Source organism: Podarcis liolepis (genome assembly GCF_965112155.1).
Source record: "Podarcis liolepis genome assembly, chromosome: 1".
NCBI classification, from domain to species: domain Eukaryota; kingdom Metazoa; phylum Chordata; class Lepidosauria; order Squamata; family Lacertidae; genus Podarcis; species Podarcis liolepis.
In genome coordinates this window covers 56065034-57080356 of record NC_139554.1, presented here as the reverse complement: position 1 = coordinate 57080356, position 1015323 = coordinate 56065034, and the positions used below count along the sequence as shown (strand labels likewise).

The window sequence follows — 1015323 nt, the reverse complement described above, 5'->3', positions numbered from 1 at the left end:
ATGTTGCTCAGTAACAGAACACTTGATTTGTCTCCAGAAGGTTAGAAAATTAGGTTTGCAGAGATTACCATAGAAATTAGGGTGGGAGATTTATCTGTCAATGTATGGACATCTAGGGTGATTAAAAGCAATACGTACCTTGAATAGTGCCTAGTTTCTCTTCTGGTTTCTTCCAGACTCTGTGTTTGTTTCTTCCAGCTTTTGTTTTTGTTTTTGCCCCCTGACTAGACCTTGATCCCATGAGACGTCTTGACCCTGAATTACAGCTCTTGGCCTTACATTAGGTTTGATTTATTCTCATAGGTGCCTGTTCTGTTTCGGAACACCTGGTGCTGCCGCTGACTCAGCTGACCTTTAACCAACCTTGTCTACACCATTCATCTTGACATTATACATACACACAGAGCTAAGGTGCAGACTCTGTACATAAATAGCAGAATTCTTTCCATGTAAATTTGCTGTTGCGAAATCAATGACAATTCATAACGTATCTGTGGTATTGCTGGGTATCAATGAACATTTCGGACAATTCATTATCTCTCTAAATTTTGGCTTACAGGTTTCAATAAAACAATATAAAGTAGCAGTCACGAAAGCACATATTAGAATAGTAACAAAGAAACAGTACATAAAAAACAACTTGTCAAGAGAAGCATCAAAATGAATCATATTCAGCACAGCAGCAAAATGCTGAACTGAAATAAACATGTCTTAACTGCCCTGTGAAAGGAGCAGTGATTGAACCAGTAAATCTCCCCTATGGAAAGCAGTTTATTGTCTAAACACCACTACCCAAAATTGTATACAAGGATTTAGGATTTAGAAGCCGATGCTAGCGATTCAGTCCCAGTTCATAAGCTCCTTTGCATGGTTCACCTCCTTGTATACTACTAAAAAGGTAAAGGTAAAGGGCCCCTGGATGGTTAAGTTCAGCCAAAGGTGACTGGGGTTGTGGCGCTCATCTCGCTTTCAGGCTGAGGGATCCAGCATTTGTCCACAGACAGCTTTCTGGGTCATGTGGCCAGTATGAATAAACTGCTTCTGGCGCAACAGAACACTGTGACAGAAGCCAGAGAGCATGGAAATGCCTTTTACCTTTCCGCCACAGTGGTACCGATTTATCTACTTGCACTGGTGTGCTTTCAAACTGCTAGGTTGGCAGGAGCTGGGACAGAGCAACGGGAGCTCACTCAGTCACGAGGATTTGAACCACCAACCTCCCGATCAGCAAGCCCAAGAGGCTCAGTGGTTTAGACCACAGCATCTGCTTCCCTTGTATACTACTATGCTAGTGATGTCACATGCTTTATGTGAAGGTCCAATTGCACACAAGCCCTGTTTTGTCTTATATCTTTCAAATAGAGGGAACGGAAGAACAATGGTGTCAACAGGTCTTTGCATGATCAGGTGTGTGGAAGCTTCAGCTCATATATTAGGTCATCTATATGGTGGACAAAAGGTAAACACATTCCTTCCATTACCTGAAAGATCAGGTAATGTACAGTAACCTGAGATTCTGTGTTTCTGTCACCAGTTATAACATTTATTTTCTAGCCAGGGATTCAAAAGTTTGGTGTTGGCTTTGTTTTCACTATCTTGAAATGTTAGTGCTGGCCGAGTACTTGACTGTTTTTCAGAACAAAGAATGTAATAATAATTTTTCTGGGTTATGAGGTTTTGTATTTGTAGGGTGTTTATGTGTGTGCATATATGTGCATTAACAGTTTGCTTTGAATTCATCATGGGAAAGGGATATAAGTGAAAGGGCCTTTTCAGTTGTGGCTCCTTGTTACGGAACACCCTCCCTAGTGAGGTCTACCTGGCATCTTTGTTGACATCTTTTCAGCCAGGTAGAAACTTACCCTTTTCCCAGGCTTTTGGTGGACTATAATGCTGTTATCTGCTCTTAGTGGGCTGTTGAAGTTTTCTTCTTCTTCTGCTGCTGCTGCTATGAAAAATTGCCTTGTGTATTTTTTATGACCTGTGTGTATTTTTGTGTCAATGTGTTTCTATTATAATGTGTTTTTATTTCTGCTTATGTTCAAAATCTCTTGGAGATGCATTTTGTAACAAGTAACCGAAAACACTTATTATTAATAATAATGATTCCAATTCATGTTATATTTCCTTCTCAGTGCATAACTTAAAATTTAGGAGATTTGCCTGTATAGAAAAGGCAGACTGTTGATTTTTATTCTGGAAAAGAATGGTTATTTATTTTCTTTTTTAAAAATATTGTATTGGTTTTTCAAAATAACATGGCATAGTGATCTCCCCCCGCAATCCCTTCCCACATGCTCTAAACAAAGGATGATGGTGCATTTCTGAAATCTTTTGCAGATTTCAGAAACTCAGATCAATAGATAGATGATAGATAGATGATAGACACACACAAGCATGAACAAAAAAGGGCTAGTTGTTTTCCTTGTACCAACATTCTTAGTAAAAAAAAAATTACATATTCAAATTCTTTTTTAAAATCTTATTCTGTCCATCACATGAGTCACTTGTGTTTTATTTAACTCAACGCTGGATGTAACCAGTTATTACCTGAGTCAGTGGAAACAAGTGGATGTCTATTATTTTCTCTAAACATACAATGTTATTCGTTTGCTTCCCTCCTACACTGGGGTCACATGCTGAAGATCTGATACAGTGCCTGTTTCTACACAACCTGTGTATAGTCTAGCGAAGTGTTATAACGAAAACAAGGGGGCTGAATGATCATTCTTGCATTCTTTGGCACGTGGCATAAACAAAGCTGTATTGGTTAATGGAGTTGCACCCAGTCATACTGTATAATCAGTAAAAGACACACATGGATCTAGGAAGAATTTACTTCCTCTGGCTTTGTTTTTTGTACGAATATACTTCAGCTTCAGGTTGCTTTGGATTTCAGCAGGTAACCAAAAGTCTTTTCTTTGTCTCCAGCATCCAACACCCCCCCCCCCAAGCATTAAAGTCCATTTCTCCTGTGGAGCTTTTTTTGGTTTTAACCCCTTTTTTCTACTTACCAACTGAAACAAAGCTTAACGTTGCAGTCCTTTGCACACTTCCTTGAGAGTAAGGCTGTTTAAAAGGCCCTGTTTAATCTGCACGTGTGTGCTTCATCCACTGGTTTGAAAAGTGGTGTTTACATGAAGTTAGCCACAATCCTTATCTCACTGGTTCTTGACCCACTCTCAGTGGTTATGTGGTCCCCAAGAGATGACAAATGTGTTCCTTGAGGAAGGGGGAGGGGGAACTTGCCCACTGCTGTTAGAGTTTCATTTTAGATTTTTGTGTGACAGGTTCAAAGCAATTGCTGGGGGAAAGAGGGGTAAGTCAGGGGTTTCTCTGAGGACCTACAGCAGAAAACACATTTTATTTCTGCACTATATAGTAATCTAGTCAGTTTCTCCATAATAGATTTTGGATTGCTTCATGTATTACCATTTTGTTCTTTGGCTGGGAGCCAATGCTTGTGTACAAAATAAAAGTACACAGTGCCATTCATGAATGATGTTTACAAGAGGAAATAATGACTTTGTTTCCAAAATGCATATAACGTCCAACCATCCAACAATGAGTCCAACTATTGGTTCTTTTAACCCAGTTCCGTGTCTGTGACTGGCAGTTTCTCAGAAGGTTCTCCAGCAGTTTCTTTGCCATTCTGCTATTGATTGATTGATTGATATTTCTATACTGCTTTTCATTCAAATGAATCCCAAAGTGGCTTACAAAAAATAATTAACATTAGTGTAACAGAACATCACAAATACAGCATAAATCATATAGAATAATTAGCAAATTGTCTGTAAAGCAGTTACAAACCATGAATAAAGCAATTACCATCTATGAAACACTAATACCGGTAATAAAAAACCTAAAAATAAGCTAAACATTAGAATTACACCAAAAATCATATTATAGGATTCACAAAGTACTATATCATTCATGATCTTGAAAATAATATTAACAACATTAAGAAAATAGCAACCCGGAAACTAAGCCCTGTTGAATTTGTACACATACTCTCCCTGCTGTCATGACTCACGGTTGTTTCACGGGAGCAGTTACTCTACATGTAAAGCACAAACTCTGCTTGGCAAGTAGAAGGTACTAAATGATGGCTTCAGCAAATAACATGAAAGCAGCATGTGGAAAAGGATGTCGTTGACAGGCAACGATAATAAGTTACAGTTACAATGCAATCCTCTGTGCGTTTGGAGGTAAGTACCATTGTGTTGAACAGACTTACATTCCAGGGAAATGTGTCCAGGATTATCGTATTGCTGTGAAAGCCTATATGTGTTTTCAGGAATTTAATGGGATTTACTCCCTGGTAACAATTGCAGCCTGATACACGGGTGTCATTTATCAGTTCTGCTGTGCATGCATGCTTATTAATTTCTTGAGAACACCATTTACAAACATAAAGTAGTCCATCGTAAGGGATGCGACAGTAGGCAATTGAGGCAGTGGCAAAATGCCTTTGCATATGTGCTGAGTTTGTAAGCTGCGTGAGATGGCCAGAGAACCATCCTTTGGCCCACACTTCATTACACTGAAAGGAAATTTAAAGGGGTGGTATAAGAACAGCTCTTGAAATGGTTTCCTCCAGTATTAATTGCAAACTCAGTAAGCTCGGTAAGAAAGGAAACTGGAAGATGTGGAGGTTGTGCAGGATTATTGCTTGTTTCCCTTTTTGAACATAAACTACTGGAGGCCATTGTTCACCTCCTTGCTGCTCTGCAGGACACAGGCCATAAATTACACGTGGGAACAAAGTGGTTGGCAGGAGTAGAAATGGATGCCTGGCTTTCCAATAGACTTCTCTGCCTTCAAGCAAACAAAACGGACTGTCTGGCTCAAACCAGCTCAGAGCACACATTCTGTTATGGAAGGCTTTTGGCGCCACAAAGAAAGGGCATTTTTGCTGTGGCATGCAAACCGTTAGGGGAGAAAATAAAATCTAGGCACAGAGAAAAACAACAAAAGAAGCACCAATCTGGGTTCATTTGCAGATGTGAACAAACCTAATATAGGAAGCAGGCCAGACGCTCATGAAATTGGCAAGCAGTGCCATGGCAGAGTAATCTAGCGAGAGTTGCTTGCACAAAACTACCCTCTTCCCATATGCTAAGCCTGTATTTTAGGACAGCCACATTTGCCAAAAAGGAAGAACAGCACCACCAAAAAAAGAGGGTGAAAGAGAACACAGATTTACATAGAATTTGCATATTATATGTATAGATGCTGATTTAGAAGAAATGCTGTCATTTAGATGGAACTACAATACATCTTCTCACCATATTGAGGAAGATTTTTGACTAGTTGACTGTGTACCTCCTGTCAAGGTGCTAACTCTTGTTGAGTAACATCAATCTTCTTACTGGCCTTTATTTTTAAACTGAACTTGGACCAAGCAACCCTTCAAATGAAGGCAGATGTCCATCCTAGTATACCTACACTGCATATTTCAGACGCTTCTTTGTGTTCGTGTTTTATTATTTTCACCAACATGTATGAAGTTTTACATAGATATAAATCTAAACAAATTTGAAATAAAAAACATTCAAAATCTCAGGAATCAATAAAAATGGATGCCAGCTAGAAGCTACTGGACAAAATTTATTATCAAAACCATTGCATTCTTTATTTTCTAGGGAGTTATAAACATTTATATGTTCTGGGCCTTGGTGGGGAGGGGGGAATGAAGTCATATCTGGTACGATCATTATTAATGCATCCTTTTTAGTCACAGTAAAATTCTTAGGTACACTTAGGTCCTGAAAGGTGATCTTTGGAAACAAAAACAAAATCCCACCTTGTATTCCCCCCCTTTTTGTAATTGTTATGTATTGGAAATCAATAAAACTGTATATATGTATTTACATTTACATTTTACATTTATTGAATTTACATACCACTCTATACCTGGAGATCTCAGGGCGGTTCACAGAACAAAACTATATGTAAAAAAAACTACATGTAGTTTTTTAAAAAGTGATATTTGGGTACCTTTTACACCTGCTTGCATATAGGCAGTCCAATTGTCAACAACCTGATGAATGCTGGGTCAGTTCCCTCTCAAGTTTGACATGTTCCGTGCAAGAGAGTCAAGCTATGTGCAGACAGGACTTTGAGTTTCTAATAACTAGAGTGCATTTCTTCTTTCAGTTATTATTTGCCTGGAACAGAATTTATACCAGGACTGGATTTTTACACCATAACTTACAAATTCCAGATTTATCAAGATCATTGTGCTGAGGAAGCTGTCCATGCATGGCACTTGCATGCTTCCCCTGTAAAGAGACCCCCGACTGATAGGTCCAGTCATGGATGACTCTGGAGTTGCGGTGCTCATCTCACTTTATTGGCCGACGTACAGCTTCCGGGTCATGTGGCCAGCATGACTAAGCCATTCCTGGCGAACCAGAGCAGCACACGGAAACGCTGTTTATCTTCCTGCCAGAGTGGTACCTATTTATCTACTTGCACTTGATGTGCTTTTGAACTGCTAGGTGGTCAGGAGCAGGGACCGAACAACGGGAGTTCACCCCGTCGTGGTGAATCGAACTGCCAACCTTCTGATTGGCAAGCCCTAGGCTCTGTGGTTTAACCCACAGTGCCACCCACGTATGTAGTGCATATATAGTGAGAGGTAAATTTTAGGTTTGGGGGCAATTATTATTATTATTATTATTATTATTATTATTATTATTATTTATTCAACTTTTCAACTTATACACCGCCCTATACCTGGAGGTCTTAATTTTGATTGAGAAAACGGCACAAATGAGCTTTATATGCATCAGGTTCTTCTGCAGCTTTATTTTTAAAAATTTAAAGACCCCCAAACATGGGCTATGTGATCACAGATCTTTCACATCATGTTTACTTTTACCTTGATAGGAACTCACATCTGAACTCGCTTTGAACCTTCAAATGATTTCAAGGATAATACAGCCCCAACGCCTGTCCTTAGCCTACGTCAATAGTAATGGAAGAAGTACAGAAATTCTGATTTATGCTGTCTGGATCAATTGTTCTCAGCTCGAGGGTAACTTCAGATATGATGCAAAAATTAGGCTAGAGGATACATGAGTAACTAACGTTTCCTCTTTTGGGAGGGCTCTTTTAGGTGTAACATCTGTAGTGGATTATGGCACATATCTACCTAAAGAAATATATGTGGCTGTGTACACACTAGCCAGGTTTGTAACACCATTTATTTCATTTCATTTTTATTTTTGCTGAGTCTGGAATTGCTTATGCTTGTCCTCAACATGTTGCATTCAATCTAGATTGATGTTAGATTGTACTATCTACAAGGGTAGCTGTGGTTACCTGGTGTGCATTTGAAAGCTGCCCCTTGATTGGATGATCCATGCCTTTTCGTCTCTGCACATGCCCTGAGTGAATGAAGGCAGCAATCTTGGTATCTGCCCACCCACAACATTGTTGCAGTCTGAACCCACATACATGTTCAAGCACTCATATACACACTGCTGAGGGGTTTAGGATCTTTGGCTGGAGTTGTGAAGTGTGCCTGTTATGAATATGCGGTAACCCTAAACCTTATGCCAAAAGAACTTTTCACACCAAAGGAATAAAAAAAGCTTGGCTTATTATATGAAATACAAGAGACAGAATATATAAATGTTTCTTCGGACTGCACAGTTACAGTTTAAGGAGGCAGCAACTCCTACAACACACACACACACACACCCTTGATCTGAAGGGTGAAAGATTCCCTATGCTGAAGAGCCTACAGAAATGTGGGTGTGGCAATTTTGCCAGCAGGGCCCCTGCTAAGAGCAAGACATGAGAAGGAAGAATATATCTGTCCTTAAAGTGAAGCAGGTGTGTGTGCTGTTACCTTGGAGCTAGGATTGTTAGCTAACTACTGGGAATGTTGGGGTTCTTAGCTCATGCCTCCAAGGGGGGCAGGTACGGGCTTTGAGACGAGCAATTGCTGCCTCCCCCCCCATTTCCTGCCTGTTTCTCACCTTGCTCATCCTAGTGAGAAATGGCTAAAAACTGTCTGCCATCCTGTTTGCTTCTCACTCTCTGTGTTTTGCTTAACAAAAGGGCAGAAGAAGTGTGATAGCGAGCAGTTAACTGAACCTGGCCATCTCTTTGTCTGCCTCCTGTACCACCATTAGCTTGAAGGTCTTGTCAGGAGTTTGAACTGCTAGCAACTGGATTTGCATGTATTGACCTTCTCAAGGTGTGAAGTGTTTTCCAGAGAGGAGTCCAGTACCAGGTTTGTACCAAGTTAGGATGGAGAACTGCATGTCATGATTAAATTATGTCAATCTTATTCTCATGCCATGATCTACAGAGATAAACCATGTCGTAAGTTCAGATTCACTTACAGTGGTACCTCGAGTTAAGTACTTAATTCGTTCCGGAGCTCCGTTCTTAACCTGAAACTGTTCTTAACCTGAAGCACCACTTTAGCTAATGGGGCCTCCTGCTGCCACCATGCTGCCGGAGCACGATTTCTGTTCTTATCCTAAAGCAAAGTTCTTAACCTGAAGCACTATTTCTGGGTTAGTGGAGTCTGTAACCTGAAGCATATGTAACCTGAAGCGTATGTAACCCGAGGTACCACTGTACTTCAGTTCACAATGTCATTGGGCAGGTGTGGATACCCTTCCAGCACCTCCAATGCAATGTTTTCAAATGGACACACTGTAGGGTAATGCGAACTCAATGCAATGGAATCAGTTTTTAGTTTCAGAATGAAGCTAGTTGCTCAAGAAGCCTTTTCAGAGAGTCTAGATCAGGCATTCCCAAACTCGGCCCTCCAGCTGTTTTGGGACTACAACTCCCATCATCCCTAGCTAACAGGACCAATGGTCAGGGATGATGGGAACTGTAGTCTCAAAACAGCTGGGAGGCCAAGTTTGGGGATGCCTGGTCTAGATTGTGTGTGAACCACATGGGGGAGGGTACTCAGTATCCATCGATTCTAGAACAACATGTGTGAGAGGTACCCACTTCTGGAGCATGCACATTTCACCATGGGTTTGATGTGCTGATGTTCACTTTGGATTTTAGCCTCCACAGAGCCCAAAAGTAGAAATGATGGAAAAGTGGCCTCCCTCTCCCCTTGCTCACTTCTGTGAAATGTGCAAGCAGCTCTTAGCAGAACATTAAAAATAAAATTATATGCTCTTATGTCTTATGCGGAAGTGAATGGATCGGGATTACTGGCAAACCTACAGAGAAATGTCGTTCTTTGTTTTAACTCTCTACCTTGTGCTGTCAATTCACAAGGAAAAATATATATATTAAAACGGACGGACGTACTTCTAAAGCCTCAGTTATTCCGGATCTTTTGTATAGACTTTAGGTCTTTGAGGGCAGCGTCTCTCCTCCTTGCTAAGCATGAAGAATTGCAGACAATTCCCAGCACAGCTGCTCCAGTAAGGCTTCCCTGTGATGAGTAAAAGACATTTGGAGCCTCCACTAATTGCTGCTGGTAACTGCTTACTCATAAGTAGTAGCCTTCTCCCCTCCCCTTTTTTGCCTAGTCACTTTTGTTTCAAGATGGGTGTGACTTTTGATTCCGCTCCCCTCCCTGTTGTGTCACTCCTTCAGTTACTTTGAATTGGAATAAAAACTGCAGCAAACTTCCGACGCTGCCTCTCCGTGCAGACTTTACAAGACCTGGGACCTTTTTTCTCCTTCCTTTTGCTTCCCGCCCCTCCTTTGTGCAGGCAGGGAGAGAGGAGCTCCTTGACTTTTACACATTAACTCGAAGAGAGGAAACAATGGCCAAGGTCTGGTTGGGTGCAGCTGTTGGATTTTACTTGTTGCAGCTTTCTTTAGCCCGGATAGGTAAGTGGCTTATGAATGAAATCCCTTATACTAGCCGATGAGCGTATGAGATACTTCGGAGAGCAAAAACTTGCTCCGGCTTGCCAGATGGACTGTTCAACTTCATTGACATTTTACTGTGCGTTTCCCGCGTGACAAAGACACTGAAAGGGAACCTGTGGAATTTTTATTGCAAAAGGGATGCATGGATGTGTTTTGTGTGGAGGCAGGATAGAGAAGTATAGAAGGTTCTTTAAGCTTGAAACACTGAGGTTTAAAGCTAACAATGTTTGCTGGACAGAGAAATGAGCTTCTGCACATCTGGTCCATATTCAGGCTTGCAAACCACAGTTATGTATTTATTTTTGCTCCGTTCCTTCTGTGAAGTAGACATCGGACGGAGGGAGGGGAAGGAACCCTTACAATAGCTGTATTCTTGAGCTTGCAGGAGAATCAAGCGCTTGCATGCTTGCAAGATGCAGAAGCCATAACGACTTCTCTTCTCCATGCTGGGAATGAAATTTGGAGAGTTTTCAGGGCAGAAAGCGAAAAGTGCTCGTTGGCTTTCAGAACTTTAATTTGAGCATGACTAGTGAGGAGGTTTAGAAGCAAACTTTAAGCCAGTCTGGCAGGAATGGGCAGCTCATTTCCCTCCTTGCCCCCCAGCTAGCTTTCCGAAGTCTGCCTGTGAATAATAAAGCGAAATGCTTGTTTGGCAATGAAAGTGCTCATGCATTTAAGAAAATCACATGCCCCGAATGACAAAATAAGTCTTTAAAAGTTTGATGTGATACAGAACCACAAGTATTTGCGAAGAAATAACTGTGCCTTCAACAGAGACCCATTGTAATAGAAATTGCCTTGAGCTGTTTTGAAGGGAATCTATTATCCTTATCCACCCCATCCACCAGATCATTGGAAGCTTACAAAATACTTTTTAAAAAAGAGGCATTGGCGCCTTAGTGTTTTTAATACTTATTTGAGCATAAAGAAGTAAATTGGATAATAGGTTGCTCTACCGATTCTTAAATGGGTGTGTCAGAGTGCACGGTTCTAACCACGTTTTCGGAATTTCCAGAATTTTTTAATTTTTTTGCAGCACTGCTTTCAGAAATACTTCTTCGGTGATCAAGGTTTTACTTTAAAACACACACACACACACACACACACTACCAAGTACCCAAGTATGCACTTTTCAAACATAAGGAGGTGTTCTTGGTTTGTGATATATGAGGTGTGACTAACATTTTGGATTAGATATAACGTATGTATGTACATATGTATACTTTAGAATGGCTATGTTTCTTATTTAGTTATTCCTTGCTCAGCTAATATTCCCTTTTATGAACTGCCAAACCTTCTATAAATAAGAGCAGCCTGCAATTACTCTGGGTTGTGTTGCATTTTAGCTGTAGAAAAGAGAGAAGGATCTCCCCTTCCCATCTAATCCTTGGTGTGGTTAGGAAAAAACATGTCAAGCCGCATGTATGTCTTGCAGGAGAGTTTCTTTAAGGGTTTAGCAAGGTATTAGATTATAGCTACATTATATTTTGGTTGGTATGTGGTACATTCCAGGCAAGCTTTATAGTGACAAATGGCTTTGCAACTGCACTTGGTTCCCTCCACCAGCACCACCCTGAGATGGAGACAGGCAATACAGTAGTTTTTTTTTTCTCCAGTGGGAAGATTTTATAGGAGTAGAAGCAATGAAAACAGTTGGGGAGGCAGACAATGCATGGCATGTAACGTCTCAAACTTTTTTCAGCTCTCTTCAAAAAAGAAAGAACTGTATCTTCCTATCTCGGTATATCTGAATACAGACAATTCTACAGGACTAGATGGAATTCTCTTTAGCGTTTCTGTCGCTTTTCTGACAGGTCCTGTAGTGGGATATCTGATTCTAGTCCACAGCCGGAGACATGCTCAGCTATAAAGCCTTGTGGATGTCCTGGGGCCCACTACTGTCTCTTACTTTAACCTGTAGCTTGCCAGATTCTTCTTGGATAATACTGTATATGCTGCCATGAGATTTGTGAAACAGAAGCAGGATTAGGATGTGACAAATGAGTTACAAAGTACTTTATAGTCCTCGTTACCTTGTACTGATTCAGACCATTTGTCCAGCTAGGTCAGTATTGTCTAGAATGAGTGACAATGACTCTTGCATTTTCCAGCTCCGACTGAAGACATCAAAGCTTGGAAAGCTTTGACTTTCCCCCTTAAAATAGCTATGCAATTATTTCCATTTTGCTGAGGCCAAGTGGAGACTTGGTCACTGAGCAGCCATCCTGATTTGTTTGCAAGGAGATTAGATGACACTTGCTTTGTAATGAGCATTCCTTCCGATTTGTTTGCAGAGAAGTTAGATGATGGCTGCATCAAAACAAATGTTATCCCACCTTTTCCAGGGCATTTCCCCATCACTTTCCTTATTGCATAAGGTCCAGTCTTTTGGGAGAACAGGTTTGTTGCGCAAGGGGCTATCCTTTTAACAACCTGAGTTTGTGTGTATGTGACTGAAATAATGGCGGTCTGTAAGTACCCTAAGAAACAGCAGATTGCACAAAGCCACCCATTCAAGTAATTTAAACCCAGATCTCCCAGTTCCCAGCTGCCAAAGGCTACAGATCCAAATTGCCTCTCATTCCTATGCCTGGGGCAATTGACTCTTCAATAGTGCAATCTATTTAATCTAGAACCTTTCTGATACTCAGTTTATATGCTCCTGGAAGTTGCTGCAGCATGGCTCCTCAACCACTACTCCTGGAAACATTTGATGGAACCAAATCTGGGTCGGCAGAGCTAGTGACACATCATTGCTTCCCATATCAATGTTTCTGTACCATGAGGCATGGACAGGAAGCATGTGCTGGCCTTGGCTTCTTGAATTCCTTCCTTCAAATGTTAGGCGCAGCATGGGAGTGGTTGTGCCTCTATCGGTAGTGTATAGGTTGGGCCTTGCAATGAAAGTGAAAAGCAGCCTCATTTATTTGGGTGTATCCAGATATCTCCAGGGTTTGGTAATAGAAGACTTGGGAGTGCCAAGAAATAGCAAGGGACACACAGGAAGGCGAAGTCTTTGTGCTGAAGAGGCAGTCTAAGTAAGGTGAGATGATGAAACCAGAAACGTTACCTATAGAAGAGAATGGGATTCTGTCTACTGTTCTTAAAGAGGGTTCTGTTTTTCTGCCTTCTGAACAGGATGACTGTCAAACTGTATTTTATACGGTATGCCCTTTATTCACACTTGTAGCGAATCTAATATCCTTTCTTTATGCTGGTTTTCATGTGCTGTTATTTTGGCCATTTCACGAACAGACTAAGGTAATTAGGTGTATTAAGTGATATGCCTGAGCTGGAACTTCGCAAAACCACACTGTCAGGTCTGTGTTTCCCTTTGGATTCTCATGTGTCCATTTCTGGGCCCAGTTCAGAATTCTGGTTTTGATCTTTAAAGTCTTTATTGGTGTGGGACCAAAGTTCCTGGAAGATTGCCTTTGTCCACATGTACGTACTCTCACCTTAAGAGCTTCTTCCCAGTTCCTTCCTTTGGTGCACCCACCAGGTGAGGTCCTACTGAGACAAGGGGCATCTCAGTGGTGGTAGCCAGGATACGGAATCCCTTTGTCACAGAGAAAGCCCGGTGCCTACCTTATACTGCTTTTATATGCTTTATTGTTGGCCTGCCTTCCTGTGCATTTGAATTTTTTTCTTGTCGTAAGCTGCCCAGAAGAACTTGTTGACACATACCCAGCTAAAAGAAATAGTACATGAATGTTGTTGGAAAACAGTTATAGATTTCCCCCTCCCTTACAGGCATTGTTGTATTTTGGGGAGGCCAGGGTTGAGAGACTTGAGAGTATTTAAGGTACCTTTGGGAATTTCCTCCCATTAATTATTAGGCTCCTTCTCTGCTGTCTCTTTTTGTGCCTACTGAAAGCCTGCCTCTTCCAACAAGTGTTTTTTTATGTAGAGATCTCTTATAGTCTGCATCTGTATTGGGATTTTTCAGATGATTTATTGTTTGTGGGTTTGCCATCCTGGGCTTTTTTGTGAGGAAGGGCAGGGTATAAAATAAATAAATGTCTATGAAAAGCTTCACGCATGCTGGGGATGCCCCAGATATGATAATAACATGACCTGCTACCACAAAATGTCAAAGTTGTATTCTGGTTTTCGCAACTGGCCGAGGGAATAATCCTAGGAGCATGAATGAGAGTGCAGCAAAAATGCAATCCAAGCAAGAAGTGTGAGGTCATTACAGCTGCAGTTGTGGATTCCTGGATCTGCTTGAGAGAGGGACTGGAAGATGATACTTTCTAGAAGCAAGAGGGGTAGAGGGGGGGGGGGAGGAGCAGCAAAGGAAGAATTGAAGATGGTTACAACACAGTCCCAAGCAATGCTGGAGTGGGTTTAGTCATGCTGGCCACATGACCTGGAAAGTTGTCTGTGGACAAATGCAGGCTCTTTTGGTGTGAAGTGAGATGAGCATCACAATCCCATAGTCGCCTTTGACTGGATCCAGGGGTCCCTTACCTTTTACACCAAAGTTATGGTTAAATAAATTTTAAATTGCAAACCAACTAATAAAAAACCCTTATGCCTCATTTGAAAATTAAAGGGTCCCTTCTGGCTGTATCATGAGAGTGATCATAATAACACAAAAGTTAAAAACACTGGAACTAAAAACTTTATCGAAAATTAAAGCCTGAAATATTTCAAAGCCTTTCTTTGTTTATGTTACCCCGCCTTTTTGTTGTAATGACAAAATGGTTGCAGTTCAGCAAATAAATCTGCTTTTGTTAGGAAACAATACCTTTCGGGTTGAACCTGCTGTCTGTGAGCTATTAAATAACAAGCATCAGCAAAATTGGCAAAACTGGAGGGAAGGATGGGAAGGACAGATGGATCTTGATGAGAAAAAGTTTATGAAACGTTTGATAATTTTACTTCTATTAAGACTTTTCCAGTGTGTTCAGCTTTTTTCCTTAGACATTTTGAATGTCCACAGGATACATCCAGTGAGCAGAAATCTAGGTGCAGAATGCTACAAAAAGTTAATGTGAATTGGTTTATGCATTGTTATAACTGAATTCAAATACTTCTCTGAGGTATAATTTCATAAGGAGGGCAATTATCAAATCATGTGGCTTGTTCCCTGTTCCACCCCTTTTCTCTCTTAAACTGGGTACAAGGTTTTCAGCAGGAAAATATGGCTCATGGCTCTCTCTTCTCTGTTTTATATTTTCTTAATATAACCTCGCAGATACAAGTGATGCAGCCTTGAAATTTAAGAGAGTCTTTTAACATCTAACCTGCAAATGCAAAAGCCACCCAGTCTTCTGAACATTCAACTACTCAAGAGCAACACACAAATGTGTGGCATAAACAGTTTAAACTTAACAACACTTGCTCTGAATAGATGTTGTGGTTTGAATGTTTCCTGCAGAGGATGGCCAAAACAATGATATTTTTTTTCCTTCAAAAGCCATGGAAACAGTTACCTTACATTGTACACAATCGCAACTCCCCCCCCCCCCCCATTCAGCAGTTACAATTAGAATGCCTACAATTCAAAATAGAATGGTGTTTCAGTTTATTCTAGTTCCAACCTGGTCCACATTGTTTGCATGAGTCCAGCAAGGGCAGAACACAAAGTGTGGGGCTGGATTCACAGATTAGTGTAGTATTTTATTAGTATTTTCCTGAGAAGCTTTATATTTATTGAGTTATTTTAAATATTTATGCTCCACTTTTTAGGGCAATGTTCTAACAAGGTGGCTTTTCACCAATAAATAAAGAATAATTACAGTAAAAATAGACAATGTAAATTAATGGAAACTAGACACCAACCAAAAACAACACAAATCCAGAATGACAGAGTTCCAGTCATGGAGTCTTAAGCATAAGGATCCAGAGAGACCTCATTATTAAAAGTAGTAAAAATTAATCAGAGAAGTCTTAAGTAAAACAAATGAGTCATTAGAGCTGAATAAAAAGCAACTAAAAGGGGTCTGTCGATGGGGGGAGGCAGTTCGAAAGATTCAAAGCCAACTAAAGCTCTGTCTTAGTTGTTGTCAGCCTGTTTTTTCCTGGCAGACCAAGAAACTCTGAGGTGAATGATCCTAAGGTTCAAGCAGGTTAACATGGGCATAGGCAGGGTACAGGAATGTGTGGTAGCATCTCAGCTCCAGGGGTTTCTGGATGAGTCAGATTATCTAGATCCATTCCAGTTTGGTTTCAGGCCTGATTATGGGATAGAGACGGTTTTGATCACCTCGGTAGATGACATCTGCCAGCAGTTGGATAGGAAGAGTTGCCCCAGTTGGTTCTGTGGGACCTTTCAGCAGCTTTTTATACTCTTGACCATGGTATCCTTCTGGGCTCCCTTGCTTCTGTTCTGGCCTTCGAGCTCTTTAACATTTACGTGAAACAGCTGGAGTTTGGGAGTTTGATGTCACCAGCATGCTGATGGCACCTAACTATTACAGCAAATAGCACCAGGTCCAGAAGGCCACCCAAGATGTGTACCTGATTCATCAAGGGCAGTGCAACTCTATCCAGAACGGGTTGCAAACCTCCATCCAGATGGGAACTTTCTACGCAAAACAGTACTCTCCGCCCCCTTGTATTTCAGCTTATTTGCCTACATCCAACCACAGTCAGAGTTTAGTGCTGTAGCTGGAGCCATGATACATCTTTGGGGTCCACACGACAATGCACAGAGTGGATTTCGACACAGTCTCCCCCCCCCCACTTTTCATCCTTTTTCTTCTGGGTGCCATCACTAGCATAATGGTGGACACCTGCATTGCACCTTGGATTCCTAGGTTATCTGGGGAGTTCAGGGTGGAACACATTGCACAGCCACTAGCTCTTAGCAAGCTACCTGATTACAGCTTGTCCAAAACATGGAATTTCAACGGCAGCCGTAAGTTGCCTTAAGTAGAACGCATTTGATGCTAGGAAGTCACTTACACGTGGAGAAAAGTACAAGATCTGAAAAGTACCTCACTGAAGACTCCTGAATAAGCTTAGCAGTCATGGAGTAAGAGGAAATGTCCTCTTGAGGATCAGGAACTACCGTATTTTTTGCACCATAACACTCACTTTTTTCCTCCTAGAAAGTAAGGGGAAATGTCTGTGCGTGTTATGGAGGAAATGCCTACGGGTGGCATGCCTACGGATTTTCCTCCTTTAAAAACTACGTGCGTGTTATGGTCGGGTGCGTGTTATAGAGCGAAAAATACGGTAGTTAAGTATCAGTATTACTAGTTAAGTAAGCAGAGAGGAATAAATGGACAGATGGAGGAATGTAGAAAGTGGACTTCACCAAGGATTTCTATTGGGAATATACTTTTAAACTTGTTTATGAATGACCCAGACTTAAGGGTGAGCAGTGAAGTTGCCAAGTTTTTTATGATATTAAGTTGTTCTGGGTTGTTAAAACAAAAAAAGGCTGTGAAGAGCTCTGAAAGGGCACCTCCAAACTTAGTGAATATGGGGCAAAATGGCAGGTGCAAGTCTGTGTAAACAAATGTAAGGTGGTGCATGTTTTGGGGGGCCTCGTAATTTCACATACAAGCTCATGCGGTCTGAACTGTCAGTGACTGACTGGGAACAAGACCTTGGGATAGGATTGGACAAATTACTTGAATATAAAAGCTATCATAGGCTGCTAGGGTTGCCATACATCTGGAATTTCCCAGACATATCCAGAATACTGCATTCGGAAGCAGTGTCCGGGCGGAAATCAGCAAAACGTCCGGGAAAATTCCATGTGTATGGCAACCCATGTTGGTAGTGTCATTTTTGCCAATTTCCCTTAAAAATAGCTCAAAAGTGTCAATTTTTGTTGCGATTTTCACTTTTTGAAATATGGCGACCCTATTGGCTACTATCCATGATAGCTATGTTCTGCCCTCATGGTCTGATGCAGTACGCTTCTGAGTATTAGTTGCTGAAAACTGCAGGAGGGGAGAGTTCTTGTGCATGTGTCCTGTTTGTGGGTTTTCCACAAGTATTTGGTTGGCCACTGGGAGAACCAGATGCTGGGCTAGGTGGCCCATTGGTCTGTTTTTATCCATTACAGTTTATAATACACCATAAAGCTTATGAATTTGTTGCATTTTATCTTGGACCAGATGACCCTCATGGTCCCTTCCAACTCTACAATTCTATGATGCTATGAGCAGTGGAATAGTGCAGTCAAGGACACATAGTGGTGCATGCATGTACTAGCCTTCTTTTAGACAAAGCGAAATGTTTTCAGTTTATGAATTTCATATATCAAGCACTCTTGACATTCCCTTAACCAACATCCTGCCCTTCAGAGTTATAAGATAACTTTTCTAATTTCAGTCACCCATTGTGGGATTTCAGTTGAAACCACCCAACTTTTTTTAGTGCGGTTGCACGATAAATTTCAAGTAAACTTTCACAGGGCTATAAAAACATGTTGAATAATATATATTTGACAGTTGATGCTGCAGATAGAATCCCGGCTGGAAAGAGGAGAATGCCAAATCTGACAGCTTGTCAGTTCCCTGATCTTCAAACCACAAGCAGTCTCTCTGGTAGTGCTGCATCTACTGTATCAGCAGCAGCTGCTGGCTGCGATTTCCCTGCTCCTGGCTTTTGCTGACCCCACCCACAGCATGAAGGGGATATTTGGATGTGAATTAAATAATGCAGAAGAAAAAGACTGAGAAGATCAGAAAAGAAATAAGAAAGCGGGTGCCTTAAATGGCTTTCTTTATCAAACTGGCACTCCAGCACATTTTAATTCCATTTAATGAATGTGCAGTTTTACACAACTCTCTCTCTTTTGCTTCTTAAGCCTTTACAGTGGTACCTTGGGTTAAGTACTTAATTTGTTCTGGAGGTCTGTTCTTAACCTGAAACTGTTCTTAACCTGAAGCACCACTTTAGCTAATGGGGCCTCCTGCTGCTGCCGTGCCGCCGGAGCATGATTTCTGTTCTCATCCTGAAGCACTATTTCTGGGTTAGCGGAGTATGTAACCTGAAGCGTATCTAACCTGAAGCGCATGTAACCCGAGGTACCACTGTATTGGTATACACAATGTGAACGAATACCCACGTGCACATTTCCCTCGAAGTAAACTGAGAGAATTTTTTTGTTTAAATATGTGTTTTAAGTTCAAAGCACTTTGCAAACATCCTCTTAACTAACTTGCCAAGTTGTGGAACGCTTCTGAGGAATTCTGCTCTAATCCTGAGCTCAGCTGCTGCATGCTTATTTTGTGTATAATTTTTCTTTGATTTTTTTTTAAAAAAACTATTAATTGCACAGGTAATTATGCTGCCAAAGATAACTCTTTGGGGTGACCTTGATTTGGGGGGAAGGTTAAGCTCGTGATTCAGTTTTCCTCACGGAAATATGTTGGGCTTAAAAGTGCTGAACAATGGCTGGCTCATGTCATGCTCATTCTTAGGGAACTTCAATAATTACCAGTATATACAAGCTTGAAACAAAAAAACACAAGTGGTGATACGCAAGACCTAACAAGACATGAACGATCTAGTTGAGATTCCTGCATTGCAGGGCGTGGACTAGATGACCCTTGGGATCCCTTCCAACTCAACAGTTGTATGATTCTATGATTCTGTATTTGTCTACTCAGAAGTAAGGCTCATTGTGTTTAATGGGTTTTATTCCCAGTTAAGTGTCTAAGACTGTAGGCTAAAGGGATAGCACTGTCCAAATAGATAGACTTCGTAGTATACTAATCTATAGTATCCATAAATAAGTAACTATGTCAAAACTCAATAAGGATTTAAACTCACACAAAAGATGAACCAACACTCTTTTGAGCTTGCAGAAAATAACGATCAAACATGCTGTGCTAAAAAGGCTGCCTTGTTTGCTAGGAATGGTGCCATTCTCAAGTGATTCCTGCACTGGCACTTAATTTGGAGAAGGGTATGGAAAGGAAGGGATGCGGGTGGCGCTGTGGGTTAAACCACGGAGCCTAGGACTTGCCGATCAGAAGGTCGGCGGTTCAAATCCCTGCAACGGGGTGAGCTCCCGTTGCTCGGTCCCTGCTGCTGCCAACCTAGCAGTTTGAACGCACATCAAAGTGCAAGTAGATAAATAGGTACTGCTCTGGCGGGAAGGTAAACGGCGTTTCTGTGCACTGCTCTGGTTCACCAGAAGCGGCTTAGTCATGCTGGCCACATGACCCGGAAGCTGTTCGCTGGCCTATCATTAAGCCTAAGTGACGCGGGTGGCGCTGTGGGTTAAACCACAGAGCCTAGGACTTGCCGATCAGAAGGTTGGTGGTTCGAATCCCTGCAACGGGGTGAGCTCCCCTTGCTTGGTCCCTGCTCCTGCCCACCTAGCAGTTCGAAAGCACGTCAAAGTGCAAGTAGATAAATAGGTACCGCTCCAGCGGGAAGGTAAACGGCATTTCTGTGCTTCTGTTCTTCGCCAGAAGTGGCTTAGTCATGCTGGCCACATGTCCAGGAAGCTGTACGCTTTCTCCTTCGATCAATAATGCGAAATGAGCGCCGCAACCCCAGAGTTGTCTGCGACTGGACCTTTACCTTTACCTATGGAAAGGAAATGGTTGATTCTGGCATTAACAAACTCCCCAAAAAGGAAAAGGGTCTGCAGTATACTTACTGCAAGTCATGACATGATGCTTTGATTTTGGAGAACTGCTGTGCAAGGCATTGCCAAAGGGAGGTGAGTACGTGATGCCGATTTTCACTTTGTGGGGGTTTTTTTGTTTGCTTGCTTCTGGGTGTGGACCTAAGCAATCGGATGTAGCATGCATGGGCAAATATCCTAAGCATTACAACTTCGTTTTTCATGCCTCAACTTCCCATACTGAAATGTGTGTGACTTCCAGGTGCCTGGAAAACTTTTCTGTATTATTTAGAAAATGCCAACATGACTGGGCAGGGCTTTTTTTTTTAATTTTAAGGATGGCTAAACCCAGAGCTGTCAATCAGGCTTAGTCTCTAACTTCTGCATCTGTAGGCACAGATGTGCTGGTGCTAGGAGGACCTTCGGCCGTACCATGGGCTGCAGAATGGACAGAATCTTTGACACTGAATGAATAATTGTGAAAGTACTTAACAGTGAGCTAGTAGCATTATCTCAAAAAAAATAATAATCCATAAAAACTTTTTCATAATACAATTAAAACACTTATCTAAATAAAAACAAAAACAGAAAGAGGAAAAGAAAATGCAGATAGCTGTCAAGATAGCTCTTAACCCTTGTCTCACACAAAAAGAGGTGGACGCTCTCAGATTTCACGTGGGAGCTTTTCAATAAATATATATTTTCAGTAGGGGCACCTTCTAGCCTACCAGAACCTAGGGGTGTTCATCAGAAGTCCTTGTCTGGGCCACACTACAGTTTGGGGTTAGGTGGCTAGTGACTGGAAGGCTAGTGACCTTCTCACTCATGCATTTGGAATATCCTCACCAGAGAAGCTCACCTTCCCCCTAGTTTAATGAATTTCTGGTACCTGGTGATAACTTTAATTTTCAGGCATTTTAGTAATTTGGATTGGTTGACCTATGGCAACCTGACAGATTAGGTGGTCGAGTTTCCCATATTTGGGGAAACTGCAGGGGTCCCCACACCTGGAATGCAGTGGATGAGCCTACCCTAGAAAAACCTTCATGATCAAGGTATCTCCCCTGGCAGATAACCCAACTACTACTTAAAGGCTGTTGCCCTAAAATACAAGAATTTTGCACCAGCAGCAAAAAGCCTGCTCCACTGCGTTTAAATGTTCTGCTAACAGAATCTGTGATGCTGTATGGGAATTATCAAGAACCAGAAGTTCTCAAAAGAAGATAACCAGAAGTTATCAAAAGTTAAGAAGAAAATTCAAACCATCAATTTCAGGTATCTGGAGTCCTCAATGCTCAGCAACAGATAAATCATGTGAGACGTCCACTTTTCTGTTTCAGCTCTAAATGAAGAGTTTGCTCAGATCAATGGCAAACCCCTAAATCATATCACCACGACAATAATCAAATGTCACCCATGTGTGTGGACTGTCTCACCAAGAGATTTGTCTGTAACAACAGTAGAGCATGTATTGTCACCTTGAAAAAGTCATTCTCCTAAATCTGAGGGAAGTCAGGAAGCATCTTGAAACTTAGATCTGATTTTTGCCGACAGCAAGTTCCAGCCCTGACGTAACGATAGCTGCTGCCAAACAGCTTTTAACTTGCACAATCTTTTAGGATCCTTAGAGGACCCTTTACTAGTTAAATAGCTATAACAGAAGAATTGCAGGTCTGACTCCTTGTATATCCAGTCTTAAACACATTCTTTCATTCTTTCAAACATCTGTCTGAGAATATTGAAGTTATAATACAGCTTATTTGGAAAGCAGTGTTAACATGTTTCATACCCCATCCTTTGGTAGGGAATATGGAATGGGGTAAAAGCAGTGTTATCAGCATTAAATACTTGATCAGAAGAGAGAACTGGTTGGAGTGTGATTAAGAAGGCAAAGCAGGTTGTCCTTCATGGAGAGCACGTGTTGCGGTGGGAGCAACCATGACATTCCCTGTTGCTGGGTGGATTAGTTTGGTCACAAATTTGATTGGACACCTTCAATTGTTGCTGGGGAGAATTTATTATTGCAATTTTATTTGATTGATGGGGGTGCTATATATGTTCCCTGTGTAGAGCGTTGAGCTTCCTCTTTTTGCTGCACACATCGGATCACCCGCCCACCCTCCCTTTATTTAGGGTTTGTTTGCACTGACCTTGCTATGCCTGTCATGGGGTTGTCTGCTTTGGAGCAGGGGCCTGGTAGGAATTTTACCATTTGGCTGATTGGCTGAGGCCATTTGGTTTTTGACTACTGCGTAGCAAATCTTCACAACTTGTAAGGTTGCGGTTAGGCGTTGGTTAATTTTTTGGTTGGTGGAGGGGATGTGGTTGGCTGTGCCTGCCTCTACAATGCTGCTGCTGCAAGGGTATTCCGTTTCCAGGGGCTCGCCATTCTTTTGTCTGTATCCCTGACAAAGGGCTAGGGCCATGCAAGAGCCCCAGGGAACATTTGGGGAGAGGTGTGAGTCTGGCACCCGGCTTTATTCTCTCCCCAAAATTGTTTACCCTTACTGACTTCCGCAGGGGTGCGATTGTCAGTTCTGTTCCTACCTCCTCCAAATTGGGAACAGATAGTCGCTAACCAGTGCCTAAGCAACCATTCACATACTGTAATTCAATAAAGTTGTGGCCAAAATTATGCCAAAAACCAAAACAAAAATGTCTGTTGTTATTCGGGGGTGTCTTGGGGGTCCTCAAGACGCAACAAAGACGCAACAATCCTTGGAGTCAACTTCTGTGGTGCTTTGATCTCCCCCCCCCCAGGCCGTTGCAGATTTGTCTGGTGGTTTTTAAGGTGGTTTATGTTGTAAATCGCCCTGAGATCTGCGGATGAAGGGCGGTATACAAATTCAGTAAATGAAATAAAAATAAAATAAGAATCTAACTAAACATTATGTAAACTTGTGTATTGAACCCCCTTCCCCCAAAATTTCAGTGTAGTTTTTAATAAACCCACTTTTTTGGGTCAGGAGGGTTCTTAGTGACAGGTTGAGTCAGGGTATGTACACATCATACTATTCCAATCATATTCTTTCTCTCATTAATTCTGGGCACTGTCTTTTATCCTGTACAGAGTTATAACCTTTACAAACTACAGTGCCCAGAATTCTTTAAGTGAAAAGATATGCTTTGAATGTGCATTAAAGGTATAGTGCATGCCCAGCCTCAGAGTGGAGAACTGACAGGCAGAGGTATGCTACATCCCTTCCCTGTCCCTTATTTTCTTCCTCAAACTGCTCTTCCTAGGAGTCAATGAATCTGTCAGTTTTGGCGCCTTGCAGTTTCTCATGTTTCCAATTTTAAGTTCAGTTCACCCCACATTCAAATACGTTCATATATAAAGAAAATCAAAAGGCTTGTATGAAAATTTGTATATTTGCATATGCATTTCTTCCCATATATGCATTTTTTTTGCATGCAATTTTGCCAAGTCTGTGCAACTTTGCAAGCAATTCCCCCCTAACGCAATGCGACTTCACCCCCTGCAACAGCCCAGTAGGCAAGCTGAATCACAAGTAAGATAGCTTTCATTCAGGAAAGTGCTAATGCAAATTAGGGTCTACATGCTCTAACTAAATAAAGAGCACTAGGGTCACATCAGCAGCCAAACCTTTATTTCACTGACATGTAAAGGAGTTGAAAGATATAATGCTTTATGCTGAATCATATTACAGGGTCTCTTGCATCTCTGGCATGCAATGCACACTCCTCTGCCAAGATTCATCTGTAGAGATAGGGGCACACATAAACAAACAATGCAAATCAGAATTGTGGGTGTTTCTTTTTTCTGGCACCTCCAGCACAATACAGAAGCCTATGAAACTCAAAGAAACACCTCTATGCCTGCAGCATAATCTGTGACAGTGGGTAGACTGTTGTTCTGTTTACATTAACAGTGTATTCCATCTGACTCAATATATAGTGAAAAGTTGCCTATAGTTTGAAATGCCAAAGCATTGATTTTGAGCTTTCCAAGTGAATATCTAGGAGATATACTGTGTATTTCCTTTGTTGGGACATTTTCTAAACATGCATAAGATGAAATCGGGAGGAAAGATAAAAGGAAAAACTAGGATGAAGGTGTTACTGGACTGAGGAGATTTCTGAAGTAAGGATATTAAATGAGAACATAGAAATTAAGGAGGGAAACACCATGGAAAAGTCAATAAATGTCTGCTTGATTGTAAAAAGGTGACAAAATCAATGGCGGAATTTGAAATGGGAAAGAGGATAACTTGAGTGATGTTTTGAAGTCAGTGCAAAGTTCTTTAAAGATTGGAAACATCCCTTAGCAACCACAGAGATTTATTTCAAATTGGAATAACCCCCTCCTGAAATATCTGAGACAATTCACCAACTAAGGAGAACACATCACTGCCAGGGATTGGCAGAAAGATGTGTTTATGTCTGCCAGATGATAATAACGTTATCTAGTAAATTCTCAGACACATGTCTAGTCCACTCCCAGGGTATGGGATATAGATGATTTCACCCATGCAAGGTTTTCACAGCATCCACCTGATGTTGTTGGTATCAAAATGCCAGCCTGTGTTTGTTCCCTGTTTACTCCCTTTTTGCTGTTCTGCAAGGTGTTCTGCTGAACTGGGCAGGTGAACAGATAGTCATGTGGAATCTATGAAACTATTGCGTGTCGAGGTACCCAAGCCACCCCAATAAAACACAATTCACACAGAATTTTGGTTTAAGGTTTTTGGCATAATTTTGGCCACAGCTTTATTAGAATACAAAAAAGTGAGTGGTTTGCTTAGGCATTGGTTGCGACTATCTGTCCCCACCCGGGGACAGACTGACATTCGCACACCCGCGAAAGTCAGAAAGGGAAAACATTTTGGGGAGAAAGATGGAGCTGGGAACCATGCCCTCACCTCTCCCGAAATGCTCCCAGGGGCTCTTGTGTGGCCCTAGCCCCTTGACAGGGGCTTCGGACAAAAGCATGGTGAGCCCCTGGATTCCTTTAATGGAATACCCTTGCAGCAGCAGCATTGGAGGGGCAGGCACAGTCAATCCATACCCCTCCACCAACCAATTCATAAAACCAATGCCTAACCTAACCGCAACCTTACAAGCTGTGGCGATTTGCTACGCAGTAGTCAAAAACCAAATGGCCCCAGCCAATCAGCCAAATGGACAAAATTCCTACCAGGCCCCTGCCCCAAAAGCAGACAACCCCATGACAGGCATAGCAAGGTTAAGCGAACAACCCTAAATATAGGGAGGGTAGGCGGGTGATCCAATGCATTCAGCGAAAAGAGGAAGCTCAACGCTGTGCGCCGGGAATATAAAACTTCTTGGCTGTCAATCAAAAAATGGCAACAACAAATTCTCCCCAACGACATGAGGAGCCCAATCGCAATGGTGGCCAACTACCTTTACCCGCCCAGCAACAGTGGGATGTCTTGTAAGGCCCCACCGCAACACGTGCACTCCATGAAGGAGAACACGCTCTAACAAACAGTGTACAGTGGTGCCTCGCAAGACGAAAAGAATCCGTTCTGTGATTCTCTTCGTCTAGCGGTTTTTTCGTCTTGCGAAGCAAGCCCATTGACGGATTAGCGGATTAGCGCTATTAGCGGCTTATCTGCTGATCGGATCAGCTGATAAGCGGTTTAGCGGCTTAGAAAAGGGGGGGGGAGGGACAAAACCCAGCAGGAACTCGCAAGACATTGTCGTCTTGCGAAGCAAGCCCATAGGAAATTCGTTTTGCGAAGCACCTCCAAAACGGAAAACTCTTTCGTCTAGCGAGTTTTCCGTCTTGCGAGGCATTCGTCTTGCGGGGCACCACTGTATGTAGCTTATAACTGATCTCCCTAGCATTGCTAAGAAGCCAGCTGGGTGGTGCCTGTGAAACCTTAGGCACTATGTAGGTAAAAAAATAAGCCTGTCTTGTACTAGTCGTCCTTGCATTACTTCACTATACTAACAGTGTTATGCTACTCCTTCTTCCGCTAGGTTATGATATACTGATACTGATTCACACAATAAAGAATGAGCAAAGCCCTTACACTGGCAATGCATGATCTCTGACATAAGAAAACAGCTGCATCATCAGTTATTACTACCTAATGTGTAATACATGAATCATAACAGAGCTCCTTCACCAGATTTGTTAAGGCAGGTTTGAAATACCATCCTTCAGACAAGGTTCAAATGTGCTGTTGAAAGTCTAAAATGGCAATAAGATGTTACCCTCTTGCTTAACCCCTTCTATATATAAATAGATAAAAGTTTTTATTTGTTGAAATAGGACCTTGTTTCAGCTATCTTTGTCAGACAACTGCCTTTTTAGTTACTATACTCCCTCCTTAATGGGTTGCGTAACAATACACCCACACTTGGAAAATGATGAAACTTGAAGCTCCCAGATGTCTGCATGCTGGAAATATATACCTACAAGATGTCTCCAAAATTTCTGTTGCTTCACAGTTTCCCTTCCAGCAAAGATTAAAGGACAGCTGCCACAGACCAAACAAGCAAGCATCCACAATAAATGGAAACACTCCATAGCTGACTGTATGTTAGGCTATGTTACAAAACCGTGTTGCCACCCTCTTCTGACATATGTAAAAGTGAATGTTAATGCTGAACATCTATTTCAGTTTGTAAGCTGCAGCTGGTCTGGAACATTGATGCTTGTTTGAATTAAGGTGTATTTCTATATAACTGTTTTCTCTAGAACCGGCATTCATTTGTTCACCTAATTATTATGGATCATCCAGATGACATCATTGCCATCCTGCTGCGTTTGCAGTATTTATTGTGGTACTCTTGTTTTTAGTCAGACCTGGTTCCTGGTTATTGCAGTTCCAGGAAAGGCTGGCAAAGTGTTATTAAGGTGCCTGGCAAAGGAACAAGCACAGGAGAAGATGATGTTCCTGGTGATGCCCCACCTTTTCCTGGTTGTATGGGCTATGTGGAGAAATACATTTACTGGGACAGGGTTTGTTTTATATACAACATAGAAGAGCTGCTGTGTATGTGGAGTTATACGAAGGGTTAAGCTTGTAATATTAAGTAGGTGGTTGGCAGCTGGCAGTTAGTTGTGTAAGACCAGGCTGCGAAGAGATGGGTTCTTCTTATACAGAAGTAGTGGGCTGTAAAAAAATTCTTCTGATTGGCTTGCTAGGCGAAATTTTTGGGAACTTACTGGATTGGAAAAGTGGTCTGATGAGAGGGAGAATGCTATGCCATTCAAATTTGATTGTTAGAAGGGCAGGTTGGCAAATAAAAAGGCCAGTTCTACCACTGTTCAGGGAAAATGAGACTAGGAAATGCAGTGGAATAGAAGAAGGAGCTGGGTGAAAAGGCTAAATATGAAGAAGACAGGAGAAAAGGCAGAATATGATGGAAGGCAGGAGGCTACTGAAGTTCGGAAATACCTGGCAGTATAGTCTGAGAGAGCTGAATTTCTGGCTTAAGCTGAAGATTGTCAGAGAGGTCATCAAAGGACTGTGAGCACTGAGGAAGAGTTCAGCCAGGAGCTTCTGGAGCTGACCAGAGAGAGAAAAGTCTAGTCTGCAGATTCTTCTGTACCTGGTGGTGTTGAGATTGACTGACTGGAGAGAAGAGAATAAAGGTACAGTGGTACCTCGGGTTAAGTACTTAATTCGTTCTGGAGGTCCGTACTTAACCTGAAACTGTTCTTAACCTGAAGCACCACCTTAGCTAATGGGGCCTCCTGCTGCCGCCGCACTGCCGGAGCACGATTTCTGTTCTCATCCTGAAGCAAAGTTCTTAACCTGAAGCACTATTTCTGGGTTAGTGGAGTCTGTAACCTGAAGCGTATGTAACCTGAAGCGTATGTAACCCAAGGTACCACTGTATATGGCATATACATATAGGAGAAGGAAGTAAGATTTTGCCATCCGTTTTATATAAGCGTCTCCATTTCCAGACAACTATAGGTCTCTAAATGAAGGTAAACAGCATAGTACAGGTATATGGTGGCAGTGGTTAAAAAGTGTGAAAAGTAAGTGCCATGGTAGGAGTAAAGTAGAAACTCTTGAACACACTTGGTGAATCCGCAGTGTTAAATAGAAGCTGGTTCTCTAATATGAAGTGGAGACTTCCCATGTTTTTTTAACAACACTTAATTGTTGTTCCAGAATGAGTGAGGTATACACTACTGGGAATAAGCAGAGTATGACTTTTTAAAAACGTATTTTCCATTCCTGTGGGTTTGCAACAACACAACTGCAGTTTACCCTGCAGGTCTGGGTTTGGTGCAGCCACTCCTTGACTTTGTCTTGACAAGGGGAAAGACTTGACAAATGGGTGGTAGTGGATTGGTCAGGTATAGGCAAGTGCAGCTAAAACGATGCTTGGCTAGTTCAGGGGTGAAGGTGCAAATTTGAAGGTTCTGTGACAATCCTAGATCTAACAAGAAAGAGAATGAGGAGAGACCTAACTGTAAAACTAACCAAGTCAGGGAAGCAGAGTAACTGAAGCAGTCTGAGTAACCAAAAGACTAAACTGAGAAGGAAACAAAATTAACAGGAAACAAACCTAACCACAAACTTTGCTGTGGATGTTATTTGGAATGAATCATTTGTTCTCATCATCTTCAAAGTAACATTTTCCCTTCGATTCTTCCAGTTAACTGTGTTCTATCAAAAGCTCATAAACAATGCCATATAAAAATTCTGTTGAGTCCCAAGAAATATGGTTTGAGTCTTTCCAAGCATAGGGTACCTTTACAATTAATGTGAAAGGGGCTGAATGGGAGTGTGCTTGAAGTCCATTACGGCTGTGCCATAGTTTGATCTTTTTGACTGAACCAAGCTTTCACATACACCTAACTGTTCTCTCACTAATTTCAGATTCTCCACAGCTCTCTTTTCTCTTTACATGCCCTTCAGGGAGGTTTGATGGTCCTATGCAAGCATTGCTATGAAAGTGAGCAGCTTATCAGGACACGTGGAGGCACCATGAATTCTTCCACGAATTTGTTTAATCCAGTTTTATTTTTAAACCACATTCTCCTCCCATCAGTAGTTTCTGGGCTTGACTTCTTTCCTTTTTCAGGCATAGTCTAGTCTGTTTCATCCTTTTTGTCAAGGTTGCTAGTGGACGTCATGTGCGCTTGTATTAACTGGCTGTTATTCAGGATGTTTAAAAGTCATCTAAAGCTAAAACCTCCCCTTTGCTGCCATTTCTGATACAAAAGCTTTTAGTGAAGTCAACAGATGGTTTAGCGTTCAGTGAGTGCTTTTTCCTCCTTGTACTTGGCTACTGTCTGTTTTTTCTTCTCTAATGAACTTTCCGTTTAAGACTGTTTAGAAACAAAACAGTCAGTATTGGATAGCTCTGTGGAACTCTGATGGAAGCATTTAACAAAGCATTTTACTTCTGAATATGAATGAGTGTTGCCTCTTATTTCAGTTAAAAGTTATTTATAGTTTTTCACGGTGCTTTTTAAATTGATTGTGCAAAGATGCTTGGCCAATAGCATGAACAGTAATTGCATCATGGACATTTTGAATGCAAAAAAGGCTGCTCACTTCACATTGTCTGCTTTTGGCAGAAGACTGTGCTATGGCTTAATATGATTATTCATGGACTTCCTTCTGGCTACATAGCCCAAATGAGTATGCTTTGTTTTCCTTTTGTTTTGTTTTAATCAAAAACAATTGTTCACATATAAATTTCAGTATTCCCCCAGCTTGCATTTCCCTTAAGTGGCTTCAGCTGAATTCTTAGAAGAGTGCCAGAAGAGGTTAAAATCTGTTACCCCCCCTTGCGTAGTAACTGGGATTACACCAAAGGTTCTCTGTGCTGTGAGCTGCTTTCCAGTAAGGTCATTGGTGCCTGGCTATGCTTTTAATGATCTCTACTTCTCCAGAGGCCATGCCTGATCATTGTCTAAATTGACAAACGGTGACTTCACTGCCTGAGCTCTTCAGTTTTCCTTTGCAACATCTGCCGCAACTGCACAGCTGTGCCATATTCTGATGCGGCCCAAAGACTCTTGTTCTATTTTGAGGTGAAGCTATTGTAAATCGCATAATGTTTAGCATAGCAAGGAAGGGAGTTTGGCCAGCGTTTTGACACCGTGTGGAGGATGGCGGTGTGTTTACCCCAACAACGGTTGTCATACAGATTAAGCATATTTGAAACTCCTGTTAGCAGCGTTAAAAAAAAAGAGAAGGGGAAAAAAAGAGAAAGCGGTTGTGGCTGAGGAAATGAAAGCAATGTCTTGTTCCTACTTGTACCTACACAATGTGCCTCCATTTGCTTGGCTCAGTGTTCCTTACTTCATCTCCATAAAGCTGATTTAATGTAGTTATTTAATGTGCCAGATTAGATTCTGTGGCAGTCTAATCCAGGGGCAGCCAGCATGGTTTTGAACCACAACGCCCTTCGCCCCAGGCTATTGGCCATGCTGGCTGAGTTGTTGTGTACAACTGGAGAGAACCACTTTGCCTGTTCTCTGCTCAACTCATTATGAAAGCACATACATATACAAGGTAAGCCATTGTGGTTTGGTGGTCAGAGTATTGAATTAGGAATGGGGAGATCTGGGTTCAAATCCTTACTCAGCCTTGAAGCTCAGTGGGTGAATTTGAGCTCATCACTGTCTCCTAACTTCTGAAAATAAAATGGGGCGTGGTGGAGGGAGAAGAACATTGTATGCCACTCTAAACTTAGAGGAAATATAGGATGACAGAGTAGAAAGGATAAAATCTAAGGCCTTCATAGGATGGCTGATCTTACTTTCAGAATTAAATATGACTCACTTTTTCTGCACTACAAAGTGCTAACCATGATATAAATAACTTGCTTGGAAACTGCTTGGGAGACTCTGGATTTCATCAGAAACTTACCTGGTTCCTCATTGAAAAGGTCAGTCAGGGTTCACAAGTTGCACTGGAATAGATTGCTGGCCCATTTCTGCTGAGCATAGCTGCTAGGAGGTATGGTGCTCACCCTCCTAGAATATTGACCCTAGCATTCCGGAATGCACATGGGGTTCCATTGCCGACAAACTGATATCAAAAGGGTTCCCTAAAAAAAAGTAAGAACAAAAACAACAAAACTTTAGAATGGTGTTGGAGACATGTCCAAAAATCCACAAATGTTTTTTATTGGTGACACCTCAGTGGCAAGTAATGGCAGGCAGACAAGTTTTTCTGAAAGGCAAGTTGGCCATCTTATTGTTATCCAGTGTACAACTGCTGGGAATTTGGTACATTCTCAGGCACAGGCTCAAGCCTCACCAGCAACCAGAAAACAAATTAAACATGCCCCAGAATACTTTGCAGTGCACAGAATGTTCTGTGGTAGATACAGCTAAGTAGCACTTTTTAGAAGTATGAAGCTTTGAGGAACCAACATAGCATGATCAGCAGTTTTGATGCCATTTTTGTAAGGTTTTTTCCATTGCTCATTCCATGTTCCCAGTGCTCAGCAACTATGTCTCCATATGTTGTGGCAAGAGCTTCCTTTCCCAAGAAAATGGATTGGGTTGTTGACACGATCGCCCCTGAGCACCCTCTCCTGCTTTGTGGAGCCTGCTTGGCTCCCTGGTATTCTCCAGAGCTTTGGGCGAGGACACAAGCTCTCTGCGACGTGTTTGCAAAGCATTTTGAGGATAAAATCACTTGTATCAATCCCCTCACCTGCCTCTGAGCCGTGACCTCCCTCAAACCACTGTTGTGAATCTATACTGTCTTCCTCTTCCCTGGAAGGGTTAGGTTGGGGAGGCTGTCTCCACCATTCCTGCTGCCCAGTCCCTGACAGTGGGTGGCATCACTTTGCGGTGGTTCTGGTCCTACTTGGATGGTCATTTCCAGAGGGTGATGTTTGGGGAGTGCTCTTTGGCCCTGTGGACTCTTCAGTGTGGGGTTCATCAGTGTTTGATTTTTATGGAAATAATGCTGATTTTCTATGACCTTTTAGATACTTTTTGTGGGAGAGGAGTTATTAGTTCATTTTTGTTTTGTGTATTTTGAATTCTCATTTTGTATTTTTCTGTTGTGACCTGCCCTGTGATCTTTGGATGAAGGGCAGTGTACAAATTTAATAAATTGTCATTGCCATCAAGGTGGCATACATCAGCTTTTGCTAACTTGGTGCCCTATAGATGTTTTAGAGTACAACTCCATAAACCCCAGTCTGCAAGGGTTACTGGATGTTACTGGTGAGAGTTGGTACCACGTTGGTCAAGGCTAGCACATGTAGTTTCTCCATTCTTTAGGTTAGCCTGAGTCACAAGTGTGTGACCCAGTGTCATACAGTGAGTTTCATGGCCTAGTGGTGATTTGTCTTTGAGCATACAGTGGTGCCCCGCAAGACGAACGCCTCGCGAGACGAAAAACTCGCAAGACAAAAGGTTTTTTTGTTTTCGAGTTGCTTCGCAAGACGAATTTCCCTATGGGCTTGCTTCGCAAAACGAAGCTTGCCCCCGCACCCCGGACCTCTTTTGAAGCAAGGGGCGGCGGGGAGAAGATCGCTTCTCCCCGTTGCCAGCCCCGCAATCTCCGGGGACAGAGGGGAAGGCGCGCGCGCGCCTTCCCCTCTGTCCCCGGACCCCTTTTGAACCAAGGGGTGGCAACGGAGAGAAGCGATCTTCTCCCCTCCGCCCCTTGCTTCAAAAGAGGGGACAGAGGGGAAGGCGCGCGCGCGCTCCCCTCTCTCCCCGGACCCCTTTTGAACCAAGGGGCGGCAACGGGGAGAAGCGATTCTCCCCGCTGCCCCTGCCCTCGCTTTAAAACAGGTCCGGGGACAGAGGGGAAGGCGCGCAGCGCTTCCCTTCTGTCCCCGGATGGTCTCCATAGGAACACATTGATTGATTTTCAATGCATTCCTATGGGAAACCGTGCTTCGCAAGATGAAAAACTCGCAAGAAGAAAAAACTTGCGGAACGAATTAATTTCGTCTTGCGAGGCACCACTGTATATTGCCACTCTAACCGCTACACTGTGCTGGCACATACATCACTGGCACATACATGCTGGCACATACATCACTGGTTTGATTCATGGCGCCATTCTCTTTGAAATTGCTAGTGGACAAAGAATTGGACGTTGCTTACAGGAAGTAGAGCTTATTGGTGCCCTTCAGCAAATCAGTCTCTCTTAGCCTAAGTCTGCTGTTGAAGTCTTCGCTGATATCTTCTTCTTTGGCGATCACTCATACCAAAGTAAGATTGTCTTCCATAAACTTGGTCTTAACAGTGACTCCATAAATGACTGTGGAGGCCAATTCTGGATCCACACGTCCTTCCACAGTGGGGACATAGGTTTCTGGGTGGGAGTTGATCACAGTGAGGGTTTGCCAAATGTGCCTTCCTCTTAGCATGTTTCTCCCTTTCATCCTGAGTTTGCGCGTCTTCAAAGCCCATGACACCTTTGGTAAAGGCTGTTCTCCAATTGGAGCGCTCGCAGGCCCTGTGTTTCCTAGTTACCAGTGTTTATACTTCATTATTAAAGATTTGCTTTGAGAAATACTTTAAACCTCTTTTGTTGACCACCAGCATTATGCTTTCCATTTTTAAGTTCGGAATAGAGTAGTTGCTTTGGAAGACGATAATCAGGCATCTGAACAACATGACCAGTCCAACGAAGTTGATGTTGAAGAATCATTGCTTCAACACTGGTGATCTTTGCTTCTTCCAGTACACTGGCATTACTTCGTCTGTCTTCCCAAGCGATGTGTAAATTTTTTTGGAGACACTTCAGCATATACTTCAGCATTGGTCTAGGCATGGGGCAAAATGTGGATATTAATGCTTTAATATTTAAATGCCATGGTTTATACCACTCGTGCTTATTGTCCACGGATAATAAATCATCCCCCATGTAGATGGAATAATGATGCTCAACTTAAACAAACCACAATGGGTGACAAACAAAGCAGATATACTCAAGAAATCCAAGTCGCTTGAGGTGACTTTCTCAACAAGCTAAGAAGCTAAATGGGAAGACTGCACCCCACGCAACACCCTGTGGAATTTTACTCAGATGTATCTCCATGTCTCCAATCATCCTGTCTGTGGTACTACTTTATTACTCATAGTTGTCTGTAGCCATTATCCAGTGGAACATCTAATCCTAAATACGCTTGCCAATTCATATGTCTGTGACATTTGCGGAATCTCTCTACGGTATCTTATTATCTTAAGTTTTAAATACCACACTTGTTGCTAGCCAACCTTTTTTTTTGATAAAGAGATTCTGTCACCCTCTTGAAACAAACAATACGTTTGAAAACAAAATATATCTTCCAAAAGTAAAATATAAAGTAATACAATGGTCTCAAGCTGGTTCATGGATGATGTCTTTGGGGACAGGCTCACCTTTAGGAACCCGATTCTCTGTTCAGCTTCAATAGAGCAACTGAAATATTGGGAAATAGTTATTCTTTAGTCACCATGGGACGTTTGTTTTAATTGCTAAGCATTGCCAGAAGTAGTTGTGAAGCTCAGCTTGCATTGTAAAGAGCAATCCTGCTTTGTGTTTAGAGTGTTTTATTGAGAACTGGGGGAAAAGTAAAAGACCTGGAATGGTATTGCTCAGTGTTGTGTATAATGCTGAATTTCTATTTTGATGTCTTTCAACAGTGGGGTGTAAATAAATTAAAAAGATGTGACCTTCCTTTTGCCAATGCATTGTAAAAAAAAAAAAAAAAGCGCTGGGGGGCGGGGGGCGGGATGGTTCCGGTTGTTCATATATTAAGAATGCCAGAAAGAATTTTTTACTAGGTTGTGTAGGTCTGGCTACTGTAGTCACTAGAACTAAAGCATGCAGTTTCACCCACTTTAAAGCACAATAATTTTATTTCAATGAAATTTGGGATTGGTAAACTTCCTTTGTGTTGCACCCAATGACTTTTCTCCTGATAGTGATTATATTAAACCATCTGGCATATTTGAGTCAGGAAACGGAAACCAGATTAGAGGAAAATGTAAACATTAATCAGAGTTGGATCTGAGATGAATTTCATACTACTCAATGCATATTTTCCTTGTATTTATGTGCTGTGAAATCAGACATAATTCATCAAAAAGCCATTGGGTTTTTCAAAGCTTCACACTGCAGCTTGGTTTTATCTGTAGCCCAAATAAATGGTAATGATGAAGACATAATTATTGTAATAAATCTGATTTAACACATACATACATACTGCACATACAAATATGAGCGACCAAACTAAGGTTCATGAACAAGGTGTGTTTGAAAAGAAGTTGTGTGGGTGTGATAAATACTTTCAAGGAGCCTGAACTTTGGGACAGGAAGGTTAATGAGAGGCCAGAATGACTATAAATGTTCCGAGTTGCCAGGCACATCTATTGTTAAAGACGTTACTGGTAAATGGCCTAAAATGGCTAGGAAATAGATACCTCTCTGAAATGTGAGAGCCAGTTTTAGCAGAAAGCCAGTCTTTCTCCCCCACTCTCCCTGAAACAGAAACACAAATTGCAGTTTTGAGTGGGGCAGAGAGAGAGGACCAGCCTTGAACTCTGGAAAGCACCTTTTGGGGACTGCCTCATTCTGCAGAACCGACAAAGGACAATAGATTTTGCTGTTTGTGGTAGATAAGCTGCGCCTCCACCAAAGCTCAACCTCTGAAAGGAAAGAAAAACCAGCCAAACTTAGTACAATTCAGAGAGGCGAAGCACATGTATCAATACAATTAGACAGTTTGTGGGAGATGCGTCTAGTGGGCATGCTGTAATTTGACATAGGAACTGCAATGGGAACTTAGCCATGCTGTCTCATAAGGAAACAACCTGTGGAACTCCATTTTAACCTGGTTCCGTTTCCAGATACAGTGGCACCTTGGGTTAAGTACTTAATTAGTTCCAGAGGTTCATTCTTAACCTGAAACTGTTGTTAACCTGAAGCTCCACTTTAGCTAATGGGGCCTCTTGCTGTCGCCGCGCTGCCGGAGCACGATTTCTGTTCTCATCCTGAAGCAAAGTTCTTAACCCGAGGTACTATTTCTGGGTTAGCAGAGTCTGTAACCTGAAGCGTATGTAACCCGAGGTACACTATATATAAAGATTTGGAAAGCAGCATAACAAAATGCAAATGGTTTAGAACAGAGGTGGATGTTATTGGTCTCCAACCATATCTTCTTTGATTATTTGCCATACTGGCTGAGGTTCATGGGAGTCTCAACAGCACCTGGAAGGGCCACATGTTTCCCACCTCAGAATTCAACAGACTGAAAAGATAATTTAGCTCATGCTTGGCTATACAGAAGCTTTACGAGATACTAATCCATAAAATGCCTATTGGTGCTCATATTCAGGGACAAATAACACAGCACCACAGCTTAAATCTGAATTCATGGCAAACATATAGAAGAATGATGCTTTGCGCCATCAAGACCCTAATATTATTGGAGCTTACAGGCTCCACTTCTCACATCCTGCCCATGTCTCAAACATTCTGCTCTGAACCGCAGAAACCAGAAACGAAAAATCCCAAAGTTAGATGAGCACTTCCTGGTCCCCATGGCAACCATCTGCAGTTTTGCATGCTTAAATACTAGTTCTCTTTGCCTTTTTTTCCGTGAAGCAAAGCAATATTTCTGCAAATACTTTGCTGCTGCAGTCACTTTGATGTGCCTACACATCTCTTAATTACATGGTGCACTAAGTTTTAAAATATAAAATGGTAGCCTGTCTGAGTGTGAAACCTGCTGGTTCTGTACTTAAAAAGAAAAGAAAACACAGAGGGAAAAATAACCCTCATTATTATTAACATTCAACATTCGTCATAGAGAAGCAATGTTTGCATATACTTATTTCAAGTAACGGATGCAAAGCCAGGCTGTTGTGAATGATTAGCTCTGTGTGGTTATGTTAGCAGGGATGAAAAAGACTCTTTGGCTCTTACATTTGAGCCCTTGGTTTCTGAAAGCCACATGGCAATTTCCTAAACAAATATCACTTCTTTGTGGGAAAGTTGGGTGTACTGTATCTGTTCCCCCACGTCTGCATGCACTGAATAGTGTGGCTTCAGGCCATTGTCCCTTACCCATGATGAAAAGGAGGCCTTAAACATGTTACTTTATGCAAACTAGATGCCATTTTCCCACATGGAAGGTGATATCCATTTAGAGTATCATCATATGGGAAGTGTCTTTAAAACAAGGCACAGAAATCTCTCTGAAAGAGAGATAGTCGCTTGGAAAGGATTCAAATGTGTATACTTCAGCCTAAACTGCAGCTTTTCCTGAAGAAAAATAGTGGCCAAGTGACAAAGAATGGAAAATCATCAGAGGTGTTGACAGAAGTCTAAAATATTGTATAAGATGAGAAGATATGTTGTATGACTGTTGGAACTGATATGTTAAAAAAAATCAATAAAAATGTATATAAAAAAAGAAAAATAGAAAAATAGTGGCCCTTGGGAAGCTTATTGTAGTAGCATTTATTGGGTTGCTTAACAATCCCCCCAGCAGCCATTTTTCCTATTCAGCTTGCAATTTCAAGCCATTGGAGATGTGGCTGGAAGCGGGTCAAGTGGAAACAAAGACCCAATTGTTTCCTGGTTCTGCCAGGAGTGGAGCTTTTCAAATCTGTGTAGGGAAGGAACTAATGGAAGGCAGGTTCCTTCTCTAGGTGAGGGCAGAATCACTGATAATTCTCCATCTTGCTTCTGTCATATCCTGCCACAGTAGTTGCCAGCAGGCATCAGAAACACGGAGGGAGAAGAACAAGGAATGTGGCTCATGGAGGACAGAGGGATAATTGTTTCTCAGAAAAACTAGAGTTGTGGCTTGACTTCAACCATCTGGTGGACGTAGAGTTTTGTTGCTACTGTCCTCAGAGCTAAAAGCTTTTGCTCTGTGTTAGGAATGAAATGTCGATCTGTTGCAAATTTCACTTCCAGTTCAGATAGACCTTCAGTAGGAAGTGCAGAAAAATCCCTGCTTCATTCTTTGTAAGGGATTGTTACCACCACTTTGCCCAGTTCCCCTTCTTTATCAGCCGTGGGGGCCTATAGCTGACTAGCAATGATCTTACAGGGCGTTCTTCTGCAGAGGTTACAGGATACAAGGCAGATAGAAGAAAAAGAAGACAGGCAAAGGCTTGGCTACGAAGGCTTGTGCTTGTGGGTTAACGATCTCCATGCTCTTTAAAATCTGAAACATGCTCAGGGGCATTTCATGGTTTCATGTTGAATCACCAAAGTCTTATGGGCTGGCCGAGATTAATGATTAGGACAATTACAGCTTGTTGTGCGAGTTTTGCCTCTCTTAAGAGCCATTATTAAACAATATTGGCTTCCAGCTATGGAACATCACATGGTGTCAGGAAAACAACATTGCCATGCCAGTGCCTGCCAGCTATGAAGGACAAAGGAAGAAGAAAATAGCTGAGGCCCAATTTCTGATTGCATTGCAAATGGGATGGAACACTTAGGAAACATGAGTCCATCATGCTTAATGGATCAGCAACGGACACCATTTAAGGGCACTTCTCTCAGATCACAATTGAGAGGACTTCCTTTAGGATTGCCACTGGCCCCTCCTCTTATCTCCTTAAAAGCAGCTTGCTCTGCAGACATTAGCAGGTGATATTTCCATGCTGTGAGAAGCATTGCCCGCTCACTACCTCTGCTATACAGTGGTACCTCAGGTTACATACGCTTCAGGTTACATATGTTTCAGGTTACAGACTCCGCTAACCCAGAAATAGTGCTTCAGGTTAAGAACTTTGCTTTAGGATGAGAACAGAAATTGTGCTCTGGCAGCGCGGCGGCAGCAGGAGGCCCCATTAGCTAAAGTGGTGCTTCAGGTATAGAACAGTTTCAGGTTAAGTACGGATCTCCAGAACGAATTAAGTACTTAACCTGAGGTACCACTGTAGTCTGTCTTTCTTATTAGGGAAAGAGAATATTTAGGGTGGTGCTAAGGGCCTTAGAAGGACACCATTTACCTCCTGTATTGCAATATATTTTCTGACACAATGGTTTATTTGATATAAAGCCAAATTATTGGAGAAGGGCTGTAGTATTAATACTGAGAATGTAGTAAGGAATTAAGCCACAATTTTAAAAAACCTTCCAAAGAGAGGGAGTGGGAAAGTGTGTGTGTGTGTGTGAATCTGAGTTCCTCTCCCTCATACTATGACTGGTTTATGCCACTTGCAACCTGTGCAGTAACACTTTGCAGAATTCCAGCTAAAGGAATGCTTGACAAAAGTTGTGGACAACTGCAAATTTGGCACATGGACTAGTCTTTACTAATTGTGGCTTTCCTAATTGGTGAAGCACAAGTAGAGATTTATGCATTTATTTATTCCTTGGTACACTTGACAAGGCCAGTGTTGCCTTGGAAAGGGGAAAAAATAAACTTAAAGAATGTTGGGTAAGAATGCCCCACTTGCTACCATGTTGGAATCCAAGCACAGTTGCCATTCTGCTTGTGGAAGATGTATCCTTTGCACTTGCAAGTGCTAGTTCTCCTCATTAAATAGTGAGCATTCCATGCTTACAAAATCCGCATAACCCACCTTTGCATTTCAAACTAATACTTATTTCAAACTTGAATGTAGATACGAACCTTGAACATTTCCTCTCCTCTTGACATGTTCTGTTCAGCTAATTTTTCTAAGGCAAAGTCCTTAGAGAAGGTTTATGCTAATGTAAATAGATATGTTTCAGATTATATAGACGGTATTATCAAAAGGAAACTAACTCCAACATGCTCCTGTCATGGGAAATGTCATTTGTAACATGAAAGAACTACTTATCATTTCCAAGGCCCTTTTGTGCAGTGCTGCCCACCAAATTCTGAGATACGTCTTGAGTGTAAGGTCAAAAACGTAAAATCTCCTCTGCTCCTTCCAGAATTGTATGGTTTGCTTAAAATGCTTTTGGTTAAATAAATGGTTCGATAATGCCAATAAAATTTTTACTAAGATTTTGAAATAGCCAAACATCTGATATGGTATTTAAAATGTAATGGCCAGTGTCATTGTGTAATCAGTTCTTTGTTTTTCTCTAATTCACAGATTTGAATATAAGTTGCAGATATGCAGGTGTTTTCCACGTTGAGAAAAACCGCCGTTATAGCCTTTCAAGAGAAGAGGCCATTGAGCTTTGTAAAGCTCTCAACAGCACCCTTCCAACATGGGACCAGATGCAGAAAGCTTATGACCAAGGATTTGAAACCTGCAGGTAGGAAATCTACAGGTGTACTTTCAAAAAGTTTTGGATAGTTTGTTTTTAGGAATTGAAGTCCAGTAACATCTGAAGCGACACCGGTTCCCCACCCCCTGCCTTAGAACAAGCCTGTAAAATAGAACAGCATAGTAATCCCACACCTTTCATTCAGCCCCAAGGGTTACATGTACCGGCATATGCGAAAATTGTGTGTAGTCAAATGCTTGGAGCTGCCCCATGGAAAGCAGGAGAGGGGGAGAGAATATCCCCAGCACTCTCAGAGCTGGTGTGCTGAGGGGGCCTTGCCCAGCAAGCCAGGTGGAACACTTAAAAGTTCCCTTTGCAACAGGTCCGCTTGGCTTACCCAGCATGAAAAGAGATTTTAAGCACTCGGCTGTGCTTGTGGGACAATACCTGGTCAGTGCAATGGTTCTAGAAGGCTAGGGATGCTCCTGCGAGATCTCACTGAGCATCCCATAGCGTGCCGAGCAGGTGTGGCCCAGCAAGCAAGGTGGAGAGCCTAAGAGCTCTTTTTGCACTCCGTAACTCCAAGCAGACTCAGCATGAAAATAGCTTTTAAGCTCTCTTCCGCCTTGCTTGGGGACTTGTGCAATTTCAATCAGCCTGCCTTCAACTGCATATGGCTGAAATTGCACAGGTCAGATGCATGTAAGATGTGGGATTAATGTAGCATTACCCCATGTCAGATGGAGAGACTGAGAGAATAATGTTTTGTTTGCCTTAAGGCCACCTAGGCAGTACCCAGCCAAGGCAAGATTTGAGCGAGACTTCCCATCTCCTGCTGCTAATTACCCTGTTAGTCACTTTGCTGTGCCAGATATCATCATCAGCATTGCGTATAAGTACAATAAATATTTACCAACATTCCTGCCCACCTGCAGAGATGTACGTGCCACAGGGCAGCTTCCACATTGATCTGGTAGTTGGGTTGTCTGGAAGGAATTGTTACTTACCTTGGGCAACTACATGGAAGCAGAACCGCAGCCTAAGGGCAACATATGCCTCATTAACTTAACATATTAAATTAGCTTAGGCCGTGTGTGTGGCACCATTACTAATAATTAAATTTTATGAACATGCAACCAAGGGAAAGCAAATTGATAAAGCACCACCTTCTTGTCTATAACACAACCACCTAAGTACTCCTAAGTCCATTCTGTCAAAAGGTTGAACTGCGTTGCTTTTGCATCTTTATGATGTGAATTTTATTGCTGGTTTGTGAGCTACACAGTGCTTGGACTTGTGTAAGAGTTCAAAATACGTGGAGTAAAGGCAAATTCATTGGTATGGAAAGTAATCAGCCTAATTAGCATGGTAAGTAATTAGATTAGTTGGTTTCTGATGGTGCAATTGTTCAAAAATATTTAACTGTGTATGGAATAAATGTCAAGCAGAGTTATTAATAGTTGCATAGTCTCCAGGAAGCATTAGCAGAAGGTCTTCATAGTCTTGTTTTCCCTAAGGGCCTGAGTTGCATTATTATTCCTTTTTGCAGGGTATGGGATATAAATTAATGGGATAAACAGAATTATAGTAGAAAAATATGAAGGAACCATCTTATCCAAAATAATGGTCAATGAAGTTATAGAAAAGTCTCTTCAGGCACAATTGGCAAAATTCTTCTTTTTTTAAAATGCTGCGTTCTGGCTTTTTCCCACCCACCACCCCAAGCTGAGAGGTGTGGGGGAAAGCCCTGTTGTGTAAGTCCTCGTGCAGACTTCCGCTAGCAGGACTCATTAGTTGAATCCTGCCCAAGGAGCAAAAATGATTTAACTAATTCCTTTTTATTTATAGCCCATCCTTCCCAAGGGGCTCTGGAAAGGTTATTGCAATTCTAGATAGGGCCGGGATTGTGTGCCTTCTTGCAGTAATGGCAGTGGTGAGACTATCTATCCAGTAGATATTTTTTCCTATCTTTAAAGTATTCAGACAGAACGCATGTTCTCTTAGATCACAGCCACACATAGTTAGGATGAGACGGAACCTTAAAGATCCTTCTAAATTTCAAAACTTGGGAGACGGAGAGATTTTTTCCATAATGGACAGCTGAATATCCCATATTATGATGTATTTTCTTATGCAAGGGGTTTAAAAGATTAGTATGGTGCCTAGGCTTGTTACAGAGGATGAGACGGTTCAGGGTTGCTTTGTACATACCATGCTAACAACCCTGGCAACTCTGTCACATCAGACATGCATTGGCTCTGAAGAAACAGGTTCTGGTTTGGTAGATAGTGTTGTTGGACTCACATTGGCAACAACATGTTTTGCCAATGTTTTGCAATGCAGTGACCTTAATAGTACAGTGGAAATAGTTATGATCAAGAATTACTCATGTTTCTAAGGCCCGGACCGTGGCTCAGTGAGGAAACTGGGACCTAACTGTTGTGTTCAAGTTGCACAACTGGAAGGGAAAAGGTAATATCATGTTGCATGGTATTACCTTAAGCCTTGCTAGTTTATGGGAGATGATTTCTGAATATTTAACGCAATGAGTGCCTAAGGAAGGTCCTAATTCAGGTCATAATGAAAGGGTGTAGGGTGAAACAAGAAGAGTCTGGTCGGGGGGTGGGGTGGAGAAATCAGAGCTTCTGCACCTTTTGTGGAACAGGGAATTTCCACAGGTTTTAAGGCAACCCATTAGAGAAGCCCTGTCATATTTTGCAGGAAACTAGTGCCACAATGCCAGTGTCCCTGTGCATTCATCTGAAAAGGGCTTCACTTTCTCCTTGAGTTGATCTGTTACTAAAAAGCCATTGCTATAGTACAGTGGCTTTACTGTACACCTCGGAACAAAAGAAGTAACACTTTAACAGCCTGATTCTACACACATTTACTTGGAAATCAGTCCCAGGTTGACAGGGATCACATTGATGGAGTATAATTTTCTGCACCTCAATCCTGAACCAGAGGGTTGTATCCAGCACTGCATGAATAGCATTCCATTCATGAAATAACACGTTTTATTCTTCTCCTGTCTCTGCACAAAATCAGTGCTAGCTGCTACACAACCTCTCTTTGAGGTTGTGCAGTGGACTGCAGAGGAGGGTGGGGAAGTCTGTTGTACTAGTGGGTGATAGTTGCACAAATGGAAGAGCAGCATTCTATACAAGCCAGAGTTTCAGCAGTGGCTACCTTAGGGCCTGTCCAAATTTCTGCTTGTGCCTCTGCTTCCCCCCAAGGAAAACCCACTCTTTACCACTGAACTGGATCAAACGCTGATTGGGTTTTACGCAGATTAATGCTTGCCTACAATTCAGCAGGTTTCAAATGGAAAACCTTTAGGACCTGTGCTTTCTATACAGAGAGTAAGCGGAAGTGTAGATGAGTCCTTAGCTGTCTCTCCCCAATCAAAAACCAATTTTAAAAGGAGGGGGGGTGCAGAGATGTTGATTAACTTTTAATAAACATTTTTGGCAAAGAAGATTTAAAGGAAATTGGTACTAAATGTACTAGAAACTCAGGATAGTACTGCAAAATAACCTTCAATTATTACATACTTTTATTAACCACATGTTCCACTGAAACATTCATTGAATCAGTTTATGGAGTTCCATATATGCTGGAAAGCCCTATGCTCAGTACAGAAGAGCAAGGGGGACGTTACTTATTTTAGCCAGCATTCCATGTGTAGATTATTGCTACATTTCAACATTTTATTGAAGCTTTGCAAAGTTTAGAGCGTGGTATGTTTTTCATCATCATTGCTTGTCCTTCATTGTTGTGCTCTGCCCTTTTTTGCAATAACTCCGTCAGTTTCTTCTGCTGGTAAGTTAGGAAAATATAGAGACTGGGTTAATGGAACACAGACCGGAAAGAGATTGCTTATAGCTCCCTAGTATAACCCTTTGTGTAAATATGGGGCCATTCACCCTTTAATATTTTATTCCCACCCACCACAGTGACGTCTGGAATTCAGAACACAGCAGCTTGCACAGCAAAAGCTTTAGATGCCCCAAGACAGTGGGCCTGCCAATTGTGCTGCAGGAAAATTCCTTCCCTTTCCAAATCCAGTGTCCTAATGTCATTCCTAATGACCAGTACATACCTGACAAATCATTTATATTGTTACATCCAATTAATCAGTGACGCCACCTAATAATGAATCAAGCCTTTAGTCTATCTAGCTCAGTACTTTCAGTAGCACCTTAGAGACCAACTAAGTTTGTTATGGGTATGGAGCTTTCGTGTTCAGATACAGTGTGCATGCACACGAAAGCTCACACCCATAACAAACTTAGTTAGTCTCTAAGGTGCTATTGGCGCTGTGGGTTAAACAACAGAGCCTAGGACTTGCTGATCAGAAGGTTGGCGGTTCGAATCCCCGCGACAGGGTGAGCTCCCGTTGCTCGGTCCCTGCTCCTGCCAACCTAGCAGTTCGAAAGCACATCAAAGTGCAATTAGATAAATAGGTACCGCTCTGGCGGGAAGGTAAACAGCATTTCTGTGCGCTTCTCTGGTTCGCCAGAAGCAGCTTCGTCATGCTGGCCACATGACCTGGAAGCTGTACGCTGGCTCCCTCGGTCAATAAAGCGAGATGAGCGCCGCAACCCCAGAGTCGGTCACGACTGGACGTAATGGTTAGGGGTCCCTTTACCTTTAAGGTGCTATTGGAAGGATTTTTTTTATTTTGTTTCAGCTACAGCAGACCAACACGGCTACCTACCTATGACTAGCTCAGTACTGTCTAAGCTGTGTGCAGTTGCTTTCTAGAATTTCAGATAGCACTGTTTCTCAACCCTGCTACCTGGGATTTTTATTTTAAACAAGAGATATCAGAAGTACATGGAGTCAGATGCCTGCATGTTCTTTCTTACTCAAATATTGTCCCTTCCATTTCTTATTCCATTTCCTACAATGAGCATTTCTATTTAAAAAATAAAACAAAAGCAAAACATCTGGAACCCATTGTAGTGTACATATATTCAATACAGAAATATTAAGAATAACAATATGTCCCATCTGCTGCTACACCTGCTGTCTCTAGAAGAGCAGAGTTTCTGGGACTCTTAACTTGGACCTTCCAAAGCATTTCCCCAAATGGTTGAATCCACTGCAGTACTATAGTGCCATAATTGTTCTATAATTCGTTTAAAAGATCTAGTAGAGTGCAGGATGGATCATGGCTTGAAAGATACACACACACACATACACACACACATCAATTATGTGGACAGAATCGGGCAGTCTACAGTAGTAGTAGTAGTAGTAGTAGTATTTATATGCCGCCCATCTACTCTGAGCGCCTTCCAACAAATTATAAAACCACAGTAAAGCATCAAGCTTTAAAAACTTCCCTAAACAGGGCTGCCTTCAGATGTCTTCTAAACATCAGGTAGTTGTTTATTTCCTTGACATCTGACAGGAGGTCATTCCACAGGGTGGGCCCGAGAAGGCCCTCTTTCTGGCTCTGTGTAGTTTCACTTCTCGCAGTGAGAGAACTGTCAGAATGTCCTCAGAGCTAGATCTCAGTGTCTGGGCTGAGTGATGGGGGAAAAGATGCTCCTTCAGTTTGGTTGATGTGGTTCCTTCACAGATGCTTTGTGGTAGTATACAATTCTGTGTACATTGGTTATTTACCTAGATGCATCAATATGTTTATGCCTCTTTTTCCTAGATATGGTTATATAGAAGAAAAAATTGTAGTTCCTCGACACACCCCTTATGCGCTCTGCGCAGCAAACCACACTGGGATATACGTACTTTCGTCAAATATATCCGACAAATATGATACATATTGCTTCAATTCATCAGGTATGTTTGGGTTTGTTCACATGCTTCCTAACAGAGATATTTTGCTGCTGCACATGCTATGTCTCAGTTTGTTGAAATAAATGTTATATCTTACAAAGCGGAATATGCAGGAGACATATGCTAAAAACAGATTTTTTGGGGCATGCCTGCATAACTGCTGACACACCAAGTTGAACATATTCAACCAGTCATCATATATTGCGGCCCAACCCCTCCCCACTTTTTTTGCAATTTCCAGCAGGCAACAAAAAAACCAGTATGCAGATCAGAAATGTAGAGGCCTCCTCATGCATTTGGTGTACTTCTCCACAAAAATTGCTCTAAAAATTGGACTCTACCCACTGCAAACCTCAATAAATGGCTCAGGCCTCAGTGTACAGCTGTTGCCATCATATCCCATTTGGCTAATGAAGTCTGGTGGATTTAGGCAACTGGGGCAGGATCTCAGTGTCCTGAGAAATAAACATTTGCATTGCGGTCCAGATGGGGCTGATATGTCCTAAGAAGCTGACATGTGGCTGAACGGTGAGAGTCCTATCCCTTCATCCCTCCCCACAAAATTAAATTTTCAGATGATGCTGGCTTAAAAAGCAGGAAAGGTCTAACTACAACATTCTTGAGTGTGTGGGGCAGTTAGGAAGGAGATGATGCTTCTGATACACACAAACAGTTACAGGCCATACAAATTTTGAACTGCTGTCAAGTTTTTAAGGATTTATCTGCTTTACATTCAAATTATGCATCTCAGCTTCTATTTTTTAACAGAAACTCACACTTAGCATGATTACAATCTGCATTTGTATTGGCATTGTTTTAAATACGTTTTATTACTTGTTTGTCAGCTTCTGTGGTAGGAAAAGTGGGATATAAATTTAGGAAGTGAATGAATGAATGAATGAATGAATGTAGTATGTATGCCAATTCCAAATTCAAGACCCTAAACCTACAGGTGTGGAAGACTTACTTTTGTCCATGGGATGGTTGAGTTCTCAGCTGAAACCTGTTGCATAGCCACCGCTTTAGTGTCAGTTCTCATTTCCTTTGTTGCTTCTAACAAAAATTAACCAGATAATATTTTGCTCTCCCCTTTGTAGAATCAAGGGACATAGTTTGTGACCCCGTCATAAAGCTATACTCCATTTGGCCTGATGAAGATAGCAAAATAGGTAAGAGCTGAATTTCATACATTTTTGTGTTGAGCTATATTTTGCAGGCTCTGAAACAAACCTTTGCAAACATTTAATGTGCCATAAGAAAGCATATTCAGAAAATGTGTACAGAGTTTTGTATACATTTTAGAATAGAATAACCTCCTATAGGTATTTAGTATAATCTAGTACAACCTAATGGTATAATCATCTGCCTGATTTTTAAACTATTTATTTTCCATTTATCTGCTAGAATTAGGCCTTATAAGATCATTCGGAGGTGATAAAAATCAGCCATATTATTATCAAATTAAATAAGTGAGACCCTGCAGCAAAATTTTGTGTGTATAGGTGTTTCTGTCCTCTAACTTCTCTCCCACTGACTATTTCTTGGCTTAGAGCCTTTGAAACACATGCATTAATCTCCATGTTCTTTTTGGTACATTACAAGAAGCATTTGTGCATCTTCTTTCTTGATGGATGTTTATTTTAACACGCATTGCCTGCCTTGGTTGAATCCAGAACACATTGTCAGACTTGAATAAGTCACTGTATTGGATAGTTTATCAAACATACTGATTATCCTGTCAACAGTACAATGAAGTAGATTGTTACAGGCGGCAGACAGTTCTTGAATGTAATATTCACGAGACATAATAATTGTTTTAATATATCTAAATAACTTTCAAACTGTCTATCGAAAGCACTGAAGATTAGAAAGAAATAGTTTCAAGTTGTAGCAAAGCACATTTAGATTGGCCATTGTACAACGAGCAGAACAACTGGAAAATGAAGGAGCGTGTAACACCTCTTCCCCTGCAATCCTTTAAATGATAATCTGTCATGGATAGTTCAAGCCTAGCAAACTGTTCTCCAAAGGATTTTGCTACATGCTCCTTCTAACCTATTGGCTTTATGAGTCTCCTGCAAAAAGTAAGCACCATAGGGAAGTCTGCAGGTGCATGGCCTTCTGTATTGTACTTTGTTGGAAAACATTTTACTATCCTAGCAGCAAATGCCATTGCATAGACAGTGCATGACACAATTCAGAGTACAAAAAAGTTCCCACAGGGCAGAGTGCCTTAAGTGCACGATAAAGCCTTTCCTACTCCCAGGAGGGAAGGGGTTGTGAGCGGGAGACGATTCCTGCGTCATGCAGGGGGCGCTCCACCCCCTGCTTCAACTCCAGGGCTGGTGCCACGCCCCTCCCCGGTTGGGCACCCAATAGGGAAGCTCAACAGGGGTGTGGCTTGCTGCTCAAACGCAGCCACGCCAGCCATCCCCATCATTTTTTTTTTTATATATAAAATTTTTATTGATTTTACAACATTTTTAAGAAAAACAAACAAACACTAAAAATGACAAACATACATGTATAATTTCAAACATATTTTCATAAACCTCTTTTCTTGGACTTCCCCATACCCCCCCTCTCTGCATCCCAATGTCCATAATTCAACTAGCAACTCCCAATTGTTACTTTCCAATCTCTATCATCTTAGTCCTCTTTTATAGTCTAGCCTTGTATCCCTGTACCCTTTTGCTTCTGGAAACCACAACATTTTAGCATTCATTAAGTTTATAGTAGTCCTTAAGATAGCTTTTAAATTTTTTCCACTCTTCTTCCACCGTCTCTTTTCGTTGGTCACGGATTCTGCCTGTCATCTCGGCCAGTGTCATATAGTCCATCACTTTCATCTGCCATTCTTCCACAGTGGGTAAATCTTGTGTCTTCCAATACTTTGCGATGAGTATTCTTGCTGCTGTTGTGGCATACATAAAAAAATTTCTATCTTTCTTTGTCACCAATTGGCCGACAATGCCCAAGAGAAAGGCCTCTGGTTTTTTAGGAAAGGTACATTTAAGTACCTTTTTCATTTCATTGTAGATCATTTCCCAGAAGGCCTTAATCTTCGGGCATGTCCACCAAAGGTGATAAAAGGTACCTTCAGTCTCTTTACACTTCCAACATTTATTATCGGGCAAATGATAGATTTTTGCCAGCTTGACTGGGGTCATGTACCACCTGTATACCATTTTCATAATGTTTTCCTTTAAGGCATTACATGCCGTAAATTTAATACCGGTGTTCCATAACCATTCCCAGTCAGCTGACATAATGTTATGTCCAACATCCTGAGCCCACTTAATCATAGCCGATTTAACTGTTTCATCCTGTGTGTTCCATTTCAACAGCAAGTTGTACATTCTAGATAAATTCTTAGTATTGGGTTCTAACAGTTCGGTTTCTAATTTTGATTTTTCCACCTGGAAACCGATTTTCCTGTCCTGTTTAAAAAATTCCATTATTTGACGATATTGGAACCAATTTTCTACTTTATGCTTCAATTTCTCCTGACTTTGTAGTTTGAACTTATCTCCATCCTGTTCTAAAATTTCCCAATACTTCGGCCATCCGACCTCCATATTGAGCTTCTTCACTGCTTTAGCCTCCACTGGTGACACCCATCTAGGGGTTTTATTTTCCAATAGATCTTTATATCTTATCCAAACATTAAACAATGCTTTTCTAACAATATGATTTTTAAAGGCACTGTTAACTTTATCATACCAAAGATATGCATGCCAACCAAAAGCATTATTAAAGCCTTCCAGATCCAAGATGTCCGTGTTCTCGAGGAGCATCCATTCTTTCAGCCAGCAAAAAGCTGCTGCCTCATAATACAATTTTAGGTCCGGCAGGGCAAAACCCCCTCTTTCTTTAGCATCTGTCAATATCTTAAATTTAATTCGGGGCTTTTTGCCCTGCCAGACAAATTTCGAAATGTCTTTGTGCCACCTCTTAAAACATTCCATCTTGTCAAGAATCTGCAAGGTCTGAAACAAAAATAACATTCTAGGCAATACATTCATTTTAATTACTGCAATTCGGCCTAACATTGACAATTTCAAATTTGACCATATTTCTAGATCTTTTTTAATTTCTGACCAACATTTTTCATAGTTGTCCTTATACAAATTCACATTCTTAGATGTTAAGTAAACCCCTAGATATTTCACCTTCTTTACCACAGTCAAACCTGTTTCCTCTTGAAATTTCTCCTTTTCCATATCTGTTAAGTTTTTCCCTAAAACTTTAGTTTTTTGCTTGTTCAACTTAAATCCAGCTACCTGGCCAAACTGTTGTATTATTTCTAAAACCTTTTTCGTACTAGTGTTTGGCTCTTGCAAAGTCAATACTAGGTCATCTGCAAACGCTCTTAACTTATAATGTTTAGCTCCGACCTGCACACCTTTGACCTGCTGGTCATTTCTTATCATATTCAGCAACACCTCCAGAACTGAAATAAAAAGTAATGGGGAAATCGGGCACCCCTGTCGTGTTCCTTTTTCTATCTTAAGTTCCTCAGTCACAACATTGTTTACAATCAGTTTAGCTTTTTGTTCAGAATATATTGCAGCCATACCATTCTCAAAACCCTGGCCTACCCCCATCCCATGAAGATTCTTCCTCATAAAACTCCAAGAAATATTGTCAAAGGCTTTCTCCGCGTCCACAAAAATCAATACTGCTTTAGTGTTTATATTCACCTCTAGCTTTTCCAGAATGTCTATTACATTCCTTACATTGTCTGCCAGGTGTCTTTTAGGGAGAAAACCTGCTTGGTCCTTATGAATCTTCTCCATCAAGACTCTTTTAAATCTTTTTGCCAAAATGTCTGCAAAAATTTTGTAATCCACATTAAGGAGTGATATTGGGCGGTAGTTCTTGAGTTGGGTCTTTTCAGTCTCTGACTTTGGTATGAGTGAAATATATGCCTCTTTCCACGATTCAGGTGCCCTTTTTCCCTCAAGGATCTCATTACAAACTTCTCTTAGTGGTTGAGTCAGCCATTCCTTCAGCGATTTGTAGTATCTGGAAGTCAGTCCATCTGGTCCCGGAGATTTGCCCAGTTGCATATTCTGAATGGCAGCCTCTATCTCTTGTTCTGAGATTCTCTGGTTCAAGTCCATCTTACTTTGATGAGAGATGTTTTGTAATCCATATTTTCCAAGGAATTTGTCTATATCTTCTTCATTTTGCGGGCCTTGAGTGTAGAGTTTTTTGAAATAACTTAAAAAGCAATTTCTAATTTCATTAGGTTTAGATATATTCTTTCCATCCACCTCTAGGCTTGTAACTGTATTTAGTTTCTGCCTTTTCTTCAGTTGCCATGCCAAAAGTTTGCCACATTTATTTGCTGATTCAAAAGTCTTTTGCTTCATTTGCTTTATCTTCCATTCAATCTCTTGGTTCATCAATTCCATATATTGTGTTTGATATAACTTGATCTCTCTTAAAATATCCTGAGATTTTGGTTTTGTTCTTAATTTTCTCTCTCCTTCCTTTATCATTTCCAAAATCTTCTCTTTTTTCTCATTTTGTTTTTTCCTCTTTATTGAATTTTGTTGAATCAAAAATCCTCTCATAACCGCTTTACTTGCGTCCCAAATCACTCTTTTCTCCACGTCGGTCCTCAAATTTATTTCAAAATATTCTTTGCACACACATTTTCTCCGAGTCACCCACCCTCCACTCCCTTTAGCTGTTCCTGAGACTCTGCTATGGACCTCTGGTTGGTCGCCCTGTTTAACCAGGGGGCCTGGTAGGAGTTTTTTCCAATTGGCTAAATTGGCCCAGCCTCTTGGGTTTTTTTTCCGCCTACCTCGTAGCAACCGTCACAACTTTCGTGGTATTTGGCGGTTAGGCATTGGAATGTGTTGTTGGTGTTTCGGGGGGGGGGCAAGGTGTGGCCATCGCCTTCCCTGACAATTTTGGGTATTCCGCTAAAGGAATCCGGCGGTCGTGGATCCTGTCCGATGCCCGTGTGGCGGGGGGTCATGGCATGACCCTCGGTGACATCAGGAAGAGAGCCTATAGTTGGATTAGCATCAACAGGCTTCCCCTACTGGTGGTTAACCCCTCCTCAGACTCACCCCTATATGAGTGGGTGGAGTCTAATGTTCCGTGGTCCAATGCCTAAGCCAATACCTTCTCACATGCTGTAATCAATAAAGTTGTGGCCTTTACCTTACCCATTAACCTTACATTCTGTGTCCACGTGTCTTTATTCCCCAAGCGGGGATCGGGTCCTCGAATCACAACCACGGAATGGCTACGTTTTACGAAGAAGAGATGACTTGTACAATGTGCATCTAACTACTTTGTACATAAAAAATTCTAAAAGTGGTCAGGAGAATATAACCACTTGTCTTCTTATACGTATGCCTATGTGGAAAGGTTTTCCTCATCATTTGGCAGGATCTTGACATTAGCCCAGTTTGGGCACAATTTTAACTGCAGTTTAGGACTATGCAAACAATCCTTAGGCTTGTACACTCCAGCTTTCTCTCTCCTCCTGTACCATGTCCATGAGGAGATTGGAAACACCCATTGCTTCTTTTTAATTAACTGCAGTTTATCATTAAGCCTAAGAAGGATAAACTGTGGTTAGTCTAAACTTAAATTGTTTTTTTAAAAAACAAACCAGAATCAAATCATAGTTTATCATCCTGGCTTGTTTCAAAAACCATAGTTTAGTTTGAACTAATCAGAGTTCCTGATTCAGATGTAACAATAAACACTGGTTGCCTCTTTGTAGAACAGATGGGAGTATGTAAGTGTGACACTCACTGCTGCTTAAAACAAGGTTTGAACTTGGCTCTAAGTAGTTGAAGGCACAGGTTCCGTGGTAAGTTACCACATGGGAGATAGTACTGCAACAGGACAGCTATCTTGCTGGAAATGTTCCTCTGTTCAGCAATGTTTAATTCCTTACTTCCTCTTTCCGACAGAAATATACAATCCTGATGGATCACACTATATTGATGGAGAGAGATTCACAAAACGGCCACCCATTAATGAAGATGAAAATACTGGCGGCAGTGGTTCTGCAAATGACAGATCAACGACAGATCCCAATGTTATCAGTCCGGGTATCTCGTCACGTTTTCCCCATCATACAGGTATCACTGGGATTTACTACTTAAGTCATGATGTGAAAAAGTAGCAACTATCAATGAGGATAATTTCTTTCTGCCATAAACAAAAGAATATTGTAAATGATACATCTAACATAGTGTCGATAAATTCTAGAGTCTATTATAGCAGAAACTAGAGTACTGCTCCAGTAATATAATGAAAAAATGCACAAAGTTGTTCGAAGAATTCATAATGAAAACAGTATGGGTGGTAGGTCACTCATTTATCCATTATGCAACTCATTTATCTATTATTACACAGATGATGGTACTTTTACCTCAAAAGAGCCTTTTGCGGGGAAGGATGAAGATGCAACTGATGTTCCAAATACACATGATGGCCACCACGAAGGAGGACATTCTAAAGACCAGCAGCCCCAAAGTCCTAGTAAGTGTAACAATTGTATTAGGTACATTTTATGTAAACTTTCCTGTGCTTCTGGAAGAGACAAGAAGGGAAATCTGATGTGTGGTAGAAATAAGATTGAATAAGGATTAGTTTGCACAATCTTTATGTTGTGTAGTTGTGTACATTGTTGCAGTGGTGAGCTCACGATCAGTGTTGCTCTTTGTCCCTAGTGTGGCATGTCTGATTGGTCCAGAAGCATGATATGTCTCCCTCAAAAAAGGGAAGACTGATCTCATGGTTAGTGTATGTATGCTGATCACAAATAAATTCTACTTGTAGTGGTGGACTGTGCATGGGCCTGATACCCACTCCATGAAGCCGTGCTATGTAGAATGTACAAGTTTGCCAAATCTAGCCTCTACAAGTCTGTGTTTAAAGTTGTGATTAATTAAACTATTGCATTAATATCTCCAGTGTGTTATTGTGTCAGATGTCCACGAGTCTTCTGGAAATATGCAACTAGGCTCTTCAGAAAGCTGTCTTCCATTTGTGAAAGGCATTTTTCCTTTTGATACATACTGCATGAGTATGTGGTTTTCAGTTAATTGAGGCCATACTGACAGAATGGTGCTTGAGGATCCCTTTTTTCTCAGTTGGACAATATAGAAAAACTAAAAAATATTCATTGAAAATCTAAAGGGTAGTTCTATGGCTAGTTGTTTGAATTAGAAGTCTAGATTCATCTGGTCATCTCTCAGGGATGGAGAGAAGCCTCAGTCTGAGATTCTGTGATCCAGGTTTTCCTGATAGGAGTTAAAAATGTTGCTTTCATCTTGGAGTTCTTTGTATGCACTTAATTTTGTGTCTCATGAAATGTGTGTGTGTGTGTGTGTGTGTGTGTGTGTGTGTGTGTGTGTGAGAGAGAGAGAGAGAGAGAGAGAGAGAGAGAGAGAGAGAGAATTCTCTGACCAGAGCCCAGATGATTTTGATATCTCTCTGGATCACCACTTTTCACATGAACTATTATTAAGGCATCATTTATCCTTTATTTGTATAGTCATCTCAATACATGCAAGTTGGCCAGCACTGCCATTTAAATGGGCTTCTTTTGATCATTCACTGAAATGTACTTTTTAGTTGCTGAATGATGTGGTTGACATTGCAACTTTCTAGATAAACCCCTTTGGGACTTCTTGAAGAAATAATGAGCAAGAAGGAAATTAGCTGCATGCTAGCAATAAAAATGTATTTTAATGGTCTCACACAGTAGTGTCACTAGTTATTTCCTGCTTCTTAAAATAATGTTAATTCTCCCCCCCCCCTTCAGTGCAAGGTAACTCCTAATGTTGAGTAAAATGTACAATTTGCACTGGTGGTGGTGACTTCCCTTCATGTAGCAATGCATAACATGGAGAAAGGCTTCACTAACAGCTGGTGCTCCGGAAGCCAGGGCAGGGCGTAAAGGTTCTGGAAGGAAGATTGGTATTAGGGATGTGTGAAATATGTCCTGCATGCTGGGACAGCAAGAATTTGAGGCCAATACCTGCAAAAGCAGTGTGTTTGAATCACCGGCTTTACACTGCATGCGTATTGTCATTCATAACTGCACGATTTAAATGTTTGCATCAAAACGTAGACAGCAGTACAGATTTGAACCAGTTTTGCACATCACTTGTACAGTTGCCTTTACTGGAAAATCTTGTGCAATTCACACCACAGCTATTTCTTTTCACAGATAATAGTTGTGGGTCTGCTGCTTACATGTCATTCTAACTTGCAACAGTAGATTTGTGGAATTGGCAGCGGAGCAGAAACTTGTGAATACGTGTGCGTTTCTAATCTTGATCTCAGCTTTCTCGCTTCAAGGGTGGTCTAAGGAATTATAGCAATTGGAGATTCAAACCAGCTTTTTGAGAAATGATGGCAAGTTCATAAGCTAGATACTCCCAAACTATATAAGTTCATGAAAAGGGCAAGCTGATATAAGGAGTATTAAAGAGCCAGCCAATAAAACCACTTAGCACTAATCTAATTAGTCCACTAGCCTGGACCAAACCAACTTCTTGATTTTATAAATGTATAATTAATGGTACTTTAAAATTGCTGCAGCTGTTTGATCTAGAATTGGTTATTTATTTATTTATTTGGTCTCTTGTTACAGTTCTCCATGTTGCACATTATCACCAGGACATCATCTGCAAAATAAATACTTGTTTTAAGTTGTTCTGAATTTTGAGGCTGAATAAAACAGTGGTCTTTTCTCTGCAGTTCTGCTCTATAACTAGATCAAAGGTCATCCTGAGCCTGTTGATCTGTGCACTGGTGCAACCAGGGATTGGGGGTCTTCCTCTTAGCTGCTTCATCCTCTTGATGCACCCCTGTTGTTTCTGGGGGTCTTTGTGTTTGCGAAACAAATTCCCCTGCCTAAGATTTCTATTTTGTCAGCCGAATTGCATTCCAGCCAAGCACTGAATACATTCTGTTGTATGCTTAGTATGTATTTATTCCATACATTTCTGTACACTAAACTTTGGTTAGATGAAACCTTAAGTTTGGGAAGAGGCTTCAGTTGACTGCTAATCCTGCTATGCTTGTGTTGCTTCTTGGGGAACGAACCCATCTGAAGTCTAGTTCCATGCTTCATTTAAGAAGAGGCTGGATGGCCATCTCTCAGGGATGCCATGGTTGCAGCCTGCATTGAGCAGTGGGCTGGGCTATGTTGCCTGCAATACCCCTTCCATTTTGTCTGATTCTGAGAACCTAATAGATAATTACTGATTGTCAGATGATGTTGCTGTACTGGAAATCATCCAAGAAAATGGGCGATGTTATACTCTGAGTGAAGAATAAATGCCATTCCTTGCACATGTTTTGGGAACTCAAAGCTGAAAACTAAGAATTGCTGTTCTTAGAATAAACATGAAAGCAACAAGCTGTCATTTGGGGAAAAAATACATGAAATAATTTCCAGCATGAACATCTTTGCTATATTCACTCTCACATTTTCCATTGTGCTGAAATGGAAAGATACCGCTTGGTTTGTCTTCTCATCAGTGAGATTTTTCTTCTCATTGATCTCTTCCTCTCCACCAAGGCTTTCCCCCTTTGGATTGCTGCTGCTTTCCCTCTTATCATTGAGAATGCTCTCCATCAGGTTTACATCTCCTCATCTCACAGAGTGATGTAAATGAATGGATGAGGAAATGATAGCGCTCTTCTCTTTCTCTGCACGGCCACAAGGAAAAGACCAAGACTCAGCACTGGAACAGAAGTAAATAATGATGGAAAATGTTCAGCAAGTAACTCCTTAAACCATCCTCATAGCAGAAGAGGGAAGATCCCACGATGGGTCCATGTGTGCTCTAGCACAAGAGCACTAAATTCCAGTTTTGCTTTTCCAGTTATGGCTAAATATTCAAATGTGTTGTGGATAAAAATGAAAATCTTTACAACCCTTTAACTTCATCATGACAGATTTAGACTCACATGAGAAGCAAGAAGATCCAACAGAAGAATACAAAACACCCGGACTCGAAGGGGATAAGTATGGCAGAAAAACTCAGCTTTCTCCTAGTATCAGTAAGCACAATTCTTTTTACTGGGAAAATAGCCTTGTAGATATTTTCTGAAGCTTACTCATACTTGCTTATTCTCCCAACTCAGCCTTCACATCTTTAATTTGCACTCACATTATTCATACCATTTAGTGTGTTCTTCTGGCTTCTTTTCTCTCTGTTGGTGCCCCTTTATACATTTTCCTTATTTTGGATTATGGCCAAGCTGAGGACTATTTGCCTGTCCCCAAACAAACTAACAAACAAACTCAACATTAACGCCATTCAAGAACACAGGATGTGATCCTTCATTCTCCATTAAGAGGAAGTCCTGGTGATGGTGATGGAAGACAGATTAATGGAGTTAATCTGCCACAGCATATATCCAACCTGTTAGTTACTCTGCCATCATTACAGCTGGTGAAGTGTCAAACAATGAGAAGCGCCCTGAAAACTCTACTCTAGTTCGACAGGTTCCTGAAGAATTCCCTTTATGGTGGCAGTCGGAGGAACACAAAGAAGTGCACAACGCAACTTCCAGGAAGGGTAACGCCTTACAAATGTTCTAGTCAGTTTGACACCCCCCGCTCTTAAAAATGGCCGGGCAAGAAACTCGTCTTCTTGATGAGAAGTTACTGCTAGTCTTCTTTTGCCTGCTGTGACTGAAACCAGCATTGCAGCCGCCTCCAGCACAGTGACTGTTATGCTTGAGCACTGGCAATATGAGAGGATGCAGTCATGTGGTGGCCAGTGGCATGTAGAACAGTGCACAAGTTGACCGCAGGTCCTCTTTTCTCCAACCACTTATACCATCGTGCGGAAGCACAAATCAGCATACTGTACTGCATGTAGCCACAGGAGAACTGCCAGTGGAAGTGCACAGCAATTACTATGCTGAAAGTGGTCATGTGGATTGACCTAGCAGCTTCATTGTTGTTACCTGGTTGTAGCACAATGCAGCAATTCCCCCTGGCCAAGAAGGTATTAAATGCCACAGCTTCACATATGTGCCTGTGAAAAAGGTACGCCCATACTAAGCACACACATGCACCTTTCCTTGCAATGTGCAATATGGGAAGCCTTCTACAGCACTGTGCTCAATTCAAATATTTCTAAATAATATGGATCATTTTGAAATTGTTTTAGATATATGCAATAATGGATAAAAGTTAGTTGTGAAAATATGAATTAGGGTAAAATTTTTGCTGTGTAAATTAGCTTTATCAGGTATCTTCCCCATGTAACTGTAGAAGAGGAACTAGTTCCATAGTCTTGCATTGTACTCTCTTCCATTTGCTTTGTCATTATTTTCAATAATTATAATTTAGTCATGGCTTTCTCCTTTGCACTTCTCCTCTTTTAGGCACCAATTAAAACTTCATAGCTATATTTTTCTGAGAAGTGTCACAAAAGCCCGTTGACATGAAATCATTATCTTGTCAAAACATTCAACACTGTAATTGCCATTCATATTCTGAATCCAGAAAGGCATTGTTTTGGCTTTCTTCATTACTCTTAACAATTTTATTACACTGTGATACCTTAGCCTGGTATTATACTGTAGTCTGGTATAACCTAGATGATTTTCACATTCACTGCATTTGCACATAATGATAAGCCATGGTTTAGGCACACAAACCATGCACAAAGTGAAGGAAGCTTCCGTGAGTCTTGGGCATACTTGTTTTCTACTCTCCTTCCATGTGGCAGGGAGAAGGTTTCTGGAGCATTTAGTTCCAGTTTCAAAGAATCTTAACTGATAACATATGAACCAGAGATTGGTGTAAACCAAACTCTGATCAGTTTCTGAACAAGCCAACTTCAAACCTTGAGTTATGAACCAGGCTTGTTTAAATAACCACAGCTTCTCTTAAACCACTGTCCCTGGTTCCTACATAATGGCAAGCCAGGTTTCTCAGAAAATGAAAATAAATATTCTCTCTGTGATCAGAAAGGGGCAGAAGGGGCACAAGCCTCATAGCAGCTCTTTCTTGCTCATGAATGTAGCACTAAACCATAGTGCAGCGTTATTAGACAGTTCTGGCGTTACCATGGACCAGAAAACAGTTATTATAACTGATCTTTCTGTAGCCTATAACAAACACACAAAGCCTTGTATTTACTTCTCCCTATTTAAGGATTCTTGACCACATCAGCTTGACATTTCTCTTTAAACCAAATCAAAGTTGCAAACAAGAATAAAAAAAATAGCAGCTTACTGTGGCCAATTAGCAATGGGAAACAAGAGAGACAGAAAATGGGCAAATAACTTTATGGGATCCAGTTCTCTTAGTGATCTTTTGAGGACAGTTTTGTGAGCAGTGCTTCTTGGCCTGGCACTTTGTCCTATTTTTCTCTTATGCAAGGTTTAAACAGAGGAAACTCTAAAATCAGAAAAAATAATATAGTCAATAACGGGCAACCCTTTGCATACATACATACAGAAAGGTATCCTCATTCTTACCCTTCCCTGAGCTCATGGAAGGGCTTTTGATCCAGTGGTTGAGAGGAGGAAACATTTCTGCTCATCTCTCCCACAGTGCCCCTGAAAAACAGCTCCAGAAACTTGGGGTACCTCCCAAAACACAGTATAAGCTATAGTGGGGATGGATTGCAGGACGAAGAGTGAATTGGGAAAAATCTTTTGCCCTCCCCGTCCATTAGCAAATGGCACCTGCTGAATTAAAAGCCTTCTGTTATCGTAAGTGCCCTGATTGGATTCCACCCATTGTAAGCACAAAAATACATACGGTAAAACTTTGGTGGGTGGGTGTGAGTAAGGGCTTTGGGATTCACAATGGCTTGTAGATGCACCACAATTTAAATAAAGGGATTCAATACCCTCACTTAATTTTTCCTCAACTTTATTTTGCTTCCTTATTGGTTAATATTATATTTGGCTTTATTTTATCAATGTCCTGCTCTTCTTCTGTGCCCTAAGCTAACTTCTCTCTAGTGTATAAATAAACTCTTCTGATTTTGATAAATACTACAAGGTTTTCAATTCCTGTGAGAAGTCAATTCAAGAACTATAGGAACAGACCCCTCTTTCTTGAATTAAGCACCAAACGCCTAACTGTTAAGCCTCTTTCTCCCTTCCTCTTATTAATCTTATTGTTGGCAGGCAAGTTGTTTATTCAGGAAGGTGTTGATGGATAGTAGCTTAGCTGGGAAATGTTGGCTTAACAAATAAAAATATCATAACTCATTCCTCTGTTGTCTGAACAGCTGTCAGCCCTCATCACAACTCACATGAGAAAATGTCCACCAGTATTGATTTTAAGGAGGTGCATCATCCCATTGAAGGAACTTGGGGTAAAAAAATTAACTGCTAACAATAGTTTATAATTGTCTAGAATACAAACTTAATGGTAACATCAGAAGTAGTGTGTTGATTGTAGAAAACAGCCCCTAATTCTGTAAGGATTTTTCTATTCAATATAGCCCCACGTAGTCAGAAATCTTTGGATCTGAATATACAGTTCGGACTGAATATGCATGAATCTTCATTTGGACTGAATATGTATCCTCTATTGCTACATCTATGTATTGCTGAGATCCCCTGCTCTTTTAATAACTCCTCAAAGCATCCTAATATTGGGTTGCTTTGTCAATAACTTTATTTCTTCTTATCCGTTGGTTGTTCTTAATGCCAGCTCCATTATTTGTGGTGGCAGTGGGATGCATAAACTGAAAATTCTCTTGTGCTGTCTCTTAACTTCTGTGTAACTGTCTCTTTTCTTATGGTAGCAAATTATACAGTAAGAATATAGCATTTCCACTGAGATTCTTGTCAAATCACCCGTATTCAGAGCTCCAACTTTTCTCTAGTGGAATCCAAAGGATCTTGCAGTGCCTCCCAGGAGCATATCCTGGTGTATTGAGTGCCTTGTAAATGCTCTCTCTTCTCTTTATTATATCACTCACAATGCCTTGTGATACAGTGATACAAGGCAACTGTAACCAACTCAACCATCTTCTTGCCATGCACTGGATCACAGACACTCTTATTGATTTAATGCCCATTGTACATTGTTGCACCACCACCACTGTTTGGTTTATTTCCACCCAATAAATCTATTACACATTATTAATCTCTTACTCATTATTCATCTCTAATGAGGAGCTCTGAAAACACTACCACAAATAAGAAAGATACTTACTTTGGTGATTGGGAAATGGATAATGATATTAAAAGCTTATCGTAGGTTTACATAATCAAATCACTAGATAAGAGTTCTGAAGAACATCGTGATGTTTTTGATGATGATGATGGTGGCGATGATGATGATGGTGGCGATGATGATGATGATGATGATCATTATTATGGAGAAGGGTCTGGGCACTTAAATCCTGAAACCGTTCTTGAATGGAACAGCAGTGGTGATAACGAACCTCGGCCATCAAAAACCAGTAAGCATTAATTCCTGTAATGAATGCACTGCACTATAATGAAAGTCATTAGATGTGTCTCAGTAAACCATGGGATTTGGATGTAAGGAATAGTTTGCGCCATACATAATTCAGAAATACCACAACATCGAATCCAAAATTAATTTATAATGCAATTCTGGATATAATGCAAGATTACTGCTTAATAATAGACAACACAAAGCAAAGAAGGTTTAATTGAGTACCATGAATTATTTTACTCTGCCATTATTTCTATGCATATCCTAAACTGGGAGCAGGACTTCGTGTTTGCATATGATAATGGTACAATCCTATTGGCTTAGTCTGGAAATGGAAACTTGGGTGCATACTTATAAAATAAAAGTCTCATTTTGTGTTTTATGCTTGAGCTTCATTTAGCTCTGACTTGCCTTACCTCTTCGCACTGGTATCTGTTAGGCATTTGTCCTAGGAATGCATATTATGAAACAACGCTTTCCTTGGTAAACATCCTTAAACTAGTTTGGTTTCTTTTGCATTGGATTATCTCTATGATGGGGACATTGCAAAGTGTGCTGGTGCCTTCGGTTGTATTTGGGAAAGTACCATTCCTATCAGTGCACTTAATCTCTAGGCTCTGACTTTTATCATTCATGTTATTTGTGCACAGGTGGTCTATGAGGTCAAATTTATTTTGCTATGGTGAGATGGTGGTTGTATTGTGGTGGTGGTAAAAGCTATTCTTTGGGTTTAGCAACAAGCATCAAGTTATATGTTAAACTAACATATGTTGTGCATATCTTCCTGGATTATTCTTTCTCTAATTGTGGAAAATACAATTTAGTGAAATCAGTCAAGCGGCTTGTAGTCATTTGTTTCTATCAGAAGTGTAGTGGGTCTCATTGCATTGTCTGAATCATGCATTTTGCTCTAGTTCTTCCATAGTGAAGCAAAGTAAGTCAAAGAGTGCATTTCAAAGGAAAAAATTCTGTGGATCAAAACTTTATTTTACTGTTTTCCAACATAATTTCATACAGTAGTTGGAGACATGTATTTTTGTGCCTTTAGCAACAGCCTTACTTGCTTGCTTACTTACTATTTTTATTTAATAAAGCCATTGTTATCCCACACTTTACACACTTTCCATTGCATATAAGACTGATTTTTTGGAGATGCAGATTTGTTGCACAAGGGTGCCAAACCTGCTTTAATTGTATAACCTGAGTTTTCTGGTACATGACTGAGCAGCACCCAGGAGTAACAACAGTGTAGAAGTACCCTTACTTTTCTGTATCAAGTTGCTGTTCAAAGCACAGAACCAATCCCAGTTTTTGTTTTAATGACAACCTTTGGTTATAAGTGGAAAGGTTAGGATGCATAGCACTTGATGGTAACAGAAGGGTTGAGTTTGGATTTTTGTAATGATCTCTGAAACTCATCAGTGGTCATGATTGCAATTTTCTTCAGCAGTAGTACAAAACTAGTGGCACTATTGTGCGATTGCCCACCTGAACTTAAAATAAATGCACTCTGCCACTCTGATGAAAAGTAAAATGTTAAGTTTCCAAAATTCTATTTTTCCAAGACATTTGAGGGCTATGATCCTGACATTTGCCCATTGATGTGGGTTTTCCAGAAGTGCTTGCATCAGAAAATTTTCTGATGACCTACATGGTTAACTAACCTAGCATATTTCTTTTACTTGTGTTTAAGTAAATAGAACAAAACCTTTGAAACATCCAAACTTTTCCGATATTACATTAGCAATTGGCAGCCATTCATTGCCAGTTAGGAAACAGAAACTAGAAAAAGTTTCATTTGGGAAAATTTTCTGTCCTGTATCATGGGTTTTGCTTGCAGATCTACTACTTTTGCAGCAATTTTCAGCCAGAGTGAATATTTGCAATCTAAAGAGGACACACTCCTGATTCATGGTTGTTTATTTATTCAGTATTTGATGGCATTCAATGGACATGTGTGAACTGTCCACTGTAAAGTATTGCATTTGATTTCAAATTGTTGTGCCTGCGATGGTGAATTTCAGAGGGTTCTCTCACCCATGTAAGTTTCCACTTGATGCTAAAGACGAAACGACATGGATATGTGAGCTGTGCATTAAAAATACCTGAACAATATGGCTTATGTTATACCCATGTGTTATACCCAAGAAATAATACCAATGTTAATTGGTTGGTGGTAGTGTGGAATATAGTCAAATAAATATAAATTCAACTATTGTCACAACAGCTGTGGTCTCCACCAAAGATGTCAAGCATGATGACTCGGCCCATGATTCATTTCTGCATGGTGTACACTCTGAAAAAGACAGTGAAGTCAGATATTCAACAAATGGCACAAGGGAGGATGTGCTACCCCGAATTGTTCCTCTAGGTGATGATGAACATTATTCAACAGCTACTGGTATGACTACTAAAGCATGATCTTGACACTACCTCTTTCATGTCAGCATCAACTCTCACAGTATCAAAGTCTAGAAGTTAGTTAATAAATAGAATCATGGTGCAGTGCTACATCTGTAGTATATCTGCTACTACATCTGCAGATAATATGCTGTGATTACTTTAAAAAAAGAAAGCAGAGTCACACATTTGAAGGCATTTCCCCCCAGATGTGTTCTGTTAAATCTTAACAAAACCATGAAACCCAAGGCTCACGTGTTATTTGGCTTTGGCTAAGCAAGAGTGAGTCACAAATCCCAAATCTGAATTTATTTTAGACTCCAAAGTTCCCTGAAATTTGCAGAAGTTCCAAACCAACATGTCATCCCTGTCTAACCATATCTTAAAGCAGTATTTTTTAAAGTGCTGTCATATGTAACCACGTTGGCCTCAATTCAGTGCTACACAAAGGGAGCTTGGCAGTGCTAAAGTACACATAGATCAGACACGCAGCCAGTAAAAGTCAGCATAGAAACATGATGAGATTGGCCCATACCAAATCAAGTTGCCGCTGTGTTTTTCAAGTAGCCAGTGCTTGTAGACTTCACAAAATTGGCTCAAATCAGTTCCTTGTTTAGAAAGTTGGGAGCTAACATGAGCTCATTTTGTGATGCTTCACTTTGTTTTAAAGAAAGAACTATATAAACTGCTATTCAAACACATGAAAACAGAGATCTTTTGAACCCAAGGGCATAGATTTGCCAACATTAGAGGACGATTGCAATATTAGGGAATGAAAGATGAACAAATGGAATTTATACAAGCACATACACAACTTGCATTGCAATTTTGGTTTGGTTTATTATGGAAATGTATTAGCATTTTCTCTTGCAGATGGGGTCTACCTTGCTTTCCTATTCCAAAGGGCTTTCTGTGGGCTTGGTGTTATTTCTCAAAATCTAAAGCATGTTCTCTTGGGCTCATCTCAGGCAGTCATCATAATGTTCAACACATTATGCTTCCTGCTGAATGCTGGGAAAAGGTTTGACTCTGAAGGAAAAATCTGGTGGTGTGGTGGTGGTACCTCAAGATGCTTCTGACAGTTTCCTTGGATTTAAACAGCAGCACCTTTAGAACTGTATAAGGCTATGCTGAAATGGTTGAACTACATCTGGCTCAGAATGCCAGCCAAAATATTTTTTTCAAGTTGAATGTGTGAACCAACATTATCTATCTGCAGCATTTGGCCTTAGTGCCTGGAACAAATGTCTAAACATATTCCAAAAAGTACAATTTCAATGAAAAAGGAAGAAGAAAAAGAAGACAAGAAAGAGAAAGTTTATGGACTTAAGATGGTGCTGTGATTTCAGTTGTACAAAGCCTTGGCATCTATCAAAGACGTTTGATAGATCAGTTAAAGGTGCAAGCTGTTGTCATATCTTTTCTGCCTATAATACTGTTACACGCCTTTCCGCTATTCCTACTGGTCTCTGGGGCACTGTCTGGAAAATCAGCAACTTCTGATAATCGAGGTGATGACACTGGGTGGCTGTGAATTCAACAATACTTTCCAAAAAAATTATCTACTTTCCTCCTCCTCTTGCTTATGCACATAATTGAAAAAGCAAGCCATGTCTAGTTTAAGAAGATAAAGTGAACAATCTGGATGGTTGTTCAGCAAGCATAACACTGCAACTGATTCAAAACATCATCATAACAGCTGGGTCCTCCAGTGATGATTTCTTCAAGCAGGAAGACTCAACTCAGAATCCACTAGATGGTGCTCTCTCTGGATTAGAAACTGAAGACACATTACCTACAACCACAGCTTCAGACGTATTGCATCCTGTGCTTGTTCCGTCAAGTGAAAGAGAGAGAACTCTGGAGGAAGATTCTTCCCACCATACAGGTATCAGAACCAATAGTGAACTGTAGAATTAGATGTTCATTTGGATTGTTTGCTTTCATTTCCTGATCCAGGTTTCTGGAGAAATGGTGTTTAACCATACTTAAAATTAGAACTTTTAGTCAAGGGGTTGGTGGGCGTTGTGAATTTCCTTTAGTTATTCTTCCATATATTAGAGATGTGAGTTCCAAATTGTTGAGAGTTTTGCTCTTCGCAGTCATTTTTCTCCCATTATTTTTAGTTACATTTTAAATAGATAGGTACAATCTATTATCAGTGTCAAAAGTACCCCAGATATGTAATACCGATAAAATTTATGTTTATACCATTTGCTAGTCAACCTATATAAATATCTAAAAGTAGACTGTACTGGGCTTGATGGGCCAGTGGTTGGACCGAATATTAAGGATGTGCCGTGTGTGAGAACACAGAGGTATAAATCAAGACCACTTTGCTGTTTGGTTATTCTGAAGTTATCTGTGTTTTATCCCTGTTGTGGCAATGCAGCAGCTTGAGTTGTATTGGTTGCCAGACTTATTGCTACAGTATGCAAATTGAAGAATCTGGGTTTAAGCTGAACTCAGTGGAAGTAGCTGATTCTGTAAGAAGACTGAATTTTCATCCAAGCATTTTGGCCGAATTGGTTTGTGCATTAGTCATTCTATCCATTTCCACACAGAAAGAAAAATTATATAAAATGATAAAATTATACCTCTTCTTGCACTAACTAGTGATTAGCATGCCATCTCAAACACAGGAAGCTGCCTTATAGTGAGTCACGCCACTGGTCCATCTAGCTCAAGATGGACAGTCTACAATGATTAGCAGCAGCTGTGCCAGGTTTCGGGCAGAGTCTTTCCCAGTCCTATGTGGAGATGCTAGAGATGGAACCCTTCTGCATGCAAAGCAGATTCTCTGCCACTGAGTCAAGCTTCTTCCCCATGGAAGGTTTGAACTATACTGATTCAAATAACCACCTCAGTACAGTGACTCCTTGTTGAGGTGAGAATTCTGACAGGCAGAATGGGCTTACCTATTAACTTCTGTTGAGGTAGCTATTCTACATGCATAAATAAGGTTTCCATCCTATGGCGAAACAATTGGGGAAGCCTGTTTCCATTGGAGTTCACGCACAGAACTTTCTGAGTCTCTCACTATCTACTAAACACACGGAAATCCAAAATACTGAGTTACTGATTCCTGCATTATTTATCATTGCTACAATAGTTCTAGCCTTCAATGAAAGTGCTGAACGTGAAGAATCACATCAAGATCAGTTATCCACAGTGGGCAAAGCTGGGCGGAGAAGTGGTTCTGCCACAAACAGAACGATCCTTGGTGTCCTAGAAACACTTATTCCTCAAAGTGAGAAGCTTCATGACAATGAATCTTCTCAGACAGGTACTGCCTGCAGGATGTTAATGTAATCTTCCTATGTTCAGTTCTATTTCTCTTTTATGTCAGCGAATAGGAAGGCTTTTATGTGTCAGTGAGAAGTCCAGCCTTTATCCAGTCTGATGCTTCTCCATTTGGGGTGAAACATGGCTTCAAAAACGGAAGCAATTTTTATTGTGGTAATTGCACAGGAGGAAAGCAGCAGCCCCTCCTATGTCACGGTTCTGATCCAGTTCACCTGCCCCTTACACGGCAGCTACATTCACAGACCTGCATCTCACATATATTTAGGCCTTCTTACTACCCTTTAAAGTGAATTCCTAGTATTCCAGTATTAGGGCACTAAGATAATCATGGCAGTCTGACAAAACTTTCCATTAATAATGGATTGTTAGCATTCCCAATAATGGATGGCATTACCGCCAGTCCATGGAGGCCCAACCTCCAAATGGCGCCATCCCTTCTGCAGGATCCTACGCACATTTCTCTGTCCTGCTACCTCAGTCAGTGTTAAAGAATGGTGGACCCATGTTCTTTTGCATCAGAGGCACCTAAGTTTTAAAAAGAGGTAGCTTTAAGAAGAGCCACTATTCCATTCAAACAGATAAGTCACATTTCATCATCTGAGTAGGGCTTCATATCATATTAGTTTTATTTCATCTTGACACCACCACCCCAATATAATTCAATCTCTGACACCAAGAATATTAGTGTCAGAGTGCTTTGCACACAATTATTTTGCTTGGGCCTCTGTTGTGTAGATGCAGCCCATTACTGTTGTTTTAGCGTTTCTTCAAGTAGAAAATACTCCACATTTACTGTAGATAACCAAAATTATCTACAGTATTTACTAATTTGTATTTCTGTTGCCTGCTTTGCCGTCACAACATTGAAAGAACAAATTTGTTTTTACAAATACTTGGTGATTGTGCCATAAACAGCATGTGTCTATGAGGAAGTCAGAATACCTCCTTTGCAAGCTTATTTCTTTTCTTTTTTTAGAAACCTAGCTGTCTGCAAATAAGAAATGAACAAAATATGTTGTCTTCATACCATTTAACTAAAACCAAAATCATTTTATAGCTGTGGAATACAAAATGCTTGCTTCACATGTACATAATAATGGCTAGATAAGATATTGTTTCAAAGGATTTAACTAAAATGAATTAACTGAAATATGAACTGGTTATTTTTTTATTGAAAAGTGCTTATACTAAAAGTGTAATAGAGAATCTTGACTTAGTGACAGATAAACAGACCCCCTAAAAGGCACCCTTTTTTCTTGCGTGCCACCAGTGTAGTTGGATTCATATTGAACTGCAAGATGCATGTACAATAGACAGTGGTTCTGCATATATTAAATTAACAAATACTTCACCACAAAAGCAGATAATGGGCTGAAAGTTGAAGAATCCACTCAAGGCCCACCAACTCATGGCATATATCCTGAATGGTCCAATGAAGAAAGATACCCCACAAACTCATCCAGCAAAGAGACGCTACCTGAAATTATTCATCCAAGTGAAAATGAGCAAAAAAATGAATCCATTTATACAGGTATATCTCAGAAAAGTTCTATTCAGCCTCAATCATTATTATTTCCTACGAAGGGTGTAATCCCGACTCCTATGAAGTCAGCATGAATCAGGATTGCAGCCTTAACTACTGATACATCCTAAGAAAATTATTTAATCTACATAACATGGGCCTGATAGTGAAAATGTGGTATTGATTCAGTCATCATTGTAGCAGTTGTGGTCTCCACGGGTAAGATTAACCGTGAAGACTGATAATCATGGTATATAGATTAATGAGATCCATCTTGGTGCCTGGTCTCATTTCAAGTGTAAACAAGCATGAAGAGGATTTGGAAATATCTCATTCGGGTACTAGGAAGAAAAAGAAAATTCGGCATTGTTAAACTTTTCTACACTTTTTAAATTCATTTAATAAATGTATAGTCACTTTTCAAAACAACAATGACAAAACTTCCACAAGATGACTGACAAATATGTAAACTCAAGATCAAACAATAAATTTAAAAACAATTTAGAAAACCCCAAATCCACAAGAAAATAGTAGCAAGCTTGCACAGCACATCAGTAAATTTCTAAGCAAAACAGAAATGTTTTTGAAGTCTTCTTGGGTTGAGAAATGTGGCATGTTAGATTGGAGGTTATTGTTTCCCTAGATGGAATTTATTACTTTGACAATGCATATGGAGTTCAGTCTTAACCTAATAATTAATACTGCTTAAGCCTTAACCTAATATTTTAATTGACTTCAGCTAAAATTCTGATAGTGCCCGTAAAGCTAGATAAGATGGGCATCAAATAATTATGAGGAGGAAACTGCTAACATAGGGTATTGTCTAACTAAATCAAGAGCTGATCCACTGAAATGAATGGATTCATGTTATCCCATTCCACTGATTTTAATGGGTCTATTCTTTATCAGGCTACCATTCACTACCATTTGTTGTCTTTAAAACAGATTCAGACATTATTATAGCAGCTGTTGGAATGAACTACAAAGATTCCTCTCATGATTCACACATGTAGGCTAGTTTATATCCTCTTGGGCAGTGAAGGCAAATTTATTGCAGCTAGAGAAAAAAAACATGAAAATGTTTTTTTTAAAAACAAAACAAAAAAACAACCCACCTATTCTTGCCTTTTCTTTCTTTAGACTGGGTTACTTTAGTCTTCCATTGAGGTTGATGACCAAAGGCCCATGTTGACTTGATCTGGACAAGTATTTATAAATACTCCAGAGTCCGGCAAAATGAGTCCTATGGCAGAAAGATTTGCTTTCCCAGACAAGAGCCTTCAAAAGATTCATGAAGCAGAGATGGTTGTATATGATCTTGGCTGGGACAGTGACAATAAATACCTTGCAAATGCATCTAAATTTAATTAGCCACCTAGAATCATTCCTCAGAATAAAAAGCGAGTAAAAAGGAAATGCCACATACAGGTACAGGCAGTGATTCATTATCATTAAATCTTTTAGCTAAATTAGAAATAATAATAATAATAATAATAATAATAATAATAATAATAATAATAAAAACCCCATCTGGTTGTGTTTCCCCAGCCACTCTGGGCAGCTTCCAACAAAAGATTAAAAATACATTAAAACATCAGTCATTAAAAACGTCCCTAAACAGGGCTGCCTTCTGATGCCTTCTAAACGTCAGATAGTTGTTTATTCTTTGACATCTGGTGGGAGGGCATTCCACAGGGCGCGTGCCACTACTGAGAAGGCCCTCTGCCTGGTTCCCTGTAACTTTGCTTCTCACAGTGAGGGAACCGCCAGAAGGCCCTCGGCGCTGGACCTCAGTGTCCGGGCAGAACGATGGGGGTGGAGACGCTCATTCAGGTATACTGGCCTTGTTTTCTGTGTAGATTTTATAGCCATAGAATACGTTTTGGATAAAGCTATAGTTCTGTCTCATCTAAAACGGCTATTTTGGTTACTGATTTCCACTTTCCATGTTAGGGTTAAGTAGAATTGCACTTAGTGAAGCGCATGTGAAAGCAGAGAATTCAAAACTGACCCAGCCATCTTTGTAACAGCAGTAGACTCCAGTGATAGCACTGACTATGAAGATTCCGGTCGGGATACAATGTTGCACAGTGAGCATTCTGGACAGGATAATGAAGAAAAACATCTCACAAACACATCTGGAAATCATTTGCTGCCTGGAATTCTTCATGCAGCTGAAAGTGAGCATGAAAATGAACGTTCAGACACAGGTATTGACTGGAAAAATAGTAAAAACATTTTACTACTTTTTTCAGTAATCTCTCTAGATAAATTAGAAGCTATCTCAAACTATGTAAAGATGTAATCCTGACTCCATTTAAATAAATGGACCTTCACTAAACACAGGAAGCATGGTGTGATGAAAAAGTATGCAAAATTTGTTTGCTGCTTGAGATTATCTCCTGCCTGAAATAACGCTTCCAAGTTGAAGCAGTCTTGAAATGGAAACATCTCCTTGGGTGTCTTCCAAGTACAGGAATTCTAATGGCTTTTAATTCTTCTGGTGTTGGATGAAAGCTACTTGAACTGTAAATCATAGTAGGTAATGCCATCAGACTAAACGTAATTATACTTAAAAACCTGATACGATATTGATTCAATTCAACAAAACATAGCACTTAGTAAGAACTGATGAAAAGAACGATACCTATGTAACATTTGAAAAATATTCAAACCATCATTACAACAGCTGTTGCCTCCAGTGATAATGGCAAGCAGGAAGACATCACACAAAAACCACATGCAATGCATCCTGGGTGGGAAAGTGAAGATGAAGATACCACAAACACAACTATGGATAATATCCCACCTATAATTATTCTTTCAAGTGAAGGAAAGCATGAAAAGGAGACACATCATACAGGTACCTCCAAGGAAATAGAACATTAATAAATTTGCAGTTCTTTGTATTATTTTTCAAATGTACTGCATTGTCACTGTAGTCCATTTGAAGAGCTATCCCAACTACTCTCATTCTCTCTGCCAGTTGATAATAAAGTTCCATTCATTTGCAACAAAATAATGGTATTCATAACCCACTTAAAAGCAGAGTCAGTAATTACAGGAGACAACTCTCCATACTTAGCCTTCAAACCCATGTGTGTGTTTTTTATGAGTCACTGTTAGAAGGTGGGTGTATAAATGCAGAAAGTACAGAAATAAATTGCCATAACTGCGACTTTCAGGGATGACAGTGACCACTGACTTAGCATCAGTCAGATGAATGGAGTAATTTAGTGGTGGAGTAGTAAGGACAGGTAAAATACAAATAAATCTAGGGCTGAAGGGCTACTTGGCATTAGGCCTCCAAGTTACAAAAACAAAACTACATGAATAGTCTTGTAGAGATACAATTTTTGTTGTTGTTAAACCAATCTGTTTCATTGAAATCTTTTGAAGGAAATTCTGCCATCAACATGTCCTTTAGGGATGCTGATGTGCTAACATATGCATTATTTAGAAAGAGTCAGAAACCTCCCAATACATAACCATAGAATTATAGAGTTGGAGGGGACCCCCAAAGGCCAACTGGTCCAAGCCCCTGCAGTGCAGGAATCTCAACAAAAGTTTCCACAACAGTTGACCATCTAATCTCTGCTTAAAAACCTCCAGTGAAGGAGAGTCCCTCACCTACTAAGGGAGTCCGTTCCACTGTTAGGCTACTCCTATTGTCCGAAGGTTCTTCCTAATGTTTAGCTGGAATCTCCTTTCTTGTAACTTGAATCTATGTGCAGTAGAAGGCCAGGTAATGTGCCTCTCAGTAAACAATTTCGTAATAGATTACATAAGCATTGTAATAAATGAATGAATGAATGATCTAACTATATTGTGACAGCTGTGGTCTCTGATGGTGGTAGTGACCATGAAGATTCTACTCAAGAAGCACATCCTGGCCAGAACAATGAACACAGGCATCCTTCAAACACGTCAACAGGTTATTTTGTACCTGGAATTATTTCTTCAGTTGAATACGTGCATGGAAATGAAACTTCACATATAGGTACAAGCAAGAAGAAGAAAATTCAGATATTCTCTTTGTTACGTTCTAGATGAATTAGGCTGCTGTACTGAGCTAGATAAGAGGTTGGAATTTTAATCTTAAGGGAAATCAATTACAGTGGTACCTCGGGTTACGAACTTAATTCGTTCCGGAGGTCTGTTCTTAACCTGAAACCTTTCTTAACCTGAGGTACATGGAGCCTGCTGCACTGCTTGTGCACAATTTCTGTTCTCATCCTGGGGCAAAGTTCATAACCCGAGGTACTACTTCCGGGTTAGCCGTGTTTGTAACCCGAAGCACCACTGTATAGAAATTCATTGACATTAAACAAAACAAGGAAGATGCTCGTGTCATGATAGGGCACAATGGTCTGTAATTGATATGAGAACTGGCCATGCAATCATAATATTTAAACTTGATTCCAGCATCATTGGAATAGCAGTGGTCTATAGTTAAGGTGGGACGCGGGTGGCGCTGTGGGTTAAACCACAGAGCCTAGGGCTTGCCAATCAGAAGGTTGGTAGTTTGAATCTCCGCGATGGGGTGAGCTCCCGTTGCTTGGTCCCTGCTCCTGCCAACCTATCAGTTCGAAAGCACATCAAAGTGCAAGTAGATAAATTGGTACCGCTCTGGCGGGAAGGTAAATGGCGTTTCCGTGCGCTGCTCTGGTTCGCCAGAAGTGGCTTAGTCATGCTGGCCACATGACCTGGAAGCTGTACACCGGCTCCCTCGGCCGATAAAGCGAGATGAGCGCCGCAACCCCAGAGTCGGCCACAACTAGACCTAATGGTCAGGGGTCCCTTTACCTTTACCTATAGTTATGGTATAAGCCTTGAACATCCATTTTTCATTCATGCACACAGTAAAGCTTTTAAGTAACAATAAAATACACTGCAAATATCTAGAGATAACTTGCTACTTAGTAGTATTCCTCTATCAGAAAGTTAGAATAAAAAGAAAACATTTCATGTAACTATAAAGAGGAAGTGTGCATTTTTGTTTTGTTTTTTCATTCTGTTGATATATTCCAAATGAATTATATTCCTTTTGTGTCCTGGTTTGTTAGGAAACAAAATTTGCATTGAGATCCACTAAAATGTGGTAATGGATATCCATTAGCAATACTAATTTTAAAAAATTAAATGTGATGCTAAGCAAATCATGTGGGATGTAGTTCTGCAAATGTTACAGAACACTTAATATTAACCCAACCCAACCATCATTATCATAGCTGTGGGTTCCAGTGATGATATCAAACATGAAGTTGCTACTCGCGATCCAACGGTACATGATATACATCATGAATCGGGTACAGAAGATGATTATTCTACAAACAGCACGAAGGATGAAGTACCCATAGAAGTTATTCCTCCAGCTGGAAACAATAACATAGATAATTTTTATCATACAGGTAGTTGTGGCAGATCCATTCTTAATTATGTGGTGATTGGTGATGGTGTGGGGAATCACATTGCTCACAACTGGATTCTTATTTTCAGTCAGTAAATATAGTTGAACATGTAAGGTGCACAAGAAATGTAATTGCATGTAAATATGAGTAAAGCTGAGAACATTGCGCAGTGAGTTATTGGGAGGGGAGTGGCTTGCAAAAGCCATCATTTTGTATTTTAACACGTCCAAACCTAAGTTCATCATTGATTCGCCAAACAGCTGTCATACACAACGATCATGAAGACTCAACTCAACAACCATTACCTCCCATTCATCAGCCAGACTGGGATGCTGAAGAAATATATCCCACAAATACTTCTAGAGATGGTATACCGATGGGAGTTGATTCAGATAGTGAAAGCAAACAAACAGGTATTGTGCTGAATAATCTATTCATTTCATCACAATGTATGAAATGAAGCACTGTTTTTGAAACAAAGCATTTGTCGTTCTTTAAATCTGTACCCCGCCATTCCACCAAATGGAAATGTTGATTCATGTCTAGATTTTAAGGTTGGAATTCTAACCTAAGAATATTATTTGTTCCTTTTAACATAAGGTTGCTGTTTTCGGGCAATTTGAGAGGGACTGATTCTTTGGGATCGATGTCTCATGCTCAAGGAAATCCTCTGATTTTAACTTTTGAATGTTAGCTCTAGCCTCTGAGAGTTGAAAGTGCCCTATGGGGATATTTTTAGGCAATGATACATGACAAGGACAAGTGATTTGTTCAAAATAGGGATTAGGGCATAAATTGTACTGAGGCATAGCCTTCTGAAAATTAGAATTAAAAGTTCTCTCACTAGAGGCAAGCTTGCTATTCCTTAATATAATAAGGAACAACTCCTGTTCTAAGAGTTGATTTTATGCAAACCCCATTTAAAGGAGATGTTCCTCCCATCAAGTTTATATAGCTGGCTCCAGAAAAAAATAGGCCTGGCAATATAGACAATAGCATTCATTCCACGACACAATAACTTGATAGTACCTGACCAGATATTTCTATGCTTATGTTTTGTTTTGTTCTCAAGCTAGTTGTAGGGCATAATGTCCTTTGGTTTAAATTTCTTATCATGTGTAGAGCTTGTAGAACATAAACAAACAAGATATACAAATATGGTTCTGAAACTAAGTCTTACATTTTAATTCTTTATATCTCATTCATTATGATTATTATTTGCATATGCCAATCACCCAGAGTCAAATAATGATGTTTGCTGTGATGATCATTTAATTATGACATGATTTATAATAAAATTAGCCCAAGTTAAAACCTGTAGAAGAGTTGAAATGAGAAAGGGAGTGGTGAGTAGAGAGCCGAAAGTTGAAGAACGTGGGCTCTCATCCACAACTGACAAGTACTTGGCTGTAGCTCATTAATAGTTTTCTCTTGCATCAAAAGTATATAACACAAATGTCATTGTCAAGTTGATGAAATTTCTGCATGCCTAATCAACTGTCAGTGTCAGCTGGTGATGTCAGATGTTGGGTCAGAAAATAAAACCAAGGGGGAAGCCAGATCACTGTCAAAGTCTTTTGGAATTTCTGAATTGTAGCAAATCTGGCATCCCAGCATGTTGTTTGGATAGAAATATTCTGCTGGTAGAGTAAGAAGTCAGTGGATCAGAGTGAAAAGCAGCTAATAGTTTTGCTATTTTTATAATCTCAATTCATTTACCATTGCCATAGATGTGGCCAAAGAAGATTCAACCCCAGAACCAGTGAGGCAATGGGGTCATGAAGACAAATACACGACAAAATCAACAGCAGATGTCTTAGTTCCTGGGATTGTTCCTCGAAGAGGAATAAGTCAAAAAAATAATACTGATCATACAGGTATTCAGTAGAATGGTGGTGGGATTCTTTTAACCCTGTCTATCTTAGGTGAGATAATCTCATGTTGTTAATTTTCATGTCTATTTTAAAACAGACACCGAAAATTAAATTGCATGTAACCTGAACTTATATAACGTCGAGGAACAGAAACTAAATTGTTACCTTGGCCAGGACCTTATTGGTAAAACAAATGTGTTGAAGTTGCTACTTGGGGACTGTACCATGTGGAGATCACCTCATAAAATAATGTCATAAAATCATTTGTAAGCAGTTGCAGCCTAATGACATTTCCATATCTTTGAACTTCAGTTTTGAAATTTCCCTGTCAAAATTCCTTGCTTAATATTCTTTAATTGTGGCTAACGGAGCACATGTGATTGTCATAGCCATGGCCGTTTTGATAGCCACCAAGATTGTGAGAAGTACTTGTCTGTTTGCCAGGCACTGCAGGTTTACACAACGTAAATTTGTTGGAGTATTGCATTTTGAGTTGTGATCAAATTGACTGTTTCCCAAACATATGTGTGTGTGTGTTTTGCGGGGGCGGGGGTGGGAGAGTATGATATGTACAGGGGAATAATTTTCTAAAACAATTTAGGTCATGATTTCTCTATTCCGTTCTGCAAATATTTGCATTTATTGTTTCAATTATGTCATTTTGCTATCATGTGAAGCTAATGATCCTTCACAAAATGTATCTATTATGCTGTCTGCTGTTACATCTCCTACTTGAGAGCCTAGTGATGTCTTTAAATACTGTCTTTATGTCAGTATTAATGCCAAGATGTAAGGTTTTGCAGGATCCTTGCTTAAACATGGCAGTGTGTTGAAGTTTTTGGTGTACTTTAGAGACTCGTTTCCTTCCTAGTTTCAGTGGCTAGTGTTTCTTTTTAGGTAGACAATTAGAGCATCTCTTAATATCTGTAATAAGAACTGATATATTGATTATTCATTTCACTTTGTTGTTCCTGGCATATTCTTGGGCTTTCCAAACTGCTGGTGTGCTTTACATTTCTTGAATATTTATCTCTGTAGAGATAAAAATCGGACTGAATTTGAGTCAGTGGGTTTGTTTAAGTTTTGAAAAAGGGAAGGAAATGACAACACCTTACTTCCCAAGCGTGGTGTGGGTTAATAGGCTTGTTAGCAGGAGCCATGCATGAATTTTATTATTAGACAATATTTCCATGTGTATGCACACTCTAATGTGGCATCTTTTGCCAAGTGGTCCTTGGATCCAATGTTACTTTGATCTGAGCTGCTTCTGGCTGTTGTTCACTTGAGTCACTGTCCATTACTAATGGAAGGTTTCAAGAGCAGATCAGAAACATTGCAAACTTCCCTATTTTGTTCTTTTTAAACTTTCAGTATAGTAGGAATTTTGTAAAACAAAAAAACCACCGGTTTTAATTCTGCAAATTTCAAGGTTAATTGATAGTTAATAGTTAATTCAACCATCATTACAACAGCAGTAGTCTCAAAGGATGGAACCAAAACTGAAGAATCAACACAAGATCCACAGTTACATGAATTGCGTCCTGAATGGAGCACTGAAGATGAGCCTCTTGTAAATGGCACTCAAGATTATGTATTACCTGGAGTTTTTCCTGAAATTGACAGTGGTTCTGACAGACATCCATCATCGCCTTCTGCCAGTAAGAGTTATAAATTCCAGGAACTTCAGCTAACCTTTACTTTTCCATACATCAAAATCCTGGGGAAATATGGTGTGGAAACAAATAGCTTTTAGATGGAAATCTTACTGTGATTACATTCTGTTTATTTCATGGCTTCTTGCAAAGATGCATGATCAAACTCTGATTTTAATGAATGCGTTTGCACTAGTCGAAGGAAGGTGTGTGATCGTTTCTCAACAATCTTTCTGTCACTCCAGTTTTGGAGATTAGTTGATTTTTCTCCCTTTTCTCACTTACGGGAACTATTTTCAAATTAGTAACAGATTAATACATACTGTATTTCTATAAGTGTCACTACAAACAATTACACATACTGTAGCAATATTAGCTAATGTCTGCGGCATTTGCATGCATTTGATAAGTGTATGTGGTGTTATGGAAAGGCAGTTTCACCCTGATTGCTACAGGGATACACTTCACAGAAGAACTCAAAATACAGGGCTAAAGAATAAAATACAGTGGTGCCCCGCAAGACGAAATTAATTCGTTACGCAATTTTTGTCGTCTAGCGAATTTTTCGTCTTGCGAAGCACGAAATCCCATAGGAATGCATTGAAAATCAATTAATGTGTTCCTATGGTCAAAAAAAGTCCAAACAAAGCCAAATTTGGTACAACAACAGTTTATTAACTGCTCTTTAAAGTCACACATACTGTAAAGAGCAGTTCAAAAATTGAAGGGAAAATAAATTAACTTTATAAACAAAACATGTCTTTGTTTTTAGACAAAGAAAACAAAGTCGCGAGACGTTTTCGTCTTGCGAAGCAAGCCCATAGGGAAATTCGTCTTGCGAGGCAAATCGAAAACGGAAAAACCTTTCGTCTAGCGAGTTTTTTGTCTTGCGAGGCATTCGTCTTGCGAGGTACCACTGTAAATATACCACTACCTGGAAATTTAAAAGAAGAAAGCATTTTATCATGGTTTGGAAAACTGATTTTAATTTTCATAGAGAAATGGATCCCACTTTTCCCTTCCCTTAGCATAGCCTGCCAGTATTTTACAAAAGAAGGCTTTTTGAAATGGTTGGCAAACAAGGTGTGATGGGGAGAAACCCAAATGAAAGCTCTGAGGAAACTATGGTTTATATGGAGCTTAAGCACTGCTGTATCCTTGTACTTTACCATTCCCGTGTCAAGGAATAGGGCCTTGTTATGAAACTCAACGCACCTGTGTTTCCTTTGACAATATCATGTATTTTTTTTGTCTGTGAAAACTCAAGGGCTCCAGATTTATATAACACAGCTCTAATGTTTTGTGAGTAATGCATGTTTGTTTGTTTTTTATCTAGGTGATAACCCAAATGACCCGAAGGGGTCCGGAAGAGGGACACACATTGACCAGACAGGGGAATCGCCAAAAAGCGAGCCACGAATGGCTATCATACCAGGTTGGTGTCTTTACTTTTACCATTTATGTTTATTATAAAGTCCTATTGGTTTGTGATTGCTCCTCTCACTGCCACCACTGGAAGTGGTGAGCCTCTAGGTCAGTGGTTCCCAATCTTTTTATGGCCATGCCCCACCTCAGCATCTCCAAAATCCTGATTCCCCACCCCACCCCGGTGACATATAATTCTTATTATTTAAGAAGTGAACTCCTATTCACGTGGAGGAAGCTTAAAAGGCCATTCACTGTTAATAACTCGTTCTCAAATTGCCCCCGTGTGGGGCGTGTGCCCCACTTTGGGAACCACAGCTCTAGATGCTTTGCATGTAGAACTTCTTAGGTTAAATCACTGAGAAATGAAGTTAAAGGTTCAGTCTAGGCAAGACCGTCACCTTACATTTCAGGACCTTCTGCCAGGCAGACAAGGAAAACACTTGGTTACATAGGCCACCAGATTCATTATAAAGTGGCTTCATTTTTGTCATGTATTTGCAAGGTCAGTGTAGCAGGAAACAGGAGGGAAAGTCTCAGGAACTTAGTTATCAGTTCTTGGGGAGCCCGGGGGCAAGTCGCTCTCACTGGTCTTTCTTAGTGTCATTGTTGCTAGTTGCCACTGCCAGACAGAGCCTGTGAGGAAGCAGGAGGCAGCAGCTACTACTGTTTCTTTTCAGCACCATCGTTGTTTGCTAGCTCATCCTATCTGGGTCAGAGATGGGGAGTCCAGGGGCGGGGGCAGGCACCTGGCTGAACCCACCTTTAAAAATAATATTGCAGCACCATGCTAGTTCCTTGCAAGTATTTCCTTCATGCAGCCTTGTATGTGGATACACAGCCTTGTGGAGAAATCTTAGCATAACGAAGGAAGAACCTGGAAACAACCAGCAGCCATTTTCTTAGTCACAGCAGTGCTGTGTACCAGCTGTTATGATCAGGTTTCTGTATGCTTCCCACTTCTCACAAAAGAGTCTCCATACAGTTATTTTTGCCATTTATATGGGCATGCAGGGGAGGAAAGAATATTTGTGAGCCAGACCTGAGAGGAAACCTCACTCTGTTGCTTCATACATTGAAAGAAAACAATAAGCATGGGTCCTTTAAGGAAATAAAGTGGGGTTATTAATGATACTATGTCAACTACTGTGTCAACTCTCTATCCAGATGACCAGCCAGTAAAAGTTTCCATGTTTTTTCCCCTCGCTCGAACTTCCACCCACAGATTGGCTTATTGTAGTTGCTTCTCTCTTGGCACTGGCATTGATACTTGGTGTTTGCATTGCTGTGAACAGTCGAAGGAGGTAAGGAATGGCTTTTGTAAATTTCCACTGGTTAGTGCCAGAACTTTCTTTTAGTCTTGTTGCTGGGAAATTCCAAGATCCAAGATCTGACATCTTTAAATAATACAAAGGAGAAAGCAGCGCCTTCTTTCAAGAGATGTCCATTGAAAAGCACACGTCAAGGCACACAATAGTGCATTTATACAAAAGTGTGGCTGGTAAATATTTAAATAAGTAAGCAATGAAGGAACTGCTTTATGCTTCCGAATATCTTTTAACCTTGCAACTGTCATAGTTAGCTGGTAATCAGTAAGTTTATTTTTTTCTTGTTTTTATAGTGGGTGTGTGGATGGATAGATAGATGAGAGGGAGAGAGAGGTTGTCAACTATGTATTTTTAATGTGTTTTTTTTAATGTGTTTTTAATGTGCTCAGTCCTGCATGTGGGCATCCCATAGGCATCTAGGTGGCCACTGTGAGAGCAGGCAGGCACAGGAGGGATGGAGCTCTCCGTTCGTCCTATGCAACCAGCATAGAAACCAAGTAGGCTGCCAAAGCAAGGAAGCCCTGTCTTCTGGGCCCAGCATAGAAATGCAGTAGGTTAGAGGAGAGATGGAGCTCCTTGTCCTCCTCCTTCCAGCTCTCAGCACGATAGTAAAAATTGCAGACTTGTAACGTTTGTGGGCTTCTTTGCCACGCAGCAAAGCACCCACCTGCCTGTAACTGTAGATGATCCTATACTGTTAACCCATTTTGAGTCATGAGCGGACAGCTCTCCACTGACTGTGGACTGAGAATTACTACCTTGGCTGCAATCTGCATTCCAGTCCTATCAAAGTCACGTTACTTCATTGTTGTTGTTTTTATCTTATCTACCACACAGAAGGTACTTTTCAGAAGCATTTCCTGCTAGTTTGTAAGTTGATGCATGGATCTAAGTGTGGACATAAACGTTTACTAATTAATGATAGTCTCTGACCTTTCATAGCTGCTGTTTTCTTCCTTTGTCTTGAAAGAAGCAGACAAGCACAGACCAACCATGATCAAATGCAGATAACATTTCCTTTAAAATGGTTCAGTCTGGAAGCTATAAATCAAAATGGCATCCTAACTGAAAACATAGTTTTTCTTCAAATATCACGAGATTAAATACTACATGCATACTTGCAGGTTTCCCATAGGCATCTTGTTGGCCAAAGTGAGGGCAGGATGTTGGACTTTTCTTATGTTTTAAAGCTTTGATTAACCCAGATAGAATCGGTGAGTTTTACTTCACTTTTTAATGTGATTGTGTGCCTTGACATCCCATGTTTTTCCCTTTCCATTAGATGTGGGCAGAAGCAAAAACTTATTATCAACAATGGCAAAGGAGGCATAAATGAGAAAAACAAGGGTGGATTGAATGGAGAAGCCAGTAGATCTCGGGAAATGGTTCATTTGGTGCATGATGAGAAGCCAGAAAACCAAACAGATGAATTCCAGGCAATTGATGAAACGCAGAACCAACAAGAAGTGGCCTTGAAGAGTGGCGTGTAAGAGAGCTGCGCCAATCCAATTTCATCAGAGGTGAAGAAGCAAAAAAACAATGCACGGAACTGGGACTAGAACTCACAAATGCAATGAGCTACTGATGTCTTTGAAGCATAATTAAGCATACATTTTCTTCTTTCTCTATTTTTAATGGTCAGGTACAAGATAAAAATGTTGTGTTTCCTCTGCTCAAGATTGCTTAATTTTGCCCGGTTCAGATGGGCGACCACCAACATCACCCGTCTCCCAATTGTGGTCTACTGTTTGATAAGGCAGAATACCAACTTCAACTTATTTCCCCTAACTTGTGCAGCTTTCCCCTCATTATATTGTAATGGAGTCACCAGGATCTCTAGCCAGTGCCTTTAAGGCATTAAAGTACTGAGCATAACCTTGAGGCCTAGAATGTCAATATTAATTGCAATGGGAGACTTCAGAACAGAATTCTTATTTGTCACTTAGCCCTGAAGGATTTGTCATCTTTTTGAATCTCACTCCTTGATATTTGGAATTGTGTCCTGAATAATTGAATACAGAAAGACAACTTTATCCAAAAATTCCAGGAATGTCCAGTAACAATTTTTAATAGGGTGGAAAGGCGAGTAAGAATAAAATTGATTTTATAGCAAATAAATTTTTATTCTCTATAATCTAAATAATCTGTGATGTTGTTTTTGCATTTCAAAGTTGCATATCTATTGCATGGTTCATAGTTGGAATATTTGTTAAAAGTATTAATTCAGCTCCATTTGACTACACCACATTTAGATATAATGGATGTACAACAGTACATTTTCTATGGGATCCTTTGTATGTTTCCAATGAATTGGGGGTCTGAATCGAAACCCTATATGTCTGGGTGTTGTGTCTACTTCAAATAACTCTTTCCATTTTGGAGTTCCATGCATGGCTGCCAGCCTAATGTCAGAAACAGCACATGTAACTCCTAGTTAGATGGTTGGGTGGGGTGATGGCACTCATAAGTTGTATCACAGCTGCTTACTAGGAAGAAGGGGAGGCTGGTGCAGTGCAGACACACTAGCAGAGGCGCCAGATTGGCTCTGCTGGTACATTTGCACCACACTTAACTCTCCTTTCCTGAAAGCAGCAGCAATGTGGCTGATCAGAGGTCAGGTGAGTGCCATTGCTGCAACACAGTGTCTGCTACTGGTAGCTCCAAGAACCATTCAGAGGTCCAAGAACCACACATGTACAGCATTCCTTTGCATACACATTTCCCATCCTAGCAGGCCGTGTGTGGGCAATAAGTTGCTTTTGTGCATAGCAGCACTATGGTGGTGGTTGCACTCTGTTGAGAATATGTTCCTTCTTAGGAAACTAGCATGTACACAGTCCATTCGTCTCATATTACCTGAATCATATTTGCAACATGATGTTGGAGAGGGGTTTTAACCTTTCCTTCAGACACTTCATTTGATTGCACCGGGCACATAAAAATAACCACAGCAGTCTCCATATGCCACAGAGATGAATAGCAAATGATCGCTTCCTTTCCAGTAGAAAGCTATAAATGGCCTGTTGGTTACACATGACAAATGCTATGAGAAATACAACTCACCTGTAGGACTAAGAAGAAACTAACATAAAAATCTCTGAGAAAATCAAACACAAATACAGTGGTGCCTCGCAAGACGAAAAGAATCCGTTCTGTGATTCTCTTTGTCTAGCGGTTTTTTCGTCTTGCGAAGCAAGCCCATTGACGGATTAGCGGATTAGCGCTATTAGCGGCTTTTAGCGGCTTATCGGATCAGCTGATAAGCGGCTTAGCGGCTTAGAAAAAGGGGGGGAGGAAAAAAAAACCGCAGGAACTTGCAAGACATTTTCGTCCTGCGAAGCAAGCCCATAGGAGATTTGTTTTGCGAAGCACCTCCAAAACGGAAAACTCTTTCGTCTAGTGAGTTTTCCGTCTTGCGAGGCATTCGTCTTGCGGGGCACCACTGTATTATGAAGCTGAATAACAGTAAATAGTTGCAAATATATCACCACAGTTCCTTGTTCTTCTTATGTCCAATTTTCTTAAGAGACATATTTTTTAAAAAAACTAAAAACTCCTAATTACTTCCTAATTAACACCATGCACATTATCATACCAATGCAGAAATGTAGGCCTGTTTGTGGAAGGAGTGTTCCATGCATCAATGCTACAGCTCGGGGTAAGCATTGACATCTGTACCACATTGTTAATCTGGATCACACTACACTGTGTAGACGAACATCAGCCCTCCACCCTGCTCTGGCTGTTTAAACATGTTTGCACCTTGTCAGATAATAACACTACGAATTGTTTCTTATTTTATTCACCATTGCCACTGCAAAATCCTAGTTTTCTTTACAGTCAGAAATGCTATGGATTCCTAGCAGCATACCCTCTTTTTGAACCCACCTTTTAAAAGCCCCCAATCCTGTGGATTCTTTCCAAGTGGAGAGAACCATTTTTACTGTTTTAGTGTCATGTGGGAACAATTAGAATGTCATTCATTCACTCCCTTTCCAAGGCACAGTGGTGTCAGCAGACGTCTTTTAGATGTCCTTGAGTCACTGGCAGAGGATTTTCTTCTAGCCAGTATGTTCAAACAGCTGTGGCTTATTTATTTCATTGCTCTCCCCCCCCCCCCCCATTTGTATCAGGGACACTGGTGGTCTCCAAAAGTTATAAACACTTACTGATGCTTGGCAGTTTTCTTCTACAGAAACGATCTCCATTGTTTTCTAAGTTGAAGCCAGATGATATTTCCTTTAAACAAAAACACCCAATATCCCTGGTCCTGACATGAATAAAATAATAAAAGTAGTTTTCCAGCCCTTTATTGTTCACCAACTCCCTGACTGAAGCATCACTGCTTAGGAGTTTAAAAATTGGTTTTCTGTTTCTGTGTTGGACATAATTAGCTGCTTAAGAGACAAGTCTGCTACCCAAGTGCAATGTCCTTCAGCTGCCATTGGTTCACCTGCTTTGATGTAACAGTCTGCGGTGCATGGACAGCGTTGGCCTAGAAAGCACGTTGCACTGGGACAACTGGAAACCTTTGATTTTAGATTATTTATTCTCTGATCAACTTTGGTATATCGAAACCACAAAATTTAAGTAACAAGGCAAGCTTGGTTGTGTCAGACGTATGGTTTCAGACCTCTTTGCCAGAAAAGAACAGACTTCCTTAGCTGAGTCATACTCAAAAAAACTCCCCATGTATAAGTAATTTAAAATAGAGATTTACATATACTAAGTAGAAATAGTGTTGGGGAATAAAATACTTTGCACAAACACATAACATATTCTTTTCAGAGTTGATATGTAATAATTGACACTCGCTCTAACCGTTAAAATTATGAATCCACATTTATTGATGATATGTACATAAAAAGTACAACACTTAGTGAAATATTGTCTTCGCTGATTATTTCCAGTATATAAAGAATGTCCAGTTTTGTTTTATACATAAGTTACAGAAATCAGTTCACACAGTAAGAAAGTATTAAAAGCAAATAGTGTAGTTACTAAAGGAGGTATAGATAAAGATTAGGAGAATTAGAACTATAAACTACAAAAAAAAAAAAATACTCAGTAAATGAGGCATTCCCATTACAATATACAAGAAAGTAACCAGAGTTAATAGAAAGTTTTCGCATCTGCATTCATTAGTCTTTACACAAAATGTGGTACAGGAACTGTACAAGTACATCATTTCGATTCCCAGATGAACACTTCCAATCAATGTCAAAGACCAGGCTTATGGTTTCTTTTGGATGTATTCTAAATGGATCACATCACATTTCAAGGGAAGAACTGCAAATTGATGATATACACAATGGCCATGATCTCAAAGGCCCTGAGCGCAATAATTTCCCTAAACAGCACAGTCCTATACATATCTACTTAGAAGTAAGTTCCATTGAGTTTAATGTAACTTACCCCCACATGAATGTGTATAGGATTTCGCCCATAGTTGCATATGAAAAAGAACACATGCACAGATCTTGAGATTTTGTGGCTTTCCCCTTTTGTTGTCTCACACACTTGCGGTCATCAGGCTCAGAGTGATTTGCCACTTCAGCAATTGCTAAAGGCAATTCACAATAGGTAAGCCGGAATCGAAAAAAGGAATAGTTATAGAGTACTTTTAAGGCAGATGACAACTAGCTTCCGTATGGGATATTTTATCCCATGGAATATGCCACAGTAAAGGTGCTACATTTATTGAGTGAAAGCAACAGTGAATCCTGCCATCCTTTCCACTAGTAGCTCTTTTTCAGAGAGCTTCTTTATTATCAGAGACATTCAAATTCTTAATATATAAAAAGTATGATTACTGGTGCATGGAAATTCTGAGATACAACTGCACATAAACACAACAGGTAAAGCACACCTCAAAAACACAGTTGTTTGTCTGTTTCCAAAACTGACATGAATGGGATTTGTTACAATTTTTCATATGCTTACTTTTGAAAAATGGAAGCAGTATTGACTCTGTGCTTCTGGCTAGCTGGTGTAACACAAATCTTAAGAATGATAATGATAGGCTTGCATCCAGCATTAGATAAACCCAGAGTAGATCCATTGAAATTAATGGATTTGGCCAATTTGGGTCCATTAATTTCAGTGTGTCTATTCTGAGTAAACTTAGCTGGAAACGGTCCAGTGTCTATAGTTAACAGGCATGTCTGTGCCTTGATTTAAAGCAAAATGACAGGCTCAGGTTATGCAGATTCTTCAGTGGATACTGTTGTCAGTGAACAAGTGAAAGCAAATGAACATCAGAGGAATCTTGAAATGTTGTTGGATGACAGCAGGAGTCCATGTTGCAAAGCAGAAACAGACATTGCAATTGCAAACGATAAGCATGGCATCCAAAGTAAAGAGTACAGCAAGGTTTGTTTTTACTTCTGACCAATGAGCTAACTGATGCAGCGACTTACTAATAATCATGTCTCTACATTTCCAACATATCAGGTATACAGACAAAAATATATTATTATAAACTCAGAATAATATGCCTACATTAATTCTTTAATGTAGCAGTGATATTGCATTCACAGTGCAGCAAAATGAGACGGCCAGTCACATTCACTAAGTGCCAGGGATTTACAAACATACACACACACACTTGCATGCTGCTGGTTAGATATATAAAAACAAAGACTAACATATGTACAATGAGTCGGCTGCAATAAAAGGTTCCAACAATTATTCAGACTTTGACATGCACCAACATGTTCATATTATCAACATATAAAACCAGTTATCTGCCTATGGAGATTATTCTGATAAATACCTGGGGATGGAAATACTGACAAGCAGCCAACCCAACCCAAATTCTTTTCGGAACATATTATAAAGTTTCTATTCCAGCATAACTGATGTTAAATTAAAAACCAAATGGCAACTATTAATACTGTATACACAATTTCACTGAAATTACACGAAGATAAGCTACATTATCTACACAAAGTGCGGAGAGGCACTGTTCTTCATGCGGAAAACAACGCACCAAGACTGGTATTCATAAGAGTGTCATGCTTTGACAGCTATCATTAGTACTTTTATCTTACCACTAGAACACATTTGGCTCTAATTACGAGAGTATTTGAAAACTCTGCTTTTAAAATAGAAGAGGATTACAAAATAAGTTTACATTGACAACATTCTAGATCTACTGTACAGTTTGCTCACCCAAACGCAAGGCATGTACAACAGGTTTCTCTAGTTAAATATACCTGTTTCATGGATCATTGATGGTTTCAGTACATATCCTCTGCTCTGTGTGCTGTGCAGTTGGTGTGCCAAGAGACAACATCTACATTGTATTTAAGCTGTTCCTCAGGTTTTAATAACTCTTATTTGCTCATTCAATGTGCTTGGGTAATAGCAAGGCCATAGGACTAGAGATACTTTATAATTAACTGCTAAGGAAATAAAAGAAAAACAGATCTCATTCATCCTGGTGAAAAATATACCGCTTGCTTTCTTATAAATGTCTTAAAAATCAGGAGGTATTTCTATATGTGCAAGTCGATTGACATGGTCCCATAAGAATGTTGTTTGGTCCTTTTGTACAAAGGCAAAGACATGAAACACAGTTCTGCAGTTCCTTACGTTGTCTGAACTTGTATAAATATCATTTTACGTGACAGACCCTGCAACCCTATGATCACTGAGGTGTTCCATGGCCATAAAACCGATTCAATTTCACACTATAAGGGCAAAGCTCTGCCCTCCAGAGGAAGATCCAACTTCGTTGATACTCTCCCTATGGAAACCTTTGTGTCCTAGCCTAAAATAAATTCTTGGCCAGGAAGAAGACAAGGAAAAACAAAAGATCCATTCCAACCTCACTTCTGACTACACCAACAAGAGCTCAGCAGGCCATTGAATGTGGCCATTTGCCTGTCTTCTGTTCCCTTCCCCCTGCATAAAACCCACATACCCGGGAATAACCCCCCTTGAATTCAACAGGACTCACTTCTGAGTACACATGGCTAGGTTTGGGCTGTTATTCATTAAATAACTATGACCCCTTATCGGCTTTGCTGCCGCCTCCTTTCTTGTACAGTATTTGTCGAGCAGCAAAACTTGTGATCTGGCTTTGAAGTGAACTGGCAAAGCCAGTTACTTTAGCCAGTCTAGAAAAGACTGTGGAGGAACTGCAGGCCTGGTCTCTGAAGGCTTCTGGCCAATCCAGCAAATAACGTCTGTGCACATAAATAAATACAGATGCTCATCTCCTTCCACGTTATGATTCTCACCCAAGCCACTTTGAACTAGCTGGATGCATCACTTGATGCCAATTACGGGACACCAGTCCTTATGCCTGATGGCCCATGACTACAGCTGGATCAGGGCCTTCTTCAGAAGCTGCAATCCTAAAGTACACAGACTTTGTAATCGATTCCATTGGAAACTTTGGGGACTACAGGAAAATGCAGTAAGGAGAAGGGTTGGGGGACAAAATATACTGGTGAATAAATGATTCTGGATCAGACTCTTTGTATATTGCAGGGTGGAGACCCTTCCTAATTCTCCTGGTAAAGACACCAGGTTAAGGCTGTGATTCTAAACACACTTACTAGGGAGTAAGCACTGTTTAACACAGTGGGTCTTTTGTCCGAGTAAACATGCATAGGATTACACTGTAAGTATCAAAAATAACAGATCAATCATTTGTTCATCTGATCAATCTTAAGATTATTATAACAACATAGTGTTCCATAATGAACTGCAGCATTTAAAGACGCCTTTATTTCCTATTTGTGCTTTGCTTAGAGGTTATAAATAAAGTTTACAGGGTTACGTTAATTTAATATAACACAGATAATTTTTATGAATTTATATATGTTATAAGAAAATTTTCTATTTCCCCTTTAATATGGATTCCCTGTAAATATTGTAGCTTTCTCTCTCTGTCTTATAAGGTTGTATAACAAAATATTGGTATGTCTGTAAACAGTATAAGAAAATATCAGTATGTCTGCAAATTACAGATACTAAATTTGTTAATTCAGTCTACACTGTAGTTTGTGGCTGCTGGACAAAAGGTATGAATAAATGCCTACATTAGAATTGAAGATGTATTTAGAAGTAGAAATACATATTTTCCTCATGCATTCCATAAATTACAGTTCACACTAGGAAGGACAGGAAAGAAAGGGATTTTTGTTGTTGCAATATTCAAAAGGAAGCTTGAAGAAGAAGCTTGGAAGAAGTTAAAAAATGGAATGTTGGAATCTACAGCACTGACTGAAAAATATCAACTGGTAATCAAGATTTGCAAATAAGCTTCCAAAGCTGTAGAAAATCAATGAAAAAATCCCTGTGAAGCATTATGTGCTATGTACAAAATACTGTTAATGTGAAAGACTCACAGTATTAAATTGTGTCATTGTCTTGAATAAATGTGCACAAACCCTGGTTTTAAAGACAATAGTTGAGGGATGTGTGTGCCACTGATTGAAAAGGAACTTAATTTCAAATAATCTTCTTGTTCCAGCAATAGATCAGATTTGAAGGAATAAATCAGATCCCTCCATTTAATAGAATGGGGATCCCTGAATATGTAGAGGTCCTATGTGCACATATTTGCTTTCTGCCTTTTAAGAAATACCGTAATAAACCCAACAAAGACTGGGTTGGATAATGAATTCTCTTTATCCGCTGGTTAAGGCTGTTCCAAGACAACTGAGAGAGTGTTGGGTGGCTTAGAGGCTGCTTTCAGTCAGCTGAAATGTAGGTAGGTTGACTTGTGTTATAACCAAACATCTAAGCAAGTGTGTGATGCCATTCGGTGCATAGTAGGCAAACTTGCAGCAACACAAAGCTTGGTCTGCCTAAGAACTTGGCTTAGTCACATAATCAGAATGAATGTAATACTGGTGACTAGATAACTACACATGCATTATGCCGAACTCAAGCCATTTTAACCCAAATAGTGACATAAAATGCTACCCCACTGAAGTTGTGTGGACAATAAATGGAAAACAATTACACTTAATTGTGACAAATGTTGACCAGTAACACTGGAGGACTGTCATCATTCTGTTTCATTGCTTCATACCTCCATTACATATGGAGGACCAGCTCCCTCTTCTTCCTTACCTATCCCATGTATCTCAATGAACCTCTGCCCAGCCCACTGATGTTCAGGCATCATAAAGTTCTCTCTCCATGTAGAGAAAAGAAGAGCATTAGAGATGGAGTAACATGGCTAGAGTGGCTGCTTGAAAAAATGTTAGTAGCTATGAGATAACAGGTATCACAATGATGAGCAAGAGAAAGATAGAAGGAGCTCCAGGCCCAGGGTCATGTCTGGGCAGGAAGAGAGGGGCTCTTTTGTTTGTTTTTTCATTTTGAGAAACTCTAGAGAAGTACAGCTGAGACATTTGGTAGAAGAAAAGATTAGAGGAGATACAAATGAGAGGGGAGGAGAGCCAAGGAGCTATGAGAAGAAAAGGAGAAACTCCAGCTTCTTATGTAGAGGAGGGTTAAAGTAAACAGGAATAGGGCACAAGAGTTTGGATCCTTCCCCACACTCAAGAGATTTACTTATACAAGTATGAATTACTGATTATGTCCTATGGAAATCCACTGAAGGCAGAACATCAATGGAATTGCCACCAGCAAAGACCAAACCTCAGCCTGCTGTCCTTGAAATCTAAGGAAGATACCCACCCAGGGGTGTATCTAGGGGTTGGTCAGGTTAAGTAGGAGCCCACCTGCAGGTCCACACACTCCCCAGGCTGCTTCTTCCCTGCTCAGGGAGACCAGGCGACATGTGCAGGATCCTCTTGCAAGGGTGCAAGATAAGAGGGGGATGTGTCTCCTTGCCAAAGGTGCAAGGGAGCCTAAGTGTACCCACCCATTAGTTATAGTCCAAGCAGACCCATGCAACTCAATGTACTCAATTTCAACAGGTCTGCTCTGAGTATGATGCATGCTGGATGTCACCTTATGCCATTAATTATTTTCTGAAGTCCTTAAATGGTACTAGCCAAAGAACAAAGCCAAGCCACCCAAGAGCAATACAAAATTACAACCTGGTCACCTTTTTCAAGCGAATGGGATGCTAGAGAAGGTCTAATGCAAAGTGCTCACCATCCTTCATTTCCCTTGACAACAATGTGAGGCAGATTATCAACATTTTGAAATCTTAGATCCCTTTGATAAAGAATCTACAAAGAGGTAAAAGCAAGGCCCTCTTAATTATGCAGACTAGCAAGTGAGACCTGAGCAAAGAAATCATTTTATCCAAAGTGCTGGTGCAAAATTAGTCAAGAGAAGCAAATGAAGTGAAAATTGTTTCTCACCTGCTACTTACTTAAGCATTCACCTGCCCAGGAATGACTGAAACTAAAAGGGAAAGGTTTTGAGCCTAAGCAGGGAAAGCACTAAAACACACACGTGCTCTTACTACGCACACTCTTGCTGGAAAGAGCTTGAAGTGTTGGTGAAATGTCAGGGTCTTCCGTATAACATCCTACAAATAATACTTTTAATTGTTTCCTGTCACTGATTCTGTATAGATGACTATCACAAGTCTGGGCAGAAGGGACAGTTGGAGATGGGAGATTAGGTTGCAGAGATGATTACAGTTGATTTTACATGCCCCTTGGTAGAAGCCGCATCCTAATAAGAGAGGAATGGAACTTAGTATCGAAAGATGGCAGGCCTCAGGCTAGTAGGAAAAAGCATAGTGTGCAAATTCATGTTGAAAATATAGAACATTTGCAAGTTGAAAGAAGTGTCTATTAAAAAAAGGAATGTGCGTTAGTGTTGTGACCACTTACAGGGTTCATTTTTATTTTATTTTTTTACTGGTTTAGCAACCTAGATTCATATTGACTAAGCAAACTATGAAATGGCAGCTAAGGATATTTAATTATAATCATAATTAAATAGAAATACTTGTGGACAGTCAATTGACCAGTTAGCACAACAGAATTATGTAATAGCATTTATCTAGAAGATAAAATATGCAGGCCTCCAATATAATAGTTGCTTCCCTCTCCCTGTTTTATATTGTTGGGAAAGGAGTATTGTAAGATTGAAATTCCCTGAGTTATAAAACATACAAAAATCCCTTCCCCCCCCCTCCAGTTTTGTAAAAGGTGTTCTTTCTGTTGATATCCGTTCAAAAAATCTTAACTCTGCACACATGTGGAATTTATCCCCGTTTCAATTTGAGAACATCTTCCTAGTTTATAAAATAAAATAAAAGCAATGGGGTATTTTTGTATTAGTGTTGCTCAAACCATTACCCTAGACAGGGGTCTGGAAATCACATTGCTGGCTCAGCACCTTGTTTGCTCATTCTAATTGTGCACTGAGCAGCCGCCAAGTATAAAGTGATGTGGGGAAGAATAGAAAGACCTATGTAAGCAATCCCCATGGTACCTCATTGATGTTAACATGAGCATGTGCACAAAAGATGGGGTAGGGCCTTCAGTTATACAAAATGTATGTATTCCATGAAAAGTATAATATCAGAATATAAAAATCCACTGGTAGATTCCTCCCCTACAAGAGCACACTGCCTTTATGCCAAGGAATCAGCAGAGCTCTTTCTCCTCTCTCCCTTCAGTGCGTCAAATTAGTTGGGAAATGAAAGATATGAGCACAGCTCTCCCACACAGCCTACCCCACCCCATCTCTGGCCGCTTAGTTAAATTACATGACATCCAGAATTCAAGGTGATCAAGAAGAGTGGGTGCGCAGGCTGGTTTAATGGGAGACAAAGCCAGTCCTCCTATGACTCAGCCTGCGAAGTTACGTTCATGTATGCAGAGAGAGCAAAAGGGAGAAACAGGATTCTGTTGAAACCTATGGGAAATTCTTCATGCCTGTTTGGTAAAGGATAATACCCTGTATGTCTGCAGGAAGGCAAACATGTTCAGAGTGGCTCAGTTAGTAGAGAATGAGACACTTTATCTCAATATTTTTGGCTCCAGCACCATGTTGGGCAAAAGATTCCTGCATTGCAGATGGTTGGACTAAATGACCCTCACTCACCCTTCCAACTCTGCAATTCTATGATCTATCAACAAGAGATTATATCCTTCCTGCTCCAACTTGCAGATATTTGCTGTGGCAGCGTGTCCTTTTATGATGGGTTGTCAAGGAATTATTGCAGTTTGGGCATCACAACAATTACTAAATATAATTCTGTTACAATTCTGAATGGATATTCTTTACCCAAACCCATTTGTACAAACAAGATATAACTGACAAGATTATTACCATATCTTACGTTTCAGTTCTCTGTTCACAAGGACCAAGCATATAAAACATTTTCGCCAGTGTATAAATAGCTTCCAGCTGTTAAACAATATTAAACCTGCTAAGTTTCTTTTTAGCAAAATGAATGCAAAAGGTGTGATTTATTTGCAGACATTTTATCCCTAAAGAATAGCACCTTATTCCATCCCAGGTCTCAGCAAAAGGGTGACAAGATATTACTTGCTGCAGATTTTCCTGCTGAAATACCAGTGATATGCATCTATATGGTACTTTGACGTCGCTGGATTGAGACAGCCACATATTACAGTCTATGTTTCTCCTTGTATGGATAATCAGAATTGTGCTAGTTGCTAGTATGAATGGCATACAATCTGGGATGGTTTATTAGCTCTGAAAACTACATATTCCACACCTAAATTTATATACTGGCAATACAGTCCATTGAACTCAATTGGGGGGAAAAATCATGGTCAAGCCATGTATACATGCTGCCCAGGGGTTAATTCATTTTTGGGGACCGTGCACACAGGCATTCACACCCACCCACCACTATAAACTGCAAATCATTTTTCCTATACCTTCAAGTATTGGGTGACGGAAATGACGGAAATGATATCCCCTGGGTGACTACATAGATCTGGCATGCATGGGGCTCTGGATGGTTAAAAGAACTGGGATATGACCATCAATGTGAGGATGGCATGAATAATAGGGAACTGAGAATATCATATGCCACGTATTAATAAAGCACATATAAAACATTTACAGTGATCATATATTACAGTCCACAGTGCTAACTGTATTTGATATGCACCAAGGTGCTGGTTGACATCTACAGCAGGAGAAGAGGCATTGCAAAATACTGCACCCTTTACATTATACTTAATGCTTATTAGCCCGAGTCTCACCAGCCATTGGGCCTTTCTGATCTTTCCTCTTCTGCAGCATCTACATTCTCTACGTCTTGAGTTGAACAGAGGAAGCCCAGCAAAAATACATCTCTTGAACTGACAGAGTGTCCTTCAGCCACATCCATTCAAGTGGTGACACAATTGAGAGAGATGGTTATGAATTATTTGGCAAAGATGCTAAAGGAGCAATGACTTTATGAGACTGTTTCTAAGTTTCCGTTAAGAGCATTAAATAAGCAAATAGTTTTTATACTAAATGAAGACAGTGAAAAATCTTCTTGAATCTTGATACCAGCTTTTGCCACAAGACAACTTCTGGGGCTTATTAGAGGTGGACCTGGTTTGTTCCTTCCTTATTTCTCATGTTTCCAAGGTTCTTCTTCAACAGCATTGAAGTCTGCAGATTTGCCGTTTGTTGCCAGGGTGACCTGTAAATAATTGTCATCAACACCTAACTTAAAGATCAAGGCACTTTTGCGAGAAATGTCAAGAATTAAACAGCAAAACTGAATATTTACAAGATTTACATTAAATCCATGTGTGAAAATATACATACGTGTTTTTATTTTGTACTGAATCAGTTCTGCCCTTTCAATGTTTCTCAATCTGCAGGAAGAACTCAAAATTACAATAGTGCTCTGTCCGCAAAGCAGAATGTTGAGAAATCAGGTCTATAGGTCCGATGTGCACAGAGTTACACATACCGGTATATGTGAATCATACACACATACATATTCACGTATGTTACAAAAAGCTAAGTAGCAAACGGCAGAATTGATCCTCCGCAAGGACCTGCTGGGAAACATCATTGTTCACTACTGTGTCCGATCGTGTAATGTTGAAGGTGCACTTACAACTGAGTCAAACCATACTTAACAAGGCTGCATTTTACATACAAAACCACAAACAGCCATATCAGAGTCTCAGTTAAAAGTTCACACTTCAATGTTAACTTGATAACAATTGTGGAAGACCAAGAATGGTAAATCATTCCATGGGAAATACTGGCTTGTAAGCAACATCTCAGCAGTCAATATTTTTTCTAAAGGAAAAAAACAACAACCCCACAGCCAGCCATGCGCCACCTTTCCCCCCCAGTGGAGATGTGCTATGCATGGCTAGATAAGCCAAAATGGCCAATGTGCTTGTTTGACTGGGCAGAAATGAACTGGACCTTTACATAGTAAGGGAGTCTTTCATCTAATTCTAAACAGAACCCCATTATTTCCTAGCTTACCTTTCATGTTACTGTCCTCAGCTTCGCATGAAAACTTAAAGACAGGACTGATATTCCACATGATGGACAAACTGGACGCATGGGAGCATTGGGACATGAAAGCATGACAATGTACCCATGTTTGACACAAAGCCAGCCTCTTTCTTAGATAATTAAAAGGGAAACACATGCATTATAAAGAACAGAATACACCACATATTCGGAACTGAAATTATAGGTTAGTTTGCAAAGGAAGTAATGTGAATTCTGATTTAAAAAAATAATAATACAGAAAAACAGCCCATGCAACAACAATCGACATAGCTTGCTAATAAAGCATACATTAGCTGTGCAAAGCAATCAAACTAGGAAGCTGTTTAGAATATTAAGTAGAAATGACATGTCATTATATTAATACTTGAGACAAAGAAACAACAACAACAACCACTGACCAGAGTTGCAGCAAACTTCTCTCTTGCAGGACATTTTCTACAATTTCATTCACATACTTTTCTGCACTGCTTGTAATTTTTTAAACTTATCAGGAATAATCCAGACAAATTTAATAGGGTTGCCATGTGTCTGGAATTTCCTGTACATAGCTGGCAATCAGCAGTTGGAAACTGAGTCTGGGCAGGAATCGCTGAAATGTCTGGGGAAATCCGGACATATGGCAACCCCTGTTGGCATTGTCGTTTTCGGCGATGTTTATTGAGACTTTGCATGCAAAAAGACTCAAAAAGTTTGGTCAAAACTTAAAATAATAATTTTAAAAAGGCTCAACAACTTTTCTGTCCAGATTTTCAATATACAGTATTTAAATGAGCATGACTGAACTATGTGCTTAACTCAAAGGGGCTCAATTTTTTAACCATGGGATTCTTCTGCACTTTATTATTATACAAAACTATGTGATCTGAGAAATGTTTAAAACAGTAGATGCCTACTTCAGAGAAATAAACTCAGGTCCTAGGCATAATGTCAGAGCAATGGTGCCTTTCTTTAGAACTGGCATATTTATAAAGCCTTTCTGTCAAATTGTTTTTAGTTACAGGCAAAGCTTTGTTATTTTTAAATTACTTGTGTGATTTTAGAAACCTGATGTTGTACGCAGCCATCAATGGTTTCTCTCCTCTGTTCTCCCTACTGGGACTTAGAAATATCAGTATCAAGTAAGTGAGCTTGATGACTATCCAGCTGAAACATTAATCAAAATCTGAAATGGCTATGGCAATCCTTTAATGACAGCACATTAGGGAAAACTGTAGATCTGCCTAAAGAAATATGTTTGTTCAGTTCAATTCTCCAGCCAGGCCCAGTCTCGCCAATGGCTGCATTCAGACATCATGCTAAACAACAGTGATGCGTCCACAAGGATGAGTTTGGAAGCAAGATGCAAAGCATCCAAATTAGTTTCTCATTCAGCCATGGAGTTTCCTCAAGTTCATGTAACTCTTGGTCAGGTCAATTCTTGTTATAATCTCTTCTTGAACCAAGTAATTTACAAACAGCAATAGACAGAAATCACAAAAATGGCATTGGAATGGCCCACAATGAAAATGAAAATATTATAAATATTATGGCGAGCACAAGAGCTCTCAGTTGCTGAGGACGAGGTACAGTGCATGTGTCTCTACAGTGTGTCATGGAAAGCATCGATCCACAAAAGGACAGGCTTTGCATTTATTTGGGTGTCAGGGGAAGCATGAGAATGTGCTTCTTTCTTGTGCATATCTTTGCTCCCCCTAACTGTATATAAATAGAAACAGCTTCATGTTTTCTCCTCCAGTTTCCTTACAGCCTGATCTTAATTATGTTTACTTGGAAGTATCTGCCGTTGATTTCAAAAGAAGCAAGGAAGTGTGCTTCCAATTTCTGCCTTTTTCTACTCGGGAAAATGGCAGGCTTCTGGAACATAACCCACTGAAACAAATTACTTTTGTGTTGCTTCTGCTCCTCCCTGCGGGATGCACAAGAAAAATTTCTGGATTCGACTGAACTTCTGTTTCCAAACAGTTAACTATCTTGCGCTCTGAACTGTCACTTTTAAATATCATTTAAAAGGCCGAAATCACATTTGGTTGGCCGAGGGATGAGAAGAAGTGAAGGAAGCGCCATTCCACCAGTGGAAAGAGAAGCCCTCCAGCAGGATGACACTTATGATGCTGGAGATCCTCTGGTATGGCCTGTTAGTGGTGTTCCGCCGTTGGTGTGGTCTGAAACATGGAGTTCAGGAGGCATGTTGGGGGAGGTCATGGACCTACAGGATTCTAAGTCCCCTAGTTCCCCTGACACACTCCCCCAAAAGCTCCCAAACTATGTCACCCCTGGAATTTGTGTTGTTGACCCCTCTCCCCCAACTGCAGTCCATGAGAGGGGAGGGAAAGAAAAAGAAGATGCCAACAGAGAGGGAAAGCCTCCTGCTCAGGCTACAGCTACTCAGCAGGGCTTTAAATGTGGTAGCTGGTCCATCATGGATTCTCCAAACACACAAAGGCAACAGAATTGCTCTGATCTGGAGGAGAAAATGGTGGAGATTTTTTGGTTTGTTTGTTTTTAGGTAGTTTTAACCGTTCCAATTGCCACATCAATTCTCCTATTTATCTATAGGCCTTATTAACTGCATTTGCAACCTTTCTTGTAATGGGAAGCTATAAGAATGCTTAACTGGACAATATTCCCCCATTGCTTTGCAATGCCTTCCAAAACACCCTGTAGAACACAATGTTATTTGTAAACATGGCATGCATTAGCAATTTAAATACTCAAAGAAAGCAAACAATATATGTACCCATGTCTTTAAACTGATCAACATAGCATGCAGCATTGTCCCATTATTAGTGATACATTTTTTAAAAAAATACATACAGGTTAAAAAACAAAGGAAGATGAGGTATGATTGACTAGATGCAAGTCTCAATATCCATAAATGTGAAAGGTACCTTGCACTCATCTATTATGACAGAGTTGTGGGCTGTATAAACACACTGGTTTGAGTTGTTTTCCCGGTGGTTTTTCATGTCATCATAAATGGACTGTGTCTTGGTCATTTCAATATCTTCGTGCCCTTTGTGATGGGCATCAATGTTTTCCAACTCTGCCTTGGAGAGGTGATAGACAATGCCAGCTCCAAAGGAATCTCCCACAACATTGACAGAGGTTCTCATTCGATCTCTGCAATAGCAAAGCACCAGCAGGATGTTAAAGTAGACCTGAGTGTCATATCTTACACCTAAAGTGGTTACTTTAACCTTTACTAGCTTTATGTTCCTTTGAACATTTGAAAAAGAATTATAGTCAAGAGATCTCATAATTTGCATGACCCTGATGCTGCAAAGGAAAAAATGGGTAGTTCCCACAGTCTCTTGGGATTTCTGAGAAGCTGCACATGTTCATTTTGTACAGAGAAATCCCATCATGAAGTGAAAAAAAATGGGGCAACACTTTTTCTTTTGAAGGTTCATCTATGTAATCAAATAGTGACATGACTGTAGATTTTGTCCTACTGGAAAAAAAACAGGTTCATAGGTTTGTGCAGTCACATCCCCATTTCCATCAAACTTCTAACATTGCTGAGTGCATTTTAAGCACTTTATAAGTGTTCCACAAAAAAATATATCATCAGATCACAGTACAGATATGGTAGGGTTGCCCTACTTCAAAAAGTAAAATTCCTGACACCTGCAAAGTTCTTGGGCTTTTTTAGGAAGACCACAAAATTATTGAACTTTTTTTGGAGAACAAACCCAAATTGCCTTCCCCAAAATAGTGATTTTAAGCTTTTTGGAACTGTATCCACTGCTTTTTCCATCACGTTGCCATACATCCAGGTTTCCCCTGACATTTTGCCAATTCAGCAAAATTCTCCCCATACACCATTTTTACACCCGAAAACCAGGACATGTCAGGCATTTTCCTGACATATGGCAAGCCTAAGATATGGACAAAATACATTTTTTCAGAAACAGAAGCAGGGAATTGAATAGAAATGGTCATTGAATACACTGATTTGATGCTAAAATGCTAATCAGATTACCGTATTTTTCGCTCTATAACACACACCCGACCATAACACGCACGTAGTTTCTAGAGGAGGAAAATCCGTAGGCATGCCACCCGTAGGCATTCCCTCCATAACACGCACAGACATTTCCCCTTACTTTTTAGGAGGAAAAAAGTGAGTGTTATGGTGCAAAAAATACGGTACCATTTTTGTTTCATTCTCTTCTTCATATCATGGTTTCAAAAAAAAATCTGTTTAAGATTATTGATGGCATGCACCATTTAGAATGATATACATATAATTTAAAATGCCCTTCTCTTTTGTCTTCATCTGTTAAGCCACTGCCATAGGAGATGCCACTTAGAAATCTGTTTCCTTGTAGATGACCAATACCGCACCTTCTATAAACAGGTGCCAAAATAGCATTCAGCAGCAGGTCGGTTATAAATTTCAGTTAGATTGCATTAAACAATCCACTTGCAGCACCCAATCCTTATCATGATGTGTGGATATGAAGTATACATTGTGAAACACTTGCCCCAAACAAGCCTGGCATCTGTAGGTGTGGTGGTTCACTTACTACCAGCCCAGTTTTAATAGGGGTCAGAGAACCTTTAATTCAACTGTTTCCCATGATGACTGTATCTATGTATCATGGCAGCCAGTCATTGTGCCAATCAGGTGGTTTTCTTCAATCCACAACAATCATTTTGTAAGTTTGCAGTGAGATGGAGAAACATCCCCCTTCTGTGAGGTGCTGCACTGCATGCTGAAACCTTCCTATATGGAGAAAGGCTACCATAGAGAGTAATTTCAGACAACCTTCATGGTATGTCCATTTCATTTACATAGGCCCTCATTGTTCCTCAATTTATTATTTAGCACCAGGCCTAAGTACTAAAAATTAAAATGTGATTCCCCCAGGCGTTTTTCAGTCATAAATCATGGATTTTTTTGGCTTGGTTTCACAGAATGCCAAAGGGGAAGAAAAATCAGGTGTTCACGCTAAATTTGCAGTGGTAGCTCTACATTTCAGCAAGCATTTTAGAAGCTGAACATGAACCATTTACACAAGAAGGCCCTTTCTAATTCTCCATTTCTTTGGGCATAGCATCTCTGTGCTGGAGACCTTTCCGTGACATTTGCTAAGCTTGTCAATTTCCCCTTTGGAAACTTGCAGTTCTTGGCTACCACTAATGACTCTGGATTAATTCCAGCTGTGGACAAATAACACTGTTCTTTAAAATGCCATTTTTGTTCACTTTGGAGTGGAGGAACAGCAGGAGATCAGAACACTTAAAAAAAGATTTCATTGTGAAGTCTGTATATATCTTCCCTATGCTATACAGAGCAAAAGAAATAAAATAAAATCCAGCATATTTTATACAATTTTAAAGATGGAGTTTGCAACCCAGTATTACAGCAATTTTGAATCAAGATTGACACAGTATAATAAACTGGAAAAGGTTTACTCCTGATATATTTTAAGTGAATGACCTGGTTTCTTAATAAATGACCTGGTTTCTTAATATTTCAGTTTTCATAATGAAGAATGACTACCTTTGTATGCTTTTTTTCACGAAAAGCTATAATGCTCTTCCTTCTTCCCAGATTTCATTCATGTCAGTCTATTCAGCTCATACCAAAAGTACTTAAAAAACCCCAGACATATTTTATACCTCAGGACTTGTAAGAAGTTTGCTTGGGTGCTTCTCAACAATAAAATAAAATATGTTTCTGCTTTATTCAGTAACTGTAACAGACTGACAAGCTGCACTGATATAATTGCTAGATACAATAGTCCTTTGGGAAAGTATTTCAAGCTGCCCCATTAGCACCAATGGGAAGATCTCCTGGAATCCAGACTACCTGCAATCTAGACATAACATGCATAACAGCAATACTCTTACTGGGGACATGTTCTTACTATTTTCTCTCTCTTTTTTCTGTTTCGGCGGCCTAATCTGGCCTGCCAGTCGATTTAATCCAGCCCCCATGGCAGTAGATGCCCTGGGATAAAATCCAAAAAAAAGCTCAGCAACTTTGGGGTAAACTTCAATCCTAAAAAAGGCTTAAGAACTTTGGGGTAAAAATGTAAAAAAAAGCTCAACTTCGTTTCACAAAAAAGCTCAACAACTTTGGTTGGCCCTCACATCAAATCTAGTCCTCTTTGAAAAAAGTTTGGGCACCCCTGATCTAAGTAGACTAATTATGGGCCACTTCAGGTTTAAAACCGGTGCACAGAAGACCTGTCTCAGAAGAATTCTTTTTAGGGTGAAATAGCCCTTACAAGAAAAAGAAGAGAGGAAGGTCTGTATATTACATGACCATACTATAAAGCTGCAATTATTTCTAACAGTATTTTATTGAGTATTTTGTATAGTGCACTCTTAACACACACAAATGCACAGTAAAGTGAAACTAATTTGAAAAAAGGCCCAGGGAAGATTGTGTGAATCAGTGTGAAATCTCTCAATTATTTCTCAGAAGATGCCTAGGACTGTGCTGTGAAAAGCCCAGATACTCCCATCAATTCCTCTATGGCATTAATTCCACTATGGAAGGTTTGAGCTCCTTTTCCTTTGCGCTGCCATGATATTGTCTTGCTCAATCTGACCTTTTCTAAAGAAGCAAATGTCAGCAGCACAATTTGCCACAGGGCTTACTTCAGGGGACAGGGATTTTTTACCACATGAGAATGATCAGAAACACAATGGTAAGCCCTTAGCCCTACCCCCTCGCTAACACCTTGCCTCTGCAGCTGAATTATGGCTTTGTCCATTCAGGAGGCAGGACTTCTCTATCAATTGAAATGTTTTTACTTCAATGACATTTCCTTGAAACAGCAAACAACCACATGCTTTAAGTTAACATCCTCCTACTGTCTGCAAACAATGCTTGCCGATTTCTGCTCCGCTCCAATTTCGCTACAGTTGGGTATCAGAAACAATCTGTGTGCATTTCCTTTAAATGCTTTGTTGCATAAACATTGGTCAGCTGCTGCACATCCAGGAGTGCTTCTCGTAGCAAGCATTATTGATCATGAAGGAGTTGACACCTGAGTGGGTAGTTAAGCCACATCATCACCTTTTGGAGAAAAGTGACAAGTTTCTTTAATGTTACTTACAAAAGCCAATCTACAGCAACAAGTAAGCTGATGTCCTGTGTGGGAAGGCCCACTGCGGTGAGGATGAGAAGCATGGTCACCAATCCTGCACTGGGTATACTCGCAGCTCCAACACTCGCAAGCGTAGCTGTCAGACTGTGAAATTAAACACATCCACTTGTTTAGTTGGGCCTTCTCTTAGTTAGTGTTTCTCTTACAAATATGGGAACTGCTTGATCACTCCAACTTCTGTAGGAACACATTCCCTGTTATTTCAGTGCAGCCTCTAATATTGTAATTTAGAAGATTTTGACTGAGTTTAAAGTAGTTTTATTAACACACCAGTCTTTTGATTTTGCAAAAAAAAAATCATTTGTTTCCATAAGCAATCTTATTTAATGATTTTTGATTAAAGCAATATGTGATTCATTTAACTCATGCTAACTTGAGTATGGGACACGGGTGGCACTGTGGGTAAAACCTCAGTGCCTAGGACTTGCCGATCGCATGGTCGGCGGTTTGAATCCCCGTGGCGGGGTGAGCTCCTGTCTTTCGGTCCCAGCTCCTGCCCACCTGTTGGGTGTAGTGAAGGGTTAACCTTCTGTGTCTCGAGGCTGAGGGGAGGCGCTTACAAGGGAAATAAGCCAGGACGTGAGGAAAGCAGCTTGGAATGCTGTGAGCTGAGTGCAAAGTGAAAGCAGCTTTGTTCCGTAGCTGCAAACAGAGGGAGAAGATGCAGCTTGATTCTGATGGAAGTTATTGATTGTAAATATGCTACTTTTGAGCAAATAAAGTGATATTAGGACAGAAGAAACGTGTGGGACTTGTTTACTGCTCTTTCAAACACACAACCGCTGTGCAACTTTGCTATCTGCTAATTGCTTTACGACCGCTACAAAGCCACCCTCCGTAAACAGAAGCTACAGAGGCTCCCAGGGGAAGCATGGCTGGGCGCCGAACAATAAAGCAATAAATCTACCTAACACCACCTAGCAGTTCGAAAGCACCCCTAAGTGCAAGTAGATAAATAGGTACCGCTTATAGCGGGAAGGTAAACGGCGTTTCCGTGTGCTGCGCTGGTGCTGGCTCGCCAGAGCAGCTTCGTCATGCTGGCCACGTGACCCGGAAGTGTCTCCGGACAGCGCTGGCCCCCGGCCTCTTAAGTGAGATGGGCACACAACCCTAGAGTCAGACACGACTGGCCCGTACGGGCAGGGGTACCTTTACCTTTACCTTTTAACTTGAGTATATTTATTTTCCATTATTTATAATCAAGTACAATGAAAATCTCTACAAAACACATTAGCACTGCCTCTGAAACCAGGTTATAGACAGAAATCAAGGTCTGCTTTCATGTCTTACAAATCCCTACACAGAAATTACTTCATGTAGAAAACTGTGTAATTCCCATGTAGGCTGCAATACGTGATGCTCTACCTGGGAACTGGCAAAAGCAGCCAAGGCTTTTCACTGTTTATTACAATGGAGGCTCACAACTTTAAACTTCTTTGCAATAGGCAAGGTCTGTAATGTTCATGTTTTTACCATCTCCAGTGTAGGACAAGAAACCCACCTGACAGTGACTATCTGTCCACCATCCAGCGCAATTCCATTCATCTGTGCTATGAAGATAGCTGCCACAGCTTCATATAGGGCAGTCCCATCCATGTTAATAGTGGCCCCAACAGGCAAGACAAATCTTGTCACACGCTTATCAATGCCCAAGTTTTCTTCAAGGCAGCGAAAGGTAACAGGCAGTGTGCCAGCACTGAAGGAGAAAGCAAAATGAAAGGCTATAGGTAAAATTCAGACTTCCTGGGACAGATAGCTCTATTGACACTCTGGGGGAGCAACTAGGCATCTTACACACACATTCACCAGGTCTCTGTCTGTCCACAGTTCAACTTCTGCCTCATCCGTCCTGGAACTGATGGAAGCGTATAAATTCTATGATTGTAAAAATTGCCTATGCACAGTGTTTTGATCAAAGCTTGTGCATGCCCCTGTAGATGTATATATTTTGACAGTTGTTGAATGCAGGTAAAACCAGATGTGACAACATGTGCCATTAGAAACCAAGGCAGATAATTTGTTTAAACAACCCAAAATTGATAGCAGGCATGATGGAATATTTCATCTGAAGCACAGCAACCCTTACCTCCTTAATTACAGTTCCAACAAAAACCGTACCCCTCGCATATGGCAATGAGCCACAAAGCAAAATCTCACTTTGGCTCCAATAAGATCTTTAGTTTTTAAGGTTCATAGTTACAGGAATTTTTTTTGTTGGGAATGCAGCTGGGGAGGAAACAATTAAACCTCACACCCCCATGTTCAGAAGAACACCCCCATGCATGCTATTGTACAGTATTTTTAAAAACTCTGATATGATTTCTAATAACATAACTACTCCTAGTTGTCATAGGGACTAAAGAACTCAGAGAAGGAGAGGTCAGTTGGCAGAGGTGCCTTGGGAAGAGAGGGAGATGACAGCCTCCTGTTAACTGGGGTGGGGGCATATGTCTGAAACCTGAGAAGGTTCTGCTGGAAAAGCAGAGAAGATCATGACTAAAAGTGGAAAGCCTTGCCTGATTGGAAAGATATGTCAGACTTCTGAAGAGGAAAACTAGAAAAGACCCAGCAGTTATTGGTGCTAAAGACAAGTCTAGGACTGGATTTAGGGCAGGTGATCTAGGCCTGGGGTGCTGGGCTTATGGAAGGATTTCTGTCATGAATGATCTCCATTCACCTTTGTAATCTTATATGAGATGAATCCCTCATCATACGAATTGTCCATCCAAGTTGTGAATGGACAAACAAGGCATTTAGATGTCATATGGTAAAATGACCAGTGCTATTTTTCTAGAAAAAGAGGTGCCAGAACTCACCATGAACACCTCCCTCATTCTCTTAGAGTGGCAATGGCACCACCTGAGGGGGTTCCAGAACTCAGTTCAGGGCTGGGAAAAAAGCCCTGAAAATGATACTTCCAAAGCAGCCTTATATGGTCTAGGCCAGCCCTGGAGAAGACTTTCACCCAGCCCCCAATTCCTGCAGGCAATCCCTGAGGGAACAGGTGTCATCTGAACCAAGTAGCTGCAATCACAGCAGTTAATGCTATGAACCAGGTTTGAGTTTGTGGGCACGTGAAATCCAGTTTACACCTTTTCTTCATTTTTAGGTTAATTGATCAGCTCACAGGTATTGCTAATCCACACACATTCCGCTGAGTAAGTCTGGTTAGCAAAGTATTTATAATGGCCCTGAACGTGTTGCTAACTTTGCATTTCATATCAAATACCTTGAAGCAGTGCCTAGCGCAGTAATCCATGCCTGAAAGATGCCCACAAAGAATGTGAAGGGATTTTTCCTGGTCACCACGAAGTACAGCAAAGGCAAGAAGATCCCTCCATGGATGATAAGGCCTATGATCACAGTGACCATGTACATTCCAAGTTGCCTAGCAACTACTTCCAGGTCCTTGATTGCAATGATTTTTCCACAGATGAGGCAGGCAATGCCCAGTGGCGAGTACCTAGAAGAAAACGCGGCATTAAACAAGAATGCAGTTGCAGAAGTCTGTGTCTCAAAACAGAAACGGCATCATAAAGGCAGCTGATAAAGCTATACCATGTAGCTTTAAATTATCACCTTTTGATGGAAAACCTTTCAGCCCCAAACACCCCCACTATTGAATGATGGGACCAGGGGCTGCCTGGCCCTATGCTGCAGAAACTGACTGAAAGAGCACTATCCTGTTGGCTGGATTCAGTCCACAGTCTTGAGGACAGCTTTGAAAGTGGCTGGCTGATAGGGGACCAGATCCATTTTTACCTTTGAAGAAGCAGATGGGGGTGGCTCTCAGCCACCGGAGCATCTTCAAAGCTCTTCTGCCTGAGGATTGGCACGTTTGAAAACTGATCTGTGCCTTCAGAGGTGAAAGTGCAAATAGGCTGGCTTTCCGTCAGCACAAACTGCCAAATTTTAAAGCCCTTTTGAGACAGGACAGATGCATTTTCCCCTTTGTGTGCAGGGGGTGCTGGTAGCAGTACTTGATTTATTCTGTGTGTCAAGGGCTCTTGAAAGAAGGGGAAAAAATTCTCCACCCCTAATAGATAAGCACTGTGAGAGTGGCTACGACAGAAGCAGTACTGTATTATTAGAGTCCTGATAATTTCTTGGACCAGAGAAAGCCTTACAATTCCTGAAAGTCTAGTGGTGGCTTTTGCCAGGCAGTTAGGATGGTTAACTGACTCAGCTGAGCTTTTCATTGCTTGTGCCAGTACATTGCTTGTGCCCAGACAGTAATATGTTTTGCAGACCAGCCGAAACCTTGCTTGCTGACAAACCTAATACATGCTGATAATATCGTAGAAGCAAGCCTTTTGTTTGGTTGTTTTCTTTCCTATGATCCATCCCCTCCAGCAGTTCATAATGACACCACTTAGCGAATGGGTGGCTTGCCAGACCTCCCACAAAGAGACTCACTGGCCCTGCCCATACCCAGAACTCAAGCTACAGAGAAGCTTCCAGCTGGGATTCCATGCAGACAGGAATAGAGGTGAAGGTTTCAACAATGGCCTTGAAGCAGGAGTGGCTACCCCATGTCCTGTGGGCTATATCCAGGCTCCCAAGCAATTTCTGGTGCCTACCCACCAACAAGGGTTACTGTGTCAGAGAGAGCTTTATTTATCGTTGATGATGATTAATTTTGCTGAGCAGCAGGTGGCTTAAAGGAATCTCCACTCTTATGCTCTATATTAACTTTCTTTTTTTTGCAATCTGAAACTTAATTTTTTATAGAGAGATAGATTTAGGAAGCAAAACTGGAACTGGGCTTTTTTAAAAAAGGAATGTCTGCTCTCCATCTGACCTTCTCATGAACCATCCAAGCATTGCCCAGAAGCAGCAAATCAATCAGGAGCTTCTATGAGCTTCGCACAATCCCCATTTTGCACAGTTTTCTCAGGTGCCAGGCAGTCTGCTTCCTGAAATGGTCACTGAGGATAATCCTTAAATAAGGGTTACGAAACATCCTTAGCAGATGCCCAATTTTGTTTTATGTCATTATGGTGTTCACAAGAGTTTCATAAATCACCAAAGCTGCTGGAGGGGGTGGATCTTTTCCTAAGAGAGTAGCCATAAATAATAGGAAAGAATGTCCCTTTGGATATGAAATAAAGGAATGTGTCTCCATAGACTAAATGTTCTCTTCTATGCAAATGAACAAGAGTCATGGGTTGAAGGTAAGCCTTCTGTTGATGTATCGTATTAGGAATCGGTCCCAGCAGTGATGCAGGAACAGTGGCTGTGCAAAGATCAAGTTCTTCTGAGGCTAATCCAGTGTGTTCTGATAGAAGAAAGCCCCGAGCATCCACAGTAAATTAAATATGCAAAAACATATCAACAGCCTCATTTGATTCTCTGACCAAATGAGGTGTGGTGTGGCACATCTGAACTTGAACTGACAAGACCTCAACTCAAATCTCTCAGCATCCCATTAATTCCCCAGGTTGAGTTTGGTCCAACCTCACACATTCTGTTCCGGCTGCCTAGCGGTTGGGGGAAAAAAACTCCTGTTTATGCCATTCTGAGCTTTGTGGGCTAAGGGCAGGATACAACTGTGAAAAGCAAACAATCGAAATAAGTGCTGTAGCTTCAGACCAATATAGTGAGGTAGGTCATGCAGAAATTACAGAAAAGCTACAAAATGATGTCCAGAATACAACTGGATTTAGCGTGTCTTGGCAGATGATGACTTTGACTCACCACATAATCATGGTTACCAGCTTCATTACAATCTCGTTCAAGATATTGAAGAAATCCACCATCATCTTGGCTTGTTCTCCCATCTTGCCCATTGCAATACCAAAAGCAATGAAGAACCCAATGAGTCCTGTTGAAAGAATGCTAAAATATTAAACGCTACTGAGGCTCTGTCTTATTAATTAATTAAAATATAAATAAATAAACCTTACTAAATCAGGCTTCAAGTCAGTTCAGGCTATTTTTGTGTCATGAACATGTTGCAGAATACACCCCCAGTAAAACACCGGTCTGGAAGGGCCCTAAGTGTTATTCTACTCTCAGGAGAATTTTTTTGGGGGGTGCACAAGGAACAGAGTGGGGAAAAGATAATGGCAAATTTCCCTTGCACAAGTGATGCATGTGCTACAACTATTAATATCTTGCAGTAACCTGTTATATGATGACTTGGTGCTCTTCAGGTGTTTTGGCCTATAAGTCAGTCCTGCCCCATGCTAGGAAGAACAGTGTTCCTAGGAAAACTCAAGCATGTACTGTTATTATTTTATCTCCTAAAAAAGCTATCATAATATAAAAGATTGTTACGATGACCAAATGATATAAACATATGCCGCTTTTACAGTGGCGTAGCGTGGGTTGTCAGCACCCGGGGCAAGGCAAGTAATTTGCGCTCCCTAACCCGTGGATTTGCGCCCCCTAACCCATGGATTTGCGTCCCCTAACCCCCAGATGTTGCGCCCCCTAACCCCCAGATGTTGCGCCCCTAACCCCCAGATGTTGCGCCCGGTGCGGCCGCCCCCCCTGCACCCCCCACGCTACGCCACTGCACTTTTAGATGGATAAGCATTCATCTGTATATGTGTGTAAATGCTCAATGACTGAACAGATTTGGAATCACCTGCAACCATACAGATAAACAGAGGAGGATATGCAAAAATGAATATGTAAATGTGAGTATATGTAAAGGATATGTGATATGATTTATTGGACTTGAATATTGCTTTACATATATTTTAAATTAAAAAGTCTGAAGGCATTTTACAGCATATATAATATGAATGCAATAAAACATTTAATCATTTAGTTAGCGTTCTTACCTTAAGGTCCCAGGGTGGGTTACGACAAGATAACAATATATTCAAAACAATGCACAATATTGATACAATAATAACCGTGAAGAACACATACACTAAAAGTGTTTCCATACCTAAGACATTCATGCCATCCTTAAATTCGAGGCCTTTCTTAATGATTAGCTGAGGTTCTGGCGTCACTTCTGTTTCATTCAACATGTCAAAGATGGAGTCTGTTGCATTGGCTGGTTCATCGATCTCTTGAGGAACAAGCACTTTCTTGGTGACCGTTTGAATCTGAAAGAATCAAAATACAGGGCTGCAAATTCAGGTGTAAAGTTGCCTGCTACATAAGCAGTGCAAACTCTGAGCTTGAAATCCCCCTTCTAAATTTCTTCTGGCACCTGCCCTTGCAAATCACCAGTGCAACTAGGTAAATTTAGACCCTGGACTTTATTGTCTTCAGCAACCTTGCACAGACACATTTACATAGCTCTATGTTACTGCAGTACACAATTACACCATTTGCTTGTTCCCCCATCTCCATTCCATGCTTTACAAGAGCTTTTGTATCCTTGTTATGTTAGAGCAAAAATTAAACAAAAAGCAGTTTGCCAGCCCTAATAAAAAAAGAAGTACTTTGAACATGTGCCGTTTCCCATTTTAAAGAACTCATTTAATTAGCATCATCATGACTACAGAAAGAAAACGTACTGTGCTTCTGCTGCCCTGATGATAAACTCGAGATTCAGCACCATTTTGTTGTAGACAAAGAATAATATATATTTAAAGTAAAAATAACATGAGCATCTGTAACCATGGACATGCTTGGCTGCTGCCTAACTATAAAAGGATGTTAAATTAAAGAAGGAAAGGATGCTGTGGTGGTGGCGAGTGGCAGTCCCAGCATGCCCTTGTTGGCCGAGATGCTGATGCAGGGCCTGTCTGCTATGGCCTCCATCATCTGCTGCTCTCTGGGTGCTCAGTCAGGGCTCTTGTGGTTTGGGGAGCCCTGGACATTGCCAGTTTTGTGTATGCACCTTGCTGCTCTGTGCTAAGGTCTGTGGACTGAGACACAAATCCAACTCTGCCATTAGAAAGCACAACAATACAAGACATCTCTGATCTTTCCTAAAAACCACACGTGGGGAAACATCACCATAATAAAGCAATAACTCTACCCAAATCAGGAGGGAATTATATGGGAGCAAATCCAAATGCAGGTACAATGATTCCCACAATGTTTACTTTCATCTTTGGATGTACAGTGGTACCTCAGGTTAAGTACTTAAGTCGTTCCGGAGGTCCGTACTTAACCTGAAACTGTTCTTAACCTGAAGCACCACTTTAGCTAATGGGGCCTCCTGCTGCTGCCGTGCCGCCGGAGCACGATTTCTGTTCTCATCCCGAAGCAAAGTTCTTAACCTGAAGCACTATTTCTGGGTTAGCGGAGTCTGTAACCTGAAGCGTATGTAACCTGAAGTGTATGCAACCCGAGGTACCACTGTACTAATATTTTTATCTATCGTTTCTGTGAGAAGTAGATAAATAGTTTGGGTTGTATCAAAGAAAGTAATTCCATTCACACAAGGATACGCACATGTACGATGGTATCTCCCATGCCTGTCATCCCTATGAGCTCCCCAAAATCTGTTCTGAGTTTCCCCCCCAAGCTTCCAGAGCATATTTAGGGGGGCACATAGGGAGAGGAGAGGGAGGGAAAGTTTCATTGAGCAAGCAGGAGTCTTTGTGCAACCAGGACAACTTTGTTGTATACAAGCCATAATCTACGAACTCCATTCAAAGAATGACTTGAAAGGTCTAGCTGGCAATGGAACAGAGGCAGAATTTCTAAATCTAGTGGATATTCAAAAATAGGTTACCAGTCATTAAAAAATGCTGTGTGTCCTTTTTACTATGCAGTGGGAATGCAAGGCATTCAAGTCTGCAGGAGGTACTTCCTAAAGCATCTGTGCAAAGTTGATTTTGTCTTGCTGAAATCACACATGCAGTTTGCTCAATGAAAGGGAAAGAGCTAATTCACCAGACAATTTAGTCAGATAGCAAAGTTAGCAAAATCATCCAACAGTTATATTTGTTCTTTCTGCTAAGCTGCCAGTCATAGCGGCATCATGAATGATTAAGGGAACCATGCAGATTACGCTAACCATTTTACTACATTCACATCTTATTAATAATCTAAAAAAATGTGCTTGAGCACCCTGCGGAAATGTGTGGCTTTGAAATGCAGGAAGGAAAAGCAGAAGCTCTTAAGCAAGCCAAAATCCCTACATATTTTCATGGAGTTGATTATTATCTTGAGAATTCTGTCATCTTTAAAACATTACAAAGGCTCTGAGAACAGCAGAATTTCCTGCAACTGAAGGGTTATTGCTGAAGACCTTATTGGAAACAAAGCAAAATGATGGAGTTTTGGCAGCCTTGGTGAGACCAGGCCTGTCGTTATCAGGGACTGTCACATCAGGATTTATTCTCATCACTAAGGCGCTGTATGCAGCTGTGGGAAAAGCTTTGGTCACACTGACTTCCACCTGTTCTAGTACACACTGAGTCAGTCATGCATGCCCAATGCAGGCTTGATTTAATTCCTGGTATACCGACAGGAACCATAATAAAAAGTCAGTGGCTACAACTACATACCAATGTCCCAGAATGTGCAAAAATGTCTGGGAGTCAACACAAGTTAGGCTTTCCTCCCCTGTAACTACAATACAGGCCCTTGTCTTAAACGTGTCTTAACAACACTAAGGCTCTGATACGCAGCTTGAAATTCCATTAATTTGTATTAGATACAGGGCGCTCTAGTTCGTCTCCATGTCAACCAGTTCCTTCCATTTGATACTCTGGACAAAAGTAGACAAAATGTTAAATTACTTATTGGACTCCATAACATACGAAGAGCCCTGCTGGATCAAAACAAGATTCCTCGGTCCCATGTCCCATATCCTGTTCTCACATCAGCCAACCAGATGCCTACAGGAAGCCCACAAACAAGCAGGACATGGAGGTATTTTGATCTTGCCAGAATAAAAAAGCCCAGCCTCAAATTTCTCTTGCTGTATATTTGGGGGTGGGAATTGTATCTACTGAATTTCTAATTAACCTGCACCTGTTAAAGTCACAGGAAATGGAATAAAGTGCTAGTTCAAAGCAAATTATGGCAGTCTGAAAACTCTTGCAAGCTGTGCAGGTTTGTTTGTTTGTGGATGAAGATATTTCCTATACTGGAGCTGCTAAATAGTTCAGCTTCAAGGTCTTGTAGGAAGGTCTAGCAGGACTTTAATTTTAAGTAGTTAACTGCTAATTACTTAATTATTCCCTTTGCTTGCCAATTAAGCAGGAGACACATAGTTTAGAATTAAACACCATAGTAAGTTGACAGTCATTGCTCACCCTTCAAGTATCACAGTTTCTTACTATCTTGATTTTAGGGAGATGGCTTGAATAAAGGCAAAGATTACAAAACCATACCTGCTTGTCTTTTCTTCAATTATTCCGGGGCAAAGGGCCACAGACATCAAGTCTTAGGAATGAGTCAAACTCACCATGTTGAATTTTCAAAAGCTGATAGGCAGAAGCAGCTGATAAAGTGGCTTGCTAGGTAAAACTGCTAGCAGAAATCATGTGGGAACAGAGGAAAAGGTAAATTCCTGCCCTTGAACCTGGGACCCTCTTTAGGCAAAGCAGAAGTTCTACCACTCAGCTACAGCCCTTCCCCTAGAGGCGCATTGCCATTTAACTGTTTACCCAGTACCTATGCTAGGCAGGTGATGAAAATCATTGAGACAATGGCTTCTATTGAGTTCCCTGTAAGCCTATTTGGAAAACATTTATTCTTGAAACAGAAGGCTGTATATTATGATTATGATTATGATTATTATCACTACTACTACTACTACCACAATGTGTGGGATCCAACAGAAGGCGAGTGCAAATTTAACTCTTGCACAGTACAGTGGTACCTCGGGTTACAAACACCTCGGGTTACAGACTCCGCTATCCCGGAAGTAGTACCTCGGGTTAAGAACTTTACCTCAGGATGAGAACAGAAATCGTGCAGCGGTGGCGTGGTGGCAGCAGGAGGTCCTATTAGCTAAAATGGTACCTCAGGTTAAGAACAGACCTCCAGATCGAATTAAGTTCGTAACCAGAGGTACCACTGTATAATATTAAAAGTTGTGCTAGAGCTTTACCATTAGGCATCGGAGGAGGTGGGAAGTCCCACTGTCAGTCATATGCAAGTGCAGAGTTACAGAGTGGAGTTACCCCTGCTGACGTCAGCACCCTGCACTCAAATCTGAGGAATTATCCATTCAGCAATTGCACCATCTGGCCCTAACATTAGACAGAGTAAACACCGGTCCCTCATGAAATGGCAACAAGTGGTTAGCTATTTCATTTTTTTATTCTATTTCTGCAGTCAGAAAGGGAGAGATGCTTGTAGAATATTCAGTCTCACCTGTCAAAATATCTTAATAATGGATATTATGTAACCCAGTTTGCCGGGGCATTTCCAGTTCCCTCAGGCAACCAAATGTCTAGGGCCCAGACCAATCCCTACCTCCAGTTCCTGGTGCCAAAAGGTGAAAGTGGAAATTCCCTTTCTCCCTCTACTGCTTTGCAACCACCAGCAATAGTATTTCCCCTCCTAACAAACGACCTCACTGGCTGCCACTTTTGACAGGTATGTCTACCTGCAGGAGGCAAGTACTGTTATTCTTGGATTTTTCTAAAACCACAATTCTCAACTTTTTGAGCTTCAAGGAGGGTTTCATGTTGACAGGTAAGGATTGCACAGGATTCTTGGAAGAGTTAAAGGGTGATACTCAGTTCATACAGAATGCTGAGCCTGTTGTACATCACTGTCCCTGCAGGTGAACTGATAAGCCAAGGAAGTTGTTTTTCTTGTTGAGGGACCCTGGAAAGCACTCCAGGATTCTGCAGCCACCAGTATGAAAACTAATCTAAGAAACGAAAACTATTGTGTAGACTGGCAGTAAGAGTGCACATGATGTCTAAGGGCCTCTGTTGGCCACCAAGCCGAATCTAACGTCTTTGCTAGAAAGGATCCAAGAAGCCTTTTCCTTACATACAGGTAAAATTGTATATGTGATCAGATAAAACAGGACACATGGTTGTATAGATTGCCAGATTCATAGGCCCAGAAGAAAGAAGTTTAGCCATTTGGCCTAATGTCTCTTTTAAGAAGGTTCATAAGATGGTACGTACGGCAAGGGGTTCTTTTATTTTAATAAGTAAAATTCTGGAGATACAAAGGGGTCGAAATGCAAATTTTATTTGTTGGGCTGCCACTTGCTTAGGGCTCTAGACACGCTGACCTGTGAGTAAATGCCAATGAAAGCTAACGGCTCAACTCTAACCCTTACCACAGATGCAACCCAATAGAAGGGGTTGTGACAACCATCATATCCACAGCCCAGCCAAGCATGCAGGCTGGAGGTGGAGCTGGGGAAACAGGTAGTTGTGCCAGTCTACAGCTGCCGTCAGAGGCGGAGCAACCTGCTCTGGTACCCGGATTGGCGCTGGTCCCAGGAGGCATGGCGCGCCACCCATGGGGGGCATAGTGCGCGTCCCGGGGGTGTGGCATACACTTCGGGGTGTGTGGTGAGCGGTGCGTGCCCTGGGAGGTGCCGCCAATCAGAGGTCGGCATTTTGTCTCCCCCCCCCCTTTGGAATAACACCCAGGGCATCTCAGAACGCCCTGGCTGCCGCAGCAATCACAACCAATGCCGCCACATGAAAGAACCTGGGTCTGAGGCCAAGCCTGTCTTTCCCCACTTCTGTAGATCGTGGCTGACACACAGTGTGGGCAGGGAGTAGTATTCTGCTAGCTTTTACTCTGAGTAGACCCATTGAAATTAATAAACCTGTCTAAGTTAGGTCCATGACTGTGGTCTTTTGCCCAACGTGGGGCTCATGCCCACGACGTTGAGACTAAGAGTGTCATGCTTAACCAGCTGAGCTATCCATCTTAACCTTAACAAATACTTGACCGAAGTGACTGTCGACGAACAAAGAAAGCTCAAAAAAATAGTGAAGTAATTGAAAGGAGCTGCTTGCCAGAAGACATTAACATTACAATCGCCCAGAGATTTATAAAAGGAGTGAGAGTGCCAATATAAGAAGTTAGTAGCTTGCTTCCCAGTCAGCCCATTTAGCCAGTCTTTCAGCTTTCTACCAGTCAAGGGGGCGATTCCCACATCCTGTTAAGCACAATTAACTGGAAAGGGAGAGACCAAAGCAACAGAACACACATTGTTCTACTTTTTGGAACACACTGTCTACCCATGTGACTCTCCTTTTGATGATACCGTGAATAAACATGTCTTTCAATATTATAAGCACCGGGAGGGTGATAAAAGGACTGATGGGGCTAATGTAAGCTAGCTACTTGCTCCCCTTTCAGCCCACTATCCCATTCCTCAGCTTTCTACCCATCGAGGGGCCCACTTGTCACTTTCAGTAAAATACAATTAGCTGGAAAGGAAGAGTTCATTTCAGCGTTTAATGCATGCTGTTCTAATTTTGGGAACGTACTGCCTCTACATATTTGACTCTTCTTTTGATGGTATATCGAATAAACATGCCCTTTAAAGCCACTCAGATTTGATTACAATTCTAAGCACGTTTACATGGAAGGTAGCCCCGCTGTAATCTGTTAATCTTACTTCTTGGTAAATAGAGTTGAGGACTGGGCTTTTAGGTGCTCTTGGGTGCAAGGTAAGAGAGAGGGAAAATGCATCTAGCTTAGTTCTGCAGCAGTTTGCATCTGTCTCCCTATGTGGTCCTGTCCTTCCTCTGCTCCCCACCCACACGGTACAGCCTAGAGCTACGACCTCAGATAACATAGCACTTAAAATCCTTTAAATGGTGCCATTCAGGCATACTTAGCAAAGGTTTGGCAGTGGATCTTGCTTGGATCATTAAAAAAAAAAGTCTGTGTAACTGTCAAATAATTTAGCTTCAGGAAAAAGGCTGCTCATACATGTGTGTAGAGCAGAAAGCATAAACAACATGGCTAACATTCACACCACCCTTAAAAAAATCATCTTAATATACTTTTCTGATGAAATATGACTACAGCCTGAAATGTTTATCTACTTAGTAAGAGTAGAATAGGCAACTGCAGGAAAAACTTCCTTCCCTCCCCAGCAATCATCCAGCGACATGCCTCACCCCTAAGTAGGTGAATACACCCACCATAGGTTTGCTCAGTGCCAAGAACTTTTGACTGCTTGGGCACTTTTCTTCCAAACATCAAATTGTTTTCCCCCGTGCAAAAGTGGCCACGGTGGCATTGTATTCTCTAAGCAAAGTCCTGAAGAATAGAAACAGCCTTCCATGCATCAGATTTCACAGATATTTCTGTACAAATAATTATAATATATCCCCAGCCCTAAAGTACGGTAGTTATTTGCTGGAGATGAAGTAAGGATAATGCCTCTTTATGTCTTTACAGTGTTCTATACTTACTAAGTTCTGGGAGAAAGTGCTGGACTATATAAATATGATTGTAAAAGTTTAAAAAATTCAGAGAACATTCTTTTGAATTATATTCGTATTGCATGGAAGCAAAGAATGGGACAACAAAAATAGATTCCATGTGCCCTAATGCTGGCTAAGAGACTGATAGTGATGAACTGGAAGAATAAAGATATGATCCCCTTTAATCAATGGATTGAAAACCTGACAACACTCACAGCTTATGAATGGATTGCTTATAGACACAGGCTTTGTCTGGATGAACATACTGACATTTGTTATGAGTTTATACAGAAAGCAGTAGGCTATTAATAATCACATAGGTATTAAGATAATAATATTGTTTATATCTATATACCAATATGTGGAAATGTAATTGATTTTACTAATTGTATTACACTGTACTTTCTGCAGTTTTATTTTCCAAACCCTTCTTTTCTTTTTCTCTTATCACTTTATTTATTTATAAATGAATTGTTTTTAAAAAATTAATAAAAATAATAAGAATATACTGTACTCCCAGCCCTGTTAACTGAAATACATGAAAAATAAATGTCTATGTGGAGTAAGATATAAAGCATGCTCTGGTCAGATATGTATGGCCCAAGACATTTTGCTGCCCGGGAATCAACTGGGCCTGCCCTCCAAGTACCCCAGACCTGTGAAGTTATTTAGTTACCTATAGCAGAAAAAAAACACGTCACAAGCACTTCACCTCCAGTCTGGCAATACAAACACAATAATAATAAATTAGATCATTAGCAATATGCTGCCCTTCCACGATGCTCAGAATTGGCTGCCTCACTCTGCCTAGTGATAGGGCAGGTCTGGATCCAATCAAAGCTAATCATATTAAGCTTAACTGACTTTAATTAAAACCAGGCAAATTAGTTCAGAGTGTGTGTCCATTGACGGAAAATCTTTAATTGAAAAGCTCGGCAAATGGCATGGAAATCAAAAGTGTATATGTGCTTCTCCTCTCCTTCCATACAAAAGACAGACTTTTAAAGCTCCAGGGAAACAAAAATAAATTCTGAAGGTATATTTGTAGGAAAGAAAAAAAACTGAAGAATGTTTTTATCAAGAATGAAACACTAAAATAAACTACAATGCAAACTGAACAGTGCAAAGAATGAGGAACTCAGTAGAAGCACTGCTGTTTGTTATTTTGTACTGATAAGTATAAAACAGGCTAAATTTACAGCTGCAAATCTAGTTTTAGTTTCTTCAGTTTTTTTTTAGTGTCATGGTTTTTACACACAAGATATTAGTGGGAGGCAAAGGTTTGTCATTCACCTGCTGAAAGCATGCTTGTACGAGGTTTTCTGGGAACAAGTTTCGGATAAGATCCAAGAAAGCATCAAGGCTGGACACTTCGTCATTCTTCTTTCCTTCTCCCAGCTGTTTCTTGAGCTTTGGATTGCCTGGGTGAATGGCTAAGACCAGAATAACTCCCAATATAGCAGCAATGATCGTCGTGGACATATAGTAAACCATAGCTCTTGTACCTAACCGACCGCTAGCCTTAGCATCCAAGCCAGACAGACCTGTATAAAAATGCATTGTGGTCAGTTAAAGATGTTGTTCTGAAGTTTGGACACATATGAAAACATCAGGCAGGGAGTGATGGGAAGAGGAAAACAACAACAAAGTAGAACAATTACTCTGGCTATTAAAACCATGAGGTCAGCTTGCACACAGTTCTAAGATGGAGATCACAGGCTGAGCAAGTCCTGCACAGGTACTACATCCATAAGGTTACACACTGAGGATTATGGGATAAAGAATCAATGGCTGCTTTCACTCTTCTTGAGAAAATAAACCCCGACTTACAACCCTGATGTCTAGATGTAACATATTTGTGTAACAACTTGCCTGATGAAGTGTTCTGGGAAACTCAAAAGCTTGCCAAAATTTTGCAATCCTTCCAATTGCAATCCTTCCAATTGATCTTAATAAAGGTAGTACACAATTGCGGACTTTCTGGAGACAATTTTCAAGGATAATGCCGGTACATTAATATGAAGAACACACATACTGTTATGAGAGTGTATAAAGCTGTGAGTATTACTGTATAGGTCTTAATCTCTCACAAAAGATTAACCTTCTAATTGTTTAGAACAGATCTCACCTGTGATTAAGCTTGAGATAATTAAAGGAAGAATCAACATTTTTAGCATCCGCATCAGGATATCTCCTGGGAAGGCTATCAACATGATGACATCAGGATTAATAGGTGCCGCCATGCGAAGAAGTGCCCCACACAATGCGCCCATGATGACACCTGGATAAAAAAGGGAGGACACAGAAGAAAGGATTTGAGTAATTGAGTTTCAATTCACCACATAATAGAATAATCCTGTCAAAATACAGTTTTGAACCAGAGCTAGCTGTGCCAATAATGGCCGCTTACCGATCCTCCTCGGTGAGCGGCGGTTGCAGCCTTCCCTCCCTTGCTGCTTGGACGCAATGCTCCATTTTGTGTGCAGCACGTCCCCTTGCTGCTGCAGAGGCTCATGGGTCCCCGTCAAAACCACTGATTCAAATGCGCTAATCCGCAGTGGCCTCAAGAGAGCATGGCTTGGCGAGCGGACCTGAGGGAGGCAGGCTTCACTCAGGTCTGCTCGCCAACAATATATCCCAGCTGACCCTGAATGTTGTGGACTCTCACTATCCCTATCCAATGGCCACTTTGGCTGAGGCTGATGTTGTGTAGTCCAAAACATCTGGAGGGCACACAACTTTGGCTAACCCTGCTTCCTCCTCCAGAAATCAGCAGTGAGGAGGATGGGGATAAAATTACAATCAGTTGACTGCCTTTTATTGGCTCTGGCTCCACTTACTATTGGTCTCCCTGCCTTCCATCCTAACAGTCCCAAGGAGTGAAACTAGTCACTTCTGACCACCTCAGAAAAATCACCTCCAGGTACTTGAGGATAAAGCAATCCTATATACAGCTGGAAAACTGAACACAGTGGAGCTTATTTCTGGGTGGACATATAGGATTGCACTGCGCGATTGGGTAGGTGTTCAGCCTTCAGTGTCCTCCTAAAATTACCAATTCCATCTTCCTCCTAATAGCTATTTATATTATTCTGTCCAACCATAATGGCAAGCATTCCAATGTGGCTAAACCAGAAGGTTGTATAGCAACCAGCAGCGCCTATTTATATGAGCTGAGGGAAAAGGGAGCTATCTGAGATGAAAGGTCACACGAACAGCTTTTTCTTTTCCAGTCAGGGAGACCCACTTACTCCCCAGTCCCCAGGACATAAATGGGCTTCCTGCTTTCACTTACCTCTACAGGAAGCTCCCTCTTCCAAGTACTTCCCCTTGACCCAGGAACTAATTATATACACAGAGGACTTACAGAAAATGTACATTTTCTAGGGATTTTACACAGCAGTAGGGAAAATGGCGGTCATAAATAAAAGCAATACCCATTCCTAGGCCATGGTTCCAATGGGGGTGAATGAGAAAATACCAGATGGGAAGAGCCTTAGCTCAGTGGCAGGGTATCTTTGCATTCAAAAGGCCTCAGTTTAAGTCCCTGCTGTCTCCAGATAGGAACTGGGAGAGACTCCACCTGACATCTTGAAGAGCTGCTGCCCGTCAGTGTAAACAATATTGAGCTAGATGGACCAATGGTTTAGCTCATTCACAGCCTCATGTGTTATTGCTTAGAGGACATTGAAATGAAGAGGAGATGAATGGGGGTGCCATGGCCCCAGAGTCTAGCCGTGACCAGAACATTGAGTTGGAGAAAGAATTGTAGCTCAATGGAAGATCATTGTCCCAAGTTCAATCCCTACCATTTCCGGGTAGGGCTGGGAATGGTGGAGAGCCACTGTCAGCCAGAGTAGACAGTAAAAGGTAAAGGGACCCCTGACCGTTAGGTCCAGTTGTGGCCGACTTTGGGGTTGTGGTGCTCATCTCGCTTTAATGGCTGAGGGAGCCGGCGTACAGCTTCTGGGTCATTTGGCCAGCATGACTAAGCTGCTTCTGGCGAACCAGAGCAGCGCACGGAAACGCCGTTTACCTTCCTGCCTGAGCAGTACCTATTTATCTACTTGCACTTTGACATGCTTTCGAACTGCTAGGTTGGCAAGAGCAGGGACCGAGGAACGGGAGCTCACCCCGTCGCAGGGATTCCAACCGCTGACCTTCTGATTGGCAATTCCTAGGCTGTGGTTTAACCCGCAGCGCCACCCACGTCCCCAAGTAGACAGTACTGAGTTATATAGATCAATTGTCGGACTTGTTATGAGGCAAGCTCCCTCGAATATTATTGGATTTTGTATAGAGAAGACGGTTAAATCTGAATGAAATGAGGAAAAACGTGGGCTGTCATTGTGATATCAGATTCAGGTAGGTAGCCATGTTGGTCTGACGCAGTCGGAATTTTTTTTTGTCCAGTAGCACCTTAGAGACCAACTAAGTTTGTTCTGGGTATAAGCTTTCATGTGCATGCACACTTCATCAGAAGTGTATCTGAAGAAATGTGCACGCACAGAAAAGTTTACACCCAGAACAAACTTAGTTGGTCTCTAAGGTGCTACTGGACAATTTTTAATTTTTTTATTGTCATATCAGTAACTCATGCATGCATGAGGAGCACTGATCTCACATATACAGTCACAACTCCATCTGGCAGCACCCTTAGCTTCAATAAGGTAGCAAACGCATGCACTCTCAGACAATTTCTGAAAAACTGAATTTTGTGCCTGTGATTTCTATACCCCTCCTTCACAGGCTCAAAATGCAGCAGGCTCCGCAACAGGGGTATCCATCATTACAGTGGTGTGTAGATTTCCCAGGGTGCAGCTTTAATCTAACCAAAAATAATTGTTGTGGGATCCTGCTGGGAAAGGCTCACAGATATCTCACAACTATCAATCTGAGCCAAAAGCTGATGTCAAAATAAATACACCATTTCAAAATCTTTCAGGACAGGAATATATTTAGTTCAGGCTATCTACACAGCCTTCTCTTCTAACAGCACAGCTGTCCATTCAAGCTGAAGGGAATAAAGGCAGGCTCTGTGAAGGCCATGCGTTTGGCTGTTAGGCTCACTGTACTGTAACATTAAAAGAAAAAATGAAAAAACAATCTAGTAAGCCTGGGCATGAAGCCAGTGAACCACACTAAAATGTCAAACTGCTCCATATTTGGAAGCTGCGATACCCAGAAGGCAATTGAGAAAACTAGATCACTGTATCACTGGCCTAGTCCCTAGTGCACAGCAAAAGAGCGAGCTAAAAAGTATCAGCAGCCTGTAAGGGGAGGAAAGACCAGGGATAAATTTCTTTTCTTCCTCCTTTCTCCTGACAGGAGAGAGATCTCTCCCTCGCCTCCATCTTCAGCCCTGGTGAAATGAACTAAATTGAATTTCCTAGAGAACAGAAAAAATATTTGAATTTTGATGCCCAGCATGGCCTGTTCCACTATAGGATTCCTCTGAAACAAGGACAGGGATTTACATTTCTAATCAATGGGCCAAATTCAACTAAGTTGTTGGGCTAGCAAAAGCCAGCACCACGAGTTCCCCTGTGCCCACCCCAAATCTGCTTAGGAGGGTTAGGAGAACGCTGTGATCAACACACAGAGGGAGGAGAGGGCAGATCACTCCATTGGGCAAGTAAAAATGCTTGTGTTGATCTCTTTAGTGCAATGCTGAATTCCACCCAGTATTTCCAGGGCTGCTCATCTAGGATGTGATGTTAAGCTGGTGGCCTATGAGAGTGAGAAGGCAGCCAATCTCCAATCCTGTCATGGCCCTGGGACACTTAATCATCACCATCATTGGTCTTACTGTATGCCACTTTCCCACAAAATTGATCCCAATGAAACTCACAAGATATCAGATTAACAAATATAACAATTTTAAAACAGAAATAATTAGAAAACAATGATTCAGGGACTAATAATAAGTAATTGTAATAAATAAATAAATCAGTCTTTGCGTAAACAGTACAAATAAACTACCCTAGTTTAACAGCTTAAAACTGAACAGCAGGGAGAATAATACCTAACACAGCGATAAAATGGGGTGGGGGGAGATTGCCATTAAAAAAAAAAAAAGCATTCCACAGAGGTCCAACACAATTAACTTTGAATGCATTAGATGGTAACCAAACCTCTTGCTTGTGGCAGGCTACCCTCCTAGCAATCATCTGCATCTCCTCTCCATCTCTTACTAACAGAGGTAAAGATTGGCATCCTTCTTTCATAACCCATATGCACTCAGTTTCGATAGTGTTCATTCTCTCTCCACCAAACATCCATTCCAGCCCTGTCCACGAGGCACTTAGAAACCATGGTCTGGATTCAACTAAATTGTTGAGCTAGCAACTCAACAGGTCCTGCTACCACAACAGCACTTTCAGTGGGGATCCTTCTTCAGAGTCTGGCCTTCTGGGCAAAAGCCTGCTTAATGCCATCCTAGTCTGCTGCAGCAGGTAGCGTTGTAACCTCTGAATTTGTGTTTTTATATGTATATATATTAAGAAAATCTACCAAACTATGGTAGCAGTGCAAACATTATCCTAGCCATCTCACCCAGAATGCCTCAGTTCTGAAGAAGGTCCTATTCTCTGTCCTTTCGCAAAGTGATGTGAGGCAGGAAGGAGAATATGGTATTGACAGTGGTGGAGGAGAGCCTTGTCTTGTGTTGTGGGTAATAATGAGGGAAGCAAGCATTCCAGGGAAACCCACCACTGGAGAAAATTGTCTTATTCTGCCTTATGACTGGAATAGTCCTGATTTTCTACCACAAAATGATGTTTATCCCCAAATAAATGCATCAGAAGTACGGTATACCTCATTTTATTTCATTAGTCGCAATGGTGCTAAGATTTATGTGAATTAAAAAACTGAAACTGCACACACACAGAGTATCTCTTTCTTTCTTTTTTACCAGGCTTGCCAACTTTTTCTTTTTCCTTTTTCTTTTTTGCTCCCTCCCCCCAATTATTTTTGGCTCTAACGTAACTGCTTCTACATCTGTTACAAGCATGGACCAGAGGTGTGGGAGCAGAGAGGAAAAGAGAAATGCTAATGGTGTGCTTCACAACTGAAGTAATACACATAGCCATCTAAAGCTCCCACCCTGAAAGACCATAACATCCAGGGTCCAAAATTAACTAGCTGCGCCCAGGGGCAGAGGAAGGGGGTGCGGTGGAGGCGGTCTGCCCCAGGTGTCACCACTGAGGGGGGTGCAAAATGCCGGGTGGCACACACCGTGGGGCCTGCAGCGTGCCCGAGCCACGCATCTCCCCTGAGAGAGACATGGTGGCTTGGGCATGTGCAGGCTCCAATACTGCTCAAACGGTCCACCCACTGCCTCCCCCTCAGCTAGAGGGCGGCTGAGTGGGAGGAGGCAGGCAGACTCCAGAGGCCCCGCAGAGCATCCTGCCCTGGCTCGCCCTGCCCCACAGGTAGCTGGCCATGCCCCTGGGAGCAGGATACACATGCGGCCCCAGACGCTCGATTGCCTTGCTCCGCCGCTGGCTCCACTACTGTAATGATAACAGAAAGGGAGGTACAGTGGTGTGATGGGATGATGAGCTGCTTGTGCGTAAAATGCAAGTCCCTCAGAGTTTGATCAGGTTTTCAAACCTCTGCCTGTGACGGAGCCCCTCCGGCATGGCTGCGTCAATCGCTAGTAGAATCCGAAAGTGGTTGTTTTCGGAAACGTTTCCAACATAAGAGCTCTTTCACGGAAACACGTCTTCTGGACTCTCTGCGTGACAGTTTCCGGCGAGGAGTGGGTGTCCCTATAGGAGGTCCTGAAACCTCTCCACTGTTTTCGCTGGAAACGTCTCTGAGCCATCCCTCCGACTCACTTTCCCTGGAAGTTCCTGCTCGCCCCCTACTGGTTCCCTCTTCAGCTGCTACGTCTCTTTCAACCTCAGGGAGCCTTTGCACCTCCTGTCCTTCCGATGGCAGTTCCCTGACATCCACCTCCCCTCCAGGGCCCCCTTCACCCCCTCCCGTCTCCTCCCCTCCGGGCTGGGAGGAAGTAAAACCCCTGAAAGAACCTTCATCATAGTCCGAAGTTTCGAACACTTCCCTCCACCTGCTACTGTCCCTCGTCTCTCGATACTCCTCGTCATCGGAGTCTATTCCCTCTTCCAAATCCGACTCCGCGAATCCTTCCATTTCCTGTTCCTCGTCGGTGGTGCCAAAGTACTCCCTCCTAAACCTTTCTACCGGCTGTGGTTTCCTAGGGAATCTTCGGTGGAACGTTTCTGTTAAAACCTCGTCATTGACCTCCCCTGCAGTCACCCAGGTGTTTTCCGACTCCGGTTCCCCTTCCCACGCCACCAAATACTCTACCTGATTTCCCTTCCACCTGGAATCGAGAATTTCCGCTACATGGTTGCTGCGTTCCCTTTCTTCCAAGGCTGGTCCCCTGGCGTGCTCCCCTGCACGCCCCCCCCCCTGTATGGTGACAGTAACGACCTGTGGAACACTGGGTGCAATTTCATGTGGTTGGGTAACCGGAGTTTGAAAGCCACTGGGTTGACCTGCTGAATGACCTCGAAGGGTCCCAATCTTTTGGGCCTCAATTTCTTACAGCCCCCTTTGAACGGCAACCCTTGGGTTGACAGCCACACCTGATCGCCCACCCTTATGGTTTCACCTTCCCTCCTGTTCTTGTCTGCCTGCTTCTTATATTGTGCCTTGGCCCTTTCTAAGTTGAGCTGGAGCTGCTGATGGATCGCTTCCATCTCTTCTACAAAATGCTCGGCCGCTGGGACGCTCCATCTCTCCCCTCCCTCCCCTGGAAAAGCCCTGGGGTGACACCCGTAATTAGCCAAAAAGGGGCTCATCCCTGTGGACACATTCTCCGCATTATTGTAGGCAAATTCTGCCAGCGCCAACTTTTCGGCCCAATCGTTCTCTCTGTCATTGACATAACACCTCAGATATTGTTGGAGTATGCCATTTGCTCTTTCCGCCTGCCCGTTGGTTTCTGGGTGCCGGGCAGTCGAAAAATTGACTTCCACATGCAGCAAGCTCATGAGCTTCCTCCAGAACCTGGAAGTAAATTGTTTGCCGCGGTCTGAGATCACCCTCAAGGGGGCGCCGTGCAACCTAAAGATGTGTTCTACAAACAACTTCGCTGTTTCTTCCGCTGTGACTGCATGTGAGCATGCCACAAAGTGGCACATCTTAGTTAACAGGTCTACTACTACCATGATGGCTGTTTTCCCCTTGGATTTCGGCAGATCCGTCATAAAATCTATTGATACCGCTTCCCAAGGCCGTTCTGGTGTGGGTAATGGTTCTAATAACCCTGCCGGTGCCCTTCTTTCCCCTTTGGCTCGCTGACATTGGTCACACCCTCTTACATACTCCTTTACATCTTCCCTCACCTTGGGCCACCAAAATTCCCGGGTCACCAACCACATGGTCTTGTGTTGCCCAAAATGTCCCGCCGTGGGGCTATCGTGCAACTGCTTGAGTATTCTTCCCCTCAATTCACCTTCGGGTATATACAGTGCCCCTTTGTAATACAATGCCCCATTTCTTTCCTCAAAACCTCCGGGGCTCTCGCCCTCCCCCCTGAGACCTCTGAGCTTATCCTGGGCATATTCATCATTTTCCGTTTCCTGTACCAGTTCACGTTGCCCCACCATCACCGCCCCACACACCCAGCGGTCCTCAGGGATGACATGTCTCTCTTCGATTGCCCCCTCCCCCTCCAAATACTCTGGTTTGCGTGAGAGGGCATCCGCCCTGACGTTTTCTGGGCCTGGCACATAACAAATCTCAAAGTGGAATTTGGAAAATTCCTGGGCCCATCTGACTTGTCGTTGGTTGAGTACTCGAGCTGTTCTCCAATACTCTAAATTCTTGTGGTCGGTGCACACTTGCACCTTGTGTTGTGCCCCAATCAATAAATGTCTCCACCTCCGGAACGCTTCGTGGATGGCGAGTAGTTCCCTGTCATACACCGTGTAGTTCCTCTCGGATTTATTCAGCTTCCTCGAGAAGAAGGCACAAGGTCTCCACTCCAACGTACTCCTCCCGGGTTGAAGAAGTACTGCTCCGATGGCCCGGTCGGACGCATCGGTTTCCACTCTCATGGGTTTTCGTAAGTCCACATGCAGAAGTTGTTCTTCCGAGGCGAAAGCCCTTTTTAGTTCTTCAAATGCTCGCTCCGCCTCCGCCGTCCAAACAAACTTCTTCTTGCTACTGAGGCAGTCGGTGATGGGCGCCGTCAAATGTGCAAAGTTCTTGATGAACTTCCTATAAAAGTTCCCAAACCCCAGGAATCTTTGCACATCCTTCTTGGTCTTCGGTGTCTTCCATTCCAGTACCGCTTGGACCTTGCCTGGGTCCATGGCCAATCCCTTGTCTGACAAGCGGTACCCCAGGAATTCCACCTCCTTGGTATGAAACTGGCACTTCTCCAGTTTCACCCACAGCTGGTTGGCTTGCAGCTTGCCCAACACTTCTCGAACGTCCTTCACGTGCTGCTCCTCATCCTCCGAATACACCAACACGTCGTCTAAAAAGGCCACACAATTCTTGTAGAGCAAAGGTCCCAGGACGTGGTTCATAAAAGCTTGAAAGCACGCCGAGCCTGCTTGTAGACCGAAGGGCATAACGAGGTATTCAAAGGCCCCCAAAGGGGTGAACATGGTGGTCTTCCATTCATCCCCCTTCCTTATGCGTATCAGATTGTACGCCCCCCGCAGGTCCAGCTTTGTAAAAATTTTCCCCTTCCTCACCCGGGTCAAAAGGTCATCAATTCGGGGCATCGGAAAAGCCAGGGGTTCCGACACGGCATTGAGGGCCCTAAAGTCCACAACCAATCTCGGCTTATCGGTGTTTTTTTTGTCCACAAAAAACACTGGGCTGCCCCCCACCGCTCGTGACTCTCTGATGAAACCTCGCTTCAGGTTCTTGTCAATGAACTCCCTCAACTCCTGCATCTCCCTGTCAGACATGGCGTACAGCTTGCCCACTGGGAGTTGAGCCCCAGGGAGTAGGTTGATTTGACAGTCAAAGGGTCTATGCGGCGGCAGCTTGTCTGCTTCCCTTTCGCTGAATACGTTGCTCAGATCTGCGTATTGTGGGGGCACTTTCCCTTTATCCATTACTTCCATCCCGGCTAGGGTGACGCCAGCTCCTCCCGGAACCTTCCCCTGCTTGCAGTGTTCTAGGCAATACGCTGACCCAAATGAGACCACCCTCTGATGCCAGCCCACTAGCGGGTCATGTAGCGCCAGCCAGCTCATCCCCAAAATGATGGGCGCTCCTCCCAAGGTGGCCACATTAAATGCTATTGGTTCAGTGTGCCTTGCCACCCTCATTATCATTGGGACAGTCTGTTGGCTAACTTCTCCTCCCAACAGCTCTCTGCCGTCAATCGTGGTCACCTGCAAGGGGTTACTTAAAGGGATGGTCTGTATCTGGTGCTCAGCTGCAAACTCCTTACTCATAAAATTACAGGAGCTGCCTGAATCCAAAAGCGCCTTGACCTGTAGTGGGTGTCCATTTTGCAGCTCTAGTGACACTTCTATCACTAAAGCAGGTCTGGGTGGTTCTGGCGTGGGCACTTTCACTGCTCTTTGGCCTGGCTGCTGTGCCCCAACGGTGGCAGCCAGGCGTTGGCTTTTACTTGCTCCTTGCTTTCTTCCTCCCTCTCCCCAACAGCTCCTGCCATCCCTTGCCATTCCTTTCTTTGTGGGCAGACTCTGGCAAAGTGCCCTGGCTGTTGGCAGAGATAACATTTCTTGGCGCTCTTTCCCTCCTTCTTCCGCCCTTCACTGGGATTTGAAACTGCGCGCGCCCGCGCTGTTCCAACTTCCATCGGCTCTGCCGGCGGGAAAGGTGGCTCTGGAATGTCTGGAATGCGCAGTTCCCTCCAACGTTCTCCTTTCCCTTCCCGCCTTTCCAAAGCCCTCGCTTCCTGGCGCGCTCCTATGGCCAGCGCTGATTTGGTCAGCTGATCCATAGACTCGGCCCTTGGCCCCCGGGACAATTCATCTTTAACGGCCGAAGAAAGCCCCTCTTCGAAAAGCATCTGGATGGGTTCCGCCGATAGGTCCCACCCCAATTTGTGAATCAACATAGTAAACTCAGTCCAGTACTCACGGACAGATCGGCTCCCCTGTTTGCAAGCCATTAACTGCCTTCGCACCACTCCCTGCTCAATGTCGCTGGAAAACATCAGGTCCATGGCACGAAAAAACTTCCTCGTGTCCTTTAGGATCTCATTATTCACTGCCATCAGGGGTCGAACCCAATCCTTCGCCCCCCCTTCGAGATGGCCAATTACAAAAGCCACTCGCGATTCCTCGTCGGGGAAGTCATCATACTGCAGGTTGAGAGCGTATTGCATCTCAGTTCTAAAGGCATGATAGTTTCTGGGATCCCCCCCGAATTTCTGCACCAATCCTGGCACCTTTCTGGCGATCGAGGTGGTTTTCTCCTTTCCCTTTTCTGCATCCTGAGCCCTCCTCTCCTCAAGCCTCGCCGTTTGCATGGCAAGCTGGATCTCCAACGCCCTGTACCTTTCTTCCAGGCTTGGACCTCCTCCAGGTGCTCCTGCTCCTCTGGTTCCGGCTGGGTCGCTCATGATGCCGCTGCTTGCACAAGCTGGCTTTCAGGGACTTTCGGATTGCTGTGATGGGATGATGAGCTGCTTGTGCGTAAAATGCAAGTCCCTCAGAGTTTGATCAGGTTTTCAAACCTCTGCCTGTGACGGAGCCCCTCCGGCATGGCTGCGTCAATCGCTAGTAGAATCCGAAAGTGGTTGTTTTCGGAAACGTTTCCAACATAAGAGCTCTTTCACGGAAACACGTCTTCTGGACTCTCTGCGTGACAGTTTCCGGCGAGGAGTGGGTGTCCCTATAGGAGGTCCTGAAACCTCTCCACTGTTTTCGCTGGAAACGTCTCTGAGCCATCCCTCCGACTCACTTTCCCTGGAAGTTCCTGCTCGCCCCCTACTGGTTCCCTCTTCAGCTGCTACGTCTCTTTCAACCTCAGGGAGCCTTTGCACCTCCTGTCCTTCCGATGGCAGTTCCCTGACAAGTGGTACCTCTGGTTATGAACTTAATTCATTCCACAGGTCCGTTCTTAACCTGAGGTACCACTTTAGCTAATGGGGCCTCACGCTGCTGCCACGCAATTTTTGTTCTCATCCTGGGGCAAAGTTCTTAACCCGAGGTACTACTTCCGGGTTAGCGGAGTCTGTAACCTGAAGTGTTTGTAACCTGAAGCGTCTGTAACCCGAGGTACCACTGTATAGGATTATAAGAGGAAACAATCCAGCTGCAAAAAAGAATTACCTTCATGAACCAGAGAATTTTACTTACCAAATACAGTAAGTGAAAGGAGCAGATTTTTTCTGAGCGAAAGGCAGATACGCACACATATGTTCTTCTTCCGAACCTCCACTGGACTCAGGTGGCTTTCATGCATTCGCACTTCTACCTGCTTTGGCATGTTGTTGGCACTAAATAAAAGAAGCAGGGGAAATTAAGACACTGTAAGGTTGGAGTATGCAAGACTTTATGTTGTCACAAAGGAGAAATCAACCAGTTTACTATCATGTTGTTCACCATGACTTCTTAGTGTTACAAAATTATTTGTAGGTTTCCTTCCTTGGAAGCTAAAATAGTAAATACAGGAGCTAAAATATTCTTACTTATTATATGCCTAACACAACTATATTCTGCACAGAAATTTAAAACTAAGGTCTTCTCCATGTGTTTAAAATCTAAATAGGAGTGTTGAACCTCTGGCCCAGAAGATGTTCTTAGATTACAACTCTCATCATTGGCCATTCTGGCTGGAGGGACTTAGAGGACACTGATATGTAAGGACAGTCGCAGACACCACTTGCCACTGATCTAAAAAAATCAAATATAAGAAATCGGGGGAAATTTCTTAAAATGAGAGAAACTGGAGGGGGGAAATGAACATGCCTATATAAACACTGACAGAAATCAATTTGGAAAAGCAAATGGAAATGTTAGGAGGGACTGAACAAATCAGATCTCCACAGCAAAGCATTTGGGACATAGCAAACAACCAGAGAAAATGTTCTCTGAATTAAAGAAAAAGGAACTACTGTTCAGAAAGCCAGAAAGAATCAGAAGAATGCATAGATAGTAGGGCGAGAGCAGTACTTCTCTTCCGGAGTTCTCCCAATTCCTAAGTCTTTCAATTCAGCCACTGCATTGAAGCTAAAGACTTCCTGCTTGAGTGATGTGGAGCCAGCTTGGCGTGATTCAAAGTAGCTCTTTAACCACGTTCTTCAGAATCTGAGGTATAGCCTTCTCTTTTCTTTTTTCTTTTTATGGTGCCATCTGCCTCATCACAGCTGCCAGCCCTAAACGTTAACTTTTTAATGAGATTGAAATATGTACTTTAATGAGACCAAAAACTTTTAATGAGCCTCATAATCAAGCATAAGGCTTGCGCTCCCAACAATTCTACTTTATGTGATAACTGAAGTATTTCACGAGTTGTTTACAGCTCAGGCTCAACTTATTATAGATTGCATCTCTGTGTCTCTGTCGGCCAACACATCTGAACATTGCTGCGTCAGAGCTGCTTCACATTAACTGAGGTTCAGCAGAAAACGTGTTGCCTAAATACCAATTCCCAAGGATGAACATGGATGGGAAAGCGACTGCTTCATACTACCCACAAAGATGAGGATTGTGGTTCCTGACTTTTCCAGCATTCAGCTTCCAGATCTAGAACTATGAAAGAGAGAGAACAACTTTTCTCTAGCCACCTTCTCCACACCATACATAAGAAAACAAAACACCCTGAATACAAGAAACGTCTGCAGAAAAGGGGACACCAAAGACAAATAGGTTTTTGTTTGTATATTCATGTCAAGGTTGTTCTTTTCCATTGTGCAACTCATGAGATAAGAATCACCAGGATTTGAGCAGAAGAGAGCATGATGTTGACTGTCTGACCTCCATGAAATGGCTTGGACGAGAAGAAAAACATGTTTTCACAAAAAAAAGTTTGCATTTGGAAAGTGTGAAGACTATCTTGTGACTTTATTTCTATGATGTTCAACTCCCTAAAGCCAAGGAACACGACCCTTTCTGCAGAAGTTTACTGAGAATCAGAAAATCCATATTCAGATCTCTGTTTTAATTCAAGGGGCACTGAATCACTTCTCCATGAGTGTCCAGCAATGTGGCTTGGGAACTTTATCATCATGGAAATAAAGTCACACAATTTCCAAATACATATGTGACAACATTTAGCCTAAGCAAGCTGCCCCCCCCCGCCCACAATATGCCTTGTAAAATGTGGATTCATTTCTGTCAGCACCATCTTCATTTTGTATGTACTGTTGCACAATTCACACATCATTGTTTTCCTGGACATCTGTCTTGTTTTAATGAGCCTGCATTTTGAAAGAGGATTCTTTTATTTTAGAACCATGGTATCAAAATTCTTACGTTCAGAATTTTGTATTAGTTGCAACTGCATTGTGACCTTTTATTATTATTAGGGGTTCAATGTCCAACTCTCCAAAGAAACTGTATTAAGTCCATGGATTGCAGAAAAGATACAGAAACACTGTGGCTGCTTTTCTGGGCATTTCAGCTGGACTAATGTGCCCCACGGGGCTAAAAAAAACCCCTCTTTCAAGTAAGTATGCACAATATACGTGGGGGGGGACGACCCAGGGTAGAATAGCAGCCCTGAAGTGTTCATAATTAAAACAATATTTGGTTTAATAACTTTGTCAGGGGCAATAAATTCTGGCATCCTTTTCTTTCAATGAAGACTTTTTCTTAATAACCTTTCTAGATGGTTGCTTCTCAGGGACACCAATTGGTTGCTAAATGGTTGTCTAGAATCTGTTGCAGCATTGAGCTTTAGTTCAGCTGCAACAGGCACGTTTATGAACATTTTGGACATTTTTGTTACATGTGGTGGATTGCGGGTCAATGGCTGGTTGCTAAAAGGCAATTCTCACCACTGAGGCTACCTGGGCCTCCAGTGACAGAGAAGAATCCAAAATCACTACCAAACTGCATATCTGCTCCTTCAGGGCAATTGCAACCGTGTTCAGGGCACACAACTGTCCGATTTCTTGAACATGGGACCCCCTCACCCACCCATCTTACCAGGATTTAAGCCCTGCCAATTTCCCCTCATCCATCCCAACATTGCACCCTGCCTCTCCTGATCCAGAAGTTGTGATGAAATAGAGTGGAGTGTCATCAGCATACTGATGGTACCTTGCTCCAGACTCCTGACGACAATTCTCAGCACCTTCATGCAGATACTAAACAGAATTGAGGGTAGTAAAGGCCTGGGGCCCAAAAAGCACTCCCCTAGTGCTACTCTCTGGACTTGGTCCCTTAGATAGGAACAGAACTACTGTAACACAAGGGCCACAATTTCCATTCCATGGAGCCAGGAGGATATCATAGTCAATGGTAACAGAAGCCACAGAGATCAAGAAACAAAAGCCAGGTTGTGCTCCACTATATTGATTTTAATATAAATCAACATGGAAGGAAATAAAGATAAAAATCATAACTTCTATGAGTGTACTCATTGCTATTGCCAACGAAAAAGAAGAAATGGCCATTATCCCATCTTAATACTGATGGGGAAAACATACATTGGAGACGAGGGTTGCAATCTGCAAAGCAAATGAACTCTAAGCCTGTTCCTTCTTCATTTCACCACATCTCCTATGCCAGATATGTTTATATCGTAGTTAGAAAAAACTTGTCTGCTGTAAATTCTCTCCAGTGAAATGGTAAGGTTTCACAAGGAAACTGATACACTTGGGGTAAAATAGTGGACTTTGAGCATATGCCTTGGAAAAGATGAATAAACTAATGAGAGAAGGTTTTTCATCCCTAAGACTAACCATCATGGACAGATGAGTTAAAACTATTTGTGCGACGTGAAAAGCACAATTGTTTATCTATCCTTTTATCATCAGTATCAAAAACAATGCAGCTATTTTAAACAATTTTGGAAAGAGAATGTGCTCCAATGTGGAATATGTGATGAGATGTGAGAGCCAGTGTGGTGTAGTGGTTAAGAGCGGTAGTCTCGTAATCTGGGGAACCGGGTTCGCGTCTCCGCTCCTCCACATGCAGCTGCTGGGTGACCTTGGGCCAGTCACACTTCTGTGAAGTCTCTCAGCCCCACTCACCTCACAGAGTGTTTGTTGTGGGGGAGGAAGGGAAAGGAGAATGTTAGCCGCTTTGAGACTCCTTAAAGGGAGTGAAAGGCGGGATATCAAATCCAAACTCTTCTTCTTCTTCTTCTTAAAAATGCTGATCAAGTTCAAGTCTTGATTAGGTTCTTCCACAACCACCTCAAACAAAATCTATATTAAAACCCCACTGAAAAAATGCAGAACTTGGTGAGGTCCACTGTACACCGGTCATTGAGTATGTGAGCTGTAGCACCAGATGGCTCAAGTATTGAAGTTCTGCCTTCGCCTACCAAGAAAAAGACAAATACAGTACTGTATTTGCCCAAATGACCTTGACTTCTAGCACTCCAGCATTCTGGTGAATCTTAGATCCATGTGTGAACAGTTCAGATCCATTAATAAGGACAGCAAAACATAAGAGGAAGGCATCCTTTCCAGGGGTAGCCATTCCTAGCAGTGACTTGGAATAAATATGAACTATGAAGTAACAACTGCTCAAGATTCTTCTCATACATCTGCATTTTATTACATGGGATTTAAGCATGTTTCCACTGTTCTTTCCTTGGCTGCTGTTGTCTGTGCTTCTCATAGATGCTGCCAGGAGATTCTTAGCTGCAGAATAGAAACCTATCCAAATGCTCCCCCCTCTGCTAGCTCAACTAAAGCCAAGATAAATACTGAGATTATTTGTTTGGCCCATTCACTTACTCCGTGAGAGCTTCTGTGTTTCAAATGACATATATGAAACCTGCATAGGTTAAACTACTGGACTTTAGAGGGATCTGCACACAAGGTATATATTATTGACTTTCTTTCTAATGATTGACTGATTGATTGGATAGAGATCTTATAATACATGGATATATAGCAAGTGGGGAGTGGGGAGAGAGCCAGGACCTATGAATTCAAAGTGGGTATCAATACTTGCTGGGTACCCAGCACTGGGAAACTGCTAGGACCCCAGTGCTCCAGCAGGGCCTACTGCTGCCACTTACCCTGAGCCCCACATAATATATATATATATATATATATTACTTGACGCTCTTTGCATCATGGATGGTTGGATTTCACTGACATATTAATTTCCTACAATCTCCCTGATGCAGTATCACTCTGGAGCATTGTGGGAAGTTAAAATGCAGAAAGACTCAGGCACTTGATCCTGCTTCCAGTACTGACCAGAGTGCTGCAGCCACCAAGCAGGCCTGATAGGGCTGACCGACTGAGGAGAATCTAGATGCCACTTTGCCTACAGCCTTCTCATCCCTGGGGCTATCCCTGTATGAAATGCCAGGCTGTGTGGTCCTGACATGGCAGAGAAGATAAAATGATGGCCAGCCTACCAGCACGGTTGTTGTGGTGCTGAATTGCTAGTCGGGATGATTGTGAATCCAAGGAAATCTAGATTGCTTTTGCTGTGTCAGGCAGTTATTGAACATCATCCCTTTCATATACATTACTTCCAGTTGTGTATATTAGACTAACATTATAAGCCTGTGGCCTGATTTTGACTCCTAAGTCCCTCATAGCATCACTGGTTTGGGCTAGGCAATATTTGTTTACCAAGGTTAATTTGAATGGATTGCCGCTGATACAATTTCTAATCTGGGTTTCTCCAACTCACAATAGTCTACTAGTCTGATCCTTGATAGCAATCTTGAACATCTGTGCAATAGTTGCGCTTTTCACATGGAATACAATGTTGCATTTTTACACATTGGTGCCATTTCAGTGAAATCACTGCTTCAGGTTTCATAAGGACAAACACAGGCCCCCTTTGTGCATCATTTGCATGAAGAGGGGCAAAGCATGTTGTCAAGGACTTCCAGAAAACATCTCCACCCCCACCATGATGGCATCCATTTCTTCCCAGCCCCATCACTGTTGTCCCATGAGTTAGCATGCACATTTGAGGGTTCCTCGAGAAAACCTGTTTATTGAGCATTCATCCTGATTTGCTTGCACAAAGCTTATATGGTAGTTGGACTATGTCCAGTCTTTGTTGAGCATCTTCTGATTTACACAGCAGTTATACAATGACCATTCATCTTGATTTGCTTGTGGGGGGCTTATACACCTTACCATTAAACATTCATTCACCCCACACTTTTCAGTGCATCTCCTCATTATGGTCCTAGCTGCCATGTGTGCACCTTAAAAAAAGGAACTGTTGTGCTACGGTGACTGGTTGCTTTAATCCACTTTAACTGGACAAACCTAAATTTATGGTTTGTGCTTGAATTCCTCCTAACAATTCAGAAGCCCTCTAAGTCATATGTGTGTTGAACTTTCAGGCCCACCCACTCCCATGTTTCAAGTTTGTGCTGGGCCTAGAGAAACTGTGCAAAAGACCAAACAGGCCAACCAATCAGGCAGATTACAGTTTCAGGGAGGGACAAAGAGTAACAGAATATAACTTTGTCCTACCTGCCCTAGTAGACCAGTCTGTCAGCAGTATCTTCTTGCTTCCTTGTAAGGGTTCCTAACTAGGCTAGAAGCAGAGAACTCAGGACAGATCAATTGGCCACAGGTGAGGCTGCATTCCAAGGCAGCTGCGGATAAGGAAAATTGATTCCTAATGGAACTGACTGTGCGCTTATCTCAGTTCAGTATTATAATTAAGGCACAGAGGTGAGGTGAGCTCAAGAGGCAACTGCAGCAATCTCTAGGGAAGTGGTTGCTTGACCCACACAACCTAACTTGGGCTTTTCGTGAAGCATCTTAGCAGTGCAGTCCTCCACATGTTTACTCATAATTAAGTCCCACTAAGTTCAGTGGTGCTTTCTCCCAGGGAAGTGGGCATAGCAGCCTTCACCAAGCTGGTTACTTCCAAATGTTTTTGGACTACAGCTCCCATCAGCCCTAGCCAGGGGTTCTAGTCCAAAACATCTGAAAGGAACCAGGTTTGTGAAGGCTGGGGTCCAAGACTGCTGCCTTAGGGCCAGATTTAATGAAACTGTTGTACTAGCGCTAGTGAGAACTACTGCAATGAGCCTTGCTAGTGCAACAGTCCTTTTCTTCCTCTTTCCCCCCTGTGCACCTCCACCCCAAATTGGCTTGGGATGCGAGTGTGTCCAGGAGAACCCCAGAACAGTATACCAGAGGAGGTGAAAGGAGATTATCCTGTCTAGTAAGGAGAAATGCTTGCACTAATGGAATGATTGTAATAGTACAATACTGAGTTCCATGCTTAAGCACACTGATCTTGCCTGATCCTACAGTTCCATGTCATTAACGCTTCTTATTTCCTAAATTATTCTCTCTCTCTCTTTTTGGCCTGCCTTCATACTTAATACCTTCCCCTCAAAAAAACCCCCCAGCAACTCTAATTGGGGTTGTTATCATCACTGTGATTTTTTACCAGGCAGCATCTCCCTTACAGAGTCATTAGGCGTAGCCTGCTTTCATTAGTTAGAAGGAGCAATCCCATTAAGAGCCATTTGGATACTAGACGATGAAAGCAAAACAACCCCCACCCTAAATCCCTTCATTTTTGAGGATGTGCTACCTTTCTGTGAGATGTTAAAAGGATTACAGAAATCAAGTGTAGCATAATAGAATCTCTTGTGACAAATTATTTTAGGTCCTAAAGCTTAGTATGTACGGCTTTATCCTTTTTGACAGCTGTTTCTTGGAGCAAGTATATATGATCACAGTGCAGCCTGATTTGATGAGTGCATGCCATCTGGTGGAACCGAAAAGGCTTTTTGCAGAGGGAAGCTTTGAAAAACCGATCCAATTCTTCTCATCTAGAGTAAAGCATTTTTCCTGGTTCCTTCCGTAGTTTAACAGCAACCTTCTTTTTCAGGGTTTCTCTTTACCCCGCTTCCTTGCCCCCACTCTCAACCCAATAGAATCCTATCCTTCACGCACTGATAACTGAATGCACTGCTATAAAAAAGATTGAAAGGAAGCCTCAAGGCCCCCTGATGTGTATGTGAAATGAACCGAGCGGCAAACTAAATAGGTTACCCAGGTGTGCTATTTTTATACTCAGCCTTCCTCAGATGTGTCTGAAATCAGAAATATATATATACACACACACTGAACATCAACAACAAGTATATATTTCTCATGTTGTCACTTAGTGGCAATACAAAAGTGATAGTACCCACTCTCTGAAATGCCTTCCCTCAGGTAATTCATGAGCTGGAGACAGTAATGGTCTTTAAACACCTTTTGAAGACCAATGAGTGGGATTCAACTAATGAGTGCTTGTCAACAGAAGCCCTGGACAAGGAAGTCATACATTCCCATTCTCTGGCCCATTGGACATAGAAGGTAACAATCTGGGAGCTTCCAGCTGTTATTTCAACAATGGATGGCTGGGGATATGTTTTTGCCCAACTCTTACAGAATCTCGATCGGGACTGGAATATGGAGAGAGGTATTTCTGGGGACATTAATTGTCCCCTATCTCTAGTTGCTGCCAACACTTTTGTCCCAATGGGAGATTCTTTCAATATAACCAAAGAGAAATGAACACAGAAGAGTTCAAGGCCCTGTTCCAGTCAACATTCATTTGTTCTCCCTGATTCCCACGGCCAGTCAAGTATGTTTAAAAATTTAGAAGTCTTGTGTTTACACCAAACTGCGCTTAACAGTGTTGTTGTAGATTGAAGAGTAAATTCTTTGCCCCGATTTTTAGCTGGAATTATCCTCAGCCATCTCAAAAATGACAAATTGCATAATATTCTCAACTTCAGAAATGTTCTCTGTGACTGCGTGTTTTCTCTTGCAGATTCTAAAGTGCATTATATAAACATAATCTAGGATGAAATGGAGAGTCACAAGGCAGAACTTAAAGGCAAGGGCTAAAAGGCAGCATAGCGTGATTAAAGAACTCATGTGTTTACACAGTAGGCTTTAATTCCAATGCTGATTTTTCACAGGCACCTATCTACAATTATTATTATTATTATTATTATTATTATTATTATTATTATTATTATTAATTTGATTTATTACCCATCCTTCACCATAAGGCATTGCTCATGGACTTCTGCCTGACCTTGCCTTTGGATCATGAACAGGATATCTCCCCACCTCCCGGACTTGAGAACTTGGAACACATAACATCTCTCCTTTTTCAAGATTCCACCTCAGTTTATTGGCTCACATCTAGTCCATCACTGTCTCCAAGCACCTCAGCTGTAATGTATTTCAATTTATTTATTTCTCTTTCCTCTTAGTTTTAATGTATCTATGTGGAGTTTGTTATCTGTTTGGTTGATTGGTTGGTTGTAAGTCACTTTAGGTTGCCGTGGGCAAAATAAAACGAATAACAAATTTAATAATAAATAAATAAGTACTGCCTCTCCTGACTCAGATGGAGTAGAGCTGGGTGTCATCTGTGTATCGATGACAGCTCACTCCATATCTCCTAATGACAGCTCCCTTGGTGCTCAGCAGTGCACCCTCCCAATAACTACTCTCTGGAAACTATTATTGAGGTAGGTATGGAACAACTGAAGTACAATGCCCCTGACCCTCACCTCCCTGTCATATTCCACAAGTATTGAGTGGTATTGAAAGCCACTCAAGGAGAAAGTCAATGGTACTGGAAGCCATTCATTCAAGGAGAATGAGCAAGACTGCAGACCCCATATCTCTCACCTAAGAAATGATCTCTCCCCCAACAAATGTCATTTACCAAGGTGACCAAGGTGGTTTCAGCGCCAAACTGGCCCCAGAGCCAGACTGGAATGGATCAGTCAGTTTCTTTCAAGCATTCTTGAAGCTGAACCACCACCCCTTGAATGACTTGAAGTTTTATTCAATGCTCCCCTTCCATTCAGAAGTAATCATTTAATCCATCAGAACAGAGGATTTTATGAATAGAAAGGAGAGGGGAGCCCTTTTTGCTGATTCCCTGTCCCCCTTACAGTCTGCTCCCAAGGCTTGGAGTGTGAGAGATGACACGGAAGGCTGCCATTTTGGACCAGCTGTAAGGGAAGCCACACAAAGAGTATGGAGCAGTAATCTAGTCTTGAAGTTACCATTGTTAGGAAGATCACTCCTGGATGAGGCCAAAAGTCCATCTTGCTCTTGGAGCCAGGATGGAGTTTCTCATGTAAGGTAGACAAAAAGTGTGTCATCCCAGTTCTCCCTTTAAGAGTTAGGAGCCCACCCCTTTTGGGTTGAATTAAGGCTCCTGCAGAGATATTGATCTCATTGCAGATCACTTTAAATTGTGACCATTTGTTAGACCCATAACAGTCTTGCGTCTTCATCCCAGAGCGTGTGAGTAATGTGCTCTAAAACGTCTCATTATCATCATGATTTTGAAAGAGCATTTAGAAAGCCCTTTTGCTATCTATTTATTTTGTAACACTATTTTAAAATTGCAAGCAAAAGTCTGAAATCATCATTATGAGCTGCAATTTTAAAAAGTTTTATTAAAAGGTGGTTTGCACATGTTTTAAATAATAATTTGCTTATCATTAGTACTTAACAAAAGGTGAATTTTTTTCGAAGTCAGTCATGTGTTAGATGTAGTCTATCAAATTCAGAAGACCTTGCATTCATAGTGACTTCATGACAAAAGTTCAAGGAGCAAAATGTATCCTATTCAGAACTCTGATTCATGACTAAGACAGTGATAGACAGATTAAAAATGTGATAATTAGCTAACATCAATAATCATGCTGTGAGCAAAAAATATCCAGAAAATATTCAATTCCACGCTGGGAATTCTGCATTTATGCCATAGTGTTTGGGCATTGTCTCATTGAAGTTCTGTGCTTTGAAGTGCCAAATATTTCAGATGGGGTGATTTAAATCACATTCTTAACTCCCATTGGTATCAATGGCACTGCAAAGTGCTTAAGAACATTGTGTTATACTTGGGAATAAGTCCAATTGAACTAAATGGGACATACTTTTGAGCAAGCCTGTTTAGGGCTGTACAGTAACCCTGGGTGGATTGTGCCCTGCTTTTCCTGTTATGGTGACTTTCAGTACTAGAAGCTTTTGAATGGGCTAGTGCCCAGAATCTGGGGTTCTCAGAACCCTGCTTTTCTGCCATAAAAGTAGCTTTCTAGATGACTGATTAGGTCTTAATAAGAAAAATGCCCACGCTCTAAATATTTATTTTTAGAGAATGTCACTTTATGCACAATTTTAACACTTCTTGCCACAGCCACTTAACCTTTAAAAGGATCTAGGATGGAACACTTTGTTTCAATTTGCAATACAGAATTTTATAAGATGAAATCTGGTGTTGTTAATGCTTACTGCTCTCTGAATATTTTAAACACTCCAGCAATTGTGTTTTATGACTAAGGCCTTGACGTTGTTTAATCATGTCTTTCCCCTCTATAGTCATGGAAGAAACAGTGCTAGGTTTAACCACGTTTTCTCAATGTGATTGTGGGAGAGAGAGATTTCTGCCTCTCAGTTTTACAAAAGCTTCAGGTAGGGTTTAGGATTTTGTTTGGCATCACACAGGGATCAAAAAATCATGTAGATGTTTTGGGACTCTGAGACTGGAGCTTCCTTTTTTTTTTTTAACTACACCAAGGTTCCAGCCATCACAATTGTGTAAATATTCCTGAAATTTATGCCAGAAACCAGAAAATGCCCAGCGGGTCTTTCTGAAGCTTAAACTTCTGTCAGTGCTTGAATTATGTGTGCATCACCAAGAAGAGAACAAAAGAAGCAAAGATTTGCATTAAGTTTGTACATACGAATATGTACCTACAAATATATGTATTTATACGTAGTGGTGCAAGTTTATAAATTATCATTAAAATTTAAATAGACATTCAACATGCACCACCATGGTAGGGAAGACTATGACTTGGTAACCTGTGTGGCTATTCAGTGTGATGTCCAGATGTTTATGGGTAACTCCCTTTGTATGGTTCCTTATCATTAAACTAGACTTGAACCAGACAGAATTTTAAAAAGAGGACTCAATCAAATAGAGGACAGCCCTTTAACTAGAGGGTTGTCCTCTGTAGGATAGGATACACGGCCACTCTAAGCAGATGGAGATGTTATATGGATGCCTTATAGTGAGCTGTGGTCCACAACAGCTTATGACATAATAAATTTGTTTGTTTCTAAGACGCTACAAGACATTGCTATTTTTAGACTTACATTTTAGACTTACACATAAGTCAGGGGCTCTGCCCATTTGCAGCAACAGAGAACAGGGACAGCTTAAGGTATATCCAAATATTTTTAAAACTTGTCCTTCAAGAATCCAATTCCTTTTTAAAATAAATGCCGGATCTGTCACCCCAAGGCCTTTTTGTAAATTCATTATCCTTTCAATTAAAGTGGGGACAAGATTTACGTACTTCCTATGGAACAACTGGGTGGAATCCTACCTGCATTTCCCCTCTTTGGCTCCATAAGTTTATATTCCAGCAAAGCTTTTTCATTTCATTCACATAGGTTTGGCTAAGAAAGGAACCTGACAGCCAGACTAGCAACCGGAGGCTTTTGCAAGTCAAATTAATAGTGTGCCTGTTCCACTTTGCGATATCACACTACAGCTGTAGTTGTTGTGCTTAATTTAGGAGTCCGTAATTTCTTTCAGAAATAGGTGGTGTGAAAGGAGTTGATAACGGCCACCAAAAGTTTTCATCTGGAACAGCAGCTGCTTTTCCCTTGCTCTTATGGATTGCAACTGCACGTCCGAATAATAGCTACTCACTGGTGACAATAAAGCAAGGGTTTGCTCATGCATTACTTTCCCCTGAAGGCGCTGAATAAACCCATAATGTATGGAAATGATGGCAGTATTGCTTCCTTTGCACATGCACCCAAATACAACTGACCCGACTTCAAGTCAGGCATCTGTATACACTGCAGTACCACAAATGCACATTTCCCTTCATTTTTTATCCTCATGCATAAATAAAAGATTGGATTGTGAATCAAGCTAGACTCTACATGGCAGCCAATCTCTTCAGTTAACTCAGGATAAGCAGATTAATGGGGGTAATCCAGACTGTTTAAAACACCTGTTTCTTCATAAGATCATTTGCTACACCAATACCTCCTGTTTCTGATAAGCAGCACTAGAAAGGGAGCCCATCTCACTGGGTTGGACTTGTAACCGTACAACATACTTTTCTTCTTCTAAAGAAGCTTTCTGAAGTTAACCGAGGTCAATCTGTGTTCCTCTGTCTCTCACTCAATATGCCCCTTTAATCTCCTTATGTTTTTATTTCTCAGACATAAGACATACCATTTGTGTTAGTTGATTCAGAGATTTGGAGTATCACATAGCTCAGCTGCTGCCTTCTGTCATTTCCATAGGTGAGGGAAGTTACTTTCAGTTATACAGTCATTCTTCTTGGCCTCATGTCCCTAACGTTTAAAACTTCTAACAACATAGATAGACAGACAGACAGACAGACTTATAATGGCACAAAATAAATAGAAAAAAAATAGTTTAAAATAAAACTTCATAATGATATAAGCCATATTTGGGTTTCCTCCTCACAACAATCCCATGGAGTGAGAGAGCAGGACTGCTAGTTCCCCTCCCACAAGTCCTACTGGCCTCATCCTCCTCCATTCGCCTTTTGGAGAGAGGAGGAGTTCTCTAAATGAGAGCTTGTTCTTCTGTGATGTGAAATCTGGGCTGTGCAGGAGTCATGAAGGGAGCCAGAATATATACAGCAGGTTCCTCCAGGGTGGGGGTGGGGGTGGGGCACAGAGTGGCCCAAGCTCTTCTGCTTCCACATACCATCTCAGTAATCCTTACTCAGCCTTGTGGTCTTGCCACATTAGAGGTGGGAGTGGGAAAGGCTGAGGGAGAGTAAGATACCTAAACCTACTAGGGGAAACCATGATTGAGTCAAGGCCCAAGATTGGTACAGGACACTTTCCATGGCCGACCCATCCTCCTTTATTTCCTTTCCTGGTTTCTTAATTTATAATGAACAAGTTCCAAGTTGCCACAGCTATAACAAAATAAATACATTGCAAACATGAGTGCATGAAAAATTACTGGGGAAAGGTTTAAAAAAAAGGTAGGGCAGCCTATGAGCAAAGGTAATTTGGAGGAATCCAGAGCTCGTATGGCTATCCCTACAATCCAGTGCAGACTGTCCAAGCAGAAATCCTATTACCCTACCTTCTTGTTTTCTTTGAGTGGCCATCTGTGTTGCCCACTGCCTCAAGCAATATGGCAGAAGGAGGAATCCTTCATGGGACCAGGAGCCCTGCACTAGATTTTCTTATATGTGCCCTTTTAACTAAGAGAGAACCAGCTAGGTGTCTTCTTCACAATGCATAAAAAGTCCGCCCCTGTCAGCTTTGTGATATCACATACTATGGGGCATAGCCCATTTAATTATATTTAATTGTATTCATAGACTTCCTGCCTTTTATTTGAAGCATGCTTCACCTGTTTCTATTAGATCATTCAGCACACTGCTAAGGACCTCCAAAACGTCCCGCTGGTATCTTATTATCAGTCTACAGTTCTGTCCCATCAGTTTCCATTAGCTTAGAACACCAGTGTGAGACTGTGTGCAAATTAAAAGGCAGGATCAAATTAGCTAGTGTGTTAATTACAGTAAGTGTAAGGCAGAAGAGACTCCCTAGGGTCTCTCACCTCAGTATTCCTCTTAATCCTCCATTGTCCTTTAGAAGACCATATTGCGCCGATCCTTCCTTCTGGCATGAAGACTGAGTGTGATTAGATCTGGAATTTTCTCTTACATCAGTTGGTGTCTGATGCTAGACCTAAGTGATGAGGGTCATTCTCCCCTGGCTATTATGTAAGCCTATGAGATAAATAGGCTGTAAGAGGCCTCTCTACTTATTCAATACCTGGAGCTGAACTCCACTAAAACACACACACACACACACACACACACACACACACACACACTACAACACTCAGGATATAAATGATTATCAGACACTCGGAAAATGCTCTGTAGTGCTATTATTCCCCATAGTGTACACATTTATTTTTTGTACCAACAAGGGTTTTTTTAGGGGGCTTTTTTGGATGAAAAAAATTCTCTATTGAAATACCAACAAGTTTTGAGGTTCCTCAAGTCCTAGTTTAGAAAAGTTGAAAGAAACTCTATATGTCCTCTTTGCACGGCAATTAACTCAACTTCTCCTTTACATCTGCAGCTGTGGCAGTGGATGTGCTGGACTGTCATTTATGCTCTGGTAACCTCTAGGTTAGATTACTGCAATGTGGTATATGTGGGCCTGCATCTGATGGTGGTTCAGAAACTTCAGCAGGTGGGAAATCTGGGGGCCAGGTTGCTCACTGGGGCAAGGCAGATTAAGCATATAACACCTAGACCAACTACACTGGCTGCCAATTAGTTTCCAGCCCAATTCAAAGTGCCGGTTTGGACCAATAAAGCCTTAAACAGCTCAGGACCGCAATACCTCAAAGACTGCCTCTCCCCATATGAACCAACCTGGACCCTATGATTATCATCAGGGGTCCTTCTTTGTGTGCCCCCTACATGAGAGGCCTAGATGGTACTGGCACAAGAATGGGTTGTTTCAACAGGGGCTCTCCCCAGAGAAACTCGCTTGGTGCCTTTATCACATATCTTTAGGTGCCAGTCAAAAATATTCCTCTTCTCCCAGGCCTTTGGCTAATTAAACCACCTACGGGCTTTTAAAAAGAGCATTACTGCACCATGGGAGTAATTTGTACTGCCACAGAGAAGTCTCCCTATTATGTTTGTACACTTATCAAGCTGCTGATGCTATATCAAAGCCACGACCATTTAGTGTTAAAGTCAGACACCGTAATTCACACCCATTTCTAAAGGCAACCACAGTCATCTTCCAATGTTTTGTGATATGCACACAGGAATGAAACACTCTAGTAGACATTGTGACTACGATGGCTGCAAATGCATTTGCCTCAATGCAGTAAAGGATGTCAGCACACAGAAGCAATTTTCCAGATGTGTCACCCATTTAAATACAGATGTATCTCCTCATTAGCATCCTGATGCTTACCTGTGTCCCCTTTAAGTTGCCGGATCGAAGCTTTTAGGTGTGCTTCAAATAAAAGGCGGGAAATCCATGAACACAATTAGATATAATTAGAGGGGCAACACAGATTGTCTTTTTAAGGGATTACTTGGGAAAGGTTCTTTTTTTAAAAAAAAGGTACGGCAGCATTACACAGACTATGAACAAAGGTAGTCTGGAAGAAGCCAGAGCTCATATAGCTATCCCTACAATCCAGTCCAGACTGTCCAAGCAGTACCCTATCTCCTTATTTTCTTTGAGTGGCAAGCCTGCATCCCTGCCAAAGCTTCACTTGCTGGTTTCCAGGTTCCAGTGAGATCTCATGGGCCTCTCGCATGATCTCCCCAGAACTTGGAAGACACTGCCACAGCTGCTTATCCTCACTTCTCTGCCCCCCCCCCCCGGTCAGCAGAGAGGGATAGGGTGTGGAGGGTGAAGAGCAGCCTCTCCACTCGCCTGGCCCCTGCTGCCAGGCGAGCACTTGCGTGGCAGTCAGGGATGATTCGCAGAGGGTGCCCTTCACCCTCCACTCCCCAGCCCTTGTTGCCACCAGGTGGGCGCTTGCATGCCGGGCAGGGGCGGGATGCGGAGGGTGTGTGATGGGGATCTCTGTAGGGATGCCTGGTTCATCCATCCCTGTCCCCCCATGATTGTGTGCTTGGGGCAATGGCCCCACTGCCCCCCCATGCTACACCATTGGTTCCACAGATGTTTCGGTCAATAACTCTCCTTAACCATGGCCAATTGCTTGGGGATGGCGGGGGTTGTTGTCCCAAACATCTGGAGGACACCAGTTCAGGGAAGGCTGGCAAGCCTAATGCAAACAGCAGAAGCGATGACACAATGTAAAATAGGTACTGCACAACTTGTGATCTGCAGCAACGTTTTGTGGCCTTTAGGTTACATTTTTGTCAGTTCTAGGAAGCCAGCCCACAAGAGAACTTTCCTTCAGTGCCTTGTAGATTCCCTTAAACCATATGGGGGTCTGCTGTGTTCAGCTTGTAGGCCACAACCAGTTTTTCAGGTGTGAAGTACAACGTGAACTTCAAAGCAGTGCAGTTGTTCTTTGTGGTCTTGCTCTTTCCCCATTAGAAGTCCCTCTCACAAGAGCCTGAAAAAAGTGAAAACCACCACACTAAGTTGTATACGATTGCTCTAACCCTCCTTTGAAGAATTTGCATTAACCTATGATATCATAGATTAACAGAACATAAGCCATACATTTCACCTTATTTTTAAATAGGTGTGAAAAAATGGCCACATTGTTTTCAGCAGCAGGCACATTTTGCCCGGATTTGAGAACCACACAGTTTTAAGTGGTGGAAGGGAAACATTTAAAATGACCTATTAAAAAAATAAGTGTATGCACTGCCTGTTTTATGCGCCATCTGTGCTGGAAATAGAACAACTGTAATTCCATCTCAAAATTGAATTATGCAGGAAAGAAAAGCAGTCACAAGGAAAACTAACCATTTAATTTATATTATGCTCCTTTTGTTTCAATTGCAATAAAGTCACATATGAATTACTTATACAAATATGAAGCAGGTTTATGCAATTTATTTTTAAAATGCCTGTGTTTGAACCTCTTTTAAAATTTCCGGACACCCTCCATCTCACATTAAGCTTGATTGTCTTTTTAAGGGATGAGATTCAATACATATTATGGACTTCACTAAGCTCTTACTTAGCTTTATTTCATGGAACAGTTATGCCGTCCACATATAACATAGATTTTATATGCTCATTTCAGCAGCACAGATCATGTCAACATCATTCCTGACTGATCCCCTTTCCCTTTCTAGCCTTTTTCTTAGCAGAGAAGTATACAGTATTATGCAATCCACTTAAAGACCGTACATATGAGAAGCAAGATGAGTAAGAAATTATGAGTGCAAAAAGCAAGTTTTCACAGACCAGACAAGCAGCCATGGTTGCTTATGCATAGCCCTGCAAATGAAATAGGGCCAAACTTTTCAGATGTTTGAGAGTAGGGTTGGAACCCCTGCTCTCCACATCCCTAGCCGGTCGAACAGCCTGACGGCACCTTCGTTCACAGAGTTGTACATGTCCTCTATTGGATAAAACATTAGCTATCTTCACTTTGTTTTAGAACTGGCAGGCAGAACAATAAACTGGGTCTGAAAATTATGAAATAGATGGGATATTCAAGGAAACCCAGGTTCATTCTTCACCTGTTTTCTGAAACATCCTCAAATAGTGCCTGTTGATTCACAGGGTTTGAGTCTCATGAGGACTAGAAAACTGGGTTTCTTAAATTTACAGCTGACAGAATGTTTTCTTCTTTCTGAGCATTTTCTTTTGCTGCTGATTCCCACACCACTTCCTGTAACATCATCTTGTAAGAGCAGCACCAATTCACAGCCAAATTCTTCTTCAGAATGATCATTTGGTAATTCAAAGCAGCAGAACAAAGGAGGGCAGAAGGGCAAAAACCTGCAAGATTTTGTTGCTGCACAATCACAACAGAGCCCTTATAAATACATAGCCAGGAAATTTACTTAAAATTATCAGTAGAGACTTATGCTGCTGTAATGCCCAAGCCCCTGGAGAAAATTCACTGTAACTTCAGTCTGATTTCTGATGGATGTGATTCACACAAAGAGGAGAAGATGCCAAGCCTTAATAGGATGAATCTAGGTCTCTAAATAAGCACAGACCTACAGACCTTTATATAGTGAGACAGCTGAAACGTGAAGCGTGGATTTTTGTAAAGCACGCATACCAAAGCTAAATAAAGAGGAGCTTTGCTAGTTATGTAGAACATTTTTAGGTTTGAAAGTTGAAACACGTCCCATTACAGATTTAGCAGATACTCTGTCTGTGCCCAGAATAAAACCTGGCAGGCTGCAAATTAGCAATCGCTTATGTCGTTTCCTCTCATTTGTCTTCAACAAGAGGTTTTTTGGTTTTGTTTTGCTTTGTGTGATGGCCCGAAATGGCATCCTATGCAACAAAACCTGCAGCTGAGGATGGGGAGTGGCAGCCTCCTACTCTTTGGTTTCAGCGATGCTTCTTTAGAGGCCAGGTAAAAACGTTTCTCTATAACCAGGTCTCATTAAACAACCTACAGCCTTTTAAATGTATTTGTGGGAGTGGGGGGGGCGGGTATTGGTTTGGCTTTGGTGTTTTTCGTTATGTATTTTGTGTACTAATTTTGTAAATTTACTTTGTGAACAGCCCTGCGATCTTCATAGAATTTGCTGTGTTGGCTATATGAAACAGCTTCATCCCTTGGCTCTCTACGTTTCCCCTACTTTTAATTCCCTTTATTTAGGCCAGTCACTGACCCATTCATATTTTGGTTGCCACATCTGCGAAGCAGCCTAGTCTTTCATTAACAACATGTGCAGCTTCTATTTTTAATTCCAGAATATTCTGAAGGTCACCAAAGAAATATTATTTTATTAGATCTAAACATAGCGTTTTTTGTTTTTTTTTTAAAGGACTGGCATGGAAAGAAAATCAAGCACATTGTACTGTACTCAGGGGGACACCCATAAGCACAATTATCCAAGCTGTCTTACAAACTACATATGCACAAACAACGCATCTCTCACTGTACAGCCTACAGGCTCACTGTCATCTGCTATTCATAGAATGCCCCAAATGTAGGACTCTTTCAAGCAATAGTTGCATTACAGGAAGGGAATTGAGTTGTGGGGGGAGCCTTGGGATTCCTGTGACATCTTCTTTATTCATTTAACATGGTCTGGTATGCCATTTCTGCTCATCGCTGATTAGCCCTAGAGCTTTCTGTTCCTTTTTTCAACTACAGGCTAGTTAAGAGAAAATCTCACCCAACATGGCCTCAGTGGAACCCCGCTTGTCTATTCCTTGCCATCCTGATCGCTTGTTCAAGATGACAGAATTCATATGTTGTGTTGCTGAAAAATGCATGTTGATTCAAGGCAGTTTCAGTGCCTCCCTTAATGATGCACACGTTACTGTATTCTGTTGCATTTTCCCTCCCTTGTCTCCCAGAGGTCTCTAGGGAAGCAAAGACTCTGTATTTCATCTTCCTTAGTATAGGCATATAGCTGCAATTATAGGAAACAATAACAGTGTCAGCTAAGTTCATTTATCTTTTACTGTGACAGGGGAAGTAGGGAAGGAACAGTGTGGAAAAAAATCCACAACCCTATTCCTTTGGCATGCTGCAGAGAATCTCTCTCTCTCCCTCTTTGTTTGAGATCTCATTTCTCCATTACACTGGAGTGTTTATGTGAGCGTGTGGATCTAAGTGATGGTCTGTATGAATTCATTTTGCATCAGTAACATTTATCCAACATACAAAGACACATTTTCCCCCTGCCTACGTTCCAATGCAAAGTGGGAATTAATTTCACTCATTTGAAAGGCATGTAAAATGCCCCCTGCTTCTTCTCACTTTAGCCTTATTTCAGGATTCTCCCCCCCCCCCCGGTTTAATCCACAGGCAAAGCAGAGACAAGTGCACAACCTTTGCACCCCACTGCAGTCCCCATCACCATCATCCACACATTGGTAAATGGGTGCTTGCCTGTTCATGTAGGCTCCCTACACAATGCAGTGTCCTGACTTTCCAACCCTTGGGGGGTTACAGGGGAGCAAGGGGGTCGGATCGTGGAAGCATACTTGTCTTTGTTCTCTCCTCTCATGTGTTGATTCAATGCAAAAGATCTGGGTAAATGGGATCCTTGCTTAAAATATACATGATATACAGTTGCATGCATCCTTCCCTCCATGTTTTATGTTAAAAGCGTCAGAAAACTCATTCTCTTAACCAGAGGACCATTAGCAACTGGAGCAGGAGCTCTTTGACCTTTCTGCCCTGCCTGCTGTTGTTGTTTTGCTGAACATTCTTGTTCAGTAGCTTTCCCCCATGCAGGGAAAACCTGTTTCCCAGGGTGTGGTCTGAAGGTTCACTAGGCTACCACCTTGCATGTTTGGGTCTGATTAGTCCCCAGATTAGTGACCACCTGGGACCCAGGCACTGCCTTGGGTTCCATAATAGAAGAAAGGTGGAATATAAATGTAGCAAAAGAAATATATTCCCATGCTATTTTGGGTACCCAAACTATTTTTCTGCCATCGCTGGGGGGAGACTTGAGTGGGAAACTGCCCCAATCCCCAATATCTAGTACTTTGGTCATTAACCTATCTTCCTGAGGCTACCTTTGGTCTTAATAGGGAGGAGGAGACATGAGGTGAGATACATACAGCAGGTCCCATGTAGTCTTTTCTGGAAGCAGTGGAGATGCTTGACATGCTCAGAATACCATGATAACTTAGGAAGAGCTCTCGGAAGCTCTAGTATATTTGGGAAAGGGAAAGGAAGAAAACTGGAAGCAGGGATATGTGATAGCATCAGAGGAATTCTCCCTGTCCAGAGCCTTCTCAGCTTTGAAGAAGTCTTTGAGAAAGCCTGATCTTTTCCCTAGAGCTTTCCAAGAGGAGTGAAACCATCATGAATTGAGATGGGCCACTTTTACCTATCACATCCATCTTTGGTCTATAAAAGGCCTCTCCTGTTTTTCTTGATGGACTTGCGATCTCCACCCATTAGAATCCCTTGCTGGTGTTAACTTACACTGTCGTGGAAGAAGGTTAGCCAAGAACCAGTGGTGGTTTTCCCTTTACAACTAAGTTCAACTCTAGCTTGCCAAATTATTGCTTAAAAGAATGGCCACAGGTTGCCACAGAATTAGAGATCAGGTGAAACAGCCCAAAGTCAAGTAAGGTTTCCCAGACAGGAAACTACAGTGGTACCTCGGGTTAAGAACTGAGGTCTGTTCTTAACCTGAAACTCTTCTTAACCTGAGGTACCACATTAGCTAATGGGGGCCTCCTGCTGACACTGTGCCGCCACTGCACCGCCACTGCATGATTTCTTTTTCTCATCCTGAAGCAAAGTTCTTAACCTGAGGTACTATTTCTGGGTTATCGGAGTCTGTAACCTGAAGCGTCTGTAACCCGAGGTACCACTGCATACACATAGAATGTGCCATGTTCCACAAAATGTGGTACTTCCACTCTTCATGATAAAGAGGACATTCCCATAAATAGAAATATGACTACTGGACTCCTAGAAATGGGTTGGATCAAGAGGCATATATTCTGAACTATTAGGGATATTAAAACTGCAAGTTTTCAGGCAATTAAACTACAGCTAAGCCAAATAGTTCATCTGGACTACAGATTATTCTGCAGGGCACTGATGTAAACAAAGGCAGACACATCTTAATTCTATTTCTTGGCTGCTTCATTCAAATTTTTAAGCTAATTTACATTTTAGCTCTACTGACCTCACTGGACTATCACCAAACATCACTCAGGTCTTTGCCATCTACTCTGTTTATTTAGAAATCAGAGGTAATTTGACCATGATTCCTTTCCTGCGTTTAAGGCTCAATAACTGTTTACGCCATTACTGCCAGCCCTGTGACAAATTTGTTCCAAAATACTAAGGTGTTTGCATGCAGATGATATATGAAGCAATATTTTGCTGCACTAATGCTTCCCAAGTGAGCTCCTTAGAAAGAGAATGCCAACTGGAATCTAATATTTCCTAGCACGTTAATTACAATATCTTAAATGCTAATGTGGGATATTTGAAAAACGTTTCACTTAGTTTTCCAGAGATACTTGGCACAACTTAAAATTACTCTCATTGTGCTGAACTGATGCTTTTGAAACAAGATATAGCTGAACAAATAATTAAAAGCATCTGGGTCACAGAATCAGAGTTGGGGGTACCACAAAGATCATCTCGTCCCATGTCCTGCCAATGCAAGAAACCCATAATTGAGGGGGGGGGTTTATCAGCCTTGGATTAAAAATGTCTTCCAAAAGACAAGCAATGCTATCATTGCAGTATGCTACCTTGTGAAGCACAGAGTAGCTTATTTATGCTGAAGTCACAGTAACAATAAAAGTAACACTTGGATTCAAGTTACAAGAAAGAAGTTTCCAACTAAACATCAGGTAAAACTTTCTGACAGTAAGAACTGTTCAGCAGTGCAACGAACTCCTTCAGAGATTGTGGACTCTCCTTCTTTGGAATTTTTAAAGCAGAGGTTGGATGCCTATCTGTCATTGATGCTTTAGTTGAAATTCCTGCTTGCACGGGGTTGGACTAGATGACCCTCGGATGTCCCTTTCAACTCTATGATTCTGATTCTAGATTTATACCGTGCTTTGTAGAGAGTAAATCCTCTGCAATTTTTGCTGTGCTTGTTAGTCTCCAGAAAGGATTATTATCTACCGTATCTTTCAAGTTCAGCATTCTATATATGCCTCACACAGATATATATTTGTATGCTTCTGTGCATAAAATCAATAAGGAAGGAAGGGCCTAACAGCTTCCAAGTTCTTCCTAAAGTTCTGTTGAAATCCCCCCCTTTTTTTATTCAAACTCATTCATTTAGGTCCTGCCCACTAGCTAAGTCAGTACAGTGGTACCTCGGGTTAAGTTCTTAATTCATTCCGGAGGTCTGTTCTTAACCTGAAACTGTTTTTAACCTGAAGCACCACATCGGTATGCCGATGACACCCAACTCTATCTGTTGATGGATGGCCATCCTGACTCGGCCCCAGACACACTGACCAGATGTCTGGAAGCTGTGGCTGGATGGTTACGTGGGAGCTGGTTGAAGCTAAATCCTTCGAAGACAGAGGTCCTGTGGCTAGGGCGGGGCGATATGGGATTGGGGGGGCAACTCCCATCTCTTGCGGGGGCGCAATTAGTGCCAGCACCGTCTGTTAAGAGTTTGGGTGTAATCTTCGACGCCTCCCTTTCCATGGAGGCGCAGATTGCAGCTATAACAAAGGCGGCATTTTTCCATCTCCGCCAAGCTAAGCAGTTGGCTCCTTACCTCTCTCGCCCTGACCTAGCCACTGTGATCCACGCGACGGTCACCTCCAGATTGGATTATTGTAACTCGCTCTACGTGGGGCTGCCCTTGAGACTGACCCAGAAACTCCAGCGGGTGCAGAATGCCGCGGCGAGACTCCTTATGGGGTCTTCGCTGCGAGATCACATTCATCCGGTGCTACACCAGCTGCACTGGCTCCCGGTGGAGTACAGGATCAGATTTAAGGTGCTGGTTTTAACCTTTAAAGCCCTATACGGCCTAGGACCCTCGTACCTACGGGACCGCCTCTCCTGGTATGCCCCACAGAGAAACTTACGGTCTTCAAATAAAAACATCTTGAAGGTCCCAGGCCACAGAGAAGTTAGGCTGGCCTCAACTAGAGCCAGGGCTTTTTCGGCTGTGGCTCCGATCTGGTGGAACACTCTGTCACAAGAGACCAGGGCCCTGCGGGACTTGACATCTTTCCGCAGGGCCTGCAAGACAGAGTTGTTCCGCCAGGCCTTTGGCCAGGGCACAGCCTGACTCCCTCCCTCGGCAATCTTCGCGGAGCTCTGGCCCAATGGTTGCCAGTGGCCTGAATTAATTAATTTTACAATGAATGATTTTAGAGTGTTGTTTATGTTATACTTTTATACTGTTTTATTGTTGTTAGCCGCCCTGAGCCCGGCTTCGGCTGGGGAGGGCGGGATATAAATAAAATTTATTATTATTATTATTATTATTTAGCTAATGGGGCCTCCTGCTGCTGCCATGCTGCCGGAGCCCGATTTCTGTTCTCATCCTGAAGCAAAGTTCTTAACCTGAAGCACTATTTCTGGGTTAGCAGAGTGTGTAACCTGAAGCATATGTAACCCGAAGCATATGTAACCTGAGGTACCACTGTATAAACCTTACAGAACTAGAATGCCACATTGCTAAAATGAAACCACAGTAGCAGACAGAGGGGACAAATAATGCCTTCACTTGGTATTCATGAGCTTGCAAAGAGTGGACCAGCTGCAGCACAGAGCAGCTACAATATGATAAGGTATGTGTATTTGCAAAAACACCTTTGCTTACTCTTCAACCACTGTTAAGAATGCATACTATATATCAGGGGTGGGAACCTTTGGCCCATTGGCCAATCTTGGTCTGCCAGAGGGTACAATTTTGCCTGTGGGACCATTTTGCACCCCCCCCCATTATGCCCAGCTGTCAATCAGCTGGTATCATATGTGATGCCAGTTGATTGGCAGAAGGGTGGGGTCAATTCTGCCTTGGAACAGATGCCTACAGCCAATGAAGCAGGTTTTAACATGTTCAGGGAACGTGTAGCCCAAGGAAGCCTGTCGAAAGAACTTTGCCAGCCCTATGATTATGATGATTTATTGAAGGTCTCAGGGCAGTTCACAGGATAAAATCAGAATATAAAACCACAAAGTATATAATCAAAATAAAAACAACAACCCAATAACACCCCCCCCCCAAATAACCATTTTTAAAGGGCATAGGACGCCAATCAAATCAACCAAAGGCCTGGTTAAAGAGAAACATTTTTGCCTGGCACACTGGCAATCAAGGTGACCACCCTGGGGAGAGCATTCTACAGATGTGGAGCCACTGCAAAAAAAGGCCTGTCCTCGTGTTGCCACCCTCTGGACCTCTCATGAGCAGCATGGGGCAACGCCACTTGTGCCCAGCTGGCTGTTGGGCACTTGGGAGCCCCAAACAAGAGATTTTGACAGGTTGGAAGCCCCCAGCCACCTGCCAATTATACAATGCCATAATGATACAATGTGGTTTGCTGAGGTGGAGGGCTCAAATTCGGCCCACAAGGCCAATCCTGATGAGAATCTCACTCATGGAGGCAAAAAGGTTCCCCATTCCTGCTATACATGCCAAATATGTGAAACATGTTTAATCAAGTTATAAGACGAATGCAAGAGAAGATACTTTAGTCCTTCTCATGGATGGCAAAATAGTGCATGCAGGATAGAGAAGTTATTTCTACCTAGAAATAAAAAATTCAAATTCAAATGCCACCACAAAGCAGACCCAAAGCAGTTAACATTATCCATATGGCATGATCAAAGAGATGATTGGGCATCTAGGCATTGTGTAGGTTCTGCAAAACCAGTTTCAGGATTGGAAAATCTCCACTGTTAATGGTTGTGGGTTTTACCTTTGCTCCATTAATATTATCTATTCTAATACCATGTAAAGTCTATAATGAAGAGCAAAACAAACACCCATGAGCTTCGATTGCCTTTAATCTTGTTAATCACCCGCCTCCAAGGAAGATATGGCAACCTAATTTGAAGATACCAAAAGGTGTTGACACTGCTAAGTAAGTCAAATTTAAACCTTTGTAGTCTTCAGGCCTATCACTGCTGTCTCCTGCCACTATTCCATTTGTTAAGGAGCCCTCTAAGATTCCTAACAAACCACTTTAAATTAAGGAAAGAGGCTGTGTTTGCTTTGAGTTTTTGTGTTGTCATCTCATGTGCATTTGGGAAAGGCAAAACTGTGGCCACTGTGCAGCCTGAGGCAAAAAACAAAATGGCTTCCCCTATATACTATGTATAAAAGCTGACTGGACTGGCAATCAAATATCAATTGCAGCATTCTCCACAGCATTCTCTCTTTGAGGAGCTGCACAGGGTACACACAGCCTTATCGATCAACATCTCACCACCATTCCACGACCCACAGCACCTGCCACCTGGGGCCTCTTTGTGCCCACTGGTAGGGTCAGCCCTGTGCCCAATCTGCCACTGTTTTCAGGAAACCATTCCATTTTTTTACCCCTGCAAATGATGCCCACATAGCGTCTGAACACTTGTGCTCCACATTTGTGAATTCCCTGTGGCCAGGAAATGATGATTCTATTCTAGAACCTGAACAACCATGTAAGGATGAATTATTCCAACACCCAGACTGGTAGCTGGATAACAGAGTGAAACCCCCACCCCACAAATACAAAAGTTGGTTATTCCTGACTTCACATACAGCTTGGAAAACCTGACCTATATATTCTTTGGAAGCCTCATTCAGCAAGACTGCACATGCACACCGCTAAGGCAGTGTAACGTAAAGCAAAGAGCAGAGCCACAATCATGTTGAACTTTTGCTTTTATTCCCCCCCCCCAGTAGATCTGTGCTTTTTTCAACCACTGCATCACATAATCTATTCCGTAACCTCCCTGCGTACTCTCTGTGCCTCTCTGTGCGGATAAATGCGCAGTAGTTTATTTTTAGTGAACTTTTTCAAAGAGTTTTATTTTAAAGCCCAGCTAATCTTTGCTGGTCCATGGACAAGGCTGATCTCTTGATAAATCTTAGTGCAGATTTGTGGTGAGCTGCAAGAAGACACCGAATGCCTTTTCAATTAATCCTCCTTCATAGGCCCTCTTGCAAAACCAAAAGCATTACCCCCCCCCAAAAAAGGCCAGCTGAAAGACTGGAGTGGCACACCTACCATTTGTGATTTTTCAGAATCTCCCAGATAGCAGGCATGCTCAGACATGCACCTGCCTTTTATCTGATGGCTTTCATTTTCTTCACGAGATATTTTTAGCATCGTGGTGGAGAAACCAATTCACACTGCTGAAATTATTTAACTTGATGCTTTTTTTATTGATGCAAAATTCACATTCTTTCCTAATGTGGCTGAATAAAATAGAAAGGAGAAGATGGAAGAGCTGGGGATAGGGTCTTCCAATATTAGATCAAGAGTCTTCTTTCTTAGGTTGTGCATGGAGCAGGGAGTTTCTGTGCTCTTTTAATTACACTTCCAGACTGTTGCTATTTTCAGGTGGGATTCCATTACATACTGGCATGTTCGGGTTGCATAATTAAAGCTAATTTTGAGCTCTTGCACAACAAACTCGCTTGCCCCCTCCCCACTTTTCCCCCAATAAGGAAAATGCAGTGGAAAATATGGGGTAACACTTGCTGTGACACAAATCAGAGTGAATGCTCATTAAATAGCTGAGGCCGCCTAATCTGCCTGCAACATATCAAGGTGAATTTTCAACAAACAGTTCAGTTGAAAGTGCCCTGAGAGGCACTTTAATGAGAGGTACATTCAGTGCCATTTAAAATAATAATGTAACAGCACGTTTTGTTTTCCATTATATGGGAGATGTTAATACAGAACCCATCTTTACTTTTTCTTTTCCTGTTGCTAACTCCTTTATCATTCCAAATCAGATTCCGAACGAAGAAGATAACGCAAGACCAGAGCAACAATGAAAAATGCATTTGCTAACATTTCAGGCATGTGCTGCTAAGCACGCGATGGCCACTGAATTCCAGAGCAAGCACAGTGTCTCATAAACATTTGCAAAGACTCCATTACTATAAATGAGGTGGTGATCATGCTCTTTTCTCCTGTTATGGGCACACATTCCAGGCCTGTATCTCTCTCAGTTCCCTGGACTACCTCTGAAGGAGAAATGAGCGTCTTGAATGTATATGCTCTTTCCAACTTGTGTAAAAATCATAATGGACACTGGCTGAAGTTCTTAGCAGAAGGTAGGTAATTAGCAACAGTGATGAACGGGAAATGCTTTGGGATTGGTTTTTTTTTAAGAAACCACAGTATGCTTGCAGCCATACACTATTGATGTATGCTTGAAGCCATACAGTATTTTTAACCTCATTCATAAACCAGTCAATGTGTACAAAAAGAAGTATTAATCACATCAGCTAAGAGACCTGATTGTTTCCGATTCAGCAACTGGATATTGTTATATTAAAAGCATTCCTCTAGTCTTTGTGAGCCAGCCAACCTTCTCATTCCCTCTGGGTCTTGAATAGAATTGAGGCAGAAGAGCACAGAGAAAATGTACTCAAACCTCAACACAGCAGGCATGCAAGGCAGTATCAAATGTGTGTTACACATATCCGGGCTTTCTTGGATGAAACCCATTTCCTAGATCCACTTTGATTAGGGTTTAGGCCTGGTTTTGTTATGGGAACTGCCTGAGTTGCCCAGTTTACCTCAGTTGAGAGAAGGGCATGGGGAGTGTGTTCCTGTGAACTTTCCTCAATCTCTCAGAGGCTTTTGATACCACCATCCAAGGTATTCTGCAGGGGCGGCTGTGAGTTGTGGGTGGCGGCACCGTGTTGCTATGGTTCCAATCTTGATGGGATGGTTGTTTTCAGAGGGTGGTACTTGGGAAGTTTTGTTCAGTCCTGTGGAGACTTGAGGGTTCTTTCTTCAACATCTACATGAAACTAGTGAGTGGGATCATCAGGTGTTTTGGAATACATTGTAAGCAACATGCTAATGACACACAGCTATACTTCTCCTTCGCAGGTGCAGCAGTGCTGGTTTGATCTACTGCCTTGAGAATTGATTCAATGAGAGCCAAGAAAGTGAAGCTTAATCCAGACAGGACTGAGGCACTGCTGGTGGGTGGTTCCCCTTTGGATGGGGTTATACTCCCTTTGATGGAACACATAGGTAGCTTGTGGGTATTTCTGAATCCATTACTGTCACTTGAGGCCCTAGTGGCCTTGGTGGTGCAGAGTGCCTTCCTTCAGCTTTGACTTGTGGCCTAGCTGTGCTCCTATCTGTCCTCTATGCTTGACTATCGCAGTGCATTTTACATTGGGCTGCCTATGAATGTGGTTTGGAAACCGCAGGTGGTATGCAATTAGGCAGTGTCACGGCCGGGTTCATGGGAGATCAAAGTCCCAGTTGGGGACGTTGGGACCGGGGGCAAGTTGGCAGGGTGGGAGCAGGAACGGGAGTCCAGAAGCCAGGAGTCAGGAAGCCAAGAGTCCAAGGGTCAGAGAGCTGGGAGTCAAGAAGCCAAGGGTCCGAGGGTCAGGAAGCAAGGAAAAATGAAGCCAGGGATCCAAGGAGCAAGGAGTCAAGGAACCAAACACAGCAAGGCAGGGAACGTGTTGCTGTGGCAAAGAGCTGAAGGGAAATGCTGACCTTATATCCCTTCCCAGCTCTTGCCACCAGGTGCTATGAGTTACCAATCGGCCTCACCTGTGAAGCCACCCCTTGCCTCTTCAGAACAAACTTAGGAAGGCCCCAGTCCTGGTCACAGGGCCTGGCTCCTGCACGCACACCTGACAGGCAGGCAGATTGTTGACTGAGGCAGGATGGTCTGAACGTACAATACCAATTCTGGCTGAATGCATTGGCTCAGTTCAAAGTGCTGGCTTTGACCTATAATGCCTTATAGACCACAGAGCTGAAGGGTTAAAAGGGACCTTGAGGGTTATCTAATGCATCCCCCTGCAATGCAAGAATATCAACTAAAGCATCCATGACAGGTGGCCACCCAACCTCTTCTTTAAAACCACAAATGAAGGAGACTCCAGCACCTTTCAAGGGAGTCTGTTCCACTGTCAAACAACTCATACCATCAGAATGTTCAACCTGGTTATGCAGCTCAGGACCCCAGTACCTCAAAGACCACCTTGCTGCACATGAACCGACCCGGGTCCTGTGATAATCATCCGAGGCCATCTTTGTGTGCCCCAAGCATGGAAGGATCAGAGGGAGGCAACACACAATAGTTCAAAATGAAAATCAGCCCTCCTCCAACATTTGCCCTACTTCGCTGCATGCCTGGAAACTGAGTTGCATTCCACAGTGCAACAATCCACAAAGCTTTGTAAGAGTTTTGGTCTAAAACTCCCAGACAATTCTTACTGGGGGTGGGGGGAACTGGTCAACATAACATATGATTATGTATGAGGCCGACAGCCATCAGAATCCTAAGCAAAAAACCAGAAGGGGTTCTTCCCTCTCCTCCTTCCTCTACAGCATTTGAATGCCTCCATTGTGCCCAACTAGGAGGCTGGGGCAGGACCAAAAAACCTCACCCATTTCTGCCGCTGAGCAGCACTCAGTCTGGGTGTTGTTTCTGGCAGAAACACAATGCCACATTTTGGTGTTCTTTGGACATTGCCAGCCTTACATTATTTTGCATGCCTAAAGGACACTGGAAGGACAGAACCTGAAGCTGAGGCTCCAATACTTTGGCCACCTCATGAGAAGAGAAGACTCTCTGGAAAAGACCCTGACGTTGGGAAAGATGGAGGGCACAAGGAGAAGGGAACAACAGAGGACGAGATGGTTGGACAGTGTTCTCGAAGCTATTAACTTGAGTTTGACCAAGCTGCGGGAGGCAGGAGTGCCTGGCATGCTCTGGTCCATGGGGTCATGAAGAGTTGGACATGACTAAACAACAACAACAAAGCAAAAGGTGGACTGGAGCCCATTGGTGTGTGTTTTTTTAATTATAAAAAAATTAAGTGTGAGGGGGATTGGATGCACAAAAATGGCAACCCTATCTTTCTGAAGGCACTGCTATGAGTACATCATTGTAATGCTCGGCCTGGGAGTTAGAAGACTGAATGCTCCACAAATGGCACTCTGGTTAATAGCTCCAGGCCTAAACATTCTCCAACAAGTATTCACAGATACTGAGTTAAGAGCTGATTAGCAATCATATTGCATAAATTATTGGGGGTTGGTTGTCTTCTTGTTGTCAGGTTCATGGATTTCTTAATGTTAAAGCAGCAGTGATGACATGATCAGGTTTGGAGAGCTGGGACCAAGGGTGGCTGCCAAGCCATTGTACGTCATTGTTTTTTTCTTTGATGAGTGATATGTTGGCAGGAAAGCAATGCATGTTACTGTTCTTCTGCCAGTATGTTGCGCTCTCTCTCTCTCTCTCTCTCTCTCTCTCTCTCTCTCTCTCTGTGTGTGTGTGTGTGTGTGCATTTATTAGTAATTCATTATATGCAATTTGGATATATTGTAATTCTTGGGTGGGCAAGAGGGAAAACACCACTGCTAAAAGGAAAAGAATCCTACCACTGTCATTGATGGTGGTTATGACATCCTTGATAAAATTTCACTGCTCTACTAAAATGCAAAAATGCATTGCTCCTTAAATTCTACTTAAAAACACAGTCCAGTTTGCTTTCGGGCCAAGCAGTAAAAGTTTAACATTATATTAACTAAAATATGTAAGTCCATAAACCTTTGAAATCTGCTTGCTGTGGATTTTCAACAGAAAGCAATATGCAGATAATAAGAGATAAATTCCAAAAATAAATATTCAAGCAAGGCTTCCCCAAAAAGTCACAAAATAGTGTGCTAGATTTCTCTTCATCAACAACTCTTCATCAAGCTAGATGGCAAAAAACAAAAACAAAAACCAAGCCAGATGAGGCAGGAGAAGTGGGGAGGGCCTGTTGGTCAGAGGACAGGTGTCTGTGTTTTGTAAGAGTTTGAAGACAGAGTGTGAGAGAAACTAGGAGACATTCAAATGAGGCCTGTTCTGGTGCTTTACAGGTTTCAGGTTGCACCCAGGCCTCCTGGGGATGGGAAAACACATAATGGCTGATCCCCCATCTCTGCTGTTAACTCAGTTCTGCCTCCACCTTTGGCAAAATACACAGGTTCTTTTGGTAGGTAAAGAACAAAGAGAAGCGAGGCTGTCCTTATTAGTTTCATTACATATTATGGCTGGAACCCCAAAAGCTGAGGAGGATGTTTGTCATACAGCATAGGGGAAGATAGTTTGTGCAACGCAAGTTTAAAACTCCCTTGGGCACATTAACTAATTGTGTAGTTCTTTGGACCCAGGGCAAAACCATTAAAGTAGTGGGATGTCCACAGAAAAGAAGGTGGTTTTGGGTGAAGGTTCACATTTTGCACATTAAAAGACAAGTTTCAGTGTATATGTGCATGTGTGTTTTAAAGTGATGCTTGTACAAATGTGGAGGTCTGGACCATAATTTAGTTACACCACCTGCAAATATTTGCCTCCAAACAGTAACTTAAATATTTTTTATTGTGATTAAATTTTACATAACAAATTTCAATTTAAACAAATCAATCACCTATACATTTTAGGATTCTTCTCTGGTTTCCATTATCCATCCCTTTTTATTGAACTTATCCTCCCCCCCCCCCAATTTGTTGTATCTATTATTAACTTTCCCAGTATATTTTGTCTTTTACAAGTCTTACTCTAATCCTGCCAAACAGTGACTTAAATCTGGGTGCCGCACATGAGAAAGAACTAACAACCAGCAATAAACCTCTGTATGTGGGGCAGTCCCACAGGCATCCAGTTTCAGGGCTGCCTCGAGGCAGACAGATTTCTGAATGCATGTGTTTGATATACGGCATGCAATGTGAAATCTACTCATCTTACTGTATACAAATATATTTTGAGGTGAACTCTCTGCAAACGCTCTTCCGTTCACAATTTAAACTGTGACTATTACAAACTGTGCCTGTTGAGTATCTATGTAGTCTGCATTTCCCAGACGAGGTGTCCAAGAAGGTAGCTGCTGTGCTGGTGTGGCCGGTTGGTGTGTGCGTGTTCGTTGCATTTTGGAAACAGATATGTAATTTGCAAAATAACACCATGGCTCCTCACATATGCCCCAAGGGCAGGGCATGCATCCCATAAATGTGACCTTCACAAAAGCAAATCAAGCGAGGCTGGTTGTTGGGAAAACAAAAGCCTCTGACAGTGTGAAGGAGAACACCTTGCCTCATGAACAACGGACCCTCAAAACCACCCATAAACACCAATGCCACAACAAATTGGGTAGGAAAAAATATGGGGAAATGCAAATGTGGTGGTCTGGAGAATTTAACAATACACTGGTACCTCGGGTTACAAACACCTCGGGTTACAGACTCCACTAACCTGGAAGAAGTACCTAGGGTTAAGAACTTTACCTTAGGATGAGAACAGAAATCGTGTGCCAGTGGTGCGGTGGCAGTGGGAGGCCCCATTAGCTAAAGTGGTACCTCAGGTTAAGAACGGTTTCAGGTTAAGAACGGACCTCTGGAATGAATTAAGAGGTACTACTGTAATTGGATCATCACTGTGACCTTTGTTCACTTGCAGTGAATAGTTATAGTTTTCTTCTTGGAGCCAAACCTGGCCTGAGCTTCCCTGCCTCACAGTGTGTCATGGATGACACCGCCATCTTCTCCTCTGTGCAGCACTCCATGTTTGCAAATATGGAGTATGCATCGGCAACCAATTATGGCACAAGATATTATCATCCCTGTTGTAGATCAGCGAGTCCCATTTTGTTTTTAAGGCTTATGGACATGTTTGGTTTTTTTATTAACTGTCATGGGTACCACTCCCCTCTGGTCATCTTTCTCCCCACCCTTCCCCCATATCAGACTCCGGCCACAGATAGAAACGAAGGGCACACACAGGAAAAGTTCACTTTTCTATGGGATCTGGGGAGCAGTCAGATCCATTAGAATTAGTCTGAGTCATTAGAAGTGCATAGAGCTGAAAGAGGAAATGGGAAAGTGTCCCTCTTCCACCTTCCTCCTTCAGCTCTGTGTACTTTTCAAGTGAGAAAAAGGGTAACCACACTCACTACCTCATGACCAAGGGGACAGTAAGGCATTGGATACTTTGTGGCCATTGGGGGAAGCCCTCACGGGTGCCATTGCACATTGGCAGCCACTGACACAGATGGGAGGAAAGGCAACTTTGTCGAGTTAATGTACAAGCTGAGGGGAGTTTGGTCACTACTCTTTCTGAGTCATGTCATTTTCCTTGACCACTGGCAGGAAGTGCACCAAATAGGCACTTGGGGGGGGGGAATCTGTCTCGGTGTCCTTCCTACCTAACAGCATAACACAGAAATGGGGTGTCCATGGTTCTCCAAATGTTGCTGGACTCTAAGTCCCATAACCCCCCACCTTGCTGGCTGTGGTTGATGGGAGATGAATTCCATCAACATGTGAAGTGCCACAGGTTTCCCATTCCAGCCTTGTCTAGTAATCGCCATTGTTAAAGACTTAATGGAGAAGCCCATCATATCTCAGATCTGCTATACAGAAAGTGAACTTTCTGTGTCTTACTCATACAAAACGTCTAACTCATAAATCAAGATCTTCCATTTCCACATCTAGTTTTAACAAGATGAGATAAGCTACTTTCAATGTGATAGTTACATATATGGAAGGAGCCATTTACTCAGAAAAGGAAAGCGTCAAAGACGTTATCAACCAGGATGTTGTTGTTTTAAAGAGCAAGCAGTGATGTTTTAGATTTTTAAAAGATCCTGTACCATTAATCTAGGCTATTATTTGTGGGGTATGGGAAACCCAATAGTATTTATAAGCATTCCTAACTTATGTTGAAACGACCAGGTTCCTTTAGCTGAATATCATTATCTTAATTTTCAAATGAAATGTCTGCATGCCATCTGTGAGTGATCTCCTCGCAGCTTTTTTCAGCTAGCTAAGGCTTTTTGGCTGGGATCAGTTTCTCAGTTCCTCTTCTAAATGTCTTCCTTATCTCCACCACTTCCATATGTTGCAATTCTGCTGAGTTTATAAGGATATATGCATTTATTTTAATTTTTGCAGAGTGAAATATGATGTGAAACCCAGAAAATATGAGATAATTCTCTTCTCTTCAGGGCTGCCAATCTCTAACTTCTCACCTAGCTCCTTCCTGCTTCCCCACATTCCTGGGGTTATACCCTCAAATCATCACCAACTCTTCATACATTAATATTGATGGAACAAACAGTTATAGGACCAATAGTTATACCACTAATAGTTTCTAAAATTAGCCCTTACTATCCACTTCCAATGTGCTACCATTCCACTTTTTGCTGCTGCCCTCAGATATCCGCTTCCTGCCCCCCTTCCCCCAATCTCCTAACTTCCCATTTATTCCCTCTGCTTGCACTTCAAAATTCTCTTGCTTACTAAAAACAGCTTCCTTCTCATATCCTGCTAGCCTAAACATCCTTGCTGGGGATTTGGTCAAGGGTTCAAACTAAATAAGAGTAACATTTCTCATGCATTGTCTTTCTGGTAACTATATACAACTAAGAAAGCATGACGGAAGCTGAGCTGCAGAGTTAATTGCTATGCCCCAGCTCAGAAGGCTGACACATTTCTAGTTTTTTTAGGAAACCTTTCCTGAAAGTGCCTTTCCTGCCTCTCCAATTATAATGATCTAGTAAAGCTAATTACACAGAACACATCTCTGACAAACCAACACTGGAATTTGGAGGTTCGCTGTGCCTATATCTTACTCCTCATGACACATTTTTCTGTGCCAGTTTCTTCCTGCTCCTAAAGGCCTGTTCTCACAAGCAGCTCGGCCCACAGCAGGCTTAGAGGAAAAGACAACCTATGCTGACTCCTCCCATGTCAAACTGTAGCCAGGTAGCCATGTTGGTCTGACGCAGCCAATATATATATAAAAAATTGTCCAGTGGCACCTTAGAGACCATCTAAGTTTGTTCTTGGTATAAGCTTTCGTGTGCATGCACACAAAAGCTTACACCAAGAACAAACTTAGTTGGTGTCTAATGTGGTACTGGACAATTTTATTTATTTATTTTTATATATTTCGACTGTAGCCAGGCAGTTTCAAGAAACTAGTGTTGGCATGCACAAGATTCACCCTGGATTTGGCTTTTAGCATACCCTACTTTTGGGTTGCTCTGGTTCGCCAGAAGCGGCTTAGTCATGCTGGCCACATGACCCGGAAGCTGTACGCCGGCTCCCTCGGCCAGTAAAGTGAGATGAGCGCCGCAACCCCAGAGTCGGTCACGACTGGACCTAATGGTCAGGGGTCCCTTTACCTTTACCTTTTACTTTTGGGTTGAGGTATATGGTGGTGGTTGCAGCAGCAGCAGCAGCATGTCAAATCTAAATCCTGCAGATTGCACAGGCTGGTCACCATGAACTAATGCAACTAGAGGTCAGCATCAACTGCTTCTTCTCCATTACTGCCATGGAATCCATCGACCACACTGTACAAAGAATTATAATTTTCTTATAGTACTTGCTTGCACCATGACAATAACCAGTGTGGTTTCCAGAGGTCACTGGGCAAATCACTCTCTCAGTCCAACTTGCTCACAGGCTTCTTGTCCACACAAAAAATGAGAAAGCTATACTGTAACCAATGCCAAACCCTTAATCAGAGGAACTCGAATGAAAATGAAAATATCAATAAAAAGTGTGTGTGTGTGTGTGTGTGTGTGTGTGTGTGTGTGAAGCCGCATATAAATTTTGTGAAATATATAAAGAAATTATTTTTATTTATGTTTTTCAACATGACCTGGGCAGCTCCTAGTTCACGGATTGATGATTAAGTATGCCTCTTCAAGAAACGGCTTGAAGGACCTTTGTTTCCTGCCTTACTGCCCCGCTAGACAAGACATCATATTGTATTAGGAATTACTACAAGATAATATGCATGTTGAAACACAGATCACCACACCCATCCTCTTTCTTTCTTTCTTTCTTTCTTTCTTTCTTTCTTTCGGACAGGATGATTTATGTTCCCAGCATATTACTAGGTCATATCTTTAACATTATTGTGACTCGGAGTCAAATTAGCATTTTATTAGTTATTGTTCCCAATAAACCATTTGAGGAAAATGCCATTTTTTCTCAGAAGTCAGATTAATTTCAGTGGAAATTACTCCCATCGGCTTTTTGATTCTGGGAGTGGTTGGACAGATTTAGGGGTGGCGTGGGGTGGGGTGGGGTGGCGACAGAGTCCACTGGGTGCTATTTTGTGGTGAGAGTGAGTGAGGAGAATCTAATGGGACAGAGCTTGTATTACAGCTAAGACCCAATTTAAAACCAGCCATACTGTTTCTCTTTCTCCATACAGCACACAGGTGTGCACCTATGCCTCTCTCTCTACCTGCAAACCTTCTGTGTGTATAATCCTATATATTGCATGGTTTGTTTTTTAATAGCTCTGTTAGCTGCATGGGCTTTCCTAGTGACAGAATGGCAGACCTATAAATATTTCCTGTCTTCCTTGTTTTGGAGTTCTTGCAGCCCACTTTTCATCAGGCATGACCTCCAAGTGGTTTACATAAAACAAACATAAAAAACCGTCACCTATAAAGTTCAGTTGAAAAAGCCAACAGTAAAACCAATGATAATCAATATAAAACACACCAAAAGAAGACTGGAGACTGAAAAAACTTCATTTTGAATTAATAAATAAAATAGCCCTTCGTGATCTTTTATGATCAGTTGCGCCGTAACAGCCGTTTAGTAAAATTAAAGATTATGGATGTGAAGCCATCTTTTACAGTTATTTTGAAATACATAGCTACATTTTCATGTCATTCATTCTCTGGGGCTAACATGGGGTGAAAAGGAAAGGAGGGTGATCTTTCTGTGTTCCACTATCATTCAGGATCTTTAAAAAACTAATAAAAGAGAAATATCATTTCAGAAGATAGATATAGCTGCAGCTTGGCCACTTAGTATGGGGGAAGAAAACCCTTGACATGTACTGCCACCTGTTGGGAATCATATGAAATTTCTCCCAGTCCCAACAGAAATATTTATAACAGATTTTCTGTCATCTATATAACACCATCCCCTAAGTAATATTCTAAGGTAAGGAACAGACACATTGCATTTGCTGTGGGGTGGAGGGTGAGGAAATGGGTATAATTACCTCACTCAATTATAAGGGTGGGAGAGGGAACGTATTTATGAATAGATGAACAAGGAGAAACATGTTAGTTTTGTCCATTTAATTAATACATCAATATCAGATATTTAAAATCTCTCTAAAAAATATGCAAATTAGGCTTAGGCTCAGTGAAATTTTTACATTGCTTAAATTAAATATATAGTGTTGGATCCTAACTTCAAAGTTGGTTCAAAGGTAAGCCTGCAAGATCCCTAACTAAGATGGGATGGTATTATTATAGATTTTGAGAGGGCACCCTCCCAAATCCTGGATTTTGATTATTTTGAAGGGAAGATTGCAGGCCAGTGGAAAAATACAGGCTAAGCTTCCTTTCCAAGCCAGGGATACAGGCATTAACATGACAAAAGGTGTTGATGGCCCTTCTAAGTGGAATCATGGGCCTGGGCAGAAAGAAGGTTGCCAAGGTAACTGGGTGGGAAGTGACAAGGAAAGAGCATCTTAAGCAAGGTGTGCTGGGAAGAAGAAGGGAGAAGAAAAAGATTAAGATCCATCTTGGGCAGGCTGGCTGGAAAAGATGCTTTTGACTCCAGTGCTGGATGGAAATGAAATGACCGTGCTGTAAGATCTGGACTCCCTCCATGCAGACTGAAGGTGTAAATAGGTGGATAAATCATATTTCTTAAACCTACAACAGTCTCTACCACGTCACCAATTCTCCAAAAGAAGACAGACCCTGGGTGAGTGCCCAGAATCTTGCTACCACTTGGCAGAGATTGGGGGTAGCACCCAACTTTTGTGATAGTATGATCATATGATGCCAGTTCTTTGTTCACCTGAGCCTGTTTCTGTTCTGGTTCTAGACACAATTCAAAGTCTTAACTTAGCCCTCAACTTATTTGGACTTCAAGGTGTTGTTGGACTCCGACTCTCTTCAGCCCCAGCCACTGTGGCCAATGATTGGGAATGCTGGGGTTTTAAGTCCATCAACACCTAGAGGTGCAACAGTTCCCCAGGCCTGCTTGAAATCCCTAAAATGGCTTATTACCAAGTCATCTAAAGGATTGCCTTCTCACACAGAAACCTAGCCAAGCCCATACGATCTTTCTGAGATGCCCTCTCCAGGCCCACCCACCCACAAATTACATGCAGCAAGTGACCACCAGGGAAAGATGTGGCTTCTGTGATGCTTTTCCAAACTCGTTGGCCTTTTCAGTAGCAGATGAAGACCCATTTTCACTTTCCTTGGCATTTACATCTTATAATCTTCCAGTGATCAATAGAACTTCTGATAGTATTGGACTTTTAAGATCTATGAATTTTTCGTTCCTATTAGTGTTGTTGCCTTCATTTTTATCCCCTGGTACTGTTTCATGGTATATCTTTCTAGGTACTGTAGCTATTTTATGCATATGGTTAGCCATTATTCAGTGGCATATAAATGTAAATTAGCCAGTAAGCTGAATAGATAAGCAATATGTGCTGTTGTAGAAGGGGTTTTATCCATGTAGTACAAATGAGACACAAGACCTTGTTATGTACAAAGACTTCAGAATCAGGGCCCTAGGGAACAATTAAGAACAGTTCTGTATAATATTATCATTCCTCCAGAAAAGGTTTTCTTCCCCATCAAATATTGTCCTTTATTAGTCTGATGCATTGTCAACCCATATATATGAACAGCCTTCAATAGTCTCTCCTGCCTGTCCATGCATGGATAGATGAATCATATGTGAGTTGCTTTCCACGGTCTCTCTCTTTCACAAACCATGACACATTTTGGAGCTTCTGCAATCATGGAATTGTGGTGGGACTGAAAGTCTACAGTGCTAATTTATCTAATAAGAGGTGTTCCACTTTGTGAAAATTCAAGTTACCTGTGTGCATATTACACTAGTTGCAACTGTTAAGTTAGAAATCATTTAATGCTAGGGTAGCCATGGGCCCTGCGTTGCAGAGGACAGTCTTCTATTTGAAAGTGTTCTTCTTGAAGGCTATCTTGTCCAAGTCCAGATTAAAGATACAAAACCATAAGAAAGAAGAGCAGGAAGTTTTAAGTTCCACTTCTGAAAGTTAGCATTTGGATAGCAGCTACATATGCCACCTAGTCTTCCCCACTATGGAGAGAAATGTTGGATGCTACAGTAATTATTTCTAAATTTGCATCAATAGGCATGAATTAGCACCAAAAAGAATAATAATAATAATATTTTTTTAAAAAAATACCCCACCCTCCCTGGCCAGAGCCAGGCTCAGGGCGGCTAACACCAGTAAAATGACAATAAAAACATAATAGGGGGGAGGACCAATTTAAAATACAGCTTAAAATACAATTTAAAATGCAGCCTCATTTTAAAAGTAGCCCATAGATCAAAACCATAAGGGGAGGGAAACATAAGGGTCAGAACTGAGTCCAAACCAAAGGCCAGGTGGAACAGCTCTGTCTTGCAGGCCCTGCGGAAAGATGTCAAATCCTGCAGGGCCCTAGTCTCTTGTGACAGAGCATTCCACCAAGAAGAAGAAGACAACACAAGTCATCTTTTCCTTTCTCTTTTTGGTAGTTACTTGTGGTAGTGGGGAGAACTGGGAGGCCACACAAGTTACCCTCTCCTAAGGATATACCCACCAGCGTTACACTGAAAAACATTGCCTGAGCTTCCTTGTTGTTGCACCACCATAATGGCGGTGGAAGAGGGTGGGTACATTTTGTGAACACTCTCTCCGTTCTGCTTCACCCACACACCCTGTGTAATGATGCTTTTTAAAAGGCCAGCCCCAAAAGGTGGGGGAAGTGTGTGTGCAGCTGCAGCACCAGCATCAAGGCCTTCCATATCACCACTCCAGTATTTCCTATATAGGCAGGACTTCACCGAAACGGTTTGCTGAGTGTGCCGGCGCTACTACACTGGGTTGCTGTCGCTTACTGCATTTGCATCACCCTGGCTTCCCTGCTGCCCCATCCCCTTTCCTTCCCAGGGGAGCAATAGTGACCCATCTGCCTGGAAGCCAGCATAGCAGCTTCCACCCACCTAGCAAGCTGCTCCTGGTCTTCATAGACAAGACAGCCCTGATCAGCTGGAACTTCAGACCATGTTTTGTTGTTCTTGGTAATGTGGGGTGTCATTGTTACTACGATCACGGTCTCTTTACAACAAGAAGAAAAAATGGTATCAAAGCTGCAGCTTATGCACGCTACAAGCAGCAGCGGTTTTAAATCTCCACTGTTAGGGGTTTTTTTGTACTACTTGAAATCTTGAGGTCCCCCCCACCTAGCATGCAAATACTTCCCTACTGGGCATGGGTACGGCTGTTTAGGCTCTATATTTGGAGAATGAGAAGCTCCCAGCCCCTTTTTCACATCATACATTTGGCAAAGCCCTTGTAATGGCACATAATCTGGTTTAGTTGTTTTCTGACACAGCGTTACACACACACACCTGAGAATAACAAGATTTGTCAACATAGTTTGGTTTACAATGATGGTAATGAATTGCCGGTTCCTTGGGGGTGCTTTCTTTTTTCGTGAATCCCCTTAAAAACTTTGCACAAAACTACCCCAACCTCTGTTTTGCTTCTGCCATTTGTTCTTTTTCAGGGGGCAGGGGAACACCACCATTTCTTTTGAAGTGGCAAGAAGTTTTAAATTGACGCTGTATGAATATGCACCTGCTGGTAAAAATAGATGCACCCACATGCACGCTCTGAGTACAAATATATGTGGGAGGTGAGGAGATGAATGGTTATTTTTAAACCAGACTTGCAGCACGATAGGAATTATTTTCTCTAAATGAATGCCTCCTAATTGGAGGATAAGTTAACTGAGCTAATAACGGTGTACGCTACACCTAACATTTTAAAATCTTCATGTAAACCAGGGATTTTCAACTTCCATGTTTCCAGAAGCCACACACTTCTCCAGGCAACTCTTTTTTTGGGGGGGGGGGGAGGAGGAAGGAATTCAATGTCTAAACTAATAGTCACACAAGTTGTTATTCGGCAAGAAAGCTGGTACCATCTGGCAGTCAGAGGAGTGAGCCATTGCATAAGAATGTATACTACATATTACATACGATGCATTACATAAGAAAATATACAACATGCCAAATCTAAAAGAAATATAGAACATTAAGGAACTGAATATCTGTTTTTTAAAACGTGAAATTATTGTTCAAGAAAATGTAGATTGTTTTATTTTTCACTACTACACTATGAAAAATGTGATAGGGTACCTAGAAACAGATAAACTTTTGGAGGGCCCAGTCTGTCGACTTAACCTATACAGTGGTACCTCGGGTTAAGTACTTAATTCGTTCCGGAGGTCCGTTCTTAACCTGAAACTGCCGCGCCACTGGAGCCCGATTTCTGTTCTCATCCTGAAGCAAAGTTCTTAACCTGAAGCATTATTTCTGGGTTAGCGGAGTCTGCAACCTGAAGCGTATGTAACCTGAAGTGTATGTAACCTGAGGTACCACTGTACAAAGGATTGCCATATTGTTGCTAAATCAGAATAATTTCTGGATTCAGGTTAGATATCCTACTGCAAGACTGCAGGATTTAAAACTATGGCAGGGTTCAATGATATTACATCCTAGATCTCAAGATTCACCACGTGAACTTCAAAACTGTCATAGTATGAATATCTCCACCCCACCCTGCAGCCACGTAAAAACAGCAGCTGTTTGAAAGCTGCTCAGAGATTTGCAGCCTGAGGAGCAGTCCCTGCTGAAAGATTAGTGAGCAAAGTGGAGGTGAAGAGGTCAGGTGGGTAAAAAAGATGCAGCTAATTCTCCTGTTGTGTGGCTTATTTCATGACCAACGAAACAAAAACGTTCTTCTAGAGCATCCTAAAAAACCTAGGCAGGTGATTCCCCAGAGAACACCTTGAAACCCAGTAAATATGTGCATAATTTGCATAGTTCAATGATTAGCCTGCCTGTACCACTGCCACAAAGTTTAGAGACCAGCACCTCAAGGCATAGTTCCACAATCCAGATGCAGACTTCTGATGCACATACATGCAATGGCGCCCCCAGTTATTTCAGTAGAAGGTGCTGGTCTGGACACACACAGGAATGCATGGGTGGATCTGCTCCTCCATTGAAATGAACGAGAAAGCAGCTGTAGGAACAGACTTGCCATACTCATAGAATCATAGAATCATAGAGTTGGAATAGACCACAAGGGCCATTGAGTCCAACCCCCTGCCAAGCAGGAAACACCATCAGAGCACTATACTTGTATAAGAGTTCCCACACCTGGCAAGAATTGCTGGATTGGGTTGTATAGGGGCATGCAGTTAAGCAGGGCTTTTTGAGAGACGCTATTTGAGAGGAAGGCAGGGATGGGGAGTCAGGAAAGAGCCTCAGCTCAGTTGTAGAGCATTTGCCTTACATGCAGAAGGTCCCGAGATCAATCCCTCTGTATCTCCAGATGGGCTGCCCCAGACCCTGGACAGTTGCTACTGCTCAGTGTAAACAATACTAAGCTAGGTAGGCCTGACTCAGTCTGACTCAGTATAAGGCAGCTTCCTATGGTTATGTGTGCAAAGGTTGTGCACATAAAAGGTGCATAAGCATAGGGTATGTTCATATAGTGGCACCTGCCCCTTCCCTATGTATGCAGACCCCCATAGGCATTAGAAGAGCCCTGCTGGATCAGACCAAAGGCCTATCTCGTAGAAGCCTGTTTCTCACAGTGCCCAACCAGGTGCCTACAGGAAGCCCACTGGTAAGACACAAAGGCAACAGCCCGCCCTCACAGTTGTTCCCAGCAACTGCCTCTGATCCTGGATAGTTCACTCTCCCTGCATTCGTCCATGACTGAAATTGAACTGGGAATGTCTCTAGCTCGAACGAAACACAATTTGGAGTAACTGTTTATACAGTTCTGCTTTTGCCGCAATGTTTCGAGCCACGGTAGGCTAAAGCAGGTTCCAAACTCTAGCAACTGTAGCATTCCATAACTTTTTGTTCTGCTTTCCAAGGCTCATCCTTCAAGTCTTACTAGGTGATGAGCCTGTTGCTCTTCTTGCCCCAGATTATGGGGAACATGGGGGTGCAAGGGAGGAAAGAGGAAGACTCTGATGGGACTCCTTAGGTGATTCTTGCCCAAAGAATTTAGATTGCTTGCATTATGAACTAAACTTTTGTGGGGAGGGCGTGTTAAGGTTTGTAACCCAAATAAAATATGAGACAAGTTATAGTATCACTGTTATATACTGTTTCCAGAGGAGGTACTGTGCTAGCCTGATGTTGCAGAAAATATAACAAAGTTTTGTGGACTTTTAAATACCCTTAAATACAAATGTGTTTATGGACTAGAGCCCACTTCATCAGAATGAATTGCTATCCCCAGTTGGCATGTATTTCTAAAGGGGGAATCAGAAAAAGCCAAAAAAGAATATGGGCTAATATGACAGGTCCTATATACTATGTGTGTTTCACTTCAGCTGAATTCTTCTGGTGCCATATTTTATTTGTGTATGTTCTTGTTGCTTAGGAAATCTTTGGTTAGCCAAGGTATGGCCAATTAACTAAGCCCAGAAACATAATGAAAAGCAATTTGAGATACCAACTACAGTATCGCAAATCAGAAAAGTGATTTCGGAACTGTCACAAATAGAAGCTGGAATGATAATGCAGAAATGAATACATGAAAAATATGGATTAACACAGTGGTAGCTCATATAGTGGCTTTTTTGGGTGGGTCACTACCAGCTTTGTTTTGTCTGAAACCCTGGAGAACTGCTACTGGTTCCGTGTCAGTGCCATTAAGCCAGATAAACCAATGGTCTGGCTGAGTATAAGGACATGTTCCTATGGACCATTGGTATGAACTTACGGTGCTCTATGACAGAGGAGAACCCATCCTTAATGGAAGCCTAGCAGAGGCTCAGATGCTGCTACTTTGGCACTATGTAGGAGGCATTGAGCAAGCTCTGAGGTCACCAGCCAACATCAAGCACTATTATTCACCCAGTGACTATGGGCAGTATCTAACAAACTTCCCGCTTGCACAATGCAACTTTCCCCCAAAGGAGATTTAGGGGAATATGGGAGCGGGGAGGTTTTGCTGGGCAAGTGGAAATCCTTGCATTGATGGAACAAGTTAATTGGATACTGCCATATGTGTGGTGCTGAAGTAGTCACTCCTCTGCCTGCAACATTCTCCTGACAACATCCATCATTAAGGGCATTGGGTCCTGCTTTCTCTTGCAGGAATGCTGAGCAATGGAAGCTGGTGGGCCACCAGCAAACTGCCATGTGAACCATTACTGGTGTGGTATTCTAAGCATTACAAGGCAGGTTTTGCCGATAGCCAAACAGAGTGAGTTTATTGGTCCACTCTTTATTGATGACATGGGCTCCATTGCATTGACCAGCTCAAGTACAAAGATTAGAAGGGGGTGGGAAGAAAGAAATCACAGTGTAATCCTGAAACTTCCTTATCCCTATGGCAATTTTATAGTGTTTCAATGTAAATGACTAAGGAGTTACATACTGCTGTTCTTCCCTCTCCCTTTTGGCCCCTTTTATACTTTACAGATCCTGGACTTAAATCCTAAATTTAGTACAAGAGTTTGGCTGGTATAAAGAGCTTGTACACAGTATCCAGAGGGAATAAATCAATGAAACCGAGTAGCAAAGCAGTTTAGGTAGAGATGCTTAAGACTTTGAAGGCATTCATTGTGTAGTATAAGGATGTGGAACTTCTATCATCCCTGACTATTAGTCATGCTTGCTGGGGCTGATGAGACTTGGAATTCAACATCATCTGGAGAATCTCAAGTTCCCCAACAAAAGGCTGTATCCAACCAAGTCAGTGCATTTATTTGTTTATTTTTTTAAATACTGAAGTGAAATAAATAAAATAAGTCAGCATAGAGACATTGAAATCGATAAATCGATAGACTTGAGCTGGTCATGTTGATGGATTTCAATGGATCTGTTCCGAGTATGACTTAGACTCAATCCACATACGTAAGATGGCATTTGCAAAGATGCCCTGTTGTTGCCAAAGGTCAGTACCACCGCCCTGTGACAGCAACCTGCTACTTTCATGAACCCATGAGCTTTGATTCCTATAAACACAGTTCAGAGGCTTACTAAGAAGCTAGAAATGGGATACAGACATGACACTGCAATGGGTGTATAATGACACCTACTCAGTAGACAGTGCCCCTCTTCTTCAGACATTACCCCTTGCTTTCAGAGGATGTGTGGAGGGAGGTGCAGGGCTGTTTCACCCTAGATGTGAACATCTCAGAACTCCACTGCCAGACCTTCACATGTTGAGTGCAAAGTCTGAAGGGGGAACTTTGAAGCGTTGTGTGGTTGGAGGCCCCCATTGCTTGGAGGAACCTGTTCCATCGGGGTCCAAATCAAAGGGAAGCAGGGCTATTCTATCACCTCTGCAGATATACCAGCTGCCTTTGGATGTATCTGAAGAAGCCATTCCACCAGACAACCCATGACAGCTGTTATAAATACTGTTACATTAATAGCTGGTGCCTGAGCTTGCTTTTTTCCCTTTACCCTTTCCCCCTCTTTTTCTTTGTGTGTCATATTGCCTTACTTACATTCGCGCCTTACTAATGATTTTGTATCCCACTCCAGGATTCCTTTGCAGCAGAAGAGCAGGACAAAAATGCTTCAAATGAAAAACATCTGAAAGTGCTTCAGAGTGCTTTCTTATTATCACAGCTGCATTTGTACACAGCAGCTCACCTTCCTGCTTAGCATTTTCAAACATGATTAACATTTTAAGAGAGAGTGTGGATTTGACATTCCATTGAATATTTTATTGTTTACAGCTAGAAGCAACAGCGCAGGTAAGTCCAATGCCTCAAATGACCATCCAGAGTGCGGCAAATGATGAAGGCTGTGACAAAGAGGCCTCTATTGTACATAGTGGGATTTATGTCTTAAGTAAATATGCACTGGACTATGCTGCACACAGATAAGCAAAGCAATGTGTATACTTGAGGACATCAATCTCACTATATGGCATAGTCATTAAGCCCTGCATGCTCCCTGTTTTGCTTTTGTGCTCAAGGTCCCATTTCTAACTATCTGAACGTGCTTCTCCATGTATCACAACATTGCTCAAGATCTCCTGTGGATAATCTCACTCTTGTCTCTGTACTAATATCCAAAGCATTTGGATGTTGCCAATTTTAGAAGTCAGTTTATAGAGGTTCAGACTCCCACTTCCCAGATCAGGTTTGCTATCATGAGTTAAACTTTGGAATACAGAAAGCTACCTTTCACAGAGTCAGACTTTTGGCTAGGGATGCAGGTGGCGCTGTGGTCTAAACCACTGAGCCTGGGCTTGCTGATCAAAAGGTAGGTGGTTCAAATCCCTGTGACGGGGTGAGCTCCTGTTGCTCGGTCCCTGCTCCTGCCCACCTAGCAGTTCGAAAGCACATCAAAGTGCAAGTAGATAAATAGGTACCGCTCTGGCGGGAAGCATTTCCGTGTCCTGCTCTGGTTTCGCCAGAAGCGGCTTAGTCATGCTGGCCACATGACCCAGAAAAATTGTCGGCGGATAAACGTCGGCTCCCTTGGCCAGTAAAGCAAGATGAGTGCCGCAACCCCAGAGTTGTTCACGACTGGACTTAACTGTCAGGGGTCCTTTACCTTTACCTTTTTAGCTCAGTATTGTCTCCAGTGCTCCAGACCTTCAGTTTAGACCTTCTACATATAGAGCGTGTGCTCAGCCACTTTCCCTTGCTCATGCCAGAAGAACAAATCCAAAACAATGGCTTCCCAGTGCCAAGATGTTCTGTTTTCATCAACACTGCTTTGTGAAGAGGGTCACCAGAATTATTTTACATACTAAAAGCTTTAAAGTTAGCACTGTCAGTATTTCTTGCACTCTATTTCTTTCTCACTTCTCTTGCTAACATTCTCTCTCTTTCTCTTGGTAAAAAGGTAAAGGACCCCTGGACGGTTACGTCCAGTGAAAGGCAACTATGGGGTTGCGGCCCCCATTTCACTTTTCAGGCCAAGGGAGCTGGTGTTTTTCCACACACAGATGAGCTATCCGGCTCATCTGGCCAGCATGACTAAACCGCTTCTGGCACAATGGAACACCGTGACGGAAACCAGAGTGCACGGAAACACCATTTACCTTCCTGCCGCAGCAGTACCTGTTTATCTACTTGCACTGGTGTGCTTTCAAACTGCTAGACTGGCAGAAGCTGGGACAGAGCAACAGGAGCTCAGCCCATCATGCAGATTCGAACCACCGACCTTCCAATCGGCAAGCCCAAGAGGCTCAGTGGTTTAGACCACAGTGCCACCCACCCACCCACACCCACCCACCCACACACACACATACAACATCAGATATATCATTCCCTGCTTCTAATGAAGTCAACTCTAGCCCATCAACACGTTTGTCAAATCAATGTTACTTTTTGAGCTGCCACAAAACTCTTTGGCAGCCAACCTAAACATATGTTTTAGGCTGTACACCCCATTAGACACAATAATACTTACTGGTACTTCTGAGTAAGCATGCATAGGATGACAATGTGGTTTGGGTTTTTTTGCAGCAATAGACTAACATGGCTACCACTCTGGAAATTGCTCAAAAAGTATAGATTACAGCTTATGGCACAGAAATATTAATATTTCTTCATCAGTGACTTTAAAGTAATACTAATATTTCCAGAGCAGTACTTATGTTAGTCTGAATTCCAAAGTCACGGACTTTGAATACCCTTGAGTAAGTGAGCTGGTTTACACTTTTGAATCACACCATCTGATGACTGCAGCCTCAAATGATGACTTGAAGATGCGAAGAGCCATTACAGAGTGAAACACAACAGGTAGAAGTTGCATATCAGTCTCATACCACTACAAACAGAATGCTTTTCAGTTTACATGTTCAACCAAGTCATCAACTATTGAGAACTCCAGGAAGGTTCATTAATGTTTATGTATAAACTGGCCCAATGTCTACATTACTTTTACAGTACTATTAAAACAGAATGAACATATGCACTTCTCTGAAGAAACTGAGAAATATAGATTGGGGGGGAGACAGAAATGAGTACTACATACTATCTATATGCAAGTATGAGTTGATTTGCTGTTGTTTAGTCGTTTAGTTGTGTCCGACTCTTTGTGACCCCATGGACCAGAGCATGCCAGGCGCTCCTGTCTTCCACTGCCTCCCGCAGTTTGGTCAAACCCATGCTGGTAGCTTCGAGAACACTATCCAACCATCTCGTCCTCTGTCGTCCCCTTCTCCTTGTGCCCTCCATCTTTCCCAACATCAGGGTCTTTTCCAGGGAGTCTTCTCTTCTCATGAGGTGGCCAAAGGAAAACCCAATGGTTGTATTGTAAGGGGTCTCAGGCAAAAGACATGTTAATATATTGGTTTTTCCAGTTTAGGGTTTTAAAAACTGATGTATGTTTATGGTATGACCTGAGGAACGTCTAATCAGAACAGCCAATGGCCAGGGAGGATGGGAACTGTAGCTGACCCAACATCTGGAGAGTTATAGGTTCACCATCCCTGAATAGTGTTTATGAGCCAGGAGCTAGATCTCCTTACTTCAGATGTCAGGTGAGCAAAGAAGGCACTTATATTCATGTTCTCCATCCAGTATATACGTGGATGATGATATTGCTGTACCTTTACAGAACTGTTATAAGAACTACTGAGATACAGAGATGAAATGCTAGGCAAATTGTAGTAAAACAACAAGAACATGTAGCTATTATTATTAAACAATCCCTAGAGGAAATGCAAACCTTTGGAAAAGCATTTCACAATGGAAACAATCTAGCCAGCATTAGGGACTCTGAACTAGGATGTCACCCAGTTCAGGAAATGGAAGTTTAGTATATTCATTGGTTAATCAATTTGTTTAATCTGCATACAAAATCAATAGCGTTGAAGAAAATATACATTGTTGGGAGATGATGCACATATGCTTCACAGTGGACATAATCTTAGGAGAAGCATCACCCCTCACCTTCCTCCTCGCATGCATAGGTGGGCTTTGCTCTTTTAATATATGACACTTGCCACCTGCTGTTTGTATAATTAATCTCACGGGTTAAACGATACAGCCGTATGTTCAGGCTCCACTGACCTCAAAAGGAAAGAGTTCAGCAGAAGCTTAAATATCTAACTGAAGTCAATGGGGACTTTGTAGCATTTAGTGCTGTAACCATCCTAAAACAAGAAGTATCTATTCTGATAGGTTGCACAGAGCATACTAGCAAATGGGTAGTTCCTCTTCCAATGAGAACTAGGTCAATGTCCACTTGCATCCCCCAACCACTACCTTTCCTTTAATCCCTCTTCATTTACCTTTGAGCAGGACGGCTGCAAAGAGGAAAATGCCAGCAGTGCTAACACAGGGCTGTGCCAACATGAGATTCGCATTCGCTGGAGTTACAACACATCATTAAGTGTGCAATTCAGTGGGGCTTACTTTTGAGTAGACACGCATAGATAGGATGGCGCTAAAAGGGCTTCGCCTTATTAATACTGGGCGGATTTCTTGGTCTGCAGAGATTTCCTATGGACCAGGGTCCCTGCACCCAGGAAAGCAGAGAGCTTGCAGCTGCAGAGTGCTTGCAGTTTTTGAACAACCTCCTGCCGGGTAACCTGTCTTGGTCCAGGTACTGCGCATATATTTCCCTTCCCACCAGGAGTGAGAACAATTGGGTGAGCGCGCGCCTTCCAGCAATGTGCAGCTGAAGCGGCAGCAGGTTGATTTAAATCCCCTTTTCGCGTTGGAAGCGCGCGCACGCCCACACCTGCAACCGACATAAACAGAGCTGCTTCTTTTTTACACCCTGTCCTCACAAGGTCCCGTCCAGAGCAGATCACGCTGATCCAAGCTGACAAGCAGCCCCGCGCGGATCAAGAGGAGATCGCCCTCCCCAGACGCCGGAGAACGCGAGACAAACCCGCGGGAGCCCCAGACATTAACTTGCAAACAAACGCGAGCAAGGCGGCCAATCGCCAGCGCCGCCCGCCGCCTGACTTGGGCCCCGGGGAAACGTTTCGCAAGAGGCGCGCTTCCAACAAGATTCCCGCGCGGCAGGAATACTACCCAGAAACTTGTGTTTGCTTGCTTCCTCCACAATACATAACTCTTGAGTAACCCGCAAAACCCCCTCCAGCGTAATATTCCGGGTTGTTTTCCCTTGTGGGCATTGCAAACGGCATTTGACGCGAGCCTCTCTCTCTTGCAAAACCCCTTAAGAATTTGGAAGCAGCAGCGAGCTCTTGCTGCTGTTTTACAAATGTTTGGTCGGCAGGACGTCCCACTCGGTTCAGTGGGACTTGCATCTTGAATATGTTTAGGATTGCGGCCGGGTTCGTGTCTATTAGGAGTAAGTCTCAAGTGCACCTAGGAGAGCAGCCTTGCAGTGCAATGCCTGCTCAGGAGTAAGTCCCATTAAGTGCAATGGGGTTTACTCTCAGGCAAGCGGATATAGGATTGCAACCCGATCCTATGATACGCCCACTCTGAACTAAGCCCCGCTTATTTTTTAATGAGGCTTGTGATGCACAGAACTGCAGGCTTGAGTTTATTATTATTATTATTATTATTATTATTATTTAAGCGGTTTGCTAGCCCTCAGCCCTTGCAAGGGTTAAAGCCAGTAGGGAAGAGGAAAAGCTCTTTCCTTCTCCCAAGGGAGACTCATATTTGAAATGCCATTCTCCAGCCTTGAGCTGCAGCTGGATGCTTCTTTCATCCTGTAGGGTCGGCGGGAAGGACGCGGAGAATCCCGCCGCCTGATAAGCCCACACGCAACAACGGAACGGAACAGCCACGCGCGAGCAAAGCAACCCACACGAGACCCAGCCCGATCTTCTCAACCCCACCCCTGCCGGCAAACCAAGGAAGGGGGAAAAGGAACAGAAAAGCCGGTTTCCTCCTCACCCTTCTGTCGATGCCATGGTCCCGCGGAAGCCCCCCTGTCTTGCCTTCCCAAGAAATCCAAGGGGTTAAACCACGCGCGGCCGCTTTCCGGGTGGGGAAACTTCTTCTTCTCCTTTTATCTTTGGGTGTCGCAGAACCCCTTTAGTTCCTGCCCTGTATAATCCTCCCGGCTCCGAAAGGCGATCATCCAAGAAGCTTGGCTGGTCTCGAGATCTAAGCCCCGACGCCGACGCCTCCTCTTGCTCCTGCTACTCGGAGGGAGGTTTCTCAACGTCTCCTTCCAGAGGCTTGAATGTCTTCAGGGTAGTAGTGGAAAGAGAGAGAGAGAGAGAGAGAATATGAAATAGGGGAGGGAGGGAGGGGGGCGAAGAGAGAAGATGGTCAATGGCAAACGACAGGCAAGGGCTCCGAGGCTGTGTGCTGGTGGGCACCTGCGCTACGATCCTTGGCTTTCTGCGCTTATCCGGAGGGCTGCCTGGCGAGGGAGTGCGGTGTGTTTGTTTGTTTGTGTGTGTGTGTGTGTGAGGGAGGGAGGGAGGCGAAGGGGGTTGTGTGTATGTGGAAGAGGCGGTGGGTGACTTCACATTGCCATGGTGTTTGTTGGCTGAGGCTGGATTGGAAGGCTTTAACGGTGGATTTGCAGTCTATCCCTCTCTATTTTAGGCGAGAGCTGACATCACCCGGTGTGGTTGCAAATCCCCCTCCCCGAGTCTCTTTATAAAGGGAGGGGGCAGCCCTCCCGGGAGGGAAGACGCGTGGATCTATAGGAATGAAGGCGATCCCGGGCTGAGATCGGCAGCTGGGGAACTCCGAGGCCGAGCACAACTCTACGCCCCCTCCCTCGCTCCCTCCTCATGCTCGCTCGCTTGCATTGCTATTATTATTTCGACGCTTTTCCTCGATGGCTTGGATTAGCTGACGGGGAGGGAGGCGTCTCCACTGTCTCACCAGCCTGCACAGATGATCGATTCTTTTGTGCTCGTTGTCTGATCCCAGTGGCAACAGCAGCAGCAAGCGTCTATCGGTTCTCCCACCACCCTGCTAACGAGGGAATATATTGCCCCCTCGTCCCTATTAGCAGCTCCGCGCCGGGCTTGCAATGCGTGTGCGGCTCTCTCCGCTCCCTCCCACACCCTTTCCGCCGTTTACCGTGGAGGTGGGGGGGCCACATGGCGCGCGCACCCCTCCCCACCCGGCCACTCACTCGCTATCAGCTCCGGAGCCTCCCGGCGGCCTGGAAGAGCTAATTGGGAAGTCGGACTAATTAGTAGTGCAAGCGCTCGCATTGCTGGAATTCTGTCGGCAAGTGACGCTTGTGATCATATTTGTAGAACGAAGACATACACAGAGAGAGAGAGACAGAGAGAGAGCATCCTCTGGGCCGGCAGAGAAGGGGTTAACCGCCCCCCGCACTCCAATGCTGTCACATTTATTGTCCTTTAAAACCTGCCTGGATATCCGATTGGAACTCGGGCGGGAGGGGGCGGGGCTACTGTACACTAATGAATTAATACTCGCGACACGAGACAAAGGGCGGCTTTACTGAACGCTGCGCAGACAGAGGAGGACAGGAAGCCAAATAAGCTTCTCAGCCAGTCAGACCGCTCTCTTTCTCTAAGTTGCCTTATAGAATTAATAGGGCTCGATACGATTCCCTATCGTTGAGGGCTGCTCTTATCCGCTAGCGTTAGGGAGATTTCCAAAGAACCAGGGAGGTTTCTGGAAACTCCAAACGGAGAGAAACTATGGGACTCTGATGCAATCCTAACATTTCTTTTAAAAGAAATCCTTCTGGAGAGATGACGGTGACTTGTGTGGAATGGATGTTGGGTAATATAAGCTTGCCTGCTTTCTTTAGCGGCTGAGCCATTGTTTCTTCTTTCCACTACTACATATCTGTTGGAAAGTCCCAAGAGGCATCTTTGGCCTGCAGCTCAATACCTCCTTACCTGGGAGTAAGCCTAAATGGACTCAATGGAACTTACTTCTCAGTAGTTATGTGTGGGGTTGCGCATGTTCCTGCAGGCAGTTCTATGAAAGTGTTGGTGTAAGCAAGGAAGGAGAACAGATCAACTCTATTTCCCATCTCCCTGCAGTTTTTCCTAGAGAAAAGGAAAGGCAACAGTATAATTTTTCTGTATTTTGTATTTAAGCAATGCAATAGCAGCAAACTTGACACCTCTCATTGGGTCTAATGTCCGATTTATATGTATGCAATCTTTTGAGGAACAGAATAATGAAATGAACAAAAGAAGGCAGGCTCACGAGATAGGATGAGATCCAACCACCACCACCTCAACAAATCCCCCACCTGCACCCTTGGCAACTAAACTTCTGTAAATCTCATTTACTCCCAGAAACCAGCTATGAAGATACACCATGTGTTAGCATCGTTTTAGCCCATTAAGAAATATGAGCAGCTTCTCTGCATCTATAAACTTCAATGACTGATAAAGAGTCAGTCCTCCAAGGCTCTGCTGACCTCTGTTGGAGATGTGGTAAATCAGTGCTAGTTGAAACAGGCAGGGGAAAGAGCTGGGGAAGAGAGGGCTTTCCTGGGAAATTGGGAGCATTTTGTGAGCTTGCTTTTCTCTTCCTCAAAACAATTTCTTCTTAATTGGCATCCTTAGTAGTCAGTAGATTTTAACTTCCTTAGAAGACGGTAAAGGAGAATATAAACTGGTATTTTTCTGAAGTGGAACACTGGCTGCTGGAGTACTTGAAATCATTGTTCTAGGGCAGGGATATCCAACTCCCAATAGACTGCGATCTACTCACAGTATAAAAAAAACTGGCAGTGAATCTATCCATTGTTGTTGAGCTTCTTTTAGGAAGCCACTGCTGTTGTTTTCACCCTTTTGGGGGGGGGCAAGAGATCTACCAGAAGCACCCCACGATCTACCAGTAGATCACAATCTACCTGTTGGCCATGCCTTTTTCTAGAGGAATACTCAAGTTGGAGTTGTACATTAGCTTTTCTTGCAGGATGAAAAGAGACGGCTGTGCTGTAATTCAAGGAAGGAGCGAAGAAGCAGTTTGGCAATATTGACCTCCTCTGTTGCTTGCTAGTGAAATGCCTCCTTTATCTCTAGCAACTTCATCTTTGCAAACTGGGTTATTTGACAAATAGTACTTAGCCTAGGAATATGCAAACACCATGTGCTGTGTGGACCCAGGTCAACTCTTACCAACATTATAGCAGTGATCTCCTCCTCTTTACTTCCTGTTTTTCTGTCCTCTCCACATCACACATGTCTAAACAGAGGTGGGAATTTGGGGGGTCCTGCAGATGTTGCTGAACATACCATCATCTCTGACTCTTGGCTTTGCTGGTTGGTGCTGATGAGAGATGCCTCCAGCTAGCTCCCTCGCCCTTTATCATTCCTAAGCCACTTCCTGACTCTAAATATTTTTGCATGCTTCATCTGATTCCTTATCAAACAGAACCTTTCCCCTTAATCTTTTCCCTTAGTTCTAAGCTTCTAATCATGAGAGGACTCCTGCACCTTCTAGACAGGAAAATTCCACTAGCTGTGGTTTCTCAACGTTTTGTAATGAAAAAAGGCACACGGGCAAAAATATTTCTCCTTCTGATCGACTCTTAAAGGTACAGGATGTCAAGCAATTTTATTTCTGTCCAGCCTGTTACATATGTGTGTGCATGCAGTATTCAAAAACAGGAGCATCAAAGTAATGCTAACACAATCAAACAACAAAAAATACTTCACTTGAGCCAGTCCACGTGCTCAGTTCCCAGAATTTCAATCCAGGAATCAAATGATGAGAGATCAGGTAAAAGCATGGGTGGATCATGCACTCAGTGGAGTGCCCCTTCAGTATCTTCCAAGGATGCAATCATATGGAGAACATTTCACATCAGTTATCATGGGCAAGTTACTTTGGAAATGTATGCTATGGTTGTAGAAATTACTGCAGAGAAGTGATAGCTGTATCTCTAGACCTCCACATTTTTGAGATATTTTCTTCCTGGGAAGGGTAGCAATGATATAAGGGTGACCATATACTGTAAATGAGGCAGTATATGGAGGTATAACCTGACATTTAGGTTTTAAGCTCTCCCTTCTGCACAATGTTTAGGTCCCAAGATGCAATATAAATATGTTCTAGTACTAATGATCACCATAGTCCTAGGGTGTGGTCAGAATATATAAATTGTTGTTGGCAATACATAAAGTTGCTATTGCAGCTGGGTCAGATGAAGGCGTCTGGTTGTGCTTCTGCAGATGCACTAAGGCATTTCTTCTCTCTGAGCTCCTCCCAGCGGTCATCCCTCCTCTGGCCACTGCTATGGACTGTCTCCAGGCATTATGGTTGTCTGCAAGGAATGATCACATGGCAGGGCTAATGTTGCCAACCTTCATGTCATGTTTGCAGACAACTTTATAATGCAGAGTACCTGAAGCCAGCTCCCTGTTGAACATGTCCCTGGGGATCCTGCCATCTTCTATTCTGTGGACATGACCAACTCCGTGTAGACAGAAATGGTACTTCTTATTTTTTTTAAAAAAAAATGATTAGCCTTGGTCACAGTACTGGCCACAAAATTTAACCAGTCATCAGTGCACTTACACGAAAATATCGGTTTTATCTCTCACTTACATGTGCTATTCTATACATGTCCGCTCAACAGATATGGTGCTCACGTATACTAAGGTTAAGGAGGCATAAGGTTGCAGTCATGATATTTTCATTAGCTTATTGATCTCCAAAAAAGGAAGTGTGAAACAAGATCAAACAGAGAGACCCAAGAGTTAGTTTTAGATGTTTGGGAGCTGTGCATTCATTCAGCGATAAAGAAATGGCACTCTGCTCTTGCTCAGAAGCATCACTTTGTTATGACTTTTGCTGTCTCGGGGCGAGAATTACCAGTTCACAGATTCTATTCAGAGTTACTATAACTATAAACAATCGTGCCTGGGAACATTTGAAGCTGGCTTATTCTGAGTCAGACTGTTGGTCTATGTATCCCAATACTATTCCATTCAAAAGCAAGGTAAGGTAAAAGTAAAGGTACCCCTGCCCGTACGGGCCAGTCTTGACAGACTCTAGGGTTGTGCGCTCATCTCACTCTAGAGGCCGGGAGCCAGCGCTGTCCGCAGACACTTCCGGGTCACGTGGCCAGCGTGACGACGCTGCTCCGGCGAACCGGCACCAGGGCAGCACACGGAAACGCCGTTTACCTTCCCGCTATAAAGCGGTACCTATTTATCTACTTGCACTTAAGGGTGCTTTTGAACTGCTAGGTGGGCAGGAGGTAGGACCGAACGACGGGAGCTCACCCTGCCGCGGGGATTCGAACCGCCAACCATGCGATCGGCAAGTGGGTTTTACCCACAGCGCCACCCGCATCCCTTTTTCTTTTTCCCTTGTCAAAAGCAAATGTTCTTAAATTTTACAGGGTTCACCCTCCCCTTTTAGTTTAACCTTGAATATATGCAAGATGGGACCTTTCAGCTTTTCTCAGAACTGTGTTGTATAGCTTGTGTGGCAAGCTAAAATTCCATCTTCTACCCAACTATTAAAGATACAGGAGTCATGTTGTCTTTTCTACTGAGCCAGCCCTCCTCACCCTTCCTCTGGCAGAGGCTGTATAAAAGCAAAACAACTTAAGAAAACCCTGAAAACTTTTTTTAAAAAAAATGAGCAGGAACTCAGGGAGGGGACATGATTTGGAATGGACAATGGGGCTTTTGGAAATTTATTGATGGAAACACAGTTTGGGAAATAATTTAGAGTAGGACAGCTGTACATAGGGAAGAGATGAAGCGTCTCATTTCTCTACTCCAAGCCATGCTCCTCTTGAAACCCCCTAAATTTTTATAATGACAATTTAGATTCTGTTTCATGCATATTTGTATAACAGAGAATCATAGAATTGGAAGGGACCCCAAGGGTTATCTAGCAGTAAGACCCCAAGTCCTATCTTAAAAGGTACGGTTAAATATAAGACACACACACAAATGAATAGCGAGATGCTAGATTTGCAGCAGGAATAACCTTAGCATGCCTTTTAGACACTTCAAATGCACTCTCTGTAGAATACTAGGTTCTACATCAAAGCCTGCTTTCATTGAAAGATTTTGTTTTATGAGCCAGCAAAAGACTCTCAAGAATCAAATCAAATTGTGCAGATCAGCAAAGGGTATGAAGCAGCTCTCTCTACACTTTGTTCAAATGGCACAATTCTTTTTCCCTTGTCAAACGCCGTTATCAATCTCAGCACTTCTCTTAAGAGGATCTAGACTTCTATCAGGGTTTTTGTAATACAATCGGGCTTTTCCCTTGCTTTGGGTTTAACTTGAACCCTGTGTCGAAATACACCCTGACCCAGCACTAAGATAATCAGGTGCATTTGACACAGCCCCTGTACTTCTAACAGCTGCATGGCAGCTTACAATGCAATTACTGAAGATAATTAAATCCTATTCTCTTTTTTCAGGGTTGGGTAATCTGTGAGCCTCTAGTTATTGTTGCTGGACTCTGACTCCCATCAGCCCCCACCAGCATGGCCAATGGTCAAGCATGATGAGACTTGTAGCCCAACATCTAATTCATCTACAATAAACAGCAAATCATCTAATCCATTAGTCCATCTACGCAGGATAGCTGCCATAATTCAAGGACTCAGGGAGATAGCCTTCCTAGCTCTGCAACCCCATATACTGGGGATTGAATTTGGAAACTTATTGCCACAAGTGCATCCTCTAAGCCAGGCATAGGCAAACTCCGGCCCTCCAGATGTTTGGGACTACAATTCCCATCATCCCTGACCACTGGTCCTGTTAGCTAGGGATGATGGGAATTGTAGTCCCAAACATCTGGAGGGCTGGAGTTTGCCTATGCCTGCTCTAAGCAATATTATCTAGTCTTTACTTTCATGAGTTGGGTTATTATACTAGTACAGTAGAGTATTTGACATAGCCTTCAATAAGATTGTTCAACACTAAACTGTGTTAAGTAAGCGAGAGTTTCTTATCTGCTTGAAGACGTACATGCAAGTGATGCAATTTCCTTTGCAATATATATGCTTTTGGAATATATATACATATTTGCACATTATTTGTGATTGGGATAACACTCGTCTGTTTCTTATGCCCTCTGTATCAACCTGCCCACCTCCCAGCCCACTGATATGCCTTAAAATAAAAGTGATTCCTACAGAAAGCAGTCCATTTTTATTGCTTGATAATTGCTGTAATAATGACAAGTGACAGCAAAATAAAACAATAACTCACTAACACCCTTTTAAAGGGGAAACCAGAAAGAGGGCAAGGAAACATAGAGCCAGATTCTGTACAATTTTACTTGGCAGTAAGTCCCACAAGTTCAATAGGACTTTCTCCCAAGTAAGCGCACATGGGATTGCTGGCTAAAGTTTCAACACTGAACATGCTTATTTGGACACAATTCCTATTGAAACCAATGAGACTTGCTTTTGAGTAAACATAGAGCAAGTGAGGCCATCAAATTGCAGTGGACCATTTAGAATCACTTGAGAGGTAGATGTCTTGGCGTACTGGAAAGAACCTATTCTGTGCTGAAGCCTTGCCACATTATTATTATTATTTATTGAATTTATACAGCAAAGGTCATCTGTCTCTGTTTTTCCTCTTGGGGAGTCACTTGCTTGAAGGCAATACAATCACTATGGTGAAAAGTATGTGAAGGAGACAAAGACACATCCCCCCATTATTTTATAAATGGAGGAGACTCCTGGATAAGCAAAGGCATGCCATAGTAAACAATTAAATTCTTTTCTCAAGCTGCTCTTCACTTCTGTGCCACTAAGGACCCACAAACACATTCAGATGAATTTCAAACATCTAAAAAATAATGTAAATGTAATATCTAACTAGAAAAGAGAACTTCTGATGTTTACTAGCAGTTAATTCCTAGCATATATGTTCTTTGTCAATAAGAACATTTTTCAGGAGTAATTTTCTGTTTGAAGTGCAGTAAATTGAAATATGAGCAGCATGTAATTGATGAGGGGAAATTAAGTAATTAAAAGCTAAAAATGGTCGTGATTCTGAAAATGCTTCTGTGTATGGAAATTGAAGAGAATGCTATTTATTTATCTATCTATTTATGTGTTTAATTTATTTAAAAAGACTTATATGCTACCCTGAAACTAATGTCTTCAGATAATCCCACTACTAATTTCCTTTCACGAGTATAAGTTTCAGACCATGTTCAGATAAGAAACACTTTAAAAATAGGATATCCAAATATGTTTTTTGTTTTCTATCGACCAGGATTGCACAGTCTTATAGTATTGGGTAACCTGCTTGGGTCTCCTGAGAACCAGTGCAAAATGATGTTCATGAGCAGTTTCTATGACTGGAAGAGGAAATGTCAACCCAACAATGAAAATAAGATGCCAGAGTACAAGCACAGGTAAGGGTTAGTCTTCAGGAGCTAGTAAGGCACTAAATACCTGAAACAGAGTCTATTTTAGAAGCACAGAACAGTGAACCCTGGTGTTTGTTGGCATATATTATTATTTCGATGATATGGACCAATCTCTTAGAATGCTGAATATGGAGGACCATAATTCAGTGGATTAGATCAAAGGTTTTCAAAATGCATTCTTGCTTGGAGGTTCTCAGGGGTTCACTGTTGAGAACATTAGCATCAGCAGGGAAACTTGCCTGAAAGATACTTTGCCCACCCCTAGTGACCCCCCCCCCCCGCAATGTGCAACCTCGAAGTGTGTTCAAGGCATCAGTCTCAGTGTTTGTGGGACAATGGCCGATTCTCCTCATGAACTGACTAGGGGTCCTGGAACTTGTCCCAGAATCCTCTTCTATCTGTAGGTGTTCAACTGCAGACACATTCAGTCAATGAGGAAGGGGATCCATCAAGACAGAACATTTGAAAAATGATAGAATTCAGTGGTCTACATTTTTATGGTTCTACCTGTCCAAAGAGAGAAAAACTATTTTTGATCAATCAGACTCAGAGGAATAAATGGTAAAGTGTTGGTTTTCAGGTTTAAAAGAAACCTTTGTTTATTTGAATGTGTAATGTACTCAGGAGGGCAAATAATACAACATAAAATACGGCAATATAGATAGCTTCTAAGTGACCATAACAAATTCATCCAACCTCCTAATTATCTCTTTCCAGCCTCATCTCTATCTCAGACTCGGATGAAAATAATTCTAATTGTTTCATTCAGGTGATCGTTACATATAGATTGAAGACCGCTACTTCTGGTCGTTGTGTTTTTTGGTACAACAACCCACCATCCATGCACGCCCTACTCCCACCAGGAGAAAAGGGGGCAGCTGAGACATGCCAACCCATCTGCTGTGTGCAGAGCCTCTGGCACAGATGAAGTGGTCTGGCTTGATAGCTAAAGGTAAAGGTAAAGAGACGCCTGACCATTAGGTCCAGTCGTGACCGACTCTGGGGTTGCGGCGCTCATCTCGCTTTATTGGCCGAGGGAGCTGGCATACAGCTTCCAGGTCATGTGGCCAGCATGACTAAACCGCTTCTGGCGAACCAGAGCAGCACACAGAAACACCGTTTACCTTCCCGCCAGAGCGGTACCTATTTATCTACTTGCACTTTGACGTGATTTCGAACTGCTAGGTTGGCAGGAGCAGGGACCGAGCAACGGGAGCTCACCCCCGTCGTGGGGAATCGAACCGCCGACCTTCTGATCGGCAAGTCCTAGGCTCTGTGGTTTAACCCACAGCACCACCCGTGTCCCTCTTGATAGCTAAACTGTATCAAATTGCTGAGACCCCTGCTTCACCAGGTGTTCCATCAATGGGGTGACATTCTAAAGTATCAGAGACTGTGAGAGAAATGAATATATTTAACATTAAAAAAAAAATTGGAGGGGAGGGTGGGGGGAGTGTTTCATTTCATGTTCTTCTCAATCCAGTCTTTGAAAGGGATGGCTCGGGTGTAGCCGGCATAGAGTTCTAGGCTGCATGTTTTATCGTAGCCCCAGCTCACTAACCCCATGAGATGCCAAGTTAACTCCGGAGATGATTTTCCTGGCAAAGCTATAGCCGCAATCCCTCCAGTCTCAGCAGGGCAGATGTTGGAAAAGGCGGTGGGGTGCTGCTTGGCGCAAAACATGCTCTCGGTGACGCTGACCTGGATGCCGTTTTCCTCATACTGCTGCTCACACAGCAGGGAGTCTACCATCTGAACAGTCCCCATGCGGAGGGTGTCATTCTTGTAGCTCGGATCAGCAACATCTGTCAGGATCTTCCAGCCAGTGATCATTATCTGCAAGTCATCCGCGGGTGGATCGATATCGCGTATGGATGCCAGGCATATGGGTTGGACACGGCTGCTGATTTTCCCTTTGTCCAGGAGTTTAATGAGAGCAATGTCGGAGTCGAGCAAGATAGGGTCATAGTTAGGGTGAACTATGATGGCTGAAATCTAGGAAAGAGCCCAGAAATAGTCAACAAATTATAACGGCTTCATTTTCAGTTCACCATTTACTTGAAATTATTATTATTATTATTATTATTATTATTATTATTATTATTATTATTATTATTATTATTACTATTATACTTTCCCCCTGAAAGGGACTCAAGGAGGCTAAAATAGAAAGAGCTAAAAAAACAAACCAGGGGAAAAGCAATCATTAAAAAATATAAATATTAATAGAATACTACTATGTGCGATCTGTTAAAGCATACAATAAAAACATTGCAGCACCAAGCCAGTTAAAACAGTCAGTTCCCAAAAATGTGTTGGAACATAATATATACAACTGGGAAATTCTGAGGTGTCTCTAGTCATTGTAAGGTGGTCCCATTGCTGCTGGTGACTCATTGTCATTATTTAGAAAGATCTTTTGGTAGATTACACTATTGAATAGGAAATCAAATGGCTATTGTTCTAACAATACTTCATTCACCAATGGAAATTAATTTGGGGAAGGCCCACATGTTTTCATTTAAACTGTAATTTCTGTAGCAAGTATTTTGTGGCAGTATTTTGTAGCAAGGTCATTTACACTGGACAGATCTGCATACATTTCACAGCTGAATGGCAGAATCCTTTGCAAACATACTGTGGAATGCTTCTCAGAGACTGGCAGGGGATGGAGGTATCACAGTATTGGAAGTGCAAAAATTCTGCATCTGCAATGACCAGGGCCAGGAGAGGGGAAGGAGAGGGAATACTCTCTAGTGCAGAACTCCCAAGTGTCTGGTCTGGATAACTAGAAGAGAATGTGTAGAGCCTTCAGACTTTTAAAAAAAGTTCTTGATGCCAACTAGAAAATTTCTTTAAAACCTTGGCAAATGAAGGTGAAGATTTTGCAATACCAGGCAATCCTAACAAGTAGAGTGATCATAGCAATGTATAGGCCCTCTGCCTACAAATGGGTTTCATGGTAACAAATAGCTGGATAGGAAATTGCCTGAGATGTTATCTTATAATACTTCAAGCTGGTAAACCTACTTGATCCAAATGACAGCTGAATAAACCTTCCAGCAGAGCTGACCAGGGACAACAAATTTACAAGTTCAGCTTTAAGCTTTCAGATTTTCACTGTTTTTTCCTCCAAAATGCAGTCAGCAAATGAAATGATGCACACAGCCAAGGGTATATTGAATGCCTACCTTACTAAATATATTTTCTAATTAGCACTGGTATTAGCTGGCACTTTTTTTAAAAAAAGCAATCTCATCTAAGATGCCAAACATTTAATGAGGAAATTGAAATATAATCACATTGTGAGAGATTAAAGAGTAGAATAGAAATATATCCCATTATATTGTATTGTACTGTATTACTATAATATTATATTATATTATATTATATTATATTATATTATATTATATTATATTATATTATATTATATTATATTATATTATATTATATTATATTATATTATATTATATTATATTGCAAACACACACAATGGAACACAATCATACAGCTTTTGTTGGTAAATTTGATTTAGACATTATTATTTTAAAAATACAAGTGATGTGCTAATCATAGTCATGTACTTAAAACATTTTTTATTTTATTTCTTTGTGATTTTAGTGGGATCTACCACCATGTAAGTACAGTCGTACCTTGGTTCTCAAATGTAATCCATTCCGGAAGTCCGCTCAACTCCCAAAACTGTTCGAAAACCAAGGCGCAGCTTCCCATTGGCTGCAGGAGCTTCCTGTGCACAAGTGGAAGCCACGCTGGACATTTGGCTTCCAAAAAACATTCAGAAACCAGAACACTTCTGGGTTTTGAGTGTTCGGGAGCCAAAACACCAAGGCGTTCAAGAACCAAGGTACGACTGTACTTACATTTGCAGTCCCCAAATGGTCTCTCTGTTTCAACATAGAGTCCTGAATGTGTAGCAGTCCCTTTCTGTAGGCCTTTGCACCTGTTTGCACATGCACAGTGTCATGGAGCCTCAAAGCCTTACTCACCCGCAAGTTCTGTATGGTCTTTTCATCTCTATCATCATCTCTGTAGAACTTGCCGAGAACGACTTTAATGTCTGCTGCTTTGAGAACAGTGACCTTCCCCAGATTGGTGACGCAGTGGGCTGCCACCACGACTGTGCGCTCGTTTAGAAGGGCCCCGCTGCAAATCAATATCCAGGCCCCTTTTCTGTGACTGGGAACCTTCACCCCATTGGGCCTCCTATAGATGGCTGCTTGCCACGGCCATCTGGTTGAGGATGTTTTTGGAACAGTGGTGTTTTCTGCCTTTCCACAGACTATCATAAAAAAGAGATAAAATTATTATTGCTGCTGTTGTCTTGGTTTTTCTTGAAGGTATTATATGTTTCAGAGGCTTCTTACTTGGGATGCATGAAGGAGCTCTCCCGCTCCACTTCCCTGTTTTCAGACAGGTTCTCCGGCTGCTTCCCAAACGACGATAGAAAGGAGAAATGCAATCATACTGAAGCTGTGTGTGAAGATGCTGGAACCCTGGAGGTAGTTCTCCAAATGGTAGTAATGGTTTTTTGGTTGGGTATACGTCCAGCTTCTGCTTGTTAAACGTCGATGAATAGAGCCGATGCAAAGGGGTTTCTCTGTTTCGATGCATAAAGAACATAGGAATGTCACCCAAAACCTGTCACCACAGTGTTTTATGGCACATATAAGCAAATGTTTAATGCAGGCATAGCCAAACGTGGCCCTCCAGCTGTTTTGGGACTACAGTACCCATCATCCCTGACCACTGGTCCTGTTAGCTAGGGATGATGGGAGTTGTAGTCCCAAAGCAGCTGGAGGGCCAAGTCTGGCCGTGCCTGGTTTAATGGGTACAATTCAGATAAACTGTGCATGTGCTCAAACCCTACCAAAGTGATTTAATTGTGTCCTTGTAGCCAATAGATTTCATTGCTCAGAATCCAGCTCAGAGCTGGGTGTGCAGTGGGTTTAATCATGCCTAACTGGGCTAGATTGTGGCAAGTGGATCTAAAATTCTTTGGAATGTGTCCAGAAGGGATCACCAATTTTTTGGGGGGGTGAGTGGGCACATTTGGAATTTTGAGAAAGTGGCATGGACTCCAAAATGGCTGCTCAATCTAAAAGTGCAGAAAAAGAGACAGGACCATAAAATCTATGGCCATGCCCCCACTGGTGGAGTGGGGACAGACATTCAAGTGCTGGGAGTTGTGTGTGAGGATCCTTTATAAGCTTACAGCTATGAGGTGGTCCTGAGCAGGCTTCCTCAACCTCGGCCCTCCAGATGTTTTGAGGCTACAGTTCCCAGCATCCCTGACCACTGGTCCTACTAGCTGGGGATCATGGGAGTTGTAGGCCAAAAATATCTGGAGGGCCAAGGTTGAGGAAGCCTGGTCCAGAGCTTACCTTTAAAATAAATCAGTCAATTTATCATTAAAAGTAGGATCTTGGAAGAACCTTCCTTCCCACCATTTCATCTCTTGGGTTTCACTATCAAAGCTGAAACAGATCTATCAGCAATCCATAGGAAAGTCCTGGGATGACCATCTCTACCTATAGTATGTATTGTCTTGTGGGTAACTTCATAAGTTTGGATGTCTATACCCAGGGTACCCCCATCTAACTAGCAGCCATTATTTCTGGAACATCAGTGTTGTTCATGCAAAGCATTTGGTAGGATGCCCAAACAAGCTAGGACACATAGGAAAAAGGTATCAACATTGCTCGTTAACACTGTAGTTAAGACAATGCGATCTCACCTTGATTGAACCTGCATTGGGAGTACTTTCTGTCTCACCAGGTCAGAGATCTTTGGCTCTCTGCAAGCTAGGGGGAAAAAAATACAATGTTCCACAATGCTTTTCCATGCTCAGAACTCGAAAGTCATGTTTCATATACCTGTCCATCCTTTCCTTTTCCTAATAGCAATGTCTCAAGATGAGAGGCAATCAGTATACAAAATAGCGGCACCTGAATTTTCTTTTCAAAGCAGCTACCGTATTTTTCCGTCTTTAAGACCCCCCCCCCCCCGTGTATAAGACGAAATCTATTTTTTGAGCCCAAAATTAAGAAATAAATATTTTAAACACTCTGTGTATAAGACGACCCCCAATTTCAAACTTAAAAAAAAATGGGAAAAAGCATAGTCTTATACATGGAAAAATACGGTATTTTCAGAGAGAAGTTTAGTCGTGCATGTTAAATGTATGTACATGTTAAAATACTGTAAACTAGCTTGAGTTCTAGATCAGGGATGGAGAACTGGTGGCCTTCCAGATGTTATCCGACTACAACTTCCATCAGCCACAGTCAGCATGGCAAATTGTCAAGGATGATGGGAGCTGTAGTCCAATAGCAATTCGGCGGGCAGAGGTACCTACCTTTATTTGGATAACTATATGTTAGAAATGACACATTTGGTTTTAATTTATACATTTCAAGTTTATACATTTCATTAGTTTCACAGTCAATTTAACATTTCAAAGTCTGACTTCCTTCCCCCTCTTTCTGCGGTTCTTTAAATTTATTTTTTTATTATCTTCTGCATATCCAAATTCATTTAATTATCTACTTTAAATATATACTCTTATGAAACTGCAGGTTATTGCAATAATCCTACCAGTGTTCTTATCTGTAAATATTCAATCAACCATTTCCATTCTTTTATAAAAAGTTTGTTATCTTGATTTCTTATTCTTCTGGTAAGTTTTGCCATTTCTGCATATTCCAGAAGTTTTTGTATCCATTTTTCCTTTGCTTCTTTCCACTTTGGGGCGAGTAGCATTCCAAATGACACATTTGGATCCAGTCTAATTGTGAAATCCACTGAATGCTTACTGAGAAGTAAATCCCACTGAGCTCTATAGACCTTACTCCCTGGTAAGTGCGTATAGGATTGCAGCCTGGTTACATTCAGTTCCCCACTGAAATAAATGGGATTTAAATATGACTTCCTTCCAAGCACATATACTGAAGATCATACTGATGGCAGGGTGGAAAGCAAGAGGCATGAGGGAAGTCTGGAGGGGATGGAAGTCTGGCAGGCAAGTGAAACCTCAGCACAAGAGTCAATGCCAGAAGGCAGACAAATACAGTAAATGCCAACAGTTGCCTAGACAATGGTCAAGGTTGATCTGGAAGACACTACAATCCTTCCAGTCAGTGGAAACAAATATTGGGGGGGTCACCCGAGAATGAGAAAATAATTGAGCCATGGAATCTCCTTACCTGCAGCCCCCCATGGCTGACCACTAAAAGCCATCAAGTACAAACCAAAAGTGCCCTTTCTTTAGCTTCTGGTGCAAACATTTTGCAGAAAATGAGTTTTTGTCATTTCTTGTGCATATGTGCACTTTAAAAACCTAGAAATACACATCTGCTGGAGTAGATTCTAACTTCACTGAGAGCAATGGAGGATGATTGGCAAAAACTGTCTGCCTCTGCAATGGGGGCCAATCCATCCTTGTATTGATATTTGCCAGGAAGCAGCTTGTATCTCATATGTCTCAGCTATAAAACTAAGCCAATGTAAAAAACAACAACAAATGTTTAGTTGTCATAAAAGGGATTGTAGATTACCTTTAATGCAAATTGGCTGTTTTCCTGACCATTCTCCATTGTCTTGGCAAGTCCTTTGCTCATTGCCACTGAGAATATAGGAGTTATTGCAAAAGAATGTAATGACTGCTCCAATTTTTGCATACCGGCCGTTCATCAATGCAGTACCATCCATCATTTTCTTGTACCCATTGAGTGGAGCACCAGGATCAGAGCAGTTTCTATCTTCTGTGACTAGCAGCAAGGGGATACATTTTATTTTTCCATGCAGAAAGTATTAATCCTGACCATCAGATCATTCCACAGTTTATACACCTATTGTACACTGCCATGCATATTATTAACTTTCCTTTTATGAGCATTAAAGAAGTAGTAATTGCAACTGCAAAATAACACTACAGGTATAAACAGTTTGATCTGATAAAATCTAATTCCATTGAGAATTGCAGTGAAGTTACTTCAAGCTTTAGCCAAGCTAGGTGTGCTTTCCAGATGTTTCAGACTTCAACTCCCATTAGCCCCAGCCAGCACAGCTGTGTTGGGGCTGATGGGAGTTGTAGTTCAAACATTTCAAGGACACCAGGTTGGCAAAGGTTGTTCCATTGGACCACTGTATTCCATAGTTGCATCCAGCAAGCGGTGAACCAAAAGTCAAACTGCAAAAACTAAGGATAGAAGTTGTCTTTCCACAGTTCATCCACAAAACTGCACAGTTTGCAACAACACTGCCGTTTGATTTATTACTGCTTGACTGGCCATAATAATAGCAGATTAATGTGGAAACAGATCAGACTTGTGAATGAACTCATGCAAAATTGACACTGGGTAGTAATCCATCCATTTTTAGAGGAGTGCTCACCATGTGACCAAGAAACTTGTTTTTTATGCACATGAATATACTGGAGCTCTTTCTAGCCTTAGCATGTGGCGTGTTCATTATCACCTGTCTCTGCTCCCCAATTACTATCTCAGTGGGGCTCTCATTTCTTTGGGTTGGCACTCAAGCCCAGAGCCCCAGAGCTGCAGCGACTCATAAAACGTCAAAGGCAGTGCCGCATACACTAGCTGCAGCTTCTCATAAAGAGAGATTTGGAAAGGAAAGAATTAAGAAGTAAATTGCTCTTTATATTGCGCACAGGCAACTTGGGATGTGCCATATAACTGCTGGTGGCCTTGGAGGAATGTGCTTTAAAAGCAATGGGAGACTTACTAGAGTTTGAGGAAGGTGGTGGCTGATGGAGAGGAGGGAGGATAATGGCATATCCTGCTGAGCATGGAGAAACAGGGATTCACCTACACATAATATGGTCAGTGTATGCGTTTTCAATCATGAAACTTAAATGGAATATTGGAAGAATCTTGAAAATGGCCTGCCAGATGTGCGGCTCAGATTTGTATCCAACTATTCAAAATGGCACTTCAGCTGTTTTCCAGCCATTTCCAAGGAATGCATGCCAGTTCTGACTTCAAAGTTCCAAGTTAGCAAATAAGGGCTGTGCACCTGTACATTTGGACTGGTATATTTGTTAGGCTTTTAAAGAAGTGCCACAAGCACAAAAGTCTCTTTGGCATCCAGACTACAGCTGTCCATGGCGGCAGTGACCCAGTCCAGTTTAAGCCTTGTCCCAAGCTTGAAGAAGAGACCTCACAATACCCTTACCCAGAATCCCTTGCCAAAAAGAGCAAGGAAATAGTTGGATGGAATGTTTTCATTTTTCTTTCTGGCAAAGACCAATTTTGCCCTCAGCGGGGAAGGAGAAAAGCATCAGCCACAACATACAAAAAATTGAAAATGGTTTCCTTGTATCTCTACCAAGGGCAAGTCCTTCCTTTAAGGAAGAGCAGCTGATGCCAAGTGGAGCAAGACGTTTTAGGAGCACAGGCAAAAGCCTGCCAGGAGCAGGCACTCGTACTCGCTGCAATAATTGGAAGTCACTACAAGCACACTGAGGCTTCTGAACAGATGGCCTCTTATTAAATGGGACCATTTGAATGAATGTCATACTATTAATTCGTCAACCTCAAAATAGCGTGTTGGCTTTGCTGTTAATTAGTCTTAAAGGAAAATAATAATGGAATAATGGTTGAAACTTGATAAAAAATGTAAAGCATCCTTACCACATTCAGAATGATGTTTTGACCAGCTCCCATCCAGCTGACAGTCAGCAACACGGCTGCCTTTCAATGTGTAACCTGCGTTGCATTTGAAGTAAACCTGGGACCCGTATTTAAAGTCATCTCCTTCCACAAAACCATGAGCAGGAGCACCTGGAGTCCTACACATCACCACTGACAGTTCAGATATTTCAAAAAAATCCACTTTATTACAAAAACAGGGCTGTGTTAAGTTGATTCTTTACTTAGAATGTAATAAAAATATTAAGAAGGAAGAGATACAGAGACAAAAAATCAAAATATTGAGACTTCTATACATAATTCTTTTTTATATAAAAAAGCACACACTTCATTCCAATCTACCAAATTCCTGACGTATCTTTCATCTTAAATACTACCACCTAAGTAATCCGATTAGTTACTTGACTTAAAGCATGAGTATACAAGTACTTGAAGCAGTAGGCCCTTAGGTTTTCTGTACTCATCTGTGACCAGGTTCGCACGACACACTAAGCAAAACCATGGGTTAGCGTGATACCACTGGCTCCCAAGGAAATCACAGAAATTTTACTCCTTCCCAGGCTCTTTAAGTCACTGAGGTGTGGCAGCTAAGCCATGGTTTTGGCTTAGTGTGTTGTCCAAACCCAGAACCATGGTCAAGGACCCTCCTTAACCATGACTGCAACCATAGGACAAACCTTGGAAAAACTATGGCTTAGTTGCCATGTTATACTGATGTAAAAAGCCTACTTGTAACAATGCTACATAGGGCTGCCCCTCCAGTGAAGAGGAACAAGGTATCTGCCCCATTTGGTAGATCACTATCAAAGGGCAGCAAATGCCAGCCATTTCATAAGTTTATTAGCAGCAGCTGTAAAGGCCACCACATGCCAGAAGTTCCTGGACTAGCCCTGTATGCTTTATGACTTTGCTACCATCAGAGTTTTCAGGTTCATATTGGCTGCCTTGTCATTCTGCCTGATGAAAAAGCAAATGCATTCAGGACCTTTTCACCCAGTAAAATGGGGGCAACACATGCTGTCTTGTAACCTATTGTAAGCCCTTTCCTTCTCTAGAGCGTTTCCTGCAGTTTCTCTGCAGCTTGATCCTTTTTCGGTCTCATTCCTGCTTTGTGCAAGAAAAGCTCTGAAGCTGGTTTTGAAATGAGCGATGCTACCTTGTGTGTTTTATAGGAAAGTTTTCTTTCATTGTGTGAATGGTTGCCTGTCGGGTACATGAACCTGATTGATTTTCCCCCTCTTCAGATCCCTCTGTGCATTCAACAGAGTTTTAGCCAAGGACAGGATCCTTTATAAGATATATTTTTAAAATGCCTTTTAAGAGTGTCCCCCCACCTTCAAAGTCAATTTAACCTTTGCAGCTGCCTATGTGGCTCTAGCTGGAAAGAGGTTTCAGAGAGAGAATGGAATAGTGGAACATTCAGTACATATCTCCACTTGTAATGACCATATTCTGCTGGGGTCTGATCCAAATGGGAGAAGTCACACTCAAATCCCTTTAGAGGCACCACCAAACTCTAAGTGTTGGGTTCTCAACAATGAAAGAGTGACCTGGATGGCTGACATCTTATCCCATGCCACAAAAGAGTTACAACTGTATCATCATTTTTCAGAAAAGAGTGGAAATAATCCTGTCCAAAAGGATGGTCCTATCCAACCACTACCAAGCACATTTAGGTCCCATTAATTCCAAAGGGAAAATATTGAGGACATGCTTAACTGCCACATTAAAATAATGGGACTTATTTTAATGCTTTCTAGAAACCAATAAAAGTGATACTATGTCTGTGTCACTGGTGCAGTCAGTTAAATTTTGCAGAATGTTTAACTATACAAGACCTTCCTCACCAGAGTCCTTCATTATTTCTAAATATTCAGCACTGGTAAGAAGTTTCCTGTGTAATACAGATTAAAAGACAAGTTTTCAGTGCTGCAGGAGAATGAAAAGGCAACAAAAGTAAACCCAATTAGGTGAAGTTCAGGCAGCAGCTTCGTACAGAACCACCATTAAGTACAAATGAAGGTATTATTAATGTGAATGAAGAACATTCTGGCCAATGTCGATTTTTATATTTTCACTACATGGCATAGGAACATAAGGAAGGTGCCTTTTCCTAGGCTATTAGACCGTTTATCCATCTAGACCTCCATGGTCCTCTGTGATTGGCAGTGGATCCTACACAGGCCACATTCACGCCATACATTTAAAGTGCTATGATAACACTTTAAACAGTCATAATTTCTCCCAAAGAATTATGGGAGCTGTAGTTTGTTAAGGGTGCTGGGAGTTGTTAGGAGACCCCTATTGTCCTCAACAATTCCCAACCCTCTTCCCAGGGAACACGGTAAGACATGTGGAACCAAGCTGTATCTCTCAGGCCCCATGTCATGCACATTTTGTGCTCACAAGGGATAAGGGACTGGACCAAAAGAGTTGTTTGGGTCAGTCCATACAGCCCTCTTCCTGATTGATGGAGGAGTGCCAAGGCAGGAAAAGTGAGGGTCTCAAAACTATACAAGTCCACGAGTGTGTGATAGGATTTAATACCATCCTTGCCTTTTTTCTACAGATATTCATTGATTTCTTTTTCTTACAATGAACTATATTTAATGTTCTATGTTATATTTATGTTCTGTGGGTATTTCTAGAACTCAAAGACAGCCTAGAATAAATGAAGACAGAGTATCTGAATTTTTAAGTGAAGTATTCTGGGTTATTAATAACCAAGAGAATAATTTCATTCCTTTCTTCCTCAATTACTTATGGACAACATTCCTCAACTTTGAATTATTTGCCATTTAGAAATAGCTTCTATACTCAGTTTGCTACGGAAAAATTGGATTACCTATTTAAAACCACTTTCTTCTTCTGCTGAACATTCCCCTATTAATCCTTTCTAAATCCCGACTGTTCTTTACCCATGTTCCATTACTTCCCTGCATAAATAAAGCCTACTTTTCTTTTTCTGGTCTCTTTCCCCTCCATTATTCATTGCTAAATAATACATAGGTTAATCTCATCCACCCACATCTCATCCATAATATATCCCATAGCTAGATAATCATTCTTTGTCTTCAGTATGACCACACATATTGACATTTGCCACCTATACCTCTGAAATATGGCCCACAAGAGGCTATAAAGAATCTGATCTTGGTGAAATCCAGTGTGAATTGACCTGAACCAAGCCTATCAGATTGGAATGTGGATTAGAATGTAGCTACCTGTGGGATTTTACACTTCTCCAAATGTTGCAGCACTGCTCTTGGCTCAAAAATTTCATCATAAGACAATTTCAAATGTGTATTTTGAGAGAAAGTGTGTTTAAAACCATGCATTTGTATATGAATTCGAATGCAAGTTTTTTCTTATAAATATTCACAGAGAAATGCAGAAATGGTATAAAATGTACAGTACAGAATGGGTGAACGCATGGAAAAGTGACTTGGATTAAAAACAGAGAGTGATCTGTCTATCCCAAATAAAATTGCCTTCATGTTTTTAGGGGCAGACCTTGGTCTTTCAAATTTCAGTGGTGCGCTGTGCAAGGCCAAATTTGGCAACCCCGCCTCTTGCCTCCCATTCTACTCAATTCACTATGTCATAGTAGTGGCGCTCTGTGGTGCCCCATTGGTTCGGCACCCGGTCTGATGGAACCGGGCGCTCTGCTCTACATCCACCTGATATTTTCAAGGTATTAATATGATCTTTTAAAACATAGAATTGATTCTAGAGAAAGTTGATCTGATCACTCTGTGACTGCAGCAAAGGATAAATACTGTAGGAATTTCCAATCACAGAAAATTTCGGGATAGTCTGTCTCTCTAGAACAGGCATAGGCAAATTCGGCCCTCCAGATGTTTTGAGACTACAATTCCCATCATCCCTGAACACTGGTCTTGTTAGCTAGGGATCATGGGAGTTGTACTCCCAAAACATCTGGAGGGCCAAGTTTGCCTATTCCTGCTCTAGAACAAGCATAGGGCAAGGCTGCCTGGAAAACAAATGCTTCCACATGTGGCAAATTTGTGTTCGAGGCACTTCCACCACACTTTTGAATGTCTGTCTTCACGCACACTTGGACAGTATTCCTCGCTCGTGCCACGTACACAACATGGAAGGGAATCTTGTAGTGATCACCGAGCCTCACAGTATATTTTCATCCATGGATTTAGAGTTCTGGTTTGAGCAAAACATCCTTTTCTGCAGTTATCCCAACAGCCAGGAATCACCAGAATAAAGCAATGATGTAATCCCAGCAGCAATGAAAATCTTTTCATGCCCTTCCAGCCAAGTGGAACCCACCCCAGTGTCTTCCAGTTCCATGCGTCTGTGAATGAGACAGTAACCATGTGAAAGTATGCTTGGGTCAGCCACTGGGATGTATTCATCCGGAGGCAATTTGGAGGCTGTTGCTTACAACTAGCCACTTGATCTTTATCAGCATTGTTTGAATCCCTTAGAAATCTGTGTCTTTGGATACAACCTTTCCGGTTATTTGGTTAACCCATTTAATTATAGAACTGAAATGGTTTGCATATAAGACTGGGCTGAATGAAAACTATAAACGTCCCCACCAAACTTCACCTTCTCGCTCTATGCTTCTATCATTAATATTGTGAACAGGTTCCAGAAGGCAAGCACATAGGAAACACCACAATAAACAGCTGATTAAAAGGAAGATTGTGGGGCTGAATAAAGGATGGTATTTTCTTTAAATAATAATAAAATAACAATAAACCAAATCTGTATCCTGCTCTTTCCCCACTTACCTCAGGATAGCCTGGCTGAGACATTACTGGGCTGTTTTATTTTTGTTGGGGTGGGGGGTGCCTTCACTCCCCCCCCCAAATGTTTTGGTACATCTACAAATATCAGGCTTTCCCCAAGCCTGCCAATCACTCCCAATGACAGCTAATCAATATTTTGTTGTTATGGAGTAAGGTTGCATGTGATTAGGAAGTATCCTGCCAATGCTATTTGTTACTATGACTTTATTGAATTGTATTCATTGTTTTGATGAAGTTGTTGTTGTTTGCTTCAAATGCTATTGTGTTTGATATTATAAGTGACTGCAGTGTGTGTGTGTGTTTTAAAGCTCTCGTGGTTATTGTAAGCTGCTTTGAGCTCAACATCAGCTGTTGGGAAAGCGGAATACAAGTATAAAATCAAATCAACCCTCTGAGATGCACAGGTGGTGTCATTTTGGTTGTGCAACGATCCACGTTTGCAGAATGCATTTGTCATTAGCATAAAGGATTTAGGGTGGGAGGAGTGTTTAGGAGAGGGGAGCAACATCCCTAGCTGAAATAACCCTGAGGTGACATTATTGAAACACCCCATACTAGATAGACTGTAGTTTGGCTGCTTTGTTTGGAAGCAACAGACACTTCTGAAGGCATGAGCCCCTTACAACAATCCAAGCAGGACATAATCTGAATAACCACGGCCAGATCCAGTTCCTCGGTTGGGGCATCAACAGAATTGCTACAAGAATGCACCTTTTCCTACCAATAATATTTAAGCCAACAGTTGAAGTTCATTAATAATCACAGCAACACTAGAAGTAATGCAAATATGTGGAGGGAAGCCACCATATGCCTTAATTCAAGGTGACATAGTGAGTCAGTAGCAGAGCTGTGAAAGTTGAGTTTTTCCCTCTGCATTGTTCTGCAATTCCAAATACAGAATTGGAGCCTAACCTTCCTGACCGCCAACACACACACACACACACACACACACACACACACACACAGAGAGAGAGAGAGAGAGAGAGAGAGTTTGCCTAATGACATTACCATCAGCCTGCATGATTTGCCACAGTTTCAGTAATTCTGCCCTGCTTTCCTTTTCAACAAATTCATCTCCCAGATTGCAACGTGATATATTAAGCAATATACCTTATGCTGCATTTTGCAATGCCAAGAGGTCATCAAATTTTATTTCACTCTGAAGATTTCAGGAGCAACCTTAGCTGTCATTTTCAGAGTCCATGCATCCTTGTTCTCAGCTCATGTATGAGAAGCTCAAAAGGAAAGGGATTAAGTAGGACCTCCATTACACGTTGCTTGGTCTTTGAGGTACTGGTCTCAGGGCAGCAGTCACGACATAGGAAGTTGTCATATACTGTACTGAGTCAAGTCAGACCACTGGCCAATCTAACTCAGTATCAGGAGTGCCAGCTTGGCCCTGTGACTGTGGATGCATGGGGCCGTAGGTGCCATGTAGTGTGCATGGCCCTGGCACCAAAATTTGTGGATGCTCCACCCCTTCATGGGGAATTTTGTGGGTGCTTGGGCACCCAGGGCCCCAGGGAGCTGGCACCTATGCTCAGTATTGTCAGCAATGACTGACAATGGGTCTCCAGAGTTTCAGACAGGAGTCACTACAGAGGAGGGTTTAGGGCAGCAGTGGCGTAGCATGGGGGGTGCAGGGGGGCCCGGCCGCACCGGGCGCAACATCTGGGGGTTAGGGTTAGGGGGCGCAAATCCACGGGTTAGGGGGTGCAAATCCACAGGTTAGGGGGCGCAAATCCACAGGTTAGGGGGCGCAAATCCACAGGTTAGGGGGCGCAAATTACTTGCCTTGCCCCGGGTGCTGACAACCCACGCTACGCCACTGTAGGGCAGTGCAGCCAAAGAGGGCACTTTCTCAGACCCCGGTAGACTTGTCCTGCTTTGGGAAGGAGGTGTGAGGGCTCTGACAGGGTCCTAGAGTCCTCCTTCCTCCTTCCCAAAGCCGGGCAAGCACCCCTCAGCTACCACTTCATTGATGTCAGCAGGTAGGTGGTGTGTATTGAATTTGCACTTAATGCTCCCTACTTCTCAATCCTGTTTGTAGATAGCGCACCTCTATATGCATTGCTTGGGAATTCAGTCTGATAACTTCCCTAGTATATAATGAACGATTGCATTCTGAAAAGGTTGATATGGTGGGAATGAGATGCTGTATGAAATGTATGCAAAATATAGGGTGATATATTTTTGGAACATTTCAAAGTGCCTTTGGCAGGGCATGCCACTAGTCCTCACAGATTTGGCATGTGATCTATTCCCTACCACACACTGTGAATCCCTGACAGCGCAATCCTATACATTTCCGCTCAGACGAGTCCCTTTGAGGTTTACATTCAGGTAAGTCTTGCAGTCTAATCCTATATACATCTTTTCAGAAGTAAACCCCATTGCTTTCAATAGGGCTTGTTCCCAGGTGTGTATAGGATTTCAGCCTTATTCATTTTTTTAAACAAACAAACAAACAAAAAGATTTTCCTCTGTCCAATATTAGGAAGGCATGTTCAATTTTGGCACTCAGTAATTTCAGGTAATCACATGAACATCTCCCCTTTATCAGTGCAGCTACATCATAGCAGTAGTCTCACAATACTGACTCTGTAAAGATTAATTTCTCTCTTTAAAACAAACAAACCAAAAACAACAACCATGTTCAATACCCTACAGAGAGCAGCTGTTTCTACTTCTCCTGCTGCCAGAGGCTGGGAGGGTGTCCCTTTTAAACCCATGAGTCAGTCGGCAAAGACAAGGAAGCCCTGAAGAACTGTCTTTCTGAAAACCTTGTGTGTGTGGCTGAGCAATGGCAGTGGGCAGGAGTCAAGCACAGGGGAAGGACCAAGAGAGCACTTTCACAGGCCTATCCTGGAAAAAAAGGGGGTGATGCTGGAACGACCGAGGAGCTGCTAGTGATAGCACAGTACGCCACAGTTTAGCTCAATGGAGCACCCTTCATTAGGATGCGGGAGAAGTGTCAAACGGCTGGCAAGGGAGACTGGGAAGCCGTAAAGAAATGGAAGTTGGATCTAAGCAATGAATTCCCCATTCAATACAAGATCCCAGCATTTACTCAAGGACTTGAGCTTGCTGGGCTTTGTTTCAGACAAAGGTGACAGGAAGTCTCAGAGCAAAAAGGGGTCAGAGTCCCTCGCTTAGAAGGCCAGCAATTCCCTGGGAGGCCCACTGAGCCAGAATGCTCTGCACCCCCTGAGAGGAACACAGTACACAACTTGAAAGGGGGGAGGAGAGGAGAGGAGAGGAGAGGGGGAAGAACCATTTCGAGCCTGGTCAAAGAGAGGCTGAGCAAGGATAGGACTGTATTCCACATATACATAACAGGGGTTAATAAAGCACCGGGGTGGGGTGGGGTAAGGGAGCATTTATGCTAAAGTTTTCCAAAACTTTGGCTACTTACAGCCTAAGTGTCCAATCTGACTGTGGGTAGAGTTTGTTAAATTGCTACGAAAATACTTTGGGTTGGATTCAGACTTTGGCTGCATACGCACAGCTGCTTTTCCAATGTTAGAAAAAGGCACTTCCGGAAATATACCAGAATATTGTGGAAATGTAGCTCTCATTTCTGTGTTATTTGCTTCCAGAAAAAAAATATCCATTTGTAAATAACTTTAAAATGAAAGCTAAACCTGCACTATATTCCACTATATTTCCAGAAGTGGCTTTTATGTCAAGTGAAATCTAAAAGATAATTAAGAGTTAGGAAAACAGGAAAATGGAATAAACTACTGTGTGAATGCACGCCTTGTCATACTTAAACACACTGAAAGCAATGGGACTAACTTAGATCTGGAGTCAACTTTTGCTTGAGAGCCTGGCAGGTTGGGTTCGTGTTAATAGTCACAGGGCAGCTGATATATCTGTGGGTGGAGGGGTCCTACTGGTAAGTGGCAAACAGTCCTGTACTCTTCTCTTATCCTTCCTCAGGCTGTCCAGCAAGGGTTCAAGCAAAGAGCAGAACAACACAGGCCTTGTCCACACACACATTTAATGTGCATTTGCAGCTCCTTCCCCACTGCAAAGAATTTGGACCTCATCCACCTGATGCTCCCCTTCACCAGCCCCCTTACCACTTCTTCCAATTTATATTTAGAACTGTTTTGAATTTGCAGCTGCTCAGTCCACGTACGGTTGCACTAGCCAACTGTGCCAGCAACTTTCCATCTTGTTGCAGCCCTTTAAGCACCAGTTTAGTGCACTTTAGTTATAAATTACAAAGCCCATTGCCTGGCTATAATGATAATGGAGACAGACGAGATCTAGCTGCAGCTTCTAATAGTTTGCTTTTACATCTAGGGATTGAGGCTGGTGGGCTAATTAGGATGAAAATTAGCCCATCCAATTTGCTCTATTAATATAGGACTGTGCATCACTTGAATAAGGGGTTGGGGAGAATTCATTGAGATCCGTCCCTAATGCTAACTATTCATACTTTTAGAATACATCTGAAGGCAGCCCTGTTTATGGAAGCTTTTAATGTTTAATAGGTTATTGTATTTTAGTGTTTTATTGGAAGCCGCCCAGAGTGGCTGGGGAAACCCAGCCAGATGGGCGGGGTATAAATAATAAATTATTATTATTATTATTATTATTATTATTATTATTATTATTATTATTATTATTACAATTTAATTTGACAGTAAGCACAGAGAAGAATCAGGGGAACCCAGTGCTTTTTTTCGGGAGGGACGCAGGGGTACGCATACCCTTAAACATTTTGTGAATCGTAACAGGAGAAGAAACTATTTTAAAAAATATTTAGCTTCTTCTCTAGCACGGTGAATCACCAGTTCTGCTGCTACCCCTGTTGGCAGCCTCATTTCCTGCCATGGTGTTTCCTGAGTCTCAGACGGAAGCGAGTGTTTAATATGTGAAGCAGTGTGGAATGTGGATGTGTGGTGTTTTACTTATGAAAGTTTGGCCTCGTTGAGTATTTCAATATGAGTATTTCAATATGAGTAATGCATGTTCTTTGTACTTTTGTCCATTTACTGTATTTATTTTCCCCGATTTGAACTATAACATGGGGGGTTACTTGAGTCAAAATGAGAGTACCCCTAAATATTTTTAAGGGGAAAAAAAGCTCTGGGTGAACCAATATTGCATATGCATTACATGAGGATGGAGATAACACCTAAAAGTGGTGGGAAGACAGACAATTCCCTGATTCCTCAAATCCACAACCAGGATGATAGCACTGGAAAATTAACAGAGTTAAGCCATTTCAGTTGTATGATCTCTAGGAGAACTCTTCCATTTAGGGTGATATTGCAAAGGTGTCCTCCACCCTCTGAATCCCTGTCTACCGAGGTAATGCAAATACCTGTGAAGCAGGACCCAATCCACCTACTGCAACTCAACCACTTTGCTTGAAGGGGCAGCATCCCAGAAGGCTTCCCTTGCAGTCATTGTCCTACTGCCCTACACCCCAGCTGAAGTTTGTAGGTGGGGCAATTCCTGGGTCAGCTATGGGGCTGGTGTAATGTTGTGCCATCAATAGGGTGTGTAATACTTGACTGAAGGCATAGAATATCCAACATATGGATGACCTCCCCTGTGCTGCCTCTGTCCTCCTAATGTCCATGCCCTATTTCAGTCCTCTCACTGGCAGAGTATTCCGACAGCATATCCTGGGCCATTCTGTCAGGATGTCTGCCAGGACAGCAGTTCAGCTAGCACAGTGAGCTTCATGCAAACCCTATAGCCCCTCAGCCAATGGATTGTCAGTATATAAGATTCTGCCCTCAATTTTCTCATTTCAAAAGCACTTCTTTTTGTCTGTCAGGAAACAGTCTCTCATATCAGCAGGATCTGCCTAGAGAAAAGCTACAGTATATCCACTTCTTTCAAAGACATGGAATAAAAATGTTCCTGGCTTAGTTCTGAAAGCATTAAGGCAGACAGAAATAATTTTAGGGTCATGATTCTCCTCTATGTATCAAAATAAAGTTGGGACTGTTTACCCATGTACTACCCAGGAAAAAAATGTTCAGGTTTTGTTTAGAAATACCGAAGGAAATCTTAAAAATGTGTGTCAGGAGTGAATTTTAACAAAGACTGCCATAATTCTAAGACATGGGTAGGCAAACTAAAGCCCAGGGGCTGGATCCGGCCCAATCGCCTTCTAAATCTGGCTCGCGGACAGTCCGAGAATCAGTGTGTTTTTACATGAGTAGAATGTATGCTTTTATTTAAAATGCATCTCTGGGTTATTTGTGGGGCATAGGAATTTGTTCATTCCCACCCCCCCAAAAAAATATAGTCCGGCCCCCCACAAGGTCTGAGGGAAGGTGGACCAGCCCCCTGCTGAAAAAAGTTTGCTGACCCCTATTCTAAGATCTTTAGAATTTAGATAGCTGGGGGGCACACCTCAAGTCTTTTAGCATCTTATAGAACAGGATGATCAATATATTACCCTCCCCCCAATGTTCTTTTGTATACATCATGAGGTATTCATGTTCTTCATTAAAAATGCACTCCTTTATAGAGAATGGTGTTATTTAAAATAATACATAGCTATACCCTATTTCAAGGGTTTCAACCTTTTTGGCCTGTTGGCACAACTGGAATTTTGTGAAGGTGTCATAGGTGCCAGTCACAAAATGGCTGCTGTGGGGAACTGGCAATGACAGTCACATCTAAAAGCAGAAAAGCAGATGAGAGCACAAAATGATGGTTCCAGTCGCCTGACAAATTGGCCTGCAGGTGGTGGGGGCGGGGGGAACTGGCCTACCAGGCAGAAAAGCTTCCCCACCCCAACTTAGCATTATGTATGAACCCTGCCCAGCAGTTCACAAACTTTGGTTTGTTTTAATCAAGCACTCTTGCTTAAGCATGGTTTGTTGGGCAACCCCATCTCAGATGTTCACCACAGTGCAAAGGTACAAGGCAAGGGGCAGTTAGAAAACAAGGCAAACTTTGGAGAAGCAAGCCATCTGTGGGACAACTCATGCTTAAATTGAGATTTGTTAAGTAAACCATGGCTTAGTTTTATGTGTGGACCAGGTATTCTTTCTTCAGCACCTTCCAAAGCATTATTCTTGTTATTGTTATTATCATTATTAGCCAATGTGTGCCAGTTATCAGACTCCATCAGCCTGCTGGCCTGTGTTCCTTTGGGAAGAAGAGCAGGATATAAATTTTAAATAAACAAACAAACAAACAAACAAACAAACAAAATATTATGTATAGCAATGCTAAGCATTAACTGAAAACACAATAATTCAAATCAAGCTCATGTACATTCACATTCACTGGCATAGGGATGCATGTACTCACAGCTTTCACAGCGGTTCCCAGTATAGCCAGCAAGGCAAGCACATTTGTAGCCACCAATTTTATCTAGGATGCAGGTTCCGTCATTCAGGCATGGAGAGGAAGAACAAGCTGGAAAAAAGTATAAGGAGGATCATAAAACAGCTTCCTTCACCTCTTTCATCTCTTATATGCACAGCCATCCAGGTGTGAAAAACTTTTGTAAGAGAACGTATTTTCACCGAATGTTCCTGTTTTTAAGTGGTAATGTAGACTTATGCTGCGAAGAAAATCATTTTAAAAGTTCTTCCATTTACCAGAACATCTGACCTGACTAAGCCTTATTCTTCGTGGTGAACAATATTTTTCTCAAAGACAGGGCATAGGCAGAGTGGCCTTATCTTCGCAAATATCTAGACCTGGAACTAAAACAGCTCAATAGACACCCCTGTGATTTTCATATTGATCACCTGAACTTCTTTGCCACCTGGCCCCCAAGGAACTTAGGTCACAGCCAAGACTTGACCCCTTTTGATTTCAGAAGACTAGAAAAAAATGGGCAGGAAAGAAGCCATGGAGAAGGAAAACTGTACAACCCACAGAGTTGCAATTACAGCAGAAGACCCTGCAGAGACCAAAGGATTGTGAAATGTCAGTGAAGAGATCTACATGGGCAGCGAGAGATCTGAGCAGGGGCTTAATGAAGCTGATGTAAACAGACAGTTCCCAGCAACAGAAGTGCCAAAAGTTGAAAAACAAATCTCCCCAAATGAAACTATATAACAGCATATTTTATAGTTTCTACAATGATTAATAAAACCACCACTTTTTATTTTTCTTAGTTTTAAAGACCCTCAGGCAGCCTGATCCTAAACATGAACCCTCATATGCTAGCTCCATTCACTTCAATGGGACTCCTGGTAAGAATGCTTAGGATTGTGGTCCTAGCCAAGGATATCACCTGATCCCTTCTGGGCCACTGCACAGTCTTTAAGTGCTACAACCTGATCTTAGCAATAAACAGGAGGACAGCCAAGGAAACTCTGTTCGTCTTGTTACACCGATCTCAGCTACCCCTTGAGGTTTTTGTCCAGAGAAGGATTTCACACTGCTATATCTTGTTAAATTTGTGCTGCCAGAGGTCTCCATCCCACAGTCCCCCCCCCAAGCCTCTTCACTCCCCATGCAAATCACATTCTTTCCCATAAACAGTGTCAGCGGCCTTGCAAAAGAGAGCGTTTTAAAAGCTTTTCATTTCAGCTGCACATTAGGCCAGGACAGACTCACAATAAGGCACACAATAAAGCTTCCTTCTAAAAACTGTAAGCCCTCCATATCCCACTCTGCATAGATTACCACTGTAGCAACCACCCAATCTCTAAATAATTGCTGCTAAAAATGGGGCGGAAAGAAAAGTAGATGGCAGCAGTGGAATACTAAAAGGCTCCCGCTGAGCGGAGGAAACAAGATCCATTCATTCTGCCCCGTATGGAATACGTTAGTCCCATGAGTGTGGGAGGCCTTGCTGCAACATACCCCACACAAAGTTCAATTTCACAGAGCCGACTCTTGGTTTTCCTTTTTCCTTTTTTTATAGGCTGCTTAATTAACACAGTGCTACTTATAGCAACTCTTGTGAGGTACTCTTTGCCCTTCATGCAATAACGAAAAGAGAAATCATGATACAGAAGATCAACCAGTAAGTAAGGTGTACAATTTGAAGTGATAAGCCCCAGTGGACTAAGAGTTAGACTTGGGAAGGTGGAAGTCCATGGTGAAAGCCATATGCAACATTCCAACTTTAACATCCAACCTTCCAACTCTACAGTTCTATGATCCTTGCCAAGAACTTATTGTGGAGTCTCTGGGTTCTTCTAGATGACCTGTTTATTGAGCATTCATCCTGATTTGCTCACATAATGCTTATATGGAAGCTAGACTATGTCTGGTCTTTATTGAGCATCCTTTTTGATTGGTTTATGAGGTGGTTATCCTATTTGCTTGTGGGATATTTTGGTGTCTCCCCATTAATCATCCATTCATCCCACACCTTAAAGTGCATTTTCCCATCGCTTTCCTAACTGCAGAAAGTCTGTTATTTTTAAGTGGATTTGTTGTGCCAAGGCAACAGAGCACTTTGATCCACTGTAATGGTGCCAACCTAAATTTCCGGCACGTGCTTGAATCCCTTGCACAAAGTCTGGACACACCCTTTGACAAGTAGCTATTCCTCATGCTCAATTTCCCTCCAACCTACCCTTCCCCTCCATGAAATGAAATGGTCAGGCAAGGAGACCCACAAACTTTAGAGCTGGAAGGGGAAAAAAGAGGGCAGGGACTTGGAACAGCCTGGCATAGCTTTATGCACCATGTATAGAGGGGAGAAATCTCAGAGGCAATCAGAACCATCTAATCCCCCCTTTGTTAATTCACTGTTTTATGGCCCCATAGCAGTAAGGTTCTAACTCCTGGGATCAATTTTCAAAGGATTCTACAGCTACATACATATGGAGAGCTAAGGAGTCAGAAACGGCTTATCCACACTTACTTTTGCTCCACATTTCTAGACACAGGTCTGGGCTTTCCAGGTCCATGTCTGCATGCTTTTTCTTTTGCTCCAAATTACCATTTACTCCGATTCAACAGTAAATATTGGATTTTCCTAGGGAAAGCAGCAGGGCAAAATAAAAAGCACAGACCTGTGCCTAGAAAGCACAGGGCAAAAGGTAACCGTGGATGAGTTAGTCATATGAATAGCAAGAGGCAATCTTGCGAGTAGAATGAAACAGGACCATATTTCACACTCATTGGATTTTCCCCCCTTCCAAATCATGTGGCTAAACCACTGCAAGGGATATAGTCACACGATTACTTCAATAACTCAAGACTTTTCTTTTCACCCAGGTAGCTGTTGGGCATGCATTTTATACTTTTTCATCCTACTTACCTGTAATTTCTTCAAAGACAGCATGAAACCCATCAAAGTTCTTGGAACCATCTGAATGGAAGAGAACATGGAGAGAAGGCCCTGTGCTTCGGATTGGGGGAGGCCTGTCATTCCCACAGAAACGCTTAATTATCCTGCTATCAATGCTGTCCCCATCTCGGATCTCCACGTAATCATACTGGCACATGTAGTCAAACTCCAGACTCAGCATAGCAAACCTTGGACACAAAAGGGGTGGGTTTTTGGTTTTTTTACAAATTCAGATTTCTAACATATGTCTGTATTTCTCATAGAATCATAGAATCATAGAGTTGGAAGAGACCACAAGGGCCATCGAGTCCAACCCCCTGCCAAGCAGGAAACACCATCAGAGCACTCCTGACATATGGTTGTCAAGCCTCTGCTTAAAGACCTCCAAAGTAGGAGACTCCACCACACTCCTTGGCAGCAAATTCCACTGTCGAACAGCTCTTACTGTCAGGAAGTTCTTCCTAATGTTTAGGTGGAATCTTCTTTCTTGTAGTTTGGATCCATTGCTCTGTGTACGCTTGTCTGGAGCAGCAGAAAACAACCTTTCTCCCTCCTCTATGTGACATCCTTTTATATATTGAACATGGCTATCATATCACCCCTTAACCTCCTCTTCTCCAGGCTAAACATGCCCAGCTCCCTTAGCCGTTCCTCATAAATGACTTCTGTGCTCCTAAATGTCTTCTAAATGTCTTCTGTGCTCCTAAATGAGAGAAACAAGCCTCCCACCAAAGAACTTCCTTTACACCTTCAGTTTCACAAGATAGCCTTCAAATATAGCCTTTGCTACTGGCAAAGGCTTCCCACATGACTTAGGCAAGTAAGAAGACACACCTCTGGGTGGGCTGAGTTTATAACCAGTCCTGTGGCCCCAACACTATGCCACTGCCACTGCCCTGTCCTATCCCCATCCAAGCAATGCCAATGTTGGGAGGGTGGCTGCACCCTATCAACCACACCACTACAGTTGAAAACCCTTGCACTGCTGCAGTAAGCTTTCCCACTTACTCGGCCCCATGCCCCTGTGTGGGACCCTTTAAAGGCCGAGATAAATTGTGATGCTTTGAGCATTCAGTCAGGAATGCTCATAAACTCCACTGCTCCTGGTGGGAAGCATAACAGCAGGATCAAGGTGGACACAATCTTCCATGCAACCTGACCCTGATCTCATGCATCCCACACAAGTGATATAGCATCACTTTCCTGCTGGAGATGCGGAGACTTGAATCCCCAGTCTATTCCTCAGTGGGAAAAGGATTCTGAGAGTACAGTGGTACCTCGGGTTACAGACGCTTCAGGTTACAGACTCCGCTAACCCAGAAATAGTACCTCGGGTTAAGAACTTTGCTTCAGGATGAGAACAGAAATCACACGGCAGCGGTGCGGCAGCAGCAGGAGGCCCCATTATCTAAAGTGGTACCTCAGGTTAAGAACAGTTTCAGGTTAAGAACGGACGTCCAGAATGAATTAAGTTCTTAACCCAAGGTACCACTGTATGCACAATTGCTGCCTCCCTCTGCTTCTTCCCAGGTAAGTTTTCTTGGGGACAGACACAGGCAACCACTTATCTCCTTAAAGACAACCTAACACCATATGCAAACAGCATGCTCACTGCATCATTTCTGACACAGGAAAAGAAATACAGCCAGGGCTTTTTTTTTTACAGCCGGAACTAGCTGGAATTCAGTTCCGGCACCTCTCAGGTAGGCACCATTGCCATTCTGAAAGAACGAGGGAGGCATTCCAATACCTACTTTTCTAGAAAAATAGCATTGGATACAGCCATTTTTAGTCCATTAATTATGATTAATGTCAATGGTTGGGGGCGCAGAAAAACTCCACTGGAAATGCCTCTAGGTCCCAGGGTTGAAATACTAGCCTGATGGCTGAACAAGCCTTAAATATGTACATAAACTTGAAAAGAAGAATCTGTATGCTGAAATGCATCACCCACCTACCTTAACTCAACAACAAAACCAGGTTTAGCATGAATAGTCCACTCACAGCGGGCATTCAGTGGATAACTCTCCAACAAGATCTGACCCTTGGAAGCCTGCAGAACCTGACCACATCCTGAAGGGCAGGAAAAGAAGAAGAAGATTTATATTAGGCTCTGTGAGGGAACACAGACTCAGAAATAGCTCAGAGCTAAATGGACCAGTGGTGCGACTCCAGATAAGGCAGCTTCATATGCTCATATGTCCCAATCTGTGAGACTGAGGTGTGTTCAAACCAGGATCTGAAACTACAGCTTGTTGAGCTGACTGAGTTAAAAGCAGCTTCCTATGTTCACCTGGAGAGCCCAATATATAGATGGTGAGCCTTCTGCTCAATGTGATGGGTCAGAAGCAGTGTCTGCACCACCTCCTAAGTTATAGGAAACTACACTGGGAAATCAAAAACGATTGCCCAAGGTAGAATTTAAATCTATTATTTTAGCACTGGTTGGTAATAGAATACAGTCGTGCTCTTCCACAGCTCCTGGTTATTTCAGCTTCCTGGGCAGATTGTCACCATTGGTAAATATTGGGATTCATTGCCATTTTGACGTTATGTCTAGGTATCAGGTATCAAAGTCATATTACTAGCCTCTACAACATCTTCCATGTTGTTACTGGAGAAACATTTGGCATGCACCCAAGTATTAGGACTTCGATGTGTGGCAAGACAATCTCACAACTGTGCCCCCATAGGTTCAGACTCAGGTAAACTATCAATCCACATTAGATTTGTTCAGAACTTCTCATCTGTGTGTTCCCTGGATGAACAGAAGGAGAGGGTTTGCTCAGTGGCCCCACTTCCAAACCCTCTCTGTCAGCAAACCTTTTGAGCAAGGGGGCCAGTCCATTGTCCCTCAGACCTTGTGGGGGGGGGCGGACTACATTTTTTGGGGGGGGGGAATGAACGAATTCCTGTGCCCCACAAATAACCCAGAGATGCATTTTAAATAAAAGGACACATTCTACTCATGTAAAAACACTGATTCCCGGACCGTCCATGGGCCAGATTTAGAAGGCAATTGGGCCAGATCCGGCCCCTGGGCCTTAGTTTGCCTACCCATGCTCTACGTGTTCAGAGAAGATGTTGCAAGGGAGATCTGAACAAACCACAGTTTTTAGGGTTGTAGGCAGGCTCACTGTATTTCCCATGTGTGCGGGGGGATATACAGTGGCCTGAAAAAGCTCAGCCCATGAATGGTGCAGCTTTGTCACATCCAGCAACATGCCATGTGCCATAGCATGATATTTCCTCTTTCCTGCAAGACTCTACAGTGTTAAGACTTGTCCGTTCTAATAAAAGAAAAAAATCTCCTTTTGTCAGTTTACCCTCAATTACCCTCAATTAAGTGCACTCTGATGAAACGGAAAACAAGCTCGGAGGGGTTCATCATAAGTGTTTCGTTCCACACCAGGGCTTGTTGGTTCCTGATGTGAAAGGCTGGAGAATTAATTACTTTGCCCCCATGGCTGTCATTAAGATGCTATTGGGATATGCCAGGATCTGCCGCAACGTACATGATAATGCAGCTTCCCACAGTGGAGAGAGGAAACCTTGCCCTGTTGCTGGCTCCTACCTCAAAACAACCTGAGACAAAGCTGCAGGAAACCTTCTTCAGAAGGATTGACAAGGTCCTTGAATCACCTCAGAGAACATTCCCCTTTCGTTACAAGGGGGCTTTTGAGTTGCCTTTGTTGCTCTTGCCTTTTGACGAGAAAGAACTGGTGCAAAGAGATGTTGGCGTGCCGGGAATACTGAGTGCACCTTTCTCGGGAGAACATTACGGTCTGAACTTGCAGAAATTCCTGCCAAGGAAATAGGACTGGCCAACAAAGCAGGTGGTCCAGAGGCTAAAGAGAGAGCCATTCAAAGAGTGGCCCCAAGGAAACAGGCTCATATTTGCCACAAACTTTTGCATGAAGCATAGCTGTGGTGAGATGTGGATCTTCCATTTCCCTCCACCATCTCAAGCTCTCTCAGGAGAGGTTTATGTAACGCCCTGCCACCTCTCTCTCAACAAAGGATTGAGCAACCAGCTCCACCATTTCCACTCAAAGGGATCTTTTCTCTCTTGCCGAAGCCTGAAGAAGAAGAGAAAGACCTGGAAAGTTCTCAAGAATAATTTACACCCACAATGGCAAATCCTGGCAAATCCTTCCTTGCTTCTGAGGAGCGGAGAGGGAGGGAAGAGTGAGAAAAGAATCCATTTTGGAAGACTGTCAGCACCACTGTGCCATCTGAAAAGGAGGGAAAACTGTTTTCTGGGACACACAAAAATTCTTGCTTGAGGCAAAAGAGAGAGAGAGAGAGAGAGAGAGAGAGAGAGAGAGAGAGAGAGATCACTTAATCCTTTCAATAATTGTAATTTACATTCTATGTTTATTTAAGGTCACCTGAGAAAATTCATGGGCAGATAGATATCAATAGGGGTGATGGGTATTATTACTTCACACAATCCATAAATAATTTATGGGGTCCACTGCCTCAAAATGACTTAGGTGACTTAAAAACAACAACCCTATCAATGTGTATTATCCTCTACGGCTATATGGGAACTCTTGTTAAGAGGTAAATATGCCTTATTTTCCACTATGTCCACTAGGACTTTGCTCTTCCACCAGACCATATGCATCTGATTCATTTGTATAGTCTTACATAGAATATGTAAGCCAATCACACTGCCCATGGTTTTCTCCCACTTTTGATGGGTCCAGAGCCAAGTCTCACCCAGTCTATTGCCTGGAGTCATTCAGGGTGCCCCTATGCATACTTAAAGAATGGAATCAGAGTTGGAAGGGACACCACATATCATATAGTTTAACCCCCTGCAATGCATGAATCTCAACTAAAGCATACATGACAGATGGCCATCCAACCTCTGCTTAAAAACCACCAAGGAAGGAGAGCCCACAACCTCCTGAGGGAGTCTGTTCGAACAGCCCTTACCGTAAAAAAGTTCTTCTTGATGTTTAATTAGAATCTGACATGCTCTCTACACTGTTGTGAGGAACATAAAATGCTGCCTTACGCAGACTGCTGATCCAGCTGTAGACACTGTCTTGCCTACAATGACTAGCACTGGCTCTCTGGAGTTTCAGACAGAAAACCTTTCCCAGCCCTGCCTGCAGATGCTCGGGATTAAACTGCAAAGCAGATACTCTATCACTGAGCTACAGCCCTTCTAGATAGTGCTGAACTACAACTCCCATCTGTGACCATTGGCCCAGAGCTGAGGCCCAACCACCCATGCTCCCTAAATATCCCTAAATCTGTTCTGGGAGGTTGGAGGGAACCCACAGAAGAGATTTACCTGCCCTGAGGCCTGTGGGTATAGGGCGGCATATAAATTCAATGAAGTAATAATAATAATAATAATAATAATAATAATAATAATAATAGGTGCACAGAGGTAGGAGCAGGGAAAGTCCTGTTGCACAAGCAGACTTTGTTCCCCGTGCACATACCCCCATATATTGCTACACTGAATTTCACTCATATTTCTAAGAACTCTGTTTCTCTCTCGCCCTGTCCCCATTTCAGCCATAGCCACTACAGTGGTACCTTGGGTTACAGATGCTTCAGGTTACAGACTCTGCGGCAGCAGCGCGGCGGCAGCAGGAGGCCCCATTAGCTAAAGTGGAGCTTCAGGTTATGAACAGTTTCAGGTTAAGAACAGACCTCCAGAATGAATTAAGTTCTTAACCCGAGGTACCACTGTACTAACCAACACAGGCTGCTATGTACGCAAAAGCAGGATGTCCATTAATGTGGTGTGAACTACACTCAGGCTGTGAAACTCATAAAAAACTGCAGCAAGGCACACATCACAAACAAATGCTGGTGGAAGAAGGAGGAGGAGAAACACACACACACACACACACACACACACACACCTGGCTGGGTTTCCCCAGCCACTCTGGGCGGCTCCCAACAGAATATTAAAAACACAATAAAACACCAAACATTAAACACTTCCCTAAACAGGGCTGCCTTCAGATGTCTTCTAAAAGTCAGGTAGTTTATCTCCTTGACTTCTGATGGGAGGGCCTTCCACAGGGTGGGCGCCACTACCAAGAAGGCCCTCTGCCTGGTTCCCTGTAACCTCTCTTCTTGCAGGGAGGGAACCGCCAGAAAGCCCTTGGCGCTGGACCTCAGTGTCTGGGCTGAACGATGGGGGTGGAGACGCTCCTTCAGGTATACTGGGCCGAGGCTTGGCACATAGTTGATGGCCATCACCGCCTCTTGTGACAGCAAACCCCACATTTTAGCTATGCGCTGTGTAAAGAAGGGCTTTCTATTGCTTGTCCAGAGTTCCAATATTCAGCTTCATGAGAACTCCATGAGTTCTGGCATTATGAGAGGGAGAGAGAAAAACTTTTCTCCACTACATGCATACTATTATACTCTTCTATCATGTCACCTCTTACTCACCTTTTCTCTAAACTAAAAAAAACAAACAAACACTGTCATGTTTTGTTTCCTCATACGTTTAGCTTAATGATGAGTTTCCCCATTGATCCATAATAGTGAATATGCCTGGGTGGAAAGGCATCACTCTTTTTATATATTAATAATGCCTTTTTCATGGAAGAGCTTCTGAGCACCACCTTCTGGATAGATTGAGGTACTACTGTAATTTGTACACTGGAAATCTTTTTTTAAAAAGCAAGGTTACTTAGTCTCCCCTATAGCCTTGAAGATATTTAAAGAACTTGACCCCTCACAACCTCTATTCCACATTGTGTCATTTCCTGCAAATATGATACAAACAAGTAAAGTACTGCCAGGCAGTAACTACTGGTTTTTGACACATGGTTGCAATGGAATGTTTATTGCATTTGCCATTAACTGTTTTATATTGATGGCTTGCTTTGCTGTGACCTTAAATGTTGCAATATTCATATAACTAAACTGGATTATTTGTTGAACTGTTGCAGGTGGGATTCAACTAAATCGTTGCATCACCCACTCATGGCTCCCACCTTATCCAATATTCTGAACTGCGTCGGCCATGGCAAGGATCTGCATCCTATCCTGGATAAGTAGCTCTTTGGACCTAGCCATGCTTCTCCTTGATTTCCACTGTATTCAGTCTTCCCTCCGCCATATTTGAAGCAGTACCCTTTCTCCTATTGGGGAACATGTCTCTTAACAATACTCACTCATGCAATCTCCTCCATACCAGCCTGCTCTGCATTCTGCGCAGTAGATGCCCTTGATGTAGAAGTTGTCTAGCGTTCCTCCCCAGGATCCATTGCGACAGGACTTACAGTTTTCAAAAATCATACAGCCTAAAAAGAAGAGGAATGACATTTAGAAAACGTTTCTGGTCTGATTGAACAGACCTTGGTTTGGAAAGTGCTCTGAACCACATATATGTGATTTGTTTGTGTCCCCCTGAACCCTCCTAAACCGGTTCTGGTCTTATCCCCAAGCCTTCAGTGTGGATTATGGGACACAGCAGGATGCATGTGGGGAAAGGAGAGGGAAATCCCTTTATTCTAGCACAAGAAATAACTGAATACTGCCCAATATCTCTGAACATTTAGCACTGTGTTTGAACATTCATAATCTGTATCTCAGTCTCACAGAACAGTTGGAATCTCACAAACGCACCTGGCTTTTATGTCAAAAATACAGCACTGCACAAATTTAAAACACTTAAAAAAATTAGACCTAGTATGAATTGAAACTGCTGGGCATGCACATTGGGCTACAAAGGAGCAAATGAAAGTGGATGGCAGAGATAATACACTACAGCAGACAAGCTGTCACATACTGTGTTTGCTCTGGACAGCCAGAACAAGTGATAAAAGACTGGCAGCCTGGTTAGATTGTAGCTGGAAATGTATATCTAAATCTACTTATAGTTCCTTGGCTTCAAGATAGAGGAGCTGGAGGACTTGGGCAAAGCTGTTGGCCTATATGGTACTTCCTTTACTAAACACTATCTAGGGAATTTGACTATTTCCTTGGGATAATATCAAGTAGCAGGATCAGACTTTGGTTATATGGTCCTCTAAGCAAAGACAAAATTTGCCCTCCTCCAAATATTTCTTATTTTCACAATAATTTCTTTTGGTACAGTTGCTTTTTAATGGATCTTCTCAGTAGGTACCCATATAGACAGTGCTTTTTAAAAAATATATGTTTAGGGGTATTCTCATTTTCCTACTCATATTGAAATACTGCCACTCAAAGAGGCCAAACTCAGATTCACAAAATGTTTAGGGGTATGCGTACCCCCTGAAAAAAGCACTGCATATAAATATAGGTTTTATTATTGGTACTGTAGTATTAGTAATGGTGTTATTTTGTGCCCCCTCAGCTCAGCACCCTGTGTGAGGGAACCGCCCACACTGCCCTAAATCTGGCGTTGCAAGTAGACTAATGACCCAGGGTAAACAATTTGGATCAATTCCTAATAGAACTATTATCTTCTTGTTTCTACTGGCTGTTGCTTCCTTATCCCTTTGTCTTTATTGTTTTCTTATTCCTTTTGCGGAGTCTGAGCTCAGCAACTTTGTTCCTATCTTTTTAAGTAAGGCAATGTGCAAGCCAGGCCTGGGAGACTCAGGAATGAAAAATCTTCATCTGGTGCTGAAGCCAACAATGACTTTACTCTCTGGAGGGCTTCCAGGCATACACGGTGAAATCCTGGAAACTTTCGACTCTGAGCGTGAGTTTAAATTATTAGAAAAGGGGACGTACTAACGGCAATACGCTAAATGCATTAACTTTCATCAACTCAGTAAACCATTTGTATTGGCACCCATCCATCTCTGAAGAGAGAGAGAGAGAGAGAGAGAGAGAGAGAGAGAGAGAGAGAGAGAGAAAAAACCTATTCATCATCAATGTCTGGCAGACCAAACAGGCTGCACGCTCCACCTAGCTACAAACAGGGTCATTGAATAAAGATTTATGTCTGGTGAGAACACCCAAAAGGTGAGGGGGTTCAGAGAAGGGCAATAAATCAACATACCTGGGTGGATTAGACAGGAGTCACACTCGTTGTCCTCATTCCTGCAGCACGGAATAGTGTAACCTACCACTTCCTTTCGCCCGGGGCACACACACTTTATCTGATCGTACTCACAACACTCCCGACACATGATATTCCATTCGGCTCCTGGACAATTTTCATTGATCACCGTATACCCTGCAGAAAAGCAAAGGGAAGGGGTGTGTGGGAGGGAATAATTCATTATTGGAAGAATGTCATCCATTCCATTACAGCCAAACAACATGTCAGGCAGGAGACCTGTGGTTTGATGTCCTGACTCGAAGGACTGTCATTTGGCCACTGTTCCTTGTTGCAGGAGACTCAGCAAAATGTATCTTGACTATCACAGAATCCAGGGATGAAAATAGAGCACCTCAACCCCATTTCTGCACAATGCCATCAACAGGATCCTAGAGATATTAAGAGGCAAACCATAGGCTTGACCTGACTTCTGCTTTATTTAACATTGTTCACTCAGCTTGGAGTATCTAAGAAGAGGGATCTGGTTCACATTTCCTTCCAGCTTATGGTGTTTTCTGGAGAAAATAGCTACTGCGATGCATTTGTTTCATATGACATACATTATTGTTGTCAGATGACAGACTGGGAAATTGTATAAACACTGAATTATATTTTTGCTGTTGCATCCTTATCATCTTTTTAATGGTTTACCTGTTTAGCACTGTAGCTGAAATAGAATTGCTATTACTGTTGCTACTACCTATCTGAGCACTGCAGAATATTTGTATAACCGTTATTTTTAAAACAGTACCTAAGGTTTTCATCTTGGCAGACGCTGCCAACTCCTCTTTAAGAAACGCCAGACTGAAGCTGCAAAAATTGTGACTGTTGGCTAAGAAAGTAATTCTGCAGATTCCATCTTCCTTCCATTGGCATGCTGTCTGCATCCAGCAAATTGAAATTTAATGAGCTGACAATTCTATCAGGGTGTCCCTCAACCAAAAGACAGACCTGAGGGCTGTTACTGTGGAGCCTGGAGATAAGAGGAGGTTGCAGAGATGAATAGAGGAAGAAATGTAACAAGACCGTCCTTCATTTTTGTCAGCAGCAGGGCCTTAAATTTCCTGTTTTATGTTCATTGCAACAAAACTGCTTCAATCTGGATTACGCCTTCCACACACAAAGTGACTTAGAAAAAAATTACAAGTTTCTGGCAAAATTAGGCACACTGAAGTCACTATGAATAGAAACATAGGAAGCTGCTATATACTGAGTCGGACCATTGGTCCATCTAGGCCAGTATCATCTACACTGACTGGCAGCAGCTCTCCATAGTTTCAGACAAGGAATCTTACCTCAAAATGCTGAGGGTTGAATCTGGGACCTTCCCCATGCAAAACAGATGCTCTACCACTGAGCACTATTTCTCTAGAAAAAGAGGTGTCAGAGCTTACCATGAATTTCTCCCTTGTTCTATTAAAATGGCAATGGTGCCCATCTGAGAAGTGCTGGAGCTAAGCTCCTGCATCTGAATAAAGCCCTTGGTAGGGCTCTTCCCTAAATACAATCAGATACCTGTCTAATTAGAAGTAAACCCCACTGAGTTCAGTGGGACTTACCGTACTTCCAAGCAAATGTTCATTGTGCTTTTATGAGCTAACTAATTCCAATGGAATCTTCATACATTATTATTATTATTATTATTATTAGTAGTAGTAGTAGTAGTAGTAGTAGTAGCAGCAGCAGCAGCAGCAGTAGAATTTACCAGTCCTAAGGCATACCCTCCAAGTGTACCTATTCTCCAGGGACAGTCCTGGAATTACAAAAGCCATTCTACCTTCTGATTTGATCCCAGAATGTCTCCATTTCCCCCACCAGGGCCACCACTGAGCTCAGGGAAGGGGATGAGCCAGCATTTTGCAGCTGTTCCATAATCCTGTTTAATAAACTCTACACAAAGGATATGTTGGTATTCATGGAGACAGATAGTCAGAATGTATGGGCTGTTTATTACACCAATGGCTATTAAAAGTTAGATTGGAATTTTAGACCCATCCTGGTTTATAAGTCAGATGGGTCCATTTTTATTAACAACGGCTATAAAATCTGGGTGACAGGCTGAGCCCTGTGATGTGGCTTGCAACAACTAATTGGAGGGTTTATTCATAGTTTGGATCACAAATATGAGCCAGGTGAGGCTTTGCGACACAGAATCGGTTTGGATGCAGTCTTCCAATTATGAATGAACACTAGAGGGCTACTAAAGCAGAGCCTCTTTAAACAAAGCAAAGAAATAATGTCTTGGCCTCAGAATTCTATTGAGGAAAAATCCCATGGCAGCTTGAACTCTGATGAAAGTACAGAGGGGGGAAAACATACCACAAAGGGTTTCAGAACGTCATCAAGTACACAACTGACTTCAAGCTATAATGCTTCCTTTCTTCATTGGAAATTGTTTCATTTTATCTGAACACACAAGTTTCACATTCATTCCCAGAAATCTTTTTATTTGCAGCAAACAGCACTTTCGGAGGGAAATAGACACTCTGGAGGGCAGTATTTGGCCAGAAAACAAGACAAAGAGGGAAAATAACCCCTTCCCAGACTGCAATCCCAATTGGTATCGCAGGCCCCAGGCTTGTTCCCCTCTGTTCAAAAGAAAAAGCCATGGCCAGTTCTAAGCACAATAGCAAAAAACACCTCAGTGAAACATGGAACATTTAGTGCTATTAAGAATAACCATATTGGATAATGCCAAAGGTCCATCTGGTCCAGCTTCCTATTCTAACTCTGGTGGACCACATGCTTTAGGGAAGCCTGTAAGCAGGACCTGGACACAATAGCCCTCTGCCCTCACTTGTGATTCCAGGCAACTGCCACCCTGAGGGATCCTGCCTTCAACAGTCGAGGTAGAAGCTAGCCGTCATGAAGTACACATTTGTTGGAAGAGAAGAACAACCGAAATGACTCCCTGACAGATTTATTGTGTTTATGCTCAGCATAATTCTCTCAGCTACATGGAAAGGTATTTGCTGAGGGGAGGTGGGGAGGAATGCATGTTTTCTTCCGGCTCCATGGTTTAATTATCCTAAAAAATGATTAAAAGTCTAGATGAAGTGCCAGCTTCCTTAATATTAATCTCAATCTTATTACACCAGTAAGGTAAGAAGGAGCGACTGGCTAATTTATTGGGATGGAACAAAGGGAGAAATGTCATTAAGCGCTGACATAAACATTTGCAAATTCAGTGAGCCAGGAAATAGCCATGTCCTTAATATGTGTGAGAGAGAAGCGATTCGATTTCCCATTGCTAGGCTCAGGCATTCTAAAACAGATAGGCTCCCTTGTCTGCATATCACTGGCTTGAATCAGACTCAGCTATGATTTTTTCGTTGAGAGAGATGGAGAAAGAGAGAGATGACTTGAAGAGAGGGTAGAGGTTTGTAACATTATTCGTAGAATGGAGAAAGTGGATAGGAAGACATCTTTTCTCTTAACACTACAGCCACTCGGTGAAGTTTATGGGCAGTAGATTCAGCACCAGCAAGAGGAACCTTTTCACACAGTGGATAAACAACTTATGGGATTCACCAGCAAAAGATGTGGTGATGGTCACTATCTTAGATGGTTTTAAAGAAGGGCTTAAACAGATCTACAAAGTTGCTGGAAACAGCAGGGGAGCGGGCTTTTGTGCTCATGTCTTGTTTGTGGGTTTCCCACAGGCATCTGGCTGGTCATTGTGAGAACAGGATGAAGGATTAGACTGGCCCATGGCCTGATCTAGCAGGCTCTTCTTATGCTCCTAAGACCCATGTGATGTGAATTCCTGTTACATATTAACTGGTTTTATGCCTCTGAATATCAAGAGACCTTCCAGAAGCTCTCTCTTTTTTTATTGATCATGACTGAACCTCATGATGTTACCAGGGTGGTCACACGTGATCATGCTTTCAATAACATTTGCACCTGCAAATGTTTTTGGGTGGTCATACAGCTTCACTGGCAGTTGGTGCATCTCCTGTAGTTTCCTACTAAAATCCTGTAACATTTCATACCACAAATATTGCGTGTGCATGTCCCTCTTTCTTTGCACTATAGTATAAGAGTGCCCTCTCACGGCAATAACGTTTATAACACTAGGGAAGTATCACAGAACAACTAATAAAGTGGAAGGATGTGTGGACAGTTCGGTATAAATTTACCACTATTGTACAATTATTGCATCAATGGCATGTTGTAGAATGCACCCCCCCCCCCACACACAAAGGACTAGTTTGGAAGGGACCATAATTTCTGGAAACCCACAGCAGATCCTTCTCACTCTGTCTGTGGGATCCAGTCTAGCCACCGGCTAAAAGTCTAGCCATCCGTCTCCTCCTCTTGCACACCCTGATATCCATGCCACCTCCTCAATCTGCTCCAGGGGGCTGGGGGAAGCACCAGAGCAGATTTTTTGATGGGGCCAACAAACTTACACAATGACTTCATTGGATACAGTCTGAAACATGGGAGAACCTCTGCCGGCCAGTAGACAATGCTGGTTTGGACGTAACACTAAACCACAGTAACTGTGGTAAGATACAAATGTGCCATGTTTTTGTGAAATACTTCTTCCCTGGTTCTAGTATGTTTACCACAAACCCTCATATTTCCCTTTTAGCTATTTGAGGTGTTTGTTTCTTCTAATGGAGCAAAGCATTTAGGTTAGTGAATGTAGCATGTCATAAATGAACTGGAACCTTGGTAATGTTTCCATCAGTCTTATTTGACAGAAAAGTGTCTGTTTTTCTCATCATGGTCTGGGCACATGTAATGACTTCACCCACTGTTCCCTGTGCCAAACCACCAATGCAACTCTATCCCAAACTGCAGGCTCATGGAGCATGTGGTGATAGAATAGGCCCTCACAAAATGCTTTTTACAGCAATTTAAAGAAGTTAGGAACCAGTGGCTTTGAACAAACACTGTATCTCACAGCCATAGCTGTCAACTTTTCCCTTTTCTTGAGAGGAATCCTATTCAGAATAAGGGAATTTCCCTTTAAAAAGGGCAAACGTTGACAGCTATGCTCATAGCTCTGACAATGCAAGTGTTCCAGTGTCTAGATTTGCATCTCAGTGCTTTTCAGCTGCTGTGCTAGAAGGATTGTTGGAGCCCTCTGTTGTATATGTTCTTATAAGGACCAAACTAGTTGTGCAAATATGATTACTGTAATGTGAACAAGCTTTGTTCTGTAAACAGCACCACAGGGAAGCCTGGCACCTATGGGAATTTCCCTTGAAATGCAAAAAGCAGCTTTGGAGAGGCAGTTTTTGCTGGGACTGTGGCAGGGAGAAAAAGAGTTAATGACACAGCTTTCCAGTCCTGAGGTTGCTCAGGCTTCTCTGTGCCTGGTAATTACATACACACACACCAAGTCTTATGGTGCTTTCTGGTTAAGTAAGAGCAGTTGGAGTCTTCAAAAGCACAAATATTCTCATCACTATGCTCCCTCCTATGACTTCAATAAAAACATAGGAGGGTTTTTAATTATGGCCATATAGGGAACATGAAGGTTTTTCTTGGCAGATAGAAGATGTGACATAAACTGTTACAGAGTTTTGTGTTTTGCTTTTTTTTACACATGACACAGCTTTTTGACCTCTGAGCAAATCAGTTTGCAAGAGATTTTTTCATGAGTTTGGTGGGTGGCCAATGTGTGGAATGTGATCCCTTAATTGTCGGTGCATTATTTTTCTACCTGATATATATATATACATACATATATCACTGATTTTTGACCCCCCCCAACTCAGGTCCTTATGAAGAATTTATGTAATACATTTGCTGCATTGGAAGATCTGACCATTGTGTTCTGCTTTGTGAGTGTGACTCATTTTCAGGGGATGGGGGGGGATGGACAGGATTGGCAGGAATATTGCACATACACAGATAATGCTTGACCCCATGGTACAAAACTATTTGTTTGGAATGCATCCTGGTGAATCATCTTTCCAAACCTCCCAAGAATCCCCAAGCAAGCTGAGCACATAAGGGTGTGATCAACATGCAGAGAATTTGTTTACTTCTGATGGAACTTTCCTTATAGTAAATTGTCTGCAAGCTCATGGAAGACAAGGTAGCAAAGGCTGCTAACTACAATAGCTACGGTATGTTTCACCTCCACTGTTAGAGGTGTTGCACTTCTGAATACCAGTTGCAGGTGGGCAGAGTCCTGCATGTCCAGTTTGTAGGCTTCTCGGGGCATCTGGTTGGCCACTGTGAGAACAGCATGCTGGACTAGGTGGGCCATTGGCCTGATCCAGCAGGCTCATCTTATGTTGCATGCATGCAGACATGCTATTGAGACTGCATCTGCTTCTAAAAAGTGAACCTGTACTGCCTTCAGTGCTGTTAACTAGTTGTCACCATACCCAGGCAAGGCTCTCAACCTGCCATGTAGCATCACATACATTCCAAAGGGAACCTTGCCTTTTGGGAGGCTATATATACACGGGTAAAATAATAGCATAGAACAGAAATGAGGAGCTTGTGGCTTTCCATGTCTTAGAATCATAGAATTGTAGTGCTGGAAGAGACCACGAGGGTCATCTAATCCAAACCCCTGCAATGCGGGAGTCACTTTGCTTCATGTGGGGCTCGAACCCACAACCCTGAGATTAAGAGTCTTGTGCTCTACCAACTGAGCTATCCCTCCCATCATCCCTGAGCATAGGCTATGCTTGCTGGGGCTTATAGGAGTCTGGAGGGCCATGTCTTCACCATCCCTGGCACAGAAGGTGTCAACCCTATATCACTGAAAGGCAAGGTATCATGTTTTGAAGAAGGAAGATGAAGGAATCTTGGGCACGTCACTCACTGTGCTCCCTGCCCCTGCTGTTCTGCAGCGGCCCTTTTCAGACATTTTATCTAAGGTGATGCAGGCCAGCGGCACAGCCTGCAGCTGTGATCCTATCCCCACTCCACACACACACACCCCAATTCTACATAGATAGAATTTTTTAAATCTCCCTGGGTCAGAAAAGCATCAGTCACTCTCTTCAGAAGTGCCGCTTGCTTACATCATGTTTGCCTCAAACTCCCTTTGATGCCTTTGATTCGATCAAAGAATTCTGCTGCACCTGCCAATCTTCTCTCTCCTGGCTCTAGGGAGATAAAATGGGACTGCCTCTGTGTTTTTTGCTGTCTCCCTGCCACCCACTCTGCCTCAAGTAAGCCAAAGGCGTCCCATGTATTCTCATAAGTAAGTGTGGGATGGACGTCTCAGGGGTCTCCACACCTTTTTTTCTCCAGGATAAACTGGCTCTGGGACGCGGGTGGTGCTGTGGGTTAAACCACAGAGCCTAGGACTTGCCGATCAGAAGGTCGGCGGTTCGAATCCCCACAACGGGGTGAGCTCCTGTTGCTTGGTCCCAGCTCCTGCCAACCTAGCAGTTCAAAAGCACGTCAAAGTGCAAGTAGATAAATAGGTACCGCTCTGGCGGGAAGGTAAATGGTGTTTCCGTGCACTGCTCTGGTCTGCCAGAAGCGGCTTAGTCATGCTGGCCACATGACCTGGAAGCTGTACGCCGGCTCCCTTGGCCAATAAAGCGAGATGAACGCCGCAACCCAGAGTCGGTCACGACTGGACCTAATGGTCAGGGGTCCCTTTACCTTTACCTTTAAACTGGCTCTGCTTTGCATCCTTTGTAGTGTTTTTGCCTGGCTGAAATGCCATTGATCTCCGGTAATGGCTCTTGTTTGTCTGGATGGGGAACGGAATGTGTAGCCTATGGTGCAAAGGAAAAACTCACAGCTGTTGCTCTGCTCGCTTTTGCCTCTGGCCCCACCCACCACTGTGTGGCCCCCCAGAAGAGAATGAGGCCCCTGAGCTGAGAATGGTTCTTCAGTGGTGACGGGTGTGACCTAGAGAGAGGGTGTGGTGGGGGGAGAGTCACTAGGGCCAGATGTGGAAGCTTGGAGGGCCACATTTGGTCCCTGGCCCCGAGATTCTTCACTCCTGTCCTAAAGAATTCTGAGAATTATAGATTGGTGAGAGCAAGTGTGCTGGAATAGATTCTTCCCCATTCCTTACAAAACTATGGGGTCCAGGTGAGAAGGAATGACTGTTACATAGTTTGTGACAAAGATGGAGACAAAGACCAGCATCACAGCAGTCTCCTGCCCCTAGCCCATCCCTCAGCAGGGCTGAAACTGGACTTTATTTCACCTGGGTCAGGCTCAGTCTGGCACACACACCCATGCGCATTTGCGTACACACACACACATATAGACTGGGAACCTCAATGGCGCCCCTCTGGAGGCTTCACCTGGAGCAAAAAACCTGGCTAGCCCCCTGCCCCCGCCCCCTGTAGCTACAGCTCTGCCCTCAGACATACACATATAGAGGGGAGAGAAATGGAGACAGGAATGCCCTTACAGATTGAGGCCCTTTTTCTGTTTCTCCACACCTATCCATCACTACCCTGCAGTGTTTAATGTACAGCAATTAGGTAGAATGGAGGGTAAAGGCAAGGGAGCCACAGCTGAATATCAGAGAAAACATTGACTATCATGCATTATAAAGTGACTCAGCATGTAAAACTAATTGCTGACTCTGCTAGAGAGTCCTGTCACTGTTAGGCTGCAGGGCAGCTTTGGCAATAGGAAATTAACCCAACAGACGAAGCTTATCCTATGGAAGGAATGCGGATTACTATCTGAGGAAATTAAATGCAGGGGTATCCCACAAGAATGTTCTTATCCAGGGATCTTTGCTTTCATCGCTGAGGTGGAAAAAGTTAGGGCTTATCTATGTTCCATGTTCACAGTGCCAGAGTGCTGTTGATGTAGCCTGACCTGCAGCATCTACATTGAAAACATCTGGGAGCTGGTATTAAATACTCCCAGAAGCTGTGTTTTTAAACTGCTTTGAGGAGGGCAAATGTCCCTGCTAAAAGAATAGTTGACCTAATAGCAGAGCAGGAAGTTCCAAGAACAGACCTGTCCTAGTAAGGTATTGGTCTATTTCTCCCTTGCCCCCATTCCCCAGTCTCCATCATCATCACCTTTGTCTGCACAAAAAACTCACTGTGTATTCTCACAACCTTACTTTCTTTCTGGTTCATAGCACACAGCGCTGGGGAGGTGGGAGGGGAATACTTTATTGTTCCTTAAATCAACTGTGTAACCAGACAGCTACACTTGTGCTATTATTGGATTGCTTCAGCACTGAAGGCACAAGCTTGGGCAGTAATAAACTGCAGCGTAACTAAGCCCTTAAGAGGGAGCTGCTCAACTACTTTCCGGAGGCAAATGCAGAGACTACCTGAATTCTCTTGTATGCTCACCACAACCAGAGCTTCTAGACTTCTGAAAGGCCCCAAAGCAGAATCTGCTGGCCCGGGGGAATTGCCCAGGAAATCCATTTCGTTTGACTTTAAATGCATTCAAGTGGAGCACAAGACCTGATGCATAACTTTACATATGGAGTTATTTATACACACTATGAGCTTGGGTGTTTGGAATGCTGCAATGTTTACTTGGTACATGTGATTTTACCATCATTCTTTTCTTTAATGAGGCAGCAATAGGCAGGCTTCCTTACCCGGAGAATGGATGCTTATGTTCCTTATTTCAAAAGGCCACTGCTTACTCTAAAAGCCTAAGGGTCCCACAGAACGCCACAACGTGCCTTTTTATGTCCACATACTGTCCAAGGGACGTTGCGGATTTCCTCCTTTCAGTTTCCAGAGTTTCCAGTTGCCCATTAGTTATTAAAAAGTTGATCTGGCCTTCCCACCCATTGCTCAGAAGGGTAACCTGCGAGGGACTGCAAAGGACTCTGGGAGCAACAAAAGGAATGCGAGAGGTGCCCGGGCTTCCATGGCAAAACAAGGTGGCATGAAAGCAGCGCGCTTTGGAGACAGTTCCAGCAAACATATATTGAAAGAAGAACTATTTTGGCACTATGCATGCCAGCTTGGCAGGCCAACATCCAAACGACAACCATGCAATAAAATAAAATAGCCCCGTTTAACTTCCACACTATTTTCTCTTTGAAGTAAAAAAAAAAGTAGAACAGTATTGGCAAAAGTAAAGCACAGGTCGGAACTCAAATCTGGCTTTTGTTTTGCTTGTCTTCCCCTCCTTTCTTCGGAGTCAGACTGAAAAGGAAAATCTGCCTTTTGGCAAGCTAAACAAATTACACTTTGCTAAAAGAAAAAGGGGTGGTGTTTTTCTTTTCTACTGTTTCAGGGAAACTAAGCAAAAAGTAGATTTCCAGCAGTGTGGCTCAGTCAGATCCTATTGTTTTCCTCCAAATTCCCAGGAAACTCGTCCCAGAAGGTTACAGGATTAATCCCACCACACGGTGGGAGACCAAAAACGCACCGGTCTCTCTAGAAGGGGCGGGGGCCCCGGCAGAGACCCGTCCTGTTAAGCATGCCTAGAAAGCGAGTCGCCTACTTACAGTACCTCTTGGCAAGCAGGAAATGAACAGGAGCTGCAAGAGGACTGCGAGTCCCAGGTGGGTCCAGGGTGCTGTCTCCATGCTGCTCAGAGTCAGGCCGCCCAGGGCAAGCGGGTGGCTGCTGCTCAGGAAAAGGCAAGGGAGGCAGGCGAGCAGCTTTTGCTGGGACCTCTGCAAGTGGTGCTTCTGTGAAGGCTCTCAGATTTCAGACCTCGGCTCGGCTCCCCTCATCATCAGAAGGGGGAACTACCTTCAAGAGACTCCTCAGACGGCCAGAAGCAAGACGACGTCACCCCCCAAAAAACCTCTCAGCTGCTCCTTTTAACTCTTTCTGCGCGGGAGGGGAGCGAGAGGAAGGGACCCGTTGGACGCCCAGCAACACACGCGTCGCGCTTCTCGAGTGCAAGGGACACGAGGTCATCGCGGAGGGGCGGGGGAACGGGCGGACAATGTGCTTGGGGCAGCTCCTCGCGTATCTTGTGAAAGATACCTGGAGCAGGGCTGCATCAGAGCCAGCAGGGATCCCTCGAACCTCTTTTCTGTGCCGAGGTTTAACTCTTGGCATATGTGGGCTGCTTTGCATCTGAACATGTGCAGAGTTCCAGAGAGACACAGCAGTCAGGAACCTTACTGGGTGCTTTCGGGCTGCTGTTGGATTGAGGTGTGATTCAATCACATAGCGGCAAATTTAAGTTGGAAGTTGAAGCCGATTTGGCGCTTTTGTGCAACAAACTCATCTCCCTCAATCGCTATGAGAAAAGTGACCCGAAAGAGAGGGATGAGCTTTGCATGATGCACCTGGGTATAACAGCAAGCAATTCAGAATGATTGCTCAGCAAATGCCCAATGTCATCTAACTTCCCCACAAACTTTATGCACACAAATTGGGGTGAATAATCAATAAAGGCATGGCCTGGAAGCAGCCATTGTCTTTCTTATGCTGGAGCAGAACATCAACAGGAATCTCCTGACTCCACCCAGCTACAAGTCAGTTCAGCACCAACTAATAACTATACAATAGGAACATAAGAAGAGGCTGCTGGATCAGGCCACTTGCTCATCTAGTCCAGGATCCTGCTCTCACAATGGCCAATCAGGTGTCTGCCTATGGGAAACCCAAAAACAGGACTTTGGTACAACAGCACTTTTCCTTCATGAAGTTTCCAACAACTGGGATTCAGAAGCCTACTGCCCCCAAACGTGGAGGCAGAACATTGCCATCATAGCCCCACGGATAATGCATGGCAGTGATCTAGTGTACCAGCCCTCTGGAACCCCACTGCAACATTTGGCTTCTGGGTTTTCCCTGTATATATTTATCAGCCCCTTTGGGCCCTGCATTTTATGTGCAGCTTTTATGATTCCACTGCACTCCGTAGATGAGATGCAAGCTTTTTCTTTGAAGTGCTGAATGTAAACAAAGTGTTATGACAGATACCAAGATGAAAGAATTATGGGTTTGGGAGATTCTCAAAAGGTTATGTCATTCAGCTGACACTGAGGCAGGCTTTTCTAATACGTTAATTCTTCTAACAACCATCTCTAAAACAAAAAAGAAACTCCACAGCTCTTCTTTTAAAGCTGATCTGATGGGAAGCTAAGATGGCTAGGGATTGAAGGGCAGGATATAAATCTGCTTAAAGAAAGAAATGTGTGTGCTAAATATATGATGTGATAGTTTCCCCCGCATAGTAATTCCCCCCTCCCCTATCCAAACATTCACCACCCACCACTGCCATGTGCTATCCGAAGTGACATAGAACGGAGAGAATTTTGCTTAAATTAGAAAGTAGTTAAACATAGAACCACAGCTAGTCTCGTAAATTGCAACAATGGAAAACCTTCTGGATGATGCAATGCCATATTCTACTCGGATGTAATGAAGTCAATAAAGGGATGCAAAGTGATTTCAGAAGATTCTGAGTTTGGTTGATTCTGAAGCTTGCAGAACTCAGTTTTGGCTCCTCTCAGGTGGGCACCACTGCCATTTTAAGAGAGAAAGAAACAGTACTATTTTTCTTGGGGGGGGGGTGTGCAGGTACTCACCATGAACACCTCCCTCATTCTCTTAGAATGGCAATGGTGCCCACCTGAGAGGTGCCAGAACTGAGTTCTGGCAAGTTCTGGCTGAAAAAAAGCCCAGTTCCTGCCTTTGTTCATTACGCTGCTTCTCACTCCCTTTTAAATTCTCCTCTTCCTCAGGATCTTTCTCATCTTTTTTTAAAAAAACCCAAACCAAGCCATTCCAGAACCATCTTACTTGCTCCTTTCATGTAATAGGATATTCCCACAAGCTGTAGAAATGGCTAGCTACTCAAACATAAGAAGAGCCTGGTAGATCAGGCCAAAGGACCATGCAAGTCAGCATCCCATTGTCAATGGCCAACCAGATGCCTGTGAGAAACCCCCAGGCAGGACCTGAGGACAAGAGAACTCTCCTTTTGGATGGCTTTAAAAAAGAGCCTTAGAAAAATTCATGGTGGATAAGACTATCCATGGCTATTAGTGTGTTGGGAAATTCAAGCTGCCTGCATAACAAACCCAGTTCCTCCCACCCACCAAACCCAAATTTTGATTTTTTTTTTGCCATAAGGCAAGTGACAGGGAAGTGTTTGGATAACAAGCACTAGAACCTAGGACACCAGGATTCATCTATTCCACTTGAGTACTTAGACAGGACTAGTGAACAGGACAGCAAAACCAGGAGCATCAGAGAATGGCAATGGTATTCCCTGCAGGGTGTGGGCCTCATAGATGCCTCGCAATGCCTGTCCCTGATACCAGTCCTTGTCAGAAGCAACACAGCTATGCATACACACTACAGACCCTCCAAGTATCCCTATTTTCCAGGGACGTCCCTGATTTAGAGAAGCCGTCCTGGTTTCTGATTTGATCCCGGAATGTCCCAATTTTCCTTAGGATGTCCTTATTTTCATTAGAGAAATGTTGTGAGGGTATGGAGTTACCTGACCCCAAAGCTGTCTGAAGGCAATCATGTATAGGGAAGGGTTTTTAAAAAAATGTTTAATGCTATATTGTGTTTTTATATATATATGTTGGAAACTGCACAGAGTGGCTGGGACAACCCAGTAAGATGTGTGGGGTATAAATAGTAAAATTATCATTATGGAATGGGACGTCCCAATTTTCATCGGAGAAAAGTTGGAGGGTATGACACTATGCATTTAAATCACACACCCACACACCACACAAACACAGGATTCTAAGAACTGTAGTTTACCCTTCACAGAGCTAGAGTTCCCTGCACCCTTAACAAATTACACTTCCCAGGTCCTTTGGGGCAAGTAATATGCTTAAAATGCAGGCAGTCATAGTCCCACCTGATGAAACCATTTAGAGAGATGGAGGGTGGGAAATGTAAGCACACTGAGAGCCCGAAGCATATCTGTATCTCTGAACACAAATTAAATTCAAATGGAATGCAGCCCCGAGGCTTGAGCAGAAGCAGCAGTTTAATGAAAGATTATCACTAATTTTTATTTCCCCCTTCAGCACATAACTGCTGACTTCAGGCGCCCTTTCGGTAAAGAGGTAGCAAAACACATGTCTGTTAAAGGAAATGCCAGACTACATTGTAGCATCAGATGTGAACATTTTTATAACTTACTTGGAGGACGGAACAACAACTAGAAATGCACTCCCCTTCATGGAAAATCAGTGCAAATCAATGCAAATCTGAGGTTCTGCCCCCCCCCTTTAACAAAAATCCTGGTTATGCCCATGCTGCCTTTTGAACTGTAGGTTCAACCACATGGGCAGGCAGTGCAATATCTAGCCCTGTGTTCAAATTCCTCCAGGAGCACTTAAAAGCCAGAATAGTGTGCTGGGCTTCCTATGCACTCACCTCTGTGCAACTGATTTTTTTCTTTCCTTTAAAAGGTACACACAATGTGGTCATCATGCTGATACTGCTTTAAATTAATACCCCACAAATGCCTGTGCCTGAGTTTATGTGCAAATATTTGTAGCGTTAATTGTGGTTTCCAGCAAGATATTGTTATTGCTAATACAGTGATACCTCAGGTTAAGAACTTAATTCGTTCTGGAAGTCTGTTCTTAACCTGGAACTGTTCTTAACCTGAAGCACCACTTTAGCTAATGGGGCCTCCCGCTGCTGCCTCCGTGCTGCCGGAGCATGATTTCTGTTCTCATCCTGAAGCAAAGTTCTTAACCCGAGGTACTATTTCTGGGTTAGTGGAGTCTGTAACCTGAAGCATCTGTAACCTGAAGCGTCTGTAACCCGAGGTACCACTGTAATAATAATTGTAATGATGGTAAAGTTGGTGCTTTATTTGTATGTCTTTGGAAAATATGGGACAAGTCTTAGTTTATGATCAATTTTACATTTCTGGGCTTGGTAAAATGCAGCCAAATGGAATTGAGCAAACTATTTGTTTGATTTGATTTTATTCATTGGGAGTGTCTGTCTACCCTTTTTATACAGTCTATAGTGATCCACGCCATAAGAAGCTTATGGGGTGGGGGCAAAAATATGTTCTAAGTAGTTCCAAGGATAACTAAGGAAGTAGACATTTGGCCAAAGGGCTAGGTACTCCAATCTTTGTCTCACAGAAGAGGGCACCTATTTGCCAGTCTGATGCACATCAATAACTGGCAGTGTGCCATAAACAGATAGAAGGTGCACTGCAAGAGAGATATTATTATTTATTTGATTTCTATACCATCCTTTATCTAAAGATCTCAGGGCATTAAAAACATGTTTTGCTGAGCATAGTAATGAAAACATAAACTGAAACATAGGAATATACAGCATAACATTTTAATTTTTTTTTTAAAAAAAAACATAATATATGTACTGTGCAATAAAAAGAAGTTTCCAAGCAGTTTACATCATTTAAAAAATAAACTAAAATTAAAGGTAAAGGTAAAGGAACCCTCACAGTTAAGTCCAGTCGTGAACGACTCTGGAATTGCGGTGCTCATCTCGCTTTACTGGCTGAGGGAGCCGACATTTGTCCGCAGATAGTTTTTCCAGGTCATGCGGTGAAACCAGAGCAGCACATGGAAATGCCGTTTACCTTCCCGCCAGAATGGTACCTATTTATCTACTTGCACTTTGACGTGCTTTTGAACTGCTAGGTTGGTAGGAGCTGGGACCAAGCAACGGGAGCTCACCCTGTCACGGGGATTCGAACCGCCGACCTTCCGATCAGCAAGACCTAGGCTCAGTGGTTTAGACCACAGCGCCACCTGTGTCAAAATAAAATTAAGAATACACTTATTTAGGCAATTGATATACCATGCAATAAGTAAGTATCCAAGTCATTTTACAGAGTTACAGAAATAACTATGTAAATACAAATTGTTGTTCTTTCAATCCACATTTTAAAACAGCAGTGGTTTGTGCAGGCTTGTATTCCCAGATGCTGCTTGGCTGTCTAAGGGTTAAGTTACAGAGATGGCTTCCTAGAGAGGAGATAATTTTTGGTGGGGGTGGAGGGGCTTGGTCCTCCAGAACAGAGGCACCTCCCCATCTTGCCTTTGGTAAATGTGCTACTTGGATGCTTGGTGCCTGGAAGGAGTGAAGAGGCTCCACTCACTTGGAAGCCAAACCACTAGCCCAGATAATATTCTACCCATGAAGTCATCCCAAGGACACAACTGTAACATTATTTTTTAAAATGTGCATCTTGTTAAAATATAAAGATGTATAGCATCACATCTACTTTGGCCCTGAGGGATGCAGTCCATGCAGGTGCAAAATAGGCACTTAATATTCTCAGGTTCAATTACAAGCAGAAAACCATTTCTAAAGGTCAGGATGCTCTCCTCAAAATACATCTAGCTGCCCAGAGTGGCTGGGGATGGGCGGGGAATAAATAATAAATTACTACTACGACGACGACGACCAGCACTACTACTACTACTACTACTACTACAAGCTCAGTAATGTTGTATTGGCCTAACCATTGTTTAGCGCAAATGTGTGAGAGGGGAATGTGGCTGCTTTTCTCTTCAGCCATTTTGCTGCAGTACTGCAGTAGCCTAAGCCATGGATTGGCTTAGCTTGTCATCCAAACTCTGACTCATAATTGGCTCTCCCAGAGAAACCACAAGAAGCTGTACACCAAGAACAAACCTTGGTTACTGCTTGGGATAGCTTGGAGAGAGTTGAATCACAAGCCCAGGTTTGGAGAACAAACTGAGTCAAACCATGGTTTACCTCAGCAGAAAAACAACCAAGGAGTGAAGTGGCTTCAAGGTCCTCCCCAGAATTCACATTGCACCATGGCTTGGCTTAACATGATGTGCAAACCAGACCATTGTGAGCCCACTATTTTTGAACTCTAGTGAATTCACACATAACATAGTTCCAGTGTAAACTGGTAAATTATCAGTGGTGAAATAGTTCTGAACTATTGTGTTAAATTGCAAAGTACCTCTAACTCCTGACTAAATCGACAGAGGTTTTCCCCCTTCATTATTTCAGTGTAAAACAAACATTTGTCTGCTGAAGATTCTTTCAATAAGGTTACATAGTTCACCATGATTTAAAACATGAACATTGGCAGACAATAATCTCATAGCATGATCTAATCATGTTTGGTATTTCAAAGTCAGGGTGCAAGAGGGGAGAGAGCAAGAAAGCTGGCAGAAATATATTGATTTCAAATTTGGCAACCCTGTAGATGTTGTAACTATCTCTATGGAAATATTGTCAGAAAGTTGTTGCTTTTCTTCGAAAGCAGCTTTCCAGATTCCTCCCACCTCCCCAAAATATATTTTAGTAGATAACATTGTTTGACAAACTATGGTAGCTAGATCTAGACCAGCCTTTTCCCCAACCTGGTGTTATCCAGATGTTTTGGAAAACAGTTGCCATCGACAACAGCCAGCCAAGCCAATGGTACTTTTAATGTTCCAGTGTTGTGTGTTGATTCCAAAACAGCTTTAGGCTCCATCTGCACCATAAATTTTAAAACAATATCATACCACTTTAACCAGTCATGGCTTCCCCCAAAGAATTCTGGGAACTGTAGTTAGCTGGGAATTATTAGGATCACCCCCTATTCCGCACACAGAGCTATCATTCCCAGAGTTCCATGGGAAGAATGACTGATTGTTAAACCACTCCAGGAACTGTAGGCCTGCGAAGGAAATATGGGATGGGAGATGGGGGAAATCCTGTTTCACCTTGTTCGGTGCACTAAACAACTTAGATGAATCCTGCCCTTTGATCATTTTGGTCACTCCATTTTCTGTTCAATTTCTCTGTTAACTTCAGCCAAACACAGACTTCAAAAGCACTTGGAACTGAAAGAGGAAGTGGGGCATCCTTCCAGCTATATGTACTTTTGGTGAGGGGAGGGAACCACCATTGCCACCTCCTGATGGAGGGGGCAGTGGGGGAAAGACTCATTGCGGGTACCTTGGTACACGATTTTATAAGAATGAATGAATGCCACTGTATTACTGCTAAGCACTGTGTTATTAATAATAACCTTAGACATCAAGGCCGGAATTCAGATTCTTCCTTTCCATATACCCAAAACCTTGCATGAAGGCTAGTGTGAAAACATCCAAGTAACTACGCATAAATATTGTTACTGTAGAAACACATATTCTCCCCCTCTTCTTCCTTGCCTTCTCTTTCTTCCCCTGCTGCTGTTGTCTCCCTGTGTTGAATTATTGATCATAAGCCCTCTGATCAGAAACCTGTCCTCTTCAGTGGTATCAAATTGTATGGGAATCGGCCTTACTAGAAAAGCTAACCAATAAACTGAAACTGACATGGGGACAAATAGAAGAGGGCGCCTTCACCCCGGTATGGCTGCCCTTTATCACATACACAGCCCAACAAGACAACAACAAGAATCCACCGACAGCATAGGAATCAATCTGGCTTACCTGACCTAACAAGCCCTCCCTCCGCTCACAAATGCAAAGAAACCTCACTGCAGCCAACCACAGACAAGCAACCACACCCTGCCCCCCAATACCTCTCACTACCAAGGAAATGTAATAAATGAAAAGAAAGAGAACCTACACAGTTGACACTGACACAAAACCCCACATGTACACTATACGAAAGAATATAAGCCTCATCCCCCCTACTCTCCCCCTTCTTCTTCCCCAGCCTTAGACTGTACCCAACACTAATGTCTCACAACAAATGTAACTGATTTGTAAGAAAGACTGTACAACCTGAAAAAAGAGGCAAGGCGTGTACTTTTGTAAACCAAGAAAATCTTTAATAAAAATAAATTTAAAAAGAAACCAGTGCTATGCACACTGATGGCAGGTTGTTGGTGATGGCGATGCCCCTTTGAGTTGGTGGAGCATATTGTGAGGCCCTCTGGACAAAATATCAGCTTCTGCCCTATAATATGAATAGTCAAAAAGATCAAAAGCAGCTTCTTCACTTGAACAGAAGGCTGCAGGATGCCAGAGCAGACCCTGGAAAAGGAGTGTATCACTGTGAGAAAGCAGTCATCAAAGGCAGAACCACAGAGAGCATCCAACATTAAGAAGGACATGAATGACCAAAATCAGAAGGAAAAGAAGGGTCACAACTTTCTCATAAAATGAAGTTAGTACAGCTGGTCATTGCCATGACCTGGTTTTTCAGAAGAACTTGGTTCCCATAGATCTATGCAAGAAACTAATTGTGTGCTTTGGAATGGGGTGGGGGAGCAGAATCAGTTAATTTGTGGCAATGATTCATCTTGACCCTCAAACACTGAAATCTCAGTAAGAGCAAACATATGTAGCACATTTTCCATTAATGAAATTTTCACTCTGTAGAAGCCAATGGCTATTGTGTGGATTGAAGGGAAACTATTTTGGATTTTGCAGCTGCTTGGAGAGAAAAAAAGTGTGAAATTACCTGATATATCTCATCAGTGAATTCCAACACATGACACTTGTTTCTCTGTGACAAGTTGATCAAACGATTAGGGTTCAAAGCCTAATTGCAAATACTAAAACACTGAGTCTTTGGGTGGGACTCAGTGAATAAATGAGTCCCATTAGAGGAAGCCTATGCAGGGATTTCCACTAGCGCAATAGGGCTTTCCCCTCCCTGCAGCCCCCTTGTCCCCTGAAATTGGGTCTGGGAGGGTCAGGAGAATCCCCAAGAATACAGGGTGTGGGGAGAAGAAGACCCTTCCTTCTGACAAGCTGACAACTTTGCACTGATGAAACAATTTTTCATAGCACTACACTGAATTCCTCCCATAATCTCTTTATTGGCATGAATCTGTTCTTCCAGGTCTGTTTCAGCCTTATCTAAGTCTTCTCAGCCCTATTATGACATTATCATGCATACATAGTCATTCTGTTCTCCAGATGGATCCTTGCCAACTCCACCCCCTGCAGCCCATGTTTTGTGTGGTCGTGCCTGAAAAGGCTTTCTCCTTCAAAGCTATTTCTTTTCTAGAAGAAGAGGCAGCTTAGAAACTATTTGTTGTTTTCCATTATTTACAGATTTGGACAACTACAAATTGACGCTACCAGTCCTTGCTTAACTGATAGCCGTTGTTTATCTTCTCTTGTTACTGTAAGCCATTTTTGATATATTAAAAACCACAAGCATGTGAAAAATGGAGTCATGAAGAATCACAGCTGTGAAGTGAAGCTCCAAAACACAATGGTTCATGCTCAGTTTGAGGCTGGAGAAGTTCCACTGAAGTCTTAGGCCAATTTTCAAAATTTGGGGAAGAAAGGAGAGAATTAGCTTGCTTCCATCTACATTGGGGATTCTCATCACTGCATGCCTTCCTTACATACTTTGTCAAGCCCCTTCCTTTCCCCCTTGTTTGACGATTATGCATGTAACTCCCTCCCCACCTGCAAACTGGTGCTGCCACATCTTAATAAACAGGCAGCCTAAAAGCCAACAAGAATATACTACTGGAACTTGAAAGTCATGGCAATTCTAGACCTGCCCTTTATGACACATTTGGAGTTCCCCACACCCTCATTTTTAGGTGTACCTTCACATAATGTCAAACTGTATTTGAACATATCTCGGTTCCCCCCTGCCCTTGGATTATGTGGTTTTTTTTCCTAACTAGGAAAAAAAATCTAATAAGTATAGTAATAACTAGTATAGGTGTGAAAGGTAGCAGTTCCAAAAACCAGCTGAAAGTGAAATTATTCAGTCTCTGTAGATTGTGCCTTTCTGACATCTTTGATGATGCTTCCTTTTTCCCATTTTGGTACATCCCAGCACACCTGTGCTATTTGGTTTCTAGGAGCAGTCATAGCAAGTTTCTGCTTCCTTTCAAACGATAACAACATTTTTTTTTTTATTAGCCACTCTGAGCGGCTCCCAACAAATGTTAAAAACACAATAAAACCCCAAACTTAAAAAATTCCCTGCACAGGGCTGCCTTCAGATGTCTTCTAAAAGTCATATAGTTGTTTATCTGTTTGGCATCTGATGGGAGGACATTCCACAGGGTGGGTGCCACTACTGAGAAGGTCCTCTGCCTGATTTCCTGTAACTTCAGATCTTGCAATAAAGGAACCGCCAGAAGGCCCTCAGAACTGGACCTCAGTGTCTGGACTGAACAAGGGTGGAAATGTTCTTTCAGGTGAAGCCGTTTGCTGCCAAAAATAGCTTCATGGTGGCAGCAAGAGATACTCATTCTCCTTGCCCTGCACACTTGACCTTCATGCAGCAAATATGTATGAGTACCTTCAGGAAAATGCTACTGATACAGATGAACTGCATTTTGTTTCCTTTTATATATAACTTGTTGCAAGTCGTGTATTCCAGTGAGAAACCCAGTGTGCACATGGGACTGTTCTAATTGCTAGTACTAGAAGAGCTGATGGATAAGATTATAAAATTGATTTTTATTAGTTGTACTTATGGCCTGCTCTTCAGCAAATGATTCTAGGGTAGGTTACAGTAACATCACAATTCAACTAAGTACAACATACAATTAAAATCATAAAACAAAACCACAGTGTGTGAGTGCTAAATCTCTTTTAATCCCATTAAATGCCAAGATGCATTTATCATTGCATTGCTTTATGATGTAATTTGTTTCTTTGTGAAAGTTTGAAAGTGCCTTTTTGCATACGTGAAATGTCCTTTCAAGTTCGAATAAGAGCATAAGAGAAGCACCGCTGGATCTAGTCTATGACTCTGTTTTCACAAGAGCCAACCAGATGTCAGGTCCTATTGATTTGCTTCCAATGTGGTGTGCTTAGGAACACAGTTATGAGCTATCAGCTGAAAGACTTCAGCACTTCATAGAAAACACATCTTAACTCCACTTGCAGACAGGCAAGGAACCTGGAGGAGAGCTGAATTCTCTTCAGAAATGGAAAAAACATTGAGCAACAGCTAAATCTGGGTAAAATATTTCCAAGCAAAAGAGGAAATGAGTCAAAAAATACACCAAACAAATAATAGACACAAGTAAAGATTTAAGATGTTGGTTTTAACTTTCCAAACCTTACCTCAGGTATCACCTCTTGCCTCACAAACCTGCTTAGGTCCTAAGATCCTTATCAGAAGCTCTTTTGTGGTCCCTCCTGCCATCTGAGATGATGCAGCTGCTGATCCAGAACAGGACCTGTTCTGTTCTGGAATATACTATGAAGTGACAACCTGGTATTTTTTTTTTATATCTTGATCAATGTTTTCTCTGTTGCTTGTCTTTCCTCTTTTTACCAGAGGCATTGTAATGTTTACATTTTGATTTTAATATATTTTTTTACAAAAACTGCTTTGGAAAATAGGTGCACAGGGAACCTCCATGGATACAAGAGGCTTCCCTGTGCAGATGTTCACCCAAAACATGATAGGAGCCAGGATGGCTTTGCGGACACAGATAAATATGCAGCTTCAAAGTCCCTCAAACCCATCTTCTTCCTTTACCCAGTAACACCTACTAGGGCTTCTGAAACATAAAACAGTCTATTATTCAGTAGAATGAGGGAGGAATAAGGTGACAGAATGGACTGTACCATTTTAAATTACAGCTGAAATAACACAATTTTAAATGTGTCTCCATGTTGAAAAAAGAGACACACACAAAACCTCTCTGCAAACAGAAAAAGTTACATACCTGGAAGAAAAGCCCCAGCCCAGTTCTTTGCTGAGATGCTGGCTTTCTTCTTGCAACCAGTTTTTAACATAAGGAAGATGAGAAATGTGATTCTCCAATAGTGCTGAAATGGTCTCGTTCATTCTGCCACCACAAAACATGACACCACACTGTATATTTTAAGCAAATTCAACGCACATTTAAAGCTCATGGCTTTCCCCAACTGATCATGGTAACAAGGTGCTGAGAACTGTAGGTCTACAAGTGGGAAACTGCAGTTCCCAGAATCCTCTGTGGAGAGGAAGCATGCGCTTTAAAAGGCATTGAATGTGCTTCAAATATATGGTGTGAATGCCCTTCTCCCACTTGGACCTTTATGCTTCCTAAATAGACTCCCTGCGTAAACCTCAGCTGTTCAATAGGCTCACTTCTTTCTTTATTTTTAATCATTATATATTCAATTTATATGCCACCCTTCTTTCTGAAGGAGCCCCGCCCCACCCAATGAGGCCCAGTTTTGCCATGAGGCAACGTGAAAGAGACCGCCATTTCCTTTCCTGCTTCAGCCAACACTTTCAGGGAAATGGTCCCTTACCAACCCAGACTTTGTTACCCTTTTACACTCTACAAATTCCATAGGAGCAATCCAGCCAAATTTCAACCCTTGCCTAACTTTTCCATAAAAATCAATGAGGCTTAAAGGTGTTCACCTTTGGCCGGTTCATAACTGTGCTGTAGTTCATCACATTTTTATTGTTTCCAAGCTGCCCTGTCATTTGTTTGAACTTCTGCATCATGTGCACATGTTCCTTTTTAAAAACATAAAAGAAAAGAAAAATCTGTATAGAAGATTTACAGTGTGCGTGCTGAAACCTGAGGCGAAGTCTGTGTATTCCAGTAGCCCATTAAATCCCTGAGCAACGAACATTCCAGTGTACATAGCTCATATATGCTCCACTTTCTCATTCCTAGTAGTCTCAAGAAAAAATGAGGAAAATACCACAGTCAAAATATAACCTATTAAAACAGCTCCCAAACATGCACCTGTAAGTCCAAAGACATGGAAGTCAAAGGAGAGGCAAGGAGTACAAATTCACCACCGAGAAAAAGAAAGAAGGTCCATCAAAAGAACAACATTTCTTGCTGGGTTTTAAATAACAAAATGTTGAGGATAAACATCAAACCAAATGACACCCCTGCTTTAAAAGGTGCATTTGTGGGAAGACAAGTAATTATAACATACAGCATTGTGCATGTCCTTTCAGAGAAGGGCAAAACCAACTGATGATTAAATAGAGGATTGGATTTTTGGGCCAGCCACTTTCTTTCAGTCTATCCTACCTCTTGAGAAGATGACAATATACTCTGTCCTGAGTGCTTGCAAGAAATGAATGAACAAAGACATTCATTTGATCATCCACTTGACTATTGCACAGGAGATATATGGTCTGTAGCATATCATTCGTTTGGCCATCGTTTTTGATATGAGCTCCTTACAGATAATGTACTTAGTGTCTTGACTCAATGCTACAAACTGGAACCTTCGGGTCCTTACTAGTTCTTAGAGTTTGTGAAATCAAAGTCTGTCCGTACAAGCTTCAGCTGCTTTTATCTTGGTCAGAAGCCAGTTGATCATGCTACATTTTACATCTAAGCCATTCTCTTAGGTCTCTGAAGTAGAGATAGAGGACTTCATATAAGCTGATCTGAAGTTTCTGGAAGTAGAGTGAGATATCACCATAGTAAGGAAACATTGGTCCCATCAGGCCGCAAGAAAGTGAGAGAAGTAGGACTGCAAGGATCTCAAATGGTTCTGTTGAAAAACCAGCAACTTGTCACTTTTCTCTGATTATTTTCCCCTGCTCTTCACTACAAGGTCTCTGTAATTAAGAAGCAGTTCCTGAGTTTCATTTCTCTCTCTCTCCATACTCCCCTCTCCCCGGTCCATTTTCCTTTGTATCTTGTCTCTGAGTGCACTTCCAGAAAACCTATTTATTTTGCCTTCATCTTGATTTCTATGCAGGGAGGCTAGACAACACTGGCTATTTAATGAGCATTTGTTCTGATTTGTCCACAGGGAGATTAAACAATGTTGTGCCAAAGCAAGTCCCAGTGCATTTTCTCCATCATGTTCCTTATCACATGAAGTCTGCCTTTTGAGAGTTTGCTGTGCTAGACCTCCCAGTCAGATAGAATTGCGCAACTTGACTTTACTGCTATGTGATTGAATCCCACCCAAAATTAGAGACAGTCTTATATTTCAAGTCTGAGAACAGGCTCTATCTCCTTGCTGATATTTGTAGCCCACTCCGAGCATCTTCTTTGCCTGAAGAGAGGTGTGTGTGTTTATGTGCTGATGTTAATAATGATAGTTAATAATAATAATTCTGGACCAGTTGTGACACCATTAGGAATGGAACCCCTTTGAACTGATCACAAATACGAATCACTGTAAAGCTACGATTCAAATAGTACGATTCTGCTTTGGTCAGACCACACCTGGAGTACTGTGTCCAGTTCTGGGCACCACAATTTAAGAAGGATGTTGGCCAGTTGGCATGCATAGCTCACTCGGTAGAGCATGAGACTCTTAATTTGAGGGTCATGGGTTTGAGCCCCACATTGGCTGGAAGATTCCTGCATTGTAAGGGGTTGGACTAGATTACCCTCAAGTTCTCTTCCTACTCTATATTCTATTATTCCATGATTGATTCTAAATCTTCCCTGACTCTTCAGCCCATGCGAATAAAGCTTGTCTGGTCTCTCCCCCCTCCCTTTGTTCTACAATTTAAATGTGTGGGGTTTTTTAAACCCTCTCTCTTTAAGTTTTGTTTATTTTTTTTCTTGTCGTCATAGTAATTAGTATTTCCATCTTTCAGGCTTTTCTTCTGCCTCTCTCCCCCTTTACATTATTCCACCAACGCATGTTCCAGACTAGGGATTCCAGCTATTTTCTGCCAAGGGGAAACTTAGGTGAAAAGTATCAAATACTGTAAAACAAAGTTTGTGGCTGGGATTTAGGTCGTTGTGTCTAGCTGGGAACAATGGCATGAAATCAAGAGAAAGAAACATGGAACAAAGGGTAAGGGAAGCTTTGGAAGTTCCAGAAATGCCTTTGAGACTCTCATGTCATTGATCTGAACTGGATGCTCTTGTCAAGAAAAAGAATAAAAACAGGAACTGTCATGTCCCGGCCACAATGAGAAAAGCCAAAACATTTCCACATCCAGAGACTTTCCCATTTGGCTCGTGCCCCAGAAAATGCTCTATTATTCTTCAAAACATTAGTCCAGGCAGCAAAATATGAGTCCAGATGTCCTTACACTCCACTAGAAGCAAGGTCTTCTCGATCTGTTACCTAGGCTTTATGGAATCGCCACACAGACTTTAACGCGTTTTGAAAGAGAGTTTTATTAGTTTCATTGATTGAATCAGCAAAACACTCAATAGGTTTTTCTCCCTTTGGCTGCTTTGATAGAGATGGTATCTGGTGTCTTGGCTCCCACTCATAGATGCAGTACTCAGACTCTCAGCTTGATTATCACTGAAGGTTTTATTTGAAAAATCACTACATGGCTTAACATAGATCAGGTATACGTAGGTTAGACGATTAGTGGTGATTAGTGGTTCAAAGCAAAGCTCTAAGGTGCATGGGTAAGCACAAGCTAGGACATTTTGAGATGTTGTCTCAACGCTTGCCATACACCCTTTGCCCTCCATTTGAAGAGCAGGGTGGGCAAAGTCGTGTGCCAATTTCATCTCAGTTCCAATTGTTTACCAGCTGCTTTCCTCCCCTAACCACTACAGTTCATTTTGATTTTTGTAAGCCACCTGATTCTGGGGAAAATCTGGGGTGCAAATTAATGTGCATTTAACTCACACATTTTTTTAATGCAAACATCAGCTGCTGTGGAAGGGAGGACTGATAAATATTGGGATCACAGCAGGCTTTGGGATGAACTCCTTCACTGGCCCCAGTGAAATTAACATCTTCCATGGGGCAGTGTTCATCTTGTTGTAGCAGAAAGGGCTTACGGTAACTCCTCTGCTGCTTGCATTCACTATTTGCAGAAAATGTGTACGCAAAGACACATTCAATGTCATACCTAAGTTGTCCTTGATCAGCGCTAAACAAGTAGTGCAGACAAGCCCTTCGGGAAGAGCCAGCCATCTATATTTTCGTGCTCAGGCTGAAGTGGTTTGATATACTTGGGAGCATGGATGTAGCTGGGGGGGGGAGTGGGGCAGCTGCCCCCCATCAAGTAAAACAATAAAAATACTTAACTGACCAATCACATCGGTTCTCCCCCCCAAAAAAAGTCCTGCCCCTGTAACAAAAACCTTGGCTACACCCATGCGTGGGAGAAGAATGAAATTTATCCATTGGGTAGCTTGTCACTTTCCCCTATTGCATTGCCCACACACAAATGTGTGTGTGTTCAGGCTTTGATCCTACTGACCATAAAATGCTGTGACAAGACTTCAGAATCTGGCAGGTATTAGAAAGTCCAGGCTTCCAAGACCTGGTCTGATCATTATGAGCTGCAAAGTGATCCTAGAAACTGACGAGTGCCATCTTCCTATAAGGGGGAAAGACATCACCAACCTGCACATGACAGAATATAAAGGTGTAGCCTGAGTTATGGTGGCAGGCACAGTATTTCCAAAGGAAGTCTGACCTTTCTCTAAACTATCTGGGGATATGGCTAAAGTAGCTTTCAGGCTATCAGTTTTATGAAATACATTTTAGGGTTGTTGGGAAAATTGATTCTCTTTCTGGACTGTGTTTCAGAAATGTCACAGCCCTAATTATATCTCACTGCAGGCTCTGGAAATGTTTTTGTTTTCATTTAGTTTTCACCCCTGCGTTCTGTTTGCAAACCCTTCGTTATCATTAGCTGCTATTTGGTCATGTGCTGCTGCCGCTGCCAAACTAGATTGCTGGAATTCTCTTATAAAGGCAGAGAAACATCTAATATACTTATTTGGAAAAGCAGAACATCTACAGTAAAACCAATGAAAACAAGAAAGATAAGGCTGCGTCCAGTGAGATAAAGCACACGCAAAAGGAGGAAATCCCAAAACAGGTGTTTTGTTTCTCGGGCTTATATTCCACACACCCTAGCTCTGCTCTGACTGCCTCCATGGTTGGAGGCAGTAATGTTTCTAAATACCAGCTGCTAGAAATGGCAGGAGGAAAGAGGGCTCTTGCGCTTGGATTCTGCTTGCGTGTTTCCCACAGGCATCTAGTTGGCCACTGTGAGAACAAGATGCTGGACTAGGTGGCCCAGGGGCCTGATCCTTCAGGGGCTGTTCTTATGTTCTCATCATGTTCTCACAGTGGCCAAGCAGATGCCTGTGCGAAATACGCAAGCAGGCACTCTCCACTCCTGCCATTTCCAGCAACTGGTATTCAGAAGCAATACTGCCTCCAGCCATTGAGGCTGAGCATAGCCATCCTAGTTTGAAGCTAATAGTAGTAGTAGTAGTAGTAGTAGTAGTAGTAGTAGTAGTAATACCTTTATTGCCAATGTACAACCTGTGTACAATGAAATTAACCGAGCCTCCCCACCCCACCCCCCTGCCAAACACTCAATCTCATTGCACTCTGTGTGCTTGTCGCACAACACACAGTGGTACCTCGGGTTACAAATGCTTCAGGTTACAGACTCCGCTAAACCAGAAGTAGTACCTCAGGTTAAGAACTTTACCTCAGGATGAGAACAGAAATCGCACGGCAGCGGTGTGGTGGCAGCGGGACGCCCCATTAGCTAAAGTGGTACCTCAGGTTAAGAACAGTTTCAGGTTAAGAATGGACCTCTGGAATGAATTAAGTTCTTAACCAGAGGTACCACTGTATATTATTTTCTGTTCAGCAGCCTAACAGCCCATGGATAGAAACTGTTTTTTAGCCTGTCGGTACAACTGATTATACTTCTATATCTCCTGCCCGAGGGTAGAAGATTAAAGAGGTGCTGGCTGGGGTCTGAATCATCCCTGAGAATTTTTCTCACTCTCCTAAGGCAACGATCCCTTGCAATGTCATCTAGCAGGCTCAGGGGACAGCCCATGATATCATGTGCTGTGTTCACCACCCTCTGTAAAGACTTTCTGTCCGTGGCTGTCAAGTCAACGTATCACACTGTGATACAATATGAGAGGACACTTTCTATTGTGGACTGGTAGAAGGAGGTCTTCACTAAGGTAAACTCCCAGGAATTTAAAGGAAGAGACTCTCTCCACACCCCCGATATATAACGGGGCTAGTTCCCCTCTCTTCCTCCGAAAGTCCAACACCAACTCCTTTGTCTTGCTAATATTTAGGTGCAAGTTATTTTCTAAGCACCATGTAGATACTTTTTGAACCTCCCCCCTGTACTCTTGATAGCCTTAGCCTCCCTGAATTTGTCTAATCCTCATTTAAACCCATCAAAGTCAGTGACCATCACTGCTTCTTGTGGGGGTGAGTTTCATAGTTTAAATATACACTTCCTTTTTCTCGGTTCTGAATCTTCCAATAGTCAGTTTCATTGGATGTCAATGCCTTCCAGAGTTATGAGAGAGGGAGCAGAACTTTCCTCTGTACATTTGCTCCACAGCATGTGTCATTTTATAAACTTCCATCATGCCACCTCTTGCTTCCCTTTCCTGTAAACTAAACAAATCCCTTCACTACACTGAAAAGGAAAAAAACAAATGACTCCGTCAAGTAATGTTTAAATAAAATCCATCTAGATCTCCCAAGACATAAAGTCTCTAGCTACTAGAAAATATTTTCCACCATACCCAGGGGAAGTAATGGTGTGTGTTGTAGGCTAACAAGCAGCATGTCCAGGAGCTAAGGAAAACTGAATACTCAAGAAATATGCCATGTAGCCAACCATGGGATTACAGACTCATGAAGGACAGAAACCCATATATTTCTGGGAAAAACTGAATAATGGCCTGCAGTAAAAGCAGGAAAGGACTTCATTCAGGGATAGAAAATGTACTCTGGATCTCTGCTACATTTTACAGGTGCCACGAATAGTAAGAGAGGAAAGTGTTGAATAGAATAGAGGGAAATGGCGGTGACTTTCACTTTGCCACCATCTGCCAAAGAGTCAATCCAAAGCGCTTTGCCTCAGCAGCAGCACACATGTTGATAGGAAAATGAGAACCATGGTTGCATGCCCTCACTCTTCCCTATGGATGCATAGAACTCCACTGGATTGTGACCGCAAATGTCAAATGCAGTGGGTGAGTTTTAATTTGGAAAAATGCCACATACAGTGGTACCTTGGGTTAAGAACTTAATTCGTTCTGGAGGTCTGTTCTTAACCTGAAACTGTTCTTAACCTGAAGCACCACTTTAGCTAATGGGGCCTCCCGCTGCCGCTGCACGATTTCTGTTCTCATCCTGAAGCAAAGTTCTTAACCCGAGGTATTATTTCTAGGTTAGCGGAGTCTGTAACCTGAAGCATCTGTAACCTGAAGTGTATGTAACCTGAGGTACCACTGTAGTGGCTTTAGAATAAGAAGATAAGATGGTTCGCAAGGGAAGCATAGATAGTTGAGTTAATAAGGCTGTCTTAACTCGGGAGCAACCTGCATTGTAAACAGTGGGACTTGCTTTCATGTCAACATTTATAGGGTTGCACTTTTAATGTATGTGAAGCACCCTAAGCTTCCCAAAATTCTAACTAAATGCTAAGTATTGTGTTATCAGTTCCTGCGCTATCTTTCTCTAGTTTATTTCCAGGTCCTCCTGTTATTCCTGAAAACAGTCTCCATGCAAACATCTTTCTCATTTGCTCTTCTGAGGCGCTTCTAGGCACACATCTGAAAAAGTCTCACTGAACACAGTGGGACTTCTGAGTAAACATTCCTAGGTTTATATTGCTAGTTTTCATTAGGTTTATTATTATTATTTCTAGCATGGCTGGCTCCGAAAGCTGTTGAATTATGAATCTCCGACCCTTCTGTAAGGAACCAGCCTCCTAGAAGCATGAAGGCAATGCCATTTGCTAATAGTATTCCTTTTATTTTGAGTCGGCATGTTCAGAACCCAGCTGGTGACATATTATCCTCTTCTTGCAGCCTCACCAGAGAAGGAGGCGGGCATGTGGAAGCCCACATTCACAGGATTCATAAAACATTAACAAAAATAGCACAGAAAGCTTGACTTTGTGATGTCATGTGTGAAAATGTCCTTACAAGATTTCCAGCAATGAATGGCACATTCATATGATGGTGAAGCTTGGTGTCATAGTGGAGCTTTTCTAATCTCTTTTTGGCAGACTGTGGTCAGGGTGCTCAGCACCAAAGATGAATGAGGACTAATCCAGAAAAATGCTGTTCAAAAACTCATTAAACTGGCAAATCCTATACATTCTTACTTGGGAGCAAACCCCATTGAAAACAATGGGGATTTTTTTCTGAACTGACTGGTAGAGGATTGCAATGTAGATTTGATGGTTATCTTCAGTTGTGAAAAATCTTTAAAGGATAAAAATATTTAGCAGTGTTAAGGCATTCACAAAATTCATCTCAGATTGTGGTTGTCAAGATTCAGCAGATTTCTGACATTTTCTAGAACATACATATTTCATATTGTATTGTGGTTAATACATCATTTTTTACAGAGGCAAGTCAACCCCACATCTTGAAAATAGGCCCCTGAAAATCAAAACTGTTTCTATCACAAAATATTCATAGGAAATAGTGTTTCCAGGAAAATAATCTGTATAGGAAAATAATGGCTTCATTATGTTAGGAGATGAAGATGTGATAGTAGAACCCATACAAATATGCTTTCTTTCGCCTCATAATGGCATACTATTATGTTTCTTTTTATCACCATTATACAGAAAATGCAATTTTAGCAATGGAATAGCTAGCGTCAACCATGGCAATTTAATATAATAAAACAATTAAGGAGGTGTGGGAATCTGCATGTCAAGTATTATTTTGATTCCAGAAAGCACTACAGAATCCAGGCTAAGAGGATGGTACAAAAGAGGTCAGGATTCCTACACCTTTCAATAGCTGTACAGAAAAGGGAACTTCGGCAAGTATAGCTTGACAACTATAAAAGGGGCAGGAACCTTGTTCTCTTTTTCACCTGAATACTTCAGTGCGTAAGGGAAGGGGCAACTGCTGCCAACCAAAACTACCCCTGTTCTGGTCACGACTTTGCCCAGTGCAATGCTACTGCTCTGTCCCCTCACCCTCATATGATAGTTACAGCTCTCCCTACAAAACAGGATGGGGGAAATGGCCTAGACTCTGAATGGCTTCCCTCAACGTGTGTGTGTGTGTGTGTGTGTGTGTGTGTGTGTGTGTGTGTATGAGAGAGACAAGACACTGAGGTGATGCTGGACTCTAATTCTCATCATCCTTGATCATTGACCATTCTGATACTTGTTCAGACCTTGGGCTGGTTGTCCCCAGTCCATAATAATAAAAATTCCCATTTGGTAATAAAGCTAGCAGCATGTTTGTGTAGGAAAACAGAATTATTGCATCATTTCCCATCCTTTCTTTGTAAACAGTTTCTGTATCACAGAATTACAGGTGGCATACACACCACACATTTAAGGTCCATGATCCCCACCAAAATATGCTAGTCTCTTGAAGGTGCTGGAAATTGTGGCTCTGCGAGGGATAAACTAAAGTTCCCAGGATTCTTTGGGGGTGGGAGTCATGTTTCTTAAATGTATAGTGTGTATGCAGGTCTAGCCAAAGGGTCTCTGTGTATGTGTTAGATACTGTTATGGGACTGAGACTGGGCTACAGGGCCTCTCAGGATCCTTTCCAACTTTGTGATTCTGTGATTATAAAAACAGAACGGCAAGGAGGTTTTTTTTTGTTGTTGTTTTTAAACCCACAGTTGAACAGACACGGTCTATTGTTATGTAAACTAAGGTGATATGTTACCATAGAGGCTAATTGTTAGACCATCTTCCTTTGACAAGAAAATGGCCAGAGGCTGTTCTGGAAGTGGAGAGCCATCTTTGGAGAAGGGGGCCTGCTCTTCCCCACACCTTCCCCTGGAGGAAAACAGAACAAACAGCCCCAATGAACTTAACAGGTTTCAGGTGAAAACACCTGAACTTCAAGCTCAATGAATAAGGTGAAACACTTCATCAGAATGCACGTCTGAGTATTCCTGGCCTTTCATACCTCCGAGCAAATACAAGCCTCACAGTTTATAACCTGTGGATTTATATCCAATGTAGCACTAAATAATTCACTCCATTAGCACAGGGATTTACGCTTTTGCGATGGAACTCCTCGCCTCTTCCGTCTCCTCCTTCCACATGTCCACACAATCTGTTCTGGGGTTTCATCAACCCTCTGAAGCAGATCTGGGAAGGACATTGGACACGCACAGGGGGAGAGTCAGTAGTTCCATTATGCAAGCACAAATCCTTGTGCTAATGAAATGAATGCACTGGATACTGTCCATGGTCTTTCCTTAGCCATTGGATGACAACAACATTGTGGCCGTCACAGACTGTGATGCCCTTCAACTGAAGATGAGACCAGACCCGGAGGCAGAGATAGTCCTCAAATATTGACTAAACCGGCCTCCTCGGTAATGACATGGTGTGGTCTTAGTGTAACTCCTCCTCCTACCCGTGATCACGGAGATCGGCTATCCCAGTGCATCATCCCCCCCCGGTGGAACCTGCCCCAGTCATTTTGTTGGCTGGGACCCACTCCCAGGCAGCTTTGACCCCTCCCCTTAAGAACAAAATAAAACCTATATAAAAACAAAACAACACAATAAAGCAATAAAAACCAAAACCAGTAAAAATTACAAACATACCAAAATTAAACAAATTTCCAAACCCAACTAAACATCCATCCCACCCCCTACACCAAAAAGAATTTTAAAAGGTAAAAAAGAAATTTTAAAAACATTTTTAAAAGATGTTGCTGTTAAAAAGTCTGCGCTGTTCTGAGTTCTCCTGGGCAGGTCCTGCCCTGGGCCAGGGTGGTGAGAGGCAGGGACAGGACCTCCAGGAACCCAAGCAGGGGAGTCCTCCTGGGCAGCAACAGCAGCAGTAGCAACCGTCCTTATGAGGCCTGTCAGGCCTGTCCTGGCCAGGTGGTGACTGGCAGGAATGGGGCTCTCAGGCACTCAAGCAGGGGAGTCCTCCTGGGCAGCTCCTCTAAGGAGGAGCACATTCTATATTGAGACAATTGTTCACAAATCTCTAATATTGTTCCATTTCCCTCAAACCCACACACTTTCTGACAAGGTGACATGTGATATTTGTGCTGATGCCTTTTTAATTCCATGTCAACTGCTTCGAAAATAAACACCTTCATTTTTCTCAGGTACTGTAGGATGCCATGACTTCTCTTCTGCTGCTTTATTTCATCTCCACAGTTTGTCTTCTTTTATGACTCAGAGGATAGTCAGCTTTGGTTATCAAAAAGCCATTGCTATAACTCATATTTTTCATAACAGATTCTATGCTACTATATGGGTTCTCTCCCCCCCCTCCCCTTCTTGCTCTCGCCTCCTTCTGCAGAGATTTATTTTACAGATCTCACTAAAATGTTTACGGAAAGTTCAGAGGCTGAGCTCAAACCCATTTGCAAAAGAAAATGCACAAAATGAAAACAAAATGGTTGGTCAGCTTCCCAAAGAGGGTGTTATTTGTGTTGCCTGCTTATGGGCTTGACTCATTGCTGACAGACTGAGTAGATCAAACAAAATCCAGTCATTGGAAAAACATGTCTTCCCAGGCTATGTTGGAACTTGGAGGTTCTTGCAGCTCTCCTTGTAAACTGGGAAGGGCAAAGGAAAGGAGTCTAGACTTAGAAGCATAGGAAGAAATACCACGCATTCTCAAATTATTGTGTTTCATTTTAAAGGTTTCAAAACAATCATATTAACAACAGAGGCACTGTTGTTCTTAAAGGCTCTGGAATTAACGATGAGTACAATTCAATTACCACACAGCTTCCTCCAAGGATCTGGAAAGCATGTAAATAATGATTCCATGAAGGTCTGTCAAACTATCCCTCCTCCTTCCAGGAATTCTACATATGAATATAACAAGAGCCCTGCTAGATAAGACCAAAGGCCCAACTGGAAGTCCAGTGTCTTGTTCTCACCACGACCAGTTAGATGCCTATGGGAAGGAAGCCCACAAGCAGGACATGAGTGCAAGAGCCCTCTCGTTCTCTCTGTTTGTGGATCCCAGAAACTGGCACATAGGAAGTTGCCTTGTACACAATCACATCATCCATTCCATGTAGCTCAGTAGCTTCTACAGCAGTTCTCTATGGTTTCAGACTGGGGGACATTCCCAGCCATACCTGGGAGATGCTGGGAGATGAACCTAAGACCTGCTTGCAGAGCAGATGCTCTACCACCTCCAATACCGGAAGTAATAGACAGTGAAAATGACTACTAGCCACGAATTTGTCTGAACCCCTTTTCAAGCCACCCCCCTCCAATGTTTCACCAAACACTGAATGGGGTACATCTGCATGTGCGTCAGGCCAATGGCTTTTTACCCAAGACCAGTGGTGGAGCTTCATGCTCTGGCACCGGGGGCGGAGAGCAGGTGGGGGCATGGCTGGCACGAATCCTGGGGGTGTGACACGCCACCTGTGGGGGCATGGCACCCAACGGGGGGGGGAGCTGCAATGGCACCCCCCCCCCGGGATCATGCTGCAGGGGGGCAGTACGCTCCCCCACCCCCTCTTCCTCCACCAGTGCCCAAGACCACTTTACATGTCGAAAACGTCCCATACAGAAGTCAATTCCTTCCTGGAAATGATAATCAACACATACGAGTAGATTTTTTATTCCACCATGAAGCCAGTTAGTTGTGTGTATATCCCATTAGTTCAAATTTGGTTTACAAGCATTGGGTTTCACACCACCTTTCCAAAGAGGGAGCAGCAGCATGCAGCAAGGATAGCACTTCCCGATGGCTTCCTTTCTCGGGCTTCTACTGCTACAACGTTCGCTACTGCCTTTAGATGCTGCGTGTTTTGTTTTGTTTTTTTAAGTGTTTATCAGTCAGGCAGTATCTCTAGGGGGCCAAAAAAATTCCTCGCTGTTGCTGTGGGCCAGTTTCAGTTGTACAAGTCTTGAAAAGCTGTATGCTTTTCAGATAAAGTGACAAAGTTCCTTTTAAATTTAAAACAGTTTTGGATCCAAAAAGACAGCAATGGTATTTTGTATTCCGTGACAGCACAGAACTAACACTTGTGCGCTTTAATAAGATTCTTTGATCACACTGACTGGAGGCTGCTTCAAACCTTATGCACGGGGGGAAATGTGAAAACTGTGAGCATATCAGCCTAGCAATAATAACACTTCACATTTCTATGGTGCTTTTGAGTATACAATGTGCTCCACAATTTGGAGGTCCAAATTGGCCAAACCGCACAGGAAACCCAGGTGCATATAGGAAGTCCCTGACATTATTTTCTTTTAAAGATGAGCTGTAATCTCAAGCAGCACACTGGTATGGAGAAGGAGTTTCTTAACACTTTTCTCCCCACAGTTTTCTGCAAAAGTCTTGCTGCTTCAAGCTGTTTTTTGCTCTGCAAGGCTTCCACTGCAAAATAACTTTGAGGAGTGTCATTTCAGTGACTTGGGAAGAATGTATTGTGAATACACTTTATTTGCCATCACATTCACTATGTGATCCCTGGTGGCCTCTGGTAACCCATATGATCAGTGCACTAAACATTACCTTCTTTCTAAATCTGCATCATTTGCCCTCATTGATGTAGCACACAACCAAATTTGATGGGCCATGGAATGTTAAGAGACGTAACATTTGCTCCATGATTCCTGATTGGCTGAGGCCACTCTTCCTAGCCTTCGCTTGGATAAAAATGGTATAAAGCAGTAACAGATAATGGAAACAACGGCAGAAAGCAGCAGCTTCAAGAAAAGAGTGAGCACAAAGACCAAAGATGATTTTGGAACTGTATGGTACATGTTTATTCAATACCCTGGAAAGGATAATATTGTCTTCTCATCACCAGCTACCCACAACACACTCTAGTAGGAGAGTAAAAGTAAAGGGACCCCTGACCATTTAGGTCCAGTTGTGGCCGACTCTGGGGTTGCGGCGCTCATCTCGCTTTATTGGCCGAGGGAGCCGGCGTACAGCTTCCGGGTCATGTGGCCAGCATGGCTAAGCCACTTCTGGCGAACCAGAGCACCGCACGGAAACACCGTTTACCTTCCTTCCAGAGTGGTACCTATTTATCTACTTGCACTTTGACGGGCTTTTGAACTGCTAGGTTGGCAGGAGCAGGGATCGAGCAACGGGAGCTCACCCCATAGCGGGGATTCGAACCGCCAACCTTCTGATCGGCAAGTCCTTGGCTAGTGGTTTAACCCACAGCACCACCTGTGTCCCTCTAGTAGGAGAGTAGAAGGCACCTAACTGATATAATCAACTCGAAACTCCTGTATTAACCTACTTAATGTTTGACTATCATTTACACTGTATATGCATGGACAGCGACATAGCTAGCCACTGGGGTGCCTGCATGTGCACTGCACATGGGGGCAGGACAAGTCACCCACTGGGCGGGGTGAGCCGGGGCAGGGGCCAGCAGTCTCCCCTTCAGCTGGAGGGCAGCTGCAGCGCACTGCAGGCCACGTGCCACACGTGTCCCATGCCACGTCCCATTTTCAGGCAGCGCTGGGCCCATCCACTGGAGGAAGTCCTGCAGCCCCAGTGCCGCCCATGGCCCCCCACCCCCTCTCTCCGCTACTGTGCATGGAATGTTTCTCGGGGGCTAGAGGTATATGGGGATTGTTTGTCATAAGTCTTATCAGAGGATGGTTTTTAAAAAATATATATAGATAGATACAATAAGGGAAAAGAGTGAACATTCACCCATTTAAGAGGTTTCTCTGGAAATATTTCTCCCTCCAGAGACACACTGCTCTTGACCTGAATACCAAATGTATGAACATTCAGGTCAGCATTTTAAATCAGAAAGCTAAATCGCACATAATTGTATATTGGGCTGTGATCCTTACTGCAAAGGATAATTGGTGCCCAAGACCTCAGCACTAGCTTCCTTTGGGTGTAAAAGGTGCCAAATGACCAGGCTGAAATTAATCCTACAGCTGCCACCACTCCTGTTAGTCTATATCCAGCAGGAGCCAGAAAAACCACAAGCTGTATGCCAGACATTCAGGAGAGCAAGAGCTAAACATCCAGATTCTCTGCCTCTTGAGCCCCAAGCCCAGATTACTCTGTAGCAGTTTGACTGGTGCATGGGTAGGCAAACTAAGGCCTGGGGGCTTAATCTGGCCCACTTGCCTTCTAAATTTGGCCCACGGATAGTCCAGGAATCAGAATGTTTTTACATGAGTAGAATGTGTCCTTTTATTTAAAATGCATCTCTGGGTTATTTGTGGGGCCTGCCTGGTGTTTTTACATGAGTAGAATGTGTGCTTTTATTTAAAATGCATCTCTGGGTTGTTTGTTCATTTTTCTCTCTCCAAAATATAGTCTGCCCCTCCCCAAGGTCTGAGGGACAGTGGACCGGCCCTCTGCTGAAAAGGTTTGCTGGCCTCTGGACTAGTGGGTAGGTACTGGATTCAGAGCCAAGCCTAACCACAAGAAACTACACAGAAATATAAAAAGTAGATGTATTAATAATTATAAGATTAGATGATGCCTTCCTGGAACAGATGGCCAAGCATGCAAAAGGAAGGGAGATAGCAGTAATGGGGGACTTCAATTACCCGGATATTTGTTGGATGTCAAACTCAGCCAAGAGCATAAGGTCAAACAGATTCATCACTGGCCTTGCAGACAACTTCATTGTCCAGAAAGTGGGAGAAGCAACAAGAGGAACAGCCATTTTAGATCTGGTCCTAACCAATGTTGATGACCTGGTTAGTGGGGTAGAAGTGGAAGGATCATTAGGCGCAAGTGATCATGCTCTTCTGAAGTTTACTATACAGCGGAAAGGAGCAGCCAAGCATACTAGGACTCAATTTCTTGACTTTAAGAAAGCCGACTTCATAAAACTTAGGGAAGTGCTGGGTGAGATCCCATGGACAGTAACACTAAAAGAAAAGGGAGTTCATGATGGCTGGGAGTTTGTTAAGAGGGAGATAGTAAAAATACAACTTCAGGCAATACCAATGAGACGGAAACATGGAAGGTGCCTAAAGAAGCCAGGGTGGCTATCTAAAGAACTTTTAGAATCATAGAATCATAGAATCATAGAGTTGGAAGAGACCACAAGGGCCATCGAGTCCAACCCCCTGCCAAGCAGGAAACACCATCAGAGCACTCCTGACATATGATTGTCAAGCCTCTGCTTAAAGACCTCCAAAGAAGGAGACTCCACCACACTCCTTGGCAGCAAATTCCACTGTCGAACAGCTCTTACTATCAGGAAGTTCTTTCTAATGTTTAGGTGGAATCTTCTTTCTTGTAGTTTGGATCCATTGCTCCGTGTCCGCTTCTCTTTTAACTGAGTTAAGATTAAAAAAGGATGTGTACAAAAAATGGGAAAGGGGGGAAACCACCAAAGAGGAATTCAAACAAATAGCCAGCACATGTAGACACAAAGTCAGAAAAGCTAAAGCACAGAATGAACTCAGGCTTGCTAGAGAGGTTAAAAGCAACAAAAAAGGCTTTTATGGGTATGTCCGTAGCAAAAGGAAGAACAAAGAAACAGTGGGGTCACTCAGTGGAGAAGATGGTGAAATGCAAACAGGGGACACAGAAAGGGCTGAATTCCTCAATGCCTTCTTTGCCTCAGTCTTCTCTGATAAAGAAAACAATGCCTGACCTGAAGAATTTGGAGCAAATGATTCAGCAGAGGAAACACAGCCCAGAATAACTAAGGAGATAGTACAAGAATACTTGGCTAGTTTAGATGTATTCAAGTCTCCAGGGCCAGACGAACTGCATCCAAGAGTATTAAAAGAACTGGCAGATGTGATCTCAGAACCACTGGCAGTCATCTTTGAGAATTCCTGGAGAACAGGCGAAGTCCCGGCAGACTGGAGGAGGGCAAATGTTGTCCCTATTTTCAAAAAGGGGGAAAGAGAGGACCCAAATAATTATCGCCCAGTCAGTCTGACATCAATACCAGGGAAGATTCTGGAGCAGATCATTAAGCAAACAGTCTGTGAGCACCTAGAAAGGAATCCTGTGATCACCAATAGTCAGCATGGATTTCTGAAAAATAAGTCATGTCAGACTAACCTGATCTCGTTTTTTGACAGAATTACAAGCCTGGTAGATGAAGGGAACGCAATGGATGTAGCCTACCTTGATTTCAGCAAGGCATTCGACAAGGTGCCCTATGATATTCTTGTAAAGAAGCTGGTAAAATGTGGTCTTGACTATGCTACCACTCAGTGGATTTGTAACTGGCTGACTGACCAAACCCAAAGGGTGCTCATCAATGGTTCTTCTTCATCCTGGAGAAGAGTGACTAGTGGGGTGCCACAGGGTTCTGTCTTGGGCCCGGTCTTATTCAACATCTTTATCAACGATGGACTCAAGGGCATCCTGATCAAATTTGCAGATGACACCAAACTGGGGGGGGGGGGTGGCTAACACCCCAGAGGACAGGATCACACTTCAAAATGACCTTGACAGATTAGAGAACTGGGCCAAAACAAACAAGATGAACTTTAACGGGGAGAAATGTAAAGTATTGCACTTGGGCAAAAAAAATGAGAGGCACAAATACAAGATGGGTGACACCTGCCTTGAGAGCAGTACATGTGAAAAGGATCTAGGAGTCTTGGTTGACCACAAACTTGACATGAGCCAACAGTGTGACGCGGCAGCTAAAAAAGCCAATGCAATTCTGGGCTGCATCAATAGGAGTATAGCATCTAGATCAAGGGAAGTAATAGTGCCACTGTATTCTGCTCTGGTCAGACCTCACCTGGAGTACTGTGTCCAGTTCTGGGCACCACAGTTCAAGAAGGACACTGACAAACTGGAACATGTCCAGAGGAGGGCAACCAAAATGGTCAAAGGTTTGGAAACGATGCCTTATGAGGAACGGCTAAGGGAGCTGGGCATGTTTAGCCTGGAGAAGAGGAGGTTAAGGGGTGATATGATAGCCATGTTCAAATATATAAAAGGATGTCATATAGAGGAGGGAGAAAGGTTGTTTTCTGCTGCTCCAGAGAAGCGGACACGGAGCAATGGATCCAAACTACAAGAAAGAAGATTCCACCTAAACATTAGGAAGAACTTCCTGACAGTAAGAGCTGTTCGACAGTGGAATTTGCTGCCAAGGAGTGTGGTGGAGTCTCCTACTTTGGAGGTCTTTAAGCAGAGGCTTGACAACCATATGTCAGGAGTGCTCTGATGGTGTTTCCTGCTTGGCAGGGGGTTGGACTCGATGGCCCTTGTGGTCTATTCCAACTCTATGATTCTATGAGTAGCTTATAAACTTGCAGGAACCCATCACATTAAAAAAAATAAATAAATAAGAGAAATAGCCATAGTGCAAGAATACATTTGGGAATTTGACTACAGGACATAAAACTAGAAAAATAGCTTGCCTCTCTCTCATATACTAACCATTAGAGCTGCCCCCCACACTGAAAAACTGGCAAGCAGCACCCAGATGTGCATAGGTGTGGTGATCCAAAACTGAGGCACTAAACAAAGGGCAAAACCACTTTTATGGAAAGAAGCCTGGATACAGAGGACAACTATTCCTTAGCCTGGATCACCAAAACTTTCCAGCACTGAAGTGCGAGTGAACATGATACCTCACCAGGAAGGCATCTGACCTAATTAGCTAGACAGCCATAATGGCCTTGGACTTGCCTCTTATGAGCTAATGCAGTGGCAAGGGGGAATTCCTGTTTATGGGAATGAACTTTTTACCCAGCCACAGTGTGCCCAGAAGCCTGAGCCAAAGAGCCATTTTACAATGAACCAAAGAAATGTTCTTCTTTATGCTTCTCAAATCAGCCAATAGGATATAGATTCAAATCTGTAGATTGTAATAGTTTCAGCATAAGCAGTTGCCAGACATGCAACTTATTTTCTTTTGCGAAAATAATGTTCCCGGGGGGGGGGGGGTGGAATTGTGTGAAAGACCTGGTCTAAGGTATACGAGGCATGAACTAAAGAGAATGAACTAGGAGCGGAAAGCCCTTGGTTCAAATCTCAGCTTGAACTACCATCTCAAAATGATGTAATGAAAGCAGAACTTTAGGGAGAAAGTTGTCCTGGCACAGACAGGTGGTTGTTGAAAAGGAATGTTGAAAGGGCTACAAAGATGAAGGGTTACAAAGACAAACATTTTGTCTTTTTAGAAAAAGCTACTCTATAAACACAAAGCTATTATTAACAAGTTAAGAAGGATTTTTAAAAGAAAATGATATCAAACTTCTGTGGGTTCTTGTATACATTGTTTCATCTTCAGGGAAACAAAGGTCATTTTTTCTGTATTATTATTATTATTATTATTATTATTATTATTATTATTATTATATACCCTATACCTGGGCGTCTCAGGGCAGTTCACAGAATGAAACCAAGAGCATGAGGACCTCCCAGCCCAATAACCTCATGAGACAAGTAGGAAGAAACTTGCAGCAATATACTTTTGAATATTTTCTTCTTTTCTACATTTGAATGGCATGCCAACTAATTTCCTGAAATAAATAAAATGTTGCTTTTTTATCACTATAATCCTGTCTCTGGGGCTCCTTTTTAGTGGCCTTCCACACCCAGTTTCAGATGGTGGGGTGGGGGGACAAGCCCTGACCTCCAGTTGCCCCATCGTCACTGCATACTGGGATGGAGGGAAAGTGAGGGGAGGCAGCAGCAGGTTCTATGCGGTGCAAACACACCAGCAGGAATTGCAAAGATGAATTTCAGAGAAAGCGGTTTTTAGTAATAGAGGTACATGATGGCAGATTTAGAGGAACAATCCAGTAAATCAAACATGGGATGGAGGTGATGTGTCAGAAAAGAGACATCTCCGCTGTTTACTTTGGATTATCCTTTATACAAATATTAAAACCATCCATCTCTTTTCAAAAAGAGAAGAACTTAGCATGAGTAGTAAATGATGGTGTCTGCATGGTGCAACAGCCATCTTTTATTATTAAGCCTCATTTCTAAGACACTGGCATTACATTGTTAGAAAACTAATGTGTATCTCCTGGTGTCTTCTAATCCCAATGAAAATCTTCAGTTAAATGAAGCATCAGTTCTCTGAGACAAATCACACATGGCAGAACCTTTGGCTCTCCTTACTAGACTAAATATAAATATCCCTTTACCTTTGTGAATCATCTTTGAAAAGGAATGTGCATATCCCTCTCATATAACTGTGGATCATCAAACCAGCTGATGGATACAATAGCTTGCCAAGTATCAGGCATCAAAACTCTTGTGAACTGGTTTGATGTTAAAGACGGCTGCTGGCCATGGTTACCTATGAAGTGTTGTGTAACATGAAACTCTGCCGTACATAAATCACTGGCCTTTAGTATCCTGCATCTGGAGCTTAGATTTCTTGGTTAATGTCAAAAAAGACATTTGTTTCATATAGCATTCAAACATTCCACGAGACAGAAAGCATTCTGGGTTCCTGGCTCCGTCAAATTTGTAGGCTATTATTGGAAAAATCCTAGGAGGACCCCTAGAGGATCTCTAGATGACAGTCATGTCAGGAAGATAATAAAAACCCAATCATTAGAATCATGAACATCCTAACCAAATCAAGTCTTTCTTTACGATGGACAGCTCCATTAAAAGATACAGAGAAGCCAATGAAGGCACTTGTTGAAGAGAATGTACAGAAAACAAAGCAGCACAATGAAAAACTGGTCTCTGGAAGCGGTGTGATGTAAATTCCTTGCAGCAGAGGCCTATCTTCTTTTGCTGATGCTGCTCTGTACATTGACGTATTACCTAAATAACAATAAGCTCCCTTGGTGCAAGGCATATGGTGCAAGGCATACTTCTAATACGTGTTTAATTGTAACTGGAATTCTAGAAATTATGGAACTATTAGTGGAAGGTGCAGATATACAAGGCAAAGAAATCAATATTTCAGGCACCAGTATTACTCCATTGTGTTGGTTGTCTAGACGGCAATAACAAGATACAGGAGCTGTTATCCATTTCCTCCATTAACACAAGCATGTTGGTAATATCCCTTAAATGATCTGTTTTATTTGAGTTCTGTAAGAGCTGGATTATGAACCTTCTGGCCTAAATCCAGCATCTGTATTTCTGCTTCATTCGGGGTAAATTAGCGCCAATGGACTGAAAGAATATCTGCCACCAGGGTTTATTTGTAGCATGATCGGAATGTCAGTTGTTGCATTAGCTGAACAATGGATGCACCTGGAATACACAGGTACTGTAGATCAGCAGCTGTAAAACTCAGTCCTTTGTATTCTCTTCTTTTTCCATCTGGAAAACAGACATGGGTAGGCACAGGAGCTGGAAAAGGAAACCAGCATGCCCTTAAATACTTGGCATCTCCTCGTATTCCAGCCATGGCAAGGTCTGTGCTAACACACGCTGTTCTAAAACAGTAATTCCCAAGTGCTGAATCAGGGCCACCAATGAAGTTTGCCATGGTGATGTTCAGATATTCAAAGAAAAGAAACACACATGAAAAGAACCCAAAAATCAAACAAAAAAAAAGGCAGAAGCATGGTGTCAGGCTACACAGATAGCCAATGAGTCCCAGACAGAAAGTGAAATTTGAGTGTTAACTGGTTGCCTTTGGTCAGGTCTTTGTGCAGTTGTTTTGTGCAGGAGGTTTTGTATCAGAATCCAAATTTCAGGGCCAAATTTCATGTCATGTAGCTCTGATTTTAAGGGCAATGTTTTTGTTTATTTTTCTAAGTAGCCAGAATTTCTGTGGATTGGGATCCTAGCACAGGAACATAGGAAATTGACTTATACAGAATCTGACCATCGTTCCATTTTAGCTTAGTACTGTCTACACTGACTGACAGTGGTTCTTCAGGGTTTCAGACCAGGTGTCTCTTCCAGTCCTACCTGGAAATGCCAGGAATTGAACTTGGGACCCGCTGCATTCTGGTGCCTAAAAACATATAATGATGGTGCCAAGTGAGCCTCCCTGGAGAGAACATTCCACAAATGAGGAGCCACCACAAAAAAGGCCCGTTCTTGTGTTGCCACTCTCCAGATAAGTAAATAAATAAAATAAGGAAATAATATGTATTCCTGTTAATATTTTTTCAGCAGTACATTTTCCCATAACTCTCCTAAACACAAAAGGTATTTTAAAAGTGGATTTTCTGCACCAGGGTGAAAAAAACAGTTTAATCAACTTAAATTGCACAAACCTGCGTTTCTGGTATGTGTTTGAAACGCTCTGGCAAAATACTGATAATCTGGAGGTGACCTTAGACTTCAATCTTATGCTTGCTTTCCTAGAAATAAAGCCCACTGATCTCAGCCGAACCTCTGGATAGACATGCATACAACTGAGCTGTACAATATTTTGTAATCAAGTGACAACTCTATTAAGACCCACCTTTTGCATTCCAGTATTGATGCATTTCACTCTTAATTGCATTCCACTACCACCCCATCTATTTTGCTTTTGCTTAAGGGGATTCAATCAGTTTTGCATGCCACTGGCTTCTTTGCTTATGCTGTAAGCAATAGTGCATAAATCTTTATGTTTAGCTTTGTTGTTCGTATCTCAGTGGCCAGGGTTCTTCGCTGAGAGGATTTCCCTGCCTAAAGGTTTGCTCGTTTAGAAGCATAATTTAGCCTCAGAGAGAAATAGACTTCCTTTAAAATGTATTACTAGTAAAACCACGTTCTCTAAATTTAAATTCGTATCCTTGATTCCCTTTTCCGGCACATAATGATTTGCTCTCGGATGCTAGCCTGTGTCAGCTTTTGGGCTCCTTCCTGTTGAAACACCACCCTGGTTCCTACTGAATAAGAAGCAGCTATTCAGGATAATGGGGCTTTTCCTATCTGGAATTGCAGGTTTTTGACAATCAGCACCATCAATGGAATATCTGATTGTCCCTGTTAACACTGTGCAGTTTCAAAGGATAAAAAACCATCTTTTAGCATATCATTGCCCAGTAAAAAGAATCTGGAGAAGAAGAAGAAAAAGGACTATTGGCACCCAGCACACTGGTAGCATTGGATAAATATTAAATAGCTGTGCACCACCAAAGAAGGATCTGATGTGATAAGAACTGTGACAGTTGGCAATATAAGCAGGAGCAATGTTTTATCCAAGTGCCAGGAGTGTTTTCAATAGCAGGTCAGAGGAAGAAACAAGAGATGACAGCTGCAAATGGCCTTGACTCCTGGATCTGCATCTTTCTTGTCCAGCCAGCAGCATCTGTTGTGAGTTGGTAGAGTAACACAAGGCTTCTGTGAGATCATGATGTGGTTTAAAGATTTGCGGAGGTGGGGTGGGGTGAGTTTCAGGTGTGAGGAAGGGATGATCCACACCCCTTATTCCTATTGGTGGAACCACCTTGAAATTCCAGATGTTAAAGGGACAACATGTCTACCAACAGGGGTACAATCCTAAACCTTTACAATTAGCATCCACACATTTGGTGGATGTTGTGGGGGACACGGGTGGCGCTGCGGGTTAAACCACAGAGCCAAGGACTTGCCGATCAGAAGGTCGGCGGTTCGAATCCCCGCGACGGGGTGAGCTCCTGTTGCTCGGTCCCTTCTCCTGCCAACCTAGCAGTTCGAAAGCACATCAAAGTGCAAGTAGATCAATAGGTACCGCTCCGACGGAAAGGTAAACGGCGTTTCCATGCGCTGCTCTGGTTCACCAGAAGCGGCTTAGACATGCTGGCCACATGACCCGGAAGCTGTACGCCGGCTCCCTCGGCCAATAAAGCGAGATGAGCGCCGCAACCCCAGAGTCGGCCACAACTGGACCTAATGGTCAGGGGTCCCATTACCTTTACCTATTTGGTTGTGGGGAGTTAAAGCCCACTCTGTCAAATTGGTGGCAATTAGATGGTCACGTACATAGATCACATGGTATCCTAAAACAAACTTTTTTCAAAAGAAATAAAAAATTAAATAATAACATTTCTATCAAGCCATATAACATTTAAATGACAAAGTGGAACTTCTGGGATGTGGGCATTCAGTGTCTCAAAAGCTCTCTCTCAACCCTAGATTTGATAGAACCCTATTCTGGCATTTTCAACTCACAGAATTCACATGACCCAATTAGCACCAGTTCCACATAGCTCCATTGGGAGAGGCGGTCTAAAGATGGCAGCAGGGGGGAGAGGAGCTTCTGTACAGGCATAGGTTCCCCATGCAATTTATAATGTTCTTAAATCATGCAGGAAACTTATGCCTGTAGAGCAGACTCCAGATATTTAGACCAGAGTTATTTATTTTAGTTATATACCGCTCTATACTCACAGGTCTCAGGGCGGTTCACAGAATAAATTTATACTCCTAAGTTTTGGGGAGCCTGTTGGCTTCCAGATGTTGCTGGACTACAGCTGACTGGGGCTGGTGGGAGTTGGAGGCCAACAACATCTAGAGCAGCCTTTCTCAACCTGTGGGTCCCCAGATGTTGTTGAACTACAACTCCCATCACCCCTAGTTAGCAAGGCCAGAGCTCAGGGTTGATGGGAGTTGTAGTCCAACATCATCTGGGGACCCACAGGTTGAGAAAGTCTGATCTAGATGGTCACAAGTTTCTCATCCCCATTTTATACTCACCCACTCCAGGGCACTTAGGCTGAAATTGTATGTACACTGACTGGGGAGTAAGCACCATTGAATTCCATGGGATGTACTTCTAAGTCAATAAAGCAGAGGATCAGGCTGCATGTCTCCAATGTATCAATAGGACTAAAGTGAACTTGATTGACTGAAGGAATGCCGCACCCCCCTTGGCTGAATTTGTGAAACTAAATCACAAAGAATGAGGCAGGGACTAATGGACTCAAAGGCATATATATGGCAGATATAGTGTCCCCTTCTTCCTTTCCATCAGTGTCACTGGATCTTTCCTAGCAGAACTGCAACAGACGAAGGTCTGCCTCTGCACATGGATGGGGGAAGCATGTTGGGTTTTTGGCAAGAATGCCCAGCCAGAATAAAAAGATGGCAACTGTAAAGCAAGACATGAAGCATGAAGAAGGAATCTGGGCAGCAATCAATTTCAGGAACAGCCCCTCAGCCAAACAGGTGTGTCAGTAACTAACTAACTCAAGCTCTCCAGACTGATAAAGCAGAAGGTGGCTTCCTATATTCCTGTGACTTTGGCTTCCCAGTTTCTATCAGGAGGTTCAGAACTTCTCACCAGAGAGCCAGTGTAGTGGTTAAGAGCGGTAGACTCGTAATCTGGGGAACCGGGTTCGCATCTCTGCTCCTCCACATGCAACTGCTGGGTGACCTTGGGCTAGTCACACTTCTCTGAAGTCTCTTAGCCCCACTCACCTCACAGAGTGTTTGTTGTGGGGGAGGAAGGGAAAGGAGATTGTTAGCCACTTTGAGACTCCTTAGGGTAGTGAAAAAGCAGGATATCAAATCCAAACTCTTCTTCTTCACCAAGGTTTCAGACTTAGCAAGACACTTGTGGCCTTCCAGATGTTAGTTTCAGCCACAGGTCCCTCAGCCCAGATGTATGGCTTCAGTCTAAGTCTTCAGAGACTGGCAGGGCAACGGCTAAAGGCCTGCTAATTCTACAACCTAGAGGTTGAATGATGTGGTATCTGACATTATCTTATTTTTTAAAAAAACCCAAGGGAGAGGGAAAATATATTTCCCACTCTGTCACTGAAACATTCACAATACGAAGCAGCTCAAATGCATATTTCTTCCTTGAGGGCAGGCTTGCAGAAGTTGAGAACCATCAATCTGAACATGGTCCATCAAGCATGGCCTGCCAGGTGTTTGATGACCCTTCTGTCATTGCAGTCCCAGGGAGGCAGTGAAAACAGGTTCCTGATGGGTTGGCATGCAAAACTGTGGGCAGCGTTCTAGGAGGAGGGCTGCTCCTGCCTCAAGGGAAGACACCTGCATTTCCATAGGCCACCTTCAGAACATTGCATCTGCTGGTGGGAGGGAATGAGAACGGAACTCAGCAGAATTATTACTGGTCCTGGGGTCTTCTTCCTTTCATCTCAGTTTTCAGTCCATTTTTATTAATAACAAGGTGGGGAGCATTTCATTGTAACTTAATGCATTTAATGCCTGCATTTGTTTTCAAATATTGTTGCACAGGAGTGAACAGAAACAAATGGCAAAATTGCTTTTGGCCTGTAGGTGGAGTAAGAAGAACATTGTTGGGGAAACAAAAATTTGCCACAAAAGGTCAGTTTAAAATACCATATTCACAACCAGATGGGGAAGGAAGTACTCTTTAATAATATTTGAATATGCAAATGTGAAATCTATTATGAACCGTTCCACATGAAGACAGTTTTTGTCCAGTCCTACCTTAACATCAACATCAAATGTGGGAAGCTTGTCTTCTAGTTTCACAATAAAATTCAATATTTCTTCATCTGAAAAAAGGCATTATAATTTGATATACAGTTTAAAATAAACTTTGAAATTTGAACTGTATTTCCTTTTGATTTCAGTAATAAAGCTGGTAATGATTTCAGTAATGGAGCAAGTCCTGCGTCTGTCATAGATATGATGGCGTCACACAGTTTGGGCTATTAGTACTCCATCTGTAAAATGGGAATAACAATAACCTCACTTATTTAATTACATTATTTATTTCATAAAATTTAATTACCACTTGATTATTATTTTTTAAAAACAAAGTGATTTATAGCTTCAGAGACTCACTGTTAAAGTGAGAACAGCAATTATTTACAGTAAATAAAGGTTATATAAAAAGTACAATGCATGTTTTGCTAATGTGTTTGTTATAAATACTGCACCATAGACACATCATAAAGTGTCAGAAATTATTGTTTTTATACCTTGAAACCATATTAAAACAAGAATATCTGCCACCTTAAAAATATGTCTATCATAAAATAAAGATGAATTATTCATACACACACACTAATTTTCATAGTATGTAGATTACACATACCAATTCAGTATAGTGACAGGCAACAATATACTATGCACATTTTTTCTGGGAGTTGATACCTTGAATGCAATGGGTCTCTCTGCTGAGTACAGACACAAAGAAGTACCGTATTTTTCGCCCTATAGGACGCACCGTCCCATAAGGCGCACCTAGTTTTTTGGGGGGAGCAACGCGAAGTCTGGGCGTGCTGAGCTCAGCGCGCCCAGGCTTCAGCATGCAGGCAACTCTCCGCAAGCTGTGGAAGCCCAACGTGGGCTCCCACGGCTTGCGGAGATCTGCGCGAAGCCTGGAGAGCGAGAGGGGTCGGTGCGCACTGACCCCTCTCCCTCTCCAGGCTTCAGTGAAAGCCTGCATTCACCCCAAGGACGCACACACATTTCCCCTTCATTTTTGGAGGGGGGAAAGTGTGTCCTATGGGGCGAAAAATACGGTACATTGCCTAAGACAGAACCACATCCTTGGTTGAAATACCATCTCTGACAAGAACTTGCTTGAGGCAAACCACTGCTTTTTCAGCATCACTCCCTTATTCACTGTACTGTATGAGGATGATCAGCAGCCTAATGATTCTGCTGTAAGGATTTGTGAAATAATGTGTAACAGCACTCTGAACGATCTCCAGTGCTAAATGAATGAATTCCGTCCATTTCAGTTTTTTGCCACACGGTGGAGCCCTCAATCGTAGTAATGCTGTGCTATCCCAGGATGATAACAGTGTCTATAATTACTTGTAAAACTTGTCATTTTATATTAAAACACTGAACGCTTTTATTAGTTGTGTAAATAATGAATTGGGGCTAGTGGATTAATACATTATAATGCATGACGGGGAGAAGCAATTATGTAATTTTAACATCCGCCATGAAGAAAATGTAGGTGGTTTGTGCACTTATTGAATACTCATGAAGGCTGGTGGAAGTTTCAGCTAGAGCTTTGGAGGGCTTGTTCATTTTATTGGTGACTCAATCCCCTGTCTTTGGAGAATGGATTGTAGCATTGGATCAGGCTTGAGGTGGGCTGCATGCTCTGGCATCACCCAGGTTATTAGACAGGATAACCAAATAGTGCCTCCAGAGGCAAAGGCAGTATACCTCTGGATAGCAGATACCAGCAACAAATAGCAAGGAAGAGGGTGTTGCCTTAATAACCTTGTGAACTTCCCAGAAGAAAGTTGGGAGCAGAACTGCAAGCTAAATGGGGAAGGGCTGTGGCTCAGTGGCAAAAGATCTGTCAGGCATGGAGAAGGTCCCAAGTTAAATCTGTGGCAGCATCTCCAGTTAGGGACTAAAGAGGCTTGTCTGAAACCTTGCAGAGCCACTGCCAGTAGCCAATGTTGAGCTAAATGGACCAAGGGTCTGACTTGGAATGAGGCAACTTCCTAGTACGTTCCCATTTTCCTAAGTAAATTCTTGTATGCTTCTGGCCAACTGATATGTGATTGTGGTTGTCTTCATACACCCTTAATTTAGACCAGTGTTTCCCAACCTTGGGTCTCCAGTTGTTTTTGGACTACAAATCCCATCATCCCTGACCACTGGTCTTGCTAGCTAGGGTTGATGGGAGTTGTAGTCCAAAAACAGCTGGGGACCCACAGGTTGAGAACCACTTATTTAGACAGTGTGCATGCATCCTGGTCCAACAGAGGAATTATAAATACATAATACAAATAAAACCTCTTTAATGGACATGGAAGAGTACTTGGGTCATCACTCATGGGGCTCCCTGTGACACTCATTCCACCAGCCATACCCTAGACATCCTTCATGTTGCCATGGCTTGCCCCTTTGTTCCAATGGGGAATAACTGCATCCTCCCCTCCACCCAGCAAATATATATTGTTTGAGGATGGAAGGGGTGCAATATTCTCTAAACAAAAGTGCTTTTTAGACAGATAACACATACTGATCCTGCACAACACATGACATTTTTGCATGACCAGCTGATATTGGTGAAGGCCCCAAGATCTGAGAAAGGTACTGTTACATTTAGACTTTGAGAAATTTAATTTTGGGGTAATGTATTCAGCTGGAGTTGCCTCTGGTCAAGAAGGATATTGAAACAAGGATTAAGAAAGTTCAAGGAAGAGAGAAGGTCTAGAGGACAAGTCATTATGAAGAAAGACTGGGGCCAGCAGAAAATAATAAGCCCCTCTGTTCTAGAATGTACCTATAGTCTTTCTTGGAATAGTCAATAAAACGTTCCTTTAGAGATGCTTTGGGATGCTGTGGCCCATTTCTCTTCGTTCCATAGCAATTCTCTAAGTTGGTGATGGACCATTCTTCTTTGTTGTAAATACAAAATTTCCCAGATTATTCCCACAGGGGTGTGAAATAATAACACCAAGCTGGTGGTCCACATGTGTGACAGCTTGTTTGGGGGAGATGGGATGACTTCATAAGCCAAAAGAAAAGAGGGGGGAAAGCTTGCGTACATGGTGGAAGCAGAATCTACATCAAACTGTCTGGATCCCTTCTAATTACAGATTGTACTTTAATGTTGGAACCCAATGTACACTCATTTTTATTTTAAAAGAAGTTCCACTGAACAAAACAGAGCTCACATCTGAGGATCACAGTGTAACTGCCACTGAGCTGGCAAAGAAAGCTGGTTGTGACTGTCGTCTCTGATTACACGTCTCTCCCCCCCCCCCCAATTTCATTTTTTTTCTCTGTGGGAGGATGAGAGAAGGAATCACTGACGCCAGCAGATAGCAGCCTAGACTTCAAACCATCCTTTGTCGATTTCAAAGAGCTCCCGGTTAATAAATATTTACCCAATGTTACCTGTAATTTGTGCACCTTACTGATACATATATAGACAAAGGGACTGATGCCACAATAGTTCTATTCGATCATTCCGAAGAAGCCAAGTGGAGGGGGCCGAATTTACCTCTTGTCGGTTCAGCCGGTAGGAAACAGGACCGTTCCAGCGGGAAATGTGGATCCAATTGTGTTCCTCACCAATGCTGCCTTTCTTAGTGCATATCTTACAAGGCAGCTGCTCAGTTGGTAGCATCCGAACCCCACATAACCTGTGCACTGTTTACTCCGGAGCAAATGCCGCTGGGGGGGGGGTAGGGTTCCTGCGGACTAAACGTGTGACTACTACCCTCTTTCGAAGGGTAGCCTTTTATGTGCTTGCAAGGGTCAAACGCCCCTCCGTTTGTGTCGCTGTTGCCGGGAAGCAGCCCACCCCTCTCGCCAGCCTGGTTTTTCTGTTCCGTCCCACGCTCCTCTGCCCCTCCCACTCCAGCAGAAGGAAGGCTCTTTGAAACCAGCGCTCGGCTCCCATCTTTTCTTCTAAACGTGCCGAATCCTTTGTGCTTCCCAACCCGGGTGGGAGGAGGGAGGCGCGGGCGGAGGGGGCCTGTGGCCGGGGCCGCCCCGTCGGAGAAATGCCCCCGATCGCGGTTGAGAAGCTAACCAGGGGGGGAACAAAGCCCATTCCCGGGGTCAGAGTGGCTCGGGAGGCGCCCCCTCTCCTCGCAGGAGCCCCCCACGGGCAGCCACTCCCCGACGGCGGGCCCCGCTTTTCTGGGGCCATCGCCGCTTTAAGCGGAAAGCCACGCTGGGCGGTGGGCTGGGTCGGCGCGCTCCCCCCCACCTCGCTCTCCCACGTGGTCTGGGCGCTTGTGAATTGCCCTAGCTGGAGGGTCTCGCTGCAGACGCCGGTCCCGCCGCCCGGAGAAGAGCGCGCTCTCTCCCTCTCCGTGGCGGGCGGCTGCTTCCCTCCGGCGGACTTCTCGGAGCAGCGCCGCGCCATGAGCGGAGGAGGAGGCAGCAGCCGCGGGCGTCGGGAGAGCCGCGGGGCCGCCCGGCCGCCGGGTCCCAGCGCAGCAGACTGAGGCAGCGGCGGCGGAGGCGAGAGCGGGACAAGGCGGAGGAGGAGAATGCGACGCGCGGGTCTGGCCGGGCTGGGCTTCGTGGCCGGGCTGTGGCTGCTGGCCGTGGTGGCGCTAGCGGGGCTGTGGAGCGGGCGCGGCGCCCCCGAGCCCGGCGTCGAAGAAGCGGCGTCGAGCGGCCGCTTCCTCCGGCCGCCCAGCCAAGCGGCGCAGAAAACTTTCCGCGCGCTGCTTACGCTGCCGGGACAACCCTCGGAGGGGCCGGGCGAAAGTGGGCAGGAGCCGCCGCCGCCTGTTCCCGCGGATCCCCCTCGGGGCGTCGCGGAGCCGCCCGTGCGCGGCGGGATCTTTTGGAGCCGGGCGCTGGAGGCGCAAGTGCCGCCGGGCTTCTCGGCCGAGGAGGCGGCGTCGTGGCTGCGGGCGGCCCGCGAGGCGCGCGTCGTGTCCCTGGAGCGCGGCGGCTGCGGGCGCAGCTCCAACCGGCTGGCGCGCTTGTCGGACGGCAGCCGCGCGTGCGTGCGCTACGGCATCAACGCGGAGCAGATCCAGGGCGAGGCGCTCTCGTACCACCTGGCCGGGCTGCTGGGCATCCAGGAGCGGCTGCCCCCCTTGGCGCTGGCGCGGGTCGAAGCCCGCGGAGGGCAGTGGGCTCCCGTGCGCGACGAGCTGCGCGGCTCCCCCTGGGCCGACGGCGCCGTGGTGAGCCTGGCGCGCTGGGTGGACAACCTGACCGACGTGGTGGCTCCCGCCCCTTGGCGGGCCGAGGCGGGCGCGGCGGCGACGTCGGGCCCCCGTCGGCTGCAGCCCCTGTCGGCCGGGGAGCTGCGCGGCCTGAGCCAAGCGCAGCTGGTGGAGCTGGTGCAGTGGAGCGACCTGATCGTCTTCGACTACGTGACGGCCAACTTCGACCGGCTGGTCAGCAACCTGTTCAGCCTGCAGTGGGACCCTCGGGTGATGCAGCGCGCCACCAGCAACCTGCACCGGGCGCCCAACGGCGGGCTGGTCTTCCTCGACAACGAGGCCGGCCTGGTGCACGGCTACCGGCTGCTGGCCATGTGGGACAAGTACAACGAGCCGCTGCTGCGCTCCGTCTGCGTCTTCCGAGAGGCCACCGCCCAGCGGGTGCGGGAGCTGCACCGCGCGCGCAACGCCGCCGCCCAGCTGCTCCACCTTTACCGGACCCGGGAGCCCCTGGCCGGCGTCTTGGGCTTCCTCTCCGAGCAGCAAGCGCAGCTGCTGCAGGACCGTGTCGACTTTGTCCACAAGCACATTTTGCACTGCAAAGCCAAGGCCGCCTCGCTGTGACCCCTCTGGACCTGGGTGGATTTAACATTTTGATGGGCGTAGTGGAGGCACTGGAGGTGTGCCCGGTAGCGCAGTGTCCCTAAAGGAGGTGAACGCAGGGGCCGCGCTTGTAGGCGGCTGGAACGCAGCTTCTGGTCTAGAGCACTTTTGGAAACCTTGCCTTGAAATATCTGACCAGCCTGCCGAAAAATGAACTTAATAATTGAGAGCATTTTTTTTTTAAGGGGGGAGGGCGTAGAGACTAGTTAATGGTTCCCAGACATTTTCCTGCTGGGATCCATCAGCAGAATGTGGTCTTCCTTTGTTTGGTGCACACAGTTTAAATTCCAACCCCAAAAGTGAAATTTCTGACTAGGCAGCCTTATGCAGGCTGTACTCCCAGCTTCCCACCCCTTCCTCAAAAAGAGACCTAGGCTGGCTTAGATTTTTGTCAGAGGGATGCACTGAAAACAATGGCCTTTTTAGGTGTAAGGTATAATGCTGCCCTGATGCACCTGTCCTGCACTATTGTCTGCTATAAAACTAGGCCAGGTACTATCCTTCCATTGCACAGTGTGTTGTTTTTCTTTTCTTTGTGTCCGAAGTAATTAGGGTCCAAAATAACTTTGAGGGACTCAGTCTGTAGCCTGGGAGTATATGATGCTGGAACTAAATGGGTGTGGTCCTAACTAGTCCCTTGGATAAGAGGCCACTGGGAGCCTCCTGTAACATCATGGCATAATGATAATAAGTGTATATTTTAATTGCTATATATTTCCCTGTATTAATTTCATGCCAGGTTTCTCTTTCAAGTGTGCCCCCCCTTAATTGCTCTCATAAGAGCATCCCTTAAGAATTCACTCTGAAATACTCTGTGCAAAAGCTATTGCCATGGTTGGGTGGAACTAGCTATCTTTTCCTTCCAGTGGGGATTTGTATGTGCACAAGATTCCCTGTGACAATCCCCTTTATTTTAAATGAAAAAGTACTTGCTATCCAGTAACAATCTGCATCTATCCCACTTACGGACTTGCATTTTCCTGTGGCTCTTCCTAGCCAGGGCGGACATAGTTTTGACAAAAGTTAGTATTTTTAAAAAGAAGAAGTGATGAGAAAGTCACTATTCCAGTAGCTCTTGACTTTAACCAGTGAGAAGCATTTGGCAAATATCATTAGTTTCTCTGTGTGTCTGTTTTTATATGTAACCACTGCTGTACAGTAAATAATTGACTAATGGGGTGATGGAGGAGAAAATATTCCCAGGTTTATATAGTATTGTCAGTGTATTAAAATGTTTTGATGCATTAATCTGGAGGAGGAAAACATCAGTTTCATGCACTTTACTTTGACTTTTCTTATTTTTTTTATAAAAAGACTTTTTATTTTAAAAGAAGTCTGCATTTTAGGTACATGACGTATGTTCTTAAGCTCTTCTGTAACATACTAAAGAAATGGATATTTCAGTAAAAATGTGTTAAAAGTTTTGCCTTTTTTGTGTTCAAGGTTTCGGCTTTATGAAAAGCAATGTTTTTCTTCTGACACTTTCCCTTCTCTTTCTTTATTTTATTGGGTATAAAAGAGTTTTACTTGGTATAAAAGAGTTAAATTGTTCCATACAGAACTTGCTCTTTAGAGTTAATTTTTCAGCCTCTCTCCCTGTGCCTTAGCTTATCCAAAACCCTGTGCTCATCAAGAATGCGTAACATGCATGTCTAATGGTTGCTGCTGATTTGAGTAAGAATTCCTGCACAAATTTCCAGGAGAATTACTGTGTATTTTTAAAAACTGACATGATTCAGTCAGTTCAGGTTTCAGCACTGACTGCTCCTGCTGGTTGCTTCTCACACACTGGTGAAAAACCTGTTATAGTAGTACCAAGAGCTATAAAATCAGAGCATCTCTGAGAGCATGTGCCATATTCAGCAGCTGTTAATTCCTTTTACATTTTGGTTTCTGGGAAACCAATAACAAATGGAAAAGTCTATGACTTACTGTTCATGCCAGAATAATTCAGGGCTTCGTTTCAGCTTAGTTTCTATCCAGATCTAGGTGGGAGGAGGGGATAGAAGCTGAAATGAAATGTGTACATAATTGCCACTAAAGTTCAAAACCCCCATCTAGCAAGGGAGATCCATTATCTAACCAGCGCCAGTGCCCTTATCAGTGTGTATTGTAATGCTTGTTTGGGTTCCAGGGTACTGGCTGGCTATGTCTTTTGGTGCGCGTGAATACAGGCTGTCAATAGGTCGTACGTGGCCAGAACTGGTTTGGGTCTTTGAAGTCTTTTGGCAGCCTTGATTGAGCTTCTGATGAGCCACACCGTACAGTAAGGAGGGCAATGCTATAAACGCCTCTCTTTGTAAACACAGGCTGTAGAGGTATGGAATAAAGCGGCTGAATTCCCTCTGAACTGTATGTGCTTATCAGATAAGACTATAATCTCTGCCGCATCTGGGGAGATGTCTGCCTTCGTAGACTGGAGGTCAGAGGGCATTTTGCAGGCATCAGATAAAGTAAGTGCAGCTGACATCGTTTTGAGCATACAAATATCCTTTGTAAGCTAAGAGCTTCGTCATCAACAGATTGCACCCTTTCGGATAACAACGCTTCCCGCAAGTGATGGGGCTGGTTTGAATCATCTTGATCATAATTACTTCTGAGCCCAAGAGCACAATGATGTTTTTACAAAGGTTAGATGCTGGACCTTTAAAATACATAGGGCTTGTTAACTAAGTATTGTTCTCAGACCTCCTTAACTGCCCTAAGAAGGCTCTTTCACTCCACTGCCCAGACTGACAGGACTCTTTTCTTTAACTCTTATTTATAACTCTCCACTCTTTTATCACTGTGCACAATGCACAGAGTCCCATGTGCCGGTTCTTTTGCCATTTGCATGATAATATACAATTTAGCTGTGTGATTCTTCCTAGCACTGTTTGTCAGCATGGGTTTTGTTAAGTAGCCTGGCTGCAGGTTTTTTTCCTTCAGATGTGTTCACTTAATGAAAATGCATTTAAATAATATAGCAGTGGCATAAAGTCTCAACCACCCGCAAGAGCGAACGGTTGGTGCTACAGAGATCCTTAAGGTTTTCCTTTCGCTTGAAATGTCTCTGAAAGTATCAACACAATTGCAGTTTCAAACTGCTTTAATGGGTGATACGTCTCTGCAGCAGTGCCAGAGCCGAGCCTTAGATAATTACACCTTTCAGAAAGCAGCCGGGGCTTCCTCTCTGATGATTGGTGACTATTTCAAATTATATGTAGGCAGTGATGTTTGGAAATGGGAGAATGGTTTTAAGTGGATGATGCTGGAGGGGGGCAGGAAATCTGCAAATGGGGGAAATGGCTTCGTAGGGGAGATAGGCTGTTAGCTTGATTGTATTCCACCAGATTCAGAGCATGTGACTAGAATTCATTAGGGCCAGGAATCATAGAATTGTAGAGTTGGAAGGCACCATGAGGGTCATCTAGCCCAGCCCCCTGCAATGCAGGAATCTTTTGCTCAACGTGAGGATTGAACCCACAACCCTGAGATCATGCTCCCAGGACCACTGTTCTCCTGGTCGACTTGTACTTCCCATTTACCCCCTCCTTCTTCTTTCCCCTCCTTTGCTTCTCACCTCTGCTGGTCCCCCCACCTTAATCCCATTGGCTGATTTGATGCCATAGCTGCTCTTGTTTCTCTTTCAATGAGTTGGTGATTCTCTACTTGAGGTCCACCACAGAAACCTACAAGTACGGCCTCCTAGGACTAAGGATTCTTTCTCCACCCCTGCCCCACTCAAATATATATAGAGTCACATCCTGAGAATACATTTAAAGCATACGGCTCCCCCCCCCTCGTAAAAATATTGGAAATTGTAGTTTGTTCAGGGTGCTGGGAACTGTAGTTCAGTGAGGCGTAAAGTACAGTTCCCAGGATTCTGTGGGGGGAACTTTAATGTATGCCATGGATGTGACCTATATCTCTGCTTAGGAAACTAAATGTCAAGCTCCAACCTGACATTCTGCTTTTCTATGGGTTGGAAACTTTGTTCTGTGGAAGAGCATTTTGCCACGTGGTACAGCCCTGACTCTAGTATAGAACCTCAGTAAGAACTTGACCCAAGTTGGCTTTCTGCTATTTATCACCAGTAGCCATGTACCATAACCTATACGAGGGATGGGGGAACTCTCTCAGCCTGGGGGCCACAGTCTGTTGTGGACAGCCTTCCAGAAGCCACACCCCAGCGGTGGGTGGGGCCAAATGCAAAATTAAGTGGAGCAATAGCACTCAAGGGTAATGGAGGGAGTGTGGCTTGGGGAGACTCTCAAGGACCAAAGAGAGAGGTTTGGGGGGCACACTTGGCCCCTGGGCCTCATGTCCCCCCCCCTTTCTGGCCTATCCTATACAGTACATTGATAAAGGGAAGCCCATTTTATTCTGGATTTCAGAATCAAGCTGTGGATGCAAATCGGTTGAACTTTCTCAGCATCTTTCCCAGGGCCAGGCAGATGGTCAGCAACAGGATTAGCCACAGTTGTTGAACTGTTGGTGTCTATGCAGTTGCTCTAATAAAATGCGTCAGAGTATGTTGTGCACTAAGCTTTAAATCTGCTTCGGCCGCTGTATTTTGAAAAAGGAACATCCCTAGCTCTGGCGCAGCTGAGGCTATCCAGTTCTAAATAAGTGTTGAATTGCATTCCGATTAGTTCTGTAAGATCAGGTGCCGGTTCATTGTTGCCCCTCTGCCCTGCCTCTGGAATGATTCAGCTGCAGAAAGCCAATGCAGACAGGAGGGAAGAACCAATTAGTCCACTCAGCCGGGGCTGAAATCTATGAGTAAGACATCTTTTTGTCCTTCCTCGTCCTCCCCTCTTTAGGGGGGGTGTGGGACAGCTTGCCAATGGCTGCTTCAGAATAGGAGAGAAATCAAGGGGAACTCTGGCTTATCTATTGCCAATGGAAAACATAAAAAGAAATTTAAACAGAGATTAAACTCTATAGTTTTGGACTAGGTTCCATAGTAGTTAAGAAGCAAGAATCTGAGGGATCAAGGCTGCTTCCAGATGACCCATCTAGTCATTTGTTTGCAGGGAGATTAGGTGCTGCTGCATCCAAGTCATTGCTATTACACCTCTCAGGGCATTTCCCTAGCGCTTCCCTGATCACAAAAGCCAAATATAATTTTGCAACCTGAATTTGCTGGTATGTGACTGAATCCCATCCAAAAATAGTGACAGCCTGGAAGCACCCTAACCAATACCTAAACTGTGTAATGACATTTAACAATGTGCTTCAGAATTGCAGAGAAAATAGTGTGGGCTTCTCTGCAGATTAATCTGTTGGTGCCAGGGACCCTGGGTCTCCGAGAAATACATTCTTCAGTTCCTATCAAGTTAAGGAACCCTCCCTCATCCATTCCTTTAAAACAGAACACTCTCTTATGCTTTCTTGGTCTGCCACATTCCTTGGATCCCAGCTCCTGCTTAATACCCTGCCTGAGCTTCTGCTGCTTTTAACCCAAAGAATCAAAACTTTTTTCTAAACTTTTTACTGATTGTGCTCTCAGCATCGTTGCTAGTGTGGCTTCCTTTAAGTAACTTCAGCCATTTATCTGAGCACAAATGGCAAAGCAGATTGATTGGCAAAATGGAGGAAAAACGTAAACAGAAAAGTTATTCACAAATTTACCTAACTTGTATACAGATCATTCTGTAATTCTGGGTTTCCTTCCTCCGAATCTGGAGGTTTGGGGAGGGGAAAGGGACAGGTGACAGTAAGAATCCATTCAATTGCAGGAGGGTGACTTCATATGCAGCACACTCAGAAGTGTTGGGAAAGCGCAGAGGTCCTGCTGAAACCATCTCTGCATAATACCTATACATTTTCAATAGTTACACTATCTGCTTCTTCAGTTTAGTCATTCATGTAGGCTGCACGATATTGCTATTCAATTTGATACTGTTTCACTAATTAATTCAAGGGCATTATGAATCACTCGTGAATCATCTAGTCCTGTGGAACCAGATCCAATGAGTACACTATTCACCTTCACCCGTGTAGTATGCTGCCATGATTGAAGCGGAGATGTACTGCAAATCTGAATTTGATATATTTGATAACTAAGGGTCAGGTGAATGAGACACCAATCAAACACTTAGCAACTGCATTATTGGCTTTTTAATGGGGGTGGGGGAATCCAAATGGGGATTGTGGCATCTGGCATCATCCTAGTTTGGACTGGGTCCCATGCACCTTCAGTTTGTGTTGGGGGGGGGGAGTTCCCATTTGCTCCAATGGGAGTTTTCCCCCTTATGCAAATAACCAGCACAGAATGCATCTGGATCAGGACCACAGTAGAGTGGCAAAATGTGTGCAGACTCCTTTTGTAAGTTGATCTCTTGTTTATTTGTACTGACATGAAGAGAGAGGCCTTTTTCATTCTTGCGGAGGTGGAATCAATATGGAAGGTGAGTTTATAGACTTATATCTGGAGATGTCAGGGTCTCTAAAGCAGAGCTGTGATCTGCTTACAGCTCCAAGCCATTTCAGTACAGACAATAAATGCTGACCACATAACGAACTGGTAGAAGGAGAAGAACAATTTATTAAACACACACAAACCACACAAAGAACCTGTGCACATTTTCCTATGAATGAAGGACGGTTAGTGTCTCTGAACAAAGGAGAAGGGTAACTAACTTTAACTCTTAATCCCAGGGTGATGGGTTTGAGCCCCATGTTGGGCAAAAAGATTCCTGCATCTCAGGGGGTTAGACTAGATGCCCCTCAGGGTCCCTTCCAACTCTACAATTCTGTGATTATATGGGCGGCTGTTTTGCACAATGCAACTTCTGTTCCAAGCTTCCAAATTCAGCAGGATGCTTGTCAATGGAATCTTCACCTGCCTTTTCCTGCCCTCAGCTCATTCACTTACCATGTTTCAGCAAAAATCAGTTCTCTAGTTGCTTGCTTGTCAAACAGTTTAAGCTGCTATTAATTGTTGAATAGTGGCTTTCAAGTGCTTTAGCTATGGGATTCCTTCCGGATTCTGTCTTTGCTTGAAATCCTGGAACTGGAAGTGACCATACGCACCCTCCAGGCTCATCTGCTGCAATTTCATTGGCATCTGCTAAGAGCAACACATCCATCTAGTTTCTGTGATCCCCTGATAGGTTTTAAGCCACAGTTTGAACATCAGCGACTTGAGGATCTCATAAATACTTATCTTATTGTTTGAGTAAGCATATTCTTTAGCTACCTAATCAGTTCACATGTAATGGTCACATTCACAAAGTAGCTTCTAGTGTGTTTGACTATGTTGAATTTGCTGATGTGTACCTTGCAGGCGACAGCATTCTGAATTTTCAGAAGACCAGCTTATGCAGTGATGGTTGCAACTGCTAGATAACACGCTGCTGCAAATCTACCCCACATGTCCGCCATTAAAGTGGTTTGTGACTAGGCATATGCTTACTGCATGTATAGAGGCCGAGTCTTTTTTCAAAAATTGTTTGGGTGGGATTTTTAGCTTTGGGGAATGCATCACACCTCATTCTGAGCAACTTTTTCCAGTTGCCAAATTCCCCAAAGTACTGATAGTTTGTTTGTTTTTCAAGCAAGCTGCTGCTGCGCAGATGGGGCAGAATTCAGTATTTGCACAAATAACATTTCACCATTGCTTCATCAACAACAGAGAACTGTCTGATCACTTAACAGTTTGAAAATGTTGCCAGTGCCCGGCAACGAGGGATAAAGATAGCAGCTTCATTTGGATTCCTTGGGGTTGGCAGCAGATGCTACCTTTCGCTTGGCCAGGAAAAGAAAGGAATTTTTTTGTGATTCGTTTTCCTTGGGGACTTGTCTTCTCCACGGCGATCACATCCACAATGTTCCCACTCTCATGCTTGGCGAGTCCAGGCCTTGACTATGAGATCACATTAGGACCTAATTCCATTCGGTGTGTTACTCTGTCTTGTTCTGGATTCACACTGTGCAATTTTAACTGGGGCTTCAAAGCTGTACGAGGACATGCCAAATGTCTCTTAACAATAATAGGGCAGGCTGTGTAATCTAGCAGCTCCTGCTGAGGCCAAGAATGATGGCAGGGATCGGCCACGACCTATAAACCCTTTTACCTTGAGGTTGTTCCTTGGCCCAAGGCATTAGCGAGGAAGGACTTATCTGCATGGGGGACGCGACCTAGATTTACAGGCATGAGAGGCCACGCAGCGGGGTAGATTCACACAGGCAGCAGGCTACCATCCTAAACTGTAGGCAGGCAGTCAAAACTGCTGCAGGCAACATTCTGTACTACTTCTTTGTATTTGGTTTCCCATATCTTCCCAAACTGAACTTCCATTTAGTAACCCACCAGAACGATGAGCGCCACCAGTCCACAAGTGCTCAAAAGCATGTCGTGAGCTCCATGGAGAGTTCTTGGCAGGTCTGGTCTGGTCAGAGTGGGAGGAGAATTGGGATGAGAGTGTGGGTCTGATTCTGGGGAGAAGACCAGTGAGTTGTCTGCAGGGAGTTCTGCCTCAGTGTCTTCTGATGCCTGATGCAACTCGGGGTGGGAGAGGTCTCAGTAAAAATGACATTTTATCAATGGTAGAATCTCTTTGCTCACCATCATTACACAGGTAGACCCATAACTCACAGAACCACAGGAAATTATGCAAAATAAGCACCCTATGATAATTTGTGTGGTTTATGCAAGCAACAGAATACAACCCCTTTTTTTTGCAGGTGGTAGTGATGCAGTTGACTAAAATGTTTGAAAATCATGCAAAGACTAAAACATAGGTCACAGTCAAGCAGCATTTATTTGAAGGCTCAAACACCAAAGGCGTTCAGGCAACATTTTTACTGTCTGCAGTTCACAAGAGCAGAACTTCAGTCCGTTCTGGTCCCCAACATGGTTGACATGGGGTGTAAGCAGCCTCTTTTTGCCACACTCGGGAGATGCTTCCGGGGGTGCACAGGGACTGGGAGAATGAAAGAGAGGGGAATATGGAGTCTGAAGAAAACTGCAGTATCTGGGATTGGATAGGGCAGGAAAGGAAAGGAAAATTCTACTCATTGAGATCTAGCAACTTGGCATATCAACTTGGAATTGTCATCGACAGGTAGATCTAGATCTATACAGTCCATTTCATCATTATTTTAGGGGAGGGAATCTCTCCCAGAAGCTGGGCTCTCGTGCACATTTATGTAGTAATAAGCCCTATTGAACTTTTTGCTAAACATGCCTTTAAGATGAAACGGCTTCACACACATTTTAAGCAGGCAGACATGCTAAAACCATTAGGATCTCTGAGGGAGACAGAGCTATGCTTGGAAAGAAGCATATGTAGATGTTAAAGTCAGATAAATGCATCCAGGAGCCAGAGATTGGGCTCCATATGTGTACACTAAGGAACTCACAATGATATTGGATAAACCGATAGATTGGAAGAGACGGAGGCAAATGTGGGCTGCTGTTTCTTCCGTTTTCCAATCAAAAAGCTTTTTCACGCATCAGCAAAGCTTCTCCAAAATCCTAGGAAAGCAGCAGACACTTAGGCACTTACAGGAAGTGGGATTAGTGGGCTAATAGCACAGATGGTGCGTTTAGTGGAGGCGCTTTGAAGACATTCCTTGCACTGGCATCTCAACACAGCACAAAGGGAAGGTGGCTCCTTTCTGTGCCTGTACATTTCATTTGTCGGAGTCATAATTTTTTAATGCATCTGTCTTGCTATCTTCCTCTTTTGTGTCCTGCTGTGGGGAAGAAATGCATTAATAAACTATCTTTCAAAGCTGCTGGTGCAAATTTATTTCCTTTGGTGCATATGGCTTTTTGGAATTGAGCTGGGAACCTTTCAGTCGCGGTCTTTCAAATTGCTGAATATTGTTCGGCTGTTTTCATTTGTAGCTCTGTCACCTTTAGGCTTCTGAAAGTTTTCTCTTCTTGAAAGAACACTTTCCTTTGCATTGCTAATGTGGTATTTAAAAAGTTGCTAGCCTGGCAAATATTTTTGTGTTTATCCTTTTCCTTCTAACACAAAATCACGTGACTCATAAATCACAGATGGATTTGAAAGGGAGTATACTGATATAGGGTGTATACCGAGGTCGCTATTCCAGCGTCCTCCTGATCTGAGGCCTAGAACTGTCCTCATAAGAACATAAGAAGAGACTGCTGGATCAGGCCAATGGCCCCTTCTAGTCCAGCATCCTGTTCTCACAGTTGCCAACAAGACACCAGCAGGAAACTCACAAGCAGGGCCTGAACACAACGGCGCTCTCCCCTCCTGTGGTTTTTAGCAACTGACATTCAGAAACATGCTGCCTCCAACTGTGGACATTGATCATAGCCACCTTGTCTATTGATAGCCTCATCCATGAATTTTTCCAACCTCCTTTGAAAGCCATCCAAGTTGGTGGGTGATGCTGCCTCCTGCAGGAGTGAGTTCCATAGTTTTAACACTATGTTGCGTGAAGAAGTACTTTCTTTTTGTCTGCCCGGAATCTTCCCACGTTCAGCTTCATTGGTTGTCCATGGGAGTTTTTTTGGGGAGGGAGGGGAGATTGAGAGGTCAAGGCTGTGTGGGCACAGCAGCAAAATGAATGCCCAAGCAGCCCTACCACTGAGGTGATGCCATTTTTGGGAGAGCAGCTATGCAGCACCAGTCCACTGCACCCATTTCTACTGCTTTAAACTCGGGATCTTTCACATTTCACTATGCTAGGCAAGCCACAATGTCAGGTTTTACTTGTATTGGTGTTGGCAATGTTCAAAGCAGGCACACATGCCCGACCAATTGCACAAAGGGTGTCAAAGGATCTGTGGCTTGGGCTTGGGTGACATATTAAGCCAAAGCATGGCTTAGCTCACAGCAGTGCAGTAACAGTAGTATCAATGGAGGAGCATAGCAGCTACGATTTCTTCTCCAGGCAGAGCTGTCTTTCCCATTGGGCTTAGTGGCGTGTTGCGCCAGGGCACAGGCATCTCAGGGGCACCCCAGTGAGTGGGGGAGCTGCGTGGCTTTGCTGGCGGCCTCCCCTTTCCCTGCACATCCGCCAGCTGTGCCCTGTCAACCATATGGCTGGCGGGTGTGCAGCTTGTCTCCCAAGCCTCCGCGGGAGGAGAGCGATCCCCGCAGAGGCTTAGGATGGAAGCTGCACCCCGCCAACTATATGGCTGGTGAGCATGCAGCTTCCTTCCCAAGCCTCCGCAGGAGGACAGCAATCCCTGCAGGGGCTTGGGAAAGGTTGACAACTCTGGGAAATGGGGGGGGGGGAGGGCGCCGGAGGGATCTTTGCACCACGGCGCTGGATATGCTTAAGACGGCCCTGTCTCCAGGAACCCCTGTATCTGAGCTAAGCTATTGTTTGGCTTAGTGTGTCATCTGACCCATGTTTGGCAGCTCAAGCGACAAAAACACCAGGTATTTCCCAGGGTTCTAAAACACGTGAGGAGTTTCCACAAGAGCAGAAGGCTCCCTGATACAGTCACCCTCCAGCTTGCAGAGAACACTGAAAACAAGGATTGAGCATAGCTTTAGCATGCTCATCGCTACTGCACCTCCCCACTTTGTGTCTTTAGTTAATATTAGATATGAACACCTGAAGAGGGTGATACATACCCACATAAATCCAAAAAACAGTGGACACTCAGATGGTTCTATGGTAGAATCAGTGGCGTAGCGTGGGGGTGCATGGGGGGCCGGCCGCACCGGCCGCAACATCTGGGGGTTAGGGTTAGGGGGCGCAAATCCACGGGTTAGGGGGCGCAAATCCATGGGTTAGGGAGCGCAAATTACTTGCCTTGCCCCGGGTGCTGACAACCCACGCTACGCCACTGGGTAGAATTAACATAACTTGCATATGTGACTCACTGCAGCTGTTTCAGTTTTCAGTTACAGTCCTTCAAACTTCTACTGCAGGGGATGCCAACCTCTTTGGGCCTTTGGGCACATTTGCAAATTGAAGAAACTGTCATGGTGGCCACAGCACACTGCAACCAAGCACACACTGACTGTTAGCTACCATAGGACGCTTGTTTCAACTCCAGTATTAGTAGAGGCAAAGGATAGTCAAATTACTCTGACTGCCATCTTGCACAAGGTTCTGGTGAGGAATGGAAAACTGACCCCCAAATTTGTGACTAATAAAAAACAAAAACAAACTGAAATGCATTTCCTCTACTCAAGCCATGCTTAATAACTAAATGAGAGTTCATCAGTGGTTAGCATCTTATACACTGTATGATCTTATTCTGTTATTCTTTTACGACAACAGAAATGTAGCAAAAGAATGTCCACTAGCAGCTGCCAAGCATCTAGGAGAAAGACAAATGTGTCTGCAGAATTCAGAGGGCCAGGACACAAGGATGTGTGTGTGTGTGTGTGTGTGTGTGTGTTTATGAACTGCTTTATCATTGGCTTTTATTTGTGGAGCCTACAAAGAAGGTGTAGCAATCATCTGCAGACTCATAAAAAACAATTACTTTTTTCGAAATCAATCCAAACTACAAGCAAGGAAAAAGAAAGTTCAAAATGGGAAAGTCTAGCATATTACTTCCAGGTTTGTAAAACAGATTGCTGGGAGTTATGTGCCAGTCAATGTGCAGTAGGGAGGCAGAAAGTGCCCAGGACACTTGACCTGTACAAATCAATTTAGGGGATGTTGTCCCAAAATAGCACAAGCAGAGTCCTACTGGAACAGATCGGTGGCTATTCCAACATCCCGTTCTCACAGATGCCTGTGGGAAGCCCTCAAGAACAATGGCCCTTTCCAGCTCATGAACCCCGGCAAAAGATATCCAGCTGATTATGGGTCCCAAAAGAACAGTAATACTGAATCCAGGAATGACTGAAATCTCAAATAAAACAAGCATACTGCTCCACCTTGTTTCTATCACTATGCTTCCACTTTTGTTTTTTTGAAGTGATGAATCACTTTTCTTTTTCGTACTATTTGCCATTTCCTTTGGGGCACTGCTTTGAAAACCAATAAGTCATTTTAAAAGGGCTGTCAACCAATTAAGAGAACATTTACTTGATTAATCATGTGGGATTTTTCACACTGATTAATTAATCAAATATAAATAAATTTGGATGCTGCCAATGATTCAGAGAGGTGTCCTTAGTCAATCTCTCTTCCCAGGGAAAATGGGAATTATAGCTCTGTGAGGAGAATAGGGGTCTCCTAACAACTCTTGGTACCCAGTACAACAAACTACAGTTCCCAGGATTCTTTGGGGGAAGCCATGACTGTTTAAAGTGGTGTGATACTGTTTAAAATGTATAGTGCAGATGGGTACCTCAGGAAAGATGCCTGCTGTGTAATTAGTTTCTAAATAATGAAAAACCCTTCTGAAAGAATCATCCCTTTAAAATACCTTCTCTGTGGAGAACAGAAAGTTCTAAAACAGAAGTGAGATCCCATGTGACAGATGACATGCATATAGTCTATACGAAGCCTGAATCATACAGTTTTGTAATCAATACATAGTTGGTATTACTGCTGGCCTAATAATGTGCAAATGGAGACTCAAGGTCTCATTCCATGGTTGCTAACAGGTGTTAACAACTCAACACTTACTCAAAAGTAGCCTGGAAACATATGTTCACAGAAAAAAAGAAGACTATTCAATTCTTCTGTGAGGAATTAGGTACCTGACAGGCAAATATCCACAGCCCTGAAGTGAATGGAAAAACTGGAGGAACACAAACCAGACTAGTTTACCCAAGAGAGAGAGAGAGAGAGAGAGAGAGGAGGTTTTCTGCTTTTAACAAGATTTTGGGTGAAAACTATAGCTGAGGTATGTACTTTTTCAATTCCTGGAAATTATTCTAAAGCCAAACCAGCAGCACATTATACATTTTTATGCTTTCAGTAAATGGCACGGAAGGAGAGGTATAGACACCAGAAAGGTCAAGCCTACCAGAATCGTTAAACAATCTCACGATTTTTGCAAATTGCATTGCCGCATTAGAACTCTTAAATGGATTTTTCTGTCCTGAACTTTATTTTGCATGCTATATTCTTTCCTGAGGAAGAGCAAATCTGAGAAATCTGACAGTTGTGATTTGGGCGAGGGCTTTCCATTAAAGGCGTTAATGTGGCTTTTCAAGTGTCTGTCAGCAGGTGACAAAAGATGTTATCTAATGACTGACAGCTTTCACACTGGCTTGTGATGCACAGCTGATCTACACAATGTAAGGAAAGAAGGAAAAAAATTACTGACAGCCTGGAAGCATATGGAAGGGTGAAATTGAATGCTGTAGATTGTACCTCCGGAGAATTTAAGCACATATCTTTGTATTATTAACAGCACCTTTCATGATTGAAGACTGACATGTGTATTTTATTATTATTTTATACCACCGTGCTATGTAGTCCACTAGCTTTCTGTTTGCACTGCATCCATCATGGACAAGGAACATAACAAGGTACTTTGTGGCTTCCCATAGCAGTAAAATGTTATGAGGACAATGCTACAGGGTTTTGTTTCCTTTGGATGAGAACACTGGAGGCTGACGTTGGCTTTGTAATATCTGCTTCCTTGTTTTTTATGTACATTGAAGTGCAGGATAGTGGAGGCAAGCATACACCCCCCCCCAAAAAAAACAGATTGCACAAGACTAGTTTCTGCACCTGGAGCAGGAGCTGGCTCTAAAGGACTGTAGTTCAGCTACGCAACAACTTCATTGCATACTGAAGGCCAATCCCCAGCTTCACCAGCTAAGGGTGGGAGAGAACCCTGTCTGAAATCCCAGAGTTGCTACCATTCAGTGTAGACACCACTGAGCTAATGGTCTGACTTGGTACAATATAGATTCCTATACTATACTATACTATACTATACTATACTATACTATACTATACTATACTATACTATACTATGTTGTTGTTTAGTCGTGTCTGACTCTTCGTGACCCCATGGACCAGAGCACACCAGGCACTTCTATCTTCCACTGCCTCCCGCAGTTTGGTCAAACTCATGCTGGTAGCTTCGAGAACACTTTCCAACCATCTCATCCTCTGTTGTCCCCTTCTCCTTCTGCCCTCCATCTTTCCCAACATCAGGGTCTTTTCCAGGGAGTCTTCTCTTCTCATGAGGTGGCCAAAGTATTGGAGCCTCAGCTTCAGGATCTGTCCTTCCAGTGAGCACTCAGGGCTGATTTCCTTCAGAATGGAGAGGTTTGATCTTCTTGCCATCCATGGGACTCTCAAGAGTCTCCTCCAGCGCCATAATTCAAAAGCATCAATTCTTCAGCAACCAGCCTTATTTATGGTCCAGCTCTCACTTCCATGCATCACTACTGTGAAAACCATAGCTTTAACTATACAGACCTTTGTTGGCAAGGTGATGTCTCTGCTTTTTAAGATGCTGTCTAGGTTTGTCATTGCTTTTCTCCCAAGAAGCAGGAGTCTTTTAATTTCGTGACTGCTGTCACCATCTGCAGTGATCATGGAGCCCAAGAAAGTAAAATCTCTCACTGCCTCAATTTCTTCCCCTTCTCTTTGCCAGGAGGTGATGGGACCATGATCTTAGTTTTTTTGATGTTGAGCTTCAGACCATATTTTGCACTTTTCTTTTTCACCCTCATTAAAAGGTTCTTTAATTCCTCCTCACTTTTTGCCATCAAGGTTGTGTCATCTGCATATCTGAAGTTGTTGATATTTCTTCCGGCAATCTTAATTCCGGCTTGGGATTCATGTAGCCCAGCCTTTCACATTATTCTGCATATAAGTTAAATAAACAGGGAGACAATATACAGCCTTGTCATACACCTTTCCCAATTTTGAACCATATATATATCTAGTTCTAACTGTAGCTTCTTGTCCCACATAGAGATTTCTTAGGAGACAGATGAGGTGATCAGGCACTCCCATTTCTTTAAGAACTTGGCATAGTTTGCTGTGGTTGACATAGTCAAAGGCTTTTGCATAATCAATGAAGCAGAAGTAGATATTTTTTTTGGAACTCTCTAGCTTTCTCCTTAATCCAGCGCATGTTTGCAATTTGGTCTCTGGTTCCTCTGCCCCTACGAAATCCAGCTTGCACTTCTGGGAGTTCTCAGTCCACATACTGCTTAAGCCTGCCTTATAGAATTTTAAGCATAACCTTGCTAGCGTGTGAAATGAGTGCAATTGTGCAGTAGTTGAAGCATTCTTTGGCACTGCCCTTCTTTGGGATTGGGATGCAGACTGATCTTCTCCAATCCTCTGACCACTGCTGAGTTTTCCAAACTTGCTGGCATACTGAGTGTTGCACCTTAACAGCATCATCTTTTAAACTTTTAAATAGTTCAGCTGGAATATCATCACTTCCACTGGCCTTGTTATTAGCAGTGATTTCTAAGGCCCATTTGACTTCACTCTCCAGGATGTCTGGCTCAAGGTCAGCAGCCACACTACCTGGGGTGTACGAGACATCCATATCTTTCTGGTATAATTCCTCTGTGTATTCTTGCCACCTCTTCTTGATGTCTTCTGCTTCTGTTAGTTCCTTACCACATTTGTCCTTTATTATGGTAAACTTTGTACGAAATGATCCTTTCATATCTCCAATTTTCTTGAACAGATCTCTGGTTTTTCCCATTCTATTGTATTTCTTTGCATTGCTCGTTTAAGAAGGCCTTCTTGTCTCTCCTTGCTATTTTTCAGTAATCTGCATTCCATTTCCTGTATCTCTCACTATCTCCCTCACATTTTGCTTGCCTTCTCTCCCCTGCTATTTGTAAGGCCTTGTTGGACAGCCACTTTACTTTCTTGCATTTCCTTTTCATTGGGATGGTTTTCGTTGCAAGCCTCCATCCATAGTTCTTCAGGCACTCTGTACACCAAATCTAAATCCTTAAACCTGTTCCTCACTTCCACTGTGTATTCATAAGGGATTTGATTTCCTACTTTCTTCTGTAGCCTTATTGGAGTTCACCGATTGGGTCTGTGTTGCTCCCGAACGGGAGGAAGGAAGTCAAATGACACCGAGGTTGATTCCAAGAAAGAGTTTATTCTGCTCTCCGGATAGCAGAAGGCACTTGCATGGTGAGTCCACAGCAAGTCCAAAGAAATGAGAAGTTTCGTGCAGTATATATATCCTCCAGGCACCCTCTCCCTCCTTCCCTAGGAATCCAACCACGTCAGCCTATGTACGCAGGTTGACATCACATGTTCCTGCTCTGGTATTCTCAACCATAAAAGGATCTTCCTTCCTGTACTTCTGACCATAAAAGGATCTTCCTCTTCCTACTCTTATCTTGGAGGAAGAGGTCACCATCTCCGAGATCACACTCTGGCGTTGTTCCCAGACTTGGGTCTGTGCGTCAGAGTTGTGGTAAGAGAAGACTTAGAGTGTCATCCCTGTTCCACTTTGGAGTGGACAAGGCCATCCTTATCATCACAGACTGATAAAGGAGAGAGCCTTGTTTATGCAGTTGTGTTCTTGTTATGCATTTGCTCAACAGCTCAAGTTAAAGCATTTTAGAAATGCTAAGAAGAAAAGTTTTAAACTGACTGCACAGAAACCCATTCCTTCACTTCAGTTTAAGCTTGAGTTTTGCTATAAGAAGCTGATGATCTGAGCCACAGTCAGCTCCAGGTCTTGTTTTTGCTGACTTTATAGAGCTTCTCCATCTTTGGCTGCAGAGAATATAATCAATCTGATTTCGATACTGCCCATCTGGTGATGTCCATGTGTAGAGTCATCTCTTGTGTTGTTGGAAAAGAGTGTTTGTGATGGCCAGCTTGTTCTCTTGGCAGAACTCTATTAGCCTTTGCCCTGCTTCGTTTTGAACTCCAAGGCCAAACTTGCCAGCTGTTCCTTTTATCTCTTGACCCCCTACTTTAGCATTCCAATCCCTTATAATGAGAAGAACATCCTTCTTTGGTGTCATTTCTAGAAGGTGTTGTAAGTCTTCATAGAATTGGTCAATTTCAGTTTCTTAAGCACTGGTAGTTGGTGCATAAACTTGGATTACTGTGATGTTAAAAGGTCTGCTTTGGATTCGTATTGAGATCATTCTATCATTTTTGAGATTGCATCCCAGTACAGCTTTCGCCACTCTTTTGTTGACTATGAGGGCCACTCCATTTCTTTTACGGGATTCTTGCCCACAGTAGTAGCTATGATGGTCATCCGAACTGAATTCACCCATTCCCGTCCATTTTAGTTCACTGATACCCAGGATGTCAATATTTATTCTTGCCATCTCATTTTTGACCACATCCAACTTACCCAGGTTCATGGTTCTTACATTCCAGGTTCCTATGCAATATTTTTCTTTACAGCATTGGTCTTTCCTTTTGCTTCCAGGCATATCCGCAACTGAGCGTCCTTTCGGCTTTGGCCCAGCCACTTCATCAGCTCTGAATCTACTTGTACTTGTCCTCCGCTCTTCCTCAGTAGCATGTTGGACGCCTTCCAACCTGAGGGGCTCATCTTCCAGCGTCATAACTTTTATATGCTTGTTGTCTTTGTCCATGGAGTTTTCTTGTCAGGGATACTAGAGTGGCTTGCAAGTTCCTGCTCCAGGTGGATCACGTTTGGTCAAAACTCTCCACTATGACCTGTCCGTCTTGGGTGGCCCTGCATGGCATAGCTCATAGCTTCTCTGAGTTATTCAAGTCCCTTCACCATGAAGGAGATACTATACCATACTATGCTATGCTATGCTATGCTATGCTATGCTATACACTAAATTCACAGCTTATCCTCTCTCCTACTCCAGAACTGCTGTTTCTTCAGGGGCTGACTTTGGTATTTTAGATCTCAGCGGAACCCTGTGTGAAGCTGAAATTGGGCGCACCTGCCTCATGACTTCCATTCTGTGTGTGCACTAAATTATATTGAGGTGCCCTGTGGCATCCCTACCAATGCCCAGTGTGGGGGAACAAGCCACGCTGCCCTAAATCTGGCTCTGATTTCTTTCCCTGTAACACAGATCAGAACATCCAGTCCTATATGTGAATTACCTATTCCAGAGACCATCCACAGCTATTAAAGTTGTAGGGACCCTGTGATCTTCCAGCTGTTCTGGTATGACAATTGCAAATGCAATACAAATGTGACTTTTGTTACACATATTAGTGTGATGTTAAGTTGAGCCCCCAGTATGGAACTGCTTAATATGTCCAGTTCCACCATCAGCTCCTTCGTCTCCTTCACTACCACACCCAGTGCTTTCTCTGTGGCTAAAAGTACACTTCTAGAAGTATACCTGATGCTCCAGAAACCTTTCTGAAACACCATTTATGGTGATATATTGAGAAAGTGAGAGAAACCATTTTATGAGCCATGTGCACATAAGTGTTTGCTTCACTCTTATTTTCCAGAGTACTGGCATTTTAATAGCGATCATAAGTTTCTTTTCAGTTAATGGCAAGTATCAATATGTTCCTTATCATTTGCAGAATTTATTTTCAGTGCGGGAAGGAATTTGCTCACTGATCACAGCAGAAAGCAGATCAGAAAGTTCATCAACATTTAATTGTTTCCATTAGGACAATACGAGAACAAATACACATTTCCCAGTGGATCCCTCTATTCCTTTAGCTGTGACAATATGTACTAATCTTTTCACATTTTCTATGTTCACAAATTTTATTGGATTTATTCACATCATCCTGTAAAAGGATGGGGAAATAGACCATAGATAATAATGGTTATTAATGCTAACCCGTGCCTTGGATTTCAGGAGTGAATTAATAATAAAAAACTGATTTCCTCTTAGATAGTAGCACACCTTTTATCCACTGATCTCAAAGGACTTTGAAGAAACTGAACAAAAGTTTGACAGAAGTCCTTCGAAGAAGAAAATTAATGTGCTAATGAAAACAGGAGGCATAGATAATTTATCCCTGTATCAGCTCAAGGAAGCTGATGTTTTTCCTTTGCCCTCTGGAGTTTGTTCTGCACAGCTCAACCCGTGTTGCGGAGGGTTGTGGTGGAGTGCACAAATTACATGTTGTTCAAGCTAAGCTAATCAGGGGTGACATGCACAATAATTTCAGCCTGTGGTTTGCCACTGAAAAACCACTGCCTGTTCTGATTCTCAGCCATTCCAACCCATAATGTGATGAGTGTGTACATCCACTGCATGTGCAAGGCCAGGCCCAGTTGTGCTGGAAATACTCCAAAAGCAACCTTTGCTGTGATTTGGCAGGGGAGGCACACTTCCAGCTTTCCAAAGGCTGAAGTGGCCATGGAGATAGTTGCAAAAAGCAAGAAGCAGCTACTGGCAGAAGGAGGAGGAGGGGGGAAAGGACAATATTAAGAGGGGAAATGACAACCTGATTGCTACAAGGAGGGCAGTTCTGTGCTTTGCTGCTCAGTTAACGGAGATGAGAAACCAGCCTGGCCAGATTAGCGTTTGTCAACCCTGCATGGCTCAGGGCAACATATTGCTGGGATGGGGGAAGGGGTTTGTTCCACGGTTGTTGTTGTTGTTGCTACTGCTGCTAAGCAGATGGAATGGCTTTCGCTTCCCCAGCACTGCCATGGTGCATCATGCTTTTGTTACTAGCAGAAAACAACCTGAAAACAGAGAGCCTGGTGCTATCGGTAGATAAGCGGCAGGAGAGGAAACCCAGAAAATGTTAGGGTAGTCCAAGAAAAGTGTCTGGTGTAGGACTAAGGTTGGTGAACAGCAGCAGCAGAAATAGCAGCTCATCAGAACCCATAAATGACCTTCACTTTCCTTCCTGATATTAAAAGGGAAAGGAGTGATCTGAATCCATCCAAAGCTACCATCGGTTTCAATCCAACTACAGTAAAAGGAATATGATAGCACAATCCTAACTATGTCCACGCAGAAAGAACTGCACAATCCTATGAGCTTTTCTACTGTTTTTGAATTCAGCTGGGCTTGCTCTCAGGTAACAGGGATTGTAGCATAAAGCATCAAGACAGCACACTTACCTTGAATTAAATAATCCTGTTGACTTAAGTGTCACTTCTGAGTAAATGTGTATAAGACGGCTTGTGCCATTGAAACCGATTGCTTCCAGTGGAATTAGTCACAGTTAATTTAAGTTCCCTTGCTCTACTGTAACTGAGCCTGTAACTAAAAAATCACCTGTTTCTTCCCTGTTCCACCCGCCCCTCGCTCCATTGATCTCACCTTCCTTTCTTTCCCCTGCATCAAATATTAAATTGTAAGCTTTTCAGGACAGAGACCTGTCCCCTTGGACTCTGAAAGCACAGGCACACTGGTGGTGCTAAATGAAAAAATTCAGCTGCATCAAGCTGCCAGAGTTTTCTTTTTTTAAAAAAAAATATATATTATTTCAGCATCACATTTTATTTAAAAAAATCATCCTTAAATTCCCCCCTCTGTTTTCCCCCTCCCCCTCCCCAAAAACATAACCCCCCTCCCCTCCTCCCCAGACTTCCCTCAGCTCCTCTCTCTGGTTTATCAACCTATGTTATTTTCTGCATCTTACAAAACTGTACAGATCCTTAAATTATCTATCTGAGTATTATCAATAAAAAGTTTGTGAATGTTTATTCAAAGCCTGCCAAGGAGTCCAGTTCATTTTGTAAGCCCCCGGAGTTTTCTATGGGCAGATTTCCCCTTGTGTGGAGGGAATTCCTTTTATGGACAATAAAAGCACACACACATTTTACATGAAATTAGCATTTTGGAGATCAGAGGTTTTGCACGTATAGCCTTGCATTATATCTCATTATGTGAGAATGAAGAAAGATTGGGACTTTCAAAGTTACATGACTTCATATCTAGCATTGCAAACACTTTCCCACACAATGTATTTTCTTTTGGTTTGCTCTCCAACACAATGAGGTTATAGAATTTTCGCTAATCAGGATGCCTACCAGTTTGCAAAAGCGCAAATTGCTATTAAAAGGATATAGCAGTATGAAATTAGCCATGTTACTGTTCATATAACATGCATTTATGATATTCCCTTAATTTAACTGCAGTAATATGCAGAACTTTAAGATGGCAATTTTGAAAAGAAAATCTTTTATTGGGGCATAAATTTCCGGAAATTAAGAAATTACAAGACAGCAAGACTTTACTCTGGAAGCAGTAAGGCTTCTTGTTCGAAGCTAATCTGCCCCAGCTTTAGCACATAGACTCTATCTTTTCATTATCAGTAGCTTAGGAGGTAACTGAGCTCTCACCAAACTGTGGCTAAATTCACTGGGGCTTGTTTCCATGATAGTTGAATGATGGACAAGTATATGTAGGACCTGAATACACCTTTCAAGATGGCAGGGTAAGTGTCCTTAGAAGCGCACACAGATGTAACTGGACACCAGTCCTTTGGTACCGGGAAACTAGAAAACAGTTGGACCTGGTTCTTGCTCATGTGAAGAGACCAATACTGACGTAACAATGCTTGGTACTTACCTAACAGCTTTCCCAAAATATTTAAAGCACTTTGGATACATTATTTCAGTCATCTTATGGACCACCCCTATTATATACTTAGTCAGGGCCATGAGACGAGGTAAGACGGCACTTCAGTCAGCAGGATCCACCGGGCAGGCAGATGCCAATGTAGATCTTTCTAACCCCTTTGTTCCTGATGTAGATCTTCCATCACCCCTTTTTTCCTGGCAGGGAAGGAGGCGCCATTTTGGAATCCACCTCAGGTGCTAAAATATATTGGGCTGGCCCTGTACTTGTGGTCATTAAGGTCTTTGGTCAGTCACTGTCAGTTAGCCTACTTCCAGGGTTGTTGTGGCAATAAAGGTAATGATGAAAAATAAATAAATATGATGACCCATATATTGCAGGTGGGGTAAGGGAGTAAGACAACAAAAGTGACTTGCCTACAATGACAGGCTTTCATAGACAAATTCTTATTAGCATAACCCTACCAACTATACTATAGTGACTTTGTATCATTTGGTTAGACACCTAGTACAGCGTATTGCAGAAGGAGGACTCTCTAGATTTGGAAATGATTCTGACAGATTCATATTTATTTATTTTTATTGATTAAGTTTCTCTCCTGCCCTTCCTCCCAAAGGATCCCAGGGCAGAAAACACAACTATGGGGGGGGGGGGAAACCATATTTAAAGCATTCAAAAACGGTTATGAAATATATTTAAAATGTTTAAAAACTGTTAAAACACCTAAAAAACCCCATCTAAAACATACTCTATGATTGTAATTTACTCTTTTCCAAGCACTTTATGGAAAGAGATCCTACAGCTTCAAATGACATTTTGGGGGAAAAACAAAAACAAAAAAGGCAACTTTTATTACACTACAAAGCATACTTATTAGATAAGAAGTCTCACTGAAGTCAGAGGGACCAAATTCTCAAAAAAGATACTTAGGATGTAACTGTAGAGCCGCATCCTAGCCACCCTTCCCTTTGAGCATAGGAAACTGACCCATACAGAGTCAAACCATTGGTGCATCTAGCTCAGGATTTCCTGGCTGGCAGCAATCTCCCAGGGCTTCAGACAGAACTCTCCTAACCCTGCCTAGAGATGTTGGGCACGGAAGGTAGAACCTTTTGTCTATGAAAACACATTTCACTGAGCTGCGGTTCTTCCTGGGACACATGTTCTATAGAACTAAGTGGGATTCAGAGTGCATAGAACCAAACTACTCTCTCATTCCTGTCGTTTGTGACCTGGTGAACATCTGTTATGTACTGTATTTTAAGAATTATATGCTTCAGATGGTGGTGGTATCATGGGAAGTCTCCAGGCAATAACTTCAAATTCCTGAGTTCGATGATCTTCCTGCTAAGGTCATACCACCCCCACCCCCTTTGCTTTCTAAAAAAAAGCCTATTTACTTGTTTTTGTTTGTGGGTATAACACTATATCTGGAGTTAAGCTGCTCTTAATGAAAGCTTCAGTAGTCATCAGCATTCATATGCTTCTCACAGAGCAGCAAGTTTGTTCTATCAATACTCATTGGGTGACTGCTGTTAAAAATTCTGCATGACATCTCACCTCAAGGCAATCCATTCTCTCCCTCCTCCTTCCTCAGCTTCCCTCTCTCCAGCACTCCTGGAATCTGAAGTCGTTTCACATTCAGTATTTTGTTTTCCTTTGTTCTGAGTAAAATAGCATGCAAAATAGGTGGGACTATGGCAGCAGCAGCAGCAGCAGCAACCAACTGCCTGCTACAAGTCTGTCAATGCCCTTTGCACAGGTAACTTTCAGCCTTGAGCCCGCAAGCCACATTTGGCCTAGCAAGTTGGTTCAGGAGGCTGTTTTCCCTGGATCACACCTTCATACCCTTCAACATTTTCCCCATGAAAATTGAGATATCCCATTCCATAATGATAATTTTTACTATTTATATCCCATACATCTTACTGGGTTGCCCCAGCCACTCCGGGCGGCTTCCAGCATATATAAAAACATAATAAAATATCAAACATTAAAAAACTTCCCTATATAGGATTGCTTTTAGACAGCTCCGGGGTTGGATAACTCCAAACCCTCCAACATTTCTCCAATGAAAATTTTCCTAAGGAAAAGTGAGACATTCCAGGATCAAATCAGAAACCGGGATGGCTTCTCCAAATCAGGGATGTCCCTGGAAAATAGGGACACTTGGAGAGTCTGCAGGTACTTGCCCCACACCTGACATCTTATGTGACATCAGATATGAGGCAAGCAGAAATGTGGCTAGGTAACTTGGCCACACAGCTGTTCCTTACAGAAAGCAGTTTTGCCAGCCCTGTGCTCAGTGCTTTACCAAGCACAGGGTTGGCAAATCCCCTTGACCAGACAATCAGCTCATTGCCAAGCACTTGGGAAACGCTGCACAAAATATTTTGAGAAGTGAGCACCTGCCAATCATCTGACATTCCTCTAAAGCAGGGTTTCCCAAACTTGGGTCTCCAGCTGTTTTTGGACCACAGTTGTCATCATCCCTGACCACTGGTCCTGCTAGCCAGGGGTGATGGGAGTCATACTCAAAAAACAAAGTTGGGGAAATGTTGCTCCAAAGGCAAATACAGTGGTACCTTGGTTTTCAAATGTAATCCATTCTGGAAGACCATTCGACTTCTGAAATGTTCAAAAACTGAGGCGCAAAGGGTGGTCAGCAAATTCAAGAGAAAATTGGGGGAAAAACTCAGTGGAAGCCATTTGACTTCCAAGGCGTGTTCAAAAATGGAAGCATTTACTTCTGGGTTTTCAGCATTTGAAAACCAAAACATTCAACTTCTGAGACGCTTGAAAACCAAGCTACCACTGTAGCAGTAAAATCACTTCTAAGTCCAGTATTTTATTTTATTTTAGAAAATGCAGGATAAAAATGAGTAAATAAGTAAAACAAAACAGCAAAACAATAATCTCCGCTTCCCACAGACACATTTAAAAGGTTGTAGAATATTAATCAGCCCAAGGCCTGGTTGAAAATGAATGGTTTTGCATGGTGCCTAAAAATATAATGAAGGCACCAGGTGAACCTCCTTGGGCAGAGCATTCCACACATGGGTAACCACTACATAAAAATCCCATTCTTGTGTTGCCACCCTCCAGACTTACTTGGAAGAGGCACATGAAGAAGGACCTCAGATGATGAACGCAGAGTCGGGGATGGTTTATAAACTAAAGAGCATGGCATTTGATCCTTGATTAGGATCTCTTATGCTTTGATCTCCTTTGCCATTTAATCCTGCTAGGCAGTGTTTTTTTCTGGAGAGTGCAGGGGTACACATATCCCTAAACATTTTGTGAATCTTTGCACTTTTACTGTATTTATTTTTCCTGATTTGAACTATAAAATGGTGGTTTTCTTGAGTCAAAATGAAGAGTACCCCTAAACATTTTTTTAAAGAAAAAAAGCACTGCTGCTGGAGCTCCTCAAGTACACATGAGCAGCTTGAACACCCAACACTGCCCCTTTCATGATTCATGGTGACTTTACTGTGAGCCTTTCTGGTGATGAAAGCATTATGCCAACTAATTTATGGGCTGAGGGGGCCACTTAATGTACAGAAAGTTGGCAGAACAGTTGTGTGAAAGTCAAAAGCTGCGAGTGTCAGTTCTCCTTGCTTCTGTGTCAACAGCTTTGTTGTTGCGAGTCTCATTTCTCATAAAGAGCAGCCCCCCCCAAACCTGTTAGTTTTATCTCTTTCAGAGAACCCTCTGTAGACCATTTACTACATTATGCATGGTGTTCAGTCCCTGTGATAACATACTGCTGTCCATGTGAAGGATTGGTGTCACCTTCACAGACATTTGATCCTTGGCTGGGCCCTCTAAAGTTCACAGGCTGATTGAAAATTCTCCTCAGTTCTTTGAGTGTATCACACAAGCAAATGCTTTGAGGCTCTCAAGGCGGAGAGGGCAGCATTGATTATCTCAACAAAAAGGCTTTCCTGTCATTTGCAAATGGACAGTGATGGCCTCAGACATCTTGGTGCCTGAGGCAATAAAATAAAATAAAATCCAAACGGTGGCAAAACCACAATGTATTAAAACGATTCATGTATTGGTTTGACAAATGTTTGTCAAAAATTGTCGACAATTTGCTCACCTATGACACTATCCCAAAATCTGTCACCACCTCACACTATCCAATAGGTAAGAGTGGGCCTAAAAGCTGACAGAATTCAAGTTTACAAGAAGACATTATGGAGGCACATGTTTTTGATGCTCTGACAGAGAAGTATTACAGTACTAGGTTACATTTCACAAGGTCTGAATGACATTTTCCCATCAATGAAAAATGTGAAAAGGGGGTGTGGAATCATATTTTCCCTTTGTGAATCTTCTACTGATAGGTACTTATGCTTTGTTTCTGACATTTTAGTTTCCATTAAAACACTGTTAATGATCTTTAAGGGCTTTTTTCAGAGGATCACTTTGCAGAGGAACAAGTGCACAGGTGGTAGTCATTTGCTGCGTGAGATGCGTATGACTTTTCCCAAGAAAGTGCTTCAGCTTTGAGATTATTGCTTTCCTCCAGAGTTTAAAATCCACAATATATTCTGAGGGATAAAATGTATCTCTTCTACTAGCTAATGGGATATCTGATTTGGAGTGCTGCTGCGTATTGTGGAGTTGTGCGAATGTAATGTGCACCTGCTGAATATTATGTGGGGCTAGAGATGGGAAGCAGCTAGAACTGTGCACCATGTGGTCTACTCCATAGCACCTAAGCCAGCTTGCTTCCAGTCTAGTCACACACAAAACACGCAAACATCCATCCATGTGAAAAGAAATCTCCACAAGCAGAAGAACAGATAAAAATCATTAATGTTTTCCACCTGCATTCCCACATACACATCGCTACATGTGGTGGCAGTGGGATATATTATGGATGAATTGGCCCAGATTTATCATAAGACAAGAGTCCATATAGCATATAATGCAAAGTAGTCCCATTAAGAACCATGAGTAATGAAAAACGAGAAGTGTGTTTATGTGCACACGTAATTGATGTATCATAGTATTTTAATATTCTTTTGGAAGCTGCCCAGAGTGGCTGGGGAAACCCAGCCAGATGGGCGGGGTATAAATAATAATAATAATAATAATAATAATAATAATAATAATAATAATAATAATAATTTATCTAAGTGTCAGAGTGTACTGAATATTAACACACTTGCTGAATCAGCCTTGGACAAATTATACAATATGTCTGCTCCAGTTTCTCCATATGTAAACTGGGTTAATGATATTTATCTAAAGGGTATAACCAGAATTAACTAGGTGATTAAGATGCTGCAGAAAGTCTAAGCATAAGATTACACTGTGTCTTTATTGTCATAAATCTTGGCTATATTGTGTTACTTGCCAGTTCTCATATGTGGAATTTGCTCTTCTCTTTGCAGCTCATGATTATTGCATTACGAGATTAACACAGTGATTCCCAGATGCAAGGCAGATCCCTCTCTGAGGGAGGTACAAGACATCTGGAGGGGATTTTTATTTATTTATTTTTTTGGCAAGGGAAAGGATCCTGCAAAAGACAGAACCAGAGACACTTTCTTCCCTGGGATGGGAGTTTAACACTGCAGCAATGAAAGCTCCTCTGCTGCTCAGGAAGGCTGCAGAAAGGTTTCTATGGAAGTTTTTGGATGTGGCAGATCTTCTCCCTTCTGTCTGCTTCCCTGGCTGGCAACTTTTTTAGGAAGCAGGAGTGAACACACATGCAATCTTCCTGTGGCATGTGAAGATGCTATGTGTCAGCTTCCAAAGAGATGGATGCTGGGGGAAAACCCATATTTGTAAAACACATCTCAGAACATTCATGAGATTTAGCCAACTTGGGTTGCTGCTGCTTTATTAAAAGCAGCTATCTGAACAGTTCCTAGACCCTAAGCCCTCACAACTAGTACAATTGCTACAACAAGGCCAACAGTGGGCCTTGGCATGAACTCAAAATACCAGCACTGGTCAAAATACCAGGCTCAGAGAAGAAGAAAGTACCTTGGATCCCGAACGCCTTGTGACTCGAACGTTTTGGCTCCTGAACACTGCAAATCCAGAAGTGAGTGTTCCAGTTTGTGAACGTTCTTTGGAACACGAACATCTGACGCAGCTTCCAATTGACTGCAGCAGCTTCCTGCAGCCAATCAGAAGCCGTGTCTTGGTTTCCAAGCAGGTAAGAAGAGGAAGACAAGGGGCTCCTGTTCTCACATGCTCCACCCCTATACGCCAAGCCTGGGAATGGTATCATTGCTGAGATGCTCTAGCCCAGTGTTTCCCAACCGGTGTTCCGCGGCACACTAGTGTGCCGTGAGATGTTGCCTGGTGTGCCGCGAGATGTTGCCTGGAGGGAGGCGGGCGAGGGCGTTTGCTTCCCGGAGGACTTGTGGGAAGCCGCCCCTTCCCTGGGCGACGCGCCGCCTCGCGACTCCGGAGTCAGTCCCGAGGGCTCTCGGAGGGACTCGCGAGCGACGGCGCGGCGGCTCCGGGGCGCGCTCAGCCGGGCCGCCGCGCGCCCCCGCTGCAGCTGCCCGGCGTGGAGCGCGACGCGGAGCCGGCTGGGCTTGGAGGCGCCCAGGTAGGGCTGAGCCGGGCGGGGGCGGGGAGGTCTCGGTCTGCTGCGGGCGCAGGAGGGCGAGCGGGAGAGGGGGAGCCATCGGGTCTCCTGGAAGGAAGCGAGGCGGCGGCTGAGGGGGATGCAGCCCCGTCCCCAGCAACAGGCGCTCCTCGAAGTGAGGCCACAAGTCGGGGCTTGGACAGGGCCTGGAAGCAGCGGCTCCGGCTCTTGGGAGCGGAGAAGGGGACTTCGAAAGCGGCCTGGAGGAGAAAAGCCCCGATGCAGCGAGAGCGGGGAGCGTGCTGCCTTGTCCAGGCCTCCTCGCTTTGTGCCGTCCGCTGCCGGGAGCAGGACACGGGGGCTCCTCGTTCGCATGCTTTCCCGGGTGATCGGTGAGGGTTAGGGTTAGGGTCCCTCAGTCCCTCGCTTTGCTGCCTCCTCCCCCCCACCCCCAAAGCTTGGAGGTTCCCCGGCAAGGGGGAGGGGAAAAAATTGAAAACTTTCACTTTCGTGCGTCCCTCCCGGCGTGACGCTAAGCGCTGACGTCACGGGGCTGTAATGGTGGTGTGCCGCGAGATTTTTTTCATCAAACAAGTGTGCCTTTGCCCAAAAAAGGTTGGGAAACACTGCTCTAGCCCCCTAGCACCTGTCTGAGAGGGTCCAGCAGCCTAGATTTAAGAAGCTACCATGATCTGAAGCTACCTGGAGTGTCAACACAAGGGGGCTTGTGAAGAAGGTGCAGCAGAGACTGTACTTTTTGAGAATTCTAAGGAAAAACCATCTTCCGCAGAAACTGCTGCTTGCCTTCTATCACTGTGCCATTGAGAGCGTGCTCACTTATGGCTTATGTGTGTGGTACGGAAGCTGTACTACCCAGGACAGGTTGGGGTTGTGCAGAGTTGTTAAGGCAGCAGAGAGCATTGTTGCTGCCCACTCTCCACCTTAGAGCAGATTTATGCCACAAGGTGCCATAGGAAGGCACTGGACATAGTAAAAGATCCATCGCATCCTGGTCACTGTCTCTTCGAGCTCTTGCCGTCGGGACGGAGATACAGGACGATGAAGACAAGAACGAGTCGTCTTAAGGACAGCTTCTTCTCCAGAGCGATCTCGGCCCTGAATGGGAAGCCTGGACTTTGAAAGTCATGTAATCTTCCTTGCTGTATTATACTGTATTGTTTTAATTAGTGTTTTTATAGTTGTTTTGATTTTGTGTGGAGTGCCCTACCTGGGTGGATGGAGCAGCCAAGTAATTTCGTTGTCCCCGAGAGGGGGCAATGACAATAAAGATATTATTATTATTATTATTATTATTATTATTATTATTATTATTATTATTATAAAGCAGGAAGAGGTGGAAAGGGCAAATGGCTCATTTCAAGCTGCAGGGTGAGGCCTTCAGCCCCCATGACTCGAAACTATGTTAACCTCTAGAAGAGGGGTGGAGAACCTCAGGATCAGGGAGGCCTGTCACAGTCTGGTTCATGGGCAATCGAAGTCCCGGCTAGGGACGTCGGGACCTGGGGCAAGATGGCAGGGCGGGAGCAGGAACGGGAGTCCAGAAGAGTCAGAAAGCCAAGGGTCTGAGGGTCAGGAAGCAAGGAGTCACAAAGTCAGGGGTCCGAGGATCAAGAAGCAAGGAGTCAAACACAGCAAGGCAGGGAACGTGTTGCTGTGGCAAAGACCCGAAGGGAAAAATGCTGACCTTATATCCCTTCCCAGCTCTTGCCACCAGGTGCTGTGAGTTACCAATCGACCTCACCTGTGTGGCCACACCTTGCCTCTTCAGAACAAACTTAGGAAGGCCCCTTCCCTGCAGAGTCCTATTGGTCACAGGGCCTGGCTCCTGCACACACACCTGATAAGGCCTCTCTGCCTCTCTGTCTCTTGGGCCTCTCTCCAGGCTAGGCCACTCCCCAGCCTTGCTTCATAAACCCTCAAGTGTTTTTGCCTGGCTGGAATGAGCCCTTGAACTTTGATAACTCCTGCTTGCCTGGATGGAGGATAGAGAGCAGTGTAGGAGCATGTATTGAAACCAGCCTTATATTGCAAGCTAAAATTTATATACATGGCTCTGTCCACTTTTTTGTCTCTAGCCATGCCTACCACTGGTATGTGGCCCCCAGAAGGTTTCCCAGAAAGGAATGTAACCCTCAGGTTGAAAAAATTCCCCACCCCAGAAGTTCATTGAAAGGAACTACTAAACTATCTGTAACAAATGTACCATTGAAAAACCACATACCTGCATTTAAAACCAACAAACCATAGTTTTACCATTTTCTAGTGCCGTTTTCACATGGTTTCTTAGATGTGCTAGATGTGCTTTTGTAGCTGAAGCAAAAATACAATTTAACAGTATGAGTTTTCTCTCAAAATTATATTGGACTGAGGGTTTCTGAAGAGCAGCAAAAAAATCAAACCCACCTCAGCAGGCTTTCACTGAAATGGGTTCATTTCATTTCAGATTATCGTTTCCCACTGGTTGCATGATTATTGCTTGCTCCTGAATGCTACTGCTAGAAACGGTAGTTTCCCACTGAAGTTAAATGAATTATTAGGGAATGGATGAAAATCTCAGCTTGAGGGATCAAAGGAAGTCAATAATTTGCAGACTTGGGTGGATAGAATTCTTATATCAAAGGGACACTGAGCAAGACTGAACAAATTAACTTCTTACTGCAAAGAATAGCTTTTCCACACCTGAAGTAAAGGAAGTCTGAGAGTCACTGCTGAAGGGAGGTCTATAGCAGTGCATTAGCACTTGTTTGTTCATAATTCGCTTTTACCTTTAAAAGGAGATAGACAGATGAAATTGAGGTCAGGATGGCTGGATTTCATTTAACATCAAATGTTTGGCTTCACAAATGTTCTAAAAATTTCACTCATGAAACGGTCCTGTTGTAGATGTAAGCTGATGGATATGAAGTATAGAAAATTCAGGAATTTCAAATGTACCTGACAGATTAGAAAGTTTCACCTTAGTTGAATGTCACAATTTCCCAGCTTACATGTTAAGAGTCTTTAGGCAATGAATGCGACTGAAGAAATGACCTCAAAGTGTTCCAAATTAACATCGAAAGTAGACCTAAGGTTGTGACCTAATGCAATGAGTTGTTAAATAAGCAGTGGTATGGTTTGCGGCACAGAGGAGAGTGCACACTAATTTGGAATAAGTCCCACTGAGGTTGATGGGGCTTACTTCTGAGTAGACATCTTTGGTTCCACAATAGTACCGAGTAGTGTAGTCCCACAACACAAAACAGGAGGATGGGGAGAGCATTCTGCCTGTCAAGGTGCAGTGCATGTGCTGATGGAACAAACTCCTCTATGTTCAATTCATCCCTTAATGTGGAGATAACAGATCTCCACTGGGATATCAGGTGGGCATAGTTGATCCAAAATGGCCTCATGGGCCAAATTCAGAGGTCTGGTGGGCCTAATCAAGCACACATGGTCTGCTGTGACTGGGCAAACGGTAGATTTCTGTGTTGTTAGCCAGTTGCCCAATGTCCCACATTAACTGAGCAAGTGCTCAAGCAATTGCCCTAGACTCTTCTGCATTGTATCTTCCTGACCCCCACAAAGCCAATTCAGGGGGAGAATAGCGGTAGCAGAAGTCCTTGTGTGGGTTTCTGTTTGTGGGGCCTATTATGTACTGAAGTTCTCACCCTGGGCCAGCAGAGGGATACTGTAGATAGTTATGCAAATGAAGGATCGAAAGTGACGTTCAGTGATTGGATAGTTTGTATGTAAATGAAGGATCAAAAGTGACGTTCAGTGATTGGATAGTTTTAGAAAGTTGCTACAGTTACGTTGTTCTGGAGCTCTATATAAGCAGGCTGACTGAGCTCCTCAGTTCAGTTCTGTTCCAGCTTACAAATAAAGAGCTGCTTTGGAAGAATCGCTGTGTTGTCTGATATGTTCACCCACAACTTAACAGGGCCAAATGAACCTGCTTGGGGATTTCAGGGGTTCCTTCTTTGACAGGGGTTCTTCAGAAAATGCTCCATATCTTAAAGTTTGAACATCACTGGCCTAAATGGTAAACCCTGAAAAGGAACCTACCATGTCTTTGCTGAGCATCATCACATTTTTACCAATAATTCCTGGAAAGTATATTTTTATTCTCAGATGTTCACATAATGTGCGTTACAACAAGGGGCAGATGCATTAGAAGACATGTGACAACAATATATAAGAACAATGTTCCATTTACATGAAATCAACTTGGATAAATAGTAAGGATTTCTAAATATGGATAGATGTCATTGTGTTCTTGTTAGATGATACTGTTTACAATGAAGCAATGTGCAACAATAATTAGAGAAAATGATGATTAAGGAACAGTTTCATCCCAAATGACAACATAGCTTCGGGAGTTGATAAATGGCTCTGTCCTTATTCTTTTTTGTCTTTGTGATTGTGCATAAAAGGAGCAATACAGACATGTGAATAATTCAGCTTAGCCCACAAAATAACTTATTTAGAATATTCTTAGGTAGCAGGATGGAATATTTAGGAGTTAAATCAAACCCTTTCTCTGGCAACTCTGGCAGGTTATGTTCATCCACAGACATGGAACATTAGCGACAGCTGTGACTCTTTCATTCATAACATTTCAGAAATGGATTTATTCAACAAGAGGACATTACATTTTGCTGCCATGCACTCTAATAAGATAAGATATCAGTTAATATGGGAACAGCAGGAAATCAGATAAGGTGATCTTCGGGGACTGCCTGCTAAAATGAAACTGGCCATAAACTCTCACGGCTTGTATTGCATGAAAAAGTTATCTGCTTTACAGTCTCAATATTAAAAATATGATTCCCCACTCCCTTTCTGAAATTTACTCTTTTCATTACTGTGGCAAGGAATGCAAATAGCTTTGTGATTATTCCCACAAACTGGAAATTGTAGTCATTTTTGAATAAAAAGGATAGCTCATTTAACATACTAAAAGATTCTCTGCAGAAGAGAGTAAGTAAATCTATTTTGTGGAAGCAGGTAAATAGCTTAGTGATGCTATGAGTAAAATTAGCCTACCATTATTTTCAGGGAAAGCATTTAAGTCTATATGCAAAAGCCCAATGAAAATAGTTTCAAAAATAAAAAAAAAACCTGCCACTTCTTCTCCATAATATATCAGTTAAGGGAAATTTTCGGCATCAGAATATTGTCCTAGAACCTATAGCTTATTTCATAATTTCCCCAAAGACATTCAAGTATAGAAACTGCATGGCTGATTGCTTTTGGCGTGCCCAGATTTGGAGTAGGATCGTTCCACTGCAGAGAGTCAGGAGGTTGTGAACTCCCCACTCAGAGGTTCTTATGCAGATGTTGGACGGCCATCTGCCATGGATGCTTTAGCTGAGATTCCTGCATTGCAGGGGGTTGGACTAAATCATCCTTGGGGTCCCTTCCGACTCTACAATTCTATGATTCTGTGGTCATACATTTAGAGCACATTTAAAGCACACATGAATCCTGAAAACTGCAGTTTACCCCTCACAGAGCTACAATTCGCAGCACCCTTAGCAAGCTACAGTTCCCTGGATCCTTTGTCAGGCATGTGTGCTTAAAATGTATGGTGTGCAATGCATCCTTCTAGCATCACTATTTTATTCATGCATGCTGCTTTCTTACAGCACAGTCGTACCTTGGTTGACAAACGACTTGCAAGTCAAATGTTTTGGCTCCTGAACGCTGCAAACCTGGAAGTAAGTGTTCCGGTTTGCAAACGTTCTTTTGGAACCCAAACATCTGGCACGGCTTCCGATTGGCCGCAGGAGCTTCCTGCAGCCAATCGGAAGCCACGCCTTCATTTCCAAAGATTTTGGAAGTCGAATCGGTTCAGCTTCCAAGGTACCATTGTATACAAATCAGTGCTCCTGGCTCCCCACCTCCATACCCTGAGATTACAACTTTAGCCATTTGCACAGTACATGTAAGTGTAAGAGATTCCTGCTGCATTCCAGACCCCTATGTGCTCAGTACACAAAACAGGATTTGAACATCATGATAAAAGTGTTAAGCCAGGACATGGGAGACTCAAATTCGAAATCCCCACTCAGCCATGAAGCTCCCTGGGTGCCCTTGGACCACTCCCTGACTTTCAGTCTAACCTACATCACAGAATTGTGGTGAAGATAAAATGAGGACCACCTTGAGCTCCTAGAAGAAAAGGTGAGATGCAGGTAAAAAAAAAAACTAGTACCTGTACCCAGCTCTACTAATTTTTTTGTCTTACAATTATACATTACATTGTGTGTTTCTTATTTTGAAGCATTAAATCCTAACCAACTGCAGTATGGTCTACAGGAAGAATAAGTAAAAAATAGTAAAATGTATCATGTTCTCTTCCTATTTTCTGTCTTGTGTGATGTGTCTACAGTGTACACTATCATTTGTGTTTTGGCCAGTGGCAACAGCATGTGTGTTTGCATACTCCGGACTAGGTGTTTAAATGGATGGTGTCTGGGAAATGTCAAAATATGCCTACATGTACAGGCATGTATATTCAAAGGTAGTACAGAGAAAAGTTCAACTCCTACTCTTTGATGCATTATTGGGTTCTTCCCTCCCACTGCCTTCTGTCGCATGAATATATATTTTAAGAAATGTATATTTTTAAAAGTACAGTTAAAAAAACTTAAAATAGCTTATGCACCTCTAACAGTTTCACACAGCATTACAAACCACAGTAAAACCAAGTTTTGTTCTGAGCAGCTTGTAAAATCTAAATCTAAAATCTAGATCAAGGATTACTAAGGTAGCATCCATGTGCAAAATAGCACACTTGAGGTCTTTCCCCGGTGCTCACAAAGCAAACCATGAGCTGTAACCAAAGAACAAACCTTGGTTACAGCTCATGGTTTGCAGATTGACAGAAACCAGAGTCTGGGGTTGAAACCAAGGCTTGGCTCCCAGCATCCTCTACAGGAGGCTGCAAGCTCACACTAAGTCATGGTTTGGATTAGCATTATGTACAAACTAGGCCTGTGTGCAATGGTGAAAGGAACATTAAAAAGAAAGAGAGGTAAAGTTGCAAACCAATTAAAATGGCTCTCGGCTGTGCCATTAGGTTTTGAGGCAGAAATCTAAGTCTAAATGTAGATGGAGCTGCCATGCAAAAACCCTACACATTTCTCACAAGCAACTGCAAATGCACCACATTTGAAAAGACGCTTGTTATTTTAGAACATCATAGCCTTAGGAAAACACAATGGGCCTCCTGCATTTCAGAACACTGTAGCTCCATTGAGCAAATGCTGCAGCAGTTAGTGCCTGTTGCTTCTTCCTTTTTTAGTATTTTCATCTGGCAACCATACCCCGAGAAATCTGTTATCCTCTTTTGTTCACTTCAAAACATGTTATTTCCGGCAATACAGACAACACATTTTAAAACATTTAGGTACCACAAAAACATCTGTCAGCTTAAGAGTTCAAACAGAGGACTCCTCAGGAATGGCAGAGGCCTGCACTAACACCCAAGAGGGGAAGCATCTTGTAAACCTTTTATGAAGGCTCAGTCCCGCAGCGCCTGCAGCGCAGATACGGCTGGGAAGATGTTTCTGTGGAGTGCTAGATAATCATGGCAAGAGGGGAAAGGGTATGAAAATGGCCATATGGGGTTCTTTTAGGCTTTATTTTACTTGCAGACTGCTTGTCATGATGAACCGTGTTTTCCAAGCTTCCACAGTAGGCAAACAGGGATGAGAGCTGCTGGGCTACTGCAATTTAACATGCAGTCAAGTGGCAACTTAAGTCTGGAGATGAATAGTCCTTCCTTCCCCATCATTGGTCCATTGAGACCAAGTAGTAACCAGTTGTTAGGGTCTGTACCAGGAAGAAGCAGTATCTTTCTGTGTGCACTTCTAGATGCTTAACCTTACTAAAGGATGGAAGAAGAGAACGGGCTTATTCCACCATGTTTCTCCACGAGCTTTTATGATAGACCCGTCACAATTACAGCTTCCTGTCATCTGTCTCTGTGAAGGATGGGGAACCTGTGATTCTATAGATGCTGATGGACTCCAGTCTGCATTAGCCTCAGCTAGCACGGCCAATGGTGAGGGATGATGGGAAATGCAGACCAAGAACATCTGGAGAACTAGAGATTTCTCATCTTCTCATCCCTGTCTACAATCTGCCATCTACTCATATGGAGACTATAGCTTTAAAAAGGCCCAATTCATGTGTTCAACTGAGTTGGTAGATACAACTTACAGAAAAAGGCAGGCTTGTTGAAACAGGCTTGCCGGTCAAGCACAGAACTTGCATGTACCAAGAAAGTGGGATTCTCAAGGAGATTCAGGGCAGCAGCAACCAGGGTGCATAAAATGTAGATGGGATCAGAATAGAGGAACATAGATATGACACCAATGCAGATGGTTAACACACAGTAACCAATACACATGTATCCAAGAAGTACCTAAGGCAAAGAGCCAGAATATCTGGAAAACCAATGGAAAACAATGGCCAACATAAAGATATCGTACCAGGCAACTTTTGACAAGCTGGACACCAGGGTGCACGAAGAAGCAAGTCATATAAGAACATATAAGAAGGGTCAACTGGTAGACAAGTTAGCAGTAAACTAAAGACCACTGTGTGTATACAGTATTATCCAGGTGAGAGCTGGATACCTCAAACCAAAGGCCATCAAGACTAACATGTCTTAGTTAATGGAGATAGTATCAGACCTCCCCTTCAATAGGACCAATCCATTAGCTACCCCGAGAGAGTAAGACATAACAGGATGATAGAAGGGAGCTTGGTGACAATGCAGACAATTTTCGGGCTTCAAAGAGCCTTGGTTTATGACCTGCCATCCCTAATATATTCTGGGAGAATGTGTTCATATGATAAGGAAGCTGTCTGTAATAGCCAATGGGTAGAACTGCAAAAGCTATTTTTCACAAGCTATGATAGTAATTGTTGAACTGGCCCTTGAGCTATGGAAGATAAAAGGCAGCAATGTATAAAAGATCAAGATAAATACCCACAAAAAGCTTTTAATAGCCCAATTAAAATCACAATGTTCTTCTTCTAGACCAGATCACTAACTACTCCTTAACTCACACTCAAAAGGATTGGATGTTTACAGATGTTCCTTGGTCCTTAACCCCCCCCCCGTCCTCATCTCCAACCAAAATGAAGTCTAATAACATCCAAAAACAAAGTTAAATTTCGGTTTTTTTTCCATTTGCTCACATTCATCTTTTGTAACACATTGCTTCTTCTCTTCATTCTGTTTTCTCCCTCTCATCTAGTTATTAGTGCTTCACCTCTGATGTCTAAACTGTGAGCTCTCTTCCCACCATGCTATACTGTAACACAAGTGGTGGGCAACCTCAGGCCCAGGGACCAAATTCAGCCCTCCAAGCCTCTCTTATCTAGCTTTTGGGACTCTCCCCAGCCATATACTCCTCTCCAGGCCACATGTCTCCTTTGCACCCTCCTTGAATGTTTCTGCCTGGCTGGAACATGTCCTTGAGCTCCAGCAATGCCTCTCACTTGTATGGATGCAGGATAAAGAGGTGTCTCTCTGTGTGTGCAGAAACTAGCGTACTGTAGAAAGTTAAAATTTACAATTCTTGTTCCGCTCACTTTTGCCTCTCCCTCAGCCATCACTGGTGTGCAGATTCATGTAAGGCTAACCCGAAGTGAATGCAACCCATCAGCTGAGAAAGATTCCCCACTCCTGCTGTAAAGGGAATTGCAACAGTAACAATAACCCCAATCTTGACATTAAGCAGGCAATCAAAACACTTTGCGATGTGACTCCCATTCATTTTTATAACTTACATACTGCTTAATGTAACATTTACCCCTCATTTCCCTCTACAGCTCATGCAGAAACCGTTTTCTTGATCTTGGACCCACTCTTGGTCCCATCCTCTCAATCTGTTGGAGCCTCTCCTTGCATGCAGGGGACCACCTGATCTCACTGAGGGTTTGAGACTCATCAACTCCCTCACCTGGTTTAGCTGGCCAGTCAAAGCCTTTTCCCAGGGTGTGGCTGCTGTCACATGCTGACAGCTTCTATGAGCCACAGGTGAGAGCCGAGTGCAGGGTGGGGACCCAAGGTGGACAAACCACTCCAGAAGGAGCATGGGGTACTACCCTCCCCTAACAACCCCCTGTAAGGAGCATATCCCCCCAAATGCAATGGCTGAAGAGGCACAAACAAAGATTTCATAATAAGTGGCAAATTAAACAACTGCCCAAGTATCTTTGATATTTGTGCTTTTCCAGCAGGTGCAACTTTGGCACACCTCTGACTGGCAAATCTGCTTCATGACATGAGAGGCACTGTGAGATGCCAAGTTGTTTTTCCTGAGTTTTGTTTGATTTCCTGATGCTATTGGCTCCGCTGTAACATCAGGGCAAGTCACGCACCAGCAATCGCCATGGGATGTTTTCATGTTCAAGTAATCTGAAGCACAGCAGAGTTGCTGTGGCAATTTTGCAAACTGTTTGGGCATTTAATTATGAGCCAAACTAAATTCAGTCAGAGCTGAATCCATTCCTGGCTACCATAAACGGAAATGTTATGATCTCAGATCATATAATGTTGGGTTTGCCATTGAAATTAACTTTCTAGCTATAGAAGGGCTGAAAGGTTGACCAAAACATGAAGTCATGACAGCCATCTCAGATGTCAATGGACATACTATCTGCCCAATTGGCAACACAACTTTTCTGCTATAAACTACCTCTTTGAAACACACTTGCTGCTTGAGGCAACAAATCTCCAACAATGTAAACATTTAGAGCCCTTATTGATCAATATATATATATTTAGCCCATGCAAACATACAAAAGTTATCTATTGCAGCCTTTGCAAATCTGACCACCTCCAAATGTTTTGGACCATGACTCCCATCAGCCTCTGCAAGTGCAGCCGGTGATGGGTGTTGTAATCCAAAACATCTGGTTGGCAATGGCCGATCTACTGAGTTCAGTGGGTACAACTCTCTGGCAACTGGGCAATAGGACTTAACACACTAGCCCTTACTCTGCTACTTGGAAGTAACTCACTGAACTCAGTGATAGAAGGAGTTGTGGGAATGGCCAGTTAACCCTTTCCTCCACCTTTTCTGCCAAGGTTCATCTCCTTTGTCCTCTGGAACACAGGCTTGGAAACCGGGCTTTGGGGGCCAGGCGGACAGCCTGATTAGTACTTGCTGCAAACTGAGGCTTAAACAAATCTGCATTAAAAAGAAAAGAAAAAGAAAAACTTCCTTATTGGAATGTCAAATCCTAGTTTTCAAAGCACCCTGAAGCCAAGAAAGAGAACCAGCCAATTTGCTTCTTTCCTTTATCTCCTCTTAGTACAATAGTGGGAAAAGGAAAACATTCTCTCGACTTCAAAGAGCTTCTGCTGATTATTGCCAGACCGGTTATTAGGCTGCTTGAGGCTCCGCTCCCAATGAATACGCCTGGCTTTTCAACCGGGTACAGAAACGCGCGCGCATTTCCCTCCTCCTCACCACAAGAGGAAATCTCTTTTTTTTTTCTATATAAAAAAGAGGCCTTAATGAATCCCATATGAGGAAATCCCTTTTCAAACCACCATGGCTTGGCCGCGCTCGCGATGAGCGCCGCGCAGCCCCTCAAGAGCAGAGGAGCAAAAGCATCGCCGCTTTAAGTGACTCAGGAAGTTAAACACGCGCATGCACAAGCACACTCACACGGGCCCTGCGCTCCAGAAGCGAAATTAGCGCGCTTGTTACGGAATAAAGCGGGGGGTGGGGCGGAACCAAGGGGGTGCCCTTAAGATAAAAGAGTGCACTGAGAGGGATTTTGTTTTGGGTGTGTGTGTGTTAGATCTTGGCCCAAAGTTGCTAAGAAGCTGGCAGGAAACAAACAGGGACCCGAAAGAAAGGTGGCTTTTGCAAACGAAAGCAAAACAGCAGCGCAGAGCTCCAAGTCTCCAAGGCTGGACAGTTGTCGCGGGAGGTGAGTGAGTTCCGCTTTGCAGGCGACAAGGCGGCCCGGGCGTCCTGCTCTTCCCCGCCCACTTGCTCCCTGCCAGCGCCGGGCCTTTCCTGCCTTGGGCCAGCGATGGCTTCCGAGAGGAGAGCGAGCGGCGAGGAGTGCCTGCAAGATGGCACCTGCGACGTGTGCGAGCCCGACGAGGCGCAGAGGGCCGTGCAGGCCTGCGAGGACTGCGGCTTCTCCTTCTGCGGGCCTCACGCCCAGGAGCACAGCCGCAAGTACGGCGCCCACCGGACGGCTGGCGTGGCCGCTGCGGAGCCGGCGGGCAGGGAGGCCGCGGAGCCGGAGCGGGTCGTCGGAGAAGGGGAGCGCAAGGCGGAGCGCAGGAAGTGCGAGGAGCACGGCGAAGACCTCAGCTTGTACTGCAAGGAGCACGAGAAGATCATCTGCGTGCTGTGCGCCGTCTCGGGCTCCCACCAGCAGCACGAGATCATCACGCTCAACGACGCCTACGAAGCCGTCCGGGTAAGGATCCGGAGCAGGCGCTAGGTGGGCCAGGAGTGCGTGGTGCCCGAAAGCCAGCGGTGCTCCTTTGGTTTGGATGCAGGCAGCATGGCACCCCGGAAAGCGCAGTTGTTAAAGGGCTGTGGGCGGGGACCACTTCGGAAGGCGCGTTCATAAGCGCACTGGTTTATCGGGTGTTCGTTCTTTTGGGTAGCAGAATTCCCCAGTCCCACCCCTCTGACTGCGTGCCGTGGCTTGTGCACCCTTCCCCTGCCGCTTCGGAGAGTCACGGGAGCTTTGGTCCAGCTGCAGATGAAGGACGGGGGCCAGCGGAAAGGGATGTGGCAGAAGTGGAGGCGGGGCAAGGAAATCTCTGATGGCCCGTTTCTCCCTTTAATAGACTCTAAAAGTGCTTTCCCCAGCTGATCAAGCAGAAAGTGCTTTCAGACTCCTTGTTAGCGACTTTCTGTTTACCAGAAGGTTGTTGAATGCATATTTTCTGTGGCGCTATGGTCAGAAAGAACTACAGTTAATTGGTTAATTGCCTTTCGCTCCCTGCAGTAAGCAGACTTTATGACTGCAAAGGTTCTCCTCAACAAGACCATTGATGGCAAAGTGGGAGCCCTGAGGATCATGTCCTGCAGGGATTGCGTGATTATTTAATTTCTATACCACTTAATATATGGGGGGGAAATCTCCAAGTGGTGTACAAAAAACTGAAACAACAATACAGGCCTTGAGTTGAGCACCGTTGAGATTAATCCTCAGTTATTATAAAGTAGCTCTGAGGAGTTGACCAGAAGTATGTAGTGGAAGAAGTTTGAGGGAATCTCCATGAGTAAGGAATTTGGGTTAACTTTGTTGTAAAGAACTATGCCTATAGAGCCAGGTGGAAGCGGTATACTTCTGCTAAGGTTACCATCCTTCCTGAAAGAGCCTGTCTGCATTTCACATTGCTATGACAGGAAAAATTCAGTGGGAGCAGCTCATCCCATAACTGAATTCTATCTCAGGAGAGGTACACATCTTGATTTCCTGCCCATCAAGCAGCTGAGAAAGGCATGTCAATTTAAGGGGCGGGGAAGGTGGTTTTGGAATTGGCTTTATGCAGCTGTCACCACTGGAAATCTGGATTAAAATGTATCCCTTGCTGTTGCTTTCCCTATGTTTGGAACTTGTTTGCTGCCTGACAACCATGTATGTTGCTACTGCAATCCCTGCCTCTTGTTTTTGCCAAATAGATTTGGTATTTGGGAATAAGAACATAAGAGCCCTGAGGTACATTTCTCCTAGTGTCCCATTTCCTGCAGTGATTATCCTGTTGCCTTCAAACGGTGTGAAGGCAATAGTTCTCACTAGCTATTGTTATCTTGGCATCTGCTAAGTGTACACCACCATAGGAACCTTGTGCACATGTGCTAGGTGCTCATATGCAGCTCCCTCCTATGAGCAGGGAAGCTGGACTTAACCATCGCTTCCTTTTACATGCAAACTGGGAACTGTAGTCAATTTCTTCTAAGCAAGCCAGGATTTATAAGCCAATTTTAACACATCACTTCCTTATCCTGGCTTGTTGGCAACATCTGACCTATTGTTTACTGAATAGAAACAGATTGCTATTGACTGTGTAGTACATGGGTAGGCAAACTAAGGCCCGGGTGCCGGATCAGGCCCAATCGCCTTCTAAATCCAGCCTGCAGACAGTCTGGGAATCAGTGTGTTTTTGCATGAGAAGAATGTGTCCTTTTGTTTAAAATGCATCTCTGGGTTATTTATGGGGCATAGGAATTCGTTCATTCCCACCCCCCAAAAAATATAGTCCGGCCCCCCACAAGGTCTGATGGACAGTGGACTGGCCCCCTGCTGAAAGTTTGCTGACCCCTGGTGTAGTATGTAGCTTTCAGGGGCTACCCATTCTCTTGCTGAATGTTTATGTTTCCTCTTGTGCAGGCAGGAAACAGAGACTGAGAGGCCAACATTGCCATACTCTGCTGTTACAGAATATCCCATGCAAACCAAAGAACAGCTGATACGTCTAATTTTAGGCTTTCTCTCAAACATAAGCAGTTTGTTTTTGGGCGATCCCTAGAAAAAAGTAGCTGTTCACAGAACTGTAGGAGGTGTTTCAATGATGGTGTTAACTTTTCCAGCTGCCAAAATAGATTTGGGGGAGGCGGAGGTATTCTGCAGGCTTGCAACTTCCAGTGAGAAACAGACTCCTCTTGTTCTTTGTATGCTTTTAAAAGGACTCAGTGCATATAGATGGGGGTGGGGGATGCAGGGCTTATTTTAACTTCCAGCATCTTTACTGTGCGCCCACAGAATATTGTGCCTTACAGTTCTTTTTTAAAAACAACAACAACAACTTTTGTTAACTTCATTTCCCTCAATATATTCAGGAAGACTGTGGAAAAAGTGGGCATCTAGAGGATTGGTCGGACTGATACTTGTATAACACACAAAACTGATGAACAAGTTTTAAAAAGCATTGCCAGTTTGGTGTGTAAGGAAGGTCTCCTGCGATCATTTTTTCAAAGCTTTGCAGCTTTGGCCATTTCTTCTCCTTTTCTTTATGTGGAAACTAAAGGGGAAAGTAATATGCAAACCATTCCTCAGACCCTTTTTGGCTGATAAATAAGAGGAGGACTTTGTAGTTGACCAAGTGGGCAATTGCATTGCACTTCTCACTGTCATGCTGCAAGTAACAATTTATGTATTGGCAGTGGCCCTATTTGTACACATAAGAGTAAGCCACAGTTCCACTCAAACTATGGGTTACCGCAAACAAATTTTCTTATGTTTGCTTGAAGAGGAGCAAGCCATGAGTGCTGGCTTGCTTGTAATGCAAAGTTAGTTTGGCTGTTTGTTTTCCATCTCATTCATGGTCACACTAGTGATCTATGGCTTAGGCCACTGATACGTTGATGTTATATGAAAATAGGCTACTGTGTGTAGTAAATGGATTTAAATGTGACAAGGCATGCCTTGGAAATTTGCACAAGAAATGCCCTTTTATAAATTGTATAAATTTGTATAAATTGGCTCCTGGAGAGACACTTTGTGCGTAAATTGGAAAGAAGTGGTGGAATGAAATGTACTTATCATTGTATGTAGGGAGATTATGATGATGATGATTTTTAATTCGTCAGTGGTTGGTAAGACATATCCTTTTATGTAGTAAACTATCAAGAAGAATTTTTCTGTGTTTCAACTCAGTTCTCTGTGCTGTATTGATTTCTATTTGGGAGTTATTTTATACATAGGAACATTTTTTAAAAATTGTGATTCTCTACCTGCAGTCTGAAGTGGCACAGCTCATTCCACCATCTTATTTCTGTTCTGCTGCCTCTTAAGAGGTGCTTATCATGCAACATTTAGAAGACATGGGCTACCTTCCACAAGTATGCAAATCAGAGTATCATGTCTAAGTGCTGTATGCAACAAGTTGTGATGTTCAGACAATAATAAACTGGAAGTGGAACATTAGTTCCGCAAGGCTGGCTGGGGACAAGTTTTGCATGCTATTTAGACAAGAGATTCTCATATTTGCAGACACATGGAAAACCTACTGACATATAACTCTGCCTAATCTGGATATATATGTTGTATGCTCATATAGTCATGTGACATTGCCATAGTCCTCACTCTTGGTATAGCTCAGTCTTGAATTGCCCTCCTGATTATGCAAGCAGATGCAGTGTTAAGTGAATAAAGGGTTGGATAAGGTAGAAAAGAATCATAGAATTGGAAGGGACCACAATAGGCATCTAGTCTAACTCCCTGGAATGCAGTAATCTTTTCCCCAACAAAGGGATCAAACTCACAATTTTGAGATTAAGAGTCTAATGCTCTACTGACTGAGCTAATGAAGTTTCTCTGTGTAATATTAGGTCATCGCAATCAAGTTCCCTTGCAAGTTTGAACTTCTTACTTCATTACCTTTGTATCTCCTCCTCCTCCTCCCTTGCTGTGGAAGGGGGGGCAATGTTTGAAGTGTTTCACAGACATTATTTCAGTAACACTTATAACAACCCTGTAAGCCAAGTCAATATTGTTCTGGTATGGCAGATGAGGAGCCTATTAAGAAAATATTTATTAGCCTTAGGCTACCATGACTAAGGTAGGTTTTGAACCAAGAATGACTTGGCACATGCACCTAGACTATATCCTAGAGCAGCTCTCATTTAATCCTTACAGTTGGTTTTGGTTTGTACAACCTTTCTTTCCAAGGTGCTCTTTTGGGCCAGAAATGATGTAAGATTACTGAATTTAATTTTTCTAAAACACCTGAACATGTAAGCCTGCACAACCAAATGTTTAGACTTGGCTCTTTCCAAATGTTGGACATATGGAGCCGATTTCATTTTTACTGGCTACGATGCATGAGTTAGCCATACATAGGAGAATATTTAAGTATTGCCTCACAGTCACAGGCAGCTAGTTTTTCGAAGCCTTCAGGGGACATGGATGTGGGAGTGATTGCCTTTATTGTTGTTGGAAAATGCTGAGGAAGTGTATGCAAATTGTGTATAACTACAGAAAGTGTGTTTCGTTGGGAGCAGCCCAGTATAAATAGATCATTGTTTTGGTGACCGTTTGTCTTGGATGAAGTGCTTACCGTGATGTAGTCGAATTGGAAAGCTGCCAGAATTCAAAACTGGTGACTATCTAGGCACCAAAATAACAATTTGCAAAAGTGTCCTATTCTTACTGTGTTTGGACATCACAAACCATGGTTTCTCATGAATGGAACAAGCCTATCCTCTTTGAATGTCTGCATGCTCCCCTTTTTCTCTCTGGTGTAACTGATGAGGAGTTCAAAAGTGTTTGCTTCTGATTTTGGTTGACAGCTGCCTAATGCAGGTGCGGGGAACCTCAAGCCTACAAGTCTGAATGTGGTCCTCCAGGCCTCTCTACCCAGCCCTTGAGACTCTTTTGAAACCACAACCCCTCACCAGCACTGGTCCATACTCTTCGAGAGTGCCTTTGCCTGGCTGGAAGTGCCCTTGGACTGTGATAACACCTCTTTTTTCCCTGGATGGAAGATGGGGGGGGGGGGTGTTTGTGTGTGCAGAACTTCTGGCTTTTGTGTGGCTGGAGTCAGTGTTAGAAACTCAGATCTATTAGCTAGGTGCCGAATGGCTCCTTAAACCAGGGTTACACTCCCCAAATAGAATATCTAGTTGCCATTTCGGGGCCAGATAGCTCGAAAGTCATATTTTTCAATACAACCTTTTGGTTCCTATAATTCATTATGATTGGGCAGATAAAAGCTAACAGATAGAATTCTTCAGGATAGGATATATTAGTGTGTGAAAGATTAAATGCCCCCCCAGGAATGTACCTCCAGATGGTGGAGACGTCAGGCACCATCCTGGTGCCCTGGCAACTTCACTTGGTTTCAGGGGGCCAATAGGTGCAAAATGCACCTTGCGCCTGGCTAAATTCAAACGCTGGCTGGAGTGTAACCTTCTGCACAAAGTTAAGAGTCACATCCATTGCTCCAGTCTATTTTGCGTCAAGCCCTGCCCACTTTTGCCTCTCAGCTACTAGCACATGGTCTCCAGAACGTTGCATATGAGGGAAAGCGGCCCTTAGGCTTGAAGAGCTTCCTCAACCTTGGTTTACTGTTATGCCCAAACCCTAAACTCTGATTAATCTAACTGTGCTTAGTGGAAACAAGCCAGCTTTGTAAGTCGTGGTTTGAATCTGGCTTGTTTCAACAAACCAGCATTAAAACTAACCGCAGCTTGCCGGAGTCAGACAACACGGCAGGGTGTGACTAATTGAAAATGGAAGTGAAAACGTCTGAACAGCTCCTCAGCTGTATTGGAAGGGTGAAGAGGAAACGAGGGGAGGCAACCCTAATCTTGTTCCATCATGATAAAACATTGGTTTAGCATGACATCTGTATGTAGACACTGAAAAGTCCAAAATATCTTTCAGGAGCTAATGCCAGATCTTTTAAGTTTTGGTTGACAAATACTGAGGATAAAATTCAAAATCTCTTTTCAGGCAATCAGAAAAAGGCAATCTAAACCATAAGTCATGTTAGGAAGGACAGAAAAATACTAAATAGTCCAAGTGTGCCTCTCTGAATTGCTTGTTTCACCACTGGGGCCTCCCCCATCCCTTAGCTATGAGTTGCAATTTAGTTTTGGAGAGAGGATAGTTCAAGCAAAAGTAACAAATATTCCCGGGATTCTACATGTGCTTTGTGCTTTGTGCCTTTCTTGAAGTGTGAACTCTTGATTACTTCCTTAATTAGTTCTTTCCGTCTGCTCCATCTTACAATTGGAAGCACGGAAGTGCAGGATTAAATTATCGGGCGGCCAATACCAATTACAGAAAATAAATGAAACATGGAGCCAGGTCACCATTGCCTAGCATATTCTCAGCACGGCCTTTACGCTGAAGGGTACTGAGTCACCCCTTGCAGATGGCTGCCTTCTTGACTTCGGTGAGAGGTGAAAAATGCTGAGCATCTAACAGGATTTGAGCCTGCTTGAAGCTGAGCCATGTGACACAAGCAATGAATGATTTGGCCTGTGCAATTGCATTTAATTTTCATTCCAATAGTTTTCCCAGTGCTCTTGGCAGAGACATTTCTTCTTCGTGGAGACCTCTGCTTGCTTAACCTCGGTCCCAGAAGAACGAGTGAATGTATTCAGGGGCTCATAGCAACTTAGCTAATAGAAAGTGCTGAAAGATTGGTACTCCCCCTCCTTTCCCCCCTCCAAGCTGTCTTGTGGAAATCCTTGTTGGCGTTTGTAGAGTTGAAAAGAGTCTCATGACCCTTGCCCTCTTTGTCTTTCAGAACAGAGAACATGTGGACCTGAAGGTGGCCATGCTAGATATGGTGGAAAGGTTAAAGTTCAAGTGCGCAGACCCCAAAGTAAGTTAATAAAGTGCCTGCTGCCTTTTTTAAATGTCTTTTCATTCTCCTTGAGAAAAATGCTTGCTAACGACTATCTGCACATTACATTAAGATCTAATTAAGCCTGTCAATCAATTTTTTTTTTGCCAGCTTCGTATGTGCCTAGAGATAAGTAGTCTCTTTCTCTCTCTTGCCCGTCTGCTTTCATTTTATGGCTTGAAATGCACAATCCGTAATTGTCTTCCCTAAACAGCATATAATTATGGTTATGATTTTTTATATTATTTATTTATCTCATCCGTATACAGCCCTTCCTCCAAGAAGATTTGCATAGCATTTGCAGCTCAAGCCTCTTGTAACTTAGGACACCTTTTCAGACCCAGTGCCTACCTTTAACCCAAACACAGCTTTGGGGACCAGCTGATTAGCGTTTAAAACCCATATATTTTTGTTGTGATAGCATTGCTTTTGTTACCCACATCAGGCTGCAAATCAGTAGTGGGTCTAGGCCCATCAGTTGAAAATCAATGTCGCCCTGAGGTATAATCACGGAATCATAAGAGTTGGAAGGGAACCAGAGGGTCATTTAGTCCAACCCCCTGCAATGCTGGAATCTCAACTAAAGCATCCATGACAGATGGCAATCCAACCTCTGCTTAAAAATCTCCAAGGAGGGAGAGACCACAACCTCGGGAAAGGGAAACCGTTCCACTGTCGAACAATAATTGGCCTAAGGTCACCCACTGAACTGTATGGCTAAGGGAGGCTTTGAGCCCAGATTGCTTAATTCCAGGCCCAACTCTTGGTCTATGGAGGTATACTGGCTTCATTTCACGTTCGCAACCCGAGCGTCCACTGTAATGAAGCAAACCATCGTTTCTTTGATGGTCTGCTGAACATCCTTTGGCTTAAGCATGGTTTGTTCAGGAAACCATGGTTTAATGTGTGGAGTCTGAGCCTATATCTGCCTTGGTTCTTAAGCCTTTGCTGATTGCCTCCAACAGGGGGGGTGAATTCTTGAGAGTTGTGTCCCCATATGGGAAGTATCCTGGGGTCTGCATACCAGTTGTAAGCGAGAGCCAAAGCAGAGTGGGGCCCAGGGCAAAAGTGGGCAGAGCAATGGATGTGGCTTTAACCTATCTACCATAGGTTACACACAAAAGTCAGATGTTTCTACATGCACACATGCACCAGGGGGAGAGATTCCCCACGCTGGCTTACAAGGTAGCATGTTTATTAAGCTTTATAACAAAGTAGATTAATATTTATCTAGTTCTGAATCTATGCATTGGTGTTCTGCAATTCTTTAACCCGCTTCAGAGAGTGAATTGTTTACTCTTTTTGTCAGCTGTCAAGCGCAGAGTATGTACCTCCAAAACTATCCTCCAATCTGAGTTTTTAAGCACCTGCTATGTGCTCGGTGTTCTTCCAAAAGGGGACTTTTTGAGTGCCAACATGGGAGCTGTGTGGTTTCCGTAGTCTGTGCCCTTCCAATATTATGAAGTGGGCTCTTCACTCTGCTTTCAAAGTCAAAGTGAGAAGTGCTGTCATCAGGGTCAAGAGAACGGTAATTGTGTAATACAGTATTGTAGAGTGTAATGCAAGATTTATGGGTCACACTCTTGAACTAGGTTGGCCATCTGTACAGAATTAATAAATACAAGTTGCTGTACGGGGGGAGGGGTTGGTATTGTGATTTAGGCCTTCCAACTGATTAAATGTTACTTGATTCATTCATTAAAAAGCAAGGCAGTTAATCCAGAACTGTAATACTTCTGTTAAGAGATTAATTTCATTAAGACAGGTATATTTAGTGATGCCTGGGGAACTGGTGTTGCCCGTCAAAGGGCTTTCTCAATAATATCACCCAGGTTGTGGAAAAAATTCCCTTTGGAGGTTAGGTTGGTGCCAACATACATACTATTTGAAAACCTGTCCCCCCCCCCCCCAGCTTCTTAAGTTGGTGCAATTGACCATTGTATCTTGTGTTAATAGATTAATAGATTACTGCTTTCTTTTTCCTATAACTGCTGTTTTAAATTTGGTGTTTACACATGCTGTACTTAGGGTGAAGGTTGGTATAGAGAATAAAATACTAAATAAAATAGGTGATATTTGAGGAATATTAACAAAGAAGAAAGGACAGTTGTAGAAGAAGAAACCCTCTCAAGTTTATTTATGAAATCTGTATCACATAAGCAATGCTTTTTTCCTAAAAAATGTTTAGGGGTACTCTCATTTTCCTACTCATATTGAAATACTGCCCCTCAGTGAGGCCAGACTTGGATTCACAAAATGTTTAGGCATATGCGTCCCCGCAGAAAAAAAGCACGGCATGCAAGCAACATGATACCATTTTTTGTTTGTGGTAGTGGTTCATAACCATCACTGACTCTCTCAAGAGTGCACAAAAGCAAGTCAAGTGCCCCCCCCCATGATGTATAAACAGTTGACCGTGGCTTAGACTCCCTTTTTTATTCCCAGAATGCATTTGGAGTTGGAAGCTTCAGCATTGACCCTTGTTAAATTTTTTTTTTGGGGGGGGGGTCTGAGCTAGAAATAAGTTGAGCTGTTATCCACTGAGCTCTCCAGAAATGTTTCTTCTCTGACTCCTTAAAGCAGGAGTGACTAAACCTGGTGGTCAACAACATTTGTGAGGTCACAGTTCCCTTCATCTGCAGTCAACATGGCCAGTAGTCAGGAATGACGAGAGTGGTAGTCCAGCAGTGTCTGGAATGCCACAAGTTAGCCACCTCCTGGACCTAAGTCATGGGAAATGTAAAAGATGCATGATGAAAAATACAAGCACTTCAACTTGTGTTGAGATGTTTGGGAAGGCTCAGACCAGAGTGCCTCCTTTATGTGCTTAAAGAGGGCACTCTTACAGTGTTTAAGAAGCTCTGTCTCTTATAGATAGCTTTGCTGTTCAACATGGAACTCTGAATATCCAGCATTCTGTATAAGTAAATGAGATTGTAACTCCAAGGCGTTAACTATGTTCAGATCTTAACAGTCCACCCCGTTCTGTTCCTTTCTTGCACACGTCTAATTGGCTATTATGTGCTTGCGTGAAATTGTCTCCTTTTCTGCTGGCTTTAATTGTCTTAGAAGAGCTATTTAAGAAAGAAACAAACTGCTTCAATCTCTGGATGCTGCCACATCCTTGACTTGTACAATCTGGCTCCGAAAATCCTCCGGCGCTGTTGTTCCTGTAGCAAATTTCCCGCTAGCATCACAGGACTTGATTAATCCAAATGCTGATGTCCCACAGGCACTGTAGTTATTTTTAGCATTATGGTTGTGCAAAGGGTGGGTGAAGATTTATGGCTTTGTCTAGTAAAAAATCTAGCTGCCTTTCTCTATATATGGGATCTGGATCCATTCCAGCAGCTGCATCTGAAACAGCATCTCCTTCATAGTTGCCAGCTCTTACATAGCCCTTTTTGTTTTTTAATTAAAAGTTCTAAGATCCTGAACATCTTAGAATCATAGAATGATAGAATCATAGAGTTGGAAGAGACCACAAGGGCCATCGAGTCCAACCCTCTGCCAAGCAGGAAACACCATCAGAGCACTCCTGACATATGGTTGTCAAGCCTCTGCTTAAAGACCTCCAAAGAAGGAGACTCCACCACACTCCTTGGCAGCAAATTCCACTGTCGAACAGCTCTTACTGTCAGGAAGTTCTTCCTAATGTTTAGGTGGAATCTTCTTTCTTGTAGTTTGGCTCCATTGCTCCGTGTCCGCTTCTCTGGAGCAGCAGAAAACAACCTTTCTCCCTCCTCTATGTGACATCCTTTTATATATTTGAACATGGCTATCATATCACCCCTTAACCTCCTCTTCTCCAGGCTAAACATGCCCAGCTCCCTTAGCCGTTCCTCATAAGGCATCGTTTCCAGGCCTTTGACCATTTTGGTTGCCCTCCTCTGGACACGTTCCAGTTTGTCAGTGTCCTTCCTGAATTGTGGTGCCCAGAATTGGACACAGTACTCCAGGTGAGGTCTGACCAGAGCAGAATACAGTGGCACTATTACTTCCCTTGATCTAGATGCTATACTCCTATTGATGAGGCCCAGAATTGCATTGGCTTTTGAGAGCCAGTGTGGTGTAGTGGTTAAGAGCGGTAGTCACGTAATCTGGGGAACTGGGTTCGCGTCTCCGCTCCTCCACATGCCCTGCTGGGTGACCTTGGGCCAGTCACACTTCTTTGAAGTCTCTCAGCCCCACTCACCTCACAGAGTGTTTGTTGTGGGGGAGGAAGGGAAAGGAGATTGTTAGCCGCTTTGAGACTCCTGAAGGGGAGTGAAAGGCGGGATATCAAATCCAAACTCTTCTTCTTCTTTTAGCTGCCACGTCACACTGTTGGCTCATGTCAAGTTTGTGGTCAACCAAGACTCCTAGATCCTTTTCACATGTACTGCTCTCAAGCCAGGTGTCCCCCATCTTGTATTTCATTTTTTTTGCCCAAGTGCAATACTTTACATTTCTCCCTGTTAAAATTCATCTTGTTTGTTTTGGCCCAGTTCTCTAATCTGTCAAGGTCGTTTTGAAGTGTGATCCTGTCCTCTGGGGTGTTAGCCACCCCTCCCAGTTTGGTGTCATCTGCAAATTTGATCAGGATGCCCTTGAGTCCATCATCCAAGTCATTGATAAAGATGTTGAATAAGACCGGGCCCAAGACAGAACCCTGTGGCACCCCACTAGTCACTCTTCTCCAGGATGAAGAGGAACCATTGATGAGCACCCTTTGGGTTCGGTCAGTCAGCCAGTTACAAATCCACTGAGTGGTAGCATAGTCAAGATCGCATTTTACCAGCTTCTTTACAAGAATATCATGGGGCACCTTGTCAAATGCCTTACTGAAATCAAGGTAGGCTATATCCACTGAGTTCCCTTCATCTACCAGGCTTGTAATTCTGTCAAAAAACGAGATCAGGTTAGTCTGACATGACTTATTTTTCAGAAATCCATGCTGACTATTGGTGATCACAGCATTCCTTTCTAGGTGCTCACAGACTGTTTTCTTAATGATCTGCTCCAGAATCTTCCCTGGTATTGATGTCAGACTGACTGGGCGGTAATTATTTGGGTCCTCTCTTTTCCCCTTTTTGAAAATAGGAACAACATTTGCCCTCCTCCAGTCTGCCGGGACTTCACCTGTTCTCCAGGAATTCTCAAAGATGACTGCCAGTGGTTCTGAGATCACATCTGCCAGTTCTTTTAATACTCTTGGATGCAGTTCATCTGGCCCTGGAGACTTGAATACATCTAAACTAGCCAAGTATTCTTGTACTATCTCCTTAGTTATTCTGGGCTGTGTTTCCTTTGCTGAATCATTTGCTCCAAATTCTTCAGGTCGGGCATTGTTTTCTTTATCGGAGAAGACTGAGGCAAAGAAGGCATTGAGGAGTTCAGCCCTTTCTGTGTCCCCTGTTTGCATTTCACCATCTTCTCCTCTGAGTGACCCCACTGTTTCTTTGTTCTTCCTTTTGCTACGAACATACCCATAAAAGCCTTTTTTGTTGCTTTTAACCTCTGTAGCAAGCCTGAGTTCATTCTGTGCTTTAGCTTTTCTGACTTGAATGAAACTAGTCGGAGACATAAGCAAGGATTCTTATTGTACTGTCTGGATAGAGTGTGATATATCTAGTTCAGTCCTTAAACCCATGTAACTCAATTCCAGTGGTCTTCCTCTGGAAAAAAAGCAGTTTCTGAACAAGTTGATGAGAAGTGGGGTGTGTGAGTGTGCTCCACTACTTCCTCCTTCACTTCATATAATCCTTCCTAATTGTCTGGAACATCTATTTCTGACTGCATCAAAACATCCTGTTTTCAATTGACGTATGACGTATGCCTTGTGGTTTTTACCCATCAGACTTCCATGTATAAAATTGAGTTTTGCTCCTGAGGTTTAAGAACCGCGAGAATCTTAAGTCAGTTTTAAGCTTCTAGAATTGATGTGAGTTAAATAAATAAGAAAATAATGCCACTTACGAAGATGCTGTATGTGTCCTATGTTTTAATCTCAAAATTGTATTGGATTTAGCACAGTGACATTTATTTTATTCATTTATTTTTTTAATGATGTCTAAACTACCCTTCATCAAAATAGATCCCAAGGCAGTGTGCAATAATAGCAACAATCAAGAAATGCAATAAAATCTCTGTTCCCTGAGCTAACTTTTTCAGGAATGGAGTCTAAAGAACTGAGGCAAATAATTGTGATGAGAGGCGAAGTTCTAGGCCTAATAGACAAAATAAAAGCTGGTGAATTGCCAGGTCTGGGTGCTATTCACCTAAGAGTTCTCAAATAACCCATATGTAAAATTCTTTATCTTCTAACAAAAATATGTAACTTCTCCCTAAGATCATCCTCCACACCTGAGGACTGGAAAGTAGTCAATATAATGCCAATTTTGAAAAAAAAAAGGCTCCTCAAAATTCCAGGCAGTTACCATCTGTCCTGGTGGAAAGTATTGTTAAAGATAAACTAACCAAGCACATTGAAGAACAAACATTGCTGAAGCAGAACCAACATGGCTTCTGAAAGGATAAGTCCTGTCTCTCTAAACTATTAGAATGAATTGAGAGTGTAAAAAGCATACAGATGCGGTGACCGAGCTGACATAATGTCACTTCAGCTTTCAAAAAACCTTTGTCAAGGTACCTCACCAAAGACTCCTGAGTAAATTTAGCAGTCATGAAATAAGAGACAAGGCCACTTGTGAATCAGGAACTGGTTAAGTAACAGGAAGCAGAGGGTAGGAATACATGGATAGTTCTCACAATGGAGGGATGTAGAAAATGGTGTTCCCCGTGTGGTAGTGGCCCAAAGGGCCACAATAAATGTGATACTGTGTACCCCTGTAAATCCTTGAGTGTGCTTCTAATAGAGAAGTTATGTTAGCTTGCCACTTTATGAAACTGATGATTTTGCAAGTTGCCACACCCCATTGGGGCAGAAATACAGCTAATATGTGAATCACAAAGATACAGCTCAAAGCTGGAACGTAAGTTGCTATATGGTGCAAATGGCTACACGTAACACAAGCTCCCAACATACACACTAACACAATGTAACAGAACACGGTGGCAATCAGAACTTAATCAGCAGAAATTGCCAGTGCTTATTGTGCATGAAATGAGGTAATGATGTATATGATTGGTGAAAATTGAAATGCTTTGTTTGAAATTTCATAAATACCACTGCCTGGACCACCGGGCGGGGTTGCAGTTTTGCAGAACGATCTGACTACAACCTATTGCTTTGTAATAAACAACAATGGACTCCTAACTCCTCACATTTCTGAGTTTTATTGCCGTAAAAAAAGGTAGAGGACCCCTGTCAGTTAAGTCCAGTTGCAGATGACTCTGGGGTTGCTGCGCTCATCTCGCTCTATAGGCCGAGGGAGCTGGCATTTGTCCACAGTAAGTTTCCAGGTCATGGGGCCAGCATGACTAAGCCACTTCTGGCGAAACCAGAGCAGCGCACGGAAACACCATTTACCTTCCCGTTGGAGCGGTACCTATTCATCTACTTGCACGTTGACGTGCTTTCGAACTGCTAGATTAGCAGGACCTGGGACTGAACAACGGAAGCTCATCCTGTCGCGGGGATTCGAACCGCCGACCTTCTGATTGCCAAGCCCTAGGCTCTGTGGTTTAACCCACAGCACCACCCACATCCCTGTTTATTGGCATAAACTCAGGAGATAAACTATTTTTGGCTTACAACACCCCAAGGATTGATATTGGAGCCTATGCTTTTTAACTTGTTCATAAATGATTTAGAGTTAGGAGTGAGAGGTGAGGTGGCCAAGTTTGCTGATGATACAAAATTATTTACGGTTGTTAAAAGAAAAAAAAGATTGTGAAGAATTCTAAAAGGACCATACAGAGTGAATGGGTGGTAAAATGGTAAATATGGTGCAATGCAAACAAGTGCAAAGTGATCCTTTGGAGGCAAAAAATCTTAATTTCACATGTACACTCATGGGAACTGAACTAGCAGCAACTGAACAGGAATGAGACCTTGGGGTCATGGTGGATAGCCCTATGAAGATGTCAACCCATTGTGTGGCAGCTGTGTAAAAGGCAAATTCCACGCTAGGGATCATTAGAAAAGAAATTGAAAATAAATGTTCTAGTATCATAATGCCATTACACAAATCTATGGTGTGACTGCATTTGGAATGCTGTACGTGGTTCTAGTTGTCTCACCTGAAAAAAAAATATGGTAGTTGGAACCTTCACTTTACAGCTTTTGGTGTTAACCTGGCCTTTGACACTTGAGACGTGTATTTTCAGGGCCAACCCTATTCCTGTGACTAATTTGTCTTAACATCTGCTGGCTAGTTTGCAAATGGTTTATGTGCCTTTTCCTGTAAGCTTGAAATATTTTGATCCCTGAATATGCTGCCATGAACACATGAATGTGTATATAGAAAAGTTTTTCTTGCAGACTCTGTCTCCATCACACATGATACCTGCCCTGTTTTAGCTACCATGATGAGTATATAGCTAAATTGCCTCACCCAATTACTATTTTTTGAAGAGAGAAGGTGTTGAACCATCATCTTCTTTATTCTTAGTGATGAAACCTTGAGCTAAACACCATCAAGAATTTTTTTCAGGCCACATTGCTTTTCCTTACTCATTTCTTTTTTTAAAAAAAACAATTCTTATTCATTTCGTGCTATTTCAAGTCTTCAGCAATATTCGCTGCCAAATGGTGATTCATTTGTGCAAACGGATAATTATGAAGCAAATGCCACTTTTGACAAGCAGAGCAAAGCTGTCAGGCTCTTTCCCCTTGAGCAACGCCACTTTTTGTTTCCAGTGCTAGATTGCATTTGACATTTAATTTAAGCGCCCTTGGTACCTACTCACAGGACTTTGCAATGATAATGGAGATAAAGCAACTGAGAGCTGCTTATGACAGAACCTTTATTCTTCCAATTGTCCCCACACTTCAGATTGCACTGAAGTGCCTTATTTGCATTGAGGAAAGTGTCTTAAGCTAGAGACTCGGGGGAAGAGGAAGAGACCCAGAATGATTTAATCATGAAACTCATTGGTTTTTTTTTTACTTGTGACATAGCACACTGATCCACTTGCCACAGAGCAACCCCCCCTCTCTCTGTGTGTGTGTTTGTATGCACATGCACATGCACATGTATGCAGCAAAAGTAAAGGTAATACAGACAGGAGAACAGCAAAGAGCAGAGCAGTCGAGTAATTCAATTTGCAGTCTTCCCAGCACAATTGGTTCTCCATGTGCATACACATTCCATTGATCTGTAGTGGACTTGGCACAGAGAAAATGCCACTGGTGATATTGGCATAGGCTGTTCTCCCATGAATTGGAAAGCAGATTTTCTCCCCATCCCAAACCATCTCACCCCAAATGCCTTAACCTTATGGATATTCATGGCACTGCCATCTCCACGACCTTGTCAGATGCTGAAAGCTAAATAGGGCACATGGGCTCATTCTGAGCAGGGGCGACATCCCAAAAATAAATAAATGCCATGATTTGAAAATAAATGCAGCTATGCTACAGCACTCTCTAGGGAGTTGGTATCAGTTGGTGTTTAGTAGATAAGGGGAAATGTTAGCAAGCAGTTGGCACAATGCTTATGAAAACCTAAGGCCAAGAGAGAGTTTATACTTTAAATCATGCTAGTGTACCTGCCTCCCTAATCTTCCCTTAAGTTTTCAGAAAAGATGCATTCATATCAACAGGTGTTTTACAAATTCCATTGGGACCTGGTTTCTTGGGAGTGTTCCTACATGCATTATGTTTATGAGAATTCAATTTGCCAAAATGTTTATGAAAACAAAGAGGACATAGGCATGTTTCTATATGAAAAAGTCAAAACTGTTCACATATTATGAGTGATGATGTACAGGTAAGTTTCTTGCTTGTGTTTTGATGTAAAGCAGCGGCGGAGAATTGGATTGTGCCAGAGAGCCATATCCTTAGTTCCCCCTGAGGGCCACCATTGATGGGTGAGACCAGCCGGCTGTCAGTTACCTGACATTACACTGATGCATGTGACCTGTTTTCTTCTACTTGCAAAGCAAACCATGCAGACACAAGACTTTGCAGGCACCATTGATTGGCAGGGCCTGTGGGGAGCTGTATATTTACTTGCCCCACACCTGATGTCATATATATGGGATCAGGTATAAAACAGGTGGCCATGGCTGGACTTGAAACACATTAATTAGGAAACATTAATTAGCCGAGTGGGGCTAATTAATCCCATGGATTGAAAGTTCCCCACCTCTTGTCATAAAGAAGCTTAGTAGAATGAGGAGGGTCAATGTTCTGGCAATACACAGTATATGCTAACTTTATTCCGCAAAATTTCATTTCCTCTTTTTTTAAAAAAATGATTTTTTTTAATTGTAAATTTATTAAAGAAAGAGAGCAGGAAAGAGAAAAGGGGAAAACAAAATAGTCCCTTAACATTCACAATACAATAAACATCAATACATTCATATTAATTTACACGTACAGATCGATATATGCCACTCAAATGCCTGAATGTTATCCAAACAAAGTAGGTGTTTATAGAATAATGTTCAGATGGAGCAGGGGCATTAAAGTCTTCACACCATTACATAATAGATGGTGAGTATTTATCCTTACAGGCTTGAAGTATGTCTCTTAGCGACCATAGGGTTTTCCTGTTGTAAGTCCCCATGCCACTGGTATATATGTAATTTAAAACATCCACATATATCAGAGGTTTCAGCAATACAGTATTAATATGGACATCAACTTCAAACCAGAAAGGATTTCTCACTGAGACATTCACAGCAGTACACCTCCAGCATTTAGTTGCTTTAAACAATGCTTTATTGTGGAGACTTTGTATAGTCCAGTATACCGGAAATACTCTTTTTGCTGAATTGGTCTCAATTTTAAGTCTAAGCATTCTGTGTAGATCCTAGAGCAGTTTCCCTTGGTTTAGGTTGTATAGAGCAGTGTTTCCCAACCTTTTTTGGGCAAAGGCACTCTTGTTTGATGAAAAAAATCTCGCGGCACACCACCATTACAGCCCCGTGACGTCAGCGCGCAGCGTCACGCCGGGAGGGACGCACGAAAGTGTAACTTTTAATTTTTTTCCCTCCCCCTTGCCGGGGAACCTCCACGCTTTGGGGGTGGGGGGGAGGAGGCAGCAAAGCGAGGGACTGAGGGACCCTAACCCTAACCCTAACCGATCACCCGGGAAAGCATGCGAACGAGGAGCCCCCGTGTCCTGCTCCCGGCAGCGGACGGCACAAAGTGAGGAGGCCTGGACAAGGCAGCACGCTCCCCGCTCTCGCTGCATCGGGGCTTTTCTCCTCCAGGCCGCTTTCGAAGTCCCCTTCTCCGCTCCCAAGAGCCGGAGCCGCTGCTTCCAGGCCCTGTCCGAGCCCCGACTTGTGGCCTCACTTCGAGGAGCGCCTGTTGCTGGGGACGGGGCTGCATCCCCCTCAGCCGCCGCCTCGCTTCCTTCCAGGAGACCCGACGGCTCCCCCTCTCCCGCTCGCCCTCCTGCGCCCGCAGCAGACCGAGACCTCCCCGCCCCCGCCCGGCTCGGCCCTACCTGGGCGCCTCCAAGCCCGGCCGGCTCCGCGTCGCGCTCCACGCCGGGCAGCTGCAGCAGGGGCTGCGCGGGGGCGCGTGACGGCCCGGCTGAGCACGCCCCGGAGCCGCCGCGCCGTCGCTCGCGAGTCCCTCCAAGAGCCCTCGGGACTGACTCCGGAGTCGCGAGGCGGCGCGTCGCCCAGGGAAGGGGCAGCTTCCCACAAGTCCTCCGGGAAGGAAACGCCCTCGCCCGCCTCCCTCCAGGCAACATCTCGCGGCACACCAGGCAACATCTCACGGCACACTAGTGTGCCGCGGAACACCGGTTGGGAAACACTGGTATAGAGCATGCAGTAAAACTGCATCTCTCTGAATGACTTGTGGTGTGGCTACGGAAAATGCAAAAAAGCTGCTGCTGTTGGTGGGCTGGCATTGTTCATGAAGTCAGATGTGACAGCATCTGCAAGGCAATACAATGCCTATTCCTCATGTAGCTTTAGTGTTACCTGGAGGCCCTTCTCGTGCACGAAGGGAACATATTTACTGAATAAAAGGAGTTCTCTGAGACTTCATGCGTGGGGGCTGAGTTATTTTGAAAGCAGAACTGGAAAACGGCAGCACCTGTTCCAGCCTTCAGAACAAGTGGGCACATTCTGGAGATGTTGGCAGTTCTGTATACCCAGATGTGGCACCTTTATTTTTATTTTTTTCAAAGAACCCTTTTGATGGATCCATTGCTGTACGTTAACCACATCCATATCTCTGCAACTTGTCCGGATGCCGCTGATGAGTACCATCAAAAGGCAAATGCACAGCGCACTAATGAGCTTGCTGAGCAGTTGTCAGAAACATCACTCCTAATGGAACAAAATTGCTTTATAAACAGACGGGCCAGGAGGCCGGTGAATGACTAATCTGAAATTCTTTGAATTGGCTTGATTCATGAGCGGAGAATCTAGTTTTAATTGGAGCAGAGGCCTGGCTATGTTTCAAGAGACCAGTGTGGTGGTGCGCTTTCCACCCTGTTGCTGTTTTGCCTCTGTGTTTTGTACCGAAGTTTCAATGAACGTCTTGTGGAGAGAGCGAAAGTGACATATATTGATGGCTGCACTGCTCTGCATCAAGGAAACCCTATCTTCAGAGCCGCTAATGCAAATCACTGTTCCAAAGAATCATTCATAAAATAGTCATTTCCCCCTGTGCTCCTTGGCTGAGCTTCTTTCCCCACCCCAACACCCTTCACTTTCCCACCAGCTACTTGCTGTGCTATCCAAGGACACATTGCAGCCATCTGTATAGGTGGGTAGCAAGAACCACCACCTGGTGCTGCTTTAAAACCTGGGTATATGGGCTCAGTCTTGATTTTGTGCGTGTCTGTCTCACTGCCCCCCGCTTTCGCCTTGAACAGTTTAATGAGCCTTTTAAAACAAAAGGAGGGTCAAATGTATTTTGGGAGGGAGAGCGGGTTACAAACTTTGGGGGGGGTTAGGGACAATTTTATTGGGGACAAGTGCGTGTTAGAGAGTGGATTGGGGGTAGTTAAATGCTTGCAAGCTTAAAATGGTTCCTCTTTCTATGCAATAGGTTGCGTAGGCTTTCAGAATTAGCATGCTGTTTGTTTACAACTTGATGCTTCAGTTTCACAGAATTTGGATGTCTCAGAGTGGGGGTGGGGGTTTAGACTAAGCATTATGGAGATAGAAGGAGGGTTAATGAAGTAACAGGTAATATTAACAGAACTTATAGGGTACCCTATTAGCAAGTTCTCAGGGTCGTTCACAACCATAGGTTTGTTGTGAGTTGAGGGAGCCCCATCTTACATTGAAGAACCCCATCTTTCCTTGACACTTTTTTCATTCTGGCTTCCATTCTGGCTTCTCTTAGATAGGATAGATACTGACCCATATCCCTGTAACCTTCAGGATGGATTTTTGCAATGTGTTCTATATGACAGTATGCTCAAAGATGACCTGGAAGCTTTGGTACTAATGGACCATCACCTATTCTCATGGTTCAGCACTGGCTCCCACTCTGCTTTTGAGCATAATTCAAGGAGGGTTGCTGTTTTTATCATTGCTTAAAACCCACAGCTGCCTTTTGTATGAGCCCTTCTGCCAGTCACGGCCTAGTCATCCGGCACTGCTCTCTAGCCAGTCCTTCCGGTGGGACAATGGCTGAAAGAAGCAGGAACCTTATGATCATGGCCCCAATGCCCTGAAATCTCCTTCTGAAAAAGTTAGGAAGTCTGCCTCCCTTTTAGGGTTTTTAAAAAGTGGGAATGCTTTCCATTTTTTAGTAGGGATTTAGCCCTTCCAACTAGTAGACTTTTTAAAAATGCTGTAAACTGCTTCAGATTGTTTCTGAGAAAGCACTTCTCAACAGTTGTAAATAAATAAAGGTACATACACATGAGTATCCCTAATGATGCTTTTGCTTTGATTTGTGGTTTTAGAACTGTCCTTGAAATTGCACCGTCGCTTCAATGCCTCATTGAGGAGCTGAAATGCTGGCTGGCTTTTTACCTGGCAGGATATCTGGCTAATAGGATGAATGTGTCTGAAGCAAGCGAGCTGTTTCAGCATTCTCTTTTTGCTGCTTCCTACCCTTGACCTGTGCATCTCCCCCAGAATGCCTCATGAGCAATTTCCAGGACAACTCCAGCGCAACGCCTTGTTTTTCGTCATCATTCAGTGGGGCTAATTTAATAGAGAACGTGGCTTATGCTCCTTGCTGACACCAGAGTTGCTGGAAAAATCTGGTACTAACTATTGCCATTTTTCAAAAGAAGGCATCTTCTGCCAGTACCTGTAGTTTTGTTCTTTTTCCATATTCGTGTTTTATGTTGCTATTTCCCCCCTCACCTACAATTAAAGTGCTGCAAAAATAATGTGGTTGCTCTGCAGGGTCCACACACACACACACACACACACACACACACACACACACAAACAGCCTGCACAATTGCTCCTGTGTTTCAAACAATGCCCATCTGCGATTTGCAGCTTCAGTTCTTATAGGTTACTCGCAGTCAGTTTGCTGCAGGAGTCATACAGGCATTGGGATAGAACTGGAGGGAATTTTTTGGCTGGTTCAGTGGGAGAACCTTCACTTCTAACACATTCTTAAAACGGGGCTGGTGGTTCTTTGGCAGGTATTCCTGGTGTGCAGGAAACAGATACTCACCTTCCCTGTTACTCGCATCCCCGGGAGTGTTTGTTTTCTAGCCTACTTGTCCTAGTGAAGTGCACCGTTAAGACTGCAGTTCTATACATATTCACCTGGGAGTAAGTCCATTAATTTTGGTGGAACTTGCATCAGAGTGCACAAGCACTGGGTTGTTGCTGCTTTCTTATGAGTTCCTCGTGTGCAGTGGTTCTTACAAATACTTCCAGATGACCAGGCTATGGTGAAGCCAATGGACACTTGCTACTCAGTCCTACATTATGCATTCAACAGCATGCAATGGTACAGTCCTGAAGTGGTGAAGCGGACTGATCAGTTTAAATGCTTTCCAATTTTGTTGTACAAAAAGTCCTTGCCGGAAGACGATTACCTTAGGTAGTAGTGCATTCTGTACTTACGTGCTGATCTTACCTCATTCAGCCGCCCTCAAGATGCAACACCTGATGTACAGGTTTTGCATTTGCGGAGTCTTTTAAACCACAATAGCATGGCACCTTTTTTTAAGGCCAATGGACATGCAGTGAGGAATGTGATTATGAAAGTGATGTGAGCACCTTTTTGATGGTGCCTGCAACCTCAACTCTCATCATTTTCTGACTAGTTTAGAAATTGAATATTTTATTTGTACATGTGAGAGATTGAGTATTCTGCAGCATGCCATCTGAGTATTGCACTTCAAAAAAAAAAAAAAAGGTGGAAGAAGTAAGTATAGTTATCCTAGTTTATGGTTGAAATGCTGTGACATTGGGGAAAACTTTGCCTTGCATTTATTTCATTAGCTCTTTCCAGGCCATACCACCCATCTTTTTTGCTGCTGCTGTGAATAAGGTGCCATCTATTTACAAAGAACAGATTTGACTGGTCCCTACCCCTAGGGGGGTTATCTAAAATGAATTGTAGAATCATAGAATAGTGGAGTTGGAAGGAATCCCAAGGGTCATCTGGTCTACCCCCTGCACTGCAGGAATGTCAACTTGATCATACATGACAGATGGTCATCCAATCTCTGCTTAAAAACCTCCAAGGAAGGAGAGGCCAGTAGCTTTCATGGGAGTCTGTTCCACTGTCGAACAGCTCTTACTGGTGGACATTTCTTCCTGATGTTTAGTTGTAATCTCCTTTCATGTAATGCATGATGTACTTTTGTTTTGTTTTGTTAAGTAGAGGTCTTGCTCCCCTGCAGCAGTTGTCATTTGTACACATGGATTTCATGCTGTGTTTTATGTGAAGATTTCTTGTGTTAAAGTGTTTTCTACACAGAAATTTTGTCAGATCTGTACAGTGGACGCTCGGGTTGCGAACGTGATCCGTGCGGGAAACACGTTCGCAACCCACAGTGTTTGCAGCCTGCAGCGCCACATCTGCGCACGTGCGGGTCACGATTTGTCGCTTCTGCGCGTTTGCAAGTGCCAAAACCCAGAAGTAACCCGTTCCGGTACTTCTGGGTTTGGTGCAGTGCACAACCTGAAATCGCGCAACCCAAAGTGTCTGTAACCCAAGGTATGATTGTACTTCTTCTAAGAATGGGTCTATACGTTCCATTTCTCTCACTTCTACATAACAGGAATCAAAAGGATGAGCCGTGAGGCAGCTCATTCCTCCATAAAGTAGTAGAGGTGTGGTGTGGGGAGAACTTATTTCCAGAAATTCTCCAGCTTTGCCCCACTGCAGATTGCAGAAGTGCCATTACAGCTGCAATCAGCCTTGCTTGCCTTCACTGTTGCAGTTCTTCTCTCTCCTGCTGCCATGAAACTTCAGGTCTTATGTGTCAATAGATTACAACATTTGGTTCACCCTGTGGAAAGATGACCTGTATTTTTGTACATGCACTACTAGAAGACAAAACGTTTTTTCTCCTCCTCAAGATAGAAGTTGGGAGTGAGGGTATAAAAAGGATAATTTGAGCAAAGCTCAACTGTTCGGAAATCTAGGCCTTTTTCTTAATTCTTTAAATAAGCTATCCAATTTAAGAAGCGTGAATTTATGCATCAAGTTTGTGGCTCTTGCTTGGAGGAAATCAGATATTCTTCAGGATTAGCAGAAATTTCTCGGGGAGGTGCTAACATTGACTGCTGGCACAGTGACTGCATTGCTGCTGTCTTCTGGTTTAAGGCTCATTTTCTCAGCTTGAGATGTCTCTTTAAACATTTATTTATTTATTACTTGCCAGTTCTTGTGTTGAACCAGATCCTTTACAAGGTGATAATGAGCCATATTCTGCCTTAATTTTTATTTTATTTTATTTTAAAAAATTATTGTTCATTTAAGACACAATTTGGACTCCGTAAGTGTTCTATAATAATACTTAATATTTTCACAACATTTAAAGATGTACTTTAAAAACCCCTTACCGTTCATTTAAGACAAGATTCATTTAAGAAATAATACTTGATGTTCTACTGTTTCTAAAAACATATTCTGCCTTAATTCAGATTTGAACTGAAATGAGATTTGCTTGGCAGACTCTGCTTCAGAAGTTCACCCTTCAGGGAACTCCCATTCTTCTCTTTGTTGAGAGCAGGGATTTGAAACCTCTGAGCCTCCAGCTGTTGTTGGACTCCAGCTCCCATAAGTCCCAGCCTGCTGACCCAGTGGTCAGTGATGATGGGAGTTGTAGTCAAACAATGGCTGGATGGCCAAAGGTTCTTCACCCCAGTTTTGGATAATCCGTTTAAGTCTATGATGGGCTGCGGAAGTAGGCAAGGTAGGTATTTGTCCCGGAGTTTGGATCACAGTGCATGGACTCATTGATCCCCTTCCCTCTCATGAACACTAGGGACGTGGGTGGTGCTGTGGTCTAAACCACTGAGCCTCTTGGGCTTGCCAATCAGAAGATCAGGGGTTCAAATCCCCACGATGGGGGGAGCTCCTGTTGCTCTGTCCCAGCTCCTGCCAACCTAGTAGTTTGAAAGCATGCTATTGAAAGTAGATAAATAGGTACTGCTGTGGCGGGAAGGTAAACTGCGTTTCTGTGCGCTGTGGCTTCTGTCACGGTGTTCTGTTGTGCCAGAAGCGGTTTAGTCATGCTGGCCAGATGACCCGGAAAGCTGTCTGTGGACAAACGCCGGGTCCCTCAGCCTGAAAGCGAGATGAGCACCGCAACCCCATAGTCGCCTTTGACTGGCCTTAACCGGAGTCCCTTAACCTTTTTTTTTTTAAACTATGAACACATTTTAGCTCTCCCAACAGCTACTGTGCAAAGTTCTGGAAGAATATTAATCCTTGGGTTGTTTATTTAAATGATTCAGCAGTAGCCCTATTTATTTATTCAAAGAATTTATAAACTACCCACTATTTCTGGAAGAAAGACAAGTCCTTTGTTTGCTTGTTTATTCAAATAATTTTGCACCCACGTTTTCATTTACTTATTTTTTATTTTTTTAAAAAAAAATCTGCCCATCATTCAAAGATATTGTGGCAGTGTACAAGAGAGAGAGAGAGAGAGAGAGAGAGAGATTAAAACAAAGCACCAAGTTAAAAACAATTTGGACTCCGTAAGAATACTTTATATTCATCTGAAAAACAATCAAAAACAATGTTCAGCAATCCGGACTTGAAGAAGCCTGGTTGAAGAGGCACCTCAAAGAGCAAATTGTTGGTGGCATCCTAATCTCCATGGTGAGGGTATTCCAAAGTGTGGGTGCTGCCCCACAAGAAGCTGTTTCCTGGATGACTTGTTAAATGAGCTTCTGGGATGTATAATATCCACAAGAGAGGCCCACAGTTTACCTGTGCTTAGAATCATAGACTAGTGCCCACCTGATCCTTGAACATTACCAATCAAGCTGTAATACTCTTTTATCCAAGAGCTGTGGCCTTGTTGAATGCTGTAACTCGATAGTGAGACCTGGGAGTTTGATGGGTGTGGGTGTGGTTGGAAGGTGGTTTGTTTGGTTGTTGCTGTTGTTTTGCTTTTGTTTTTAAGGGATGGCATCCAATTTCGTTGCACTGGTGCAATGTTGCACTAGTGTAATGACAATAAAGAATCTATCTATCTATCTATCTAAAACTAGTGAGTTTTAACTAGGTTTTTTTCAACCTACTGTTTCACTGAAAAGTCCTGAGTGGCACTTCTGATGTTCCCTGATTCAGAAAGTAATACACCTTATATCAGCAGATACAGGCCCTGAAGGCAGGGCGGGGGGTGTCTTGCTGTGCCACCAGTGACTATAGTGTGGTGATGTGGGATTTGGCCTTCCCTATAGTGGCACCCTTTCCCTGGAGGTGGGATGGGATTCTATCACCATATGAAAATGTATTTGTTCTACCAGGCTTTTGAAGGGATCTGTTTAGGGTTCCCCCCTGAGTTTGGGATGATTCCATGTCACAATACTATTCCTGCTTAAACATGAAATAAATTAAATGGTCAGAAATTCTCTTTTTAAAAGCCCATTATTCTCTTATACCTCAGGTGACGCAGAGTGCCATGAAGCTGTGCATTCAGCAAGAGTTCGACAAAGTACGGTGCCTGGTTTGTGAAGAGGAACACAGAGCTCTCCACTTGGTGGATCTCCAAGAAGCACTGGCCACTGCTCATACGACAGAAGTTCTGGCAGAAATTGATGTTCGCATGGAAAAATTGATGACTGAAATGGCAGAGCTCACAAGGCAGCTGAACACCTTTAATGAGCTAGCCATGCTCAAGCCTGAGGTAAATAAAGTACATGCGAAGCAGTTAACAGCAGAGGGCCGTAAAGCTTTATGATGGATGCAGAGGTTTAGTCTACTTTATTGCTTGTCAGCATTTAAAGATGGCCACAAATCCACTAAACTTCCAAGGGGATATGCAGAGTTGTAAGTAATAACACATTATGAGTTGTGTGTGGTTATGTTGATACCCAATTGACTGAGGTGGTTTGAAAGGGCACAAAGCCAACTGCTTCCATCCATTTCAAAGCAAGGCTGCAGCGCTTTGCTACATGATGTTTGTATCTCAGGACCCATACAGAGTCTTTTTCACATTTTTGTTACTCCTTTCAATTCTGCTTTCTATCAAAGTGGAAAGAACACAGTAGAATGTTGCATTTTGGTTATATTTGATGGCTCCCCTTTCTTCCTTTAAAGGAGGAGGATACTGTGCTTTTTTGTCCTAGAATAGGTCTGTGTTTTTATTACAGCTTTCGAGTTGGCATGAATTTTATTTGACAGCTGTTTTAGCCACTTTGGATATACAGTAGCTATCTCCCGTATGCCACAATGGTGGTCTTATGTTTTCAGTTTGGGGTTCAGCAAACCACTCATATACCGTATTTTTCGCTCTATAGGACGCACTGGACAATAGGACGCACCTTGTTTTAGAGGGGGGAGAACAAAAAAAATATTCTCCCCCTCTCTGCCCAGCGCCACTTCAGCAAAGCGGCAGGAGGTGCTGCGCAGGGGGGGGAGAATTTCCCCCCTCTTGTTTCCCCCCTGTAAAACAAGGTGCCGTTTAATTTAAGGTGCATTCAGTCGCCTTCAGGCGGCTACCTTGGAAGCCTGGAGAGCGAGAGGGGTCGGTGCGCACCGACCCCTCTCGCTCTCCAGGCTTCAGGTTCCTTTTGACCTGCTCTTTGGGGCTGGCAGGGGGAAGCCCACCACCAGCCCCAAAGAGCAGGTTGGGGAGCAGTGGAAAGGCGCGCAGCGGAGAGGCTGCTGCCATAGTCGCGCGTCACCTCTCCAGCTGGGAGAGGGTCGCGGGGCTATGGCTTCTTCGCTCCATAGGACGCACACACATTTCCCCTTCATTTAGTTCAGGATTAATGGTAAAAGGAAAACTATCTAATATTATGTAACTTTAAAGTGTGGTTAAGTACTCATAATACAAGACAAACTTAAGAAGAAATAAGTTCTTGAACCTTTTACTTTTTTATTATATCTTGATTTGTGGCCTGCACATTCATGGCACACGCTTACAGTTAAGATTGTCTTTACTCCCCATTTAAGACTTTATTCCAACTTCTTGAGTAAAAATACAAATGTAACCTTGGTGAAACATTAATTACTTCCTAGAAGTTGTATCACTGATTTTAAGAAACTAAGTTAAGAAAGAACTTGTACTGATTTTTTTAAAAATTGTTATAAGCACAGATTGAACCTATGATTCACCTGTCTTAGAAAAGGAACCATAGGTACTTTGATAGTTGGGTGGAAAGGTTGTTGATCTCTGTAGATCACAGAAATATTTTTACTGTTAGTACCTTGGTATCTTTTTTTCACTTTCTGTTCTGCAGCTTTCCCCCCTCAAGAAGGAAAGCTCTCTGTAGCAGTCATTGAGTAAAGGGATTTTCTCTTTCTTTAGTCTTGTGAGGAACGGGGTTTGTTCACCCACGTCTTTAAAAATTAAATGCCAAGCCCTGTTAGTCAGTGATTTTTCCACATCAACCTTCTTCATCTTGTCTCTGTTTCTTGAAAACTGTATACCGTGAGCTAGAGGTAAAGGTAAAGAGACCCCTGACCGTTAGGTCCAGTCGTGGACCACTCTGGAGTTGCGGTGCTCATCTCGCTTTATTGGCCGAGGGAGCCGGTGTACAGCTAGCATGACTAACCCACTTCTGATGAACCAGAGCAGCGCATGGAAATGCCGTTTACCTTCCCGCCGGAGCGGTACCTATTTATATACTTGCACTTTGACGTGCTTTTGAACTGCTAGGTTGGCAGGAGCTGGGACCGAGCAATGGGAGCTCGTCCCATTGCGGGGATTCAAACTGCCAACCTTCTGATCGGCAAGCCCTAGGCTCTGTGGTTTAGCACCACTCTCATCCCTAGTGGTCCCTAGAGGTGCTTATATGCTAATTATGCCTTGTGTGGGGCAATATTTCTCTTTGTCTAAATAGTTATTATACAACTTTTTCTCCTCCCTGCCCTTTAAAAAATAGAAAATACAAAGAAACGGTGAGCCTAGAAATAGAACATTTCTGCTGTAGGCTCGGTGCTAGAATAAACATTAGTTTTAACAGAGCTATAATTCAAGAAAGGTCTGGATCTGGAAGATGACTGATGAATTTTTAAATGTAGTTTTAAACATGCAGTATATCTAAAAACAGTAAATTCTTCATTAATCTGGATCTGTTAGGTTAAGACATGAAAACTGAAATAACATAATAGCCCTATTTTTGTTCTGACTAATTAGCTTTCATAAGAGGAAGAGAGCAGAAAGAGAAATAGCACTGTTCCACCACTACATTCTGAGGCAGAGGTGGGAAATCTGTGTCCTTCTCGGCATTGCTGAATTCCAACTCCCATCAGCCCCAGCCAGCATAGCCAGCCAGGAATGAGGGGAGTTGTAGGCCAGAAACATCTGGAGGGCCAAAGGTTCCCCACTCCTGTTCTGAAGACCGTGTCTTTGCCAATCTCGTGTTGTAGGAGTGGGATATGGAAATATGCTGGTTTATGTGCTACACACCATATCTTATGAACACATGAAGTTTCCATGTTCAGAATCATCTCATTAGGGTGCCAAAGCCATTGGTGGTAAGGGACGTGGGTGGTGCTGTGGGTTAAACAACAGAGCCTAGGACTTGCTGATCAGAAGGTCGGTGGTTCGAATCCCCACGACGGGGTGAGCTCCTGTTCCTCGGTCCCTGCTCCTGCCAACCTAGCAGTTTGAAACCACAACAAAGTGCAAGTAGATAAATAGGTACCGCTCCGGCGGGAAGGTAAACGGCGTTTCCGTGTGCTGCTCTGGTTCACCAGAAGCGGCTTAGTCATGCTGGCCACATGACCCGGAAGTTGTATGTCGGCTCCCTCGGCCAATAATGCGAGATGAGCGCCGCAACCCCAGAGTCGGTCACGACTGGACCTAATGGTCAGGGCTTCCTTTACCTTTACCTTTAAGCCATTGCTGGCTACGTTGAGTGGCAGTTGCTCTTCAAGGTCTCGGAGTGTTTTTAACTGGAGATGTTTGGAATGGAACTTGGGACATTCAGTATGCAAAGCCTGGCTCTCTGTTCTCTATCTGCTACTAGGCTGCTGATGTAATGTTTGCCCAAGCCTGCCTTTAAAAGCACCAGTTGCTTACCAAATAATTTAAGAAAGCATGGATGAGTTATATGCATTTCTTTAATGTCATGGATATGCTCGCTTGTCTCTTTAAACAAATGTCTATTAAATTTCTCTATTAACTGGAAGTTTCTATTTTGCATCTCCTCCTTATCGGACCCTCAAAGTGAGCGGATATCAAAGCTTGTTTAATGTTGCCCTTTTCTCAGCAGAAGAGAAAATGTTGCTTGTGTAACTCCACAGTGGTATTTACATAGAACTGATTATTGCAATGCCCTTTCCTCTCTCAGAATGTGATATAAAATGTCCTTAATGCGCCACGCTTTAATGAGCATCGAGCCAGCTTCTTTTTTTGCCTCAGCGTATGTGTTGCCTTTAGTTCACACGCCTATGTGAAGGCAAGAAGGAGCCAGCCCAATTTCTATGGGATTGTAGGTATTTATCATTTAAGCACCAGGGCATATGGGGGGGGGGGACCCCATAATTGTTAGGTACCATTAGGGCCTTGTGCAATCATGTGCCATCTGCCATCCCAAGCACTACATAAGTGTTATCAACTATCATTCGTAGCAGGATGAGGTGGTGGCTTCAGCATTTTTCATCCAGAATTGTTCTCAGCTGGCCAAGATGACCTGAGAATCCAGAGTGAAGGGCTCAAGCGTGCTTAATGGATGAATGGTGAGATGATCGCTGTTGTTACTGCCGCAGGCCCAGTGTAATAAATGAGCTTTTCTGTGTGCCCTCCTGGTTGCATGTAGCCTGCAGCTTGCAATGTAATGATAATGACTTCCATTAGCTGAGTGGAACTTCTCTTTTTATCATTGGACACTAAGCCTTGCATCTGACTGTCATACATGACTTACTCGCACTAGTCTAAACATGAAAATCAGTGTTTGCAGGGCTGCTCTCAACGTTGTTTTATTTTTGTTTGTTTGTGTGTTTTCCTGCAGAGCACAGATGAAGAAAACAGGTGAGTACACTGACTTCTTTCTTTCCAAGTTTATACATTTCACTAGTTTTATACTTTTCACTAATTTTACAATCATGTTAACAATTTAAAAACTTGACTTCCCTCTCTTTCTGGAGTTCCTTAAATTTATTTTTAATAACCTTTGCATATCCAAATTAACTTAATTTGCTCATTTATTCATCTACTTTAAATATATACTCTTATAAAACTGCAGGTTATTAAAATAATCATGCCAATGATCTTATCTGTTTACAGTTTATCTGTAAATATTCAATAACCCATTTCCATTCTCTTATAAAAACCTGTTATCTTGATCTCTTATTCTTTCAGTAAGTTTAACCATTTCTGCATATTCCATAACTTTTTGTATCCATTCTTCTTTTGCTGGGTCTTCTGCTTCTTTCCATTTTGTGGCAAGTAACATTCTTGCCACTGTAATAGCATACATGAATAAGTTTCTATACATTTTAGATAGTTCTGTCCCTATAATTCCCCAAAGAAAAGCTTTTAGTTTTTTAAACAAAGGTTATTTTAAACATCCTTTTCATTTCATTATCTATCATTTCCCAGTAACTTTTAACATTACTACAAGACCACCACATATGAGAAAAAGAACCTTCTCTTGCTTCCTCCTTTCTTCCCTCCTTCCACCGAATAAGCATGCAAAATTCCATTGGGGATGAGATAAGACTTAAACATTTTTAAAATGCACTGGAACCATGTTTGTTTTATGGGCAAGAGTTGTAGAAGTTTGGGTTTTCAGCCAAGGCTATAGCTAGTAACACGTTGAATCACTTATGTGAAAACTAGACCTGTAAGCAAGGGTTTTGTTGTTCATTTCAGTCTGAACGTATAATTCATTTTGGTAATTGCTACCATGGTTCCTCCAGGGTACACCTGTTATCTCCAGTGGTTAGGGGAATCTCTGTGTGGTTCCTGAAAGTCAAGGCATGAAACACTGGGGACAAAGATAGGCAGTCAGCTGTGTTGTGTGGTGGCTGATGCTTTGAACTGTAGTCAGGAAGAGAAGCAGTAAGCTTTTCTTCCCTGTTGGTATTTTCTGGTAATCCCATGTGTGTGTTTGGGATTACATTCCTTTTTTACAGCTCCAGATCTGACTTTAGGTTCTGTTCTGTCTTTTGTTTGGGAGGGGGTGAGGCACATTTTTAACACTCTTCCCATCAGCTTTACACAAAGGGATCTAAAAGTGTTTGCCCAATTGCAAGGAAGCATGTACATTAAATAGAGAAAGCAAAACAAAAACCCCAACCAGTTTGTAAATTTGTTCAAGCAAGCAACAACAAGAGCTGCTAGTATGGCATGATATGAAATATTTCTTGTCCAACCGCTGATACTAGTTTGAATTCTTTACATTGCTTATTTAGCTAACAAAATGCTACCTAATAAAGTGCAGGGATTAACTCACAATGACTTACCATGGCCTAATTGTGCCCCCTCTGGACAATTAATGAGCTGCTGTTATGGTCTAAAGGCATATGAGTTGCAATATTGGTCTATATATAATCTTGTGACAGTGGTTATTGCCAAGTATGGAAACTCAAATCAAACTAATTTCACATGTTATTGTACCCAAAAGTAAAATGTCTTCGATTCCTCCCCCACTTTTTTCTTTTTTAAAAACAGTGTTAATTATTTAGATTTTCAGTGGCCTTATAAATATCACCTCCAAGTTATAAAAAACACCTCCTAGTTATGTACAATATAAAGACAACATCACTACAAAATCACATGTAAAATTCAGAGATTAAAGCACACATACAAAATCTGTTCCAGTGATTTTTACTAGAGTAAAGAAAAGTTTTTGCCTGGTGCTAGAATGATGGCAATGTTGGTGCCAGGTGGGCTGTTTTGGGAAGAGCATTCCATAGAAGGCCCTCCCTCTTGTTGCCCCCCTCCAGAGCGAGCACTTAGAGGAAGGCCTCAGATGATGCCCTTAAAAGACTGGGTAGGTTTGTAGGGGAGAAGATGTTCTTCGGGTATTGCTGCTCTGAGCCACTGTGAGTTAAAAACAGCACTTTGCACTGGTTTATGAAATTTTTACTTCTTGCTGTGACCAGTTTTTTGCTCTTTATCTGTTTTATGCGTTTATAGATACACAATCATTTGACTGTTTTTTCTCTCCTCTGTGAATCCTTCTAATCCCTGTTTGTGGGAAGGTTAATCCAATATTCATCACATTTATTTTCTGTTGCATTTTAAAACACACACACACACAACTGCCTGCAGTACCACAGCAGGGAAAGGGGAATTCATTCGGACAACGCCCGCTGCAATCCTTATGAAGTCTATCAATGTGACTTCCACTATTTTGACATTGAGTTTGGTGCAGGCTGACAGGCTGAATAGATTGCTTCTTCCTCTCTTCCCTGTGGGCCTTATTTTTCATAGCCATATACTTTCCTCAGTAGGAGGGGAGACGTGCTCTAATAATACAAGGCAAGCTTGGCATTCCTAATACACATTCCAGATTGCCAGCCAAATGAATGCTCAGGTGAATACTGCGCATGCCCATCATTTCCAATAAGCATAGGCTGTTCTGCATTGTTCTTGGGGAACAATTTTGACTTTGTGGGAGTTGGGAAGTGTCCATTCACAAAGAGAGAAAAGGAAAATGGATTAAGTCAACAAGATGACGACGCGCAGAGCTAGAACACACATTTTTGTGCCTTTCTGTTGCCTGCAGACATGTTGACGTTGTTTTAACACTGATATTAAGAGTACTCAAGGAAACTGGTATGGAATTTTCCAGGCTGAGTTGTTCAACTGAATTTATTGGTGTCTAAGTAGCTTGTTTTATGTTGCTCTTCCATCTCACTGCAGACCTTGCAAGTTTAATGTATCTATGTTGAGTAGTTCATCGTACTTTGAAATGGCACATCCGAAAGAAATATCAATAGTAAGACCGCTTCTTTTAAAAGTAAGGAGAAAGATGACATTGCATCATGTAATTTTCTGGTTCTTGCAGTATGGAGTGGGCCAGAGTTGGCTGCAGAACTGGCAAAAAGCCTTTGTGTATGATGTTTTCCCTAATCAGCAAAGGGTGGGTTTAGTGTGAAATGAATGGAGTTCTCCACTATGTGCATTTTTCTTGAAGCTGTCGAGCAGTGAAAATCATATCCACTGTCCCCTTAGAAGGTCAAAAACCCTTTTGGGATTCAGGAAGGGTAGCCTCGGATATAGTTAGGAGGTGGTTTGCTAAGATCCTTGCAAGAATTTTGCCAGCGGCAGCTAATAAAGCGATGCCTCGATAGTTTCTGCAATCCGTGCTATCACCTTTTTAAAAAGAGATTGATAATTTTGGCATCCCCAAAGCTGGGATCTCCTCTCCCAGATTTTTTCAATGAGCTTGTGAAGTTGTTGTGCAAGTTCAATTCTGCCCACTTTGAAGACTTTGGCGGTCCACTGGTTTTGTTGTTTTTCATTTGGTTAATCACAACTCTCCCAGATTTGGAGATACTACAAGCTCATCTCTAGTTTGTTTTTGCAGAATTTGTGAGAGGAACTCAGCAGCTACAGGGGAGTTGCTGTTAAGAAGATGCTGGTAATGTTCTTTCCAATGCAATGCAATAGCTTTTTTATCTTTTAGAAGTATGGTACCCTCTGTTGAGCATAGGGGGCATATGCCATAATTTATTGGCCGATAGATGGTTTTTGTGGCTTTAAAGAAACTCTGTGCATCATGAGTGTTGGCGAAGTGCTAGATCTCTTGAGCTTTTTTTATCCACCAGATGTTCTTTAGTTCTCCAGTTCTTCTTGAACCTCAGCTTTAGCTGAGGTGTTTTTCTTAGTGGCACAGTTTCTGTCTCTTTGCCAGATCTGAAAGGCTTTCATTTTCTTGTCAATAATGCATTCAATCTCACTGTCATTCTCATCAAAGCAGTCCTGGTGTTTCTTGGTTTGGTATCTAATAGTTTGTTCACAGGCTGCAATAATGAATACACAAAGATCCTATACACAAAGATTTTCCTCTGAGGCTCTTGTCTGGATACCCAGAATGAGGTAGTTGTGGTGCCTCCCTTGTGAGATTATTGCCTCATGGAGATTTGCCTGGCACCTAGGATGATGTCTTCATTTTCTGAGGCTTTCACCAATATCCCCACCCCAGTGTGGTTGCTTATAGGACTGCTGTTTGCAGTCTTCTTGTTAGTTATTGTAAGCTGACTGGGACATTCTGAATTGAAGTGTAGAATGTTTTTAAACAAAAACTGTCATGTATCCACTGCTGTTGCTCTGGGAAGTCTCTGCAGCAAGTCTATTTTCATTGATGGCAGCTTTTCGAGAGCTCTCCCTAATAAGAGTGGCCTGGATTATATTTTCACGCTTGCATTTGTACTGTATTGGAAAAATAACTTCCTTATGCATGCCATATTTTCTTTCTGATGTCATTTCTGTTCCAAAGGATCAGACTTTCCCTCAGTTCCTTTATTTCATCGTGCTTTATCTGAACATTGCCCCCCTCAGGGGAAAAAACAACAACCCCAAGCTTCTAAACTTTCCACCCAACCTAATTTGTTATCTCCTCTCTTGATGCAAAGGGTGCTTTTGTATCCTTTCTTAATGGCGTAGTCTTTTTCTCACATCCTGTCTAATGCCAAGTCCTTCTGCTTTTTTTCATTTTGCCCTTTCCTTTCTGTAACTGTCTTCCATATGCTGACTTACTCTGCAGTGGTGGCCTTCTCTGCTGCTGCTCGCCTATCTCTTCTTATTATCTTTGTCATATTTATGTCCTATGTCAAAATCATGCAAACCCTGACAGCGACCTTCAGATTTCCTACATCCAAGGAATCCTGTCTGCTCAGGAGTGCCTGTCGATGAACTCAAATGCATCACATTTGATTCTGGGGCATTGATTTTCACACTTTTTGCTCTCCACGAGCCTGTTCCATGTCGATTTAGCTGCCGAAAGACCTTCATGGGACAGCTGAGAAATTTCTTTTTTGTGAATCAGCATTGGGTACTGCTAGGCTTTGCTGTTGCCCTACAGATTGTGTACTGCAAATGTGTTCAATGCTCTCTTGCAACTTTATGCTACATGGGGCAATCGGTAATGGTAGATATTGATCCATGTTGTGTTTCAGAGAATCGTGTTGTTCTCAGTGAAGAAGTCCTGTTAAATTTCCAAAGAATTCCGCTTTGGAAGAATTGTTGTGTTTTAGGGCTTGCAGTTTGGTTCCTGTGGGGGCCCTGCCAGTTTGGTCTCATTGCTGCCATTTGTGGAGTGAGAGAACAAGCCAGATTAAAAGCCTGCCTCATTTGGAAAGCATTAACCGTAATTCACATTTCACACATAACGGGAAGTCTTTGATGAACTTCATCTTTGTGGGTTGCTTTACTGCTTGCACAAAGGGAGTAGTGAAGCAGCAGCAAAGGGGCTGACTGTGATCGTGTGGAACCTGGCTTATTTAGCTAGGATGTGATCGGGTGAATTTAGCTATTATGTTGTGCACAAAAATAAATTACCCACACTTTGCCTGTGCCATTGCTGCCATCTCACCTGCTGCTGCCTCACCTTCCTACCCTGCCCCCTAGCCGTGCCATCGCCTATTGGTTGGATCAGTGCCAGCACCAAGAACTCCCCATGTACTGATGCTCCAGGGAGAAAGGATGCAAGTAGGGGTTTTTGCGGGGCAGGGGATGAACATGAAATGTGACTAGTAGCAGAAGTTTCAGGAGATAAGTAAAAATATTGCGAGGAGCATTTGGTGGTGGGAATGGAAAAAATATGATAGAAAATGGCCTTCTCCACTTGGAGCCTTTGGACCAGCAAATTCTGCCTAAAAGGGGGAGCTTGAGTCATAATATCTCAAGAGCAAATGTCTATACTTAGCTTGAGGATAGGTGAGCTATGTTGCACCTTGCCACAAGGAAAGCAGTGTGGCAAAGAATTTAGACTTTTTTTAAAAAAAATGAATTAGGTATCAGAAAATAATATCTAAAACTGCCAGCCATTTATGCTAAACTCTGCCTGCATATGCCACCATTTTGTGACTGGTGGGATTAGAAATGTGACGGGCTGGAGGAAATTGCAGTGAGAGAGGAGAATATGGTTCTCTTTCCCATTTTTAACAGTCCTTCGCATCTCTAGGTGGGACCTGTTAGTTTTCAGCCGCCGTAAGAGGATGCTGAATGTTGAAGGTTTGAGAATCACTGGGGTAGGATGAACAGGGACAAATCCTGCATGTCAGTATGGCACTTGTTTTAGCAGCATTGCACATTGTTTACTGGGACGCGGGTGGCGCTGTGGGTTAAACCACAGAGCCTAGGGCTTGCCAATCAGAAGGTCGGCGGTAAGTAGATCAATAGGTACCGCTCCGGCGGGAAGGTAAACGGCGTTTCCATGCGCTGCTCTGGTTTGCCAGAAGCAGCTTAGTCATGCTGGCCACATGACCAGCTGTGCGCCGGCTCCCTCGGCCAGTAAAGCAAGATGAGCGCCACAACCCCAGAGTCGGTCATGACTGGACCTAATGGTCAGGGGTCCCTTTACCTGTACTATACTGATGAGAGGCTATTTTTTACCATGGCTAGTTGACTTACTGTTTTGTTCCCTACCCTTCAGTGCAATGAGGAGTGGTATTACTAAAAGCACTTCCACAAGAGAGACTTCAGGCACCCATTAAACACTGCAGCCTTAGGGGGAGTCCTAGTCTCACTAAATTTCTCACTGTGACAGTAATACATTGTTAACAGGATCCCAGCAGAACCTGAAATTACAAATGGGACCAATCTACTCACCTTACACAGATTGGCTCTGAGTTAATAGCCTGGCTCTCCCACAAGGGAGTAATTGTCCATTGTCTCTCCATCTGTCCTGCCTCTATCTCTATTTGATTAGAACTGGCTGAGGTGAGAGCCATTTGATGTGCATGAAAACTGAGGTTTAACCAGTGCTTAGTCACTCCTTTCTAAAGGCCTTTTTTCCACAGGGAAATTTTTAAACAAGAAAGTTAATTACTCTAGGCAGTTCTTTTCTGTCTTTCCCTTCCTGTTCCTAGATATTTTTCGAAATCCCCTCTGTTTGCTGTTTCCTTTTATTCTTCCCTCTGAGAAGAGCATAAACTAAGCATTCATAGAAATTTGCCAAGATATAAAATTCCCTTTTCTCATGAAGCAGATGCCATGTAGGCCTTTATACAAATCTGTGCCAATTCCCCCCTCCCCCCCCCCAAAGAAGGACATGGAGAAACCCACAGTATCCAGAAAGCATATTTTCTGCCTATGTAAAAAGTGACTGCTCTTCTATAAAAAAATTAGTTCAACTACTATATGCTAGTAAAGAATGTGATAATGTTTCCTCGTGATAGTCACTGTTTCAGGGCAAATGCATATCCAGTACTATGTTCTTAGTGTTCATTAGTGTTCCTTTGCAGCATAACTAGGTGCAGGTACAGTGATGTATGCACATTAGAAACAACAAGAATAACATCAGGGTTGGACTCGATGGCCCTTGTGGTCTCTTCCAACTCTATGATTCTATGATTCTATGATCAGTCTTCAACCTTTTCTAATCCAGGACCCATCTTAAGCACAAACATGCATTTGGGCACCCATTACTTAAGGTTTTCACCATACATTTGTATGGTGCTGGAACTGTATGTTGCAACCTACCATCCAGGCATCCCCCCACCTATGTGGGGATTATGTTCCAGGTGTCATGTGCCTCAGTGAAAATTGTGTAAGTGAGGAGCACCCTCTAAAAGTCTTCTAGATGCCCATTTTTCCCACCACAGCTCTCTCTTCTGTCCTCTCTCCACATAACTCTCTTCAACCAAAGTTGAAGCTCTGTGGCACGCTGGGGACAGCACGGAACAATGGCTGCTGCTGCACTGCCACTCGCATCAGCTGCTAGGCCAGGAGGCCAAGCAGCCTAAACAAAGCCCCACTGTGCCTTTGGTCTCTTTGGGGCTTTCTCCACCCACTCTGAAGTCCTCTTTGGGCTCTGGGGAGAGTCTTCTCATGACCCACGAGGACTCTTGCAACTCTCTCTTGCCATTTCCTGGTTTGAATCTACTTATTTCTTTCCCAGCACTGCAAGTATGCACAGCCGTGCACAAGTCGAAAGCACGTAAGTGCAGGATGCCTGTAGTTCAGTCCGCAACCCAGTATTGGGTCCTGACCCATCAGTTGCAGACCAATGATCTATCCTTTCTTGGCAATGCTATATTTCTTCTTTGTGCCACTATAGGTACATTGCATTTCAGAATTCAGGCGCTAATGGTCTCAAACAACGGGCAAGCAGAACTTTGCGATTAATCATTTAACAACTTGGTGATCCAAAAAAAGGTTTTGTACATTTCAGTATGTTGCCGAGCAAATGCAGTTTAACCTGTAATCACTCCCTCTGTGCTTACTTATATTATATGTTAATTCTGAAAGCCCTCTTCTTCATTGCTTAGGTTTAGAGTACTGCTGCTCTTGACTTTCCTTTCCAATTAAGGATCTTCTAAAAGATTTAAAACAATGAAAGATTGAAGCTGAAAATAGCGAAAGAATGAGCGTGTTCAAGTAGTATACTGTTTTACAGCATACTGATTTCCAGAAGCAGTATTACTCTTTTCTCACTGGGAAAAAAGGCCAAAAAAACCTATATTGAGCTTGCATTTAGTTCCACGTGGCATACTCCATCAGTAAATGAAAGCTTACATGTTTTTGTTTATCTCATTATGTAGAAATGAACTTCGGCCATACATGCGCCAGATGGAATGAGTAAACAGTGACTGGAGTGAATTAATCCCCACCCCCCTGCAAAAAGAATCAGGATAGTTACAAAGAATGGAGGGAAAGAACACTTCACAGTTACTCAGATGCTTATAATATCTCCACTGCCCCTCTGTAGAAACTGCTTTAGCTTTGGCTGCAGTTGCAATCTGAACTGTATAGCTTTCATGAGATTGTGGTTCCTGTCTACATGGCAGAAGGGGAAACCAGAGGGGCTAGGATTGAATCCTCAAACATAACTGCATTACAAAATAGAAGAAGAACCCTGTTGGATCAGGCCAAGAGCCAATTTAATCCATCATACTCTTTCTTTCCTACTTCCCTACAGCAGCCAGTTGCCTTTGGAAAATGCAAGAGCAAGACATGAGCAATGCAGGATTCTGCTGCTGCTCCTCAGAAATTGATATTCAAAGCTTGTTCTGCCATCATGACTAGTAGCCAGTGAAATTCTTATCCTTCATGAATTGGTCTAATCCAGCTTGAAAGCTGTCTAAGGTGGTGGTCATTTGCAGGTCACCATCTGGTAGTGGGATGCCATAGATTTTAAATAGGCATGGTATGAAGAAAAAGGGTCCTTTTGTCTCTCTTGAGTCTTGACTCTCCCGCCATTCATTGAGTCTCGTATAATGAAAGAGGGAGACAAACTTCTCTCTTTAAATCAAAGCAAGGCACACTTCGGTATAGGCATGTTGGGGCAATAGGTTATATCTAGTTGTGCATCTCCTCATTGATATAGTAACAGCTTCTGTGAATGAAAAGGGGAGAAGCTGATTATCACAAATTTGCTTGGACAGCTGGCCGCAATTTTTAGAATGTCTGCACTGGGAGGGTTTAGAATTTTATCATAGCAATGAAAGTGACTTTATCTCTCCGTAAAAGGGCTCTGTAAATCCCCTCGTGTAACCAGCCCAATATCTAGGTGATTTGAGAGTGGGATTGGTGATCCTTATTATTTCTTCAGCACATTTCAGGTGCTCACATCACTTCCTGTGCATTATCTCAGTAATCCTTGCCACAGCCATCTGAGGCAGGCATCATTATCACCCTCAAATTGCAGACAGAGAAAATATAGATTTGTTGTAATTGAGTATAACATGCAAGTATCTGAAAATAAGAGCTAAAGTAGAAAAGTCACTTTTTGTTTTAGGACTGAGGATTACATGGGCTCTTCTATGTGGCCTCATTTTGGTTTCTGAGATGTCTAATTCTGGGCAGTCATTTGTATTGTGTCCCACAGAGTGCTGTGCTCTGGAGACTTGAGTTGACACCAGCAGATATCTTTAGAATAGCATTGGAGAAAAAGAGGTTGTCCTTTGTCAAATTTATCTGTCATCTCAGGGGACACAGCAGCTGGGTGTGATTGGAATCCACTGAATAGATGACCTATACTTGCTGTGGAACATAAAGGGACCATGATTCTTAATACATTGCTTCCATCTAAAGCCATGGTAATGCTTTGAAAAGCTTCTTCCGATTTTCATGATGAATCAAAGGATGCATGTTGGTCTTATATATATGGAACAACAACAAATACACAACACTACTGGTTCTACTACTACTAGTAATTGAGTCACTTTGAGAGACAACAGTTGTAAGAAATGTGAAATAAAAATACAGTAAGGGGACAGCAGCTTTAGTATTAATCCAGTATTGTTTAATAAGTCAGTCTAAGCCCCTGTGAACCCAGGGCAGGTTAACATAAAAGAACAATAGAACTATCAAATGAAACATATAAAATACAGAATGTAAAAAACAGCAACACCCAAGTATTAACAGTAAGCAATAGTAACTGATATGTGAACTCCGTCCCTACTCAGGGGCTTGGGCAAAGTGATGTGTCTTCAGCTGCCACCAAAAAGTAAACCATCTCTGCAGCAGATATACTTTGAAGGGGAGCCCATAATTGGAATAGGGTGCCACTACTGAAAAGTCCCTATCCTGTGCCACTGCCCCAAGTATTTTGCTTGTTATATGAACTAATATAGTCATACCTTGGTTTCAAATGCCTTGATACTCGAACGTTTTTTGGAAGCTGAACGTTGCTTGAGTGCAAGAAGCTCCTGCAGCCAATCGAAAGGTGTGCCTTGGTTTTCAAACATTTTTGGCAGTCGAACGGACGTCCAGAATGGATTCCATTCGAGAACCAAGGTACGACTGTACTCCAAAGGCTGAAAGTGTGATTTTTTAAAATTTTTGAGCTGCACAAAATCTGTCTTCAGTTCGGGTATTTACCTGAGCATGTGAGGGTTAAAGGGTCAGGGTGTGCAATGCAAGGACCTCTATCTCCCACATGTCTCAAGCGCTCCTCTTTGGAACTCCTTGTGTTCAGCAAAAAGCTCTGCCAAAGGTTCCTACATGTGTTGTGATGAACACACTTAGAAATCTCATGTGTTGTCTTATCAGGCTTTTTGATTGCAGGGAGGTTTCTAAGCATGTTTCAGGGCACTTAGATACCCTCTGCAGACCTTCATGCCAAACAAGCAAAGGTCTAAATAGCAGCTTGCATTTTCAGGGACGTTTTTATCAATCCCCCTTATTAGCCTTGCATGTATGGGCAAGGCTATAGATAAATATAGATAAATGCACTTTGTGGGCAGGATTCAGCTAACAAGCAGAAACCTTACACAAGGACTTCTGCACGTGCTACAGGACTTTCCTCCCTCTCCTCACCCTGAAATGCTTGCACAGATGAAACGTTTATCATGGGCTTTTAAAAATACATATTGCTGGACCAACTATTAACTCCTTGCTGGCATGGGGATTCTCAGCATACCCATGTCCTATTTGGGTAACAGGTTTTTCCAATTTTATCATTCATGGAGATTCTCCATCAGATCTTTAACTTTGACAAAATTCATATTGGCAGAAGAATTTATACACAGAAATGCTGCTATCAGTTGCTCTCTTTTTAAAAACTAGATATGTATGTAATTTCCACTGTACTCCTTTTGTCACTGGAGCAACTCAGTTTTGTCCTTGAAGTAACCTGAAGAATTGCTCCTGTAAATAAAACAAGCATTTTGGAGAAGACACAAACAACTGGGTTGTGTTTCTCTGGAGCGTGAAAGGGCAGGGAGCAAGGGAAGGGCAGCTATTGCCTCCAGATACATCGTCACCATCATTATTAACTGTGTGTAATATGGCTAGGATGAAAGCGGCTGGGACACCAAGGCCCGAGTTGAGGGAGCGGGGGGGGGGGGAGGTGTTGCACAGGGATGCAAACATGCCTGAAGCACCTGGCACAGGACTGGGAACAGGGTCTGCCTCTAGGTCTAAAAGCTCCAGTTTTAACACCGTCACTGTACTTGTAGAAACTCCTCATGCTTGCAGGTAAGCTCTGTTGGACTCAATGACGCCTAGTTCGTTGGGCAGAAGGTCACCTGTGATGAAGGGAGTTCTGTCTCAGGGTACCCAGAGACTTAAGGTTCCTATCCTAACCTGGGAGTAAGCCCCACTTCAGTTGAACTTACTTTTGAGTGGCTGGGATTGTGCCTTAATATCATACTGGGGGCTTGCCTTCTGAGGAGACATAGTCCCAGCTTTGGTGGGGACGTGTACTCTTGCACCATTGAGCTTTATAGGGCTAGCAGGGAAGCAACAGCATTTGGAAATGAAGGGAAAGACACCACTGCCCCTTGTTAGATTTAAAGTTTACAAACTAAGGCTATTTTATCAGGGCTAGCTCCATGGTGGACCTGAAAGAGGAACTCCTGTTCTTCTGAAGTGATGCTGACAGTAAGCTTGTCCAGTCCTGCCAAGTGGGGAGGACACCCCCCCCCCCCGCATTGTCTGACCCTATTCTGCTTATTTCTCAAATTTTTATTTTTGAAAACTTATGCAGGATGTACCTTGGGTCTAACCATTGTGCTACATGGCTGTCTATGGATCAGAAGGAAAGGAAGAAATTACGTCCCTCCTAAGCTCAGTACAAACTTATTTTTGGCTGCGTGTCTTCATTTCACAGTCCCTCGTTTCACTTCCTGTGACTCCCTTTTCCTCTCCTGACATTTGACTGCACATGCTTTGCTAATAGGAAGGAAAGTGTTCCAACTGTGGTTATTTCTCTGCCTCCCACCACATACCCTCCCCCACCCCCGCCACCAAAAAAAGTGTCACTGTTCATCTAGCAGCAGGTGCAGGCAAGTTGTTGTTGTCATGGCAACAAGGGAAGAGTGAGGGAAATCGCCTTAATTCCGCAGCTGATCGTTAAGGGGGGACGGGAGAGAGGAGATAATTGCAGGAGAAAGGGGAAGTCAGTAATTATATGAGTGCAGCGCAGATGAAAAGGCAGGGCGCAGATGCTGTTGGTGTGTCATACCCCACGTAGCCATTTAAGTCCCTGCAGTCTGCAAAGTGGTGCGAAATGCGAGATAATGTAGTTTCAAGCAGGGTAAATGAGCTCCTTGGGGGGGCTGGCAGGGGAGGGATTCACCTTTCGGAAGCGCAGCGTGCAAAAAATCATTAGAAAAGGGGTAGCGCCTGGAGTGCTGTAGACAACATGGTCCGTTTACAAGACAAACACAAAATGTCCCGGTTGGAGGGCACGGAATGCAGATTAGTTGGCACTCCCCCCCCCCCACTCATTCACTTACTTGCACACAAACACACCTGCCTCACAGTGAGGATGGCGCCCCAGTAAATATTTGCACGTACACAGCTGTACAGTGGTGCCTTGGTTCTCAATCGCCTTGGTACTCAAACGCCGAAAACCTGGAAGTAAGTGTTCCGGTTTTCGAATGTTTTTCGGAAGCCAAACGTCCAATGTGGTTGTTGGCTATTGTTTCTGGGGCACCTGCACCAATCAGAAGTTGCACCTTGGTTTTCGGACATTTCAGAAGTCAAATGGACTTCTGGAACGGATTAAGTTTGTCACTTTTGTTTTTGCTATTTATTTTGCATTTTTGTTTTTGAGGCTTTTTCGGTTAATTTGGTTTTGTGACTGTGTGGAACTCAGTTCAGCTACTGGTTGCTTGATTGCTTGATTGCATGACTGCAGAAATGGATAAAAGCCCCCCATCCAAACAATGACTTATCATCAGTGTGGGCAAGAAAAAGAATTAATTTTAATTTTTATCATCTACAATACATAGTTTAGTACATTGATTATTGCTTTCATTTTATGGATCAACAGTCTCATTAGATAATAAAAATCATGTTAAATTGCTGTTTCAGAGTTGTTTTTAAAAGTCTGGATCGGATCAATCCGTTTTGCATTACTTTCTATAGGAAAGCGCGCCTTGGTTTTTGAATGCTTTGGTTTTGGAAAGACTTCCAGAATGGATTAAGTTTGAGAACCAAGGTAACACTGTACTTCTGATCTGTCTTAGCAATTGCATATTAAGGCAGGAATATCCAACATGGTGTCCCAACATGGTATTACTCCCTCTGGCCACGGGAGTGGTAGCCTGCATTTGTTGACTAGGAATAAAATTGTAGTGTGGGCTTTTTGGGTATTTTTGGGTTTGATGCTTGCTGCCTTTCTCATAGATACTTGATAAAATAAGTATCACATATCTTTCAGTGTCCTGGAAATAAAATGGATGATGGCAATATTTAGTTCGCAGGTGGGGAACCTAATTAAACCCACCAGGTTTCCTCACTTGACCTGAAAGGCAATTTTGGCCAAGCTGCACCCACCCAACATCTGATGCCTTCCTGTCAAACTGGGCATGTGAGAGGTGGGGGAGATAAAGATCCACCCTGCCATCTAAACTAGCTCATCTGATTGCTGAAAAGGGGACTAACATAATATAACAGAATGGAGGAAGGGAGGGATGCTGCTGGTATGGATTGGCATCCATTCTTTGTGTATTGCTGGCAGGCTTAGGCCAGGAAGACCTGGGGTCAGATTTGTGTTTGACCGTGAAGCTCACTGGGGACCTGGAGCAAGGCAGGTGTTTCAGTGAAGGAATCGGACAACCTGTCTACACCTGAACCAGGAAGCCCATCCAGAATCAAGAGCTTGAGAATCAATGAGCCCCTAGTCTGCGTTGGGTTGAAAGCTGCATCACCACTATCTTGCCACCTGTAGATGTTTCACTGTAGAAATTTAGACAGTTCTCCACTTGCAGATTTCTACTACCAGAACCTTCAGCTTCAGTTCAGAAACTCATCATCACCTCTTAATCTAGCCTCTCTCCCGGCTTTTGTAATGATACAAGGGGATAGACTGTACAAAAGTCACTTAAAGCTCCTTGGAGGAACGTTGCAGTGCAAATGAGCTAATCATAACCTTTCAAGTCATCTTGATAGGTAGAATGGCATATAGGCTATTTTCTAAGGTGAGTTTTGTAGCATACTTACCTTCATGAGACACGCGTGCGAAAGCCTGTAGAGGTTCCTGAGGAATGGTTTTATGCTGGTGAATGTCGTTTTTGTGAAGGCAGTGACCTAATTCTGCCCAATCTGTTGGTCTGTTTCTTAGACTCCTGCTTCAGACAAAGGGATCTGTGTGACTCAACTAACAAAGCATCACTGTTTGGGACTTCATTTAAAAGCGCAATTAACTTTGCCATAGTCCCTCTATTTCATCCCCTGCTTTTTATTTCCTTGCACCCCCTCTTCAAAAAAGCCCTTCTTTTTCAGAGGTTTTATTTGCTGCCTGGCAAGCTGCGCTATAATTTGGAGAGAAGCACTGAATGCTGGAGTTGAGGTGTTTGAGTGACATAATAATCATACTGGAAAATGTAATTTTCTCTGCGTAGTAGAGATGGGATTATTTCAAGGAGATCTCATTAATGTGCCATTTGCCAACAAAGGGCCTAGTAACCTGTCTCTTAATAAGATTAGCTCAGGGGTCAAAACACAGGAGGCTGTTAGGGTGATGCATTTGTCCTTTTGTTCTAAAGGAATACATTGACTTGGATCCTAATTTTCCTTCCTTGTACAGGACAGAGTTCATTTTTCACACAGCAGAGCTTCCCTGCCTCCTGCTTAACTCTGCAATCCCTTGTCCCCTCACAAAATGCTCTTGGGATGGGAGGACCATGAAAATGGTTTGATATATGGTCGTAGGAGGTGCAGGTGGAGCAGAGATTAGATGGGAATCACCCCTCCCCACCCCTTACGTGAACAGAGGAACAATTTAGGATCCAAGCCATTATCTTCTTACATTCAATTTCACTATTTCATCAGTCAAAAAACCATTTCACATTCTGACCTGTATGAACTATATTTCTGTGTGTCAGGGAATTCAGAGTAGTGGTTATACCTATTGATTAGAAGTAGGTCTTTTTGGATTGTTTTTCTAGGCCAGTTCCTTATTTGCTAAATGACATTGGACATTGGTGTATAAATTGTAAATATCATTACCCAGATCAGAATTAGCTTTTTCATTAGAAAGCCTCATCTTCCCAAAGCCCTTTTTTTGAATAGATTTTGTGGATCATCATCTCTCAGCTCGTCCTGCTGAGTTCTAAGTACCGAAAGGACACAGTAAATGAGCACAAAGAGGCTTCAGAAAGCAGAAGAGTGCAAAGAATGACTTTGGTCATTCAACAAAGACAGCCAGGAACAGCCAGGGCTGCTTGCTGCTTGCATTACTCCTCATCATATCCTTGAACACTTGTTGGTAAAAATACTTTGTTCAAGAGGCTATTAATAAACATCTTCTGGCACAACTCATTATAAAATAAATCTCACCCCTGGAGGCTCTATGGAAACCTGGTATAGGCAGCCTACTGTCAAAGCCTTGGAAATGGGTAGAAACACATTTCTTTTTATGGTGTCTAATCTTATAAAATTAAGATGGAATCATAACCCCTGGTCGGCATGAGAAGCACTTGATGGAACAGCGCAAGCAGTGCCATATTCACAGCCCCAGAACTCATGCTGGCAAGGCCAACAGGTGAATATGAGACACCACTCCAAGGTTGGTGAAGCATAGAGGCCCAGTTTGGTTGTGTTCTTGTCACATGACAACAGCAGGGTCCTTATCGGATCGAGCACAACCTGTGCCTTCCCAGTCCCACTCTTGAAATGGCCTGTTCAGGGGCTGTTCTGCTGGCTTGCACTGTCGGGGGTGTCCTGAATGGTAGCTTTTGCCTGCCCACCCACCATTTGGGTGGACATAACAGGATGCTCCACACCACTGGGGCTTCCTTGATGATAGCAGAGCTTCCCTGCTGGCAAAGTCTGGCAGAGTTCAGCAGGACTGGGTGGGAAATCACCTCCATTCCACCCCAACCACATCCAGCATGGCAGACTGGTGATTTGGATAGCTCTATCTGTCACTGTGAATCTAAACAAATAGGTATGGCATTTCGAGGCAGAAATCCATTATCCCTCTAGTATCCAAAATAATGCCTCTTATGTTGTATAGAACAGCTGTGCTGGCATAAGTAAGGCTGCTTATCTCCATTGAAAGATTTGGATGGATCTGCTGTGAATTGCTGTGAAGTATGTAAGCAAAAACAGTATTGAAATTGGTACAAGGTGGAAGCTGTGATCTTTAGATTTGAGAAGACGTTCAGAGTGTACCAATTTATTTTTATAAAGGTTTTTTTTAAAAAATAAATACTTACCATTTATATACTGTAAAATCAGGGCACCGTACAACAATAAAACACAAAACATCATTAAAATCAGTGCAAAACAATTATAAAATGGTTGTCCAGTCAAAAATGCTTCTAATAGCTACATAGGCCTGTCAGCATAAAAAAAATCTTCAATAGATGCCTGAAAGTAAAAAGTGAGCATCCCTGCCAGATCTTTGCTGAAAGAGGGTTCCAGATCATGGGACCAGTGGCTCTAAATGCCCAACTTCTAGTTGAGGCCAATTGGGCCTCTGAAACATGGAGGACAACTATCAGTGCTCTTCCAGATAAATCTCAGTGAATGAGCTGAGATAATAAAGGCTCAGGCAGTTCTTATGGTATCCTGGACTCAAGTTGTTGAGCACATGCAATGTTATTTACTTCCAAACTTAGAACATAGTGCTAATTATCTACACACATGCCTGCCTCATGTAGAAAAGAACTACATAATAAATACTGTCCCATAGCAGCCATTCTTCTTTCTTTTCTTTTATGAACAAATAGTATTTCCTGGAAAAGACTATAAAATGCAAAAAAAAAAAACCATCAAAAGAGCCAGCTTTTTGTTTTTCTTCTAGTTACCATCAGTCCTCTTTTGCTTCCATTTGGTTTTCAAACTTTGCTTCAGTCTGAAATGCTAAAGTTGTGTCATGCCCAGTAAGGCATGCATAAGTATATGAACCCACCAAGCCAAATACAGTCCATGAGTTAGATATAGCAGCATACAAGATGCTTTATAGTTCTGGTTTATTGCCTGCCTTGAATTCAGGAATGGAGTGAAAGTCTCAATAGTACATGACTAGGTTTGATCAATCACAAATTAAGCAGTGAGGTCTAAATGGTGGCCTCACTGTATGCCCTGAAACAGGACTAATTAGAGTGTCTCAGCACCAGACCTGTGTAATCTGCAGTAGGAAATCGCTCATATACATGGTACAAACTAAAATGCTCTATTTCCTGATGCGTTTCTGTAAAACAAACCAAAATACACACAGAGAGAGAAACCAAGTCTGTTCTACTTCAGTGTACTTGCACACTGTTCCCCTTTCTGGTGATTGGCCTAATTCTGGTCCTTAATTATTGAAACATTTGTCCTTTTTTATTTCGTGGTGAGTTCATGTGATTGTACACATTTATCACAGATGCCTTTGCTAATTTAATTACCCGCTCTGCAGTTAAAAAGAGGGGTGAAGACCGCTGGGCCTCTCAGTTTGTATACTGCAACTAATCTGCACTTGATCCTTCCCTTCTTATTTGTGGCCATTTATTTTTACAGGATATAAACATTTATGTTCAGAGATTCCTGAAACATCCTTTCATTTATTCGGCACCATGCACAGCCTTCTCTAAACAAATTGATACGTTCCAGACAATATCATCATCTGTTACTCATCCTGATCTTATATTTTCTTTATGTTATCGCGCTGGATTCCTGTCTTGCCTTATCATTTTAACACACACGCAATTGTCTAGGCCTCTCACAACCTAGTTTTGCGTTGGTAATTGTCAGCTCCTGTAGGGCAAGAGACCTGTCAACAGAGACCTGAGGGCATGCAGTACTCCAGTTCCCAGTTCTGTCTTTGTACCTTCTAAAGCAGGAAATGAGCGGTGGTTCATGCATACAAGCCAATTCCTTTCGTTTGCAGCATCCATATTATTAATGAAATGTAAATATTTTGTGACTGTTGTTTATTTTAGAAGGTTGTTCAATGGTTTTTATGTGAGGCTGCCTTGTGCTCCAGAACGAAGCATACAAAAATATCAAAAAATAGAATTAAAAATAAATACTGGTATTTTTTTTGCAAACATGGGTACTGCTCATGGGACATGAAATGCTTCTCTCCCTTGTTTATAGTGGCATTCCATGCTACATGCCACTACGAAGTGCGATAAAAAATGGTAGACTCTTTAGTTATGTGGACCATAATGCCTTTCCTTATCATACGGTGTGGAAAGTGGTTGGTCCTTGAAAGGTTACCTTTTTAAAATCATCATTATCATCACCCACATGCATGTGAACCTGGGCAGATAGTTAATGAAGAGAATGATCTCTCTGTCAACTTGTATAGGGAGAGAGACACAGAGAGAAGCATGATACTCAGAAACAGCTGCAGCCCCAGCAGTGAATTTTGCCATATTGTCGCCACAATCTCATTCCTCCCACAACCACAAATGTAACTTCCCCCAGCCTGTTAAAAGTGAATATTTGAATGTAAAGGGCTTTCAAATTACTTTATTTATTAAATTTGTTTTCCACCCTTCATACATAGATCCCAGAGTGGTACAGAGCATGAAAATTCAACATAAAACACAAAATGCATAATAAAAACAAGAACAAAACAAATACCCCCCCTATTAATTGAGCATAGCTACTCATTGATATTGAAAGTAAAGGTAAAGGTAAAGGTACCCCTGCCCGTACGGGCCAGTCGTGTCCGACTCTAGGGTTGTGCGCCCATCTCACTTAAGAGGCCGGGGCCAGCGCTGTCCGGAGACACTTCCGGGTCACGTGGCCAGTGTGACAAAGCTGCTCTGGCGAGCCAGCACCAGCGCAGCACACGGAAACGCTGTTTACCTTCTATAAAGCGGTCCCTATTTATCTACTTGCACTTAGGAGTGCTTTTGAACTGCTAGGTGGGCAGGAGCTGAGACCGAAAGATGGGAGCTCACCCCGCCGCGGGGATTCGAACCGCCGACCATGCGATTGGCAAGTCCTAGGCACTGAGGTTTTACCCACAGCGCCACCCGCGTCCCGATATTGAAAGTAGCCCCAATTATTTGTGATGCCCATCTGTCATTGAGACTGAAATGGAAGGTTGAACTTCATTACTCTAGATCACACTTACCCCTCCCTACCTGCGGGGAGGAAGATAGAGGAGAGGGTGCTGAACTGGCTCTGTAGAATCCAAGCCACTTCAAATGATGAAGGTAACAATATTACCTCAGCTACCTTGCAAGCAGGCAGGGAGCAGCAGGACCTCAGAACCCTGCTTATGTGGATAGACACCTGCTGCATTTCCTATTAATAAAACTTAGTAACCGATAAAGACACCAGCCAGACATTTTGTTCTGTAAGTGCATCTGTAAGTCTTTCATCTCACAAAATTGAACCTCTTTCTTCTAAAATCTCTGAGTTTTAAAGTCAGTAATTGAAAGGGAATGTTTAGGTCCAGTGGCTATAATGCTAGAACAGAGAAGGTCGAGTTTGAAACCTTGGCCAACTGTTAGAGAACTGCCATCAGTACTGGAGGGGGAGAGCAAAAGCCAGAGGGATTCCAGAGAGTGTCCAGGGATCGGGAGGAGCAGCCCATCTTCTGGGGAAGAGAATCAGCGTAGCACCAGTGGAGAAGGGGGGCAGCTGGGAGAAGTGGCTAAGGGGTCTCATGACTCCTTGCCTGGGACCAGCGGGGAGAGTAGGGGTCCTCCGTTGCCCACGCCCTCCCTGCGCAGAAGGCTTCCGCGCAGAGAGGGTAGGCGGAGACTTGGCGTCAAAGAACTTCTTTGCTGGAAGAAGTTTAAGAAACGCCCACTCACGGATTCTGCCAGCGATTGAGTCAGCCACGGATGAGTGGCTGTCCAGACAGAAAAAGGTTCACTTTGGCAACCCAGCCAGGTGTTTGCACCCAGCTGGGGAGATAGGTACCTGCTTACGCACGAGCAACCCCTAGAACCATTACACCAACCATGAATTTCTTGGGTTTGAGTTTAAGACGTCTCTCGTAGAATAAAAATAAGGTGGCATGCCTGTGGAGCTGGGGATCTTCTTCTTCTTTTATACAGAAGTGTAAATATTTATGCAACTTTCCCTGAGCCTTTCTGATAAAACACATTACATATTGAAATAAAGTATGAGCTCTTTGGGACAGGATTTGTTAATGTTGCTGCCTCAAGCAATAGGGCTGAATTTTGATGAGGATTCCTGGATGCCACTGTTATCAGAAATAAAACACCTTGGCTTTTCTTCGCTTGTGAAAGTTTGTCATTGCTAAAGAGAGCATTGGGGCCATTAATGGTAAAAGTTGTGATATCTGGGTGGTTCTGTTTTAAATCACATGAAAAATACTTTTGAATAACAACAACAATGAAATAAACTGCTAAATCAAAAACTAACTTTTAAGCAGTTAATAATTTAAAATACATTTATAAAAATACAGATAGAATCAACAGAATTTAAAAACTAAGTATACATAGCAAAACTACGTGATTGGGTAGGCTTGCCAAAATGAAGAAGTTTTTAGCAGGTGTCAAAAGCAGTACAATAAAGGGAACTGCCTGACATTAATAGGCAGAGAGATCTTGAGAATAGGTCCTGCCATACTAAAAGATTGATTCATTGCAGATGTAGCATGAACCATTTTATGGCTCTTGTTAAAGCGTAAATTCCACAGATGAAAGCGGGCATGGGGCATGTATGAGGCAAGATGATCCTTCAAGTAAACTGGTCCCAAGGTGCTGAGGGCTTTATATACTAATGTTGGCCTGGTAACAAATCAGCAGCCAATACAGATCTCTGAGCAGGGTGGAATATGCTAGTAGGTCCTCATGCCTGTCAGCCATCTTGCTGCAGCCTTCTGCATTAACTGCAGCTTCCAAACCAAGTTCAAGCGAAGCTCCACACAGAGTGCATTCCAGTACTCCAATTCTGAAGTTACCAGTTCCTGGACCACTGCAGTTAAGCTATCCAGGTCCAGGAACCGCTGCAGCCGATGTACCAGTTGCATCTGGTGCAAGGTGCTCTAAGCCACTGAGTTCCACAGTGACAAAATACACAGAGAAACCAGACTGCACACACAGACTGGATCCAGAAGCACACACAGACTCCAGACCTGCTCCTTTAGAGGGAGTGTAACTACATCCAGGGCAGGAAGCAAGCACAGGGGAAGGCAAATTACCAAAAATGCATATGTTCCAAGTCTGCTTTTCTAGTTTATAGTTTTCTAGAATCATGGTAAAAATACTTACTAACTAATTTCGCCAAACCTTTATTAGGCATTACAAGTATAGGCCATCATAAAACATATATAAAATTTTAAAATATATACAAATAAACAGCCATGTAAAATATATAATAACGGAGATTTTCATTGGGATTTCTTCCCGCTAAATAGTGTCATTCACCATTCTAAGAGATACTGTTGACAAAAATTCAGCCACCCTTGCAGTTACTTCCGGGTTAATGTCAGACAGATAGAATCTGATATTTTCATTGTGCTGTGATGTTAGACTACCCAAAAAGAGGGGATAGCATGTGTTTGTGTAGCTGGTTGTACAATGGACAGTAGAAGAGAATACGTTCTACAGTGTCCAGTGCGTGGTAAAAATACTGTGGTATTCAAGATCACTAGGTGAAGGGGTTTTTTGCTGACCTTATGAAGCCAAACTTTAATCAAGGTGAGTTTTGCCAGTAGTAAAATACACTTTGACTCCAAACTGCTCTCTCGAAAATGCCTTTTCCCATGCCCTTCTCTCTTGCTGGTGATTTGGTTAATCTCTGACTTTGCATTTGCTATTCCTGAGATGTTTGATCCCGCAAACAAATTAATGTCTTACTGCTACATGCAGCCTTTGAGTTAATCCATGGTACAGCCTGGGCCATCTGTACTGTTTTTCCCTTGTGAAGAAATCCCTCTTGGTTTGCTGTTAATGCACTTGATTTGACCTGAGTAATAAAGCAAATCCTTTGTTCTTTAAAAGATATGTCTGTTTTAGCTTCTTAAAATTCTGTCACTTCCTTTATAAGCAGGGCTGAAGCAAAGCTAAGCTGAGTTTTTAGCTCAAATATTGCTTTCTTGGTTCAGCTGGAAACACTTGCATACCATTTTTAATTATCAGTGTATTAATTTGTTGTTTTAATATTGTCTATTGAAACTGAGTATTTATTTGAACTGAGTAGTCCGGTAGTGTAATAGTAATAATAACAATTCTTACTGAGGTGCAAATGAGTTTTTCTGCTGACTGTGGAGTTATTTTGTTCCAGACGCTGTGCACAAATGACAATATGTCTTTGGAGTAATGTGTCTTTGGAGTGAAAAGTCCTATCAGCTTTGATGCACACCAGTTTGGCAATTTGGGAATGTCCATTTAGTTGTGTTTTATGCTAGTAGGCAGAAAGGACTCTCAGTGTTCCTGCTTCCTTCCTTCCTTAGTTGCAGTAGTTCCCTCCGCTGCCTTCGCTTCTTCTTTGAAACCTGTTACAAACAATAATTTGAAACTTGAAAGCACAGTAACAATCCCCCCCAAAAAAACCATTGCTGTGTTTTACTGATAGTAAAGAGCGTGGAAAAATATCTGGGCTTCTGGCAGAGCATCCTTGCTGGTGAAGCGAAAAGTTGCATACTGCTGAAGCAGAATTCAGTGACCTGGTCCGTATAGCTGAGCTAATGGGACACCAATCAAAAAGAGTGAATAAGTCTGATATACACATCAGAGCTACACTTCTTAAATCTCTGCCAAGTATGCCGTGAAGGTTTCTCTTTATAATGAAGGAAGCTATGTGGTTGATTCGGCTAATGGATTGAAGTTGAATCCTGACAAGACAGAAGTACTGTTCTTGGGGGACGGGGGCGGGCTGGTGTGGAGGACTCCCTGGTCTTGAATGGGGTAACTGTGCCCCTGAAGGACCAGGTGCGTAGCCTGGGAGTCATTTTGGACTCACAGCTGTCCATGGAGACGCAGGTCAATTCTGTATCCAGGGCAGCTGTCTACCAACTCCACCTGGTACGCAGGCTGAGACCCCACCTGCCTTTCTCGCCAGAGTGGTGCATGCTCTAGTGCAGTGTTTCCCAACCTTGGGCCTCCAGCTGTTTTTGAACTACAATTCCCATCATCCCTGACCACTGGTCTTGCTAGCTAGGGATGATGGGAGTTGTAGTCCAAAAACAGCTGGAGGCCCAAGGTTGGGAAACACTGCTCTAGTTATCTCCCGCTTGGACTACCGCAATGCGCTCTACGTGGGGCTACCTTTGAAGGTGACTCGGAAACTACAGCTAATCCAGAATGCGGCAGCTAGACTGGTGACTGGGGGCGGCCGCTGAGACCACATAACACCGGTCTTGAAAGACCTACATTGGCTCCCAGTACGTTTCTGAGCACAATTCAAAGTGCTGGTGTTGACCTTTAAAGCCCTAAACGGCTTCGGCCCAGTATACCTGAAGGAGCGTCTCCACCCCCATCGTTCTGCCCGGACGCTGAGGTCCAGCGCCGAGGGCCTTCTGGCGGTTCCCTCATTGCAAGAAGCAAAGCTACAGGGAACCAGGCAGAGGGCCTTCTCGGTAGTGGCGCCCGCCCTGTGGAACGCCCTCCCATCAGATGTCAAAACGATAAACAACTACCTGACATTCAGAAGACATCTTAAGGCAGCCCTGTTCAGGGAAGTTTTTAATGTATGATATTTTAGTGCTTTTTTTTGTTTCTGTGGAAGCCGCCCAGAGTGGCTGGGGAAACCCAGCCAGATGGGCGGGGTACAAATAATAAATTATTATTATTATTATTATTATTATTATTATTATTATTATTATTATTAATTATTATTATTATTCACTCCTGCTGAAAAATTGCTAACACTTGTGTGTACATGCATGTACAACCCTAAATATGGATATAGCTGGGAAATGAGGTGGTTCTGCACACTGTTGAAGTCCTAATATGGACCGGTCTTTCATGAATGATCTACTCTACTGGATGGAGTGTAAATTACATACTTTGCTAGTTTGAGCATAGAAATGGACTTGATTGCAAAAGTCATATTCTCCCAACCTTACTGTAGTTCCCATTTACAAAACTGAAATATCTCATTGTGTTGTGTTGTCATGAGGACAAGCAAGGACAAGAGCGCTCTGGCAACCTATGGCTATAGGCTCCAAATGTAATCAATATATAGGAAACTATACAAAATCTGGGATCATCAAACTGTATGCATTAGTCTTCTGAGTGCTGAAGTCCCTCACCAATTAAAAGGTTTTCAATCAATATTCATAGCAGCCGGAAGAGTTCATGTAGCCAGGCTTGTGAGCAAAATCCATTTTTTATGTCAGCATAGACTTCCTGGAGTTCCTCTTAAAAACTTATCAGAAGCCTTCTTCAGAAGGACAAATGGCAGGACAAACTCCTATACCCAGTGCTTCATGGAACTGCCTGTGGTTTGCTGAAAGCTCAATGTGAAATCATACACGAAATGTAGCCACCTTTCAATATGTCCAAGTCACTGTAGATAAAGATCTGACTGGAAACATATTGCAGATGAGAGCGCCTTGTTTTCCCAAGGCTCTTGGAAGGTTTGTATTTGGGTCTGTCTTCAGACCATTTCCCTAAATATTGTTCTTCCCAAACATTGAAATACAGGCACCTACCAACACAAGGTTGTCTTCATTCAGGCACCTACCAACACAAGGTGCCCACAACCATTCAACACACCTTGTGTCCATTATACTCATGAGCATCAGCCTAGCAATCTACTCATGAGCTCCTACACCAGAGACGCCAAATGTAGCATTTATTTATTTCTTTATTATTGTATTTATATCACCCCACCCCACCCCTGGAGCTCAAGGTTCTCCCCATTGAGCTCCATGGCCGATTGCGGATTTGGTTTCCAGGTCTGAGACTGACACACTAGCCACTATAGCACACTGTCTGTTGGTTAGAATCACTGAAGCTAGAAAACCCAAGCAGCTCACAGTAGAAGAGGAAACAGTAGGGACACATATAGATGGAAAAGTTTGCAAGGATAGGACACCCTGAATCAGTGTCTCTTATTCAAACTGTACCCACCTTCTTTTAGTCGAGGCTCACAAGATTAGCACTTGTGGCACGATCACTTGGAGAGCAGCCAATTCTTTCACTCTCTCCCCTCTTTCCCATGTCTCCCCTCTCCCCTCCCACTCTTTCCCATGTCTCTCTTCCCCCCGCTCTATCTTACATTTAATGCTACAGTCCCTGGGGAAGCTGCCTTCCGAAGAAGGCCTAATTCTGTCCTTCCTAAAGAGAAATCAGCATATGAACTCCTCTTCCCACACCTTGAAATGGCACTTTGCCAGTTTGCGAGCCTTTTTCTAATTTATGTAGTACACGAGTTTCCTCATTATCACTTTTATGGACAAGGAATCTGGAAACCCATTACTTTTAAATGTCTTGCTCTTATGGATACATTTGCTGTTCGTTGTAACGATGCCAATCATAATGAATTCATTCTGCATTCATGCAGATGTCACTGGCACTTTTGGATTGTTTCACTGTCATTTACATTAGTAAATGGACACTTAAAAGCATTGCCCATGAGCCTGTTGATCCAACAAGAGAGCAAGGGGCAAAGTGGGATAGCAGAGTTGATCACTTCTTTTTCTCAGCTAGAAAACGCTGCTGCATCTTGGGGGGAAATCAGCAATCAATCATTATTGCTTGATGAACTGTTTCCTCCTGACAGCATAATTAAATCACAGCATATCTGACTGATTTGCTCATTTTCACTGTAGATGTTCTGCTGTTATTTCAGCGGTTGTCATAATTTAACAGATCACTTACCATCTCAAGTACCTATTTTGGATTGTTCAGGTCAAGTTAAAAGGTGGGGGTAGCTTCTTAACTTGTCATCTGTGGAGTAGCGCTTGCATTTTTCAGCCCCCTCCCCCCACAAAAGGCATCATGAATCCACAGCGTTTAAGCTAAGAGAGACGGGCGTTCCACTGACAAGCCTGTTGTCTGCAGATAAACTCTCCTTTGCTCAGTGATGCAGAATCACAGGTCACTGAACCGGGAGAGAAAAATAATTTGATGGCAGATGTTTGGAGTTCAAATAATACATGACCTCTTCAGATTTGATATAACGAGTGTGAGGTGAGTGAGAAGAGAAATGAGTGGCCTAAGACAGATAAGGATTAATGGGAGCTCATAACAAATAGTGAACTATTTTGTCTTCTCGGTGTGCACACGTGCACTCCTCAGTCACTGCAGGTCATTCAGCCCTCTTCTCAGTTACTTCATCCTTCTCACGAGTGAAGCAGTCTATGGTAAGGCCTTTCATTCTCTCAGGCTGTGGGTAACCTCCTTCAGAAGAAGAGGCAGTTTCTGGAGAAGAGAGTACTAGGGTGCCTATGCCATCTTCTCTGGTGCATGCTGTGCGAAAGACATGTGGTGCTTTGATTCAAGGAGGACTACAGTGGGGAGCAGATCTCTGTGGAGATACCTCCTATGTCTAGATCTGCACTTCTCATTGGCCAATGGTGAGAGGGAACAGATGGCATGACTTGGACACTTCCCCATGGGCATAGATCACAGAGATACTTTGCTCTGCTCACCTCCACTATTGCATCCAAAATCCTGTACTCATAGTATAGAGCTGTGGAGGCACCAGGCCAAGTCCAGACCCCTCTTACCCTTGTGCCTCACTTGGACAGGTTGGTAGGGCACCTACCACATCTGTCAGATCACCTGACAACACCCTGGTTTCAGATGACTCAGTTTCAAAGGAGAGAATCTGGAGTCTTTTCCCAGTTCTTTGCAGGGATGGTTTGGGTTCAATTTCCTTTGTTGCCTGGCTTGAGTTCAATTTAAATCCAGCACCAAAGGTAAACTCTGATTGTGGCAAGGATTGGTTCCAATCAGAAGCTCTGATTGGGAGCTGGCCCAGTAGTCTTACATTTAGCACTGCATTTAAAAGGAAGCTGCACTTGCAGAAGAACATTCAGAGTAAACACTCCTTGCTCCTTTCTAGGCACGGCTTTTCTGGTTCTACACCTGATGGCAGGTGTGATCTCAAGCATGGGCATAGCCTTCTGGGCTAGATTGGGATCCTTCACAGGCCTAACTAGGCCTAAGGGCTAAAAGTTTCCTGTGCCCGGTTTAGAGTACAAAAAGGCATAAAGGTAAGTCCTGCCTCACTTACCTGCACAAAGAAGACTAGCAGGTAAGGAAGAAAACCAGCCCCAGTCTGCTTGACATATTAGCTTTCCATAAACAAACATTTTGTGATACCAGGCGACATCACATGACAGCCCCTCATGTTCTGTTGTGATACATTCCCAAATTGAAATGTGCCACATCTTTCCTTTCTTCTGAATATGTAGAGTACACATTATTTATTTTGTTTGCTCACCAGTCTAGAATGCCATCCAGTGTTGGATGAAATTCAGTACGTCTTGCTGAGGTGGAATAAGCATGACTTCCCACTAACCTTTAGAGTTATATGGTGTCTGTAAAAATCTAGAAGTGGAGCCATTGTTAGGGGGAATGAAGAACACTGATGGAACACCCCAGAAAATGCTAGTGTTGTGAATAAGCATAAAGGAGGGAGCCCCTATCCGTAATGCTGTGTCTCCACCATCAACACATCCAACATTATGCTGTGTGTATCATCACTGAATCTAATTTGTAGTATCTGAATGCTGAATTGTTATTGGGGTCAGTCCCAAGGTGGCTGGAGCTGGGACCGGTAAGTGGAATGGGGGGGGGGGGAACCCACAAGATTTTGGAAGAATTCAACTAGTCTTTCCAGTAGAGAGTTGCTGCAACACAGGTCCTTATTGAGGCAGAGATCTACAAAGGAAGGCTTTCTTCTTCTTCTTCTTCTTCTTCTTCTTCTTCTTCTTCTTCTTCTTCTTCTTCTTCTTCTTCTTCCTGCTTAAACCTTTCAGGATATATGTGTCAGGACTGTGTGTTGGAGACTTCTGAGGCTGCAGTGCAACCTTTTACTTGCACTCTTGCTGTGTTAAGAATGAAAGCAAGTCCATTCTTGAATGGCATAGTTGGATTTCATAACAAACAGTGGCAGATTGTAGTTCAGTGAAGTATATCCTGTTGGTTAATAATTAGTACTTGTTCATACAAGGGTTGGCACATTCCACTGATAACTACCTTTGTCTGTACATCTGGCCCCAGCAACACAGGAGGGTGTTGGCCGTGATTTGAATATCGGTAATTGACACCAGTGATTACCAAGCTTTTCAGTGAAATAACTCCCAACAGCGGGATTTCATTTCCATTGGGTACATTTGTTAGTTTAAGACTTACTATGTTTAGTTAATTTTTCATTTATGTGGGTATACAGTATTCTCTTACACATAAGTAAACTTTCCATAGCCAGCTTAAATAACAGCCGAACATGTGCCTTTTTGTTTAGGAACTCAGATGTAAAACACTTAGAATGCAAAATCACCATGCAGATACCTCAATAAATACCAGAATGAGACCTGCTGTCTTAATCTATAAAGCCCGATGAAAGGTCTTTTAAATTCTTCAGTGTATTGCTTGCATTGAGATCTAAATCTTTTGACCAGTTCTAGCCCTGTGCTCCCATAAGTGCCTTAAATGACTTTTTTTAATACTGAAAAGAGATTCCCCATTGCAAACTAAATTTGTAATTGTTGGCATTTGCTTTGTCTCTTGCTTCCCAACATGACCTTTAGAAAAAGAAAACACTGTCTCCACTATAATACATGAAGGCTTTTATATGACTCCCCCTGCCATTTTTTGCAGCGATTTAGACAGATATAGTATAGAAAGAGACTTGACAGTGCAGTGCTTGACCCAGATGAGCATACCAGTGTTGGTTCATTCCCATCATTTTTTACCTTTACCACCTCTCCACTCATTGCTGCTTCCTTTGGCTGAAGAATGCCAGCAAATGTCCCGTGTTTGGGCACCTAATACAGCTTTACTCAGGTAGACATGAGTAGTCAAAAGGCGGCGGCAGCAGCATTCACAAGGAGGGTAACATGAGAGGCTGGTTTGTTTGCCTTATGGTCTTGTTGTAAAGGTAGACTTGAAATATAGCTATAAAGACCATGTGATGAGTCTCTTGTCCCCACCGTGGAAGGATGTGTGGATCCAGAAATGGCCTCCTCGGTCACTTACGGACTCACGGTTAAGACCGTGTTCATGGAAGACAATCTTACTCGGCTGTGAGTGATCACCAAAGAAGAAGCGTTCAGCCCCGGGAAAATAAGTGCACAACTATCCTTTAGGTCAGTAGTAGCCAATGTGGTACGCTCCCAGGTGTTTTTGGATTCCAGCTCCCATCATTCTCAGCCATCATAGTCAATAGTCAGGGGAAATGGGAGTTGTAATCCAACTGCATTCAGAGCGTACTTGTGCTTTAGGTACAACCAATAAATAAATAAATAGCTATTTGGAGGTGGGGTAGCTTACCTGGTACAAGATAGTGGATCCGCTTCCAAAAACACTTTAGTACAGTGGTACCTTGGGTTAAGAACTTAATTCGTTCTGGAGGTCCGTTCTTAACCTGAAACTGTTCTTAACCTGAAGTACCACTTCAGCTAACGGGGCCTGCTGCGCCGCCGCCGCCACGCAATTTCTGTTCTCATCCTGAAGTAAAGTTCTTAACCCGAGGTACTATTTCTGGGTTTGTGGAGTCTGTCACCTGAAGCATCTGTAACCTGAAGCATCTGTAACCTGAGGTACCACTGTACAAGATACAGATGAGGCAAAGCATAAAGGCATCTGTTGAGGGAAGAGAAGAGAGGTGAAGCAAAGCCTAGATGCAAATGTTACCCAAATTATAGCTTAGACTGATTTGAAAAAAAAATGTATATAAGTTTCTCAAATCAGGACGTGATTGGACAATTAGAGTCAAGTAAGTATAGCTTGGCTCACACAAAATACATTACCATAATATTGTGGTACGCTCTGCTCCTAAAGTAGTTCAGCAGCCAACACTTGGGAGCCAAGGGGTCTAACTCACCTTGTTAGCCTTTGCTGGGACTTTCAGGAACCTGCTCAAATGGTTGGGTCTCCTGCTTCAACACAGCATGCATCTTTACAGAGCTCTAGAAAGCTCCTATTCCACCATTTTCTCCATCAGCGTCAATTTCGATTAACATTAACCTTATCTGATTGAAGTTTCTGAGAACACAGTTTGTAATGTATACAATAAGAGGCATTGAGTGCTGGGGGTGTTCAGTGAAGATCTGGTATTTGGCGGAATTCTTGCCTGTTAAAAGCCACTCTGCCTGAAGGAAGTTGGTGAGAATGGTTTCATTTTCTTTCTCACATCCCAGTCCTAAATATTTGCTTCCTTATATCTGGATGCAGCTTTTCTGGACTAAGCTATTGGCTACATCAGGGTAAGACTGCGATTTGTTATGCCGTGTCAGCACATTGATCATTGTGCCCCATTCCAAGCATAAAGAAACAGTGGAAGAGCAACAACTAGGTTTTTTAGCAGCTTTCTTCCAGGAAGTATCAGTAAGAAACTGAGCACAAGCTAAATAATGACTTCACTTTTTCTGCTGCATCAAAAAAATCTTAGCGTGATAGAATGATGTTCTGAAGTAAAGCAGTGAGAAGAGCCTGATGCTGTGTGTAGGCTTGTATGGATAGCTGCCCTTGAGGAATTATATTGGATTTTTGATTGTAGAGATCCTTGCTTTGTCTCTCGGATTGCCCATTTCCCTGTGTGTGTGTTAAGGCGCCAACTGTAATATGTCTTCTTGTCATTTTGAAATTTGTTTCGTTCCAAGAGATATTGCAGAGTATTCGCACTGCTTTGACGAAAGAATGCCATAACCTTTGAGTTTGGGCCTAAGAAGGCTTATTCACATATTGTTCTTCTAGTACCATCCCATATATGACACTGGTGGCACTGTGGTCTAAACCACTGAGCCTCTTGGGCTTGCCAATTGGAAGATCGGTGGTTCAAATCCACAGGATGGGGTGAGCTCCCGTTGCTCTGTCCCAGCTCCTGCCAACCTAGCAGTTCAAAACACACCAGTGCAAGTAGATAAATAGGTGGCGGGAAGGTAAATGTCGTTTCCGTGTGCTCTGGCTTCCATCATGGTGTTCCGTTGCTCCAGAAGCGGCTTAGTCATGCTGGCCACATGACCCAGAAAGCTGTCTGTGAACAAACGCCCGCTCCCTTGGCCTGGAAGTGAGATGAGTGCCGCCTTTGACTAGACTTAACCATCCAGGGACACTTTACTTTTACCCATATATGAGTTGATTTTGGGAAATGGAAATCAAATTCTTTGCCCTTGTTGACCTAGCTACTGCACTCTGGAACCATTTTATAACTCAAGCAGTTGGGAGTTAAATTCGTTCCACAAGAAGCATATTCTGGTTCCTTTACAGGACATTTGGCACACACTTAGTCAGGTAAATAGAAAGAAGGCAACCAGGAGGAAAAGATAGTTCTGCGCATTTGTTGACTGACCACCAAATTGTGCCTTATTTACTGAACATACATTTCATTACCATGAGGTAGCACAGTAAGCCAGTTTTTTGGACCATGAGAAAAATCCTTGTCGTTAAAGAAATTCGGTTTGAACTTCAGAATATCAGGAAGTTATGGCAGAATATAAAACCTTTCTAAGAATAGCAGTGCTTAACAACTGGTTATACTGATCTGAGTGAGTCCATTCCATGTTTCAGCCTCTCCTATGATTGCAGTGTGGCATGATCCTGACTCCTTATTGGTAATTTTATGCATTATCAAAGCATAAGTGACTGGATGAGTCACTGCCCTGAACTTTCTCTGGCAATCAAGTGCAGAGGTGGTGGAGCTCCTAATGATCATCTTTTAAAAAAACAAAACAAAACAAAAAAAACCCTTCCACTTGCATCTTCCCAGATACAACACTTATAATTTAGAGCAGTGTAATTTTGAGCTTGCAAGAAATGGAATGCAAGCAGCACAACACAGAGCCGGCTTTCATAAGGGAAATGAAATGGCTGCCTGTGTGTTGCCTTTTGCCAGTCAGTTTTGTCAGTGAGCAAGGCTGAATTCAAACTAGCTTGACATTCATGGCATAGTAATAATGTTAACGCTGTGTTGAATGGCAACCTTCAGTGCTGAGGAAACATATTGCAGGAGAGTGTAGCTAAGTGCATTTTAGAGCAGTTACTACCTTACTTTTTGATTTTTTTTGTAGCTTGGTTTAACATAAAGAGATTCACTAAATAGCTTGGGGAAAATAGTTATCTCGCAACTTAACCTGCTTCATAGGATTTGGTTGAGGCAATTTGAGATAGACGGTGTAAAATTATTTGCACATGGAGAAGTGCTACAGCAGCAGCAGCAACAATAATATAGTGTGAACATTTGAATGCTCAAGAAAAAGGAAGGAACATGCTCCCAGGTTCAGTCCCTAACATCTCCAGTTAAAATATGTTTTGGTACAGGATAGAGAAAAGTCCACTTGCTGGAGATCTCGGAGAATTGCAGCTAGTCACAGTATGCAAGAACAGGCAGGCCAATGTTCTCACTCTCAGTTTGTGTATTTCTTTGGGATAATAACATTCAGACCAGGTTTCTTAGAAGGCACAGGCAGATATCAGGGGAAGTCTGGAGAAAGAGTGGAGTTACTGTGTCTACCAAAGCAGTACTATCAGGGACCTGGTCTTCTGCTCAGTGTGTTTCCCTGATGCAGGATTCCCAGAGTACACTCTGCTAGGTGTACGATGTGCTGGACCCGCTTTACTGTGCATAAGTCTGAATCTATAAATGAAGAATCCCTGTTCAGAAATAGATTTCTGTGCACAAATGGTGTGTGTTGGATTACGGTGGCTATGCAAATGAAATATTCCAACAGTGCCTAGCAAATTTACAGCAGTTTTTCCTCAATACAAAATCTTTATTTTTTCTAGTTGTCTGTTATAAAAAGAGAATTCACAGTCTGTCTCTTTGTCGAACTGCATATTCAGCATGCTTGGGTTTATCATTAGGTTGCATTTAAATTGGCAAGAGCTGGCTAAAAATAGATTTACCTCCTTGGGTAGCTTTTAGAAGAAGGATCAAGAAGACTGTTCTTTTGCCAAACCAGCATGCCTTTCCTACTCAGAGCAAAATGATGCGGTCCTCCATTAGTAGCTGATTGATCTCCGATTATTTACCTCTGTGAGCGAGCTCTAGCTTTTCATCTCTCACTGTGATAAACACAACCAGAATAGAGTTTGATCTTGGCATTAGTTGGGAAGAGAAGAGCATATTCCATTAGAGAATTGTACATACAGAATGTCTTCAAAACCCCATCTGTTCCATCCCCAGCAATGCAATCAAACGTACACCCACACCCACACACACCATAGCTGTCAACTTTTCCCTTTTCTTGTGAGGAATCCTATTCAGAATAAGGGAATTTCCCTTTTAAAAAGGGAAACATTGACAGCTATCACACACACACACACACCCCCCCCCACACACACCTTCCCCCCACAAAACACCCCAAACCACATGAATGCCCCCTATTTTCAACTTTTGTTTGCCTCCTAACATGAAGAGAGAACAAATTCCAGAGCTAGAAATCCATCTCACCAGCCCATCTGTAAGTTGTGAGCTAGGCATCTGGTGGCATATTAAAGGATAAATTTGTTGATTGTTTCTATAGGATCATTAGAATAATCAAAGAGATTCATAATTTGCTCCCTAGAATGCCTTACATTTCCATGTGTATCTTTTTGGCAGACAACTTTCCTTTACTGTGAATCAACAGTTAGCAGCAACAACTTCCCCTCAAAGAGTTAGTGTAGATCATGTGCTGCTATTTTTTAAATCCTTTGATGCAATTCTGGAAATTTAGGTGTACCTGTACTGAATTCCACTGAAATCATGACAATTAAAGTGCATTTTTTCTAGTTGAGGAAAATTCAGGACGCCATTGAGGTGGTGGAAAGAAAAGAGGTGGCAAATAGAGTGGAGAATGAAATTGATGGACTATGCAGAATTAGATAAACTAACAGGAAGGATTTGAAACCTGTGGGATCAGGGATTCTCAGAAGACTGGAGTAAATTTACGGACTATTTGAAAAGTAATTGTGATGGACAGATTATGCTAGCAGGTTTGCAAGAAGTTTTGTAAGGTGAATTATTGGAAATATTGCAAAAAAAGACAATGGGGAGAATTATTAATTAAAGACAATTAAAGGTAATATGAAATTAAGAAATGCATAATAAGTGATAAGAACAGAAAATCATCAGAGGCGTTGATGGAAGTCGAAAAAATACTGTATAAGATGTGGAATTCTGTTGTATGAATGTTAATTAATATGTTAAAAACTAATAAAAATGTATTTGAAAAGAAAAGAGGTGGCAAATGGCAGAGCAGACTGGCAAGTTAACTATTTGCAAAGTTGCCTTGCTAAAGAGAGCATATAAGAACAGAAAGGTTGGAACCAGCAAGATCAGACTAGTCCAGTATTCTAAGAGTGGACAGCCAAATGTCTTTCAAAGTTAAAACACTAGACTTTTCCTTGTTGTAGGAAACTTTGGAAATACTGATAAGCAGGCCAGTTTGAGGGGCAGAACAATTGTGGATCAGGAGGATGTGTAAAAATTCTACAACTGCTTCCCAGTGCTATATAGTTCTTAGGAAGAAGGTTGAATGTAGTAAAGAGGTCAGAGAGAACCCAATTCCCTTTATTTTATTATTATTATTGTTTGCTTCTATTTATATGTCTGTCCATCATCCATACCCCAGGGTGGGTTATAACACATATCAGATGTTACAATTTAAACCCTTTTTTAAAAAAAACAAAAAAACAATTCATAGTAATAGAGCACAGAGATGATTCTCTGACTGTATGCAGTTGTTTTGTCTTTGTTTTAAACAAAAAAGTGGGGGGGTAATATAGTAATACAGCAATTGTGTTACTGTACACAATAGTGGCTGACCACCTCACAACCTCCTGCAAACCCCTGGCTTAAAAGATGAGTTTTTAACTAGAGCTTGAAACTCAAGTAAGATAGACCACCAGGTGAATCCTCAAATGGAAGGCATTTGAGACACCTGAGTGCCCCCACTGAGAAGACCCTATGTCATGCCACCTTACCGTGCAGTTCCCCTGGCAGTGGAACTAAAACAAAGGCCTGCTGCTGAATGTCTTGTAAGTGGTGGCATAATAGAATCTTTGAGAATACCAGCGTATTTGTGGCTTCTGAATTCGCCTCTGTTTACCAACCTGCTGCCTTGCTGTTTCAAATCTCTGGATACAGGGACAAGCAAGCCCTGTCCCAACATGTCTATTCACGTTCCGGCAGTCTGTGGTGACAGACGTCAGCTGCTTGTTCATATGTCCCCAAGAATCCTTTGTGTCTGGTCTCCTGATTTTCAAGGGAGAACTTCAGGCTAATCCCAGTGTCTTCCTTGCTTCCTGCCCTTAATCTGCACTCTGAGGAATGAAGCATGACAGCAAGAGAAGATTCTGCCTGGTCCAAGCACTGAAGTAATATATAAGTATGTAGGAAAGGGGGGGGATGAGATATATTTATAAACCAAGCGCACAGCATATTCTCATCTGTCAGTTGCAAGGTCTTATCTGAGCAGACACTACAGTGGGAAAAACTTTTCTGTGTCCTTTTCCTTAGCTTCTCAGTAGCAAATCCTGAAGTTCCAGCAAAAGGACTTGCAAAGTCCTTTCCCCCTTCCTGTTTTAGCACATTTTTCTCTGACATTATTGTTTGTGAGTAGCTACCGTAGAGATGAAAGGGAGGAGACTGAATGCAATAAAATGGAAGTTTGGTCATATGAAGGTGAATTAGATCGGCTATTTGTCATCTCTGCTGCACAAGCTTTTTGCTGTTAGGGACAGATTAATTTTATTCAAGCCACACATCCCATTACCAGCTAATCAGGAGAATTTCCACAAAGGTGAGAGATTTGCTCATCTGTTTGACTTTGGAAAAGACGTACAATCAAACTGATTGATTGTTAATAGGTTGTTGGGAAGGGTACTGGTGGCTATTCAGCTGAAGGTTCACTCTTCCACTCCCTGGAGCGTTGCTGCTGCTAAAGGATGAGCAGAGTGCCATACTTTAAGATTTTGATTACCAGAGAACAGGGGACGATCTATTTTGCCCAGCTTTTGAACTTTTGAGGGGCATCTAACTGGTTGTTGCTAAGCCCCAGTTCAGATGCATCAATGGCTTCCTGTCATGTGAATGAGGTCATGGGTTCAGGTGCTCTACCCTACTCTCTCCGTCTTGGTATAGCAGAAGAAAGACTTGGATGCATCTGCTTCCACTTTCAAAACAAACCACAGTTCCTTGACCTGTCCAGACACTGGGAACTGTAATTTGATTAAACTGAAGCTAAGATCAAACTGTGGCTTCAAACGTTGGCTTCCTTTAATGAGCTATCAATTAAACAAGCCACTTTTGAATGTGAATAATAATAATAATAATAATAATAATAATAATAATAATTTTTATTTATATCCCGCCCTCCCCAGCCGAAGCCGGGCTCAGGGCGGCTAACAACAATAAAACAGTACAAAAGTACAACATAAACAGCATTCTAAAATCATTCATTATAAAAATTAATTAATTCAAGCCACTAGCAACCATTGGGCCAGAGCTCTGCAAAGATTGCCGAGGGAGGGAGTCAGGCTGTGCCCTGGCCAAAGGCCTGGTGGAACAGCTCTGTCTTGCAGGCCCTGCGGAAGGATGTCAAGTCCCGCAGGGCCCTGGTCTCTTGTGACAGAGTGTTCCACCAGATCGGAGCCACAGCCGAAAAAGCCCTGGCTCTAGTTGAGGCCAGCCTAACTTCTCTGTGGCCTGGGACCTTCAAGATGTTTTTATTTGAAGACCGTAGGTTTCTCTGTGGGGCATACCAGGAGAGGCGGTCCCGTAGGTACGAGGGTCCTAGGCCATATAGGGCTTTAAAGGTTAAAACCAGCACCTTAAACCTGATCCTGATCCTGTACTCCACCGGGAGCCAGTGCAGCTGGTATAGCACCGGGTGAATGTGATCTCACAGCGAAGACCTTGTAAGGAGTCTCGCTGCAGCATTCTGCACCCGCTGGAGTTTCTGGGTCAGTCTCAAGGGCAGCCCCACGTAGAGCGAGTTACAATACATGTGTATGTGAACATATGGTTTACTTTGGAAGTATCTGTTTTGCTTTAACCTCCTCTTATCTTTTGCACACCAGGAGCAGCAGGTATGGGAGGGGTCAGGGATGTTCATCCATCTAGCAGAAATCTAGGGTTTCCCCATTACATCGGAAGCAGGCCTTAGAAGTGCTAGACAGCCTTAATCAGCTGCATGTATATCTCTGTTAACAGCACTGTGGTATGGAATAAAACGCCAACACTTCTGTGTTCTGCAGAGCAGCAAAGTTAGCTCTGGACATGTGTGCTGCTGACAATTGCGGGCTCTGGGGACATTATAGTCCTGTGGGTGGTCAACAAGGAGAAGGTGGGTCAGCAGTAAAAGTACTACATACAGGAAACAGGAAGCAACTGTGTCATCTCCTTATTTTGCAAGGCTACCCAAGTACTAAATGTACTGGCCCAATCTGGAGTTTTGACCATACAGAAATCACAACCTAGAAATCATTTTATTCCCCTGAAATATGCTTGTCTATGTTAGCATCACAGTGCATAGAGCAAAAAATAAAATAATATGACATGCAAAATGACTGAAACCTGCCACATCATTCACCCCTCACAAGAGACAAGCGTCTTATGCCTCTTTTCTTCAATTTTTCATTGATATTCATGGGATTCTAAATTAATAAAGAGCATCAGAGGGTTTTGGGAAGCTTCTCTACTAATACTGTCATATTCCCTGATTCCCAGAATCTGATCTCCTCAGCGAGAGTGTCAGTTTTCTGGTAAATAAGTTTTGGAGGCAAAGGGGGAGTGATAAAAGAGGGGCTGGGTGGAAGGAGCACTAATAATAATTCTGGCTCATCACTGCAGATGTTGCTCTTGGTGACATGCTAATGAGTGGCACACGCGCTGCCGTTCCAAAGAAACATCGTTGCGTATAATGTACAGAAATTGTTCTGAGAGCTTTTGAGGTGAGAATGCGCCACGCACGGCAGAGTCTACGAGCTGCTTTTGGAACAGCTGTGTTTTTTGCTGCCTCCAACAGGGCTGCTGTGAATGTGCCTCCCCATCTACATTTCAAGCTTGTGTTTTTGGAAACAAAGAATCTGGAAGCTGCTTCACACATGTCTAATTTTCTGCATGGATATGCATAGAGAAGTTCACATACACTGTCACACCCACAGGTCACAGCCACAAGAGGGGTGTGGGGGGAGATGTTTGCCTGATGCTTTCTTTTGTCAATCAATATGTAAAACTCAGCCACTTTCCCCTCCATGCACATCTTGGGTTCCTGGTTCTGTAGCCTCCAGACGTTTCTCTGGCGTGTCCACTCCACTCTGTTGATGACAATAGCAGAACGCTCATGTCTGAAGATTGTGTGGGACATTTTGCTGCAGCCCCATTTTCTCACCCTTTAAAGCGAATCTCTCTCTGTGTGATGATTGTGAGCTTATCTGCCCCAGTCAGCATCCCAGAGCCCTAACACACCCAGCCCAGAGCCAGGTAAGTGAGGCCCATGGACTTTGAGAAGGAGGTGCAAGTTCTGACAGGGTCCTAGAGCTCCCCACCCCACCTTCCCGAAGCTGAGCAAGTGCTTATAAGACTTTGGTAAGGAGGCGTGAGGGCTCTAGGACACTGCCAGAGCCCTCATGGCTCTTTCCCAAAGCCAGGCAAACAGCATCCTTTTCCAGGAGATCCTGGCTTTATGCATTTTTGTATGTATATGTGTGCCCCATCTCAACCAAACCCTCACTCAAGATGCGAGTTACCTGCAATGGATTGGGCGTGTATACACACTACCTTTGGTACCAAAAAATGAAATAAGGAACTCCACCACCCAAAAAGAATGGTGCTTCATTGTACCAGGGCTCTTAGGGATCTGTCTTCAGTTACCAGGGCTGGGCCCTTGAATGTGTGAGAGAAAGTACCTCTGAGTATGCGAGGAGCACATTATCTTGACTACTGAGCAATTGCAAGTTATCCATGCCCACATGCAAATTTAGAAACATGCAAGCTCATGGTGTGACAGTTGTTTGGGCTTCAGCCCCAGCACCATTCATTTTAGACATGGATCATTACCTTCCAGCATAGTACGCCATTAGAGAGCACAAACGTCCCTTTTGGGTTTCCTTCCTGTGCCCTTCCTAGTTGCTCTTTCCCACTTCCAGAACTCTTCCTACTCCCCATTCACACATCTTGTGCCAGGAATCTTCTTCAATACCAGTGGGAAACCCAGAGTGTCCATCCTTGCTTCTCCAAGTGGGGTGGGTGGGTTCTCCCACCTCCCTTTTCAGCCACAGCAGCTGAATTCATTCCAAAATAAGACAGACTTCTGAGGCAGCATTGGTGGGAGCTTTGGTTGCCTGAGGGAGGCTGGTGCTGGTGATTTTAGGGATTAGGTACCACCACCATCCACCCACCCATTCTTCAGACCACCCCTGTCCCCACTCAACTAAACAGTTCAAGGGCTGCAAGTCCCCCCCCCCTTCTCTTCCTCTCCAACTCATGTGCTTCTTTGTGGCAAAGCTCTACTGTCGTGAGAAGAACGCAGTATCGATATATGCCGTTTTGCCATATACAGGTGTGAAGGGAAAACCCCGACTGACACAGCAGCCATTTTCTACACAGAAGTGCCAATCTGTATAGAAAAACTCTAGTGTATGAAGCATCTCATAGTAAGAAGTGAGAGTTTTCCTCCTGTGCCTTTAACTGTTTTCCTTTTCTAGAACAGAAAGGCTATTCCTTCTGCTCCTCCCTATCCTATTCTGGAATCCTCTTTAGTCCAACAACCAAGGGAAATGATTTTGCTTCCATGAAAAAATATAGGAAAGTAAATTGATGGAGTTATTCATGTTGCCCTCACCACCTCTGGCTGTGTAAGCAAAGAACAGGATGAGGTCATTGACTCCATCATCCCATTTCCAGTATATTTGGTTGTGTGGCCATAAATGGCCGCTCAGCATATGACATCATTTGCTTCATTTAGGGTCTGAGCACTTTGACCAGGTGCACATCCCTTTCCCGCATCTCAGTGCCTTCAAGTCCCTTTCCCAACAACACCATTAAAATCATTTATAGAAGACCAATATGACTAAAACTAAATGCCAGCTGTCTCCAAGGGAAGGCCATTACATCCAGATCAATTAATGTATTGGGAGCAGTTGGAATCAAATGTAGGTTGAGTCCGGACAATAGCTCTCTCTGTTTCCTCAGCATTTCCACCTTAAAGGGATATTTTCAAAGTGGGTACCTGCAAACTACCAGTGCTGGGATGGAGAAGGGGGGAATGAGGAAGGACTCCCAATGTTGAGAAAGGGTAGAAATAGGTGTAACATAGGTGCCCTGTGGATAGCTCCGGCGGTAGAGCATGACACTCTACCCCACGTTGGGCAAAAGATTCCTACGTTGCAGTGGCAAAAGATTCATGCATTGCAGGGGGTTGGGCCAAATGGCCCTTGAGTTCCCTTCCAACACTTATGACTCTATGAAAACAAGGTATAGACTGTAGACATTAGTACATGGAGACTGTGGGTGCTGAGTGTACACCAGTCCTTCATAATCCTTATTGAGATGCACCTCTAAGAAGGACATGGTAATTCATGTCATTACTGTTGGTGTCACTTAATGAATAGCATAAGGTTCAAGTTGTCAGATGATGAAATATCTCAAGAGTTACTTATCATCTTTCCCTGTGATGGGTATGGGAACTCTGGTATGCACCTGGAGTTCCCACTTACACTTGTATTTCAGTGGGGCTTCAAGTCTGTGTGATCCTTTCCTTTCTGTTAAAATGAACTTATTGGGCCATATGTTCCTTGTGCATTGCAGCACAGTCTTTCTGCCAGGCCAGAGGAATTGCCATTGCGACTCCATTTCCAGTTGTGAGGCTGGAGTGGAAGGCTGGGCTCGGAGCAGCCTTGCATCTCTTCTTTTCTGAGTTAGCATGATCCACCATTAAGATTACAACTGGAATGTCAAGGGAGTATATATGAGGCTGTTGATGGGGCTACATTTTCATGAAATGCCCTCAGTCTCTACATACTACAATCTTTATCAAATCTGTAAGTGCCCTTAAAGCAGTTCATTGATTTTTAGCTCCTGAATTTGTCTCCTGCTTCTGCTTTCTGATGCCACGTCCTCCCCTTTGGCTGTTAAATATTTTCCAATATCCCACCTGTGTTTCCGCCCCCACCAGCATTTCTCTCCTAGCAGTGGCTTTACAGCTATATGTGCTTGAATGATATCTTACATAAACTTATTCTCAAGACACCTTGAAGGGGGGTGGGTTGGTTGGTTGGTTGGGTTGGGTTTTTCTTTTTCATTTTTGCCTGTTCCAGATGATGGATAGGCAGTAAAATAGACTGTGTGGAAGATGAATACACTGGGGAGCATCTCGCCATGTGTCACAAAACGCTCAAGACTTCCCGGGATCTTCACTGCATTAGCAAGCGTTCTGCTGCCGCTCTGCAGAAATGGATTGCGACAGATTGGACGTGCCACTTGCACCCCTCCTGCCACCTCTCTTTTGCCTGTTGATTTCCCCCCGAACCTTTATGGTTACATGCAGGTGTATAAGCAGTGACAGTGACAACAGCAAAAAGCTACATAAACTTGACGGCCAGAAAATAGCAATAAAATCATGCTGTATTAAAAGTGAGAGGAATAGAAGGGGGAATGAAGGCTGTGGTTTCTCAGAGGGAATTATTTTGGTTTGGGCCTGGTTGCTCAAGGGGCAGTCTGCAGTCCCACTGAACCTCCAAGTCGCTGCCTTCCTCTCCCATCACACACCTATCCTGTTGCTGTGGGTGCACTCAGGTGATACTTCAGTTTCCATAAGGAAGCACGGTGCCTGAGACTTAGCTTTTGCTATTCTGCTGAGCAAGAGGCAAATGAGAGCAAGAGGCTGGTGTGCCCCATAAGTTGAGTAACTTCTGTTTACAGGTTTACACAAAGTGGTTGCCCAATGCTTTAGGGACCATGAGATGGCCAGTGTTCATGCTGGGAATACAAATGCTCCCTAACTTGGTCTAATTTTCTCGTTTTGCTTTGCTTTTTGTTTTGTTATACCTGCCTGCTGCAATTGGTCGCTGCCCTCCTTTCCCTGAGTGTTGGTAGATGTGGATGCATATCTGTTGAAAGCTGTTCACAGCTGGAGCACGGCAGGTCATGCCACAAGCAGATGTCTCATGAGAAAGGCAGATTTTGTATTCACAAATGTGTATAGATTTAACCCGATTCCTTGCGTTGGGTGGGAAAGGTGCTCCTCATTTTCCTCTTGCTTATTTCTACAACATGCTTAGATACTGCCTCCTTTCCACATCTGCTTCACTTTTATTGCCTGCTCTGTTAACTCCCATCTCATCTTCTCATTATCTTCATTGATTCTGCGTATTAGTTTATTCAACCCCAATTCACTTAATTACTGTGAGAGGCTCTTTCTCAGTCTGCACAAACTTTGTCCCCCCCCCCTCTCTCCTTAAGGCTAACCTGAAAAAACCAGATGTGTTAATTGGCTGTTCCAGCTGCAAATCCTGGCCTACTTGGGTGAGCTGTGTTCCTTCCTTCCCACCCACAAACACAATTCATTGAACCAAGACACCAGTTTGTGCTCAAGGTATAACACACTGTTAGTCTGCCCAACACACTTTCACAGTGGGGGAAAACAGGTTCATAGATTGCATGAAGCCCCCAAAATGGTTATCTGATTTTACATCCTATTTATACTTCAGACCGATATACTTGTTCTGTATACTATATCACTCCAACAGTTAGGATACTTTGGAGAACAGGTGTGGGTTCCCTGGGAAGAGGGAATGCCTGATACCAATTTTTCTGTTGGTGTGAAGGGAGTGTAGCTCTATAGAGCACATGCCTTGCCTGTAGAAGATCCAAGGTTTGAAACCTTCCTCCTGGGTATAATGTCACCAGAAATCAAAAAAAGGAATTAGACCACTTTTTATGTACACAACAGTAGCAGCCAGGATCTTAATTGCAAGAAACTGGGAAAATGACAAAACACCTACGATAAATGAGTGACAGGTCCAAATGATAGAATATTTACAGATGGCCATGATGACAGGGAGAATTAGAGGTTATCCAAAACAGAAAGTACAGAAAGAATGGAAAATCTTTAAAGAGTATCTGGAAAAACATTACAATAACAAATATCTCCTGGCAGAAATAGAATGATCCTTGTAAAACAACAAATATAATGTTTTTTGATATCTGACGAAAACAAAGAAAGCAATACAATAATTTGGAACTGTGTGTGAAAAAATAGAAATAATAACACAGTGAGTCTAATCGGAAGTCAAATGTGTTTGGTTTGTTTTATTTTCCTTTTTTTCTTTCCCCCCTTTTTTCTTTATTCTCTCCTCCCCCTCTTTTTCCTCTTCTTTTTTCTTTTGTGTGCCTCCTTTCTTGGTCGTTCTCTTTGATTTGTTAAGAAAGAGATAAAGACATAAAAGTGTAATATGAAAACTTCAGTAAGTTAAAAGTTATGTTGTGTAATTTTTCTATTACTATTTATATATTGTTAAAATTGGTTAATTTTAATGAATTGATGTAGCAATTACTGTGGGTTTTTCCTTTGTTATTGTTGAATTCTAAATAAAGTATTATTTTTTTTAAAAAGGAGATGATCCAAGGTTCATGTCATGCTCATGCATGACCATGTCATGTCATGCTAAGAGACTATGGTGGCATCGTGGCTTTCCTGTGGTGTCTGAACTCAGGAAACTGTGGTTTGCATAAACTATAGTCGTGCAGAAAAGGCCAGGATTTGCAGTCAAGGACTGCTCCTGTTTTGCTTTGAAACCTTAAGCAAACCATTGTTCCATGAGTATGAATATCTTGGCAAACTGTGGTTAGCTGAAGGTTAGAAGGTGTGCTTTGCATACGGAAAGCCCCAGGTTCAGTTCCTGCCATCTCCACTTTAAAGGATTTAGTAGCAAGTGGTGGGAGAGATCAGTACTGTGTATTCTGATTGGCAGTGGCTTTCCGGGGTCTCCAGCCTAGGCGTAAATGAATGAATAGCCTGACGTGGAATGCCTTTAACCATCATTTTCTGTTTGAACTGAACCTTTCCAAGGTGTTTCATAAAGATTCACCTTGTTTAGGAAGAAGTGTTAAGAAATAAACAGAGAGAGATCAATGGCTTAAGATTAAAAATGAATTGAGGATTTTAAAGAATCCTTTAACTTGATGGAATCCTTAAAACTAGTGGGACTGAGCTATGTGATAATAGCATAAAAAAAACTTTGTGTAATGCACAGCCAAGGCAAGGCACTAGAAGATGAGTGAATCCTTTAATCACTGCAGAACAGCTGCCAGCTCTTGGTCTAACTTGGGAGGCTAGTAGTATTTAAGCCAAGAGATGTTTTCTTTCTAGCAATAGCAGTAAGCAGCCGTATTCCTCCCTCATTGAGGCTGTGGAAGTTGCAGAAGAATAGTGAATGCAACTACTGAAAGCACCATCTTTGTTGGGTTGGAATATGGTGCATGCGTGTGCTTGGAGCTAAGCATTGCTTAGCCATTTAATGGCCATCGCCTTGCCTTTGATGGGAAGTTCTTGATGTCATTTTGAATGTACCTTCCATCAACCTAACTCTATGAGCTAGGTATTCATACTTCTGGTGTGAATGTGTGGACACCATAGGCCTTGACATCACATGCAGTAATAATCCCTTTTCCTACTGTAATTCATAGGCTTAAAGGCAAGTCTGAAAACTTCTCTGTTTATTCTCCTCCCCCCCCCCCCATTTAGGGCTGACTCTCTCCCTTCACCAAGTCCTCCCCAAAGGAATAGGCGATACAACGATGACGATCCTTCGCCTGCCAATGGACCCTGTTGAATCAGCAAAGGTTGTTGGGCTTCTGAGGACATGGTGCAGGTATTTTTTTTATCTAGCAGCTACAACTTTATAATACAGGCATGCAATGTATGGTGCAGACCTGGTAAGTGTTAGAGATATGGTTTGAGTAGTAGGAGGTCAGAATTCATATCTCTCTGAGCCAAGAAGCTTTCTGTCGGTTGCCTTGAGCAAGTCATTATCTCTCTGCCTAATCTAATCCACAAGATCATTAGGATAAATTGAGACAAGAACATGTTGTGATCTGTCCTGTAGCCAGGAAAACAAGTCTTTAAAAAGTCAAAGTAATGTGTTTGATGCTTCCATAATGTTAGGGAAATATCTCAGAGATATTTTTTGGGTCACATCAGCTGAGAAACAGGAGGACTGACCAGTTCACAGGCAACCAAAGAGATGAGAAAATCCCCAAAGTTGTAAAGGTCTTTTATTATGTTTGCTGTTGTAGAGCAATAGAACCAATGTTTTTCACGGTCAGAGAGCATTATGGGATCAAACCAGGAAGGTGATGAATTGGATTGAAATTGAGTTAATTTAACTTACTTACCATTGAAATCAATTGGATTATACTTGTTTCTAACTTGTCCCATAAGGAATCTACTTTTATATTTCAAAATGTCTAATCAATTAGAGCTGATGCAGTGGTAGTCTAGGGGCAACCTTTTCAGATCTGTTAGGAAAAAGTACTCCATTTTTATCTACTTGTGGTTGAGACATGTTGAGTGTGTTTATTAATAAGTAGTAATATTAATAGTTGTTGTCATTTAGTCGTGTCCGACTCTTCGTGACCCCATGGACCAGAGCACGCCAGGCACTCCTGTCCTCCATTGCCTCCCGCAGTTTGGTCAAACTCATGTTGGTAGCTTCGAGAACACTATCCAACCATCTCATCCTCTGTTGTCCCCTTCTCCTTGTGCCCTCATATTATCTCTGCCAAGAATACTCCATGGATAATATTAATGGTAGTAATAATATTTGCATTCTTTTATGCAATGGAGTTGCCTTCTGCTATGACTTGTAAGCACGGCTTACCTGTGGCAGACTTTATTTTTTATAACCTCTCCTCCAGTCTCTTGTCTTCATAGAATCATAGAGTTGGAATAGACCACAAGGGCCATCGAGTCCAACCCCCTGCCAAGCAGGAAACACCATCAGAGCACTCCTGACATATGGTTGTCAAGCCTCTGCTTAAAGACCTCCAAAGAATGAGACTCCACCACATTCCTTGGCAGCAAATTCCACTGTCGAACAGCTCTTACTGTCAGGAAGTTCTTCCTATGTTTAGGTGGAATCTTCTTTCTTGTAGTTTGGATCCATTGCTCCATGTCCGCTTCTCTGGAGCAGCAGAAAACAACCTTTCTCCCTCCTCTATATGACATCCTTTTATATATTTGAACATGGCTATCATATCACCCCTTAACCTCCTCTTCTCCAGGCTAAACATGCCCAGCTCCCTTAGCCGTTCCTCATAAGGCATCGTTTCCAGGCCTTTGACCATTTTGGTTGCCCTCCTCTGGACACGTTCCAGTTTGTCAGTGTCCTTCTTGAACTGTGGTGCCCAGAACTGGACACAGTACTCCAGGTGAGGTCTGACCAGAGCAGAATACAGTGGCACTATTACTTCCCTTGATCTAGATGCAGTCTTGAAAGCAGTGAAGCTTGTTCGTTGCTTAGGGCACTTGAGAATCTGACTGACAGGATCTAATCTACTAAGGGAAAATGTCATGTGTGAAGGATCCCAAAATAATGCAAGAATTGGGACCAGAGTCCATCCCTCCCTTGAAACCTGAGATTCGGGACGTTTAAGTGGCATGCCTCATATCTTTTACCTCTTAAGATTTTGTTCATGCCTAAAATTTTTGCTACACTACTTTCTGGGCAATTCTTCAAAATATCCATTTTCTATCCATTTTTAAAACAGCAGAAGCGTATCTTCATGCTGCTGAAAGTATTTGTTTACCCTTTCACCCCTGCGTATATTCACCGACACTGTCTGTGCCTCAATAACACTAATGGCTTTTTGTTTTTCGCAATAAAGTTGATTCATGTCCTGGGAAAAAAGCAGCCAAGCCTAGCCTATCAGTAATATTTTAAAACCTCTTGGGATTTTTCACCCCCACACGCGGCAGTCAAAGTGAAAGGGAACAATAAAGCTTTGCTTTGGGTTTAATTCCAGGGGAGGCTGTGGATGTTGCTCAAACTCTAGGAGGCTTTTTTTTTCCTGCAGAGAAGACTTCACAAAAGACACTTTGTTCCCTTTCGGGACAGATGCCACCAGCCAGTAGAGCTCATTTCTTAATTATTTCTCCAGGGTCGCACCGTTTCCCGATTGCTCACAAAACACTTTCATATAGATATGCTTGGAATGGCAGAAGGGGTGGAGATCAGCTTTGAGGATTTGCTTTTTATGCATGGTGTGGCTCGCCTTGTCTCGTCTCCACCAACTCGGATCTTGTTTCCTAGAAACCTTTGCTTGGCCTAAATTTATGGGACTGGTTTTATTAGGTTTCTCATCCCTCTCCCTCCCAACATCCACAATCTGCTTTGACTTTCCTGCTGTGCTTTTTTCTGCTTGAGACTAAGACCAAGTGTTCCAAAAACAAAAAATAAATTATATACAGTGGTACCTCGGGTTACATATGCTTCAGGTTACAGACTCCTCTAACCCAGAAATATTGCTTCAGGTTAAGAACTTTGCTTCAGGCTGAGAACAGAAATTGTGCTCCAGTGGCGCAGCAGCAGCAGGAGGCCCCATTAGCTAAAAGTGGTGCTTCAGGTTAAGAACAATTTCAGGTTAAGTACGGACCTCCGGAACAAATTAAGTACATAACCCGAGGTACCACTGTGCTCCCAGCTTTCCAGACTAGGGTTGAAGGTGCTGAGCTTCTGCATTGTGAAGAACACAGTGAGGTGTTTAGTGATGGTCCAATGATATTGAGACAAGACACCTTGGATTAAGAATCCACAATGCAGACAAGATCTATCTAAGTCTGCCTGCTTTTACTCCAATGTTGTGATGCCTCTGCTTCCGCCGCGGAATTAATGATTAAATCTTTATTCAGCAAATCTAGGAATAGATCCTGATCGTCGCTAACTAAAATGAAAATTGACTCTTTTCTGCAACAGCATTTACAAGAGGGTATTATTTTCCTGACTTCAGCAAGCCATCAAAATAAATAATAGCCTTTCAAACTTGCTGCTTAGGTGGGAGCCCTTGCTATATAGCTCGATACAATGTGGCCATTGCAAAGTAGGAAGTGGGCAAATGCAAAGCTGTAGCAAGGGCTTTTTAGAAGCATGCATTGGGCAGAATCAGATGGAAAGTGTAAATCGCATGAAATATCAAGGCATTTGTATAGAAGTCAAAACAATAGCCTTTAAATCCCATGGGGTTACGTTGCAGTTGCCGGTTAGCTGGGTTGGTTAGAGTGTGGTGCTCATAACACCAAGGTCACTGGTTCAATCCCCAAACAGGCTAGCTACATATTCCTGCATTGCAGAGGGTTGTACAGTCGTACCTTGGATCCCAAACACCTTGCGAGTTGAACGTTTTGGCTCCCGAACGCCGCAAATCCGGAAGCCAATCAGAAGCTGCACCTTGGTTTCTGAACGTTTTGGAAGCTGAATGGACTTCTGAGGTACCACTGCATTAGATGATTCTCACGGTCCTTTCCAACCCTGCAGATCTAGTCTAATAATTATGTCCAGCATGCAGATATTGGAGACGTGTAGCAAATTCAGATTGCCAGAAGTTGTGGATAGCCATGTCTCTGCCTCATAATGATGAGCTGAAGGAATAACCGGTGTTCTTTTGGACCAAAGAAAGAACATTGACCTCTGAGTTATGTCCAAAAATAACGCTTGAATATGTAGGTGTAACTCTTAAGTAAAAAAAATCTATTCTAGTTCAGAACTTGCTGGCAGGAGTTGGTATTGGCACACCCTGAATCCAACATCCTTTTAGGAAATGTTACATAGTCCCAGCAGGGAAAGCCCCCAAACCTTCGTTGAGCCATGGGTGGGAAAGACTAATGGGGAGCAGTGTCACAGAAACCTTACATGGTTGTTATCTGTGTTTTTACCTGCTCTGTGAATAGATGGAACGTCTCTGTATCTAGAACTGACAGTCCTGCCCTTGCAGGAAGCAGGAGGCTGACTTAAAATTTAACAAGCTCTTTGTGTCAATCATTTCAGGAGCATCCTTCAGAACACAGAGGTTTTGAAAACCCGTTTTTCATGGAGCTACCCATAGGTTAAATTTTAATCTCTGTCAAAGACATCTGCTGGGCTGAGAATGCTGTCTTCTTTCTTTAAAGGGGTTAGGGAAGGATAGAACCACAATGTAATACGCATTATTTAGCTTGCAGTGGGGACCTGCTAGACCCTAGCATGTTCCAACTGCATGTTCAACTTATTTCTGTTTCTCTTAAGTCATTTTTGGTCCAGGGTTTTGGCTAGTGATCAGACTGAAAGATCTAATCAAGATAAGAAGGTGATGTGTGTGCATGTATTTAAGTCTCAGGGGAGGTAGATTTTATAGGTTGGCTATTGTAAGAGAAGATACTCTTGTCAGGAGTTTTAAATATAGTGTCGAAGAGACAGAAAGACAAGACGCTCAGAAGTCAAATCCTGTACTTCGGCACAATTTCTCCTTTAGAGTACGTGAATATACCTGCACACCATTCACATGGAGTCTAATGCACATTTTTGATAGAAGGTAAAAATACAACATTATGCCCTCTAAGGAAGCTCCCAATAACCAAACCCATTGTCTTTTTTTAAGCAGTGGTTATAACTTACAGTTAATATGGTATGCAGCAAAATATTCCCTATATCACACACCACAGATGGTGAGTGAATTGTCATAAAGGCAACCAACAAGGCTTGTGTCAAGGATGATGTATTGGTACAGACAGCTACTGTAAATAACAACACCTGTGGAAACAATAAATTTACAAATGGTTTGTAACCCAGTAACATCACAGTAGCGACAAAACACTCGCAGTGGAATATATCCTGGGTCTGTCGGATGATATTTGGTCATCCTCCTCCTCTAGCCCAACTCCTCTAGCAGAGCAACCACCACAAGTTATGAAATGACTGCTTTTCTGCAGAATTTAATAGTACTGAATTGCCAAGAAACACATGGTTTGAATTCTGGTTTCTCTCCTGAATCCATAGAACCTACTAAGTCCCATCAGCACCAGCCGGCAGCATGGCTGGTGGCCAGGCATGTTGGGAGTTCTAGTCCAGCATCTGAAGGTTCACCACAGGTTCCCCATCCCTGTCAGAGAACCTAAACTGGTGACTTTCCTAGAATTCATGCCATGCTTTCCTATTTTTCTTTTACCCACAGGAATTTTCCCTTGCAGAGGATGGTCCTACACTGAAAACTCCTGCGGTGAAGAAGTCCTTGGAAGATGATCTGAATCTTTGCCAGAAACAACAGTCGCCTTCTGCTTTTACAGCATGCTTCTCCTGCCTCCGAGACAACCTGTCTCTTCTCCCAGACACATCCTTTGCAAGCACACTTCTTTTCACGCCTAATGATTTATTCAATCATCAATCACCTTATTTCTACGGGTTGACAAACAATCTTCTCAAAGACAAGACTGAAAACGCGGTGCTTACGATGAATATAAAATGCCATCACAGTAAAAAGTGGAAATAACATGCTCATATTTTCATTTTAGTTGCAAGGTCCTCGACTAGGTTTCAATCATTCAGTGCAGCTAAGATGGGGGGAAATAAAAGTTTGCTTTTTAAAAATTAGGCTTTCAAGATATATTTGAGAATAAAATTTTAATTAACTGTAAAAGATGCTTTTGGTATAAATAACCTTTGGAACAGTGTTATTTTATTTTTAGTACATATATGCATCAGACACAAGCTACAGACCTTTGGCATTATAACTCTCATTATGGGTTTCTGTGAGATTTTGAAAATCTGAAAAACTACAATGTGGGATGACCAGTATATTAAACTTCACAATTCTTTTTAAAGGGTTTTTTTGTTTGTTTGTTTTTTTGCCTTCTGGCTTCTGACCTTGAAGTGTCGTCATGTCTTTTTTGATAATTTATTCCTCAAGCTTTTCTGTATACAATTAATAGGAGTTTTACCGGCTGATGTGTACCTATATATCAACCCAAGTGATTTGAGCAGTTTTTCTAGTATACTGGAAAGAATTGTTATTGCTCTAGGCAAGTAGGAATAATTATAATGTATGTTGTAGTACGAATGATGATAATAAAGTGGCAAAACCAGAATCATCTGTGAATGCACACCGTATTAGATCTTGAGATGTCCTTCCATTTCAGTCAGGCTGTTTGCTAGAAGCAGACTGCAGTTGCAGACCCTGAGGGTTAGATACAGGGGCGCCTCTAGGTTCTTAAAAGCTTCAAGGGCATAGGCCCATGATGCAAATTTGCATATGCTAATTTAAACAGAGGCCTCTGAGCAAATTAAGATGATTGGCGGCTGGGGTCTCGCCAGCACTGCACCCTTTGCAATGTACACAGCTGTCCTGTAGGTGAAGTAAAATAATTAGTTTTCAAAATTTGAAGGTGGTACATTGTGGTGTTTGGAACTTGCACTGATTATGGGCAGGACCATAGCAGAGCACATCCTTCACAAGCTGAAGGTCCCAGCTCTGAATGGCATCTCCAGGTAAGGCTGGCAGAAACCCCTGTCCGAAAACCTTGGAGAGCTTCTGCCCATCAACATAGACTACGCTAGGTAGACCAGTGCTCTGGCTTCGCATAAGGCAGCTTCCTATGTTGTTTTGATTACTTCCTATTTGTTTAAGTCTCCTTGAGTGGACTTTCTACCCTGAAAGGTAGCCTAAAAATATTCTTAAAATTATCATGGGACTTGAGAGCAGTAAACTTGTGAGCCTTATGAGGGAAAGGTAGAAGCAAATGTTTTCCCACATAGGAAATGTTTGAGGAAGCTACATAACTGATTATTTAGAGAAAGGATTTGGGAGTGTTGTGGTATTTTTTTAAGGAACGGCACACAAACCATCAAAGAAGTGCAAGGATGGTGGTTTCTAATTACAGCAAGTTAGACTTCTCAAGTTAATGCTTCCTAACTAGAACAGAGGCTCAGTGAAGAAAGGAGCCCCTAGAAAAAGTTCAGATCTTCTTCAGAAGACTACAAAGGTGGACATATCTGAAAGGACTCACTGGCCAGCATCCATGCAGCGGTGATTGTGGAAAGTGGTGTGCTGGTGTCCTGAGTGCTGCTATCATTGAGTAACATGGGGAGAGAGGGACTCTTATGCTGATGGGCAAGTGCTGAAAGCAGATAGCAGAGCTTGCATGGTGGAGAAAGCATCCCATAAAGTCCAGTGTAGACAGATGAAATCAGCACACCTTGAAACCTCCTCATGCATTGTTCTGTGAACATACCTTCACAATGCAGCCTTGGCTCCCCCCTGCCCTGCCCTCCCCCCCCCCACTGCCTGTTACAAAAATGCCCTTTTCAGGATCTGTTTTTATTTTTGTTGATAATATACATATGCCTTTCTGCCATGCTAAAGGCAGGTAAGCTGAAGGCGATATGGAAGCAATGGTTTAAATGTGCATTTCCAGGTAATTAGCCCAATGTCCTTTGCTATGGAAATCACTTGGTGAGATGCCAGTACATTTTGAAATGACCGTCCCTGGCCCAAACCAATTACCCCTGCCTTATCAATGAGGCTGACACTTGGAAGTGATAAACTCTGCAAGTCCAGACTCCTTAATGTTTTAAGGAAACACAGGTGGGAAATCTCTTTAGCACAGTAAGTGAAGGCTATTTTTTTTATTTAAAAAATAGTCATGGCCATCTGACTTGCACTGAAGTTAGCATCTTAAATTGGTTCAGTTCCTAGAAGCCAGCTCCCATGGGGCTAAGATATATATATCCCCTTTCCTGGGATCTTTTGTGGGTGGGGCAGAAATGGTTTGTTTTTTTGGTTTTGCTTTTGCTTATAGATGCTGTCAGAATTCCAAGCAGAAATTTTTTGTCCATCTGATTGCTAAAATATGTAATTCAGACTGTCTGTCTGGCATATAACAACCCCACTGTAAGGCTTGTCTATTGAAGTTAGCTTTTTGTTTCTTTTCTACTGTTTCTAGTGTCTTCCATACACTGTGAAACCTCCTGTGTTATGTTATGATTTGCCTATATCTCTCCATTATCAATAAAAACAATTTTCTCCATTTGCTGCGTTCTAGATTGAGCTGAACTTGCACATTTCTCAAACCCATGAACATGCCTAGCTGTTTGGCAACATTTCGGACATAGAATTGTATAGTTGGAAGGGATGTGAAAGGAGCCTGTAAAGGGAGAGTTGAAGGACCCCGGTACTGAGAGAGACAGTATGACTTTATACATATGTGTGCTAGGCTATCCTCCTTTCAACTTTGGAGGGCTTTGGGAGGAATCAGAAAATTTCATTAGAAGGCTGGTAGCAACACAGAACTGGGTAGCTCAGGGGCATGAAATGTGGGACACAAAACATATTGGGGAAAAGAGTGATTTCCCATGAGAGGCATATATTCTGCTTAGGCCCCACTTGTTAGGGCACAGTTTCCCCCCTTCCTACTACAACCCATCAGTTAGCCTTTCTCTATTTGCTGATAACCCTATGGAATTCTTGGAAAATTTAGAGGAAGTGTCACTGTGCTGTAGATAGAACGGGACAGAGATATATGATGGAGGGAGGCAAATTATACTGAGGGTCTTTCCAGGCAATTATTTTCCCCTCTCACACAATAAATGTGTAGTTCCAGGTTCCAGGCATACGTTTATCAACATAGTGCTTCTGTTGCAAGGATAATATTGCATCCCCCCCCCATCACTTATCGCTTAGAATTTGGTTGTGAGCATTTGGAAGGCATCTAATGAGTAAGAAAAAATAGGCATATCAGTCCCTTTTGAGGTGTTAATCATGCAAAATGGGATCTGTGTGTAGAAAGGGACAATGTGTCAACATGTTGAGCCTGGGCATCTGAGAAAGGGAAGCCTATGCACAGATCATTCTGGGTTGAGAGTTTGTGTGGAATACTAGGCACTTGGGCTTCCTCTTCTCAGCCCTCCATTCATCGCACATTGGAAAGAGTGGGGTGAAGAAGCCACTTGACACACCATGTCATGGGCAGGGGTCAGCTTCGCCTGCTGAACAGCAGCCTGAAGGGGGAGAAGCCGGAGCGACTCCACCTGCAGCTGATCAGCCTTCAAGGACACAGGAAAAGGCAACAACGAGAATCAGCTGGCTTCAGCCTCCTTAAGCAGAGAGCAGTCAGATGCTGGAAACAATGCTTGTAGTTCCTAGCCTTACCGTGCTGCTTCCTGTTCATCTTGACCCTTGATCATCAGATTCCCTGAACCCTGGATCATCTGACCACATGGATTGCTGTTTCCTTGACTTTAGGACTGGACCTTTACTTCGAATGCTGACTTTGTCTCCAGGCAGGTACACCTCAGAGTCTCTTCTGGTTGGCCTCCCACTCCACTGAACTCTGCATGTCATTTTTCTGCAATGAGACTACAACACACCATACATTTCAATGCATGAATCATGTGACTATCACGTGATTGGGCAGACCTCTCTTGGCCCAGAAGTGCAGGAGATGAATCTGATGGTTTTTCAAGCCAATAGTTCTCCAGTGGCATCTGAAAAACATCATAAATTTTATATAATGATTGACAACTATATTTGAGATTCTTCTTTTCCTCAGTCACATAAAAGGATGCAATAAGTGCTTCGTATGAAAACAGACAATAAGAGATACCAGTAATTCTGAAAAAATAAAATTACAACTTCAAAACAAAACTAAAATATAGGCAAACACCCCCTCTCCGCTGTCTTCCTAAAAGAAGGATTTCAGTGGCTAGTAGCCATAAAGACTATGCTCTATGTCTATTGAAGGCAATATGCCTCTGAAAGCCAGCAGGAAGAAATGGCAGGAGGGGAGAGTAATGTTGTGCTTAGCTCCTTCTTTTGGACTTACTATATGCATCTGTTTGGCCACTGTGCACTCTTAGGTTCCTCTGAAGCCTCCCATTTGTCTCTTGCTTTTTCTCAAAGAGTCTCTCTCTCACAACTTTCCAAGATGTTCATATGGGCCACTCTTCCAACATTCATTCAGTGTTGTACATTGGATGGAAAAGCTGCTCTCCAGCATCTGTTTCAGCACATACCTCTAGGTATGCTAGCTTGTCAGTTGACCAGTTGTATAACTGCACAAAGAAGGAAAGCCAGTTGCTTACCTATAACTTTCTAAGGTGAGCACCTTGGGCAGTCACACAAGTCGCCCTCATTTCCCACTGCTGATGATGTGGCTTTTTGGGCCTTGGAATTTTCCTAGCATTGTAGAAAGAAAACTGCTAAGGTGGTCCTCTATCCCCTCGACTCATGCACAGGAAATGCGAAGGTCTGTACCCGAAAGGAGTGAGTACAGCTACTTATCTATAGACAGATTGCCAGGTACTGCACAGGTAAAGAACGAGCAGTGTCTGACCAGATAACTGCTTGAAGAGCAAAAATCACAGGTGAGCAATTGGTTGTTTTCAGTGGCTTTTGTGGTCACCTGCTGTATCAATAAAGCACAGGTGTGCTTATTCAGCTCTTTTCACCCAGAGAGAGCAACAAAGACCAAGAATGTTTGCAGAGAAATGGTATTCCCAGGTGAAGTTGTTCGCTGGAATTGGGAGTGGGAGTTTAGAGTATTAAATGAAAATGATGTTAAGCTTTCCACAACTGGACGTAACAGGCTAGTTGTCATAGCGCTTGCAATGGAAATTACCATAGTGAACCATTAATGTCACCCAGCCACTTTTGTCACCTCAGTTATTAGCAATATATATTAGCCACACGCTGCTTAATGCCAGCATAGACTTCTAAGTGGTTTCCAAAGTATAAAAACCAGTTAGGCAAACATAAAAATGTAAACATCCATAATTAAAATGCACAATAAATCCCATTTTAAAAATTTAAATATAAACATATATAATTAAAATACGTAATAAAACAATCCCATTAAAACAATGCAGCAATTCTACAATTAAATACACGGGGCTCCTAGAATTCTGCCAGTGATCACCTTTCCTTACAACACAGAACGTTCCATAAATTGTGGCTTGGCATACAGATTCCTAGTGTCTTGTATGCCCATCATTCAACAATATTTGGGTGTGTATTTTTAGGAGGCAGACAGCGGTATTGCAAAGTCTGCTGCAGCAACATGCTACTACCCTTGGATAGAGAAGAGCAAGGGCAGCATTAAGGAATAAATCCAGGGGTTTTTAATCATCTGAAAAGGCTTTCTTGTCTATCACAGATACGATGCTGAAGACATGCTCTGAAGGAGGTGATAAAATGTTTATTGGATATAGGAGGCTTTTGGCTACACAAGGGCTTTCCGGGGTAAATTGCCTTTCGTTGAGCCGATGGCTATTCTCAGTAAGACGCTTCTGTTTCGTCTTGTTGGCATGGCAAACCCCCGCACCGTTTGCCTAGGGTCTTCTTTTAGCACATTATCAGTTTCCTTTCATGCCTGGGCTGAGTGACACCTCTTCCTCATTTTTGGCTCAGTGGAAATGACACGGAATTCAGTTCTGGCCTTCTAAGCAATGAATCCAGTGGCAGAGCTCCCTAAGCAAAAGGGCAGCTCCAAACCCTCTGCAGTGTGTCCAAGCCACTGCCAACACTCCCAGCAGACGCTCCCATTTAAAATGACAGGTCAAATAGTGCAAATGCCTTTTGCCCCTGAGATGGGATGCTGTCTGCCTGCATATAAAATATTAAATTCAGTATCAATTATAAGAACGTTGAGCTGCAAAAAAAGAAATGAAATGCATTCTGTAAGTGAAGACTCTAGGCCAGAAAAAAATGATTTAAAATGGGGTGTTGTTGTTTTTTTAAAAAAGAAAGCAGCCTTTTAGTTTGTTTTTAACTGCTCTTAATTATTGAAATAAGATGTTGACAAATAAATCCTTGAGAGATAATGAGGATACTAATGAGAAGTAGCAACATAAATATGTTCATAAAATATATATTGAAAAGTAACAAAGGCAAGGGAATTTGATCCGGAAAATTAGCCTCCTTTCAAAGAGCCAGCTAATTAAGTAAAAGAAAATAAAGCATAGGACTAGATGATGCATGGTTCAATATTAATAGCTACTGCTCAAAGCTTCAAACACGTCCATGCCAGTCTGAAACTGGTTTCCAGTGAACAGAAATGGGTTGCGTAACTTCTGGTCTGAAACCAGTTCAATATTTTCTTCTAACATCAGATCCAACAGCAAAGTAAAGCAGTTCTAGGCAGTTGTGTGTCACTAGGGGAGTTGCCTGTATTCATTTTGCAAGAGGGTGAGGTGAGAAGAAATATTTCCACGGAGGCAGAACACAGCCATTGTGGCTATAGCAAAAGACAAGTGTGCATTTATTTCTGTGCCTTCTTCCCCTGTCTCCCCATTTCCTATCTATGGATTAAACAACCCACGCTGAATATTATTTTGGACTTTACTACTCGTGGGTGTATGCACATATAGCTCCAGGAGTTCGAGTAAGATGGTGAGCACCAGGTGCTTCAACAATAATATTAATATTCAAAAGGGTTTCTTAACCAATATTAAGCCAAATTCCCCCGGGGGAACTGCTTAATAAAAGTCAGGATCTTTGTGCCGAAGGCAGCACGTGACAGAATGGGGTGAGGAGAGGCGAGGGGAGGAGAGCCCAGCCCCAATATTCATTCACAACTTCACAAATCACGGTTTATGGCGCCTCAAATGGTTGTCCAAACGAGGCACTCAGTGCAGTCATTAATTTCCACCCCCTTAATTGAAGTTTGCGTCCTTCGCATTACATTATCCAAACTGTAGTGGCTTCATTCTGGAAACATAAAATATTTATACGGGGGGAAATAGCCTAGCTGCTATTTGTTTTAAGAACTGCAGCGTCCAGGGTGACTTTCGGGGAACCACGCAATATGAATAACTTCTCACGTAGATGCAAAAACTCAACCGATGCAGACGGAGAATAGATTGTAACTTGAATCTCCTGAGGAATGCTCTGCGAGGAAAGCAAGTGTGTGCTTGCTTCACCCCCTCTCTCAAGTGTTCAAGCTAAACGACTCCTGTGTCAGTTCCTGTGCTACTGTAATGGGTTTCAGATGAGCCCCATGAGCTGTCTCTGTTCTGGAAGTTAATATTACATTACCAACCTATTGCTGAGACACATGGTTCAAATTATTATCAAAGCGCCCTCGCCATCTCCAATGACGACGGGCTGTTTGCACATTGGCTTTATCACTTAATAACAGCAACATCAATTGATGCCTTGCATAAGGTTAAGGGCCATTGCAGAGACAACACACATATGACCTTACATAATGCTTTTTGGTGGCATTTGGTTTATGAACCAAGCCAGGAGGAGGAGGAGGAGGAGGAGGAGGAGGAGGAGGAGGAGGAGGAGGAGGAGGAGGAGGAAGAAGAAGAAGAAGAAGAAGAAGAAGAAGAAGAAGAAGAAGAAGAAGAAGAAGAAGAAGAGTAGTAGTAGTAGTAGTAGTAGTAGTAGTAGTAGTTTGGATTTGATATCCCGCTTTATCACTACCTGAAGGAGTCTCAAAGTGGCTAACATTCTCCTTTCCCTTCCCCCTCAGAACAAATACTCTGTGAGGTGAGTTGGGCTGAGAGACTTCAGAGAAGTGTGACTAGCCCAAGGTCACCCAGCAGCTGCATGTGGAGGAGGGGGGAGTCAAACCCAGTTCACCAGATTACGAGTCTACCACTCTTAACCACTACACCACACTACTACACCACACAGGTGAGACAATGGCCCCCACCATATCTGAGAGATCTACAGGTATTCATTGTTTTTTATTCCCCCCCCCCCATTTTCTTGAGTCCAGGCAATGCTTAATTTTATCCCCCATGTATATCCGATTAGTAAAGCCTCAGGTTTCTGGTGTGCTACATGACAACTCACATTGGGTTTTTGCCCTATCTGAAAAGTCCCACTGCTTGATATGCAAGATCTGCAAGAATCCAGCATTGCACAGGTTCCTCCATCAATTGTGGCACTCTTGCAGAAGGGTAGAGCCAGGATATGGGATCTTACAGCTCTGGAGGTCCTCCTTGCCCTTTTGGGATCAGGTACCCATGCTGAATTCTTTTGACCAGGGGTAAGAGAAGAAGAGGGTTGAATCGCAGAATCATAGAGTTGGAAAGGGAGCCAAGGGTCATGTAGTCCACCCCCCTGCAATACTGAGTGGTTACCATTTTAAAGGTTATAATATGGGCCAAACAGAAGTACTTTTTATTCTGTTGGCTGATGACGGTAATTTTGCAGTTGCAGCCCCATATTTCTAAAACACCATCATGTAACCATCAATGGGTATATTAAAAAGAAGTCAAGATTTTTCTCTCTACAAGCAAGCAAGCAAGCAAAGGAAGTAATGTATTGGGAAATTTAGCTTTGTAATAACGTTCAGCAATTGTGTGGGGACCATCTCGGCTATGCGAGTGCTCAGCTTTTTATTAAATGTCAGTTTCCTGTTCCCTTTAGGAGTTTGCTCTCAGAAGCAACTCAGAGTTGCAAGAGGGACTTGGGGCATATTTCAAATAAAACCATATTTAATCACTGAATTATTCAGATTTTTCTTTTTAAAAAGTTTCACGCCGATACAAGTTTTCAAGTGAAAACTGCACTTCAAAATTAGAAACCCTACAATAATCTGTGACTGGGGAGATCCCAGGCTGAAAATCATCCTAATGCTTTTGGAATCGTTTCCAGACTCTTCTTCCTGTCTTCTGCTGTCCAGAACACCTGATGAAACTTGGAAAGAGGACATTCGTTAAACGCAGCGCAGTGGAAATGTGCGGGGTTTCTGCTTAATGCATTTTTATCAGTTTAAACCCTGCCCTATCCCTCATGATTGCTACAGCAGCTTCTCATAAACTGTTCGAGTACCACATTAGTCCACGAGCGAAAGAATTACATTGTTTCCATTTTGTTCTGAGGCCATGCTGTGCAAGCGCTGATGTATTATTTAGATTGGGCTGAATTATGTTTTGATTTGACAGGGACTGCGCTGCTCAGAGGAATCCTGAAGAGGCCTTTATCAGGAAAGCAGAAAACAGCCTCCCTTGTAATGATTCATAGCTTAATAAAAAAAGGGAGGGAGGCTGTTGCTACATAGACTACAAAGATAGGAGTTTATGTAGTATGTGGTGGGGCTTACAAGGGAATTGAGAGGCACTCTTCAGATCCTGGGATAACAATATGGCTTGGTCCAGCTCTGCTTGCTTGCCTTCCTTTGTGCACTGGTTTTCTTCCCAAAAGAGGAGATGTTGCCATCAAATGAGAGAAGTTCCTCTGAAGTGTTGCTGGTTTGAAAAGGTGGACCAGAAAGCTACCTGTAGTGGCATGACAGATATGTCTCTGGAGTTCTCAGGGCCTCACACCAGAGAGTAAAGGAGAGCCATAGTAAGCAGAGCCCTTTGCAGACAGCCTGGAGAGATACTCGGATTTGTTGCTTTGGCTAATGGCAGTAGGGAAGAGGCAGCAGCTTAAAGCCTACTAGTCAGTGTAAGCCTGAGGGCAGTTTTCAATGCGAACACGGGCCCCATCAACTATTCCAGGAGCTTGGAGAGGCCTTCCATGCCATAGTGACTCAAAAGGTAAAAGAATGAAGCAAGAATATGAAACTTGATACTATTTAAGGTACCACCCGATCACTGCTTCACCACAGAAATGAAAGCCCATTGTTAAGCACAGGAGCCTTGGCAGAGAGTTTTGGAGATGATGTAGCAACTGTCAGGGAACCACGTGAACACTGCCTTGGGCTCAATGGTTTCTCCAAAAATTGGATATAAATGTAAATAAATAGATAAGAGTTTTCCTTTTTAAAGTAGAGATAGCAATCAATATGTGAGATCTGAGCAAAGACTGGGATAACTTAGTCGGTAGAACACCAGACTCTTAATCTCAGGGTTGTGAGTCTGAGCCCCGTTGGGCAAAAGATTCCTACATTGCAGGGGGCTGGACTATGGTTGTTCCAACTCTACAACTCTGTGATCCTTGATAGAAAACATAAGAGCTGCAGTACTGCCTTATACTTCTCTTGCTTCAGCAAAATGTTCTTACATGTTATTATGTGAATGTTTTTTAAGTCTCAGGAGTGTCGGGAGGAAGATAGGCACATGCAGCTCAGTTACTGACCATTTATCTTTTTTAACATCCCGGAAAGCAAGGTATTTCTGCAAATCTTTCTGTTCCAGTTTTTGGCAAGCCTACCCCTGTTCTTGAGTTCTAGTGTTTCAGGAAGGATGAAGATATGAACTCCCAATGAATCCACAAAAGCCACAAATCAAACCGTAACAAATCACAGCAGAGCAGAGTGATATATTCTCATTACTCACCTCGGGGTGACGTGAAGAGTCAAACACTTTGAAAGGTCAGAAGCTTCATTTGTAGCCATGAGATCTGTTCACTAGTTGTGCGCCTTTCGTTCTTCAACCTGTCAACTCTGAAACTGTGGTGGAGGATTGGAGCAAGAAAAAAAATATGCCCTTCTCCTCTAGCAGGGATTTATATACTGCCTCTGTGAACTTTTGGGTCTGTAGCACAACATCCTGTAGGGAGCATGTTCCTAAGCCACTCCTAAGAAAAAAAGCGACTCTATTGTTAGCTTCTTCCCAGAAAGCTGAGGATACGTGCTGCTTTTAATTCTGCATAACTTAAGTTTTTGTGGCAGGGTTTCAGTGCGACCTGGCCTGCATCCACTGACAAAAATCAGTGACAGAACTGGCACACTCTTAACAGCCATATTAAATATTTTTATATATCTGCAGAAATTCACCCCGTACCTCTGCCAAAGGACTATACTGAAACACTTTGGCTCAATGAAAATGATGCGATGGAAGGCAAGCATCTCTGCTCCCTGCAGCCTTAGAATCAATTCTAGCAGCCAGCTTTGGGAAGAATGATTTGACAATATGAAGCCAAGGATACACTGTACACATAGCACCTCTTTTATTCCATCAGTAGCCTTGGATTTGGGCTGGAGAAACCATTGAAACACAGACATTTGCATGAGCATCCCAATCCATTGCTTTGTCAGCAGGCTGGACTAGGAAAGTCCCATCCCCTGCCAACACATGAGCTTTAATGATACATAAGTAGCCAGATGCTAGAGGTGATCATCACTGCAGTTTGGCCAAATATCTAATGGGATGCTACAGCAGGGTGGGAAATTTGTGGACCTCCAGATGTTATTAGGCTCCTGTCATCCCTGAACCTCAGCTATGCTGGCTGCGGCCGATGTGAACTGGAATCCAGGATCATTTGGAGTCCCACAAGTTAAGTCATCCCTATTTTCAAAGATTTGTGCCTGTGGAACAGCTGCCAAGAACAATGGATGAAGATGAAAAATGAATGTGCGCGTGAGAGAGAGTATTCTGGTGATATGAAAATACTCAGTTGCTAACTGCTATTAGTAGAACATTAGGTAACCCAGGTGGTAAATATGTTGCATGGAATTCAGTGTCAAACTGATATAATCATTCTATTAGCACCATCTTTTCTGGTTTCCAGATGGAATTATCTCCACTTTCCTTCCATCCATGCACTGTTTAAGGTGGGCAGGTGGGTGTTTTCGGACCCTGCAGAGTGAATTTTGGGGAGGTGGGGGCATACAGGAGGAGGAGTGGGCATAAGTCCTGTTGTGCTAGTAGGAGTCCTTGCTGGCTGCTCCCAGCGCACCAGGTGAGTTGAATCTGGCCCATCATTATTAAATAAAAGCAAATGAGAATTTAATCATCCCTTATGGATTCTGGTGAACTATCTCTTTGCAAATGGCACATCTGTTCTTAGCAGAAAATTCCCCATCAATGATGGGATTGAAAAACAGCAACTTATCAACTGCTATTAAAGAGCACTATCAGTGTTATTAGTGGTTTGGGGACTAAGCTGTTAGGGGACTAAGTTGTTAATCAGAAATTCACCTCTACCATAAACTGACTAGATGAGTGGCACTCTTCCTCCAAGACAATATATGTGAACTATTTTAACATTATACCATATGCTAGTATACTTGTGTGCAGACAACATGGGGAGTAGCCCAAAATGACAATGAAGAAAGAGAGGAAATATATGCTGGGAACAGAAGGAGGTTATAGGAAAGGCAACAAGAGCACCATACTGCCTCAACTTAGAATCAGATAATTGTAGAGTTGGAAGGGACCCAGTGGATCATCTAATCCAACCCCCACAATGCAGGAACCACAGCTCTTGTTTGTAAGAACTTTGAGCAGCACCGTTAGTCAAATTGGAACTTCTAGTGCTGTTTCAGCCAAGTCCAAGGAATAATGGGAATGTTGTACAACAGGGATGTGGAGTTAGAAACTGAGATATGAAAGCTAGGAGCTAAGTGGCACCTTAAACATAAGTTATGGGTGCAACAATGGAATGCCTAGGTGCACTTTTTAAATAACAAGAATACAAAGCTGAAAATGAATGAACTGCAGCTAAAATATTATGTTCATTTTTCACATGGTCTAGTCTTTCCCCTGCCCACTCCCCTAAATATTCTTATGAGGGTCTCTTCTCCAGTCTTCAGAATAGCTGGAAGTGGGGAGGCAGAAAAAGGCCCTCCTTTCCTTCCACTCTGCAGTTTTAATCTGAAATCTTAATCGCAGTACTGCACCTAGACCTCAAAAACTGCTCGTGCTAATGAAATCCCCTGTCACAAAACGCGCCTAGAACAATGGGAGTTTCAAACACGGCAGGGATGGGGATGTTGTACAGCTGGGAGGACCATTGGCCATGCTGGCTGGAATTGATGGGAGTTGGAATCATGATGAAGAAGAAGAAGAAGAAGAAGAAGAAGAAGAAGAAGAAGAAGAAGAAGAGTAGTAGTAGTAGTAGTAGTAGTAGTAGTTTGGATTTGATATCCCGCCTTTCACTCCCCTTCAGGAGTCTCAAAGCAGCTAACATTCTCCTTTCCCTTCCTCCCCCACAACAAACACTCTGTGAGGTGAGTGGGGCTGAGAGACTTCAAAGAAGTGTGACTAGCCCAAGGTCACCCAGCAGCTGCATGTGGAGGAGCGGAGACGCGAACCCGGTTCCCCAGATTACGAGCCTACCGCTCTTAACCACTACACCACACTGGCTCTCGATTAAACAGCTGGAGGGCCATAGGTGGTTATTGTATTAATCATCTTCTATGCAATCATCTCAAGGCTGACCAACCTGAGTTAGAATGTTGAACTAAAGACTGGGGTACTAAGCTTTGAAGCCTCTCTCAGCCACAAAGTTCACTGAATGTCTTGGGCCATTCACTGTCTCTCACCCCAACTTATCTCATGCGGTTAGGCCCATCCCAACCATGAGGCAAGGTGAAGCAGCCACCTCAGGTGGCAGAAGCCCCCGAAGTGGTGCCGCCACAGATGCCCTGCCCACCCAGCTACCTCCACCGCCAGCAAAGAATCAGCACTGGTGGAGAAACTTGTTTCTGGCAAGATCTCATGGAGTACACAAAATCTCACCAGAAGCCAGTACCGATGCTGGCGTCGCTTCTCTGCCAGAGATGGAGGCAGGAGGACAGGGGGTGGCAGCTGGGTGGGGTGGCAATTTGTGTTTTATTCCAAGTGGTAAAACAGGATGTGCTGCCCCTGCGTAGGGTTGTTGTACTGAAGATGGGATGGGGGGATGACCTTGTAAGCCACCCTGGACCCCTTAGTGGAAAACTGGGGTAGAAATGTAATAAATAAAGCTGAACAAGCATATGCTTAAGTTTTCTCAGCTGAACTCAATGGGACTCACTAACATAGTCAGCTGCTGTCTATTGTCCCAGTAATGTCTTAGTCCTGGGAAACCACATAACAAGTGGCTCATAAACTACCTATCCAAACTCGACAGTCTCCTCTCCACTGAAAGGTAAGATGTGATGCTGGATCAGGGGAAAGAATAAATCCTTCTGTGGAAATGAACAGTGCACTGCTACTCTAGCTGGGAGGAATATTTCTTCCCAGCGCCAGCTGGTGATCAGTTTATTCCCTCAAATCATGTGGATTGATGGACCTTGTCATCTTATCCTAGTCTCTGGAACTGCAAATGCAATCCTGGTTCATATGAAAGGACAGGCCTTGTTTAAAACTTCCTGAGTCTTTTGCCTCCTGCAGGATTTGATGCATGTAAATTCCAGAGGCTCTAGAAATCAACCCCAAGTGGTGGTGATGGTTTGGGGTGGGGGGAGCCTGTCTTAGAATCCTCATTTGGGGATAAACTAGGTAAGATGCAGGAGAGCTGGGATCCGGTTCTCCCTACTTTAGATACGTATGGAACTAATTAGCAGGCCCTACATGGCTACTTTGAAGATCAGGGATGTGGTGCTTGGGAAAGAAGCTACACTCTTCTCAGTTAAACCTCTCCTCTTGAAACTGCTTTTAACTCTGCAATGGGGAAAACACTGAGGGGGGTGTGTGGTACCTGAATGTTTTCTCTGTGAAGCTAATAGCATCTTTCAGGTAGCTGTTGTAACCATCTAGATTAAGGAAGTCACCACAAGCTACAAAATCAAGTGGGTGTGAGAATGTGAGAGTCAAAAGTGTGGCCTTTGTATTATTAGCTTTCCATCTGAGTCTGAAGAGGGCTCAGTCATGTGATACCTTTTTGCATTTTGTCTGTATATATGTGTATATTTAAAATAAAGTCAGTTGCATAGATAAGGGGGAAGTGGTACTTAGTGGATTGACCATCTTGGTAGCCCCCACAACATAACTGAGTGCATCTACATTCTGCAACAAATTTCAGCAGGAGGTAGGGAACGCCATCTGCGAGGCTCTGAGCTAAAACAGTCAAGAATTCAGCTTCTCTGCTTGCAGGTTATAACCAGTCTTACTGAAGCCAGTTTTCATACAGTGGTACCTCAGGTTAAGAACTTAATTTGTTCTGGAGGTCCGTTCTTAACCTGAAACTGTTCTTAACCTGAGGTACCACTTTAGCTAGTGGGGCCTCCTGCTGCCGCCACACCGCCAAAGCACAATTTCTGTTCTCATCCTGAAGCAAAGTTCTTAACCCGAGGTACTATTTCTGGGTTAGCGGAGTCTGTAACCTGAAGCATCTGTAACCCGAGGTACCAGTGTACTTATTTTGTTCTCTTTTTTTCCCTGTGGGTCATCAAGGGGGGTGGTGATGCTGTTAAGAGCTGTGGGAGAGGCATTCAAACTTCCCCTCCCACCCCTTCTGATAACTGTAAATCCTACTAAGTTTTCACTCTGTCTGCCAAGAGTTTTATCAGGCATTTGCCACATACTTTTGCACACTCTATCTAGCCATGGAAACAAGAAACCGAATGTGTGTGTGTGTGCAGTGCTTTTTTTCTGGGGGGGGGGATGCAGGGGGGCACATACCCCTAAACATTTTGTGAATCTAAGTTTGGCCTCATTGAGGGGCAGTATTTCAATATGAGTAGGAAAATGAGGCAACCCCTAAACATTTTTTTTTTTGAAAAAAGCACTGTGTGTGTGTTTAAATGGAATCTAAAATGCTCTATTTTATGAACTCTGAGCTCGGTACTATATTCCGTGGCCGTGCAGAAATGGATAATGTGTGCACCCTTGCCACAGAAAGAAGACAGAAAAGAAGTGTAGCAAGTAGCATGAGGGAGGGATGGAGAAAACTCTGTTCAGGCCTCGAAACATGGCATGTGGTGCCAGCTGAACATGAGCTCTCTCTAGGACAGGGTTGTTGGACTCCAGCTTCCATCAGTCCCAGCAGAATGGCCAGTGTCCAGGGATAATGGGAGCCAAAGTCCAACAACATCGGAAATATAATAGGTTACCCCCCCCCCTGAACTAGGCAGGGAGTGAGGGTTGCTCGGGCAACTGCTTAGAAACCAGAGGAAGTTAATAAGTGCTATGTGATCACTTGGCAAGCTGCTGAACTGCGTCATCCTGCCAAGTGGTAAAGACAATAGCCTTGTGCCGGCGTTACCAACAGGGAAGCAAACACACTGGGTATGTGGAGAGGAGGAAGCGGGGACAAATGCACGAGCCCCGTCCCTCTTTCTGTCACCTTCCAGCTTGTGGGAAGTGCCTGTGTGAAGCAAATCCTCCCCAGGTATTTTAGAGTTCTAGAAGGTGCCAGGTGCAGCCCCTGCTACAAAAACGTTCCTTGCTTCGTACAGTCACATACCACTAACTGGAAGGCAACCAAAACAGTGACAGAGCAAGGGCTCTCATCCCACTGCCCGCCTCTTATAGGAATCTAAGGAACTTGGAGACTTGCATGATTTTCCTCACTGCTCAGCAAGACAAGGGCTTGTCAACACTTCTGCTTGTCCTATACATAGAAACCATGGGCTTCAGCAGCTTTCTGCTTGCTCTGTGCTTTCTAGGCCTGGGTCCGAGCAGTGTTGCCTTTACCCAGCTGCTTTCCCCCAGGAGATGCACTCTTTAGTGCTAAATTGGAACAAATGGCAACCTGTGGCAAACCTGACTGCTGTTTGTTCCAATTCAGCAGGAGACCATGCGTTTTCCCTGGGGGAAAGTGGCAGGCCTAAACAGAGTTTTGAATAGGCCCAAGGTGACCAACTGGGTTACTTGGAAATGGTGGTAAAGTGCCCCTGTTGTCTCCATTCCCCTTCACAGAAGCCTATAAACCTGTTCACTTAACACATTTATTTCCTTATATGAAGCCAGTGACGCCTTGAAGAAGTTGGGCTGGCAACACGTCCCTCAGAAGTGATTACTCTCATTGTCATGGCACCTGTGTGGTGGCAGCTACTACAATAGCGAGGGAAGCCACATCTGCTCAACTTTGTGACTCTGGCTGTGCGCGGTTCAAAGGACAAGCAGTCCTGCTGGAAGTCAAGAAGAACAGCGAGAGGCTTGGCCAAGCCTGTATACCACGTGCTCCACTTTCCACTTGCTTCACCTGGAGCACAAGCCATTGTAAAATGTCTATGAAAGCTTAAACCGCTCTTTCCATCTGGCTAAGTAACTACGAGAAGGAAGCTGGACCACTTCACTGGGCCTTGGATGACAAAGTGGCTCTTCAATTTATCTTGCTTGTACAATATTTGATTTGCTATCCAGCCCCTGCTTGACATTTATTAATGTTTTCTTCCACTTGTGCCATCCTGCAAGCCTTAGGTGAGTGTTTCTTTTCAGTGCATTCAATTTATTTTTCTGCACAAAGTTTCTATTAAACATAACCTCTCTAACAGCAGGCGGGATTACGTCGTAATAGGATCCTGTAATAGCATAAACAGTCGCAAAGACGAGAGGATGAAAACTGGCTCAAGCACATTTGCTTCCTAGGATCTGACTTCCAAGACACAATCCAAACAGGGTCCAAGAGGAAGTCTATAAATTCTGGGGGCTTTAGTGTTGATGCCTGTAATGCAAAGTCAAGTCCAAGTGGGGAACAAATTCAGTGCATATTGCTTGCAAAAAGCAGATGCTGCAAACCGTATTAAAATCCAGAGGGGAAGGGGCCTGCCTTTCCCAAAGATGAGCATTCCCTGGAAATTTCAGAGGACTTATGCATTTGGAAATGACAGACAGAGTAATGGATAGATGACAAAATGACAGGTGCATGGCATTTCTTATAGAGCTGAAGCATGGCCCTGAATCATGGTGTTTTGCTTTCCCAGGCAGTCTTTTCAGAGGGCCAATCTTCCCTTTAAGACTTCTGGTTTCATTGCATTTACATTTCATTTTGGTTTCATTTACAGATGTGCATTTAGAGCAAGAGTGGGAAACCAGTGGCCTCTCATTCTTATTGGCTGTGGCCAGCATGGTCAGGGATGGTGTGATTTGTGGTCAAACAACATGGAGAGGGGCCACAGGTTCCCTATCCCTGATTTAGTGGGATTGGAAACATAGAAAGATGTGTGTGTGTTTGTCTTCTGTGTCGAAAGCAGCACTTTGGCAAGTGCAGCTTAACCTGCAGGTGTGGGAAAAGCTGAATCTACCGATATTTCTCTTCCGCATGTTAAAGGTACAGGACCCTTGGGTCCTTTTTGCACTAGTCCTAGATGTTGAGTGCAGTCAAAAGGACCATAAACTCATGAAAGTCTTTGCAAAGGTCTGGCAAGATGGCTAAGCTGCAGACAACTGAAAAGACGAAGGCACACAGTGAGGACATTCATGGGCTTCTTCATATGGTGTCAAAATGATGCAGTTGTTGCTGGATGCCCACCATGTGTCATATTCCAGTGAACCCATCATGTGACATTCATTTCCCCTTTAATCATTAGTGTTCACTAGTACGACATGCAGCAGGTTGTTGCCAGATTGCAAACCAGAAAATATGGGTGCACTTCTAAATTCCTAAGTGGAGTGAGAGTCAAAATAACCAACCACAACTGATCCCTTTTGCTTCCAGTTGACCTGTTTGTTTTTCATTGGTGGTCTTTCTCCTCCTAACACAGCAGAGAAACTTATCTGCTGTTGCATGCAGGAGAATAGAGTAGATCAGAAGAGCTCCTCCTTTTTTTCCTGCTTCATCAAGGAGTTTTGGGGCACACACCAGTTCTGTGAAGCAGTCCTCAGCTTATCTGACCTCAATTCACATTTTAGCTTGTTCATGTGAAGTTAACTTGCTTCCACTTAAGAATGTAAAATCCAAATTCCTAACCGAGTCTTTGGAACCCGGCAACCAGCCCTTAGTGATTGCAATGCAGCTTATTATTGTTTCAAGGATTAGAAGGCAAACTTTTTTTTCTTTACTCTGGTGAGGAGAGAGCTGTGGAATGCTGTCTGGGGCCATCTCAGGCAAACAAAGATCTCCCCAGACCAGGTGCTTAATGCCTCATGGATTCAGTTAACCACTTGCATGCTTCCATTGCAGGCCATTTTTAAACTACTGTGTCTAAATAGAACTCTCAGCCATGGGCCTAGTAGCCAAGGGGGGCAGGGAGGGGCAGCTGCCCCCCTAAATCAATAAAAATGAATAAAATTACATAGCTAAATGAGTTTCCTCCCCCCTAACAAAAGGCTTGTCCCCCCAAAAAAATCCTGGCTACACCCATGCCCTCAGCCCCAGCTAGTGGACACCCAGTAAATATTATTTGTGTACAAAACATTTGTGTAATGATATTGGGAAAGAGGGAGTGATCTAACATCACATTCCTGGTCCTGTCTACTCAGAAGTAAGTCTTATTGAATTCACTGGGGCAGAACATACTGCCAGACAAGCATGATTTGGATTGCAGCCCATACCTTCCAACATTTCCCCGATGGAAATAGGGACGTCCCATTCCAAAACGATAATTTTACTATTTATGCGCCACACATCTTACTGGGTTGCCCCAGCCACTCTGGGCAGCTTCCAACATATATAAAAATGTAATGAAACATTAAACGTTAAAAAAAACCTTCAGACAGCTCGGGGGCTAGATAACTCCATACCATCCAATGAAAATAGGGACATCCTAAGGAAAAGTGGGACATTCCAGGATCAAATCAGAACCCAGGATGGCTTCCCTAAATCAGGGGTGTCCCTGGAAAACAGGAACACTTGGAGGGGCTGGCAGCCTATGAGAGACTATGAAATAAAGAAATAAGATGTTTAAACATGCAGGGTGGCATTCAACTAACTTCTACTCAAGGTGAAGCTATTAAAATTAATGGATTTAATAAGTCATGTTTGTTCATTAACTTCAAAAGGTCTACTCTGAGTAAAAGCTATTTGACAGGCACCCACATTTTTAGTAACATTTAAAAAGCATTTTAAATGAAATTGCAAGGCTTACTTCAAGCGCTGTTAGTAGTTGTATAGCAACTATTAAGTATATAAGCAGCACCAAAAACATGTTAAAACTCTGGGCATGGAGTGGATTCAGATGAATCCCAAATCTTGAATCAAAGGGAGATTCTGGGTTTGCCTGAGGTGAAGCAGGATTTGCCTGAGGCAACCTGAACTGATGTGAAGGCCTCCCAAGCTCTTTCCAGCTGCATTGTGGCTGGACAGTGGCTACCCAATTTTTACTTTTAAATGGCCTGTCCGTTGTCAATAAACACAGTGCTCTGAGTGTCAGGCCTGAAAATGTTTCAGCTGACCTCCATGAATTGGAAAGTGAGACCAAAAGGCACCAAACTCAAACTGGGTACCAGGATGTTATATTAGTGCATTTTACCGATACTTATACTTAATAAGCATGGGATTCCATTTTGTTCTTTACTGGATACCACATATTACTTTGCAAATGAGCAAGAATCATTTTATTTGCCTTCAGACTTAATCTAACTTCAACTGGCTAAGGGAGTTTATCCTATACTGCAGCCAGATAATCATCTGGAAATTTTGCCTGTCCCTTTAGAAACACCATGGTGCTAAGAAAGAACAGAGCTCTGCTGGGCCCATCATCCTCTACTACCTGCCTGGAGAATCAATCAGATCTCTCCTTTCTCCTACAGCAGATAGGAGAATGGGAGAGCAGCAGTCTGATACACCCATTTTCATCCTCTCACAGCTCTTTAAGGGACAGGCACACCAGAACTTTACATAAGAAATATGCTGAGACAAAGGCTGACAATCCTACTTCCACACATCAGGAGGGTGCATCCCTGTTCTTTCTTTAAATGCTACATGGAGCCAGTAATTTAGCAGAGAAATTCAACTGGAAAATCTTTTCCAAGTTTTGAAAACAATGCTTGCTGTGTAGCTTGAGAAGTCCAGTGGACCTCCCTCTAGGGGAGACAATTTCTTTTTGTATCCATCCCTTTTTTTAAAAAAAAAAAAGCAGATCTAGCAACAAAATTTTCCTTTTTCGGATATTTTGTCAATATCTTGTTCCTTTTAAATGCGAACGTCTGTCCTGACACCCCGCTCCCAGGTTCAAGACGGTGGAAAATTGCCTTTCTTTACTCTCTCTTCTGCAGGTTTAAACAGTCTAAAAAAAGGTTCCCCCCTCTTCTCCTGATTCCAAGGGGGGTTCAGTAATTTTAAATGATGTAATTTTGGTCCTTTACAGATGACTTTCTAAACTCTAGCTTGCCGTGTCTTTGCTTCAATCTATCTACAAAAAGCGGAAGGCGGACTTCCTGTTTAGACCTTCCTGCTTCAGTGCCAAATTAAAAAATTTCTTAATCCAATTTTCCGTTCTACTCACGGGCAGTTGTTTAAAATCCAATTGTCCACAGGAAAAAGTCAGCGCTCTCCGGCAACAGCAATGTGGCTTCACTCCGTGAAAGAAGCAGTCGATTCAAAGCACCGCGCCACTCACCCCATGTCGCTCCGGATCCCCAAAAACCGGGTTTCCCCGCGAGTAGGGGGGGCGCAAAGGTGCCAGCCGAATTCCACGTCCACAGGCTTCTCCCGCCTGTGGTTTTTGATAGGTCTCCGCCTCGCCGTGGCGGTTCAGACCCTGTTTTCCACGGAGCGGATTCCTCCCGATCGGAGGAAATCCGCCATTGCCAGAGGCGCCAACCCGGCAAGATTTTTCCAAGTTTTGAAAACGATGCCTGCTGTGTAGCTTGAGAAGTCCAGTGGACCTGCCAGGAAAAACAACAACTTGGTATCCTTTTATGTAGTACTTGTATGTAACAAACCTATGAAGAAAATAAATTGTCGAATTAAACCATGGGTAGGCAAACTAAGGCCCCGGGGCCAGATCCAGCTCATTCGCCTTCTAAATCCAGCCCGCGGATGGTCCAGAAATCAGCGTGTTTTCACATGAGTAAAATGTGTCCTTTTATTTAAAATGCATCTCTGGGTTATTTGTGGGGCATAGGAATTCGTTCATTTCTTTTCTTCCAAAATATAGTCCGGCCCCCCACAAGGTCTGAGGGACAGTGGGCTGGCTCCTTGCTGAAAAAGTTTGCTGACTCCTGATTTAAACCGACAGTGGCAGAGCAGAATGCTGAACTAGGATCTGGATAACTAGAGTTTGAGTCCCTGTTCAGCCCTGAAGCTCACTGGGTGACCTCAGTCCGGTCACTATTTCTCAGCCTAACCTACCTCACAGGAATGCTGTGAAGATGAAAGTGGGAAGGGAAGAAACTACGTATGAGCTTCTGAGACAAAAAGTAGCATGTGATGATAACAGCACAGAAAACTTGTGAACACTGCAATTACACCTTGATTTTGTGCCATTTCATTTATTAAAAAATCACAGGATTACACCTGCCCACTGCAGAGGGTGAAATGGGGTAGGGGGTGGGCGGAGGATCATTGTTTTATTGCTCTTTAAAGACATGTTAGTTAATAGTAACTGAATTCTACATAAGGAGAGGAAGGAGAGATTAGGCTCCTATCCCTTCTTAGTTCTTATTCCATTTTGTAGAAGGGCCACCCACAGAGCACTTATGAAAGAGAAACAAATCTGGGGAAAGCAAATGCAAAAGAGGCAGGGATATGCCGCCTGCCTCTCAAAGGAGGTTTAGATTCTCAGCTTCAGAAAACAACGGGCTTTTGTATTTTTTGTTGTTTCTTGTTTTTCTTCCCTTACAGTGCTAAATTGCCAGTGAATGTTATTTCATGCACGTATACACGTGTGTCCAAGCCTGCCCAGCTTATTTGTAGAGGAGCTAAAAGATTTACAGTAGAAGGACGTGGTGTTGGTTTCGTTGGTGAAATCTTGTAGCACAGAACTGGAAGAACTCTGAGGATGTGGTTTTGGGGGGATGGTTACAGCAAAGGGTGTGGCAAATGGCACTAACCAAGAGGGCACATTCAGGACAGCCCCCCCCCCCCAGTACTCATGGGAAATCTGGATGGGATGAGACAATAAGACAGACAGTATTTGGTCAAGAGGGAGAATGGTTGGGTGTGTGTGTGTGTGTAGATAGACGATAGGATAGATAGATTAGATAGAATAGATAGATAGATAGATAGATAGATAGATAGATGATAGATAGATAGATGATAGATAGATGATAGATAGATGATAGATAGATGATAGAGATAGATTAGATAGATAGATAGATAGATGATAGATTAGATAGATAGATGATAGATAGATAGATAGATAGATAGATAGATAGATAGATAGATGATACATAGATAGATGATAGAGATGATAGATAGATAGATAGATAGATAGATAGATAGATAGATAGATAGATAGATGATAGTTGGTTGGAGGTGGTGGCTGAACAGGGGCTGGGCATGGGTTGACATTTAACTCATATTCATGTTTGTGCCACAATTTTCCAACACAAAAGCCAGCCCTGCTTCTGCATTTTGAACAATAACTGGGGATGTGCAGCAATAAAGCAAGTGGAACTTTTCCTAGCAGAGTGGAGGACAGGGAAGAAGTTACTAATGGAAAAAGCTTCATTTGCTTCATTTCTACAGGTTCAGCAGTTGTAAAATATGCAGGCACAAGGCAGCAATTAAGTGGGTGGACTAATTCCGCCCAATTCATATTTTGGTAACCAGTCTTTTGTCTAAACAGAAAGCCCAGAACTTGAATGTGATCCTTTGTTAGCGCTAGCATTAAAAGGGCTCTGCTGTAGATCACAGAAGGATCTTTCTTTTATATGAACAAACAGAAATAGCTCAAAAGAGAATGATATAAAAAATACAACTGCCTCTTAATTTGAACTTGATGAGAACCCGCACGTTAAATGAACCTGTTTCTAATCAATATTGTCTTGAACGCTGCTCGTGTTAAATTCTTCAGAAAGCCTTAAATTGCCCGGTGAACTCTACGACCCACTTTTATGAATTTCATTTCTGTCCTTTCTTGGAACCTGTTTCATTTAACCGAAGAACCGCCGTTGTGAGGGCATGACCTTCTTCTAGCTCTCCCCAACATGCTCAGAAGAATATTCTGTCACAGTCAGCTGCTCCTTTTTAAAGCTACAGTATCTAAGGGCCAGGACACAAAGCCACCCCTTTCCTTTTTATGCAAGAACAGACATTAGCATTCAGCAGAAGCAATCCTATTTATGACTGTGTGCCCTGCAACAACCAATGACTGTCTAGCCCACTGGCACCATCTGTGCCATGTCACCTCTTCCAAGTTCTGGGTTCAGTAAATGGAACACATGCCTAACAATGGGATATGGCCTTGCTTATTAGCGTCACAAAGCTTGGCCTCCCAACCCCGCACTCTGCCTTTGTTTTCCTGACCTTGGAGAGGCCTCAGATTAACACAAGCCTAAAATGCCTTGCTGGCGGGTGGCGCTGTGGTCTAAACCACAGAGCCTAGGGCTTGCCGATCAGAAGGTTGGCGGTTCGAATCCCCACAATGAGGTGAGCTCCCGTTGGTTAGTCCCAGCTCCTGCCAACCTAGCAGTTCGAAAGCACTTCAAAGTGCAAGTAGATAAATAGGTACCACTCTGGCGGGAAGGTAAACGGTGTTTCCGATTGCTTCTCTGGTTCGCCAGAAGTGGCTTAGTCATGTTGGCCACATGACCCGGAAACTGTCTGCGGACAAACGCCAGCTCCCTCGGCCTATAGAGTGAAATGAGCGCTGCAACCCCAGAGTCGTCCGCGACTAGACCTAATGGTCAAGGGGTACCTTTACCTTTACCTAAAATGCCTTGCTAAAGTATTGGATCAGCTATAGCTTTGTGTCCGACTGTGTAGTTTGCATATACAGGAGCATAGGTATGACCCACCTCCTGCAACTCCAGTTAGAGGGTCTCAGATGGTAGGCCCAGGACAGTCATTCCCCTGAAACCATGAGGAGATGGATACAGGATCTGCTACTGCATATCAGGACGGACATTGCAAAACTCGATAGGTGAACCGGGAGACAGACCTCCTGAAGATGTAATAGCTGCATACAAGATTTCTCTCTTCTACACAACTCTTAAAGGTGCAGGAAGCCTTAATACCAGGTGTGGGGAAGCTTTGACTCTATAGATGTTGTCAAACTACAGCTCCCATCAAACCCAGGAAGGTTGGCCAGTGCCTAGGGGAGTTGTAGTGTATGAGGGGTAAATTGTAGGTGGGGTCATACAAAGCAAGGCACAATGAGAACAGCAAGAACCTTTAATAAACTAACAGAACTGAACAACAGAGGCAAAGCAACTCCTTATATATAATTCTGAAGGTCTGGGCCACACCCACTCCCAATGTGATTGGCTGTCTAAACTTCCAAGCTTCAAATCATAACTCAGAGTTTAAGGGCTAATGACAGAGGCCCAAATCCTGCAATGTTCTGTGATTGGATATCATGTATCAAATCAGAACACAGGGGCTCAGAATTCTTAGTCCAGACTCAAACTCAGGCAAACACAGGCCACTGAATACATAACAAGGGGGTTATTGTTTTGGTTTGTTACTATGTTACCTCTTTTTGTGTTTTATATTGTAAACCACTATGTGCTCCTCATACGAAGGGTGGTATGGAAATTTAATAAATAATAGTAATAGTAGTAGTAAATAGTAGTAGTAATAGTTTAACAACATCTGGAGAGCCAAAAATTCTCCTTTATGCTGCTTTATGTCACCACTTTTTTAACTTCCCCAGTTCCAGCTGCTGGATTTACAGCACTCAAAAGTAAATCTTATTTATTCTGTGAACTGCATAGATAGCTTTCCTTGATGGGTTGCCATATAATTTTAAAAAATGATAATGATGAGTCCAATTATATTCTATCTATGGGGTTTAACACCAGGTAAGTGTGCAGCCTTACAGCCTTAATCAGTTCCTAGGCTTTCATTCCTTCTCAGTCCAGTCACTGGTCTGTTTTGCTCTAATTAAATGGGAGGGTGCCTGCCTTGATGCAGGCGGCTGAACTAAACTATCATCAGCTGTCTTCCAAACTTCTTGTTCTGCCACTATAAACGAGACAGCGCTATATCCCACAAGACTGTAAGAGTGAGGCCAAGAGGCTAAGATTTCCCTGAGAGCAAATCCCACTGAATTCAGTGGTACTTATCCAAACATTGACAAAAACTGGTGTATGTGTGTGGGACTTCTGATTTCTTGCTGTTTCAAGGATGCATTTTAATTGTTGCATTATAATTGCTGCATTCTCAAATCCCCGCAGAGGCTAAAAAACATAAGATGTATTTTTTGTGTGCATGAGAGGCATAGCATGCATGCAAATGCTTTCTCGACATAAAGGTAAAGGTACCCCTGACCATTAGATCCAGTCGCGGACGACTCTGGGGTTGCGCGCTAATCGCACTCTATAGGCCGAGGGAGCCGGCGTTTGTCTGCAGACAGCTTCTGGGTCATGTGGCCAGCATGATTAAGCCGCTTCTGCCAAACCAGAGCAGCACACGGAAATGCCGTTTACCTTCCTGCCGGAGCAGTACATATTTTTCTATTTGCACTTTGACGTGCTTTTGAACTGCTAGGTTGGCAGGAGCAGGGACTGAGCAACAGGAGCTCACCCCGTTGCGGGGATTTGAACCGCTGACCTTCTGATCGGCAAGCCCTAGGCTCTGTGGTTTAGACCACAGCACCACCCGAATCCCGACATAGTTGTTTTGAATTCTTCAAACCACCTGCTTCCTGAGTAACCCAGCTGAAATTGGTGAGACTACTCTTGAGTTAGTGGTTTGCAAAAGAGAACTTAATTAGGGGGGCAGCATGGGTGGAAACCCACTGTGATGGAAGACATTTTTGGTCAGTTGAAGAAAGTTAACCGTTGTGGTGCAAAACGAGCAGGAGGGAGGGTCAAGCCACTGGAGAGGTCAGGAGGACAGTTTATCTCTGACAGCTAGCACTGCCTTTGGTGGAACTGGCCTTTTCCCACCAGAGTTATAGAGCACTTTCAGATGACCTGTTTATTGAGCATTTATCCTGATTTGTTTGCAGGGAGATGAGGCACAACTGGCTATTTAATGAACACTCATTCTGATTTACTTGCTGGAAGGCTAGATGGCGTTGCACCAAAGCAAGAGTTATCCCACACTTTCCAGGGTATTTTCCTGTCTCTTTATCATAAAAAGTTCTGTATTTTGGGGAGAGCAGGTTCATTGTTCACGACCTCCCAATCCATTATAATTGTGCAACCTAGATTTGCCAGCATGTGGTTGAATCCCACCTGGATATAGCAACCATTTGGGAGTGCCTGTTGTCATTAGCCATCAAACTTTGGGCTAAGAAGAGACTGCCCCACACCCCATGGTGATTTAGTGTTCTTGCTACCATCTCAGGTCACAATTACTTCAATTTTCCCAGGGCTGGCAGAGAAGCGGAATAAAGAGGGAGCGGCTCAGGGGTCAACCAAAGAGAAGAGAAGGATCCCCTGGGGAATAAACATTCAGCAGCTAATGAAGTGTGAATCCAAATGGAGGAAGGGGGGGAGTGAATGGCAAGACATTCATGAACTGTAAGAGCTACACTTTAGAACATGATGGCTGCAGTCCATCTAGCTGAATGACTAACAAGGAGTGTGGCTTGATAAAGTGAGATAATCGATTGTGTGGGCTGAGGATTTTTGTGCTGTCTTCTGAATTCAATAGATGGGGAGGGGGGTTGCAAATGCTTCGCTTTAGGGCTTCGCTCATGTATATCTGTCCTGTTTGTAGCATGGATGCTTGCGAATGTAAATAAGGATTGGACCTGAGAAGGAAGGGAAATGGAATCTCTCTTGAAATATTTTGTCTCTTAAGGGTAATAAGTCAAATGCTTTAAAATAACAAAATCGCACAGCTGAATCACACCACTGCAAATGTCTTCGATCCAGTGGTGTAGCGTGGGGGGTGCAGGGGGGGCCGGCCGCACCGGGCGCAACATCTGGGGGTTAGGGTTAGGGGGCGCAAATCCACGGGTTGGGGGCGCAAATCCACGGGTTAGGGGGCGCAAATTACTTGCCTTGCCCCAGGCGCTGACAACCCACGCTACGCCACTGCTTCGATCCAAGATTCAGCGACAGTAGTGGTAGTGATGATAACTAGTTAGTAGTTGTTGTGCAACATTCTTTCTTTAAACATAGAAATAATGATGATAATGTCAGGCTGAGCAGTCTTAATCCCTAGATGTGCTGGCTAGAGCAGTGTTTCCCAAACTTTTTTGGGCAACGGCACACCTGTTTACTGAAAAAAATCTCGCGGCACACCACAATTAAAGCCCCGCCCCGTGACGTCAGCGCGCAGCATCACGCCGGGAGGGACGCACGAAAGTGAAAGTTTTTTCCCTCCCCCTTGCCGGGGAACCTCCAAGCTTTGGGGGTGGGAGGAGGCAGCAGAGCGAGGGACTGAGGGACGGCGGCAACTGAGGCGGCGGCGGCTGTTGTGGTGGTGGCGGCGATAGCGGGCGGAGGAGGGGGCGGCGGCGGGGCTTGAGGAGCCGTCGCCGGGAGTTGCTGCTGCTGTTGTTGCTGCTGCTGCCCGGACATGCCGGCCTCCTCCTCTCCGCTGTCTCGCGCTCCTCCCTTTTGCACGCGCTGCCCCGCCGCTCGGCACCACCACCGCGGAGCCGCCCCCGGCTCGACGCGGATCCTCGCCGCCGCCACCTCTCACCGCCCGACTCGCCCGCCTCCCTCCCACGGCACACCAGCCAATGTCTCACGGCACAGTAGTGTGCCGCGGAACACCGGTTGGGAAACACTGGGCTAGAGGGTGTTAGGATTTGGGTGAAGGTGCTTCCCCACTTGGGGATAAGAGTTCAGGTAGCAATGAGGGGACATGTTACTGCAGAGGCCCCTGTTGTCCATGAAAGGTTTTTCAGGTGTAGGTCTACAGAAGCTGGCATTAAGCCCTGAAACACGGCATACCAGGGGGTGAGGAGTAGGGGGGGAGTCAGGTAGAAGAGGCATTGGATTTACTGAACCCCAAAACCCTGCTTCTCTGACAGGCTCGAGGACTAGGACCATTTCCTGGAGCTGTCATAACTAATTAGGGGGGGGGGGTTAAAAATGTGGAGGGAAAGAATATGCATTATCCTCTTACCCTGGTAGGGATTGTCTACCACTTCACTGCCTGTACCATTTCAGATTGTCCCGCAAATCAGACTGAAATGAAAATGTCAAATGTGTTTTTTTTATCTGGTTGCTTGAAGAACCAGTCTGGTCCCTTTCAATACTATTGTACTTTAAATGCCAGGCTATTTTATTGAAATCTGATCTAAGTATTGCATGTCACGATTAGCATTTGCAGACATTTTTCCTAATCAGTATTGATTAGGAAGCTTCATCTCGCAGTGTGAGCTTATGGATGTCTCCTTAGTATTGCAGCCTTAGATTTGTATAATTGTAGATTTCCTTAGATCAATCAATATACATAATGTTAAATTATGATGGCGAGAAGGAAAGGCAGGTTTAGTTTCAATTCTTTCACCACAGCTGCAGATTTACTGGACAAGAATGCAAACTGACAAATAAGCTGCAATCCTGACCCCACCTACCTGGGAGTAAGCCCCAATGAATTTAGTGGGACTCAGTTCTGAGCAGACTTGGCTAGGACCTGCTTTTATTATTTGGTCAAAACAAGTTTTATTCTGCTTTTCAATAAAGTGTCTTCAAAGTGCCTTACAAGAAAATATTGCATTCATTTCAAATCCAAGTATAGCTGGAACCCCTTTCAGACATTCTGAAATAGTGTCAGATTAACAGCGGTGAACAGAGGAAGGAATTTGGGATTGCACATCCCAGATCTTCATGCATTGATCATTCCTTGAGGACAGAGCTTTTGTCATAGAGACGCACATTACTTCAAGCTTTGGGTGGCAAAGTGGTCGATGAAACTGTCCTTGACTGCTGATATCTGAGAAAAATGAACTTGGCTTCTTGATATGAACCCCCCCCCCCCCCCAGCATATTATTTTACTGGGGGAAATGTGCTTTGACCTACTTATTTGTATACAGAATTCACCTGTTGGTTTTCTGTCTGCTAGGCAGCTGTTGAAGGCAGAAAAGCCTTTGCAAAAGGATGTGCTGGAAGCACTTTGCAGCAAGATAAACGCTCCACACGCTATTTTGATTTGTCACTACAATTCCTAACCATTCCAGCAGGGGGGCTGGTAGCTTCATTCTTTTGTGGGGGGGGGGGAATACCCACCTTCATCCACACAGCAAAATATAGACACAGCTCTCTCACGGATTACAGTAGCTATTGATCAGATTCTCTCAGTGTAAATCCTGCACCTTATTTGACAACTTAGGTGTGCAACAATAACCAGACTGACTTTTGTCTGGAGAAAGAAGTAAATCAAGAGATTGATTTCCCCACCTCCTCTGGAAGGTTGCTCTGTAAGCAAAGCTCTCCTGCTATGCAGAAAGATATATTCCTTAGGCTAGGCTAGTCATTGTAGACAAGTGACTCTCAACATCTGTGTTAGCTGCCGCTTTTCTAGAAAAAGGAAACCTCAACAGAGCAATCAAACCCAAACTGCATCTTAGAAAGCATTCATTTGCACATATATGGTGGTTCACAGACATTGAATCTAATAGAACCGTGAGGAAAAGGAGAAAATCTAACATAACAGGGAGGACATTTACCTGAAACCTTCATCCCTAATTTGCTCTCCATCCACATACTGTCAGTTTTAACATGAAGTCTCTCACCTGTACTCATAAAGGGTATATTCTTGAAAAGACTGTCTCACATGAGCATTTAGCCTGACTTGTTTGTGGAGAGATAAGATGGGTATTGGTTATTTAATGAGCATTCAGTCAGATTTATTTGTGGGATGATGTGTCAAGCGTTACCCTACACGTTCCAAAGCATTTTCTTGTCACTTTCCTTATTGCAGAAAGTTGGATCTTTGCTGGTTTGTTTGTGAGAGCTCCAAATTGGCCTTAATTGCACAGCCTGGATTTGCTAGGATGTGACAGCCTGGAAGTGTCCTTAGTCTCAATCTTTCAATGGGTCAAAGCTGGCCCTACCACCAGGCAGGGTGAAGTAGCTGCCTGATGCCAGGTGTCATGAAATGGCAGTAGGTCATTAGCTGTTTAATACTGCCTCCCCCCCCTTTTTTTTTTTTACTGCGAGGGAGAGGTGCTTGTGTCTATCTGGGGGAGTCTATGCCTCAGATGCCAAAATATTTTGGCCAACCTTGGATATTCTTCACCTTTGCTGTTCTGCCTCTGGTGGCAAAGTGTCTTGAGCCAACCCTGGGCTTGATTTCAGTGACATGTTGCTGGGCCTCTCTCTAAAAATGCAGCCAAGTCCTGCTTAGTAATAAAAAATCAGTCCCTTCTCTCAAGGTCTTTTTGCCTCCATGGGAATAGTTTGAATGCTCCCACACATAAAATATATCTATAATGCATTTAGATGCTAGAAAGGTTAAAACAGAGAAAAGCCTGAAATAGGACCCTTTCCTTCAATACAGTATCTTTCCACAGGGAGAAAATATTTTTATGTAGTGAAGCATTCAAAAATATATGACCTGCATTCTGAACTGGTACAGTCCTTCGTACATACAGATTGGCTCTCAAACACAGTGTTGGTCGTTCCTGCTGAATTGACTTTCAGTGGTGCTTTGAGTACTGTGCTACCTCGGGTTAAGAACTTAATTCGTTTTGGAGGTCCGTTCTTAACCTGAAACTGTTTTTAACCCGAGGTACCACTTTAGCTAATGGGGCCTCCCACTGCTGCCACACAATTTCTGATCTCATCCTGAAGCTAAGTTCTTAACCCGAGGTACTATTTCTGGGTTAGCGGAGTCTATAACCTGAAGCATCTGTAACCTAAAGCGTCTGTAACACGAGGTATCACTGTACACATAACTTACAGTGGATCATGCCCTTTGCTTGAGAGTCTTAATCTGTTTCTAGCAATTAATTTTATTTACTCTTTGTAAATTTACACCTGTGCTTCCGGTGAACCATTCATGGAGGTCATGATATAAATTGCATCCGCAGTATATAGATACGTGATAGACCTTACATCAAAATAATTAGGATACATAAAATTACAGAAAGCTAATTAGAAATGTCTGCCAGTGGCATCTAAATATCTGCAGGCCTGAGGATAATCAGACATCTTCTGACAAATTGTTACAAAGCCTCAAGGCCACTGTTTTTGGGAAACATTTATGCTGGAGTGTTATAAACCCATTGCAATGGGCCTATTTGGCTCATAAGCATTGGATTGTATATTAAAATATTTTACCTCACCTTCCTGTCATTCCAGGCCCCTATGTTAAGTTTACAAAAAAAGAAGCAATCATTATTTTTTAGTTACCAATTATTTTATGGTTTTCTTGCTGGTTTCTAAAGGCACTGCTCTTTCAACAAGCTTTCTAATGTCTTTAACCAGTTGGTATCTGTTTCATTTGCACCAATTGTATGCATAGGCTGCTGTTTTAAACTAACCTTATAAAAGCTTTTTTAAAACTGTTTTTATATATGTAACTGTTTTGATATATGTTGTTATATTGCAAATCACTTTCTTCTTCTTTGGTGATCACTCGTAGCCAAGTAAGATTGTCTTCCATGAATACAGTTTTAACAGTTGAGTCCGTAAATGACTGTGGAAGCCAATTCTGGATCCACACATCCTTCCACAGTGGGGACATAGGTTTCCGGGCAGGAGTTGATCACGGTGTGGATTTGCCAAACATGCCTTCCTCTTAGCACATTTCTCCCTTTCATCCTGAGTTTGAGCATCTTCAGAACCCATGACACCTTTGGTAAAGACTGTTCTCCAATTGGAGCACTCGCAGGCCAGTGTTTCCCAGTTGTCGATGTTTATACTACATTTTTAAATATTTGCCTTGAGAGAGTCTTTGATCCTCTTTTGTTGACCACCAGCATTACGCTTACCATTTTAAAGTTCGGAATAGAGTACTGTAGTTGCTTTGGAAGACGATAATTAGGCATCCGAACAACATGACCAGTCCAACGAAGTTGATGTTGGAGAATCATTGCTTCGACACTGGTGATCTTTGCTTCTTCCAGTACACTGGCATTAGGATGCCTCATGCTAAGCGATTCAGAAATGAAATGAATAATAATAATAATGAATCATCCAGGAACAGAATATGTTTATAGATTAGTGAATATTTTGAATTTCATAAATGCTGAACATTCCTCTATTGATGGACCCTTCCAGAGTCCAGATAACATATTTTATAATGCATTCAGTGTGAATTGCTTGCACAAATCTTACACAGAGGCTAGGCTATGTTCTGTCTTTATTGAGCACTCATTCTGATTTGTTTATATTACGGTAACATAACAGTGACCATTCTTCCTGATTTGCTTGCAGGGCACTTACATGTCTTCCCATTAATCATTGTTCATCCCACATCTTTCCATGTTTTTCTGCACTTTCCTAACAACGAAAAGTTAATTTTCTTAAGAACAAAAACTGAAGGTGGGATTCTCCTAATGAGTCCTGTCAGAGGAAACCCAGCACAAGTGTGTTTTATTGTGCAATGGGGCTGTCATCTTGCGTGCCCCTAACATTGGCATAGTGTGTAGGGCCGTGGTTCCCAACATGGGGCACACACCCCACAGGGAGGCAATTTGAATATTAAGGGGGGGCTATTTGAGAATTAGTTATTAATAGTGAATGGCCTTTCAGGCTTCCTCCACGTGAATAGGAGTTCACTTTTTGAATAATAAGAATTATATGTCACGGGGGGGGGGATAAGGATTTTAGAGATGCTTAGGTGGGGCATGGCCAAAAAAAGGTTGGGAACCACTGGTGTAGGGGGAGGAAAGTAGAGATTGTTCCATTTGGCAAGGTGAAATGCTGGCCCTGGCAGAACAATTACCTTAGTGAGGCACTTAATTCCTCTCAGAGCATTTGCTTTCATCGTACAAACCCAAATTTGTGCTTGAACCCTCCCACAAGATTGGGACAATCTGAAGGCACCTTTGTGTTAGTTTTAGTGCCACCATATCGAGACCATAACACTTTTTTCTTTCCAAGCCAGATACTCTTCCGACTCTGCCTTTATTTTGTCTTCTCAGTTTGGTTAATTAATGAGCTTTACAGCAGTCTAATTCCCAAAATCTTTTGTTGCTGAGATTTGTGACATCACAAGTCTGCAAGCTTTATCCTGCTGCCTAGGGAGGGGGAAGATAATCTATTTCTAGCATTCACCTTGCTCAAGTTCCAACTCTCGTTAAGCTCCGGCGCTGCCACAGCTCCCCATCAGTGGCTAGTGGGTTTTCTGCCAGGATTATGTTCTACGCAGTTGTATTCGCTTCGTTTCACTTCACTTCACTACTACTGATAAAGCCAATGACCACAGGGAGATGGGAAATCAAGTGAGAATGGCTTTCCACTTGTGAGCGTGACCTGAAGCTTTTGCCAAAACGTTGCTTGTCTCCGATAAGTTTCTGTATACCTTTGCATTTGAAGAGTTCGTTTCGCTTCCTGTCTGTGCCACTCATCCACTCTGTTTCCTTTCTGGAGAACCCTGCCTTAGGCAAAGCCTGATCAGATGCAATAAAAGTCAAGGTTCTATTAAGGTTACATACCTGTAGAAGAGGGAATTTCAGCAGGTGCAAGTTGTCATCCCGTAGTATTGCAGGAGTGTTAAGAGCAGTGGACTTGTAATCTGGTGAACTGGGTTTGACTCCCTGCTCCTCCACATGCAGCTGCTGGGTGACCTTGGGCCAGTCACACTTCTCTGAAGTCTCTCAGTCTCACTCACCTCACAGAGTGTTTGTTGTGGGGGAGGAAGGGAAAGGAGATTGTTAGCCACTTTGAGACTCCTTAGGGTAGTGATAAAGAGGGATATCAAATCCAAACTCTTCTTCTTCTCTTCTTCAGGTCTTCATGGCTGCCATGATGACGATAGGGCTGTCCCAACACGTCAGTGGCCCACCGCATGTGGCAGGCCACATTCTGGACCTTGTTTCTTCAAATGGGCAAGAAGAGGGTGATCTGAATGTGGGGAATATTGACATCAGTCCCTTGTCATCGTGGGGAAGCAGCATCCTGCGGGGCTCTCCTGCCACTCACTTCCTCCTCCTTCTCACTGGTGGTGGTGGTAATGGTGGTGGTGCAGCCATCGCTCTTCCTTTCTTCACAGCACTTCCACCCAAATTCTCCTCGGCAGCAGCCCTCGTGGTGGCCCTCATTTGCTGTCTTGCTCACTGGCTCGCTCTCCCCTGCATGCAGCTGGCACGACAACAAACTAGTGCAATTACAGAGAGAAAACAATAAATAAAAAAGAACATCTGTAACCGTGTACATGTCTGCCTATCTGTCCTTCTCTGAATATATATATATATATATATATATATATATATATATATATATATTTCGGGGGGGGGGGGGTATGAGGCCCTGGAGTTTGCCCCCAAAGATCTAGACTTAGCTGCACTACTACTTATCTCACTTATTTGTTTTTTGTAAATTAGTCCGCTTTCACTACCAGACTATGGATTACATTCTGGTCTAATAAAAAGTACCCCCTCCCTCGCCAAGCTTCTACTGTGTTCTCTTTCCAAAGTATATCATGCTTCCATAGCATGCAGGCCTTGAATTTTCCTTAATTGGCTTGGGAGCATTGCCCGTGAGGAATTTCTCTCATCAGTTTGTAGGCATAGAGACCTGCTATTGATAGTGAGGAAGTGGAAACTACCATGTCTCTTCACTATTATGTGAACACCGATGACTAGGTTCATGCATTTGATCTTCAGTCTCATTGACCATACTTTCTGCCTGCCATCATTGATATCCCCATCCAGCCTGACATGCAGTCTAGCAACAAAGCCTTTCCCTGTGCATATATTAGCTCCAGTTGATGATAATGCCAAAGGGTTGTCTTCCATCATTGTCTGCATGCAGCTTTCTGCGGCTGTCATATCTTATTCGTGCTGCAGGGCTGTTCCTTGCTCTTGTGCGAGGGCACTGGGGTTAGCTGAAGCCACAGTAGCTTAATGAAATGTAATCTTTTCTGACATCTGTAACATCTGCATCATGGCAAAGCACACCTCCATCGCTCAGATATGAAGGAGCCCAGATTGTGAAGGAGTCTGCCCCAGCCTGTTTAGAGCCCAACAGGCTACAAAGTGAAAAGGTGTTTGTTACGCTGCTGAATTACCATGTATACAAATATTTAAATGCATAGGCTGCCCTTCCACCGAAGGACTCTCATTTTTTAAAAAAAATAATATTTATTGCTTTTACAACAATTTAAACACTTACAAAAGAAAAAACAAAGAAAAAACAGTACATTATAAAACAGTACAAAAACACTACATAAAAATTAACAAAACAAAACAAAAACAATTTAAAAACACATCAAAAGAAAGAAGAAAAAAAAGGAAAAAGAAAAAACTTCCAATATCTTATCTTTCTTTCACATATTTCCACGGCCTCCTCACACCTCCCTTTTTGTATTCCACTTCTATTAATTATTTCAGCAATTCCTTACCATCTTCCCCTGTTTTCTATCCTATAATTATCTTAACACCTTTTAACCTTATTTTCCTTTAATACTCTATTAATCTATTTATACTTAATTCCTTATAACATTTCTACTGAAGCCATATAATTTCATTCCAACATTCTTCAAACATTCTTCATTAATTTTACAATATTTCTATAAATATTCTTTAAACTTTTCCCAGTCTTCTTCCACCGACTCTTCTCCCTGGTCTCGGATCTTGCCAGTCTTTTCCGCCAATTCCGTCTAGTCCATCAACTTCATCTGCCATTATCCAACACTTCAGTGCTTTTAAGAGACAGCCATTCTCTCAGCCAGCAAAAAGCAGGTGATTCACAACAAAGTTTAGGTGTCTGGCAGGGCAGGTCCACCTCCTTCTTTAGCATCCGTCAATATCTTAAGTTTTACTCGAGGCTTCCTGCCCTGCCAAACAAATCCAGGAACATCCCTCTGCCACCTCCTGAAACAATCCCTCCCATCCAAAACTTGCACTTTTTGACACAAAAGCAACATCCCCAGCAACACAGCAACCCTCATCCCCACCACAACAGCTCGGCCCAACCATAACAACTTCAGATTTGTCCATATTTCCCAATCCCCCTTCTCTTCAATCCAATGTCCTTCACAGTTACCCTTAAGTAAATTCACATTTTTGGCGGTCTTACTGACCCCCCAAAATCTCTCTTTCTCAGCCAATGTTGATCCTGTCTCCCCCTGAAGCTCTGTCAAACTTTCCTTTCCCAGTTCTGGTGGGGTTCTGATCCTCAAATTCATCTGTTTTTCTTTAAGCTCCATCATAGCAAATGTCAGCTTATGTTCATCAAGTTGCTTTTGAATGTATGGGGCTCTCTCACACTCCAATTGTGTTGGTTTACATTCAGCAGCAAAGGTTTTCTCCCTGACTTCATCCGCAGTTTGTCGTATTAAAGTAGATTCCTGTGTCAATTTCTGGGTGGTTTCTGTGTTGGTGTTCACCTTTTGTCCCAGATTATTTAAACTTTCTACAATTAAATCAATTTTATTATTTGCAGCGTCCGCTTTCACATTCATCACTTCTGTTTTCTTGTGAAGCTGTTCCAGCGAGTCATTTATTTTCAATAATGCGACCACTAAGGCCTCTTCTGTTAACATTTCATCTGTTCTTTCCTTTCCATTTGCCATAACACTTAAGAGATTCAAGGTCAATCCCAGAGTCACACAGTTTTTATCTTGCAGCTGGAAACTCCCCTAACCCAGCTCTTATAAAGTAACCAATTTCAGAAACTTCCACTAGGGGGAAACAGTTTCTATTTATAATAGTCAACAATGTCATCTTTAAGCGCAACTCGTACAATCCAAAGTTAGTTTCAGTTTTCAGTTACTTTATTACTCCTTTTTAGAAGCAGTCAGAGACAGTAGAAACAATATATCTCTCTTACTCTGCTAGCTGTCAAGGAACATTCTAAGTGCTGTCAATGAACATTCCAAAACGTCAGTCCTACTAGCCCGTTTCCAGGGTCAGAGTGGCAGTATTTTAACTTTCTTTACTCTCTCCTACAGGCATACTCAGTCCACAACTTCCCCCCTCTTCTCCTGCCTCCAAGGGGGATTTTATACTCTTTGCCGATGGAAATTTAATCTTTTACAAAAGGCTTTCCAAGACTTCAGCTTACAGACTCCTTGCCTCAGTCTATTTACAAATAGGGAAGGCGGACTTCCTGTTTTGAACCTCCCCATTTCGATACCAAATTAAACGTTTAAAATCCAATTCTCCTGTATCAGCTCTACTCACGGGTAATTACTTTGGAGTCAAATTGTCCACAGGAAAAAGTCAGTGCTCTCCGGCAACAGCTATGCGGCTTCACTCCATGGAAGAAGCAGACGATTTGAAGCACCGCGCCACTCACCCCATGTCGCTCCGGGTCCCCGAAATCAGGTTCCCCCGCGAGTAGGGGAGGCGCAAAAGGTGCCCGCCGAATCCCACGTTCACAGGCTTCTCCTGCCTGTGATTTTTACGGGTCTCCGCCTTTGCCGCGGCGGTACAGACCCAAATTCCCGCGGGGCAAGTTCCTCCCGATCAGAGGAACTCCGCCATTGCCGGAGGCACCAAGCCGGAAGTCCCCACCGGAGGACTCTCAAAGCAGCTGACAACCATCTAAAAATTATGAAGCTCAATCAGATAACAGCAATGAACTAAATAAACAAGTAAAATCCTTCACAATACAAAACACACACAAAGAGAACACCAGGAGTCACATTAAAAGAAAGAAAAAAAAGAAAAGCAACAAAAATCCACTATCATAGCAGCAGAGCAATCAGGGACTGGATAGTTGTCCTAGATCAAAGTGTCCTTAGAATAATATATCCTTTGGCAAATTATTAAGGAGGCAGCCAAGCGACAGAGCATAAAGTGTAGGTGCCACAGCTGAGGGTGCTTCCAGACTGTCATTCTTTTCAGCTGAGATTTGAGGACTCAGCTAGATTGGTAAAGAAAAAGCCTGGCGTGCTCTGGTCCATGGGGTCATGAAGAGTCGGACATGACTAAATGACTAAACAACAACATGTGATATAACACTGTGACACCAGATGGCATTGTGGAGTCCCATCTTTCCCTACTGGATTTCCCTGTATGGATTTACAATGCGTTTAATTGAATCGCTTCTTTAACGTGTCTAGATCCAGCCACAATCACATACCAGCAAATCCAACTGAACTGCTGCTTCTCTATGAACTCCCTATCAACCACTCTATGCAGGGGGTTGGACTAGATCAGGGGCTGTCCACCTGGTCCCTACCGCCCACTAGTGGGCGTTTCAGGATTCTGGACTAGATGGTCCCTTCCAACTCTACAATTCTATGATACAATTCTATGATACCTCCACCCTGACTGGCCACTGGATCCTACTGGGCAGGAAGCAGTATATTAGGGCTTCCTGTTTCAGCAGAGTCTTGCTCTAGCAACGAGGTCCTCCTGAGCTTTGATGTCTTCTTGCATCCTTGCACATTTTGCAGCTTACTCCTCTGTTCTGCCTGCCAGTTCGTTCTTCGATCCTGACGTACTCTTTGATATTGACCACTGGCAGGCCCTATGGCTCCTGCTGCCTGTCTGTGACCCAGTCCTCCACCTGCACTATGCTGATAATAATACTGATTTCACCTTCTGTGATTGTTATTACAAGAATGGCCAAGATACTCCCTGAGCTCCTTGGTGGAAGGAGGATATAGAAATGTTAATGGATTGACAATGAAACACTCTGAATGCTCCAAAGCAGCATTGCTATAAGTTTTTTTGGGGGGGTAGCGCGGGTAGCGCTGTGGTCTAAACCACAGAGCCTAGGGCTTGCCAATCAGGTCAGCAGTTCAAATCCCCACGATGGGGTGCGCTCCCGTTCTTCAGTCCCAGCTCCTGCCCACCTAGCAGTTCGAAAGCATGTCAAAGTGCAGGTAGATCAATAGGTACCGCTCCGGTGGGAAGGTAAGCGGCATTTCCGTGCACTGCTCTGGTTCACCAGAAGCGGCTTTGTCATGCTGGCCACATGACCCGGAAGCTGTCTGCGGACAAACGCCGGCTCCCTCAGCCTACAGTGCGAGATGAGCACCGCAACTCCAGAGTCGTCCATGACTGGACCTAATGGTCAGCGGTACCTTTACATTTACCTAGACTCCCCAAAACTCCTGGAAGCAGGAAATGGTTAGAATTCAACCAAGTCCCATGAGTTTTTGGATGTGGCAGGGATTCAGTTGCTGAGTATGGCTGAGTTGTTAAGCAAACAAAGTCAGGCGCCATTTGCAGAGACTCTGTACCAGGCAGCAGAGGGCTGGGTCCCCTTCTTCAGCTCCGTGTTAGTTAGCAGAGTTGCATTTAGGATTGCCATTTGCCTGATGTGAACTGGGGGGGGGGGGAGTCAGTTTGCAAGTGGCAGCAGGTTGCAGAAAGGGGGGTCAGAGCACCACGTTGGCTGACAGTTTGAATCCAGGACTGTGGCCATGGAAGAAACAGGACCCACCTGGAGTGTGCTATTGGAAGCACCTCCATCATAGGCTCGGGTTGTATATATGTGTAAATAAACCATATATCACAAAGACACCACTGTCTCCTCTGTACCTCATTTTTCCAAAAGGAAGCGCAGACCCTGGTTAAGGGCACCTGGAGCTCCCTGAAATCTCGCACTGCTATGGAGATCGGGGGTGGCATGTAACAATATAAATCCTAGGACTATGATGAGGGTGATTAATCGAGGCACTCAGGAAGCATAGTGGAAATTGGTTGCATTCTATTTTTTCCCTAAGAGTGGAAATATACGAGCCGTGAGTTCTGAAAAGGAAGCAATCAAGGATGAGGAAGGAAACTGGCGAGCAAAGACGAGCTGTTGAATGTTTCACAAAGTGCTTATTCCGTCACTTTTTACAGCCAGTACTGATAGGATATACAGCCTACAAGCAGATTTAATGCACAGAAAGCAATGCTTCTTATAGGCATGCATGAAATAGATGATCCATCTAGAGTAGTTTCCCTTCCCCACCCCAGTTCTCTTTGCCGAATCATCCTCATGTCTGCTCGTTTGGAAATTGCCATGATCATCCACACTCATTCACTGTCTCCCATGACATGTGCGTAATCAGTTCCATAGCCTGTTCCCTTCCCTCATTCCCCATTTATATCAATGTCACCTCACGTTCTTTAATATTCCAGGCAAAAATTCAGCTTCTAAGCATTTTGGATGCCATATATTCTCCTCCAAGCTACCTGTATAGCATACAGGCTTTTTTCTGTCACCATGAAAAACAGCTTCGCAAAGGCCCATCAGCAGTCATAGTGCAATTCCTCTACTCCTTCCAATTTCTGTGTCCTATTTGCTCAGCCCGACATATTTATTACTAGTTTCAGTCTTGCATGATCAACCTATCTAATGTGCTGTGCAGTGCAAAGCAGTAGGGAGAACTCAATAAAGGCAAGTCAGGAGTGCCAAGCTATTCCTTGGGGCTTTAGAAAAGGGAAACACTGCAACCATGAGTTTGTTCCCCTGCACTATGCTAACAATATGCCTGCCGATATTTCTTGCTAAGGAGCAAGCCCAAGATTACTTGGCATTGGATACTGAGAGATTTTCATTATTTACAATGGGAGATGGTTCCCTTAATACCTGCAGCCAAGTGTGTAAGCTCAAAGGGATGTGGGTTTTTTTTCCTGAAGAAGGTGCCAATTTAAACAGAAGGAAAAGGATGTGAGACAGGGGACTGAACCTCTCCTGGGACCAAGAGGAAAAGCATAAATTTTCACTTGTAGAGTTTTGTACTAGCCCCAAATGCCAAGTGAGTCAAAACAGATATAGCATTGGGTGTTAGAACTTAAGTCTACAATTCTAAACTTGAAACTAAGTTTCGCTGAAATCAGGCTAATGTGCATAGAAACTGTGCTTTTTGTTCCATAAACACTACCTGAAGATTGGCACAATTGGAAGCTACTCTATGATGTGCTTTTGTTTATATTTTTAAATCTGTTTTCAGAACTGGTGGAAATGCAGAGCAGAGAGAACCCCCAGTGAGATGGAGTCAACTTTTGCCTGGGTTACCTTGATTTTGCCACATGTAGAATGTAGTTTGGCTTAGTTGCTTGAGTCCTTTGGCACTGCAGCATATCTACATTGCCTCTTTTCTACGTTTGTTGAAAATTGCAGATTCTACATTGCACTGATCATGCAGGTTAATCTTTCAAGAGATTAATATATGAAGCATCCAGTCTTTATGCAAGGGGCTGATCTAGGTAACTTTTAGATACACCAAACAATGATTATGCATTTTCTTTTAACAAGGCACAAGACAAGACTATGACACAATTCATGCAGGAACAATTCAATTAGTGTGATCATGTTGATCATCCAGAGATCCAGAAACAGGATGCTCTCTTTTGTTTACAGTGTGGGGATACAGAATCACAGATAAATGTTGACCATGTAAGAATTCCTTAACAACGAATCCAGTGGCTGAAGGCATGAAACAATTTGTGTCCATTTCAAAGCATGGTCAAAACCAAGAATTTTTGGAAGTGAATTTCCTTGTAGGGATCATGGTTTGATCTCCTCTCCTTCTGCATTATTATATTTTATAATTATCCTTTAAATTAAAACCTGTACAGTGGGGAAAGAAGCAGGGTAATCATGAGAACATATGAAAGGGTGTGAATGTTCCTTTCAGTGCTCCAAAACTGATATGTAGTAACCACTGCTGCTGTCTCAGGCACAACAGAAAGAGATAGGGCGAAAGTAAGCTACTAACTAGTACAAGCCACTAACTTGCTCTCCTAACTAGTACAAACCAAAAACTTAGAGATAAGAGAAATCACAGGTGTCAACACATAATGGAATTGGTTTTTTTTCCCCCTTGGAAGAGTATGTGAACTCCATTGGGCAAATTCCAAGGACCACCAACGTTGTCCCTAGGCAGAAGCTGGGAGTGCTCCTAAAGTAGTAGGAAAAGCAACCCCCTTAACCAAAGTGCTGTTGATACATGTTATCTCCCTGGATTTGTTATTGAGTGTTGCTGAGAAGCCCAGCGTCTCAGGGTAGCTGTACACTGGATCAGCTCTGCTTAAAGTCCTACCTTCAATTATCTCTAGACACTGACATATCATCTGGTCTCAACACTTGGTTAAAGTGGATTCCTCCTGTGGAAAAGAGGTCCTAAAATGTCCAGGAGATTAATAATACTGCTTAGCATTTATAGTGTGTGTTCTGAGTGTTCAAAGCATCTGACATGCATTATGCCATTTACCCTGACAATACCCAATTAGGGCAGGTCAGTATTGTTATCTCCATATTGCAGATGGGGAGTTGAAGCTGAACAAAAGTGTCATGCTCAAAACTACCTAGTGAGTTCACAGCTCAGCAGAAGATATTTTGGCTGAGGAGCTCAGTCCAATGGGCCCACTAATACCAGGCAGGTGCTTTGTGTAATGTTGCAATCCTATGCATCCCCATCCCCAACAGCAAAGCAGAAGGCACACACAACTCCCCCTACTTGGTGGGCCTCAACCATACAGTTCCTGACTGGAAAAAATATCAAGAGCCACAACTTCTCCTTCCACAGTAGAGAGGCAGGAGTGGGAGATGCAATTTAGCAATGCAGGTAAGAACAGATGTGTAGATTGTTTGGATTTTGGCAAAGGCATTTTAAGAAACTGCCTAGGCAAACTCGCTTCCAACGCCGAGCGACAGCTGAGTCTTTGAAAGGCAGAAAAGATTTAATCAGTGAGTGATTGTCTATGGTCTTTACACAGTTGTGATTACTTTCCTTGAGAGCAGCACCTCTGAAATCCCTCTGGGTGATTATAATAATGCAGCCTTTAGTATTTGTGCTTCTTTTTGACTCTGATCCCATCAAAGGACCTCAGGCTGTGCCTCCCCCCCCCCAGCATCTGTTTACTTAGTACCTATGAAAACCATGACACTCTTTCCAATATCTTTTCTTGAGATCATTATTAGCTTTAGTAAGTCTTGTTCAAAATACACTCGTGCACTGTTATTTTACCAGTAAATGTCTTCAGGTCTGCTTGGATGAACTGATTAAAAAAATAATAAGCTGGTTTCCAACCCAGCTGCAAAGCTGAGACTACCTTGGTTGCCCTCACCACTTGGGTGGGCTACACCAGGACATGTTTCTTTTTGACCTTTCAGTGAGTTTCAGTACCAGCAGCTATTATATCCCTTTGGGTCAATTAGCAGGACTGAGGCAGGGACATACTGTTTTGTGTTGGCTGAAGAGAAGGTCCCAGATGGTGGTGTTAGGAAGGTGCCCTGAGGATCATCTGGTCCAACCCCATGCAAGGCTGGAATATGCAGCTGTCTCATACAGGGATCAAACCTGCAACCTTGGCATTATCAGCACTACACTCCAATCAACTGAGCTATCCATTGGATTAACTCGTTATTGCTTTCTGCTAGCTAACAGGTTAGTGTTGTAACCTTAGATCAGGTGACAAATGTATTGGGTTGCAAATCTCCGTTTTAAAGGGAGTTGCTTTTGAGTCTTTCATCTCAAACTCTGTGGAAGTAAGGAAGTCTAAATGACCCTCTCAGTGAGAGAGAAAACATCTCCAGGGAAAATGGATGCTGTGGGAAAGATAGACCTTTGCTTATAGGTCTAGTTAGATCATTTCATATTTTCTAAGGTGCTAAGCCTGTGCTGGACAGAGCAAGATATTGTATGGATATTTTTGGATGTATCATTTGATGTGTCTGTTTTGTTTTGAAGAATTCTGCAAGTAAAAGTTTGAATAATATTTTTATGGATCTGGACAATGATTTCTTCCAAAAGGAATCAGTTATTATGCTTCTAGTTGCTTCAAGCTGTGCAATATTAGTATCTGCAATATTCTGCATGTAAAGGATGCGTTTCACCACTGAGCTGTGGTCCATCCTCTCAGGTATGAGCCTGCCTGAGAATGTCATTACATTAGTGAAGCTGTGCTTTATGGCCTGCTGAATTGTGGTGATGAGCACAAAAGACAGGCCTTTTCAGCTTTGGCACCCAGATTGTAGTTTCTCACTGAACCTAGCTACTATATCTTACCTGACAGTTTTCAATGACTGCAAAGCTGAATATTTCATAAACAGCAGCTCTTGTGTTCAAGTCAGTTGCTGGATTGGTAGTACAAAACAGTGAGCTAAAGCCTTTTACGTTGAGATCTTTCCCAGTCTGCATCAGTATTGGAAATGTTTTAAATATGTTTTTATTGCTTGGACTTTGCCAATGTGGACTCATTTGGGTGGAAGGATACTTCATATTAGAGAGGCGGGGGGAGGGAGGTGTGGCTTGAGAAGACAACTCAATGGTAACCAGGCCTTCTCAAGCGTTGCTTCCGTTTTTGAAATGATCTTACTCATGGTAACATCATAACAATTTCATTTACCTTCTTGAATGGACATTTGATTCTTTTTTGCCATCACTAAGATTTCAGCCATCTCCCTTTAATTCAAAGGCCTCTACTACTGCAGCATGTGGAGGTTATAAATCTTTCCATACTCCTCCTCAGGGAGGGGGCATAATGGGCACTCTAAAGACTCTGAGATGGCGGAAGCTAAGAAGAGTGAGGGGATGGCTCATCAAAGAGGCCCCTGGAGAAGTATTTGCCTTTGTCAGCTCTTGAAAGATGACCGGCTGTTAGATTAATCGTCCATAAAATATCATTTAGGCCATAGCGGTTTAGCTAAATATGTGGTCTTAAGAATTTCCTATGTTCCCCTTTTGGTTTTACCACAGATAAGAATAAAGAACCCAAGTTGGATATATCAGCTTTTTTATTGTGTATACTTTGAAGAGGAATATTCTGTCAAATATCCTGTCATACAATTTTACTGCATTTTATTATGAAAGTCATAACCACAGACTGGCCCAATATTCACCGTCTCACTTGACACACATTTACCCTAACAAGCAAGTGTGACTCTAGTTCATTTGAGTTAAGCTGCTAGTGGAAAGTGACAGAAAAAGAGCAGTCCATGGTTGATGTCAAAACCAATGCTGCTTTGCTCGCTCCTTTACAGAAAGTCACTGCTGATCATTTCATAGCACTCGTGTGGATGGAAGATATGAGGAAAACATCACACCTGGATCAGTATGATGCAGATATACAGAGGAGGCCAAGACTCACTCCAAATAACATTTAGTGATCAGGAAAGGCACTAATTCCCACCAGCTGTTGCAAATGAACAGGGCGAGGTCTAGGCACTTTGTAGACTTGTTATGGTAACTGTTAATGAGGTAAATCTTTGCTGTCACTTCAGATTTACGCATGGGAAACTGAGCCTGATAAATAGAGCATAGAGCGCTTTCAGGTCTAACACTCTGTCTGAACAGATTGCATATTCTGTTTAGTAGATTTTATTTAAGAGATTGCATGGTATCTTCACAAGGTGGTGCACAACATGGCCAATGACAAAAAACAAAAACACAATATAGGAATGTCCGCAACATTAAGCAGCAATAACAATAGGACCACATTAAAATTAGCAGTAGAAGATACAACAGTTAATAAAACACAAATGCAGACCAAAACCAGAAAGCCAACAAATAAGGGGCTATATGTATTTCCATGTGTACCAGCTGAAGTTTCCAAATGGCCTTCCATGGCAGTCCCGTGTAGAGCACATTAGAGTAATCTAACCAGGCCATAACTAAAGCATCCGTGACGAAGCCAAATGGGAGGCATGGGAACTGCAATTCAGCAACATCTGTACACATGATGTACTTGTTAAAACCATAGGCTCATATACTAAGAGGAAAAAAGAAGCCAAATTCTCCAGTTCTTTGGACTTGATCTTACTGCTACCCAAGATACAGACGTAGAAGCTGTTCCCACTTGCAATTGTAACAAAGATCCATATCCCCGCCCCCACAAAAAAACTAAATGTGAAAAGCTTTATTGTCCTGAACTGCTACTAAATTGAGCCGACCTGCCTTGCCTATAATCAGACTGTAATATTGTGGTGGTTATGCAGTTAAACATTTGTCCAAGCCACAGCCCTGCCATCTGCTCCATATAGAAGGTCACCCTGCGGCTCGCTCCCATTTCTCATCTCCTTTATTCCCGAAAACAGGGAAAGGCCTATTTGAACTATTGTTAATTAAACATTTATGATGAATGAGGAAAAGAACTTAAGGCCGTGGCGGCAGCATTTCTAATCTGCCCTTTTTCAAGGCAGAGACTCAGTGGTGAAAAGAGTAAGCTGTTCCTCCCTGAACGCATAGTAGCCACAAGCAATATAGTGCACATCTATGGGAAAGTTGGTAGCATTTCTCTGCTGGGGAGGGAATGGAAGTTTTATGGAGCTAGGCTAATGGACGGTTAGGAAGTAATGGACGGAAACTAGGTTTGCAGAACTACAAATATGTAAATGCTTTTGAGCTTTGTTTGTTTTAGTTCCTCATATTATCACATTCCTCATAGTTCTTCACCCAAAGCAATCCTACTCAAGCATGAGGTTAATAATTGTTTGTTCTTGGTTTATGTTGTTAAACAAAAGGCGTTGCTAAAAGGATGAAGAAAAATCTGTGCTACGAAGGAAATTTAACACAGCCCCTGAGCACACTAGGAGCTTGCTTTGGGTTAGTGTGCTGCTAAATTGCACTTGACTTGCTCCTCTTGCACTAAACCTCTGGGAATTGTGATCCTTGTGGTGTGAAGAGAACTGGAAATTAGACCAATTTGTATGTGTACATATAACAGGAGCAAATTATTCTCTCCCTTTTTGGCACTTTTTAAAAAGCATGCTCAAAGTAGCTGTTTTCATTTGGAAGACAAGTAGTTTTCCTCTTACTGCAATTAGCTGGTGCAAAGGATCTTAACTCTGTTCAGGACTGTGTCAGCCACCTTCCCCTTATGCCATGGTCCTCATCTATCTTCATCTCCTCTTTCATACCAGCTCTGCCCCCCTCCCCCCTCTTAAAGCACTCACTCCAGAGCTAAAGACATGAATGGCATCACACATAGTTTAACCATCCTTCGCACTGCAGTTGCTTAACCAGACTTCACCTGTGCATGCTACAGTAAGGGAGCAGCAGGCATCCTTGGAGGAAACTGATAATCTAGGCCCATTCCAATCTTGGTTCACACCCAGATTCAGGACTGAATCTTATTTGATTGCCCTGATGGATGGCCTCTATAAAGAGAGGGGTGGGAATAATAATAATAATAATAATAATAATAATAATAATAATAATAATAAATTTTTATTTATATCCTGCCCTCCCCAGCCTAAGCTGGGCTCAGAGTGGCTAACAACAGTAAAATGATAAAACATTCTAAAATCATTTCATTATAAAATTAATTCCAATCAGATTAATGGCAACCATTGGGCTAGAGTTCTGTGAGGATCGCCAAAGGAGGGAGTCAGGCTGTGCCCTGGCCAAAGGCCTGGTGGAACAGCTCTGTCTTGCAGGCCCTGCAGAAAGATGTCAAGTTCCGCAGGGCCCTAGTCTCTTGTGACAGAGCATTCCACCAGATTGGAGCCACAGCCGAAAAAACTCTGGCTCTAGTTGAGGCCAGCCTAACCTCTCTGTGGCCTGGGACCTTCAAGATGTTTTTGTTTGAAGACCATAAGTACCTCTGTGGGACATACCAGGAGAGGCGGTCCCGTAGGTACGCCTAACAGGAATGTGGTCCTGTTGCTCTTACAAGATCTCTCATCAGCTTCTGGTACCATTGATTATGGTGTCCTGGATCATCTAAAGGAGATGGATATCAGGGGCACTGTTCTGCAGCAGTTCTGGTCTGCACTACTTTGGGGGTGGTTACAGGAGGCCACATTGGATGAGTGCTTCTCTACTGCACAGGGCTCCATATTGCCTTTGTTGATATTTAACATCTACACGATGCTCAGAGCAATCATTAGGCCAGGCTTCCTCAACCTTGGCCCTCCAGATGTTTTGAGACTACTATTGCCATCATCCCTGACCACTGGTCCTGCTAGCTAGGGATCATGGGAGTTGTAGGCCAAAAACATCTGGAGGGCCGAGGTTGAGGAAGCCTGGATTAGGCGTTGGGAAGCAAAGTGTCATCAGTATGCTGGTGATACTCAACTCTAATTTCTCTTTAACATCTCAACTGGGAATGCCTGAGAAGGTGCACTGCTGGGATGGATGAGGGCTAATAAACCGAATCTGAATCATCACAAGATAGAAGATCTGTGGGTCACTGGTTTCTGTGTTCAGGAAGCTGCTGAGTTACCTGCCCTGGGTGGGGTCACACTCCCACTGAAGTAACTAGTTTATAGTTTGTTGGTACTCTGAATGCAGCTGTCACTGGAGATGCAGGTGTCCTCGGTGACTAGGAGTGCCTTTTCCAACTTTGGTTGGTAAGATGGCGACAGCCTTGCCTAGATCAACCACAGCTGTCCATGCACTGGTAACCTCATGGTTGGATTACTGCAATGCACTCTGTATGAGGCTACTCTTGGGGGTTGGTCTGGAGGCTGTAGTTGGTGCAGAATGTGGTTGCTAGGTTGCTTGTGGAGCAAACTGCCACCAGCATATAACACTTTGCATACTCAGAAATGTGCGAAGAAGTAGGATCATGTCTGTTGGCCACAGACCCTGAAGCCAGCATAGCTATCTGTTCAGCTCCTCCACATGAGCAGGTATCTTGAGCAGCTCTAAAGTCTGAACTTAGTCATCTAAGGTCTTCTTCCTTGATGTATGCCAATATCAAAGTCAAATCTATGTCTTTATCACATATTTGCGTCCTGTCCTTGCTCCACCATGAACATAGACTGGTTAGTAGGTTAAACGGAGATACTTCTATCCCAAGATAACCCAGCAAGCTTCATGGTTGAGCAAGGATCTGAACCGGGATCTCTCAACTCCAACATGTTTTCCGTAACACCACAGTGGTCTCCTGACCAAGTGCTTTCAGCAGTGCCAAGCCTCCAGGAGGGTTCTGCATATTCCCCGTGGACATCATTCAGTATAACTTAGGAGGACCTTCTTTTTTAGCTCATCTCCAAAGCAACGTGAAAGCTTTGCCTGCCAGAGATGCCTGTCATCACAAATGAAACTCATCTCTTGGAAGTCCTCGGAGGGACGGCACTATTGAAAGTCTGACTGCTGTTCATATATTTAAAGTACATTCTCTAGCATGCTGTCCAAGGAAAAGAATCCGGTTACCAAGCAATGCGAACTGATGCCAAAAACCTGCCTTATAAAATTACCTGTGGAAAACTTTCTGTTCATGCTAAATACACGTACCAACTTGCCAATTCTCTACACAGCTGTGTCTCGTTTCCTGTTTGATGATGGCCAAGAAGAAAAGGAATTTGCCCGGTGTTTGTGTTTATAGTTAGAACTGCTCTGTATTCATTCCAGTGCATGTTCCGCTTCCCTTTACAGGTGTCCTGCAATTGGACAACCAGCAGAACACACAGGCTCCTTTTGACTTTAATTATGTTTACTAGAAGTTTGGTTATAGGATGTGGGGGAAGGCACACCTGCATCCTAGGCCTTGAACGATCCCTCTTCCTCGCATTGTTTAAAGGCAGTTCAAAGAGGCTTATCTACGGATGCTTTTGTCTCAAAGGAAATAGCATGAAGGCTTCACACATTTAAAGTTCAACTTCCTTGAATTGCTTCCTGACCACTTATAAGTGAAGTGGAGAAGCGCAGAGTTTTAAAAGATGTCATCCCAGAGAGGCAGGAAGTTTCAGGTGTGCTTTGTGCAGCAGAATGCAAATGCATCTCATTTGCTCAGGACTGAGAAAATAATAATAATAATAATTTATTATTTGTACCCCGCCCATCTGGCTGGGTTTCCCCAGCCACTCTGGGCGGCTTCCATAGAAACCAAAATAACACTAAAATATCATACATTAAAAACTTCCCTGAACAGGGCTGCCTTAAGATGTCTTCTGAATGTCAGGTAGTTGTTTATCGTTTTGACATCTGATGGGAGGGCGTTCCACAGGGCGGGCGCCACTACCGAAAAGGCCCTCTGCCTGGTTCCCTGTAGCTTTGCTTCTCGCAATGAGGGAACCGCCAGAAGGCCCTCGGCGCTGGACCTCAGTGTCCGGGCAGAAAAAGCTGGACCTGACAAGTTGCATCCTATCAGTGGCGTAGCGTGGGGGGTGCCAGGGGTGCCAGCCGCACCGGGCGCAACATTTGGGGGGGCGCGAGTCCAGAGGGAAGGGACAAGCAATCGAGGCTTGGTTGGGGTGGGGGTCGTCGTCTCCGCCACTGCTTCTGTTTCCCACGCGCCGCGCTGAGGCGAGCTGGGCGCGGCCAGGCATGCAAGCGCGGCGCCTGGCCAAGCGCTCCAGCCTGGGGAGCCGGCGCCTTAGCGCCTCGCCGTCAGCCGCGCAGCCGTTGCCCAAGCTCGTGGAGGCCGCCCTGGCGGGAGAGCTCGGCGGCCGCCCTGGAGGAGGAGGACGAGGAGGAAGACGTGGTAGTCGACGTGGAGGAGGACGACGACGACGAGGCGGAGGCGGGCGGCGGAGGAGCGGGAGGCAGCGGTAGCCCGCCGCCGCCGGCGGAGCACGCCGGGCCGGGCAAGGGCCACGTGGCCGCCCGGGGGAGCCTCAAGGTGCGTCGGCATCGCTGGGCGGGAAAAGCGCCGTCGAAGCCGCCGCCTGCCTGGGCCGGTGGGGTCGTCGTTCGTTGCTCTAGTCTCCAGGCTGCGTTCCGGAGGGGCTTCGTAGGGCGACCTCTTGGAAGTTTCGCGGGAGGCGGGCCTCGCTTGCGCCCCTACACCGGGCACAACATCTGGGGGGGCGCTCCACGGGTTAGGGGGTGCAAAATCCACAGGTTAGGGGGCGCAAATTACTTGCCTTGCCCCGGGTGCTGACAACCCACGCTACGCCACTGCATCCTATCCAGGGAACATTCACATGTCTTTAAGTCCCCAATGTGGTATGGGACTAAGCAGCCACAGCTTCTCCCACCCAGTAGATTCTTCCACCCTCTTTTCCAGGACTCCAGGTGTACTTGCCAGAGGTGGTGGGTGACAAAACTAGGAATGAAGAGAGTTAGAGAAGGCATGGTCTCCTAGACTGAGGCATCATTAGGAAATTTGAAGAAATATGAATGTCCTCTGTGTTGCTGCATGACTCGCATCCCTAGCTTCTCCTGCTGAAATTATTTGCATCTAGTGGTCATCCTAGCTGGGATTCTTGTTGTGAAACTATCAGGAACTGATTACACTGGGCAGTCCAGTTGACTTAAGATGACATAGATGGCATGCCCTCTCAATGCTTTTCAAAATGAAAGAGAAATGAGATTTAGGACTCCAATCACAGCACCAAGGTCTTCCAGTATTTTGCTAAATCCTGGGTAACAATATGAATAGCTGCCCCCACACTGTTCTGTTCTACAGACTATTTAGTCTTGAGTGCTAAGATTCATAATGTTGTATTGAGTTCCTATTTACAATAGCATCCAGTACAATTGCCCTATCTCATCTGTGCTTTCTAAAGGACCTTACACATAACGCCCCCCATGCTCTCCACCTGTGAGCTATTAACCTGTTCTATAGTTTAAATATGCAGCCTATTTAGTTTTGAGTGCTAAGATTCATAATGTTGTATGCAGTTCCTATTTACAATAGCATCCAGTACAATTGCCCTATCTCATCTGTGCTTCCTAAAGGACCTAACGCCCCCATGCTCTCTACCTGTGAGCTATTAACCTGTTCGATAGTTTAAATATGCGCGGCATGAAGAAGTCCTGAATCTTCTAACATTCAGCTTCATTGGCTGTCAATGAGTTCTAGTGTTACGAGAGATGGAAAAAACCTGTTCTCTATCTACTTTCTCTATGCCATGCATCATTTTATAAACTTCTATCATGTCACCTCTACAGGTGCAGAAACTCTTTTATTCAAACTTTGGTTCCACTGCCCACATAGGCTGCCTTTTATGTCCTTTTGCAGAGGTTCATCAGCAAAGGTCCATCATCCTTTGCAATTGAGGATTTGGTCCATGTGTGCAAAAACTGCATGTGCACATCAAGTTTCATGCCAGGCTCTGAACTGGGTGGTGGTGTGGGGAAGTCTTTTGGTCTTGCAATGTAGCTTTGGGTGTGCTAAATAATGATACCTGCTAATAGAATGTCTACTTATTGTGTAGGTGGTTATTCAGTGTCCAGTTGAACAATCTCTGCTTCAACAAAAATATGCACTTCAGATGGATGTGTTCACAGACAGAAAGTACAGTGGTACCTCAGGTTACATACGTTTCAGGTTACAAACTCCACTAACCCAGAAATAGTACCTCGGGTTAAGAACTTTGCTTCAGGATGAGAACAGAAATTGTGCGGCGGCGGCGCAGCGGCAGCAGGAGGCCCCATTAGCTAAAGCGGTGCTTCAGGTTAAGAACAGTTTCAGGTTAAGACCGGACCTCCGGAACGAATTAAGTACTTAACCTGAGGTACCACTGTAATGTCTGTCATGGGAAACTGCCACTCAAAGTATCATTGGGAAGCGTGTAGGGGACTTTTAATGAAATCCACAAAACCCACACCCTTACTCCACCCAGTTTTAGGCAAATCATGCTACCCAATAAAGATTTTTAAAAACAGTCACTAAGATGGACATCAAAAAAGGTACGGGAGCCAAGCCCCATCTAGGCCACTCCCTCCCCCAATCTGAAGTAATGAAGCAAATGATTCGTGGGGGCCTCATATATTGATTTCTCCATGGATAGAATTCCTCTGCTAAGCCATCGCCACACTGGGTGGCCTTAGGCAAACCACTTTCTCAACCGCAGTTTCTCTTTCTCTAATATGGGTCTTATAATAATCTGTTTCATAATGTTTTTGTAAGAAAGAACAGAATAAAGATTACAAATGAAGTAATAACATTCTGGTTCAAAGGCATCAACAGAGTTTGCTGCATGTCAGAGAGCCGCAAATGAGCACTAAGTGGTAGATGCCTAACCCAAGTCTTGGATAGGGACTGGCAAATTCACTTCCCAGCAAAGATATTGGCATCTCCTTATTTATACAACCAGCAAAGACCAAAGACCAGCGCTGTGTTTTCTGGCTCAGTGATCAAACTGAAAGATAAGAAGGGTTCTTTGATCTCTGTTGAAAAGATTAATGTCAATGCAGGAGGATTAGTTCACTGCAGAGCTGGAGATTAAGTTTGCAAACTTTCCCATTACTGGCTCCCTACCAGGCGATCCCAACAGGCCACCAGAACCGTCCTTTGCCAAGACCCAATCTCCCATTCACCCATGGTTTCCTCTTTCACACTTGCCATATTAAAAGAATCCTCACACAACTGGATTTTCCAATATTTTATTTTTATTTCAGACCCTCCAAGTGTCCATATTTTCCAATTTTCCAATTTCTGATTTAGAGAAGCCATCTGGTTTCTGATTTGATCCCAGAATGTCCCACTTTTCCTTAGGATGTCCCTATTTTCATTGGATAAATGTTGGAGGGTATGGAATTATCCAACCCACAATTCTTTATAGGGAACTTTTTTTTAACGTTTAATGTTTTATTATGTTTTTATATATGTTGCAAGCTGCCCGGAGTGCTGGGGCAAACCAGTAAAATTATCATTATGGAATGGGACGTCCCTATTTTCATCGGGAAAATGTTAGAGGGTACCGGTATGTTATTTTTTAAAGTAATTCCAGTGCATAGCATTTCAGTTTAACCATATGCTGCAAAGACCTATAAACATACCAAGGTAGATGTTTTTGACCATTATTGGTCTCCCTTTCTCCTTCTCCCCCTTTATCATGTCATCTCTGCTTTCTCACAACCCAGCTCAAAGATAGGCATATCTGCCTAGCCAAAACATTTCCCAAGGATAGTGGGGGTGCTGCTGTTGTTGTTGTTTTTGCTTCAGAATAACTGCCCATTAAGTGTACTAAAGTGGGGCTACTCAGACCTCAATGGCGTATTTGGCAAGCGAAATATGATTTGTGGTGATCACATGGGCTATTGCACAGTCTCCTATTTGAAGGGCAATCAGAAAGGTCAGTTCTCTGATGATTTAAAGATAAAGAACTGTAAAAAGGGAGATAAGGGAGATAAGTTCTTTAAAATAAGTGGACCATGACTTATTGTCTTCTTTCTCATACTTCTAGCCCACTTACCTGGGAGTAAGCCGTATTGAATTCAGTGACACTTACCTTTGAGTAGGCATATTTAGGATTGCAGCCTTGTTAGGGAAAAGCTTGCATTAATGGGACAATTTATTGCCTTAGTAGCAACTCCTTTTCAGGGCTTCCTGTGGACCCACAGATCTTTCCACAAACCATATAAAGGAATACAAACAAAGAGGAAGTCTTGGAAACAACCAGCTCTGGACCTTGGAAAGGTACCCCCAAAGCGGCCAACATTTGCAGTATAAGCAACTAGCAAGTGCGCCAGATGGAAAGCAAGAGAGATGTGACATTGATGAGGGTGCTGACAGGCTCTGAGTTCACGCAGTGTTCATTCATACCGTGGAGCACTCAAGCAGCTGCTATTCATACAGATAAGATATAGGCCTACCCATTTCATTTAGAAGCAGAGGTCTATATGGGCTTGCCTGCATTACTAATTTTCTATGAATCACTGCCACTCGGAAACATCTGTAATCCGTGTCCAATGTGCACCATCTGCATTAACAGAGCTTGCTCTATCAAGCAGAGTCACAGCCTGCACGAGTTAATTCACAAGATATAGCCCACAGGGCAGGAGAATCAGCAGCAAGAACTTTGGAAAAGGGTAGTGAACAGCCTTGTCTCAGAATGAGCCCAGCCATGCTAGGAAAAGCCATGTGGATATCAAAGATGTGTTTCCAATGCAGGGAGCACTAATCATATGCTGAGAGCAATACAAACAAATGGCACATCAAACAGAAGCAAGTGAGCCCGCTGTGTAGCTAAGCTTTCTCTTAGGCCTTGTTCTCACAAACAACAGATGAGACAGTAAACCTCATTTAGGCTACCATGGACTCAGTGCGGTGCTACTCATATCATTGCATTATCCTCCATATAAAAACATTTGCATATATTGATAATAGAATCAAAGAATTGGAAGGTACTTCATTTAGTGACCGCCCTGATAGGTGGCCATCCAGCATCTAACAGAGCAGAGTCTACCACTTTCTAAGTTAGCCCAATTTTACACCCTCAGAAAGTTTTTCCTGGGCTGGATCTAGACACATCAAAAAAAACGTTTCAGGAAAATGTGTTGTAGATCTCATAATGGGAAATCACGTTGCTGAAAGATGGAACTCCATGGTGCCATCTGGTGTCAGTTAAAATGCTTTTTCTTTACTAATGTAGCTGAGTCCCTGATGTTTAGTCTTAGGTTGCAAGACACACTGTAAAGGAAGGACTGAGATGCTCACCATTTCCCTAAGCCAAGTCATCACAAATCTGCTGCCAAGCATCTTCATGTGCAAGACAGCCTACCTGAGGAAGTGGAGAAAGAACCAAGGCATACACCATGAGCAGGAAAAGAGCTTTTAAAAAGCTGAGCTGCTTCTTGCAGCTCTTTCCCCTCTGAGTGTCAGGGGATCCAGTTCCCTTTCTAGCACCAGGGTTCCATGATAGGATCTTCCATGAAGTTGTCCAGTCTTGCTGATTCTTTGTGAGTAAACTTGAATGATGAGAGTAACGAATAGACTAGGATTGGTTCAGTTTTAGAGGCACAGTGCTTGGGTTTATTTTGTACTCTGTTTGTACCCTGCTTTCCCCTTACCTACTAGTTTCTAATAGTTCTAATAGTTTCCTAATTTGACTGTTGAAATGTGTATGTTTGCCAACCTCAGGGTTTTAGAATCTCCATGTGCCTGGACGCTTGGTGTTCCATCTACTGGGAGTTTAGGACTGGAATTATAAGTGACCAGCACACTCTTCTGAGGTTTGGAAGAGACTCAGAGATAGTTTGGGCTGCTGCTACACTCTGAGTAAACCACAAAGGCACAGGCTGGTCTGAGGAGTGCTGGAGCACTGGCTCAGAACCTTTAAAAAAGCCATTGCTTTAGTTCATCACCAGTTCTTCCTATCTGTGTTACAGAAGTAAGTGGGAGGGTGGTAGCAGCAACTACTGGAGAAGAAGACCCACTGGCAGTACTGCAGGGCTGTTGTGTTGCAGTTGGGCAGCAAAGGGGGTGTGAGAGGCTTTCTTGGGCGTACCCCCCCTTTGTCACACACACTAAAAAGTTTGTTGCACAAAAGTGCCATTTTTCTCAATCTGGAAGCACCCAGGACTGCAATACGTCAAGGACCGCCTCCTTCCATATGAAGGAAGTAGTGGTTGTGATCTTAGTATCTTCTCCCACAACATTGTTGGGCAGGTGTGGATTCCACGTCGACTGCCCGGACACAAACAGACACACTGCAGGATAATACAGACTCAATCTGCAATGGGGTTTTGTTTTTGAAATGAAATCAGTTTCTTTTCAGGGGCAAAAAAGATGTAGTAGATCTAGATTGTGTGTGGACCATGTAGGGAAAAAACCCAAGTACTTAGTCGGCATTGATTCTAGAATAAACTGCTGTGCATATGCAGCCTTAAGGCTGTTTCTTGTAATTTGAAGCTGCTGGTTCAGGTCCTATCTGAAGAGAACAAATGTTTCCTCCACATAGGACACAAGCAATCTAGCTGAAAAGGTAATGCTATATCCCTTTATTCATAATTTTGTAAAGTGTCATTTAGATGGATGGTGATATATAAATAAAGGGCTAGGCAATCATGAGAGAAATGGTAACCCTATTGATTCCAGTGAAAGGATACTGGACCTTGCTTTGGCTAATCAAGGAGACTGACATGTGCTTGCTTTGAACCTGCATATAGTAATTGAACTGGTGTGTTGTTTCTCAGACTCAGTTCCTTGTTTTGCTAGTTTTATTAGCCTCTTTCGAGGCATGATTAATACTGACGTTCTGAGAACAAAAATGCTCCATAGCGTATTTCCAGTTGTGTCGTACTGCACTTGAGTTAAAGGTAGAATTTTCCATTGATCAGAAATGAGGACCAGCTGGCAAAGAATTGACACTGAATGTAATTATCTCTCTCTTGTAGAGGTTAGTGATCGTCACATTATCAGGCTCCACAAATAGACTTTTGTGTGAACAGTGGGTCTAGTAGATGTGAGAAAGTACCATATTTTATTCTTCTTATCACCATGTAATTTTCTTCTTTCCTTGCCCCCTGGTATTATACCAGCATAACAACTTTTTTTAAAAAGAAGCTTGCTGACAAGCATTAAACACTACTTTTTAGTTTAAAAGTATAAAGAAATACATTTGTGAGTATTTCTAAGCCATTTATTTCATGGCTACTGGCCATGGTTTCTGAAAAGGTTAATCATGTCAAGCCAACATAATGTCTTTCTTTGGTTAGGCTGCAATCCTGAACTGTTGACCTGAGAATAAACTCCATTGAACTAAGCATCAGACAATATTTGCCTTTGATGTTCACCAAAGGCAAATACAGAAATCGATGAGAATCATATCAAATGCACACACACAAAATTAGGGCTAAGTAGCTAATGGGACTCACAGGTCGAGGCAAGGCCAACTCTACCATGAACAGATGGAGGTGGTTGGCTCAGTTTTGGATGCTGGGAGATCAGCAATGGGAGCCTACCTTGGCTGTTGCTTCTGAGCTCAGTCATTTCCCTCTTCCCACCAGGCCTGTTTTACATGCCCTAAGCTGTCCTAACTGCTCTCAGTGCAGTGAAGGATGCTGTCCCATCACCAATGTTGAAGTACTAGTCAACTGTCAGTCTGGTAAGCTTTTGTAATTGGGGTCATCCCACCAAGCATCAAAATGACTTGGGGATGGTGGCCCTAAGGACCTAGGCATACAAAGGATGACAAATTCAATATGGGTGAAAATCAGTGTAGTGCTAAGCAGGGTATGCATGCAGGAAATGAGGTCCATTTGTGCAATGGGACTCCCTACCCCCTTCTTCAGTGTACTCCTTATGAGCCCACTAAACCTGTTATCAGGGTTTACACAATCTCCATGTAGGGCAAAGGAAGGAGGAGAGGGAAAGATCCCTTGTATAAGCAGACCTTGTTCTGCACTTGTAAAAAATTAGTTGAATCCTGCCCTGTTTTTCCTTTTATTTTGCTGCTGCATTGAAAGGGCTTAATTATTAGAATTTTTTTTTCCCCTACAGAAGTTCTTAACCCTAAGAGAAGATGGGCCAATGGAACGAGCTGCCTTTGGAAGCTTTCTGGTAGGTTCTTAACAAGAATTTATCTGATGCTTAGAGAATCCTAGCTTGGAGGAAAATCTGAGCTCGATGGTCTTCTGTCTTCTTCCAGCTTAAAAGTCTATGCTCAGCATGATGCAGCAAATCATCCATCAAGGCAGGTGGCTCAACGACACAGAACTTTACGCTCCTTGCTCCTTCTTACAGTTCTCTCTGCTTGTCCAGTTTTAAGTGCAGCTTCCCTTGTGTTTGTGTGGGCTGCATGAACCCTTGATTTTCACAAGCTCTTGGTTAGTATCTCAAGAGACGTTCCCTGCAGTGTGAGATGAAGTGTGAGAGCCAGGAAAAAAATGTATGAGAATTTATTAATCAAGGAAGCATTGAGGCACAGATTCTTTTTTATTATTGCACTCATAAAATGGATTACTTGCAGTTTAATGAAACTTTGCCATGCTGGGGCCAGGGGCCGGAAAAAAGCATTTAAAAATGACCTTATTAGCCATTTCTAAAATCCAGGCACAGTTTGGTAACCCTGACAATCCTGAATACACTGACCTGGATGCTTTTCATTATGGGCTTTTGGTAGCCCCCTTCAACCAGAAAATCTGCTTTAGTTACTCTTCCTATACAATAAAATAGCAAAAGGGGGCTGTATACATGGATTTAAATTCTGAGCATGGAATATTTGATCATAAGCTAAAAGTGAAGTAGTACCTGGATTCTCCAGAGTTTACCCTTATTATGGTCAGAGTTTGGTAACTGGTTTTGACTGGTATTGGTACCAGCTTCCCCTTTTTCCTATATGTACTTTTAGAACAGTGTTGCAATAACCATAATGGCATGATGCCCACCACATTCTTAATTTTCTCTCTCTATTGTAATGCCAATATGTTGGCTGGAGTTTCCACTGTTTGCATGCAGAACAGAAGCATAGATGTGATTTAGGTCTTCAATATAGGGCTGCAACATTAAGCCTAGGAAAGGAGTGGGCTTGAGGGAGAGAGAACAGTGTTCTCATGGAAATGGTGCATCTTTGCTTCTGTAGTCTCAATGTAAGTCCTAACTAGTCTGCAATAAATAGCTGATTTTATGCTAATCTATGGATAGTGTGGAGATCTGTGTGTGTGTGTGAGAGAGAGAGAGAGAGAGAGAGAGGGAGAGAGAGAGACTGGGTTGCCTTAGCCTTTTTGTTTTCTAAATGGCAATTTACCTGCAGGAGAAGCAGGGTTTGGGACAACAGTTTGGAAGATTGTGTGCAATATGCAGCAGTTAGAGAGAGAGAAAGAAGGCAGAGAGTTAGCTGAAGGTGAAGCAGCTGTGGCTATGGGGGTTCCTCTCTGTGGGAATGATATGCAAGATAGAGGATCTGCTGCCTTGCTGTTGTGCTTGTTTACCCCCACTTGTGCTCTGCTTGCATATTTATTTATTTCAAAGCACCAACTATTAAAAAAGGACTGTAACTCTCCCATGCTCTTTCATCCAAAGAAAACAAGACAATGTGGAGCTCCACTGGAACATCTCATCAGAAGAATATGTAAACCGGGGTGAGGAACCTGTGGCCCTCCAGAAGTTGTTGGACTACAGTTTCCATCATCCCTGACCACTGGCCATGCTGGGTGGGACTGAGGGGAGTTGGAATCCAATGACACCTGGAGGGTCACAGGTTGCCCCTTTCCTGATATAAATTGTGTGTGTGTGTGTGTGTGCCTGCCCATTGCATCATCCTCATCATGTTGTGACCTTTGTTCCCTTACTTTCTTTTATATGGACTGGCGTGGTGGTGTACACATGCATTCAAGAAAGAAATGGCGTGAGGGTTATATCCTGCTCCAACAATGCCATACTCTATATCTGCAGGAGTGGTAGCCAGGTGTTCCACTATTTCCCCTGACCACCACCATCCCATTATAATCCTCCAGAATCAGATTGATCCTCCTTTCTTTGGAGGCCAGAACCTGGCAGTAGCTCCCATCTTCTCGCCAGATCGTCTTCTGCAACCGATTAGCAGTTTCCCTCCTCCGAGACTGGCCTGTTGTCAGCAGCCCATGCCTCTGTGCTTGGAGCAGGAGAATGAACTGCCACCTGGCAAGTTTGGCTCCTGCCGTTTCCTCCTCACAGTAATGTTCTATAAATCAACATATAATGAGTTAGCTAAAGCAGACAAAGGATTTTGCTAGATTGAAAGGAGCACAGTAGGCCTGGAGAGGCTGGAGTAAGTGGAAACTCTTCTATAAATATCCTTATTATTCTGAATTTCTGCTTGCCCTGTGATTTGTTTAACCTTTTCAAACAAAGGAATATGCAAATAATAAGCACACAGAGTGATCAGCTACTATGCGGTGTCTCCAGCTGTTCCCTAATACACAGAATCAGAATGGCTTGGATGCTCTGAATTAGAGGTACTTGTGTCTATTAGCCACCTCAACAGGTCACACCATACTGGCTAAGCCCCGTCTCCCAGCTTGCTGGGCCTCTGCTCATTGCCCTTACCATTCTGGGCCAAGGTGGTTGTGACAGTGGTGGATGACCAGCTGGAGGAAATTATCTAGACCCATTTCAGTTGGGTTTCAGGCCCAGTTTTAGCACTGAACCAGGCTTGGTTGCCCCGATTGACTTCCTCTAATTGTAGAGGGACAGGGGAAGTGTGACCCTGTTGCTTCTTCTCCATCTCTCAGATAACTAGATAGAGATAACTAGAGCATGCACCACTCTGGTGAGACAGTCTGCAGGCAGATGGAGCTGGTAGACAGCTGCCCTGGACACAGAATTAACCTGTGCCTCCATGGACAGCTGTGAGTCCAAAATGACTCCCAAGCTGTGCACCTGGTCCTTCAGGGGCACAGTTACCCCATTCAGGATCAGGGAGTCCCCCACACCTGTCCACCCTGTGTCCCCCAAAAAGAGTACTTCTGTCTTGTCAGGATTCAACCTCAATCTCTTAGCTGTCATCCATCCTCCTACTGCCTTTAGGCACTCACATAGGACCTCCATAGACTAACACAACAACCCCTGTAGAAAATTACAATTCAAATGCTGTGCAAAGGCAATATTCTAGCTGGCAATTGATTTACTATAGCAGAAACCAATTAAAATTGCTTCCAGATGCAAGGAGGCCAAGTTACAAAATGACACTCTGCCCTCAGCAAGTAAATGGGCTGGGTAGCCACAGCACAGCCAGAAGCAGCTCCTCAAGCCTTCTGGGCTCCCCTCTCTGCTAGGAAGAAAGGGATGCAATAGATACAAAGGTGTTCTGAAAGGCAAATAATTACATTGGCTTTAGGACCTCATCAAATCAAAACAAATATCTCCACTCTCCAGTGGAGGAGTTGCTAGCAAAGACCTAGGATAAGAATCATTGTACTCCCAGTATAGTTTTAATAATACAAGGTTTTGGCAGTGAAGAGGACTGATCCTGTTGCCTAATGGAAGAGCAAATGTTACTCTTGATCAATATCATACAATGTCATTGTAGTTTTGCTTCTTGTAGGTTGCATATTTCAAGAAACTTGAATGGCCAGCTCAAGGGCAAAGCTTGTCTGAGAAATGCAGCACCTGTGAATTAAATCCAAAATGTCTGATCCATATACCATAGTTCTTCCGCCAGCACTCATACATATGCAGAGACGTGCACAAAGGTACATAAATAACACCACCACAACTTTCTCCCTTACTCTTGCAGTCTCAGTCCTTGTGAAGTATTCCACAGGACAAGCACTTCTGATTCTCATGCTGAAGTGGAAAAAGAAAAGACTACATTCTACAGAAGGAGAAGGAGAAAGCAAGCAAATCGTGGGTGCATGATATCAATGTATTAAAAGTGTATGTGCATTATGGATTGTATGTTGCTGTAGAAAGTGCTTGTCGCTACCCAGGAATTCGTAGCATAGATAGTGCAACTTGAAAGTTTGGACCTATTACACCAAAAATTGGTCAAAGTCATACCTAGGTCATGTTTCAGTCTTGAATCAAAATGGCATCCGGAATTCAAACATCAATGAACATCCCCACACACCTTGTGAACCCTCATGCTGTGTTTGGCAACAATATACTTAGCAGCAGCCAAACCTATGCCAAAAAGGTCACACCAAAGTCACATACTGGTCCACCATCTTGATTCAAAAAAAGGCATCCAACCTCCAAGCAGTGATGACTTCCACCAGTCCTACTTTGGGAACCTTCGTGCTGAGTTTGGTGCTGATATCTCGAGAGGCAGCTGACGTTATATCAAAAAGTGGGTGAAATCATGCCTAAGTGACATTTTGGTCCACCAAGTGGATTCAAAATTGCAGCAGGTGTCCAAATGTTGATGACGAACACTGGCCCCAGCTCAGGAACCCACTGCCAAGTTTGGTGAAGATATTTCAAGAGGTGGATGAACCTATGGAGAACAGTCAAAAAGACAAGCTGACAAACCACTTTCCAAAATATATGGTAGGTTTGTTTAGTATACTGATGAATCTCACCTCAGACAGATACACAAATTGTGTACGTATCATATGTTTTACCTCTTTGCGATAAGGTATAGTGGAAGAACCTTTTCTTTTGCTTTCCTTAGCAGCATCACTTGTGAACATCTGCATAACAGCTACATAAAAAGAGAGTACAGTGTTCCCAAAACTTTTGTTGACTGGACTCCCCCAAAAGGCAACTTTTGTTTATAACCAAGGTATAAAGGCAGCTGTCAGAGAGGATATAGAGAAGTCAGACCATGTGGGGCCTTCGGCTCATCTGTTTTGTGTCCCATATCTTGAATCCCTTCAGTTCTGTTTGTCATGTGTTACAATATCACTTCTTGATACATTAAAAACTGCAGGTTACTGGAAAGAAAAAAGAAAAGAAGTGAAGGCTCCAAATGAAATAATGAAACAGAAAAACAACAATGTAGACCTGGCCAGGGCTCCATTTCAACTATGCTCTGCAAAATACCCCCATCCCAAGGTAAGATACAGCATACAAATGGAACTGTCAGACATGCCAGTGTGGAAAGGTTTCCACAAAGTCTGAAAACTACTGTGCTATAGTTCAGAGGTATCAGAAGTGGGTAACTGCTTTTCCAGGAAAAAAACACCATTGAAATATAGTGTTGAGAGTCTTCACAGCCTAGCCTCCTGTCACTGGGAGTCATATATTCTACACCTGGATGAGCTGGATAAGATCTTTCTACTGAAACCGGAGATCTCTCCAAGCACCTTAGTGAAGGGTTTACTGCTAAGTGTCTACTCCTCCCTTTTTGAAGAATGTGACTGGGTTGGGAGGAAGGAAAGCTTCTGTATTCAAACAATCAACACTTCTGGCAAGGCACCTTATCTGCTTAATCTCTTACAGCGGAGGGTAACTTGTTCTAGGGATTCACTCCTACAGGGTAAAAGCAGCTCCACCCATAAGCTGGCAGAAATTCATTGATCACATTCTCTGGCATGCTGAAGAAAACAGCTGCAAAACTCCAGCTGACATACTAAGCAGAAATAGTTTGTTTCTTGAGTGACATGTTATTACAGGACTCAGGGTGTTCTGAAGAGCCAGGAATATGAAGCCACGGGACTTGGAAGCAGTTGCAGTAAGTTATGGCATTTTGAATGGATATGTAATGTACTATTCAGTGCTTACGGTTTCTAGGGAGGACGCTCAGGAGATTAGCAACAGAGAAGGGGGACTTTTTGCATCTATAACTGCAATTCTGTGCATAAGGTCAAATGAAAGAACAATAATTTCAGTGGAGTTTACCTTTGAGCAAGCATGATAAAGGTCATATTCAGAATGAGGATGGAAGGATCTTCCAATTTTGGTTTTCTCTATTTCTCTTTTTTCCAGTCTTAAACCCAGTTCTCCACTTTTCTGTAGCAATTTGTGAATTTTTGTTTTTTAAAATGCCTCAGGATTCCCCGCCTCCTGCTTCCTGCCTCCTCCACTCACAGTCTGTACTCCCTTTCTCCAAGCATCCTGTTTGTTACTCAGTTACAAGCCTCAACTTTCTTGATCCACCCCCACACGTACCATGTTCCCATTCCCAGTTTCCTCTCTATTTTTATAATCTTCATATTTACACTCCCCCTCTCTCTCTGTTTTGCCTTGTCTTCTAACCACCCCTTAGTATATGGCTCAGGTGAGTCTGTGCATGAGGGAGAGCTCATATCCGGTAATTAAATATCCTGTCAGCAGGTGGAAAGAAGAAATAACTATGCTCACCACTTCCGTCAAACAGAAATGGAAAATACATGAGTCCTCTAATTTGGAAGGTAGACAGAGAGACAGATACACACTGAAAAGCTTCATTCGAGATCCTCAGATCTGCTCAAACGTTGCACACCTGACAACTGTGAAGATCCTGCGTCTTCGCAGCTTAAGAATCCACACTGGTTAGGATGCGTGAGGGTAATGGGTTAAGGAGGGGGAAAGCAGGTGCAGTGAAAAGCTGGTGGAACACAGGGTTGTCTGGCAATTGTAGAAACCAGTAGCGCAAGGGGCTTGAGGCAAAAAGCAAGCACTTATTAGGCACCATAAGTCTATATCTAAGTTCAGCAAGGCTTTTGCGCTGATATTTGTACTAAGAACAAACTCACCAAGGCTCTCCCCACCCCCTCCAGTTCTCTTCCTCCTGCTGCAAAGCACATTGCATTGCATCCACAGTCTCAGTCACTGATCAGAATCAAGTAACCCTGAATGCTAATGCCTGTATACTGATAATATATTCCGCATTTGGTGTTGCTGAGAAATGCTTGGCCGGTGCGGGTATAAAAATAGACTCGCGAGCCTGGGGAAGAAATAATGAAGGCATCCATCAGGCCCGGCTTAAAGTCATAGGGAAAATATCAAAGTAGCACCACTATTGCAATAAGATTTCTTATTGTTTTGACTGGTGTGAAATACCACTGCAAAGCCCTCGTGGAAATCCAGATCCTTTGAGGGAAGCCCAGTCCTCAAAGTTTCGTGCTGTCTCCAAGCCAATGGAAATGAACAGGGCGTGCCTGAAACCATCTGAGGATTGTAGCCTGCCTGTAGGAAGCAATGCCTTTTTAAAAAAAAGTAACTTCCACGGCAGCCTGATACTTTGAGAAGGCTTTGCCAATGCATGCATAAATCCCTCCGTTTTGCTTCTCCTGGGTGCGTGCTAAAGTCAAGGGCGTGTTCTGCGTTATTAATATCCTTCTTGTTATTTTCCAGGTGCCTTCCCTTGCAGCCTTCTGCTATTTGCCTTAGGGAAATACTTCAGCTTTAGCCCTGGAATCAGATCCATGTGGAAGTAGCTGCCAAATGCAAATCTCATCTGCTTTGGAAAGTTTCGCAGACAGAGCTACCAATCGGTGAAGGTTTTCAAATCATATAAACAGCAGCAATTAAATGCGTTAATGAAGTGTGGCAGCCTCATTAGAGCGTCCCCTCTTCTCTGCGGAGTTCCTGGATGTAATGCACCCTCGGAAATATTTTGTTCATAGATTAGATTGATCCGATTTGCATCACATTGCCCGTGGCTCCTGGATGACTGTGAACTCTTAACCTGCACATAGAACTGTCATCTGGCTCAGGATAGGAAAAGCCAAAAATAGTGGCCTTCAAATTCATTAGCATCAGTGCCTTGTACAGTGGTACTTCTGGTTACAGATGCTTCAGGTTACAGACGCTTCAGGTTACAGACTCCACTAACCCAGAAACAGTACCTCGGGTTAAGAACTTTGCTTCAGGATGAGAACAGAAATTGGGTGGTGGCGGTGCGGGAGAGTGGGAGGCCCCATTAGCTAAAGTGGTACCTCAGGTTAAGAACAGTTTCAGGTTAAGAACGGACCTTCAGAACGAATTAAGTTCTTAACCTGAGGTACCACTGTATTCCAAAGTAACATGATGTGACTCATCCCAACAATGCAAGGTTTTCTCCTTGCTTAATGGAACTTTCATCCCTCTCCTCTCCCCTGTGTGCCCCCTAAATCAGTTCTAGAACACAGATTTGGGGAGTGTATGTGGGGGTGAGAAAAGGAGTTCATTGTGCGGATGGACACAATGATTGGATACTGCCCAGTATATCCAAAGCAAAACCCAGAATAATTAGTTTGATGTGCAAGGTTTGGATGAAACCCCTTTGGGACATTGCAAGGACTTATCTGGGTCTCAGAATGGATTGCTATGAATGAAATATATTATAAGGATCATTTTGTGCACTAATCTTGACTCCTTACCTGAAATATCATACCCAACATGATGAAATAACATACCCAACACTACAGTGACATACATTTGGTCAAGGTCATGAAACCCTGTTTAAATTCCTATGTGATGAGTCCACCCTCTCTCTACTAACTGAATAACATTCTGTGGAACTTGGATGTAGAAACAGTCAAGGAAATTGGCTATGAATAAATATACGTTAACAGTGCAATCCTATACATGTCTACTCAGAAGGAAGTCCCACTGAGTTCCCAGATAAGTGTATTGCAGCTGAAATGGGGCATCGGCCTTGGCATCTGGATTCAGTGCCAAAGTCCAACAATGAAACTGCTTGTTTTAAATAATTTACATCACTTTTTGTAGAATCTCTGACTGCACCTAAGGAGATCACACAGTACATTTTATATATATTCACACAGAACGAAAGTTTATTTTACCAGTTCACAGCCACCAAAGCTGTCTCCAAGATAAAAATTAGATAAAAACACAAAAAATACAAGCTCTAAGAAACATGCAAACCTATTTCTACAAACCCTAAAAGCAACAGAACAGCATTTACAAATATGCAAATAATAGTCCATAAATGAGTAGTTCAAGTCAGGGCTTGTTGTTATAGTTCTACTTGCCCAAACATGTTTATTCTGCACATGATGGTTCTATGAACAAGGCTCAGCTGAATAGTGTGCAGAATGTTAGCATCATTAGAATCCTTTTTTCTTAAAGTGAATCTCTCTCCGTTTTCAGCTGATTGCTTGCAAAGCCCATCCTTTTCTGTTTGCTTGCCAAGCTCTGCCAGTTAACTTGCCAGTGCCATTAAGAAATTTCAGAAAAATAAACACAGGCTTTGGAGTGTGCAGGCTTAGGAGTGGGAACCTCTTTCAGCCCAAAGGCAAAATTGCTTTGTGGACAACCTTCCAGGGGCCGCATGCTGGTGGTGCCAGAGTTGGAGGCAAAAGTGGGTGGGGCAGGAGATGGACTCCTAGTCATTCAAAAACCAGAGGTTTTTTTACACACACACACACAGAGAGAGAGAGAGAGAGAGAGAGACTTTTGCATCTAGGCAAAGAAAAATACATGACCATAGTTTAAGCATGCTTTCTAGCCAGACCAAAGCACTGAAGGAAGGCAAGGAGCAGGGCTGGAAAGGGGTGTGGCCTGCAAAAGGGGTGTGGCCTAGGGAGAATCTCGAGGTTCAGCTAGTGAGGCATTTGCCCCATGGGCCTGAGGTTCCCCATTCCTGTTCAAAAAACAACCCATCATCCTTAAACCTAAGGAATCTTATTGTCTGAAGGAATACAGTTAGCATATCTACAGGGCTACCTCAGTTGTACATTTCATTTTCATTTCTCCCTCATCTGGCACCATGAAGATTGAACTTTTATACAGCTATCACAGTCCAAGAAAGCACGTCAAGCTGCAACTGCTATGTTTCCCACTTTTATCTCCGAATTTCCCGTTTATCTGTGCTGGCAATTAATTTTTATTCACAAATAGCACTTCATATGATATATGTCTAAGAAAGGTTCAAGATGCTCTGATACTGTCATCTGATGTTTGTTTCTTATTAAGTATATAGTAGTGAGGTATTTACTGACAGTAAATAGAGTGCTCTGTTTATTTATTTTCCATAAAAGTAAGTGGCTTCCATTGACTTCTCTCCTCTCCATCATTTATTTCTTAAACGGTGCCTATTGCTGTACCAGATGCCACACAAAATTAAGTGTTATGAGCCCACCTACAGGCTTACAATTTCATAAAGCACAATTCACAAAGAATGAAAACCAGGGAGGGGGGAGGGGCAAGGCAAAAGAAGGGTTCCTCCAGACAACCTGCTTATTGAACATACAGCCTGATTTGTTTGCACAAAACTTATGCAGAGGTCAGATTATGCTTGCTCTTTACTGACCATTTGTTCTGCTTTGTTTGTGGGGAGCTTATTCATATTCCCATCACTCAGTCATATATTACACACTTTTAAGCACATTTCATCATGACTTGCTTAACCACAAAAGCTCCACTTTTTAAAAAGTGGGTTTGCTGCACCAGTGCAACAGAGCACTTTAATCCAGTTTAATTGTGCAAAACTCTATTTCCAGTATGCAACTGAATCCCTCTCATGAATGAGTGATAGTCTGGAGGCAGCCTCTAGCATACTTTCTCATTGTTAGTTCCAACCTAACAATGACCATTCATCTTGCATTCATCCTGATTTCTTTGAATGGAGTTTCTACATCTTCCGGTCGATCATTCATTCATCCCACACTTTTTAGTGCACTTCCGTAGCAATTTCCTAAGGGAAAAAGTCCATTTTTTAAAAAAATGGATTTGCTGCACCAGTGTGCTTTAAATATGCAAACCTAAATTTCTTATTTAAGAAGTTGAGGCTCCAATACTTTGGCCACCTCATGAGAAAGGAAGACTCCCTGGAAAAGACCCTGATGTTGGGAAAGATGGAGGGCACAAGGAGAAGGGGACGACAGAGGACGAGATGGTTGGACAGTGTTCTCGAAGCTACAAACATGAGTCTGACCAAACTGCGAGAGGCAGTGGAAGACAGAAGTGCCTGGTGTGCTCTGGTCCATGGGGTCACGAAGAGTCGGACATGACTAAATGACTAAACAACAACAAATTTCTTATAGGTGCTTGAATCCCTCCCACAGAATTCTTGGGTGGCCCAAGACTGATCACAATGAAAAAAGCAAAGTGGGGAGACATATTTTTGAAAGTGTCTTACATAAAGGAAGATGAGAAGCCAGCTGGATCAATGGTGCAGTGCTCTAGGAATATGGTGCTGTGAGAGGAAAACAAAGCTGAGACGTCACACCAGAGACAGAAACCTGAGAAAGATGATGAGTATTTAAAGACTGACCTAGCCAATAAGGATGGTGAAGAGAAAGCAGAATGAGTGCTAACAAAGCTTGGGGCATGATGTGCTCCAGATCAGAGTGGGCTCTGGGAAATGTGTCCTTCAGTGGGTACCTACCTCCATGCATGGTGAGCTTATCTGGCAATGCCAGCAGAGGTAGTCGCCATTTAAATTCATCCAATGCCCTAGAGTGATGCTATCTCTGGGCAGCAATGGAAATTCTAATGATGCACTGCTTAGAGACTGGGCTAGGAAAGAATTAAGGTGGGTCCAGCAGGTGTCCAACAATGACATCTGCTGCCACATGAGGTAACACAGATGAAATGTTTCAAAATCCAGCCCCAAGATCAGGAAGGCATTTAAAAATGGATAGTTGAGTTTGGTCCCAAGACCAGGAAGACATAATGAATCAAATATGTTTACAGTTAATTGAGTTGATTTATGGAATAAAGAACTATCATCATGGAGAGAACAGAAGGAAGACATAATTTATTGTAATCTCAACTGCCTTCCAACTGCGGCTGTAAATCTCCACCCACAGAAGACAATGGGAACCACTGAATTCCAGGAGAGAGGAGAGTCGAGTCTGGGGGAGAAGTGCTTAGCAGGTCCTGTTACAGGACACAATGGATCCTAAGATCTCTGCCCTACTTGATGTTTGGAGGACATATGTGCCCTGTAACAAAGACTTAATAAACTTCTAATCTGAAAAATCACTTCTGGGGTGTCCTGTCTCACAACAACAACAAACTGTGATTTTGCAAAAAGGCACACATATTTTATTGCCTTGCAGGAAGGCTACCTCCCTTTCAATTGTGTGCAAATGGGGCCATTTAGGCAACACCACTGAATTGCAGACTTAGGGGAAATCTAATGCAGCCAACCCTCTATCAGATGATGCCTTGCTGCAACACAATCTGAATTCTATCTTCCAAACATTTTCTAGAACATATGCATAGCTTAGGAAAGTGGCTGCATGGGTAACATTAACTGTGGTTTCTCCGTTGTTATATGTGTTTCCAAATAAGGCAGGAAAAAGCACTCACCAAAAAATGGTGATGATCTGAACAGTCCTTGCCCCTACCTCCAGCTACAGAAACTTTGGTTTCAAATGCGCTTTGCAGAAGGATGTGTAGAAATATATTTTGTTTGGGCTAGTGCTATGCCCTGAGAGAGGAGCTAAGATTTCCAGTGCTTTTTAGACCGCTCCCATACTAGTGTTCTGCGTCAAAGGTGTGGCCATGAAGTGGAACTGACACATTTCCCTGCAGCCACGGTATGCTGTGCCACATCCAACAGAGCCACTCGTGTCAGATTGATTCCTCGGTCACAGTTTTATCAAAAGTGAGATTTCAGAAGAGGGTGATGGCAAGTGGGAAACGCTACATTTTCCACGCTGTTGGCAAATTTGCACAGCTTTCAGAAGAGCCTGCATTAGCAGGAGGCCGGTAAGAGACAGAGAAAGGGACTGCTGTTCTCAGGGGTGTTTTCAGAAAGAGCAGGAAAGGGAATGTGCCTTGACGGGTGCAGGAGTGTAATCTAATCCAAGCGGGAATTGTTTCCCATTGGCTCTGCACCAGCCAACATCATTAGGCCAGCCTTGAAATCAGATCCTGCCTACTGGTGACATTTTCCTTCAAGCCCTGAACTGTGCGCTGCCTCTAAAACTTCCTGTCTGGAGTCCAGCTCTTATAGGATTCTGTGTCCCATTTATCTTGACCCAGACACAGAGCAAAGGCTTTTATTGGCTACTTGCTCAAAGCAGATCAGTAGTCATTTGGGGACGGAGCAGGTGAGTGTGAACCACAACTCTTCTCCCTGCAGACGCAAAACATATAGCTAATATATTATCATGTTAATATTTGTGGGTTTTTTGTTTTGTTTTTATGCACCAGAAGAATGTCAGAAACTATAAGCAGAATCCTCAGATCCCCTTAATCCAGTCTAGGTATCCTGTATGTGCATAATCTCTAATGATGAGCAGCAGTGAGCCAAAGATCTTCCCTGGTGTAACTCCCATCCCTTCAACCCATACGTGACGCCAGGGATGAACTGCAGCCATGATATCTGGCCCGTGGCCATGCAAGCTCATGCTGTGATCTTGTAAGCTTATTAACATGGCTACACCGGTTCACTACTTAGGTCGCAGGCAAGTCTCCCCAGAGTAAAACCGAGTAACTGCCTAAGTCTGTCCCCCAAGACTTCATTAGTGTTTATTAATGTCTGTTCAATTGTGATGTGTCTAGTAACACCCACACTCTTTTATGTTAGGTAGGGAAACGTGAAAGTGCCTGCTTATTAGCAACGGGTGCTTGATGTTAGACAAGAAATGTTTCCGCTGTTTCCGACATCTAGGGGGAAATGTCTCTGCAGTCTGGGAACACTCCTTTCTATAGTAAATATGCAACATATGGGGGGTACTGGTAAGAGAATCTATGCATCACGCTGATCGCTTCTCTCTATAATCAGTTTACACTGACTGAGCTCAAAGTGAAGCCATGCAGTCTGAGGGTGGACAACAGGTAAGAGGATTCTCTCAACTTCTTTTGGTAACATGACGGGGATAGCTCAGTTGGTAGAGCATAGGACTCTTAATCTCAGGGTCGAGGGTTCAAGGTCCACATTGGGCAAAAAGATTCCTGCATTGACTAGAGGGCCTTTGTGGTCTCGTCCAACTCTACAATTCTATGATTCTAAGCATAAGCGGGCTTTTGAGTTCCACAAGCTTTGTTAGGCCAAATGGAAACACCACTAGCTCTTCGTCAACATAATCACCACCACTCAGTGGCATAGCGTGGGGGTGCAGGGGGGCTGGCCGCACCGGGCGCAACATCTGGGGGTTAGGGTTAGGGGGCGCAAATCCACGGGTTAGGGGGCGCAAATTACTTGCCTTGCCCCGGGTGCTGACAACCCACGCTACGCCACTGCCACCACTCCTTCTAATAATGAACTTGGGTAGAAAATGCAAACAGGACTGTAGCTTGACAAAGCTATTGAGAAACAAGAAGGGGGCATTTGTATAGCCAAGAGAAATCTGAGGTTTGCAAAAGTGCTTTTTTTATTATGAAATCTGAGGAGACAACACTGCCCCTGCCCTGCCCCGCTCCCAAACTCCCAGTTTGATCTGATCATGTTCAGTACTCCTAGAATGTATACAGTCAGCTGGAAAAGAAAAAGGGAGCATAGGGAAAGAGAGAGGGGAATGCTATGCTTGGAGGAAACGGCTGACAGAAACCCTGAACAGGAACACTCCTTTTAGGGGAGGGAAGCATTGCAACCTCCACCCCTAACTACTCTAATTTAGCTTTGTAATGCTCTAGAGCTTGCACAGTGTTGCTTAACATAGATAGCCTCACAACAACCTTGTACAGGATCAGGTCTGAGAGGCTCCTGGCTTGCTGCACTGGAGCGGTTGCCGCAGAAATCTTCACAATCTTTTGGTGGGTGCAGAAGGCTCCTCTGTTTCTTTCTCCCTTCTCTTGGTCACCCAGCAGCAATTAGGCCTCCCTGTCCCGGCTCCCCTGTCCCTTCCTTTGCTCTCCAAGGGCCTCCTAAGGCCCATCTTGCTGCCTCCTTCACTCCCCACTACCTTCTGCCAGGTTGTGAACCATCCAGCAACATCTGAATAATGTGATCTTGGGTCATCAGTCATTGTCACACCATTGCTTCCTCTTCAGCGACAGGACAAGTGCACCTACCATGGTCACGGGTGATCTGTCTATGTGCCACAGTGGGGAGAATCCATAGCAATCTTCTCTTGGTATAATATCCAAGGGACCAATGGGACTTTGGGGGAAATGGGAAATTAATGATCCATTAATGCTGAAATCCATATGTCAGAGCCAGTTCACGGTGTAAGGACAGCTCTGCTGTCATTGTTTTCTGTTCTTGCACAAGTGCACACCTAAGTACAGAGAATATCCCAAGATAGTCATTGCTGATTCATTAATTTTTCATGCTCTTTTGCTAGGAAGGGCAGTCTGATATTAGACAGCATTAAAAAGCAGGACTTGAAGTGAGACCATAACAGCTAATCCTCAGCCAGAAACATTTGCTTCAGTTACAGAGACTTCAATAAATCTGCATCTGCTGAGGATCTGAAATTGGTTATGTGTGACAGTAAGCAACACAACCTCCAGTCCTTCAGAGCTGCATAAGGTTTTCTCATCATAGAGATGTATTGATCTTCCATATGTAATTTATATGTCAAAAGTGCCAGTAATGGATCTTTTTGAAGCAATCTTCTATATTCACTAAAGGGACTATTTATTGATCTGGTCATTCATTTTACTGATTTTTCACCAAACCGCCAGATGATCCCCGGTGATCACTTGTCTTCATTACATTTGGGGTTTGGAGAAAAGTTTTTTCTAGTTTTCTTGCTGTCCATTACGCTAATGGAAATTATTGATATGGTCCTATTGTCTAGGAAGTGAGTTTAGGCATTTACAGATGATATAATCATATTGCATTTCTTTGTGTTTTCTGTTATGACTGTTCTGGGATAATTAGGAGTAAATATTAGTGTTTTGAGCAGAGATGGGAAATTAACGTAATTCATTCCAAAAGGAACTGAAAGTGCCTTTCAAACAAAACAATGCATGCCAAATGCTCTGTATTCCTGATTAGTTCCCATGAATAAGAAAAATAGTTTGGTAGTTTAATTTTTAAAAATCACCCCAGGAAGAATTATGCAAATCATTTGTCTTCTTCTCTAAATAGAGCTGCCAGGCCTACCCTGCAGACAGAACTGTGGCTCAGTTTTAGACATTTACTGAGCTGTGCAGGAATCTTAGCACAACAGAGAAGCTGACGCATCTCCTCCTTCCACTGTGTACATAATTTCAAGTGTGGATGCTCAGCTACTGCAATTCTTTACCCACAAGAAGGAGGGGAACATCATGCAGTCTGAGTATAAGTGCAATTCTGGCCTGCCAAATGAAAGCAGATTCTGAGAATTTCACCAAATCATTCTAACATATGGGCAAAAACTTCTTAAAGGCAACTGAAGAAGATATGCTAGAAGCCAGCTCTTTTGTGAAACGGATTCAGTTGCATACTCAAAATCATCTTGCAGGACTGATAATACCTTTGGGGAGAGGAGGGCAATTTTGATTGGGAGAATGGCAATGGTTAAACGACCATTCAGAGCCACTGCTCACACTGCAATGAAATTTAGCAGCAGAAAAAGCAAACCAAAATATGGACTACCCTATATTATATTTAGCTTGGTCATAAGGAGTTATTTAGGATATGTATAAACAAAGAGCTCGTTCATTTCTGCAGCTTACTCTTGAGCAAACAACCCTCAGCCAGCAGATAAATGGATTGGCTACAGGAAGCCCATTCTTGAATTTAATGTGGTTCAACACTTCCACATCTATTTCACTTGATTCTTTGGAAATCTGAATTTGTCCACATTTAGCAGAATGTTCTGTTTCCAAAGAGAGATGTTATCACCTAGTGACAAACTCATTATGAATCAGCATTCAAACTTAAGGGGCTACAGCACTGGGGAGCTTTCTGCCACAGACAAGATACATTTACAGCACCAAATGAGCTTGACAAATTTATTTAACTGGATTCACAAAGCTCAAGTTAATTAAAAACCAGGTTGTTTTGCTCGGCAAGAGACATGCAACTAAGGGCATTTGAGCTTTAAGAAATGTAACAAGAGGAGCAGACCTACTGATCCCATCATGCACAGGTCTAGAACAAACACAGATTACAGCCAATTATTTTGTAAAACACAAGAGAGCAAAAATTTCTCTTCTGTTCCCTGAAACATTGACTCCATAGAAACTATCGCATCTCATTTAATTTTTTTCAGAAGGCAACGATGACATTACGTTTTTGATTATTTGCTGCATAGTGAACGTTCCAAATCTCCATGTCAAATGTTCCCATGACACACCCGCATACAAATAGGAAGATGTCAATAACAGGAAGCATTTATGACTCCTAAATAATATTTTTTGTAAAATAAATAAATCCCAAAGTAATCTCTCAGAAATGTTAAATAAAGTATACAAAAGACAAATCAACATTTAATAGGAAGTATGCTTTTAGCACCAGGAACATTAATTACAGATAAATGGGTTTTTTAAAAGGTTGTGCAACAGAATATGTTGCTATACTGGAGAAGGGCTGCATTGCAGCTCAGTGGCAGAATATCTCTTTGCATGCAAAAGTCCCACGTTCAATCCCTAGTATCTCTAGGTAGGGCTGGCAACATCCCTTGCGCGAAACGCTGCAGAGTCATTGCCATTCAATGCAGGCAATACTGAGCCAGAGGAACCAACCATCTGACTTGGTATGGCCCCATCTGCACTATATATTTATTTATTTTTTTAATAATTTTTTTTTATTGCTTTTTTTCCAAGGTCAGAATACATCGTCAATAAGACAACAAAAGCGATTTTACAGAAAAAAGAAGAAAATATATAAAAGAAAGAGAAAATTCACTTTTTCAAGTCTATTTTCCTAATCAACTGGACTTCCCCACGTCCTCCATCCCCTGCTTTCTTTACAGTGAAAATAAACAGCAAATTGATACCTTATTTTATGTGTTTTTGTACTTTCATTTAGTTATGTAATCTATAATTTATACTTTTCAATGTCATAACTTGATTTCCATCATTTACAAATCTCAATACCGAAGCATGTTTTTTCCCGAAAACTTAGCAAATTCTCAACATTCATATAACTTATAATGTTTTTGTAGATAGTCCTTACATTTTTTCCAGTCCTCTTCCACTGCGTCTTCTCCCAGATCTCGGATTCTGCCGGTCATTTCGGCTAATTCCATGTAGTCCATCAGCTGCGAATGCCATTCTTCCAGTGTGGGTAACTCCTGTACCTTCCAGTATTTAGCTATAAGGATTCTTGCTGCTGTAGTTGCATATAAAAAGAAAGTTCTATCTTTTTTTGGCACTCTCTGGCCTACAATGCCCAAGAGGAAGGCCTCTGGTTTCTTATGAAAGGTGTACTTAAACACCTTTTTCAACTCATTGTAAATCATTTCCCAGAAAGCCTTCACCCTCGGGCATGTCCACCAGAGGTGAAAGAGTGTTCCTTCAGCCTCCTTACATTTCCAACATTTATTGTCAGACAAATGATATATCTTTGCAAGTTTGACTGGGGTCATGTACCACCCATCTGCACTATATATTTAAAGTAGTATCATACCACCTTAACAGTCAAGGCTTCCCCAAAAGAACCCTGGGGAACTTTAATGTGTTAAGGTAGCTGAGAGTTGTTAGGAGAAATGCAGGCGTGTCGTGGGAAGACAAATTAATTGTTAAACCACTTTGGGCACTGTAGATCTCTGATGGGAATAGGGGTTTTCAGCACCCTAAAAAACTACACTTCCCATAATTCTTTTTTTTTGGGGGGGGGGAGTCATGACTCTAAAGGATTATGCTACTGCTTTAAATGTGCCATGTGGGTGTGGCCTCCAAGGCAACTTCCTGTGTTCCCTATTTTGTGCTGTATAGCCAATGAAATTTAAAGGCTCTGCACAAAACAGAGATGATTTGTCAAGTAGTGTGCTGTCCAATGTTAGTCAGCCAGTACGCCCATTGAAATCAATATACTGCAGTTGGTCTGTGAGTATGACAGCTGGATATCACCCACTGGTAACTATTATGCAACTGGAATTATAAGCCTTTCAATTTATAAGTATGTATTTAATTTATTTTATTTATATACAGTGGTACCTCTGGATACTCACACCTCTGGTTGCGTATCCTTCAAGATGCAAATGTGGCAAACCCGGAAGTATTTTTCCAGGTCTCGCCCTGCACACATGCGCAGAAGCGGCACCTCCGGTTGCAAATTCCTCGGGATCCGATTGGAGCTCCGGAACAGATTCCGTGTGCAACCGGAGATACCACTGTATTCAGTTTCTGTACCGCCCATCATCCAAGCATCACTGGGTGGTAAATACATAACATAGTTAACAAACAAACAAAATACTCCACCCAAGTTTAAAATGCTATAGATTGTTTGATTAACCAAAGGCCTGGAAGAAGGGATATGTAATGAAAGCACTTGTCGAGCTCCTTGGGGAGACCATTCTTGTGTTGCCACCCTCCAGACTTCTCATAGAAGAGGAACACCAACAAGGGCCTCAGTTGATGATTGTAGAGTCCTGAGAGACAGCACTATTTAAGTAGTATTAAATTCAAACATACTTGTAAACAGGACAACAATAAGTTCACTTAGCATTATTCTTCTATTTTGGAAATGGTGTTGGCCTAGTAACCTTAATAGGAAAATTGAATCAATACTGGTATTACTGTATTATTCTAATATAATAAAAATGCCCCTTAATTTTTAAAAGAAAGTTCTCAAGGCTGTTTTCAGAGTCACTAGGCTCCCACCGTTAAATTATAAGGACATTTGGATTGCAGATCATGTAGTCACTTATTATGAATATGAAGCCATACAGCAGTGATTTGACACTGAAGGACCTGAAGTGTCTCTGGAAAAAATCTTCCTTCTCTTAACCTCCCCAGATACCTCCACAGTGAAAGAAGGGCATCAGTCATGCAGACTGCATAACTCGCTTGGTCAAGTTTCTCCGCTCATATGTCACAGGACAGGGGATCAACATGACCTCAAGCCCCTATAGTATGGACTCCCAAGAGAAAGATGTTTTGCCTGAGTAGACTGTACATTTGCCACAACTGGAGGGGAGAACAGAAAAAAGTACGGCATGTGGTCTCAGCTTCTTGATAATGTTTTGTTTTGTTTTTCCTGATAATTCTGTTTTTAGCCCCCCAAAGCCTTGAAGGGTTACTAACTTAGTAGATTATGGGAATGCTGTGGACATAATTTATTTTTTTAAAGCATTTGACAAATCCGCCCCAGGCTGTTTCAGTTAGTAAAGTGGTTAATTGTGGGCTAGAGACAATAGTACAGTCGGATGGATTCATAGCTGATTGGAAACTCATAAAACTGCAGGGAGGTTACAAATGGGGCATGGGCATGGGCAGGGGGGCAGCTGCCCCTCCCAAAATCAAGTAAATAAATAATAATAACTAACTGACCAATTGTGTTGCAGATAACTCTGTTCTGCCCCCCAACATAAAGTCTGCCCCCCCTTAAAATAAATCCTGGCTACACCCATGAAATGGGATGCCACAGGATCCTGTTCTGGGTCTGGTACCCTTCAACATTTTTTACAATTACAGATGAAGGGGTGGAGTAAATCCTTATCAAATCTGTGGATGACTCAAAACTGAGAGAGAAAGCTAGCACTGCGGAAGACAAAATAATCTTGACAGAATGGAAAATCAGACTGAACATACCACAACGAAATTAAGCAGAGACAAGTACAAAATTCTGCATTTGGAGGAAGGGGGAATCAAATGTAAAGATATAGGATGGGGGATACTGGCTTGGCAGCACCACATTTGAACATTATCTTGGAGTCAAGGAGAACATGAGCTAGCGGTGTGAGATAACTACCAGAGAGGTTAATGTGATGGTTGGTTACATTAATAAGACTATAGTTTCCAAGACATAAGTAGTAGTTGCATTTTATACTGATCTCATATGGAGTAATATGCCCCGTGCTGGGAGACATATTTTAAGAAAGATGTAAGCAAATTGGAATAGGCTTAGGGAAGGCAGTGAAGATGGCTGGCAGGCTGAAAAAGAAGTCCTAATAAGGAATTGGCCCTATTTAACTGGAGAAGACTGAGAGGAAACATGACAGCACTCTTCAGTGACTTAAAAAGGCTGACACTTAAGTTGCTCATCATTTTTTGGGGGGGGGGCCCTCGGTGTTTAGTGAAGGTATGGAGCACAATGGAAGGAAATTTTGGTCAAGAAATTCTGGCTGCAGCTCAGTGACAGAGCACATGACTTGCACATGGACGCCCCTAGGTTCAATCCTCCATATACCCAGGTTGGGCTGGGAAAGACTCGTAGCTGAAACCCTAGACAGTGACTGCCAATCAGTGAAGGCAGCACTGGGCTACATGGACCAATAGCCTGACTCAGTATAAGGTAGTTTCTTATGTTCCTAATGTGTATCCTAACATGAGAAATGTCTCTCCCTGCCTGGGATTTGGGATGTAGGAAGCAGAAATGCTGGCTTCACTTTTCAATCCTCTCATGAGTCCGCAGAAACTCGTCCCTTTGGACCCCTGCTTGGAAAGGTAGCTGAGCTCCTTTTCCTTTTCTCTTTTTTCAGGTTTTAGGATAAATTGCTATATAGCTGGGAACACAGAAAAGCTTTCAGCTTGTTTGGATTCGTGAGAAAACTAGATGGTAAATCAAAGTAGAGCTGAACAGTAGTTAAAACTGATGTTGCTAGTGTTGCATGTCACAATTACTGCTTGTAATAGGCAAAAATATTGAGGTAAAATGACAATTTAAGTAGAGTTAAGTTAAAAGTTAATCCCAATATAACATATTGTGATCTTTGCACTGAACAGCTAATAGATATTCCATTGTGTGGTTTAATAGTGCATGTCCATATTCTCTTTTGTTTTTCATGTAAGCTGTGGTATTTGCCGGAATATAATGTTTGTTGTATTCTCATTCACCCAATATTCATTTATGTATAATGTGATTTTCTTATAATAGTCTCTGTGGATTATGCTTATACCTTTCATGCACTGAAATGCATCCACTGGTCTTTTGCTGATGCATTTTAAATATAGTTCCCAGACTCTCTTTCTCCAGCCTCTGGTTCTGTTTTGTCACTACCCTCTCACCCATTGGGAAGGGGTGGGGTAAATTCAGGACCTTAATTTCAACACAGAACAGAGCAAAGGTTCACTGATGACTCAGAGCATGGAAAGAGGTCTAAGGAGTTTGTGGAGGAGGGGGTTATTTGTTTGTGGGAGGGGGTTGTTCTTGTTTTTTTATTATGTATTTTGTGTTTTTATATTGCACTTTTATGTTGTGAAACACCCTGAGATCTACTGTAAACAAATTTAATAAATAATAATATTAATAATGAACCTAAATTACAGGAGAGCAGGTTTGATTGAGCATTAGGAGACATTTCTAGTAAGAACAGTTTGACAATTAAATTGGGTACCGTCACGAGAAGGGGAGCTCTTTTCCTTCACAAGAGGCCTTCAAGCAGATATTGGATAGTTGTCTATTGGGGATGTTGAAGCTCTGGTTTTCCTGCAGGAAATCAAGCAGGAAGCTGGATTACTTGATTTACGTACAAGGCCCCTCCAGCTAACTGGGCCTGGAGCACTGTGCCTCTTAATCTCAAACCCTCTTAATCTCAACCCCCAATCCAGCAGTTTTTCCGAAGAAAATCACCTAAAGGACATAACATAAAGGCCTCGCAACTGTACTTGTATCATAGTTACCTTTGCAAACATCTATTTGGTCCAAACTAGACATGACATTAATTAGCTTCAAATGAAAGCTTTCCTCAAAATGCATATACAGTCGTACCTTGGAAGTCAAATGGAATCCGTTCCGGAAGTCCGTTCAACTTCCAAAACGTTCGAAAACCAAATCACGGCTTCTGATTGGCTGCAGGAAGCTCCTGCAGCCATTTGGAAGCTGCGGAAGCCCCGCCAGATGTTCGGCTTCCAAAAATAGTTTGTAAACTGGAACAGTCACTTCCGGGTTTGCGGCGATCGGGAGCCAAAACATTCGAGAACTAAGCTGTTCGAAAACCGAGGTATGACTAGTAGTTTGGGAGTGGATATTTCTTCTTCAGGAATGTGATAGGGAGAGGAAAAAGTCAATCTTTCTGCTTCTCATGGCATAGACTTTCCTGCAGGTACTATTTACATAACAAAAAAGTGCATGTTAATTGCATTCACATCATTAACCCATGTCTAGCTTGGCCTCTTTGTCACAATAGATTACATATAGGTGCAGATGTAAAATTTTCTAGTACCCTTTTGAAATGCAATGTACAAAATGGCACTTAATGGCATGTAAATGGTGGGAATTAATACTTCCTTAGCCCACATAATTTCCACTGGCTCGCCTTCATGCGGAATATTGGAAGACTAATGAAGACCTTTGTCTAGGTCACTGCACCGCACAATTGCCATTTGGGGCTAAATTTTTCCAGAGTCTTTGGAACAGCTCCTAGCTGGAAGCAGAGTTAAAAGATCAAAACATTAGAAAGCCATAATGAAGATGAATTTTAACCGGTAAATGGATATGTGCTCATATGGTAAGAGGCATGGCTGGTATGATAAATGCTAATGAAGAAGTCCATTTTATAAATGTTTCTAGAAGCCACATTTATCATCTCGGTGTGATATAATTAAAAGAAAAGGATTGTTTGTGATTTTGAATCTATCAAAATCCTGCAACTAAGCATGGTGACTAATTCAAAGACTTACCAAAGCGGCAGCCAGTCATTTATAAAATGGTGCAGTATATTATTGTAAGGTTTTGTCCATAATTAACACGACCTCAAATTTTTATACTCATCAATCTGATGCAAGAGGTATGACAACCAAACAAATTCCCACTCTCATTTTTTCAGCCTGTGCACAAAACAACAACAACAAAAAACAAATACCCAGGTTGAACAAAAACCCTATATTGTTATATATTACATACAAACATTCTTACGTTCTTTGTGGCCTGTTTATGGGGCAGGGAACCCCAAGCTGCATAATAATTTGACTGGAGAATTAGTGCCTATTTAATGTCTCTATAATTGTTAAAACAAAGACCAGGGAAACAGTTGTGCTGGTCCTTCCAATCAGATGAACTGGGTGAGGAGTGAGGGGCAGAGATGGAGAGGGAAATAATAGTAGGGTATAGGAGCTAGTGACGCGGGTGGCGCTGTGGGTAAAACCTCAGCGCCTATGGCTTGCCGATCGCATGGTCAGCGGTTTGAATCCCCGCGGCGGGGTGAGCTCCCGTCTTTCGGTCCCAGCTCCTGCCCACCTAGCAGTTTGAAAGCACCCCTAAGTGCAAGTAGATAAATAGGTACCACTTTATAGCGGGAAGGTAAACAGCGTTTCCGTGTGCTGCGCTGGTGCTGGCTCGCCAGAGAAGCTTCGTCACGCTGGCCACGTGACCCGGAAGTGTCTCTGACCCCCGGACTCTTAAGTGAGATGGGCGCACAACCCTAGAGTCGGACATGACTGGCCCGTACGGGCAGGGGTACCTTTACTTTTACCTATAGGAGCTAGCACCTGAGGCAACACCAATAGAAATGCCTAGGTGGGTAGGTTAATTTTTTTAAAGCTGAATACTGATGTGCTTGGAGGCAAGTAGGTGGTCCTTGTTCTGTTTGTTTGTTTGTTTGTTTGTTTGTGTGTATGTTTGAACTTGTCTGCATGGGTGTGTTTGTACCAGCAGCTGGAGAAAAAGAGGGCAGAGGCTGGGGGAAAAACTGTGAGTGGAAGGGTGCCCTTTCCCCTCCTTTGGACCTCCTGGGAAACTCACAAAATGTGCTGTTGTTTCCCAGATATTCTGGATAGAATTCATGTTCAGAGACTTAAGACGTACGGTAGTGACTTGCCTAAGGCTACATCGTTTATGTTAGGAGACCTCCCCATTTAACCACACAATCATTCTATATTTAGTTAGTTAGTTAGTTTAGTTAGTTAGTTAGGTTCAGTTGGTGGTTTAGTTTGTTCATTAGTTAAATGTGTGAAGAGGGAAATCCTGAGATAACTCATCAAGGTTGCCATGGATTTGCTGAGCTAATCTTTCATTTTGGCATCTCTTGCTCCCCCCCCCCCCCGCATCTGTCAATTCCATCTGGCACCAAAAATGAGCACATACCCAGATGAGTCCTTGATGCGACTTGTTTTGTGTTGGTTGTTAGTCAAGCAGTTATGCAAATTGATAGCTTAGGTCAGAGGTTTTCAGCCTTTTGAGTCTACTGCTCCCTTGACCAACTACATTCCTTTTGTAGCACCCCTGTGGGGCTCAGGAGCCCAGTTATGTAACCCCATGCCTGTAGAGCTGGCAGCCTCTCACTCTTTTTCAAATACCCTCCCTTGTTCCCTTAGCCTTCTCTCCTCTCTCCTCTCCTTGGGAGTCCTCTGGGCAGGCAGCTGCTGCCCCAGTCTCTGAGTTGCATCCCTCTGCCCCCAGAAGAGGTGCCTCCTCACACTGCCCCACAGGGGCCTAGGACTTGTCTGTTCATTCCTAACAGCAAGGGCTAGCAATTGCTGGCTGGGCTCCCTCGCCTTCTTGCTTGCTTACGCCAAGGCCACTTTAGTTCCTGGCAACCAGCACCCCCTGGCCAGCCCCAGAGGCAGCATTTGCCTGTGGAGCTTGTAGCCAGAGCTGTTGCAACAAACAGCTGTGTAAGCCTTTGGGAAGCAGAGATGCAAGGGGGCACCAGAGGAGGGAGGGAAGGAAAGAGAGACAGAGGACAGTGTTGGCTGCGGCATCCCTAACCATCATTCAAGACACCTCAGGGTGCCACGACACAGTGGTTGAAAACCACTGGCGTAGGTTACACAGTTGTGATTTCTAAATCTATGAGCTTGAAAACAATGCATACATTAGGGAGTGAAGATCCCTAAAATTCCTGGGTATCGGGATTTCTGCATAATTTCTGAAATTAGAAAATGTGGGGTTTGATCAATGGATTTAGCAAGGCCTTTAAAAAAAAAGTCAAGCCAGTTTCCTTAGTTGCTTCGCTTAGAGAGGTGCTATCACATGCAGTGGTACCTCGGGTTACAGATGCTTCAGGTTACAAACGCTGCAGGTTACAGACTCCGCTAACCCAGAAATAGTACCTCGTGACCTGCGCAGACGCGGGTTACGCTCTACTCAGGATGCGTACGGGGCTCCAGAATGGATCCCGTTCGCATCCAGAGGTACCACTGTATATAATGTTACCATAGGGGAAAAGGTGGCCTTTTGAAAAACAGGTTTGGAGAAAGGAGAAGACCATGCACACTGGTTCTGTATTCCCTCCATGAAAATGCTCTGTATTCCCTCCATGAAAAGCTCATGTTGTAAATATGTGTAAAATAAAGCATATTTCTTAAAGACAATAGTCTCCGCTGTGCCTCATTCCAAAGGAACACAAACCCTGGTTAAGTGCCAAGACCCCTGGAATTTTGCTACCGCTCGGCAGAGACTGTGGTGGCCGGTAACACTATTAATAACGCAATCAATGAAGGTGGCAGATCAGCAAAGCTCTTTCCACCGGAGTGGTGGAACAACATGATGCCAGCTTAATACGGTCAAAGGTTGCTGATTGGTATGCAATAATCCATCATTTAGTGAAGACATACTCTGGTTCTCGTTCAGCATCAATTACAAGACCAGGCTGTTCGATTCACACACAATGCAAACCTAATACCACGTACTTGGAAATATAGGAAGCCCTTTGCATTAGACACGCTTGCAAGCAAGCTCTTGAAGCTGAACAGCTGGCTGGATTGTGTTGGATTGCATTATATAACACTGTATCTTACTGATGTGTGTTTTTTAAAAAATCATTTAAATATCATTTCTAATGAAGGGTGGGATATAAATCTTAGACTTTATTTGCACAATCCACCTGTAAGTTCTTTTAAGCAAGACTCCACCCTACTGAGGCTTTTGCCTTAATATTGTATTTCAGCAAACCTTGGGGTTCCCCCAACCCTGATAATACTTCCCAGTTGTGCACAGATGGTGCTCTTTGACTTCATAAGGACCCACACTTGCTATTAGTAATGGTTTGCTATTAGTAATATCACATAGGACAATAATGGTCTAATAAGGCTGCAGTAGGGATGACTGAGACTGTGTATATGAGATGCTTTTAACAATAAAAACTGCTGCATGAATGCTAAGCATGACTGCCTCTCATATTCTTTGAATGCATGCTGTGTGGGTGTGTGGATGTGAACAGTCCCATTGTTCTGGCTCCACGTAGTCGAACATGCTCCATAGATATGTATTCTTCTGAGCTACTAAGAAGCAGCATCTGTGTTTATTTTAATCTGGTCATTTATATTATCTGGTCATTCTTTTGTTCAAAATATGTCTGTTAAATTTGTCTTTGTACCGTTAAATTCATAGAATCATAGAATCTTAGAGTAGGAAGGTACTCCAAGGGTCATTTAGTCCAACCCCCTGCAAGGCAGGAATCTCAGCTAGAGCATCCATGACAGATGGCCATCCAACCTCTGGTTAAAAACCTCCAAGGAAGGAGAGTCCACCGCCTCTCGTGGGAGTCTGTTCCACTGCTGAACAGCTCTTACTGTCAGAAAGTTTTTCCGAATGTTTAGTTGGAATCTCCTTTCTTGTAACTTGAAGCCATTGTCTCATGTCCTTCCCTCCAGAGCAGGAGAAAACAAGCATGTTCCCTCTTCCACATGACAGCCCTTAAGATCAGGGGTCAGCAACCTTTTTTAACCATGGGCCAGTCCACCGTCCCTCAGACCATGTGGTGGGCTGGACTATACAGTGGTACCTTGGGTTACAGACGCTTCAGGTTACAGACTCTGCTAACCCAAAAATAGTACCTTGGTGTAATGGGAATTCGGGTTGCTCGTGCGTAAAGGATGCTGAAGCTCTAGGCAACGTTGCCTGGCTAAACCTTTCCCTGGCTGGACAGCCCTTTCTCCATGGCTGTGTCAGTCGCTGGTAGAATCCGTCAGTGGGCGTTTCCTGAACTTCTTCCAACATAAAAATTCCTTGACGCCCAGTCTCCGCTTAGCCTCCCTGCGCGGAAGCTTTCTGCGCAGAGTAGGCGTAGCCAGCGGAGGTCCTGGACTCTCCCCGCTGGTCTCTGTGGAAGAGTCTTGGAGCCCTCTCTCCGAAGTCCTTCCCTGATCCCCTTCCTCCCCGGTGTCACGCTGATTACCTTCCCCAAAGGGAGTGTTCTCTCTCCCTCTACTGTTCCCTTCTCCTGCATGGTCGGGGAGCCTTACCTCCACTCTTGGCTCCGATGGCAGTTCCCTGACACTTGGGTTAAGAACTCTGCTTCAGGATGGGAACAGAAATCATGCGGCGGCGGCAGGAGGCCCCATTAGCTAAAGTGGTACCTCAGGTTAAGAACAGTTTCAGGTTAAGAACAGACCTCCGGAATTAATTAAGTTCTTAACCCGAGGTACCATTGTATTATGTTACCATAAAGCACCAATGCTGCAGCAAGCAAAGGCTCCAGCAGCTCAGTCAGCTGCTTGTGGCTGGAAAGCCAGACAGGATGTTTGTGACTGTTGCCATGGGAACAAAGGGGCAGTTCATTCTGTACTGAGCACCGGATGTTAGCTCAGTGTGTGTGTTATATGACCCGTACTGGAAGTACATGGGTGGAGTTTTCTTCTTGCTGTTGTCGAGTGCAGACATGTTTCTCTGTACTGATATGAGAGACAGAAATAAAGGATGTAAATAGTTTTCTGTCTGCTTCTTTCCCCTCTTGGGGGACACCAAAGGGGAGAGATGATGAACGGTGTGTTCCTCTCACACATCTGAGATGAATCGCCGAGACCTCGCCTGCTTATCAGCAGAGTGGAGACGCGGGGAGGTCGACAGGAATATCTGCCGGTGCCTACGCTGTGGCACATTCCTCTGACCCAGGCAGAATTCCAACAGTGGCAGCCTTCGGATGGTTGCTGTTTTCTTCGATCCATCGGACATCTGGATGAGAGGCTGGTGAATTGTCCTCCTCTGCTCCATGGAAGCCTGATTGGAGAGGCTGATTCTCTGCAGCCAGAAGCTGACCAGAAGAAGCTGACAGCCAAGCCGATGCTCAAGGTATGAGACTTTTAAGGGCTTAAAAGTGTGAAAGCAGATTGATTCATTCCCTGCTTCACGGAGAGCGTGTGTGGGAAAGCAGCTCCAACTTAGAAGAGGCCTGCATACCAGGCATTTTTGTGGTTTCCTGTCCGAGGAAAGGAATGCGCTGTTGCTAGGCAACGTCCTTCAGAAGGCTGTGCCTCAGAGAGGAGAAATGGAAAGTTACTAGAGAGGGCTGGACAGTCAGACTATGCCTCAGAGAGGCGTAAACAAAGTTTGTTATGACTAGGTCCTCACGAACTGGTGGAAGGGACTTTCCAACGCAGCCAGTGTCAGAGTTGCCAGGTGTCAAGAGAGTAAACAAGCCAGCTATTGGATTTTAGAGGCTTGTCTTTTAGAGTCAATGCAAGGACTCAAAATGGATGCCAAGAAGGGGGGAGGCTTGCCTTCTCCACCCCTCCTGACCAATGACAATTATTCATCTTGGTCTGTAAAGATGAAGGCCCTGCTGCAGAATCAGAGACTGTTTGGGGTGATTGAGAATCCCATCCCAGCAGCACCAACGCGTGCTTGGGAGTCACAGAATGTGAAGGCTAGGACTGCTATAATTCTGTGCGTGTCAGACTCGCAGCTTGTGCATATACAGCATTTAGAATTTGCGCAAGAGGTTTGGAACGCGCTGCGTACAACGCATCAGAGAGATGCTGGTTCTTCAGCGTTGCTGTATTTTGAGAAGTTGACCAATCTGAGATTAGCGCCTGATGGAGATGTTCAAGCGCACCTGACAGAGATGAAGTTTCTGCGTCAACAGATGGTGGAACGCAATTTTCGTCTACAGGAGGAAGTGTTTTGCTTCATGATGATAAACAGCCTGAACCAGACCTACAAGGTTGTTGCCAGTCAGCTTGGTTCCCTACCTGCCGCTCAGCTAACCGCGGAAAGAGTGTATGCCGTCGTCCTGAACGAACACGACAGACTTGCTGCACTGGAAGTGAAAGACAGAGGGAGGCAAGAACAGAGTTCGAATCTTCCCACTACTGGAGAGCATGCCGTAGCATTGAGTGCCGTCCGATGCCACAATTGTGGACAGACTGGGCATCTACAGCGAAACTGTAAGAAGCCACGACAGTCAAAAGGAGCCAAGAACAGCTCTACGAAGCCTGAGGCGTCAAGCAAAAGCCGTACCATGTGCCAGGTGAAACCTGCAAAGGCTATGATGGCGAAAGGAACCACGCCAGATGTTGGGAACGCATTCATAATCGATACCGGCGCCACGAAGCATCTCTGCCCACACAGAGGACTGTTTTCGACGTTGAGGAAGCAAAGCTTCACTGTGAAACAAGCCAACGGTCAAGAGCTGGAAGCGACCGGAATTGGAACTGTGTATCTTGAGAGTCTGAACTTGACTATAAGCGATGTTTACCTGGTTCCAGAACTGAAATTTAGTCTGCTGAGTGCTTCGCAGATTGCAAAGAAGGGACTAAAACTGTACTATGATGCTAAAAGATGCAGGATCTACAAAGATGGAGAACTGTTTCTTACTGCCAAAGAGAAAGATGGACTGTATTTGTTGACTTTTGATCAAAGTGATTACATGAAATGTAATACTTCTGATTCTAACGAATTTTCTCTTACAGGTCTGACCAACAAAGAGGACACCAAGAAGGTGGCTAAGAAGGTCGACAGAGCTTTTCAGCGGGTGTATGCTGATGTGATTGGTCCCCTAGAACAATCTAGAGGCGGTGCAAAATATTACCTTGTGTGTGTTGATTGTTACACTAATTATTCTTGGGTTTACTTGATGAAGAAACCGCAGGAAACTTTAGAAAAGTTTCAGGAGTTTTGTGACAAGGTTAAAAGTATGCATGATGCTAACATTGATTGTCTTTTCACAGATGACAAGCCAGTTTTTCTTTTACAGGATTTCCAGAGGTTCCTGGATGAGAAAGGGATAAGACACAAACTTGCTAGTTCCGAAGAAGCATGGAAGAAATGTGTCTGTGTTAGGGTGAACAAAGAATTGCAAAAGGGGATGCATGCGCAATTGCTAAGTTCACATTTACCACATGATTATTGGGCCGAATCTTTAGCGTCCTATCTTCATGTGTGGTTGAGGAAAGTCTCAACAGAGTTGGGATGTTCTCCTTTTGAGAAGCTGTTTAACAGAAAACCTTCTGTTGCCTATTTTAAGGTTTTCGGGTCTCATGTGAGAACAGAAGCTCCAAGTGGGGTAAAGAATGCCAGAGGCATCTTTGTGGGTTATGAAAAAGGTCTCTACAGAGTAATTTTGTCTGAATCTGGTCAAGTGATTCTCACAAAATTTCTAGAGAGTGCTCCAGAACAGGAGAGAGTGATAGTTAACACTTTTTCCACAAAGGATTCTGATGATGATGATGAGTTTGATCTTATTGAGTTCAGTGGTACTGATGATGACACCGATAGCTCAGACAGCTCAGTTGTCACAGTCATTGAGAGGAAATCTCAAATAATGACAAGACCCTCAGAAGAGGAGGATAAACCACTGATTAAGCTTAGTACTGGTTCTCCAGAGAGTTCAGAGGCTGAACCAGAAAGCAGAGAAGAGCTGCAACTCTTACGTAGATCTGAGAGAGCAACGAAGGGTGTACCACCCAAGAGGTATTCAAAGGAGTTTGCTAACCTTGCATATGTTGCTGTTGTAAACGACCAAGGACAGATTGAAGCTGTGTCTGAGTCAGAGACAAAGGCACAACAGAGAGTCGTTAACCAAGGTAATGTGAAGTCACACAACCAGAGAGGTACATTGGTAAAACCAGTGGCGGGTAGTTCCAAGGGTGGAACTGAAACAACAGGGGAATGTTATAAATATAACAACTGTTTGTTTTCTTCTCTGGATGACGCTTTGCTCGCAGCACGCATTGATACTTTAGGGGGAGGATGTTACCATAAAGCACCAATGCTGCAGCAAGCAAAGGCTCCAGCAGCTCAGTCAGCTGCTTGTGGCTGGAAAGCCAGACAGGATGTTTGTGACTGTTGCCATGGGAACAAAGGGGCAGTTCATTCTGTACTGAGCACCGGATGTTAGCTCAGTGTGTGTGTTATATGACCCGTACTGGAAGTACATGGGTGGAGTTTTCTTCTTGCTGTTGTCGAGTGCAGACATGTTTCTCTGTACTGATATGAGAGACAGAAATAAAGGATGTAAATAGTTTTCTGTCTGCTTCTTTCCCCTCTTGGGGGACACCAAAGGGGAGAGATGATGAACGGTGTGTTCCTCTCACACATCTGAGATGAATCGCCGAGACCTCGCCTGCTTATCAGCAGAGTGGAGACGCGGGGAGGTCGACAGGAATATCTGCCGGTGCCTACGCTGTGGCACATTCCTCTGACCCAGGCAGAATTCCAACAGGGGGGGGGGGATGAACGAATTCCTATGCCCTACAAATAACCCAGAGATGCATTTTAAATAAAAGCACACATTCCAGTCATATAAAAACATGCTGATTCCCAGACTGTCCGCGGGCCGGATTGAGAAGGCAATTGGACCGCACCCGGGCCTTAGGTTGCCTATCCCTGCTTAAGATATTTGAAGATGGCTATCCTATTTCCTCTGAGTTTCCTTTTTTCTAGGCTAAGCATACCCTAGCTCCATCAAGTGCTCCTCGTAAGGTTTAGTTTCCAGGCCCTTGATTATCATGGTTGCCCTCTGCACATGTTCCAGCTTGTCAACATCCTTCATTGTGCTCACATTAATGCACGGGGTTGGAGCACATTGGAGTCTGTGTGATTACATGAGTGCATTTATGTATTTTAGAACTGGAATGAAATCCATATATTTTATCTTAATTCTTTTTTTAAAAAATCAAGTTTAACCCCGGAATAAGTGTCCACAAACATTTAAGCTAGGATTCTCATGCGAGAAAACTTAGAAAGAGGACGTCACTAGTCCATTACAGCAGTGGGTATCTGCAAACACTTAAGCTTGAGTTCTACAAGGGGACTTAGCCTCAGAAAAGCCTCTCTGGTGAATCAGGGGACCCTCCTAAAGGGCATGAGATGAGCTAGAGTGGGCTGCTAGAGAAATTAGGAGTTGCTTCAAACAAAATGGAGTCAGCCACATTCTGTGCATGAAGCAGAATTTGGTCAATTACCTCCCCTTCTCCCCTGAATCCCATCCCTGACTCATCAGAAGGGCTTTTTATGAGGAAAGAGGCTGGAAGAAGGAGGGAATTGTAAAGTGTCCTTGTGTGACCTTCCTTTCCCCCCACAGTTGTTAGAATCAATTATTGATGTCTTTGAGCCTTAGAGATGCTCATTTCAACTCTTGTACATTATAGCATGTTTGACAAAGAGGAAAATGGCATATGGTTACCATGTTTTGAAATGGTATGCATTGTCTTTAAAATCTATCAGAAAATTGAATGGAAGGGGCCCTTTCGGGTATCTTGTACTACAGCCCTACCTCTCTCAAAAACGCACTCTCAGCCCATGGCAGATAAACTTCAAACCTGGCAAGAGATGCCCCTCTTTGGTGCAAAAGTGCTAGCACTTGCACAACACAGCTATTGTGTTTTAATCACATCTAATAGTATTAAATGTAGCTTCATAATAAGCAACAGAGACACTTATAAATTCAGGGTTAGTATTACTTCATCGGATAATGTTTTGAGACGGGAGGTTCAAGGGGAAATATATTTCATTATAGTAAAGGGAACCCAATGGGAATATGAAATACACAGGCATACAATTTAAAAACAATCCTGTAGCTAGGTTTTATTTTTCTTTTACTAAAGCTTACACAGCATTCTGTATTTATGTTCTGTCTAAGCTTTAAAAATTAAGATAAGAATTAAGAGCAATTCCAAAAGTGTTGTTTTTGCTCTCTCTCAACGACAGGCTTATCAAGATGTTCAAACTACAGTGTTATTCTGCCTGAAGAGAAGATTTGAAACAAACTTATTGTCCCACAGAGCTCATAGTCCTAGTGGCTAGAATATCTTCTTTATTTTTGGCACTAATTCCTGCAGCGAATAGCCATTTTCAGCTCCAGAAATTAACTGCAAGCACTTGGAATTTAATGACTGATGGGCAAAGCTTCACTCAATCTATAACAACAACAAAAAAATGCTAGGTATTAAAATAATAATGAAAAACATTCATCCCTCCAAATTATATGAAATCCTCATCAATAAATCTCTAGAACCCAGGCTTCTCAGTTGGCTATATTAAAAATGAATTACACGAACTCAGCTTGTACCCAGCAGTATTTTTCTGCAGATTAGTTGGTGACAGTTTTAAAAACCAGTTGGCAGCTTTAGGCTATTACATAAAGAATTGAGTTCTTGGCTGAAATAAAGTTACTCAGTAGTTTCATGCTCCTGTTAAATGTATTCTGAGGTCTTTTCTGGGAATAAAGCTGTGTACATACGGCAGCTTTGCAAAGGCTTGAGGGCGGTATGATAGAGGCACTGCAGGTCATGGTTAAAAGCCTCAAGGTGGGACAGAAAAACAGATACCTGTTAAACCTATTTAACTGTGACAGAAAAATAAACATCTGTAACGCAATCATAGTCATGCCTTTTTTATTTTTTTATTTCTTCATGGGTATGTTTTTTTTCTTTATCTGTGTGCAAATAAAGTTTCTCAAATACATTATCTTTACATACCCTAAAAGACTATCAATTCACTCCTATATTCAGAAGTCCAAATTAGTGTCTTCAATCCATATGTATGGGAAGCAGCCTATTTTACATATTATTTATTTAGTTAAAACACTTTTATTCCATTTTATAAAGCTGAAGGCAGCCTACCTAAAGTTATCAGATTATCTCCCATCCATCCCCAGACCTGCTTAGCTTCAGCAAGGTTGTTGAACTTTTATCACATGTCTTTAGGCTATACCATGTTAAAATATATTTGGTTTGTGCATTATAGAGACCAGTGGAAAATTACATAAGTGAGTAAGTGAGTTTGGTCCACCAGATATTAACAATTTCATTTGCAGTTCTGCAGAAAGACAAGAGAAATGGTTTAACTATAAATATTAGTACAGTGGTACCTCTGGTTACAAACGTAATTCGGTCTGGAGGTCTGTTCTCAACCTGCAACTGTTCTTAACCTGAGGTACCACTTTAGCTAATGGGGCCTCCTGCTGCCGCGCAACTTCTGTTCTCATCCTGAGGTAAAGTTCTTAACCTGAGGCACTACTTCCGGGTTAGCGGAGTCTGTAACCCGAAGTGTTTGTAACCCGAGGTGTTTGTAACCTGGGGTACCACTGTACAGGTTTGATGTAAGACTGGTTTGAGACTGCTATCAAACAGGTTTGATGTGAGACTGCTGATTAGAATGTTACAAATGCAGTATTTGAACAAACTCTAATTGCCTCTTAATAATAAATGCTAGCTGGCATTTTGAATTTCTTGTATTCAAAAATTATCTGTATTTCCCCTGAATTACAAAAAAAGAGGAAAATTTTATAAAAGAAGCGTTGACATTGCTGGACACACGTATCAGCCTTTTGGAGCCAAAGCCCTAGTCAGTGAGCCTTAAATCTTTAATTATTACTGATTAAAGAAAATATATATACGTGAAACCTAATGAAACTTGGGATGTATCAGATGTATCAGGATTTGGTTCACAAACATTTGGTCCATGTGCCCACACATAAGCTGTGAAAATGCACTGCACATATTTCCTTAACCATGAACCTTGGGGAATCTGACTACTTTAGACAGACTGTAAATTCACCAAGAGAATTCTGATTGATTAGTTATGATGAAAAACTCCATTACTGGCAGTCAACAAGAGATTCCAGGAAGATAAATGTGAGATCAACAGATGAAGAATGAGAGCAGATATGCTTTTTGACACAGAAGAAAACAAGAGAGATTGGCTGCACTGTGAAAAGGAACAGGAGTGTACAGTAGGTTTCATAGGCTCCCATCTCATTCCTGCTTTCAAATGTGCAAAGATACAAAAGCTGGAAAACAAGCATATGATGTGTTTACTCAGAAGTAAGTATGCTGGGGCCTACTAAATATGTGTGCATTATGGGATGGAAACCTCAGTAGCTTGGCTGACTGTTCACATAATTGCAAACCGGATTATGTACTGCTCCAGGGCTTCCTTAAATTGTAATAACAACAAACCACAGAAAGTAGCAATTGACCAACCTACATTGGTGTACAGGAGTTCTATGGAGTTACAGTCACTCATGAATGGAAACTTGAAGTAACAAAATAAATAAGAAAAGAGTTCAGCACTGTGCTTGTATGCTCCTTCTCTCCCTGACTCCTTCTCAATAATTCAGCACTTTTTCCTGTCCTGACAAAATCAGGTCACCAGGTATCCTTATTAATGAATAATGCATATTTACACAACTAGCCCTGTGTTGGATATCCTGAACAGTCAGGAAACAACAAAAGCAATTCAGTCACAAGAAGCCATACTTTCCATCCTCTCCTGCAAGCATGTTTGTGTGCGGAAGGTATTGCAGGATCATTCTTTTGGCCCACTGTGTCAGAAGCCAGTCAACACCACAATAAATATATAGACTAAGCTTCAGGAATACCTTCCTGATGGTGCAAGCTGCTTGACAGTGGAACTGACTTCCTCAGAAGGTGGTGGGTTCTTCTTCCTTAGAGGTTTGTAAGCAGAGGTTGGATGGCCACGTATCAAGAGCAAAGTAGAAGGTTTGAATCACCTGCTGATGAAGAAAACGAGGGGTTGCCCATTCCCCTTCCCCAGGATTTTGAGACACAATTCTCTTTTATTTTGCCATTCATTTTGAATGCTCTCTGTTTTTTTTTGGCACACTACCCTCTTTTGCACTGGCCCTTTTGGAATTTTGGGAAAGTGTGGGGTGTCTCAGTCCCAAAATAGTTGCAGCAGGGGTGCGTGGCTTAACACAACATGGCTGCCACCTTTAAAAGAGCAGAAAAGGAGATGGAGCCATATTGGTGAGAAAAAGGGTACTTATATCAGCCACCACTGCACTCACTCACAGGAAGCTCTTTGCATCTTTTCTCTGCTTGGCACAAAATAGAGGGTGAATGTCCATTCCTGGCATCTAATAATATGTGTGCATGTTTAAGGATGCAATGTAGGAGAGGTCAGTCCAATGCAAATGGAAAGTGCCTATTGTGCACTATGGCTTTTTCAGGGGATATTTTGCAGGTTGCATAGGAAGTACTGCATAGGAGACGCCCAAACAAAATGACCTTTGAGATCCCTTTGGTGGCTAGGTAGGTGAACCAGAAGGCAACAGCGTTTTGCCTTCCCTAGAGTTCATTTAGTCTTAGGGTTAGCCGGACTTACTCTTAAGTTCCACTGACTTGAGTGGCAAGCTAAGCCAGAACACATTTACCTCCAAGCAAGCTAAGCCTCCACACGTTTTGCTCAGAGGGCAAGCCCCTGAGTCCGGCGGCTGTTACTCCAAAGTAAGCCTGTCCACGGAGACGCGAGGAGGGGAAGCGGAGCGAGCTCGGGGCCCCTTCTCAAACTGGAGCCCTGCTCGGAGCCGGGCAGACGGCGCTCGGGAAACAGGGGCGCCGCGGGGCAGGGCAGGGCGCGGCGGCGGCCGCCTGGGCTCAGGGACGCCGCGAGGGCGGTGCAATGGCACCAAGTAGCCTCGCCACCCTGCGCTCCAGAGGCTGCGCGCGAACGGGAGAGCGAGAGAGCGAGCGCGTAGACGGCAGGCAGGCTGTCTGGTTGGGCGTGAGGGTCCGGCTGCTGGGGAAGGAGGGAGCCTCCCCCTGGCCCTCCTCCCGCTTCCCCCTCCCCGCCCGCACAGCCGCCTGGGCCTGGGCCGGGCTTGGGCCGAGAGGCGGAGGCGCTCGGCAGAGCCTTAAAACTTTCCGGAGCGGCCGTGGCGCTTGGGGGCAATGTGGCTGCTGTGGCTGCTCCTGGGCTCGGCGGGTGAGTCGGCGCCGGGCGCGCACCCACAGGAAGCGGGGCATGGGGGGCGGGAAAGAGAGCGCGAGCTGGGGGAAGGGGAGGCGAGCGCGCCGTGGGGACGGACCTGCAGGAACCCCGGAGGGCAGCGGCGCCTCACGCCCCCCTCGCGTTACTATGACCCCCTCAGGCTGAGGGTGGCGGAGGAGGCGCGGGCTTTGCGAGGGTCCAGGACCCCTCGGTGTGGACTTGGAAAGGGGGGAGAGCCGCCTCACACAAAGCACAACATGCACAGCAACTTGGGAGTGCGTTTGCGTCTACTCTTTCCAGGGTTACCTGGATTTTCTCGGACAACGCTGCTTGGTTGCGATAGCCCCAGATGGGGATAAGTACTACGATACCAGCTTTTTCGTTTTGTTTGGGGTGCGCGAGTGGTAGAGTTGCTTATTCCTCTCTTCCTCCCCCCAAACTCTTCATCTCAGCTGGAGAGGCAGGCTAGTGACTGGCAGCTCCAGCTCTCCGCTCTGTTCCTTTTAAGTACTGTAGTTTGTTGATAATTTATGTAGTGTTTTACAAAGTGCCTTACCATGCCTGTCTCTTCTCACAGTTCAGTTTGTATATTATTATTATTATTTTTAAAAAACCTACCAGTCCTGTGTTAGAGAAGGGAGAGCTTCTTGAAGGAATATACAACAACATCATAAAATATTACACACCCCCACCCCCACCCAGAGCATTCATAGTACAGTGGTACCTCTACTTATGGACCCGATCCGTTCCAGGGTGCCATCCACACCCAGAAAAGTCTGTAAGTAGAGCACTGCTTCTGCACGTGCGCATGACGCAATAGAGTGCTCCTGCGCATGCGCAAAGCACACAGAATCCGCAACCTGACGCAACTAGAGGTATGACTGTGTTCAGAAAGTTCCTTCCCCTGCCTCATTCATTTGCTTAGAACAGCCACATAAGGGTTTAAATGTGACTTCTGGTGTTGGGGTTCTTCACATCTAGCTGTGGTGCAAAGTGTCATGGAGGTAAACCTTCATTGTATTTCATAAAAATACACATGGAACCACAGGGCCCTTCTGTCCCAAAGGAGCATCAGATTTTGGTTGGTGTTTGTGTTAACATTCTCGTTCTCCTTCTTGGAGTTTTGGCTGCAACCTTCCTTTCTGTAGAGATACGCTAGCTACTGTGTCCTGAAAGGCCCAACCAGTATCATCAGTCTGACTTTTGATGACTTTTGTTTGGGGTACTTCCATCTAGATCCTCTTCCCTTCTAAGTGAGTTTGGCAGGAGTTAGAAAGGTGATACTCAGCAGCATATCTCTAGGAAAAGAAGTATAGTTGAGGAGAGAGGAATCAGACATCTCTGTGATACCACATGTTTGGAAGGGTCCAGAAGTCTTCTGCTCCAGCCCCTGCTGCAAGGCAGGAACTCTTCCTATCCTCTAATTCACCCAAGAAATCCACACCAAAGAGTTATAAGAATAAAAAACTGCTTCCAGGTAACTTGGAAGAGGCATTTTTCGCAGTGCTAAACATAGGCCCTTGATACCTGAAAATATGAACTATGTATTAAGTCTTCAAAACCTGGATCAATGCAGCTTTGCATCTCCACTTCTAGCAGGAGATACAGATGTTGTATGAACACATAATTTAGAACACTTGATGCAGAGGAATTACTCTGGTGCTGTTTTTTCTTTATAACACTTGAAATTGTGGAGCCCAACTCAAAACAAAATGAACTTTCTGACAGCATAAATACTTTAAAAGAAACAATTCAAAATGTCTTTCAGGTTGAATTGAACACAGGTTCAAATGCCATTTCTGTTTACTAGATCTAGTGAAAATGCTAGCAAAATGTCTGTGTTCTAAGGATCTTCTTTATCAACCCCCCCCCCCAATTAAAGCATTTCACACAACTCTGCAACTACACATAAAATGTGCCCACAGTGGGAACTGGGAGAATTCTATCAAAACTGAGCAAAGTTGGTGGTGCTAGACATAAAACTCTCCTCTCTCTCTCTCTCTCTCTCTCTCTCTTTGCCCTGACTGCACAGCACATCATTCCATCTTGGATTTTCCATTCTCATCTAAGCTGAGTGATTTATCTGCTGTCTGTTTGTATTTAATAATAACCATGTGTAAATAGTGATACTTTGCTGCTGTAGATGTTGGCAGAAGATGCTGTGGGTGTACAAAGGATTTTGCTGTAGCAGCTTTGCGATTTCAAAAAGTGTTTGCAAAGCTCATATACAGTTCTTTATGAGCTTCCCCATATAATATTAGGAGTGCTTTATCTCCAGATGCATTGATGTCACATGAAGTTGCATTCTTTGCTTTCAGTGTCATACAATAGTTTTACCATTGCAAGTAGCATCACCACCTGTTGCTGTACAAGCAAAAATGACACACATTTATTAACCCAGATTTTTTTTAAAGAAACCATTTAAATATTTCATATTTGAAAATTGTTGTTCTTTGACTCGTGTAAGTACAGTGTTCTGCTGGATAAGTTCAGCAAACAGAAAAGTATCACTGGGAGGACTGTGCCATTTGCTACACCATGTTTGTAAGAGTACTGAGACTTTCACAGCTGTCTTGTATTTTCCCAGGGGCATCACCTGGGCTTTATTCACTGGAAGCATTTGTACACATCAATAGAATTTGGCTTTGGTCAGTCTTGTGGTCTTCTAATCTCCAAGTTGTCTCTCTCTTACAGCCTTGTGTTAACTTGAGCCTTGGGGTCAGTTTATATATTATGGCTGCCACTGTTGTCATATTGGAAATACATTTCTGTGCAGCAGCTTGCTATGCTGTTGGGTGATTTTTAAAATGTCATTTGAGAGCTCTCCCCCCCCCCCCGCAAAAAGTGTGGTGCTTGCGGGGGGGAATAATACATTCTGTGTGGAGAGTTGTTGTGCACACAACTCTCATGACATGGTCATGCCAATGGAAGTTATACAGTGGGTGGCCACGATGTGCAAAATGGCCTTTTAAAGAGTCAGGTCCTGCATAACTCTCCAGGAACCCTTTAACCCAGGGTTGCCTTACTTTTACACACTTGTTTATTGCACCCTTGTACGTAAGTCCACAGAACTTGCTAGTCTGCTGGCAGAGGAGTGTTGGAGAGCTCTGACCCCTTGTGCAGCAGACCACTGCCTTTTTGTCCTGGGAGCAAAGGAGGAATGGAGTGTTTTGCTCACCTGCATGTAGTTCCTTGCATTCACTTGGTATGCAATTCATCAGTTGCTAGGAATTGCAAGTGGAGATCGAGTGCTGTTGCACTTATGTTCTGCTTGCAGACTTCCCATAGGCTTCTGGTTGGCTGCTGTAGGAACGGGATTCTAGACTAGATGGACCCTTTGGTCTGATCAGTTGAGCTCTTCTTATATACAGTGGTAACTCGGGTTACACACGTTTCAGGTTACATACGTTTCAGGTTACAGACTTTGTTAACCCAGAAATACTGCTTCAGGTTAAAAACTTTGCTTCAGGATGAGAACAGAAATCGTGCTCCGGCGGTGCGGCAGCAGCAGGAGGCCCCATTAGCTAAAGTGGTGCTTCGGGTTAAGAATAGTTTCAGGTTAAGTATGGACCTCCGGAACGAATTAAGTACTTAACCCGAGGTACCACTGTACCAAGTTAGTGCTTCAACAGAAGACTTGTAGTGCTGAAGATATTCTGGAGAAGGCTAGTGTATTTCTGGTTTGCTATTGTTAGGAATAGAAATCCTGCAACATTATGACAAATGATATCCCTCCCATTTCAGGAACAAGTGTTTATTGAAATGGTGGTTGTTATTTAACAACCTGTTATTAACAGATGTATGTGGACACTAGGAAATGTTACTTATTATCTTTGAGATACGGAGCTGAGATAGCAAGATTTTCAAAGCTTAGTTGCACACCTCTAGATTGTTAGGGTTTTGCATCCTTTTAGTATATAATCTAAACATCACACAGGAAAGCTCTGTCAGGTAAGAGAACTGAGATCTCCCATGCTGGTAAAATTATTTTTCCAAAAGATTAGCAGGAATATATAATTGGCTAGATAATGATAATGATTTGCTTTGATGTTCATTAATGTAATGGATTAATACTTAATTGACCCTCACCGGAAAACAAAAACATTATTGGGTAATAAATCAGAATGTCAGGATAAAAAATAATAATGAAATGTACAACTACAAGTTGCCATATTGCTAATGAAGGACAGAACACTTTTTACAATAGTGGGCACTTGTTTGTTGAAATCTGAATACAGGCTGAGGGTTCTTTTTGCATGTTTGATATAGGTAAGAATTTATTGTGTGTGTGATGCCTGTAGGCATTGTGACAAAGTGTCTGTGTAAAATATTTTTAAAAACCTAAAACCTTGCTTTGTGTAGCTGTGTCTCTTCCTACAGAGCTCCTTGATGGTTAAGTGGTGGAAAAGAGAGAGAAGGGCCACCACCACTCCTTGATCAAATTTAGTTTTCCCTAATAACTGTCAGCAACAGAAGTTTATTTGAGGGGGGAAAAAACACATAGTTGGGATCTTTAGAAACTTATATCAGACATTTGGTCCCATGGTTCTCTTTAACTCTTAAAAATGAAACAAACAACCATGAAAAGTATGCTGTTATAAACATTTGGATTTCACACACTACAGATAGCTTTCTTTGGCTGCATTGAGATGAATACCCACTGTGATCACAAGTTCCTTCCTCTTCAATTCCCTCTGATAAACAGGACTTTATTCATTGCTTTCTTTCTTTTTGCCATTATGTCTGAACTATGGTTTGAACAACCAGGATTGCTAACTGTGGTTATTAGGTTCTGCAAAACAAAATCTCAAATACTAGTTTCCAAGTTCCAGATCTTATTCACTGCAGTATTCTGAAATGTATAAAGTAATCAGGATTGTAATTGCAGAACGCAAAGATGAATGAGAGAAATTAACATTGGGGGTGGGGGGTGGGGACAAGGCTTTCCAGTTTCCCTGCATACATATCAGTACAGTCACTGTAAGAGAATTAAATATACAAATTTACCTTAGAGTTAAAATCTATTTAATATGGGTAACTTCCAAAACTAATTCTTGAATTATTATGATACATGTCGTTTAACTTGAAATGTAATATCAGCTTCTGCTTTATTTTTCTAGCTCTACTTAAGGGTGATTTTGTTTTCAATACTAGTCTTTGTTTAACTTTGTTTAACTCTACTTACTAAAGGGTGATTTTGTTTTCAATACTAGTCTTTGTTTAACAAATGAAAACAGCTTTCTTTGTTTTTATACATTATGTAGTACAGTAGGAAGTTTTTGACCCAAACTGATTACAGACAAGCAAGGAAACACCCAATTAATACTCCCCAAATCTCCTTTAAGAAGAAACCTGTGCTTGGTGAATGGAAACCATACCATTGAATGTTGAGAAGTATACGTTCATTTGTGAAGGCCTTTTATTTGCGTTTGATCATTGCATAAGGTAGTTGCATATAGTTCTCAAATGGAGGATACATAAACAAAAGAATAAAATATGATGTTTGAACTCATTTGTGTCATGTAATAAAATACTGAGTACTTTATTTGTATAGCATAATAAATTCAGGAGATAAGCTAGAACAAGGGAATAAACGCCTAATTCAAAATAGCTTCCATTTTCTCAACTGCAGGCAAAACTCGAAAAATTAGAATATTGTGGAAAAATTAATTTATTTCAGTAATTCAACTTAAAAGGTGAAACTAATATATGAGATAGACTCATGACATGCAAAGCGAGATATGTCAAGTCTTTCTTTGTTATAATTGTGATGATTATGGCATACAGCTGATGAAAACCCCAAATTAATAATGTGGCACTGCTGAGGTGTTATGGAAGATCAGGATGCTTCAATAGCAGCCTTCAGCTCTTCTGCATTGAGGCAGTAATTGATGCAAAAGGGGCCCAAACCAAGTACTGAGTAAATATTCATGCTTCTACTTCTCAGAGGTCCAATATTGCTCTATTTGCAGTCCTTGTTTTGCTGATTTCATTTAATATTCTAATTTTCTGAGATAGTTAATTTGGGGTTTGGGGTAATCAGGCAAATCTTAGGACTATGGAAACATATTTAGGCCACAGCTTAGTAGTTTAAGTGTCTTTCCTAATGAAGAAACCAGGCATATATTATGATTAATAATATGTCATCAACATAGCCTATCCTTAGTAGGTTTATACCTTCCTGGTAGTAGAACTATTGTTGCTGAGTTTGTCAAAATACAGCCAGAGACTTAATTCAAAAACACATGCAAACAAATCACCAGTGTTGCAAAGCATTGCCTATTCAAGGACTCTTCAAAAGACAAGTGGAGATTTGCTTGGAGAAAAAATGCAATGTTATTGCACTGTTAAAAGTTTGCAGGCATTCCACCTGGCTTCCTGCTGTTTCCCACATAGGAACGCTTATGTTGAAATTATGCTTTTTTTTTCTTGTTTCCCTTTACTAATGAAGCAAAACTAGCCAACGTTTGTGCTTCTCTCTACATTCAGGGCAATAAGAGTTGTATCCTGCTCAGAAACAACACAGGATTCTAAACTTGTTTGCTGCTAGACTAGATTATAACTTCACTGCGTTATGGAACAGAGTTGTATCAACAGTCTGTGATGGAAGGGGAAGTAATGTGATATTGCTGCTGTTGCTTATGAATGGGCTAGTGAAAAATGAGTAGCACCTCTACTTCGTTTTCATAATGTAAGAACACAGGAGTAGTAGATTAATAAACGTGCTGCTAAGCAAGTTGGCAGTGACTGTTTCTTTGAATAACATGACAATGTAGGTGTTCACTATGTCAAATGTAAACCAGTATTTTTTGGAAACGTGCTTTGATTTATATGCACAGATGGGAAAGATTAGTACTTTCCATTGTAGGTACTGCATTGTACACCTAAACAGCCACTGGTGAAGTTTCCCTATACATCAACATTTGCAAAAGGTATAAAAGATTTGGGAAGGTTGGACTTTTTCTAATATGTGCTGAGCACCAAATGGATCCTTACGTAGGGCAGGCAGCTGCATGTGTTGGACTCAAATAGCCAGTAGTCACGTTTTCCTGATTCTCATGGGAATTGCTGGTTACCTACATAGACTGGTTAACAGGTTTTGATGCATAAGACAAAAACTCTAAATGGTGGTTAGAAATATAATTACAGGCACCCCCTTATTCACCCCCACCCCCTTATGCACATTCTACTTAAGCATGGCCGCTTTTACACAGGCCGCCACGAAATAAATAAATAAATCACTTTACATTATTTCAATTTTGCTTGCAGATGCCTGGAATGTAACCCCTGTGTAAGTCAGAGGGCGTCTGTATAATATATTAAATAACTTTCAGCTTGTTGCCGTTATGATAGCATAGAATTTGATCCCAAATTTGGTCTACCTGCCTACCAGTAGAAACTGCTCTGAGCTAACCTCTTAGGTGCCTGTTGCAGGAGAAGTTAGGTGCAGGAGAAGTTCAGTGACAAAGCTGTGTAAAGCAAGCTTTCTAATTCTGTCTATGCAAACATTTTAGTTCTGAGACTTCCCAGGCCAGCCTGCAGCTCTCAGACAGTGACTGAAGTGTAGCCGCTTAGAAACACAGGGCTTCCATGCACTTTTATGTACACTGACATGTAGGACAGATAGTCACATATTTTGTAGGGTTATTATGTCTTTTGTAGTACTTAAGCATAGCAAAATCTGCGCCTAGGTAAAATGTAGAATGTATGTTTCAATGTTAAAAATGGCATTTTAACAGTTGCAGGAAAAATAAAAAAATTCCTTCCAGTAGCACCTTAAAGACCAACTAAGTTAGTTCTTGAAGTGTGCATGCACATGAAAGCTCATACCAAGAACTAACTTAGTTGGTCTGTAAGGTGCTACTGGAAGGATTTTTTTTATTTTGACTATGGCAGACCAACACGGCTACCTATCTGTAGTTGCAGGAAAGGCTTTGCTTCATGCCAAGTGAAATGAATTTTGCAGGCCCCTGGTTTGTCATCGTTCAGGTCTCCTATTTCAGTGGTATTCTCTTTTCAATGAGTGAGTGGTTTGTTAATAGGCACTTAGAGCAGTGTGTTAAAAGTTAGATTTGACAGCAATTTCAGTTCAGGCAGAGAGACCGTCAGCTTCTGTGTATCAAAAGTTTAGAGTTACTTAAAAAAGAAGAAAATTAAAAAGAGGATGTTTGTCTTGGCAAAAGGGTATGATGAAATATATTTCTACTGAAATATATTTTAATGTATTGAAACAGGAGACATGATTTTAAAATAGTTCACCAGCGCTGTACCTCCAGACCGCCTACTGACCTTTAACTTAAATAGACCATGGGAAACTTTACAGGCTAGCATCATTTGTCATTAATAGCAGTTGGATGGGCTATCTCTTTTACTGCTGAGAAATGTCTTGTGCTTTTCTCCTTCCTCCAGCTAACAAGCCCTTGACAGTGAAGTACTGTTTTTAATTGACTCTGAAGGGAACATGCAATATTGAGGGAGATTTTGAGGCATATGTTTCTGGTCAGTGAACACCCAGCAAAGTAATGTGGTGGAGTTCTTCTGAGAGTGTATCACTTCATATAACTACTGCGCATGACAGTTTTTCCAGTGCAATTTTCCCATAAGAAAATCCCTGTTTAATTGTCAATTAGAAAGAAACATTTGATACAGACAACTCTTTGATAACTCTAGCATTCAAAAAGCACAAACCTCTTCCTCCATTATTTTTGTGGTCTGAAAAGGTTCTGTCCCAGAAGAAATCTTCACAATGAGATTTGGTTCGAATGTATAGATCTTAGTCTTTTTAAATCTGGAAATTTGGGCTTAGGGAGTGCATTACCTATTCATCAGTTTTGCATGATTTGCAAATGCTGAAGTCTTCAGGCAATTGCAAGCAATAGGAATTGTAGGTGAAATCTAATATTGTATGAATGCTTCCCCCCAGCCCTCAAAAGCAGATTCTGTGGGTGCACAGAGGCTGTAGTGAGGAAGAGTAGAAGGGGAAGTCCTATTCTGTGGGTGGAAGTTTATTCTGCGAGCAGGTGGACACAATTGGATATTGCCCTTTGTAAGTACTTATGAAAAGCATTTATTTAGCTACTAAACCTAGTGTTGGCTTCCATATATGCTGTCATTTCTGGAGGTTTTGCTGAAATCAGTGGTAGTCAGGAAAATGTGATTAGCATTTCAAATGTTCTTCCCTTGGCACAGGGGGGAATGGTGATAACGGGCCTTTTAAAAAAGAGCTTTTGCTACCATCAACTTAAAGCTGGCACATCTAGTCATTCCTTCTTGTTAATTTGCTTCTTTATGTATACACTTTATTTGAGCTTTTTTTATTAGCGAAAGGTATCTATACAAATTATGGTGAAACACATAATCTAATCAGAATGAGTTTCTAGAAGATTCCTAATAGGACTTTTGAATACTTGCCAAGAGAGGTTTTAGGCTTTCTAGTAAATTTCTTAAATGGACCCGCTGGCCTGTTGGTTGTTTGAGAGCCCTCAGGTTAATATTGGGGCACTTGCTTTCCAATTTCTGAAAATCATCAGTGTAGAGATGTCTGGTTCAGTGGATATTATTATGTAATTAGCAGAGTCAAACTATATGTGAAAACTGAAGCAGCAGCTTTGATCACTCTGACAGCATGGTGAGTGCAAACTGAGGTTGAGCGGAGGTGTTGCTTGCCCATATAATTTATTAATTGTTTCCTTGGCTGCCGTCCTTCGTGTATTCTCTGGAGGAATGTTGCTTTTAGTCAGCACACTGATTTGTATAACTTCTAAACCAACTTAATTTTATTGTGTGTAGCACTTAAGCTGCATCTCTTAGTTGCTTTTTGAGGCAGGGAAAATTAGGGATTTATTTATTTCAGGATTTGTATGGTGCTTTTCAGGGCAAAGTCTCCCAACAGTGTTGAGCAGTATACATAACACATGTACAGTGGTGCCCCACAAGACGAATGCCTCGCGAGACGAAAAACTCGCTAGACGAAAGGGTTTTGCGGTTTTTGAGCTGCTTCGCAAGACGAATTTCCCTATGGGCTTGCTTCGCAAGACGAAAACGTCTTGCAAGTTTGTTTCCTTTTTCTTAACACTGTTAATACAGTTGTGACTTGACTTCGAGGAGCAACTCATAGAACGCGGTGTGGTAGCCTTTTTTGAGGTTTTTGGTGATTTTTGAAGCTTTTCCAAAACTTTTCTGACACCGTGCTTCGCAAGACGAAAAATTCACTAGACAAAAAACTCGCGGAACGAATTAATTCCGTCTTGCGAGGCACCACTGTATACATGGCCTTACCTATTTAAACATGATATTCCATGCTATGGTGCCTATCGAGGCTGACTGCATGATTTAGGGGCCCTGGGGCACATGTAATACGTAATAGCAACAGTTGAGTTGGCATCCAGTGCCATCTAAAACCACCAGTACCTCTAACCATCAATACCTGAAGTCAAGCCTGCCAATTCTTTACCATTTGAGTGAACAACGGCTCTGGTTCTTACTTGACTTACTTTATACTGGCTATTTGGAAGTTTTCGCTTCTGCCCAGATCATTTTGAGTCAGGACCCTTCCCAGGGCCGGGATACGTAGCAGCAGCAACAACAGGAGTGTGGGGTTGATACACATTAAAGGTAAAGGTAAAGGGACCCCTGACAGTTATGTCTAGTCGTGAACGACTCTGGGGTTGCAGCGCTCATCTCACTTTATAGGCCGAGGGAGCTGGGGTTTGTCCGCTTCGCAGACAGTTTTTCCGGGTCATGTGGCCAGCATGACTAAGCTGCTTCTGGTGAAACCAGAGCAGTGCATGGAAACACTGTTTACCTTCCCGCCGGAGCAGTACCTATTTGCACTTTTTAGGGTGCTTTTGAACTGCTAGGTTGGCAGGAGCTGGGACTGAGCAACAGGAGCTCACCTTGTCCACCACCGACCTTTTGATTGGCAAGCCCAAGGCTCAGTGGTTTAGACCACAACGCCACCTGCGTCCCTTGATACACATTGAGATCATGTTACTGTTATTTAATTAACGCTACTACCCACCCTTTGCCAAGGTGGTCCCAGGGCAGTTACAGCAATTTAAAACTCAGAGTTTAAAACAGCTAAAACAAATTACAGTCACAGGAATAGGGTTGGTCATGAACCCACCCGCTCCTCTGCTGTAACTGTATCAGTTTTAAAGAATAAAATATAGGAGCATAAATGAATATAGAATACAGTAGGGGTGGGAGTGACACATGTTTTTATGGATTCTTTTGTTGATTTCATTCTCATATGTTTTATACTGCCTTGATATGTTTTTATGAAAGTGTGAATTTTAAATGCGTAAATAAAAAAAAATACTTCCCACCCACATTGCATTTTGTATTAGCATAGCCAGAATGTGGTAATTTTTGTCTACCACAATTTTCTTATGACTGCAGAAAGAGCCCTTTAAAGCCAGATTTGCACAGTTACATATGTCATAACTGCAACTTGATTTGTGAAATTGTTATAATGGAAACAGTCTTGTCCTGCAGGCACAATGCCTGATAAATTTTGTCTCGGCTGCCAAGTGAAGTGTAAGGCTTATCATTGGATTACTTCCACTTTTAATAGGCCATATGACTTAGAATTATAGAGTTGTCGAGTTGGAAGTGACCACGTGGCTCATCTAGTACAATCCCCTGCAATGTAGGAATATTTTGCCCAGGGTGGGGCTCGAACCCATGACCCTGGGATTAAGAGCCTCATGCTCTACCAAGTGAGCAAGACTAATCATAATAAAAAAAGTATTGTTATTGCCACTCTGGGCAGCTTCCAGCAAAATACCAAAACATAATAAAACCGCAAACATTAAAAACTTCCCAATACAGGGCTGCCTTCAGATGTCTTCTAAAAGTTGTGTAGTTATTTATCTCCTTGACATCTGATGAGAGGGCGTTCCACAAGGAGGGTGCCGCCGCCAAGAATGCCCTCTGTCTGGTTCCCTGTAACTTCACTTCTTGCAGCGAGGGAGTTGTCAGAAGACCCTTGGAGGTGGACCTCAGTGTCTGGGCTGAATGATGGGGGTGGAGACTCTCCTTCAGGTATATTGGGCTGAGGCTGTCTAGGGCTTTAAATGTCAGTGCAGTGGTACCTCGGGTTACAGACGCTTCAGGTTACATACGCTTCAGGTTACAGACTCCGCTAACCCAGAAATAGTACATCGGGTTAAGAACTTTGCTTCGGGATAAGAACAAAAATCGTGCTTCAGCAACGCGGCAGCAGCAGGAGGCCCCATTAGCTAAAGTGGTGCTTCAGGTTAAGAACAGTTTCAGGTTAAGAACGGACCTCCGGAACGAATTAAGTACTTAACCTGAGGTACCACTGTACGAACACTTTGAACTGTGCTTGGAAACAAACTGGGAGCCAGTGAAGATTCTTTAGGACTGGTGTTATATGGTCCCAGCCGCCATTCCCAGTCACCAGTCTAGCTGCCGCATTCTGGATTGTTGTCACTCCTTTGGTGAACAAGTGGTACCAGGGATTACTCCTAAAACAGCTAAGGGGGAACCAGCTAGGAAACTGAGGCTAAAAACATGACTTTGTACATTGAAAGCAGATGACAACTTTCTGAAATCCAGTCAAGGTTCTTCAGACAGCTTGAAAAAAGTGCCACAAACTGTGATTATTTCTAAATCGCTGACCATGTACACCCATTTTCTTCAATGAAAAAGTGCACTGAATGTACCAGACTTTCCCTTTCAAAAGAAAATAAGGACGTTATCTGGTCCAGAGCTCTGGGTTGACAGATCATTCTTAAGAGAGTGATCAAATTAAAACAGTAACCTACAGCATCTTTGCAAATTCAGATTTTGGAAGCAGTCACACCCACTTAACAATAATGTGATGGGTGACTCAAGAGCATTAGGTGTGCAACCAGAAGCTATTGTGACTTCCAGAATATGATTGCTTGGAGAAGTAAGCAAAGTGAACTCATTCCAGACCTGGGCGTTTACCTGTAAAACATATGTTTCCCAGGATTAAGGCAAGAATATGTGACTGACTTGTGCTTGCAAAACTCCATAGATCTAATTGGATGCACAAAGAAAACTTGGGGGCAAAAAAATTAAATTGCTTCCAATGTTACATTAGTCTGGCCCAAACTATCTTCTTTAGTGTAGTTGATGCAAAGTGATTGACAAAATAGATTTTGGCAAGGAAATTGGTGCTGGCTTCTCTCTTGGCACATGCTGGGTCTCTACATCTACTAGGGTAATGTATGGGTGGAGTACTGTGAAATGACATGCAGCAATATCCTACAGTCAAAGAAATTAGAGATGGAACATGTCTGGTTTATCTTGTTAATTTCCTTCCACAAAGAAAAATTCTTTGTGCATTGTGCAATGCAGATTATTAGGGCTGGCAGCTTTCAACGTCTACCAGTATCTTTTAATCTTTCTTTATTTAAATGAAGGTGCAGCTTTGTTTGTGGAAAGTAAAAGAAAAAAAGGTGACTTAACATGAATAGCTCCCAGCCACTACTGAATGCACATGTCATATATTTTCATTGTTTGCTGTGCATTTGAACCTGGAGTCTAGCCCCAACTCTAACCCTAACCTTTAGGGAAAAGGAGTGGGTGGGATGTTTGTAGCAGACATTTCTTAAGCTGAAATGACCTAAACTAAATATATTAATAAATCCATTTGAAATAAAACATACGCTTGAAAACAGTTACATTTTATTTTCAAACATCTATTATAGCCTTATAAATGGGGTTATACAGTGGACTCTGGTTTGTATGGTCACTAAGTGCTTATATTAATGGGCAGGAAGGAGCCTGATCAAATCCTCAAGCTTGCATGCTGCCCTCGCCCCAAAGTGTTTTGAAACAAACTTGGATTAGTTTAACAAGCCAGTTTTATAACCCATGGCTTGAAGCTGACTTGCTTAAAAATTTAGTAGCTTGTTTTAAACCACAATCTTTTACTCCTACCTGGCAACTAGCTAGGATTCTGTGAAGGTAAAAGAAAACACTAGCGTAGTCCTTCTCCCAGCCACAAGGGAGGAGGGAGAGGCTTTGTTTAGCTCCCATTTATCCTGTGCACTAAGTTCTAAACTGTGGTTTAGTATTATCCGTGAAACAACATACTTCCATCAGTTTGACCGGAGTATTAACATTGTCCATTTGTGTCTCTTATCCATTAGCACTGTATCCCTTTTCGCATATAAGGAGCTCAGTTGGCATCTTGTTTTTAAGAATGAAATGGAGAAAGAGAAAAGCCCAGTAACCAAAGGATGCCATTGCTGTGTTGCATGTTAAAAGCTGTGTCTCTTGGAATGACATGCCCAAGTATTGGACATAGGGTACCCCAGAATCATCCCCCCCTGCTGACTGTTTCTTCTGGAGAACTTTGAAGCTTGTGTTTGGGAGAAGGATATATCAGGAAGGAAGGGGAAATTACCATTAGCTACTGTTTTTAAGCCCCTGCTGAATGTGAAGGCATTCTTCTTCAAAAGATTTGCTCGTTTAAATGCTTGTTTATGTACTCGGTCACACCAGCACAACTTCATTATCAACAAAGAAGTCATACCAACTTGAAAGTGGTGTAACTAACAGGGATTCTGGTCTGAAAAAGACCTCAAATAATTGCTTGCTTAATTTCTATTCCACTCATCGGAATGGCAGAGCTTTCATGTTGCTCTCTGTTTTCACTCTTTTGTTGTGCAATGTTTATTTAGATAGGGTGTTGCTTGATTTTTATCTCCCCAGTGCAGAACTATTTACACCAAGTTTTTAAAAAGTGCTTCAACATGATTCATAGCTGTTAGCAAAGGGTTTTTGCTGGCAGGGTGTCGCTCATAAAGATGTGTCTTCAAGGTTGGTCGTGTAATCTGGATCATGCTGTCAGTGTGAAACCTCTTCATTTGCTTAGTCTGGACTTACTTATTTGTTCAGCTTTAACACTGCTCTGTTACACAGTGTTTTCATGAGCAGTTCCCGAAAGACTTTTAAAAACAACAATACAGTCAACAACGTGAAATTTACAATAACAATCAACAAATAAATATGACAGGGATTAAAACAACTCTCCAGTTGAAAAGCCAATTCTCTCATTGAAAAGCCAACTCAGTTAACAGTTTAAAAGTTAAAGTGATGGTGCATTTCATAAATGCTGCATTTCTATGGAGAAGGCTCTTATTATTATATTTTTTTAAAAAAAGATATTTATTGAGAAAATTTTTAGATATAAGAAAAAATGAAAAATAAAGGCTCTTAAAAGTCACATGCTGTATTTTAGTCAACAAGCCAATTTATGATAGAGTATCTTGGGACAAATCTGGGAGGAAAGGGGGCTTTTAAGGACCAAAACCAGGATTTTGAATCTATCCTACAAACAGGCGAATAAATTATTTAGGGCTTGTGTTAATGTAAGCTCTGTGAATGACTAGTTAAAATCCTGGCACTCAGTTCTGGACCAGTTGTAGTTTCCAGATCGTCTTGAAAATCAGCCCCATGTATAGTTGATGACAGTAATCCAATGTTGAGGTTGCCAAGGAATGGATTATGGAGACCTGATCTTGATGAAGGAGAAGACAGCTATAAGACTGTCAAAGCTGGAAGAGGGTGTGCTTGCCTATACAGCTGCCAGCTAGGAATATAGAAGCATGGCTGTGTAAAGGAGAACACTCAAGGTTGCAAATCTCCTTCAGGAAACCAGGTTGAAATGGATGCAGAAGTGGGTATGAAACCAGATTGACATGAAGCCTGAAACCGGATTAAAACTGATAAGTATTCAAAAGAATCCACCACCTCTAAGTTGCTTGCTCCAAGGGTATATATAGACTTGTCAGCAACTCTGTGGATCTAAACAGTCCAGGAAAGAGTGCTTTAGGAATGGCCATGTTACAGCTTCCTTAAGAGGTGCAGGAAGTCCTCACCTCACTGTGGTGGTAATAACACTAATGGCTTTGGCCCACCTCGTTGATAAGGAAGAACATATATTCTGAGCACAAGTGGCTAGTTGAACCATTCCAAAAAGACTATCTGTATCCTTAAGTTTACAGTACTGTATCTCCAAGCCATCCAAACAAAAGCAATGAGATAGGACGAGGGATGGCTCCTGTACAGAGGCATCACCTGAGAGCTAGCTAACAGTTGAGAGTCCTGTGGACAACAGGGAGTCCAGCCTGGATCAAATGTGAAGGATTGTATCAGTAAGGTATTTTGGCAAGTATCTCATTGGAATATAAACCATCAGCCTAATCATAAGAGATTCCAGGATTAGTTAAGCAATGTATGGCTTGGGACTCCAGTACCAATAAGGTGCTCTTTGCACACGTAAATACGCATGTTGCTATATAATCTTTGGAGGCCTTCAACTCCCTTCTCATAACTCTTAAGGAAAAGGTTTTTTTCAGCAGTGGGTTGTTTGTGTAATGTTCTACTATTCTTGAGCTCCCTTCAGGAACAAGCAAAGACTTAAAAAAAAAAGTTATCTAAGATCTTTGCTGACATCATGGCTGGTAGATTAAGAAGCTCTTAACAAAGCATATACACAAAGACCAAGCAGGATTTCTCCCTAACAGACACCAGAAAGAAAATGTTCGCCACATACTAAACATCATTGAATACCTAGACATGAGAATAGACGTCCCTGCAGCATTAATCTTTATAGATGCCGAAAAGGCTTTTGATAATGTCTCATGGGAATTTCTATTACAATGTTTGGAGAAGGCAGGTATCGAAGGTCCCTACATGAAAGGTATCAGGGCAATATATTCAGAGCAGCAGGCCAGGCTGATTATAAATGATAATTTGACTAAACCCTTTAAGATCAAGAAAGGTACAAGGCAGGGCTGCCCTCTGTCCCCCTTGTTATTTATAATGATATTGGAAGTAATTGCAAATAGAATAAGAGAGGCAGTAAATGTGAGGGGGATAAAAATTGGAAAGAAAGAATTTAAGCTTAAGGCCTACGCCGATGACTTGGTCCTGTCCGTGGAGAATCCAGTGGACAGGACAAGCAGGGTTATAGAACTTCTAGAGGATTTTGGCAGACTGTCGGGCTTTAGATTAAACAGGAAAAAAACAAAAATTTTAATAAAGAATATGACTGAACAGGACAAAATCCAACTAGAAGAAAAGATTGGTATCAAAATCGCGAACAAAGTCAAATATTTGGGAATTTGGCTCTCACCAAAAAACATAAATTTGGTTGAGGACAATTATAGTAGGGCCTGGCAGGATATCAAAAAAGATATGGACACCTGGCACAGACTGAAACTATCATGGACAGGGAGAATGTCTGCAATTAAGATGTGCATCCTTCCGAGACTATTATTCCTGTTTCAAAATATTCCGATCATTAAAGGTACCTCCCTCCTTAAGAACTGGCAAAAAACCCTGACCAAGTTCATCTGGCAGGGAAAGAGAGCCAGAATAAAGTTTAAATACCTAACAGATTCAAGAGAGAGGTGTGGTTTTGCAGCCCCGAATATCAGGCTCTATTATGAAGCATCCTGCCTATGTTGGCTAAAGGAGTGGGCCACCCTCCAAAACACAGATTTATTGGACTTGGAGGGCTTTAATATTAGATTTGGGTGGCACGCCTACCTCTGGCAAGAGAAAGGGGAAGTTCACAGAGGCTTCTCCAATCATATAATTAGAGGCCCATTACTAGAGGTGTGGAAGAGGTATAAAAAATTGATCGAAAAAGGCATCCCATGGTGGCTGTCACCAACTGATATTATTAAAATTAAAAAAATAAACATGACTGATGAAAGATGTACATATGAGGACCTTTTAGTGAAGACAGAAGCAGGATGGAAGGTGAAGCCCTATGAGCAGTTGAAAGATAGAATAAAAGAGTGGCTGCATTTCCACCAGATTAATGCTTTATGGGGCGAGCATAAGAGAGTGGGTTTCAGTGAAAAAAAATCAAGGTTTCAGGTGGAAATTTTGGAGAGTAATGAAAAACTTCTCTCCAAAATGTACAAACAATTATTGGAATGGGACACTAAGGAAGATCTGGTGAAGGGAGCGATGGTAAAATGGGAAAAAGACCTTGGTCACAACATAGAGTATAATAAATGGCAGATACTGTGGACGAAAGGTGTAAAATTCACAGCATGCGTAGCCCTTCGTGAAAATTTAGAGAAAATGATATATCGCTGGTATTTGACTCCAGTAAAGCTAGGAAAGATGTATAATACTGTCGATAACACCTGCTGGAGATGTAGGGACAAGGTCGGGACCTTTTTCCATATTTGGTGGACCTGTGATGTGGTGAAGGAATTCTGGAAGCAAATACATGACGAACTGAAAAATTTTTTGAAATATAATTTCCCCAAAACCCCTGAGTTGTTTCTTTTAGGTATGATTGGTAAAGAAATAAAGAAAATAGATCAAACCTTCGTTCAATATGCCATGGCAGCGGCGAGAATTCAAATTGCACAAAAATGGAAAACCCCTGATTTACCCACGGTTGGAGAATGGCAAATGAGGTTATACCAATATATTGAACTAGCGAGACTAACCCAAAAAATAAGACAAAATAACACAGTCAAACTCAAAGACGAATGGAACAAATTTCTAATTTATTTTGAGAGCAGCCAGGGAATAAATAACTTATCAATCGACGATAATTAAAATCATTGATGTATAACGTTTTAGCAATACTGCAGAATCAATGTAAGATTATGTAACTCCAAAACTGAGTCAGACGGAAGTATTGTATCTGTATTATTGTACGTTCTTTTTTCTTTCTTTTTTTTTTTCCTATTTTTTGTTTTTCCATTTTCTTCCCCCTTTTTTCTTACTTTTTTCTACGATGGAAATTTTTATGTGTGTATATACTTGAATAATGATGTAAAGTGTGTATCTTTCTTAAATAAAAATTATTAATAAAAAAAAAAGTTATCACAGGCCATTTAGCATCTTTAAGTATAACACAATTTAGCATCTTTAAATATATTTAGCACCCTAACAGAAACATTTTTATGCAATTCTGCATAGTCAGATTATCAAGGATTGTTTTTCATTATGTCCAGCAACTGGCTAAAATGTGAAGCTAGTAGCGGTATGCTGTATAAGCCTCTTTATTGCTACTAATGTTTTAAACTGAAAATTTAATTATTTTTAATATATCTTGCTCTTCTATATGTATCCTGAGTGGTGATTTGAACTCTTCTCATTATTCTCAGGATTTCTCTGTAATAGGCTCCATAAAGAAACCATTTTGTTTATTCACAGCCATGCAGAATCCAGAACCCATAATCGTTGGTGATAATGGGACATTGGTGTGTTCCTCAACTGTAAGGCTCCTCTATGCTTCTTTAAAGCAGATACTATTCAGCTGAATATTCTAGCAATAACATTCTTCAATATTAAAGAGCCTTTGGGATGCTTTTCTTCCTAAGAACAATGCACAGGCTTTTATTCTGGTGTTGCTTTTCTGTCATCTATATGCTGCACCTACATTTTATGAGGTGTTAATCAGGAAGATGGCAACACGAATGGTTAATGCAGTGAGATGTTCTTTTGCTGCATGTTTAACTTCCTGAGTCAGGAATACCTATGTAGATTATTCAAGTGATGAGCATATAGCTCTTCCTCCACTGTATGTTATAGAGTATATTGCATTTGAACAGAGCAAAATTAATTGCTTATAAGAGGTTAGGAAGATGGTGGGAAAACCTATAACCATTTATCAACTTCTGCAGCGTTAGTGAGCTTTATAAATCTAAGTTACACAAATTATATTTATTCTTTAAGCTTCACACATTCATCATGTTCCTTTTTAAAAACAAGTCTCTCATCCATACAAATGCTCTGTAGTTTCAAGCAGTGTTATGTACTGTAGGGCCCTCCTGGTATTTGCTTCTGCTTTATTTAAATGGAAGCCTATGCTGCCAACATAATGGACAACAGCAACGTTCAGTCCTTAGGAAAAATACTCCAGTTACATGACCATTAATAGCTAAATGATTAATGCAGTGTGTCTTGCAGAGGAAGCTTCTTGACTGCTGGGTATCCTCTTACATTTGGCACGTTAATAGCTGGGAGCAGAGGAACTAGGTGAGAAGCCTTCTAATATGCGCAGGTCTCTGATTCTGAGCTGAGCACAAAGATTACTATTTCTGTATAGACATATTTCTATAAAATTATGCTTTCTGATGACGGAACTTGTATTTTGCAACAAGTGGGATAGATGTGGACACAGAAATGGAACATTATGTTCCTTAGTATCTGTCATTGATCCTGTGCAGAAGTTAATGAAACTTGGATTAGGTAAGAGACACTTACTTTGGAAAATGGGAACTGCTGCCATTTCAGATAATGTGACATTGTGATGAGAACCAACAACTTCTTCCTTGTGAATCCTAAACAATGCTGCATATTTCCCCTTGCTTTAACAATTAGTGAAACCATCCTGTTTAGCTGATGTGACAGTGTGTCACAGAGCATTAGCATTTACAGAGATGAGATCCTCACCCTTTGGGAAGGCATAGGAAAGAGAAAAATAATCGGCCTTGATAGATGGTTTTCATTCAGACATAAAGGCCCAGTTTGGACGTAATGAATAAGCAATGGTTTTTCATTTTGTTCACGAGCCTCAGGCTTGTGCATTCTCCTTAGATGTGGTGACAAAGGGTGGGATTCCCCTATTGAGTCCTGTTAGCAGAAGCCCTGTGCAAAGACTTCCCACTTGTGCAATGCGGCTCCCCCCCCCCTTGCAGCTGTGTTTCCCAGGATTGGCGTGCGGGGGGGGGGGGGAATCTCTGGAACAGCATGCTGGGGAGGAGAGGCAGGATTGTTCTGCCTGGCAATTTGAAATGCTTGCCCCAATGGACAATTGCCATAGTGTGTCAATGAATTCCCTCCAATGCATTTGAAAGCAGTTGTTTCCTATTTTATTTAACCACAGTTTCATGTTAGGTCTGAACCCTAAACTGTAATTGATCTTTAGTGTGGTTTACAGAAACATGCCAGCTTCATATATAACTGGTTGAAGTTTGCTTGTTTCTGTAATTGAGGGGTGCTTTAACCCTTTTCTGGCTGAGGGTCACATTGACCTATGGTTAACACTTCAGAGGTTGCACGTCAATGTGAGTGTGGGCAGTTTCTCTTTTTTAAAAAGATGAAGGTGAGGGGGGAGCTTAGGTGTCACAAAAACGTTTTGGCATCTGCAGGAGTGGTTAGTAAACTAAAAAAAACCCCACCTTTAAAAAAAACTTTTAAAAATGGCAACAGGATCGCCATAAAAAACCTTTCAGGAAGGTACCTATTGTTCATTTAGCTATAGATATAGCTATTTTAAAACTGAAAAATTGGCCGACACTCAAGGATTACTGAAATGTATGTGCTTTGAAGCCTCAAAGTATATGTTAAGGATAGGCAATATGTTAAGGGGTTTAACAATAAGGAGCAGAGTGTTTTGAAAACTGAAGTACGGTACCAATTTTTTTTACTGTAAACACCAACTTAAACATGTATTAACAATTTCTGCTAAAATGTGATATTAACAATGTGTTACCCATGTGAATTGCATATTAGTTCATGCTTAACAAAATAATAAATAAAAAGTGTTGTCCACCCCCCCTCCCCTGAGGCAAGTAGACATTCTGTTTTGGTGCCCACAACCCAGGTCCCAGAAGCCATTTGGCTCCAAGTTTTTCTATTCTAGTCTCTAACACTGGGGGGGAGGGGGCGGGGAGCCACTGGCGGAGGAAGGGGGTGCGGTGGGTGCAGTCCACCCCAGATATCATCCCTGGGGGGTGGTTTGACATCGCTGCCCCGCCCCCCTGGGACACTAGCCCCGCCCCGGGTGCATAGCATGTGTGCCACTCTGGGTGCCAGAGCAGCTAGCTCCACCTCTGGGGAGAGCTGCCCCTCTGGCTATGCCCATGTCCTGTGCCGGATCTACACTTACACAGTCTTGGAGTATTGCATGCTGTATATATGCCATGGAGAGCTTTTCCTGAGTCTTTGTAAAGAAGCTGCAATTCATCATTGCTCTGCTTTGCAGCTTCAATCTTTCCCTTCTGCACTTCATTCCATTATTTCCTGCCTGTTCATTGCATTGCAAGATACAGCTATCAGTTAAAATGATGTAATTTGAAGCTTGCTTTGTTTATTGCAAGCCATTATATTACTTTCCTACTAGTCGCAAGGTTGTCTTAATATATTATATACTTTACTTGCATTTTCTTGTGGCTATTTTTGTCGGCTGGAATTTGTCACTTGTGCCACACAATAAGATTAGCCCTTACTCTTCCCTTACGTGGCCATTGGAAAATACAGCACATGACAGTGCACATTTATTTCCTATCTGCATTTGCTGAATATACGTCCTGTTGTAATAGAGATATATATTTTCTTTCAGCAAGGGTTTCTGTTGTGATGAATAAGTAGAGTAGATAAGGTGAAATTAAACTCCCGTGAGAAGAATGGGGCTGACTTCAATATAATGCCTGCTGTGCATCTTCATAACAGTTTGTATCCCATTGACAAAATGCAATGCCATTCATTTGTGTTATTGATTTGCTTACAGAAAGCAGCTGAAATGTAATACATGCAGGAAATAACTGGAGTCACATTATATTTTGCACATATTCTTAAAATTTATTGCTGAATAGAGCATATTAAGAAGCTGAGACGGTGTCCTGTTTTTCAGAGGGTTACTATGAAAGCTATTATTTCCAGGTAACTGGTAATGATTTCAAGTATTATGCTATTTAAAAGTAAATAAAAGAACTATTTTTATTCATTTTAAACTGCTTTCATCTTACTGTTTCACTTAAAAGTTGAATATATTGACAGACCAGTAGCCACAATTGGGAGAGCTCAGTTAGGCACTAATTAGTTTCTGCACACTCAATAGGACTTTGTGATGTACTTGGGCATGAGGGATACATGCAGAGTTCATTACATAGTTCTCAGAATATGCCAAATGTCTTCATGGCTGTCTCAAGAATTAGAGACAAAATTGCCTCCTTCTGAAGATGTGTCTGTCATGAATCTCTCATTACCCTAGAGCAGAGATGCATCTTCCCCCTCCCTTATTAAAATAGTTCATAAATCATGAGAGTAATGAATATTCTCTTGTTCAGAAGGACTGCCTTCAGTTGAGGCACCTTGTCTAGACTTCTAATTTATTCATACCAGGCTGCAGCATTCCTTTCTTACTATATAATAAAATTGTATGGCTGTTGTCATGTTGCAGTTTGTGTGGCCGCTGATAGACCATGTGAACTGCAGTGTGATGACAGAACAGTTGACAGGTGAATGAGCTGGCAGCCCAGGCAAGCAGCAGAGGAATGGTCAAGACAGGCCAGGGCAGCTCCCCAACACCTGTCCTGCTCTGCTGCCACTGTGCACCTCACATTGACACTGCCATTTTGGCCTCTGTGGCACAGGAGGCCAAGGAGTAGGGAAGTGGCAGTGGAGCAGGACAGTTGCTGAGGAGCTGCTTTGTCCTGCCTGTTCCTCTGTGGCTTGGCTGGGCCACAGTTTGGCCGAGCTGTAAGAGGAGGGGAATGCAATTCTGGAGAGTAAGTGGCTGTGTTTGGTGAGGGAGCAAGGAGGAGTTAAACATAGGTGGACACAGACTGGTAGGTGCTGGGCAGGCCTTGCAAGACTTCCAATGTTCCCACTATTCCTGCCTGTTGGCAAGTGGGGAGCGGAACCACTTCTTCATCCCCCTCTGCTGTTGTTGCTACTATGGGACACTGGAGAAAAAAGCCTGCATTCTCTGCCTCCCGCCAAGCAGCAGCAGTGGTGTGGGGCCGAAGGAGAGAAAGAAACTTTGGCGAAACTAAAAGGGGAGGACCATAGGCAGAGTGTGTAGGCAGGGTTGGTGATCAGTGTGATCAATGTGCTTTATTTTATACAAAAATAGTTTCCCTAACTGTATTCACTCTTATTCAAATCCCCACATGCAAACAGTTTTTTCCATTCCTCACTGCCTATCTCTCCTGAGTGTCGTGATGCATGGACGTGCATGGATTTTCTGTGTGAGATGAAATGACAGGTGTGTGAACAGGCTTCTTTCTCCAACTTCCTCTTGAGTCCATACAAATAAAAGAAGCTGTTAACAAAAATCAAGGAAATACAGAACAGTCTCTGGCTTATTTATGTGCTATATTGGCAAGTTTGGTTATTTGATTACTAGCAAGTCCAAATTATTTACTAGAGAAGAATTTGCAGGATTTAACTGCTATAATAATAATAATAATAATAATAATAATAATAATAATAATAATATTTATACCCCGCCCATCTGACTGGGCTTCCCCAGTCACTCTGGGCAGCTTACAGCACATCTAAAAACATAATAAAAACATCAATCATTAAAAACCTCCCTATACGTGTGGAGCTTTTTAAGAACCTCTTTGATAACTGCTCCTGCTGAACCTTTTGTCTGTATAGGAAATTAACAAATTAGTTTGTTTCTTATTTTAATTACTGATAAACTTCGCTAAGTACATTTTACCAAGTCCAGAGAAGAGGAAGAATGTTACAAGTGTAAGATATTCCAAAATCTCTGCACACCACCTTGGACAGACTTAGTTTATGTGCACCCTGAAAAGGGTGGATAAAAGTAAAATGATAGTTTTCAAAAAGGGTTTTTAGTTGTTTTTAAAGGATGATTTGGGGTTTTTTCTTCCAAACTCCACTACAGTATAGTGTAAAGCAAAAAGTATATTGACTTTATTTTTAGGTAATCAATGTGTGTCTTGAAGGAAGATCTTTAAGATTGCCTAGGGGGAATGACTCTTCTGAGATGGCACCTGCCAGCACCAGTTTTTAGAAGTAAACACAGTATATCAAAAGTAAATAAAACATCTGCTTCCCAGTTATTCAGGATCCCTTATTATATAAAATATGCTAAACCATTTTGATAGCAGAACTGATTTATTAATTTATTTTTCTTTGTAAAATTAAGGTGATTTACACATAACATGAAACCATGGTTTGTTAAACTATGACAGCAGTGAACTTTTGAAGCCGAGTCCTGAGCATGTGGGAATCAAAAGCCAATTACCACCTCTAAACCATGATTTGTCTGCCATATTTCTGGAAGCTCAAAGTATGGTGTTGGCTCTCAGTTGTGGTTAGCACAAACCATGGTTTGCATTATGTCTGGACCCCTGCTGGAATCATGGAGGGGAGATAAGTACTGAGGTAAAATGTTATAAATGGAACACTGGGATTCAACCCTGAGGACAATCCATGTTTCAGATTTCTTTCACTCCATAATTCCATTGTGCAGGGAGACGTCACCCCTCCTCTGCTGCTTTTAGGAAAATTATTGCTTGGCATTTCAGCTGAACATGCAAACTATTGTCTGCACTTACTCTGCAAATCAGGATTAAACTCTAGTTTCTAATTGGGGTTTGCAGGAAGAGTGTAAACCATAATTTGTTAATTCAGATGAAACATAAATCAGTGGTGTACCTTAAACCAGGCTATTTACATCTGACACTAAATCATTTCAGTGGCCTTGTTTGACATAACACTAAACTATTATTACAGAAGCAGCTCAGCAAGTCTTGGGCTCACATCCTTCCCTGCCTCCCAAAATGATTGCAGTTTAGAATTATGTCTCAGCTAGACAAACTGGTTAACTTTAGCCATGGTTTACTAAACAGGTCTGCTTTAGTTTTTGTAATCAAAAATTTAATACCTCACTAATTAGATACCGTAAATAAATACAAACTAGAAGTAACAATTTTGTGGCATTCCAAATACAAACTGATAGTAATTTTGTGGCATTGTAAAAACAGCAGCAGCAGCAGCAAACTAACAGCTTTATTACTTGAGCCTTGGTGGGCAAAAGTTCACATTCTAACAGTTTTTCTTGAACAAGCGAGCCTGTAGATTTGATCACTTGAAGTACAATCCATTTTATTTGTGTAGTCTTCTAGTTAACGCTTAACACCTGTCACATTATAGCTATGGGGTTTGGTTTCCACCCAGTTCGATTTTAAGTAATTCTTGTATCTCCCAGTAAAATTGATGATTTTACTCTGGAGCTTGAGGGTATCAGTATGCAAGAAGACACAATGTTTTCACAAAATCACAGCCGCAGCTTTTGGACTGTGTACATAACATCATAAATAAGTTGCATTATTTTATGTGTTCGGCTTTGTTTTCTTATTGTTCTTTCAGCTAATTAGTGCCAATAAAAACTGCATTTACACAGCAAAATGTGAATGCTTTAAAACAGGAATTAAAAGCAGGAGTAGAATATTAATAAGGATCTGAGTTGGTAAAAGCTTTTCTGAGTGTTTCTGGGAGTAGCTGAATGTCTTTCAGGATTCAATTTGCAATTTTGGACTCTTAATGGTTCATTCTCTAGTTAAGAATCTTATAATGCATCTTACATTTATCATGGGGATACGTATTTTTAAAAGAAAATGTACCTCTTTTCTTATTGGAACCATTTATCAGTTATGGGACAAATGTGCTTTGAGCACTGTGCTTCACAACTTCTATACACTTACTTTTTATGGGTTTATGGCTTCAGACTGCAGCCCTGCAACAATTTCAGCTCAGCAGTGCTTAACCAGTTTTAAACTTCCATTTCAATTTGAAGAAGCATTTGCTTAACACAAAATGGAGAGTGGGATGTGTATGTGCATGCATAGATGAAAATATACCTAGCTAATAGGACTTACCTGATATATACATCATCATCTGTATATGAATATTGATTTGAGTCTTCTCATATTTGTGCTTATGAAGCAAAAACTGGGGGACGCCGGTGGCGCTGTGGGTTAAACCACAGAGACAGGGCTTGCCGATCAGAAGGTTGGTGGTTCGAATCCCTGTGATGGGGTGAGCTCCTGTTGCTTGGTCCCTGCTCCTGCCAACCTAGCAGTTCGAAAGCACATCAAAGTGCAAGTAGATAAATAGGTACTGCTCTGGCAGGAAGGTAAACGGCATTTACGTGCACGGCTCTAGTTCACCAGAAGCGGCTTAGTCATGCTGGCCACATGACCCGGAAGCTGTACACCGGCTCCCTCAACCAATAAATGAGATGAGCGCTGCAACTCCAGAGTTGGTCACAACTGGACCTACTGGTCAGGGGTCCCTTTACCTTTATCTTCCTTACAGATAGCTCAGAGTAGCATCTCATAGGACATCCAGTTGCCTCTGTAACCTGCTCTAACCACCAGCAGTGGTTATAGTGTCATATAGGACCTGAGAGATCTAGTCCCCACGTGACCTCATGGGGTGACCTTGGGCCAGTCACAGTCTGTCAACCTAACCTACCATACAGGGTTGTTCCAAGGATAAAATGGGGTGAGGAGAAAACTATCTACACCACATTGAGCTCCTTAGAGGATAAGTGGGATATAAATATAAAAAGAAATTAAATAAATAAAAAGAAATCAGATCCACATTTGGTTCCCTCACTGCTGGAGGTATGCTTCTGAATTCCAGTTGCTGGAAACCACAGGAGGGGGAAATACTTGTGGGCTGTCCACAGGCACCTGGTTGACGGGCTATATGGGCCACTGGCCTGATCTGGTGGGCGTTTTATGTGTTAGTTAAGTGCAGTTCATTGTGAACGTGTAGGTATTCAAAACCTTTTGGTTTTGAAACTCCTAAGAGATTGAGAAGCATTTAGGGTTTACTATTGTACTCTCTTGTGGTGTCTGAGCTATGTGTTCCTTCCTGTTTGTGTAAATGCTGCTCACAGGCTCTCTCACAGGTTGCCAATAAAAATGTTAGCAGTTGTGTTTGCTAAGAGAACAATTAGCCACAGATAGACTTAACAGGAAAAGTAAACTGCTGCATAGACAGAGAACATGCTAGACATTTCTTAGCCATGCTAGACATTTTCATATGAAAAGTTAGACAATTGAATGTCTTTATGTTAGTTCTTGCCACCTGCATGCTTGCATACATATGCTGAAATTCACTGCCCTGGTATTTAGTGATGGCCATTAGCTTAAATGGCTTTAAAACCGGGTTCATGGAGTATGTGTCTACTAAAAGCTGTTAATCAAAAGCTGTATGGAAATTTCAGAGAGAACTAGTGGGTGAGGGATGAAACCTTCAAGCTGTGCCTCTGAGCTTCCCAGTGCAATTTAATTATCCTCTGTGGGAAATAAGATTTTGGACTAGATACCTGATTCAGCAGGTCTGATCTTGTGTAAGAGCACTTATAAAGAAAAGGTTAAATTTGAATCTAGGGCCAAACCAAGTTAGTGAATAATGGGGTATCGATTTTAGTAGTTTCCATCTCTTACCATCTCATTCATAGCAAGGGACATGGAACAGTGTTCCTTCTGAGGCATGGTGCCAGATATAATGCGAGTAGCCTCCTAACTGCGGTGCAATCCTGCACTCCCACCCTATGCAATTTTAAACCTCTATCTTTCCTTTACTAGTATTAGCTATGGTACAGCTCTGTCTTCACCAGTGGCATTAAAAGTTGTTGAGGTTTCAGTGTTTTTTTTGTTTCTTATTTTCTTAGATAAAGCTGATGTGAAGTCCATTGCATGAATACAATTAATGTATATGTTTTTGTGATGTGAATAGCAGCCCCACAAAAGCTTTAGCTTCTAGGTTATGGGGGGCTAGGCAAAGAAGTTTAAACTCTTTCTCACTTTACTGTGATACAGCAAAAATAGGTTTCTCTGAATCTGCTGTTTGCAATCAAGAGAAGCTTCTCTGCAAAATGCCTGCCCTTTGCACTATAGCATGCATAGCAAGGATTTATGTAGAAGTGTCTTCCAGATCATTAGGCCCCAGCATTACTTAGCAATTAAGTTCTCCAAAGGGCACAAGTGAAGTTGCCAGTTTGCATCCTGGAGAATAAGTTTTACTTTTAATTCTCTTGTTGCCAGTGAAGTGGGATAGAGTGTAATATGTACAGCTGTATAGCTCCCTATAGGTTGCCTAATGCTGTTCACTTGTGTTAATATGAATGCAGGCTAAATATATGGCTACTGCCCAAGCACTGAAGTGATGCAGCCCAAACATCCTCACCCTCATTCTTATTGTATTATTAATGCTATGGTGTCAGCTACCCATAATGCTTGCTATGCAGATATTTTATTTCTCTGGTGTTTAATCAGAAATGTTTTTTCGGAGAGGAGGGGAGAGAGGCAGGGCAGATAAGTGACTTCCCTACCTATGGATGTCCTCTCTGAAGCCTTACTAATGCGTCTCCTGGGGCATATCTGTGTTGACGGCAGAGTTGGGCTGTCCATTTAGCCCCTCCTCTGCCATCAGGCCTTTTCCTCGAAAGCTGTGTGTTACGTACAGTTGTCTGCAGATAAATTCAAATGTGCAGAGCCCCTACACGAGAATAGGTACTCACATATTTTATTTTCTCTGCACGTAATCACACACAACTCATGAGTGTGGTGGAAATACCTGAGGTGGGGCTAAAAGAGTGGCTCTGCTTCACTGTCAATACAATGCCTGACAAAAGTAATGCATGAATAAAAAGTTGAGGGAGCAGTCATTATTATTATTATTATTATTATTATTATTATTATTATTATTATTAATATGTAGTATATTTCTCCCCTAGTGTTACTTGCTTGGCTTTGTCATAACTTTTTATCTGGATAACATGAAGCCCTTCTGTAAAATGTTTTCTTTAATGCTCATTAGTGTTGGAAACACTCTTTTTAGGCAACCACATGGAGCTAGTTTCTTACATAAGCAAGAAACCATGACTTGTCTATCTGTTTTGGCTTGGGTTGGACTTTATATTGATTTGATGCCAGCCACAGCTTCCACACAAACTTTATTTCCCAACTGGCACATGTTCCTTGTTTTCTCTCAGCCATTAAAGAGGACTTGTGAGCTTTGTATTTATTTTTGTCTCTGCCCAAGCAGAAGCAACAGCTGCTGTGGAGACACTGAAAACCCGAGGCTGGGGATTTCACCAACAATCTCCAACTGTGAAGCCTAACCATGTCTTGTTTGGTGGGATTAAACCAAGCACAGTCAGTTTTGGGATTAATTATTCTTATTTCTTTATTGGAAATTTTTATAAAGGAGAGGATATGAAAGCATGATGGTAGAGCACATTCAGAATGCATCTACGTAATTTGGTACAAAGAATCTCTGGGGCATGCAACCATCCCTGAGGTAAAATACGACAAGCATTTAGCACTTTTATAGAATCATAAAGTGATAGAATTGTAGAATTGGGAGGGACTGCAAGAGTCATCTAGTCCAACAATACAGGAATCTCAGCTAAAGCATCCATGACAGATGACCATCCAACCTCTGTTTAAAAACCTCCATGGAAGGAGAGTCCACAACCTCCTGAGGGAGAATCATAGAATCATAGAATCATAGAGTTGGAAGAGACCACAAGGGCCATCGAGTCCAACCCCCTGCCAAGCAGGAAACACCATCAGAGCACTCCTGACATATGGTTGTCAAGCCTCTGCTTAAAGACCTCCAAAGGAGGAGACTCCACCACACTCCTTGGCAGCAAATTCCACTGTCGAACAGCTCTTACTGTCAGGAAGTTCTTCCTAATGTTTAGGTGGAATCTTCTTTCTTGTAGCTTGGATCCATTGCTCCGTGTCCGCTTCTCTGGAGCAGCAGAAAACAACCTTTCTCCCTCCTCTATGTGACATCCTTTTATACATTTGAACATGGCTATCATATCACCCCTTAACCTCCTCTTCTCCAGGCTAAACATGCCCAGCTCCCTTAGCCGTTCCTCATAAGGCGTCGTTTCCAGGCCTTTGACCATTTTGGTTGCCCTCCTCTGGACACGTTCCAGTTTGTCAGTGTCCTTCTTGAATTGTGGTGCCCAGAACTGGACACAGTACTCCAGGTGAGGTCTGACCAGAGCAGAATACAGTGGCACTATTACTTCCCTTGATGTAGATGCTATACTCCTATTGATGCAGCCCAGAATTGCATTGGCTTTTTTAGCTGCCGCATCACACTGTTGGCTCATGTCAAGTTTGAATGTTCCACTGTTGAACAGCTCTAGCTGTCAGAAAGATTTTCCTGATGTTTAGTTGGAATCTCCTTTCTTGTGACTTCTCCTACTCTCCAGATCAGGAGAAAACAAGCTTATTAACTCTTCCATGTGACAGCCCTTAAGATATTTGAAGATGGCTATCTCCTCTCAAGTCTCCTCTTTTCCAGGCTAAACATACCCAGCTCCTTCAACTGTTCCTCATAAGGCTTCATTTCCAGACCCTTGATCATCTTGGTTGCCCTCCTCTGCACATGTTCCAGCTTGCACATGTTCCAGCTTGTCAACATCCTTCTTAAATGGTGGTGCCCAGAATTGCACACTGTATTCCAGGTGTAGTCTGACTAAAGCAGAATAGAGTGGTACTATTACTATAGTACTAACACTATACTTCTGTTGATGCAGCCTAAACTATTAGCTTTTTTGCTGCTGCATCACACTGTTGAGTCACTGTTCCACCAAGTCCCCAGATCCTTTTCACAGTAATCCAGGGGTCCCCCATCCTATATTTGTGCATCTGGTTCATCGTGCCTAAGTGCAGAACCTTACATTTGTCCCTATTGAAATTCATTTTATTAGCTTGTGCTAATAAATTCTGTGGCATTACCTACCGTATTTTTTGCTCTGTAGGAGGCACTTTTCCCCCTCCAAAAATGAAGGGGAAATGTGTGTGCGTCCTATGGAGCGAATGCAGGCTCCTTGGCTTCAGTGATAGCAACTTTCCCCCCCCTTTATTTTTTTTCCAATCCCCCCCCTTTATCCCCCCCCCTAAAAACTAGGTTCGCCTATGGTCCATTGCGCCCTATGGAGCGAAAAATATGGTACCTCTACAGTTTGTTGTCATCTGCAAATTTGATAAGCATCCCCTCAATTTCTTCATCCAAGTTGTTTATAAAGACGTTTTAAGATGCAATGTTTGAACTTTTAATGATCAATATGACAAAGGCAAAAGTAACATTGATTACAGTTTCTGTTCAGCACTGTGTTGCCTTTCATCTGATATGGAATGAAATCAGTACTGAAACAGTTAAGATTTATATCAGAATTTGGAAAATCTCAACTTTTTTCTTAACGAAAGACATGTTATTAAAAATATCTTTGTTTCTCACCATTCTGATTCTGAACTCTCTGAAGTTCTGCATTAAAAAAAATTACATGAGATTTTTCAGCTAACTACTTCATAAAAATTAAGGTTCAAGAAAAGCATTATACAATTTATTCAGCATTGAAAACCATGGGGGAACGGGATCCCAGAGCTCAATATGTCTACTTAGATACAGTCAGCTATCATAGTGTGCATACTGTTTACTGCAGCACGGTGGGGACCAAACACTTGCAGTTGTGCCAAAATAATTTTGTACTTTTCAACCATAATGATAAGATGGAAAATGGTGTTATTACTATGTAAAGCAAATGGTACATGAAAGCAGCTTGAAGTATTGGGAGGAGATGTTAAACATGTGTAGACATTAAAGATGTTGCTGAATTTCTTAAAGGAGATTGCCCAATCCTTGATTTACCCTTTCATCTTAAGAGATCTTTTCGTATTATTTGTGTATTCCATGGTATGTAAACTGCTTAAGAAATCAAAGGGTCAGCGATAGTTGCCTGAGTAACATGCAATTTCTGTACTGCTGATGCTACCTCTGCATGTTTTATGCTGGAATTCAAAGTGTTAAAACATATATGTCCCCATGAAATCAACAACTATAAACTAGAAATCGTATTTGCAGAACTTTCTTCAAAGTTAACACTGAGTCTCTTCTGAAACTGATGACAGTGGTTCACTTTGAAATAGGAAACGGCATACCTTAGTGAGCAAGACTTACTTTCTTTCCAATATCACAATCCTCTATGCTCATTAGCATGTATTTTGACTAACAGCAGTCTTGAGGGTTTCATTTAGTAATATCTTTAGGCCAAATCACTTAAGAGTTGCTTATCTAGAGATACTGGGGATTGGACCTGGGAAATCACATATAAATAAAGATCCAAGTTTGTTTATGCAACTATTCCTCCAATAATTCTTAGTTAACTAGGGTTAAAATAAAATGTCTCTGTCAAATACTGTACACACAGGTTACAAAACTTGGCAAATTCCATCAGTGTGGATGAACCAATTTTTACTCTTATCAGAATTTCAAACTGGAATTTAGAACTTTAGAAATAAACTAATTGTATGAATTGAAAAAAAAATGGCCCCTCTTTTGTACCACCCACTTCTTCTGTGTGAATAGTGGGGAGTGGAATAAAATATTGGGCAGGTGTGATGGAAAAGCTCCAGTCTGCAGTTCCAGTCATAAAATGGATTGGAGAGGGTACTTTGTAGACTGTGTAATCCTATACATATCTACTCAGTAGTAAATCCCATTGACTTCAGTGGGTATGTATGTATGTATGTATGTATAGAACTGCATCCTTAAGAATTGTAGCTTCTCCCAATGCAAATAAATCTTAGCCTATGAGATCTTTTCATATTGAGGTGAATGAATAGTGATTCCCTTTCCTTTGAATATATATATATATATATATATATATATATATATATATATATGTTTTCGTAGATTTTCACGGGTACAGGAATGCAGGTTTTGGTGTCCTCGGGTGTCTTCCCGTGTAAAAGTTGGGGTGTCTAGGCGACGTTTCGACGAGGTCTCACTCGTCATCTTCAGGCTGGTGCTTTCGGCTTCTTGTTACTGGAACAGAGCGGGATCTCAGTGTTTGAGTTCCTATAAATACTGTAGAGGGGTGTGGTGTATTGCCTCAAAAGTTCTGGGCAGAGGGGAAGTTCCCAGGCTAGTGTTCTTTTCTTCTTTTGTTCCTTAATTACTTGAGGGATATCTTGAGTGATTTCTTGAGTGATATTCTGAGTACCACTTAGGTGGGTCATTAGGTGTGGATTAGTTGCTAAAGCCTTCGTGTCTTGACCTCTTGAATTTGTGAAGAGTTTTTCTGGGAAGTACAGCCATCTTCCCAGAAAAACTCTTCACAAATTCAAGAGGTCAAGACACGAAGGCTTTAGCAACTAATCCACACCTAATGACCCACCTAAGTGGTACTCAGAATATCACTCAAGAAATCACTCAAGATATCCCTCAAGTAATTAAGGAACAAAAGAAGAAAAGAACACTAGCCTGGGAACTTCCCCTCTGCCCAGAACTTTTGAGGCAATACACCACACCCCTCTACAGTATTTATAGGAACTCAAACACTGAGATCCCGCTCTGTTCCAGTAACAAGAAGCCGAAAGCACCAGCCTGAAGATGACGAGTGAGACCTCGTCGAAACGTCGCCTAGACACCCCAACTTTTACACGGGAAGACACCCGAGGACACCAAAACCTGCATATATATATATATATATACTCAGTTATTCAGGTATTCTATCTCTAGCCCTAATCATGGATGGCTCCCTTGTAAGGCAGAGACCAAAACTAAGGCCAAACATGGTATTCTTTAAGGCCGGCACTGCTGTGCCATTCATGGAAGGGCCTTTGATTCAGTGGGTGTCTCTACTAATGGAAAAGGGGAGCCAGCAGTATTGCTTTAGATGTGAAAGCAGTTTCTGCATATGTAAACACTGTGCATTTTATCTTCTTGTTGCAGAAGGCCAACAGTTGCCTTGGAATAACTTCACAAATGAATGTAATATTCCTGGAAACTTCATGTGCAGTAATGGACGTTGCATCCCAGGAGCCTGGCAATGTGATGGGCTGCCAGACTGCTTTGACAAAAGTGATGAGAAGGAATGCCGTGAGTGTCCTCTACTTGATTGCTACCTTTCATATTTTGAATAGCAAGACTCAGCCATGTAAAAATCAAATGCATTTCAGGGATTAGTATTCAACTTGTGTTACCATATTTCTTATTGGTTTGTCTAACTGAAGTGACTGTTCACTTCTTGCTTGGTGGCAGTACAATTTATTGTAGGTTGACGAAGACAATACCTTTCTGAAGGGCACTGCGAATTTTATTGCTGGGCTGGTAATTAAAATCTGCGTTTTCTCTATCCAAATTTGTCATGAGCAGATGCAGTCTGTTTGAATATTTTCTGTGGCTTGAATTTGCCCCATGTTTCAGTTTAACTCGCATAATTTCTAAAATTCTGGAACAGGTTTACCATATTTTTCAGTTTGCATCTCCCCCTCCCGCTCACTTTCCTGGTTAGTGATGCGCAAAAGCAGATGATGCGCAAAAACCTGCAAAAAGTGATCTGGATGAAATAGTGTAATCACATGATTTCACAACAAAAACAGAAGAAATGTAGATCAGTACTTCCCTGTAAACAACATACAGTAATTCAAAATCTCCAAATGCAGAGAGCAATTCATTTATGCAGAATTTTACAATCATACATAAATAGTCTGGTAAGTATTAGCAAAGTTGTACATGTGACTTTCAGTCGTAATGCTTGCCTATGTGAACATCATTGTTCCCATAAATTCTGTGTATTGTTCTCCACAAGACTGCAATCCTCAGAATGTTCTCAACCCCCTCTTACACCAAAGGACGGGGCTTAGAGCCACTCATAGTCTCTGCTCTGAGGACCTAAGTTTATGACTCTTATAATTGGGTCCAAGTGAGAACAGCCTTCATTTCCACACTTCCTTCTTAGAAACACAGTAACAATTTTCACAATTTTTCTGTGTTATTTCTTTCTGTTCTGTCTTTGGTTTGTCTTCCACAGAGACTATAAACAGCATAGGAAATATTCAAAACTTGATTGACTTCTTTCTACTTTGATTGGGTCTTTTCTGTTTGTTTCAATTGAAAACATTTTAGTTTCAACCTCACTTCACCTCGGAACAGGAAAAGAGGTTAAAATAATCAGAATACTTTAGGGAGGAATTCAGTGTTGCACTAAAATGATCGTTCTGTCAGGGCAGTTGACAGAACTTCAGCTTGAACTTAGAATGCCTTTTCTGCTTTTTATTTGTCAAATAAATGCATGTGGTCTTTGGTTAAATCTTTGCAAAAGGAAACTAAGACGCAGCAAGCACCATGTGTCTTGCAAACACATTTTCTAAGTTCTATATTGGCTGTTTAGGCAAAAACATTCCATGGCACCAAAACCACTACTGTGATGTAATGTTTGTTGCCTAAAGTTGTGTGGCCCTGATCGCCTGACAACAAAGAATTAACATTAACAGCAAAGAGTGGATTGGATTTCCTTTTTGGCTTACAATTGTATCTTAAATTAGGTGTTCTGGGATTGTCATTATGGGACCTGGGATAATAATCTCTGGCCAAGTTTAGGTGTAATTCAACATTCTTTCCATCCACTGTATGCAAGACCAAATCTTATCCTTAAACCCAGTGGAATACATCTCTCTCTCTCTCTCTCTCTCTCTCTGTACTCAAAAAGAGTACTCAAATAAAAAAATAGTTTTAAAAAAGAGTTCTCAAATATATTTTTATTTTGCTTTTCATATAATTTTGTTTATCTCTTCTTTGCATGCCACCTACTGCCTTGAAAATAAGCAATTAATGAAGTGTTGCTGAACAGACTTCTTTTTTGCTTATGAATAAGTCAGTAATAGTCTGCCAGTGACCATAGACTCAATTCACAATATTCTTTTGTCACTGAGAATAAACTGGATCCACAAGGTTTTGGTAGTAATTAATATAGTATCTGCCAGTAAAATTTAAATAGCTGCAAAACCTCAGTTCATAAAATTCCTTTCGTCAGTTGGATTGGGTTAATGTCTTGGGATTTGTCAATTGATGTTTTTGGAGAACTATGATCCCCCCCCCCCCGCTTTTCTAGTTGTGTTAGATTATTAAAATATATTAGCTAGGCCATTTTTCTTTCACCCAAGCAGAGATAATCATCCTTTTTTTGTTTTGTTTTTCCTTACCTTTGTCTGCTAACTTAACTGGTCTCATGAATAAATTTAAAAATAATGCAAAGGAAAAGGAATCTGGGAAGCAGGTGATTCATTTCCTGTTATGCCCTATAGTTGACAGGTGAGGTACATGTAAACAGAAGAGACCGTGGTGATAGATTTTCAGTTTTAAATAACTCTGGAGGGCTGCAGACTTTCATTTTAATTTATTTTATACCCTGACTTTCTCATTACAAAATGATGGCGTAACTTGCCTTACAAAATGGAGAAAAATGGCAAGAGCTGAGTAAATAAAATCAATGGGAAGAAATCAATCCACTGTTAACATGCCAGAAAGCCCAGAAAATTCAAGATGTAAAACTAGTGTTGTGAAATTAAAAGAATGTTTAAGGTGTGTGCTCCAAGTGGGAAGAGCATAGCATACTTTGGGTGCTGCACGACAGCCCTGCTTTGTAACTCCCAGGATTTTATTTATCGAGTAGGGTGACTGGATCAGACTTTCCTGTGTAGATTGGCTGGAGGAAGATTTAGATAGCAAAAGGCACTGCTTCCATTACGTTGGGTCCCACTGTGTATGGATTTAAAGGTAATAATAACCAGCACCTTAAATTGTGCCTCAAAGCTAATTGGCAGGCAGTGTGATCAACTGCACTTGAGTCTTTTGCGCTTAACAACTTGCTCACCACTCAGGAAGACTGGGGAGCATCATCTCTAGTTCTGAGCAGTCTCTAAGGCTAGCCCCTTGCAGAGTTTTAGAGAAACTAATCCTCACACTTACAAATTATACATGATCGTTGCAAGGTTTCTGTTAGGTTGTGGGTGAACATATCAGGCGATACAGAGATTCTTTAAACAGCTCTTGTTTATTCACAGGCCAGAACAGAACTGAACTGAAGGGTTCAGTCAGCCTGCTTATATAGAGCTCCAGTACAGTGCAACTGTAACAATTTTCTAAAACTATCCAATCACTGAACATCACTTTCGATCCCTTATTTGCATAACTATCTACAGTATCCCCCTGCTGGCCCAGGGTGAGAACTTCAGTACATAACAGTTTCCATTTAACAATAAGGGTAGAATTGGCATATAAAATACAGAGGACATAAAATGGCCATGCTTCCATATTCTGTTTGCACTACCAGAGGCAGTATGCCTTGGAGCAACAGTTGCTAGGAATCACAAGTGGGGAAGAGTGGTGTTGCACTCAGGTCCTGCTTGTGGGCTTCCCAATGGTCACCTGTTTGGTCACTGTGAGACTAGGGGGCTATTGGCTTGATCCAGCAGGCCCTACTTAAGCCCTGCAAGACATCTCCTATGATGTAGAACAGCATGACTTTCCAGGACTATAAAGAGAAGGAAAATTTAGAACAAGCTTAAGGCAGATTCCCACTTCTCACATCAAATAAGACAGGTGGTCCAGTAGCATTTGATTGTAGCTTGTGCAGATTCTGAGACTGCAGTCGTGTTTATGATAGGAGTCGCTACAGTGCCCTATTCATTTGTTGCTAAAATCGTGCCCTTTAGGAAAGAATTTCTCCAAAATGCATTGGGCCTGGAATACAGTTCATTTTCAGCACCTGAACTATTTGCTGTCTCACTGACCCCCCCCCCGCCAAATCCCACAGTTTATCCTAAACCCAGATGATCAGATAGGATCTTGGCCTTTGTCTGAAATCTGACTACAGAGGATTAAGAAAATCCTCTTGAACAATTGAGGCTTAATGCCTAATGCATATACTGTCATCTTGCTCAAAAACTGAACTTTTGAGACTGACACACACATATATATATATATATATATATAGAGAGAGAGAGAGAGGTAGTAGTGGCACCCTCAGTTCCTGAAGAATAACATTAACATCAAGAAACTGGGGACATCTATCTCAGCATGATTTAACTAGGCAGTATTGGCAAGGGTCTTCTTAAACGAGCAATGCAAAGAAATAGAGGAAAACAATAGAATGGGAAAAACCAGAGATCTGTTCAAGAAAATTGGAGATATGAAAGGAAAATTTGTACAAAGATTACCACAATAAAGGACAAAAGTGGTAAGGACCTAACAGAAGCAGAAGACATCAAGAAGAGGTGGCAAGAATACACAGAGGAATTACACCAGAAAGATATGGATGTCTCTTACACTCCAGGTAGTGTGGTTGCTGACCTTGAGCCAGACATCCTAGAGAGTGAAGTCAAATGGGCCTTAGAAAGCACTTCTAATAACAAGGCCAGTGGAAGTGATGATATTCCAGCTGAACTATTTAAAATTTTAAAAGATGATGCTGTCAAGGTGCTGCACTCAATATGCCAGCAAATTTGGAAAACTCAGCAGTGGCCAGAGGATTGGAGAAGATCAGTCTACATCCCAATCCTAAAGAAGGGCAGTGCCAAAGAATGCTCCAACTACCGTACAATTACACTCATTTCACATGCTAGCAAGGTTATGCTTAAAATACTACAAGGCAGGCTTAAGCAGTATGTGGACCAAGAACTCCCAGAAGTGCAAGCTGGATTTAGAAGGGGCAGAGGAACCAGAGACCAAATTGCAAACATGCGCTGGATTATGGAGAAAGCTAGAGAGTTCCAGAAAGACATCTACTTCTGCTTCATTGACTATGCAAAAGCCTTTGACTGTGTCGACCACAGCAAACTATGGCAAGTTCTTAAAGAAATGGGAGTGCCTGATCACCTCATCTGTCTCCTGAGAAATCTCTATGTGGGACAAGAAGCTTCAGTTAGAACTGGATATGGAACAACTGATTGGTTCAAAATTGGGAAAGGAGTACGGCAAGGCTGTATATTGTCTCCCTGCTTATTTAACTTATATGCAGAATTCATCATGCGAAAGGCCGGGCTGGATGAATCCCAAGCCGGAATTAAGATCGCCGGAAGAAATATCAACAACCTCAGATATGCAGATGACACAACCTTGATGGCAGAAAGTGAGGAGGAATTAAAGAACCTTTTAATGAGGGTGAAAGAGGAGAGCGCAAAATATGGTCTGAAGCTCAACATCAAAAAAATGAAGATCATGGCCACTGGTCCCATCACCTCCTGGCAAATAGAAGGGGAAGAAATGGAGGCAGTGAGAGATTTTACCTTCTTGGGCTCCATGATCACTGCAGATGGTGACAGCAGCCACGAAATTAAAAGACGCCTGCTCCTTGGGAGAAAGGCGATTGCAAACCTAGACAGCATCTTAAAAAGCAGAGACATCACCTTGCCAACAAAGATCCGTATAGTGAAAGCCATGGTTTTTCCAGTAGTGATGTATGGAAGTGAGAGATGGACCATAAAGAAGGCTGATCACCGAAAAATTGATGCTTTTGAATTATGGTGCTGGAGGAGACTCTTGAGAGTCCCATGGACTGCAAGAAGATCAAACGCATCCATTCTTAAGGAAATTAGCCCTGAGTGCTCACTGGAAGGACAGATCATGAAGCTGAGGCTCCAATACTTTGGCCACCTCATGAGAGGAGAAGACTCCCTGGAAAAGACCCTGATGTTGGGAAAGATGGAGGGCACAAGGAGAAGGGGACGACAGAGGACGAGATGGTTGGACAGTGTTCTCGAAGCTACAAACATGAGTCTGACCAACTGCGGGAGGCAGTGGAAGACAGGAGTGCCTGGCGTGCTCTGGTCCATGGGGTCATGAAGAGTCGGACACGACTAAACGACTAAACAACAACAACAACAACAACATTGGCAAGGGTCAGGTGCACACACAGAGGTTGAATTGATCTAAACAATAGGACCAACTGATCTTCTCTGATGGTCTACACTCTGCAATGAAACTGAGTACAGTCGTACCTTGGATCCTGAACACCTTGCTACTCAAACAGTTTTGGCTCTCAAACTGTTCCAGTTTGTGAACTTTTTCTGGAACCTGAATGTCAGATGTGCCTTCTGCACCTTCCAGTTGAGTTCAGGAAGCTCTTGCAGCCAATCGGAAGCTGCGACTTGGTTGTTGAATGTTTTTGGAAGTTGACTTGCGTAACGGATTCTGTTTGACAACCAAGGTACGACTGTATTCAGTTCATAAGTTTCTTGTTTTAGCCAAAGGCCATGACAAACTTGTAGCAACAGTATAAATAAAATAATACATATATCCATAATATGAGCCACCATCCATGATACAAAGAGAGAGAAGTTACCAGAGAAACCAGCAAACACAAATCCAACTTGTTTATGAAACTGAGTAGGTTTTGCAACATTATATTTGCAACACTGTGGGATTCCCCTTCCCCAAAAAGAAACATTAAGATCTGTAATTAAAAATGTAACTAAGTATATGACAGATCAATGTTACTTTTTATAGAGAGCTACTAAAATGTATCTTTTCCAATTGCAATAATTGGGGCACTTCTTTCTGTACTTGTTCAACTTTTTCCCCAGCACTCCAGGGTGTATTCACATGTATCTCTTTAAGGCACTGCTAAATCCAATCTGGTATTAGCTCTTTATTAACCGGCTTAATTGAGTTAAGCTGATTCCCCACAATCTTTTGTCCCTTATGTCATTGACTGCTGGGAAGCTGCCCCTGGAAAAGCAGTGTGTAGTTTCCATTCCAAAAGGGGTAACTTACCCATGGATTTCTGTCTTGTATGTTTGGACGAATTGGTCCTTATAGTACAGCTACAGTGATTATAAATTTGCCTCTAGACAATTTGTTGTGTTGGTTATTATAGACTTAAACACCTCTTCTGATGAAAACTGCTGTGAATGTAACCAATAGAATTTTAGCATTTGAATAAAACGGGTGAGGAGCCTGTGACCCTCCAGATGAAATACTACAATTCTATTGAAGAATATCTGGGCCTGACCTGCAGAGCGGTGGGAGATCAGCTTGAGGCCTCAGCAGCCTGGAAGAGCAGTGGTATACAGGTCTAACAAAATTAATATATTTAGAATCACGTATACAGTTCTGTAGAGTTGGAAGAAGTTCAGAAATGACCCAGGGATTGGAGCTTCTTCCCTATGAGGAAAGGTTGTAACGTCTGGGACTTATTAGTTTAGAGAAAAGGCAGGTAAAAGTTGATTAGATGTTAGAAGTGTAATAAATTGTGCATCACATGGAGAAAGCGGATAGAGAATTCTCCCCCCCCCCCATAACTCTAGTACTTGTAGACATCCAATGAAACTGAATGTTGGAAGATTCAGGAAAGACAATAGAAAGTACTTGTTTCTATTGCACTATGTTGCACTATGTTACACCATAGTTACACTATGGAACTCACTCCTGCAGGAGGCAGTGATGCCCACCAACTTGGATGGCTTCAAAAGAGGATGAGATATATTCATGACAGGAGGGATAATGCTACCAGTGCCTACTAGCTGCAAGGGTTATCCTCTGCCTCCATGGTTTGAGGCAGTATGTTTCTGAATATCAGTTGTGGAAAACTTTAGGAGGTAAGAGTGCTGTTGTACTGAGGTTCTGCTTTTGTACTACTAATTGGCATCTGTTTGGTTACTGTGAGAACACAGGGCTAATTCTTGTGTATAAGTTACATTAGCTGTACTCTTCTAAGGCATGACACTTCTGAAGTCTTTGGGAGTATCAGGTTTATGGCAGAAAATGTTTGTCTGGGTCACAGAATCCTTACAACACCTATCCCCAAATCACATTATTTACACTAGAAATGTGAGTCCAGAAGCTATCATTCCTTGGTTCACAATTTGCAACTAGCGGGATTGGAATTGTAGAATGGAAGGAGTGGGCCAACATTACATAACTAAATTACTAAGTCCAAAAAGCTGAGTAAAATGGACAGTTAGTCAGTGGCCTGGTTTATACATCACACTAAGCCAAATCATAGCTTGGTACAAGCAGGTGGGTTGGGGAGACGGGATTGCAGCTGCTTTGCTTAGGTAAGTCATGGCTTGACTTAGCTTATTGTCCAAACTCAGACTTGTGATATCACTTTTTCCAGACTAACCACAAGCTATAAACATAGTTTGCCCTGCGTTTATGGCTGGTGGTTTGTACAGGACAGCTAAACCATGAGCCTGAGTTTGGATGACACACAAGCCATGCTGTACAGCACAGCAGCAGAACAACTGGGATGGAGCACTTTACATATTTGTGCCAAGCCATGATTTAGCTTAGTGTGCTGTGCAAACCAGGCCAATGTATGGCAAATCCTCATTAAGTGCTCCTGGGTGTGCCACTTCAGTAATCCGCTGTACAACCCTTCATTTCTCATTGTCCCAATGTTGGTTAGTTTGACATCTACTGTGTGCCCCTCTTGAAATAGAGAACCTCTTAAATTCCAGTAGCTGTTGAGGTGGCTGCTACTAGCCAACACAGTTGTGAAAAGTGTGTAGCCCTGGTGATTGGTTTTGCATTTTATGAAAGCTGCTTGTAGTAGGCGGAAAAGAATTGACCCTAGGTGGCTTTCTTCAATAGAAGCCAAGATTACTCCTGACACATGCAAAATCCCAAACAAAAGCCAGGATAAATTGAAGGAGCTGGAGGAGACTGTTAACGCTCTTGTTTCTGAAGTCAGTTCTGGTCCCAAGCACATTGACCAGGCATTAGTCTGCTTGTTCATGCTGCATCTGTCAGTCTGCAGTGAGAGGGACTGAGGAGAAGAGGACCAGTCTCCAGGTCTGACTGCTGATCACATACACAAAAATAAGAAAGTATGAAAAGAAGTGTTAGGGAAACTAATGTAAACCTGAGGGAGAGGATTATATTGTGAAATATATTTTGTTTCTCATTTTGCTAACAGTATCTCTGGAACAGCTGGGAGGTGTTTTCCCAGAGTCCCAGGCACACATCACATCGGTGTTTAATTGTGAATCTTGTCTTCGGCTTCACTGGGAGTAGGATCCTGATCATGCTGCCATAGTTAATTTCCCTTTGTGTTCTGTGTTTCATTCTTTACTCCCCCCACCCTTTCTTCATCAAATATAATCTTCTTCTGTCTAAAATAATCTAATAATATGTGAGCATTGAAAGTGGCTTTTGTCAGCTAATGAGCAACAGCTACTTAGAGAGTTGGTAGGTTGCTGCCTTTGTCAGCTAACGAGCAGCAGATGGTGCATTTTCAAAGTATGGCACATCATCCTAGCTTACTGCCTGACACGATAGGAGCCAAAATTAAAGCTGTACCAAATATCCAGACATTTCTGATTATAACCCCCCCCTCCACCACCACCTTGGGGGAGAAGAAACTTTTTTCTGCCAGTGCTGTGTGCTTTCAGAAATGTGTCTGTAAACCAACAGTGACACCCAGTGACCAGCCACGTTTATCTTTGCTATGCATGACCATTGCATTTAAAGGTTAGAATAGCTAAGCAGAAATGGACTGAATACTAATTTGGTGCTTAATTTTGTGGTGCTTTTAGTGTAAGAAGGAAGGAATTTGTGAATGCCTTCACTGCAATCTGTTCTTGGAATATGAAAATAGAGCAGACTTTATGGCATTGTAAGTGGTTTCTTAAATATTCAGATTAAAATGAATAGTTGCTGATTCACAATGCACCTGAAGACTGCTTTGTGGGAGGGGTGGGTGGCATGTGCACAATCTGTTGCTCTCAGATTCCAGGGTCTTCAGCCTGGACTACACATCCCTACTCTACTGTTGCTTCCTTCGGTCATGTGGTGATTCACCTATGGCAGCTTTGGGGAACTGGATCCTTCCAGCAGACTGGATCCTCATCTACACACATCTTACCATTCACCAAGTCTGACAGGTAGGGCAGCCTACCTGTCTTTTTTTTTTAATGATATTTTATTAAAGTTTCCAAATTATAACAAAACAAATGAAAAAAGAAAAAAGAAAAGAAAATAGAAACAGTTAAAAACACATTATTTTTCGTAACATATCTTCATACACTTATTTCCCCAGACCTCCTCATCCCTCCCTTTTTTGTATTCCAGTTCAATTTGTTAGTTCAGCAAATCCTTACCATCAAATTTTTACCCTATTCTAATCTTTCATTACATTACCTTACTCTATTCTCCTCATTGTCTTATAAAAGACCTTAACCTAAATTTTGTTTTTGATAACTTCTCTTAACTGTTATATTCTTTCCTAATCCCTTAAACTTTTATACCAGAGCCAAGCAATTTCATTTCATGCATCCTTCTAATATTCATCAATTATATAAAATTGTCCTAATAACAAAAGATAAAAGTCTTCATGCAACGTCCCTTCCCCCAGGTCCCGGGTTTGTCAGTCCATTTATCCCATTAAGCTGACACATTAACCTGGTGATCTTATATCCGAGGCTCTTAAATCCCTTCCATATCCCTTCCACTGTTTTTCTTCATGTTTTCTTTTCACACGTGTGGTCTCCAATTTAATAATGCTTTTACCTCCTTCCAACCAAAAGGTCCCTTTTCCACAGTCCAAACTGAGCTCCATGTAGTACTTAAATGCATGTTTCAAAGTCCCTCCAAACTTTGAGATCCCCATATCTCCAAGCCTCTCACAATCCACTACCACACTCAGAAAGTCCATATGTCCCTGTTCAGGGGGGTCAATCCAACCCCCCATTTCCAGTCCAGTCGAAACTTCATCTTTCCGAGTCTGATTTTTACGAAAGTCAATTGCCAATTCCAAAGGTTCATGTTCCTGCAGGGCCGCAACCTCCATCTGTGGCTCCATTTCTGACTCCCAAAGTTCAGCAGAATCTTCTTCTTTCCTCTGTTCTGACAAGGCACAGTCCTGGTATAATTCCTGGGTAAATTCCATACTTTTTTCTACTGCGTGTCCAAGATTTCCCACATTCTGCTTAAGATTTCCAACCAAATCAGTCATCAAATTCATTCCCTCATGAATTTCTTCCAGTAAAGCATTTGTTTTGAGAAAAGCGCATAACAACATTTCTGAGCACATTGTCCTTCAAGGTCACCACTCAATTCCCACGGGTTATACTGTAGCGGCTGGAAATTCCCTAGTTACAGTTTCACTATCCCCCCCTAGAGGGAAAGCTTCTGTTGCAAATTGCAAATCCAGCCCCAAAGTTTCTTTTACTTTTAGATACTTTGTCTATCGTTGTTATTTTTAAGTTGCAAAAAAAAAAAAAAAAGACAGTGGAATTCCAGTTTTTCCCCTTCTTTTAGCTATCTGTCAAACAGCTTCTATCCTGGTCAATGAGCTTCAAACGTCAATCCTGACACCCCGCTCCCTGGGTCAGGATGGTGGAAAATTACTTTATTTTAAACTTACTTCTGCAGGCAGCCTACCTGTCAATCACCTGACATCACAATGATGACCTGTGGTTCGAAATTAAACCATGCTGGCAAATATGGGGGTGCAGTGCTTCCCAAGAACCAACTGGTTTTTGGAGCTTGGGAACAGCAGCACAAGAAGCTTTACAAGCACAGCCAATCAGCCTGCAAAGCACCTCCTTCTGTCCAAGCACCACCTTTACCTATCCCATTTCTGGCATCATATATGGCTGTGATTTGTCTAAAATGGCCCGGCGGCCAAATGGCGAAACCTGGCAGGCCTAATTAGGCCCATAGACCAGAGGATCCTCATCCCTGACCTTTGAGCTTGCTACTCTGAAGGTACAAAAGGAGGCCTTGGCAAGCCACATGTAGTCTTTGTTTTGTTGTTGCTGCCTTAGGGGATACACTGAAAAAACCCAGAAAAGGGTCCTGTTAGAATACTCCCCATTAAGAAGTTACACCAATGATCCATCTAGCTCAGTGCAGCAAGGCAGTGCTGGGGTCTTTTACCCACACTACAGTAAACATATGAGGTTCTAGATTAAGAAACTGAGGTTCAGACCTTCAAGAGAGCATCCTGGAAATACTGCCTGTTTCAAATGCAGGGCTACCTAGACAGGCAAAGACAAGCAAAGACAAATGGGACAATTTCATATATCACAGGTCTACCAATGACTAATAGCTACATGGATTTTTCATGTTCGGAGGCATTATACCTCTAAAAATCAGTTGCTAAGGGATAAATAATGGAGGTAGACTATTGATCTCAAGTTATTTGGTGATCAGGTCTGTCTGGCCACTGTTAGAAATGAGATTTTGGATTCCATGGCCTGTTTGTCTGATCCAGCAGGGTTCTTCTTACCTTAGCCTTGTCTAGCTTTATCTGCTCTGTCAGTGGTTCACCATTGACTACAGTGGGGGTATTTCTCAGCACTGTGAACTGATTTCATAACTGCAAGCTATGAACCACAAATCTGGAATCGCTCACTACTTCCTGTCCAAAGAGCACCATTAGAGCTGATTACCATTTATTTCAAAGTGTTCAATAAAACCACATACTTTCATGTCTCTACACTTAGCACTTGAAAATTTGCTTCTTCTAAAAATGTTGGACAAATGTTCCCAAGAAGTAGGAAGAGAACTCTACTGAGTATAAAATTGCTTGCAGATCAACCAGGTTTTTTTTATCTAGCTCTCATGCCGTGACAATTAATAGTCTGGTTGAGCAAATTCCCATAGAAAGTGCTCCTTTTACTGACTTTCAAGTGCCCTCTGAGTTTATAGTATAATGCTTTCTTCACCTTTTGATTGTAGAACCACCAACCAGGCAACATCATGTAATGCTCTCATTGTCACTGTATACATTTGTAACAGGTTTTGCTGCCTAACAAATTCACAGAGAAAAAATATAAAGAAAATTGTACTAATTATATACACAATGTTATCTGAGAAGATGAATACAGTATTAAAGGTTTAGTCTGCAGCCAGGAGTTTTGATTGTTGTACTGTTAAAAGTACATCAATACCAATTTTAGCTCCAAATTCTGAATTCAAACAGAATAATTTATTCGTGAACTATTGATATAACTTTTTAAAGGGCACATTTACTGAAATGGCCACAAGTGAGTAGCTTTTAAATATATTTCATATTACAAAAACTTGCAGCTGCTTTTTAAAAACATTAAAGGAGATATGAAAGCACTTAAAATTAATACATTCTGCCACTTCTTGTCAAAAGGAAAGCCTGTTTTAAGCCTCAGTCCCTGTTACTGTAACAGACCAGAACCCAAACAGCTTCAATGATGTAAGCCTCATCTCCATATCCTGTACAAATGTTGACCTTGTAAAGAAGCAACTGGTATGGAATGAAAACCAACTAGCCCTAAGTAAAGTCTGGAGAAGCCCTTGTCATCTTTGCTGTCTGGACTTCAGATTTTAGAAGGAATTATTGCCCTGGGGAAACGGCTAAGATCACTAAGTTTCAGCTCTCATGATCAAAGTCTCTTTCCAAACACACACCATTTTTTATGCAAGCTGAATGTTCCCTTCCCTTCAGTGTACCTTCAGGACCTTTTTAAAACAGGAAGGGGAACATCAGTAGAGCTTGCTACCCCAAAGGAAGTGCCTTCTGCTGTCCTCCTGCCCATTTTCACTGGACTGGATATCCCAGTATTGCCTTGAACTGACACTTTCAGGAGGATTCTGAATAAGCTGAACATGTAGGGACACAGTCTAAATGGATTCAGTCTTCATCAAGCCAGGGACTATTAAGGCATAAAGCTTCCAATAATGAAAATGTTTTTGAAATCAACTGCATCATTAGAAACTTAAGGGCCGGAGCTTACATTCTACGAAGGATGACAGTAAGCTTTTGGTATCCTATTAAATATCGCCTATTGTTGGTTCCTTAAATGCTACTGTTAGAAAAGTCCCCCCACCCACCAAACTAACTAAACTGTACCTTAGTCATTCTCTGCTACTCAGGACTACACTGTGCCGTCCCCCAAAGGTTGTTGAATTCCTTAACTGGTACTTTTGTCAATCTCCTTTCTCTATAAAGCTAGTAGTAGTAAATCAGTTTACATAGAATCACAGAATTGTAGTGTTTGGAAGAGACCACAAGGGTCATCTAGTCCAACCCCCCCCCCCCCAATGCAGGAATCTTTTGCCCAAAGTGTGACTTGAACCCACAACCCTGAGATTAAGAGTCACATGCTCTACCTGCTGAGCTATCCCAGCTGCATATCTCAGGCAATATTTGGCTTAAAGCACCTCTTTAAAAAGAAACACTGAATAATATTAAACAACCACACTAGAAGAGAGTGAAACTGCAAAACGCTTTCTCTGATAGCTACTTATGATCTTGTTTGCAATTATTATGGTTGATTTTGCTTGGAATTATCCACACAGGAGTCAGAGGCTAATTAATCAATTTCATGTACAGAAACTCATGAAGGGCATTAAAGTAGCTCAGTCTACTCTTCTAGAAATGCTAACCTTGAGCACTCATTTACAGGTCTGGGTATTTTGTTAGGCAGAATAAGGATTTCACTTGCTAAGAAATGTGGCTTCTGTTGCAGTAGCAACATGTGAAAACACTGGGGATTGTCTAAAGCTGAGCCTTCCCTAAACAATTCAGCAGTAGCCTAGGAGTCAAAGATCAGCCAAATAACATCTGCAAAGAATGTTGTGGCCTTTTTATAGAGCAACAGAAGTTTGGCTACAATCTGCACACCTACATGGAAGGAAGCTTCATTGGAGCAGTGGGATTTACTTCTGAGTAAGCATGCTGTGGCTCATGCTGTTTTTATTATCCTGCTCTGTCTGAGCACAACATGAACACTCCCAATGTTGATGGCTGGAGAGGGTTAGGATGCAGCATTGGTGAGTTTCCCTTGGCCTCCACTGAATGCCATCACTAGGTGGGTAGAGGAGGTAGTGTCTGCAGGATGGAAGCCTTTGCCTGGTTGGACAGAAAGCTGCCACCCGAAGTAAGTTTCAAAATAGGATGTTTCCTAGGCAGGCTGTGGATTTGATGGATCCTGAGGCACCTAAAAAAAGAACACAGGCTGGTGCCACCCGGCAGGATTTAGACAGCGGCTGCTGATCTACTGTGCCAACCAACCCTTCCTGTCATTTTCCACTTGTCATAACTCTGTGCACAGTACATTGCCTGCAACACTCTACAGTGTGTTACCTTGTTTAAGATGGAAACTGTCTGCCATCTGCTCAACTTTAATAAGAACGATGTGCAGTTACAGCAGAAATGGCCATTTGCCAAAGCAAATTAGCAGCATTGGTCCAAGCAGAAGATGCTCTATTGTCACTTAATGGGATGGTCTATTAGAAGCTGGAGTGCATGGATTTCGTATTGGAATGCCAAGATTTAGAATGAGTTCTTCCTGTAGAAAGAATAAATGGATGAGATTCACTTGTAATAAAGATCTGGAGAAATCGCTGTAGCTCTGTTGGTTAGAGCTTGCGGCTGATAATTCTATGGTTGCAGGTTCAGTCCCCATATGAGACAGCTGCATATTTCTGCATTGCAGGGGGTTGGACTCTACAATTCTATGATGGCTCACTAGAGCAAGTTACGCATGTCATGCTGCTGCAAAGATCCTGCATTCAGCACATTGTGGTGACTTTATGATGGATAGGTTTGGTTTCTATGAATCCTTTCCCTTCCAGGCCATTGTAAGGATCTAGTGGTTTTAAAGCATTGTACAACATACTAATCTGCGACAAAAATGAAATTGTGCTTTATATTGTTGTACGTTGAGCCTGAAAGCTTTGAGACTTCTATTCACATTTTTTATTTGTTCTGTGCTTGTTTGGTTCAGTGGTGTTGAGGAAATATGAAACCCATTTATGATCTGAACTGGGGAGAGAAAAGCAATGCCAAGTGTTAATAAAGAAATTAATAGCGTGAGAAGATATTAAGCCCCAAATGTGTCTTCAGGAAACAACAGCAATGATAAACTGGCTGCAACAACACCATGTAGATGATTCTGCAGGTGTCTGCAATCATGCTGGTTTGCATATGTTATGAAATCAAATATGACAATGTTTGGCTCCATAGAATATATTCTGTAATAGAGAATGTAATGATGGAAAGTGCATTGAATTTTTTCCAGGGGGCTTAGATCCACATAAAGTGCTTGCTCTAAGCAGAATTGCTAAAAATGGCTGAAATGCTTTCTGCCAGGATTTGATTAGCTTCCTTGGTGACAGACAGTGATAGTGGAGGAGAAATGCAGAGGACCTTTTCAGAGCAGGAGTGACAGTGTCATCTGCTGGAGAGTAGTGAAAATAGATGGACCCTTCTTCATTTGGCATGTGAACAAGGTGATAATGAGTCTTTCAAGTTGGTTTGTGACAGATTGGCATAAAGGAAGTTGGAAGATGATGAAGATAAGGAGAGGCTAGATACTACTTTCCTTTCCTTTGATGGAGTTCCTGTACTTCAGTTTATATGATAATAGTCCTTTGCTGATTAAAAGCAAACCTTTAGGTTTAGCAACGTTTAGGTTGTATTGCAAAGGACGCGGGTGGCGCTGTGGGTAAATCCTCAGCGCCTCGGGCTTGCCGATCGCATGGTCGGCGGTTCGAATCCCCACGGCGGAGTGAGCTCCCATCTTTCGGTCCCAGTTCCTGCCCACCTAGCAGTTCGAAAGCACCCCTAAAGTGCAAGTAGATAAATAGGTACTGCTTTCTAGCAGGAAGGTAAACGGCGTTTCTGTGTGCTGCACTGGTGCTGGCTCGCCAGCTGCAGCTTCGTCACACTGGCCACGTGACCCAGAAGTGTCTTTGGACAGCGCTGGCCCCCGGCCTCTTAAATGAGATGGGCGTACAACCCTAGAGTCGGACACGACTGGCCCGTACGGGCAGGGGTACCTTTACCTTTTAGGTTGTATTGCAGCTGGCTGAACATCATTTGCTATAGCCCATTGTGTTTTACAAATTGATCCTATGCAGACAGAAGTAAGTACCCTTGAGCACTGCCTGCATTTTTGTGATCATCTTCGGGGTGTAGCTATGGGAAATGTCCTGATGAGCTCTGGTGTTATCACTGATGACAGCTTTCTTTCTTCAAGCCTTTCTTCCTTCTCTTTTTTCTCTTTCTGAAGACAGTTTATCCAGACAGTAAATTCATTTCAGTGGAAGAACTGTAGAGAGATGATTGAAGAAGCTGCTGAGGAGATTTTTAAATTTTTTTTAAATTGGAGTCTCCTTGCTAGATGGTGCAGAGTGTAAAACTGAATATCTTAAGAGTGCAGTGTTTATGACTGCCAAGAACTTTCTGGGGCCAGTAGATTATTGCACAAAACTGTGTCTCTTTCGGCCTTTATTTTGTGCTTCTCTACCGGATCTACTGGACCAAGGAATAAAATGTGAAGTTTGCATTGTAGAAAAGTCCAAAATGAAGAAACAGTTTTGGGAAATAATGAGCCAGATGTTGTTGTTGTTGATGATGATGATGTTGATCATGGGGGTGCATGTTTACCAATTAACCAATTTTATTTACTTACTAAATACCATTAGCAATATAATTCTGGGAATTATTTTCTAAGCGAAGTATACTTTGAAGAACTAACTCCTATTTCAGATAGTTGCCTCCTTCTCATGTCTCCTCATGTCTCAGGACAGGATATGATGACTTAGGAATGATTTTTTACAATAATTTTAATATTCAGTCCTCCAAAGGTTGATATCTTTGCACACTATGGGGTGGGTTCAGATGTCTGAATGCTTCCACTTATTTCCAAAATGTGTCAAGACTCTTGACTATTTGCTTTCTTCTCCATCTCTCCCCCTAAAGGTTTGGCAGGCAGCGTCAAGTGTAAACACATAGCAAAGATCTCTTTGCCACCTGGTTGTGACTCAAATATTTATTATTGTGTGTTGAATAGCTAGCTAGAAAGTTTACTCCTGTCAAATTCCACTTGCATAGTCTATGGCACAATATACTGGGAGTATTTTGTAAATAATCATCAATTTAGAACAATGACATTCCTCTGAGATACATAAATACCACCCCTATTTTTAGATAAGTGGCACCAAGACAGGCTTGAATGACTTGCCAGCAAAAGGAACAGAACTCCATGAGCAGTGTTTCCCACTACTACCTGACAAGCATTGGACTGTTCAGTAATTCTCATAAGTACTATAGCAATCTTTTGGAAGCAGATTGTTTTCTACTGCATATAGATGAGTACATGAATAAGTCAGCATAATGGAACTGATGCAGAATTTGTCTTCCAGCATGTAATGTTGTTGTTCAGACTTTAGGAAACAGACAACAAAAATAGATCAAAAGTTTTACTTGTATAGAATCATAGAATTGTAGAGTTGGTAGGGACCTTGAGGTTGGTAGGGACCTTGATCCCAACTAAAGCATCCATGCTCACCCTCCAGTAAATTCTGTCAATACCCAAACACTCCTCTATGTTTAGAATTTATTGGAGGATACGCATGTAAGTAGATGCTGCACATTTTAAAGCTGTTTTGGTCTTCCTGTTTTTTGTTGTAGTGTGTACACTTGGTTATTTCATTACACTTAAATCTCTGTCAACAGGGAAACTTTCAGTTTTCAATTTCATTTCTCCCTCTAATCAATTTTTTGTCTTCGGGAAGTTATGATATTGGTTATAACAACAGACAAAAATTAAAAGATGAAAAACGAAACTATAGCATAGGCACGTTGGATGAGTAGTTAAAACAACATAGCCCAAGTAAAGATTAGCAACTTTATCAGATCATCTAGTACCATATTTGCCCTAGGCTTGTGACGAGGGTTGCCTTGAAAATGATGGTTCCAATCTATATGTCATAAATGAATGTCAAATCATTTTATATATGATATTTTTTATAAGTGTCTGGACATCCTAGTCCTTGCTGGAATCTCAAATTATGTGTGATTTTTCTCCATTATAGCTATATTCCAGAGTGAGTGGTACCAAGTGTCCAGTGTAAGATTTGGGACTGTTTTCCATTGAGTTGCAATTGCTATTCGTGTTGCCAAGATCAACCAATTCTTTTGACAATATATATACATTGACATCATCAAAAATACTCAGTAACATTTATTTTGGACAACAAACAATCGTTTCCTTAGTAATATTTTACATTTCTGTCAAAATTAAATTCCAGAAATCTTGCATCAACTGACATTCCCACCATAAATGATAATATGTACCAAGTTCATTACAACCCTTCCCATCAGTTAGGTGACATAGAAGAAAACATTTTTGGCATTTGCCAAGGAGTGCGATACCATCTGTGTAGTAATTTTAAGGAGTTGTCCCTAACAAAACTGGAAACAGATTTTAAGGGTCGTGATTCCCAAATTTTATTGCAGTCCTTGGGAAGAATTTGCGTGCCAATATAGAGTTCCCACATCTTTTTAAGGGTTTCCATAGGGAGTTATGACATTGTTGTCGCTATCCAGAGGGAGTGAAAGTTGGTATTCAAGAACAAGGAATACTAGTTGCCTCTTCTTTCAAACTGTGGAGCTGTCATACATTTAGCCCCAGTCATATCCAGTGGTGTGATTACTGTATCCATGTAAATGCCTTGCCAAGAGTAACCAAGTTCTACCTCTGTGAAAATCAGTAAAAAATGTGCTTCCTTGCTGGAGAAGACATGAACACAGCTTCCAAAATGTTGTTTCTCCACCACGCCCAACATTTGAGGGTGGGGAATGGGGAACCTAAGGAACTCTGCAAAAACTACAGTGTCCAGAAGGGTATCCAGTTAGTTTGTTGTTGAGAAAACAGCAGAATATTGTGGTACCTTGAAGACTAACAGCTTTTTTATGGCATAAGCTTTTATGGAACAATAGGGGAACAGCGTAGCAGGACACACTGTGCTTGGTATTTATACTTGAACAACAACAACAAAAACAAAACATTCCAAAATCTCCAGATAGCAATTTATCAGGGAATTCAAATCTGTCACCTCTCAAATGGTTATTGTGGACTTAAAAAAAAAATCACAATACAAAAGTAAATTAGGTTACCAATGCCCCACAAAATATGGCAAGTACAAACTCTTATGGTGTTTTGGTATTTGAGGGCTTATTTGCATGCCCAGGCCTTTAGAGCAGACTTTGACAACTTTGTGCCCCCCCAGATGCTTTGGAGTACAATGTACAGCACCCTTGAAAACTGCACAGCTATTTAGAAGCTGTTGGTTAAAATCTGCAAGCTCCAAAGGGACTTGGGTAAGATAAGCTGCTGTGTCGTGGGATGTCTCCGTGTGTATGAGGTCAATAACCTACCGTCCATGACACAGAATGGACGAGTTCTCAGCTATCATACAGAGAGCTCCCCAGCTGTTGCTTATGTTACACATGCCATCAAGCTGAAATTTTTGAGAGTTAATAGAAGTCTGTTTTTAGAAGACTTGAGTGGATTGAAGCAGATGTGGAGCTTAGGGCTAAACTAGACATGACACGCAATTGCTTGCATCCTTCTCCTAACTTCTTATTTTGTTTAACCAAAAGCAGCCTCAGGAGGCTGTGAGTTTGAGCAGAAAAAAATGACAAAACTGAACGAGTGGCTTAACCCTTTCCTTTTGGTAGTTTTCCTGCTCAAAATCTCCACAACTGCTCTTTCCCCATGCAGAAAAATATATCCGTATTTTTTTCACCATGTTTCTTGCATCTTTTTGGGGGTTTTTTATTTTTTTGTAGGGGGTAGAGGGCATCAGGAGAGGGTTAATGTTAGTGGAGAAACAGGACATGTGGGGTGGTGGTGATGAAAATGAGAATGAAAAGTGTTAAGCAGCCATTTTCCTGCTTGAAGTTGCAGCCTCATGAGGCTACAGAAAAAAGAAAAAAAGAAAAGAAAAAAGAATTCAGGAGAAAGATATGATCACATGTCACACTTAGCTGAGACTTTACTGTCCTATTCCCAGTTCATTTTAGCCTTGTTTGGATGTTTCCTTTCACATGATTTGCAATTTACAATCATGTGAGGGGAAGAATGGGGCAATGCCTGCTTGTCCATTCATTGGGCTAGGGCAGGGGTTGGCAAGGTTTTCCTTGCCTGGGCCACTTCACTCCCACGGAGATCGCTCCTTGGGCCGGATCACATCTGCGCAGATGCAGTTTTCGGCATCTGCACAGACACGATTTTCAGCTCCATGGAAGCGAGTTCCCGCTCCACAATGCGCCAGTTTAGCACAACGAGCGGGGACTCGCCAAGTGAGTGGCTCGAGGGCCGTTTAAATGACACCCGTGGGCTGCAGGTTGCTGACCCCTGGGCTAGGGGATCTCTGTAGAGGAGAGCAGGGGGTGAGGGTAGGACTAGCCTCTCAGCCTTCCCATTGTTTATCCTGTATAGGGCTTTCAAATTGCTTGTTTTAGAGTACCGTTTCCCTGTCCTATTGCTGTGCATGGATGGAAAATGCTTTGCTTCTGGGAATTGATAGATGATGTAACACTGTGGTTTTCAGCCAGTGTGCCGTGGCCCCCTAGGATGCTTTGAGTGATGGTGAGGGGTGACACAGGCAAAGTGGCCTTTGTCCCTTTTTCTTTCCCTCCCTTTTATGATGCCCTCTCACGTCTCTGCCTCCCAAAGGCTTTCACAGGTGTTTATTGCAGCAGCCCTGGCTACAAGCTCTGCAGGTGAATGCTGCTTCTGGGAGGAATCTCCGTTTGAGGCGGGGATGGGCAGCTCAGAGATCAGGGATGGCACAGCTTGCTGCCCGGAGGACTCCAAAGGAGAGGGGAAAGAAGACTGAGGGAACACTCCATAAGGAAGTATGTTCGAAAAAGGGTGAGAGGCTGCCAGCTCTGCAGGCAAGGGGTGACACAACTGGGCTCCTCTGATGTAACAAATTAAATCTGGGGATACTAAAGGAATTCTTTTCTTGGGAAGGTTCTGAAAATGTGTTTGTTGAAATTGTGTGAGCATTTACAAGGCTCCTTCCCATCTCTACTGACCCAAGTCATCTTTTGCTTTAGGTAGTTGGCTAAAAGAGTATTCACCCCTTAGCCTCACTGTGAGAAATACAAACTACTACTACTACTGTGGGCTTTTGATATTCTCCGAATAAATGAGCGTATGGGAAATCAAGTGCGCCCCCCCCTTGCAGTTGTGCTGCTGTGTCACATTACAAGGTGCTTTTAAGCTAGTAGCTCCACCAGAGCTGTCTGAGGCACCTGATGAATCAAGTCACATGGTGCTGATTTTATGGGAATTCTTCAACATCTGAAGAGTGCCTCTGCTGCAGCAGTACTGCTGGAGTTTGTTGTGGGCAGCCTGGCAGAGAGGGGTTAAGGATGAGTCGCTGACAATGAAGCATTGCAGTTCTGTTCACAGGACAATGAGCCTGTGCACCAAGTGGTTGCTTCTGCATGAAAAGGGACCAAGGTTGTAATAGGCCAAATTCATCATCAATTATTATCTGACTGAGACTAATGCTCCTGATACAGCTTCTTCCTGATATTAACTCAGGGATCTCCTGAGGCAACATTCTTGTGTGACACAGTTCTGATAACTTTAATGCATAGTAGTTTACTCCTAGTGGTGATTTGTCACACTAACAGACAATGTTTAGGAGAATTGCTTTAGTAGTTGACATAGTTTGGTGGGAAATATTTGGACATCTAATTTCAAAGTATGTGTTACTGGCCCTAAGAGCTAGCAAAAATGACATATTACCCTTCTGGTTTTTCCAGAGATGTCTGTCCAAGTAGAAGAATAATACTCTATAATTGTCTGTGTACTTCATATTACATCTCTATGTTTCTGCTGCACACTTTTTAAAAAGTTTGTTGCTGGAAAAATCATAAAACAGATTAATCTTTAGAGAGAAGGAAAGTTTTATATATATATATATATATATATATATATATATATATATATATATGCCCTGAAACATAGTAATATGTTCCACTGCTAACCAAGGCAACAGTGTAGTGTTTGCCTTTTCTGTTTTGGAACAACAACTACTTAGTTATAACAGACTGCGTTTTATGGAGAAATTTTACCCCCAGGTGGAAGATGACTTGCACAAAGGATCATAAAATAAACTGCAAGTGGAAAAGGTCATTGCATCATTAGATCGTGTTTAAAATGGCATGGTCATTTTTGTCTTAAAACAGAAAAGGTGTTATGAAAATAGGGGTGCTTTGTTAGTGATGGTGGCTTTTATGGTCCATGACGGATTCAAGTGCTGCTGCTCTGGTTTTGGCATAGCACTCAAGGATCTGCTGTAACCATTTTCTTTTTCTTTCTCTAACATTTCTCTTCCATGGGTCTGAGGCAGCTTTCTGAGGCACCTGCTTAATATACATATGCTAACAAAACCCAGTCACGTGCCATGGATGGCGCTTTCCTTGCTTCTTGCTTTTCCCTCTGTCTCCTTTCCTTGTCTTGATGCCATCTGTTCTGATGCCATAGTGGGCTTGTGTTAGTCATAGAATCCTGACTTCTGTGACTATCACTGATATAGATGTTCACGGATCACAGAAGGACTGCTCTGTCATATTTCAGGCACCTGAGTCTTTAGAACAGGGATGGAGAATCTGGTTCTCCAGAGGCCGTTGGCCTATAGTCCCCATCACTCCTAATAACTGGCCATGCTGTCTGAGATTGATGGGCATTGGGAGTCCAATAACATCTAGAGCATATTATAACTCAAATTCAGATCCATCAAATGACACCACACGGCTGGTTATTGGTCAAGTGTACTCAGAACCACTTTACAGAAAGGGACCAGTGAATTCTGTTGCTTATATTAGGGTCACAAATGTGCAGTTAGCCATGTTACGATGTTATCTTATACAAGGCTGTTCCTGTAGGAGGAGGTTTGTCCTATGAGAGTCAACCAAGGCAACCTTACCATTGGATAACACTAGCCATGTGCTTGAGACAAGAGGTCATAGAATAGTTTCTTAGTTTAGAGTAGTCTATACTGCTCTTATACCTACCCCACTCAACATTGCTTGTACAAGGAATTCTACTGCTTTAGGAGTGGTAGGGATTGAAGGCAGGATGGATGTTGTAGAGCAGGCGTTGCCAACCTTTTTGGAGCAGTGGGCACATTTCGATTGTTGAGAAAGTGGTGTGGGCACCAGTCACAAAATGTGGCTGCCATTGGGACAAGGCATAACACAACATGACTGCTGTAGGCATGTCCTAGCATAAAATTAGAGAGAGTACAGTCATTGCTGCTCCCTTTAGACTCCCTGGACAACTATATTCTTGCTGCGTAAAGTCATCTATCTCCTCCAGATCCTGTATGTGGAGATCACACAATACTGGCCCCTCCTCCTCATGATGCTATTGCTATCGAATTACAGGGAGCACTCCCCAGTACTGGGGAAAATATCCACACTCAGGCTTTCTTATGCGTACCACACACATACATACCATAGATACATATCTGTGCATCTTTCTCATGCACACTTACAGCATACTTGAGTGTAACCCCCCCCCCCCAAGTCCATTCAGAAAAATTCCTCTGTGGGTGAATAAAGTACCTGGCATTAAAAAAGCCCTACCAAACCGGGGGGGGGGGGGCAGCAATCTGGTACATGTGAACACTATGCTGGTAATCTCTGTTGTAGACCTTCTAGCCAAGGTTGCATGCTTGAATGCTACCCACATCAGAACTGCTTATACATGAAGCATGGACCTAATAAGGAGTGGAATGTTGTATGAATATGGCCTCAGAGTTCTTCATTGGGTAGTCAGGCTGCTCTAAGAACACTGATTTATTTAAAACCCTGGAGACAGTAGGATTCAGCGTTTGCAGTTTCCACAAACCAAATGTAAAAAGACCATTCACTCTAAAGGATATATCAACTTGTTGCTTCCCACAAGGATATTGAATGAGGTAGCAGATCTCAGTGTAACCACACATTCTTATTCATAGTTCAGTTTAATTTAAAATTTGGAGGAGAATTCACTGTTTATACAGTATTTCTGTTTAAAAAATTTCCACTGCTAGAATTGGTATGTCATAGCAGTAACTCACAGATAATTTATTTTCTCGTCTCTTCAAAACGATGGCCTCCTATTTCTGAGTTGTCCTTGGTTCCTGCCCAGAAAAATATGGTAGTTGGTGTGCAAGTGACATTTAGTTGATATGTCTCATTTTCTGCTCTACAAGCTCTGCTAAGGACTAATGCATCTGCAAAGGGTGTGTGCCATAAAGGAATTGCATTACTTTGTTTTTGAAAGATAGTAAATCAGTTTAAGAGTTACTGTGGCTGCTTCTTAATAAAAATCCTTTATACATTATTACCTGCTAGCAGGAGAAGCCTTCAGTTCAATGGCAGTCACTTTAGCTCTGAAAAGGATATTTGTCCAAATGGTTGCTCAGCAAGCTCGGCTTTTGTCTTCTCCATAGCTTCTCTCTTTTTCCCCCTTGACCCTTCCTCCATTTCTCCCTTATTGATCTTCATAAACTGCGTATTCACACATTCATGTTCATCACTGAGTGACTGCTGATTCATTTTGCACTGGTGAATTTACCATCTCAGATGAAACACCATAGACAGGACATATGCCAAATATAGTGGTTTTTCAAGAGAATTATCACATATATGCTGCAGATCATTGACTGATACATACAAATGTGAATCATCTCATTTCTCACTGGCAAAAACCTGGCTGTGTTCAGTTAAGCAAAACACAGGAAAGTCATCATGTTTGCTTTGGCTACGTTCATGTGCAGGTGGTACCCATACTTTGGTTCTGTTCTGTCTCTTTGATTGCATTTAGCATGTAGACTTGTATGGTGTATATAGTATTTTCAGTACATCTGCAATACAGAGGATTTCTTGCAACATTAAGACTGCTTCATCAAGCTGAAAAAAAGTATAGCCTCATTCAGCCAACTAAAAGGTGTGAAGAGAAAATTATACTGTACCTACAAGTCTCACCTTTAATTCTTCTGCACAGACTTACATAGTTGTGAGAGCTGGAGACAGAGTCTGTGGGCATAATTCTCTTTCTACAGACTGATTATCTCCCGTTTAAGGCAGCTGAATAGGGCTTATGTTGCATGAAATTCTATATACTGCATATTCACTGATAATGCTAGTTAAGTAATATTACAGGGATTCTAGAGCATGATATCACACACACGGGGGGGGGGGGAGGGGCTCATTTTAGGCAGCCCTTGAAAACCTTTTTGTCTGGCTCACTTTTATCACTTTTTTTTTGGTCTGGTATTTTATGTGTCTTATGTGCTCCTGTTATTATGTTTTTGGATGCATTTTAATTGTATTTTTACATTATGTATATTATTGTTTGCTTAAAGTTGTAATCCATTTTGAGAGGGATTTTTACTGGGAAGATGGGTTACAAATGCATTAAGTACATGAATCATATAATTAAGTCTCTTTCAGAAAAGTGGGTTCCTTTTCATGTGACCCAGGAAAGAAACCTCTTCGCTGTACAATAAACCCATCTCTTAGTTCACTGCTAATGGATTACCTATGCAAACGTACTATTATAATCTATCTCCTTGGTTTGTTTTAGCCAGTTCTGAATCCATTAAATAACTACACTTAAGGTTTCTAAATGATATGCTTTTGGGTGACTTTCTAGCTGTGATTTTGGAATAGAAGAGGAAAGTGTCAAAGAGGCCAGAAGCTGTGTAGAACAGATCTTGATGAGGTGGTTTGAGAAATTTTCTTGATGAGCTTGAAAGGCTGTGGAAAAATAAAATGTGGTACAAAGGTTACCACTTTGTTTCTCAAATAATACATTTTTGGAAGGAGGATGTCTTGTTCGTGATTTTTCATTAGTGTGCCTTGTTCAAGGAATAGTGTAGTTGTGATTGCTGTGTAATGCTCTGCTGCTCCCAGTTCTTTCTGTTTCCCCCCCAAATCATGTTCTTATGCAGTGATTTCCTCAGCAACTAGTCCAGGGTTGGGAAATTCTGTTCCTCCAGGTATTGTTGACCAGTCAGTATAGCCAGTGGTCAGGGATGAAGGGAGCTGGTCCAGCAACATCTAGAGGGACATAAGTTACCCATCCTTTGCTTTATAGAGTCAAGGGTTGGGCCTCCCTGAAGTCTTCCCCCCCCCCATTAATATATAGCAAACAGTTTCGTATCTGTTGAATTGAAATCTTAAGTGCCAGGGCCTACAATTTAAGTTCGCACTTCCTGCTGGCCTTGTCTTTCAGGCAAGGCATTTCAAATCTCCATCTCTCCCAAACCAGCTCATCCATCCCAAGGGAGAGACAGGTGGGCACAGGGCATCTTCAAGCAGGTACACCCAATGCCTTCAGGCCTGTTCTAGACAGAAAAGATAGGCTTGCCTGTTTGGCTCTGAATGGCCAAGTCTCTTTAAACACTTTGATTATGCATCTGCCAAATAATCCCCAGCCTTCCTCCAAACTATGGAACTATAGAGCTGGGAAAATGGCAAGAATTCCTGTGCAACTGCTGTGAAGTTTCAGAGTCTGGCTGATTGTCATACTTGTCAGAAAACAGTGGTCAGAATGATTAAATCCTGGTGACAATTCAAACACTGGGATGCCTTGTTGGTTAAAACTGGTTGGGAAATTTAAGGAAGCTTGAAATGACTAGAGCACCAATACAGTAGTGGCCTAGCCCTATGCTATATTGATGGCTATATTGATGTCTTAAAAACACACACACACACACACACCTGTGTATCACCAGCCAAGCAAGCGGAGGTAACTATTGCGCTTTAACATTAATTAAAAGTGACTCTTTGGCTTTGACATTAATTCTGTTACTAAACATTTAAACTAAGCTTTGGAAAAATCCTTACTGGAAAAGTCTGAGATGCTTGTGACCAGCTCTGACAGAGGGAGCTCTTTCACCACCCATATTTTCTCCTCCTACAGCAAAAGCCAAATCTAAGTGTGGCTCCACCTTCTTCCCCTGTGCGAGTGGAATTCACTGTATCATTGGCCGCTTCAGATGCAATGGTTTTGCGGACTGTCCTGATGGCAGCGATGAAGAAAACTGCAGTAAGTATATTTCTACCTGTGGGCAGGTTTCCCTTTTTTCGTAAATAAAGTAATTAAATATATTTTATTAATACCCGAAGCCCAAATTCAGCACCACAATCCTTGCTACTATTTACAAGTATTTGGCTTTGTTAGTGGCAGAACCCATCAGAGGCAAACTGATTTTATAAATGGAAAACTCTCTCTAGAATAACATAAGCCCCAACACCTCTGGAGAATCCTGGAGTTTATGTAGATGAGTAGCTTATCTCTATTGCAGTTTTGCTTTTGAAATCCATGGTTGTATTCCAAGTTTACAAGGCACTTCTCTTTGTAGCTGATCTCTTTTAAATGTTAAGGTCACAATAGGGCAGCTCGTGAACAGGTGGAGTTCAGAATGATAATTCATACCATTTAAGTTACCTGTAAGGAACATTTCTTTTATAAAATAAGATTATTCATTATTTTACAAAAGAAATGCCACAGTGTATAAAAGTGCATGTTGTTGGCAGTGGGTTTTTTTTGTAAAGCCTCATTTATCTTTGCCACATAGGGGTCTTAATGGCTGTCATTCTGTGCAATTCTATATTGCTATATTTCATTCTCCCCCCATCTATCTCTGTTAACATTTCTTTCCACTGCATCTTCTGAGATGTCCCCTGAGTCATGTTGTTCCTTGACCTTGTCAACTAAAAAACAATGATTTTTTTTGTTTAGCCTTACAGAGGCAGCACAAATATGAAATATATTTTCCTCATGCCCATTGTTGTTAATATTTTTATTGTTTTTATTTTGCTTTATATACCACCCTTTATCTAAAAATCCCAGGGGAGTGTGCAACATTAAGAGCATAATTTATGCAACATAATAATAAAATAACAATAATAACAGTCCCCCCACGCATACACATTTAAGAAGCCATAGTTTATTTAAAGAAGGTAAAGAAGAATGTTGTTGCCTGGCATCTCAAGACATGTAATGATGCCACCATTTTATATCATCATGCAGTCTTTCTGCCGCTGTGGTTGGTAGAACGGTTGCCATTGTATGATGTACGTACGTATGTATGTATGTATTTTATGTACTGGTGAAGTGAAATTTTGGTTTGGTTGAAAAGAAAGTTGTTTGCCTGTCTGTTTATATATTTCTCATCCCATTCTGTTTCCCCCCAATTGTTTTCTTTTAAATATTTGTTCTCTTGAGCTTCAGTCTCTATCCTGCTTGCCATTTTGTTGAGCAGTGGCTTTCTGGCTTTTGCTACAGCCTGCTGCTCACATTGCCATGCATCAGGAAAGTGCAGACAATATAAAAAAATGACATAGGGAAAATACAAGAGGTGGAGACAGGCATAAAGAGAGAGAAAGATGTGATTGTTTCAGATGCATATATCATTTAGTTGCTGGGTTGGCTGCAGTAAAACAAAACTTTCTGTTCTGTGGAGCGCTGTGTTTCTTGAAAAGTGCCTTTCCCTAAGGAGCAAATACTGAATGTATTGAAGTGTTGTCCTATGGAAACAGACAGGTTAACATTTGACTCGTGTATAGTGGTAGCTCTGTTGTCGAACGCAATCAGTTCTGGAAGACTGTTCGACTTCCGAAACATTTGGCAACCGAGGTGCAAAGGACAGTCGGCAAAGTCAATGGAGAGAAAAAAGAAAAACACGCAGCAGAAGCTGTTCGACTTTTCAGGCGTGTTTGAAAATGGAAGCAAGTACTGCCGGGTTTTCGGTGTTCAAAAACTGAAACATTCAGCTCCCAAGATGCTTGAAAAATGAGGTACCACTGTACTGTATGGGATTTCCCTTGGAAATCCCTTGCCTGTTTGGGTGAAGTCTTAAGTTTAGAGCAAAATGTTGTTCCTTTTGTTTTTACAGCAGCGAATCCCTTGATATGCTCTACTGACCGATTCCACTGCAGGAACGGCTTGTGCATTGATAAAAGCTTTATGTGTGACAATCAGGATAACTGCCATGACAACAGTGATGAGGATAGCTGTGGAAACCCTTCTGGTAAGTAGAATATGATTTTCACAGCCAGGTACAGAATTCTCTCAACCTCATTCTTAATTAACCATATTGCTTTCTTTGCCTGTGTTGAAACATTTTAGCATTCTATTATTATTATATAAATTATATTTAGGGAGTTCTGGACAAACATGTCTATCATTTCTTGATTTTTTTTTTCAGAGCAAGCCTCAACTTTTTTGTCAAAATAATATGCTATTTATCTCCCGTAGTGTCTTCTCTGTGAATGTCACAAATTCTTGTAAGTACTGCATGGTGTGTAGCAGACATGTTGCCAGTTCCATAACCATGAAGATCATTTCAGATCAAATCTCCACCAGGAAATTTCTTGGCTTCAGCAAGAGCTTTGGGAACTGTACACAAGGTGTCACAGTCAACAAACCAAGTGGCTTGTTGGTCCTTAGGACGTCAAAAAACAACATGCCCAAATGCCCCTGGAAGTTCAAAAGAAGCAAGGCATTAAGACAACAGCATTCACCTGTTTGTCACCAGTGTTTGGTATTCAGAGAGGGCGGGCGGTTGTTGACCAGTGCCTAACCTTCAGAAAGCAACATCTAAGAGTCTGTCATACCCAGGTGTTGTGGAAGTGCAGTACAACTCCAAAATCAATGCCTAACCCTCAAAAAACCATGTCTACAACCTTTTGTAGAGAGCCAGTGTGGTGTAGTGGTTAAGAGCGGTAGACTCGTAATCTGGGGAACCGGGTTCGCATCTCCGCTCCTCCACATGCAGCTGCTGGGTGACCTTGGGCTAGTCACACTTCTTTGAAGTCTCTCAGTCCCACTCACCACACAGAGTGTTTGTTGTGGGGGAGGAAGTGAAAGAAGAATGTTAGCTGCTTTGAGACTCCTTCGGGTACTGATAAAGCAGGATATCAAATCAAAAAGGCAAAGGCATTTTGCAGGCAAGTGGCACATATGAAAGAAGGAGAGGAATTGGGTAGAACTGTCTTCAATATTTTTTAAAAGCTAAAACCCACGTGTTATCAACACAGGTGATGTGGAGGTGTGTACTGTCTTTAATATAACTCTAAAGCCAATATTGATAAAGAAGTGTGAAAATGAATAAAACAAACTCTTCCATATTCCCAGTTCTGAGGATTTTCTGTCACTTTGTGTAGGTTTCTAAATGTGACTCTAAGCAACAAAACATGTGCACACAAATGTAAAAGGGAAACAAACAGGTGTGTTTTAAAGATGCTTTATAATGCCACGTGCTATCCATGTGAATTCTAATATATACTTGCAGAATTTCTGAGACCCTGTGAAGAGAAAATTTTTAACAGTGGCAATTAATTCACAGAAAATAACTTTGTCAGCTTCTCTGGGGGTTTTTGGCTCAGTTTCACCATCTACAAAATGAAGTTGTTCACCCTCTCTTTACTGTTCAGGGGTCTCAGATGGAATACATTGCAGTATACTTTTCTAAAGTCCCAGTCAAATATACTGCAGAGAATCACGAAAGCTTTGTGGTTATGCTTGTTTTTTATTAAGGTAGTTCATTACTTCAAAGCCATATATGGTCCCTTTCAAGCCTATGCCTCCTGTGTTCGTATATGTATTGGTATCTTAAGTTGTATGCTCAAATGAACTTTCTTCTGAGAAGTCCGTAGGTTTGCATTGTAAATCTTTTCTTTTTCTTTACCTTATTTAAAATGAAGCAATTGCGTGTTCGCATTATCCATTCAAGTATTTCCTTAAATTTAACAGTAATTCCATAGCCACTTCATCCCCCCCCCTCAAATATCCCCTCCCCCATTTGTGTGTGTGTTCTGGAAATAGTGTATAAATAAAGTCCACCGCAAAATCTGCTGTTGCATCAATCCCAACTTTCCTAGTGGACTTCTGTGCCCTCTCACATGCTTGTTAAAAGCTCTTCTTTCTTTTAACCCGTTTGGCTCCTGTGAACTCATTTTCCTTTTACTGCTGTGCTTATTGGTTCCTTAACTGACTCTGAATGATGCTTGCAAAGTGCCAAAGCATGGTAATATCCCCACAATGCTGTTATTAGTTTAATGATAGCATTGTTGCCCAATTACAGGCTGGGTGGTCTGCAAGCCTCATTAATTGTTAGTTCGAGTATTCTATTACCAGGCATTGAAGACATTCGCCTTCTGATTAGCATTTTGTCTGCACTCAAACATTTTCCAAGGAAAGAAGAAAAACCTGGCTATTAACCCCACTTGGATCTGCTGAGACTGCAGTCTGGCCTTCAGTGACTACCTTCTTTTAGCCATTTTCCAGTTCCTTAAGGCAGGAGGGATAAGTGATCCATTAAAAGATGCAAGTTTAGTGTTTGTGATTACGCTCAAGTCAGCGGTTCCGTAGTCTCATGCTAACAGAAAGATTGCAGGATCCGATAATGGTTATTGCAGAGCCCTCAACCAATTTGCATGTTACCCATTCAGGCAAGTCCTTTAGCGTTTGATTTTCAACACAATCCATATCTCTTCTATTTCTCACATCTTTCCCAATACCAAAAGTAGGTGCCAAACTTATTAAACTTTTCCTGAACACATAGTTTCATTTTTGCTTGACAGCGTTAAGAGGAGATAAAATATGAAATTAAATTTCAGAAGTCAGACACATTTCCTTCTATCTTAATACTTATGGAGTATCCCAGCCCAAAGTCTTGTGTTTTCTGTTGAAGATGCTTATGGTCTGATGTTGGCCTTTCTTAAGGGCCATCCATCAAGATCTCATCTCTACATTATTTTATTTATAAAAGTATTTCTATAACTTCAACTTGCATAAAATGCCTTCTATATATATGTATCCTTTATGTGTATCCAAGGCATGTGTGCGTTAAGTCTTTTAAAGCTTCATGGTTTTGTATCATTTCCATGATTTGAAACCAGAGCATTTTAAACCTCTGGTAGCTGCTATATTTTATGTTGGCTTTGGTCTTCAAGAGCAGGCACACATTGTGATATTATTTGATTTTGTAGGACATGAATAATGGTTTCTGAGTTAAGACTATTCTAGGTATGAGTATGCAGCCTTCTCACCAGAAGGAGATGGTGAGAATAATTTCTAGCAGACACTGTGGATTTACTCAAAGGAGTTTGCCAAGGGAACCAAAACCCTCCCAACAAATCTGGGAGCCTTTTCATATATTTTCCATCTGCATGAGCAATCTGATCTTCCCTGATAATGTGCTTATGTGGGCAGACCATATGCCTGACCTCCACCTTCATCACCTTCATCCAGTCTCTGACCACTCTTGACACCACAGGATTGGTGCCAAAGGTTTTGATGGTGTCAAAGTATTACCAAGGTGAAACGAAGTGCAAAGAAACAAGACCGGGATGATTCTTTGAAGAATGATGGACTGTGTACATCTTACTTTCTCTTTAGTTTTTCTCAACCAAGAGCAAAGTCAAGCAAGAAGTAATTACTTAGTACGTTCCAGGATAAAAAGTACAACTTATTGAAGATAGACACTTCCTATTAGTTCACCCAGTACAATACTAGTTTTCTCTTCAGCCAGTGCAATACTAGTTTCCTCCTAAGATATCAAAAGTGAATGGTTCAATCCAGAAACTCGACAGTTTACTGAGAAGAAAATGAACCAGGATCAGAACCCTGCTGTGCTGTGGATTCTAGAAATGCCTGCCAAATGCTGCAGGCACATCCTGATTTGCAATGAAATACTCCAGTGTCTTATTTCTAAAATGGAAATGGCTTCTAGTGCACTCTGCCTCACGTTGAGCCTGTAACCAGTCCTTTACACACGGCAGATTGAAATATCCTTAAGCTCACATGGCTGCAATATTGCTTAGACTTCCTGATTCCTTACTGCCCAATTCTGGCTGTGCTAAGTTTCCTTTTATTGAGTCTGTCTTTGGCTTGTTATTTACGTAGGCTGTAAACTGAAGCTTAACGTGCAATTACTGTACATCAGCTTAGTCCAAATGCAAACTACATCTGGAGCTTAATAGTTAAAGGCAGACTAAATAAAAAGAAAGAAAATTCTTGAGAACAGATACAAATGAAATGACACCAAAAGCTTAATTAAAGCAAGCCTGTGCTTGTGCATATTTTAGTAGCCGCAAATAGCTTGCTTATAGCATCTGGTGCTCAGAAGTAGCTTCCAGAAAGTTTAATCAGCTGGATATAACTTTTCCTGATAAGTTATTCTCTTGCCTATTGCACTCATTTTTTCCACAGTAAAATGTACTTCATTAGTCTTTAAAAGAAGAAGTGATTTTATCATTTTAGGGGACATCTTTTACAAGATGCAAAGCAGATGCCTATGATGAGCTAGTAATTGAATACCATTGTGCAACTATCTTGCACTTTGAGGTTTTTTTTGGGTTTTTTTAGTCTTTTTTACGAATCTGTCAATTACGCATTTAGTTTTGCAATCTTGCTTGATTTAGAAGGGTGAATAGTTCCGTGTTAATTGGAGAAAAGTGTTTGCTGAAAGCAGGAAAATTTTGATTTGGTGGCTCACTTGTCTTGTATAATTCTTTATGTGGTTTAGCACAAATAATTCCATGCATACTTTTTGTAACCTTTCCTCTCCCCTCAAAAGAATTCCTCTCCACAATGCTGAATTTAATTACTTATTCCTTTCCAGTTCATTATTTCCATAAAAGATCAAATCTAAGCTCATTGAGTGGGGCACACCTAGCCCCAGTTCCTTATTTGTAATTGTAATCTGAGTTCATCATATACAAACACTGTGCAAAAAATATGGTTTTGATTGGAGAAAGTTATTGTGGATCTCAAACATGTGTTTATGATATGGGTTAGATTAAAGCTTATTTTGGATTTTTAGTTCCTTAGTAACTAAACTGCTCTGTTTCAGACTTTTGTGTTAACCAGGAACTGAGAACCAGCAGCTAATTTCTGCATCATTTCTCTCCTAGGTTTTGTAATTATCTGCTCTATCAAGAGAGTAAAGGGAAAGGTTGATTTGTGTCTGGAGATGAATGCTTGCCTCCTAACAGGGTTTGCCACGTGTGTTGGTTGCCCACCAACAACCTCAATTTGTCTTGGGATAAGATTGTCGTAGCAGGATTAGAGAACTGCTGGGGCTTCTATTATTGATATCCCCACATCTACAGTATATATGCATGGCTTGCTTCTCCGCAGGCTCTTCTCTCAAGCCCTTGGAATTTTAAACAAAGTTGGATGGAGTGCCTTAAGGGGCATTATGGATTGAAATTCCTCCCGAATGATGTCACCTACACTACACAAATTCTCTAGGAATGGGATTTTCTGAAGGCCTGCTACACGTAGGCTAGTTTCCAGCAAGCCTTTTTTCTGCCAAAACTCACTGGAAGTCAGTACCAGCACCTCTCAGGTGAGCTCCATTGCCATTCTAAGAGAATGAAGGTGTTCGTGGTGAGTTCCGGCACCTCTTTTTCTAGAAAAAAGCTTTCAGGTTAGAAAAAAGTTTTCAGGCTTGAGCCAACAGTGAATCGTGAACACCTGACCTAAGGTTGTCAAGTGTTCACTACCTAGCTCTTGCTTTTAGGCAATAACTACAGAGAGGCCTGCCATGCCATTCACACTCCTCCTTATCCCAGTGGGTCACAATGAATCAAGTAGTGCTTTTCAACTCCTTTAAAATCCTCATTTCAGACGTGCATTCATTGAAATGTGTAATATGTACATTTTATTTAAATTTGATTCAGCTTTCTTCACTTACAACAGTTTTTCAAGAACTTTTTAAACTAAGGCTACCGCTTCAAATCTAGGTTGTTCTTCAGAAGACAAAGCAGCTTTGAGCCTGAATCCAGGTGCAGTTGGCAAAGAGCCATACCACAAAGCTGACCACTGTAGCTACCTGGGTGCATTTCACAGAGAACAAAACTAAGTGGGCTACTGTGCTTCCTATAAGTGAACCCTGTAGAATAGCAGTCAGGGAACAGAAAGCTTCCAGAGCAGCTGCCTGCAAGGTACTTATGATCTCATAAGGGGTTGTCAGTTCAGACTTTTCATTGCACTAGATTTCACACCAAATAAAACCTAAGTGGATTTTAATATATGCAATATATTAAACTGATTTGTGCTAATGTAATTCTGGTCATTGTGTGCCGATGGGAATGAGTAATTGTTGGCATCTGGCATAAAATAGTACTATCTCTCCCCCTCCTTTCTGGTTAAGAAACTTACCTTACATATAGGAAGTAATAATAAGAATCTACTACTTGCATGGGACGCGGGTGGCGCTGTGGGTAAAAGCCTCAGCACCTAGGGCTTGCTGATCGAAAGGTTGGCGGTTCGAATCCCCATGGCGGGGTGCGCTCCCGTTGCTCGGTCCCAGCGCCTGCCAACCTAGCAGTAAGAAAGCACCCCCGGGTGCAAGTAGATAAATAGGGACCGCTTACTGGCGGGAAGGTAAACGGCGTTTCCGTGTGCTGCGCTGGCTCGCCAGATGCAGCTTTGTCACGCTGGCCACGTGACCCGGAAGTGTCTCTGGACAGCGCTGGCCCCCGGCCTCTTAAGTGAGATGGGCGCACAACCCTAGAGTCTGTCAAGACTGGCCCGTACGGGCAGGGGTACCTTTACCCTTACCTTTACTACTTGCATATTATGGTTTTCCCCCTTAGGGAGCTTGGGATCTGTATGCTGTGATACGACTTTGAGAAAGATAGGAATTCAAATAGTTCTACCCTTTTATCATTTGCTTTCCCCCATTTAGTTTGGTTAATTGGTAAATCAATTAAAAACCTCTTGCTATATTAAAGTATCTCTGATTAATTAGGAAATGGGCTTTTTAAAACAGTTAATACAAGTATGTAGGGGGGAAATGCGAATGTCCCACACCATTTTCTCTTTCACGCAGGAGGAAATGCTTCTTTTAGTATGTTTACCTGATGCATTTCATGAATGCATAATATAAAAACAAAGTAAAAATGTGTTTTACTTCAGAACTGTTTTATTAACATGCATACTTTTGAGATATACTCAATTTATTATTCATTCATTAATCCCACACAGGGTGCAGCTCTGCACCCACTGGCTCACTAGGTGAGTGGTCTTAGGATGAAGTAGACTCTGCTAGCACAGCCACAAATGGAGAACTGCTAGCTCCTGCCAGAAACGTACTCATGGAAATGACACAAAGCACTGTAGAAAAGCTTTGACAGTGGATTTGCACCCATGGGTCCCCCAAAATGGAGTGAAATAATGGGTGGCGTTGGAGAGGAACACATTCATAGACCCCCTGATTGCACAAACACACCCACAAGAGGAGCAAGAATCTATGTCTGGATAGACCTGGCATAAGTAATTCTCCTCCCCATGACTCCAGTAGGGTAAAATGGAGGTTACTCCTCCTGCCACACTTTCCCTCTGTTTCTCCCTTCTGAGCTGGGGGTTACTTGCAGTTGCAGACATTCTGCTGCTGTAGTTACAGGGATTTCCCCATCCCTTCCAGTGGAAAATATGAGTACAGGATTATAAGATAAAATGATTCTCAAGGAGCTGGAGTTTCCTCCCAGATGAAAAGTGCACAACACAATGGCCAATACAGTGGTACCTCAGGTTACAAACACTTCGGGTTACAGACTCTGCTTACAAACACTTCAGCTTACAGACTCATCCTGAGGTAAGAACTTTACCTCAGGATGAGAACAGAAATCATGCGGTGGTGGCAGTGGGAGGCCCCATTAGCTAAAGTGGTACCTCAGGTTAAGAATGGTTTCAGGTTAAGAACAGACCTCCGGAACGAATTAAGTTCATAACCAGAGGTACCACTGTACTAACAACATTTTGCATTGCTTAGTGTTACGTCTGAACCCAGACAAAACTGGTTAGTCTTACCTATTGTTGCAAGCAGCCAACTTTAAACAATGATTTATGAAGCTGACATGTTTAATGAAGCACATTCAGACATGTGGATGTTGATGTATTTTAATCTTTTTTTTTGTTTGTTTACTGTTAATTTTAATTAGCTATTAGATGTTTTAAGTAGTTGTTTTTAATCATTTTTAACCAATAATTCAGATATCCTTTGGAAACTGCTTAAAGGTTTTATTCTAATCAAGTGGAATATACAGTTTGTTCAATAAAAATAAACCAAGATTAACCAGTTTTTTAGGTTTCAGATGTGGACCTTGCACCATTAGAGGTAGGGTTGATATCAGCCCTACCTCTAATTGTACAAAGTCCACATGTGGATCATAAGAAATGGTTCATCTTGGTTTATTTTTATCTTTATTGAACAAACTGTATATTCCACTTAGTCCTTAGTTTTGCTTTGTGATAGGCAGCAGTTGCCAATTCCTCCCAGGCAGTGTCAACATCCATGTTACACCTACTAGTATATTTTGTTAAGACATCTTCCTTTGGTATAGGAGCATTCACACTTTTTAGTAAGAGATCGCTATAAGTTGAAAGCTCCAACTCTCACATGCCAATAGAAGTTTGCATATTAGGTTGCCTAACCTAACGTCTCAGAATGCAACACACATTTCACCATTTAACAAAGATGTAGAATGGACTTGATTATGGGAACCCTTGCTGGAATTTTCTTGATATTCTGGTCAGTTAGATGACACCTATGAGGACTGCGGTCTGTGTTAGTGCAGTCTCTTGGTTAACAAATGCACATCACACCACAGGTTTCCCTTTGGAAGAGAGCTGGTTCTCAGCAGGAGAGAATCCAGTAATAGAAGCTATGAAGCCACAGAGTTTTCCCACTTACTCCCAGTCATTTATCAAACCAACAGTCACACTGAAGCTATGAACACAAAAGGGTAAAGGTGGGGGTTCTTTGCTTTATTGCTTGTTCTATTCCTTACCCTTCTCCATCACTTCTAAGCAACGGGAGATGAAAGCTTGATGCATGGTGATTAATGTTCCATCTCCTGCCTATTTGGTGACCTCAGTAAGGTGTTTTCTGTCAAAGGCCGGTGGCATGTAGAATGCTTAAATATTCCCGAGACTGTATGATCATCTCTGTGTGAACCAATCAACCAGATTTGTTCCTTTCCAATGTCAGGCAAGAGCAGTCAAAAACCTTAATGGTTGTCTGAATGGCTCTAATGCACCAGAAATATTATGTGGTAGCTATTTCAGTAAGTAAGCTGTCGGAAGGTTGCTTAAAAGAGTTGTGGCCACATAGTGTATCACAGATTGGGGCTGGGTGTCTCCTTTCAGTCTTGGGCAGAACAGGCACTCTTCTGTCTTAAAAAAGACCCTGAAGAAACTCACCTATCTTTCTTTGTCAGGAAGAAGAATATGGTCCACTGGTGCACTAAATGCTTACTGCTATTCAGTACATTCTCCTGCCACAGTGCCCAGTCTCTACTGAAGTAAAGAGGGATTAAATGTCCTCTTGCCATGTGATATACATTGGCGAGGATGGGTGCTTGCTGTACTGTAATTCCTGCTGCTGTCAAAGCTGCCTGTGTGCTGGATCACTGCATAATACTGCTCATATTTTCAACATATGTTCTGAAGTCTTGATGAAGCGCCATAGGTGTATAAATTTCTGTTTGAAGATCAGTTGTTCACCATCTGACCTGCACAGCGGGAATGAAATACTGAGCTGTTCCACTTGCTTTCATCATGACTCATGCTTAATGAGTATAATTGAGAAGGAAGTAGACTGGGTTAAAAATAAAAACAAAATGAACAGTGGAATAAAAGAGACATTTGCAATTCAGTTCTGACAGTGTCATGGCCTTTGCTTGGAGCTTCGAGAGCTTGGAATCGGAGGAAGAGGATGAGCCAGCTGAGTCAAAGGCCGCTGGGTTGCTGGCTCGGAACATGGATCAGGCTTCCAACATTGAGCTTGAGGCCCTGAGCCTGGATCTGGCAGGCAAGATTCTTCAGAAACAGCATCCATTGAAACAGAGCCATGACATTCAGGAATCCCCTTTCCCTGAGCCCCAAAGGCAGTGCGCCTCCTGACTATCATATCTATCCAGTGATGCTAGGAGAATGCTAGGTGGGGGGTCAGAGAGAGAAGTGCCAATCTGCAGGCCAGGGGGTTGGCCCTTTAAGAATTGACATCCTTCAAGCAAGTGGGCGGTGCTTAGGGAGGGTAAACTGAAGGTAGGTCTCAGGTCTCTTCAGTCTGTCTTCAAGTTGTTTACTAAGAACTTTCCATGGTGCTGCAGCCACTGGCTTGCCATGCCTTGTGAGTTCCAATCAGCAGTCAGATCAGGACTGCCAAGATTAAGGGCTCATAATTATGGTTTGGCATGTCTGAATTGACAAACCATGGTTTGTATTTGGCTAGCAACCCAGAAACTGGAACCATTCTTTTGCAGATGTGATGTGATGCTCAAATTGACAAACTATAGCGAAGGCTAGAGCATCCTTTCTCAACCGTGGGTCACCAAATTCTGTTTGACTACAACTCCCATCATCCCTTGTAGTCCAGCAACATCTGGTGACCCAAGGTTGAGAAAAAAGGTTGGTTAGGCTTTCGTTTCTCTCTGCCATGATTTCCTCTTTCCTAGGTTTAACATGTGAACTTGAATGTTATTACTTTGATTTACTGAACGTGTCACAGGTAATTCTGCTGATGCTTCTCAGTATGCAATTAAGACAGAGGAAGTCATTTCCTGAACAGTTTTGGCATAAAGGGCATGTTTGGCAGCAACGTTTTCCTGTATGACTCCACTTTGAACAGAATATTATGGGAAGGGGAGGGAATTTATTCTTGGGTTTGACTTGATAGCTTGAGCAGGTTACTGAATTTAACAGCCGAGTTATAGTTATAGAGTATGCTTTTAAATTTTCCACCCTTTTCCACCCTTGTGTGCTTTTGCTGGAACTGGATCCCAGTCCAACTCAGGATGTGGCTGAAGACTCTTTATATACAGCGAAGGGTTAGGATCATCAGGCTTCAGATTCCTTGTGTGGCATTTATGGATTTCCCCTGTGAACATGTACTAGGATTGTGTTTGCTGGTCCCACTACTGATGTTTGTGGATCCTGCCTGTTTATACTTCCTATGCTCAGTCTCTATCCTGCAAAAATGTAGGGTACAGATCAGGCATAGGAGGTCTATATACATTCAGAGGTGCTTGCGGGATGTGAACATATGGAGGTTTAGGGTAGCAAAACTGGGAGGTATAGTCCCTTCCCCTTAGCTGAACAGCTCATATACAACTGAATAGGGTGACTGTATTCTCAGGGCTGTTGCTGGAGGCTGGATACCTGGCATCTATACAGGTGTATTTTCCTCTGTCGCCAAAATTGTGCACTTCTGTGTTTTGCTCTGTGTCTTGTTTCTGGGAAAAGATGTAACCAGATACCTTCAGCAATGCCAGACAGCTTGTAATCCTATTAATATGTTTCCTGTTCAACTCTGGTCGTCTTTGTTTGAAAAATATCATACAAGAGAGTGAACATGAGCTTGGAAATACCTGGTTCAAATCTCACTGTGTGGTTTTTGGCTAATCACTACTTTTCAGCCTCAGTCCCCCGCCCCCCAAATCTGTTATTTGGAGGTAGTTATGTTGGCCTACTTACCTTGCAAAGTTTTTATAAAGATTGCTAATGTAGTGTATGAGAAGAGCCTCTCCTAATTTTTGTGAGGATCATCAGTAGTCTCTAATTATTTTTTTTTCCAAGTGCAGCACGTCACTGAACCAGGCAGCTGCTGTTCCTCCTTAGTAGGTAAAGGTGGCTTCAGCACATGAAACTCGGAGTCACTGTGGCATTTGCTGAGCCCTGGGCTGCTGATCTTTCCTCCAAAAGTACTGCTTCCAGCAAATTAAACCTGCCCTGCAAGCTGTTCCAGTCTCACCCCTTCTCCAGGCAGAGGAGGATTACAAAAATACACCTGCTTCCCTTCTGAGGAGGAGGAGGATACTATGTGAATTGGTCCTTATTCTAGCCAGTAAATATTTATCAGTGATACAACTCCGTAAATGACCTATTCAATGAAATCACTCAAGGATGGGAAATCTGTGGCTCCTTCCCAGCTATTGTTGGACCCATCAGTTAACAGCCAGCATGGCCAGTAATCAGAGGTGATGGGAGTTGCAGCCCAACAACAAATGGGTGGGTAGGTCACAGGTCCTCCCCCAAAACCTAACTATATGCAATACTTTGCCATACCATTAACACAAGCATACATGCAAATAGCAGGGGTGCAGCCTCTGTAATTCTGATTCTTTAGCTGGCATTTCCAGCCTGTTCTCAAACACAGTCAAGTGAAAACATGTTTTCATGATTCAGGGGAAAGTATTAGCCTGAGGGAGGCTTGCTGCTCTTGGCATATTAGCCGTCTCTACTTTGGGAGGTGGGTTACAGTGCTATGTATTTTGTAGTGGGTGCTTATGCCTGGAGTTCTAGTTTCTAAAATAAAGTCTGACTTGTTGTTTAGTCGTTTAGTCGTGTCCGACTCTTTGTGACCCCATGGACCAGAGCACGCCAGGCACTTCTGTCTTCCATTGCCTCCCACAGTTTGGTCAAAGTCGTGTTAGTAGCTTCAAGAACACTGTCCAACCATCTCGTCCTCTGTCGTTCCCTTCTCCTTGTGCCCTCCATCTTTCCCAACATCAGGGTCTTTTCCAGGGAGTCTTCTCATGAGGTGGCCAAAGTATTGGAGTCTCAGCTTCATGATCTGTCCTTCCTGTGAGCACTCAGGGTTGATTTCCTTAAGAATGGATACGTTTGATCTTCTTGCAGTCCATGGGACTCTCAAGAGTCTCCTCCAGCACCATAATTCAAAAGCATTAATTCTTCGGCGATCAACCTTCTTTATGGTCCAGCTCTCACTTCCATACATCACTGCTGGGAGAGCTTTGACCAAACGTGATCCACCTGGAGCAGGAACCGGCAAGCCACTCCAGTAACCCTGCCAAGAAATTTCCATGGACAAAGACAACAGGCATATAAAAGTCTGACTATGGTCCCCTAAAACTTCATTCACCCCATGAGTGTGGTTAAATTTAGCCAATCATTAGCAAATGGACAGAGAGACTATTTTATAATATATGTGACTGCACTTTTCATCCTATTTCCTAAGGTACAAAGCATATATGCCATGCACATTTAATTTGTGCCTCACTGTCAGATAAGTGCTGAACTTCTGCTGTGCATTGGAGCATCACTAAATTGTATGTTAGAGATAGTTGCCTGTACTAATTGTTGCCCCGGGGCTTACTGATCGATATTGCTTTATGTTTGTTGGCAGTAAAGTCCAAACCTATCTAAAATGATATATGCGTTGTTGGTTGTTGAAAATTATTGTTAATTAAGGGTCACTGAGGGTATATACATATTTAATATGCTCCTTTCATACTGCAGCACAGACGTCTTAAAATGTCCTAAGTTAACATTAAGGCAAACCAGCCAAATTTAAGCACTATGAATTGCTGTTGGTTTTAGTGAAACAAAATCAAGCACATATGGCTTAAACGGGCTCTAAATAGACATAGTTTTCAATTTAGCTTGTAGTTACTGCTTAACTTTTGGTCTTCCTTTATTAGTGTAAACCTGTTTTGTTCCATTTTTATTTCACCATGGTAACCAAAGAGACACTAGTTAGGGAGTCTTGTCAGCATTCTCCAGGTCCAATTGGTCAGCTGTTTCTCAGCAATGCAAAAACAGGGAGTCGGTGAGCCTTACTAAACTAGTGCTATTCATATTTTGTTTTCCATTTTGATGACAAGTTTCAGTCACTCCATTCATTCTTGCACAGAGAATCCTTTCTGGATTTTGTTTCTCCCTCTCTTCCCCAGTTTCTATAAAAGCAAGCTCAATAAATATGTAGCAGGAGCTTATGCTTGCTGTCCTTTAAATCATTCAGTTCTTTGAATATATTCACAGTACACTATTATTTAAATCTCTCACTATGCAAAGGGCTAGCATTCACCAGTGAACTTAGTTATACATTTGTGATTGCTGACCCTTTGTATAGTGGGAGGTTGAAATAATAAGGATGGGAACTGAAAATACTCCATCTTGTGGCAAATACAAAGGCTTGTTATCTCTCTGGATGAAATTATAACTCTTTTTCCCTGTGCACATTTGGTATCTGAAACATCATTTTGCAAATGGGTTTCTGAAGAGAGAGAAAATACTGTTTCCCTTTCAAAATATTGGATAGCTATTTAAATATCCATACAAACCTCTCAAAAAAGTTGAGACAGAGGCAGTTTTGTCAACTCTTTGAACTCTGCTCTATTACCAGTTGCTATTGCCTTGAAGTCTGGTTTGAGTCATCAAGCAAATATGTAGCAAGTATGATTATTTTAGTCCTGAAGAAGACCGTTTTAATGCTCTTCATTCATTTTTGTTTTATTCATTCATATATTCTCTCTTCAGTATAAAGAAGACTCATTTGGTATAGATTTATTTGTGCAGTGTCTTCCAGTTTTTCTGAGTAGCACTGTTGGTAGTGAAAGGATGCCAGTAGTCTTCCTAAATTAGTACTTTTTGTCACAACAGCATTTCTGCCCGATTGAACATCTACTCCTGAACATCTATTCTTTTCCGCCTTACAGCACCTTAATGGCGGATATGTGTGTGTGCATGTGTGAGAGAGAAATGGTTTGTGTGGCAGTGTATGCTTCCACCCCACCAGATTGAAAATGGATACCAACTGCCACTGAATCCACACACAGATAAAGTTACTCTCAGGCCATGCATACAGTACTTCTAACATGCCTAACCTAGGATGCAAAGGTCTTTCCTCAGTACCGTTTCACTCTGCACCTATGTTGGTTAAATTTGTATTCTGAGACTAAATCTTGAAACCTTAACTTAAATGGTCACATGTAAAAGCATTCCCTCCCATATTGCCAAGGCTCCTGGGAAACTAAGTCTGGAATTTTGAAGAAACTTTCTTACGGTAAGACCAAAGAGCACAGAGTCCTGGATTATCTTGCTCCAGCTTAGTATAGCTGGTGCTAGTGAATTTTCCATGGAGATTTGCCACACTTTTCTTCCCCTTTCCTCCTGCAACTCACTCAAGGATGGCTGGAGAAAAGCCAGCAAAATTATTTCTTGCTGAGACTTTAAGGCTCCCCAGAGCCACTAGGTCTGTGGAAAAGTGATCTTTGCCTAACAGCAAAACTGTATAAAATGCTTTTTAGGCCAGTTCCCTTAGCAGTCAACTGATGCTTCTTTCTGTTTCATCACTTATTTCCTTGCACGTTTGGTCTTTTATGCATATGTTAACACCTCTCTGTATGCTGCTTTTTCCTCCTTGGCCTGTCTAGAATCCTATTCTTAAAGAAACTATATCTGTGATAGGAACTATGTAGAACAGGCAAACCTAAATTATTTCAGTTTGTGTACTTGTGACATGTGTGTGTAAGTGAGTTGATGGACAAAGAGTTGTAGGAGTGAGACACCTGGGTGCTATTGAGTTCTAGAGTCCTGGAGGAGGGAGAGAAGAGTTTGCAGACTGAAGATTTCATGCACCTCTTGCTTTCTGACCTGTTTAATTTTCTAGTAGGTCTGCTTTTGGACCTTCATTGTTTGTAGGCTTTATGTAGAAACCTTATAAATGTCACCCTATTCGATGAAATGTTATCAAAATCCTAAGAGATACATTGTTGCTGGAAGCTTAAATGCAGCTGCAGCTTTGCAAAATTCTAATGTCTTCCGTTCAGGTTAAGTTTGTCAACATTGCCAAACTTAATTAGAATAGGAAACTGAAAGCATAACATGCATTTAAAATGTATAGATTTTTTTTAAAAAAAATACTGTTTAGTGAAAATGTTGCATATCTAAGAACATGTTTCTTTTCATGCATGCAGTGTTCTCATTAAAATACCATCTAGTAGTTTCCATTCTTAAAAGCAAATTCACTTATTCACTCATTTATTCATCTCTTCATCTCTCATTCATGCACAAGTAGCTTTAACCAGTCTTGAAGAACATCCCTCTCACTCTCCTATTCATTGAAAAGCTTTTCATTTTCCCTCTTAAGGGAGAGTATCTAGAAATAGCTGTGTCTCGTTAGGTGGCCTTCATTTACTGAATGATGGAGGGAGGTCTCTAGTCAATTGGAGGAATATTTTAATGGTTGAAGAGTTCAGAAAGGGCAGATTAATGGATGGATTGGTTTGTTCTTCGTGCTGTTCAGCTCCTTTCTATGTTTCCCTTTAATTAGGAATGTATTCCTGGTCATTTGCAATGTTCTATCAGCCTGAAGAGTAGATTCTGATCATCAAAACAAACTCCACTGATGTAACCAGTCACTTATATAAACCGCCTATGGGTTTAGGCTTATGTTCGCAATGAGAGAGAGAAAGGTATTATGAGGGAACGAAGTGGGGGTTTCCCTATACTATGAGAATGGTCCCTTTACTTTTTTATACATTTCTTAGGAGCAACATTATATGCTAATTGTATATGCTTATATACTAATTGTAGAAGCTGCCAAGCCAAAATCAATTAAATAAACAGTGCTTAGCATTAAAAGGTCATAGGTATAGGGGTGTATATGAAAGGTGATAGGACAGGGAGACTTATTTAGGTAGAATTGTCCATGAATATAAACCCTATGGAAAGAACAAGGAAAGGTGTATTGGAGGTAGTATTTTTTTGTATTTTAAATATGGCATAAAATCCAACAAGCTGGAAAGAAGAAATAAAGTCCTTCAAATAATCACTGTAGATGAAATACAAACTAATTTAATACTGGAATCAAACTCTTCTCACATCTCCTGAACTGACCAAAGGTCTGAGGATGAACTTGGAGTGGAGAAATAAATAACAGAGAAACACGCAAAGGATATTGTAACAGTGTATGATTTTAACTATCCTCTGCATCCACTGGGTAAATGTACATTCAAATTGTGACACACACACACACACACACACACACACACCACATTTCTAAATGTGATAAATAAATGTACCATACAGCCAGCTAGTCATGGAACTGACTAGATGAAATGCAGTCATTGACTATAACCAAGTAGCACCCAGGATCTATTGCTCAACACAAATGTTACTGAGATACTTGGGTATATGTTAAAAATAAATGGGGCAGCAGTCATATTTAACTACAAAAGAGGGAGCTTTTCAAAGATGAGAAGATTAGTTAAAAGAAAGTTGAAATGAAGAGTCAAGAGGGGAAAATGTATTCAGGATGCTTGGTGGTTAGCATAAAAACACAAGAATAGAAGCTAAGATAGAAATATATATATCTGTTTTTAGGAACGGTACAGTGGTGCATGGTGTAGTTAAGGATTCACAAAAGATTCCTTTTAAGAAGTGGTCCTACCCAAATTAATAATAATAATAATTTATTGTTGTTGTTGTTATTGTTGTTATTTATTATACCCTGCCCATCTGGCTGGGTTTGGGCAGCTCCCAACAGAATATTAAAATATACAATAAAACATCAAACATGTTGCAGCCCAAACTCTGGCGAAATTACCCAACTGCCCTCACCAATTTAGCCAATCTAATTTGGCTATTTGTTACCATTGGTGCAGTAAGTAGCATTGCCCATGTTGTTCCCCAGCCCCATTGCTATTTTCCCGTCCATTTTGAGGAGCAGCTAATTATTCATAAAACTTGACCGGCCTGTTCAGTTTGACCCCAATTAACCTAATTTTTAATTGAAAATGAATCTCTTCAAAAAGATTTTTGCAATTCTTAAATCGTAAGAGGTGCTGAAAGATCATATTGTCAGAATGTCTTAACTTTGCTTTGTAAATGGCCTGTGAATGTGGGACATGTCTTGCAGCAAAACATACACTAAGTAGAAAGGTTCATGATTAACTTGTACCTTCCCTTCCTTCTGTTTGGTGAGGAAAAAGCAACCAATAGAATAAATATTCATGAGTTTCATAACACCACATTTATATCTTAGATTCAAATTTCAATGAATACAAGAATGTGCCTCTCATTTATTTCTGCTTCTGTGTATTTTCATACAGTTTTAGTCTTACTCCCCTACCCAACAACAAAACTTAATGTATTCTTCTTTAGACAGACAAACACAAAATTGGTTTAGTGTTGGCTGAAAACTGTTATTTTCTCCCTAACCTTATCCATTAAGCCTCTGTACAGGGCATGAAGTTGTTAGTTTAATGAAAGCTTCCAGCTGAGTATTAATTTTGCAGATTCTTCGTCTAATAGCAGTGCTTGTTGTCTTGAAAAAAGTCTGGTTGTAGCCTAAAGATAATTCATCCAGATTCCTTTCTTTCTGTTTTTCAAGCCAGAGTCACATAAGACCACTGAAGCGCACTGATTCAGCACTGACTTCTCATGTCAAACTCATTAAATATAGCTTCATCATAACAGAATACTAAGGAGTCAGTGTTGTAATAAGAATATTCCCTTACATAAAAAGTATTTTCTGACCTAAGGGCTCAGTATGGATGATGGTATGTCAAGCCAGAACAAGATGCAACCCCTTTGTCAGTTTTCAACCTCGTTTTCACTTTGTTATGAGCATACAAGTTGGTAATGGAAAGTGGCTGCTATGGAAGTTAATTTCCGTGTGACTGGAAATGGATATACAGTCGTTCCTTGGTTTTTGAACGCCTTGTGAGTTGAATGTTTCGGCTCCTGAATGCCGCAAACCCAGAAGTGAGTGTTCTGGTTTGTGAACGTTTTTTGGGAGCCAAACGTCCAACGCGGCTTCCGCAGCTTCTGATTGAGTGCAGGAAGCTCCTGCAGCCAATCGGAAGCTGCGCCTTGGTTTTTGAACATTTTCGGAAGTCGAACGGACTTCCAGAACAGATTCCGTTCGAGAACCAAGGTACGACTGTACAGTAGTGTGGCAGTCTGTACAGAGACAATGCTGAATGCACACACATATTAAAACAATGTTTCCTTGCTTCCAAATGTTGCATTTCTCAGATCAGGTACACCCACATTTGTTTAAATGTAATAAATGAATACAGATCAAACAACTAAAAAACCCCCAAACCATTTCTCAGATCATAATCAGTCTTATATTCATACCTCCTTTCTTAACATGCTCTGCTCCATGTGGATTAAATTTGGGAACCAACAATGCAAACCAGTAGTTTCTGCAGACCTCACTGTTCCTCTCCAGTGAAAAGAGGACACCACCTAAATTCCCCAAAGGAAGTTAGATTTCATGATGCATGTCTTTGGTGCACGTCTTTTGCCTCTTGGGTAGAGCAAACTGAAAAAAAAAATATGTGGGCCTTTTTAATACCAGCCAGTGAGCTTCCATTTCCTCTGTGTGTGTATATCTATTTTCTGAGCTATCCAGTCCCATGGTAGTTAGTTAGATCTTTAATAATTGTCTCCCTTGATACATGGTCTTTTTTCCCCAAGGATCAATCTATAGATGTTTAGTCAGCAGCTTGTACATCGAATGGCAGAGTTTCTATAGCACACAGGTTTAATTGATCTGGATTCAGTCTGTAGCTGACTGGTTCAATGCATCATGTGCATTGAGAAAATTTGCTGACCTGTAATTTTTTCCCAATATTATTAATGAACCAAAGAACACACTGCCCAATTTTCAGGGGTTTTAAAGGCGCGTTTGTGGCTCTGTGGTAAATAGTGTTACTGGTTTAAACATATTTACCCTGTTCATATATGTGCTGTTGGGGGTAATATGCACAATCTCTAGGGAGTTGGGAATTTATGAGGTCACACCTGGCCATCTCAGGATTGCCTGCTTAGTCACAAAGTTTCCAGCCCCAGTTCTTCCTTGGCATCTTATGCTTTCCCCAAACCATAGCCCTGTCCCCAGCTAGTGGGTGGAGGAGCATGGAGGGGAGATGAAGAGCTATGCTAGGGTACATCTAAGTGGGTGTGGGGTTAATATACTACACACACAGGCATTGGCAACAGTTCTTTTTTTTTTAACTTATCTGATTTCTGTGGAAATAGTAAACTTACAAGGAAAAATAAACTTCTTTATAAGCGCCTGACCATTATGGTAAACAGCCAACAAATGTAAAGAATGAAAATCACAATTGAATAATCATTTCAAGAGCTTGTTAAATAGATTTGTTATTTGAACTGAAGCAACATAAATACAACTTTTTGAACAAAGAAAAACCGATTTGTTAACTATGTTTTTTTGCCCTCTGCATCACATAGATATTAATCCCTGTCTTCTGTGCAGTGTTTCTGAACATCTAATATTTCCATGGATCTGATTGTTGACAGCATGTTTATACAGACGGTTCCTTTGATGCCATAGGGGCGTGGTAAATGTAAAAGGAACAATGAAGGTATCATTCCTATAATTTCAAGCTTGAAAGAAAAGCTGTAATGATAGGAATGATAGGGAAGGGCAATAAAAAGCTATTGGGGCTGGAAGCAATCTGCTGGTGCTCTTCTCTTGAAGGAAATATGAACAGTGCCAGTGGCAAACACTATTTGTTATTGCACTATTGATATTAACAGTTCCTGAACTGCAGAAGTTATTAAAATTTAGAGAGCCAGAAAATACATTTGAAGAACAAGAAAAAACCATATCACATATGTTGTGCCTATTCCATACCCAACAGCAGCTGAAATGGAGCTCCAATGGGTCTGAAAGCGTAGTAGAAAAGAAATGGACTCGGGGAGTGGGAAGGGAAGATACAAAAGTTACTCCCAATGTGGATTCCAGAAGTGCCACAGATCCCAGAAGGCCATGCTGGCACATCCACCAGGCTCTCATTGCTTCCTGGCATGGAGACATGCTGCTGAGACTCTGGCTGAGGAGGGATGGTCCTGCATTTTTACCATAGTTTCCACTCTCATTTTGTCAAGCCAAGCGATATGAAAATCTTGTTTGAAGCACGGTATGAAAGTCTTGCGTGCCGGGTCAGTTGCTTTAAAACAGTTCTTGGGCATTGCACTTTCTACCTGGCTGTCATTTCTCCCTTGCATAGTGGGGCCAGCAAGGCAGGGTTTCCAGCAGAGAAGCAGTAAATAGAACAAGGCCGCTTAACCCTTCCCTTCCCTCATTTTCCTCTGTGCCTCTCTGCAGGGTGGGTTCCATTTCCATCATATGCACAGGCCTGGAGTTCAAGGTGGGCAGAAAGTGTGGAGGGAAGAACCAGAGGAGGAAGGTGGTGGGCAAGAGAAGGGTCCGTTGGTCTCCTTCCTGCTGCCAGTCACTGCTGTGCAAAGGCAGAGCATGCAGCCCTGCCTTTGATTTCCATGGAATGTACGCTTGCATTGGACCTCTGGTCCTCTTGACATCATGAATTAAAATTAAGTAGCTACTGTGCTGACAAATATAACAAAACCTATATCTATTTACCGAGGAACTGAGTATCATTGAAGATATTTCTGAGTTAGCATACACAGGATTCCTCAGCAACTTTTGTTTATTTAGACTCCAGTACTCAGATGGCTGTTTTTAGATGTGCAGCATCACATCTTTCCCCATTTTGCCTACTGATCCCAATGTCCCTTTGGTGAAAACATTAAATTGAGACAAAGGCAGAAGCTTGAAATGCTTGTCAGGCAAAGGTGGTGAACCTCAGGCTTGGGAGCCAAATGTAGCACTCCAAGCCTCTCTATCCAACACTTAGGACTATCCCTAAGCCACGCCACATCCCCTCTCCAATGGTGCACCTTCGTCTAGTGCTTTTGGCCAACTGCAATGTGTTCTTTTGTGGGAATAATGCTTGCCTGGATGGAAGGTGGAAACGTGGGGTGTGGGTGTCAAAACTTCTGTGTTTTCTGTTACATGTCTGGAATCTACAAAGGTAAGAGTCACTGGAAAAAGAGGTGCCAGAACTCACCATGAATGCCTCCCTTGTTCTCTTATAATGGCAATGGAATCCACATTAAGAGGTGCCAGAGCTGAGTTTTGGCAAATGCCAGCTAAAAAAAGCACTGGTCACTTCTATTACTCTGCCTATTTTGTCACTTGTTCCTGCTCACCGCTAGCATATATGCAGCCCACAGAATGTTCTCCACAAGGGCTGTTTCTTGCCCCCCCCCTTTTCTAAAATTGCTTGCCTAGTTGTCACAGCAAAAAAAAGGGGGGGGGATAGTAGCGGAAGATTTTGCTCTTTTGCCATTTTGTTATGCCTTCTGGCATTGGATGCAGGTAATTGGTATAAGAGTTGGTCCAGCTGCCTGTACACTGTTGGAAATTTTCTTCTCCCCTCACTCTCGCCTGGTGATGTTCCCAAGTGGCCAGCCTTCTGTCAGACAGTTGTGTTCTTCAGTCCCTCTGGCACAGGAGAAAAAGGAAAATGAGGCTGGAAATCTAACTTGAGATTTCTGTGGCTTTTCCTCTCTGTTCAAACAAATGGGTTTGGTCTGAAAAATGCATCTGTCAGAACTAAAATAGTGTATCGGTAAGCATGCTGTTATCATCCGCTGGGATTTGAAGGAATGTGCCCTTTTGAATATGAATGAAAGTTTACATAATCCTCAGAGACTGCTGTATAGCAGAAGACTCCTAGTCTTTTAGTGAGCGGGTGGTGGTGGAGAGAAGTGTTCACGAAAATAGCTTAAGTATATCCTATTTTTGCTGCTCCTATTTCTGTCACAATCAACAAACATTTCTGCATAGCATCAGCTGTTCCTTTTCAGTCTGCTTAACTCTGCTTAACACTTTTCTACTTCAGGTATAGCTAAACTAAAAGGCCGGACCAGATTAGAAATACTGTCTTTGGGTTGTATCTAATGGCGACTTCACTTTAGCAGAAATGTTTCTGCTTAAATGAGTCAGGGCACCCAATTTTTGTCAGCCCCCCCCCCCCTAAATTCTTTCTACCTGTATTGTCAGGCACTGCTATTTTGATATGAGTTGTTTCTTGCAATTTTTATTTTATGAGTTTAATTTATTACATTTTTTGGTGACTTGCACTGGGACCATTTGTTGGCAGTCTGTAAATACAAATAAATAAATGATGGTTGTGTTTGGGGCCGGGGGTGGGTGGTTCTGCAAAAATCATGTGCACTGATGTGCATGAATGGAAATTCTATGATTGATTTAGGTAATTTATAACTCTTCATAAAATCAATACCAGAGTGCAGTACAGCATACAAATATAAGTAATACATAGTAAAAGTAAGCACTTGAAAAAAACTACTCTTCTAATAATTATTACTGGTAATTATAATGGGGGAAAATATTTCCTTTTCCTTCCTTTGGTTTTATTTTCTTGATCCTCCTCTGGCATTCCAGTGGTCAAAGGTGCTCAGATATTCATATGCAAATGAGCTGGTAGGACAGTTACAATGTTAATGATTGTGGTCATTTTGACAGTCTCTGAACCAAATGCTCTGCAGGGAAATGGTACTTTTCCCACTTCAAACATAGGCTTAAGATAACAGGCAATTATTTTAATTGTGCACCATGTGTCTTTTTCTTCTTATGCATATCAAAATACTATTCCTATGAGTCTGTATATATATGAGTAGTAGCATCATGATATTTTATGGCTGACTACCTACATAAAAATTATTAACCTAGTTAGAATTAATCTCTATAGCACCCTTAAATGAGTCAAAATGTTCTTCATTATTCATCCTCTTAACATCGTAATGAGGTAAGAAACTGTTTTCATTGGACTGCTGAGCTGCAGCCACAGCCAGTGACTTGCCCAAGGTCTTCCAAATACTCCAGGGCAAAAGTGGACTGTGGACTTGTTTCATGCAGGTTTGAATTTATCAGGTGAAATTCAATGCCACACTATAGCGAACGTCCCTTCTACACAAGCATTGCAGCTTGCCAGATGGAATAATCCCCTCTTCTCACCCTACACACTATTATGACGGTTCTTTTAACACACACATCCTGAGCTGGTTTCAGGGGACATGATGGGAGCAGAGAAGGGAAAATTCCATAGTGCAAGCAGAAACACTCCATATGGAGTGGAGGGTACATGCCTACTCTCCTAAGCCCTACATCAGGGGTCAGCAAACTTTTTCAGCAGGGGGGCAGTCCACTGCTCCTCAGATCTAGTCGGGGGCCAACTATATTTTGAAGGGGGAAAATGAATGAATTCCTATGCCCCACAAATAACCCAGAGATGCATTTTAAATAGAAGGACACATTCTACTAATGTAAAAGCACGCTGATTCCATCCGTGGGCCGGATTTAGAAGGCGATTGGGCCAAACCTGGCCCCCGGGCCATAGTTTGCCTACCCATGTCCTACGTGTTTGCTAGGGCAAGAAATAAATTTCCTATGTCACAAAAGGTTGCATAAAGTATGGGATTTTCTCCTCTCCTAAGGAGAGAAGGTGAGGTAGATTGGGTGCAAGAGGGAGAATGTGACAGCAGTGAAAGAGATGGTTTTAATGCATTATTATTCAAGCTTATTCAAATATGAGTTATGAAATGAGCAGCAGGCTATAGCAAAGCTCCCCCATATTGAAAGTACCAAATTCTGATTATGAAAGGAATTCAATCCAGTAACAAGCCATCCAGGGTGCTTCCAGATTGGGACTTAATTTGCTAACAGATAGTTGACATACTGCAAATGGGTTGTTGGCAACAGATGGGAACAGGTAAAAAACAATAAAAAATATTTGATTTCCCTGTGAAATAACAAATCCAGATTAAATTGGGGGGAGTGGCATTTTGATACCAATAAAATCATGTGGATGTTGCAAAAGTTCTTCATGCATGAGTAGTACAAATCCTACAAAGAATACCTACCTGGATGCATCTCAAACCGTACGTGTGGAGAAACACCCATTCCTGCCTTTGGTAATGTAGTTGGATCTCTCTCTGAAAATTCGTTTATATCTTGCCTAAAACCAATCTTTAAAACCACAAAAAAACCTGTTGAAATTAAAATAGCTTTGTTTTTCAAAAGACCTCACTGCTAACCAAATTTGAATTTAATACAAAATCCATTTAGTCTGCAGCATTCTTCAAAAGACAGTTTGCGCTTCAGATGTCACTGCTTCATACATTTTCATTCATTTCCTGCAAGATATGTAAAGGTGCAGTTCCCCTCTTGCCTTTCTATATTTGCATGTATTTTCAATTGACAAGAGTATGAGTAGTGAATGTTGCTGAATGTTAATGCCAAAAATATAATGTATTCATTTTTTTATTCCTCTGCTGTAAGTAAACAAAGATAAATAGAAGTCAACTGCATTTCCACCTTTTGCATTACGTTCTGTACTTTCGTAGGAAAAACTTGAATAGCCAGATTCTAGAAATAGGCTTCCATGAAAGAAAGTCCCACAGAGAGAGATAATTCTGTTTTGCAAGCCCAAGTTAAACATGGCATCCTGAATAACAACTTGCATTTCAGGCCTTTGGGAGCAGACGGGCCCAAGAAAGTATTTATGCACTACTAATTGCTGCTATTTGAGTAGAAAGTCACCAACTAAAAGTGAGAGAAAAGCAAAGTAAACTCAGCTACAGAGAAAGGGGTGTGTGTACAGTTCTGAGATTGCAGATTCTGAATCTGCCAAGTCCATTCTAATGCCCACCTGTGACCAGACATGAGATAATTGGCTAGCTAAGTCCTGGCACTACATGGCCTACTCAGTGGTTTCTTTCATCAGGCTAGACATCTTGGATAGGCCACACAGTTTTGTTTCTGCACCTTCATTTTATACATCTTTGGGTGGACGTTTTCGATAGTCTGTTGTATGGATAGCTTTCTGCATATCTGAATTTTTATCAAGCTGATAGATACAGCAGACTCTGCAGCTTGAAATGAAAACTCATACCCCATGAGGTAATTGGGAAACTTAAGGGAATAAACGAACTTTTAAGAGAGGAAACAATAGCATTTGGATATATTTTCCTTAGACCAGGACCATGAATGGAATTCCTTTTTTTAAAAAAACACCCAAACAATAATATGTGAGAAAACTGTCTGGGAAACATACAGGAAGTATTGTTATGGTTAAATACCAGATATCTTCTCTAGCCATTTGACAATTTTATTGCAGCCACTATATTTTCTGTAGATAGAAATAATTTATTAACTCTATAAAATCCAGTAGTATCAGCTAGCAGTGATAGAAAATATGAATGAGAAAGAATTGATGGGGCTTCTTTCATACATCAGATTGTTTGGTGGGATGGGCTTGGCATAGTCTGATTTGTAGATTTTTAAAAATGATTTACGTAAATCATTATTTTGGAAATTTCTTTTTAGTATTGGTTTTAGAATATAGTGTGTATCTATTTTGAATACTTGTGAATTGAAGGTATTCCATTTCCCTTTTGAAATCTGATAGTTGTATCTATCAAAAGATGGAAAGAAGTTGGTGATTATCAGCCTTAACCTTACAAAATTTATTGTATTAGTGCAATCTTCCTTTCAAGCAAATGACTAGTCAGGCAGAAAAATCGCAATGGGGTCAGGAAAATTACCTTGAAGTGTATAACTTCCTCAGCTGAAAAGGCCAAGCGGAAAAAACAGAGACTGGAAAAATTATTGAGTTTTATAGTAGTCTCTGAACAATAAACCACCAATCCATTTCCACACTTCTGCACAATGATTGTGCTTTTAAAATAATTATGATTAGCTATCTGAAAGCTTTGCCATGCTGAAGTCAACCAATGTTGATGAAACATGGCAAGTGCTAGGAGGCAGGCTCAGAGTACAATAAGGAATCTTTTTTTCCCTGTCTTTGAAGAAAGAAAAATTGCTATTTAAATGTTTTGGAAATTTCAACTGGTGTGAATATTGCGGGCTGATGATTAACCAGAAGAGGCTGCAGAAAACATATGCCAGCCTTCTGAAAGTCTTATGGGCTTCCACTTTGTTTCCAGTTGTACTTCCAAATGCTGGTCTCAATCCACTTGACACCAGCCTATGGTACTTAAAGGGAAAGGCTTCTTCTGCAATAGTACCTCCCCCTTTGCTGACAATATCAGCTGAAAGACCTGGTTCAAGTGCCATAGTCTAGTGAGGCTGAAATATGGTGATAAGAAGTGGAGCCTTTTGGGTGGCAGGACCCCTGCTGATCCTCTCTCTGCCCAAAGTGGCCCGCCAAGAAACCTCTCTTCTTGTTTTTAGCCAGCTTGCAAAAATATTTCTGTTTCAGAAGGCTTTTAAATGTCTACGCTGAATTACTGGGTTAAACTTTTATTTACGAATTCTACTATATTTATGTAGGCCGCTGAATAAATAATGCATACTCCCTGGGCAGCTCACAGAAAATTAAAATAAAATACAATGCAAAAGCAAAACCATTGAAATGTATTAAAAATAGCTCTAGCATTAGAAGAGTCTTGTATTAAAACAGTATAAACAGTGTGAGAATTATTTTCTCCAGCAGAGCAGTGGTTCCCAACCTTTTTGGTATGGCGATCCTCAAGTCCATTTTTTGGGGAGGGTATGGCAGTGCATCATTTTATTGTCACATGAATTTTGGCCCTTAGGTCTTTAGCAGCCATCAGTATCCTGACTTTTAACTGCAAGTTTGCCCATTTCTAACCATTACTTGTGGAGTCAGAGGGTAGCCTCCCTTTTTATCATTACATGCCAGATCCCTTCCCCTCTTCCAGTGTGGCTGCAAGGAAGTCAGCATTGCAAAGTGTGGTTAATCTTAACTATGGTTTCCTAAAATGATCCAACATCTAGCCTCGCTTAATGTTTCAATAAATCATAGTTAAGATAAACGAGTTGGTCTGAGTTGAGACAGAATGCTAATTCTGATCTGACAGCTGCCCCAAGGGAGGAGAAGCAAGGTTGCATGATCCTGGGATGCAACTCACAGAATAATAAGGCATAGTTTATTGTTAGTGAATGCAATCACTGATGACGCAGGAGAAGTGAAAACTAGAAAACAAGGAAGTAGATCCAAGGGGAATGAAATTTTGAAATAAGTTGAGAGAGAGAAAAAAAAAACCTACTGAGAATGCATGTAGGCTTGTTCTTTTTGTTTTGTGGCACAGCTCATATTTGAGCAGATTTTGAGTTCTTCATTTGTCATGTTTGCCTTCTCTCCCCTTAACAAGCCTTGCCTCTCCTGATCTGGTCTGGAGCAAAATGGACAGTCTCTTTCCATCTAGAATAGATGTGCTTTGACTTGTTCAGCCAGCCAGCTTCTGCAGGCACATCTGTCAGGCTCAGGTTTTTCCCTTGCATCATTCCTTCAGTTGAAAATGATTTTACAAAGAACAGGCTACAAGGTCAGAATCAGACAGTGACTGAATTTAAAACAACAACAACAACTTTCATGTGGACTTGAAAATAAAACTATTAGAACATCAACATATGTTGCAGGAAATCCCTGAAGCTCTTTATCAAATAGTGTTCAATGAAGTAGAGTTTCCAGGTGCTAAAAAAATGAGGATGTGGTGGGGGGAGGAATAGGGGAATTAATTGCAACAGTGAAAAGAAATAGTAAAAACCTAGTGGATCAATATAACATGGATCACATGGAATAGGTGGCTGAGAATTTATTTCATTTTTCTATATGGAAGAACTTCGGTGCAGAGGTTGGACTAGGAACCACATGCTTGGCAGGAACACTTTTGAACAGAAGAGATTCTGATGCCAAAGAGGCAAGCTGTTGTTTAGTATCAAATTGTGTTTCCCTTCTATGGGGGGGGGGGAACACCTTTCCTGCTTCTTCACATACATTCCCTGGAGCTCCTTACTATGATGCTGAGTTACAGGCAAAGGATACATGCAAATATAATAATGGATTGATGGGATTGACTGTATTCTAACAGGCCTTTTCTGAAAAGACCTCACCCACATTTTTGTGTGTACCTTAATTTCCTTGCATTCAGACTACAATAGAACTGCTTGACAGATCAAGGGAAACTGCATTTGTTTTTATTTGAACAAGCTATATTAATGAAAATGCCTCCCGGTGGGATAGCAGTTTGCTATAAGCAGCACGTATTTCATTAGCTTTTTTAAAAACAAAAAAACAAAAAACCACAACAACAAGTAGGATCATAAACTTAAAATTGCTTTAGCCTGAAAGCTTTCACAGTTTAATAGATACAGTATAACCCAACAGCAGAACAATAAACGGGTGCAAACCTTTGAACAGTTCAGAATGTGTGTGTCCTTTAACATAATTGTGTGTGCGCGTATATTTAAATAGCAGAGCAACATGTTGACAACAGACAAAGATTATAAGGGTTAAGTTAAATTCATTCTAAGTTGTGCTATCATAAAAGGGTTATAGTGATCATGATCAATGGTGATGCAGTAGTACTTGATATGAAAAAAAAATGATATAAGTATTTTTGGAAGGTTTCACAGTTCTCACCTGTCAATCATGAGAGTAAGAAATGGTTATGTGGAAATATCAAGCCCAAGGCCTGAGGCATTCGATGTATTTTTAACTACATGTTATATTACTTCAGGGTTGTTGTTTTTTTGAATCCTTATAGTAATAGGTAGCTTCTTGATGAGGTTTGTGTACATTACACTTTCCGTTGAATCCTGTGCAGGAGTGATTGCCAGATACAAAAAGCATTTATAGAAGCATTACTCCAGGAAACGGAGTGGGGGGGGGAGGTGTTGGAGGAGACTTGAATCCGTTTCATTCCCTACATGGATAATAATAAGTTGCTTTGTAACATCACAATATAAAGAAAACATGAAGCTTTTCACCAATCCACGAAACCACATTTCATTTCATTTTTAATGTGTTCACCACATTTTTAGTTTACTGTACCCAAGGCAGTTTAAATCCCTAGTAATGACAAAGTATTCACCAAAAATCACATTGCCATCCTGTAACATCTTAGCAAAAGACAATAGCGTTGAGCATGACTAGACCACACCGTGGTATAAATATTTCCAGCGGGGTGGCAATTTTGGTCTTTTGCAGTGAGACTAACAGATATCCCACATTATTCAACGTCGATCCATTGAAATCACTGGACTTAAGTAATCTAAGCCTGTTGATTTCAGTGAATCTGCTACTTCATTATGCCTTGGGCTTATACTGACTGTGCAGACTAAAATCAGCTATAGAACAAAACCAGAAAATTATATGATAAATGAGATGAGCCAACGACTAACCAACTGATTAATAGTGGTGGTAAAGAGCTGTTTGATGATACTGTTTGATGATACCTTCAGCATTAGGCTTCAGGTTGTTACTGGAGAGAGTGTACTAAAAGAACATGTATTCCAGGTAGTGGGTCTAAAAAACACAAAGCACAGCCTCATAATAACACAGAATTACTAAAATGGGGAAAATAACATAAAACACAACTGTAAAGGGGACAGTATTAAAATAACAAGCCAGAAGAAGCTTCAGCCAAATGCCTTTTTGAACAGCCTTGCTTTCTTCCTCCAAATACAGAGTTGGTTTTATGTTTTGGTTTAGAAACTGATATTGTTTAATATGAGCCAGAGGCATATGGTTTAGCAGTACAGACCATGGGGCTATCCGGTGTATATTTAACCTTCACTTTAAAATCATTTATAGTTTTAACTGCCCATTTTATCAGGCTATATAGTTCATGAAAAGGCTTTATGTTAATTCCATTAAGTGGAGAGAGAAGAAGAAAAAGTATAAATTGCGAAGGAAGACAGGAAGCTATCAGATTTCAGGCAGGAAGATTAATTTCCAAAAGGAATTTTCTCAGCTTGCATACCATGTTAAGAGACGTCTAGAAAAAATCTTCTCTGCTGCTGAACATCTCAGAGATGGAATATCTCAATTTTTCAGATAGTGGGTTGGGAAAAATGAGAAAGGCGGGGGGAGACCATTTTTAAAAAACTATTTTCACCAATAGGTGCAAATACATCGTAGTCATTCTAACTGAGATAAACATCCAGCCAGGATACCAAGGAAGAGAATCAGGAACACTAAATAGCAGCCTAAAAAGAAAGGCATAAAACTACCCTTTTATAATCAAATATGGTAACTTGAACTTATATTCTGGTATTAAATGGCTATAAAGGAGCACCCAACATTAACCTGTTTAAATGGAGCTGTTTGGGGGTGCTGAAATGTTCCTACCCACCACCTTCATGTATACACTTTTGGGTGTGCCTGCTCATTGCTTATTCATTCCCCATTGGTTCACCACTTCTAATGAAACATAGGAAGCTGCCTTATATTGAGTTGGCCCATTGGCCTATCTAGTTTAGCAATGTCTTCACTAACTGGCAGCAGCTCTCTAGGATTCCAGGCAGAGTTCTCTTCCAGCCGTCACTAGAGATGCTGGAAATTGAACCTGGAACACTGTGCGTCAAAGCAGATGCTCTACCACTGAGCTGCAGCCGTCTCTCCATTGATACAGCAAATTGGTAGCAATATTCCTACACTATCTAGCGAATCTGATTTGGCTATGTGACTTCTTTCTGAATGGTCAGAGACTCACATATATCTTCACATTGCTACTTGATAAAAAAAAAAAATCACAGTGGAAGGTGTATTATGTCACTATCATACCTTTTCACGAAAAGCCACACACTCCACTGAGCCTCACTTACTCAATTCAGTAATGGCTTCTTCCCACATTACTGTTAGGGGATCTCTCTCTCTCTCTCTCTCTCTCTCTCTCTCTCTTTCTCTGCAGTACCTTCTTTATATTAGAATGAAGCTTAAGTCATTATATGGCAGGAGTGTCTGAGGCAACAGGAATTATTGGAGTAGTAGAAGGCAAGAGCCAGATGAGCTGGGGATTATTTTAGCTCACTTTGATCTACCATAGGACAAAGTTTCCCAGGTTTTCCAGTCTTCCCAGTCTGAATTAGGCAGGTAAGGGAAATATCGTTTTTCTAAGCATCTCCCCTTCCTCTGGTCTGATGCTCTTGGAAAAGCTGGATTCAGGTGATTACTTTCCAGTTCATAACAATAATGTATAAGGGCAAATGGTGTGGGTATTTTACCATCCAAGTCATGGGCAGGCAAACTAAGGCCCGGGGGCTGGATCTGGCCCAATTGCCTTCTAAATCCGGCCCGCGGACGGTCTGGGAATCAGCGTGTTTTTACATGAGTAGAATGTGTCCTTTTATTTAAAATGCATCTCTGAGTTATTTGTTGGGCTCAGGAATTCGTTCATTTTTAATATATATATATATATATATATATATATATATATATATATATATATATATATATATGTTTTCGTAGATTTTCACGGGTACAGGAATGCAGGTTTTGGTGTCCTCGGGTGTCTTCCCGTGTAAAAGTTGGGGTGTCTAGGCGACGTTTCGACGAGGTCTCACTCGTCATCTTCAGGCTGGTGCTTTCGGCTTCTTGTTACTGGAACAGAGCGGGATCTCAGTGTTTGAGTTCCTATAAATACTGTAGAGGGGTGTGGTGATATTCTGAGTACCACTTAGGTGGGTCATTAGGTGTGGATTAGTTGCTAAAGCCTTCCTTCCTTATATCAAGGGCACTACAGATAAAATTAGCAAAATCCTCCATAAACACAATATCAAAACAGCCTTTTGCACCAACCAAAAAATAGCCAATATCCTCAGAAACCCCAAAGATAAAATCCAGTTGGAAAACCAAGGGGTCTATGAAATACCCTGCAAAGTCTGCCCAGCCACGTACATTGGACAAACAAACAGACGAATAAATGCACGTATCGCAGAACACAAGAATGCCGTCAAAAAAGAAGAAAAATCTTCCTCTCTTTTCCAACACATGAAAGAAACAGGACACGAAATTAATTTTGCAGATTCCAAATTGCTCTTTAACATGGAACATCACCACAAGAGAATAATCATGGAAGCCATCGAGATAGAGAAACACCCTCACAACATGAACAAGCGTGACGACACGTCCCGCCTGCCAGACATCTGGAAATTAGCCCTCCCCACAAAAACCGACACCAGATCCAGAGGCACACAGAACGCCACCACCAATCAACCACACCAGACCCAAACCCAGACCCTCTCCACAGATAAATTACAGACACCATCCAGTAACCAAACCATAGTGGCAACTCCGGATGCTGCACCCCCCTGCAATCCCTACACAGATCTGGCTGGCACAGGGCACAAAACCACAGCTCGCCCCTATACACGAAGCCAAGCCAAAGCACAACTAAGTGCAGTACAGCCATCTTCCCAGAAAAACTCTTCACAAATTCAAGAGGTCAAGACACGAAGGCTTTAGCAACTAATCCACACCTAATGACCCACCTAAGTGGTACTCAGAATATCACTCAAGAAATCACTCAAGATATCCCTCAAGTAATTAAGGAACAAAAGAAGAAAAGAACACTAGCCTGGGAACTTCCCCTCTGCCCAGAACTTTTGAGGCAATACACCACACCCCTCTACAGTATTTATAGGAACTCAAACACTGAGATCCCGCTCTGTTCCAGTAACAAGAAGCCGAAAGCACCAGCCTGAAGATGACGAGTGAGACCTCGTCGAAACGTCGCCTAGACACCCCAACTTTTACACGGGAAGACACCCGAGGACACCAAAACCTGCATATATATATATATATATAGTCTGGCCCCCTACAAGATCTGAGGGACAGTGGACCGTCCCCCTGCTGAAAAAGTTTGCTGTCCCCTGGTCAAAGTTGTACTTGAATAATTACCCCAAGTGTGTAATAAACTTATGGTAGAGAAAGCCATAGATGAGACTTTCCCAACCTTGTCCCTACAGGTGTTTGGGAATCCAGCTCTCATCAACCCCAGGCAGTATGGCCAATGATTATAGTTGTAGTCCAAACACAACCGAAGAGCACCAGTTTGGGAAAGACAGTCAGAGATTATCCCAATGAAATGATTTGCTTCATGGAAGAAAAGTTAAGTTGTTGTTAATAAGCATTGTAAAAGTAGCTCCCTGTATAGCGCCTGGGAGAGCAGAGAGAGCCAATGGGATTCATAGATAAATGGTTGACCCTTCAACTTAGTCAACACAATTTCAGACCTTTCTGCTGTGCACTCATTGCAGGGTAATGTGTGAGTTTCTAATGCAACTGCAGCTTAAAAATAAAATCTGCAGAGTTGTGAGGGTTAAAGCTAAAATTGTAAAGCACTTTGTGAATGAAAAGCAACACTGTTATAGTAGTAGCTGCTTACCTGTGTGTAAAAGAGTTGGGGCGGGGAAAGGATGAGTGGCATATTCAGATCATTTCTGATGCCTTTTCCTTCTGGGTCAAGTCAGGATGCTGAATTGTGAAAGCAAGCAAGCATTCTGTAGTTTGAATTGTGGAGAGCTCATCCTCGACTCTTGTTCCGTAAGGCATGATTTTCACTCCACAGGAACCTGATTTATGGGCAAAAGTCCCCATAGGAGCAACTAGATAAAAGCTGTTGACAATGAAAAACTATTATGTATTCTGGTCTTTGTTTCTTGTCTAGACAGTGTAACACCCCAGGATAGTTCTAAAAATACAGTGACAGGTGGTTATTCTTTCTGAGGGTAAGCAGAGGTGAGGAAGGAAAGAGTGCAACTGGTGTGTTTTTTCATACATTTTCCTGCAACTACTTCTGGCTGAATAGAGCCCACAGCCACATGTGAATGAGTGAGCAAGCAGACCTTATATCACTGGAAAGATTACAGCATATCTCTGGTTATGCCCAAAGCCTGTGTAAGAAGGGGTTATCCAAAGCACTCTGTGAGCTCTACTCAGATGGCCCATGCAGATGTTGTGGAACCATCGAGAGCAATTGTAATTGACCCTGCACTTGATTGGTTTTTCCCCTGACAACGGAGATTGAGACCATTTGTCAGGACTCCCAGCTGGAGTAACAACCTGAACTTTGGCTCCAGGGAAGAAAGTCCAGTCGGATTTGTCACTGGTGTTGGAGACAGATGTCAGGACCCTTACCCTACGTAGCAGCCTGGGTTGAAACTCTTGACTCAGAGGATCCAATCTATCATTCCAGCATTGTGACTAGACCTAAGCTGCAGCCTGAGGATCAAAGCCTTGAGATCAGGACCTATGGAGTCCATCCCTATGGAGCCAGCCCCCACTGAGAAACTGCCCCTCTCCATACCAGTGACTCATATCCTCATGTCAGCTTAATAATGTACCTGCAGGCCTTGTCAGTATGGAGAGTGCTAGGCTCCAAATCAGATGCCTGCACCTTTTTAAGACTTCCCATTCCCCCAGAAAAGGGGTAGAACCAGGGGGAGAGGTGCTCTGGTCCTGGATGTATGAAAGCCATCACTCTCACAGAATTTAAAAGAGCAAGTTGTTCACTGAGACCTACACTTGCTGCTCCCTCTCCCAGTGCCCTGTGGGGCCTCTTGTCAAAACAAGAACTGGACCTATCAAACAGGCTAACAAAGCCTTGTCTAGGGCCTGCGATTTTTGCAGTATGATGCTGATATAGTCTAATTTCCCTTATAAGTTGCAAGTTCCCTGGTAACAGTTAAAGTAGCCCTTCTTAGCAGCCTGGCTTGGTTCCCATGATTTTCATAATACAGTGCTGGTTTTGACAATTTTGAAGAAGAAAAGTTTCTTCAGTGGTCCACCAACCTGCCCCCCACAGCCCCCTCCCTGAGCAATTTTAAAGTGGTGCGAAGGGGGACAAAGTTGGAGAACTGCTGGCATAAATGTTTGAGTTAACATAATCTTATGAAGACTTGAACTCCAAAACATTGCTGAAGAAAAATAATGACTCAAAGGTAGCACAAAATCCTTGTATAGGGGTATATAGAAGCTGCCCACTGTGATGTCCCAAACATCAAGTCCAGCAGCAGATTTGAGAAGCCCCTGCATCAGTTGCCCTTTGCCCTCTACCCCAGTAAATGTAGCAAGCAATGGAAACCACAAGGGGGAGCTGACATTTCTTTTTCAAAACACTTTCACTAAGTCAGTTAGCTGATGGCACTCAGGCTAGTAATGTGAAACAAGGCTCCAGTGAGGCTGCATCACCTGCCATCTAAATTTCACCATAATGCCTCTGGGCCCTGCTACTCTAGGCTCAGAGCATTCTGGGAAGATGATGATGGTGGATGACTTCATCTCTGCCTGGTGCTTGACTTTTTAAAAAGAAAAAGAGATGCCAGCAACCAGTGTCAGCTCCAGTAGACTTCCTGAGGCCCACGGAGCCTGGCATTTGCACCATTGTGCCAAGTGCCGCAGCTGAGCTTGCCAAGAACACACAGATTTTCATTACCATATGTTATGAATTGTTTGAGCAAATAAGGAGCTCCAGAGATGTCTTCGGTTTCTGTCAGTTCTGTGTGCTTGGAAACGAAAAGGCTTGGGTCCTAATTCACACTCACAAAATAGGGCATTCCCTCTGTGGTCCCCATGGCTCATGCAAGTTTGGAGACCCTTGTGAATGGTGTGGGATAGAGCGAGGGATGCAAATTGGGGAGTTGCAAGAACCCACACTTGCATAAAGAGAAGAGTAACTTAGGATTCAAGCCATGTAATCTTAAAAGAGCCGATTCACAGAAGAATTTTATGGGTGGCTCTGTGCTGTGAATATGTACCTCATTTTATATTTATAACTATTCCCAAGCTGTTCTTGCTAATGTATCTATTTGCATTGCATTTAGAAACTTTATTTAAGACAAGGAATCAGTGTTTGCCTGGTACATTAAGAATCCCATTTGTTTCCCCTGTCATGGCATTCTGTTTGGGCGACCACTCTTGTCGTTAAAGGACTTGAAACATGTTTGTAGCTGGACTTTATGGTACTCAGGGATACTAATGGCATTGGAGGTGTGTTCCCAACCAAACAATTTTATTCCATCAGGTTTGTTTTATGTGGCTTGCCAGAGCAGGTCAGTGTCAGTAAGGCTCTTGCTGATGAAAAAATACAAAACAACTAAAAACCTATCTTTCATTGCTGGTGAAGGTGTATGCAGCCTTGTACTGTTAAAACGGAAACCATCGCAGGATGGTTTTGGGAGGTTGGATAGTTACAATGGAATGGTGGGGTGCATATTTTTATTCTTATTTATTTATTCTTATTACTTTGTCAAAATATTATTTTTTTAAAAAGAAGTATGCAGCCTTCTGAATTTCATGCACCATGCATGCATTTTAAACATCTGCCAAGCCTGATAAAATCTTCCTCCATCTTACAAATGATTTAGTGGTGATGGTACAGCTTCCTTATCTTTCCTTTTGTAAACTCCAAAGCTTAAAAATACAACCAAAAGCCAAAGATCCTGACAATGGTTTTCCTTTTGAGTTGCAGCCTCTGGCACCACATCCTATACTTCCCCAGAGGGAAGAACAAGGTAGTTTCGCCATGTCAGTCAAGCAGTAGAGCGCTATAGGAATTTCAACAAGAGGGCCAGTGACAGCATGACTTGCAAACACTATGTATTTTATGGAGAGCACCATGTTGAAGTTTACAACAAAGTACGTGTCTTATTATTGCAAGTAATTAGAGAGTATATTGGCGTTCACTGTTTTCTGGTGTAAACCGTTGTGTATGACTTGGGCAGGGGAGGGGGCACCAAATTTCAAATAAGCATGAAAGGACAAAGTGCAAAATTAACTAACTTGCAATTAATTTCAGTAGTAATTATGCAAAAAATTCCAGGCATGTGTAGAAGACAAGGAGTATGGCATAATTAGTTGTGGGATTTTTTTTTTCCTACTGTAATTACAGTGATGAATATGCATGAAGCAGTTTGGGAAGGCAAGCACAGCAAGCAATTGTATTTAATTAAACTTTTAGCTGCCTTAGCTATAGAAGCTGCTTTTTTTGTTTTAATCCCCTCAAAACTATTAGAAAATTTCCAGGAAAATAAGCTGTATGCCAGGATATGGAAATGACATTTCATGTTCCATTTTTCACAAGCAGAGTTCCTTGGAGCCATATATCATTGCCTGTGCCCTTGGTAGCTATTGTACGTTTATACACTCATTTCTTGATGAGTTTAATGTAAAGCTCTCTCAAAATCAGGTAAACTTAACATTTGTGGCATTTAAAAACAAAAGTGTCAACCTTTTTGTGCATGTGAAATGCAGCTGTGAGCAAAGAATCTTCTGATATCAACAGTGCAGCATTAAAAGATATGCTAGCATGGTTGGCCAGTTGTCCTACACCAGAAGGAACCCTTAATTATATATTTTTTAAAATCAGTCTGTGGAAACTTTATCCGAAGTCCTCTGTGATTTATATATCAGGAAAGTGCTGGTGCGCCTAGTTGCAGAGATGTAAGTAATGAAATTGCTCAAATCTTAATGGATTGGGGATACGTATTCCCTGCCTCTCTGTTCTTTCTATCCAGATCTGAATTTCAGCTCAAAAGTTGTTGTGTGTACATTTTAAGTCAGGAAAACAGACTTCTGGAACAAGAGGGTGTCAGTCAATAGGTAGTACTTACTACTACAGGGTCACCAGTTTATATTCCCAACTCTGCATAATTAAACCATTGCAGTGATGGGTTTGTATGCTCTTGGAGTGCTTCAAGAAATCTGTGTTAAAGAACCTAGCAAATGACTTATTCCAGTGCACGCTATTATAGATTTGTGTGTGGTGAAGATAGGGGCACATGCTCTCTTATGCTTGCCCATTATGACTATTACGCTCTAGCTGGGAGGGAATGATTGGGTGGGTCCAGTTAATGCCTCACATAGGAACCAAAAGTGGGAGGTGCATTGCCACCTGAAGAAGATTTCCCTGGACCCTGTTGTTTCAGATATCTACAACTCAGTTGGGAATATCTCTTTTCTGGACAAGGTAATAGACAACTTGGTGGCTGGTCAGTAAGCAAATTATCTAGAACCATTTCAGTCTGACATAGTATTGACTTGTTCTTACTGCTCAGGAAGAGCTCCATTCAATCAGACCAAAGGCCCATCTAGTCCAGCGTTCCATTTTCATAGTGACCAACCAGATACCGGTGGAAAGCCGGAAAGCAGGACATGAGTGTAACAGTGTTCTCCAGCAACTGGTATTCATAGGCATACTGACTCCAATACTGGAGCTAGTACACAGTCATCATGACTAATAGCCATTGATAGCATTGTTCTGCTCAAATTTGTCTTAACCTCCTTGTAAATGCATCCGAGTTGTTGACTATCCCTACATCCTGGGTCAATGTAAGTCTGTGCTCTGTGAAGAGGTGCTTCTTTTTTCCTCCTCTGAATCTCACACCATTCAGCTGCTTTGGATGGGTTTCCTGACTCTTGGGCACAGGTGACCATATTTTCAGGGCAGCACTAGGAGACGTGCTCAGAGTTCATATTAGTCAATGACTACTCCGAGCCAGGAAACTAGTGCATACTGAGAATGCATCATAGTGAAAGGTTAGTGGCTAATTGTGGGGCAGAAACTTGCATTGATCAATCTGTCAATCTCATTAATTAAATTCTGCAATCTTAATAAAATTGTAATATTTTTGTACAGTTCTTGATATTTCCCTTTAATTGCTCATGCACTGATTGCACATTCATCTTTGCAGCATCATACCCACTTTTCCTTCAGATAAAATGCCTCAAACTGGACACTGTACTATAAATGTGGTATTACAAGGTTTCATATAAGAGAGAACATGTTTTTCTTAGGCTTTAATAATACACCATAGTTACGAGGCAGAATCCTATTAAGTTTCTTGGTATTAATTCTACACACTGAACCTGAACCAAGAATGTGCCAGAGTGAAGGTTTTCTCCTCTTGTGTGTTAATAATTCCTAACCTTTTAAACTGGATTTAGCAGTGAATTCGAAACATTAGTAGGCTGCAAACGTATAGTTTAGAGCACTCTCCACCAATTATTCCTACTAGGCAATTTTCTCTTGTTTAAATACGACTTGAATGAATATCCCAGTACGTTTCCGAGCACAATTCAAAGTGTTGGTGCTGACCTTTAAAGCCCTAAACGGCCTCGGTCCAGTATACCTGAAGGAGCGTCTCCACCCCCATCATTCTGCCCGGACGCTGAGGTCCAGCGCCGAGGGCCTTCTGGCGGTTCCCTCATTGCGAGAAGCAAAGCTACAGGGAACCAGGCAGAGGGCCTTCTCGGTAGTGGCGCCCGCCCTGTGGAACGCCCTTCCAGCAGATGTCAAAGCGATAAACAACTACCTGACATTCAGAAGACATCTTAAGGCAGCCCTGTTCAGGGAAGTTTTTAACATGTGATATTTTACTGTACTTTTGGTTTTTATGGAAGCCGCCCAGAGTGGCTGGGGAGGCCCAGCCAGATGGGCGGGGTATAAATAATAAATTATTATTATTATTATTATTATTATTATTATTATTATTATTATTATTATTATTATTATTATCCTCCTCCCCAAGTTACCACTGGAATGGTCAAAGAGCATGCCACAACACTTATCAGTAGGTTTGCACCTGTTCTGTGTAAGATTTACTATCATGTTGAATATATTAGTCATACTGCTTTTTAATATAATGCTTTTCTCCATATTCTTGATTAGGCCCATATAAATTGTGACCCACAAAGCCAAACGCAGCCCATTAAGGGCTCAATAAATCACGACTGATGTAACCCCATTATATTTAGTGTTCAGAATGGGTGGGTGACAGGTTGTTCAGATATGTTGTAGTTTTGAATCTGTTCCTATTAACAATACAACAGAAGTCTTGCCATACTGAATCAAAGTTCCATCCACTCTGTTGAGCATTTTGTCTTCAATGGTATCCAGTTAATTTCACGGCCAAAAGGGAAACCCATTTCCCTGCAAGTGGACAAGCCTGATATGGTCACTTCAATCATGCATTTGCTGTCAAGAATAGTTTTTAAATAGGGGTGTGGTGTGGGGAGGAGTAAAAATTAAAAAAAGAAACTTCCTGCCAAGTGAAGCAGTTTTCTCCTTTTTGTAATTAAAGCAATCTTTTGCTTAATTTATTTCTGCAAAAACTTGCTGAAGTGAGACTGAATCTTTATGCAATGTGTACATCAAATGGGGAATAAGGCACTTGGATAGAGTCCCAGGGATTGTAATATCTTGATTTACTGCCAGACATGCTTCACTGAATCAATCTACAAAAGAAATCCAAGTTAACTTTGCACATCGTTTCAAAAGGCAAGTATTTTTATGTGCTTGTGATTTGCTTGTAAAGTTTTAGAATTTATAGAACTGCCAATTGTGCATAAGTGGTCTAATGAAATCACCTCTGGGATGAGATAATACTTATGTCAAGCACTTGGTGTATTGTATTCCTTTACCGTTTAAATGGAAGACATCCTGAACTTGACCTAACACTGGGTCCTCTTTCGTGTGACAAGATGGATAGAAACATGAGTCCTTTTTCTAATATGTCATTTGTGTGTTTAACTAGCAAAATGAGAATCTATTAGAGAAAATTGTCTTTGCTATCAGTATATAATTAATTATACTCGAACACACACATATCGGTGGCATGTTAATGGCCTTGCTACTCTGCCAGTAGCCAGAAATTCTCAATGCATTCATGCTGATAGAGGAATATTTGGAGTATCTACTCTTTGCATTTGCCAGTGGGATGTGACAGCTTTGCAGGTGCTTGGATGAATTTGCTAATCTATCTAGTAGCATCCATTCAGAAAGCGGGGGATGACTTATGCTTGAATGGAATTGTCTATCTTCCATGAATACCATGTATGATTAATAACTGGGAATGGATCTGCTGTTGACTGGGTTAGGCCAGCCTTAGCTACCTACCTCTTTCCCATAACAAAAAATGAGCAAGTTTCACTTCGAGAGAGTATTGGTCAGATGGCACAGGTTGCTGGCAGGGTTCAAAAGTGATTGATTTGTCACATGCACTGGTCGGAATGGAGGCAGATTGCAGCATTTATAGATGGTGGCAACACCTAGAAGGATTCTAAACCAAGTCATTGGCTTGAAAGCATTTTTAATACTTAGTCACCTACTGCTACAGTACTGTTTCAATCTGTTTGCAGATATTAATAATAAAAGACACATGGAAGAAATGCTTTTAAATTGTACACATATTCCCTAAAACATACTTGTATGGATTTCCCTCCTAACTTGTATGAATTTCTCTCCTTGAGTTTGTGCTTTTGTATTCTTTTCTATTGACCATAACATCCTTCTGGACCGTCTAGAGGGGCTGGGAGCTGGGGGCACTGTCATACAGTGGTTCCGCTCCTTCCTCCTGGGCCGTGTCCAGAAAGTGGTGGTGGGGGATGAGTGTTCAGACCCCTGGGCTCTCACTTGTGGGGTGCCTCAGGGTTCTGTCCTCTCCCCCATGCTTTTTAATATCTATATGAAGCCTCTGGGAGAGATCATCAGGGGGTTTGGACTGGGTGTTCATCAGTATGCAGATGACACCCAGCTCTACCTCTCATTTAAATCAGAACCAGTGAAGGTCCTGTGTGAGTGCCTGGAGGTGGTTGGAGGATGGATGGCGGCTAACAGATTGAGGTTGAATCCTGACAAGACAGAAGTACTGTTTTTGGGGGACAGGGAGCGGGTTGGTGTGGGGGATTCCCTGGTCTTGAATGGGGTAACTGTGCCCCTGAAGGACCAGGTGCGCAGCCTGGGAGTCGTTTTGGACTCACAGCTGTCCATGGAGGCGCAGGTTAACTCTGTGTCCAGGGCAGCTGTCTACCAGCTCCACCTGGTACGCAGGCTAAGACCCTACCTGCCCACGAACTGTCTCGCCAGAGTGGTGCATGCTCTAGTTATCTCACGCTTGGACTACTGCAATGCGCTCTACGTGGGGCTACCTTTGAAGGTGACCCGGAAACTGCAATTAATCCAGAATGCGGCAGCTAAACTGGTGACTGGGAGTGGCCGCCGGGACCACATAACACCGGTTCTGAGAGATCTGCATTGGCTCCCAGTACGTTTCCGAGCACGATTCAAAGTGTTGGTGCTGACCTTTAAAGCCCTAAACGACCTCGGTCCTGTATACCTGAAGGAGCGTCTCCACCCCCATCGTTCAGCCCGGACACTGAGATCCAGCGCCGAGGGCCTTCTGGCAGTTCCCTCATTGCGAGAAGCAAAGCTACAGGGAACCAGACAGAGGGCCTTCTCGGTAGTGGCGCCCGCCCTGTGGAACGCCCTCCCATCAGATGTCAAAGAGATAAATAATTACCTGACATTCAGAAGACATCTTAAGGCAGCCCTGTTCAGGGAAGTTTTTAATATGTAACGCTGTACTGTTTTTAACACTGATTGGGAGCCGCCCAGAGTGGCTGGGGAAACTTAGCCAGATGGGCGGCGTATAAATAATAAATTATTATTATTATTATTATTATTATTATTATTATTATTATTATTATTATTATTGTCTTTGTCCATGGAGTTTTCTTGGCAGGGATACTGGAGTGGCTTGCCGGTTCCTCCTCCAGGTGGATCACGTTTGGTCAAAACTCTTCACTATGACCTGTTCATCTTGGGTGCCCTGCTCGGCATAGTTCATAGCTTCTCTGAGTTATTCAAGCCCCTTCGCCACGGCAAGGCAGTGATCCATGAAGGGGACCATAAAGAAGGCTGATCGCCGAAGAATTGATGCTTTTGAATTATGGTGCTGGAGGACGCTCTTGAGAGTCCCATGAACTGCAAGAAGAACAAACCTATCCATTCTTAAGGAAATCAGCCCTGAGTGCTCACTGGAAGGACAGATCGTGAAGCTGAGGCTCCAGCCACCTCATGAGAAGAGAAGACTCCCTGGAAAAGACCCTGATGCTGGGAAAGATGGAGGGCACAAGGAGAAGGGGATGACAGAGGACGAGATGGTTGGATAGTGTTCTCGAAGCTACCAGCATGAGTTTGACCAAACTGCGGGAGGCAGTGGAAGACAGAAGTGCCTGGCGTGCTCTGGTCCATGGGGTCACGAAGAGTCGGACACGACTAAACAACTAAACAACAACAATTCTTTTCTATGCGTTATGCCCTAAAATACACATCTGTGTACACTTTCTCCAATAAAATAGATATTTTTGTAAATATTTTTCAGAGAAGCAGGTAGTCCAACTGATAACTGCATTCTGATCCATGTATAAGTCCAGGAACTTCACATTTAGGTTGGGTTGCTTTTCACTGTAGACCAACAAAATTCTCCTTCCTGCCTACTTCTGACACTAAAAAAAAGAGAAATGTATAATAGTGCCTTAGCTGGTAGATATGAAAACAAGGGAAGTACACTTGTTACCAACCACTTAAATCAATCAGTGAGAGTCACAGCATCACCAATGCTTGCAACAAATTCAAAAAGAAGTGCACTCAGTAGTTAGCCAATCCATTTCCATAGAGGCACAACAAAGCACAATTTGAATTCTCTTCTGTCCGCTTTATGGCTTTTTATTTTGTATTACCATCAATACTTTCTATGGATTTGAAATGTTTTTTCTGCTTCCCCTCTTCTCTTTTCTTTTTCTAGGAGAAATATTGATAATGTGGCTACGCCAATATTAATTAGGGCATTACTCATACGTATTGGTTTGCATATCCTTGTGTTTGAAACAATCCATAAATACAGAATAGTGTACCTGAGAACACTATGTGAGGAATAAAACTCGCCTGCATAGAGAAGGAAATGCATAACCATTTGTTTGTGCTTCGTGAACATGGAACCTCAGCTGTGCTTCAGGTTATCTTTAAACTTTTAAAGCTCCATTGTGGCCAAAGTAATATTTGCTACTCCCTGAGATTATCTGGAGGATTTAGGGCTAGTCAGCGTTGCCCATATTGCTTTTCTGTCCCCTGGTTATTGTTTAAGATGTTTGATGAACTTCCTCCCTTGACTAGTGATATTACCTATTAGCATATACCTGAAGTTGGCAAACAGTTTTGACTTCACAACCTGTATACTGGGATATAATTCATGAGTTTGTGAATGGCAGGGTGGGTGCAACTTCTTGGTTAAAGGAGTTGCTGCTTTAGGGTAACTGTAGAATCTCCCCTTTTGGATGGTACCTGAACTGGAGAGGGACATGGGCAAGGATGCAGTGTGGACTACTTCCAGCCTTGCAGCATTGGGAAGTGAGTCTTTGTACAACTCTTGTTTGTGGGAGCTATGTAGATAATAAATAGTATACTAATGATTAGATGTTGGAGATAATGTCTGAACATGCTCTGCATGACCTAACAGGCCTTTTTCTTTCAGCTTTCTGGATTGATTTTTCTCCCTTGGTCAAAGGGTCCTGCATATTCTAAATCTTCTGGACACTATCTTTCAGAGAACTAAACCATATGGACTGCTTATCTGACAGCATCTCTTCTCTTGAGCATTTCTTTAGAGCAACTGTGTGTTCATTAAAATAATATGGCGGAGTACATAGATGTTGTGCTAGCAGTTTTTCAGACTGCCAGTTCCTGAAAATAAAGTCTTTGAATGACTGCACTACATTTAAAAGTGGATTAAAATACACTTTACAGTATATCTAAATCACGCTTAAGCTAGCAGTATTTCTTGCCAACTGCAGCTGACTCTGCAGGCTCATTAAACCCTTGGATTATAACGGAATCTTATTATCGCCCTGCTTTCCCTCCCATGCAAACCAATAGCCTGTAGTATTAATGCAGTATCTTGCTATAAGTTAATTTGCTGTTTCTAGATAATACCAAATATGTTTTCTCTGGTATGCTTAATGTTGGTACCAGAACTTGAAGTGGCATGCTTCCTGCTGTAGCCCAAGAATCAAACTGCATACTAGCTTGGAAAATGTGTATTTCCAAATGTTTGTTTCCTGAAGCGAAACAGAGCACAGGGTTGAGAATAGCATTTGTAGGGATATGCAACAGGCAGGAATTGGGGGTACTCAAGCCTTCCTATGCTCACTGATTATCTTCCTTGCCATCTTCTTTCAAGTCAGGCTTGGATCTTGACTTGGCGGAGAAGGCTGGGCTACAGGTGGCCAGAGTAGGCATTTGGAGAATTGGTGGGCAGGAAACAGCTAAGCACCCACCCCTCCTGCCCACTGAATTTCTCCTAAAGATGTTCTCCTCGCTCCTGTATGAGACATGTATGAGGTTAGAAACTGTGCTAGCCTTATAAGGTGCGTGTGTATCCCAGATTAAATCTGGAAAGCCCCTGCAGGTTGGTCAACTGTCAGGGTTCTTCACTGAGGAACACTTGCTTTGCAAATGAAATTGTACCAGTGAGTTGCAGTTGATTAATAAAGAGTGTTAATTGAACTTGAAAGAACCAGGTGCAAAACCTGGCAGCCATGACATTCTCTGGGTAGCCTACATAGAGACCAGTTTGCACCGTGTTGAGCTGACAGCATCCTTTTGCAGCAGATGCACACATCTGGGTTGGCAAGCAAGCAAGCATGGATGACCTTTTTGCTGCAAGTATCAGGGTCTGGTATAGTTGTGTGAATGTCCCAGAGGCACTGTGCTGTCCTAGCCTACCTTTTAAGGTGATAAATCATTTAAGCTTTGTAATGTGTTTTGTACACTATGGACAGCACTTGATATTATCAAACCCATCCCTTTTTATAGCTCTTAAGATTAATTTTAGAACTTAGTATTCATGTGTTCTCGGCTTATTTTCTCACTTTGCTGATTATGTCCTTTTCAGTCCTTTCTTTTCCCCACATTGAAACTGGGACAGGAGAGGTGCTCTGGATAATTATCCAGCATTGTAAGAAATAAAAAGGAGAGAAGGTGAGAGGTGAAATTCTGGGTCTTCTGTCTGATGAGTCAGTGTGCAGTCGTCCTGCAGTGCTAAGCAATAGCTGAAATGAACTATGCAGCCACCAGCACTGTTCTTGTGTAGTGTCGCAAGTTTTGTAAAGAAAAATTCTGTGTGCTAAGGACTAAATTAATGGTTGGCAATAGATTGTGAAAAGTTTTCCTTTGACTCTGAAAACCTCACACTATATATAGCTTGGTCTTACAGATCCCATTTTCACTTCTACCTACTTGTTAATTGCTGTGATAAAATTTAATTGCTGTGGCTTAGTTCAAAGTGGGCAGAATTAATTTGGTTTTGAAGGTTATCATGCTTCATACAGAATTCTGTAAGCTGGTTTTGGCAGTTGTGCCCCAAAAGGCAGTTTATAAATCACTTAGTAAAATAAAATAAATAATAAAAACAATTAGATAAATTTATAAGACAAATTTAGCTAGCTATGATAGCAACATGTTTTGCTTTGTCTTATTTATTTAAAATATGTACCTATTGTCTTCTGCCAAAACTGGTCCCAGAGCAGTTTACTTGTGTAAAATGAAAAAGAGGATTCATCTCCAACGTTTAGACAGCAGAGAGTCTTGTTCCAAACTCTGACAGTAGACACCTTCACTGTAGATCCCTTTCATGCATGTGCTGTGACCTTTCACTTTGAGGTCAAGCGCTCCCAGCCCCTCACTGAAGGATGCAGCTCAAGTGCTATAAAAGCATGTTGCCCAGCACAGAGGCAGGTTCTCTTTTCCTTCTCGCAGGTGGATGGCTGAAGAACTACTTTCAAAGCCAGCACAGCTTAGCCAGACTGATGAATCTGTTTAGCAGCCATCCCCAAGATATTCGTCTAGCCTGTCTACTATCACTGGGATGAACTGAGTTGGACTCAATTTCTCTGAGCAGTTACGATGGTGGCTGGCACCTTATGGGGGTTACAGATCTTCATGTACAAATGTAGTTTGCACCTGAATACCAGATACTGGAAACAATTAACAGGACGAGCCATACCGGCAACCCTTCAGAGGCAACCAGCTATAGACGCTGCTGTACCAAATGGATTTTTGTGTGTGGCTGCCACTGTTCAGGTACATAAAAGAGAAAGAGTCTAAGTGCATGCATAGCTAGACTTACTTTCTGCTGGAATGCCTTGGATAACAAGAGTAGCAAATTACTATATGTATAGTAAGCACTTGTATAATATTAAAGAAAACTAAGGTGCACACATCATTCACATGGTTGGAAGAGGGGCTCAATGACACTTATGTCTTGTGCCTTTTACTCATTTTCCAGCATGCCAAGAGGTGGAGGCCACTCTAGATAATGCATCTCCATGTCAATGGCTATGCTGTCACAGCTACTAATGCAAAAAAGGAAGATAGAGGATCCTACATTTACCCATCAGCTCTTAAGCAGCACTGCTTCTGAGAGGGGGATTGAGCATCTGTATCAGCAGTGAAGTACACAGAGACAAGTAAGCATGCTGGCTCCTTCCTAAGGGGTTTTTTGAGGTCAGGTTCACTTCTTCAAAATTCTACATTTTGTGGCAATAGAGAGACACCCTGAGAGTTTCTTTCATTTCCTCTGCCAGTCACTTTGCCCAGTGGCAAGCAGATTCTGACTAGGGACCCGAAGGTGAAAATAGGGCTAGCTTGATTATTTGCAATTACTAAGGTGGGGCAAACAAAATTAGCTCCCTGTCCCTCACTCAGCTTGTAATGTCTGGGGTTCTCATACAGTGCATTTTGCTGCACATACTCCAGTACTCCTTTCATGGAAAAGATAAGTCCAGTGGTGCTTTAAACGTTATCAGATGTGCAGGGCCCACAGCACTGTGTCAGAACCTCATTTTCTACAAGTTGTATCAAGGAAAGGACCACAGGGACTTCCAGAAGAGAAAGGGAACAGATCCGCCATACAACCAAGCACATTATTAAAATAGTAAGCTGAGCTTTGCAACAGGAGGCTGAGCAAGGCACCCTCTCAAATACCCTTCTTGGATATCTGTTGCCTGCCCTAATCAGTGCCTGCAACTTGTACATTCAGGACTCACAAAGAGCTTGTTTCCACCTAATTCTGATAATAAGATGAATGCAGTGCATGGAGCCTTTGGTTTATGTTTGAAGTTATTCTCACAGAGTTATTCAAACTGGACCTGGGGTGGGATTTTGAGCAGAAGCTGCCTACACCCTCACCCCCACTCTCACACACCTGTCCTGAAAGCTTTCCCCTTAGAACATAGACACACACACTTTACATGGTCTTACTGGATTATGAGGCAGCACAGAATTAAGGACTATGGGGCAGCACAGAGCCACCCTGATCTCTTATCCAGCAGCTCTGAGTTCTGTACAAGCAGGGTGTGCTAACCAGCAGGCTTGGTGATTTTGCAGCTGCCACATTTTTATTTTTATTTTAATCTGCTGGAATTTAAATGTGATGGCAAAGTGGTATCTTTTGTTGGGAGATGGGCAGTTACTTGTCTTCATTAAAGCTGCAGATGCCTGCTCCGATTATGTATTTCAAAAGCTTTTAGCCCTGATGAAGTGTGAAACAGCTCGGCTGAGCAGAGGCTCAGGAGAGACAAAGTAATGGCCTCTCCATTTCCCAGTGTCTTAAGAGGCCTAATACAATTGGTCCTAGACCTTTTTAATAATTTTAAGATGGTGTAATTTGTTCATGGATAATAAAACGGTCCTTTGAGTACACCCTGTAATGTTTTTCATTACCATCCCTCTGTTCAGCCATAACTATTTGGGCCTTTTATATATACTTTTATCCTCAAAGCTTCTAGTCTGCACACTCAGCATGTTTTCTGCTAATGAGGTTTAATAGGCGAAAGTGGCATTGATGAACTATCTCTACCTAGTGCTGTTAAAATACATAGATCCTGCTAAGAAAACCAGAGAAGAATGGAAGCCGCATGAATCTGAGTTAATTCAGCTTGTCCACTCTCTCCATTGTTTTGAAACAGAACAAACAGTATTCTAAATCTCCCCGTGTCATCATACCTGGCTCTTCACAGAGAAATGTTCCCTTTGCATTATCAGGAAACTTAATTCCGTAGCTTCATTTGTGATGCATAAGTATTTGCTGAAAGTTATTAGAGCAGAACTAAAAAGCCATAAATTTCTCTAAAATTGTAAACTGAATATCCAGACAAAATGCTGCCTTACTTCCACCCCCGTGTCATAATGTGTTATGAGCAATCAAGCTTCCAGCCTTATTTCCACCTCCCTGCCATAATGAGTGAGAGCAGTCTGTTTTCCAGGTGTGGATCTGACCTCCCCAGGGTTGCAAAAGGGTGGTGCAAATTGGGGAGGGCTGTATTTAGTATCTGGGACAGGTGTGAGTACAAGAAGTGTTCCACCAGTTCTCCATTTTTCACCTCAACTCCAGGTATAGTGAACATCAACTGATAGCACCATATCATATGCCAATTTTTCTTCTAACTGTTGTCCTAAGATATTTAGCTTTATTGTAATAATTTTACTCCCCACTACTTTTTAAATCTTCAACCCTGTGAAAGAAGCTGAGTTGAGATATGGTGATTTTCCAAAATCCTCCAGTGTGTTTCATAGTGGAAGGAGGATTTGATCCCACCTATTCCTGATACATATAACATTCAGTGCTCTGGTTTTCTTATGCACAGTATGCACACTGCCTGTCGTATCATCACTCATAGCTGTCTGTTCTGACAGTGCCAGTCATTGCTGAACATCAAACTCAACCAGCGGGTGATCTGCCCTATCCTAATTGTTACTGCTTATCTATCCTAGGCATGGGAGCATTCGAGCTCCAGCAGCAAAGTAGCTATTGCACTCTCTTCTGCTTCCTTGGATCACAGCATCCAGGTAGAATTCATGCACCTCTGCTTGCCATCGTATTGGGTCAAGCTGGCTGCTGCAAAAGATGTCTGCTTAATAGTGTAGGCAAGTGCATGACTTAATTCCTTTTGCAAAATAGTAACTGATTTGCTGCTTTTTCTCAAATACTGTACTCGAGTTTCAGGGATTCAGCTGTTTCCATACCCCTGTTTCTAGAGATGTATATATAATGTAGTGGCTAGACTGGACAGAACTGGGATGTAATGCTAATTTGCTGGAAATAAGTGATGATGCAGCACCCTAAAGATAGCAGCACTTGTGAATTCACCCCCCGCCCTTACAGGGCTTTAGTTGTGCAGCATTAGATGGCAGTCTAAAACCCTGTTCCATTTTATCTTTCCCCCTTTCCTCTTCGAATTTAGCAGGTGGTGGTGGGAGTATAAGCAATAAGCCTGGAGGCAGCAATAGCAGAAACTGAGTTCTGCCGAGATGAGTGGTTGCCTCACATTGGTGCTTCTTTATTTTAATTTGCTTCAAGTTAAAAGAGGAGAATGTCACAATCAGGTAATCCTGAGTTCCTTAGGAAGGTTTTGACACAATATGCAGCAGGTTAAAAAACAACAACCAGTAATGAAATGCCACAGGGCCATTAGTGGCTCTTATTTCACATTTTTTCAAACAGACACACAAGGGAGAGCAGTGTGACTTACCGTATGTGTTCCCTAACCGTATTCTCTCATTTCTTTCTTAGCTAGCAAGGCAAGCACTATTTGAATAAATGTTTGGCTTTAAATAATTGAATACATTTAAAATCTGCTATCTTTCTTGACTGGGAATTTTTTGAAGTTGCCCTGGAATGTGCAGACTGCATTTAACAATGTAAGGAGTTGCTGTTTTGAAATTTAAAACAGAGAGGGAGTGCAAATGTTGGCTTTAGGATATTTGGGCAAAGAGCTTTGTGTTGAATTCCAAGAAACCATTTTCATTCTTTACAAAACCATAGAAACGTTTGATGTTTAATACCAGCTGATATGTTAATCATTGGTATCATGTGACCTGTTGCTTACCAGCATCATAAAGGGCTTTAACAAAATAAATTGGTAGTCCGATTCTCCTATTGCCGCAACACAATATTGTGCTAAGCAAAAGGTTCATTTAATATTTTGTGATGGTTTCATTTTCTTTAAGAGGTTTTTGGTTTTGCTAAGAAACAATTAATGATGTGTATCTTCTTTATGTTTGTTTCAGATTTGCAATGAAACTGTTTGTTTTGAGAAAGATAAGAGAGATGGCACAGCATGGTCAAAATCAATGGCTAACAGAATTGTAAATAGTCGCACACCTGATTGCCTGTAGCACAGAAAATTCACCTCCAGGCAATTAGGCTGGGAAGCTATACAAAAGTTTTCTCTTCTTTCTGCACACAGATAAGCTGGGGGGGGGGGAGGAGTGGACAGCTGGTAATTTTTGTGGGCTTGTCAGTTGGATTAGCATTGCACTGGGGTTTAGGCAAGACGTATTCTGTTTTAAGCCTTACCACATGGAAACGGGACGTGACTTTTTCCATTCAGCTGTTTACTAAAAAGTTAAATCATAAGTGCTGATACAAGGCTAAATAAATCTTCTTGTCTTTCCTGTTGACTTTTCTTTCCCTCCACAGCCATGGAGCACATCTGCACAAAGCTGAAACATCTGAGGCAGGCAAAAGGAAATGTGCAATTTCAGTCAGCTGGTCTCCATTTTGGGTGCATATGTTCTTGATAAGCTCATTTTCCACACTTCCTAAAGGAGGAGGAAAACTTGGTGGGAAGCCAGCCAGCGGTACATTACCAGAGAATATAGCTAGGGAACAGAAGTGCCACTTCTCTTCCACAGGGACTAATTTTCTCTTTCTCCTTTCCTCTCCCTTGCAGAAGCTGGCAGCGACCAGAATTATGTGACCTCGGAGCCTCAGCTGATCTTCTATCCCAGCATCACCTATGCAGTCATTGGCAGCTCTGCCATTTTTGTGCTGGTAGTGGCCCTCCTCGCCTTGGTTTTGCACCACCAGCGAAAGCGCAACAACCTCATGACGCTTCCTGTACATCGACTGCAGCACCCCGTCCTCCTCTCCCGGCTGGTTGTCCTCGACCACCCACACCAGTGCAGTGTCACCTACAATGTCAACAACGGGGTCCAATACATGTCCAACCAGGCCTACCACAGGCCACCAGACCTGGACTCCCCACCATCCTATTCAGAAGCTGTACTAGACCAAAGGTATGTGCACTAAGCATGCGTCCCAGCACTAGTCCAGTATAGAATAGCTGTCGCTTGTAAACTCTGTGGCACCATCACTTCTGTGTATCACAGGCATAGGGAACATAGGGTGTTGCTGAACTAGAACTCCCATCTTTCGGGAGCTACAGTTCAGCAACATCGGGAGAGCCAAAGTTCCTCACAGCTGGCGTATAGTGCTATTTCTACAAACAATACTTCACTTTTATAGAATACAATGAGAAAGACTGTTTTCTCATAATAGTCGAGTTGTGCATTGTTGTTGTTTTAACCAAGAAAGTCATAGGCACTTTTGATGGAAATGGGGAGTGCAGAACTTTCAAAGCACTAAGTATTTTTTAAAATGTGCAAAATGGCAGGCCATTGTTGCCAGAGGTTGGGGGGAGGGAGGCAGACTCCACTTTTTCTTCCTGTTCGCCATTTTTCCTTTAAGGGGCTACACAAGCACTTTTGCACTCAAATGGTACAGTATGGGAGTGTTCAACCTTTAAAGAATAAATAATTCAAAGCAAAATTAAACTTTCAAAAGGTTGCGCACAAGGAAGGGGGCAGGGAATTGTCATTCACCATTAATGGCATCGCTAAGTGCCATGGGGTTCTTGAAACCTTGTTCTGAAACGCACTCACAGTGGCAATTCCCACATGTGGGAGAGGAAATTGCATTTCCCCGACACAAATGCTTAGGTTTGTGCCTTAGGAGAATGCATCATCTCTGTGTGGAAGTGCTACCTTGAGAGAAGACATCTGGAGCCTCTGAAAGAGATAGTACACAAAGCTCTCATTTATTGTGCAAGGAAGGAAAAAAGAAAGAAAACTCACTTTGTAAAAGACTTTGCCTGTAGGATTCTTTGTTCATAGTTAATTGTGTTGACTAACAGTTAATTAATGACTTCATGTATTTATTTTGAAATTTGCCTTGGATTTCCCAGATTTTAAAATGTAGCTCTTGAAACTTGCTGGCATGCCGGCTGCATCATCAGACGCTGACCCAATAAAAACATTATCTGCCCACAGTCTGTTGTGGGAGATATGTGGCTACAACAGTGCTTTGTAGGAATAGGAAGCCAATTCGTTCATTTCTTGGCTTTACTACCATGGCCGTCATGGCTTCAGTAGTGATTGTGGTGATTGGTGGCAGCAGGCAGCAGCTTTGTAATGTTGATAGATTTCCAGCATGCCTTGAACTTAGGCCAGCAGTCCAGTTCTTCTTCATTGCTGTCCGGGGGCTAGGAAGAATGGCCGGAATCATGTAGAATGAAATGTTCTGTAGCCCAATATCAGCTTGTGCATTTCATTTACCATTTTCATATAGGGGGATGGGGAACGGGAGAATGAAGGTCCTAAATATTGCTTGCCACATATACGCCAAGCATTATTCATGTTGGAGTGTTTCCAAAACTACATTTATATAGGACTTGCTATCCTCTCTTGTTATGCTACAGAGTAAGTAAGCCCAGCGCTCTCTCTCTCCCCCCCCCCATTGTACAGATGGTACTTAAAGCACTTTGAATGCTGATTCAGCCATCTGTCTTGCACCCCATTTTTCTGGCAGGTGGTCCACTTTTTAAAAACATATTAAAACGTATTCATTTAAACTTTTAATTTTTCATTTTACAAAATAAAATTTTTAAGATTTGCAAAATCATCCCATGGATGAGACAGATTAAAGTCTTAATGTCCCAGGAGTCAGTCAATCGGTGCTCTGCATAGCCAGAACCAAGTTTTCCTGCATGGAAAACAATTTGTATATAAACAAATACACATCTGGCTTGACAACTAAGATAATATATGTATGTAGCTAGGTATCCTTTCTCCAGTACATATAAGGTTAGTGTGCTTGGTATACAGTGGTACCTTGGTTCTCAAACTTAATCCATTCCAGAAGTACGTTTGACTTCCAAAATGTTCAGAAACCAAGGCATGGCTTCTGATTGGTTCAGGCACCCCGGAAACAATAGCCGACAGCTGCATCGGACATTTGGCTTCCGAAAAACGTTTGAAAACCGGAACACTTACTTCCGAGTTTTCAGTGTTTGGGAACCAAGGTGTTTGAGTACCAAGGCATTTGAGAACCAAGGTACCACTGAAGCAACAATCAGATACTTCATGTTCTCTTTGTACCTTTAGTAATTTGCCGTCTCATTTATACCTTGCAGCAGACCACCGTGGTTTGATCTTCCTCCACCTCCTTATTCCTCAGAATCAGAATCCCAGAGTCACATAGAACTCCCTCCATATCGCTCTCGGACTGGGAGTGTGGCGAGCACAGATGCTACAGGGGCAAGAAGTTCAGGGACTGTGGACAGTAGTCGAACGAGAAGCACCGCTGCCAGTATGGACTCTCGTGGCGCACCGTGTGAAATTACAGATGAGCAGAATGACTCTCTGATCAATTCAGATTCTGTCAGAGTGCTGTAAACAGTAAGATTCTTATGGATCGACTGCTTGGGCTTGGACTGGACCTAAGAAGTCCAGGGTCACTTGGACTTCTTCTACACAATGACTGCAGTGTATTAGGGAGATTCTCTAGCGCATTCCACACTGAAAGAAACCGGGGCTTTGCAAACACCGTTAACAGCTTTGCCTCATGGGAATGTGAATGACACCAGTGGCCTCGGCCACATTAGTCTCCAATGTTTTGTTTTGAGCTTGTGGGAACAGTTCTGGAATTTCAGTTCAGATTTAACTTTGACTTTCTGTAACACATCATGCTTTTAAGGTATTTCAAGGGTATTGACTATGTGCATGTGTCAGAATAGAATATAATATATGCACATGTGCCTAGATCTATACCTACATTTCAAAACATCTCTATGTGTTTTTTCTTTATTTTTTAAAAAATGTGTATTTATGTCTTGTAAGTATGTATGTAATATACAAAACTTGCATTATGCAAGTATTGATCTGTGTTGCTGGGGGCTACTGGAATCACCACAAGGGGGCAGGGAGGGGAATCCAAGCCTGAAGAGGAAGCAGAACTGCTATAACAGCCCAACATACCTACGCTACATCCAGTTTGACGTGCTTATTTTGTGCTGGAATACGGAACCCAATTTTGAGGTCAGCTTTATGTCCATGTTTTGATGGTTAGGTGTCAAAATAGCCAGTCTGCAGACTCATCTAGTAGTTGCAGAGTACTTTATGTCAGCCTTTTCCCCAGTGCTTAAGACTCTTAAGATGTTTCTCTTTCAGGGTTTTGTAGCGATAATTACTGTGTCTTGGGATTTCAGCTTCCTATCCAGAGTGGGAATGGCTTGACTAGGCATAGGCAAACTCAGCCCTCCAGATGTTTTGGGACTACAACTTCCATTATCCCCAGCTAACAGGACCAGTGGTCAGGGATGATGGGAGTTGTAGTCCCAAAACATCTGGAGGGCCGAGTTTGCCTGTGCCTGGGCTTGACCATTTGGAGGTTCCTTTTGAGTCCCCTGTTCTGATAGATATATGAATGTCTGTCCTCCTCTCAAGATTTTAGGGTGTTTCAGGCTACATGTGTGCCAAAATTAATCTTTCTGGTTGCAGTTAGAGGCATGCTTTATTTCCCATTTTAAGAGAGTGAAGTGACATTTTCCCCTCTCTTTTACCCCCTTTTCCTTTTTTATCATTTGAAGTGCCTTGGAATATGCAGGTACCAAATTTCAGAGCTGTAGCTCATCAGGAAATAACTTTGATACTCTATGAATTACAACTGTTTTGATACAGGGAAAAAAGAAATCACATTCACTCTTTGGTGTCTGCTGGATGAAATTATGATTCACACTCTCTACAGCAAGCTTCATTTGCTACATTCGCACCAGCATTTTCAGGCATAAATGCAAAGTGGAGGGGCATGTTAGCTCTTTTCTTTGCCTGCTTGCAAACATTCAGCTGTCCTGTACAGCACATACCGCTGCAAACACCGGCGTACACATGACACTCACATTGCTGCATGGTGTGACTCAGTCTTTAAAATGATCAGTACTTGGGCATCATTCAGCCCATGAAATCAAGATACTGTGTTTATAGGCTTTAATTGGCTTCAGTGTCTCCTCTTTTACCCAATGCATTTCTTTAGGCTGTACATTTGTGTTGAAATATTTAGTTTTGGACTTCTAAAATAAATACTTTTTTTAATTGTATGTTTGCATCCCTCCCTCCCGCCACAGGTCAAAATAAGAAAGGATTCCCCCCCACCTTGGAAAACTAAAAAAAGGAAAAGAAAGAATAAGCCTGGATAGCTCAGTTGGTTAGAGTGTGGTGCTGATAACGCCAAGGTTGCAGGTTTGATCCCTATATGGGACAGCTGTATATTCCTGTCTTGCAGGGTGTTGGACTAGATCCCTCCAGATGTTTTTGGCCTACAACTCCCATGATCCCAAGCTAGCAGGACCAGTGGCCAGGGATGATGGGAATTGTAGTCCTCAAAACATCTGGAGGGCCGAGGTTGAGGAAGCCTGGACTAGATGATCCTCAGGGTCTCTTTCAACTCTACCATATTATGATTCTAGGTATAAATAGGGCAGTATAGGAGTATAGTGTGCTTTTCCAGCTCACTGCAAGGAACAGGACAAATACACTAGCATGTCTCAGAACCGTGCACATTTGGTAGATGTTAAAATTTCCTTCAAAGGCAGCCTTATTTTCATATTCATATATCTTAAAATTATGCCCTCTATTATGGTAACACTAAACCCCTGAAGGGGCTATAACTTTTGAAGAGTGTTGAGAATTTGAATGTTTCATAACTGAATTTAACACACAATGAGGTTTTAAACCTTATTTTAAATAGTAATGCATAAACAGTACATTTCCCCCCTACAGTGCATTAGCTAAGATTCTTCCTAAAGTGTTGCAGTTATTTATATAAGCCAGGATCCAAAGAGCTACTTTAGGCACACCTAAGGGCTTGGGCATTCCTTGTATAGTTTTCTTTTATTTTCTTACTGTCTGCTCTTAATTCTCACATATTTGTCCCTTCAGTTTGATATGGCATAGGAGCAGCTCTTTAAAAAACACAAGCCTGAAGCCTCCATGACCACGAGGAACTTCAGATCCCAGTCAGTAGTATTTGTCTAATACAGGGAAATACCTTTGACCCACCAGATATATTTTTTTGCTGGCTAGGTCTGATGGCACTTGGACTCCAACAACATTTGAAAGGGTGCAGGTTCCACATCCCTAGTCTAATACATGTTCATTTCTATCAGTGGGGCAGTGCATATTCCAGGAATAAAAGTTCACATTCTGGTGGTTATATTCCAAATAGGGATGCAATCCAGCAAAACATGGGTGAGCAGACTTAAGGTGTGCAAGATCTACTTTTCATTTTACTAAAACTCCCAAGATCCACGCATTGGAGTCGGGCACAAAAGACTTCCACTCAGTGCTATTTTTCTAGAACTCACCCCTTGTTCTCTTATAATGACAATGGCATCCACTGAGTTGCAGCAAGTTCCAGCTGAAAAAAGCCCTGCTTACACATAGAATTAAAGAACATGGTGCACCTGAGCAGCTGCTGAGCCCAGGGACTTGTTTTGAGTCCCAGAACTGAGCTGATGAGTTCACAGTCCTTCCCCCCTTCACACAAAAATCCATTCCTGGTTATACCCCCACCCCCCATATCCCTCATTTCAGCAGTCTTAATTTAATGGTGTGGAAGAGTTTTCTTGGCAATCAACCAATAGATACTGATCTACCTTCTGCCCACCTCTGATATAAATAATAGAAATGTATTTTGGTTCCCAGGAATAAAAATGGAGTATTTATTCATTTTATTTTATTTAACAATGCTTATATACCTCTTGATTGTAAGTCAATCCTCTAAGTGGTTTACGAGAAATAATCGCCAAACGAATAGTTCAAAACTTCACCAAAACTTTACCCTAAAAGAAGTTTAATATTGGGCAGCAAAAATTAAAATGGCAATCAAGTTGCAGCTTCTGATTTTTAGCTGTGTATTGCTTTTATTGCCTGTTACTAAAATATTGAGTTTGTCTCAAATCTGCGGAATTGCCCTCATTATTTTAAAGATGAAACTGCTGCATGAGCAAGTCAGGCTTTGTCACTGAATGGACACCCACTGTTTTGCTGTGGCTTTAGCTTAATTAAATGAGATGGCAAACATATCTGAGCTGTACAGCTTCAAAATACAGGGGGAGCACACAAAACCCAATGCTTCCCCCCCCCCCAAAGAACATATTGTACATAGGAAAAAAAATATAATGGAAGCTACAGCCCTTCTCTCTTACGTTTAGGTTCCTTATGTGCACCCTCTGTATGTGTCCATTTGTATGGACGTTTTTTAAAATCTGAAAGGGACTTAAGTTCCATACAGCGGAAATAGGAAACAGATTATTGATCAGTTCTGGGAAACTTGATGTGGAGACAGCCTTGTGCTATTTTCACTGTCAGATCATAGAGATTCGTGTTTATAAAAATGTTTCATTGCTAGCCATTGGCTGTATTACTTTTACATTAACTTTAAATTGTGATTTTCACAGGCTTTATAGAATTGTCTGTACATCACTTTGGGAGCAGTTGCTAAAAAGTGCCCTAGAAATCTTGCAAATAAAACAGATCTGGTACAGACATGCCCTGAGGCAGCTGAGCCTCCACTATCAGCCTCTGCATCTTACTCCTTGCCTCTTGAGAAGGTGCTTTCTCCATTATGCCCTCCCCGGTTACAAATTACCGGTAAACTCTTTATATGATCATAGAGAGATATTGGCCGTGATTCGGCAGGTCTTGTAAGTTATATTCTTAGCAGAAACTCCACATTTAGAGGGTTTCTTCGGTGCTCTGTTTCTTCTTTGTTGTAGTGGTCCTGAGAAACATTAAACTGCTTTTGAATACGTCTCCAGTTTTCCCCTCCTTTTTTAAAGATCTGAAGTTTGTGGCCAGAAGAGGCTATTATAGCATATCTTCAGATACTGCTTCAGGTTGTGGCCAGCATATCATACATTTTAAAGGTTCTTCCAACTTTGGCTTAGATTAGCCTCTTGGTAGCCTCAGAAGTGCCCAGCTCAGTAATGGCAATTCATTTCATCCTTTTGCCTTTGAAGAATGTAGTCTAAAAAAACAAAAGCCAGGTCCCTTGCGCCTTGCTTGAGAAGGTGCAGTAGCAGCAGTGTGATTGAGAAGGTGGGGTGTTTATCCAGTTAAAAAGAGCATTGCATCTTTTCAACTGGAATTATGGCATTAAACCTGTATGAAGTCTCTAAACTCAATTTGTACTTTGAACTTTTTAAAACTGAATTGTATCTAAGTATACAATGCCGTTGCATCCAGGGTGCAGCTGGGCATAAAAGAGATGGCTGTGGACAGCAGTAACTTCCTTCCTTAGCCGAAACCACCACACAGGACCCTTCAGAAACTATAGTTCCCAGGATTCGGGGGGGGAGGGCACTTAAAAACGTGTGGTGTGTACACAGTCTTGAGCAGGGGTCAGCAACCTTTTTCAGCTGTGGGCCGGTCCACCATCCCTCAGAGCATGTGGTGGGCCGGACTATATTTTTTGGGGGGAAATTAATGAATTCCTATGCCCCACAAAGAACCCAGAGATGCATTTTAAATAAAAGCACATATTCTACTCATGTAAAAACACCAGGCAGGCCCCACAAAAGAACCCAGAGATGCATTTTAAATAAAAGGACACATTCTACTCATGTAAAAACACCCTGATTCCCGGACCATCCGCGGGCCAGATTGAGAAGGCGATTGGGTCGCATCCAGCCCATGGGCCTTAGGTTGTCTACCCCTGGTCTTGAGTCTCTTCCATTGCCTTTCCACAAGAGTCCTGGTACTTAAAGGAAGCAGCACACCAGGAAATATCCACTCTCAAGTGTAACATTCAATGTGTACTGCAAGCTGCCAGCTACAGTTTTGGTTCAGGCCTCCTTTTCAAGGAATGCAAATGCAGGGTGAATTCAGTCCTCCCTACAAGACTCATATTGCAGCTCAGAGTTTCACTAGCTACGTTTGATTGGTGTATTGGCAGCTTAAGTGAAAACGCTGAGAATTTTATCCCCTGAACCCTTTTATTTTCCATTCTCTCCATCCCATGGAGACAGTCCCCCCCCATTTAAATCGGCTTGGTTTTCATTTGCACTTTGCTCTCCCAGTTTTATATAAGAAACAAAGTAGGAAGTTGGAGATTTTAAACCCATGCCTGGCTAATGTTACCTGCCAAAAACTGGAAATGTTTCAAATTATAGTCTGGTTTGTTGTCACTTTTGTCAGCTCATTATATAGCTTGGACCATTTTCACAATATTGGAAGGTCAGCAGCAGCAGCTTGGCTGAGTTCTGATGTATACTTTGTACATTTAACATGTTATTTTGGGGTTGTTATTGTTCAGCATCATTAAATCTCTTAAAAATGTTGATCTTTCTTAAAGCTGTTTGTGAGTGGCGAAAGGAAATTAATCTAAGTTAGCTGCAAAATGCAGAGAAGTCGCCTTTATTTTGCTTTCCAGTTTTCTGAGCCTCACGTTATTGTCACAAAGGCAGCCTGAAGCCGCGTGTTCTTTTGCCTTTATTAGCTCTCAGCCTTGCCCCCTGATGGCCCCTGTCAGATTCAGGACTTCATTATGTGCAACGAAACTCCTTTAATTGTCTCTTTCATCATACGCTGTACATAAGGGCAAGAAATGTTTTTAATCAAAACTTCTGCAGTGAAATAATTTGGGGAGGAAACATCTTGATGGAAAGGAAAGTTCAGAAATAATAAGGCTTTTGTTGTTTGCTTGATTGCACAGTAATGGCTCCGAGTTCCAGTTTTGCTGACTTGTCTGCAAATGCGCCTCTTTTTTTTTCTCTGTCTCCTGGTGAATTATAACTTAGCAGAATCTAATATTCACTGGCGTGTTTGGAGCTTTTAAACCTGGTCTAAAATGCCATTTTCCAGCGTTGCTTTACATTTGCAGGTAGCAGAAGAGAAATGGAACATTTCAGCAATTTTGAGGGGTGGGGACCGCCACCAAGCTTCTGAAACGATGCAACATCATGATGTAAAAAACATCCAGCTTAATGGGGCGTGTTGGATGGCAACACACCGAGAGATTGAGTTTTAGCACCACAAGAACACATGCAAAAAACAACACCCTTCCCATCACTCCTAAGCTAAGCCTTGAAAACCTCAAGCAGTCTTCCTGCTCCCCAAGAAGCTTACCGAAATGGTGCTTCACTTGTACAGCCTACAAATAAGAACATAAGAAGAGCCAGAAGGATTAGGCCATTGACCCCTCTAGCCCCACAAGTTGTTCTGACAGCAACCAACCAGGTGCCTTTGAGAAACTAGCAAGCAGGATTTGAGCACGCCTCCTGCGGTTTTCAGCCACTGGTATTCAGAAGCATTTCTGTCTCCAACCTGTGGAGGGAGAGCATAGCCACCGTAGGTAGTAGCTGCAAAAGTCAGGTAGCATTTTTATTTTATTTTTTGTCTCGGGTGATCTATTCACATAAGAACATGGGAAATCGCCTTAGACCATTGGTCCATTTAGCTCTGTATTGTCTACACTGGCTGGTTACAATACTTCCCTGATTTATGCAAATTTCCTCCAATTTTGACAACTCATGGAGATGTGGGAAAATAAGTACAGTGGTACCTTGGGTTACGGATGCTTCAGGTTACAGACACCTGTACCTCGGGTACAGAAATAGTACCTCGGGTTAAGAACTTTGCTTCAGGATGAGAACAGAAATCGCGTGGTGGCAGCATGGCCGGCAGCAGGAGGCCTCATTAGCTTAAGTGGTAGCTCAGGTTAAGAACGGTTTCAGGTTAAGAACGGACCTCCAGAACGAATTAAGTTCTTAACCTGAGGTACCACTGTATGCAGAAATGTTTTCAAACATGAGCTACAGAGTTCAGCATCATTTCTCTCCCTCAGCCCAGGTTAGAATGCCTCGGATTTCTGGACCTAGGTAACATGTTCCCTTCTTCTCTCCTCTGCAAGCTGCCTAATGGCAGAGCTGGTCCTGGTTGGCCAGAAACCAGTTCCTGAAGCTAGCTATGTGGTGTGAAATGGCAGGGGGTGGAGAGATGATCCCCCTGTGATCTCTGGTAATATACCTGGCTGGCTTTTTTGCAATATAGCTTGGAGTATTGCAGACATCTCTCTTTTCGTTGAGAAACTATTTGATGCTATACCATCAACTAGGCTTCCTAATACTGCTGAATATGTAACTGTTTGACCTGTGCTGATAACATAATAAAATGGGAGAGTGCCAGACGTTTGGGTGAGTCTTACTTGATGATTCAGTTTGGACATTTGCAAATTATATATTTCACTTTTGCTTTTTTAAGCTGTGATGGTTACATTCCATGTGATAAGCTCAGCATTGTATACCGATGAGCTATTCAAGTTACATCTAGAAAGCTGCTCCCAATCAATATAATATTTCAGGTTAGATTACCTGTCAGTCAAAAGTGCCGAAAGTCCCGCAAGCTTTGATGTGCTGGATTCTCTGGAAAGATGGTTTATTGATTGCCAGTAAATCAAGGGAATGCTTTCGCAAGGAAAATTTAAAGCCCTTTATTAAATATCACTTTTAAAATCAAAGGCGAGGATTATTTTATTTTTAAATTGTGTACACTTATTCATCAACAATACCAGAGGAAGTAATAATCTGTTTAACAACAGAACACAGACCAAGGTACAGTTATATACCAGTAGCTTTACCAAAGTGCCCCAAAGAGACTTGAATGGTCCACTTTTAAGAAGGGGTAAAAGCATTGTGGCATTTGTGTCACTTGAGTGATGTTAGAATGCATGAAGACAGATTGCATACTTTCCCCTTTAACCTTTTTATTCATTCAAACAGAGCTGGGAGAGACTTCCTGCCAGAAGCCCTGGAGAACCACTGCCACTCAAAGTGGACAACCCGGACCTGGATGGACCAATGGTCTGGCAGTATAAGGCAGCTTCCTATTTTTCTAAGCTAAATTCTAAATCACGCACTATTTTTGTATACTTTTTTAAATTCTGCTTTCTCCTTTCGTTAAGGCTAGATCTTTGTTTTGGTTTTGTTTAATGTTTAAGGTGTCGTCCTTTTAGCCCCATGTGAAGAGCCTCACAATGCTCTTTGTGTTTCAGTGGTATCATCCAAATTTGGTGGCAAGTGTTCAGATATTATTTCATTGTCTGAGAGTAATGCAATGAAAGTAATGATCCATTCCAGTAATATTTTTGCTGGGTTGTGGCACTTACATCAGGCAGGGAGGTTGCATATTACATATTCCCCCTGGAATCGAGGGTGCACTGAGATTAAGGGCCACTATCTGAACGATAATCTTGGTCATTTGATTGTCCTTTTTACCCATTGTTGTCTCTCTTTTTTGTATATATTGCTTGTTTTATGTTGCTATGGCCATTGGCTAGTGCGAATAAAGTTTATCTTATCTATCAAGTTCCCCCTGGAAACAAACTCCCTGGACTTCAAACAAACAAACCTGTCAGGGGGAAATGTCAAACCCAGCCTTCTCTGATGTGTTTTTCCAGTGCACATAAGTTTGAATCTAGACTAGGATAGTCACTTATTAAGCAATGCACCTCTTGTCTGGAAAAAGCCAGTCAAGGTTATCGGAAAGAGACTTTGGGGCCAGGGTTGGTGGGGCTGTTGAGGATCCATCTGCAGCCTGGTAGGGGCTAGTTTGGCTATTTAGCAGGCAGGGCAGCTTGGAAGAGATGGAACGGATGCAGACATAAATCTCAACCTCAGTCATGTAGGGCTGTTGGACTATTTCATACAACTTGAAAGTAAAAGCAGAGAAGATGGTCCAATGCCAAATGTATTCAGTGAACCACATGCAGCATCCTTAGGCTGCCTATGGATACTGATGCCACTGTGGCTTCCTTTATATATTTGGTCTATGTGAATACTGTAGTTACAAGTGCAATCCAGAGCATGTTTTTCTTCAAGAGACTTCTTTGTCATGCCTGAGTGCTAATTCATTAAGGTAAATACTGCCAATAGCGGTAGCCATTGGCATTTTTGCTGGAAGGATCCAATTAGAGAGTTGCATCCAATGGGTAGATTGCGTTGAGGGCTCCAATGTTAGCGCCATCCTCCTTTTATGATCCATTTCGTGACACTCAAGCGTTGCAGGGAAGCTGCAGCCATATTGTGCTGATAAACATCGGGCTCTGATTCTTAGAGAAGTCAGTATGGGAAGTGTAGCTAAAAGAGGTTTAATGCCATTGATCTCAGCATTGAACAGCACAGTATTAAAGTCATTGGCCAAATGATGGTGAATACTCACAGGGCCCAATGCTTAAGGTCATCTCGATACAGTAGGTATGACATCCCAAAGCCCTCTTGGCATCACCTGAAAGCCGCCTAGAAAGGAAAACCATTAAAATCCAATTGTAGTTCTACAATGTGAAAATCACTTCAGAATAACTTTTAACTTTCAATGGCTTGGAAAGAGTAACTGCTTTAAACTAGTGGCCTTAAGGTAGATAAAGCTCCATATCCCATTTGCTGGCCATAGCAGAAGTTCTTACTGTGACCTGCAAATCCTCTGTATTTAAGTGTGACGAATCGTTCAGTAGCAAAAGTATGGCCATCAGTTTGTTAACTCAATAACAAGATGTCTTGCCCTCATTTCAACTAAGACAAGTTTTTATTTTTTAACAAAGCAAATAGCCTTCATTTTAATCGCAGGTGCCACCTACCACTATGAATACATTGGCCTTGCAATAATAGTAATGGGAACAATCCATCAGGACCTTCTCCTGCAAGGAACTTTTTGAAATGGACATAAGCAGCCAAGCACAAAAATGGTTTCTATTGCACTCACATTCATTTCAATATAGCTTGTGTATCAGAAATTCCTAATAGGTTGTACACTAGATGTGTCTTTGCTTTTAAAAAAGAAAAGAAAATAAACCTCTCTAAAACCGAAAAATATTTCTCACAGGTGCCCGTAATAGCTTGAAGTTAATCTAGAGCTTTATTAACCCTCCTATTATTGCTCTATAACCAGACTTTCTGGAAACAGGAGATATATACACAATGGTTTACTAGCTTTTGACAGACCTATAGTCTACCATTCATCCTTCAAGTTCCCCTTTCAGATGTTTAGGTCTTAAACAAGCTTTATGGAAGCCACAAGTGCAGTTAATTTCCATTATCATAAACAGGGAGATAAAAGAGCCTTAGAATCATCTCTAGTTTGCTTTAGGTAGCACAAGAAATCTCAAAATCAGGAACATCAGGAGTCCATTTGCAGTTGGCTTCATCAATCTCACCTATATTTTGGTTATTAGATGTTGGGCTGCATACACACCATCCATCTGAAGCACATTTAAAACACATTACATCCACCAGAGACAAGTGGGAACTGTAGTTTGTTAGGGCTGGTAGGAATTATAGCTCTGTGAGGCACTACTGTTCCCAAAATTCTTTGGGGGAAGCCATGTAATTTAAATGTGACCTTATTTTGTCAGCAGAGGCCAATCAAGGGAAGAATCAAATTACTATTGTTCAAGAATAGTCTCTAATCTCTTTTTTCTGCCCCCAAATTGCTGTGTCTCTCTTAAGTCAGTCAGAAAAAGCAGACTTTTCATAGTTATTGTCCACTGACAGCATCTGCATCAACACAAAAGACAGACCCACAGCATCAAAGGAGTTTGATGCAAGCAAGAAGTCGCTCCACTGGCCCTGAAAGCTTGTCTGGAATTGATACAGCCTGCATTGATCCTTTGCCTTATAAGACGATATCCGAAGCTTGCAAGAAGAAAGTTATTAAGGTTGCTTAATTGATATTAATGTAGCGTCTCAGTGGTGTTGGACTAACCACATGCAGATGCCTGTGAGATTTTCACAGACTGTGGACTAATTATATGTGTCTCCTGTTGTCGCCGAGCTGTTGATATCCAATCTTCTAAATGTTAGCACCACACTGCTAATAAACAAAGGACACATTTGGAAAGTTTGTCGTCAGCTTGTTCTTCAAATACCTGAAAGGCCGTCACAAAGATATAGGACAAAGAGCGTAGGAAGCAGCCTTCTACTGAATCAGATCATTGGTCCATCTAAGTCAGTACTGTCTGCACCAATTGGCAGCAACTCTTCTGGATTCCAAAGAAGGGATATTTCCTAGTACTTCCTGGAGACGCCAGGGATTGAACCAGGGACCTTCTGAATGCAAAGTAGAGACTCTTCCATTGAGCTACGGTCATCTAATGGGTTTAAGATACAGGTGGGTGGGTTTCTATTGAACCTTAGGAGCAATTTTTGGATGGTAAGAGCGGTTCAACCATTACCTAGGGGAGTGTTGGAGGCCTTCAGGCAGAGGCTAGACATCCATTGCTTGGGCATTCTCTAGCTCTGGATTTCCTACACTGAGCAGGGGGTTGGAGCAGATGGCAGTCAAGACCCCTTCCAACTGTACACTAGTGGCCAAAATTGTGGAAACCTTTTGGAAAAAATATATTTCTGAGTTTTGATGCCTCATAATACCACTTTTTTGGAGTAATACCATAAAACAATTATCAATGGAAATAATTTAATGAAGAATGTAATGCAATTCTCTGTACAATAGTACCTCATGTTGCGAACCGCCCCCCTTACAAATTCTTCTGGTTACGTGCTCCACTAACCCGGAAGTAGATGCCCCTTCTTGTGAACTTTGCCCCAGGATGTGAGAGGAAATCGTGCTCCGACGGCGCGGCAGCAATAGGAGGCACCATTAGGGAAAGTGTGCCTCATGTTTCGAGCGGTTTCTGGTTACAAACAGACCTCCGGAATGGATTCAGTTCGCAACCGGAGGTACCACTGTATTATATAAAAAGTTATAGCCAAATAACCAGAAAAAGGAAGCACAACTGGCTTAGGTTGCTTTCCTTCATTTGAATGTAGCCAATGAGCATGAGTGTTTAGAGAGCCAATCAGGTGTTATGAGCCATCAAACCTGAAATACACTTTTCCCAAAAGGTTTCCACAATTTTGGCTACTAGTGTACGATTCTAAGTTCAGCCTATGATCAGCCATTAGTTGCACTCTTAACATTGCTGTGCATCCCATAGGTTATTGAAAAGTTGTCACTACATGTTTTCTATTGCTTGCCGATTCCAGGGTGTTCCTTACCACACCCCATGTGTTTCTTGCCACACTTCCCACTTCTATCCCTAATAGGGATAGTTATTTTGGGTCTACCATATGTGGTCTTTTGTGGAACTCTCCTGACAGCTTTAGCCATTTATTTGAAAGCAGAACCATTCTTGGCCCCAAACCTTTAAAAGAATTTCTGAGCATGGATCTAAGTTCCGTGCCAGGGAAGAACCTTACAGTCCTTTGCTATGGATTTGCAGTTATGTCTAGAGGCGAATATAACAACAGGGCTTCCTCATGGCCATCTGCTTAGTTTATGAACAATAGCTCCGTTCTTCTGAATGCTCAGCCAATCCAGACCCAATAAGGATAAGGGTTGTGACTCCAAAACCGAAGAGAAAAGCTTGCAGAGCTTTGCTTCCTGTTTCACCAAAGACATAAATTTACTCAGTGCTAAACTTCACCAGACCCATAAAAATTTGATGGGTCACAGAGAATCCAAACTTTATTTTGAAGGCCAAAAGAGATGGAAAACATACCACACTCAACACCATCCAATCCCACATGATTTGTGGGCTGGCTGATCTCTTTCTTTAAAAATCCCCATAATAATTCCACTTACGACTCTGAATGGAATTTCCAGTTAACAAAGGTCTTTGTGAGGATGATCCATGCAGACCAAGGCCAACTGAATTACTGTAATGCTGAGCACATTTAATTCTCAAAAATAGCGGCTCCAGTATAAGCAGAACCCTTTACATGGGAACATAGGAAGCTGCCTTATAATGAGTCAGAGGAAGAAGCCCTTCAACAACACAAGCAAAATAACCAAGTCAAGAAACAAAAAACGCCCTCCTCCGAATAATAAAATAATAATAAGACACATAAGATCATAATTGGTGTTGATACAAAATATCTCTTTCTTTGTGGTCAACAATCCAAGCAATATACATTGCTATTGCATCCTTTTGTATCTGTTAAAACTGGGGGGGGGGGTGGTATATACACTCTGACATAACTTTGTTAGTGTATCTGGAGACATTTCTCTTGAGTTCTCAGGTGGGTGCCATTGCAGGCCACCTTCCTGAAGATGATGGTGCTGCTTTGTTTACAAAAACCACAGCCTCAGCGAGATCAAAACAGCAACGCATGCGCAGCAACAGCAGAAGCTGGAGGGAGCACTCCAGCTGCCTCGTGATACAAAGAAGCAATGGTGATAAAGAAAAAGAGTTTGGATTTGATATTCTGCTTTATCATTACCCGAAGGAGTCTCAAAGCGGCTAACATTCTCCTTTCCCTTCCTCCTCCACAACAAACACTCTGTGGGGTGAGTGGGGCTGAGAGACTTCAGAGAAGTGTGACTAGCCCAAGGTCACCCAGCAGCTGCATGTGGAGGAGCGGGGACTCGAACCAGGTTCACCAGATTACGAGTCTACCACTCTTAACCACTATACCACACTGGCTCTCAATGGTCAAGGCTTGCTTGTCCACAAGGGCACCGGTGCAGCGCAGGCCAGGCTGATGCCGGGGCACAGGCCTGAAGGCTGAAAGTGGCGGTAGCTGGATGCTGCCATGGCCATACGCAACATGGGGGATCTGTGCTGCATGGTGGCGCCCGCCAAGTATACCTGCTTCGTACAGTGAGTCGCCTGCAAAGAAACGAGGGTATAAAACAGCAGGATTTCAAGTTGCAGCCTTGAAGGGTATGTACTGTAAACACTTTGCTCCCCATTAATGAGAGAAGGCGCTGGAGCGGCAATCTGAATCTCCCTATAAGATGGTGCAGCCCAGCATCTTGTCACATGGTTTTGGTTTCAAGATGGTGGTGGTGTCAGCGTCTGAGTTGGTGACTGAGGCGATGAGTTCTGGCACTTTTTTTCTGGGGGAAAAGCACTGATTATAAATATGTGCCAGTAAGAGACCCATGTGCCAGTCCAGTGAAAATGCAAAAAAAGGCATAACTAAATCTCAGCAACTACGAATATGAGTCGTTAAGGTTCATATTCTAGGGTTGCCATGTCTGGAATTTCCTGGACATAGCAGGAAGCACTGTCCGGGTTGCAAATGCATGGGAAAATCTGAATGTAATGAGAAAAATCCCATAAACTTTGCCAAAAGCTTAACAACTTTTGTGTCTGGGTTTTTACTTTTGAAATATGGCAACCCTATCATATTCATATCAATGAAATGAATATCATATATAAAAAATACCATGCATCTGTAGAGTTAATGTACAAACTTAAAGCAGAACTACAGTTAATGTTGCTAGGCAGTAGTACTTAGTAAATTGAACCTGGGATCTTTTGCCTGCAAAGTAGATTCTCCACCTCTATGCTGCAGCTCTTTCCATTTCCAGTACGCTCAAGTGCGCCTGTCTTTCACATATGCTGAAACTGGCTTGTACTTGAGCCCTTGTGTGATTCAAATTATATTAATTACTATCCAAATACAGGCAATTCTTCTGTATCATATGTTAAAACATTCTTTAGTACATTGCTGAACAGAAATCTCACTTATATTCGCAAGAAAGCCATGCCAGGGAAAATGGTATCTGTGCCAAAGCCACCCGTCATAATTGATCACGTATATTCACTCTGACATCTAAACACATTTTCCTGAAAGCAGTGATGGCATTAAAGTTCAAACATCTCTGACTGGTGGTGCGCATTTACTTAGCTTGCAATCTGCAAATGTCATTCAAAGCTAGTGCCCCTTCCCCTGAAAAGAGTCTCCTGCTCACATTTTAAACTGATGATATTTTAAGGTTCTGTGACTTGAAATTCCTCCAACAGGCACAAGGTGGTAAGTGCTTTGTTAGCAGTTGATACAGTCTGTTCATTGCTGAAAGTGACTTGAACTTTAAACAAATGGGCATATCATTTACAGAAGAGCACCGTGGCTACTACTCACTCAGGTCCAGAACGAAGCATATCACATGTTAATGGAAGCTTTACAAAAGCAAATCAAGTTAATCCAGTTGTTGCACAGGTTAAAAAAAACCTTTGATAATTGGGGGATAAAAACTTGCCTTGGGGACAACAGGCCAACCAATGCCCTGCTGACCTGTGCAATGTCCACTTGTACCTTGCATGCATACCAGGGCAACAAACAGCCTGCCCTGATGGGCTTCATACAACATTCCCCCGAGCTCTAGCATGGGGACTATTGCAATTGAGGTTCACAGCTGATGGTCCCATTTTGTTTCAAGCATCATTGTTTCAACATAAAGGTCAGTTTGTTCATGAGTATTCAACAACTGATTAAAGCAGTACTTCCCAAAGTGGCCAATACTGCTCCTTGGGAGGTGCTGGAATGATCCAGGCAGGCAGTAGTAGCCTTGGGTGCAATTAAAGGGTGCTGAATAAAAATATGGGCACAGTGGAAGCATAAAGAAAGAAGAAAATTTTGAAAAACCATTTGTACAAGTTTTATCTGCTGTGTAATGACGCCTACCACCAAGTTGAGCACCGTTACAGGATTGCAACAATGCCTCCCCTGGATCTGGTGGTCGTGCTGAAGGCGAGGGGTTTTCCTGGGTTTGGGTGAACCCTTTTCAGCTTCACCCGGGCCCAGGAAGTGGATTTCAGCTTTACTATGTTCTAGGACAGGCTTCATCAAACTCAGCCCTCCAGATGTTTGTTGGCCTACAACTCCCATGATCCCTAGCTAGCAGTACCAGTGGTCAGGGATGATGAGAATTGTAGTCTCAAAACATGTGGAGGACCGAGTTTGAGGAAGCCTGTTATAGGACATAGGTAGAAATATATATACACAAAAGAACACATATCTATCACTGCATCTTTCAGTTTGTTTGCTTAAAGAAGGTAGGGGAGTAATTTTTTTTTCTGAAAAGGGGGCAGCATGCCAAATTAGTTTGGGAACTTCTGGTCTAAAGTGACATTAAGTGGTGACTTTCACAGATCTTACAACATCATGGATAGACTTCGCATCAATAGGATGCAGGTGGCGCTGTTGTCTAAACCACTGAGCCTCTTGGGCTTGCCAATCAGAAGGTCGCGGTTCGAATCCTCGCGATGGGGTGAGCTCCGGTTGCTCTGTCCCGGCTTCTGCCAACCTAGCAGTTCAAAAGCATGCCTGTGCAAGTAGATAAATAGGTACCGCTCTGGCAGGAAGGTAAATGTCATTTCCGTGCGCTTTGGCTTCCATCAGTGTTCTGTTGAGCCAGAAGCGGTTTAGTCACACTGGCCACATGACCTAGAAAGCTGTCTGTGGACAAACGCTGGCTCCCTCGGCCTGAAAGCGAGATGAGCGCCGCAATCCCATAGTTGCCTTTGACTGGACTTAACCGTCCAGGGGTCCTTTACCTTTAGACTTCTCATCACTTTATTGTCCACTATTTTTGTTTATTTGTTTGTTACCTATGCTAAAACATCTGCATTGGCTGCACATTTGCTATCAGGCCAGGTTCAAGGTTCTTGTGTCAATACACAAAGCCCTGAAGCACTTGAGTCCAGGACCATCTGAACCCTTATATCCCACCCCAATCACTGAGATCACCTGAAGCAGCGCTATTAGTTGTTCCCCATGCTGCAGAGGCCCAACTAGTTTCAACCAGAAGTCAGGAATTGGATGATGTTGGTCCTATGCTGTGGAATGCTCTTCCAGCAGAGATTTGGCAAGGATCTTCGCTTTTGACCTTGAGGCATCTCTTGAATACCCTTTCATGCCAACAGACCTATGTGTCTGTTTTATTTTTATTGACTGATCAATCGATTAGCCAGTTGCTTGAATGATTATTCATATTGTTTTCAATGGTGTTTTATGTTCCACACCACCCTGATACATGATGATACAGTGGTATAAAAATACTGTAATAAATAAAAGAAATAACTGTTTGTTAATTGCCCAATAACTTGAGTTCTGTATCTGGTATACAACCAAATCCTTTAAAAACAATTAAAACACTAAATCCATAATGACAATATACATTTTTTTAAAAAAACAACAACACAGAACACCTCGTGTTTGCCAGAAAATGACTTCAGGAATTCTCTTTGATGATATATTTGGGGTTTGGGAATTAAAGAATCATCCCTGCTACCTCTATATTAGCAGAGCATCAAACACAAGATGACTAGAAGTGTGTGTTGGGGGGGGGGGAGCAGAGAAAGTGGATTGAAATTATTTTCAGATCTTTCCCCCCTCCTTCCTTTGAAAATTCAGGTGAAATTAATTAGATGGAATAGTAGCAGCTTCTGATCTGCAGCAGCTTCTCTTTCATCTTACCTCTCCATTAAAAATAAATGTATTCTCATTTCTAGTTTGAAGAAAGAGAAAAGGGGAGGGAGGAGCGAGGGAATGAGGGAGCGAGGGGGGTAACCTGGGCGCCCAGGTCCTGAAGTTCCCCAGATTCATTAAACTTTTCTGGTAAAATCTTGAGGGCACTGGGAACTGCAAGTAACAAATTAATGTGAATTTAGGAACTAATGATCCATTGTGAGGATGGTCAGTGGAAGGAATGGTTCACATTCTCAAAGAAATTGTAAAATATTAATACGCATCGTAATTTCATTAACATCCTAAATGTGTTCGGCTTAAAACGTTGAGAGCAGCAAGGATGTGGAGATATGATAGGTGTTTCCCTTAATCACGTCTGACAATCTCAGTCAGTCAAGACTCCACATTAACCCTACAGCTCATTAATCACATTTAAGGCACCCCCATTCATCATGATTAAGAACACCCTGCTGCTATCCTAATGGATATTAAAATATTAATAAAGTCGAGTTGGGCAAGGATCATAGGCTGCCTTTTTAGATTGTATGTGCCTTGGGACAGAGACCTGTCTTCCTGTCACACTGTAAAGCACTATGCATACTGATAGCACTTATATGAATAAATGCAGGCCCGTCCTTTATTTCCAGGGAATGGACCCGGAAACATTTCCGGTGCAGGAAATTTAACAAAATTAACTGGGCCTTTTGTATCAGAGATTTGTAAGGTGGTCACCTCCTGGTTCTCAATTTATACTACTGCCCTGCAGAGTCTGAATAGAGCAGGTAGGATATATTTTAAGGGTGCACATGAGCCCAAAGATTCATCTTGTACATGTATCTAAAAATTCTGATCTGTTTCTTAGCCACTCTCTTTGTTCTCTCCTCTTCAGTCTGTGCTCTGGGTTCCAAGCCACTCTATATAAAAGCTGTGGGTGCCCCATTCACTATATTGGGGAACCAGCTGGCTAGAACTCCTCCCTCCCTTTTCCAAAGTGGTTAAAATTGGGGCTGACCTGCTCCAATTAAGTGTACCAAATTGTAAGTACACAGATACCTGCAAGGGGTTTTAAGCAAGGGTTCAGATCACCCCCAGGATAGGGGATACCCAAATTCACTGTTGAAAATAAGTGAGATGGGTGCTTGATTGATGCCAACATAATATGGACAAAGCAATTTTCATTCAGATACAAGCAGCTTCTAATTTGCAAGCCCCCAAGCTGAGGAGGAAGAAGCTGACAGCGAATGGCACCCCCTGGACTGGTTGTTTGTATGAAGGCAATCAGATGGGGTCACCTGAGGGAGACTGAGGTTGGTGAGGAAGAGTCTCTTTTGCCATAATGATCAGCCTCCACTGCCAGCAAGGCTCCTCTAACCCTAATAGTAGTAGACTGTGGGCTCCCCATCCCATTTTAGGGAATGACAACCACTCCACTGACCTGCATAGGGTAAGGCATAGGTAAAGGTAAAGGGACCCCTGACCATTTTAGGTCCAGTCATGACCGACTCTGGGGTTGCGGTGCTCATCTCACTTTATTGGCCGAGGGAGCCGGTGTACAGCTTCCGGGTCATGAGGCCAGCATGACTAAGCCGCTTCTGGCAAACCAGAGCAGCGCACAGAAACACCATTTACCTTCCTGCTGGAGCGGTACCTATTTATCTACTTGCACTTTGACATGCTTTCGAACTGCTAGGTTGGCAGGAGCTGGGACTGAGCAACGGGAGCTCACCCCGTCGCAGGATTCAAACCGCCGACCTTCTGATCGGCAAGTCCTATGCAAAAAAACCAAGCAGATTTTACTCTCTCTCCACCCAAATCACTATGCTTGGAGTGCACTAGAAAATAATTCACTAGGATTAAAAACTACTGGTAGGTCTTTCTGTCATAATGAAGAATGATCATTGAGCTCTGGACATTTCTCCTTTCAGTTTGCTTTCCTTTCTTTGTGGAGGGTGTCAGTAGTTCAATGTTTTGAGAAACAAAGTCACAGAACCACTCAGAAGCTTAGGGATCCAGTTCAGAAATGTGAGAACCATCCTATAAAATTGTTTGTTTGTTTTTTTTAAAAAAAAGAAATGTGAAAACCTTCCCTGAATCACCCCACCTTGCCTTGTAATTTGAGGTACGCATAGCCAATGCACACCCCCTAATATATGTTTAAGTGGCTCATGTCCCATAGTGGATCAACCAGTCGGCTGCAGGATGGGAAGAGTCCTTGATATTCGCATGATGATAGCCCATGCTGTGCTAATTACAAAGGGATGGATCACTTTATTAATTTTTTTTATTTGTAAAATTAACAAGGAGAAACGTGGAATAAAATGAAAGGAGAGAAAGGAGGAAGAGGGGGAAAAATGTAAGATGCAAATAGTACTATTAAAAGCAGTAGACTACTGCCAGTTCACATTGCAGACATGATGCCCATCAGTGCACAAATCTTAAACAGAAAAGTTCATATAAGCCCCCCAGATGTCCAATAGGTATCCGCATGAAATTGATGCCTAAATGATGTTTCAATGTCGCCAGGGCAGTGAGGCCCTCAGACCATGGCACAATAGACAGTGGGTATTTATCCTTCCAGGCTCAAAGTCTAAGTCTCTTAGCTACCATAAGGACACACAAAATCCACTTTTGTTGTCAATCTGTTAATCCCCATGCTACAGGAGGGAACACATTTTTCCAGCAATGAAATGTTGTTACTGAGCCCTGAGAAAATATGATTTCCTAAAAAAACCACTGTATTTACTAGCTGAAGGAAATTACATTTGAGTCCTCCTTCAAGTATAAGAGAAAGGGCACACTCTTGCGAGGTAGAACAGAATGAGAGAAGTTTGCTTCTGAATTCCATCGCTGCTGCCACCATGTTGACTCTTCTGAATCTGAAACCAAATGTGTGGAGAAGGGGGTAAACCTGTTAGCAGGTTGCCTTTAATTCTCCTTAAAAGCATGCAGCATGGACAACCGATTAGGCAAATGAGAGAGTCAGATCCTGAATGAACAAAGTACCGAGTTACCTCCAAAGTTCAAATTCCAGTCTTTTATTAAACAGTTCAAAACGGAGAGAATGAATGAACAGTTTGCATTGAAAACAAAACGAAGAAGGGTATCTAAACTGATATATTCTCCACGGAAGATTCAGTAACTTTCAAGCAGAATAACTTTCATGGATGTTCATCCAGGAAACAGACGCAAGGAAACATCTGAAATATATTGGTGTTATGTATGCAGGCATCGTATGCATGCAATGCAAGCCTAGGCCTTCAGGCCTCCTGGCGCTCAGGAGCTTCATCTGCATAACAAAAGACAGAGAGGATTCTAAAACCCTCCAATGACATTGTTAGTAGCTGGCAGGCTGCCAATCCCTGCTGAGATAGGACCAGCGTTGCGATTCGCTAATATAGTGGTACCTCAGGTTACAGACGCTTCAGGTTACAGACTCTGCTAACCCAGAAATAGTACCTCGGGTTAAGAACTTTGCTTCAGGATGAGAACAGAAATGGCAAAGCAGCGGCGCAGCAGCAGCAGGAGGACCCATTAGCTAAAGTGGTGCTTCAGGTTAAGAACAGTTTCAGGTTAAGAACGGACCTCCAGAACAAATTAAGTTCTTAACCCGAGGTACCACTGTATTAGGGTTTTGTTTGTTTGTTTGTTTTTGCCTGGGCCGGCTTAAGGTATATATACCGTACTGGGCCAAGTGTCCCTGTTTGTCAGTCTTGTTCTTCTTGTTTCTGGTATTCCAATAAATCCTTTTGGAACTGGACCTCCATCTTGGGTCATGCCTGAACCCGCCTACACTTCAATTATATTCAAAGGAGAAAAGATATTCAATCAAAATGAACTAAAAGAATACGTATGGTGTCTGCTCTTTTATGGAAGTGGGTACTTAGTCCTTGTCATTCACAAGGTTTAGGGGAGGAGAAGTGTAAATTGGGTTCCTGTTAGACAGGAAGAAAATAAGCCTCTCGATTTTCCTCTTGAATGAGCCAAAATATGAGGGTAATCGTTGGAATCATCCAAATATATTGATAGATGAAGGGTTTTGCGCTCCTTTGTTCATTTTAAGCTGGACAAAAGCTGTGTACACACCGGAATATTCATGTACATAAATCTATTTTCCCCCTTTCATTCACACATCAGCACTTTCAGCTGAACTTGGTCTCAGTGTTTCCCATCCACATTATTAGGTGGTATTTGAGAGAGTGTATTTGCCCTTTTGTTGTCCCCTCAGTTGGTACTTCCTTGCTCTCCCTGAGTTCCAGAAACGTGAGGTCTGTTGTAGACCTGCTCACTGGTTTTGTTGACCTGTGCACAAGGGCAATCTTTTTATTAATTTTTGAGGTAGTAGTTTTACCTGACTTGCACAAAACAGTGGGCTAAAAAACAAAAATGTGCCTGTGTTGTGCCTGGTCCCACCAGCAGCCTGCTGAGGAGTGCATCACCCACAGAAGTTAGGATTGTGGTGATATACAGCGTCCAGCGAGATGTTACCAAACAAGTAGAAAACAACAACAATGTGCTTCAGCATCTTCACAGTTGGGTAACATGCAGTTTTACATGCCTCTTACCATATTACCTGCCAATAAGGAAAATCCAAATTAAACGGGGGAGAAATGCAGGCAGCCACTTGGACAAGGACAACGTATTGCAGACGTAAAGCAAAGCATGCAAGCGTGGGATGCATCAAAACAGTCACAGGATGGGTTTTATATTTCACCCAGCGAGGCGGACCTTGAGAGTTGATGCAATAATGGTTCCCCTTGCCCTAGTGTCCTATTGTGCCAATATCACTCAAGATATTGTGAAGTTGGCCTTGCGAGTGGCGGGTGTCAGCTCTCATTTGTCTTGCTCTGCAACATTCTGTTTTAGTGTTCCTATCTGGACAATTTGTACACCATCCACTTCCTAAATAATCTGATTTGAGCCTGTCCTCTCTTGCAATTTTACTGGGCCTCTGATTCGATTTTGGCTCCTCTGCCACACTGGCAGCCTCTAGATCTGCAGGTGAACGCAAGAACTTCTCTTCCGGGCCTTCTCTTTACTTTTCCAAAATTCGTGTCGAAGCACCTCACTGCCGAATTAGGCTTTGGGAGGCAGAGCTGTGAACGGAAGGCACTTTTCCTTCCAGCTCAGCAAGAAACAGCTCTCAGAGCCCTTCTTAGATCTCGGGTTGCTGCCGCGTCCCATGGATATCTGGCATTCTGTGGCGAAGGTATGAGAAATCACTGCCTTCCACCTCCCTGCTCAGCAGTAGCACTGCGAGTGAAAAATGTGCACTTTTCATGCCTGCTTACCCGCTGCCTTTGTGCATTCTCAAGATAAGCTGCATCTGCCAGCGGCTGCTCGTTAATCACATCCACAGCCAGCCTGTGGACTAAAGCAGACCTTTTCATTTCCTGGCATCTGGGCACCACCAAGGGGTCCGGGCAGGCAAGTGTGGCTGGCTGAATGGCAGATGTGGAAGGGACAGGGGGGAGGAGGCAGAGAGGAGGAATAATCTTGGCTACTTTTGTACCCTGAAAGCCCATTTCAACTGGAGTTTCTCAAGCGGAGAATACAGATAAATAAACCCACCTAGGTTTTAGCCCAGTTACTCTGACGACAGCTCTTTTAAATGCACCAAGTGTTCCCTTGCTTTATTTATTTCTTTTCTTTTCTCCCGGACTACAAGCAAGCCAGTGTTTTCCAATTAAAGCAGGAGGCAAAGGGAAAGGGATTGGGGGAATCGCAGGAGGGGCCTTCTGGCGCATCTTTCTCTGACAACAGACAAATCGCACTTCCTTTTTTAATGTTCTGATTGGATATATTAGTTCCAAAGCGTTGATACGCATTTTTATTTTGAATGCTCTTTTGAACAGTTGACTTAGGCTGCCAGCTAAGCACAAGAGTGGAGAGAGCTCAAAGATGTGGGTGGATTGGAACAGATCCTGTTAGTTTATGGACCCAGATACTGTGAAAAAAATCCCCAATTGATTCCCACAATGGAGGGCTTGCTCATGGCCCCAAACTTGGGTGTAGAAAGTGATCGGAGAGGAACACAGAGCTGTTGCTGTTTAGTATGTCAGCATGGACCCGTTTTGTCTCATTTCTTTTCCCGCCATCCTCTTTCTCCAAAATTGATTTCTTCCAAGCTTTCAGGGCCTGGTAGCAGAGCTTTGGCTCTGACACTCTGAGGGAATTCAAAGTGTTATGCAAACATTTAGGATGGAATTAAGACTCTAAATCCCTGTGAAATGGAGATGGTTGACTTCGCCACTTTAGATAAAAATGCAGTGTTTGCACAGCCTGTTGGAGAGATGAGATGTTTTATCCTGGGTGGTGTTGGCTTTGAATTAAGTGTGCTTATGTTGCGATAATCGGGTACTGCAGAAAGTTCAGGTGCCAACAGTGCTGGGCAAAAGACAATGTGTAGTTACAAGCAGTGGGCAATAAGTCCCAGCACAGGAGGAGGATAGTGGGAGACGGGACATATTTACAATGGTCATCATTCAGACATGTGGGGATGTTTCCATTGTGAGAATCACAATCTGAAAATGACCAAAAGGTGAGGTGGGTTAAAGGGATGGAGGCAAATAAGTGGGACAGAAAAGGAAACAATCTAGCATGCACAAAATTCCCTCAGGCAAAAGCCTCTCACTTCTCCTACCTCCTCTGTCTCTTTCCCTTCAAGGAGCCTTGGCCAGCTTGGTGCCCACTAAGGGCTAGACAGAGATGGGGGACACATTTGCCCCCTGAGCTTGAAGTGCCCCAGATGTACACTGAAAGGTTGTTGTTCTGGGGGCCTTCTGGCAGTCCCCTCACTGCGAGAAGTGAGGTTACAGGGAACCAGGCACAGGGCCTTCCCGGTAGTGGCACCAGCCCTGTGGAACAACCTCCCATCAGATGTCAAGGAAGTAAACAACTGACTTTCAGAAGACATCTGAAGGCAGCTCTGTTTAGGGAAGTTTTTAATGTTTGATGTTTTGTCACTTTTTTATATATTCTGTTGGGAGCTGTCCAGAGTGGCTGGGGAAACTCAGCCAGATGGGCAGGCTATAAATAATAAATTGTTGTTGTTGTTGTTGTTGTTGTTGTTGCAAACAGCTTCATGACCGAAAGCACTAGGCATGCTGGCCAAAAACATATATAAGCCTTCACTGTCATATGGTGATAATATTTCTGGAGGAATTAAAGAAATCATAAGGAATTAAAGAAACAGTAAGTGGCAAAGGAGCAAACTTGCCTGAGGTAACAAAGCATCTTATGACAGTGAAGGTGCTGAGGTATAATTATATTGCACCTTTTTTACTTCCGTGCGAACTGCCTGCATTAACCTTTTCTGCAGAAAGCAGCACTGCCTCTTTTTTTCTTTTTTGGCTGCAAATCTTTATCCAGTTCCTTTCACCAGGACCAAAGCTGACTTTGACAAAGGAGAGATCTTCTGACCCTGCGTAATAATAGAAAAACTGGATATCATCCTATTGCAAAATTAGATCTTTGCCCTCAATCCCCTTCAGGTTTGAGGCTGTCTCTGTCAGCAGAAGTTATATGAAATGTTATTGCTCTTTTCCCTCCGCAGAATAGACATCTCCCCCCTCCCCTCCGTGATGTTTCCTAAGCAACGGGGAAACGGCTCAGATTCAAGCTAGGAAACCAATAAGGAAAGCGGTCAAGTCAATGAGGCTTAAGCTATTGTCAGACCAGATTTTTAAGCCGATGAGCAAATTAAAAAAAAGAAAGATAATTTGGTCCCCAAATCAGCAGCCCTTCGTCATTATTAAGAACACATCACATGGCTTATTGCACCAGCTGTCCTAAATACTGGAGCTGCCCCAATTTGTTTCCTTTCTGCTGGTTTCTCACATTGCATTGTAGACGCTGCAGCCAAAGACTGGAAGCGGTGGGAACTACAGCTAGCTTTGCTGGGGTTGCAAACCTTGCTAGAACTCCAGGCAATTAGAGTGCTGAGAGACTGTGATCGAGAAGGTGAAAGGGAGTGGGGAAGAAGGGAATCAGCCAAAAGAGGAGAAAGGGAGAGAGAGAGAGGTGGGTGGAAGCGATAGAGTTTTTTTCTCCAGGGTGACTGAATTCCTGTTAGGATTTTTGAAACAGTGCTCAGATTACAGGGGTGCCAGGGGGTCTCCCTTAGGTGCTGCCCTTTGAAAGCTACAAGAAAGGTGTGATTTGGGTGGGGTCAGGGAGTGGGGCTTGTGGATTTCATCGAAACTGCACCAGGCTCTGCTCAGGGCTTGGTGCACATGGGACCAAGCACTCCCCACCTGCCCCAGGGAAAAGTGTCACACCATCTCTGGAGAAGGAAACAACTTAAAGACGTGTTGCAGAATTCCCAAAAAAATAGACCAGAGGCAATTGTACTTCATCCAGCAGAGCTTTACTGCTACTGAAGGCAAACGAGCATAATGGTCACAAATCCAATACATTCAGGATTGGCACAGTCCTTAAAAATCCAGTTGCAGCACTTACAATAAAACTTACAATGTCTTATAATAAAACTTAAACTTAACACTAAGCATACAGAACAGAACAGATCAAAGAGGTAGAAGTGAAAGTAAGTGAAACCCAGGCTCCTCTTGGACTGATTATTATAGTTAGCATGACCTTGACAGAAAAATAACAGAACCAGTGGTGGAGCTTCAAGCTCCGGCAGTGGGGCGGGGGGGCGGATTGCGGGCGGGGGCGTGGCTGGCGTGCATCCCGGGGGTGTGGCGTGCTGTTCGCAGGGTTGTGGTGCGCTGCCTGTGGGGGCGTGGCACCCAGCGCGGGGGGGGGGGGCAGCCATAATGGCACTCCACTGGGATCGGGGCGCCAGGGGTGGTACGCTCCCCCCACACCCCTGTTCCTCTGCCAGGGAACAGAACCAGTTTAAACAAGATGTACTCAGCTTCCCAGAAGAAATAACCCAAACAAGAACCTTCTGCCTGTTTCTTTCATATAGAAAGAAAACTTTCCAGAACCCTCTTTAACTAAGCAGAACAGGAAAGATCTCTACACATCAGATCAATACTTTCAGTACTTTCTGTACTAAGAAATGCAAACTGACAAAAAGAACTGGTGCAGTCATAGGAACATACTAAGTCAGACCGCAGAGTCACCTAGCTCAGCATTATCTGCTGGCATCTGACCTCCACAGATCTCCCCAGAGCTGCCAGGGATTGAACCTGGGGACTTCTGCATGCAAAGTAGATGCTCTACCACTGAACTATTGCTTGGTTTTGTTTTCTTCTATTGTTGTAAACCCCTGTGATATTTTTTTTAACAATACAGCAGTATATGAATATTTTTATAAATAAAAAATAAAACGAGCTAAGGTCCTTCATACTGTTTGGGTCAATTTTTGAATTTATCCTTTGGAAAGGGGTAAGTTCACCCCATCCAATGCGGTGCTTATTTTGTGGGGGAATCATCAAATTGCATTGATTGATTGATTGATTATTTAATTTCTTTTCCACTTAACATATTAAAAATACTTCTAATCAGCGTACAAAACATTGAAGCAACAACAGACAACTTAAACAAAATGTTACAAAAAATACAGTGTTAAATATAAAAATGTTACATCACTGCAAAGTTACTAATATCTATAAAAATAAATATCAGTTTATTTTCCTTCTGATGCACCCTTCCTCTCAGCCTCCAGGGTCTAAACAAACTCTCAGCTCACCCACAAAAGTCTCACATCTGGAAACAGCAAACATCACTCTAGACTTGCATTTTATGGGCAAGCACAAAGAAGATAGTACTTTCTCAGGCTTCCCACAGTTGTGTCCCATTCAAACAGTTCCAGGTGCAACAGGTTTGTTGAGTTTCTCAGTGGATCCAAAGGACGGGGAAAGGTCTCCCCTCTACTCCCACCTCTTTCTTCACCCTCTGTCCTCTCCTCCTCCTCCAGGGGCATACATCCATGTTGCAGTTCCTCCTGACCGGGGTTTCCCTCAAGCTGCAAGGGCCATCAAAATGAAGGTGTGAGGCACTCTCAGGAGCTCTGTGTTAGAGCAGGGCTCTTAGTGCTCCCGTGCCAGGTTCAATTATGGCTTCTCTAGATGTGAAAGCTTAAAATACCCTCTTGAACAGCGGAACAGGCCCTTGGGGCAGGGAGAGATGTTTGGGAGATGGGCTTCTTAACTGCCACGGGTACAGACTTTCCCACTTATGTAAGACAGACTGGCAGAAGATGGAATGCACTTTGTTGTTAATGTCAAACACAAAAAGTGTCCTCTGAGAGATTAAAGGAAAGACAAATAGATTTGTTGATACCCATTACAGGAGAGCTGCTGGATGTGGAAATATGTAAGCCCTCCCATCTCTGCCCAGCTCTTTTCGTTCTACTTCACATCCTGCTTAAATTGGGGCTCTGTGAACTAAATGGCAAGTGTCTCACACTCTTGGCAACTGATCCAACAATGTGCTTTTCACCCTCTTGGGTGGTGTATGTGCCCATGCATTTATTGAAAGCATTTCATCCTAGTCTTCAGTCAAAAAAGGCCCCCAGAGCAGTTTACTGAGTGCCATTGATAGGACAGCCTCTGCCCTCAGGTTTAAAATCTAAAAGACATGACAAAAAGGAAAAGGGATTGGGAGCTGGGAGGGAAAAAGGAAACTCAGGCACTGTTTCTTAGTTACAAGGACATGGGTGGCACTGTGGTCTAAACCCCTTGGGCTTGCCAATCAGAAGGTCAGCAGTTTGAATCGCTGCGGCAGGGTGAGCTCCTGTTGCTTTGTCCCAGCTCCTGCCCACCTAGCAGTTCGAAAGCACGCCAGTGCAAGTAGATAAATAGGTGCTGCTGCAGCGGGAAGGTAAACGGTGTTTTTGTGCCCTCTGGTTTTCATCACAGTGTTCCATTGTGCCAGAAGCAGTTTAGTCATGCTGGCGACATGACCTAGAAAGCTGTGGACAAATGCTGGCTCCCTCAGCCTGAAAGTGAGATGAGCTCCACAACCCCATAGTTGCCTTTGACTGGACTTAACTGTCCAGGGTCCTTTACCTTTACCGTTTTTACCTCTTAGTTAGAGTTCTTGTAATGACCAACTGGAATTTAAAAGTTTCAATAAAAGAAGGAACAAACGGTTGTGGGCCTTAGTAGCTCAGTGCTAGAAACAAATCTAGAGACCAGTCATCTATAATTTATCAGGCATGTGGCAGCCATTTCCTCTATGTTGTCTGCCTAAAGCCTACGTCATGGGTAGGCAAACTAAGGCCCACAGGCTGGATCAGGTCCAATTCCCTTCTGGATCTGGCCCACAGACGGACAGGGAATTGCCGTGTGGCTCACCAGTGTGCACGTTCTTTCCCTCTCCCTCATCTCATCTCAGGAGGACTGAGAACGGGGCTAGATTTGGGCTTCAAGGCAGACAGAAATTCAACAGAGACCCGGTGGGCAGAAATACAACAAGAGGTGCATTGCAGGGAAAGTGTTTCCTGATGGATTTCTGCCTGTTTGGGATACTGGAACTCTGCCAGAAACAAATCAATAGTGATCACTCATACGTAGAAATGATTTTGATAGAGCGGAATAAGCTGGCTGGGAAGAGAGTCCACTGAAACTGCTTTGTCCTGTCCTGTCCTGTGGACAGAAAAGGGAAAGCAAATGAAAATAAATTATCTTGGCCTTATTCTCAAGGTGCTTTGGAACATAGCAGATTGGTATTAAAGTTCACTATATTTATAAGTGTGTGTGTGTGTGTGTGTGTGTGTGTGTGTGTGTGTGTAGGAAGGGACTAGGCAAAGTGGGGTAAACATTATTTTGCTCAGTCCTATCTGGAAAACTCTTCAGAGAAGTAAGCAGGTTTTTTGGCACTGAATTTTGTTAATGCCTCACTTGTAATGCCTCTGAGCTCTCAGGATAGATCTTCAGTAGATTATGTTGCCTGGCATGGTTTAGACTGGAGTGAGGCAAGAGTGATTAGTTGGGAGTTGGGCCAAGGTTTAAGCACTAACTGGGACTATACTGTGAAAGCACATTACTTGCTCAGCTTCTGTTGAAGAAGACAATCCACCCTGTCCCACAGACCATCCCAGAGCGCTCTTGGTCCTATTAAAAAGATACTCGTTTTCCCCCTCCTTATCATACAACGCAATCTGTAAAGCAATCAGTTTTGCACATGTGTGTTTAGTTTGTATAAGTTAGTTTACATCATGAGAAACTTTCCAAAAAATTGCAGTGTGGTAAGGACTGGTGAAACGGAAGAACATTGAAAGCTGGGGGCGGGGGGGAGAGAGATTGTAGCGGTAATGGAGGAGTCAGGAACTAAACTGCCAGCGGAAGACTCAGTTGAACATTTTTTCCTGACATACTAGTTTTCTTTGAGCAGGGAGGCGTGTGTTTATGTGTATATTGTCTCCTCATCTATTAATTGCTTGCCAGGAAATATGTTGCACATTTTCATATATACCGTATAAACAATTTTAATGATTAAAAAACTAAAAACACTTTGATGTGTAAAGTCAGCCTCACATTGACTGACATAATGTAAATCATCTTTAATGCTTATCAGCTATTTATTTCCATAATCTGCACGAAGAAAAGGGGGGAAAAGGCTTTTCTTAATCCAGTCTTATATCATCAACATTTAACAATATTCTTGCCCCCCTCTTCTCCTGCTTCTCTTCTTCCATCTTTTCTTCTACTACAGCAGCTGTATTTTCTTCAGTCTTTCACTTCACCTTATTCTGTGTTATTTATACTAAGTAACTTCCTTCCATAACAAAAAAGATTGTTTAAAGGAGAAGTGCCATCAGCATTGAACTGAGGAAGGGAGGGATTTACCACAGTTGTGCCAAATGCTACAAAATACACCTTAGGTCAGGCCTGGGGAACCTTAGGTCCTTCAGGTGCTGTTGGACTCCAATTCCACCAGCTCCCTCCATCTTGGCCAATGGTTAGGGATAATGGGAGTTGGGAGTCCAGCGCCATTTGGAGGCCCAAAGGCTGCCCAGCGCTGCCTAGGCAAAAGCTGCCATATCCCATTCCTGCTAGGTAGCCTTGGGAACTCCATCATTTCCCCACATCTTACTGCCTCTTCCCTCCTTCCCCCTCTCAGCCACTAACTGAAATAAAAACTGTGGTCATCGGAGCATTATTGATGGTGTCACTCGCTTCGCAGCAGTGCCTGCCAGGTGATGGAGAAAACACCAGCCTGTCCGCAGAAATGTCATGTAGACACATAAAGCCGGGATTAACATCAAAGGGCTCCAGTGCAAGGCTCCTAGTGGCAGGCCCGCCCTTCAAAGCATTCTTCAAACTGGCTGAAAATGTGCTAACAAGGCATGAAAAATGCCCCACTGAGACAAAAGGAAAACACCAAGCCTGGGAAGATGAGCTGGATTATTTTCAAAGGCAGGCACACTGGTCTGAGGACTGAGCGATAAAGCCGCCATAGCACCTCAGCCTGCGAACTTGTCAGGTTTCTATTCCTGAGCCAGACTGGCACTGGGCTGAATACGGGAAAGCAGTCAAAGTACTGTATGGATGACTTGGGATGCAGCACATTGCCCTGGGATACAGTAAAAAGAAACAATTTTCCCACAGAGCCCTGCCACTGGGAAGGCTGCTTTCTTATTACAAAGAACGTGGGCAAATGCATTCATTCATTCATTCCTTTGTTGAAATGGAATCGATGTTCTATACTTCTCTCTCAGGTGAGGATGGTCTAATTCATTGCTGAAAACCACTCCAAGGCATTTTAACAAGGCTAGTAATAATTCAGCGGTTGGCCTAAAGAAAACCACAGCAATTGTATTTATTTATTTATTTATTTATTTATTCATACATACATACATACATACATACATACATACCCTGCCCATCTGGCTGGGTTTCCCCAGCCACTCCTGGGTGGCTCCCAACAGAATATATAAAAAAGCGACAAAACATCAAACATTAAAAACTTCCCTAAACATGGCTGCCTTCAGATGTCTTCTAAAAGTCAGATAGTTGTTTATTTCCTTGACATCTGATGGGAGGGCATTCCACAGGGCAGGTGCCACTACCGAGAAAGCCCTCTGCCTGGTTCCCTGTAACCTCTCTTCTTGCAGGGAGGGAACTGCCAGAAGACCCTTGGAGGAGGACCTCAGTGTCTGGGCTGAACGTTGGGGGAGGAGACACTCCTTCAGGTATACTGGGTTTAGTATCCTCCCTCAAAATACCTATGTGAAAAGACATGCTTTCAGTTGCCACGTAAAAGCCATGAGGGAACTATCTCCAAAGAAGGGACCACCATAATCTGTGTGCTTGAATTTCTTCTGCAAAATATGGGGTCTGAAGCCCCCCTCCCCCAGTCCTTTGTCTTCTACCTTGTTCTCAGTTCAAGCAGTCTCCTCACTGCTCTCTCCACTGTTGGCCTTGATCCCTGCCTCAGGTTAACCTCTTGGCATTTTGATTTGCTTTGGCTTCTAGGACACTGGCTTTAATTTCTGGCCTCCTGCCTTTCTGACCTATCTCTGGCCCTTGACCTTAACTGGCTTCCTTTCTCAGCTCCTAATTCCCGAGGCCTTTCAACTCTGGCTAGCCTCAGCAACCTTTCACTGATGATCCCTGACAAATTGCTTTTTCACGCCGAGATTTGGCTGTTAGGTAATCTCTGCTTTATTCCTCCACAAACACTACCATTACGCAGGCTTGCCCGATGTCTCCTCATAAAATGGATTTGGATGTGCCTCTGCATTCCGCTGAAATCTTGCTGCACTCAGGTCAGGAGACCTTCAGTGGTGTGATGGCGTTCTTAATGGGACTGCATAGAAACTGCCCCTGAAGTCTACCCATATGGAGTGAGCATTGCACATAAGAATAAAATCTGGAGAACAGGGTAGCCCAGCTGTAAAAACAAAACTCTGTGCTAGTTAATCCCGCTCCAGCCTTGATCCATTTAGTAATGCCAAAAATTCCTTTCTGCTCATGCAGACACATTTGGAATAGCTAAGAAATATGCAGAGAAATCACCCCCATCCCTCTTCACTTTCATTTTGCCCCCTTAACGGGTCTATGAAGAAGAATGTTAAGAGCACTGAGCTTGCATGCCATCTGAGGAGTCACATTCTTTTTATCAATGAGGAGTCCCTGGTGCCGGCCGTCACCAGATGCGAAGCATGCTAAAAACTTACGGAGGACAGCTATGCATTCTCAGAAATTGCTGTGTTCTTTCAGGTGTTATGAAGGCCACAAATGTAAGAGACAGCCTGTGATCCTGTGTGCTGCAGGCATGAAGGCAGGCAGTACAGAGATGGTAGTTCTCCAGAGTCTTGGAGACACTGTGGTTGAGCATCATTCCCTATGGCATTCAACAGTGCTTAAATTTTTGTGTCCTTGTATGATCATACGCAATGCCTTTGCATGTTCAGCTGTACATGTATAGGCAGGGGCGGCCCATCCCATGTCGTCACCTGAGGAGAAGCAGGAATTGCCACCTCCTGCCCCCCCATGCCCACCACTAGGGAGAGAAGAACTAATGCTATTTCTACTGCCAATTGTGAGCCCCCCGAGAAACTGCTGTAAAATTTGTTCTCTCCTTGGAGAAATAGGGTGAAATGGTCCCTGCAATTTATTGTCCCACAAAGATGATAAGCAACTTCAAGAGGCCATTTGCACACAACTCTGAATGCAAACACCTTGGGCCAGGTAAATGCAAAAACGCTTTTTGCCACTGAACACACTCGCAGCTTCTGGAAACAACCAAAATAACAGCAAATCTCAACAAGCCTACATGACTACATGGTATAAAATTCAAGAATGTTATAGAACATTCAGATTCATCTTATATGAGAAAGCAGGCAGGGATTTCACCCCCCCCCCTCATTCTCTTATAAAACTAGAACCAATGAAGGTGAGTGTTGGAAGATTCAGGATGGACAAAAGAAGTATCTTTATTCAGTGCATAAATGATGTAATGATTGTTAGAATTCCTGTTCCATGATTGCAGTCATAGGACTGTTGTCTTTCACATGACGTGGTATGTTTTGACTCCACGGAGTGGGAAGTGACAGAGGCAGGATGTTTGTGTTACTGTGTTCCGTGAAGTGGGACTATTGTCCTTTGTTCTTCTTTCTCTTTGATGTCTGATGCTAGAGAGAGAGGGAGCCATGTTGCTGTGCTCCGTGTGTGTTTATATGTAAATAAAGTAGATTAGCCAAAATGCTGAGTTGCTGAGGTCTGTCCCGTGAATTGCGCAGACTCTGCGGATCCCTAAGTGTGCTGGTGTCTGTTGGCATCGGTTGCTGTGATGTTTGGGCTGAAGAAAGCTTATGTAGCTCCCGAATGAAAGACCAGGAGGGAGAGAACATGCCAGTCGGGCATGTGTCTCTGGCAGGGTCCTACTCGAGTGTAGGACGAGCTCCTGACAGCGATGGCTAGCAACTAGGATAGCTTTAAAAGAGGCTTAGACTAATTCATGGATGTGAAGGCTATCAGTGGCTACCAGCCACAAGGGCTATGTTCTGTCTCCACAGCTGTGGGTCATATGCTCCTGAATCCCAGTTGCTGGAAATCGCAGGAGGGGAGAGTGCTGTTGCATTCAGGTCCCGCATTCAGGCTTCCCACAGACTTCCAGCTCACCATTTTGAGAACAGGATGCCAGTGGCCTGAACCAACAGGCTCTTCTTATGTTCTTAAGTAAGAGAAACATTGGGTGTCACAGTGTTGCCCCTCGTATATATATGTGTATGTAATGGTACTTGAGCTTAAGAAGCTGTGATGGCCTGGGAAACCGATTCAGAGGCTGAACCGGAGGAATCCCAGCCTGCACAGGAGTCCCCACCTCCAGGGCCGGCTGAACTGGGGCAGGGCCTTGATTCTGAAGCGCCTGCACCTGTGCCGGATCCTCAGGAGCAGGCACCAGGTGAATCCACTCTGGCTCCGGAGGTGGTTGAGGACTCAGTGCCTACAGGTGAGTCTCCCCCTGGGCCCAGTAACCCTTCAGCCTCTCCTGAACTGCAGAGGCTCAGGGCAGAGAGGCGAAGGGAACTGGTTTCTGCCAGGAGGAGTGCTCGCCTTAAGGCCAGGAGAGGCGAGTCTCCTGGGGGCCGGGACCGCCCCTAGCCTCAGAGAAGATAAAGGCCAGTCAGCCCGATCCCAGGTTGCGGGAGCAACATCGTTGTTGAGTACCTGTTCCTGCCTGGACCCAGACCTGACCCTCCAGTGTTCCTGTCCCCGCCCGGCTTCCTACTTCGGACCTCGCCCCGCTCCTTGTGAACTGTTTCCAGCCCAGTGACCCAGGACCGGACTTTGACTACGCCAACGGTAACCTTCCCTCTGGGACCAGCACAGAAGCACTGGCATAAAACCATAGAGTTGTAAGGGACCCTGAGCATCATCTAGTCCACCCCCCTGCGATGCAGGAATATGCAGTTGTCCCATGCGGGGATCAAACTTGCAACCTTGGTGTTAGCAGCACCACACTCTAACCAACTGAGCTACAGCATGTGTATCATCCCAGGCCCCTAATATCGGAAGTGCTCCCGCGGACTGACCTTCGCCCCTATCACAGCTGATACAGTAATTGGGAAGCAAGGAAGAAAAATGCACCAGTGGGGCAGCCTCTCTTCTAAGTAGCAGTTGGCACATGTAACAGGATCCTCTAATCATTCACTACAGAAGGTTTTTACATCTGACACCATTGTCTTTTTCCCAGCTACAGGCGACTAATTTGTCAAGGCTGTACGCGGCTTTCAGAAAAAAATATGCTTAAACTAGTACAAAGCATAACTTGCCCTATTTCCCCTGTGAGGCATGCAAGGAGTAATATTGCATCCATTAGATAAAAAGGGAAATTGAGGACTTCCTCCAAGGATCACACAACCAGGAGTGATGTTGGGAGTCTGAGTCACAGTTCAGTGGGAGGAAACAGAGGGTAATATCTGTGGTCACCCCATTGTCCTTTCCCTCCTTCCAGCACCCCTGTGTTTATCACAGAGGGGCATTTATCTGCATGCTCAGTTAAGATACAGCTTGTGATTTGGATTTTTCCTCCAAGCTGCCTTGCCCAAGAACTGTGACTGATCGGATTTCCTTACCTGAAAGTCAAATTGTCTTTCAGGCACTGGTAAACTTTGTGGCTTCTTAGATGATTTCAGCAGAGAGGCGTAATGAGCTTATAAAATTGTTTCCTGCACTCGCCAGTCAGATACAGCCAGGTTCGTTGTCTCCATAGTAAAAATTCATTAATTAAGGTGTCCTTTTGGTACTGATGAAATAATAAAGCAGCAACGCCTTACAAGCAAAGTTCAGCCATCCCTGTAGACAAGCATGGAAACCAAGTGCATGTTATGTGATTCGTTTTTGCCTTGTGTTTCCAATTCATTTTCCCCACCCAGTTTCAGTCTTTTGGATGGGACTCCCCACAGTTCTAATGACAGGGAAAAGGAAGATCAATGGGCTAAAAATGGTAGGGAGGAATGCTGTTCTTTCCATACATCTTCCTAGTCTCTTCTGTAGCCTGAAAATAGGGATAAGCCTGATAAACAGGGGTACTTTGGGGCTAAAATCCAGAGGCAACTGCATACAGTGGTACCTTGGTTTAAAAACAGCTTAGTTTATGAACAACTTGGATTAAGAATGCTGCAAACCCAGATGTAAGTGTTTTGGTTTGTGAACTTTGCCTTGGAATAAGAACATGCTTTGCTTCCTGTTGAGTGTGTTCCCTTTGTAAATTGAGTCCCCCGCTGCTATGGGAAAGCACGCCTTGGTTTAAGAACGCTTTGGTTTAAGAATGGACTTCCGGAACAGATTAAGTACATAAACCAAGGTACCACTGTACATTGTTCCATCTAATACATGTGAACTGTATTAGGCTACTATTCTAAACACACTTACTGGAGATCAAGGCTACTGAAATTGGAGGGACTTCTTGCTGAGCGTACAGGTATAGGGTTGCAATGTTGTGAAAGATAACATTTGCCTCACCATTCCTAAGAAGACGTGAGTGGCAACATTTTCAGTACTTCCTGTCCATTGATTCTTAAATTATTTTGTGCTGGAAAAGTCAGTGTGGGTTAACTTACATCTTCCTGACAGTCTTCACTGATCATTATTTTTCTCACCACTCATGTGGCAAACAAACCCTGAAAGTTCAGTTACTGGCTGGGACTCAGTGGTAGAGCACATGGGGTGGTATCCAAGTAACATGTTCCATTAGTGCAAGACTTTGCAGCCCTCTCCTCTCCCCACACCTCCCCCAAATCTGCTCCAGAGAGTTGTGAAAACCTCTGGAACAGATATAGAGGGTGCACAAGGTGGGGATGAAGCCACAAGTGGAAATCGCTGTGCTGATGGGACTGTGACTTGGAATAAAACCCATGTTTTGCATGGAGAAGGTCCCCGCTTCCGTCCCACGCATGTCTTGGTAGGAAGGCTGCTGCCAGTCATTAAAAAGCAGTGGGCTGGGACTGATGGGAGTGGTAGTCCAAAACACAAAGAGTACACCAGGATGCAGAAAGATGGTGTACACTGAGCTAGACAGACTAAGGGCAGCTTCCAATATCCCCAAGTTCCCTAAGCGAAAAGTGCCTTGCTGCTTCAGCATCTCTGCTATTCCCTCATATCAGCAGTTGATAGCCTTGTTTTCTGAAACAAGGGAAGCAATTTGTGTGGAATTATGCACTCCCTAATAATCCTCCCATGCCCTTCCTAAGTATAGCTAAGCTTGGTTATGTGCAACAAATGAAAGCCTTTCCTCCTTTGGGAATCTGACATCCTCTTCCATTAGATTCAACCCAATCTGGCATGCTGACCCATTGTGAGAAACAAGGTCATGGGAAAACCCACGAGTGAAAACCTGTGTCGATGAATGCTCATATTACTGCTGTTCTACATGGGAACACTTTCAGTGTTTGATGTTTGCCATCTGTGCCCATTAAAAAAACAAAAAAACACAAACCTATCCTAAGAAACAGATGGCTGTGCACATCCCAGCCCTCCCTCTCTCCAACTGCTCTGAATGAAGAGATATGTGTTGATTTAAAATGCATTCATCAATTTTAACATCCTTAGCTCTGTGGACTTCAGCATGAGGTGATCTATTATTGATCTGTTACTGCGTCTGTTTGAATGAAGCACGCGTTCTCCCTGGTGATGTCCTAGCAAAAAATTTTAATGCTTGCCAGCGCAAACTGGGAGACACTGGCCTGCGAGAGCTCCAGTTGGAGAACAGCCTTTACCAAAGGTGTCATGGGCTTAGAAGACACTCAAACTCAGGACGAAAGGGAGAAACCTGCTAAGAGGAAGGCATGTTTGGCAAACCCTCACCGTGATCAACTCCCACCCAGAAACCTATGTCCCCACCGTGGAAGGACGTGTGGATCCAGAACTGGCCTCCATAGCCACTTATGGACTCACTGTTAAGACCGTGTTCATGGAAGACAATCTTACTCAGCTACAAATGATCGCCACAGAAGATACTGAAACAGCAGAGTTTAACAGTGACCATTGTGCTAATGCCTCCAGGCACAACCAGTATCCCCACCACTACCATTAAGCAGAAGAAACACCCAGGCACGTGGTTCAAATGTGTCAGTTAGCACAATGATGCTATTGCACAAGGAAGCTTGTCCTGCAGTAACTGTCCCCACCCCCATTTTATTGAAGTTGCCCCAATCCAAGAAGTCTAGGGTAGGGTAAGGTAAAAAAAAAAAAAAATTTGAAACTACTACATAAAAGCTCTAATTGAAGTTGCATAAGAAAGGATAAACAAAAGATCATTGCTAATGCCTGATAATGGCCAGGAGAATGTGATTCTCAACACAGATTGTTGCTGCTAATATTTAATGCACCATCTATGTACATGTTGTTTTATGGAATAAACAAGTTAAATCCCATCAAATTCAACTTTGGCGTGTGGCGCTCATCTCCGCTTTCACACTAAGGGAGCCGGCGTTTGTCCACAGGCAGCTTTCCAGGTCATGTGGCCAGCATGACTAAACCACTTCTGGAGCAACGGGACACCATGATGAGTGCCAGAGTGTGCAGAAACACAGTTTACCTTCCCGCCTCAGTGGTACCTATTTATCTACTTGCGCTGGCATGCTTTCGAACTGCTAGATTGGCAGGAGCTGGGACAGAGCAATGGGAGCTTACCCCTTTGCGGGGATTCTAACTGCCTACCTTCCAATTGGCAAGCCCCAATGGCTCAGTAGTTTAGACCACAGCGCCACCCGCTCCATTAAGTGAAGAGTTTGCAACCTAAATTTCAACAGTGGCAGTATACTTCCATGAAGGTCTACTCAGATGCAAGCCATGCTAAGTGCAACAAGATTTACTCCTAAGAAAGTGTGCATATGATTATAACGTGCAGGAAGAAAAGAATGGAGAGAAAATGGATGAACTAAGGACAAATGAACACATGTCATTAGTAGGACTAGCTCTCAATAGTTCTAGTCAAATAATTGTATGAGGGTTAATCAAATCAGCATAGATGTGCATATGAGTCTCTCTCTGACACATATATCAGTAAGTACCTGATCAGTAGTGTTCCTTTCTGTAAAAAAGAAGTAGAAAGTGCCCCTCAAAGATGCCCCTATGCAATTTGTATAGCTGTAAGTCAAGAGTAGCCAATTTGTATAGCTGTAAGTCAAGTTTGCTTTCCAGATGGGGTGAGACTAGAATTCACATCACCTCTGACTGTTGGACATACTGGCTGGGGATTTATTTATTTTATAAAATTTATACACTGCTTGATTGTAAAAAACTTCCAAACGACTTACAAAAAGATAAAACCAAGAAAAAATTCCAGCTATACTTTAAAACATACAAAATTTAAAATACAGTGATACCTCGAGTTTACGAACTTAATCCATTCCAGAAGTCCATTCTTAAACCGAAACTGTTCTTAAACCGAGGCATGCTTTCCCCAATGAGGCCTCCCGCCGCCAGTGTCCTTCTACCGTTAGGATTCCACTCTTAGACCGAGGTAAAGTTCGCAAACTAGGACGCTACTTTCGGTTTTGCAGAGTTCTTAAACCGAATAGTTTGTAAACAAGGTTGTTCTTAAACTGAGGTGCCATTGTACTAAAACAGATTAAAATTACCCCAGCTTTCTAAGCATCTTATCTAAACAAGAATGTTTTTAGCAGGTGCTTGATCTCAATAGGCAGGGAGTTCCAATGTTTGAGACGCTGCCACGCTAAACGATCAAGTTTTAACAAATGATGAGAGATCGAACCTTACAACATACGGAGGGAACCACAATGGCTACTTGTGCCATAGATAATTGAATTTAAAATAATGAACCCTGTATCATCATCATTATTTTCTCTTTTTAAAAAATCTGCTGCTAGTGTGGCACCTTTTGAATTGCTAAAAAGGTGTTTAATCATAGTGTCCAGAAGTGATTGGCATATCAGGCCAGGAGTTGGGAGACCCAGTTTCAAATCTGTACACAGAATGGTTGACCTTAGGCCTGTCTCTAACCTTCAGCCTTATCAACCTTCCTGCTGGATGGTGCTTTTGAACACTTTCCCATTTTGTTAAAAACCTCACTTGAGGGCTCTGGTTCTTCTTCTTCTTTTTTAATTATGCAGTTTGTTTCCTGAATCTTATTTGCATAGCTGAGTTATCACCCTTAAATTACAAGAAGAACCAGTGGCAGATTCTACTTAACAACCCCTAATGGATGCCATTATAATTCTGTTGCTAGTTGTTGGCACTGAACTTCCACTGTCTCATCAGCATAAAGGGACACTGTCAGCCTGAAAAACAAATTGCATAGAAAATGAACTTGCCACTGCTGCTATTACAAGCCTTCCCTGAAAGAGATGATGAGGGAGAAGAGGATAAAGATTTCTCTTCTTCCGAGGAAGGAAGCAAAAATAAACTAGAAAAGCTATGCAGGATGGCAGCTGCATTAGAGAGAGAAATGAAAGAAGGGGTGAGTTTTTCCTCCTTTTAATGAAAAGATTGGGACAAATAAATCTTCCTTTATTTAAAGTGCTTTGAAGGGTGTCTTTCTGCATGGTTGAACACTGGGGTGGCAAGCTGGAGGTGCTGGGGCCAGAAAGTTATTTATTTGTTTGTAATTTTATAGGACAGATTTCCAACCATACACTTCAGAGGCATAGTAAAGCAAAGCGAAAGACGATCGGCCATATGTAGTCACCATACCTCATCAATGGGTCTGAACTCACCAGAGTGGTGCATGCTCTAGTTATCTCTCGCTTGGACTACTGCAATGTGCTCTACGTGGGGCTACCTTTGAAGGTGACCCGGAAACTACAATTAATCCAGAATGTGGCAGCAAGACTGGTGATTGGGAGTGGCCACTGAGACCATATAACAATGAAAGACCTACATTGGCTCCCAGTACAGTGGTGCCTCGCAAGATGAAAAGAATCCGTTCTGTGATTCTCTTCGTCTAGCGGTTTTTTTGTCTTGCGAAGCAAGCCCATTGACGGATTAGCGGATTAGCGCTATTAGCGCTATTAGCGGCTTTTAGCGGCTTATCAGTTTATCGGATCACCTGATAAGTAGCTTAGCGGCTTAGAAAAGGGGGGGGGAACCCCGCAGGAACTCGCAAGACATTTTCATCTTGCGAAGCAAGCCCATAGGAGATTCGTTTTGCGAAGCACCTCCAAAATGGAAAACTCTTTCGTCTAGCGAGTTTTTCGTCTTGCGAGGCATTCGTCTTGCAGGGCACCACTGTATGTTTTGGAGCATAATTCAAAGTATTGCTGCTGATTTTTAAAGCCCTAAATGGCCTCAGCCCAGTATACCTGAAGGAGCGTCTCCACCCCCAACGTTCAGCCAACCCAATGCTCACTGAGGTCTTCCCCTGAGGGCCTTCTGGCGGTTTCCTACCTGCAAGAAGTGAGGTTACAGGGAACCAGACAGGGCCTTCTCAGTAGTGGCGCCTGCCCTGTGGAACACCCTCCCATCAGATGTCAAGGAAATAAACATTGTTAGAGATGGAAAATGATTTGTGCTCTTACTTCTGTATTAATGCTAGTTTCCGTTTTAAAACTATATATTATGTGCTCAATAGTAAACTTTTTAAAATGGCTGTTGCTAAACAGGACAGTCCTCACAGCGTCTGCATTGAGATGGGGCATAAATAGGAAGATGTGCACTTGATCTGTCTCCTTTTCCTTTCAAAAGGACATTGAAAGTGTGTGCTCCCACACCTACCGCAAATGCTTTCTGCATCTCAGGCGAAAGGCCTTTTTCTTAAGCAGCAAATAAGTTCTGTTTTCCTCCTTCTTTCACAATTCAAAAGATGGAGAGGCACCTGGTAGGGGAAGTGCTTTGCTGCAAAAGGGTTCCAGTTCAGTCCCAAAATCTTTAGGTAGGGCTGGGAAACACACTTGCCAAACTCCAGACAGCCATTGCCAGTGAGTGTTGACAATACAGGATTAGGAAGATGCTTGGTTTAGCTCTGTGTAGGGCAACTTCCTATATCCTCACTTCACCCTACAGACACACTGTCAGCTCTGCTGCTTCCATGAGATTATGCAGTTAAAATCAAGAGTCCAGGGGTGCCATCTTCTGGGGAAAACACGCAAGGCACAAAGGGGCTTTGCAAAACTGCTGTGGCCTCTTCCGTCCCCATCCTCCACTATCCAGTTCACCCATTCTCTCCTGGAAGATTTTGAGTAAGATACAGTTGAAGCACAGGATGAGATCAGAAGCATAGATCAGCCAAATCTGTGGGCCGACTCTGACATTGATCCATAACATTCAGAAACAAATTGCCCATTTGTAAATGGGAACACCGGACATTTTCACAGAAGTACTATCTTACTTAATGGCTCGGCAGAAGAATATGAGAAATGCCTCCTTCCAAACATATTTCATTGGGGGACAAGATCAGGCAACAGGAAAGTACACTCTAAGAGGGCATTAAGGTCACTGGGTGGTTTGAACTCATCCTGACTTTGGGCCAAAATTAGATGGGGCACAAGAGATCTGTGATTAAGACACGGGAAAAGGCCTTGTGGGTCTGGCCAAAGATGCATCTTGTCTAGCATCCTGCACAATGGCTAAATAAACAGCTGATTCTAGGTAAGTAAAAAATGACACATGAAGGGAATAGCTCTCCCATAGTTTTACTCCTCCAACAACTGATACCTTTTCATTTTCACCTTATGCTGCAAACATCAGTGGGAAGTGCAGGGGGAGGGCAGCTTCAAATGGGAAAACACCCTTCCCCACAACACCACAGCCCCAAGCCATTCCAACAGCTTCTCCTGTGGCAGCTGCTAGTCACATCTTAGAGCATGCAGGAAATCCTAACCACAGACTGCCCACATTAACATCTAGTTGCACCTGTTGTCGTCGTTTCTTCATTTTGCATTTCGCTCCCCACTGAGACTCACCAAAGTCTCATTGACTGAACACTGGAGCAGTGAGGGGACCTTCGTAAGTGGGAAGATATGACGCTGCCTTATACCAAATCAGACCACTGGTCCATCTAGCTCAGTATTCTGTATGGTGATTGGGTTTCAGAGATCCTACTCAACGCTCCCTGCAACATTGGAGGGAGGCTCTTTTGCATGCAGAAGGAGGTATTCTACTACCTCACCATGACAGCTGGTGGCAGAGGCAGTGCAATCCGATCCATGCTCAGTGGGCCTTACTCCCTTGTAACCACGTTTAGGACTGCTGCCTTAAATGTTGCATTCCTGTTCATTTCAATGGGAAACTTTTAAACAAATGCCTATAACAATTAAGCAAATTTCCTATAAAGGGACTTAAAAACATTGGCCTCTGAATTGCTGGATTAAAAAATACATAAATATCTGTTCAAGTTTGCTATATTTGCATTTCTTAAAAAGTAGTAATTGCCACATGTCATCACACCTGTACACCTGCCTGGATGACAGTTCTTGCACTCTATGGCAGCTGCTGCCCAAACAGTCCTTTAAGAGCTTCTAAAGCTGATAATTTGAAGGCTGTAAGAAAAACACTTGAGCCAACACAGGGCTGCATGAACACAAGGCAGCACTACAAAACCAACACACACATCTTTTGAGGAGGAAAAAGTGGCATGTCAAGACAGCAGCAATGGACACTTCTTGTTGCAATTTACCTCAGGTCAGTAGCAAACGTAATGGCTGAGAGCGGGGAAAGAACGCTTTTCTTAAAAAGAAGAATGAAAAACAGCCTCAAGCAGCAGCACTCATGAGCACAGGAGCATTCAAGAGAACTTTGCCTCCTCAAAAATGCCCCTCAGCCGCTTATTTCCTAAGAGGGAAAAAGCAGTGTTTTTTATTATTATTATTATTTATAAATATTTATTAAGTTTTCACAAATTTTAAAAACACATATAATACACACAATACAAAGATATACATACAATAACAAACAAACACGTATAATTTCAACTTTTTTTCCCTTAAACTTACTTCATTGACTTCCCCATACCTCCCCTTTCTGCATTCCAATTCCCAAAATTATTTCAGCAAATCCTTCCCCTTAATTTTATCCGATTTTTTCTTTTCTTTTCTTTTACTTAATCTTTAACAGCTGTAATCCCTTACTTTATATAACCACAACATTTTAACATTCATTAATTTTGCAATATTTCTTAAGATAAATTTTAAATTTCTTCCAGTCTTCTTCCGCCGTCTCTTTCCCCTGGTCTCGGATTCTGTCAGTCATTTCAGCCAGTCCCATGTAGTCAATCACCTTCATCTGCCACTCTTCCAAGGTGGGTAGATCTTGTGTCTTCCAATACTTTGCTATGAGTATTCTTGCTGCTGTTGTAGCATACATAAAGAATGTTCTGTCCCTTTTTGACACCAATTGGCCGACAATGCCCAAGAGAAAGGCCTCTGGTTTCTTAGGAAAAGTACATTTAAGTACCTTTTTCATTTCATTATATATCATTTCCCAGAAGGCTTTAATCTTTGGGCATGTCCACCAAAGGTGAAAGAAAGTACCTTCAATTTCTTTACATTTCCAACATTTATTATCGGGCAAATGGTAGATCTTTGCAAGCTTGACTGGGGTCATGTAAATCATTTTCATAATATTCTCTCTTAAGGCATTACATGCCGTAAATTTTATACCGGTGGTCCACAACTGTTCCCAGTCGGCAAACATGATGTTGTGACCAATGTCTTGTGCCCACTTAATCATGGCTGATTTAACTGTTTCATCTTGCGTATTCCATTTCAGCAACAAGTTGTACATTCTTGACAAATTCTTAGTATTGGGTTCTAACTTTGTTTTCTAATTTTGTTTTCTCCACCTGAAAGCCAATTTTCCTGTCCTGTTTATAAACCTCCATTATTTGGTAGTAATGGAGCCAATCTCGTACTTTAAGCTTCAATTTCTCATAACTCTGTAACTTCAGTTTATCACCCTCTTGTTCCAAAATTTCCCAATATTTTGGCCATTTGGCCTCCATATTGAGCTTTGTCACGGCTTTCGCCTCCATCGGCGACAACCACCTTGGGGTTTTATTTTCCAACAAGTCTTTATATCTAATCCAAACATTGTATAGTGCTTTCCTAACAATATGGTTTTTAAAAGCTTTATGAGCTTTAACCTTGTCATACTATATATATGCATGCCATCCGAATACATTGTTAAAACCTTCCAAATCCAAAATGTCTGTATTCTCAAGAAGTAGCCATTCTTTCAACCAGCAAAAGGCTGCTGATTCATAATAAAGTTTAAGGTCTGGCAGGGCAAACCCCCCTCTTTCCTTTGCATCAGTTAAAATCTTAAATTTTATTCTGGGTTTTTTGCCCTGCCAGACAAACTTCGAAATATCTTTCTGCCACCTCTTGAAACAATCCATCTTGTCCACAATTTGCAATGTTTGAAATAAAAATAACATTCTAGGCAATACATTCATCTTAATAACAGCAATTCGGCCTAACAAGGAAAGCTTCAAATTTGACCATGTTTCTAGATCTTTTTTTACTTCTGTCCAGCATTTCTTATAGTTATCTTTAAATAGATTCACATTCTTAGATGTCATATTAATCCCCAAGTATTTCACCTTCTTAACCACAGTTAATCCTGTTTCATTCTGGAACCTCTCCCGAAAAAGCAGTGTTTGGGGTAGGGTTGGGGACAGAAAAAGAAACCAATCAAAGCAGAAATGATTATGTGCCACCTTTCTCTCCCCCCCCCGCCCCCTTCCAGCCAATACCTCCATGTAAGATGACAGCCTCTCAAGTCGCCATTTCATTAAAGCCAAGTCCAAACTTCATCACACACATGCAGCTTGCTCCTCATAATATTATTGGCTGATGTGCATGAATGCATACGAAGATGGCTTAAGCACAGTGCAGTGCCATAAAAGTTTCATGCATGGAGCTTCCTTTTCCAAGTGCCAGCAACCTCTTAAAGAAATGAGTGGACGCCAGCCAACTGTTCTGCAGTGGGAGGACAAGGGGCTCTATCAGTTCCATGACTATTTGCAAGCATGGCATCACTATGATCTCATTTGTGAGGTGCTGCACAGGAACACATCACAGGGCACTCTGAACACACTATGGAGTTCTCTTGAAAAGGAGTCTAGTCTGGAGACGGCATTATTATTAATTTGCGATGGCGTGGAAGGTTCGCAGGCTATAAAGGACTTGCTCACAAATTCATTGACAGCTGCACAAATAATTATAGCTAGAAAGTGGAAGATGCAAGCAGAATATTAAATGGAAGAATTGTATAAAGAGGTGTGGGATATAGCTATTAATGATAAATTAACATGTGCCATTAAGGTAAGATGGGGAATATGGAGGAGAAATAATTTTGAGGAGATATGGAAGGCGTTTGCAGAATTTGTACTATTAAAATGGAAAGGGGTCAAACCATCACAAGAGGTGTTGAAATTTTGAGAGGTTGGATAGTTACAATGGAATGGTCTTGATGGTAGGGTGCATATTTTTATTCTTATTTATTATTATTACTTGTCCAAAAAAAAAGTATTAATGGGGTCACTTTTTCCCATGCTTGGTTGCTTATTTATTTATTTATTGTTTTATTTTATTGAGATTATTATTGTAAAAGTAAATTAGAAAAAACCCCAAAAAGAACAAAAGAAAGAAAGGAGTCTACATAAATAGGAGTGCAGAGCCATCAAACAAAAGGAGGGATATCCATGGGGTGTCAGCAGGGGAACAGAAGGCACTAAGAGGGACTGGGAAGAGCCAGAAGCCCCTTACAGATGCTCTCTTCTCCTTACTGGAACATTTGTCGGCAGGTCTTTGGCGGAAAACTATACCCTGGAGCAAACTGCCATGGGCATGCCAAGGAAGAGTGCAGAGCTCCCTTCCTGAGTGCATGTCTCTTGGGTTAGAGCTGGCGCTGTACATATGAAGAGTCCTGCTGCATCTGGCCCAAGGCCCACCTAGTCCAGCATCCTGTTCTCAGTGGCCAACCGTGTACAGTTCAAAAACGGCACCCAAGTGCAACAACCCTCTTCCTACCTGTGGGACCCAGCAACTGTAGCCTTCCAAGGCATGTAACTTTTCTGATCTGCGCTTCCCAATTCTGCCTCTGCGACGCTGCCGCTGATTTACAGGAACAGAGGCTCTGATAAAGCACTTCGCAGCTCCTGCAGTTCGGCTCCCCCCATTTGTACAGCGGGCTTAATAGTTGTTGAATGGATGCCATATAAACACAATGTATTAGTGCGATTAACCGCCTCAAAAATTGCCATAGGATACAGATAGCATGGGAAGCGGAAAGAGAGAGAGAGCCCTGCTTGGGAAGGAGCCGAGCCTGCCAGCCTGACGGTGGGTATCTGCACTGTGGCTGCTGGAAAGCAGCGAGCCCATCGGCAGCTGAATTATTAAACCTTAATCAAGTTACATTGAGTGGGCGACAGCTATTCAATAACGCTCGAGCAATTCCAGCCACACAAGGCTTTGCAGAAAATAAATCAGCCAGCCATTTGATGTACAAAACTGTCCACAAAGAGGGAAGGAGGCAGGGAAAACTGTGTAATTAATAGCGTAGAATTAACATACTGAATGCCAAAAAATAAAATAAAATAAATGTATGAATGTATTTCAGGTGAAGGAAACAAAACTTCATGTCTTTGTTTAAAGGAGTGGAGACAAGACACCTGCTTGCTTTTAGGCCAAGGGTGCAGAATTTTTTTTTTGGCACAAGCGCCACCTTTCCTCACGAGTAACTTTCTGGGGGCCAAGCTCCAACAGTGGGTGGGGCCAGAGACAAAAGTGGGTGGCGCAATAGTTGTGGCTCTTCCTTTTAAATTATTGTTTATTTATTAAATTTATATACTGCCCTTCATCCAAAGATTTCAGGGCAGCTCACAAGATAAAAATGCAGGATAAAGGCAGTAAGCTACATTTAAGCCATTCAAAAGCCAGTTGTCTACATGCATGCGCAGATGCGTGTGCACACAGCCCTTTCCATTCTCTGTCACATCAAGCAAGAAAGATGAGAGGACACCTTTGAGTTGGGCAAAAAGCAATCAGCAAAAGCTGCAATAGACTCCTCCCTCAGGAGGTGGTGGACTCTCCTTCCTTGGAGGTTTTTATGTTCTACAACTCTATGATTACCTAGTTCAATGCTGTTCATGTAGCAGTAAAGGGGTGGTTAAAGGGTCAGTTAAACACATCTTACAGAAGAAAGGAAAGGAGATCTAGGTATACCATGAACTTTAAAGATGTAACCCATGGGTTGAAAGGGAAAGAAGAAATAAGAATAGGAAATCCACCACAGCACACTTCAAAGTACCAAAGGAAAACGCTAAACTTAATCACCAGAAGAAAAACAAGGAAAGGGCCCTGGTTTGTTTGTTTGTTTTATTTAAAGCAAACATAAATCCATCTAGCACAATCGTTGTATTTTAAATGAAACGCTTAATAATTCATAAATGTGTGCAGTGACTTTGTTGCTACAGGAACCAGTTGCCATTAGCAACCTTTCTCAGTACATCCAAGTCTATCACAGAGCCTCCTGTTAACGCCAATATGAAGCGACAAAACTTTCTCTCCTCCATCATCAGATTGGTGCTACTTGCTACTGAATTCATTCCAGCAGTTTAAACTTGGAACTGAAAAGTTCACACACAAGGTATTTCTGCCGCGCAAGCGGACGCACTGCAGCCTGGACGTTGTTTCAAAAGCTGTGCCTCAGTGAGGAGGAAAAGACCAACATCCCACACTTCTCAGCAAACACCTTTCAAGAGTGCGCCGAGGCTGCAAGCCAGCCTATTAGCCATGTTCATGCTTCTTAGTCCCCCATTTCAGAGGCAGAAGACACAGTCTGCTTCATCGGCTGCTCTTCGCTCCTGCTACAAGCTGAGTTATGAGCCTCTCTAGGAATATGTACAAGAGGAGGTCCTGATTGTCATTATGAGCTTATGTCAGGCATCAGAGCAAGAAAGTGTTGAAGTCTTTGCTTCTGAAGGGGAAAAAACATCATGCCATTTCATTGAAAAGTACAAAAATAACAATGATGTTTGGTTATGAGGAGGAAGAGAAACCCAAAGATTGGCTGTTGGTAAAATGTCACAGCCAGGTTGGCAAAACAGGAGAGTTATCTTCCACATGCGAAAAGCTGTTGGAATCCTCTAACCAGAAGGCTTTATTTATTTGCAACGGCAGAAAGCTGGTCCCGTATCCTTCCCAGGCCATCTAACATAGTGTCCAGTGTTTGCTTATTCAACTCTACTGTCAATGCTGAGGTTGTGAAGTCATTCCCACACAAGGCAGCATCTTCCTGAATCTGAAAAAGAAAAAAGATCCCAGAGTTTGAAATCACCATCATATTAATCCCAGCCCTCCTTCTCTTCTGGCAGATTAATATTTCTACTGACAGAGAATAGGGATATTTCCCTATCCTTAAGGAACACAAAATGCCTTTTCCAATGTGCAGCTTCTACCAAACCCAGCCAGGAAGGATGGTTTGGTGGACAAGCCATAAATTCTAAAGCAGGGCTATTCAACAAGATGTCCTCTCCAATATTGTTGGACTACAACTCCCACTAGACCTGACCACTAGGCTCTGCTGGCAAGGACTAATGGGAGTTGGATTCCTACAGCATCTGCAGGACTTGGCTACATCTGCTTTATCTTCTTAACATTCTTGAATTACTATTTATCTAGTCACCTTTCAAAAAAAGGAGTCACAGAAGTCCTAACCAGAGACCAACCCGATGCTTTCCCTCTTCTGGGTTAGCTGACTCATCATACCTTCCAGCTATGTCTGAATGCAGCTTTGCTGCTCTTGAATAAAACACGGTATGCACAAAAAGCTGGAACTTCTGCTTTGCAGTGGATGCAAAGTCCCCATCACTGAACAATCACCACTCCATCAATTAAGTGGGTTGGAGCCACACTAAGTAAGCTACACTTACCGTATTTTTCGCTCTATAGGACGCACTTTTCCCCCTTCAAAAATGAAGGGGAAATGTGTGTGCGTCCTATGGAGCAAAGACGCCATAGCCCCGCGACCCTCTCCTGGCTGGAGAGGTGACGTGCGGCTATGGCAGGAGCCTCTACAGCCCCATGTCACCTCTTCAGCCGGGAGAGCGCGCGCGGGGCTAAAGCAGCCCCCCGCGACCCTCTCCCGGCTGGAGAGGTGACGCGCGGCTATTGAGGCTCATGCCATAGCCGCGCGTCACCTCTCCAGCCGGGAGAGCGCGTGGGGCTAAAGCAGCCTCCCGTGACCCTCTCCCGGCTGGAGAGGTGACGCGCGGCTATGGCAGGAGCCTCTACAGCCCTGCGTCACCTCTCCAGCCAGGAGAGCGCGCGCGGGGCTAAAGAAGCCATAGCCCCGCAACCCTCTCCCTGCTGGAGAGGTGACTATGGCAGGAGCCTCTCCGCTGCGCCTTTCCGCTGCTCCCTGACCTGCTCTTTGGGGCTGGTGATGGGCTTCCCCCGCCCCAAAGAGCAGGTCGAAAGGAACCTGAAGCCTGGAGAGCGAGAGGGGTCAGTGCACACCGACCCCTCTCGCTCTCCAGGCTTCCAAGGTAGCCGCCTGAATGCACCTTAAACGGCACCTTGTTTTAGAGCGGGAAAACAAGAGGGGGAAAGTTCTCCCCCTCTCTGTGCAGCGCCTCCTGCCGCTTCACTGAAGAGGCGCTGGGCAGAGAGGGGGAGAAATTTTTTTCCTTGTTCTCCCCCCTCTAAAACAAAGTGCGTCCTATGGTGCGAAAAATACGGTCGTATGGATCTAGCCCACTTAGTGTGGATCCAACCTAGTTTATGGGATTTTCACCACTGAAATAAATGGGACTTTACACTTAAGTCTTGGTGATACAGTGTGACCTGGTAATAGCGTGAGTAAGCCATCGTACAAGTAGAGCTTCAGAAGCTGTGGGAAACTGTCTAGAGGCTAGGGGTGAAAAACAGTCACAGGCAATCATGTGTCATCACAGATGCTCACAATTTGCAACTGTCCTCTCATTGTGCTGTGGCTTTTCAGTGGTTTCACAACCCCAGATAAGCTGTAAAGCGAAGATAATTTCTCAGCCTCTGGTACACTGCTGATAGGTGGAACTGTGTCGAGCATGGTGGGTCATGAATGGCTCTCAAGAAACAATACCTTCAGCTGCAGCAGGCAGGTAGGGACAGCCATTCTGCTGATACTGTCCGAGGAGGTCTTGATATCTACCCTCCAGTCCAGATCCACAAGCCGGGGCAGGGAAACTGGAATTAAAATGGAATGAATGAACACACAGACCTTTGAATTGTAATTATCAGGATACTGAACACATGGACCGCACTCCAAGGGGTCATTTCAGAGCTATTCAGGGGATATCTCTGTGAGCAAATAAAAAAAAAAACAACAACCCTGGAAGGGTTCACATGCTAATAGTAAAACTGTAGCTTTTATATAAAACTTCATCCTCATGTAAGGTTGGGAAGAAGTGCGGCTCATCAGTAGAGCTTATGCAGGTCAAGGGGGACCAGAGTTCAGAGTCGGAACACCCCAGGCGGATATGGCTCAAAGGATCACAAGACCAAGTCAGACCATTGGTTTTGTCAAGCCCAGTTTTGTCAAGGCGGACTCATAGTGGGTCCCCAGCGTTTCAGGCAGGGGAATCTTGAAGATGCTGGGGACCTTTTGCAAGCATAGCATGTACTCTATCTCAAGAAGTGTTAAATTTTTGGAAAGTCGGATAATTATGATAAATAATGGTCTCCGGGGTGAAAAAAGTCTGTGCTCAGTCAGTCAGCTTTGGCCTCTTCCTAATCAGGTGGCAGGTGATGTGGGTGACCTCCACCCAAGACCGCGTTTCATGCTGGCATTTGGAGGATTTAAAATATGTTTCCAGCATTGTTTGCTGTGTATGTTCTGGCTCTGAAAAGAATATATTGGCTTTTGATCCTGCCAAGATAGACAAGCCATAAATAAGAATCAAGCTGGCTAAAAAGAGCCCCATTTCCCTTGAGAACGCTAAAGGTCAGAAAAGGCTTCTCTTCAAGAAGACAAGAAGGGTCTGACTCAGCCTGTTAAAATGACAGCAGCAGCAGCAGCAGCAACAACAACAACAGAGCATGAACTCTCCACTTTAGCCCCCAGAGCTGTGAAGAGAATTCGGACTAGGCAAGGTGTCCCCAAGATTACCATGTGGTTGCCTGTATGTTGTTACTGGAAGAGGAAGGGAAGGAGCACCAGAAAAGATGAAGGAGGCCCCTGTTGCCTGCCACAGAGCAATGGGGTAATCATTCTCTGTTTCAGCAACGCTTAAAAGTCATACGTAGATTTCTTAACCACTAAGACTGTTTTTAGATTTTTTTTTACATTGTTAAATAAAGTTTATTTAAATCTCATTTCCAGGTAATACTGAAGTGCATGTTTGAGAGCTCCAACACAACGTGATTAAGAAATCCAGTCCCAAGGTTATCCATGCAACGTAAATTTAGCACTGATTACATGTGCATACTCACTACTATTAGTCCTCTCTGATTCTATGAAAATACTCCCATTTTCTTGATCGAACCTTTTTATGGTCTGAAGTAATAGTTAACCATGCATCATGGATCTATAATGGCAAGTTGCCCCTTGATCCTTTGTATTGCTGTATTGTAAAATATTCTGATGACTCAATGAATTTTTTTTTTAAATGACATACATTTCAAGCCATTTTCAATTCTGTAAAAGCCAGAAATTTTGTTGTTTTTAATTTTAAAAAATCAGTTTGCAGGGTGCCAAATTCTGTCGGCGAACATTTGAAAAATTGACAGAGGGAGCACAATTATGACAGTGATCTCATTTTTTAAAAAAGAGTCTTCACAACTATTTACTAAGTCCCACTGCATTCAGCAGGGTTTACTCCCAAATAAGTATATACAGGATTTTGCCTCAGTCCTCCATCCAGTCTGGCCGAACTGACTAGGAGTTACCTTCATGCATTTTTTAAACATCTCTTTCCATCATCGCCCTTCACTCTGACAAGCTTCCAGTTTGAGAGGCACTGTGGGTAGGCACTCAGCAGCCACAAATAAATCAGGTTCTGAAAACCAACCAATGGAAAGAACATGACTGCAATTCTGGTGCCTGCTAACAAAAGGATGCCCTTATACTGCATGGGATATCAGTCCCTGGGTGCCCAGGGACACTTCTACTTGACTGATGACTCCCGGAGCAAAACCTTGACCTTATTTCTAACAGAGCTGCAGAAAGCAGCAATCGTGCAAATGTTTAGGAAGCAAGAAATCCCAAATATTCTGCAGATTGCAATCCTAAACAAACTTATTAGGGAACCAACTCTTATTGAATTCAATGGGACTTGCTTCCAAACAAACATACTTGGAATTGAGGCTTGCTCAATTTATCCAGCAAGTAATTTTAAAAGCTGCTTTTTAATTCAACGCCACAGCTGAAAACCAGCTAAGGATTTTTAACATGGCCTTTATTAAACAACCACCACCAAATCCTAATATCACTACATTTGGGGTTTCCATCTTTATTTTATTGTATTCACATTTCTTTTGCTGCTCAGTAATACTTGCTGAAATCTCTTGCTGAGAATGTCAGTTGGAACCAAAATGGGAAGAGAACAGAAAGCTTCTGTTCCAGAGAACCATATAATTGTAGAGTTGGAAAGAGCTATGATTACATATTGCCAGCAAAACTGGTAGCTGCTAATAGACTTAAGCTTCATAAATCTGTCTTAACTCCTTAAAAAGTCAAGCTGGGGCTCATTAACAAGGAGTATTGTGTATCTGTGATATAAAGAAGCATTTTCTCTTGTTTATTCGGAATCTCCTGTCCAATAAGTTTCATTGAATGACCCAAAGTTCCAGCTGCACAATACACAGAGAAGGAAAAAACCACCCCTTTCTATCTTTTTTCTCCATACAATGCATAAAGCAGTTCAGTGGTGGAACAACTGCTGTACATACAGAAGGTCTCTCGTTCAATCCCCATCATCTCCAGGTAGGTCTAGAAATGTCTCCTGTCTGAAACCCTGAAAAGCCACTGCCCATTAGTGTTGACAGTGCTGAGCTAAGTTGACCAATGGTCTTACTTGGTATAAGGCAGCTTTCTATGCTTCTCTTATCTATCGTGTGAGAACAGACTAAAATAAGTTTGTTCAGGTTCTCTGCACACCTTTTACTCCTTTCTCCAATGATGCAACAGCCAACCTAGCTGGTATCCTGTTGAAATATTTTTTTTTATTATTGTTGGCTTTTTGTTTTTAAAAATACACTCTGCAAATTCTTCTTTTTTTTTCTTACCTTGCTGGCAAAACAAACATAAGTTGACAATGGATGTTCATTTTTGTTCTTTTTATTTGGATAAGACTCCTATTGTCCAAATATTTCTCCATCCTATCTTTTAAAAAACTCTTTAGACTACCATGAACCTTGAAGGCATTATATAAACAACAATAATAGATTCCTTGCACAAAAAAGCATCACCTACAATAGTCCACTTCTCTCTCTCTCTCTCTCTGTCGTCTCGTGCAAAAAAAAGAAAAAGAAAAAGAAAGAGCCAACACAGCTCTAGGACAAGGTGGGAGAGGAATTTATCTAAAACGGTGTTTGAAAAGAAGTCAACCTTGTATTGGCATAAGCTACCATTTGCTTTTCCCCTGCCAGAATTAGATACCAGTCCTCTCGTCCAACATCACAAAGACACCATATGTGCGAGCTGGAAGAGCCAGAGGCAACATAGAAAGGATGCTCAAAAATTAATTCCTTCCACAGCCAAAGGATAAACTTTGTACTGGATAATTGCTAACAAGGCTGCTACATTATATGGTGAACCAAGACCAAGATTCCCACGCCCTACTAATAACTCTGCTGGTAAGTAAGCACTTAACTGAACAAACAAATAAGCAATCACATTTTGCTTTCCTGTTTACTCTTTCTTCCACTTCCTCTGTTTCCTCTGTTGATTTTTAAATTGTAAGCTTCATAGGACAGGAGCCAATCCTCTCATAACATGCACACTGATGGCACAGTTTAGTTGCTGAGGTTTCATTCCACACCTTTTACTAATGAATAGCATGTAGATCCTTGTAACTCGTTCATACAGCACAAACTTTCTATATAGAATGTTGCTGGTCAAAAGTTAGATAAGTAGCAGAGCTAAAAAAGATGGTTTCATACAAAGAACATATGAGGAAAGGAGCTGCCACTACTGACACTATGTAAGTGTGGTGATGATGGTTATATTATTATTATTATTATTATTGCCCTTCATCCAAAGATCACAGGGCAGTTCACAACATGAAAACATATAATACAAAACAAAACAAAAACAAACCAATAATCCCCCTATGGCAAACACATTTAAATGTCCACAGAATGCTTAATCAGCCAAAGGCCTGGTCATAGAAAAACATTTTGGCCCAGCACCTAAAGATACGTAATGAGGGTGCCAGGTGAGTCTCCCTAGGGAGAGCATTACACAAATGGGGAGCCACCAAAGAAAAGATCCATTCTCGTGTTGCCACCCTCCGGATTTCTTGCAGAAAAGGCATATGAAGAAGGGCCTCAGATTATGACTCCAGGGTCTGGGTTGGTTCATTTGAGGGTGGGGGAGATGGTCCTTGAGGTACTGCTTAAGGCTTTAGAGGTCAAAACTAGCACTTTTGGCCTGGAAGCTAATTGGCAGCCAGTGAAGTTGGGCCAGGGTCTGTATAATATGCTCAAAGAGTATTGCCCCAGTGAGCAACCTGGCTGCCGAGTTCTGAACCAGGTTACCAGAGCATAGACAAGAGAAGTTAGGCTATCCCAGACAGGGGCACAGCTGGGCCACCAGAAGAAAAGTTTGGATTTGATATCCCGCTTTATCACTACCCGAAGGAGTCTCAAAGCGGCTAACATTCTCCTTTCCCTTCCTCCCCGATAACAAACACTCTGTGAGGTGAGTGGGGTTGAGAGACTTCAGAGAAGTGTGACTAGCCTAAGGTCACCCAGCAGCTGCATGTGGAGTAGCAGAGACACGAACCCGGTTCACCAGATTATGGTGTACTCTTAACCACTACACCATGCTGGCTAGTGGAAGCTAATGGAAGGCACTCCACATGACTGAGGCTACCTGAGCCTCAAGCCACAGGAAAGGATCCACAAGTACCCCCAAGCTACATACCCGCTCCTTCCTAGGGAGTGTAACCCTATTAAGAGCAGGCAGACTCCCATCCATTCAGTCTAGGGAGCTGCCCACTAACATTGCCTCCATCTTATCTGGATTGAGCTTCAGTTTGGTGCCTCTCATCCAGTCCATTTCCAATGCAAGACAACCTAATAAATACTCCCCATAAATGTAAGGATAACCATTTCAGAAATGGGAACTGCTCCTCCACAAAGCCCATTACTTACTTTGACTGGCTTGTGCTTCATTTCTCCAGGAAGAGCTGAAAAGAGCAGAGAAAACGCAAATATGAACCATTTGTCTTTGAAACACAGAGTAGCAGCAGGGACTGAAGGTGGATTCAGGAAAGCTATTTTCGCCACATGAAATACCATTTTGCAGCCATCAAATCTGAATGAGTCCAAAGCACAAGAGGTTTCAGCCCCACCAGTTTTAATAAACCAAAATTTCGACAAATTCCAATATGTAATGAACTCTATGGAGGGCATTTGATCTGATTCAGAGTGCAATCAGATCCATGTCTACTCAGAAGTCGTATAGAATTCCAATGGGACGAACTCCCAGGTACGTGGGGCTACGGCTCCAGCCTTATTCCACCATTCAGGGAGTGCAAAAGTCACTTCCCATTGAGAGGGACAGGTCATCGCTGCCTGCCTTTAATCCCAGCACATGGTGACCATCTAATTGGGAATCTGGTGTTACCACACACCCAATGACCAGCTAGAAAGCAGGGACAACTGGATAATAGTGTGAAGCCTGACTAACCTACCAATCCACTGCCTTTGGGGGTTTTTTTTTGTCCAACACCACAAACCTGATGGGAAGGGCTGCAGCTCAGTGTCACAGCACATCTTTTGCATGCCAAAAGTCCCAGGTGTGATCCCAGGTATATCCAGGCATGGCTGAGAAAGACTCCTCCCTGAAACCCTGTTTGCCAGTGGAGACAATGCTGAGCTATATGGACCAGTGATCTAATTCTATGGAAAACAGCTTCAATGACACTTACACATTTTCCAGGATTATCTTGGTCAAGAGGTTTTTAAGATTCTGGTGAAATCCTTCTGGAAAGAGGGCGAGAATTTCTTCTGGTGACGTCAGGCCATGATAGACTGTGTGTCTTGTAAGATTGTGCAAAGATCGGATCAGCTGCAAGAGGAACCAGACAGATCTTTCAGCTACAATGTCAACAAAACGTGGCGATCTCTCTCTCTCGCTTTCAACCCAGCACCAACACACTATATCATATATATGCACTCTGCTGCCTGATTCCCATCAGTCCAGTTCACCATTTAGCCTCTGCCCTTTAATCCTGAACCCTGATCTCTCCTTGTCCCCTGAGCTAGAGGCTCTCTTCTTCCTGTTCTGAGCTCTTGCTGCTCAGTCTTTACACCTAACCAGCCCCTCCCTCCTCAGGATGATGATGATCATGATAATTATAATAGATTTATACCCCGCCGATCTGGCTGGGTTTCCCCAGCCACTCTGGGCGGCTACCAACAGAATATTATTAATAAAAAAGCGATAAAACATCAGGATCCGTCAAAAAAGCCAACTTGACTTAATAGTGCAACACATGTCTATTCAGGGGGACTTACTCCCAGATAATCATGAACAGGGTTACAGCCTAAATCTTACCTGACTTGCTTCATTTGGCGTAACCGAGAGACTGGAACATGTGTTCTCAATCAGTTTGTCGGAACCACCTGCAGAGCTAGAAAAGCACTCCTGGCATAATTGTCGAACTACATCCTTTGATGAAGCCTGGCAAAGAGAGATGAACAGTGAGCTTTTTCAAAACATAGGATATGGTGCAGCTCAAATTTATCTTTGAACAAACTAAAGAAAACTAGCTCTCATCAGCTGCCATTAACCATGTAAGCAAAACTGGATCCCATCTACAGAGGTAATAATACCTCTTAATATCATAAACTGAGGGTGGGGGTGGGGAAATAGGAAAGACTATCAATGTCATGTCCAGTTACGGTTATCTATTCTCATTTCTTTTTCAGGCATGGCTCACTGATAACTAGCAATTTAGCTGTGCAACCTTATTTTATAAGTATTTATAAACTACGCTTTCATATATTCTGGAGGTGCAATGCAATGGGACTTAATTAACACAATTGTGAACACAGGATTGTGAATGTAAAAAGAGCCCTACTGGATCAGGTCAAAGGCCTATTTAGTTTAGCATGCTGTTCCCACAGCGGCCAACCTTCAAGCAGGACCAGAGTGCAGAAGCACTGTCCTCACTTGTTACTCCAAGCAACTGGCGTACATTGGCATACTGGCTCTGACAAGGGTGGCAGAATGTAGGACTATCAACAGCTACTAGCCATGATGGCTCTCTTCCATGAATTTCTGTAATCTTCTTTTAGAGCTGTCAAAGTTGATGGCTGTTACTGCATTTTGCGGGAGCATGCAGGAAAATGTTAAATTTCCAACATTCAGTATCATTGGATAGCCCTAAACAATCCAAAGGATATCGCCATTTTTTGAAGGGCGGAGGGAGAAAGGGTATTTAACCTTACATGTCAGCGTCAATGAAAAATCCCACGCATGTAGCCTATAAAATGTGACACAATCTTTCTAGGCATGCATCCTGGTTGATTTTCAAATGGAAGAATGAATCCATTGAAAAAACGATTCTGCTAACAAACAGGTTCTTTGAAGGAGGGGAGGAAATAACAGTGACTTCAGTAAACTTCAATCTGATCAGAGCTCTAATTCTGGCTCCACCATGACCTCATTTGAACAGCTTTCTTTTCTTTTATTTTCTTTTTTATTTATAATTTTCAATTTTATACATTTCAAGAATTTTGTACTCATTTTAACGTTTTGAAACTTGACTTCCTTCCCCCTCTTTCTGCAGTTCCTTAAATTTATTTTTTACATGTTCTGCATATTCCAAATTAACTTACTCCTTTATTCATCTATACTCTTATAAAGCTGCAGATTATTATAGTAATCCTGCCAATGTTCTTGTCTGTTCACAGTTTATTTGTAAATATTCAATAAATTCTTCTATAAAAAGTTTGTTATCTTGATTTCTCATTTTTGTATCCATTCTTCTTTCGCTGGGTCTTCTTCAATCATCTGAAGGGCTTTCGACAAATCCCTTTTTAGCCACCGTCCCTGTCCGACCTAACTGCCAGGGTTATAGTAAAGATACATTAAAAAATGTGCAGCACTTTGGACGTTAGCAGTGCCATCGCGGTCGAATGATATAAATACTGTAACTAATTTTCAATATCACCCTTTCACCCCCCACAACGTGCTTTATACATCATTAAAAATTATCAGAGCTGAGAGATCTTGCAGTAAACAACAACTGCCCTCAAATAAAGAAATATGCACCTACTTTCAGCAAGATCTGAAGCGCCGCGAAATCCTCCTCGCCCACTGCAGCCATACTTCCTTCTCTCATGTGACCTGATGCCACCCAACATCGGAAGAAGAGAGGGTGATTGTAGTCACGTGGCAGCTTGTTTAGGCTGCTTTGCATTGTGGGAGCTGTAGTCCTTAGGTAAGCCTGACGGAGGAGGAAGCTTGTTAGGCTGCTATGGGGAAAGTATCTGTTTGGCAACGGAAGTCGTGAGGCCCATTTCCCTGGCGCAGCTGGTTCGTTTTTCCTTAACCTGCGCAAGAGAAGCTGTGTGACCCTGCGTCAATTTTACAGGGCTGATAAATGGCGAGATACTTAGTCTGATTGTTAAAATTCGGGTTGCACCAATAGATGCCTGCTTCGCAAGATGCAAATCAAACCAGTTTGATTTGAAACCTTGACCGAGGAGAAAACGAAAGACGCGAGCGCGCGCGTGTATTTATGTGGAGACCGCGTATCTCCAGAAAACAAAGGGACTATTAAAGAAGGAAAAAATGTGGAGTTAATTTCTCTCATAGAAACAAAGGAGGATGCTTCTGCGGTGTCATATCACCGATTCATCAAGTTCAGTACTGGCTTGGCATGATTTCTCTTCCAGATTCCAAAGCAAGGAAACCACATCTGGAGATGCTAAGGATTGAATCTTTTGCATGCAAAATATGCACTCTTCTTCAATGTTGCAATCCTTCTCAGGCACTAGAAAATGATAACATGCCCATAGCTACTAACTTTCTTTTAGGTGGGCCCTCATTTGAGCTCCAGGTTGCCATTATTTTGTGGGAGGGTTTCAGCGGCATCCTGACAGAACGGGCTTGCACAATTGAAGTCAGATTCTGTGCTCTTCTTCAGCAAAGTCGCGTAAAGAACATGGTGACTTTTTGTAGTAAAAAGTGATGGGGAAATGCACTAGTGTTGGAAGGGGCCCTGAGGATAATCTAGTCCAACCCCCTGCAAGGCAGGAATATGCAGCTGTCCCATACGGGGAATCAAACCTGCAACCTTGGCATTATCAGCATCATGCTCTAACCAAGTGAACTATCCAGGTTAGAAATCGTATAACTTCAGCAGAAACAAATTGGGATGAACCGTCAAACAGGTTGTCTGGAGGCAACCCAATAATTTGTTTTCTAATTATTTGTAGATTTAAAAAACAAGTAGCATGCCAGTAATATTTTGCCTGTGCCCTCATGGCTGCAATATAGTCAATAAATCAACACTTATACAATACAGCATATGGTATAAATAGGGGGACATTTAACCCCCACCTCCAGTGTTTTAGTCCATAATTCTGCTGTCACAGCCTACTTTTTCAATCTGCAGCTCTCACTCCCAAGTAAGTGCTCATGGGTTTAGGACAGTTTTCCTAGAATGGCTTCACATGAGTGGGAGAGGGGTGCCATTTGAGCTGTGAATTCTGTTTTGATTGCAAAGGGCTTTCTGAACAAGGGAAGGGGCCTTAGCTCAGTGGTAGAACACCTGCTTTGCATGCAGAAGGTCCCAAGTTCAACCCCTGGCATCTCAAGGTAGTGCTGGGAAACTAGAACAGGAGCTGGTTAATGTGGACAATACGGACCTAGATGATAGACCAAGGATGATCTGACATCGTATAAGGCAGTTTCTAGTATTCCTGTTCCAGTAGCTGGATGTCTGAGTCCTTATTGACATGTGACATCAGAAGCAGAACCTGCCTGCCCTCCCTTAGCTACATTGGGCATTGTGCTGTCTTCAGACATTCCAAGGGAAGTTAGAACAAAGATTCATAATAAATGCTTCTTGAGCACATTCTCTGTATACCTTAAATTACTGTCTGTCCTCCACCCATATTGAAGATCAGGGAGGAGCCCACGCTTAGGCAGGCACCTCCAGCTGGGACTGGGAAATGCCCTGTGCAGAAACCTGGAGATCTTCTTCCAGTGTTGACCGTACCAAGCTAAATGAACCAATGGACTGCCAGTATAAGGCAGCACCGTATGTTCATCTTCCTATGTGATCAAGCCCCTGTTGGCTCAGATTAGACTTTTATAGGCTAGTGCTGTTCAAACAGAGCAACAATGGAATCCAGCTGTGCCCCATGTGAACTAGGCATGTGCCTTAAAACAGTCCCCAGAAACCTCTGCCATGTGCCAGATGTATCCTGCAAAAGGTACCCTAGAGTGGGATATCTGAAAGCTACTGCTCTAGGTCCTAGAGGCTAGTGAGTAAATCTTCCCATGCAAGAAAAGTTCAGATCCCATTTCTGTGAGCAAGATCTTCTTCTGCCCTATTTAATTCATCTCTCTCCCACCCACAGTGCCTTAAATATTACATATTCCAAAGACTTCTTTATTTCTGTGTATCTTTCAAACTGCTGGCAACACAGGTTTCATTTGCATTTTTCTCCTGAAATAAATCAAAGATTGCATCTAATCAAACACACAAAAGTTGTTTGCACTGCATTGGAAATGCAGGACTATCCTAAGGGATGGGCTCCTGTTTGCAGAAGTCCTGGGTTCAATTTCAACTTTCTCTAGATCAGTTACAAGAGTAGAAGAAATGCCAAAGAAAGTATAATTTCTCCTGGTTTTTTTTTTTTTTTAATGAGCAGTAGGAAGAGAGATTCCTGAGGGAGCTGTTTGAGAGTATCATTTTACCATCTGCGGCCTCTTGAAATTAATTAAGATTGATCAGCTGTGAGGAGGGACCACTTATATGGATTCCTTTGAAACATTAAAGAGACTTTAAGGAGACTGTGTAGTAGAAAGCATTATCTGCAATGTGAAAGAAAAAGCTCAGACATTTTCTATGCAGCTTTTCGCACATAGAATTGCTATGTAGCTGGTTAACAGATTTCTGGATGTACAGGCTCCTTGATTTCTCAATCAAAAGTGCATGTGCAGAGTCCATCTTTCTATACCTTGGGCATATGTAATATTGATTTGCACAGTCTGAAGTTGTGGTTTATTTCCTGACTCTGAATTGTTCTGTCTGGAATAACCCTGGTTAAATTCCTTGATTGTCCTGTGTGGTGTACTTCTAATAGTTGCTCTGTTATCAGAGTTCAAAATTATTTCGTTTGTGGGGGGTGGGGGTATATGATAGCAACCCTGACACTTCTCCTGTTAAAAGGATTAAGCAGTTTTGAAGTGAATTTGCACACAGACAAGAGCTAACCATAGTTTTGGCAGCTGTGGGCTTGGTGGATGCCAGGAGAACTGGCTTTATATATAGCAATCTATTTCTTTTAAATAGATTTAGAGTTAACCAAACAGCATAAAAGTGTGTTGTGTAATATTGGGCTGCGTTCAGTCAACCTAAATCCTACTCAGAGCAGAGCCGTTGAAATTAAAGCACATAAGTTAGCCATGTCCATTAATTTCAATAGGTTTACTCAAAGGAGGACTAATGTTGAATACCTCTCATTGTGTCTGTAATTATCTGCACATCTAGCAAATGCTTTTCTCAACTCTGCTTAAACAGGTACTTTGGTTAAAAAAGCGAAAATTCTGGCGGCAGTGCTGGACACTTTTATTATGTGGTTGATCTTGTCTCAGCTGCATCATACCCCACGCCACCCTGCTATTTTTCTAGAAAAAGAGGTGCCGGAATTCACCATGAACACATTCCTTGTTCTCTTATAACGGCAATGGTGCCCACCTGATAAGTGCTGGAACTGAGTCCTGGTGAGTTCCAGTGGAAAAAAGCCACACACACACAACTCACACACTCATACACACATACTCTCCTGAATAACTTTTAAGGACATTGACTGAGACTGCTTCCACACTCATATACTTGGCTTGTTCAACAAGGATGTTTTGCTGTCACCATTATCACTTTTAATGTGCTACTATTGCTATTTTCAGTGTTTCCCCTAAGGCATCGGTGTTGCTTATTAGTACTAAACTAGCCACCACAAATATTTCCAAACTGAAGGGTCATACAAATAGGACTAGTTAGCAGCATGGCTAGAATGCCTGTTGCAGAGAAGAATATTTTTGTATTTAGTATCATAGTATGATGTGCATCATTTGGACTCATTGGTTGTGTCATTCCCAGGGATGCTTGCTTATTGATTGCAAAAGCTGGCTGACGTCTTTTTCAAGGTCTTGGGCTCCCTCCGGTTCCCCACTCTCACTCCATTCATCTCTTTGAACTGTATTCTCTTTGCAGTGATTACTGCAGCTCATTGCCCGATGTCCATTCATAGGAAATGCATTACCTTTTATCTTGATCGGATCACTCAGTCCTTGGGCTATTATCTAATTGCATGCTGTCATTCTGAAGGCTCTCACCCATCTTTCGGATATTACCTCCCTTCCTTTGTGGGTGGGATTTAGAGGCAGCTCGACCCTCCTATAAGGGACAGCAAGGCAGCAGCTTCCTGAGATGGCAGATTTTGGATATCATGAAAGATAGCTGATGGTTTTGCCCTATGGGGCACAACCTACAGGGAAGTCCCCACCAAAGTGAAGAGCACTTGTGGTTTTGCATAGTCTCCATGCATTCCAATGTTGCTTGCATAGGAGAACTTCCTAATGGACTGTATAAACCAACCTCTCATGCACCATCCTTTAAAAATAATTATTACTGGAAATTTGTAGCTAAAGATTTGGGTAGATAGTTAAAATGGATTTTAGGCTGCATAAACCCCAGAAATGGGCATTATGGGAAAGTGGCAGCGGTAGGACTGGGCATGGGAGACATATGCTGGGTCTTAACTTTGTTCAGCTCAGTCACGCAATCCAGCAACCCAGCTGAACTTACACTGGCGAAAAGGGTGGTGTAAGTCAACATCTATTTGAAAGGTTCATGGGACTGCATTTTGGTTGCTTTGCGGCTATTGAATGAGGACTACTATTTGCGGCACAGCAACACAGGAAGAGCAACTATCCTGCCTCCACACAGCTGTCTAGGGTGTCAATGGGTTGGTGTTTTTCTTGGCCCCTACAAAGGGCAGCTTTTAATTGGTGACCACCTTACAGCAGTACAGTCACTTTTATGTTCAATCTTAGCTTTGCTTATCTCAACGAGGCACGCACTGGTGAGTCAGGATTGCCAAAGACAGGACAACACATTTCTGGATCATGATTGGTTTGGGGAGGAATGTTTGTGTTCTCACAAGTGGTTCCAATGCTACTTTCACAGATCCCCAGCTAGATGATGAAAATTGAGAGTAGATGTAATATCTGGCATATAATAATATCAGAACCAAGGTGGTTCTTTGGTCATCCCATATTAGGCCAACCATTTTAAAAAAATTGCTTTCCTCAGAGGAGGCTGAAAAAAGAGTGGCCTTTGCTGTTTCAAATGGTGACAATGGAACCTGTGGTTCTAGGAGCACTCAATTCCCTTACACTGTTACTGTGAGCAGATGTAACATTCCATAAGAGCTACCAGATGCCAAAATTTGGCAGGACTTCAAGACCTTTATTTTTGTGCAATAGGGATCTGATCCACTTAACGTCATCATGAAGAAGAGATACTCTAAAAGTTAATGGCTCTCATCTAGTACAAGGACTGGCTTTCCTCAACTGTGTTAAATTCTCTGCAATAGTACCTTTCAGTTTAGGACCAGCCATGTTCTTGTGGCTTTCCAAAACACAAGATGTCCAGAGATGAAAAGGCAATTTACATTTGTTTTCAGCAATCCAGTATCCAGTGAACCTGCCCATGGCACAATATCAGTCCCAAATCTAAGTATGGGTCCTTGGGGGACAATTTCACAAAGCAAAGATGAAAAGGCAGCATTATCATTTTACAAAGCATTATCGTTCTCAGTGGGTTTATTTCCAACTAAACATGTCCATGGGTTGGGTAGCAATTGCAGTGAACTTGCAGTGGGCAAATCCCCATATCTGAGCATGGTCCACTCACCCATCTTCACCTTATTGGCCTGTTTTTGTGCATGATAAATTTAGTGAAAGAAGCTAATGGTTGATTATGAGTTTATTACCTCATGTGAGGAAGTTTCAACTGAACTGATCATTCTAACAGGCTCCATATAACTAGGCATCATTGAAAGGAAAGATAAACCCATCTGAACTTTGTAGGTGAGGATGATACTGAAATTTTATTTGTACTGTCCATGAAATATAAGGTTTCTCTGTCCTTCAACTGATTAACATTTGGAAAATTTAGAAGAGAGGTGGCAATGATGGTCATTTCCAGTGGCTTCCAGATGAAAAGCCTTGATGAAAGTTTTTGTAGCTCACTTTCACTTTAAATATGATAATAGTTTGTGTCAGACAAGTGAAAGAAAAGAGAAAAGTGCTCTCAATATGGACATACACCTCTTGGTTTCAGACAAAGACAAATATCATGTAGAAGCAGCTGGAAGGAATTTCCTTTGCTTGACTGTGATACATCTAAGCTACCAGATCACCTAAAGGAAAGTCAAGACAACTCTTGATATTATTTTGTCCCCTAAAGGACTTGAGACAACCGTCCAACCTCTCTGGTACCAACATGCAGCACAAACTATTCCTGTAAGGATTTAAGCTGATTGGGAGCACCATATTGGTGCTGGTTTATAAAGTGTCTAATTATGGTTGTAAAACATCACCACTGATAACATAATTCAAAGCCAGAGCTGCTCCTAGGAATGCCCCACTCATTTGAGGAAGCTGAAAACAGGAACCTTCCAAAGGTCATTTTACATGTTTAATAGCACTTTCTCCTCTTTTTATGCTCTCAGAAACCCTGTGAAGCAGACTAGGCTGAGACACAGAGCATTCAAACAAAGCCTCCCACACGTTCAACGAAAGTGTGATGCGGAAAGCCCCTGCCAACCACACATTGACACTGATGCTCCCGTTGATTGTGCTCTTCCTTGCACCCTGTTGCAGCCTGCATGCATTCAGTGGTCTGGGGAAAAGGGTCATGTTATCACCACCGAGGGAAAGATCCCAGGAGAGAGAGAGAGAGAGAGAGAGAGAGAGAGAGAGAGATGGCAGAAAATGGCTCCAGAATCCTGATGAGTTGGTTTGTTTCGATATCCTTTTATTGTGATTTTATTCATGTATTCAATTTTATTTGTACGCCACCTTAAAGGCGGAATATACATAAATAAACATGTGCCTGGCCAATCAGGGGTCCCAGTTGGGTGGAAGAATCTGACAGCCTCCTTATCTCTAGTGCCCAAGTTGTGAGCAGTGATGGCATTCCTACTACATTGCATGTGTGCACTCCTTTTGGGGGGCCTGGGGGTAAAAATAAGGTGCTGATACTCATATACATAAAAGTGTGGTGGGTGCCAACACAAACCAGGTCTCCCCAGTTCACATCCGATTTCTCTACCGCTACCTAACACTGGCTCCCTGTTATTGCTTTAATGAAATTAACCGTTTTACTTGCTTTTTGATACATATCTTCTCTACTCTTGTTTAATCCAACTGGCCAAATCCTTTAGAAACTTTAATTAATACCCAGAACCCTTGTAATATCATGATTCTTTATAGAAGGGTAAGACACCGTCAGGTCGATTAAGCACCCAATTGAGCCTGAGTTGGGGAAAATTGGTGTAGCGGTCTCTGATCAATGGAAACACTTCAGTTTAATAAAAGGTGAATGAAAGCAGGTTTCTGTTTGCCTTGGGACATTTGTTGTTGTTGTTATTGCAGCCCTTTGCAATTGGCAAATTAGGGAACTGAGCCAAGCTCTGAGAAGGAGGAAGGCAAAAATTGACTTGAAACTGAGGCAATTTTTAAACTTCCTCCCGTGGAAAACAGAAACAACAAAAGTGAACAACGTGAAGGAAAAGAATGTGATGGATGCTTGCTTTGAAAAAAGGTTTAAGAGTGCAGTTTGAAGGTTAAGGGTGGTGGGGCACAGCTGAAGGTGTTTTAACCGCTCATCTAATGCCCTGCTAGGCTGTCTGGCTGCTGCAACAGAAGTGACGTTGGAGCTGCATTCTTCTGACCCTCAGTACATTTTGCAGTTGCTTTTTTTTTTTTAATTACTCCTGGTGGAAACAATAGAATGGAAAGAAGAAGGGGAGATGTAAACCAGTCCCTGAGCCAAGTTCCCGAACTGTTCCCAACATGCCCCCCCCCTTACTTAACTAATGTCAGTGTCACGGCCATGGTATGTGTGACAGTAGCTCACTTTCCTCAAAATCACTTACGATCCTAGCATTGCAGAAAGAGCACTCCAAAACTTCAGCTGTCAGTACTACAAATCTCTTCAGAACAGATTTCAGAGGAAGACAGCGCTAGGGAAAGGAATAAAACCTCAGAAAGTGACATGGCTATAGATTAACCTGAGCCCATCCAGATTAGCATTCAATGAAGTGAGCTCTAGTTCAAAAAATGGCCATAACAGAATTTGCACATCTTTAAGGTGCCACAAGACCTTATCATTTACGGTATATTTCTTATACTGTGACTCACCGTCATTCCAAACACATGGTTGGAATGAGGAAACAGTGCAGGGGATAAGGAGAATTGGAGATACTTGGGTTCAAATCCGTATCCTTTATTTTAATTATTTATTGATTTAACGTATTTCCATCCCGCCCTTCCATTTAAGCAAGAGAAACACCGCCACCATCACTTAGGGTGACTTGAAACCAATTTTGAAAACAATCGCAAACATCTCAACAAGAATTTAAATACTGAAAGATGGCACAACAGATGAGCACAACCTGGGCTAGTTCTATAAAAAAATATCAGAAATACTTTCAGCTTGGCCTGCCAAAAGAGGAAGGTCCTCATCGGGCGACAGAAACCCATCAGAGAGGAAGCAAGACAACCACGCCAGGCTGGCTATTTAGGGGTGGGAATCAACCACATACCAGCAAACTCAGGTTGCACAATTACAGTTGAGTGGTTTTTGTGCAATATGGCCATTTCCCTGCAAAGCCAGACACTTTGTGATTGGGAAAGTGATGGGGAAACACACTGGAAAGTGTGGGAGGGCAATGGTAAGACACAGCATTGTCCAACATCCCCATAAATTGGAACGCACGCTCAATAAATAGCCTAACCTTCCTGTAACTTGTGTGCAAAGAAATCAGGAGCAATGCTCAATAAACAGGTTGTCTGGAAGCAACCACTGAGTAAGATGGTCCAACCCCCTAGGTGTTGCCACAGAGAAGGCTCACTGCTGTATCCCTGCCAAAATTACCTTGGATACCAGCAGGATTGTGAGTAGAGTCTCTTCAGTACAGGTGTAGGGAACCTTTGGCCCTCCAGATGCTAATGAATGACAACACCCATCACCCTGACGATGCTTGCTAGGGCTGATGGGAATTGTAGTTTAGCAACATTTGGAGGGCCAAAGGTTCCCCAATCCCGTTTTTGTGGATCTTAAAGAGCAGGCAGGCAACCAAAGACAGCCATTTAGGTGTCCTGATCCTAATCTGTGTTTCAGAGCTTCATATAGCCATGAAATTTGCTTGGCGCTCTTGGGTCCTTTATAATCTCTCTGTTTACCCTTTCTCGCTGTGAATATAAAATGGAATTGAGCTGAGAAATGTGTGTGTTGCTCTGAGCCCCTTGAGAAAGGGCAGGCGGAAATGTAAAATATTTTTTCAGAGGTAATATAATTTCAAAAGTTATTCCACCACATTACTCACTGTGTGCCTGTATAAACTTTTTAAAAAACAGTAAAAACAACAAGAACAAGGTTTTGCATCCAGGCAATTTAAACATAATCAGAGGGTCTGTTTTCTCTAACCAATATATATTATGTAAATTAAGAGGGTGGGGGAAAGGTATAATTACATTTATTTAATAATAATTCTTCTACCATAATTTGCATGTTTTAGGCTTCTGGCTACATGCACAAATCAGAAACAAATATAATAATCAGTACATGGAAACAGAAACAAAGCTGTACTAGAGTCGGGAATTAGGCTATGTGAATGAAACACAGCATTTAAAATTCCATTCTCATTACGTTTGTCTTTTGAAAGCATTCCTCTCCTTGTGACTTACCAAACCTCTTGATTTGTTAACTTCACTGCTTCCAGTCTTTGCCACGAGGTGTCACTGGTTTGCCCACCCATGGGACTTACCCACTGCTGTCATCTTGTTCCCTTCCTGTTAAAGAGAATTGAATGCCATTGCTCATTCTGATCAAAGTTGGAAACAAACAGTGAGATGTGGAAATGAATGCGACTTGTGAAAATGTTGATATGGAGCTGGAGGGAATGGTATTCCGTAAACATCAGCTGCTTAATTCTTTTTCAGTTTTGAAAATAATGAATTTAGCCTGTGCTTGAGGCTCTGCCACACCATTAGGCAGCTGCTCCAGATGGCAGATATTGTGAACCATTAAAGAGCAGCACACTGTTAGTTATTTAATTGACTATGATATTTTTACTTCTGGTAGGTGCCATTTGGATTTTCTACCTCAAGCACCAAGCATCTCAGAATTGGCTTACGGCTCTGGACAGTGAATAGGCACAAGAGGCATAAAGAAGAATTCTCCAAAGGTGAGAGCTCGCAGCCTGCTCTGCATATATCAGGAGCCATCAACATGCTGCCCGCAAGCACACATGTGCCCACAGAACCACCTCCCGCCCTGAAATTAAGCTTGAAAGAAGCATTCTGTTACTGGGATCCAGTGTGGTGTAGTGGTTAAGAGCGGTAGTCTCGTAATCTGGGGAACCGGGTTCGCGTCTCCGCTCCTCCACATACAGCTGATGGGTCACCTTGGGCTAGTCACACTTCTTTGAAGTCTCTCAGCCCCATTCACCTCACAGAGTGTTTGTTGTGGGGGAGGAAGGAAAAGGAGAATGTTAGCCGTTTTGAGACTCCTTAAAGGGAGTGAAAGGCGGGATATCAAATCCAAACTCCTCTTCTTCTTCTTCTACTGCCAAGAGAACAGGCCGTGGTGTGAGTTGCAGGGCATGCCAAGTTTTCAAATGCCCCCCGAAAGTTAGCAGCCCCTGGCATGGGTCAATGCCATGGATTGGCTGGATGTAGAGGCACCAGCTGGGGAACCCCTAAGGGAACCCCCAGGGGAAGAAGGTCAGAGCCAGGGGACTGGTGGTGGGACAACAATGAATGGGCAGAGGAAGAGAAGAGAGCAGACTGGAAGGAAGATGTGTCAGAAGCAAAAGAGGGGTAACAGGATTTAGTGAGCAGGAAGAGGCTGGGGCAGAGAGCAGGCCAGGTTCAGATGCAGAAAAGGAGGCTGGAGAGGAGAGGGCCAAAGATGCATACTCCTCCTCCTGCTGAGACCAGCTCCCCTCTCCCTTGGTCTCCTAGAACACACAGAAAAATGAAAAGGGCAGAGGAGAGATTGGTTGAATGCAGGCACAATCTACATCTACTTGGAAAAAACCCTGGAGGAGAAGGGACCTAGGAAGTCCTTGCAGCTGCCTCAATGGGCAAGAACTACTGGAAAGAGTTCTGGGATTACTAGGTTTGTATTGTTTTGATTTTTGTGAATAAAGAGTTAACTTCACAGAGACCAGTGGGGTTTTTTTTATTGCAGACCTTCACCTGACTCCAGCTCCTGACATTTAAACTGTGCTGATCTGCTATAAGGCTTGGTCTAAAAATTAAGAAGCAAACAGATGAAATCAATGTTCCAAAGCTCTTCTGGCCTCCGACCATACAGAACGTACAAAATATAACACCAGATGAAACAATTGCCTCTCTTTTAAAAGGCCATATATTTGGGTAAAAATTCCATCTGAACCACAGTCTATTACGTGGTAAATGAAGCTTGCTTAGCAAAAATTAATACAGGCATTTTCTCCAGAAAGCAAAACAGTTACCACTATGTACCAATTCATTATTCTAATTCCCATCCCTGGATCAGGAATGTTATCATAATTAACAGCAGCAGCTGTCTGGGGCCTGAAACTCACAGAGAGGCATATAACGGAAGAGATGTGCTAGAGACATCAGGAGGAGATGTTTGCGTGGCAGAGCCATCTGTCAATCTGTCACTCCTCTGCTCTTTGGGGGATGAGTCAGAGCTGTCTTCAAGCAAGTGTCTGAATGGCAAATGCTTGACCATTACCCCTCTGGCAGATTTTGTAGCTGTGCCACTCTTGACTGAGACCAGCAAATGCCACTATGCTGCACCAACTCAGAAACAGCAGAGTGTCATCACAGCTGCCTCTATGTACTCCCTCTCATTGCTTGCCCAGTTGGGGAAGAATCATGGGATCCAGTACAGTTGCCAAATCTTGGCCCATTCCATATATTCCCTGAAATAGCACCATAAATCCTGCTGCAGTGATTCTTTAATGTGCTGTGAAGCACTGGGTCTGCTGGTTCTGAATTCTGCATCATCTTCTGGCAGACGAGGTAAAGGGAACTTGCAAATTGTGGTGGAAGGAAGATGGGGAAAAGAAGTGGGAGGGGGGTTATTGGTTTGTTCTGTTCTTGTTTTTATTATGTATTTTGCATTGTTATCTTGTGTTTTTGTGCTGCAAACTGCCCTGAGATCTCCCAATGAAGGGCAGTATCCAAAGTTAATGATAAATAAATAAAGTTGAGAAGACACAGAGGGGTGATCAGAACAAGAATTCCCTCCCCATCATTTTTGTGTAAGGTTCCACTTGGATCTGGGGGAGGCTAAGATGCCTAACCACCCCCTTATTTATGAAGTCATTTATTTAGATTTTTAGCTGGCCAGATCTCAAGGGGCCTGAGCAGATCTACGAGTACCATATATTAAAACATGCAAAACCTAGCTAGTTAAGATCAGTGGAACGAACAGATAACCATTGTTATCTGAGATAGTCAAGAACACATTATTTTCAATGACTTGCCCAAGCGCATAAAGCAAGTCGGTGTCAGAAGAACTAACCGCCCTGGTTAAGCAGTGCGGAGGTGCAGTTCTTTTGTACAGAGACCTCAACTCTCACCTTACCATCCTTTTTTTCTGCTTGGAAATCCACATGTAAGACTAGAACTTTGGGAATGTTCCTCAGTTTGAGCTGCGCCAAGGACTCTCCCTGGGATGTTGCGCTCTTGTTTTTCTCTGGCTGGTACACTGAGCAAAGAAGCTGATTTCATCCCTCATTGTCACAATGAGGGTATTATACTCTGAACTTTAATTCAAAACACCATTCAACAAAGAGAATCTTGTCACGCAGTGCCAGGGTCTGGACTGAGGGAGATCTTAAGGCACAATCAGGTGCATAAATGGTTTCCTTGCTGTCTGGTTAAGTACCGCTTCCCACTTAGGGTCCCATTGCTTTGATAAGAGAACGTATTTCTGGCATGCCATCTACATTATAGTGAAGGTTTCCTGTTTATTTTACATATCCTCTGGGCCATTGCAAGAAGTACTTCCCTCCGACAAGCTGAAGGACAATATAGATGCATCGTTTTCGTGTGTTAAGTCAGGGCTGGGGAATATCTGACTGTGTGCACATTACTGGTTTACAATGCAGGCTGGCCATTCTTTTTCTCAATTCAGCTGGTTTTTGGCAAAATGCAGTATTTCATAAGAAGCGACAGGATCAATACAAAATAGGTATAGATTGTGACTAATGTCGTGTGTACACTACTTCCCAAGCCAGTGATGGTAGTGCACTGGATGCGTAGTAAATGGGACGGTGCTCATAGGCTACATTCACACCATACATTAAAAGCACTATGATACCACTTCAGGTGGTCATGGCTTCTCCCCAAAGAATTCTGGGATATGTAGTTTGTCAAGGGTGCTGAGAGTTGTTAGGAAACCCCTCTTAATCTCACTGAGCTATGATTCCCAGAGTTCCCTGTGAAAAGGGATTGATTGTTAAACAGCTGTGGGAAGGGAATTGGCATTTCCTAGCAACCCTCTGCACCCTTAACAAACAATGGCTCCCATCATTATTGGGGGGGGGGGGTTCATGACTGTTTAAAGTGGAAGATGGCATGGTGTGAAGGTGGCCACAGTCTTTTATCAGCCTGATGGCCACATTCCTTATGGATATCCTTTCAGGGGCTAGACAGGGCCAGAGGCAATGGATGAGGCTCTTGCTTTTGTGCAGTAGGCAACATTCCAGCCCCACCAAAGCCAGAGGTTCCTACATGCCCCCCTATATCTCTCCATCCAAGCAAGCAAACAAGAGAAATTAGCACAGTTGAAGGACACATTCAAGCCAGGCAAAATCACTTGAGGGCACAGAGCAGGGGCAGAAAGGGGTGTGGCCTAGAGAGAGCCCCGAGGGCCAGACAAAGAAGCTTGGAGGGCCACAGGCAGGCCTGAAGTTCCCTCTGTGTTGTTAAGTGAACCTGCAGCTTTGTGAGCAAGCCATTTAAGCGCTATCCTTTTTGGTCTACCGATTGGATGATGTTCGTCGAGAAAAGCAGGAAGTTAACGGTGCACGCAGAGGAAGCGCTGTGTTGGAAAAACACGCCACCTTTTCATGGAGGAATATTTGCACACAAACACACTCACCTTTTTTGCTGATGTGGGCATTTCAGGGAGCACAGCTCTTAACAGACCTGCATCCTATGTTGCTTAGTTTAGCTCAGGAAAGTACGACCCACAGTCATTTCCCCTCTCTTTCTTCCCGCTAGGAAATGTGAAAACAGTTATGGTGTTTCTCAACTTCCTACAAATGAAGGTGACCATATATAGCCGGTCCTTTTCCTTCCTCTCAGAACCCTCTGATTATATATTATTTCTACTACATGATGCCAATGTTGCTGTGAAGGAAAGAATGTAACACATGGGGCCAGGGGGGTGTCCTCCCACCCACACGACACCCATGAAGCTAAACATGAAATTAGCTGCCCACACCACATACCTACAGTAGTGCCAGATTTCACAAATGCCTGTAAACTCATCTATAAACTTACAGGAAATGGCTATAAAAACGTGTCACACAATCTTTAGCCACATCCCTCCCTGGCCCTCCTTTGACCTGCCTGGAATATGTCTATGGACTGTAGTATTGCCATTTGCCTGGGTGGAGAGATATAAGTGTTGAAACCTCCAGTGTTTCTATGGCTGGAGACTGTGGCTTGCTGTGCACAGGGAAGAATCCCCAACCACCATTGGCATGTAACCACTGAAATGCCAATGGGTTGCCCATGTTGGAAAGCACTGGAAAGTGTTTCCTCACACTGGAGATACGGCACTCTCAAATTAACCTTGGGAACTGTAGTTCTGCCAAGATTCCAACACCTTTGTAAAGTCCCAGAAATTTACTCTTAATTCAATTTTATTTTTGTTTTGTGCACCCCTCAGTTTTTATATCATGTTTATCTTATTATTAGGAAATTTTATTGAATGTTGTTGCATTTTTATTGTTTTTATGTAAACCACTTAGAGACTTCTATTATCTGAAGCAGATAAATAAATAAGTAACTGACGTAATCGATCTAGAATAATGGACCAAGTGGATAATGGTATTTCAAGCAAGGTGTTTCTAAATCAATGAATGCTTTAATAATAATGGGCATTTTCTACCTTTGTTTGCCTAGTAAAATCAATGCAAAATGTCACATAATTCCTCATTTGCAGTCATGTCGCTTCTCCCATCACGGTACTACATTGTTAAAAGAAGTCTCAGTCCGTCAAATTCCTTTCCGCACACAAATTGTCAAAGGCACGGGAGCTCTGGTGATCCACATTAATTCTGGCAACTCTGTTCTCCACAAAAGGCTCTAGTCTGCTCCATTTTCCTGACGCATGAGACAAGTGAAGTAGGAAGCAAAAAGGGGAAAAAAGAGCCACATACAGGGAAGGGATTTAGCTCAGTGGGCAGAGGACGTGTTTTGCATCCTGAAGATACCAGCTTCAGTCCTCAGCATCTCGCAGGGAAGACTATCTGTTTGAGACCCTAGAGAGTTGTTGCCAGTTTAGACAGAAGGGGGCTAGTTGAATCAATGGTCTGATTCAGTTTAAGGCAGCTTTGCATGCTCATTCTGCTCCGCACCCCAAACGTTCATTTCTGAGTTCCCCTTCATTTTTCAGACTGTGCAGACGAATCCCAGAGAAACATTCCCCATTGTAATTCTGCTTAGAATTTGCAGCGTCTCTATGCAGCGTCTCTGTGCAGGAAAGCAGGGCTAGTATGGTTAACTGGAACTGAATCTATGCCCTTAGACGGAGAACAGGATACAGGATGACTATAGTACGGCCTGCACTTCCTGGATGGAAGTCTGGTCAAAGGGGGTGGCATGCTTTCTTCCGGGGCTATTGTTCATTCTCAGCTTTAAGCCCTAGCCTTTCTTATTTACCTATCCGGACCGACCATCTGCTTGCATATTAGATTTTGTTTGTTCCATAAACAATGGCATCTCATTGTGATGATAATATATGCACTCTAGCTATGCACTTCCTTATCTTCCTAAGTTTATCTGGCACATTGGCTTTCTGTGCCATTGCTAGCAGAATGTGAAATATTGCGACATTTGATTTCTTTGTGCAACAATAAATAAAGAACATTCACCCACAAGGAAAGCATTCGGATTACGCATGGACCCAACATGTCCCAGTGTTGAATTTGGACCTAAGATATTCAGGCACACAGCTCAACCATAAACCTGCTCATGGAACTTGTGGCCCCCTGTGCCAGGGCCTGCCCCATTCAAGATGGTCTGCAAATCTCAGTTGCCCCAGGGGCTGGAGGACATTGCAGGCATTCTAGGAAAGTCAAGGTGGTGGGCCTCGTCAGCCAGCACTTCACTTTTTTCCACCCTAGTAAATGTTAAAACGGTCCAGGAGAGTTTGCTGTGGGAACAGTTGTCAGCCCCTGTGAGGCTCCTAGGCTCCTGGCCATGCCAGGTGCTGGTGCTGGGTCTGCATTAGGGATGTGTGAGAGATTCAGTTTGGTTTGCCTTAAAAGGGGAACTTACCTCATTCACACTTTCTGAAATAATACATGAACTGAAACATCACCACCCTTTGAATTTTGCACATCTCCAAATTTTGCAGTGTAGTTCTTCAGCAAAGCAATCTCTACAAAAATCCCCCTTTTAAAAGTTTTACAAAATATACAGCACATATAAAGACCCAGATATCAGTAGTGCAGAAGGATCTACAGCATGGGTAGGCCTGGGGGCCGTATACAGCCCAATTGCCTTCTAAATCTGGCCTGTGGACGGTCCAGGAATCAGCGTGTTTTTACATGAGTAGAATGTGTCCTTTTATTTAAAATGCATCTCTGGGTTATTTGTGGGGCATAGGAATTTGATCATTATTTTTTCCCACCCAAAATATAGTCCGGCCCCCAACAAGGTCTGAGGGACAGTGGACTGAAAAAGTTTGCTGACCCCTGATCTATAGAGTCAGCTTCTGATACTGCAGAGTAATTATATAAAACGATAATAACTTTAAGTCATGTAGAGGTGGGTCTGCGCCCTTAGTGGGGGCCAAATTCACTAACCCCTAGGGATGCCTTTGAACCTATGGTACTCGTCCTGCATTGGATTTTGATAGTCTATAATATTCTGTTATAAAGCAAACAAACCCAGAATTTCACACAGAGCTGGCATTGTGAGAGGCACTCCCTTAAACAGGGCAATCTTGAAATAAAGTTCATCTGGCGAATGCAAGATCATTATGAAAGGCCAAGCGACTTAGGTAGGCTTGGGACTGGCAGGCCAAGTCTCTTTATGGAGTGAATAAAACCTTGGAGTTCAAAGGAACTATTCACTTGTTATGTGCATAATTGCTGTAGGTGAGTCTTCTTTGTGTTGTAAAGGGTAGGATAGTCCTGTCATGAATAGTGAAAGGGCATCATTTTCTCATGGGAACTCAGAGTTGTGAAGTAACAGTGACTTAGTCCAGGAAGCTAAGTTCAGAGCGAAGCACTTCTGGGGAGCACCTTGTAAAAAAAGAAAACCAGAGAGCAGCCACCAAAATTATGTTATGCAAGAGTGGCAGAAAATTCAAAATTGAGGCTCCAATCTGCTAAATTTTATATGAAGCTTGCAAAAGCAAGTGTTATAGGCTGTTAAGGGAATGGGAACAATCAAGCTACTGAAGCAGATAAATTTTGAAAGGGACACAGTCTCCAAACTTGTCTACCTTTCCTAGTGTATACATGCAGAATATCAGTTTAGTTAGGTACCAAGTCTTTGCTCAGTTGCAATGCTTCAGTGTCTATGTTGTCTTCACAAGGGAGAGGAAATCAGAACAACTTGGCCACACTTTTGTGACCCCACCAGCCATACTCTCTAGCAGCCCTGCCAAGTCCAGTAACCACCAACTATCATGTTACAGAGTGTTGGGAGATCAGAGATTGTTGGATCTGGGCCTTGCACTGATTGTGCTTTGAGCCCGTAAGACTGACACTCCTGCAAATAGAGATTCAACAGATTCTTATAAAAGTGTTTTTGAAGACATTGGCGCTTTGTTCCCTTTGACCCTGCATAGGCTGCCCTGAACTTTTCACCACTTGAGGAAGAAGGAGAAAAACAAACAATATTATCGTAAGGAAGGTGTGGGTGTTTTGACAATTAACAGGAAAGGCAGCAGTTCAGATGTTCCTAGAATTCAGCATCGATGGCTGAAACCTATACCAGCACTTGGACTCTTGGAAAGGAGGACAAACAAACAAAAACGGGGAAGCCAACATGTGAAAGAGCAGCTACAGTGTCAACATCAGGAAGAATGAGCCATCTTTCAGCAAAGGTAAAGCAAGTGGGGAAAGAAGACATCCTATAGGGGTTACCTCCTTTAAATACTCTGGTTAACAATGTCCTGAAAATCTGCTGCAATGCTCTTAGGCTGCGTACACACCAACGGATCATGGGAACTGTTGTTTTTAAGAGCGCTTAGAATTGTGGCTCCATGGTGCATCACAGCTCAAGCTTCTATGCACAAGAAAAGCAAATGCCATTGTCTTCCATTTAACCTTTCATAAAAGGAATAAAAAAGAGGCAGAGGAGTTGTAGGTTTTCAATGTAACCATTTTAATGGTTTCCAAATAATTCTGTATTATCAACAAGTTGAGACACGTTACACTCAAATATACCACAGCATCTGATGACTGTCAAACTATCCTGTTCAGACCTGTGTACAAATGAGAAGAATAAATGATACAAGGTAAATCATAAAGAGGAGTAAGGGAAGCTGCGTCAGGAACAAGACTTAATAAAGGAGTCTGTGATTCAAATTCTCCTGGTTGATATTTATGTATTAATCAGAAGAGTTTCATTTCTGGTGATTCACTGGTGACACTCATCCACAAAGAAAAGTACTATTGTGTCCAAGATACACTTTATTTCTTATAAAATGAGTCAAGGCTTGCTGGCCAGCTGCTTAGACTTGCTGAATGCCAAGATGTGTACCAGTGGATAAAGAGCAGTTAAGGCTGTATGTGTTTCTCTTTGTGACTGTATGATCTTTACATAGTAACTGTATGATTTCATCTTCATAAGTGTTAGAATTAAACCCACCCCTGAAGTTGCTTTCAAGCATTTCCCCCAGTAAATGTTGATGCGAAGTGTGAATGCTGGGATACAGGGCTGTGTTGGCAGGGCAGGCAAAGCCCTGGGGGGATGGCAGTGGCACAACGGAGGGGGTGGGGTGGAGAAGCAGTAAGCTCTGCTGCCTAAAGCAAATGGCTTCAAACTTGCCCAATAGACAGGCCATCCCTGGGTGTCCCATTCATCTCATCCTCTGGAAAATTCTAGAACTACAGTCATACCTCGGGTTACAGACGCTTCAGGTCACGCGTTTTTGGGTTGCACACCGTGCCGAACCTGGAAGTACTGGAACTGGTTACTTCCGGGTTTCAGCACTCGCACATGCGCAGAAACACGAAATCGTGCTTTGCGCATGCATAGAAGTGCCGAATCGCAACCCACACGTGCGCAGACGTGGCGCTGCAGGTTGCGAATGCTGTGGGTTGCGAACGTGCCTCCTGCACAGATCATATTCGCAACCCGAGCGTCCACTGTATTCTAAAAGTATTTCAAATGTTCAGCTTAAAATTTCTTTTGATGATGACTTCATGAGGGCATGTGGTTACATCAGCAGTTTTTGGCAAGCTACGTTGGGTGATGACCCACTTCTCAGTATCTTTTGCTCTATAAGACTCACTTTTCCCCTCCTAAACTGTAAGGGGAAATGTATGTGCGTCTTCTGGAGCGAATGCAGGCTGCGCAGCTATCCCAGAAGCCAGAACAGCAAGAGGGATCGCTGCTTTCACTGCGCAGCAATCCCTCTTGTTGTTCTGGCTTCTGACATTCAGAATATTTTTTTTCTTGTTTCCCTCCTCCGAAAACTAGGTGCGTCTTATGGTCTGGTGCATCTTATAGAGCGAAAAATACGGTAGTTCATATGTGGCAGCTGCTCTTGAACTAGTTCTGAGGAAGAGAGCAAGATTCCAGAGTCCAGACACCTAGTTCTTGAGCTCTTGGAAAGTTTTCAATAACTTGGGTGACTAGGGTGCAATCTACACACTTATAAATCCCTTCTGAAAATGTTTTTTTAAAAAAGAAAAGAAAAGGCATTTTTAAAAATACATTGAATTTTCCATAAGTCTCACCATCTCTATCTAGTGTCACATTGTATATTGCACTTAAAACATTTTATTTGCAGCTGTATAGCTGAGTCCTAGTATTCTGGTAAGAGAATTTTGGTTAGATGCCTATTGCAGTTTGTAACAAAGACCTGCAGGATTACATTATGCAAAAGAATATCCTCTCTTAATACTCAGAAATCCATATCCTTTTTTTATGTGTCTGTCTCAGTTGCTGATATTTCCATAGTGAAATAATCATAGCTATCAGCATATTTTGCTAACTAAGGGCAACAAGAGATGTGATTGAGTGAGAGGGTGCAAACTGATAATCTGAGCAATCTTCATTTATAAACCCACAGCTCAGTCTTATGCAAGTAAATCCCACAGAGAGTTTGTACCCAAATAAATGTGGATAGGATTGCAACCTAAAGAAGTGCATGCACATATACAATAGTCTGTGCTGCTCCGGCTTCAGATATGTTTTACCCTTTTAAACTCCTTTCCAATTCATCCTCTTTAGATCCATTTTCTTATGGTATGTCACCCTTGAACGGTAACATGAAGCAAGTGCAAGAAGCAGAATGAAAGAACTGGGCATCCCTGCACAGATCTGCTGAGAGCCAGGGGGCCCTGCTCCTGCCCCTACCCACCTGGCCCAGGGAGGGGCCTGACAGGTTTTCTAAGGACTGCTGCTGCTGCCCAGCAGAGAGGGCTTCTTCTTTTAAATTGCTTTTAAATTGTTTTTTATATCCTTAAAAACATTTTTTTGGGTGTGTGTGTTTAACTGTCTTTAACTGAGTTGTAATGGCATTTTGTGGGATGTGCCTGGGAGGAGAGGAGTGGGGGAAACCCAGTTACAATGGTTCTGGATAGGGGGACGTAGGGCATGGGAGGAGGGGCAGGCCAGGTAAGTGGCACATGGCATAGGCAGTTAGTGACTGTGCAGTGTGCCAGCCCCTCATCCAACCTGGGGAACTGTGGTTGTCATATTGGGGGTTGGACTAGATGATCCTTGTGATCCCTTCCAACTCTATGATTGTTCCATATCAGCCAGCCCTTGGGTCTGCGACTGCTGCTGTTGAATGCCAGGTTGGTCCAGAATAAAATCTCCCTCATCTGGCTGATCTGGCATGTATTACTGAAACCTGGGTGGGTGAACAGTGGGGTGGAGTTGTGCCCACCTGGGTACTCAGTGCAGCATCAGGCCAGACTCAAAGGTTGGGGAGGGGGCATTGCTGTGGTCTATAGAGATTCTCTCCATCTCCAGGCTCTCTGTCCAGTTGTGGGAGAGAGTCTAGAGTATGTGTTCCTGGCATTGGGCAATCAGGACAGATTAGGGTTTCTAAAAGTTGGAAGGAAAGCTTCAGGCTGGAAAGGCAGAACAGTGGTTGATTTTGTTTGAATCAAAGGCTGTGGCCATGGGGGAACAAAAACCCTTTTGGGGTTGTTCTCCTGTGAACTCTTCCATTGCAGGCTCAGATTGTGTGTGTGTGTGAGTGTGTGTGATATACCGTATTTTTCGCACTATTGGACGCACCGGTCCATAGGACGCACCTAGATTTGGGGGGGGGGGGGGAAATAAAGGCAAAAAAAATTATTCCCCCCCCCCCGCCGCCAGGCGCGGGGCTGGGGCGGGGGAAGCCTGAGCTTCCCCCTCCCCCAGAACGGGACCCAGAGCCATGCCGAAGCTGCGTGCAGCTTTGGCATCGCTCTGGGAGCTTGCGGGGCTGGGGGAGGAGGAAGCCCTCCGCCAGCCTCCAAACCATGTCGGGAGACAGCAGGATGGCGCGCTGCGCCTCTCCCGCTGTCCCCCGAGTTTGCGGGGCTGGGCCAGCCTTCTAACCAAGTCGGGGGACAGCGGGAAGGGCGCGCTGCGCCTCTCCCGCTGTCTCCCGAGCTTGCGGGGCTGGCGACGGGGAGGAGCAGGCTTCTCCCCCCGCCAGCCTTCTAGCCAAGTCGGGGGACAGCGGGAAGGGCGTGCTGCGCCTCTCCCGCTGTCTCCCGAGTTTGCGGGGCTGGCGACGGGGAGGAGCAGGCTTCTCCCCCCCCCGCCAGCCTTCTAGCCAAGTCGGGGGACAGCGGGAAGGGCGCGCTGCGCCTCTCCCGCTGTCCCCCGAGCTTGTGGGGCTGGCGGTGTGGCTCTCCTGAAGCCTGGAGAGCGAGAGGGGTCGGTGCGCACCGACCCCTCTCGCTCTCCAGGCTTCAGCGAAAGCCTGCATTCGCACCATAGGACGCACACACATTTCCCCTTCATTTTTGGAGGGGAAAAAGTGCGTCCTATAGTGCGAAAAATACGGTATCATACCATATATCATAAATAAACCACAGTCTCTGCTGTGCCTCATTTCCAAAAGGAAACACTAACCCTGATCAAGTGCCAGGAACCCCTGGAATCTCATATCACTCAGAGATTAGAGTGCATACACCTGTATTAATCTCTTTCTCTTAATACCAGATACAGTGGTACCTCTGGTTATGTACTTAATTCGTTCCGGAGGTCCGTTCTTAACCTGAAACTGTTCTTAACCTGAAGCACCACTTCAGCTAATGGGGCCTCCCGCTGCTGCCGCATGATTTCTGTTCTCATCCTGAAGCAAAGTTCTTAACCTGAGGTACTATTTCTGGGTTAGCGGAGTCTGTAACCTGAGGTACCACTGTACTGGGAACAAATCACTGGAGAATACTATACTGTTGTTTTCTGAGAAACATTTGGCTGATCACTGTTCATAGCTGTCAACTTTTCCCTTTTCTTGTGAGGAATCCTATTCGAAATAAGGGAATTTCCCTTTAAAAAAGGGAAACGTTGACAGCTATGTCACTGTTAGAAATGGAATGCTGGAGGGGATGGGAGGAACTTGCTTACATAAGACCAAAAATACAGTTTTGGGCAGAGGTGCGTAATGAGCCTCAAAACACCAAACCAATTCTTCAACCCATGTATTTACTCTTGCAAATTACCCGTTTCACCAAAAACCCTTTAAATCACAGAACTGGCCTTTAAAATGTATTCAGATCTTGACTCACCTGCCTCTCATTTAATATATTGTTCTACATCCATTACCCAGATCTCATCAAATGATGTTTCTTCAATTAACCCCCCACAGTGCAGATTTTCACCTGCCCAGTCCAGCCCCAAAAGAAAGCAAATAGATCTCCGTCTTTGCTTTTGCTTTCCTGCCCAGCTACTGCAGGCCAACCCAAAGAAAGGGCACCCAAGGAAAGCAGGTGCCACCAATCAGTTTCTGACAGAGCAGGCGCCTTTCTGCAACCTGCAAGGGCAGTGCAGAATCCTGGAACCTTAAATGTGCTCAATTCCATTTCACTGGAGCCATCTCTGTTGGAGCCTTGTTGATGTGAAACCAAGTTTAAAAAACAACACACACACAGCTGGAAGCACATGTGTTTGTTGCTTTTAAGTTTGCTTTTGAGTTTTTGCCCTCTTCAAGAATGGCAAGCATCAGCAGCAAGCATGTAAAAGGACGAGCAGCTGCTGTAAAATTGAGGCAGACACTGCAAAAGAAAATGAGAAAATAACGTTTAATCTGCTCCTGATATGCTTCTCTGTGAATGGACAACACAAAGGAGGCAGAAATTTTCATTTGCTAGGGCAGAAAAAAAAAGCTTGGTTCATCTCTAAAGGTTGCAGTTCGACTTGGGAGTAACAGCCTGAATGCAAGGATGCCACTAGGTAAAGGTAAAGGGACCCCTGACCATTAGGGCCAGTCGTGACAGACTCTGGGGTTGCGGTGCTCATCTCGCTTTACTGGCCGAAGGAGCCAGCGTACAGCTTCCGGGTCATGTGGCCAGCATGACTAAGCCAATTCTGGCAAACCAGAGCAGCGCGTGGATACGCTGTTTACCTTCCCGCCAGAGCGGTACCTATTTATCTACTTGCACTTTGATGTGCTTTCGAACTGCTAGGTTGGCAGGAACAGGGACTAAGCAACGGGAGCTCACGCCGTTGTGGGGATTCGAACCGCCGACCTTCTGATTGGCAAGTCCTAGGCTCTGTGGTTTAACCCACAGCGCCACCCGCCACTAGAATATGCCTTTTCTGTGGTGGCTCCCTGCTTGTGGAATGCTCTCCCCAGGGAGGTTTGCCTGGCACCTTCACTACATATATTTAAGTACCAGGCAAAATCATTCCTCTTCTCCTGGGCCTTTGGCTGATTGAACAATCCATGGCCTCTTAAACTGTGTGTGTGTGTGTTACTGTTATGTTGGTTATGCTATGTTTTTTGTGTTTTTATATTGCAAACCGCCCTGTGATGAAGGGTGGTGTGGAAATTTAAGACATAATAAGCAAGACTTGGAAGCGATCTATAGTTGCACCATCGGGATGTCCTGGAATACCTGACTCTTTACCTGAGACTGCATTCCTCTACACCTGTGGGAAGAAGCCTAAGCGTGGGCGGAATCCAAGGAACACATTCTTCCTTCCAGGTAAACACGCACATCTTTGCTCTGACAGTCTCACTGAAATCAGCAGCAGGAATAACGCTGCTGGTCCACTTGCATCCACTGACCTGGGAGTATAAGGCAGCCCCATCAAATTCACGGGGGCTTACTTCTGAGTAGACCGCTGCATAGGCTAGCACTGCTAACCTCTCACGAACACCAACCGGGTTATGGCTGTTTTAAAGCTTTGGAAACAAGGGGAATCGCTCCCGGCCGATGAGTTAAAGCAAACACAGCGAGCAAGAAAAAAACACAACCCTTGCCCTGGCAAGAAAAATGAGTGGGGGAGAAGGAAGTTTTTTTCCTTCCCCCATCCAGCTATTACAGCTCCATTAGTCATTTCTTATTTCCCAGTTCGCCAAAAGTGGCGCTCGAGTTCCATTTAAAGGGGGGCGAGTGGGAAGTTCCGCTCTCTCCCGCCGCGGGTTCCGAAATGTAAAGGGGATGGGACAGAAACGGGACGGCAGCAACTTCCCCTGAAGTTGAAAGGGAGTTGGGAGGAGTTTTTTTTTGGGGGGGGGGGGGCGTTGAGAGCTCGGAGCCGCCGCGTCTCCACAGCAACGGCTGCAGATTGATTCTCCATCAAGTTGTCAGCGCGCGTCTTGTTGGCGAGGAGATAATTGCAAGGTAGCCGCTTTCCACGCGCGCTCTTTCGGCTGGGGTCCACTGATCGCGGGCAGCTATTTGCCCCCAAAATAAAAGGAGAGGAGATCGATGTGTTCCGCAATGCCTGATCTGGTAGGAGAGAGCGAGCGACTCCCTTCCCCCACCCATCCCTTTGTAGGTAGAAGCTTCTTGTGGCGGGAGGCGGGAGCGACGCGCACGTTGGCTTCGCCGTCAAAACAAAACGCAGGGGCAGCTTCTCCTTTGTGCGCTCCGAGCCAAGGCAGGTTTCCTCGGAAGGAAGAGGGAATTACTCTGGAGTAAATGTGCGCCAGATCCCGATCCCACTGTCCCTTACACGGAAGTAATGCCCTCTTTGCTGGGAAGGAATCCCGCCTCCTCCCTTTCGAAGTGGGTTTAAGATTCCAGCCTTAAACGCGGCAACGCGGAATTTGTAGGTGGGTTTATTCAAAGCGTCTTCGAGAAGTGTCCGCCTTCGCCTCCGACAAGCACGCCTCCGGTTCTCAGTCTCTATTTTTCTTCTTCCCTCGGGAGTTACTGAATCCCGAAATCCCAGAGTGGGTGGGGACCGCGGAGAGATGATTTTCTCCCCCTTTTTTTATCCCCCCTTTTTTTTGCTAAATGACTTTAATTAGAGAGCATAACCGGCTGCGCCCAGACTGCAGACTTTTCAGTGAGTAAAGGCGCCTGGCGGGCTCCCTCCCTCCTTCACTTTTATTTATTAAAAAAGAAAGAAATTCTTTTCTCAATCGCCTGAGAATTCGCTGGGCTGGCTGGTGATTTGGTGAATGAAAAGTGGAACGTTTTATTGTTAACTAATGAATCGCCTAGAGGGGGATCTCACTGCTCGGGAGAGGATGATAATTGGAGGGTTTTATCCCCTAGCAGAACCATATACATCTATATTTATTTATTTATTTTTTAATGAACCCTCTTCTCCTTTTGCAGTAAGTACGATCAATGATGGATCTTCTCCTAGTCCTTTTCATTTCTTCCTTTGCTTGTTGAGAACTCCCCATCGTTTGCAAGAGTTGCATCTTTGCTTGGGGCTGAAAGACATGCAAATCTTTTTTTTATGCAGATTCTGTGGCTGTTACAGTTTCAACAGGCTTAGAAGGGGAAGAGGATCACAACACAGAGTGGTTACCCACCGCGCCCCGGCGCAACTCTCTAAATGACTAAACTTGTGCTGAAGTTTCAGCTTCTCTCCCATGGCTTTTTGTTTGTTAGCAACAAGTGTGGGTCGTATTTATAGACAGCTCTGCTATTTTGTGGTGTGGAAGGTTTCAATTTTGTTCAGCCGGTAGCGAGTCACATTCCCCGGCACGGCACCTCTCTAGGGCTTACATTGTGTGTACATGAATAGCAACAGGTTATGTAATGGGGAAGGCAGTGGAGAGTTGAGCGGTACCATTTTGGCATAAATCCAAGTAGAAACCCTTTGTGCTCTTTGCTATAGGTTTCTGTGCAAAACTGAGACACATCTTGGCCTTCTGGGAAGTGTTTGTGTGTGCTGTCTTTTTGGGGGGGTCACCTTCTGTGCACCTTGATCAAAGCCAACTGCAGCCTGCAAACCCAGATTTCTTTATTGGTTATCACTTATAGCCATGTCAGTTGGGAGAAGGGGACACATGGGTTCAAAACTCCTGATATGCTTTTGCAAGTTGGAACAGGTGGAATGACTATCAAAGATGGGTACACCAAATTAGGTGCAAGTAAAGAACCCCGAAGGGATGCAGGTGGCACTGCGGGTTAAACCACTGAGCCTAGGGCTTGCTGATCAGAAGGTCGGTGGTTTGAATCCCCGCGACGGGGTGAGCTCCTGTTCTTCGGTCCCTGCTCCTGCCCACCTAGCAGTTCAAAAGCACGAAGTGCAAGTAGATAAATAGGTACCGCTCCGGCGGGAAGGTAAACGGCATTTCCGTGCGCTGCTCTGGTTCGCCAGAAGCGGCTTAGTCATGCTGGCCACATGACCCGGAAGCTGTACGCCGGCTCCCTTGGCCAATAAAGCGAGATGAGCGCCGCAACCCCAGAGTTGGTCACGACTGGACCTAATGGTCAGGGGTCCCTTTACCCTTTACCTTTTAAAGAACCATGAAGTGGCTAGAGTTGTCAGATGGCATCATTAGACAATATGACTGCCAACCATACACAAGTGGCGTGTATGTGTGTCTGTGTGTGTGTGTGTGTGGAAGTAGACAATAGGACTGCCAACCAAGCGGTGTGTATGTGTGTGTGTGGAAGTAGCCTGATCTGTCTTTTAACAGCAGCTTGATGTGTAGGAATGAGAAAACAGAGGTTTTTGCTGCATGGAGTTGTTGGTGGCTGTTGTTGTTGTTACCGGTATTTATTGAATTTATATACCACCCTATACCTGGAGATCTCAGGGCAGTTCACAGAATAAAATCAAAATATAAAACCACAAAATACATAATCCAAATAAAAACAACAACCTAATAACCCCCACTCCCCAAAAAACACATTTCAAAAGGGCATAGGATCCTCACAACATTTAAAGTAAGACAATTAACAAATGTGGACAGGAGCCACTCGTTGGAAAGACCGTGATGTCAGAAATGTCTGTGGCAATATTTGTTGGCAACCAAATTGGCTGGGTGCCTTTCTGATACAAAGACAAAAATAAGAGTGGGAGGGAGAAAAAATGGCTTTGGTTGCTGAGCAGAGTTGGGCGTAATTGCCTTCTAAAGTGTTGCATTTCAAAGGCACAACAACAGTGGCCAGCTGAAAACTTGACACACCTTTTGGTTCTCTGGTATAACTGTTGCACTGCATTTTGGGTGGAAGGTGTGTAAACCACCCACCTCCATGCCCAGTGGTTGTTTGTTGGTGGATGTGTATTGTGAGAATCTGATGTACCTCAGGTTAAGTACTTAATTCGTTCCGGAGGTGCGTTCTTGACCTTAAACTGTTCTTAACCTGAAGCACCACTTTAGCTAATGGGGCCTCCTGCTGCTGCTACACTGCCGGAGCATGATTTCTGTTCTCATCCTGAAGCAAAGTTCTTAACCCGAGGTACTATATCTGGGTTAGTGGAGTCTGTAACCTGAAGCGTATGTAACCTGAAGCGTATGTAACCTGAAGCGTATGTAACCTGAGGTACCACTGTATTGGGAAAGTGCATAATCAGGCTGAGAAAGCCTGTTTTGACCCACAAAGCCATTTTCCCCAAGCCATTTTTCTGTGCCCTATACCTGATGTTGTGTAAGATGTCAGTTGTGAGGGCAGATAAAGATACCATCTCTGCTGTCAACTGATAATCAGCACCTGTCAACGCTTTGCCTTTGTGGTTTGCTTTCATACCACACAGGCAAAGGGAAATGCTTCAACTGATGTCATGGTCAACATGTGGCCCACTGGCTGGATCCAGTTTCTTATCCATGTTCCACATCCACCAGCAGTGTGGTGATGAAGGACCTTGGCAATATATTTTGGGATGTTCTTGGTAGATTAAGCCCTCTTACTAATGTGCCCTTGATGGGTGTCAGAATGAGGACTGAACAAGCAGATGAGAGATCTGTAATTTGGACAAACTAGGCTATATAACCTACCATATAACTGTTGAATGAAATTGTCCTATGAATCAACTAAAACATTCACCACCTTATTGAAGATTTTTTTTAAAAAAACGATTGAGTGACTAAATCAATTGATTATGACGTTGCAATTCAGCATATTACCAAACCGTTAACTTTTTCAGTAATAGTTGTGTAGAATGAAGCACCGTATCTGGTTGAACTGCACATGAGATGACCCATTTTTCTATTTTGTTACTTAGCTAGCACTTTGCAACAAATATTTCCAGCACACTAGTTGCTTAACGTTTCAGGAGCAACGAAGCGAGATCTGTGTTGCCTACATTTTGGCAGCTCCTTCACGATTCTGATGTCACAGGCTGACCTAGTCCTGCTTGGGAATGTAAAAATGTTGTCAATCAACAACTTAACAGACAATTTCTTAGTAATCAGAGTTTTAATCACATTGTTTAAAGATTGTCATCTTAAAATTAACTGTGAGGAATGACAGTGGGCATATCTACTTTCTACTAGGGCTGCCATAGTAGGGCGATTATTACTAATTTTTAATGCTTTAAAAATCCCCCCCAAAAGCTCAACAACTTTGTCTGGATTTTTACTTTTGGGAATATGGCAACCCTATTTCTACTTCCCCCAATTGTGTCACCAAAATTTGTTGAGGTTCCAGAACATGCATCGTTACTTGGAAATGTAGTATTTAATTATCAAATGTATTGTTAATTTGTGAACATTTGACTGCATTTTAAAGACTTTCAGTCACCTTTAAAAACTAGTTTAAAGAGATGTGTAAACAATGTGATTTGATGGTTTCAAATACTGAAGTTAGGCTGACCTAGTTTTGCTTGGGAATGTAAAAATGTAGGGATTGTGGCAAACTTTATAAAAAGCTGGTGTGGAAGTAAACTAACCCTAGCCTGGAAAAGCTGAGCCAATTATGAGCCGATCCAAATTTTGTATGTGACTGGGTCTGGCTGTTCCAGCACTGCCATTATTTGTTTCCATATTCCTTTCTCTCCAGGTAAAATTAGGAAAAGGGGGGGGGAGGCCTAAGTGAAGACAGGGGGTGGTAGAACTGTAGAGTGGGAAGCAACCCCAAGAGTTGCAGGATCTGGCCCAACTGCATGCATTGTAGGAATCACAGCTAAGTAATCTTTGACAGATTACCATTCAACCTCTGTTTAAAAACCTCCAACGAAGGTGTGTCAGAAAGTTCTTCCTTATGTTTAGTCCGAATCTCCTTTCCAGTGATCTTATTCCATTGATACCATTCATCCTGGAGCAGCAGGAAACACGCTTTCTCCATCTGACAACCCTTCAGATATTTGAAGATGGTAGAGGTTGACAGAAAACGCCTTTTCTAGCTTCCGTTGAACTTGCCAGATCCTTTTGAGAATTCTCCAAAGAGTTTGGAAAGACTGAGCCTATTCTACATCGAGACCGGATAGGCATTGTGTTCAAGAAGAAGTTAAAAGTTACCTCAGAATGGTTCTGACAGTGACAGAATTGTGACTAACAAGTTGGTCAGCTGAGCCTAGGATGCCGCTGTAGTGCAAGATGTTTTGTGCATAATTTTCTCATTAGCTCTGTGCAGTCTGCTGTACATAGCTTCTGCCATTTCAAGACAGAGGAAATGTGACCTAATTAAATTTAGTATTATGGGGCTGGGGAAAGTATTTATCCACTTTCCTATGCTGACTAATACGAAGGAGGGCTCTAGGGGACTGTTACTGGCATCAGTAGCCTGATTTCATGCAGACTTAGCCACTGAAAACAATGATCTTGGGCATGTCTAAGAGTGTAGTCATATGCATGTATACTTGTGAGTAAACCACAGTGAGTTCAGTTGGGCTTATTTGCAGGTAGCTGTGTGTAATACTGCAGCCAGTTTACAAAACTTCCAACTGGCCAGTAAATCAGTCAAACAATCTTAGGTTTCAGGATACAGTACGCTGAATACAGTTCAGATGCAAGATATGTGCTCTTGCTACACTGCAGTGAGTCTTTGAGCTTGTGTAAACTTTTTCCTAGTACCAACAGCTGCGGCTAAAAGTTATGCATTCCCCCTGCTGTCACCTGCTAGAAAAGTGTTGAATTTACTAGCAAAGGGAAGATGTGCTCCCAACTATTTTGAGATTGGTCCTGAAGCAGGGATCATTGGATCAATCTTCTTTTAGTCTGACAGTTTCTTCATGTGTTCACAAGTCTGTTCTGTCTAGTCTCTGTATTAATCTGCATTTTTAAAACATCAGCACGAACATTTGTATTTGAATATGCATCTTTCATAAAATAGGCATTTGGAAACGTTTCTGATTAAGACCTGCGTCACAACACTTTGGGAAGTACCAGCGACTCTCTGTCTCTCTGTAGGCCACGAGACTCTTAACTTTAGGGCTGTGGGTTTGGGTCCCACGTTGGTCAAAAGATTCCTGCATTGCAGGGTGTTGGACTAATGTCCCTGGTGCTACAATTCCTTGATTCTAAGTGCATTCAGAGCTGTACATTAGATCAGGTGGTGAGGATAAGTCACTTGGTATTGGCATTTGTAAAGAATGAGTTTTTCAACCACTCCTGTTCTGAAGAGGTTGGGAAGCTTGATGCCATGCCTGTGATACACAGCCCTTGCGCCTCAGGAGGCAGATATGTCTGTTTTCTAGAGTTTAATTAGAAGTTCTTGCCGTTGTTCTTTCATCTTAACAGTGCTCCAGCATCTGAGAACACGTCTTCTAATCTGTTTCCTGTATTGCTTTGATGAACGCCACCATATCATTTCAGATCATAATGAAATCTTATTTACCAGGTTTTTCTTTTTTTCTTTTTAAAAAATCAAACCCCAAAATGGCTGTAACAGCAGGAGAAATATTGCTGCACCCAACACCTATCAAGATCTGTTTTCTCTGAAAATTTATAGGTGGTAAGTGTAGCACTTAGTGATGAGAACAGGGCTGTGACCTGTACAGCCCAGTGCTTTGCTTGTTTACTTGATGAACCCCAGTTAATGGAACAGGAATGGTAAGCTAGCAGCCTAATGAGCTCGTGTGCCGAGACTTCTGTATTCCTCAGCTCCATGCCAGGTTTTCATCCTATCCTTGTTCCCCTGCCTTTTAAATGAGGGTTTTGATCTGCAGACATTAGGGTGTGTTTGTGTGTGTGCCACTAGATTCCATGCAGTGAAAAGCGCTATCTGCCGATTTTGACAGATGGAAGTTCTGTTAAAGGCACAAGAACAGATTACACTGTCTCCACCCCTCACCCTGTGCCCCATTCATCATTGGCAGATCCGATGACTGGCCTGCTTGAAAATTGAGAAGATATGCGTTTTGTGAGCCATTTGAAATTGGATGGTCAAACTTACTGCTCTGACCATGATGCCATCGCCATGTGCAGCCCATAAAGATACCTTAACACTTAAAAGCTTATCATAGTATCCCACTGTCCCTCCAAATGGGGTATATTTGTTTGGAATGTCTTTGTGTGATAATGGTGCTGAGAGGAATAAATTCCTTATTGCTGTTGGTAGTGATATCATAGAAATCATATTGTAGAGTTGGAAGGGACCACGAGGATCATTTAGTTCAACCCTCTGCAATGCAGGAATATGCAATTTGTCCCATACAGGGATCGAACCTGCAACCTTGACATTATCAGCATCACACCCTAACCAACTGAGCTGTTAATTTCACTGTTTGTTAAAAAACTCCCTCCTAAGTAGAAGTTGTGCTATTCACAATGTTATATGTTCTAATAGGAAAAACAGATGAACTGTTAAAAAACAACCACCTTCTACCAGAGGTGGTTGTTTTTGCAATAAATGGCTTCTGTTACTAAACCTTTCCAGGTGGTGATGAGTTGAGCAGCCACCCTGTATCTTCTTAAAACTTTTTACTAGATTTCCCCATCTGGCCTGAAATTTATTTATCCATCACAATCCACTCTCAGTATCAAATCAGCTCATTTCATAATTCAGCTGCAATCCTAGGTAGACTTACTTGGGAGTAAGTCCAGTTGAATTTAGTGGGGCTTGCTTCTAAGTAGACATGGATCAGATATGTTAACATGTAAATTTATGAACATTTTGGTTTTTCTACATGCCTCCTGAAACTAGTTTCAGTGCTGAAAGAGTCAAAGTGAAACCAGGATGATAAAACAGAAATTCATGTTAGGTTTCTGTATTTTTAGCTGTGGGGACAATTTTGCTGCTACTTTCTTGGACTATAATTTCTCTTGTTGACCATATAGTGTGTTTTTTTCTCTCTGCAAATAGAAAATATGTTTTCTTATTTGCATTTCTTTAGACTAGGTTTAAACTCCGTATCTAATATTAAATAATTTTGAGTGAAAAAATTAGTGATAAGGCTATATCAGAGTTTCCTAGCTGTCAAGGTTTTGTTAAAACCATTCTTTAATACAGGCTTCTAAGTGCTTGGAATATTGCATTTTCCCCTAAATTCACAAGGCTATCTCTAATATAAGCCATCCATATTGCAGGGACATCTCCAGGAGGTAACATCCATCCAAAACATTTCTTGATATCTTCTCTATCTATCTATCTATCTATCTATCTATCTATCTCTCTCTATCTCTCTCTCGTTCCTACTCCATTTGACAAAGTCCCATGGCTCCAAGAATTGCAGCAAATGAGTGACCAGAGATTTGCAGTTTGTTAATCTCGGCACTTGATATGAATCTGCAGGTGACTTTAAATAAAAATGTTTTGGTTTTCCTCTAGCTCAATGAAGTTATGTTCGTTACATATCTTTAGACACCAGTTAAAAACATCTCCTTGGCTAATTAAATAACCCATGGCCTTTTCAACTGGGGGGGGGGCAGTATTGTTGTTGTTTGTTACTATATTATGTTTTTTTAGTGTTTTTTATTGTAAATTGCCCGTGATCCTCGGATGAAGGGCAGTATAGAAATTTAATAAATAACATAAAAATAAAAAGTAGATATCTGACAGGAATTTCCAGATTGAGGTCAGATCAGCCACCTTCAGCAAAGAGGTGATAGCATCAAAGAAACACCCAACATCTTAGACTTCTAGTCTCCAAGATGAAGTATTCTAGAATCAGCATGGCCAGGCGTTAGGGGCTTGCTTCCCACAGAATCCCATAAAAGAGCATTTCTACACATCAAACCCACACTGATTCTGATGCAGTGCTTATGAAGATCTGCTTTCCATGTGTGCAAGTTGATACTGGAGGCTGCTGTGTATAGATAGGCTAACTAACAGATGCAGATCTGCAGGGATATAGATGCAGAGGAGTTCATATCTACATCCAACTCTGACAGCAGAATCCTTCTACCAGATGGCTCACTCCTCTTCCAGTGTGCTGTGCTCCTATGCTTCCGACAAATGCTGTCGGCATGAGTGGTTTTATGGCATATAGTGCTACCCTCTCCCAGTGCCTTTTGAAGTTACATTTACTAAGTGGGATGAGCCAGCTGAGAGCAAGAAGAAAAGATCAAGTCACAACAGCTTGTTTGGGCTGAATCGCCCTCCCTCCCCAACCCCGACAGGGCCAGCTACCACCAAGTGTCTTGTGGAAAGGACCCTAGGACAGCAAGAAGGGCAGGTGAGCGAATAATATGACTTCTTCTTAGAGTAGTGTTTCTCAAACTTGGGTTGAGACTACAACTGTTGCGACTACAACTCCCATTACCCCTCACCCCTGGACCTACTAGCTATGGATTTGTCATCCAACAACAGCTGGAGACCCAAGTTTGAGGAATATTGTCTTAGAGGGTTATCTACTGCCATCTGCCCTGTGGGAAGGATCCTGAGGACTTCTTGTGCTTGATACTGCTTATTGTGGTGGTGCATCTAGATGGGGGGATGTGGGTGGCGCTGTGGGTTAAACCACAGAGCCTAGGGCTTGCTGATCTGAAGGTTGGCGGTTCGATTCCCTGTGACGGGGTGAGCTCCTGTTGTTCAGTCCCTGCTCCTGCCAACCTAGCAGTTTGAAAGCATGTCAAAGTGTAAGTAGATAAATAGGTACCGCTCTGGTGGGAAGGTAAACGGTGTTTCCGTGTGCTGCTCTGGTTCGCCAGAAGCAGCTTGGTCATGCTGGCCACATGACCCGGAAGCTGTCTGCGGACAAACGCTGGCTCACTTGGCCTATAGAGCGAGATGAGCGCGTAACCCCAGAGTCAGTCACGACTGGACCTAATGGTCAGGGGTCCCTTTACCTTTACCTTATCTAGATGTGATCTAAATAACCATTAGAAAGGTGTTTCTGTTGATGTTTTAGCATTTATCTTTTAAATGAACAGTTTAAAACCACTTTTATTTTGGCTTTTAAAGGCTAAATTCTATATTCAATAAGTCACTTTGAGACATTTATTAAAAAGTGTTGGATTAAAATAATAATAATAATAATAATAATAATAATAATAATAATAATAATAATTACAGCAACATCTGAAGGCTGAAGAACACAACTGCCTTACACGGAGTCAGGCCCATTTAGCCCAGGATTGCCCATACTGGCTGGTAGTGGCTGTCCCAAAATTTTGGGCAAGGATTGAACCTGGGACTTGCTGCATGCAAAGCAGATTCTCTGCCACTGAGCTGTGGCTCTTCCCCATTTTGGTTCTATGCTTTAATATTTGGTGAGATGTTTTGTAAAAAGCAATGGATAAATGTTAATGATCAAATGGCAAAACAGCTGAAGGTGTTACTATTACAAATTTGGCTTGTGATCAAGAATCCCGAATTTCGTCTAATGAGGATGGGGAAGGAAAAGGAAGGTGTCAGGAAGCTGCTGCCACAGGGCTCTAATCTTGCATCATGACTAACTCACATCATGGTCCATTTGATGCCTGTTACAGTGAGGCATTGGCCAAGAGTTCCTGCCTCCTCCAGGAATTTTCTGTGTGTCTCCCTATGGACACTTGCCTCTCACTTTGATGAATATTGTCTTTAGGGAATGTTTAAAATACACGGAAGAGTATGAACCCTAAGCATGTTTACTTGGAAGGGGATTCCACAGCAATAAATGGGACTGACTTTCCAGTAAATGTGCTCAGGACTGAAATCAGACTTTCTGAAGGTGGCAGAATCTTTCCCTCTGGTTTCATTTTGTATCAACTTCCTATTTGTATCTTGGTTTAGTTTGGGCCGAGCTACTTAAAGTAAAACTTGGTGGATGCCAATGAAATGTGATGGGCCCTTTGTATGCTAGTGCTCAATTATGTGTACGGCTGAGAGTGTGTTTTGCTGAGTTTATCATTCGGTTGAGATCAGTGAGAATTAGTTCAGTCTGATGGAGAAGGCTTTAAGATGGATAAGGCAATAGATTTAGCTATTGCCACGGACTGATGTACGCTCGCTTGATTCAGTGCTGTTGTTTTGTGTCATGCTGGTCCTCTTCCGTATCAAACGAAGCATTGTTGCATCATGTTTTAATCATTGCCTTTTGTATAACTGCTGATGACGCAGAGGTGTGGCTCCTATTGGTTTTATGAGGCTATTCATTTGCACTTTTGTGCTGCTTTTCTGATCTAAATGAGCAGCCAAGATGACATCCGTATAATTAAATAATGAAACAACAAATGAAATACTGTAGCCCATACTGCTATTAATAAAACACACTTGGCCATAGCACAATAAAACAAACATAAACCACCTGCAGCAAAACAAACCACTATATTAGCAGTAGTAATAATGAATGAAGCTGTATCAGAAGCCCAAGATCTCAGATAATACTTGCTCCCCAGTATTGGTCAGAAAGAAAGAAAGAAAGAAAGAAAGAAAGAAAGAAAGAAAGAAAGAAAGAAAGAGTGTCAAGGATTTTCTACACAGTTCCTCCCAAGTAAGTACATGATAGAGCAGCAGTAGTGAGCTCTGCCTATGACTGGCATGTCTTGTTTTAGTAATAGAGCTCACACATCTTTTAACAGGTACCCAAGAGGACATTCAACAGGTGAAGCCATTTGTAGCATGGGAATGCTTCACCTGTTGAATTTTTCCAACTGTTAAGAAATCCTGTTGTTGTTTTTCCAACAATGACACTTTGGTCTGAAACCTTTCCTGGCCCTTGTCGCTTCTAACCTGAGCCTTTTCACATTCTTATTGTTGGTTGTTTGACTGTGTCTCATCCAGGTCACAGAATGCAGAGCTTATCTTGGCTGGCTGTGCCAGCATTCTTCTTGTCTTGAAGTCCAGCCAGTCTTAACCTTCTTCTCCTCTTGGCTGCCAGCTGGCACTCTGCCTATAGTGACAAGTGAGGGGAGGAGCTGTGGACAGGGGGTGTCCTACTTCTGTCCTGTCTTGCTTGCAGTTCTTGTGTGCTGCCACAGTTCTTGTTCTGATTCCTTGAGAGGCAGAAGTTTTGCTCTTTGGTAGGACCCAAAGGTAAGGGACCAGCATTAGCAGGTTTTATCAGAGTGTGTTAGGAACAAAAGGTGTTTTGGTTTATGGGATTTTTGTGTGTGCTTTTAATCTGAATCTCTTTTGAATGGCTCAACCCTTTAGCTAATATGCAGCATTATCAGGAATGATAAATTACCAAGAACTTTCTTGCACCTGACTTTTCTTTTCTTTTTAAGAATAAAATAAAAATAAAGCAGTAGTTTAGGCTGCCGTCATAACCACATTCTCAGAAATAAGTCTCATTTAATTAAATGAGGCTTACTCCCAGGTAAGTGGGGTTAGCAATTCAGCTGTAACCATTGTAAATGTGTTACATTTTAAGAAAAGAATTCAGTTTTTGCATATGACTTTTGGTACTAAACCAGTCTTTTGAAGTTTATGGAAGAGTACACACTTTTTAAAGAGAACCAGTGCAGCTTTTAGAGAAGACAGTGATAGTGTTCTAATAATACCACAGAGTTTTTAATTATCATCTCATAATAATCGTACATTTAATATCCAATAACTATTTTGGCTGTCTTAAGTGCGCTTTCTAGAGAGCAAACTCCACTGAAAAAAGGGGATTTACTTAAGGGTATGTATGCTTTAACTCTGGACTGTTAATTCTTGTAGTTTGTACTACTGCTGCTCCACTCAGCTCACTTGGGATAACAAGTTTTGGAAGAGATTGGAAAAATAAAATGTAAAATTATAAAAGCAAATTCAGAACAAGCAGATCAGGACATCTTGGCAGAAAATTAGAAGAATAGATTTCTCTAGACTTGCATATGCAGTTGCTTCTCCAAATGTATTTTCCAGTCATGTTTTTAATAAGGCTCATGTTTACATACCATGCACCTTATGAGATTCCATCATATTTTCATTCGGAAATACGTTAATGTGTTCAGATAGAAGCAATGTTTAAATTCACTGGCTGATGCATTCTTACTAATCAAATGGCAAATGTTTATTTGAATATTGTAGCTGTGGTAATACAACAACACTAGAAAATAGGATTCAATCAGATTGCGTGTGAGAATAGAATAGCATTTCTTTTTCTCCCTACAACCAGATTTTAAACATATCTGAAATGCTTTTCAGCCTTACCAAGGCATGTCTGGAATATAAACTAAGCGAAGGATGTAACAAGCCAGCTTAAAATTTAAAATAACTTTTAGATTTCCAGTGTCCCTGGTACATATAGATCACCCTTCCTATTTATAGCGTGCATATATGAAGTAGAAAGAGCTGTGTATAGTCCTTCAAAAGTTGCAATTTGTGGACACGTTTGTGGATTGCCTAGAGTTGCTGCATGTTTCTTATTTTACATGCCATTTCAAAATATCGTGCAGCAACAGACGTTGACTTATTTTGGGCTATGGCAACATGCTAGAACATCTAGTGAAACTTAGTGACAGGTTTGGGACAAAGCAAAATAAATTTCTTCATGTAGCAAGTTCCTTAGGAGATTCGGTGCCACAGTTTCTGGTGCTGGTTACTAGTTCAGGGCTACTTTTCATCATGAACCCCCTTGTGGCAAGCTGTCCTTTGTGTCCCAGTTTGCCACTCAGATTGACCCACGTAGCACCGTTTGTTTGCATCCCAGTGCAATCTCTAACCAGGAATGTTTTGTAACTCTGGTCTGGATGAGGATAAGCACAGTCAATTCAGAGAAAGGGGAGGTGCTATTAGCTGCTGATTCAGGTGGAAGTGGCCAACTTACTTTGGTTTTATGCCGCTTGAAGAGCCAATTGCATAGTTTGAAAACCATTGTCTGTCCAGGTGATGCCTACGGTTAGGAGTACCCTTTTCCAGCTTAATCCAGTGCACCAGCAACTGCAAGCTTGTCTTGAAAAGTAGATCTGCTCTTAGTGACTTGTGCACTGGTAATATCCAGGCTGGATAGCCAAAATTCTCTGTGGGTTGTACTTTTAAAGATCGTTTAGCAACAGTTTCAAAATGCAGTCACCAGAATAATAATAATAATAATAATAATAATAATAATAATAATAATAATAATTTATTATTTATACCCCGCCCATCTGGCTGAGTTTCCCCAGCCACTCTGGGCGGCTCCCAATTGAGTGTTAAAAACAATACAGCGTTAAATATTAAAAACTTCCCTATACAGGGCTGCCTTCGGATGTCTTTTAAAAATAAGATAGCTGCTTATTTCCTTGACATCTGATGGGAGGGCATTCCACAGGACGGGTGCCACTACCAAGAAGGCCCTCTGTCTGGTTCCCTGTAACCTCTCTTCTTGGAGAGAGGGAACCGCCAGAAGGCCCTCGGCGCTGGATCTCAGTGTCTGGGCTGAACGATGGGGATGGAGAGACTCCTTCAGGTATACAGGACCGAGGCCATTTAGGGCTTTAAAGGTCAGCACCAACACTTTGAATTGTGCTCGGAAACATACTAGGAGCCAATGCAGATCTCTCAGGACCTATGTTATGTGGCCCGGTGCCACTCCCAGTCATCAGTCTAGCTGCCGCATTCTGGATTTATTGCAGTTTCTGGCTCTCCTTCAAAGGTAGTCCCACATAGAGCGCATTGCAGTAGTCCAAGCAGGAGATAACCAGAGCATGCACCACTCTGGCCAGACAGTCGACAGGATTAACCTGTGCCTCCATGGACAGCTGTGAGTCCAAAATGACTCCCAGGCTGTGCACCTGGTCTGACAGTCGACAGGATTAACCTGTGCCTCCATGGACAGCTGTGAGTCCAAAATGACTCCCAGGCTGCGCACCTGGTCCTTCAGGCGCACAGTTACCCCATTCAGGACCTGGGAATTCCCCACACCCGCCCGCCCCCTGTCCCCCAAAAACAGTACTTCTGTCTTGTCAGGATTCAACCTCAATCTGTTAGCTGCCATCCATCCTCCAACCGCCTCCAGGCACTCACACAGGACCTTCACCGCCTTCACTGGTTCTAATTTAAAGGAGAGGTAGAGCTGGGTATCATCTGCATACTGATGAACACCCAGCCCAAACCCCCTGATGATCTCTCCCAGCGGCTTCATATAGATATTAAAAAGTATGGGGGAGAGGACGGAACCCTGAGGCACCCCACATGTGAGAGCCCAGGGGTCTGAAAACTCATCCCCCAACACCACTTTCTGGACATGGCCCAGGAGAAAGGAGCGGAACTACCGTATGACAGTGACCCCAGCTCCCAGCCCCTCTAGACGGTCCAGAAGGATGTTATGGTCGATGGTGTCAAAGGCCGCTGAGAGATCCAGCAGAACTAGGAAACAGCTCTCACCTTTGTCCCTAGCCTGCTGGAGATCATCGACCAGCGTGACCAAGGCAGTTTCAGTCCCATGGTGAGGCCTGAATCCCGATTGGAAGGGATCCAAATGGTCAGCATCCTCCGGGCATGCTTGGAGTCGTTCAGCAACCACCCGCTCAATCACCTTGCCCCAGAATGGAAGATTTGAGACTGGGCGATAGTTGGCTATATTGGCTGGGTCTAAATATGTGAGGTGTCCAAATACTTAGAGAACAGTCCACCAGACAGCTTCCAAAATAGGTAGTAGGTCTTCAGTGTCTGAAAATCAGTGAGCATATATGTGCTTTATAAATATACAAGTTCCAAGTATACTTGGGTGCACATAAATGCTTTTGTATAGAACATGCTAATAATGAAAATATTAAAGTTGCTTCTTTCTGCTGGATACAATAAAGTCAAAACACACACTCATATGTTTAGGAAATGAACATGTTGTCTTGAGTCGGGACCTTATCAGTGGAAACCATATCAAGGATTTCACTAATCACAAACCTAGTTAAAGATTTACTTGATTTGAAAGGGCAAGAAGGAGCAGCAGCATAGATTCCATGCCGATTCTTTCTCTGTTGCCTGTTATAAATGGGTGGGAAGGAACTTCATGATATTTTTAAAACCCAGAGAGTTTGATTGATCTTTCTTGGGCTGACACTTTTGAAAACCTCCTCCAAAATATCTAAAATATTTCAGGCATATGCCTTTTTGTGTGGAATAGCAATCCACAAATAGAAATCTAAACACTAATTTATACCAGGTTTGTAAACGGGCACTTGCCCAGGGCAAGTAAGAATCACCTGCAGGTGGCTAGGAAGCAGAATCTATTTAATGTTAAAAATAACAAAATTAATGAAGTTTCAATACATATCCAGCTGACAAAGTCCAGAAGCCACTAAAGCTAGGTATGGAGGAAAAATGCTTCTGGAACTGTTCCTTGGCCAGCCATATTTGAACCATTATTTGTAAGGCTGTTATAGATTTACCATTCCTACAGTGTTATTCATCATCTGTGTTTCAGGATGGTTTGCTTGCTTCAATGTCAGCAGTTTCAGGAAACCTGTGTGTGTTAGAGCTGAACGAGAATTGGATGCTTTGGAAGTTCAGGTATTTTATATCCTTGGGCAGCCATTAGAAGTATAACCCAGAGCCCATCTATGAGAATGCCCAAAGGGCTTCTGCATTCCTGATGGGACTTTTGACCTCTTCCTTGCCCCCTGCTTTTAATAGCATTGCCTGTTCCTACGTTTCAACAAGTTTTTTGAAACTTTTCCAATTTCGGAAAATGGTTTGCCTTTTGAGGCTACACTTCAAAACATACTGCATGGGTGAAGCCAGTGACTCTTTAGATGGTGGCTTTAGAGCTACATATGTTCTCGCAATTGGCTGCCTCTGGGCTTCCAAGCAAACACAAAAGATCAAACGCAGCCAGTTTCTTTGCTATGAATGCAGGTGATATTGAATATTAGTTAGCACCGTCTGCCTGCATGCTGAAGCATAGGAACCAAAAAGAGTACAGTAAATTGTTAACGAGAGGAGGGAGAAAGAGGTTCAACATCAAGATTAAAAGTAATTGTTCATGTGATACAGAAAAATGTGTAGCATTTCTTATTTTCCTGCTGCAGCAGCCTCGGGGAAATTCCTAGTCTCTGTGGCAAAATTCGTGAGGCTCTGTGAAATTTGATTTGGTACCTCAACGGATCTTAAAGGTCTTTTTCATCTTATTAGCACCCCTGTGCATTCCTGCCTTCGAGCTAGCTGCATTAAACCTGATAGGATTTTCTTCTAAGTTAACATAAATAGGAATGGGCAATGTTTATGTTCGTTTATTTGGACCTTACCAAGGACGGCAAGAAGTCTTCTATCTTTATAGTAAGCCTCTTACTATAGACAGTCCCTGCCTATACTGCTTTCTGAATAAACTGTTGTTACTTGTCCTAACATGGCAAAGGGAATAAGAAAGGACAGCTAAAATATGAAAAAGTTATCATCTCTGCTTTTTGCTGGGGAAGAGAAGGGGAAGCATAATTTAGAAAGATAATGCTAAAACTTGCCTTTCCCCAAAGCTCCTTGTTTGAAATAGTGCAGATAAATTTTTCTGTTTTGCTTTATTCATATATGTAACCTAAACAGAAGACTGTTTACCACTATCTGGGAGAAATGGCTATAAGGAGCTTGTGTGTGTGTGTGTGTGCATGCGCGCTTGGTAGCTTGTTGCATTTGCTCATGAGTAGGTATTGTTTCACATTGCTCCAATCTCTGAGTGGTGTGAGATTCCAGGTGCTTTGACCAAGGTTCATGTTTGCTTTTGGAATTGAGGCACAGTGGGAGACTGTGGTGTCTTTAAGATATATAGTTTATTTCCACATATACAGTATACAACCTGAGCCTACGATGGAGGGGCTCACAGCATCAACAACCCCCCAAAAGTCTTGTTTCCCCCATAGTCTCAGCCTTGGATTCAAACAGATACTATTGCTCTGTCTCCCTGTCTACTCACAGCTTGCTGTTTTACATCTGGCCCATATCACAGCAACTGTCTCCCTCAATTCTAGCTTTGTCTGTTCAGGGAGGGGAGGCTCCCATTTGTCATGTCATACCAAGCACCGTAATCCCCCACCCCCTCACCAGGAAGCTAGCTTGGCTATGTCAGGAATTAGAAACTTGGGTAGCTTTTAACACTTGCTGGATCCAGGGATTAGAGGGGTCTGGCATACAGCTTAACATCCCAAACTCATAATAGTATTATAGTATGTCAGCTCCTTAGCAACGGAGACCTATCAAGCCATTCTTCTTTGGCGATCACTCGTAGCCAAGTAAGATTGTCTTCCATGAACATGTGGATCCAGAATTGGCCTCCACAGTCACTTACAGAGTCACTGTCCTTCCACAGTGGGGACTTAGGTTTCTGGGTGTGAGTTGATCATGGTGAGGATTTGCCAAACATGCCTTCCTCTTAGCACGTTTTCCCCATTCGTCCTGAGTTCAAGTGTCTTCAAAGTCCATGACACCTTTGGTAAAGGCTGTTCTCCAATTGTTGATGTTTATACTACATTTTTAAAGGTTTGCCTTGAGAGAGTCTTTGAACCTCTTTTGGAGTTTGGAGTTTGGAATAGAGTAGTTGCTTTGGAAGACGATAATCAGGCATTTGAACAACCAGACCAGTCTGATGAAGTTGATGTTGAAGACACCGGTGTTCTTTGCTTCTTCCTGTACACTGGCATTTGTTTGCCTGTCTTCTTATGTGATATGTAATTTTTTTCAGAGACACTGTTGATGGAATCTTTTGAGGAGTTGGCATTTATAAGTAGTCCATGTTTCACAAGTGCACAGTAAGGTTGGTAGTACAACAGCTTTGTAAACAAGCATTTTGGTTTCCCTGCGAATGTCCCCATCCTCAAACAGTCTGCACTTCAGTTGGGAGAAAGCTGCACTCGCTGAGCTCAGGCAATACTGGATTTCGGCATCAATGTCTGCCCTTGTGGAAAGATAACCAGAAATAAACCAGTAATGTATAATATATGATGATGCTTTTTGCATAATAATGAAAAAGGTAGTCAAACCACTAACAGGACCTGAAATTTTGTACATGTTTTTCAAAACACCCAACCCAGGAAGTGAAGCTATTTATAGTTGGGTGGTAGTGAGGAAGAACTTTCACTCTCTCACCTAGTTCCTCAGGACTTAGATGAATTCTCAAGAAATGGCTTCCCTTGCAGTCAGGATCATCCTTGCATTGTACGGTTGCAACAGGTCTGGAGGCTTTCTTACAGGCTTCTGCACTGCAGCAGGATCCTAATTTGCTCACAGGCCAGCCCCTTTTATCAGTCTGGAGTCAGCACAAAATCGGGTGCTGGTGAAAGGAGAAGAAGGAATTCAAACAAAGAAAGCTAGGCAACACCTACCACAGATATTTATTCCTGCACAATACTGGTACCTTTTAAAGTTGCATAAGGCAAAAGCAGTCCTGTGAAAAGCATCTTCTCTTTCTCCCCTTCTGCTCTGGGTACTCATGCAAAAACTCATGCATGGGTTCACATCCCCTCCATGCACTGGCTGCACAACACCCACTGAATCCTTGTGGGCAGTGCAAAAGCTTGTGCGGTTTGAATGTACTGAATTGTACAGAGAATACTGTGCAAACCCTTATCCCATGGTTTTTGTATCATCTCTGGTGTCTGGTTGGACAACATGAGTGAATGGATTGGAAAGCTGGTCTGTTACAATTTAATTACTTCTGGTTCTTTTGCTTTAGCTGTGTCCTCCTCCTTTTCCTCCTCTTGCTGTGATGGTCAAGGTTGCTGCTGTGGCTGCCTCTGTGACTAACAGCCTTTAGGCTCCACTGCTTTCATTCGTGCTGTTGTGGTTGCAGGAAGCCGGAGTGAGGGAACATTTGAAAAGAGCACTGATGGAAATCCTAAAATGTGTGTGTATTTTAAAGAATGCTGATTTATTTTTCTTTTGTCCCCTCCCCCTTTTTTGCAGCAAACAGTTACATGCATACTGCTCTGTGTTTTGTTTATATACTGTAAATTTCTGATAGCTGGAATCCCCAGCAGATTCCCGAAAACCCTATTCAGGATTTCCAACCCCTAGTATAATAATATATTGCAGGGCATGTGGAAATGGCATGGCCAGCAAATGACTAAGAGCTGCCTTGGTAGACAGAGCAGCATTCAGAAGGAAACCTGGGAACTTGGGATGAGAGAAACCCCATATTGTGAAGGGGAAATGCTGGTTTGCACAGAGGGTTTGCACAGTCATCTGCGTGTGGGAAACACAGCTTTGTGGGACTTGGTCTGTGGTAGGTGCTTGAGAGTGGATCCGAAGTACAGTATTCTGCAAATGCATCCAAGCTAAGCATAAACTAAACCCAGTGGATTTCAGTGGCTGGTGTGTCATCTCTGTGGTCTGAAAAAGGGGTTTCCTTTTTCTTTTATTGCCATCATCATTGAACTTTATGAGTGCCCATAAGCAAGCACCTGTCAGCTAGCTTCTATCTGGTGCAAGCTTCAATCCAGTGGCATTTTTACACATGCACCCACAAATGGTACAAAAGTGTGCATCTTTAGTAACACTGGCTGGAGTGAAGAAGGCAGCATTATGTTCCTAAAATTAGGAACGTAGGAAATTGCTGTATACTGAGTCAGAGCAGTGGTCCATCTCTGACTGGCAGCCTCTCCAGTGTTTCAGAGGGCATTCCAAGTCCTGCCTGGAGATGTCACTGGGAATGAAACCTGGGACCTTCTGCATGCAAACAGAATTGGAAGAGCCCGCAAGAGTCATCTAGTCCAGCCCCCTGCAATGCAGGAATCTTTTGCCCAACATGGGTCTTGAACCCATGACCTTGAGATTAAGAGTCTTGTTGTAAACGTAACTTAAATGTGAAATGATGACCCATCTTCTTTCACATGTTCAGCTTAGAGAAGCTGATCAGAAGCAGACAATTTTTAGCATGCCTGGGTTGGAGCCAAAGGTTGCTCGTGCACGAGAGAGGCTGTTCATGCAGCCAATCTCTCTCAATTCCTTCTTGACTTCTTTACTCTCCCAAAGGTTCTTTGGGGGATCGTGTGACCCTCAAAACAGCTTTGGTTACATTGCAGGGACTGCAGCGTCAGGAGGAGAGAGATCTCTCCAAACTGGGCAGACATCTCTTGTGAAACTGAAATATACTGGGAGTCGAGAGTGGATTTCATGCTCTTTATTCAGCTCATAGTGGTGAGGAGGAATGGAAGTTCCCCCAGAATGTCTGCTTTATATACGGTACATTATTTACACAATAGGCTCCACGTGATTGGCTAATTCGGGGATTCACCTGTAGGCCAATCAGGTTGCGGATTCACTTCCACCTGGAGCAGGATTGGGTTGCTCCTGTGGACCAATCAGACTGCTGCATCCTGGATCCTATTGTTCTAGGACCAATCAGACTGCTGCGTTCTGAATCCTGTTGTTCTAGGACCAATCAGACTGCTGCATTTTGGATCCTATTCAACTCAGTACATAACAGATAGCAATGTACGAGGAATCCTTTTTTCTTTTTTTAAAGATGAAAACTCCCTTATGCTGAATCAGACCATTGTCCATCTCCTTTAATATTGTCTACATGGACTGGCAGCTGTTCTCCAGGGTTTCAAACAGGCGTCTCTCCTAGCCCTGTGTGGAGATGCCTGGGATTGAACCTGGGACCTTCTGAATGCAAAGTAGATGCTCTGCAGCTCAGCTACAGCCTTTCTCCAAAGATTATACAGTTCTGTATCTGGAATTTCCCATCCTCCATCCCTTTTCTATTTGCTTTCTTTATATAATATTTTTTTGATGGTACATTACAAACTTTAGTTTCTGAGGGGGTTTCTGTTTTTCAGAGTACTCTGAATCCTTCAGTATTAGTGTCTAAAACCAAAACCTCTCAATAAAACTGAAATTTCCCCATAATAATTTATAATAATAATAATAATTTATTATTTATACCCCGCCCATCTGGCTGGGCCTTCCCAGCCACTCTGGGCGGCTTCCATAAAAACCAAAAATACAGTAAGTAAATACAGTAATAAAAGGGGCTTTTATTATTTCTTTTAGCATGACCCTTCATGAACTCTGCAGCTGGCACAGCAGTGCTGATACAGATTCTCTGGTCCCCCCGCCCCCGTTGTGCTACCAAGAGATGCTTTGGGAGTGAGTGTCATTCTGTAACATTCCACCCATTCCTTTTTTTTTTCTTGCTACAGGTTGAATTTTGCTTTTGAAAGGTGGGGGGAAAGGCATTATCTCTGGCATTTTCTATTGCCCCCCACCACAAGCTGCTTCCTGGATCCTTTCCGTCTGAACTTATGACCAAGGATTCCACCCTAGCCCCAGCTCTTGCTTTCCAGTTCCAGAAGATGGGCTCATTCCGGAGGCCCCGGCCACGTTTCATGAGCTCCCCGGTACTGACCGATTTGCCACGGTTCCTGGCAGCTCGGCAGTCTCTGCAGCTTAGCTCCAACTCTGCCTGGAACAGGTGAGCAGCACTCTTTTCACTCAGAAAAGCTGCCTTTGCATAGCTTAATTGAATTTAATTGAGTAAATGTGTGTACAGTATGTGGGAGAGGCTCCATTATATTCCATCATGCATCGGCAACTTGCCTACACAGGCATTCCCCCCCCCACCTCAAAGTAGCAAGTGCATTAAAACTAGATGAATGAATTTGTGTAATGCCTCTATTTTTGTGTGTTTGATGGCATCTAGTTCTGTTTCCCCAATCAACCTTTTAAGCAATGGTAAGCAGTAAAAGCTATCCATACTAGAGATTCTTCACCGGTAGGTATGGTACACATTTTCAGAGTGTATAATTTTATATTTGTTTTTTACAGAAATTGTAAAAAGCATTCAGAACCATATGTAGCTATCCTGCCTCTTGGTGCATGTGTACCCAGCTTTGCTGGGCGAGTGCAAACCATAGCTTGCTGATTTAAACGTTAAGACGGTGGTATGTTTTAAACTGGAAGTTAGGAAAAGAATCTGAGCGCTAGCTTGGCAGGAATGCAAGAGCCCAAGGCTCCGTTGTATAATGTCAGTCAAGGTTTGATGTTGCAGCTTCTGACATTAGATCAGGAGCCAAAAGCCCATCCCTAATCTGATGCTTGCTGTTTTCTGTGGAATACACCAACTGCAGTGACTGACTCCAGTCACATTTTACTCTCAAAACTGTGCTGTGGAATTTCTTTGCTAACAGCATTGTTCCGCATGATAGAGGGGTAACTTTGTACAAGCAGATGCCCACACAGCTGAATTGAGTCTATTTCCAAATTCAGTGAAGACTCTTGTTCCCTTGACTATAGTGGTCTGTTTTCCCCTACCTTTCCTGGGTAATGCCCTTGATGGAATAGGGGTCCTTGGTTCTTTGCTGTGATGGACCACATAGTAACACAGGTAGGAAATCTACAGTACTTGATCCCTTTCCCCCCTTGTTGGGGAGTCCCGTCTGGTGACTGGGAGTGGCCGCTGGGACCACATAACACTGGTTCTGAGAGATCTGCATTGGCTCCCAGTACGTTTCCGAGCACAATTCAAAGTGTTGGTGCTGACCTTTAAAGCCCTAAACGGCCTCCGTCCTGTATACCTGAAGGAGCGTCTCCACCCCCATCGTTCAGCCTGGACACTGAGATCCAGCGCCGAGGGCCTTCTGGCGGTTCCCTCATTGTGAGAAGTGAGGTTCCAGGGAACCAGACAGAGGGCCTTCTCAGTAGTGGCGCCTGCCCTGTGGAACGCCCTCCCATCAGATGTCAAAGAGATAAACAGCTACCTGACATTCAGAAGACATCTGAAGGCAGCCCTGTTCAGGGAAGTTTTTAATATTTAACGCTGTACTGTTTTTAACACTTGATTGGGAGCCGCCCAGAGTTGCTGGGGAAACTCAGCCAGATGGGCAGGGTATAAATAATAAATTATTATATTATTATTATTATAGTTAGTACAAGTCTGTGAAACACAGTCAATTTTCTTAAATGTCTAGCCATCCATTATATCTCTACTCCCATATTTCCAAGAGTAAATGGGAATACAAGATGGCAATTTTTTTAGTGTGTTTTTGTTGCTGAACAAGATGATGCAGCGGTCATGAAAAATGGCACTGAAAATGACCTGTGCCACTGGCTACTTGCCATGATCGCTATGCTCCACTGTCAGAGGCAGGGAAACACAAGTGGAAAGAGTGTTTTTGCACTCTGGTCCTCCTTGTGGGCTTCCAAAAGGCATCTTTTTGGTCACCATGAGGATGCTGGACTAGAAGGTTCTTTGCCCAGCAGAGCTCTTGTTAGGTGGCAGTAGTTTAATAGCAGTAGCTTGGTGTGGGTCTAATAACTTCTGCTTGTTGGTGAGTGAGTGGGTATTAGTCCCTTGGTGTGTATAAACTGTGTTTTCTGCTCTGTTACTTATTGGCAGCCATTGGCAAACAACTCTGATGATTCCAGGGAGAGGGGGAAAAAAGCAGAAGCAATTTAAGGACAATTAATCTACTTCTCTGCTTACTGATATATTTACATGGCTCCTGACTGCTGTTTCATTGCTCTGTGTAAATCATACTGATGCAAGTTATTTATGGCTGCCCTAACTGTCTTGCTTCTATTTGGCAGTGTTCAAACAGCAGTGATCAATGTGTTCAAAGGGGGAGGCTTGCAAAACAATGAACTCTACATCCTCAATGAAAATGTAAGGTATGTTGCTCTGACTCTGTTGTATAGAATTGCCTGCCTGATGCAGAACAGGTGGAGCAACTGAGACCTGTGTGTATATGACCATGGCAGTTGGTTGGTTTACGAGATTCACAGCCTGCCTTTTTTATTTTTATTGGCAGTGATGCAGTAACTGTTGCTTGAAGCTTTTCTTATATATCAACACAGAAATGCACTAAGCAGTAGCGGGTGGAGTGGTGGTGCTCTCTCCTGACAGCTGAGTTACTGCTTACCAGGAACGAGAGGGGCGAGGCACTGGGGAGGTTGACACGGTGCAAACATAGTGTTGGGAGCACAGGATTGGCTGTCTCCCTCTCCTTATTGATGACCACCAGTGACTCAGCTGTTGGGAGTTAGGTGAGCACTGCCTACCCCAACACGCCATCTTCTACTGGCACTAAGCATAAGGCTCATCATGTACAAAATGATTCTGCATGGGGAAAATGAGTGCTGGATCAGACCCATATGCCAATAGATGACATCAGGCTCTTAATAGGCTGTTTTGATTTCCACTGTACCCCAATCACACACTCACCAAATTATTGAACTCTCTGTGCAGCTAGGAAGCTGATAGTATTGCAGATGTTTTAGTTTACTAATAGCAACTACTCTGTACACGGTCAGAGATATTGTTATGCATAGTTATATTTGCAGGATCCAGAGCAGAGATCCCCAAAATTAGGGAATTTCCACATACCTATGATTTTTTAAGGTATGGTTGTTATTGAGCTCTTTTCTCTTCCTCTTGCTGCTTCAGGAATGAGTGAATGCGTTTTTGTTTTTTTTGTGGTTTGATTAAATAAGCTTGAACCTTGGGTTGCTGCCCATTCTTCCGTCACGGTGATTCGTGGAGGTATATTTCAAAAGGTGAAATCAGATTTCTGCTTTGATGGTTGGCTTCTAGCGGCACTGGATGCTTGCTGTTTGGGTTCTAACTTAGGTGAAATTAATGGTTTGGCACTGAATGTGTGTGTGTGTGTGTGTGTGTGTGTGTGTGTTATGGGCATGGCACCTGGGCAACAGCTGGATGGGGGCTCCAACCTCTAACATCTTGACATATATTTCAATGTTCATTAATTTATGAGTATCTCAGTCCACTGGTGAAAGCTGGGATACTTGCAGTGTGAAAGACAGACTACTTCCTTGCGTGCTAAGTTCATTTAAACAAAAGCCCTTACCAGACAATTATGCTAAAAGTTTAATTTCCTAGAGTAAGACTCTACAAAGTGAGCACTGGGTAGAGTTTATTTCCATTTCCCAGACTTGGGTTTTTCTCTTTGCAGTGCCAGTGATCATGGCTTTTAAAATACTACTCTTAACCTTGAGTAACCATAAAGAATGACCTCCTTGTCTTTTCTCATCCTTCAATGTCCTCTCCCCAACTGCCTTTATGAACTTAGTTTGAACGTCGTCAACACAGAGGAAGCCAAGCTGTTTTGACAAAAGGTTATCAGTGTTTTGAGTGCTACTGTTTTGGGGATGAAACTGCTGAGGTTACGCAAAGTTATGTATTAAGTTAGGAACAGTTTTAACATTCTCCATGGCAGTATAAAAGCCTTTTTGTACTCTTCTTCTTTTTCAATATTCTACTTGAAAACAAATCTATAAGGCATGAAATTCCTCCCACAAGGTTTGATTTAAAAATGAAGGCTCCTTAAAATTCTGTTCACTGATTTTTATATCATCGGAGTAAGACGATTGCTTCTGCATGCTTTGACAAATTACTTTATAAGTTGCCTCTGGAATCTGATTCCTCCCTCCCCTGTCACCCATCAAACTGTTTTCTTAATGCATTCTCCAAATTTAACCTTAGAAAGATAGGTTGTTCTTTAAATTGTGGGGGAAAAGGTAGTACAATTGATCTTGCTTTATGGATTGACAGTATTACTATTATCCTTATCTTCATCATTTATTAGAATTATATAGCCACCCCTCAATAAATATTCTCTGGGTGGCTTACAAAAAATAAAATCACAGTAATATATAGAAATGACAGTAATCATAAGGGAAGAAATGGCATTAAATAATTTATAGCCAGGATTTAAAATGCACTTGAAAAACCTGGGTGAATAAAGATATATTTACCTGGCACTGAAAAGGCCATCTGGATGATGCTGAAAGACCCTTTCTGGGTAGCCTATTCAACAGCAGAGACACTATATTGAAAAGGCTCCCCAATGTCATGGACGGGTTGGATGCAGAGGAATAACAAAGAAAATTGGTAGATACTGCAGTTTCCTTTGGACAATATGTGGTTGCTTTCTGCTTTCCCCCCTCTCATAACATTCTGTGACTTTTAAATTTATTTGTGGTCTGCAAACGGTAAATTATATTCATATTTTGGAAGTTAGGAATGGTGGTCATGCATTTTATTAAGCAGATTGGCTTGTAGCAAGAACACAAATAGTAAGTGTACTGGAGTGGTGGGGTTGGAGAGAAGGCTGGAAGATGTCAGTCAATAATATGATGGAGAGAATGGCCTTTTTTCATCTTCATCTCACATGCCCAGATAAGAACTCTGTTGGCAAACTATTTGCCCAGTGATTAGGATGATTTTAAAAAAAAGCAAGGATCAGTGACCAGTGAGAAAAGGATTGACAGATCGCACCAAAACACCCTTGCATCTCTTTTGTGGATCAACTACATCAAAAGAAAATTCTGTGACCCATAAAGAGAAAAGTGATTTAGGACAGCAGGCCTTCCCTTCCTCCCTATGTGTGTGGGTGTGTACATCGAGCTAGTTTGCAGCTGCGTAGTACTCATATCCCAACAAACTGTTCTGGGTTTAGGCAACAAACCCCCAAACCCAGTGCTGTTTCTCTGGTCAGTGGCCATATCAGAAGCATCATGGGAAACAGGAAAGAATTTAAAACAAAAAGAATGCTTCAAGATGGTTTGCAGTCCTTATTGGTACACCTGTGTTTTATAGACTTGATTTTTATTGAATGGGCTCTGGGAAATCTGCCTGTAAAACATTTTTTATAACATGTGATCCATTCCTTTTCAGGCGATTGTTGAAGAGTGAACTTGGATCCTTCATCACAGACTATTTCCAGGTAACATCTGTTCCTTAAGTGGACAGTTAAAGCTTTCCAAAGTTGTTTTTGTCTTATCTTTTGGCTTGTTCTTATGATGCTTGCTTTGGCTTTTCCTGCCCCATAAAGTAAATTGGATGGATTCATTTTCATGAGTAGGTTTTGCATACTGTTGCCTCTTCCAAGCAAAATCTTGGATCTTGGACAAAGGGTTGCATAGTTTGTATGAACAACATTGCTTTCATGGTAATAATTGCTGAAATAAGGGTGGACAACTCTATTTCAGTTTGCCAGGAGATACACAATGGCAGAGTCACAGTTTTTACTTAATTAGCTAACTTAAGGAGGCCTCACGAGGGACTGGTTGTAGTATTTTAATATCTGCAAGCAATTTCCCCCCTTTTCTTTATGTATTTCAGGGCGAAGTCCTGGCACTAAAAATCAGTGTCTGGAGTAAAACATTGTTTAAATTGACTGATGACCCATCCCAGTTGCTGCTAATCCACACTGGGTGTCGTACACTTAGAAAGACCAGTTGCATCAAAGCAACAATGGTAGCTCAAAGGAAATGTCCCATTCCACAAAAGAAATTACTTTGGGGTGCTCCTAATTCCCCATTCCTGGTGCTTCTTGTCAAGTGGCTCTAGGTGCTGCTCCAAAACTAGAGGTGCTCGTTGTGGGTCTGTGCTATGATGACAACACTTACCCCTATGCAAGAGCTATGCAGTGGTGAGATGAGATGCTATTCAAGTAGAAATTGGTAGCATTTATGTGCGGGATGGAAATGAGATAAGTGGTCAACTCACACATCCCTGGTATTCCGTTGTGTGAGCACACATTCTGTGTCTTGCTTTGAAATGGTGAGTGGAAATGTTAACAAGGCTTTCCAGAAATTCTGAAACTTGCCAGGCAGCAATCATTCACAATCTGGAGGGGAAATGATGCATTAGTCAAAGTGAGATACTATAGCAGGTGGATCACCTTTAATCACAAGTTGGGGGCTTTCACCTGCAGTTCACATTGGTTCAGTCCAGGGATTCAGGGATGAACAGCTCCTAGCCACAGGCTTATGGGCCCTTCTTGTGTGTAGGAGAGGAGGAGATTAGAAGCTTCTGCTTCTGGCTACCAGCAAATCATAGTTAGCTGTTAATGTCTCGATGCAACAAATTTCCAAACTATGGTTTGATCCTGGTGGGTCATCCTGGTTTGTGGTAAGGAAAGAAGCGAGTGCATAGACCTTAGTCTCCCTGGTGCCCATTCCCGATTCTCCAAACCATGGGTTTATCATGTGAGTAACAAACTTTACGATGCAGTCTTAAACACACTAGGGAATAAGCCGCACTGAACACAGTAAGCATGCAAAGAATTTCACTGAGTTCTGTTGCCCTTTCTGCAAGTGTAAAGTAATTGAATCCAAAGAGATGCCTGTTGCTCCTGGTTTCACATTTGCACACTGTGCTGCACATTATTACGATTGTTGAAGGAAATGAGGTTTCACCAATGCCATCGTCAGTAAAAATGTGATGCATGGGAGCAATACATGCATTTTTAAAACAGCCATGTACATGCATCAGGAAGATCTGGGCCAAGTGGATTTCTCAGAAACCCAATATGGATGTCTAAAGATGCTTGAGCATGCCTATTCTATGTTGAAATGTTTGCTGCATAGTGGTAACACACATGCTTCCTGCAGCCATCATAATGTCACCAGTAGCTCCGTTGAGACAGGGCTTCTCATAGCAACATGATTTCATTGTGCCGTATTTCTCTCCCGAACAAAAAGAGAGGAAAGAAAAGCTATAAAAAAATCCGAACTTGCCAAAACTGCCTGTATGTGTGCCAGCACTATAAAAATAACTGGATGTGATCGTTTCCTGTAGATATTTTATTGCATGCCATTTTGTAGTACAAATTTTCAATGGCAATCCTCAAGGCAAGCGAGCTTCATCATGGTAGATTAATCAATGAAAGCTTTAGTGGATTAATTGAAAAGGATTTGAGTTTAAAAGCACTTCTGTTGACTGTTTCATTCTGGCATGCTTCTGTGTTAGAAATGAAAATGGGAACTGAGGGAAGATACCTAAGTTTTTCTTCCAACGGCGACTAGTAGCTTTTGTTAAGTGAATAGTGATCTCAATACTTCCCTCAGCATCTCAAAAAACACATAAAAGCATGGATTTTCTCTTGGCCTCTTTTGAAAAGCTCCCCCCCCCCGTCAGGATTGGAGATGGGGCATTGATCCAATGTAAAATTATAATAATAATCTCTAACTGTGTGGGATTTCAACCCATTTAGCTCTCGGAATAACCAAAGTTTAAAGTTGGGAACTATTTTCAACACAAGGGCCTAATTTATATTTTTAGCAGCATTTGGGGGCTGCGTGACCATGGTAGGTAGGACCAGAGTCAAAAAATGATGCAGTAATAGTTGTGACCCTTACCTTTGTACAGTAGGCTACATCCTAGCCATGTAAAAGTCAATAGGTTTTCAATGGGCCACTCCTCTCCACTGTCCATTTATGGAGAGCCAGATGGACTGAAACATCCCTCTAGGCAAACAAAAGGCATCACAGTTCAAGGTCTAGTTTCAGTCAGGCAAAAGCACCTGAGGCAGAGCAGGGTCAGTGGATGGCTTGGTTAGGGCCATATAGATCTGAAGGGCCACATCAGGCACCTGGACCCTGACATTCCCTTTTCTGCCATAGTTTATCTCTGAACCCCAGGCAATATCTGGTTTGTGGTTACAAGTATAAACCAACACAAACCTTGGGGTGTGCATTCGTCACTCTCTTCCTTCCATACTCCTGGGGATCAGAATGCAAGCTTTCTGTTTCATTAGCGTCAAACCACAGTTGGCCCACAAGTCAGGTTACTATAGTTGAAGAATCCTGGCTTGTGCTCATAACAGCAAGCCATGGACTGCTATTGTGTCTGAATTGACTTGGTCTGAAAGTCTACAGGATGCAATGTTTGATGACAGGAGAAAGCACTTGAGGCATGAGCTATGGAGAGCCAGACGGATTGAAACACTATTCCTATCTGCATTGTGTGAGTGCTCTATCATCCCTGCTCTGATCTTAGAAGGAGGGAGTGCTTAATAAAAATTGTCTATGCTTCTAGATGCATTCTTCTAGTGATGGATCAGTGTCCAGGAGAATAGATTATTGCATGCTGTAGGAGGCTGCATATATGCACTGAACTCTTATTCAGACCAGACTTCCAGAGGTAGTGGAGAAGCTGGAGAATGGATTTCTGCTCAAGTAATACATGTATATTTGGGGGAATGAAGTCAGGGGGAAGCTGAAATAGGACTACCATCATCCCTGGCTATTGACCATGCCTGCTAGGGCTGATGGGAGGGTTCCTCACACCTGACCAAGACTGACACAAAGCATAAACACTGTTCTACAGGAACACGTGATCTGCAACAGATGTAACTCTTAAAAATAACAACAGAAAGAGCTATTGTACTATGGGAAATGTGTGTGTGTGTTTTAAATGTCTAAGCATTTAGGAATGAGGATTGAGGAACATTGACAGCAGAAGAGGGTAGAAAAAATGTGTCATCTCTGGTACTTTTGAAAGTTCGGTTAATTGCTCAAGAATAAAATTCCTTTGTAGAAAAGCTCCAGGAAGATACTCTTGAATTCTTTTGCAATGTCGTTTCTTGAGAATTAACTGAAAGGAGACCAATCAACAAATCTAAAACTTGACACTGGCAAAAGTGAGTGAAGCAATGAATGTGAATTTTACCTTTTGTACAGCACACTGGTTTTTCCATATGCTCCTTTTTAACCTCCATCCACTCACATAAAAGCCATTATCAAAGTTAAAGGCAGTGCTTACCCCCAAGGGTACTCAAGGGCACCTTTTTGCACCGGCACCTTTTGTTTTCTAGAACAAAAGAACTGGTTAAAAATGTGACTCTTACTTTAAGAGCTTCATGGTGAGTACCAGCCCCATTTTTCTAGAAGAAAGGGCACATTCCAGTCAGCAGGAAAAGCACTCAGATGGTGTGAACTAGGCTGCTGAGGGGTGTGGCCTAGGAAGACTGGGGGTGGTTGGGGCAGAGTGCCAGGGATTAACTAGAGAGGTGTGGAGGGTTGCATTCTGCCTTGAGTCTGACATTCTTCAACCCCAATCTACTAGATCACAGCACAAGCATGCATATTATTTGCCATTCTTATCACCAGTTGGACTTTTATTAATCTATGTATACAGTTAATCGCAAAGACAATGTACAATGTAAAGAAAACATACATTGAATAGAAAATCATGTAAATCCACTTCAGTTAGCGCATCTTTAGAGTCATACCAACAGTAAATTGTTCTCCTCCTAACAAGCAGGATGTGAATTGCCAAATAAATAAACATCTCTCTCCTGACCTTGTATTTAACTGCAAGCATAAACTGTGCCCACATGTGCACAACACAGCCACAGCTGCTTCCTCATTCACTTCAGCGGTGAAACGAGGTGCATAGAGAAGATGTACATGCGGGACAAATGTGAGACTTTGCCATTCACTTTTTTGCCGGAGGTTTGTTCCATATGCACACCTCATTCCACTATCAAAGTTAGAATGCTTTTGAGTCTGGGTCAGTTAAAATTACAAAGGTAGATTACAAAACTGCTGCATTAGTGCATCAGATTGAATGGGAACCGTTTCATGTGGGAGATATGTTTGAGTGCACCCGCTTGCCACATGGAGCCTCTGATATTTTCTGTGCTTTCACAAACCTGCAGGAGGGAAGTTTGCAGAGCTGTGGGGAAGATCAGAAATTTCAAGTGGTGATTATGGCTATGTACACATTTGCGCGTTTGTGGTGAGAAAAGGTAGTTTTTTTTATCAAGACACAATTGTTCATGCTTTTCCTCAGTGTGCTGCTTTTGATCAAGGTTTGGTTCCAGATCCTGCTCTCCACAAGGATGAGTGTGGTTAGTTGATATGTTTGAAAACCCATTCCTTAATTAGATTAGCCAATTTTCACACCTTTTCCTCCCCATACCTGCAACGGATGAAGGAAGAAGGAAGTGGTAACCACAATCTTGGTATATGTCCATCTGCAATGTCATTGGTCAGGTGAGGATATGCCACATTGCTGGAGCTGCCTTCATCAGTTTTCAAATGGGTGCACTGTTCAGTGGGCTAGGGGGTAATATAAAATCAATCTGCATTGAGCTTTTATTTTTGGAATGCAAAAGCAATTTCCAGGAGCATAGAGCTTGCAGTTGTTGCAGTGTGTGGACTAGGTAGAAAAACAACACCGACAAGATTCAGTAGGTATTGACTGTAGCATATAATGTTGCTTGTATGCAGCATTACAGGAGTAGACTACTTCAGAAGCAGGATAGCCCAAAACACATGGGCTATTGTAGCTGAGATGACAGAAGATCAACCCCCTCATCATTTTCCTCCTAATGCAAGGCAAATGAGCTAGTTGACCCTTGTCAGCTGTAGGAGGCATATCTGTTTTTCCTTCCATCCTTTCTTCTAGGTCAGCAGGCTGAAACGTGCCACTTCTACACATCTTTACTTAATTGTTGAGGACTCTTATTGGCTGCAGGATTGACAGATTGTGCAATATGCCTTTCCTGTGCCTTAATTGGACCTGTGTTACTGACCTTCTATAACTGCATATGCATGCAGGTTAGATGTTCCTATATTGAGTTAAATCTGTCCTGGATTTTCCTTGGAGATGTAGGTGGTAGAATGAAAGCATATTTTTCACCATTCTGAGTTCAGAGCAGGACATGTTATTCAGCTAGACCACTGACTGTTGTGTATATATGGCCACTGTGTATGGAGAAAGAAGTCCCGAGGAAATGGAAAGCATAATAAATTAGCATTCCTGATGTGACCTGATTTCTAAAGAAAAGATTTGGAGAGAGTTTTGCCTAATTTTGCCATCATCCACCTTGGCCTAGCTTAAAGTGTCAGTGGGTCTCTGCCAGCTGAGCCTTTTCCTGATGCTTCACCTCAACCTTGCATTTTCATTCAAGAAACTTTCCATTACATTGAGTACCTGAGACCTTTTGGGGGTGCCAAATCATTTTTCCACGGGACATGTGAAATGGCATGAATAATGGGTATTTGTCTTCCTATTCTGGAAAACACAACAATATCTTCTTTCTTGCTGCCCTGGGCTTCTTTGAGGGGAACGCGAGGTCAAAAAAACTGAATAATGTTTTTTTAAAAAATAACAAAACTATTACAGCATTGTTTGTTGCTGGCAATTTCTTAACTAATTCTAAGTACCTAGCTCTAAGGAATGGCCTGCCATTAAAAGGAGACAGAGACCTCCATGTAGCAAGAAAAACAAACAGACCCTGATTTATTTTAAGTGTATAGTGTCTCTGGGAATGTCTTACTTTAATCCTAAATCCTTTAATTAGGGTGGCATAATCTTTCTAGTTCCACAAAATAAATATAGCACTTTTGAAAATAAGGCATTGCAAGCAAATTTATGATTTGTCAAAATGAGAATATCTGCTTCCCCACCAATGCTAAACATTCAGAATGTCTGTGTGATTTTTTTCCACTTTCCTGGCTCCATTCCTCTCCTTTGGCTTTTTGTAAAAATACAGGGAAGTGGTTGTTTACGTAGTCAGATGTGACTGTTCCTCCTTGATTTTAAAAAAGTACAACCCAACAACTTTGGGATATTAACTGACAAATCTGTTTTGTTCACTGCCCCTCCCCCAGTATGTTGGCTTGCATATAAAGGTAAAGGGACCCCTGACCATTAGGTCCAGTCGTGACCGACTCTGGGGTTTCGTCACCCATCTCCCTTTATTGGCCGAGGGAGCCGGCGTACAGCTTCGGGGTCATGTGGCCAGCATGACTAAGCCGCTTCTGGCAAACCAGAGCAGCACATGGAAACGCCGTTTACCTTCCCACCGGATTGGTACCTACTTATCTACTTCCACTTTGACATGCTTTCGAACTGCTAGGTTGGCAGGAGCAGGGACTGGGCAACGGGAGCTCACCCCGTCGCGGGGATTCGAACCGCTGACCTTCTGATTGGCAAGTCTTAGGCTCTGTAGTTTAACCCACAGCACCACCCACGTCCCTGCTTGCATATAGATTACCCATTAATAACTGGAATATATGAGTAGTCATGAAACCACAATGAATGGATGCATGTACACTCAGAGCAAAGGAGTGAGGCCATTCCTGTTTGAGGGATCATTGCACTACTGCAGAACCTACACGCCCAGGCGGTTTGAGTTTGACTTCATCCCCAAAGGTACTGTCCTCCATTGTCTTCTGAGACAGATGGATGTCAACAGACTATGTATGAACCTGAAAGTTAGAAAGAAAAGCCTGCCAGTAAATTTAGAAGCAGGGTGTCACATCCATTACTCATTGTGTCCTTGTTTATATGCAGTGCTAAGCAAAGTAATTGCTTAGGGTGAATGAGGAAATGGACAGGCTTCTAGAGAAGAGTATATGTCTGTTTTGCTCCTCCCCAGTCGTTCTGTGTTGTGCTGTTGTTGTTGTTTAGTCATTTAGTCATGTCCACCTCTTCGTGACCCCATGGACCAGAGCACGCCAGGCACTCTTCCACTGCCTCCCGCAGTTTGGTCAGCCTCATGTTTGTATCTTTGAGAACACTGTCCAACCATCTCGCCCTCGGTCGTCCCCTTCTCCTTGTGCCCTCCATCTTTCCCAACATCAGGGTCTTTTCCAGGGAGTTTTCTTTTCTCATGAGGTGGCCAAAGTAGTGGAACCTCAGCTTCACGATCTGTCCTTCCAGTGAGCACGCAGGGCTGATTTCCTTAAGAATGGATACGTTTGATCTTCTTGCAGTCCATGGGACTCTCAAGAGTCTCCTCCAGCACCATAATTCAAAAGCATCAATTGTTGTGCTGACCTAAGCCATGGTTTAGATTAGCGTTATGTGCAAACCATGCCAGGTTTGCATGTGCTCTGCTCCTGTTTGAGTCTGTTTTATTTTTTTCCAAACTTGAGGAAACCAGTCCATTGAAGCTTTAGTCTTCATTCCCAACTTTAACAAAGGGTTAAATATAGATAATTAAACAACTGGCTAACTTACTCAGTTAGAAAGTAGATAAAAGGAAGTTTTTATTACCAGCTCATAACAGTAGATGATGGGGGCCACCAAGTTAAGCTGATTGTCGGATGATCAGGAAAGGCAAAAGGATAGGCAATGGATTTCTGCCACACAGTGGCGTAGCGTGGGTTGTCAGCACCCGGGGCAAGGCAAGTAATTTGCACCCCCTAACCCGTGGATTTGCGCCCCCTAACCCTAATCCCCAGATGTTGCGCCCAGTGCAGCCGGCCCCCCCTGCACCCCCACGCTACGCCACTGCTGCCACATTCATGAGATAAAAACATTTGTTCTCCTTTAATGTTTGCTTTTCTTTCCTCTCTTCACTACCCAGCTTGAGGTTGCTCGTTTTATGCAGCAGCTTATTCCATAAAGTACTACATATACACTGAAGATGTCATATGCAGAGTAAAAATTGTATTGTACTCCCAATTCCTGACATAGTGGAAGACTAGCTGGGTAGTCATAACAATGTGCTTTATTTTTAATTTTAAACAAACAGTTAATTTCCTGAGACTGTCTCTTGCCGCTCCAAAGAGATTGGCCTATTGTATTAGTTTTCTAATTGCAGAATTTGGTGGAGGCTGTTGACTTTAGCAAGAGATGCGGTTATAGTATGGGACCTTCAAGGTATGCAAGGTGTGCTACTGATGTAAGGGATATTCTCTACTCCATATTTCTGGTGGTGGTGTGTTGATTAAATTGCAAGTAAGCTAACATCAGAGGCAGAGCATGCCCTTTCATTCATTATTCTCAGGAACTTGATAAATGCACAGAATGGATTTCTCACTTGCGGAGTTGTGGCTATTAGCATTGCATGCACATTCTAACCCAGTTTAACTGAATTTAACTATCATGGTACTACTTATGGGTTTGTTGGCAAGTTGAAAAATAAAGCATGACTGAATTGAACTGTAATGCAGACCCTGCTTCTGAATAATCGTATGAAAGAATAGGCTAAGGGCAGATTTCCTGGCTGTGGTTTTTGAGTGATAATTACTACACCATTTGGCAGCTTAGTTATATGAAATAGGTATTACTGCAAGTGTGTGCTTTGCCATTAATACAGAACTGGGTGACCAAGAGCGTACTGGGTTGAAAGCATATTGCCGCCTGGTTGGGTGAATCCACTATAAATAGCTTTCTTAAAAATTGAAATCATCACATGTATGTTCAATCTGTTTCTCTTCTCTTTTTGGTAGAACCAACTCCTTTCGAAGGGCTTGCTGTTCATGGAGGAGAAGGTTAAACTTTGTGAAGGCAAGTATAGAGGGGCTGCTGCCCTTCAGGAAAGGGCTCTGGGTTCCCTAAAAGCCCTGTGAGTTATCTTCTCAGGCTTGGGTCACTTAGGTGGTTTTGTGGAAAAACCAACACCTGTGAGTCACATGACTAAATATTATAAGGTCCTGTTCTGTACAAGCAAGAAACTGAGCCCTGACGATAGCACAGAGTAGAAATTTAACTGGAGCACAAAGGAAGTAACTTTTTCTTTTCCTAAAAGAAAAAAAGCTAATACAAATAATCACTTATAAAGTGGGAATTATTACGTATAGCACTTGTTCATGGACCCACTTCTCTTTGTCCTTATTGTCTTGCTAACATCTAGGTTAGATCACTGCAATGTGGTGTACATGGGGCTGCCTCTGAAAGTGGCTTAGGAACTCTAGCTGCTACAGAAAAGGACCTTTTCAACTTTGTGTGTTATTGTTTTTGTTCGTTACTATGTTGACTAATTTTCTGTTTTTATATGGTAAACCACCCTGTGATCCTTGGATGAAGGGCAGTACAGAAATTCTATAAAATAGATAAGTAGTGGTAAGGTGAATCTTGTGACTTCTGGATTTCTAGCTGGCAGTACCGTGGCAAGATATTTCTCACATCTTAGCAGAACAATTAACAGAACAATCCCTTGTGCTAGGCTGTCAGGGAGCGTTTGGGTTAAGCGGAGGCTTTCCGGCTGAGCTGACTTCCCTCTGTCACAGTAAAGCAAGCATCTCTCCATTGGCACCAGCCTCCTCCTTCCATCCACTGAATGTGCAGGCAGCTGAGCAAGCTGAGGAAGAGATCCTTAAAAAGGGCATCCTGAGGGTGGGGAGGGGCTGAGCCTGCCCAACATCTGCTCACATGATGTTATTGGTGCCTGGTCATTGGGCCAGTGATCATTCCAGATCATTCTGCTCTCTCCCCCTTTGCATTGTGACTACTGTGAGTTTCTGGACTGTGGAAGTGATGGCGGTCCTGCTGCTCTGCAAAGGGCTGCTAGCAGGAGGCTGTGGATTCTGGATTTCTCTGTTCATATCCTATGATTCAGATGGGCAGTGTGTGACTGTCAAAACCAGGAAGATCTGGGAAGGCTTCCAGTGGTCATGGGATATGGCTTTTTCACAGACATGCAATAAGCTCAGAATTTTTTACTAGCCCACAAAAATGTTTATTAGCTTGCCTGTACACATGTATGTCACTCACTGATGTCCCAAAAAGAGAAAAATAAGAAACTATTCCCTTCTAGTTTTGGTTACCAGGAGGCAATTGTGACTTGTCATAGGTAAACAAGCGAGATTCAATTATGGGCCTGCTTTATCATGTATGGCTCTCTCATCTAGTTTCTTATCACTTGGATCTGACTGTTCCCAAACCTGCAAAAGTAAAGGAAGAAAGGAGCTCCTCAAATAACCTTTTGCGGCTCTTATGCTGAGATTCCTTCTGTTGAATTTTATTTTTTAGTGGACCGAACCTTCTCCTAGCAAGTAATCAGCAGGCAGATTGGGTGTGATACAGCAGCTCCAGAGTTTGATATGCTGTTTGCTGCTAAAATTCAGCTTGTAAACTTAATTCCATCTGGTCTAGTCCTGTAGAATGCTGGCTTCCTCCATGGGAAAAATTTCACAACCTGAAGTTTAATTTTGAAAGTAGTAAAACTTTATGTTGAAAAACAGTGGGCCATAGGTTGCTCAGGCTGCAATTCTAAGCTCACTTATTGGGAAGTGAGCCTGAGCTATATTAGGTGGGAATTTGGCTGTAACATTGCAATATTCAGATCTACAGCACTCAATTTGAGGTCTGCAGTGTAAGTCACACGGTCCCTTTGGAAACCATGTCCATATGTAGGTTAAGCCAGGACATACATCTATCTGCTTGTACTGCCCTCTGGCCTCTAAAAACATCCAGCAGCTTAAAACTAATAGTTCCAGATTGGAAAGAAAAGCTCATTTTGGCAGCTTCTGGGTGGTGAGTTTCTGAATCACTCGCATTTATGTGGAATGCAAATAGTGCCAGTTTGTGGCTGCTGAAACTTATTTTTTGGCAGGGGGAAATGAGCGGTGCTTATTTTCCATGGTTATACCAAAGATCACGTAGATGCTCCTTCGCTTTGGCTTGGGCATGTGAACTGAAAAATGTTTGAAAACCTGGGGACCACAGGAGTTATGACATCAGTGGTGAAGATGAGGGCTACTTGGTTAATCAGATGGTGGGGCATTTGATCTTGCTTGCTCTGTGTGACTTGAAGATGCCTTCCCTGCCCCTTTGAAATACACCATGCTGATAGGATAACAATAGTGGGAAGGACACATTTCTGCAGGGCAATCTCCATACATATGCATATGTGCTGTGCGCCAACTTGAGTTGTGGCTGAAAGTAGTATTTTTGTGAAAGCTGCTGCGCCAACATCAGAAAATAGTTGGAGATGCACATTCATGTTTACATCCCATGGAAAACAAAATCAGGTCCAGATGGGTACCAGTATCAACATTCAGTATCAACATTCAATGCAAATTTGGATTTACACCAATGGTTTTTACCCTGAGTAGATAAAGGTAAAGGTAAAGGGACCCCTGACCATTAGGTCTAGTCGTGGTCGACTCTGGGGTTGCGGCGCTCATCTCGCTTTACTGGCCGAGGGAGCTGGCGTACCGCTTCCGGGTCATGTGGCCAGCATGACTAAGCTGCTTCTGGCGAACCAGAGCAGCGCATGGAAACACCGTTTACCTTCCCGCCGGAGCGGTACCTATTTATCTACTTGCACTTTGACGTGCTTTCAAACTGCTAGGTTGGCAGGAGCAGGGACCAAGCAACAGGAGCTCACCCCATCACGGGGATTCGAACCGCCAACCTTCCGATCGGCAAGTCCTAGGCTCTGTGGTTTAACCCACAGTGCCACCCGCGTCTACCCTGAGTAGATACAACCCACTATAATGGTGATATAGCTTACTATATTCCATGGGTACTGAGTAGTTCTGCAGTTACAGAACATAGGGCTTGGTAGGATTTAGGGGAGCACCTGAATATTCATGCCCTGATCTCACTGCAACACGTGCCCTCCATGATGGAGGACACAATATCTTGGAAGAGGTGGAAACATAAACTGAGCTACAGTTGCCAACAATTGTCTGCCTTTACAGAGAATTAGTCAATAGTTGGATGGCTTGCTTTGGGTAGAGTATAGCTGAATATCAGAGACCAAGTTCTAAAACAAGGTTCTTTTTCTCCACCCCACCCTCTGTTTGCTTAGAAGAGAATCGCATTGACATACTATCTGAACTCTGGGATCACTTCTTCACAGAGACTCTTCCCACACTCCAGGCTATATTTTATCCTGTTCAGGTAAGTCTAGTTAAAATATAAGCTTGGCAGGGAGGAGAATACAGTTCAAACTTAGCACAAACTACCTCTCTGAAAGCTGTTGAGACACCCAACACTTAAACTGTAAAGAAATAGATTTCAGGTATAAACCACGGATTTCTTCAGATGTACTGCCGAACTTAAAGATATATAGGGGAGGTCTTAGTATTCTAATAGGATAAAATTCTGTGTGACTTCAAATGTGCCTTAAAACAGACTTCTTCAACCCATGTTTTCAACTGGTTTCCACCAGTTCTAGTCAGTTCAGCTGTGCGTTGCTGAGTATTTTGACCACACTTACATGGGCATACTTGCTAAAACATAGGCAGAAGAATCTTCCAAAAAGCAAAGGAGGGCAGATGAGTTGTGAAGATCCTTTGACATCTTTATATACCTTGATATGCTAATGGAGTGGAGCTGTCTTGTGGGGCAAATGGTCCATTGACATCTAAACACCCAAGAGGTCAAAAAGAATGAACCTCTCTGGAGCCTCTTTAAAGGACAAGATTTCTGCACTTTGTAAATTTCCTTTCTGGCTTCCCTTTCAATCCCTTTATAGTAGATGCGAAGAAAGTAGATTGAATCTACTGGTAGATCTCTCGGTGAGTTTTATTCTATTCACGTGTTTCTGACTCCCAGTTGGTTAACGGATAGAAAGGCCTCTCACCTTCCCCCATAAAAAACCAGATTGCTGAAAAGGAAAAGAGGGTGTGTGTGTATAACCAGGAATGGATTTTTGTGGGAAGGTTCTGGTACTGAAAACAAATTCTGAGGGTGAGCATGTACTTACACATTCTCTCTTCTTGAATTTTGAGGGTACCCCCCGGTCACACTTTCCCACCTGGCTCCTGTTGGTGGATCAAGTGGCTCCATTACAAAAATATAGTAGATTCCCCCCCCCCCCCCAATTTATAGTATACATTGTATATCATTTCCTGTCATTGTAGTTCCTATCAAGACATTGCAAATTGCATACACAAAATATATTTTGTAAGAAGGGTAGCTGTGGAGAGAAGGGAGTGCCCATTTCCAAGGCTGGCTCTTCATTTTCAAACCATGGGTTGATTTGCCAAAAGGCACATCCAGACAGTTAAAAGGGTGTGCATTTTGCAACAGTTAACAGTTCAATTTTTCTGCTGTTTGTGGGCTGGATTCTCCTCCCCCTTGAGCAGGGGAACAACATAATTTTTGTTGGCCTCTTACTCAGTTGGCTTCAGCAAAGGACCAACCATTCTATGTATTCTTTGTTTGACAGACCCTAACAATCCTAACTACTGAGTAACTTTTCAATGGGTATTTTAAAATAGCTACTTTGAGATAAGAGGGCAGAGAATACCCAGTCATTCCCGGCTATATTCATTATTCTTGAACTTGAGGGACCTAACAGATAATATCCACACACACACACCCTATGGTACCCCCAAGGAGTTGAGTCACCTAAATGAGAGACAGCTACCTTGTGAACCAAAGAAGAAATCTTGTCTGGGCATGAGAAGCTTCTGGCAGCATAAATTTCCCACAGAATGAAATTCTTATGAAGGTCACATGCTTCTATGTCTGCCCTTGGCATTCTGGTATTGGCTGGCTTATTTCCCCCCCCCCCCACTTCCAGCTCCAAAATATCTACTAGAGGCATGATACAAGACTCCTACTCAGCCCCCAACCTGGCAATTTCCAAAAGGTCTAGAAGAGTGGAAATACTTGCTTTTTGCTATGTATATACTAACTTCTCATGATGTCTGTATTAATTCTCTCTCTTCCTCCTTTCCTATCCCTCTTTATTTCCCATACTTGCAGCAGATGATAGACGGTATGTGTGAGAATGCCCGTTTTAGAAGGCTATGGTCTCTCTCTTGGTGCTTTTTAAAGTGATTTATGCCCCAATCCTTAATATATTAAATGGAAATAAGACTTTTTTTAAAAAAAAGTGAAATGTCTTTCCTTGTAGTATATTCAGAACTGGAGTGTAAATTAGCTGAGAAGTCAATTTTACCCAATGGTATACTGCTTTTAAGGTAGACGTCACAATGTGGTTTTAAACAATAAGCATCAATTTAAAAATTCTACGACAGTTTTTTTCAAAGTTGGATCCCCGAATGTCATAGAATCATAGTATCAGAGAACTGTAGAGTTGGAAGGGACCCCAAGGGTCATTTACTCCAACCCCCTGTAATGCAGGAATCTCAACTAAAGCATCCATGACAGATGGCCATCCAGCCTCTGCTTAAAAACCTCCTAGGAGGGGGAGTCCATCACCTTCCAAGGGAGTCTGTTCCACTGTTGAACAGCTCTTATTGTCAGAAAGTTCTTCCTGATGTTTAGCTGGAATCCCCTTTCTTGTAATGTGAAGCCATTGGTTCAAGTCTTACTCTCCAGAGCAGGAGGACGCAAGCTTGCTCCATCTTCCATGGGATGGCCCTTTAGATATTTGAAGGTGGCTATCACATCTCCTCTCCGTCTTCTCTTTAGCAGGCTAAACATATCCAACTCCCTCAACCATTCCTTATAAGGCTTGGTTTCCAGACCCTTGATCAGCTCCCACCATCCCTCAACATTGGCTACACTGGCTGGTGATGCTGGCAGTTGTACTCCAGCACCATCTGGGGACCCCAAGGTTGAAGAACACTGTTCTACGATAAAAGTGTTTTATTACAGAGTCTGCCAAGCCAAACTTTTTGAAAGTCTGAGAGCTGAATGGTGTCACCTAACAAGGCAGTTCTTACTTCCTATTCATGGCAATATGGTTCTTCAGAAACCCCAGTGTTGGGGGGTGGGGGTGGGGAGGTACCACCTTAAGTGGGAGCTAGATACTATCAGCCCCCTTGAAACATCCCTCCAGTCTGAGAGCCAGTGTGGTGTAGTGGTTAAGAGCGGTAGTCTCGTAATCTGGGGAACCGGGTTCGCGTCTCCGCTCCTCCACATGCAGCTGCTGGGTGACCTTGGGCCAGTCACACTTCTTTGAAGTCTCTCAGCCCCACTCACCTCACAGAGTGTTTGTTGTGGGGGAGGAAGGGAAAGGAGAATGTTAGCCGCTTTGAGACTCCTGAAGGGGAGTGAAAGGCGGGATATCAAATCCAAACTCTTCTCTTCTTCTTCTGAAGAGGATTCATTTATGAGAACACGTCTGAAAATAGTTTTCCAACCAGCTCTGAATCCACCTGACAATATTACCACTTAGGTAAAGGGACACAGGTTTTGCTGTGGTCTAAAACCACTGAGCCTCTTGGGCTTGCCAATCAGAAGGTCGGCGGTTTGAATCCCTTGATGGTGTGAGCTCCCATTGCTCTGTCCCAGCTCCTGCCAACCTAGCAGTTCGAAAGCACGCCAGTAAAAGTAGATAAATAGGCACGGCTGCGGAAGGAAGGTAAATGGTGTTTCCGTGCTCTCTGGCTTCCATCATGGTGTTCTGTTGTGCCAGAATCAGTTTAGTAATGCTGGCCACTTGACCCAGAAAGCTGTCTGTGGACAAATGCCGGCTCCCTTGGCCTGAAAGCAAGATGAGTGCTGCAACCCCAGAGTCGCCTTTGACTGGACATAACTGTCCAGGGGTCCTTTACCTTTTTTACCTTTTTGTTATCACTTAGTAACACCATTTACCTATGTAGTTATGGGGCAACTTGTCAGTTACTTGACTTATATAAAGTTTAAATATGTGAAAGCTTCATAGTGATTTTTCTCAAGTTATGTCATACCACTTCCCCTCTCTCCCATCTTTCCTTCGTAAAGGAATGATAGTGTAGAATCCTGTAAAACCTTTGCACCAACACTTTGCTATAAATGAGATATTTCATCAGAATCTCCTTTCCCACAAATCATTCAATAAAGGTTTTGATTTCCTTAAAACAACATGGCCAGCCAAACATTAAATTTGGTTCAAGATTAGAATATTTATGTAATCTATAAAATAGAATTCATTATTAATTTTAAACTTGGTTTCTGTAAATTCATGTAAAGTCCAGAGTTAAGCTTTTTGAACTCTGAACTTTTTTGGGGGGTGGAAGGAATACAATTGAAGTCTCTGGACTTTCCCCCATTATTGTGTATGTGTGTTAAAGGCCATTCTGAGTTATATGTGCTTTTAAAGCAAACATAGTTCATGGCACAACTTGAAAGCCTTACAAAGCTCTTCACAAGTCTAACTTCACAATGTTTACTTGGAAATAATTGTTTCGCCAAGTTGGTTCCTGAAAATGGACTAGAGAGAATGCCAAGTGTTTGTAACACTGAATGATATGAGGAAATAGACTCTATGAGGGAAAGAGGCTCTAGGGAGATGGCTTAATCCTTTTCCAAACACTGATCCTTCCTAGAAAGTTCCCCTTTGTTCAGACACATTATCCCCCAGGTCCCACTTCCAGCTAGACTTCCAACACAGAAGCAGTAGAAATGGTCTTGGACAATTGGTGCATTGCAGGTAATAACTGATGTGTGTGCATGTTTGTGCGAACCACTTGTGACTTCCCCATTCTGTTCTGCAAATGGTCACATATCCCTTCATTCCTGTTATCTCAACAATGGATTGAAGACACCCATTTGCAGAGGTAACACTTAAACTTCCATCCTTGGTAAGCCCTGTCATTGATTTTAATATGTGAATAAGTACATTTTTACAGCAGGTTAAATTTGCAAGATAAACTATGTGCTTGATTTAGCTTGTTTACACTTACAAAGCTAATGCTGCAACCCTGCAGAAATCTCATACTTTCTACAGCTTTATTTTGTATGCCCATAAATACCTGCTCTGATACCCAAAGGGGGCAAAGCATTTCTTTGGGGCCATTGGCTTTTGTTCCTATTTTGCATTTTGATGAAGATGTTAGCTGCATCATTAACCACATTATGAATTGATGATTAACAAACGTGGATTCCCTCCAGCCAGAGATTTGCTTCAGTGGTTGCGGAGCAGTTACCTATATAACTATTCCCATGGAGAATATAGGGCACAGTTTAACTGGGTTGTGGTGGGGGCGGGGGGGGGGAGATAGATTCATCGCTGCAATGAAGCATTGGGAGTTGCTTTGAACCTCCTTATTTTCTATTTTATTGTTTTTATACTGTTTTATTTCACTACTAAACATTGTTTTAATGTTATTGTTTGTTTTTATACTGCACAAAATTTAGATATTTTTAAAATATTCAGCAATTCATAAATGCCAGTAAACAATCAAACACTAAGAAAGCTACCACTTGTAGAATAATTTACCTGCTTGTGTAGGAAGTCTTCCTTTCCCCAGATTCTTTAACCAGCCACTGTAAATACCTCTCCATCCACATGCCTGTAGTGGCTAGGTTTATAACTTCATGTGACCAGTCATATGGTGCATTATGTTCTCTGTCCCCCTTCATTCCCCAGTTCTTACGTGAAAGCATAAAATTAACCCCCGGCATTATTTACAGCTGCTCTGAAATTGGTGTCGGATGGAGTTAAATGTACCCCAGCACCAACAGCCACTAATTCCCCCACTGTTTTCTGAATGTGTGTACAGGGCCAAGAATTGACTATTCGCCAGATTGCGTTGCTCGGCTTCCGAGATTTGGTCTTACTAAGAGTGAATTTGGATGAGATTCTTCCTCGGGTCCAAACCAAGCTTCCACCTTCCATTGTCCAGATGCTGCTGATTTTACAGGTGGGGAGCAATGTGTTTCTTCTTATTATATGTGCCTTGACTAGTGAGTAGCTGGCCTGGAGAGGTTTCTGTATACTATGAAGAAAGAGAAGAACCTGTGCAGAGCAGAAAAGTGCAATTGAGATATTGCTATGAATGGCATAGACTAAGGCTGCTGTCCTAACCCCACTTACCTGACAGTAAGCCCCATTCAATTAAATAGGACCTATCTTTAGGTAAAGGTAAAGGGACCCCTGACCATTAGGTCCAGTCATGGCCGACCTTGGGGTTGCAGCACTCATCTCGCTTTACTGGCCAAGGGAGCCGGCATACAGCTTCCAGGTCATGTGGCCAGCATGACTAAGCCGCTTCTGGCGAACCAGAGCAGCGCATGGAAACGCCGTTTACCTTCCCGCCAGAGTGGTACCTATTTATCTACTTGCACTTTGATGTGCTTTCGAACTGCTAGGTTGGCAGGAGCAGGAACCGAGCAACGGGAGCTCACCCCGTCGCGGGGATTCGAACCGCTGACCTTCTGATCAGCAAGTCCTAGGCTCTGTGGTTTAACCCACATCGCCACCCACGTCCCTAGGACCTACCTTTAAGCAGACACAATTAAGATTGTGCTGTAAGTTACTAGCTACAAAACCATTTGGTAAAGTGATACCAATAAGCAGATTTTGTCTTTCATCTGAACCAAATAAGACTATACCATCTGTTTTATCAACTATCTTCCTCCTGATTTCCCTGTCTCATGGGGGGGGGGGTGGAATCAATCTCTGGTACTTTTTATGCATCTGATGATGAAGGATTTTACTCTCAAACCTTACAGTTGTCTTCATGAAGTACCATAGGATTTTTGTTTGTTTGTTTTTTGCATTTTCTCACTTTCTTTACTCTGGATAGCTTAATCATGTTCCCTGTTCTAACTTCATAGGAGGATTGTTCAACATTTATTCACTCTCTTATTTCCCAGGCTTACACCATGCATTTTGTTGCCTCTGTAGCAAGCACTTAAATCCATTTTGGTGCAGCTGCTTGAAAAGCTTGCACCACTCTACTTGTTCAGCCTTAGAGGGCTTTTATTTATTTATTTTAGCAGAACAGGTCTTCCCTTGGGGCAAGTCCTATTCAACCCCATTGACCCACTGGATCCTATCCATCTACTAGGGTGTTCTGTTAAGTTACATTTGCATACCAGGTTCGGTTGACCTGGGCATTCTCAGCAGTGGGTCCTTTTTACCTCGGATAGCTTACCATAGCCTGAATCTGCAGAGTTATAGAAAGAGGTGTACATCTGCAAAGCATTAAGTATTTTTGAATTGCTCTGAATGGTTGTCTTAAGTTTTTCAAATCCTCAACAGTACTGCATTGTAACATATATCAGGTGGCCAGACATCACCAACAGTGAACTGAGCGCTAACAGTATGGGAGCCAAAATGGGGTCACTGAGAAACAAGTGGGGTGTGACTGCAATGTTGGAGGAACCCTGAGGTTTGCAGAATTACAAATATTTCTAACCCTAACCCTCCTTCACAAAGATACCCAAGCCGAATGATGACTGAGCATATTCAGGAGCTGCAGAAAGCTGACTGTCCATTGGAATAGAGAAACAGAAAACCAGGATATGAGGGGAATCGAATGGCTTCTTTGAGCCACTTATGGAAACTTTATAGTATCCCGAAGAGGGTTGGCTGGAATGCTGAAAGCAACCTGTATTTTGTTGGAAGCTCCATGTAGGAGAAATAATTATGTAACAGGCTCTTTTTTCTTCATTTCCACAACTTCTTCCTGTGCGCACAATTATATTTCTTTTGAAAGTATTGTGAAAGAAATATATATGTTCATATGCATATCTGTTGGATACTTTTTTGTTACAGGGAGTACATGAACCTACAGGTCCCAGTAAGGCCTTCATGCAGTTGGAGGAGCTTGTTAAACTTGTGGTCTCCCCATACCTCGGTTTGTGCGAAGAACACTGCTTCCCTGGTAGTACGTGTGCTCTGGGTAAGATGCATTGTATTGCAACGCCATTCGAGTTTCTTTCCCCTCAAGATCCCTTCTTAAACCAATGTAACCTGCATCTGGGTTGGTCAATAGTTTGCTTGAGGGCTGTGCAAAAAGAAAATTGGTACCCAAAATGTGTGTTCTCGTGTTAGTACTGCCTCTGCATTGTTGCAGAACACGTTTGACCAGAGACAACACAGTGCGACAAAAGAACTGTACATCAAGAGTGCTGCCTCTCACATACCACTTGCAACTCTCTTTAAGAAAACAACAACTATTGTCTGTCAGCAGCCAGCATGGTCTAATTAATATGCAGCTTTGTGCAAGACAGAGATGAGAGAATAAAAGCTTAAATCATCCCTGAGTAGATACCAATCAATGAAGCCTTAAACATAATTAGTTTGTATGGAAACAGCCTTCATTTTTTTTCCTTCCTGAGTCTTACCAAGTGATAATGAGAGTTCAGTATTCACAACCTGGTTCTGCAGGTGCTTAAAATCTGATTTTTTAAAAATGGTAGCTGAAAAGCTTCTCGCCTCATAATACAGGTTTCTAGTTTAGTTTCTTTCCCTTCCTCTATCCTGCAAGGGAACTTGCCAAACACCCATTGTTATAGTTCTTTGCGGATCCACGTGCCCTTTGTTCCACAGCATCATCAGACACCTGTTGCCAATGTTCTGCCTGATCACCAGGTTGTTAGTGTGACAACGTCAACTCTATTGGAATTGTGTTATTCAATCACAACTACTTTGTGCTGCTCTTCCCAGCTCCCAGGGCTATGTTGTAGGCAAGGAAATGGTACAATAGTACAATACTGTACAATACCACCGCTAGCCAGTGTGTCCCCCCCCCCAATAGTTGCCATCATCCCTGACCATTGGCCATGCTGGCTGGGGCTGAGTTGCAGTCCATAGCATCTGGAGGGCTGCCCCTGATCTCTATAATTTCTGGCTTTCCCAGTTCTGGCCACCACTGGACAAGGAATGTTTGAAACTGGCATCTTGTCAAAAAACATGTGTTCCCTTTATGTTGTGATTCCTGCAGCTGTGGGGCCACATCCTTGTCTTTGGATGTAATCTAGTGTGTGTTGTGTAGTTCAGTGGACACGACCCTTTGCCTCTCAACTCCTCCACTTCTAATCCATATTTCCCCTTCCTTCTGACAATCATTGTTTCCTCGCTTGTCTTTTCAGCCTTACATTTAAACCAGGGGTTGGGAACTTGCAACTCTTCCTATCTGGGTAGTCCTTCAGATTTTTCTGGCCTACAGATCCTGTCATCCCTGGCCATTGACCATGCTGACTGGGACTGATGGGAGTTGTAGTCCAGCAACATCTTGGAAAGCCACAGGTTTCCCATCTCTGTTGCAAATCAGGATTGCTATGTAAAAGAATCATAGATTTGGAGAGTTCTTAGGCAACTTAAGCACACTGTATCTAAATAGCTGGCATTTTATTTGTTTAAATAAATGCTGCCCTTTTAAAAGTCAAAACCCTCTAAAGGTGGCTTCTATATATGCATAATGCAATGCAGTTGCCTATCCAAAAATAGCCACCAACTTCGATTGGTAGTGGTGGACATGTAGTCAGAGCCTCTGTTGGTCTCAAAGTGTGAGCAGCTTGGAATCGGTGATTGTATATAACCCACATGGCAAAGCTTCTTTGATATCCTATGCATGCTGAGAACAAGAGCTTGTAGACTGGACCAAATGCCTATCTAGTCGAGCATCTTGGCCAACCTGATGACACCAGGAAGCCCACAAGGGCAACATAAACACAACAGTACTCTCCTGCTGTTGTTTCCCAGCAACCTGGCATATAGAGGCATGCTGCATTTGATCCTGAAGGTAATGATATAGTCCATCATGACCAGTAGACATTGGTAACCTTATCGTCTATGAATTCATCTAATCACCGTTTAAAGTTGTCCACTCTTGGGGTTCTTCTTCATGGAACACTGCCTTGTCATGGCAAAGGGGCTTGAATAACTTAGAGAAGCTATGAGCTATGCCATGCGGGGCCACCCAAGACAGACAGGTCATAGTGGAGAGTTTTGACTAAACTTTCTTGGGTTCCATGATTACTGCAGATGGGGACAGCAGTCACAAAATTAAAAGATCCCTGCTTCTTGGGAGAAAAGCCATAACAAACTTAGACAGCATCTTAAAAAGCAGAGACATCACCTTGCTGACAAAGGTCCGTATAGTTAAAGCTATGGTTTTCCCAGCAGTGATGTATGGAAGTGAGAGCTGGACCATAAAGAAGGCTAATCGTCGAAGAATTGATGCTTTTGAATTATGGTGCTGGAGAAGACTCTTGAGAGTCCCCTGGACTGCAAGAAACCTATCAATTCTTAAGGAAATCAGCCCATAGTGCTCACTGGAAGGACAGATCCTGAAGCTGAGGCTCTTTTTTGAACATAGCATTCCCCTGAGTATTCAGTCATTAGTCTAATGCATCCAACTTTTGTATAGGACTCATGAGTGTGATTCCTATGTTCAAATTAGAGCTATGTTGCATCCTCCTTTGCCCATGCCAACTGATATTCCTTCCTTGAGCCACCCTCTCCCACTTCTGGGTTTTGCCAAAATCGGTTAGGGTGGAAGTTCCACTCTGGATATAGCTGCATGGTCCAGTCTTTTATCTGAAAGGAAAGCCCACTTAGTTTAAAGCCAACATGGTGCTCTCCAGAACTTGCTGAACTACAATTCCCATCATTCTTTATCATTGATTATACTGTTTGGGAACTGATGAGAGCTATAGTCCAACAATATCAGGAAGGCATCACGTTGGCTGCCTTTGGTTTAAATTGACTTACTTCTAAATAAACAGTCTTTGATTCATCATTGTTACCATTTGGTTCTTCCTTAATAAATATTTGTTAAGAACAACAGGCCTGAGAGACATAGGCTGATCCCTCTAGAGGAGAGCTTTCCAAACTGTGTGTCGTGACACGTTGGTGTGTGAGCTGCAATGTCTTGGTGTCTTGTGCAAATGCTCTTATAAGGGGCTAGTTTAATCTCTGGTTTGCTAGCAAAACTGAATTACTGTGTCACAAAATGATTGTGTCTAAAAAGTGTGTAACCAACATGAAAAGTTCAGAAAGCTGTGGTCTAGAGTGTCTCTTTGTAGGAAACGCACACCTACTGGAGTTTGCTGCCTGACTCTATAAAAAAGAAAGAGGGCGGTAAGACCATATCTGATTACAGCTGCTTAGGTTTTACACAACAAATACATGCCTTGAGGAAACGAGATGTACTTCTCCCAGTGCAAACATAATCACAGCACAGTTTGCTATTCACAAGTAATAAAATCATGACCCTTCTCCAGAAGGAAAATGATACAAAGTGCTTGCAGACTTGCACGGTGCTGAAATTGTTTTGCCTGAAAGTTAGCCATGTGACTCTTGGGAAACTTCTCTGCTATCTTTTTGTCTGCCAATAAAACAAGGGATTGGTGTCATAAAGCAGTTTTATGAACTCAGTGGCCTTGAAAGGACTGTAGATTCAAACCCATCACATTTGCTTTCTGTTTAGAAGTTACGTGTGTGCTACTCACTGTGCATGTGGGTAAATATGCATAGCACCTGTTTCCCATGTCAGGTTTGTGGGATTGGGATCAGGTTTCAACCAGGATTGAGGAATACTATAATAAATGGATATAAGACTTACTAATTTTTATTTTAATGGGCTGTAAAACAAACACTATTGACCACAGTATTTATTTATAAGAATATGTATAAACCACCAATTCATATAAACATCATGGTGGTGTACAATAAAACTTTTAAAACATCTTAAAATTTTAACATATAAAATGCAGAGCAACTGTCTAACATGGAATCACATTAATTCAACAACACTTGGTGAAATGAACAATTTCAGCAGGCAATGGCATTTCAGAATCATAAGCACCTGTCAGATTTCAACAGGAACAGCATTTCAAATCCATGATGCTAAAAGCCTTCGTTCACTAAGAAACTAATCAAACATTAGATCACAGTGAATGCATTATACTTCCTTCCCCTCCCCCACAACGATCAATCTGTACATTGCTTTGAGACACTTCTTGCGAAAAAAAGTGACTAAAATTAATAATAATAATGATAAGGCTAAATGAGCCAGCATGAGTTTTGTACTTTTCTATTGCAATTAAAGTATGTGGGTGGAAAAGATTTGATGGGTTGAGGACTGCTTTCCTTATGTTGCCATGCTGCAATAAAAGGGACCGCAAGAGCTTAATCTAGAGACAAAGTGACAACAGAGCTAGACAAAGGCCTCAACTCCCAATTTCACTGGCATTTTAAGAGACTAATTAGACACTTAAATGATTTCCGCTGACCAGCATCTTCCTTCCTCCCCCATCTCCCTGGTAACAGTTTCCTCAAAGCAATGTGTGATGTGACTTCATTGTTTCCAGTATTTCCTTAACTCCCTGCAAGCAGCTAACAATTGAGTATGAGGATGACACCTCCCCGTGTTTCTTTTCCCAGGGGATGCTGGAGGGACTCTTGAGAGACATCATTAGGCTCTCAAAGCCATTGACTTCAGCATCCCAGACAGCAGAGTTAAGCAATATCTCCACCTATTGGCAGTTATGAAGGGGGGGAAATTCCACTCCACTTTTTCATGAGCGCAGAATAACTCATTGCATTTTGAATGAAAGGCTCAGAAAACTGGTGGTGTTGTATAAATTTCTGAACACTTCAATCCCCGACACTCAGGCTGTTCTGACTGAGACAGCGGCTGTCAAATAAACTGCATTTGCATGAGCCTAAATGCTTGGAGGAACAAAGGAAACTGGTGCTGAAGACCAAGGTTTTTTCACTAAATTTTTGCCAACCCCTCTTAAAGGGTCACATTGTGGAAGTCTTGGGTAGTGTTCTATGTCTGGACTCTGGAAATCTCTTCTTGTTCCTCTTTGGTTGAGCATATTCAGAGCTGACTTTTTGTTAAGCTTTTGGCAAGAGAGGATGCTATTCAAGTCCTATCCAGAGGAGACCCAGGGAAATTTATGAACCCATGTTAGCCAGGCCCATTAACTTCAGTGGGTCGACTCTGAGTAAGGGTAGCATTTCTTAGTCTGTTCCCCAGCTCCAACACCAAGTTCATATTGCTCCCCACCCCCTTTCCTTTCCCCGCATGATTGCTGGCTTCCAACTTTTACGATGAGTGGATATTTTCTTAATTTCCCCTTCCTTCCACTCAAAAGCTTTTCTGTCTCCCATTCCCTTTTATGGTTTTTCAACTGTTTTATGACTGAGTTATTCATGATCTCTTCTTTGCACAAAGCATTTTCATTTTCTCACTTTTACAGCCTCTTTTTGCTTTTTTATCTTGGTTATATAATGTTTGATGCTTCCACCGCTCTTCCTGTGATCTTGCCTGGATTCGTGGGCTTGTGTGTGAGATGATTACTTCAGTGAGAAGTGATTTGTGGAAATGAGGTGGCAGCTGAAAGTGGAAACAAAAAAGCTGAATCAGCTTCCTCCCCTCATATTGTTTTCCACCTCTGCTTCATTCTTCTAGTTTGTAGGCCTTTTGCTTGCAGCACCATCTTACTAACCTCGGCTTTAACTTAATTCTCTCAGAAACCCATTTGCATCTTAGCCTACTGTGTAGAAGCACCACAGCATTGTACTACATACTGCTTGTCTGCTGTCTGTTTCTCATGGTGCCTGATGTGGACGTGTAGTTTCCTTCATACTTGTATCTAAGTGGCCTAAGAAGAAACCTGTGGCCCTCCAAATGTTGTTGGCCATGGGAGTTGGAGTCCCAACACCATCTGAGGTACCAGGGGTCCCTCAGCCTGGCATTAGGCAAAATGAGGCAACCACCTCAAGAGGCAGATGGCTAGGGTGCAGCAACAGTTCCTGCCTGTTCCTTCTGAGTTCCTCATCTAAGAGGGGCCTGTCCTGTCCCCCCTCTCAAATCTGACCTACTGCCTGAGGTACAGGGAAGAATGCTATTCCACCATTGGTGTTGTAAGGAAGGTGCGACTGGCATTCCAGTTGGTTTCTGGTTGTGAAAGCTGTGTGAAGACACCATCTTACCATTTGCCTCAGGCTGCAAAATATCCTGAGCTGGCCCTGGGAACTGGATGCTCCTCAGGTGACATTAGTCCTATGCAATAGCATAAGCAACTAACTCAGATAAAGTGAGTGTAATAATTCTGGCACTAGCCAAACAGGAAGTTACTGGTCTTAGCATGATTCCATGCTAATTCTCCCATCTGCCAAAACTGTGGTTCCAAGTTCCACCCTGCTTTCTATTTTTAGTCGCATCCCTTATCTGCTTAGCTGAACCTGTTGATCTCTCTCTCCTTGTTGCTTTAGTCAGCCTGCAGCAATTTGCTGAGTTGTCTGGCCGTAGCAGAAGAAGATTATGAGTGGCTTGTCGTACTAGTACAGGGCTGTGGAACAAAGCCTGCAGTGTTTTGCTTTTTGCTCGCTCAGTTGCTTCCATTTCGCCATTATTGGATTTTGGAATGCATCACCTTCAAGATACACTTTCAGCTGCTTTTTATCACTGTTGCTCTAAGTTGGAAGGCACTGTTGGAGGCAATGAGTTGAGACCGCCAAAAAATGAGATACAGGAGGAAACCATTGCAAAATCTAATTTTGAAAAGTGGAATCATATGCTGGCTAGCAGAAAGCATCTATTCGGATGCCTCGTCATCTCATCTGATTTGAAAAAGACGAATCCAGAAATTTAAATGAGCTTTGGCCTAGAAAACTTGAACAGCATGGAGAGACCTGAGTTTGTAAGCTGGAAGCTTCTCTATCAAAGTCCATAGAGTTTCTCCAACCATGTTTTTCATAAGCTTCCTGTATTTTGGCTTTACCACAGTGGTCCATGCATGGGTAACTTTAAGGATGTATTACTGCAACACATTCTATGTGATGCTAACCTTGAGGCTTGTCTGGAGGCTGCAACTTGTGCATAATGTGAAGGCTAGGATGTTTGTGAGGCCAAACTGCCACCAGCATATAGTACCTTGCTAGGCCAAGTTCAATGTTTTAGTATTAACATATAAGGCCTTATATAGATCAGGACCAGCGTACTAGAGAGATTAAGTGTGGATCTAGACACAGGAGGGGAAGAACGCTGTAAATAAGTCAGAAATTATATCATTATAACAAAAGAAAAAAATCTGTATGGAAAATCGTGTTTTAAAATTTCCTGCTCTCTGGTGCAGGAAACATGTGTGTTTATAGCATGTTCAAATCACTGTTTCTTAATGTAGCTGAGTCCTAGGTCACTGTGGTCTGCAAGAAAGCTTCTCCTGCAAGTTTCCAAAGATATTGGAAGTCTGCCTCATAGTAACTGAGCTGGGCTATCAGTGTGGCCGCCTGTGTTCTTTGAAGCAGCCATTCCTGTCAAGAAACTATCTGCAATTTCTAGAAGCAACTGAATACATTTTTGTTCAGACAAGCTTCTCCAGCTGGATAAATAGGTTTCTGCCATGGGTGTACATACTGTTTTTTGTTTCTTAAAATGCACAGTCATAGAATTCCTGCAGTGCAGGAATCTCAGCTAAATCATCTATGACAAATTCTGTTGGTATTTTGTGTTTTTAACTGTTTTCAATTCATTTCATTTTGTTTTCTTTTTTTCTTTTTACATTACCTTGAGGTATCTATGTGGAAGGCAATTAATAAATAGCAACTGCAACAAGTTCCACAGCAACAAATTGCTTGATTCCATGAGGGGAATCCTGGAGGGGCACTGCCAGTATGTGTAGACAGTACTGTGTTGGATGGTCCCAATGGTCTGATTCAGTACCAGGCAGCTTCCTTTTTTCCTGTACAGCAACATCTGGAAGGCTACAGGTTCCCCATCTGTGCCTCACTGACTTTTGAATTTTTGGACCATCAGTAGGGCATTCCCTGGACTAGTTATATCCCATTGTGTGTGTGTGTGTGTGTGTGTGTGTGTGTGTGTGTGTGTGTGTGTGTGTTGAATTCTGGCAGCTCTCTTGGCTCCAATCCACTTGCTAGGAATACATTCATGCTTTGGCATCAGCAGGGCAGGTTGCTGGTTTAGCATGGCGGAGGCGTACTTTGCTCATATCTCCAGGCAGTTGCTTTTTGCCGTCATGTTTCCACCCCTGCCCTCTGCCCCATTATTTCAGCCGGTGATAAGTAATTGCTGAAATGCAGCCTTTGCCATGATGGAATGCAGAAATCTGCTGCTCCAGCGGCACCCTAGAACGATTTCTTAGCGCGGACAATGAAGCAGATATTCATTTCCAGCTGAAAGGCCGGGAGGGGAAAGAGATGCACGACACAGTGACAACTGGAGGAATATCTTCCCGTTGCTGCTCAGAAAGATAGACTGCATTCCAGACAATGCGGCTATCAGCCTCGCTGTGCGCAGCTTTTACCGTACCAGCGGGAGAGCCTCTGCGTGGGAGTGAATGCTCTAACCTTTTTGTGTGTGTGTGCAAAGCCAAAGTGCAGTAGACTTCTTATGATTCCACAGCATCAGTTATTGATTCTGGAAAGCAAAGTATTGCTAGTGTCTCACTTCATAACCCTTCATGGAGAAAAGGCCAAGTTCTGCCAGGTTCAGTTTGAATTGGGACCAGCAATTACAAATGACAGCAGGGAAAAACTCAAAGTACCGTATTTTTCAGTGCATAAGACTAGGTCTTTCCCCTTAAAAATAATGTCAAAAATTAGGGGGTGTCTTATACATGGTTGCATCTCCCCCCATTTTCTTAAATCTGAATCCCCCAAAATAGGGAGCATCTTATACATGGGGGCGTCTTATAGACAGAAAAATACAGTAGTTGCTACCACCCCCATGCTCTGCCTTGAGCTCCCGAATCGCCTTATCCAGTAGTCACAGCTCTGGCCAGTACTGCACACCTGCCTTTTCTCCTGCCAGCCCAGAATAGGGAGGGGGGGCTGGAATCTCTCTCCTTTCTGTCCTCTGCCCAGTGGGAAATACAGTTGGAAGCACTGAGAAAATGAAGGCTGTGTACACAGTAGCAGCTTAAAACTCAGCAAGTTCACTCCCCCTTGCTGCATTTCAAGTTGCACGGATGGGACATTCACCACAGTGGGATGTTGAATTCCGTACTAAGGCTGCGATCCTAGCCGCACTTATCAGGGAGTAAGCACCATTGAATTCAGTAGGACTTGCTTCTGAATAGTTTTAGTTAGGATTGCACTGTAAAACGGTAAAAAGGGCTGAACAGTAACTTCATAGCCTTCAAAGCTTTATTCCAGCTGCTAAATATCATTCCATAAAATCATAGAATGGTAGAGTTGGAAAGGGCCCAGAGGGTCATCTAGTTTAACTCCCTGCAATGCAGGAATCTCAACTAAAACATCCGTGGCAGATGGCCACCCAACCTCTGCTTAAAAACCGCCAAGGAAGGAGAGTCCATTTAATGAAAAGACTTCATCAGTGTGTAGGTAGAGAATTTCAAAGATGAGGTACTGCATTTCAAATGACCCTCCCATGAGACACTCAGGAGCTGTGTTAGAGCTTTTAAGGGTTAACAACAACAACTTTATTATTTATACCCCGCCCATCTGGCTGAGTTTCCCTAGCCACTCTGGGCAGCTAACAGCATATATAAAACATAGGAAAACATCAAACATTAAAAACTTCACAATACAGGGCTGCCTTCAGATGTATTCCAAAAGATATGTAGTTCTTGATCTCCTTGACATCTGAAGGGAGGGCGTTCCACAGGGAAGGAGCCAGGGAGGGTTAAAAGTAACAAGCTTGGCCGCCTGTATGGATGTATATTAATAGTTGTATGTAATAAAGTTAAGAGATGATAGGGGAACAACTTGTTCATGATTTCCCTGAATTACTTAGGCTTCAATCCAATGGTGTCCATGCATGAGTGGAAAGGACTTCTGCTTGCACAGCAGGACTTCCCCTTCCTCTCCTCCCATGTAACTCCAGTATCTACTTTTGGTGGTTGGGGGACCATCATCAGCAGATTTAGGGGTGCTGCAGTTGAGAGGAAGGAGAATGAGGCCTACGACATGGGTGAAAGTCTGAGCAAGGCATGCTGGGTTTTGCCCTACCTAAACACGTGAGCAGTCATATTCAAAAGCTATGCATTCTTCTGCCACATTAGTATTAGATACCGTACCATGCAATCTGTGTTGATCTTCGTGCAGCTTATTACTTCATCAAACTGTGTATGTGAAACACATTACGTTAACAATGAAAAGAATAAGAATTTTGCTGGAAAGAACTGTGGCTGGGAGTCTATTTTAGTGCAAAACCCAACTGATGTAATGTTTTGCACAGGTAGTCATTGGTTACAGGGAAAGAAAACATTGCACAACCATGAGAGCACTTACTTAAGATAATTTAGACAAATTCATGGGGAATAAAAGGTAATGACTGCATGAAGAATACACCCTTCATGGCTATATTATCTCCAGTACGGGAGACAATACTTTATTTAAATGTTTTTAATTCATCATCATCATCATTTTTAATTTGTATACCGTATTTCTATCTTACAATACTCAAGGCGGTTTAACAAGCTGAAGAAACAAAAAATGTACATCTTATAACAATCTAATGCAATACAAAAATGTGATAATAAAACTATAAAATAAGCAACCTACATCAAAAAGTAACATTCAACAATCATTAGAATTGTATAAAATAATAATATCAACATATAAAAGTTAAACAGAAATCCACTCAACAGTTACAATAAATAATTTCTAAACTATAATCAATAAAACAATGGCAAGCCACAATACATAAAATAATACAATACAAATTGAGAAGCAGAGACTAGAGGGTGGAGCAAGGCAGGTGGAAGGAGGCCTTGCCTGATGAAGTCTCTCCCATCGTCAGCCAACAAAGTCTCAGATCGCTCAAAAGGCCAGCCCATATTCTCAGGCTTATAATCTATGAAAAAGACACAACACAAAAGGAGAACGGATTGGGAGGGAGGGAGGTGAAGATCTTAGTTACAAATTTCTCTAATGACCAGCTGCAGTGGAAGGGCTCCAACAGAGCAGGTGTCAAAACTTGCTGCTCTCTCAGCTGTGTTGACTGAGTGGCCCTGCACACCTTTCTTTCCCCCCTGTCCTGCAGCCTGGTGTAAAAACTGCTGCCAGGTGAGTAGTATGCCTCTGAATACCAGTGCTTGGGGATACTAGTGGGAGAGTGCTATTATACTCATGCCCTGCTTGCGGTCTTCCCATAGGCATCTGAGCAACTAGGTTGGCAGAAAGGATGCTGGACTAGAAAGGTGTTTTGGTTGGATGCAGCAAGACTCTTCTTATTTGTGTTCTTAGCGCTACAAGTTGAAATGGTATTTTTAGGAAATCTGACCTCTCTTTAAATCATACAATTCAGACTTTTGAGTCCTAATTTGACACGTTTTCATGTTCAAATTTCAGAAACTAAACTTTGATTTCAATTTTTCAAATAACCACCAGGAAATGGATTGAAGGAAATGTTTCCCAGGTGCATTAAGTTAGTATGGATATTACTAAATGCGTAGGTGCACTTTGCCATGCAGATACTGGTCTGGCTGGGACAAACTTCCCCATTTTTTTCAGCTATGGTTTATGAAGCTAGGAAGTAGCACCAAGGCATATATTGTGGTTCAATTGCTGCTGATTAAAGAGAATAAGTCAGGCTCTGATCCTGGCTTATTGGTTTAACTGACATTAAGGTAGAGTTTTCCAGTTTGGGTGCAACAGACAACTGAAGGCAGCATGCAAGGGGACAGATGAGGGAGGAGTACTTGGTCCCAATCCTTGTTTTTAGCTTCATAAACCATATTTATTGTTGTCAATCAAATACTTGCTATCAAAATTTAGAGATGGTAATTGGAAGATTTTGGGGGTGGGGTGTTGGTGGAAGGGGAATGCAGGCTAGTTTATTCAATACTCTTTAACAACCTTTTATATTTGAAATTAGGGTGATAGTTGAGAGAATAATGGCATATTGGAATTGAACTGAGCTTCAGAAAGCTTAATTTTGGTGCAAATAACATTGAACAAAAATATTAAAGATCCAGGATAATTTTATCATTTAAGGATACTATCTGAAGTCCCCAAACTCCAGGTCTGCCTGTCCTTAAAATGTAGTGTCTTGTACAAATCAAGTTCACTTTTGTTTTTCTCCAGGGAACAATTTCTGAAGTGTCTGTGGCACAGCATGAAGAATAGTTGGCTGTGATTTTCTCTCTGTGTGCTGATTGCCTCCCATTCATGCTTGCTGGGAATGTGCCAGAAGACTTTAATATAAAGAGCTTTATATTCTTCAACTATTTATTGCAACTTATTGCAGTAATAAAATTTTGCAATAATTATTTTGGCTTGGAGCCAGAGTTCCTGTCAGTGTTACTCTGCTTACAGAACACTGAAGGAAGAAGGGAAGAGGTGACTTTTCCCCCTTTTTTTCTTTGCTGATTCCCCTCTTCTCCCTGTACCCCCTGAAGATCTGCTCTGGAACAGTTGTGGGGAGATGAAGGGGAAATCAGCAAAAAGAAAAGGCTCCTCTCTTTGTAGTATGGCACCCCGGATTCAACCTCTTGCCATTATAATCAGTAATAATAATAATAATAATAATAATAATAATAATAATAATGCTGTTCTTTTCTAAGTATTGCAAAGTCCAGCTTTAAAAATACTGGCAGACAAAAAACCAGTGTTTTCCATCTTAGCTTTATGGCAACTTTTACCATCTTCTGCAGATTGAATCTGGCAAGGGAGCGGAGGAGAGAGCAAATGCTTGACCTGGTCCCGAGAGGACTTAGTCCCTTGAGGCTTCATTAGATAACTTAGCCATACCCATGAAGTTGATGCAATGAAGATTACTGAATTGAGTAAATTTATACTAGCTTTATGTAAATCCCTAGGCTACTAATGCTGGTCGTTTTAAGCTTAGAGGCTGTTTGCTTATTTTGCGGTGTTAACATTCAAAGTGAAGGTGGATTATGTGGCTTTAAAAACATTGTGCAATATATCACTCTAATACACCCAAGGGTTGGCGTAACATTTCAAGAGATATACAAACAAAGCCTTACCAGAGACCTCTTCTCCTCTAAGTGTGTGTGTGTGTGTGTGTGTGTGTTGTAATGGACTTCCTCTCCTTGTGTGCCCCCTAATCTGTTATGAGGGTTTCCCTAACTCTATGGAACAGTTTTGGGGAGTAAAGGGAGGAGTGTTGGCTGCAGCCCTCAGTTTCTCCCTAGCTGACACCTTTCGGTTGTGATTGTTGGCAGTGCTCACCTGTGTAGTATGACCAGCCAACTATCGGTCATCCCCTAGTAGGCCAGTGGATAAACAAAAAATACATCTTGCACATAATGTCTCAGACTGGATTCCTTCCAAGAGGACACTTTCATCCTTCTAGCCCATCTCACAAGCATCTTACTATGCTTTCATGAATCATTTGGCTGATCACCATTATCTGTACCTTGTTATTAATCTCCCCCTCCATTTCACGGCAGCATTTCATAGCAGGTGGGTAAAGAAGCAGTCCTTATAGGGTTGCAGTCAACTAATGTTAATCCATTGAAATTAGTGGTCACAGATAACTTAGATCTATTAATTTCAGTAGGTCTACTTTGACTCAAAGTTGAATGCAACACTGGGGCTCTTGGAATAGCAGTTTTGTTGTTGACAGGGAAGGCAGGCCTACAACTAGAAGAGAATTGGAGTCCCAATGAAATAAGCTACTTTTACTGCCGTGCTCCTTATTCACAGATCATGGTCCTTATTCTCCACATGTAGGGGGAACTGGGACCATGCTTTCTATCTCCATTCCTGACATTTGCACATTTGGTATGAATGTCTGAAAACAGGGATGCTGCATATGGATGGGTGGGTGGATGTGATCCTGAACCCAAGGCACAAACAGCAGTGCAGATGAAGGCTGTCATTTTTCAGATTCTTGGAAACTCAAAGATAGGATTGCATGGTTAGAAAATACAGGAATAATAAAAAAAACCTGCTTCCCTGTTGCGAAATTCAACCCAATTAATTTGGTGAAAGATCCCTCTGGAGTCACTTGATGCAAATGTTTGTAAACAAATTACCAATGCTGGAGAAATAATTATATATGTACATAAAACAACAACAATCATAATCCCTTCCCCATTCCTCTGCTGGATAACAATATTGAAGGAAGGATTAAATAGTTTTTTTTATTCTCTCTCTTGGTGTATATATACATTCACATGTACATACATGACTATTCCTGCCTAGGCAGAATGATGCACTTTCTTACATTCCTTTGTCAAAGATATGTCACGGCCCACATTGGAAGAAAACAGCTGGGTAGGGATGGTACCCAGCCTAGGGAAGTTTTCTGAAAAATTGCACTGTCGGTTGCTCTTGGATTTGTATGCAGTCCACAATTAATCTGCATGCCTTCCTTCTTATTTTCCAGAGAGAAGGTATCATAGACCTCGTGCCAAACCCAATGGGCTGAGCTTCTCTTCTCACGCTGTGGCAGACCGACAAGTCAGCGAGACTGCCTTGACGCCTCTGACTGAGCAGGAGGGTGAGGCATATCTGGAGAAGTGTGGGAACATCCGTCGCCACACTGTTGCCAACGCTCATTCTGATATCCAGCTGTTGACCATGGCTTCCATTATGCACTCTGGGATGGTGGTGGAGGAACCAGACAGTGGCGACACATGCCTCCTCCTGCAGCCCAGCTTAAACCACAGGCAATGTTCCAGTGAGCCCACGATAGTAGATGGACCGGAAGGGCTGGGGACAGCATCCATGAAGGAACCCACAGAACTGAACTGCACATCTGTCTGCTGAAATGCCATGTGGAGGGACGAAGGACCAAGTGTGTTAGGCAAACCATTGTTTTGTCATTTGCTGAGAACAGTGGAGGAGTCAAACTCCAGAAATGAGATCAACATGCCATGTCTTATCTTAATATTGGAAGACTTTTTGGAAATAATAGTTTCCAGGCCAGGTTCTAATTTTATGTGGCTTATATATATTGTTTTCAAGGTACAAAGCTGCTACATTCAAGCATTCCAACATCCCTTCCCTTCCCTTCCCTTTTCTCTGGATTTTTCAGACCTTTTCTCCTCCTGAGTCGGTCTTTCACTCTTTTGTCGCATCTTATGTGTGGTGTCCTATGAAATCAGGGGAGAATGATCAATAATATTAGGCACACACTTTCCCCTAGCGACACTCTATGGCACATGCAGGAGGCCAGCTATGAAGCATGCTGGTTCAAGTCTTGAACCATCAGGATGGGTGAAACTGCACCCAATTTCCAGAGTTAGAACTCTATAATATACTGAACGAACATTGCCTCATTCTGCAGCAAAAGCTGGTGACCAGGTTGCACAAGCCATTTCTGAATGTTGGGGATTTTGAGGTTTTCTTTTCAGCATTGCTCTTCTCAGGGATCCCTTAAGTATATTCCAAAGAAAAATCTAAGCTCAACTTCCACAGTCTAATTCCTTCCAGTTGTTGGACTCCAATTCCCATCAGCTCCAGCCAGTATAGTCAATGGTCTGGTGATGGGAGTTAGAGTCCAGTGACATTTGGAAGGAACTAGGCTGGGAAAGACTCTCTAAACTTTTATAAAAAAATTCCTTCCAGTAGCACCTTAAAGACCAACTAAGTTAGTTCTTGGTATGAGCTTTCGTGTGCATGCACACTTCTTCAGATACACACGAGCATGCACACGAAAGCTCATACCAAGAACTAACTTAGTTGGTCTTTAAGGTGCTACTGGAAGGAATTTTTTTATTTTGACTATGGCAGACCAACATGGCTACCTATCTGTAAACTTTTATATTCCAGGAGACACAATTGGAGAAGAAGCCGTTTTAAAGGATCTCATGCTAAGTAACTTGTGGGTGGTATTTAAGTTTTACTCAGAGGAGACCCGCTGAAATTAATGAATCTATGGTAATTTAGTTATGTTGGTTACTTTAAGTGGGACCACTATGGAGTGGCAATGGTGCTATGCATGTATTAACATGTAGAACTGAGAACTATCTACCCTTCCCATTGTTTCCATGAACACCAAGAATGAAAGAAACCCAGCTTTCTTACTAATCAATGGGATTCCATTACATATGGGAAACTTTAGGCTGATGGGGATCTAACCTCATTTGGGGGCAACACTCCTCCTCTTGTAAAACAGGGTCATTTGTTGACTGGTATGGAGAATGTGTAATGCCTTCTATACTTATGTTCATACATCTGACACAAAGCTCAGCACTAGGACAGACTTGCTTTCTGGAAGCTGTGTAGTGGTGTCTTTCTGGAGTCCAGGGTTCCAGTTTCTAGAAACCTGAAGCTTCAGTCACAACACAGTTCTGTTACCAAATAACTTTGGTAACCCAAGTTATCATGGGGGTGGGTAGGGGTGATGTTCCTCAGGTTCTCCTTCTCCCAATGAGGGTGACTCCAAGAACCTGTTAGCAACTGAAATAGCCAGATTTTTACTTAAAAAAAAAATGTCAAGCATCATAATCATGTGTGAAAGTTGTGCTGCAACAGTTACCTCTTTATGGAAGTAGAATGCAACCCAGGGAATTAAATTCAGTCTTGATAAAATTAAGGAGCAGGGCCAGGGATGGTCACATTAGACCAATAGGTGCAGACAAGAGACGATGCCTCTTGGATTATTTGGCTTCAGAGGTCCACAATGATGAGCGAACTTTTAAGCTGTAAAAGGGTCAGCTTAATAAAATGAATGGGGTTGTGGGTGGCCAGACCCTAATAAGGGCTCCCAATGAGATATAAACAAAAGCTAGGTAAATCCTAGTTTTAAAGTCTGATTCTCAACTGCAAGTGTATAGGCTTATAGCCTTCACTCTATAAAATATTCCAAGTAACTAATATGGAATGAAGGATAACATTTCTCCTTTATTCTTCCGCTACGTGTCCATTTCTGGTTTTGATTTGAATGTATATGTTAAAACACATGTATAATTTCCCAAGTATGCTTGCCCCTGTGGAATTGTGCCAAGCCACAGTGATGGTTACCACTCAAGTCCATGGCAAGGATTAGCTTGGTAAGAGAGCTTTACTCTGAATATCTAATGGAAGCTCACAAAAAAGGAAAAAGTTAATGTTTGGAAATGTGGTAGGAACTGGTGTTGAGTCCTCAATTAGAAATCCTTTTATTTAAATGGAATCTTTGTTGCCTTCCTTCATTTTACATATTCACAAGAAACAGCTTTGATGAAGCCTACTGCAGAGATGTCTGTGTTTTCTCATGCCTATCCACTGCATTGTCTTCTGCTTGCCTTAATTTGCTGAAATCCCCGTTATATTACATCCACTTGGCCTTCTCATCCCCATGTGTGCACACAAGTGTACATTCTTTCTCTGTTGCTCATAGGTATAGTTCCCACAGACATTCATTTCTTTCTTCTTCCATCCAACCACCAATTCTCCCAATCAAGGGTGTGTGCTTGTGGGTCTATTAAGCCTCAAAGTACAGTAAACATGACAGTGAAGGAAGTCAGCTGAAAGGCTGACTAAGCAGTAGTCTAGCAGAGCCAAACTTCACGCACCATCTTCTCAGCAAGTTTTGTGTTACCAAGAGCAGGCCTAATGTATAATTACAAACATATTAGTGGATCTGTTGTGGGACCACACATAGCCACAGTTTTTCCTCTGCTGAAACCTTGCATCTACCTTCTTCCAGAACGGAAATCTTTGCTGCCTTCCAGGAAAATGTGGCACAGATCAGTAGCAGGGCACATGTTTTGCATGCTGAGAACACTGAGCTTCAATCCCTAGCATCTCTAGTTAAAAGATCAGGTATGTAGTTGACGATGGGAAAGACTCCCTCTGGAGAGCTGCAACCAGTAGACAATATTGGGCTGACCAGACAAACAAACTGGCCTGCTATAAAGCATCACATCAGCGAGGCCAAGAGGGGGGTCTTGTCATCTGGGCAGCCCAGGACCTCCATATGCACTGCCCAGGCTTGAACCCCGGGGAGGTCACTTTGGTGCTGCTAACACAGCAGTTTGACTTCACCCCTAGAGACATTCCCAGCAAGAGAGATGCCCAGCAACAACACAGCAAGCAGAAGGCGCATTGGAATCACACCTGGAATACTGTCAACCATATTTGCAACTGTCCTTTAGACCCATGTAGCAATAACCAGGACACCCACTTGCCTGTCCACTTGTGGCAGCCCCTATGGCTTCAGCTTAATCCATGGTCAGTATTTTCTCAAGACACTGCCACGGAGCTCCAAGAGATTTCTTTAAAGGGGGCCTCCCACTGCATGCCATTCTTTTTAGTGAAAATTCCCCTCTCTCCTGAGCAGTATGAATTATTTTCTTGAAAACAAACGCCGCCTCCCAAAATTGAATGAGGCCAGTTTCTATATTAATTTTTAATCTGGGCACAGCTCATAAATCCCTCCCTAATAATGCTCTGTCATTGCTAGCAGCAGGTGCCTCGCAGCAGGGGGAAGCATGTGGAGTCATCATTTGAAAAGGAGCTGCTGCCTCCCTCCTTTGGGTTTTTATTCACCCTGGTCTGAATAAAGAAAGAGAAATCAGATTTGGACACCCTTAATGAATGAATCACCTTGATCTTACAGACAGAGGGCTTGTGAAAATTTTATGGAGTTTTCTTTGGGGACAAAAATAGAAAAAGAAAAGAATCACATTGTTTTATACTTGTTGCTTGCATCCAAATTCTAAATTTATATAAGGTACTGTTAGTCGGTGTCAGGGGTTTAGGAGCAGAGGCACGGGCAAGGGAGGAAACAGAGAGCGAAGGGGAGGAGGCAGAAGAAAAGATGAGTGATGACGACGACCCGAGATCTCCTAGTCTTTCCAGTGAATCAGAGGATTCACAGAAAGGAGCACCAGTGGCCAGGGCAAGGGGGGAGTCTAGGGGGGCACCCCAGGAAGATAGAGCCAGAGGGGACTCAGAGGGGAGCAGCTGGAAATCGGGACCAGCGTCACCGCCAGGAAGCAGGGAAGAGGAAAGGAGCCAGGGGGGAAGCGCTGGCAGCTCACCACAGGAGGGAGGGCATGAGTCAGGAGTGGCCACACCTCCATCGGGGAGCGAAGAAACGGTTAAGAGGAAAGTGGAAGGTTAGGCGCGCGCGCCAAGTTCAAATGCAGAGGAAGGCGGCGCAGTAAGCAGCCCCGAAAGGGAACCAGGTCCTAAAGCCCGGCGCAAGGAGGCAGGAGGGTCCGGGTCAGCGTCAGAAGAATCCCGGAAGGAAGAAGCCCCGGGGGGTAGAGGGACCCAGAGGAGGACAGTCAGGCGGAAAAGGTGGAGCAAGGCTAGGATATTAAGTTGGTGCACACGGGGCGGAGACTCAGACGGAGCTTCGCCGATCTAGCTACTAGACGTAGAGTTGCACGCAGCAGCTTGAGAATGGAAACTGTAATTCAATAAAGACTTTTACTTAATGATCGCTGGCTAGCGTGATCCTCTGTGAGCTAGGATCTTCAAGCAGCTCTGACAGTAAGCTCCGTCTCACGATTGTGGGCATCTACAGCCTCGAGGAGGGGAGAGAAACAGGTGCCTACTAGCGAGCTCACGAACGGCAGACGACATGACGGCTGAGCAGCAGATAGAGGAACTCAGAAAAGCAGTGGCACAACTGAATGCCGAGGCTCTCGCATCCAGGAAGAGAGAGGAGGAAGCAGCTGCCGCCTGCAGGGATCTCCAGGTCAGGTTAGACGTGCTGACAAAGCAGACACCCCGGCAGGAGGGAATTGGGTTGGCGAGACGGACAGGCGGGCTGGTCTCTCACTTCGATGGGAACCTGCAACAGTATCCCAACTTTAGAGCCGACGTACTGTGCGCACTGCAACTGCTGCATAAAGACTTTAGAGATGAGCAAGAGAGAGTGGGATTCATCATGTCCCATTTGCATGGGGATGCTAGAGCATGGCTACGCAATTTATGGAGAGATAAGGATCCGGCGCTCCAGAATGCAGATGCCTTTATTAAAGCGATGGATGGGTGTTTTTTATCAAGTATTGACGTGGATCTTACACGGAAGGAGGTGCATGGGCTGAGACAAGGGAGGGCCAGCGTCAGGCAGTATCATGCCCGCTTTTTCGCCTTGGTCAGTGCCCTGGAATGGGACAGAGATTCGGCTCCTGTAAGAGACCTCTTTTGGGAGGGGCTGCACAACTCGATTAAAGATGAGATCGCGAGGGGGGAGAGACCCCAAACCACCCAGGAGGTCGTTCAGAGGGCACTGGCAGTGGGGGTGAGGCTGGAAGGACGTCCGTGGAGCAGGGACGAAGGGCGTGGAGGGCGCGAACCAGCCAGGGGCCCCTCCTTCCTTCCCAGAGAAGCAGCGCGGGCGCAATCCACGCCTCCGCCAGGAGGAGGAGCCGAACCTATGGAGGTTGGAGGTGCAAGGGCTCAGTCAGCAACCAGAGCCCTAGCACCGGCAGCAGTGAAAGCGAAGCCTCCTAGAGGGAACAGGAAGTGTTACGTCTGTGAGGAGCCAGGGCATACGGCAAAAGAGTGTCCCCAGAGGCTCCACAAGCTTACTGCAGCCTCGGCAATGGTGACTGCAGCAACACAGCAAGGGGGACCACAGCAGGGAAACGACGCAGTCTGGCTGGAGGAAGAGGCCCTGGGGCCCAGCCAGACGTGTTAGTGACGCAGTCCCCAGAGGTTTTACAGCCCGTGAACCCCCTCCCGCCCAAACCAGTGGTGAGGCTCACCGCATCTCTCCAGCTGCCCAATGGAATCACCACTGACGTGCCCATCACAGTTGACTCGGGCAGCAACGCAGACTTTATAGGGCAGGACTTTGTCGACAAGCACGCTATACAGTTGCTGCCGGCCACACTGCCCCTGCAGGTTGTCACGGTGGATGGCAGGGAGTTGCTAGGGGGGCAAGTGGTGAAGCAGACGCCGCCCATGGCGATGCGACTTGGAAATCACAAAGAAATCATCAGCTTCAATGTCACTCAACTATCGGATACGCCCATTGTATTGGGAATGAGTTGGCTGGACAAGCACAGCCCAACGCTGGCTTGGTACCAGAGGCAGCTGATCTTCGGCTCTTCCTTTTGTGCTGAACACTGCATCGTGCCCCAGCAGGAAGGAGAGGAAGAGGAGTCACAGCTGCTGCTAGGCACGCTGCAAGCGATTCCCCACAAGTACGCAGAATTTTTGGAAGTTTTCTGCGAGAAGGAGGCAGACAGGCTACCCCCTCACAGACCATATGACTGCAAGATTGACCTGCTGCCGGGGGTGGCGCTGCCTAAGGGGAAACTGTATTCCATGTCAGAGGACGAGCTGCAGGAACTCAAACAGTTCATAGATCATAATTTGGAGCGCGGTTTCATCCGAGAGTCCAAGGCAGCGGGGGGCAGTCCAGTATTCTTTGTTAAAAAGCGAGACACGCCCCAAAAAAGACTGGTCGTGGACTATCGCATTTTAAACAATGGGACCAAGCCGTCGGACTTCCCCATGCCCCGAATCGACGACCTCCTGGCGAAGGTGCGGAAGGGAAAAGTGTTCACCAAGTTAGACCTGCGAGGGGCGTACAACCTCATTCGTATGCGGGAGGGAGATGAGTGGAAGACGGCCATGTTCACGCCACTGGGTACCTACGAATACAGAGTTATGCCCTTTGGATTGCAAAATGGCTCCCACGTTTTTCAAGCTTTCATGCATCACGTGTTGGCGGGACTTCTCTACAAGACGTGCGTCTGTTTCTTAGATGACATCCTGATCTTTTCGGAATCGCAGCAGGAGCATGACAGACACGTCAAGGAAGTGCTGACCAGACTAAAGCAACATAGGCTCTACGCCAAGCTGGAGAAGTGCCAATTTGACGTGACGGAGGTGGATTTTCTGGGCTACAAGTTGTCTGACAAGGGGCTCGCCATGGACAGCGCCAAGGTTCGCGCGGTATTGGATTGGAAGAGTCCACGCAACCGGAAGGAGGTCCAACGGTTTGTCGGCTTTGCGAACTTCTACCGCAAGTTTATCAAGGGCTTCGCTATGCAGACAGCGGCCATCACAGACACGCTTAGCTCCAAGAAAAAGAAGTTCGTTTGGACAGAGGAGGCGGAGCAGTCCTTTCAGGCACTCAAGCGTCTCTTCGCGTCGGAAGAGCAGCTGCTTCACGTCAACCCCAGCAGGCCGATGAGGGTGGAGACAGACGCCTCGGACAGAGCCGTGGGGGCGGTCCTGCTGCAAAAGGACCAGCAGGGGGTGTGGCGACCGGCAGCGTTTTACTCCAGGAAGCTCAGCAAGTCCGAGCAGAACTACACCATCTGGGACAGGGAGTTGCTGGCCATTCATGCAGCGTTCAAAGCGTGGAGGCACTTCCTGATCGGAGCCAAGCACACGGTGCAGGTTTGCACGGACCACAAGAATCTGGAGCACTGGCGCACGGCACAGTTCCTAAACCAGAGGCAGATACGTTGGGCTGAGTTTTTTGCGAACTTCGACTTCCGCATAGAGTATGTCCCGGGGGACACTAACATCATGGCGGACGCCCTCTCCCGTAAGCCACAGTATCTGGAGGACGCAACGCCAGCGGCCGCCATGCACATCTTCGCACCAACAGTATGGGCGTGCGCCGCGGCCACCGTGGACCTGGAGGCGGTGCGACGAGCGTTGCAGGATGACTCCTTCGCGCAAGCAAAGATGGCAGAGGTGCAAAGGGGCACGGCTGCGGCCGACGGTTTCCAGCTACGAGATGGATTGCTCATCCGTAAAGGGGCCATCTACGTGCCAGGAGACGACCTTCGCGCCAAGGTGCTGCAGCAGCTGCACGACGCGCCCACGGCCGGGCACTTTGGCAAGGAGAAGACGGTGGAATTAGTAGCCAGGGATTTCTGGTGGCCTGGAATGAGAGGGGAGGTCGCAGACTACGTGGCGAGGTGTGACACCTGCCAGAGGGCCAAACCAGTGCACAAACCGCCGGCCGGACTGTTGGAACCGCTGCAAACTCCGGTCGAACCTTGGGAAAGGGTGGCCCTGGACTTTGTCACGGATCTGCCCAGCTCGAGGGGCAAGACGGCAGTGCTGGTGGTGGTAGACCTGTTTTCCAAGATGGCGCATTTCATTCCGTGTGCTAAGGTGGCCACGGCGGAGCAAACCGCCAAACTGTTCATAGACCACGTGTTCAAGGTTCACGGTCTGCCACGGTCTATTCTGTCCGACCGGGGGCGGCAGTTCATCTCGAATTTCTGGCAGAAGCTGATGGGCTTCCTGAACGTCAAGATCAACCTGGCGTCGGCGAGACACCCGCAGACCAACGGGCAAGCGGAGCGGGTCAATGCCATCATGCAGCAGTACCTGAGATGTTATGCAAATCAACAGCCTGCGACGTGGGTGGATTACCTGCCGCTTGCCGAGTTCGCCTACAACAACACGAAGCACGTGTCCACGGGGGTCACGCCGTTCTTCGCCAACAACGGGAGGCACCCCAGAACCTTCCCGGGACTGGAAAGAATGGGAGAGGGGGAGCCGCAGACAGCAGATGCGTTCGCGTCGGAGCTGCAGGAAGTCCACGATCAGCTGAGGCGCCACCTGGAGCTGGCCAAGCACGCATACAAGGTACAAGCGGACAAGCACAGAAGGGTTGGCGAAGAGCTCCACGTGGGAGACTGGGTTTGGTTAGCAGCCCACGCAGTGCCGGCCAGGTCGTTGGCCAAGAAGAAACTAGGGCATAAACAACTGGGGCCCTACCAAGTCGAAGAGCAGGTCAACCCGGTAGCATTCAGACTGGCACTTCCGGAGGGTTCCAGAATGCATCCGGTATTCCACAGATCGGTGCTCACTCCCTACAAGGCACCGCACAGGTTCCAGGAACCCGGAACGGCGCCGAGTCCGGTCAGAGACAGAACAGGGCACGCGGGAGTGGCACAGAAGGAGCGCATCAACGAAGTCACGGAGATTTTGGACTCCAGATGGGGGGAAGAGGGGGTAGAATACTTTCTCGCCAAGGAGGGCACCCCGGCCAGTGCGAACAGCTGGGTGCCGGGCTACGCCTTGGACGAACCTCTCCTCAAAGACGAGTTTCATGCCCTCTTCCCCCATAGACCTATGCCAGCAGACTTTTTCGACGACTGGCTTTTCACGCCCACGCTTTCGGCCAGCACTTTCCGGGGGTTCGACTCGGACGAGGACCCGACACAAGACGTCCGTTCCCCGGAGGGGTCACCCTCGGGATCTGCATCAGAACCCTCGTATTGGTGGGACGATAGACCAGAGGAGCAGTTCCGCAGACGGTGGCTGGAAGGCCCAGGACGAGCAACACCGCCAGGAGGAAGTGAGGGAGAGACGGACATGGACGTTTTCGGGGACGACCCTGGTTTCGAGCACGGCGGCACAGAGATGGAAGCGGAGGTGACCGTTGTCGACGAGAGCAGGGAGGAAGACCCGCGAGACTTCAGATGGAGACCCGCCACGGGAAGCGACCGATATCCGACGTTCGTCCCTTTGCAACAGCAGCCCCCAGCTCCAGCACCGGAAGGAGGGGAGGGGGGAATGGGGGGCTTCGAGGGGGGGATGGATGTCAGGGGTTTAGGAGCAGAGGCACGGGCAAGGGAGGAAACAGAGAGCGAAGGGGAGGAGGCAGAAGAAAAGATGAGTGATGACGACGACCCGAGATCTCCTAGTCTTTCCAGTGAATCAGAGGATTCACAGAAAGGAGCACCAGTGGCCAGGGCAAGGGGGGAGTCTAGGGGGGCACCCCAGGAAGATAGAGCCAGAGGGGACTCAGAGGGGAGCAGCTGGAAATCGGGACCAGCGTCACCGCCAGGAAGCAGGGAAGAGGAAAGGAGCCAGGGGGGAAGCGCTGGCAGCTCACCACAGGAGGGAGGGCATGAGTCAGGAGTGGCCACACCTCCATCGGGGAGCGAAGAAACGGTTAAGAGGAAAGTGGAAGGTTGGGCGCGCGCGCCAAGTTCAAATGCAGAGGAAGGCGGCGCAGTAAGCAGCCCCGAAAGGGAACCAGGTCCTAAAGCCCGGCGCAAGGAGGCAGGAGGGTCCGGGTCAGCGTCAGAAGAATCCCGGAAGGAAGAAGCCCCGGGGGGTAGAGGGACCCAGAGGAGGACAGTCAGGCGGAAAAGGTGGAGCAAGGCTAGGATATTAAGTTGGTGCACACGGGGCGGAGACTCAGACGGAGCTTCGCCGATCTAGCTACTAGACGTAGAGTTGCACGCAGCAGCTTGAGAATGGAAACTGTAATTCAATAAAGACTTTTACTTAATGATCGCTGGCTAGCGTGATCCTCTGTGAGCTAGGATCTTCAAGCAGCTCTGACAGTCGGTGTTTTTGTAACACAGAGACATCTGGTACATTGTTATAGAAGATTTCATTAGCTTGCTCATCTCAGTTCAGCATTAAAATATCTTACGCCTGTTCATGCCAGACCCTCTCAGTGTCCCTATTTTCCAGGGACAGTCCTGGATTTATAGAAGCTGTCCCAGTTTCTGATTTGATCCTAGAATGTCTCATTTATCCTTAGGATGTCCCTATTTTCATTGGAGAAATGTTGGGTGGTATGCCATGCCAATCACCCCCAACCTGCTTTTTGGCACTTTGGGATGGTGGTGTTGAAATTTCCAGAACAGCAAACCACTTGCATAATTGGCTAACAATAGAGAGACACTACCAATGGGATATCTTCACTGTGTGCTGGGCCAGAACATCCCTAGATTTGCTTCAAGGCATCTCTAAAACTGGGCCAATGCAAGCTTCTTAGCAGATGATCACACTGTTTGATCCTCTGAACAGAGACTCAGAAGACCAAGCCCATTGCAAGGAACCAAAAGTTATATGTCAAATGAGCTGTGATCATCCATAAAGTTGACATAGGTCCAGGCAAACTCCTCCTGAAGCTCCTGTGCCTGTGTGGAAACTTTCTCCGTGCATCCCTTTTCAATTCCCTCCTGGTTCTGGGAGACAGTGGTGGAGGAGAGGGACACAGTCCTTCACTTGTCTGACCTGCCTCTTTCTCCTCTTCTCCTTACCCATCCTGTGCTCCACTCTGAAGTTTCCCCTGCCTCTCATTCTTGCCTCCTGGCTGGTACAGCTTCCCACAAACCACTGCTACCCTCTCCAGAGTCAGACTCCAGCCCCCTTGTTCCCCACGCACACTCTTCAGCTGCCTGGCAGTCCCCAGTATGGCTTGATCTCCGTCTTCACAACTCTTTTCAAGGGAAAGGATAGAATTCAGCAAAGGGGTCAAGGCCCTGGGGTGGACCTAGCGCCCAGGCTGTAAGTTTCCAGCCCTTGCTTTAAAGCCAGCTGGGGGAGTGGTGGTGGTAAAAGGGAACGAAATACTTGAGAAACAGAGGACTTCGCCACACTAGATTTTCTCCAGTAGCAAAGTTCAGAACCTGCTTTGCATCTCAAATTGAGATACATACATTGGAAGACGAGAGGGGCTTGCTTACGCTGAAGGGGACTGAGGCTTGCTGCCAAGTCCTTGCCTCAGATGTGCCAGGAGCAGAATCTGGGTTGCATCAGGCAGCTGCTGCATTCACAACTTCTGTGGCATTTCTGTTCCCATGCTGCTAGGTTTTAACCACTTCTTTTCATATATATGTAGATGTACAAACAAGCCACCATCTGCTCTAGTTTAAGTGCCCGTTAACAAGGTGAAGAGGTGGTGTTACTGAAGGGTTTCCTGCAGCGTTCACAGAGTGTGTTTAAAGATCTCGGGCTGTAATGCTTACATATCTCCTCACTAGCTAGCTTTCTATTTACTATCTACCATTAAGTTAAAACATACAGTCTTAATGCGAAAGGAAAACATTAAAATTCTAACTACTTACCACCTCTTTGCCAAGTGCTGCAGGGGGGAATTTCATGGTTTTCAGCGAGAGCACGTTTAGTTAAACAGGGTTGCAGTTAACTTACTGAACATACATACATATACATACATACATATATATATATATATATATATATATATATATATATATATATATATATATATATATTTAAAAAACCTTTCTTTCAAGCTGCCAGATCAGCATCACCCAAAACTGCTGCAAATTTGCAGGCACAGCTGCTCCAGATTTAATAGAGTAACACTGCCCCCTAGCGTCACAGTAAGGGCCCAGCTTCATATCTATTGATAAACTCAGTTTAAACAAAGTGTCTAGTAATATGCTGACTACTACTAAAATATTGTCATGCCCAGGACTTTTTTCCCCAGCTGGAACTCACCGGAACTCAGTTCTGGCACCTCTCAGGTGGGTGCCATTGCCATTCTAAGAGAACGACTGAGGCTTTACATGGTGAGTTCCGGCACCTCTTTTTCTAGAAAAATAGCACTAGATGCCTGCTCTTAAAACAGGCAATTACCCTTTATCAGAGCAAATAAGAGTGAAGTTTGAGCTGAGGCACTGATGAAGATTTGCTCTACTCTCGCAACAGCAAGGGATCGGATGTGTTCTTCAAGCTGTTTGTCTTGGAATATTTAACATAGGTGTGCTGAACATTTGGTCCTCCAGATGTTACTGAACTACAATTCCCATCGGACCCAACAAGCATGAGCAATGGCCAAGGGTAACGTGAGTGGTGGCTCAGAAACATCTGGAGGACCAACAGTTCCCCACAGCTGATTTAACAGAAGGTCTAATAATACGCCGTCTCCGTTGTTTCCCTAACATTTTAACTTTTAGCCCTGTTTATATGTTCTTCTGTGTAGAATTGAACAAATGGAAGCTGAGGGGTGAAAGCTCTCTCTCTCTCTCTCTCTCTCTCTCTCTCTCTCTCTCTCACACACACACACACACACACCACTTCTATGTAGTATGCATATAGGTTCAATTTTTGGAGACTGGGGCATGGGCAGTGGTTGCAATATTAATCCACATTCACACCATATGTTGAAAGCACTAGGATACCATTTTAAACAGCCATTATTCCCTCGGAGGAATTCTGGGAGATGTGGTTAAGGGCACTGAGAGTTGCGCGTCAAGACCCCGGTGCACCCCCAAGGATAAATTAATACACACTGACACAGAACTTAAGTTTAAGGTTAATGGGCAAAGTTTAGGCCATAACTTTATTGATTACATCAGTGTGAGTGGTATTGGCTTAGGCATTGGCAATAACTATATCTGACTCCTACTCACCTTGCAGGAAGTCTGGAAGGGTAAACAACCAAATGAGGGAGCTCCGTCGATGGCAATCAACTGAAGCTCACCCCGGGGTTCCCGCTGGGTCCTGGCATGGCCCTAGCCCCCATATCACAATAAGCCAATGCCTAACCTCCAAACCTTACAAAAGTTGTGACGATTGCTAAGGGGGTAGGCGAAAACCAAATGGCCAGTGCCAATTTGCCAAATGGAAAAAAATTCCTACCCAGCCCCTGTTCCAAAACAGGTGGCCAAACGAAGTCCAGAGCAAGGCCAAAGCAGACACCTAAAATACAGGGTGGGTGGGTCTTCGGCGTCGCGAAGCCAGGTGAATCCCCAGAAATATGTTGCTGCCTTTTGTATGCCCCATGATCACACCACCGATCATAGTGTGATCGTGGGGCCATCGCGTGGGCCAGGCTCAATCCCCCCCCCGTGGATAGTGGGGGGGGGCACCTTGGGCCCGTGTGCAACGTGGACCCTTAATTAGGAGGATCCGATTTGTTAGGCAATCCCTGTTTCTCTCTGAGAGGTAAAATTCTCTACTTGTGAAGAGAGAGAGAGAGACAGTTAAACCACTGTGGGAAAGACCTTATTCTGCAGGCGGTGGATCCAACCCACTGAGGGCATGTCATCTGAAAACTGTTTCCCTTTGTATGTGGGAAACTCTGTGTTTGGCATATGAGTCAGGGGAAGTACCAAATATTTTATGAACAAAGTTCCTCTTTAACATCAAATAACTTTTCTTCCTCCTCTTCTACAACTGAAGTGAAAGGAGTCAACAACATTTAAGGACAGCTTTGGCAAGAGAAACAGTAATTTGGGGCTGTATAGCAGGCTATGTTCCTTGATCTGATCTTATACCCACAGATTTGAGCTATTCGAATAATTCTTCTGCACATGCTATCTTTTAGTGCAATTGGATGGATGGATTGGAGTGGACAAAACCTCATGCACCACTCTATATTTGGTAAGGTAAAGGTAAACTTGGTACACAATATAGACAGTATATATTGCCAAACAATGACTTTGAATTGGAAAGTAACCGGTTATTACCAAATAACCAAAAAGAGCCTTTACTTTTAGGCTTTAGTCTGCTAAATTCACAGCAGCAGTCAGGCAGGATGAAATATTGGAGTATTGCTTTTCAGTTAAGGGAAAATAGGAATCTTACATTTGAGATTAAATTAGTCAGCACAAGTCCACAGCACTGCATCTAGAAGGAAGCAGACTTCATTTTGAACCTCAAGAGGAACTTGCTGAATGTGTTCACTTTTTTTTCAATGGAATAGGGACTATGACTCAGGAGCTTGCTATTGAAGAAGCAGAAAAACAAAGCAGTTGAGAACTATTTCTGACCTTACAAATTCTGTTACAAATATCTGGCTTATAATGCAGCTCAAGTAGCTGTTGGACCACATTTGCTCTAACAGAAACCCAAGTTCCAGTTGCAAAAGCCACACTGTAACTTATGCTTCATTCATAATGTATATGGAGACAATCAAGTGCCAAGTATAATTAGCAGAGATTGGTTTATTATTCTTTAACTCAGCCTTTCTCAACCTCCGGTCTCAGTTGTTGTTGGACTACAACTCCCATAATTCCTAGCTAGCAGGGATGATGGGAATTGTAGTCCAATGAGATCTAGGGACCCAAAGTTGAGAAAGGCTGCTTTAACTGGTATAGGCAAGCTTTATTGCATTTATTATTATTTTAAGAGTACTAGTAAACTAAACTGGTTTATAATGCTACAACCTATACTGCAACGAAGGTTAGGTATAGGAAGCACCTGATTCCCTGTACAGCCCTGACTTCCAGGGTTTAGGACTAGGGTATCTGAAGGACCACTTAGTCCTGTACAAACCTGTCCTCCTATTATGATTATTGTCCTTCTGCATGCTCCAACATACCCCAATATATGCTTAGATGGACCAAAGGGAGGGTCCTTTCAGTGGCAGAAGTACAGGTACCATTTTGGGCAAAGCAAACATATCACAATTTGAAGGAAGAGAAAACTTCTCATGCCTCCAGGATCTCATATCCATTATTTAAAAACCGATCAATTAATCTTTTGCACGGATAGTTTCTAATGGAAACCAGGAGCTAGCATACTGTCAGCATGTAAGAATCAATTTTAAGAGAGAAAACAACAGCAGCCCACATGGAGAGAACGGTGTAATGTTAGACACCCAAGGAAATTAACTGGAAGAAGCCAACTTTGACTTCTCTTATGATCTGTTGACTATAAATTCTTGCAAAGTAGCTAGGGAAACAAGGCTTTCCAAACAGGCAGCTTGGAGTTTTCCTGCCTAAGATTTACAGTTACTATTCCCCTGATACTTGTAGCTTTATTTAAAAGACAGGAACTTCAGCTTTAACTTTTATATGTTTACGCAGGAAATATGTGGCAGAGACACCGGTGAAATGAATGTTCCCATCCTAACAGCTGCACAACCTTGATCTGTACGTGCCCAGACCTTACATTACATGGTAAAAGTTTTCCTCCTCAAATCCTAGGGGTATTGGAAGCTGCAACTGAAGTCAATGTGCAAAGTTGTATCTGTAGTGGCTACGAGGAAAAAAAGAGAGATCAGCTTACACTTGGGAGATGGGATTCAAACACAGTTACTTTGCTCAGTGCCAGCATGCTGGTCTGTGGTTGTAGCTTCTGTTTGCCATTTACTCTGAGCTTCCTTTTTGGATCTGGATGCTTGGTTCATGAATAATTTTGAATAGATGCAGGTTTTATAGGGTTTTATTTCCCCCCAAAAAATTAATTTAATTTTGATATTATCTTCTGCTTATTTGTTTGAGAGGCTCAAACTTCACCATTCCAATTTTTAGAAGGATGTGATTCAAGACTTAGTAATCCACTCTCTAATATTTTATTCATATATTCTTTTGACTCTTATATTGCAGTTATTGCAGAGTTTGTATATTTCCATCATTTCTGTGTTTTGATTTAAATGTATTATATTCTTGGTCTGATTCTGATCCCTTTTGGATTACAACCAGTAGCTCACCAAAGCAAAATTTATTTTCATCTCTCACTCTTGCTGTCCTGCCCTTTCTTAATAAAACCCAGTGGTTGGGAACTTTAGGTTAGATTACTGCAATGCGTTATACATAGGGCTGCCTCTGAAGATGGTTCAGAAACTTCAGCTGGTGCAGAATTCAGCGGCCAGGTTCCTCACCGGAGCAAGACGGTTTGAGCATATTACACCGTTCCTGGTCCAACTGCACTGGCTACCAATTACCATATTTTTCCGTGTATAAGACGCCCCCTATTTTTAGGGACTCCAAATTAAGAAAACACCCCACAGCACTACCTGTGTATAAGACAAGCCCCAATTTTAAACCTATTTTTTTTGGTAAGAAAACCTAGTCTTATACACGGAAAAATATGGTAGTTTCCAGGCCCAATTCAAAGTGCTGGTTTTGACCTATAAAGCCTTAGAACCGCAATACCCCAAGGACCGCCTCTTTCCATATGAACCTACCTGGACCCTGAGTTCATATTCTGAGGCCCTTCCTTACGTGCCTCCTCCTTGAAGGGTGGCAACACGAGAACGGGCCTTCTCTGTAGTGGCTCCTTATCTGTGGAATGCTCTCCTCAGGAAAGTTTGCCTGGCACCTTCATTATACACCTTTAGGCGCCAGGCAAAAACACTGCTTTTCAACTAGACCTTTGGTTGATCTGATTCACATACTATGCCCCTTTAATTTTTTATTTTTTTGGGGGGGGCTATTGGGTTATTGGTGTTATTTCTATTAGGCATTGTGTGATTTTATATCTTGATTTTATTCTGTAAACCACCTTCAGACCACCAGGTATAGGGTAGTATATAAATTCAATTAATAATAATAATAACTTCTTGCTGATGTAATGCATTATTCTACCATAACAGCTAATGTTGCTCTTGAGGAGGATCAACAAATGAGCATTTTAAAAGCTGAAGTTGGAGGAGTCATAAACCTGTTCAAGCCCTTCTAAAAGTATGTCGCTATATCCATGTTAGTCATTATTCCTTTTATTCGTTGCTGTTGCTCTTTCCTTCTTAGTGTCACCTCAGTGGATAGCAATGTGACCCCCCCCCCACCTTGCCCTGTTCCAAGAACTCCCCCTTCATAACACCACTAATTAATCACCCCAACAGGTGCAATGTCTACCAGCCATCACTGTGTTTTTGGACAGTCTAGGAAACCACAGAATTTTTTCTGCATGCCCTGTGTAGTAATATTGTAGAATCCCCCCCCCCCATCCACAGCACTGTTCCTGTTCTGCTTTTACTGGAGGTTGTCTGCAATAAAACCTGCGAGAATGAGAGAGTGCGATGCTTCAACCGAAGGCAATAAATCAGGAACAAACATTAGGAGTGAACTGGAGGACATAAAGTACAGAAAAGATGGAAAACTCAGGTGTCTCTTGTTAAGAAAAAAGCAAAGAGGAAGAGTTATTCTTTCCAAGCACTTCCTTGAGACAACAGTATTGATATTTCTGAACCCGAGTAACTCCAGTCAATAGCAGCAATTACTTGCTAGCATGAGATTCCGAAGGGGGATGAGAAGGTTAATGTTCAAACAGAAAAATGTTCAGACAGCAATAATCACTTTGTAAAACCATAATTGTAGCTTCAGTTACGGTGCTACATAGGAGTTTCATGAACAAGCAGTTCCTGTTTTATTTTAAATGGTGGCAATTTAGTCTCCAGGATTAACTCTATTCAGTATTTCGAAGAAGTAGGAAAGTCCCATGGCTGCACAGACACAATTTTCCTGTTGATAATGCCCTGATTATCTCAGAGCCGCACCTTTCATTTTATCAGATAAATCAAGTTCTGTAATCTGAAACTTAGCACAAGAACTTTCTACTGCTTTTGTATTTATTTTCATTTATTCAATTTGTATGCTGCCCTTCATCCACAGATCTCAGGACAGTTCACAACATAAAAATACAAGATAAAAAACACTAAATATATAATAAAAGCAAGAACAAAAACAAACCAATAACCACCCCCTCCCACAAACAGATTTAAAAGGGTTATTTTTAAGATATTGTCTTTAGTTCAGAAAAATTATATGAGGCCCTCTATGTTTTCTATATGTGGCAGTCAACCATGTTTTACTCAAGAGTAGGTGCATTGAAATTAATGGACCTAACTTGGTCATATGCATTCATTTCAGTGGGTCCACCCTGAGTAAAAATTAGTTGAATACAAGTAAGAGTGAATTTATCCTTTCCACAAACAGTTGTCACCTGTGCCTTCATAACCTTGAGGCTTAGCCACTGAAATACATTATAGTGCTTCTGATAACCACTCTGATATTGACCTTGGAGTTTGCTTAGAAGCTGTAGCCTGTACTTTTGTGAGTAATGTAGTATACTATTACTTTCTGACATTTCAGGAACAAGTTATACTGGGCTCCAGCATCCAAACTGCTTTCTTGAAAGCCCTAGGGGCAATCTGAGAATGCTGATGACAAAGTAAATTCTAGACACAAATCATAGGTACCATCTATGCCTTTTTCAGATCTGAAAGACTTAGCAGGTATGTTCTCCATTAAGTCATTTTTGAAAAGCAGTTGCAGTCTGCTCTGTACCTCTGTGGTCTCCCAGAAACAGATCCTTGACATCTTTCAGGAACAATAGTTTAGTCCTAATACTGTTGATTTTAATTATTATATATCATTTTAAATAATATTTTGCTTCTAAGCCATCCAGAGGATATTTATTGAAGACACCTCTCTCTCTCTCTCTCTCATAGTTATTTAAGGTGCCTCAAGAATGGAATAGACAGAGAAACAGCAATTCTATAAGCCGATAATGCCATCTTGTGGCACTTCCCTTGAAAAACACTGCAAATAATTGGCAAAGTTTAACATAAGAATAAATTGCAAAGGTGAGGGGGAAAGCATTACTAATCAATACAAATTTCTCTCTGGTAGAACTTGGATATGGAAGATAAATTAGAGAGGAAGATAAGGGACATTGCACATTTATAATATTATTAATAGGGCTGCACTCCTGCTTGTTTCTCATGCCAACTCCCTACACATTAACCCCCTCGAGCTTCTCCTTCCTATCTCAAGCAACAACTAAGTTCACTTTTTACCATCCCAGCCCCACTTCTGAAGCCCCTTCCCTGTTGTATTTTGCACCACTGCTTTGCACTCATTTTCACTTTCACGTCCATGCCTCCTCCTCCTTTTGTAAAACTACCATTGCGCACAAACTACCCCCATGGTAAACTTTTGCATCTTCCTCCTCCCATGCATTGCAACTACTAAGCACCCTTGCCACCTTCCATCCAATTATGAAGCCACTTTCCCCTCCTATTCTGATTTTATCATCATCATCAATTAAATTTGTATACCACCCTATGCCTGCAGGTCTCAGGCACTTCATGACATAAAATCACAATATAAAGAAATAAAAACAAGAACAACCCAATAATCCTTCCATTCTCCCCAACACATTTTAAACGGGCATCGGATGTCATTCAGCCATAGGCTTGGATCAAGAGGAATGTCTTTGTCTAGGGCCTAAAAGTGTATAGTGAAGATGGCAGGTGAACCTCCCTGGGGAGAGCATTCCACAAATAAGGAGCCACTACAGAAAAGTCCCGTCCCCATGTTGCTCCCCTCTAGACCTTTCGTGGAGGAAGCACACAAAGAAGGGCCTCATCTGATGACCTCAGGGTCCGGGTAGCTTCATATGGAGAGAGGTGGTCCTTGAGGTATTGAGGTCCTGAGCCATTTAAGGTTTTATATGTCAAAACCAGCACTTTGAATTGGGACCAGCAGTGGCGTAGCGTGGGGGTGCAGGGGGGGCCGGCTGCACAGGGCGCAACATCTGGGGGTTAGGGTTAGGGGGCGCAAATCCACGGGTTAGGGGGTGCAAATCCACGGGTTAGGGGGCGCAAATTACTTGCCTTGCCCCCGGTGCTGACAACCCACGCTACGCCACTGGGGACCAGAAACTAATTGGTAGCCCGTGCAGTCAGACCACTATTGATGTAATATGCTCAAACCATTTTGCCCTGGTGAACAACCTGGCCACTGAATTCTGCACTAGCTGAAACTTCTGAAGAGTCTTCAGAGGTAGGTAACGCATTGCTGTAATCTAACCCTGAGGTTAGCAGAGCATAGACAACAGTAATTATTAATCTATCCCTGTTCAGATAAAGGTGCAGCTGGGCCACCAGCCGAAGCTAATGGAAGGCATTCTGTGCCACTGAGACCATCTGAACCTCAAGTGACAGCAAAGGATCCAGGAGTATCCCCAAGCTATGGACCTACTTCTTCAGAGAAAGTGTAACCCCATCAAGAGCGGGCAACCACCCAGCCATCTGGTCTAGGGAACCGGCCACTCAGTCTTATCTGGATTGAGATTCAGTTTATTTGCTCTCACCCGGTCTATTATCGAGGCAAAACACTTCCACTGCCTTACCTGCAGATGTAAATGAGAAGTTGAGCTGAGTGTCATCAGCATATTGCTAACAACGTACTCCAAATCTCCAGATAACCTCACTCAGTGGTTCCGTGTAGATGTTGACCAGCACAGAGGCCCTGTGGAACCCCACACTGGGGCTGAAAAACATCCCCCAAGCAACACCTTCTGGAAACAACCATATAAGTAGGACTGGAACCACCGCAAAATGGTGCCACCCATCCCTAACTTGGACAGTCACTCCTGAAGGATACCATGGTCCATCAGAAGCCACTGTGAGGTTGAGGAGAATTAGCAGGGACACATTTCCCCTCTCTCCCAACAAAGGTAACCAAAGCAGTTTCAGTGCCAAAACTGGGCTTAAACTTTTTAACATCTACATGAAGCCGCTGGGAGAGATCATCAGGGGGTTTGGACAGGGTGTCCATCAATATGCAGATGATACCCAGCTCTACCTCTCTTTCAAATCAGAACCAGTGAAGGCGGTGAAGGTCCTATGCGAGTGCCTGGAGGCGGTTGGAGGATGGATGGCAGCTAATGGATTGAGGTTGAATCATGACAAGACAGAAGTACTGTTCTTGGGGGACAGGGGGCGGGCAGGTGTTGAGGACTCCCTGGTCCTGAATGGGGTAACTGTGCCCCTGAAGGACCAGGTGCGCAGCCTGGGAGTCATTTTGGACTCACAGCTGTCCATGGAGGCGCAGGTCAATTCTGCCTACCAGCTCCAAATGGTACGCAGGCTGAGACCCTACCTGCCCGTGGACAGTCTCGCCAGAGTAGTGCATGCTCTAACAATCTCCCACTTGGACTACTGCAATGCGCTCTACGTGGGGTTACCTTTGAAGGTGACCCAAAAACAACAACTAATCCAGAATGCGGCAGCTAGACTGGTGACTGGGGGCGGTCGCCAAGACCACATAACACTGGTCTTGAAAGACCTACATTGGCTCCCAGTACGTTTCCGAGCACAATTCAAAGTGTTGGTGTTGACCTTTAAAACCCTGAACGACACTGGCCCAGTACACCTGAAGGAGCGTCTCCACCCCCATCGTTCTGCCCGGACGCTGAGGTCCAGCGCCAAGGGTCTTCTGGGAGTTTCCTCACTGTGAGAAGCAAAGCTACAGGGAACCAGGCAGAGGGCCTTCTCGGTAGTGGCGCCCACCCTGTGGAATGCCCTCCCACCAGATGTCAAAGAGAAGAACAACTACCAGACTTTTAGAAGACATCTGAAGGCAGCCCTGTTTAGGAAAGTTTTTAATGTGTGACATATTAATGTATTTTTAATCTTTGTTGGAAGCCACCTAGAGTGGCTGGGGAAACCCAGCCAGATGGGCGGGGTATAAACAAACAAACAAACAAACAAACAAACAAATAAATAAACAACAACAACAACAACAACAACAACAACAACAACAATTAAACCCCAATTGAAATAGATCTAGAAAATCACTTTCCTCCAAGAGTGCCTGGATCTGGTCTGCAACCACCTGTTCCAATATGCTTGGCAGCAGCTTGGCTACAGCAGTTGTGGAAGGAAGTATACAAGGTGCCTTCCAACCATCTTAAGGGCTCCACTCAGGATTTATATAGGGTTTATTCCTTAGCCTTTTTTTGATTTTGTCTGCTCAATTCATTGGAGCCTGCTTATGCATGCAGGGAAAGTTCCTATCTCACTAAGGGTTTGAGACCCATTGGCTACCCTCACCTGGTTTAGCTGGTCAGTCAAAGCTGCTGCTGGGGTGTGGCTGCTGTCGTATGCTGACAGCTTCTAGGAGCCACAGATGAGAGCCGAGTGCAGGGTGGGAACCAAAGGTGGACAAACTACCCCAGAAGGAGCACAACATGTTCCCTACCAAAGGTACTCCTCCTTCCTTAACACCTCACACACCCCAAAGAAATAGGTAGCCCATATATTAAGAGAAGAGTTGTATACCCCAGTTGATGAGCCCTAGATAGGTCTCTGGCAGCTTCATTTTGGATCAATACTTTGAAAGGCAGGCCCACATAGAATGCACTGCAGAAGACCAGCTTACAGGTATGAGGGACTGGTGTCAGGTCCAACTCCTCTTAGAAAGGTTGCAACTAGCAGACCAGACACACCAGAACAAGCAAACTTTATTCTCTGACTTGCAAAATGGAATGCAATTTCATTCGGCTTTCTATATATCCAGACTATAATTCTGAGATTTTCACACTGAGCAGCAATTTACAAGCGCACTACTACATACTGAGAGCTCCACACTAAGCAGATGGTTGGCATGATCACCTTTAGAAACACTGATTACCAACTGGTGTGAAGCTGGTGTGGGGTTGCTTGGAATCATTCCTACAAGAAGTGATTGGTGAGTTGTCAGAGCTGGCAGGACAAACCATCTGTTTGGTGCTGAACTCAGCCCAATCTAGCAAAATAAGCTACGTGTACAGGCCTAGAGCTGGAACTCTTTCCTTGTATAACATGCCTTGCAGAAGATCTGATCAGGAAGTGGGATCTGTGTTTCTTGTATGAAGATCCTTTTCGGGTTTGGGTCACCTTTTATTAAGTCTAATCCACAGGGACAGGAAAGTGGAGATATATATATATATATATATATATATATATATATATGCAGGTTTTGGTGTCTTCGGGTGTCTTCCCGTGTAAGAGTTGGGGTGTCTAGGCGACGTTTCGACGAGGTCTCACTCGTCATCTTCAGGCTGGTGCTTTCGGCTTCTTGTTACTGGAACAGAGCAGGATCTCAGTGTTTGAGTTCCTATAAATACTGTTGAGGGGGTGTGGTGTATAGCCTCCAACGTTCTGGGCAGAGAGGAAGTTCCCAGGTTAATGTGCCTTTTCTTCTTTTGTTCCTTAATTACTTGAGGGATATCTTGAGTGATTTCTTGAGTGATATTCTGAGTACCACTTAGGTGGGTCATTAGGTGTGGATTAGTTGCTAAAGCTTTCGTGTCTTGACCTCTTGAGCTTGTGAAGAGTTTTTCTGAGAAGATGGCTGTACTGCACTTAGTTGTGCTCTGGCTTGGCTTCGTGTATAGGGGCGAGCTGTGGTTTTGTGCCCTGTGCCAGCCAGATCTGTGTAGGGATTGCAGGGGGGTGCAGCATCCGGAGGTGCCACTATGGTTTGGCTACTGGATGGTGTCTGTAATTTATCTGTGAAGAGGGTCTGGGTTTGGGTCTGGTGTGGTTGATTGGTGATGGCGTTCTGTGTGCCTCTGGTTCTGGTGTCGGTTTTTGTGGGGAGGGCTAATTTCCAGATGTCTGGCAGGCGGGACGTGTCGTCACGCTTGTTCATGTTGTGAGGGTGTTTCTCTATCTCGATGGCTTCCATGATTATTCTCTTGTGGTGATGTTCCATGTTAAAGAGCAATTTGGAATCTGCAAAATTAATTTCGTGTCCTGTTTCTTTCATGTGTTGGAAAAGAGAGGAAGTTTTTTCTTCTTTTTTGACAGCATTCTTGTGTTCTGCGATACGTGCATTTATTCGTCTGTTTGTTTGTCCAATGTACGTGGCTGGGCAGACTTTGCAGGGTATTTCATAGACCCCTTGGTTTTCCAACTGGATTTTATCCAAATTGCTCTTTAACATGGAACATCACCACAAGAGAATAATCATGGAAGCCATCGAGATAGAGAAACACCCTCACAACATGAACAAGCGTGACGACACGTCCCGCCTGCCAGACATCTGGAAATTAGCCCTCCCCACAAAAACCGACACCAGAACCAGAGGCACACAGAACGCCATCACCAATCAACCACACCAGACCCAAACCCAGACCCTCTCCACAGATAAATTACAGACACCATCCAGTAGCCAAACCATAGTGGCACCTCCGGATGCTGCACCCCCCTGCAATCCCTACACAGATCTGGCTGGCACAGGGCACAAAACCACAGCTCGCCCCTATACACGAAGCCAAGCCAGAGCACAACTAAGTGCAGTACAGCCATCTTCTCAGAAAAACTCTTCACAAGCTCAAGAGGTCAAGACACGAAAGCTTTAGCAACTAATCCACACCTAATGACCCACCTAAGTGGTACTCAGAATATCACTCAAGAAATCACTCAAGATATCCCTCAAGTAATTAAGGAACAAAAGAAGAAAAGGCACACTAACCTGGGAACTTCCTCTCTGCCCAGAACGTTGGAGGCTATACACCACACCCCCTCAACAGTATTTATAGGAACTCAAACACTGAGATCCTGCTCTGTTCCAGTAACAAGAAGCCGAAAGCACCAGCCTGAAGATGACGAGTGAGACCTCGTCGAAACGTCGCCTAGACACCCCAACTCTTACACGGGAAGACACCCGAAGACACCAAAACCTGCATTCCTGTACCCGTGAAAATCTACGAAAGCAAATATCTCACCTCTACGGGGAGGAAACCTTCCAGCTGACAAGAACCTACGAGAAACTAGAAATCCGAAGAGCCACCATCTTATGTGATCTCTTGTTCCTACGCAACTGCCGAGACAACAACTTAATTCCCACATGCTTCCAACTTAAATTCCACTCTAAAACCCCAGCTACCGAAAGGATCCTGAAACGAACTGAACTATCCCTAATCAGAAACGAAATACATAAGAAAAGATACCTACTAAACCAAACCAACAAAGATCTGCTCACTCTTCACCTCAAACTCTGTAACAAAATCCACCCTGCACTCTGGGACAAATGCAAACAACTAGCCGTCTGGAGAGCTGAAACTGAGACCTCACATAAGACAGACAGACACACCAACAAACTCCACAAACTAGAGAAACGCCAGAAGCCCAGCCACCCTCCACAACAACCCATGAAACAAACAGTACATAACATATCAGACAGGATCCTCACCTCAACTGAAACCAAAGTACTCTCCAAAGGTTTCAACTTTGCAGTCGCCCCGAGACGCATCCCCACGGAAAACATCATATGCGGAGTCGAAGCTAGCCTAACCAAAATCAACCCAGATGAAGCCAATAAAATCAGACTTGAAGTCACCAACATCCTCTGCTCCAGCAAACCACCCAGAAGCAATTTACACAAAGAAGAACAGAAAGCACTCACCAACCTGAGGAAAGACAACAACATAATCATTCTCCCAGCAGACAAAGGTAATGCCACTGTTGTGATGAACACATCGGACTACCAAGCAAAACTATCAAATCTACTCCAAGACCCTACCTACCAACCTATAAAAACAGATCCCACCACCTATCTGGAAAAAACCACCAAATCCAAAATAAAAGCCTCTCCTATCAGTGAAGAAATCCAGCTAAGAATCATCCCCAGAGAAAAATCATCCAGATGCCCCAAACTCTACGGTCTCCCCAAGATACACAAAGAAGGAACACCACTCAGACCAATAGTCAGCTCCATAGGCTCACCTCTACAAAATCTCGCTAAATTTCTCGCTAAGCAACTTCAGCCCTATGCAGAATCCATCGCTTCACACGTTACAAACTCCTTCCAGTTCATAGAAACAATAAAGAAACAAAACCTACATCCCGATGACCTACTTGTGAGCTTCGATGTTGTATCTCTCTTCACACAAGTGCCCATCAATGAAGCCTTGACAGCCATTCAAAACAAATACAATCCCCCCGAATACATCCTGGACCTGACCAACCACTGCCTAACCAACACGTACTTCATCCACAATGGACAAAGATACAAACAGATAGAAGGAGCACCTATGGGATCACCCCTCTCACCGGTCATCGCAAATTTGTACATGGAACACTTTGAAACCAATGCTTTAGACAAGTCAGAACACAAACCCAAACTTTGGCTCAGATATGTTGACGACACCTTTGTAATTTGGCCACACGGGAAAGAAAAACTAGATAGCTTCCTCACACATCTCAACAGCCTACACCCCAAAATACAATTCACTATGGAAATAGAAGCCAACAACCAACTTCCCTTCCTTGACGTCCTAATCTACAAAAAACCTGATGGCTCCCTAGGACACACTATCTACCGGAAAAAAACACACACCAACCGCTACTTACATGCACAATCACACCACCACCCTGCACAAATAAACTCCGTAGCCAAGACTCTCATCTCCAGAACCAAACGCCTGGCTGACAAAGACCACTTGACAACTGAGTTACAGAATCTCTCAAATGTGTTAATCGCCAATGGATACCAGCAAAACAGGGTTACGAAGCTAATCCAAAAAGAAACACCCCCCAAAAACCAAGACACAGAAGAAAACAATGGCATGGCCCTCCTTCCTTATATCAAGGGCACTACAGATAAAATTAGCAAAATCCTCCATAAACACAATATCAAAACAGCCTTTTGCACCAACCAAAAAATAGCCAATATCCTCAGAAACCCCAAAGATAAAATCCAGTTGGAAAACCAAGGGGTCTATGAAATACCCTGCAAAGTCTGCCCAGCCACGTACATTGGACAAACAAACAGACGAATAAATGCACGTATCGCAGAACACAAGAATGCCGTCAAAAAAGAAGAAAAAACTTCCTCTCTTTTCCAACACATGAAAGAAACAGGACACGAAATTAATTTTGCAGATTCCAAATTGCTCTTTAACATGGAACATCACCACAAGAGAATAATCATGGAAGCCATCGAGATAGAGAAACACCCTCACAACATGAACAAGCGTGACGACACGTCCCGCCTGCCAGACATCTGGAAATTAGCCCTCCCCACAAAAACCGACACCAGAACCAGAGGCACACAGAACGCCATCACCAATCAACCACACCAGACCCAAACCCAGACCCTCTCCACAGATAAATTACAGACACCATCCAGTAGCCAAACCATAGTGGCACCTCCGGATGCTGCACCCCCCTGCAATCCCTACACAGATCTGGCTGGCACAGGGCACAAAACCACAGCTCGCCCCTATACACGAAGCCAAGCCAGAGCACAACTAAGTGCAGTACAGCCATCTTCTCAGAAAAACTCTTCACAAGCTCAAGAGGTCAAGACACGAAAGCTTTAGCAACTAATCCACACCTAATGACCCACCTAAGTGGTACTCAGAATATCACTCAAGAAATCACTCAAGATATCCCTCAAGTAATTAAGGAACAAAAGAAGAAAAGGCACACTAACCTGGGAACTTCCTCTCTGCCCAGAACGTTGGAGGCTATACACCACACCCCCTCAACAGTATTTATAGGAACTCAAACACTGAGATCCTGCTCTGTTCCAGTAACAAGAAGCCGAAAGCACCAGCCTGAAGATGACGAGTGAGACCTCGTCGAAACGTCGCCTAGACACCCCAACTCTTACACGGGAAGACACCCGAAGACACCAAAACCTGCATTCCTGTACCCGTGAAAATCTACGAAAGCATATATATATATATATATATATATATATATATATATATATATATATATATATATATATTGCTGGAAAGCAACAGATCTTGTAATAATAATAATAATAATAATAATAATAATAATAATAATAATAATTTATTATTTATACCCCGCCCATCTGGCTGAGTTTCCCCAGCCACTCTGGGCGGCTCCCAATCAAGTGTTAAAAACAGTACAGCGTTACATATTAAAAACTTCCCTGAACAGGGCTGCCTTAAGATGTCTTCTGAATGTCATGTAATTGTTTATCTCTCTGACATCTGATGGGAGGGCGTTCCACAGGGCGGGCGCCACTACCGAGAAGGCCCTCTGTCTGGTTCCCTGTAGCTTCACTTCTCACAATGAGGGAACCGCCAGAAGGCCCTCGGCGCTGGATCTCAGTGTCCGGGCTGAACGATGGGGGTGGAGACGCTCCTTCAGGTATACAGGACCGAGGCAGTTTAGGGCTTTAAAGGTCAGCACCAACACTTTGAATCGTGCTCGGAAACGTACTGGGAGCCAATGCAGATCTCTCAGAACCGGTGTTATGTGGTCCCGGCGGCCACTCCCAGTCACCAGTCTAGCTGCCACATTCTGGATTAATTGCAGTTTCCGGGTCACCTTCAAAGGTAGCCCCACGTAGAGCGCGTTGCAGTAGTCCAAACGTGAGATAACTAGAGCATGCACCACTCTGGCGAGACAGTTCGCGGGCAGGTAGGGTCTTAGCCTGCGTACCAGGTGGAGCTGGTAGACAGCTGCCCTGGACACAGAGTTAACCTGTGCCTCCATGGACAGCTGTGAGTCCAAAATGACTCCCAGGCTGTGCACCTGGTCCTTTAGGGGCACAGTTACCCCATTCAAGACCAGGGAATCCCCCACACCTACCTGCTCCCTGTCCCCCCAAAACAGTACTTCTGTCTTGTCAGGATTCAACCTCAATCTGTTAACCGCCATCCATCCTCCAACAACCTCCAGGCACTCACACAGGACCTTCACCGCCTTCACTGGTTCTGATTTAAAGGAGAGGTAGAGCTGGGTGTCATCTGCATACTGATGAACACCCAGTCCAAACCCCCTGATGATCTCTCCCAGCGGCTTCATATAGATATTAAAAAGCATGGGGGAGAGGACGGAACCCTGAGGCACCCCACAAGTGAGAGCCCAGGGGTCTGAACACTCACCCCCCCCTTTCCGGACACGGCCCAGGAGGAAGGAGCGGAACCACTGTATGACAGTGCCCCCAGCTCCCAGCCCCTCTAGATGGTCCAGAAGGATGTTATGGTACAGTGGTACCTTGGGTTACATACGATTCAGATTACATACGCTTCAGGTTACAGACTCCACTAACCCAGAAATAGTTAAGAACTTTGCTTCAGGATGAGAACAGAAATTATGCAGCGGCGGCGCAGCGGCAGCAGGAGGCCCCATTAGCTAATATGGTGCTTCAGGTTAAGAACAGTTTCAGGTTAAATAACGGACCTCCGGAATGAATTAAGTCCTTAACCCAAGGTACCACTGTAGTTCTTCTGGGTTTTCTTGGACTTTGTCAATGCCCTTGTTCCACAATTCTGGGGGTCAAGCCACCAAGAATGCCTTTGAGCATATTCAAGATATTTTTACTTGGTGTATGTAGAGATAAGCTGTGCTTAAAGCTTGTCTAAACCACAGAGCCTAGGGCTTGCTGATTACAAGTTCATGCTGGCCACATCACCCAGAAAAAACTGTCTGTGGACAAACGTTGGCTCCCTTGGCCAGTAAAGCAAGATGAGCGCCGCAACCCCAGAGTCGTTCACGACTGGACCTAACGGTCAGGGGTCCCTTTACCTTTAAAGCATGTAAAGGAACATGATAAAATGATACAGCTTTTCATTTAAAAAAAATTAAATTAAAAATTAACAACAGCAACAATATTTCATCATCAACATATTGATCAGGCCCAGTGTCACCCCCAAGTATAGATGGGAGCCACTGGTGATGACACCAATATTTCATTTTATATTTTTCTTTAATGGCCCAATGCTGAAAGGTTTTAGAAAACTAGGTTAAAAATAACTACAAACAAATAAACAGAATGTTATGTTACCCTGTAGGACAATTCTTAGTAAATAGAGTAACAATCTCCCACCATCAGCACTGCAAGCTGCCTGCTAGGTTGAAATGAATCACTGTAATATGATAGCCCTCACCTCCCAACCCAGCCTTACAGTCCCAAATGATACCATGGCTAATAACACTGAAAGCTACCAAAAGGGTCTGGTTAATCAACAAAGTCACAGTCACTGGAGGCTGCCTATTGGGGCAAAGGGGGCACTGCCCCACCAACCTCAGTCTGCCTTCAGCTGCTGTCAGGTGTGGAGAGTCCCCCTCTCCCATTGGTAACTTCACAGATAAGAATTAATGAGCAGCTGATAGATTTATAGTCCTTTTATTACAGATTAATGTTGCAACACAAATATACAGCTCTCCGCAAGGAGGGCAGTTGGCTACTCTTAATTTTGCTTCTGACTTCCGCAGCAGATAAGGTGCTAATGGGAAGTTCCTGCCCCCTTCTGCCTCCTTTGCTCTCTGATATGTTCAGACCTCTGAGTCCATGGTGGAGGGGGGGTCCCCCACACTCTCAAGTGATATCTTGACTAGCTGCTCCCTCCCTTCTGGCTCCCTTGTCATTATCTTGTAACTGCGTAACTCCTCCTTAAGTTGTTCAGCTTCTCTCTTTCTGTGCTTCTGGACACGCTGTGGACAAGGGGTCGACTCTTCATCCTCCAGCTCTCCATCAGAGAGAAGCTGGTCTGCCATAGAATGCCTTCCCCAGTCCTCATCTTCAGACCATTCCCTGACAGCCGCCCCCCTCTTGGCTACCTTCTCACTCCAAGGCAGGCACCCCCAAACTCGGCCCGCCAGATGTTTTGGGACTACAACTCCCATCATCCCTAGCTAACAGGACAATGGGATGTTGGGAACTGTAATCCCCAAACAGCTAGAGGGCCGAGTTTGGGGATGCCTGCTCCAAGGGATAGTGTTGCCTATCAGCTTCCTCCTACATCTCGTTTTTGCTCTTAGAGAAGGAGATGGATGGAGACAAATCTAGAATTGGCTGATGTCCTCTCTCATTGGTTTTGGCTCCACCTGCTGTTGATCTCTCTGTTTTCTGCCCAACTCCTCCCAGTGGGCGCCAACCTCCACTGATGACACCCCCTGTCTGTCTGACCAGTGAAAGTCATGAAACAGGGTCCTCGATGCCATTTCAGTCCTGAAACTTGGCTATGAGCTCCTGGAAAAGGCACTCCTGATAAGAGCAGCTACTGAAGGTATAGGCATGGCAACCTCCTTTCATGCTGTCTCCAGGAGAACAATATGTCTGTAGCCTTTCTACAAAGATACGGTCCGTTATGAGATATATCGAGTGGACCAGCTGTGCTTCCAGGCCTAGAATGTTGGTTTGGAGTCAGCTCAGTTTGGCAACAGGATTGTTATGACCTGAGAGCTGTTCAAGGGATTTTTATGAATTGGCAGTTTCATCCAGCAGCTTTGTATCACACAGTTGCAACTGGCCCTTTCTGAATTGCGTGGACTCAACTCGAAAGGTCCCCAGTGGTGTCCCTTTAACAGCAGATCTGAAGTACATAGACAAAAGCAGCTTATCCGGAAAGCATGAACCACTACTTCTGGTTTCAAAGATAAGTGCCCATTCCAGAGAGGCACTCTGATGATACAGGGAAGAAAACAAGCAAGTGCCACTTAGAGACACCATTTCTCTTTACAAAACAATGGCTTATGGAGCATTCCTCTGGGTTCGAAGCCTGGCTAGTGAAATGGAGACTCAAACTCGCTCAGCATCTGAAGCTCTCAACCTCACACTTTGAATTCAGAAGAAGAACCACAATCAATTTATAAAGCAGAACAAAAACCCAGTGTCCTAAAATGTGTGTGTGTGTGTGTGTGTATGTCGCACTTTTCTAATTACAGCAAGGCAGAATACACCGTACAAAATTACAGTAAGATTAATAAAAAAAGCTAGTTGGGAAAAAGAAAGGTGTTTCAAAGGCCTGTCAGAATAACCGAGTTATGAGGAGAAGTCTAAAGATTCTTCTTTTGTCCTGCCACTAAACCTGCTGTTTACTGCTGCATCAGAATGGACACCAATGGGTTTTTTGGTGGATTGTTCCAGTTAAGCAGTAAACATCAGGTTTTCCCAGGGAAAGCGGTGAGATGAAACTAAAACCTCTTGGACCCATAACTAGAAACCATGGGACAAACAGAAGTGTCGATGAGCTCTAAAAGTGGGCAGCGATGATTTCTGACGAGCTTCTAGTGGCAGGGAGTTCCACAGGGCCTGCCACACTAAAGGCTCATTCCCAAGTAAAGGATGCTTGAATATCAGGGGCATGAGGAACCACCAGAGGATCTCAGTGATTGAGGTGGTGTGAAAGAAATCAGACAGTCCTTAAAGCATACATTATTTAGGGCTGTACATTATTTGCTGGCAGGGAAATTGCAGGCACCATTTTGCCATATATTCCTGGAGGAATCGAAGTTCTCCAACAGTTTTTTTGGGGGGGGGCAGTGAATTTGCCCACACCTCTTTTTTGTGTTGGTTGTAGTGCAGTTCTGACTGCATAAGCACACACACAAGATGACTGGAGGCACAGGAAAATTGGTATTAGTAATACAGCTAGAAAACCTAGCGGCAAAATGTCTTCTAGTAATTATTTGTTATGGAAGATCTATGGATAACGAACCACAAAAGATGGTAGGAAGGGGCAACCATGGAAAGACCATAACTATCAGAACTACCTATTCCTTTGGAATGCAATGTACTTGATATGCCGTGGTAACAAAATCGGTTCATTTAACAAATGTCAATAGCAAGATAATAATAAGAATTATAAAAAAACTAGCTGAAATTACCAATTTAAAAAAGGTAGTTGAAATTGCTATATCAAATTAATGTACCTGCTAGACACCATAAATATATGTTGTGACATTTCATGATGCAGAGATGCTATCCACCACATGATGGTGCTAACAGAACACAGAAAGCAAAGAGACTCTGTGTATCATCAAGTCTGTGGTAACCGTTGAAGCATTCATGGTTTTTGTGGTTTAACCCCATTGTGATCAAAGTGATAAAAGATAGACTTTCATAATCATGTAAAGCAGACACACAAACTGGGATTGATTGCAGAATATTCCTGTATATACACATACACTGTAAGGGCAGAATTACTGTACTTAAAGGAAATATTTGGCAGGTAGGTTGTTTCCTTACATCTGAAGGAATATGGCATAACAAAGCATTTCTGCAAAGTCTCTCTCTTTTCCTTTTTAAAAAAGGGAGGAGGATTGAAGATCATGAATCTGACCACCCTATGCATGGAGCCTGATTTCCTCCCACCAAACCTGGTTAGAATCCTGGATAAATTAAAACCATGACTGGTTTCCCAACACCAGAGCTGAGAAATCCTGGGACAGATGATATAATAAAACAAATTGTGTATCTGACCATGCGCAGAGAGCATTTCCCTCAACATGGAAGTGGCCACAATCAGACCCCAAACACCTGGAATAAAGAATTAGTTCCCTTATTGCTTCCTGTAGACTGAACATTGTAATTCCCCTCCCCCTTGCATAAATCTGGCTTATAAATGCTACTGCCATTGGGTATTTATTAGTCAATCATGTATTTTTTCTCCTATTTCACAGGCTTCCTCTTCTCTGTTTTCAACTTCTGGAACCTGCTTTTAGCTTTGTTCCTGCCTATTCTTCTGTATATTCTCTTTTCTGTACCCTTTACCTTATTGGTAGAGATGACCACTCTATTCCCTGTCTGCAAGTCTCTTTCCCCTTGAAGTTCTCTGCCACTGGCAGGGCTGGCACAATACATTTTGGCACCTGAGGTGAACCACAAGATGGCATTTCACACCAGGGGAGAAGGGGTGAGTGAAGATCTACACTGAGAACAAGGAAGGGTGGAAATCAAATCAACCATACTCAATGGAACTCAAAGGCTGTCATGGGGGGGGGGGAGCAGTGGCATAGCCAGGTCAGGTGGTACCTGGTGCAGAAAATTTCTTGCCCCCCCCGACATTGAAATTATTAAAGGAAGGAACAATAAGATACCGTATTTTTCGCTCTATAACACGCACCCGACCATAACACGCACGTAGTTTTTAGAGGAGGAAAATCCGTAGGCATGCCACCCGTAGGCATTCCCTCCATAACACGCACAGACATTTTCCCTTACTTTTTAGGAGGAAAAAAGTGAGTGTTATGGTGCAAAAAATACGGTACTTACAGTTGCAAGTGTTATTTTCTGGTTTATTTACTCCACCACATTGTGAGCATAAGTACCGGTACTTAAAACCTTTTTTCCGCGATGGGAATTTCTTATTTTAAAAACACATATTTTTGCCCCCTCATTGATGACACCCAGGGCGGTCCGCACCCACAGTGACTCCCTTCCTACACCACTGGGGGAAAGGGGTCTACTCTGAATCATGCCAGTCAGGTACAGACCCCAGGAGATCTCAGAGGGCAGCTTCCACCACTTCCTCCCTAGGGGTGAGAGGAGACCAGCAGTGCCTCCTATTTGCCAAGAGGCCACTGTAGTGGCAGCAATGGGGAGGGCTGCTGTGGTGGCAGCAGATCTGGCCTCCAAGGATTATGCCACACCCATTACTGCCACTGTGGTGGCAGCAGCAGCAGCAGACAATGCATTTTGTAGAGGATGGAGCTGCTGTTACTGTGGATCCTGCCACCTGAAGTAGTTAACTCACCCTGGCCAGTGGAATGCCCTTTTCACATCTGCCTTATCCTTTCTCTTCTGCTAGCACAGTCCAACAGGTCATGCAGGCCTGCTGGCACAATATACTAAACTCCCTTTTCCAGTAAGCAAATTCAGTTCCCCGTTCTCCAATTTGTTCCCCATTGGAAGCTAACACCAAACCTGTTATAGCTGGGGTGGTCTGGAGTAGAGAAACAGTGGGCAGGGATACAGTTAAGAAGCCCATCACCCCATCTCCAAATAGTCTCCATTTGATAATTGTTTATGAAAATCAGCTGTAAGATAAAGGACCCCAGACGGTTAAGTCCAGTCAAACTTGACTGTGGGGTGCGGCGCTCGTCTCTGCTTTCAGGCCAAGGGAGCTTGCGTTTGTCCACAGGCAGCTTTCTGGCTCATCTGGCTAGCCTGACTAAACTGCTTCTGGCACAACAGAACACCATGATGGAAGCCAGAACACACGGAAATGCCATTTACCTTTCTGCCACAGTGGTACCTGTTTATCTACTTGGTGTGCTTTCAAACTACTAGGTTGGAGGTGGGACAGAGCAGCGGGAGCTTACTCCATTATACAGATTTGAACTGCTGACCTTCTGATCGGCAGGCTCAGTGGTTTAAACCACAGTGCCACCCGGTCCCTAAAAAGCAGCTGTAGGGTTTACATGCGCATATGGGTAATGAAACACGTGGAGAGAGAGAGAGAGAGAGCACAGCCACTGTGGTGGCAGCAGCCACCTCATCGCCAACCCTACCCAATTGCCAGCCCACCTGTACTGAGCCCTTTGATGGATGCTGTAGAGTCTAGAGAGGAGTCAGTAACCACAGCAGTCAGCAGCTGAAAAAGCAAGCTATTGAAACCTTGGCTGCAGCTCATGCTTCGTAAGGAGAAATCCTAGCCATGAGCCCACGTTCAGATGACAGTGGCTAAGTGTGACACAAAAAGGACCAGAGAGGAGCTAAGCAGCCACAACCTTCTCTGTGGGAATGTATACATTCATGTGGTCCTGGTAAGCCATAGTTTGACTTACTGCATCGTCTCAACCAGACCTTGGGATCTCAAAGTGGCTTCAATGACACTCAGCAAAAAAGCAACAACAAAATGCAATAAGAATGTAAGTAGCGCCCTTCTGGATGAGCCCAGTACAGCATCCTATTCTCACAGTGTTCTACCCAAAGCCTATGGGAAAGCTGAAAGGAAGACCTGGGTGCAACAGCACCTATGATTCCCAGAAACTGCTGCTCAGAGATATGTTGCCTCTGACAATGGAGGCAGAGCATGACTAGTAGCCACTGATGATGGATGTTGTTGTCCAACTACATAGGGAGGACAACAGGTCTCTCTTCCCTGTGCTACCTCCACTGTCCCATCTGTCCATCTTTTGTACTGTCCTCCGACTCCAGATTCAAATTGGGAGGCAAAGATAACTGCAACCCCATCATTCCAGCAGGCCTCTCTTTTTTCTAGCAAGTCCTTCTCAGACTTAACTATCTGAGAAGCAAATTGTGAGGGTTGGCTAAGTGGTGCAGGAGTCAGCTCCATTTTCAGCTGGACCTGAATTTGGAGGTTTCTGGACCTGGTTTTGAATGGAGGAGTTGATAATCTGAACTCTCCCAGCTCCAAATTTCCCCCCATCGCTAACCAACATGGTGTAATGGCATGGCTTCATACTTTCAGACTTGTCCTTGAAACCTATTTAAAACATAGATGTACCATTGTGCATTGCCTTTAATAGTATAAGAATGACAGTGTTTACAAAGGTTTTCTCGAAGTGCTTCACATAAGCCTTAAACTTGAAATAGCTTTGTAAGGTTGGCCCATAAAATTATCCCCATTTCATGAGGGGAGAATTCTGAAAAAATACTAGTTAGGCAGGGTCAGGTGGACTATAATTCCCATCATCATTGACCTGTGGCCATCCTAACTGGAGTCCATCAACATCTGAAGGACAGCAGGTTATCTATCCATGCTCTAATATCACCTACTGAGTGAGATTTTTCAGGGGCAGCAAATTCTTGCCTGACAGAATGTCTGTTTTTAATCATCATTTTAGCTGTGTAATGTATTTTATTCTGTTTTTATTCTGTTTGATGTATTTTCTCTCTTGTAATGGCTTCAGCTGGACAAAATAAATAAATAATAAAAAGAGAGAGATATGAAGCAGGGGCACATGCTCTTAACTATTGCCCTAATTCAGGAGTCCAGTTTTTGACCTCCTACAAAGGTCCCAATGCCAGAACACAGAAGAGAATTGAAAAATAATGGCAAAATTCAATTGTGTCTGTGAACTGTGGTTGTCCCATGGGAAGGTGTTGTTTTGCTAAGCTGTACAGCATTGACACATTAAAAAAACAAAACAAAACAAAGCAGGTGTCAGCTGGAGCTGGGCCTCCTCAACTGTGGATGACAGTAAGCAACTTGTGGTTAGTAACCAAACGGTGCAGGGAGTTGGGAGGGACAAGGCGAGGGCAGAATAACATGACAAGGAGCTTTAAAAGTGCAGTGGGAAGCATGTCTGTGTTTGTATGAGAGACCCTGGTGTCAACAGAGGAGACATACATACGAACAACGAACGTTAGAAACTGGGAGCGGAAACAAGGTAGGCTTTACTACATTATTCCAGTGTGTTATGGGCACTCTAAGATTATGTTATTTTCCCAGAGCTTCTGTTGATTTTGTTTCTCCTCACCAGATCCACACAGTAGCATCTCCTCTACAGTACAGAGCTCATTTTATGGAGAAAACTGACAGAACATGGCAGCCTTTCCCAACCTGGTGCCTTCCAAATGTTTTGGACTACAGGTACCATCAGGCTCAGGCAGTATGGCCAATAATCAGGGATGGTGGGATTTGTAGTCCAACAGCATCTGAGGGGCATCACATCAGGAGAGATGGAAGAAGGAAGGGTTCATGATGAGTGTGTCAGATGAGTGTGTCATTCCACAGCAGAAGTAACAGAAAAACAACAGCTTTCTATGACCAGTTTGAGTTATTGCAATTGAAATGAACTTTGTGTCAGAATACAAATCTGATTGTGCCTTTCTAAGCAAATGCCAGGGATGAAAACAAACAAACAAACAAACAAACAAACAAACAAACAAACAAACCACCCTAGCCATTTTGCATATTAAGAGGGAAATAGCTTGATAATTATTTTCATTCCCCAGCACCCCAAGTTAAAAAACCCCTATACGATCTATCCAAATACAGAGAGGTAATTGTGGCAACTGCATGACAAGGTAAACACCAAGGGCACTGGGAAGTCCTCTTGCTGCAGCTCCTATTCCTGCAGAAGGAGTTTGCACAGGAGATCTTCCCTGTGGCTTGTGCCCTTGGGTAGGATTACCTCACAGAGCTTAATTAGAGCCAACAGAGCACAGATAAATGCAGATGTAGTGAGAGGAAATCCCTCACGGTGAGACCTTTTGAATAATCTCCAGAGCAAGTAGATGGAAGTTACATTACCTGAGGCCTTGAGACTAGAGAAAGTATTTGACGATGAGGCCAGAGGGATTAGGAAATCTTCTCCTGGCATTTTAGTTTTGAACTTTTCTTAGGCAGGAGATGAAATCAATCTCATGTAACACCTGAGCTGCATAACCGTAGCAAGCATTAGGCCTAGGTGTGTGATATGGGATGAGTCATTGTGGAAGGTTGAGACAAGGTGAGATGACGTGATGAACTGCTTTGATTTAATGTCATCCACTGCAATCTGATTCTTTACAATGAGCCCCCCCCCCCGGTCCTATGCCCGTTTCTTAAGTGTAAGGAATAATTTTGTATTAGCAGGACTATTAACAGCTGCAAGTCAATTCTAAGCAATCTTATTAATTCATTAAATCCCATGTAATTCAGTGGGACTGACCTTTGAGTAGTTTAGGACTGAGCTCTAAGTCCACACTTGGATACACTTAACAGCACAGTCCTATGAGGTACATTCCTGCCACAGGTTTACTGCCTTATCTGTTATTTGTGAGACCTAAATCCTAGGGATCTTCCAGTACTGAAGGAGGATGGATGAATATTTGTTCCAATGATATTGTGAAAGGGAAGAGGTTATATGGAACTTTATTTTGCAATATAGATGTGTCACTGATTTTAAGCTGAAACTATACAGATGATGGGCCAGATGCAAGTAACATCTGAATCAGGGGAGACAGTGAAAACTTTGGATAGGTGTCTGGATGTTGGTTGGTGGTGGACGAGGGCCAGTAAACTGTGTTTGAATCCTGGGAAGATGGAGGATATTTGGGTGGGTTCCTCCCATGTTCAGGAGATTGACAAGTTACCTGTTCTTGATGGGGATGCATTCCCTCTGGAGGAACAAGTGCCCAGTTTGGGGGTACTCCTGGATACATCATTGTCACTAGAGGCCCCAGGGTCCTCTGTGGCTAAGAATGTCTATTAATGATTTTACTGTCTGGTTTTATGTTTGTATAGTGTGGACCATTGTGATATATTTTTACGATGTAGTGGTATATAAATATTTTCATAAATAAACGAATAGTAGCCCTAGTGGGAGTCAGTGTAATGATTCCTGCTGGCACAATGGGGCTTTCCTGCATGCCCCCCCTCCAAAAAACCTTGGCTTGGGCGGGGGTCAGGAGAACCCCCATAGCAGTGTGGAGGGGAAGGACAGAGAGATCATTCCATCAGGCAAGCAGAAACAGTTGTGCTGATGGAGCGATCTCCTTAGCGTTATGTTGATTTCCATCCACCATTTCTTGTTATGTTCAAGCAACACGGTTAGAAGCAGACTATAAAATAGCTTCATTGTGAATCCATGGTGCTGGGAGTGGGCAGCAGAAAGGGCAGGTCTCCTGCACCTTTGATAGTTCTCTAGAAGCAGGGGTTTCAGCAGGTGTGGGTTGCATGACAAGCAACACCTGTTGTGGTTCCTGCTTCTGCACAGCTGTTGAATGTGTAAGAGCCCTGTCCTCTTTTTTTGCAGCTGCCCCCCTGTGTGGATCACACAGCACATCTGGTAAAGTGGATCAGGGAACCTGTAGCCCTTCTCCACAATGTTGTTGAACTTCAACTCCCATTAACCTCAACTAGTAGGCCAATGGTTAGGACCCCCCATTCCTTGAAAGCAATGAGTCCTAAGTGTCATGTAAACTAGTTTGAATAATTTGCAGAATGCAGCTAGAGTTGGATTATTATTACAGTAGTACCTCGGGTTACATACGCTTCAGGTTACATACGCTTCAGGTTACAGACTCCACTAACCCAGAAATATTACCCCAGGTTAAGAACTTTGCTTCAGGATGAGAACAGAACTCGTGTTCTGGCAGCAGCGGGAGGCCCCATTAAGCTAAAGTGGTGCTTCAGGTTAAGAACAGACCTCCAGAACTAATTAAGTTCTTAACCCAAGGTACCACTGTATTATTATTATTACATTTATATGCCACCTTCATCTTCCAAGGATCTCAAAGTGGTGTACCTGGTTCTCCTTCTCTTCATTTCATCCTCACAACAACCCTGTGAGGGAGGTTACGCTGAGAGATGGTGACTGGCCCAAGGTCACCTAGTGAGCTTCATGACCGAGTAGAAATTCTGGATTAAGTAGTATGAGGATTGTGACCCAAGGGTGCAGTCAACATATATACAAGCACTGGGGAAAGCTTCTCTGAACTCTGTTGCTCTATGCATGCTTATCCCACTGAACTCAGTGAGGCTTGATATGAGTAAGCATTATGTACAGGATTGGACTGTACAGTCTTAATAGCAGTGAGATTATTCAGAGAAAAAAGAGGCTTAAGTTTCTACATTGTGACTAACAGATTCATTATGCTTAGAATGTTTTGTCTTGGAAAGACGTGGACACTCCAGTGCCTAATATATTGTGCTTGCTTGTCTTCTGTAACAAAAGGCATAGACTTCAGGGTTTTATTACTTGTTTTTTTCTAAGACATTGTGCTTAAGATCATCAGCCGATTTGCACGTATGCATTTAATAGCAATGTTTTATGCAGAAACCAGCAGGTAAATGTTAGGCCTCTGCTAAGGTGCTGAGACTAGTACAATATCTCAGGGACAGGGGTTGGGATAACGCCCACTGGTTCTGCCCTCCAACTATTATTATATGTTGATAGCTCCTTGTGCACACAGGCCTGCAGGAACAAATCTGTGGAGAGAGGCAAAATATGCCCACATTGAGCACACAGAGTAGTCCATGCACGTAGTCTGTGTTTGGCTAATAAATGTAATTCTGGTTGCCACACCGCATGCTGATTTCAGGCCAACAGAGTCGATGTCACCTGCTAATAGCTATGAATCAAAAAGTACCGTATTTTTCGCTCTATAACACGCAACCGACCATAACACGCACGTAGTTTTTAGAGGAGGAAAATCCGTAGGCATGCCACCCGTAGGCATTCCCTCCATAACACGCACAGACATTTCCCCTTACTTTCTAGGAGGAAAAAAGTGAGTGTTATGGTGCAAAAAATACGGTAATTTTAAAGGGGCCAGTTCCAAAGCTGGCAACTCTACACACCTCTAGGACAGCGCTCTATGGGACACAACATAATCTGGGTTATATGGGTCTATATATTCTACTATTCGGCCCTACAGGGCAAAGAACCTGCCCCCGTTCCTTTAATAGTTGTGCAGAAATGTGAATTGCAGCAGATTCCTCTTCCCTCATATGTACATGACAAACTTGTACTTGCCAAAATTTTCTCCTTCTGCACAGCTGTCTCCTTTGCATTCTGTCACTCTGGTTTTCTTTTTGTTTTTAACAAAGAAGCTGGTCTTCAAACGTACATCCTGCTAAATTGGGATATTCTCTGGTGTATCCGTATGCAGACTACATACCTTGATGAAGTAGTCTGGCAGCTATAAAAGTTCAAGTTAGTCTCTAAGGTGCCCCAACATTTTCCCTTCAATCTGGCAACTCTCTGTAGACACAGGATCGGCAGCACATAGTCCTCAGAGCTGCTGGTGGCTTTCTTTTCATTGAATATAGACAGAATGCACAACGCTAATCAAAGGTTGTAACTTCTCTACATGGAAAACAGATGTACTGTCTGAAGCAACCTTTTCCCAAATCCAATAGGTTTAAAGTAAAGCATGTTGCTCATAAGCGCATTACTAGTGTAGGGTTGTAAGTATAAATTCCATGCATTTTTAAGTTGAGCATGTGGGCAGGGGATCGAATCTAGGGAAATCCTTTCCTTTCTTTCAAATAATGATGGAAACTTTTGATATTTGTGATCTGTTTACTGGATGCACCCTGGGTGCGGGCTACTGATGTATGTGAGAATCTCTGAAGTAGGACCAAATTCTGAAGCATTCAGGCTGCAGCCCTGGGCAGAGTTGCATGAGGATGCACACGTTAAATACAGCAGGACTTAACTCCTGAGAAAATGTGCATAGGAGTGTGCTGAGTGGCTTCAATCCTATGCACAGGCTCATAATAACAAGCCTCATTTAACACATTGGACTGAATATACATATTCAAGACTTGGCTACCAGTCTATGTACAAGGTCACAACTGAATTGGCATGCCATTAATAACTGTGAGGGTATGCAATTGCTTTTAAATGTTGTTGGATGCTCCAAATGTTTTTAAGTTTTAAGTTGTTTTTATTTGTTTTTTAGATTGAATTGTTGTGTACAAACATTCGTCTGTTTGCTTCCCTGGGCTTCTTTATAAGTAAATTAAATATTTCATTGTCATTTTGTTAGCAATCAAATAATGTGCATTGGCCTTTTTAGGAATATGGGATATATTAGCATTTCCCCCGCTCATTTGTTTTTCATCATAGCATTCACTTTGGTGCACTGGAATTCCTAACCCTCTTCTTTTTCTCTTTCTCTTTCCCTCATCATAGGAAGTCAACATCCGCCAGCATGGAGATGCTGCCACCAGCAAGCATGAACTTGTGCTTTGTGTCGGAGCAGCTCCAGCCGCCCTCTATGAAGTTTTCTGAATGGAAATTCAAGCTGTTCAAAGTGAGATCACTTAGCAAACCGCTTCCTGAAGACGGTCACCTGGCTCACAGTGATAAAGGAAAAGAGGCAGCCTCTCTGGACAATGTCACCGAGAAGCAGGCTGCTGTGATTACTTCAGTGTCACAAGAACCTTCTGAAACAGTCACAGAAGTCAACAGCACTGAGCAGGCAAGAGATAAAAATGCCTTTCCTGTGAACCAAAGGGAGATTGAAACTCACCAAACCAAACTGCAGCAGCTCTGTCGCATCTGTGGAGGCTCATTTAAGACTGACCCTTACAAGCGAAACCACCCAGTTCATGGGCCAGTGGATGATGAGATGCAAGCCCTTCTAAGAAAGAAGGAGAAAAGGGCCACATCCTGGCCAGATCTTCTTGCTAAGGTTTTCAAGATAGACGTGAGAGGTGACATTGACACAATCCATCCTACTAATTTTTGCCACAACTGCTGGAATGTTGTTCAAAGGAAATTCAGCAATTCTCCATGTGAAGAGTATTTCCCAAGGAATGGCACCATGGAATGGCATCCCCATTCCCCAAGCTGCGAGGTGTGTGGCACTGCCTTCCGTGGGGTCAAAAGAAAGAAGCAAGCCCTGAATCCACACATGAGCAAAAAGCTCAGGATTGCAGCTGGACGTGCTAGAAAAATAAGGCGCGTAAGGAATACGAAACGAGTGAACCACAAGGCTTTAATGAAAAAGATTGCCAACTGCAACAAGATACACCTCAGTACCAAGATCCTTGCTGTAGATTATCCTGTGGACTTTGTAAAATCGATCTCTTGCCAGATCTGTGAGCATATCTTGGCTGATCCAGTAGAAACGACATGTCGGCACTTATTCTGCAGAGTCTGCATCCTTAAATGCCTCAAAGTGATGGGAAGTTATTGCCCAGCCTGTCGCTATCCTTGCTTTCCGACAGATCTGGTGAGCCCTGTTAAATCCTTCTTGAGTATCCTCAACAGTTTGGCTGTGAGATGTCCAGTGAAAGGGTGTCATGAGGAGGTCCTCCTGGGAAAATACTGCCACCATCTTTCCATCCACAAAGAGGTAGAAGACAAAGAGGGCTATGTGTATGTAAACAAAGGTGGGCGGCCAAGACAACACTTACTTTCATTGACCCGGAGAGCACAAAAGCACCGCCTAAGAGAACTCAAGCTTCAAGTGAAAGCTTTTGCTGAGAAAGAAGAAGGGGGAGATGTAAAGTCTGTGTGTCTAACTTTGTTCCTACTGGCTCTGAGAGCGAGAAATGAACATAGACAAGCTGATGAGTTGGAAGCTATGATGCAAGGAAAGGGAGCAGGCCTTCACCCAGCTGTTTGCTTGGCAATTCGGGTCAACACCTTTCTCAGCTGTAGCCAATACCATAAAATGTACAGAACTGTAAAAGCAATAACAGGAAGGCAGATATTTCAGCCATTGCATGCCCTCCGAACTGCTGAAAAGTCTCTCCTTCCAGGTTACCATCCATTTGAGTGGAAGCCACCCTTGAAAAATGTCTCCAGTAACACAGAAGTAGGCATTATTGATGGGCTGTCAGGCATACAGCGTTTGGTTGATGACTACCCAGTGGACACAATTGCCAAGAGATTTCGATATGATGCAGCTTTGGTTTCTGCCCTGATGGATATGGAAGAAGACATCATGGAAGGGCTGAAAACTAAGGACTTGGATGACTATTTGAAAGGCCCTTTCACCGTGGTGATTAAAGAGTCCTGTGATGGAATGGGAGATGTCAGTGAAAAGCATGGCTGTGGCCCACCGGTCCCCGAGAAAGCAGTTCGGTTCTCTTTCACACTCATGAGCATCACAGTAGCTCATGACAAGGGAAGCTCCAATATCTTTGAAGAAAGCAAGCCCAATTCAGAACTGTGTTGCAAACCTTTGTGTCTCATGCTGGCTGACGAATCAGATCATGAGACACTCACAGCCATACTGAGCCCTCTTGTGGCAGAAAGAGAGGCCATGAAAAATAGTGTATTGATACTTGATATGGCTGGGATCCCCAGAATGTTCAAATTTGTCTTTCGGGGCACTGGATATGATGAAAAACTTGTCCGTGAAGTAGAGGGCCTTGAAGCCTCTGGCTCGACTTACATTTGCACACTTTGTGATACAACACGCCAGGAAGCATCTCAGAACTTGATCCTCCATTCCATAACGAGAAGTCATACTGAAAACCTAGAGCGCTATGAGGTGTGGAGGTCAAACCCTTTCCACGAGACTGTTGAAGAACTACGTGACAGAGTGAAGGGTGTTTCTGCCAAGCCTTTTATTGAGACGGTTCCTTCGATAGATGCATTGCACTGTGACATTGGCAATGCAGCTGAGTTTTACAAAATATTCCAGTTTGAGATTGGCGAAGTATACAAAAACCCTGATGCATCCAAAGAAGAGAGAAAGAGGTGGCAATCAACTCTTGATAAGCTCCTTCGAAAGAAAATGAACTTAAAGCCCATGACAAGGATGAATGGGAATTTTGCAAGAAAGCTCATGACCAAAGAGACTGTGGAAGCAGTATGTGAATTAATAAAGTGTGACGAGAGACAGGAAGCCCTTAGAGAACTCATGGACCTTTACCTTAAGATGAAGCCAGTATGGCGGTCCTCATGTCCCACCAAGGAATGCCCAGAACTTGTTTGCCAGTACAGCTTCCATTCTCAACGTTTCGCAGAGTTGCTGTCCACAAAATTCAGTTACAGATATGAGGGAAGGATCACAAATTACTTTCATAAAACGCTTGCTCATGTTCCTGAAATTATCGAAAGAGATGGCTCCATTGGTGCTTGGGCAAGTGAGGGCAATGAATCTGGGAACAAGCTATTCAGGCGCTTTCGAAAAATGAACGCCAGGCAATCAAAATGCTATGAAATGGAGGATGTCTTGAAGCACCATTGGCTGTACACCTCAAAACATTTGCAGAAGTTCATGAATGCTCATAATATGTTGAAAAGCCAGGGGTTCACGTTAAATCCAGAGCAGAGTATGGGAGATTTCATGACACTGGAAGACTCATTAGAAATTACTGATTCCATGGAATTCTAAGCGGGGGGTAAAATTGCATTGGTCCTGGAGCTGAACTGCCTTTAGTGCAGGCAGACTTGGAAACAGCATTGCTGTTTACAGTGAGTGGTAGAGTGTCCTGCCTTTGATGGCATTTTATGGTGGGCTGTCCTGGGTAACATATTCCAGAATATGATAAGGCGTGTTAGTAGACTGGTGTGAATTACTGACCAGTTTGTAAGAGGAAAGTTGAAAGGTTTTAGGAATCTTATTCTGATTTCTTTCTATCATGTAGTAATTTTTGCCAAAGTTTTGGAAGTTTAGAAAAGTTTGTGGAGACATCAAATGAAGATTACAATGCAGAAGAGAATAGAATGCTTGTTTTCATAGATATATTTTATCCTGCCTGGGAACCCATTTTATAGCTATATTTTATCCACCATGGGAATCCATCTTAAGGATAGAATACACATTCATTTAATAGATAAAATATACATATTTCATTTAAAAGTTTGAGTTTTCTTTATTAGTGGCCAGTGGCCTCTAGTTTCTAATAGCAACATGAAGGGATTTGGCCCTTATTATCCATTAAATATTGCTAATATTTAGATCTGAGGCTATGCCAACATAGGATAAAGTAAAAACTTATTGGCTTCAATCCCAAGAAAATCAGTCGTGTTTATGTCCTTGTAAGAACACCACCAGTAATTGAAAACTTGAAATCATCACATTTCAAGTTTCCTTGACTCTACAAGCAAAGACCAATGAACTGGAGCAGGATGGAAAAACTTGAATTGTGATGGTGTCACAGCATGCACACAGACTCAGGTGAGATCATGGGAAGAGGGCAAGAAGGAGACAATGGGTTGCAGGTTGTTGGTAGGCACACCCATCTTTCTGTTCTTAACACCACTCACTAAATAAACGACCATCTTCTATAGGTTTGCAAGAAGTCCCAGTGAATTTATTGTTAATTATTTCAGCATGCTTCAATGTAAGCTTTTGTTTTAAATACCTTATTGGATTGCGATTAGTTTAATTTACACATCTGCAATGCTGCTCATCTATTAGCATCAGTACAGTATTTATAAAATTTTTGCACACTGGGATAAGCCTATCCAGGCTGTTCAGATAACTACAGCATATGCTTTTTATGACAGTCTCTTTTATATTTTGCCAGCAAGTTTTGTGACAAGTAATTTTATTGATACAATAGCAGTGATTTTATCTTTTACTGTTATCTGAACTAATCTTATGTTTCTTTTAAAAACGTTTGCTTAAGCGTTATGATTTTTTTTTAAAAAAACCTGAAATGTTTTCCTTTGTATTTTTACTTAACATATTTTAGCTTTTTAACAGATTGCAAATTGTTTTTGGTAATAAGCAAATGTTATTCTTATATATGTAATTTCTCTTGCAGTATGTATTTGTTTGAAAATATGCATCTTTCTATGCTTTGGGTACAGTTTTGGAGCTGAGAGCTATATTGCAAAATTGGAGAGGTGCAAACTTCAAAAAAACAACTGCATTTGGGTCCAACAGTAGTCTGGAAAGTGAGGTTCGAGAGTTTTGCAAAGAACACAATTCCCCAAGCATCCCATTGCTGAGACTCTTGCAATGGACCAAGAGTCTGCTTTTAGGACCATCTGTAGATGGCTCTTAATAAATTTGATTGATTATAAATAAACTCAACTGATGCTTAAAGGGATCTTACTGCCCACTGTGAAAATTTTATTTACAGACAAGTCCAGAAGGCTCAGTAAAATCCGCACCTTTCCTTTGGCACAACTCTGAAGTTCTGAACTATTCATGCTGCTGCTTGTCTGCTTCCTACTTTATCTGGAAACTGACATTGCAGGGTTTGTAATCTGCTACTGTATGCCAAATCTGCTTCAACAATATATTTCTGTCATTTTTTGCAGTGCGTTGGCAGTACCTGGTGCATGTAAACTTCAGCAGGATGGGGCTTTGGGGCTTTTTTGTTTTGTTTTGCCAGTGTTGCGTGTGGCAAAAAGCTACCCCATATTGTCTCACACCTTCTCTCTCCTACACATACACACATAGGGGCAGGCACACAGCTGATCCATGCAGCTCCAAATAGCAGAGGGACTATTACCTTCTTTGTGCTCATCAGATGACCAGGGACTTGAAAGGGGCAAATTAGGGTGCTGGGCTCTGCCCACCTCATACTTAATATTTTCTCTACTGATTCTAAAAAGTCTGAGTTAGGATTTCTTCTTCTGAAGGACATGACTCAACTCAATCTATATATGCCTTAGAGATATTCAAGTATTCTGAACTTAGCTCCTGTTGCTCTGTCCCAGCTTCTGCCAGTCTAGTAGTTCAAAAGCATATCAGTGCAAGTAGATAAATATGTACTGCTGTGGTGGGAATGTAAATGGCATTTCAGTGCGCTCTAGCACTCGTCACAGTCCTCTGTGCACCAGTAGCAATTTAGTCATGCTAGCCACATGACCTGGAAAACTGTCTGTAGACAAACACCAGCTCCCTTGGCCTGAAGTGAGATGAGCTGTGTACACCATAGTCACCTTTGGCTGGACTTAACCATCTAGGGGTCCTTTACTCTTTAAACACACACACACACACACACACACACACACACACACACACACACAAAATCTATCCTTATTTTACCCTGCTTTTTTGTATGATTCCTTAGTCATGTGGGTTGTTGCAAATAGTCTCATTTGAGATATTAGTCTGGAAGTTACACTATTAAATCCCCCAGACACTTTGGGGAGGGGGTTGACATCTGATTTCCTTGGTGCACGCAAGCTATCGGGGAAAGTTGAGGCTGGTTTTGTTTTGTTGTCTTTCTCCTGTACAGACTTTGTCTCTGTTGCTGCATTATTTAAATAAAGGTGTCTGTTTGGTTGAGAGGCTTTGAACTCATTTAGACAAAAGGAAGTCTCCAGCAACTGATTCCTTTAGTGAAGTGTAGAGAGAAAAACAATAGGACAAACTGCACAGCCTTGCATCTGAATGAGAGTGATTTTTGTTATTTGCCAAGAGATGCGCAGTGTTGGCCCACGGCTAGGCAAATCGTTTATTGTGAAGCTTTTGGGGGCTTTGAAGCAGCTTTAAATAAGTGGAAGCACTTACATTCTTTCTCTTCTTCAAAATTACATTTCCTTTCTACTTTAAATTGATATAAATACCTCAGATGCTCATTCTGTTGGTTGGGAAGCTGTCCCCCCCCCCTTTAAATCGTTCTTGCTAAATTGTATTGAAACTCAGCTCTTGGCAATTATTTTCTGTAGTTTTATTGTCGAAAGACTTGTGCAAGGTGTTTTAACAGGCAGTCTGAACCCCAGCCAAGAAACTTGGAGTTCAGCTAACAATTCATTCATTGTGTTAATTTAGCTGTCTGGATCCTACCAATGCCACTTTGATTTAACTGGGGTTTGGTTCAGGAGGCTAGTGGCTGGGACCTTACATGCTGGGCAGTTTACCAACAGACATTGCTTTCTCTTGTTTCACCATATTCTATGCTTACCTTATTGCTTCAGACGAAAAGGATTTGTGCTTGATTTTGAGGTAGCCAGTTACAAATGCCCTAAACTCAGGACTCAGCCATGTGTCCTAAACTGTGACATTAACGATCATTCCAAAATTAAAGCAAATATGGATGCCCAATTTATTTGATTGTCATTTTCTAAGGATTTAGTGAGAATACTGCAATTCTGTAGTCAAACAATGGCTGTAAAATTCAAAAAGCTAGAAACAGGGAATCACTTTCTGTTACTTCAGTAAAATGCTTCCAAAGGTTATATCAAGCAATATTATTTCTTGTTCTGATCATTTTATGTTATTGTTAAAATTGTTCTTAAAAATAAACTCTTTGAGAAATATTTAACATTTCCCTTTCTTATGGTTTACTGCGAAATTGTATTTGAGATGCTCTGCCCTGGTTCTCGAAGGCAGAATGCTGTTAAATACCAGCTGCTGGGGACCACACAAGGGGAGAGTGCTCTTGGGTCCAGGTCCTGCTGGCAGGCTTTCCGCAGGTATTGGGGGAGGGGGAGCAATATAATAACAGGATGCTGAACTAAATGTGCCAGTGGCCTGATCCAGCAGACTCTTCTTATGTTCTTATTGGGACTGGGGGCAAAAAGGAGAGGGTTTCAGCCAATGCTGGACAAGCAGAGTTTGGACTTCCACTTCCTCTCCTCCTTCCCAAAATCTGATCAGCGTGTCTGTCTGTCTCTGAACCCCTTGGAACTTTTGTTGGGGTACATAGGGGACTGAGAGGAGATATGGGGGAAGTTCTGTTGCACAAGCATGAGTTGGCTGTGTGAGCAGAACAGGAAACCCATCACCCCCAGTTCTCCCATAGTCCTCCTGACACTGTAGTCAGCAGGGTGCGAGAGATAAGGAATACAGTCAAACCTTGGTTCCCAAACGGCTCCATTCTTGCATGCTACGGCTCCCGAACACTGAAAACCCGGAAGTAAATGCTCCGGTTTTTGAACGTTTTTCAGAAGCTGAACACCCAATGCGGCTTCCACTTGAGTGCAGGAAGCTCTTGCAACCAATTGGAAGCCATGCCTTGGTTGTCGAACGTTTAAACTGAACAGGCTTCCGGAACGGATTACGTCTGACAACAGTAACAGAATGGAAAGGAAGCGAAGGAAGAGGTGCTGCCCAATTACATAATTCTCCGAGTAGGTCCATTGAACTCAGTGGACAAAGTTAGGCCTGCTGATTACAACTGTTGGGTCTATTCTGATAATGACTTAGTTGGATATCACTCAGTATTTTCAGTAGTGGGGAGGAAAATTGAATTTTAATTTGTTGATCCGAAATTGGCCTGGTTTGGCTTGGAGTGTTTTGGAGGCCACCAGCTTTGTGACAGGTTCGAATTAGAACCTTTCTTAGGAAAACTGAAGCTTTGTCTTCAATATTCTAAGATTATTATTTTTTTAAAAAAGGTTGTGACTCCTTTTCCTTTCTTCTATGCTGTGTGCCTTTAAAATTGTAGTATTGTTGTGCATCAAAAAGAATAGTGCCATTTTGTTCTCTCAACAATCCTGTGAGGTACATGAAATGGAGAAATAACAAGTGAGCTTCATACCTGAGTGGGGAGATAAGCAAAGGCATCCCTGCTAAATTCTAACACTCTATCAGCTCTAGCAAACTAACTCTTTTGCCATTCCTGTAGAAAGCTGCATGCACTCTATTATTTAGTCATTCATTCATTAACTAACTATTTATCCAGCCCTTCCTCCAAAAAGAGCCCAGGGCCAAGTGCTAAAACCATTCAATTTAAAAAAAATTAAAAATGTATTTGAAATATCTGAAAACATTAAAAACACATAAAAAAGAAACTACTTGCAAGTTCCATGTAAACTCCTACATGGAAATGAGTTCCCTGAGGGAGTTTTGGATCAGCTCAGGCAGCCTTGAGTAATCAGCAGTGCTTTTGATATCAAGCCATGCACATGTACCGTATTTTTCGTCCCATAGGACTCTCCATCCCATAGGATGCACCTAGTTTTTTTTGTGGGGAAATAAAGGGAAAAAAAAATTCCCTTTATTTCCCCCCCCCCCAAAAAAAGCAGGTTGGGGAAACAGAACCAGGTTGAGGAACAGCGGGATGGCGGCGCTGCGCCTCCCTGCTGTCCCCCAAGCTTGTGGGGCTTGCCGATGTCTGCCCCGCGTGAGGGGCGCTCTGCATCAGGGCGCCCCCCCTGCGGGGTGGCAGGCTGCTATCCGCAGTGTGGGGAGCCTTGCGGGGAACTCCTGCAAGGCTCCCCACACTGTGGATGTCTGCCCGGCGCGGGGGCGCTCTGCTTCAGGGTGCCCCGCCCGCCGGGCGGCAGGCTGCTATCCGCAGCCTAGACATCCCTGCCGGACCTCCTGTAGGGCTGCCTAGGCTGTGGATGTGTTCCTGAAGCCTGGAGAGCGAGAGGGGTCGGTGCGCACCGACCCCTCTCGCTCTCCAAGCTTCAGCAAAAGCCTGCATTCGCCCCATAGGATGCACCCAGATTTCCCCTTCATTTTTGGAGGGGAAAAAGTGAGTCCTATAGGGCGAAAAATACGGTATCAGTGACTACAATCCTAAACACATTAAGCAGCAAGTAAGTCCCCACTGAGGGGGGACGTGGGTGGTGCTGTGGGTAAAACCACAGTGCCTAGGACTTGCCGATCGCATGGTTGGCGGTTCGAATCCCCGCAGCGGGGTGAGCTCCCGTCTTTCGGTCCCAGCTCCTGCCCACCTAGCAGTTCAAAAGCACCCTTAAGTGCAAGAAGATAAATAGGCACCGCTTTATAGCGGGAAGGTAAATGGCGTTTCCATGTACTGTGCTGGTGCAGGCTCGCCAGAGCAGCTTCGTCACACTGGCCACATGACCCGGAAGTGTCTCCGGACAGCGCTGGCCCCCGGCCTCTTAAGTGAGATGGGCGCACAACCCCAGAGTCGGACACGACTGGCCCGTACGGGCAGGGGTACCTTTACCTTTTAAGACCCCACTGAAGGGGCGCAGGTGGCACTGTGGGTTAAACCACAGAACCTAGGACTTGTCGATCAGAAGGTTGGCGGTTCAAATCCCCGCGATGGGGTGAGCTCCTGTTGCTCGCTCCCTGCTCCTGCCAACCTAGCAGTTTGAAAGCACGTCAAAGTGCAAGTAGATAAATAGGTACCACTCAGGTGGGAAGGTAAATGGCATTTCCGTGTGCTGCTCTGGTTCGTCAGAAGTGGCTTGGTCATGCTGGCCACATGACCCAGAAGCTGTACGCCAGCTCCCTCAGCCAATAAAGTGAGATGAGCGCCGCAACCCCAGAGTTGGTCACGACTGGTCCCTTTACCTTTACCTAAGCCCCCACTGAATGCGATGGGATTTCAGAGTATACATGTATAGGATCTAAAGCATTCCTTTTTGGATGCCTTAATAGCATGTTCAGTCCTATCCATGTTCGTGTCAGTTATCAAACCTGTTAAATCCTAAGCATGATGGTACTGGTTCTCAAGCACATTATTCTTTTTTTAATTTAATGCATTTATTGTTTTTGCAAAAACCATAGGATATTCTTGCCCCCCCCCAAATTATACAAATTCAATAAAAATGAAGTGCCAGCTTCCAAAATACATGTCACCACAAGACATTGAATAATCTTCACATTTCTAATTTACAAAGATTGTAAGTAATCACAGCATTTCCTCATACAAAATTAAAGCAATTTTGCATTCTTGGAAATAAAGCATTCTATGCACAAATTTGTATGTATGGTTCCACTTAATTACAAATAAATCTAATGTGTGGCATCTTTCACTCAAACATATTATTCTGTGCTGGAAAAAAATAAAAGGAAGATTTCTGCACCATTATGTCTTGTTTAATGCCATGTAAATTCACTGCTGATTGAATCAGGTTTACTGATTGTTTTATATGAAAGCTGACTAGATAACTTTTTTGGATTTTCTGGTTAAGCTTTAAAACTCTTCTGCATAGTAATATATATGCACACAGAACAAGACCTTATGCAAATCACCTCTAGCTCTGGGCAGTGCTTTTTTGGGTAAGAAAGCAAGGTGCTGGTATTCATATATTGATAAAAATGCCATGGGTGCCAGCACAAAATGGCTGCCAAGAATCCAGTTGAAAACCAGAAGAGCCACCACCAGTCAATGAGACAATCCTATGCTAGATGGCAGATGGACCAATGGTCTGACTCAGTGGAGATATTCTTATTTTATGCTGTACTTGGATCCAGGTCATCTGTACCTTTGCTCAGCTACTTGTGAGAAAAAGTCAAGATATGGTGATTCTAAATGTCACCACAGGCTTTTGTCCCCTGAATAAACTGGAGTTCTTCTCATGAGTTCGTCTGTCCTCTTGTTTACGCCACGTGGTTTGGTTTTGAGTGTGTGTAGTTTTCACCCCTGGGAGAGTGTAGCCATTACTGTTTAAAGTGGTATCATAGTGCTTTAACTGTATAGTGTGAATGTGGCCAGAATCTCAGAAGAGATAGCATAATAATAATAATAATAATAATAATAATAATAATAATAATAATTTATTATTTATACCCCGCCCATCTGGCTGGGCCCCCCCAGCCACTCTGGGCGGCTTCCATAGAAACCAAAAATACAATAAGATATCACACGTTAAAAACTTCCCTGAACAGGGCTGCCTTAAGATGTCTTCTGAATGTCAGGTAGTTGTTTATCGCTTTGACATCTGCTGGAGGGGCGTTCCACAGGGCGGGCGCCACTACCGAGAAGGCCCTCTGCCTGGTTCCCTGTAGCTTTGCTTCTCGCAATGAGGGAACCGCCAGAAGGCCCTCGGCGCTGGACCTCAGCGTCCGGGCAGAATGATGGGGGTGGAGACGCTCCTTCAGGTATACTGGACCGAGGCCGTTTAGGGCTTTAAAGGTCAGCACCAACACTTTGAATTGTGCTCGGAAACGTACTGGGAGCCAATGTAGGTCTTTCAAGACCAGTGTTATATGGTCTTGGCGGCCGCCACCAGTCTAGCTGCCGCATTCTGGATTAGTTGTAGTTTCCAAGTCACCTTCAAAGGTAGCCCCACGTAGAGTGCATTGCAGTAGTCCAAGCGGGAGATAACCAGAGCATGCACCACTCTGGTGAGACAGTCCGCAGGCAGATAGGGTCTCAGCCTACGTACCAGATGGAGCTGGTAAACAGCTGCCCTGGACACAGATTTGACCTGTGCCTCCATGGACAGCTGGGAGTCCAAAATGACTCCCAGGCTGCGTACCTGGTCCTTCAGGGGCACAGTTACCCCATTCAGGACCAGGGAATCCTCCACACCTGTCCGCCTCCTGTCCCCCAAAAACAGTACTTCTGTCTTGTCAGGATTCAACCTCAATCTGTTAGCCGCCATCCATCCTCCAACCGCCTCCAGACACTCACACAGGACCTTCACCGCCTTCACTGGTTCTGATTTAAAAGAGAGGTAGAGCTGGGTATCATCCGCATAATAATAATAATATTAATAATAATATCTTTATTGTCATACTGATAATACGCATTAATACGCATTATTGGTCATACCACACATTATATTAATACAATCATTGCTTTGCTGAATTTAAGCAAAACCATTTTGATCCGGTAAAATGCATTTCTAATGATGCTATAAAATGGAGCAGCATTTGTCTTTACTTTTTATTTTATTTAAAAATAAAAAATACAGAAGCTATAATTACAACAATGGTATAGAGCTGATGTCAGGGGCTGAGCAGAGGAGGTCACAGCTCAGAGGCAGATGAGGGGGAAAGGTGGGAAATAATGGGAGGGGTGAGCAGGAAGAGCCAGAGCAGCAGCTGGCTGACATGTTGTCACTAGAAAGCATTCCAGACCCACCATCTCCCGGAACCCGGAGAGCCTTAAAAGTAGGAGAGCAAAGAGCTCAAAGGCAAAGGGCATTTAGCGGCATCCGTAGAGGAGATGATGATGATGAATGAGGAAGTGGGAGAGAAGGGGGGTGGAGATTTATTTGGGACAATGCCACTATCCAAGAGGCTGGGTTCCATCGCCTCTCTTTGTAAAGTTTGAAATAAAAAAAGGATTGTAAGAAACTTTTCCTCGTATAGATACTTTCCTGGGCAACCAGCTGGGAGCACCCTGACAGCTAAAAACAATCACAACCTTCACTCTTGGTAAAAGCCAAGAAAAACACTTAGCCCACCATCTCTAAAACATTTTGTCCACAGAATAAGAAGCCAAGAAGCCAAGCCAAGAAGAATATTCATCTCAAATATGGAACTATACAGGGAATTGTGGATTCTTTTATAAGTCTCAAGTACTGTGATCATCATATTAAACTGAAATAAATCCAAATAATTACAAACAAAACAAAAAAAATTGAAACCAAAGCATCACTATGAAATCTTAAAACTATTTTGATTTGTTACTGGTCACTGAATTGGGATCTCAGAGTTTTTCATACCAAAATACAATTCATTACTGTTAGATTATTGAAATAGCTTCCGGATAAAGGACTTTTTTGCAGGAGTGAATATTGTCATGGGTTTTTTCCTGTGCAATGCTTTCATGGGTGGCTTTTCCACTGGAGGAGTCTCCTTGGGAGTCTGCAGTCCCCTGGCCAAACTGGTATGCTCAGGGCAGAAGTACTTGGTGTTTACCTGTGAAAGGTGAATAAGCATGTCTTCAGATAAGTCCATGCACTGAGCGTGGACCCAGTGACCATCTCCATTTGAACAGAAGATCATTGCTGGCTTGTTGAGCTCTGTTGAGTACAAGGGCACCCAGGTGTTGATATCAATATCACAGCCTGAAGAGCAGGTGATCCAATAGCCTGTTTCTGACTCATCTTCTTCATCATCTTCATTATAGGTATCAATGTCAAAGCTGAAAGTAAACTCCTCTGAATCTTCAAAAGGCGTAGACTCTCCTGCATCTTCTGTAGAACTCTGACTGCACACTTGTGCCATCTGTTCTGGGTCCTGATCACTTTCTTCTTTGCATCTCAACAAGTAAAAGTAGTTAGCATCTGAAATTAGCTGCCTGTTGTCTCCAGGTATACCAAACAGTATGGCTCCATTTCCCATATCACTCCCAAACCATATCTTGCAGTGTTTGATATCTGGGGTCCATTCTGGTGCCTCTCTTTCCACTATCTCTATCTTGTTATCTTCTAGGTTGATTGTATTACAAACCATTCTCTTCTGGTTATCAGAGTGGTAGCCCCCAACAATGACAAATTCCTGGTCTCCAGTCTGGGTCATGATGGCACTTGATACTGAGATCCCACCAGACAAAACACTACAGTTCACAGCTGGGCTTCCTAAGGGAAGGTCAACTTTTATTCTATAGAGATTTGGGGGTCTCGTATTACTTTCAATGGAATGGCCTCCTATGATATAGATGGTGTCATTTCTAGCAAGGGAGAGATGAAAGGAGAATCCCCCCATAAGCTCTTGGAAGGCATGTGAGGTGCAACATCCAAATTCAGGATCAACCAGAAATATGTATGGCATACAGTCAACCACACTGTTCCAGTTTTCAGTTGTCCTCTCTCCGAGGGCCTTGTATGACCTTCCCCCAACTATAACAATTATACTTTTACCTTGACTATGAACCACATTAATGGTATGGCCATATCTGGCTTCCGGGACCTCCCCAGCTAATTCTTTCTCAGTACACCTAAATGTGAATTTCTTGCTATTCTTGCTGATTAGGCTCATGATGTACAGCTTATCAGAAAGTTCATTGTTGGGTGTTTTCCCTCCATGGATGAAGTATGGACACTTCTCAGACTGGGCCATACTGCCTTTGGGAATGCAGATGGCAGGGTACCGCAGAGGGGGAAGGTAGCAAGAATCCTTAGAGAAGTATGCCGGCTTCAGTTTGAGCTCTTCCTTTTTGAAATCAAGAAGGAAAACTCCAGTCGGACAGGACCTCTTTGGCCAGCCTTTCTGTCCAAACAAGAAAACACGGCCATCAAAGTTCAGCAGTGAAAATCCTGGCTGGATCAGTGAAGAATTGTTAATGGTCGATATCATCTGAAGAGGCATCTTCTCAGGCAAACAAGCCATGGTATTGTCAATATCTGGAAAAAAGAGAATGAGAAGGTGAGCTGCAGGGTGATTAAATAAGTTACTGCTTGGCTGTGTGACCTTGAACATATCAGGTCACTGCTCTTCACCCTGTGTCACTGCCTGTCAATGGAAGTAATTCTCTGAGATAAATGCTGTGAGAACCACAACATGAAAAAGAACGGTAGAAAAGGCAATCAAAAGGCTAAATAAGATGTGACATTTGTTTTATATCTTCTCCTGGAGGGAGCAAGGCCATATAGCTCAGCACTCATCTAGAGTGGTAAACTTTCAGAGGTCTGGCTGCAAGTGCACGTAAGCCCGTAAGGATGTCATTTCAAGCCAGCCCTTTCTCATTGTTAACAACAGAGCAACAAGGAAGAAGAGGTTGGAAACAGGGACCACTTTCAGGATTAATTCATCAAGTGGTATCAGTCCTTCTGGAAAGCCTTTTGAGAAATGAAGAGTTTAGGTGGGCTACAAAGAATCAATATCAAGTTAAAGGCCTTGGCTAACTTAGGGCACAGTCCACCAGGAAATATTATTGCACCAGCTCTGTTGAAAGATGCTAAGGAATTCTCATGCTAGCCACACCTCTTTTTCATTTCAACACAATGTTCCCCTGAGGTTTTGGCTCCAAAGGAAGATGGCATGTGATCTAGGCAGCAGCAAGAGCAGCAAATGCATATTGCAGGCTAGAAACCCCAAGCCTTCCCTCTCTGTTATCTAGCTGTCCAACACTACTATCTTAACTAGAGCTAAAGGAGGAAATTAGACTTTAAATGCAGTCTGGGGGAACTCTGACCTGCAGGCTAGATGCACCTCACGAGAGGTCCCTATTCGGGCTTCCAACTGGCTCCAATGAGATGCTGTTTTCAAGTCTAACAGTCTTGCAGGGGACATATTTGGGAGGAAAGTATAGCTGAGTGGGGACTAGTTGCTTCTCCTCATGTGCATCAGCAGTTAGGCTTGACAAAGGCCTCCCATTGGCTTTGCTAAATGTTCAGACCAGCTGCATTACACAGAAACCAAAACAGCACATTGCTAGCATACTTCAACAGCATTTTTCAGTTTAGAGATGTATGACCATAATAGAGGTGCCATAGTTTACAGTGGTACCTCGGGTTAAGTACTTAATTCATTCCGGAGGTCCGTTCTTAACCTGAAACTGTTCTTAACCTGAAGCACCACTTTAGCTAATGGGGCCTCCTGCTGCTGCCATGCCGCCGGAGCACGATTTCTGTTCTCATCCTGAAGCAAAGTTCTTAACCCGAGGTACTATTTCTGGGTTAGCGGAGTCTGTAACCTGAAGCGTATGTAACCTGAAGTGTATGTAACCCGAGGTACCACTGTATTATGAGATACATCCTTGACAGAATGCTATCATTTGTCTAGTTACAGATAGGTAGCCGTGTTGGTCTGCCATAGTCAAAATAAAAAAGTTCCTTCCAGTAGCACCTTAAAGACCAACTAAGTTAGTTCTTGGTATGAGCTTTCATGTGCATGCACACTTCTTCAGATACCTGAAGAAGGTGCTACTGGAAGGAACTTTTTTATTTTTATCATTTGTCTGTTATCATTTATCTCTTGGGATGCTGACAAGAAGAAATTGTGATGTGGCAAATGACATAGATTTGCCAGTCTCTTTATTATTTGCTTAAAGGCTTCCCAGGTTTGCACTGGCCAAATACTTAGTTTTTATTTCAAAAACTTGAGCCTAGGGCATCTATCTCCCATCTATCTGAAAGAAATTTTGTTTCTGCATTTGCTTTGTGTGTTATCAAATCTTCAAATTTATATGAAAGGTTGCAAATATGCTGGGAAAATGTGCACGGAGGGGGTGCATTTCTTCTTGTCTCACAGACCCTATGAAAATCAGAAATGTAGGTTACAATTGTATGCACAGTTACCTGGGAGTAAGCGGCATTACAGGGCCAGTGAAATTTGTTTTCACATAATGATTCACGACTGGAAGGTTAATGCTTTTACACTGGGGGATTGGATTTGTTTGACTTTGCAGAATAAAACGGAATTGCCCTCTAGCATACACTACAAGTGTCACTCTTGGTGGATAGTCAATATAAACACTATGGGATCTCAGAAAGAAGTCCTTTTTTCTGGAGATCTCCTCATAGGGAAAGTAAATAATTTAACGTGGAACATGGTATGTGCATAACAAGCCATCATACTAGAAGTACAGAGAACACATCCACACTGCTCATTTAAAGCACATGACTTTCCACAAAGAATCCTGCAAACTGTAATTTGTTAAGGGTGTTAAGAATTATAGTTCTGTAGTTCCCAGGATTCCTTGGGGAAATCCGTGTGCTTTAAATGTGCCTTCTTTGGCTCCCAGTACATTTCCAAGCACAATTCAAAGTGTTGGTGCTGACCTTTAAAGCCCTAAATGGCCTTGGCCCAGTATACCTGAAGGAACGTCTCCACCCCCATCGTCCTCCTCTGAGGGTCTTCTGCTACTTCCCTCACTGTGAGAAGTGAGGTTACAGGGAACCCGCCCCGTAAATGCCCTCCCATCAGATGTCAAGGAAATAAACAACAATCTGACTTTTAAAAGACATTTGAAGGCAACCCTGTTTAGGGAAGTTTTTAATGTTTGATGTTTTATCATGTTTTTAATATTCTGTTGGGAGCCACCCAGAGTAACTGGGGTATAATAAATAAATAAATATACAAGCAAGCAAGCAATAAAATTGTTGTTGTTGTTGTTACTGGAGTACATTTTTAGAGTCCGTTCACATGTTAAAAGTCCCATGAGGAAGTCACTTTAAATTGCACTACATGGAAGCAATCAACAATTCCTGGAGTTGTTTCACAATCAACTCTGGGAATTATAGCTCTGTGAGGGGAAGGGGTGTGTGTCTCTTAATAACTCTCAGCACCCTTAATGAACTATAGTGCTCAGGATTCTTTGGGTATAGACATGACTATTAAAGTGGTATAAGAGTGGTTTAAATGTAAGGTGAGGATGTGACCTGAGTGGTAAGCTGCTGATGTGCAGCTGATCACTACAAACATCCAGAAACAAATAATTACATTGGTGTGGTGCTATGTGTTCACAACAATGCAGTTAATTTTATTTATTTATCATGTATTCAGCACCGTCTATCAAGGGAGAGCTCCATATTTCTTTGCACCTGTGTGTGTACATATGTGTGTGTATGTTCATGCTAAGTATTGACAAGAACAAGAAAACATCTGGAGGGATGCAATAAGCCAAACCTGGTGGCTTCCAGATGTTTTGCACTACAACTCTCATCTGCTGCAGGTAGCATGGCCAATGGTCAGAGGAAAAGGGAGCTGTAGCAGCAAACATCTAAAGAGCACCAGGTTGAGGGAGGCTGCATTACACATATAATGCTTGATAATTTTTATATTAAAAAAGAATCTCATAAATGACAATAGATTAAGGCTTCAATCCTATACTGAGTTACTTGGGAGTAAGCTCCTCAGCAGTCATATAAGAATGCACTCTTTATCTTTAGGAACACATCTTATTATTTATATATTTAAATTATTGACTATCCACTCTTTATCCAGACAGACACCAGGGTGGGGCACATAACATAACACAACACAACACAACACAAAGATTGATGTAATGACCAGCAATACAGCGTATCAGATACAAATAAAAGGATGTTTAAAGAGACCAACAGAACAGGGAATGCATTGTTTTAGTTAAAAACAGCAAATGTAATGCCCTCCAGATGCCATTGGACTAACTCTTTTTGACTTAGCTAGCATGGCCAATGGTAGATGATAGCACCCCCATTGACTACTGCTGAATCAAAACATCCTATTCATAATATAATTGTTTTTCTCTGTAAACATGGCAAATTGGAGACAGATACAGGGTGGGGAACCTGTGGCTCACATTAATATTAATGTGTTCAGTTCCCATCATCTCTGACCATTGGCCATGCTGACTGGGGTAACTCCCTTGAAGTCCAACAATATATGGAAGGCCACAGGTAACTTGTTAATCACCCCTCAACATCAATTCCCAGTTTTCGTTCTTATGATAAGCCTCCTCCACAAATGTGTGTATATACTTGTGTCCCATGTATACTGGGTATTTGATAAGACTCAATAGATAAAGAGCAGAAACACATCAGTCCTGAGTCTCTGTTGGTCTGCCAGTGTCGTCATTTGACACTCAAGATTCTTTGCTATGAACCAGCAAAGATGGGATACTTGCAGTTGCAGCACCTAATAAGTTGAGCAAGAGCCTGCAATGTGCATGTGAAAAAACGGAAAACCACACGAGTAATGAAAAATGTGAAACCTTTACGAAGTGAGGTGGGTGCTGTACAAAATTACTCCTTGCTTATCAAGAACAGGGAAGTAGGACAGAGAAGTGATTTACAATGAGCAGCCCTCCCACTCTCCTGCAAACAAACAATCACCTGCAAACAATGACCTTTCAAAGTACTTAATTTGAAGCATGTACTAAAAGTTGTGTGTTTTTTCCTTCAGCTTTAGGACCCTAGTTCTGTGGATATCTGCTCAGAAGCAAGTCCAGCTGAGTTCATTGGGAGTTACTCCCAGGTACATCTGTTTAAGACAATAGTCTGATTTATCTTAACTTTTAAAAAGTTTTGAAGCTCCTGATGGAACTAAAACACACCCAAAGGCTATAAAAATAAGGAGAAACAACTAGTATATTGGTGGCCAGTGCTAGTGATACTGAAGTCACTGGACTTTAATTACCCAATGATTTTCATAGGTCTACTATGAATATGACTAACATAACAGAAGGGTCTCTTAACTCTGTTTTAGCAGATTATTTGTGTCCTGCAGTGGTTCTATAGAGCTGGATGTATGTAGATGCCACATGCCACAGAATTTTCCTGCACTGAACCACTACATAGCTGGCATGCTTATGTGTATCATCTTCTGCTATGTGCAACCATGAATAAACAACATAGTCCTACTAATAATACATATAATCAGAGTTACCTTTAAAAAGCCCCCCCCATTTATTCAGTATTTGTTTTGTAAAGCTTGAAAGATCCACTGTACGCAATTCAGTATCCAAACACTTTACAACCTGGTTTCTGTGCTACTCTAGTCTGCCTTGCCTATCCTAGTGCAGAAATGTGAAGATATGATTTCTCAAGAAAGAAAAATTAAAGAAAGACAAATAAGCACCGTAAACCCCTTCACATTGGGGTATATATGATAGCATTGGGACCTACCTGGGCGATGGAGACTTTTGCTTCCTACTGATACGTTTGTATCAAAATAGGGATTCAAATGTCAACACTTTTGGATGCTTCTTTGACTGCTTTGCGTCACAGAAAAGAAGCAGGCAGGGGAAACTGTTGGCTTAGCTTACAGATGTGCTTCTGTGTTCATTGATGTGACTAACTGACTGTGACCATTTCCCCCACTTCAGATGATACAAAAGGAAACCCAACACTAGCTTGCAGTTTTAACCCTTTCAGGCTCTACCAGCCCTGAATAATAACAGGAACTTTTTTTTTTTAGGCTACAGTGTGTGTGCATATATAGAAATGTAGCTTTCCTTTAACGTCAATGTGGAGGCCCAATGATTTGAAAAATTGTAGTGTCTTAGAGAAGGATCCCTATAATTCCTATTTTATGCTATATAAGTGTATATGTAATTTGCATGCTGCCTTGCCTCAATCTCATATAACAGGTGGCAGGTGAGGGAAATAAGAAGGGATAGAAATTCTGACATCTCCATTAATTATTTTCTAAGGTAGTTAAGAAATGTTTGACCAGCCACCAAATTCTACCCATATCACGAAAGGCGAAATATAATATTTTGCCTACTGTCTTTCCACAGTGCTGTTTTATATATCCTCCGGACATGAGGGACTAGCTACATTATACTGCTAAAACAGAACTGACGCAGCTATGCAAAATATGGTTGTGTCCCATTTGACTACAGGCCATTGACAAGGACTACCATCTTTTATAAAGAAGATTGCAGCTCAACACCATGAATCATCTTATCCAAGGGCTGTTTCGCATATTGCACACAGGAAATTTGGTACCTTCATTAGAAAGTTGAAACCAACCACAAAACAGTAGTGCTGTTTATACATACAACAGACACATTAGCAAACATGTGTCTGCTGCATCCACACTTTTCCACCTTTGATGTACATTTAAAACATCTTAACTTTCACACCTAAAAAATAAAAATAAAAAAGTAATGTGTGAATTGTCCCTGAACTAGCTGTCCATTGCTGATAAGGAGGAACTGCCTGTACTCAAAAGACAGAATCCTCCTGTTTTGAAGCAAATGGTCTCTTCAGCGCTAGGAGAGCAGCAACAAATATCCCTACATCAAATGCAAGAAGATTGCAATGTAGCGTCCTATTTTGTTGTTTGTCAAAGATGCCACACTGACAGGGGGAGAGTTCACCTAGGTGTAAGCCTAATCATCTTCTTTCTCTTGGTAATTTGTCAAGCTGAAAAGCAACTTAAGAAGCCATTTGGAATTCAAAACGGCGGAATTAAATTGGATACTGTAGCTGCGCAATCAAGAGTGATCTGTGCGGCTGATTGCAAGGTGGGTTTTAGTACCACAAACATGTACTACTACCACAATGCCCACAAAACACCTGCACTGCTGCACCTGGCCACCTGTGCCCGCTTTTCCCCGCCTTTAATGGGTTTTTATTTTGAAATAACATTAGACATAAAGATACAATATCACTAATCAAGTGGGGAAAGGAAACTCCCTGATTACAGTCCAAAGAACATAATGGGGAAGCTGGTGGGGCAATGAGAGTGAAAAAGTCTAGGGCTGTATTCTCAGACATGTCTACTCAGAAGTCCCAATGAATAACTGACTGAGTAGAACTTAGGAGGAAACAGGAGAGCCAGTGTGGTGTAGTGGTTAAGAGCGATAGACTCGTAATCTGGGGAACTGGGTTCGCATCCCCGCTCCTCCACATGCAGCTGCTGGGTGACCTTGGGCCAGTCACTCTTCTCTGAAGTCTCTCAGCCCCACTCACCCCACAGAGTGTTTGTTGTGGGGGAGGAAGGGAAAGTAGAATGTTAGCCGCTTTGAGACTCCTTCGGGTAGTGATAAAACGGGATATCAAATCCAAACTCCTCCTCCTCCTCCTCCTCCTCCTCCTCCTCCTCCTCCTCCTCCTCCTCTTCTTCTTCTTCTTCTTCTCCTCCTCCTCCTCCTCCTCCTCCTCCTCCTCCTCCTCCTCCTCTCACCCCCAGGATTGTGGGTGTCCACTGCCGCACACAGACGTGTGATGTCACACACACACATGCCTGCACATAGTGCATGTGACGTCACACAGCCAGCACTCAGAGAGGAACCCTTTTCCAGGCTGAGGGACCCGGAGGCAGAGAGAATCTGCCTCCGTGCCTAAGCCCCACTTTGGAAAAGGATTCCTTGTTGGCTGGCTGTGGAGGACAGAGCTGAACTGCTTCTCTCTGTATGGGCCTTTTCCATTGACTTTGTGGGTGCCCACCCCCCACAATTATATTATTGTGGGTGCCCAAGCACCCACAGCCCCCTGGAGTTGGCTCCTATTGGAGGAAAACAATGCAATGCATAGGATTGCAGCTGAATGTCCCCCCTCCAACTTTTTTGGTAATGTGTGAAAAGTCCCTGCTTCTTGATGTGGTGTTGATGAATTTCATCTATTTCAATGAAACATGAAATGAACCTGACTTTCTCTGGATTGAACAACTAGTTGGAATCCCTGCTTACTCTTTATTATGGAAAGGGACTGTGCTGGTTGGACCACCATGCTTACAAGCCTATGTGGAACTACTTAGTGCAAACAGTGGCTTACGTATGGGAGGAATGTATGCATGGAACAGCAATCCTCTGCCACATGAGTGTGTAAACTGGTCCTTTGCCTAAAAAACACATAGATAACAATGGCATGTGTGCTTTTGCTGCAGTGTGGTGCTGCTGCTTTAGACTGTAAATCCAAGTGCTTATTTTGCTCTTTGCAGGGGAAAAACAACATGGGATATAAGAATCACAGTGTAATGTTCAAGTTCACCGTGCCTAATGGGAAGCCTGTTGGCAGGGCCACACTACATTTTTCATTGTTTAATGGAATTAATAACTGTGTAATTGAAAGCATGCTAATCCTCAGCTGACCTGCCTCCATGATTCAGCGGTGGCATTCCTCATTTGACTTAAACAGTGGGGAGGAAGATTCCCATTTGGGGAAGCATAAATTGATTCTGCACAATCTGCTGATGATCAGCAAAGCTTAATGAATGATAGCCTCAAGTAACCTCATTACAAGGAACTTGGATGGATGAGCAAGAAAAATGCATATTTTTCAAAGGAAAAGAAAGTGGTTTCTGCTTCAATGAATCATTTTCGGAAACTTTCTTTAGATCATCCAGTATGAGAAGCAGTCCAATCTTTGGCATTCTCTACACCTAAGAGAATCTTCAGGATAGGTTTTGTTATTAATGGTTGCTGGATTTTTTTAAAAAAATTTGATTAATGTGACTCTATGCAGAAACCAGTGGTGCAATCCAGAGAAAGTCAAGTTCATTTGACGTTTCATTGAAATAGATGAAATTTAAATATACAAAAAACACAAACAAAAAACAAAACCTGAACCCCTAGGGCAAGATCCAGAACTTCGTGGCTGTGATCTTAAATGCACTCACCATAGAGTAAGTTCCCTTGGGAACAATGGTGCTTACATGTACATGTGCACAGGCCTGGTGGATGTAGACGAGCCACAGAAATACTCCTGATCTTTATCTATGCAGTCCATGAAGTTAAGCAGAAAAAGAGGATTTGTTTGGGGTTTTGGTTTTGGCCCAAAGTTTTGCTGTTTTGGCCCACTGTTGCCAGAAAAGCAGGGTACAAGTCTATTCTCCCTCTCCAACTGTTTATTCTAAGCTCCGTTGAATGGGCTCTGTACCCAGACCCATCCTGAATTGCTGGTTCCTACTATTGGTCCAGAAGGCTCTGCCAGGTACCATTTTATTTTATTTTTTATTTCAGGGTAGGCAACACAACAGGCCAGGGATAGGCAATGAGGTGTCCTGCATTCCTTCTCAGTCAGTTGGTGGCCTGGCTTGAATAGGCAGAGACCACGCAGTGGTTGTGATGCCCCAAGATACAAGCTTTCCCTCTAAACACAGGTCACCCATCATAAAAATGGGCATTTTTTGCTAACGAGAATCATAAATGTTGGCATCCAAGAAACAGTTCAAGATATCATTTTTCAACAGCACAGTGCTCTTTCACATTCTCTAATGGGAGGTGATGTAGAAGGGCAAGACGTGGCAATTATTGCTTTGAGTATTTATTATTGCCTGGATGCACATATGTTGTTTCCTTTAAAAATGAGACTCTTTCATAAAGGTCTTATAGTGTACTCCAGCCTACCATGCAACGAATGGTGCTTAGAGTAATGACTGCAATAACGGAACAGTAATGAAAAATAAAACAACGTTTCTTCCTCTTGAAAAACCACCAGAATTTGCATAACCCACTCCGATGGTCTGGTAAATGATTATCTGCACAGTCAGTCCCTAGAGAGATTTATATTAGCTGTGTTTTTGCGAAAGCTAAAAAAGGAAAGATTTTAGTGTCTTTTAAAAAGAAAAGTTCAAAACAAAACAATGCTCTGCTTTTGCTATCAACATCACCACAGAGTAACAATGGCATTGAAGAAAATAGACCATTTTCTATTTTGGGGCTGCAAGCAAAGCTCTTCTTCCGTCTATTTTCAAAGCAAATTCAGCCACTGTGCTTCAGTAGATAGGTGACTAAATTAAGATTAGCGCAGCTTTCCTCAACTGTATGTCCTCCAGATGTTCTTCCATCAACTGCAGACAGTGTGGGCATGCTGCATGTGGAATGGGGCTGATGGGAGCTGCAATCCAAAACATCTGGAGAGCACCAGGTTGAGGAAGGATAGATGAGGGGCACTCAGTGATCAGGCACACAGGATGTCCGAGGGCCAATCTGCTAGCCCAATATACCTCAAACTAATCCAAATGGGAGAAGCTTTAGAAAAAAGGTAGGGTATGAGTCTAATAAACATATAAATGAATATATAAGGAGGATAGCCATTTCCTCTGTGTTTAATGGATTCCAGTGGAATCAAGTTACAAGAAAGGAAATTCCGACTATCCACCAGGAATAACTTTCTGATGGTAAGAGCTGTTTGACAGTGGAAAAGACTCCCTTAGAAGCTGGTGGACTTTCCTTCCTTGGAGGTTCTTAAGCAGGGGTTTGGACTTTGTGACCATAGGAGTCTATTCCAACACTACAATTCTATGATTCAATGAATCCATTGATCCTTTATTGTTTCCACAGTTTAGGGAGTTCAGCATTATCTATCTGCACTGAGATCAGGAGCAGGGAGATCGACCCAAGTTTTTACTGGGTGAGATCTTACACTGGAACGTGGGAAGTTGCCTTATTTCAAGACAGACCACTGGTCCATCTCATTCAGTCTACAGTGATTTTCAGCTGCTCTCTAGCATATCAAACACGGGGCATTCCTAGCCCTACCTGGAGATGCTGGAGTTTCAAACTGTGGCTATCCTTGTACAAAGCAGATGTTTGGCCACTGTGCTATAGTCCTTCCTCCAAAGACTCCAACTTGACTGGCTAGATAATTATTCATATCCATTATGATAGACTCTATTTTTAATAGCTTACAATAATGTCCATGTACGTCCATAAATTGTGGCAATTGTGGGTCAAACAAAGTTTCGTGCTTTGCCCATCCAGGTACTAATGCCTCTTCTTGTGTTACCCAATTATCAAGCTATAGGAGTAGAATTCCATATTATACAACTCATCGTGGAAGGGTTGTTTCTTATAGTGCAAAGTGTGATCTCAGACCAACACTGCACTGACAAAAAGCAGCACATTGTCTGTGGGGAGGCAGCTAGAAGATTGTTGCACTAAACTGAGGATATTAGCCAATGAGTGAATAGAAGGATGCAAACAACACACAAAGATGCAGAAATATCTCAGCAGGTTTGTAATCATCCAGCTGATTAAGGTACAATAACCAAAGTGATTGTGCAGGAGTAGTCACCCACGGAAGCATGCGGCATTGCAAATAACTGTCTTGTGGGCTGCTCTGAAACATAACAAACTGATTTTTTAATATACTGGTGGCATTAAGGAGCACTCACACCCCAAGGCACATTTGATATGTCTTTGTTTATTGATCAGCAGTGGTGATCTTTTCATCATAAAAGTACCAGAGTTCAAGCATGCCTGGAAACCAAGATTTTTGGAAATACAGTGGTACCTCGGTTTAAGAACTTAATTCATTCTGGAGGTCTGTTCTTAACCTGAAACTGTTCTTAACCCGAAGCACCACTTTAGCTAATGGGGCCTCCTGCTGCTGCCATGGCTCAGGAGCACGATTTCTGTTCTCAACCTGAAGCAAAGTTCTTAACCCGAGGTACTATTTCTGGACTGGCGGAGTCTGTAATCTGAAGTGTCTGTAACCTGAAGCATATGTAACCCGAGGTACCACTGTACTCTATTACCCTAGAAATTCATATCTGGAAGATTTGTAGATACAATGCCATTAAGTGGTTAGAAGACACAGCTGTGGTGGCCTTTGACCCCAAAGCTAGACTACTGGTCACAGGAGTGGTGAATAATGCTGTCCCATCACTGGCCGTAAACTGACTCTACTGTTGACTTTGTGTTGAATTTTAGATTGCAGGGACTTGTCTTCTTGTGCAACTCTGTACACGTCTACTCAAAAGTAATCCCCACTAAGTTCAGTGAGGAAAGTGTGAATTGGGTTTGTTGTTGTTTAGTCGTTTAGTCGTGTCCGACTCTTCGTGACCCCATGGACCAGAGCACGCCAGGTACTCCTGTCTTCCACTGTCTCCCGCAGTTTGGTCAGACTGAATTAGGTAGATTTGCCTTTAAATGCAAAGTGAATTGAATTTTCCCCATCCCTCCTTGACAGACACACACTCTACATTGTAGGTTCGCACTTAAAACATATTAGGTGTATATCTGAAGAACAGGCATCTTTCTTAAGCCTCCTGAACCCTGCTAGATTGTGTGAATGTGTGAAGAGCCTCTCAGTGTCAAACAGGTCACCCACCTCTGATCTAAAGCAATATCATAAATCAGAATACCTTCACTTGTGAGCCAAGTTCTGGTCTGGATTTGAGCACTGTAGTCAAGCCTATCTCACTGGCAAGTGCTAAATAGATAGGTACTTTACATCATTCTTTGGAAATGACCATGTCAGGTTCATATTGCCCAACTGCATTCTATTAAGAGTAATGACCTCATCTTATTGCAGAAGCAATGTGTTTTCCAATTACACCACGTGGCATGCTCCACTGAGTGGTGCTTAGCATCTCTCTTGTCCTTGTCCTTCAGGCAGAATGAAGTGTCCATCAGCCACAGGCACCAGAGCTAAGAAAGCTAGTGGGAAGGGAGGGAGGGAAGGAAGGGAACGGGTGGAGAGAGAGAGAGAGAGAGAGAGAGAGAGAGAGAGAGAGAGAGCGCATCAACACTACCAGCTCTGCACCCATGGTGACATTTCCAGTGTCAGAAACAGGAAAAGGTAATAATTTAGACTAGAATGACAAGTAAATAACTGGACCCGTATAATGCCTGACCAAATCCCTTTCCAAATACATCAGATAATGCAGGTTGCAGCCCAGCTGATTTGCTTTTCTACAGTGATGTCCAAATACAAGTGTATGCATATATGTATAAATATCGTATTGGCCCGACTATAAGCTGCACCCACAAATAAACTGCACCTTTAAAATTCAAGGCTTATTTGCGGGTGCAGTCAGCCTCCTGGCACTACCACACTGAATGGGGGACCAGGGGTGGCCAGATGCTCGGCGCCCCACTCCTCAAGCCAGTGCCAGCGCTCGGCTCCGAATATAAGCTGCACTTTAATTTTTCACAGTTGGAATTTGGAAAAAAAAGTGTGGCATATTCTGGTCAATACGGTATATTTGCTGCCAAGTGAAAAGAAATGGCTGCAACAGCTTGGGGGGAGGACTATAGCTCATTGGTGAACACATATTTTCTTGTAGAAGGTCTCAGGTTCAATTCCAACATCTCAAGGCAGGGCCAGGAAAGATTCCTGCCTGGAATCCCTGGAGGGCCATGGCTAGTCAGTGGAGACAATAATACACCAGATGGACCAGTAGTTTGACTCGGTATTAGGCAGGTTCCTATGTCCCTAGGAAACGTTGTTCCTAAACAAATTACTCACTTTGTGCATATGATTTCTGCATCTGAAATACCCAAAGGCTTCGGTTCACATTATGAGCTAATGGCCTGCAAAAATTCCACTTTGGGTGCAGAGATTTTCAGAGCAAAAAAGATGGCTTTTTAGCGTATCGCATTACCGTTGCCTTCATTTTGCCTACACAAACTAGCCGTTTGGAGTTTAATGAAATATAGGTTTAAAAAGGGAAATGGGTGAGATTGTGGGTTTATTGGTAAGCAGGGGAAGAAGAGCTTTTCATTTCCACAAGCACGACAAATTTAACATGATTATCTTCTCGCTACGCATGTCTTTCCCAGGTGTGCTATGTATGCTTACTGTGTTGAACTACTCATTTGAACAAAGTGTGTGTACATTTTAGATATCATTCGATACATATTGATCTGGTTTGGTGACCAGAAGTCTGCCTCCCAGTTCTGACATGGGTTGCTTGCGGTCAACTAGGCTATTCCAGCAAAGTCAACCTGTGTGTGCAAGAACTCCTGCTTGCACAACAGACCTCCCTCTCCTCCTCCTGTTCTTCACACCAAATCTGTTCCAGGGGGCTGGAGGGAAGCCCAGAATAGGTTTGGAGGGGAAGGAGAGTGGGGTGCATTTCCGCTGCTCCAGGTGTATGTCATGGAGTGAATGCGAGTCATTGCCTACAACCCTATCGCTCTAGTCTGTGTAAAAGTTGGAAACAACCCCAATGACACTGCTTTAGTGTGTTTATGTGCAACTGATCACTGACCCTATGGCCCTTGGTTGGGGTTATCTCCTCTATGCCAGGAGAAAGAAATTGGGTGGTACAGAGAAAATTACTCCAACCCCATGTTGAACAGCTGCCCCAAAATGCATTGGGATGGACTATGCAAAAATGGCACAACTAACATGAATAATTAGGAATCAGGAAGATAAAAATTTCAATAAGGAATGGGGGGGATGTATAATTTACCTAAAAAATCATTGCGAACAATTAGAATTATTAGTAGGATTGGAATGACGCTTGTAGTTAAAAGTTGGACTGTGGTTTGATCAGAGATTTAATTAGAATTGGATTAACAGAGAAGATGCAGGAGAAAAAGTTAACATAAGGACCCACAAAAGGGGAGGAGGGAAGTCCAAGGGAACTTACAGAAATTGTTTTATTTGTTTGCTTGATGACTGCTTGTAAATCTGAAAATTTAAATAAAGATGTGTGTGTGTGTGTGTGTGCGCGCGCGCATGTGTGTGTGCGTTGGGATGGAGTAGCCACTGCTTATTTGTCACAATTTCCACCTTGCACCCATAACATGTATGTAGGCAGATCTATGCTTTGGGGGTGGTTTAGGGGTATCACCGGGACTACCATAACTTGAGTGGTTGCTGTCTAACTGTCAGACAGCTTGTCTTTTGTTTCAGTGGGGGAAGCCTGTATTCTTTGATTTGAAGTGATAGGAGTGTAACTCTGTGCCACCATATCTAAGAAACCAAAGTTTTTGTATGCCAGTTCAGCCCTCTGATGCTGTTGTTTTGCACAGGCTGTTTTAGTTAAAAACAAAACAGGAAACTGGAAACTGACTGACTAGTCTTGTGCTTCCAGGTGGCATTCAGCTGGCATCTGCTGTGCTGTTTAGGTCAGCGTCATTTAATTCCCCAGTGAACGCTGAGCGGTGTTTTTAGTTCACAGTCCATTTGGCAATATCTATTTGCTTCCTATTATTCGTTAATCATGCTGGGGACTGGGAGGTGGCAGAGAGCAGCGAATCAAACCTTAAACTTCTCAGTATAAGTGGCCATGAAGGCACTGTACAAATGTGAGTTTAATGGCACAGAGTACAGCTGAAAATAACGCAAGGCATGGCAATAAATTTACTTTAATTTAAAAAATGGGCCAATAGGATGGCGCTATCCTCCAGAGAAATTTGTAGAAGGCCTCGTATGAGTGGATTTGCCAATAAAAGCAACTAGGCAGTTCAATAAAACTAATTAAATTAATCTGTCATCCCCAGGGAATTTAAGCAGGGCATGAAATAAGGAAACAGCTTCAGTTCTCACACACACACACACACATACACTTCATTGGATCATTGGAAAGGATCTGTCAGGAGAAAGCGAAGGTTTGCATTTTCTATTGATCATAAATTTAGCAACCATCTTGATGCAATCTCCTTTCCTCATTATATAAAAATCGAGTAAAAGTTTGAGGTGTGAAATGAAAATCAGTGTTACAGTACCAGACCAGCTTCAGGATTTGGAAGGCCTCTGGGCAAAAGACTATAAATGGGCATTCATAACCAGCAGAACAGGAAGGGCCAGCAAACTGCAGTTGCATCCAAGAGTCCTCTGCTTTTGACTTATGTAAGAAAACCACATACCAAACTTTTTTTTAAATTTCAAGCCAGCATCTCTCAACCCAGCATCAACATTCTCCATTCTACTGCTGGTTAAGACTAATGTGAAAGGAAATTTAGATTGCTTATTATGCCTATTTATGAAAGTTTTGTTTAGGTTCTATGGAAGAGGAACAGGACAGGTGACTGTGTTAATACTGGAACCACTAGGTAGATTTTCTGCCTTTTGCATACTGAAGTTAGGAGGAAGCTGGGCTCATACCATAGCAGAAAATAATTGTGATGACTGCAGTTGCAATAGAATTTTTATGAACTCAAAATGTTCATCCAGATCTTACATGGAAGCAGGAACATACATGGAAGAACCATATTGTATATGGAATAAAGTCCCACTGGATTCAATGGGTCTTGTTCCAAGAGAGTGCATATTGGATTGCAGCCTTAGTAAAAGTAACTGAGAGAAGAGAAGACTCCCTGGAAAAGACCCTGATGTTGGGAAAGATGGAGGTAACTGATGCTCATCTAGTCTTTTCCAAAGCACAGTTCTCACACTTACCATACACAGAAATGCTTCCAATGATTAACCCACATTGCAGAAATGATAAAGTGCTACAGAGAGACAGAGGAACCCTGCTCTTCTGTGAATCTGAATGCATGGAGACGAACAGTGTGCACATGGTCACTGCCTCTATCCTGATCTCTGTGTGTTCATCCAAACAGAGATTCTTCATGTACAAATGTATGCACATAGGTTTTGTATGGGTGAACAGGAGACCTGCAAAATGCATGATCCTTGCTTGAGTAACAAAATCCCAGAAAGAGTTGACTATGGCCATGTGAATAGGATTAATGCACAAACAAGATATTCTACATTAGAAGTGCTGGTGTAATTTATTGTGTGGCTTACTGGTGTCTACAATAAAATTAGTGATCAGGTCTAGGGGAGAAGAAGGATGAGTTCTGATATGAGTCATCAGTGTGATGCAGCAGCAAAAAAAGCTAATGTTATTCTAGGCTGCACGAAATTAAAAGATGCCTGCATCTTGGGAGAAAAGCAATGACAAACCTAGACAGCATCTTAAAAAGCAGAGATATCACCTTGCCAACAAAGGTCTGTATAGTTAAAGCTATGGTTTTCCCAGTAGTGATGTACGGAAGTGAGAGCTGGACCATAAAGAAGGCTGATCGCCGAATAATTGATGCTTTTGAATTATGGCGCTAGAGGAGACTCCTGAGAGTCCCATGGACTGCAAGAAGATCAAACCTATCCATTCTTAAGGAAATCAGCCCTGAGTGCTCACTGGAAGGACAGATCATGAAGCTGAGACTCCAATACTTTGGCCACCTCATGAGAAGAGAAGACTCCCTGGAAAAGACCCTGATGTTGGAAAAGATGGAGGGCACAAGGAGAAGAGGACGACAGAAGACGAGATGGTTGGACAGTGTTCTTAAAGCTACCAGCATGAGTTTGACCAAACTGCGGGAGGCGGTGGAAGACAGAAGTGCCTGGTGTGCTCTGGTCCATGGGGTCACGAAGAGTCGGACACGACTAAACGACTAAACAACAACATTCTAGGCTGCATCACCAGAAGTATAGTGTCCAGATCAAGAGAAATAATAGTCCTATTCTATTCTGCCTTTGTCAAACCACACCTGGAATACTGTGTCCAGTTCTGGAAATGACAATTTAAGAAGGATGTTGACAAGCTGGAACATATGCAGAGGAGGGCAACCAAGATGACCAAGTCTGGATATATGAGGAACGGCTGAGGGATCTGGGTATGTTTAGCCTGGAAAAGAGGAGACTGAGGGGAGATATCATAACCATCTTCAAATATCTAAAGGACTAGCAAGCTTGTTTTATCCTGCTCCAAAGGGAGGACCCAAACCAATGGATTCAAGTCACAATTCCGACTAAACATCAGGAAGAATTTTATGACGCAATGGAATGGACTCTTTTTCATTGGATGTTTTTAATCAGAAGCTGGATGACCATCTGTCATGGATGCTTTAGTCAAGATTCCTGCATACCAGGCGGTTGGCCTAGATGACGTCCATGGTCCCTTTCAATTCTACAGTTCTGTGATTCTATGATTAGTAGAACCAGATGCAGTGGAGCATTATATCTTTATCAAATAAGTGTTTTGTTGCCATTTTTGTCACCTAATCCTTTGTGTATGTTATTTATCTGGAAAATGTAAGATTTTGCCCCTCCGGTGCAGAAATAGCAATTGTCAGATGAGCAGAAGCTTGTGATGCAACTGAGGGGGTGCATGTATCCAAATATAGAAGGTAAGCGACAAATACTATTGCTGAACCATGGACGCATCATATTTTTCTCTTATACGGCCAGATGAGCAAGGAGTGGCACAAACAGGAAACATTGCGTTGGATCCAGACTTAGTCATGCTTAGGGTAGCTGCATTGAAATCATTGGCTCTTATGTTAACCACTCCTACTTAAAATAAAAAATTCCTTCCAGTAGCACCTTAAAGACCAACTAAGTTAGTTCTTGGTATAGTTCTAAGTAGGTCCCATGTCTGACCTACTTAGGTCAGATTTATTTCAATGGGTCTACTCTAATGGGTCTACTCTGTATACAGGTCACGCAGCTTTGGGCTTTCTCTTTTGCTGCGTGCACCGGATCACCCGCCCACCCTCCCTGAAATGAGGGTTATTTTGCTTGAGCCTGTCATGGGGTCGCCTGCTTTTGGGGCAGGAGCCTGGTAGGAATTTTGTCCATTTGGCTGATTGGCTGGTGCCATTTGGTTTTTGCCTACTGCATAGCAAATTGTCACAACTTGTAAGGTTTGCGGTTAGGCATTGGTTAAAAAATTGATTGGTGGATGGGTAAGTGCCTACCCCTCCAATGCTGGTGCTGCAAGGGAATTCCATTAAAGGAATCCGGGGGCTTGCCATGCCTTCGTCCAAATCCCTGGCATCGGGTTTGGGCCGTGTAAGCCCCTGGGAGCATGCGGGGAGAGGTGAGGGTCTGTTGCCCAGCTTCATTGATCCCCAATATTGTTTTCCCTGACTGGCTTCTGCTGGAATCCGGAAGTCAGTTCTGTCCCTGGGGCATGGACAGCCACTCATGTTTGTGTATTTAAATAAAGTTGTGGCCAAAATTCTGCCAAAAACCTTAAACAAAAATTTCTGTGTGAAGTGTGAGTTAATTTGGGGTGGCTTGGGGACCTCGACATGCAAAAGGAGATTTGTTAATACTATCTTTTAAAATGGATATTTTAATCAATCTTTTCACAGCGCTCACTACTCTGCCATACACAGATTTGAAGATGAAGGCTTAGAGAAACCTCACACAAGCAGGAATTCTGATACTTGTTGATGAATGACCCACATTCACTTTTGAAATCAGGGATGGAACAGGTGAAGATGGAAGACCGGAAAGGAATTTCAGCAAAAAAGATGGACGGGTAAAGGGGCAGACTGGGTATGTCAGATTGGATGTGTTTTTGGAAGAAAGGCATCTTGCTGGCTGAAACACAGTTCTGAGTGACACTTGATTATGAGGCATGGTACATACATTCCTCTGAGACACAAATCTACTTTGTACAATCCCTTCCATCCTGTTATCACTTTGTTAGCTGCCTTGAGATACTGGCAGCAGAAATTCAGAGCTGTAAAACTGAATGCATGGGGGGGGGGCGTTTTCCAGCTGAATGATCTCACATCACTGAAACCTTTCTCCTTGGCTACTTTTCTTTTCTTTTCTTGATCTTGTGTCCTCTGTTTGGGGCCTGCTTTGTCCCATGTTCTAAAGGCTAGTACTGTGCATTTGGCGCTTGGCAAGTTGAGTGCTACAGCTGCGAATAATGAGTCAATTATCACCTAGCCAGGGGGAAGGTAGGACAATTCCCTTTGCTGGCTGCACCGAGGTGATTTTCTCCCCCTCGCCATCTCATTCAGTATGAAGGACAAAAATACACAAATTGGCATTCAAAATACAGATAGAATACTTTAGCCAAAAAAGAAAAAGAAATGGTGCTCCAGAAGTATTTTTAAAAATGCTATGTTCAATTATTGAGGGTGTGTTATAAAATTATTTAGGATATATTTTGCATATATTTTGTTGAAGTCAACCTAGGAGGCTATTTTACCATTATCTCCAGTGTGAAAGCCATTTTGAGCAGGTGCCGGTGATTAGGACAGTGGCCCAGGAATCACACACTGGTCCAAAGGAATTCTATGCTATTATTATTTATTATATGTTTATTTATAGACCATCTTTCTTCTTGACAGGGACTTAGGGTGGCTTGCAGATAAACATAGAGTCCTGCTGAATCAACAAAAGGGCCCATCTAGTTCATCATTATGTTCCCACAATGGCCAACTAAATACCCATGAGAAACCCACAAGCACAATCTGAATGCAACTGTGATCTCCCAATCTGCAATTTCCAGAAACTAGTATTCAGAGGCCTCTGACAGTGGAGGTCATATAAACCAGTGTTTCCCAACCGGTGTTCCGCGGCACACGAGTGTGCCGTGAGACATCGGCTGGTGTGCCGCGAGATGCCTGGAGGGAGGCGGGCGAGTCGGGCGGCGAGAGGCGGGGCGGCGGCGGCGAGGAGAGGCCGCGCCTCCTGCTGCTGCCTGGCGCTCCTCCTCGCAGCCGGCAGCGCTGCCTGGGCGCTTCCGCGCGACTCTGCCTCGCTGGGTTTGGTCTCCCAGCAGAGACGGGTCACACGCGCCCCTCCCTCCCTCCCTCAGCCTGCGCGGAGGGAGAGCCAGAGAGAGGCATCGCTCCTGCGCTCCGAGGCGGATTGAGCGCAGCTGAGAGGAGCTGCCGAGGGAAAAAACTTTCACTTTTGTGCGTCCCTCCCGGCGTGACGCTGCGCGCTGACGTCACGGGGCGGGGCTTTAATGGTGGTGTGCCGCGATATTTTTTTTCAGTAAACAGGTGTGCCGTTGCCCAAAAACGTTTGGGAAACACTGATATAAACCATAAGAATTGTGGTTAAACTCTGAAAATTCAATGCCTGAAGGAAAATTGTTGACATTCTCTTGATTTTGATATTTCTTCCATTTCACCCTATCAGTTTTGTCTAGCTTTTTATACATGCTAAGTATAATAGGAATAGTTATCTAAAGAGTGAAAGGCAGCTCTTTAATATTTTAAAGGCTTATTTCATTTTATTTTTCAGTAAAAAGCTTCGTATTCTGGCAAGCTTAAAGCTACAGTGCTGAATGAGAATTGACAAACATGGTTCCCCTCCCTGAGAAACCATTAAGCAGACAAAGGAAATATTACTTTAATAATAAGGGTTTAAATGAGATACATTGTGCTACACACCTTATTTTGCTTGGTAGAGATCTTTCTCTCTCTAATATGATGTGATTTCTTTTTGTAGACGAGATAATGAAAAGTCAAGTACCCCAAAATGGATTCCTTTGGAAGGGAGGGGGAGAGCATTTTCTATGCTTGAGTTATCAAACAGAAATAAACAGAATGTTTCTCCTATGAGATACCAAGAACTATCAGTGTGTTTCCCATTACAGTCTCTGGATGAAAAACAGGAAGCAAGACAAACATTAGATTATAAGGGGAGAACCATGAAGCTGTGCTATGTATGTACAGAAAAGGAGGGATTCGTGGCTTTAGACCATGACATCAGCTTGAGGGTGATGTTCCCTTCAGGGGAACGTCAGAGGGTGGTGGGAATCAGCGTCCCATAGGCAGAAGTGGACAGAGAAACATATTCAAATGTTTACCTTAAGGTTCTCCTGGACTAGGGGAAGTAGGCGATGTCACCATAGAATGTGGAGGAAGACTGAAGAGGAGAAATGAATTGTGTTTGGACATGTGTAAAGGCTAAAGGCCTTTCCCTCAGACAAAATGCATAGCTGCTAGGGTGGCCAGTTATGCATTTCCAAAAAAGGGACACAGATTTGAATATGCTAATGCATATGTATACATCCATATTTAGAAATAATTACTATAGTCTAAAAAGAATTGAAAATGAAATGCAATGCATCTCAGCATACAATCATAGAATCATAGAATTGTAGAGTTGGAAGGGACCCCAAGGGTCATCCAGTCTAACCCCTTGCAATGCAGGAATCTCAGCTAAAGCATCCAAGACGGATGGCTACCCAACCTCCAGCTTAAAAACCTCCAAGGAAGCAGAGCCCACAACCTCCCGAGAGAGAATGTTGCACTGTCCCCTTGGGAGGAACATAGTGAGGAACAATATTATGACCAGCTGGCCTGCTCAGTCTGCTGCCCTGATGCTAACTGTGGATGTGCAGCTTCAAAGGTCTTCTATCTTATGCTTCTTCATCTTCAAATCAGGCTTGGGGGGCTCTTCAAATAGAGGACCCCTTCATACAGAGGAATGTGTTTTGACAACCCTTCGGATAGAAGGCTCTCCTCTATACCGTTGCTGTGATGGACAGAATGGCATGTGGTGACATTGTCTGAGTGGCATCCAACACTTAGAAAATGAGCTTTGCCTGTCCCTCAGAGCTGCCCTTCATTTTCAGTATGTTAGGCTAGTAACAGTTGTACCAATCTCACATCCAGCACGGAACGAGACAACCCGTGAACCAGGGTTCAAATCCCCATTTGGCTATGGCGACCACTGGGTGACCTTGGGTTAGCCTCTCAGCCTAACCTACCTCACAGTTTTGTTGAGGGACTTAAAAGAGGAGGTGGAGAATCCTGCACACCACCTTGAGCTCCTTGAAATACAAATACAAATGCAATACACGAATGAACAAAGTTCTCCACAGCTCTGTGTGATGTAACAAAGCTAGATACTACATCCTGCCTTTTATGTGCTGAAGCACAAATCTGTACAGTGAGTTTACTCTGCCTGTTTTCTACTCTAAAACAACCTTTCTCTGCTTGGCACCCTCAAGGTGTTTTGGACTATAACTCCCAGGCAGCATGGTTGTAGTCCAGAATTTCTGGAGGGCACCATGTTGAGGAAGGCTGCTCTAAAGGGCAATGGGGGCCCTTGACTTTTGGAGGTGGTGTGGATCATGGAGTATGGCTCAGATGGCAGATCTCCATGTTTTGGGCAAGATGACTAAGCATGTGGTTGAAGGGAATCAATATTCTATTTCCACATCTTTCTGGTTTCAAGCCTGGGTTCATAATGGGAGCTGCATCAGTAAACCTGGTGAATGACTGTCCCCTAGTGGTTGACAAGAGATCTGTGCATTCAGAACTTCCCCTCCACACACAAGCAAGCATCTGAAAGAGGGAGAGGCACCATGATGACAGCCTCACCCTGATGGGCCTGCTAGACACATTACTATCAGCTGTGCATTTGGCAGGAGTGTGGAAAGGGGGGGGGGGTGTCCATTCAACAGACGGGCCAGTTTTCCCACTCACCCTGTGCAAGTGCATCTGTGCCTATGGAGGGCCACATTAACACACTGAACATGTGGTCAGTGGGTGACATGGCTTGTGGGGCAGGACAACAAGGACATAAGAACTGTCCCTGGAAAGAGGGACAACTGAACAGCATGAGATGGGCTCTTTTATAAACAGACCAGGGCCACCCTGTGTCCTACTTTGCCACTTTGCTGAAAAAGAACAAGGCTTGAAACTAGCAATGGACTCTCCTTTGTTCTCTCTCAAGCTTTCCTCCCCACACTCTGCAACAAACTCCTCAAGACTTCTTATGGTTTTGTGAGGAGAGTCAGGAAGAAAACAAAACCAAATTGGTGAAGCTATCTTCTCCGCTTCAATTCTGAATTAACTAATTGTAGTTCGGTGGGGGTGGGATAGGGGTTTCCTAAAAACTCTCAACTGCCCTAGAAAACTGCAGCTCCCAGAATTCTTTGGGGAAAGCCATGCCTGTTTCAAGTGGTCAGATAGCACTTTGAATGTGGTCTATGTATAAATGGTGTGTGATGCAAAAGTTAGGTGCAAGACGAAAGAAAGAGTAGAGTTAAGGGTGGTCCTGTTTCAAAACTTCACTCTCCTAAATCACCAATATGGCTTTTTATTTCTTGGTGGAAAAATGGGCAGGCCTATACCAAGCATCATGCAGTTTATCTGGAGTGTCATTAAACAGCAGCAAATTATTAAAGTAGTTGTTTAATTTATTATTATTGTGTTTTTACTACCAGGAAGGGAGAGAGGCACTTCTGGGATTTTCAGCCAAAATAACTTGATCAACCTTGGGAGCTGGGCATCTCTGCTTGAAATTTTGTAGCAGGCAATGCAATTTGCTGTCCCAATAGCAACATGCCAACTTGTCATAGGATACCCCAACACTGTTCCACAGCAGGTGATGCATGCTTCAGATATATGAAAATAGTATGCAGATGGCACTAATATACAACACTGTTTAACAACCCCACCCTGTTATGACCTATTTCCATCAAGCCTCACAAAGCTGAGCTAAAGAAAATAGACTTATGTGATTTGAAATCTGTTTAACGGGGCTTAATCCAGAGGAGATCCAGCTATTAGATTCCTCACCCAAATATGCCTCTGGGGCCGAATGCACTTTTTAAAAGGAAATTACTCTTTACAATACCTTGAATGCTACTGGTGACAACAGAAGGTTTGTGCTGTTTTTCTCATTAAAAATATGGCCCACTCACTGGAATAAACTGCCCTTTGGACTTATTTTAGCAACATAGGATTTAGATTTCTGCCTCATAAAGCACCACAAGGCTTCCATTATCCCTTAGCTAATAGAACATCCTAATATTTGTCTTTGTTACTACAGTACAAAAAGTTTCAGGCATGACCGCACATTTTTGTCACATTAGTAGCTGGCGAGACAACGGCAGCAATAATTGGATGCGCTGGAGAAATGGCTGAAGTTATAGCAGGAAGAATGTGCTATGCATTGATCCCTACAGCCTTTATTCCTTTCCCTGAAGGGAAAGGGTGTAAAAAAAGAGTCCAACAAGGACGTTAGTCAGTTCTTCTCTAAACATTTCTTGGGCTCTTATCTTCACTAAAACCTTTGCTGCTCTCACTGGGGGTCTCTCCAGACATCCTTTTTATTGTCCATTCATGATGATTTCAGATCATGATGGTATCAGGCTGGTTATACATGCTCCCGCTTTCAATACTGTTTGCACCTCCAAATTTTCTGGGGTGGACATTCTGCATCATTTCCAAAGAGTGTATGTCCTGTAGCTTCCTGAGGAAATCCATAACTTTTTATATGACAAATGTTCTGGTTTACTTTTTGCCCTGTAGTGGTAAGATTGTCCCTCCAGATGGCAATAATGCAACAGCACTGGAGGAAGCATAGCAGAGCAACGAATAAAGCAGACTGTTGTGTGGACAGTCCAGTATAAATCCAGCACTAATACACCATTATTGCATCAGTGACATGCTGAAGAATGCACTGGCCCCCAAACACCAGTTGGGAGGGGTTCTCACCCTCTTCAGGTGCTCAAAGATTCCCACCTTTCTTCAAGGACTTCTTCCACTCTTCCTGGGGGTCTCTTGTGTTTGGATTTCCTCCATAACCACCAAACACATTCATGGTGCCAACTCACTGCCTTGCTTCATATTTCCCCTCAAAACTAGAATTTTATTATTTATACCCTGCCCATCTGTCTGGGTTTCCCCAGCCATTCTGGGTGGCTTACAGAATATATAAAACATGATAAAACATCAAACATTAAAAACTTCCCGATACAGGCTTGGTCTCCTCAGCAAAGGAAATTTGCTCAGATTCGTTGACTGTTACTCTCGTTCCACCTTTGCCTTTCTTTCTCCCTTACTGTCAACATTTGGAATGCAAGCTGTTCAGTGTATCCTTCTGCTCTGTTTTTCTTATGAAACTCTGCAGAACTCCATGCACAATGATTTTTATTTTATGTTTATTTTATTTTTAAAATTTTTATACAGTACTGTCGTTCAACCAAAGATCACAGGGCAGTTTATAACATAAACATATAAAATGAGAACACAATGAATGAGAAAACAATAATATATAATAAAGCAAAAACAAACCAATAACCCCCCCACCAACAAATTTAAAAGGGCATGGAATGTTAATCACCTCAAGGCCTGGTTACAGAAAAATGTTTGTGCCTGCCACGTAAAGATATGTAATGAAGACGCCAGGTGAACCTCCCTGGAGACAGCAGTCCATAAACGGAGCCACCATAGAAAAGGCCCGTTCTCATGTTACTGCCCAAAGAAGGTGGCATGCCCCAAAAAAGGCCCAAAGATGATGACTCTGATCACTAGCCATATTGGCTGGAGTTAATGGAAGTAATAGTCCAAAACATCTGGAAAGCACCATGTTGTCTACCTCTTCTATACATCATAAGAAAGGCAACACACATTGCCAGACTCAAATTCTGCCCCAGCGGCAATGCCTCACTGTTTTGTGAACTTCACTTTTTACTCTTACATTGCTGCAGGCTTTCCAGAACCAAAGCATACACCAGCTAGTTAATTTTATCATTTGCTAATCAATTTCACCTCCTACACACTGGGGGCTGGTTAATTTCTCATGTGTCTGTCTGTCTGTCTCCTCTGGAAGAGCATTACCACTTGTGCATGAACACATTATTAAGCAAAATTGTTCACACCCACCTTCCCCTGAGACATTGCAGATGGTTTAAAAATTTTGCTGGTTCAGAAGCAATGCTAATTTGTCTGAATTTAGCATTTCCCTGCAAAAATAAAACAGACTCGAAACTCAACTTTTGAAATTTCAGTAATAGCACAGATGTCAATTGTTTTAGAACTTAGATGATTTGCTTTCATCACTGAAGAAGAAAGTCTTTCTGCTTTTCCTCTTAGATAGATGTCTGAAGTTGTTTTACATTATGAAATTAACGTTGTTTGTAATAGGTTTTCTGAAACCTTGTGTTTGCATTTCTGTAGTTCCCCTTACTTTAATTACTTTGTAATATTGTCTGAAGGTCTTTGCTTTGAGCTACAGGAGAACAATTAAGCACACTGTAGCTTATTTCCTTATGATTTTTACTGGGCATTTATCCAGGTAACCAATTACTTCACATTAGAAGATTTTTTGGCACAGCTGAAGACTCTAACCAAGGAATACGTAAAGGTATGTTTGTCTTCAGTTGTGACAGTTCACTGTCTCTTTGAGGCAGCATATGCAATTCTCTCTCCCCTCCCCCCCTGCAAATTTTCAAGGAGACTTTAGTTTGATTTTTATAGATAGCCATTACTGCTCAGAGACACAGTCCCACAGTAGTTGGTATTCATATGAGTAACTGTGTGAGAACGACTTCTTCTTGCACAACAAGACTCCTACCTCCCCCATGTGCCCCTTAAATTTGTTTGGGGGTTTCCCTTCAACCATCCTGCTGGGCAAATGGAAGTCTTTCTCCATGGGCAGTTAATTAGTTGAATACTGCACAGTATTGCTGTTGCTTCCTATGAACCACAGAGTTGGAAGAAACCACAAAGTCCAACTCTTTGCGGATGCCAGAAACCCATTATTACAGCTTCCCTGAGAGGTTATCCAGCTTCTGCTAAAAGAATGGAGAGCCCTACCTGCTTTTAAGGCAGTCTGCTCTACTGTTGAGTAGCTTGTGAGGGTTTATCCTAACCCTCTTGAGCAGATTGGGGCAGGACATCAAGGCAATGGGGGTGGGAAGTCCTTTTGCACTGGCAAAGATTCATTGCACTATCTTCTGCTGCAACAACTTAGTTGAATCTGGCCCCTAATGTTAAGTCTAAATCCTTTTTCTTGGAATAAGAACTTGTTGGCTTTGGGTTCTGCACTTTGAAACAAACAGGTTTGCTCCAACATCTCCATGAAATCCCTTCAATATGGAGTTTCTGTCATATGCTAAAGAGACTCCTCTTTATTCTGGCCATTGGCACCTCAGATGTGTATATTTTTGGACTTGTCCTGTTTCTTGTGACTGCAATTGTCTTAAACTGCTTTTAATTACCTAGGGCAGGTAATAAATTGAATTAATAACAATGATGATAATACAGTACTGGCTATTGCATCAGCTCTTAATCAGCTTCTCAACAGAAGAAACATACCCGATTCATCCAACTGTTCTTCATGGGCCTTGCTATCCATGTGCCTCATCTTTGTTTCTGTGCTCTGGTTGTGCTACATTCCTCTCAAATTGTAGGATCTGAAACTGGACACAGTTGTCTAGGTGCGATCTGACCAAAACATGGCAGAGCAGTACTACTATCATGTCCTAAATAAGATAGGTTTCAATAATGCAAAGCAATATGCAAATGTCTGCTAATCCCAGTGTTTCTACCTGCTCCCTCTTCTCGCTCTGTATCAGACCTCCTCCAAATATTCCTTTGCCTTGTCAAATTACAACAAAGGCAGCTAGCTAATTCTATTTTTGACAAAAGTTCTGTTGCATTTGGCTACCCCAAATTTCCCAGCCTGGGTCTGATGGGACTTATAGTCCAAACTATCTGGAAGGCACCAGGTTGGGGAAGGCTGATCTACATTGAACAGCAGAAGCATTCTAGGGTTTCAGACAGAAGTTTTTTGCCAGCCCTGTCCAGAAATGCTGAGAATTAAATGCTGGCAAAGCAGTTGTTTTACTCCTGGGTTATGTTTCCCATTCTATTTGGTTAATCAGAGTATTTTTTTTAATATATATAAAAATAGTTCATCATTAATTCTGTCATCTTGTCTGAACTTTGTGTAAAACTTCCTTGGAAGAATAAATGCTCATCTTTAATTGCATTTCTAAGCTTAAAAATAAGCAGAGTTCCCTTAAGAGGGTGGTGGAGTAGCAAAACCTTCTCCCACATATGCTCACAGAGAGCATGAGATGAGAAAAAATCATCTCAAAGACTAGTCTTTTGAGTAACCTGCACAGCTGCATCTGTCAACAATTTCAGTTTGAGGGGCCCCTTGTAACTTTCATGGCATGAGTGCAGCTGCTTCTACAGCTGCCAGGACAAGATAATGTAAAGGCTGCAGTCCATGCAGTTTGTTATGATGCCTTGTTTATGTACCATGCAAGTAATGCATGCCCCCCCAAGTCTCCTGACACACTCAAGACGTGGATTACAAATAGCTAGATTGGGAGCAGCTAAAGGTACGTGTACAGTGAGCTTTATTTGGCAGTAATTCAACAAATTGACATTACACCTTTAACCTGCAATTAGCCACAATGTGGACAAGCTCTTCCCTGCTTTAGTTAGGTACTTTTGGTATTGTCTCATTTGATGCTCATGTAGCTATCTCTCGCTGAAGCCCAATTCCTTCTTGATGGTTGCTACTTTCAAGTGGCATTCAGTTACATCCTAGGAAATTCAGGATGTTCAATTCAGGTTTAATTTGGAGATCCTGCACAACAAACCTGCTTCCCCACCCCCCAAAATCAGACTTTTCTCAATAAAGATTGTGATGGGGAAATGCACCGAGAAGTGTAGGATAATATTCACTTGAAGCAATGTTGTCTAACTTCTCCACAAACAGATCAGGGTGAATGCTCAATAGTTCATCTGGAAGCAACCTCACTCTCCATCCTGCTGTTGTTAGGCAACAAAGAAGTTAGACTTTAGTTGTAAGCATGCCATTATACATCTCCTTTCCTTGAAGGTCTAGATTTAGATGGAGATGAGGCATAACGATGCTATGTTTACAAAGAACACTGACTTCTTGAACTCTCTACATTTTATGCTCAAGCTGCATAATTTTTCTGCAATTTTAAATGTCTCTCAGTTGTAACACATCGATGACAAGGTTTTGACATGGGAAAGACCACTGCTTCAAGACCACGGTCTACAAACTTGGCATCTCTGTAACAAGTACATGGCAATTAACAATTGGTTGAATACACATTTTTTAATGAATAAGAATGGGAAGCCTGGACTTTGAAAGTCATCTAATCTTCCTTGCTGTTTTATACTGTATTGTTTTAATTAGTGTTTTTATAGTTGATTTGATTTTGTGTGGAGTGCCCTACCTGGGTGGATGGAGCAGCCAAGTAATTTCATTGTCCCCGAGAGGGGGCAATGACAATAAAGATATTATTATTATTATTATTATTATTATTATTATTATTATTATTATTATTAAACAAAATATTATCACAGGAGTATAGAAATGTGCATCCATCGTGTTTCCAATTAAACAGTCGCATACCATGGAAACCATAAACTGGAGCATCTATCAGAGGTTTGGAGCACAGTATCATCAGCATCTTGAGGCAGTACACAAGCTGAACTGATGTAGCAGTGGGGTAGATGAGGGCCAATAAACTGAAACTGATTCTGAGATCAGCTGTGGGTGAATGGTTCCCGGGTCCAGGAATTGGGCATCTTGCCTGTTCTCTGTGGGGTTGCACTCCCTCAGGTATGCAGTTCAGGTATGCAGTTTAGGAGTGTCCTTAAAACCATCTTTGTTCATGGAGGTGGGCTTCCATGGTGGCAAGGTTTATATCCCCAGTGTCGATTGGTGTGTCAACTGCATCCTTTCCTGGGTGGGGATAGCTTGGCCACTGGGACTCAAGCACTGGTAGCTTCATGTTTAGAGCTCTGTAATGTGCTCTGCATGGGGCTTCCCTTACAACTGGTTCAGAGGCTGCAGCTGGCACAGAATGCCACAGCATGGGTGGCGAGTGATGCCCCTTACTGGGCACATATGCCAGCGCTAAGGGATCTGCACTGCCCGCCTGCTAGCTACTGAACTAGTTATAATGTCCTAAAGCCCTAAACAACTCTGGACCAGGTTACTTGAAAGACAGACCACCACCCTTTCATTGCCCAGTAAGGGCATGAAGATCTACCCAGGAGATCCTGTGAATCCTACCACAGCTTGATAATTATTGGCTTATGGTGGCACAGAGGTGAGCTTTTCCACTGATGTTTCAGGACATCCCTGCTGAGATACGAGAGGCGTCATCTGTCCTGGCATTCCACCAGCTGTCGAAGAGGCATACAGGCATTGCCTTGATCTCTTGACCAGCGTCACCTGTATTAATCGTTGTGTTTTAATGGGATTGTTTTATTGCATACTTTTATGATGATTTTTAATGTTTCAGTCGAGCTGTGTTATTGTCTATTTTAATTATGGTGTATTTTATTAATGTGCAATTGGTTTTTATATTTTGCAAACCACTTAGGAGCCCCTTTTTGGCATTTAGAGATATATAAATCAAATGCTCATCAACATCACCCCGATTTCAAAAGAATTCCACATTAGCTGGTCTCAGTGTGACTTATGAAAATGCTCTTGACTCAATTCACGTGCATTCTTGCAGTAATTGGCGATATCTATTCATGGCAGGCCAGCTCTTAAGTAAATATGGGCATTAACTGGTCTATTGGTCAGGACTGAAATGTAGCATTGCTGTGTTGTCAGTTGATATGGCAGCTTCCCATCCTGCCTTAGCAGTAGCCGGGATGTCAGGAAGCATTAATGTTTATCACAGACATTTAGAAACACCAACTTGAGCAGGATGCGCGTTAAAAGAAGGGAAATCGCTGCAATTATTACATATTTCCATTATCCATTGCTTGATAGATGGGACTTGGAACCTTGGAGGGATACATTTTCAATTACTCCTTTATTGGTGATTATAAAAATGATAATGATCACTGTGTTCAGTATAAGGCTTTTATGAGATGCTCCATTTGATTTGCTGTAGGGGGTGCTCTTCCCTGTTCCCTTGCCCCCCTCCAAGAGGTTCTAATCATTATACAGAGTCCTCAGCGCTGGAAAAAAAAGAGTCCTTTTGACCTCTGAAAAATCTACAGCAAACATAATAGCAACAGGCAGCAGTATAGTATATCTTGCTGCAAAGCCTGGCTGCTTTGCGCACTGAACAGGTGCCACCTAATTATTGCTCTTAAGAGTCTTCTGAGTAAAGCAAGATTTTCTAGGGCACAGGAATTAAGTGGTTTGTCCCAGGCTGTAGGAGAGCTGCAGATAAATATTTGAAAGGGTACCACATATTATTTAGTTGCCCCTGGACTTGAGAAGAAGTTGATGTATAGGTCAGAGATGCTGACAAAATAAGTCTTTCAGAAATCTAGGCTGTCAAACTCACTGACACTGGGCCAGAGAGGAGTCAGATAGTTTAATCGCTCAGTTATGAGGCCCAGAGGACTAGAAACTCGCTCTTTCTAGCAAAATAAAAGCAGAAATTGCCTGAATGAGTTGGATGCCATGAGTGACTCCATACTCTTACTGAGTTCCTTGGTGCTGCTGGCATTGTGAGGGGAGAAGCACTTTATTTTGGCGCTGGATGTGTATTTTTATTATTGGTTTTTAAATTTAATATTATGAGTTTTATGGGAGCTTTCGTATTGTATTCTATTTTTATCATTATTGGAATCGTATTTTTCTCTGCTATTGCATAAGCCACCTTGAGTGAGTTTTATTAATAGAGGTGGCCTGAGAATATTTAAATGAACAAATAATAAATGTCATGCTGGAAAGCAAGTTCAGAAAACTAAGGCTCCAGTTCTGTGCACATTAACTGGGAGGAAGCCCCTTTTAATTGTGAGCAAACATGCCTAGGATTGTGATATAAGGTGTCGAACGTATGCATTGCAGCATATACATTGTAGTATATCATATCCATTCTGCTTGCACTCGAAGTTACTAGCTATAATTTTGCCCTTCAGACATGTTACCAGCCAATTGGCCCAAATGCATACCAGATAGTATAAAGAGTGTTTCACACCACCCCAATATCTGAGCGTTCAGAGATTCCAGGAGTTCCAGCACTTAACCAGGGTTTGGTTTCTTTGGAAAGAAGGTCAGCGGAGACTGTGGTGTGTTTAGGATATATGGTTTTATTTACACATCTATACAACCTGAGCATAGGATGGAGGGGCTCACAGCATTAGCACCTCAAAATATCTTGCTTCCTCATTATTCACAGCTTTGGTTTCAGTACAGAACAAAACATATCTCCTTGTCTCCAGCTTCCAGCCCAATCCACCTACCCACACCTCTGCTATTGTTCTTCTGTCTTGCAGCTAGGTGCTGGGGCAGGGTGGGGAAAAAAACAAAGACCCATCCATTTGCTGTATGGCACAAAGCAACCTCTTTGATTGTGCTAATCATGGTACTTAACTAGTCAGCCAAAGCCATTATTTTGACACAAGATTTGGCAAACATGTTATTATACCTTCCACCCCATCCCCAGATTACATGTTTGGGAGGGGCACAGGGTATCATCCAGACTGGGGTAGGCAACCTAAGGCACAGGGGCTGGATGCAGCCCAATCACCTTCTAAATCTGGCCTGTGGACGGTCTGGGAATCAGAGTGTTTTTATATGAGTAGAATGTGTCCTTTTATTTAAAATGCATTTGTGGGTTATTTGTGGGTCATAGAAATTTGTTCATTTCCCCCCAAAAAATATAGTCCGGCCCACCACATGGTCTGAGGGATGGTGGACTGGCCCACAGCTGAAAAAGGTTGCTGCCCCTGATCCAGACTGACCCCCGCAAGTATAGAAGGAAACTAGAGTTGCCATGGCAAATCACTGGGCTAGGTGTCTAACTATGTGTGAATGGGGCATTTTAGCACTACTGATTTTGAAGCTTTCAACCCTTCCTTCTGCTGCTCAAAATGATTCCAAATTACATCATTAGGCAGGGTTGTGGGGAGAGTTGCTGTTCACAAGAAACACGCACAGTGTTTTCTATATATGCACCTCAACTTGGTGCAATTTTGCAGTTGACATTGACTTGACAATGTTTGGGAATGACAACTTCCCTGCCTTCAGAACCATCTACCCTGCCATTGGGATTTCATGTCAAATGGAGTCCCAGCATAGCCAAACTTGCTCAGTCTGAACTGAAAGCAGCCCCTATGGAGTAGGGTAAGGAGTGATATGGCCAAGGTGGTCTGCTTTATCACTTTTATAAGTTTCCAGTGGATTCACAGTATCAGCTCCTTCCTTCCTTCCTTCCTTCCTTCCTTCCTTCCTTCCTTCCTGGAAAAAAGAGTGTTTAACAAGTGTGTCGGTGCTGCAGAACTACCTAATAAAGTGACTCAATTAACAATGCTCACTGATTTAGTAACTGCCTGCAGCTCATCATAGTGTATATATTAAAAGGACTGAAGATAACAGAGCGGCCTGGTATCTAAATCTGCTCTGCTGGGCTGTTAGTAGAATCCCAGGATTACATCAGCATATCACCCAAAGAGTTGTTGCTCTGTGGCAGTAAACAAAGTGGAATCCAAATCCTTCTCCGTCTTTTCATATCAATGCCTCCTCAATTATATCTCCCTATATGGTGCCGCTGGCAACATCTAAGGCAACCCTGTTTCTAATTAATCACCTCCACTGAGAATGTAATTAGCAGTTTAATTAGGATCATCATCCCCTAGCACTGTTTTAGCAGCCTCAACCAGCTGTGAGATACTGGCTAGATCTTCACGAAACCCTACAGCTCTCGTGCAATCTCCCACTGAGGCAGGAGGTTGTCAAGCCCTCCTTTATTTTTATATCTCAGAAAGAGCTTCTTGATTAACCATTACCGGGAACAGGAGTGCTTGCTGATTATGCCTGCCTGCGATGCCGCCTATGCCAGGTTGGGAGGGGCAACACTCAATTTTTGATGTGTTTTTTGACTGCCTCCCCACACGGGTCAGCTTCCACCTTCCTACCTACATCAATGATTGAAAGGAATGTGACACATTGTTTGCATGACTAATAAGCTTCAGAAATAGGAAGCGGCGGAGCCAGTACATCTCCTTCTGCTGTCCTACTTCTGAAGTAAGGATAAGAGAGAAATTCAGCTCAATTCAGTTTTTAGTCTGAACCTACCAAATTCACACTTTCTGATACAGATAAAAATTGAAACACTGCTGCCTTTGAAATTCACACTTACGGTATCTGAATTTTGTGATGTGGTTCCCCAACCAGATACTGTGTACAAAGATGTGTATGTTCAGGGAAAGTATGCGTGGAAAGCACATATTTGTGAAAATAAAATATGCAATGTGTTATATTAGGGGAAATTGCTTGCAAAAATATGCAGATCAGGCAAAAGCTGCATACCTAAATGTGTCTGTTGGGAAAAGTTTGCATTAAAATGCTGATGGATTTTCATGAGGACCTTTTAAAACAAACAAACAAACAAACAAACAAACAAACAAACAAACAAACAAACGCTGATTCAGAAATGTGGAGAGAACTAAATAGGAACTGAAAGAAATGAGAAACTGAGAGAAATTGAAATTGACTTGCCAGATTTGTCCATTATAGTGGATTTTGTTGTTTTTTTAAAAAAAATGATATTTATTACTTTTCCAACAGTTTCAACACAACACTACAAACAAAAGAAAAGAAAAGAAAAGAAAAAGAACAATACAAATACAAACGAAGCAAAAACAAACAAAAACAGTTTAAAAACACCTCAAACATTTTCAATATCTTATCTTTCATTCGCTTATTTCCAACGACCTCCTCACACCTCCCTTTTTGTATTCCACTTCTATTAATTGTTTCAGCAATTCCTTTCCATCTTCCTCTGTTTTCTATCCTATAATTATCTTAACACATTCTAACCTTATTTTTCCCTTTAATATTCTATTAATCTATTTAAACTTAATTCCTTATAACATTTCTACTAAAGCCATATAACTTCATTCCAACATTCTTCTAACATTCATTAATTTTATAATACTTCCATAAATAGTCTTTAAAGTTTTTCCAGTCTTCTTCCACCGACTCTTCTCCCTGGTCTCGGATCTTGCCAGTCATTTCCGCCAATTCCATATATTCCATCAACTTCATCTGCCATTATCCGACACTTCAGTGTTTTCAAAAAGCAGCAATTCTCTCAGCCAGCAAAAAGCAGATGGTTCACAACAAAGTTTAGGGGTCTGGCAGGGCAAGTCCGCCTCCTTCTTTGGCATAGTGGATTTTGGAGGCCATGACATTTTGGTGCTTGAAGCAGAGCCCAAACATCCCACCACTGCTAGGACTAACTCTTTACAAAGTCTTGCTCCATTATTGAGAAGACTATTCCTGTTTTTCTTTATTCTCTTCTGATGATGCTGCCTGAAGCAGATCACTTCACCATGTTCCATGGCAGGGCTCCATGTGTTCAAAGGTTTTGCTGGAGTGTTGCCTACCATTTCGGGACATGGGTGGTGCTATGGGTTAAACCATAGAGCCTAGGACTTGCCGATCAGAAGGTCGGTGGTTCGAATCCCTGTGACGGGGTGAGCTCCCGTTGCTTGGTCCCTCCTCCTGCCAACCTAGCAGTTCGAAAGCATGTCAAAGTGCAAGTAGATAAATAGGCACCGCTCCGGTGGGAAGGTAAACGGCATTTCCGTGCGCTGCTCTGGTTCGCCAGAAGCGGCTTAGTCATGCTGGCCACATGACCCGGAAGCTGTCTGCGGACAAACGCCAGCTCCCTTGGCCTATAGAGTGAGATGAGCGCCACAACCCCAGAGTCGGTCACAAGCGGACCTAATGGTCAGGGGTCCCCTTTAGGTGAAGATTCTGAATGGTTTTCAAAGAGGAGCAGACAAACTCAGGCTATCAACACTGGTAGGGATGAAGGGTTTGTTCTACCTCCACTGTGGGAGGCGGTATGCCTCTGAGTGCCAGTCTCTGGGAATCAACAGTGAGCAGAATGCTGCTGCTTGTCGGCTTCCCATGTGCGTCTGGCAGAAGTGCAGTCTAAATGGGTCTTTGGTGTTCCTTTCCTCTATATCCTTGGCTCTGTTGACTAGATGAAGGAGGGAACCAGATTGTGGGCCAAATTCAACTAAATTGCAGTGCTAGCAGAAGCAAGTGCAGTGACTCCCACTAGCACAACAGGGCTTCCCTCTCTCTTCCTCCCCATGCAACCCTTGCACCTTCCCAAGGGTGATGAGAAGCTCCAGAACAGAGCACAGTGTGGAAGGGGAGATGGTCATGTCTGAGAACCATAATTGCTTTTACTGATGGATCGATCACTTTGACATGAATTGCATGCAGAAAGTCAAGACCCCCCAAAACTATAGGGAAATATGAATGGCATTTTGGCCTTTTTGGTTTATAGTGTTCCAAAGCCACTGTTGATTAGCTGGCTTATTTGAATCCCAGGAGCTTATCTGCTCCTTTGTATAGCAAAACACAGGTGACACGAGGCTACACATTTGTTTAAGCCCGCTTTTCTGAATTCTTTCTTCCTCTCTTCCCCCTCCCTCTCCCACTTACAGGAGTTCTTAATGATGCTTCCATAGAGAAACACAAGGTTGTAGAAAGAGCCTGCGGGGAACTGTTTTGAACTAGCTGTTCGCCATTTTAATTATATATTTAAAATAAACATGTTACAGTAATTATGCCCTTTGCTAGAAGAGCTTCACTTCATAATGCATGCTATTATATAATGCAATAAATCAAGTACCAAAAGTATATCACCTTTATATTTGTTTCTGATCTTAGCCTACATTGTTCTTTTTCTTTTTAATAAATTGTTATCATCACTTATTATTTTAAATAAACTGGTGCAGCTCTTGTATTGTTATAGATATAAAGACGCCCCATTTCTTTTCCTGATGGGTCTGCTATCCTGCATCTCACATGGGATGAAATGCTCCTCACACTAATGAATTTTTTAAATGAGCAATTCCATTATAGATGCTTTGTAAATTCAGCTATTTCAGGAACCCTTTCTACATCAATTTGTGTGCTGAGAAACTATTGACCATCTGCCACGGAAATCCAGTGGGCATCTTCTAAGAGGCATGCCCTACTCATGCAATTGCCCCACATCAACTGAGGGTACATCATAAGAACATAAGAAGAGTATGCTGGATAAGGCCTCTGGCCCATCCAGTCCAACTTCCTGTTATCACAGATGCCAGCCAGTTGCATGTGGGAAACCCACTAGAAAATGTGTCCTCCATCATGGAGGGCACATGTTGCGGTGAGATCACCTGTTGTGGGATGGGGCTGTTTGGATAGCCAAAACACCCCATTGATTGCCCCTCACTTGCTGGGGTAGAAATTTGGCCTGTTGGGTTGTCTATTGGCTACCGAGGGGCTTTTAAACTATTGCACATTGCTGGGAGCTTTCTCTTTCCTGTGACGTGCATCAGCTCACCCACCCTCCCACCCTATATTTAGGGCTGTTCTTTGGCCTTTCTATGCCTGTCTAGGGGTCATCTGTTTTGGAGCAGGGGCCTGGTAGGAATTTTGCCATTTGGCTGATTGGCTGGTGCCACTTGGTTTTTGCCTACCGTGTAGCAAATCATCACAACTTTGTAAGGTTGGTGGTTAGGCATTGGTTCTGTGTTTTGTGTAGGGGAAGCGGTTGGCTGTGCCTGCCCCTCCATCGCTGCTGCTAGAGAATTCCATTAAAGGAATCCAGGGGCTCACCTTGCTTTTGTCCGAACCCTGTCAAGGGGCTAGGGCCGTGCCAGAGCCCCTGGGAGCATCTGGGGTGAGCTGTGAGATCGAAGCCAGCTTCTCGCTCCCCCAGGATGCTTTCCCTTACTGACATATGGTGGTGCCCAGTGTCAGTCCTGTTCCTGCCACTGTGCAGGTTCTGGTAATCTGGAACCAATACCTAAGCAACCAGTCACATGCTGTAATCAATAAAGTTGTGGCCAAAATTAATGCCAAAAACCTTAACTAAATTCTGTGTCTATTGTGTCTTTATTTTTGGGATGGTTTTGGGGGTCTTCACATGCAAATCTACATTCCATGTAAGAGAACCTCTCCTTCTACCTTTCAGCTTAAGATTCATTGTCTTAATGAAGCTACCATCCTACCATAGGTTTTGAGATCTTTCATATAGCCTAACATGGCACACCTTGACATCAAAATGTACTTCAACTGCACCTTTTGCAAGGTAACTATGTAATTCACCAAACAGGAGCAGAAGAGATCAATCAGCAGCAATCATGATATGTTTCCGATTAAATATTGCTCCCCCCCCCCCGTATCAAAATTTCAGTTCCCAGGGAATAAAGCAACCCAGAGATGAAAGCATGAAATACGCGTTCAAGCTTATTTCATCTCATTAAGTTTCATGACAAATGAATTTGAGCCAGTGTTCGTTTTGGAGCAGAAGAGTTTTGCTTTTGTTTTAAATTTAATCTGTGAGAAAGTTGCAATTTGAAGATTTGCTGAAATCAAGCAATAGCACGAGATTCTACTGATCTATGCGGGTTAAAGCAACATAACAAAATAAGTTTGCTGAATGAAGGATTGCAGCTTAAAAACACACACACTTCCCTACCAGGCGCTCAAATGAGGAATGTTTCCCATGATGTGATTTTTGTTTACATAATGAATATTGCAACGTAGGAGGATATATGCCTATATTTCCATGTCAGATACATATCCTTCGGTTAGATCTTATGACTTTAAGGAGCAGCAATGGCTTCTGATTTTGAATAGAGCAATGACACCATTTCTCCAATCTCAGCACCCTTTAAACCACTATTATCCCCACCTGGAGGGGAACATATGATAGATACCTTTATCATGCTTGTATTTTTCCAGCTGCAGGGATAATAGTAACTTTCTGATGGCTATGTTTAGATAGGGAAAGCATCATGGAGGAAGTGCTGAACATGTCTTCTCCCAGCATCACTGATCCTATCACAATCCAAGCCTCTGTGGCTACTCTAAGGGTGTGTGTGTGTGTGTGTGTGTGTGTGTGTGAAGGGAGGGGAGGAAATGGAATATTTGATTATGGATATCCAACTTGATTGACCTTGGGGTTTTTGATATACTACTATCTGACTTGAGAAAATGTATATGGACTGCAACCCCACATGTGAACCTGCCTAGAACCTGAGACTGTCATCTGAGTACCTTCTTCATATAGCACCTATTAGGGAGTTCTGGAAGGAATGGGTCTTTTCTGCAGTAGTAGTAGTAATAGTTCCTGTTATGGAATGCTTTTCCCAGGGGAGAGAAAGAGAGAGATGCATTCTGTGCACTAAGGATAACATATTGCTTGTTCCTACATCAGGAGACTGTGAACTTGATCTGAAGCAACATAGTGCTTGATCTTCAGCTGCTTCCTTATTTTTGGTGCTGTGGCCGGGGGCGCGGGGGGGGGGGAGAGGCATGGACATCCTTATTGACTGATTGATTGATTGCCTTTTGAGGAGAAAAGCAACTGGGAGGGTGATTTGCACTTTGATTCAAACAATGACCTGCAAAGATCCCTTCCACCACTGCTTCCACTGCAGTATGTCCTAACATATGAAGCAATACATCAGGAGATTTCTCACGTTTCTACCATCTTTGATAGCTTAACCCTTAGCAGAGATTTGAACACAAGTCTCCCCAGTTCAGGCCCAGCATTCCAATATACTTAGGAGTGGTTCAAATGACCTCACATATTCAAAGAATGTAAGATTGTAGTCTGTAGTAGAAGGAACTGCTGAAGTGTTGAACCAGGGCTTTGTTTTTCTAGAAAAAGAGGTGGTGGAATTTGCTGAGCACCCACCCAAAGTTGCTGAGCATTTTTAAGGGGGATTTGTATGCTCACGTTGCAGAAATATGTAAATAAAACCACACATTGTAAGGACACCGCAGTATCCTCTGACTTTCATTTCAAGAAAATTAAATCTGGGTAAGTGCTGGAATACCAGAAGTCTCTCATCACACAAAGTTTGGGGAATGTGCAACAATATATTCATGGAGCTCCTGCATGTGCAGGGTCTCCTAGTTGGCCTAGAATCCACCAGCACACAGAGGAGCCATACATTGGTACATGCAGAGATACTCTTTTCATATGTGCTGAATGTGCCATCACTGGCAAGTCATGTGGGCAAACTGAGGGCAGTAATTTGGAACCCCCCTCCCTTTCTTGATCACCATGCATACTAATGTTTCTCTTGCTTTTCTAGTGTATTTTTCCTGTGTATTCTTCTGTTGTCCCACTGTACTTTGGATTGGCCACTTATTCCTTAGACTCCCAACAGCTTCAACAGTTACAGGAAGTTGGAAGATGAGAGTGAAAAAGCCCCCTGAGCCTTCATATAATTTTTTTTAAATATAAGTGAGTTGCAAATAGCCTCCAGTTATGTAAAGATGGAGGTCAAAGAGTGGCAGATTCAGCTTTTTAGTCCACTCTATCTGCCCATGTATTAAATAATGGGACAAAATGGCCAACGCTTAATAGCCTTTTGGAATTATCAAGTTAGGGTGTTTTATTTACAGCATTCCCTTCCAAAACAGCCTCTGGCAAAATGTTCTGGTTATTAATATGAGCATTAGATTCTTTGCCCCTTTAATTTGAACGTGCAGTGCTTGCAAATGAAAATGATTCCCCCTTCAGAGGTGTCTCTGCTCACGTAAATCACATGGGCAATCTTAAGGAAACTGGCAGTTCTTTAATAGAGCACAAATTCTATTCCCAGAGTGCCTCCAAAAAAGATTTCAATTAGATGTTAAATTAGACACCTGAAACTCACATATTTCTTTCAGCTCCTTAGGCAAAAATAACACGATAATAACTTGACTCACTGTAGGTTTTCTTCATCTTTGAGGGATTCAGTGTTCCATAGCGGAACTTCTTTCTCTTGAAATAAATTGGAATTTCACTTTCCAATTGAAAGAGATCGTAGGTTGGTTTCTATAGTGGGAATAAGAAGCATGCATGCACGGGTGCACAGAGAGACAAACTCACCTTTCTGCCGTAATCAACTATCTTACTAGTTATGGTAGTGGCTTGGAAAAACCACCATGCAGAGACTGTTTTTCGCTTCTTCCTCATGCTGAAAATAATATGCTGACCAACTTTAAGGCACAAAAGGTAAATAGCAAAGAGCCTAGATGTCTGTGTTCACTTTAAATCTTGTGGCGCATGAGAACATCACAGTCATCAGTTTCTCAGAGTAACTGAGAAAAAATGGGGACAATGCATGAAATATCTCCAGAATGTCAAATGAAGGCTCCTATGCTCTTCTTTACGTGTATCACTGATAGTCTGGTTGCCAGTATATTCATAATTTATCCCAAGCTGGATGGAAAGGCATCTGCCTATGTATGATTCCTACCAGCATGCTTAGCATACCATGTGAGTAATGTGTCTGTCAAGAGTCCAGCACAGTTTGTGTAGAACCCCAAACAGTATGGAAGTAGCCAGGGAATGGTAGCAACCATATTGCCTGAGAGACATCTAACAAGGGTCTTAGATATCTAAGAGAGACATCTAACAAGATATTAGATTTGTGAGAGATCAGGACTTGTGTGCTCTGCCCATCTCCCCTTTCTTCCAGTGTATCTAATAACATTAGAAAGATAGGGGTATAGGAAGTGGTCTTATACCAACTCAGACCATTGGTCTATCCATCTTAGTATTGCCTACAACTACTGACAGCAGTTCTCTGGGTTTTCAGGCCAGGATATCTGGAGCCCTACCTGGAAGATGCTGAGGACTGAATCTTGAACCTCCTGCATCCAAAGATGCTCTACCACTGATGCTCTGCCAACTTTCCATCACTACAACTATTAGGGTGCACAGATGAAAAGGAGGACAAGGCTCCTGTACTTTTAACAACCATGTAGAAGAGGGTTGTTGTTTTTTAAAGTGTGGATAGCCTCACCCCAATAAGCCCATCTACTTTTTTATTTTTTACAACAGATAGAATGTGTAAGTAGGATCCTAACATATGTATTTATATGGATAAATTTTGCCTTACACTGAACTTTCTATCTGTGGACAGGGACGTCTGCCTGAATCTTTCCTCCATGCTATGTAACATGAAGAACATATATGCTGGCTCAATGAACCAAGCCAAAATTCATGCCAGAATCTGTAGGCTTTGCAGAAGCAGTTCAAATGTACACAGGACTGATGAAAATTAGTGAAATCAGTGAAAAAATTAGTGAAAGAAATACACGAGAACGAATTTTTCTTAACTGCTTTGCCCACCCATACTATTACAGCAGTGTTTGCAATTCATCATAGAGGTTTCATGTGCTTCCCTCTTTCTTAAACAATCGCTTATAGGAATTAATTGCACCACTGATGTGTTTATTATTTAATGGGAGTGTAATTATAGATGTTTAGGCTATCATTCCAGGCAGCTTTGTTTTAATAGAATAAGAACAGTGTAAGGCCTTGCAGTTTTCCTTTTCAGAGGATGCAATATTAAACACACTAACGGGAGAGCAAATCCCATTAGAGGAAAGATGTTTAGTAAGGAAGCATATTCTTTCTTTCTTTCTTTCTTTCTTTCTTTCTTTCTTTCTTTCTTTCTTTCTTTCTTTCTTTCTTTCTTTCATAGCTTTTGTGTCCTAGACTGAGATCCTTGAAAAGTCACACTGACTTTCAGGCATCTGAAATGTATAGGTAATGATATTTAATTAAGGGTAGTGTTCCATGTCCACCCAGTCACAATCTATTTAGGACTCCTAACTTCATTCTGTGTTATTTCTGCATGCCCCATCAATACTTTGTGCTGTGGTTATTATCTCGCGGAAGGGCCAGGAAGGTACATTTTTCTTCCTCCTTATGAGGTCATTCCCACTGGGATGCTGATCAGCTGAGTCCTTTCTTATATGATAGCCAGATATTCTTGCAGGTGCTTATGGCACTCTCAAAGCCACCGGCCAATGTATTCCTTATGTGGTGTGACGATGGTTGTTTGTAAAAACCTCCTGAGTAATCACAGGGAATAATGGAAGCTCCAAATGGAATCAGTTGGGAACACAACAGTGACATTCAGATTAATTGCAAAATTGATTTGGGGTGGCTTTCTGTCTTTTGAATCCCTTAGGATGGTCTCATCATCTCCATCATTCAGGTTTGCGTTGAAACCATGGAAGGATTGCCCACTTATTATTTTAAAAAGACCTGGAGATGCTTGAGAATTCTGACAAAAATGGAAAAGGAAGAAGAAATCATTGCAGCTTGCATGTTCATCAGTCAGTCAGTCAAGCAAATATGACTGGTATTCATTCACATCACTGTTGCTGTTTTAAACAATACGTAATTGAAGATTTTTTTCTTACCTTGTTTTGATGATTCTTTTATGTTGCAGTGAATGTAAGTTGGATAGATAGTTACGTAAAATACAACAATTAGTTGAAAGTGAGATGAATAGCAAAGTATTTGGCAGAAGCCAAACTGCAGCAGGACAGAAACAGCACCAGTTGCGATAATGACCGCTCCCCACTTAAAACGGGGGGCAACCTTTGCGTGGACGCGTGCAGCCCCTAGATCTGGAGCGGCCCCAACAGCATAGGCTTGGCTTTGCCTTCCCTCAGGTGGGATACCTGGAGGTCTCCGCCTACCTCAGTCAGTTGTCCAATCCCACCTGGGGGAAGCGTTGCCAAGGAGACCAGGCCAGGTAGGGGAGGGATTACCTGCCCACACAATAGAGGGAGGATCTTACCTGGAATCCTCACTTGGCTCCAGAGCTTCTCCCACCCTACCCACCCTCAGTTAATGTCTTATTTTGCAGGTTAACTTTTCTTCACAGGTTTTGCAGGTTAACCTTTCTCCACAGGTATGCGGGCGCTGCTACGTTAAGGTCGCTGTTAAAGGGCCGGAAAGGAATTTCCCTGCATTGGCAGGTTTCGCCTTTCCCGTAGCAAAACGTCACAACTTTGGCGGTATCAGGCCTTGGGCGGAATCCTTTTGTCCATCTTCCTCTTGCGGCGGCGATACCAGGGTTCCCCGTTAAAGGGGTTTTCTGAAGTGAGGCTTTGGCCGTACACCGAAAGGTCGTCATTGCCCTCTCCTGCGGCGGCGGCGTTACGGGGGCGGCCATCTCTGCTTGAACATATGTTCTCCAGAGCCGGCCCATCCCCCCCACACACACTGGATAACCCTGATGCTCCCTAGGTCCCCGGCTGGGGACCGGGGAGGGAGAACGCCCAATGCCTGAGCCAAGGTCTACCCACATTTGAAATTTAATAAAGTTGTGGCCAATTTAATCCCATAGCACGTTGTCTTGAGTTGTTATTCCACATGACGGGGGGACCGTGCAGGATCTGGGGACTCCGCCTGTCCACGCAAATAAAGCTTGAAATGGAAATTGTTGCCTTCTTATATTCCTTGGTATTTTGTGTGTTTTTACTCATCATTTCATTTGCCATGATTGCTGTTGTTGTTTTTTCCTAACAGAAAGTGACAAAAGTCTGCCCATTGTAAATATATAAAGATTTAAAGAGAAGTGCAAAACATCTCATCATAGTGATCAGTGTGCCTGCCCACTTTCTGATCCCTAATTGTTGATGGCTAACTGCAAGTCTCAGTCGCTCTTACCTAACCTCCTGGAAGGTGAATCACTACTGCTTACCGGTGAGGAGGGGAGCAAGGCAGTGGCAGTACCAACAAACTGGCTGAGTCAATCCTGTACTTCTTGAGGTAGGCATTGCAATAACGATTTCATTTTATTTTTTGCAGGCCAGGGCCACGTATGCAAGAGTGCAGCCTGACCAAAAATCTGATAACAGCCAGTTTTGTTTTTTTTTTATAATAATTTTTGATAACAGCCAGTTTTGGAGGAGCCTAACGTTGACCTTTGGAGTAAATACAGCTCAAGGTAATTTGGAAGGCTGTGCATGCAGAGTGAAAAACATGAATTGAATAAGTGTTTTCAAGGACTGGTTGGATGCCAAGAAGACATATTTTTCCTGTATGTGTTGACGGATATGCCCTCACATAATCTTTTGGACTCTGGTTTGTAATGCATTAGTAAGTAAAGTCTGACTGAATGGGAAGCTGGTTTAATAATAATAATAATAATAATAATAATTTTTTATTTATACCCCGCCCTTGGGGTGGCTAACACCAGAAGAAGAAGAAGAGTTTGGATTTGATATCCCGCCTTTCACTCCCCTTCAGGAATCTCAAAGCGGCTAACATTCTCCTTTCCCTTCCTCCCCCAAAACAAACACTCTGTGAGGTGAGTGGGGCTGAGAGACTTCAGAGAAGTGTGACTGGCCCAAGGTCACCCAGCAGCTGCATGTGGAGGAGCGGAGACGCGAACCCGGTTCCCCAGATTATGAGACTACCGCTCTTAACCACTACTCCACACTGGCTCTCACCAAATATGAATTACAATAAAACGTAATAGAAAACAACAACAACCAAACAAACAGTTAATTAAAATACGGCTTTTTTGAGTTTCCGTATTGAAACCCCAAAGGGAGTTTTCTCCCACATCCTCTGGCGCATCAGATAAACTGCCTCTCCTCCACTGTGCTAATTGCTACTCATAGTAACCAAAGTTAGTCATAGGTGACAAAAAACAAAATAAAACAGAACAAAACAGAGACACTGAATGCCAGACACAGGTACATAAAAATAGATTTTGTCCTTTGTAAATATAGCTGATTTGTTTGGGAGTGGGCAGGGGGGAAAGGTATGCAATCTGAGGAGAAACGAGAGCATGTGAATCAAGTGTATGCTGCGCTCCAGATCCAGATCCCTTCTGGTGTGTATGCTTTTGCAATCAAACACCCCTAAGTCCTGTTAGGCTCCGGGCATAGCTATTGCCAACCATCTGGCCCATTGGCAGTTGCCTGATAGCTCGCCTGTCCAATTTGCCCTCGTGCGAGGACAAACTGGGGCCTGGTTCTGACTGTTGACTATGCTCACTTGTTTCCTTTCCATGTTCTATCTACAACAAACTGTAGCCCTGCGCTTGGATGGCTGAGGGCTTATGACTAGCCAAGACCTTCAGGAGCTGGGCTGTCTGCTTGTGGTTTCACAGAGCTCTGCATAATTTGTACTGATACAAGGGGTAGAAATATATTCAGTGTGTGCCAAGGAGGCTTTTCTGATTCCTTGCCTTGAGCAAAATTAGTTAATGATATTCATTCAGTTACAGTACAGTACAAATGGGGCACATTAAATGGCTTAAATTAGGTCAAATTGAATAACTGAATTTGTTCTTTAACTTAAAAAACAGCTTAATCAGCTCAGAGTGCGAGAGTCTTAAAATAGTTTAATTAAATATTAATAGGAGGGGGGTTGCTACATTTTTTGAACACCGACGGCAGCAGTTTTATTTGTATGGCATTATTTTTTCTTGGACATGGCGCTGTTGGTGATGAAGTTCAGCCATTCATTTATGATGGCAAACTTTGGCTTTGGATGCTGGCTGAGGTAAGGTTGCCACCCTTCCCTAGAAAAATGTGATCATCCGTTGTTGTTGTTTTGGAGAAAAAAGTCCCATGTCCTGTTTGGACTTTGAATGGGATACATTTTTCATATATTTGAGCTCCTCCCCCTCCTCCAAACTATATGGGCAGAGAGTGGGTCCAGTAGGAGAAGGAAGAGAGCAAGAACCTGAGGGGGAGTTTGTGTGGGAAGAGGGTGGGAAGAGGGTCTATGAGGAGGAGAGCGAGAGTGAGAGTTATTGCAGGAGACAAGGGACTCAGCTATACAGCTGCAAATAAAATGTTTTAAGTGCAATATACAATGTGACGCCAGATGGTGATGGAGAGCCTTATGCAAAATTCAATGTATTTTTTAAAACACTTTTAAAAAAAGCATTTTCAGAAGTTGAGTCCTCCTAACAGAGGGTCCATGTTGTGCTCGGCCCTGGAACTCTTCCCCAACCGGCTGGTGGGCGGGGCTTGCTCCACTCCAGCTGGTGGTGCTACAGTTATGCCTCTGGGCTTTAGCCAATAGGCAGCTTGGCAAGGTTGGAGGTATTTATTTGGCAGTGCAATGTAGGGACCTCCTTTTGCTTCATGCTGCCGAACACCCGCCCACCCACCCATTAATTAGGTTGTTTGGCCTTGCTTTGGACTTTGGTTGGTCGCATATTTTGGAACGGGGGCCGGGTAGGATTTTTTTCCAATGTGGCAGATTGGCTGTGGCTGCTTGGTTGTTGCCTACCTCTTAGCAATCGTCACAACTTTGTAAAGTTAGGCGGTTAGGCATTGGTTTAGGGGAATGTGGGGAGGTGAGGTGCGGCCATCACCTGCCCCTCCAATGAATAGGGTATTCCGTTAAAGGAATCTGGGGGTCTGGATCTTGTCTGAAGCCCGGAGAGGGGCTAGGGCCATGCCAGGAGCCCCGGGAACCCCGGGGTGAACACCAGTCAATATACATTGATGGAGCCCCCCCTGCTGGTTGTTTACCCTTCCAGGCTTCCTGCAGGGTGGGGCAGGAGCCAGTTATAGTTTTGATACCAATGCCTAAGTCAATACCAGTCACACTTGTGTATTTAATAAAGTTGTGGCCAAAATTTGCCCATTAACATTGAAACTAAATTCTGTCTCCACTGTCTTTATTTCCATGGGGGATGGGTTTTGGGGCTCGGAGCACAACAGTTTTTATATGTGTGTAGATTCCACCAAGGAATTTGTTGGACCTTACATTATTGGCAGAGTTTGAATTTCAGCAGATAGAGCATCCAACAGGTTGAGCATCTGCTTTACATGTAGACAATCCCAGGTTGAATCCCTGGCATCTCTAGGTAGGGCCAGCGGAGACCCCTGCCAGAAATGCTTTAGAGCTTCTGCTAGTCAGTACGGACAATACTGAGATAGATCAAGGGTCTGATTCAGTATACTAAAGCTTTCCTCATTCGGGGAGGTGTAAAATTTGAGTAGCTGTTCCATGACTGCTGCAGGATCAGTGCCTGTGTGACAATAGAGCTAAGGGGCCACTTGGAAGGACCTCCAGCAGGAGGTATTTGGTGACTTCCCTGTATTATTTTTGGCACCAGGTAAAAACATCTTCATTTGCCCAGGCATTTTAAATTGCCGGAATGAATGGTTTCTGTTTGTCTCAATTTTGTTGCATTTTTGTCGAACGATTTCTGTTTTGCTTTCAATATTGTATTGTGGATTTTAAATTGTTTATGCACACCGCCATGAAATCAATTTTTGGATTAAGCACAGAATATAAATTCTTAAAATGCATAAATGAGAAAGAAAGCAATCCCCCTCCGAAAACACAAATGTTTGTACACAGCATGAGTAGTAGCCAGAGAAGGCCTATTGCAGCAGAGCAAATGGCTGCAGTACTGTAGAGAATAAGAAAGAAGACATGATATTGGGGCCTTTTTATTGTTTTGCTAAATCAGGGGTTTTTTGGGGGGGCAATTTGGATTGGAGTTGTGATGTGGGAGGAAGAGTCTACCCTCCCTAAGCCCATGCTCCAGTTCTGATCCAAATTACACCTCACTTTTGCATTCATGCATCTCTAACATAATGTGTAGTTTGGGCCTTAGAATGGACTTGCCCCCGTTCAGCTGCTGTTCATATGACGTATTTGCCTACATTTCAGAAAAGCACTTGTCTATCTCTTAGGAGACAGTGCACATTTGTCACTGTCAAGGTTAGAAAAGCTGCACCTACTGAAATTTCGTCTTCTGCATAGCTGTTTAGGGGGACAGATACTCTGTCCTACTTTGCACCTGGTCATCCTAAGTTCTCCAAGATACCATGTTGCTTTGAAGGAAAAAAACATTGTGAGGAAAGTTGCTTAGCCTTAACTGGGGCTCTGTGAACTCATTAGTTTACTTGGGTTGTGGTGAATGATGTACAGCATTAGGTTTACATACTATTAAAGCTGAGCTCCTGACACACCAAGGAGCACCTGAAAGATGAGGGAATCCATGATAAGGACCTTTGCCAGCCTTTCAAGATGGGTTCCCTGCACCACAGAGATCAGCAACTGAGATAAGTCAGGGCATTCCCACCACTTCAATCGTTGTTTTGGTAAACTGTCAGTTAGCACAGGTGGGTGTGAGACGCCACATGTGTCATGTTCTCTTGAAAATAATATGTATATTGCTCTGATTGGCTGGCTGCCATCTCAAATGGCAGGCTTCTGAAGCTCTGCCAGGTGTTCATTGCCTGACTGCTCTTTATGAAAAGAAAGCAGTAAGTGTTCTTCAAGGTGTCAATTAAGTTCTAATAGTCTTCAAATACTCGCATGTGTCTGGGATTTTTCAACTGTTTGAGGAAGCCTCTTGAGATTTGGAACACTGAGTTGTTCATGCTAGTGATGTGTGAATTCTTAAACAATAAGGAAACAATGAATAGTGGTACCTCGGGTTACAGACGCTTCAGGTTACTGACTCCGCTAACCCAGAAATAGTACCTCGGGTTAAAAACTTTACCTCAGGATGAGAACAGAAATCACACAGCGGTGGAGTGGCAGCAGTGGAAGGCCCCATTAGCTAAAAGTGGTACCTCAGGTAAAGAACAGTTTCAGGTTACGAATGGACCTCCAGAACGAATTAAGTTCTTAACCTGAGGTACCACTGTATAGTCAACAGCCTATAATAATAAATATGATCTTTAATACAAATGAGAAAGGGGGGAAAGCAAGCATAATTGTTCTAGCAGCCCATATAGTTTGAATATGAACTTTTCTGATACCAATTTAGGAAACCAAAGATGTTCACAGGTGAGTCATGGCTACCTGTGCTATGAGGTAGTGGTGCAATATGGTAGATGCAGCAGATGCACAGCTCCCAGCAAAGGATGTATCATGTGCAAATTTTAGGAAACAGTCATTTTGGGTGGGAAATCGATGCATGTGAATGTTATGTGATATGGGTAACAGCTGTGTATCTAAAGACACAAGAACAAAGTAAAAAAGAAGAAGAACACAAGTGTTTAAACATCTGCAGCTTTAAAAAAAACAATTCCTGAGGAAAATATGGTTGTCACATAGTATTTTTATTTGGTGTATAAAAATGAGTAAAAATCAATAAATTATAGGCAGTCAACCTGAAACGCAGGTGCTATAAGAAGCAGAGAAAGTTTACGGAATATATTAACAGCTTCTGGACCTTCCATGATCTTGACTGTGGAATATACAGACAGGGTTACCCTTTTGCTGCCTCTTCAGTGCTGTATTTTTCCTGCTCTGGGATTTAATACACTGCTGGCAAAACCCATGCCAAGTCATGGGCTTTGAGGGGTTCTACAGTCTCTTATGTGTTCATCAGGACAAGACTGGTACACTCACCATTTAGATCATCAATCCACACACAGATTCCTGAGGCATTTCATTAATATTCCAGTGTTACAGATGGGTAACTGAGACAAAGGCATCCAGACATCTTCAATACCACTTGGAGATGTGGTGGCCTAACAAGTTATGAAACTGAGTTGTTTTAGTGCAGGTCTCATGTTCTCTTTCTCAGTTCTCACACTGTGTATGTGGCATGAAAAAGCAAAGTGATTCCCTTACATACAGTCATTATTCTTTCTTCATCTAAAGCATTATACAGTACATTATAATGCTTCATTATACAGTACATTATAATGCTTCATCTAAAGCATTATACAGTACAGCTGCCTTTGCCAAACTGGTGCTCACCAGAAGTTCTGGACTACATCTGTGATTGAGTGAGCTGGTTGGGGCTCAATGGGAGTTGTCATCCAAAAAATCTGGTGTGCATCAGGTTGGCAATGGCTGCTGTACAGTGATGGTGCTATATAAATGAAACATAACAACAGCCAAAATTGAACCCTGCCCTGAAGAGCACACAATCTGAATTTCAAAAGTGCAGGAAATAACAAAGGGGAGGTAGGAGAGGGAGAGGCAATTGATGCATTTGAGCAAATACAGATACATGCCATAAGGTTTGCTTACCGTCTCGCCAGTGAGCAGCGATTGCGGCTCAACGCAGTGCCTCATCTCTCATCTGGATGCACAGCGCCATTTTGGAATGTTTCCCCACCCCCTCTGGCCATCATGGAGGCTCATGGGTTTCCACCAAACCCATCCTTCAAATGAGCCAATTCCCGGCGCCCCTGGGGGGCGGGGAATGGCCATCTACTTAGGCCCAGCCGACCACTCAGCACAGCACTCAGTCGGCCGGGAGTGTCACCCACCCTTCCCCTCCCTTCATTAATGGTTGGTTGCTCTAGCCACTTCTTTCCAGCTAGCCAGGCTTTCTTTGCTGTGGTCTTCTGATGGCTGGCGTATTGAGAGCCAGGAAGGAATTTCCCCTGCTTTGCAGGTTCCACCTCCCCCATAGCACTAGTCCCAACTTTGGTGGTTTAGGCCTTGGGCCGAATCCTATAGTCTTTTATCCAATCCAGACGTGGTGAAGTGGTGACTCACCCACCCTCTGTTCCCTGCAGTGGTGTTAACCATGTACCTCATTAGAGGGGTCTGGAGGGAGGTCTCTCTCTAAAGAGCCAAGTATGTAAGGTTAGCGGGCCATAGACTTCCCTCAGCGTTTGGGGGCCATCCACATAAACCTGCATTTTGTGATGGATTCATCCCTGAATGGACCCTGCCATGCCTCAGTCCTCCAGCGGGGGGGTGGTGGCTGAAAGAGGTACACGCCCAATGCCTATGCCAAAGTTTCCTACATCTGAAATCAATAAAGTTGTAGCCGTATAATCCCAGACAGTTCTTGTGTCCATTCATTTTACCACTCAGCAGTTAGGCTTGCTGGGAGAAGGGACTCTGTGGCTGGGCATGCAAAGCTTTTCTTCCATCAACAGCCTTTCCCAACTTGGTGCACTCCAGACTATAATTTTAGGACTATAATTCCCGCCATCTCTGCCTTCTAGGCATGTTGACTGGGATAGTGGGAGTTGCAGCGTCAAAACATTTGAGGGGCACCAGGTTAGGAAAAGCTTTTCCTTGAACAATAGGCTTCAAGGAAGAGGTGAATTCTGTGGAGCAAAGGAAGGAAGGAAGACAGGTATTATTTTAGTGTTCTGGGTAATTAAGTGAACTGTTGTGGTAAACAAGGACCAAACTAATCTACTGTGATATTATGTTCTGAATAGGCACAAATTGCTGGCCCAGATATTCACATGGCAAAGATCTAAAGATTAAAGATGGATATACATCAATGCTGAAAGGCTGTGTTTTGTGATTTTTTTAGGAACTAAAATAATGTACGAGTCTCAATATAGAACCAAATATTGGAATTCATTCAGTTTGAACAGGATAGTCAAAATGTTTAGACACTTGATTGCTTGTTTCTCTAATTACAGAAACAGTTGAATTATAACCCAACAGATATGTTTTTCTATGACACTGTAGCTGTGAACATCTTCCCTCCAACTGGGTCGTCATTATGTGGAATGGCCTCAACTGTACATAAACCTTAAGATTCATGGTTACTGCTGAATTCCTCTGCTGTTTTGTTCATATGAATAAACCTTTTGCATATCTAATATGGATAACCCTTAGAAAGATGCAAACACTATTTATCATATTACCCATATTCCTCAGAATAACTCAGCTAGAGAATGAATACCACCCATTACTTTGAACTGTCAGTTCCACCATTTAGACTTGCTGCAAATTGTGCATTCATTCTTTAAAAGATGAACGCTGAGATGCATTTTGTGTGTCTGTGTCTTGCCTCAGTTGGATTTACAACCAGCTCCCGTAAACGCGACAAGACATTGCATTAATCCAATGAGCCACTTTCTTGCTGGGTAAAATTTCCCAGTAAAGAAGATGGAAGGTTGGTGCCTGTTCCAAGTGCCAATGGTGCTGTGTTAGTATTTTTATAAACCTTTCATAAACAAACCAACAGAAAAGAAAGATGATCACAGACGCTCTTGCTGAATGAAAATTTAATGCGGGTTTGTTAAAGGCCTGTTTATTGTGTACAAGTAATACTGCATGTCACTGTCATACAGACATTACCAAACATATTTTTCCTGCGTGCTGAGGTAGGAACCATTCATACCACACATTTTTATCCACAGGAAATTCCATGATGGAATTCCCGTGAAATATGCTGTGAGACTGAAAGTGGCATACAGTGGTGCCTCGCAAGACGAAAATAATTCGTTCCGCGAGTCTTTTCGTCTTGCAATGTTTTTCGTCTTGCGAAGTACGGTCTGTCGCAACTGTGCCTCTTCAAGCGGCTTTTTTTAAAAAGCGCAAGACATTTTCGTCTTGCGAAGCAAGCCCATAGGGAAATTCGTCTAGCGAAGCAACGCAAAACCGAAAAACCCTTTCATCTAGCGAGTTTTTCGTCTTGCGAGGCATTCGTCTTGCGGGGCACCACTGTACTGCATTCCTGAAAAGCTTTTGTGAACTGCTTTCAGGTTGTTGTTTTTACAACCAAATGGTATACAAATTTTATGAAACAAAAAAAGGGGGGGCACTCTGGTTTCAGATCATTTATATTCTTGGAAATGCTGGTTTCTCCACACCAACACTATTATCACCATTTATTTCATTAGGAAGTTCAGTTTGTTAGGAAAATGTGCCGTAGGACTGCTTTCCTTCAAAACACATTCTAGAGAGGTTGCAACTTTGGGGCTTTCTAGTTTTGAAAAAAGTGAGTAAGGGTCTTTCCACCTCCACTGTGGAAGACAACATGCCTCTGAATACCAGTTGAGGGGCATCACAAGAGGAAAGAGCACTGTGGCACTCAGATCCTGCTTTCAGGATTCTATAGGCACCTGCTCGCAATTGTGAAAACAGAACGCTGAACTCCAAATTTGTCTAAACTTTTTAAGCCATCCAAGTTGGTAGCCATTCACTGGCAGAGGAAGGAAGGTGCAGTGGATGCGGTCTGCCCCAGGTGTCATCCCTGAGGGGTGTGTGGAATCACTGTGACACTCCCCTGGGACGATCGCTGTTCGCCATGGGCGGCGCTCCACTGAGACACTTGCCCTGCCCCCCCCCCCACGGCTAGCCCTGTCCCACGTGCAGATAGCCCCGCCCCCACGCACACAGCATGTGTGCCGCTCCAGGTGCCAGAGCAGCTAGCTCCACCTTTGTAGCCATTTCCTACATCTTGTAGGAGAGAATCCCAAGACTGAGTTGGATATCTTTACCTACAATCTTTCCTTTCCCTGCTCACTCTTCATATCCATTGACCTATCCTATTTAACAGACACACAACCTCAACTTCCTCTTTGATATGACATTCTGCTTGACTGTTCATATTTGGTGTTTTCAAATTGTGTCACTTGTCAATGTAAAACACTAAAAATAAATAAAAAATCCTTCAATTCCTGATTCGTGCTTTGGCTACCTTCCTTCTTAACTATTGTGACTTTCTTTCTGGATTTCCCTACCATGTCTCCATCTTCTCACTTCAGTCGAAAATCACTTATCTCTTCTATCACTTAGTCCATGCAGCACCTAACATCACATTCCTTCATTGGTCTTACACTCCTTTTCAAATCCAGCACCAACTATTTTCCTTTTGCTTTGGTGTCCTCTTTCAGCCCTTGTTTTGCTCATCTTCCTTGCCCCAGCTCTATCATTCTTGGAAATGATTTAAATAAATAATAAGAAAACACTCAGCCAAAAACCTCTTGCTCTCTGTCATGAGTCTACCTGTTCTCCCTTGAAGTCCCAATGTATGAAACCACCTCCTTGAAATGTATGTGGTACAACCTTGCTCTCTTCCATAAATCATTCCTCAAAGTTCACCCTTGCCTTAACTGCCTAGTCATCATTCCAAACTGTAACCAAAAGTTAAGCATGGCATTTGGCCTTTAATTCTTCCAGCATCTTGTCTCTACTCCACCAGCTGACAATTTTTGATTTGTAAGCTCCTTCAGGGGAAAGACCTATCTGTTCTTGGGTGTTGCCTGTGAAGTGCTGTAAGATGCCATATGGACTGATGTAATTGTATAGGTGAGGATACCACAACATATTGATGATTTGCTACATTTGGCATGGTGGATCACATGTTGTTCAGACCTGTTTTAGGTTGTCTCAAGGATTCCATCCCATAGTAGAGGAGTGGTGTGCATGGGTTGCCTGATTTGTTTGCTATGAACAAGGTATGGTTATTTGCATGCTATCACAACCTCTTGAGTTTCTATGCAGAAAACTGACAAGTCAAAGAAATGACCTATTAGCCAGAAGCAAGGATTTGCCACTGCACATATAAGGTGGTTGTTTTCACTGACCCAGACTACAAAAATCCAGACTGTGTTTAAATGAGTCCATTGTTCATTGGACCTCCTTGAAACAACCTCCTTCCTTGTGATTCCCACCATATGGCAACTTAAATGGCAATGCGCACTGGGGGAAATTAGTTCTACACATCAATTAAAGATTTCTTTAGTAGTTTTGGCTTTTAATTAATGCAAGACCAAATTTTGCTTTCTTTTGAGGAAGTAAGTATGAGACAGCTCACAATTAAGTTTAACAGATCATTCCCTGTTAGATGTAAAGGCCGTCATTAATATTTTCTTTGTCATTTCTCATTATAGCAATATATCCAAGCTAAAAATCACTTGTACAACCAAATGCATCCAAAATTTACCCCACTGAATGATTAACTGAACTTTCAGTAGGTTAACAGAAAACAGTAGATTGTAACTCTAGAGAACTATAGTGGTAATCAACATGCCTGAATAGATCTAATTGAATCCATGCTATTTTATGATCTGATAGAAGTTAAAAATGTCCAAGCTAGATATTTATTTTAACTCAGGTGTGGTCCAATCATATGCAAAGTACAGGTGGGCTCAGGTATGGGAGATCAATATTTTTGAGGGGAGCCAAAATCTTCATTACATTGATACTTACTGTTATGTACTGAGTTGAATAGGATCCAAAAGGCAGCAGTCTGATTGGTCCTAGAACAATAGGGTCCAGAATGCAGCAGTCTGATTGGTCCTAGAACAATGTAGCAGATGATTGGTCCGCATGAGCCACCCAATCCAGCTCCAGGTGGAAGTGAATCTGCAACCTGATTGGCCTACAGGAGAATCCCAGAATTAGCCAATCACGTGCGGCCCACTGTGTAAATAATGTATATAAAGCAGATATTTTGGGGGAACTTTCATTCCTCACTACTATGAGCTGAATAAAGAGCATGAAATCCACACTCGACTCCAAGTATATTTCACTTACCTCCACATAGCTTCTCTTTGCAAGCCCTTTTATCCCAGGTGAGCTCACTTCAGGTATCAGAGCTTAGTATCAGAGTTCACTTTTACTATCAGAGTTCAGCTGAGAAGAAAAGTGCTTGGAGGGCAGACACATTGTGAGGAAATTAGCTTTGGGTAAGTGGAAAACATAAGAAAAGCCTTGCTGGATCAGGCCAAAGGATAGACTGGCATCCTCTTCACAGATTGGCCAACCTGAAACCTATGGGAAGACCACCCAACAGCACCTGAGTTCAACAGAGCAATCCACACTTTTGATTCCCCTCAACTGCTATTCAAAGCATAGGGCCACAGACCGTGTAAACATTCCATACCATAATGCCTTGTAGCCAATGGTAGCCTTAATCTTCATAACTCCATATAACCCTCTTTTTAAAGCTATCCAAATTGGTGGCCATCACTGCCTCTTATGGGAGCTAATTCCATATTTAACTGTGTGAAGAAGCACTTTCTTTTATCAGCCCCAAATCTCCCAACATTCAGCTTCATTCTAGTATTATAAGAGCGACAGAAAAACTGCTCCCTATCCACTTTGAGAAATTATCCCATTCCATCTACAGGTTCCTTTGGCCCCAAAACAATCAGATCCATTCATCACCACTTTATGTATTCTTGGAGATGGATCCATTGTGGTCAATCCTATTCAGGAGACCACCGGTGAAGGCAAACTTGCTTTTGCATCTGTTTCTCTCAGCACCTTGCTTGCTCTACCTTGCAAAGGACTAACAGGAATTTACAGACAGGGAATTAGATTTTTCCCCTGAAAGCAGCATATCTTTTTGTGGTTCTCCCAAAGCTTAGCTGACAGGCCCCATTGTAGGTATGGCAATAGGCAAATTACATCCAGCCTTCGAGATCTGATTCTACAAATGGGCCAGATTTCAGCTCGGCTGTCAGTTTTGTTTTGCTCTTCACCTTTCCTAACCTTTTAATTCCTATATGGAATTTCCTCTGTGGTCCAAAGCACAGATGAAAACAAAAGGCTGTGAGTCTTCCAGCAGTCTCCTGCCTATTTAGCATTCAGAAAAGGTGCATGTTGCTGAATTCAGAAAGGCAGAGGGTGCTGATTGTCACCGCACAGTGAGGTTTCTTTTTCTAAAATGTTAATTGTTTCACCCGACACTCTAGAGTTTTTTGTAGCCTCTAGGTCACTTTTTTTTTTAATGAAAGCTGATGCAATCTCTCCCAAGATAGGGTGAAAAGTAGTTTGTTCACCGAATTTCAGGTAACTCTCCAAGCTCAGGAGTGCCAATTACACATAAAAGCACAACATTTTTGTAAAGCTTTTATTTGAATCTCACAGAAGAGGGGAAGAAAATCAGACACAGAATTCAATTAATTTTCCACATTAGAAAAATTGTTTCGTATCGGTAAGCTCTCCTTACACAGTTTCTCAAATATGCTTGGAAGCAAATTGCCTTGATTATCCCTTTGATGGGGAGGAAAGCCTTTTAATTAATTTCCTACATGCTTTGGTTGTGCTAAACCACAGGTAGCGCGGAACCTCCATTTCCCTCTTGCCGAATATGGATCAATTGCACTTAAATGGCTCCCCACCCATAGCAATGTGGATATCCATAACTCAGTGGTAAACCATGTGCTTTGTATGACAGAGAAACCCAGGTTCAATCTCTGGCATGACTAGGCAGGGCTGAGAAGAACCCCTAGCTTGAAACCTAGAAAGTCACTGCCTGTCAGTGTGGAGGCAACGTGATGCCCTCCAAATGTTGCTGGACTACAACTCCCATTACCCCAGACCATTGGTTACACTGTCTCAGGCTGGTAAGAGTTGGAGTTCAGCAACATCTGGCTGCTGTAGACAATACTGAGCATTGGTCCAATACTGGACCAATGTGCTGATATGATATGAAATGTACTGTGACATTCTAGAGTATGTTGTAGTGAAGGAAGAGGAGAAAGAACACCAGCAAAAAGCTGCTCTGCTTCTTTGTTCTTAAGGGGATACATTCGCTCTGCTCATTTGGGTGGGGGGGGGGAGGAACCCAAACACATGTGGGAATTTTGGCCAATTGCTTAGAAAACAGAGGGCAGGCTGGGTGGGATGGGAAGCCACATTCTCCAATATTTTCATTGCTTTCTCATGCTAAATCAGGTCCTCCCTTAAAGAGGGGATGTGTTGCAGTGAGATCTGGCAACCAAACCCTGTGTTGTGGGTGGGTAAAATTGGATAGCCACAACACCCGGTTGGTAGGTCCCTTGATGCAGGGTTCAATCAGGCCAATGGGATGCAGGCTAAACGGATCAAGGGACCTATATATACCTACGCACGTGACTCAGAGCTTCCTCTTTCAGTGCATGCATTCGGAACACCCGCCCACCTTGCTATGCCATCGTGTGTCATCTGTCGTTGGGACAGGGGCATGGCAGGAATTTTCTCCACTTGGCTGATTGGCTGTTGCCATTTGGGCGTAGCAAATTGTCACAACTTGTAAGGTTGCAGATAGGCTCTGGTTCAGGTGATAGGGATGGGGGAACGCTCTCACCATCCCTATGTGAAGGGTATTCTGTTAAAGGAATCCAGGGACTCAATGGTTTGGTCAACCCTGTGAGGGGGTTGTGCCCATGCCTGAATCCAGGGGGACATCTGGGTGGTGGACATAGCCTGTTCCCGGCTTTCCGCCTATCTGGGTGTTCACCCTAGGCTGACCTATGCTGGTGCCCTGGATCAGCACTGTCTGCAAGGGTGCAGGGAGATAGTTGAACCCGAGCCTATGCAACCACTCACTTGTTGTAATCAATAAAGTTGTGGCGTAAATTCTGCCAAAAACCAAACCAAAATTTGAGTCTTGTCTGAATTTATTTAAGGGGGAGGTTTAAAGGTCTGAACACGCAAATGGCTAAAGGCACATTCTTACATTTCTAGAAAGCATGGTTACTCCTTTTCTACTCTCTCTCTCTCTCTCTCCCTGCTCCAGTCATTTTTATATACCGTATTTCATATGGGACAGGCCAGTGACTTAGATAGTGTGGGGATTATGCAATTGACCTGTTTCATATGGCACAGGGATTCCAAATAACCTTCTTCACTTACTGACTTTTTGGAGGTAGAGGCCCTACCAGGACATGATGGGGATTGAATCTGGAGCCTTCTGGCTGAAAAGCAGATGCTCTACCACTGAGCTATGGGCTTTCTGTCTGCAGGTAGGTGGACAGTGTTGTTGGTTTAGGAATAAAGAAGAAACAAAGGTGAGGAGGAATAAAAGAGATGCTGAGGTCCTTCCAAGCAGCCTACAGGAGATTTTGGCAGTTTATTCATACTCTTTGTTCCTTCATGTCAGAAGAGCAAACCCTCCAAGTGTCCCTATTTTCCAGGGATGTTCTTGATTTGGAGAAGTCATTCTGGTTTCTGATTTGATTCCAGAATGTCCCACTTTTCCTTAGGGTGTCCCCTTTTTCACTGGAGAAATGTTGGAGGGTATGGTGTTACCCAACTCCCAAGTCACCTGAAGGCAATCCTGTATAGGGAAGCTTTTTTAAATGTTTAATGTTTTATTATGTTTCTATATTTGTGGGAAGCTGCCCAGAGTGGCTGGGGCAACCCAGTGAGATATGTGGAGTATAAATGGTAAAATTATCATTATGGAATGGGACGTCCCTATTTGCATCTGAAAAACATTGGAGGGTATGGAAGAAACTGAGGGCATAAGGCAGGAACATAAGCACCAGGCTTAATTTCAAGGAAGGATAGTGAAACCATTTCTTTATTAGCCTCAAGAAGACATTGCACAGAACTATTCTTCAGATTTTTTAAAAAACAAAAATAGGAAAATATGAGAAGAGGGAAGGAAAGAAGTGTTGCTTATAGAGAAATGACATGAGTAAAAAAATCAGTATACCAAAGTTGCTGGGGATGTTAAATCCAGAAGGTCTTTGCAGAGTAATGTCTAAATATTTTTGCTTATTGCTGTTACCTTCATATGTAAACTGCTTTGGGAGGTCCTCCTGAAAAAACAGTATATAGTGGCTGCAAACAAACAAACAAACAAACAAAGCTTTATTGCAAAAGGTAAGTTTAAACATACTGTCTGAATTTCTGGATTTTTGTGCCAAAGATAATTGGCTTGGTCCTAAGTGAAACTGTGAGTAGAGGAAAGAAAGAGGAGACTCTCAAATCTGCACAAGAGGTTAATGGATGATGGAGAGGCTTGAAGAGGCTGCTGACTGAAAGGGAATAACACAATGGACACTAACTAGAAAACAGAAATATTAAATGCATGCCAGACAAATCAAGAAAGTGAGTGTGGGGACTCTGATGGCGTCCCATTGCTTAGTATCATTTAACACGCTTAATCACTGCCTCTGTTGATATCCAGCTTTGACGTTCAGATAGGTCACAATAGGTCCTGCTATAAGATCTATTATTAATTAGACAAACCTAATAGGCCATATCAGGGGAAACATTTGGAACCTGTGACTTGCTGGGTATGATGCTATTATAAATACATCACAAATGCAGAAGAAACCTAATTCTTGTCTGAGGACACATGGGGGCAATGTTGTACCATTCTTGAAGAGCATTGTCACCCTATGCTTGTAGCGGCCATTCATTTAGCAAAAAATAAATTATCCGATTCAATACAAAAGGGGTTTAACTGGAGAACATTAGGCCTCTACTTGGGTATACTGATTGTGCCTTCTGCTAAAGCATCTTGCAGAGAATGATGAAAGCAACGAGTTTTATTATTCAAAAATATGTTTTATACTTTTATATATAAACATTTTTTGTGTGTGTGTGTTAAAATTTCTATATAGTTCTGTCAGAGCAATGTATACTGCCTTCACCAAAACCTGCAGGAAAACCAACCACAAGGCAAAAGAGGAAAAATCTAACTAATTAGTTTTATTCTATCGTTCTAACAGCACCTGGCTGAGAAAACCACTGAATGTAGTAAAAATAACCACACAGCACGAAGAGCAGTGGGGATTTCACTATGTGGATATGGTGAGCCAGAGAGTTTTCTTTCTGGTTTGGGGAGAGGACAGAATTTTATCAGAGTAACATTCTTGCTGTGAGTTCTCTGCTCCTCTCTTCCGTTAATGTTTCTTTCTGAATATAAGGTTCCTCATAACTTCTCTTTGAAGAGATGATGTGCTACCGTTAGCTGTTTAATGCACTATAGTGGAGAAGTCATCAAGGAAGACATTATCATGTATTTGCTGGCTGAGTGGCTCAAGCAGAAGCGTTGCTACTGAATTACTCAAGTATTTCCTATCCCACCCTCCTTGAAGATATGTATCAAAGCACCTGAGGATTCGGCTTTGTGGTGGTAATATGTGTATATGGGACAGGTTTCATCCAGGCTTCAAGGTAAAAAAAGGAATGACGAATTCGGTCTGCATACAAGTATGTTTCGAGAGAGATTTGGTGACCGAGATTTCAGTTGACTGAACTCAGGACTAAATCTCATTGTCAATTATGTGGCTCTTCATTGTTTGTCTTCATTAAGTTAATGCTAACTCCTGATCTGGTCTCTCCCCCCTCCCCCCCTTAATTAACTCTGTGACTGGATGAAGTTTAGAAATCTTATTCATTGAACTTGTCTGTGCCTACCATTATTAAAGGCAAGGGGGTTACTATTTGAAGAAAGCGACCCTATTTAACCCAGGGGTAACCAAAATGGTGTCCTCCAAATGTTGTTGGACTGTAGCTCCCATCATCCCTGAGCACTGGTCACACTAGTTGAATCTGAGCATCTGAAAGACACTGTATTGGCTACTCCTGATTTAACCCATAAATGCTATCCACAAAGTATGGATTTTTGCAGGGGTAGCCAATATGCTGCCCTCCAGAAGTTGTTCAATTACAACTTCCATCACCCCTGATGATTGGCTATGGTGGCAAGGGCTGATGGGATGTGGAGTCCAAGAACAACTTCTTCTTCTCCTTTTCCAAGAACAACCTCTAAAGGGTAGCATGGTGATTACCCTTGGGCTTCAGAGAAGCTGACTACTTCCTCCCTCACGCTCACTTTCCACATTCAGAGTCTTAGTTCTTCACATTTCTTTGACCCTTCATTAAATGTTTGCATTATATATATATTTTCCTGGCGGTGTACTTTATCCTAGAATGTGAATACTTATTTATTGCTCAAGTGCCTAGTTCTGTTCAGTCATGCCACACACACACCCATCCCTGTTTACCACCATGTATGTGTGAAAGTGGGGATGAACCTCATGGAGAGTTTTAAGTCATGTGAGGAGTCTATTCTTTTAGAGCAGGCTGCCTGCTCTATTCTTGCTCCAACACACGAGGTGATGCAAGGCATATTTCCACTCTTCCTCTTGCAAGAGGGCAATATTGTGGAGGAGGGGAGAATGGAAGAATGGGGCTTCAATGTCCTGCTAATGTAGAATTCACCCTTATCTTGTAGTGTCAGAGTTAATTCAATTGCTGCTAGAAGATAAAGCAGCACTTTAGGACATCACTAGACTTCAAGCAGGATGGTGTAGAATGGTTGAAGGCATAATTATAGCTAGTGTTCCCCTGCCCAAGTAATTTTATCCAATTCCTCATATGTAACTTCTAGTCAGTATTTTTTGGCCACTCTGCATATTACTACAATGCTATTTATTTATTGCATTTATATCTCACCTTTGTTCCAAGGGGCTCAAGATGGCCTACACAATTCTCCTCCCCATTTCACAACAACTCTGTAAGGTAGGTTGAGTGACTGGCCCAGTGAGTTTCATGGCTAAGTGGGGATTGGAAGCCTGGTCTCAAACATTCTAACTGCTATACTACACTGGTGTAATCATTACACAACCATTACATAATTAGTTACATAAAATACGCAAGTAATTTTGTATTTGCACCATCCCATTATTCCTTCACTGCAAAGGAAACATGGTACAAATGGTGGGGGAGTAATCAATGATATATTGTTTGCAGAATGAAAGCAGCAACAGCAAATACCAACTGCAGACATGGTTGCAGACTCAGGATGAACAAGCAAACATTACCAATTCCTGTTTCTGTTTTTGTTGGAATTCTCAGACATCCCTAATTTCAATAAAAATTTCAATAGAAATAGAAGTAGAAATAGAAGTCAGAAACCTGACTTCCAGGTTGTGTGTTCAGGACTCTAAAACAAACAAATCCTACTTTAATTCAAGCGGTTAGCTTTTTTGGGATCTTACTATAGCTGGTAGAATGTAAGCTGGACTGACACCTTTCTGTTATTAGTTCAGATGTCTCATATCCTATTTATAGCTAGATTTTTTTAAAAAAATGAATGTCAAGAATTGTTGGGTCCCCACCCCCACCACCATTTAGACTCATTTTAAGTATGCCAGGACATGCCAGATAAGGAACAGAAAACTTCCGGCATCTAACCTGGAAATGTAGGGTGGGCTGCAGGTGTTCTTCCTCTACATTCTTCTCCTCTCCACCTAAATAAAGGAAGGCTAGAAAACTGAGCATTGAAAAGCAGACTGCAGGCTGCCCAGGTGCTTAGCCCCATGTTCTGGAACAGTATGTTATCAAACTGTTTGCGCAGCTTGACATTTATGAACAATCAATACCCATATGTAACAAGTTTGGGGAATAAACAAACATTAATGTCAAATTTTGAAGAGGGTCATTATAAATAATAGCTATATTCACTGCCACTAAGTCTGCATGGAAGTAATCACAGATGTGGCAGTGATAAACCTGGAAAAATGCGTTTATAAAACACTTTGTGTTTGTGGGAGGGGGGTTATTGGTTTGTTTTTGTTTTATTATGTATTTTGTGTTCTCATTTTATATTTTTATATTGGGAACTGTAATCTTCAGATGAAGGATGGTATACTAAGACTGTATACTGATACTAATAATACTAATAATTAATAATACTTCATTTTTGCTTGCTGAAGAGAATTATCTAAAACTCTTAGGGCACCAACCCCTCTTCAGAAAGCAAGAAAAATATTTGCACGGACAGTAGAGATGGAAAAATATCATTGACTTCTATCTAATTGGCTTGTAAATAAGCTGGGCCAATTTCAATTGCCAATCTGAATTTTGTATCACCCCATTCCTTCATTTGATCATTGTGGATGATTCACAGGCTGTCCGCTGCTGTGGCTGTTGAATGATGGCTTTGCATGACTAGAAGAGATCTTGGTGCAAAGCATTTGAGGTAAACAGGCTGATTTGGAAGGGTGGAAGCCTGTACCCTGTAGCGGATCTTTGAGGAGGGAGCTTTCTCCCCGATTGGTTTTATGGCTGCAGGCCAACAAGAACACTCCAATAGACTGAATGGGGGATAAAGAAACTGCACCAAAACAAGTGGGGAGGAAGGCTGGCCTGGTAGAGAACCTTCCTGGCCCAACATTCCTCTGCAGCAGATTTTGTAGTCAATTCCTGGTTGCATTTGGGCAGGTCTAGCCTAGTTGGCCAGACAGGCAGAGATTAGCAAAGCCTTCAAACATCACTCAATCCCTGGCTGCTTTTGACAGCTGCACATTGTCATGACAGGTCACCTTGGGATTTCTCCTGAATTTCTGAAGCTGTCATTGCAGGGCAGCAGGGTGAGGACTGGGTGGTGGGAAGAGCATGAGTCGGGAATTTTTCTCTGAATTTGGTTCATATCTGAACAAAGTAATTCAAGGATTTGCCATGTTTGAGGTAAGCAGTACAAGCCTCCAAAGTTTGTGTCCAGGCCTAAGACTGGTAAGCTTCAATAGCACCTCTCATTAGAAGCAACAGAAGCCTGCCTTCTCTTCTCTGTCCCTGCTCTAGACTTGGCTAGTTTTACTAGAAATGAGCTAGCTTAGTTATGATCAAGTGCATGCAGGGCTGTCTTAAGCATATGTGGTGCCAGGGTGCAAAGATCTGCCTGGCAACCCCCCCCCCCCGGTTGCCCAGTCCCAGGTGTCCAGGAGGGCAGAGCCGCCGGCCACCTCAGTGTCTTGCTGGCTTGGTCGCCCCTGAACTTGCGGCACAGAGCTGCCTGCAGCAGAAGAGCCTGCCGTGGCACTCCGACTGACGGGCGGGCTCTTCCCCGGACTCAACTCTCAGGCCCCGGACTCTTGGCCTGGCGCCCCTGAGAGCCCGCCACCTGGGTGCCCTGCACCCCTAGCGCCTATGGGTAAGACGGCCTTGATTCCATGCACATAATTTACCTTATTATTTTATTTTATTTTATTTTTGCTTTAGTTACCTCATTGACAGTTGGGGATTTTGTTGGGCAGTGAGGGGTGTCCTAGTCTCCACACTCCGCTGCCAAACTTACACATCTGCCTAACTCACATTGACACTTTGTCAGCTGGGGCCAAGATGCTTTGTCAGCTGAAGACACTTCATCTGTTACTTTCTCCTCTTTTGTCTCAGTGTAACCTGCCACACCTTCCTTGAAATGAGGCCTATATCTGAATTAAATGGGCAACAGTGCACTGTTAGCTAAACCAGTTAAAGCCAACAACAGTATACAGAACATCCCAGGTCTAAGGGCATATAAAGCCACTACCTTGCTGGAGCTAAGCAGGTGTAGGCCTGGTTGGTACCTGCATGGGAGCCACATGGAATAAAGGCAGGATGCGAATCTAAATAAATGAATAAACAAACTCAGAACTGAAGGGGGGAAAGTCTTCAAACCAAGTATCTCAGTTGATTTTTGGATCTTGGGACTCCTTTTAGATCTTACAAACATCCAGCTGTCTCCTGAGTGAACAGTTCTGGCCAAAATCCTGCAAGCACCTTAATTTTAATGAATCGGGGCGAATGGCTGTCAGATTACATTTGTACGGGGCTCCAAGTGGCCTTTCTATGGTAAATACACTTGATCAATAGCTAGTATGGTTAGTTACTGTCCTTGTATTCAGCCAGTCCCATGAGGTTTCGCTTGGTTCCCTGAAAGTGCTATTTGAAACATCTTGCCTTGTTTGATAAAACAGCATTACATCTCCTCCAGTTCCTTAATCAAAGATATTTTTCTATTGTTTCCCCTATTCAACTCACACCAAGTTCCTACCTGCAGTACACTTCCATAAATAATCCACTGTGATTGGGTTACACTGTGCAATTTTCAATACTTATTGCCTCTCTGGCTGTTCTATTGGTCTTATGAGGATAACAGATCAGGTGAAGCTTCACTTTGTGCTGTTGATCTCAGTACACAGACACTGGTATGGTTTTTTTAAAAAAAGAAAAGAAAGAAAGAAGGCAACCCACCCGTTATCTCTCAGTAATTTGATTCTTTCCTCTCATCTTCTTTTATTGAAATCTGGGCTTAAATTGATTAGAATATATATATGAAATGAAACACATTCATTTCCATTAGCAAGCATGTATTCATTACCTTTTTGTAAAACACATGATGCCTTTTAGGGACTGAAATGGTGTGAGGTTGAACATTTTCAATCTAATATAAAAGTGAATGTGAAGATGAATTTCTTGCTGCTACAAAACCGATAGCCTTTGGCTGTCCCTCTGCCCTGACACACACATTCACACATGTGTGAAACATATTAGTTATGTGGTCTCAAATGAGAGTTAAGAAAAGAAACATTTATTAAGTGCTCCATTATTGATTAAAGTAACAAATTATGCTCTCAGCAGTTTATATTAACGATGAGATGATTTTCCGCAGCAGTTTCTGACAGTCTTGCTTTATGGATAACAGAAGTAACATTTTTGTGTTTAGGTAGTTAACTCCCACAATGTTGTTCAAGGATTCAGTTCAAGTTGTGTTTATTTCCACTGTGAGGTGTGAAATGTACTAGGAAGGAGAGGATACCACTTGGAGAGAAGGCGCTGTGAGGATCAGTCCAAGGGAAATATAATTATTGAGACTGTAGTATTTGATTTCAAACATTAATAAATAACTGAGGTACTTTCTCTTGCTAGTGTTATTTTATTTGGCTACTTTTCGAAGGGTAGGTGGGAAGAACCACCACTAAGGCTATTTGTTGTATAAGAACATTTCTCTTCAAAACATAATTCATAAATGGGCTTTCTTCAACCTTGGGTTTCCCAACATATCTGACCATTGGCTAAGCTGGCTGGGGATGATGGCAATTGTAGTTTGGCAACATCTGAGGCCCCAAAGTTGAAGAACTCAATCAAAGATGACTATAGAGGGATTCAGTTGTCCCCCTGTGTGTTGAAAGAATGCATGAAAAGGGCATCACAAGGTCAAACAGACTAGCCCCACCATAGTGCTCTGGTTTCCTCGTGTATGTGAAGGGTTTTGTGCAAAGGGAGAGGAGGAGATGTCAGTTTCTTACTGCAGAGATGAAAAGTACATCTCCCTGCGCAGCTTCAAAGGAAGTAAGTGTCACATGATTTGCTCTCTCACTGCTTCTATGAAAAATGGAACAGGTTTATTCTGAAAAGCCTACGGTCAAGAGCAATCTGAGGTTTGATGGGCTTATTACAACAGCAGAGAAAACTCAATAGAGTAACCTGGACTGCCTGAAGCTGATCTCTGCACATTTCTTAGAAATGAGTCAGAAGGCAGATGGAAAAGCGATGGTCAAGGTCCCTTGTTGACTCTTTAGTGGAGGAATTTGAGACACAAAGCCTGAAAGGTTATCCTCAGTCCCCTGGAAGATAGCTAGTTATAGTTAAGGCTTGTTGAAGGAGTGCAGTCAGATGTAGAGGCAGGACTGCTAAAAAATACAGGAGCTAGAACCATATGGGGTGGCCTTTTGATTATCAGCTGTTCACCACAGGTTGACTGAGATTCAAGGCCTCGTATAAGTACACTCTAATGCCAAATGTACACATATAAATTTACCTCCTTACCTCATGTGGGAAAATGTATAGGCGGTCAAATCAGAACATTCACAAAAAGCATGTCACTTTAAAAGACTTGGGTGTGAATTCTGCTGATCCTTACTCAGTCAACGAAAGGTTTTTGCATTTGGTACTTGGGCATGCATACAGAGTAGGAAAACATGAATGGTCTCCTTAGTTTTTGTCCAGAAATGTTTCAGATTTGAGGCAGCTATGTGTATTCCAATCTCTGCTGTGCCAGTGAACACCGTCAAATATGACAGGGAGATGTGCATTGGCATTAGCTAGAGAACTAAGGCTGATTCCAACCTGCCATTGTGTGAGCACTGGCTGTTCCTGAAAACTTACAGACGTGCACCTCTCCTTATGGCACTTCACCATGAGACGTGCAATGTATCCATGGTAAGGTAAAGGTAAAGGTACCCCTGCCCGTACGGGCCAGTCGTGTCTGACTCTAGGGTTGTGCGCCCATCTCACTTAAGAGACCGGGGGCCAGCACTGTCCGGAGACACTTCCGGGTCACGTGGCCAGTGTGATGAAGCTGCTCTGGCGAGCCAGCACCAGCGCAGCACAAGGAAACGCCATTTACCTTCCTGCTATAAAGCGGTACCTATTTATCTACGTGCACTTAAGGGTCCTTTCGAACTGCTAGGTGGGCAGGAGCTGGGACCGAAAGACGGGAGCTCACCCCACCGCGGGGATTCGAACCGCCAACCATGAGATCGGCAAGCCCCAGGCACCCAGCGCCACCCGCGTCCCATCCATAGTAAGCATGTCCAAAATTCTTCTTGTATAAACAAACCATTTCCAACAATATGATCATGGCAATCACTTCTAGCTGACTCTACTGTCCAATGAGCAAACATGGCATTCCTCAAATGCCATGCCTTGAGAACATAAGAGCTTTGCTGGATCAGGCCAACGGCCCATCTAGTCCAGCACCTTGTTCTCACAGTGGCCAAATGCAGGAAGCCCACAAGAAAGACATGTGTGAACCGGTTAGTGAGGTCAAGCCTTTCGTGTCTTCCCTGCATTGTGTCACATCTTAACTGAGCTCAGTGATCTGATAATAAAATGTGCATAACAAATAAATCTGGCATCAATTTTTATTTTCATGGTATTTAGACATATAGAGGGATAAGGGAAAGAGCAACAGTCCGTCATGAGGTCTAATCCATTTTGGCCTCCCATTTTGTTTTCTGGAAATGTTATCCCTTGAGGTGTGTGCAGATATTTCAAAATTATTGCAAATGTCACCACTCAGCTTTAGCTCTCAGGCTGGTTGGACTTCAGGGGTAAAGGTACTACATTTGCCAGTTAAACTTTGCTTAGGAGTACTTTGTCCTTTTCTGCTTCTAATGCAGCATTACGTAAATAGCATTTCTTTCCTATCCTGCAGCAAGAAGAGCTGACATTTATATATTGCCCCCTAAACCACGATGTCCCGAGATGCTTTACAATTAACCAATGTAAGCATCTGACTTCTAAAATCAAAGGGCTCATAGCAAAGCCCTAGAGGTGAAATAAATAAATACATAACGCACCATGAATATTTATAAAGATTTTCTCTGAATTAAGGGGAATGTTTTACCCTAGAAAGAACCCTATGATTATATACACTGAAAAGCATGCTAGTCACACCTCAGCATGATCTAAGGTAGGGGTGGGGGGGGCCTGTGGCCCTCCAGATATTGTTGGACTGCAGTGCCACCACCCTTGATCATTGGTCGTGGTGGCTGGGGCTGATGGGAGTTAGTGTTGAATAATATCTGGAGGGGTCACAGGTTCTCCACCTCTGGAGATGGAGGATGCAATATGCAATGAAGCCCAACTCAACTGCTGTGTACTCATTCTAGTGATGGACAGCCTCCCTTTGCTTAATTTGGGATTCGTTTGCTCATATAAGCTCCCCTCCTTTTCCAAATCATGAAATAGATTGATAGAACCTCAACCCCTTCCCTTTCAACTCTCCCCGTTCCAAAAACAATAAGCCACCCCTTCATCTCCTTGAGAGCAGAGTGCTTACAGTATTACACTGGTGGATACTTTCCTTGCTTCTTATACTTTGCATGGTTTTATTTGTCATTTGTAATGTTTAATGCAAATAACAACAACAACAACAACAACAACAACAACAACAACAACAACAACAACAACTTAACTTGCAATGGTTGCAACAGCAGTGACCAGGAAGTGTTTCTTCGAAGTCTCCATTTCTGCTTGGCACGTGGACCAGATATCTAGGACTTGGGCATGTTGCTTTCCAGGGTACCTTACTCCACTGGGATGCAGGTGATCTGCAAATGACATGTCCCAGGCTTCCTTGTGCCTGCATTGTTGCTGCTGCTACTGTCCGAAGCACAGGGAAACCTGGGACATTTATTTTCGAGGATTCCTGAGGACTCTGGTGGAAAATTAACGTGTTGATGGCTGCTTGCTGATCTGTACAAGCTTGGTTTACATTCAAAGCAGGAAAAGAAGACTGTGAAAAAAGGGAGTGCAATTCACAGTGCAGCCAAATATTGCAAACCAGAGAAATTCGCATTATGAACCAGATAAACATGAAATTTGGTGACATCAAACATTCATTCTAAGACAGGGATTAGGAACTTGTGGCGCTCCAAATGTTGATACACTGCATCTCCTATTGTCTGTCACTATTGGCCATGTTGGTTGAGGCTGATGGGAGTTGGAGCCTAACAGTATCTATAGGACCCTGGGTTCCCTACCACTGCGCTAAGGATTCACTTCAAACTAATTCAACTGAATGCTCATGAAGCTAACAACCCAATTTAATGCACATTTATGTGGAAGAGAGATGCAACAATTTTAGCCAGACTTACTGTTCCCATCTAATATACTGCTTGCAGCGGTTTGATTACTACTCTGTTCTGGATAGACCCACATCACTCCTAGTTACATAGACAATGTCTGCAGCTGTGGTTAGGGAAGATCCTGTGGTGACATTTTATTGCCACACCATCAGTCTTAATCACATGGACACACATTGGAGCAAGCCTGCTGCTCTGGAAAACATATGAAACAAGCTTTCATTAAGTCTGCTTTTCTGTAACTGGTCAGTGTTGTACATCTTTTAGGTTGTATTCAACTTTTACTCACAGTAAACCCACTGAAATTAATGGACCGAAGTTAACCATGGTCATTATTTTTTATGGGTCTACTGTAGTTAAAAGTTAGTTGAATACAACCCTTTATAATTGGGAAAACCTGCTCCTTGGATTTGATGGGATCCTGTTGCCAGAATATACTCAATGATACGAAAGCATAGCTAGGTGGGTTTCAGCAGTGTCAAATTGTATCTGACTGTGCTGAGGGGCAAGAGAGCAGGACCTCTAAACCTCAGGAACAGTGCTTTCTTATTAACTAAATGCCTCACCACCCTAATAGAGTTATGTATTGAAAGGTACCAACAATGTCGTCTTACTTTTGAGTGACCTAGATTATTTTGCCAGACATTCAATAGATACCATCACTAAACATGCTGAAAATAGCCCCAATTTTCTTTTTCTCCTACCACTTCTTCGGCCTGACCTTTGCACTTAGCATGTGGTTGCTGCAACTGGATCTGTTGAATAAGCAGAAGGATTTTTTCCTGTAAGATCAGCTATTCTCCAGTGCTTCAATCTGGCCTCAGTCCCAACTTGTCTTTCTTGTCGCCAGAAACCTGGACCCTGGGTTCATACAAAGGACAGCCAGATTTGAAAGAGAAATGGGTCAATTTTCGTAACAGAATAAGGAGTATTATGAAGCAACATGAGCTGAGTTTAATGTAGCTGTGATCCTTAGGCAATTGTCAGCCAGGACAGCCTGATGGAAACCGATGGGATCATCATAACTGGCTGGAGGACTTATGTGTGTGACCACAATCCAGAAAACTGGGAGAGAGCACATGAGGCTATGATTGCAAGTTTATGTAGGAGGCCCATATCTCAGTAACAGAGCACATGTCTTACACACAGAAAGTCCTAGGTTCAATCCCTAGCAATTTGGATTAAAAGGAGCAGAATTCTTATTATTCTTATTATTAAATTTCTATACTGCCCTTCATCCAAGGATCACATTGTGGTTTACAATATAAAAACAGAAAATATATAACATAGGAAGAAACAAAAACAATACCTCCACAGTTTAAAAGGCCATAGATTGATTAATTAGCCAAAGATACCAGGAGATGTGAATGACTTTTGTCCAGTCAGAGTAGACAATATTGGACTTGGTGGACAAGCAGACTGGTTTGGTATAAAGAAACTTTCTCTGTATGCACACTGCATATTCATGCAAAGTAACCTCTGCCCATTCAAATGGGCTAGCAAGACTGGCACAGAGTCCAAATCCCAAATCAATGAGTACTGCACCAAACCCACCTGCTAGTTCTTGATAGCTCTTCTGAGATGTAACTTTGCTCCTCCTGTTGAGTTCTTACAGTAGGGGAAGATGCCATCTGAATATAAATTTGTGGTCTTCAATATGTCACACTTGTGGTCTTCAATATGTCATATGTATGGGGTGTTGGGGAAGGGGCAGTATTTCTAGTGGGAGACATGCTCCTTCTGGGGTAGTTTGCCCACCTTTATTACCCACCCTGAACTCAGCTCTCACCTGTGGCTCCTAGAAGCTGCCAGCATCCAACAGCAGCCACACCCCAGGAATGGCTCAACTGCTGGCTTAATCAGGTAAGAGTAACCGATGGCAACATCAGTGAGTTAAGGATTTCCTCTGCATGTAAAGACAGGCTCTGGTAGATTGAGCAGATAAGAGTAATAGCGGGTCCAAGATGATTACTGAACATACTGCAGAGGGAAATAAGGTGCAGATGGGGCTCATCAACCTGGGAAGGTAGCCCATCTAGGAAAAGGAAATTGCTGGTTCTAAACCCTTGCTGCCATGTAGGATATCTTTGAGAGAGGAAAAGGCTAAGGGGTAAACGCTACACAAATCCAGAGTAAAGTCTTGAGGCACCTTGCATGCTTCCTTCCAGGATCTCATGCAGCCAAGCTGGTGCCAAACATATTGCTCTGCTTCCCTTTTGGATGACATCAGCAAGGCCAATGGAGTGTGTGTGTCTTGTTGTCTGGGCAGCCCAGGACCTTCACATATGAACTCCCCTGGGGGGCGTCACTTCAGTCCTGCTAATGAAGCAGTTCGACTTTGCCCCTGGAGTAAGGAGTAAACCCTCCACAAATCAGGATTGGAGTTCCTAAAATAGCTGAACCTTGCAGATTATTCTTGGCTTCCCAAGAGGGCTGCATTGCCAGCATTTTTGTTCTCGAGAATCACTGACGCCTTCTCATTCATTTTGACCCCATCGATCCAATACAGAAGTAACCCATAGAAGTGCTCAAAGTATCATTAGGAAATATACCCGTGACAGTGGTAGTGACTGAAGCATGCAAAGCCACTGCAGTACAGTAGATGTAGGACACCACCATGCCCATCAGTAAAGGAAGCAGATGGTGTTACAGAAATCCCTATCTCTCAGCAAAGCTTGAATCACAGGAACATAGGAAGCTGCCTTATACTGAGTCAGACAATTGGTCAGTCTAGCTCAGTGTTGCCCACAGCTTTCCATGTTCTCAGACACGGAGTCTTTCTTAGTTCCACTGACAGCCCTTCTTTAGGTTGTTGGAAGCCTAATTTGCCACTTCTACCTCTTTGGAATACAGAGATAATATCTAAATAATGCACATCTGATTTGTGCTGTTATTTCCCCCTACTTCATATTAATTCCACTTTTATATCTTCTTGAGCTGTGAACCATGGCATATATGTTGTACTGTTTTAATAGGATTGCTTTATAGCCTATTTTAATTATAGATGTTTGTGTAACTGGTTTTATACTTTGAAAAAACTCTTATATTTTTTGCATTAAGCAATATATGAATTATTTGGACTCATTCGCCCCTTTATGCAAAACACATGCTTTTTACTTGTGGGGATACATTGCTCCAGATTGGCTGGGGGTAGCTAATGGATGGTTGTTCCTACCTTCTGCCAGGTGCAAACTTCGGTAGATGATGAGCCTTTCACTTTTGTGAAATTGTGGCACATTAGCAGTGGACTTACCTGCTGGGGAGATAGGTCTTGCTTTCTAAATTAGTTAAAAAATAATTTATCTATGAGATCTTTTTAAAAAATCCCCATGTGTAAAACACATGAGGGTCAAACTAGCTGATGAACAAGATAAGAGGAGCGAAAGACGATATGCACAAAAAAAGGCTGAAGGGAGCAGAGCAGAGGTGAACTCATTTACATGGATATTTTCTGCTACAGAGGTGATCTTACAATGTAGCAAGGTGAGTCAGCGTCTTCAGACAGTGGAGTTTGGGCACCATTAAGGAGAGCAGAAAGATTTGACCGATGGGGCACAATTCCTCTCTCTTCCTTAGATGCTATAGTGTTTAAATGAACAGGGCCTCATTTCAATGGAACTTGTGCCAAAAAGCTTCCTGGGGACTTGGGCACAAAAATAGTTTTTGTGCCGGTCCACACCAGGACATTTAGATCAGATATATTGCTGTGCCAACACAGCCCCCAGAATATCAACAATATAACCCCTCCTTTCCACCTGCCAAAGAAGGGCTCAAGGTGGCTATCAATGTTCAATATACAATCAAACCACCAGCAGTTGAACAAAAGCCGAAAAGCACAAAAGGCAAAAGCAGATAATTAAAACAGAGCTTAAATAGAAAGAACATGTAAGGCTCCTAAAATCACACACAAATAGGGGATAAAACAAAGGATAGATGGAAGCCATCATGCCAGAGCTTGTTCTAAAGAAAGGAGGAAAGAAAGACATTCACTAGTGATGCTGAAAGTTCCTGCTCCTGTATTGCTGAGATGACAACAATGGTTTCTATTGATGTAATCATTGGGGCAGAGAATGGTGAACTTTGGGGGCAATCTGAGTTACTAGTTCTGAGTGAGTTTCCAGGATAGGGAAGAAATATCAACAACAACAACACTTTGGCTCATGAAGCCCAGCCAGCAAGGCTTTGTTGTTATTGAAATAAAATTGAACAGAAGTAGACAGAGTTTAAAATTACTCCTTTATCTCACAGCGCCACAACATTTTGTCATACTGATTATAATTTAAGACCGGAATTCTGGTGAGCTTGTTTATTAACATTCAAAACTCTTTGGAAACTTTAAAGTGCCATCCTTTATGCCCACTGCATTAAAAAGAAAAGAAAAGCCTTCGTTACTCTTTTAATTGCAAGCGGGTCTGTGGACATACTTTTGCGAGTTGCTAGCAAGAAAGGAATATAACAATCATTTCTGGATAGGTATACAGTCGACAGCATGGCCCCGAGTTTGCAGAGATTAATGCAAGCACCAAAGGCAAATACATCGATGTAGACAAGTATCCAGAAAGTAAGCTTAACAAAACCCAAACATTATCATGACATGGATACAGTTAAGAGTGACAGGGAGACATTTGTAGACATTTGCTAAAAACCAGCAACTGTTGACAGATCAAGATTCGCCAAAACCAATTAGAGGCTGAGAAAGCAAGCAAGTTGGCAGTGCAAAACAGGCAGGGATGAAGCCAATTGGAGCTCACTTGGTCAGCAGTACTAAAGAGTGAGCATGAGAAATGTAGAGGCCAGTGCCATGCCAAATCTCAACAAACAATGTTGTGGGTATCAGCACTTACCTTGTTAATTAATGTTGCAAGGCTGAGAGGAGTGAGTGGTTTGTTTTTTTCCTGGCCAGGGAGCTAGAGGGGGGCCTGACAGTGGCATGAGAATTCCCCTCAGCCACCTTGTAATTACTAAGGTACCGTAAGTGTTCAACAGCCCAACTCTCATCCCCACGAAAATGCCACCATAGTTCAACCACCTCTATACTACTTTGTGGACAATTTATTTTGGCCTTTCCGCAAATGGCTGGGAAGAAAACAAAACAAAACAAAACAAAACAAAGCAAAACAAAGCAAAACAAAACAGTTGAAATTATTGGGACAGCTTTAGTGCAGAGCTTGCTATGGGTTCTCTAAGTTCTTTCCCTAGAAAAGGGTAAAACAGAAAACCAGGCCATGGCACATTGCCATCACACCCACAAACCAGACACCATAACTGTGGTGGTAAAGGGGTATATTTATTTAAAATATAACAGTGTAGAGGATCTGCAGTCAACCAATTAACCAAGATTAAATAAGATTAGCTGAATCAACATAGTCCAAGCAGGAAAGTAACTTAATGAGGGAGGAATTAGCTACCTCCCAACATTTAACTGGAACATTTTCTGGAAAGGGTAAATTTGGAGCAAATGGTGGCACGGGGCATGGAGAAAATGCCAACAGGCATTTAAAAACATTGCATGCTTGGTGCATGCATGAGGAGCTGCAATCCCATTTTAAATACCTGCCTGGAAGCTTCCTCTTTCCTCTCCTTGTTCCTCAGCCCTGAGGACCTTGCAAAACTTTTGCTTAACCTTCAGTTAACACCAGCAAATCCTAGACTGCACTAAAATCTAAGATTTGCTGACATTCTTTTCTCGCACCTTCCATCATGCCATTCTTTTTGCTCTCTTTCCCCCAAACATCAAATTTTTGATTGGTACTATGCAGTAAAACTCCATGTACACTGATGGTACCGTATGAATAAATAATATCAGAAGAGAAGGGAGAACAGAAGCCACACGACACATGAGCAGATCAAAGATCCAAGCTAGTCTGAAGTTTAATATTCTGCTCTATGGGGAAAAGAGACAAGCAGAGTGGAGGAGTGAAAGGAATCTGGAAGAGTAAGTGAAATCTTGAGAGGCTGGTTCCCTCCCCTTCCCCCACCTCCAGTGCACTATGGCAAAGGATGGCTAAGTAACCTGCTCATTCTTTCAGAGCATCTTCCAATGTTACCTGAATGTCGAGAAGCATAATGTGCAAGTAAGTGTCACTTCCTGCCTTTGCACAATTGGGATGCACAATTTCTGAATGCAGACACAAGCTGTGCCCAACGAGTAGCTGTGAGTTCCAATGTTACCCCGAGGAATGCATAAAAAGAGGAAAATGCCACTCACATCTCTTCTCTCCTGGTATTGAACTAGGAGGTGAGGCTAGCCACAAGATTTTCTTACTTCTGGCAGTGCTGCCACACTAGTTTACAAGCCCAGGTCCCTAACAAGGAAGCAGGCAGTGTCATTCAGTTAGGAGTCAGCCTGTGAGTACAGCAGCATATAGACAGTTCAAGTAATTGGGGTAGGTTGATAGAGTGCTCTTGTTTTCCTGTGGATTTCATGATATAACTTTCTCGGAAGCTGTTCTTCTTGGCATCAAGAATCAGAAAGGCAGGCAAACAAGGATTATAGCTGACAACCAACTTTGCTCTTTGTCTACGACTTGTCTGATGAAGTAGGGAAGCAGAGGGAAGCAGAAAAAGATGTAGATAAGGCCTGGTAATGAAACATAGAAGGTTGCCATATGCCAAATAATTTAGCTCACAATTGTCTACACTGACTGGCAGCAGCTCTCCAGGGTTTTGCACAGGAATATCCCCCAACCCTATCTGGACATGCCAGGGATCAGACTTGGGACTTAAAGCATACAAAGGAGATGTTCCACCACTGGGCTCCTGTCCTTCAAGTGTATTCTGCAAGAGGTGGTAGCTACCAGGAAAGGGACAGAGCTCAATAACAGAGCACCTGCTTTGCATGTAATGTGTCTCAGGTTCAACCTCTGGCATTTCCAGGCAGGGTCTAGAAGCTGCTTATGAGAAATGCAGCCAGTCATTGTAGACAACACCAACTTAAATGCATTCATATATAAAAAAATGTCAGTAGCACCTTAGAGACCAACTAAGTTTGTTCTATATATAAGCTTTTGTGTGCATGCACACTTCTTCAGAAGAAGTGCATGCACACAAAAGCTTATACCAAGAACAAACTTAGTTGATCTCTAAGGTGCTACTGACAATTCTTAAATATATATATATATATAGAGAGAGAGAGAGAGAGAGAGAGACTGCGTCAGACCAACACGGCTACCTACCTGAATCTTAAATGGACTTGTTATGCAACTTCTTTTGTTCCAATTAAGAGTCAGCAAGGAGCTAAATCAACCAAACTCTTTTACAAAGCTGAACATGCCTCCTTCATTTCCTTTACCAGCAACATTCAATCAAGATTAGGAGGATGGGGGAACCCTAGATCTGATTGGCACCATTAGAGCTAAAAGCAGTGACCATAGCCAGGCCTGGAAGCTGGATGCAGCCTGAATCCTATGTTCTCTGCCTGTTGTACATGTGTGATTTTCAGTCCAAAAGGGGATAGCTATCTGGATCAGGTGAATAACTAATACAGTGGACGCTTGGGTTCTAGCAGGGGAGCGCAGCTATCGTATACCCTTGACCGAAGAACGGTACACTCCTTCTATCTGGGATGGTCGTCCTCTTCCACCGAGCGTGCAGCTTCGGGAGGGACACACATGGAGCGGTGAGGGAGGAAGGGGACACCCGCCTAGCCAGCCAGATCAGCCAAATCAACCCTGGCGATCAATGGGGCGACAGATGTCGCAGCCAGATCGCCCTCACATCCATGGACGCTTGGGTTGTGAACGTGATCCATGCGGGATGCACGTTCACAACCCGCAGCATCCGCAACCCACGGCGGCATGTCTGCACACGCGTGGGTCACGATTCGGCACTTCTGTGCATGTACGACTGTCAAAACCCGGAAGTAACCCGTTCCGGTACTTCTGGGTTTCAGCGGTCCATAACCCAAAAAAACGCAACCTGAAGTATCTGTAACCCGACGTATGACTGTATTAGAAATGCTTCTCATACAGCACCAGTATCTGAAAGATCCTAAAACTTCTTCAAGGTCTGTTGATGACAAGCAGTCTATAAAATGGACTGAATAAAGGCAATAAATATTATTCAGGCTGATGTGCATTCCCCCTGGCTTCTGATGCCTCAATTATCTGTGATTCTCACTAATTTGATGATGAATTGATATGCTTTGTTTTACACTGCTATTGTTAATGGTGCTTTTAACTTCTATTGTGAGCTGCCCTGGGAATGCTGGGCAAAGGATTTCAGGAACGTCCCTTCCCAGAGTGGCAGAGACGACTCTGAAGGGAAGGGGTGGCAGGCTGGGGAAAACAGAGGCTTGCTTCCTTCCCACACTGAGAGTGATGCAAGCCCCTCCCATCTGGGAATGCAGGCTATAAATTCCCAAGATAGCGTAGGGCAGACAGAGGCAGGTTCAGGGGAACTGCAGCCCAAGGTGGGATGGACAAACTGCCCCCCGAGTCTCCACAGACACGACAAAGGAGTGGGGTCCAGGCTTGGCGTCAGTCCAACAGGAGGAAGGGCAGCTGATAGAGGATATCCTGTTGGAGGAGGACCCGCCCTTTAGTGAGCTCAACGCCATCTTCGGCAGATGATTGAGCTGTGAGCTCGGACTGAAACTAGTAAATCTAAGTGCAATTAAACCAGCAGCTTGCCGTGTTCTTTGTGTGGGAGGGACATCTGTAATCCTGACAGAGCAATTGCAAATACCCTAAATAACGGGTGGGGAACCTCAGACCTGGGGGCCTTAGGACTTTAATAATAATAATAATAATAATAATAATAATAATAATAATAATAATAATAAATTTTATTTATATCCCGCCCTCCCCAGCCGAAGCCGGGCTCAGGGCGGCTAACAACAATCAAATAATCCCACATTCTAAAAACATTTCATTATAAAAATTAATTAAAATCAAATTGATGGCAACCGTTAAACAAAATTCTGTGCAGATTGCCAGAGGAGGGAGTCAGGCTGCGCCCTGACCAAAGGCCTGGTGGAACAGCTGTGTCTTGCAGGCCCTGAGGAAAGATGTCAGGTCCCGCAGGGTCCTAGTCTCTTGTGACAGAGCGTTCCACCAGATTGGAGCCGCAGCCGAGAAAGCCCTGGCTCTAGTTGAGGCCAGCCTAACCTCTCTGTGGCCTGGGACCTTCAATATGTTTTTATTTGCAGACCATAGGTTCCTCTGTAGGACATACCAGGGGAGGCGGTCCCGTAGGTACGAGGGTCCTAGGCCGTATAGGGCTTTAAAGGTTAAAACCAGCACCTTAAACCTGATCCTGTACTCCACCGGGAGCCAGTGCAGCTGGTATAGTACCGGATGAATGTGATCTCGCAGCGAAGACCTCATAAGGAGTCTCGCCGTGGCATTCTGCACCCGCTGGAGTTTCTGGGTCAGTCTCAAGGGCAGCCCCACATAGAGCGAGTTACAATAATCCAGTCTGGAGGTGACCGTCGCGTGGATCACAGTGGCTAGGTCAGGGTGAGAGAGATAAGGAGCCAACTGCTTAGCTTGGCGGAGATGAAAAAATGCCACCTTTGTTATAGCTGTAATCTGCGCCTCCATAGAGAGGGAGGTATCGAAGATTACACCCAAACTCTTAACGGATGGTGCTGGCACTAATTGCACCCCTGCAAGAGATGGGAGTTGCCCCCTCAATCCCATATCGTCCCGTTCCAGCCAGAGGACCTCTGTCTTTGAAGGATTTAACTTCAACCGGCTACCACGTAACCATCCAGCCATACCCTCTTCCTGCAGGCAACACTAACCTTGGCCTTCCTTTACATCCTCCTTTTGCTGGGCTGAAATGTGTTCTTGAATTCTGATACTGCTTTTTGCATGCTCGGATGAAGGTTAGAGAGTGATGTGTGAATGTGTGTAGAAACAAGCCTACCATAAAAAGGTAGAATTTATACTTATTGCTCCACCCACTTTTGCCTCTGGCTATGCCCACCTCTGCCCCCCACCTCTTCCCTTCACTAAATAAATTTCACAGACTTCTTATCATGGAATTGTAGAGTTGGAAGGGACCACATGTAGTGAAACTATATCACATTCCCTGGATTTTTTTTTAAATTCCTGATTTAAATAACCAATAAATGGCAAATTTTGTAATAATTAATTATGCAACATCTCTTAAATGGTTTGCATTCTCCAATGATGTGCACTCATGGTCTTTGATTGTGTCTAACGGAAACTTTAATTGGGTGCACGGTAACCTTTGACAAAGGGTAATCACTTCCATTTATCCTGAACTTTATGCATCTGGAGCATGTCTTAATTAATTAATTTTCTCTGAATCCTAAGGATTTGTGCCATCACACATTATAACCAATCCTAACATTCATAAAAAACAACAACATGGATTTTTATAATGACTATTGCAGCAATGTAAAGTTAAGCTCACATCTTCTCATTGGGTTGAATAATCTTTTAGTTCTTGCTGATAGTTTGCTGACTGTTTTAATTTAATCACTTGGATTTGGTTTTCCTTACGTTCTTTCTTATACCAGTCCCTTTTGCTTTCATTTAAATATACCTGTAAATGTCACTGCATTCCACTTTCCTACTGCCACTCATAATCAAACATCTATTTTCATGTCATGTATCTTATAACCAGAAATCTGGCCGTATTTCTCCCTTGTTCCAGATCATAATAGGACTGATATTGAAGGGTCTAAAATATACGATAAAATATATTTCACATAAAAATGTGTCATGTAGGACAACTCTCTGATAATGATGTCAGTATTTCCACGGAAATGACAAAAGAGAGAGCAGAGCTGACATTTACCTTGTGGTAGCTGTGATGTGGGGATGCTTTTCACAAATGAAATTACTCTCTGTGGGGATCATGCTCTGATATGGAGGAGGTTGTGTGGGCTCTGCTGAGAAATCAACAGAGTTGGTGGAGGTCCCTCAACTGTGCAAAATAGCTACTGGAGATTTCCCGCAGTCTCCCTTTTGCTGCGGCCCTTTATGTCTCTTTCCCCCTCTTTATTAACTTCTAGAAAGGGGAGGTGCAAGAACTCAGGCCTGCCACAAGACCAAACCATTTAGTGGCTTTGGTTTTCAGGAGCAAGGTGAAATCACATCCTCAGAATTGTTCTTGGCAGTCATGGTGGATTAGAACAACGATCCAAATAGTGCAGCATTATGTTCCCCATAAACCAATCATATCACTCTGGGAATGCCAAGAGCAGGGCATAAAGGCAGTAGCCCTCTCATTCAGGACATGAGGGCGATAGGATCTCCTACTGTTGTTCATATATAACTGGTAGTCAGTGATACAGTGACTCTGATTCCGGAGGGAGTGTACAGCCATCATGATTAGTAGCTGTTAAGAGAACAGTCCTCCGTAAATATGTCTAAACCCCTTTTTTGAGCTGCAGAAGTGGCCATCTCCATTTTAAAGTAATCTGAAACAATGTTAAAGACTGAAAATAAATAAGACACATACACGGACTGTTCCACCAGGCTGTTTTACCTTCCACTGTGCCAACTCAGCTGAGTCAGCCACAATGCACAGAACTCAGTACGTTTCCGAGCACAATTCAAAGTGTTGGTGCTGACCTTTAAAGCCCTAAATGGCCTCAGTCCAGTATACCCCCATCGTTCTGCCTGGACACTAAGGTCCAGCACCGAGGGTCATCTGGCGGTTCCCTCACTGCGAGAAGCCAAGTTACATGGAACCAGGCAGAAGGCCTTCTTGGTAGTAGCACCCGCCCTGTGAAACAGCCTCCCACCAGATGTCAAAGAGAACAATAACTACCACACTTTTAGAAAACATCTGAAGACAGCCCTGTTTAGGGAAGCTTTTAATGTTTGGACTATTGTATTTTAATATTTTGTTGGAAGCCGCCCAGAGTGGCTGGGGAAACCCAGCCAGATTGGCAGGGTATGTATGTATGTATGTATGTATGTATGTATGTATGTATGTATAAATAAATAATATTAACCCATTCAGGGAAGTTTGTTTTGTTTTTCAAAATAAAACCTCCGTCCCTCCTTCCCTTCAGCATGTCTCTTTTTGAAGCCCGAAAGTATGGATCCCAAAGGAGCTGCTCACCACCTTTGTTTTTAAAAAGCACATTTTTTATTACTATAAATTTTTAAATTACATAACCACAAAAATACAGTAAAAATAAAGCAGGCGCACCTTTGTTATGCACACAGCAGTAGAGTAGAGGGTAGGACTCCCTTCGCATGATACAATTTTTTGTCTGGTATGATTGCCAGACAACTGGAAGTATAATGTAACAAAATTTGAATCTCTGGGAATGGGAGGGTGGGATCTTGGTTCTCACCATCTTTCTACATAAACGTCTATATTATTTCTCTTACGATGAAGCCAAAAAACTAATTGTTGATAACAGAACCATGTTATGTGCTCACTGAGGCAAGCAAAGAAAGGGGGCATGCTGTTTTCTTTTGTTTTCTTTTGGCCTTGATTATGATGCCTTTTACCTTCTGTCCTTTTTACACGAGTGTTTACATATATTTATACTATAGATAGTAATTGTTTTAAAAACTGGTATGAGATGCATTCTTTTAATGCAGTTGGTGCATTACATTTCTGTGCCAAAGTGAAACCAGGAGCAGTAAGCAGTGGTATGGGAAGCAGTAAAATGGACATGACAACATTTTGGGATCAAAATGGCCACAACTTTATTGATTACATATGTCAGTCGGCTTTGGCGTAGGCATTGGGTATGTATCCTGAATCAACCAACCCAATTGCTGGCTGATTACTTCATCAGGGCCGGTGCTGGATTGCAGATTCCCTTATGACTCACATCAAATACAGGCTTTCCCCACAGGACACCATTTGGGGAGTTCTATGGCTCGCTAGCTGGACATGCAGACAAGATCCTTCCTCCTGGACCCCTTTGCCAATGGTACTCTGCGGGTATAGGGCGGTATATCTATTCAATAAATTAGGGTTGCCATATTTTAAACAGTGAAAACCCAGAGAGAAAAGCGGGGGGGGGGGGCAAAGCTGTCGAGCTTTTTTGGCAAAATTGCAAAAATGACATTTTTGAGCTATTTTTTAGCCTGAGAAAAGTCAGGCAAGGGTGGGCTTCACCCAGGTCCACCCTATGAATCTCACTTCTTAGTTTACCCATGATTGGCCCAGCCTGGATTTAAACTATGGTCGCACCGGGCTTCAACTGCCACTGCCGCCGAAACAGTGAGCTGTCTATATCATGCCTGAGTGAAACAACTTTATTTCAGAATGCAGGCAGCCATTGCATATGCTGCTCATCCCAACTGCAGCAAAGGCTGTTCTGACACAGTCTTCATCGCGATCTGTCCTAGAAGAGCTGATGGGTTTTTAAAGAGTAGTTTGAACTGGCAGCGCTGTGCAAACAGGGCTGAATATCAAATGCCAAGTCTTTTATTCAGCTTTCCACTTTGCATGAAATTTGGAGATTTCGCAGGAGTAGTTAAGGTCAGCTCCAGCTGTCTATAGAAGTATAGGCAGGGCCATTAATACCCTTTCAGTTGCCTGTGCATTGAGATATCCTGCTGAGTTAATGGTTTGGACTGACTTGCAGGCTGTCAAGGGCACATGTTGAAACACAGGAACCCAACAGGCAATGAAGTGGTGAATCTGGGGGGGAAGATGAGATGCAGCAAGCATTAGACAGCAAATGCACTTCATTTTGAGTTTTGCAGATCATCACAGCTTGGAACAGAGCTGCTGAAATATTTTAAAATTCCCTGTTAAGATTGAAAGCAAGGCTTGTGAAGCATAGGAAAATCATGTTTCATTAAGTTGAAATCCGTCTCCCCATCACCTCTGTTTTTAACAGACAGAGTCAAGGTAGACCCTTTTCTGCCACTTTAAGGAAAATGGGCAAGTGATGCAAAAATAGCATGCCTAATTGCTGTTGAACAGGCTTTTCATTACAGCTCTCCTAAAAAAAACACATATAGGAAGACAGATGTACAGTTGATAATTATTAATTATGGGCTGGATACAAAGGTGCCCTTTCATTCACAGCAGAAGTCCTTCCATAAGACGAAGGACATTTGTTGCTGTGCTAAAGGAAGGAAAGAGCTGATTTTCACTATCTCTCTGCAGTCTCCTGTGACCCCCCATCATATTCTGGAGAGTCCTAAATCTTCTGGAGAATATTTTTTTGGTGGGGGCATACAGGAGGCTGCAAGAAAGAGGAGGCAATAAATGAAAATTGTTTTCCCCTACCATTAGCCAATGCCAGGTACACTTTCCGATCAGAAGTCCATTCACAAGACCTTAGGTTCCAACCCAGAGTACTTCAGAAGGAAAGGATTTATGGGGGCTTCATTAAGCAATTTTATTCCAACAAGGTCCGAACAGATTCCAATTCCTGAAATAAATTATTACATTCTAGACAGCCCCCCCATTTTGAAAATTACCAAATGTGTGAGTTTCATCATATGTTATATATGCCAGGTCCTTTTTAGTTTATCCTCTAAGAAAGGCCCTGTAACAAAATAACCAGTTCTTCCTCCTTTTTCCCAGAATTACCTCTTAATCCATAGTCCCCAAAGTGAGCCACTATGTATTATTATTATTAATAATAATAATAATAATAATAATAATAATATTTATATACTGCCCTATACCCGGGGGTGTCAGGGTGGTTCACAGAATAAAATCAGGATATAAAACCACAAAATACCTAATAAAAATAAAAACAACAACCCAATAGCCTCCCCTCCCCCCTTCCGTATGTCTGTAAGAGAAGGAAGAAAGACATTGTCTTTAGATTACACCTCTTAAAGCTATTTTAAACAAGGTGCTAAGTATACCTTCATGTTTACTTGATTTTCCCTTGTCAATCACCACACTGAACAATGTCAAAGGGGATCTGTTGCCTTTCAGAGTGCTGGGCTGTTTGAAAAGTCAGCTAAAGTTGATTTCCTTGTAAGTTGTTGAAACTATCGTCAATATTATACTAGTCCAGGATTAGTAAGAAAACATACGTCTATTTCCCTTTTTGCACTGCACCACCTAATTTTGAATTAGAAATGGGGAGTTGATTAGCAGGCTTTCCACAGGGGTGATTTTGCCTCTCTGCCATAGGCTGATCCTGTCCATGGTCAGGAACACACACTCTAGATCCCCACCAGCTGGACAGAGAGCCTAGAGAGAGAGAGAGAGAGAGATAGCAATTTCCCCTCCCTGATCCTCAAGTCTGCCATGATGCTGCACCGCGCTGCTCACTCACCCAGGTCTCAGGGTTACAGACCAGATTCTGGATGGTGCTTCTTCTTCTTGCATAAACAAAATGCTGGGGAATATTTCTGCCTGTTCTGTGAAGGAAGGAAGGTGGGCGTATGTACCTGTCTATTACAGGGCCCTAGACAGATTTCCTTTTAAGTTATCCACTTGCTGGTTGAATGCTGTATCAAGCTGAATGCAAAACAGGCTGCTTCTGCTGCTTATATTTGTGAGAAACAATAATACTTGCTTCTCCCTGTAGCTCATGCTCTGCATGCATAATGCCACAGTTCAGTCCTTGAGATCTCCAGGGCTGGGAGAGAACCCCGGAGAGCCACTGCCGGCCAATATAGACAATATCAAGTTTGATGGACCATTGCTTCCTATATTCCTATAGGAATCCCACAGGGATATGGTAAGGATCTAGCAGAGTTCACCAATGCAACTGAAAGTGGAGACAATGGGTGTACCTTTCCCTTTTATCTGTTTGTTTTGTAACATGAAAAACTTTAATAAAAATATGGGGGGGGATTTTAAATTTTATTCTGGCACAATGGAAAAGTGATATATATATAGTGATATATATATATATGAAGATGACGAGTGAGACCTCGTCGAAACGTCGCCTAGACACCCCAACTCTTACACGGGAAGACACCCGAAGACACCAAAACCTGCATTCCTGTACCCGTGAAAATCTACGAAAGCAAATATATATATTTGGGGTGTCTAGGCGACGTTTCGACGAGGTCTCACTCGTCATCTTCAGGCTGGTGCTTTCGGCTTCTTGTTACTGGAACAGAGCAGGATCTCAGTGTTTGAGTTCCTATAAATACTGTTGAGGGGGTGTGGTGTATAGCCTCCAACGTTCTGGGCAGAGAGGAAGTTCCCAGGTTAGTGTGCCATAAAAACCCCATATAAGTGAGGCATGTGATTGAGATTTGGGGTACAGCATATAAAATATTTTTAAAAAATCCTTGGACAATTTATTATGCTCCTTGGCCATGTCCAGTGGATAAGTTCTGGATATGGACAAGACATTTCATTATTATCTCAAATAAAGTTCACACATCTATTGTCATCAGCTGAAAACTGCAACAAGCAATGAGTCGCGATGTGAGTTAGAGATGGAAGTGATGAGTTGCAGTGTGAGTGTGGGATCATAGCACAATGATACTGTTGGTGATACTTCATATTTGATTCTTTTCAATAAAGTCAGTCCATACAATCAGCTCTGAGTAATCAAGGGTCGAATAATTCTGCGGAGAGAAATCAAGGAATACACATGAATGCTTCAGTTTCCATTTCCCATCCGTAAAATGGGATTAGTTAAAATACTGGCTGTAAAGATATTTGCATACAAAAAAATGCTGCATAAAAGATATTTGTTACTAACAAATTGCGTGCCTAGTGGGAAATAATCAGAAGTCTTTAAGTAGGCAATGGATTATTTCCAAAATGGAATAGTTACTGGGTGATCAACACTAGCTCCAAGCCAATTCTAGAAGTTTTCAGAACCCTGTGACTTGGAATTTTTTGACTATTTTATCATAGAAACACTGAGCTGAAAGTCACCTTCAGGTGGCTTTGCATCTCTGATATGGTGCAAGTTAGATTTGAGAACAGATTGAATGTACTCCTTGAGGGAAAATGAGATAAACAAAGCTTCTGTATTTTGTACTGGATTGTATGGTGCAATAGAGGATAGTTGTGGAAACAAGACATATTGTCCTATCAGTCTATTTGTTCTCCAAATAGAAGCTCTACTTCTTTGGAGCCTGATCTTTACCATAGCAAAGTTCACTTTCTGTATTAATTTGGATCTGAGCTTGAGTGTAAGCTCTTGAAGATCAAATATACCATCTTGAATGACAAAAATGCCCTCTGAAAAGAATGATTCTATTTTGTACTTGTCCCACTGACATTGGGACATTTGTTGTATGTGCAGAGATTATCTTCAAGGGACTACATAGGTACCATTTCTCTTCCATACTCATTCCTAGATACCTTTAGGTTTGAAATTGTTACGCAGGAGGCAGGTAAGACCTCTTGGATCTTCTCCCCCAAACCCCAGCAACATATCTATGAAACTGAAAGACAAATGTTGCCTGCCACACACGATTCATGATACCATTGGCAGGGACTCAGCTGGCGCTGTGGTCTAAACCACTGAGCCTCTTGGCTCCCATTCGTAAGGTCGGCAGTCGGCAGTTTGAATGTGCATGATGGAGTGAGCTCCCATTGCTTTTTCCTACCTCCTGCCAACCTAGCAGTTTGAAAGCATACCAACGCAAGTAGAGAAATAGGTACTGCTGCGGTGGAAAGGTAAACAGTGTTTTTGTGCATTCTGGCTTCCATCACAGTGTTCTGTGTGCTAGAAGTGCTTTAGTCATGCTGGCCACATGACCCGGAAAAGCTGTCTGTGGACAAAGCAGAGATGACACCGCACCCCATAGTTGAATTCAACTGCCCTTAACCATCCAGGGGTCCTTTACCTTTACGTTTTACCTTCCCATTAATGACAAATAATTGTAGCACAGTTTGCATAGTTTGTGATAGGCCATGCTAACCATGCATTGCTTAGCTTATGTTTGGACATAAGAATAAACTGGTTTACTGGTGATCCTTGGGCTGATCATCCCTCTCTCCTCTTCTCCTCCTCCAGTTTGGCTGTGACAAGAGGTTTCTTTCTCCGATTTTCAACTAAACTCAGTTTGTCATTATGTCTGAACATGAGGAAACTGTGGTTAGTAGTTAGGGAACCAAGCCAGCTTCAAAGTGTGGTTTCTAACTTGGCTAATTTAACTGCCTTGTGCCTAGGAGCAAGGCTCATGCATGTGAGACAGAAATATAATTTAATGGTTATGTGGCTTCCCAGTACTGGCATTGTTGCAGCTTCCTGGAAGGGATGGGGTGAGGCAGCTTGGAAGCACCAGTGGGAGTGACAGATTGCTGCACCACACCAACCTCCCTACTGCATTGTTTTTCCCCTCCTCAAAGCCACAGCGCCAGGAGTTTGCTCTCTGATGCAGCAGCAATTCATGAGCATTCTGTTTTTTTAAAAAAAACAAAAACAAAAAACATGGGCAGTGTTCAACATGGGCAGTACCATTCTGAAGTGGTCCTATTGAGGAATAACTGTACCATAGGGTGTATTCACGTACTTGAAACAAAAGTTATCTACTGAAGTTTGTCTCATTTAGTATAAGACTTTCATATTGTCGAAAAGAAAGTTGTCAGACTTATTTTTTCTTTGTGCCAACTATTCCTGTTGCAGTTTTATTTGACTTATAAAGCCTTGAACACCTCAGGACCACAATACCACCTTTTCCCATATGAAGTTACCTGGATCCTGCCATAATAATCTGAGACCCTTCTTTGCATGCCCCCTTCACAAGAGGCCTGGAGGGTGGCGACATGAAAATGAGCCTTTTCTGCACTGGTTTCCCTGTTTGTGGAATGCTCTTCTCAGAGAGGATTAAATATTTTTATCATTAAATATTTTTAGGTGTTAGGCAAAAACTTTTCTCTATAACTAGGCCTATGACCTTTAACTGTCTATGGCCTTTTAGAATTGGGTATTTCTATTTCTTCTTGGTTTTAATGTATCTATATGGGATTTGGTGTGTATGGGGTGTTAAAGGAGGGGTGGTACCTCTGGTGGAGGACACATCGTGTTCCTTCTGGGGTAGTTTGTCCACCTTTAGTCCCCACCGTGCACTGACCTCTCACCTGTTGCTCCTAGAAGCTGTCAGCATGCGACAGCAGCCACACAGCTTTGATTGGTTCACTGAAAGAGGTGAGGGTAGCCAATGGGTCTCAAACCCTCAGTGAGACTTCCTCTGCATGCAAAGACAGGCTCTGGCATATTGAGTAGATGAGACTAATAGCGGGTCCAATGGTTAAGAAGGCAGTTACTGCATATGCTGTAGTGTAGAGGAAGTGAGGGACAGATTGGGCTCATCAACCTGGGAAGGTAGCCTGTCTAGGAGTAGGAAAGCTCTGATCCTAAACCTCCACTGCATTGTGGGGTATCTTTGAGAGAAGAAAAGGCTAAGGGTTAAACCCTACACAAGTCCAGAGTGAAGTCTTGAGGCACCTTGCATGCCTCCTTCCAGGATCTCATGCAGCCAAGTTGGTGCCGGACATATTGCTCCATTTCCCTTTTGGATGACATCAGCAAGGCCAATAGTGGGGGGTCTTGTTGCCTGGGTAAACCCAGACCTTCATACACACTGCCCAGGCTTGTAACCCAGGTGTTTGTGTGTCACTTTAGTCCTGCTAATGCAACAGTTTGACTTTACGCTTGGAGGTGCATTCCATTGTCTCTTGAGACAGATGGATGCAACATGAATAACATTATGGTATTGTATTTTTGTTTTTGCTTTCAAAACATTGTGGCTCACTCTAAATCGTAAGATTTGGCAGAGCAGCAACCCAAGGAAATAAATTTAAAGAATCCACAAAAGAGTGCAGAGAGTACAAGTTTTAAAAATAGCTAAGGCTAGCAGAATTTTGGAAAGACCACTGAACCCTCTGATTGCTATAACATTGAGAGATTAATTCCACTCTCTTTGGGGATAAACGGCAAGAACCATTAAAGCTCAGGTAAATCCCAGGATGCCTTCCTTTTAATGGTGTATATTTCAGGAGCTAAAATGGAATATAGTAAACGGCATTGTGTGAAGGAAGGGGGAGGAGCAGTGTGTGTGTGCATGTGCGCAGAGGGAGATAAGAAGGAATAGACACATTAAATTAAATGTCAGAAAAGTGCAACTTGTAACTACAGAGCCGAGTTTTTGAGGAGCCGTATTTCCTGTCCCTAAGCACAGATATAGGGGGGAAATTCAATATGGTCAGCAAGTGAACAGATGAATCTCAATACACTGTGCATGCCGGCAGAAAGTACTTCCAAAGAGAGTGATTTGTTTTTGGTGTGGCTTGATAGTTTCAGGAAGAGACGCGGACTGAATCATAAGCAGGAGTGACAGCTCATGGTCCTCGGCCATATGATGTGGCCTTCTGGGGCTGTTTATCTGCAGTCACTGAGGTATGGGATTGGGACCAGCCAACAATGCAGGCTTACAGACAGCTTGGATATTCTGCTCATCTGTAAATTTCCTCTCCCCATTCAAGCAACAGTTGAAGCCTCCCCAAGTGGCCAGTGCCTGCTGTTGATGCTCGAAGGCCCTGGGGAAAACACAAGGTGTCTCATAATGAAATAAAAGAAGAATGCCTGTAGACCAGTGGTGTGGCATCTGCTTTGCATGCAGCAGGTGCTAGGTGCAAAATTCCCAGCAGGTAGTGCTGGGAAAGACCTCTGCCTGAAACCCTGAAGCGCTGCTGAAAGTCAGTGTAGACCATTGTTTTTCAACCTTGGGTCCCCAGATGTTGCTGGTCTAAAACTCCCATCATACCCAGCTAGCTTAACCAATAGTCAGGGATTATGAGAATTGTTAGCAGCAACATCTGGGGAGCGAATGTTGAAAAACTGTGGTATAGATAATACTGAGCTCATTGGACTTAGAGATCTGTCCTATGCTCCTAGGTTCCTAACCTTATGCTCAACATAGGGCTGAGCATATGCTGAACACTATCATTGCTGCATGGGATTTATTTGAAGCTGGTGCCCCCTCCAAACACAATAGGTATGAATTTCACAGACTTAAAGTGCAATGCTATGAATGTCTACTTGGACTTATGTCCCACTGTGTTCAGCAGGGCATACTCTCTAGTAAGTCGGTTTCAGGTTGTAGCCTGAGTGCTCTCAAATGAGGCAGGGAGAGCATGGAAGCAAAAGAACAATTGTTAAAATAACTGAAAAAGTAAAAGGCTTCTGCCACCCTTGCCCATCCAAGCAGCATTTTAAAAATATTGTGTTTAAACTCCTGGTTTTGTGTGAGAATCTGTTGAATTGGAAATTCTGGTGCACCTGGGCAGGGCCTTGCAGAGCCAGGGAGAGGCCTGGGCCAGGTAGATAATGTGCCCCCCCTTTTTTACCCTGGGGATAACTGAAGTCTTATAAATAAGTAAGTATATAAATAATTTACACAAAAGTTATGCTGACAAATAATTTTATTTCAAGTCTTGAACCGTATCTGCATATAAAGACAAAATGGAAAATATAGATTTACAATAGTGAATATACTGACCGAGGCCCCCTTTGGAATCGGAGGCCAGGGCCAAGTAGCCCATATGCCCCCCCCTTCTGTCTGGGCCTGCACCTGGGAACAGGCTACACTATGTCTCTAGATCAGGGGAAGATTTGACCCTCCAGATGCTGCTGAACTGCATCTCTCATCAACCCCAGCCATCATGCCTAATAGTCAGGGATGATGGGAGTTGTAGTTCAGCAATATCTAGAGGTCCCCAACCCCTGCTCTTGATCATGGTTTAAAATATGTTTGCGTACAGATTGTGGCTTTCTTTTCTAGTCTAAGCCACAAGTTTTTATTTATTTTGTAAATGTGTAGTCCACTTGCTCAAAGACATTCTCCAAGTGTTGCACAAGTCCAAATTGTGTCCTCTCCAAAAGAGGGCATGTGTTGCAGTGAGACCTGGAGACTGATCACCTGTGTTGTGGGTGGGTAAGATTGGTCAGCCACAACACCTGATTGGTAGGTCCCTCTATGTTGGGTTCAAACTGGCCAATGGGGTGCAGTCCAAACGGATATATGCCCATGCACGTGACCCAGAGCTTCCTCTTTCAGCTCGTGCAATCAGAACACCTGCCCACCTCTCCCTACTTTTAGGGCTTGTTGTGCTTGACCTTGCTATGTTATCATGCGTCATCTGTCGTTGGGACAGGGGCATGGCAGGAATTTCCCCACTTGGCTGATTAGCTGTTGCCATTTGGGTTTTGCCTGCCGCATAGCAAATCATCACAACTTGTAAGGTTGCAGATAGGCACTGGTTCATGTGATAGGGATGGGTGAACGCCCTTGCCATCCCTATGTGAAGGGTATTCTGTTAAAGGAATCCAGGGACTTGATGGTTTAGTCAACCCCTGAGAGGGGGTTGTGCCTGAGTCCAGGGGGGCATCTGGGTGGTGAACACAGTCTGTTCCCGGCTTTCCACCTACCCAGGTGTTCACCCTTGGCTGGTGCCCTGGGTCAGCGCTGCCTGCAAGGGTGCAGGGAGCTAGTCAAATCAGAGCCTATGCAACCACTCACCTTCTGTAATCGATAAAGTTGTGGCCTAAATTCTGCCAAAAACCAACACTAAAATTTGAGTCAAGTGTGAATTTATTTAGGGGGGAGGTTTCTGAGTCTGAGCACACAATTATAAATCTCAAACATGACCAAAATACACAAAATCAGTTAAAAACAAATATGTATAAAACCATAATTAAAAAACAGAGATAGATTCAATAAAGCATTTCAAATAAATGTAACTGAATCATGTGTCTGGCTAGACTACATGAATCAAAAAAGTTTTCAGCGGATGTATAAAACTAGATAGTGAGGGTCCTTGCCTAATGTCAATATGTGAAAAATGTAAAGAGATAGCACTATGTTGAAAAGCAGGGAAAGAGTCCTTTTGGTTTCCTAAGACAGGTAATCTTAAAAAGTAGAGACATCACCTTGCCAACAAAGGTCCGTATAGTAAAAGCTATGGCTTTTCCCAGTGGTGATGTATGGAAGTGAGAGCTGGACCATAAAGAAGGCTGATCGCCGAAGAATTGATACTTTTGAATTATGGTGCTGGACTCTTGAAAGTCCCATGGACTGCAAGAAGAACAAACCTATCCATTCTTAAGGAAATCAGCCCTGAGTGCTCACTGGAAGGACAGATCATGAAGCTGAGGCTCCAATACTTTGACCACCTCATGAGAAGAAAAGACTCCCTGGAAAAGACCCTGATGTTGGGAAAGATGGAGGGCACAAGGAGAAGGGGATGACAGAGGGCGAGATGGTTGGAAAGTGTTCTTGAAGCTACCAGCATGAGTTTGACCAAACTGCGGGGGGCAGTGGAAGACAGAAGTGCCTGGCGTACTCTGGTCCATGGGGTCAGGAAGAGTCGGACACAACTAAAGGAAACACAGCCCAGAATAACTAAGGAGATAGTACAAGAATACTTGGCTAGTTTAGATGTATTCAAGTCTCCAGGGCCAGATGAACTGCATCCAAGAGTATTAAAAGAACTGGCAGATGTGATCTCAGAACCACTGGCAGTCATCTTTGAGAATTCCTGGAGAACAGGCGAAGTCCCAGCAGACTGGAGGAGGGCAAATGTTGTCCCTATTTTCAAAAAGGGGAAAAGAGAGGACCCAAATAATTACCGCCCAGTCAGTCTGACATCAATACCAGGGAAGATTCTGGAGCAGATCATTAAGCAAACAGTCTGTGAGCACCTAGAAAGGAATGCTGTGATCTCCAATAGTCAGCATGGATTTCTGAAAAATAAGTCATGTCAGACTAACCTGATCTTGTTTTTTGACAGAATTACAAGCCTGGTAGATGAAGGGAACACAGTGGATGTAGCCTACCTTGATTTCAGCAAGGCATTTGACAAGGTGCCTCATGATATTCTTGTAAAGAAGCTGGTAAAATGCGGTCTTGACTATGCTACCACTCAGTGGATTTGTAACTAGCTGACTGACCGAACCCAAAGGGTGCTCATCAATGGTTCCTCTTCATGCTGGAGAAGAGTGACTAGTGGGGTGCCACAGGGTTCTGTCTTGGGCCCGGTCTTATTCAACATCTTTATCAACGACTTGGATGATAGACTCAAGGGCATCCTGATCAAATTTGCAGATGACACCAAACTGGGAGGGGTGACTAACATCCCAGAGGACAGGATCACACTTCAAAACGACCTTGACAGATTAGAGAACTGGGCCAAAACAAACAAGATGAACTTTAACAGGGAGAAATGTAAAGTATTGCACTTGGGCAAAAAAAATGAGAGGCACAAATACAAGATGGGTGACACCTGGCTTGAGAGCAGTACATGTGAAAAGGATCTAGGAGTCTTGGTTGACCACAAACTTGACATGAGCCAACAGTGTGACGCGGCAGCTAAAAAAGCCAATGCAATTCTGGGCTGCATCAATAGGAGTATAGCATCTAGATCAAGGGAAGTAATAGTGCCACTGTATTCTGCTCTGGTCAGACCTCACCTGGAGTACTGTGTCCAGTTCTGGGCACCACAATTCAAGAAGGACACTGACAAACTGGAACGTGTCCAGAGGAGGGCAACCAAAATGGTCAAAGGCCTGGAAACGATGCCTTATGAGGAACGGCTAAGGGAGCTGGGCATGTTTAGCCTGGAGAAGAGGAGGTTAAGGGGTGATATGATAGCCATGTTCAAATATATAAAAGGATGTCCCATAGAGGAGGGAGAAAGGTTGTTTTCTGCTGCTCCAGAGAAGCGGACACGGAGCAATGGATCCAAACTACAAGAAAGAAGATTCCACCTAAACATTAGGAAGAACTTCCTGACAGTAAGAGCTGTTCGACAGTGGAATTTGCTGCCAAGGAGTGTGGTGGAGTCTCCTACTTTGGAGGTCTTTAAGCAGAGGCTTGACAACCATATGTCAGGAGTGCTCTGATGGTGTTTCCTGCTTGGCAGGGGGTTGGACTCAATGGCCCTTGTGGTCTATTCCAACTCTATGATTCTATGATTCTATGATTCTATGATTCTATGAAATGACTAAACAACAACAAGAAAGGTAATGAAAAGGGGCTAAGACGAATGGTAAGCGAAAGGGAATAGAAGATAAAGCATGGCCTCATGCTTATTTATTTAAGTGATTTTTGTGCCACTTTTCAGGATTGTAGAGCCCTCAACAAAATGTTTTGGAGGAATGAATACACACACACACATTTCTTAGATTTCATGCGCTCAGAGCCTTTACTGAAGCAGACAAAGGCCATTTGTATTATAACTGTGTGAGGCACAGACAGCGGAACGAACTGACCCTGCCTTTAAAGTGTTAACAGCCCCTAGGTGAAAACAGCCAACTGGAGTGCCAAGTGATGCACATACACTCACAAATTCAGTAATTAATCCTTGGAGGAAGCTATGTAACTAATCAAATGCAATATGGGGGCCATTTCTTGGCACCGCTAATGTCTTATCCCTAGCTGCAGCCTAGAATAAATTGGCACTGCAGGCTTGCCAGGTTAAATGTAGTCAACACCCACCACACGAAATGAACTGCTACTTGTCAGTAAGTCTGTGTTTTCCCTTATTAGGATTAAAAGGGAGAGTGCATAATGAGGATGTGGAGAGTTTTGGAAACCTCAGACCTTCTGCTAAGAACTGGAGATGTTTCTAAGCTGAGGGGGCAATGACTCATTGCTGTTTTAAACTTCAAAACCCAATTGCCCCTCCCCCTAAAGCTAGCAAGCAAAGGTGGATTCATTTCACATCCGAAAGACTGGGGGGGGGGGAATGAACGGAGGTCTCCAATTACCTAACCCCTTTGATCACAGGAAATTGATCTTTGCTTCCTCCTGACAAGAATACACCCCCCTCCAAATATAACCCCTGGATTCTGTGAAAAGAAAGCTGCCACAGTTTATCCCTGAGGGAAGTCATTTATTAACCCCAAATTAAAGGATCAATTTCCAATCCTCACTGAAGGTGAGAATAATTACAGTTAGGTATCTAATCCCATTAAAGATGCTGATGTACCATTAATAGTAAGGGAGGACTCGTTCTTCCTGGCTATTGTGTTCAGAAGGTTTTTGGTGAATTTCATCACAGAAGAGGGACAATATTTTACCTTTATGAGATGAGGAAGATGTGTGTGGCTTGGCATCCATCAGATAGGATAGGAAGGGCAAGTGCTCTACATCAAACGTGTTAGAGAGGTCAGAGAAGCAGGATGAGCTACTGCATTCTCTGATAATCAAAGGTTCAAGCAGAAGACACCTGCTGGTCTTTTGTATTCTCCCATCTACAATCTGGTTTTCTGAGTCTATAAGCTGAATAGGGGTACCATGTAATGTTTGGAGAAACAAAATCGGAACACAGAAAAATCAAAGGCAGTGGTTGTAACAAGAGAAGTGGAGAGACTAAAATACTGCAGGACCTGGGCAGCTTCTGGGAACGAAAAGTATTTGTCTTAACATTTGCATTCCTTTCTCAACCAAAGCATGCTGAATGCAGAGCCCCTCTCCCCAGATGCAGTTGCAAGACATCTAAAGGGGTTTTGGCAGTGCACTATGGCACTATTTAATGTCCTTGAATCCTGCCTCAATGAAGGCAGCAAACATTGGTTTGAGTTTGTATTCAGAAATCAAACATGCAAGGCCTTTCCAGGAATCTGCTTCTATGTATTCTCAGAGAACGTTTGCACAGATGCACAGAATTCGATCCAGCTCTGCTGGATCAGACCAAAGGCACATCTAGTCTGGTGTCCTCTTCCCACAGGAGCTAACCAGATGACTACAAAAAGCCCACAAGCAGAAAATGAATGCAACAGTACTCCCCAGACTCATGTTTTCTGGAACAGTGGTACCTCGGGTTACATACGCTTCAGGTTACATACACTTCAGGTTACAGACTCCGCTAACCCAGAAATAGTGCTTCAAGTTAAGAACTTTGCTTCAGGATGAGAACAGAAATCGTGCTCCTGCGGCTGCAGAAGGCCCCATTAGCTAAAGTGGTGCTTCAGGTTAAGAACAGTTTCAGGTTAAGAACAGACCTCTGGAATGAATTAAGCACTTAACCCGAGGTACCACTGTAATTAGTATTCGGAAGTAATAACAACCCTAAGATCTTTGGATGAAGGGTGATATGCAAATTTAAATGATGATGATGATGATATTATAAAGTGTGAAGAGGACATGGATCTTAAATCAACAATATGAGCCCTTATGCTGTACTGGAAAAATGAGAGCTTTTTGGGACAAATATTTCAGGCATCTCTTTGACCACTGCTACCCATAATAAATTAACATATTTATCATGGTACTTCTATTTACAGATACCATAAATTAGTGCAGAACATCCTTGTTTTTTTGTAGCGCTAAGATATATTTTTTTAAAAATGACATCAGGATGCAGGTTGTTTTTACAATGAGTCTATGCTGGCATACAATGAGCACTCATCTTAATTAGCTCCAATGTACATGAAAACAATTGATAGATATGGATGTGCTATGTTTCGCACTGCACAGATAAGGCAGCTGCCAGCGCCGGAAATAACTTTAGTGCCTTTTACATATATTGCATTTCCCCCTTTTTGGTGACTTAAAGAAAAAAATACTAGCCCTATACATCAAGCAGCAGGAAAGTGATAAAAAATCTGAGTGTGGCCTTGTGCCAAAAACTACTTCATTACATTCGACATAAAGTTAGGTTTTCCATAACAACTTTCTGATTTTTTTCTTGTACCTCTGAGTGGGAACTTGTCAACATTTTCTTCTTCTCCATGGTCTATCCATGAATGTCTACTTTTCTTGATTCTTTCTGGGGGAATTTTGACTGCAGCCTACTGCAAGATGAATTGTTCATCTTGTCCTTGTTTGAAACCTGGGACATAGTTATAAAATAATACTGATTTGCATTATACTCAGAGAACCACTTCTCTGAACATCGTCCTACCAAACTCTGCCTACAAACCCACACCCACAAACACAACACTAGAAGGACCACAAACAACAGAAAAAGCAACAATGAGGAACGAATATCGATGAAATATTATTGGGGTGCAATCTAAACTCTTGATCTAGCTTGCTGTAGGGGGCTGCATATGCTGGAGGTCTCTTTCTGCCCAGCCTGCATTTATCATTCTGTTAAAATGAAGTAAATATACACAAATCCTTAAATAAGGGTGAGGTCTTTTCCAGTGTTTTATTGGCCAAACAATCCTAATCCCTGGTTGATGAGTTTAAGGACTGCACTATTGGAAGTGCTCCTCCACTATCGTAGAAGGATGCCATTGGAGGAGTTATGTTCACCATGGCATACAGCGGTACCTCGGGTTACAGATGCTTCAGGTTACAGACGCTTCAGGTTACAGACTCCACTAACCCAGAAATAGTACCTCCACTAACCCAGAAATAGTACCTCGGGTTAAGAACTTTGCTTCAGGATGAGAATAGAAATTGCACGGCGGCGGCAGCAGGAGGCCCCATTAGCTAAAGTGGTACCTCAGGTTAAGAACAGTTTCAGGTTAAGAACGGACCTCCAGAACGAATTAAGTTCTTAACCCGAGGTACCACTGTATATGGATTGATGATATTTAGCCAGTATTAGGCTAGGAAATCAAGTCAACTGAGGCAGGGGACTAAAAAAGCCATTTCCACCCTGCTTTGGGCACCCTCCCATCAAGAGCCACTTAGGGTTGCACGCTAAAGCTTTTTCTAGGCATTCACCTGAACATACGAAGGGTTAAGCTGGGGATAGGGGCCGGGGGCACACACACTAGCCCCACCACCATTGTCCTCAGGTGTGCAGGCTGCCCTTCAGATATTTAAGGATTGGAAAATTCACCTGTGCATCACAAGGGCCAGTTGGTAGTGATGGGGATCCCGCCTTGGAGCTTCATGTCCATCATTACTTTCCTTTGAAGAAATCCTGAAAAATGTCAATGAACCTGTAATGGTTCATACCAATCTGAACTTTTCCCATGGTTTATTTTGGTAGATTGTGGCAGGAATAAAAGCTGGCATAACTTGGTGTAAAATGCACCCTGAAACATAGTAATTAAAGTATTTACACCACTGATGATGAACATCAGGGTTGAGGAAACTCAGGGCTTGGGGGGCAAAATCCAGCTCTCAAATAAATATAATATAATATAATATAATATAATATAATATAATATAATATAATATAATATAATATAATATAATATAATAATAAAAATGATGATGATGATGTACTTATATCCTGCCCATCTGGCTGTGCCTCCCCAGCCACTCTGGGTGACTTCCAACAGGATATTAAAAACACAATAAAACATCGAACATTAAAAACTTCCCTAAACAGGACTGCCATCAGATGTCTTCTAAAAATCCAGATGTCTCTAGCTGGCCTTCAGGACTCGTCCTAGGCCAGCTCACTCCTCTCTCCAGGCCACACCCCTCACCTGCCCTGCTTTGCACTCTCCTTGAGTGTTTTTGCCCGACTAAGATGTACCCTTCTTCTAATTTCTTGCTTGCCTTGTGTCAGGATGATGTCAGAGGTTCCCGGCTGGTTGCCCAGGAAAGTATAAAGATAAAGAAAAGTTTCTTACAGTCTTTTTTTATTTCAAACTTTATAGAGAGAGGCTATAGAACCCAGCCTCTTGGATAATGGTGTTGTCCTGAGTAAATCTCCACCTCACTTCTCTCCCACTTCCTCATTCGTCATCACCATCATCTCCTCTATGGGTGCCACTAAGTTACTGTGTCTTCAAGTTCTTTGCTCTCCTACTTTTAAGGCTCACTGGGTTCTGGGAGACGGTGGGTCTGGAATGCTTTCTAATGATGTGTCAGTCAGCTGTTCTGGCTCTCCCACGATTTCCCAGCTTTCCCCCTCAGCTGCCTCTGAACTGTGACCTCCCTCAAACCCCTGTTGTAAATCTATACTGTCTTCCTCTTCCTCCTCCCTGGAAGGTTCAGGATGGGGAGGCAGTTTCCACCATTCCTCCTCTGCCCAGTCCCTGACACTTGGATGGAGAATAAAGATAGGTGTGTATGTGTGTGCAGAAAGTAGTCTACTGTTCAAGGGTAAATTTCATATTCACTGCTCTGCCCATTTGACTTCATTTCTGATAATGATAACAGAACGAAGAGGTGTGGAGGGTTAAAGGATGCCGGACTTCACAAAACATTTCTGCATAAACCAGCCAGCAGTCTCAAACTTGAGTCTCAGCTGTTGTTGTACTACAACTCCCATCATCCCTGACCACTGATCCTGCAAACTAGGGATGATGGGAGTTGTAGTCCAACAAACGTTGAGACCCAAGTTTAAGAAACACAGGTGTAGAGGCTCATCTATTCCACAAGCTTTTACATCACAACAGCCCTTTGCTATTAGTCTACCACATGTGCTCAAAACTATTGTTTCTCGGCTTCTTTGCTTCCCCTGCTTCCAAATAAATAAGTAAAAGGAAAACTATACATTTCACATTTACGCAAAGATGAGAAAATTGAAGCTGGGCAGGGGGAGGGTGGAGAATGTTTCTGGGATTATTCTTGTGAATAAAACCTGCTTTGAATCTATTCACTTTGATGGTATTCATGACCCATTTATTCACCTTTCTGTGATCATTCAGGTGAGCAAGGCTTTGTTTACAAAAATGCTAATGCACATTAGCATCACAAATACTGGTGTGTATTAAATATATTCATGAGAATGTTTGCATTGGAGGTGATATCTTAGCCATTTTTTGGAAGGGGGTGGGACGCACATACCCTGCAACCTTTTATTATTCACACAATACCTTTGTGGAATAGTTGCAAATATTCCTAGATAATTTGCAGCATAAAGGACCTATGTATGTGAACAAAGCACAGGCTAGCTAGTGAGCAAACAATAGGAAAACAATAACAAGAAATCTCTGTGATATGAATCACAGACTACATGGTTGGAAATAACAACAAGCATCCTCTCCAAGGAACAAAGAACAAGCATAGGCATTTGTTCTGCTGCTTGAATGTTGTTCTTGCCTCTGCATAAATGTGATAATTAGGCATCATAGCAAAACAGTCAATTTCGGTAGTATAAAATGGCACAGTTCTCCGGGTGGCAGAGTACTTGACTCGGACAGTTGAATTCAGGTGGGCTGCAGGTAGATGGAGAACCTGCCACCTTTACCTTGATGATTCACTGGGGTGTAAGCAGTGCTTTTTTCCCTTTAAAAGTGTTTATGGGTACTCTCATTTTGACTCAATAAAATCACCATTTTACAGTTCAAATCAGGAAAAATAAATACAGTGGTACCTCCGGTTGAGAATGGGATCCGTTCCGGAGGTCCAGCCGGATCCCGAGGTTTTCGCAACTGGAGGAGAAGCGGTAGATCGCTTCTGTGCATGCGCAGGTGGTGAAACACTTCCGGGTTTGGCGCTTTCACAACCCGAAGTTCACGTTACCTGAGGGTAACGTAAGCCAAGGTGCTACTGTACAGTAAATGGACGAAAGTACAAAGAACATGCAGTACACCGGGAAAGGAAATGAAGCTGCCGTCAGAGGTGCTAACAATGAAACTAACCAATCACCATGCTAGATTCCAACTCCTACTTCACACATTAAGCGCTCGCTTCTGTCTGAGACTCAGAAAACACCATGACAGGAAATTAGGGGTAGCAATGAAACTGACGATTCACTGTGCTAGAGAAGAATCTCTCTCTCTCTCTCTCTCTCTCTATATATATATATATATTCTTCTCCCGCTAGATTCACAGAATGTTTAGGGGTATGCATACCCTGCGTCCCCCTAGAAAAAAAAGCACTGGGTGTAGGAGAGACCCATACTACTTGGAGCCAAGGAGCTGTGATTCGGGGTAGATATTTTATGTTCCCTGTAGGCATAGTCCTGTCCCCCCCCAGAACTTAGCCAACCCCTGTCTGGTGGGTGCCATTGAAATTATAAGAGAACAAGGGAGGCATTCATGGTGAGTTCTGTCACCATATAAGAATAGCACTGCCTGTAGGAGACATTTCTGAGTGGAAGAGGGATGGCTAATTTCTAAATTGCTATTGCCTAAGGTAGAGATGTGTGTAGCACAACGGTTGGGGGGAAATGAGGCTGCATTCTTCCATGGGCCACCTTCTGTGGGGAGGTCAGGTCCAGAGGCAGAAACAAGTGCGGCAAGAGACAAAAGTGAGTCGAGCAATGGATGTGACTTTATGCCTTTGTGCTACCTTCCAGCCATGCAAAAGCCAGAGGTTTCCATATCCTACCCCCATGTCTCTCCATTCAGACATGCAAGAGGCCTCATCACCCAACACTTGGAGGGTTACAGGTTCCTTCCTGTCTTATGCCACTGAGCTAGAGTCAGCAACCATCCTATAGACATACACATTTATACTTGTTTAGAGGCAAATGCCTATGTTAGCAGCATTTATTTTATTTTGTATTTTTGCCAGGTAGAGAAATATCTTCCCCACCTCCCACCCCCCTGTCAACAAGAATTTGCCACATGATTGACTGGGTTTTGAGAACTTAATTTTCTTGGCACGTATTTCTTTTGTGGCTGTGGATGCATTGGAATTCACAGGACAACTTTTTGTTTCAAGCAAAAGGGGGGAGGGAACTCAAACTATTCTAGTTTCATGCAAGAAAATTCCCAGGCTGCCAAACCCTTCCCAGAGTACCATGCTTGTTCCCGTCATCTAGGGCACTAGCATATCAGACTAGAAAAGCCCCCTTGATCAATCTTTACTAATTTGCTGCTTGAGATGCAATATGAAAAATGCATCATATTAAGCCAGGAACTTTCCTTTTCTTTTGATTACGTCTCGAGAGCCAAGTTAAAATGGAATACAGTCATTAAAAGGTTATCTAGTGTAACAACCTATCTGGTAAAAGGCAGAGGCAGAAGGCTATATTCCTCTGTGAGTTGTTTTATGAAGTATCTCATGGCTGACAATCAGTGAACTAAATCCGTTGACAAGGAGAGATTTACAAGGACTTGTCTGCAGAGACGACATGTTTCCACAGACTGCAGGCAGCGGTGGGACCAGGGATTAACAGAACTACACATAAATACAACTTACAGCTCCTGAATGCTGCAACTGGGAGTTCTCAGGAGGGAATCTATGTGTAAATATGCCTCTGGAAATGGGCACTAAACAGTGATAAGAAAATGCAGTGTGTGTGTGTGTGTGTGTCCCCATAGTCTTTGGGTTGCTCTTTTGCACCATTAACTCATAATACTCAAGTAATGTCTCCCAAGCAGTCAAATAAGGCAATTCCATAATATCAGTTTGGGAGGAGGCTGTAACTCACCCTTTTGTGAAGTCCCACCAAGCCTTTCTGCTTTGAACCTGTAGCAACCTGTACTTTTATCCCCATCAAGCACTACCGCACAAATAAAGCGTTTAAACATTACAAGCTGTTTAATATTTAACACTCAAATGCTACTTAATTAAGCAATAAGGCTCAGTAGGTAGTCTGTTTCAGAATGGTTATTGCATGCCTTGGGTGGTATTACAGCAGAAAAAGCCTAAAGTCTGATTACCTTTATTAACCACCTCAGAAGTGAAGTAATCAACTAGTGGAAGAAATGTATTGCCTGAAGAGTACATTATTATCAAATGAAAGGAAGACAAAAGCATCAAAGTTGTGCACAAAGTTGGCCCTATTGCTATGGGTGAGGTGTCCTTGGCAGATTGTTAAGTATCACCAGGAAGAGCCGTTTAAGGGCTTTTTGTACTGGCGAGTGTACTTAGCAGCCATTAATTGAGATGCAACATCAACGAAACTTTCAATGTTTGCAGTGAGCTTGGCTCCACAGACAAAGTTTGGTGTCTGCATTCCTTGTGCTTTGAGACTAGGAGAAGTGCCTGACCTGGTAGAGTTTTTATGTGCCACTTCTTAATAAGTGGAGAAAATATTCAAATGGGTCTTGTGCAAATCCCAGCAGCCACCCTCAGAAGATAGGCTCAGATAAGCAGGTGAGAGGGTGATTTATCTAGCAATTTACACATACCCACAATCTATCAGAGCAGCTAAATAAAAACTCACCACAAATAAAACAAATTCAGCCACTACCCCCTATTATTTTAGGGTTAGGAACCTAGACTAATTAGTCTGACTCAAAAGAAATTCATGCTTTTCATCTCTTTTCCTTTGGTGGGGAAGTTCATGTTGGAGTTGGAACTTAACTGGTTAAGTTGTTCCCAGGATGCCTCACCATTCTGACGTCACTTTTGGAAGCTCGGGAGGAGCTTGAGGCAAAGTTTGCCAGTCCCACGATGTGAGCTGTGGGGAACAGACGCAGGGCTGAGATGGCTGCTACTAGCCCTGGAAATTCCTGAGAAATATTGGAATAAATGCTGTAAATAGAGACAAACCGGTGCTGTGTGTGTTTGTCTGGAACGTGACAGTTTTACAACGCTGTGCGAAGCTCTGCTGAGTCGTGACGGAGTGGCGCAGCTGAGGGAAGCGCGCCGGACCCGGGAAGTCATAAATCGCTAATCGAGGTTCGTAAATCAATTAGCGGGGGTCACGGCTAATCACCAAAGGTCACAGGTTATGGACCCATAAATTACCGCTTGTAAAACTGTCGGGAGCTGTAAATCTGCGGTGTCGAGCAGAGGCGGCAGAAGGTGCAGGCAGAAGCAAACAAGCAAGCTGCGAGACGCAGAGAAGTGCCTGTGTTGCTGAGAACTGCCAAGAGCCGAGAACAGCTGAGGTATCGTTTCTCCACGCCAGGGGAGCTGGAAGTCTTGTGAGTACAGCTTGGGGGCGCCTTTGGAGAACGGGAGGCCGGAGTCTGAGGCAAGCAGGAAGGCAAGCTGAAAGCCGCTGTGCTGAAAGGCTGCAGAGAGCTTGGGGCTGTGCCTAACGTTTGAAGGCAAGCTGACGACGCTGCTGATGCCAGCTTACAGTTCTGCCTGGAATTGTGAGAGGCAGGGGAGCTGATCTGCTAAACCGGGAGCCGAAGAGCGGCTGGTTGTTTACGTGAGTACGCTGGGCCCCGGGGGAAGAAGGCAGGCTGCCAGGTCTTGGAGGACTGTGGGAGGCTCACTTTAAGAAGTTGGGCAACCTGGCTGCTGATCTGAAGTCTACTGTTCTGGGTGCCAGGAAGCCAGAGGCCGTTCAGCGCTCCAGGGTGTTTGTGAGGCTGGAGGCGGAAAGCAAGGGCCGGGAGATGGCTGCTTCAGAACAGAAAGACAAGATGGCGCTGATCACCTACGTGAGAGCCGGTGCACAGCTGGAAAAGGCTGTGGGCCCCAGAGGGGGGGGCAAGGGACTATTGACGCTTGGGAATGTACTGCTGTGTTTGCTGTGAAGGCTCAGCAGGAGGCCAAGGACAGATTGAAGCTGGAAGCCTAGAGATGGCTGGAGCCCCTGTTCCTGATGCTTTAGCCTCAAGGAGTGCTAGTGAGCATGTCGGGGGGGTGGAAAGTTCCAAAGGCAAGTTTGAAAAGTTTTCCACTGAACCTGCTGGAGCGAAGAGCGGCTTCAGGGGGGGCGAGGCTGGTGGGAGGCGCCGTTCCAGGAGGAGGAAGGCAAAGCCAGCTGGGAGCCCCAGGCAGTGTTTTTCCACTGGAGTTCGTCGTTGCTACGTGTGCAAAGCTCCGGGACATCTGCGGCGAGATTGCCCCCACCGGAGCAGGGAGAAAAGACAGGATGTTGCCAAGGTCAAACTGTTGATTTCTCATGGGAACCAGTCGGGTTACCATGGCAACCGGTCTGGAAAAACAACCAGGCGCGGGACTGAGGCTGGTGTACGTGCCAGGTGCCAGCAAGAGACTCGTGGGACAAGGCCAGAGCAGAGTGTTGTTATTGGCTCTGCTGCAGATTGCAATTTGATTCCAGAGACATCTGCTGGGAAGCTGCGGAAATGCAGGGCTGCTTTAACAGGGATGACTGTTAGGTTCACAGACGGAACACAAAAGCCAGTCTGTGGTATGACTAACGTGTTTTTCTCTACTTCACAGGAGAAGCTAGAGATCTGCGTTGTGCCGGGACTGAATAGTTGTCAATTATCTGTATCTGCTCTAACGAAGCAGGGGTTCAAAAATGTGCTTTGAAAATGACACCTGTTCCATTTTCAGAGGGGGGCGACAACGGGTCAACATGGCGAAGAGCAAGAACAACGTCTTTGTTCTGGAGTCACCTATGGAGGGTGGTGGGAATGCTGGAAAAGCACAGGTGAAGTGTGCTAAGGTTCCCAGTCGTGTGCAAAAGTTGCACAGGTGCACAAAAGGGTACAAGCTCCGGAAATGTGGGAGGAGGTCCCAAGGGTGCAGGGCATGCAAAGGTGCAAAGGTGCTTGGTTTTTCCCGGGTTTGGGAGGGTAGCCAAGGAGGTTTGGAGCTGGTTTACACAGATCTGTCAGGACCCAAGAGGTCTGAGAGTCTGGGTGGGGCCAGGTATGTGCTGTCGCTGACAGGTAACCACAGCCAGGTTGGCTGGTGTTTCTCTCTCAAATCACAGGGGGAGGTGACGCAACTGATCCAGGATTGGGTTGCGGGGGTGGAACCAAGGTTCTCCACCAGGGTGCAAGGGTTCAAGAGCGACCGAGGGTCACAGTTTACTGGGTCTGCTCTGGAGAAACTTTTCAAGGAAAAGGGAATACGTCACCAGGTGACGGGTGCAAAGTCTTCTCAAGGGAGAAGGGAGGCTGTGGCTGAACCCAGTGATGGGGATCAGGTCCAGAATCAGGGTTCAGATCCCGGTGATGGGGACCAAGTCCGGTGTCAGGGTTCAGGGCAGGTTTGGGCATCTCCAAGGGTTGTGAAAGGAGTGTCCGGGTGTGTGGCTTCATCTCCGGTAATGGAGAAAGCTCACGGACGGGTTGTCAAGTCAGAGGGGGAAGAGTCTGACGGAGGAGACACAACTGCTGGCTCTAATGGGTCAGTAGGGTATCAGGTCACAGGTGCGTGGAAAAGTGTCGCACAGTGTGAATCTGGGAGTGTTGAAGGGGTTCAACAGGTGCCTGGGAAAGATGCTGGGAAGGAGCACAAGGCAAAGGGGAAGGTGTTGAACTCAAGAAGGTGTGGTCAGAAGGTGATGCAAGAGGGGGTGTTGGAGTTGGAACTTAACTGGTTAAGTTGTTCCCAGGATGCCTCACCATTCTGACGTCACTTTTGGAAGCTCGGGAGGAGCTTGAGGCAAAGTTTGCCAGTCCCACGATGTGAGCTGTGGGGAACAGACGCAGGGCTGAGATGGCTGCTACTAGCCCTGGAAATTCCTGAGAAATATTGGAATAAATGCTGTAAATAGAGACAAACCGGTGCTGTGTGTGTTTGTCTGGAACGTGACAGTTTTACAACGCTGTGCGAAGCTCTGCTGAGTCGTGACGGAGTGGCGCAGCTGAGGGAAGCGCGCCGGACCCGGGAAGTCATAAATCGCTAATCGAGGTTCGTAAATCAATTAGCGGGGGTCACGGCTAATCACCAAAGGTCACAGTTCAGAGGCCACTGCACTCCAAACTTTCAGTAGCCCCAGTCAGCAATGCCAATGGTTAGGAAGGCTGAGAATTATAGTTCAACAACATCTTGTGGGACAAAGCCCCTCCATCCCTGATTCAAATCATTTCTAGAAAGAATGACCTTTATTTTTAGAAGAAGAAAGGAGCTGCTGGGAATCAAACTTGGTGATAGCACTCACAGATTTGAAGATTCCCCCCCCCCCCAATCTACGATGTGTGAAGACTGTTGTGTTAGGTAGCGGGAAAATGGGCAGGGATCAAGCATGCTTGGTAAAGGAGAATGGACAGCTTCCCTTTACCACTTTATCACAGGTCTCAAAATATTTTGCCCATCAGCTTCTGTAGCAGGAGAACTCAACAGCCATAACTTGAACCTCAGCATCTCCTGGTAGACATACTTACTCAGTGGCTAGAAAAATGTGCTCTGAACCTGTTCAAAAGACATATCCATCTATTCATGTTGTAGAATCAAGCCCTGCCACTGAAAATAGCGGCTGGAACAAATTAAGCCCTAAAAAATGTGACTTCTGATAGTTAAACTTGCATGCTGAAAGGTAGGTCACCTAATTAAGAAAAGGTTAGTTCAAGTCCTGTGAGGAATGGTTGAAAGTGCTGGGTTTGTTAAGCTCAGAGAGGAAACAATTAAGGGGGCCCATGATGGTAGCTTTTTTTTCAAATATTTGAATGTCTGTCAGGCAGAAGATGGCTGGTGCAGACTTATTCTTTGTTGTGCCATGTTTAAGAATGGGCTTAGGAGGGAGGACTAGAGCTAATGGGTGGAAATTTCGGGGGGCAGGTTTCATTTAAATATTAGAAGAAATCTCTCAATGGAAAGAGCTGTGGAACAGTTTGCTTTTGGAGGGGGTAGGCTCTCCTTTGCTGGAGGTATTTTAGTATCACCCAGTGGCAGTGAGACTGGCTTGGAATCCAGTGGCTTCTGGGCCACCTCAGCCCCACCCCATTCTTGGAAAACCAAGTTCCAGAGCTTTCCACTTGTGGGAATAGCACCAGTAATCTCCTGCTTTCCACCTTGTTTGGCAGTTGGCTCAGCTGGGAGAGCAGAGTGGAGGAATACCAGCTCAATCCAACCCTCTCCCCCTCACCAGCCCAGTGTAAGGGCTTTGGATTGCATTGCCTGTTATTCACTCACTTTTGTATTTTCTGAATGCATTTTTAGTAGCATAACATGGAGGGGGCACAGGGGTGTCTGTCCTGGGTGCAAAATTGTTAGAGGCACAAAATTTCAACAGCTGGTGCTGCCTCAACACAGCCACACGCTTCCATCACTTGGCCCTGTTCAAAATGGCTTCTTCATGTGAACCTGGAAGTGGTCTCTCCAGACAATGGAACAACTCTTATTTTTTTATCTCTGCAGCCTAGGTGATGCTGATGCCATTAGACAATGGAATGCACACACATATTCCATCCATTTCCCTCCCTCTCTGCGGCCCCAGGCATTGGCAACCCACACTATGCCACTGTGTACTTTTATATTTCCTGGAAAAATCCATGTTTTGCCTTTAAAAGGTATATCAGGATATTTTTTTAATGTACATTTTTTTAACTTAAAAATGATGACTAAAAAACCTCACAAAATACGTGAAGATTTGGGGAGGACATGTGTTTAAAATACATATTTAAATGGGAATCTGTATGTGAATGTTTTCTACAGGTAAATGCAGAAATGGGACAAATGTGTGAGGGCGTGCAAAAGTGATGCATCTAAAAAAAAAGCTGATTTCCCCAACCATAGTGTGCCATTTGTGTTCCTGAGGACTATTGGGCTAGTCAGTGACCACATGTATTGTTAGTGCACCCCTTGCTGAGCCCAGAATAGCTTCCCTTGCTGAGCCCCGAATAGCTTTTCCAACAGGTAAATGAACAGTTTGCTGTTGCTTCATAACTACACTGTGTGGAGAAAATTCCATGAGTTCAGAAAATTTGAAGAACACCAGAACAGCTAAAGTTATTAATATATGTTATTTCAACAAGCTTCACTCCCTAGCATTGACTTACTAATTATTACAAGTAATATGATGGTGGTTTTTTAAAATAAGTGTGGAGCTGGAAAAATGTTTTTTTCTAATAGATACTGCAAAGTTTAAAATGTTTGCCATTTTATTTCTCTGAAACAACCACGTTGCTTATTAACATTGTGCAAGTGTGACAGAGAGAGGGCCTAGAGAAAGTTTACTATTTATAAAAGATTTCATTGCACAGGAATAAAAACTGCTCACACTCTTACTCCCTGTGACACAGTGAAGGCATATAATGGGAAGAGAGCAACTCAGTTGCAAGCAACTCGTCTTCCAAAGCAGGCAGGGCTGGCAAGCAAGCAAGAATATTCTTCAGATGAAGTAGATTAAACACTTTCAAACTACCCCAGCCATTCAAAATGCTATGCCACCCTTACTCTTTCAAAGATGGAAGGCAATCATATAGAACAGAAAATGGGATTAACAACAGTGTTTCATTTTGTGAAGCCTGTAAACCCAAACGCCAACGCAGAAGGTGTACTGAAAATTCAGAACCGCTCTCTAAGGAGGATGGAGGAGAAAAATGGATTTGGACTTGGACTCAATCAGATTATACACTTTTCCAATTTCATGATGCATTTTCAGTTTCAAATAATATGCACCAAAATAATATTTTAGGGGAAGAATGTGTACAAAATTGCATACTAAAATGTGCATTGTAGAGACACGTGCATACAAATTCAATGTGAATTTTGCTCTGTGTGTGTCTTTAAAAATCTTTTAAAAAACAGGATGGATGAATGATTGAGCATACATGAAACAGATTGCGCATACATTGAATAGAAATAGTCTGATCCATCCATCTCTCACTCTCTTCAATAAATACTATTTACTTTCCTTTTTATTTTTAGATAACTACCTCTTATCAAACTGTCTGGTGAGAATAATATCAATAACCCTTCTTGTTCATGTATATTATTACTTCTGAAATAAACTTTCTACATGATTCTCTTCCTCCTTCCCTGCCAAGTTCCCATTTCTTCAACTACAGTGCTCTGATAGACTTGTGGGGTTCTCCTTCCTTGTGTTGCTTTTGTAAGCTCAATACACTTTTAGCTTTGTAGGCAGAAGTCCAAATAAAACCTTTTCAGGCATGTAAGGCTACATATATGCCATCTGCTGCCCTATTTTTTCATGACAATATGAAGAATATTGGAAGGGGCGTGTGTGCGTTGCTTGTTCTCTGTCCCAAATGAAGACTGAAAAGCATATGCAAAGCTATTTGTGTGTGTGTGTGTGTGTGTGTGTGTGTGTAAGAGTATGCACGTTTGTGTTTGAAGGGAAAGTTAAGATGGCAACTTCTCTGCACAAGTGAAGGATCCTGCTCATCATGCAACTGCCATGACTGTGATTGCTGCTCTTCTGCACAGATAAAAGTGTGGGCAGTCCATAGGGATGAGAGTATATATCTTTTATTACTAGGATTATTCCTTTCAGGTCAAAGTTGAAGCATAAATGCAGAACAGCATGAAAAGTTCATGTTATTTGATGTGCTTTACCTTCTGTTTCTATAAATAACCAAGCAGTTGTCAGAATTGCTAGCATTCAGCTTAGGGGAGAAAGGAGGGAGAGAAAACTCCGAGATGAAATTTTGTTTTGTATAATTAAAAAGATTGTAATTTACACTATGATGTTCGCCTGCACAGCCATCTTCTTTCAGCAAATTTCTTAGTCCTGTGCACATCCTTTCTTTCTTTAAGTGCTGCTTACTCCACCTCTCTGCAAAAACTTTCCAGGGCACTTTACTTAAAAAGAAATATAAAAATTAAAATAGCGAGAAAATGGATCCAAACACTTGTAAAAATACAATAATAAAACAAAAGCACGATCTTAAAATGACATTAAAACAACCAGCAGGACTGAACCCATGTCTTAACACGGGGAAATCACCAATCACTGAAAGGACAACAAAGTCATTACTAGGTAGACCTCTCTGTGGATAACATCCCAAAATTAAAGTATATGACTACAAAGGCCCTCTTGATGCTCACTGATCTGCAACGGCTGTCCTTTCTCTACTGAAGATCTTAAGAAATGTGTAGGCAAAGAATGAGACAGGGAGTTCTTCAAGTACCCTAATTCTAAGCCATTAAGGGATTTAAAGGACAAGACCAGTACTGTGAATTGGGCCTAGGAATATACTTGGGACTCGTGCAAATGGTGTAGCTTAATATGATTATCTCAGTCCAAGTTATTACCCAATGGATTAGTCTGGCTGCTCTTCAAGTACAGTGAAATATCTTGGCCCATCACATCTAGATCCAGACTTTGAATAACATTCGCTGAAGAGCTTAGATTGTGACTCATAGGTGAGCAAACATTTGCCAACAATAAAGTAATTGTGGCTTTCTGAATTTTCTTCTCCAATACAGGAAAAAGAAAGATAGCGTTTGCACCTGTCAAGCCTACAGATGAAGTTGGAAAGGGCCATCATTAATATTTTTATTGGCGGTTTTTCAAGGAGTGGCAGGTATCTGCAAGTGCACTCAGGAGAGCCTTCCATCTAGTTAGCCATCCTCCGAATTGCTGGTAGGCATCCAGCTTTTGTCCTTAAACATTATAATTTAGTGCCTGAAGCAGCACTTTGTCTTTTATTTAGACAGATGCTCTGTGCAGAGGTAATGTCTCCATTTCAACGAGAAAAATTATTAAGATTGCACTCTGCTTTTGTGTTTTATGCATCTCTTCATTTGCTCCCATAATAATGCCACATCTACCAATCTCATTAGCTCTAATAGACCTTTTAGCTCTTGGGTAGGTTATAGGATTCTAAAGGACTGCATAATAATTCATGTCGCTGTAATTTAAGCATGATGTTGTTGTTATGGCAGAGTCTATTTTATAAACTCTCAGACACACACTGAACTTTTCTGGGTGAATGAAGAAACGCCAAACTCTACATTGCAGTTATGTTTATCACTTAAAAGGAGCGGGGGAAAAGGGGAAAGCCTTAGGTAATTACTGATGATGAATGCTAGCTGTTGAGATCCTGAATTCCTAGAAGAACCCCTTTTCTTTAATATCCTCCATAATGGGAGCACTATTGTATCTAATCCCCATGGGGTCTTTTACACAGAGAGTGCTTAAAAGGGGCCTAACCTGTGAAAACACTTAGGTCCATTGACAAGTGCCACATCAATCAATTCAGTCATTACTGTCAAAATACAGACCACATGAGATGTTGGACGAAACCATGATGCTCCATCTATTAAGGCACAGCAAACAGTCACAGGTGTGGACAAGGGACAGAGCAGATGAGTTGTTGGACAAAATCAATTTGCTTCACCTATTAATGCACAGCAGTCACAGATGGAGATGAAAAGTAAACCAGATGAGATGTTGGACAAAATCAAGTTGCTTCATCTATTACCACATTAGCAGGTGTGGATGCAATTCTGTTCACTAAAAGAATACTCCTGACAAGTACTGGATCAAGAGAAGGCATTGCTTTCTAATCTGTATTCTACTTAGTCATCAGAGAGTTAATGAAGGGGGAAGAAATGACTCTTGACTTCATCAGCATAATACTTTGCAATTATTCAGACCTTTTCTTTCAAGGATCTCAAAGCCTCTTTTCCAGCATTAATTAATAAAGCCTTCATTTACATGCCGAAGGGGGGGATGGACACAAACCTACTCAGAATCTCCATTACCTCTTCTTCCATGGAGTTTTTTCTTCCATTTTCCTCAACCATCTAAGACAGACGCCATCTTTCCCAGCGTTCCCGAGCAAAGATAGAGTGGAGAACAAGAGACTGACTAGGAGAGATGTCCAGGAAGTAAATGGTCATTCCATGGCCAGGCCATTCCTTACTTGAACAAAAAGGAAATGAATAGGACAAACTTTTAGCCTTGGGGATATGTGGGTGGGCAGGGAGTGTGAGCATTACAATACTGACAGGGAGAAGTGCCCATGTTATGGAGGTTGGAGACACCAACATCCAAGCTTCTCTGGATTTGAACTTTGAGCTGGTTACTGTACAAAGGTCTAAGGAAAGCCCTAGGCAACTCTCGCTTTCTTAAAAAGAAAGTAGTGAAAAGGAATGGTCACAGCCCCAGTACTGTAACTCTGGGAATAAAGGACCATACTAGTACCCAGAGAGACCATCCTACAATGGTATGTAGAAGACACTAAAATATAGGACTGGCACAGCTGTTGTACATGAGCATTGTTGAGGTTCATAGAAATGAACCATTTTGATGTATACCCTTTTACCGGTAGCCTTGCCCAACAAAACAAAATAAAACAAATGCCTCTCTTTTTATATCTGTCAGGACTGAAATGAGCACTTTTCTTGAATACTTTTACTCCCTGCAAAAATTGCTCCTCTTCAGCAGGTTTTTAGGTGCAAAATGTTCAACCATTCCAAGTGAAGGAAGGAAGCGGTGGTATTTCTGATTGACTTTGCAACACTTAGCCAATTTTTGTGATTGGCTAAGGGACATGGTGATGTCGTTGTGCTAGCTGTCTGTGACAGGACCATGTAGCCAGGAAATATTTTGCTTGCTTGGGGGGGGAAATCACCAAAGAAGCTTCTGAATGGCAGCTAATATAAGCAAATGAGAAGCATTTGTTGGTCTTGGGAGGAGGGACATTTAATATCTTTTGCACAGGAAATGTTGCCTTATAACTTTAAATAACTCCAGTAACGTCTGCTTCAGCAATCACTCACAAGACCAGATATTTTCTCCCCTGATTGCTATATGTGTTCATGAAGTCCAGCATGAAATTATTATCAAGAGTTTCATTTGTCTTCTTCATAGATTCCTATGGGATAGAAATAAAATCTGAATAGAGGGCTAATATAATTAATTATACTATCGTGCTAGCTTTTCACAACTCCTTTGCTCAGTCTTGTGTATAAACATGGGTGATGTAGAAAGAAATATTTGCTAGACCTCTGGCCTTGTTGGTGTGTCAAAATGTTTCAGGATAACAATTGGATTATTAATCATTGGAAAAGACTACACTGAGAAACCCTATAAATGATTAATGGTTCCCGTTTCGATTAAAAGATCAATTTAATTCAGACTGGTAGCCCATAGCCAACATGACAACTGCGAATCAATAACGACACCCATAGATGAAGTAGGTTTTGGAAAAGTTAAACCGAACTAGGGGCAGCTCTATAGAGAACTATTACATCATTGAAGTTTTCTTAAGATACTTCATATGTCAGTGTTATAGGATAAATATGAATCTAATACACATGTGGCAGTCAACATGCATAAGCCGTCAGGTAGCAATTCCTGTCATCTGGCACTACCCTTTTGCCAGCAAATAGTCTTCTTTCTCCTTTATTGCACAGAAACACAGGCCACATTCACACCATAGGTTTAAAACATTATGATACCACTTCAAACAGTCTTCCCCCAAAGAATTCTGGGAGTTGTAGGCTGTACCCCCTGCCCAAAGCTACAATTTGGAGAGTGGTTTAGCAATCAATCCCTTTTCACCAGCATCTCTGGGAAATGTAGTTCTGTGGGAGCAATGCAAGTTTTCTAATAGCTCTCAGCACCCCTAAAAAAACCCCTGCAGCTCCCATAGTTCTTTGGGGGAAGCCATGCCTGTTTAATGTGCTTTGAATGTAGCCTGCATACCTTCCAACATTTCTCTAATGAAAATATTTGAAACATTTAAAAACATTCCTATACAGGGCTGCCTTCAGATGTCTTCTAATGGTTGTATAGTTACTTATTTCCTTGGCTTGGGGGTCGCATAACTCCATACCCTCCAACATTTCTCCATTGAAAATAGGGACATCCTAAGGAAAAGTGGACATTCCAGGATCAAATCAGAAACCAGGGTGGCTTCTGTAAATCTGGGGGTGTTCCTGGAAAACAGAAACACATGGAGGGTCTGTGCTGGTGTATAAATGGTGAGTGCTACAGAAGTTAGATGAAAGATGAAAGAAAGAGTAGGATTAAGGGTGGTCCTCTTTAAAAGCTTCACTCTGCTAAATCACCAACATGACTTTCCAGTTCTTGGCAAAAGAACTGTAAGGCCCGCTCCAGCCACTATGCAGTGAGGTAGCTGCCTCATGCAGATGACCTAGGGTGTTATGAAATAGAAACAAATTCTTTATAAAATATTAGGCTTCTAAATTGTTCAGGGAGTCTATTGTCATGGATGGCTTCGAAAGAGAGGAATGGTGGGAGGAACCAGCTGGGGAACCATGAGGGGAAGGAGGCTTAGAGCCCGGGAACTCGTGGTGGGACAACAATGAGTTGTCAGAGGAGAAGACTGGGAAGAGGAGCTGTCAGAAGCTGAGGAGGTAACAGGGCTTAGTGAGCTGGAAGAGTCTGTGGTAGAGAGAAGTCCAGAATCAGAGGCAGAAGCTGAAGCAAGAGAGAGGCCAAGAGGCAGAGATGAGTAAGGCTGGTGAAGAGTCATTGGGGTCTTCCCCTCCTGCTGCAAAAACTCCCCCCTCCACACTTGTCTCCCAGAACCAGAAGAGGAATGAAAAGGGTGGAGAAGAGATTAGTGACACACATTCTCCGATTGATTGGAAGAGAACCCTGGAAAGGAGGGGACTTAGGCGGCTTGTGGGGAGTTGGGGACCTTAAGTCTCAGCAACTGCTTCATGAGGGCAAGACCTACTGGAGATGGGGTGCTGTACCCATTGGGCCTCACACTCCCGTACAGAGTGTTTTTGCTAATAAAGAGTTAACTCCAAGCTTCACAGTGCAATTTACTGGTAGCTCTCTCCTGACACCTCGTGTTGCAGAAGTTATTCTTCAACACACAAGGGACTGGAAGGGGCTTCATGACTTCAAGTGTAGGGCTAAATGCATGGTCCCACAGCCAATTTGAATTTACATTTCTCTTTTGCATGAACAACATGTGAAGAAAGCTTCATACTGATTAGACATTAATTGACAGATTTAAGATCATCTCTTCAAACGGACTCAGATCATTTTATGCAACTGTGATCCTTCCACAGCTCCTGCAGTACATTCATGATCTCTCTAGCCTCTGAGACTGATCAAAAGCTTTGGGAAGAAACCAAAAGCAATGATGCACAGAGATGGCTCCTTCACCATAAGAAATATAATCCTCATCAAATAACATGACAGAAGAAAGTGGCAAAGGATGAAAAATAAACCATTCCACTTGGTTTCAAAGAGATTAAAAAAGTTAAGCAACTCTGTTCCTCAGCAGCCTGAGCCTGGTAGTAACACACAGGGAGAGCAATAAGGCTGGGAAGCAATTTCGCTATAGGGCAAACTGGCTTGTTCAAGTTGGCAAGGTTATTATAAGATTGTGAGTAGAAGGCACTGGCTTTCAGCAGAACTGCACGTTGACTCTCTCCACCCAATTACACATATGGCTCAGATCCACTTTGCATCTTCCATATGACAAGCACCAGTAGTTCTAAAACATCCATTTACATAAAGTGAGCTAAAGAGAACCTGACTTGTAGACCATGAAGTATCATGACTGCAAACGGTTGCAGTTCAGGATTGATACAGGAGCTTTGTAGAAACCAAGGGTGCCATCTCATGGGGGCCAAGCTATGGTGGGCCCCCCAATAAAGTTTTGGGGGCCATGCCCAAAATCAGGGGTGGAGGACTTTGAGTGTGGAGCCAAGCACAGTGCAACTTCTGTGGCCAGGTCCTCCTCCTGCTGCTGCTGTGGATGCCCCAGATGCTCAACACGTGTGTGATGTCATTCGTGTGCATGCCGCCATCCCCCCAATCTGCAGTGCAAATTGGTGCCTCGGATAGTAACCTGGGTTCCTAGCATATATAGCTGGAGTAGTCAGCACAATGCCCTCCTGATGTTAGCATGGCCAGTGGTTGGGAATGATGGGAGTTGTAGACAAACAGCTGGAGAAGGACACTGCATTAATTATCTTTGTAATATAGATTGCTTCTCCTCTTAGTAGGGTCAGCCAACTTCTCAAGTTCTTGAGTGGCTTGGGAGGAAATGTCCTGGGACAAATTGCAGTGTCAGGTCAAACTTGCTCGTGTCCCTCTAAATGTGACTTCAGGCATGTCATACTGTGCATGAGTTTGCACCTTGGTTTGCTCATTAAAGAAGAAATCATCTAATGGAGACAGTCATGGTGGCTTCACGTCATCAAGAAAGTGTTGAAAAGCAAATGTGCAAGCCCTTTTGTGCTTTCAGAGTATTGATCACACAGAGAACTCCAATATTTCTTTTGCAGGTAATGAGCAGGCATTATCTGTATTCTGAAGGTATATGGTACATGTTCCCAAAGATCCAGCAATGTGTTGGCCAGAAGTGGGAACCTGCAATCCTTCAGATACTGTTGAACTACAATTCCCATCAACACTGACCCATGCTAGTTTGAGCAGATTGAAATCTGACACCTGGAGGACCACAAATTACCCAGGCCTGCTTTAGTGGATCTACTCTTGGTTCCCTTTCTTGTATCTTCACAACATATAGAATAATTTTTAAAATATGGACTAATGGTATCCTTACTATGTTGGGGTTTTTTTTGATAGTATGTCCAAACTAGGAGATGCTGCTGCTAGAAACATGACTCCTGTATAATGTAATTGAAGGCATTCAATACCAAGAATATTATTTGATCTCTTAAGCTGCACACCACACCAATCACTTCAATACGTCATCATCACAAGTTGGGCTGGTGGATCTTTTTAATGAGACAACAGAATTCTATCATTATAGGTCAACTATTTCAGCAAGAGCAAAGCCTAAGGATGGAATCCTATGCATGCTTACTCATCTAGAAGAAAGTTCCATGGATCACAGTATGAATTGCTTCCAAGTAAGGATGTTTACTTAGGATTGTGCTGCATATGAAGTAGCGAAGAAGGCAAGCTTTGTCCCTTTCTGGACAGTGATTGGTCTCTGTTGGATTCAGGCAACCATTGATAACTCTGGTGCATCTGTGCTGATAAGGCATAGTCCCATTTTGGCTGTACCTTTTATTAAACGCTATCTTAAAAAATTGTCATCTTCAGCAAAACTGCAGTGCACTGGCATTTAATCAAGTAGATTAAACAAAATGAACGAATTCTCCATTAAAAGGCATCAGATTAAGAAAACTGTGCTGTTAGATCTGCTTAGTAAAAATGTTCATCTTTCTTTAAAATTATTATGTACTCTTTCAGAGATGACTAAAATCTACAAAACTATATTTGGAAAGCATTAGTGGACATTTAAATGCCACACTGGCACTTGTTTGCTGCTATTTTCTGTCTTTTTATAAACAGTAAGGCACATTTGGCTTAATAAAATGTTAGTAGCCAAGCAGGAATTATTTGAGAGATTCTGAATCATTTCTTTAAAATAATACAATCAACAGCTCCATTTCAGGGAAGCTGGTCCCTTAAGCTATAAATGCATTCTGATTATTTATCTGCAAGGTAATGAAATGGAACAGAAGGAAAGTAGGGGAGGAGGGGAATGATTCTCTGTATATGAATCCTAAGCACCAGGAAATGACTAAATACATCCTGAGAGGAAATAGCATCTGTGAATACAATAAAGTTTGTTAAAGTACCTAAGCACCACAATGGAATGTGGTACCTACCTACGTACCAGTTCCTATGGCAGATGATAACATCTGTAAGGTGAGGTGACTGCCTCAGGCGGCAGGGTCCACAGGGACTAGCTGATCTGGCCTCCAAGGAACGCATTTCCTTCTTCTGCTGTTGTGGGGCATTCCCTAGAGGCTGGATCTGCCTCCTGTCTAACAGCTCCACTTCCTCCATGATGCCACTACAGTGGCCTCTTGGCAAAAAGCGGCCTCTGCTGGTCTCCAGGGAAGAAATGGCAGGGGCTGTACTCTAGGGTCTCCTGGACATTGCAGCTGCCCAGCATGATTCAGAGAATCAGAGTGTACCCCATGATTCAGAGTGGGAATAATGATGTGCTTTTCCACAATTCAACCATCGGGGAAGGTCAATTTGGTTCCCCAAATGTTCCTGATGTAGATCTTCATTCACCCTCTTGTTTTTGATTAAGATCTTTACTTCCTCTCTGGTTCTTGATGTAGATCTTCACTCCTCTCTTCTTCCCTGGCAGGAGGGACACAGTTTTGTGGTTTGCCTCAGGTGCCAAAATGTCTCAGGCTGGTCTTGCAATAAGGCAGTTTTCTCTCCTCTGTTCCGAACTGAGTATAGTTGTGTATACCCATGACTGAAGAGTCTTGTGTAGGTAGTGGTGACTGATGCCCTTTGGGACTGGTAGGGTGGAAGGCAAGGAGACCAACAGTATGCACAGCCAGAGCTAATGGCAGCCAGAGCCAGCTCATTCTAGTTTTGTCCCTATCCTCCATGCTGAGTTGTGTAAGTGCAATACCAAGCCTAAGAAGGAGGGAGGTGACAATCCGTGGACTGCTTGCAAGGAAGAAGGCAGACAGGTAGGGGTTGATTGACGGCAGATGGACATTGAGTGAGAAAGTGCCACCGTCACATGGACCATCCTCCTCTCTCTCTCTCTCTCTCTCTCTCTCTCTCTCTCTCTGTGTGTGTGTGTGTAACCAAAGGGTATCCAAGTACTTTTTAAAGATAATAACCTATAAACTCATTAGTTTTCCCTTAAACTTATTTATGTAAAAGGCCTTTAACCTGTTTTTCTGTGTGCTCTGTCCTCAGAACCTGATTTATGAAACTCTGAAACACATACAAAGATTGCAATCTAGGGGTAGGGAGCCAGCCCACATGGCCAATGGTAAAGGACGATGGAAGCTGTGATTCAGCAGCACCCAGAGGGCCACAGGCTCCCCATCCCAAAGTTAAGACGTAGATTAAAAATGATCATTTTTTACTGCACAGTTCTATAAAATGCGCTGGGGCCCCCAATCTTGGGTGCAACCTGGTGCCTCTGTGGGAGAGTCATGTTGAGGTCACCCAAAGCTTGTGACCAGCCCCCCTTGATATGAGATTATCAGCAACTGGCTATCTTTGAGGAAGTCCAAACATATTTTCTTCACTTAGAGAAGTCCTCAAGACAACATTTTGGGAATTGTTGCCTTAAAGGATCAGTGAACATATCTGAAAATGATATTTTATTTGCATTGGCTTCTAACATAATTATTGAAAACTCTTTCATAAAATGAAAGTCAGAACTGAAATACATGTGCTGCACACCTGACAGAGGAGAGATGACTGCCCATTCCCAGTTCTGCATTGAAATATTTCCAGCAGCTCATTCAGGTGAAAATTAAATCCTCTGTAGTGTTTGCAAGGTACATCTAGAGAGTTCTGTTAAGATCGACTAATTAATTAGTTAATTAGCTCTTTGAAGAAGGTATTACCTCAAAAAGTGCTATAGGCTAAAGTTAGAACAACTTGAGTCTTCATTTTTTTTAGCTTTCATTAAGGCTTTCTAAAGGTATTGTCTGCACCAAGCTAAATCACCAAATTGACTGAGCATTATACCCATGCGATCAGCTCCACAACTAATTGAACATGACCTTTAATGCATAAGCCTTAGAAACTTGGTATTTAGAACCTTAAAGTGCTCCTTCCAGTAGAGCAGCTTCTCCCCTCACACTTTCATTTAGGAAGAAAACCCATAATAACCATGGATATAATATGAGAGAACGCATTTCTCCATATCAACCTGCCAGAAGTCACATCCACACCATACATTTAAAGCATTCTTCACTCACATGGCTTCCCTCAAAGAATGCTGGGAATTGTAGATTGTTAATGGTGCTGGAAACCGTAGCTCTGTGAGGAGTAAATTACAGTTCCTGGGATTCTTTGAGGAAGCAACTCACCAAAATCCCAGTGCCTATTTCCACACTACCTTTTTTGAAAACGCTGAACTCTAGAATGGAAATATTCAACATGGTGCTCTGCAGATGCTGGACTCCAGTCTTCATCATTCCTGACCTTTGGCCTTGCTGGCTAGGCCTGGTGGCAGATGGAATCCAACAACATCTGAAGGGCACCACCTCCTCTAGAAAACATTTATGTTTCATCTACAGTGGTGCCTCGCAAGACGAAATTAATTCGTTCCGCAAGTTTTTTCTTCTTGCGAGTTTTTCGTCTTGCGATGCACGGTTTCCCATAGGAATGCATTGAAAATCAATTAATGCGTTCCTATGGAAACCGCCTTCAGACCAGGTCCGGGGACAGTCTGTCCCCCGACCTCTTCTGAAGGCTGGGGGGGGGGGACAAGGGCTTTTCTTCCCACCCCCAGCATTTTTAAAAACCCCGGGACAGCGGAGGACTTCTCTGCTGTCCGGGGCGATCTTAAAATGCTGGCGGGCGGCATTTTAAAATCTCCCGGGACAGCTGAGGACTTCTCTGCTGTCCGGGGTGATGTAAAAGCCCCTGGGAAGGCAGGCAGGGGGGACAAAGACTTTTGACCCCGCCCGCCTTCAGAAGAGGTCCTGGACCTCTTCTGAAGGCAGGCGGGGGGCGAAAGTCTTTGCTCCCCCCCGCCTGCCTTCAAAAGCCATCCGCGATAGCGGGAAGCGCTTCCCTGCTATCCCGGACTGCTTTTAAAATGCTGGCGGTGGGGAGCAAAGCCTTTCGGCCAACCGCCGGCCTTCCTGGACCTCTTCTGAAGGCCGGAGGGGGGGAAAGGCTTTGCTCCCCACCACCAGCATTTAAAAGAGGTCCCCGGAGATTTCCCTATGGGCTTTCTTCTTGCGAAGCAAGCCCATAGGGAAATTCGTCTTGCGAAGCGCCTCCAAAACAGAAAACCCTTTCGTCTTGCGGGTTTTCCGTCTTGCGAGGCATTCGTCTTGCGGGGTACCACTGTATTAAGATGGCTGCTTTTTAAAAGCATCTATCAATCTTTAGCCTGAATGCTTTTAAAACTCTGTACATAAACTAGCTGAATTCATTTTAGGCTTTAAGAAGTAAATCTTCAGATCTTTAAAAATGTATAATAGGCATAAAGGTACCCCTGCCCGTATGGGCCAGTCTTGACAGACTCTAGGGTTGTGCGCTCATCTCACTCTATAGGCCGGGAGCCAGCGCTGTCCGCAGACACTTCCGGGTCATGTGGCCAGCGTGACAAGCTGCATCTGGCGAGCCAGCGCAGCACATGGAACGCTGTTTACCTTCCCGCTGGTAAGCGGTCCCTATTTATCTACTTGCACCCGGGGGTGCTTTTAAACTGCTAGGTTGGCAGGCGCTGGGACCGAACGACGGGAGCGCACCCCGCCGCGGGGATTCGAACCGCCAACCATGCGATCGGCAAGTCCTAGGTGCAGAGGTTTTACCCACAGCACCACCCGCGTCCTATATAATAGGCATACTTCTTTTTTCCCCAGTAAAAATTCTTTAAAGAGCATCTGATAGGGCTATGACAAAGATTTGAGATTTGAAAGGGAAAGGTTTCTTATAGTGAATGTCACCCACAAAAGCACAGAAGATTGCTAAAGAATGGTAAGCATCTAAAGGTCACCTATAATAATAGATAATAGCTTTATTTATATAGCACATGTCTCCACATGGGGCTGGACGCTGTACATCAAAACAATATAATCAGACTCAATAAAACTGTATTAACATTTAAAAACTTTTTTAAAATAAAAAAGCAAGAACACACTGAAGGGGAAAATACATGGAAGTTACAATCCTGCAGCCCATCAGTTGGCCACTGACAGGTTGTAGAATTTTGCAGAAGGGTTGTTCCACCAGCAGAGAGAAGCACCAAAGATTGCTAAAAGAAGTTTGCACTTGTGGTCCCAGATTGCCCCTGACATTTCATGCTAAAACAGTGGAAATCTCCTCTGGCAGAGTTTCTGTGGCTGTGTAGGGTAGAAAAAGAGGCATATACAATTCCATCTAGCTTGGTATTGTTAACAATCATTGGCAGCATCTTCCAACTCTACTGGGGGATGTTGGGGATTGAACCTGGGATCTTCTGCATGCAAAGCAGATTCTCTACCACTAAGCTATGGGCCTTGGCCAAGATCCAAAGACCTCAAACATGCTCTAAGAGGCCAAACATAAAAATACAAAATGCCAGTCCCGGAGCTGGCAAAGTTCTTTTCACTCTCATTAGTATGCATGGGATGGATTTCTTTTTTAAAAGCCAAATGGGGAAATTAAAAAATGGACCCCCTAATGTTTTTGTCTGGCCAGCATTAGCTGGCAAGGATGAAGAACGGGCAATTTCACCACCATGCAATTTCTCACCACCTTCGCAAGTGGTTCTGATTCAGTGAAATTCTAGTTCCACTTACCTGGGAGTAAACCCCACTGAATTCCGTGGGAGTGATGTATATAGGATTGCATTGTGAGGGAAACTAACAGGTTCTTTGAAAGCCCCTCCAATAGCTGTTCTTCTTCAGAATTAAAGCTGAAAAAACAGAAATGGGCTTCTGGAAAGGTCCACAAAGAGGTTCAGCACACCAAAGGGCTGATAACTGGCCTAGACACTCTGGCAAGCAAGGCAGGTCAAGTGAGGTGCTTTCTTTTCCTTGGATGCATATGTAAGAGATGCAAGGTGGGGAGATCTCATAATTTTGCTTTGAAAAAGTATTCTTAGAAATTTCTAGATGAATGCACTTCCGTACTAAACATAAACAAATCTCTTCACACAGAAAACTACATGTGGATAAAGAGAAGGCTTCAAGGCTAGCCTTCTCCCTGAAGTCTTAGCTTTATTTGTTTTTGTAAATTCCACATTCCATTCCCCCCCTCCACAGTTGCATGGTTCAGATCCAGGTTTATCATCTTCGTCAGAACTGCACCTTAGGCTGCAATGCTATACAGTCAAACCTTGGTTCTCAAACGGCTCCATTTTCGAACGTTTCGGCTCCCGAATGCAAAAAACCTGGAAGTCAATGTTCCGGTTTTCGAACATTCCTCAGAACTTGAATGCTTGATGTGGCTTCCGCTTGAATGCAAGAAGCTCTTGCGACCAATCAGAAGCCGCGACTCGGTTGTTGAACGTTTTGGAAGTCAAACGGTCTTCTGGAACAGATTACGATTGACAACTGAGGTTTGACTTTACTCACTTACCTGGGAGTAAGTTCCTTGGCCCTTAGCTTCTGAGTAGACATGCACATATTTGCACTGCTGGTCTTAAAGCTGGAAAATGAAATAAGAGTGGAAAGGTTCAAATCAGCATTATAGTTTGTGTGGGTGGGTGGGTGGGTGGGAAGAAATTTCATTTGACGGCACTAATGTGTCCGTTACCAACCAAAATAGGATTCACACAGCTATATCCTCAAAGATTGGAAGCAAAAAAACCACAAGCACACACACAACCCAACACACGACGATGTGTGGCTGTGAGAGGAGGAGGGTACAGGAAGAAAATGACACTTCATTTCCCCACTCTGTGCTGCTTGAATAATTGCCTTGTATTTACGGAGAAAGTGTGACAACTTCCTTTAATGTTTGATTTTTAGGACTGGCTTCTATTAGTTTTGTTTTTGGAGAATGCAAGGTGGGGGGGGGGAGGTGGGAAATGAAGGCTATGAAGGGGGAAATGGTGGGAGGAGGAAAGGATTAGCATGGTCTTCATAAACAATAAAAACCTGAATCTTGATGGCTTAAAACTCCAGCTAATCCTAGCAAGTTGTGAGCAGTGCAGGGAGATAATTTGAAATGTAAATGTGACATTCTCCTCCATGGTAAATTAACAAGACATGACTGCAGGCTCTCCTTGTCGCTGCTGTCACATTCAAAGAGTCACTCGCCATCCTCCTCTCATCTAATGCTATGACAATAGACAATCACCAGGAGCCTTCTTCAAATAAATATCAAATCAAGCCTTTTCCTCTATAGAGGAGTGACATATGCACTGAATTATCTTTTATTCATGCTTCTCAGAATCATGTTTCTATAAACACTGCATTACAGGATGATGCAATGGGAACAGCTTGCCTTCCTCCTCCTCCTCCTAGAAAAGGAATGAATTCCGTACCAACGGGGGACAAGTCCCCCCACTGCCCCGCTTGCCTCTCATGGAGCAACACAAGATCCATTTCAGAACACGGAGGCAATGATGCTGCTTTATTAAACCAATTCACATTCTGAACAAAACAGCCATTGATCTCATTCTCTGATTCACCTTGGATTATTACAGATGTAAAGCAAGGAGCCACTTCAGAAGGAAGGAAACACAATGATGCTCGCGCTGTGCTCCTAAACCATGTACAGGAACTTGATTATTCTTTTTTTAGGAGCCTCTTCTCTCCTTAGTACAATTGCTGTTTTCTTTCTTTTTCTTTACCTGAAACATGACATTTGTTCCAGCAAAACAATTGTTTGAATGTTGCTGCAGAGTCTTGCTACAGGAGAAAAGACTTTTGTTTTTCCTCTTTGAAGAAAGGTGATGTACACGAAAGTCCAGATGAAGCCAAGGGGAAAATAGCAACTGCAGAAAGTTCTTCCCAAAATCCTTGTGGGCATTGTTTCTAGGGAAGGAGGGAGCCTTGCTTGTGTTCATTGCTTTTTAAGAGCTGCATAAATGCACTCACAGACTTACGATGTGTGGAGGCAAACACATTTTTTTTTTAAAGGAAAAAGTAACTTATCCAAGGTGTCATAATTTTTGGAGCAAGGGAATGTGTCCCTTGCCCTGATCCAGTGAGTTCCCATGACAGATGGATCACTAACACAGAGAAATCTTAAAATTAATAGAGGCACATTTTTCATGTCAGTTCAGAGTAAGTATATGTCTAATGGTAAAATGTGCTTCCCTGACTATGTACTGACAGCATCCTGTATGCATCTGATGGGCCACTGCCAAAGACAGATTGTTAACACCAAAGATGCTTCAACAAGTTTCATTGTTCCTCCCATCAATGTTTAAAAGACAAGGCGTGGTCCATTCACCAACAAGACTCTCTCACTGGACTTTTGCTTGGGTCCAACATAAATTATTGTCATAAGCCAGAGATTGCCAACACATCACTCATGGGCATCTGTGCACCCAAAGAGTCCTTCCCAAGCACCAACAATGTCCCCTTCCCCAATAAAATCAGGCTTGAAGAAAGCAGCTAGGAATGAACTAAACCTGCAATTTCAGTTTGCCAAGTTTTTCATTTTTCCAGGCATTCCAGGCATTTCCTCAAACTTTAATTCAGTTCTCCGCAGTTCCACAACAAAAGTCATGATGACGATTTGTCAGCGTTCTTTAGTTAATTTCTCATAAGAAACATGTCTCTTTATTTGGCTAATAAGCACATTTTTTCAAAGTAGTTTTCTATAATATAATGTATTTTTATATGATATTTTCATAAATATATGCATTTTTTCAGCAATCTTTACCTCAGTATATGCATTTTTGCACCCATTTCTTGGATGGAGAATGTTATTGCAATATTCTAAGAAAAAATGTGAGTTTTGAAGGTTGGCTGTGTTTCAGTTCATGTATTGTTTTGAAAAGCACAGATTTGGTAGGTTCGCCTGTAAATGTGAACTTTAAATGTGTTTTCTCCCCCATCAGAGGTGCTGACTTGGCACCCAGATTGTGGGTGCCCAGCGGCATGTGCAACATGATGTGACACCATGATGTTGCGTTGTGTCACGTTGTTCATGTGCTGCTCGGCCTCATCAAGGGGCCCTGCTGCAGATCTCAGTGGGTGGGTAGGGTAATATGATGCAAGCGGTCCAGCAAACAGATTTGGTACAAACACTTGAAGGCATTCAAGGTTAAAGCCAGCAGTTTAAAATGGGTCCAGAAATGAACTGGAAGAAGCCAGTGTAATGGGTAAAACAAAGTTGTTCCTAAAACTGACATCCCCACTGTCATCAGGATGCTAATGGCTATGTCCTGAACCAGCTGTACTTTCCAAACCACCTTTAAAAGCAGCCCCACATAGAGTGTATCACAGCAGTGACTTCTGGGTGTGACCAGGGCATGGATGACTGTAGTTATACCAGGCCACAATTGCCGTATCAGCCAAAGTAGATAGAGCACACCACTGCCGGCTACCGACGCCAGGAGTATGTTAAGCAGTGCTGTTCTGACAGAAGTTGACATTGCTCAAAACCTAACACAAAAGAAATGCAGACAGGAACAGTAAATAGCATTTTCCTAGACACAGCTGGAACATGAAAACTAGGGAGAACATAGTCAGGCAGGGTTTTAAAATTTGATAGGTATTTCATCCTTGGTGCTCACTTGATGCATTCCCTGTAGCTGATTTGCTGCTCTGTTTACACACCAGACTTTCAGAGATTACTTTTTCCAAGAGCAAGAGGCAGCTTGCAGTAGGATTGATGCAGGCAGGGGGTGGAGGGAGGAAGAGGAAAATATAATGGCCTGGTAACATGACAAACATTGCTAGGGGAAAATGCCAATTTTAAAGTCAACGGAAGATGAAATTTAATAAATATTGAAGCGTAGTGAGTGTAAGAAGTGTAGAGATATTTTTAGTGCAACAACGGAGTATTTAAATAGTTTGCTACTACAACTGGGGTAGTGGTTTACACCCTACAACTGGGGAAGGGCATAGCTCAGGGGTATTTTGCAGGTGGAAGGTCTCTCCAGAAAGGACTGGGAGTGTTCCCTGTCTGGAACCCTGGGAAGCTGCTGCCAGACAGTGCAGATAATACTGAGTTGGATGTACTAGTGGTCCGACTCAGTATAAGAGAGCTTTTTGTGTTGCTCCTACTGTTATGCACCTAACATCTTCAGTAGAAACTCCAACAGAAGCCTGGCTATGCCAATAGTAATTAATCCTGGTGATAACTTGCCTCTTAATTGGAATAATCAATGGCAGAAAGTGGTATGAGTGAACAGACCAGGCTACAAAAAGTAATGTGTGAGCAGGTAGGCATCCTAGTGACCTATTTCAACGTGCAAAATACATGCAGAGCCCCTTACAGGCATCCTTTTTATTGCACATGGTTGGTGCACATGGTGCTACTACGGTTGTCATACACAGTCCGACTTTCAATCGGTTTTGTGCTTGCAAGCAATTTTTGGGAGGGGGGGGGGTTACACTGCTTCATTTGCAACCAGTGAATCTTCTGTAACTTCCTGCTGAAATACTGCAGCTTTTTATGCCACAAATATTACGGTTTATATTTGTCCAACTTCTGTTTCACTAGAGCACCTCCAGACAGCAGTGACGTGATAGCATTGGAGGCACATCACATAACAAACTAAAGCAGAATGAATCCTTCACTAATGCAGTCTGGTGAGGCCCAGTGTGCCCTTGCTGAATGCTGATGACATAAGCAACTATTTTATATTGACTCAGACGATCTAATTGATTATTGTCTGCCACGACTTTCAGTAGCTTTTGCAGAGTCTTGAGGCAGAGGCCTTTCCCATGATCTCTGCTACCTGAGATCCTTCAGTGATGGAACCTGTAGTTTAGGTTTGAAAAATCATGTGCTCTACATGGGAATATGGCCAGACCCTTACAAGACTGCTGCTTGACTGCCATTTATAAATCATGCCATCTGCTCATGCAACCTGTCTCTGTAAAACAGGCATGGGGAACCTGTGGCCCCTCCAAGCACTGCTGTATTACAGCTACTATCCTCCTTAACCATTGACCATGCTGGTTAGGGCTGACAAGAGTTGGAGTCCATCATCTGGGGAATGTTGTAGTTTTGTTTAGTTGTTTAGTAGTGTCTGACTCTTCGTGACCCCATGGACCAGAGCACGCCAGGCACTCCTGTCTTCGACTGCCTCCCGCAGTTTGGTCAAACTCATGCTGGTAGCTTCGAGGACACTGTCCAACCATTTTGTCCTCTGTCGTCCCCTTCTCCTTGTGCCCTCCATCTTTCCCAACATCAGGGTCTTTTCCAGGGAGTCTTCTCTTCTCATGAGGTGGCCAAAATATTGGAGCCTCAGCTTCACGATCTGTCCTTCCAGTGATAGTTCTGGGGAACTACAGGCTTCCTATTCCTGATGTAGAATGAATACATGAAGGTGGATTGGAAATGTATTCTGGTTTTGGTCTGTCCTCCATATCTTCATCCTCACTTCTGTGTAGAGCATGTCCACATACAAAGGAGAGAGAGAGAGAGAGAGAGAGAGAGAGAGAGAGAGAATTTATAACACAGTTTGCACTCAGAATTTTTCAAAATTGCTGAATAGGTGCCATATTTTTAAATAACGCCTGTGTTAAACATGTGGGGATGAGGACATGTGGTATGACTTCGCTCATATACTGCGTCAGATTATTGGTCTATCTTTCAGACAGGAGTCCCTCCCAGCCCTAGCTGAAGACATCAAGAAATGAAGCTGATCATAAGAAAGAATCAACCCAGAGTGAAAAGTCTGGTACAATCAGAAGGAATGTAACTCATATTTTCCTGTTTCCTAAAGATCCACAACAGTAGTATCACTTGATGCTGAATTTCATAAGAAAACTGCAATATTAAAAAAAAATTAATCCATATAGTTCATATCAACTGTACAGAAATGATGGTGTGTGTGTGTGTGTGTGTGTGTGTGTGTGTGTGTGTGTGTGTTTACATCATGCCCAAATGAACCAGTGTGGTGGAAGTAATGGGTGTGTTATTTGATCAGGGCTAACCGCAAGGTTGCACTAATAGTGAAGTAAGAAATTCATTAGCTACACTCAGGAAGGTTTCAGATGCATCATTTATTCAGCATTTGAAGAGACCATCATGCACATCAAGGCAGACTTTCAGTCAGTTTTATGATTCTATTTTTCCTCGTAGAACATTTATCTCAAATTTATCTCCATGCTATATTTCATGCAGCACACAAATTGATGAACCCATCTCGGAATATCAAGGGTCCATTTTCATCATCCTTTACAGAGCTTTAATATTGATATAATTTCATTCAATCCATCTCCCTTCAAGTTCCCACCACCAGCCCGCCCCCAAAGTATGAAGATTAAATGACAGATTTAGTGACCACTGGGCAAAACAATTGATTTGATTTGACACCCATATGTCAATAAAATGTAATACTATCAATATATCTTGCCTTTGACAGTTGGGAAGAAAGATGTTTAATATTATGGCACATTCTTATGGAGTGATTTAGCACATACAAGATCACTGTGTCTCTGTGAGTTGTCTCAAGAGCAACAAAAGAGAGAGGATAGGCAACCTTTTCTAAACATGTATGTTTACAACAATAGCCTTCAACCTTTCAAGATTCATGATCCATCATTATTCCCAACTTGTAATGAGAGACCCATCCATTTATTTCTGTTTGCCTGTCTACTCCTATTTGTTTTCCTTCTCTATTTTTTTTTTAAAAAAACCACTTAGTGGGGGAGGGAAGTCATTGGTACAACTCAGGGAGTTGGTATACAACCTGAAGTTGAAGATGATTAGCTAAAATGGCATAGGGTTATATCCAATTAAGTCATTGAAATTAATCAGCCTAAATTAGTCATTCTTGTTAATTTCAATAGGTTTACTCAGAGTAGGAATAACATTGAATGCAACCCATAAAGATCATTATTTTATATCCCTAAATAATGCTTTAATATAGCAGTCATATCTATATCTATATCTATATCTATATCTATATCTATATCTATATCTATATCTATATCTATATCTATATCTATATCTATATCTATATCTATATCATCTACCAAGAAGCATATCTCATGGGATTCACTAGGGTTTACTCCCACAGGCACAGTGTTATAGGATTGCAGCCTAATTTAGTGAGTACAATCCAGCACAATCCTAATCATGCCTGCTCAGAAGTGAGTTGTATTGAATCCAATGGGTCTTACTCCTAGGTACAGGGATTAAGACTGCAGCCCAAATTAGGATATTTATCCCCCACATGCATTCGAAGGCACATCCAGCCAGCCAATTCTGTGGGTGCTTGGATTAATAGCCAAGGATTGCTTCTGCATGTGAATTTATCGTGTTAGTTCAGGGCATGTAGTACTGCAGTCTCTATCCATTTCAGTAAAACCAGTGTGGATGTTCCAGTGAAGTAAATGGCTATTCTGCAGCAGTGGTGATTGGTAGATTGCATGACCCACCTGTTACTCTTCCTAACTCCTTTCATGCAAAGTGTGCAATCTTTGGCTGGCTTCTGAATAACTTCAATCAATTAATATTGATTTTTGTACACATTTATAAAGAGATGTAACAGAAATGGGAGTAAAAAAAGGAAAGACTAAAGGTCAGTGACTACGAGTTTAAACCAAGGCAATTAACCAAGTCAAAATCTCTTTTCAGTCAATTAACTGTCTGCCATTTAATTGATTGATCAATGAAGTAGCTGGTTAAGGTAAATCTTAGAATATCCCAAAGCAAATGACATATTGTAGACATACTACAAATATGGCTGCAGGCTTTTAAATTCAGTTCTGTTTTTGTAGTTTTAACTCATTTTTATTCATATTGCACTGGGCCTCGTACAGACTACTGCAATTCAGCACGTATACCAAGAGTTGAAGTTAGTTAGTTAGTTAGTTAGTTAGTCAATACAACAGCTCATTTCCATTGCCCGAATCAAGAGAGGAGTATAGATGGTTTATGAAATTCACATGAATGCATGCAATTATTGTATGCTGGAGTTGACAGGCTAAACTGGGAGAAAGGGTCAAACAGCTGCCCGGCATATACCTGAAGACTACATCCAGGAAAAAAAATCACTCTACGGTTGCCAGATTTGATAGGAAAGGTGAAGTAATGAGGACACAAATTGGTGGGAGGAATGGTACATACTGTAGCTGGCAATGGGGGAAGGGTAATGAGGCTTGAGGAAAAAGCAGCCTCTATCGTTCTGTTAAGGAAATACACTATGGAGCTCAGGGAAGTAGATCTCAACTGGAAGATGTCTGGGAATAATCTGAACATAAAATGACCTCCCATTGACAGGACCAAAGACATATCTAGTCTGTTCCCACAGTGGCCAATCAGATCCCCAGGGGAGAGCTGCAGGCAGGACCTCTCCATCTGCTATTCTCAGCGACTGATATTCATAATTTTTCATCATCATATTCTTATTTGTATCCCGCCCATCTGACTGCATTGCCTCAGCTATTTTGGGCAGCTTCAAAGGCCCAAGGTTCTTCCTGATTCTGACAGGAAGAACACAACCATCACCATGGTTAGTAGCTACTTATCTTCCATGAATTTCTCTTTTAAAACCATCAAAGTTGGTCCTATATGGTACTAATTATGGTAGTTTGGGGGTGTTAAATTGTTGGTAGCCATCTGACAATGCAACACTATGCAACAGTGTTTCTGCTTATCTGGAATCTTCAGCATGCTGACTTCTTGGTTATCTCTTGGGCTGCATCCTCTTGCATACTTGCATAGAGCTAAGTCCTATTAAATTAGTGGGATTTGCTTCCAAGTAAGCAGACATATGATCATGCTGTTAGTTGTGCTTCCTTAGGAGTGCAGAAATCCAGAGGTCATCTAGGGGATATGGAATATATTCAGTTAGGGTTGCCATACGTCCAAATTTTCCCAGATATATCCAGAATACTGCAGTCAGCAGCAGTGTCCAGGCGAAAATGAGGAAAAAACGTCCAGGAAAATCCATACGTATGGTAGGCCATGTCAGCAGTTTGGCCCAAAAGTTTGAAATATGGCAACCCTATTCAGTCCTGCTGCTTAAACGCTTCTGCCTGTTGAGTCCCTACTAAAACAGGCTGATAGATGATTGTGGTATCCTGTGTCTGGTGGTGTCTGGTGAATTTATCGGAAGAAGGTTTAAACTCTTACAATGCAAATAATTGCATTATAAATTCCCATGGGGGAAAAATGTATCCCTGACTCAAGCTGAAGATCAGCTTATGCCTTGAAGCATAGGGACTGGTAGACCTTGTAATTTTATCCTGTCTAGTGTAACTGCAGATGTTTTTCTTACAGAATTCATATGTGTCTAATCCCTCTTTTTCCTGAAACTTGCTAAGCTATTTGCCTCAATAATTCACTTTTCGTTTTCTTGAGGTTCTGATATAGGTGACGATTTGTAATATTCAGAATAGTTTCCAAAGCCCAGCTTCTTGGTTCTTCAAAATTCACAAAGAACTCTGCCTCAAGGATATTAGTCATGGGTTCTTGGAAGTGTTGTGATTATACATAATAAAATGAGGACATTAAGCAGCGTCTGAAGTTTGGCAGTGTGTCTACTGTATAATACAGTGCCTTGTTTACAAGGTAATACAAATGAATAAACATCTATTAACAAAATTAATGATGAACAATTGCCGTAATCTAACTTTGCTTAGAAAACACCTCCTGTAAATGAATTGGGTTAATAGCAGCCTTCTGATTGGGTTTATCTTGTAAACAAGACAATGAACTATGTATACAAATTCACTCTAGGAACACTAAGACTGTAAAACATAAACTGGGAAATGCAAATTGAGGGAAAGTTATGAGGAGCAGATATAATTAAAAGTGTGTCGCTGCAGTTCTGCGCAATGCATCACATGGTGTTTAGAAATCTCTGCAATAAACTCTATAATAGAGGAAGGAGTTTCAGGCTAAGAGAAACTGGAGAGAAGAGCTAATGTTTTGAGCCAGCCTTCCCCAACCTGGTGCCCTTAGACCCAGCCAGCATGGGTGAAAGATGGCTCCAAACACAAGGTTTTTCCTCCTGGCTGTGCCAACTAACCAACTTCTTCTGTCACGGCTGCCCCGTCAATCCTTTCCATATTATATCCCCCAACACACACATCATTGCTATTTTCATGGCTGTAGCCATGTTCAGTCATTCACTCCCCATGCAGTTAGTCTCATGTGAGGGAGAGAATGGGGGTGGGCCCCCGTTGCTGGTTTTGAGCACCGCAGCACTCACCACTCATGTGCTTCCCAGCAACTGCCTTCAACCATGGAGACAAAACATAACCATCATGGCTAGAAGCTATTGATAGCTTTATCCTCCATGAATTCCAAACACATGAAGGGGCCTTTGGGAATGTGAGCGCTAGCCCCACTCCCCTGACCCCATCCTGCACTCCAGCCATGCATCCCAGAGAGTGTTCAGGTTTTTGTTTGGTTTTATGATGCTTTTTGGTTGTTTTATTCTCCGTCCAGTTTATTTTCATGTGCACCCTTGGAAATGCTAATGATTAATCTGTATATAAATTTCTGAAATTATTTAAATAAATGGCTCTACTTTTTATGCTCATATGTCCCTGATTGACACTAAAAGATGTAGGCATACTTAGAAGAGCTGCTCTTTGGATCGATGGTAATCATGCTTTGATTGGCCAGTATGACCTGAATGTGTGCCATAATTAAGGGTTGGGGCATGCCCTAAAACCCCTTCATATGTCTGGTACCCATGAGCACTGAAACCTAAGTAGGGGTTCCACAGAATGCCTGTATCTGTACCATGTGGCAATGAGCAAATACAATCCCATTCTATGGAACCTTTCCTTGTGAGAAATTGAAAATATTATAGTGAAGTAGGAAGAAGAGAAAAAGTACTAGTCTCTTCCTCCCGTTTCTAAGAACGTTTCCTTGATGACATTTATTTCTGTAGCAAATGTTTTTGTGTGTACCTTTTGTCAAGAAAATGGAAAATATATCTTAATGAAGCTGTTTACTATTAAAAGCACTTGGGATTAGTGATAAATCTGCCTTAAGCTTTCAAAGGAAAATCGGGGGTGGGGGGAATGGAAGCTGTACAAAGTCTCCATACACAGTCATCTTAAAAAGCCGGGAATTATATTTGTAAAATCCCATTATTAATATCTTCACAATAATCGTTGCTTTTGTACAAAGAATGTAGCAATGTGTTATCTTCTACAGGACTTGGGGCATGCCTTTGGCAACTGCATGAATGTTGCTTGCCACTCTTTTTATTTATCGCTGGCAGTGTAATATTTAAAGTGGAATATTGTTATGAAGGATTATCCACATAAAATAATACAGCCACGTTACTGCTCCAGATCTGAAGCCTGATTTATCAACGGCTATTACCTATTAGTCTCAAAAATACAACTTACGCTGGAGGCCAAAGAACAACAGGCCTCGAGTGGTTCAAGCACTGCTTATCAGCTTTGCAGAAGCTTCTGTCCACCTGCATTGGAAACAGACTGTTGGATGAGATGGAAATTTGGTCTGAACAAGCACAGTAATTCTTATTAATTAGCAGTAGCAGAGAGATTGCTGGGGCAGTGGTGCTCACCTGACCTCCTGACAGCTGTGTTGTACTGCATATTGGCAAGGAGAAGGAGGAGGAGCCAGGCGGTAGGGAGGTCAGCATAGCGCAAACACAGCAGCAGAGCCAGTTATGCACCACTGCAGGTGCATTTCTTTACTGCACTAACCTCCCCACCACCTTTCCTCTCCCCTTTTTCTTCCCAGTAAGCAGCAATGGCTCAGTGGCTAGGAGGTCAGGTAGGTGCTGCCAGCCCACTATTGGTAATTCATCAGCCCAATAGAATACCTCACAACTCTTACTTCTTCAGAACAATATTAGCATGTATTCTGAATGGACAGATGTCAGTAATAGTTGGGAGACTAAAATGTTAGTTGTACAGTGGTACCTCGGGTTAAGTACTTAATTCGTTCTGGAGGTCCGTACTTAACCTGAAACTGTTCTTAACCTGAATACCCACTTTAGCTAATGGGGCCTCCTGCTGCCGCCGCGCCACCGGAGCACGATTTTTGTTCTCATCCTGAAGCAAAGTTCTTAGCCTGAAGCACTATTTCTGGGTTAGTGGAGTCTGTAACCTGAAGCGTATGTAACCTGAAGCGTATGTAACCCGAGGTACCACTGTATATAAATTCAAATCATAATCATAATGTAGCACCCTGCTTGTGGTTAACGCTTAGCTGGAATGAAATATTCAACGCAGCAATAGAGAAATTAAAATAATAATTTATTTGTCAGACAAATAAATGAGAGGCACAGTGGTATATGGTTACCAAGCTCTGGCCTGGGCTCCTGCCAGTATGGCCAGCACTTATATTCCCTTAATCCAGCCCCCTTTGCTCCTCCTGTGGCTGCCTCTGTCCAATCAGCCAGGTTGAAATTCCTATTGGTTGTTTGCTAGAACCAATCACAAAAGATACACCCATATCCTCCTGTCCTTATATGGAACACAAAGAGCTATATATTGTTACATCTATAAATGACAAATAAGTAGTAATATATCTTACATGTGTCTCAACAAGGAATCTTAATTACCAGCTCACCTCTTGCCCTCCTTGCCCTATTGCCTTCTAAAACAAATGGTTAATCTTAAATTTTTATCTTAAACATATGTCAAGGATCTTGAGTTCACATCAACATTGAAAGATCTCCTTCATTTGAAGGTTTCTAAACAAATGCCTGACAACTATATATCAGGAGTGCTCGATGGCGTCTCCTGTCTGGCAGGGGGGCTAGGCTGGTGGCTGACTTAATTTCAGGATAAATACAACTCTTACAACTATATGAAATAAGAATCTAGCATTTCTTAAATCCTTTGCATAATTACATTTAAGCCAATATATTTAATACATAACATAGGTAGCCTTTTAAAAGGAATAAGGCCTTTGTAAAGTAAAAAAGGAACTCAGTAAAAAACAGCTTCAAAAGAAGCCTCTTCAGTTTACACCCCCCCTTCAGCCAGCTGCTTTTCCCATTAGCTCTTCCCAACATTTATTGCCCTTTAACTCTCTCAGTTTAAGAAAGAAACAGCTTTAGAAAAGACTTCCCAAAAATGCTCTCTTTCTGCCAGCTAGATGCTTCTCCATTGGCCTTTTTAACCTTAGGAAGAAGATCTGGCTCATTTTACTGGGAGGCACATTGGTATTATTTTACTATTTACTCATTCCTAATTATGTTTATCTCTGCCTTTTTTATCTTCTGTAACATGTAGGGTCAGTGTCCTCACTCTCAGCCTGTAATTCCCCCTTTTACGACTTTGAGAATTGTTTTCTGCTATAAATCAAGGGGCCCCTTGTCTAGGAGGAAAACATTGCCAAGGTTCTCTAAGCAGCTGGTTTTCTGCCTGTCATGAAACATTTGAAAATCTTTAAGCTCTCTTTAATATACAAGCCCTGATCAAACATTAATAAAATGCAGGCTTATGATTAGATGCCTCAATAATACATGGTAATACGAGGTACCACTGTATAGAAGGAAGACCTGCAACCAAACATTGCAGTGAGAAGCACTCTTGTACAGGATTCCAACTCATTCAGTGCTCCTTCCACCAAGTTTTGCATATTCCATTGCCTCCAACAGTCAGTTAACATTCCAAAGCCATTGAGCAGGCTCAGTCCTCATTGTGCTGTTATTTAAATAGGTGCATGGGGAGAAGGGTTGTACACCTGCAAAAGTTGGAGTTCCCCCAATCCTTGTGATTCTTTCCTCTTGTATGTGTGTAGTGCTGTTTTGGCTAATGTGGTGTAGCAGTTACAGTATCAGACTAGGACTTGGGAGACCAGGGTTCAAATCTCTAATCAGCCATGAAGCCCACTGGCTGATACTGGGCCTAAGCTATCATAGGGTTGTTGTGAGGAGGGAGAAAAATCGCCAGTGAATAACTAGTGACTGGTGACTGTAATCTAGCTCTGTGTATAAAGACAGTCTCTGCCTAGAATAACCACTGTATTCCATAGCAATGGAAAGGCAACTCTGTACAGTGGTACCTCAGGTTACATACGCTTCAGGTTACATACGCTTCAGTTTACAGACTCCACTAAACCTGAAATAGTACCTCAGGTTAAGAACTTTGCTTCAGGATGAGAACAGAAATCGTGCTCCTGCGGCGTGGCGGCGGCAGGAGGCCCCATTAGCTAAAGTGGTGCTTCAGGTTAAGAACAGTTTCAGGTTAAGAACAGACCTCCGGAACGAATTAAGTACTTAACCTAAGGTACCACTGTACATGTATGAGCTCAGATTGTTGACTGGTGAATCCTTGGAATGTGTACACACATCAGACTAGCATGAATGCATCCATTTTAATAGCCTTCATTACTATGAAATTACTATTTCATTTGTGATATAGGCCTTTCCATCTTTTGTCTTCATTCTTCCTCATTCACAATAGCAAATGATTCAGGAACTAATATGAAGCCTAATGCTGCCAACTGCACCTCACTTTTTCCCTCCTCCTTTGCGGTCAAAGAAACTTGTCTTATGTTTGAACTCTGGTAGAGGTTAGGGAGATGAACCCATTCAGGTAAAAAGTATGATCTAGCAGGATTTCTCTGCTAATGAAGTTTCTTTCATTACGTGTGGCCTGATGATTTACAGAGAGCTCACGATCAACAGGGGTGACATTAAAAGGGGGCAGAAGCATTATCTTTTCCATTAATGGTGGGTAGATGTAGCTTCCAATAAACCCAGGGCAACAAGACAATTTCTTGGGCAGATTTTTACTGCCTGGAGTGGGATATACAAAGAGACAGGCAGCAGATGATTTTTTGAAAAGTGCAATTAAATCAGGATTGAAAATGAGCAGAGTTGATCAAAGAACAAAAGAAAGAATTGCATTAAATTAATCATCCCAGGGCCATGCAATCTAGTTGTAAACCCCTTGCAATAAAAAATTAAATGAAGAGGAAGTTAATGTTTTGAAGAGGTTTAAATTTTCCAGAAGAGAACATTTGAGTTTCAGCAGGTTTGGCCTCTTTCAAGATTTAATGGGGGAGTCAGGCAAGTCTAGTCACAATAGAACCTTATGTGATGAAACAATTCTATTCATCTCCACACACAAAACGTGGGGGTTTTTAATAAAAAAAACTTACGCTGTTCGTTTCATATCAAATTATTTAATTCTGGGCAGAAAAAGAAGACTGATGTACACTTATGGGGAAACAAGCCAATGTAAATAAGTGGAGGAAAAGAAAGCCAATATTGTAATTCATGTAATTTATTCTTATTTCAAAGTAAGGAAAGGCACATTCCTTAGAAGAAGATATGCACTGTATGTACCATATTGGCCTGAATATAAGCCACACCCAAATATAAGCCGCTCTCTTAAAATTTTGCAGGCACTCACACCCGTTCCGCTTTACCGTATGTCTGTTTCAGCAGCGACATCGTAAGGTTGAGAATTTAAGCCACACTTCAACTTTTCACAATTGGAATTGGGGGGGGGGGAGTGTGGCTTATATTCAGACCAATACGGTAAAAGGTGCCAGAATCAATCCCGTACACATCCATGTAGGGCTGGTAAAAACTCCTGTATGAAACCCTAGAGACCTACAGTTACTGACTACTAAGTCAGGGTTGGCAATATTGTGCTAGCTCAGTGTTGGCCAAACTTGGGTTTCCAGCTGTTTGGGGGCTCCAATTCACATCATCATACCTGACCTCTGGTCCTGTTAGCTAGGGATGATGGGAGTTGTAGTCCAAAAGCAGCTGGAGTTATGATAATAGATTGGATCTCAAAGCTGCTGGAAGGTGACTTTCCCATCTCTGTTTTCACCCCCAATAAAATCCCTGCACCTTCCTTGACAATGTTGGTTGTGGCATGGTGGGTGCAAAGCAAAATGAGCAGATTTGGGTGACTTTTGGGGGGGAGGGGAAAGAGCCGTCCTTCCCATGAGCTTTCATTCATTCTCTGTTCTCATGACCCAGTGTAAACAACTGGAGAAGAGGAGAGCCAATATCCATATGCAGGCAATTCATTAATTTATCTGATTTATTCTGATTTCAGATTTGCTCCATCCTGGTAACAATGCAGTCAGATTTATACCAAAGAGCCTAAGCTAATAAAGCATAACATACAACCAGCATTAATATATTCAGTGTTCCATAAGGGGGGAAAATGTGTCGGATGATGTGGGGTTTTTTTCCATATTCGTCACATATGCAGACTGCCACACAACTTGCCATTATCAAATGGATATAGGCTGAATTGTCCTCTAGAGAGTTAAAACTTCCTGCAGAATTTACCATCCCTGACAATCAGACTGTGTGAATAGCAGTAAGCACATCTGCATTTATTCTAATGAAGTGATAAATGCAGGAAGATTTGTGCTGAAGTCCTTAGTTGCTGTTCTGGAAATAAGGGAGGGAACTAAACCTCAACAACAAAAACAACTCCAGAGATGGAAGGAAATTAATTTCAGAAGTAATATAATGCCATTCCAGGCCTGGCTCTCACAACAAACCATCAAGTTAATTTAATTCCACAAACACCATTGCTCCAACAAAATGTTGTTTAAATCAATTCATTCTTTCATTACGCTGCTTAAGAGCACCATGGAGTGATGAGAAATTACTGAGATGACTTTCATGTATCAGAATCCCTTCAGTTTCACTTCAGTTTCCATCCTGACGTGGAATTAATGTGCTGCATTTGCATGCTAAAACACTATATTTAATTGTAAAAGTGATGTCGTTAAATTACCTTCCAATGAGTTTATTGTAAATGGTTCATTAAAGTTGTGAAATTGCTCATTGCACAATTGCGTCCCTGTGCTGCTTTTGATGCATTGCATCTTCCACCAATGGTTGGCACCAAGACAGTGGCAACATGATAGGCTGTTTTTCCCGCCCCTCAGGTATCCCTCTCCAAGCTCACGCCAAACCTTCCTGCTCAGAAAATATGAGTCAGCAGATTTGCTTGCATATTCTGTGAACCACTCTGGGACCTCTGGGTATAGGGCGGTACAGTGGTAAGGGTTAAGTACTTAATTCGTTCCGGAGATCCGTACTTAACCTGAAACTGTTCTTCACCTGAAGCTCCACTTTAGCTAATGGGGCCTCCTGCTGCTGCCACGCTGCCAGAGCACAATTTCTGTTCTCATCCTGAAGCAAAGTTCTTAACCTGAAGCACTATTTCTGGGTTAGCGGAGTCTGTAACCTGAAGTGTATGTAACCTGAAGTGCATGTAACCCAAGGTACCACTGTATATAAATTCAAATCATAATCATAATCATAATACATGACCTAATCAGCATCTGCATGTTTATTTATTTAAGTATTTATACACTATCTTGCCTCTCATCGCTGGAATGCTTAAGAAGACTACCAAAATATGAATTAAAATTCTTGAAATGCAATAAAAAAGAGACCACATATCAAAACAACTCATGAGTTTTTTTCACCAAGCCAAAAGCCCACTGGAACAAGTGTTTTGCAGCACACTGAGTGCAGTCTACTCAGAAATAATTGAATTCAATGGATCTTATTCCTAGATAAGTGTGTATAGGATTGCTGCCGAACAGAGCAATCCACACACACTCTTTACACCAGGCTGAGATTTAGCCTGAATGGACGCATCCTTCCATTCTGCACTTCAAGTCAAGCCAATTACTCCCAAGCCAGTGAACAAGACATTCTGGTGGAATCTAGACACATATAAAAAATATCGTGAAAATGTTTTTTAAAAAAATGTTTTGAAAAATATATTGAGTTTGCCATAGCTCACCATTGCCATCTAGTGCCACATTTGTATAATGCACTTTACAACACACTTAAGCCATTTTATTTGCAGCTGTATAGCTGGGTCCTCTGTATATGCCTGGAGAGAGCGAGGCTGAGCCAGTCCAGGATCCATTCGATCTTGATCTTGTCTTACTACCCTCATGTGATGGCATATGGCTTCTTCTGGGCCCAAACACTGCACCAGCCCTGTGAGTGGCATGTCTGCAGATCTAACAACCTAGGAGGAAAGGTCTTAAACTCTTGCTCAGACATGCAGCTCACTGGGTGACCTTGCGCCAGTTACTCACTCTCAGCCTTACCTTCCTCACAGTGTAGGTGGTGAGGATAAACTGAGTAGGAGGAGAATTATGTAGGCCATTTTGAGTTACCTGGTAAGTGATAAATGTAAGTAATAAATAAATAAATTACTTCTGCAACCTTATGTGATGCTGTTTTGGCACAAATGACTGACTATCAGTAACAGAGGGGAGAAGTGAGATTTGCAACAAAATATTACAATACAGAGTGCTCCTGTTCACTGTTCCAGCCAGCCATGCCTTTCTCTACCATACTCTATTCCATTGTTTCTCACATCTGGTTCAGGGAGCATTCTGTGGCTACCAAACATAGTTCACATTGACTGTTTTGGGGTTCTTTGATGTATCCCCCCCCCCCCCGCAAAGACACTGGTTACAAGCACTCCTTCACAACCCTGAAATTAAGGTAAACACAAAGAAAGTCAACGCTGAATTTTTACTGAAATGTTCTCACCTCTTCCTCTTGGTCCCCATCTGGTTGTTCCTCCTGAGCCACCACCAGCCATTCCCATCCTTCTGGGACAATGCCATGGTTGTGATAATGCTTGGTCTGGCCAGGGCTTTTTTTCAGCCGGAACTCACCAGAATTCAGTTCTGGCAGCTCTCAGATGGGCGCCATTGCCGTTAGTGGTACCTCTGGTTAGGAACTTAATTCGTTCCAGAGGTCCGTTCTTAACCTGAAACTGTTCTTAACCTGAGGTACCACTTTAGCTAATGGGGCTTCCCGCTGCCACCACACAATTTCTGTTCTCAACCTGAGGTAAAGTTCTTAACCCCAAGGTACTACTTCCAGGTTAGCGGAGTCTGTAACCTGAAGCGTTTGTAACCCGAAGTGTTTGTAACCTGAGGTACCACTGTAGAAGGGAGGTTCCGGCACTTCTTTTTCTAGAAAAATAGCATTGGGTCTGGCTGTCTTGCCAGTTATCTTCACTAGTTTCACTGGGTGGGACTTGATCAGTTGCCTTTAGAACGTAAAAGTACCAGTGATGGAAATAAAAGAGAAGGTGTTCAGAGCACCAGGAGACTGAATAGTAAGGAAAGAATTATGACTTGCGGGGAATTAAAAATGATACTCCCATGTCTACACTTAATATTATTATTGGGAAGACATCTAGGTTTGAAATAAGACAAGAGGTGATAATAGAGTTGGTTTTCTGTACGCCAAGCATTCATTTGCAAACTTAGAAGAAGATTAGTGGAAGTGAACAAAGGCTTTGGTCACTTAACCCTTTTGGAATCAACAGAGCAGAGGTTTGTTGAGAGACAGAGTGAAAGAGAACTGGAGGAATAAAGCTGATGTAATGTTTGGAGCCTACCACATTATGCACTATGTGAAAAGTCTGATATTCAAAAGCTATAGCCTTTAATAATAAAAGGAGGAGAGTTAAGGTCATGGAATATCCAAAAAGGTGTTAGGAAAAAGTGAAGATCGTATATTATTAGGGTCTTCAGGCATATGAGGCAACCTCTCTGCATTTCATAATAAAAGTTCTCCAACCAAAAAGAGCATGGGAAAACCACATATATTAAGGGAATGAATGCTAAACTGCATGTATTAGTGAAACAATGTACAAAAATGATTCAGGGAAATTGTTTGCAAAATTCATATGTTAAGCAAAATATTGACTGCAATGTTAGGTGAAATGGACATGAAACTGTGCATGAAAATTCATGGTGAAAGGTGAAAGATTTATACGATCTGAAGAGAAACCAGAGTAAGGCCTTTTGGGAGATGATATATAATGAAATGAAAAAGGTACTTAAATGTACCTTCCCTAAGAAACCAGAGGCCTTTCTCTTGGGCATTGTCGGCCAATTGGTGTTAAAGAAAGATAGAACTTTTTTTATGTATGCTACGACAGCAGCAAGAACACTCATCGCAAAGTATTGGAAGACACAAGATCTACCCACCCTGGAAGAGTGGCAGATGAAGGTGATGGACTATATGACACTGGCTGAGATGACTGGCAGAATCCGTGATCAGGGGAAAGAGACGGCGGAAGAAGATTGGAAGAAATTTAAAATTTATCTTAAGAACTATTATAAAATTGATGAATGCTAAAATGTCGAAGTTTTGAGAAAGAAAGGAGATTACAGCGACATAAGATTAAGTTGAAGAAAAGAATAAGAAAAAAATATTTGATAAAATTATTTAGAATTTGTTGAAATAATTTTGGAAATTGGGATGTAGGAAGGGGAGGTTTGGGGGAGTCCGAGGAGTGAGGGATATGAAAAAAAGGTTATGAAATTATACATGTTTGTATGTCTTTTTATTTGTTTGTATTGTTTAATTTTTTTTTGTAAAATCAATAAAAATTTTTTTTTTAAAAAAAGAAAATTCATGGTGACTTATAAAAAAAATTATCAAACTAATATGGAAATGGGGAGAACTGAACTCAAGACCGAAAAAGCATAAACTCAGAGAAACCAGAATTGACAGATTCATCCATCCCAGTCTAGATGCACCCTTTGCTCACTATAAATGCAATCTTGCCAATAGTTCTGTGCAGTAAAATCCATAGGACACAGTAACACATAACTGTCGGCAGGATTTTTCAGCTAGCCTAGCCAAGGATTGTGTACATGGTTTACTGTCCATATAGTGGATTGTTTCTTACACCAATATGTAATTTCAAGGTTCATTTTTTCATATTAGCATCAAAACCTGACAGATGGATGTCAGCAGGATTGTCAGTAATTGATGATAATGTAGAACAGAGCTGCTGTTTGTATGGATTCATTGATTTGACAGCAGCTCACGAAACCTTTCCCCAGATGTCAACGCAGGAATACATGCCAAGGGCAGCTAGATGGTGGCACCATTTCATATACAGTTTTGGATCTTTTTTGAAGGCTGCAGTCAGCAAATGAGTGGCTGGGCCTTTTGTACATATACCCATGTTGCTACTGCTTACACCTCATGTTACCCTCTCTTTGGCTCTGTGACATTATATTGATCATAATGCCGTGAGATAAGCTCATGGATTTAAGGCTCAGGCATCATCTCAGTTTTTTAGTTCCTTCTCAGAAAGTTTATGACACCAGATAGAGTTCAGCTTCCACACGGGAACTAATTGCCTCAACTGGGATTAAGTAGGAAACTGAACTTGCTATAGCACAAGGAGAATAAAAATGGTCATTTTATTTGTTTATGTTACTTGCTTAATTTTTAATCATTTTATATTTGAAATCTCAAAGTGATTTATTTAAAAAATGGAAATAAGCCTTAAGAGTAATAAACAAGTGAATTAAAAGCCAACACCACAGAACAAGGTAGTAAAACTCAAGAAATTTGACAATTTGCCCATGACTAAAAGTCTTCAACAAGTGTCAAAAACTTAACCAGGAGAGCATTCCACAAAGTGGTTGCTATGACGCTGAAGATCTTGCCCCAAGACACCAGAGCACAGGGACTGAACATGTATGTAGGTGGATATTCAGGTGTGGAACACTCACAAAGTCCTTTTTAAGCATTTTGTAAGCAAATGTTTATTGCAGGGTTTGGGCAAGATCTGAAGGGGGTTGTAAGCATGTTCATTTGTACATACTTACAAGTCTCCCTGCAACTGGGAACTCTGTGTTTTTCAATTCCTGATCATGGGGAGGCTATTAAGCTTGTTTGGGTAAACATCTTTACAAGTTCTTTACAAGTTCTCTTCATGAATACTTGTTGTTGTTGTTGTTGTTGTTGTTGTTGTTGTTGTTGTTGTTGTTATTTCTACCCCAACCATCTGGCTGGGTTTCCCCAGCCACTCTGGGCCGCTTTCAACAAAAGATTAAAAACAGAATAAAACTTCAAACATTAAAAACTTCCCTAAACAGGGCTGCCTTCAAATATCTTCTAAAAGTAGGATAGTTGTTTATTTCCTTGACATCTGATGGGAGGGTGTTCCACAGGGTGGGTGCCACTACCAAGAAGGGCAAGGGCAAGGTTGGGAGGGGGGTCAAAAGGGCAGCCCACCCCCATTCCCCCCAGGCTGCAAGAGACAATATTGTGACTTGCTCTCTGTGATGGACCCAGTGTTATTACATTAAGGCTCCCCTGAAAATCCCATGTGCAACAGTATCTATTGGAATCTTGATGCTGTGAATCCTCCATCTAGCTATTGTTGCACACCACCCCAATCTCTGAGCGGTGCAAGATTCAAAGGGTTCCAGGTGCTTCCCAAGGGCCCAGGTTTCCTTTTGGAAATGAGGCACTGTGGAAACTGTGGTGTCTTTGTGATAAATGGTTTATTTACGCATATATACAACCTGAACCTATGATGGATAATAATAATAATAATAATAATAATAATAATAATAAAAATAAAAATAAAAATAAAAATAATAATAATAATTAATAAATAAATAAATAAATAAATAAATAAATAAATAAATAAATACCCTGTCCATCCGGCTGGGTTTCCCCAGCCACTCTGGGTGGCTCCCAACAGAATATTAAAAACACGATAAAACATCAAACATTTACAACTTCCCTAAACAGGGCTGCCTTCAGATGTCTTCTAAAAGTAGGATAGTTGTTTATTTCCTTGACATCTGATGGGAAAGTGTTCCACAGGGAGGGCACCACTACCAAGAAGGCCCTCTGCCTGCTTTCCTGTAACCTCACTTCTCGCAGTAAGGGAACCACCAGAAGGCCCTCGGAGCTGGACTGCACTTCTAGCTCGCATTACAGCCAGCTCTGAATTCTGAACACTAACTCAATGGCATGTCTGCCTGAGATTAAAGTATAGGTGGTTCCCAGTATGAAATATGAAATAAAAATAAATTAAAAGAAGAAGAAAGGTACAAAACAAAAACAAAAAAGAATTCATAAATATTACATCATAACATAAAGTACACCCTCAAGAAAGTACAGACTGAATTAGATGTTACATTCAAATTTTCTTTTCTTTTCTATTACCTATTTCTTACTAAGTTGTTATTTTAACTTCATAACCAAGTCCTGATTTTTTTTTTTTTAAGATGTATAGGGTGGTCCCCATGAATATGGATAGGATGCTTGCTAATGTACCTATTGGAGAAACAAAATGGACCATGGCAGAAAGACAAACTGTCAAGTTGCAAGATCGGCTAATTTAGCAAGAACATTTAATTCAGAAACACAGGAAAGTTGGGGAGGAGTAAGGAATCAGAATAAGAATGAACAAGTTTAAGGGAGAGATTGGCAAGGTATGATGCTTGCATTTAGTACTTGAAGAGCATCTGGTGCTCACGTTCATATCTGAAAAGCAAAGATGACACTTCCACAGCCTGCACCAAAGGGAGAGATGTGATGTGTCACATGGTAGAGCAGTAATTGCTCGCTTCTCCAAAAGGTATTAAATGCCCAAAATGTCAACTTTTATGCTTGTCCTTGCCTTTTGTTTAACTAAAAGTAATTATGTTTGCATCAGATTAAACAATGGATTTTATTCATTTGCAGCACAGTGGAATTCTTCTCTGTCTCTCCTTCAGTTACCATTTGGTCCTCGTTTCATTATCCAGTGTATATTGTGCCCAAATTGATTTTTGCATGGAGTTTAATTTGATGACGGTTGAAAGTGCTAGGCTGAGAGCTCTGGAAATGAATTTTTTTTCCTAATTAAAAGGTTAGGTAAATTCCAGGCAATAACAATAAATTTGGGGCACTTAAGGACCCTAACACACAACTGCTATAAGAGAGACAACTGAACTGCCTCTATTGAGCGTAGGTGCTAGGCACTGTCATATATACCAGACATTCTCAAACTTTGGCCCAGGAGTCCCATACACTTTAAGGGTCCCCTTTGTGTATCTGTGTCTGTACCTATCCCACACCTTACTTCTCATTTGATGTCAGGGGTAGGGCAGGTGGGTGTGTCTTTGGCCAAATTTGAATCCTTGGTGGGTCATGTTTTCCCCGATGAGGAGGACTTTACTAGGATACAGCTGTAACACTCACAGCTGGGGTAAGACTGCTCTACATTATGACTCCTGCTGTCACGTTTTAGGCCTTCTCCAAGGCTACACAAATTTCTGTTTCTCTGCATCCCCCACAGTCTCTTTCTAGAGATTCTTCTGTTACGTCTTCAGTGCCTTTTTAGAATGCATGGCTACCAATGCCACTGCTTTCTCCTGCTGTGCTACCATGTTTGGATAGAAGAGGAAATGGAGAAAAAGAAACAACAGCAAAATAGACGCTGCAGGTTTCTTGTTTTAATCCAGTTTACTTGCTTTAGCTTCCCAGGAACTGCACATAAACTGTCTGTGGTTCATGAGCCATATGTAGGAAGCTGACATGTTTGGAGTCAGACTGCTGGTCCATTTACTTCAGTATTGTCTAACCACAGATGGATGGTGATTCTCCATGTGTTCAGGCAGGAGTGCCTCCTAGCTCTACTTGGAGATTCTTGGGATTAAACCTGAGACACCTGACCCTTCCCCAAAAGATATACACATGGACCAAAAGATGTGTGGATGCTTGCATGCTCCCACTCTGCCTGCAGTGTAATTTCTGAAGTGGGAACCATTTGATCCATATCAGAACAAAAGGCCCATTCCCCCAGGAAGGAATTCTAACTCAAGAAGACCAAGCTGATCCCCACAGATGATACAAGGCAACTAATACATTATGCCAAATGGAGCCATGACTCAGCATTAAGCACCAAGGTCAAAAGACAAACCAAACAAACACATGACCACAAAAAGTCTGAGGTGTTCAGTGGCGTTCTGTGGCCTCACAATGTATGTGTTTATAACATTTCAATTCAAATTAAATTAGAAGAAGCTGAACATGAATTTTATAAATATTTCTACTGTTTATTGTTAATCTGACACAAGCAAAGGGTTAAATCCAGAGGTTCCAAGATGGACTGGGACTGGGCCCAACCTATAGTCCAGTACTGTCCTGCCCCATTATATCCCTGAATGCAGACACCTGCCCCCATGTGTAGACAGGACCTAAATGTGTGGCTCAGGCATTTTGGCCACACATGATGTAGCTAGACAGTCACTATAGGTAGAGAGGCAGGTATTTTTTAGTCCTGCACCTTGTTCATGACAGTTCTTGTCATTTCTGTCTGTGGTGATTGCTTTCCCATTTTGACTCTTGGCCACTAAGAAGCTGAAAAGCTCATCGCTTATTGCACATAGGCCACTGGTGTTAAATAACTTTCAGCTGCTGTAGATTTTTGCTGGATTAGTAAAAGTAACCTTAAGGCCAAAGGCTCTATATCCCATTACCCTTGTGCTACCCAATCCCTCAGCTATGACTCTTTTAAAGAAAATACATTTTGAAGCAGAAATAGCTCGTACTCAATGGCCTTGTTGGATATGTATCTCCCTGAGCCAGATGACTGCAACTAATATAAATGTTTCTCTGTGTTGCCTTGCTCACCGGCTGACTGAAGGATGTATAAGTTGTCCTGACTCTTCTCTGTGGCTAAGAGCCTTGAATTGTGGTGCACATGTAATTTGGGGAAAAATATGTCTCATGAGTTAAAGATATCCACATCTGAGCTAAGGGTGGCATTCCACTGAGTTTTATGCAGAGTAGACCCATTGAAATTCATGAACATGCCTAAGCTGGGTGTGTTAATTTCAATATGTCTACTCTGTAAAACTTAGTTGAATACCACCCAAGAAGCTGAAATGTATTGTGTAAGACTCTGACCCCATCTGCACTATCCAGTTAAAGCAGTATCGTACCACTTTAAACAACAATGGCTTCCCCCAAATACAGCTGGGAACTCTAGTTTGATAAGGGTGCTGACAGTTCCTAGGAGACCCCCTGTACTCAGATCTACAATTTCCATAGTTCCCTGGTGTCCTGCCAAAGGCAAGGTGGTTCTTTTAAAATGAAATTCAGAAGCAATACAAACTACACAAGTGAGTGAGAAGATTAAAGATTTTATTCTAAAACATCAAAGCAAGGTATACATACCAAGCAAGCACTTCAATCTGCCACTTGGAAGCCCTCAAGAAGCGGTGAAGTGACTCCCCCAGGTAGCCTCAGTTTGCATGGCCCTGTGGCTGATCAGTCCGTGCACGAGCTTCAAATAAACTCCGCCCAAACCATCCGATTTTATAGATAGATACCCACCCACTCCCAGTGCCTCATTTTCTCAAAACAATGTCCACCATCAAAGAAGGTACCCAGCATTATCCTCCACAACTGATTAAGGGAGCTGTGTGGGGGGCTTCACCTCCTCCCAACAGAGGGATTTGTTGTTACACTATTATGAAAACTGTAGCTCTTTGAGGGGAATAGGGGTCTCTTAACAATTCTTAGCATCCTTAACAAACTATACTTCTCTGGGGGAAGCCATACTAAAGTGGTGTGGTATTGCTTTAAATGTGGTGCAAGATGGGGCCACTCTGATTATAAGAAAAACATAAAGGGGGGTGGGATTGCAATTTCATTGTGACAAAAGGGGAACACCAACTGCACCTCCCAATGCTTACCTACTTCAATCTAGACCAACCAGAAATGTGGCTCATACATTGTGCCCTGGGCATGCCAGGGTTTGACCTTGGGACCTCTTGCATGCAAAGCACTGAGCCACAGCACTTGCCCATGAAAAGAAGCCAGTTCACAACCCACCATAAGGAGTTAACAGTCATTAAATTGGAATGCAAAGCTTGTTTTTACTTCGTTGGTTTAATGTTCAAGCAGGACACATGTCTGGGTTTTTATTTCCTTTCATGAAGGTCACCTTCTTGCATTCCCAGAAGGATTCATTAGCAGCTGAACAACTCTGAAAGTCATTTAGCGTGATGGTAAACATATATTGTTTGCCATGGCCAAACATCCATCTCTGTTCATTATACGACTTTTAAACCCAATTCTACCTTATTTGTGATTTCAGCACTTTCTCCAAGTAGGCTTATAACCTCCTTTCCTCTACCTAAGCTTCAACAGCAGGGATAGTGTGCTCAAAAAACCATGGTCACATTTCCTCAAATTTCAGAAGAATAGAATATGGAATTATGTCACTCAGTGGGGTGCTATGGGACTATCTCCAGCCTTGAAGGAATATGAATACCATTTGCTAGCTGAAAACTCAAATAGCAATGGGCCATGGAGACCACAGACATCCATTTTGCTTGTGGCAATTCAGTAAAATTTCAGAAGCCTGACTTGTTTTCGTGAATGGTGAGGAGACCCTCAACACAATGCTATTATAAACATAGGCAGCGCCGATCATGTAAGAGCTGTTTGGATGGGACATCACTGGGGAACCACATGCTCTGAGCAATTTAGAGGGGAAATGAAGTATGAGTATAAATAAAAACAGCCTTTCAGGACAATGAACATTTGCCAGAGGGGTTATGGTTGTGTCCATGTTCATCACATCCTTTTGGTGTGGGGGTTGTGGCAGCAGCCAACAGCCATTTAGTGAACCACTTGATTCCAGGAAACAGGAAATTCTGACATTTGCATGAATTTAACAGAATTATGCATGCAAACGAAGCAAAGGCATTTTTTCTGAAAGATACTAGACTTCATGCAAAGGTAACGCTATCTGAGAGGGTTGCTAATAGAACTGTGGCAGTGAGAACGGGCATGCTCCTTCCTTGTGATTGCTAACAGCCTGGTATTAAACACATTACATGGAAGTGGGTCATCTTAATTTCAGTGGAAGTTGCTTTTTCAGAGATATGCTTGGGAGTAAATTCTTAGTTGGAGTGTATATAATTAGCCGCTCTCAAGGATTGACAGTAACCAACTGAAGGAGAACTCCTGCACCATTAAGAGATCCAGGAATATTGTGGTTGGTGCCTTTTCACTTATGGCACTGCAGCTGAGCCTCTTCTTTTCTTGGACCTTTGCATGCAAAGACCCATTTATTCACACCATTGTAAACAACTGCACAGAAGCCAGTGCAAATGGGTTTGACATTGAGCCAGCCGTGTCAATAACTATAGCTCTTGGGGAAACCTCACCTTCCATAGTAATGGAGATCTATAGCTCAGTTCACTGCTTTCCTTCAACCTGGTGCCTTCTAGATTCCAACTCCCATTTATCAGCCCCAGTCTGTATGGGCAATGGTCATGGATGATGGGTTCTGTAGTTCAGCAACATTTGAAGGACATCAAATTGTGGAAGACTGATCTGTGAAGTCATGTATGCAACAGAACAAATGGCAATCTGGGGAAAACTCTAATTGCTGTTTGCTTCTATTGAGCACTAAAGGGTGCCCCCCCCCCCCGGGGAAAGCAGTGGGACAAGAGGAAGTGTGGCTAATGTTTCTGTTTGTGCAGTGAGACTTCCCTCCCTCTCCTCTCCTTGCACACCCCTTAAATTTCAAAACTTTTCTTCCCTTGCGAAAGAGGTTTCCATTTTATCTTTGACTTAGGGCTCTTTATAATTTATTTAGAACTGAGTGGTGGTGGTTGTTTTTTTGGCAGAGATGCACATAGCTTCTTGTTGCAAAGAGGGTGTTGACATGATGGTATCTGGGCGTGTTTCCTTCTGTGAAACATGTATCCAGTACTCCAGTACTCTGCAGTCTCCTTGATAGCCTGCACTTTCTGGCCTGAAAAAGCCTTGTGGGAGAAGTCATTGTCTTCTCCTGACATGAACCAATGGAAGCTGGCAGCTGATTCCCTGATTGGTGCACTCACTGACATTTTATGGAAGTCACTTTAAACCTAAAAATAAATAAATATTTGCCCACTTTCTTTAGGTGTGTGTGTGTGTGTGTGTGTGTGTGTGTGTGTGTGTCTCAACAACTTCACTTAAATAAGCTACACTTCTATTTGTGAGTTGGTGTTTCTCATTTTTCCCATTAAACATTTATTTGGCACTCTGCAGCCTCCACAGCTCCCCATGCTTCCTGATCTGAAAAAGCCCCATGGGAGAGGTTGCCTCACAACATCTTCTCCTGAGCTTTAATTGAAATATGGGAAGCTGGGGAGGCTGGCTACCAAATACTTGAGATCGGTGCACTCATTGTTTTTGTCTTCAAGGCCTTCCTTTTACCCCTTAAAATATTTCACAATGATTTTTTAAAAAGTAAAAAGTCTTCACTTAAAAGATAATCACAAACAGTTATTGGGCACAACAGCCATCAGGCACACCAAGATCAGCCTCGTCAACTTCCTATTAAAGGCCAGCCGAGATGTCATTGAGTTTCCAGGAAACATGGGTACCCGGATAGGCTGCAAAATGCAGGCCAGCAGAGAGACTTGAAGAACGAAATAAAGGACACTCACAAACATCCCTCGACTGCCTTGGGGAAACCCTGCACCTCATCTGAGAATCTCACCAACATTTTCTCTCCATTTGGATAATTCTCAGATTCAGTTTCTTTCCTAATTAGTTGCTAGACAATGGGTGAAAAAAATGCAAGAGACATTTTTGACACGGCCCTATTGTAGAAGGTCTATTATACAAAAGCCTTGGCTTAACAATGTATCTATCAGATGAGACTGTAAAGGTCACGGAGGGAGGCAGGGGCAAGGAGAGTGCTGGCACGGTCCCCTGCAAAATCTGTGGCATTATTGAGTAGCAACATTAACTACTTGCATCTGATCCTTGAACTGAGCAAGCTGGAACGATTTGTTTTTCCTTTGCCCTCTCCTCCGCTGTCTGATATGTTTGTACTTTCATATGGAATAGCAAAGCAGAGTTTATTGCAGGACTGTGACATAAACACTGTGGCGTGGCATGTACTCGGAGCAAGCCTGCTGTTCTCTGTACAACACATGTTGTACACTACAAACAAGGTGTTTGTCTACTAAATTGGAGTAATGGGCTAAACGAAGATAATTTCTCTTCACTGACAAGAACCCATTACCCACTCATATGAAATATAATTTCTTCAGTGTATAATTGTGGCCTTTGAAAATAGGGATAATTGCAAGACAGATAACTGGGATCAAGATACACATTTAGGAAAGCCATATCTGATTGATGTACTTGACATGTTAGTGATGAAATTGAGCTCTGTTCACTGCAATTTTGGATAATTAACTTGGCTTTTGACTTTAACCATAATGTAGACTTATCAATGTTGCTTCATATTACAGTGGGAGAGAAAAAAAGTTAATTGAGGGAGGTTTGTTAGGGAAATGGTAGTTAGAACATTCACTGGGAGGAGCTGAACACCACTTCTTCTGCCAAGTTCACAAACATTTGCACAAATCAAGGGAAATTATGCTGTTGGGCCATTCTGGGTCTAATTTCTTAATTCAAGCAACTGAAACCATTCTAAAAATCTTAGTTCATAGTTCAGAGTAGGGACAAAATTTAAAGTACTTGAGGGGAAGATTTGATTTTTAGGTTAATTTATAGATGTGCAACAGTGAAGGTTCTGTATTTTGCTGCTTATTCCATGTTTTGACAACCATATTTTAATTTTCACACACACACACACACACACACACACACACACACACATGCTCCACCCCCAACACAGAAATGCATCTGCATTGTATTCAAATGGTTCCAGATTCAAATCCCTGGCATCTCTAGGTAGGACTGGGAAAATCTCCTGTATGAAAACCTGGAGAGTTGCTACCAGTCTGTGTAGACAATACCAAAGTAGATGGCTCAATGGTCTGGTTCAGCACAAGGCAGATTCTGATATTCCTACTGAACAGAATCAGTGGCGTAGCGTGGGGGGTGCAAGGGGTGCCGGCCGCACCGGGCGCAACATCTGGGGGGGCGCACTCGCCACCTCCAGAGTCGCCGAAGAGCCTCGGGGCTCAGCTCCTTTGGGAGGAGGGGTCGGGCTGGGTGACCAGGGGGAGTAGCAGGCGCTAGCAAGGAGGTCCGGAGCCGGAGCCTGGCCAGGATCGGGCGCGGGATGGGGCGCAAGAGGGAGGGGAGAGTCGAGCCTGTCCGCCCCGCGAGGACTGCTGCGAAGAGGCGGGAGGGAGAGGAGGCCCCTTGGGAGGAGCGGGCAGGTGCTGGGGCGGCAGTGCCGGGCGGGGGCCGAGGGGTGGGCGCCCCCCTGCGCGGGCATCGCCTCGCCGCCGCCGCGGGCTTGGCTGGGTGACCGGCCGAGGGGAAGCGCCAAACAAGGCCAGGATCCAGGCCCCCGCTCTCCTTATTTGGCGCCCATTTCCGGCTCCCGGGTGGCCTCCTCCCACCCGCTCTCGCTACCAGTGGAAAGAGAGACGGAGGAGCAGCGGAACCCGCAGCCTTTGCAGGCGCTGCCGGCCGGGAGAGGGGAGCGCGGAGGAGCCCTGCGGGGCCTGGGCCCGGCCAGCCGAGGGATCTTGTGGCGAGGAAGGAGCCCAGTCTGCGCCCTCCTTCCCCACAGAGCTGCAGAGGGAAATCAAGGTTCTCCTGCTAGTTTCTCTTCTTCTCTCCCCCCCCACTGCGTTACAACCGTGCCCCCCCCTCGGTGCACATAGCACGATTGCAATCTCTCTCTCACCCCCCCCCAAGTTAAACTAATGGAGCAAGCCAGCGCCAAAGATTTGTAGAACTGTGAATACCCGGCCCAGGCAGCAGCAAGAAGCTGGCAGCGGCGGCAGGTTAGGGGTTAGGGGCGCAAATTACTTGCCTTGCCCCGGGTTAGGGGGCGCAAATTACTTGCCTTGCCCCGGGTGCTGACAACCCACGCTACGCCGCTGAACAGAATGGTTTTCCTTCAACCCAAAATGCTTTGCTGCCTTCAGCAAAGGAGAAGAGGGCCTCTTTAAACCCACAAAGAGAAGCCAATCAGAACAGCAGCTGAATCTTAATGCGACTGTGTCCTCCTTAATGGGACAGCGTCCTCCACAGCATCCGAGGACAGCAGGCTATCCTAGGGAGCACAGGACAATGTGGGACATGAGTCTGCTTTCCAGTACCTTGCTGCTACATACACACCATGCTTTCTGATTGCTACCTGCTCAGACAGCCTTGGGGGCACTAGTCTATGACATGTGAGCAGCGCAATGAATGCACATGTGCAATATCTGCTGGTGGGTGCATGGCCTGGGCTGCTGCTGCTCTGTGTCTGCTCACTTGGTCAAGAGCCTTTCTCAGCTGTTTTTTTTTATTATTATTATTGTTAAAAACACCAGCCAGCTCCGGCCAGCAACAAGCAAGCATTGTTGATTCTGGTTGCTGGAGAAGTATCAGGGAGGCTCAGAAGGAACAGCTAGGGAAGCCAGCCGCCTCCACTCACATCCCCCAAAGTGAGGAAGCCACCTCATTTCCTTAACAGTAGGGGTGGCCACATCTACCATTAGGGAGACTAGCTCTCAGCTCAGATATAGAACTCTTAAGCAGGGTTGAAACTTGGCAGCTCTCATCTTAAAAACTGCCACAAAGAGGTCTATAAACTTATTACTGTTTCAGTATTGAATTCCCTGTTTAGAAGGATTAACAGTTTGCATCTGCTGAGGAACGAGCTAAGCACTACAGTGGTACCTTGAGTTACAAACACCTCAGGTTACAAACGCTTCAGGTTACAAACTCCGCTAACCTGGAAGAGTTACCTTGAGTTGAGAACAGAATTCATGTGCCAGCGGTGCAGCAGCAGCAAGAGGCCCCATTAGCGAAAGCACGCCTCTAGTTAAGAACAGTTTCAGGTTAAGAACAGACCTCCGGAATGAATTAAGTTTGTAACTAGAGGTACCACTGTATATTGTTATGAGATTCCTAGATTCCTGGGTCCAGTAGGTGTTAGAATTTAATTTAATTTTAGGGTTTTAAAACTGGATGACAACCCATGTGTATTAAGCAGTGTGCTGGACACTTCTAATCCCCTAGAATCAGAAAGTATTAAAAGCTAATTAAACTAGGCTAAGCTTCCTCTGTTGAGGTGATAGCCTGGGTGATGGGCCATTAATGGATCAAAGGAGCTCTGTGCGAGATGGCAAATAGGTGGGACCTCTTTCCCCGCAACAGATAAAACCAGAGTTTAGAGAGTTAAGAGTTAGGTGACCTAGATGCAAAGTAGCAGGCAAAGAACAATATTTGATGTCTGCCTAGATCGAAGGCTGTGCCTATGAGAGAAGCATAGGGTGCTAATGCTGTGAACCCCTCCTTCATAGGCTCAGGTTGTATATAAACCATATGTCATAAGACACGATGGTCTCTGCTGTGCCTCATTTCTAAAAGGAAACCTGAACCCCGGGTAAATGTGCCTGAAATCCCTGGAATCTTGCGCCATTTGGAGATGGGGGTGGTGTGCAGTAATATTGAAAGGTGTCAAGGTGTAAACCAAACCCAACTGTTTGGTTTAAGTAGACAATCATTCAGCTGCTAAGGGATAATTGTAATGAGTGCATTTTAAAATCTCAGTAAACAGCTATATACTGAGTACTACACACTAATGACACCATAAATCCCATATCTGTGACGCTTGATCTAGACCTCAGCTAAAAAACTTGGATGCAGAAGCCAGAAAAGCTTTCGCAGCAGCTGTTCTGCAGATAGTAAGTACAACAGTAGCCTGAAGCTTTACTGTGGAGGAATGGGATTATAAACATTATTTTAAAGGGAAATCTTATTTTTAAAAGACACAACCATGAAGTTGATATCACAACCGCAAAGAAGAGCTAGGACTGAAGGCATTTCCAAATAAGAATGTAAGAAGGCATGCATTACCATTCTACCCCACGTGCACCAAATGCAGTGCTGTTTCTCTTCTGCTGCAGTTTGGCTTCTGAAAACCCCCCAGCAACATTACCTGTCCCACTGTCCACTGTGGCAGAATTTAATGTAATTAATGATGTCGTTAATGACTATTATTTCATCATTCCACACCATTCATTTCTATGCACCATTCACAATGCAAAGGAGGGGGTGGAGTTATCAGTTATGCAGATTGAAAACAGCAATTATAACCAATTGTATTGGTTGGCTTGATTTGCATTCCGGACATGGGACGAATAACTGAACATTGGCAAGTCCCCCTCCTGCTTCCATTTTCGTCAGAATTCCCTGACATCCCTACTTCCAGATGAACTGTTTATGGAGCTATTGTCCCAATTTATTTGCAGAGAAACTAGATGATGTTGGCTATTTAAGGAGAACTCATTCTGATTTGTTTGCAGAGAGTTTAGAGGATGTGGCCTCAAAGTAAATGTTATTCCACACCTTCCAGTGAGTTTCTCCATCATTTTCCTTATTGCAAAAAGTTAGATCTTTGGGAGAAGTGGAGTTTGTTCAACAAGATCTCCGAATCCACTAAAATTGATGGTATATGCCAGTCTGGAAATGACAGTCTGGAAGCTCGCCTCATGAATGGTCTGGGAGTTCCTTGTAGCACTGTCCAAGCCAGGGGGAGGCAGACTTCTGGCTTGTAGAGTCTGCTTTGTTTTTTGAAAAAATATTGAAGCCCACTAACTAGAGCCAAGTATAAAATAACAACAGGATAGTAGTTGGAACGACATAGAATTAAGCTTCAAAGCACATGCTCAGTCAAGGAAATTGTTTTCAGGGTCAGAACTAAGCTCACAGCCTTGATCACTCCAAAATTGCCTCCTGGTATCTCCCCAAGTTTACTTTAGCAGTTATCTCAGCACTTGAAATTAGAAAAGAGGAGGAGGTTGCTGCTATCTTTAAACATCTGGGGCCCAGTAACTACTGCACAGCATCCAGAGATTCTGATCTACTTTCTGCTTACCCCCAACCCAAGCTAACCAAGTGTGAACCCAACAACCCATATGGGTGAGCTGTGCCAGTGGTTGGTACAATGGGGCAACAGTTGTGGGCCGATGTTCTTAAGAGAGCTGCCCATGAACATAAGTGGAGATATCCATGCTTTCTGTGTAGCTGTGGCTGTGCCCCAAGTGTCATGCCTTCTCTCTCACACCCACACCACTGTCAAGCAAAAGGTAGCAGCAAAGAGAGTTCCTGCTCTTTCTAACTCAGTCTTTATTAAATGTGAAGCACTTTGTTTTTGACCCCCCCCCCCCCCCAGTTCATTATCCTGCCAAGGCAAATGTGGCTTGTTATCACCATATTGCAGGTTGGAAGTGGCTGTGCCTGGGAGATAATGGCTTCATGCTGAATACAACTAGTTGAGGGTCAGGCTGAGAGAGTGCTTTACAAGCCCCCTGTTGTGTTTTCCAGTACTGTTATTCCCTATTTCATGTCAGGGGTGGGTGTGCTATGTGAGTATGTATGCTACAACCTTGGAGTATCATTTGCTGCTATACCTTTAATACAGCTCCCTGTGGGGAAGGCTACGCTTTGAGAGAGTAGCTTAAGGCAGTCCTGCAGCCCCTTTGAACACCACAAGTCAAAGGTGGAGCTCATGCTGTCTTGAACTCCCAGCCTCCATACTAAGCACCCCTCAGGATGCAGCAAAAGTTAACTTACTTAAATTGTGCCTTCAAAGCTGCCAAGTCAAATCTAGCACTCATTGGCACACAGAAGCCTCATGCTGCAATGAGTTTCCTGGAGATTGGTTGTTCGTTTTTTAATTTTTGGTACTAGGGTGGCTGCTTAAACACAAATCCTAATCACACTGCAGTAGTGGAATGGGGGAGTTTAACCCTTTCCCCCAAAGAAAACACCCAGCCATTACTCTCATTGGTATGAATGAAGCTTCATTTTCAGTGGATGCAGCAGTTGGGGGTGAGATTTCTGTTGTAACTACAGAAGATGGGGGAGAGGTTTAAACTCTCTCTCTCCCTATCCCAATGTCCAAATATTGCGCAGGCTCCCCTGTGGCTGCTATTTTCATTGTTTTAAAAATGTACAGGTTGATTGTATTCATTCCATTAACATCATATATTGTGTGGGCCTGGGGTCTATGTGCTCCTGAGGGATAGGATAGTCCCATGAGGGATTAAAACATCAATGAATGCCTCAGTTATGGTAGTCCAGCCTTAGGGTAGATCGATGGGAGATCAGAACTGAGGAGAGATTGATTAATTGATTAATTGATTTCTACACTGCTTAATATATAAAAAACACCTCTAAGCAGTCTACAGAAAACTGAAGGAACAACAGACAACAAACTATTACAAAAATACAGTTACATTAATTTCTAATATATAAAAATCAGCATCAATTCATTTCCTTTCTGACACACTCTCCCTCACAGTCCCTGAGTTCTTACCCAGAGTCCAACAACGGTTGGCTCCTAGACACATCAAAAAAGCGTTTCAGTTTAAAGCATTGTAAATTTAAACAGGGAAAACAGGTATAGAAAAATGGGACTCCACGTTACCTTCTGGTGGCATAATGTTATATTGCACATACAACATGTACAAATTGCTTTTTCTTTACCAGTCTAGCTGAGTCCAACCTCACCCACTCACAATGAGCAGAGATCCTGGAAACAATGAACATCACCCTAGTCTCTCACTCTAGAGCTGCTTTTTATGGGCAGGCTCAAAGTAGATAGTACTGCCCGTAGCTGTGTCCCATTCAGCTGCCTTCTCCACACCCAGTTCCAGGTACAGCAGGTTTGTTGAGGTTCCCAGGGGGTCCAGAGAATGGGGAAAGCTCACTCCAATCCGCTCACACCTCTCTCTTCACCTTCTGTGCTCTCTTCCTCCTCCAGAGAGGGCTCTAATGGATGCTAATTTCTGTCTCTTTCAATTTAAAGGTGTCAGTGCTCAAGTTGCCGCCATGCTTGATATATGGCCCTGGAAGGGTTGCTTCTGAGTCTGACAGACATAACGTTTCTTCTTCGGTGAAGGAAAACTGTAATGGGATATACATGATAAAAGTGTTATGCGGGAATTAACATAAATAAATGTAAGCTGAGCAGGACTGATACATGATTAGTGGTGGACATGAATTCTTCATTCTGAACAGGATTTGTTTATTTCCTCACAAATATTCTGCTGTGGGGCAGATAGGTCATGCTGGAATAAGCCCTATTATTGAGAACTTGGGCTTTACTAAAGTATAATACATATGATCTCAACAAGGGTACAACACATTTGATGTCATCATAGAAAAGAGATATAGTTTGGCCCTCAGTGAAATCATGAATGAATGAATGGTGAAATAAATCAAGGGAGCCAGGCCACCTACCTCTCCTTTTCCACCCATTGTTTCGACCATCTCCCCTGCCAAGTTGGAAGAAAAGAATTGGATTAACCGTTCTTTATGGCAGCTGGGTCTGCTCAACAAGCTTTATGATTTATTTTGTATAAACATTTGGAGGGTAATAGATCTTGTGAAATATTGTTCTGCACAGGAAAGCACCTTGTTTTGTTTCATTTAATTGAATATCAATAAATAGCTACTTTTTTTTTAACAGAACATCTTTCACCTGTCGCCCGCCAAGCCTTCATTAAATAACAGCTTTATTTATTTTTCCTCATTGACAGGATAAAGAATTACTTCTCTTGTTGAAATCTTAAATCAGGGATTACAAGACGTATGTGCCATAATGCAATTATTTCTTCAGCTTTTGGAAAGACTTACACCCCAGCCCTTAAATTACACCCCAATGATTTCAGTCCTGGAACTGTTTTCCTTTAAGTAAATATGCTTCAGGTGGCAGCTTTAAGAATGATTGGGCGGTAATATTATATGTAAGTAAACTAAGGGAAGAGCTATCAATGTGAGTAATTATACTCCTTTTTTATATTCTTTTAAAATTTGAAAATGGTCAATATATCCTCACAAAATCTTCATTTTCCTGGCTAAATATGTCCCCCTTTTTCAGACTTGCTGCACATAGTTTTGTCTTCTAGACCTTTTATGATCTTTGATATGCCTGTCTTCTAGAGCATTAGCCAATATTTGCTTTTTAGTCATTTGTCTTTGTATTTCTCCTAGACCTTTTATTGTTCTAATATGCTTCATTGCCCACATTCACTTGAATAGATGTTCTTCCATCTGTGAATGACTAAGAAACACATTTGATGAAGGAGAGGTTGCCTCTGCTGAGGTTCCTAACATAGCCAACAATTTACAGTGCTATCTCAAAAGTGGGACTTACTCACTAGTAAGTGCATTCCCAATTACATTGCTGGGCTGCTATCCTAGGCACACTTATCCTGGAGAGTTAAGTCCTATTGAACACAGTGAGAATTTATTTCTGAATAAACATACATTAGATTGCACTGATAGCTTCTCAAAAAGAAAATATGGAACTGTTGTTCTGTGATGAGATTAAGATAGGGGTGGAGAAATGGGTTTTTTCTAAAGTAAATTTCCCAACTGTATAACTTCCTCATTAGATACCTCACACTAAAAATAGGAAGACTGTTGAACAAACATAAAGCATGGTTCACTCTTTGCTTACACTCTTTATCAGTGGTGGTTTCTCATAAGCAGATCTTCTATACAGCAATGCTTCATTTATGAATCTGTCTTAATTCAATAACTAGCAGGCACAATAAATGGGTACTTTAAGGGTATTTAAGGATGTAACAAAGTGTTACCTGGCTGAAGATGAAGGTGAAGAAGAGGACATATTGGCCAAAGATGTTTTATATGGATTTTGTTTTATATGGCATTTTGTTTCATGTAAGGAAACTGATAGCATTCTACCCTTATATAATAATTGGTATACCTGCTGTCCCTGACATTGCCTGTCATTTATGTCCTTAATTTTAAGCCTCAGAAGTCTAAGCACCCTTGTGGAAAACCTGTGGCAAGGAGATGCCATTGAATTACAATGTCCATAATCCATGACTATTAGCCATGCTTTCTGGGACTGATGGGAACTGGAGTCAAACATCTGGAGATTCACAAGTTCCTCATCCCTGAACTAGGGAAATGTTAGCAGGTGTTTTCAACAATTGCACAAAATTGCAATTTATTGGGGTCCCTGGATCCTCCTCTGAGAACTCAATCAAATTAAAACCAATTCATATTTGTAACATAGATGCACTTTCACCACCCTTAGATATTTTTTATTAACTGTAATTTAATATGCTTCCATTTAATAATAGGCTCATTCATGACATTTGCCGCTGTGTGCATTTTGGGTTTCCAGACAGACTGAAACTGCTTTATGAAGTTGTGGGGTGGGGTGGGGGAATGAAATACACTTTTCCAGCCTCTGAGTAGTTGGAAATGCAGTGTTTAAAAAATTGTGGCAGGGAATATGAAGAAGAGAGAGCAGCTACGGAGGTAAAAGAAAAAGAAATTGTGAAGGACATTAACCTATTATTTATTTAAAACATTTCTATCTTGTTTTTCCAAATAGGTGCAAGATTATGCAGCCCAGCAAACAAAAGAAACTACAGATTAATCAATAACTTCAGAATGATTAAGTTTAGTCAAGTGACTGTTGGAAGAGAAAGGTCTTTCAACCCTTTTGGAAACCTAATGTTAAGTTTTCCAAGATGGTGAGATAGGAATGTGTTGGGATACTGCCAGGGAGACAGAGGCATCAGGCAGCCTCCACGTCATCTCCAGACGATCTCCCAGTCTCCTGTAGAACAGCATCAGTCAATTAGCGACACGAGCCTCAGACACATTCCGAGACTCGTGCATACCCTTTCTGCAGAGTTTCCACAACGGAAGATTCAGCCAGGAGAGCATATTTACAGCTTTATTCAACGTTGATCAGGACAAAGGAAAAACATGACTGCTTGCATCCGTGTCGAGGAAAGACAGCCGGAACAAAAGCTATATACAAAATGGAAACTCCCAGCGAACAGGAAGTAAACAGGCATGTGACACACAACAGCCTGTTCCCTATTTTTAAGGTGGAACGGAAATATCCTAACAGAATGTAGGAAGCTGCCTTAATACCAAATCAGACCATTGGTCCATCTAGCTTAGCATTGTCCACACTGACTGTCAGTGGTTGTCTAGGATTTCAGACACGGATCTCTCCCAGCTCTACCTGATGCTGGGGATTGAACCTGGGCATCTGTATGCCAAGCAGATGCTCTGCCATAGAGCTGTGACCTTCTCCAAGTATTGCCTGATGATAAGTCCACAGTTGTGTGGAGGTTGGGCGGGAAGAGTTATAAAAGAAGGGATGTTTCTTAAGATATGAAGCCATGGAGTGCTTTTACAGTTAATACCAGCATCTTGAATTGGGCCTGGAAGTAAATTGGAATGATAACCAATGTTTGATTATGAATATTCCAACAGGACAGGATATGTTGCTGATTTCTGTACTTCTTAGTGGTTTTCAAGGGCAGAGTGCATTGTATTATTGAAGCCTTGTAGTTACAGACACGTGGATCATCCTAACAAATCCATGATAGGACAAAGCTAGAATAGAATAGAATAGAATAGAATAGAATAGAATAGAATAGAATAGAATAGAATAGAATAGAAAATATATAAGGCAAAGAGAATCATAGAGTTGGATGAAGAAATGGCTGGTTCACATTGGAGAATCAACTTGGTTGAAATTATTTATGCCTGAAGTTGTCCTTGCACATGAAGACTCTGGGGGTCAATGGAACACCTTTCACCTGAAGGAAATTGACTTTAAAGCAAAGGAAACCCACTGGTTCCCCCTTCAAAACGTAAAATGTTACAGTGTGCAGTTCTCTAGTATTAGATTCTAGCAGCGCGACAGATTACAATAATAAAATGACAAAGAAAAATATGCTTTCCACTTTGCAGGCACAAAGAAGGCATCAATCAAATATAATTCTTAGAGAAGGAACAGAAGCTGGGCCTTTTTTAAACATAAAGATTGGCTGAAAATATTTAAAATGCTACACACACACACACACACACACACACACACACATACCCCAATGAAAATAAGCACCAGGGAGGCATTCTAAATACATATTCAATAGAGAGGCACAAAACAGTATGATTCTTTATTAAAGTTGACTTTTTACTTTGCCACACAGATTAACTGAACCTTGAGAAATAATCTTCCATCAAATGAACTTGTAGCATTCTCTAAAAAGAGTACTATTTGAGTAACATATATAAAGATTTTGTAATTCTACAAAATAAGAACTATCTGATTTACAACTTTTGATTACTCAGCTGTGACTGAGGAATTAAGCTAGCTGCAATGTCGGAGAAGGCTCCCTTGTGTCAGGGACATTTCTGATTATTGATTGATTATTTAATTTCTATACCACTTAATATATTAAAAAATATCTCTAAGCAGTGGACAGAAACAAAAGACAGCTTAAAGACAATATTACAAAAATACAGAGTTACATATAAACATATTACATATTACACATTACACTGATACATATTACAATGTTACATATCACACTGATACAAAGTTACAGTCAACATTAGTTCATTTTTCTTCTGACACACCCTCCTTCTCAGCCTCCAGGTTCTCTTCCACGGACCAAACAAACTCTCAGCTCACCTGAAAAAGTGTCACAATGAGAAGAGTTCCTGGAAACAGCAAACATCACCCTAGTCTCTCACTCTAGACTTGCTTTTCAATGACAAGTCCAGGGTGGATGCTACTTCCTCAGGCTGCCCACAGCTGCGCCCATTCAGCTGCACTCTCCAGACCCTGTTCCAGGTACAGCAGAGTTGTTGAATTAATGGAAAGAGATCTCAAACCCAGACTCATATACCATCTTTCCGAGCTTTGCTACTTGGCATTCTTTAACTGAAGATGCTAAGGATTGTGTCCATCCAAAGCACATATCCCAATCTTACAGGCTTATCCACTTCAATTTGTATGGGAGGGACTACAGCTCAGTGGGTAGAGCATGTTTTTCATGCAAGTGACCCCAGATTCCACCCCACATCTCCAAGTCAAAGAATCTGGTAACAGATGATGGGAAACACCCCTGATAGTCAGAGTAGGACATACTGGGCTAAATGGACAAATAGTCTGAACTGGTGAAAAAGCACCTTTTTGTTCCCTCAATTATTTCGTTGTTCTAATTGCAGAAATAGTACTAAGGGTTGAGTACATGTGCAACACTGTTAACAACTTTTTACCTTCTGAAGGAACTCAGTGTGGTCTTATCATGGTAAGGATTTTCAGCCAGTTGCCTCAGTGCACATTGCTAAGATAGCTAAACACTGTGACTTATGCATGCCTCCCATTCTCTTGAGCGCACTCAGCGCATCAGCATCAGCAATGCTGGTGACATCTCCCACTGATTTCAAACAGCTTTAGTTAGATGGGAACAGGTAAACAAGGGTCCTTTTGCATTTATATCAATGCAATATCCTGTTTTCTGAGAAATGCTGGTCCAAAAGTCAGTGAGTGAGTATTGATTTGATGTACACATTCAGTTCATATTTCCTTACAAAGATCTGTGGGTTGGATCCTGACTTTGCCATGCTTTGGGTAGATGCCATGAAATAATTAGGACTTGCATTTCTCATGACTGATTTATGTCCCACTGAATCCAACACAACATGGATTCAACCATCACTATTTTTTGTTACACAGGAACATAGCAAACTGCATTATACTGAGTCATACCAAGGATTCATTTCATTCAGCATTGTCAAACACAAGGTTTCAGGCAGGGGTTTTTCCCAGCCCCACCTAGAGACAGCAGGGGTTAAGTGTGGGATGTCTTGCATACTAGCAGATGCTTTGCCACTGAGCTGAAACTCTTCCTTTCCACATCACCACCTTTCCATTCTACTTTGGGAAGCCAACATCTCTCCTTATAGTTGCTCCTTGAAGATTACTGAAGCAGGCTCCATTTGGATTGAACGTTGCTCCAAACACAGTATTATCATCATTACATGTGTGATATCTGAACAGTCTCATAAAGCCCAGAGCCGCTCCAAGCATATATCTCTTCTTATTGTGGAAAGAGTGCACTGCTATGAGCTCTAATTACAATTCTCATTAGGAAAGAAAGCCATCAGTAGTTCATAAAGTACCACCACGGTTTCCCTCGGCGCCTCAGGCCAAACACAAAGTTTTCTAACTGCCAGCACTGCAGGTTTTCTCAGCCTGGTGCCTTCACTTCCAAGCTGCTTTCCTCCCTCAATCCCAGCTGCCACCCTCAATAACATTGTCTGTAATCAAGTCTCTAACTGTCAGTTCGTATGGTGAATTTTGAGGTGGCAGAGAATTCAGCTAGCTGTACCTTAGTGAGATTGACTCTGAAGAAGTGACAGTGGTGAAGCCTGGTTTTGTCAGCATGCTGTAAGAGACATGACTTGGAGGGAATACGGGCAGAAGAGTGGCACAGTAACAAGGTGAAATTCCAATGTTATGTTTGCTTTACTGCCTATTTCTAGCATCTGTGAATTCCTGAAGAGGCGAGGATGAAGCCACCAAAGGAAAGCAGGGAGGGCCCATATGCATACTGTAGAGGAAGTGGAAAGAGAAAAGTTATCCTCCTTCTCTCTTGAACTTGTGGACATCCAATGAAGCCGAATGTTCAGAACAGAGCAAATAAAGCAGCATAAAGTAGCAGCACATCGCTACTAGCCATAATGGCTATGTTCTGGCTCCACAGCTGGAGGCAATAATGCTTTTGAATGCCGGTTGCTGGAGAACACAGGAGACGGGGGTGCTGTCGTGCTCAGATCCTGTTTGCTGGTTTCCCACAGGCGTGTGTCTGGCCACTGTGAGAGCAACAGGATGCTGGACTAGATGGGGCATTGGCCTGATCCAGCAGGCTGTCTTCATGTTCTTATTGTTAAACTGGTAGAAATTGCTTCCACAAGAGGCCACCAACATAGATGGCTTCATAGCTGTCAACGTTTCCCTTTTTTAAAGGGAAATTCCCTTATTCCGAATAGGATTCCTCGCAAGAATTGGGAAAAGTTGACAGCTATGGATGGTTTTAAAAGAGGAGTAGGCAATTTCATGGAGGATAAGATTATGCTCACTTCTTCTGATTTGTTCAGTTACTGGCATGTATAAAACATTTGTCAAATTTTTACCACTGGAGTAACTAACCTGTAGCCCTCAAATTGCTGTTGGACTACAACTCCCATAATCTCTGACTATTGGCCATGATGAGTAGAGATTATAGGATCTGGAGGGCAACAGATCCCCCCCCCCCCCCGTTACTGTATGAATTGTAGCACAATGCCCATTAGATGCATGTATAGATAGATAGATGATAGATTTTCCAGACCCCAGGGAAAAAAATCAGTAGATTCAGTATATTTTAAATGATTTTAGTCATCTCCCAAAGAATCTTGTTCGTCTTAGGAGTGGGAACATTTTGATTTTTCACCATGTGTAAATGTGTTGAAGGCTGACACAAGTGGAAATTTTGTAACTTGCAAGAAGTTTTTAGACATGTTCTAGTTATCAGTAGGGATTATTAGAACCTTTTAAGGTCAGCTGCTCATTTGTATGCACAGAGTATTGAAGGAGAGAAAAGGAAAAAAACAGCCCTTGCTTACATTGCTAAGGCAACGACAGACTTTGGCCTCAGTATGGCCCAGCATCAAGTGGCACTAATTAACAGCTGCTGTCTGACCTCAAGAGACCAGCTGGGGAATAGTTATTTAGCTCAAGTAAGCATTAGCAAAGCTTACATCACCACCCTTTTCCATTTAGTGCAACTGATAAGGTTCTTATTAAATCTATAAGGAGATATTCCTCAAGAAGTCACTTTAAGCTTAGCAGAACTTCTAATTTTCATCAAGATTCTTTACTAACATATTTAAGGGAAGGGGAAAAAACTATAACCAAAATTTTGACTGTGTTTATAGTAATACTGGGGGCTGCACTCCTACTTGTTTCACTTGTAAACCCCATTTCCTTGCTAATTCACCCCCTCCATTTATACCTTACTAACCCATCTGCTCCCTTTTGTGTTGTTCCTCCATAGCTCAGCCGAGCTTCTGTTGTACCAAGGGACAGAGATTCTTTTAAGATTCAGGACATAATGAATACATAAATGGGGTGAAGCATAAATATTTTATTAAATAGTCCAAAGGAAGTTGCAAAGCTTTGCCATTATCTGAGGTTTCTCCGGTTGCCAGAAACTCCTTCAGCAACAGATGTGACCTCCTGCAGATGGATATGAGGCTTCAGGCAGTTCTAAGCGCTTTCTGGATAGCCTATGCTGAAGTTCAACTAGCAGGAATATTCTTGGGACTTATACAGAGTTGGGGTTACATAAGCCACATCAGGTATGCCCCATCACCTTGCCAGGGAATCCCCAAGCTAATTCTTAGAATATATGCTTGAGCAGCCTGGAGAAAAGTAGCCACCCCCAAGCCATACAATTGCCTAGTGCTCATCTTTGTGGCACTGAATCTTCATTATGAGGCTGGGCCGGTGTTGTTCGTTAAAAAGGGCTGTCATTAAGCAGGGTGAATCAGTTGCTTTAGGTGGCAAATGCTGGGGGAGGCAGCAGGTCACCCTATCCCTGCTAAGCCCCATAAGCTAGCTGTCCCATTACAATGTAAGGATGTTGTCCCATAACCAGTACTGAAGTAAGATTCAGCTGCCAGTCTGTTGGGATTATGCGCGTGGAGTGTGGGGGCATCATCTTTCCCCAAGGCAGCAAAATTTCAGGTCCCAAAGCATACCTGATTAGCAGGCCATGCCATTTCTGCTGATGATACCACAAGCCCTTCAGTTATCCATGCCTCTCACCCCCAGCTGCTATAAATTGCTGCCATTCCTGATTTCTGCTTCGTGGAGACACATCTTGCCTCAGGTTATACCATGCTCACGGGGAGACTGTAAGCCAAACACCATACTTCCTTCCTTCCTCTGATGGTAAGGACTTCACACCTGTACACTCACATTGATGATGACGGTGGTGGTGATTACAATTAAATAAAGTTTGCAAATAACCCATATACTGGCCCCATTTCCAGTTCTTCCTTGGTCTCTAGCAGCTCTGCTGATGTCTGAAAAATCAATAGTACCTTCCCCCACCAAGCCCATCTCTCATAGGGCTGTGACATAATAAACATATAAATAAGCTTGGGAGCTTTTCTTTTCTTTCAGCAGTGAGAACTCATTGGCAAACCTTGAGCTTCCTGCTTTTTAGAAGCCACTATTTCAAGAGTGCATTTTGGGGCTTTAGCAGAGACTGTGAGCCTGGATACTTTGAAATATGTAGCAGTAAATTGATTCTGATCAGAGATACTTTTTATATAAAAAATGATTTTCCAAAGGACAATGACAAAGCAGTCCCTCTTTTTTCTTTTTTTCCCCTTTTTAAATGTGGACTTTAGGTGTATTATTAGGAATTGAAACCTGCAGTCCTGTGAAATCTGGATAACAGGATTTTGAATGCTCTTATAATCGTTCAGTTTTGGGCAGAAACTGGAAGAATTGCCTAATCCTAGATTTATGTGGCGCCTTTTATATAAAAGGATTAAGATACAACTATGAATAGTTTGCAGCCTTCTATATACTTTATGCCATTATTTCATCCACCCCCCCCTTCATCTGTGCTAGGCAAAATAAATTCTTAAGAATGGATTGATGCAAATCTCTTTCATGTTATTACCATCACAATATGGGCCCCTTTCATGGAGATTGCTATGTCCACAATTGGAATGAAGGAATCTGTCAATTTTTGGTCCTCTCGGTGTCTCATTTTCCCCATCTTAAATTCAATTCTCCATGTTTCTGCATTATTATTATTATTATTATTATTATTATTATTATTATTATTAACCCTATAAAATTCACTAGTGTTTCAGTGTGAATGTCCCTAATGGAAAAAAGTGATATGCAGTTTTGACAAATATGTGCACTTTTGCAAGCAATTCCCCCTAATATTTTTGCTGTTTCACTAATAAATCCGTTTATATGCACACTTTACCCTAATATATGAAATTATTGTACACATTGCTTGGCTGGAAAACTACACTGCAAAATTAAGTGCAAATGTTTAAGGATGACTGTGTTTTAGTTCACAGACTATGTCAGAAAGTGAACATTTGGTAAGTGAACATAAAATGTGAACATAATCAAATTTCTCCCACCTCCCTAATCCACAATAAAACATCTTTGAAATGACTATTCCAAAACAATGCATTTCCTTGACACCACACAAACACATCTGGATGGTCCAAGGCCTACTGGCAGAGGAAGAGGAGTGCAGGGAAGGGCACCGCCCGTGGCAGCGTGATCCCCAGGGTGCCATCGCGGCTCCCCCCCCCCGCCCCCAGAGCATGAAGCTCCACCACTGCCAAGGCCCTTACAGATCTTCAAAGCAGGTCTTTGGATTCCAGCTTGCATTCTCCCATTTTGCTACCACCAAGTTTCCCCCAGAGAAGTTCTCACAGAGGAAGATCATCGTAGCTTCTGCAAAGGAAAGCTTTGCTTCATCAGCTATTTTTCAGAGCATCAACAAATGTTGAGATGATCTTATACAGTGGTAAATCTAGTTGCAGACACGATCCATTCCGGGGTGCCGTTTGCACCCCGAAAAGTCTGCAACTAGAGCGGCGCTTCTGCACAAGCATGGAGCGCGGTAGAGCACTTCTGCGCATGCGTGAAATGCACAGAATGCTTCTGCGCATGCACGCAGCAAACCCGGAAGTATACACTTCCGGGTTTGCTGCATTCACAAGCCAAAAAGACACAACATGAACCTAACACAACATGAGGTATGACTGTATTTGTGTGTTTTTTTTGTTTTTTTAATGAACAAACAGTTTCTGAAACAGAGCTTCCTAGCAAATCCAATGGGGGGGTGGTAAATATCTTTTATGCTGACCTTAATGGAAAACATTTAATTAATTAGCTGCCTAACTAACGGCACAATCAAGCCAAAGTTAAGCATCACTAAGTTCTGCAGAGTTTCATGGTAAAGTTAAGTCACTACTGAATTCTTTCCCTCAGTGAATTGCATACCCTTCAGCATTTTGAAGATGGAAATAAGGAGAATTGCTAATGTACTCATATCCTGCTTCTGGGCTTTCCATAGACATCTTGAGACCCATTGCGGGAATAAAATGATGGACTTCATAAGCCTCTGGTTGATCCACTGAGGCTCTTGTTATGTTTTTATGGAGACATAAAAAGGTCAAGGTAAAGATAAAGGACCCCTGGATGGTTAAGTCCAGTCAAAGGCGAATATGGAGTTGCGGCATGCATCTCGCTTTCAGGCCAAGAGAGCTGGCGTTTGTCCATAGACAGCTTTCTGGGTCATGTGGCCATCATGACTAAACCACTTCTGGCGCAACGGAACACCATGATGGAAACCAGAACACACAGAAACGCCTTCCTGCCGCAGCAATACTTATTTATCTACTTGCACCAGCATGTTTTTGAACTGTTAGGTTGGCAGGAGCTGGAACAGAGCAACGGGCGCTCACTCCATTGCAGGGATTCAAACCACCAACACTCCGGTTGGCAAGCCCAAGAGACTAAGCGGTTTAGACCACAGTGCCACCCTTATAGAGACATATCATCCATTGCCCTGTTCTCATACTAGAGATCAGTACTTAAATATCCCTCTTATGCATAAAGCCTCATTGCCTGCAGAGACCTGCAGATATAAGGTGGTATACAAATTTAATAAATAATAATAACAATTCTATATTAATTTGAATCCAGGTGGTATTTGGTATTTACAAAACCAACGAAAGTTTGTTCTCAGCACATGGACACTTCTGCTGAATTCAGTGAGACACTGAGGTATTTAACTTTCCCTGGGTTGCAACGTATCTCATTGAACTGTCCCTTCTCTCTTGTTCCTCTTTGTTGGCTAATACATTCCATACTTGGGCATCATGGAGGACAAGGCTATCCATGGCTGCTAGCCACAATGGCTATGTTCTACCTCCACTGTCAGAGGCATTTTGGCTCTGAATACCAGTCACTGGGAATTGCAGGTGGGAAGAGTGCTGTTCCACTCATGTCCAGCTTGTAGGCTTCCCACAGACAGGTCAGCCACTGTGAGAACAGGATGTTGGACTAGATGCCCCACTGACCTCATCCAGAAGGCTTTTCTTGTGTCCTTAATATTCTTATCCAGATCTCACTTTTCCAGCAGATTTACAAGCAGCTTGATTAATTTTTTTGAAAACGTAAATGCAAGCTCAGTGGGAGGATGTGATTTTAGCAGAGGCAATGGCAACAACTAATTATATATATATAAAGCCTATGCCGTTTTTAAGAAACAATATGTTAAATGTTGCCATAACCTTTTGTTCCCAAAGAAAGGCAATAGATATTAGGCATGCAATGTGATGTAAACTGTGGTGTGTTTTCATGCTGCTACCTATTAAACTGCTCCCATCAATTTTTAAAGAAGGAATTTATCTGAAGCCATTTGTGGAAAACACTATGCCCATGTAAATCTTTGCATTCTGGCAGTCTCCTGTTGGCTTTAATATGTGATAGCAATGGTACGCCAGACCTCAAGGGAAATGGGTGTCTTTCAAAAAAAGAAAAGAAGAGGGAGAAGATCATCACCGCAGCATGGATAGTACTATTTAACAAATTTGGACAGTGGCCAGGTGGGGAGCATCTGGTTCTGTCTTTTATAAAAATGTGGCTGTCTGATATATAAAGATGGAGAAAGAGTTTTCACAGTATTTTACATATATTTATGTGTTTATATTTTTATTTGTTTAAACCATTTCTACACTGCCTTTTTGCCAACATGTTTTTAAGGTGGATATCTCCTCATCTCGCATAGCCAGTTAACATTAACACCATAGTATTTTTAATACCAAGTTATAAAATGTCAAAACCAATAACAACCCCAAAAGTAAGTAAAACAGCAAAGGCCAGGAATACAGCACCATCTAAAACTACTAGTCAACCCAATGCTCTTTGTTACTCCCAAAGAGCAAATCAAATTCAAGGTCAAGTGGGTGTCTTTAGGCAGCAGCGGAGCCTCATGCTCTGGCACCAGGGGGTGGAGAGCAGGCGGGGTAGGGCTGGCGTGCATCCTGGGGGCATGGCGTGCTGCCCATAGGGGCATAGCACCCTGCGGGGTGGGGGGGCAACCACGATGGCACCCCGCCGGGATCACGCTGCCGGGGGCGGTGCGCTCCCCCTGCACACCTCTTCCTCCACCAGTGTCTCTAGGGAACACTCTCTACAACCTTGGTACCACTGCTGAGGAGACTCTCTTTAGATATCACCCACCTCAGCTCTGATGGCAGAGTCACCTGGAACAAGGCCCCTGAGATAGATGCAGCCCTGAAACTTTATAGGACAAAAGCGAGTTGGAAGCCAGTGATGTTCTATAACAACAGGAAAAATAGATTTGCTATGGATCCGTGTTTCAGTCCTGAGAAGTGCAGGCATGAAAAGTGATGTGGGAAATTTCCCACAGGCCCTGGTGGCTCTCCCCTCTAGTCACCTCCACACATCACGTCCGTTCATTTTCTGCCAAGGCTCTTCTACATCCTTTCTCAATCAGCCTTTCCCAGAAGAAGCAAGAATAGAGCTTTTATACTATAGGAACATCTTTCAGAGACATTGATACTTCCTCACTTTCAGAAATCCTCTGCATTAAACCTCTGGTGTCAACACAATGTGCCAATGAACTGCACGATGAAATAAATCATCTTAGGTTTAAAGTGCTCCTGTACCTGCTGTTCTGAGGCAGAAGATGATCCTGCCTGTCTCCTTGAGAGATACATGATAGCCTTGGGGATGAGAGTGGCTCCTACTTGGATTCGGGCTCATTAGTGAAATTGCTAATAAAGATCCAATTAAATGCTATGTCTATCTAGAGAAAGAATGTGGAATACAGAAAGGACTTCGGGAGAGACTTTCAGATATTGGCTTAAGAAGCTGGTCCAAAAAGGAAAAAGGAAAGTTGTATCTGCAGGACTGACAAAGTGTGTTACATGCTGCTTGGGGAAAGATAAAAGCAGAACAGGCAAGCTCACCTCTTGCTCAACTTTATCACAGAGCACTAAAGACTACCTTTGAAACACCTTCACACACTTATGCACTCACAATAGGATAAGGAAACAAATGTAACCTCATTGCATGCCAACGCAACATGATGTACCACCCTCTTAACCCCTAAGACAATTAAAGAAGCACTCAGTCAAATATATTGGGTTCAAATTTGGACACAACATTATTGATTACACATACAACTCCTAGCGACTGAGGCGTCTTTGACCTCCCCAATAAAATATTTGAGGGGGCTGCCCCTCCCAAAGTTGATGAATATTGTCATTCAAATGGTGTGCATGCACTGTGTCATGTGATCAATTATGAGGGGGAGGGCTTACCCCCCCCAAATATTTTGTTCAAGTTGGCACCCTGGATGTAAGTGAGTTTGGCATGGGGGTGACCTATGACATACATCAAATAGGTGCAATCTGACAGGTTTGCTATGCTGAGAAGTACATTTGAATGCCATGCCTGGGCATACAGACAGAAGCTCCACCCCCAAGATACCTTTAATGGAATTCCATGCTGCCTGACTCACTGGTGAGTGTGCAGTTTTTTCCTGATCAAAAACCAGTGTTATCTATCCCTTTGTCTTAAATAGAAAACAAAATCACATCACTTGCTTTAGAATTGTAGAGTTGGAAGGGACCACGAGGGTCATCTAGTCCAACCCCCTGCAATGAGGAATCTTTTGCCCACCATGGGCCTTGAACTCACAACCCTGAGATCAAGAGTCTCCTGCTCTACTGACTGAGCTATCCAAGGTCCTTTTTAAAGATGTTTTGACGTTCAAGTCTCAGAATCACAGAATCAAGCCCAATTCAGAATCATGTCCAACTGTGCCCAAGGCAGCACCTTTTTAAGCAAGACCTTCAAATATCCATGCTCCTATTGAAGAAGGTTGATTCTTGCCCAGGAAAAATATAATTGCTGATTGCTTACAAATCAGCATGGCAAGTTCTGAATCAGCATCTGGCATGTGGCCAGGATGTGATTGTCCTGGCTATATAAGGAGTGGCCAGACCAACAACTTCTCTCTGGTGCTGGTGACTCCTACCAGCTAGTTGCTGCTGGACTATGTGCTGTGCTTGGAGCTACATTTGAACCTGCAACCTGGACCTGGACTTTGCTGCAGGTTTTGCTGTGCAGGCCAGGAAGGTGGCAAGTCTCCCTGCAAGGGCTCTAGCAGAAGACCATGTAAATATCTGTAACTGTGCATGCTCAAGCCTGTCAGTAAATGAAGCCACTGACTGAAGTTTGCTGTCTGACTATTTTTCCTTTTCAACAGTGCAAAGTGAACTTGCTCAGACCTCTCACATTTGGGAACTGTTTTCTGACCATGCCCAAGTGCCCAGCAGCTCCACCCTGGTCCTTCAGAGCATCATACAGCAGAGATGGGGAACCTGTGGCACTCCAGTTGTGGTTGGACTCCATCTCTTACCATCCCTGACATTGACTATACTTGCTGGAGAGCCATAGGTTTCCCATCCATGCTAGAGGCATGATGGGTATCAGTGGAGGCATTTTCAGGTGAATCCTAAGTAAATGAGGGAGCAGAATTGAAAGGAAAACTGCCTGACATCAAGACCTAATACTTTTCCCTTATTATGTTTTATGAGTCTCTGTTTCTTACAAGTCTAACTTCTTGCCACATCACTTAGCACTAATGAATTACATGTAAAGGCAATCAAATCTCTTGCACTGCAAAAAGATGATGTCCACAGAATTTAACTATTCAATGCTGGCATCAGAAGGCATGCCATTCATTTAAGGGCATTGTGCATTTTAGACAAACAGCTGACTTTACCTGGCAGTTAATTTGAAAATTCATCATTTAATTATTAGCTCAAGGGAAAAGTAAATGTACAGCATCAGCACCCCATTTACATGTTTAATCGGATTAATATTTTGCTTTTCAGATTCCAGCAATTAACTTGGCTGGGCATTTCCCCCCAGTAATGAAATGATTAATTGTTTGTATATGGGTGCGTGGGTTCCTACTTTCTTTAAAAAAAAAAAAAAGTTTGAAAATTAATAGTTCCTTGGCAATAGCATTCTGTTCACCATGATGCATGAGCTGTTGTGCCTCCTATTGTCCTAAATAAAATGTACTTCTTAAATTAGTTGTGGTGCATTTTGGGATAATTAGATCTACATCACCTGCAAATGTTCTGTCTCCCTTCAAATATGAAATCAATTAAGCTGTGTAAGATTAAATAGTCAACATTATGTGTGCATAAAGCCAATAAATAAAGGCACCATTCCCACTGTGCTCGGTTGGCTTGATAATTAACACAGAACTTGGAACAAACTGGGCAGAACCTTCACACGTCAGAGTGATTTGTCTTTTTCAGCATAAAAAAATACATATCTGAGTGTATAGGTTGTAAGTTGCTTGGAAAACTCTGTTGTACGTTTCTCCCAGTATGTTTCTGAGCACAATTCAAAGTGTTGGTGCTGACCTTTAAAGCCCTAAACGGCCTCGGTCCTGTATACCTGAAGGAGCGTCTCCACCCCCATCGTTCAGCCCGGACACTGAGATCCAGCGCCGAGGGCCTTCTGGCGGTTCCCTCATTGCGAGAAGTGAGGTTACAGGGAACCAGACAGAGGGCCTTTTCGGTAGTGGCGCCCACCCTGTGGAACACCCTCCCTTCAGATGTGAAGGAAATAAGCAGCTATCCTATCTTTAAAAGACATCTGAAGGCAGCCCTGTTTAGGGAAGTTTTTAATATTTAATGCTGTACTGTTTTTAACACTTGATTGGGAGCCGCCCAGAGTGGCTGGGGATACCATTTTTATTATTGTAGGCTACTTACAGCCCACCTTCCTTCTGTCAAAATACATCCACCGCCTGTAGTAGATAACTTCACAGTAAGCCACTGGTTCCCAGCTCCCCCCACACTGAGACCACTTGACAATTGAAGATGGCCTTGGCAAATGATCCTCTTGTGGAAGACGAGGCTACCAATGTCTGCTAGCTATGACGGCTGTGTTCTCCCTTCACAGTCAGGTACAGTGATGCTTGAGGATGGCAGAGTGCTCTTATGCTCAGGTCCTGGAGAGCCACTGCTAGTAGGCATAGATGCATCAGTGGTTTGATCCAGCATAAGGTAGCTTCTTATGCTCCTGTGTCTTCAACACCCAAGCCATTCATGAGCTCCTGGTTTCTGACTCCTACCAGGGGCATCCTAAAAGCTGGCATTGACACCTCTTCACATTCTTTAATGATCCCTGAAATGGGGGTGGGGGAGAAGCTAGCAGCTATGAATGGCACTATGCTTGGATATTTTTTTAAAAAAAGAACTACATATTCATAGACAGCTTCCCAGAATGAAGCAAAAGGGTTTCCCAGTTCTACCATAGATCACGTTTGTGTGGACATTCACATAAATACACAAACACACAAGTGTGTACCATTCAATTACCATGAATTGTTTATAGGCACGTTGTTGTTGTTTAGTCATTTAGTCGTGTCCGACTCTTCGTGACTCCATGGACCAGAGCACACCAGGCACTCCTGTCTTCCAGTGCCTCCCACAGTTTTGTCAGACTCATGTTTGTAGCTTCGAGAACACTGTCCAACCTGTTATGTACTGAAGTTCTCACCCTGGGCCAGCAGGGGATACTGTAGATAGTTATGCAAATGAAGGATCGAAAAGTGACGTTCAGTGATTGGATAGTTTTAGAACGTTGCAACAGTTACAATTATTCTGTAGCTCTAAATAAGCAGGCTGACTGAGCTCCTCAGTTCAGTTCTGTTCCAGCTTACAAAATAAAGAGCTGCTTTGGAGAAATCGCTATGTTGTCTGCTATGTCAACCCACAACTCAACTCAACCATCTCGTCCTCTGTCGTCCCCTTCTTCTTGTGCCCTCAACAGTGGCGTAGCGTGGATTGTCAGCACCCGGGGCAAGGCAAGTAATTTGTGCCCCCTAACCCGTGGATTTGCGCCCCCTAACCCGTGGATTTGCGCCCCCTAACCCGTGGATTTGCGCCCCCTAACCCTAACCCCCAGATGTTGCGCCCGGTGCGGCCGGCCCCCCCTGCACCCCCCACGCTACGCCACTGGCCCTCAATCTTTCCCAACATCAGGGTCTTTTCCAGGGAGTCTTCTCTTCTCATGAGGTGGCCAAAGTATTGGAGCCTCAGCTTCACGATCTGTCCTTCAGATGTGTCCACAGATCTGTCCACAGATGTGCCTATTGCTGTCAACTACAGAACAATGTCTAAGTACATTGGCGGGTGGCACTGTGGTCTAAACCACTGTGCCGCTTGGGATTGTTGATCCAAAGGTCAGTGGTTCGAATCCCCGTGGCGGAGTGAGCTCCCGTTGCTCTGTCCCAGCTCCTGCCAACCTAGCAGTTCGAAAGCACACCAGAGCAAGTAGATAAATAGGTGGGATGTGGTGGGATGATAAACGGCGTTTCCATACGCTCTGGCTTCCTTCATCATGTTCCATTGTGCCAGAGGCAGTTTAGTCATGCTGGCCACATGACCCAGAAAAACTGTCTGTGGACAAATGCCAGCTCCCTTGGCCTGAAAGTGAGATGAGTGCCACAACCCCATAGTCGCCTTTGACTGGACTTAACTGTCCAGGGGTCCTTTACCTACCTTTTACATTGGAATAGAAAAACCCAACAAAAAGCAATTTTACTGGGAAATGATTAGTTTTCTCATATTGTTCTTCAATAGCCATTGTGGTTCTACTCATTTAATTTTTATTGAGAGAAAGCAGTAAGACAGGGGTGAGTGGGTTTTTTTTCTCTTTTGGGGAACATTTTCTTGGGGACAATCTCTCAGAGGCTTCATGGTGGTGGTAGGCAGAGCTGAGCTGACGATCATTTTCCCCATGGCTACCTGAGATTAGAATTCTCAATCCTATGCAGGTCAAATGAAATAATCCAGAATAAAATGTTACTGAAGAAGGTCAAATGCAAAGTATACATTCAAAGCAATACAATTAACAGGGTAACTAAAATATTTCAAGATAAAACTTGACAAAAGACGTCAACTACAAAATGCACATTTAACGCAACAAGGTTGACCAAAAAGAATCTTAAACATTGGTATTAATAATTGTATTATAAATTGGTATTGTTACCAATTTATTAGAGTGTAATTGAAAACTAATAAACATTATTATCAAAAAGGTATCTTAAACATTTCAAAACAAAACACTACTAAAGGAAGTCAAATATAAAATGCAGATTTAAAATAGCCTAATTAACAAGAAAATAAAATATTATCATAAGCATAGTGGATATCTGCTGCTGTTGCTGCCAGTCTTGCCAATGGTGGTTGATGGCAGGCAGCGGCTGTGGAAGCTCAAGCTCATGTGTAGGTCAGGGAACTAATGAAGGAATGATCGTTTCCCGGTCAGGGAACCAATGAAGGAATGGGTTCCCAAAACCCAAAACTGACTGTGCAGGCAGTTTGAAACCACACCAAAATCCCTATTTTTCCTTAGCTAAAATCCACGAACTTGAGCTCTGAGCTCAATGTATAAACAAAAGCCCGGTTGTATAAACAAGTGCTCAGAGCCCTCTCCTTTATCAGTTGTGGCGGCAACTATGGCCTTCACTGTACCAGTAGTAGAACAGAACAGAGAGAAGACATGTCTGTGCTTTATCTTACGTCCTGGACACACTCTGATGCACAGACCCAATCTGGGAACAGCGCCAAAGTGTGTTTTCGGAAATGGTGACCTCTGGCTCCAAGATAAGAGTAGGAACAGGAATATCCTTTTATGGTCAGGAGTGCAGGAAGGAAGATCCTTTTATGGTATGTAGGCCAATGTGGTTGGGCTTCTAGGGGAGGAGTGAGAGGGTGCCTGGAGGATATATAAACTGCATGAAACCTGTCATTTCTTTGGACTTGCTGTGGACTTGATCACACAAGTGCCTTCTGATATCCGGAGAGCAGAATAAACTCTTTCTTTGAACCAACTCGGTGTCATTTGACTTCCTTCCTCCTGTCCCGGAGCAACGCAGACCCAATCGGTGAACTCCAATAAGGCTACAGTCTGGCCCCCCACAAGGTCTGAGGGACAGTGGACCAGCCCCCTGCTGAAAATTTTGCTGGCCCCTGCTCAAGCCCGATGAGCTGGGTCTGCACTAAGAGAGAGCAAAGATGGCCACCTCCTTGGCCTGACCAGCTGCCCTCTCCCTGCTGGTTTTTATCAGCCAAGAGGGGCAAGGGTCCAGGGCGCAATATTCCTGCAATTCATATTATTTCTCAGACTATCACTTGTCCATAAAATACTCAACATTCTTCATATCTTGAGTGCAAGTCCAGTGTTTTATTCACTGCATCAAATCAGCTGTCTCTCACGGAGCTAATGAAAAGTAGTCTGGATGCTTTGTACAGAAATACAAGGCTGCCAAATTAGTTTTAACTGAAGCTAATGACACTGAACATGACTCCTGAGATTGGTTTGTGTTATGTAAGGTATCCAGAGTTAAGCAGGGATCTTATTTATTTAAGCATTTATAGACCACATTTCTGCCAAGAGGTGGCTTTGCAAATTGTTACACAACACAATTTAAAGCCACAAACAACAATAAAAAGTATTAAAAAATCCACCATCATCAATAAACCAGTCAATAAAAACCGGACAGTACAATTACAAGTGTAGTGCACTCATCATTGGCTATATCGCTGCTTGCAAGGGAGGGCGGAAGGACCCAAACTTTCTGAATGAAAACAAATAGAATTAGATCAGGTTTCAGTTTCTCCATGCTCCCCAATCATGTTTTTATTCTTAAAATAAATTTTACATAACGTCAGTGTAAAATGAACATGACAGTAACATTTCTAACCCAATTCTTAAAGGTAATTAAATGAAACCAAGGGCTGTAAGTAGAATAAATGCACACCTTGGTACTGGACATCAAATTGATGCTAGTAATTTTAGGTAAAGGTGGAAGATGAGCAATGTCGTGTAAAATTTCACAAGCCTGAAGGAGGGCTGAGTAAGCTTCCCTGTGGGCATGTGCGTCAGGGACTGTCGGACATTAACAGCAACCTCGCAGTGAAAACCTGAGATCTATTCTGTGTGCTGCATTCACACAGCAGCTTCTTCCATTTTCCTAACTGTTAATTGCCATATTATATCTGAGCTTTCAGATGACGTAAAGGCCACTTCCGGAACTATACCATAATATAGTGGAAGTTTAGTGCTCATTTTCATGTTATTACCTTCCGGGGGGGGGGGGGATCTGTTTGCTTTATGCAAACAGATGCATATGAGGGATACTTGGGTTCTGATATTCCATGCAAATAACATGGAAATTAGTACTGAAGCCACAATGTGGTCAACTCAGAGCTGTTGGAACATTGAGGCAGCCTCAGCCCTGATCCCCAAAATATAATGGGGGGATGGCTTGGGCCCCTGGAGTTGGCACCCCTATGTCCACCCCACTTCTCCTCTTTTCAAGTCTCTTTCAGAATGCCACAGTTTTCCCGTTAGCCTAGTCATCCAAGCTGAAACACTAAAACTTTTACACACACCACTGTTGGAGGAGAGCCAGCCTTCCCTGTCTCACACAGACTTAGCCCTCTTGATGGCTTCTCTGATGAGTTGGTGATTGGCCATCATCAGCCTTTGTTCTCCTTAAAGGCTTATCTCCTGGCAATGCCCTGGTTCAAAGCACATTTCACCTGCATTTTAACACTGTTAACTCCAAAGTCTGTCAGCCCATCTTAGTTCTCAAAGCACTGCTTGAACCCCAGCGTCCAGGAATACTGGGGGGGGGGGAGTCAGAGCACCCACAAACCCATAACAATATCTTAGTATCCACAATGAGAGGAGACCAAGGTCGATGCAGCTATATAGAAAGAGTAACTAAGATAAAATTAACATTAGAACTTTTAATATTTTTTGGTCATGTATCAAAAAACAACAACCTGATCTATAAAATGTCATGACATTATATTATACATGACTGTAGGTTTGAGAACCCATCATGTGAAATACTGGGGAGTTTTTATTAACCCCTTTAACTGCGAAATACGAAACAAAATGTGTGTGTGTATTTCCCCAAAAGGGTTGATGTCATTTTCCAATTGAGTTATGTCTAAATTAACAAATTACAAAAGGGTAAAAAAAGCGAGTGAACAATGCAATATATATTTTTTTGAATCCAGAGTTGGGCTTTATTTATTCTTTACTGGGAAAGCAAAGCACATTCATCTTCTGATGTAACATATGTGTTTACTTTATTGTAGTGATTTGTTATGCTGGGAGCACTGATGTGACCTTTCTTGGGAAATGATTGCTTGTATATACACTACCCTTTTGTTTTAAAATACCTTAGTAAAACATTAGAAACAGGAGGGGACTATGGGGAACTTCCAAACATGATCAACTAAGTTCAGAAGGGATGCAGGCTTTGCAAAGGGCTTTGCAAGCAAGTTAAAGGGGGCATCTAAGAGTTGGTGGAATAATAGAATTGTAAAGTTGGAAGGGACCCTGAGCACCATCTAGTCCAACCCACTGCAATGCAGGAATATGTAGCTGTCGCATACGGGGATTGAACCTACAACCTTGGTGTCATCAGCACCATGCTCTAACCCACTGAGCTATCACCTCCTAGCACTGTAAAATAGACCTTGGCTGTAAAAGGCTCTCAGAAGACTCATAAAAGGTCTGCCAAACATTACCATGCGGATACAGTGGTAGTGGTGAAATAAGCTTCTTTTGCCACCATCCGCTCCAGTATGCCCTGCAATAGACTTCAGAATGCATCTTGATCAAGTTTATCCCATATCTTCTGTTCTATACCAGCTTTGTTCCTGTTGTTCCATTGCACTTAGCTGTGTGGTATGCAAAGGAGTTAAGCTATGTACAGGGAGGGATGTCAACCAACCATTTCTCCAGGGGTGTAGCTTAGTGGTAGAGAATCTGTTTTGCATGCAGAAGGTCCTAGGTCTGATCCCTGACATCTCTAGGTAGGGCTACAAGATGGCCACTGTCTGAAACCCTGGAGAACTGCTGCCAGTCGGTGGAGCTAGATGGGCCAGTGGTCTGATTCAGTATAAGGCAGCTTCCTATTATTCATTCCCTGTTTCTTTGATTAACTGGGGCTTCAACAGAATTCCCAGACATGGTTTTGGTAGTGATGTGTGGTGGTGGTAGTGATGGGGATACAGACCTGTTGCCTTGGAGTGCTTGAGAACATCCAGCAGAATGGTCAGACCACAGCTGGAATAGCGTGTCCAGTTCTGGTGCCACAATTTAAGAAGGATATTGGCAAGCTGGAATGTGTGCAGAGGAGGGTGATCAAGATGATCAAGGATCTGGAAACCAAGCCTTATGAGGAATGGTTGAAGGAGCTGGGTATGCTTAGCCTAGAAAAGAGGAGACTGAGAAGAGATATGATAGCCATCTTCAAATATCTAAAGGGCTGTCACCTGGAAGATGGAGCAAGCTTGTTTTCTCCTGCTCTGGAGGATAGAACCAATGGATTCAAGTTACAATAAAGGAGATTCCAACCAAAGATCAGGAAGAACTTTCTGACATTAAAAGCTGTTTGACAGTGAAACGGTCTCCCTCGGGAAGTGGTAGACTCTCCTTCCTTGGAAATTTTTAAGCAGAGGTTGAATGGCCATCTGCCATGGATGCTTTAGTTGAGATTTCTGTGGTGCAGGAGGTTGGACTAGATGACACTCGTGGTCACCTCCAACTCTACAATTTTATGATTCTATGATTGTGTGGTGCATAAGCATCCCAGGTTAGACCGTCCTAGGTGGTCACTCATTGCTACAGGAGTCTTTGAAAGCCTAAACCTGACCAGATGATGAAGATGGCCTCATAATTAGTGCCTGCTGCTCTTAAAACTACCGCCTCTGTGTTCCTTTCTGGCCAACATTTTCTACTTCCCTGTCTAGATCTGGACAAAGTGAAGCTCCAGGAGCTACCTGCCCCCAAAGAGTGGCTCTTTGCCTTCTGTATGCAACATGAGAAGGGGCCTTTTCTGTAGTGGCTCCCTTCTGGTGGAAAGCTCTCCCCAGGAAAGCTTGCCTGTCACCTTTGTTACATATCTTTAGATGCCAGGCAAAAACATTCCTCATCTCCTAGGCCTTTGGCTAATTAAACCATGGAATTTTAAACTGGGTGGGGGTAATGTTTTTGTACATACAAACATACGCTCGGGAATGTAATTTTGCGTTTTCCTTTTAAACTGCCCTGTGATCTTTGGATGAAAGGTGGTATAGAAATTTAATTCATTCATTAAGTATCAATAAAAATAATTATTGGATTAAATTATGCCAAAGAAGTAAATATATACACAAGTGTATGGCAAAGAAGTAAATATATACACATGTGTATATATTTGAGCAATTTATACAGACTGTATACATTATTTTTTCTCGGTACATTTTTGTTTTAACAGCCACATGAAGTCCAGAGGGATCATGGCTGACTGACCTTTTCCCTTCGTGAATAATTTCAAAAGTTTGCTGGTGTGAGGCATATTCAGTAGAAGAGCGTGATATGCTGGTTTCCAGCTTCCTTGCCCACATGCTGACTTTCTGGCAACCTCTTGCTGCTTCCATGGACAGATGCTGAGTGACTGAAGCCGACCTTCTTCTGCCCTGCACATCTGCTTGACTGACTTGTCTTGCCCTTGCGTAGTCCTGTCCACCTGCTGACTCTCCAACTTTGCCTACCCACAAAGAGTTTGGCGGTGTTGTCTTCCCGTGACTTCCACCTGTTTAGAATACATCATTCAAATTAATCCCATCTCTCCTGAGCCACCATTTGCAAATATAAAGGTTCATTTCTCTTCTCACCAATTCTTATTACATTCCCTACCTTCAAGAGGCTCGACAATGTGAAATATATTCTTATTAATAGGCTTAGTGGCAGGGATGTAGCAGCTTACTGTTGTTTCATTTCTTGGGGGGGGGGGATGAGGATGACTTAAATTAACTTGAAGTGCCAGTCTGTCTGGTATGCGGAGTAGATAAATGGGAATCATAGCTCCTGGGGGAATGATTCCAAGCTTTGCTGTGTAACTGTAATCCGTGTGCCTTATTCGACACATCTCTGCACAAAAGAAACGGCAGTGCCCACTTTGAAAATGATAGATGTGGCAAAGTCCACCTAATTATGATTACAAACACTTTTGCGGCTGGATCAAATGTGCTGTGGAGACAAGGAGTTACTTAGAATGTCATTCTGTGCACATCTACTCCCAAGGAAGTCCCACTGAGTTAAATCAGACTGACTCCCATGGAGAGAGCCTAGTATCTATAGCAGGGGATAAGAAACCTGCAGCCCTCCAGATGTTGCTGGAGTACAACTCATCTCTCCCATTGGCCTGATCATCAGACATGAGAGCCAGTGTGGTGTAGTGGTTAAGAGCAGTAGACTCGTAATCTGGGGAATCGGGTTCGCATCTCTGCTCCTCTACATGCAGCTGCTGGGTGACATTGGGCCAGTCACACTTCTTTGAAGTCTCTCAGCCCCACTCACCTCACAGAGTGTTTGTTGTGGGGGAGGAAGGGAAAGGAGAATGTTAACCGCTTTGAGACTCCTTTGGGTAGCGATAAAGCGGGATATCAAATCCAAACTCTTCTTCTTTTTCTGAAGGGATCTGGAGTCCCATAACAGCTGGATGGACAGAGATTTCAGACATTTGGTGCATAGGATTGCACCTGCAGCCTAAAACATGTTCAAGTGAAATAGATGAGTTTCAAGTCCACAAGACAGAGGCAATTAAACATGCCTGATTATGTTGGTTGTTAGTTGAAAATATTACCATTTTATTAACTTTTCTCAATTAATTGGTAGGGCTCCACAGAGGGCTTGATGTCATCCTAAACGTCTAACCGCCACTGGAAACATCAGCTCTGAGTCTCACTCTCCACATCCTCCACTGAAATATGTAGAAAAATTACCCATGTCCTGGCATTGAAATATTCTGTATTTTCTAGACTTGGTCACACCTTTACTTCTGGGCGTCATTTTCCTTGTCAAAATCACCCCATCAAATAAAATGAAGCAAGTCTCTAGCTTGATTGTCTTCTGCATTCTCTGCTTTCCTCGATGCTGATCTGTCACAAACCGACTTGAAAGCCTCACTGTCACCTCCTTCACTTCCCAGAGGATTGAAGAACTGTCCATTTCCCTGGCACTCTGGGAGATGATGTCATTGCTGCTGCTCTAAAAAAAATTAGTTCTGGAGCTACACTCCCCTGCATGTCCTTTCTATTACACCTGTGAGTATAACACAGAGAAAAGAAAGATCATATTATGCAAAGGATGAGGGAGCGGCTGCCTGGCAGATGGGCATTCACTAGTGACTTTTGAAACCTCCATTGTCACACTGTTGCATGCAAGGCAATCTAAAGAAGACTCCAAGAAATGAACGAGACACTACTCTGCTGCTAAGGCATATTGAAATGTACAAGGAAATCCAATTTTCTCGCAGTTTTTCTTACCTCATTCAACGTGCTTTTTTAAAAAAGTAAAACTGCACAACCCATAAATACACACAGAGAAAAATATTAATTCTGCTATGAATTATAGGCAGTCAGCCTATTACCAGAAGCGCTGAATGAAAACCTAGTCTCTCTGTATTAAAGTAAATCTTTTTTATTGTTTCCCAGGCACTCCTCAATTAGGGACTCAACACTTCAGTAAATTTCACTTTGCTTCTTTTGTTCCCTAGACTAGATAAATGCAAAGTGCCAACATCTGTAGTCCATAGCAAAAGAAAAGAAATCCACCCTGAGTGACTGCGGTGGATGTCGCACAGAGAGTTTCAAGCATCCTTAAGGTGGCAGCAACAATCAAAAAAGTATCTTCAAGGAGGCTGCCTTAAAACACAGGGAGGTGTTGGGGGGGGGGGACGGAATGGAGAAGAAATTCTTCCCAAGTTCCTTTTTTAATCCTCCATTTTCTGCTCAGCAGAATCATATTCATAGCCAGATTATTCATTATTAAGAGCTTATTTCAGATCAAAACCTGTATGTCAGTAGATTAGGACATGGAGGAAGATTAGCTTCTCACTGTAGGTGGTGGGAATAAGTTTTTTATCTTATCATTAGCATGGACTTTCATGGTTTTTGATCATAATTATTAATTCTGCCAGCAGACTTTTGCATAAGGATTAAAATGCAGATAGGTGTCATTTAAATAACGCAGTCAAACTGAAAGTAAGGTTTAGTGATGGGAAAATCCTCTGTTTCATGACAGCCAATTTCCTTTTTGGAGGGTTTTTTTTTAAATGCCATTTTATTGCTTTCATGGTTTTTTATTACGAAAAAGTATTTTCATAGGTATGTGATGTACTTTTAATAGTGTTTTTTTTTCTTGATCCCCACTCCCCTCGATTTGTGCAATTAGCACTTGAAATTCTTAAGGCTGATAATGTCCAAATACATGAAATGTTGCTGTAGGTTACTGATTGAAAGAATTCATCAAACATAAATACAGGGGAATCATTTTGGGGTGAATTCCAATGAAATGGCTTTCTCTTTTTTACTTCAGTTCTGATCCACTTCTTGACTGTTGTTATTGTTCTCAGTTTTTAAAAAGTGGAAATGGGAAGGTAGGTAGGTAGGTAGATAGGTAGATTGTTACGAGTTTGGGGCAGGGGGTAGGCTGTATGCCGAAATCCTTCTATTTCCTGGATCCAGCAAGTATTGAAGTCTAAGCAAGGATACAAATTGTTGAAATAGCCAGCCAATGTCTCTTCGTGATGTCCCTCTAAATAAAGGTTATTAAGGTAACAAGGGCAGTGGTTCTATACCAGACAGCTCATGGGTTGGTTCCTCTCCCTCAACTTGCTGCCAATTAGTTTGAAAAGATAAACCTCAGAGTTGGGAGTTTTGAATTATATAAACTAGAAGCTGGAGGCAACAGGCTGGAAAGGCAGAGTGTCAGGGCCATGCCTGATTTCTGCTGGAATTGAAGGCTATGGCTATGGGAGAAGCAAGGCTCTCTTGGGGATGTTAATGCTGCGAACCCCTCCATTGTTGGCTCAGCTTGTATATATGTGTAAATAAACCATATATCATAAACACACCAGTCTCCTCTCCACTGCCCCTCATTCCAAAGGTAACAAAAACCCTGGGTAAGTGCCTGGAGCCCCTGGAATGGCACTTTGTTTGGAGACTGGGGTGGTGTGCAAGAAAATAGATATCCAAGAATCTAATCCAACCACAATGAGAACCTCAAAACTGTCAACTTACAGATTTGAAAATAAGGGACCAGCAGCCTCGAAAATAAGGGATCAGCAGCCAAAAGAAGGGATTTTAGTCAACCAGCAGCCAAACGAAGCCTCAAGCAGTGGTTCCCACAGCACAGCAACCCGGCAAAGGGGATGCAGCAAGGAAAACCACCGTCACCTCTCTGCTAGGAAGCGCTGAGCAAAGGCGGGTCCCCAGGCAATGTGGCCGATTTGATCAGCACAAAGCATGCAAGCTCCACCCCCCCAGTCATTCTTAGACTCCTTATTGGGTGAGCAACGCAGCCAAGCAACACAGTTGGAGCCTCCCTCCTCCCTGGCCGGCCGGGAGGGAGGGAAAGGAGCTTCTTCCTTTGAAACCTGGGAAATTTAAGGGACATCATCAATAAGGGACAGCAGCAGAACACAGCGCTGGGATAAGGGAGTTTCCCGCCAAATAAGGGACGGTTGACAGCTATGCCTCAAAAAAGGGAGCCAAATCATTCTGACTGATTCCCCTGCCTGTCTGACACGTTTTAGACACACAGCTTACAAATCGTTCCAACCTTTATCACGAACATGATGACACACACAAAGTCAGCCAAACTCTTTGAGAGTTGAGTTTAACTCCTTCCACACGGAAAAGTGTAGTGTACATTAACATTAGCTCGCTGTTCCACACAATGCATGCCAAAGTCATAGTTTAGCCTCGTTAGTATAGCCTGCAGCAGATTGCATGGTCAGGTGTCATAGCATTGACAGCTGAATCCTTGTCACACTCTTCTCCCACCCATCAAGAACATTCGGCATGACAGGTACTTTCTCCCAAATAACCCATCTTGAAACTTGAAATGGGAATAAAGTTTGTCTTCTCGGTTGCCGGCTCTTGTGAGATGCCATTGGGATCTACATCTAATCACTAGGGATGCTGGGGAAGCAAATCAGAAATGGAAACATGAGTGGAAATGGCTAAGATGCACAAGTTGTTTGAAGGTCAGAATTGGAAATCACGAATTTGAATGGTATTTGCAATCTTTAGTTGTTTTTTAGTCCACAAACTTTATAGAAATAATTATTTTCTACTCTTTCATGTCTCCCTTCCATTGAATGTTATCACATATTTAATTATGTGAATCAATTATATTTCCAAAGCAAATAGTAGATGAACAATGTAGGCTTTAGTGGAAGTTGAACTGCAGCAGAATGGAAACAGTGTAGATTGTGATGAACACAGGACAGGATGGAAATCGGTGGCTCCTTACATGCCTACTAATCACAGAGGTATTTGTTTTCTATGCAGCTGCCAGCCTCTGTATAGACTTGCAAGATCACTTGGAAATCTGGGGAAATTTTAGTTGTGGCACCATAGCCTTAGCCTACAGAATCTCACAAGGTGGTGATCCAAAGATGGGCATTTTCTTCCATTGACCCTACACCGTGGAATGCCTTTCCCTCTGCCATATGTGAAGCATCATTCATCAGTTGCTTCAGACATCTTGTAATAAAATATATTTTTGCCAAAGCTTTCACTGACCCATACAATTGATATTACCGAATTCCCTTATTTGTAATGCAGTTTTACTGGTTTTTATGTTGTGTCTATGTTCTTATGATCCTGTGGTGTTTTTTGGGGGGTGAGGGGCATTGTTGCATTTTTGTACACCACTTAGAGGTTTAAAAAATATTAAGCAGTTTAGAAATGTTTTAAAATAAATACATAAAGTGGAATTCACTGTAGCACTACGGAGATCATTCCATCAGCATAAACATTTTTCTTCCCCAATAGAAGCATCTCCCCTCTCCTCTGCCCGTGTGCTGTTCTGTGGGTTC

The 1015323-nt window shown here is 42.8% G+C and overlaps 9 protein-coding genes and 5 long non-coding RNA genes across 46 annotated transcripts; 7 read left to right on the top strand and 7 right to left on the bottom strand.

The window, feature by feature from the left end:
- Positions 1-9575: 9575 nt before the first annotated feature.
- On the top strand, positions 9576-82841 carry CD44 (CD44 molecule (IN blood group)). 26 transcript variants are annotated; one of them, XM_083462711.1, is made up of 24 exons: positions 9576-9834; positions 40410-40575; positions 46199-46335; positions 47430-47501; positions 53280-53450; positions 53728-53853; positions 57289-57393; positions 57786-57914; positions 60597-60683; positions 61599-61781; positions 64008-64151; positions 65880-66068; positions 67293-67466; positions 68847-69017; positions 71039-71218; positions 71698-71871; positions 72844-73008; positions 74240-74422; positions 74680-74832; positions 76150-76296; positions 77766-77951; positions 79282-79380; positions 80596-80674; positions 81981-82841. In XM_083462711.1, the coding sequence occupies exons 1-24, from the start codon at positions 9768-9770 to the stop codon at positions 82186-82188; spliced, it is 3495 nt and encodes a 1164-aa protein (XP_083318837.1). In that variant the 5' UTR covers positions 9576-9767; the 3' UTR covers positions 82189-82841. The 26 variants fall into 26 exon arrangements, with proteins under 26 accessions (XP_083318837.1, XP_083318835.1, XP_083318833.1 ...); XM_083462709.1 differs by having other exon boundaries at positions 64008-64181; positions 68850-69017; XM_083462707.1 differs by having other exon boundaries at positions 64008-64181; positions 71042-71218.
- On the bottom strand, positions 9845-31847 carry LOC310689207. Its single transcript, XR_014517403.1, has 3 exons — positions 31264-31847; positions 27820-27996; positions 9845-10498 (listed from the first exon to the last, which is right to left on the bottom strand). It is a non-coding gene; the product is annotated as an uncharacterized lncRNA (long non-coding RNA).
- Positions 82842-85521: 2680 nt separating the features above from the next.
- Positions 85522-184257, bottom strand: SLC1A2 (solute carrier family 1 member 2). Of its 3 annotated transcripts, none has more exons than XM_083464267.1 (12): positions 184135-184257; positions 182931-183226; positions 130862-131001; positions 119659-119811; positions 118824-119074; positions 110138-110300; positions 108934-109060; positions 106466-106699; positions 104738-104932; positions 103186-103320; positions 98998-99229; positions 85522-95267 (listed from the first exon to the last, which is right to left on the bottom strand). In XM_083464267.1, exons 2-12 carry the CDS (start codon positions 182945-182947, stop codon positions 95193-95195), a joined length of 1722 nt encoding a protein of 573 aa, XP_083320393.1. In that variant the 5' UTR covers positions 182948-183226; positions 184135-184257; the 3' UTR covers positions 85522-95192. The 3 variants fall into 3 exon arrangements, with proteins under 3 accessions (XP_083320393.1, XP_083320394.1, XP_083320392.1); XM_083464268.1 differs by lacking the exon at positions 184135-184257 and adding an exon at positions 95396-95445 and having other exon boundaries at positions 182931-183682; XM_083464266.1 differs by lacking the exon at positions 184135-184257 and having other exon boundaries at positions 182931-183687.
- A 7679-nt stretch (positions 184258-191936) lies between these two features.
- PAMR1 (peptidase domain containing associated with muscle regeneration 1) lies at positions 191937-235900 on the bottom strand. Of its 2 annotated transcripts, none has more exons than XM_083463760.1 (12): positions 235501-235900; positions 225069-225245; positions 223249-223377; positions 218047-218161; positions 216059-216276; positions 213136-213243; positions 201035-201205; positions 198938-199150; positions 197119-197185; positions 195749-195981; positions 195371-195663; positions 191937-193358 (listed from the first exon to the last, which is right to left on the bottom strand). In XM_083463760.1, the coding sequence occupies exons 2-12, from the start codon at positions 225196-225198 to the stop codon at positions 192822-192824; spliced, it is 2214 nt and encodes a 737-aa protein (XP_083319886.1). In that variant the 5' UTR covers positions 225199-225245; positions 235501-235900; the 3' UTR covers positions 191937-192821. The 2 variants fall into 2 exon arrangements, with proteins under 2 accessions (XP_083319886.1, XP_083319885.1); XM_083463759.1 differs by having other exon boundaries at positions 235506-235900.
- A 41845-nt stretch (positions 235901-277745) lies between these two features.
- On the top strand, positions 277746-281214 carry FJX1 (four-jointed box kinase 1). Its single transcript, XM_083481655.1, has one exon. It carries the CDS (start codon positions 278494-278496, stop codon positions 279748-279750), a length of 1257 nt encoding a protein of 418 aa, XP_083337781.1. The 5' UTR covers positions 277746-278493; the 3' UTR covers positions 279751-281214.
- A 31544-nt stretch (positions 281215-312758) lies between these two features.
- Positions 312759-919246, bottom strand: LOC310689190. Its single transcript, XR_014517389.1, has 2 exons — positions 918744-919246; positions 312759-315422 (listed from the first exon to the last, which is right to left on the bottom strand). It is a non-coding gene; the product is annotated as an uncharacterized lncRNA (long non-coding RNA).
- Positions 320319-405811, top strand: TRIM44 (tripartite motif containing 44). Its single transcript, XM_083465585.1, has 6 exons — positions 320319-321126; positions 327923-328000; positions 347161-347400; positions 351677-351696; positions 397505-397631; positions 402964-405811. Exons 1-5 carry the CDS (start codon positions 320728-320730, stop codon positions 397590-397592), a joined length of 825 nt encoding a protein of 274 aa, XP_083321711.1. The 5' UTR covers positions 320319-320727; the 3' UTR covers positions 397593-397631; positions 402964-405811.
- LOC310689185 lies at positions 405964-500454 on the bottom strand. Its single transcript, XR_014517386.1, has 3 exons — positions 500329-500454; positions 437892-438553; positions 405964-407267 (listed from the first exon to the last, which is right to left on the bottom strand). It is a non-coding gene; the product is annotated as an uncharacterized lncRNA (long non-coding RNA).
- On the top strand, positions 499785-623603 carry LDLRAD3 (low density lipoprotein receptor class A domain containing 3). 2 transcript variants are annotated; one of them, XR_014517058.1, is made up of 7 exons: positions 499808-500016; positions 534544-534690; positions 562305-562430; positions 564283-564417; positions 616406-616751; positions 618926-619860; positions 619894-623603. XR_014517058.1 is itself a non-coding variant. In XM_083465218.1 (6 exons), the coding sequence occupies exons 1-6, from the start codon at positions 499983-499985 to the stop codon at positions 619185-619187; spliced, it is 1050 nt and encodes a 349-aa protein (XP_083321344.1). In that variant the 5' UTR covers positions 499785-499982; the 3' UTR covers positions 619188-623603. The 2 variants fall into 2 exon arrangements, 1 of the variants encoding a protein (XP_083321344.1); XM_083465218.1 differs by having other exon boundaries at positions 499785-500016; positions 618926-623603.
- On the bottom strand, positions 667723-678955 carry COMMD9 (COMM domain containing 9). Its single transcript, XM_083481355.1, has 6 exons — positions 678851-678955; positions 677125-677250; positions 676496-676635; positions 675717-675751; positions 670483-670586; positions 667723-668661 (listed from the first exon to the last, which is right to left on the bottom strand). The coding sequence occupies exons 1-6, from the start codon at positions 678914-678916 to the stop codon at positions 668521-668523; spliced, it is 612 nt and encodes a 203-aa protein (XP_083337481.1). The 5' UTR covers positions 678917-678955; the 3' UTR covers positions 667723-668520.
- On the top strand, positions 679019-685776 carry LOC310696224. Its single transcript, XR_014520489.1, has 3 exons — positions 679019-679110; positions 679794-679917; positions 685548-685776. It is a non-coding gene; the product is annotated as an uncharacterized lncRNA (long non-coding RNA).
- On the top strand, positions 685781-690234 carry LOC310696261. The gene is made up of 3 exons (XR_014520502.1): positions 685781-685834; positions 689186-689288; positions 690067-690234. It is a non-coding gene; the product is annotated as an uncharacterized lncRNA (long non-coding RNA).
- Positions 703972-769178, top strand: PRR5L (proline rich 5 like). Of its 4 annotated transcripts, none has more exons than XM_083465143.1 (10): positions 703972-704318; positions 726224-726495; positions 728610-728690; positions 731716-731764; positions 741018-741075; positions 744326-744417; positions 749922-750062; positions 751922-752048; positions 766446-767628; positions 767834-769178. In XM_083465143.1, the coding sequence occupies exons 2-9, from the start codon at positions 726326-726328 to the stop codon at positions 766826-766828; spliced, it is 1101 nt and encodes a 366-aa protein (XP_083321269.1). In that variant the 5' UTR covers positions 703972-704318; positions 726224-726325; the 3' UTR covers positions 766829-767628; positions 767834-769178. The 4 variants fall into 4 exon arrangements, with proteins under 4 accessions (XP_083321269.1, XP_083321270.1, XP_083321271.1 ...); XM_083465144.1 differs by having other exon boundaries at positions 703972-704429; XM_083465145.1 differs by lacking the exon at positions 703972-704318 and adding an exon at positions 704792-704988.
- On the bottom strand, positions 822583-829463 carry RAG2 (recombination activating 2; the record flags this gene model as incomplete). The annotated part of the gene is made up of 2 exons (XM_083476169.1): positions 829386-829463; positions 822583-824180 (listed from the first exon to the last, which is right to left on the bottom strand). The coding sequence occupies exon 2, from the start codon at positions 824164-824166 to the stop codon at positions 822583-822585; it is 1584 nt and encodes a 527-aa protein (XP_083332295.1). The 5' UTR covers positions 824167-824180; positions 829386-829463.
- Positions 919247-1015323: the final 96077 nt, after the last annotated feature.

What these genes read in the sequence shown, in the direction of transcription:
- TRIM44 (XM_083465585.1), top strand. Translation starts at nt 320,728, where the DNA reads ATGGCTTCCGAGAGGAGAGCGAGCGGCGAGGAGTGCCTGCAAGATGGC. An exon ending in TCAAGTGCGCAGACCCCAAA is followed by an intron (nt 328,001 to 347,160) that starts GTAAGTTAATAA and finishes CTTATACCTCAG; the next exon opens with GTGACGCAGAGTGCCATGAA. An exon ending in AGCACAGATGAAGAAAACAG is followed by an intron (nt 351,697 to 397,504) that starts GTGAGTACACTG and finishes CCCCCCATTTAG; the next exon opens with GGCTGACTCTCTCCCTTCAC.
- CD44 (XM_083462688.1), top strand. Translation starts at nt 9,768, where the DNA reads ATGGCCAAGGTCTGGTTGGGTGCAGCTGTTGGATTTTACTTGTTGCAG. An exon ending in AAATGAACGTTCAGACACAG is followed by an intron (nt 71,219 to 71,697) that starts GTATTGACTGGA and finishes TCATTACAACAG; the next exon opens with CTGTTGCCTCCAGTGATAAT. An exon ending in TAGTGAAAGCAAACAAACAG is followed by an intron (nt 74,833 to 76,149) that starts GTATTGTGCTGA and finishes CCATTGCCATAG; the next exon opens with ATGTGGCCAAAGAAGATTCA.
- LDLRAD3 (XM_083465218.1), top strand. Translation starts at nt 499,983, where the DNA reads ATGTGGCTGCTGTGGCTGCTCCTGGGCTCGGCGG. An exon ending in CAGCGATGAAGAAAACTGCA is followed by an intron (nt 562,431 to 564,282) that starts GTAAGTATATTT and finishes TTGTTTTTACAG; the next exon opens with CAGCGAATCCCTTGATATGC. An exon ending in GAAGCTGTACTAGACCAAAG is followed by an intron (nt 616,752 to 618,925) that starts GTATGTGCACTA and finishes TATACCTTGCAG; the next exon opens with CAGACCACCGTGGTTTGATC.
- SLC1A2 (XM_083464267.1), bottom strand. An exon ending in GGATGGCATGAATGTCTTAG is followed by an intron (nt 109,061 to 110,137) that starts GTATGGAAACAC and finishes TTCTTTCAACAG; the next exon opens with GACTCATTGGGTTCTTCATT. An exon ending in TCATAATAGATGAGTGCAAG is followed by an intron (nt 95,268 to 98,997) that starts GTACCTTTCACA and finishes AATTATTTACAG; the next exon opens with GTCACCCTGGCAACAAACGG.
- PRR5L (XM_083465143.1), top strand. Translation starts at nt 726,326, where the DNA reads ATGACCAAGGATTCCACCCTAGCCCCAGCTCTTGCTTTCCAGTTCCAG. An exon ending in TCCAACTCTGCCTGGAACAG is followed by an intron (nt 726,496 to 728,609) that starts GTGAGCAGCACT and finishes TCTATTTGGCAG; the next exon opens with TGTTCAAACAGCAGTGATCA. An exon ending in TCATCACAGACTATTTCCAG is followed by an intron (nt 731,765 to 741,017) that starts GTAACATCTGTT and finishes TCTTTTTGGTAG; the next exon opens with AACCAACTCCTTTCGAAGGG.
- PAMR1 (XM_083463759.1), bottom strand. Translation starts at nt 235,581, where the DNA reads ATGGAGACAGCACCCTGGACCCACCTGGGACTCGCAGTCCTCTTGCAG. An exon ending in GGTTTTGTTGTTGAGTTAAG is followed by an intron (nt 216,277 to 218,046) that starts GTAGGTGGGTGA and finishes TTTGTGTCCAAG; the next exon opens with GTTTGCTATGCTGAGTCTGG. An exon ending in AAAACATCATTCTGAATGTG is followed by an intron (nt 199,151 to 201,034) that starts GTAAGGATGCTT and finishes CCTTGCTGCTAG; the next exon opens with TCACAGAAGATAGAAACTGC.
- COMMD9 (XM_083481355.1), bottom strand. Translation starts at nt 678,916, where the DNA reads ATGAGAGAAGGAAGTATGGCTGCAGTGGGCGAGGAGGATTTCGCGGCG. An exon ending in TGAAGCACAAGCCAGTCAAA is followed by an intron (nt 670,587 to 675,716) that starts GTAAGTAATGGG and finishes TTTTAATTCCAG; the next exon opens with TTTCCCTGCCCCGGCTTGTG. An exon ending in CCTGCCTGCTGCAGCTGAAG is followed by an intron (nt 668,662 to 670,482) that starts GTATTGTTTCTT and finishes TTTCTTTTTCAG; the next exon opens with ATTCAGGAAGATGCTGCCTT.
- FJX1 (XM_083481655.1), top strand. Translation starts at nt 278,494, where the DNA reads ATGCGACGCGCGGGTCTGGCCGGGCTGGGCTTCGTGGCCGGGCTGTGG.